This window comes from Mobula hypostoma, chromosome 4 (genome assembly GCF_963921235.1).
Source record: "Mobula hypostoma chromosome 4, sMobHyp1.1, whole genome shotgun sequence".
Taxonomy (NCBI): domain Eukaryota; kingdom Metazoa; phylum Chordata; class Chondrichthyes; order Myliobatiformes; family Myliobatidae; genus Mobula; species Mobula hypostoma.
The window spans coordinates 81,286,244-82,419,001 of record NC_086100.1 but is presented as its reverse complement, the minus strand read 5'-3'; the positions used below and the strand labels follow the sequence as shown (position 1 = coordinate 82,419,001).

The 1,132,758-nt window shown below is 41.9% G+C and overlaps 4 protein-coding genes across 6 annotated transcripts; 3 read left to right on the top strand and 1 right to left on the bottom strand.

Moving 5' to 3' along the window:
• The first annotated feature begins 52,676 nt into the window (after positions 1-52,676).
• Positions 52,677-223,535, top strand: amer3 (APC membrane recruitment protein 3). Of its 2 annotated transcripts, none has more exons than XM_063044959.1 (3): positions 52,677-52,859; positions 63,293-66,435; positions 222,307-223,535. In XM_063044959.1, the coding sequence occupies exon 2, from the start codon at positions 63,310-63,312 to the stop codon at positions 66,433-66,435; it is 3,126 nt and encodes a 1,041-aa protein (XP_062901029.1). In that variant the 5' UTR covers positions 52,677-52,859; positions 63,293-63,309; the 3' UTR covers positions 222,307-223,535. The 2 variants fall into 2 exon arrangements, with proteins under 2 accessions (XP_062901029.1, XP_062901030.1); XM_063044960.1 differs by lacking the exon at positions 52,677-52,859 and adding an exon at positions 53,702-53,767.
• A 23,044-nt stretch (positions 223,536-246,579) lies between these two features.
• On the top strand, positions 246,580-764,799 carry LOC134345421 (uncharacterized). The gene is given in 16 exon segments (XM_063046052.1): positions 246,580-246,913; positions 339,440-339,475; positions 580,331-585,568; positions 589,198-589,527; positions 591,279-591,414; positions 671,307-671,446; positions 733,679-733,858; positions 736,747-736,941; positions 742,657-742,836; positions 743,087-743,319; positions 746,208-746,337; positions 751,849-751,980; positions 752,608-752,851; positions 754,662-754,739; positions 760,701-760,801; positions 760,804-764,799. Coding segments are annotated over 16 exon segments (7,677 nt in total). The 5' UTR covers positions 246,580-246,724; the 3' UTR covers positions 760,939-764,799.
• A 208,385-nt stretch (positions 764,800-973,184) lies between these two features.
• On the top strand, positions 973,185-1,051,239 carry LOC134345960 (rho guanine nucleotide exchange factor 4-like). The gene is made up of 8 exons (XM_063047304.1): positions 973,185-973,226; positions 976,775-976,972; positions 984,578-984,757; positions 1,002,189-1,002,421; positions 1,008,530-1,008,659; positions 1,009,453-1,009,584; positions 1,015,438-1,015,684; positions 1,051,025-1,051,239. The coding sequence occupies exons 1-8, from the start codon at positions 973,185-973,187 to the stop codon at positions 1,051,237-1,051,239; spliced, it is 1,377 nt and encodes a 458-aa protein (XP_062903374.1).
• A 15,403-nt stretch (positions 1,051,240-1,066,642) lies between these two features.
• On the bottom strand, positions 1,066,643-1,131,872 carry fam168b (family with sequence similarity 168 member B). 2 transcript variants are annotated; one of them, XM_063046050.1, is made up of 7 exons: positions 1,131,712-1,131,872; positions 1,085,498-1,085,585; positions 1,084,926-1,085,009; positions 1,083,914-1,084,056; positions 1,078,923-1,079,100; positions 1,077,316-1,077,447; positions 1,066,643-1,071,504 (listed from the first exon to the last, which is right to left on the bottom strand). In XM_063046050.1, the coding sequence occupies exons 2-6, from the start codon at positions 1,085,565-1,085,567 to the stop codon at positions 1,077,335-1,077,337; spliced, it is 588 nt and encodes a 195-aa protein (XP_062902120.1). In that variant the 5' UTR covers positions 1,085,568-1,085,585; positions 1,131,712-1,131,872; the 3' UTR covers positions 1,066,643-1,071,504; positions 1,077,316-1,077,334. The 2 variants fall into 2 exon arrangements, with proteins under 2 accessions (XP_062902120.1, XP_062902121.1); XM_063046051.1 differs by having other exon boundaries at positions 1,084,926-1,085,006.
• Positions 1,131,873-1,132,758: the final 886 nt, after the last annotated feature.

Here is a 1,132,758-nt window from a genome sequence, read left to right as displayed (position 1 = left end):
TGTGTGTGTGTGTGTGTGTGTGTGTGTGTGTGTGTGTGTGTGTGTGTGTGTGTGTGTGTTTGCCGATGCTGAACAAAGATTTTATTTTTTATTTATTCATTTAGCGGGACAGCACGGAGTAGCAACCTGATAATTAAAGCCATGCCACCACACAACCCCAATTAACCTTAACCTAATCACAGGACAACTCATAATGACCAATTAACCCAACCAATACGTCTTTGGGCTGTGGGGGAGAACTCATACATTCCACGAAGAGAAGGTACAGAGAGACTCCGAGTGAAACAGTGCCGCAACTGAACTCCGGAACTGTAGTAGAATTCAGCTAACCAGCCCACTACCCTGGTGTCCTTTGAATGGTGCACTTTATGGATGTGACAAAGATTTGGCAGGCAATTCTATATATCCCCAACAAAGCATACCCTGTCCCCTTCCAAAGAGTACCCTGAGCTATAACCCAACCCTCCTCCTCTTCTTGCACACCCTGCTCTGGTTCTCTACCTGCTCTGGATCCTTTCATTTTGAATTGCCAGCAAGACATCAACCGACTGGACTCAAGCACTCTTTGAATCTTACCCTCTCTGAACGCACTGCCCTCCACTCTGTCCGCACCAATCCCAACCTTACCATCAAACCTGCAGACAATGGGGATGCTGTTGTAGTGTGTGGTGTTCTGACCTCTACCTTGCTGAGGACGTGCGGCCTCCTCATACCTACCCCTCGAAGAGGACCTCACTCTGGACTATCAGGAAACTGTCTCCCACACCATCACTGAAGAACTCCCATCCACTGCCACCAAACGCATAGTTCCCTTACCCTGCACTGCTCGTTTCTACCTCCTACCCAAGATCTGGAAACCTGACTGTCTGGGTAGGCCTATTGTCTCTGCTCCTGCCCCACTGATCTCGTGTCCTCATACCTCAACTCCATTCTATCCCCCTTGGTTCAGTCCCTTCCCACCATATCCGTGACACGTCTCATGCTCTCAATCTCCTCACAAGCTTTCAGTTCCCTAGCTGTCACTGCTTCATCTTCACCATGGATGCCTAGTCCCTAAAACATTTTTATTCCCCATCAAGAAGGCCTTAAAACTCTCAGCTTCTTTCCCAATAAAAGAACCAAACAGTCCCCCTCCACCACCAGCCTCCTCTGTCTGGCAGAATTGGTCCTCACCCTAAAAAATTTTTCCATCGGCTCCTCCCACTTCCTCTGGACTCGAGGAGTAGCCATGGGCACCCACGTGGGCCCCAGCTCTGTCTGCTGTTCATTGGCTACGTAGAGCAATCCATGTTCCAAGCCTTCCCCGGTAATGCACCACAACCCTTCCTCCGCTACATTGGAGCAGCCTCATGCATCCATGCTGAGCTCGTAAATTTCATCAACTTTGCCTCCAACTTCCACCCTGCCCTTACATTCACTCGGACCATTTCTGACCATCTTCTCCTTTCTCGATCTCTGGAGACAAGCAACCGACATCTTTTATAAACCTACCGATTCCCACGGTTATCTTGACGATATCTCTTCCCACCCCGTCTCCTGTAAAAACTGTTACGTACCCCGTAACTGGGTTGCCAAACCAGCAGAAATGGATCACTCAGTTGGAGTCTGGAGTACTAGAACTAAGAAAGTTTTATTAAAGAAACAAGCAACACAGTAATCGAAAGGATAATAAATGCAACAATTCAACAATGATAACCACACATGTACACAGAATTAAGATAACAGCATCAAACAAGCTCTATCGTTGTCTAGGGGTAAATGACCAAATTTCAAAATGACTCAAAGTTCAGTCCAGTTCAGTTCGCAGTAATCGTTGCCATGGCGATGGACAACGTGGGGGAAGAGAGAGATAGAATAGGAACAACTGATCATTCAGAACACTGCTTCACTCACAGACCAGCGAGATGGCTCACAGACCAGCGAGATGGCTCACAAACAGCTTTTGGGCGGGTCCTTGGTGATGTCACCTGAGGTCACCAACTGTGACCCCTCCTCCAGATGCGGTCGATCCTCTGCAGTGAACCCGGCACCCAGGCAAGGGCGGACACACACCGGGTTCCCGCTGATCGTACCTTTCCACCCTTGTCGTTGTCTGGTACTTCTCACCCACTCGTGAGAAGCGCACCGCTTCCAGGGTCTCGTTACCTCGGGTGGCGTGTGTCTGTCTTAGCGAACCTGTCCCTTTTTATCCCCCTGCTGGGGTATCGCCTGTCCATCACTTCAAACAGTTCAGGGTTCAAAGGGGGGAGCCGCTCCAGACAGCTCTCCCTCCCACATCCCTTCATTACACATCTCCAGACGCTGCTCCATTGTTCCTTATCTCTCCTTCCCCTGAGGGCAGGTGGCAGACCAACTGCTGATGCCACTGATGCTAGCCCAGGCCAGCAAACATCTTAATTTTATGTGTATTCTCGTAACAAAACGTTATTCCCTTTTCTCAGTTCCTTCATCTCCACCGCATTTGTTTCCAGTCTGCAGCTTTCTATTCCAGGATAGAGATGTCCTCTTTCTTCAAAGAACGGATTCCCTTCCTCCACCATTGATGCTGCCCTCACCCACACCTTCTCTATTTCCCTATCATCCACGCTCACCCCACCTTCCTGCCACCTTAACAGTGACAGAGTTCCTCTTGTCCTAACCAACCACCCCTGAGCCTCTGAATCCAACATATCATACTCCATAACTTCCACCATCTCCAAAGGGATCCCACCATCAAACCATCTTTACTGCCCCCCCCCACTGACTTTCCAGAGGGATCACTCCCTCCACAATTCCCTTGTTCACTCGTCCCTCCCGGCATTTATCCCTGCAAGCAGCCAAAGTGCTACATCTGCCTATTCACCTCCATTCAGGTCCCAAACAGTCCTTCCAGGAGAGGCAAGACTTCACCTGTGAATCTGCTGGTGTCATCTATTGTATCTGGCGGGAGGAGAAGATGGCGGCGCAACGCAGCGCGCGCAGCTCTCTGGTGAAATGATATCGTATTTGTTAAATAAGGGCCGTGCACAATTCTGATTCAATGGAGACAGCCATGAGAAGCACAGAGGAACATCTGGAGAAACTTCTGAAACGCCTGGTTCACTGCTGCTGCTACTGTGCAATTGAGAATCTCTGGAGGGAATGCCCCAAATCCTTGGCTTTGCCTGCTGCTGGCAGCTGGGGCTGGAGTCGAAGGGCTTGGCAGAGATGGTGCTCGGTGTCGGAGGGCTGGTCGGAGGCTCGAAGTTTTTGGATGACTCAGAGTCGGACTGTGGTCGAGCAGGGTAGGGAGAATTTTCTTGAGATGTGTGCGTGAGATGTGGGAGTTTCGAGAGACTTTGAACTTTTTTTACCATGCCCATGGCCTGTTCTTCATCAAGTTATGGTATTGCTTGCACTGTTGTAACTATATGTTATAATTATGTAGTTTTTGTCAGTTTTTCAGTCTTGGTCTGTCTTGTGTTTCTGTGATCTCACACCGGAGGAATATTGTATCATTTCTTAATGCATGCATTACTAAATGACAATAAAAGAGGACTGCGTGTCCTCATAATCTAATCTAATCTAATCTAATCTAATCTAATCTAATCTCTTCCCCTTCCCCCTCCTAACCATGACCCACTTGTCTGCCTCCTGTGGCCCCGGTGTGACCACCTGCCTGTAACTCCTCTCTATCAACTCATCACTCTCCCTGACCAGATGAAGGTCATCGAGCTGCAGCTCCAGTTACGTAATGTGGTCCCTTAGGAGCTGCATCTCGGCGCACCTGGCACAGATGTGGACGTCCGGGAGGCTGGGAGACTCCAGGGCTTCCCACATCCGGCACCAAGAACAACAAGCTGCCCTCACACTCATACTGCCCCTCTCCTCAAATAACAATAAAAAATGAATACCAAACCTTCCTCGCCTCGCCTGTTTCCGCCTAAGCCCGTTGAGCCGAAGCCCTTAAGCCTTCACTCTGCTCCTGGCTCACTCCACAGCCCGCAAACTCCGCCCCACATGTTCGACCACTGCTACATGACCATCAGGAGTGCCTACAGTTCCATCCCTCAACCTAATTTCCGGAAATCTGCTCATCTGGCTATCCTCCTCCTACCTGCAGACAGGCTGTGGGTGAAGAGCAAGGACCACAAAGAGATGGTCATGGGAGGCTGAGGTACAGCTACAGGATTGCTCCAAGATGGTAGACTGGACCCTGTTCAATGACTCAGAGTATCTGAATGAACCTGCCATAGTTGTCACGGACATTATAAGGACACTCACGAACAAGTGTGTACCCACAAAATCATTCAGAGTCTTTCTCAACCAGAAGCCTTGGAGGAACCAAGGTAAATAGGGAAAATCAGGTTGGTGCTGGATCCCAAGAGAATAAAGCTGTAGAATGGATACGAAATGGCTTTTTAGAGCAGCTTGTGGTCAAGCCCACTAGGGAAAATGCAATGCTTGATTGGGTGTTGTATAATGAATCAGATTTGATTAGGGAGCTTAAGGTGAAGATACCCTTAGGAGGCAGTGAGCATAATATGATAGAATTCACCCTACAGTTTGTAAGACAGAAGCTAAAATTGGATGCATCTGTGTTACAGTGGACTAAAGGAAACTGCAGAGTACATATGAGAGAGGAGCTGGCCAGAGCTGATTGGAAGGAGACACCAGTAAAGATGGCAGTAGAGCAGCAATGGTTGGAATTTCTGGGAGTAATTTAAAAGACACAGAATTGGTTCATCCCAAAGACGAAGAAGACTTTAAAGGGAAGATGAGGTAACCGTGGCTGACAAGGGAAGTCAAAGACAGCATAAAAGCAGAAAAGAAGGGCATACGATAGAGCAAAAATTAATGGGAAGTTAGCGATTGGGATGTTAAAAAAAGCCATAAGGCGAAAGGTGATAAAACATGAGGGTAAGCTAGCCAATAATACAGAGAGAAAATAACAAAGGTTTTCCAGTTGCATAGTAACATAAAAGAGAGGCAAGGCTGAACATTAGACCACTGGAAAATTACACTGAAGAGGAAGTAATGGGGAACAAATAAGTGGTGGTTGAACTGATTCAGTTTTATGCACCAGCCTTCACTGTGGAAGACAACAGCAGCATGCCAGAAATCTGGCGGCAGAAGTGAGTGTAGTGACTATTACTAAGGAAGCTGAAGGGACATAAATCACCCGGACCAGATGGACTGCACCCTAGGGTTCTGAAAGAGGTGGCTGAAGAGATTGTGGAGGCATTAGCAGTGATCTTTCAAGAATCACTAGGTTCTGGAATGGTTCTAATTGCTCCGTCTGTCTAAGTAGACAATGGATGCGCCCGTCTGGGGCGCAGACCTGGGCGATGAATGTGGAGATCCTGGGCTGCCCAGACATCAAGATCCCCCTCTCGGCCTCGCGGATGTGGTCCAAAGGAATGCGAAGCAGTACATTTGGCATCAACTTGTCTGCTGGAGCTGCTGGGAGGTGACGAGATACGTCATCCAACTGCCTTAGGGGCTCCACTCCGGATTTGTGTAGGGTTTACTCTTCTCCCAAAGATACCCACAAGGCAGTGGGATCTGTAACCCTGGATGGGGACCCATACCGGTACTGTCAGCCGGAGCCAGCTGAGCCCGGGTTATTGTAAGGCAGGGTCGTCACGCCCTGTAGTAGTGACATATGGAGCTACTACCCACTACCTACTGGAGGGCTGGAAAATCACAAATGTCACTCCACTCTATAAGAAGGGAGCAAGTGACTAGTGATGTTCTGCAGGGCCTGGTTTGGATCTGCTACTTTTCACATTATATGTCAATGATTTGAATGACAGAATTGATGGCTTCGTGGTGTTACGTACCCCGTAACTGGGTTGCCAAACCAGCAGAAATGGATCACTCAGTTGGAGTCTGGAGTACTAGAACTAAGAAAGTTTTATTAAAGAAACAAGCAACACAGTAATTGAAAGGATAATAAATGCAACAGTTCAGCGATGATAAACACACATGTGCACAGAATTAAGATAACAGCATCAATCAAGCTCTATCGTTGTCTAGGGGTAAATGACCAAATTTCAAAGTGACTCAAAGTTCAGTCCAGTTTAGTAGTTCAGTTCGCTGTAATCGTTGCCATGGCGATGGACAACGTGGGGGAAGAGAGAGATAGAACAGGAACAACTGATCATTCAGACACGGCTTCACTCACAGACCGGCGAGATGGCTCACAAGCAGCTTTTTGGGCGGGTCCTTGGTGATGTCACCTGAGGTCACCGACTGTGACCCCTCCTCCAGATGCGGTCGATCCTCTGCACTGAACCCGGCACCCAGGCAAGGGCAGACACACACCGGGTTCCCGCTGATCGTACCTTTCCACCCTGGCCGTTGTCTGGTACTTCCCACCGACCCGTGAGAAGCGCACCGCCTCCAGGGTCTCGTTACCTCGGGTGGCGTGTGTCGCCTTAGCGAACCAGTCCCTTTTTATCCCCCTGCTGGGGTATCGCCCGTCCATCACCTCAAACAGTTCAAGGTTCAAAGGGGGGAGCCGCTCCAGACAGCTCTCTCTCCCCCGTCCCTTCATTACACATCTCCAGACGCTGCTCCATTGTTCCTTATCTCTCCTACCCCTAAGGGCAGGTGGCAGACCACTTGCTGATGTCACTGATGCTAACCAAGGCCAGCAAACATCTTAATTTTATGTGTATTCTCGTCACAGTGGTGAAATGTGCAGATGATACAAAGATAAGTGGAGGGACAGGTAGTGTTATGGAAGCAGGGAGTCTGAAGAAGGTCTTGGACAGATGAGGCAGAAGGAATAAAGTTGTCACAGTCCAGTCCGTGAAGTTCGTGTTCTGGTTCACGGTCCGGTCCATGGTTCCTTGTTCTGGGGTTTCTGTTTTTCCCCAGTTTCTGTTGTGGGCACGTTTCTCGTTTTGGGGCTGAGACATAAATACCTCTGCAAACCAGGGATTCCCTGCTGGACTGTCCTGTTCCCCTCCTTGTCTTTTCCCCCCTTGCCTGACTCTCTGCCTGCTCACCTATCCTGGATACCCTGCCTGTATCGCTGTAGTCTTACTGCTGGAGCAAGACCAGAGCCTTGTTAGGTCAAGATGAGGAACTGTCTTTTGTTGTGTGGAATTGTCTCTCTGTGTCCACGCCTTTGCTAGGTAGGTCTGGCCGTTTGCCACTACCTAGTGTTGGGATCTGTCTCTGTGTCCGCACCTTTGCTAGGTGGGTCTGGCCGTTTGCCACCACCTAGTGTTGGGATCTGTCTCTGTGTCCACGCCTTTGCTAGGTGGGTCCGGCCATTTGCCGCCACCTTGTGATGGGATCCATTTCTTCATGTTCAGTGTTATGTGTGTGAGTCCCAGCCCTACGTCCTGTTCCCAAGGAGGGGTTCCGGCTCTGTGTTATGTGTGTGAGTCCCAGCCCTACATCCTATTCCCAAGGAGGGGTCCCGGCTCTGTGTTCCGTGCTCCTGTCTCTTCTAGTCCAAGGCTCCATGCTCCTGAAGGCCCTCGTCCAGTCCGTGCCTAGTCCAGTCCTACCTGAATCCTGTCCATGTGCCTTTACCTGTCCTTGTGTCTCGCCCTACCCAGGAGTTCCACACCCAAGCCATGTCCAGTCCTGTAGCCACATCTTGTCTTCGCCTAGTTCTGGAGTCCAAGCCAGAGTCAAGTCCCAGGTTCTGGGTCCTTGCCCAGTCTCTGGCTCGGAGTCCATACCCAAGCCTCGAAGTACCCTAGACCCTAGACCCAAGACCCCAGCCTGCAGCCTCAAGACCCAAGACATCAGCCTGCAGGCCTCAAGACCCAAGACCTCAGCCTGCAGGCCTCAAGACCCAAGAAGCCAGCCTGCAGGCCTCAAGACCCAAGACCCCAGCCAGCAGGCCTCAAGACCCAAGACCCCAGCCTGCAGGACTCAAGACCAAGACCTCAGCCTGTCTCCAAACTCAAGCCTCTATACCAAGACCCCAGCCTCAAGCCTCAAGACCCCAAGCCTGTCTTCAAGCCTCAAGCCTCACGACCCCAGCCTCCAGTCCTGCAGTCATATCATGTCCATGCCCGGTTCTGGGGCCCAAGCCCGAGGCAAGACCCAGGTTCTGGGTCCTTGTCCAGTCTCTGGCTTGGGGTCCAAGCCCTAGTCTGCATTCTTGTCCCTGCTCCTTGTCTGTATCCTGTCACGTCCCTACCCTAGTCAAGTCCTATTCCTTGTACTTCAGTGTCTGTGTCTTGCATTTGGGTCTGTTCCCAGCATCCCTTTGTGACAAAAGTGTTGAGAAGTGTATTGTTATGCACTGGTAGAAGGAATAAAGGTAAAGACCATTTTCTAAATGGGGAGTAAATTCAAAAATCAGAGGTGCAAAGGGACTTGGGAGTCCGAGTACATTATTCCCAATAGGTTAATTTGCAGGTTGTATTGATAGTAAAGAAGGCAAGTGCAATGTTAGCATTAATTTCAAGAGGACTAAACTATAAAAACAAGGACGTAATGTTGAGGCTTTATAAGCCATTGGTCAGACCGCATTTGGAAATTTATGAGCAGGTTTGTGTCCCATATGTAGGGAATGATACTGGGAATAAAAGGGTTGATACACGAGCGGCATTTGATGACTCAGGGCCTGTATTGATTGGAGATTAGAAGAATGGGGGGATGGGGGGGTGGGGGCTGATACTTACTGAATGTTGAAAGACCGTGAATGTAGAGAGAATGATTCCAATATTAGGAGAGTCTAGGACCAGAGGACACAGCCTCAGAACAGAAGGGTTTCTGCTTGGAACAGAGGTGAGGAGGAATTTCTTTAGCTGGATGATGGTGAATGTGTGGAATTCACTGCCACAGGCAGTTGTGGAGGCAAAGTCATTGGATATATTGAAAGTGAAGGTTGATAGGTACTTCATTAGTAAAGGAAAAATAGAAAGGATTTGAAACGGGAAATAATTCAGCCATGGTTGAATAATAGAGCAGACTCAACAGGTAAAATGGCCTAAACTTACTCCTGTGTCTTGCAGACCGAATGTGAATGTCAGTGTAACGCCCTGGAGAAGGTCTCACTGCTAATGTAAGTGTAACGCCCCGGGAATATTCTCACTGCTAATGTAAGTGTAACGCTCTGGGAGAGGTTTCACTGCTAATGTAAGTGTAACGCCCCGGGAATATTCTCACTGCTAATGTAAGTGTAACGCCCCGGGAATATTCTCACTGTTAATGTAAGTGTAACGCTCTGGGAATATTCTCACTGTTAATGTCAGTGTAACGCCCTGGGAAAGGTCTCACTGCTAATGTAAGTGTAACGCCCCGGGAATATTCTCACTGCTAATGTCAGTGTAATGCCCTGGGAGAGGTCTCACTGCTAATGTAAGTGTAACGCCCCGGGAATATTCTCACTGTTAATGTAAGTGTAACGCTCTGGGAGAGGTTTCACTGCTAATGTAAGTGTAACGCTCTGGGAGAGGTTTCGCTGCTAATGTCAGTGTAACGCCCTGGGGAAGTTTCACTGCTAATGTAAGTGTAACGCACTGGGAAAGGTTTCACTGCTAATGTAAGTGTAACGCCCTGGGAGAGGTTTCACTGCTAATGTAAGTGTAACGCCCCGGGAATATTCTCACTGCTAATGTAAGTGTAACGCTCTGGGAGAGGTTTCACTGCTAATGTCAGTGTAACGCCCTGGGGAAGTTTCACTGCTAATGTAAGTGTAACGCCCTGGGAGAGGTCTCACTGCTAATGTAAGTGTAACGCCCTGGGAGAGGTCTCACTGCTAATGTAAGTGTAACGCCCTGGGAGAGGTCTCACTGCTAATGTAAGTGTAACGCCCTGGGAGAGGTTTCACTGCTAATGTCAGTGTAACGCCCTGGGGAAGTTTCTCTGCTAATGTAAGTGTAACGCACTGGGAAAGGTTTCACTGCTAATGTAAGTGTAACGCCCTGGGAGAGGTTACACTACTAATGTAAGTGTAACGCCCCGGGAATATTCTCACTGCTAATGTAAGTGTAACGCTCTGGGAGAGGTTTCACTGCTAATGTCAGTGTAACGCCCTGGGGAAGTTTCACTGCTAATGTAAGTGTAACGCACTGGGAAAGGTTTCACTGCTAATGTAAGTGTAACGCCCTGGGAGAGGTTTCACTGCTAATGTAAGCGTAATGCCCTGGGAGAAGTTTCACAGCTAATGTAAGTGTAACACCCTGGGAGAGGTCTCACTGCTAATGTCAGTGTAGCCCCCTGGGGAACTTTCACTGCGAATGTAAGTGTAACTCCCTGGGAGAGGTCTCACTGCGAATGTAAGTGTAACGCCCTGGGAGAGGTCTCACTGCTAATGTAAGTGTGACGCCCTGGGAGAGGTCTCACTGCTAATGTAAGTGTGACGCCCTGGGAGAGGTCTCACTGCTAATGTAAGTGTAACGCCCTGGGAGAGGTCTCACTGCGAATGTAAGTGTAACGCCCTGGGAGAGGTCTCACTGCTAATGTAAGTGTAACGTCCTGGGAGAGGTCTCACTGCTAATGTAAGTGTAACGCCCTGGGAGAGGTCTCACTGCTAATGTAAGTGTAACGCCCTGGGAGAGGTCTCACTGCTAATGTAAGTGTAACGCCCTGGGAGAGGTCTCACTGCTAATGTAAGTGTAACGCCCTGGGAGAGGTTTCACTGCTAATGTCAGTGTAACGCCCTGGGGAAGTTTCACTGCTAATGTATGTCTCACACCCTGGGAAAGTTTTCACTGCTAATGTAAGTGTAACGCCCTGGGAGAGGTTTCACTGCTAATGCCAGTGTAACGCCCTGGGGAAGTTTCACTGCTAATGTAAGTGTAACGCCCTGGGAGAGGTTTCACTGCTAATGTAAATGTAACGCCCTGGGAGAGGTTTCACTGCTAATGTAAGTGTAATGCCCTGGGAGAGGTCTCACTGCTAATGTAAGTGTAATGCCCTGGGAGTATTCTCACTGTTAACGTAAGTGTAACGCCCTGGGAGAGGTTTCACTGCGAATGTAAGTGTAACGCCCTGGGAGTATTCTCACTGCTAATGTAAGTGTAACACACTGGGAGTATTCTCACTGCTAACGTAAGTGTAACGCCCTGGGAGTATTCTCACTACTAATGTAAGTGTAACGCCCTGGGAGTATTCTCACTGCTAATGTAAGTGTAATGCCCTGGGAGAGGCTTCGCTGCTAATGTAAGTATACCGCCCTGGGAGAGGTTTCACTGCTAATGTAAGTGTAACGCCCTGGGAGAGGTTTCGCTGCTAATGTAAATATAATGCCCTGGGAGAGGTCTCGCTGCTAATGTCACTGTAACGCCCTGGGAGAGGTCTCGCTGCTAATGTCACTGTAACGCCCTGGAAGAGGTCTCGCTGCTAATGTAAGTGTAACGCCCTGGGAGAGGTCTCGCTGTTAATGTAAGTGTAACGCCCTGGGAGAGGTCTCGCTGCTAATGTAAGTGTAACGCCCTGGGAGAGGTCTCGCTGCTAATGTAAGTGTAACGCCCTGGGAGAGGCTCGCTGCTAATGTAGGTGTAACGCCCTGGGAGAGGTCTCGCTGCTAATGTAAGTGTAACGCCCTGGGAGAGGTCTCGCTGCTAATGTAAGTGTAACGCCCTGGGAGAGGTCTCGCTGCTAATGTAAGTGTAACACCCTGGGAGAGGCTCGCTGCTAATGTAGGTGTAACGCCCTGGGAGAGGTCTCACTGCTAATGTAAGTGTAACGCCCTGGGAGAGGTCTCGCTGCTAATGTAAGTGTAACGCCCTGGGAGAGGTCTCGCTGCTTATGTAAGTGTAACGCCCTGGGAGAGGTTTCACTGCTAATGCCAGTGTAACGCCCTGGGGAAGTTTCACTGCTAATGTAAGTGTAACGCCCTGGGAGAGGTTTCACTGCTAATGTAAATGTAACGCCCTGGGAGAGGTTTCACTGCTAATGTAAGTGTAATGCCCTGGGAGAGGTCTCACTGCTAATGTAAGTGTAATGCCCTGGGAGTATTCTCACTGTGAACGTAAGTGTAACGCCCTGGGAGAGGTTTCACTGCGAATGTAGGTGTATCGCCCTGGGAGTATTCTCACTGCTAATGTAAGTGTAACACACTGGGAGTATTCTCACTGCTAACGTAAGTGTAACGCCCTGGGAGTATTCTCACTACTAATGTAAGTGTAACACCCTGGGAGTATTCTCACTGCTAATGTAAGTGTAACGCCCTGGGAGTATTCTCACTGCTAATGTAAGGGTAACGCCATGGGAAATGTTTCACTGCTAATGTAAGTGTAATGCCCTGGGAGAGCTTTCACTGTTAATGTAAGTGTAACGCCCTGGGGAAGTTTCACTGCTAATGTAAGTGTAACGCCCTGGGAGAGGTCTCGCTGCTGATGTAAGTGTAACGCCCTGGGAGAGGTCTCGCTGCTGATGTAAGTGTAACGCCCTGGGAGAGGTCTCGTTGCTGATGTAAGTGTAACGTCCTGGGAGAGGTCTCGCTGCTGATGTAAGTGTAATGCCCTGGGAGAGGTTTCACTGCTAATGGAAGTGTAACGCCCTGGGAGAGGTCTCGCTGCTGATGTAAGTGTAACGTCCTGGGAGAGGTCTCGCTGCTAATGGAAGTGTAACGCCCTGGGAGACGTTTCACTGCTAATGTATGTGTAACGCCCTGGGAGAGGTTTCACTGCTAATGTAAGTGTAATGCCCTGGGAGAGGTTTCAATGCTAATGTAAGTGTAACATACTGGGAGTATTCTCACTGCTAATGTAAGTGTAACGTGCTGGGAGTATTCTCACTTCTAATGTAAGTGTAACACCCCGGGAATATTCTCACTTTTAATGTCAGTGTAACGCCCCGCGAGAGGTTTCACTGCTTATGTCAGTGTAACGCCCTGGGGAAGTTTCACTGCTCATGTAAGTGTAACGCCCTGGGAGAGGTTTCACGGCTAATGTTAGTGTAACGCCCAGGGAAAGGTTTCACTGCTAATGGAAGTGTTACGCCCAGGGAGAGGTTTCGCTGCTAATGTAAGGGTTGTTCTGTAGCCGCAGTGTTTCGGTTATGAATGGAGATAACAGGTGCTCTGGAATGTTCCGACATCCAATGAAGGGAGTGTTTTTGTCTTGTTGTGTGCCTGAGAGTGAGTTGTTTGAGGTCTTTTTTTTGGCGGAATTGGAGAGAGAAGGTGCCGGAACGGGACTCGTAGATGGCAGGACGGAGCGGACTTGGAATGGGCCCGCGTGTTGATGCCTGGGGAAATAGATGAAGGATCAACGGACGGGAAAACTGTGAGCTCCAACATGCTCAATAGACTGTTTCATTAAAATAGGCCCTTTTTTGTTTTGTTTTCTTTACTAACCCTTTAGTCAAATTAAGAAATATAAAGCTAAATCGTTTAATTGCGTATGGTATACTGCTTGTTATTTCGTGGTATTGATTTGTAACAGGGTAACATATCACGCAGCATCCACACAAACGAGGTTTCACAAGTTTGGCGGGGCTGGCGACGATCTTCCCCTGGACCAATACTGCCGGCTGAACGTGGGGGTTACACTAGACATGCTCAGAACCTTGGAGATCAGCAAGAAGAGAAGGTGGAGTCAACCTATTGGACATCTGGTCCACTGCAACATAAGTACACAGACATACATTAGTTTGATCACTTGAAACTCCGCTGTGGTGTGCAGGACCCCTGATGGAGTTCAGTAGCCAGTTATCGTGGCATTCACATCTCCATACCTAAATATTGGTAAGCAGTGAAGATCATGTCACTCAATTTTGATCACAGTGATGACGTCAGTCTTGAAGGCATATGCTCTACTGGTTCAGCTGTAAAGTTACTGGACCAAGAAAACTAACAACTCTACATTGGTGAAACCAAACATATAGTAGGTAAATGTTTGATGGAGAGCCTGTGCTCTCTTGGCAAAGGCTTCTAATTGCATATCATTATAACTCTCCCTGCCAGTCACACACTGATCTGTTTGGTATGAAAAGGCCAAATGCACGTTCGAAGGATAGCATCTCAAATTCTGCTCAATGCTGTGAACATCGAATTTTCCAATTTCGGGTAGCTCATGTTTCTGGCATTCTCCTACCACAGTCCCTCACCTGCCCACCTAGTTTTCTTTTCCCTTTGTTCATTTCCCTATTGGTTGCATCTGCCAATCATCCCTTGAACATCTGGTTCCACCTACCACCTGTCCCTCCCTTCCACCACTGCCTTACACTGGCAATCTTTCCTCCTCCCTCTCAGCCCCGGTGCAGGATCTCAATCCGAGACATCAGCTTACACCTTTTTGTCTCCATATTCGCTGCTTCACCTGCTGAGTTCTTCCAGTGTCCTGTTGTTTATTCGAGATTCCAGTGACTGTAGTCTCTTAGTAACCTGGAGCCCCAAACTTCCATTCCAGAGATGTGAGTTCAATTCCCACTAGTTTTGCACTTATGGAATTTAAATTCAGTTAATAGAACTGAAGAGACAGATGAAAAGTCATGAACTTGGAATGATAAGTTTGCTCCTCTTTCTGCAACATGTTGCCTAACGCTCAGCATTTCCAACATGTTGGAACACAAGCATAACTTTCTGAATTTCCTTCCCAGCATGAAGTAGTTTGAGAAGTTCAACAATGACTTTGAACACTGCACAATACTTTGTGCTAGGAATTTCCATTAATTTTTCGTTCACCATACATCCTTGCTGAAGACATCTGACTACCTATCAGAATTCTTTCACCAGAAGGACTACAGCAGATCTGGACAGTGGCTCGCCATCACTTTCCTGCTGGTAACTAGGCCTGGGCAGTAACAACTGCTAAAGAGCAAACACTCCAATCTGAAAATATGAATTTAAAAAATAATGCATTGAAGTGTGCTTGATTTAAAATTCCAGGTACAGTATCTGTTTTCAATAGTTTGATATATCAAAGTTCAAGGTATATTTTTATTGTCAAAGTATGTATAGTATATACCACCTAGAAATTCATCTTCTTACAGGCAGCCACAAACACAAAGAACCCAATAGAACCTGTTTAAAAGACATCAAACACCACTGTGTGATAAAAGAACGAATTGTGCAAACAATAAAAATAAACAAATAACACTCAGAACTAAAGTTCACAGAAGTGAGTACACAGCCACAAAGTCAGTTCATCATTGCAGCCTCGGCCCAGCGCAGAGACGAGTAAAGCTCATGAAATGAACACCAGCTCCGATACCCTGGCCTTTTCAATCTGGCCCAGGCTCCATACCTCGATTTGGGCCGTACCCTAACTTTTCAAACTGGCCTGGCATTTAAATCGGCCAAACATCGGCTCATTGGTTAGTAATATTGATTACGAACAGCAATAATAGCAAAATCTGATCGATGGGCAGAGCCATGGTTTCCAGAGTTTCCTGGAGCGGGGACTCTGAACAGCTAACCTACCTTCTGCAATAAACGTCTTTAAGCTTGGATCATGACTAGATGTAACTTCCCCACTTCGGGTAAATGTTTTCTTACCTCAATCAGTGCAGTTCATTACTTGTTTTCTCAATGGTTTATGCTTTGTATTTGCTATCCTCCCATTCTTCTGGACCGCTAATGCTGTTCTCAGGCGTGCTGACGCAAACAGGCACTGCCCGTGTTGACAGATGCAAGGGACATGGGACTAGTACCGTGTGTTAAAGTGCTGACCTCTGAGGAGCTTTGCAATACAGGAAATGTTAGAGGCAAGATACTCTAATGTACGGGAGTACCTATACTAGAGTGCTGGTGCCTTTGAATGGAAAACCCTACTAAAAGTAGTGGATTTGGCCCCGGTATATCACAGGTAAAGCCCTCCCAACTATTGAGCACACCTACCTGAAACATTGTCATAGAAAGGCAGCATCCATCATCAGAGATCCTCACCATGCAGGTCATGTTCTCTTCTCACTGCTGCTATCAGGTGGAAGGTACAAGAACAGTTACTACTCCTCAACCATCAGATTCTTGATTAATAACTACACTCACCTTCACTTGCCCCATCATTGAAATGTCCCTACAACCAATGATCTCACTTTAAGAACTCTATCTCATGTTCTCATTATTTATAGCTATTTATTTATATTTGTATTTGCACGGATTGTTCTCTGCACTCTGGTTGATCTTTGATTGATCCTCTTATGGTTACTATTCTATAGATTTTCTGAGTCTGCCCACAGGAAAATGAATCCCAGGGTTGTATATGGTGAGATATGTGTACTTTGGTACTAAATTGATTGTGAACTTTGAGTTTCAGGCAGTGAAGTAGGAACAGTTTCAGATGTGCTTGTGGTTCAAAGGGAGACTCAGTCAATTTTGCTTACTAACCAGCAGGGGACAGTAGAGACCGGAACATCCAACAGCAAATCACCTCATATGCCTTCCATACAGTGGAAAACCTCCAGCACTCCACACAGGCAGAACAAACTGAATTGCATGTTGAAATTTAAAAAAATTAGAGCACTGGGAGGATGCTACCAGAGAAAGGTATTGAGATTGGGATGTAGTGGAATTTAGGAATGGAATTCCAGAGCTTGGAGTGTTAAAAAAATAAACAAAATTGTCATTCTTGGGGAAACCGTGACAGCATCATACAAAGAATCATATAAAGAAAGAAGTTACCAGTACCTAACAAAGTGGCTACTGAGTGTATGTTCATGGACCTCTGCTGCTGTAGCCCATCCACATCAAAGCTCGATGTGCTGTGCATTCACAGAAACATAGAAAATCTACAGCACCATACAGGCCCTTTGGCCCACAAAGCTGTGCTGAACATGTCCCTACCTTAAAAATTAACTTGGGTTACCCATAACCCTCTATTTTTCTAAGCTCCATGTACCTATCCAGGAGTCTCTTCAAACAGTGGTCCCCAACCACCGGGCCGCAAAGCATGTGCTACTGGGTGCTGGTCCGCAAGAATATGGTCAATATTAAACTGGTCCGCGGTGCAAAAAAGGGTTGGGGACCCCTGTCTTAAAAGACCCTATCGTATCCGCCTCCACCACCGTTGCCAGCAGCCCATTCCATGCATTCACCACTCTGTGCGTAAAAAAACTTAACCCTGACATCTCCTCTGTACCTACTTCCAAGCACCTTAAAACTGTGCCCTCTCGTGCTAGCCACTTCAGCCCTGGGAAAAAGCCTCTGTCTATCCACACGATCAATACCTCTCATTATCTTATACACCTCTATCAGGTCACCTGTCATGCTCTGTTGCTCCAAGGAGAAAAGGCAGAGTTCACTCAATCTATTCTCATAAGGCATGCTCCCCAATCCAGGCAACATCCTTATAAACGTAAACACGAGGAATTCTGCAGATGCTGGAATTTCAAGCAACACACATCAAAGTTGCTGGTGAACGCAGCAGGCCAGGCAGCATCTCGAGGAAGAGGTACAGTTGACTTTTCGGGCCGAGACCCTTCGTCAGGACTAACTGAAGGAAGATCTAGTAAGAGATTTGAAAGTGGGAGGGGGAGGGGGAGATCCAAAATGATAGGAGAAGACAGGAGGGGGAGGGATGGAGCCAAGAGCTGGACAGGTGATTGGCAAAAGGGATATGAGAGGATCATGGGACAGGAGGCCCAGGAAGAAAGAAAAGGGGGAGGGCGGAAAAACCCAGAGGATGGGCAAGGGGTATAGTCAGAGGGACAGAGGGAGAAAAAGGAGAGAGAGAGAAAGAATGTGTGTATATAAATAAAGAACGGATGGGGTACAAGGGGGAGGTGGGGCATTAGCGGAAGTTAGAGAAGTCAGTTTCCATGCCATCAGGTTGGCGGCTACCCAGACGGAATATAAGGTGTTGTACTTACACTTCCTCCCTTACCACCATTCAGGGCTCCAGACAGTCCCTCCAGGTGAGGCGACACTTCACCTGTGAGTCGGCTGGGGTGATATACTGCGTCCGGTGCTCCCGATGTGGCCTTCTATACATTGGCGAGACCCGATGCAGACTGGGAGATCGTTTTGCTGAACATCTAAGCTCTGTCCGCCAGAGAAAGCAGGATCTCCCAGTGGCCACACATTTTAATTCCACACCCCATTCCTATTCTGATTTGTCTATCCACGGCCTCCTCTACTGTAAAGATGAAGCCACACTCAGGTTGGAGGAACAACACCTTATATTCCGTCTGGGTAGCCTCCAACCTGATGGCATGAACATTAATTTCTCTAACTTCCGCTAATGCCCCACCTCCCCCTCATACCCCATCCGTTCTTTATTTATATACACACATTCTTTCTCTCTCTCTCCTTTTTCTCCCTCTGTCCCTCTGACTATACCCATTGCCCATCCTCTGGGTTTTTCTCTCCCTCCCCCTTTTCCTTCTCCCTGGGCCTCCTGTCCCATAATCCTCTCATATCCCTTTTGCCAATCACCTGTCCAGCTCTTGGCTCCATCCCTCCCCCTCCTGTATTCTCCTATCATTTTGGATCTCCCCCTCCCCATCTCACTTTCAAATCTCTTACTAGCTCTTCCTTCAGTTAGTCCTGACGAAGGGTCTCGGCCCGAAACGTCGACTGTACCGCTTCCTAGAGATGCTGCCTGGCCTGCTGTGTTCACCAGCAACTTTGATGTGTGTTACATCCTTGTAAATCTCCTTTGCACTATTTCTATAGTTTCCATATCCTTCCTGTAATGAGGCGACCAGAACTGAGCACAGTACTCCAAGTGGGGTCTGACCAGGGTCCTATACAGCTGCAACATTACCTCTCGGCTCTTAAACTTAATCCCACAGTTAATGAAGGCCAATGTACTGCATGCCTTCTTAACAACAGAGCCAACCTGCGCAGCTGCTTCGAGTGTTCTATGGACTTGGACACCGAGATCCCTCTGATCCTCCACACTGCCAAGAGTCTTATCATTAATACTATATTCTGCCATCATATTTGACCTACCAAAATAAACCACTTCACACTTATAACCATATAACCAGATAACAATTACATTACGGAAGCAGGCCATTTTGGCCCTTCTAGTCCGTGCCGAACTCTTACTCTCACCTAGTCCTACTGACCTGCACTCAGCCCACAACCCTCCATTCCTTTCCTGTCCATATAGCTATCCAATTTAACTTTATATGACAATATTGAACCTGCCTCAACCACTTCTGCTGGAAACTTGTTCCACACAGCTACCACTCTCTGAGTAAAGAAGTTCCCCTTCGTGTTGCCCCTAAACTTTTGCCCTTTAACTCTCAACTCATGTCCTCTTGTTTGAATCTCCCCCACTGTCAATGGAAAAAGCCTATCCACGTTAACTCTATCTATCCCCCTCATAATTTTAAACACCTCTATCAAGCCCCCCCCTCAACCTTCTACATTCCAAAGAATAAAGGCCCAACTTGTTCAACCTTTCTCTGTAACTTAGGAGATGAAACCCAGGTAACATTCTGATAAATCTTCTCTGTACTCTCTCAATTTTGTTGATATTTTCCTATAATTCGGTGACCAAAACTGTACATAATATTCCAAATTTGGCCTCACCGATGCCTTGTACAATTTCAACATTACATCCCAGCTCCTATACTCAATGCTCTGATTTATAAAGGCCAGCATACTAAAAGCTTTTTTCACCACCCTATCCACATGAGATTCCACCTTCAGGGAACTATGCACCATTATTCCTAGATCCCTCCATTCTACTGCATTCTTCAATGCCCTACCATTTACTGTCATGGTCCAGTCTGTAAAGTCCGCATTCCGGTTCACGGTCCGGTCCGTGGACTCAGGACTCTGGGTCTTCCAGCTGTCCCTTGTTTGAGTTAATCATAGGCACCTGATTCTCCTCTTTCGGCTTGCAATATAAGTAGCCCTGGGATTGAGTGTGGGCTGCTGGTTTGTCTCATCAGTCCCCCTTGGGGCAACCTGCTGATGGAAGGCTAGTGAAAGCATTTGTGATCTCTTGGCCTGGTTGGAGGACCACTGCTTCATGGAGCCTTGTTGCCACTTGTTGGAGTGGTCTTTGCCATCTGGATTTGTCTATTTCCTGGGCCAGCTGAGTGGCTGCCAGCCACTCCAAGCTAGGTAGGGATCTGGCTCTGCCCTGCAGGGGGATCTGTCTTGTCTTATCCTTGCCTCTGTGGAGTAAGCTAGGCTGTTTTGCCATTGCTCTGCGGGGGGACCTGTCTTGTCTTGTCCTTGCCTCTGTTGGGTAAGTCTGGCCGTTCTGCTGTTACCTGATGGAGAGACCTGTCCCATCTTGGTGTGGAGATGAAGTTGAGTCCTGGCTTGTTGTAGGATAAGTCCTGGCTCTATGTCTATGTTCTGTCCTGTCTCATGTTTGTGTTGTGTTAAAGATGAGTCCTGGCTTGTTGAAGGATAAGTCCCAGCTCTATGTTGATGTTGTGTTCCCAGTCTGTCTCTCAGCTCCAGCCTCCGAGTTATCAGCCTCTGCTTTTCAAGACGAAGATTCCACAGCTAAGCTCCAAGAACATAAGCCTCGAAGATCTTGCAGCTGGGCTCCAAGAACCCAAGCCTCGAGGATCCCAAGCCAAGCTCCAAGAACCCAAGCCTTGAGGAACACTAGCCAAGCTCAAGCTCCAAGACCCCAAGCCTCGAGGATCCCAAGCCAAGCTCCAAGACCCCAAGCCTCGAGGATCCCAAGCCAAGCTCCAAGACCCCAAGCCTCGAGAATCCCAAGCCAAGCTCCAAGACCCCAAGCCTCGAAGATCCCAAGCCAAGCTCAAGACCCAAGACCCCAGCCTCAGGGCATGTCATGTCCTTGCCTGGTTCTGGGGTCCGAGCCCGAGGCAAGACACAGGTTCTGGGTCCTTGTCCAGTCTCAGGCTTGGAGTCTGAGCCTTGTCTTGTCTCCAAGCTCAGGCCTCTAGACCCCAGCCACTTCTTGTCCTGAAGCCATGTCATGTCCTTGCCTGGTTCTGGGGTCTGAGCCCGAGACAAGACCCAGATTCTGGGTCCTTGTCCAGTCTCAGGCTCGGAGTCCAAGCCATGGTTCCTAGTCCTGGTCCTGCTTTCCCTAGCCGAACTCTACGGTTTTGTCCCTGCTCCTTGCCTGAATCCTGTCACGTCCCTACTCTAGTCAAGTGCTGTTTCTTGTACTTCAATGTCTGTGTCTCACAACTGGGTCCATTCCCAGCACCCCCTTGTGACAGAACAAACCAGCCAACCATGGACCCAGCAACACAGACACTGGAGATAAACTCTTGCCATCCAGGATTCCCTAGTGCCGAAACCTCCCTCCCACCCGCCCGAATTGTCCTTAGTCCTGGAGAGCCTCTTCAGTCACCCGGAGGCTCCCGTAGAAGAGGAAGGAACTGTCATGGTCCGGTTCGTGAAGTCCACATTCCGGTTCATGGTCCAGTCCGTGGACTCAGGACTCTGGGTCTTCCAGCTGTCCCTTGTTTGAGTTAATCATGGGCACCTGATTCCCATCTTTGGTCTTACAATATATGTAGCCTTGGGATTGAGTGTGGGCTGCTGGTTTGTCTCGTCAGTCCCCCTTGGAGCAACCTGCTGATGGAAGGCTAGTGAAAGCATTTGTGATCTCTAGGCCTGGTTGGAGGACCACTGCTTCATGGAGCCTTGTTGCTACTTGTTGGAATAGTCTTTGCTGTCTGGATTCGTCTGTTTCCCAGGCCAGCTGAGTGGCTGCCAGCCACTCCAAGCTAGGTAGGGATCTGGCTGTTTCTGTAGGGATCTGGCTGTTTCTGTAGTCAACTGAGGTTGCTTGCTGAACTCGGAACTTCCCTGGAGCAGAGATGGAACTGTCTGTCGTTCTTTGGTGTTTGTCTTTTTGTCCTTGCCTCTGTGGGGTAAGCCAGGCCATTTTGCTGTTGCCCTGTGGGGGGGGGGGGTCCTGTCCTGTCTTGTCCTCGCCTCCATGGGTTAAGCCAGACCATTTTGCCGATGCCCTGCAGGGGGATCTGTCATGCCTTGTCCTCCCCTCTGTGGGGTAAGCCAGGCCATTTTGCCGTTGCCCTGCGGGGGGACCTGTCTTGTCCTGTCCTTGCCTCTGTTGGGTAAGTCCGACCGTTCTGTCGTTACCTGATAGAGAGACCTGTCCCACCTTGGTGTGGAGATGAAGTTGAGTCCTAGCTTGTTGTAGGATAAGTCCCGGCTCTATGTTTATGTTCTGTCCTGTCTCATGTTTGTGTTGTGTTAAAGATGAGTCCTGGCTTGTCGAAGGATAAGTCCTGGCTCTATGTTGATGTTCCGTTCCTAGTCTGTCTCTCTGCTCCAGCCTCCGAGTTATCAGCCTCCGCTTTTCAAGACGAAGATCCCGCAGCCAAGCTCCAAGAACCCAAGCCTCGAAGATCCTGCAGCCAAGCTCCAAGAACCCAAGCCTCGAAGATCCTGCAGCCAAGCTCCAAGAACCCAAGCCCTGAGGATCCCTAGCGAAGCTCAAGACCCAAGACCCAAGACCCCAGCCTGCAGCCAAGCTCGAGACCCAAGACCCCAAGCCTTGAGGATTCCGAGCCAAGCTCTGTCAGAGCCCCTGCTATTTCCACACTAACTTCCCTCAAGGTCCTAGGGAAAATCCTGTCAGGACCCGGAGACTTATCTACTTTTATATTCCTTAAAACAGCAGTCCCCAACCACTGGGCCGCAAAACATGTGCTACCAGGCTGCGAGGAAACGATATGATTTGGTGATAGGAGTCAACTGCACCTTTCCTCATTCGCTGTCACGTCCACGGTTGAGCTTGAATGCACACAAGTTCATTACCTGTGCGTCATTCATGTCAGTGCGGGAAGGAGATCAACTCCTCGAGCTTGTAAATGCCTGCAGGCTGAAAAGTATGTTTGACATAACATCTCTGCTGGCATTCTGGATCAAAGTCAAGGCTGAATATCCTGAGATAGTCACGAAAGCATTGAAAACGTTGCTTCCATTTCCAACGTATCTCTGCAATGAATGCAACAAAAACTAAATTGTGGAATAGACTGGACATAAGGAACCCCCTTCGAGTATCGCTGTCTCCCATCACCCCTCGATAGGACCGTCTTGTTGCAGGGAACAAGTATTCAGCCCAGGGCTCCCACTGATTCAGCGATATTGGTGTGTTGCAATGATTTTATATGTTCATACGGCGAAAATATGTGCTGTGTGTTTAATATCCAAATGTTACTTAAAATGTTATGATGCTATTGACTTATAAGTGACTTATATAACCATATAACAATTACAGCACAGAAACAGGCCATCTCTGCCCTTCTACTCCGTGCCGAATGTGATTCTCACCTAGTCCCATCGACCTGCACTCAGCCCACAGCCCTCCATTCCTTTCCTGTCCATATACCTATCTGATCTTTCTTTAAATGATAATATTGAACCTGCCTCTACCACTTGTACTGGAAGTTCATTCAACACTTACTTCAAGCTCCCGTGTCCTCCCCTGATAATTGACTTATCACTATATTGATGTGAGGAAAATATGCGCTGTGTGTTTAATATTAAATTCGTTAGATAATCCCTTTTAGAAATGAAATTGAGTGTATTAGCCACTTATCACCTATATTCTGGTCATGTTGAACATCCACCCCCCACCCGAACAGAATCGTTGGAAGTAATTTGTGGAAAAAAATTGGCACGTACACGCATGCGCAAGTCACGCATGTGCACTGATGCCTGCGGAAGGCTTCATGGTCATTGTAGTCTTTCTCGTGGTAAACACAACGTACAGTATTTGACTGCTACTCTTGTCCATTGGCAACCCTACCCCCCCCCCCGCCCCCAACTTCCGGGTTGGCCGTTCCGCAAAAATATTATCAATAATAAACCGGTCCACGTTGCGAAAAAGGTTGGGGACCCCTGCCTTAAAAGCTCCAGTACTTCCTCTTCTTTAATCTATATAGTTTCCATAACTTCCCTACCTGTTTCCCTTGTCTTACACAATTCAATATCCTTCTCCTTAGTGAATACCGAAGAAAAGAAATTGTTCAGAAACTCCCCCATCTCTTTTGGCTCCACACATAGCTGTCCACTCTGATTCTCTAAGGGACCAATTTTATCCCTCACTATCCTTTTGCTATTAATATAAGTGCAGAAACCCTTGGGATTTATTTTCACCTTTCTTGCCATAGCAACCTCGTATCTTCTTTTAGCTTTCCTAATTTCCTCCTTAAGATTCCTTTTACATTCCTTATATTCCTTGAGCACCTCATTTACTCCACGCTGCCTATATTTATTGTAGATATCTCTCTTTTCCTGAACCAAGTTTCCAGTATCCCTTGAAGACCATGGCTCTCTCAAACTTTTATCCTTTCCTTTCAACCTAACAGGAACATAAAGATTCTGTACTCTCAAAATTTCACTTTTAAATGTCCTCCATTTCTCTATTACAATTCTTCCCATAAAACAAATTGTCCCAATCCACTCCTAAATCCTTTCGCATCTCCTCAAAGTTAGCCTTTCTCCAATCAAAAATCTCAACCCAGGGTCCAGACCTATCCTTCTCCATAATTATATTGAAACTAATAGCATTGTGATCTCTGGACCCGAAGTGCTCCCCATCACAAACCTCCGTCACCTGACCTACCTCATTCCCTAACAGGAGATCCAACACTGCCCCTTCTCTAGTTGGTACCTCTATGTATTGCTGCAAAAAACTATCCAGCACACATTTTACAAACTCCAAACCATCCAGTCCCTTTACAGTATGGGTTTTCCAGTCTATATGTGGAAAATTAAAATCTCCCACAATCACAACCTTGTGCTTACTACAAATATCTGCTATCTCCTTACAAATTTGCTCCTCCAATTCTTTCTCTCCATTTGGTGGTCTATAATACACCCCCATAAGAAATACTACACCTTTTCCATTCCTCAATTCCACCCAAATAGCCTCCCTAGACGAGCCCTCTAATCTATCCTGCCATAGCACTGCTGTAATATTTTCTCTGTCAAGCAATGCAACACCTTCCCCTCATGTCCCTCTGATTCTATCACACCTGAAGCAATTAAATCCAGGAATATTTAGTTGCCAGTCACACCCCTCCTGTAACTGTGTTTCACTAATAGCTACCACATCATACTTCCATGCTTTAAGCTCATTCACCTTTCTTATAATGCTCCTAGCATTAAAATAAATGCATTTAAGAAATTTTCCACCTCTTACTCTCTGTTTATCACTAACGGTGCAAACAACTTTATTATTTACTTTTTCTTCCTTCATCCCTACATCTGTTCCTACACTCTGGTTCCCCTCCCCCCTCGTATCTAGTTTAAATCCACCGGAGCCTCTCTAGCAAACCTACCTGCAAGAATATTTGTCCCCCTCCAGTTCAGATGTAAACCATCCCGCCGGAACAGGTCCCACCTTCCCTGGAAAACTGCCCAATTATCTATAAATCTGAAGCCCTCCCTCCTGCTCCATGTCTTCAGCCACATGTTGGTCTGCACTATCTTACTATTTCTAAACCCGCCTGCACATGGCACTGGTAGCAATCCTAAAATTGCTATCCTGGAGGTCCTGTCCTTTAACTTGGCACCTAACTCCCTAAACTCACCTTTCAGGACCTCCTCACTCTTCCTACCCATGTCATTGGTCCCTACGTGGACCACAACATCCGGCTGGTCACCCTCCCTCTCGAGAATACCAAGAACTCGATCCGAGATATCGCGGACCTTGGCACCAGGGAGGCAACAGACCATCCGGGATTCTCGATCTCTTCCACAGAACCTCTTATCTGTCCCCCTAACTACCGAATCCCCTATCACTACTGCTCTCCTCTTTTCCCTCTTTCCCTTCTGAGCTGAGGGTCCCGTCTCGGTGCCAGAGACGCAACCACTGCAACTTGTCCCTGGTAGGTCGTCCCCATCAACAGTATCCAAAACAATGTATTTATTATTGTTGGGAACGGCCACAGGGGTGCTCTGCTCATTCCGTCTATTCCCCTTTGCTCTCCTGACAGTCACCCAGCTACCTGTCTCCTGACTCTTGGGGGTGACTATCTCCCTGTAACTCCTCTCTATTTCTGCCTCTGCCTCCTGAATGATCCGAAGTTCATCCAGCTCCAGCTCCAGTTCCCTAACTCGATTTGTCAGGAGCTGCAGCTGGATGCACCTTCCGCAGGTGTAGTCATCAGGGACGATTGTGCTCACCCTGACTTCCCACATCCTGCAAACGGAGCATTCAACTGCCCTAACTGCTGCCTCCATTACCTACTCTTAAGGTAATTAGGTTTGTTAAAGGAACTTACCCGGCCTTACCTCACTTGGAGTGAAGCTGTTCCTCAGCCTCTGCTCGCTGAAGCCTCAAGAGCCAAAGCCTTCCTACTCTGTCTCCCACTATTCCGTTGCCTGCTACAACATCGTCCATTTTGTTAATGTGCTGTCCTGTTAAACACTCCTGCTGCCTCACGGTCTGACTTACACGCGCTTGCGCAGTCGTGCCCTGTTCAACTGCCAAAGAAAACTTATCTGGGTTGAACTCCATCTGCCACTTCTCAGCCCAGTTTTGCATCCTATCAATGTCCCACTGTAACCTCTGACAGCCCTCCACATTATCCGCAACACCCCCAACCTTTGTGTCATCAGCAAATTTACTAACCCATCCCTCCACTTCCTCATCTAGGTCATTTATAAAAATCACGAAGAGTAGGGGTCCCAGAACAGATCCTTGAGGCACACCACTGGTCACTGGCCTCCATGCAGAATATGACCCATCTACAACCACTCTTTGCCTTCTGTGAGCAAGCCAGTTCTGGATCCACAAAGCAAGGTCCCCTTGGATCCGATGCCTCCTTACTTTCTCAATAAGCTTTGCGTGGGGTACCTTATCAAATGCCTTGCTGAAATCCATATACACTACATCTACTGCTCTACCTTCAACAATGTGTCACATCCTCAAAAAATTTAATCAGGCTCGTAAGGCACAACCTGCCTTTCACAAAGCCATGCTGACTATTTCTAATCATATTATGCCTCTCCAAATTTTCATAAATCTTGCCTCTCAGGGTCTTCCCCATCAACTTACCAACCACTGAAGTAAGACTCACTGGTTTATAATTTCCTGGGCTATCTCTACTCCCTCTCTTGAATAATGGAATAACATCTGCAATCCTCCAAACCTCCGGAACCTCTTCCATCCCCATGATGATGCAAAGATCATTGCCAGAGGCTCAGCAATCTCTTCCTTCACCTCCTACAGTAGCCTGGGTATATCTCGTCCAGTCCCGGTGACTTATCCAACTTGATGCCTTCCAAAAGCTCCAGCACATCCTCTTCCTTAATATCTACATGCTCAAGCTTTTCAGTCCACTGTAAGTCATCCCTACAATCGCCAAGATCCTTTTCCATAGTGAATACTGAAGCAAAGTATTCATTAAGTACCTCTGCTGTCTCTTCCGGTTCCATACACACTTTTCCACTGTCACACTTGACTGGTCCTATTCTCTCACATCTTATCCTCTTGCTCTTCACATACTTGTAGAATGCCTTGGGGTTTTCCTTAATCCTGTCCGCCAAGGCCTTCTCATGGCCCCTTCTGGCTCTCCTTATTTCATTCTTAAACTCCTCCCTACTAGCCTCATAATCCTCTAGGTCTCTATCATTACTTAGTTGTAAGCTCTTCTTTTCTTCTTGACTAGACTTATAACAGCCTTTGCACACTATGGTTCCTGTACCCTGCCATCCTTTCCATGTCTCATTGGAACGTACCTATGCAGAACCCCACGCAAATATCCCCTGAACATTTGCCACATTTCTTCCGTACATTTCCCTGAGAACATCTGTTTCCAATGTATGCTTCCAAGTTCCTGCCTGATAGCCACATATTTCCCTTTACTCCAATTCAGAGATGCACACCTCTATTGTAACACATGGTTATAAGAGTTACTGTTGCCTTCCTGTCAGTTTGAACCAGTCTGGCCCTTCCCCTCTGATCTCTCTACATAATAAGGCAATTCCTCCCAGAGAATTACCACTCACCGGATTTCATTTTTGCTTTTTGGCATACTTTTCTGTAAACTCTATACACTTGTGTGTGAAAATCTCAGGAGATCTGCTGTTTCTGAGATACTCAAGCCATGCTGTCTGGCACCAACAATCAGTCCATGGTCAAAGCCACATTTCTTCCCCTTTCTGATGTTTGGTCTGAACAACAACTGAACCTCTTGACCATGTCCGCATGTTTTTATGAATTGAGTCATTGCCACATGATTGTCTGATTAGATCTTTGCACTAACATGCTGGTGTGCAGGTGTAGCTAATAAAGTGGCCACGCTGTGTATATTAATTATATTGTGTTTGGACCATACAAGGAAAATAATTCAGATTACGGTAATGAAATGAAATACAGCGCTGGAACAATTCAACAGGTCAGACAGCATCAATGGAGAGTAAATAACTCAGGCTGATGAGCTTTGATGATGTCTGATGGAAATAATGAGAGAATAGCTACACTGAATGCAACAATGTCACTGTGCAGCCAGGTCTCTTATATCCAGATCTTTAGGGTCTGAAACATCAAAAAGGCAGCACCCATCATGAAGGACCCCCATCACCCAGGACATGCCCTGTTCTCATTGCTACCATCAGGAAGGAGGTACAGAAGCCTGAAGGGACACACTCAGTGATTCAGGAACAGCTGCTTCAACTCTTCCATCAGATTTCCGAATGGACATTGAACCCACGAACACTACTTGACTACATTTTTATTTATATTTTTGCACTACTTATTTAATTTATCTATTTTGTAGGCGGGAGGAGAAGATGGCAGTGCGCTGCGTGTGCGCAGCTCTCCGGTGAAAAATGATGTCGTATCTGTTAAATAGGGGCGTGGACAATTCCGATTTGATGGAAAATGGACGTGAAAGCACAGAGGAACATCTCGAGAAATTTCTGAAATGCCCGTCCGCTGCTGTTGTTACTGTGTTGTCGGGAATCTTTTGGAGGGTAGGCCTCAAAATCCCCGGCCTTGCCTGCTTTTGGCGACCGAGAAAGAGGTCGAATCGCTCGGACAGAGATGGCGCTTAGTACTCTGTGTCGGAGAGCTGATCAGAGCTCGAAGTTTTCGGATGACTCAGAGTTGGATTGTGGTCGGCATGGTAGGGAGTTTTTCTTCCCTCTACCGACTGTGTGAGATGTGGGACATTTGAGAAACTTTGAACTTTACTGTGCTCACGGACTTTCTTCATCAAGTTATGGTATTGTGCACTGTTGTAACTATATGTATAATTATGTGGTTTTGTCAGTTTTTTCAGTCTTGGTTTGTCCCATGTTTTGTGATATCACACCGGAGGAAATAATGTATCATTTCTTAATGCATGCATTACTAAATGACAATAAAAGGGGACTACGTGTCTTCATAATCTAATATAAATATATATACATACTTACTGTAATTCAGTTTTTTCTCAATTATTATTATTGCATTGTTCTGCTGCTGCAAAGACAGCAAGTTTCACATCATATATTAAACCTGATTCTGATTCACGAATAACAACAAGATAATCAAAACAAGGAGGCTGTAGAAGTCACTGAATTCTTATCAGAGATGGTGGTGGGGGGAGCGAAAGATACAGTTATTAAAGTAAAGAAAATCAACAACTTTAAAATTTTTCAAGACCCTTCAACTATATGTGCTTACGTTAAAGGTTGGCAGGAGAGTGTGATGCAGACACGTTATCTGTATAGAAGGCCAATTTATTATCATGTACTGTTAATAACGGAACATCAGAATCTTCTGAAAGATAAAAATTGTTGACAATCAAACAAGCCAACATTGGTCCCAACTGCCAATACAGATCTGGTGTAACCATGGCAACTGTATCCATTATTTGTTGTGATATCTTGTATACCAATGCTATCCCAGACAAAATCAGAGCCTCTAAGTAACAGCACTCCCTAAAATTAGCAGCAAGGACCAACAGGGTAAGTAAATCAGCACAGCAGATCGCAAGTGGACGTCTTTTTTAATCACTTTGTGTTAAAAAAGAAACAAAATGCTACAGGAACCAATCACTATGAATCATCCAGAATTGAAGCAGACTCTCCATTTTATCCAAGCCCCACTAAACAGTTTTGAGACACATTATTTCTCTGTGTCATAAGCTTAATCCCTACGAGAGTCACTCTTCCCCCTAAATGCAGCAAGAGACATGGAGTATAATTTTAATACCTGAGGTTCATTTGCCAGGTCAGACCTGCATCTCCTGCCTTAGTATGACAGTGTGTTTGCAGTCCTGGCTGGCTTCTCCCAGGCACAGGGTGTCAGACGTTGGAATGATGGAGATCAGAAACAAAATTGCCAGAAAGGCATTTGTTTGAAATACTTGTGTTCATTGTTATGCCCTGAAGACTGTCATGTGCCCGGCAACAGGATGGGGTGCTGCCACTGCTGGAGCTTAAGCTGTGCTTCGGTAAAATGCGGGAGGCTGAGAGCTAAGAGGTCAGGGGCAGAGTGAGGCACAGGATTGACATGGCGGGCAGCGGGGTACTCGGGGAAAATGCTCCCAGTCTAACAGGAGCCTTGATAGATCTGGAGTTGTCTTTCAACGCACGGCAGGCAGGATCTCCGGAATGGTGGCAGTCTGCTATTCTTTTTCCAGAGGTGGTCAGCAGAAAGGATCAGATCCGTTGAAAGTTTTACAAGCAAAATGCCACTTGCTAGATGTGAAACAGGAACAGGGCGAGAGAATGGTGGAAATCTACATTATTTCTGTGGCTCTAAAATCCATCTATCCCTTTCCTTATGTAACTGCAAACCTTTCTTTATGATCCCTATATTCCACCGTCCAGTTAAAAACAGCTTCTTTGGATCCCTGCTGACTGCTAAGTTGATTTTGTCTAATATTGTCTTAACTTTGTATGCCATGCAGGTTTTGAAAATCTGAAAGAAAAATAGAAAAAGGCGCAATGTCCAGACAGAGGTGTTCTGTAAAACTCTGAAAACTCCAAGCTTAATTATCCTTTCACTTCCACTGTATGGGAAATGGTCCAATTGGGAATCAAACTCAGGTCGCTGGGTTGAAAGTCTGGCACTCTACCACTAAGGATTGTGAGTGAACCCAATTACAGAAACCACGATGCAGACAGGAGTTGATGAGCAGAGTCAAACACAAGGTTTACTTTCTTTTAGGCCAATATGGACAACAAATGGGCAAGCAGTCCAACTCAAAAATGCGGTAATCCAAACACAAATTCAGTAATCCAAGATCTCAAAGCACAACAAAGATCCAGGAATAGTAGGCAGTCCAACTCAAAAATGCAGTAATCCAAACACAAATTCAATAATCCAAGATCTCAAAGCACAACAAAGATCCAGGAATGGCAGGCAGTACACAGACATCAAAAACACACACAGAGGGACTCGAAAGTTACCAGAGGCTATTTCTATTTACAAGATTGCACTTTAAGACTGAGCAAAGTAAGCGACAGGAAGTGGTTTAAATACAAAGACATTAATTGGACACATGTACAGTCAATGATAAATAACAAGAGAGTCCAATCAGTCTGGAAAAACCTTTAGGGAGCTATGTCTACCCCTGCTGGCCAACCCTGGAATAGACTGGAGTCCGAACATGTATGTTGACTTCCTTGACTTGGCCACACACATTGCTCCAAAATGCTCAACTTAACATCAAGGAACAGCACAACATGATATATAGCATAATATTTTCTGCATAACATATTACAAGCCTTTGGATTTAATATTGAATTTAGCAATTTCTGGTTATGTTTCTCTTCGAAGATGGGCCTACACCTTTCAGTTTCAATAAGTTGATTCATTGCCTTTCTGTGTCCACTGCTGGTTTTCAAAATAACTGTTACCTTGACAACTTTGATCTCCATCCTAGCACAGATATTTCCTCTGTTCTTTCCATCCCTGCCTCTCTGCTGACGTACAACACACAACGCAATCTTGAATGTTACACTCTCTATGGATGCTGCCTGACATGTTTAGTGTTTCCAGAATTTTATGATTTCATTTCGTGTTGATTCATCATGTGCCTGCCCTCACTTGCTTTACTTGGCCCACAGACATGTAAAGCAATAGTTACTCTCCATACCACTGAACCCTCTAAAAATCTCCTGGATAGCGTCAATGGCACAGATAGACAAGAAGAAAACTAAAAATTTGAAATCATTTTCAAGTTATGCTTTCTTTCACCGATTGTTCAAAGTCAAACTACATTTATTATCAAAGTATGTACAGGTATACTTTATGCAACCTTGAGATTTGCCTTCATACTTTGTGCAGCTAATTATAAAGTTCAGAGTTCAAAGTGCATTTATTATCGAAGTATATGTACATTATCCAACCTTGAGATTCATCTCCTAACAGGCAGCCACGGAACAAAAACACCCAAAAAAAATAACATTAAAAAAAAGACCATCAAACACACAATGTAAAGAAAAAAAATCGTGCAAACAATAAACGCAAGCAAATAGTATTCAGAACTGAAGTCCATAATCCCGATCTCTATGTATCATTACTATTATTGTCATGTTTAATTTTGAAACTTAATAAAAAGATTGAACAAGAAAAGGAAGAACTGAAGTCCACCAGGAGAGTCTGTCCTCAGACCCTTAGTTCAGTGCAGAGCTGAGCTGAGCAGTGAGCTGAACCAGCATCTCCCTTACCTCAGCCCCGACATCCTGACCTTTTGAATCAGGCCCGGTGCCTAAATCATCGTCCAAACATCAGGTTCAGTTGCTTTGATACGCTCTGGGGCTTGGACCCCGCCGACTTGATTCGACTTGTACCCGACCTTTCACTCAATGCTGAGATCTATTTGAATTGAAAGTAGTTTGATACAAGCAGCTGTGGGACCCACGATGGCCAGCTCTGACAGTCACGTGAGCTGAGCACTGATTTCCAGGACGATGTCTTCTTCAAGCATTTACTGAGATGGTGAGACCTGTGGACGGGGTCCATGCTGGCGGGCAACGGGGGTGGTGGTTTCCATGACTCACTGAGCTATGGCCACAACTTTCTGCAATTTCTTGTGATCTTGGGCAGAGAGGTTGCCATAGCAAGCCATATTTTGAATGATTAGTTGGGAGTTTTATCTATGTGACTAGAGCTGAATATATTCAAGCCAGACCTGTCAGTAAGTGACCAGGACTGTTGTTTGTGCTTGAGGAAATAATGATTGCGCCAGGGAAATGACGGGGTAACTGAGAGAGACAATTATTTCTCTCTCAATGACCTTAAACTCCGTCATTATCACCTCTAACTACTCTGGATGTTGTATCACATTTGCCACTCTGCAGGGCAAAGAAGCTTCTACATTAAATCAAATTCTTCCTCTGAAAACCTTTATTTCTGTCCATTATTTTCCCATTTATATCAGAAGTCGAGCCTATTCTGAGTGACTGACAGTTCTGCTAAGCAATTAGAGACAGTTTCCTGAATTTCAGTCGAAGTGTCAACATGTGAAAGTCACACTAGTCCAAAGGGCAATGGAATATTCGTACAATGGTTACCGCAAATCAAGACATAATGAATAGCTGATGCCAGACTTTGGTTTAAATATAAATTAGGCTTCACCCAGCTGCCAATCTGTGAAACTCAAGTAAGAGAAAACTGCATTGCTCACACCTCACCAATGAACCGAAAACCAAATGAAAGCATGTCCCATTCTTTTAATTATTTATTTATTGGGATACAGCATGGAATAGGCCCTTCGTGCCCTTCGAGCCATGCCGGCCAGCAATCCCTCAATTTAATCCCTGGCTAATCTATTTACAATGACCAATTAACCTATAACAAGTATGTCTTTGGACTGTGGGAGGAAACCAGAGCACCCAGAGGAAACCCACGCAGTCACGGGGAGAACACACAAACTCCTACAGGCAGTGACGGGAATTGAACCTGGGTCACCCATGCTCTAAAGCGTTGTGCTAACCACTACACTACCGTGTCTATCTAACTAACACTTTCTCACCAGCATTGGGATAATATTTCTGCAGAGTCAGTGGTACAAACCATGGACAGGAACTTGCTAACGCCGAAGCACCTACCTTCAGAAGGTTGCCCAGTTATCAAGTTATTGTAAATCCCAGGCTGACAGAGACCTTTTGGCTCGATTCACCAATGCTGACAAAGTTGAATGCCTGAGCCGGTCCCATTTGCCTGCATTTGACCCATATCTTTCCTATCCATGTGACTGTCTAAAGGCCTTTTAAACATTTTGCTTGTCTCTACAACTTCTTTTGGCAGGTCCACATACCTGTCAGCCTCTATATGAAAAATACGTCCCTTTTAAAATGTCCCCTTCCGTCTGCCAGAACAAGCCGGATATCCCAGTGGCCACCCATTTTAAACGCATTTTCCATTCCCATTATGATATGTCTATCCATGGCCGCCTCCACTGTCGTGAAGAGGCCACACTTAGATTGGAGGAATAACACCTTATATTTCGTCTGGGTAGCCTCCAACCTGATGGCATGAACATTGACTTCTCTAACTTCTGGTAATGTCCCCCCTTCACTGTTCCCCATCCCCTTTTCCCTCTCTTACCTTATCTCCTCACCTGCCCATCGCCTCCCTCTGGTTCTCCTCAACACTTTTCTTTCTTCCATGGCCTTCTGTCCTCTCCTATTAGATCCCCCCTTCTCCAGCCCCGTACCTCTGTCACCAATCGACTTCCCAGCTCTTTACTTCACCCCTCCTCTTCCCCAATTCACCTATCACCTTGTGTTTCTCTCTCCCCTCCCCCCATCTTTTAAATCTACTCCAGTCCTGCCGGAGGGTCTCGGCCTGAAACGTCAACTGTACTTTTTCCATAGATGCTGCGTGGCCTGCTGAGTTCCTCCAGCATTTTGTGTGTGTTGCTCGGATTTCCAGCATCTGCAGATTTTCTCTTGTTTCCTCTTTAATTTTTTTTCTCTCTCATCTTAAATCCATGCCCTCTAGTTTTATACTAGCCTAGCCTGGGAAAAAGAGTGTGACTATTCACCCTATTTGTGCCCCTCATGATCTTATGAACCATCTCTCAGGTCAGATCCTAAATGATGAGGACTTATGCCTTGGCAGGGCCTTCAGCCAGAGTAAACCCAACCCATGAATTGGCTGAATAGAAAGTTGACATTCAGCTGAGCTACACATCCAGCTTTGCCAGCTCTCAAAGATGTGGCAGTGCAGTGCTGTAGAAGAGAGAGATCTAGAGGAGTAGGTATTGATATCTTAGAAAGTGGCAATACAGGTAGATAGGGTGGTGAAGAAGGCATTTGGTACATTTGCCTTCATCAGTCAGGGTACTGAGTACAAATGTTGGGATGTTATGTTACAACTGTACCAGATGTTCATTAGACCATATTCGGAGTGCTGAGTGGAGTTCTGGTTGCCCTTCTATAAGATAGAACGTAGAATAGAACAGCACAGTACAGGCCCTTCAGCCCACAATGTTGTGTCAACCCTCAAACCCTGCCTCCCATATAACCCCCCACCTTAAATTCCTCCATGTACCGGTCTAGTAGTCTCTTAAACTTCACTAGTGTATCTGCCTCCACCACCGACTCAGGTAGTGCATTCCACGCACCAACCACTCTCTGAGTAAAAAACCTTCTTCTAATATCCACCTTGAACTTCCCACCCCTTACCTGAAAGCCATGTCCTCTTGTATTGAGCAGTGGTGCCCTGGGGAAGAGGCGCTGGCTATCCACTCTATCTATTCCTCTTATTATCTTGTACACCTCTATCATGTCTCCTCTCATCCTCCTTCTCTCCAAAGAGTAAAGCCCTAGCTCCCTTAATCTCTGATCATAATGCATACTCTCTAAACCAGGAAGCATCCTGGTAAATCTCCTCTGTACCCCTTCCAATGCTTCCGCATTCTTCCTATAGTGAGGCAACCAGAAATGGAAACAGTACTCCAAGTGTGGCCTAACCAGAGTTTTATGGAGCTGCATCATTACATCGTGACTCTTAAACTCTATCCCTCGCCTTATGAAAGCTAACACCTCATAAGCTTTCTTAACGACCCTATCCACCTGTGAGGCAACTTTCAGGGATCTGTGGACATGTACCCCCAGATCCCTCTGCTCTTCCACACTACCAAGTATCCTGCCATTTACCTCGTACTCTGCCTTGGAGTTTGTCCTTCCAAAGTGTACCACCTCACACTTCTCCAGGTTGAACTCCATCTGCCACTTCTCAGCCCACTTCTGCAACCTATCAATGTCTCTCTGCAATCTTTGACAATCCTCTATACTATCTACAACACCATCAACCTTTGTGTCGTCTGCAAACTTGCCAACCCACCCTTCTACCCCCACATCCAGGTTGTTAATAAAAATCACGAAAAGTAGAGGTCCCAGAACAGATCCTTGTGGGACACCACTAGTCACAATCCTCCAATCTGAATGTACTCCCTTCACTACGACCCTCTGCCTTTTGCAGGCAAGCCAATTCTGAATCCACCTGGCCAAACTTCCCTGGATTCCATGCCTTCTGACTTTCTGAATAAGCCTACCATGTGGAACCTTGTCAAATGCCTTACTAAAATCCATATAGATCACATCCACTGCACTACCGTCATCTATATGCCTGGTCACCTCCTCAAAGAACTCTATCAGGCTTGTTAGACACGATCTGCCCTTCACAAAGTCATGCTGACTGTCCCTGATCAGACCATGATTCTCTAAGTGCCCAGAGATCCTATCTCTAAGAATCTTTTCCAACAGCTTTCCCACCACAGATGTAAGGCTCACTTGTCTATAATTGTCCGAAGTATCCCTACTATCTTTTTTGATCAAGGGGACAACATTCGCCTCCCTCCAATCCTCCGGTACCATTCCCGTGGACAACAAGGACATAAAGATCCTAGCCAGAGGTTCAGCAATCTCTTCTCTCGCCTCATGGAGCAGCCTGGGAATATTCCGTCAGGCCCCGTGGACTTATCCGTCCTAATGTATTTTAACAAATCCAACACCTCCTCTCCCTTAATATCAACATGCTCCAGAACATCAGCCTCACTCATATTGTCCTCACCATCATCAAGTTCCCTCTCATTGGGTGAATACTGAAAAGAAGTATTCATTGAGGACCTCGCTCACTTCCACAGCCTCCAGGCACATCTTCCCGCCTTCATCTCTAATCGGTCCTACCTTCATTCCTGTCATCCTTCATTTCTTCACATAATTGAAGAATGCCTTGGGGTTTTCCTTTACACTACTCGCCAAGGCCTTCTCATGCCCCCTTCTTGCTCTTCTCAGCCCCTTCTTGTTCTTCTCAGCCCCTTCTTAAGCTCCTTTCTTGCTTCCTTATATTCCTCAATAGACCCATCTGATCCTTGCTCCGTCAACCTCATGCTTCCACCGGACTAGGTTTTCCACCTCACTTGTCACCCATGGTTCCTTCACCCTACCATTCTTTATCTTCCTCACCAGGACAAATTTATCCCTTACATCCCGCAGGAGATCTCTAAACATCGCCCACATGTCCGTAGTACATTTCCCTGCAAAAACATCATTCCAATTCACACCCGCAAGTTCTAGCCTTATAGCCTCATAATTTACCCTTCCCGAATTAAAAATTTTCCTGTCCTCTCAGATTCTATCCTTTTCCATGATAATGCTAAAGGTCAGGGAGCGGTGGTCACTGTCCCCCAGATGCTCACCCACTGAGAGATCTGTGACCTGACCCGGTTCATTACCTAGTACTAGATCTAGTATGGCATTCCCCCTAGTCAGCCTGTCCACATACAGTGACAGGAATCCGTCCTGGACACACGTAACAAACTCTGCCCCATTGAAACCCTTGAAACTAATCAGGTGCCAATCAATATTCGGGAAGTTAAAGTCACCCATGATAACAACCCTGTTATTTTTGCACCTTTCCAAAATCTGCCTCCCAATCTGCTCCTCTGTATCTCTGCTGCTACCAGGGGGGCCTATAGAATATTCCCAATAGAGTAACTGCTCCCTTCCTGTTCCTGACTTCCACCCATACTGACTCAAAAGAGGATCCTGCTACATTACCCACCCTTTCTGTAGCTGTAATAGTATCCCTGACCAGTAATCCCAGCCCTCCTCCCCTCCCACCCACCCCCCGCCTCTATCCCTTTTGAAGCACTGAAATCCAGGAATATTGAGAACCCTTCCTGCCCTGGTGCCACCCAAGTCTCTGTAATGGCCACTACAATGTAATTCCATGTATGTATCCAAGCTCTCAGTTCATCTCCTTTGTTCCTGATGCTTCTTGCATTGAGGTACACACACATTAGCCCTTCTACCTTACTACCTTTACTGGTGTCCTAAAACTGGAGAAGGAGCAAAAAGATTTATGAGGATGTTACCAGGACTGTAGGGCTTGGGTTAGGAGGGGACGCTGAAAAAGCCAAGACTTTTAACTTGGAGTTTAGAAGGCTGACCTTACAGAGGTTCATAAAATCATGAGGGGCAAAAAAAGCTGAATATCTAATGTATTTTCCCACGGGTAGGAGACACCAAAACTAGAGGACATTGGATTGAAGCGAGAAGGAGAAAGTGTAAAAAGGATCAGAGGGGAATCCTCTTCACGTAGAGAGTGGTGAGTATATGGACAAGCTATCAGAAGAAGTGGCATCCACAGTTACGGCATTTGGACAGTTACATGGATACTGGGATATGGTGCAAATGCAGGTGAATAGGATAAGCTTAGTTGGGCAAGTTGGTCAGTATGGAGGAGTTGGGCTGAATGGCCTGTTTCTGTTGTTAGAAAAGAAATAGATACGTACTTATAGTCTGTCCTCGCCTTTCAGATGGGCTCAGTGTTCCTGAGGACTTCAGCATTTTTCTGCTCTACAGCTAGACTTCTGCCAGGATTTCAGTGCCACCCTGAAGACTGCTAGTAGAAGCTGTCAGGAATGTGGAGAGTATTGTGGGAGTAAGGTATCTGCGTTTTTGATGACTGGTCTGGGCTTGGTGGATTGAAGGACCTTTTGCTGTGCTGCATGACTGTAACTTGGCCAGCAGGTTCAGAACTTCCACACTGGGGCAAAATCCTACTGACTCCAGTGAAGCTCCCTTATACTGGCATCTCTGGAATACCAGCTCTTTAGCCCATCGCTAACAGCCACTGGATTCTGTGGCAATAAACCCGCCTCTCTCCGGCTTTGAACATCTAGGGTGCAGACAACTCGGGTCCCGCCAGATCCGTGAGGTTGGTATGTGTCACCCACTCAAACCCCAGGTTGTGTAAATGCTGTGTGATTTACTGCTCCCAGCAAGAAATAACAGATCGTATACTGCATACAATTAAAAAGCATATTTAATAATGTTAATTTAAGCAAACAATTATTAAATGAAAGAAAGAAAAATACAAAAAGGGCCCATTACTCTTAAACAGTCAAATGTGAACTTAAGTTGGAGCTCATCTTGAACTCGTCTGTCACTGACACACTGGACCCTCAGTCTGCGTGAAACCACACAACTTCTTCCGAATGTCGCTCAAAATCCATCTCAAACATATGGGTCTCCCATGGGAGGGTTGGTATTTTCTTCGTGAAGCCATTCATCTGCACAAAGCACCTTGTGCAACAGGGACGGCTTCCTCAGCCATCTTTCCTCCTGTCTTCTCTCAGCTCCCACCAACAAAGACCTTCAACCCAGCGTTCTCCAGAACCTTCTCCCAATTCCACAACCTGATTGGCTGTCAGCACATTCCGAAGTTGAATAACGAGCCTCTTATCTTTGCTCAAACCCGTACAAGCTGAAAGCAGAACAGATTGCCCTTACAGAAATGCTAAAATGAAATACCTGCAGCATAGCAATGAAAAATCCCAACCAGGGTGTTACACCAGTCATAGGTGAGTATCACCATCAGTTTGACACTGAACTGATGGCACTTCCCAGCAAGGTCCAGTCTATTCTGCTGGTCATCGTCCAGTTGTTAACTCCTCTCTGTCTGAATCTGGTGATCTAAATAGTGTGGGTTAAAACATGTGGCTTGGTTACGCAGGAGGAAACATTTAACCTGTAGTTAAGAGTCAAGATTCAAGTTTATTTATCATGAGTACATCAAAGTATACAGTGCAATGTGTAATTTGTGTTAACAACCAACTCACCCAAGGTTGTGCCGGGGGCAGCCCACGTTTGTTGCCATACATTTCGGTGCCAACGTATCACGTCTACAATGCTCGGCAGAACAACAGAGAACACAACAAGCAACAAAACAACAGAAGCAAAACAAACCTGATTCCTCCCTTCAATCCACACACATACACAGGCCTTTAACCCCAGGAGAGGACTCGAACTTTCTCACTCCCAAATAAGGGACAAAAGTAGCAGTCAAATACGGGATACTTGTGTTTACCCCGAGAAAGACTACCATGACCATGAAGCCTTGTGCGGGCACCTGTGTGCACATGCATGACGTGCGCATGCGTGTACATGCTGATTTTTTTTCTACAAATCGGTTTTGGCAATTCTGTTCAGTGAAACTACACTGTACATACCTTATTTTTACTTTATATAGGCTGCATATTTATCATATCAGTCCTGCTTTTACTATATGTTAGTGTTATTTTAGGTTTTATGTGTTATTTGGTATAATTTGGTAGGTTATTTTTTGGGTCTGGGAACACTCAAAAATTTTTCCCATATAAATTAATGATAATTGCTTCTTCGCTTCACGCCATTTTGGCACAAAAGGTTTCATAGGAACGCTCTACCTTAGTGGAGGAAATACAGGACAAGGGTGGTCCCGTATGGGACAAACCAATTTAGCCCAGTATACCGGATGTCCTGGCAAATACGGGACAGTTGGCAACCCTAACTCCAACCTCCAGTGGACAGAGCCTCTGGTCCGCAGACACTGGCTTCGATCTCCCCAGCAGACTCACAGCATTTCACAGGCTCGGCTCTGGACAACAGGCCTCGACTTCCAAACTTCCAATTCGACCCCTGGACCTTGATCTTCGGCATCAGTCCAGGACACCCCAATCACGGAACACTAGGCCTCAAGCTGAATGGACTTTGAATTGAATTGAATTGACTTTATTTCTTACATCCTTCACAGACGTGAGGAGTAAAAATCTTTATGTTACGTCTCCATCTGAATATGCAATGTACAGATTATAGTAATTTGTAATAAATAGTATGTACAGTAAGATATAAAACAGAACAATCATTATAGCTTAGAAATACAATTGTGTCAGCATGAATTAATCAGTCTGATGGTCTGGTGGAAGAAGCTGTCCCAGAGCCTGTTGGTCCTGGCTTCTATGCTGCGGTACTGTTTCCGAGATGGTAGCAGCTGGAACAGTTTGTGGTTGGGGTGACTCAAGTCCCCAATGACCTTTCAGGACCTTCATACGCACTGGTCACTGTAAATGTCCTGAACAGTTGGAAGTTCACATGTACAGATGCGCTGGGCTGTCCGTACCACTCTCTGCAGAGTCCTGCGACTGAGGGAAGTACAGTTCCCATACCAGGCAGTGATGCAGCCAGTCAGGATGCTCTCAATTGTGCCCCTATAGAAAGTTCTTAGGATTTCAGGACTCATATCAAACTTCTTCAACCGGCTGAGGTGGAAGAGGCGCTGCTGTGCTTTTTTCACCACACAGTCAGTATGTACAGTCCATGTGAGATCCTTGGTAATGTGTATGCTGAGGAACTTAAAGCTGCTCACTCTCTCAACCCCAGATCCACTGATGTCAATAGTGGTGAACCTGTCTCCATTCCTCCTGTAGTCCACAACCAGCTCCTTTGTTTTTGCGACATTGAGGGAGAAGTTGTTTTCTTGACACCACTGTGTCATGGTGATGACTTCTCTGTAGGCTGCCTCCTTATTATTTGAGATAAGGCCAATCAATGTAATATCATCTGCAAATTTAATTAGCAGATTGGAACTGTGGGTGGGGGCACAGTGAAGTGTATACAAAGAGTAAAGGACGGGGTTTAGGACACAGCCCTAGGGGGCTCCTGTGTTGAGGGTCAGAGGGGTGGAGGTGAGGAAGCCCACTCTTACCACCTGCGGGCGATCTGACAGGAAGTTCAGGATCCAGATACACAAGGCAGGGTGAAGGCCGAGGTCTCTGAGCTTCTTGTCGAGCCTGGAGGGAATTATAGTGTTGAATGCTGAACTGTAGTCCAAGAACAGCATTCTCACATAAGCAACTCTGGACTCATTGATGACGAGACCTTGAACACTAGGCCTCAAATTTCAGTCTCACCGATTCACGAACCCAAGGAGTAATCGGAATTCATTTCTTCTGCCCGCATAGAACTCCAACAACTCACTGACCTGGGGGGTAGGGTGGGAGGGCCCTCGTTCACTTTCTGCTGGTTCAACATCTGACCATGGGTGTCCCACATCCATATCGCAGACCTTCAAATGTGGAATGGGGATTTAGGTTCTGGCTTGACCTCTAATTCCACCACATCCCTGTCCCTAAAGCCTAATTTTTATCTTTGTCCATGAAACCATCCTTACAAACCTAAAAAACATTTAACAAGAAGACAAAATCTGAGTCGCGGCTCAGTGGAGGTCGCAGCTTTGTGCCATCTTGCATCTAAGTGATCAGGTCTTCCTAATTGTGGAGTTAAGCTGTATATTTCACAGATAATCTATTTTATTGCTCCGAATTATTCAATCAGATTCCTACTAACATTACAAACAGTAAAACATAAACTCAGAAGATTCTGCAGATGCTGGAAATCTTGAGCAATGCACATAAAACATTCAGCAAGCCAGGCAGCATCTATGCAGAGGAATAAACAGTCGATGTTTCAGCTAAGACTCTTCATCAGGACTGGAAGGGAAGGGGGCCGAAGCCAGAATAAGAAGGTAGGGCAGTGATTCCCAACAGGGGTGGTACCACCCCACCCAAGGGGCAGGTACACGGTCTAAGGGGGTGTTAGGGGAAATAGAAATCATCGGGGGGTGTTCAAGATTCTTAGGAAGGGGGTGGTAAGTGGCACCCTAACGAGGCATGAGTCTGACCAACCATTCATAGAGCAGGCACTTCCAAAAAAAAGGGATGAGGCTCTGGAACACAGGAAGAACCGTAGCTCTGCAGGCAGTGAGCATGTGGTGTCACTACACGTCTGAGACTTGACGATCTCATCCAACCTTACCAAACAAACTGACATTGCCCAACAGTTCCCTTGACTCGCGGCACGGAACGAGTTCATGAAGGAGGAGAAGATGGCAGCGCAACAGCAGCGCGCGCAGCCTCTCCGGTGAATGATATCTGTAATCTGTCAAGTAGGGGACCGTGCACAATTCTGATTTGATGGAGACAGACGTGAGAGTACGGAGGAACATCTGGAAAACTTCTGAAATGCCCGCTTCACTGCCACTGCTACTGTGTGGTAACCAGAATCTCCAGAGCAGAAGGCCCCGAAATCCTCGGCTTTGCTTGTTTCAGCAGCCGGGGTGAGGTCGAAGGCGCTCGGCAGAGGATGGCGCTCGGGAGGCTGTATCGGACAGGCTGGTCGGAAGCTCGAAATTTTCAGACAGATGGACTCAGTGTCGGCTGTGGTTGGCTGCTTCCAAGGCATCGGCAAGTTGACGGTACCTGGAGGTTTAGGGCAGGGAGTCTCTCCCTTTTGCCGCCTACTATCGGGGACTCGGGAGTCGATCGACTCGGGACTTTGAGACTATTTTTACCGTGCCATGGTTTGTTCTTCATTAAATTATGATATTGTTTTGCACTGCTGTAACTGTATGTTATAATTATGTGGTTTTGTCAGTGTTAGTCTTTGGTTTGTCCTGTTTTCTGTGATATCGCTCCGGAGAAACATTGTATCATTTCTTAATGCATGTATGCATTTCTAATTGACAATAAAGGAGGACTGAGTGTTCTCATAATTTAAAAAATTTAGCAGTTCGTAAGTCAAGCACACCCTCTCGACTTTCTCTACAGAAATACAGAAAACAGGTCGTGCAACGATACAGTGCTGGGCAGAACCAAATGGTGAAATAGAGCCAATCAGTGAACCTGTTGACCCCAAGGATTCCTCTTGAGGTGTTCAAGGTGACCTTGCCTTCATATGTGCCATCAAAAACCATCTTCGGGGATTATGAGACCTTACGTGATTGGTCAGTCATGCTAATTGGAATAATATAAAGGTAGCTTGCTGAACACCAGCTCTATCCTGACTAACTGTCAAATTCCAGACTGAATCCTTGTCAACTTAATTTTTGCTGTTGTGATTGTCTTCATCTTCACCTCGCCATTCCTTTGCGTGCTACTTCCATCATTCCATCTGTGTCAATTTGCTGACATTGTCAACATCCAATAGACGTTCCCAGTTTGTGTTTTTTTAAATTTTAACTTTGCTCCGTTAACGATGGATAAATACGTATAGCGCGATCTCTATGTGTCTGAAGGCAGTGAAGAGAGTAATACTGTACTATCTAATGAAGCCATGAAACCATCAAGGTTGCAGGAACACTTCCGCGAAAGACAACCTTTAGAGGCTACAGTAGCTTACTGGTATTACACAGTACCAGAAGATGAAAGAAGCATTTGACAAACATTGCACATTTGAGTCATTTGCCAAGAAAGATAAAAATGACCTTGATAATGGTCTCATTGCTTTTTATAATTTCAGAAATGATATGCAAAGTGTGGAAAATCTCATACAATTGGTGAAAGATTAATAATGGCTGTCATATCAGAAGTGCTTGCTGCTGTTCTCAAAATGGATACCAGTATTTTAAAATCAATTCCTGTGAGTATTAACTCTAGCTCGTCGTATTGACGAAATGACTGAAGATATTGAGTATCAACTATGCACAAAGCAACAAAAAAACACAGAATATGGGATACAACTGGATGAGTCAACTGTACGAGACAACGAAACATTGCTAATGGCACACGTATGGTTTATCAAAAATGGAAAAGTTTATGAAGAGATTCTCTTTTATAAAATGTTGTAAACAAATATCAATGGAGAATCAATCTATGACAAGCTCAAAATGTATATTGAGGGTAAAAGTATTCAGTTAGAAATGATTTCTTGTGCAACAGGTGGCGCACCATATATGACAGGTCACTATGCTGGTTTAGTGGCATTTATGACAGAAGAAATTCCAAGGCTGTTTGCAATCTATTGTATAATTCATCATCATCATCTCATGGCCTAAAACCTCAGCCAGCGACTATTTTAAAGCATGACTCTTGTAATATCTGCTATCAACAAAATTAAAGCTCATCCATTAAAAAGCAGAATGTTTCACTAGTTATACCAAGATAATGACGAAGAGTTTGAAAGCTTGCTTCTTCACACTGAAGTGCATTGGCTGTCAAAAGGCTGCTAATTAAAATGTTTTTTTGATCTTTTTGATATTGTGGTTGAATTTTTGCTCAAAGTCCACAAGAGCTTGGGAGGCAAGTCTGGACTTCTACATGGAAATGTGACAAACCTAGTTGATCTTTATGACAAAATGAAAATTTTAAATGTGAAACGGCAGGGTGAGAATTTCAGTTTAATACAGGCAAAAAGTGCAGTGTCGACTTTTATTGTAAAATTGGAAATATATGAGCAAATCATTGGGAGAAGAATGTTCTCACAGTTTCCCTGCATGGAAAGTAAGGCACTCTCTTTCAGTTGGTGATTTGCAAGAGTACTGCTTACACCTGCAGACACTGAAGAAGGATTTTCAGAATTGATTCATGGATTTGAATGATCTGGAAATTCCGCACTGGGTAATTAACCCATTTCTTTGCAAGGTGGAAGAACAGGAAGAGAGCTTGCAAGAAGAAATTATTGAAATTCAGAATGATGAAGAAGCAAAAATGTTTTTTCAAAACTGATGGCTTTTGTGGTATGTGGCTACACTGTAATACTAAGTTTCCTGGTCTTTGAAGAAGAGCCAATTTGCTCTTCATTTCCATTCTCCTGCCTTGTTAAAAGAGGCTTCAGTGCAGTGAACCACATACTCACACAAAAAAACAGAAACCGCTTGTACATTGTCATGCTTGGGAACTTGAGGCTTTTGCTGTCACAACTTGAACCAGGTATTTCAACTCTTTCTAAGAACCATCAAGCTCAATGATCACATGCTGTACAGTGCACAGGTACTGTGTAAGCCAGGTTTAAAGACAAATAAAAATTTAAAGCAGAATTATTTTTTTCATGAGAGCATGTGGTAGACATGTTTTTACACTGGAAAGTATATTGTGTTTAAGAGGTGTGCTGGCAAGTATGAAGGTGCTTTATGGGGGTGTTGGGCTAAAAAAGGTTGAGAAACACTGAGATGGGGGGAGAGGAAGGGTACAAACTGGGAGGAGATGTGAAACCAGATGAGGGGGGAGGAGGGTGGGCGAGGGAGGAGAAATAACGTAAGAACCTGGAAGATGATGGGTGGAAGATGTAAGGGGATGAAAAAGAAGGAGTCTAATAGGATTGGACAGTGGATCATGAAAGAAAGGGAAGGAGGAGGGGAACCAGAGGGAGGAGGTTGGCAGGTGAGGAGATGAGAATGGGTGACAGGAAAACCAGAACGGGAAATGAAAAAAGAACGAAGGGGGATGAAGAAGAAATCAGTGGAAATAAGAGACTGCCAGATTGGTAAGCTACCCAGACGGAATATGAGGTGTTGCTCCTCCAACCTGTATGTGGCATTGTGGCAGTAGAGGAGGCCATCGAATGGGAATGGGAAGTCAAATTGAAATAGGGAGATCCTGCCTGTTGTGGAAGAGATCCCCCCCTCAAACTATGTTGGGCCTCCCCAGTGTACAGGAGGCCTCACTGGGAGCACTGAGTGCAGTATTTGACTCTGACAGACTCACAGGCTAAGTTTCGCCTCAACTGGAAGAACTGTTTATTTGGAGCCTTGAATGGTGGTGAGGGAGGAAGTGTAGGGGCAGGTGTGGTACTCTTCTCACACCCCCCACCTTCTTAGTCTGGCTTCTACCTGGTTCTTTTCTAGTCCCAATGAATGGTCTTAGCGTAAAACACTGACTCTTTATTCACCTCCATAGATGTCGTCTGATTTACTGAGCTCCTCCAGGATTTTGTGCATGTTGCAAATAGTATTCCCTCCACAAGACAGTTGTCCTGAGAATAAATATGATGCTTCTAATTAAACAATGAAAGATAAAATTAAGATGCAATCAGTTGGTGCAATCAATCATAAATTAACTCTTTAAACTTTGGTTCCATTGTGGTGAATTGGTAATGCAATGTGTTAAAAGCCAGTGCACCCTTCCTGATATATAGAGAGTGCTGTACTCCAGTGGGTATCTAATAAGGGCTGAATATTGATATAATCTAAATTATACCAAACGTATTACAGGTCGACCTTCACTAATCCAGCACCACTGGGACCTGAGGATTGCCGGATTAGTGAAAATGGCGAATTACAGAAGGATCACATTAAGCATAATCAGTGCCAGATTATCGAAGGAACCGGATTACAGGTAGTCAGATTTGTGAAGGTCGACTGTATTTATAAATTGAAAGCAATATTCAGTCTTCTTTTCAGTCTATCCACCTATCTGTCACATGTGCTGGCAATATCGCAACCCAAGTGCAGAGGAAAGACAGACTCCAATGCAGAGATGGCAACAAGAGATTATGTATAGTAATTCCAACAGCACATCGCTAGCTTGTCTGAGTGACATGGCGAGAAGTAACGTTCCCACAACTAAGACCCCGTGACTAGCACTAATCAGGCATCTGCTTAAATACTGTAAGTAACATGAAATCCCTGAGCCTACCAACATAAACTATAAGCTTAACAAGTGTGAACAGAAGGCACCAGGAGGCTGCATTGCAAAGAGCAAGTCACTCGAGAAAACGCATGGAACTCTAAATGATTAATGACTCAAAAACCCGATGGTCTCCAGTGCCCTGGACAGACTCATTACACTATCAATGATATTTGTAGTTTGCTCCTAAATCCCACTTCTCTTAGGAAATAGTATCTGCTCAGCATCGAAGTGAATGATGTTATTGTTCCATATTGAACAGTTTAGCCCACGAGGCCTCATTGCACCTTTTGGTTTCATACATACTATTTAGTGCAATTAATACATTTGGATACTTGACAGAATTCTTTCTTCTAAGACATTTGTGAATAGTTTAATATCTCAGACCCATTACAAACTCCTGAGGGAACACTGCTAGTAACATACTGAGATTTGAATGCAAGCTCATATCCTTAAACTTTCATAACTCCTTTTAACTCCTAAGTATTGTCCTATCCAAACCAATATTTATCAATAGTGTCCTTAGTGGACTAACATCTTTAGGAAGCCAAAATACAGTAAATAATATCCATAGCCATTCCTTTATTTACCACTTTTACCTGCTCAGAAAGTTCATGTAGATCCATTCAACTTAACTTTCACGTTTACAACTCTATTCTGGCTCTCACTGATCACAAAATATTTGTGCAAGTGTTCCCAATTTTAATTACTTTTTCAAAACTTTCTTTGTGACTGTGACATTGATTTATTATCCCAGCCCCAGTATCTCTGCTCATTTCATGGTAAGCTTGCGCCAGTTAAGAGCATTCCCCAGGAGCCATTCAGTAATTGTGAATTAGTCAGCACATCAGACATCAGTCTGACTTGCTAGTTATCTGCCTTGATTGAATATTATGGAATACTGTTGGTGGAGGTCCAGGTCTGATTAGGAACTTTATAATGCAGGGATGTCTCACTGAAATAGTGAAATTCTACACACCTGTGACCTCCATTAAATTGTTCCTTAATACCTAACTATTTCCTCAATTTCAATTGATTACCTAAAATCATTTCCTTTTGCTCAATGTCAGTTTTTGTTATTTGAGGAGTGTATTTGTAACACAGTGGGAATTTTGCAGTGTGTCAGCTACCATAGACTATAAGAGTATAAGATATAGGATCAGAATTAAGTCATTTGCCCCATTGAGTCTGCTCTGTCATTTCACCATGACTGATCCATTTCCCTCTCAGCCCCAATCTTCTGCTTTCTCCCTATATCCCTTCATGTCTTGACTAATCAAGAATCTATCAACTTCTGCCTTAAATATACCCAGTGACTTGGCCTTCACAGCCACCCGTGGCAATGAATTCCATAGATACACCACTCCTTGGCTAAAGAAATTCCTCCTTATATCCGCTCCAAAAGAATACCCCCCTACTTTGAGGTTGTGTCCTCTGGTCTTAGATTCCCCCATCACAGGAAACACCCTCTCCACATTCACTCTATTCTCACCGTACTCAGTGGGAAAAGCTTGCTTGTACTGACCCTATTTATACCCCTCAGAATTTTGTATACCCCTATCATATCGTCCCACATTTTACAAAAACTCCAGAGAATAAAGTCCTAACTTATTCAACCTTTCCCTATAACTCAAAGTCCTAAAGTCCTGGCAACATCCTTGTAAATTTTCACTGCACTCTTTTAATCTTATTGACATCTTTCCTGTAGGTAGGTGACCAGAACTGCACACAATACTCCAAATTAGGTCTCTCCAATGTCTTACACAACTCAACATAACATCCCAGCTTCTGTCTTAGTACTTTTAATTCTGAAGGCCAATGTGTCAAATGCTCTATTTATGGCCCTATCTACTTGTGTCACCACTTTCAAGGAATTTTGGATCTGTATTCCCAAACCCATCTGTTCTACCACACTCCACGGTGCCCTACTGCTTACTGTGTAATTCCTACTCTGGTTTGTTCTCCCAAGAGGGAGATAGTCTTCCTCGCTGTCCACTACACCCCCAATCTTGGTGTCATCCACAAATTTGCTGATCCAGTTTATTAAATTATCGTCCAGATCATTGATAAAGATGACAAACAACAATGGACCCAGCACTGATCGCTGCCACACATCACTTGTCACAGGGCTCCAGTCAGAGGCAACCATCTACTACCACTCTCTGGCTTCCCCTGTGAAGCCAATTTACTACCTCATCTTGAATGCCAAGTGTCTGAACCTTCTTGACCTAACTCCCATGGAGGGGCCTTGTCAAAGGCCTTGCTAAAATCTATTAGACAATATCCACTGCCAGGCCTCCATCAACTTTCCTGGTAACCTCCTCGAAAATCTCAGTAAGATTGGTTAGACATGATCTACCACGCACAAATAAATGTTGACTTCCTAATCAGTCCCTGTCTAGCCAAGCACTTATATATCTGGTCCCTTAGAATAGCTTGCATCAACTTACCATACTGATGTTGGGCTCATTGACCTATAATTTCCTGATTTATTTTTACAACCTTTCTTAAACAACAGAACAGCATTAGCTATCCTCCAATCCTTGGGCACCTCAACCATTGCTAAGGACCTCTAAGGTATCTGTTAGGGCTCCTGCAGTATCTGTATTAGCCTTCCACAAGGTCCGAGAAAACACCTTATCAGGCTCTTGGGATTTTTCCATCCTGATTTTCCTCAAATCAGAGATTACCTCCTCCTCTGTTATCTGTATACAGCCATGACTTCACTGCTGTTTTGCCTAATTTCTATAGACTCTGTGTCCATCTCCCAAGTAAATACAGATGCAAAAAAAACAATTTAAAAACTCTCCCACCTCTTTTGGCTCCATACATAAATGACCACTCTGATCTTCAAGAGGAGCAGTTTTGTCCCTTCCTATTCTTTTGCTCTTAATGAAATCCTTGGAATTTTCCTTCACCACCTCTGCTAGAGCAACCTCATGCCACCTTTTAGCCCTCCTGATTCCTTACTTAAGTGTTCACTTGTATTTCTTATACTCCATTATCACCTCATTTGTTCCTTCTTGCCTATCTGGCTACATATCTCCTTTTTCTTAACCAGGACCCCAATATCTCATGAAATATGAGGTTTTCTAAAACTGTTATTCTTGCCTTTTATTCTGACAAGAACATACAAACTCTGTAATCTTAAATTTTCTCTTTTGAAGGCCTCTCACTTAACAAGCACACCTTTGCCTGAACACAACTGTCCCAATCAACACCTGCCAAATCCTTTCTGAAACCAATAAGATGGCATTCCTCCAGTTTAGAATCTCAACCCAAGAACCAGACCTATTCTTCTCCATAATTATATTGGAACAAATAGCATTATGATCACTAGATGCGAAGTGTTCCCCTACACAAACTTCTGCCACCTGCCCTGCTCATTCCCTAATGAAAGATTTGGTATCTCACTCCCTCTAGTTGGGACCTCTATGTATTGATTAAGGAAACTTTCCTGAACACATTTGACAAACTCTATCCCTTTCAACCCTTTTTACAGTATGGGAGTTCCAATCAATATGTGGAGAGTTAAAATCACCTACTATCATAACCTTATGTTTCTTGCAACAGTCTGCAATCTCTCTACAAATTTTCTTCCCTAAACTCCACTGACTATTTGGTGGTCTATAATATAATCCCATTAATGTGGTCATCCCTTTTTTATTCCTCAGTTCCACCCACATTGCTTCAGTAGACCAGTTCTCCAGTCTGTCCCGTCTCAACACCACTGTGTCTTTTTCCCTGATTAGTAATTCCATGGCTCCTCCTTTAATCCCTCCTGTTCTATCCCATATGAAAAAACGGAACCCCAGAACATTCAGCGGTGGTCCTGGCCCTCCTGCAGATGAGCTACAATGTCGTAGTTCCATGTACTGACCCATGACCTAAGCTCATCCGCCTTTCCTACAATACTTCTTCATTGAAATATACGCACTTCAAAACATTAGTCCTACCATGTTCAGCCTTTTGACTCTTGACTTAGTGTATAGGTTTAGTAATATCTTTTCCTACAACCACTACACCATCTGCCCTGGCGCTCCGGTTCCTATGCCCTTGCAACTTTAGTTTAAAATCCCTCCCTCCGGGGTGGGGGGGGGCAGCACTAGCAAACCTTATCACAACGATGTTAGTCTCCTTCCAGTTCAGTTGCAAACTGTCCCACCTGTACAGGGGAAACTGTACCTTCCCAATGATCCAAAAGTCTGAAGCCTTCCCTTCTGCACCATCTTCTTAGCCACATGTCAAACTGCATTATCTTCCTATTTCTGGCCTCAGTAGCGCATGGCATGAGTAGCAATCCTGAGATCACAACATGAGGGCCCTGCCCTTTAACTTAGCACCTAACTCCCTGAACTCACTTTGCAGGACCTTGTCACCCTTCCTACCCATGTCATTGGTACCGATGTGGACCGTAACCTCTGCCTGATTATCCTCCACTTGAGAATACAGTGGGCTCAATCCAAGGTGTCTCTGACCCTGGCACCTGGGAGGCAGGAAACCTTCTGGGAATCTCATTCTCGTCCACAGAATCCTCTGTCTGTTCCTGTAACCATTGAATCCCCTATCACTATATCTCAACTGTTCCCTCCCCCTTTTACTTCATAAGAACATGCATCCTCATCAGTGGTTCCATTATAGATCTGGCCTTTGATCAATACATAGAAATGGAATATCTTATTTCCACTTCAAATAAGGGAAGGTGCTGCAGGCATTAAATAATTCAAGGTGTGGGTATTTCTGAGAAGCCCATCATTTATTGCTTACCTCTAGTAAGCCTTGAGAAAACCGTGGCCGTCACCTTTTGAACCAGTGCAATCAGTCTTATGCACATAAAATGTGGGACGTTCAATAGTTGAATCCGGAAATATTGAAGGAAGATTGATACATTTCTAAGTCCGGATGAGTGAAATTTGTAGTTGTCCTCCTGCTCCCTCTGCCTTTGATCTTGGCTGTAGGGACCATTGGTTTGGGAGGTTCTGTTGGAATGGCCAAGGGAGGTAACTGCAGCACACCTTGCAAATGGAACAGCCTGCAGTCTGAAGGTAGCTGTGGAGGAGTGCATTGTTTAGGTAATTTGATGGACTGTCAATCAAGCAATTACTGAGGGACAAGGATCCTGCAACCACGGGAATTTCACACCAGTGCACACCAAGGGAATATTATACAGCTTAGGGAGTTCGATATAAACACATTTCCTCGACACTGAATACCCTAACAGCTTAAAGAGGCGGAATGGTGGAATGTAGCAGATATACTGTTGCAGACCATGCTGGTGAGGCTAATGAGCATCGGACAAGGCACAATGGATTTGGTTAAACATTTCTAAAACACCGACCAGCCGCATAACGGACTGCCAGAGGAGCCACCTGCTTAAGTAATGAGGCTGGTGTGAAAGACTGCGTTGGAGTCAATAAATCAAGGTATTGTTTTCTTTTGTTGCGGTATTTAATCAAACGCGAGTGCTTCACTCTGCATACCCCTCTATCCTAAACTGAAGCATACTTAGAAATTGGCGTGAAATATTCTGCAAAAGTGTTTACCCAGATTCCGTGTTCCAGATGTTTCAACGTGAATCTTGTTTGTGCAACTCCCTAGGCACCTCCATTATTTAAATCCCATATAAATATTAATGCAGGAATTGTTACAGCGCGAGCTGTCACGGATTACAATACATATATATTTAAGTATGCTACATTCTCAGCAAACAGTGATTAATAATTTAACTGTTCCCGAATTGTGCGCATATCTGATTTTTCAGCATTTTATTTGAATTCCTCAAAATATGGGCGAGGCAGTTGTAGTTTCTGGCGGAGGAGGGTTGCTTGTACACATGACAACGTTCTGGAGGGTTATTATTGCGGTCTGAGGGTTCATTCTGGTTTTAATCTCACCATTGATCCATCCAGTCCCGTTGAATTTATTGGTTCCTCCCGGGTAACGTTTCCCGTCGCGAAGATTTTCCTCTAAGTACCAGATACATTTATGTCTGCGCGGAGGCGTTTGCATCGTGTTGGCACGTAGTCCGGGAATGGTCGCAATGAACGGCAGAACAAGCTGAGAGGTTAAAGTGTCTCATCGAGCTCTGAGGTTTCTCACACTTGGACGATTCAGCCAACCCAGCGTGTTACAGGTATGATGGTTTCTTGTGGATCAGGGCGAATACCGAGAGAAGCGCGGAGTGTCTGAAGCAGGGGGCTCTCTAATAATAATTAGCCCGGAATCTTTAAGCAAGGCGATTTTAAGGAGCACAGCAAATCGGATCGTTCGGCACCGCGAAACGACAGGTAGCATGGGTCAGGACGGTTAAAAGGCAGAAGGGGTTGTTCAGGTATGTGCTACCCGCCAATCACTTTCCAACTAACTGTCTTGGTTAAGGGACATCGGCAAGACAATGTCATTGTCAGGGACACGGTAACTGGGGTGTACCAGGGTGTAGTTCTCCCCACGATTAACAGCTTGCCGCTGGGGAGATCAGTTGGACACGATAAAGAAAGGCTTGAGTATTTGGGTAGATTGCTGATTATCTCTGCTCCCGGGCTCGCTGACTATTGAATACAGTATTAGAGTGTTGTTGCTCAGCCCTCGATCAGCATCGTCACACGGTGATGGTGAGCAGGAGCTGGCCTCAGTGCTGAAAATGGCCAGCGCAGCTACTGCTGCCGAGGGCTAAGGTTTGATTTGCTACGGCGAGGAAACCATTTTCCGTGCATATGTTCCTGTCACCAACAATATACACCGCTTATGAAAGGGCACTTCATTGCGGAAATGGCTGCATGTTCTTTTTCCACTTTAAAACATACCTGTAAATCGGAAAAAAAAGCATAGAGTATGGTTCACGCCCAACTCAGATTTATTTGACGCAAAGATTTCCTTGATGAATAATGGGAACTTTGGGAAATCATTCAGCAGGTACATTGGGCGGATTTCGTAACGCAACCTACGTTAAAAAATGCGCAACGGAATATTGAAAGCAAACTCATTCCAAGCAGAAAATAAATAAATTATAATAAATATATCACTTTCTTTACAAGAGTTACAACATTAGCTGGAGATACGGTGCAGTGACCACGCGTTTTTTTTTGGCCCTGAATTTATTATAGAGCCATTGTTTGAAAACATGTGCATGGCAATTTGCTGCCCATTTTTTAAAAAAAAACAAATCTCAGCCCCTTCACCTTACGGGCAACGTGCTTCGACACATTTATGCAAAACAGCCCTTGCCTCATTTCAGGTATTCACAGCTTAAACCAGCTGCGATACAACGTGGTTCGTCGTGACCTTACAAGCAAGCGAGGAAATATCAGCACATTGTTCTCTAATATACAACAATTAAAACGGGACATAGCCATTTTTCAGCTGGGCGATTTTCTGCCCATGCCAATTATTCAGGGCAAGTCTCATGCACTCTCTATTCGCCCAGTGGTAGTTTTGTACCCATTTCAGTGCTGTATCCTCTCCAGGGCGAGGCGCACCAGAATGTTTAATATTGTCATTGTCTTCACCAACAGCTTGCTTTTTAAAAAAATATACCTGGATTAAATCGATATAACATATTTAATACTATACACACATTTAGTATGAGTATACGTATAATCTCAAAGCGGCCCTGATAAAATTCTGCTTCAAAGGAGGAAAAAAACAATACTTTCGGCATAGTACTCTTCAGTGACAAAGCTTTGTTTTATACTCAATGTGTATTCGGGTTTGTGTATTAGTATTTTTTTTTAATCATGGACCACACTGGAGATTTTCTTAATTTAACACTGGAGAGGCAAATATTGATCTCATGCTTGTGCTTTGTTCTGGTCTGATTTAATAATTGCACTTGTATTTGTGCAGGCATTTGAAGTGGGGTATCTCAAAGAGGAGAAAAAGAAATAAGGAAGTCCTGTAGCACTTAATTCTGAATACATGAATATATGGAGCCTCAGAGCTAAAAGTGATGTAGTGACGCTTGTCTCATTATAGGAAGAATATGGAAGTAAGCGAGGGTGCAGAGGGGATTCACTAGGAGATGCCTGGATTAGAGAGCATGCCTTATGTGGAGAGGGTGAGTGAGCTAGGGCTTTTCTCTTTGGAGAGGAGGAGGAGGATTAGAGGTGACTTGGTTGAGATGCATAAGATGATAAGAGGCATCGTTCCAATGGGCAGCCAGAGACTTTTTCCCCCAGGGTGTAAATGACTAATACAAGGAGGCTTCATTTTAAGGTGTTGGGATGAATGCTTGTCAGAGGCAGGTTTTTTTTTACACAGAGTTGTAGGTCCATGGAATGCACTGCCGGGGTGGTGGTAGAGGGAGGTATATCTGGTACATTTAAGAGACTCTTAGGTGGGCACATGGCTGATAGAAAAATGGAGATCGATTTTCAAGTAGGTTAAAGGTCTGTACAACATTGTGTACCAAAGGCCTATATTGTATTGTACTGTTCTATGTTCTATACCGTGATGGGTCAGAAAGAAATGTGGGAATTTGTCACTGTAGTTACTACTAAAACATGGGTTTAACATTGGCAGGAGTGGTAGGTCAACACTCCTGGTTCAGTTTTCGGGCAAAGTCGGAAGGAACATAAAGAGCGGAAGGGAAATCAAACTCAAGTCATTGGGTTGAAACACAAAGAAGAAAAATTCTGCAGAATCTGGAAATCAAAGTAATGCACATAAAGTGTTGGAGGAACTCAGCAGGCCGGGCAGTTTCTAATGGCGATGCTGCCTGGCCTGCTGAGTTCCTCCAGCATTTTGTGTGTACCACTGGGTTGAAAGCCGAACACTCTATCACTGTACCAATGAGGATTGTGAATGATCCTCAGTGCAGAAACCATGAGGCAGACAGGAGCTGACGTGTAGATTTAAAAGCCAGTTTTATTTTCTTTTAGCCAAGATGGACAAAAACAGGCAACCAGTCAAACTAAAAAATGCTGTAATCCAAACACAAATTCAATAATCCGAGATCTTAATGCACAGATAAAATCCTGGAATGGCAGGCTGTAAGAAGACATCAAAAACACACAGAAAAGACAGAAAAAGAACCACCAGAGGCTCTTGTTACTTACAAGGTCACACTTCAAGACCGAGCAAAGTAAACTACAGGAAGCAGGGTTTAAGTACACAGATGTTATTTGGGAACATGTGTAGTCTAGGATCAATACAAGCACTTCTGAAAAAAAACCCTTTGAAACTATGTCTGGCCCTGTTGGCCAACTCCAAAATAGACCAGAGTCCTAACAAGGAGGGAATGTCATAACCTTACAAACAAGAGAAAAATCTGCAGATGCAGGCAATCCAAGCAACACCCACAAAGTGCTGGAGGAATTCTGCATGCCAGACAGCATCTATGGAAAAGAGTAAGCAGTCAACATTTTGGGCCGAAATCTTTGATTAGGACTGGAGAGAAAATATAAGAAGTCAGAGTAAGAAGGTGGGAGGAGGGGAGGAAGAAGTACAAGGTAGCAGATGACAGGTGAAACCAGGAGAGGGAAAGAGGTGAAGTAAAGAGCTGGGAAGTCAATTGATGAAAGAGATTAAGGGCTGGAGAAAGGGGAATCTGATAGGAATGGACAGAAGGCCATGGAAGAAAGGGAAGGGGAAGGAGTACCAGAGGGAGGTGGTGGGCAGGTAAGGGGATAACTGAGAGGGAAATAGGAATGGGAAATGGTGAAGGAGAGGGGAGGCAATTACCAGAGGTTTGAGAAATCCATGTTTTTTGCCATCAGGTTGGTGGCCACCCAGATGGAATATAAAGTGTTTCTCGGCCGACCTGAGAGTGGCATCATTGCAGCAGTAGAGGCGGCCAAGGACTGATGTGTTGGAATGGGAATGGGAAGCAGAATTAAAGTGGGAGGCCGCCAGGAGATCCTGCTTTTTCTGGCAGGTGGAATGTAGTTGCTTGGCAAAGCGGTCTCCCAATCTATATCGGGTCTCACTGATATACAGGAGGCCACAACGGGAGCACCGGACACAGTATATGACCCCAACAAACTCACAAGTGAAGTGTCACCTCACCTGGAAGGACTGTTTGGGGCCCTGAATGGTAGTGAGGGGGTGGTGTAGGGGGTAGTTGTAGCACTTATTTCGCTTGCAAGGATAAGGACCAGGAGAGAGATCAGTGGGGAGGCACAAGGGAGTAGCGTAGGGAGCGATTCCTGTGGAAGGTAGAAAGTTGGGGAGGGAAAGACATGCATGGCCATTGGAGATGGTGGAAGTAATAGAGAATTATGTGTTGGACTCAGAGGCTGGTGGGGTGGTAGGTGAGGACAAACAGAACCTTATCCCTGCTGGGGTAGCGGGAGGATGGAGTGAGGCCAGATGTGTGCAAAATGCTATATGTGGACTATGTTGATGGTGGAGGAAGGAAAGCCCCCTTTTTTGAAGAAGGAGGACATCTTATTAGTCCTGGAATGAAAAGCCTCATGCTGAGAACAGATGCGGCAGAGACAGAAGAATTGAGAGAAGGGGATGGCATTTTTATAACTTTAGTCGAAAAAGCAACTACAAGGTGGGCTGGCAAATCAACTAGTAATGCAATATGTAGTATTTCAAGTACTAATTCAGGTTTCTTTTAAAGGTCACATGAGTTGAACTGATGAACAAAAGGGAGGCAATCATATTGCTGGAAACAGGCTTTTAGTTCTCCTAAAGTTCAAAGAGGGATGGAAGACAAATATGTGGACAACAAAAGACAGTAACTGAAAGTGCCTTAAAAGTTGTACAGAAACATCAGAATTCTGGAAACTCAATATTTTTAAAATCAACAGCAAGCAAACCCAACAAGCAAAGTGATCTTAGGAGATGAACATCAGAAAACTACAAAGGTTGGGAGAGTGTCTTGGAGGGAATGATTATAATTTGATTAGATTTAGCATGAACAGAGAAAAGAAGAAAGATACATCAAGAATAAAAATTCTAATTTGGGATAATAAAAATTTACAAGCCTAAGACAAGATTGACCAAAAGCTCACTGGAGGACCAGAACCATCTAATTCAGGGTCAGTCAAAGTTAGAGTGATGGGTAGCTTTAAAAGAGGTAGTTCCCAAAGAGAAAAGTTTGAATTTCCCACATCTAATCAAAGTTCAAAGTACGTTTATTATCAATGTGTGTATATATATGTTACTGTATATTACCTTGAGATTCATTTTCTTGCAGGCATTTACAGAAAAAAGGAAATACAATAGAATTTACAAAAAAACTGTACATAAATAGACAAAGAATGACAACCAACACTAATTCTAAAGAAGACAAACTGTGCAAATAAAAAAAATAACACTGAGAACACAAGTTGTAAACAGTCCTTGAAAGGGAGTCTGTAATTTCTGGAATCAGACCAGTGTAGTGGTGATTGAAGTTATCCAGGAGTCTGATGCTTGTTAGGTAATAACTGTTCTTGATCCTGGTGGTATGGGATCTAATGCTTCTATACCTCCTGCCTGACAGTATTAATGAAAAGAGAGCATAGCCTGGATTGTGGTGGGTCTTTGATGATGGATGCTGCTTTCCTGTAGCAGTGCTCCATGTAAATGTAGTCAATAGTGGGGGAAATCTCTGGCTGTGTCCTCCAATTTCTGTGGCCTTTTCTATTCCAGGCTATTTGTGTTGCTATTCCCATCATTGATGCACTTAGGGTACTCCTCACTGTGCATCTGTAGAAGTTTTTGTCTGTGAAAGTTAAAGAATATATGGAGTAGAATAGGCAAAAATTAGTTATGACTATTAACAAGCAATCAACATTGCAAAATGGGGTAAAGAGGTATGAAAAATTCAGGGATAAAATTTAAAGATCAATTAACAAGGCAAAGATGGCATATGAAAGTATGTAACAGGTGCTATATACATTAAGTCTTCAGTTCTTAATGTAAATTGCAAGCAGTAATCGGTCAGAAGGTAAAAGGGCAGCTTTGCAAACAGACAGCACTGTCTGTAGAGCACAAGCTGCTGGTCCACAGCAGCGGGGGCGGTGGCTGCTCAAGAGACAAGTTTGTGAAGTGAAATGACCTTGAGATATTCTTGTTTACATCAGCCAAGTCTAAAACCATGGGGTTATGATAAATGCCATTGTTCGGAAAATCCTACAAAAGGGAGTGGATTCAGCTTCGTACATCATGGGTAAAACCCTCCCATCTGTTGAGCACATCTACATGAAATGTTGTTGTAGAAAAGCAGCATCCATCATCAAAGATCCTCATTACCCAGGCCATGTTCTTTTCTCGCTGTTGCCATCAGGTAGAAGGTAGAAGAGCCTCAGGACTCACGCCACCAAGTTACTACCCCACAACCATCAGGTGTCTGAACAAAAAGGGATAGCTACAGACACTTGCTCATCCATTGAGATGTTCCCACAACCAATGATCTCACTTTAAAGACTCAGTATTTTGTTATCTCATGTTCTCAATATTTATTACTATTTATTTATATTTGCATTTGCACAGTTTCTTGTCTTCCGCACTCTGGTTGATCTTTAATTGATTCTTTTATAGTTACTATGATATAGATTTGCTGAATATGCCCAGAGAAAAATTATACTCAGGATTGTTTGGTACTTACATGTACTTTGACAATAAAATTTACTTTGAACTTTGACCTTTGAACTTTTCTCTGTATTCAGAAGCTTTCAGACTATCTGTGTGAATTACTTTGTCCCAACAAAGGTACTTAAGGGAGTCTCCAGCTGTAGATATGTAACTCAAAGGAAGCACTTTCAGATTCGAGATCTTGAAATAAGTGATGCCGTGGTAACTATTGAAATTGTATTGAATCACCTGCAGTTACTTTTAATCTTAAATATGTGATTTATGTTGAGTTTGGAAGACTCTACTAAGAGGGTCTCCAGGAGAATGTCTGCTTGTTGTGATGAATAAAGACGTCTACATAACCAGCTTCATTGCGCCTCCAGTAACTAAGATCACAGTCACAACAGGAAGTATTTGAAGAATTATTAAATGATATACAAAGAGAGATTTCTTAAGTGGTCTAGCATCTAAGTATAGTTAAATCATCAGGCTGGAGTAAATTCTATCCCTGGGCCTTGAACAAAAGACAAAGGCTCTTCTAATTACCTTCCAGATCTCTTTGGATTTAGGTGTGGTGTTGATGGAGAATTGAAAGAAGGTTAACATATTTTTTTAAGAGTAAGGAACAGACCATGTAATTGTAGGCCAGTCACCCAAATTATTGAGATAAATATGACCAACAGTCTGGAAGACTTGAGTAATCAGAGACAGTTACCGTAGATTTGTTAAGGGAAGGCTGTGTTGGACAATGAGTGAATATTTTTTGTTTGTGGTGGTGTCAGAAAGGGTTAACAATGTAGTGAATTTGATGCAATCTATATGGATTTTGGCAAAGATTGCCCAGGAAAGTGAAAGACAAGGAAAAAAAGGAAAAGTAACAAATCAAGTTCAGTGGTAGTTTAGTGGGAGAAACCATGATTGGTTTCACTATCTATCAATGTAGGAGTTTTAATAACTGGAAGTGTGTGAATAGTAATTTATTGTAATATATATTGTTGACTTGGACTTAATTGTAGGACCATGATTTTCAATTTTACTGATGATTTCAAAATTATTAGTGTTGTTGGTGATGTGGAAAAAAATTCTAGGCAGAAGAGAAATATTACCCTACTACATTTCAATGGTTTTCCCAAACTATAACATGCTTAAATTTGGAAAAAATTAGGAGTGGTACCACTGATCCTTCGGTTAAATTTGAAGAAACTTGGAGGCCATTTATTTAACATTTTCATATGATGTAAGTTGACCTTTTCTGAATCCTTTTTAATAACTTTTTGTTTGTGTATAGAGGAGAGGAGTTAATGACAAATAATGATCTTAACCGATGAAATATGGCAGCCCAGGTTTTGTTTTGTTTTGTTTTTTTTAGTGTAGGGGGTAAAAACTTTTTTTTGAATCTTTTTCATGTTCAGTTATTAAGAGATTGGGAGGTTTAAATTAAATATGTTACTCGGAGTCTGTGTCCGTATACGTTAACCATTATTAATGTAATCCTGATGTCTTTGTATCATTATCATTGTTATGTTTATCAATTTGAAACTCAATAAAAAAGATTGAAAAAGAAAGAAGAGAAATATTAGATGTATCTGCATAATCAAAAAGTGGTCAATGGAATTCCTTCAAAAGAAGTGCAAGATATTGTCTTTTTAGGTAAACAAACTGAAAGTGTCCAGAACGGTCTTAGATACATATGATACAAAGGTCTATGTACATATTCACAGATTCTTTTTGACGATATTCCATGTTCTTTTCAACCACTTTATTTCTCCGTTGTCAGTATGGAGTATTGCATTGAACTAACATAAAAGGAAGAGGAAAAATGGCAAATCTATATTAGTTTATAAGACTTCCTGGTTTTAAAAAAAATGTGCTGCAAGTGATGAAATTCTCTTCTGCTTCAAAAATGGATGTGATTATTAAATTAATTATGTTCTTTTGCAACAGACTTGTGAGCTTTGTTCAATACATCATTTAGTTTCATCTTACATATATGATTTATATATCCCCTTTAATCATTGTTCTTCTATTTCTGCTAAGTTAGCTCACTTCACAACCATCCCATTCTTCACACTCAGAATAACAGGTTGCTCATGTCAGAACCCTATCACCTTTTGTCTGCGGCAAGGGGTAATTGTTTACTTCTCTCGTAATAGGACCCCCCTATCACCATCACTTTGAATATTCTGCTCCAATTCTCCTGACAGCCTTATGAGCTATAATGCCTGGATCTGCATTTTCCCTCTGGTTCAACATTTTAATCATCCCTTGCATGAAGGTTTATTATTTTCTAATCTCCCTTTTAACTCCTTCTGCAATTATTTAAAAATTGTATTCTGTCATTATCATTTTGCTAACCAGTGAAGGCAAGGCCTCATTATTTATTCATGACTCTTCATCACACTGAAGGCATCATTCGATTACACTGAAATTCCAGGGGCCTATAAATCATAGACTTCAAATAATGCTACAAGACAAATGGTTGCCCAAATGTAGGCATTCTACATTGATATCTTTAATACCATTGCAATAGTAATGACTAATGTACAGAAAAATGCTTCTATTAAATCAATGCGAATTTTTAAAAATCTCTTCAGTAATCTGCTTGCCTATTGCATTTCTGTTTAAATCTAAGAATTCTGTTCTTAATTAACAGTAATTTCATTTATACATAATGAGAAAAAATGTTATGACCTATGTTGCATTCTGTATTACTATACACATTTCTGGTGCATGAGTGAAATTTATATTATACGATAAGCTTTTCCTAATTACAAAACATAGCACTTGTGCTGTTTCAATGCATTTTCTAAACCTCTTGAGCGCACAGCATTAGCCTGCCTATAATTTGGCACAGATTGACAACCTCACTGGGATGGTTGGCATGAGAACTGAATAGGGCATTTCTGTTCTACGAAAACATACCCTGAGGGTGGCATCAAAATATTGTTGATATGGAGAAGAATGTGTTTTATCCTGTCATATCCTAGGGCATTGATAGAAGTGTTTGATGTTGACAGTTCAGTATTGAAACAATTCTAATTATGAATAGGATCAACAAAATTTTTCTTATCGTCATTTTTAGGATAAATTTTACACCTTTTTAGTTTGGTGGTTAACATTAGAAAGGATATTTTTACACACACATTACTCATTTGCAGACCAAAATTTTCACTGTTTAATTTTAGAGCTGAAGATGGAAAATATTTCTTTCCTCAACTCTGCTTCCCAATTTACTGATTGCATTGACTGATTAGTGTGTATATTTCCTCATGCAAATATAAAGTTAAATACAGTATGTCAGTATGAAATGTGAAGGGAACAGATACAAATAATGCATTTCTCTTCCAAGCAGAGACTATATCACCCACAATGATGGATTCAAGAAGAACAAGAAACTTTCGGAAGTATAGCCTGCAACAGGCTGTTAAGAATGCAGAGACCTTTATTGATATTGATTTTGAGAGAAAATCAGTTAATAAGTATTCAATTACCAGTGGAGGAAGCTGCATAGATGAAAAAGTGAAGAAATTGTTTTTACGAACAGGGCAAGCTCGGAGTGTTACAAATGCTTTTGCACAAGCAGACAAAGGAGAGGATCACTTTGGGCTTTCGAACGTGCAGAGATCTGTACGAAAAAGCAAGACTCATGACTGTGTTGTATCCATGGCACAAGAAGGTGATTATGTCCAAGAGGATAAACCCCAAGAATATAAGGCAATGTCATCAGCTGAGAAAAATAAAGACAGAATCATCAATGCCATAAATTTCTCAGAAATTGCTGTGCCCACAGGGCCTTTTGTTATGAATAGATTGTGTGAAAGCAGGGTCAATACCCAATCTAAATATTCAGTAGTTGACCTTCTAAGTCCTTCCTCACAATCACTTCCACCTTTCACAAAATGTGTTACAAATAGACGGCTTTCACTGAGGAAGCCCAAAAGAGGCTTTAGAGGCCTGTTTACAATAAGGAAAAATAGACAGGAGAAAGTACTATTAAGACCAAAGGACAACAAACAAGATTCCAAAACTTTCAGTTGTAAAGTGGCATTAAGACCTAATAAAAATATATCCAGAAGTTCAAAGATTTTAACTCATGCTGGTGATTCTTTAGCACAATACTTTACTGATAGTGACCCACCCTCAGACTCATCCCTTGAATATAGTAGCACTCTCTGTGAAGACGTTGCTTCTTTGAAGAGCTTTGATTCCCTCACAGGTTGTGGGGAAATCTTTGCTGATGATGAAAATGCTGATCAGCTGGAGACAGGTCACAATTTTAAAAATGCAACTGAAAAATGTGAAGACAAACAGACTCCTTCAGGTGAATCTTTCCAAGGTGGAGGAGAACAGCTTGCATCACCAGGACAATCAGACAACATGGAGCTAAATGGATTTTGGAAAAATATGAGCAACCCTGACACAGCAAGTGAAATAGTTCAGGAACCCACCATAAATGAAGAAACCAAATGCTGCTTAGGACTAAATGCTGGGATTGAACAGTTAGCTCTTTCACCTTTAGAATTTCACAAAATCACTGAGAAAGAAGATATTGAGGAAAATGAAAAACATGTAGATGCTTACGTAGAGTTGGGAACACCACAGAGTGACCATCAGGAATCAACATCAACCAGTGATGAAGGGTACTATGATTCATTTTCTCCTGGGCAGGAAGAGGATGAAAGCAAACGATCGCAAAGTCCACGTGTAAGTAGACAATTTCCCAGGGACAGCTATAGTGGTGATGCCCTCTATGAGCTTTTCTGTGATCCAGAAGAGCCTAGGATGAGTCCTATCTCAGACGAAGAAGGGTCCTCAGTGCAGAATATTGTGGCTCAACCCCAAACTCCATTGTCTATGTATAGTTTTTATGTAGGAGCTGAAGAAAACATGGCTTCATCTCCCACTGTGGATATAAACTGTCATGAGTTTTTCCAAGGCAGTTGGAAAGGTAAAGAATGCTTACTAAAACTGTGTGATACTGAACTTTCTTTGGCAATGGGTCTAGTAAACTGGCTTAGGCAAAAGACAGAAACAAGTGAGTTTGGTTTGAACATTCCAAATAAGACTGAGCATCATAATGAAACAAGGGCAGAGATAATCAGTTTAACAAGTATACCTACCTGCCATTCTGCCTCCCGCACTGGTAGAATTGCAAAGGAAAGTGAGGATAAAATTCCAGCCAAAGCCAAGTCAATGATACAGAACAGAAAACTTGAAAATAGAACAGATCTTTCTCAACAAAACAGAGCATCCCCAGTTGAATCATCCATGGATTTAATGCCCAGAGCTGATGATCCTGGACTCTCAGAGAGTAATCACAGTTTTGCAAGGAAGGTCACTTTATTAAAGAAGGATATGTTTCTGGCATCTCCCCCTCAAAGAGAGTTTAACAAGACATTGGAAACGGTAAAAGAGAATGCAGCCATATTGGAGCCTATAATCATTGTGAAAATCAGTAAAGCTCTCCTTTGTCCGAACTGTCGCAGATCAGTGGAGTCCAACCTTCCTGAGGTGATACTGTGCTCTTCTTGCTTTGCCGTTGTTGGAAAATGCAGCATATCTGATTTGTTGAGCAGTTATGATAAAAAAAACCATCATTCAGGACCAAAGAATGATCAGCAGTGTTACTGCAACAATCCAAGGCTACAAGAGGCAGATCATAATGTGTCCCAGTTACTGGAGGACAGTATTAGACATGTGGCATCCTTAAAAACGAATACTGGTGGGGCTAGGCAGTCCTGTAAGGAAGCTACTATTGAGGACTGCCTATTTGTTCTTGCTTTGCAAGCTAATCACCATTACAAAGAATGCAAAAACACTGAACTTGCTGAAAACAATGCAAGTTACAATGGAAGAGCAAAGAAATCAACTAAAGACCAAAATAATTGCACAGTGGGGAGCAGTAAGAAAGCAAAGGAAAATGTTTCCGCACAAAGTCCTGAATTTACTGGAATGGAATCATTTCATAAAATTGTTGAAGAACTGACCAGCTCAGGTACTTCACAGTCCATGTCCTTGATTAGAACAGCCAAGGAGAAATCTGATTTAAAGAGATCAAGCCACTACTGCAGTACCATTGTTTTCAGTGAAAATGCATGGCCTCTCAGTTTGGAGGTGCCCAATCAGTCTGATGAATTACAACATGAAGTAATTTCCGGTGGAAACACCAAAGCCACATGTCCCAAGGGGAATGTGCACAGCATAAGTGTAAATGAAAATGCTTATTCATCTTCTCAACCTTCTTGCTTGCCTCTTTCAAAATCAGCCTGCTCGGGTCTCCAAACTTGTTCTTACCAAATGGAAAACTCCAAAAGTTGTAGGAAGTCTTCGTCTCATCAAGGCAGTCTTTGTTTCAGCTCGTCTCTCAGCTCCCCTTCTCTACCCACAGCTTCCAGAGACAAGACATTTTCACTGCAGAGTATATGTAGCCATATCCCAACTCAAGAAGATTGTAGTTGCAAAGAAAGAGGAAAATCTGAGAAAGTAAAACCATAGGTAAGTAACGATGTATTCACTTGAAATTCTATTTAGAAAGATGGTGCCTTTTCTTAATTTAGGCAACAATAAGGACAATCACAAGGAAGTAAGCAGAATAGATGAGAGTCAGAATGAATGTAAAAGTGGATATATTAGTACAATTATTGGCTGAAAATTGTCCTGTTCTTTGATTTAAATCAATTTAAAGGGAATATAGAGTGCATTAAGAGCCTGACAATTAAGGTGTCAGTGATGTCATCTCAGATCTGTAATGAGATAAGCAATATCAAAATAACTTAATTAAGTATATTCAATTAACTAATTCATATCACCATATGATTCGCTAATTTCAAATTCCTGGAATAGCAGGTTAGGTATAAATACCCCACAGCAGGGTTTCTCCAGGTGCAAGCCACTAGTTACCTCTCACAATTTGCTTTGTGCTAACCTCTGAACAGGGCTGGCATTTTCTCTTTGGGCAAGTAGCATGGGAACAGAAGAACATGCAGGATGTCATGTGTGTATCACAAAAATAGTCGCTGTCTGTCGTATAATTCGAGTTTTCCTCATATTGCCAAGCCAGCCCTTACTAGTATCACTTGAGGACAATTACTGCAGAGAAGGTGGTGTGTGCAGGTTTCTGCTATGCGTGATTATTTGTTGGGATTTAAAAACAAAATAGCAAGGGGAATTTTTGGTAGAAATTTAACAAAAAGAATTAGGAATGGTCTTGCCATCATGAAGAATTTCAAAAAGCATCAAGAAAATTGAGAAAGCAGTTCCAATCTAACAAAGGACTGGCTTTATATGATGAAAAGAAGTTAAGATTTCTGAGTCACATTAAAAACCTGCCAAGGCGGTACATTTGATATAATAGATTTCCTGAAAGTAAATTTCCTGTAAATTAGTAGATTATGAATAGATTATCTTACTATAAATTTTGATCTGATCCACTTCCTGACCCAGACATTGATATATCAAAATACAATGGCTTTTTTTGTTAACTGCATTTCCATTCTAGCCCTCTCCTCTCAGTTCAGAAAGACCTATAATTCAAAAGCTGCTGTGCTAAACACACAGAGAAGAAATTGGTTGGAACAAGTCCATTATTTTCACAGTTTCCACAGTACTTGCATAGACTATATGTTTGAGCTGCGTGTAGTTAAAATGTGAATATTTCATTCATAGTCTCATGAAAATATTTAAATATAATTTTCAAAGTTGTTTAATTTGCTATTTATATTTATGCCCCCAAATTAAGAACTTCTCAAAATGTTATCAATTTATTAGAGGTGAAAATAAAATACCAACCAATGGTTAATTTCTCACTGCCTGAGCTCTCAGTTACAATTGTAACCATAATCTGCTTGTTCAAATGACCATACTCTGCTATATTCTGAACTTCGTCTAAAGCAGAGGGTCACTAGAAGTTTATGAGAAAGTCCAATTATTTTAACAAGGATGACATTTGTAGACAAATGTGTGGACAGAATAATTTGCATTAGACCATTTCAATTACCAATACAGTATAGTACAATCTGATAAACTGGAAGTGTTTGCGATGTGAATGAAGGCAATGCTTTGCACGATACTCCAGATTGTTTCCTCAAACTAATTGGCTATTCACCAATGATAAAGCAAATATGCCTGAAAGGCTGGACTTTCCTAGTTTCATTTGGACTGCTGCAATCTACCTAAGTTTTGGATGGATACTTGGGCTTCTGGCATTAGGGTGGAAATTGCACCTCCCTGCAGGCTGATCACAAATCTTGGAAAATCTGATTCTGCTGTATGGACTCCAAAGGAAATGCACGCTTCCACATATTTTCCGGTGCTAAGGCTGGGGAATTTGCTCGCTGAGCCTGTTCCAGCTTTCCCAGCCAAGTCTAGTGAACCCAGAGACAGCTGCCAGTATAAGAGCAAAATATTTTCCTTTACTTGACTTATGTGCTCTAGTCTTTAAATGTTTCATAGCAATTAGGTGTTGTAATTATTCAAATTTCTTTTAATGATTTTTTAAAATATTAAAACCAGTTTTAATTTCTTTTCAATCTCTTTGATGAGGTTGACAATTGGTGGGACTGGAGCTGGACTTTAACAAGGTCCCAAAACAAAACTGCAGGTATTGCCCCGATTGGGAAGGCCCTGCGCCCTGTGGATCTCGCCAATCAGCGGGGAGCCAGCCTCCCAGCAGAATATTGTACCTGGTGATCTCCTTCAGGGTTACAGTAGCTCCAAGACAGGAGGCTGCAGTGACAAGGTTACCGGTAAGCTCAAATGGCCCGCTGACTCATAAGGGATGGCATATGCTAGACCACAAGCTCAGGGAACATTCACCAAGAAAGTAACTTTTTTTTAATCGTATGAATATTAAATTGGCAAACATCAAGGAAAATACACATGACTGAAAAATATGATCCACTGAAGTTAAAAAGTGACTGTTTTATACTCGAGGTACCTTATGTTGAATTAGACGCTGATTCAGTCGTCAGTTATTGTTACACAGTATCATTCTGCATTTAATGATTCCGGATCTTTGGTTTGTTTTCCATGATTGGTGTCCTGATGTGTGCTAGCTCAGACCAGTGTACAGAAATCAGATGGAGAACATCTAGTTAGCCACTTTGCTGGAAGGTTGAAACAGCTGATTACCTGGTAGGCAAAATACTGTACTGGCTAAGCAATAGGAAGGGGATGTGCAATAGCTACTTCAATAATAGAAATGAGAGTGCCTTGCATCCTTTTGGCATCTACCAGGATAATCATTCATCCATTGGTTGCATTGATTTATTTAGATTTACTCATTTTTATTTTATAGCCAGAGCTGATGAGACCTTTGAATTAGGTGACCTGCTGTTATTGAAGATCCTGCTATTTTTTATGGCAGATTATCCAGAGAAAAGTTTGGATGTTCTCTCGATTTCCGATCGGCTTTATACACACAAGCTGGAGGGCTCTCCAATCGCGATTATTCTGCATCCTTGAATTTATTTCAAACAATATTACGCTTAGGAGAACAGCACATAAAGGCAGCTGACAGGAGTGTGCTCATGCTATGTTGTGCTTCAGTGCACCGGCTGTCATCTGTCATCTGCCAACAATTATGATCGTCTCTGTATCACACATGTACTGCATGTGGCACTGTTAGACCAGAGAGTGAGCACCAATGCCTTCTAATCATTCAGACAGTATTTCGACAGAGCTTGTGAGAGGTGAAGGGCCAGGAACAAATGTATCTTAAAGCACTTGGGGAGCACAGCATGACAGTTGAACAGAACGGAAGTCCTTACAGTGAAGGGGAAGACTTTAATAGGGACTTCATTGTCAGAAGGCAATGTGCTCAAATAGGTGAATCACAGCACGGAGACAATAACCTCAGAAAATTTGAGGATTTGGCAGGAACTGTCAACCAGAAAGGATTAGAAATGTGATGTGGTGAAGTGAGTTGAGAACTAAAGGAGAGATGTACTTTTCTTTATTGTGTCAGACTAGAAATTTATACAATAGACATTAGCAATTTCAGTTAAAATCCCATTACAGTGAGTTTCTGATTTCACAAATATTGTGACATCTGACATCAAACAGAATAGCAAATACTTAGAAATTCATTATTATTAATGTTCCCACAACGCCAGCTTGGTTGTTATTGTATCATAGCATGGTACACCAAGCAATCAGTTTCTTTAGCCTACTAAGTCTGCATTAACTTTGCACACCCATTTACAGTAATCCTACTTTGCACCAATCCCATTTTATTCTTTCTTTTTCCGAGACAAAACCTAGCAGTATATATGGCAGAAATGCTCGCTCTCCGATGAGCTCAATGCCTTTTATGCACGCTTTGAAAGGGAGAATAAAACTACAGCTGTGCAGATCCACTCTACATCCGGTGACCCTGTGACAGATCTCTGACAGGAATCTGTCTCAGAGGCCGATGCTGGAATGACATTCAAGAAGGTGAACCCTTGCAGGACATCAGATCCCAATGATGTACCCAGGCGGGTAGTCGAAAACTGTGCCACCAAACTGGCTGGAGTGTTCAAGGACATCTTCAGCCTTTCCCTGCTGTGGGTTGGGGTTTGTGAAGACCTTCACTGTGAGGACTTCCATTCTATTCGACTGTTATGCTATTCTCACCAAGTGCTTTTAGATACGTTTGTTCCTGCCCCTTCACCTCTCACAAGCTTGTCGATATACTGTCTGAATGATTAAAAGATATTGTGTGGCCACTCCCTGGTTTATCAGTGTCACATACACATACCTGCTTCAAAAGGGCAGAATCAGAGAGAGCTGCTTCAATGCCTGTCTCCCAGTAACACTCACTCTAAACATAGTGAAGTGCTTTGAGGTTAGTTATGGCTATAATTAAGTCTTGCAATGATCTGGACCCACTTTAACTCGACTACTACTGCGACAGGTCTGTAGCAGATGCAATCTCACTGGCTTTCTGCTCTGCTTCAACAGGAGCAAACCATAAATCAGCCTGCTGTTTATTGATTGCTGTTGGGCATTCAATGCTGTCATCTCCACTGTATTAATCACTGAGCTTCTAAACCTGGGCCTCAGTATCTTCCTCTGTAACTGGATCATCGATTTCCTCATTAGGAAACCACAGTCAGCAAGGATCTGTGATAACATCTCTTCCTCACTGACAATGAACACAGGACCACCTCGAATGGTGTGTGCCTAGCTCACTAAACTACTCTCTCTCCACTCGTGGCTAAGCACAGCTCAAATGCCATTTATAAAGTCACAGATGATACCACTGTTGTTGGTTAAACCTCAGGTGGCTACAAGGAGGAGGACATGAGTGATGCATAGATTGGCAGGTTGTTGAGCAGTGTTGCAACAAAAACCCCACATGCAGTGTCAGCAAGACCAAGGAATTGATTGTGGACTTCAGTAAGGGAAGGTAGGAGAACATGCCAGTCCTCACTGAGTGGTCAGCAGCTGAAATGGTAAGTCCCTGGGTTTCAACATCTCAGAGGATCTCTCCTGAGTCAGTATTAGCTCTTTCTTCTGGAATTGTGTTAATATCATTTTCACCTTTCTCTACAGCGTTGCAGATTCTTTTGTTTCAGTTACTTAACCAGTGTCCTTATAAACCACTTCATATTGTTCATATATCACCCAGTGACCCTGTGGTATCTGTCACGGAGAACGACGTCGGGCTATCTTTCAGGAGGGTAGCTCTGAAGAAGTACCGAGTAAGGCTTTGAAAACTGGCAGGGGTATTCAAAGACATTTTCAATCTGTCATTGCTACGGTCAGAAGTTCCTACCTGTTTCAAAAGGGCAACAATTATACCAGTGCCCAAGAAGAGCAGTGTAGGCTGCCCTAATGACTATCGTTCAGTAGTACTCATGTTTATGGTGATGAAATGCCTTGAGAGGTTGGTCATGGCTAGAATCAGCTCCTATAGCAGCAAGGACCTGCAGCCACTGCAATTTGCCTATCGCCACAATGGGTCTCCAGGAGACGCCATCTCTCCACAGGGCCTTGGATCACCTGGACAATACAAAGACCTGTGTCAGGATGCTGTTTACTGGCTATAGCTCCGCGTTCAACGCCATCATTCCTATAGGCCTGATCCCAAAACTACAGAACCTGGGCTTCTGTATCCCCTCTGCAATTGCAGCCCCGACTTCCTAACTGGTAGATCACAATCTGTATGAATTGGAAATAACACCTTCACCTTGCTGATAATCAACACTGGTGCACCACAGGGATATGTGCTTAGCCCACTGCTCTGCTCTCTCTACACCCACTGACTGTGTGGCTGAGCATAGATCAAATACCATCTATAAATTTGCTGATTGATACCGCCATTGTTGGCAGCATCTCAGAAGGTGACGAGAGGGCATACAGGAGTGAGATATACCAGCTAGTTGAGTGGTGTCATTTCAACAACCTTGCACTCAGTGAGACCAAAGAGCTGATTGTGGATAAGATGTGGATTGTGGATTGTGGATTGTGGATAAGGGTAAGATGAGGGAACACACACCAATCCTCATAGAGGGATCAGAAGTGGAGAGAGAGAGCAATTTCAAGTTCCTGGGTGTCAAGATCCCTGAGAACCTAACCTGGTCCCAACATATCAATGTAGCTATAAAGAAGGCAAGACGGCAGCTACATTTCATTAGGAGTTTGAGGAGATTTTGATTGTCAACTAAAATATTCAAAGACTTCTACAAATGTACTGTGCAGAGCATTCTGGCAGGCTGCATCACCATCTGGTGTGGGGGTGGGGGTACAGCACAGGATCGAATAAAGTTGCAGGAAGTTCTAAAATTAGCCTGTTCCACCATGGATACTAACTTCCATAGTATCCAAGTTATCTTCAAGGAGTGGTGCCTCAGTAAGGCAGGGCCCATCACTAAGGACCCCCTACCACCCAGGACATGCCCTCTTCTCATTGTTATCTTCAGGAAGGAGGTACAGAAGCCCGAAGACACACAGTCAGTGATTCAGGAACAGCTTCTCCCCTCTGCCATCCGATTTCTGAATGGGCATTGAACCCATGAACACTACCTTACTAATTTGTTTTATTTATTTCTGTTTTTACCCTATTTATTTTATATATATCAAGAAATCAGTTATCCTATGATTGACCTGTGGGAAACCTCATGTCAATACCCTCTAGTCTAAAAAGCAACCTTTCATATCGACTCTTTGTTTCCTGTTAACCAGCCAAGTTTCTGTCCATATTATTTTAGCCCCTTTTTATCAATAGGCTTCACCCTTAACTATCACAGAAGTATGTCATGCAATCTGTTGTTTTGGTCAGCAGTACAGTCCGAGACATAAGTAATTACTGAAAGACACAATAAGAAATAAAATAAATAAATAATGCAGAAGAGGAAGAGTGAGAGGTGGGCTCATGAACTGTTCCAAAATCTGATGATGGAGGCGAAGAAGCTGTTCCTAAGACTTTGAGAGTAGGTCTTCAGGCTCCTGGATCTCTTCTCTGAGTATTGAGGAAAGGGTATGTCTCAGATGTCAAGGGCCCTTAGGGATGGAATGTGCCTTCTTGAAGCACCACCTTTTGAAAATGTCCTTGCTGGTGGGGAGGCTTGATGGAGATGGCTTAGTTTACAACCCTCTACAGCCCTTTTCAATCCTGTGCTTTGGAGCCTTCATACCAGGCGGTGACACAACCAGCCAGTATGTTCTCCACAGTACATCCATAGAAATTTGCAAGATTCTTTGATGACATACCAAATCTCATCAAACTCCAAAGGAAGCATAGCCGGTACTGTGCCTTCATGATTACATCAATATGTTTGGCCCAGGATAGATTCTCTGAGATGATGATGCCCTGGAACTTGAAGCTGCTTACCCTGACCAGTCCGCTCAATGAGGACTGGTGTATACTTTCCTGACCTCTTCTTCCACATACATCAGTTGATTCCAACATCAGTTGATTCCAAGTCGTGTCGGACTACGATAATGAAAGGCATGGGCCAGATTTTTTCATTATGATTCTCTGCAACCTCAACACAAACCATCTGAATTTAGAGAGGATGTCTTTAACAACTCCAGCTGGTTTTCTCTAATCAATCTACTTTTGACCAAGAAGCGGCTGATTATTCTTTTCAAGAACTTTCCTCACCACTGAATTAAATTGATTTGTCTGCAGTTACTGGGTTTATCCTTTTACCTTTTTCTGAATAACTGTATACCATTTACAGTTCTTTGGTGCTCAAGTACTGCCCTGTGATCTTTATATTTTTGAAATATCCTAGCTAACCCTCTGCTACTTCCCCCACTTCCTTCCTCCAGCAACTTTGAATGCATTCCATCAGACCAGGTATCCATTTTAACTCCAGCTGGCCTTTCCATCATCTTCTCTTTAGCCAATTCAGCATCTCTACTTATATCCAAGGCTCCAGTGAATATCTATGACTAATGACAGGTCAAGCGTTAATAAGAACTCACACTAACTAAGTGTCTCTGGCATAATGAAACATTCTTTAACATTTAAATGGAGATCAGCAAACAAAAATTTGACAAAGTTTGTTGCTAGGCCACTGAGAGACATATCAATGTAGGCAATTAAGGGCTTTGTTAGGTGTATTTTGAATGCAGAGGTGGAGATCTTGATCCACCCCGCACCGCCCCCCCCCCGCAACTTAGTGGGCAGGGAGGTTTAAGAAGAGAGTTATAGAGCTAATGGCCTTGGCAGCTGCATGCTCTGCTGACAGTGGTGAAGCGAAGCAAATGAACTGAGTGCAGAAGGCCATATCTGTATTAATTAGTGGAAGGGTGATTTATTTCTGTCTATTTTAGGAATCTGAAACTAAACTGGGCAAGAAATCCATACACTATGCAGCTTTTTTTAATTATTTGAGAAAACAGCAATAATATTGAAGAAATCTTATTAAGGCTGATATGAAGACGCTTCCCAAAATGGTTTAAAAATTAAGAATGAATAGAAATGGCAAATAAAGGCAGAAGTTTCAAATCATTAATTCTAACACTGTTTTTCCATACATAAATGTTATAATTTGATGGTGCAGCTGAGCTGGTTTCTTTCCAACAGGACTTTTTGCCTATTGTTTTTAGTAACCAACTAAAACAGAACCGTTAGTGAAAAATACACTCTCTTCTGTTTTCAAATCAAAATATAATGATTTTGTTGAAGATTTGCAATTGATAGATGGACCCATTTTTACACTTTCTTCAACAATTATATCAATTAAGTTTTGTAGTTCTTCCTCCATACTTGCAATTAACTCAGTGTCATCTGCATATCTGAAATTACTGATGTTTTCACCGCCAACTTTGATTCCCAAGATGTCTCTTATTTTTCGTAATATTGTTTCACTGTACACATTAAATAAATCAGGGGCGAAAACATACCCTTGTCTAACACTTCTCTTGATTTTCGTAAACTGACTCTCTTCTCCATCTATTCTTACAGTGGCAGTTTGTTCCCAGTACAGATTTCTGATTAGGCGGAGGTCTTTTGAATCTAGATGTAGAGTTTTCTGTAATATTTCAAATAACTTATTAAATGCTTCACTTTATCAAATGCTTTTGTGTAGTCGATAAAACAAACAAATCTTTTTGCACTTGAATAACTCGTTCTGATAGTATCCTTAACATCAATATTGTGTTTCTTGTACCTTTGTCTTTCACAAAACCACATTATTCTTTGCCTATTTCAGCTTGTATCTTACTTTTGGCTCTTGTCATCAAAATTCTTAGAAGTATCTTTGTGTTATGCCTCATTAAAGTTATGGTCCTATGTAATTCACTTTCTATTGCTCCAGGTTTCTTAGGAAGAGTGAGAAATACTGATTTTTTCATCTCTTCTGGTATTATTCCAGTCTCATAAATGTCATTGATTAAATCAGTAAGTTTTTCAATTCCATAATCTTCAAGGGCGATAATTTGTTCTATTTTCCAAATAGTACCAACCTTAAATCAAAATATTGTGTCATTCTCAAGAATACTTTCTCTTAGCAATAAGAGGAGTAACTGTCATTAAGCATCCTTTCATTCTATAATAGAAAAATGTTTTATTAACTTGTACTAACGAGACTTCAGTGACCTGGGGTAAATTGTTGAAGTTTGGCATTGTGGTTCAGATAGCACACTGCAGCTCTGAAACAATGTCTTGTGCAGAGCAATTGTGCCTCTGGATAGAAACTAGAGCACTAAATCCTGCTTCTTGCAAACATGTTGTGGTGAGGAGCACCACCTTGGTGGGTGAATGCATTGACAGAGCACAGCAACTTGTTTACGCACCGATCCAGAAGTCAGCAGGAGTTAGATGAAAAAATGAAGACTGAAGACTTCATCACAAGCCACTTTGATGAGCTACTTGACTTCATTTGATGGCAAATTTGTTACATCAGGCTTTGCATCCAGTCCATTTTGGTTACTCTGAAGAATGACCCAAGTGTCTCCACAACTCCTTGCTGGTGTGAGCAGGTGAATATGCCCAATAGTTCTCAGGCAGCAAAGTGGGAAATAAAGGGACTCAAAGACCCTCTTGGTAAGATTTAATCCCTGGAAAGTGAAATCTAACATAACCATCATTCAGCATGAGAAGTGCATATTTTTGTCCTGCAGACTGGCAGTCTAAGTCCTGCTATATTCCTTGGCCTTTTTCTGCACTATCCACAACACCACCAATCTTCGTATTGTCTGAAATGCTCTTATCTAGGTCAAACACTGGAGATAACAGTATGGATCCCTGCAGAACATCACTAGTTGGGGATCTTGAGTTAGGCTAAGTCCCATCAACAACTACACTCTGTCTTCAAGGACAAGCCTTTTCTGAATCCAGACAGCCAATTCACTGTGGATCCCATGCATCTTAATCATCTAGATGAGCCTCTCATGAGGGACCTTGCCAATCACCTTACTGAAATCCATGTAGACACTATCCACAGCTCTCCCTTTATTAATCAGCTTGGCCAACTCCTTGAAAAACTCAGTCAAGTTAGTAACACACGACTTGCCTCATAAAAAGCCACGCTGACCGGCCCAGATTAGGACAGGGTTTTCCCACTGCCCAAGGCTCCAATCCTTAAGAATCCTCCCAGCAACTTCCCAACTAATGATGTGAGACTCATCAGTCAATCATTTCCAGAATTATCACTATTTCCCTTCTTGAATAATGGAGAAAGCTGAGCTATTCTCTAGTCCTCCAGGACCTCACTGTTGCTAGAGAGGACATAAAGACATCGGTCAAGGTTCCATCAAACTCACGTCTTGCTTCACCAGTAATCTAGGGTATATGTGATTAAGCCCTGGAGACTTATCCACCTTAACGTTCTTTAACAGACCCAACATTACTTCTTTTGTTATCTTGAAAAGCCCCTGCATATTAGCACGCTCCACACTGATAACCCTACCCTCCATTCCCTTCACCTTGGTAAATAATCAGAATCAGTCAGGTTTAAAACCAAACAACAGGAATTCTGCAGATGCTGGAAATTCAAGCAACATACATCAAAGTTGCTGGTGAACGCAGCAGGCCAAGCAGCATCTATAGGAAGAGGCGCAGTCGACGTTTCAGGCCGAGACCCTTCGTCAGGATTAACTGAAGGAAGAGTGAGTAAGGGATTTGAAAGCTGGAGGGGGAGGGGGAGATGCAAAATGATAGGAGAAGACAGGAGGGGGAGGGATAGAGCCGAGAGCTGGACAGGTGATAGGCAAAAGGGGATACGAGAGGATCATGGGACAGGAGGCCTAGGGAGAAAGACGGGGGGGGGTGACCCAGAGGATGGGCAAGAGGTATATTCAGAGGGACAGAGGGAGAAAAAGGAGAGTGAGAGAAAGAATGTGTGCATAAAAATGAGTAACAGCTGGGGTACGAGGGGGAGGTGAGGCCTAGCGGAAGTTAGAGAAGTCAATGTTCATGCCATCAGGTTGGAGGCTACCCAGACGGAATATAAGGTGTTGTTCCTCCAACCTGAGTGTGGCTTCATCTTTACAGTAGAGGAGGCCGTGGATAGACATGTCAGAATGGGAATGGGATGTGGAATTAAAATGTGTGGCCACTGGGAGATCCTGCTTTCTCTGGTGGACAGAGCGTAGATGTTCAGCAAAGCGGTCTCCCAGTCTGCGTCGGGTCTCACCAATATATAAAAGGCCACATCGGGAGCACCGGACGCAGTATATCACCCCAGTCGACTCACAGGTGAAGTGATGCCTCACCTGGAAGGACTGTTTGGGGCCCTGAATGGTGGTAAGGGAGGAAGTGTAAGGGCATGTGTAGCACTTGTTGCGCTTACACGGATAAGTGCCAGGAGGGAGATCAGTGGGGAGGGATGGGGGGGACGAATGGACAAGGGAGTTGTGTAGGGAGCGATCCCTGCGGAATGCAGAGAGAGGGGGGAGGGAAAGATGTGCTTAGTGGTGGGATCCCGTTGGAGGTGGCGGAAGTTACGGAGAATAATATGTTGGACCCGGAGGCTGGTGGGGTGGTAGGTGAGGACCAGGGGAACCCTATTCCTAGTGGGGTGGTGGGAGGATGGAGTGAGAGCAGATGTACGTGAAATGGAGGAGATGCGTTTAAGAGCAGAGTTGATAGTGGAGGAAGGGAAGCCCCTTTCTTTAAAAAATGAAGACATCTCCCTCATCCTAGAATGAAAAGCCTCATCCTGAGAGCAGATGCGGCGGAGACGGAGGAATTGCGAGAAGGGGATGGCGTTTTTGCAAGAGACAGGGTGAGAAGAGGAATAGTCCAGATAGCTGTGAGAGTCAGTAGGCTTATAGTAGACATCAGTGGATAAGCTGTCTCCAGAGACAGAGACAGAAAGATCTAGAAAGGGGAGGGAGGTGTCGGAAATAGACCAGGTAAACTTGAGGGCAGGGTGAAAGTTGGAGGCAAAGTTAATAAAGTCAACGAGTTCTGCATGCGTGCAGGAAGCAGCGCCAATGCAGTCGTCGATTCGACGACTGCATTGGCGCTGCTTCCTGCACGCATGCAGAACTCGTTGACTTTATTAACTTTGCCTCCAACTTTCACCCTGCCCTCAAGTTTACCTGGTCTATTTCCGACACCTCCCTCCCCTTTCTAGATCTTTCTGTCTCTGTCTCTGGAGACAGCTTATCCACTGATGTCTACTATAAGCCTACTGACTCTCACAGCTATCTGGACTATTCCTCTTCTCACCCTGTCTCTTGCAAAAACGCCATCCCCTTCTCGCAATTCCTCCGTCTCCGCCGCATCTGCTCTCAGGATGAGGCTTTTCATTCTAGGATGAGGGAGATGTCTTCATTTTTTAAAGAAAGGGGCTTCCCTTCCTCCACTATCAACTCTGCTCTTAAACGCATCTCCTCCATTTCACGTACATCTGCTCTCACTCCATCCTCCCGCCACCCCACTAGGAATAGGGTTCCCCTGGTCCTCACCTACCACCCCACCAGCCTCCGGGTCCAACATATTATTCTCCGTAACTTCCGCCACCTCCAACGGGATCCCACCACTAAGCACGTCTTTCCCTCCCCCCCTCTCTCTGCATTCCGCAGGGATCGCTCCCTACACAACTCCCTTGTCCATTCGTCCCCCCCATCCCTCCCCACTGATCTCCCTCCTGGCACTTATCCGTGTAAGCGGAACAAGTGCTACACATGCCCTTACACTTCCTCCCTTACCACCATTCAGGGCCCCAAACAGTCCTTCCAGGTGAGGCATCACTTCACCTGTGAGTCGACTGGGGTGATATACTGCATCCGGTGCTCCCAATGTGGCCTTTTATATATTGGTGAGACCCGACGCAGACTGGGAGACCGCTTTGCTGAACATCTACGCTCTGTCCGCCAGAGAAAGCAGGATCTCCCAGTGGCCACACATTTTAATTCCACATCCTATTCCCATTCTGACATGTCTATCCACGGCCTCCTCTACTGTAAAGATGAAGCCACACTCAGGTTGGAGGAACAACACCTTATATTCCGTCTGGGTAGCCTCCAACCTGATGGCATGAACATTGACTTCTCTAACTTCCGCTAGGCCCCACCTCCCCCTCGTACCCCAGCTGTTACTCATTTTTATGCACACATTCTTTCTCTCACTCTCCTTTTTCTCCCTCTGTCCCTCTGAATATACCTCTTGCCCATCCTCTGGGTCACCCCCCCCCCCGTCTTTCTCCCTAGGCCTCCTGTCCCATGATCCTCTCGTATCCCCTTTTGCCTATCACCTGTCCAGCTCTCGGCTCCATCCCTCCCCCTCCTGTCTTCTCCTATCATTTTGCATCTCCCCCTCCCCCTCCAGCTTTCAAATCCCTTACTCACTCTTCCTTCAGTTAGTCCTGACGAAGGGTCTCGGCCTGAAACGTCGACTGCGCCTCTTCCTATAGATGCTGCTTGGCCTGCTGCGTTCACCAGCAACTTTGATGTAGGTTTAAAACCAATGCCAGATGTCATGAAATTTGTTGTTTTTCACTCAGCAGTACATTTCAAGGCATAATAATTAAAAAAAAACCTAACAAATTCGTACAAGAAATATATAAAAATAAATTAAACAAGTAGTGCAAAAAGAGAGAAAAGAAAGGAAAAAATAGTGAGGTAGTGTAAATGGGCTCACTAATCTGATGGCGGAGGGGAAGAAGCTGTCCCTGAAGTGCTGAGTTTGTCCTCAGGCTTCTGTACCTCCTCCCTGATGGTAACAATGAGAAGAGGGTGATGGGGTCCTTAGCAATGGATGCCTTCTTTTTGAGGCATTGCCTTTTGAAGATGTGCTCAATGCTGGGGAGGCCAGTGCCCATGATGGAGCTGGCTGAGTTTACAACTTTCTGTAGTTTTTTTTCCCAATCCTGTGCAGTAGCTATGTTACTGATGGAAAGTACTCATTTTGGAACTCAACCACGTTATCTTCCTCCATGCACGTCCCCTTGAGTGGTCCATCCCACTCCCTTGTTATCCTGTTTCTCTCAATGAATGTATAGAATGCTTTGGGTTTCTCTTTAATTCTACTTACTAAGGGCTTTTCATGGCCTTGCCTGACTTTCCTAATTCCCTTCTGTTCTTTAATGGCTTCTCTATAATCCTCGATGTCTCTGTTTGCTTTTAGTTTCCTGAACCTTACACGAGCTCCCACTTTTTCCTTGATGAAATTCCCCATCTCTCATGATATCCCAGATTCGCTTACCTTGCCACGCTTGTTCTTTCTTCTGACTGGAACAAACTTGTTCTGTACTCTGTGCAGTTGTTCTTTAAACACCTTGCTTGTGTCACACGTCCATAAACAGCTGCTCCCAATCCTGACGAAGGGTCCCGGCCTGAAACGTTGACTATACTTCTTCCTGTAGATACTTCCTGGCCTGCTGCATTCTACCAGCATTTTTTATGTGTGTGGCTCCCAATTTACTCCTGCCTAAGATTAACGTAATTTGCCCTGCTTCAATTTAAAACTCTCCCTCAAGGGTCATACTTATCCATATCTAATGATATTTTAAAATTTAAGGAGTATGATGTGTTACCTAACTCTTCTCCCATTGAAACATCAGTCATCTGGTCAAGTTCATTACCTATCATTAGGTCCAGTATGGCCCCTCCATTGTTGGATTATTTACTGATTTAACCAGTCCTCCTGGATACACTAAGGAGGTCCCAGTCTACATTAGGGAAGCTGAAGATACCCACTAAAAAGCTATTGGTTTTACAGATTTCCGGAATCTGCTTCCTGTTATAGGTTTCCTCTTGTACTACCTCGATGTGCATATTTATGGACTAATCTATATGAATGGCAATTAAAAAAAGCTTTTCACCTATGTCATGGTATGTGTGACAATAACAAACCAATTCCCAAATTCTTTCAGTCAACTGGATAAACACCCATCTCACCTTTGGGTTCAAAGACTCATTCAAGGGTGTTTCCTCACCTGAGAAGCACCAAACCTCAGTCTTAAGGAGAGTAGCATTGCACCAGCTTCTCAATTTCTTGCAGATCTCAGAATCGGAATTGGCTTTAATATCACTGGGTATGTGTTGTTTTGCTGCAGCAGTAGGTTGCAATACATAACAATAAAATAAACTATAAATTACAATAAGACACATTCAAGTAAATATGCAGTGCAAAAGGAGAGCAAAAAAAGAGGTAAGTGGTAAAAAAAGAAGTAAGTATGTAGGTTCATTATCCAATTAAGAAATCTGAAACAACAGGAATTCTGCAGATGCTGGAAATTCAAGCAACACACATAAAAGTTGCTGGTGAACGCAGCAGGCCAGGCAGCATCTCTAGGAAGAGGTACAGTCGACGTTTCAGGCCAAGACCCTTCGTCAGGACTAACTGAAGGAAGAGTGAGTAAGGGATTTGAAAGTTGGAGGGGGAGGGGGAGATCCAAAATGATAGGAGAAGACAGGAGGGGGAGGGATGGAGCCAAGAGCTGGACAGGTGATAGGCAAAAGGGGATACGAGAGGATCATGGGACAGGAGGTCTGGGAAGAAAGACAAGGGGCGGGGGGGGACCCAGAGGATGGGCAAGGGGTATATTCAGAGGGACAGAGGGAGAAAAAGGAGGGTGAGAGAAAGAATGTGTGTATAAAAATAAGTGACAGATAGGGTACGAGATGAGGTGGGGCATTAGCGGAAGTTAGAGAAGTCGATGTTCATGCCATCAGGTTGGAGGCTACCCAGACGGAATATAAGGTGTTGTTCCTCCAACCTGAGTGTGGCTTCATCTTTACAGTAGAGGAGACCGTGGATAGACATGTCAGAATGGGAATGGGATGTGGAATTAAAATGTGTGGCCACTGGGAGATCCTGCTTTCTCTGGCGGACAGAGCGTAGGTGTTCAGCAAAGCGGTCTCCCAGTCTGTGTCGGGTCTCGCCACTATATATAAAAGGCCACATCGGGAGCACTGGACGCAGTATATCACCCCAGCCGACTCACAGGTGAAGTGTTGCCTCACCTGAAAGGACTGTTTGGGGCCCTGAATGGTGGTAAGGGAGGAAGTGTAAGGGCATGTGTAGCACTTGTTCCGCTTACACGGATAAGTGCCAGGAGGGAGATCAGTGGGGAGGGATGGGGGGGACGAATGGACAAGGGAGTCGCGTAGGGAGCGATCCCTGCGGAATGCAGAGAGACGGGGGAGGGAAAGATGTGCTTAGTGGTGGGATCCCGTTGGAGGTGGCGGAAGTTACGGAGAATAATATGTTGGACCCGGAGGCTGGTGGGGTGGTAGGTGAGGACCAGGGGAACCCTATTCCTAGTGGGGTGGCGGGAGGATGGAGTGAGAGCAGATGTACATGAAACGGGGGAGATGCGTTTAAGAGCAGAGTTGATAGTGGAGGAAGGGAAGCCCCTTTCTTTAAAAAAGGAAGACATCTCCCTCGGATATAAGAAATCTGATGTTGGAAGGGAAGAAGCTGTTCATAAAATGTTGAGTGTGTATCTTCAGGCTCCTATATGTCCTTCTTGATGGTAGCAATGAGAAGAGGGCATGTCTGGGTTGACAGGATCCTTAATGATGCGTGCTACCTTTTTGAGGTATTGCCTTTTGAAAATGTCCTTGATGCTGGGGAGGGAAGTGCCCATGATGGGGCTGGCTGGATTTGCAACTTCCTGCAGCTTTTCCTGATCCTGTGCAGTGGCTCCTCTGTCCCAGATAAAATACAACCAGTTAGAGTGTTCTCCATGGTACATCTGTAGAAATTCGTGAGTCTTTGGTGTCATGCCAAGTCTCTTCGAACTCCAAGTGAAATATAGGCACTTTGTTGTAATTGCATTAATATGTTAGGTCCAAGCTAGACCTTCAGAGAAATTGACACCCAGGAACTTGAAACTGCTCACCCTTGATGGGGACTGGTGTGCGTTCCCTTGTATTACTCTTCTTGAAGTCCATGGTTAATTCCTCGGTCTCACAAACATTGAGTGCAAGGTTGTTGTTCCAACAACACTCAACCAGCTGATCTAACTCACTCCTGTACACCTCCTCATTACCATCTAAAATTCTGCCAACAATAGCTGTGTCATCTGAAATTTATAGATATCATTTGAGCTGTGCCTAGCTACACAGTCGTGGGTGTAGAGAGAGCAGAGCAGTGGGCTGAGCGCATACCCCTGAGGTGCAGCAATGTTGATTGCCAGTGAGGAGGAGATGTTATTTCCAATCTGCAATGACTGTGGTCTCCTGATTGAGGAAGTCAAGGATCCAGTTCAGAGGGAGGTTCAGAGGCCCAGGTTTTGAAGCTCGTTGATTAGTACTGAAGGTATGATGGTGTCACAATCAATAATAAAATAATTAAAAGAACCAGGACCAGCCCACACGCAGTCTTACGGCTCAAAGATATTTTATTTTACTTGTGCACAAGAGGAACAGCATAACCCCTGTGACCCACAATGTCCTGAAGCCAGGACAGAAAACTTGCTATTTTTATACAGAATTGGCTTATCAGTTACAGATATTGATCACATGGTAAAATTGCACTATATATGTTTGACTTCCTTCTTGCCAGATCAATCGCTATACACAATAGAGGTGTTAAAAGTCGATTGAAACTTTGAGCTGACAACTTTTGATATTTTGAAGTTAGTAAAGCAATTGCCCCTTTGTTGCTGGGTGTGTTTCACATCCTTTATTATTCCTCTCTTGTCTGTTTGCAGCACCCCCTATTGTGTAAAGGAACGCTAGGATCTTTCTAGAGAATTCTCACTACAGAGGCCATTCATATCAGGATGGAGGGGAGAGCTCAGCGGGGTAACATTCCACAGAGTAATCTCATGCAAGAGACTAAAATGAATATGACAATAACAAGAATTTGGCTCCCATTACCCACTGTACAATGGAGTTGCCCCAACCCACATCTGAAGAGTGAAGCCAGCTAAAGGGTTCCTGAGGTGAGGTGGAATCTTGTGCAGCTCCTCCCCAATTGCCCTGACCTTTTCAGCTTCTACTTGGATGTGCACAGCTAAATTGGCAATGTTCTCGGACACATCAGGGATGTATGTGCAATACTGCTGGTCAACGAAGGCCCAAGTACCACCCTTTCCAGCCAAAAAAATGTCCGATGCTAATCGATTTTGAAGGGCTGCGGTGAGTATTGCCACCGTGAGGCCTGCCTTGTATCATGTAGTGCTAAGTTTGCATCATTGGCCAATTTCTCCAGCAGCACTGAGGCCATCGTAATGCTTTCATGAGCCAGTGTGGCAGGTTCCCAGAAAAGGAATACTACAACCCAGAAACATTCAGTGTCCATAGTCTTTGACGGCAGCCCCACACAGTGGGATGTAGAGAGAGTAGGCAGATGGTACATCTGTGGTGCTACGTAGGCCAGATCACAACAACCACTCCATGGCTTTGATTCAGGCCAAAGGTCCCACTTTAGAAAGCAGACAGTGATAATCCTCTCGGCCACATATCCAATAAGAAATATTTAACAGGATTTGGATTGCCCAAATCTAGTCTCGTCCCCTGTTGGTTATAGTAACATACTTCTCCCCTATCCTCATGAAGCAGCTTTGGAGCAGGGAGGGTGGGGGCGTGTTATTCAACTGTAGGTAGGTTGACAGACCTCAAAACAGTTGCATTGGCAAGAGTCATCCCCATGGGCAATGAACTTCCTGCTCCTTTATAGATTTAGTTTCCTTATCAAAGTAAAACACAGAATCAAACTCACTATGATTCAGGGGTAGAGGCCTCATTGACAACCCTCCTTCTGAATGTATTGGCCCTCAGGAGCACAACCAACAATCTGACTAGTTAGTACACGGAGCATACTCGTAAACAGAGTGAAGAAGAGTGTTAGGATATTGATGTTGTGAGATACACCCAAAGCTTATAGTGCATAGCATGACAAATGGTCAAGAGTTCAGTCCACCAGTCCTTATCATCAACGTTCTTAGTGCCTGTTCCCTGGTCTAGTGCACCGCTGGCTTAACATGTGAGGTGTGCATCCTCACTGGCTTTTAAAGCGGTATACATGGCCAGCACTACTTGGAATGGACCATCCCAGTGGAGAGATTCTCAGTTCTAGGCCGTTCTCTCATCAGTAGCCAATCTCCCACTGGTGGGTGTGGCACTCTGCAGTCAGTGCAGTCTCTTTGGCTTTAAGTACCTGTTGACGGGAACCTTTCAGAGCTCATTTAGTGCTGTTCAGTGATACAACACTCACAATATAGATGTCCAGCCATTTAGTTAAAAAAGGAGGGGTGACTGTTAAGTGCATTGGACGTCCCAAACCTACCTCATGTGGAGATAGCCCTGTTACCAGTTTGGAGCGATGTGCGTTGTCATGAGGTCAATGGAAGTTCATCTGGCTACTTTAGCTTGGTCTTGTGCAGTTTAACTGACCTGCATTTCAGGGCTCCATTCTGTCTTTCAGCTGTCCCTTAAGATTGAGGGTGGTAAGGACAGGTGATATAATGCTTACATGATAAGGCTTTCATCAACCCATATAACTTCACCTGTAAAGTGAGGATCATTATCACTTGAGATTTTCTTGGGGATCCCAAACCTAGGAACAAAATCCTCATAATAAAAATTAACAGCAATAATGGCATCGTTCCTTTAAATTGGATAAGGTTATAGATTAGATTACTTTAGATTATGAGAACACTCAGTCCTCTTTTATTGTCATTTAGAAATGCATACATGCATTAAGAAATGACACAATGTTTCTCTGGAGTGATATCACAGAAAACAGGACAAACCAAAGACTAACACTGACAGAACCACATAATTATAACATATGGTTACAGCAGTGCAAAGCAGTACCATGATTCAGTGAAGAACAAACCATGGGCACAGTAAAAAAAAGTCTCAAAGTCCCGAGTCGATCGACTCCCGAGTCCCCGATAGCAGGTGGCAAAAGGGAGAAACTCCCTGCCATATATCTCCAGGCACCGTCAACTTGCTGATACCTTGGAAGCAGCTGACCACAGCCGACACTGAGTCCATCTGTCCGAAAACTTCGAGCTTCCGACCAGCCTCTCCGATACAGCCCTTCCAGAGCACTATCCTCTGCCGAGCGCCTTTGACCTCGCTCCGGCCGCTGAAACACGCAAAGTCGAGGATTTTGGGGCCTTCAGCTCCGGAGATTCGGGTTACCACACAATAGCAGCGGTAGCGAAGCGGGCATTTTAGAAGTTTTCCAGATGTTCCTCCGTGCTCTCAAGTCTGTCTCCATCAAATCAGAATTGTGCACGGTCCCCTACTTGACAGATTACAGATATCATCACCGAAGTGGCCGCGCGCGCTGTCATCGTGTCGCCATCTTCTCCCCCCTCCCGGGAGGTTATACCCATGGATATAACAAACAAAATTACACATGCATGATCACAACCCGTCCACTTAGCCTCTCTTCTTCTTCTATTCCCCACTCTAGCCTTTTATCTCTTCTCACCTGCCGATCACTTCCCCCTGGACTCCCTCCTGTTTCCCTTTCTCTGACAGGTCACTCTCCTTTCCTATCAGATTCCTTCTACTCCAGCCCTTTACCTCTCCCACCCACTTAGCTTCACCTATCAACTTCCAGCTAGCCTCTATCCCCTCCCCCCATCTTTTTTACTCTGGCATCGTCCTCCTTCCATTTCAGTCCTGAAGAAGGGTCTCGGTCCAAAACGTCCACTCTTTATTTATTTCCATATATGCTCCCTAACTTGCTGAGTTCCTCCAACATTTGGTGCGTGTTGCTTTGGATTTCCAGCATCAGCAGCATTTCTTGTGTTTATTATTCATGTAACAGCATGAAGTCCATTTGGAGATGTACAAATGATGTCCTGGGGGAAGCCCCAGCGGTGGCAGATACCGAGAGTGCCTTTCACGATTATGTCTCTGGAAAATCATACAGTTGCTGCTACTTTCCTTGCTGTGGTCAAGAATCTCTTATTTTCGCTTGTACCCATCAAACTTCAAACACAAAATAATCTGCAGATGCTGTAAAAGATCAAAGCAACACTTTCAGTACGCTGGATGAACTCAGCAGGTTGGGCAGCATCAGTCAGAAATGATGAGTCGACGTTTCGGGCCGGAACCCTTCGTCAGGACTGAAGAGTGAAAGATGGGGAAGGGTTTGAAGAATGCTTGTAGGTCAGTTGATAGACCAGTAATTTGAAAGACAAAGGGGTGGGGGAGGGGAAGCATTGACATCATAGTCCTGAAAACAATGGGTGGTAGAAGAAGGAGGCGGAACCATGAGGGAGCTGGGGGAGGGGGTAGAGTGAAATAGGGATAGAGGAAGGGAGGGGGAGGGAATTACCGGAAGTTGGAGAATTCTATGTTCATACCAAGGGGCTGGAGACTACCTAGACGGTATATGAGGTGTTGCTCCTCCAGCCTGAGTTTAGCCTCATCACGGCAGTAGAGGAGGCCATGTATGGACATATCTGAATGGGAATGGGAAGCAGAGTTGAAGTGGGTGGCAACCGGGAGATCCTGTATGTTGTGGCGGACAGAGTGGAGGCGCTCGACGAAGCGGTCCCCCAATCTGCGTCGGGTTTCACTGATGTAGAGGAGGCCGCACCGGGAGCACCGGATGCAACAGATGACCCCAACAGATTCGCAAGTGAAGTGTTGTCTCATCTGGAAGGACTGTTGGGGCCCTGAACGGTTGCAAGAGAGGAGGTGTAGGGACAGGAATAGCACTTACGCTTACAGGGATAAGTGCCGGGTGGGAGATCAGTGGGGATGGACTTGTGGATAAGGGAGTCGCAGAGGGACCGATCCCTGCGGAAAGTGGAGAGGGGTGGAGAGGGAAAGATGTGCTTAGTGGTGGAAGTTGCGGAGGATAATGTGCTGGATCCGGAGGCTGGTGGGGTGGTAAGTAAGGACAAGGGGAACTCTGTCCCTGTTGTGGTTGCGGGAGGATGGGGTGAGGGCCGAAGTGAGGGAAATGGAGGAGATGCGAGCTGATTCCGCCTCCTTCATCTACCACCCATTGTTTTCAGGGCTATGACGTCAATGCTTCCCCTCCCCCACCCCTTTGTCTTTCAAATTACTGGTCTATCAACTGACGCTACAAGCATTCTTCAAATCCTTCCCCATCTTTCATTCTTCAGTCCTAACGAAGGGTTCCCGCCCGAAACGTCGACTCATCGTTTCTGACTGATGCTGCCTGACCTGCTGAGTTCATCCAGCGTACTGAAAGTGCTCCCATCAAACTTCATAGTCCTGCACATAGTGCACTAGTTCATAGTTTTTTCAGCCTCTGATGCATCATGCTTTAATTGTCGTCGTCGTCTGAACCCTTAGTGCTTACGTGGCACATGGGGTCTCGCTTTCATTCTACTGGTTCATCAATATCATTTGGAAAGTATTGTCGGTCTGATTACACTGGAGTGCTGTGTGACCATAAAGATCTGCTGTTGCTGCTCTAACAAAGGAGTCAGCTTGTCTGTTCCCTCCAGTTATTTCATTCACCCCGTTAGCATAAGCTGCATAGGTTATAACAGCAAATGTCATAAATACTGTAATTGAAAAGCAGGAAAAACTTCATAGTTAGTTCACCATTTTTAGTCGGAGTACCAAAAGAGGTGAGAAACCCAGGTAGTTTCCTTAGTTGTCCATTGTCACATGCTACTCCAAAGACAGAACAAGATTTAGTGCACTGGTTGCAAAGATGCTGGCTTTTGCTAAGGCCAGCTGGTTTAGCTGCCAGAGCGGAGCAGGAGGGCAGGTAGCTGTGCCATCTCAGCTGTTCGGTGACATGCACATACCGCATGGCCACTAGGATCTTCAAATAAAATCTCTTCCAGTATCAGGTTGGGAGGAAAAGCTGTCAAAGAAAACTTACCTGCGGGCTTACATCAGGTAGTATTTTACAACGGGCAGAATTTAGATTGTACAAGTTCTTAAGTATAGTTGGGAATGGATTATTTAAGCTGCGTAGTCAATAGTACTGGTAGCGGTAGAGGTAGAAACTGCTATCAAAGCTGTCTTGGCCAGAGGGCATCTTTGAGCCCAGTGACCCGGCTGTCTGCAAACAAAAAACAAATGCCTCGCGGACATCCCCGCGTTTACTCCGACTGTGTCCACCATCCCAGTTCCACGTCTGTTGGATCACGGAAATGTAAAACCCATACGTTCATAATGATATTATCTGCACAACTGCACAGTTCAAAACACAAAGTTACCAGTTACAAGTGGGTTGCATGAGCCATATGAGTATAAAGCAGGTAATGTTAAAAGCCGAGGTTTACAGTGAAATTTTAAGCAGAAGTTAATCTGGTAACGATCAGCCTAAATTTGGTCACTGTCAACTTGGTTAAATATAAAACAAAAGTAATTTAAAATAGCATTCAAATTTTATGGGACAGCTATCCCGACTCTTTTAAAACAATGTACAATATTGCCCAGAGGCGATAGTGGAGGAGCCTGGAAGGTTATACACAGTGTTTTCCTTCTGTAGTAGATAAAATGATTCTTATATCATTTTGCTTTAGAAAGAAACATAGTGTACAATATATCCTCAGAAATTTCTCCTTGGAGTTAATTCATATGGGCTAAGGGATGTGTTTCACTTCTCGCAGTGCTCATGTTAACCTGAAGGGGGAGTGTGTTTATTTGCTGAAGTCATTTGGCCAGTGGCTCTACTTGAATTACAACTGTTTCTCCTTCAGATGTTGAGGAAGCTATTGTTTATACTTTCTCCCCTACTCTCCTAACCCCCCAGGGATAATTCTGGCCATATTCATCGCAGAGAACAAGGTGAAAATTTCTACAGCAATCTGATATTTCTTGAGCTGAGCTAAAAGTTAACCCACCTCAAATTAAGACCTCCAGACTTATAAATATGAACATAGCATTATGGAATTCTAATTTCCAGCAAGACATATTTTTGGCATATCATTTATTAAATGGCTATGATTTTCATTTGTGTTCCCAGTGCTGTGAACACAATTAACCTTTAAGTTTGAAGTGTTTTATGTTGTTGTCAGTCAAAATGCCCTGGTACAAAACATGCACTGGATCTTCTTCCTTGTTCAGTTTACAGATTGGACTCTCTTCCAGGGCAGGTGGGACCTGTACTGAAGAGACAGTCTGAACCTGAACTGAACTGGAGGGGGACTAATATCCTAGCGGGAAGGTTTGCAAGTGCTGCATGTGGTGGGAGGACGAGAGTTGCAGAGGGATGGGAACCAAAGAGCCAGAACAAAGAGTGGAGAGTTTATGGAGACAGATGTTGTTAAGACTTCAGTCAAAATCAGGAATCAAATGGCTGAACGTGCTGCGTCTAATGTTTTGAGCTGTGTATATTTTAATGCAACAAGTAGGTGCAACGAGACCTGGGTGTCATTATACACCAGTCATTGAAAGTGGGCATGCAGGTACAGCAGGCGGTGAAAAAGGCGAATGGTATGCTGGCATTTATAGCGAGAGGATTCGAGTACAGGAGCAGGGAGGTACTACTGCAGTTGTACAAGGCCTTGGTGAGACCACACCTGGAGCATTGTGTGCAGTTTTGGTCCCCTAATCTGAGGAAAGACATCCTTGCCATAGAAGGAGTACAAAGAAGGTTCACCAGATTGATTCCTGGGATGGCAGGACTTTCATATGAAGAAAGACTGGATGAACTGGGCTTGTACTCGTTGGAATTTAGAAGATTGAGGGGGGATCTTATTGAAACATATAAAATCCTAAAGGGATTGGACAGGCTAGATGCAGGAAGATTGTTCCCGATGTTGGGGAAGTCCAGAACAAGGGGTCACAGTTTGAGGATAAAGGGGAAGCCTTTTAGGACTGAGATTAGGAAGAACTTCTTCACACAGAGAGTGGTGAATCTGTGGAATTCTCTGCCACAGGAAACAGTTGAGGCCAGTTCATTGGCTATATTTAAGAGGGAGTTAGATATGGCCCTTGTGGCTACGGGGATCAGGGGGTATGGAGGGAAGGCTGGGGTGGGGTTCTGAGTTGGATGATCAGCCATGATCATAATAAATGGCGGTGCAGACTCGAAGGGCCGAATGGCCTACTCCTGCACCTATTTTCTATGTTTCTATGTTTCTAAGTAGAGTAGGAAAGGCAGATGTGCTCAGGGCATGGATCAACACCTGGAATTATGACATTGTAGCCATTAGTGAGACTTGGTTGCAGGAGGGGCAGGACTAGCAACTCAATAATCCAGGGTTTCATTGTTTTAGACACGGCAGAGTAGGAGGGATTAAAGGGGACGGAGAAGGGTTAGTAGTCAGGGAAAATGTCATGACAGTGCTCAGCCAGGACAGCTGGAGAACTCATCTAGTAAGGCTTTATGGTTGGAACTGAGAAATAAGAAAGGTATGACCACGTCAATAGGGCTATATTATAGATCACTCAACAATCCACAAGATTTAGAGGAACAAATTTGTAGAGAGATCACAGACAGGGGCAAGAAACTTAATGTAGTTACAATAGGTGATTTTAACTTTTCACATATTGACTGGGAATCCCATACTGTAAAAGTACTAGATAGGATAGAGTTTGTCAAATATGTTCAGGAAAGTTTCCTTAATCAGTACACAGAAGTCCCAACGTGTGTGTGTGCGATACTAGATTTGTTACTGGGGAATGTGAAAGGACATGTGACAGAGAGTTTGTATAAGTGAACACCTTGCATCTAGAGACCATTATGCCATTAGCTCCAAAGTAAATAATCAAAGAGATAGGTCTGGTTTGCGGGTTGAGATTCTAAATTTGAGAAACGCCAATTTTGATGGTAGCAGAAAGGATCTGGGAAGTGTAGATTGGGACTGGCTATTTTCTGGCAAAAGTGTACTTGGTAAAGGGGAGGCCTTCAAAAGTAAAATTTTGGAAGTAAAAAGCTAGTATGTGCTTGTTAAAATAAAAGGAAAAAAACAACAGGTTTAGGGAACCTTGGTTTTCAAGGGATATTGAGCAGGTAGGAACAAATGAGGTACTTATGGAGTATAAGAAATGCAATAGAACACTTAAAAATGAAATCAGAAGGGCTAAAGGAAGGCACGAGGTTTCCCAAGCAGACAAGGTGAAGGAGAATCCTAAGAGATTCTATAGATATGTTAAGGGCAAAAGGATTGCAAGGAAAAATTGGTCCTCTGGAAGATCAGAATGGTAATCCATGTGTGGAGCCAAAAGAGTTGGGGGATACCTTAAATGGATTTTTTGCATCTGTTTTGACTCAGGAGATGGACACAGAGTCTATAGAAATGAGGCAAAGTAGCAGCAACTTCATGGACTGTATACTGATAACAGAGGAGAAGGTGTTTGTTGTCTTGAGGCAAATTAGGGTGGATAAATCCCCTGGGCCTAACAAGTTTTGCCTCGGACCCTGTGGGAGGCAAGTGCAGAAACTTCAGGGGCCCTAACAGAAATATTTGTATCATCCTTAGCGATAGGTGAGATTCTGGCAGTGGAATGGTGGATAATTAATGTTGTTTTACTGTTTAAGAAAGTCTCTAAAAATAAATCAATGAATTATTGGCCGGTGAGCCTGACAACAATAGTGGAAAAGGTATTGAGGGGTATTCTAAGGGGTGAGATATATGAGTATTTGGATAGACAGGTACTGAATCAGGAGAGTCAGCATGGCTTGTACTAGGTCATGTCTAAGCAATCATATAAAGTTTTTCGAGTAAGTTACCAGGAAAGTTGAAGAAAGCTAAGCAGTGAATGTTGTTTACATGGATTTTCACAAGGCATTTGACAAGGTCTTGCATGGGAGGTTGGTCAAGAAAGTTCAGTCGCTTGGCATTCAAGATGAGGTAGTAAATTGGATTTGACACTGGCTTTGTGGGAGAAGCCAGAGAGATGTAGCACATGGTTGCCTCTCTGACTGGAGGCCTGTGCCTAGTGGAATGCCGCAGGCATCGATGCTGGTTCTGTTGTTATTTGTCATCTATATCAATCATCCAGATGATAATGTGGTTAACTAGATCAGCAAATTTGCAGATGACACAAAGGTTGATGGGGTGTAGTGGGCAGTGAGGAAGACTATCAGAGCTTGCAGTGGGACCTGGACAAGCTAGAAAATGGCAGATAGAATTTAATGTAGACGAGTACGAGGTGTTGCACTTTGGTAGGACCAACCAGGGTAGGTCTTGCACAGCGAACGGTTGGGCAGTGAGGAGTGCGGTAGAACAAAGGGATCCGGGAATACAGATCCATAATTCATTGAAAGTGGCATCACAGGTAGATAGGGTCGTAAAGAAAGCTTTTGGCACATGAGTGTTCATTAACTAGAGTACTGAGTACAGGTGATGGGATGTTTTGTTCAAATTGTATAAGAGAATGATGCAGCTTAATTTGGATATTGTGTGCGGTTTTGGTCACCTACCTACAGGAAAGATGTAAATAAGGTTGAAAGAGTACAGAAAAACTTTACAAAGATTTTGCTATGACTGGAGGACCTGTAAAGATTGAATACATTTGGGCTTTATTTCTTGGAACAGAGAAGACTGAGTGGACATTATGAGGGTGTAGATAGGGTAAATGCAAGCAAGCTTTTTCTACTGAGGTTGGGTGAGATCACAAATAGAGGTCGTTGTTTAAGGGTGAAAAGTTTAAGGGGAACGTAAGGGGTAACTTCTTCACTCCCACCATAGGAAACTTTCTCTGTCACCATTGGATTGGTTTCAATGAGGTCACCCTTTATTCTTCTGAATTCTAGTGTATACAGGCACATAGCCATCAAATGTTCTTCATATGACGAGCCTGGAATCATTTTCCTGAACCTCCTTTGAGCCCTCTCCAGTTTCAGCACATCCTTTCTAAGATAAAGGGCCCAAAACTGCTTCAAATGAGGGCTCACCAGGGTTTTATAAATTTTGAACATTACATCCTTGCTTTTATATTCTAGTCCTCCTAAAATGAATACTAACTTAACATTTGCCTTCCTCACCACCTATTCAATCTGCACAAGGACTCCCAAGTCACTTTGCACCTCAGTGTTTTGTATTTTCTCTCCATTTAGAAAATAGTTAACCCTTTCATTTCTTCTACCAAAGTGCATGTTCATACACTTCCTGACACTGTATTCCATCTGCAACTTCTTTGCCCATGCTCCTAAGCTGTCTAAGTTCTTCTGTAGCCTCTCTACTTCCTCAAAACTACCTGCTCTTCCAACTATCTTCATATCATCTGCAAACTTTGCAATAAAGCCATCAATTCCATCATCCAAATCATTGACATATAATGTAAAAGGAATCAGTCCCAACACAGACCTCTGTGGAACACCACTAGTCACCTACAGTCAACCAGAAAAGGCTCCCTTTATTCCCACTCTTTGCCTCCTGCCAACCAACCACTGCTTAATCCATGCTGGAATCTTTCCTGTAATACTATGGGCTCATAGCTTGTTAAGTACCCTCATGTGTGGCACCTTGTCAAAGGCCTTTTGAAAATCCAAGTACAAAACAGCATGTGATCCCCCTTCGTCTAACCTACTTGTTATTTCTTCAAAGAATTCCAACAGGTTTGTCAGACAAGATTTCCCCTTGAGGAAACCATGCTGATTATGGCCCATTTTATCATGTGCCTCCAAGTACCCTGAGACCTCATCCTTAATAATCAACTCCAACATCTTCCCACACAGTCAGGCTATCTTACTGTTTCCTTTCTTCTGCCTCTCTCCCTTCTTGAAGAGTGGAGCGACATTTGCAATTTTCCAGTCTTCCAGAACCAGCCCAGAATTTATTGATTCTTCAAAGATCATTACTAATGCCTCCACAATCTCTTCAACTACCTCTTTCAGAACCCTGGGGTGTACACCATCTGGTCCAGGTGACTTACCTGCCTTCAGATCTTTCAGTTTTCCAAGAACCTTCTCTCTAGTAATGGTAACTTCACACACTTCATGACCCTTGACACCTGGAACTTCTACCATAGAGCTAGTTTCTTCCACAGTGAAGATTGATGTGAAATAGTCTTTCATTTCATCTACGATTTCACCATCCCCTATTACCACATCTCCAGCGGTCTGATGTCCACTCTTGTCTCTCTTTTACACTGTATGTATCTGAAGAAACTTTTGATATCATCTTTAATTTTATTGGCTAACTTACTTTCGCATTTTCTTTTATACCTTCTTAATGACTCTTTTAGTTGATGAAAGAGTATTGATGATCTAACTAGCCCTGACTGGTGGATTTGTGTCTACCATTTTTCTTGAATATTTGTCACAAAGAATGAGAAATGAGTTTACTGTACTGTCAAGCAAATCAATTAGCATTCAGATTGTGTTAACAGTTCTTTGAACTGCAAGCCAAGGGGATGCCAGTCAAAGGTAACAGGCAGTACTAAAAACAGGATCAATTTTTACACCAAGTTTGGCATGCAGGGTGACAGCATTGCAGAGAAATCATTGGTGTATTATTGTTCACCCATTGTCTTTATTTTTAAACCAATTTACAGATGGGCAGTGTAAACAATTTGTTTCTACAACAAGGGAGCAATGTCCCTGTATTTAATTTCATAATTTCTCTAGTACTGTTATTTCTTTTCATCTTTTTGATCTGTTCATAGTTTCCATTTCTTCAGTTCTTTCTAGATATTACTGTGGTCTGCTTTCTTTATCTATCGTCCATATCTCTCTAGACACAGTTCTGCGAGCAGTTATTAAAAAGAAATGTATTATCTAATAAAAAATGAACAAGTTAGTATTAACAGAGTTTACACAATATATCTTTGTGGGGTGCTTTGAATCTGCATAGGTTTTCCATCTTTGCTTCAATGGCTAATTGGCAGAAGGGTTTTAGCAGAAACTAATGAGCTGATTGCACATCACATCAATCAGGCTTACTCCCAACTGAATGACTGGCCACAGGGGAGTGATATTTGATATTCAACAACCTTCTGTGTAAAGACATGCTCACTGAACTATCTCCTTGCGACAACTTTAAATTGCCTATCCATTCTTGTTGACTTTCTTAACTACGGTACATTTTTTGTTATTCAATTAATCCAAATTTTAAAACTGTACATTAAGCTTCCTTTCAATGTTGATCCCTCAAATTTAACTCTTGTCAACAGTATAGTGTTAACTGGGCACGCAAACTGAACGAAGTCTGTTATGTCTGTTCTCCAGGCATGTTTAATGACATATATTCACCTAAAATCTCTATCTGGCTTGTACTTTTTTGTTGCCATTTGTGCGATTTGCTTTTTGCATGGTGGTGGGAGTTGATGTTCTTGTTGCTGTTTGCATGATTTGTTGTTTTTTTTTGAGTGTGGGGTTGATGTTTTTTTCTTTGAATGGATTCCCTGGTTTTCTTTGTTTTGTGGCTGTCTGTGGAGAAGACAAATCTCAGGGTTGTCTACTGCATACGTATTGGATAAAAACATTTCTTTGAATCCTTTGAATCCTTTAAAAGCATGAAGACATAGTCAAGACACTTACCTGTTGTTCAGACCAAACTTCAGAACGGAGAAGAAATGTGATCTCAGAGACTTTGACATGAATATTTGTTGGCGCCAGACAGGGTGGTTTGAGTATCTGAGAAAGTGCTGATCTCCTGGGATTTTCATGCCCAACAGTCACTAGAATTGAAAGAGAATGGTGTGAAAAACAAAAAAAAAACATCCAGTGAGTGGAAGTTCTGTTGGTGAAGACACCTTGTTAATGAGAGAGGTCAGAGGAGAATGGCTAGACTGGTTTAAGCTGACAGAAAGGGGACATTAACCCAAATAACCACAGGAGGTGTCTAATAAAGTGGCCATTGAGTGTATAGCCCTGTGCCCAGGACACTATTCTGAAGGGTAATAAGAATCTTGCCACTTCTTTATACAAAGATCAGTTCCACTAATAGAAATTAATGGAAGTTGAGGACATTTGCAAATGGATACCACTGAGTAATTCTTCATTTGGCAAAAAGTTCAGGCTTACTCTGTACCAATCCAGACTACTCATCTTCTACCTTGTCTAAGTGCAATCAAAGTATAATTTCTTACGACGTGTCTTCAGTTCATTGTTTTGTATTCATTGATAAAATTTGAACACTCTGTCTTCAATCATTACCTTCAGATTTATCTGTGAATTATTTGTGATTTTAATGTAGTTATTTTAAAATGTTTCCTGGAATGGATATTTTTGTAATGTAAATTTTTGCCCATTGCTTTCAGAAGTAAATAGATGGAAGGAAAATAAATAATAATGCTAATAAATCTTTCAATCTGGCAACAAAATGTACAACAAAACATGTAACATATAAAAATATTTCATAAATAACAATGACCTCTCATGACTTTTTGATTTTATCTTATTTTCTTTCCTTACAGAATTAATACTTGGGCTGTTATTATTTCAAGTGAACCAATTTATTAGGGTCTCCCAAAACATTTGCGTTGACGCCGTGCAAAGACACTGCGAATGCTCTCCAAGTTCACATTGAGGTTAAGCCTGTTTTCATGCAGAAGAAGTTAATAACACATTTGTTTCCTTTGGCTTTCAATTATTTCATTCTACATGCAATTTTGAATTTTCCTTTCTTTCGCATTTTATCTCTCTTTCTCTCTCTCTCTGTCTCTCTCACACACAATTGGAATGGCTTTTCTTTCGTGGGTTAATTTTTCTCTTTCTCTCCCTTTCTCTCAGTCGCAAATGCACACACTAACACACACACACACACACACACACACACACACCACTTTCCCATGCTCCCACCACACCTTTCTTCTTCCTCTGCACCCCAACATCAGTCACAGGTTTTTGCCCATATTACTAGAGTGAGAATGATGCATCTTCAGTGGGATGGAAGGAAAATAGTAGTTTTCAATCCTATAAGTAATCGGAGCATGCCTGTAACTCGTCCTTCTTTAGGAACAAAGCAGCAGGCTATCTTCACACGGAGCATAATTTCCTACGTGTAATACCAAATTTATACCAAATTTATACATTATACTGTTTTATAATGTATACTGTTGGGTTCACTTAAAATACAGGTTTGGAAAGAAAGTTACATCAGCAATATTCCTACCAGAAAATTTATCAAGCAGGAGAAATAGTATTTCTCTATTAGTATACCTTAACATAGAACATAGAAATCTACAGCACATTACAGGTCCTGCAGCCCACAACGTTGTGCCGACTCTAGAAACTGCCTAGAATTTCCCTAGCGCATACCCCTCTATTTTTCTAAGCTCCATGTACCTATCTAAGAGTCTCTTAAAAGACCCTATTGTGCCTGCCTCCACCACTGTTGCCAGCAGTGCATTCCACGCATCCACCGCTCTCTGTGTGAAAAACTTAACCCTAACATCCCCTCAGTATTTGTTTCCAAGCTCCTTAAAACTATACCTCTCATGTTGGCTATTTCAGGCCTGGGAAAAAACCTCTGGCTATCCACATGATCAATGCTTCTCAATGCCTTCTGTGGCTTGTTAAGTCCACATGACATTAATGAGCAAGCAAGTTGTAGTCTCTGCAAATAAGCAATGAAAAATGCTGAAGGTTTGAGTTTTCCCAAGAAGCAGGTCATTGACCATTGCTTAAAGAAAGCCTGTTACTATTTCAACTTAGATGAAATTAGTTAATTGTTGCCAATATTCTGATGTGGTAGTAGATGTGATAGCAAATAGACCATAAATTGACTTCAAAGAAACACGATAATTTTGAGTTTTTCGTTGCCAGAGCCGTTGATGTCAAATCAAAGAGAACAAGGCAATTTTGCAGACCCAGCTCTAATACAGAATAAAACATTGGTTGGCTCAGCAGAGGATCTTAGGTACAGTGGAGCTGAGACAAGGCGGGGTTCCTCTTGATTAGATCAAAGTGAGAGAACTGAAAGTGGTCACAAAATAATTGTGGGCTGTTAAAGCAATTTAAATTCAACCATCTAAGGAGTCTCAAATAGCCATTTACTTTAGCATTCAGTTGTCATTTGAACACTTTCGAAATATTTGTTTCTGTCTGTGGTCTATTCTTCATGTTATTCTAAGTTGTTTGAATGAGAATTTTTAAATAACCTTCCTGGTTTGATGGAAAATGTCTTTCTTTCATTTACTCCTAGATTTAATTTGAAGTAATACATTTGGTTATTTCTTTGTCATGTCCTTAGCAGTCTAATAAGGCTTCTTAGCTATCTCCCAAGGTGAAAATACATTGTTATTAATCATAAACCAGTAGACTCTAGCACTGTGGTTATTCTTTGCACTGAATCCATAGTTTTCATGTCTTGCCCATGCCTCTGTGATTGGAACTTGTTGCACAATACAAGGTGAACTTTGACCAGGTTATTTAAAATCTGACGTTTTGGTCTTTTTACTCATTCGTGCTGCTGAATTTGTGACATATTCTCTGCAGTTTGAGATGTGTTTGGTTCACTAAAGGATCTTTATCCTTAGACACTGGTATCTTGATTGTAGTGCACTTGTATGGCTGAAACGTCGACTGTACTCTTTTCCTAGCTGCTGCCTGGACTGATGAGTTCCTCCGGCATTTTGTGTGTGTTGCTCGGATTTCCAGCATCTGCAGATTTTCTCTTGTTTGTAAATCTATTTATCTTTTCCTCTGTGCTGCTTCTTCTGATTTCATGGCTCCTCTTTATTTCACTAAAATGATCAAAACCTGGCAGTCTATGTAGTTTCAGAGCACAGCCGCTGCCTTCAAATGCAGATGTATTCACCAACTCAGTACTTCTCCCAACTCTAATCAAGCAAATCTGAGAGAACTTAATATTTCCTAACTAGTAATGGATTCCAAGGCCATTTCCCTGAATGACCAATTCTTCAATTTAACTAACAATTGAGTGGAGTTAACAACTGGGTGGAAATGAGATTCTTTTAAACTGTATTTATTGAATGGAATTAAAAACAAAACTGTAGCTTAATCATTTTCTGGCTACAATATTTTTTGGTGCATTTAACACCAATACCCAGTCAGGTCCTCAGAAAAAATACTGAAATGGCGAAACATATTGAAATGGCATTCAGGTTGTTAATCCCTAGAAATGAGAGAGAACAACATGTATATGATTCTTGATGGGTCCTCACCCAGCTTTATGCATCATCTGACACATTGTTGCACCAAAATCAGAGAAAATGCCGATCATTTTAACCTTCCTTCCAATTCTGACACTGACCTGTTGATCCTTGGCCTTCTCCATTGCTACAGAGAAGCCAAATACAAATTGGACTAACAATATCTCATTTTCCACTTGGGTAGCTTACAACTCAATCCTAAGAACACCGAATTTTCCAATTTCAGGTAACCCACATTTCAGTGTTTCTTCCCACTCAAATTTGCACTCAGACTTCTCCCTTCGTTCATTTTTCATGTTTCCCCCTTCATCCCTCCATCTGGTTCCACCTATCACCTACCACATCAGTCTCACTCCTGCCTGATATTGATATGCACTGCCAATCTTCCGTCTTCTCTCTCGGTCCTGATTCAAATTCTCAGCCCAAAACTCCAACACGCACCTCTTAGCTCTACAGAAGCTGCTTCCTCCAGCATTTATTTCTGAATCAGAGATGAGAACTTGTCTCATACTCTCTGTGGAAGCCCAGCAGGAGCAGCACATAGATTAGCTTCCACGGAGGAAGGAGGGGTTTGAAGTAAGAGAGAGACAGCTCTTGTATTTCCTTAAAGGTGCATGCAAGTCCTGATCACCAGGACATAAACTGAATCTAAGTATCAGGAAACGTGACCAGCCCACCACAGGAAAAGCTTATCACAAGATATGAGGAGGTAAGGGATTCTCCGCCAGAAAAGACAATTCTTGCCCAATGGAACAATGATGAAATCAACGTTCCATCATGATCCCACCAGCTATGTCAAGGGGATCTATAACACTAGCTAACTGGAGATCCTCACAGGAAAAGAATGTATGTTGAGGTCTGAGTTCTTTTGGCAAGCTGCCATCCGTCAGGATTTTTAGAGATGTTGTGGCAAGACCGTGAAATGTTCAGATTGATGATTCATTCATTCATTCATGTGCACTGTTCAATGTGGGTGGACTAACACTGCAGGATGCCATCAGATTTTCTGCACCACCTGAGTTTAGCCAGCTGGTTATTGCTGTTTTATGCTGGTATTAATTATTGTACCACGGAAGGAGCTTTCGCTGGGAAATTTTATATTGCAGGCTTCCTACGAAAATTGCCCCTTTGTTCAGGAGTCCAGTATCTGTCTCCTCCGTGGAGCTGAGGGATGATCAGGTAGACATTCCCTTCCTTCTGCTCTTCTTGCTCTTGCTGCTGTCCAGGCTTGGACCTACCAACTTCACGGTCAGGGGCTTCTGACTCCCCCTTCAACAACAGCCGCAGCCTTTGATCGGCATGGTTGTGCAGCATAAACAGAACATGGAATGGTGCAACACAGAAGCCGATGACGTCGCACCCACCAATATAAACCCATTCCTTGATCATTCTAACCCTTGCCTTCTACACAGCCCCGAAGTCTAATGTTCTTACATCCTTGTGCCTGTCCAAAAGTCTTTTGAATGTATCAGCTTATTCAACCAACTTTAGCAGTGTGTTTCAGGCATCCACCACACTTTTTGTGAGAAAGACTACCTCTAAAATCTCCCTCAAACTTTCTGCCAATTACCTCAAATGGATATCCTCTGGTATTGACCATTGCCATCCTGGGAAAAAAGTTGCTGGCTACCCACTCTTTTTATGCATCTCATAATCTTATACAGCTCTATCAAATCACCTCTCATATTCCGTCACTCCAAAGAGAAAAAAGCCCTAACTCACTCAAGCTGTCCCCACAACACACATTCACTAATCCAGATAGCATTCTGGAAATTCTCCACTGTACTCTCTATAAAGCTTCCACATCCTTCCTATAATGGGGTGACCAGAACTGAACACAAACTTCCAAGTGGTTTTATAACCTGAGTTTTATAGAGCTGCAACATTACCTCACGGCTCTTGAACTCAATTCCCTGACTAATGAAGGCCAGCACACCATACACCTTCTTAATCACCGCATCAACCTCCATGGCAAATTTGAAGGAAAAATGGATTTGTACCTCAAGATCTTTCTGTTCCTCCACACTGCTAAGAATGTTGTCATTAACCTTCTACTCCATCTTTAAGTTCAATCTTCCAAAGGAATCACTTCACATTTTTCCAGATTGGATTCCCTCTGCCACTTCTCAGCCCACCTCTGCATCCTGTCTATATCCTATTTTAACTAACAACAACTCCCTGCAGTATCCACAAAACCTCCAACCATTGTGTCATCCGCAAACTTACTAACCTAGCCTCCACTTCCTCACCAAGCCATTTATAAAAATCACAAAGAGCAGGGCTTCCAGAACAGATCCTTGTGGAACATCACTAATCACCAACCTCCTGGCGGAATACACTCCATCTATTACTACCCTGTGCCTTCTGAGGGCAAGCCAATTCTGAATTCTCCAAGCTGTGTTTCCATGGATCCCATGACTCATGGCTTTCCAGATGAACCCACCATGGGGGCCTTGTCAAATGCCGTACTAAAATCCATATACACCATATACACCACTCTACTTCCATCAATTTATTTTGTCACCTCCTTGATAAACTCATTTAGGTCATGAGGCATGATTGGTTCCCCACAAAGCCACGCTGACAATCCATAATATGACTATGTTTCTCCAAATGGTCACCAGTCTTGTCCACATAAACCCTCTCCAATAGTTGCCCAACACTGATGTAACTCTTATTCTCTATAATTCCCAGGATTATCCCTATTACCTTTCTTACAACGGAATAACACTTGCCAACTTCCAATCCTCTGGTACCCTTTCTGTGCCCAGGGAAGTTGCAAGCATCACTTTCAATGCCCCAGCAATTTCTTCCTTCATTTCTTGTAGTATCCTGGGATATATCTTGCCCGGGCTCCGGGATTTATCTATCCCAACGTATTTCAGAAGCTCCAACTCCACCTCTTTCTTAACCTCAACATCCTCCAGCACATTAGCCTCCAGTGACCTCACTCTGGTCTCCACTGTTCCTCTCTCTGGTGAACACTGAAGTAAAGTATTCATTAAGGACCTCCCCTACCTCTTCTGACTCCAGGTACATTTCTTCCCCTTCATCCCTGAGAAGTCTTGTCCTGCTGTAGTCATCCTCCTGTTTTTCATGTATGTTTAGAATGCCTTGGGGCTTTCCTTAACTCTTTCTTGCCAAAGTCTTCTCATGGCCCTTCTGGCTCTCCTAAGTCCCTTCTAAAGCTCCTTCCTGGATACCTTATAACTATCATGAGCCATGCCTGATTTTTGCTTCCTAAACATTAAGATTGCTTCCTTCTTTCTCCTAAATACTGTAAATGTTCCACCTCTCTAATCAATATGGATGGCTTTGCCTTATCATCCTTTTCCTGTCTCTCTGGGACTAACCTATTCAGAACTCCATGCAGGAGGTCCCTAAGCAACCTCCACATTTCTGCCGTGCATTTCCCCAAGAAAATTTACACTGCCAATTTCCATCATAACGAGCCCACCCCCAGTTAAACACTTTACTATGTTTTCTCCTCCTACCCTTAGATGATGCTGTGTAAGAGGTCGAGGAGCTATTTCTGCAATGCTTACCCACAAAGAGATCTGTCGCCTGATCAGATTCATTGCCTAGTACTCGATCTAGTATGGCCTCTCCTCCAGTTGGCCTGCCCACATTCTGTGTCAGGAGTCCTTCCTGGACAAATCTAAACAATTCTGACCCACCTAAAGCTTTTGCACTCTAGAGGTGCCAATCAGTATAGGGGAAATTAAAGTCACCGATCGCACCAACCTTGTTATTTTTGCACCCTTTCAAAACCTCCTACTTATCTGCTCCTCATTTTGCCTTCTACCCACAGTGATTCATCCTCTTTCTGCAGTCCCCACCACTTTTACCTCCTTCCCTCTTTTCTGTCAAACGTCCAAACACTAGTACATCAAGCAGTCAATCATGAATATCGATTTCTCCTTCCTGTAAAAAAATCCCTCCCCCTCCTTTCTTCTTCTATTCTCCACTCTAGCCTCTTATCTCTTCTCATCCACCTATCACCTCCGCCTGGGTCCCCTCCTACAATGGCCCATTATCCTTTCCTATCGGATTCCTTCCTCTCCAGCCCTTTATCTTTCCTAACCACCTGGCTTCACCTAATCACCTTCCACCTATCCTTATTCCTCTCTCCCCACCTTTTTTATTCTGGCATCTTCCCTCTTCCTTTTCAGTCCTGATGAAGGTTCTCAGCCTGACATATTGACAGTTTACTTACTCATTTCCATATAAGCTGCCTGGCCTTCTGAGTTCTTCCAGAACTTTGTGTGTATTGTTTTGGATTTCCAGCATCTGCAGAATTTCTTGTGTTTATGAAGCATCCAATCCTGCCTTTGTGTTATTCAACTCTCTGTAATGGCTACAACATCATAATTCCATGTACCGTTCCAAGCTCTAAGTTAATTACCTTTATCCTTAATTATCTCTCATTAAAAAACAAATTTCAACCCATCCCACTGACTGCATTTATGGCCCATACACTGTGTCCTTCCTCACAGTCCCTCTACTCATTGCATCTACCTTACATCACCTGCTCTATCATCTGACCTATCACTATGGTTCCCCGCTCCCTGCCAGCCTACTGTAAACACTCCCCTACATTTCTAGCAAACCTACCTGCAAGGATGTTGGTCCCTTTTGAGAGTTCAGGTGTAATCCATCCCTCTTCTACAGGTCAGGAGAGACCCCAACGATGCACAAATCAGAAACCATACCCCCTGCCCAGCTCTTCAGCCACACCTTCTTTTGTGGACAGATATTCATGGCTGCCTAACATGTTTGACAAAATGCCCATGGACAAGTAAATTTCACCTTCAGGCTTCTGTGGTGTTTTCCACTGTGATCCTGGACTTTGGGCAGCTCTTATATTCAATTGCCGTGCTTTGGGGAGACATTGACATGAGCGGTTATGGAAGGAGAGCAATCCCTCTTTCTCTGATACTATCTCCCTGCGCAGTGACACCCACCCACTTAAAATCAAAACTCAGCAGTTCTAATAAAACACCATCAACTTGAAACAGATGCTATCTGACCTCCTGAGTAGTTTCAATTTTCTCTGTTCTAGCTTCAGATTTTCACATTTGTAGTTAATTTCCTTTTTGAACTCTCTACAAATTAAGTATTGCCAGTAGTTTCTCCAGTCAAGCCACCCATTGAATGAGTATCACAGCCGCTTTGTAGTTATACAAAGAATGTCATCTCTTGGTGAAAATTTTGCTGTGAAAATATTAGGTGACCTGATGTGAACTAGTGGAAGTGCTAATCTCATTTTTTATCTGACAACAGTGCCACTCGAATCTGATTCGAGCATGAAATATTTCAGAAAGATTGAAAATAGAATGTATTGTACCCAGAAAAATTGTCATCACAGTGCAAGTTTCCAGGATTTTGAATTCTGAGTTTCATGTTCTATTGACATTCAAGTTGTTCGACTACATTTTTCTCACCAGGAGGTGCTATAGGCTCTCTGAGTCTTGAGACGGACCGCTGGCATCAGGGTTGTGTTGTTATTCTGTAGAGCTCACAAGTGCTGTATTATAAAACAAATCCTCTTTGTTTCTTGGAAATGACATGCATCGATGTTGTTAAACCACCAGGATTATCAGGGAGGTTCGATAACATGATTAAAAAATAAAAGTCAGCTGCACTAATGCAACTCTTTCCTGTACTTTTAAAGAGGAAGACAAAGATTGGGGGCATTCCTGCCCCCCACCCACCTCTTTATACTATCCCACACCCCTACCCTGCACATTTTTATCACATGGTTTAGTAACGTGGTTTAAAACAATTAGATTTATTTAAAATGGTGGACTCTTTCTCCTCCTAGGTAAGGTGCAGATGCCACTTTACAGAGATTTGTAGAGGAAATCTCAGTTATCCTTTAAAGCCACTTACAATGTTTCTGGCAAAGATCACCCAATAAATAAACACAGTGCAACACAGAGGGTGAATTATCTGCCACAGTTGCAATCGCTTTATTCAGTGCCACTAATTTGTAATAAAACCAGACTCCTCAGATTTATGTCATTGTGTAATCATCCTATTTGCAAGTAGGTCACAGTTTCCTTTCCACAGCTTGCTTTACATGAAGTTGTTATTTCTGATACACATAACTATATCAGTATCACTCTCCAAGGCACTGGACAACAGCTGAAAAGTCAAAGCAACAGCGTCCCATTGAATGAAAACAACACAGAGAGACGTTGATCAAGTTTGTAATACTTCACTCAAACCAGTAGGCAGCTTCTCAAAAGTGATTAGCTTTTGTGTATTTCCTTCCTGAAACTCGCTGCACAGAGCAATTGGTCAAGTGTTACATTCCCTAAAGGATGTACTTACTTTCTTTAACACAAGCTATATTTTTTTCCATTATTATTTCTTTAATAATAAAAAAAATCCAGAAGGACTACCTGTCATATATGTATTTTAGTTTAGCATAGTGCTCTAGGTCCAAATCAGGTTCTACACCTGTTCCTCTGAACTAGGACACACTCCTCTGACATGAGCTTGTATGTTCCGGGTGTGTTATTTATTGAGTCACCACACCCTTCTGCTAGGTTTGGTTTTGGTTTGATCATTTTCACTCTCCAAGCTGACAGAAGAGCCAGAGTACTGCTGTGGTTGTAGTCTGCCTGTCTCCTTTCTGCTGCTTCCAGGAACCACTCAGAAAGTACTTTGTCAGTCCACACCAAATCCAAGCATAGGTGTGACACCTTTCTGTTTTACTATGATGAAATGCACACCATTGCCTTCATGACTTTTGAGTTGACCACTTTCGAGTAGAATTTCCCAATGGATTTCTGTTTAGTCTTCCTGTGTATCAACGTTGCGTAAGTTATTGGTTTCAACTGCATCACCTTGAAACTGATGACTTGGTTTGGAAGGACGTTACGCGTTGTACTTCAGTCGAATTGAAATGGCACTGGCTTTGGCAGAGAACAGCGAGCAGGTGTTTCTCTCCACAGAACTATCCTTTTCCAGCTCCAGCTGGTGCTCTGTTTCCTGACCCTGGCTATGTCCCTGCAAAACTCACCTTGTGCACACTATGTACTTTCAATCAGAATCAGGTTTATTATCACCGGCATGTGACGTGAAATTTGTTAACTTAGCAGCAGCAGTTCAATGTAATACATAATCTAGCAGAGAGAGAGAAAAAAAGAATAATAAATAAAATAAAACATAATAATAAATAAACAAGTAAATCAATTACGTATATTGAATAAATTTTTAAAAATGTGTAAAAACAGAAATACTATATATTAAAAGAAGTGAGATAGTGTCCAAAGCTTCAATGTCCTTTTAGGAACCAGATGGCAGAGGGGAAGAAGCTGTTCCTGAATCGCTGAGTGTGTGCCTTCAGGCTTCTGTACCTCCCGCCTGATGGTAACAGTGAGAAAAGAGCATGCCCTGGGTGCTGGAGGTCCTTAATAATGGATGCTGCCTTTCTGAGAGACCACTCCCTGAAGATGTCCTGGGTACTTTGTAGGCTAGTACACAAGATAGAGCTGACTGGATTTACAACTTCTGCAGCTTCTTTCAGTCCTGTGCAGTAGCCCCTCCATACCAGTTAGAGATGCACTCTGTCAGAATGCTCTCCACAGTACAAATATAGAAGTTTTTGAGTGTGTATGTTGACATGTCAAATCTCTTCAGACTCCTAATAAAGTATATCCACTGTCTTACCTTCTTTATATCTACATTGATATGTTGGGACAAGGTTAGATTCTGAGAGATCTTGACACCCAGGAACTTGAAGCTGCTCACTCTCTCCACTTCTGATCCCTCTATGAGGATTGGTATGTGTTCCTTCATCTTACTCTTCCTGAAGTCCACCATCAGCCCTTTTGTCTTACTGACGTTGAGTGCCAGGTTGTTGCTGTAGCACCACTCCACTAATTGGCATATCTCACTCCTGTGCACCCTCTCATCACCACCTGAGATTCTACCAACAATGGTTATATCATCAGCAAATTTATAGATGGTATTTGAGCTATGCCTAGCCACACAGTCATGTGTATATAGAGAGTAGAGCAGCGGGCGAAGCACACATCCCTGAGGTGCGCCAGTGTTAATCGTTTTCCATTACTCACCACGCGCACTACTTCGCATAAGCAACTATTTTTCCAGCTGCTCATGTTGCTGAACACAATGCTTGCATTAGCTCTACCATTTTTACAGCAGCCTTTTCTCTCACACTTCACTACATTGACTCTCTTCTGATGGCCCCTCCACTTTTCTAGCTCAATTTTAGTAGGTCCACATTTTTTGCAAGTCAGTACTATAATCATTACCTTAGGCTAGACTGCCAGAATCCTCAAATAATCCTACTTCTGGTGAGAAAGTCCTTCAAGCTTCAAAATGATAATGATCTGCAAATGGTTTTAGCTCAGATAGGAAAATGTCAAAGAGTTCTCCCTGATCTTACACATGAGTAAGGGAGCAGTGAGAGTCCATTTCCCAGGGTCGTGGAATCACCAACTAGAGGGCATAGGTTTAAAATGTGAGGAGAAATAATTAATAGGAACTGGAGGGGCAACTTTTTCTCCCAGAGGGGCATCCGTTTATAGAATGAGCCGCTAGAGGAAGTGGTTCAGATTGCATTTAAAGAACAATTGGATTGATACACAGATAAGAAAGGTTTAGAGGAATATAGAAGGGTTAAACACTGACAAGTGGGATGCTTAGAGGGGTACTTCAGTCTGCATGGACATTGGGCCAAAGAGCCTGCTTCCACACTATATGACTCTATAACTTCTTCATTTCTAGCTGTGTATGGGATGCATTCACATTTAAGTGCTTTATGTTACTGTAGAAGTTTCTGTCTTTGTAACAAATGTGATATAATAGCATAAATATCACTGTGCTTTAAAGGGGTGACCTCATTCAAACCCATTGAATGTTGAAAGGCCTTGATAGGGTGGTTGTGGAGAGGACGTTTCTTTGGTGGGAGAGTCTAAGACGAGAGGACACAGCCTCAGAATAGAGGGGCTTCCTTGTAGAATGGAAATGAGGAGGAATTTTTTTAGCCAGAGAGTGGTGAAGTTGTAGAATTCTTTGTCACAGGCAGCTATGGAGGCCAAGTCTCTGTGTATGTTTAAGTCGGATATTGATTGGTATGAAGGGATTCGGGGCGATAGCAGGAGATTGGGGCTGAGAGGAAAATTGGATCAGCCATGATGAACAGATTGAGCAGACTCAATGAGCTGAATGGCCTAATTCTGCTCCTACATCTTAAAGTCTTATATCCAATATTATGTCACAATGACCTCTTTGGTAATCTGGATATGTTGTGCACAATGACCTATTGAGTTTTAAATTTGTAATAGGAGAAGAATCAGTACTTTAGATTGTAATGTAAAACCTCTAAGTTCAAAGTAAACATATTGTCAAAGTACATATATGTCACCATATACTACCCTGGACAATCACAGTAAGTATAAGAAACACAATAGAGTCAATTAAAGACTGCACCCAACAGGACGGACAGCCAATGTACAAAAAAAAACAACACTCTGCTAATACCGAAAGAAAGAGAGAAAAAAAGAAATAATAATAATAGTAACAATAATAATAGATATGGTGTTATGTTTTGTAATTTTAAAACACTAAACTAATTCAAAGAAACTCACGGGACTCCAAACATTTGAGTGTAGTTTGAGTTTACTTAAGCGAGGCGCGCACGTATCATGTGGTAGCGTGATGACGTGTGTTACATATGTATTGTTTGTTACATGTATTATTACATATAACCCATAATTAATCATTTAAACAAACAATGATGCTTAATCAATCAATATATATTCAAGATTACTCAAATAATATTGAAATATAAAATACACAACACTCCTCCCTGCTTTGCTATGAACTCCAACTCAATAGAATGCATCTTAACTATATACACAGTATACAATATAATGCAACTACTATATTCAGACATCCACAGTACAGTAAAATTTAAATTGTCCCATTCAGATCTAAAGATTTAATCGCTGTGGAGGATTTATTATTCTTGTGGGATAATGTCTTTCCTGATAAGGGGATCACTCTGCTTAGCAGGTGAGACTTGTGGCTGTGAAACAACCTCAGGTTCTGGGGCTGCCTCGATGGTGGTTGTAGGAGTTGCCTCTGGGATTGCAGGAAGTGGATCTGACAGCTCTGGGCACCTTTCTTTTATTTTTCTCTCTCTGTCTGGATCTACTTTGATCCCTTTTTCTTTCTCGCGTTCCTTCTCTTTACCTCTTCCTTACGTTTCCTTCTTCTAGTTTGTGCATCTTGATCTCGGGAAGGTTCATTTAGTTCACTAGAGTTTTCTCTCATTAATGCTTCTGTTGCTCCCTTTATGATCTGATCTCTCCTTCTGGTTTTTGCATGCACAACATCATTCGACAAATCCTCTGTTTTCATATCTCCATTGACTCCTTTCTTTTTGGCCTTCCATTCATCCAGCTGGGCTTTGGATGAAAGCAGCTTTTTGTCTCCCACTTGAGGTTCAAGCAATATCCTTAATGCATGCAGAGTAGATTATAGTTCCTTATACTGACAAAAGCCAAAAGCTTGCAACTTTTCTGCAGTTCCTTGAACTCTCTTCCAGCTTAAAACCAAGCCACATTTTGCAAGTAATTGCTTGATTAACGTATCAAAGCTTTCTGAGATATGTTGCCTACAAAAACTGTTGTAGTCAGACCACTGTTTTCATCATTTTCACGATTCCTCTGAGCAGCATGGCCTTTCCTTGGGTCCAATATGCTTCCCAACCAGAGGCACAGAAGTTGGCATAAATACCTGTTAGTCCTCTGTTGGGCCACAGTTCATGGTGTTCAGCATGGAGACAGTTGTGGCATCATCCGGTAACTTTCTTAGTTTGCTTTCAGTTGGCTTCATTGCTGGAATTTTGGATGGATCTCCAATCAAGTTGTAGTTGTCTCAGCCAATCGTGACCCCACAATGCTGTCCCTCCTGTTTTTATCACATCCAAGCTCAATGTGACTTGTTGGTTGTTGTATTCCACTGTTACGAATGTCATTCCCACAGGAGTTATCTTTTCTCCAGTATACAGGTTTCCCCCGCCATCCGAAGGCACAGCGTTCCTATGAAATATTTCGTAAGCCAAAATGTCGTAAAGCGAAGAAGCAATTACCATTTAATTATATGGGATAATTTTGTGAGCGTTCGCAGACCCAAAAATAACCTACCAAATCATGCCAAACAACACATAAAACCTAAAGTAACAGTAACACATAGTAAAAGCAGGAATGATATGATAAATACACAGCCTATATAAAGTAGAAATACTTTTCCACAATCATTACTGCACTGCTCTCCGTAGCGAAAATCGCACGCAAGCACTGTCGGCAGAAAATCTCACGCAAGCGCTCTCCAGTAACCTTTAAGCTATGAAGCTGCCAAATCATACCAAATAACACTTAAAAATACACAGCCTATATAAAGTAGAAATAATGTATGTACAGTGTAGTATCACTTACGGGAATCGGGAAGATAGTTCCGAGCACACTGATGATGGTGTATCAGACTTGTCGGAGTTTGGGTGGCGCAGTGGCCCCCCACCCTCCGGGCCGCTGAGCGATATATTCCCACGAAGAACGCAGGGGTCCAGCGGTAGCCGGGAGGTACACAGCACATCTTTAAGAAAAAAGCCGAGACAAACATGCTAATTAATTAGGTGCCACCCATAATTGTCGGCCCAGATCAGTGCCGATTTCTGATTGCGTCGTCTCTGATCTGGGCCGACAATTACGTGTTGGTGGCACCTAATTAATTAGCATGTTTATTTCGGCTTTTTTCTTAAAGAAGTGCTGTGTGCCTCCCGGCTACCTTTGCATTCTCCGCGAATCGGTATCTGTCCGTGGCCTGGGGGTTGGGGTGGTGGGACATTGGGGTGTCATCTCGTTGCCTGTTTCCATTAGAGCAGGCAGCTCATCTTCTCCTATGACTGCCCGCCTCGATGTCGAAGGTCGAGGTTTGTCGTCTGCTGTGGCTGATGTGGAAGGCTTGCTTGACTGCTGAGCCTCGCGCATTTTTCTATCACACAGTTCTTTAATAATGACTCAAACCATCCTGCAAATATCCCCTAAACTGACGTACCCTTTCAAAATTAAAGTCGTACTTTATCATTACTCATTCGGTTTCCATTGTTATCCTTTTTTCTTCCAATTGCATCAGCTTTTCATCTGTCAGTTCTTGGTGATGGGATGCCAAAACCTCTTCAACATCATGTTCGTCAGCTTCCACAAGCCAAACTCATGTTGTCCTTATTTCGTTCACCATGATCAAAATGCTTCATTATGGCTAGTTTTACCGTAAGTGTAACACCCTTACGAGCTCTTTCAGGCTTTTCCGATACCATAGAACTCACCTTGAAAACGGCTGCTCACAGGCACGTGTTAAAGCAAAGCCGTTCCCAATCCAGGGGAGAGCGGCTGCTCGGGGCGCACTGCCTTTTATTGAGCATTGATATTTTCACAGGCTAATTTTTTATCGCGCGCTGAATTTTTTTTCGTAACAGTGAAAACACCTTCTGAAAGCGAAAACAGGGTACTAATGTAGGTCTTTCGTAACAGTGAGGTTTCGTAAAGCGAACGTTTGAAAAGCGGGGGACACCTGTAAGTTCTTAGCTGGATATCTGCAGGCTTCAGTATCTTTGAAACACCATTCAACTGCATTTTGTAGAATGACTGAAACAGCTTAACTAGTAATGTCTGATTCCATTTTAATTAATTTTGCCATTCAGTGCTGGCATAAGCCATATCGTTTGTCTATTGCTTATTTTCACATAGTAAATTTCAAGGCTACTCAGTCCTGTGTCATTCCCATCATTATCAAATTTTTCATCGACAGCGTGCAGGTTAAGTGCTCTTTTTGAAGCTGCAACTTGACTTTTTAACATTTTCTTTTCCCTGAGTTGTCCATTTAATTTTGTCTACCCTACATGTTCTTTGTATGTGTCCTACCTTGTTGCATTTTGTGCAAGTTTCTCCTTCAAATCTGTATTTGTTTGGTGTATGTGAGCCTCTGCCACAACAGTAACACAGTTTGTTTGGCCTGACTGGTTTCTGTTTAGACACTGCAATTTTGTTCACGCTCACTTTCATTGCTGACTGCAACTCAATTGTGTCTTTGTCTGCGGTTTCTGTTGAAACAGCACTTACCACTGCTCATCCGATTGCAAGTAGTACTTCCATTAGGAGCTGTTTTTGAATGCGTCCTTGTAAGATTCCACAAACCAAATGATCTCTTAGTACATCATTTAGCCCATCTCTTCAGTTTAGCCACATACAATGAAATGCTTTCCCCGTCTTTTTGATTCTGCTTATGAAATCTAAAGTGTTCTGCAATCAGCAATGGCTTTGGTATCATCCAGGTGAGTGGCGAGTATTCCATCACACTCCTGATCTGAGTCTTGTAGATGGTGGATAGGCTTTAGGGAGTCAAGAGGTGAGTTACCTGCCACAGGATTCCTAGCCTTTGGCCTGTTCTGGTAGTTAATGGTGTTTGAATTTAAGTTGACTGAAGTTTTGCCCTCTGGTTCAAGACCCTAATGGTCGAGGTTAATAACTGTCCCTGAACCTGGTGGTATGGGTCCTGAGGTTCCTGATGGCAGCAGCAAGAAACAAGAACAGAACACGGCTTAGATGGTAGGGTCTTTGATGATGGATGCTGCTCTAAAGAAGTATGCATTTTTACTTTCAATCATGCCAAACATCTTATTTTACAGAAGTAATTTTATGAGTTTAATTATAGGTGTTCTATACTGGGAACCACCTAGGTTTTAAGAATTTAGCTGTTTACATCCCGTCCTTGAACAAGGAACAGGTTCCAGTTTAGCAGACGTCCGCAAGATGATTTTGTCCGGAATGTACACAAAAATCACCTTATATGGTTACCATACCTCCTCAGTATTGTAAAGAATGGCATTAAAAGTGCATACTGTAAACCAGATAAGAAAGAAAATTGCTTTTGGGAGAGATCTGCCATTTGCAGGAATGAATGTATATATGATCCTCATACCTTTGAATTTAATAATACTATGGGAGTTTCTTCTCGTATGTCTGTAAGTAAGACATTTCTAAACTGGGCCAGCTGTTACTTTGCTTTATTGATTAATGTTTGGATATGGGCATCGAGAAAATTGACAAAACCTTCCTACAGAGTATTAAATAGAAAAAAATATATATGTGTGATTTTGATGGGGGGTAAATTCTAATACACGATGCATTACACTGTCAGGGAATATTGTACTGTCAGATGTTCTTCTGAAAATCCAAATCTGCTCTGTCCTCATTCTATAATGGGCATAAAAATCCATATACACCATTTCAAAAAGGAATTGGATATTTTTCCAATATCTACAGTAAATTTATCTTATATCAAAATTATTTATAAACGTTATTTTGTCTCTTACCTCATTAATGTGTTTAGACAATGTAGAAAATTGTCTAGGTAGGTGTTGTTCACAAAAAGGAGGCCAAATCCCTGACTAATGTTGTCCAATCAATCTATTTCTATTCATCAGCTAATTTGCTGGAAGGAAAACTTTGACAGATTTATAAAGCAGCACAATTCTCTAACAGTCTGTTCACTGAGGCTGATCTTGGGTTTCAGGAGATCACTTAGATTCTGAAATTCTCATAGCCTTGATGCAAACATGCTTATAAACTCCATGATGAAGTGAGAGTGACTGGCCTTGACATCGAAGTATCATTTGATTGAACGAGGTATCAAGGAGCCCTGCTAAGAGTTGTATCAATAGCCATCAAGGGGAAAATACTCCTTGATCGAAACCATAACCTGCAGATAGGAAAGTGGTTGTGTTTGTTGGAGCTTAGCCATGCCAGCCCAGAGCATCACTGCATTTCATCAAGGCAGCACCTGGACCTAAACATCCTGAGCTGTTTCATCAGTAACTTTTCTGCTACTTTAAGGTCAGAAGTGAGGATGTTCACTGATGACTGCACAATGCTCAATTCCATTTAGCAAACAAAGCAGTCCAAGTCTGCATGCAGAAGGATTTGGGTCTGTTTCAGAATCAAGTATCATATCTAGGAGAAATATGGCCTGCCCAATGTATAATACTGAGAGCAACTATGGTCTTAATGCTTTGGAGGTTGGTCTAGGAGGAGACACTAACCGTGAGATCCGGAGGATTTGCAGAGGTCATTTTCCAGTGCTTTAAGATGCCTGCTATAAATGGTCCAGGCTTTGAAGCATACAGCTGGCAAAGATCACTGCTGCATGGTAGACAATGAGTTTAGTGCCAGGTCTGCGGTCTTGAACTTCAAATACTCTCTTTCTCACGTTTGAAGGAAAGCTGCTGTATTAAAGACTGTGGTGACTTTCATTACTGAAGTATGATATCATCAAGAAATAGAGTCTGAGACATGAGAAGTAGTCCATATTTTCCACAAAGCAGTCTCTTTTTGGGCTTCATTTGTTGACAGAGAGGGTGGTACTGAGTGTTAGCTTGGTAAAGGATCTTACGGGTCTTGAGTGAAGAGCACATTTTCTCATACGCTTCAGTAAACAAATCGATAAAATAGGAGAGGGTGAGGAGAATATTCGCCAGGGTGCTGCCCGGAATGGAAAATTTCTGTTGTGAGGAGAAAATAATAGAGAGATTGGAAGGTCAATTGACAAGCATCTCATTCACAAACAAGAAAGTATTCGGTCCAGCACCAACTCTCAGTGTGTATTGTTTACACAAACCTAGGCATTATTCACACCAGCTACCCCGGAAGAACCTGTAAAAACCATGATATTTAACACTGAGAATCAGAAGGACTTCAGGTACATGGGACATCATGAAAATATCATCAAGAAATGTCTGACAATCTCTTCATTAATAGATAACCTAATGATTGCCTTCACAGCTAACTCTCAGTCAGAATTGCTTTTCTACTTATGTTACCTTCCACAAAAAAAGTCATGGTTTTTTGTCTTGCTGATAAATTTCTTCTTAGTCTTGGTTGTTTTGTGAAATTAGTTTCTGGGAGCAAGGTTGGAATGCTTTGGGTGCTGAAAGAAGTCAGAGCACAGGCGAAGAAGTTCCGATGCTTGTTCTTCTGTCCTGGTTGCGAGGTTGGATCATTCAGGGTGCTGAAAGAAGTTCCAATGCTTGTTCTTCTGGCCCGGGTGTGAGGTTGGATCATTCAGGGTGCTGAAAGAAGTTCCAATGCTTGTTTTTCTGGCCCGGGTGTGAGGTTGGATTACTCTGGGTGCTGAAAGAAGTTCCAATGCTTGTTTTTCTGGCCCGGGTGTGAGGTTGGATTACTCTGGGTGCTGAAAGAAGTTCCAATGCTTGTTTTTCTGGCCCGGGTGTGAGGTTGGATTACTCTGGGTGCTGAAAGAAGTTCCGATGCTTGTTCTTCTGGTTCGGGTGTGAGGTTGGATTGCTCTGGGTGCAGAGATGATTTAATGAACTTGGGAGCGGCTTCAGGCTGGGCGACAGAATCCTGGCCCAGAACGAGTGTGAGGTACAATTCGCTCTTTAGACAGTTTAAACAGATCAGAGGCAAAAGCCAATTTTTCTCGCTCTCTGAGATGTTCACTCCTCTCCCTAGGGTGTGGAGCCTTTCGATGTTCCAATGTTGGGTCAATGTAAACGCAGGCCAAGGTAGACTGAAAAGACATAGAGTCGGCCAGGATGAGAGCTGATTTCACTCATACTCCATGGTGCTCATCTCCATGGCGCTGAAGCAATGAAGACTGCCCTGGCTGCTGTACTCCATGCCTGCTAATATACTGAACTGATAAGCGAGGCTTTGGGCCTACTCCAAGCTGTTCTGGGGTTTGGATCAGTTATGGTTCGTAATGTTGTTGTTTGCATAATTTGTGTTTTTTGTTTTCTCTTGAGCATCGGGTATTGGTCTTTTTTTTATTCTTTTTTTCTTTAATTGGGTTTTTTCAGGTTTCTTGCTTTGTGGCTACTTGTGAGCAAGCAAATTTCAAGCTTGTATAATTAATACATTCTTCGATAATAAATGAATCTAAAATCTCTTATCTGTTCTCAACTACAGGTCCTGATCTCTGGTATTACTCAATGAACTCATGCTCTGCGTTTTCAAAGCAATATCCAAAAGACACATATTTATCTAAATGTAATCAAATTTCTGTCCTTTTTGTACGTTGATTCATTTTCATAAATAAAAATGCTACTGATTTTATTATGTGTTTTGTTACGTACCCCGTAACTGGGTTGCCAAACCAGCAGAAATGGATCACTCAGTTGGAGTCTGGAGTACTAGAACTAAGAAAGTTTTATTAAAGAAACAAGCAACACAGTAATCGAAAGGATAATAAATGCAACAGTTCAGCGATGATAAACACACATGTGCACAGAATTAAGATAACAGCATCAATCAAGCTCTATCGTTGTCTAGGGGTAAATGACCAAATTTCAAAGTGACTCAAAGTTCAGTCCAGTTTTAGTAGTTCAGTTTGCAGTAATCGTTGCCATGGCGATGGACAACGTGGGGGGAAGAGAGAGATAGAACAGGAACAACTGATCATTCAGGCACGGCTTCACTCACAGACCGGCGAGATGGCTCACAAGCAGCTTTTGGGCGGGTCCTTGGTGATGTCACCTGAGGTCACCGACTGTGACCCCTCCTCCAGATGTGGTCGATCCTCTGCAGTGAACCCGGCACCCAGGCAAGGGCGGACACACACCGGGTTCCCGCTGATCGTACCTTTCCACCCTGGTCGTTGTCTGGTACTTCTCACCCACTCGTGAGAGGCGCACCGCTTCCAGGGTCTCGTTACCTCGGGTGTCGTGTGTCTGTCGCCTTAGCGAACCTGTCCCTTTTTATCCCCCTGCTGGGGCATCGCCTGTCCATCACTTCAAACAGTTCAAGGTTCAAAGGGGGGGAGCCGCTCCAGACAGCTCTTCCTCCCACATCCCTTCATTACACATCTCCAGACGCTGCTCCATTGTTCCTTATCTCTCCTTCCCCTGAGGGCAGGTGGCAGACCACCTGCTGATGTCACTGATGCTAACCCAGGCCAGCAAACATCTTAATTTTATGTGTATTCTCGTCACAGTTTATATACCTGTACTCATATTTCCAAGTACTGTAATTAAGTACTGATCCCTATTTCTATCAGATTGAGTAGTTTTGATTTATTTTCAATTTTCTTGGTTTATCTCCAAAAAGCCATTGCTTCAGGTTTTCTTGCCTCGACCTGTATCTGTTTGCCTGTTCTGCCAATCTGTCAGTGTCTTGGAGTCTTCTATACTCTTCTTCATTTGCTGAACTGTCCACTTCTGTATTGCCAGGAAACATTCAGATTTTGTTCAATAAACACAATTATCATAGTCTATATCAATCCAAAACAATCGATCTAAAATCAAAACTGTTAAATCACTTGTTAATAGAATAGAGAAGTCAGATTTGGATATTTACCAGTTGATCAGATTTGGAAATGCAGCTTTCACCAATGTAGTTCATGTATAGTGTGATGTACTGAATATATTTTCTCAGCTGAGTGGCATTTGTTGAGAAGTGTGGGATTATGGAGGTGCAACTTAAACTTTAATTGATTTTCCTCCTGACATTTATTAATAATGGATTGACTTAATTTTGTTTCAGTGAATACCTGAGTACTAGATTGGATTAAACTAACAGCTATTTGCCCTGTATTGACAAGCCATAAACTAACACAAATAACTATGAATAAAAAAGCACAGTAATATATCAACTTGAAAAAGAATGTAAATTAATTTTGATGAGGTATGCAGTCAATTTTTACCACAAAATGTGAGGTCTGTGATCAAAAGAAATTCCTGTAGCACAGTTGTTAGAAGATCAGAACTATTATGGAAAGGGCTGTTTTGAAGGAATTTAGGAGCTTTAACAGTTTCCAGATGTCTCTGGAGATTCCTTTGAAATTCACATATTTTTGAGATAACATTTCCTTTCCAGGAATCCTCCTTGCATTATGGGATTATGGAATATTATGTAGTAAAACCAAGCTAGTGGTGGTTTTCAATTACTGACACTTTGCAGCAACCATAAACAAAGTCACTAATATCATTGACCCTACAAAAAATGACTTGCCATATTTACAGTGGCTGATTAACAAAAATCAAAAATGCTTATTAAGTCACAATAATGACAAAAAGCACCTTTGACTGATATAACAATATTTTAGCATTGTCAATTTGTAGAATGGCTTTATGATTAGTTTAAACAAGTGGATGGCATATTAACTCATAGTCTTGTATATTTCTCTATGACTTGCACTTTAAATATACAAAAGATGTCTTGTTGAACAGAACACATATTTTGGTATGCGAAGAATGAATGTTGTCTTTTGATAAGGATGCAAATTTTCCTTGTTATACATAGGGCGTTCATTTTAATGATGGTGAGGCTTGGCGGGAGCAGCAGAGTTTTTATTGAGATGATCCTGCAGAATGTGCAATTAGAGAATTTTTTTTCCCTGGGAAATAGCTAACCTGCTTTTGTTTCCATTTACTCACGGCCTCTAATGGGTAATAGGCAGGCGTCAATCCCAGGGGATCATGGGTTTGCGCTTCTGGTGGACTGTGTCCTCTCCAGGGTGCAAACCTGGGTAGGAAGATTTGAAGAACCGAATGTTGCCCATGCAGCGGGTTCCCCCTCTCCACATCACTAATGTAGTCCAAGGGAAGGGCAAGTGCCGATACAGCTTGGCACCAGTATCATCGCAGAGGTTGCCAGAGTGAAGTTGTAAACAACATCAAACTGCCTTAGGGACTCCAGCTCTGGATTTCTTCCTTGGGGTTTACTCCCGAAGCATCTCCCATGGGTGGGGGTAGCTGCAAGGCAGCAGAGGATTAAAATCAGAGTTTTCCTTCTCCTAGGTGAGCTGCCGTCCAAGACTGACGAGCCCCACCAGCCTGAAGCATCTTGTTTTGTGGTACTAGTGGCCCTCCTTTGTCCCTTCTCTTGTCTGTAGAAACAGTTCCGTTGGGCTTAGTAGCTAAGCCACACGTGAAGGCCAAGAGTTGGACTTTGTTGTCACAGGCTGTTAGAGACGCACGGCATTGGGAGCACTTTATGAGCAGTGGGAGCTTATCCCCACCATCACCCCAGCTATTACAACCTCAGGAATCTTCCAGTGGGTACTACTGTGTAAAACAGGAACAGTCAAACAAAAAGGCATTGCCAGGTTCCACAAGTAAAGTTAGTGGCTATAAGATCCAAACTTGGTTCTGGTGACCTTCTAGCATCTAGAATGCACATATATTTGCTTCCAACAAACTTTACAGAGTTGTGATTGGAAATCAGAAACTTCCTCCAACTTTTCTACCTCCCAAGAATCAACATGGCAATTTCGACCAGGTGATAGAGTAATAGGGGTAATAGTCATTTCACACTTTAACCAACTTTGGCTTTAATTTTAATCGATAGAAAAACGATTTAGGAGTGATGAATTGCAGGTCCCTGATCTAATATTGTACAATGCTAGACAATGCTGATTTAAAATTCATTTGGGTGACTGTAGTGTGTGGGCGAAAAAGGAGATGTGGAAGTTATATGTGATTCAGAGGAAACATTGTAGATACGTTATAAATATAGAATTGTCCTTTCAACCTTAGCATATAAAATGTCATATAATGTTGGGTTGAGCAGGCCTCTTCCTCTGAAAGGTTCTCAATATGACATCCGCTGTGTCTTACTTTGTTGAACAAAGGGACTACCAGCTGTTTCTCTCCAGTGACTTTGTTCAGATTACAACAGATAATGTTAGAAGCAGTCTACTTTAATCAATTAAAGGTTTACAGTGTTATCTACAGTCAAAATTAACCCCTTTAAAGTTAACTTCTGCACTGCCACTACCACTTTTGATTGGCCATCACGAGGAATTCTGCAGATGCTGGAAATTCAAGCAACACACATCAAAGTTGCTGGTGAATGCAGCAGGCCAGGCAGCAACTTTGATGTGTGTTGCCACTTTTGATTGATTCATTATACCCCAATCTTAATTAAAGCAACTCCTGGCACTTATCCGTGTAAGCGGAACAAGTGCTACACATGCCCTTACACTTCCTCCCTTACCACCATTCAGGGCCCCAAACAGTCCTTCCAGGTGAGGCAACACTTCACCTGTGAGTCGACTGGGGTGATATACTGCATCCGGTGCTCCCGATGTGGCCTTTTATATATTGGCGAGATCCGACGCAGACTGGGAGACCGCTTTGCTGAACATCTACGCTCTGTCCGCCAGAGAAAGCAGGATCTCCCAGTGGCCACACATTTTAATTCCACATCCCATTCCCATTCTGACATGTCCATCCACGGCCTCCTCTACTGTAAAGATGAAGCCACACTCAGGTTGGAGGAACAACACCTTATATTCCGTCTGGGTAGCCTCCAACCTGATGGCATGAACATCGACTTCTCTAACTTCCGCTAAGGCCCCACCTCCCCCTCGTACCCCATCTGTTACTCATTTTTATGCACACATTCTTTCTCTCACTCTCCTTTTTCTCCCTCTGTCCCTCTGAATATACCTCTTGCCCATCCTTTGGGTCCCCCCCCCCTTGTCTTTCTTCCCGGACCTCCTGTCCCATGATCCTCTCGTATCCCCTTTTGCCTATCACCTGTCCAGCTCTTGGCTCTATCCCTCCCCCTCCTGTCTTCTCCTATCATTTTGGATCTCCCCCTCCTCCTCCAACTTTCAAATCCCTTACTCACTCTTCCTTCAGTTAGTCCTGACGAAGGGTCTCGGCCTGAAATGTCGACTGCACCTCTTCCTAGAGATGCTGCCTGGCCTGCTGTGTTCACCAGCAACTTTGATGTGTGTTGCTTGAATTTCCAGCATCTGCAGAATTCCTGTTGTTTCCTGCTAGAACTGTATATTTAAGCTGAGAACCAGGAACATTTCACTCATGAAAATATTGATGAAATAAACTGGTGGACTATTTAGTTATGTAGCATATTTGGGAAAAAACCTAGGTTGAACTCTTGCCTGATATAAGAGATTTAGAATAACGTCATACTTGGGATGCCTTTTTTACCTCTCTACTTAAACAAAACTAATCTAGATAGTTAGATCTACACGACAGAATTTAGACAAGTAATGATAAAAGCATCTTAACTAAATTCACGTAATTGCAGGCTGTATATCATCGACAGAAGAAATGAAATGAGATCAATCTTGGAAGTTCACTAATTTTATTTATCAGTTGATGTATTTAGTTACTTAAACTTAGCTTAAAATGTTTCAGTTTATTTCAATAAAGTATGAGGAGAATAAATATAAAGCCTTTGCTCCATCCCCAAGAAGCAGAATTTCCTGGTGGCCAAGCATTTTAATTCCAACTCCCATTACCATTCTGGCATTTCAGTCCATGGCGTACCCTTGGCCATGATGAGGTCACTCTCAGGTTGGAGGAGAAGCAGCTCATATTTCTGTCTAGGTAGCCTCCAACGTGATGACATGAACATCGATTTTCTCCAACTTCTGGTAATTTTTCTCGTCCCCCCCTTCTCTCTTCTTCAATTCCACACTCTGGCCTCCCATCTCTTCTCCTCATCTGTCTATCATGTTCCCATGGGTCCCCTCCTCCTTCTCTTTCTCCCATGGTCCACTCTCCTCTCCTATCAGGTTCCTCCTTCCTTAGTGCTTTTCTGCTGAGGGAACCTCCCAACTTCTTACTTCATCCCACCCTCACCTACCCACCTCCCACCTGGCTTCACCTGTCACCTTCTAGTTTGTCCTCCTTCCCCTCCCCCACCTCCTTATTCTGACATCTTCCCCCTTCCTTTCCAGTCCTGATGAAGGGTCTCAGCTTGAAATGTTGTCTGTTTATTCATTTCCTTAGGCGCTGCCTGACCTTCTGAGTTCCTCCAGCATTTTATGTGCGTTCCCCTACAATTCTAGCATCTGCAGAATGTCTTGTGTTTATAATAAAACCCTAACTATCTCAGTTTGAACAGGTATAACTATTAGGGAGGAATCAATACTGCAAATTGGAAAAGCTAGTTGCATGTGCCAGCTTTTAGAAAGAACAAAACTTTCATAATTAATTTGCATTTCTTTTTGCCAGGAATATATCTGCTGAGTAAAAGATATTTGCCTTGGATTTCTTTTTTGCAACATTCTCTCTCATTTTTCTGCAATGTTGCCTCTCATTTCCTTTAAAACGTCTGGATGGAAATGACCTGCTCGCTGGATTGTGCCACACTCTGGTTCCTTGTTCTTTTCGTCATCTGGTGTTTTGCATACATAAATTTTTCAAAGTCCCTGTATTACGATAATATGATTTCTTGAACATGGCCAGCATGTTGTGCTTTGCAAATACTGATACAAAGAAATTATTCGACATGTTTGCGATGCTCCTGTTGACATTTCAATAACACCATTGTCTGTCTTTTGGGGGCTCTGTTCACATTTCTTTGCCTAATATAATTGTAAAGATTTTCTAACGTCTTTTGCAGAGACCATTTTAACCAATTGCTTTTCTTTCCATCTTCCCTGGCACACTTAGTTTTTGTTCTCAAACATGCTTACAAAAAGAAAACTTGAAATTGGAGGAAACTTTTCACTATGTTCCAAGTAATACAGTACTGTGCCGAGGTCTTAGGCACATGTATATAGCTAATGCTTTATATATATAAAGTATATAAAATGCTTAAGATTTTTGCACAGTACTGTATTACTCAACATGGAGCAGAGAGTGAGTTTGTAGATCTGGTGGGAGCAAAGGATGTTGGGAATGGCAAGGGTGGAGTGCTGTGGGAAGGGTGTGGGAAGGAGGGCCGGGGGTGGTGGGGAGGGTTTTTGATTTATGGGTTTAATGATCATTATAAAATGTCTCTGGTGCTTTCCTCTCCCTTCCCCATTTCCCAATTATGATTCCCCTCTCCCTGTCACTTTCCCACTCTCAGTCCACAATAGAGACCCATATCAGAATCAGGTTCAGCATCACTCACGTATGTCATGAAATTTGTTTTCTTTTGTGGCATCAGTGCAGTGCAATACATAAAATTATTACAGTACTGTGCAAAAGTCTTAGACACCCGAGCTATATATTCATGTGCCTAAAAATTTGCACAGCACTGTACGTGTATATAAATTGTTGTAGCCTCAATTACAATCGTACATTAGTGTCAACTCTCAAAAGATCACAAGTCTACATTCACAACTCATTTAACGATCTCTAAACAAAGTGACACACATACAGGAGGAGCTCAGCAGGCCAGACAGCATCAATGGAAAAGAGTAAGCAGTGGATGTTTTGGGCTGAAACCCTTTATTAGCTTTGAAAAAAAATGAGAAGTTAGAGCGAAAAGGTAGAGGAGGGCAGGAAGAACTACAAAGTGGTAGGTGAGAAGTGAAAAAGGGCTGGAAAATGGGGAATCTGATAGGAGAAGGTCGAAGACCATGGAAGAAAGGGAAGAGGTGGAGCACCAGAGGGTGGTGATGGGCAAGTAGGGAGTTAAGGTGAGAGAGGGAAATGGGAATGAGGGAATGCTGAAGGGGGTGTGCAGTTATCGGAAGTTTGAGAAATCGATGTTCATGGCATCAGTTAGGAGGCTACCCAGAAGGAGTATAAGGTGTTGCTCCCCAATCCCATGTAGCCTCATCATTGCCAAAGAGAAGGCCTTGGACTCATATGTCTGAATGGGAATAGGAAGTAGAATGGAAATGGGTGGCCACTGGGAAATCCTACTTTTTCTGGCAGACAGTGCGTTGGGACTTGGCGAAACGGTCTCCCAATCACCTTATATTCTGTCTAGGTAGCCTGCAACCTTATGGCATGAACATTGATTTCTCAAACTTCCAGTCGTTGCCCCCCTTCACCATTCCCCTATTCCCATTTCCCTCTCTCACCTTATCTCCTTACATGCCCATCACCACCCTCTGGTGCTCCTCCCCCTTCCCTTTCTTCCATGGTCTTCAAACCTCTCCTATTAGATTTCCCCTTTCGCCAGCCCTTTATCTCTTTCACCAGTTGACTCCCAGCTCTTTACTCACCCCACCCCATCTCCTGGTTTCACCTGTCACCTACAACCTTGTGTTTCTTCCTCCCCTCTCCTCACCTTCTTGTTCTGACTGCTCATCTTTTTCTCCAGTCCTGATGAAGGTTCTCAGCCCGAAACGTCAACCGCTTACTCTTTTCCATTGATGCTGCCTGGCCTGCTGAGTTCCTGCAGCATTTTGTGTGTGTTGCTTTGATTTCCAGCATCCACAGATTTTCTCATCTTTAATCTCTAAACAAGAATGGGTTGGTCCCATGTCACACTAACTGAGCAACAAAGTCAGCAATTTCTTCTGTTTAATTGCCTTGACCATACGTATAAAATACTGTATGTGGCTGCAGTTTTCCCATGACTGAATGACCTAGTCTTTTTCAAATGCAAAACATTTCCAGCTTTCGATGGTAAATTTTCCTCTGCCAGTCACATTATTCCTGGCAATACAATTCAGATGGACAGAGATCAGAAAATATAACATTGTTCAAATCCACCTATTCCCTGTTGGGAGCCCAAATCAATGATTTTCCATTTGGGGTTAAAACCAACATGCATTTTGAGTGAAAATAGCATTGGTAAGCAGTTTTAGTTTTCTTCCTTCCTGTGTTTCTGAAATATTTGAGCTAATTCCTGTGCCATTTATTTTTTATTTAGTTCTGTTTTTTGGCAGTAGAACATAATCAAAATGTTTCTGCTGAAGTAGAATATTGTTTTCAGGGTCCCCAAGACAGACCACCGCAGTTGTATCATTTATAAGAGCTCAGCAGGAAAGGAAAACTGTTACCGAGCAGTCAAGGAGTAAGAAACAATTTAATACTTACTGATTTTGTGAACTTGAGAACTAATTAAAATGAATGATGTAGCTGCCTTGAAATAAATCCAAGCTGCATTGCTTTTCTTTTCAATAGAATGGTGTATATGGAACGAGGCCATGCCATACAAGCTTGAAAAGCTCCAGAATTGGACTGCGCTTTACACAGCACCACAGTGACTTCTTTCTCTGTGGTCAATTCTCTGTCAGATTCTGGGTCAATTTTACATTTCAATGGTTCAACTTAATATCAGAGAATGTATGCAGCATGCAGCCTGAAATCCTTACACTTTGCAGACGTCCACAAAATGGAGTAAAACCCAAAGAATGAATGACAGAAACATCAGAACCCCAAATCCCCCCATCAGCCCTCCCATACACAAGCTGCAGTAAAAACATCGACCCCCCCCCCCACTTGCACCAACAAAGGAACTGACCCTCCCCCCTTCCAACCATGCAAGCAATAGTGAAACCTCCACAGAGACTTTGATCTAGAGTCCATCAAAAAACCATAGTCCATCCCTACACTTTGGTATCTCAGACAGGCTCATTCTCACTGGTAAGGGAGAAAGATGGAGAGAGGGCTCTTGTAATAGAAGTGGGAGACCAGCAGCTTGCTCTTTCAATGTTGCAATCTGCCTCGTTGCTTCTCTGAGTCCCCTGACTTGAGGTCTGACAGGCTTTCAAAGTGGGTGGGGGGGTGTGGGGGGAAAATCGCTCAAGTACAGGGGCCTTCTTCTGATTGACCTAATTGAAACCTATCAAAAGTTGGAAGGTCTTAATAGAGTTGACACAGAGAGGATGTTTCCTATGGTGGGAGAGTCTAAGACCAGAGGACACAGCCTCAGAATAGAGGGGCATCAGCCTACTCTTAGTGTACGTTTAAGGCAGAGGTTGATAGATTCTTGATTAGTCAGGGCATGAAGGGATCTGGGGAGAAGGCAGGAGATTGGGGCTGGGAGCATAATTGGACCAGCCATGATGAAATAGCAGAGCAGACTTTATCGGCCTAATGGCCTAATTCTAGTCATATAACTTATGGTCTTATTTCCTACACAATGTTGTATTGACTATCCCTAATTAGGTCTAATTCTTCTCATTATTGTATTTCCTATCAAAGGAAAGAAGGCCAGTGAGGTGCGTAGTAGAATGATCAGGGAGTTCTTGACAGGCACGTGAGAGAGAATAGGTTGGAGTAAGTGGGAGGATGGGATTGATAGGATTGCCCTGAGAGATGGTCTACACTTGATGAGCTGAATGGCCTTCTTTTCTTTCTTCATGCACAAAGCTATGCATAAATGGAACAAGATGCTGAGGAAGTGGTTCTGGTAGGTAGATAAATAACATTCAAAAGATATATTGAAAAACAAATGGATATGTGGGGTTTCAAACGTTATGGTCCAAACACGGGCATATGGAAGTAGCTTGGCTGGACTAAAGGGCCTGACTCCATCCTGTATTGCTTTAAGAATTCAGACAGAAAACTTCCTGCCAGAAAACATTAGAACATAGCTAATAATGCTTTACTGGACATGAAAGATAAATGGAGGCAAAGAATTCTAAATGTTAACAAGATCTCAATAAAAAATGAACATAGAAAAATAAACAGAGTCAAATGAATTAATTTACTTATTGAGATACAGTGTTGAGTAGGCCCTTCAGCCTCTCGAGCCATGACGTACACCAATTTAAAGCTAGCCTGATCATTGGATGATTTACAATGTCCAATTAACCTATCAACTGGTACATCTTTGGACTGTGGGAGGAAGCTGTAGTACTCGGAGGAAACCCACATGGTCACGGGGAGAATATCCAAACTGTTTACAGGCAGTGTCGGGAATTGAACCCAGGTCACCTGTACTGAAGGGTGTTGTGCTACCCACTATGCTACTGTACCGCCCCAATCATCGGGAAGAATAGAAGATCCTCTAAAGATAATTTAAACACAGTGACTATTTCAAAGAGTGAACGGATATTGAGCATTGCTATCTGATAAAGATGCTCCACAGTCCAGTATGGACAATTGGAATCGGTTTATTATTGTCACATGTACCGAGGCACAGTGAAAAACTTGTCTTTCATACTGTTCTTACAGATCAGATCACAACACAGTGTATTGAGGTAGAAGGTAAATCAATAACAGAATACAGAATAAAGTGCAACAGCTACAGAAAAATCACAGAACAGGTAGACAATAAGGTGCAAAATCATAACAAAGTCATTTGTGAGGTCAAGAGTCTCAATAGTCTTATAAAAGCAGGGTGCCTTTGAGTCTGTGGTGCACACTTCCTGATTTTGTTATCTTCTGCCTCATGGGAGAAGGGAGAAGAAAGAATGTTCAGGGTGTGTAGAGTCTTTGATTATGCTGGTTGCTTTGCAGAGTCAACAAGAAGTATAGACAGAGACAATTTTTGGGGGGCTGGTTTCCACAGCTGGTTGCCCACAACTCTCTGCAGTTTCTTGTGGTCGTGGGCAGAGCATTTGCCGTATTAATCCATGATGCTTTCAGATAAGATTCATTTTCTGGTGCATCAATTAAAAATTGGTGAGGACCAAATTTCTTGCGTTTCCTGACGAGGTAGAATCACTAGTGTACTTTGTTGGCCATGCCATCTGTGTAGTTGGACTAGGACAGGCTATTGGTTGTTTCACACCGAGGAACTTGAAACTTTCAACCTTCTCAACCTCAACACTGTTGATATACACAAAAACACATGTACTGCCCTGTTCTTGAAGTCATTGAAGGAAAGGTTTGGCAGCAGGGTGGAGATACGTCTCTACTGAAGGAGGTATAAAGCGCTTCTTCCCTCTGCTAGCCTGTAGGTCATCCTTGGGTAAGGTGTAGCACCTGCTGAACCCCCCAGTCAGGGCCACGTGAAGCAGGTGGTGGGTGGTCACACGAGCAGCAGGTTCATGTCACATCCTAGTTATGTGACCACTGTCACCAGGCAGACAACCTCTGACAAGTATTCATAATGGCTGGGGTCACCCTTTATTGTAAAGGCACTGTCCAGAAGAAGGCAACGGCAAACTGCTTCTGTAGAAAAATTTGCCCAGAAAAGCCATGGTCATGAGATCATGATCACCTACGTCATATGAGGCAGCATGTAACAACAATGATGTTGAAGGAAAGGTTGTTGTCATGACACCATGTTACTAACCTCTCTATCTTCCTCCTGTACTTGGACTCAATATTTGAGATATGATCCACTGTGATGGTATTATCTGCAAATTTACACATGGAATTAAAGCAGAGTGCTGACTATGGAGTCATGAGAGTACAGGGAGTAGAATAGGGGCAGAAGATGCGACCATGCGGAGCAGCAATGTTGAGAATAATCATAGCAGAGGTTATTAACTTATGAAATTGTGACCTATCAAATAGAGCTGAGTTTAATGATAGTGTAAAATTATGAACACACGAAATGATTGCCTTCTGAAAGCATTTGATTGATATGCTGATATATCGTCAAAGCAGATGACGCAATTTCCCTGAAATCCTGTGAAATGATGATTAAATATTAATTCTCAGAGTCAATAATGCTGAAGCATAGATGCTAAAGTAAAATCAGTCCAGCTTTGACAATCATCGTGTGAATGGTGAACATATGAGGTCGTGGTACATATAGGTACCAATGACATAGGTAGGAAAAGGGAAGAGGTCCTGAAAGGAGAATATAGGGAGTTAAGAAGGGAGTTGAGAAAAAGGACCGCAAAGGTAGTAATCTCGGGATTACTGCCTGGGCCACATGACAGTGAGAGTAGGAATGCGATGAGGTGGAGGATAAATGCGTGGCTGAGAGATTGGAGCAAGGGGCAGGGATTCAAGTTTTTGGATCATTGGGACCTCGTTTGGCGCAGGCGTGACCTGTACAAAAAGGACAGGTTACACTTGAATCTTAGGGGGACCAATATCCTGGCAGGGAGATTTGCGAGGGTGACTGAGGTGACTTTAAACTGGAATGGTTGGGGGGTGGGAATCAAATTAAAGATACTAGGAGAGAGGAGGTTAGTTCACAACAGGGGGATAAGAACAAGTGCAGAGAGTCAGAGGGGTGTAAAATGAGGGTAGAAGCAAAAAGTAGTCAGGTGAAAAGTAAAAGTGGCAGGCCGGCAAATCCAGGGCAAAAATCAAAAAGGGCCACTTTTCAACATAATTGTATAAGGGCTAAGAGTGTTGTAAAAATGAGCCTGAATGCTTTGTGTGTCAATGCAAGGAGCATTCGTAACAAGGTGGATGAATTAAAAGTGCAGATTGTTATTAATGAATATGATATAGTTGGGATCACAGAGACATGGCTCCAGGGTGACCAAGGATGGGAGCTCAACATTCAGGGATATTCAATATTCAGGAGGGATAGACATGAAAGAAAAGGAGGTGGGGTAGCATTACTGGTTAGAGAGGAGATTAACGCAATAGAAAGGAAGGACATTAGCCGGGAGGATGTAGAATCGATATGGGTCGAGCTGCATAACACTTAGGGGCAGAAAACGCTGGTGGGAGTTGTGTACAGGCCACCTAACAGTAGTAGTGAGGTTGGGGATGGTATTAAACAGGAAATTAGAAATGCGTGCAATAAAGGAACAGCAGTTATAATGGGTGACTTCAATCTACATATAGATTGGGTGAACCAAATTGGTAAGGGTGCTGAGGAAGAGAATTTCTTGGAATGTATGCGGGATGGTTTTTTGAACCAACATGTCGAGGAACCAACTAGAGAGCAGGCTATTCTAGACTGGGTATTGAGCAATGAGGAAGGGTTAATTAGCAATCTTGTCGTGAGAGGCCCCTTGGGTAAGAGTGACCATAATATGGTGGAATTCTTCATTAAGATGGAGAGTGACATAGTTAATTCAGAAACAAATGTTCTGATCTTAAAGAAGGGGAACTTTGAAGGTATGAGACGTGAATTAGCTAAGATAGACTGGCAAATGACACTGAAAGGGTTGACGGTGGTTATGCAATGTCAAGCATTTAAAGATCGCATGGATGAACTACAACAATTGTTCATCCCAGTTTGGCAAAAGAATAAATCAGGGAAGGTAGTGCACCCGTGGCTGACAAGGGAAATTAGGGATAGTATCAATTCCAAAGAAGAAGTATACAAGTTAGCTAGAAAAAGTGGCTCACCTGAGGACTGGGAGAAACTCAGAGTCCAGCAGAGGAGGACAAAGGGCTTAATTAGGAAAGGGAAAAAAGATTATGAGAGAAAACTGGCAGGGAACATAAAAACTGACTGTAAAAGCTTTTATAGATATGTGAAAAGAAAAAAAGATTGTTTAAGACAAATGTAGGTCCCTACAGACAGAAACAGGTGAATTGATTATGGGGAGCAAGGACATGGCAGACCAATTGAATAACTACTTTGGTTCTGTCTTCACTAAGGAGGACATGAATAATCTTACGGAAATAGTAGGGGACAGAGGGTCCAGTGAGATGGAGGAACTGAGGGAAATACATGTTAGTAGGGAAGTGGTGTTAGGTAAATTGCAGGGATTAAAGGCAGTTAAATCCCCAGGGCCAGATGGTCTGCATTCCAGAGTGCTTAAGGAAGTAGCCCAAGAAATAGTGGATGCATTAGTGATAATTTTTCAAAACTCTTTTGATTCTGGACTAGTTCCTGAGGATTGGAGGGTGGCTAATGTAACCCCAGTTTTTAAAAAAGGAGGGAGAGAGAAACCAGGGAATTATAGACCGGTTAGCCTAACACCGGTGGTGGGGAAAATGCTAGAGTCAGTTATCAAAGATGTGATAACAGCACATTTGGAAAGCGGTGAAATCATCGGACAAAGTCAGCATGGATTTGTGAAAGGAAAATCATGTCTGACGAATCTCATAGAATTTTTTGAGGATGTAACTAGTAGAGTGGATAGGGGAGAACCAGTGGATGTGGTATATTTGGATTTTCAAAGGGCTTTTGACAAGGTTCCACACAGATTATTGTGCAAACTTAAAGCACACGGTATTGGGGGTAAGGTATCGATGTGGATAGAAAATTGGTTGGCAGACAGCAAGCAAAGAGTGGGAATAAATGGAACCTTTTCAGAATGGCAGGCAGTGACTAGTGGGGTACTGCAAGGCTCAGTGCTGGGACCGCAGTTGTTTACAATATATATTAATGACTTAGATGAGGGAATTAAATGCAGCGTCTCCAAGTTGGCGGATGACATGAAGCTGGGTGGCAGTGTTAGCTGTGAGGAGGATGCTAAGAGGATGCAGGGTGACTTGGATAGGTTAGGTGAGTGGGCAAATTCATGGCAGATGCAATTTAATGTGGATAAATGTGAGGTTATCCACTTTGGTGGCAAAAACAGGAGAACAGATTATTATTTGAATGGTAAACAACAGGAATTCTGCAGATGCTGGAAATTCAAGCAACACACATCAAAGTTGCTGGTGAACGCAGCAGGCCAGGCAGCATCTCTAGGAAGAGGTACAGTTGAGGTTTCAGGCCGAGACCCTTCGTACGAAGGGTCTCGGCCTGAAATATCGACTGTACCTCTTCCTAGAGATGCTGCCTGGCCTGCTGCGTTCACCAGCAACTTTGATGTGTATTATTTGAATGGTGGCCAGTTAGGAAAAGGGGAGGTGCAACGAGACCTGGGTGTCATTATACACCAGTCATTGAAAGTGGGCATGCAGGTACAGCAGGCGGTGAAAAAGGTGAATGGTACACTGGCATTCATAGCAAGAGGATTTGAGTACAGGAGCAGGGAGGTACTACTGCAGTTGTACAAGGCCTTGGTGAGACCACACCTGGAGTATCGTGTGCAGTTTTGGTCCCCTAATCTGAGGAAAGACATCCTTGCCATAGAGGGAGTACAAAGAAGGTTCACCAGATTGATTCCTTGGATGGCAGGACTTTCATATGATGAAAGACTGGATCGACTAGGCTTATATTCATTGGAATTTAGAAGATTGAGGGGGGGATCTTATTGAAACGTATAAAATCCTAAAGGGATTGGACAGGCTAGAGGCAGGAAGATTGTTCCCAATGTTGGGGAAGTCCAGAACGAGGGGTCACAGTTTGAGGATAAAGGGGAAGCCTTTTAGGACCGAGATCAGGAAAAACTTCTTCACCCAGAGAGTGGTGAATCTGTGGAATTCTCTGCCACAGGAAACAGTTGAGGCCATTTCATTGGCTATATTTAAGAGGGAGTTAGATATGGCCCTTGTGGCTAAAGGGATCAGTGGCTATGGAGGGAAGGCTGGTACAGGGTTCTGAGTTGGATGATCAGCCATGTTCATACTGAATGGCGGTGCAGGCTCAAAGGGCCGAATGGCCTACTCCTGCACCTATTTTCTATGTTTCTATGTTTCTATGAGATCTCTGACTGGTTCAGAAACAATCCAAAGTGTTAACTGTGACTTGGTCAGTAGCACTGTTGCATCTGTGATAGTAGCTGCTTCAAGTCTCAAACCGGAGACAACTTGAATGCTTTGCACATAAAACTAATGTGACAAAAGTTCACTGGACCTGACAACCTGTATTCTTGAAATAAAGTTTCTTCAAGATAGTTGAGGCATTGCTATGGTAACTCTAATCCTAATTCCTTGATTTGGAAAGATCCAATCCCTGATAGAAGTTTATAAGCTTATGAGAAGCATAGATGGGACAGATTGTCAAAATGTTCTGTACCGGTGTAGAAATATCAAATACTGGAGGACATGCAGTGAGTGTGAGGGGGTAGAGTTGAAAGGAGATGTGCAGCAAGTTTTCTACACAGAGAGTGTTAGGTGTTTGGAATGTGTTGCTGGGAATAGAAGGCTTTCCTTATAAAGACAGATTGTATAGGCTGATTTTACTTTCAAGCTGGAACATAGGAGGCTGACCTTATAAAAGCTTATAAAATGATGAGGGGCAGAGACAAGGTAAATAGTCAGAATCTTTCTCCTGAGGTAGTGGTGTCTAAAACCAGACTCTCCTACCTCGGGTTTAGGTGAGAGGGGAGACATTCAAAGGAAATCTGAGAGGGAAGTTTTTCATTCAGTAGGTGGTGGTTAAATGGAATGTGCTGCCAGAGAAGGTGGTAAAGCCAGATACAATTGGAATGCTTAAATCTGTTTTGACAGGTACTTCAATAGGAAAGGAGTTGAGGAGTTGCGTGGGCAAATGGGATTTGCATGGACATTATGGTTGGCATGGGTGAGTATGGCTTGTTTCTGTGCTGTGTGTGTCATAGTGGGGGCGCTGGGAGGTGGACCCAAATGCAATACACAGACACTGAGGTACTAAGAACAGGACTAGGATTATCAAGGTAGCAAGGTGTGACAGGAAGAAACGATGCTGGACATGACACAGGACCTGGACGAGACAAGGGTTCACGGCCTGGGCTAGGACTTGACTAGGATAGCGGAACCAGGACATGGAACTTGGAACTAGGAACTAGGAGCCTGGGCTTGGACTGCGAGCCAGAAACTGGACAAGGACCCGAAACCTAGGTCTTGACTCGGGCTCGGACCCCAGATCTAGGCGAGGACATGATGAGGCTTGGGTTCCTCGAGGCCAGACAAGGCTTGGGTTCCTTGAGGCCAGATGAGGCTTGGGATCTTTGGGACTAGGGTATGGACTCCAAGCCAGAGAATGGGCAAGGACCCAGAACCTGGGACTTAACTGGGGCTCAGACTCCAGAACTAGGCGAGGACAAGACGTGGCTACAGGACAAGGAGAGGCAACATGACTGGACGAGACCCCGAATCCTTGACTTGGTCGAGAGAGAGACAGGAACGCAGAGCCTTGGTCGAGGGAGAGACAGGAACATGGAACACAGAGGCAGGACCCCTCCTTGGGAACAGGACATAGGGCCAGGACTCATACACAGAACACAGAGATCAGTTCCCAACACAAGGTAGCGGCAAATGGCCAGACCTACCTAGTGAAGGCGTGGACACAGAGATGGTTCCCAACACAAGGTAACGGCAAGTGGCAGGACCTACCTAGTGAAGGCGTGGGCACAGAGACAATTCAAAACAATGATAGACAGTTCCATCTCTTCCTCTGGCAATTGAACTTGACAGTGGTGCTGGCAAGGCTTCAGACAAGGCGAGGCTTGAGGAGAAAGGGGCAGGGAAGGGATTCAGACGGGGGGAGAGAACAGGAACGATCCAGCAGCCAGAGGCTGAATCCTGAAGCTATTTATGAAGCTAGCCCAAACGAGAATCAAACATGTAATTCCCTCCCCCTCCCTTCCCCATCCCTATTTTACTCTGCCCGCTCTCCCAGCTGCCTATCACCTCCCTCATGGTTCCGCCTTCTTCCACTACACATTGTGTTTTCCCCTATTCCTCCTTCACCTTTCCTGCCTATCCCCTCCCTGCCTCCCCTCCACCCCTTTATCTTTCCCCTTACTGGTTTTTCACCTGGAACCTACCAGCCTTCTCCTTCCCACCCTCCCCCCAGCTTCTTTATATGGCCTCTGCCCCTTCCCTCTTCAGTCTTGACGAAGGGTTCTGGCCCGAAACGTTGACTGATCGTTTCCATGTTCCTCCAGCTTGTTGTGAGTGTTGTTTTGACCCCAGAATCTGCAGAATATTTTGTGTTTACCAAACGAGAATCAGCTGCCTCAACAGCAACTGGGGAAAACCGGCAAACCTGGAATAAGGAGCATGGACCGGACCGTGAACCGGAATGTGGATTTCACGGACTGGACTATGACAGTAACCCCCACTCCCTGCTCTATGGGAGCCTCCTGTTGACCCAAAAGGCTTCCCCAGACTATGGATGACATGGGCAGGTGAGGGGGGGGGAGGTCATTCAACAGGAGAGAACCCAGGATAGCAAGAGTTAAATGACAGTGTCTATGTCGCTGGGACCAAGTCTGGCTGGACTGTTCTGTCATAGTGGGGATGCTGGGAGGTGGACGCAAATGCAAGACACAGACACTGAACTACTAGGAACAGGACTACGATTATCAAGGTAGCAAGGTGTGACAGGAAGAAACAATGCTGGACATGACAGGCCCTGGACGAGACAAGGATTCAGTGCCCAGGCTAGGACTTGACTAGGATAGCGGAACCAGGACGTGGAACTTGGAACTAGGAACTGGAGCCTGGGCTTGGACTCCGAGCCAGAGACTGGACAAGGACCCAAAACCTATGTCTTGACTTGGGCTTGGACCCCAGATCTAAGTGAAGACATGACAAGGCTTGGCATCCTCGAGGCTTGGGATCTTCGGGACTAGGGTATGGACTCTGAGCCAGAGACTGGGCAAGGACCCAAAACCTGGGACTTGACTCAGGCTCGGACTCCAGAACCAGGTGAGGACAAGATGTGGCTACAGGATGAGGAGAGGCAACAGGACTGAACAAGACCCGAAAGCCTTGACTTGGTCGAGGGAGAGATGGGAATGCAGAGCCTTGGTCGAGGGAGAGACAGGAACATGGAACACAGAGAAGGGACACCTCCTTGGGAACAGGACGTAGGGCCAGGATTTATACACAGAACACAGAGAGACAGTTCCCAACACAAGGTAGCGGCAAACAACCGGACCTACCTAGCGAAGGCATGGATACAAACAGTTCCCAACCCTTGGTAGTGGCAAACGGCCGGACCTACCGAACGAAGGCAAGGACACAAAGACAGATCCCAACACTAGGTAGTGGCAAACGGCCAGACCTACCTAGTGAAGGTGTGGACACAGAGACAGTTTAAAACAACGATAGACAGTTCCATATCTTGCTCCAGCAATTGAACTTGACAGTGGTGCAGGCGAGGGTTACAGGCGAGGCAAGGTTTCAGATACAGGTTGTAGGGGCATGGCAAGCCTTCAGGAGGAAGGGCAGAGAAGGGATTCAGACAGGAGGTGAGAACAGGAACAATCCAGCAACCAGAGGCTGAATCCTGAAGCTATTTATGAAGCCAGCACAAACAAGAATCAGCTGCCTCAACAGAAACTGGAGAAAACCGGAAAACCTGGAATAAGGAACATGGACTGGACCATGAACTGGAATGTGGATTTCACTGACCGGACCATGACAGTTTGTCTCTAGTAGCAAGCTCAGAAAATAAACTTAGAAAGTTCATACCTTAGAAAATTGTATTGCAAATTAGTTGAGTTAACATCAAAACAAATCTAAGTTTGTAGAATTTATTAGAGATCTTTAAGGTGTAACAGGTTGGATGGATAAAGCACTGAAAAGTGAATTGGAGACCAAAATCAGATAAACCACATTCTTATGGAATGGCAAAGCAGATTTGAGGGGATGGCCTTCTCCTGCTCAAATGCATATTATGTGCAGTGGTGATTTCAGTAGCAGAATGGGAGGAAAATGCGTTGACATATGCTCTCCAAAGTTGTTTTGGACTTCTGTGTTTGGCTAAATGTACAGAAATCCAAAACAATCCAAGTCATGAATGGCTGATAGCCAGAACTTCCCTATGGAAATGCTGATTTTCAATCAGCTCAGTTCAGTGAAAATGTTGACTTCTGCTGACTGTACAGAAGTCTGAGATCAACATGCTTAAAAAACAGACAGTCCTGTGCAGTCCAATGTGAAAAATTCAGGTTTTATCACTAAGGCACAGAGGATTAATGTTCCAGAGGGCTTTTGTAGAAGGCTATAAGTTTAACCCTGCTATCAACTGAATGATCTGGGAATAAAACTTAGGGAAACTTAGACTTCCAACATTTGGAAAACTGCATTTATTTTACTTTAGTATGTGGCAAATAACACACAACTAATGGATTAATTGAACAAAAAACATACAACGTAACATCAGTACAGTGTTTAAAACAGTATCAGTATAAATAGCAGGAAATGAGTATTTATATGGAATAAGGTTTAGAGACAAAACTTTTCAAGAGGAGGTTGAATGAATGGAGATAGGTAAGTATGTGTTTGTGTGGAATGGTGAGCTAAAAGTGGATGGTTTAGTTTCTGCAAAATATACTTATATTAGTGGGTTATTGATGGCAGCTTTGCAGCCACTCAGACAGCAGACTCCTAATTAGAACCACCACTATTTTATTGTGATACCATTTGATATCAGTCCCTCAAGCTCACTACCTCCATCTCCAGAGATGCATGCATCTGAGTTCTTGGCTACAGATGGAACTTTTACACTAAATATCTGCTGTGTTCTCTGAATTTCCTGTCATTGGCACAAGATCGATGGCTGCTATGCGAGTGGCCATCTTCAGCCATTTGCTGCCTTGTTCTCTTAGGGTTCTGCTGCTTCATACCTTGAGAAAACTACACACAAATCAAGTACTTTCCTGGGTTCTGGCAGAGCTGGCGGGGTTCAGTTCCAAGCCCATAATGATGAGAACAGATGTTACACTGTTGACTTTGGAGAACATAGCACAGCAGAGTTTGCTTTGCTGGAAACAGTGTATGTTGCATGCAAGTGTGAAGAGGCACCAGCAGTAAAGCCAGAAGAATAAGCCCCAAGATTCGGCAATTCCTTTCTATAAATTCGTATTCTATACACATAATTCGCCATGGTGACCTCACCAAAGAAACTAAAAGCCTTTGATTTCTGAGCCCAACTTTAGTTGAGGTATTTCTGCTTCTGTATGTACAAAGGGACTTTCTTGTCATAATTGTAGAGAATTAATATCCTGCTTCCGTAACTATCTATGTTATTAACAGAGTTAGCTTCTAAAGAAACCCATACCGGACAGTCTACATGATTAATATAATATACCCAAAACGTAAGAAATCGTATATTAACTGCCCAGTAATAAAACCTAAAGTTAAGTAAGGCTAAACCTCTAGAATTTTTAGATTTTTGAAGATGAACTTTATTTAATCGAGGACATTTATTTTTCCATATATAAGAGGACAAAATAGAATCAAGAGAGTCAAAAAAGGATTTAGGAATAAAAATGGGTAAAGCCTGAAAAAGATATATAAATTTAGGTGGAATATTCATTTTAATAGAACTAATTCATCCAATCAACGATATTGAAAGAGGTGATCAATTTAATCATATCCTTTTTACATGGTTCAATAAAGTAAGAAAGTTTTCTCTAAACAGGTGTTTGTAATTCTTAGTGACTGTTACACCCAGATAAGTAAATTGATTCCTTCCAGTTTTAAAAGGGAGATTAGTATTAATTGATACCAAATTATTTAAAGGAAATAATTCACTCTTACGTAGGTTTAATTTATATCCTGAAAACTGTCTAAAACGGGAGAGTAAAGAAAGTACGCAAGGTAACGAGGTCTCAACATCAGAGATAAAAAAACAATATATCATCAATGTAAAGCGAGATTTTGTGAGTAATACCTCTCCTTAAAATACCACAGATATCATTAGATTCTCGAAAAGCAATGGCTAGGGGTTCTAAAGCTAAATCAAAAAGCAAAGGACTCAACTGACAGCCATGTCTAGGTCCACAGTGAAGTTTAAATGTTTTGGAATTTTGAAAATTAGTAAGAACCCGAGCAGAAGGAGGTAGATGAAGTAATTTAATCCATTGAATAAAATCTAGCCCAAAATTAAATTTTTCCAAGGTTTTAAAAAAATAATTCCATTCAACTGGATCAAAGGCCTTCTCAGCATCTAAGGATATCACACATTCCGATATCTTATGAGAGGGAGAGTAAGTAACATTTAATACACGGTGTATATTAAAATGGGAATGTTGGTTTTTGATAAATCCAGTCTAATCATCAGAGATAATGGAAGGTAAGATATTTTCAATCCTACGAGCCGGAACTTTGGAAAGGAGTTTAGTATCAACACTGAGTAATGAAATTGGTCTAAATGAAGAGCATTCAGTTGGGTCCTTGTTCTTTTTTAGGATAAGAGAAATAGAAGCTTCATAAAAAGATTGCGGCAAGCTACCCAATTTAAAAGATTCCAAAAAGACTTAGTATAACTGCGGTATAATTAATGAGGAAAAAGCCTTATAAAATTCTCCAGAAAATCCATCTGGACCCGAAGCCTTCCCCGAGTGTAATGAACGTATAGCCTCGGCAATTTCCTCATAAGAAATGGGTTGATTCATCTGTTTGCAATTATCTGCAGAAAGTGCAGGGATATTTAATTGATCTAGAAAATTATTCATTACAGTACTATCTTTAGGGGAATTAGAACTATAAAGTTTAGAATAGAATTCTCTAAAGGTATCAACAACACATCTTTTATATAAAACAGGATCTAGAGCTATAGCATATTTTTGATCTAATTGTTTCAATTGATTGGCTAATTCAGTTCTTTCTTTATTAGCTTTATCCTTAACACTCGCAGTGTAAGAAATAAATTGTCCTCTAATCTAGGCCTTGAAAGTATCCCATACAATAAGATTTAAAGTCTCTTCCTTTTTATTCTCTTCAAAAAACAAAATAATATGCCTCTCTAGAAATTTAAAAAGTTTCTTATCAGATAACAAAGTTGTATTAAAACGCCAAAGTCTGTTTGTTTGAGGAAGACCAGGGAGATTTAAAGATAGAAATATAGGAGCATGATCTGAGACAGCAATCTCTTTATATTCACAGGAACCAACTGATGAAATCATTTGACTATCAATAAAAAAAAAATCAATCCTGGAATATGTATGATGGACATGGGAAAAAAATTACTCCCTATCTAAAGGATGTAAAAAACACCAAACATCAATGATACCACACTTCCATAAAAATGATTGAATAAACAAAGCTGATTTATTAAGAGACATTGGTTTAGAAGATGATTGGTCTAAAATTGGATCTAGCCAACAGTTAAAATCTCCTCTCATCACCAGAGAATAAAGACTTAGATCTGGTAAAAATGAAAAAAAAATGCTCAAAGAATCCTGGATCATCTACATTTGGGGCATACACATTGGCAAATACTATTATTTTATTATCTAGTTTTCCTGAAGCTATAACAAAACGTCCATTGGTATTTGACACTACTTTATGTTGGATAAAGGAAAGTGTATTATCTATAAGAATCGAAACCCCTCTAGATTTGGCCTGAAAAGATGAATTAAAACAAAGTTCTTTCCAATGGCTAAGAAAACGTAAATTACCACATTTGCGTATGTGCGTTTCTTGTAAGAAAATAATAGGGACCTTAAATTTCTTAAAATGAGCAAAAATCTTATTACATTTAATGGGTGATTTAACCTTTTCATGTTAAAACTGAGTAAATTAATATTTCGGTCCATTTTTAATATTATTTAAAGGAAGGGTCAAAATGTAAGTTAAAACCAACCCATAAACCTTGAGAAATGGTAACCAAGCAACAAGTTGGCTAAAACTTCGAAAACAGCTTCTGAGACAAAAAAACCATACCCCCGCCCACCTCCCAAAGAAAGAAGGCCAACCAATAGAAAGCCAGCATCTACAACTATGGATAAACCCCCAAAAAACCTGGTGATCGCTCCAATTAGTTTCAAGGTTATTTATATTCCAACCTCGACAAAACAATATCCAAACGAGAAGTTCAATTCTCGTATATCAAAAATACAGCATTAAAAATACAAAAGGAAATTAGTTACGAAAGTTTCCCAAAAATAAAAGATGCAAGTATTCATACAGAAAGACATTAAACATTAATCTTATATCTTCATGAAAAAACAGACTAAGCAGTTAGCCTTCAAATTTAAAAAATCTTTGTGCTTCAGCATTCAAATGAAACCATTTGAAGGATCCATCTTTAATGAGATTCTTAGTCAAACTGGGTGGCCAAGGGATGGCTTGAAACCCTTGTTAAAAAAATTCCAACAAGGTTTGTTTAAACTTAGCATGTCCCTGCATAACCTCAAACGAATAATCTGTGAGAATCTTAATATTCCAACCTGTTACCAAGCATGCCCCTTCGATGGGATCCATGAATTAAATGTTTCTCATTTAATCTTGTGTCTTCATGTAAAGACAAATTAAACAGCTAATCTTCGGATTTTAAAAACCTTTGTGCTTCAACAGTCAAACGAAACCATTCGAAAGATCCATTTTTAAGTGTGATTCTGAGTTAGGCTGGGTAGCGAAGGGAAGGCTTGAAACCCTTGTTCAAAAAACACGGACATAACTTCTTTGAATTTAGCACATTCCTGCATAACCTCAGGCGAGTAATCTTTGACAATGCTAATCTAATGGCCATTATAGTCAATCATGCCTCTTCGACAAGATTCGCGAATTAATGGTTCCTTTGTTTTAAATTCATGAAAACAGATTATTACTGATCTTGGTCTATCTCCCTTAGGTCTAAACACGGGAGATCTGTGAACTTGATCAATCATGGGCAAAGATGTCAAAACTTCCGGAAATAATTCTTGCAAAATGTTTGTAAAAAATTCCATAGGATGATGACCTTCGATTAATTCTTCGAGACCCCGAACCCATAGGTTGTTTCTTCTACTTCTATTTTCTAGGTTGATCATCTTCTGTCTTAACTTTGCACTGGACTTCGATTGCTTTTCACAAAGCTTTTGCAATTCATCCACTTCTGTTTCCAGAGGCGACAAAATTGCTTCACTATTTTTTATACGTTTATCGTGTTCATTAAGAGTTTGTTGAATAGAATCCAATTTACTATCGATTTGTTTGAACTCAGAGCTGAATTGTGAAACTTCTCAGAGGCTTCTCGTGTATGACTTTGCAGCAAATCCATAATAGAATCCAAAGAAGCAGGGAGATCATCCTTTTTAGTACTTCTGGCACTCCTTCCAGCCATATTGAAAGAATATCACACTTAAAAAAGAAGTTTCAAGACAGGTTGGAAATAGTAAGGTAACTAGAATTGGAGCAACGGCAGACTGCTGTTACTCCATCAGCCACCACCAGGAAAATCACAATTTCCAACAGTTATAAGTTCATAAAGACTTCGGGGTTATAGGTATACTTCCACACTGTTAAAGAAAAATGGCCTGCATTTTACAGGCTAACACATAGGGTTGATCTATTTGTGTAGTCAGTCACAAAGATTGGTGGCTTCCATTTTTTGATTATCATAGGAATTTACACAATATACTCAACCCTAAACTTTCAATGTTCTCACAGACCTTTTGTTGATAGAACTTTACTGAACTTCTTGATACGTGCTATATATACATAAATGAGCCATTAGAGATCCTTATCAAAGCTTGCATTAATAAGTTGATCATTAACCTTAATGTTAAATTTTCTTAATTTTCACACATTATTGCTAGTGGCATAGACACTATTTAACTTCCCTCTTCTAATGGCTCATCAGGTTCAATAAATGAAAAACAAAAACCGCAGATGCTAGAAATTGGAAATAAAAAACAAAAAGTGCTTCTGTGGAAAGTAAACTGAATTAGCATTTCAGGTCCAAGCCCCTTTGTCAGAACTGGCCGAGTGAGAAAAGAAGCATATCTTCTCTCTTTTCCAATTCTGATGAAGGGTTTCAACTTGAAATATCAAGTATGTCTCACTTTCCACAGATGCTGCCTGACCTGGTTTTGGAATTTTCTATTTTTATTTCTGAATTGTGCAAGCCTCTCCTTTGTGGCTCTATTATCAGTGTTGCCCTTATTTTGAGAACCTGTTTATCTGACAATATTCTGGCTTGTCACCTAGGATCTATCCGTATGTACTGTGACATTTTCACAGCTTGAGCATTTCACTATTCTGGACCTGCTGTTTCAGTGATGGATGTTTCAAAGGTTCAAAGGTACAATTTAATGGCAGAGAAATGTATGCAATATACATCCCGAAATGCTTTTTCTTCACAACCGTCCATGAAAACAGTGAAGTGCCGCAAAGAATGAACGACAGTTAAACATAAGAACCCCAAAGTCCCCCCCAGCTCCCCTCCCTCCTGTGTGTAAATGGCAGTGAGCAACAATCCCCCCTCCCCCCCACTGGCAAAAAAAAGCATCAGCACCCACCACCGAGCACTCAAGCGTGAGCTAAGCAATAGTAAAGACACAGACTTACAGTTACCCCAAAGACTTCACGTTTCACCCAGCATTCGACATGCCACAGACTCTTTCTCTCCCTAATAAGGGAGAAAGAGATGTCTCCATTTGCCCTGTGAGTGGGGAGACATAACTAACAACTCCCACCATAGGAAGCAGCCTCTCTGCTGGTTAAAAGTCCATTAGGTCACTTTTTTTGAGTTCTGTGTCTGAAGATCGCAAAGATTCCGGGTCTTCGGGCCCACAGCAGTAGATTTTCCAACTCTTCCAAAGACATACGGGTCTCCTGCTGTGACACCTACCCTCCACCCGCCTGTCTCCAGAGCTCTGAGATCTCAGGCTTCCGGATTCAAGCCGGACTCTCAGGCTGAACCCTTGGCATGCCGAACAACGGCCAGTCCTGAGACCCTGACATTGGAAAAGGTAACATTTATTACCCATCCTATAGGAGAAAGGGAAGGAGGAGGGAACCTCGGGCGAAGTAATAATGAGAAGAAGTAAAAAGCCAGAATGGGTAATTTGTTTACTGAAAAGAGCGATCAATATTCATGCCATCAGGTTGGAGGCTATCCAGACAGACTATAAGGTGTTGCTTCTCAACTTGATAACATTATCAAGTGGCCCTTGCTCATTATTGATCTACTCACTGATGCCTAGACTGGGCTTCACCAGAAACATACAGCTTGAGATTTCATGCTACCTTGGTGCTAACATGATAAAGTCTGGTCCAATTATGGACTAAAGTGACAGCCTTCCAGATCAAAACAGCATTTGACTGAATGTATTGTCAAGGGACTCTGACCAAACTGAAGTCCATAGCTATCAAGGGGAAAATACTTAAATGACTGGCATTACACCTTGCACACAGGAAGATGGTTGTGGTCATTGGATATTAACAATCCCAGACTCAAGAGATCGCTGTTGGAGTTCCTCAGAATGGTGCTCTTTGTTCAGCCATTTTCAAGTATCTCTTCAATGAAAACAACAGGAATTCTGCAGATGCTGGAAATTCAAGCAACATACATCAAAGTTGCTGGTGAACGCAGCAGGCCAAGCAGCATCTATAGGAAGAGGCGCAGTCTTTGATGTATATCTCTTCAATGACCTTCTTTGCAATATGGGACAAGAAGAGGGGATGATTAAACATGGTCACATAATATTTAATTCCATTTACTGCTTGTCAGCAACCAAATCAGCCCATATCTGATGCACCATGACCAGGACATGCCCAGGCATGGGATAATAAATGCCAAGTTACACTTGGGCTACAAGTATGCAAAATAATAACTATTTCCAGCAAAAGAGAGATTAATAAACTAAACATGGCATTCTGTGGAGTTAGAATTACAGAAACCCTATCATCAACATCCTGATGACTACCATGGATTAAAAATATAACAAGTCCATTCACAAAAAAACTGCATCTACAAAACTAAATTAGAAATTATCTGTTCTATAGCATGTGATTCACATCCTTACATTCCATGAATGAAGATTTATACTTCCCATTGTATGGAAAGTACAAATCTTTAGCATGATGGAATTCCCTCCACTTTTATAGAAAGTTACCACTCCAGCATCACTCATCCATTGCAGGAGAAAGTAGCTCATTTAAATGGGACTTCATCCATCACCCAAAACATTCATTCCCTTCATGCCAGTGCGCAATGCCTGAAGTCTGTGCCACCTGCAAACTGATTGCAATTATTAACCAGGGCCACTCTGCCAGCCCTTGTTAAAGCCATGACTTCTGACAACAAGAAGGACAAGTGCAGCAGTTGCACTTCTATATTCCCTTTGCAGTCATGCACCATCCCAATCAGATATATACAGGTCCACAATCCCTTATACGAAATCCTTGGGGCCAGTTGCATTTTGGAATTCAGAATTTTTCGGATTTCAGACCCCCCCCCCAACAATACCAAAAGACACGTATGCTCAAGTCCCTTATTTAACCTGTCTCAGTGCAGTGGACTTTAGGACCCGGCGGCACACCAAACATATGCACATCCTCCCGTATACTTTAAATCATCTCTAGATTACTTATAATACCTAATACAATGTAAATGCTATGTAAATAGTTGTTATACTGTATTGTTTAGGGAATAATGACAAGAAAAAAATTTATTTCCAACAAAAACATTCAATAAAACATAAAAATATACAGCTTCAAACGAATCGAATCAAACACATGGTAAATGACTTATTGGAATAAATGTAGAACGCCACTGTCACTATAAAACTTCAGTAACTTGTCTTTCTGTTTATTTAAATTGTATACAGTGGTAGTTCCGACACTATTTTCTTCAGTAAGATGCCGCACAGACATACCACGATCAAGCTTCTGTAATAACTCCACTTTCTGCGTTACTGATAATGATAGATGCTTCCTTCTCTTTTTCTCATTGTTACACATAGGGGTATCTGCAGCTCTTTTTGACATTTTCACAGTGAAATTAAACACAAAGTCAACAGTGAACATAAAATATCAGCGAACAGCAAATGCACATGTAACCAGTACGAGCGCTGATCCACAACTGACGCCTGGCGGCCTCTGCTAGTGCTGCCACATCACACCTGAGTGACGTCAGCTGTCGGTGAAAAAAACTTCAGTTTTCGGAGCTTGTTGGGTAAAGGAATGTGCACCTGTACTGTTGCTCTACTTCACAAATGTACTGTATTTCAACAGTTTGTTTCACCTCCTAAACACTAGGCTTCTAATAGATTGTGGTTCTCTTCCTGAAGTCTAGTGAATAGGTTTTCAGCTGCTAACGTTCCAACTCTGAAAGGTCCATAAATAGATTCCTAACAGCTAAGGCTCCACCTCCCAGAACCAAATGGATAGGCTTCATGCAACTACTGTTTTGCCTGCCACATCCCAGTGAATTGGCTTCATGAAGCCAATGTTTAACTGCCTGGACTGTAGTAGGCAAGCTTCCAACAAAGATTATTTTGCCACCCAAAATACAGTGGTTAAACTTCTAACAGCTGACGTTGTACCTCCCTGAGACCAGCTTGCAATCGTGAGCATTTCTAAGTTCAAAGTTCAAATTTCAAAACATGTCACTGTACACAATCTCAAGATTCATTTTCTTGTGGGCGTATTCAGTAAATCCAAAAAACACAATGGAATCTGTGGAAGACCGTTACCCAACAGGACGGACAAACAGCCAGTATGCAAAGGACAACAAATGTGCAAATACAAAAAAACCCCACAATAAATAAATAAGCAATAAATATTGAGAACATGAAATGAAGAGTCCTTGAAAGCGAGTCCATAGGTTGTGGGAAGTGTTCAGTGATGGGATGAGTGAAGCTGAATGAAATTATCTCCTTTGGTTCAAGAGTCTGATGGTTGAGGTGTAATAACTGTTCCTGAGCCTGGTGGTGTGACTCCTGAGGCTCCAGTACCTTCTTCCTGATGGCAGCAGTGAGAGCAGAGCATGGCCTGGGTGGTGGGGGTCCCTGATGATGGATGCTGCATCTCGGCGACAGTGCTCTGTGTAGGTGTGATCTACGGTGAGGAGGGGGTTTTACCTGGGATGGACTAGGCCATATCCACTGCTTTCTCAGGATTTTCTGTTCAAAAGCATTGGTGTTTCCATACCAGAACCCACAAAAAGACTGGTAGATTGCGTAGTGTGTCCCCCTCATGTCAGTGGATGAGGTTCCAGCTGATAGTGATTCAACTCTAAATGCCTCACAATTTATTTCCACTCCTAAATAAACACCCAGCCTTGAGAACTTCTGCCGTTGGTCCAGTGCAGGGCCACTGCCAGCAGCCAGAGGGACACATAGGACCTTAAATGTAATAACTTTCAGATATGTTCTTAGGCACATATTATGAAAATACCTGGACACTCCTAAAGTTCTTAGGGATTCTTTACTTTTACTGACAACATCAATGAGAATAGATGGTTGAAAGGGGGAAGGTTTATGCTGATACTGTTGAGACCTGTTGATCGGTCATTCTCCCAAACTAGTTCCATCGTCAAGTTACACCATCTGCAGCTTAATTCCACCTGATGCCTTGGTTACTATTCAGCCAAGCTAGAATACTAAGTCCCCAGTGGTTATGGCACTTAACCCTTGATCACTGGCTTCCTAATTTGCTTCTATTCCAGTCCCCATTCTTCCATTATTTGATTCCTTGAGTTCTTTTTATTTATGTTCGTCCATCGGTGTCGTCGATGAAGACCTCGACATCATTGATGGTGTCGAGATTCGCGCATGATTTGGAATTAAGTGAGGGAGAATTGCGCAGCGTCAACCTCACTCTCTCTTCCCAATTCCCATCTGGATCCAGTGGCAAGACAGAGTCGAGCCAGCTGGAGATGGGACTAGGCGCAGTGGATGACCAGGACATCTTCTGTGTCTTGTCCTGCTCTACGCGTTCAACGACGCTTGCAGAGACCGCCTTCTTGAATGTTGGACCTTCCACTGGTCTCATCCGCTCAATCCGCCGGAGCCTGTCTTCACATGCTGGGATAGACAACTCCCTATCTCACCGAGGGTTTGAGACCCATCGGCTACCCTCACCTGGTTTAGCCGGCTTGTCGAAGCCGTTGCCCGGGATGTGGCCGCTGTCGCATGCAAACAGCTACGGGGAGCCACAGGTGAGAACTGAGTGCCAGGTGGGGACCAAAGGTGGACTAACTGCCTTGAAAAGGATGTGACATGTTCCCCGACCAGAGGTGCTACCCCTCCCTGACACCCCATGCACCCCTTGACTTCTTTAGCTCCCCAACAGAGACCTCATCTTTACGATATTTCAACAAATCCCTTGCACATTCAAGCCAGCTGAACTACACCAGGCCCTGATCAAGCCTTGGACATTTCCCCTTATGCCCAGACCCCAATCAGGCCTGCACTCTCACTTCTCCTCCAGCTGGACCTCTCGTCTGGGGTAACCTTGTCTGGAACTTTGACCTCTGACACTCTGTCCTCCCTGAATCCCTGGCCTGAGTTCTGTTTGTTATATTTTTCTTCACCTGTTCCACAGGAAAGTATAATAGTGATTTAGAGGTGGTGAAGACCTTGAGCCCTTGCTCATGCTGAAATTTACCGGGGCAGTGTCGCTGATGAACTGGTTGTTGGCTCAACACATCTGGTGTGCTCTTTTTTGCGTTTGTCATTTTATTTAGACCCTAGATTCGAAAAGTAGGACCAAAAGAGGACATGGACAAAAGCAGGCATTGTGCCGATGAACAGAAAGGCATCCTTCAGCGTTGTAGTTATTATGTTTACATTAGAGAAGAATAGCACAGCAGAAACAACATCATTGCCACAGACCCTGACACAAACAAGATGACGCTGAAACATCAGCAATGGCAGGAACAGAGAGAGCAGGTCACAAGTGAACTAAACAAACCCCTGTCTTGTTCTTATAAAGCCGAACGTAATGGAAAGCCATAGGTTGCAACTTAGATCCCACTGCTGGGCATAACTGGTAACTCGTTAGCAAAGAAAAGTTATATAATGTTCCATGTATTGGTTAAATAAAACATAATAAATTTGATGCAAACCAAAACGAGTTCTGTCAGTATGTAAATAAGAAGTAAGTAATATGATATGAAATTTGTAAACACAAGGAAATCTGCAGATGCTGGAATTTCAAGCTACACACATAAAAGTTGTTGGGGAACGCAGCAGGTCAGGCAGCATCTATTGGAAGAGGTACAGTTGACGTTTCGGACCAAGACCCTTCATCAGGACTAACTTAAAGAAGAGCTAGAAAGAGATTTGAAAGTGGGAGGGGGAGGGCCCATCCTCTGGGTTTCTCCCCCTCCCCCTTTTCTTTCTCCCTGGGCCTCCCCTCCCATGATCCTCTCATATCCCTTTTGCCAATCAACTGTCCAGCTCTTGGCTCCATCCCTCCCCCTCCTGTCTTCTCCTATCATTTCGGATCTCCCCTCCCCCTCCCACTTTCAACCCTCTTACTAGCTCTTCTTTCAGTTAGTCCTGATGAAGGGTCTCGGCCCGAAACGTCAACTGTACCTCTTCCTAGAGATGCTGTCTGGCCTGCTGCATTCACCAGCAACTTTTATGTGTGTTATATGAAATTTGTGATCAGTGAAAGCTAATACTTCTAATGAATTCTTTATGTACAACTTTCAGGAGCAGACTTGCCTATTCTAAATGAATTAACATAAGAGTGAAAATATTTCACACAAGCAAACATTCTTTATGATGTTCCAAGCCCTTGTATTCAGTTTAAAAACTTTCATATCTTTTAGGTAAAATCATTATATACAATATGTAATTATTGTATTGTATATATGTAATTATTGGATTGAAAGTCTTTGTTGAGGGCTGGCTGGTGGCGCAACGACATCAGCGCCGGACCCGGGAGCGGAGGTTCCCAGGTTCGAAACCAGTCGGGTCCACTCCCGAGTATGCTTGCTATCCGTGCCGGGTTGAGTGTCGAGATCGCAATTCGACCTCATAAAACAAAGGGAAAATACTGTGAAACTGTCTGTGTGAGGAGTGGCGCGCCACACAGTCTCTCTCTCTCGCTCCGTGCCTTGTAAAAAGCCATGAAAAAGACATCATCACGGACACATGCACGCACACGCAGACGCACAGGCACAGACTCGCACACACGCAGGCACACACCAAAAAAAAAGAGGAAGTCTTTGTTAAAGAATATTACTTCTGTCATTTGGACGTGACTCTGATGGAATCTTGATTTTGTTAAATGCAGTATACGAACCTTGCTTCACTGGCACAGCCCTAGAGTTAAAATCGGAAATGATCACCACAATCTATATCAGTCCAATCCACATAATAATTCAGAATGTATTAAGTAACCTGCTGGTCTTTGACTACCCACCAGGCAGGTAGAGTGTAAACTAAGTTCCTTTGTACATTGTTTCATATGATAAGACTATGAGATAGAGAAGCAGAATATGGCCCATTAAGTCTACTCTGCCATTTTATCCTAGCTGATCTATTTTCTCTCTCAGCCCCAATCTCCTGCCTTCTCACTGTATCCCTTCATGCCCTGAATAATCAAGAATCTCTTAACCTCCACAGCCACCTATAGCAATGAATTCCACAGATTCACCACTCTTGGCTAAAGAAATTCCTCCTCATCTCTGTTCACCAGAGGCCTCAACATTACATCCTTCCTTTATGTTCTAGTCTACTCAAAATAAATGCTAACATTGCATTTGCCTTCCTCACCACTGACTCAGCCTGCAAACTAATCTTTAGGGAATCCTGCACTAGGACTCCCAAGTCCCTTTGCACCTCAGGTTTTTGAATTTTCACTCCATTTAGAAAATCTAGCAATTCAAAAACTTCTAAATTACAAATGCATGATGCAAGTTGTTTTAATAGCACCTTAAAATAATTATTCTTGGAGCTAATATAAAATGAGGAAATAAGTAATGGGAGTGCTATACCACTGATGATTAGCTGAGAAAAGCTAATCACTTTACTCTGAAAGTTTTGGCTGATGAAATGAGGAAATGATGGAAACTGTTTAAAAGGCTGCTCTGTAATATCGGTTTTAGCAATTTGCACTCACTGCTGACAATGAGGCATGAATGCTCCACTTGAATGTTTGAGTTTACCATGGGTCAGATTTATACAGCAGAGAAATGGCTCCTTCAGCTCATCTGTGGTGCATGAAAATCCTCAGGAGCCTAGCAGTTTCTGAGACATGCGAACCACCCATTTGGCACCAGCAATCGTTCCATGGTCAATGTCATGATGATCATATTTCTTCCCCCATTCTGTTGTTTGGTCTGAACAACAACGGAACCTCTTGACCATGTCTGCACGCTTTTATGCATTGAGTTGCTGCCACATGATTGGCTAATTAGATATTTACATTAACAAGCAGGTGTGCAGGTGTACTTAATAAAGTGGCCACTGAGAGTATATATCTCTATCAGGTCGTCTTCAGTCTCCTTTGCTCCAGGGAAACAAAGACCATGGATTCCAGTTAATTGGGACAGCCACTTACTTAGGACATTTTGGTCATGGAGAAACAGTATCAGGGTAACTGGAATCCTTCAATGCTGGCTGATTATTGTTGGATGCTTAAGCAAGGAGCCTCAGACACTGAGTACAAATGAAAATCATCAACAAAACATTTTTAGCTTAATAGGACTATTGCAAAGTGCCGGCATCATTATGCAATTAAATGCATTATAACCAATAAAAGCTAATTTCTTGTTTTTTCCGAATTCCTATGTAATACAGGTAGATTGAAATTATATTTGTGTTCAGCTTCAGAATCAGAATTCGGTTTATTATCACTGGTGTGTGTCGTGAAATTTGGTAGCAACAGCAGTTCAATGCAATACATGATAATATAGAAGGAAAAGAAGTAAACCAATTACAGTAAGTATATATGTATGTGTGTGTGTATATATAATAGATTATATATATAATAGATCAAAATACTGCAAAAACAGAAATAATATATATATAAAAAAGTGAGGTTGGGTTCAATGTCCATTTAAGAATTTTATGGCGGAGGGGAAGAAGCTGTTCCAGAATCACTGAGTGTGTGCCTTCAGGCTTCTGTACCTTCTTCCTGATGGTAACAGTGAGAAGAGCTTCAAGTGGTCTTTCATGAACAAAAGAAATTTCTGAGGAAACAATGCTTTCAAAAAAATATGTTGTTCAGTGTAACTATTAGGAACTTATATACAATACAGTTTTATAGTACTGTGGTAGTATTGGTAGTTTTCTAATTTGTTCTGTATTTCATTTAAATACATAATTTGTTAGTTTGTCTTTTTATACCTTTTTAACTATTTCCATAAATCTTTGGCCAATTGGGGCAGCCGCTTAATTGGGCCAAGGTGTACTGGTTCTGATATGCCCCAATGAAATGGAATCCAGTGTACTGCATATCCGATCTCTCCCCATGATGCATGTCCCCCAATTCAGGCAACATCCTGGTGAATCCCTCTACACTCTCTTCATAATACTTCCCGTTACGCATTTTTATTCACATTTGTTCATGTTCCAGCAATTTTCTGCTCTTTGCAGCAAGTTAACCCCAACTATTATTGAAGAACAATAAACTGAAATACAAGCAGCAAATGCAGATGATACTCAACAGGTCAAGTAGCACCTATTGAGAATCTCGACCTATTGTTAGCTCTAACATTTCAGGTCGAGATTTCTTCATCAGAATAGATCTATTTATTGATTCTAAAGCATGCGGCCAGTGCTGGAAAGGCAGCATTTAGTGCCCACCTGTGTTCACAATCAAGAACACAGTAGTGAGGCAGCTTCTTTAAATACTGCCGTCCTTTTGCTGAAGGTAGTCAGAGGGAGTTCTGTGGGATTTAAACAAGTGATGATAATGAAACAACAGTATTTTTCAGGTCAGAACATTGTTCCCTTTTATCTGTAGCTCTTGTCCTTCCTTATTGTCAAGGTCATGGGTTTGGGAAATGATAGGGGACAAGTCTGGGTGAGCAAGTGCTGTGTGTATTATAAATGATATGCAATGTAGCTGCTATGCATCAGTGAATGACTAATTAAATAGTAGTCTATATGTCTAAAATGTACTTTGTATGTGATAGGTTAGCCAGACTTTTAATGCTGAAGGTATCAAAATCACACAGAAGGAATTCATTCCAGATGCTAAAGTAAAATAAAAATTAGAGGGTATGGATGGAGGATTCTGTGTATAAAATTAGAAGGTATTCTGCATGTGCTACAATTCCCGAGGAGATGTTGGATTGCAGAGTGGAGAGAGAGTTTGAAGAGAGTGAGAGGGGCAGTTGGGACATTCTGTGTGCCACAGTTCCCGAGGAGACATTGGAGTGAGTATAATTAGGAACTTGGTAAGGTCCAATGAAAAGTAGTAAGGCCATGGTGGAAAGGCTACTGTGTGTGTGGGCCAGTGTTAGAGTGGGGAGTTCGGCAAGTTGAGCCAAAGGCTGTAGGTAGATTTTTTCATTTAATTTTACTTTCTTTCTTCCTTATTGGACAGTAAGAGCAGTGGGGATGTCAGGCAGGAGAGTGGAATACTCCACTTTTGGGTTGTGGGGAATCAGGGAGAACACCAGTATCTCTGATGACTGCACCTGCAAAAAGTGATTTCAGCTGCAGCTTTTTTCAGACCATGTTAAGGAATTGGAGATGAAACTGGATGAACTCCAGAATTCACATTTTATGGCATATGCCAATGACATTAAACCTGATTCTGATTCTGATCCATTTTGGGAGTATGGGGGGTTAACCGAAAGGGAGGTAGTTGCACCCAAGGTGCAAGACACAGGTAATTGGGTGACAGTCAGGAGGGGAATGGGGATAGGCAGCTAAGACAGTGAGCTGTAAGGGAACAGTGACCACAACTCCTTAAATTGTAAGATAGCTACAGATAAGGATAAGTTTGGATCTTGCAGGAAAGTATTAAACTGGAGCAGGGAAAATTACAAGAGCATTAGGCAGGAATTAATGAGAGTTAATTAGTAACAGATGTTTTTAGGAAAGTCCACATCTGACATGTGGAGGGTGTTTAAAGACCAACTGCACAGAACGCAGAACAGGTATGTTCCAGTCAGAAGGAAGGATGAGGATGGCAAGGTACGGGAACCTAGAATGTCAAGGAAGGTAATAAAATTAGTCAAGAAGAAAAAGAAAACATATGTAAAGCTTAGGAAGCTAGCATCAAACAGAGCCCTTCAGGATGATTAAGAAGCCCGAAAAGAACTCAAGAAGGTAATTAGAAAAGCCTGGATGGGCCATGAAAAGACCTTGGAAATTAGCAGTAAAGAGAATCCAAAGGCATTCTATATATACATCAGGATCGAGAGGATAACTAGGGAGAGGGGATGTGGATGAGGTCCTTACTGGGTACCTTACATTGATATTTACCGAGGAGAATGACATGGAGCAGAGGGAGAACAGTGCAGAGAGTATTAATATGCTAGTGCAGTTTGAAGTCAAGGAGGAGTTGGTGTTGGTCTCTTCAAGAGTATTAAGGTAGATAAGTCCTGAGAGCCTGATGGAATATACCCCAGGTTAGTGACTGAGGCACGTAAAGAGATTACTGTGGCCTTGACCAATATCTTCTTATCCTCTCTGGAGAAAGATTTGGTCCCAGAGGACTGGCGAGTAGCTAACATTGATCTGTTATTCAAGAAGGCATTATAACTGCCTGTTACATCACTGGCACTTAGGGCAGGAATGAAGTTCCCCATCTCTGTCTGTCCTCGGCCATCTTCTCTACTGTGCCCCAGGCATGGTTCAGGGTTCTTATTTCTGCCTCTATGGTACAGTGCCAAGTTGTCTTTGGTCTCCCACATTTCCTCTGCCCTTCAGGGGCCCAATGAAGAATTGTCTCTTCTCATCGCGTGCCCAGTCCATCTCCAATGCTTCCCCATGATGATTGTGGCCACGTCCTCTTGGTGACACTGTAAGAAGTAGGCTGTGCTTGAAGATCTTTCTTAGCCAGAGAAAAGGGAGGATCTTCCGGAGGCAGATGGTGTGAAATGACGAAAGCTTGGCAAGGTTGCTCTCTGTCATCTGCCGGCATTCTGACCCGTACAAGAGTGTGGACAGAACACAGCTCTGGTGCAGCTTCACCTTGGTGTGGACAGTGGACTTGCTTTATCCCCACGTGTCACTCACTGATCTGAAGATGTTTCTAGCTTTGCTGAGTCTGCTCTGGATGTCATCCTTGGTCCCACCTTCCTGCCGAAGGATGCTGCCCAGGTAGGTGATTCTGCCGCTGCTGGGTAAGTCGACGCCATATGCCTTAACAGGAGGAGGAGACTCCACATTGAGGGCCATGGTCTCAGTCTTTCTCTGGTTGACTCTGAGACCAACCTGTCCACAAGTGTTCTCTTGCATGTGCTGGTGGTGTGTAAGTGAGAACAATGTGAGCTCATCCACAAAGCCAAGGTCCTCCAAGGTTGAGAATCGAGTCCATCCAATGCCTCTCTGCTTATGTTTCATTGCTTGCCTCATAACCCAGTCAATCACAAGGTTAAATAATATCACCAACATCACACAGCCTTGCCTGACTCTTGTCTTGACTTCAAAGCTCAAGTTGCTGTCCCTAACTGTGCAGGTGAAGTTAACATAGAAACTCCAGAGAGCTGGACAGTTTTGGAAAGGAACCTGTATGATCTCAGAATTCACAAGAGGCTCTCGCTGTGGATGTTATCAAAAGCCTTTTCAAAATTCACGAAATTTACATACAGTTGTCTCTAACACTCTGTGCACTGCTCTGTGATGTTACACAGAGTGGTGATCTGGTCAACGCAGCCTCTATTTATCCTGAAGCCAGCTTGCTCCTTCTTCAAGCACACATCGACGGCATCTGTAATCTGATTTTGGCGAGAGTCTCACTGGGCACTGACAAAAGTGTGATGCCACGCCAGTTGTTGCAGTCACTTGGTGCTCCTTTCTTGGGGATCCTAACAATATCTCCCTTTGTCCAGTTCTTGGGTACTTGTCCATGTTCCCAGATCATAGTAAAAGTGGTTGCAGGATGGCCGCTACAACTTTTGGTTCAGCTTTGAAACAGCTCAGCATTCAAATTATAATGTCCTAGAGCCTTGCTGTTCTTTGTGATTTAAATTGCAGGAACAATCTCTTCTTTATTGGGTGGGTCTGTGATGATGTCAAGGTCCTCTGCTGCCACTTGCATGTCAGATTCTTCATTGAGTGGTGTTTCTATTCAGCAATTCTCCAAAATATTCTGTCGACCGTGCTTCTTGCTCTTTCTCAGTTGTCTAAAGCAGACTTCTTATTTCCCATGGGACCACTGGATCTGGCCTGGAACTTTCTGCACCTCAATTCTGAAATTGTTTGTATTTCCCTGGTCACCTTGATTAGCTGCTTCTATGGGCCGCACTGTAAGGTCTTCCATGAAGACTCTCTTACAAGTCTGTTCATTGTCTTGTAAGTTTCAGGTATGCTAGTTAACGTTTCTCCTGAAGTTGTGTTAGCCTTTGCATCTAGCACTTTCTTCTTAATTTTCTTTCTTCTAAGGGTGTCCATGTTTCCTGCTGTATCCATTCTTTGTTCCTCCTTCCAGTTTTGTATCATAGAAAAGCCTCACTTGAAATTTACTCTCCTTGAAGACCGAGGCAATCCATTCCCACATTGTTTCAATTTTATCTACTGTCACATCCTTGTCAAGGCCTTGCAAGGCCTGAAATTTGTTCTTGGGCTGAATGGTGAAGGTGTCTTTGAGCTTCTGAATATCAAAACCTCTTTGCACATGTGTTCTGGTTGCAGTGCTTCTCAGCTTGAGTTTCATCACTGCTACAACAAGGTGGAAATTACTTCCTGTATCCGCTCCTCTCTTCACCTTTACATACCGCAAGGATCGTCTTCACATACCATTGATTATCAGATGGTCAATTGCGTCCATTTAGTGAGCATCATGTCAGTTTGTGGATTTCACAATAAGGAAAGAGGGACCCTCCAGTGACCAGATTGTTCATGGCTCAGAATTCCACCAGTCTTTCACCGTTGTTATTCATCGTTCCACATCCATGACCCTAGTCAAGTGGGAGTTGTTATTTCCCACTTTGGTATTTAGATGCCCCATATTATGTCATGGTGTGGTGTTAACTCTGTGTCCAGTTGCAGGTGGTCATAGAAGATGTCCTTTTCTTCATTGTCACTATTGTTAATTGGAGCATAGCACTGGATCAGTTATGTACCCTTTCAGCTTGACTATCAGCCTCCCGTTGATTGGTTTCCACCACAGCAAGCACTTCTCAATGCCTTTCCTCAAAATGACAGCAACACCATCATGATGCTGACCATCTTCCCTGCCTGAGTAGAAGGCTGTTTCACTGGTTGCTGCCTTTAGTCTGCCAGTCCATCTGCTTTCGCTGATGCACAGTACATATAGGCTGCAACAACACACTTCTGCAGTTATCTGTGCTGGCTTGCCAGTGTTGTACATCAAAGGTTTCAAAGGTACATTTAATGTCAGAGAAATGTATACAATATACATCCTGAAATACTTTTTCTTCACAACCATCCACAAAAACAGAGGAGTGCCTCCAAAGAATGAATGGCAGTCAAATGTTAGAATCCCAAAGTGCCCCCCCCAGCTCCCCCCTCCCACGTGTAAGCAAGCAACAATCCCCCTCCCCGCACTGAAAAAAAAAGCATTGGCACCCGCCACCGAGCACTCAAGCGTGAGCAAAGCAACAGCAAAGACACAGACTTGCAGTTACCCCAAAGACTTCAGGTTTCAGCCAGTATTTGACATACCACAGGTTCTCTCTCTCTTCCTCATCAGGGAGAAAGAGGTGTTTCCGTTTTCACAGCAAGTGGGGAGACATAAAAACCAGCTCACTGGTTTATGATGTTAAAAGTCCGCCACATCGCTTTTTCTTGATCTCTGTGCCCAAAGATCATGAGTCTCTGGGCACACAACCACAGATATTCCGACTCTACCTGACAACACACAGGTCTCCTGCCGTGACACCGAACTTCAATCCATCTGACTCCAGAGCCCCGAGATCCTAGGCTTCCAAAGCCGAGCTGAATACTTCGGCTGAGCCCTTGGCATGCCGAACAACAACAGCCGGTTATGAAACCCCGAGAGCGGGCCCCATTCCCGCAACAAACCGTAGTCAGCGTGTAACTCCGGATCAGGGTCGTCAAAGGGAAAAATAAAGATATTAAAGATGGAAATAGAGCTGTTTCCAAAGATGCAGCAAAGGAGTCACCGTTTAGCACGATTATCACTCTGCTCCGCCTTCTCCACCCATATTACGTGGGATCTGTGCGGGAACCTCTGCTGCTTGTGATGTATATAAATGACCTGGACGAAAATGTAGATGGGTGGGTTAGTAAGTTTGCAGACGATACGAGGATTGATGCTGTTGTGCATAGCATGGGTGACTGGCAAAGAAGCCAGTGAGATGTAGATCAGCTGCAGGTAAGGACAAAGAAATAGCAGATAGATTTAACCCAGCCAAAAATGAAGTGCTGTAGCTTGGTAGGTCAAATGTAACTAGACAGTATGCTATTCAGGCTAGGACTAGTAATAGTGTTGTTGAGCAGCGGGAACTTGGGGTGCAAGTTCCTAACTTTCTGAATGTGGCTACACAGATTGATAGGGTGCTTAAGAAGGCATATGGCATGCTTAGTTTTATTAGTTGAGGCACTGAGTTCAAAAGTCAGGAAGTTATGTTGCAGGTTTATCAAACTCTAGTGAGGCCGCATCTGGAGAATTGTATACAGTTCTGGTCGCCCCGTTAAAGGAAGGATGTCGAGGCTTTGGAGAAGGTATAGAAGAGGTGTACCAGAATGCTGCCTGGATTAGAGGGCATGTGCAATAACAAGAGGCTGGACAAACTTGAGTTGTTTCATCTAGAGCAGTGGAGGCTGAGAGGAGATCTGATGGAGGTGTATAAGATTATGAGAAGCATAGATAGAGAAGACAGACAACGTCCAATACCTGAGGGCAAGTATTTAATGTGAGAAAGGGGTAATTTCAAAGGAGATGTGAGGGGCAAGATTTTTTACACAGAGATTGGTGGTGACATGGAATGAGCTGCCTGGGGTGGTGGTAGAGACAGACACATTAGGGACTTCTAACAGATGTGTAAATAGGCACATGATTGTGAGGAAAATGGAAGGATATGGACATTATGTAGGCAATAGTGATTAGGTTAGTTGGCCTTTTGATTACTGGTTTATTTGGTTCATCACAAGATTGTTCCTGTGCTGTACTGCTCTATGTTCTATACTCCATATTAATAGAGAAGGATAGGTCTGGCCCTTGGGTTCAGATTCTAAATTGGAGAAAGGCCAATTTTGGTGTAATCAGAAAGAACCTGGTAAATGTGGACTGGGACGGGTTATTTCCTGGCAAAGGTGTACTTGGTGTGTGGGAGGCCTCCAAAAGTGAAAGTTTGAGGGTAAAGTTTATATGTCTCTGTCAGAATAAAAGGCAAGGATAACAGGTTTAGGGAACCTTGGTTTTTGAGAAATATTGAAACCCTGGTTAAGAAAACGAAGAAGGTATTTAATAGGTATTGGCAAGAAGGAGTAAATGAGCTACTTCAGGGGTATAAGAAATGCAAGGGAACACTTAAGAAGGAAATCAGGGCTAAAAGAAGTTTTCTCTAGCAGACAAGGTGAAGGAGAACAACAAGGGCTTCTACAAATATGTTAAGAGCAAAAAGATAGTAAAGGGACATAATAGATCCTCTGGGAGATTAGAATGGTTATCTATACATGGATCTAAAAGAGATGGGGGGGGAGATCTAAAATGGATTTTTTTGCATCTGTATTTACTCAGGAGATGAACATAGAGTCTAGGGAACTGAGGCGAAGCAGCAGCGGGGTCATGGACCATACACAGATTACAGAGGAGGAGATGTTTTGTTGTCTTGAGGCAGCTTTGGGTGGATAAATCCCCAGGTCCTGACAAGGTGTTCCCCCAGACCCTGTGTGGGCTGGTGAAGAAATTGCAGGTGCCCTAGCAGAGATATTTAAAATGTACTTAATCATGGGTGAGGTGCCAGAGGATTGGAGGATAGCTAAGATTGTTTCATTGTATGAGAAAAGCTCTAAGAATAAGGCAGGTAATTATTGGCCAATAAGCTTGACATCTGTAGAGGGTAAGTCATTGGAAGGTGATCTCAGGGATGGATATACAAGTATTTGGATAGACAGGGACTGATTAAATGCAAGCAGGCTTTTTCCACTGAGGTTGAGTGAGACGAGAACTAAAGTTCATGGGCTAAGGATGAAGGGTGAAATATTTAAGGGGAATATGAGGGGGAGCCCTACACTTAGAGGGTGCTGGTGGTGTGGAACAAGCTGTCAACAGAAGTGGAGGATGAGAGTTTGATTTCACCATTTAAGAGAAATTTGGATAGGTACATGGATGGGAGGTGTATGGAGGCCTATGGTGCAAGTGCAGGTCGATGGAACAAAGCAAAATAACAGATCAGCACAGGCTAGATGGGCAGAAGGGCCTGTTTCTATGCTGCAGTGTTCTATGACTCTATTCCTTGAAATTGACCAAGGCTATAATAGCATATGTAAAGATTGTCAATTGACATCAAATTACATTATAATACAAGTCTTCCTTAATATGAATGCCAATATGGATGAACCTTTAAATATAACAATGAATGAATGCCTTCTGATCCCCTCTCACCAGGAATGTAAAATCATTGACAAATACATTACATTAGCTTACATAATTCAAGCATCTTAAGTGAATGAGTTGCATGCCCTACTGTCATGTAATAAACATGAAGGTCATAGGCCAATGTGAAAAATTGATCTCCAGTGACAATCAAATTAAGCAATAAGAACAAATATGAATTATTGCCAAACATACTGATAGAATGTAAATGCTTCATCTCCTTTGCCCTCCTGCCTTAAGCTTATGTAGCTAGGATCTGGAGTACATGAAACTGGGATGCGAGGCATATTTTTACTTGCTTGATGTTTGCCTGGAGAAGTCTGGCAAATGGAATCTGTGAGGTCTAAGTAGACAAAGCTTTGAATGAATGCTGCAGAGCTGTGACGATAATGCAATTATCAGATTACTCTTACCTTTTTGTCAAACCCAAGTGTTCATTTTGACTGTCTCTTCGTGAAATTACATGTAGAACTAATTTCTTTAATTCTTCAATGTTCCCCTGTAGAATTGGGATTAAGCCTATATAAGGCTACATTGCGATAGAACATCCAGCATTTTGTGCGTGATGCATTCTGTATTTACATTGACCGATAATTCCTTGGTTATTGGCTGCGAAATGCAGCTCTGCAGCAGACAATTTTGGACATAGTGGGTGATAAACTGATCCTGATATATTGTTAAATATGTGTGCACTCCGTTTATGCTGTGAGTCATGTTGGTGAGGTCATTATGAGCACAGAGCAAAGGCTTGCCTGTTGTCCATATAGAGTGGGCATATCCAGAGTTCATTCAATATCTAAAATGATCTGATGCAGCTCTGGCATTTTGGAAATCAAAAGACACTAGATACAGGAAATCTAAAATAAAAGCATGAACGGTGAAAGCACTCAGATCAGGCAGCAGAGTTTATATTTCAGGTTGAAGGTCCTACACTAGAAGTGGGAAAGTAAGACATCAGTTCCTCAATTTCCTTTCTCCAAACAGGTGTCCACTCTCCTCTCCTCCTGCCATGCCTCTTCGACACCCCTCCCTTGATTGCCAATGCATACAAACACTGATCTCTCCTATTAACCAATGGTTCATGGATTTGTATCTTTGGCTTATCCATTTGGCAGATGCCCAGACTTCCCAATTGGACAATGAAAGATGACAATGATTATGACACCCATTGTTATATTTGACCACCACATAGTTGTGATTGCTCACTACATTTCTGTCTCCGTATGCACAAGGGCCTATAAATGGTTGCACTTATTTCTCTGGTTGAGATTGGATTTAGATTTCCTCATCTCCTACCTTCCCATTAACTGTAAAGACCAAATTCAATGGCAGATTGCCTGAACACGTATAATAGAGCTGTACTTGAGAAGTAATTCCAGATTCTGTGCAGGAAGCACATTTAACTTAAATTAATTTATCCAATTTTCCAAATTTTTATACAAGTGAACCCAGAATTCAGCAAAATACTGTTAAATCTTGGCAAAATAGAATTCTGTAATAACACTCTTCATTTAGTTTCTATTCATTTTAGATTTATTGAGAGACATAATAGAGATATTAACAGTTCTGATCCTATTGAGTGAAATTTATAACATGATCAATTATTTTTAATTAGAATGGATAATCTGGGTACATTTTGTGCCTTAGACTTAACTTTTAATGCCTATTTAGTTTGTGGATAAAGAATTGTACTTAATCGACTACAGAACATAGAAACAGAATTAGGCTATTTGGACCACGGAGTCTGCTCCACCATTCAATCATGGCTGATTTATTATCCCTTTCAACCCCATTATCCTGCTTTTCCTTTGAAGCCATTACTAATCAAGAATCTATCAGTCCCCACTTTAAATATACCCAATGACTTGGCCCCGACGGCTGCCTGTGATGACTAAAACAGTAGTTTTTTTCCCAGTATCACAGTTTCCCTTTAAAATTATTTTGCAAATAGATCCATTAGTTGCAGTATATATTTAAGGTTTACTTTGTTTTCATTTTGTTCTTGAACAATTTTACTACTGAAAGCTAATTCAGAAAACGTAAGCTGCCCTTCATCATACTTCCCTGGTTAAAGTTTGGGACATGAACCTCAATCATCCCTTGGGAAGCTCCTGATTCCTGCAGACCAAAACAAATCAAAGCTGTCTGAACTATTAGACTGCCAGCGAGTTCCTAGATTTACATTTTCATCATGCTCCTCCTCTGCAAAAGGATATCTCAAAGAATTATCAAAAAAATAAATATGATGCCCGAGAATAAACATGAGGATCACCTGTAGAAGAACAGAGGCAGAGTAGAAAAAATGTATCTGGACAAAATTCAGAAAGAAGAGAAGGTCTATGTTTTGAATCCATAAAGAATTGTTTAAATATTGCAGCGGTTAGGACATGTTCAGCACAACTTTGTGGGCCGAAGGACCTGTAATGTGCTGTAGGTTTTCTGTGTTTCTATGTTTCTATGATAGGAGTTCAATGCATGCATGGCCAACAGGATTCACAATATAATATATTTAGAGTGGCTTAGGTGAGCAATGGATTCAAAAGTAATGAAGAGACTTTGAATTCAACTGCAGAGCTATAGAGCACCATCTAGGAATGTCAAAGGCATAGGAGTTATGTAAGACTATATTACAGAGGATATGGGCTGGAGCTTCATGATAAGTTGAAACATAACTAAAAGGAAACAAAGGTACACTAGTTAGCTATAGTTATGTTGCTGTGTCTGAGAGTTTTCCGAATACAAATTAATTACCAAGCTTGATATGTTTCAGGCATAGCTTATTGGCTGTAATGCACTTTGAGTTGAGCTGAGACCATGTATGGTACCCAATAGCTGCACGCTTTCTGTTAAAGGTAACCACACTTAGAAACCTATCCAACATTATCTCAGTACCTTGGTAATGCTGGTTCTTCTATATTTGTTTTCCATCCTAAATTGGCTTGGAAAAGTGGTGTTGAATTACCTGTGGATTAGATGTCAAGTTGTTGGCCTGAAAAGATTGTGGTGGACCTGCTAGCAACTCATTTACAACCTTAAGGCTTTTTAGGGCTCTTCAAAAGGCAACAATTAACCAAGTGCATATTGCAGTCTAGAGTCATAAGCTTAATTAAAAACAAGTCTGAATTAATTTTTGAAAAAATCCAGGAAAAAAAAACAATTGGATAAGCTGCTATTGCTGAAAAACAGGCTAATGCAACAGGGCTGGAAATTACAACCATTTCTTTTATACACCATATGATGGTTTAGTGTTTCACTAAGTCTGTGCTTTGGCAAGTTATAGCATGAACCTCCATCTGTGTGATGTATTACGGTATGGAGACAACAGGACTCAGTCATCGTCCAATGCACAATTAATATTAAATTTCCCAGAACACAAGGGGGATTAACCACAAGGGCATTCCTTCACTGGAAGGTGAAAACCAGTTCTACGTTACTTTGAGGGTATATTTTTGTCTCAACCACTCTCAGTGGAACTGTTCTGATCGTTTATTTCTAGAAAGAATTAAATTGTTTATTTACACATTCAAAAAAAAATACTTATTTGACACAAGCTTGTTGTTCAGAAGCCAGAGCTTTCAATCTGTTCCTCATTACAAATCCTTCTCCTTTATACTAAATGTTAACCTTGAAATCCTATATTTCTACTTTATTTTTTAAAAAAATTGTTTTCCTGCCTCTTCATTCTCGTCCTGATCAACCAATCTGGGAGATCATGGTAATTTTTTGTCATTGAGATTGTAACTGTTGTGTATTTGATATTTCAGTAATATTTGAGTAATTTGTATATATTGTTTGATTAGGTACTCTTGATTATTTAAATAATTAATTATGGATTATATGTAAAGATACATTAATTGCATACATCAACACACTATCACGGGAGATGTGGGCGCCTCGCTTAAAGTAAAGACAAAGTTACACCTGTATTCCTGGACTCGTGTATACCTTTGAATTAGTATAATGTATTGAAGTTACAAACCATAACGTTGGCGATGAGGTATTTTTAAAATGAAAGCAACATGGCTGCTCACCTGCTAAAGTGCAGTCAGACGTTTAAACACACAAGCAGGGCTGAATTGGCTAACACGAGAGGGCACAGCTTTAAGGTGTTGAGGAGTAGGTATAGAGGAGATGTCAGGGGTAAGTTTTTTACGCAGACAGTGGTGAGTGTGTGGAATGGGCTGCCAACGACGGTGGCAGATACAATAGGGTCTTTTAAGAGACTCCTGGATGGGTTGTTACGTACCCCGTAACTGGGTTGCCAAACCAGCAGAAATGGAACGCTCGTTGGAGTCTGTGATTACTAGGAACTAATAAAGTTTTATTAAAGAAATAAGTAATACAGTACACTAATCGCAAGGATATAAATGTAACAGGTGAGCAATGATAGTATACACATATACACATTAATAGGGTAATAGGAATCAGCCAAGCTCTATCGCAGTCTAGAGGTAAAAAGATCAGTCTTAAGTGAAGCAGAGTTCAGTTCAGTTTAGTGCAGTTCGAAGTAATTGCTGTCGTTGTACCGTTGGAGAGAGAGTGAGAGATGCAGTTGGTTTCGGGCAGACCTTTTGATATCTTCTGATCCCGCTGTGGTCACCAACTGTGACCCCTCTGTTCCAGATACGATCGTTCTTCCACGGTGAACCCGTCACCCAGGCAAGGGCGGACACACACCCCAGATTCCCACCGATCGTACCTTTACACCCTGTGAGCCTCTGATCGAATCCCGCGATCCGGTCCTCCAAACTCCGACCAACTTGTGGGGGCACACTGCTCTTTCCAGGGTCTCATGGCGTGTCGTGCCTTAGCAAACCTGCTCTTTTTATCCCCCTGCTGGGGTATCACCTATCCATCAAACTTCAAACAGTTCAGGTTCAAAGCAAACGGTCTGTCAATATCCGAATTGTGTTTCTTTCTTGTTAATCTCTCCCTTCTCTCTTATTAGCATTTTGAATGTTTCTCCATTGTCTTCCGTTATCTCTCTCATTAGCGTCATCCATCCGGTAGCTCTGCTTGGCGTCACACATGACACCCCCACCCTTGAAAGGATTTTTACCGTGGTAAAAATTATGGGCATGAATGCACATTATAAGATACACACTAATATACAGGTAGTTATCAGCTATTCGGCTAATACAGAGAACTTTAAGTTTTAACACCTTGACAGACAATCAGCAATCACATCGTCAGTTCCTTTTATATGTTTTATCTTAATATCAAATTCCTGTAAAATCAGGCTCCAACTTAATAAGCATTTGTTTTTATCCTTCATTGTGGCCAAAAACACTAATGGATTGTGATCAGTGTAAATTATCAGTGGTTTCCGTGCCGGACAAATATAAACCTCAAAATGTTGTAATGCCAGAATGGTTACCAGTAATTCCTTTTCCACAGTGGAATAACTTCTCTGATGGACGTTAAACTTTTTCGAAAAATAAGCCACTGGGTGTTCGATCTCCTCTTTGTCTGTCTGCAACAGCACCGCCCCTGCTGCTTCGTCGCTAGTATCTGTTGCTAGGGAGAAGGGTTTTGAAAAGTCAGGCACATTCAATACAGGGTGGTGACGCAGAATCCCCTTCAGGCTCTCGAAGGCTTGTTGACAAAGGTCGTTCCACACAAACTTCGCATTCTTCGGCAAGAGCTTAGTAAGAGGGAGGGAAATATCCGCAAAGTTTTTGCAAAACTTCCGATAGTACCCCACCATCCCCAAGAACCTTCTCAGGGCCCTCTTGTCCGTTGGGATGGGAACTTCAGAGATAGCCTGCACCTTAGCCTGCATTGGTACCAGCTACCCCTGTCCTACCACATACCCCAGATAAGTGACCTTAGCGTGGCCGAACTCACTTTTCGTGAGGTTCACTGTCAGGTTGGCTTCAGACAGCCGTTTAAACAGTTCCTCTACTGCCACAATGTGCTCCTCCCACGTGTCACTCCAGACCACTAAATTGTCAATATACGCTTCTACGTTCTTTAACCTTTTTATCACTGAATTAATCATCCTTTGGAAGGTCCCTGGGGCATTCTTCATGCCAAAAGGTAAAACGTTATACTCGTATGACCCGGATGGAGTAACAAATGTTGAGATTTTTCTAGCCCGGTCGGTTAAAGGAATGCACCAGTACCCTTTCAGCAAATCGATCTCTGTGATGTACCTAGCTCTCCCCACTTTATCGATGCAATCGTCTACCCTTGAGATGGGGTTCACCTTTCTGTAATCTGTACAGAATCATATGCTCCCATCTGGTTTCGGGACAACCGCACAGGGAGAGGCCCATTCCGATTTGGATGGCCTAATAATACCTGTGGCTAGCATGTGTTCAATTTCTTTCTCCACCAGCTTGCCCTTCTCCAAGTTCATCCTATAGGGGTGTTGCTCAATAGGTTGATCTGATGTAACAACAAGACCATGTACCGTCCCCTTGCATCGCCTCGGGACACCCGGACATACATCTGCATGCCGGTTAATTAGCTTTATCAATAGCTCACACTGTTCAGGGGTTAAGTGAGAGACCTTATCAGCAAAGTTGGCCAAAGCAATAGAATTCTCCAATGTGGTCGACACCATATTTATCTTTTCAAGGTGGGTTTTCCCCTTATCATTTGGCACCCCAGTCCCATTTATTTTTAACACTGACTAGATCTGCTTTCTGATCGTGATAAGCTTTCAACATATTAATATGCATTAACTGTGTCGGCTTACGTCTACAATACTCAATAATATCCTTCCTCATGTTCGGCCAGTAAAACTCTTTCATAATTCTATCGACTGTTTTCCTCACCCCAAAATGTCCACCGAGGGGTATCTTGTGGGCCAGGTTAAAAATCTCGTCCCTATAAATTTTCGGCACTACCACCTGGTGTACCACCCCCCGTTCCTCATCTGCGGGCACGGTACTTGGTCTCCACTTCCTCATCAGTACTCCCTCCTTCACATAATAGCCCACTGGTTCCCTTTTTATTTCTGCTTCGGAGAGATCTGTCTCCATCAAATCCATCAGCTCCTCGTCTCATTACTGTGCCTGTATAAATACCTTCCTCGCTAATGATAAATCTACCTCAACTCCCTCACTTCCTTCCGCTCCACTATGCTCCTTCTTCTCACTTTCTAACCCCTCCTGGTACAAGGCTGGTAAAAACGTCTCAGCTAAATCTACATTTGCTTCGGCAGCCTTTCTGGACATGCGCCGAGTCACTGCGCAAACGGGATAAACCTGTGAGTCCATGGGCGGGGTCTCAATGCTGGCAGGTTTGCTTGTCAGTTTTACTGCTGGGTACACATCTCCACCTGCAAGGTCATTACTGAGTAAGACCTTCACGTCTTCCATCGGTAATTCGGGCCTCACCCCTATCGTGACCGGTCCGGAGACCAAGTCACTTTTTAGGTGTATCTGGTGCAAAGGTACTGCTTCAGTCCCCTTCCCAATGCCTTTTATCACACTGACCTCCCCAGTCTCGGTCTCTGCACTAAAGTCCTTAAGATCAATGACTGACAAGCCCCAGTGTCTCTCCAGATCCGTACTGGAACTGGGTTTGACCCCTCCTTCACTGACACCAATCCGGCCGAAATAAACTTCTCACACCCTTCCTGAACTCTATCAGACCTCTTCTCCCCTAGCGGTTTGTTTGCCGGCTCAATACAGCCAGTCGGAGTTGGCGTTTTTCCTTTCCCCGTCTCCTTCTTTGGGGCAAAACACCTGGACGCAAAGTGACCGGCTTTCCCACAATTATAGCATACAAGAAAATACTTAAGAAAGAAATCAGGAGGGCAAAAAGAAGACATGAGGTTGCCTTGGCAGTCAAAGTGAAGGATAATCCAAAGAGCTTTTACAAGTATATTAAGAGCAAAAGGATTGTAAGGGATAAAATTGGTCCTCTTGAAGATCAGAGTGGTCAGCTTTGTGCGGAACCAAAGGAAATGGGGGAGATCCTAAATAGGTTTTTGGCGTCTGTATTTACTAAGGAAGCTGGCATGAAATCTATGGAATTGAGGGAATCAAGTAGTGAGACCATGGCAACTGTACAGATTGAAAAGGAGGAGGTGCTTGCTGTCTTGAGGAAAATCAAAGTGGATAAATCCCCGGGACCTGACAGGGTGTTCCCTCGGACCTTGAAGGAGACTAGTGTTGAAATTGCGGGGGCCCTGGCAGAAACATTTAAAATGTCGCTGTCTACGGGTGAAGTGCCGGAGGATTGGAGAGTGGCTCATGTTGTTCCGTTGTTTAAAAAAGGATCGAAAAGTAATCCGGGAAATTATAGGCCGGTGAGTTTAACACCAGTAGTAGGTAAGTTATTGGAGGGAGTACTAAGAGACAGAATCTACAAGCATTTGAATAGACAGGGCCTTATTAGGGAGAGTCAACATGGTTTTGTGCGTGGTAGGTCATGTTTGACCAATCTGTTGGAGTTTTTCGAGGAGGTTACCAGGAAAGTGGATGAAGGGAAGGCAGTGGATATTGTCTACATGGACTTCAGTAAGGCCTTTGACAAGATCCCGCATGGGAGGTTAGTTAGGAAAATTCAGTCGCTAGGTATACATGGAGAGGTGGTAAATTGGATTGGACATTGGCTCGATGGAAGAAGCCAGAGAGTGGTGGTAGAAAATTGCTTCCCTGAGTGGAGGCCTGTGACTAGTGGTGTGCCACAGGGATCAGTGCTGGGTCCATTGTTATTTGTCATCTATATCAATAATCTGGATGATAATGTGGTAAATTGGATCAGCAAGTTTGCTGATGGTACAAAGATTGGAGGTGTAGTAGACAGTGAGGAAGGTTTTCAGAGCCTGCAGAGGGACTTGGACCAGCTGGAAAAATGGGCTGAAAAGTGGCAGATGGAGTTTAATACAGACAAGTGTGAGGTATTGCACGTTGGAAGGACAAACCAACGTAGAACATACAGGGTTAATGGTAAGGCACTGAGGAATGCAGTGGAACAGAGGGATCTGGGAATACAGATACAAAATTCCCTAAAAGTGTCGTCACAGGTAGATAGGGTCGTAAAGAGAGCTTTTGGTACATTGGCCTTTATTAATTGTAGTATTGAGTATAAGAGCTGGAATGTTATGATGAGGTTGTATAAGGCATTGGTGAGGCCGAATCTGGAGTATTGTGTTCAGTTTTGGTCACCGAATTACAGGAAGGATATAAATAAGGTTGAAAGAGTGCAGAGAAGGTTTACAAGGATTTTGCTGGGACTTGAGAAACTCAGTTACAGAGAAAGGTTGAATAGGTTAGGATTTTATTCCCTGGAGCGTAGAAGAATGAGGGGAGATTTGATAGAGGTATATAAAATTATGATGGGTATAGATAGAGTGAATACAAGCAGGCTTTTTCCACTGAGGCAAGGGGAGAAAAAAACCAGAGGACATGGGTTAAGGGTGAGGGGGGAAAAGTTTAAAGGGAACATTAGGGGGGGCTTCTTCACGCAGAGAGTGGTGGGAGTATGGAATGAGCTGCCAGACAAGGTGGTAAATGCGGGTTCTTTTTTAACATTTAAGAATAAATAGGACAGATACATGGATGGGAGGTGTATGGAGGGATATGGTCCTTGTGCAGGTCAGTGGGACTAGGCAGAAAATGGTTCGGCACAGTCAAGAAGGGCCAAAGGGCCTGTTTCTGTGCTGTAGTTTCTATGGTTCTATGGTTCTATGGTAACCCCAGTAGACTACCTACCAAACTGCTTCCTGTCTTCCTTATCCTTCTCACTAGTCCCCGGCTTACTTTCTGGCTTTTCCGGCGGACTTTCTCTGCCCTCTCGACTATCCTTCTGGTAGCTCTTACTCGAGGTAAATTTTGCTTTGTGTGTTAATGCATACTCATCCGCTAACTTAGCAGTTGCGGCTAAAGTGTCTGCCTCTTTCTCATCTAGGTAGGGCCTCATACCTTCAGGGACACAACCTTTAAATTGCTCAATCAGTATTAGCTGTAACAGTCTGTCATAATTCCCAGTGACCCCTTTCGAGGCGCACCAACGCTCACAATACATTTGCATCACACTGGCAAACTCTAAATACGTGCGGCCCCACTGTTTCCTCACATTCCAGAACCTTTGCTGGTATGCTTCCGGGACCAACTCATAAATCCTGAGTATAGCCTCTTTCACCACATCATACCTCTGGGCATCTTCTGCTGACAATGCTGAGTAAGCTTGTTGAGCCTTCCCTTTAAGTACGCGCTGAAGCAAAACAGCCCACCTATCCCTCAGCCAGTCCTGACTTGCAGCGACTTTTTCAAAATGTGGAAAGAACCAATCAACATCGACCTCCTCAAATGGGGGAACCAACCTAACCTCCTGGGTCGCCCTGAATGCTCCATCTTGGTTCGGCATTTGGCCCCTCTCTAGCACCATCCTTACTTCTCCAGCTCAAACTCCCTTTCCTTCTCTCTCTCTTCCCGTTCTAACTGCTTTACTCTCTCTTCCCATTCTAACTGCCTTACTCTCTCTTCCCATTCTAACTGCTTCTCTTCTCGTTCTAATTGCATTACTCGGAACTCGTGCTCGAGTCTTAATTTTTCCATCTGCATCTGCACTGCCTCTCCACCAGGTTTGCTCATAGACACCACCTCCAGCTCCACGTGGGGAAACACACCTTTAGATACACAATGTTCAACGACAGCTCTGTGCATCTCCGCTCTCCTCATTTTCGGCTTCCCCTTAAAAAGATTCAACTGTTTGGTAACAGTCGCCAATTCTGATTTCCTGGCATCCTCTAATGCCTCCAAGGTTGGCGCCTTTAGAAATTCCTCAATCTCCATTTCTGCTGTTTGCCTTTTTTTTTTCTTTCCGGAATTTTAACGCAATCAATTTACCCAGTCCCAATTTTGACGTTCAAAATCCCAGACGAGATCCCCACTTATGTTATGTACCCCGTAACTGGGTTGCCAAACCAGCAGAAATGGAACGCTCGTTGGAGTCTGTGATGACTAGGAACTAATTAAGTTTTATTAAAGAAATAAGTAATACAGTACACTAATCGCAAGGATATAAATGTAACAGGTTAGCAATGATAATACACACATGTACCCAGAAATAGGGTAATAAGAATCAACCAAGCTCTATCGCAGTCTAGGGGTAAATGTTCAGTCTTAAGTGAAGCAGAGTTCAGTTCAGTTTAGTGCAGTTCAAAGTAATCGCTGTTGTTGTACCGTTGGAGAGAGAGTGAGAGATGCAGTTGGTTTCAGGCAAACCTTTCGATGTCTTCTGATCCCACTGTGGTCACCAACTGTGACCCCTCTGTTCCGAATACGATCGTTCTTCCGCGGTGAACTTGGCACCCAGGCAAGGGCAGACACACACTCCAGGTTCCCACCGATCGTACATTTACACCCTGTGAGCCTCTGATCGATTCCCACAAACCGGTCCTCCAAACTCTGACCAACTTGTGGGGGCACACTGCTCTTTCCAGGGTCTCGTGGCATGTCGTGCCTTAGCAAACCTGCTCCTTTTATCCCCCTGCTGGGGTATCACCTGTCCATCAAACTTCAAACAGTTCAGGTTCAAACAGTCTGTCAATATCTGAATTGTGTTTCTTTCTCATTAATCTCTCTCTTCTCTCTTATTAGCATTTCGAATGTTTCTCCACTGTCTTCCATTATCTCTCTCATTAGCGTCATCCGTCCGGTAGCTCTGCTTGGCATCACGCATGACAGGGTACATGGAGCTTAGAAAAATAGAGGACTATGTGTAACCCCCAGGTTATTTCTAAAGTAAGTATATGTTCGACACAGCATTGTGGGCTGAAGGGTCTGTATTGTGCTGTAGGTTTTCTATGTTCTATGTTTCAAAAATAAAAGCAGACCAGCACATGCAGAATTGGTTTTCAGAAGTTAAGACATGATCCAGCTTAAAAAAGCAGAAGAATTCAGGGTTCATAAAGAATATAAAACTCAAAATAATTAATTGCATAAGTATCCATCCCCTTCAAGTCAGTATTTAGTGGATACTGCTTTGGCGGCAATTACATCCTTGAGTCTGTGTGGATAGGTCTCTATTAGCTTTGCACATCTGGACACTGCAATTTTTCCCCATTCTTCTTTGGAAAACTGTTCAAGCTCTCTCAGATTACATGGGGATCGTGTGTGAACAGCCCTTTCCAAGTCCAGCCTCAAATTATCAGTTGTGTTGAGGTCTGGACTCTGGCTTGGCTACTCCAGGACATTAACTTTGTTGTTTTTAAGCCATTCCTGTGTAGCTTTGGCTTTATACCTTGGGTCATTGTCTTGCTGGAAAACAAATCTTCTTCCAAGTCACAGTTCTCTCGCAGACTGCATCAGGTTTTCCTCCAGGACTTCCCTGTATATTGATGCAGGTTTACCTCCAGGATTACCCTGTATTTTGGTGCATTCATTTTACCCTTTATCTTCACAAGCCTTCCAGGCCCTGCTGCAGTGAAGCATCCCCACAGCATGATGCAACCACCACCATGCTTCCCAGAAGGGATGGTGTGTTTTTGATGATGTGCGGTGCTTAGCTTACACCATACATAGTGTTTAGTCTGATGGCCAAAAAGCTCAATTTTGGTTTTGTCAGACCATACAAACTTCTTCCAGCTGACTTCAGAGTCTCCCACGTGCCTTCTGGCAAACTCTAGCTGAGATTGCATGAGAGTGTTTTTCAACAGTGGCTTTCTCTTTGCCACTCTCCCATAAAGCTGCAACTGGTGAAGCACCCAGGCAACAGTTGTATGTGCGCACTCTCCGATCTCAGCCACTGAATCTTGCAACTCCTCCAGAGTTGTCATGGTCTCTTGGTGGCCCCCCGCACTGGTCCCCTTCTTGCACAGTCACTCAGTTTTTGAGGACAGCCTGCTCTAGGCAGATTTACAGCTGTGCCATATTCTTTCCATTTCTTGATAATTGACTTAACTGTACTCCAAAGGATATTTAGTGACTTGGAAAGTTTCTTGTATCCACCTCCCAACTTGTGCTTTTCAATAACCTTTTTGCGGAGTTGCTTGGAGTGTTCTTTTGTCTTCGTGGTGTAGTTTTTTTCAGGATGCTGACTCACAAACGGTTGAACCCTCCAGATACAGGTGCATTTTTACTACAATCAATTGAAACACCTTGGCTGCACACTGGTCTCCAAAAACAGATCCCCATTTAACTAATTATCTGACTTCTAAAACCATTTGGCTGCACCAGTGATGATTTGGTGTGTAATATTAAAGGTGGGTGGGGGTTAATACTTATGCAATCAATTATTTAATTCTTTATATTTGTAATTAATTTCAATCACTTTGTAGAGATCTGTTTTTCCTTTGACATAAAAGCGTCTTTTTTCTGTTGATCAGTGTCAAAAAAAAACAAATTATATCCACTGTGATTCAATGTTGTAAAACAATAAAACATGAAAACTTCCAAGGAGGGTGAATACTTCGGCACTGTAGTATACTGTGTATATAGTTGATATGCATTTATATTGAATTTGAGTTTGTAGCTAAGTAATGTTGCATATTTAATATTTTATAAGACCAGAAATTTGCAATTCTGTCATAGAAGTGTTGATGTCACCATATGAACTTCTGAAGCTGAAGATCTGTAGGGAGTGCAAGAATCTTCTGAGAGTAAGCCAATATCCCTGGATATGGATATTTATCTGGAACAATCACTTTAACTTGCATAAAAATGCTAAGTGATTGAATTTCTAGACAATAACCTTCAGACAATGCAAAGTGTTTGCGGCTTAGGAAGATCACTTCATTGTTCACAAAATACTTCCACTGGAACTCTTCCTTCCACATGAGATGCTATTACATTTAATGTTATTACTGAAAGATGTGAGATGGTGATTTGTTTTTGTAGAAACATTGGCTTCTTCAAGCTTGAATTTAGCACAATACAATATCAGTCCCAGCAAGAGTACTAATCAGAAGAGATGAGATATAATTTGTCTAATCACTTACTTCTTTATGTATGAGAGCTGTGTATTCACTTTTTTATTTATAAAGGAATTTTGTTTTAATATATTTGGGACTTTTTCAATGAATATCAGTTATCATTTTCTGATTTTATGGTATTTCACATGATATACAACAAGACAACTGGTTTAATCCTGTTGTTCAGTTATCAGCCTCTGTTTAAAATTACTCTAGTTGGAAACTTCTTTGATTGCATGTACAAGCAATCACAAGAGCACAGGAAAGATTGCATAGGCTGGGCCTTTACTTTTAGGAGCATAGGAGACTGGGGAATAACCTTGCACAGATATACTGTATAAAATCATGAAGGACACGGATAGAATGAGCAGTCTTTTTCCAGGGTCGAAAACGAAATGACATAGTTTTAAAGTTATCGGTGAAAGACTTAATACGAACCTGAAGGGCAACTTTTATACACAGTTGCTAGTAGATATATGGAACCATTTGCTAGAAGTAGTAGTTGAGGCAGCTACATTAGATTCATTTAAAAGGTGCGTGGACAGTATGTGGACAGGTTAATGGACGACAAGAGTTTAGTGAGTAGGACGATGCTGAGAAATGGGAGTAGCATGAATATACATTCTTGTTGATACGGACAAGTATTGGATGAAGGGCGTTTTACTGTGCTGTACAACACTTTGACTCAAAACTTCAAAGCTTGAAAGTTCAAAGTGCATTTATTATCCACGTATGTATACATTATACAACTTTGAGATTCATCTCCTTACAAGCAGCCATAAAACAAAGAAATCCAAAAGAAGCCATTAAAAAAAAGACCATCATACACCCAACCTGCAGAGAAAAAAAGAAAATCGTGCAAGCAATAAAAGAAAGCAAAAAGCATTTAGAACTGAAGTTTACAAAAGTGAATCCATCTACTGACACGAAGTCGCAGCGCCAGTTTAGTGCAGAGCCAAGTAAACACCGCGAAGTAGCGAGCTGAACCACCCCATTCCTCGCCTCCAGCCCTGACACCCTGACCTCGTTAAACTGGCCCAGTGATTAAATCATCCAAACATTGGATTGTTCCGCACTCTCGGACCTGGGCCCTGCTGCTTCACTACTGAAGCGCCTTCAGTAACTCCAAAAGACTGAAGTTGGGTAAAATACTGAAAGGCTTTTATTCACTGTACAATACGACCTCCATGCTGAGTGTGTGCCCCTGGAAGGAGCCACAGGGGCAGTCAGCAGAGGGGCGTGTCCAGACAGTTAACCCAGTTACAACATATATATGGTTTACCACATTCACCCCTCCTTTTTTTTTTAAAAATGAGTCCCGCGGGGTGAAGTGACTGACAATATTTACAACAAGTATATTTACAGGTTAAGTCTGTCAGGCGGTCGAGTCTGTTGCTGTGATCTACGTAGCCTGACTTGAGGTGTCGGCACATTAGGCGTTGTTAATCCCTTGTGTGTGTGCGTCGCGCCTGGTATGGGAGAGTCGCCTGGTGTCTGGGTAGGGTTTGGAGTGTGCGGTGTCTCGTAGGTACATACATCGGTGGGTACGGGGTCAATAGTCACCAAGGAGTGTTCAGGGTAGGGGCCCAGAGCTCCTGCGGGCGCCAGGTCACAGATGGAGACCGTGTCCTCCCGCCCATCAGGTAAAACCACGTAGGCATACTGAGGGTTCGCATGAAGTAAGTGAACCCTGGCGACCATCGGGGAGTATTTATTGCTCCTCGCATGTTTCCGGAGCAGCACTGACCCCGGGGACATCAGCCAAGTTGGTAGGGTGGTTCCAGTGGTTGACTTTCTGGGAAATGAAAAGAGCCGCTCATGAGGGGTGGCATTGGTGGCTGTGCATAACAGGGAGCAGATGGAGTGGAGTGCCTTGGGAAGGACCTCCTGCCAGCGGGAGACCGGCAGTCCCTTTGACCTGAGGGCTAAGAGTGTGGCTTTCCACACCGTGGCATTCTCCCTCTCCACCTGTCCATTGCCCCAGGGATTATAGCTCGTGGTCCTACTAGTTGCAATTCGCCTAGCCAGCAGGTATTGGCGCAGCTCGTCACTCATAAATGAGGACCCTCTGTCACTGTGGATATAGCATGGGTATCCGAACAGAGTGAAGAGCTTGCGCAGGGCTTTTAGAACTGACATGGTAGTGGTGTCGGTGCAGGGGATGGCGAAGGGGAACCGCGAGTAATTGTCGATAACGTTAAGAAAGTACACATTGCGGTCGGTGGAGGGAAGGGGGCCCTTACAGTCAACACTCACTCGCTCAAAGGGGCGGGTGGCCTTGATGACTGGTGCCTTTTCGGGTCGGTAGAAGTGCAGTTTGCACTCTGCGCAGACTTGGCAGTCCCTGGTCATCATCCTGATCTCCTTAAGGGAGTAAGGCAGGTTCCGGGCTTTCACGAAGTGGAAAAGCCGGGTGACCCCTGGGTGGCAAAGATCTACATGTAGGGCGTATAGCCAGTCGATGTGTGCGCTGGCACATGTTCCCTGGGATAGGGCATCGGAGGGCTCATTGAGCTTCCCAGGCCTGTACATGATGTCATAGTTGTAGGTGGAGAGTTCGATTCTCCACCTCAGAATTTTATCATTATTGATTTTGCTCCGCTGCTGATTATTAAACATGAATGCGACTGAGCGCTGGTCAGTTAGCAGGGTGAACCTTTTGCCGGCGAGATAGTGCCTCCAGTGCCTAAGAGCTTTTACTATGGCCTGGGCCTCTTTCTCTACCGCAGAGTGCCGAATTTCAGGGCCTTGAAGGGTACGGGAGAAGAACGCCACTGATCTTCCTGCCTGGTTGGGGGTAGCAGCCAGTGCGAAGTCGGAGGCGTCACTCTCTACTTAGAAGGGAATGGCCTTATCCACCGCATGCATTGCTGCTTTGGCAATGTCCCCTCTTATGCGGTTGAAGGCCGCGCGGGCCTCGGCAGAGAGGGGGAATGTGGTGGACTTGACCGGGGGCGGGCCTTGTCTGCGTAGTTAGAGACCCATTAGGCGTAATATGAAAAGAAGCCCAGGCACCTTTTGGGGGCTCTGAGGGTGTTGGGAAGAGGGAGTTCCAACAGGGGGCACATACGGTCGGGGTCAGGGCCAATGACTCCATTCTCCACGACACACCCAAGGATAGCAAGTCGGCTGGTCCCAAATACACACTTGTCCTTGTTATAGGTGAGATTGAAAGATTTGGCCGCTTGGAGAAATTTTTGAAGGTTGTTGTCGTGATCCTGCCGGTCGTGACCGCAGATGGTGATGTTATCCAGATATGGGAATGTGGCCTTCAGTTGGCACTGGTCCACCATCCGGTCCATTGCCCTCTGGAAGACAGATACACCATTCGTGACACCGAAGGGGACGCGCAGGAATTGATAAAGCCTGCCGTCCCCCTCGAAGGCAGTGTAAGGGCGGTCCTCCCGGCGGATGGGGAGCTGATGGTAAGCGGATTTTAGGTCTATGGTCGAGTACACCTTGTACTGTGCTATCTGATTGACCATATCTGCGATGCAGGGTAGAGTGTACGCATCGAGCTGCGTGAACCTACTGATGGTCCGTCTATAGTCCACGACCATCCTATTCTTCTCCCCGTTCCAAACAACGACCATCTGTGCCCTCCAAGGACTTGTGCTTGCCTCAATGAACCCCTCCCTGAGCAGCCGCTGCACCTCCGACTTAATGAAGGCTCTGTCCCCCGCGCTGTACCTCCTGCTTTTAGTTGCCACAGGTTTACAGTCGGGGGTCAGGTTGGCGAACAGCGGTGGGGGAGGGATCCTGAGGGTGGAGAGGCTACAAGTGCCGTCGGTGGTGCGGCAGTTGGCACGGTGTTGGGTGGGATGTGCGGGTCGGTGTGTGTGTGTGTGTGTGTGTGGTCAGTAGCGGGGTATGTGACGTATCCCTACAAAACTGGGGATTTACGACAGTAATTGGTGGGAGGGGCCCATCATACTTCATTGTCACACTTTTCAGGTGGCTCTGGAAGTCCAACCTCAATAGCACAGGGGCACACAGTTGAGACATGACTAATAACGTAAAGTCTCGATATTCTGTGCCCTGCACCACTAGTGTCGCTACACAACCCCCCCCCCACCCGGATGTCTGTTGTATGCGACCCGGAAGCCATGGCGACCCTCTGACCTACTGGCCGTATTGCGAGTCCGCGATGCTGCACCGTGTCCGGGTGGATAAAACTCTCCGTGCTGCCTGTGTCAAACAGGCAGCTTGTCCTGCGTCCTCCACCAGGATGTCCAACATTGACCTTGCGAGCTGGTGGGGAGCGCTTTGGTCAAGGGTCATGGAAGCCAGGGTTGGGTCGCTGTCTTGGTCCGGCGTGGTGGGGTACCCCGTGAGCACCCGTTGGTCGTAGGCGGTGGGAGGTGGTGCCGACCAAGATGGCCGCCCCATGTCTCGCACATGGTGGCAGCGTGCAGGGACGATGGCAGCCCCCATGTCTCGCACATGGTGGCGGCGTGCAGGGAAGATGGCAGCCCCCATGTCTCGCACATGGTGGCGGCGTGCAGGGAAGATGGCGGCAGGCAAGATGGCGACCCCCACGTCTCGCACGCGGCGCTGCTCGATCCCGCTCGCAGTTTGGACTTACAGACCTTTGCGAAGTGGCCCTTCTTTCCACAGCTGGAGCAGGTAGCTTCTCGGGCCGGGCAGCGTTTCCGGGGGTGCTTTTCCAGTCCACAGAAGTAGCACTTCACGGACTTGCAACTGGCGGCAGCCGAGGTCGATTCGCCAGCGGGTTGTGGGGACTTGTGACTGGCGGCAGCCGAGGTTGATTCGCTGGCGGGTTGCAGGGTCTGCGGCGCCCACGAGGCCATCGGGGGATAGCATGCCTGGAGAGCCTCAGAGTTATGCAGAGCGGCCTCCAGCATGTCGGCCAGCTCGATCGCCGAAGTTAAGGTAAGATCGGCTTTTTCCAACAGCCGCTGGTGCACATACACTGACCTAGTCCCCGTGACGAAGGCGTCTCTTACTAGGAGTTCTGCATGCTGTGCCTCCTGGCATTTGCAGGACCGGACGAGTGTCTGTAGGGCCCGGACGAACTCAGCACTCGATTCCCCGGGGCGTTGTTGCCGTGTTGCTAAGTGATGCCAAGCATAGACGCTGTTTATCGGCCGCAGGTATCATCTCTTGAGGGCACTCATCGCGCCATCATAGCCTGGCTGGTCTCTGATCAGCAAATAGACCCATGGACTGACCCTGGAGAGTAGAACTCTGCGCTTCATTATGGGGTCGGTCGCTTTAATCTCCTCTAGGTATGCTTTGAAGCAAGCCAGCCAGAGTTCGAAAGCGTTTCCAGCTTCAGGTGTTTGTGGATTGAGGTCTAATTTGTCGGGTCTCAGTACATGTTCCATGCTTAAAATGTACAGCAAATAAAACTGAAGCGCACCTTCAATAACTCCAAAAGACTGAAGTTAGGTAAAATACTGAAAGGCTTTTATTCGCTGTACAATACTACCTCCATGATGAGTGTCCACCCCCGGACTGAGGGGGAGGGGCAAGGCGAAACACCTTTATACAGGACTCTGTGGGAGGAGCTAAGGAGCAGTCAGCAGAGGCGCGTGTCCAGACAGTTAACCCAGTTACAACATATATATGGTTTACCACAACTATGCTCTCGGACCTGGGCCCTGCTGCTTCACCACACTCTCGGACCTGGGCCCTGTGGCTTCGATACGCTGCTAGGCCCAGCCTGTAACAGTCAGGCAACAGCCAAAGAGTATATGCACAGCGTATTGCAAAATCCACAGTGAACCAGCAGAGTTTTAAAGGAAATTATTTTTCTCTGATAAAAAATGAGATTCAGAAATAAGAAGCTTGAATTTCCTGGGTTCTGTATGCTTACCCTCAAACATTACACAAATTGACTTACGGCAGAGTTCATCCTTACCTTCTGCAGATCCTCAAAAGAACACTTCAAAAGAACTCGGAGTTATTCAATGAGGTTTTGTTCAGTGCCTTGTGTCAGTATTGGTATTGTGTGATCGAGGCTGAGCACAGAATGTCTGTCCTATTTACAAATCTTTAACAAAACCATTGCAGATTCTTCACTATTAAAACACGTTCAAAATGATTTTTACTAAAATAGAAGATAATTAAAATAATTAAATATGTTTCAATATGCTCAATTAATTTTCAAAAATCCAAATGACCTTGAACTTTCCCTTCTTCCTTGCACCTGATCCTCTTTATTTCAATGAATGGGGTCACTGTTGCAATAGGTCTAATCTGCACTGGTAGTTCACCCAACGTAATCATCTCAATAATATGGGAGGTTTTATGCTCCGGCTCTGAAACCCATGAAGAATTCAACATTGGTTTGCATCTGGGAAATCACTGCAATTAGTTGTGAGGACATTTGGGGCTTCTGTAATTGTGCTCATTAGCAGAGTTTGCAAGAGAATTTGATTACTCCTGCAAAAGACAGGTTTTTCATATCAGTCTTTTGGTACCTACTCTTCACCTAGAAATTACCTTTTAAATAGTGTGCATTTTCTAGTTATATTGCACAGTTATCTTGATGAAATTGAAGCAGCGTTACATAAATGAAATTCATCAATGCATTTGAAGGTTCATGTGATTGAGTTACTGCCCATTATTAATTATGCAACAATTTAGATCATTTGGAACAGCTAGGCGCCAGCTAGCAACTAAGCCACGTATTTGCTCTAATTTAGTCTGGATCTTTGAGTATTCCTGAATTTGCAGGCTTTAACCTTGCTGATCTATATATGATCCTTATATTAAAACAATTCAGTTTGTACAATAGAATAAAGGAGAAATGCTGAAAAATTTGAAATGGTTCCGCATTTCTCTCACAAAATACTTCGGGACCTATTCATAATTCATATGACTGGTATGAACTTTTCAAATAATGGGGGAAGGAGAAAGGGACCATTTGTGATTTTTTCCCTTTTAAAGCAGTCAAAGATCTTCCATCATCAAGGAAAGATAAGCAACAGAAATGTCGCACTATCTTAAAAATGTAATTAATTCCCCAATTTCCATTTGGCTGTGAAGTGCTGCAGGTGTATCGGGTTTAACCCGGACAGTAAACAAATGGCAAACTCTCAAACAACATAGAGAGCGGTACCAAAGGTCATGGAGTGAGGAGCTGGAGAGATTAAAAGTGACAGACTGCCCTGGGGAAACAATGGATGTGTTCAAGGGCAGAGGTCAAGAAGAAGGGAATAAAAATCAGAATGAATAGATCAGTTAATACTGACGAGAAAGTATATGATCTAATTACAAAATAAAAGTATTCGAAGAAACAAGCAATAATTAGTGAGATTAGTTAGTGTGAAAAGAGATCAAATAGAATATTATATATACATCTGACAATGCTAACAATTTAAAATTTTTCTTAATTTTATGCAATTAAGGTGCAAGTTTGTAACTACAATGTTATTCTCTCCTTCCTGTTCCATCTGAAACAGAGAAAAAATAAAACAAGAATCAGCCAGAGACTTGGAATGATTACTGAGGTTATAGTGCGCATAAATTAACGTAATATCAGGAATAACAGAAAAATTTATGGAAACAGACAGCACAAACATCATGCAATGAACAGTCAAGAAGTAATTGGCGACTATCATTAAACAGATTAATTACTCAACATAAATTGTGCTCATACTGTGAATGCACTTTCAGTACAAAATTAAATAAAGTTTTCCTAAAGATTTCCTAACTTGTTTTTCTACATCCCTACTTCCCTGTACTGTATTGAATTGCTCACTTTCTAGCAAGAAGGACAAAACAGCTATAATTTATGCATAAACACAAGAAAGTCTGCAGATGCTGGAAATAGAAAGCAACACACAAATTGCTGGAGGAACTCAGCAGGTCAGGCAGCATCTATAGAAATGAATGGACGGTTGTTGACATCTTGGGCCAAGACCTTTCTTCAGGCCTGAGAAGGAATGGTAGAGGGGCCAGAATAAAAAGGTGGGAGGAGGGGAAGAAGGATATCTAGAAGGTGATAGGTAAAGCCAAGTGGGTGGGAAAGGTCAAGGGTGAGGTAGAAGGAATCTGATAGGAGAGGAGAGCAGACCATAGGAGAAAGGAAAGAAGGAAAGGGCCCAGGGGAAAGTGATAGACAGGTGAGAAGAGGTAAAAGGCCAGAGTGGGCAATAGAGAAGTGACGGGGAATTAGTTTACCAGAAGGAGAAATCGATATTTTTGCTATCAGGTGTTGAAATAAGAGGAGGCCATGGACCGACATGTCGGAGCGGGAATGAGAATTGGAATTAAAATGTTGGCCACTGGGAATTTTCACCTGTGGCAGGTGGAGCGGAGGGGTTCGACAAAGCAGTCCCCCTTTGATTGATGGCTTGAATTACTAGATAAAATGGGACTCGTTTTCTGAGAGAGGAGGAGGCCGAGAGGTGACATACGTCAGATCACGAGGGGCATAAGGCAGATGGTTGAATTCTTTTCTCAGGGTAAGGGAGCCTAAATCTGGAGGACTAGGTTTAAAGTGAGAGAGGAAGATTTAAAGGTGACCCGAGAGGCAAATTTTTCACACCAAGAGTGGAGGGTATATGGACCAAATTGCCAGAAGTGGTAGAGGCAGGTACAATTACAATGTTTAATAGACATTTGGACAAGTTCATGTATAGGGAAGATTAGAGGGATATGTGGCAAATTTAGGATAATGGGACTAGCTCAGGTCAGCATCTTGTCTGGCATGAACAACTTGGGCTGAAGAGGTTTGTTTTCAAGTTGTATGACTCAATTAAAGAATGGAGGAAATCTGGGTAATGGACAAATTATCATCTTCTCAGGAACAACAATTTCTGACATTAACCAGCCTCTTCTTGGGAAATTGATTTCATGTGAAGCCGAAGGTATTTTTATACAGGAAACCATTGCAACAAGTATGTCACTCAACAGAACCAATTATTTTGCATCACCCTGCATTCAAATCTCTGCTGCTAAGAGCTGCATCTGAGTCACAGCTGTAGAGGCTACTAAATGGCTTAATCTAGATACTGCATTTAGCTTTCTTTTTTATGGTTACTATTTCATTGAAATTATTCTGTTTTCTTTCTATCATTAGTACTGTTATTCCAACATTTATGTCGGTGTCACGTGTGACAGCTCTTTTCCTGTCCCTGTTGTCACCAGTCACCATGATCTGTCTTACATCTGCTACTGATTTGTGTAAATTATTATGGTTAATCTTCATAAAGCTGTCAAGCAGTTGAGCAAAGACATGGGAAGTTATTTATCAGAAGCCAGTGTGGCTGCTTAAGGACATATCTGGTTACGTGAACTGACATTCATTCCACTATCTAGTAAATGACGCTATCGGAGAATGGAATAATGAATCATAACATCATCCATAAATTTGCCACAACAAATGAATGGCAAGTGAACAATAGGCCATATTTTCAAAGAACGAACATCAAAAATTGATGCCACTGATAGGGCCAAAGCAGGTTCAAATCTGTTTTGTTGTTGAATCCAAAATGTTAATTCTTTCAATAGGATGAATAGTTTAACCACTTCCACCTCCAGGATGTTTCAAGTTTTACATTAATCTAAATAGCTTGTTTAAGTGGCAAGTTATCAAATTTAGCCCAATGCTGCTCAGCAGTCTAGAATAACAGTGACATCAGCAAAAACCCTGCTTTGAACCAATTGTTAAATAATTGCAATTTCATTCATTTTCATTGTTTCATCCTGCTCCATGTCCTGAGGACACTGAGCATGAAGATAAACTTTAAAGTGGGTAGATTACTAATACGGACCTTTTTTTTCTCTTTTCTATTCTTCATGGAAATTGTACAATCAGTTCAGTTACAATTATTCAGACAGATAACCAAAGGGTGCAACAAATAACTTTGGATGTTTTAATTATGCAGCTGGTGCCTGGGCAGACAAGCAGGCAGAACTCAGAGGTTGTTGAATTCTCAAAGCAGAGCAAAGTTGGAAGAAAGCCAGGTATTGCTTTTGCCATGGAAATGACAAATAACAATATGCTTCAAACTGATTTGACATAATTGTCTTAAAGATACTGACCTTTTTTTCCATAAAGGCAGGATTCTTCAAGAAGTATAAGCGTGTGTATTCTATTTTCATTAAAAAACAGTAACTGTCCGGCAATTTCCTGAGAAGCCAAATAAAGAGACTCAGAAGTTCTGAAGCAAGATGTTTATTGAGGAACTGGGGAGTAAGAAAAACTTAGCTTTTAGCTGATCAAAACCTTCCTTTGACTTCCAGTAAACTGATGGCGGTTTACTCTGCTCTCTAATGGCTTGGAGTCCTGCATCGAACTGAACATTGGATTGAATTCACAAAACGTCGATTCAAGTGGAATCTCATTTTACATGCACGATGGAATTGTGTCAAAAGCATTAAAGAACTCTCTGTTGTACTTGTGCCGAAGGATAGCCTCATTCACATTATGCATTTTCTTATTCATAACATTGTTCAGCAGGAGCAGAATTAACATTAGTTTATTTTACTATTAATAATTTCAGTGTGTCACTGAAGATGAGATTTATTGCTTCTGAAGGAATCACCCAACAACGGAATAGTTCTGTTCCACAACTCTACCTTATAAAGCCTGGCAAGCTTTGTGTGTGTGTAATCCTATTCATTGAATTTCAATAGTGGAGTCCTCTGTGTAACTTGTTTTCTGTTAGTTCTTAGAGTTCAGGGCAACAAACGTTGGATGTTATTTAAATTCAGTCATATGACAGAAATGAGATCACGAGTGAGTGAGTGAAAGGAATAATGGAAAGGTCTATTTGGCATAATGGAGGCTTCTTCAAATGATTTACTTTAAATCTAGCAGTTATACAGTGCTGATTATTTTCCTTAAATAACTACTTTTCTTTCTTTCCAAACTAGATTTCTTTATTATAGTTGAAGAACCTTTTATTCCTTTGATGAACAAAAAAATGAGCATGAAAACAAACAATGAGACTGTAAATTATGCAACAGCCTTGAAAGAAAATTTACTTCAGTGATAAATTATTCAGATCGATTTGTCATTTAAATAAGATCAAGGTCATTGAAAAAGAATCTCTGAATTGATAAATAACTTGCCCCTTCCATGCACCTCAGTATCTCAGAGCAACATTGATGTTGGGGGAAGGAGAAAGATGTGTGAAGTCGTGTAAAGATAAAAGCACCCACGGTTGCCGTTCATTCCAAATATAAAAACCATAGGATAATTTGCAAAGTTTCTTCTCTACAGCAGACAATTCCTCCAATCTATTTCTATACAGATGTTTAATTCTGCAAAAGAAAATATTTATCTGTAATGTCATTCTGAGCAATGTACAAAAATATTTCTTCTTTGATGAACCATAGACGAAGGAAACACAATATAAATTTGTGTTCTGATTTCTGAATGGACGTTGAACCTATTAACACTACCTCACTACTTTTTTATTTCTACTTTTGCACTACTTATTTAAATTAACTATTATGTATGTGTGTGTGTATATATATATGTATATGTATATATATACTGCCATTCACGTTTTTCCTATTATTATGTATTGCATTGTACTGTTGCCACAAAGACAGCAAATTTCATGACATATGCTGGTGGTATTAAACTTAATTCTGATTCTAACCAAAGAGGCTACTGTGGGACGATGATTATGATGCAATAATTACAACCAAGACTCCTTGGTGACTGCAGTATTTTGGAACATTACAAAGAACAATTACTTTGGAATGGAATAAATGAATCATATTTGTGAATCAATTGTTTCAGGGAGAATGATGGTGCGAAGTGAATATTACAATAAATTGGAGGATTTATATGTGATATTTGAAGTCTATAGGTTTTTTTGTTCCTTTGAAAAGCCAATGAAATTAACAACAGTAGCAGGTCACCACCCTCCTCTCAATTACCATCACCAACCATTCCACAACCCCGACCCCTCACCCATAACTGTTAACCTGGTATGTCTCTGGATTTTTTTGTTCACAAGAATTACTATGGTATGCACTGCACTTACAGATGTAACAACTCACCCGCACCCTTTTTACATTTACAAAACCAACAAAGAGGCTGGAGGTTTTGACAGATCAGGGACTACAATACCTGGCCTTTTAAACTATCACAAACAAGGGAAGATCAGCAGATGCTGAAAATTCAAGCAACACACACAAAATCCTGGAGAAACTCGGCAGGCCAGGCGACAGCTATGGAAAAGAGGAAACAGTCGACATTTTGGGCTGATGAAGGGTTGACTGTTTACTCTTTTCCAAAGATGCTGCCTGGCCTGCTGAGTTCCTCCAGCATTTTGTGTGTGTTCCTTTTAAACTACTGTGGATTTCTACATCTTCCAGTAATGATTAATATCCTACTCTTCCATCGACAGACATTTTTTTCTCATTGCAAGCTTGCCTCTGTTATGCTGACCCTGCAAATGTGTAAGTGGTTATTGCACTGTAGGTTAAGCATCAGCTGTTTTCAATCTGGCCTCATGCCTACTATGTTTATGGCCAAATAGAAAATATGGGCTGAGACAGATCACAGGACTGAAGTTGATATTGAGGAAATTTCAATGAGATGCATTGCTGCTACTAAATGTATCCTAATAGTAGTCAGATGGGAATTAATTTCACTTAATTCTGGAATGTGTTTAGACATATTTTGCTGAGGACAGGTATTTTTGCAAACTGATTTAATCAATTCCTGAAAATTAACCTCATGAATTTCAGTGATATTGCATCCCATATAGTTTAAAAGGAATTAGCATTATTCAATCAAACAGAATATAGAGCATAAAACAGTACAGCACAGTAAGAGCTTTCACCCCACAATGTTGTACCGACCAAGATGGACCTAGCCCATGATCAATCTAACCCTTCCCTCCTACACAGCCCATTCACCCTCCTGTGTGCCAATTTAAGAGTCTCTTAAATGTCTGTATTGTAACAATCCCTGCCACCATCCCTGGCAGGATGGTCCAGAGAGACACCACTCTCTGTCTCTGACATCTCCCCTAAAATTTCCTCTACTCACATTAAAACGAATGTATTGGTATTTGTCTCCCTGCATAAAAGGTGCTGACTGTCCAGACTCTCCACTCCATCTATGACTGACATAATATTATACACCACTGTCAAGTCTCCCTTCATCTTCCTTTGCTCCAATGAGAAAATCCCCAACTCAATTAACCTTTCCTTGTAAAACATGTTCTGTAATCCAGACAGCATCCTGATAAATCTGTTCTGCCCCCTTCCTAAAGATTCCTCATTCTTCCAACAATGAGGAAACAGAACTGAATATAGTACTCCAAGTTTGGTCTAACCAGAGCTTTATAGAGCTGCAACAGTACCTTGTGCCTCTTGAATTCAATCCCCTGACTAATGAGGGCCACTACAGCATATGCCTTCTTAACAACTCTATCAACTTGTGCAGCATCTTTGAAGAATCTATGAACGTGGACCCCAAGATCCCTCTGTTCCTCCACACTGCTAAGAATCCTGCTACTAACCGTGTACTCTGTATTCAAGTTTGACTTTCCAAAGTGTATCACTTCACACTGTTCCAGACTGAACTCCATCTGCTACTCTCAGCCCAGTTCTGCAACCCATTGATGTCCCATTGTAACCTACGCAACCTTCCACTCTATCTACAGCTCCAGCAACCCTTGCGTCATCTACAAATTTTCTAATCCACCCTTCCACTACTTAATCCAAGTCATTTATAAAAATCACAAAGAGCAGTAGTCGTAGAACAGATCCCTGTGAAGCACCACTGGTCACCGACTTCCAGGCAAAATGTGCTCCATCTATTACCAGCCTTTCTGTTGGCAAGCCAATTCTGAGTCAGACTTTCCATGAATCCCATGCCTCATGACTTTCTGGATGAACCTACTCTGGTGAACCTCATCAAACCCCTTACTAAAATTCATATTTCTTCAGCGGTTTGATCAGGGCACAACTGCACAAGCACATAGACGTCAGCCAGTGAGAACAGTGAGAAGATTTAAAAGGAGACGGTTATTTCTTCAGCGGTTTGATTGGGGCACGACTGCACAAGTGCGTGGACGTCAGCCAATGAGAACAGTGAGAAGGGTTTAAAAGGAGACAGCTTTAAAGAGTGGGCATCAGAGGAGCGGACAGTGGAGTAGTGGGAGACAGAGTAGGAAAGCTTTGGCTCAATGGGGCTTAGGTGTTAACAGGTCGAGTCGAGGTAGGTTACCTGTGTAGAATACAGACAGGAAGAATTTGTGTGAGGCTGGTGTTCTATGCTCGGTGTCAGACGTGAGAAGTCCTGGGGACCCCCAGCCTCCCGGATGGCCACATCTGCACCAGGTGCGTCGAGTTGAAGCTCCTTAGGGACAGTGTTAGGGAACTGGAAATGCAGCTCAATGACCTTCATCTGGTCAGGGAAAGTGAGGAGGTGACAGAGAGGAGTTATAGACAGGTAGTCACACCAGGGCCTGGGGAGACAGATAAGTGGGTAGCAGTCAGGAGAGGGAAGGGCAGGAGTCAGAAGCTAGAGAGCACCCCTGTGGCTGTCCTCTTTAAAAATAAGTACTCCTGTTTGAGTACTGTTGGGGGGGAACGGCCCACCTGGGGGAAGTGACAGTGGCCGCGCCTCTGGCATGGAGTCTGGCCCTGTGGCTCAGAAGGGTAGGGAAAGGAAGAGGATGGCAGCAGTGATAGGGGACTCTATAGTTAGGGGGTCAGATAGGCAATTCTGTGGATGCAGGAAAGAAACTCAGATGGTAGTTTGCCTCTCAGGTGCTAGGGTCCAGGATGTTTCTGATCGCGTCCACGATATCCTGAAGTGGGAAGGAGAACAGCCGGAGGTCGTGGTACATATTGGTACCAATGACATAGGCAGGAAAAGGGAGAAGGTCCTGAAAGCAGACTACAGGGAGTTAGGAAGGAAGTTGAGAAGCAGGACCACAAAGGTAGTTATATCGAGATTACTGCCTGTGCCTTGTGACAGTGAGTATAGGAATAGAGTGAGGTGGAGGATAAATGAGTGGCTGAGGGATTGAAGCAGGGGCAGGGATTCAGATTTCTGGATCATTGGGACCTCTTTCGGGGCAGGAGTGATGTGTACAAAAAGGATGGGTTGCACTTGAATCCCAGGGGGACCAATATCCTGGCAGGGAGGTTTGCTAAGGCTATCAGGGAGAGTTTAAACTAGGGTTGCTGGGAGTTGGGAACCAAACTGAACAGACAGAGGAAGAGGCGGTTGGCTCACAAACAGAGACAGCTTGGATACAGTGCAAGAGGGAGGATAGGCAGGTGATAGAGAAGGGACGCACTCAGACCGATGGTTTGAGATGTGTCAATTTTAATGCAAGGAGTATCATAGAAACATAGAAACATAGAAAATAGGTGCAGGAATAGGCCATTCAGCCCTTCGAACCTGCACCGCCATTTATTATGATCATGGCTGATCATCCAACTCAGAACCCCGCCCCAGCCTTCCCTCCATACCCCCTGACTCCCCTAGCCACAAGGGCCATATCTAACTCCCTCTTAAATATAGCCAATGAACTGGCCTCAACTGTTTCCTGTGGCAGAGAATTCCACAGATTCACCACTCTCTGTGTGAAGAAGTTTTTCCTAATCTCGGTCCTAAAAGGCTTCCCCTCTATCCTCAAACTCTGGCCCCTCGTTCTGGACTTCCCCAACATTGGGAACAATCTTCCTGCATCTAGCCTATCCAATCCCTTTAGGATCTTATACGTTTCAATCAGATCCCCCCTTCAATCTTCTAAATTCCAACGAGTACAAGCCCAGTTCATCCAGTCTTTCTTCATATGAAAGTCCTGCCATCCCAGGAATCAATCTGGTGAACCTTCTTTGTACTCCCTCTATGGCAAGGATGTCTTTCCTCAGATTAGGGGACCAAAACTGCACACAATACTCCAGGTGTGGTCTCACCAAGGCCTTGTACAACTGCAGTAGTACCTCCCTGCTCCTGTACTCGAATCCTCTCGCTATAAATGCCAGCATACCATTCGCCTTTTTCACCACCTGCTGTACCTGCATGCCCACTTTCAATGACTGGTGTACATGAACAAAGCGGATGAGCTTAGAGTGTGGATCAGTACTTGGAGCTATGATGTTGTGGCCATTACAGAGACTTGGATGGCTCAGGGACAGAAATGGTTACTTCAGGTGCCGGGTTTTAGATGTTTCAGAAAGGACAGGGAGGGAGGCAAAAGAGGTGGGGGCGTGGCACTGCTGATCAGAGATAGTGTCATGGCTGCAGAAAAGGAGGAAGTCATGGAGGGATTGTCTACCGAGTCTCTGTGGGTGGAAGTTAGGAACAGGAAAGGGACAATAACTCTACTGGGTGTTTTTTATAGACCACCCAATAGTAACAGGGACATTCAGTAGCAGATAGGGTGACAGATTCTGGAAAGGTGTAATAATAACACGGTTGTCATTGTCATGGTGGGAGATTTTAATTTCCTAAATATCGATTGGCATGGCCCTAGAGCAAGGGGTTTAGATGGGGTGAAGGTTTCTTGACACAATATTTAGATAAGCCTACAAGAGGAGAGGCTGTACTTGATCTGGTATTGGGAAATGAACCTGGTCAGGTGTCAGATCTGTCAGTGGGAGAGCATTTTGGAGATAGTGATCATAATTCTATCTCCCTTACCATAGCATTGGATAGGGATAGGAACAGACAAGTTAGGAAAGCATTTAATTGGAGTAAGGGGAAATATGAAGCTATCAGGCAGGAACTTGGAAACATAAATTGGGAACAGATGTTCTCAGGGAAATGTACTGAAGAAATGAGGCAAATGTTCAGGGGATATTTGCGTGGAGCTCTGCATAGGTACATTCCAATGAGACAGGGAGAGGATGGTAGGGTACAGAAACCATGGTGTACAAAGGTTGTTGTAAATCTAGCCAAGAAGAAAACAAGAGCTTACGAAAGGTTCAAAAAACTAGGCAATGATAGAGATCTAGAAGATTACAAAGCTAGCAGGAAGGAGCTTAAGAAGGAAATTAGGAGAGCCAGAAGGGGCCATGAGAAGGCCTTGGCAGACAGGATTAAGGAAAACCCCAAGGCATTCTGAAAGTATGTGAAGAGCAAGAGGATAAGGCGAGGGAGAATAGGACCAATCAAGTGTGACAGTGGGGAAGTGTGTATGGAATTGGAGGAGATAGCAGAGGTACTTAATGAGTACTTTGCTTCAGTATTCACTATGGAAAAGGATCTTGTGGGGATTACTTACAGTCAACTGAAAATCTTGAGCATGTAGATATTAAGAAAGAGGATGCGCTGGAGCTTTTGGAAAGCATCGAGTTGGATATGTCACTGGAACCAGACAAAATGTACTCCAGGCTACTGTGGGAGGCGAGGGAGGAGATTGCTGAGCCTCTGGCGATGATCTTTGCATCATCAATGGGGACGGGAGAGGTTCCAGAGGATTGGAGTGTTGCAGATGTTGTTCCCTTATTCAAGAAAGGGAGTAGGGATAGCCCAGGAAATTATAGACCAGTGAGTCTTACTTCAGTGGTTGGTAAGTTGATGGAAAAGATCCTGAGAGCAGGATTTATGAACATTTGGAGAGGCATAATATGATTAGGAATAGTCAGCATGGCTTTGTGAAAGGCAGGTTGTGCCTTATGAGTCTGATTGAATTTTTTGAGGAATGACAAAACACATTGATGAAGGTAGAGCAGTAGATATTGTGTATATGGATTTCAGCAAGGCATTTGACAAGGTACCCCATGTAAAACTTATTGAAAAAGTAAGGAGGCATGGGATCCAAGGGGACATTGCTTTGTGGATCCAGAACTGTCTTGCCACAGAAGGCAAAGAGTGGTTGTTGATGGGTCATATTCTGCATGGAGGTCAGTGACCAGTGGTGTGCCTCGGGGATCTGTTCTGGGACCCCTACTCTTCGTGATTTTTATAAATAACCTGGATGAGGAAGTGGAGAGATGGGTTAGTAAATTTGCTGATGACACAAAGGTTGGAGGTGTTGTGGATAGTGTGGAGGTCTGTCAGAGGTTACAGCGGGACATTGATAGGATGCAAACCTGGGCTGAGAATTGGCAGATGGAGTTCAACCCAGACAAGTGTGAGGTGGTTCATTTTGGTAGGTCAAATATGATGGCAGGATATAGTATTAATGGTAAGACTCTTGGCAGTGTGGAGGATCAGAGGGTTCTTGGGGTCCGAGTCCATAGGACACTCAAAGCTGTTGTGCAGGTTGACTCTGTGGTTAAGAAAGCATACAGTGCATTGGCCTTCATCAATCGCGGAACTGAATTTAAGTTAATTAAGAATTTAATGTTGCAGCTATATAGGACCCTGGTCAGACCGCACTTAGAGTGCTGTGCTCAGTTCTGGTTGCCTCACGATAGGAAAGATGTGGAAACCATAGAAAGGGTGCAGAGGAGATTTACAAGGATGTTGCCTGGATTGGGGAGCATACCTTATGAGAATAGGTTGCGTGAACTCGGCCTTTCCTCCTTGGAGCGACGGAGGATGAGAGGTGACCTGATAGAGGTGTATAAGGTGATGACAGGCATTGATTGTGTGGATAGTCAGAGGCTTTTTCCCAGGGCTGAAATGGCTAGCACGAGAGGGCACAGTTTTAAGCTGCTTGGAAGTAGGTACAGAGGAGATGTCAGGGGTAAGTATTTTATGCAGAGAGTGGTGAGTGCATGGATTGGGCTGCCGGTGATGGTGGTGGAGGCAGATATGATAGGTTCTTTTAAGAGACTCCTGGAAAGGTATATGGAGCTCAAAAATAAAGGACTATGTGTAACAATCGGTAATTTCTAAGGTAAGGACATGTTCGGCACAGCTTTGTGGGCCGAATGGCCTGTATTGTGTTGTAGGTTTTCTATGTTTCTAAGTTTCTATATTAAATGCTGGAGGAACTCAGCAGGCCAGGTAGCATCTATGGAAAAAGTGAACAGTTGATGTTTCAGGCCAAGACCCATCATCAGTCCTGAAAAGTCTCCTGTTTACTCTTTTCGTAGATGCTGCCTGGCCTGCTGAGTTCCTCCAGCATTTTGTGTGTGCTACTTGGATTTCCAGCATCTGCAGATTTTCTCTTTTTTGTTACTAAAACCCATATATGGCATAGCTATCACTCTATCTTAATCTGTTTTGTCACCTCCTCAAAATATTTAATTAAGCTACCCTCACCAAAAAAATCAAAAAATGCTTGAAATACCTGAGGGCTATGCAGCATTTATGGAGATATTAAACTCATTAGCCTTGTGGAGAGTCTATATGTCTCAAGCCCTATGAATTTCTTTGAGTTCATTGCCACTTTTGTTTCCCCAACTCGGATTCAGATTTATATGTACGTTTGTTCATCACATGTACATCAAAACTTCCAGTGAAAGACGTTATTTGTGTTAACAAACAAACTTACCCGAAGATGTTCTGGTGGAAGCCTGTAAGAGATGCCACACTTTCTGCCACCAACAAGACATGCCCACAATGTTCAATACAACAACACCAGCAGCAGCAGCAGCAGCAACAACAGCAGAACAAAACGAGACAACAATAGCAAAACAAGATCCTTTCCCACCCTCCCACCCCCTCAAGCGCACAGGGTCCAACCCCAGGACAGGCTGCCTCTGGGCCTCCAGTCCTTGGCGCTGAACTGTCACACTTGCAGGCATTGGGACTACAACCTCTATCCTTTGGCCTGAACTCCAAGAGTTGCAGACTCCCCAGTCTTCAGTCCCTCTGCCTTGGACTTGCTGATGTTGTCTTCAACCCTTTGGACTTTCTACGTCCAGACATGTTGACTTTGGTCTTTGATGTGAGGAGAAAATTCTTTAATCAATGGCATTAATTCTTTGCCTCAAAGAGTCATAGATGCTTAACAATTGATATAACTCCAGCAATCTTCCCACACTTCTCCACTCTAATGGGAAGATAGGGACAGCACTCTCAATACAAGGATATCCAAACCCAGCAGCTGAGTTGCAGCCTACAGGTATGGACACTATATGGCTGAGCTCCAAGTCATCTTTGACACTTCCACTGAAGCATATGAGCTGACAGATCATATGGACATCTGCAAGGCAAACCTGCCCCTACTGCACTGCACGGTCTTCCAACAATAAGGGTTCATGTGTAAGAATAACTTCCTTCCATTACAGCTTTGTGGATTCTGAGGTTTTGTGGCCTGGAAAAGGTGGACCATTTCCACATCATGGGAGCCACTGTATTTCATGCACCAAATTGATTGAGGATAAAGCTACTTGAAGATCAACACCTTCGAGCTGTACAAAACTCATGGACTGTTGTGAAGCAGTAGCAGTCCGGGCCCTCCCATATGCTGCTTAGACCTGACTACCTACAAGTTACCTCACGACATTGGAAAGAAAACAATATGCCAAGATTGTGAGCACAAAATCATTCAAGTTCTCTGGAAGAATAAAAGAACCAATGTCAGAGTCCTCTCCCAGGCCAACCTTCCCAGTATTGAGGTACTAGTTACACTCAGATGACGATGTTGAGAGGCCATGTCATTTTAGTGCCCAATACCAGAGTGCCAGAACAATCCACTCCACATTCCCTCATTGTAACATATTCTCAGCTGGACAGAGGGAAGGATGTTTGAATGTGCTCAAAGTCCCCTTGAATAAATGCTCCTGGGAACCACTGGTCCAAGAGCACTCCAAAAAGTGGAAGAAGAGCTTTCTGGATGGCATTGAGAAGTTAAACTGCCTGCTCCATTCAACCACAACCCAATCTATTTACAGAAGAGACTAGGCTTCCCACATTGACCTCCTTATACACCCCAGAATCCTCAAACCTGTAACGGAAGGAAGTCATTGTCAAATGCGTGGAACTGCTGAAGAAATTCAAGGCACAGGTAGTTTTGCTATAACACATTTCCAGAATGTGAATTGATTATAATGTAATTGAAAGATTAGTAAACACTATTTACATTACAAGGGCCACATTGGTTATAGCACAATCATGATCGGGAAATCTGTTTAAACTTATGCTTTGAAGGCAAATGCAGCCTCACCTGCAATAATATGACATACTATAATGTAAGATTACTTAGGAACATAGCTATTTTGTTAGAGCAGCACCAGCTTTGTTTAATAGATTATGTGATTTAGGAGTTTACACTGGGAACTTTATAAATATGGACAAAAGTATTTGGGAATCCCAGTTAAATCTGATCTTGTTTTTAAGAACTGGAGTTAGAATACTGAATTATCGTGAAGTATGTTCCATTTAGTGCTTTTGAGAAAATGCATCAGTAGTTGGTTTACTGTCATACAATTTGGTTGCATGAGTTGATAAGCAGATTGTTCAGTAATGTTAGCATTTTGTCACTCTTACCTGTGGTAATATGCTGTATGCTGTATGCACTGAGTGTCGGAAAAATCACTATGGGACTTCTGCTGCATTGCCAACATTTGTCCAAGACATTTCGATGGGTCTCATGGCCCAATGTTTCCTTTTCTGCTTTACTTACATTGGTGCCCTTCCACAGGCAGTGGGAAAATGTGTCACATGTAATGGGAGGTGTCCATAATTGCTGTGCCTGAGATCAAATGGTTGTATAGCTATGCATGAGTATTTCATAAAAAAACCAACACCAAAAGGAATCCACAAGGTATTCAGAGAATACTACATGAGACAGATTACAAAAAGATGACATATGAAGCATATTCTCATGACAGACATTAAGTGAATGATTCAGGAAGCTACTTCCAAATTTCCTAATGATTATAAACCATACTTTCAATTTGAGCACTTACATGGAATTTCAGCTATTAGATTTATTGATCTGTCTTTGCTCTAACTTATCACGGTTGTCCTTCATTGTTTGTGCTATAGCCTTTAATAAAGCAAAGCGATGCAGTATTGCCAAGTTGTTGTAGCAGGCAAGATACCTATCACAGAACATTAGCACCCGTTCTGGACTGGCATCTCCTAATTCTTGCAATGATTCGCAAATAGCTTGGCTAATCAAGCCCTTATCATCCAAAGGTACTTCCACAATCATATTCAGGAAACATTCCACTATGTGGTGTGTCATTTTATTTTACATCAAGCAGGGATCCAGATGGTTGAAGTCTCTGAATGTAGGCTTGCAGTAATATTTTCAAGTCTTCAAGTCCTACAGTAGAGTTCGCAATCCTATAAAACCTCCTTCACAGTTTTGTTATAATATTTTTTAGTTCTGGCAAAATAAATACTATTTTGTTTCTGGCTTCTCAATCAATGCTTTTTATCTCCAATGTCCTGCTCTCCAATTCTCTGTCACAGGGATGGATATACTTCCCGAACTCTTCCTGTGATAAACAAGCTAGCTAGGTGCAGCAGGCAAGTCTTCCCAACTTTTGAGGTACAGCTGAAGTTTGGTGTTAATAAATCTTGATCGTTACCTCTTTCTGCCTCTAAATCAATTCCTTTTCACTGATTGTTACAATTCTTTACTGAAGAAGTTATTTCCAGTCCAACCCTTCAATGGATTTGTTTTTGAGTGGGTATTGATAATGAACCAAATTGTTTTTCTGTAAAAATGAAGAATTCTTTCTCACAATAATTTTGTCCAAAAGCTGAGGGAGAAATGCTAATTTGAGGATTTATCCACAATTTCAATTTTTTTCATGTACTTTCTCAAAAATGTACTTTTAAGTCACACAATTATAGAAGCTGTTTTACTTCAAGTATTTGGTTCCGTTCTGTTGTTTCAGAGAGGCGTCTCTCCATTTATACACTAGCGGACCCTCACTCACGGTCTCCAGCAGATCTTAATTAGCTCTTTTTATTTTTCTTTCTTGCCTTTTCCTAATGAACTAGAAATGGGTCATTCCCTCATAAAATATAGAAATTTGTTCTTTTAAATATTGACTTGCTGTTGCAAATATTTGATCTACTTTTCAGCAGATTTACATTTTCCTCCCGAAATGGTTGTAAGCTTACAATGCAAATAAAATATGCTCGATATAGATCTGGTTTAGACAAAGTCTCCTCATCCTATGACTCAAAGCTCAAATGATCCTCATAGTTCTTCTCAACTATTGATCCAGTTTTGATCCTGATTTGTTTATGACATTAACACGTTTGGCTTCCACACTCTTATTCAAGACAGGTATCTCTTTTGAGTAGAATATCTCCCCAGGCACTTTCCTGTAACACTTTCACTAGCTCTCATCACAGTCACCAACATTTAATTGCTAAATATCCTAGGAACAGGCATTGTTATTGATGACTGCTGCAACACAGTCATCAAACCCATTGTGATGTCCCCCAATTTAAGGTGTCATGAACTGTTCTCATCAGTGTTTGTTAGACGGCCTTCATTTGAGCCAATCACTTTAGAGTTAAAGCTTTCAATTGTTTTTAATAATATTTACCAGAAATTATAAATAAAAATACATGGCAAATTATGGTTTCTGAAACTCCTGCAGGCTAATCAGTTTCTGTTTTTAATTGATAAAGTTACATTAGAACATAACACCATAAGATATAGGAGCAGAATTAGGCTACTCAACTGATCAAGTCTGCTCCGCCATTTCATCATGGCTGATCCATTTTCCCTCTCAGCCACAATCCCCTGCCTCCTCCTCATATCCCTTCATGCCTTGACCAATCAAGAATCTATCAACCTCTATCTTAAATATACCCAACTACTTGGCCTCCATGGCTACCTGTGGCAATGAATTTCACAGATTCACCACTCTCTGGCTAAAGAAATTCCTCCTCATCTCTGTTCTAAATGGACATTCTTCTATTCCGAGGCTGTGCCCTCCGGTCTTAGACTCTCCCACCAAAGGAAACATCCTCTCCAGATCTCCTCTTCTGGGACCTTTTAACATTCGATAGGTTTCAATGAGATGCTCCCTCATTCTTCTGAATTTCAGTGAGTACAGGGCCAGTGCCATCAAACCTCCTCAAATGATAAGCCTTTCAATCCCAGAAACATTTTCGTGAACCGCCATTGAACCCGCTTCAATGTCAGCACATCCTTTATTCGACAAGGGGCACAAAACTGCTCACAATACACTAAATGGGGCCTCACTAGTGCTTTATAAAGCCCTAACATTACATCCTTGCTTTTATACTCTAATCCTCTCAAAATGAATGCTAACATTGCATTTGCCTTCCTCACCACCAACTCAACCTGCGAATTAACCTTTAGGGAATCCTGCACAAGGATTTGTGCTTCGGATTTTTGAATTTTCTCTCCACTGGTGAAAAATCTATTGGATATAGTTGTGTTAAATTGTTGCTTTTATCTTTATTTACATGTACGGGGTCATTCTTTTTCGTATGTTAAATTTAAAATGGCTTCTTTATTATGTTATACGTGGGAATGCTTCTTTATTATGTTAAATGCTGAGAAAGTCTCTCCCTAGACATTTGCTTGGGTTAATACAGATAGCAGGGTGCTATTAGCCAATGGATGTTCATGTATCTTTTTTTTTGGATGATAATGCTGTCTCATGTGACTGGGAACGGGGTTTTTGGCGGGGAGTCGGAGGAGAGACGAGGAGGACGGTGGACGTGCGGAAAGGTTTCTGTCGATCACTTCTGATGGTCCTGAGCCGTGAGTTGACAGGATCCGGGTGGACGTCAGGAACTGATTGAGCTCCAACGGTTGCGCACGAAGAACTCGGACTTTGATAAGTCTTGGCGCCTCTTTTTTTTTCATTACTTCCTTTTCTGTATCGAATTTATATTAATGTCATAGACTTAGTAATATCTATAAAGTGTACTTGGTAAAACGTACTGGGTGTGCTGGCTGATGATTGATGTTTGGAATTGATTTGGGCGGCAGTGGTGCAGAACTGACTCTGTGGGAAGTGTTGAGGCAGGTGCTGGGTGGGATTTCCCCTAGACATATACGAGCCAATATAACTGAGCGTTCCATACATACTTTGCTTTCCTTAACGTGACTCCCAAGTAAGTGAGGACATTGATTAACACTGGCATGTTTAATTACTATGTGGAAAAAAAACAGAGTTAACTTTGTAGGTTATAGACCCTATATTTCCGTTTCCAGCAATTCCTTGTAACCTTTACCAAGAGTTTTATTTCAGATTTCAAGCCTTTTCAACTTTTTGATTTTTATTAATTGTTTGGTATCCCATCGTAGTTACAAATTGAACATCATTTAAAGGATCCAGATACATCAGTTTTGTAAATGAACAATATTAATGCCAACTCAAAGTTCTTCAAACATATTTCAAGCAAATCTATTACTTGTTCATGACTTTACAAAGTACAGGTGGCATGACTCATTGTGAGGAGCCCTGTGTTGTGCTGTTCCCAGAAATGGAATACGAAGAGGTCTAATTCTTACTTGTGCAGTTTCTTGGCAAGGCTTTGTCATTTAGGCAAAGCTTTGCATCCTCATGAGCTTAAATAGAAACGGAAGATTGTCGTGGGGGGGCATGAGGTGGGGGGGTGGAGGTGAGTGAGCTGATTGGCCTATGCTTGCATTTATTTTCATGTTACTATGGAGATGTTGTTAGCTGAGGAAGAATAATAGCTACGGGAAAGAACATTAGTTTATAGCCTACAACAAATGAACGCAGAACGTTGAAGTACTGGGAGTCAATAAAAGGAGGTCTCTGAACAGAGGAGAATAGGCTGAGAAAGTGACATTGGGAATGGATTGGCCTGATGATGAAAAATTGCGTAACTTGTACATTCTTCATCTTGACTTTCCAAAGTTTAAATACAATATTTAGTCAAAGCTAAACAAAAATTCAATTAAAATGTTTAAAGCATGTTTTCTCCAACATATTTGTAAAAAAGACGGTGGTGGGACAAATCAAAGAAGTTTATAAATGTTCAGTACAACAGCATGGAGAAATTGCAGTTTAATGTGGGCAGCTTCCAATCTAAATGAGGGCATGGAAATTTGAGAAACATTGACAATGTGTGACGGAAACAGATAATAACAGGATAAATATATCTTTCCTTGAGTAGGAGTATGTCTTTAATGAGTAGGAAACCAACTATAGTAATTAGACTTCTGCAGATGGATTAACTTAATCCTTGAAGTTATTAATGCAAACCGTGGTGGAAAGAGTCTACTAAATTACATTTTTGTGTGCTTTCCGCAGCTTTGAAGTTTAGCAGCAAATCCCACCAGCAGGGGGCGTAACTTCACAATTAGCTCATTGTATATGAACTTGGCTATCTGGCCCACTTACCCAGTGACTCAACACCTGCTCTCCTAATACCTTTTTATTCTGCCACCTTCCCCCTTCGTTCTTAGCCCTGAAGAAGGGTTTCAGCCCGAAATGTTGACTTCTTATTCATTCCCATAGATGCTGCCTGACCTGCTGAGTTCCTCCAGCATTCTGTGTATGTTGGTTATCTTTGCTTAGCTGGAGCGAGTTCTCAGAGCTGGCACCTGATATTTGAAAACTTTATCCACAGAGATTATCAGTACCTAGAGTGCAGGCTTCAGGGATGTCAGATACATCACATCAGTGGGTGGGAAGACTAAAAGACTGAATATATATAATCAGTTATATTTGTAACTATAGATGCTTTCATATCTGAGAGTTGTTATTTGTTTAAGTAGTTGATTGTTAGGGTTTAATACTTTTTTGAGCGGAACCAGTTCAGTATATATGAGGGTTAGGTGCATTTTATATTGTTTTACTAGGTACTACTGCTGGTCGCAGTTGACAGCTTTCGATAAAAAATGTTTGTAGCTCAAACCTCAGTTATGTGCTTTATTATGCAACAGTATCAAAGAGCGAATGGGCACTTTAAAAGAGAACCACATGAAAAGTCATTCCTTGTTGCTGCACAGGAGGCCATCTTGCTCGCCAGAAGTCAGTAGTTTTCATGCAGCCATGCTGTAGCCGCTGGGGAAGTTCTGCAAAAATCACATGGAAGTCAATAACAAAGCCGAGCTTGCTGTCACACACACAAGCCCATGCATGTACAGGTACAATGAAAACCTTATTTGTAGCAGCATTCACAAGAAAAAAGCATAAATTATGCACAATTTTTACAAGAAAATTTAACTAGAACAAAAGAAGTTCATTTTCATGCAGTGATCACAGTGATGCTAAACTCCAGAGATTAGGATTGTGCAAGTTAGTTCAGGAACTAAATAGTTGAAAGAAAGTAGCTATTCTTGAGCCTAGTGGTGTGGGATCTCAGGCAATGGTAGTTGCAAGAGGCATGACACAGCCTGTACTATGGGGAGCTTTGAAGTTGGATGTTGCCTTCTTGAGGCAGTAGCTCCTGTAGATACTATCAGTGGTGTGAGGGATGTACCCATGTGTATTGGGCAGAGTCCATTACTCTCTGCATTATCTTATGTTCCTGCACCCTCAAACTGCCACACCAGACAATGCTGCAACTGGTCAAATTCCAGTACACCACATTATCATCCAGATCATTGATATAGATGACAAAAAAACACAGACCCAGCGCTGACCCCTGCGTCACACTAGTTATCACAGGCCTCCAGTCAGAGAGCCAGCCAACTACTACCACGGTCTGGTTTCTCTCAGAAAACTAATATCATATTCAATTTACTACCTCATCCTGAATGCCAAACGACTGAACATTCTTCACCAACCTCCCATGCGGGACCTTGTCAAAGGCCTTGCTAAAGTCCATATAGACAACACCCACTGCCTTGTCTTCGTGAACCTTCTTGGTGACTTCCTCGAAAAACTCTTTGAAATTAGTTAGATACAACCTACCATGCACAAAGCCATGATGACTATTTCTACTCTGTCCTTGTCTATGCAAGTACTTATAAATCCAGTCCCTTAGAAGCCTTCCAATAACTTTCCCATTGCTGACGTCAGGCACACCAGGCTATAATTTCCAGGTCTATTCTTTGAGCCTTTCTTAAACAACAGAACAACGCTAGCTATCCTTCAATTCTCCGGCACCTCGCCCATGGCTAAGGGTGTTTGAAATATCTCTGCTGGAGCTCCTGGATTTCTGCATTAGCCTCCCACAGTATCTGAGGGAACACCTGGTTAAGCCCTGGGGGTTTATGCACCCTAATTTTCTTCAAGACAGTAAATGCCTCCTGCTCAGTGTGTGGATATGGTCTACAACCTCACTGTTTCGTTGCCTTATTTCTGTAGACTCTATGTCCATCTCTTGAGTAAATAGAGATGCAAAAAATCCATTTAAAGGCTCCCCATCCCTTTTAGGTCTATGCATACATGACCATTCTGATCTTTCAGAGCACCAATTTTGTCACTTGCTATCCTTTTGCTCTTAATATATCTGCAAAAATTCTTGTGATTCTCCTTCACTTTGTCTGCTGGAGCAACCTCCTGCCTTCATTTAGCCCTCCTGGTTTCTTTCTTAAATGTTCTCTTGCATTTCTTATACTCCTCACGTACCTCATTTGCTCCCATCTGCCCATACCTGCTAAGCACCTCCTTCTTTTTTATTAATCTCTCTCAAACACTAAGGTTTCCTAAACCTATTATCTTTGCTTTTTATTCTGACAGGAACATACAAACACTGCACTCTCAAAATTTTACTTTTGAAGGCCTCCCACTTATCAAGTAGACCTTTGCCAGAAAACAACATGTCCCAATCCACACTTGACTGATCCTTTCTGATAGCAGCAAAATTGGCCTTGCTCCAATTTAGAATCTCAACCCGAGGACCAGACCTAACCTTCTCCATAGCTATCTTGAAACCAATGACATTATGATCACCAGATGCGAAGTGTTCCCCTCAACAAACTTCTGTCACCTGCCCTGTCTCATTCCCTAACAAAAGATCTCGTTTCACCCTCTCTCTAGTCTGGACCTCTGTGTATTGATTAAGGAAACTTTCCTGAACACGCTCGACAAACTCTAGCCCATCCAGCTCTTTTACAGTACGTGTGTTCCAATTAATATGTGGAAAGTTAAAATTACCTACTATCACAACTTAATGTTTCTTGCAGCAGTCTGAAATCTCTCAACAAATTTGCTTCTCTAAATCCTGTGGACTGTTGTGTCATCTATAATATAATTCCATTAATGTAGTCTCCCTTTGTTATTCCTCTGTGTCATCCATGTAACTTCAGTAGACAAAATCTCCAGTCTGTCCTGTCTGAGTACTGTCGAGACAGTTTTCCTAACTAGTGGTACCACTATTCACCCTTTAATTCCTCCCGCTCTGTTACATTACAGCAATGGAACCTTGGAACACTGAGCTGCCAGTCCTGCCCCTCCTGTGGTCAAATTTCACTAATAGCTGTAATATTATAATTCTATGTGCTAATCCATGCCCTAACCTCATCCAACTTTCCTACAATACTCCTTGCATTGAAATATGCACAACACAGAACATTAGCTCCACCATGGTCAATTTTTCGATTGCTGACTTTGAGAACATCTTTCCCCACAGCCACTCCACTATTTGCTTTGGCGCTCTGATTCTTATCTCCTTGCAACAGTAGTTTAACCCACACTCACCCCCCACCCCATGCAGCAGTGGTAAACCTTCTTAACCCCCTCCCCCAGTTCAGGTTCTGTACAAGTCCTCCATTTTCACTGGAAGAGACCCCAGTGATCCAAAAATCTGAAGCCCTTCCTCCTGCACATTAGCCACATGTTAAACTTTATGATCTTCCTATTTCTAGCCTCAGTGGCATGTGGCATGAGTAGCAATCCTGAGATTACAACCTTGGAGGTCCTGTCCTTTAACTTAGCACCCTAACTCCTTGAACTTATATGTAGGCAGTTAATACAGGCCTCTAAGCAGTTATATACAGACCTCCAAACAGCAGCCGGGATGTGGACTACAAGTTACAGCTGGAAATAGAAAAAACGTGTCAGAGGGAAAATGTCAAGATAATAATGGGGGATTTTAATATGAAAGTGGATTGGGAAAGTCAGGAAGGTACAGGATCTCAGGAGAGGGAGTTTATAGAATGCCTACAGGATGGCTTTTTGGAGCAGCTTGTCCATAAGCCCACCAGGGGGTCGGCTGTTTTGGATTGGGTGCTGTGTAATGAACCTGAGGCGATTAGGGAGCTGGAGGTAAAGGAACCCCTTGGAAGTAGTGATCATAATATGACTGAGTTCAGTTTCAAATTTGAAAAGGAGAAGCTGATATCAGGTGTATCGATATTTCAGTGGAACAGAGGATATTACAGTGGTATGAGAGAGGAACTGACCCAAGTCGATTGGAAAAGTAAGCTAGATGGAGGGACGGTAGAGCAGAATTGGATGAAGTTCCTACAAGAAATAAGGAAAGTGCAGGAAAAATATATTCCAAGAAAAAAAAATCATGAATGGAAAAATGGCACAAATGTGGTTAACGAGAGAGGTTAAGGCAAAAATAAAAGCAAAAGAGACGGCGTACAAGGAAGCAAAAATTAGTGGGAAAACTGAGGACTGGACGACTTTTAAAAGCTTACAGAAGGAAACTAAGAAAGTCATTAGGAAAGAAAAGATGAATTATGAAAGGAAGTTGGCGATTAACATAAAAAAGGATACTAAGAGTTTTAAAAAAAATATATGAAGAGTAAAAAAGTGACACGGGTAGATATAGGACCAATTGAAAATGATGCAGGAGATTATAATGGGTAACAAAGAGATGGCAGAGGAACTAAATGAGTATTTTGCATCAGTCTTCACGGTGGAAGACATTAGCAACATACCTGATAGCCAGGGGTCTCAGAGAATAGAATTAGGTACAGTCAAGATTACTAGAAAGAAAGTGCTTGGGAAGCTAAATGGACTAAGAATAGAAAAGTCTCCTGGACCGGATGAGGTGCACCCATGGGTTCTGAGGGAGGTGGCTTTGGAGATTGTGGAGGTATTGGAAATGATCTTCCAGGAATCAATAGAGTCTGGCATGGTTCTGGAGGACTGGAAGGTCACAAATGTAGTTCCACTGTTTAAGAAAGGAGGGAGGCAGCAAAAAGAAAATTACAGACCTATTAGTCTGACATCGGCAGTTGGAAAGTTATTGGAGTCGATCCTCAAGGACGAGGTTATGAAATACCTTGAGGTGCATGACAAGATAGGCCCAAGTCAGCATGGTTTCATGAAGGTAAGATCCTGCCTCACCCAACCTACTGGAATTTTTTGAGGTAATCTCAAATAAGATTGAAAAAGGAGAGGCTGTGGATGTTGTGTATTTGGATTTTCAAAAGGCCTTCGATAAGGTGCCACATAAGAAGCTGCTTAATATGAGAGCCCATGGAATTACAGAAAAGATATTGGAATGGGTGGAGCAGTGGCTGATAGGCAGAAAGCAAGGGGTGGGAATAAAGGGATCCTATTCTGATTGGTTGCCGGTTACTAGTGGTATTCCGCAGGGGTTGGTGTTGGGGCCACTTTTTTGTACAATGTATATCGATGATTTAGATTATGAATTAAATGGTTTGTGGCTAATTTTGTGGATGACACCAAGGTAGGTGAAGGAGCAGGAAGCGTTGAAGAAACGGAAAGGTTGCAGAGAGACTTGGTCAGTTTAGGAGAGTGGGCAAAGAAATGGCAGATGATATACAATGTTGATAAATGCACGGTTGTACATTTTGGAAGAAGAAATAATCGGGCAGTTTATTATTTAGATGGGGAGAAAATTCAAAAATTGGAAGTGCAAAGGGACTTGGGGGTCCTCATGCAGGATACCCTAAAGGTTAACCACCAGGTTGGATCGGCAGTAAGGAAAGCAAATGCTATGTTGGCATTCATTTAAAGAGGAATACAGTAGCGTATAAGAGTAAGGAGGTGTTGATGAGGCTCTTTGGGGCACTGGTGAGACCTCATTTGGAATACTGTGTAGCAACACACATCAAAGTTGCTGGTGAACGCAGCAGGCCAGGCAGCATCTCTAGGAAGAGGTACAGTCGACGTTTCGGGCCGAGACCCTTCGTCAGGACTAACTGAAAGAAGAGCTAGTAAGAGATTTGAAAGTGGGAGGGGGAGGGGGAGATCCAAAATGATATGAGAAGACAGAAGGGGGAGGGATGGAGCCAAGAGCTGGACAGGTGATTGGCAAAGGGGATATGAGAGGATCATGGGACAGGAGGTCCAGGGAGAAAGACAGGGGGGGGGGGAACCCAAAGGATGGGCAAGGGGTATAACCAGAGGGACAGAGGGAGAAAAAGGAGAGAGAGAGAGAAAGAATGTGTGTATATAAATAAATAACGGATGGGGTACGAGAGGGAGGTGGGGCATTAGCGGAAGATAGAGAAGTCAATGTTCATGCCATCAGGTTGGAGGCTACCCAGATGGAATATAAGGTGTTGTTCCTCCAACCTGAGTGTGGCTTCATCTTTACAGTAGAGGAGGTCGTGGATAGACAAATCAGAATGGGAATGGGATGTGAAATTAAGATATGTGGCCACTGGGAGATCCTGCTTTCTCTGGTGGACAGAGCGTAGGTGTTCAGCAAAACGATCTCCCAGTCTGCGTCAGGTCTCGCCAATATATAGAAGGCCACATCGGGAGCACCGGACGCAGTATATCACCCCAGCCGACTCACAGGTGAAGTGTCGCCTCACCTGGAAGGACTCTCTGGGGCCCTGAATGGTGGTAAGGGAGGAAGTGTAAGGGCATGTGTAGCACTTGTTCCGCTTACCAGGAGGAAGATCGGTGGGGAGGGATGCGGGGGATGAATGGACAAGGGAGTCACGTAGGGAGCGATCCCTGTGGAAAGCAGAGAGTGGGGGGAGGGAAAAATGTGCTTAGTGGTGGGATCTGCTTCACACACATCTGCTCTCACTCCATCCTCCCGCCACCCTACTAGGAATAGGGTTCCCCTGGTCCTCAGCTACCACCCCCCACCCCCCAGCCTCCGGGTCCAACATATTATTCTCCGTGACTTCTGCCACCTCCAACGGGAACCGTAGTGCAGAGAATGTCATTAATTTGCAGAAGTTTGTCAGAATGCCCAGTGACATGCTGAACTTCCTTAACTTCCTAACAAAGTAAGCATTTTAGCACGCATTCCTTATGATCACATCTGTTTGCTGGGCCCAAACAGGTCATTAACAGCTAGGAATTTAATGTTTCTGACTCCCTCCACCACTTTGCACCAACGTAGACTGGTGTATGTTTACCCTCCTTCCACTTCCTGAATTCAACAATCGGCTCTTTAGTTCTACTGATGTTGAGTTGGGCGAGATGCTCTTACCACTCAGCCAGGTATCCTATCTCACACCAGTAGCTGACTCATCACCACCTGTGATTAATCCAACAAAACTAATGGCATTGGCACCAAGGGGTTGCTTGGGGTTTATTTGTTGATATTTGTTTATGGTCTGTCAAATATTGAGTTTTAATCTTTATCCGAATGACATTTATGATCTGTGATGGAGAGGAGGACAACGGAATTAAGTCTGGGGCTGTTGCTAATTGTGGAATTGGGGTCATGTCTCCAGGCAGCACAGTTAGATGAATTATCATCAAGCTAACCAGATTATCTTCCTCCCTGCTGTCCCTCTGTTGTGTAGCTGCCCGTCTTCTGCCTGACGGGAATGTTTAAACCCTCCAGTATACTACTGACTACAAAGAAACCAAAATCTCACTTTGTCAAGTGCATCGATGATCCAAAACTCCCTATGCTTATCGTTCTTTCAGCACAGCAAAACCCAGTATTATCATATTTCATTTGCAGAGTGATCTGCCCACATTTATATGGCTTATCAATGGAATCGTGAACTAATTTATCAATGTGCATGCTCCTTGTCTCCTAGTAACTGTCCTTTTGTTTGTTGCGTTGGCCCCAGTGTCAGACTGAATCCACCAAGAATGCAAGCAGAATATGAGCCACCAATGTGCCTGACACACTCTGTATGGTTATACATAGATGGACACTGATGGAATGGAATCTCTTTCAGCTGTTGCATATGTCGTAGTTGATAATCAGAACAGCGAATCACCTTGAAGAAAGGTGACGACACCTTCAGCCATGAGTAAGCCTGTGATCATCTGAAAGCTGCAAGTTGCTTTTCCCACCGTTTGCTGGCAACAGAGAATGTGACATATTCAGTTCTCGCTGAGCAGAGGATGATCCGTATGCAACATTAAACAGTGAACTGGAGATGTTTGAAAGTATCTCCAGCTCCAACCTAAAGGAGCCCCAATGTGCAAGAGTACAGGCATGATGAAGTTGACAATGCAGTTCTTGTGCTGCTCTGTAACTGAGCTTGAATAGGAAGCAAATGACATAGTTCAAAGAGCATGACCTTACTGAAGGCCAGTTGTCTTACATTCTGCTTCCTGCTGCAGTTCAACAAGAAGAAATACTCCCTGAACATCAAGGATGGATGTAACCTATTGAGAATTCCCTCGTTTACCTCCTTTCTCTAACGTTTTCTGCTCTGATTGTTCCCCCGAGCATTCTGTGTTCCAAAGGAAATGCTGACTTATGCACCCACACGTGGAACCACTGGCCTACGAAGAGGTTAGAGCGAAGCTTTACGTCAGCTGACCCACCTCCCCCCAACCGGACCTCAGCAACTTTAAACAACCAAACATTTGCAGAAATTCAATAACTGCAGGTAGAAGCTAATCAGCCATGAAATGATTGCAGCTGATGATCCCTTTCAATAATAGTGCTGGGGGATTCTTGCTACTGTTTGAAGCCCATACAGCTTTGCCAGTTTGGAGCGTGTGTTAGTTGGCACTGATAGCTGGTGTTCACACACGAATGCCCTTACCAATGTGGCTGTCGGTACAAATGCACGCATTCACATCCAGCAGCTGTGAGGCCCGTGAGGCATTTATGACAGGGGCAAATTTTGCGGTGCCCGTATTTAACAACAGAATTCACTTTGCAAAGGAATATATGTGTGGCCTATCACAGCTGCAGCACAGCATCAAAGCAGGTTCTTTTCCTCTGAAAAATGACCTCGTTCGTAGCATGTTTGCTCCTGAGTAGGAGGGCACCGAGTATAAGGCTGACCTGCTGTTACTGAGGGAACACAGTAGGGCCCCATTCCCTCAATGAGAGGCTTGTTGCCAAGGGAACAGAACAAAGGCCAGGTCTCTGATCTCTTTATTGATTCCACTTTTCCCTAGAGTTCAGTTTGACTGTAGGTTAATTTGAATGTATTAAGTTTTCCTGCAGCACTGATTTATTGCTTAATTTTCAGTCTGAAGCATCCTACAGTGTATAACAGCACAAGACTAACAATTATAATTCTGTTGAAGATTGGATAAAGCAAAGCTCATTTGAGAATCAAATTTTAAAAAAAGGATGATAGCTACTTTGGATTAAAAATAAAATCTATATTGATGTATTCACGCTTTCAAAGTAAATTAGCACGCAGATTGTTAATTAAGTTCTGGAGGTCACAAATCCCACAAAGGTTTCTTCAGTATTGTAATGCTAGTGTATGAATTTCATAAGTATGCACTGAAGTACTTTCTTTGTATTTGTTGCAATTTCGTCTGTACTGTCCACAGAGAGCTGCCATTGATTGTGGCCAGCTTCAAAACACAAGCTGTGGGCATCCCTGCTGGCAAAGATCCTGAGGATGGTAAAACCGTGTGATTAAGCCTGGACCTCAAAAGCAACCCTATATCAGACCTCGATGATGAACTCTTCCCATTTTCTTGATGATGGTGGTGGCATGGTTAGTGAAATGCTTTACAACACCAGTAATCAAGGTTCGATTCCCATCTCTCCCGGTAAGGAGTTTGTACGTTCTCCTCATGACCATGTGGGTTTCCTCCTGCAGCTTCAGTTTCCTCCCACAGTCCAGCACATACGGGTTAGTGTTAGTAAGTTGTGGGTATGCAATGTTGCCACTGGAAGCAAGATGACACTTGCAGGCTGCCCCTGCATGTCGTCAGACTGTCGGTCATTGACGCATAACCACACATTTCATTGTATGTTTTGGGGTTTCGATGTACATGTGACGAGTAAGGCCAATCTTTGTCTTTAAATACTTTCTCTGTCCACCTCGCAAGATTTGTTTCTATAATCACTGAGTTCTCAATACTTTTGCATGAATGTCTCAGCAGGTAGTGCTGCTGCCCCACGCTTCTGGTGACCCAGGGTTCAATTCTGACTTGTCTGTGTGGAATTTGTGCTTTCTCCCACTGTAACTGTGTGGGATTTCTTTGGGACCTCCAGCTTTCTCCCATATCCCCAAGGGGTGCTGATTGGTAGGTTACATTGTAGCTTACTACTCATGGAGATGGATCATAGGTACATCAGGTTGGAGTTGACAGGCATTGGTGAGGGAATATTTTACAGAGAGGGAACATTTTAATGGATAGCCCTGAGAGCAGAATAGATCTGACGGGCCAAATGGCCTCCTATCCATCTGAAGTATGAGGAATATGCTAGAACGTCTAGTGTCTGCTGGCTGCTGATTGCGGACTCAAGAAGTCCAAGCTGCCTGATTACTAAAATGGACTGGAGCTGCATGTGTCAGCTTTCTCAGCTGAGGGTCTATCTGTCCCCAATGTTGCCATGGATGGGCCTGCCCTCATTGCCAAGGAATGTTCCCATCAATGTCCCAGGCAGTTTGACTTTGTTATGCTACCTGTCCTTTGTGGAGAAGTTCCTTCAGGCTTTCACCGTAGGTCCATCAGATGAGAAGACAATGGATCCTGTGGGATTGTTCTGTGAGCCGACTGTCCCAACCATTTGGCAGAGCTCACCAACAGGCAGAGCGACCTCAAATGGCTGGAGGTGAGAGGGGCTCTCCCCGTCAGATCTCTCCTGCACGATTGGAGTCTCACCTCGTGGGCTATGCATTTGAATAGAAAGTCTGAAGAAAGACCGGGGTCCTCATCACAGCTCACCTGAGCCGCTATGTAACTGAGTAATCTCTGCTCTACTGGCTGCTCCCAAGGTCATGTTCCAGTTTCCAGTGAGGCTCTAAGGCCATCAGTTTGGTGAAAGATGCACTCTGGCCTCCCTCAAACATATTAATTTCCCATACAATGAGAGATTCATGAGTAATGCTGCCAACACACACATTCAGGGCTGCAAGAGTCCATGCTGAGGGCTGCACTGAAACGCAATGCAGCCAGGGGAAAGACTTTGTTCATAGGTTCTCTGCCACTAGATATTGAAGGGCCAAGCCCTGTGTAGTTGCCTCTCAAATACTTGAAGTTTGTATCATCTGAGGAGGCCACGTGGATGGCAATGGTGCCTTGTACAGTGAGTGCACTAACATTACATATGTGTAGAAGCAGTAACACTGTGAGGGTATAGACTGAGCCACACCATGAATAACAAAAGCCATGCACTGCCTTTTTTTAACCATAAAGCAAAGAGATAGGGGCAGAATGAGGCCATTTGGCCCATCAAGTCTGCCCCCCCATTTCATCAAGGCTGATCCAATTTTGCTCTCAGCCTCATCTCCTGCCTTCTCTCCACATCCCTTCATGTCCTGACCAATCAAGAATCTATCAACCTCTTCCTTAAATTTACATAAAGACTTGGCCTCCACAGCTGCCTGTGCAAAAAATTCCACAGATTCACCACTCTCTGGCTAAGGTAATTCCTCCTCATCTCTGTTCTAAAAGGATGCTCCACTATTCTGAGGCTGTGTCCTCTGGTCTTAGACTCTCCCACCATAGGAAACATCCTCTCCACATCCACTCTATCAAGGGCTTTTACCGTTTGATAGGTTTCAATTAGGTCACCCCTCATTCTTTAGAATTCTAGTGACTGGTCCACAGCCGTCCAACACTTCATATGTCAAGCCATTCGATCCTGGAATCATTTTTGTGAACCTCCTTTGAACCCTCTCCAGTTTCAGCATTTCCTTTCTAAGACAAGGGCCTAAAACTGCTCACAATACACTAAGTGAGGCCTCACCAGTGCCTTAAAGTCTCAATATTACATCCTTGCTTTTATATTCTAGTCCTCTTGAAATGAATGCTAACATTGCATTTGTCTTCCTCACCTCAGCCTCATGTGTGGCACTTTTGAAAATCCAAGTCCACAACATCAATCGATTCTCCTTTTTCTATCCTGCTTGTTATTTCTTCAAAGAACTGCAATAGATTTGTCAGGCAAAACTTTCCCTTGAGGAAACCATGCTGACTATGGCCTTTTTTTAGACTATAAAGACAAGCAGTCCTCTTTTATTGTCATTTAGTAATGCATGCATTAAGAAATGATACAATATTCCCTCCAGTGTGATATCACAAAATACAGGACAGACCAAGACTGAAAAAAACTAACAAAACCACATAATTACAACAGTGCAAAAATACCATAACTTAATGAAGAAGTCCATGAGCACAGTAAAAAGTTCAAAGTCTCTCAAATGTCCCACATCTCACGCAGACGGGATAAGGAAGAAAAACTCTCCCTGCCATGCCCGATCACAGTCCGACTCTGAGTCATCCGAAAACTTCGAGCCTCCGATCAGCTCTCTGACACCGAGTACTGAATGCCATCTCTATCCGAACGATTCGACCTCAATCTCGGTCACCAACAGCAGGCAAAGCCGGGGATTTTGAGGCCTTCCCTCCGGAAGATTCCCGACCGTGCACTAACAAAAGCAGTGAACTGGTGTTTCAGAAATTTCTCCGGATGTTCCTCTGTCTCCATCAAATTAGAATTGTCCATGGCCCCTATTTGAGGATAGGTGCCCCTATTTAACGTGATCATGTGTCTCCAAGTACCTTGAGACCTCATCCTTAATAATTGACGCCAACATCTTCCCAATCACTGACATCAGACTAACTGGCGTATAGTTTCCTTTCTTCAGACTTTCTCCCTTCTTGAAAAGCAGAGTGACATTTGCAATTTTCCAGTCTTCTGGAACCATTCCAGAATCTAGTGATTCTAGAAAGATCATTACTAATGCCTGTACAATCTCTTCAGCCACCTCATTCAGAACCATGGGGTGTACACCATCTGGTCCAGGTGACTTATCTACCTTCAGACTTTTCAGTTTCCAAGAACCTTCTCCTTGGTAATAGTAACTTCACACACTCATGACCCCTGACACCTGGAACTTCCACCATACTGCTAGTGTCTTCCACAGTGAAAAATGATGCAAAATACTTACTCAGTGTTTCTTGCATTTTTGTATTTCAACATTTTGTATTTTTCATATATTTTTATGAATACAGTTGGTTTTGGGAAATAAAAAGTTTCACAGCTGGTGATGAACAAATTTCTGTAAGGGACTCTGCCGTGTCTATTTAATCAGGATGACGTTTGCATCGTCACAGACTCTGGACAGGGTAGTCTCAGAGGCCTGTGCTAACTGTAGGATCAAGGTTGAACAAATAAATGAACAAATATGATGTTTTTTATGATATTTGTTTAATTGGACTCTGTTTACCTAGTTTTAGGACACGTGAAGATCTGATCACATTTTAGGTCATATTTATGCAGAAATAAAGAAAATTCTACAGGGTTCACAAACTTTCTAGCACCACTAGATAATTCTGCACCAAGTGACAGCAATGTCAAGTAGAGCTGATCGCTCAGAGCTGGAGGTTTTGTTGGAGTTCCTCTGACTGCAGTGGATCTTCAGGGCCTCAAACTCCAGCATTCCCATGGATGAAGTGGGAAACAAAAAGGCTAGGAGATTCATGCTCATGTAGTAGTTGTGGGAGGACTGAATTTTCATGAACTTGTTGAAATGGCAAAACATAAATCCTCAATCTTATAACTTTATTCAAAGTTATTTCTGTGATTTTCAAGAATCTATCTGACATTTCCAGCATAGTTTGACCCTGCTGAAATCCTTTCCTTGTGAAGGTGTGAGGTCTTTGGCAAGGCATTCTAGGTTGCAGGACCACTCGGTGCAGGCAGAGTGTAAATGATGGTCCTGCAACGACAGGGCAGATGTGAGTGAAAGTTCTGCCTGAATACGGTGGCCCCTTCTTCATTCTGTGATAAGGGGCACTCAGATAGCCAAGTAGTTTGATCTCAAACTTCATGGCCACGAGGCCATGAGGCCATTTTTCTCTACTTCCTGTATTGAACAGCACTCATGGAGGCAGATTCTGCGACCATAAGCAGTTCCCCTTTGATGGAGAGACGGAATGGAATAGTTAGATTGTAACTTCTTTGTTTCACTGTCAATGTTCCATGCATGGCTATTGAAATAAAAAGTCTAGTAGTATTCCTCCAAAAGACCACAGTAGAGTATGGGCTATTGTTAACCAAATGAATGTGTTGCCAACTCTACTCTTTGTAGATACCCATGGGCAGAGGCTGGGGCACCACCATAGCAGTTTATCTTTACCCTTGAAAGCCTAACGCAGTCAATGGTTGATCTGTATTCACCGGAAATTCCTAACAAAGCTAAAATTGGTTAATCACCTCTTCAAAGTCCACATACCGTATGCTCTTTGGAGGAGAGAGATGTCAACAAAGTGCTGACTTGCTGTGAATGGTCCACATTTTGTCTTAATGGATGTAATTGAGTTTCAGCATGAGATTCGAATGGAGCATTGCATAGTGATTGTTGTCAAGCATGTCCCATAAGTTGCATGTGCTAACCCCTCATGGGCACAGAGGTGTTGACAATAACATCAAGCACGGTAGAAATGTGTTAATTTGCCAGTTTTGTGTGAAGCACATGTGCAACACCGGAAGCCTCCACTTCAATCTCTTAAGAAATAAATAACCATTGTTAACAGGGCAATTAATGCTCCAAGAGTTCATACTGAAAATAAGTTCAAGTTTATTGTCATCTAACTGTATATATATAACCAAATGAAACAATACTCCTCTGGAACACAGTGCATCCACAATATATATATTACACACAGCAGGAAAAACAAAATATTACCACAACTAAGTTAATAAAATAAAATTCAAAATGCACGTGAATTGTGCAGCGCAGGTAAACGGCAAACAGTACGGTAAAGTGTAAACAGTAAACAGCAAACAGTGCAGTAAACAGAAAACATCTTGCTGTCCTTGTGAAGCGATCTTGGTGGTGGCAGGGTGTTCATTAGTCTCACAGCCTGGGGGAAGAAGCTGTTACCCAGACTGGCAAATCTAGTCTTGACGCTCCTGTATCTCCTTCCTGATGGTAGTGGGTCAAAGAGATTGTGGGATGGGTGGTAGGGACCCTCAATAATGCTTTGTGCCCTTCATTTCCAACGCTCCTGGTAAACATCACAAATGGACGGGGAAGGAGATTCTCTCAGCAGTTTTAAGCAAAGTGATGTAAATACTCTCCTTTGTATAACAATTACATAATGATTTAATCTTGCATTTATTTACAACCCTCAGAAGTGGAGCTACTGATACGTTGTCGAGATCCCGGAGTTCATTTGTATGGGAATTGTGTTTACATTTTTCAGAGCTCCAGTATTATTGCAGACCTTACTTCGGCCCTGAGAATAACTGGTAGGAATAAAAGTACTTTAACAGCTGGTTGACAGATTTGGGTTCAGGCATTACAGCACAATATCAATATTTTGATCTTAGATAAGAGAACTGAATTCCATACAATGCAATGAAAATGGCATGCTTACTGAACAAAAATACTCAGAGGTAATCTAATCAACCTAGAGACCCAATGCATAACTAACGGTGAGTCATACCTTTTATAAACATATTGTAATTAAAGGAACCTAAAGCACAGTATTTAAAAGAAGGGCATCCCAACTGATATACACCAATGTTTATAATGCATATGAAACTTCTCACATTCTAACGTTCGGGACCACTTCCACTACCGTTCAGCATTTAACACCATCATCCCTACAGTTCTGATCGAAAATCTCCAGATCCTGGGCCTTTGTACCTCCCTCTGCAACTGGATCCTCAGCTTCCTAACAGGAAGACCACAATCTGTGCCACCTCGCTGACAATCAACTATGGTGCACCACAGAGATGTGTGCTTAGCCCACTGCTGTACTCTCTCTATATCCATGACTGTGTCTCCGGGCTGAGCTTAAATGCCGTCTATAAATTTGCTGATGATACAACCATTGTTGGCAGAATCTCAGATAGTGATGAGAGGGCGTACAGGGGAACGATATACCAGCTAGAAGGTACAGGAGCCTTATGGCACACATTCAGTGATTCAGGAACAGCTTTTTCCCTTTTGCCATCTGATTTCTAAATGAACATTAAACCTAAGAGCACTGACCCAATACTTTTTAAATTTCTGTTTTTACACTTCTTATTTTAACTTAACTATTTAATATACATATATATAATTCCTGTAATTCAGCTTTTCCTGTATTTATCATGTATTGCACTGTACTGTTGCTACAAAGTTAACAAATTTCATGACACATGCCGATGATATTAACCTGATTCAGATTCCGACATTCTCTGCTTCCTTCTCCCTTATTTATCACTGCTCCAAAATGGTTTACCCAAAGAAATAGCAGAACTTTCGTAGAGAAAGAAATGGGAATCACGAACCAGTCATATTGGAGTTCACATGCAAGCCATATTGCGGGCGTTGAAGTAAATGTCATTGCCATTAATAAAACAAAATAACTAAAATAACTGGGCCCAGAACACACCCACTCTTATGACTCAAGCATTCTTTTTATTTCACTTGTGCTCAAGGAGAACAACATGGGCCCGTGTGACCCACACTATTCTGAAGTCTGGACAGAAACCTACAATTTTTATACAGAATAGGCTTATCAGTTACAGATATTGATCATCGTAAATTGTATATGTTTGAATTTCTTACTCACAAAATCAATCGGCATTCACAATAGAGCCGATAAAATCAATCGAAACTTCAAACGGACAGCGATAATTTTTTTGAAGTTAGTAAGGACAATACAGCCTTAGTTATTGGGCATGTTTCGCATCCTTCCATAATGCTTATCTCATATTTCTCCTGCACTTCCCAATGCTTAAAGAGATGCTATGTCTCAGGGAGACCTTTCTGGGAAAGAGCCTCACTCATTTTGTTTGAGTGCACACTGCCACAGTCTGTCTAGTCTGTAGGAAGCAGAGGCGTCTCTGGCTGTTTCACTTCAAAGATTTTGCTGTACTATAACTGCCCAAGCTATCGTTGTCTTTACTGTAACTTCCACACTCCCTCCTCTTTGTCCTGTAGAAGACAATGACACAGCGTCTCTGAATTTCCATGGGAGTTTCATCGGGGGCAGTTGTCTGTTGATATCAGGGACATATGTGCAAAACTCTTTGCTAATAATGGTACAGATACCAACTCTCTTAGACAACAGAAAGTCTAGTGTTAGTTGATTTTCATTGACTACAGCTCTGCCTTTAATACCATCATTCCAAATAAACTGATTTCTAAGCTCCGGAACCTGGGCCTTAGCACTCAATCTGCAGCTGCATCTTCAACTTCCTCACAGACAGGGCCCAGGCTGTAAAAACAGGGGACAAGCTCTCCTCTACAATCACTCTGAGCACCGGTGCCCCACAAGGCTGTGTACTCAGCCCCCTGCTGTATTCACTGCACACCCATGATTGTGTAGCCAAGTTTCCATCAAACTCAATATATAACTTTGCTGTTGACTCAACAATTGAAAGCGGTATATCGGGTAATAATGAGTTTGAGTACAGAGAGGAAATTAAGAACCTGGTGGCATGGTGTGAAGACAATAACCTATCCCTCAACGTCAGCAAGACGAAGGAATTGGTTGTTGACTTCAGAAGGAGTAGCGGACCGCACAACCCAACTTACATCGGTGATGCGCAAGTGGAACAGGTCAAAAGCTTTAAGTTCCTTGGGATCAATATCACAAATGACCTGACTTGGTCCAGCCAAGCAGAGTTCACTGCCAAGAAGGCCCACCAGCGCCTTTACTTCCTGAGAAAGCTAAAGAAATTTGGCCTGTCCCCTAAAACCCTCACTAATTTTTTATAGATGCACCGTAGAAAGCATTCTTCTATGGTGCATCATAACCTGGTATGGAAGCTGTCCTGTCCAAGACCAAAAGAAGCTGCAGAAGATCATGAACACAGCGCAGCACATCACACAAACCAATCTTCCGTCCTTGGACTCACTTTACACCGCACACTGTCGGAGCAGTGCTGCCAGGATAATCAAGGACATGACCCACCCAGTCAATACACTTTTCATCCCTCTTCCCCCCGAGAGAAAGCTCAGGAGTTTGAAGACTCGTACGGCCAGATTTGGGAACAGCTTCTTTCCAACTGTGATAAGACTGCTGAATGGATCCTGACCCAGATCTGGGCCGTACCCTCCAAATATCCGGACCTGCCTCTTGGTTTTTTTGCACTACCTTACTTTCCATTTTTCTATTTTCTAATTATGATTTATAATTTAAATTTTTAATATTTACTAATTTTTACTATTTTTAATATTTTTAATACAGGTGTCCCCTGCTTTTCGAACGTTCGCTTTACGAAACCTCACTGTTACGAAAGACCTACATTAGTTCCCTGTTTTCGCTAACAGAAGGTGTTTTCACTGTTACAAAAAAAATCAGCACGTGATAAAAAATCAACGCGTGAAAAAATCAGCGCGCAATAAAAATCAGCACACGTCTCGAGCAGCCGCTCTCCCCTGGATTCGGAACTGCATTCTCGCCGGCATTGCTTAAACATGTGCCTGTGAGCAGCCGTTTGCAAAATGAGTGCTAAGGTATCGGAAAAGCCTAAAAGAGCTCCTAAGGGTGTTACACTTAGTGTAAAACTAAACATAATTAGAGTTTTGACTGTGGTGAATGAAGTAAGGACAAAGTGAGTTTGGCTTGTGGAAGTTGACGAAGATGATGTTGAAGAGGTTTTGGCATCTCATGACCAAGAACTGATAGATGAAGAGTTGATGCAATTGGAAGAGGAAAGGATAACAATCGAAACTGAATGCTGTAGCAAACTGAACGTGAAGCAACTGCGTGAGATTTTCGCTGCAATGATAAAGTACGACTTTAATTTTGAAAGGGTACGTAGGTTTAGGGAATATTTGCAGGATGGTTTGAGTGCTTACAAAGAATTGTGTGATAGAAAAATGTGCGAGGCTCAGCAGTCAAGCAAGCCTTCCACATCAGCCACAACAGACGACGAACCTCGACCTTTGTCATCAAGGCGGGCAGTCATAGGAGAAGATGACCTGCCTGCCCAAATAGAAACAGACGACGATGAGATGACACCCCAGTATCCCACCACCCCAACTCCCAGGCCGCGGACAGATACTGATTCGCAGAAATGCAACGGTAGCCAGGAGGCACACAGCACATCTTTAAGATAAAAGCCGAAATAAACATGCTAATTAATTAGGTGCCGCCCGACACGTAATTGTCGGCCCCAATCAGAGGCGATGCAATTGGCAATCCCCTCTGATCTGGGCCAACAATTACGTGCCAGACGACACCTAATTAATTAGCATGTTTATTTCGGCTTTTTTCTTAAAGTTGTGCTGTATGCCTCCTGGCTACCGCTGCACCGCTGCACCGCTGCGTTCTTCGCAGATCGGTATTGGTTCGCTGCCCGGAGGGTGGGGGCCACTGCATCACGCAAACTCCGACAACTCAGTCTAACACACCATCATCAGTGTGCTTGGCAAGCTGTCTTCCCGATTCCCATAAGTGATACTACACTGTACATACATTATTTCTACTTTATATAGGCTGTATATTTTTACGTGTTATTTGGTATGATTTGGCAGTTTCATAGCTAAAAAAGGTTACTGGAGAGAGTGTTCTTGTCAACAGCACTTGCGTGAGATTTTCACTACAGACAACAGTGCAGGCAATGATTGTGAAGTATTTCTACTTTATATAGGCTGTGTATTTATATCATTCCTGCTGTTGCTATTTGTTACTGTTATTTTAGGTTTTATGTGTTATTTGGCATGATTTGGTAGCTTATTTTTTGGGTCTGCGAACGCTCACAATATTTTCCCATATAAATAAATGGTAATTGCTTCTTCGTTCTACAACATTCTGGCTTACGAACCGTTTCATAGGAACGCTCTTCCTGTATTTAATATTTGTAATCCAGGGAGTGGGAAACACAGAATCAAATATCGCCGTGATGATTGTACATTCTAGTATCAATTGTTTGACGACAATGAAGTATAAAGTATTTTGAATGGTCATAATGGGGATTGTTAACATTTCGGCAGTAACGTCATTGATGGCCTCGCTCATATCAGGTATTACTAAAGTTGTGTTAGTAGCCAGTTCCTCCAGTAGCCATGTTAATGCTTTTATGAGCCAGTATGGCAGGTTCCCAGTATTGGTAGTATTCTAATTTGTTCTTTATTTCATTTAAATATATAATTTGCTACTCAGTTTGTATTTTTTTTATACCTTTTTAACTATTTCCATGAAAATTCGGCCAATTGGGGCAGCTGCTTAATGAGGCCAAATGTACTGGTCCTGATGTGTCACTATTAGCCAGAATCCACTATAATATCTTCCAATAATTTACCCATGACTGGCTATAATTTCCCACTTTATTCTTAAAGCATTTTTTGAACAACAACTTTAGTTATCCTCCGATCATCTGGCACTTCACCCGCGGAAAAGGACATTTTAAACATCTCTGCCGGGGACCCTGCAATTTCTGCACCAGCCTCCCACAGAGTCAAAGGAGACACCTTGTCAGGCCCTGGGGATTTATCCACCCTAATTCGCCTGAAGCCAACCAGGCAGACAGCAATAATCTGGATACAGACCATGACCTCACTACTTGTTTGTCTCAGGTCAGTAGTCTTTGTGTCGGTCTCCAGAGGAAACACAGATGCAAAAAACCCATGTATGATCTCCCCCTATCTCCCTTGGTTACATACATAGATGACCAGGGAGCCAGATAAGTTTCTGAATATAGTAGTGGCAGTATATGATCCTGGTGAAATTCAAGTAGGTCACCATGTCACAATACAGAGTTGGTTTAGTACTAAATTTGGGAGTTGAATTTTCAGGCAATTGAATGCAAAGAATTTTATTTTTTTTACTGTAAATTGATTTTTAAGAGTTTCAAACTGTTTGTGAATGGCAGGGGCAATGAGACCAGGAAACTTTAGGCCAAGTAGAATTCATAGCTTTGTAATCAGTCCAGGTATCTGATATTATCTTCATTAAATGTGAGGGTAATGTTTTATGCTGTTGAGAGGAATACAAGTCTCTCATGGCCTCTGCATGGATTCTGGTTGGAGAGAAGTGACTAAAATTTCCATTGCTTGTCTTACAGCTGACCCACCAAGCTGTGCCACCGTTGACCAAGGAGGCGAAGGGAGCAACATTCATCATTGACCACTAAAGAGAAGACAGCAAAGTGATTGTACTGAGCTGCAGCAGTGAAAACATAATAACCTTTCTTTCCTTTCACAAGATCAGTCCTAATCACTAGCCTCTCTGCCAACATCACTGGGAATGCTCCACACCTTCCTGGCAAACTACTTTGCAAAACTACATATCTGGAATGATTATCGTAGCATCTGGCTCTGGTTGAGAATAACAATTGCTATAATTAAATGCATGATCTGACTGGAAGGACTCAGTCCAACCTCGGACAACTATTACAATGTCAGAGAGTGATTTTCCCCCTCTGTCACAGTGTTGGAAGAAACTGGGCAATCCAGTGATCTGAATACTGGCTTTCCATACAGCGCGATAGCTTTATAGATCCCCAACAACAACTTGGAAACTAACATCTCTGATTCTTACTAAAGATTGAATGATGCTTCTTCGGTTTTGATGAATGTTGCAGCTAAATAGTAAAATAATTAAGCATGTTTCACTGCTGAATTTTTTCTTAGCTCGATTTGTGTTCTTCAGAATTTCAACTGACCCAGTCTCCATTGTCTTTAGGAGAAGTGAGTTCTAAATTTTCGGACCTTTTGTGCAACGTAATATTCCCTTATTTCACTTTCGCCTGGCCTTAATGATCTCCTTTCCATTTGTCCATAAAAATTATGTCTCACTATGCAATGTCTTTTGTTCAATAAATACAGTGAGGGACAAACTTACAGGGTCATCAATGATCCTTTGAAAGGATCAGCACTTGATAAAGAAAAATGAATTGCAAAGGGCCCTATTGGCTGCTACTGGCAATTTCCAGGTAGAGGAAACTGTTAATCGATGGTTTTGCATCTACATTATATACTTAATGTGCGCCATCTCATTCTTTTCATTTTGGTTTGGTGCATGGTTTCTGGGCATGTTGCAGAATTCAGTGATTCACTGGCATCTTATAAATGAAACCATTGAAGGCAGGTCCATTCTACTAAATGCAGGTTTGGCTTTACTAGAATGTGACATCTGCCAGAACTATCCTGATGGCAATAGTCATCATCAGCCCATGTTTGTCCAACAAATTAATTTTGTTCCCCTCACACCCCTGCCTTTCATTGGTAAAGTATTTGGCACTTTGCTGGGGTTTGGATTTGTAAATATCAATTCACCGTTGGTGAGCCTTCACTAGTGAGTTGGTCACTAAATATGTTAATACAACGCTTCATCCAATTCTTATTTCCATACTCTGATGAAGTAGAATTGATTAACTCACTCTGTACATACCTGGCCTCAGTGGCTAAAGTATTCAGCTACTAATCTGTTGAACTCTTGCAAGTTACTGTGCTATTGAAGATTCACACCAGTTGTAACTATTACTCAGAAACACAGTAAGGCACAACTCATAGTTATTAGTTTGATCCTAAAATAGACAAATTAAATGAATTAAAATGTATTACTTTTAACTAAATATTCTATATTGATTTCCAGATTCTGGCTAATTAGGAATGAAAGGCCAGATGCTCTTCTAAAACAAGAATCAATTCTCTGTAACAAGCTTCAGAAATGGAAACATTTTGCTCAATTCTATTGTCAGCCAGATGGGAATGTTTAACATGACAGTTAAAATCTCAGAACTTACGTTAAGGGAGCTGGTTCCTGTCCTACATCAGAGAGCTGAACATGTTGGCGCTGCCCTGTAGGACTACTGCACAAATGGAAGTGGTATCTTTCACATTGACCATAAGACATAGGATCAGAATTAGGCCATCTGGCCCATCTTGTCTGCTCTGCCATTCCATCGTGGTTAGTTTATTATCCCTCTCAACCCCATTCTCTTGCTTTCTCCTCATAGCCTCTGATGCCCTGATTAATTAAGAACCTATCGATTTCTGCTTTAAATGTACCCAATGGCTTGACCTCTACAAATGTTTGTAGCAATGAATTCTACAGATTCACCACCCCCTGGGTAAAGACATCTTTCCTCCTCTCTGTTCTAAATGGATGTCCCTCTATTCTGGGGCTGCGCCCTCTGGTCCTAAGTCCCCCACTAAAGAAAACATCCTTTCCATATCCACTCTATCTCGACCTTTCGATTGGATTTGATAGGATTCCTCCCTCATTCTTCTAAATTCCAGCGAGTATAGGCCTAGAATCATTAAATGCTCCCCATATAACCCTTTCAATCCTGGATCATTCTTGTGAACCTTCTCTGGACCTTCTCTAATGCCAACATATCTTTTCTTAGATAAGGGGCCCAAAACTCTCACAACATTCCAAATGTGGTCTGCCCAATGCCTCATACTTTATACTTCATACTTTATTGTCGCCAAACGATTGATACTGGAGCACACAATCATCACAGCGATATTTGTTTCTGCGCTTCATGCTCCCTGGAGTACAAATCAATAGTAGATATTAAAAATTAAAATTATAAATCATAAACAGAAAATAGAAAAGGGAAAGTATGGTAGTGCAAAAAAAAACCGAGAGGCAGGTCAGGATATTTGGAGGGTACGGCCCAGATCTGGGTCAGGATCCGTTCAGCAGTCTTATCACAGTTGGGAAGAAGCTGTGCTCAAATCTGGCCTTACGAGTCTTCAGTCTCCTGAGCCTTCTCCCAGAGGGAAGAGGGACGAAAAGTGTGTTGGCTGGGAGGGTCGTGTCCTTGATTATCCTGGCAGCACTGCTCCAACAGTATGCTGTGTAAAGTAAGTCCAAGAACGGAAAATTGGTTTGTGTGATGTTCTGCGCCATGTTCACGATCTTCTGAAGCTTCTTTCGGTCTTGGACAGGACAACTTCCATACCAGGTTGTGATGCACCCTAGAAGAATGCTTTCTACGGTGCATCTATAAAAATTAGTGAGGGTTTTAGGGGACAGGCCAAATTTCTTTAGTTTTCTCAGGAAGTAAAGGCACCGGTGGGCCTTCTTGGCAGTGGACTCTGCTTGGCTGGACCAAGTCAGGTCATTTGTGATATTGACCCCGAGGAACTTAAAGCTTCTGACCTATTCCACTCGCCCAGCACCGATGTAAATAGCGTCATGCAGTCCGCTACTCCTTCTGAAGTCAACAACCAATTCCTTCATCTTGCTGACGTTGAGGGATAGGTTATTGTCTTCACACCATGCCACCAGGTTCTTAATTTCCTCTCTGTACTCAAACTCATCATTACCTGAGATACGGCCTACAATTGTGGCCTTATAAAGCTTCAGCATTACATCCTTGCTTTCTCTTCTAGTCCTCTTGAAATGAATGCTAACATTGAACTTGTCTTCCTTACCACCAACTTAACTTGAAAATTAATGTTTAGAAATCCTGCATGAGGACTCCTAGGTCTCGTTGCACCTCTGATTTTTAAATTGTCTCCCCGTTTAGAAACTATTCCACCCTTTTATTCCTTCTACCAAAGTGGCATGACCATGCACTTCCCTACATTATATTCCATCTGCCAATTTTTGCTAATTCTCCGAATCAAAGTCCTTCTGCAGACACCTTGCTTCCTTCACACTACCTGACCCTCCATCTATCTTCGTAAACTTGGCCACAAAGCCGTCAATTCCATTATCCATATCATTGACATATAACGTGAAAAGAAACAGTGACCCCTCTGGAACACCACTAGTCATGACCTGCTAACCAGAAAAGGCCCCCTTTATTCTTACTCTTTGCCTCCAAACCAGAGAGCTACTCATCTATCCATGCTGGTATCTTTCCTCATGTGGGGTATCTAGTCAAAGGCCTTCTGAATATCCAAATAAACAACGTCCACCGACTCTCCTGTGTCTTTCCTGTCTTCGAATCCTATATGACCTCTTTCTAATGATTTGCTTTCATTTTTTTACTACCCGACACCCTCTGCTAACCTGCTTATCCTTTCAATACAATGTGCATCCTTGGACGTTAAGCTCCCAACTATGATTTTCTTTCAGCCGTGCCCATAGCATCATACCTGCCAATCTCTTAACAGTGCTACAAGTTAATCTACATTATTCCATACACTGCATGTATTCAAATATAACACCCAGTCCTGTTTTCATCACACTTTTTGATTTTGGCCCCCTGTTGCACTTTAACTCATTCCACTGAGTGCAATTTTGCCCTGTTATCTGCCTGTACTTCCCTGCGGTCTCACTATATATTGTATGTAGTTGTATACTAAATATTCCATCCTCAGCCCTATCACTCTGGTTCCCATCCCCCTACCAAGTTAGCTTAAACCCTCCCCTACAGCTCTAGAAAACCTGCCTGCTGGGATATTGGTCCCCCTCGGGTTCAGGTATAACCTATCCTTTTTGTACAGGTCATACCTTCCCCAGAAGAGATCCCAACGATCCAGCGATCCAAAACGCTGACTCCTGCACCAATTCTTCAGCCACGCATTAATCTGCCAAATTATCCTATTCTTACTCTCACTGGTGTGTGGCAATGATTAGCAATCCACGGATTGCTACCCTGAAGGTCCTGCTCTTCATCTTTCTACTTAATTCCCTATATTCTCACTTCAGGACCTTCTCCCTTTCCCTGTTTATTTCATTGATACTAATACATACCACGACTTCCGGCTGTTCACCCTCTCCCTTTAGAATGCTGTGCACCTGATCAGAGACATCCCAGATGCTGGCACCTGGGAGGCAACGTACCATCCGGGTGTCTCTTTAACATCCACAGAATTTGCTGCCTTCTCCTCTAATTATGGAATCCCCTATCACTACTGCACTCCGCTTCTCCCAACTTCCCTTCTAAGCACAGAGACAGACTCAGGGCCAAAGATCAGTCGCTATGGGCTTCCCCCTGGTAGATTGTTCCCCTCACCCCCGACCCCTTCAACAGCATCCAAAGCGGTAAACATATTATTGAGGGAACGGCCACAGGGGTACTCTGCACTGACTGACTATTCCCTTCCCCTCTTTTGGGATTGAGGGCTCTCTTTCCTCTCAGAAAAATATAAAAATTCCAATGACACAGTTTTGAAGGAAACTCTTAGAATTCTTACCAAAAACTTAATCAATAAAACTGGTCAATATCGCCTGGCTGCTTGTGGAACATTGTCTGTACAAAATTGACTTCTATACCTCCTACTGTTCAGCAGTGCCTACAGTTTAAAATTAGTTAGTTAGCTGTAAAGCACGGCAAATAATGGGGAAATATACAAATAGTATGTTTATTTTCTCTTGGCAAAGTGAAATACAACAAAAAATTGTGCATCACCATTTCAAATAAATATGATACAATTTCCAGAAAGATTTGTTGATATGAGAGATTGGATTAACATTTTAATAATATTCAAGGCAACTTTCAGTGCTTCGAACTGGATAGTCATGTGAATACTTTATGTGAGTAACTCATTGCTGCTCAAAATGCTTTATGGGTTGGTTCCACTGAATGAATCAATTAAATGCTTTAAAGCACTTTGCCTGAAGACAGGGCAATGTAGTATTTACTCTGCAATGCTTTGCGTCCATCACAGACTAGCACTGATCTAAATGGCTTGCAGCAGTCAGCCTCATCTTCAGTTCACACTGACATTAAACAAGCATCATAAAAGTATCTCTATGTATTTATTAGCAATTGGACTACCACTTAGTGTTTAGGGTCTTAATTGAAAGAAAATAATTAATAGTTTACATTAAAATGGAGCTTTTCACAATCTCTGGATCTCTCAAAGAGCTTTGTGGTTAATTATGTACTGATGAATTGTAATCACTACAATAACTTTGGCAGACAAGCAGCCAGTTTACTACAACGAGCTTCCAACACATAATGTAATAACAAAAAACAGATAACCTGTTTTGGTATTAATAATTTTGGGGAGATTAGGGTAAATCCCCCATTTTCATTTCTGGTCTCCATTAAGTATTTGAAAAGAAGAAAGAAAAAAGATCTGAAATGTGGTACTTTTGACATCAAGAACAAGATCTGAACCATGACAAGTTACAAGATCTCACATGAAGTAACAATGCATCTCAAATACAACAATGAATGTGGTGGCACATCAAAGTGTTTCTCAAAAGCGACACTCATGTTTTCATCTTCTTCTTTTTCCTCTTTCTAGTTAGCTTTTTTTTGCTCTTCTAACTTGGTTTTACACATTCTCATCATTTTCTCTATTTTGCTTACAATTACCTCCTTCTCTCCATCTCCCTTGTCTGAATTTCCACTTCTCTTGTCTCACGTCATTCTTGTTCTGTCTCTCCTCAATTTCTTTTTATTCTGCTTCTCCTGACAATCTCTCCCTCTTCTCTTCTCACTCATTCCAGCTCCTTTGGGATTATTCTTCCCTCTCTCTCGTGGCCTTAAATGGAGTTCAAACTTCAGTCTGACCGCATGGATAAGTTACAACCAGGAGAGTGTGCAACAGGGGAAAAATAATATTATGTTTGTAGATTCAAAGAGAGTTCCTTTTCCAGACATATTCCATAGCTACATCTGCTGGAAATTAAATCTTTTAAACAATATTGGTAACCTCTTGGAAAAGATCCACATAGTTTCCATGAAAATTTCAGTGAAAGGAGCGCTGGATAATTTTTATTTTTTAAATAAGCTCACAGATTAAAATATATTTTCCAGGTATTCCTAAAACAGAAATAATGCATTATTACATTGCGGAACAGAGTGGATGTAGGAAGCGTTGGCATATTAAATCTATGCTAGGCAAAAATCCGTAGACTGAATTAGATTGTTCTGTTTCCAACCAAAAACAGTCAGAAGTTAATGATGTTTGGCCCATTCTTTCACAGCTTAAAAACATTGTGTCAAAATATACTTGACCATCAGGCACCAGATAAGTCCGTATTAACGCCAGTGACAAACTTAAACAGAGGACTGACTGAAGACATGTTGTAAGAGCACAAATTTGTATCTTCTCTCAGGACTGGGCTACCTGCAACATAGTTAAATAATAGCTTATTTCCAACATGATATTTTCAAATGCTGTAAGTGAAAGTGTGCAAATTCACCTGAGAATGCCAGTGAAAGGAAAATGGTAAAATAATAATGACAATAATTAATGTGGAATATTTTTCACCCCTATTCAATTTTGGCAGCTGTTTTGGTTCAAGCAGTGTTAAATAAATCACAGTATGCAGATGCTCTAGATAAACACATACCACTAAGTTTCACAGATGGTGTTATAAATTAGCTTCGAGAACAAATATTGTGTTGAGTCATACATTCATGAATTGGACCATACTACGCACCCAGTCTTTTTAGTAAGTCAAATAAGATGTGCAATAAAAGACTACAAGGAAGTTTCAAGTGTGAATAGGATATTTTTAGATAGCATGGATTTTGACTGTATTTAATTCACTGTTTGAAATAATTTCCTTTGTGCTCTTTATGCTTGGTTATTTTAAGTGAACTTTAAATATCTTGCAGATTTAGAACTCTACAAATTGAGTGCAATTATCACAGGATCTGCATTGTTTTGTTTCAATTATATTTCTGAAATATCTAAAGATGTAGTGCAGATTTTCTCCCGGAAATTGCTACAATACAATTTTTGTAAGATGGTGATAGCCCTTTGAGTATTTGTGTACAGTGTTTGATGTTATGTACTTGTGGTAGGAATATGAATTCACTTAAAAAAGTTGGGACCAAGTTATCATTCTAATATCCATAATACTGCACAATATACAGCTTTGAAAATGAGTGCCACAATAAAAAAGTGGTCTGCATACAATTCAGTCATAGGTAGAGCAGACACATTGGCAATCACAAGTAAAAGAGATTCATTCAGTCTATCCAATAGTCCAATGTCAGTAAGGAAGGCCCCTTTTAACTTCGACATTGTTATATGTCTTTAGAGGACAAAACAAAGATCCTAAACAGCATTTAGATAGCATTGGCAGGAGCAGTGATCCTATACAGGAAGAACTTCTGACTTTTACATTTGCACTTCACGCCACTTTGGATGCATTGTTCGAACACATTGAAATCATTGAGCTCAAAAGTGGACAATGGAGACATTGATTGAGAAAGCTGAGAAAATGCTGCAGTACCTGATTAACTGTCTGTACTACAATTATTTTCTTCCTCTGACCATATTATTTAATAAATACTGTATATAAACAGCTTCATGTGCAGAAGGGAAAGGCAAGCATGATGCTTGGTGTGCACTGTCTCTTAATCTTAAAGCTCAGTGGAGGGGTATTCCTCTAACACTGTGACAACTGTGCAAGGAAAGCCCGGCAGCGATAGCCTTATCATGAAATACTTCTAGATAAACTAATGTTCTTCAGAATACCATCTTTTGTACTTGGCATTAAAACTGTGCTTATGGCTGGCTTTTATTCCACAGAATCTTGTGTGCACTCTTTGTGCAAGGGTTTAATTCTAAATAACATGGTGGTGTGACATCAATCTAATGGAAAATAAACCATGTATTCCACCACCAGTATCACCAATGGTACCAACTCCACCAGGTTAGATGATTCATACATGGTTATGATTGTTTATTTTTAGATTGTATTCTAAATGATAGTGGAATTTTAATTTTAAAATTACTGCTTGATTTCATATGGCTTTACCAACCTTCCCTTAGATGTACTCTTGTTTGTTTTAGCAGAAGCTGCTATCCTGACCAGTCTACACGCTGCTCCCTCCATCTGCACCCCACCCAATATTCTCCTTCCTATTGGCATATTATTCACTTCAATCTTAGATACAATAGAGAAAGCAAACTTTTGGAAGGTACATTCAACAAGTTATTTTGTACTGTAACTGAATGTTTTCGTAACGAATATTTCAGACTTTCATTGGGACTTTGTTAAAATGTTTAATGCCTTTCATAAGATTTTTCTGAAATAGTATTTGAAATGGCTGTGATATACTCCTTATATGATGAATGTCATATTATTTATGTAATTGTAAAATGTGTATGCATACTATGTTTTAGAATACTTCAAAGTAAACATTGAATATGACTGAAGGGTGCATTGTTTCATGTTTGTCCTGGGAAAATAGGTATAATAAAGCAAAAAGGTTAATTTAATGTGCTGGCCTTGTCCAAGTTTACAGAACTGGCAGACAGCAGATCTCAGAATATGTGAAGGACAAGGGGGATATGAGAAAAAGGACAGCATATGTGTATTCTATTATCATTTTCTTCTCCGAGGTGTCGCCAGCATTTTGTCTGTTGGTTGTGTACTATGTCTGTCAGGCACCAGACTTTGAGGCAAGTAGTCTCAGGTTCAAATCTAGCCGGCTCCCTGCATACTTCCTTTCTGTGCTGGGTTGCGTGCCCAGCTAGCAACTTGGCCTTGTAAAAAACAGACAAAATGCTAAAGAACCGGCAGGGTTGCTGCACAATATGCCACAAGGCATGGAAAGGAATAACAAATTGTGTCGGGTACTAGTTCCCGATCTACACTCCTCTTTCCCAGCTTTGATGATGGTTTCCTGAGCAAAAATATTGTCGCTTCCTTTTCCCAGAGACACTACCTGACTTGCAGTATCTTTCTAGTAATTTCATTTCAAAGATCGAAGGTATGGCTGGAGGAGGGTATGCGGTTAAGGGTGTGGTTGAGAATATGAACATTAATTCAAATAGCTGATCAGTAGAGGTTGTTGGTATCCTTTGTAGTGGGGCTTTGACTGGTGCCACATTCAGTACTTTTAGACAATGGAATTTGATGGTGCCTCCACACCTTCAGAGCTTAAATCTATGCCGCACTTCAGTTGTTGCCTCCTTCCACTGTTGCCTGACAAATAGAATGAAAAATCCTCCACTTCATCCACCAATATCCTTTACATGGCATCTAAACGTTGGCTGCGGTTTACATTCTCTCCCAGCTGTGGGTTGACTTTCATCACTGTTTTAGTTAAAAGTGAAGTAGATATGACTTTATTGTTGCCCAATTTAAATTGACGTTAACCTTTCCCAAAACTCAGTTCCAGAATCTAATACCGTCCTTAAACAGATTAGCTGGCCTTTGCATTTATTAAAGAGGTAACAAGTACTAATTTTGCTTGTGTTCCATCAGAAGATTGCTGCATCTGTCCTCCACTAGCATCTATTTTAGACTCAGGTGAATGTTTTGTCTGGCGACATAATACATTTGTCTTTAACACAATGAGCCACAAAACAACAAACTTCACAAACACAAGAAATTCTGCAGAATCTGGATATACAAAGCAACACACACTCAGCATACCTGGAAATAAACAAACAGTCACTGTTTCGGGGTGAGGCCCTTCTTCGGGACTGGACAGGAAGGGAGAAGACACCGGGATATAAAAAGGTGGGAGGTGGGAAAGAAGGATAGCGAGGGGGTGATAGATGAAGCCAGGTGTGTGAGAAAAGTAAAGAGCCAGAGATGAAGGAATCTGATAAGAGAGGAGAGTGGACCATAAGAGAAAGGGAAGAGAAAGGGCGCCGGGGGAGTATAGAAGGTGAGAAATAGAAGAAGAGGGGGAGAAGAAGAAAATATTTTCCAGTAACACATATAAAATGCTGGAGGAACTCAGCAGGTCAGGCAGCAGCAATAGAACCAGAAAGGAAGGGGGAAGAAACCAAAATAAGATGGGGGAGGGGAAGGAGTACAAACCAGAAGGTGATAGGTGAATCCAGGTGATGGGGGAGAGAGGATGAAGTAAGAAGCTGGGAGGTGATAGATGGGAAAGGCAAAGGCCAAAGAAGAAGGAATCTGATAGAAGAGGGCAGTGGGCCATGGAGAAAAGGGAAAGAGAAGGAGAACTGGGGGGAGGTGATATGCAGGTGAGGAGAAGAGAAGAGATAAGAGAAGAGCCAGAGTGGGGAATGGAAGAAAGATGGTGGGGGGGGGGGGATATTACTGAAAGTTAGAGATATCAATGTTCATGCCATCAGGCCAAAGGATACCTATGTGTTGATATTGGGTTTGCTGATTGAAAAGATTACAAATTCAAAAAAATGTTAAGTAATATTGGATATAAATAGTCACAGATTCACTCACTAAAGGGAGATTATACTGTAACTATTGTGTTTTAGAAATGTTTATTTTAAATGTTTATTTTCCAAATTACAAACCATTTCTACACACAAAGTATTTCTTAAACTCAAAGGGTTTACGAAATACAGGTACAATTCCTATAAAACTAAAAGGACATACCATAATGCGGACATGGAAGTCACCCATTACAGAATCTGAAGCTAGTGGAGTGGATTCTATTCACCCCGTCTTCCTATCATCCTTGATGTTCATCAACCATTTCTAATAAGTCTGAACTGCTCTCTATGTTTATTCCCTTTTTCTACCACTTAGGTGACTTCACATACATATGTGAAGATGTCCTTTCAACACAAAAGATCTAAAAGCATTTTGGAGACATAGTTCTTCAGCTACCTACCATTAATGGTGTAAGACTGTGAAGCTAACTTCCTTGAGCACATAAAACCTCCAACTGTAAGCACATCATTGTTATTGATATGCTAAATAGTATTATCCATCTGTTCTGCAAGCTTCCTTGAATCAATCAACTTAAGAGTCAGCTTGTCTGTTTGAAACAACCCAAATTAAACACCTCATTGTCTTACACTGCATCTTGAGCAGTAATGAAGGAGGTGTGGTGAGCTAAAGCTTACTTCTCCCAGACAAAATTTCTACTATCCACAAAGCTTGTTTGCAAAGCTGGTCTTTAGACAATATTTATTCTAACATCCAGGTGAGTAGAGCTTTCCATTTACATTTCGAGAACTGAAGGCTGACTTCCCTTTATGATCAGAAGTCTGACAACTATTATTTGGAAGTGTACATATACCTGTTTTTGATCGTACAAGTGGCAGATGCTGTGTTTGGAAAGCAATATCACCAAACAACCAATAAGGAGAAAGAGGCCTATGAGCCAAGAAGTGAATAGCCTTCACACTCAGATGGAAAATGAGGTTTTCCTCCTCCAACCTGAGAGTGGCCTCATCGTGGCAGTAGAGGACCAACCTGTTGGAACAGGAATAGCGATTGGAATTAGAATGGATGGCCACTGGGAAATTCTTCTTATTGCATATGGATCCTAGGTGCTCAACAAAGCCATCCCCCAATCTACATCAGGTCTCATCAATATCCGAGGACATTTCAGTTGGTAGGTGAATTGACCATAGTAAATTGTCCTATGATTAGTCTAGGGTTAAATTGGGGGATAACTGCACAGCACGGCTCAAAGGTCTGGAAGGCCTATTCCATGCTGTAGCTCAATAAATAAATAAATAATACAGATGAGGATGTAAGGGAGGCCACATCAGGAGCACTGGGTATGGTGGATGACCCCATCAGAATTGCAGGAGAGGTGTTGCCTCACCCCTGAGGACTGTTGTGGGTCCGAATGGAGGTGAGAGACAAAATGAATAGGCAGGTGTAGAACTTCTTCAGCTTGCAGGAAAAGCGCCAGGAGGGGAGGTACAGTATGAATGGATAAGGGAATCATGGAGGGAATGATCTTAGTGGAAAGTAGAAATTAGCGGAAGGGAGGTAATAGTGTGTTTGGTGGAAGAATCCCATTGAAGATGGTGGGAGTTGTGGAGAATGATGTGCTGGATATGGAGGTTCATGGGGTGGTAGGTGAGGACAACAGAGATACTATCCTTGCCAAGGTAGTGGAAAATGGGGTGAGAGCAGATGTCTGGGAAATGGAGGAGATGCGTGCGGGGCAGTGTTAATGGTAGAGGAAGGGAAACCCCATTCTTTGAAGAAAGAGGATATCTCTGAAGTTCTGGAGAGGAACGCCTCTTCGTGGGAACAGATGCGGTGAAGACAAAAGGAACTGAGAAAAGGGATTGGCATTTTACAGGAGACAGAGTGGAAAGAGGTATTATCAAGATAGCTGTGAGAGTTGGTAGGTTTATAAAAGATATTGGAAGACAATTTGTCCCCTGAGATGGAGACAGAGATGGAGAACAGTGAGAGAGGTCTCAGAAATGGACAAAGCGAATTTAAGGGGAGGGTGGAAGTTGGAGGCAAAGATGATAAAACTGATGAGCTCAGCATGGGTGCAGGAAGTAACAGCTATGCAGCCATTAGTGAAGTGTAGAAAGTTTTGGGGAGCATTGGACACATGAACTGCTGCACATAGCCATCGAAAAGGCAGGCATAGCTGGGGCCCATGCAGATGCCATGGCTGTACCTAGGGTTTGGTGAAAGTGGGATGAGCTGAAAGAAAAATTGTTGAGGATGAGAACCAGTTCCGCCAGATGGAGGAGGGTGATGATGGAGAGGAACTGGTTAGGTCCGTTGTTGAGAAAGAACTGGAGACCTTGAAGGCCTACTTGATAGGGGATAGTCTTGAACAGGCACTGGACATCCATGGTGAAAAAGAGGCGATAAAGGCCTAGGAATTGAATTGATAGTTGTTTAAGGAGATTGAGACCATATGAAGTGTCACGGATGTAGGTGGGAAGAGCTCGAGCCAAGTGGGATAGACTGGAGTTGAGTCATGTGGATATGAGTTCAGTGGGACAGGCGCAGACAGAGACAATGGACCTTCCCGGACAGTCAGGTTTGTGGATCCTGAGTCGGAGATAGAAATGACCAGTGCAGGGTCAGAGAACTGTGAGGTTGGTGGCATTTCATAGACTCTCAGATAGTGATAACCTGAATGCCCTTAATCCCATCTGTTTTCTCAAAGAGCAAGTTTCAATCTCAGCAGCAATCAGCAAGTCCAGTGTTGGTTCTCTATTCTGTTCAACTGTCCCCTAGCTCCCAGCTCAAACTTCCAGTAACTGCAGTCTGGGCTGGAGATTGGATTATGAGTGGGTTAGGTGTTGAGAATGTTGCCTTTATGTGCTTCTGGCAAGGTTTTCTAAACTAGTTTATGGAAACTTGAAAAGCATTGAAAACAATTTTTACTGAATATTCTCCAAATTTTCATGAGGATTTCCAAACATTTTCTGAGAACAGCTTTAACATGGGGTGTTGCACTTGGTTTGTTTTATTGTTTTGACTCCATCTCATCACGGGCAGGAACCTGACTAATGGTGTATAAGGTTAATAGAGTGTACTGCTGTTTTTTACCAAGTTACCTAACAAACGACTTTTTCCCACTTTCGGCAAGCCTGTGACTTGTGCTCTTGCGATCTATGTACAAGTAGCCGTTAACCTCGCTGATTTTATTTCAATTTTTCTGTGATTATGGCAGCTAAAACAGGCTGCCAGATGAACATAGTGGGTCAATCAGTATCTGTGAAGGTAAAGAGATATTCATATTTCAGGTTGAGACCCTGCAGCATGACGGAGTAACTTTGCCTCCAGAAATGCTGCCCGACCTGCTAGTTTCTGTCACTGTTTGTATTTTGCTTGGATTCCACCATCCGCAGTCTCTTGAGTCATGATTATGGTACCTGTTGTGTTCATTATTGAGGGAGAGTGCAGAGCACACCAGGATGCCGGCAAGCAGGAAATTCAACTGAACCTTTATTGACCACCCTGCTTGCACAGTGTGTGGGAGCGGCTAACTGAGTGATGCAGGAATAATACCATTAATTACCACTACAGTACTGATACTCTCTGTAATACCCTCCACAGATGTCCCATTTAGGGCAGCACAGTCGTGTAGTGGTTAGCACAGTACAGGTGACTTGGGTTCATTTCTCGACGCTGTCTGTAAACAGTTTATACATTCTCCCTGTGACCGCGTGGGTTTCTTCCGGGTGTTCCCGTTTCCTCCCACAATGGGAAGATATACTGGTTGGTAACGTAGGAATGTCGGCAAAAATTGGCTGTAGCTTTATTATAGAAACGCATAAAAAAATTAATTTAAAAAAATTGGCACATACAATTTATTCCTTTTGCAAACAAATGGTGACATCGTGTGTATATATCGTGTAAATATCTATGTATATATATATATTTAAGAAAAATTCCTGCCCCAAAATGTAATAACGTGCAACGTAACATGTAACATACACGGCGAACTTAACCATTAACAGTCTGGGTCAATTCTGCCTAGTGAAATTAAGGAGTCCTTACACATGCCCCCCTAGAGTTCAGCCCAGTTGACAAAGGCAAAAGAGCAGGGGCCCGCAAAACCCGACAAATCTACCCCTGTCTTCACAGGCAGGTGCTGGGGGGGGGGGAAGAACAGGCAAAGTCAGGAGGTCTGGAGGTGGGAGGCCGGCCCCTCCACGGGGTCTGTGCCACTTCCACTGGAGAGTCCAGGTCCAAATGGGCAGGCCTGAGACGTTCCACAGAAACACTGTCTGGGATACCTTCAACGTCCAGTGTAAAAAAACTTACCCCCGCTTCCAACACGCGGAACAGGCCATCATAAGGCAGTCGCAGGGGACCACAATGTCCATCATGAGGCACAAACACTTATTTCGCCTCCCGCAGACCTGGCAACCGGTGCGACCGTGACAGGCCATGCTGTGTCGAGGGCACCGGAGCAAAGGTTTTGGCACTGTCCATAAAAGCTAACCGCTGCTGCGAAGCGGACCAGGGGACCGTGGATGTTGGGGGAAACTCTCGTGGCACCCATAGGGGTTGCCTGAAAATGAGGTCCTCAGAATGGGCTGAAGTTCAGTCTTGAGGGCCATCCTCAGGCCCAACATGACCCACGGCAATCTGTCCACCCAGCAACCATCACTAAGGTATATACGGAGAGCAGCTTTCACTGAACGGAGAAACCAATCGCACAGACCTTTGGCCTGTGTCACAATGGTGGGGCATTGGGAGCAAGGGTGGACCCAAAAGCAAGACACATCTTGTGAGGTTAAGTAAATTGAGTTTATTGTTTGATATCAGGAGAGCAAGGCAGGAGCAGGAGTAGCAAACTGGACAAGGACTCAGGACTATGACTAGGCTGGGACCAAGGGTCTGGGCTTGGAATAGGATCCCAGAACTAGAGGAGACATGAAGAGGCTAGGGTATGGACTCCGAGCCAGAGACTGGGCAAGGACCCAGTACCTGGGTCTCGCCTCGGGCTCGGACCCCAGAACCAGGCATGGACATGACATGGGCTAGGGAGAGGAGGAACATGGGAACATAGAGCCTCGGTCTCGGGGAGCAGGTACATGGAACCATGGACACATACACAGAACAGAGAGCCAGGACCCCTCCTTGGGTACAGGACATAGGGCCGGGACTCACACACAGAACAGAGAGCTGGGACCCCTCCCTGTGTACAGGACATAGGGCCGGGACTCATGACCCTCCGCGGGGCAACGGCAAGACAGCCAGACTTACCCCACGGAGGTGAGGACAGGACAAGACCAATGCGAAAGAACACCAGACAGTACCTATTTAGCTCCGGCGATGGAACTAGACTGAAGTGCAGGTGAGGCCTGCAGACGAGGGCTAGAGGTGAGAGGGGCAGAGAAGGGATTCAGATAGGGGGGATAGGACAGGAATCACAAACCGCCAGGGCCAGGACTTGACTCAGAACTTGGATGCTGCCAGGACCAGGACTTGACTTGGAACTTGGATGCCGCTGGGGACAGGACTTGACTTGGAACTTGGATGCCGCTGGGGCCAGGACTTGACTTGGAACTTGGATGCCGTCAGGGCCAGGACTTGACTCAGAACTTGGATGCCGTCAGGGCCAGGACCTAACTCGGAACTTCTGGGTAGTGGCAAGCTTTCAACTCAGCCCGGGAACAGTAGACAGCAGTTCTTGATTCCCTCTGGCGGGTTAACTGACAGAACCACCTCGGTGAGGAAACTTTGCAGGTTCGCTTTGGCGAGGTAACTTGACAGGGTTGCTCCAGTGAGGAAAGGCGAATTACCGGCACTCGTTTCGGGCGGAGACTAGGCTTGCTCCGGCCAGATGACATTGGCACGCCGTACCTTTGTGACTTTGCAAACGCTCTCACGCCGAACGGCTGAAAGCCGGAGACTATAAACTACCGGTTCAGCCGAGAGTTAATTGCCTCCAATCACCAAGGCCAAGGGACACAGGAAAACAGGGAACCAAAGGGAAACAGGGAGTCAACGGTCCAGATCGTAACATAAACAAAGTAAAATTAAAGGGCCCCCAATCCGGACCATGACAGTACCACCACCCCAATGGAAGTTTGCAGGCGACCACAGATTTGCCTGTATTATCGATGACCCGGGTGGGTGGAGAGGGTTTTGGCCGGCAGGCAAAACAGAACAACAACACCTTGACTTTCAGGCTGACAAGAGTTTGGAAAAACAGTGCTTGTGTCTGCTGGGTCCATGATTTGGCGAGAGCGTTCTGTCACAATGGTGGGGCATTGGGAGCAAGGGTGGACCCAAATGCAAGACACATCTTGTGAGGTTAAGTAAATTGAGTTTATTGTTTGATATCAGGAGAGCAAAGCAGAAGCAGGAATAGCGAACTGGATAAGGACTCAGGACTACGATTAGGCTGGGACAAGGGTCTGGGCTAGGACTCAGAATAGGATCCCAGAACTAGAGGCGACATAAAGAGGCTACGGTATGGACTCCAAGCCAGGGACTGGGCAAGGACACAGTACCTGGGTCTTGCCTTGGGCTCGGACCCCAGAACCAGGCAAAGACATGACATGGGTTAGGGAGAAGAGGAACATGGAAAAACAGAGCCTCGGTCTCGGGGAGTAGGTACATGGAACCATGAACACATACACAGAACACAGAGTCGGGACCCCTCCTTGGGTACAGGACATAGGGCCGGGACTCACACACAGAACGGAGAGCCGGGACCCCTCCTTGGATACAGGACATAGGGCCGGGACTCATGACCCCACCCCCCCGCAGAGCAACGGCAATTGGCCTGACTTACCCCGTGGAGGCGAAGACAAGACAAGACAAAACATGACCCCCCCGCAGGGCAACGGCAAGATGGCCAGACTTACCCCACGGAGGCGAGGACAAGACAAGACAAGACATGACCCCCTGCGGGGCAATGGCAAGACGGCCAGACTTACCCCATGGAGGCGAGGACAAGACAAGACCAACACGAAAGAACACCAGACAGTACCTATCTAGCTCCAGCAATAGCACTAGACCGAAGTGCAGGCCAGGGCTGCAGACGAGGGCTAGAGGCGAGAAGGGCAGAAAAGGGATTCAGACGGGGGGGGGGGTAGGACAGAAATCACAGACCACCAGGGCCAGGACTTGACTCGGAACTTGGATGCCATCAGGGTCGGGACTTGACTCGGCACTTGGATGCCGCCAGGGCCAGGACTTGACTCGGAACTTGGTTGCCGCCAGGGCCAGGACTTGACTCAGCACTTGGATGCCGCCAGGGACAGGACTTGACTCGGATCTTGGATGCCGCCAGGGCGAGGACTTGACTCAGCACTTGGATGCCGCCAGGGTCGGGACTTGACTCGGCACTTGGATGTCGCCAGGGCCAGGACTTGACTCGGATCTTCCGGGTAGTGGCAAGCTCTCGACTCGGCCTGGGAACAGTAGACAGCGGTTCTTGATTCCCTCCGGCGGGTTAACTGATGGACCCACCTCGGTAAGGAAACTTTGCAGGCTCGCTTTGGCGAGGTAACTTGACAGGAATGCTCCGGTGAGGAATTGCGAATTACCGACCCTCGCTTCAGGTGGAGACTAGGCTTGCTCCAGCCAGGTGACATTGGCACGCCGTACCTTGGTGACTTTGCAAACGCTCTCGTGCTGAATGGCTGAAAGCCGGAGACTATAAAACTACCGGTTCAGCCAAGAGTTAATTGCCTCCAATCACCAAGGCCGAGGGACATGGGAAAACAGGGAACCAAAGGGAAACAGGGAGTCAACGATTGAGATCATAACATAAACAAAGTAAATTTAAAGGGACCCCAATCCGGACCATGACAGTCTGAGGTTGATAAGCTGTGATCTGGTGCAGTTTGACCCCCAGATTATGGGCAACCGTACACCAAAGCTTGGTCGTAAACTGCATCCCCTCGGTCTGAAGAGATATCTGATGGGATGCCAAACTGCGCGATCCATTAGCCAACAAGTGCTCGCACCACCTCTGCAGATGAAATGGACGACAGCTGCACTTGCCTCCAATAACATGTGGTCGTATCAATGATGGTGAGGAGCGTTTGTTAGTTCTGGGCCTCTACTCACTGGAGTTCAGAAGAATGAGGGGCAGTAAGCTGGTGCTGGCTGTGTGCCTGGAGACCCAAGTACTTTGGGCACAGAGCTCAAAAAAAGAGACGCAACAGACTTTTAACATTGTAGATCAGTGAATTGTTTGTTATGTCTCCCCTCTTGTTGTGAAACGAAGACACCATGAAAACAGAGGAGTGCCCCAAAGAATGAATGACAGTAAAATGGTAGAACCCCAAAGCCTCCTCAGCTCCTTCCTCCCACACGTAAGCATCAGCAAAGCAATGATGCCCCTCCCTCATCAGCAAAAAAGCATTGGCACCCCACACTGAGCACTCAAGTGTGCAGCAAAGCATCAATAAAGACACAGTCTTGCAGTACCGCAAAGACTACTCACTCACGCAGTAATTCGACATACCACAGGCTCTCTTTCTTCCTAATAAGGGAAAAAGAGATGTCCCCATTTCACAGTGAGAGGGGAGACATAACAAACAACTTGCTGATTTACGATATTAGAAGTCTGTTGTGTCGCTTTTTCCGAGCTCTGTGGCCAAAGAACTTGGGTCTCTGGGCACACAGCCAGCAGCCAGCTCAGTGATTTCGATCTTCTGTCTCCCACAGCACACAAAGTTCCTGCAGCGGCATTGACCTCAAATCTGCCCGCCTTCAGAGCCATGAAATCGCGGTATCCTGAGGGCGTGCTAGTCTTCTCGGCCGCGTCCTTGGCATATCGAATAGCGGCCAGTCGTAAGACCCTGAGAGCGGGTCCCATTCTTGCAAAGAACCAGGTCAGGGTCTTCAAAAGAGCCCTGGAAGGGAAAAATAGAGATATTAACGATAGAAATAGAGTTGTTTCCAAAGATGCAAGCAAAGGAGTTGCTGTTAGGCGCCATCATCTCCTAAGCTCCACCCCACTAAGCCCTGCTGCATCTCAGCAAATAAATACATTTTTTTTTGCTAAGAGGACGTCTGATTGGCCAAGTACCTACATCTATGGCAGCCTCACAGGATTGAGGATGACCTATTTCCACTCTTGTTTTGTGTGCTGATGAAAGCCCTTTGTGAACCACCGACTCTCCCACAGAACGGGCAGAATGTGTGGAGTAGTGAGAGGTTTGCAAAGTGATGTACCCTCTTCCCCAGTTTATGCAGAGCTTCCACGTGCTCCAGAAGCATGGATTTGAAATTCACGATACCATCCCAAATGATCCTCCTTGACATTGAGCGAGCACGTACCAGGAATTTTCGAGAGTTAGTGGGCTTGATGCATTTCTTCGACGAGCATTTGAGTACAGAATTCAACCTTTTCTGCTCTCTGCCTGTTAATTTCCTTCCTTGCTGGTCCTTGGAAAGTGAAGGTCAAAAAACTGCAGTTGCTAGAATTATGAAATAAAAAAAGAAAAAATGCTAGAAACGCTCAATAGGTAAGGCAGCATCAGTGGGAAAAGACATGGTTTGTGTTTTGGGTCATAGACTCTTCCATGCATCAGGACCACATGGAAGCTCTGCATTGATTGGAAAATGAGCTAGTGGTCAGCGGTAGAGAAGGTTTGTGAACAGGGATCTCACCTAACCAGAGATTATTAGTGTTAATGCACCATTTGGGATGTTATTATGATTCTTCGTCTGTGTTTAGTATCTGTTTTAGAAATGGCCATTTCTACCTGTCATAATTTTGAGTTAGTTTTAATTTCTAATGTGCCAATTAGGCATGTCCCATAGCCTTGCTATTAGCAACGGATTACACAGAGAAAGAATCATAATCCGATTCTCTGAGAGAAGATTTACATCTGCTTCATAACTTTCCATAGCAGTATAATTGAAGATGAAATCTGTACATGTAAGTGATGAGCACATGTCAAACTTTTCTAGCCCATTTATTTTTTTAAACATTCAGCGCAGATTAAGCACTTCCAGCCCTTTAAGCCATACCATCAACAAACCCTTATTTAACCCCAGCCTGATCACAGGACAATTTACAATGACCTACTAACCGGCATGTCTTTGGACTGTGGGAAACCAGAGTACCCAGAGGAAACCCATGCATTCCACAGGGAGGATTTAACAAAAGCTTACAGAGGCTGCTGGGATTGAACTCTGAACTCTGACACCTGGAGCAGTAATAGCATCACACTAACCACTATGTTATCTGGCACCCCAGTATCCATATCTTCATTGTCTTTTCTGTCTTCTGACACTCCCTGATTGGATTGTACGTACTTGGCTATCTTACAAAAGATTTCCAAATTACAAACAAATTCTGAAACACAAAGGATTTCCTAAACATGGGAACAATTCCTATCAGCTAAAAATCATACCCATGAGCTACAAACTAATCAGTTATCCATCACAGAAATCAAAGGCAAAGGAATGGATTCTTGTTCACCCCATGTTTCTATCATGCTTCTTGATGATCCTTAACCTTTCCTAAACTTCTCATTTTGTTCAAACTATTTCTTTTTCACTTGGCTGATTTCACATACATGTGATATATTTTCAGATGCCATTTAACCCAAGTAGTCTAAAAGCTTCTGGAGAGAGAGATCACAGGTACCCACAATTAATGCTGTGAAGCTGACTCTTTAGCACGCAAATCTTCCAACTTATTAATACATCACCTATTTATGTGTTAACTGATAATACCTATCTTCCTTGAATTAAACAACTTAGCCAATGTTGTCTGTTTGAAACAAGCCAAATTAAATAATGCACTGTCTCATGCTGCATCTCTTCACCAGTTAGATCGGATGCTGAGCCAGCAAGTCTGCTATAGACGCAGTGTTTGTTTGCAAATCTCTCTTACTGATTCCTGCTTGCCATTCACATTGAGAACTGAAGACTTGTTCCTGTTTGCAGCTTGGCCCAAAGACAGTGAATATCCATCACAGAGGGACAAGGACAGGTTAAAATTCGTATTTCAGAAATAAAATGGGCTGATAAGTAAAAGGTAACAGTTACCGACTTGCCTCACATCTCCAGGCAAATCTGATGAATACACTGCTCAATAAGCAGGCCAGTAGTAAAATCACCACTTGGATCTTGATGAGGAAAAACTTGTTCTGTCTATTGTTTTGAGTAATGGAAACTGAGCGGACACTTCAAATTTTTGCAGACTATGAGGAAAGATTTGCTGCCCTGCTCTCACACTCTCATTATAGTTGGACCCTGCAAAAAATTTGTAGAAAATAGTTTGGATAGTTAGCCAATATAAAACAACTGCTTGCTTCAGGGAAGTGGAGATTTATGCACTGCTTTTTCTTTTCCCAAAGAGCTTTTGGTGGGGGGGGGGGGGTTGGATTTAATGATCACAGTCCGCTATACTCTTTCAGTTTTCTTCTGAGAAGGGCTTGCCATGTTAGGATGATAAAAGGCAAAATATTTACTTACCGGAGACAAGTTTCCACTTGCATTGTGGCTGCAGATCTGATATTCTTATTGTGCAGGATTGATCTTTGAAACATTTTTGCAGGGGTGCTGTCATCTCACTTTGTACTTATTAAGAATAAAATGTGCAATCATTTAACTGGTTACAAATGGTTTAAATCTGCCTTTATTGTGTGAGCCATTCTGCATGATCCCACATTAATTAGAAATCTTTCCCCATATTGCCACTTGGTTACCTGACTCGCAAGAGGTTACTCTCACAATTTGTAATAATGGAACCAAATACTAGGGCAATATAGAAGCCCGAAATTGATTGAGGACCGGATGGTGCAGTTGTCATTAAGAATACAACAAAGGAATGACTTGTGACATTCATGACTAATACAGTGTGGGCCAAAATAGCTTGTGGCTTCAAAATCTGGGGCTTTGTATCACTGTAGTAGCGCAGTGAAGTGCTTAATACGAACAAAGCCCGTCAGTTATTATTAAAGAGCATGGTTGTACAGTGGGATCTGTATTACACATCGTTCAAAAAAGTCACTGTGGAGATTGGGGGGGTGGGGGGGGGGTAAGGTGCTGGACTACTATTCCCATCCCCCGTTGTAACAGCTGTGCTTGAAGACCTGTTACAGACGGACTGAGATCAATAAAGCCTAAACAACACTCTGGGAAGCGGGGCTGAAAAGTTTAAAAATGCAACAGTGTGCTAATCAGATGAAAGCAAAGTGCTACAAATTTCAACAGATTGTGTTGTTCGGAGGAGGGGCTCCTTTCCTTTCTACACGGAGGTGTTTCTCTGCATGGAACAGACTTTGCTGATCTCTCTCTCTCTCTCTCTCTCTCTCTCTCTCTTTCTCTCTGTCCCCCCCCCTTCCTCTAAGCTTGAAACGGGGCCAGAAAATTAAGAGCAAAGTGGAGAATATTTGCCTTTGAGGCGTGTTTGCAAGCTACAAAGCATGTAGAACAGTCCGGCAAAATAGTGCAAGTACTGGACTTTCAAAGGCTGCTCAACAAAGACAAAAAAAGTCTTCTGTACAGGGAATGAGGGTGCCTGTTGCTACGGACGTGGTATTCTCAGAGTTCCTGAGGCGAATTTAGAGCAATTTATAGGCTTTTCAGCTAAGCTGAATTCGGCTGAAAAGAAGAGCTACCCCAGTGAAGAAAAGTGGGACTTCAAAAGGTACAAAGGCAAAGAGGGAGAAGAAAACAGGCAAGCCAATATATCACTTACAAGTAACTCTCTAAATCACAGATCGGCTTCTGGTCATCTCGAGGTAACTTTCTTAAATGGGTGGCGTGGTGGTAGGGTGGTCTCTATGCAAGATGAGATCACACCAGTGAAGAAATGGAATGTTTCTTTTCTGTTGCGACTGTGCTCAGAGGAAATGCCGCCTGCAGGAGTCACTGCGTGTCCAACTAGTGCACCAAGACTGGCCATTTCATTTCTATTATAGCTGACCAGAACACACGGAAAACCAAGGCAGAATTTTGTTTTTATCACCTACACGGGCAGCCTTTACCATGGGGACTCACTTGAAGTGAATTCATTCATGTTAAAAGCCACAGGAAACAGCGCTGGAGAGATATTAACGTTACTCGGATCGGATTATCATCCTTTCTCGCATTACAGTGTGCTTAGTGATTAACAACTGTACACACAGCTCCAGCAAGTTTGAATGTAAAGAATGAACACCCCCCACCCCTCCCAACAACTACTTCTAATAATGGGATTGCTATTCCTGAATTGCACAGAGCTAAACTATGACTATATTTATCTCGAGGCAGTTTGTCTGTAACAGAGGATATATTGGACGGTTTAAAATAGATGCTGAACTCTTGTTTTTAATTCAAAGTGGTTTCAACAGGGAGTTGAATAATGCTGCTGAATTTGCATTGGATAAATACTTCTGCCGATACTAATTTAGATGCAGATCAAGTGTTTTTGAATCTGAAGAGGGTGTGTATACCAATGTCCTAAAGGCGAAACGGAAGGATAATTGGAGAGCGTTCGACTTACGAAGGGAGGTATCACGCTCAGAATGGAGGAAGGCTCTGACCATTGCAGTTTGAATGGAGATGATGCAGGAAGTACCGAATCCATGGATTTGCCCCTTGCTGAGCCCGACTTGCACCAGATGTACCTGTCCTGTCTACCTGACCGCTACATGAAGGCAAAAATGAGCCTGGCAGCCTACCTCATTGATTGGGCCATTGCACTTCTTTGCAAGGTAAGAGTTTTACCTTGAATCATTTGTTGTGATGTATGGAGCCAGGCCACTGTAAACAATATAATATCTGATACAGAAAAATGTGGTTTTGATTTGGTTGGTGGCTTTCAGAATCATAGAACGTTCTGGTGTGCTTTAAAAACAATGTTTTGAATTGAGCAATATTGTTATTTAGTGGGAAAAATGGCAGTAAATTTGCTAGTTACCAGGAACAATTTAGAAATATCTTTTTTTTAATGAGTAAAAGGAGGCCATTCGGCCCATTGAGTCTTTACTGGTTTTCAGAGCAACCCTGTTCCTCCATTTGTTTCATTGTAACTTACTCTCTCTCACCTGTTCCGTCAACACCATTTGATCGTTCTGCCGCCCTCCTGCACTCGGAGTGATTTACAGCAATGAGCTCGAGTTTGGCAAATGGGAGAAAACTGCAGTACTCGGAGGAAGTGCATGTAGTTGCAGGAAGTCACTGCAAACTCCCCACGGGCAGCACTGGAAGTTAGGATCGAACCTAGTCTAGTACTGAGGCAGCATGCCAGATCACCAGTTTCTTTGATAGTCACTGATTGAGAGAGAAAGATTTACCAGGGTACTGGGGGTAATCTCACTCTTCTTATTTGAGTAATTCGTTCATTTCATCAAGGTTTGTTTGCTAATTCCTCCTTCAAAAGATTTAGAGAGATTTGCAGCTCTGTGACAGGCCTTCCCACCCAACAAGCCCACACTGCCCTATTACACCCATGTGAACCCATGCATCTTTGGAGTGTGGGAGGGAAGCTCACATAGTCATAGGGAGAGTGCCAGGCAGCAGTGGGAATTGAACCCAGGTTACTGGAGCTATAATAGCATTGCACTAACCACCACCTGCAATGCGGCATCATTGCAATGTTTTTGGGCAAGACTCAACTCAGAACAACCTGACTCAGAAAATCAACTGAACCTCACCTTTGTTCAGCCGCAGTTCGTACTTAACACCATGTGAGAAATAGAAATTGATTTCTTATACAGGTGGAGTACTCCTTATTCGAAATTCTACAATCCAAAACCCTCCAAAATCCAAATGTTTTTTCCAAGCACTGACATGATGGTACAAATGGAAAATTCCAGAAGGTGCTGGGAAGTTTCCCAGGCAATGGACAGGTCTCTATGCATCACAGATTCTTCAGGGAAGTGGCCTCATGTATGTAATGAACAGAAGTTAATGGAAAATAGAAAAACACCGCATAAAGCGAAAAATGAAGATCTTGATCATGTCATGGACTGGTCCGTGAAGTCTGCATTCCAATTCACGATCCGGTCCGTGGACTCAGGACTCCGGGTCTTCCAGCTGTCCTTTGTTTTGGTTGAGTTAATCATAGGCACCTGATTCCCATCTTGGAGCTTGGAATATAAGTGGCCTTGGAGTTCTGTGTGGGCAGCTGGTTTGCCTTGTCAAGATCCCCTGGGAGCAACCTGCCAGTGGAAGGCTAGAGCGGCCACTTGCCATCTTTAGGCCGCATTGGAGAACCATCGCCTCATGGAGCCTTGCTGTTGGTAGTTGGAGCTGTCTTTGAGGTATGGATTCGGCCGTTTCCCGGGCCAGCTGAGTGGCCGTCAGCCACTCCGAGCTAGGTAGGGATCCGGCTGTTTCCGTAGCCAGCCGAGGTCGCTGGCTGTAACTACGACTTGGAGCAACCCTGAAGCAGAGATGGAACTGGCTGTCGTTCTTCGATGTTTGTCTCTTCTTGTCCTCGCCTCCATGGGGTAAGTCAGGCTGTTCTGCTGTTGCCCTGCAGGGGGTATCTATCTTGACTTATCTTTGCCGCTGTTGGGTAAGTCAGGCCGTTCTGCCATTACCCGACAGATGGACCTGTCCCACCTTGGTACGAAGATAAAGTTGTATCCCGGCTTGTCTAAGGATAAGTCCCGGCTCTAAATCTATGTACCGTTTGGTCTCGTGTTAGTGTTGTGTTGAAGATGAGTCCCAGTTTTTCGAAGGATTAGTCCCGGCTTTATGTTGATGTACAGTTCCCAGTCTGTTTCCGAGCTCCAGCCTCCGAGTTATCAACATCCGCATTTCAAGACACAAGACCCCAGCCTGCAGCCTGAAGCCTCAAGACCAAGACCCCAGCCTCAAGCCTCAAGACCAAGACCCCTGCCTCAAGCCTCAAGACCAAGACTCCAGCCTGTCTCCAAGCTCAAGCCTCAAGACCCCAGCCTGTCTCCAAGCTGAAGCCTCAAGACCCCAGCGTCCAGTCCTGTAGTCATGTCATGTCCTTGCCTGGTTCTGGGGCCTGAGCCCGAGGCAAGACCTAGGTTCTGGGTACTTGTCCAATGTCTGGCTTGGAGCCCTAGCCCAGGCTCCTAGTTCATAGCTCCTTATCTGGTTTCCCTGTTTCTTGTCCATGTCCTAGCCCAAGTCCTGCATCCTTGTCCTGTTCCTAGTAGTTCAGTGTCTGTGTCTTGCATTTGGGTCCATTCCCAATGCCCCCCATTATGACAGATCATGCATTGAAAGAGTGGATTCATCAGTATCAGAGTGAAGGTATGCCACTTAATGGCATGCTGATCATGAAACAAACAAAGATCTATCATGATGAACTGAAAGTTGAAGGTAATTCTGAATATTCAGCAGGCTGGTTACAGACATTTAAGAAAAGGCACAGCATTAAATTTTTTAAGATTTAAAAATTTTTAAGAGAAAGCATCTGCAGATCATGAAGCATTGCTAAGTTTAAGAAGATTGTCACTGCTGAATATCAAACACCAGAACAAAAAAAAGGTAAAATACTGTAACCTTTTAATCAAAACATGGCACTGTAGGTGGAGATGACGTTGTCATGGTCCGGTCCGTGAAGTCCGCATTCCGGTTCACAGTCAGGTCCATCGATCCTTGTTCTGGGTTTTCCTGTTTTCTCCCTTGTTCTGTTAAGTGTCTCAATTGAGGCACCTGATTCTCATTTTGGGCTTGCTACATAAATAGCTCCTGGGTTCAGCTTCAATTGCTGGACTGTTCCCTTGCCCCACCCCCCACCCTTCCTCTGGAAGCCTTCGCCTGAAGCCTTGCCTGCAACCTTTGCCTGTGTCCTCACCTGTAACGCCGTCAATTTCAACCACCAGAGTAAGACTGGGGCCTTGCTGTGTCAAGATAAGGAACAGTCTGTTGTTGTTTGGAATTGTCTCTTTGTGTCCTCACCTTCGCTAGGTAGGTCCGGCCGTTTGCCGCTACCTTGAGTTGAGAACTGTCCCTGTGTCCTCGCCTCCTCTGGGTAGGTCCGGCCGCTTGCCGTTACCCTGAGTGGAGAACTGTCTCTTCATGTTCAGTGTACTGTGTATAGAAAGAGCCCTGGCCCTACATCCTGCTCCCAAGCAGGGGTCCGATCTCTGTTTCCCGTGCTCAAGACCAATGCTCCGAGGTTCCTGACTCCCAAGTCCAAGTCAAGGCTTTATGTTCGCGTCCTGTCCATGTGCCTCACCAAGCCCTGTACTGGAGTTCCCTCATCCGGGGCTGGAGCTCCCTCGTCCTGTCCAGGAGTCTCACGTCCTGCCCTGTAGACACGCCTTGTCCTAGCCTAAACCCAGATTCCTAGTCAAGACCCAGGTTCCTAGTTCCAACCAAGACCCAGGTTCTGGGTCCTTGTCCAGGCTCTAGTTCCAGAATCCTGTGTCCCTAGTCCAGGCTCCTTATTCCTAGTTCCTTATCCAGGTTCTGTGTTTCTTGTCCATGTCCTAGCCCAGGCCCTGCATCCTAGTCTCGTCCAGGGCCTGTGTCAATGTCCAGCATCCTTTCTTCCCCACTCCCCTTGCTTTCTTGCCAAACCTAGTCCTGTTCGTAGAACTGCAGTGTCTGTGTCTTGCACTTGGGTCTGCTCCCAGTGCCCCCCTATGACAGAACAGTCCAGTCAAGCATGGAGCCAGAGACACAGACACTGTTGTTTTACTCTCACTGTCCTGGGTTCCCTCCTGTTGAATGCCCTCCCCCACCCGCCCGTGTAGTCCACAGTCTGGGGAAGCATTTTGGGTCACCAGGAGGCTTCCATTGGTGGGGGGGGGGGGGGTTGCAGGTACTATCACGGTTCAGTCTGTGAAGTCAGTATTCCGGTTCACAGTCCGGTCCATCAATTCTTGTTCCGGGTTTTCCTGTTTTCTCCCTTGTTCTGTTAAGTGCCTCAATTGAGGCACCTGATTCTCATTTTGGGCTGGCTACATAAATAGCGCCTGGGTTCAGCTTCATTTGCTGGACTGTTCCCTTCCCTTCCCCTTCCTTCTGAAGCCTTTGCCTGTAACGTGTCAAATTCAACCACCAGAGCAAGACTGGGGCCTTGCTGTGTCAAGATAAGGAACAGTCTGTTGTTGTTTGGAATTGTCTCTTTATGTCTTCGCCTTCGCTATGTAGGTCCGGCTGTTTGCTGCTGCCTTGAGTTGGGAACTGTCTCTGTGTCCTCGCCTTCACTAGGTAGGTCTGGCCGTTTGCCGCTACCTTGTGTAGGGAACCGTCTCTTTGTGTCCTTACTTCCACTGGGTTGGTCTGGCCATTTGCCACTACCCTGAGTGGAGAACTGTCTCTTCGTGTTCAGTGTACTGTGTGTAGAAAGAGCCCTGGCCCTTGGTCCTGTTCCCAAGGAGTGTGTCCTGGCCCTGTGTGCTGTGTACGAGTCCTAGCCCTACATCCTGCTCCCAAGGAGGGGTCCCAGCTCTGTGTTCCAGGTTCCTGTCTCCCAAGTCCAATTCAAGGCTTTGTGTTCTCGTCCTGTCCATGTGCCTTGCCCAGCCCTGTGCTAGAGTTCCCTCGTCCGGTGCTGGAGTTCCCTCGTCCTATCCAGGAGTCTCACATCCTCTCCTGTAGCCAGGTCTTGTCCTATCCTAAACCTGGATTCCAGTTCCGAGTCAAGACCCAGGTCCCGTATCCCTAGTCCAGGCTCCTTGTTCCTAGTTCCTTGTCTGGATTCCGTGTTTCTTGTCCATGTCCTAGCCCAGGCCCTGCATCCTAGTCTTGTCCAGGGCCTGTGTCAATGTCCAGCGTCCTTTCTTCCCCACTCCCCTTGCTTTCTTGCCAAACCTAGTCCTTTTCCTAGAACTGCAGTGTCTGTGTCTTGCATTTGGGTCTGCTCCCAGTGCCCCCCTATGACAGGCATTGTTTGTTTCTGTTCAACACCTGATTCAAGTATTCTCCTGATGCTGCTGTGCTGCTTTTGTTACCCTGCACACATTATATTTTCAGTATATTAATGGGATGTGATAAGTACATTTGTGTGTGATTGACAACTGTGAGACAAAGACTGAATTTATTATGTGCTACCAGTAAACAGAGACAGAAATGATGGTGATTCCAAGCTATCACATTATATATTTCAAAATCTGAAAAAGTTCCAAAATCTGAAACACATCTGGCCTCAAGCATTTCAGATAAGGGGTACTTGACCTAAAATATGTAGGGAGGAAATGAGGTATTGTAAATCAGTTGTGATGTTTGCCAAAAGAGAAAGGATATTTCTCTGCCCTTAACAATATGCTATAAAACAAATTCCACTGGTTTTCTCCCTTTGTTTAACATTGGCTCAGTGTTTGTGTCTTACATTCCTTTTGGCAGATAGCAGAACACAGCAGCATCAAAGCCAGTGGTGAACCCCAGACCATTAACAAATCAGTACAATTCAGATTCATAATGCTCAAATCTGTTTGAACTCCAGATGGTTCTTGACCATGCCAGGTACACAGTTTGAGTGTCATAGAATCTACCTTGTGACCATAAACCCTGTTGCATCTTCAACAAGTCAACAGCTCCAGGACATCACACTGAGCATAAGCACAATTGTTGGAAGGTTGAGTGACGATCATAGTTCTACTTCTCAATTCATGAAGATAACTGAATTTGGTTGATATTATAAAGCGGACTTTGTAATTGGCCTCAGTATATCAGAGCTTGTTCATGGTGAAATCAACCCGGAGAAGTGAAGGTCTATCTTTGTTAAACGCCAGGCCAGATGGATTGAAAGTGCCAGGGCAAAGGTCAGGCTGATTCTCCTCACTGCTCCCTGATGTTTACTTCGCTCTTTGCTGCACTGAGGCTGAGGCTTTGGGGCCTGCTCCAGCTGCTCCAGGTTCCGTGTCTGAGAACTCACTTTAATTCTAAATGCTACTTGCTTACCTTTATCATTTGCACAATTTGTTTTTTTTTTCTCTGTGTGTGTCTCTCTCTCTCTCTCTCTCTATACACATTGGGTGTTTGTCGGTCTTTTTTTAGGGTCCTTCTGGGTTTCTTGTTTTGTGGCTGCCTGTAAGGAGACGAATCTCAAGGTTGTATTGTCATGTACCCCGTAACTGGGTTGCCAAACCAGCAGAAATGGATCACTCAGTTGGAGTCTGGATTACTAGAACTAAGAAGGTTTTATTAAAGAAACAAGCAACACAGTACTCTAATCAAAAGGATAATGAATGCAACAGTTCAGCAATGATAAACATTCATGTACACAGAATTAAGATAACAGGATCAATCAAGCTCTATCGTTGTCTAGGGGTAAATGACCAGTTTCAAAGTGACGCAAAGTTCAAGTGAGGCATCACTTCACCTGTGAGTCGACTGGGGTGATATACTGCGCCCGGTGCTCCCGATGTGGCCTTTTATATATTGGTGAGACCCAACGCAGACTGGGAGACCGCTTTGCTGAACATCTACGCTCTGTCCGCCAGAGAAAGCAGGATCTCCCAGTGGCCACACATTTTAATTCCACATCCCATTCCCACTCTGACATGTCTATCCACGGCCTCCTCTACTGTAAAGATGAAGCCACACTCAGGTTGGAGGAACAACACCTTATATTCCGTCTGGGTAGCCTCCAACCTGATGGCATGAACATTGACTTCTCTAACTTCCGCTAGGCCCCACCTTCCCCTCGTACCCCAGCTGTTACTCATTTTTATGCACACATCCTTTCTCTCACTCTCCTTTTTCTCCCTCTATCCCTCTGAATATACCTCTTGCCCATCCTCTGGGTCACCCCCCCCCCTGTCTTTTTTCCCGGACCTCCTGTCCCATGATCCTCTCGTATCCCCTTTTGCCTATCACCTGTCCAGCTCTTGGCTCTATCCCTCCCCCTCCTGTCTTCTCCTATCATTTTGCATCTCCCCCTCCCCCTCCAGCTTTCAAATCCCTTACTCACTCTTCCTTCAGTTAGTCCTGACGAAGGGTCTCGGCCTGAAACGTCGACTGCGCCTCTTCCTATAGATGCTGCTTGGCCTGCTGCGTTCACCAGCAACTTTGATGTATGTTGCTTGAATTTCCAGCATCTGCAGAATTCCTGTTGTTTGCGTTCAATTCAATTTAGTTCAGTTCAGTTCGCAGTAATTGCTGCCGTGGCGATGGACAGTGGGGGGGAAGGAGAGAGAGAGCAAAACGAATGAATATTCAAAACAGCTTCCACATAGACCTTCGCAGTCAGCTTTCGGACGAGTCCTTTGTGATGTCATCTGAGGTCACCGACCGTGACCCCTCTGTTTCCAGATACGACAGTTTCTCTGCGGTGAACCTGGCACCCAGGCAAGGGTGGACACACACCAGGTTCCCGCCAATTGTGCCTTTCCACCCTGTGCATTTATGGCCCGGTACTTCTCACCGACTTGTGAGAGACGCAACGCTTCCAGGGTCTTGTTACCTCGGGTGTCGTGTGTGTGCTGCCTTAGCGAACCTGTCCCTTTTTATCCCCCTGCTGGGGTATCGCCTGTCCATCACTTCAAACAGTTCAGGGTTCAAAGGGGGAGCCACTCTTGACAGCTCTCTCCTTCTGTTACTCTCTCTCCCGTCCCTTCATTACACATCTCCAAGTGCTGCTCCATTGTTTTCCTTATCTCTCTCTCTCCTGAAGACAGGTGGCAGACCAACTGCTGATTCCACTGGTGCCAGCACAGGACAGCTACATCTTCATCTATGTGTATTCTTGTCACAGTATAATGAATACAAACTTTGATAATAAATGTACTTTGAATGTTGTAATGCATCTACAATTAAATAAACTGCTGACACTGTATGTGATATGTCTAAATTCACACATGAAGACACAGTTATTCTGTCTTGGCATCCTCCACCAACTGCACCACTGCCTCACAGTTACAGCAAACAGGTTCAGTTCTGATCTCTGGTGTTATCTACGTGGAATTTTCACTTTCTTCCTGTAAATGCATGGGTTGTTCTGGGTTCTCCAGCTTACTCCCACATCCCAAAGATATACTATATAGATTGGAAAGTTAACAGGCCAGTTTAAATTGTCCTGTGTGTAGCTGACTGGGTAGAATCTAGGGCACTGACAGGAACATGAGTCAAATAGAGAAAAAATAGATACATGTCGATAGAAGCTTTATGATTGCTTGAGAATGAAGGTTAACATTGGTATAATTGTAATGGTCCATGAGGTTCCCTTCCATGTAGATTAAATACACCTGTCAACGGTGCTTCAGCTAAAGCTTATGGTCCAAATTATCTATTGCATTTTCACTTATTTTATGCACAATAATTTTTTTTCTTCATTACCTTACCAGATGAGGGAACTGCTGGCAAGGCTGGCAAATATTCCCCATTCTTTAACTGTTGATTGTCATTCACATTGACTGAACCATTCGCTGGTCCAATTCAGAAGATGGCTGCGAGAAAATCTGATTTCATGTGGAACCACAGTTCCAACTATGGCCCTGACTAACTTTCCTTGTGCAGGCGACGTGTGGAATATTATGCACGGCATTGTTCTCTTTTTAATTGAAGATTGTAAATACATTGTAAGGGGTTTGGGTGGAAAGTTTACTAGGTCAATGCCTGGGGTGCATGGGTTGGCTTTTGAGGAAGGGGTCGAGAAGCTGAGCTTCGTATCCATTGGAATTCAGAAAAGTGAGAGGTGACTTGATTGAAGCAAATTATTAGAAACATAGAAAACCTACAGCACAATACATGTCATTTGGCCCACAAAGTTATGCCGAACATGTCCTTACCTTAGAAATTACTAGGCTTACACATTGTCCTCCTTTTCTAAGCTCCATGTACCTATCCAAAAGTCTCTTAAAAGACACGATCGTATCCGCCTCCACCACCGTTGCCAGCAGCCCATTCCACGCACTCATCACTCTCTGCGTCTAAAAAAAATTCAACTTACCCCTGACATCTCCTCTGTACCTACTCCCCAGCACCTTAAACCCTTGTCCTCTTGTAGCAACCATTTCAACTCTGGGGAAAAAGCCTCTGACTATCCACACAATCAATGCCTCTAATCTTCTTATACACCTCTATCAGGTCACATCTCATCCTCCATTGCTTCCAGGAGAAAAAGGCAGACTTCACTCAACCTCTTTTTATAAGGCATGCTCCCCAATCCAGGCAACATCCTTGTAAATTTCCTCTGCATCCTTTCTATGGTTTCCACATCCTTCCTGTAGTGAGGTGACCAGAACTGAGCACAGTACTCCAAATGGGGCCTGACCAGGGTCCAATACAACTGCAACATTACCTCTCAGCTCCTAAATTCAATTCCACAATTGATGAAGGCCAATGCATCGTATGACTTCTTAACCACAGAGTCAACCTGTGCAGCTGCTTTGAGCATCCTATGGACCCGGACCCCAAGATCCCTCTGATCCTCCACACTGCCCAGAGTCTTACCATTAATACTATATTCTGCCATTATATTTGACCTACCAAAATGAACCACTTCACACTTACCTGGGTTGAACTTCATCTGCCACTTGTCAGCCCAGTTTTGCATCCTATCAATGTCCTGCTGTAACCTATGACAGCCCTCCACACTATCCACAACACCTCCAACCTTTGTGTCATTTGCAAACTTACTAACCCATCCTTCCACTTCCTCATCCAGGTCATTTATAAAAATCATGAACAGTAAAGGTCCCAGAACAGATCCCTGAGGCACACCACTGGTCACCAACCACCATGCAGAATATGACCTGTCTACAACCACTCTTTGCCTTCTGTGGGAAAGCCAGTTTTGGATCCACAAAGCAATGTCCCCTTGGATCCCATGCCTCCTTAGTTTCTCAATAAGCCTTGCATGGGGTACCTTATCAAATGCCTTGCTAGAATCCATATACACTACATCTACTGCTCTACCTTCATCAATGTGTTTAGTCACATCCTCAAAAAATTCAATCAGGCTCGTAAGGCATAACCTGCCTTTCACATGCTGACTATTCTTAATCATATTACGCCTTTCCAAATGTTCATAAATCCTGCCTCTCAGGATCTTCTCCATTAACTTAAGACTCACTGGTCTATAATTTCCTGGGCTCTCTCCACTCTCTTTCTTGAATAAGTGAACAACATCTGCCATCCTCCAATCCTCCAGAACCTCCCCCATCCCATTGATGATGCAAAGATCATCGTCAGAGACTCAACAATCTCCTCCTTCAACTCCCACAGTAGCCTGGAGTACATCTCATCCGGTCCCAGTGACTTATCCAACTTAATGCTTTCCAAAAGCTCCAACACATCCTCCTTTTTAATATCTACATGCTCAAGCTTTTCAGTCTGCTGCAAGTCATCACTATAATCACCAAGCTCCTTTTCCATAGTGAATACCGAAGTAAAGTATTCATTAAGTACCTCTGTTATTTCTTCCAGTTCCATCAACACACATCAAAGTTGCTGGTGAACGCAGCAGGCCAGGCAGCATCTCTAGGAAGAGGTACAGTCGACGTTTCAGGCCGAGACCCTTCGTCAGGACTAACTGAAGGAAGAGCTAGTAAGAGATTTGAAAGTGGGAGGGGGAGGGGGAGATCCAAAATGATAGGAGAAGACAGGAGGGGGAGGGATGGAGCCAAGAGCTGGACAGGTGATTGGCAAAAGGGGATACGAGAGGATCATGGGACAGGAGGTCCGGGGAGAAAGACAAGGGGGGGGGAACCCAGAGGATGGGCAAGGGGTATAGTCAGAGGGACAGAGGGAGAAAAAGGAGAGTGAGAGAAAGAATGTGTGTATAAAAATAAATAATGGATGGGGTACGAGGGGGAGGTGGGGCATTAGCGGAAGTTAGAGAAGTCAATGTTCATGCCATCAGGTTGGAGGCTACCCAGACGGAATATCAGGTGTTGTTCCTCCAACCTGAGTGTGGCTTCATCTTTACAGTAGAGGAGGCCATGGATAGGCATGTCAGAATGGGAATGGGATGTGGAATTAAAATGTGTGGCCACTGGGAGATCCTGCTTTCTCTGGCGGACAAAGCGTAGGTGTTCAGCAAAGCGGTCTCCCTGTCTGCGTCGGGTCTCGCCAATATATAGAAGGGCACATCTGGAGCACCGGATGCAGTATATCACCGCATCCTCCAGTTCCATACACACTTTCCCACTGTCACACTTGATAGGTCCTATTCTTTCACGTCTTATCCTCCTGTTCTTCACATTCTTGTAGAATGCCTTGGGTTTTCCTTAATACTGCCCGCCAAGGCCTTCTCGTGGCCCCTTCTGGCTCTCCTAATTTCCTTCTTAAGCTCCTTCCTGTTAGCTTTATAATCTTCTGGATCTCTAACATTACCAAGCTCTCTGAACCTTTCATAAACTTTTCTTTTCTTCTTGACTAGATTTACTACAGCCTTTGTACACCATGGTTCTTGTACCCTATGTTACGTACCCCGTAACTGGGTTGCCAAACCAGCAGAAATGGATCACTCAGTTGGAGTCTGGATTACTAGAACTAAGAAAGTTTTATTAAAGAAACAAGCAACACAGTAATCGAAAGGATAATAAATGCAACAGTTCAGCAATGATAACCACACATGTGCACAGAATTAAGATAATAGCATCAATCAAGCTCTATCGTTGTCTAGGGGTAAATGACCAAATTTCAAAGTGACTCAAAGTTCAGTCCAGTTTAGTAGTTCAGTTCGCTGTAATCGTTGCCATGGCGATGGACAACGTGGGGGAAGAGAGAGATAGAACAGGAACAACTGATCATTCAGACACGGCTTCACTCACAGACCGGCGAGATGGCTCACAAGCAGCTTTTGGGCGGGTCCTTGGTGATGTCACCTGAGGTCACCGACTGTGACCCCTCCTCCAGATGCGGTCGATCCTCTGCAGTGAACCCGGCACCCAGGCAAGGGCGGACACACACCGGGTTCCCGCTGATCGTACCTTTCCACCCTGGCCGTTGTCTGGTACTTCCCACCGACTCGTGAGAAGCGTACCGCTTCCAGGGTCTCGTTACCTCGGGTGGCGTGTGTCCTGCCTTAGCGAACCGGTCCCTTTTTATCCCCCTGCTGGGGTATCGCCTGTCCATCACTTCAAACAGTTCAGGGTTCAAAGGGGGAGCCGCTCCAGACAGCTCTCTCTCCCACATCCCTTCATTACACATCTCCAGACGCTACTCCATTGTTCCTTATCTCTCCTTCCCCTGAGGGCAGGTGGCAGACCACTTGCTGATGTCACTGATGCTAACCCAGGCCAGCAAACATCTTAATTTTATGTGTATTCTCGTCACACCGACCATAACTTCCCTGCCTCCTTAGAGCGCACCTATGTAGAACTCCACACAAATATCCCCTGAATATTTGCCACATTTCTTCCATACTTTTCCCTGAGAACATCTGTTCCGAATTTAAGCTTCCAATTTCCTGCCTGATAGCCTCATAGTTCCCCTTACACCAACTAAATGCTTTTCTAACTAGTCTATTCCTATCCCTCTCCAATGCTATGGTAATGGAGATAGAATTATGATTACTATCTCCAACATGCTCTCCCACTGAGAGATCTGACACCTGATCAGGTTCATTTCCCAATACCAAATCAAGTACAGCCTCTCCTCTTGTATTCTGAGGGGTCTTGACCTGGTAGATATGAAGGACATGTTTCCTTTTGTAGAAGAGTCTATAACTAGTAGACCACTAGTTAAATACAAGAGATTGCCCAATTAAAACCGGGTTGATGTGACATATTTTGTCTGAGAGGGTTTTAAGTCTTTGGGACTCTTCTGCAAAGGATGCTGTAAATAGAGTATTTGAATATTTTAAAGACAGAGGTAAATAAAATTCTGAATAGAAATTGGAATGGTTGTGCTATCTCACTCTCAAGGGAGCTGGGATTGATCCTGATGTTGGATGCAGTTTATGTGGAGTTTGAATGTTCTCCTTGTAACCACATCGACTTCCTGTCGACCGCTCATATTTCCCCTCATATGCTAAAACTGTGCTGATAAGCTAGTTACCTATGGTAACTTGCCCGTAAGAGGGGAAAATAATCAAAGAGTTGATGGACATGTGAGAGAGAATAATCTCAGGGAAATAAGGAACGGGGGTATGGGATTACTGTGCTGGGTGCAGATATCTGCCGGAATAGTCTCCTTCTGTAAACAAATCTAGAGCTTCATGGTGCTAACTTTTCGCGTTACTTTTACATACCTATTTTACAACTGAACTTAATTTTCAAGTTGACAAAGTTTGATTTGTACTTGGATCCCTGGAGTATAAATTCAGTATGATGGCTGGGTGGGGTTAGCATAATGCTATTACAGCACCAGTAACCCAGGTTCAATTCCACCGCTGTCTGTAAGGAGTTTGTATGTTCTCCCCGTGACCATGGCCTTTCCTCCGGCAGCTTCACTTTCCTCTCACAGTCTAAAGGCATGACGTTTATTAGGTTAATTGGTCACATGGTTGTAATTGGATGGCATGGGCTCAATGGGCTCGATGGGCCTGTTGTTGCACTGTATCTCTAAATAAATCATTGTCATTATCATTATGTGCCATACAATATGACGTGGGTGATCATGGTCTTATGACTAGGACTGTTCTTGGTAAATTTTTCTGCAGAAGTGGTTTGCCATTGCCCTCTTCTGGGCTGTGTCTTTACAAGATGCTTGACCCCAGCCATTATCAATACTCTTCAGAGGTGGACTGGCTGGCGTCAGGACTTGTGATATGTGCCAGATACTCATACAACCATCCACCACCCGCTCCATGGCTTCACTTAACCTTGATCAGGGTGGGGGGGGAGTGCTAAACAGGTGCTACACGTTGCCCAAGGGAGACCTGCGGGCTAGCAGAGGGAAGGAGAGCCTTACACCTCCTTTGGTAGGGACGTATCTCCACCCCACCACCCATCTAAATAAACAAATAAGTAAATAAATAACATAACTGTTGTCCTACCTTATTACATTGAAGGTATGCTGTGTAATTCTATTATTTCAACAGGGCCATATATTGTGTATTTTAAATGATGAAAGAGTTGACTACTAATATGTTTATCTGCTCCTAACTGATAAAGCTGGTATGAAAGACACCCAAACAAAGTAAGATCTTTCAACACCGCCTGCATGGCTACAGTAGATTTGCTGCCTTTTATAATAGCTCAGCTCATTCTCTCTCTACAGATTTTATTGGGATAAAAGTCAGACAGGAACTATGAAAGATTAAGGGATTCTGTTTGTCAGAAAACATTCCAGATAGGAGAGACAAAAATTTGCTTCTAGAATCTCCTTGTAAAAACACACTTCACTAGGTGGAAGCAGCTCTCACTGGCCTCACTTTTAAGGGTTTGGATGTTGGACCAAACAAGGGACACACCAGGGGATACTAATGGTAAGAAGGGCCAACCAATCTCAATGTCTGAACTTTTTACCCTGACACTGGGAGCCTACACCCTTCACCTAACTCAGACAGGTGAACCACAGGTCAAATAGAAGGAGGGGAAGGTGTCCAATACAACACCACATTCAGGATGATGTGGAACAATCCCCAGCACTTAGAAAAGTGGCATAGAATCATAGGATCATTAAAACACAGAAAAAAGCCTTCTGGCCCATCAAGTCTATACTGGCTTCTATTGGAGTTGATCTTTCGGTCCCATTTCCCATTATGTACTGTGTTCTCTTGGGTCTTGGAAGATGCGACAGCTTGAAGAGCTATCAAGGTCTATGAATAGTAAAAATAAAGAGAATATTGTGATTTGGTGAAATAATCCTCAAGGGATGAGGCAGGTGTAGGATAAAACAGCTCAAAAGTCTCCTATTTAACTCTGGAAATTTGATTGTAAGTGCACCATGACTAACAAAACAAGTACCATCGGGTACTTCCAACAAAATTAGAAGTTGCATATTTGGAGGTACATATGTCAAGTAAACTATGCAATAAAAAAGAAAGATAAGTCGCAGTTAGCGCGATGCTATTACAGCCTGGGATATCAGGGTTCGGAGTTCAATTCCGGCACTGTACTGTCTGTAAAGAATTTATACATTCCCCCGTGACCGCATGGGTTTCCTGCAGGTGCTCAGATTACCTCCCACAGACCAGAGATGTAGCAGTCAGGTGCTAATTGGTCTTTGTAAATTGTCCTGTAATTAGGCTCATGTGAAATAGGTGGGTTGCTAGGCAACATGGCTTATTGGGCTGGTAGGGCCTGTTCAGTGTTCTATATTTAAATAAAAGTAAACTATAATCTGTTATACTGGTACTTCCTACATCTTCACATTTAGAGTCAGAAACAGGCCCTTCAACCCATCTAGTCCATGCCGAAACATTTAAACTGCCTACTCCCATCGACCTGCACCAGGACCATTGCCGTCCATATACTGTATCTATGCAAACTCCTATTAAAGGTAGCAATCGAGCTCACATACACCAACTCATTCTAAGCTTTCTGGAAAAAGCCTGCTTGTATTTACCCTGTCTATACCCCTCATAATTTTGCATACCTGTAACAAATTTCCCCTCAATCTTCAATATTCCAAGGAATACAGTGCTAACCTATTTAATCTTTCTTTATAAGTCAGGTCATACAGTCCTGTCACATCCTCGTAAATTTTTTCCATATTTATTTTTACAATTTGGAAAACTCTGACGTCTCCTTAAAACCACTGAGGATTTTCACCACAAAAAAAAACTGCATTCAAAGGGTTATACAGTTCAATGGAATAACAACAGTTTCAAGGTTTGAGCACATATTTTGCCAAGGTTCACGAATCATCACTTGGTAATCTATTAATATGTTTTCTGCAAGCGGAAGCCAAACTTGTGAAGTAACTTGTGAAATTCCTTTGTGGTCTTCACTGACCCTAATAATCCCTCTAAATCTTCAATTTACATTGGCCTGGTAATTCTAATGCTTGCAAGCATTAAGACAGCACTATACAGGGAGCCACAGAATTCGACAACCGTATTCTGAATTAGAGAGCTGTGGAGAAATACAACAGAGAAACAAGCCCTTTGCCCACTGAGATATTACCAACTGTCAATCTCCTACTTTTCACCAAACCTTCCCTAACTCACCTCCCTCACCTCCACTCAGCGCCCCAAGTAGTCCTTCCAGTTGAGGCAGCACCTCACCTACGAATCTGCTGGGGATGTCTGTTGTGTCCAGTGCTCCCAATGCAGCCTCCTCTGCATTGGAGAGACCCGTCACAAATTGGGGGACCTCCGCTCCATCTGCCTGAAGCAGGATTTCCCAGTGGCCAAACATTTTAATTTCGATTCTCGTTCCTCTTCCATTGTGTCGGTCCATGTCTTCCTCTTGTGCCGAAATGAGGTTGCCCTCAGGGTGGAGGGGCAACACATAGAAACACAGAAAACCTACAGCACAATACAGGCCCTTCGGCCCACAAACCTGTGCCGAACATGTCCTTACCTTAGAACTACCTAGGCTTTACCCATAGCCCTCTATCTTTCTAAACTCCATGTAGCCATCCAAGAGTCTCTTAAAAGACCCTATGGCTTCCGCCTCCACCATCGCCACCGGCAGCCCATTCCATGCACTCACTACTCTCTGTGTAAGTAAAACTTACCCCTGACATCTCTGTACCTACTTCCAAGCACCTTAAAACTATGCCGTCTCGTGTTAGCCATTTCACCTTAGGAAAAAGCCTCTGATTATCCTCACGATCAATGCCTCTCATCATCTTGTACACCTCTATCAGTTCGCCTCTTATCCTCCGTCGCTCCAAGGAGAAAAGGCCAAGTTCACTCAACCTATTCTCATAATGTGTGACTATGATTGGTGAAAAGTCAGTGACGTGGGATTTTGAGTGTAGGGCCAATTTAGTAGAAGATAAACAAACCCAATGGCTTATCTTCTACAACCTCCCACGACAATGGGAAGTTGGAGGAGAGGGGTTGAGAGGTCAATGAGAGTGTGCTGCTTTGAGGTTTAGCATTGTTCAGAGGGTGAAATTGCACAAGGACTAAAACGTACAAGGAGAAAGAAAAGGATACGAGAGCAGAAATTGAAGAGATGACTAGAATTTGAAGGCAATCTAGTTCCTCTTCCACTGAATTATGATGTAATTTCAATATGAAAGGCTATCTAAATTAGAAATTTTGGATAGAATTACAACAACAGGAGAATATTGGTTTCAAAAGGTTTACGGCTACTGAAAGTTAATGGAAGCTAATGAAAGTTTAAAAAGAAGTGCCCCCTGCTTCTAGTACCTGTGTTCTAAAACAACCTGCTCTCATAGGAAGGACATCCTATTCCCATAAACTGCTGTTCACTTCAAACCAGTAGCTATTTAAGTAACACTATCTGAGAGAAATACTTTGATGCTTAGAACATCGCACAAAGCCTGCCATTCATCTTGATGAAGCACTTTCGCTGGGAAAGTTGTGTGAGGTGTGGGGGTATACCAGGGTGACTCACGATATCATTGTTCCTTGATAGCACTCATAAGATGACAGATGTGGAAATTAAATCTTGTGTGGCAATACAATTTGCACAAATCACCACAGAAACAGAAGAGACCCTGTGTATCTTTGTAGTTAATGTGAACAGGAGAGTACTTGTTCTGGAGAACTCTTATGTTGGAATCGTTATCCCATTGATATGTACCAAAATCAGTTTTAGGATTAAGGCATGGGAACATGGTGGATAAAGCAATAATTACATTTCCTTTCTCATTGTTTTTTCCCTTACGGTCATCTTGATGGTTTACAACTTCAGTAGAAATATTTGAAAGCGAAATCTGGCTTATTTCTTCCTCAATGGCATTGTGTCACATTCTTTTCATGGACCATCTCCAGACCTCAAAACATACACATGCATCCGATAAAAAATTGAACACCTCAGGTCATACTTCCTGCAAATTAAAGAAAATTCCAAGAATTTGCCATCCATTCTGCCACAAAATTTATTTCAGAATCTGTTTTGAATTTATTTTTTCACTGGATTTATGTTTGACCTCAAATACCACCAACCTGCCATATTTTGAAGTGATGTTTAGGATACATGACATGGTAGCCAATTTATTTCCTACTCTCAGTTCACTACCTTTATCCACAATATACACAGATTTTCTAATCTTTCCTCTTGTATATCCAGCATTTAATTCTACAGGTCGTCTTGGCAGACTTCCCTCATACTCTCTCCATTGCCCCTGCATCCCTTCTGGAGTGCGGCGGCTATGACTACTGTATTTTCAAGTGTGGCCCAGTATAGATATTCTCTCTCTCTTAGCAGTCTGGAAGACCTGCAAGCTTGTGAGTACTCTTGATGCTGTGAATGCAGAATGATATCATGACTTGAACCAGAAGTGAAGATTCCCCCAACAAAGTGGGAGGCGTAAGTTGGACAGCTGGGAAAGTTCAATCTCAACCTCTGTCTGTGTAGAGTTTACACGTTTTTTGAGTGACCATGTGGATTGTCCTCCAGGTCTTCTAACTTCCCCTCTAGAAGATGTGCAGATTGTTATTCAATCCGGCAAGATTTGCTGAGAATGTGGTGGAGGATAAAATGGGATTAATGTAGGTTTAGTGTAAATGGGCAGTGGATGGTTGCTACAGACTTCCTGGGCTGAAGGGCCTAATTGGTGCTGTATTTCTTTATGACTTTAAAGAAGAAATCAATGGAGGCTTCTACTACCGCTTTAAACAAGAGGTTAGCTACCCAGTTTGCCAAAGTATCAAGTATGCATGGAATAACCTTCTGCAGTCTTGAAATCTTGTAGACCAACATCTCTTGCTTGACTCTTCTATTAAATATACAGGTGAAGTGTTTGCCCACGAATACCAGGCAGCATATTACACAGTGTTCCATTTGGAATTCTTCAAAGAACTTTGTTGCCAAATGTTTAACTCTACCGAATACCCGCGTTACCGGGACTTATTGATCCCATTGCCTTGCCTTGTTGCTTCATCAGGGACAGGTACTGACGCCGAGGAAGTGTATCGTTTATAGGGAAGATGGATGTCATCTCTTAAAGGCAGGCAATTACAATTGAGGAATTTGGCAACTAATGAAAAATTGGTGTTCAGAATTTTCCAGCTTCCCAACAAATTAAACAGAAAACATGTGACAAATGCACAACCCATTATCAGACGGCAAATCTTTATGTAAAAATATCCCAATGTGCATTTGCATTTTTTTTTCTATTCTGATGTGGGAAACCTTTTGAAAGCATAAACTAATGCCTTTCTATTGTTTCCATCCTTAGTAATGTTTTAATGCACAATAGATCATGATCATGACATGTATACTTCAATCCTATAGGAAATTATTACTGAAGCTTAGGCATGGGGGTTGGTGAAAGGGAAAGAAATGACTTTCAGCACATTCAATTCTGTGTGGGCAGATGGCTGCCCTGTTGGCCTCTTTACCAAAGGTCACTGTCCCACAACCCATCAGATCAAGTGTCAGCTTCATTAATCTGCAGCATCAATAGGAATAGGTCTCTAGCTCATTGCATTCTCTCTGTTGGAGCTGAGTTTGATTGTTCATGATGGTGTTGCACTCGAAGAGGAGTGCAATTTTCCAAAATAGTGAAGTGTAAATTTTACAGATGCTATAATGTGCAATTTATCCAAATTGAGTGCTTTCAAACTGACCTGGGAACCTCTGTGATCATTAAGTGCACTGCAGAAGCACGGCAGGTGCCAAGTGCACAGTAAAAAGCTTCATTTGACTCAAATCCCTGAAACTGTAGCTGGAAATGTTGCCTAATGGAAAATCAAGTCCAAGCACACTCACAGCACATCTATCACATTGCCATTGAATTATGGTGCAACTGTAAAATACAGACTAGTAAAATCCCACAGAAAATAAGCTCTCAACCTTTAGAACAGGAGTTAACAAATCACATTGATGAAGCCACCATCTCGGAAAGAGGCTAATTCATTCAGGGCGACTCAGTGTGCTGTTTAGAAACAATAGCGAAATTCTTCATAAGAATGCCACATACTTTGAATTTTTGCTTAAAACGGTTCTATGCTGAATAAATTATTTGTTTTCCATGATTTCATATTTTAAGCAGTGATGGAAGCAGCAATATAATGTTGCAATGCTACGCATTTAAAAGTGTTCTTCAGCAAAACGTTAATCTGTATTGAAAATAAATTTTTCTCTATCTTCCACTCTGCCTGTCCTTTCCACAAATAATCAAGTCAAGTCAAGTCAAGTCACATTTTATTGTCATTTTGACCATAACTGCTGGTACAGTACACAGTCAAAACGAGACAACGTTTTTCAGGATTATGGTGCTACATGAACAATACAAAAACTACGCTGAACTACGTAAAACAACACAAAACTACACTAGACTACAGACCTACCCAGGACTGCATAAAGTGCACAAAACAGTGCAGGCATTACAATAAATAATAAACAAGACAATAGGCACAGTAGAGGGCAGTAGGTTGGTATCAGTCCAGGCTCTGGGTATTGAGGAGTCTGATGACTTGGGGGGAAGAAACTGTTACATAGTCTGGTCGTGAGAGCCTGAATGCTTCGGTGCCTTTTGCCAGATGGCAGGAGGGCAAAGAGTTTGTATGGGGGGTGTGTGGGGTCCTTCATAATGCTGTTTGCTTTACGGATGCAGCGTGTGGTGTAAATGTCTGTAATGGCAGGAAGAGAGGCATCTTAGACATCTAATGCGAGAGTATCCAATCCAGGATCCGTTAACTACTTAGAAATAACCATGAATATAAATTAATGTACAAGATATGATTTATATTAAAAAAGGATGTGAATTGGAACCTTGATTTCACTTCATAATTTCACATCTCTGCAAGGTCTTAAAATTTCTCTGTCCTAATTACTTTCAAGTTCAAGTCCCCTGATTGTTTTGCTGTACGTCAATGCAATAGATCTTTAGTACATTCAGCAAGATTATACAACAATGAATGGTGATTTTAGTTCATGCATGCCCTGTCATCCCAACTGTGGAAAAACTGTTGCTGAGGACAGTAGCAAAATTTCATGCGGCTTTGTGCCAACATGGTTCCTCTGTAGCCTTGATATCTCATTGAACTGGTAGTGCTTCCAATAGTGCCTCACTCCTTCAATACTGCACTGAAGTTTTAGCCCAGTGGTAGGAAACCTTAAGCACAAATGATTTTCTAGCATGCGTTATTCGTTAATTTGAGTCCAAACATAAATAGATGTATTTAAATGGATAATTCCCATATTTCAAGCTTTTTATGACATTTACCTGGCCCACCATCTGCTCATAAATACGTGATCCGGCCCACAGAGGCAAAAAGGTTGCCGACTCCTGTTTTAGCCCATGTCAGGTACTCAAGTCTTCAGTTCGATTCAATCGTAAGAATCTTTCTCAAAGAGATAGAAAATTCTTTTTATGAAAACTAAGCATATTATAAATTGTATTGTATCACAGATAGAAATCATACAATATATTTGGTATGTACCTTTAGAAGAATATGAAAATAAATAGCAAATTTAGAGAGGACTAACATGAGGAAGTAAACTTATGAAGTGGCAAAATATTAAACAATGTTGAAAGCAGGGAGAAAAGCAGCTGCCCAAGCAGGAGGACAAGTTTAAACAGCAGCATTTAAGAAAAGCATGCAGGATCCCATATTTTAAAACAAGCTAAGGGATTTAATTAGACAGAGTGACCAGTAGAAATGTTTGAAGTTTTGACCCTGTGAACTAGGAATGGATTTCTCTGCCACAGTGGAGCAAAAGTTTTCCTGACTCATTCCTAGGATAGAGGGGCTTCTTTGAGAGGAGAGTATGCACTACCACAGAGGGCTGCAGATGACAGTTCACCAAATCTTTTTTAGGTTTAAATTCAGATTTAAATTGTTTATTGTCCAATACAGTACGTTAGTGAAATTGAAAATGAGTATGAAGATCAAACTGCATACATGGTTATAACGAATCTAGCAAGCTCAAAACAACACAGACCCATTGAGAGTAGGTCATTGAAGTGGTTCACTGTGGATCATCTGAAACATTGCAAGAAGAAATGTTAAAGTGTTAGTAACAGGTTAATTGAGAGAGGTAGGATTAAGAGACCGAGAGCATGGCAGTGCCACTGGGAAGGTGGGGGTGAAAGACTTGTTTAGTCCAGAAGTCTGATAGCAGTGGGGTAGAAACTATTTTCTTGTTGTCCAGGCTATCTTTTTCCTAGAAGGGAGACAAGAGAAAAGGGAAAGGTCTGAAGGAGGTAGCTAATTTCTAGATGCCAAAGACAGTAAGAAGCATGGAGAGAGAGATGGAATATCAGAATGATGTTCAACACTCATACTGAATGGCAGAGGAGGCTTGAAGGATTGGATGGCTTTCTTCTTTCCCTCTTTTACATTTCTACATAATAGCAGAAGGTTAAGGAGATCTGAGACTGGTGTTCGATGCTGTATGATGAGTGGGGAAGCTGCTTACATTTGTCAACTATTGGTGACTAGAGGGATTAAATTTGAATATCATAAACCAATATGATGTGATTAAGAAAATATGCTTTCATATTAAAAAAATTTAGATTAGGGAATACTTTACCAGATGTAGTGATGAAAGCAGAATCTATATTGTCTTTGAAATTGGATGGATAAATACTTTTGAAATAAAGGAAGAGTTTCTGGATGTGAAATTAATTGAACAACTCTTTTAGCAACTGGAGCAGCTTCAAAGGGGAGAATGGCCTTAACCTGACAAATCCTACAATTCTATGATAATCAGTCAATTTATATTTGGATGTGACAGGTGTTGAGCAATCTCAATTTATGTAATTAAAACATATAATGAGTTGAAAATTGAAGTACCTAAGAATCATTCTATATTTTGAAACAATTTAAGAATATTGCATTATTATCCTGAAAATGAAGTATCAAGTGCATCTTTATCAGTGGCATCGAGTGTTTTAATTTGGTACAACCATGATCCCATGTTCTCAGATCATTATGTTATTAACATGAAGCACTGCCCGGTTTGGAAACTCTTTCTATTCAAGTTTAACAAATATGTCAATAATTTTTTTTTGAATTATGATATTATTGGCAGAGACATCTGCTGATCTAGGAGGACAGCGGGAATGAACAAAGGCACCCAGAAGTTATATTTATTGAAGAAAATAAAAGAGATAGTCCTAAATGAGGTACAGTGGAATCACTAATCTGCTCTTTTTGAAGGATCAAGAAACAAAATTTAATGCATTGAAAATTTGAAATTCAAAGTTAAAGAAATGAAGTTCAAGACTTGCTCAAACTAGAAATTTGCATTTATAAGAGGGAGATTGAAAATCTGGTTGAATGGTACGACAACAACAAACTCTCATACACCGTCAGCAAAACTAAAGAAAGATGATGACTACAGGAGGAACAAATCAGGAGTCCATGAGCCAGTCATCATCAGGGGATCAGAGGTGAAGGAAGACAATAACCTTAAATTCCTTGGTGTTATCCAATCAAAGAATCTAGCCTGGGACCATCACATAAGTGCTATTACGAACAAGGCACGATGGTGCCTCTACTTTCTTATGTTTCCAAAGATCTGGCAGGACATCTAAAACTTTGACAAACTTCTATTGATGCACAGTGGAGAGTATTTGACTGGTTGCATCATGGCCAATAGGAAAATACCAATTCACAAAAAGTGGTGGATACAACCCGTTCCATCACAGGAATAGCCCTCTCCAGCATTTAGCACATCTGCAAGGAGCACTGCCAAAAGAAAGCAGCATCCATCATGAGATCCAAGCCATGCTCTGTTCTGTCACTGAGAAGGAGGGACAGGAGCCTTAGGTCCCACACCACTAGGCTCAGAAAAAGTTTGAACCCTTCAAATATCAGGATCCTGAACCAGCATGGAACTGACCTCAACACTAAACTGATTCCACAACCTATAGACTTAATTTCACAGACTCTATGACTCATGTTCTCAATATCTTTTCAATTATTTAGTTATTTTTGTGTTTGCACATTTTTGTCTTTTGTAAATTGTCAGTCTTTGTGTGTAGTGTTTCGTTGATTCTATTGTATTTCTTTATTCTACTGTGAATTCCTGCATGAAATTGAATCTCAGGGTAGTATATGGTAACATATATGTGCCTTGACAATAACTTTACTTTGAACTTTGGCACTGTGACATGTAAAAATAGTTTGCGAGAACACTCAAGGACAGTCAAACAGAATAAGGCATCTATAATCAGTTTACAAGATTGAAATAAAACATCATCCATCACGATATACAGAGATATATAGGTAAAATATATATATACTGTATACATACACACAGTACTGTGTAAAGGTCCGAGACACGTATATATAGCTGATGTGCCTAAGACTTTTGCAGGGTGCTGTATTTGTCAACATGGAGTGAAGAGCGAGTTGGTAAATGTGGTGGGAGTAAAGGATGTTGGGAATGGCGAGGGCGGAGTGCTGCAGGGGAGGGGTGTAGGACAGGAGACAGAGAAGGAGTGCCAGGGTGGAGGATGTCACGGGTGCAGATGCACCCAGCCCAGAGACACCAGGCAAGCAATGTTCCCTCTAATTTGGAATGTCTAGTGTGCAAAAATCTTGTGCTGTGCAATTTTTTGCCCAGTGACAACAACATGTGCACACTGAATAATTTCTTCAATAAAAACAGTATAAATTAGACAGGACTAAAATCTGCAGACAAATCATCACAAACACCATATTGTCAGCACCGTCCGCATCAGAAACTGGAAAAGGTAATGTGATTGTATACGATTGTGAAATATACTGAAGATGCCAACAACGTAGAGGGTGACAACCTTTTGTGCGCAGTTTAAATTCCTTTGTGTACTAGTAGTAAAAGATGTGTGCATGTGTACATACACAAACCTTAGAGGGAACATTGCAGGCAAGGTCATTTGATTCCAGACAACTGGTTTATTGATCTTAGAGAATGCCTCTCTGGTGCTTACTGCTCTCTCCCTTCCCTTTCTCCCTACCAGAATTTCCCTCTCCCTGCCCCCTTCCCTCCCTCAGTCCACAACATAGACCCATAAGGGAATCAGGTTCATTATTACTCACATAAGTAATGAATTTTTGTTTTCTTTTGCTGCAACAGTACAGTGCAATACATAAAATTACCACAGTCTTGTGCAAAAGTCTTAGGCACCTTAGCTATATATACAGTATATCCCTAAGAATTCTGCACGGTACTGTATATATGTTGATTAGAAAACGAGAGCATGCGTAATTTTACACACATAGTGTGTACATATAGCTAATTCCTTCATAATTGCTTAATATTTACTTGTATATAAAATTTTATATTAAAACTTAATTACTTATCTTTCCCCATTTATCTGGTGTCATCTGCAAAATAATTGTAGTCTAACTCGCTAATGCATATTAGAAATAGCATTTGTTCCAGTGTAAAACATTAGGGAAATAATCCCCATCCATTGTGACAAAGAGCAATTTATTAGAACACATTCTTTAACCAATTTTAAATTAAAAATTGCAGCTGTTACTTTTATTCCATGAAATCAATTTTTAAGCAAATAGCACAAAAACACTTTTTTTAGTTCACAATATCAATAATTTTCATCCACCCTCAGAGCTACATTATCAAAAGACATCAAACAAATAAGTCAAGAGTGATTTATTGTGCTGGCTCTTCTCTGCTGCCGTGTGCTTGGTTCTCTCCTTTCATTGAACAGTGGAACATTTGCAATCATCCAGTCAATACATACGGAAGGTTGTAGCCAGCACTATGATTTCTAGCCTAACCTCTCCTGCTAACTTAGAATGCAAGCCATCCAAAGGTGGTCTCTGAGCACTCTCTGCATTAGGAGACCCCCAACAGATCTTGCATTTGCTGTTAAAGTCAAGGGAAGAGATGATAAGTTGCAGGACATCAGGGAAGTAAAGTCTGTGAGGATGAGATTGATGGCAATGATTTGCTGGGAATTGCCAAGAATTTGGTGAGATGAATGAGACCTGCTGTATTTTAATAAGTAAATTAGAACCCGTCACACAGGGCTTGAAGCCCCGTTTCCATTGCTTAAGCACATTTGCCATAATTCTCAAATCCTAAAACATTTCCCAGTGGCCACCCATTTTAATTTCACTTCCCATTCCCATTCCAATACGTATATCTATGGCCTTCTCCACTGTCGTGATGAGGCCACACTTGGGCTGGAGGAACAACACTATATTCTGTCTGGATAGCCTCCAACCTGATGACATGAAAATTGATTTCTCAAAATTCCAGTAATGCCCCCCCTTCACCATTCCCCATCCCCTTTTCCCTCTCTCACCTTATCTCCTTGCCTGTCCATCACCTCCCTCTGGTGCTCCTCCCCCCTCTTCTTTCTTCCATGGTCTTCTGTCCTCTCCTATTAGATTCCCCCTTCTCCAGCCCTGTATCTCTTTCACCAGTCAATCTCTCAGCTCTTTACTTCATCCCTTCCCCTTCAGGTTTTACCTATCACCTTGTGTTTCTATCTCCCCTTCCCCACCTAATCTACATCTTATCTTTTTTTTCTCCAGTCCTGTCAAAGGGGCTCGGCCCGAAATGTTGACTGTACTCTTTTCCACTGGCCTGCTGAGTTCCTCCAGCATTTTGTGCATGTTTCCTAATATTACAGTTAGCTATAAAACTCTAATTTTCCCTGGAAAGGATTTCTTTTCTAATTTTTTATCCTTTCTTCTTTCTTTATTTCCTTATCTGTTTGAAAATTTGGAGCATCCTAATGCAAAGGGTAAGAAGACAACCTATTTCTTTTTGTAGCCTATTGTTCCTCAGAACAGGTAGAAAAATAGCATTCAGAACAGAGTCAACACAGCTGAAGATATCTGGGCATAGTATCAAACCAGTACGGTCTCTCCTCTAGTTGGCCCGTCTACATATGGTGTCAAGAATCCTTAACTGACACACCAAACAAGTTCCACCCCTTTTGCACTAAGGAAGTTCCAATTAATATTAGTGAAGTTAAAGTCACTCATGACAACAATTCGGCATTGTTTACACCTTTATAGACATCATGGCTTTGTCAAGGGCAGGTCATGCCTTATGTGCCTGATTGAATTCTTTGAGGATGTAACAAAATACATTGATGAAGGTAGAGCAGTGGATGTAGTGTATATGGATTTCAGTAAGACATTTGATAAGGTTCCCCATGCAAGGCTCCTTCAGAAAGTAAGGAGGCATGGGATCCAAGGAGTCTTTGCTTTGTGGATCCAGAATTGGCTTACCCACAGAAGGCAAAGGGTGGTTGTAGATGTTTCGTTTTCTGCATGGAGGTCAGTGACCAGTGGTGTTCCACAGAGATCTGTTCTGGGACCCCTCCTCTTTGTGATTTTTATAAATAACCTGGATGAAAAAGTAGAAGGGTGGGTTAGTAAGTTTGCTGATAACACAAAGGTTGGGGGTGTTGTGGATAGTCTGGAGGGTTGCCGGAGGTTAGAGTGAGACATCGATAGGATGCAGAACTGGACTGAGAAATGGCAGATGGACTTCAACCCAGGTTAGTGTGAAGTTCGGTAGGTGATATTTGAGGACAGAATATTATATTAATAGCAAGACTCTTGGCAGTGTGAATGATCTGAAAGATCTTGGAGTCCTTATCCATAGGACACTCAAAGCTGCTGTGCAGGTTGACAATGTTGTTGAGAAGGTGTATGATGTGTTGGCATTCATCAATCGTGGGACTGAGTTCAAGAACTCGAGGGGTAATGTTATAGCTATATAAGACATTGGTCATACCCCACTTGTAGTACTGTGTTCATTTCTGGTCACCTCACTACAGGAAGGATGTGGATACTATAGGGAGAGTGCAGAGGACATTTACAAGGATGTTGCCTGGATTGGAGGGCGTACCTAATGAGAACAGGTTGAGTGAACTCGGCCTTTTTTCTTTGGAGTAACAGAGGATGAGAGGTGAACAACTAGAGGTGTACAAGATAATGAGGGGCATTGATCATGTGGATAGCCAGAGGCTTTTTCCCAGGGCTGAAATGGCTAACACGAGGGGGCATAATTTTAAGGTGTTTGTAAATAGGTACCGAGGGGATGTCAGGGGTAAGTTTTTCATGCAGAGAGCGGTAGGTGGGTGGAATGCAGTGCCGGTGATGGCAGTGGAAGCAGATACAATAAGGGCCTCTTAGATAGGTACATGGAGCTTAGAAAAACAGAGGGAGGGCTATGTAGTAGGGAAATTCCATGCTGTTTCTAGAGTAGGTTACATGGTTGACACAACATTGTGGGCCGAAGGGCCTGTAGTGTGTTGTAGAGTTCTATGTCCTGTGTTCTATGTTCTTCTTTTCAACATCTGCTTCCCACTCTGTTTCTCAGTCTCTGCTGCTATTGTGGGGGTGGGGGGGGAGGTCTATAGAATACTTCCAATAGAGCGATTGCTCCCTTCCTGATTCTAACCTCCACCCACACGGACTCAGTAGACAAGCTCTCCCCGACATCTGCCCTTTCTGCAGCTGCAATACTGTCCCTGATTACCAATGCCACTCCCCCGCCCATTTGGCCTCCCCCCCGCATCCCTTTTGAAACATCACAATCCAGATCAACCAGCAACCATCCCTGCCCCTGTGACAGCTAAATCTCTGTAATGGCCACAATGTCGTAGGACGCTGTACTGATCCATGCTCTAGGTTCATCATTCTTGTTCTTGATACATGTCAATCTATTCCAGCTGATTCAATTATCCTTCCTCACAGTCGACCCTTCCATCAGATGCTCTGTCCTCTGACCTATCGTCTTAGCAATCAGGATTAAACCATCTCCAACAGCCTTAGCAAACCTGCCCACAAGGATATTGGTTCCCCTTAAGTTCAGGTTTATATATTGTACCTTCTCCAGAACAGATCCTAATGATCCACAAATCTGAAACACTGCCCCCTGCACCAATTCTTCAGTCACACATTTAACTGCCAAGTCACCTTATTCTTACCCCCACTGGCACGTGGCATAGGCAGCAATCCAGAGATTACTACCTTTAAGGTCCTGCTTTTCAGCTTCCTACCTAGCTCTCTATATTCTCTCTTCAGAACCTCATCACTTTACCTAGCTACATTGTTGGTACCAATAAGTACCACATCTTTTGGCTGCTCACTCTCCCCCTTGTGAATACTGTGGACCAATATGAGATGACTCTTGCACCTGCGAGGCCGCATACTATCCAAGAGTCTCTTGCACATCCACAGAATCTCCTCTCTGCTCTGAACTTACTTTAATCTGTTGGTTTTGGTGCATAGAACATTGAAGAGGTGAATGCCGGGAGAAGAATGGCAACGTGCTCACACTCTTACCGTGATTAGTTAATAAATAATCATCTGCATGCTTCTCATATTGACACCAAATCTAAGCACAGAAACGAGAAAACAAAACCTGAGGTTGAACACATGTAGAGTCTGGATAGGTTAAAAGAGTGCCCAGTCTGCAGTCTGAAATGTCATCTGGCACTGTACCAAGTCAGTGTTATGCTCTCATTGCTACCATTATCTCTCTGCCCTGCATGCCACTGCTGTTCCTTAAGCCTTTACAAATACCATGTCCAGTCCTCTTCCCAATATAACTGTGCACTTGCTTTGTGGATGCTATTTTGATAAATTATGCAAGTCTCCTTGTAGAACCAACAGAACAAGCACAGTTGACTGGAGTTTCTTCCAACTTGCAGATGATGGCTGACAAAACCACTTCGCAGAGGCGGGAAAAAAAAAACTTCCACCTCATTTTTACCGGAAACCAAACTGTTGCATTGCCATGCCTATATAATGCTCTTGTAGGAATTGTGAATATAAAATCAACTGTGCTCTCTGTGTGTTTTCTAGGCATATCTATTTGGATTCAAGCTCATCTCCATGGGAGGTAGGGAGGGAGGAAGCTTGACAATCTGCTTTACCTTGGGCCTGAAATACTGATAGATTCAAGGTCACATCTGGGAGAAAGCTAAGTATCACTGTTGTTACCATCAAAGTAATTCCCATGTCAGACTAAGTGCCATGTTTGAAACCTTGACTTAGAAGAAAATATTGAAGGGGAGTAGTTTGCATTTCATGCCCTCTCCATGATTAAGCATCTCATTATCTATATGGTGAGGTAAAGTTAATTAATGCTTCCATGCAGGACATGAAAGCTTTTGAAAGTTTCTGGGCAGCAGTCCTCGTGAGGTCAGTTCATTCTGTTCTACATGCAGAAGTGTATGGAACTCATTAAAGCAGAGCATCACAGTTAAAGTGACCTTGGAGAAAACACCAAGTTAAACTCTGTTTTTTTCAATCAGTCAAGTCCTGTGTAACCATGATATGCACATGGTTTCTGGTCAAACTAGACTTCATAGGAACAGAGTCAAGATTCATGCTTTATTGTGGTATTAAGTTGCTCTAAATTGCACCAAAATACTTAACAATGTGGTAGGTTATCAAAGCTTGTCTCGAATATCTCTGCTCCTGTGTGACTTGGGGTGCTGCTTTTGTGCCAGCTTGCTGATGAAACCAAAATAGGTGGGAGGGAATGCTGTGGTGATAATATTTGGATTTTGCAACAGGAAATAGATAGGTTGAGTGAGTGGGTGAAAACTTGGCAAAGTGTGTCGCAAAGTTCTGTCCAAGGAGTGAAAAGGCAGATTATTATTCAAATAAGTGGAGTACAGAGGGATCTACATATTCCTGAGTGCATGAAACTCAAAAAGTTATCAGGTGGGTGCATCAAGTAGTCAGGAAGGCCAATGACATGTTGCTTTTTTATTGGAAGTGGATTGGAATTTAGAAATAGGGAAGCATTATTATAACTATAGAGAGTTTTGGTAAGGCCAAGTTTGGAGAACTGTGTCCACTTTTTATAAATGACACACTGGCGTTGAAGGGAATCCGGAAGAGATTCACTAAGCTAAATGCTAGAACCTTATTAAAGGTTCAAAGGTTCCTTTTATTGTCAAAGTATGCCTGTACAATACAACTCCGATATTTGTCTTCTCCGGGTAGCCATTAAAGACAGAATGATCATGGGTGTTGATGAAAGAAAAGATATCAAATCCCCTCTGCACCCCCTAACCGGCACAAAAAAGAAGAAAAACAAAACTCAGAGACCCAAAATTCACCCCGCCCCCACCACTCGCAGCAAGTAGCAGCTACAATAACAATCAATGGCCCTCTACACATAACAATCCCTGACTCCCCCACTCGCAGAAAAGAACTGCGACAGTTGCACCAAACCCCCAACCTCTCCTCTTACACACAAAAAATTAACAGATCACTCAGCCACCGATCGTCCACAAGAAAACAATGAAAAACTGAAGGAAACCAATATCCAGTCCAATAATCACATAAATCTCAGAATATGGGAAACGTCTTTTGTTGCATACTTGGAGACCAGCCACTTGAACTCAGTCCTTCCATAAAGAGTGACTGCCGACCTAGGTCCGAATGCCACTGATCTGGGGCCAAGTGGGCCAATCTGGCTGCTGTCTGTCTCGCACCGGGCCATCATTGACCCCCCCCTCCTCATTTACCTCGATGCTTCAATCTTCCTCGTCCCTTCCAGATGGAGTCATTCATGACCCTACGGCTTGTTTCTGGTCTTTTCCACGAGTCAGCTTGTGTTCTCAGACCTTTTTGGGACCCCGTCTCCATGAAGTGGCTCTCTGGAGGATGGGCAGAGCACAGTGCTGGATCCTTCAGCGAGATTCAAACTGTACGTCACAGGCTCAATCAGATTCCGTAACACAAGCAAGACAAAAAGAACAAGCGGAAGGTGTAGGAAGAGTGAAATAATTGGAAAGGTTTGCTATCTGGAAGATATCGCCTGAGGAATCATTGTTTGCTGGCACCATCTTGACCAGAAGCAAATGACAAAACAAAAGTTAGATCTATATTCTTTTGAGTTTAGAAGAATAGTGGGTGATCTTACTGAAACTTTTAGAATCCTATAGGGGGCATTATAGAGTTGAGGTAGATATTGAAATGCTTTCATAGTCAGAAAATTTCAGTTGGAGGACATAGTTACAAGTCCATCAGGGAAAAGGCAATTCTGGATTGGGTGTTGTGTACTGAATCAAATTTGACTTGGGTGTTTAAGGTGAAGGGATTATTCAGAGGCAGTGATTATAGTATGATAGAATTTGCTCTGCAGTTTGAGAGGGAGATGCTGGAATCAGATGTTTCAACATTAGACTGGAGTAAAGGGAATTATAGAGGCATGTAAGAGGAGTTTCTGTGAGCAATTTGGAAGGTGCAGGTTAGATTCATTGTAAAGAAAAAGAAGAAATATTCGAAACAGAGGATGTTTTATCACCCCTTGTTCAATCCCTTCCGACCTATGTTCGTGACACTTCTCACGCTCTTAAACTTTTCGATGATTTTAAGTTCCCTGGCCCCCACCGCTTTATTTTCACCTTGGATGTCCAGTCCCTATATACTTCCATCCCCCATCAGGAAGGTCTCAAAGCTCTACGCTTCTTTTTGGATTCCAGACCTAATCAGTTCCCCTCTACCACCACTCTGCTCCGTCTAGCAGAATTAGTCCTTACTCTTAATAATTTCTCCTTTTGCTCCTCCCATTTCCTCCAAACTAAAGGTGTAGCTATGGGCACCCGTATGGGTCCTAGCTATGCCTGCCTTTTTGTTGGGTTTGTGGAACAATCTATGTTCCGTGCCTATTCTGGTATCTGTCCCCCACTTTTCCTTCGCTACATCGACGACTGCATTGGCGCTGCTTCCTGCACGCATGCAGAACTCGTTGACTTTATTAACTTTGCCTCCAACTTTCACCCTGCCCTCAAGTTTACCTGGTCCATTTCTGACACCTCCCTCCCCTTTCTAGATCTTTCTGTCTCTGTCTCTGGAGACAGCTTATCCACTGATGTCTACTATAAGCCTACTGACTCTCACAACTATCTGGACTATTCCTCTTCTCACCCTGTCTCTTGCAAAAACGCCATCCCCTTCTCGCAATTCCTCCGTCTCCGCCGCATCTGCTCTCAGGATGAGGCTTTTCATTCTAGGACGAGGGAGATGTCTTCATTTTTTAAAGAAAGGGGCTTCCCTTCCTCCACTATCAACTCTGCTCTTAAACGCATCTCCCCCATTTCACGTACATCTGCTCTCACTCCATCCTCCCACCACCCCACTAGGAATAGGGTTCCCCTGGTCCTCACCTACCACCCCACCAGCCTCCGGGTCCAACATATTATTCTCCGTAACTTCCGCCACCTCCAACGGGATCCCACCACTAAGCATATCTTTCCCTCCCCGCCTCTCTCTGCATTCCGCAGGGATCGCTCCCTACACAACTCCCTTGTCCATTCGTCCCCCCCATCCCTCCCCACTGATCTCCCTCCTGGCACTTATCCGTGTAAGCGGAACAAGTGCTACACATGCCCTTACACTTCCTCCCTTACCACCATTCAGGGCCCCAAACAGTCCTTCCAGGTGAGGCATCACTTCACCTGTGAGTCGACTGGGGTGATATACTGCGTCCGGTGCTCCCGATGTGGCCTTTTATATATTGGTGAGACCCGACGCAGACTGGGAGACCGCTTTGCTGAACATCTACGCTCTGTCCGCCAGAGAAAGCAGGATCTCCCAGTGGCCACACATTTTAATTCCACATCCCATTCCCATTCTGACATGTCTATCCACGGCCTCCTCTACTGTAAAGATGAAGCCACACTCAGGTTGGAGGAACAACACCTTATATTCTGTCTGGGTAGCCTCCAACCTGATGGCATGAACATTGACTTCTCTAACTTCCGCTAGGCCCCACCTGCCCCTCGTACCCCATCTGTTACTCTTTTTAATGCACACATTCTTTCTCTCACTCTCCTTTTTCTCCCTCTGTCCCTCTGAATATACCTCTTGCCCATCCTCTGGGTCACCCCCCCCCCCGTCTTTCTTCCCGGACCTCCTGTCCCATGATCCTCTCGTATCCCCTTCTGCCTATCACCTGTCCAGCTCTCGGCTCCATCCCTCCCCCTCCTGTCTTCTCCTATCATTTTGCATCTCCCCCTCCCCCTCCAGCTTTCAAATCCCTTACTCACTCTTCCTTCAGTTAGTCCTGACGAAGGGTCTCGGCCTGAAACGTCGACTGCGCCTCTTCCTATAGATGCTGCCTGGCCTGCTGCGTTCACCAGCAACTTTGATGTATGTTGCTTGAATTTCCAGCATCTGCAGAATTCCTGTTGTTTATGTTGTAACCATGGCTGACAAGGGAGCTCAAAGACAGTAGAAAAGCAAAAGAGAAGGCATATAATATCACAAAAATTAATGGGAAGCTTGAGGATTAAGAAGTTGTAAAAAACAACACAAGATACCCAAAAAAGCAATAAGGGGAGAAAAAATTAAGTATGAAGATCGTAAGACCGTAAGACATAGGAGCAGAATTAGGCCATTCAGCCTATCGAGTCTGTTCTACCATTCCATCAGGGCTGATTTATATCCCTCTCAACTCCGTTCTCCTGTCTTTTCCCCATAACCTTAGATGCCCTTACTAATCAAGAACCTATCAACCTCCAGCTTAAATAGACCCAATGATATGGTCTTCACATCCAACTGTATCAATTAATTCCTACCAAATGCAATTAGCATATACAGCAGTCCATCTCTGTGTGACAAGAGAACACACATCATAGTACATTAGTTTCTGTTCTATTATTTTGTGAATTATTATTGCACATCAGTAAATTATTATTGAGTATATAATTATTCTGCACTGAGTCTGCACACAGCTAATGTGCTTTTTAAATGTTCCTGTTGTAACAAAAGAATTTCCCACTCAGGATCAATAAAGTGTTATTATTTATCACAATCTGGTGAAAAAAATTGTTCCTCATCTCTTTTCTAAAGGACATCCCTCTATTCTGAGGCTGTGTCCTCTGGTACCAGACTCCCCCCACTATTGGAAATAGCCTCTTGATTCCCACTCTATCTAGGCCATTCAATATTCAATAGGTTTCAATGAGATTGCCTCTCATTCTACTAAACTCCAGTGAGTTCAGGCCCAGAGCCATCAAATGCTCCTCATACATTAACCCATTCATTTTCAAGAGCATTCTCGTGAACCTCCTTTGGATTATCTCCAATGACAGCACTTCGTTTCTTAGATAAGGGGCTCAAAACTGCTGACAATACTCCAAGTGCGATCTGACCAATGCCTTATAAGGCCTCAGCATTACATCCTTGTTTTTGTATTCTAGTCTTCTGGAAATGAATACTAACATTGCATTTGCCTTCCTTATTACTGACTCAACCCGCATGTTAACCTTCAGGGAATCCTGCATAAGGATTCCAAAGTCTCTTTTCACCTCTGATTTCTGAATTTGTTCCCCATTTAGAAAATAGTCTAAGCCTTTCTTCCTTCTCCCAAAGTGCATGACCATACACATCCCTACACTATATTCCCTCTGTCGCTTCTTTGCCTATTGTCCTATCTGTGTAAGTATTTCTGCAGACTCCCTGATTTCTCAACACTAGTTGCCCCCCTTCCACCTTTGGATCATATTGCAAACCTGGCCTCAAAGCCGTCAATTTCATCATCTAGATCATTGAGATATAACGTGAAAAGAAGGGGTCCCAACAAAAACGAGCCCTTCAGAACACCACTAGTCACTGTCAGCCAACCAAAAAAAGGCCCCCTTTATCCCCACTCATTGCTTCCAGCCAGTCAGCCAAACTTTACTAATGGGAAACAAAGTAATTGCACTTAAATTTAATAAATATCTTGCGTCAGTCTTCTCTGTGGCAGACATCAGCAATATGCAGAAAATTCAAGAGTGTCAGGAAGCAAAAGTGAGCGTCATTGCTATTACTAAAGAGAAGGTGCTTGGGAAGCTAAAGGTCTGAAGGTAGATAAGTCATCAGTTCCAGATGGACTGCATCCCAGGTTTCTGAAAGAGGTAGCTGAAGAGATCGTGGAGGCATTAGTAATGATCCTTCAAGAATCACTAGATCAGGGTTTTCCAATTTGGGGTCCACAGACTCCTTGCTTAATGGTATTGGTCCATGGCCTAAAAAAGGTTGGGAACCCCTGCTCTAAATTATGGAATTGTTCCCAAGGACTGGAAAACTCCAAATGTCTCTCCACTCTTTGTGAGGGGAGAAAGGCAAAAGACAGGAAATCATAGGCCCAGTAGCATGACCTTGTGGTTTGCAGAGTCTTTTATTAAGGTTTTGGAGTTCTTGGAGGCACAAGATAAAATAATCTGAAGTCAGTATGTTTTTTTTTGAGGGGAAATCTTGACTGACAATTTTATTTGAAATTCTTTGAGGAACTAACAAGCAGGATGGACAAAGGAGAGTTGGTGGATGTTGTTTACTTGGTTTTTCAGAAGGTATTTGACAAGATGCCGCACTTGAGGCTGCTACAGAAGAGCCCATGGTATTATACGAAATATACTAGCGTGTAGATGATTGGCTGACCAGCAGAAGGCAAAGAGTGGGAATAAAGAAGGCTATTTTCTGGTTGGTTGGCAGTGACTAGTGGTGTTCCACAGATGGTCAGTGTTGAGACTGATTCTTTTCATGTTATACAGTATGTCATTGATTTGGATGAAGGAATTGATGGTTTTATGGCCAAGTTTGCGGATGGTGCGAAGTGGAAAAGCAGGCAATGTTCAGGAGGCAGGGTGTTTGTAGAAGGACTTAGACAGATTAGGAGGAAGGGCAAAGAAATGGCAGATGGAATACAGTGTTGGGAAGTGTATGGTCATGCACATTGATAGGAGGAATAAAAGCATAGACTAGTTTATAAACATGGAACAATTTCTGAAATCAGAGATGCAAAGGGACTTGACAGTCATGCAGGATTCCCTTGCAGGTTGAGTCGGTGGTAAGGAAGGCAAATGTAATGTTAGCATTTATTGGACTAGAATAAAAAAGCAAAGATGTAATGCTGCGGGTTTACAATGCATTAATCAGACTGCATGCAGCACTGTGAGCCCCATATCTAAGAAAGGGTATGCTGGTTTTGGAGAGGATCCTGACGAGGTTCATGAGAATGATCTCGTGAGTGAAAGGATTAACGTGCGATACATTTGATGGCTTTGGGTTTGTACTTGCTGAAGTTTAGAAGAATGAGAGGAGATCTCATTGAAACCTATTGAATATTGAAAGGCCTTGATAGAGCGGACGTGAAAAGGATGTTTCCTATAATGGGTGAACCTAGTATTAGAGAGCTCATCCTCAAATTAGAAGTATATTCCTTTAGAACAGCAATGAGGAGGAATTTCTTTAGCCTAAGTGTGATGAATCTGTGGAACTCATTGCTGTGGATGGCTATGAGGGCCAATTCATTCGTTATATTTAAAGCAGAGATTGATAGTTTCTTGGTTGGTAAGGGTGCCAAAGGTTATAGAGAGAATGCAAGAGAATGGGGTTGAGAGGGATAATAAATCAGCCATGATGGAATGTCGGAACAGACTCGAAGAGCCAAATGCCCTAATTCTGCTTTCATGTCTTATGTTTTGTGGTCTAAGAAAAGAATGACATTCTTCTTGCCTAGGAAGTTGAATCTGTGCGATTCTGTACCAGAACTGATTAATGAGGCTCGATCGCTAGAGGTATTTAAAGAAGAAAGACTACATTTGTGAAAGAGAGGCAAGGTATGATGGGGGGCAACTGGCACAGAAGAGGAGTTGAGGTATGTGGCGGATCAGCCAAGGTCATAATGAATGTTGAGCTGGCTTTGGGGATCAGGTGGCCTGCAGCTGCTCCATCCTTCTTATGTTCTCTTGACATGCTACCTTCTTCTCCGATATGTCTCAGATGTGCTGACCAAATACCCTCAGTTAGTAATCTGCATACTTTATGTAGAGTTCATGTGACAATTCAGTATTAATTTGTTCTGTGATCCCTAGTCTTTATTCAACTGTCCCAACTTATCCAATAGTATCAATTGCTATTCAGATTTTAAACAAGGGTGAGCAAAACCAATTAAGTTAACGAGATGAATAGGAAGCAATTGTTTACTTGATTAAAATTTACCAGGAAGTATTCTGGCAATGTTGTTGGTAATGCAGTAGTTAGTGAAACCCTATTACAGTGCCAGTGATCACCGATCAGGGTTCAATTCTCGCTACTGCCTGTAAGGAATTTGTACGTTCTCCCCGTGACTGCTTGTTTTTCCTCCAAGTGCTCCAGTTCCCACTCACATTCCAAAGACGTACTGTTGGGGTTATTGAGTCGTGGGTATGCTATGTTAGTACCAGAAGCATGATGACCCTTGCTGTCTGTCCAGCACAATTCCACTGATTTGATTTGACACAAACAACGTGTTTCATTGTAGGTCTCGATGTACATGTGACAAAAAAAGCTAATCTATAAGATCTTTATCTTTTGGGGGTATAGAATTCCCCAGATTCACAAATCTTCTGCAAGCGGATCATGGAAAGATGTAAGGACAACAGAATGGTGGTTGTGAATAATTTTAACTTTTCCAATTTTGATTGGAACATCCTTCATGCCAGGGGCTTTGAAACAGCAAAATTTATTAGGTGTATCCAGGAGTGTTTCTTGAAACAACATACAGTATGTACAATCAGTGGCCACTTTATTAGGTGATCTAACTTCCAGTAGGATAGCATTTTTGGAACAGAGACCATAATTCTGGAAGTGTTAAGATAGTTATGGATAAGAATAAGATTGGTCCTTGGGTGAAAGTGATAAATTGAGTGTGGAGGAGGACGGCAGAAGGTTAATTACAACAGTGTTAAGCAGGAATTGAAGAAAGACAATGGAAGCAACTGCTTGAAGGTAAATTCGTATCTGACACGTAGGTGACTTTTAAAGGTCAATTGATTACAGTTCAGAATCAGCAGGTTCCTGTGCAATTGAAAGATTGGGATGCCAACGATTAGTAACCTTGGATGACAAGGGATTGTGTAAGCATTGTCAAGAAGAAAAAGAGAAGCATGTCTGTTAGGTTTTGGATGTGGAATTCAGACAAGGGCCCCGTGAAGTATAAAGTAGGAAAGAATTAAACTGAAAATTAAAAAGGCTACAAGAGACAATGAAACGTCTTTGGTAAGTAGGACTTGGGAAATAGGGTGGTAAGAAAGCATACAATATGCTTACCTTCATCGGTCAGGACATTGAGTATAAAAGTTGTGAAGTCATATTGCATTTATATAAAGCCTTGGTTAGACCACCTTTGGACTTTTGTGTGGATTTCTGGTCACTACACCATAAGGATGATGTAGAAACTTTGGAGAAGATGCTGAAGGGGTCACCAGGATATTGTCTGGATTAAAGAGTGTTTGCATTAAGAGAAGCTGGATAAACTTGGACTGGTGTCTCTCAAGCTTCAGCGACTGAGGGGCATAAAATTATGAGATACATGTTGTAGATAGATAATCTTCTTCCCAGGATGAAGTGGCCTAGGGGTCTTAGATTTAAGGCAAGTAGAGGAAAGACTAAAGAGATTTGCAAGGTGAGTTTTTCCACACAGAGAGGTATGAACCTGGAATGTACTGTCAGGGGAGGCAGTAGAAGCAGATGTAAGCGCAAGATTTAAAAGACAGCCAGGTGGATACATGAACAGGCAGAAGATAGATAGATACAGACCATGTGCAGACAGATGGGATTAATTCAAATGGCATCATGATCAGTATGAACATGATAGGTTGAAAAGCCTGTTCCTCTATTATATTGTTCCCTGTGTATTAAAGAGCTCTTTATGCAGTGTTTCAGATCGGTGGCACCTTTTCAGGTCAATTACAACATCAAAGATCCTTACCACAGCTAAGAGAAACGAACAGCACATGTATGGGTTATTTCTTAAATACATAATTCTTTACTCTCTAAGTTATTTAGCCAAACTTCCCATCAAGTCTTATAATTATTTAATCATTCACAAATTAAAGTGCAGGAGGTGTTTCTTCAGGACTGCTCTGTGTTTACTTCTTGTTATTACATTCGTCAAGCAATTGTACTAAAAGCACAATTAGCTGTAACTTTTAGCCAGTAGGCCAGTCGGTCTAAGTGGCAGCTTTTGATGTCTGAGTAAAGCAAGTGCACTGTGAATATAATATAGGTCAACAGTTCTTGGCACTGCAGTGGCCTTTGTTGTTCCAGATTCAATAAAATTGGAGTTAATGATTTTGAAAAATGAATGACTTTTAGTGCTTTTAGTTTAGCACTAGAGGTAGGCAGGCATACATTTAAATATTTATGACAGGATTAGTATTGAATATTTTTGGAATAGATAAAATGCAGTGTCAGCTTGACCAGATTTGTCAATTAACTATTTTAATACAGCAATAACCTACTTATTTTAAGTAGTTTGTTATTCCTATTATAAAAATACCCATTAGAAAATTCAGATTTGTACTCAGCAGGTCCTTTCTGGACCTACATCCAGAACAGGCAACATGCCAATTTTTCGACTGGTAATGAGGCTACTGAGATTAGACCATAAGACCATAAGACATAGGTGCAGAATTGGGCTATTTAGCCCATCGAGTCTGCTCCGCCATTCCATCATGGCTGATCCTGGATCCCACTCAACCCTATACACCTGCCATCTCTCCAGATCCTTTGCTGCCCTGACTGACCAGGAAATGATCAACTTCTGCCTTAAATATACCCACGGACTTGCCCTCCACTGTAGTCTGTGGCAGAGCATTCCACAGATTCACCACCCTCTGGCTAAAAAATTCTTCCTTACCTCTGTTCTAAAGGGTCACTCTTTAATTTTGAAGCTGTGCCCTCTATTTCTGGATGCCTCACTATAGGAAATACCCTCTCCACATCCACCCTAACAGGTGTTTTCAACATTTGGTAAGTTTCAATGAGATGCCCCATATTCTTCTAAATTCCCAAAGCTACCAGACACTCTTCATATGTTAACCCCTTCATTCCTGGAATCATCCTTGTGAACGTCCTCTGGACTCTCTCCAATGACAACACATCCTTTCTGAGAAACTGTCGGGGCCCAAAACTGTCGATAATTCTCCAAGTGTGGCCAGACTAGTGTCTTATAAAGCCTCAGCATCATCTTGTTGTTTTTATATTCTGTTCCCCTTGAAATAAATGCCAACATTGCATTTGCCTCCTTTAGCACAGACTCAACCTGTGAATTAACCTTCTGGGAGTCTTGCATGAGGACTCCTAAGTTCCTCTGCATCTTTGAGGTTTAAGCCTTCTCCCCATTCAGTGCACTATTGTTCCTTTTACCATAATGCATTATTGTACATTTCTCAACACTGTATTCCATCTGCCACTTTTTTACCTGTTCTTCCAATTTGTCTAAGTCCTGCTGCAATTGCACTGTTTCCTCAGCACTACCTACCCCTCTACCTATCTTCGTATCATCTGCAAACTGTGCCACAAAGACATTGACAAACAATGTGAAAAGTAGCAGTCCCATTACTGATCCCAGAAGAACGCCACTGGCAGCCAACCAGAAAGGGCCCCTTTTATTCCCATTCGCCGCCTCTCCTTTGTTCACCCTGCTCGTCACTTCCTCAAAGAGCTCCAACAGATTTGTTAAGAAAGATTTCCCTTTACACTTGCTTCTTTGTAATAGCAATGGCACTCACTCCTGCTCCCTGACACTTACGGACCGCTGGCACATTGCTAGTATATTCCACAGTGAAAATTGATGCAAAGTATCCATTAAGTTCATCTATCATTTCTTTGTCCCCCATTACTACCTCACCAGCATCATTCTCCAGTGGTCTGATATCAACTCTCACCTCCCTCTTACTCGTTATATAACTGAAAAAACTTCTAGTAGCCTGCTTTATATTATTGGCTAGTTTGCCCTCATATTTCATCTTTTCCCTTCTTATAGATTTTTTAGTTGCCTTTTGTTGGAATTTAAAAACTTCCCAATCATCCAACGTCCCACTCACTTTTGCTACTTTATATGCCCTTTCCTTGGCTTTTATGCAGTCCTTAACTTCCCTTGTCAGTCATGTTTGCCTATCCCTGCCATTTGAGAATAACTTCTTCTGTGGGACATACCTATCCTGCGCTTTGTGAACTATTCCCGGAAACTTCAGCCATCTTTGCTCTGCCATCATCCCCACTAGTATCCTCCTCCAATCCACCTGGACAGCTCCTCTCTCATTCCTCCTTAAGTTTGCCTCATGAGATTGTCATGAGACAAAGTTTGGTGGTTGATGACCAGTGGGTAATACAGCAATCCCACATCAAAAGTACAGGAAAAGCCAGCACCCATTAGTAATGATGCCACACATAATAAAGGGACAATTTGTGACCATGAGGGATGGGTGCATGCAAATGTTTCAAAAGAAAGACCACAGCACTGTACAGAAGACCCGAGTGTTTTGTTGTGGGTCATGTGACTTCATGGATATTGTGAATCTACATATACAGGAAATTGGACTCAGTTCATTATCCTAATCACTAAGTGCCTTGCCAAAAATTTGTGTAGTGGAGGAGAACTAGTTCTCACAGGCATGAGGACCACAGCTCATGGCATTGTTAGCAGCCTATATATCCTTGAACAATCTGTTCTTAGGGTCACAGAATCATATGGAGCTGGAACAATCTCCTTGGCCCACTGTGTCTGCGCTAACTGTTGCACACATCTTTTTATTGCAAATCAATGGGATTAATGCATGATTAGTGTAATCGTTTGATGGATGTAAGGCTTTACAACACTTGCAGTTTGTCTGTTGCCTTTTATAACAGGCAACAGTAAACAGCCAGTGCCTTTAACATAGAAGCAGAATGGCCAGCTGTCACACATTTTATTCTTCACAAACAAGATCTTTATCAGACTCAAGACTAGGTAGTAGAACCTTTGCTCACAAAGCAACTTAGCAAAGTGCTTTCTTTGTGGTATTCCCAAGCTTTCCCTGAGATCACAAGGGTTTTGGTTGGGTGCTCTGGTTTCTTCTCACATCCCAAAGATGTGTGGGTTGATGGAAAATTATCCAATATAAATTGCCCCTAGTGTATTGGGGAATGTTTGATCTCGAGTGCAGTTGGTGAGAATGTGAGGAGAATAGGATTTATGTAAATAATAGTTGATGGTTAGTGCAGACTAGGAGGTATAAGAGACTTGTTTCTGTGCTGTATAACTCAGCAAGGAACAACTGTTATTTGCCACAAACATTCAGATGTATTAGGAATTTGCTGAAGTGTGTTTGTGAATTTGACAGTGTGAAGATATGGAGAAGAGCAGTGCTATCTAAATAGATGGGATTGGGAGGCGAACATATATAGAAGTAGCTAATTGTTTGCGAAGCTTGGCTGACATAGAGAACCCAATTATTTGGAGCTGAACATGACTGATGGTTTCAACAAAAGATTGTATTGTGCAGGTGGAGAAGAGCACGTTACAAAGCATTTAGAGCTCATGCAGTCCTTTTAACCTGAGAATCTTTTTGTTCCACAGAAACGTCAGATAAAGCAAAATTAAGGATCAAAATAATACCTCATCTTGAAACAAAGAGTTGCCATTCTTCAGGCAATTGTTGGACAGTAGTGAAACAACAATTGTTTGCTCAGCAGTAAGAATAGTGAGTTTCTCACTAGAGTTTCTTTAGTTAGTTACAGGTTACATGGGCAGCATCAGAAATTTGATGTAGCTTTTAACCACAGAACAGAAGATGGTTTTACTGTTCGAAAGGACAAACACAGGGAATCTATTGCCAGTCAAGTGCATCCTGCCATCTAGTGTACAAGACTATATCAAGCATTAGGCTCAGGAGGTCATGGATACATAACAGCTCATTTATCAGAAGAAAACTGCTCACATGGCATGGAGAAATTTTAATTGGAAAATCTGTGTACAGGTTGACATGAGCACAACACAACTAGCTCCATTGACCACTGCCCCAGATTTAATTCTGATTTCCAGTTCTGTTGTGTGGGGTTTGTGCCCTCTCCCTGTGATCATGTGAGTTTCCTACAGGTGCTCCGGTTTCTTCACACTCCCCAAGGATGTGCAGGCTGGTAGATTACTTGTTGCCTCAAGGATGCGGGTCCAGTGGTCTAGTCTGGGGTAGTTGGTGGGAATGTGGGGAGAATTATTTAAAAAAACTGGAATCAATGTAGGATTATTGAAAGGTGAGTGTTGGATTGTCACCATGGATTTATTGGGCAAAAGGGGTGGTTTCCAGACTATATGAACTGCTTTGTCAGCGAATGCAACATTCCAGGAGGAAGCGACACTTAACAGATCCAAATTTAGATAGCATAATCATTTTGCCATTATGAACCTCGATAGTGGCATAAAATAATTTACAAGTCACTTTAATTATCAAAATGATCTTTTTTCTGAGCAAGAAAGACAACAAGCTTAAATCTAAGTAGAGGCTATTGGAAGATCTGTGTGTTCAATAAATTGGAAAAGTATGGATAAAGTAAAAGTGAAGGAGACTGTAGGAGAGGTTACTGAATTCTCCAGAATAAATAATAAGACAGAAGGCCTTAGAAAAGGATCAGAATTTAACTTCACACAACATGGAGATAAAAATCAAAAAGGGTGGTGAATATAGGGCTGAAGTTGTTACATTTGAACGCATGCAATGTATAAAATAGGGTAGGTGATGTTGCAACATATCAAGAAATTAACCCGTGTGAAGTTATAGGCACCACAGGGTCATGGTTGGATAAAGATCCAAGGATACACATCAGGCAGGTGTGTAGAGGTTGGGGTGGCTTTGTTGGTTAAAAAACTGAAATCAAATCCTTAGAAAAATGTGGCATAGAATCAGAAGATGTAGAATCCTTGTGGGTAGAGTTAAGAAACTGAGGGGATTAAAAAAAATACCTGATGGGAGTTACATACAGGCCTCCAAACAGTAGCCAGGATGTTGGGTACAAATTACAATGGGAAACAGTAAAGGTATGCAAAAAGGTAAATGTTATGAAGGTCATAGAGGAATTTACTATGCAGGAAAGTTGAGAAAATCAGCTGGATCCCAAGAGAAAGATTTTGTTGAATGCCTAAAGGATGGCTTTTTTTAGGGCAGCTTGTGGTTGAGCCTACTAGGATAAAGGCAATTCTGGATTGCCTAAATGAACTAGATTTGGAGCTTAAGGTAAAGGAACCCCCAGGAGGCAGTGATCATAAAATGATAGACTTCACCCTGTCATTTGAAAGGCAGAAGCTAAATTCAGATATATCATTACTACAGTGGAGTAAAGGGAACTACAGAGGCATGAGAGAACAGCTGCTCAACGTTGATTGGAAGGGGACATTAGCAAGGATGATAACAGAACAGCAATGGCTGGAGTATCCAGGAGTAATGTGAACGATACAGGGTTGGTTCATCCCGAAGAAAAAGCATTCTAAAGAGAGGATGAGGCAACCATGGATGACATGGGAAGTCAAAGACAGCATAAAAGCAAAAGCAAAGGCATACGATATAACAAAACTAAGTGGAAAGCTAGGGGACTGAGAAGCTTTTAAGTACCAACAGAAGATAACTGAAAAAGCAGTAAGGTGAGAAAAGATGAAACACAAATGTAAACAAGCCAGTACTATCAAAGAAGATACCAAATGTTTTTCAGCTATATAAAGGCTAAAAGAGAGGCAAGATTAAACGTGAGATGCTGAAAAATAATGCTGTAAAGGTTTTAATCGGGAAAAAGGAGATTGCAGATAAATTGAATAAGTACATTGTGGCAGTCTTCACTGTGGAAGATACTATCAGTATGCCAGAAATTCCAGAGTTTCAGAGGGCAGAAGTGAGTGAAGTTACTATTACTAGGGAGAAGGTGCTTGGGAAGCTGAAAGGTCAGGACCGGATGGACTATACCCCAGGGTTTTGAAACAGGTAGCTGAAGAGATGGTGGAGGCATTAGTAATGATCTTTTGAGAGTCAATAGATTCTGGAATGGTACCAGAGGCAGAAAAAAGGAGATTATAAGCCAACTAGCCTGACTTCAGTGATTAGGAAGATGTTGGAGTCCACTATTAAGGATGAGCTTTCAGGGCATGGAGAAGCATAATTAAGTATGCCAAAGTCAGCATGGATTCCTCAAGGGAATATCTTGTCTGACAAATCTGTTGGAATTCTTTGAAGAAATAAAAGGCAGGATAGATAAAGGAGAGTCGGTAGATACTGGTTACTTGGACTTTCAGAATGCCTTTCACAGTACTGGTATACGGTTTGCTGACTGTGAAGTTCTAAACTTAGATGAAGGCCTTCAGCCCTATCCGATATAGATAGCTACGGGTATCCTCACTAAAGGGAGGTTATCCTGTAACAAGCTAATCTTTAAAGTTGACTAGTCAACTTCTGTGTTTATCTTCCACAGCAAGTTTAGCTTCCAGTATCCACTATCTGAGTGGTGGATCCCCACTCCCTGCCAAGGAGCAGATACTTCTAGCTAAACAACGTTAATTTATTTTCAGTGATACATGTTTAAATTCAAACAACCTTCTTAAAACGCATTTAAAACTCACAGAGGATTTCTACTATAAAAACATTCCAAATTACAAATCATTTTTAAAACACAAAGGTTTTCCAAAACACAGGTGCAATTCCTACAAGCTGAAAAGGCCTCTAATGAGATAATTGCCCATCACAGGAATCAAAGGCAGAATAATGTATTCTAATTCTTCCCATGTTCAAGTTCAAAGTTAATTGTCATTCAACCATACATGAACACCCATAAATACAGCCAAACAAAACACCATTACTCTGGGGCCAAGGTGCAAAACACAGTACCATAGTCGTACACAACACAAAATATAAGGAGGTGTGCACCTCCTTCATGCACCAACGCCTCTCCGTTACAGGCAGCATCATGGTCCTCACCAGATCCAACACCTTCAGTTTCTCCACCAATGAGCAACTCACTGATTGGGTAGACTTGCAGTACTTTAAGTTCTTAATGTTTAGCAAGTTCTTGTGATCATAAAAGATATGTTTAAAAAAGACAATAACATCTTTGGTTGACCCCATAGAAGCTGCTGTATCCAAGCATGCTGCCATCTTACTGGGAGATTAATTCTTTTCCAGTTCATTTCCTGGACCATTACTAAAAAGATCTCTAAATCTATACTGTGCTTTTGTCACTTGGGTGACTCCATACATATGTGATATGTCTTCAGATACCTTTTACACAAATAGTCTGAAAGCTTCTGGAGACAGAGGTCCCAGGCACCACAATTAATGCTGTGAAGCTGATTTTCTGAATGCATAAACCTCTAAAATATTAACACATCTGCTATTGATAATATCAATCTAGTTTGCAAACTTCCTTGAAGTAAACAACTTAGCCAGCATTTTCTAGTTTGAAACAACACAAATTAAATAACCCATTTTGTCACACTGCCATATAGACAGTGCTTATTTGCAAAGCTGTCTTTTAACTTCAAACTGATTGATGCTTGTTATTTACATTAAAATCTGAAGACTGGCCCCTAGTTACGACCAGAAGCTAAACAATGAATATTGTTTGGAAGTTTAACTTATTCAAAAACACCACTTTGATTTTCACAAGTGGCAGCTGCTACGTTTGGAAAGCTGAGCTTGGCAAAAACTAGGCCCCTTTGCCCAAGACAGTGATTATCCATCACATGACAAGATGTTGCATATGAGGCTTCTAATCAAGATAAGAGACTTTCATGTTACAGCAAAGATATTAGCATGAGGAGAAGATTGGCTGGCCGACAGAAGGAAAATGATGAGAATAAAGGGGCCTTTTCTGGTTGGCTGCTGGTGACTAGAGGTGTTCTGCTGGGATCAGTGTTGGTTGCACTTCTTTTCACATTATATGTTAATGATCTGGATGACAGAATTGCTGGCTTTGTGGCCCAGTTTATAGATGATATAAAAATAGGCGAGGTTGAGGAAGCATTGCTGCAGAAGAGCTTGGACAGATTTGCAGAATGGGCAAAGTGGCAGAGGAATACAGTACACACAAAAGTGGTGGAGGAACTCAGCAGGTCAGGCAGCACCTATGGAAATTAACAAATAGCCAATGTTTCGAGCTGAGACCCTTCTTCAGGACTGAGAAGGCCAGGGGAAGATGCCAGAATAAAATGGTGGGGGGGGGGGGGGTTACGAAGGAGGCTAGCTGGAAGGTGATAGCTGAAGCCAGGTGGGTGGGAAATATCAAGGACTGGAGAAGAAAGAATTTTATAGGAGAGGAGAGTATGCCATAGGAGAAAGGGAAGGAGAAGGGGGCCCAGGGGAGAAGTGATGGCAGGTGAGAAGAGGTAAAAGTTTAGAATGGGAAATAAAGGAAGGGGTGAGGAGGGAAATTCTTTTACCGGAAGGTGAAATCAATATTCATGCCATCAGGTTGGAGACTACTAAGATTTAATGTAAGGGATTGCTCCTCCACCGAGGGTGGCCTCATCTTGACTCAAAAGGAGACCATAGACCGTCCTGTAGGAACAGGAATGGGAATCGGAATTTAAATGTTTGGTCACCGGGAAGTTCCACTTTTGGCAGATGGAGCGGAAGTGCTTGATGAAGCAGTCCACAATTTATGACTATCTCACCATTGTAGTGGAGGACACATCAGAAACAGCAGACACAGTAGACAAACCCAGCGGATTCACAGGTGAAGTGTCGCATCACCTGGAAGGACTGTTTAGGCCCCTGAATGAAGGCGACGGATGAGGCAAATGGGCAGGTGTAGCACTTAGGCTGCTTTCAGGGATAAGTGCCAAGATGGAGATTAGTGGGAAGGGATGAATGGATGAGGGAATCGTGAAGGGATTGATTCCTGCTGGAAACAGGGGAGTGGGGGAGGTAAAGATACATTTAGTGGTGGGATCCTTTTGGAGATGGTGGAAGTTATGGAGTATGATGTGTTGGATGCAGAGGTTCATGGATGGTAGGTAAGGACAAGAGGAGCTCTGTCACTGTTAAGGTGGCAGGAAAGTGGGGTGAATGCAGGTGTTTCGGAAATGGAGGAGATGCGGGTGAGAGTGTTATCAATAGTGGAGCAAGAGAAATTCCTAGATGTCCTGGTGACTAGAGGTGTTCTGCTGGAATCAGTGGTGGTTGCATCACTTTTCACATTATATCTCCTGGAACAGAAGGCCACGTCCTGGGAACAGATGTGGTGGAGCTGAAGGAACTGAGAAAAGGGTATAGCATTTTTACAGGAGATGGGGTGGGAAGACATAGAGTCCAGATAACCATGGGAATCTGCAGGTTTATAAAAGATGTTGGTTGACAGTTTATCTCCAGAGATGGAGACAGAGAGATCGAGCAAGGGGAGGGAGGTGTCAGAGATAGATCAAGTGAATTTAAGTGAATTTCTGGTCTTCTGGTCTTAAGCATACGGAGGCACAGCTCCAGCTAAATGAAGTTGAGGGAGCACCTAGACAGGCTGGGTATCTGGGGAGAATTAAATAGTAATGTACAGGGGCATGCATAAGTTTGGGCACCCCTGGTCAAAATTTCTGTTACTGTGAATAGTTAACTGAGTAGAAGATGAACTGATCTCCAAAAGTCATAAAGTTAAAGATGAAACATTCTTTTCAACATTTTAAGCAAGATTAGTGTATTATTTTTGTTTTGTATAATTTTAGAGTGAAAAAAAGGAAAGGAGCACCATGCAGAAGTTTTGGCACCCCAAGAGATTTGAGCTCTCAGATAACTTTCACCAAGGTCTCAGACCTTAATTAGTTTGTTAGGGCTACGGCTTGTTCACAGTCACCGTTAGGAAAGGCCAGGTGATGCAAATTTCAAAGCTTTGTAAATATCCTGACTCCTCAAACCTTGTACCAACAATCAGCAGACATGGGCTCCTCTAAGCAGCTGCCTAGCACTCTGAAAATTAAAATAAATGACGCCCACAAAGCAGGAGAAGGCTATAAGAAGATAGCAAAGCATTTTCAGGTAACTGTTTCCACAGTTCATAATGTAATTAAGAAATGGCAGTTAACAGGAACAGTGGAGGTCAAGTTGAGGTCTGGAAGACCAAGAAAACTTCCCGAGAGAACTGCTCGTAGGATTGCTAGAAAGGCAAATCAAAACCCCCATTTGACTGCAAAAGACCTTCAGGAAGATTTAGCAGACTCTGGAGTGGTGGTACATTGTTCTACTGTGCAGTGACACCTGCACAAATATGACCTTCATGGAAGAGTCATCAGAAGAAAACCTTCCCTGCATCCTCACCACAAAATTCAGCGTCAGAAGTTTGCAAAGGAACATCTAAACAAGCCTGATGCATTTTGGAAACAAGTCCTGTGGACTAATGAAGTTAAAATAGAACTTTCTGGCCGCAATGAGCAGAGGTATGTTTGGAGAAAAAAGGGCACAGAATTTCATGAAAAGAACACCTCTCCAACTGTTAAACATGGGGGTGGATCAATCATGCTTTGGGCTTGTGTTGCAGCCAGTGGCATGGGGAACATTTCACTGGTAGAGGGAAAAATGAATTCAATTAAATACCAGCAGATTCTGGAAGCAAACATCACAGCGTCTGTAAAAAAGCTGAAGATGAAAAGAGGATGGCTTCTACAACAGGATAATGATCCTAAACACACCTCAAAATCCACAATGGACTACCTCAAGAGACGCAAGCTGAAGGTTTTGTCATAGCCCTCACAGTCCCCTAACCTAAATATCATCGAAAATCTGTGGATAGATCTCAAAAGAGCAGTGCATGCAAGACGGCCCAAGAATCTCACAGAACTAGGAGCCTTGTGCAAGCAAGAATGGGTGAAAATCCCCCAAACAAGAATTGAAAGACTCTTAGCTGGCTACTGAAAGCATTTACAAGCTGTGATACTTACCAAAGGAGGTGTTACTAAGTACTGACCATGCAGGGTGCCCAAGCCTTTGCTTCAGGTCCTTTACCTTTTTTGTTATTTTGAAACTGTAAAAGATGGAAATAAAAAAGTAATCTTGCTTAAAATATTAAAGAAATGTGTCATCTTTAACTTTATGCCTTTTGGAAATCAGGTCATCTTTTACTCGCTTAGCGATTCACAGTAACAGAAATTTTGACCGGGGTGCCCAAACTTTTCCATACCACTGTATATATTGTAAGTTTGCCACTTCGTAAGTGGTGATAAGGTAGGCAAACAAAGTGAAAAGAAAGCACAATTTAATGATTTTTTTGTTAAGGCTGTTAGTGAATGATGAAATAGTGCTGCATCCAGAATAATTAAATGGAGACACATTACAATATCTAAGTACTATAAGACAGTCTTCTATTCATGTCATTTGACTTTTTGCTGTGAATCTATGTTGCTAGCATTGAAAGATAATAGTCGGCTCATCCTGTAGATATTTCATAGAGTTGGAAAGTTATACAGCACTGAAACAGGCCTTTTACCCAACATCTCCACACTGATCATCAAGCACGGAACCTTACTCATCCCATTTTCATTCACATTCTCATCAAATTGCCTTCACAATGCCACTTGCCTGCACATTAGACACAACTTAAAGAAGCTAGTTAACCTCCCAACCTGCGCACCTTTGAGACGTGGGTAAGAATTGGAGACGGTGGAGGAGAGTCACGTGAGAGTAGGAATGCGATGAGGTGGAGGATAAATGCGTGGCTGAGGGATTGGAGCAGGGGGCAGGGATTCAAGTTTTTGGATCATTGGGACCTCTTTTGGCGCAGGTGTGACCTGTACAAAAAGGACAGGTTACACTTAAATCCTAGGGGGACCAATATCCTGGCAGGGAGATTAGCGGGGGCTACTGAGGTGACTTTAAACTAGAATGGTTGGGGGGTGGGAATCAAATTAAAGCGGCTAGGTGTGAGGAGGTTAGTTCACAACAGAGGGATGGGAACCAGTGCAGAGAGACAGAGGGGTGTAAAGTGAGCGTAGAAGCAAAAAGTACAAAGGGGAAAAGTAAAAGTGGCAGGCTGACAAATCCAGGGCAAGCATTAAAAAGGGCTAAGAGAGTTGTAAAAGAGCGCCTGAAGGCTTTATGTGTCAATGCAAGGAGCATTCGTAATAAGGTGGATGAATTGAAAGTGCAGATTGTTATTAATGATTATGATATAGTTGGGATCACAGAGACATGGCTCCAGGGTGACCAGGGATGGGAGCTCAACGTTCAGGGATATTCAATATTCAGGAGGGATAGACATGAAGGAAGGGGAGGTGGGGTGGCGTTGCTGGTTAAAAAAGAGATTAACGCAATAGAAAGGAAGGACATAAGCCGGGAAGATGTGGAATCGATATGGGTAGAGCTGCGTAACACTAAGGGGCAGAAGACGCTGGTGGGAGTTGTGTACAGGCCACCTAACAGTAGTAGTGAGGTCGGAGATGGTATTAAACAGGAAATTAGAAATGTGTGCAATAAAGGAACAGCAGTTATAATGGGTGACTTCAATCTACATGTAGACTGGGTGAACCAAATTGGTAAAGGTGCTGAGGAAGAGGATTTCTTGGAATGTATGCGGGATGGTTTTTTGAACCAACATGTCGAGGAACCGACTAGAGAGCAGGCTATTCTGGACTGGGTTTTGAGCAATGAGGAAGGGTTAATTAGCGATCTTGTCGTGAGAGGCCCCTTGGGTAAGAGTGACCATAATATCGTGGAATTCTTCATTAACATGGAGAGTGACGTAGTTAATTCAGAAACAAAGGTTCTGAACTTAAAGAGGGGTAACTTTGAAGGTATGAGACGTGAATTAGCTAAGATAGACTGGCAAATGACACTTCAAGGATTGACGGTGGATATGCAATGGCAGGCATTTAAAGGTTGCATGGATGAACTACAACAATTGTTCATCCCAGTTTGGCAAAAGAATAAATCAAGGAAGGTAGTGCACCCATGGCTGACAAGAGAAATTAGGGATAGTATCAATTCCAAAGAAGTAGCATACAAATTAGCCAGAGAAAGTGGCTCACCTGAGGACTGGGAGAAATTCAGAGTTCAGCAGAGGAGGACAAAGGGCTTAATTAGGAAGGGGAAAAAAGATTATGAGAGAAAACTGGCAGAGAACATAAAAACGGACTGTAAAAGCTTTTATAGATATGTAAAAAGGAAAAGACTGATAAAGACAAATGTAGGTCCCCTGCAAACAGAAACAGGTGAATTGATTATGGGGAGCAAGGACATGGCAGACCAATTGAATAATTACTTTGGTTCTGTCTTCACTAAGGAGGACATAAATAATCTTCCAGAAATAGTAAGGGACAGAGGGTCCAGTGAGATGGAGGAACTGAGCGAAATACATGTTAGTAGGGAAGTGGTGTTAGGTAAATTGAAGGGATTGAAGGCAGATAAATCCCCAGGGCCAGATGGTCTGCATCCCAGAGTGCTTAAGGAAGTGGCCTAAGAAATAGTGGATGCATTAGTGATAATTTTTCAAAACTCGTTAGATTCTGGACTAGTTCCTGAGGATTGGAGGGTGGCTAATGTAACCCCACTTTTTAAAAAAGGAGGGAGAGAGAAACCGGGGAATTATAGGCCGGTTAGCCTAACGTCGGTGGTGGGGAAACTGCTGGAGTCAGTTATCAAGGATGTGATAACAGCACATTTGGAAAGCGGTGAAATGATCGGACAAAGTCAGCATGGATTTGTGAAAGGAAAATCATGTCTGACGAATCTCATAGAATTTTTTGAGGATGTAACTAGTAGAGTGGATAGGGGAGAACCAGTGGATGTGGTATATTTGGATTTTCAAAAGGCTTTTGACAAGGTCCCACACAGGAGATTAGTGTGCAAACTTAAAGCACACGGTATTGGGGGTAAGGTATTGGTGTGGGTGGAGAATTGGTTAGCAGACAGGAAGCAAAGAGTGGGAATAAACGGGACCTTTTCAGAATGGCAGGCGGTGACTAGTGGGGTACCGCAAGGCTCAGTGCTGGGACCCCAGTTGTTTACAATATATATTAATGACTTGGATGAGGGAATTAAATGCAGCATCTCCAAGTTTGCAGATGACACAAAGCTGGGTGGCAGTGTTAGCAGTGAGGAGGATGCTAAGAGGATGCAGGGTGACTTGGATAGGTTGGGTGAGTGGGCAAACTCATGGCAGATGCAATTTAATGTGGATAAATGTGAAGTTATCCACTTTGGTGGCAAAAATAGGAAAACAGATTATTATCTGAATGGTGGCCGATTAGGAAAAGGGGAGGTGCAACGAGACCTGGGTGTCATTATACACCAGTCATTGAAAGTGGGCATGCAGGTACAGCAGGCGGTGAAAAAGGCGAATGGTATGCTGGCATTTATAGCGAGAGGATTCGAGTACAGGAGCAGGGAGGTACTACTGCAGTTGTACAAGGCCTTGGTGAGACCACACCTGGAGTATTGTGTGCAGTTTTGGTCCCCTAATCTGAGGAAAGACATCTTTGCCATAGAGGGAGTACAAAGAAGGTTCACCAGATTGATTCCTGGGATGGCAGGTCTTTCATATGAAGAAAGACTGGATGAACTGGGCTTGTACTCGTTGGAATTTAGAAGATTGAGGGGGGATCTGATTGAAACGTATAAGATCCTAAAGGGATTGGACAGGCTAGATGCGGGAAGATTGTTCCCGATGTTGGGGAGGTCTAGAACGAGGGGTCACAGTTTGAGGATAGAGGGGAAGCCTTTTAGGACCGAGGTTAGGAAAAACTTCTTCACACAGAGAGTGGTGAATCTGTGGAATTCTCTGCCACAGCAAACTGTTGAGGCCAGTTCATTAGCTATGTTTAAAAGGAAGTTAGATATGGCCCTTGTGGCTACAGGGGTCAGGGGGTATGGAGGGAAGGCTGGGTTCTGAGTTGGATGATCAGCCATGATCATAATAAATGGCGGTGCAGGCTCGAAGGGCCGAATGGCCTACTCCTGCACCTATTTTCTATGTTTCTATGTTTCTATGTGATCAAAGGAAGAACAAGCAAACTCCACGCACAGGCAGTACTGTAGACCAGGACTGAACCAAAGGTCCCAGCAGAGGCATGGCAGCTGTTCCAACTCTTGCATCAGCATCCCACTCTGATTCTTATTTTGTTGCAGACCTCTCCTCACATTTTCCATAATTTGTACCAAGCCAGTAAAAACAGAATAAGAAGGGTGATTGCAACAGACTGATGCAAGTACTTCCCATCCCATAATAGTTGTGTAAAGTAGCCATTGCTCTAACTGGAAAACCTCTGCTCCTACACTGTGTCTGACAATGAACAAGTCTCAGAGAACTGTTAGTTAGTACTTATCTAAGTATTAACAAAGAGAAATGTTTGCCCAGAAGGGTGATGGGTACACTTCATCTGTAACTTCACACAGAATTCAAATGGTGAGTTAAATTGCCCAAGGACATATTCATTTCTATTTTTTTCAAAATTTTCATATAATAATTGTCTTTTCTTCTTACAAGAATGAAATTCAGCTGAGAAGTTTTGTGCATTTAAGTGTGGACATCTGTACTTCTTAGAGGCTGGTACAACTAGGCTGCAAAACTGAGAAGAAACTAGACTGAATTTACATATAGTACAATAGTTTACTTATGAACGCAGCAGGCCAGGCAGCATCTGTAGGACGAGGTACAGTCGACGCTTCAGGCCGAGACCCTTCGTCAGGACTAACTGAAGGAAGAGCTAGTAAGAGATTTGAAAGTGGGAGTGGGAGGGGGAGATCCAAAATGATAGGAGAAGACAGGAGGGGGAGGGATGGAGCCAAGAGCTGGACAGATGATTGGCAAAGGGGATATGAGAGGATCATGGGACAGGAGGCCCAGGGAGAAAGACGGGGGGGGGGGGGAAACCCAGAGGATGGGCAAGGGGTATAGTCAGAGGGACAAAGGGAGAAAAAGGAGAGTGAGAGAAAGAATGTATGTATAAAAATAACCTCTGTCCCTCTGACTATACCCCTTGCCCATCCTCTGGGTTCCCCCCCCCACCATCTTTCTCCCTGGACCTCCTGTCCCATGATCCTCTCATATCCCCTTTGCCAATTATCTGTCCAGCTCTTGGCTCCATCCCTCCCCCTCCTGTCTTCTCCTATCATTTTGGATCTCCCCCTCCCCCTCACACTTTCAAATCTCTTACTAACTCTTCCTTCAGTTAGTCCTGACGAAGGGTCTCGGCCTGAAGCGTTGACTGTACCTCTTCCTACAGATGCTGCCTGGCCTGCTGCGTTCACCAGCAACTTTGATGTGTGTTGCTTGAATTTCCAGCATCTGCAGAATTCCTGTTGTTTTAATAGTTTACTTGTTTTTTTAGCGCTGGAATTAGTTACATTCGGACACGTCTCATTAGCATGGCAGCAGGATGGCCGCATTGTGTATTCCAGGGACCAATTGATTGCGCTCATGCCCGCCGGTTTAGCGAACAGAGCAGCAGACATCCCGGCTGAAATCTGGAGGAAAACACACAGAGGATGCAGAGGGGGATCAAAAAGGCGAGGGAAGAGGACTGGGTCGAGACAGCAGAGGCTTTTAGAGAAGAGAAGTTATAACCCGTGTCTCCCCTCTCTTATCATGAGAAATGTGAGATCGCTGGGGAATAAAATGGATGAACTGACTGCACTTGTCAGGAGTCAGAGATCACATCGGGAGAGCAGTGTCATGTGCTTCACTGAGATGTGGCTGCACGAGGACATACCCGATCAAAGCGTTTCCATAGAGGGCTTCCAGACCGTTCGAGCTGACCGGAATTGCACTGAGAGCGGTAAGCGTAAATGAGGAGGGCTGGCGGTTCTGGTAAATAACAGATGGTGCAATTCTGGGCATATTACGATCAAGGAACATGTCTGTAGCCCGGATATTGAACTTTTTGCTGTTGGACTCCGGCCATATTATTTGCCAAGGGAAATGTCGCATGCAATTGTGGTTGTTGTGTACATCCCTGCCTCTGCCACCCCGATGTCGGCGTGTAACATCATTTACACCGTCATAGCCAGATTACAAACCCAGCACCCGAGTGCCCTCATTACCATCTCGGGTGACTTCAACCAGGTTACCATGGCTAGAACACTGCCCAACTTCACGCAGTATGTGATCTGTACAACCAGAGAGGAGAGGGCTCTGGATTTGATGTACACTAACGTTAAGGATGCATACAGCTCCTCTCCCCTCCCCCCACTGGGAAGGTCAAATCACAACCTGGTGCATCTAAAACCCTGCTACGTGCCTCTGGTAAACCTGCAACCTGGAGGACAGTGAGAAAGTGGTCGGAGGAGGCTTATGAGGCGCTCCAGGGTTGTTTTGAGGTGACAGACTGGCAGGCACTCTGTGAGCCACATGGAGAGGATATTGATGGGCTCACAGAGTGCATCACTGATTACATCAACTTCTGTGTGGACTGCAATGTTCCAACAAGAACTGTCCTTTGTTATTCAAATAACAAGCCATGGGTGACAAAGGACATTAAGGACATCCTGAACGCTGAAAAGAGGGTGTTTAGAGATGGAAATAGGGAGGAGCTGAGGGCAATACAGAGTGACCTGAAAGCCAGGATCAGGGAGGCTAAAGACAGGTACAGGAGGAAGCTTGAGTGGAAACTCCAGCAGAACAACATGAGAGAGGTCTGGAGGAGGATGAGGACCATCACTGGGTTCCGGCAAACTAGCAACAGAGGAGCTGAAGGCAGTGTGGATAAGGCCAATGAACTTAACCTGTTCTTTAACAGATTTGACAGTGTGGCCCCTGTCCATCCCCCACATGAGCCATCTGTTGTCGGCCCCCAACCAACACATATTCCACTCTCCCCTCCTACCCCTCCTCACAGTCCCCCACCCTGCTCTCATGACTATACCCCTGCCCCACACGAAACCACCACGGTGGGCTTCACAGCTCTACAGGTGAGAAGACGGCTGAAACGTCTCAACCCAAGCAAGGCTGCAGGACCGGAGGGTGTCAGTACCAGGGTGCTGAAAGCCTATGCCCCTCAGCTATATGGAGTACTTCACCATGTCTTCAACCTGAGCCTGAGGCTCCGGAGGGTTCCTGTACTGTGGAAGACGTCCTGCCTCGTCCCTGCGCCGAAGACGCCGCGTCCCAGCAGCCTCAATGACTACAGACCGGTGGCATTGACCTCCCACATCATGAAGACCCTGGAGAGACTTGTTTTGGAGCTGCTCCGGCCTATGGTCAGGCCACACTTAGATCCCCTCCAGTTCACCTACCAGCCCCGACTAGGAGTTGAGGATGCCATCGTCTTCTTGCTGAACTGTGTCTACGCCCACCTGGACAAGCCAGCGAGCACTGTGAGGGTCATGTTTTTTGACTTCTCCAGTGCGTTCAACACCATCCGCCCTGTTCTGCTGGGGGAGAAGCTGACAGCAATGCAGGTGGATGCTTCCCTGGTATCATGGATTCTTGATTACCTGACTGGCAGACCACAGTACGTGTGCTTGCAGCACTGTGTGTCCGACAGAGTGATCAGCAGCACTGGGGCTCCACAGGGGACTGTCTCATCTCCTTTTCTCTTCACCATTTACACCTTGGACTTCAACTACTGCACAGCGTCTTGTCATCTTCAGAAGTTTTCAGATGACTCTGCCATAGTTGGATGCATCAGCAAGGGAGATGAGGCTGAGTACAGGGCTACGGTAGGAAACTTTGTCACATGGTGTGAGCAGAATTATCTGCAGCTTAATGTGAAAAAGACTAAGGAGCTGGTGGTAGACCTGAGGAGAGCTAAGGTACCGGTGACCCCTGTGTCAGTGTGGACATGTTGGAGTATTACAAATACCTGGGGATACGAATTGACAATAAACTGGACTGGTCAAAGAACATTGAGGCTGTCGACAAGAAGGGTCAGAGCCATCTCTATTTCCTGAGGAGACTGAGGTCCTTTAACATCTGCCGGATGATGCTGAGGATGTTGTACGAGTCTGTGGTGGCCAATGCTATCATGTTTGCTGTTGTGTGCTGGGGCAGCAGGCTGAGGGTAGCAGACACCAACAGAATCAACAAACTCATTCGTAAGGCCAGTGATGTTGTGGGGATGGAACTGGACTCTCTGACGGTGGTGTCTGGAAAGAGGATGCTGTCTAAGTTGCATGCCATCTTGGACAATGTCTCCCATCCACTACATAATGTACTGGGTGGGCACAGGAATACATTCAGCCAGAGACTCATTCCACCGAGATGCAGCACAGAGCGTCATAGGAAGTCATTCCTGCCTGTGGCCATCAAACTTTACAACTCCTCCCTTGGAGGGTCAGAAATCCTGAGCCAATAGGCTGGTCCTGGACTTATTTCATAATTTACTGGCATAATTTACATATTACTATTTAACTATTTATTGTTCTATTACTATTTATTATTTATGGAGCAACTGTAATGAAAACCAATTTCCCCCGGGATTAATAAAGTATGACTATGACTATGACTATAGGCTCATTAGCTGAACATTTTTTCTTCAGTACTGAAGATGAAGAAACAAACAAAAAACAGGAATATTTGTCCTTGTGTTGTGCTAGGATAACTTCTGAACAGTCTTGGAAAATCTCCATTTATTAAACAGAAACCACCTAGTTACAGGTGCAGGGAGTTACAAGAACACCATGACTTAAATGAAGACATCTGTGCTTGAGCACTTTGTTGTTCCCTAACCTCTCCACACAAATGTGAATTGTTGGCGGCTGCAATGTGCTTGAGGCACAACAGTGCCTGGACTTGCAGTTTGTTTTTGATAGAATGAAAGATCCTTCAACGTTTGACGTAGAAATTTAATTTGGCAAATTTACAGTACAACAAAACTTAAATCTAATTTATCTGCTTTCTCCTAGGGAGTAAAAATTGCTTGAATTAATGATGATCTACGTGACAGTTCATAGCCACACGACAATGTAAAGTTTTCCGTTAATACATGATATGAAGTTTTATGCATACTGTCTACTTTTAGAGCTAAAACATTGTCAATTAAAATAGCATTAGTACAATAAATACTCCGTTTATGTTCAGTCTCTGGAGAGAATTTGTATGCAGCAGCTGAATGGTTACATTTCTTGTTAGTTTTAAAGAAGTATATTGAAACCGGTGGTATTTGTCACAGTTCAACTAGAGATTATACAAGAATTCATGAATGTCACCATATTGTTCATTCGAAACTATTTAACATAAAGCTAGTTCATGAGTGGGAAAGGTCAAGGGCTGTAGAAGAAGAAATTCGATAGGAGAGGAGAGTGGACCGTAGGAGAAGGGGAGGGAGGAGGAGTCCCAGGGAGAAGTAGTAGGTCAGTGAGAGGAGGGGAAAGACCTTTCCCACCCACCTGGATTCACCTATCACCTTCCAGCTTGCTTCCATCCCCTCTCTCCACATTTTTATTCAGGTGTCTTCCGCCTTGTTTCTCAGTTCTGAAGAAGGGTCTCAGCCCGAAACATCAACTGTTTAGTCGTTTCCATAGATGCTGCCTGACCTGCTGAGTTTTTCAAGTGTTTTATTTGTGTTACTTTGGATTTCCAGCATCTACAAACTTTTTTGTGTTTATGATTTGGAGCATCGTCTACGTTTTGTGGGCTAAAGTGCAGATTTGTAGACCGTCGGGTTAATTCCCACATCAATCATTCATAAAATAATGAAGTCAAGGAAACCAGCACTGATCCCAAGGGACACCACTGAAAATGACACATCCACATCCATATATGATTACATCCTACCTAGAATCTTCCAGGCAATTTTCAGTCCAGCATCCAAGTAACATTAAGAGCTTCAAACTTGCAGAGAAACCTCTTACATAATATTTTAGTAATAGATATTTGGAAGAAAAGGTAGAAGAGCCTAGGTTTGTTCACCTCCAAAAGTTAAAATCAAATTTCTTAAACTTAACATCATTTTTTGAAGTCATGTTGGAAACCCCCTGATATGCTGGTGAACATGTATTGCACAGTCATTGGACCTCTTAGTCTTCTACTGATGTAAATTTAATGAGCCTATTGTCATTTGGGTAACCTGGTGCTTTTTGACCTGTCACTTGAAGATGGGGACTGCATTGTCCCTATGTTCTCATTAAGTCTATAGTAACTATCCCTGTGTGGAACTACATTCCGGCATTGGGTTGATACAGCTGTAGACTAACCTTGAGGTCTTCTAGGTGTTCTACCAGTTCAATTCCATCTAATTCATCAATTCCTCAAAAGGAGGAGGAGAAGATGGCGGCACTACGCAGCACGCGCGGCCTCTCTGGTGAATGATATCTGTAATCTGTCAAGTAGGGTACCGCGCACTATTCTGATTTGATGGAGACAGACGTGAGAGTATGGAGGAACATTTGAAGAAACTTCTGAAATGCCCGCTTCGCTGCCACAGCTACTGTGTAGTAACTAGAATCTCTGGAGCAGAAGGCCCCGAATCCTCGGCTTTGCTTGTTTTGGCGGCCGGGGCGAGGTCGAAGGCGCTCGGCAGAGGATGGCGCTCGGGAGGCTGTATCAGAGGGGCTGGTCGGAGACTCGAAGTTTTCGGATGGACGGACTCAGTGTCGGCTGTGGTTAGGTGCTTCCAATGCATCGGCAGTTGTCGGTGCCTGGAGGTTTATGGCAGGGAGTTTCTCCCTTTTGCCGCCTGCTATCGGGGACTCGGGAGTCGATCGGGACTTGAGACCTTTTTTACCGTGCCCATGGTCTGTTCTTTATCAAATTATGGTATTGCTTTGCACTGCTGTAACTATATGTTATAATTATGTGGTTCTGTCAGTGTTAGTGTTTGGTTTGTCCTGTTTTTCTGTGATATCACTCTGGAGGAACATTGTATCATTTCTTAATGCATGTATGCATTTCTAATTGACAATAAATGAGGACTAAGTGTTCTCAAAATCTAATCTATGTTAAGATGACTAATTTCATAATTGGCATCATTTTTAAATTGGAAGTGAAAATAAAGATCAGAGCAAGTATTCATTTGGAGTTTCCACCATAATCAGCGTTCAATGGACCAACACAGTTTTTGATCCTTCATGTACCTGAGAAAGCTTTTCCCATTCCCTACACAATTGTCTATGATTTTCATTATGCTTTAAACTGATGTGCAAGCTGCTGTTGCTTCCCTTATTTCCATTGAGTATTAGAGTAGCAAATCAGTGGCAAAAATAATATGTTCATTATTGCCATTTGGAATGGTTTTTAGATAATGCTTTCTCACATTCCTGAGGTACAGGATATTAACTCATCGCTGGGAGTCTGAGCAGACGCAATTATTATACTGTGACTAGAAGATGTGTAATTGGTGGGGAAAGTATTTCATCTAACTTTCTTGTTTATTCTCTGATGGCTTACAGTAAAATGTTTTCTAAACCTCTTGCATGCCTGGAGCAATCTCAATACTAAACACCACTAGAATAGTCTGAACAATTGAGAAATAAAATAGCATTTCATTTTAGTGACAAACACTTAAGTGTTCTACTCCATGTTTTGGGATTAAATTAATTCAGTTCTTTTGTAAATAAGCATGGCAATCCAGCAGTTATAGAATTTGGATAGTTGCTACAGAGAGTGAGTTCAAATCGCACAATGGCAAATTGTGGAAATAAAATCACTAAATTCAGTGATTTGTGAAAAGACAACAGATGTGATGTAAAAGTGCTCTTGGTTCCTCTAACCTGTCTCTCTAACCACCTATATATGGCAGAACTGCCACAATGTGAACAATACCAAAGCTCAAAGTAAATTTATTATCAAAGTACATATATGTCACCACATACAACCTTGAGATTTGTTTTCTTGCGAATACACAGTAAATCCAAGAAACACAATAGAATCAATGAAAGACCACACCCAACAGGACAGACAAACAACCAATGTGCAAAAGGCAACAAACTGTGAATAAACAAAAGAGAGAAAAATAATAATAATAAATAAGCAATAAATATTGAGTACACAAGATGAAGAATCCTTGAAAGTGAGGCAATAGGTTTTGGGAACATTTTAATGATGGGGCAAGTGAAGTTGTCCCCTTTTGTTTAAGAGCTTGATGCTTGAGGGGTAATAACTGTTCCTGACTATGGTGTGTGGGTCCTGAGACTCTTGTACCTTCCTCATGGCAGCATAGAAGAGAAGAGAGTATAGTGGTAGAGGTCCTTTATGATGGATGCTGCTTTCCTGCGACAGCGCTCATTTTAGACTGTGCTGTATCCACTAATCTTGTATGGTTTTTGGTTCAAAGACATTGGTCTTATCATACCAGGCCATGATACAACCAGTCAATGTACTCTTCACCACACATCTATAGAAGTTGTCAAAGTTATATTTTTAATGTGACGGTATGTTTCACTGCTATCTTACATATGCTCTTCCTGCCTTGTGCGGTGCTTGACTATTGGTACTCTGCTTTCCACCTTGGTCCCAGAGAAAAGCTGTTTTGTTTGGCTGTATTGATGGGTATTCCTGTATGACAATTAAACCTGAACTTGATCTTGAAATTGAGTTTTAGGTGACATGCCAAATCTTTGCAAACTTCTCAGGAAGTAGAGGTGCTTCCGTGCTTTTTTCATAATTGTGCTTACATGCCGGGCCCAGGGCAGGTCCTCTGAAATGATAACACCGAGGAGTTTAAAGTTGCTGACCCTCTCCACCTCTGACTCCCTGATGAGGACTTGCTCATCGACTTCTGATTTCCTCCTCCTGAAATCAATAATCAGCTTCCAGTCTGGCTGACATTGAGTGAGAGGTTGATGTGTGTGGGTTCTGAGACTCCTGTACCTTCCTCATGGCAGCAACGAGAAGAGAGCACAGTGGTAGAGGTCCTTCACAATGGGTGTGACAGCCACTCAGCCAGATTTTCAGTCTCCTTCCTATATGCTGATTCGTCACCACCTTTAATTTGGCGATGACAGTGGTGTCATCAGCAAACTTAAATAAGGCATTGAAGCTGTGCTTAGCCTCACTGTCACAAGTGTAGAGCGAGTAGAGCAGGGGGCTAAGCACACAGCCTTGTGGTCCACCTGTGCTGATAGAGTTTGTGGAGGAGATGTGATTGCCAATCCAAACTGACTGGGGTCTGCAAGTGAGGAAATTGAGAATCCAAGTGCACAAGGAGGTATTAAGGCCAAGGACTTGAAGCTTATTGATTAGCTTTGAGGGGATGATAGTATTGAATGCAGAGCTGTAGTTGATAAAGAGCATGCTGATATATGCACCTTTGCTGCCCAGATGTTTTAGGGTTGAGGAAGAGCCAATGAAATGACACCTGCTGTGGTCTGAGTGCTGGTAGGCAAATTGGAGTGGATCCAAGTCGCTTCTCAGGCAAGAGTTGATCTGTTTCACCACCAGCCTTTCAAGGCAATTCATCACTGTGGATGTAAATACTTCTGGACGATAGTCATTGAGGCAGATTTCCTCTTTCTACTTAGACACTGGTATAATTGAAGCCTGCTTGAAGCAGGTGGGTATCTCGGACAGATATCTCAAAGCAAGAGTTTAAAGATATCAGTGAACACTCCAGCCAGTTGATCAGCACAGGTCTTTAGTACTCGGCCTGGGACCTGATCTGGGCCGGATACATTCTGTGGGTTCATCCTCCTGGAGGATGCTCTTGCATCAGCTCTTGTGAAATCACAGGGTCATCGGGTGCTATGGGAGTTTATGAAGGTTCCTCCATGGTTTGATGGTCAAAGCGAGCATAGAAGGCTTTGAGCTCATCTGGGAGCATAGCTTTGTTGTCCGCTATGCTGCTTGGTTTCACTTTGTAAGAGATGACAGCATTCAAGCCCTGCTACAGCTATCATGCATCTTTCAGTGATTCGGTTTTGGTCTGGAATTGCCACTTTGCATGTGAGATGGGTTTCTGGAGATTGTAGCTGGACCTCTTGTATCTTAATTGGTCGCCAGGCCTGAATGTCTCTGATCTGGCCCTCAGTAGGTTGTGGATCTCATGGTTCATCCAGGGCTTCTGATTGGGAAAGATTGAATTTTTGAATTTGAACCAAGTCGCAAAGTAACTCTACAGCAAATGGCAACACACTTTAAATCATCAGTAATAAAGTTAAAAAACTGCTGTTATTTTTGATACCCCAAAGCAACTAAAGATGGCTAATAAATAATAGAAACATAGAAACATAGAAAATAGGTGCAGGAGTAGGCCATTCGACCCTTCGAGCCTGCACCACCATTTATTATGATCATGGCTGATCATCCAACTCAGAACCCTGCCCCAGCCTTCCCTCCATAACCCCTGACCCCCTTAGCCACAAGGGCCATATCTAACTCCCTCTTAAATATAGCCAATGAACTGGCCTCAACTGTTTCCTGTGGCAGAGAATTCCACAGATTCACCACTCTCTGTGTGAAGAAGTTTTTCCTAATCTCGGTCCTAAAAGGCTTCCCCTTTATCCTCAAACTGTGACCCCTCGTTCTGGACTTCCCCAACATCGGGAACAATCTTCCTGCATCTAGCCTGTCCAATCCCTTTAGGATTTTATACGTTTCAATCAGATCCCCCCTCAATCTTCTAAATTCCAACGAGTACAAGCCCAGTTCATCCAGTCTTTCTTCATATGGAAGTCCTGCCATCCCAGGAATCAATCTGGTGAACCTTCTTTGTACTCCCTCTATGGCAAGGATGTCTTTCCTCAGATTAGGGGACCAAAACTTCACACAATACTCCAGGTGTGGTCTCACCAAGGCCTTGTACAACTGAAGTAGTACCTCCCTGCTCCTGTACTCCAATCCTCTCGCTATAAATGCCAGCATACCATTCGCCTTTTTCACCGCCTGCTGTACCTGCATGCCCACTTTCAATGACTGGTGTATAATGACACCCAGGTCTCGTTGCACCTCCCCTTTTCCTAATTGGCTACCATTCAGATAATAATCTGTTTTCCTATTTTTGCCACCAAAGTGGATAACTTCACATTTATCCACATTAAATTGCATCTGCCATGAATTTGCCCACTCATCCAACCTATCCAAGTCACTCTGCATCCGCTTAGCATCCTCCTCACAGCTGACACTGCCACCCAGCTTCGTGTCATCCGCAAACTTGGAGATGCTGCATTTAATTCCCTCATCCAAGTCATTAATATATATTGTAAACAACTGGGGTCCCAGCACTGAGCCTTGCGGTACCCCAGTAGTCACTGCCTGCCATTCTGAAAAGGTCCCGTTTATTCCCACTCTTTGCTTCCTGTCTGCTAACCAATTCTCCATCCACATCAATACCTTACCCCCAATACCGTGTGCTTTAAGTTTGCACGCTAATCTCCTGTGTGGGACCTTGTCAAAAGCCTTTTGAAAATCCAAATATACCACATCCACTGGTTCTCCCCTATCCACTCTACTAGTTACATCCTCAAAAAATTCTATGAGATTCGTCAGACATGATTTTCCTTTCACAAATCCATGCTGACTTTGTCCGATGATTTCACCGTTTTCCAAATGTGCTGTTATCACATCTTTGATAACTGACTCCAGCGGTTTCCCCACCACTGACGTTAGGCTAACCGGTCTATAATTCTCCGGTTTCTCTCTCCCTCCTTTTTTAAAAAGTGGGGTTACATTAGCCACCCTCCTATCCTCAGGAACTAGTCCAGAATCTAACGAGTTTTGAAAAATTATCACTAATGCATCCACTATTTCTTGGGCTACTTCCTTAAGCACTCTAGGATGCAGACCATCTGGCCCTGGGGATTTATTTGCCTTCAATCCCTTCAATTTACCTAACACCACTTTCCTACTAACAGGTATTTCGCTCAGTTCCTCCATCTCACTGAACCCTCTGTCCCCTACTATTTCTGGAAGATTATTTATGTCCTCCTTAGTGAAGACAGAACCAAAGTAATTATTCAATTGGTCTGCCATGTCCTTGCTCCCCATAATCAATTCACCTGTTTCTGTTTGCAGGGGACCTACATTTGTCTTTATCAGTCTTTTCCTTTTTACATATCTATAAAAGCTTTTACAGTCCGTTTTTATGTTCTCTGCCAGTTTTCTCTCATAATCTTTTTTCCCCTTCCTAATTAAGCCCTTTGTCCTCCTCTGCTGAACTCTGAATTTCTCCCAGTCCTCAGGTGAGCCACTTTCTCTGGCTAATTTGTATGCTACTTCTTTGGAATTGATACTATCCCTAATTTCTCTTGTCAGCCATGGGTGCACTACCTTCCTTGATTTATTCTTTTGCCAAACTGGGATGAACAATTGTTGTAGTTCATCCATGCAACCTTTAAATGCCTGCCATTGCATATCCACCGTCAATCCTTGAAGTGTCATTTGCCAGTCTATCTTAGCTAATTCACGTCTCATACCTTCAAAGTTACCCCTCTTTAAGTTCAGAACCTTTGTTTCTGAATTAACTATGTCACTCTCCATCTTAATGAAGAATTGCACCATATTATGGTCACTCTTACCCAAGGGGCCTCTCACGACAAGATTGCTAATTAACCCTTCCTCATTGCTCAAAACCCAGTCCAGAATAGCCTGCTCTCCAATTGGTTCCTCGACATGTTGGTTCATATTTTGGTGTGATTTTGATATCCCAAGAGCAAAATAAAATGAGCATGAAGTTCGCTGTTGCAGATTGAAGGTTAGAATCAGAGGAGTAGGGTGCATAGCACATGGACTGTTTTAAGTTTTTACTGCTACATCTCCTTGTAAAGAGTACCAAAAAGCATCACGTTTCTCTTAAAGTAGAGAACATGAAGCAAATTCACTGAGTGTCTTGCTTTAAAACTAGGAATGCATCTGCTTCAAGTTCCCAAATTCATTTATATTTTGGCTGCAATATGGTCTACTTCCCAGAAGCATCACTTTGACAACACGTCTATTGCACATCCTTTGTGATATGCGAATTCCAGGTTTGACCATTTCTGGCCTTCTTTCTTTGGGCTTCTCAAACAAATGCTCTTATGGATTACGAGCCAATGCTTGACATCTAATTTAGATCTGGCATTTTGACAAACCTATCAATCTCTCATTGCAATCAGCAATATAAAGCTTGAGGGAGCTCAGTGCTTTTCTTGTAACTTCTAACTGCGGTCTTCTGCCTAGTGTTGAGCTCACTTGATCATGCCAAATCTGCCTGAATTTGATGACCATTTAAAATTGCACAGATCCAAGATATTTCCTGCTTAGATATACTTTCTTGCACATGGCACATGGAAGATATTATTCATATATAAATAATTTGATTTAAATGAGAATCCAGTAATCAGGAATTACATGTCATCGATACAACTATGCATCGGTGTATCGTACAAAGTATTGGCGGAAGATTGCATTTTCACCATGAGTGTTTTAAGTTTCTGATGCTGTTTCCGATTTGATTTAGCTTTGAAATCAACCATGTGCGACATAAGAGAACGTGTTATACACTGAACTTCTAGATCAATGTTCCATATATTTAGCCTTTAGTTATTTAAATGCAACAATCAGTTCCAGGAATTGTAGGTTCATAAATCTTGAGGATAAAGATGAATGATTTAAAAGCTCTTAAATACTTCCCAATCTGATGGTACAAGGCCGCCTCATATTTCATATTTCTCTGCTTCATACTTATCCTAATATAAGCAAAGCACTGATTGGGAATTTGCGCGGCAAGCATTAAACTTTCCACAGACGGCAGCCAGCATAATAACTACAGAGTAAAGAACTTGAAGAATTATTTTTGGCTTGTGTTTTGGGCTGCTTCACTTGCAGAGGACAGTCTGTTCCAACAATACTGCTGAAGAATTGCCAGGAAAATCGTATATTGCTTACAAAGCAGTGTGCTTTATCACTTGCATATAGCGTTCCTACCTGATATATACCTCTGAGCATTACAAACTGTCAATGGTGCAACAGATTCCCCCCACACAAACAGTTTGCATTCCCAGACCAGATACGGTTTAAGTTAAATGCAGAATCTAGATTGTGCACAAAGGAGATTAATGATGATGTAGCTGGCACTGGAGATGTTCATCTCTGAGGAAAGATTTAAATAGAATGAATCTGTTTTATCTGGAACTGTAGCAGTTAACGGAGGTTCAGAAAGCTATAAGGGCCTAAACAGAAACGGAAATCTTTCCTGATTTCTCATATTTCCTTATGACACTGACCCCATGGGCTGAGGTCACTCAAATCAATGCCATAAACTCGAGGAATCTGCTGGATCTCCAAAGAATCCTGTCAATCTCATTTCCAAACTTATTTCTCCCTGACCACAAAACCACAAAATCATTGAATCGTAGAGCACAGACATGGACCCTTTCAGCCCACCCCATCCGTACCCAACGTGGTACCTGTCTACACTCACCCCATTTGTCCATTTGTATCCCTGTCTGCACTTACCATTCAAGTCCCTATCAAAATGGCTTCAAAATGTTGTAACTGCATCTGTCCCTAGCATCTCCACTGGAAGCTCATTCCAGATAACCATTATCCTCTGTGTGGAAAAAGATACCTCTCAGATCTCTTTTAAATTTCTCCTCTCTCACCTTAAACCTGCGCCCTCTTGTTCTGGAGATCCTTCCATGGGTAAAAAAGAACTCTGCCTATGAACCTTATGCATGACCACCTTCATTTTATCAACCTCTTTATGGTTAACCTTTGGTCTTTGAAGTTCAGTAAAAATAAACCAGGCCTATGTGATCTCTCATTCCAGGTAACATTCCAGTGAATCTGTTCTGCACTCTCTGTGTTGCTACCATATTTTTCTTGCAGCATGGGAACAGAAACTGCACAAAATAGTCCAAAAGTGGTCAGACCAATATGTTGTGTAGCTCCAACATGACCCCTCAACTCTTTTACTCAGTCCCTCAACAGATGAAGGCAAGCACACCAAATTCTTCCTTCACTACCTTATCCACCTGTGAGCTATACATTTCCACCCCAACATTTCCCTGTTCACTAATGCTCCTGCTATTTTCTCTATATGTTCGACCAGAATTTGTCTTTCCTCTCACTTATGCTTATCAAGACCATCCTGAATCTCCCACTCCAGAAGGAATTTGTAGCACTCAAATAACCTCTCAGTTTCAAATCTTTGGGATAGGGAGATGGTTGGCACAAGGAGGCAGCTAGCTAGCTAGCTGACCCACTGCCTCAAAGTTCCAATGGCTCATGTACTGTCAAGCAACACACTCAAACATTGCCTGAAGGACTCAGGAAATCATGCGGCATCTATGAACAGTTGGCATTTTCGGTCGCTCTACCTTTCATTCCCTTCCAAAGATGCGTCCTCACATGCTGAGCTCCTCCAACGTTTTGTGTGTGTTGCTTAAGATTTACAGAACCTCTTGTGTCTCGGGTACCGTCTATGTGGAGTTTTCACATTCTCGCTGTGACCATGTGAGTTTCCCCCACCACTCTGGTGTCCCCCAGAATCCAAAGAAGTGTGTTGATTGGTTAATTGGCCATTGGAAAGTGATCCAAGAGTTTACTGTAGGTGAGTGATAGTATCAGGGGAGTGGGTGAGAGTGTTGTTGATGCAAATGTTGGCAGATTTAATAAGCGATTAATATAGGATTATTGTAATTGCGTGGTTAAGGGTTGTCATGGACTTGTTGAGAAAAGGGGCCTGTTCTAGTATTGTATCCTTCTGACTTCGTGAAAGTGGAGCGCCAAGGGAAACCCATGCGGTTATGCGGAGAATGTGAAAACCTTCCATAAACGAAGATTATAACTGAAATTAGAATGCTGTAAGTTGTGAGACAGGAGCACTTTCCGCTGTGTTACTCTACCCCCTCATAGTAGGAGCTTAGTTGGAGATGAAAGGGCGTACTTAGCAATGTGCAGGCTTTAACTAATAATAAAGTACAGAATAATAATATACACAATAATACTGTACCAATGTGCAATAATAATGTACAAAATAATAAAACAGAGACTATTGTACTAATAATATGTACTAGCCTCCATTGTACCCAAAATATCTTCAAGGAGCGGTGTCTCAGAAAGGCAGCATTCATTATTAAGGACCCCCATCACCCTGGACATTTCCCCTTCTCGTTGCTACCATCAGGAAGGAGGTACAGAAGCCTTTTTTCTGTGGATTGTCACCTTGTCGTGGTGGAGAAGCTTGTGTGGTCCTGTGATCCCGAGAGCAATGCTTTCTGGAACTATGCTCCTGGTAGGGTCACCCATGGCCATAAGGTCGAGAGTGAGGTCCCTGACAAAGAACAATCCAACCAAGACCTCAACAGTGGAACAGACGGACGAAGTCACTTCGAACTCAATGGCTGTGCAGGCGGATGAAGGCTGCAACAAATCCATCAGCTCCAATCGTCGTGATTTCCATGCCATTGGAATCAGTTGGTTGATTTGTGAAGTATCGTGTGCTTCTTGGAGTGCAACATCAAGTACACATTAAACAAATACACGCACAGGCATCTTCGCTCTGTGGGCCACTTCTTCAGAATGAAGACCATCATCCTCGACCTCGGGGGATTGCCACCACGACAACAGAACCTGAAGGCACACACTCAGCGATTCAGGAACAGCTTCTTCCTCTCTGTCATTTAATATACATATATATACTTACTGTAAATGATTTACTTATTTTTTCTTTCTATATTATCATGTATTGCTTTGTACTGCTGCTGCTAAGTTAACAAGTTTCACAACACATGCCCGTGATAATAAACCTGATTCTGATTCTGATTTAATAAATCTGAAGGCATGAAGTTGAAGTAATTGATAAAAGACTTGGGGAGGGTGGTTGCTGGAGGGTGGGTAGGTTAAAAGATTTTTTTTCAGCCAGTGGATGGAGGGAGTGTAGAACTTTGTCTGAAGAGTTAGTAGAGGGAAAAGTGCTCACTGCCTTGATAAAGTACTCAGCTATCCCTCTGAAATCTCTTGTCTAAAGGGCAACAGCCTAATGGCTGTAATATGTGATCAGACCGGATGATTCTTTTGTGTTGGTCTGGGAAACACTGTACTAAATAGTTCTGTTTGATGCTGTAAATTACTATGGTTCTAAGGCCTTCTCTGTTCAGGACTAGTAGAGATGTTTATAATGTCTGATTGTACCTCCATAAATCTAGCCAGGATGAATGTTTAGCAACTTCATGAAGATGACAGTATTAACCGGTTCATTTGCATTCTTCACCAGGAAGAAATGACACTCTTGTCAATAGAAGTGAACATGTGGAATAGAAATTTCTATTTCTAGAATTTCTTCTATTCCAGTGAAAGTCTAGAAACGTGTAAAAAGATCTTTGTATTTGCTTAACATTGTTCTTGTCTTTGGCTCTCATCAAGAATGAGTTATTGTGCAAGAACACACAGATTAGTTGAGTTTTCAATGTAAGTGAAATGATGAAAAGGCAATGGGCTATTTACTGACATTTTAAAGCTCTTCAGTAAAGTTTGTGCTGCTTCTGGGAACATTTTCAAGTTTGCTTTACAATGATTGCAGTTATGCTATACTGGCACTGATCTGAAAGTGACTTCACACCATTCCATTGGGTGAATCTTGGCTGACCCATCCCAATCTCGGTCTGTTTGATAAGATCTTAATCAGAAGTTGACACCAAGTGTAAGACATGGCTAGCCTGTAGGTAGGAGTATTAAGGATTACAGGAAATTGTTTTGGGGACAATGTTCAAGCTATTCAACCAAATACTTGGATAATCATAATCAGGGAATACAATCTCATTGAATAAACGCATCCCTCTGAATCATTAAGGGAGATTTTCATTGTAGAAATTGTGCTATGTAACACAAGGATCCTATTTCTAAAGTCCATTACATTTACTTGTCCATTTAACACAGAATAGTAGTGGGCTTGGACAAATCTAAGGTAATCTCGCTACTTATTCTCCCTCGTCATCATATTGCTTTGTTTATCATTTTTAATTTTAATTATTTACTTCTGCGAAATAATGAATAGGACACTGTGATACCACCATCTGTATCAACAGGATGAAATCAACAGTTCAGCATCCCTTGATATATTTTTCATCTCCTTTAATGATATTGCACAACAGTGAGTTCAAAGGCTAATATTACACATCTGTGAAAGTATCATTGATTGTCCCTACAGCCTTACATCACAGGAAGGGAAGCAAACACTACTCATGAGGCAAAGCCAGGAAGTTTCATCAGCATGGGAGCAACCAACAATAGCAACAAGAACTTAAAAACATCACCGCTTTAGTAAAAGAAACACAGAAGCAATTTGAAAACAATAGTAGCTCAAGTCAGCAACTGAAAGAGAACCCTTGACAAGCATTGCAAGTGTTTACTCCCTTTTTCAACTATTGACAGTTTTGAGAACCCTGATCTTATTTTAGATTTTTACCAATTGGTGGTTTTGATTTTCATTTTCCAAATTCTCATTTTGTAAGCCAATTGGAAACAGAATAAGGCAGATGGTTGGGCGATCTGGAAGACTGTGTAAGGAATCTAGAGCAGCTGCTGGATGACCTTTGACTCATAAGGGAGAATGAGGCAGTCATAGATGACAGCTACAGGGAGGTAGTCACACCTAGGCTGCCGGAAGCAGGTCATTGGGTGACAGTCAGAGGGGGGAAAGCGAAGGTGAGCAGACAGGTAGTGCAGAGCACCCCTGTAGCCATTCCCCTGAATAATAAGTTTACCGTCCTGGATACAGTTGGCGGGAACGACTGACCAGGGGTGAGCCACGGTGGCAGGGCCTCCGGCACTGAGTCTGACCCTGTGGTGCAGAAGAGTGGGACGGAGAAGAGGAGAGCTGTTGTCATTGGGGACTTTATAGTCAGGGGAGCAGACAGGAGATTTTGTGGTCGTGAGGAGGACACCCGCATGGTTTGTTGCCTCCCGGGTGACAGGGTCTGGGATGACTCTGACCGGGTGCATGACATCCTGGTACAAGAGGGAAAGCAACCAGAAGTTGTGATACATGTCGGTACCAATGATGTAGGCAGGAAGGGGGATGAGGTCCTGAAGTGTGAGTTTCGGGAACTAGGCAGAAGGCTGAAGAACAGGATCTCAAGGGTGGCGTTCTCAGGATTGCTGCCAGTGCTACTTGTGTCATACGGCGGGGGCTGGGAATGGACCCAAGTGCAAGACACAGACACTGAAGTACTAAGGACAGGACTAGGATACAGGGTGAGGGCAAGGACATGGACAGGAAAACCAGGAACCTGGAAAGGGACTGAACAAGAGAGCTAGGAGCCCGGGCTTGGACTCCGAGCCAGAGACTGGACAAGGACCCAGTACATGGGTCTTGCCTCTGGCTTGGACCCCAGAACTAGGCAAGGATGAGGCTTGGCAGGCAGGCAGGATGAGGCTGGAGTCTTCAGGCTTGAAGCTAGAGATTAGACGCAAGGCTTGGCAGGAGGCAGGAGGCTGGAGACTTCAGGCTTGAAGCTAGAGGCTAGAGACTTGGCTTGGCTTGGCAAGAGGCTAGAGGCTAGAGGCTAGAGGCAAGGCAAGAGACGAGGCGAGGCTTGGCAGGAGGTTGAAGTCTTCAGGCTCGAGGCTAGGCAAGAGACGAGGCGAGGCTTGGCAGGAGACTGGAGACTGGGGGCAGGAGGCTGGAGGCTGGAGTCTGGAGGCGAGACTTGAGGCTTGAGACTTGGCTCCTCCTGGGCAGGGCGCGGTATTCCTGGGCAGGGCATGGATCACCACCCGACAGAGGCAAGGGACAGGAAGGGACAGAACCAACCCCAGGTAACGGCAAGACACCTGGCTTACCTGGGCGGAGGCAAGGGACAGGAAGGAACAGAACCAACCCCAGGTAACGGCAAGACGCCTGGCTTACCTGGGCGGAGGCAAGGGACAGGAAGGAACAGAACCAACCCCAGGTAATAGCAAGACGGTCTGGCTTAGCTGGGCGGAGGCAAGGGATAGGAAGGAACAGAATCAACCCCGGGTAACAGCAAGACGGTCTGGCTTACCTGGGCGGAGGCAAGGGACAGGAAGGGAGCGAGGTACAGGGTGGCTCCAGGACCAGACAGCAAGACAAGGCAAGGCTACTGGCGAAGCAAGGCAAGATGAGAACTTCAAGCGAGACAAGAGTTACCGGCAAGACAAGGCAGGGCTTCAGGCAAGGAAACAGAAGGCAGAGCAAGGGATACAAGGAGTAAGGAGAAGAACAATCCAATTGCCACGACTTGGTCTCTGGAGGTATTTATGCAGCCGGCCCCAATGAGCATCAGCTGCCTCAATTAGCTCAACAATAACAGAAACAGGGTAGATAGGAAAACCTGGAGCAAGGGTCGATGGACCGGACTGTGAACTGGAATACAGACTTCACGGATTGGACTATGACAGTACCCTACCCCCAACCTCTACAGGAGCCTCCCGGTGACCAAACAGGGTATCCAGACTATGGACGACCCGGGCGGGTGGGAGGCTATGTAACAGAAAGGAATCCTGGGTGGTAAGAGGAAATCGACAGTGTCTGTGTCGCTGGGTCCATGGTTGGCTGAACTGTTCTGTCATAAGGTGGGTGGCTGGGAATGGACCCAAGTGCAAGACACAGACACTGAAGTACTAGGGACAGGACTAGGATACAGGATGATGGCAAGGACATGGACAGGAAAACCAGGAACATGGAACAGGACTGGACAAGAGAGCTAGGAGCCCAGGCTTGGACTCCGAGCCAGAGACTGGACAAGGACCCAGTACGTGGGTCTTGCCTCTGGCTCGGACCCCAGAAGTAGGCAAGGACGAGGCTTGGCAGGCAGGCAGGACAAGGCTAGAATCTTCAGGCTGGAAGCTAGAGATTAGAGGCAAGGCTTGGCAGGAGGCAGGAGGATGGAGACTTCAGGCTTGAAGCTAGAGGCTAGAGACTTGGCTTGGCTTGGCAAGAGGCTAGAGGCTAGAGGCAAGGCAAGAGACGAGGCGAGGCTTGGCAGGAGGCTGAAGTCTTCAGGCTCGAGGCTAGGCAAGAGTCCAGGCAAGGCTTGGCAGGAGGCTGGAGGCAAGAGACGAGGCAAGGCTGGAGGCTGGAGGCAGGAGACGAGGCGAGGCGAGGCTGGAGACAGGAGACTTGAGGCGAGGCGAGGCTGGAGGCAGGAGACTTGAGACTTGAGGCGAGGCTTGGCAGGAGGCAGGCGACTTGAGAATTGAGTCGAGGCTTGGCAGGAGGCAGGAGACTTGAGAATTGAGGTGAGGCTTGGCAGGAGGCAGGAGACTTGAGACTAGAGGCGAGGCTTGGCAGGAGGCAGGAGACTTGAGGCGAGGCTGGAGGCAGGAGACTTGAGACTTGAGGCAAGGCTTGGCAGGAGGAAGGCGACTTGAGAATTGAGGCAAGGCTTGGCAGGAAGCAGGCGACTTGAGACTTGAGGTGAGGCTTGGCAGGAGTCAGGAGGCTGGAGACTTGAGGCAAGGCTTGGCTCCTCCTGGGCAGGGCGCAGTACACCTGGGTAGGGTGTGGATCACCACCCGACAGAGGTAAGGGACAGGAAGGGACAAAACCAACCCCAGGAAACGGCAAGACCGCCTGACTTACCTGGGCGGAGGCAAGGGACAGGAAGAGAGCTAGATACAGGGTGGCTCCAGGACCAGATAGCAAGACAAGGCAAGGCTACTGGCAAAGCAAGGCAAGACGAAAACTTCAGGCAAGGTGAGAGTTACCGGCAAGACAAGGCAGGGCTTCAGGCAAGGAAACAGAAGGCAGAGCAAGGGATACAAGGAGTAAGGACAAGAACAATCCATTTGCCACGACTGGGTCTCTGGAGGTATTTATGCAGCCAGCCCCAACGAGCATCAGCTGCATCAATTAGCTCAACAAGAACAGAAACAGGGTAGATAAGAAAATCTGGAGCAAGGGTCGATGGACCGAATCGTGAACCGGAATACGGACTTCACGGACCGGACTATGACAACATGATAGTGATGGTAAGAATTGGAGGAGATTGCAGTTGAATGTGTGGCTGAGGAGTTGGTGCAGGGGGCAGGGTTTCATATTTTTGGATCATTGGGATCTCTTCTGGGGAAGGTGGGACCGATACAGATTGGATGGCTTGCACTTGAACTCAAGGGGGAGCAATATCCTTGCATGTAGGTTCGCTAGTGTGGTTCGGGAGGGTTTAAACTAATTTGTAAGGGGGATGGGACCCGGAGCGATAGAGCAGTGGAAGAACTGCATTGAGTAAAGCCAGATCTAACATATAGAAAGGCTTTGAGGAAAGAGAAGCAGAACAAAGGGTGTAAAGGTAGTAAGGCAGAAGGGTTTAAGTGTGTGTGCTTCAATGCAAGAAGCATCGGGAACAAAAATGATGAACTGAGAGCTTGGATACATACATGGAATTATGATGTAGTGGCCATTACAAAGACTTGGCTGGCACCAGGGCAGGAATGGATTCTCAATATTCCTGGATTTCAGTGCTTTAAAAAGGATAGAGACGGGGGAAAAGGGGAGGAGAGGTGGTATTACTGGTCAGGGAGACTATTACAGCTACAGAAAGAGTGGGTAATGTAGCAGGATCCTCTTTTGAGTCAGTATGGGTGGAAGTCAGGAACAGGAAGGGAGCAGTTACTCTATTGGGGGTATTCTATAGGCCTCTGGTAGTAGCAGAGATACCGAGGAGCAGATTGGGAGACAGATTTTGGAAAGGTGCAGAAATAACAGGGATTTTATCATGGGTGACTTTAACTTTGCTAATATTCATTGGCACCTGATTAGTTCCAATGGTTTAGACAGGACAGAGTTTGTTAAATGTGTCCAGGATGGTTTCCTGTCACAGTATGTTGACAGGCTGACTAGGGGGAATGCTATACTAGATCTAGTATTAGGTAACGAACCGGGTCAGGTCACAGATCTCTCAGTGGGTGAGCATCTGGGGGACAGTGACCACCACTCCCTGGCCTTTGGCATTATCATGGAAAAGGATAGAATCAGAGAGGACAGGAAAATTTTTAATCGGGGAAGGACAAATTATGAGGCTATAAGGCTAGAACTTGCAGTTGTGAATTGGGATGGTGTTTTTGCAGGGAAATGTACTATGGACATGTGGTTGATGTTTAGAGATCTCTTGCAGGATGTTCGGGATAAATTTGTCCCGGTGAGGAAGGTAAAGAGTGGTAGGGTGAAAGAACCATGGGCGACAAGTGAGGTGGAAAATCTCGTCAGGTGGAAGAAGGCAGCATACATGAGGTTTAAGAAGCAAGGATCAGATGGGTTTATTGAGGAATATAGGTTCGCAGGAAAGGAGCTTAAGAAGGGGCTGAGGAGAGCAAGAAGGGGGCATGAGAAGGCCTTGGCGAGTAGGGTAAAGGAAAACCCCAAGGCATTCTTCAATTATGTGAAGAAAAAAAAGGATGACAGGAGTGAAGGTAGGACTGATTAGAGATAAAGGTGGGAAGATGTGCCTGGAGGCTGTGGAAGTGAGCGAGGTCCTCAATGAATACTTCTCTTTGGTATTCACCAATGAGAGGGAACTTGATGATGGTGAGGACAATATGAGTGAGGTTGATGTTCTGGAGCATGTTGATATTAAGGGAGAGGAGGTGTTGGAGTTGTTGAAATATGTTAGGATGGATAAGTCCCCGGGGCCTGACGGAATATTTTGCAGGCTGCTCCATGAGGCAAGGGAAGAGGATGCTGAGCCTCTGGCTAGGATCTTCATGTCCTCATTGTCCACAGGAATGGTACTAGAGGATTGGAGGGATGCGAATGTTGTCCCCTTGTTCAAAAAAGGTAGTAGGGATAGTACCAGTAATTATAGACCAGTGAGCCTTACATCTGTGGTGGGAAAGCTGTTGGAAAAGATTCTTGTAGATAGGATCTATGAGCATTTAGAGAATCATGGGCTGATCAGGGGCGGTCAGTATGGCTTTGTAAAGGGCAGATCATGTCTAACAAGCCTGATAGAGTTCTTTGAGGAAGTGACCAGGCATATAGATGAAGGTAGTGTAGTGGATGTGATTTACATGGATTTTAGTAAGGCATTTGACAAGGTTCCACATGGTAGGCTTATTCAGAAAGTCAGAAGGCATGGGATCCAGGGATGTTTGGCGAGGTGGATTCAGAATTGGCTTGCCTACAGAAAGCAGAGGATCGTGGTGGAGGGAGTACATTCAGATTGGAGGATTGTGACTAGTGGTGTCCCACAAGTATTGGTTCTGGGGCCTCTACTTTTCGTGATTTTTATTAACGACCTAGATGTTGGGGTAGAAGGGTGGGTTGGCAAGTTTGCAGATGACACAAAGGTTGGTGGTGTTATGGATAGTGTAGAGGATTGTCAAAGATTGCAGAGAGACATTGATAGGATGCAGAAGTGGGCTGAGAAGTGGCAGATGGAGTTCATCCTGGAGAAGTGTGAGATGGTACACTTTGGAAGGACAAACTCCAAGGCAGAGTACAAAGTAAATGGCAGGATACTTGGTAGTGTGGTGGAGCAGAGGGATCTGGGGGTACATGTCCACAGATCCCTGAAAATTGCCTCACAGGTAGATAGGGTAGTTAAGAAAGCTGATGGGGTGTTAGCTTTCATAAGTCGAGGGATAGAGTTTAAGAGTCATGGGGTAATAATGCAGCTCTATAAAACTCTGGTTAGGCCACACTTGGAGTACTGTGTCCATTTCTGGTTGCCTCACTATAGGAAGGATATGGAAGCATTGGAAAGGGTACAGAAGAGATTTACCAGGATGCTGCCTGGTTTAGAGAGTATGCATTATGATCAGAGATTAAGGGAGCTAGGGCTTTACTCTTTGGAGAGAAGGAGGATGAGAGGAGACATGACAGAGGTATGCAAGATATTAAGAGGAATAGATAGAGTGGACAGCCAGTGCCTCTTCCCCAGGGCACCACTGCTCAATGCAAGAGGACATGGCTTTAAGGTAAGGGGTGGGAAGTTCAAGGGGGATATTAGAGGAAGGGTTTTTACTCAGAGTGAAATTTAGGAGACTACTAGACAGGTATATGGAGGAATTTAAGGTGGGGGGTTATATGGGAGGCAGGGTTTAAGGGTCGGCACAACACTGTGAGCCGAAGGACCTGTACTGTGCTGTACTATTTTATGTTTTATTTTTATTTATGTTTAAAACTTACAGACCCCATTCCTATCCATTTGGGCCCTCGTTGTGCATTTAGTATTTCAATAATATTTGAGTAGTCTTGTATATATGTATATTGGGAAATCAAGCTTACCTGTTTGTTTAAATAATTCATTCTGGCTTACATATATAAATGTGTGAATTGCATATGTCATCACACTACCACATGATACGTGTGTGCCTCATTTAGAGTAAACATGAAGTTAGACCCATATTTTGGACTCTCTTGCCTTCCCTCAAATTAGTTTAATGTTTTGGAGTTCCAAAACATAACAGCCCTCCTTCACATTTTGCCATTTAAGCCCTTAAACGCCAACACTTATGTGAGATTTTGATGTCCATGAACTGTTCAGTTCTCGCTTGTCAAATACTATCCCTAAGTCCTGGACAGTGAGATGTAATAAATAAGACCACAAGAACCAAGCAACCAGACAGTGATATCACAAAGCTGACTAAAGCTAGGAAACTCGTGAATTGAATTGACTTTATTTCTTACATCCTTCACATACATGAGGAGTAAAAATCTTCGTGTTACGTCTTTGTCTAAATGTGCGATGTGCAACCATAGTAATTTATAATAAACGGAACAGTCATTGTAACATAGAAATACACTCATATCAGTGTGAGTTAATCAGTCTGATGGCCTGGTGGAAGAAGCTGTCCCGGAGCCTGTTGGTCCTGGTTTTTATGCTGAGGTACCACTTCCCAGATGGTAGCAGCTGGAATAGATTGTGGTTGGGGTGACTCGGGTCCCCAGTGATCTTTTGGGCCCTTTTCTCACACCTGTCTTTGTAAATATCCTGAATAATGGGAAGTTCACAACTGACGGAGCTGAGGAGGGTTATGTCACCCGATGTGGATGTGGCCCAAGTGCGGAGTGAGAGACGCTGAAGCGGGTCAATATTTCACAGACTTTAATGCAAACAGTGTTAAAGGGGAAAAGAAAACAATGAACACTAAGCCAAAACAGGGTCATTAACTAAAACGCTCAAATGGAAAACGAAGCCCACACTGTGGCTGAAAAGAACAAGAATAAAATGAATACCGCTAATCTTCGGAGTCAGTTGACTCAAACTCTAATTTCTCAGGCAACGCCGAATGCAAACAGGCAGCGAAGCGTTGCTGTGCTGTGTCCAAGTCTCGACAAATACTACGATGGAATGAATGGAGTTAAATGCTATCACAAGGAAATAATAATTAGCTGACACATGCATATTTACGAGCACAATTGCTGTATCCACTGCACTGCCGAATCCGTAGTAGTGACAAGTTAAGATGTAAAAGGAATTTTAGAGCACTGGATTTAAATGATTTAAATAATGGGGCAAAGGAAAGTTCAGGTGGACAAAATGATAGATTTGAAAGGAATGGAGATTTCTGAGGGCTTGAAACACTGAATTAAGTTGCCAGGGTAATGAGGGGTGGGTGAAACCTCCAAGAACTTTGATGCGAGAGGCTCAAATTGTGTGGTGTAGTGGGTTCAGTTTATATTAGAACATTTCAACTTTGGATGAGCTGAATTTTACAGAGCATTCAGGATGAGAAGCTAGCCAGGCAAGTATTGAAATAATGAAGTGCAGCTGACAAAGGCATGTGTAAATATTCCAGGAGAAAGTCGCGTGAGCAGAGTGTACTGCATGCCAGGAGGTTACATTACTGATAGGCCATTCTACAACTGGCTGCCCTTTGTATTTTTTTGAAGTGACAAGAGAAATAATCAAAAACATAATTACAGAGTTAGTAGGGATTGTGCTGATTGGCTGAGAGCCAGCTCAATATCCAATTTGCCAGAAATACTTTCAGTGTAAGACATAAACTTTATTTCCTTGATCTCTTGTTGATGCAAAAGATTGAACATAGATACAAGCAAAGTTCACAACAATTAATAAAGAATGAAGCAGAAACAGAATATGTAGTACTTGTAAGTAATTTTGAACATTAATGTTTGCAGCTAAATGCGTTTTACTTTAGAATTGGCTTCAAGTTGTGCCAAGGTATCCTCATGTGATCTGTTATTATTTCAGACTTCATAAAAAAGATTTAAACACCTGCTGCACACCAAAATGAGTTTAGTACTTCCACATGTTTATTTTTCTAAAGGCAACGGAAGGTAGAAATCAGGCTTAATATCTGCTTGGTGTAAAACAAAGGGCAAGGGAGAATGGCTTGGTAGAATTGCACAACAGGTAGAAGTGTTTGCACTTTAAAGGTGCTGATCATGAGGAACATAATTCCCCTAAATCTTCCCTTCAGGAAATCAGTAATTTTCCAATTTTTTAAAAATCACGTGGCAACTAATTCCATTGCTTAGATCTTTTCTATCATCAATCGAGTGAAAGAAAGGGTTTATTTCCTCAAACATGAGGGAGAATGAAGGTTATAGGTGTTATGTTTTGAAACTTAAAAAGATTAAACTAATTCAAAGGAAGACAGGGAAGTCCAAAATGCAGGTGTAACTTTGTCTTTACTTTAAGCGAGGTGTACACAAAATGTATGATGATGTACGTACAACACATAATTAATTACTTAAATAAACAAGAATGCTTAAATAAACAATAGGTTCAATAGGTACATTTAATGTCAGAGAAATGTATACAATATACATCCTGAAATTCTTTTTCTTCACAAACATCTACAGTACTATATATATATGAAGCGGGAGGGGGAAACAGGTTGGGAGAAGTTAATGTTGCATGGATCTTGTGGCAGAGACTTACTATGGAGCAGTGCAGTTACAACACTGGCATCTACCCAACAGAGCAGAAAATTATCCCAATATGGTCTGCTAACAGAATTAGGACAAATTCAACCAAGCAACTTACTGTCTGATAGTCTACTTTTGGCCAACAGCAAAGTGATGGAAGGGATAATCAATAGTGTCATCTAAACTATACTGTGCTATGATTGCTGATGGCCTCCGGCTTTTCGATCAGTGGCAATCCTGGGCTCATTGATCAAGAAGTCTGTGACTTATTGTAAAATCTTTTCCTGGTGCTATGATTACTATCTGATTTTAAAATTATGAGGGACTTTTTAAACGTAAAGACAGTTGCACCCTTTGGACCTCCTATAAATCATGCCTAATTCACTACGTTCAGCATTATGGGCTCCTAATCTTTCTTCCGTGAGTTAATAAAGACCTGCCGTAGGCAAATGGAATCTTCTTGGGGTGGAAGATACCAGGATGTGCCCAATCCCATTTCTCAAAGGATAGGACTTCCACTGGAAAAGGTCACCAAAATGTTAAATGAGGAACATTTTATTTTTGATCATTTATTTGCATGTTTAAAAACACCCAAAGTGTTTGTATTTCTCAGTATCAGTATCTTTCCAGCTCCTTCAGCTTGTCTTTGTTGTAGAGCAACCCATTTATAGTCAGTATTATCAGGTTAATTGCAAAGTGTTTCTCCAACCTGCTCAAAAAACAACAGAGGTCTTCCCAAAACCACATAAAGTATTGTGTGTAATACTGATGATCAATTCCATTAGTTTACTCAGTAAAAGACTCAGATCTGTGGAATTCTCTGCCACAGCAAACTGTTGAGGCCAGTTCATTAGCTATGTTTAAAAGGAAGTTAGATATGGCCCTTGTGGCTACAGGGGTCAGGGGGTATGGAGGGAAGGCTGGGTTCTGAGTTGGATGATCAGCCATGATCATAATAAATGGCGGTGCAGGCTCGAAGGGCCGAATGGCCTACTCCTGCACCTATTTTCTATATTTCTATGTTTCTAAAACTACTGAGTAGTTTTACTGAGTAAACTAATAGAATAGTTTTACTGAGTAGTAAAACTCAGTGAACTCTGTAATTCTTTAGTCCCCTGTCATAGAAGTATCCAAGACATTTTCAAGGAGTGGTGCCTCAGAAAAGCGGCTTCCATCATCAAGGATCTCCATCACCCAAGACCTGCCCTCCATCAGGTAGGAGGTTCAGGAGCCTGAAGGCACACGCTCAGCGATTCAGGAACAGCTTTTTCCCCTCTGCCATCCAATTTCTCAATGGACATTGATCCCATGAACACCACAAATTTCACGACATGCCAGTGATATTAAACCTGGTTCTGATTATTCCATGATTATGTTTGGTAGAAACGAGCACCAGTCTAAAACCTACTTCAGGTACTCTTGTCATTAATTACTGCAACTGGGAGCCTATTATGTTGACGGTAGTGAATTATACAGGGTTTACAGGAAGCTTAGAAGGTCTAATGACAACTGTCCTTGAGTTGCAATATTCTAGAATAAATTGAATCTTACCATTGGTCTAAGGATTCCACTCATCAAAGTCATCTTTGGATATCTTTAGCTGGAGAGGTCAGTTACTTGTGTTTTTGTTAGTGATTATTTAAAGATAGCAAATGTTATTAACTACCCTGTGTCTGTTCTCTGTCTCTTTCCTATTTTATTCACAACTCATCGTCTCCATCCGCTTGCTTTCTGACAAATACTGAAAGAACTTCTTGCTGTTATATTTTATTTATGCTCACCTTGCGAGCACAGTTCCTGCCATTTTACCCTCTGAAATATTTATGCTTATTTAGAAAGGCATTCACACCCCCCATATCTCCTTGTTACAATGGTGATTCACGTCATTGAATTCATTCATTGTAAAACAGTTTGAAAGATCTGGAGTATGTGAAACTGTGAAGCATATTATATGGGAACAAGTCTTTCTATTTGCATACTTTATTGTTTGAAAAGTTGCTGTTTTACTGGAGTCCTTGATTAAAGCAGCATTTAATTTGGGAAGAGTTTTGGGATGCAAATCTGCTGTGAGTGCAGGCATTATGAATTTCTTGGCAACACACACAAAACTTCTGGAAAAGAGTAAACAGTTGATGTTTCGGGCTGAGACCCTTCATCGGGACTGTTTTTCAGGAATTAATTTCTTTCCGCGGCTTCCCTTAGTAGAACTGAGGGCGGTTATGATATAGTTCAGACACAGTTAATAAAATATCTCAAAGTGGCATAATTGCAGTGTGTTTTGGAGCATCAAAAAGTTGTGTTTTACACATGATGGGGCATGATCCTGCGCTCTGAATCCAAACCACACAACTTCAGGGAAATAGATCAAATGGGACACAAATGTTCTTCTTTTTGGATTCAAACAGGATAAAAAAAAATAACACTAGCAGAATGATTGAGACATGTTGTATCTTTGGGTATTGTTATACTTAAGTGACCAAAGGATACTCGGACATGATTCATGGTGTGGAGTTAGGTAAATACATTCAACTGAGCTAATATTTAATCAGCAATTTCAAATTTAATGATGCATATGGCTGGTGGTTTTGTTGTGATTAGGGAGTTGGGAGAGAGCTGCCCATGATTACAATCTAACAGAATTAATATTTGTGATTTCCCAACATTCATAGCACTGAAAGCATTAACTCAGACACTGTGGGTTTCAGTGGGTAGCAGAATAAGCTGGATAATTATTGACTAGTGATTTTAAGGTCAAAGGTCGTAATGTTATTGGAATAATTCTGAGGATATGATTGGAATGGTCAAAATTGTTTAGGCCCTAGTTAATTTGATACCCTATCTGATTGGTGAGGGCAGTGCCATGAATATAGTCAACATGGACTTCAGTAATACCTTTGACAAGTTTGAAACCGATGGGATCCAGGGCGAGTTGCTTTGGTACCATGAGATAGAGGATAATGGTGGGAGGTTGGACTTGATGATTGAAAGCCTCTGGTCAGTGGTGTATAACAGGGATCAGTGCTGTGACACTTGGTGTTATATGTGTGGCCCCCCTGGCCAGCCTCAGGGTCACTTGGCTCGCTGTCGTCAAGGGAAACAGCCCTCGGCCCCGCCAAACTGGGTAATTAGTTTGTGTGGATGCTGTGTGATGTAGCCAGCCCTGCCCAAATAACAGACAATACACCAGATACGATTAAATGATTTACAGTTTATAGATATTACTGGAACTATATAATTTGGGAACCACCTGATGACATCTGCTCCTGGCTGAAGGCTACGGTTACCTTATAAGGTAACTGGAGAATGCACCCTAACAGGTGTATTTAACAAGAAATAGAGAATAAAATATAAAAGGAAAATAAAAGGCGCCACACTTATCAAAGTTCAATCTCTTCGTGCACAAACAATTGGAGCTTCTTCATTGACCTTCTTCACCCTGCGACCCCTCAGACCACCTCGACCGGCCGCCTGGGACCAACAACGGTGGTCGACCAGACGCCCCACCCAAGTCCGTCTCCGTCTCCTCTCCTCGCTGAACGCCCGGCTCGGGGTCTGACCCCGTTAGCGGACTCACAGCACCTGGTCCATCCTCTGTCTCTCTCTCCCGCCTTCTGCCAAAAACCCCACGCATACAGTATCTTACAGACACACCAAAAACAAAACAACTATCGCAATTGGTTCATTCGACCTCTTATCAATAGATAATCCAAAACAAATTGCTAGCGGGAAGGACTTTCTCAGCAGTTAACATAACAAAGAAGCCCTTTCAATTATAACATAACAAAGAAGCCATTTTAATTAGACTACTCAGTGACAAAAAAAAGAAACTCCTTACATATGCATGAATGATGGATGTTAATGTAAGCTTGCAAGTGAAAAGAAGATTGGTGATGTTGTTGATAGTGAGGAGGATACAGTACAATATTGATCAGCTGGTGAGTTAGGCAAGGTAGTAGCAGATGGAATTTCATCCTTTAAGTGTGAGTTGGTAAGGACTGATCATATACTAGGTTTAAGGATGGCTTCAACCTTACTATTATAAGGCTTTTGAATGAACTTATTGTAAATTAGAGATAAGCTCTTGTCCTCACAATCTACTTCATCCTGATCTCTGCTCCTTATTGCCTGCCTGCATTCCACTTTCCCTGTAACTGCAACCATGACATTATATTCTGCATTCTATTATTGCACTTCCCTTATACCACCTCAAAGTACTTGAGTTTTCAAGTGATCTATATGGAAAATAATGTGTGAAAACATGTGAAAATAAATAATGAATATCAATACTCTATCTGGGTATAGATAGAGTGAATGCAAGCAGGCTTTTTCCACTGAGGCAAGGGGAGAAAAAAACCAGAGGACATGGGTTAAGGGTGAGGGGGGGAAAGTTTAAAGGGAACATTGGGGGGGGCTTCTTCACACAGAGAGTGGTGGGAGTATGGAATGAGCTGCCAGACGAGGTGGTAAATGCGGGTTCTTTTTTAACATTTAAGAATAAATTGGACAGGTACATGGATGGGAGGTGTATGGAGGGATATGGTCCGTGTGCAGGTCAGTGGGACTAGGCAGAAAATGGTTCGGCACAGCCAAGAAGGGCCAAAGGGCCTGTTTCTGTGCTGTAGTTTCTATGGTCCTATGGTTCTAATACCATGAATGTTAGACACCTAGAAAGTACTGAGGAATCTTTGTGTACAAGTTCAAAGGTCCCTAAAGGTGGTGACAGGGATATACAGGGTTCTGAAGGAAGCATATGGGATGTTTGCCTTCATTGGCCAAGTCAGGGGGTATAAGATTATGGTAGTCAACTTTATAAAACATTGTCTACTACACATTTGGAGCGTTGTGTGCACCTTTCTGGAGAGACATGGATGCATTGAGGGATGGGATAGACACAATAAATCCTTGCCCTGGGATGGCATTTTGGTTATGATAAGAGACTTGATAGGTGAGGCTTGTTTTCCTTGGGGTGGAGGGAACTGAATGGGAACCTGATAGATGTATACAATTATACGAGGGGCACAGGAAGGGTAGATAGTTGGAAACTTTTCCCCCATAGCAACAGTATTTATAATGAGGGGGCATACATTTAGGTTACGGGTGATTAGAGGGATAAGTTTTTCACCCAAAGCTGTTGAAGTATGAACTGCTCCAGCCAGTGGAGGTGGAAACTCAAACATTTAAAAGGTATCTGGATGAGCCTTAGAATCACCAAAGAAGAGAAAACTATAGCTGGTATGTGGGGTTAGTTCCATGGAGACTTCCATGGAGATAATAAGTCAAAGGGCCTGTGTGTGCTGTATGACTCTGTGAGATGTTAGTATTGGTCAACAACAGAGAATAGAAAACCGAATGGTATATTGTCTGTTTAAGTTCAGTCCAAAGAACTGATCTATATTGATGAGTGACTCCATTACAAAGAAAATGTTACATTGTCAGAGGTGCCATCTCTCAAATGAAGTACTTAGAGACACCATCTACCCCATCGGGTGCATAAAGCATTTCAGATGCTATCTCAAAGTTCAGAGTTCAAAGTACATTTATTATCCAAATATGTATAAATTAAACAACCTTGAGACTTATCTCCTTATAGGCAGCCGCAAAACGAAGAAACTCAAAGGAACCCACTAAAAAAAGAGGGCTATCAAACACCAAATGTGCAGAGGATAGAAAAAAGCAAATCATGCCAACAATAAAAGCAATCAAATAGTGTTCAGAACTGAAATCCACAAAAGAGAGACCGTCCACAGAGGTGTGGGGCAATCTTCCATTGCCCACGATTCTGAAATAACAACTAACAGCATTGAAACACACAGCTAACACATTGCCCAAACACTTATCACATTGCTGCTTGTGGGACCCTGTTGTGCAAATTAGCTGCAGGGTTTACCTATACTGTATTTTAACCAAGAGCTCTAAAATAATTACTGCCTATGAAATACCAAAGCATTTTGACAGGTGTAGTGCAAATGCAAGTTTGTTGTCACTTTAATACACAGGGAGGTTGTCATATTAAGATATTTTAAGAGATAGTAAACTGGGATTACTTGTTGAGTGAGTGCTTAATTGTCATGATGATGGCTGATCTTCTTCTTCTACTGACTTTTTGTGGTGATTGGCAGTCCAATTTAAAGTTGCTTTACTGTAACCAACTGGAGTGTGGTGTAGAGAACTGGGAAACAAACACACTACTACTTCTCTTTCAAGTGAAAGCTAAATTTCCCGAAAAAACCCTATGGATTGTAAGCAATGAAAGACAATATTGTGAATTAAACTGAAGTCACTTCAATGACTTAACAAGATTTGTAAATGAAAACTATCAACCTCAAAGATTGTAATGAAGCCTGCATTTGATTTATTTCAATCTGATGTGCTTCACACTGTAATAGTATATGTTCAACTGTTTCATAATGATGACAAAACCTACACAACCCAGAATGATGTTCCCCAGCAAGATATAAGGAATAATTAAGCATTGGATGCCTAATTCTAAATTATGATGCCTTGCTGAAGGTGATGTTTTCTCTTAATCCCTGGTTAATTGCCATGATAACAAGGACTGGTAACAAGGACTACTTCAAGGACTATAATTCTATTTATCCAGATGTTTTGTTAAACGATTTTGTGGAACTATGTGAATACTTTAGATGGTTGATATGAAATTAATTCCAGTGTTTTTCTGGCTGTGGATGATGTTATTTTACCATGAGCCTAGGTATAATTAGAGATTTATTTGATGTGTGGAGTTAACTCATTAATATGAATCGGTCCTGTTCAAATGATCAGGGTGTAAAATTTTCCAGCATGAATAGGTGCAGAATATTACCTCCCATTGCAACAGGTCCAAACCTCAGTCAAAGGTAAGCAGACAGGTGAGCAGCCTCCTTATCCCCAGGCAGCTCAGGAGGGGAAGTGAATATTATTTTCGGGCCTTGGGGCTAGAGTTTGTTGCGGGGCTTGGTCTGGGTAGCAGTGGGATTTGCACTGCTTTGGAACTTTTATCCCAGAGCCAGATCCTCATAGTTTTATCCTCAGCCAAGTTTTTTTTAACTTTTTGTCTCTACACTCTGAGATATCTTTAAGGACTATGGTTATTGCACAGGTAGATTTTGATTGTAGTTAGTCCTTCATAATTCCAGGTTAATTTTGAGAATGGGTTATTAAAGGGACATTATAAGGCCATAAGTCAAAGGTGCAGAATTAGGCCATTCAGTCCATCAAGTCTGCTCCACCATTCTATGACAGCTTATTTATTATCTCTCTCAACCTCATTCTCCTGCTTTCTCACCATAACCTTTGATGCCCTTACTAAACAAAAACCTTTAAACCTCTGCTTTAAATATACTCAATGACTTGGCCACCACAGCCGGCTATGGCAATGATTCCACAGATTCACCAGCCTCTGGCTAAAAAATTTTCTCCTCTGTTCTCAAGGGACACCCTTGCATTATGAGGCTGTGCGCTCTGGTGCTAGAATCCTCCCCACCCCATAGGAAACATCCTTTACACATCCACTCTACCTAGGCCTTTCAATATTCGATAGGTTGTGATGAGTTACCCCCTTCTTCATTTTAAACTCCAGCAAGTAGAGGCCAAGAGCCATCAAATACTCCTTCCTTACCACCAACGCAACCTGCAAGTTAACCTTTAGGGAATCCTGCTTGAGGACTTCCAAGTCCCTTTTCACCTCCAATTTTTGAATTTGCTCCCCATTTAGAAAATAGCCTGTGCCTTTATTCCTTCTTCCAAAGAGCAAGACCATACACTTCCTTACACTATATTCCATCTGCCACTTCTTTTCCATTCCCCTTATGTATCTAAGCCCTTCTGCAGAATTCCTGCTTCCTGAACACTATCTGACTCTCCACTAATCTTTGGATCATCCACAAACCTGGCCACAAAGCCATTAATTCTGTCATTGACATACTGTATGATGTGAAAAGATATGACTCCAGCACCAACCCCTGCGGAACACAACTAGTCATGGGTAGCCAACCAGTAAAAGCTCACTTTATTTCCGCTCCTTGTCTCTTGCCAGTCAGCCAATTTTCTATCATGCTAGTATTTTTCCTGTAATACCATGGGCTCTTACCTTGTTTAGCAGCCTCATGTCTTAGTTAACATGACAGAATTCTACCATAGCATCTCAGTATCAAACCTTATGTATTTAATATGGGATCAAGAGCTAGACCCTATTAAACTGATGAACTTTGCATCCAGGCTCCACCCTAGAAACAGGAGCGATGAGCAGCAATTTGCACTCCATCTCTAACTTGGCCATTAACAAAACTGTACTGTTACACCACTGACATTGATGTCTCATTAGTGGCAACTTTCCAGTGACTTGGTATCTTCAACCTTTGAATGCAATCACCTCTGTCAGGACCCAGTAATTTCTTCCCTTGCCTCTTAAAACACCCTAGGATACATCACTTCTTACCCTGAGGAATTGTCCACTCTTTAGCCTACATACTGTAGATATCAAATGCTTCCTCCTTTTTAAATGATAACTTGTTCTAGAATTTCATCAACTCCCTCCTTTTTATCAATTATGAAGATCATAAATATGGGAATTATTTGGTCTCACATCACCAAGTTCAGGAACAGCTGATTTCCTACATCCATCAGGCCTTCCCCAGTCATCTGGTGTAACTAAACCTGTAGTACTTTGAACAGTGCTGAAACTGCAATTACTGTCAAAGTGGGACGTTTGACTTTTGTTATCTCTTCTGAAAGTATTGCATCTCAGACCTGCAGACCCACTGCTTAAGTTCTGATTTTAACTTCCTGGACATTCTTTCAAGAGTCGCAGCCCATTATAATCATAGTCAACCCAAGACAGAGCTCACTCTCCCACCTGTTTCAATAGTTGGAAAATCAACACGTCTGATCTCACTTCAAGGCTTCATTTTAAGTGACATCCCCTTTAAGCGCTTTAAGCATGTATGCAGATGGTCAATAAAGAGAGAACTCTTTTACTTTGTTCACACGCTGCTAATGCTACTTTTTTGCTTCAAATGCTAGCTATCTGGAGAACACCCGATAAAACTGATTCCTCTTATCTTACTCAGACAGCTTGAGACCTTGACAGTCTAGGTCTAACCCATCCCAGCCATTAACTAGAAACAGCTGCTAGTTGTAAGACTCCTTTGTTCTGAGAGTGTTGGCTGAATCGACTAATTATAATTTTTTTCCCTGGTACCTTCCTTCCATTGCAACTGAAGCGGTTTCAGTGAGTTTTCACACCGACCATTCCTTTCGAGTGTCAGCTTGGCTCATATAGCACCATCCTGTCCTCTGAATCAGAAGTTGTAGATGCAAGCCCTGTTCCAGATCTTGAGCACAAAATCCCAAATTTTTAGTACAAGAAGGGGGTAGTGGGCTTCCAGAAATACTACCTTTTGCATAAAGTTTTAATCTGAACCGCGGTGGATATTAAAGATCCTGTGGAATGAACTGAAGAAGAGCAAGATCATTAAAAGCTAAACACCTTCCTTTAAGCAGAAGCTGATAAGCTTTTCTCATTACCAATTACAGATTGGTGTGGACATATCAACATTAATTGTATTTTAAGGTAATTTGGTGAATGTAATATATATTGTGATATTCTGGAAGTGGCTAGAGTGAATGGGGGAAAAACTTTTCCTGTTACAGTATTCAATCATTTTAGATATTTTGATGCAGGCATGTTTTCTCGCATACAAATATTCTCAATGTGATATATTATTTATAATGACTTCTTCCTTCACATAAACGTAGAAGCTGACTTTATTTTTCTTTGCTTTGTCACCATACATTTTTACAACCTTGAATATTCAACCTCAGTTGATAATTCAGTAAAAATGTTCGCATTCTGGAGTACAATGGACCAATATGGTGTTATCAAACCACTTTCTTTAATAAACTCAAAGCAGAATAGCAGACAATGAGACTGAAAGAAAATGTAGAAATTGTAATTGTCTAATGTTCCTGTGTTGTCTTTAGCTTTGTCAACTAATTAATTACCTTTTTGGAAAATCTAATTTAGATATTTTCTCTCCGCAGCGAGCATTGGATAGAAATTCACTCCTGCAACAACAGGTAAGAAGTCTTTTTCCTCTTTACTATCAAGGTTACAGTTGTCTTATGTCTTCCTGGTTCCAATGCATTAGCCTTGATCCATTCAACCTAATTTTACGTGATTGTTGTTTGTGTGCACCTACTTCTGTCTTACTAGAGTGCTGACTCTAAAATACACAATGACAGAGTGTGGCAAAATTTGTTGGCAGTTACTTAATCAAGTTGTCACTTATTCAGACAGCCATGAGCGTGTGGAATGAGCTGCTAGTGTAAGTGATCCATTTGAGCTCGATTTCAACATTTAAGAGAAGTCTGGATAGGTGCGTGGATGGGAGGGGTATGGAGAGCTATGGTCCCAGTGCAGGTCAATGGAAGTAGGCAGTTTAAATGGTTCAGCACAGATTAGATGGGCCAAAGGGCCTGTTTCCTGGCTGTACTTTTCTATGACACTCTGACTCTTTGTGAGGTCTGGTATGTTAGTACAAATGTTTCTGTATTCTTTGATTTTCAGTGTTAAAAATAATTTTTTATAATGTGTGAAAGAGCTTTTGGAACCAGATTTGGTCTTCAGTGTAGATGTTTTGTAGATTGAGACATACACAAATCATTCACATCTTGTACTCAGGTTTTCTCTTGAGCATGCCCTGGATGTACTGGGACTGCTTTCTGCCCTTGAACCCCTTCAGGTAGTATCTTTTAGGTTATGCTGCCTCTTCAAATTCATCACTCCTTAGCTACACTAAGTTGTGCCTGCCTTTTTATCAGTTTACTATGTCCTGTGTGCCCTGGTGATGTCTCCCATGAACTGCCTCATAATTCACTATGGATCCTGCTTGTATCAAGCAGGAAAGTTGAAAAATTCTAAAGTAATGATAATGAAAGGGAAAGAAGAAAGGTTTGAAGATGGCGGCTTCATCAGGAAGAGGATGTGACAGAAGTGATCGGTTCATAAGTCTGAAAGCAGTGGAGAAGAGCTGCTCTTGAGCACGGTCAACTGTGGCACATTGAGTATCGCAGGTTAGTTGCAAGTTGATTTGGCAGGATTTGGCGAGGGGTCTTAATGTCCTTCATTCTTGTCAAATAGCTCAAGCATTTACAAACAATCTCTCTGGATGTCATAATTGTTGGAACACTGAGAAATGAGAAATGCAGTTATCTAGATTGGCAACTGTGGTCACTTTTATGTTAATTCTCCTAACGTGAAGCACAATAATACTAAAAATTTACATTGAAAGAAGGAAATTTAGGCACAGGAATCTACATTATTTGTAGACTATATCTATCCTCTCTGTCATTAACTCTTCCCAACTCAACCGCCCAAGCACCCGCAAAATTAAATCAGAGTAAACATTTCCTTTATTCCAGGAATGCTAGAAATCACCTTCCCTCCCTAATTACTTTATACTTTATTGTTGCCAAACAATTGATACTAGAACATACAATCATCACAGCGATATTTGATTTTGTGCTTCGCGCTCCCTGGAGTACAAATCGATAGTAAATATTAATTATTTACTTAAATCACAACCATACATTTATGCATCTCTGAGTGAGCATGAAGAAATGAATAATGTACTTTAAATTTTGTAAAGGTTTGCTCAAGATGCCTCTTTACATGAGGAAATAACAGCACAAAGCCATACAAGTCCTTGCTATCCCCAGCTCTGCACCTTTGCCTCTCCACACCAAAGGGTCAGAATATAATCTTAAGTGCAGCCATTTTCTGAGATGGCAGGTTTCCAGATAAAGAGTCAACTTTATCAAAGTGAATGTTGAAAGTGGAGACACAAGATTGCAGATGCAAGAATCTGGAGAAAGACACAAAGTGCTGGAGGAACTCAGTGGGTAGGTAGCAACTATGGAGCAAATGAACAATTGATGTTTCGAATTGAGATCCTTCATCTGCAATGAAAGCAAGAGTTGGCAGGTGATAAGGAGATCCAGTTTTGCTCTGCCCCTTCTCCCTACTTTGACCATTTCCCTTTGACCTTTCACTTCAAATGAAGGATCTTGACTCAAAACTTTGACCATTCTTTCTCTGTAGATGTTGCCTGCCTGGCTGAGTTTCTCCAGCTTTTTGAAAGTGTTGAATATTGAAAGTGTTTCAGGATCTCACCATACATTCCTGATTCCCCCAGCTGATGTCAAGTACCTAAGATCAATTGTGCCAAAACTACTGTACATTTATTTCGCCAGGGATTCACAATAGAAAGTTTATGCCTGAAGCTGAAGTGATCTTGTGACATTAGCTTTTTTGGAAAATTTTTACCTTCTTTGTACTCTGCTTCAATTGTACAATTCTGAAAATAAAGAAGAATGTTTTAACATTATTGCTTCTAGAATTATGAGGGGCATAGATAGTCTTTTTCTCAGGGTTGGGAAATCAAGAAGGAGAGGGCAAAGATTTAAGGTGATATGGGAAACATTTCATAGGAACTTTGAGGGGCAACCTTCTCATCTAGAGAGTAGTCAGTATATGGAAGGAACTGCCGAATGAAGTGTTTGAGGTGGCTCATTTACATGTACCTAGATAGGAAATGTCAGAGGGGTATGGGCAAAATGCCAGCAAATAGGACGAACTTCAGTGGGAATCGTGGTCAGCATGGGCCAGTTGGGCCAAAGGTCCTATTTTTGTGCTATGTGATTCTGACATTATAATTCAAGAACTATCGTACGTATAAATTATTCCTATAAAACTGCATTCTGAAACAGTGCATCCTCACTCCTTTGGCAACTGTCATTTATTTATTGAGATACTGGTGTTGGAGAGGCTGCTTTGAAATGATATTAATAGTTTTTTTCTCCTGATACAAAACATTTTGATTTAATAGGAAAGGCACTTCAAAACTTGTCACAGCATTACTAAAACGTGAGTTTGTATAAGGAAACATTTCTTTAAAATGGCAGCTTCTTCATTTTGAAAGTGAACTCTTACAACTTCAGTAGGGTGGAGGTTCTGATTGTTCACAACTTTCTGCAGTCAGGGAATTTAAATAATTTTGGCAACCGTCATATGGTTACCGTAAGTTCACGTTAGCCTGAAACCATATCAGAGTTCCAGCCAATCACTCGATGGGTTATAGATGGGATTTGCAAAAAGGCACTGAAACTCCTATTCTTTAATAAGATTCCTGTGTTATTATGTATGTATCCAGTAAGGAACTTCAGTTCCTTGTGAGCAATATGAGCAGATTGCCCAGAACTGGAAGCTCCGATGGGGATCAAGTCACACACGCTCAGCTTCGAACAGTAGTGGAAAATTTGGTTTCAAATGGAACAGATTTGTGAGTCCAGTGTTGCAATGCAAGGGAATGCTCCAGAAAATACATGAAAGGCATGTTAGAGAGGAAAAATGTGAATGTAGAGCTTGTGAAGTGATGGGCTGGCCAAAAATGAACAAAGTCAACTGCTTCATGTTAAATATGTCTTACCTATGGACCAAAGCAGCAAGCAGAACTGCTTACACCACACCCTGTACCAGGTAGGCTGTACTTCGAAGTTTGAGTAGAATTGTTTGATTGTATTGGTAAGAGTCATATTGTTGTAACAGACTACTTCTCCAATTACCCGGGGATTGATGTGATATCAGACAATGGTCCACAGTTTTTGAGCTATTATTAATTTGAGTCCTTTACCAGTGATTGAGGGTTTTGACATGTAATTTCAAGTCCACATCACCCAAAATCTAATGGCCTAGCAGAGAATTCAGTCAAGGTAGTGAAGGGCATGAAGAAGGCACAAGATAGATGAGAGGGTTTCCACAAAAGTCTCATGATTTACAATAGTGCACCACTGTAGAATGGCCTTTCACCAGCCCAACTGCTGTGTCGATGCTTACGCACCAACCTGCCAGCGCACAGACACCTAAAGGAGCACACAAGGTCAAATTGGCTAAGGTGAAAGGGAAAGAGTATAATGACAAGACTGCGAAAAGTCTAACAGTCCTGAAGCCTGGAGATCAAGTGCAAATCTGAGATCACAATTCTGGCACATGGTCTATTCAAAGATATGTGCAAGAAGAAGTTGCTCTATGTTCCTACCAGATCCAGATGGAGCAAGGAGCATCTCTGAGAAGGAACCATGTGGATCTATGACCACAAGCTCCAAACCATTGCTTTGACACATCACCTGTCAGTACACCAAAGGGACCAGCAGGTGTAAAAAATGAACAGGTTGATCAGAGTTCTCAGAAAGACATTAATATCAACACACCAAATGTAACCAATATGCCTTTGGAAATATACAGCAGACCAAAAAGGATCATTAAACCACCTCAGAGACTGATTGAAAGTTGATGGGTTGAAAGGGGACTGGCTACAGATTGTAGATATCATTGTTGGAAAGGATTATTGTTCTTTGCAGGTTGGAGGACACAGTATTGTGTTTTTTTTCTTTAAAGGGGGAAGATGTGTTACTATTTGTGTTTATAATAAAGCACTTCAGTTTTCAATGGGCAATGCAGGCGGTTCACCTGGAACTGGAAGCTTCTGCGGGGTCCAGGTCACATGCTCTCAGTGTTGTAATAAAATGTTCTTAGCTTAAACCCATGCTAAGTTTGTCTTTATTAAGAACAAACATAATACTCCTATTAGTACAGTTAAGAAACCAGCCCCAACAGCCTCAAGTGATTATGGACAATATAGTATGATCAGTTGCAGCAGCAACTGTTGCAATGTTTTTATAATTTATATAGCTTCACATGAGTATGCTGATGTCTTGTGTTTTTGTAAACAGAAAGTGCTTGCCACAGACTTCTCAGTGGCCATAGTGACCTTCAAATAATTAAGTAAAGTTGTTTCTCATTGTCCTCTTTAGGCTTGCTAACCCTTTTACTGTTCAAGAATGCTTCACCTCTGTTGTCTTCTAGAACACACTATTTATCTATAAGTATAATCTGCACAACAACATGAAACTGGTTTTAGAACATGTAATGGCTAGTTGCTAAGCAAAGGGCTGGTGTAGAGTGTTATGAGTGCCAATGACACATGTGTCCATTTATTTAAATAGAAACAGTTAAGGACACAAGTTTCATGATTAGCTCATGGAATTTTAACCTGTTTAACAAGAGGCTATGAAAAATAACTAACTATACCTTAAGCTGATGTAGTGTCTCAAAATCCATTGTAGATACACAGCATTGAAGTCTGTGGGCCAGTCCATTGTGTGAGTTTCCAGACACTCATCATATTTAGCTTGCAGAAGAACTTCTTCCAGAGGCACAAGCTACTCATAGGCTCAGGAAGCAACAGCAGTGAATGAAGAGATAAGAAACGAGGGACAATAAGTTGTTCTTTACTGATAATGGCATTGAGGATTTGTACTCTTTAGTTACCTCAGATTTCTGTCAGATTTGAAAACAATACATTGACCAGGAAAGATCATGCAGGTTTTACAACAGAGTTATCAAATTGGGAAAGTAACATGAAACCTGGCAGGAGATAATTTGTCACACTTAGTACTAAAAGCTTTATGGAAGTTTGGAAACATCTGGAGCGCGTCCGTCACAGTCACTAACCAGCAAGGATATTTCAAGGTGGAGGAAGTGTGGGTAACAGCTTTGAGTCAGCACCAAGCCCTGTTACCTGCATGAGAATTATTGTTCAATGGTTGCAAGATCTGGTGCATTGGCAGTGATGGTCTCTTGCTATTTGTTACTGGTTTAAAATGTATTACAATCTCTCTTTGTAAAAAACTGCAACATTGATAATTTAAACTCAAATTCATTTAATTTCAGCACAATCCATGTGACACAAATATAAATACTCTGGTCTCAGCTTCTGCACTTAACTTTATTCTTGTCAGGAGACTTTTCTTTGATTCTGTTACTAGGGATGGAAACTATGAATGCACAGAAGATCTACCCAAAGGAAAACAACTTAAGGAGAGAGCTAAAACAATACCTGCTTCTCTTGAGGTAAAAAAAACAAGATATTAAGTAGGATGAAGAGAAGTGGCTGTTTTTGAAGTCCTTCAGTCATTCAGTTCTTGAGCTATCCTGCATAATCTTAATTACAACTTCAGTACAGAAATAGAAACCATAGAAACCATAGAAACTACAACACAGAAACAGGCCTTTTGGCCCTTCTTGGCTGTGCCGAACCATTTTCTGCCTAGTCCCACATACCTGCACACGGACCATATCCCTCCATACACCTCCCATCCATGTATCTGTCCAATTTATTCTTAAATGTTAAAAAAGAACCCGCATTTACCACCTTGTCTGGCAGCTCATTCCATACTCCCACCACTCTCTGTGTGAAGAAGCCCCCCCTAATGTTCCCTTTAAACTTTTCCCCCCTCACCCTTAACCCATGTCCTCTGGTTTTTTTCTCCCCTTGCCTCAGTGGAAAAAGCCTGCTTGCATTCACTCTATCTATACCCATCATAATTTTATATACCTCTATCAAATCTCCCCTCATTCTTCTACGCTCCAGGGAATAAAGTCCTAACCTATTCAACCTTTCTCTGTAACTGAGTTTCTCAAGTCCCGGCAACATCCTTGTAAACCTTCTCTGCACTCTTTCAACCTTATTTATATCCTTCCTGTAATTTGGTGACCAAAACTGAACACAATACTCCAGATTCGGCCTCACCAATGCCTTATACAACCTCATCATAACATTCCAGCTCTTATACTCAATACTTTGATTAATAAAGGCCAATGTACCAAAAGCTCTCTTTACGACCCTGTCTACTTGTGACGCCACTTTTAGGGAATTTTGTATCTGTATTCCCAGATCCCTCTGTTCCACTGCACTCCTCAGTGCCTTACCATTAACCCTGTATGTTCTACCTTGGTTTGACCTTCCAACGTGCAATACCTCACACTTGTCTGTATTAAACTCCATCTGCCATTTTTCAGCCCATTTTTCCAGCTGACCCAAGTCCCTCTGCAGGCTCTGAAAACCTTCCTCACTGTCTACTACACCTCCAATCTTTGTATCATCAGCAAATTTGCTGAACCAATTTACCACATTATCATCCAGATCGTTGATATAGATGACAAATAACAATGGACCCAGCACTGATCTCTGTGGCACACCACTAGTTACAGGCCTCCACTCAGAGAAGCAATTCTCTACCACCACTCTTTGGCTTCTTCCATTGAGCCAATGTCTAATCCAATTTACCACCTCTCCATGTATACCTAGCAACTGAATTTTCCTAACTAACTTCCCATGCGGGACCTTGTCAAAGGCCTTACTGAAATCCATGTAGACAATATCCACTGCCTTCCCTTCATCCACTTTCCTGGTAACCTCCTTGAAAAACTCCAATAGATTGGTCAAACATGACCTACCACGCACAAAGCCATGTTGACTCTCCCTAATAAGTCCCTGTCTATCCAAATGCTTGTAGATTCTGTCTCTTAGTACTCCCTCCAATAACTTACCTACTACTGACGTTAAACTCACCGGCCTATAATTTCCCGGATTACTTTTCAATCCTTTTTTAAACAACAGAACAACATCAGCCACTCTCCAATCCTCCGGCACCTCACCCGTAGACACCGACATTTTTAATATATCTGCCAGGGCCCCTGCAATTTCAATACTAGTCTCCTTCAAGGTCCGAGGGAACACCCTGTCAGGTCCCGGGGATTTATCCACTTTAATTTTCCTCAGGACAGCAAGCACCTCCTCCTTTTCAATCTGTACAGTTTCCATGATCTCACTACTTGATTCCCTCAATTCCATAGACTTCATGCCAGTTTCCTTAGTAAATACAGACTCAAAAAACCTATTTAAGATCTCCCCCATTTCCTTTGGTTCCGCAAGTAGCCAACCACTCTGATCTTCAAGAGGACCAATTTTATCTCTTACAATCCTTTTGCTCTTAATATACCTGTAAAAGCTCTTTGGATTATCCTTCACTTTGACAGCCAAGGCAACCTCATGTCTTCTTTTAGCCCTCCTGATTACTTTCTTAAGTATTTTCTTGCACTTCTTATACTCCTCAAGCACCTGATTTACTCCCTGTTTCCTATACATTTCATACAACTCCCTCTTCTTCTTTATCAGAGCTGCAATATCCCTTGAGAACCAAGGTTCCTTATTCCTATTCAATTTGCCTTTAATCCTGACAGGAACATACAAACTCTGCACTCTCAAAATTTCCCCTTTGAAGCCTTCCCACCTACCAATCACATCTTTGCCAGAGAACAACCTGTCCCAATCCACGCTTTTTAGATCCTTTCTCATTTCTTCAAATTTGTCCTTCTTCCAGTTCAGAACCTCAACCCGAGGACCAGATCTATCCTTGTCCATGATCAAGTTGAAACTAATGGTGTTATGATCACTGGAACCAAAGGGCTCCCCTACATAGACTTCCGTCACTTGTCCTAACTCGTTTCCTAACAGGAGATCCAATATTGCATCTCCCCTCTAGTTGGTCCCTCTATATATTGATTTAGAAAACTTTCCTGAACACATTTTACAAACTCTAAACCATCTAGACCCCTAACAGTATGGGAGTCCCAATCAATGTATGGAAAATTAAAATCCCCTACCACCACAACTTTATGTTTCCTGCAGTTGCCTGCTATCTCTCTGCAGATTTGCTCTTCCAAGTCTCGTTGACTATTGGGTGGTCTGTAATACAATCCCACTAATGTGGCCATACCTTTCCTGTTTCTCAGCTCCACCTATAAGGACTCAATAGACAAACCCTCTAATCTGTCCTGCCTGAGCACTGTTGTAATATTTTCCCTAACAAGCAATGCTACTCCCCCACCTTTCATTCCTCTGCCTTGATCACATCTGAAACATCGGAACCCTAGAATATTAAGCTGCCAGTCCTGCCCCTCCTGTAGCCAAGTTTCACTAATTGCTATAACGTCATAATCCCATGTGTCAATCCACACCCTCAACTCATCCGCTTTCCCCGTAATACTCCTAGCATTGAAATATATACACCTCAGAAGATTTTTACCACCACTCACAACCTTTCTATCAGCGGATTTGCTTGAACTTTTAACATCATTTATTTTCACCCCAGCCACACTGTCAGCTCTGGCACTCTGGTTCCCATCCCCCTGCAAATCTAGTTTAAAGCCTCCCCAACAGCACTAACAAACCTCGCTGAAAGGATATTGGTCCCCTTGTAGTTCAAGTGTAACCCATCTCTCTTGTACAGGTCCCACCTGCCCCAGAAGAGGTCCCAATGATCCTGAAATCTGAAACCCTGCCCTCTACACCAGTTCCTCAGCCACTTGTTCATCCTCCAGAGCATCCTATTCCTACCCTCACTGGCATGTAGCACAGGTAGCAATCCTGAGATTACCACCCTTGAGGTCCTGCTTTTCAACTTTCTACCAAGCTCTCTATACTCACTCTCCAGGACCTCCTCACTCTTCCTTGTTATGTCATTGGTACCGATGTGCACCACGACATCTGGCTGGTCACCCTCCCAATTCAGAATGTCATGCAATCGATCAGAGACATCCTTGACCCTGGCACCCGGGAGGCAGCAAACCATCCTGGATTCTCTGTCACGACCACAGAACCTCCTATCTGCACCTCTAACTATCGAGTCCCCTATCACTACCACTCTCCTCTTTTTCCACCTTCCCTTCTGTACTGCAGAGCCAGACCCAGTGCCAGAGATCCGGCTACTGCAGCTTGTCCCAGGTAAGTCATCCCCCCCAACAGTATCCAATGCGGTATACTTGTTGTTGAGGGGAATGGCCACAGGGGAACCCTGCTCTGCCTGCTCTTTCCTCTTCCCTTGCCTGACAGTAACCCAATTTCCTGTCCTCTGCTCCTTTGGCGTAGCTACCTCCCTGTAGCTACTCTCTATAATCTCCTCATTCTCCCGAATGATCTGCAGGTCAACAAGCTCCTGCTCCAGTTCCCTAACGCGGTTTGTCAGGAGCTGCAGCTGGATGCACTTCTTGCAGGTGTAGTTGTCAGGGACACCGGAGGGCTCCCTGACTTCCCACATCCTGCAAGAGGAGCATTCCAACATCCTGCCTGGCATTCTCACTGCACTAAACAATCTGAACAAAAAACTTACCGGAACCTACCCTGGCCTCTGCCTGCTCTCGCCGAAGCCTGTTTGAGCCAAAGCCGTCCCACTCTGACTCAGTCCAGTCCGATGATGGCCGCTACAATGATGGCCGCTGTATATGGAGGTCTGCTTTTAAACCTTGGCGCGCTACGTCACGCGCCTGCGCAGTGCAGACCCTTCTCCCCGAGCAGTGTTTAAAAAAAACGACTTTTTCTACCCGATTTCTCCCACTCTTCTTCTCAGCTGCTTGCTTCGACTGAAATAAGAACCATTGAAAATAATATGACTATTTTTTGTTCAACTTGTCCTCTACCATGTACAGCTTTGTTTAATTTATATTTTTTCTTGTGAATGTGGTGTCTCTAATGCTATGTTGCTGTGATGTTGCTGCAAGTAGGATTTTCATTGCACCTGTGCACACATAACCTTGTGCAAATGACAATAAATTTGACTTTCACTGACTTGGAAATAGGAACGTCTTCAATGCTTAACGGAGAAGGAAGAAGCAGAGAGATTTGTAGAGAGTTTCAAAGATTAAAACCTGGGTGGTTACTAATAGAAAAGAGAAGGAAGTGCGGTTTGTGTTAGAGGCATAGTGCAGGATTACAGATGAAAATAAGGTCAGCAGATATTAAACAGAAGAGGTGTGGGGTGGGGTGGGTGAGGGTGAAGTAATTTAAACACAAAATAATCAAGTATCTTCAGACCATAGAATCGGAGCATATTCAAAAAAATCTGGTGATTGGATCAAGCATCTTTTAGTCTATAGGCAGTAATGCACCTGTCTATCCCATTCTACTTAAGAGGGTATGTGACGAGAATACACATAAAATTAAGATGTTTGCTGGCCTGGGCTAGCCTCAGTGGCATCAGCAGTTGGTCTGCCACCTGCCCTCAGGGGAAGGAGAGATAAGGAACAATGGAGCAGTGTCTGGAGATGTGTAATGAAGGAACGGGGGAGAGAGAGCTGTCTGGAGCGGCTCCCCCTTTGAACCTTGAACTGTTTGAAGTGATGGACAGGCGATACCCCAGCAGGGGGATAAAAAGGGACCGGTTTGCTAAGGCGACACACACGCCACCCGAGGTAACGAGACCCTGGAAGCGGTGCGCCTCTCACGAGTGGGTGAGAAGTATCAGACAACGGCCAGGGTGGAAAGGTACGATCAGCGGGAACCCGGTGTGTGTCCGCCTTTGCCTGGGTGCCGGGTTCACTGCAGAGGATCGACCGCATCTGGAGGAGGGGTCACAGTCGGTGACCTCAGGTGACATCACCAAGGACCTGCCCAAAATCGCCAGTCTGTGAGTGAAGCCGTACTGAATGATCAGTTGTTCCTGTTCTATCTCTCTCTTCCCCCACGTTGTCCATCGCCATGGCAACGATTACTGCGAACTGAACTACTAAACTGGACTGAATTTTGAGTCACTTGGAAATTTGGTCATTTACCCCTAGACAACGATAGAGCTTGATTGATGCTGTTATCTTAATTCTGTGCACATGTGTGTTTATCATCGCTGAACTGTTGCATTTATTATCCTTTCGATTACTGTGTTGCTTGTTTCTTTAATAAAACTTTCTTAGTTCTAGTACTCCAGACTCCAACTGAGTGATCCATTTCTGCTGGTTTAGCAACCCAGTTACGGGGTACGTAACAGGTAAGAGAGAAGTACTTGTAAACAGTCAAATCTAAATCCCATACCATTTATTGTCTAAACCATCCAACTACAGATCATCTGAGTGTATTATCTACTGAACTATTTCATGTTTTTGAATCACTTAGAAACAAATTCACTCGCACCATCACTGAACTGTTCTCACAACCTCTCGACTCACTTTCAAGGACTCTTCATTGTATGTTCTTGATATATTTTGCTTATTTATTATTATTATTATTATTATTTCATTCTTGGTTTGTATTTGCACCGTTGTTTGTCTTTTGCACACTAGTTGTTTGTCCATACTGTTGGGGGCGGTCTCTCATTGATTCTATGTTTCTTGGATTTCTCCACCATGAAACAATCTCAAGATTGTATATGGTGACACGTGTATACTTTGATAACAAACTTACTTTGAACTTTCAAATTTGATAGATTGTCAGCCAGATTGGAATATTTTATCACAAAATGTTAAATTGGATATTTGGCTCTGCCTAATCCTCCCATTTTGTAAACAGTCAAATCTGCTTCCCAATGCTGCTTATAGTCTAAACCATTTTACTACAGAACATCTGAGTGTATTCTCTTAATAATACACTCTGTAATCTTCAAAAATATTGCCTTAAATGTCTGAAGGGTGATAATTATATATTAATATATCTTTCATTTTAGTTGCTCAGTGTTTAGTTGGAGTGGTTGGTTCACAAATAGAGAAAGCTTGGAGACAGTGTAAGATGGAGGATAGGCAGGTGACAGAGAAGGGATATGCGCTGACCAGTGGTTTGAGATGTGTCTATTTTAATGCAAGAAGCATCATGAACAAAGCAGATGAGCTTAGAGCGTGAACCAGTACTTGGAGCTATGATGTTATGGCCAATATAGAGACTTGGATGGCTCAGGGGCAGAAATGGATACTTAGAGTGCCAAGCTTTTGATGTTTCAGAAAGGACAGGGAGGGAGGCAAAAGAGGTGGAGGCGTGGTACTGCTGATCAGAGATAGTGTCATGGCTGCAGAAAAGGAGTAAATCATGGAGGGATTGTCTACAGAGTCTCTGTGGGTGGAAGTTAGGAACAAGAAGGGGTCAATAACTCTACCGGGTGTTTTTTATAGACCACCCTGTAGTAACAGGGACATCAAGGAGCAGATAGGGAGACAGATTCTGGAAAGGTGTAATAATAACAGAGTTCTTGTGGTGGGAGATTTTAATTTCCCAAATACTGATTGGCATCTCCCTAGAGTGAGGGGTTTAGATGGGTTAGAGTTTGTTAGGTGTGTTCAGGAAGGTTTCTTGACACAATATATACACAAGCCTACAAGAGGAGAGGCTGTACTTGATGGGAAATGAACCTGGTCAGGTGTCAGGTCTCTCAGTGGGAGAGCATTTTGGAGATAGTGATCACAGTTCTATCTCCTTTACCATAGCATAGTAAAGGGATAGGAACAGACAAGTTAGGAAAGCGTTTAATTGGAGTAAGGGGAAATATCAAGCTACCAGGCAGGAACTTGGAAGCATTAATTGGGAACAGATGTTCTCAGGGAAATGTATGGCAGAAATGTGGCAATGTTCAGGGGATATTTGTGTGGCGTTCTGCATAGGTACATTCCAATGAGACAGGAAAAGGAAGGTAAGGGTCAAGAACTGTGGTGTACAAAGGCTGTTGAAAATCTAGTCAAGAAGAAAAGAAAAGCTTATGAATGGTTCAAAAAACTAGTTAGTGATAGAGATCTAGAAGATTATAAGGCTAGCAGGAAGGAGCTTAAGAATGAAATTAGGAGAGCCAGAAGGGGATTGCTGAGGATCTGGCAATGATATTTGCATCATCAATGGGGATGGGGGGGGGGTGGTCCAGAGGATTGGAGGGTTGTGATATTGTTCCCTTATTCAAGAAAGGGAGTAGAGATAGCCCAGGAAATCATAGACCAGTGAGTCTTACTTCAGTGGTTGATAAGTTGATGGAGAAGATCCTGAGAGGCAGGATTTATGAACATTTGGAAAGGCATAATATGATTAGGAATAGTCAGCATGGTTTTGTCAAAGGCAGGTCATGCCTTCTGTGCCTGACTGAATTTTTTGAGGATGTGACTAAACACGTTGGTGAAGGTAGAGCAGTAGATGTAGTGCGTATGGATTTCAACAAGGCATTTGATAATGTACCCCATGCAAGGCTTATTGAGAAAGTAAGGAAGCATGGGATCTGAGGGGACCTTGCTTTGTGGATCCAGAATTGGCTTGCCCACAGAAGGCAAAGAGTGGTTGTAAATGGGTTATATTCTGCATAGAGGTCGGTGACCAGTGGAGTGCCTCAGGGATCTGTTCTGGGATCCCTTCTCTTCATGACTTTTTTAAATGACCTGGATGAGGAAATGGAAGTATGGGTTAGTAAATTTGCTGATGATACAAAGGTTGGGGGTGTTGTGGATAGTGTGGAGGGCTGTCAGAGGTTACAGCGTGACATCGATAGGATGCAAAACTGGGCTGAGAAGTGGCAGATGGAGTTCAACCCGGATAAGTATGAGGTGGTTCATTTTGATAGGTCAAATATGATGGCAGGGATATAGTATTAATGGTAAGAATCTTGGCAGTGTGGAGGATCAGAAAGATCTTGGGGTCTGACTCCATAAGACACACAAAGCTGCTGTGCAGGTTGACTCTGTGGTTAAGAAGGCATATGGTGCTTTGGCCTTCATCAACCATGGGATTAAGTTTAAGAGCTGAGAGGTAATGTTGCAGCTATATAGGACCCTGATCAGACCCCACTTAGAGTACTATGCTCGGTTCTGGTTGCCTCACTACAGGAAGGATGTGGAAACTGTAGAAAGTGTGCAGAGGAGATTTACAAGGATGTTGCCTGGATTGGGGAGCCTGCCTTATGAGAGTAGATTGAGTGAACTCGGCCTTTTCTCCTTGGAATGACTGAGGTTGAGAGGTGACCTAATAGAGGTGTATAAGATGATGAGGAGGCATTGATTGTGTGGATAGTCAGAGGCTTTTTCCCAGGGCTGACATGGCTATCACAAGAGGGAACAGTTTTAAGGTGCTTGGAAATAGGTACAGAGGAGATATCAGGGGTAGGTTTTTTACGCAGAGGGTGGTGAGTGCATAGAATGGGCTGCTGGTGATGATGGTGGAGGCGGATACGATAAAGTCTTTTAAGAGACTCCTGGACAGGTTCATGGAGCTTAGAAAAATAGAGGCCTATGGGTAACCCTAGGTAATTTCTAATGTCAGCACATGTTCGGCACAGCATTGTGGGCTGAAGGGTTTGTATTGTGCTGTTGTTTTTCTATGTTCTATGTTCTACGTTTCTACAGAACACAAACTTGGCTTTGTGAGAGACTACTCAGTATAAATGCATTTTGAGCCATGGCTTTTAATGACAGCTCTACATTGCACCACATGTCCTCACCCCTAAAAGAAATGCCATTATCTTAGCAGACACATCCACATCCTTTAAAACAAGTTTTTTGCTTGCATTCTGCCTGAGTGACAGGTCTTAAAACTAGGATAGATTACCTGATTTCGCAAGTCCAAATCCTGAGAGCAGGTACAGACTAACAAAAGAACGGAGGATTGGATGTGGATATTGAAGTTGGTTAACTCTTCTTCAATTTGTGTTAGCCATTCTTTGATTCAATTTAAAATTGTACATCGTTATCATTTGACAAAGGAGAGACTTTCTAAAATCTTTCCTAATGTTGATAGTCATTGTGATAGATGTAAAACTGAGATAGCTACACTGACACATATGTTTTGGTCTTGTTCTATATTGGAACAGTCCTGGAAGTCGGTTTTCTCAACAATTTCTAAAGCACTTAAAATTAATTTACAACCTAATAAATTAACTGTGCTTTTTGGAATAGTTCCTCAAAATGTTCATGGTATTTCTGTGTCTGACCAACATGTTATTGCGTTTGTTACATTGATAGCTAGGAGGGCCATTTTGCTGAAGTGGAAGGATACATCAGCTCCCTCTTTGTCACGATGGTTCTCTCCAGTGATGCTATGTGTTAGTTTGGAGAAAATTAGAAGTCTAACCTTTGAACCTTTATTTGATTTTGAGAAAAGATGGGGCTCATTTGCTCTTTATTATCATTTGAGTTAATTGATATAATTTTTCCACGATCTAATCATAAATTTTTTAGTGTATTTTCTTTTCTTGCTGGCAGTTTGATGTTTATTTTTAGAAGCTTTTTGTATGACTTCGTATGAAGCTTTTAGTAGGTTTTTTTTGTTATCGCAAACTTTTTTTTCAATCCTCAAGATAATTTTTTTTGAGGCATTGTAAGTGTTGTTACTTCAATGTACTCATGTTATTTTTTCCTGTCTATGACAATAAAAACGTTTGAAAAGAAAGAAAGAAACAAACAAAAGAAATGTCTTCAAGCTAAAGGCAGCCAGCAGCAAGTTGGATAAATATAAGAATTTTTGAAGTCTTGTGTGAATGGGTGCCCAGATCAAGTTCTTTGGGGGTCCATAACTGGGAAGTTTGGGAGTGGGGACTGGATTTCGGGAGAGAACTGAATGTAATTGGAACAGGGTTTATGATATACTGATTGGAGATGGGAAGAATATAAGGCAATTGGTGGCTTCAGTGATTCTTCTGTAGGTTGGAAGTTGGAGAGAGATGAGAGGGGTGGTGGGGGGTGGGGGAGACCAGTGATTTTTGAGGTGGTTAATGGCCTGGATAGCTTAACGGGTCACATAGAAACCTTTTTGATTCTCCTGGTTCCTGTGTTGATTCAGCACTCAGTGGCCTTCAATGACCATTGCAACAAAGGCAGCCAACTTCATTGTATTTAAATAAAGTACCAACTCCCTATTAGTGGATTTCTCTTAAAACCAGAAATGGACGGGTTTTAGATGGTTCAAGTCATGTTTCAAATATTGTAACCAAGTCCTGATGAGGGGTCTCAGCCCGAAAGGTTGCCTGTTTACTCTTTTCCATAGATGCTGCCTGGCCTGCTGAGTTCCTTCAGCATTTTGTGTGTGTTGCTTTGGATTTCCATGATCTGCAGATTTTCTCATGTTTCAAATATTGTAAAATTTAGTCTAGGTATGACTTGAATTCATCATCTTTCAAAGATCTAATTCAGTCTTCACCTTCTCTCAACTCATCTCACCAATCAACTTCCCAGCTCTTTTCTTCATTCCTCCCCCTCCAGCTTTCACCTATCACCTGGTGGTTCTCTCTCCCCTCCCTCCACCTTTAAAATCTACTCCTCAGCTTTTTCTCTCCAGTCCTGCCAAAGGGTTTCAGCCCAAAACGTCGACTGTACTTTTTTCCATAGACGCTGCCTGGTCTGCTGAGTTCCTCCAGCATTTTGTGTGTGTGTTGCTCAGATTTCCAGCATCTGCAGACTTTCTCTTGTCAGTCTTAGATATCTCAGTTGGGAAAACTTCTCTACAGTGCCATCTAGCTACAAAAGAAGACAACTACATTTTCAAAGGGAAACATACTTTTGGGCCTCGGGATTGACAATGGGAAAACGTTGAGTGCAGAAACTTGGGATTGTGCACAAGAAGATCTCATTCTACATTATACAGTAATTACAAAAATACAACAGTCTTTCTCTCCATCACAAATTAGATGTCATACACCTCCATGAAATTTCTGTTCCAGACCTCAAAGTTCATACTGTATAAAACCCAAAGATTAATTTTTTGGGGGCATACTCAATAAATCCAATAACCGTAATAGAATCAATGAAAGACTGCATCAACAGGGTAGGCAACCAGTGTGCAAAAGACAACTGTACAAAGAAAGAAAAATAATTAAACAAATAATAAACAGTTAATTGAGTGGTGTCACAGCAAAAACCTTGCACTCATCATCAGCAAGACCAAAGAGCTGATTGTGGACTTCAGGAAGGGTAAGAGGAGGGAACACAAACCAATCCTCATAGAGGGATCAGAAGTGGAGAGAGTGAGCAATCTCAAGTTGCTGTGTGTCAATATTTCTGAGGACCTAACATGGACACAACATATTGATGCAGCTATAAAGAAGGCAAACTCAGTGACTTTGAGTTTGAGGAGATTTGGTTTGTCACCTAAATCACTCAAAAACTTCTACAAATGTGCTGTGGAGTGCATTCCGAGTGGCTGCATCACTCACTGTCTGGTATGGAGGGGGGCGGTGGGGGGTGGTTGGCTACTGCAAAGATCAACGTAAGTTGCAGAAATTTGCAAAATTCGTTGGATCCATCATGGGTACTAGCCTCCGTAATATCCAAGACATCTTCAAGGATGCCTCATGAAAGCTTGGTCCATCATTAAAGACCACACCACCCATGTCATGCCCTCTTCTCCTATGACCTTTGGGAAAGAGGTACAGAAGCCTGAAGGCACACATTCAGTGATTCAGGAACAGCTACTTCTCCTTGCCAACGGATTTCTAAATGGACATTGAACCCATGAACACTACCTCACTACTTTTTCATTTGTTTTTTTGCACTACTTACTTTAACTTTCACTATTTTATAGCCATATATACTTACTGTAATTGTTTTTTTCCCTATGGTTTTTTATCCTGTATTTCATTTTATGCTGCCTTAAAGTTAACGATTTTTACAACATATGCCGGTGATAGTAAACCTGATTCTGATTCTGATTTTCTGAAATAAGTCATAAATATTGAGAATATAAGTTTATAGATTGTGGGAACATCTCAGCCATGAGGCAAGTAAAGTTAATGAAGTTATTCACTCTTGTTCAGGAGCCTGATGGTTGAGGGGTAATAACTGTTCCTGATCCTGGTGGAGTGAGTCCTGCGGCCCCTATACCTCTTTCCTGATGGTAGCAGTGAAAAGGATGCATGACCTGGGTGGTGGATGAAGGATGCTGCTTTCCTGTGACAACACTCTGTGTAGATGTGTTCAGTGGTGGGGAGTGCTTTACCTGTGATGGACTCGGCCCCAATCGTGACTCTTTGTAGAATTTTCTGTTTAAGGGCATTGGTGTTTCCATACCAGGCTGTGATGCTGCCAGTCAATATACTCTCCACTACACATCTACAGAAGTTTGTTAAAGTTTTAGATGTCACGCCAAATCTTTCAAAACTCTGAAGGAAGCAGAGGCATTGCCGTGCTTTCCTCGTAACAACACCTGCGTGCTGGACCAAGGACTGATCCTCTGAAATGATAACACCGAGAAATTTGAAGTTGCTGACCCTTTCCACCTCTGATCCCCTGATGAGGACCAGCTCGTGGGCCTCTGGTTTCCTCCTCCTGAAGTCAATAATCATCTCCCTGGTCTTGTTGACAACGAGTGAGAGGTTGTTGTTGTGGCAACACTCAGCCTGATTTTCAATCTCTCTCCTCTGTGCTGATTCATAACCACCTTTGATTCAGCTAATGACAGTGGTGTCATCAGTAAACTTAAATATGGCATTGGAGACGTGCCACACAGTCGTAAGTGTAAAGCCAGTAGAGCAGGGGTCTAAGCACACAGCCTGTGGTGCACCTGTGCTGATGGAGAGTGTAGAGGGGATGTTGTTGGTAATATGAATTGACTGGGGTCTGCAAGTGAGGAAATCAAGGATCCAATTGCAGAAGGAAGTATTGCGGCCAAGGTCTTGAAGCTTATTTAGGGTTGAGTGAAGAGCCAATGAAATGACATCTGCTATCGACTTGTTGTGTCAGTCAGGAAATTGGAGTGGATCCATTTTGCTCCTCAGGTAGGAGTTGATATGTTTCATCACCAACCTCTCAAAGCACTTAATCACTGTGGATGTAAGTGCTACTGGACAGTATTCATTGAGGCAGGTCACCATCTTCTTCTGAGACACCAGTATGGTAGAAGCCTGGCTGAAGAAGCTGTGAACCTCAGACATTCAGTATTAATGGTGACCTGAGAACAAAACAAATGCATTTAAGGGAAACCAGCAGTATCTATAGCTTCTTGACCTCTCATGAACTTACCAAGAGTTTCTTTAAATTCAAGTAGATTTGATTGCTTTAAAGGAACATAGATCTACATTAAGCCAGTTGTGAAATATATTTTGTGCTCAAGTATCCAAAAGAATAAATTTGCACTGTAACTTTTCTTTAATGTTTGAAAGGAGATTGATTCAAAGTCTTACCGTATTTCTGTTTGTGAGTGGTTCTTGTTTTACATTGGTGTCGTAACAGCAACCTTAACGTCACTTAAGGTCTGCAACGCCAAAGAACTGATTGTAGATTTCAGGAGAGGAAACCAGAGGTCCATGAGCCAGTCCTCATCATATGATCAGAGGTGGAGAGGGTTAGCAACTTTAAAATCCTGGGGACCTGCCCTGAGCCCAGCAATTGTAAAGTAAGCATGGCAGCACTTCTACGTCCTTAAGGGTCTGCGGAGATTTGGCATGACATCAGAAAGTTTAACAAATTTCTGCAGATGTGTGGTGGAGAGTATATTGACTGGCTTCACCACAGCCTGGTATGGAAACACCAATGCCTTTGAATGGAAAATCCTACAAAAGGTAGTGGATTCAGCCCAGTACACTATGGGTAAAGCCCTCCAAAAACTTGAGTACATCTACATGAAACGCTGTCGTGGGAAAGAAGCTTCCATCATCAAAGATCCCCACCACACAGGTCATGCTCTCTTCGTTACAAGAGTCGCAGGACTCACATCACCAGCTTTAAGAACAGTTACTACCCCACAACCATCAGGCTATTGAATAGAAGAGGATAACTACACTCTCTTGCCTCATCGTTGAACTATTCCTACAACTAATTATCTCACTTTAAGGACCCATTACCTTGTTATCTCATGCTCTCATTATTTATTGCTACTTATTTATATTTGCATTTGCAGAATTTGTTGTCTTCTACATTCTGGCTGATCTTTCATTTATCCTGCTATAGTTATTATTCTATAGATTTATTAAGTATGCCCACAAGAAAAATGAATCTCAGTGTTATATTGGTGACATATATGTACTTCGGTAATAAATTTACTTTCAACTTTAATATAATTTCCTCACAGTTATACCCAGCAAATCCTTCACTCAGATTATTGCACCCATACACAAGAACTTCCTCATTCCATTCTCTGAAACTTCACATCACTTATTCAAATGAAGGCCGTATTTAATAACTACCATTGTTGGCTCAATATTCATTGTATCTGAAAATGTGACTCTGGAGCATCTTTGTCTGGGTCTTGCTGACTATTGTCAACAATTCCATATGGATCTGCCAGCAATATAATTATTTAAACATCAGTGAGTCCTGGGCTTTTGCATGTGCTCTGAGTGCAGAGGTCTGGGCTTCCTGTCAGAATCAGAAGGCTAAGGTCTCCATGGAATCCTAAAGTAGAATCTATACTTTTTGGGACTCCCCAGTAGGATGCTGGGAAGACAAGTCTTGGATTGTGCGTCAGATCAGACCTGGCACAGGACTTGAGGCCACATTAATTTCAATGAGTAGGCTCAGATATTCAGAACAAAAAGGAACATTGAAAAATTACATTATTCTACTGCTTTTATTAATATTTTAGGTGTTTTAATTAATGGCATTTTCTTAATTTTTGATAACTTTTAATTAACAATGCAGAATGCACAATTTTAAATGTCCTCTAATATTAGAAAAATCCTTCATTGATTTTACAGCTGAGAGCTGGATTTTGTCAGGAGTAAAAGGATGTCAAGGACATTTTGAGGCCTCATTACTAAAGGTCTTGTTAACACCCATGATGTTGCTGGAGAATGATCAGGGTCAAGGTCAGGCAAGATCTTTTTGACATGTTTCAGGGTCAAAAGCGCTCCATAGATGAGATTTGCCAGTTCCTTCCATAATTAACTTCTTCACCAATGTATTATTCTCATAACTCCCTGCTCTATCAGCTTGACATCATCTTGAAGTCTACAGCCTGCACTTGGACTCTATGCTTCAGATAAGTTTGCACAAGAACTTCGTAAATTCTTATTATAATTTCCTTGGCTTTGTACAGAGCACTCACAGCCTTTATGAACATAGGCCTTTCCCATGAAAGTAGAACCAAACGAAAGACAGGAAAATGGGAGCAGGACTAAATCACTTGGGCCCTCAAGCCTGCCCACTCGCCAATATGATTCTGAGTGATCTGCTCAGGGCTCAGTTCACCATATCCTCCTTTCAAAAATTTAAGTTGTTCCCTGAATCGCTTTACACTCAGTAGCTATTTTATTACGTACACCTGTTCGTTAATGCATATATCTAATCAGCTAATTATATGACAGCACCTCAATACACAAAAACATGTAGTACATGTTCAAGCGATTCAGTTGTTGTTCAGACCAGACATCAGAAGGACAAAGAAATGTGATCTCAGTGACTTTGACCGTGGAATGTTTGTTGGTGCCAGATGGGATGGTTTGAGTATCTCAGGAACTGCTGATCTTCTGATATTTTCACGCATAACAGTCTCTAGAGCTTACAGAGGATGTTGCGAGAAACCAAATGCATCCAGTGAGGGGTAGCTCTGTGAGAAAGAATGCCTTATTAATGAGAGAGGTTAAAAGAGAATGGTCAGGCTGGTTCAAGCTGACAGGAAGGTGACAGTAACTCAAATAACCACACATTACAACAGCGGTGTGCAGAAGAGCATCTCTGAATGCACAAAATGTCAAACCTTGAAGTGGATGGGCTACAGCAGCAGAAGACCACAAACATGCACTCAGTGTCCACTTTATTAGTTACAGGAGGTACCTAATAAAGTGACCACTGATTGGAAATCAAATGCAGTTCAGAGATGTAGAATTTAGCTTCTGCATCTCGATTATACCCTGTAACTTGCAACTGACAGCCAGCTGAAAGGATCTCAAACAGTTTGTGAAGGTTAAACATTTCAGTTGAAAGGAGTCAACAAACCTTATATCCTCTTTTTTATGAACTTTTTAATTTGTGTGAAGTTTTACTTCTAGAACACACATTAAGTTGACGTGAATCAAGGAGTGCAAGCTCTGTGCAGGGACAGTGTTGAATAATTGGAATTTACCATTGATCATGAAGCAACAGAAACAAACTCCTCTTGTGACAAGATATGGCCACCCTCAGGGTAGAGGAGCAACATCTTACATTCCATCTGGGCAATCTCCTTCCTAATGGCATGAATATCAATTTCTCCTTCTGGTAAACAAATTGCATCTTCTCACCTGCCTATTACTTCCCTTTCTCATATGGTCCACTCTTCTCCTATCAGATTCCTTCTTCTCCAGTCCTTGACCTTTCCCACCGATCTGCTTTCACCTATCACCTTCCAGTTAGCCTCCTTCCTCGCCCCCAACCTTTCTATCCTAGCATCTTCCTGCTTCCTTCTCAGTCCTGAAGAAGGGACTCGGCCCAAAATGTTGACTATCTATCCATTTCCGTAGATGCTGCTTGACCTGCTGAGTTTCTGCCAGCATATTGTGTGTGTGCTGCTTTGAGTTTCCATCAACTGCAGACTTTCCGGTGTTTATGATGTGGTGCGTTATATTTTTCTCTCTTTCTTACACTAAAATGGGGAAAACAGCTTTTATTTTCAATTATGGGTGCTATGTCAATAACCCCTAAACCTAATTGCGAATGTATGAAGCATTGTGTGTTAGCCTCTGAAGCCGATAGTCATCTTTAAGAACCATGTCACTTTATTCAGTTTTACAAGATGTATACTTGTGATCTCTGGAACTGGAATCCTGTATTGAACACCCGCAAGCAATGTAAGATACTGCAGATGCTGGAAAAGGTGAGCAAGAGACACAATATGCTGGAGGAACTCGGCAAGTCAGGCAGAATCTATGGAGGGAAATAAACATTGATGTGTTGGGTCAACATCCTCCACCAGGACTGGAAAGGAAGGAGCAGAAGGCAGAATAAGAAGGGGAGGGGAGGGGGAAGAGTACATGCTGGTAGGTAAAGGTAGGTGGGATGGGTTTCGGTATGGGTTTCAGGATGGGGATGAGGTTTACAAATCCCCTTTCCCTTTTCAAAAATGTTGGCGTATTTCAGACTCAGTGCTGTTCAGAATCTGTCACTTTCAAACTGCTGTGCTCACTTTGAGAATTCGGCTGAGAAGAAGAGTACAATTGCATTCTGGAACTTAACCCTCAAAGGCTTCTGCTCTCACCTACTCCAAACGAAAATGGTTTACTCTTTCTTCTATTTGCCCTTGCTTTATATAGAAGGATCAGATTAAATTAAAGCAATTGGATCCAAGGGTCCATGGTTACTGTAGATAAATGATTGCTCCAACATGTTAGCACTGGCTTGGTGAAAGCTATTTTGTTTCTGAGTCAAAACACTCCTCCTCTCACCAGCAATTCTGGCCCCTACCCTGTGAAACTGAGATTTCTAGATGAAATGCTAAGCTAAGACTCCACTTTCCCTCTTAGATGCTGGTAAGAGATATTCTTCGACTAATCTCCCTGGTTTCCCTGCTAACACTTATTATTTAATGTCACAATAAAGCAGCTTTCTGGTCAATTATCCCACTGGACTTTGAAACACAGAAATAAAGAAATATAGGCTTAGCAGTGGGAGATTCGACCCTTCAGGCCTGCTCTGCCACTAGAGGGGAGAAGTAAGGTATATTGGGAATACAGAAGCTGAATCACTAGCATCTGATGAAGTATCACTAGTAGATGAGGTGTGGAGAATTACCATAAAACCAAAAGACATAGGAGCAGAAATAGGCCATTCAGCCCATCGAGACTGCTCTGCCGTTCCAGCATGGCTGATCCCAGATTCCACTCAACCCCATACACCTGCCTTCTCACCATATCCTTTGATGCCCTCTAGTTCCGGATACTCCCACCATAGGAAACATCCTCTCTACATCCACCCTATCTAGTCCTTCCAACATTCGGTAGCTTTCAATAAGATCCCCTGGCTTTCTTCAAAATTCTAGTGAATACAGGCCCTAAGCTACCAAACGCTCCTCATATGTTAACGTCTTCATTTCCGGAATCAGCCTTGTTTTCCTTCTCTGGACTCTTCAATGACTGCACACCCTTTCTGAGATACCGGGCCCAAAACTGTTGATAATACTCCAAGTGCGGCCTGACTAGTGTCTTATAAAGTCTCAGCATTATCTCCTTGCTTTTATAGTCTATGCCTCTTGAAATAAATGCTAACATTGCATTTGCCTTCTTTACCACAGACCACAAATTAACCTCTGGGAGTCTTGCAGAAGGACTCCTAAGTCCCTCTGCACCTCTGATGTTTGAACCTTCTCCCCATTTAGATAACAATCTGCACGATTGTGCCTCTTGCCAAAATGCATTATCATACATTTCCCAACACTGTATTCCATCTGCCACTTTTTTGTCCAAGTGCAACCTGTCTGTTTTGTATAGTTCACACACATGTGCCTTCTTTCTATTTATACAGAATCAATATGCAGGTGGTGGAAGAGAAATCAGGTTCAAACCAAGTATGAATCTTTGCACAATGGAGACTGCTTGGTTCTCATCCTAGGTAACTGAATCAAAGCTCTGGTAGGAATTTTATTGAGTTTAGAACTTTGAATAGTACAGCACAGTTATCTGCCATACAGCAATCCACATCCATACCAACAATAATGCCAATCTAACTAATTCCATCTGCCTGTACATGGTCCATACCCTTCCATTCCCTGACTGTATATGAGTCTTCCCAAATGCCTCATAAACTTTACCATTGTATCTGCTTCTAATACCACACCTGGCGGAACACTCCAGGCACCTACCACTGTGTGTTTAAAAAAAAACTTTCCTTTAGCACCACCTATAGACTTTTCCCCATTCACCTAAAGTCTGTAAATCTATGCCCGCTAGTACTTGACATTTTCACCTGAGGAAAAAGTTTCTGGTAATCTGGCCTATCTATAGATCATAGAACAGTACAGGCCCTTCAGACCACAAGACCATAAGACATAGGAGCAGAATTAGGCCATTTGGCTCATTGACTCTTCTCCACCATTCAATCATGGCTAATCCTTTTCTCTCCTCCTCAGCCTTCTCCCCGTAACGTTTGATGCCGTGTCCAATCAAGAACCTATCGAGCTCTGCCTTCAATATACCTAATGACTTGGCCTCCACAGCTGCCTGTGGTAACAAATTCCACAAATTCACCACCCTCTGGCTAAAGAAATTTCTTTGCATCTCTGTTTTAAATGGACGCCCCTCTATCAAGAAGCTGTGCTCTCTTGTCCCAGATTCCTCCACTATGGGAAACATTTGAAAGGTTTCAATAAAACCTAACAGATTTTCAATAAAATCTAAAGGAAATTCTAACATTATATTTCATTTACCACTTTCTTGCCCTTTTTCCTAATCTGTCTAAATTCTTCTTCAGCCTACCTGTTTCCTGAACCCTACTTACCCCTCCACCAATCTTCGTATCATCTGTAAACTTGGCAACAAACCACCTATTCCATCATCTAAATCATTTATATACAGCATAAAAAGAAGTGGTCCCAACACTGACCCCTGCAGAACACCACTAGTCACTGGCAGCTAACCAAAAAAGGATCCTTTTATTCCCATTCACTGCCTTCTACCAATCAACCTTGCTAGTAACATTCCTGTAATGCCTGGGCTCTTAGTTTGATAAGTCATCTCATGTATGGCACCTTGTCAAAGGCTTTCTGAAAGTATATAATATCACTTCATCCCCTTTATCTATCCTACGTATAATCTCCTCAAAGAATTCCAACAGGTTCGTCAGGCAGGATTTTCCCTGAAGGAAACCATGTTGACTTCGTCCTATCTTGTCCTATGTCACCAAGTACTCCATAGGAGTGGAGGGAATGTCACTTCAGACCATGAGAGGCCTGTGTCGGGCATTTTCATGCCTTACAAGGTGCAGATTGGAAGTCTGTGTGGGGCGCCACTCCTCGCACAGACTAGAGCAATGTGTGATTAAGTGCCTTGCTCAAGGGCACAAACACGCAGCCACAGCTGAGGCTCCGACTAGCAACCTTGAGGTAACTAGACGAACGCCTTAACCACTTGGCCACATACTCCATAACCTCATCCTCAACAACTGACTCCAACATCTTCCCAACCACTGGGTTCAAGCTAACTGGTCTATAATTTCCTTTCTGCTGCCTCCCTCCTGTCTTAAAGGGTGAAGTGACGTTTGGAGTTGTCCAGTCTTCTGGCACCATGCCAGAGTCCAATGATTTTTGAAAGATCATTACTAATGCCTCCACAATATCTACTGCTACTCTTTTCAGAACTCTAGGGTGCAGTTCATCTGGCCCGGGTGACATGTACCCCTTTGAACTTTTTGAGCACTTTCTCCCTTGTACCATTGTACTGAGTCAGATAAATTAGTCATCATTGGCCAAATAAACTAAACCCTTATGCCGACATAATACCCATATCCTTTCATTTTCCTTATATTCATGTGTCTATCTAAACATCTTTTAAACGCCCCTAATATACCCCAGGCAGCGTATTCCAAGCACCCACCACGCTCCTGCATTTAAAAAAAAATTGGCCCTCACATCTCTTTTAAAATAACCTCCTCTCACCTTAAATGCATGCCTTTTGGTATTAGACATTTCAACCCTGTGAAAAAGATACTGTCTGTCTACTCTATCTCTGCCTCTCATAATCTTATAAACATCTATCAGCTCTCCCCTCAGCCTCCACCGCTCCAGAGAAAACAACTCAAGTTTGTCCAAACTCTTCTAATAGCAAAGGCCCTCTAATCTAGGTAGCATCCTGGTAAACCTCTCCTGCACCCTTTCCAAAGCCTTGACATCTTTTCTATTAGGGGGTGACCAAAACTGTACGCAATACTCCAGATGTGACCTAGCTAGACTTTTATAAACTGCAACATAACTTCTTGGCTTTTGAGTGTAATGCATCGATTAATAGAGGCAACCATGCCATATGCTTTCTTAACCATGCTGTCTACCTGGGTAGCCACTTTCAGGGAGCTATCAACTTGGACTCCAAGATTCCTCTGCTTATGACCACCATGAAGGATCCTGCACAAAAGTGTACTGTCTCCTTGCATTACAAATTTGTTGTTATGCAGCAGTCATACATTGCAATACATAAAAGATCTGTAAATTACAGTATGTATATGCTAACTTAAATTAGCCATGCATAAAGAGAAAAAAAATGTTCATGGGTTCAGTGTCCACTCAGAAATCTGATGGCAGAGGGGTGTGACGAGAATACACATAAAATTAAGATGTTTGCTGGCCTGGGTTAGCATCAGTGACATCAGCAAGTGGTCTGCCACCTGCCCTCAGGGGAAGGAGAGATAAGGAACAATGGAGCAGCGTCTGGAGATGCGTAATGAAGGGACGGGGGAGAGAGAGCTGTCTGGAGCGGCTCCCCCCCTTTGAACCTTGAACTGTTTGAAGTGATGGACAGGCGATACCCCAGCAGGGGGATAAAAAGGGACCGGTTCGCTAAGGCAAGGGACACACGCCACCCGAGGTAACGAGACCCTGGAAGTGGTACGCCTCTCATGAGTCGGTGGGAAGTATCAGACAACGGCCAGGGTGGAAAGGTATGATCAGCAGGAACCCGGTGTGTGTCCGCCCTTGCTTGGGTGCCGGGTTCACTGCAGAGGATCGACCGCATCTGGAGGAGGGGTCACAGTTGGTGACCTCAGGTGACATCACCAAGGACCTGCCCAAAAGCTGCTTGTGAGCCATATCACCGGTCTGTGAGTGGAAGCCGTGTCTGAATGATCAGTTGTTCCTGTTCCCTCTCTCTCTCTCACCCCACGTTGTCCATCGCCATGGCAACGATTGCTGCGAACTGAACTACTAAACTGGACTGAACTTTGAGTCACTTTGAAATTTGGTCATTTACCCCTAGACAATGATAGAGCTTGATTGATGCTGTTATCTTAATTCTGTGCACATGTGTGTTTATCATTGCTGAACTGTTGCATTTATTATCCTTTCAATTACTGTGTTGCTTATTTCTTTAATAAAACTTTCTTAGTTCTAGTACTCCAGACTCCAACTGAGTGATCCATTTCTGCTGGTTTGGCAACCCAGTTACGGGGTACGTAACAGGGGAAGAAGCTCTACTTTTATTGTTGGGTGTGTGCCTTCAGGCTCCTGTACCTCCTTGCTATTGCTAGCAATGAGAAGAAAGCATGTGCTGGGTGAAGGGGTCCTTAATGATAGATGAGGTATTGCTCTTTGAAGATGTTCTGGATGTTGGGGAGGCTGGTGCCCATGATAGAGGTGAGTGAGTTCACAACTCTCTGCAGCTTATTTCGAACCTGTGCAGTGACCCCTGGACCCCACCAAGACCAGACGGTGATGCAGAAAGTTAGAATGCTCCCCTGTAAAAATTTGTGAGTGTCTTTGGTGACATACCAAGTCTCCTCAAATGCTAATAAAATATATCCACTGTTGTGCCTTCTTTGCAACTGCATCAATACGTTGGGCCAATAGATTTTCAGAGATGTTGACACCCAGAAACTTGAAATTGCTCACCCTTTCCATTTCTGCTGCCTGTGAGGACTGGTGTGTTACCTTGTTTTATCCTTTCTGAAGTCCACAATCAGCTCTGTGGTCTTATTGATGTTGAGTGCAAGGTTGGTGCTGCAACACCACTCAACTAGCTGATATACCTTGCTCCTGTAGGCCTTCACATCACCGTCTGAAATTCTGCCAACATATTTTGTCTTCACCAGATTTTATAAATGATATTTGATCTGTGCCTAGCCACACAGGCATGGGTGTAGAGAGAGTAGAGTAATGGGCTAAGCACACATTCTTGACGTGTGCCACTGTTGATTGTCACTAAGGTGGAGATGTTATTTCCAATTCACACTGACTGTGATCTTCCGGTCAGGAAGTCAAGGATCCATTTGCAGAGGGAGGTACAGAGGCCCAGGCTTTGGAGCTTTTGATCAGATCTGCAGGAATGATTGTGTTAAACACTGAGCTATAGTGAATAAACAGCAGCCTGACATAAGTATTAATATTGACCTGGTGATCCAAGGCCACATGGAGAGCCAACGAGATTACATCCACTGTAGACCTGTTGAGGCAATAGCAAATTGCAGTTGGTTCAGGTCCTTGCTGAGGCAGGAGTTGAAAACATTTGCATTAATCACATTTGTAGGTGATTATTTACAATGGTGTAGAAGCCCATCATCTATAAGACAAAACACGCGAGTGTATCAGATATAATGGTATTGTAGCCTGTCTGAGGCAGCCTGGTATTTATCTCCTTCTGAATGTATGCAAGTTCCATCCAATTTCATGCTATTGCTACAATCAATTGTACCTTCTCGCTTGCATTCAGTATTTTGCTTTTAACACAATAATGTTTTATATTTTAATAATAACTGGATGGAGAAAGTGCCACTACAATCAAAAATATTGAAATTTTTCAATGAACAATCAATGGAGATGTTGATAACTTCACTGCCTCACTTAATCTATCGTCCCTCTGTTTCTCCGTCACCTATAGTGAGCAAACCATGCTTTAATTACGTGTTATCAAATATGTATATAACTCCTGTATTTTGTTTAATACTTTCATTGTCGAGCTCAACCGAGAATGTTTCATCCTCCCTGCACAAGAAAATTCCATGCTATTAATAAGTGTTCGGAAGTAATTATTATTTGACCATGTTACGTACCCCGTAACTGGGTTGCCAAACCAGCAGAAATGGATCACTCAGTTGGAGTCTGGAGTACTAGAACTAAGAAAGTTTTATTAAAGAAACAAGCAACACAGTAATTGAAAGGATAATAAATGCAACAGTTCAACAATGATAACCACACATGTGCACAGAATTAAGATAACAGCATCAATCAAGCTCTATCGTTGTCTAGGGGTAAATGACCAAATTTCAAAATGACTCAAAGTTCAGTCCAGTTCAGTTCGCAGTAATCGTTGCTATGGCGATGGACCAGGTGGGGGAAGAGACAGAGAGAACAGGAACAACTGATCATTCAGAACACTGCTTCACTCACAGACCGGTGAGATTGCTCACAAGCAACTTTTGGGCGGGTCCTTTGTGATGTTACCTGAGGTCACCGACTGTGACCCCTTCTCCAGATGCGGTCGATCCTCTGCAGTGAACCCGGCACCCAGGCAAGGGCGGACACACACCGGGTTCCCGCTGATCGTACCTTTCCACCCTGGTCGTTGTCTGGTACTTCTCACCCACTCGTGAGAGGCGCTCCGCTTCCAGGGTCTCGTTACCTCGGGTGGCGTGTGTCCCTGTCTTAGTGAACCTGTCCCTTTTTATCCCCCTGCTGGGGTATCGCCTGTCCATCACTTCAAACAGTTCAGGGTTCAAAGGGGGGAGCCGCTCCAGACAGCTCTCTCTCCCACGTCCCTTCATTACACATCTCCAGACGCTGCTCCATTGTTCCTTATCTCTCCTTCCCCTGAGGGCAGGTGGCAGACCAACTGCTGATGCCACTGATGCTAGCCCAGGCCAGCAAACATCTTAATTTTATGTGTATTCTCGTAACAACCATCTATAAGTCAAATCATTATTATCTTTCAACAACGATTACATAATTTGGAGCAACAAGCAAAATGCTTGAGGAATTTCATGGGCCTGCACCAGCTCTGAAGGAAAACAGACAGTTGATGTTTTGATTGAGAGACTTCAAACTGAATATTGTCTTGATTAAGTAACTTTCTTGGTCTTGTGACCTGAATTTAGTTTTTGCCAGTTTAGAATAAAAGCAATTTGGCATCATGGTATGGAACATCAATGTATCAGGGAAGAAATTGGTCCAAGGAACACTTCGGCCATTTAAAATGCTCATTGAACAGATATGCATAAGGTTATGGGACTAGTGAGGAGGAAATATCACTGGGCCAGAACTACAGAAAGAAAGATCCAACACTTCCTGGAATGGAGTTGGTGTGAACAGTAAGTAGAAACCTTAAGGAGAATTTGGATTTAATGTCATTGAACTAAGCCATCTATTTTCCTATAAGAAGTGTAGATACAAGCTTCAACTGGGTATTACGATCTGCTTTTGTGCGAGCAGTCGACATTATCTCCACATCAAGGATATTACAAACAAGGTTATCACAAACGCTGCCAAAGCTTTGTTTGCACGGATTGGTGTTACAGCATGCATTCGACAACCTCCTTGTGTACGTGCGTCATGTGCACCGAGGGTTCAGAAGTAATTTGAACAAACTGCCTGCACCGTGCACAGAGGGCTAATCACAGTTCAAGATCAGGCCTTTGATTAAATTCCTTCAAGCACAGCACACAAATACTTTGCATTACAAGCACTACAGAGTAAATTTTATACATTGATCTGTACCAGAATTTGGCATCCTTAAGAAAATAATGGTAAACTATGTTCTGGTTAGCTGAATAGCTTGGAGGGTTTTTTTTTTCTGTGAATGTTATTGCTCTTAGTCATGTTTAGATGAGGCTACAAGGGAATGGCAAATTTGCTTCCCTAGAGTATGTCTAGAAATCAGATAGATTTTTAAAACAACCATGTGATTTCTCGGGCATCAGTAGTTCTTCCAGATTTATTTTGAGAACAGAATTTAATTTCCACAGCTGCAGTAGTAGGATTTGAACCTGCATCTTTGGCTCATTAACTCTCGTTTAATAATTTGTCTGTGATGTTATAATGCCAGCATTCTGATTGCTGCTTCTTTCTGGATATTTTTGCATTAGTCCTGATGTTTAGGGAGCTGAGGAGACATGAATGCTGGTACCTTTGCTACGAATGACTATTATCCTAATGACACCAAGAATCATTCAATTAGCCATGATCCTGCTGAAGATCTCAACAAGTAGTGGTGATGAAGAGGTGAAAAGGCAGGTGTTGTAGCCGGGAAAATTGCCTGGAGCATATCACTGGGAAGGGACAAACAGACAAGAGAGTCACAGAGAGGACAATGCAGAGGGGAAGTTGTGCAAGAGAATAAGACCATAAGATATAGGAGCCATTTGGCTCATTGAGTCTGCTCTGCCATTTCATCATGGCTGATCCATTTTTCCTCTCAGCCCCAGTCTCCTGCCTTCTCCCTGCATCCCTTCATGCCCTGACCAATCAAGAACCTATCAACCTCTGCCTAAATATTCATAAAAGCATGGAGTGGAACCATCTTTTTCACTTCTTTTATGTCTCTTATGTTTGTTTCTCATCTTGAATGTGATTCTGGAACTGTTGGAGCCCGTGATTTGCTGTTTGGAGATAGGTTGGATGTTTCAGCACTCTGCAGTCTCCGTGATTCTGGGAGGCAGAGGCAGTGTGAGTGAAGCTTGTGGCGAGAAGGCTGCAGGATGACACGCAAACTGATGTTTGACCCCACTTCGCCGGTTAAAGCTTCGAGGGTGATTGAAACATCATGGTGAGTGCAAAAGTTTGGAGATTATTTGGGTGTTCCAGCGCTTGCAGTCTCAGAGAGGATTCCAGGAGGCAGCATGCATGACCTTGTAATGGGCAGGCAGCAGGACAGGGGCGTGAGCTAATGTTTGGCTCCATTCTGCTGATGGAAGCTCCGATTATTTGTCGACTAACGCAACAGGGCTGTTGAAGCATTGAGGCAAGTGCAGAGGGTGAGTGCCGGCTGCCTGTCTTTTGATTGGTTGCTCTGTACTGCAGAGTGAAAAGATTGCTGCTGCATTTGGGCCCAGAGAGTATTGTCCAGATTTTTCTGCGTTTTTGGATTTGTACTTTGGACTACAGACTCTATTTTTTTAGTCTTATAGTTTTATATTCTGTGTTTTTTTTTTGCCTGATCTTTTTCTTTCATGGGTTGAGGGAGATTTGGAGGTTGATGTGCCTGATCCATTCTGTTTGTTTTTTTGTGCGGGAAGAGGGATTTGGGGGTCAATGCTCCCGTTCTGTTTTTGCTTGTTTTTTGTGCGGGAAGAGGGATTTGGGGGTCAATGCACCCGTTCTGTTTTTGCTTGTTTTTTGTGCGGGAAGAGGGATTTGGGGGTCAATGCTCCCGTTCTGTTTTTGCTTGTTTTTTGTGCGGGAAGAGGGATTTGGGGGTCAATGCGCCCGTTCTGTTTTTGCTTTTTTTTGTGCGGGAAGAGGGATTTGGGGGTCAATGCGCCCGTTCTGTTTTTGCTTGTTTTTTGTGCGGGAAGAGGGATTTGGGGGTCAATGCGCCCGTTCTGTTTTTGCTTGTTTTTTGTGCGGGAAGAGGGATTTGGGGGTCAATGCGCCCGTTCTGTTTTTGCTTGTTTTTTGTGCGGGAAGAGGGATTTGGGGGTCAATGCGCCCGTTCTGTTTTTGCTTGTTTTTTGTGCGGGAAGAGGGATTTGGGGGTCAATGCGCCCGTTCTGTTTTTGCTTGTTTTTTGTGCGGGAAGAGGGATTTGGGGGTCAATGCACCCGTTCTGTTTTTGCTTGTTTTTTGTGCGGGAAGAGGGATTTGGGGGTCAATGCACCCGTTCTGTTTTTGCTTGTTTTTTGTGCGGGAAGAGGGATTTGGGGGTCAATGCGCCCGTTCTGTTTTTGCTTGTTTTTTGTGCGGGAAGAGGGATTTGGGGGTCAATGCGCCCGTTCTGTTTTTGCTTGTTTTTTGTGCGGGAAGAGGGATTTGGGGGTCAATGCGCCCGTTCTGTTTTTGCTTGTTTTTTGTGCGGGAAGAGGGATTTGGGGGTCAATGCACCCGTTCTGTTTTTGCTTGTTTTTTGTGCGGGAAGAGGGATTTGGGGGTCAATGCGCCTGTTCTGTTTTTGCTTGTTTTTTTTTGCGAGGAGGAGGGATTTGGGGTTTGATGATCGTGCTGCCTTTCTTTTTTCTTTCTTTTTCTTCTGTGGTTTCATGGCTACCCGGAGAACTGAAGAATTTCAGAGTTGTTTACTTTGATAATAAATAAATATTCTTTGAATGACTGAAAAAAATAACTTCTAGAATAAAATAAAATGAATAAAGAAAATATTTGCGTCTAAGGCCAGACTGTAAATGTTCATTTATCAGCACGTGCGGTTTTGAAAGTCAACCAAGGATAGCATATCCAGCCTCCAGATGTTCTCCCTAAAATTTGGTCCCCTGCCTTCCATTCAACTCGCAGGTGCAATCTGAAGATTTCAGACCTGTTGTGATTTAAAGAATCAAATGACAAGTCAATCTCACAACTATTTACAACTTCTTCAAGTTTTAGAGAGTGAAATAACTGTAAGCCAAGTGTCTAGAAGTTAAACTATCATTAGCATCTTTGCATCTCCCTGTGCATTCAGAAGTGGCAGGCTTCCCCTCCACTGGACTGCTTTACCGATGAACACTAAAGGTATATTTGCTATTATGTGGCATAATTTAGCATTATGTCACCTTCTATTGGATAGAACATCAGCAAACTGTAGAATGTGAGCTGAACTGAGCTGTACTGAAATGCCTGGACTCATTGGACGACTTTATGGTTTGTTTTTTTTTTTACACTTTTTTGCTGTTTGTGCAATTTGTGTTTTTTTTTACACGTTGTGGGTTTGCTGTTTTTTTCTTTGAATGGGTACCAACGTTGTCTTTGTTTCATGGCTGTCTGTGGGAAGACGAATCTCAGGGTTGTATACGTACTATGATACATTGATAATAAATGTATTTTGAATCTTTGAACATTTGTATTGTTGTGGTACTGAAGGAGGCTACTTGGTCCATGGCCAATCCCACATTCATGATTTTGGATAATATATTGAAAGCTTCCAGGTTAAAATAATGGGTAATTGAGAAAATAAAAAGCAGCAAATGGTTTCCAGAAATATAGATGTGTGCAGGTGAAAAGGAAGACAAATGCAAATTGTTTGTCCTGCTGTCCCAGTCTACCTGTTGCACAGTGGTCAGCATGTAAAGACTTTGTGGAAGTCCGTAGAAGTGAGACCATCTGTTTAGACTGGTAGTTTTTGTGACCTCGGTCTCATTGGATACATGTTCTGCTTCAAGGATCACATACACACTTTTACAACTATCTGCTGCATTAAGGCTGGAATCACACCCACTTCATCCAGACTTATTGGGCAATAATACTGATTGCTTGGTAGTAAGGCTGCAACTGGAGGATTGTCTCCAAATGTGGACCTTTATATTAAAAGAAACGATATACAGTACTGGCACAGGAGGCAGTCCAGGAGAAATCCATGACACTAATTTTTAGAGAGAGGAGGTTCTAGCATAAATGGTTAAACAAAGTTAGGCTTGTATTCTTTGGAGTTTAGAAGAGTGAGGGCGATATTGAAATATATATAATGTTGAGAGTTCTGGACAGGGTAGAAGTACATTGATTTTTTCACTTGTGGGAAAATCTTGACCAAGCAGACATAGTTACTTATAAGGGAATGGTAACTAGGGTGCATAGGAATTTCTTATTGTGGAGGGTTGTGAGTCCCTAGCACTCTCTGTCCCAGAGGTTTGGAATGTTGAGACCATTGGAGGTGCTTGGACAGGAGATAAATATTTGGAAGACTTAGGAATTGAGAGTGATGTGGAACTCTGGCTTAGAGGAAGAGTTGGGATCTGGGGTAGATGCTTTTGATCATGTTGAATGGCAGGACAGGCCCACTCATGCTCCTATTTTCTTGTGTATATTCGGCTATCAATGATGCTAGTGTTGATCATATGGACTACGTTGGTGCTGGAAACTGTGGTGAAACTTGCAAGCTGAGTCCAGCACGTCCTTCAGAGTGCAGGTGGTTAATGCAAGCAACACATTTCACTGTATTTTTGGTGTACATGTGATAAATAAATCTGAAAGAGATGACTCCACCTTGCAGGTACATAGGTCTGTTTGCTGGACAAAACTGATGTGCCCGCATTTCTCTCAAAGTTATTCTCAGTCTCCGAAACCTTGCCGCAGTTCCTCGTGGGTTGTCTCAGCTGAGACGATACATTGTTGCTCGTTGCAGCACTTAAGAAAAATTCTACTGACCAATTGGTAAATGAAGCTTTCACATTCCCATCCATCCACACTGGAAGGCACGAACTTCCTTATATCTGCAGTGAGTGTCATTTTTACAAGGAGTTTGCCTCCTAAGGACGCTGATCTTCATAAGCCTCTGCAAGGTCCTCAGCTAACTCCTACCCTGGCACGCAGTCTTCCCTTGCCACAGCTCTCTATAACTGGAAGAGCGTTGGTTTAATTGTGATATGACCTTGGATTAGAAGAACAATTTCCTGGGGTTAGGGCTATGAGAGAAGTTACTAGAATGCAGAAAATTCCTCTCCTCCTGAAACAAAGTAACATTATATGAGAGTATAAAGTAAAATTATTCTTGATACTCAGGATGTACTGAACTGCTGATTCAGACAAGGAGGTGTGAGATCATGATAAACTCTCTATGGTGCTCTGATGTGGTCGTTCTGTCAAACGTATGTTCCATCGAACTGGAACACGTGAAGGTCAAATGCCATCCATTCGATTTACCAAGGGCGCGTTCTCATCTGTGTTCCTGATCGCAGTTCACATATCACCAGCGGCCAATTACAATCAAGTGCTTGAGATGCTGCATGACGTGGTCAGCAAACAAGAAACAATCCGTCCCAAAGCATTTCAAATCATAGTCGGAGATTTCAATCAGGCTTGTTTGAAGAAATCCCTGCCCAATTAATATCAGCAAGTAACCTGCAGCACCAGGGGTCCCAATACACTGGAACACTTTTATACTAAAATAAGGAATGCCTTCTGTTCATGCCCAGAGTGCATGTCATGAAGTCGGATCACTTGACTATCCTTCTCCTACCTGCATACAGGCAGAAGCTAAAGAGCAATGCCCCAGAGATTAGGGCAATAAAGAGGGGATTGCAGGAGGCAGAGAAGCTGCTATGGGATTGCTTCAGGTTGGTAGACTGGGTCCTGTTCAAGGACCCATTTGTGGATCTGAATGAATACACCATGTTGTCATGAACTTGATTAAAACAGTCGTAGACGAGTGTGTCTGCACAAAATCATTCAGAGTCTTCCCCAATCAGAAGCCCTGGATGAACCATGAGATCCGCAATTTGCTGAGGGCCAGGTCAGAGGCATTCAAGTCTGGTGATCAAGAAGGTTACAAGAGGTCCAGGTACGATCATGGGCAAAGTGGCAATTCCAGACTAAACAATGTAGGATACTTGACAGTAGTGGCAGAGCTTGAATGCTGTCACCTCTAACAAAGTGAAATCAAGTAACTAACATCGCCAACAACAGGGCTTCGTATCCAGATGCACTCAATGCCTTCTATGCTCACTTTGACCATCAAGACATGGAGGAACCATCGTGAACTCCCACAGTCTCTGATGATCCTCTGATTTCAATTTCTGAGGCCGACGTGCAAGCAGCCTTCAGGAGCGTGAACGCATGGCAAGCATCTGGCCCTGATGGGGTGCCTGGCCAAGTACTATAACCCAGTGCTGATTAACTGGCTGGAGTGTTCACTGAGATCTTGAACCTCTCTCTCTGGCAGTCTAGGTACCCACCTGCTTCAAGCAGGCTTCAGTTATACTGGTGCCTCAGAAGAACGTGATAACATGCCTCAGAGACTACTGCACATTACCTATGCCCACAGTGATGAAGTATTTTGAGAGGTTAGTGATGAAACATATTAAATCCTGCCTGAGAAGCAACTTAGATCCACTCCAGTTTGCCTACTGGAGCAACGAACTGAAGCACAAAGGGACTCGGGAGTCCTTGTGCAGGATTTCCTGAAGGTTAATTTGCAGGCTGAGACTGTGGTGAGGAAGGTAAATGCAATGTTTGCATTCATTTCAAGAGGATTAGAATATAAAAGCAAGGATGCAATGTTGAAACTTTATGGAGCACTGGTGAGATCTCACTTGGAAGATTGTGAGCAGTTTTGGACCCCTATCTTGGAAAGGATGTGTTGAAACTTGAGAGGGTTCAAAGGAGGTTCATGCAAATGATTCTAGGTTTGGTCTGCTTGTCATAAGAAGAGCCTGCATTCACTGGAATTCAGAAGAATGAGGGGTGACCTCACATAAACCTATTGAATGGTGCAAGGCTTTGATAGAGACGATGTGGAGAGGATGTTTCCTATGGTAGGGAAGTCTAAGAGCAGAGGACATAGCCTCAGAATAGAGGTGCATCCTTTTAGAATGGAGCTGAGGAGGAATTGCTTTAGCCAGAGTGTGGTGAATCTGTGGAATCTGTTGCTAAGTCTTTATGTACATTTAAGACAGAGGTTGATAGATTCTTGATTGGTCAGGGCATGAGGGGATATGGGGAAGAGGAGATTGGGTCTGAGAGGGAAATTGGATCAGCCATGATGAAGTGATGGAGAAGACTCGATGAGCCAAATGGCCTAATACTGCTCCAGTGTTTTATGGTCTTAATAGGTCCACAGCAGATGCCATCTCATTAGTTCTTCAATTAACACTGGAACAAATGGACAACAAAGGTGCATACATCATGGTGCTCTTTATCAACTGCAACTCAGCATTACTATTCAATAAGCTTGAAGACCTTGGCCTCAATACCCTCTTGGCCACTTGCAGACACCAGTCTGTTCAGATTGGCGACAATATCTCCTTCTCAATTAGCACAGGTGCACCACAAGGCTGTGTGCTTAGCTCCTTGCCCTACTTGCATGACAGCACCTTTACTTCCTTTGGAGTTTTTCAAGATGTCATACCAAATCTAAAACTTTGACAAACTTCTATAGATGTGTGGTTCTATATATTGATTGACTGCATCACAGTCTTGTGTAGAAATACAAATGCCCTTGAATGGGAAATCTTACAATAAGTAGTGGATATGGTCCAGTCCATCATGGGTAAAGGCCTCTCCACCATTGAGCATGACTACATAGAGGGATGTCACAGAAAAGCAGCATCTATCAACAGAGATCCCCACCACCCAGCTCATGAATTCTTCTTGCTGCTGCCATTAGGTAGGAGTACAGGAGCTCAGGACTTACACCACCAGGTTCAGGAACAGTTATTACCCCTCAACCATCAGGAATAACTTCACTCAAATTCACTTGACCCTTCACTGAAAAGTTCCCTCAACTTCTGGTGTTTTTCACTTATTGATTTCTGTATGTTATGTGTGTTTGGAATGGCAATGTCTATTAATTAAGTTGTTCTTGCTTGTTTATTGTGGATGGTTATTATCGATTGTCCTATCAGTAATAATGAATCAGTCACAATATAATTTGTAGGGCTCTATAGATATGGTGTCTTTTATGAATTTGTATTTTAAAACAAATTTTGTTGAATGATGTTTACTACTTGATTGTGCCTATGTAAGTAATCAGATTAAGTTCAACTGCTACAGGATCCTATAATGTGCTGGATTGATTCTGGCTCTTCTTAGAATTTTCTGCATTTATCATTTTGAATTTGTTGGTCTTTTGTTACGTAGTTTTGATATTATTTATGTTAACCACATGATCCTGTATTACTACAAGAATCCCTCTGTTTCTGGGAAGGGGTCTCCAAGTCTGAGCCAGGCATTTGCTGCTTCCTTGTCGACATCTAGTTTGTCCAGACCATGGGGATGTCTTCAGTGGACGTGGAGGCTCATGCTCTTCCATTAGTTAACTTTTTCTTCCATAGTGATAATTTCTTCATTTTTCTGGGTTGTGCCTTCATTTAAGTTTATTGGTGTATACTTCTTATCAGAATAGCATATGCTAGCATGGAGTGCTGAATCCAGTTTTCACTGATGAAAATATATTCTTAAAAGTTTTATGCCTGTGTAAGTAATCAGATTGAGTTACACTGCTGCAGGATTCTGTACTGTTGGATTGTTTCTAGTTTCTCTTGGCATTTTCTGCATTTATCATCTAGAATTTATTGTTTTTTTATAATGTATTTTCGATATTTTTTGTGTTAACCACCTGGTCCTGTATTGCCACAAAGAACCCTTCTGTTTCTGGGAAGAGGTCTCCAACTCTGAGCCAGGTTTTCACTTCCTTGTTGACATCTAGTCTGCTCAGATTGTGGGGATGTCTGCTATGGAAGGTCATGGTCTTCTATTGCTTAACTTTTCCTTCCATAGTAATAATTGCTTCATTTTTCTGGGTTGTGTTTTCATTTGTTTAGTGGTGTGTACTTCTTATCAGATTTGCATATGCTCACATAGAGTGCTGAACCTTGTTTTCCTAGATGAAAAGTTTATTTGACTGTTGTGTAAACTTTTTATGTCTGTTAATTCCTCGTCCTCTTTCTGTCCTAGATACTGTTAACCTAAGTGTGTTTGAGTGTGCATACTGTTTTCTATAACTTGTCATTTCTGTTCTTATTTTTCTTTGTAAATTTTCCAAACAGTTTCAAATCAAGTTATTATTCCAAAACCATGTGTTAATATGGTTACAGTGAAAATGTTTATTCCCTTTATTATATTTTTATTATTGAGCTCTGTTTGGCAGATTTTCTTAAGTTTTGAAGTAAATTCTGTCGAAAGTTTTCCCTTTATCGCACTATGATCTATTTTCTTTGCTTGTTGATATTCCAGATACTTATATGTCTCATATTCATCCATCAGTTGTATTGTATCCTATTGCTCTATTTTATATTCTGCTAGCTCTACTGCACCTTTTAATGTTTAATATTCTGGTTTGGCACTTATTGAATCCAAAGTTCATGATTTTAGCTTTTCAAAGTTGCTATAATACTTGAATTAATTGCTCTAGCTTTATTGATGGAGTGTCTAATTTCAAATCATTCATGTATAGAAAGTGTGTTAGGATATATGTAAGTTGTTTGGTAGCTTCTGATGTGATACTCTATTTTTGTCCAATTCAGTAGATTAGAGAGTGGGTTTAAAACCAGACAAAACCATATTGAGCTCAGAGAGTCACCCTGAAAAATGTCTTGGTTTATTTTGATAACCGAGATTGTTCTTCTTTGGTTGTTAATAGATAAGGTGATTATACAGGTTTCCCCCGCCACCCGAAGGTACAGCATTCCTATGAAATGGTTCATAAGCCAGAATGTCGTAAAGCGAAGAAGCAATTACCATTTATTTATATGGGAAAAATTTGTGAGTGTTCGCAGACCCAAAAATAACCTACCAAATCATGCCAAATAACACATAAAACCTAAAATAACAGTAACATATAGTAAAAGCAGGAATGATATGATGAATACACAGCCTATATAAAATAGAAATACTTCTCTGCAATCATTGCCTGCACTGTTCTCCGTAGCGAAAATCTCACGCAAGCGCTGTCGGCAGAAACACAACACAAGCACTCTCCAGTAATCTTTAAGCTATGAAGCTGCCAAATCATACCAAATAACACATAAAAATACACAGCCTATATGAAGTAGAAATAATGTATGTACAGTGTAGTACAGTATCACTTACCAGAATTGGGAAGACAACGCCGAGCACACTGATGATGGTGTGTTAGGCTGAGTTGTCGGAGGTTGGGTGGTGCAGTGGCCCCCACACTCCAGGCAGCGAACTGATACCGATCCGCGAAGCATGCAGAGGTACAACGGTGGCCGGGACGCACCCAGCACATCTTTAAGAAAAAAGCTGAAATAAACAAGCTAATTAATTAGGTGCAGCCCGGCACGTAAATGTCGGCCCAGATCAAAGGCGATTGCCGATTGTGTCACCTCTAATCCGGGCCAACATTTACGTGCCGGGCGGCACCTAATTAATTAGCTTGTTGATTTTGACTTTTTTCTTAAAGATGTGCTGGGTGTATCCCAGCCAACACTGCATTCATCGTGGATCGGTATCTGTCCGCGGCCCGGGGGTTGGTGTGGTGGGACACTGGGGTGTCATCTCGTTGTCTGTTTCCATCAGGGCAGGCAGGTCTTCTTCTTCTATGTCTGCCTGCCTCGATGTCGAAGGTCGAGGTTCGTCGTCTGCTGTGGCTGATGTGGAAGGCTTGAAAAATGACAGTATGCTTGACTGCTTAGACTCGCGCATTTTCTATTATACAGTTCTTTGTAAGGACTCAAACCATCCTGCAAGTATACCCTAAACCGATGTACCCTTTCAAAATTAAAGTCGTACTTTATCATTGCAGCGAAAATCTCATGCAGTTGATTCACGTTCAGTTCCTGGACGACTTCACTTTCGGTCCGTTTGCTACTGCATTCGGTTTCGATTGTTATCTTTTCCTCTTCCAATTGCATCAGCTCTTCATCTCTCAGTTCTTGGTCATGGGATGCCAAAACCTTTTCAACATCATCTTCATCAACTTCCACAAGCCAACTCACTTTGTCCTCGCTTCGTTCATCACGATCGAAACACTTAATTATGTCTAGTTTTACGCTAAGTGTAACACCCTTACGAGCTCCTTCAGGCTTTTCTGACACCTTGGAACTCATCTTGCAAAAGGCTGCTCACAGGCACCTGTTTAAGCAATGCCGGCTAGAATGCCGTTCCGAATCCGGGGGAGAGCAGCTGCTCGGGGCGCGCGCTGCTTTTTTCGTGCGCTGCCTTTTTTCGTTGCAGTGAAGACACCTTCTGTTAGCAAAACAAGCTAACTAATGTAGGTCTTTCGTAGCAGTCAGGTTTCGTAAAGCAAACGTTCGAAAAGCGGGGGACACCTGCAGTAGTATAATGCTTCATCAGATGTTGTAGAAATTTCATAGGTACTGGGTGCAGTTTATATATATTACGAACTTCTATTAACCATGAGTGTGGGACAAAATCAAATGCTTTTTGGTAGTCAATATAACAACATGAAAGGCTTGATTTAGAATGACAGAATCTATTATCAGTTGTTCTTTACATCCTCTCATACCCTTATGGCATCCTTTCTGCTCTTCTGTGAGTATATTGTGATTATCTAAGTGACTGGTGATTAGTTGTGAGGTACATGATGTTACAATTTTATATACAGTTTGTTCACAAGTAATAGGATGATATTTTGATGGGTGATTTGAGATTTTTCTTCAGGTAAGAGATATGTTTTACTTTTTTAAAAAATTTGGGCACTTTTTCAGGACTTCTAAGAAAGTTGCTGACATGTTTTAATATATGAAGACAAGTAAATTAACAATAATTATGAATATTATCACTTTCGGAACTTTTACAGTTGTGGGTATTTTTATAACCACTTTTAACATATCTATTGTAACTTTGTGTGTTTGTATTTCTTCAATTGTGTGAGTGTGTTCTTTTCCCTCCCTAATCCAGTTTGCTTCTTGATTGTGCGTCATCCATTTTAACCAGATATTAGACCAAAAGTTCATTATCTCTGTGTTAGTTATTAATTCTGTGCTAGCTTTTGAGACATGTTGGTACATCAAATTTAGTTTCAATGTCCAGTATAATCATTTTTCATTGTTCCTGAGCTGATAATTCTGTTTTCTTCATCTGGCCCATTTCATGTATCTATTTCGTCTGACTTTGTTTGCGCCAAACTTTTGTTTTAGAGTATCTACAATCCTATAATACTTTGGTTAGGTTGATCGTATCTTATATTGATTTTATCCTTCCTTAGTATTTCCTTAGCTTTTTTCTTAACTTTCTTGCTTGGGTTGTCCATTAGGCAGGCTATTTCTGCTCTTAAGGTTTCAATTTTGTTCTTTAATCTCTTTTGCCACTTTTGTGTCTCATTCAATTACTCAATTTTGGGTTTCTATTAACGAGTGCCTCTATTTTGGGGCCAAAGCACTATACTGCTGTTAATGCTGCACAGTATGTTATTGTGTGTAGTTCTTCAAATGTTTCAAGTTTTCCTAAATATTGTGGTAATATAATATTGTTGACAGTATTAACAATTTTTGCAAATTTTGATAATGTGTTTTGTTTTGGTATATAGGGACTTTCTGTTAGCTCAGTGCTCATGTATTCTGCTAGAGTGATGTTGAATATTAGAATCATTTTGTCTGTCAGCTCAGCTTTGTCATTAGCATTCTGAGGGGGTCCGACATCTCTGTTGTTGCTATTACTGTCAGGTTGTGGAGCAGTTGTTGAAGTAATTCTATTTTTCATCAGTTTGGGGTTGGCATTTTCATTATTTGCTTATATAGCATTGCTGTGGTCTTTAGGTTGATTTCTGTCCAGCTTTTGTGATTGGGACCAAATGATTTTTATTATCTCTCTTCATTGATCTGCTATTCATTGTGCATTTATTTATATGAAAGAATATTGTGCTATAACTGTGGATGAAGTTTGCCCCTGTATACTGTTATGTCAGTCTCAAGTTCTGTTACTCGATAATATACACACATTATGAATGTGTTTACTTCTAATGACCATTTCACGCGTGCCTTTCTTCTTATAACTGTTTGCGTGGTCTCTGTTGAAAGTGGACTGCTCCCCTGGGAAACACTTGCAGCAGTCGCAGCCTGTGAGATTGATCAGCTACTTTGAACGCTGGCTATATCTTTTTCGAGTTTCCCAGTGCTTCCACTAACAGATTCCTTACTGTCACACCCAGTGCTAGCTCCAGGTGTGCCCTGGCAATCCCCAGGCAGAGGCTGTATCAATCAATTATGTAGACATCTCTCCATTTCTAAAGTGAAAGGGTATTGCTTTTTATACTGAGAGCCTGCTTCTTTATTTCAGCTGCCCCTAGCATGGAGAACAAATGTTAACCTGAGCCTCAGTCTGCATACAGATATGCCTGGGCTTGTTTTTGTTTTGGTCTGTGGGTGGTATTTTCCCACTTGCCCTGCATATTTGCAGAGCTTTCTCCAATCGGCCACCTGGGGACACGCCCCACGGAGACAGCAAACCCTCACGGGTTACTGTTGTTGTCATTTTTTTTGCGACTATTTTCTTTTTGTACTTGCACAGTTTGTTGTCATTTGCACATTGGTTTTACATCCAGTTGGTGTGGTCTTTCATTGGTTCTATTGTATTTGCAGGATTTATTGACTACGCCCATGAGAAAATGAATCTCACAGGTGTAAATGGTGGCATATTTGCACTTGGATAATAAATTTACTTTGAGCTTTGAGAAAGCCTGCTAGCTTGGTTCTGACCTTGGTACTGGAGAACTTTTTTTAAAAAAACAGCTTTTTACAACAGCATGAGAGAGTTGGCTCATAACATTTCAATCCTGGACAATACATCAAATTTAATAACCTAATAGTCCACATAGGCTTTACATCTCTGTTGCTCTATAGACATCATGCATACATATCAGATCATTATATCAAATCTTTAACATTTTTACACCCCTCTGTCATCCTCTACATTATATCCAACTGTAAATATTGACCTCTAATCTCTTCTCATTACACAACTGAGTCAGATGTGTACAATCCTGGTGGTTTACTTATGACAGCTTGCTATTCTCAAAGAAGTTCTTTCCAGCTATTAACTGTGCCACTGTTTATATCTAGGAGTAGAAACAGCATTTTTCCCGCACAACCTGGAAATGATATCGCTTGATGTGGAAAGGTGGTTTGTGCCAGGGTTCCTGTTGAGTGAACATCTGGATTTGTGGTTTAGTAATTTCTTCAACAAATAGCAGGCATCATTATTGTTGTCACATGATAGCTTGTTTTACTGCAGCTACTTAATACAGAACAGAGGTTCTTAAGCCAACCTTAAACCTCCTCCACCCCTCCACATCCCCGACTGGCAGATAGGCTTCATATTTTAATATCAATATCACACACAAAATGTATTTAACGTGCAACATCTTCACAGGTTGAACATTAAGCTCATGAACTTTACCATCTATTTATAATTCAGGAATTGTAGATAACATGGGTGACACTGTACCATTGTGGTTTGTGGATTAGTTTTACAGTGCTAGAAACCTGGGTCCAAATCATGTTGCTGTCTGAAAAGAGATTGGACGTTTTCCTTGTGACCATGTGGATTTCCTCCTGGTGCTCTGGTTTCCTCCCACAGTCCAAAGATGCACGGGTTAGTAGGCTAATTGTTCACATTGGGTGTAGTTGGGTGGCAAGGCCTTTTTTAGGGCTAGAAACGCCTGTCACTGTGCTGAACTTCTAAATAAATAAAAACTTTTACTACTTAACTTTTTTGGCTGAGTGAGTCATCACTTGTTATCACCTTTAACACTGGCCTTGTACTGTGTTTTACTTATTATCAAGAATTCATGGACATTTGCAAAAATCTTGGAATTATTTTCCTTCATGAACCAAGCTCAGAACTCTAGTCGTTTTATGACTGACCTGGTTTATTGAAAGGTGGTTGTGCTCAGCCCCTGAAGAGTGTTTTAGTTAATTCATCTGGGGAAAATATATCTAACAAGTTGCCTGGCAGAGTGATGTTGGCCACGTTTTGCAGACATGAGACATGAATTTGAATACTTGGTCATAAACAATTAATTGACTTTGGAATAAGGTTACACAAAACTTGACGGACCTTGGCCATGTTGCAACATTACACTTCTGTGTGGAGAAATGATTTGTTCACAGGCCATCTTATTGTGGATGATATTCTGAAATTCAAGGTTTGATCTTCATAGCCTAATATTTAGAAAGTAGGAAAAATCAGTTACATTTTTATTTTATTGGTAACCAGACTGTAACATGCGACTGTGTGCATGTTTTGAATCAATTGCACACAATTCTGCATTACAGGTTTCCCCCGCCATCCGAAGGTAGAGCGTTCCTATGAAACGGTTCGTAAGCAGGAATGTCGTAAAGCGAAGAAGCAATTACCATTTATTTATATGGGAAAATTTTGTGAGCGTTCACAGACCCAAAAATAACCTACCAAATCATGCCAAATAACACATCAAACCTAAAATAACAGTAACATATAGTAAAAGCAAGAATGATATGATAAATTCACAGCTTATATAAAGTAGAAATACTTTTCCACAATCATTGCCTGAACTGTTCTCCGTAGCGAAAATCTCACACAAGCGCTGTTGGCAAAAACACGGTGCAAGCGCTTTCCAGTAACCCTTGAGCTATGAAGCTGCCAAATCATACCAAATAACACGTAAAAATACACAGCCTATATAAAGTAGAAATAATGTATGTACAGTGTAGTATCACTTACCGGAATTGGGACAGTGCAGAGCACATTGATGATGGTGTGTTAGGCTGAATCGTTGGAGTTTGGGTGGTGCAGTGGCCCCCACCCTCTGGGCAGTGAACCAATACCGATCCGCGAAGCATGCAGGGGTCCAACGGTAGCCGGAATGCACCCAGCACATCTTTAAGAAAAAAGCCGAAATAAACAAGCTAATTAATTAGGTGCCACGCATGACCAAGAATTGATAGATGAAGAGCTGATGCAATTGGAAGAGGAAAGGATAACAATCAAAACCAAATGAGTAATGATAAAGTACGACTTTAATTTTGAAAAGGTACGTAATTGTCGGCCCAGATCAGAGGTGATTGCTGATTGCGTCACCTCTGATCTGGGCTGCAATTACGTGTCGGGCGGTACCTAATTAATTAGCATGTTTATTTTGGCTATTTTCTTAAAGGTGTGCTGTGTGTCTCCCGGCTACCGCTGAATCGGTATCTGTCCGCGGCCTGGACGTTGGGGTGGTAGGACACTGAGGTGTTATCTCATCGTCGTTTGTTTCCATTAGAGCAGGCAGCTCATTTTCTCCTATGAGTGCCCGCCTTGATGTCGAAGGTCGAGGTTCGTTGTCTGTTGTGGCTGACGTGGAAGGCTTGCTTGACTGCTGAGCCTCGTGCATTTTTCTATCATACAGTTCTTTGTAAGCACTCAAACCATCCTGCAAATATCCCCTAAACCGACGTACTCTTTCAAAATTAAAGTCGTACTTTATCATTACTCATTTGGTTTCGATTGTTATCCTTTCCTCTTCCAATTGCATCAGCTATTCATCTATCAGTTCTTAGTCATGGGATGCCAAAACCTCTTCAACATCATCTGCGTCAGCTTCCACAAGCCAAACTCACTTAGTCCTTACTTCGTTCACCACGATCAAAACGCTTAATTATGTCTAGTTTTACGCTAAGTTTAACGCCCTTACGAGCTCTTTCAGGCTTTTCTGATACCATAGTACTCATCTTGCTAACGGCAGCTCATAGGCACGTGTTTAAGCAATGCCGACGAGAATGCCGTTCCGAATCCGGGGGAGAGCGGCTGCTCGGGGCGTGTGCTGCCTTTTATCGCGCGCTGCTTTTTTCGTAACAGTGAAAACACCTTCTGTTAGTGAAAACAGGGTACTAATGTAGGTCTTTCATAACAGTGAGGTTTCGTAAAGCGAACGTTCGAAAAGTGGGGGACACCTGTATAGGAAATAAGTTTTATTTTATTTTCAGAACATGAGAATAATTTACAAAACCAGTCTTTCTTACCCATTCAGACCCTTGTGATTCACCCTAATGGCAATGCTATTTCACCATTATGTCATCAATGTGAACGGCGCATATTACTTACTGGCAAGATCCGGATCAAAATGTTTTAGTTTACAGGTTGCATTACTAACACACTGTTCAACAAGAAGCAAATCAGTTCTGTGATTTTAAGTGTTTTATTTATTGGGAACAGCTCCTTTAAGCCGCACTGTCCAGCAACCTCCAGCCTGTAATGCTGCGACTTAATAAGATGGGAAAGCACAGTAGTCCAGCAGATGGGGTGCTGCTTTATAGCTTAAGTGATCCAAATTCGATCCTGACCTCAGATGTTATCAGTATGTAGATTGAGCCCACTCTCCCTGTGATCACCTGGGCTCTCCCTGGATTTAGCGCAGCTAATTATCCTACCATCCAGCTTCTTCCCTCCTCTACTGCCATGATGAGGCTAAACTCAAGTTGGAGGAGCAACACCTCATATACCATCTAGGTAGTCTCCAGCCCCTTGGTATGAACATAGAATTCTCCAACTTCCGGTAATTCCCTTTCCCTATCCCTATTTCACTCTGCCCCGTCCCCCAGCTGCCTATCACCTCCCTCTTGGTTCCGCCTCCTTCTACTACCCATTTTTTTCCCTATTCCTTCTTCACCTTTCCTACCTATCACCTCCCTGCTTCCCCTCCCCCACCCCTTTATCTTTCCCCCTACTGGTTTTTCACCTGGAACCTACCAGCCTTCTCCTTCCCACCCTCCCCCACTTTCTTTATAGGGCCTCTGCCCCTCCCTCTTCAGTCCTGACGAAGGGTTCCGGCCCGAAACGTCGACCCATCTTTTCCACGGATGCTGCCTGACCTGCTGAGTTCCTCCACCATGCTGTGAGTGTTGCTTTGACCCCAGCATCTGCAGAGTATTTTGTGTTCCCACGTCTCAAGGCTGTACTGGTTGGTAGGGTAATTAGCTGCTGTAAATTATCCTTGCTGTATTGGACAGCTTGAAAGCAGGGAGGAGAGATTTAAAATAGTTTCCTGGAAAATATGGGATTGATAGGAGTGTTCTAGGGCTGGCACAGACTTGATGCCAGATGGCTTACTTCTATGTTGTAAAATAAAATATAAAAAAATAAAAAGCTTTAGTAAATCCTAATATTGTTTTCATTGGCAGAATTGCTCAGCATTAGCTACGCAAAAGTCCTCTTGAAAAGTTTTCCAGCTTGTCCCTGTTCAGTGTCAGTTCAGATGAGTTTTATCCTGATATTTAGCAGTACCTGACCACATGACAGGCACAGTGGCAATATATTCACTGAATCCAGCTCAGATTAACTGCCATTTCAACAGACACTATATAACTTTATTCTCAAATCTTTGCAAATCCTGTTTTGTGACCCTGAGCAATGTTTTGCCTCACAGTTTGAACTTTGCATGTTGTGTCATTAGTCATTGATTCATCAGTGATTTTAGAATGTACATTGTTTCTGGCAAGGTAAGTGTTATTACTGCACAACTCACCGCCGTTAATACCCGCCTTTAGCCAGCTGTCCACTTATCACTGTTATAGACTAGTAAATGGAGTTACATGACTGATCGAGCATTGGCTTAGATCTATGCTTTTTGAAAACCTGAATGGAGATGAAACTAAACTGTAGGAAATGGTGATTGGTGATGAGAGCTCTGTAGACCACTGTCTTTCAATTGGCAAATTGTTGATAACTCATGAATTACAATAACTATTTTAACTAAAGCAAAATTCCAAGGCATTTTAAAGGTAATCCTGGGCGGTATATTACAGAAATGCATATACTAACGTTAGCTGGTGCTGAAGTCATGTTAAATGTTGGAACTAAATATATATATGTTAAATATAAATATAACTGTTGGAAACAGTTGAGGCCTGTTCATTGGCTATATTTAAGAGGGAGTTAGATATGGCCCTTGTGGCTATGGGGGATCAGAGGGTATGGAGGGAAGGCTGGGGCGGGGTTCTGAGTTGGATGATCAGCCATGATCATAATAAATGGCGGTGCAGGCTCGAAGGGCCGAATGGCCTACTCCTGCACCTATTTTCTATGTTTCTATCCTAAGGAGGAAGCAGAACTTTGTCATTATTCCAATCGATATTGACACTAAGCAACACAGCTGGTAGGTTATGCAGTCAATGTGTTTTGTATTTTCTTTATTTAAAGATACAGGCCATTCCAGTCCTTTGAGCCACGCCTCCCAGCAACCCAACAACCCCCGAATTAACCCTAACCTAATTACGGGGAAATTAACAATGGCCAATTAACCTACTAACCAGTATGTCTTTGGACTGAGGGAAGAAACCCACACAATCCACAGGGAGGATGTGCAGAATTCTTACAAATGGCATTGTAATTGAACTCGGAACTCCAATGTCCCCAGCTGGATGTATGTGGGATCTTGTATCATGTCTCATATCTCCCCTATAATTATTAGATTCCCATCTTTCAGCATCATTTAAAATATGTAATTTGAATCTATTTATTATTCTGCTGTTCTCTGTACTATTTTGCAATGCTAAATACACCAGTCCAACGATGGCCCAGATTTTCGTGAGGAATGCAACGGAGCTGCGACAACTGCCAGCGTTTCTGAGCTAAATGTCAGGAGGTTCAGGACTACTTAAGTGCAAAAGTCTTGAGTTTCCTGACACTGGTTTCCTAGTGCTAATACCGGTGCAGTTTCAGTGACTCCAGTCATTTCAATGAAAGGAGCAGTTACAAGGGAGAGGGAACTGTTCAGGTAATTTACATACTTTGCAAAGTTTGAGTTAATTTAAAAGTATTTATTGACTTAAGATATTTTATGCTTTTAGATAGTTTTGTAAAAATAATTTTAATCATGAAACAATACTGTTTTATGTCACATATGAATAATTTTGAATGTACATAAGCAAGCCATATGAAAGATTAACTAGCTGGTTCAGCCTAGATCATCATTTAAGTTGCTGTCAAAGCATTTCTGCAAGTTACCCTAGGATGGATATGGGAATCCCCTAACTTCCCAACCCTCAACCCCAAATAAGTTAGCGTTGACCAGCTGTTCGATCTATTCCAAGTAAATAAGGTCTAGTGGCTAAAGTGCTCACTGAAAATCATCAGCATCATTTCTTTTCTCCTTTCATTTAGGCCCCTGGTTATGTAACCAAAAGTAGGATTTAGAATATCTCTGCTCACTGTATAATGTTGACATTTTTTAAATGGTTCAAATGTGGACAGAGATCAGAACATGGGGGAAAAAAAACAACTTTTGTAAAGTACTTTTATCAAAGAGGTGTCAGAAGGCTATCCACAGTAATGATACAGTGAAAAATTGACATCGAGTCAATGTTAGGATAAACAAGGATAATACGTCAAAATGGGGTTAAAGAAGTGGGTGGTTAAAATAAAACGATCTTCACTTCAAAGACTAAAGTTTAGAATCAATGTATGTGAATACGTAAAAAGCAAAGGAAAAGAGTAATTGGTAGAGGTAGGCCAAACACCTCGTATCAATGCCTACGATATAGAACAGTAAAGCAAGAAATACTTCAGGAATGGTTTATAAAGCAAGAAATAATCATTATCTTCATATGGATTGAACAAATTGAATGTACAAATATAGTCTTAAGATGACTTGATAGACTGTGTTCAAGACAGATACTCATCGAACCCATTATGAAATCGAACATGGAATTTAAATGAGGTCATATGTAACGAGACAGGATTAATTAATGTTCTCATGGTAAAGTATGCTTTGGAGAAGGGTGATCATAATATAATAGAAGTTCTCTGTTCATTTGACAATGAGGAACTTGGGTCTGAAGCTAGTAGCTTAAACATGCAAACATAGAAAACCTACAGCGCAATACAGGCCCTTCAGCCCACAAAGCTGTGCCATGCTCTTACCTTAGAAATTACCTAGGCTTACCCATAGCCCTTTATTTCTCTAAGTTCCATGTACCTATCCAAGAGTCTCTTAAAAGACACTATCGTATCCACCTCTACCAGCGTCACCGGCAGCCCACTCTATGCACTCACCACTCTCTGCGTAAAAAAACTTACATCGGATATCTCCTCTGTACCTACTTCCAAGCACCTTAAAACTGTGCCCTCTCATGTTAGCCATTTCTAGCCCTGGGAAAAAGCCTCTGACTATCCACACGATCAATGCCTCTCATCATCTTATACACCTCTATCAGTCACCTCTCATCCTCCATCACTCCAGGGAGAAAAGGCCGAGTTCACTCAACCTATTCTCATAAGGCATGCTCCCCAATCCTGGAAAATTCCTTGTAAATCTCCTCTGCACTCTTTCTATGGTTTCCACATCCTTCCTGTAGTGAGGTGACCTGATCTGAGCATAGTACTCCAAATGGGGTCTGACCAGGGTCCTATATAGCTGCAACGTTACCTCTTGGCTCTTAAACTCAATTCCATGATTGAAGAAGGCCAATGCACCGTACGTCTTCTTAACCACAGAATCAACCTGCGTAGCAGCTTTGAGTGTCCTATGGACTCAGACCCCAAGACCCCTCTGATCCTCCACACTGTCAAGAGTCTTACCATTAATACTATATTCTGCCATCATATTTGACCTATCAAAATGAACCACCTCATACTTATCTGGGTTGAACTCCATCTGCCATTTCTCAGCCCAGTTTTGCATCCTATCGATGTCCCACTGTAACAACCGACAGTCCTCCACACTATCCACAATACCCCCAACCTTTGTGTCATCAGAAAATTTACTAACCCATCCCTCCACTTCCTCATCCAGGTCATTTATAAAAATCATGAAGAATAGGGGTCCCAGAACAGATCCCTGAGGAACACCACTGGTCACCGACCTCCATGCAGAATATCACCCATCTACAACCACACTTTGCGTTCTGTGGGCAAGCCAGTTCTGCATCCACAAAGCAATGTCCCTTTTGATCCCATGCCTCCCTACTTTCTCAATAAGTCTTGCATGAGATACTCTATCAAATGCCTTGCTGAAATCCATATACACTACATCTACTGCTCTTCCTTCATCAACACGTTTAGTCATATCCTCAAAAATTTCAATCAGGCTTGTAAGGCATGACCTGCCTTTGACAAAGCCATGCTGACTATTCCTAATCATATTATACCTCTCCAAATGTTCATAAATCCTGCCTCTCAGGAGGTAAGACTCACTGGTCTGTGATTTCCTGGGATACTTTTACTCCCTTTCTTGAATAAGGGAATAACATCTGCAACCCTACAATCCTCCGGAACCTCTCCCGTCCCCATTGATGATGCAAAGATCATCGGTAGAGGCTCAGCAATCTCCTCCCTCACCTTCTACAGTAGCCTGGGGTACATTTCATCTGGTCCCAGTGACTTATCCAACTTGATGCTTTCCAAAAGCTCCAGCACATCCTCTTTCTTAATATCTGTATCTCAAGCTTTTCAGTCTGCATCTCAAGCTTTTCAGTCTGCTGTATGTCATCCATACAATCGCCAAGATCCTTTTGCGTAATGAATACTGAAACAAAGTATTCATTAAGTACCTAATACCTTAAACTTAAAGACAACTGCTAAGAGCAGAATTGTCTAAGCAAAGTAAGATGACAGATCTGCAGCAAGTGTTATTTAAGGCAATGTTTTGTAAATCTCTACATATTCCAATAAGAAATTAGGACTATGACAAGGATGATTCATTTGTGACAAAGGAAGTTAATATCAAATTGTAATAAGAGTTGAACTGTCTCAATGATTAGTTGTAAACCAGATAGTGACAATTTTAAAATCCAGTTAATGATAACTAAAAATATATAAAGAGAGAAAACAATGCAGATTGATGACCTTACACTATTTTTGTCTCCACAGCTATTGCCTAACCTGTTAAGTATTTTCAGTAGTTTCCTTTTTTAGTGGAGCTACAATGTTTACTCTGTGAAATTTGTTAATCTAGGTGAAGGGTCTCAACCTGCAGCACCCACTGTCCATTTGCCTTCAATTCATCCAGCAGATTGTTTGCTGTATTAATTTCCAGCATCTGTGGCATCTCTGCATCTCCAAGGATATACAGGACCAGTCAGGAATTGGGATTGAGATAAGAAGCATGGAAGGAACTAGATCAGGGGAAGAGTTGGTCAAGTTATGGAGGTGGAAGTTGGTGGCCTCAGTTGTAGCATGGCTATGTTGTAAATAAAAACTGGCCTTAGGATTTAAATAAAAACAAATGTTTGAGCAGGAGTAAGTCACGTGGCCTCTAGAATCTCCTCTCTATGTATTGCAATCCATATAGAGCAGATTCCATAGTGTAAAACAGAACAGATGTTAGAATCAAAGAAACTAATATAGTTCCAAAATGTAAAAGAACTCCCTTCAAAAATTCCCCATGTACTTTAGCAAGCACTAAGCAGTCTGGTTCAAATCTCTCATGAAACTTAACAATTCTTGATGACTTAAATAAGCTGTGCTTTTTTTCTTGATCTCAAACCATCAATGTCACAGCTTTGAAACAGAATGCTGGCTTTCGTGTTGCGTACTAATTCGTGACTATAAACAAAATCTATCTGGAGCATATTATGATTCTTGTGTACACTCAAAGTTCCTCTGATCCTTTTCAAACCCGCACACCTGCATCGTGATATTGCAAGTTGCTTATGCAATCCTGTCACATAATTGGTCCTCGTACCAGTGGAGAAACAGTGAAAGTAGTTTATAAAATTAAAAGCAGAATAATAGACTTTGAAGTAGGGTATTTAATAATGGTCTTGATTTTCCTTTTGCAGCTCTGTAAGATTAGTCAGCCATTGCTTAACATAGCAACATGTTGTAATTTCATAAGCTATAGAAATATCAATACATTCAATGGAAGTAGCTTATTGGCTAATATTAGGTATTTAAACACTTCAATGTTTATTAATACAGGCTAATGATGTAGAAGATTTTCAGGTGCTCATGTTCATTTGGGGTTTGCATTGTTTACAATGAAGGGGACTGTGCTATCACATTTTTGTTTGTTAACTGCAGGAAGTCCATGTTGTGAAAACAATCCCTTGTGTAGTAATATCCAAGTGTATTATGCTGATGGGCCAGATAAAGTACATTCAAACCCTGGATTTTGAGATCCGGTGGTGGAGTGGTACGCCTTTGCATTGTCACCTGTTCCGCTGTTTGTCTCTAATACCTGCAATTCAATGCGAAGGCACAGAAATTGGAGACAAGCTAACTCGTGCACTGCAGCTGGCTGACAGGCATGTTCCCTGGTCTAACAATAGACTATCCTCGAACTCTCGTCCAACTTGAAGGAAGTAGTTGGCTTGTTTAGTGCTATAAATTGATTGATGTGTAATATAAAAAATAACGCAATATTGATCTTAAATTTTCTCCCCATCCAACTGCTACTGGTATATTCTGTATGTCCCACACTAAATGACACTTGCTAGATAAAAGCTGAGTGTTGTTGATTTGTGCGAAAACAGCTCAAAATGATAAATTGGGTGAAAGGTTATGTAGGGTGGAATGAGATTTTTGAGTATCTGAGCCATCTCTCCAATCAGACACAGTTTTTTGAAGCACTCTGCTGGAGCAATGATATCAAGAAGACATTTCTTTCATGACTGCAGCCCAGCAAAGAATATGTGACCAATGTGTGAAATCAAAGAGAGGCCTTGGTTTTCATCTAAACAATGAATACATATACAGACATTTGCCCAGAGCAGTAAAAGGTATACACGATCACTGGAAAACTTAAATTCATGCAGTCCCTCAGGTAGTGACTTCACAGCTGTCTCCTGAACATACAATAGTTATGTCAAAAATCTTGACTCTTTTGCTGCTTTTTAGAACAGATTGGGTCCACAAATGCTCTGGAATGTAGCCTTGGCACTCTTTGCTATAAGATGCATTGCCTAGTCGTAAACCACTGGGATCTGGATCAGATCAAAGTGTGCTGAGCAATAGCACTACTCAGTGGCCAGTTCAATTATTAACTTTCAGTCAGTGCAAAGATGGCATTGACGTTAATCCAACCATGATGGATAGGTTATCCAGACTGTGGAGATCCTCACCCTCTATTGGAATCTTAATTGTTTCTTCTCTGAATTCATCACAATCATGCCCTTTCTTTCTCCCTGACCCTGACTACTATCCCTCCCATCTCTTGACTTCTGGTTCTCCAGTCCCACCTCTCCCCAGTTATAGCCCCATCTGACTGCAGTCTTCCCGGTCCCCACCCCGTCATGCTCCTCGCTTTGTCCCCAGCCCCACAACAGGGTGCAGCCTACCCAGTCCCACTCTCACTGTGTTTATTTTGTTTATTAATCACTTAGAGATACAGGCCATCCCTGATATCAGGCCGTTCCAACCCAATTAGCCTGCACCACCCACTTTCACTAATTAATTTACCAGCCCGTACGTCTTTGGAAGGTGGGAGAAACGAGAGCGCTCAGAGGAAACTCGCAAGGTCACAGGGAGAATGTAGGAAGTCCATAATTGAACCCGGGCTGCTGACTCTATAATAGTGTTATGCTACCTCTGCAGTACTGTGCTGCACAAAGAGGATTAGAGTCATAGAGCATAGAAAGGGCCGTTTGATCAATGCTGACCGTTAATTACCCATCTATACTAATCCCATATGTCACCATTTACCTGCCCTAAGTACCGAGCTTGTGTTGATACTTTGTAAATATTATGTGTGTGTTTGCCTCCATTGCCCTTCTAGGAATTGTTCCAAATTCTAGTCCCCCTCCAAGTGAAAATATTCTCCTCTATCGCCTTCCTCCCCTCATTCTACACCTCTTGCTCTTTATCTTCAACCTATGACCAATAGTTAAAGACGTCTCTGATGTGGAAAAGTTTTCTTCTAGCCGTCTTCTCTTGGCCTCTCATTACTCTGCCCCAGCCTGGTCTGCACAGCCTGTTCCACTTTAAGGAAAACAAACCTAGTTGTAATTCTCTGACCATAACTGGGACTTTCCATCCTGGTGAATCTCCCTTACTGCAGCAATCATATCTTTATGCATTGTGGTGAACAAAACTGGACACAGTATTCCTGATAGAATCACAATAACATTTTATTAATTTCTACTTGTATTCAATGTCCTGGCTAATGAAGACAAACATCTCCTATACCTTCTTCACCACCTGCCATCTTCAAGGATCTTTAGGCTTTGCACACCAAGTCTCTCTGTTTATCGACACTCCTGGGAGCCTGCCATTTATTACTTCCTGCCTCATCCTTACTTGATCTCTCAAAATGCATTACTTTGCATAAAACAGGATTACATTTCATCTGCCATTACTCTGACTAACCAGCTTTTCAATTCCTTTCTCATCACCATTCACAACATGACTAATTTTTGAGTCACCTGCAAACTTGCCAATCATAACCCTTACATTAACTTTTAAGTCTTTCATGTATATAGTAAACATTATTACTAACTCCCTATTACCACTGGTCCAAATCACAAAAACAGTCCCTGACCATTACACAAGAAAAATCTGCAGGTGCTGGAAATCCAAGCAACGCACACAAAGTACTGGAGGACATTAGCAGCCCAGGCGGCATCTGTGGAAAAGAGTAAACAGTTGACATTTCAGCCAAGACCCTTGATCAGGACTGGAAAAAAAGATGAGAAGTCAGAGTAAGAAAGAGGGGGTGGGGAGGAAGAAGAGGGCAGCAGAGATCACAGAAGGGGAGCAGTGAGAGAGGTTTTCACTGAACACCTATCAAAGGAAAGTTTTAAGCTTCTTAATGGAAGAGATTCCATCCCTGGAAGAGATTTTGGAAGATGCAGTAGCACAAACAAGAGAAGATCTGCAGTTACTGGAAATCCAAGCAACACACACAAAATACTGGAGGAACTCAGCAGGCCAGGCAGCGTCTGTGGAGAAGAATAAGTAGTCGAAGTTGAGAGCCAAGACCCGTCATCAGGACTGGAGAAAAGACGAGAAGTCAGAGCACGAAACTGGGGGGAGAGTAACTATTAACTTCTCTCTTATTACAAAGTCAGTATTTTTAATCTAGTTGCTTTAGATCCTATGGACCCTGACTTCCCAAGCTGTAATTATGGCTCCATTTCTGATGCCTGTCCCGCCAACCCTACCCCACCCTGACTGTAGTTTCCAACGCCATCCGATCATGCTCTCTGCCCTCTAGAATGTGTCTCCCTATTCCCACTCCACTTGCTGTACCTATCCCCCCATCTCACACATATGGTTCATTTTCCCTCCATTCCAACTCCAGACACAGCCCGTCTCCTCTCATCTTCACTTGACTGTCCTCAAGGTGATATAGAATGAAATGTTACCCTGTGAAATTCAGGGTTTGACTAATCAATATTACAGCGGAGAAACCACCTACCCAACATGAGCTCTTGTTTACACCATTACTATTTCATCAATTGTCATAGTCAAGGGCTGATAATCTGTAAAAGTGATGGAGAGTAACTTCCTGTTTCGATGATAGAACTCAATATGACATGATATCCCAAAGGCATGTGGGTTGATAGGTTAATTAGCGTCTATTAACTTGCCCCTAAAGTAGGTGAGTGCTAGAATCTGGGGAGGATCTGGGGAGGAAATGGGTGAATACTGTATAAAAGGTTGATGGTCAGGTTCGGCTTGATGGGCTGAAGGTCATTTTACTGTGATGCATCAATCTCTCTGATTCTATTGGCCAGGTTGGATTAGTCTGCTGGTTCAAATCCAATTTGAGTAAATGAGATTAAAGTCTACTCTCATAACATTTAAAAGTTATTTGTGGTCTGAATCTGCAAAGAGACAGTCTAAATCGGTGTTGTCTACAGATCATTACTAACCACATGGTCTGAGTCATAAAAATAAGAATGGTTTATTTAAATCTAGGATCACTAGAGCATGCACTATTTGACTATAAACCTGTGCATCTCTGCCTGCTACAGAACTGTCTATACCAGCCCGGGTAATCACTCTAATTGCAATGTTGGCACTTGTATGCACCTGCTTCTTGTAGAAATAAGTTCCATGTAACTTAACAGAGGTATTAGCGGAAGAAAAAGACATCGTGTTATTAATGCCCAGCTGTCAGTAGTCAGTTTAATCCTTGTAAAGTATTCATTTCACACATTGCACCGGTCTGACAAAGTCTTGTGGTTTTGAAATATCCACTCCAGAGCCATGGCAGTCTGTGCAGATGGGCAAGAAAAATCAAGCTGTGAGTAATTTTTAAATAGGTTGTTTTCGATCCTCAATGACTGGAAATTCAATTATGTACAGCGGCACATTTATGCAGTGTGCAAGCAAATTTTAACTTAAACCTGATTATACAAGTGCTTGGCTACACATGTGCTTATTGTTTCTATCCACATATCCAATTCAAGTCCACAATAGGGCCACAGTAAATGCAACCTCCCTGGCTCTCCACTCAGCCTTAGAACAATAGCAAGATCTATGTCAGACCGCTGATTATTGATTACTGCTCAGTGTTCAAAACAATCATACCCTAAGTTCTTATCAACAAGATCCAAAATCTGGGCCTCTGTGCACCCTCTGCAACTGGATTCTTCATTCCCTCACCAGCAAGGTGTGGATTGGAAATAACATCTCCTCACCGACAATCAACACTGGCGCACCTCAAAGATGTGTGCTTAGCCCACTGCTCTGCTCTCTCTACACCCATGACTGTGTGGCAAGTGTTACGTACCCCGTAACTGGGTTGCCAAACCAGCAGAAATGGATCACTCAGTTGGAGTCTGGATTACTGGAACTAAGAAAGTTTTATTAAAGAAATAAGCAACACAGTACTCTAATAGTAAGGATATAAATGCAACAGGTTAGCACTGAATAAACACACATGTACACAGAACTAGGATAATAGGATCAATCAAGCTCGATCGCAGTCTAGGGGTAAAATGTTCAATCACAAGTGACAGAGTTCAGTTTAGTTCAGTTCGCAGCAATCGTTGTTGTGCCGTTGAAGAGAGAGAGAGAGAGAGAGCGAATGCTGATATTCAAAATCGGATTCAACAGACCTTTGATATTTCTCGCAGTTAGCTTTCGGGCGAGCCCTTTGTAATGTCTTCTGAGGTCACCGACTGTGACCCCTCCGTTTTCAGTTACGATCGTTCTTCTGTGGCGAACCCGGCACCCTGGCAAGGGTGGACACACACACCAGGTTCCCGCCGACCAAATCTTTCCACCCTGTGCGTCTATGGCTGGTCCCGTGACCAGCCCTCTAAAACTCCCACTGACTTGTGGGGGTGCACCGCTTCCAGGGTCTTGATACCTCGGGGAGTAGTGAGTGGTGTCTCGTGTGGTGTCTGTTGCCTTAGCGAACCCGTCCCTTTTTATCCCCCCTGTTGGGGTATCGCCTGTCCATCACTTCAAACAGTTCAGGTTCAAAGCAAACCAGTCTTGACAATACCCAGACCGGTGTCTCCTTCCGTTAATCTCTCTCGTCTCTTCATTAACATTTCCAAATGCTGCTCCATTGTCTTACTTATCTCTCTCCTGAAGACAGGTGGCAGATCAACTGTTGATCCCACTGGTGATAGCACAGGACAGTCAACATCTTAGTCTATGTGTACTTTCGTCACACAAGGCACAGTTCAAATGACATCTATAAATTTGCTGATGACACAACTATTTTCTGCAGAATTTATCGGAGTGAGTTAGATCAATTGGTTGAGTGAACTCTGCACTCTGCACTCAATGTCATTACGACCAAGGACTTCAGGAAGGAGAAATCAGGGGAACACACACCAGTGCTCATTGAAAGATCAGCAGTTTCACATTCCTGAGTGTCAGCTTCTCTAAAGATCTATCCTGGACCCAATATGTTGTTGCAATTACAAAGAAGGCATGACAGCGACTATATTTCTTTCGGAGTTTGAGTAGACATGATATGTCATTTGGAGGGGCCACTGCACAGGATAGGAAAAAGCTGCAGAAAGTTGTAAATTTAGCCAGCTCCATCATGGGCTCTAGCCTCCCCAGCATCGAGGATATCTTCAAAGGCGATGCTTTAAGAAAGCAGCATCCATAACGAAGGACCCCCTTCCTCTAGGACATGCCTTCATCAAGGAGGTGGTACAGGAGACTGAAGACACACACTCAACGTTTCAGAAACAGATTCATCCCCTTTGCCATCAGATTTCTGAATGGACAATAAACTCTTAGTCACTACCTCATTATTTTATTCTTTTTTTGCTCTTTTTGCACAACTTTTTAATTTAATTTATATATATTTCTTATTTTAATTTAGTTTTTTAAAAAAAAAATATGTATTGCAATATACCGCAGCTGCAAAACAACAAATTTCGCATCAAGTGCCAGTGATATTAGTCTGATTCTGATTCTGTTTCCAATAACAAGGGTCCTTACACAGGAGCAACCAGAGTATAGAAGCCTGAACCAGCACGAAAGGGTTCAGTACATCCAGAGCGCCTGAGGTAGTTTATCTTTTTCTCACCTATCTCAAATGATAACTCTTGCATCCATTCCTTTCCCTGCAGATGTTTTCTTGCCTTTCCTTGGTTCTGCTCCCAACAATTTGTGCAGTCACACTATTCATCTCACCTCCTTTTCTAATCCTATTTTTGTTGCCTAGAGCATCTCCTTAGCGCTTCCTGAACAGCTTTCTGACCATCATCACCTGAACATCTTCCTGGAGGTCATCCCCAATCTTACCATCTCCACAGCTGGCAATCTTCTTTTACCCCCTTAGCACAGCCCCGCCTGCCTCATTCCCTCAATACCTCTAACCCTGTGACCTTATCCCTAATCCTTATGATGCTCCTTTCAGCAGTGACTCCAGAGGAGGGCTCTTTTGCATGATTGTGTGAACACGGTCTGCCTTATCTTGATCTTCTAGCATGGGAGAATATTAATGCTCTAGGATCTTGAATCAAACCGTTGTGGATCTCTGTATGTGATGGTATCTCTGCCTGATGGTCCGATTTTCCGAAGTGAGGTCGTGGGATGGAATGGTAGGCATCCTTAATTGTTGTGTAGCAGTGGTCAAGTATATTTGGGCCTCTAGTGGGGCAGGAGACATGTTGGTATAACTTTGGCAGCACCTTTTTGAGGAAATTAAGAACCTGGTAGCATGGTGCGAAGACAATAACCTATCCCTCAACGTCAGCAAGACAAAGGAATTTGTTGTTGACTTCAGAAGGAGTAGAGGACGGCACGACCCAATTTACATCGGTGGTGCGCCAGTGGAACAGGTCAAAAGCTTTAAGTTCCTCGGGGTCAATATCACAAATGACCTGACTTGGTCCAACCAAGCAGAGTTCACCTCCAAGAAGGCCCACCAGCGCCTTTACTTCCTGAGAAAGCTAAAGAAATTTGGCCTGTCCCCTGAAACCCTCACTAATTTTTATAGATGCACTGTAGAAAGCATTTTTCTAGGGTGCATCACAACCTGGTATGGAAGTTGTCCTGTCCATGACCGAAAGAAGCTGCAGGAGTTTGTAAACACAGCGCAGCACATCACACAAACCAATCTTCCGTCCGTGGACTCACTTTACACCACACGCTGTCGGAGCAGTGCTGCCAGGATAATCAAGGACACGACCCACCCAGCCAACACACTTTTTGTCCCTCTTCCCTCCGGGAGAAGGTTCAGGAGCTTGAAGACTCATACGGCCAGATTTGGGAACAGCTTCTTTCCAACTGTGATAAGACTGCTGAATGGATCCTGACCCGGATCTGGTCCGCACCCTCTAAATATCCGGACCTGCCTCTCGGTATTTTTTGCACTACCTTACTTTCCATTTTTCTAATTTCTATTTATGATTTATAATTTAAATTTTTAATATTTACTAATTTTTACTGTTTTTACTATTTTTAATATTTAATATTTGTAATCCAGGGAGTGTGAAGCGCAGAATCAAATATTGCTGTGATGATTGTACGTTCTAGTACCAATTGTTTGGCGACAATAAAGTATAAAGTATAAAGTATGTTCTTCAGCCTGGAAGAGTTTCTAACCCGGAAGGTTTTAACATCAGTATGCAGGCCCTTCCTGGGTTACAAATGTCCTGCTTATCAACATCCCATTTAAATGAGTGAGTGCTTGAGCGACCAGCGGCGTGGATGGAGAAGAACTTTCCAGCTGTGTGGATCTTCTGCCAGGCAGGAATGGGGCATTTCTGCATGCCTCCCTTGCCTCTGAACCCCCACAGCCGGGTACTGGGTTGAGCCAAGCAAAAGCTGAGACCACTGAGCAGACTCCCTCCCTGATTCAGTGAGGCCAGCTGGAGGCCATTCTTCCCAAGTCTGCACTCTGTTGTTCATCTCCAACTTACAAACAGATTGGATTATGAAGAGGAATACAAACCTCTCATAATGTGAGATCTGCCTGTGTTTGGGTAACTGTACTCTATGGACATTTGCCTATGAGAAAAATAAGAAATAGAATAATTTATTGTGCCTTGCTTATTAGAATATGCTTTCTGTGCATCAGTGACTCAATGACTACCTTACCATCATAGTTACTGATTCTTAGTCCAGGACTGAATGAAATCCATCTTGGCCCTCTTCACCGACCCTATTCACATGTCCAGGTGAGCCTCTCAATCTTCTCTACTAGGACCTCCCTCAGTTTGGAACCACTCTCTTCCACTCTAACTAGCTGTAGTGTATTTAACATTTCAGTAATATTGTAAATATATTGTTGGATTAAGCTTTCTTCGTTGTTTACATAATTCATTACGGTTTAAATATATGAAATAGGGTGAATGTCATTACACTACCATGAAACATCTGTGCACCTCACTAGAGTAAAAGAAAGTAGACCCATATCCCCAACTCCTGTGTTTTTCTTTTGATTAGTTTTTGGAGTTACAGCCATGTTTGCACACCCATTCCTCGGCAGCTCTCCAATCAGTATCACATAAGGATTGGCATTGTCCCTACTTCACCCTAACATTTCCTGGTTCCCAGAGTCATTATCTCCTCCTCCAACCTACACAACGTACAGAGCACTTCTTTCGTCTTCCACTATCCCACTCCCTTCCCATTCACAGAAGAATATTCTTCTTGCTCGTTCTTCTATCCATGCCAGCACTGGCTGACAGAAGACAATCCACTTTATTTATTTGCTGAATCTAGACCTTACTGTTTCTTCACAGTTTCAGATCAACTGTGCTGACTCCACCAATCTCTTGTTCTCAGGTGCAAGTTGTTTAGGTAAAACCATTTACTGTTTTCCTTTCTGCATGGTTTCTCCTTTTATTTTATGTTATTTTCTTTAAAGGCCCATCACATTCCTTTTGAATAGCATAGTCTGACTCAATTGGCGCTTGTGGTTACACATACCATGTAATTACAAACCTCAGTGTTAAAAAAAAGCTTTCTAACTCCTGTAACTCTTCTAGTAAAAAAACCCTCAAATTGCGGTATTTGTTATGAACGCTCTAATTATATCCCCTTCGACATCCCTCCCTAACTTAAAATCACCACAAGCCATCTTTTAACATACCCTATTTCCAATATTGGCTGCAAAAACAACATTGACATCACATTTGCAACAGATCCCCTGCTGAAAGAATTCAGTGGCTCGAGCAGCTTGGTCGGAGGATTAGAATTGTCGACGTTTCGAGGCATAACCTTGCATCACAGATCAGAATCAGGAACAGGTTTACTATCACCTGCATATGTCATGTAGTTCGTTGTCTTTGCGGCAGCAGTACAATGCAATACGTAATAATAGAGGATAAAGCTGAATTATAGTGAATATATATATATGTGTGTGTGTGTGTGTGTGTGTGTGTGTGTGTGTGTGTGTAAGTGAGTGTGTGTGTGTGTACGTGAGTGTGTGTGTGTGTGTGTACGTGAGTGTGTGTGTGTGTGTGTGTGTGTGTGTGTGTGTGTGTGTGTACGTGAGTGTGTGTGTGTGTGTGTGTATGTGTGTGTGTGTGTGTGTGTGTGTGTGTGTGTGTGTGTGTGTGTGTATGTGTGTGTGTGTGTGTACGTGAGTGTGTGTGTGTGTGTGTGTGTGTGTGTGTGTGTGTGTGTGTGTGTGTGTACGTGAGTGTGTGTGTGTGTGTGTGTGTGTGTGTGTACATGAGTGTGTGTGTGTGTATATATATATATAATAGTTACATTAAATAAGTAGAGCACAAAATTTTAAAAAGTAGTGAGATAGTTTCATGGGTTCAACACCCATTCAGAAATCAGATGGCAGAGGGGAAGAAGCTGTTCCTGAATCGTTGAGTGTGTGCTTTCATGCTCCTGTACCTCCTCCCTGATGGTAGCAATGAGAACAGTCATGGCCTGGGTGATGGGGGGTCCTTAATGATGGATGTCACCTTTTTGAGCCATTGCTCCTTGAAGATGTCCTAGATACTATGGAGGCTAGTGCTCATAACGGAGATGACTAAGTACAACCCTCTGCAGCTTATTCAATTCTGTTTGATACTGCTTGACCTACTGAGTTCCTCCAGCAGATTGTTTATTGCTCCAGATTCCAGCATTTGCTGTCTCTTGTTACTCCTTTAACGTCATTGTTGCTGGGTAGGTGTTACCCCTTCCAGTGATACCTGAATGTAGCACCTTTCAGAGAAAGGAAAGTGCCAACCACAGAGAAATCAAGATCCTTGTTCACAAATTTTTATGTGGTTATATAGCTCCTTTGTTGCACAGTTGATTGCAAAAATATAGGGCCATTTTTGTTCAAAAGATTAACAAAGAGACTTCTGGCAACACCCATAAAGGCTTAAATGGTTCCTGTTCCAGAATGTGAATGTGTTTCCTTAGAAATTAGATGGCGTAATGCTCTTTATCTGAAAGTGATGTAAAATTGAAAATGGATTTACGGTGGAGTAAAACAATCCTCACTAGGATGGCTTGCCTCACCCTGGACATTTCTCGTGCTTGAAGAAGGATTTCAATGCCAGGTGCATCAAAGTTCATTATACCTGCATTTTGAGCTTTGCGGGCAAATTACGTCATGCCAGCTGGGAGTTTCTATTATTGGATGCTACTGGAATGACTATGCCTGGACCTTAACTTCAATAAAAAGTCTCAGTCCATGTACAGGGTCTCCAGCTAAAATTACGACATTCCTTTCCTACCCACAGGTACTGCCTGATCTTTGTTTTGTTTTTCATCTCCCAGCCTCTGTAGTTTCTGGTATCTCCTCCGGATATTATATAAAAGTTGCGTCTCCTTACCTATATCCATTCTTAGCTGGGGAGAATAAGACCTATATGCAATACATCAGATGCAATTTTATCAGTGGTTTTTATATATTTGAAGATTCCAAAATGGCGCTGGAGCATGGTAGCTAGTTGTAATACCAGTAATTGAAATGTTGGATTCACAAACAAACAGACCAACAAATTCTAGTGTAACTCATTGTTTCAGTATCTATACTTCAGACATACTCAAAGCCAGAGGCCTCGGACTGCATGGGTATTTTGGAGATGGAAATGCATTGTCTTGGACTGAGGTTGGTGAGACAGTTGGGTGAGAATAAATCCAATCAGGGCCTGGTATCTAGGTTGGCAGGTAGTGATAGGAACTAGTGGAAGAAGGGTTAGCGATCAGGAGATGACTGGGGTTATGACTTAAAGACTGACATTTCCGTCAAGTGCCTTGGGCAATCCAACTTTTGCAGAAACAATCAGAGAATCGGGAGAAGATGAGGAAAAACAAATGAGGGAGGGATTTGAGAGCCTTGGAACCTCTTCAGGATTTGAAAATTCATCTGGTGGATGGAGGAAGAGCCTAACGGCTTGTGGAGGGTTGGGATTAGAGATGATAATATAAAGAAATGCACTGTCACATTCAGGAATATTATGTCCTACATTTGCTGTAGCCCTCCTACTCCATAATCTCAGTCAGCAGCATGGAGAATCTTTGAATCTGATGGGGCTTTAAAGTGGCCAAACCAGCACCACAACAATTGCAGAATTATAGTCCGGTAAACTGAATTTCTGCAATCTCTTTAAAAATTAATCAACCTAAAATTCATCCCTTTTGTCCAGAGACCAACTGATTTCATGCTGATTGCAAGGGAGTGAATTTCAGAAGCATGGTACAACATACTGATGTAACTGTGCTGCATGTTTAATTCTGCCAACAGAGGATGAAATTCTAGGTGATCGCGCTAGATTCTGAGCCATGCTTCTAAACTAAATGCAATATGTGCGTGTCAAGAATGTTTCAGTTCCATAAGGGCGGCATGGTAGGGTAGTGGTTAGCACAATGCTTGACAGTACCAGTGACCCAGGTTCAATTCCCACTGCTGCCTGTAAGGAGTTTGTACTTTCTCCCTGTGACTGCGTGCTCTGGTTTCCCCCCATAGTGGTCAGCAGGTTAATTAGTCATTGCAAACTGTCCTGTGATTAAGCTCAGATTAGATTGAGGGGTTGTTTGGTGGCACGATGGGAAGGGCTGGAAGGGCGTACTCTGCTCTGTATCTGTGTAAATAAATAAATAAGCTTTCCATCCCAGAACGAATCAATCAAGTCAGTATAAATTGTGCTGTTTTTGAGGGCTTCGGGGAAGTTCTTAAAAAATGTTTACCTGAACCACAGTAAGACTGAAGTGAACATTTTAAAACTTCAAGCACCTCCACACCATCCGCCTCACACGGAACTTCCCAGTGGTCAAACATTTTAATTCCACTATGTGGGTCCATGGCCTCCTCTTATGCCAAGATAAGGCCACCCTCAGGGTGGAAGAGCAACTCCTAATATTCCATTTCCGTGCCCTCCAACCCGATGGTACGAATATCGATTTCTCCTTCCAGTCAACAAATTCGCCCCCCCCACCTTCCTCTATCTGACCTTTTACCGCTTTTCACCTGCCTATTACTTTCCCCTATGGTCCACTCTCCTCTACTATCGGATTCCTTCTCCTCCAGTCCTTGACCTTTCCCACCCACCTGGCTTCACCTATCACCTTTCAGCAAAGCCTCCTTCCCCTCCTCCCACCTTTTTATTCTGGCACCTTCCCCCTTCCTTCTCAGTCCTGAAGACGGGTCTTGGCATGAAGCGTCGACTGTATTATTTTCCACAGATGCTGTCTGACCTGTGGAGATCCTCCAGCATTTTGTGTTTGTTGCTTTTAATATTTCAGTTCGCTAAAGTGTGCAATAATCTAAAAATTATTTCCTGTTATTAAAATTGGCATACACATCACGCTAAACTGAACACCATTATTAAATACCTACTTTTGTTATTAAACTGACTTTTAATTGTAATAATAAAACCACACCACATAATCATCCTTTATTGCATCAGCAAATATTTTAAATTCAGAAAATAATTGCATTCTGTATTAATTCCCAGCTGTGCTGGTTCATAAGAATAGAAAACAAATAACACAGGAGAAAGCTGCCCCCCGGTTAATAAGATCATGGCTGATCTGATTGTAATCTCAATTTTGCATTCCCATCCTTACATCTTGCTTACTACAAACCTATCTAGACGATGATTCCTAGAGGCATATTTTTATCCTTGGAGTTTACAAGTAAGTTTCAGCAGAAATGTTTATTAAATTCTTTTTGGGGAAACTTGACAAATTTTGAACCCAGTTTGTCCCCGGTTCTTGATTGCTTGCTAAAGAAATATGGCCTCGGCTTGAAATACATTTTAACAACATTACACCTATAAACTCTTCTCGGGCTTCCAGCTGGGTGCAGGTGTCAATTATAACTGATGTTTCAGTGACAAACTCTGCCCAGAGTTTGACTTCGAAATGTCGGTTAAAATCAATACCTATACCCCATTGGAAGCCTGAGATGAGTTACTTCCTCATATACACCACGAAAGCAATAGGCCCTTTTTTTTTAACATTACACCTAACCTACAGGCTTCCAGAGAGTGGCACGCTGTTTTTGTTTCTTAAGCCTCTATGTGTATTTACTATACATAATTGAAAGAGTCTGTTCCAGTCATTATTCTTCAGAACTGGCTGCTTTAAATATGGATATAAATTTCCATCCTCACTTTTTCCTCATTGTTCATGCTCTTCATCTTGTCTTCTACAGGATGGAAGATGATTGGCTATAGCAGTGCCCTAAATGTGTTCAGTAAGTCTTTAGGTTGTGTTGTTTGTTAATGCAAACGGTGTGTTTTACTGTACATATTGATGTGCATGTGCACTGTTCATACCTTTTAAATCCAGTTAGTAGTGTAATCACTCCTTTGATTGCTTACAACATTCTCAAACAGCCATTACAGAGTTAATAATTCTTTTATAGCAAAACAGTTTTCCAAAATGTTTGGTACCACATACCCATGGTATGAATGCATCAGTTTAATGAGCTTATCTTAAAACAGAACTATCCCAGCTGCTGTATATACAGCAGTGCTTTTCAAAAGTTGGAAGAATAACACAGATGGAATTTGCTCAGGCATTTTGTTGATGTACAGATTTACAGTCCCTCGTCCTCCACAATTCCACTGCTTGCCTTACTTTGCATTCTCTCTCTCTCTCTCTCCCTCTTTGCTTTCTTTGAGTATTTAACATAAATATTGTGCCTCAGTGATTCAACCACTATCCGTGGACAAACAGAGGGCCTGATCTGCAACTGAAATTCAGAAGTGCCTGATCACTGATCCAGTGAATAGTTGCCATGGTTCCTGTGCTAATCTGCAGTCTAATATTTAGTAGACAATAAAGACATTTTCCCACACTTGCAGAATGTGACTCGGAAGCAAGCAATAGTTCAGCTGTAAGGGCTTCTCCAGCTGTGTTGGGTATGGTCTGTTACTAGGACAGCCAGCCATGCTACAATCACTAATCATGTGAAGCGCATTCTGTGGAAACGTTATTGCTCTGGGTGTTTACACTATACCCCTAATTATAAAACTAGAGGCACCATGCTTACTGCTCAAGATATAAGCACTGGAAAATTAGAGAAGGTAAGTTGTATTACATATTTTCTGGTGGATTATTTATATGCTTAAATGTTCTCTTTCAACAGATTATTTGAGATATATGTGCATTCTGCATTTACAATCCATGAGAATAGTTTCACAGTGTGAATAGTCAGGACATAAAGCACTAACATTTCAAAAGCTAAAGACTATATTGGAATTGAAAATGAAATATGAAGATTATATTTCTTTCAACAGAAGGTCTTTTGACATTTTCATTTTTGGCAAGCAAGCTCTGTCAGTAGATAAGAATGGACAAACTTCTTATCCAAATCATGAACAATGTTGCTACTTTGAGTAAACATTTCCAACGCTGCTATTCTTCATTTTGCCTATGCATTACCTTTGCAATATCAATCAAAGTTACAGAAAATAAATTGGACTAAACCACAAAATTGGCTTTACTACAATCTTATGTAGACTTCACTTCTATAAAGTTCCGTAATGATAAGTTTTGGAGATATCCAAAGTTCTGGCATCCAAGGTTAGACACATTTGTTTCTTTCAACTGGTGAAATTATCTTGTTCCTCAGAACATTATCTAGACTGGTGGCTCCCAAACATTTTTGGGCTACTGCCCCCTTGGCTCCCAGACCTTATCTCCTGTGCCCCATTACATAAAAACTATGAAGAATTTTGATTTATGATGTACAGTGAAAAAAAGGAACTGCAATTTCTTTTTCTTTTTGTAACTTTTTATTGAAGTTCATCAAACAAAACTTCCCATGAGATGTATTTCAGATATTGTACATATATATCATATAGTCATATTTGTCACAAATCTCCAGATATTTATCTGAGGTATACACTTATAGAAAGGAGAGGAAAGAAAGAACAATCAAAAGAAGAAAACTATGTACAAAGTAGGGAGTGATATATTTTTTTAAAACATATTCATTGACTTGTGAGAATAAAATCAGGCCTATGAGGAGTTATGCAATTTCAAAGCAGTGATAAATAATTTCAAAAAAACCACATCTATTTAAATCTACTATAGCCTGGGGAAAAGAACACACTCAGGACAACAAATACTTTTTCGGGTTTTAATTCCTTTATCTGTTTTAGATGTTTAAGTGCCAGAAGAGGGTCGCAAAGCAAAGCGAACGAATTTATAACCAGTTCTTGCTGTTACAATCTCAGTTTAACTTTCAATCTACACCCTTGTGTATGGACAGAATTGCGTTTGCAGTATAAAAAATACCAGAACTAATCCGGTACAAATACAGTAGTGGCAATCCTGAAGGAACACAATACAAACAACATTAGAATCCCACCCACCCTGCATCTTATACATAACAGCGAAAAATGTAAGCGAATATATCTCATCTACAACGTACACACGTGCTGAACTTCCGAACAGAGACTAAACATTCACGCTACACGGTTACATGCACAATCAGTTCGGATACAATAAAGTTAGACAAAAGGTACACTTTGGCACAACTTTTACAAGGTATTGCCTAGTAGTTAAATTACAGGAAGACTGACCTACTTGGATGGTGAGGAGCTTTGCGTAAGCCACACTACCCAGCGTTGATTCCTTCACTCGTGGAAATCTAAAGCATCCATATGTAAAACATGTCAAATTACCGATATTCTCGATCCGTCAACAAGCATAAACGAATTCACATGGATATTGTCAATTAATGCTCACCTTTCCTCATCATGCCCAGCACACTCTGGGAGGAACCCAATTCCAACGCCTTACCATGTCTTCTGCAGAAACAAAATGGTCTCCCCACTATCCCGCGTTTCCATAATGACATCCCCGTCTCACTTAAAGGCACAGAGAACTATTCTAGCATTACCCGGGTGGATGCATAAGTACACTTCTAATGATACTGAATAGGATCTGACGGTCACTCGATACATTCTCCTCTGCACTCAAGTAGTCGTCCTCGATTACTCGCTCACTACAAGGGTACTTTTAACCCCCTTAACTGATTCTCTAAAGAGAACTGAACTGAGACTAGCCAGTCATGTTTCCGGTCCACCCTCTGTTCTTGCCCCAACAGATCATCCACGGGCGAGTGGGGGACCCACACCAAATAACAGACAGTAAAGTGAATATCCAGTGGTTGCGTGAGGCATCACATTATATGCATACACCAACTCGGGTAGATGTTCCGGCTATCTGTGCTTCTTTTCTGGAGGCAACGTACGCAACAAATCATGCATCGTCCTGTTGAAATGCTCGCACTGTGCGTTTCCAGTAGGATGATGAGGTGTGGTATGTCTTTTCTTTACCCCATATAGTTTGCAAAGCTCCGCTATGACCTCACTTTCGAAGTTACGGCCCTGGTCAGAATGCAATCTCTCAGGGACCGCGTACTTCATGAGCCATTCCCTTAAGAACACCCTTGCTGTGGTATCCGCCTTTTGATCCCGAGTCGGAAATGCTTGGGTGAATTTAGTGAAAACATCCGTGACCACTAAGACATTCTCACGCCCATCACTTGCCGGCTCCAACACAGTGAAATCTACCGCTACAACTTCAAGCGGCCTAAAAGCCAGAAATGACTTCATGGGGGGGTGCGGATCCTAGACTGTGGCATCTTAGTTAGTACACAACGTGGAAAATTTTTGATCCACCGTGCCACATCCTCGTGTATGCCTATCCAAAAACATCGGCTTCTCAACAACTGCAGAGTACGTTCTATGCCTTGATAGCCCATAGAGTCGTGTACATACTCTAACACTGTGCTTCTCAAGCTGTTAGGTACCAGAAGCTGGTAACACTCCCCAAGCTTCTCATCCTCAACTACCCTATACAGTAACCCTTTACACTCTCTGATACTGTCCCAGTGCCTTAACAGAGACAAAACAGGTTTAGGCAGAGTTTTACGCTCCTGGCCGCTCAGCTTCCTTTTCTGATCCCATAAGTCTCTACGACACCTAACACAGGGCCTTGCTGCTGAAAAGTACGCAAGTCCCCGTTAGAATAACCTGGGATGGTTGGAGTGTTCCCTTGCATCGGACCACATACATCACTAGTACCAGCTTCCCAGCTCGAATCTGCTTAACCCTACAGCTGTAAAGACCAGCGGTAGCCAGTGCCGGGTCAAGGGCAGTGCCGCGATTGATCAAACTACAGATCGCCACAGCCCCATCAAATACCGCATCCTCTGAGACAGGCTCAGGCTCCCCTGCAAATGACTGCCTAGAGCGTGGATAAGTCACTGTATCGCTCCGACCCAGACAATACTGGACATCGAAGTCAAGCACTGCGTAGACAAGTTGCTTACACTGGCTGATAATGTTCATGCCTACAATACATAGGATGAGGGTTCAGTGCTAACAGGATTCCTGACTACTAGAAAGCCACAATTGGGTATCTTCATGCCCATTGCTTGAACCTCTAGCCCAAGGTAAGGAATATCAAGACCGTTTGCAGCTGTTAGCCTAAGTCAGCCAGCATGGACAACATATCCTCGTCCTCTCCATTCAAGTGTTCTCGAAAGAACTGTTCGGTCAGGGTGCTGACCTGACTACCTGTGTCCAACAGACAACGGACAGCGACACCTGATATTTCAAGCTCCACAACTGGACATGTCCCTACAGCGCATTGCAGCAACTGGTCACAGGGTAGCTGTACATTATCTGTATCTATGAGGTTCCGCCGAATTGCCCGACTCCCAACCTCTTGAGGGCAGGAGGATGCAGACTCCACTTCCCTTGCACCCCGCTTCTGTGGGCAATTCTTGGCCAAATGCCCTCCCACCTGACACTTGAAGCATATTGGTTGCCCAACTTCTGTGAACCTAGGCCGTAAATTACGTCTGCTGCCAGTAGCGCATGTATAATTCCTCTGTACAGTAAGATCTTTCACTGCTTGAGTCAATTCACAAAGGGCTTTGCCCTGCTCTGCGACCACTTTAAGGACGTCACCTAGTGTGACAGATTCAGATTCTCGAGCTTTGAGAATCGAGCACTGTGCCTGGCCACTGCTACACTTTGACTTTCCAGACCTTGTATTTCCCAGGGGCTCTCCTACGAGAGAACCTCTAGCTCTAGCTACCCAAGGTAAGGAATATCAAGACCGTTTGCAGCTGTTAGCCAAAGCCAGCCAGCATGGACAACATATCCTCGTCCTCTCCATTCAAGTGTTCTCGAAAGAACTGCTTGGTCAGGGTGCTGACCTGACTACCTGTGTCCAACAGACAACAGACAGCGACACCTGATATTTCAAGCTCAACAACCTGATATGTCCCTATGGCGTGTTGCAGCAACTGGTCATGGAATTGCTGTACATTATCTGCATCTATGAGGTTCCGCCGAATTGCCCGACTCCCAACCTCTTGAGGGCAGGAGGATGCAGACTCCACTTCCCTTGCACCCTGCTTCTGTGGGCAATTCTTGGCCAAATGCCCTCTCACCTGACACTTGAAACATATTGGTTGCCCACCTTCTGTGAACCTAGGCCGTAAATTACGTCTGCCACTAGTCGCGCGCGTAAAATCCCTCCGCACAGTGAGATCTTTCACTGCTTGAGTCAATTCACAAAGGGCTTTGCCCTGCTCTGCGACCACTTTAAGGATGTCATCTAGTGTGACAGACTCCGATTGCCGAGCTTTAAGAATCAAGCACTGTGCCCGGCTACTGCTACACTTTGACTTTCCAGACCTTGTATTTCCCAGGGGCTCTCCTACGAGCCACAGACGAGCCTCCTCCCTCACTTCTATCATTGAGGACTCAGGGTGGCCCCGCATGAATCTGTGGAGCTCCCTTCTGAGGGAAGGATCCCTGATCCCCTCTATAAATTGATCTCTTAGCACCACCCTCTTATTGGTCACGGCATCGGGGAAGTGCTTCAGTATCAAGTTAGGAGCTTGGGCTAGGGCATGTGAAAACTCTCGTACATCTTCACCCTCACGCTGTTTGTGACTGGAGAGGCTATGCCACAGCAGGGGTGCACTACGCTGGTCTCTGAAAGCTTCCCTGAGATAGGTGAACAAGTCATTAGCCCGGTCTTCCCCAGCATCACTGCGCATACGTGCTTCCTCTAAGGCTGCACCCCTGAGCAGGGACATAACAAAGTCATACTGATCCTGGTCAGGCTGATTTCTACTATGAAGTGCACATTGTACTTCTTCAATAACCTCATCAACAGACCTCCCACCTTTCTCAACATCCCCCGTAAATGGAACAATGTGTCTTTCCCTTGGGACATATACATAGGACCTTTTGCTAAGTTTATCTATGGTTACCATAGCTTCATCATACCTACTACGCAATTCCCTAATTTGTTCATTCAAATCAAGTTCAACTGGTGTGTCCTCTGAGCATGACATAGTAAAACCTCAAGTCTTTAAAGTTAACGCAACAAGCCTGCCATCCTTTGCTGCAAACGCGATGGCTTCACGGCCCGCAGTTCCCCGGGTCCACATCTCTGCTCTGCATCCTGACATCAGTCGCTGACGTCTCGGCCCATTCCCGAGGCTCCAGCGCACTGTCCACGAGGCTTTACCCCACTCCCGCATTCCGCTCGACGGGAACTTGGTCCTGTTTTCACCACTACCATATTAGGTACTGTATATTATACTGCATACAACGATCAGAGACCCTCGAAACTGGCTTGGAATTAGCCCCACTCCTGGTACCAGATTTTGTAGCCTGGGGAAAGGTACACACTTAGGACAACAAATATATTTTCGGGTTTTAATTCCTTTATCTGTTTTAGATGTTTAAGTGCCAGAAGAGGGTGGCAAAACAAAAGGAATGAATTTACAACCAGTTCTTGCCGTTACAATCTCAGTTTAACTTTCGATCCATACCCTCGTGTATGGACAGAATTGTGTATTCAGTATAAAAAATACCAGAACTAATCCGGTACAAATACGGTAGTGGCAATCCTGAAGAAACACAATTCAAACAACATTAGAATCCCACCCACCCTGCATCTTATATATAACAGCGAAAAATGTAAGCGAATATATCTCATCTACAACGTACACACGTGCTGAACTTCCGAACAGAGACTAAACATTCACGCTACGTGGTTACGTGCACAATCAGTCCAGATACAATAAAGTTAGACAAAAGGTACACTTCGGCACAACTTTTACAAGGTATTGCCTAGTAGTTAAATTACAGGAAGACTGACCTACTTGGATGGTGAGGAGCTTTGCGTAAGCCACACTACCCAGCGTCGATTCCTCCACACGTGGAAATCTAAAGCATCCGCATGTAAAACATGTCAAATTACCGATATTCTCGATCCGCCAACAAGCATAAATGAATTCACAAAGATATTGTCAATTAATGCTCACCTTTCATCACCATGCCCAGTCTCGGGGAGGAACCCAATTCCAACGCCCTACCACGTCTTCAGCAGAAACAAAATGGTCTCCACACTAACCTGCGCGTGGGTAATGACATCACCGACTCCCTTAAAGGCACAGACAACTATTCTAGCATTACCCGGATGGATGCCTAAGTACACTTTTAACGATTCTGAATAAGATCCGACGGTCACCCGGTTACACTACAAATAAACTTATTTCTTTATTAATTAAAAACAATTTTCATCAACAATTTTAGAGCCTATATCAGTAGTCCCTCTATTCACTACTTCATTATTTTTCACCTTTCAATGAGATGGATGGGCTTGGTGCAGTGATGTCAGCTTCTCAACAGAAGGTCACTCAGAAGGCGTCTCAATTCCCCAAGTTCAGTAATTTACTTTTTCATTGTTTTGAAAGAAGCTGGGCGACTGGACTGAGTCCGTGTTTCCATGATTTTGGAAAGGCAATGAAGAACATCTTGACCTTTTTCTACAGTGCAGGACAGTGTTCAGAGATTTCTTTCTGGAACCTTGATATGATTTTTTGAACCTCGGCTTCAGCTCGAAGTCATTTGATAGCTCTCCGCCATGTCTTTATGCAGCTCTCCCAGGTGGGCATAGAATTCCTTCTTTCTCTTCCAACTCAGAGAGGCTCAGAAATTGGAAAAGGTTGCAATGCTCAATGTTGCACTTACTGTAAATATGGTTAACTTGGACGGGAACGGAGAGACAACTTACAGTATTTGAGTTTGATAAGATCCACATCATTTCCTTGCAATTAAAGACAGATTTTATTAAACTTTGTGAATAATTCTGAAGAATAAGCAATGCCGTGCCTAATATATTTGCTGATTACTGAACAAAGCATTGGAGCCCTCAAGGAGTCTCATCACTGTTTGTTGGATCGTGTACCACCTCCGCAGGTAAAAGCATCTCGGGCAATTTCATCTACCACTCTGATACGATGGTGACATGCTCGGACACAGCAGCTTCTCTGGTCAAACTAAAGGTGTAATTGTTTCTTCCTTTCATGTCTTTTTCATGATCACGAGACATTGCTGATTATCAAGGGCACCGAATGCTGCAGGTTTATCCCACTCTACAGCGGTGCAGCTGAACTTGTTGTGCACTGTGTTGCAGCCTGCTTCAGCCACCCAGGGAAAAGGTGTAAGAGGCGGAGTACAGAGGCAGTGCGTGATCCAACAAACAGTAGAAATGATTAGCTCAGACTTTTCTATTGTGACCACAAGATCCTATTGGTAATGTAGAACGCTGTGAATCCGATTCACTGGTTCATTGCGAGATGACTGTGAGGGAATTGCATGCAATGTTCCCTCTAATTTGTAATGACCAGCGTGTGTAAAAATCTTGTGCTGTACAATTTTTTACCCAGTGACAACAACATGTGCACACTGAATCCTATGTATGGAGGTCTTCATTTTAACAGTTAGCAAACCACCGTCTTTAAGAAGTTTGATCATTTTGTTTTCATTCATCTGCACTCTCACAAAACATACGTATCGGGACTGTAGCGGGTAATGAAGGATTTTCTCGCCGGACTTTTTACACACCATCCATTTGTGATTTGCTTGTTAAATAACACTTTAAGAAGTTAAGTTTCCAAATATTGCTCCATTTCTCCCCACTTGCAAATTCTGCAGCAACTTTTGCAAAATGACAATGCATGCAGGTAACACCAGTTTCTGAAACTAAACTAGCAATTCTTTTGTGCTTCATGCTCTTTGTTTTTTTGGAATTTGACATAGGTGAATCAATAATTTCTTCAATAAAATCAGTAAAAATAAGCCAGTTCCAAAATCTGCAGACAAGTCATTGCCATCTCCACGTTGTCAACACCGTCCACATCATAAACTGGAAAATGGAAATTGTGATTGTGTATGATCATGAAATATACTTAACATGCCAACGAGGTAGAGGGTGACAACCCTTTGTGTGCAGTTTAAATTCATTTGTGCGCTAGTAGAGAAAGATGTGTGTGAGCGCACACCTTAGAGGGAACATTGGTTGTGGAGTGGACCCATCCCTCTTGCCTTGGGGTAGTCTGTTGTGGCCACCGGGGAAGGAGATACAGGAGCAGGTTGTGTGCCATTGGATTCTGTTCTGGGTTTGGGACTGCCCCCCCCATCAGTGCTGCCCTCTGGTGTTTGTTCAGTGAAAGACAAGCAGGATTGCATCCTTTGGCAGCTGCACTGCGCGAGGTGATGAATTGCTGCGGGTTTATGCTTTCAGAAATGGGGATCCAGGGTAACATCCATGCACCATCATATACAGACCATGGCACTCTGGAACCTGGGCTAGATTATTATTGTTTTCATATTTTTTGTAACTGTTTCTTTTTCTGCTACCATAAATAAATGTGTTGTATGCTGTGTAACAACAGAATTTAATGATTTGTGTAGCCGATCACTTAGGTTTTTTTATGACAAGATGTCATCTGCAAATTACACAGTGAATGGTAAATATGTTAGCTACCACTTTTTTCAAGGAAGTTATAAGTCCACTATTACATCCTGTCATTGATGGTACCCCATCTGTGGCACAAGCAAGAATGTTGCTGACTGGAATGTTCTTCCAGGTTTTGGTGTTGTGCTCCAGATTCCAGCATCTACAGTCTTCACCATTCCCTTTTCCCTCTCTCACCTTATCCCCTTGCCAGCTTGTTGCCTCCCTCTGGTGCTCCTCCCCCACTTTTCTTTCTTCCATGGCCTTCTGTTCTGTCCTATCGGACTCCAACTTCTCCAGCTCTGTATCTCTCTCACCAATCAACCTCCCAGCTCTTTACTTCATCCCTCCCCCTCCTGTTTCACCTATCACCTTGTGTTTCTCCCTCCCCTCTCCCACCTTTTAAATCTACTCCTCATCATCTTTTTCTCCAGTCCTGCCGAAGGGTCTCGGCCCAAAATATCAAGTGTACTCTTTTCTATAGATGCTGCCTGTCCTGCTGAGTTCCTCCAGCATTTTGTGGGTGTTGCTTGGATTTCCAACATCTGTAGATTTCATCTTGTTTGTGATTTGAACTCTTTATGAATGTCCTCTTTCAGGCAATTCAGCTAAAGTTTTTCAATGACTTTAACAAAACTACAGGGTTAACACAGCACAGCAAGTTTTCTGTTGGAGACAAATGCTGACATTTCAAATAATTGTCTCACTCTTCAATTAGCCGTCACTACATTGAAATATTTTTGGTAGCAGTGATTCATCTAGTGCAAATGTAAAACTCCATTTACTCATTTGATTCGTGTGTATATTTTAAAAGGTTAAGCACTGCTTGCAAAGTCTGGGTCACTGGAAAGAACCATTTCCTTTGTAATTAATTGCACAAGGGGAAGAAAACAACAAAAATCATGATCCAGTACAGGCAGTACCACCAATGACTGGGAGCAGTTCATCCCTGCAATTTGCACCTGTAAGTTTTTTGCAATTATACATTCATCATAATAATGTAAATAGACACTTATAATACAGTGCATTCTACAGGGCAGCATAAATGAAAGTTGTCTTTGTCACGTTATTTCTAATTGCTGAAAAGTACTGCCAACAAGTGAGGGGCTGTGAATTTTGGCTCAGTACGGACCAGCCTATAGTTCAGAAGGTTCTGTCTTTAAACTGACATCATTCAAGGACAATATCTGAGTTGCATGGAGAATGTTCCATTCTTTAGTCTTTTGAATGAAGTATTAAACTAAGGTCCCAACTATTTACCAGAGCGGTTGTAAAAGATCTCAAGGAACTTTTGTAAAGAAGAGAGGTCTCCATTGTACTGACCAAGAACCATCCCTCAATCAAGACTGTTAGACAAAAGCAGATTGCTGAACAAATATTAAGATAGCAGAATCTGTGCTCTCCAACAAAGTAACAGTGATGGTATTTTTAAAGTGAACCATTAGTTTTGGAATGCTTGGTGGTACACAAGTTAATGAATTGCGCTACATCACTTTGTACTTAGTTCCAAATCAACAAAATTCCTGGTCTGACCTTTTGCATCATTATTGCTTGTTTATTGTTTTATTGAGATACAGCGTGGAACAGAGCCTTCCAGTCCTTCGAGCTGCGCTGCCCTGCAACCCTCCCCAATTTAACCCTAGCCTAATCACGGCACTATTTCCAATAACCAATTAACCTGCCAAGCGGTACGTCTTTGGACTGTGGGAGGAAACCGAATTACATGGAGGAAACCGGAGCACCCGGTCACGGGGAGAATGTACGAACTCCTTACAGGGAGCAGTGGGAATTGAACCTGGGTTACCTGTACTGTAAAGTGCTGTGCTAACCACCATGCTATCATGCCATCCTATTGTCTTCAAGCAATGCTTCACCATTCATAGTCTAGAGGAGGGCAAATGATGAAGATCCTCATCCTCAACCTGTTTTCCCCTTTTGTTCCCTATAACCCCAGTCTAATGCAAAGCAGATTCGGAGGTCATTCATGCTTATCCATCTTCCAAAATATTTTTGTGGTGTAAAAAGGGAAGGGAACGTCGACTCACACGATGAGAGGCCTGCATTGGGCATTTTCATGCCTTACAAGGCGCAGATTGGAGTCTGTGTGGGGCACCACTCCTCGCACAGAGGGTAATTAATTGTTGCCTGATTGGGAAGCAATAATAATAATAATAATAGTAAGTCCTTCATTGATCTGAGTTGTCTCTACTTCAATGCAGGGAGTATTGTAGGAAAGGCAGATGAGGTGAGGGCATGGATCAGCATGTGGAATTATGACATTGTAGCCATTATTGAACCTTGGTTGCTGGAGGGGCAGGAGGGGCAGGACTGGCAGCTCAATGCTCTGGAGAATTACTCACCAGGAAAAATGCCATGGTAGTGTTCAGACAGGAAAGACTGGAGAGCCCATCTAGTGAGGCTGTATGGGCAAAACTGAGGAATAGGGAAGCTATGACCATGTTAATGGGACAATATCATAGACTTCCCAATAGTCAGTGGGATTTAGAGGAGTAAATTTGTAGTGAGATTTCAGACCATTGCAAGGAACATAAGGTTGTGATAGTACGTTATCTTAACTTTCCACATATTGGCTGGGAATCCCACACTGTTACAGGGGTGGATGGGATAGAGTTTGTCAAATGTGTTCAGGAAGGTTTTCTTGATCAGTACATAGATGTCCCAACCAGAGAATTTGTGATACCAGATCTCTAGTTAGGGAATGAGACAGGGCTGGTGACAGAAATTTGTGTAGGTGAACACTTTGCAGCTAGTGCTCATAATGCCATTAGTTTCAAGGTAATTATGGAAAAGGATTGGTCTGGTCACCGGGTTGAGATTCTAAATTGGAAAAAAGGTAATTTTGGTGGTATCAAAACGGATCTGGCATGTGTGGATTGAAACAGGTTGCTTTCTGGCAATGGAGCATTTGGTAAGTGGGAGGCATTCAAAAGTGAAATTTTGAGAGTACAATAATTGTTCCGTTAGAATAGAAGGATATTGAGGCCCTGGATCATCGCGACGTGCAATGGCAATGTTGGAACCCAAGTGTGGAGGAAAGACAGACACCAATGTACTGATGGTGACCAAAGTTTATTCATTAGAATTCCAGCAGAGTATCGATGGCTCAGTCAAGTGAAACTGTGAATCATAGTCATAGTCATAGTCATAGTCATACTTTATTGATCCCGGGGGAAATTGGTTTTTAATTACAGTTGCACCATAAATAATAAATAGTAATAAAACCATAAATAGTTAAATAGTAATATGTAAATTATGCCAGGAAATAAGTCCAGGACCAGCCTATTGGCTCAGGGTGTCTGACCCTCCAAGGGAGGAGTTGTAAAGTTTGATAGCCACAGGCAGGAATGACTTCCTATGACACTCTGTGCTGCATCCCGGAGGAATGAGTAACATTCTCAGATCTAGCACCCCATGAGTAGCATTAATATGGCTTCCGCTTAATTAGTACAAGTAACACAGAATCCCTCAGCCTGTCAAACAAGTTTAAACAGGAAGCACCAGGAGACCAAGCTACAAAAGAGTGAGTCACTCAGGAAAAAAACATAAGGAACTCTAAACGATTAATGATACTTGTTAAATAATAATTCACCAATTCAGGTGCTCTGAAAACCTCAGAACCCAATGCTCTCTGGCTCCCTGCACAAGCCCGAGGAGCTCATGACAGTACCCCCCTCCCTATGGCCAGCACCTGACGGCCCAGTGAGACCGGAGGAGCTCCAGAGAGACTTGGGAGCCTGGAGACGGAGAACATTGAGTAAATCAAGGAAACCTGGAGGACCAAGGGAAACCTGGAAAACCTTGATGAACTTGGCAACCTTGAGAATTGGGGACATTTTGACTGGAAACACTTCGGTGATGCTTAGACCTGGGAAAAAGCCTTAAGACCTGGAAAATGCCTTGAATTTAGACTAGAGGAGCTTGGAATGTGAACTTGAGAAACTCGGAATGTTGACACGAAAAGTTGACACGAAAAATTCAGAACGTGGAATCGGAAAGTGGGCTTGATAAACTTGGAATGTAGACTAGAACACTTGAAATGTAAACTTGAGAAACTCTGAACGTGGACTTGAGAATAGATGACATTCTCACCTAAAGCCGACCAATGTCCAAACACCACTGTTCAACCTTCACTGGGTCCATTACAGGGCAGGGTACTTCTGTCATGAGGTGTGCTGGAAATAGCAGAACCCGAGTGCAGAGGAAAGACAGACTCCAATGTAAAGACGGTGATCGGAGTTTATTCATAAGAACTCCGACAGAGCATCAGTGGCTTGGCCGAGTGACACCATGGGATGTAACATTCTCAAAGCTAAAACCCCATGCTTAGCTCTAATTGAATGTCCACTTAAATAATACAAGTAACATGGAATTCCTGAGCTGTCAAAATAAACTGAACAAGTTTAAACATAAAGCACCAGGTGACTGTCAAAGAGCGAGTCACTCAAGAAAAAACACAAGGAATTCTAAATGATTAATGACACTTGTTAAACAACAATTCACCAGTGGAGCTGCTCTAAAGGTCTTGAAGCCCAGTGCACTTCAGCGATACACTGGATAAGAAAAAGAAGGAGGTGTGCGGCAGGTATAGACAGGTAGGAACAAATAGTCATAGTCATAGTCATAGTCATACTTTATTGATCCCGAGGGAAATTGGTTTTTGTTACAGTTGCACCATAAATAATTAAATAATAATAAAACCATAAATAGCTAAATAGTAATATGTCAATTATGCCAGGAAATAAGACATCCTTTGCCATAGGTGGGGAGCTGGAGGATTGGGGGATAGCCAATGTTGTTCCATTGTTAAAGAAAGGCTCTAACAATAAGCCAGAAAGTATACACCGGTGAGCCTGACATCAGTACTGGGAAAATTATTAGAAGGTCTTCTAAGGGACCAGATATATAAGTATTTGGATAGACAAGGACTGATTAGGGAAAGTCAATAAGGCTTTGTACATGGTAGGTCATGTCTAACTAATCTTAGAATTTACCAGGAAAGTTGATGAAGGCAAGGCAGTGGATGTTGTCTACATGGACTTTAGCAAGGCACTTGACAAGGTCCTGCTTGGGATGTTGGTCAAGAGGATTCAGTTGCTCAGCATTCAAGATGAGATAGTAAAATTGATTGGACATTGATTTTGCAGGAGAAGCCAGAGAGTGGTAGTAGATGGTTGCCCCTCTGACTGGAGGCCTGTGGCTAGTAGTGATCTGCAAGGATCAGTGCTGGGTCCGTTGTTGTTTGTATTCTTTGCAACCTTCTTACTGGGACTCGTTAGCTAAGTCTGCCGACAGCCACATGACTCAGCAGTGTGAAAGCCACCTTTTGTAAGCAATATGCATTTAAGGTCAGTATGATTTGGGGTTCAAACAAACAAGAAATCTGGGATATTCCAATTAAGGAACATTGATTGCAGTGTAAATACTGCTCACACACAATTACTAGTTGCCAAAAAATGACAGATCTACATGAGCATAAAATTGTAATGAAAGTATATTTACCAATTTTTCAATTATCAAGCATCTAACAGGAAAGAAAAAAGAAAGATAAAAGGGTCCATTATAGTTAAACCAATCTAAACATGCACATAAATGTTGGAGCTCATTTCTGGAGTTGACGGGTATATCGCTTTACTCATGCGCTGGACCCACGGACTTTGTGAAGCCACCAGTTAGAGTTCAAACATCCCTTGAAGACCATCTCAAATGAACTGGCTAACACAGGGGTACTGGCATTTCCTCCTTTGAGCCATTCATCTGCACAAAGCACTTACTACAACAGGGTCTCTCCTTCGAACAGCATTCGCTGGGCATCTTTCTTTGTGCTCTGCTCTGCAGCTCCCACCAAAAGTCCCAAAACCAGACTACTGTCCTTCAGAAATCCGATCTCACCGAGTCCTCTTGAATGATCCCTGGCATCCGACTGGGCAGAAGTTTAGACACATACCAAGACAAAATCGATTGACTGACACAACATTCCGAAGTCGGACAACATGGCTCTTTATCTTCAGCTGAAGCCAAAACACTCTTAGTAACAGGACACACTGCTTTTGCAGAAAACTACCAAAATAAAAATACCTCACAGCATAGCAGTAGAAATCTTAACCAGGGCATTACATTCTCCCTCCACCAAAAATAGTCCTGTCCTCATGACTTTGGAATTTATTAAACCATTATTGATAACACATTATTCAGATGAATTTTGTGATTTCAGGTCTCCTAATCCATTTGTAAATGGAAGTAGCATATCTCACTGTCGGGATCGATGCAACACTCTGTTTCCCCAGTGTATCATATTAGATTAGATTAGAATATGAGAACACTCAGTCCTCTTTTATTGTCATTTAGAAATGCATACATGCATTAAGAAATGATACAATGTTTCTCTGGAGTGATATCACAGAAAACAGGACAAAGCAAGGACTAACAGTGACAGAACCACATAATTATAACATATAGTTACAGCAGTGCAAAGCAATACCATAATTTGATGAAGAACAAACCATGGGCACGGTAAAAAAGTCTCAAAAGTCCCCGAGTCTATCAACTCCCGAGTCCCCGATAGCAGGCGGCAAAAGGGAGAAACTCCCTGCCATAAACCTCCAGGCACCGTCAACTTGCCAATGCCTTGGAAGCAGCCGAACACAGCCGACACTGAGTCCATCCATCCGAAAACTTCGAGCCTCTGACCAGCCCCTCCGATACAGCCTCCCGAACGCCATCCTTCTGCCGAGTGCCTTCGACCTAGCCCTGGCCGCTGAAACACACAAAGCTGAGGATTCGAGGCCTTCTGCTCCGGAGATTCCGGTTACCACACAGTAGCAGCAGCAGCGAAGCGGGCATTTCAAAAGTTTTCCAGATGTTCCTCCGTACTCTCACGTCTGTCTCCATCAAATCAGAATTGTGCACGGTCCCCTACTTGGCAGGTAACAGATATTCATCACCGGAGAGGCTGGCGCGCTGCCGTCGCGCAGCCATCTTCTCCACAGCCACAGCAAATCTGACAGTTTCCTGAATCTCTAAGACCTTCTTCTGCCTCAGGCACTTCTTGTGACTGTTCCTGTTTACTTGGGGATGCCTCCCCCATATATCACTCGTACCTTCTAGCAACTCAGTCCCCCCTGCCTCCTGACTGAACTCAGCTTCCTTCAGTTTAAGCAGATGCTGCCGAACATCTTCTGCTGGTGCTAACCAGGAAGACCTCTCTCAGAAAGGGGTGTCCTCTGTCACTGTAGCTACTCCTCATGACTTAACATGACAGGTTCTGACTGGGTATACCACTAAGTCCCTCGTTTATGATCATTCAGCTTAGGAGAAACTTGGATCTTCTCAAAAGCAGCTCTGAGCAACGAGTGAATGGATAAGGTCTTCAAAAAGTACTCTCCATTTCTCTCCCTCCAAAAGACCCAAAACCAAATTACTGACCTTTAGAAATCTGTTCCTGCCCAACCCCTTTGAACATTCTCTAGCATCCCACTGGGCTGAAAGTTACAACTTGTACTAAGACAAAACAGATTGGCTGACACAAAATTCCAAAGTGGAACAACCTGGCTCAGTACCTTCAGCCGAAGCCAAAACACTCTTACTAGCAGGACACGCTGCTTCTGCAGAAAACCTCTAAAGTAAAAATATCTCTGGGCATAGCAGTAGAAATCTTAACCAGGACATTACATCTGTATCAATGATCTGGATGATAATGTGGTAAATTTGAGGATGACACCATGATTTGGGGAGTAGTGAATAGCAAGGAAGACTGTCAAATCTTGCAGTGGGATCTAGACCAGCTGGAAAAATAGCTGAAAATGGCAGATGGAATATAGTGCAGACAAGTGTGAGGTTTTGCACTTTGGGAGGACCCACCAAAGTAAGACTTTTACAGTGAGCAGTAGGTTACAGAGGTGTACAGTAGAACAAAGGGATCTGGAAATACAGATCCATAATTCCTTGAAAGTGGTGTCACAGTTAAATCAAAATATTGAGTACAGGAGTTGGGATGTTTTATTGAAGTTGTATAAAATATTACTGAAGCCTAATTTGGAGTATTTTGTGCAGTTTTGGACACCTACCTGCAGAAAAGATGTAAATAAAATTGAAAGAGTGCAGAGAAAATTTACAAGGATGTTGCAGGGACTTGAGGACCTGAGTTATTGGGAAAGATTGAATAGGTTAGGAAGCTATTCCCTAGAATTTAGAAAACCGAGGGGAGATTTGATAGCAGTATGCACAATTATGAGAGTAAATGCAAACAGACTTTTTGCACTGAAGTTGGGTGAGACTACAACTGGAGGTCAAAGGTTAAGAGTGGAAAGAGGAATGTTTAAGGGGAACATGAATCGGGACTTCTTCACTCAGAGGATGGTGAAAGTGTGGAAAGAGCTGCCAGTGCAAGTGGCTGATGCAGGTTCAATTTAAACATTTAAGAAAAATATGGATAGGTACATGGATGGGAGGTGTCTGGGGGGGCTATAGTCTGGATGTCGGTTGATGGGAGTAGTTTCTAGTCGATGGGACTAGACATGTGTTTCTGGGAAAAAGAGGAAGCTGCAGGAGAGGTGTATTTTATCAAGGACAGTTTTGGGCTCTCATCTAAGAAAAGATGTGCTGGCATTGGAAAGAGTTTCAAATAAGGTTCATAAGGATGATTCTGTGGGAATGAAAGGGCTATCATATAAGGAATGGTTGATAGCTCTGGGTCTGTACTCGCTGGAATTTAGAAGGATGGGGGGGGATCTCACTGAAGCCTTTCTAATGTTGAAAGGCCATATTTCCCATGGTGGAGGAGTCTAGGACAAAAGGGCACAGCCTCAGGATAGAGCGGTGTCCATGTAAAACGGAGATGTGGAGAAATTTCTTTAGCTAGAGGGTAGTGAACTTGTGTAATTTGTTACTTCCAGTAGCAGTGGAGGCCAGATTGTTGGGTGTATTTAAGACAGAACTTGATAGGTTCTTGATTGAACATAGCATCAAAGGTTATGGGGAGAAGGCCGGGGGGTGGGGCTGAGGAGAGAAAAAATGGATCAGCCATGATTGAATGGCGGAGCAGACTCGATGGGCCAAGTGGCCTAATTCTGCTCCTATGTCCAATGGTCTTATGGATTAGGCAGATTAATGGTCTGCATGGAAGAGGTGGGTGAAGGGCCTGTATCTATGAATCTACTTATAAGAAAGCAGTTTTATGCCGTGCATTATCATTAGAGATGCTGACTTATCTATTGATGATTGTTGTGATAATTGGATCTGGGGATTGGGCATTGGGTTTGTGGACTGGTATGTCTGAAATAAAGTTCCCAGCATATTTAAGGTTATCTCAATGGAGAACAGAGAACTTAAAATGGAAATAACTAGATTGAGTGGAATTTTAAAGGAAAATATTTTAAAATCATCAAATTGACTAATTATTTATCAGTATTCAATCAAATCTGAGAAGGGCAACACTATCCTTTAGAACTCAATGTGAATGTGTTGACTTATAGAGTGAATTAATGCAGGTTTTACCATATAAAACCGAAATAGGATCAAAATTTCTGAACTTATAATATTTAGAGAAAAAAGTTCCTTACTTTCCATAAACCCCCAAATTGCACGCACTGTTTCTGAAGTAACTTTGGCATTTCTCCCTCCATGATTATTATAACTATCAGTTACGTTTGTATGACATCTGGAGAGCTCATTCACGGAGTCTTTATGGGTAGAACTCAAAAATAGGAAGTGTGCAATCACTCTAATGGGATTGTGCTATAGACCCCCGTTAGCTACGGGGGCATTAAGGAACAGATATGCAGGCAGATTAAGGAAAGGTGTAAACAATAATAGGGTTGTTGCCATGGGTGACTCAACTTCTCTAATATAAACTGGGACCTTCTGAGTGCAAGAGTTTGTTCGGTTCATACCGGAGGGTTCCTTAAATCAACATGTAGGTAGTGCAAAAAGAGGAGGGGTTGTACTGGACCTGGTGCTGGGGAATGAACCTGGTCAGATGATCAACCTTTCAGTGGTGGAAAAGTTAGGGAATAGTGATCACAACTCCGTAAGTTTTAACTTGGCTATAGATAAGGATAAGTATGGACCTTTCAGGAGAGTATTAAATTGGAGCAGGGTTAATTATGAAAACATTAGGCAGGAACTAGATAGGGTAAAGTGGGAACAGCAGTTTTTGGGCAAGCCAAAACTGACATGTAGAGTGTGTTTAAAGACCACCTGCACAGACTACAGATGGGTATGTTCCAGTAGGAAGCAGGACAAGGATGGCAAGGTAAGAGAACCTTGGATGTTGAGAGAGCTGATGAATTTAGTCAAGAAAGAAAAGGAGTACAGTATTGTGCAAAAGTCTTGGGCAACTTAGATTTTTTAATGTAACTTTTGTTTGGAATGTTTATTTTTTGTCTTATGCGTTAGTGTGAGAGTAGAAAAGAGAAAATTTTAGATTCCCAAACATTCATTTCACAAAAAGTTAAATGTTACCAAGATTTTTTTTTCTATTTTTAAAGAAAGTAACATATTAAGTAAAAAACACTTTTCAAATAAAAAACTAGATTACTTTTTAGGTATATAGCCCAGTGCATGATTAAACAAAGATAACAAACAGGTGCTAATGATCAATGACATAGTGAGTTGAATGAACTAAACTGATTAACTGAAACAGAAATGGGTGTAGAAGGAATCAAACTGGGCAAAGGACAACCAAACTGCAAGGTGAGGGTGTGGCAGATGTGATAGTTTAACCTTAAGATCATCAATTCTTACACCATGGCAAGAGTGAGCATAGCAGCAAGATACAAAATGGTCATCCTACATCAGCAAGGTTCCTCAAGCAGAAATTTGTGGCAGACAGGAGTCTCAAGGTGTGCTGCCCAAGCTCTTCTGAAGAAGCACAAAGAAATGAGTAAGGTTACAGACCAGAAACGCAATGGTTGGCCACTGAACACAGCAGACAAGAGATACATAAAACTGATGTCCCTTCTAAACCAGAAGTAGTCCAGCTCTGAACTCACAGAAACTACTGGAACCCAAGCACACCCCTCTACAGTCCGAAGAAGTCTCGTCAGAAGTAGTCTTCATGGAAGAGTTGCTGCCAAAACGCCGTTCCTCCGAAGTGGAAACAAAGCCAAGAGATTCAACCACACACAAAAACACAAGGACTCAGGACTCAGGACTCGGGTGCTGAACAATGGCAGCAAGGCTCAAGCAGGCAGCAGTTTGGTCATAGAATAGCTGGAGAGCGCTACATGGGTGAGCGCCTGCAGCCAACAGTGAAGCACTGCAGGGGTTCCCTGCAGGTTTGGGGCTGCATTTCTGCAAAAGGAGTTGGTGGTCTGGTCAGAATTAATGGAATCCTCAATGCTGAGAAGTACAAGCAGGTTCTCATCCATCACTCAATACCATCAGGGAAGCATCTGATTCATTCTAACTTCATTCTACAGCAGGACAATGACCCCAAATACATGGTCAAGGTCTTAAAGGACCATCTTCAGCAAAGAGAAGAAGAAGGGGTTCTGCAACAGATGGTGTGGCCTCCACAGAGCCCTGATCTCAACGTCATTGACTGTTTGGGATTACCTGGAGAGACAAAAGCAAGTAAGATGGCCAAAGTTTGCAGAGTAACTGTGGCAAGCTCTCCAAGATGCTTGGAACAACATACTAGCCGATTTTCTTATAAAACTGTGTATCTCAAAGAATTGATGCAGTTTTAAAAGCAAATGGTGTTCCCACTAAATATTGATTTGATTTAGATTTTTACTGTTCACTGCTCTTCATAATAATGTTTTTTAGATAGTTAGAAACTTCTTTCATTTTTTTGAAAGCATCTTCACATTATAGATTTCTTTCATACGTGTGCCCGTAACTTTTGCATAGTACTGTCTGTAAAGCTAGGAAGCTAGAATCACTCTTGTCCTTGAGCATTATGAAGAAAAAACTCAAGAAGGGAATTAGTAAAGCCAGGAGGGACTATGAGAAGTCCTTGTCAAGTAAGATTAAGGAAAATCCCAGGCATTCTATACATACATCAAGAGCAGAAGATAGTAGGACCACTCAGGGGGGAATATTTGCTTGGATGTGAAGGTTGTAGATGAGGTCCTTAATGAGTACTTAACTTCAGTATTTACTAAGAAGAAAGACATGGAGGATATGGAGATCAGTGCTGAGTGTATTGTTATGCTAGGGCATTTCGAGGTAAATGAGGTAGTGTTGGGTTTCTTAAAGAGCGTTAAAGTGGATAAATACCTGAAGCCTGATGGGATTTACCCCAGTTTATTGAGAGAGACAGGAGAAGAGATTGCTGGGGCCTTGACCAATGTCTTAATGTCCTCTCTAGCCACATGCGAGGTCCTGGAGGACTGGCAAGTAGCTAATGTTATTCCATTATTAAAGAAGGGAACCAGGAATAATCCTGGAAACTGTAGACCTGTGAACTTCACATCATTAGTAGGGAACTTACTGGAGAGAATTCTTAGGGATAGGATTTATGAGCATTTGGAAAACCATTAGGGAGAGCCAGCATGGCTTTGTGTGGGGAAATAAGGTTTTACTAACTTGTTTGAGTTTTTTGACAAGGTGACAAGGTGCTTGATGAAGGTAGAGCTATGGATGTTGTCGACATGGATTTTAGTAAGGAGTTTAATAAGGTCCCTCATGGGAAGCTCATCCAGAAGATTAAGATGCATGGGATCCATGGCAAGTTGACTACTTGGATTCAGAACTGGCTTACCCATTAAAGACAGAGGATAGTGGTTGAAGGGATTTAATCTAGCTGGACGTCTGTGATTAGTGGTGTTGCAAGGATCTACCCAATGGCTTCTGCTGTTTCTAATGTATAAAAATGACCTGAATGAAGCTGTAGATAGGTGAATTAGTAAGTTTGTAGATGGTATGAAGATAGGTGGTGTTATCGATTGCATAGGAAACTGCCAAAGAATTCAGCACGATATAGATTAGTTGCTGATATGCGCTGAGAAATGGCAGATGGAGTTTAACCTGGCCGAATCTGAAGTGTTTCACCTTGATAGGTCAAATGTAAAGAGACAGGGCACCTTTAAGTGGAAGTTTATTCATGGTGTTGATAAGCAGAGGAACCTTGGGGTTCAATTTTATTGCTCCCTGAAAATAGTTACACTGTTGGATAGAATAGTTAAGAAGGCATGTGGCATGCTTACTTTTATTAGTAGAGGCATTGCATTCAATGGTGCCAAGCTGTATGGGTCCTAATGCGCTTCCCTTGGACAACATTGGTGTCGTGAAGAGGGGAGACTTGCAGCATGGGCAACTGCTGGTTTTCCACACAACCTTGCCCAGGCCTGCGCCCTGGAGAGTGAAGACTTTCCAGGCGCAGAGCCATGGTCTCGCAAGACTAACAGATGCCTTTACTGCATTCAAAAGTCAAGAAGTTAAGCTACAGCTTTATAAAACTAGTTAGGCTGCATCTGGAGTACTGCATTTAGTTCTGGTCACCCCATTCTATGAAATGATGTCATGATTTCGGAGAGGGTTCGGAAGAGGTTTAACAGAATGTTGCCTGGATTAGAGGGCATGTGCTATATGAGAGGCTGGATACATTTGGGTTGTTTTCACTGGAGTGGTGGGGACTGAGCAGAGATCTGATAGAGGTTTATAAGATCATGAAAGGCATAGAGAGAGTAGGCAAACAATATCTTTTTCCAAGGAGTGAAATGTTTAATACTAAAGGACATGCATTTAATGTGAGAGGGGTTAATTTAAAAGAAGATGTGAAGGGCTGGGTTTTTTTTACACAGAAATTGGTGGGTGCATGGAATGCATTGCCAGGGGTGATGCTGGAGGCAGGAACGTTAGAAACTTTAAGAGATGTTTGGATAGGCGCAAGTGAATAAAATGGATGGTTATGGATATTATGTAGGAGAAGAGATTAGTTAGCCTCTTGATTACTAATTTATTTAGTTTGGCACAACATTGTAGGCCGAACGGCCTGTTCCTGTGTTATGTTCTATGCTCTATATCTTTCAACAGTCAGCAATTTACCATAAGATTCAGTAATTTGAGGCCATTTCCATGTCAGACTTTACTGATATTCTGTGCTCATATCGTCTTAAAGCATACTGCAGTCAGAATTTCATATGAAATAGGACGTATAAATTTGTAGGTCATCTCCCTAATTGGTAATAGTTACAAATAGAAGTTTTGGAAAGAAGGATGAAAGATTAGTCTGATGAGCAGTCCTCCACCTGATATGCTAAAGACCTGCTGAGTATTTCCACCATTTTCTGTTTTATTACAGGGAAGTGGAGAATGAGTGGCAGTGAAAGACAGAGGGTGGTAAAAGAAGGAGAAGGAAAAAGGGAGAAAACAGTAATAAAGGGCAGGAGTGCAGGTGCAATGGATGACACTTCAGGGGAAAGAGCTGATGCTTTGACAAAGATGGGAAGGAATAGAGGGAGTGAGCACTGAGTAGAGAAGGGGATAGAGCAGCAGCTTGAATTGAAGGGACTGAGGTATGTCAATTTGGAACAGGCATAGCCCAAGGGAAAGATGACAATGGTTTTGTGCAGTGAAATACTGATATGATATTTCATAGCGTTGGGATCATTGTTGATTTACTAACATTTAGACGGTTATTCAAACTTTTATTGTCAATTAACTTATTGTTGGTATTCCAGAACTTGCACCTAGTTGCTCCCTTAATTGATTTAACTACATATGCTTTGAATTATTACTGTGGTTTAATGGCAGTGAAACAATATTTGGAATAGCCTGTTTCTTTAATATTTACCAAACTATATTTACTAGTTTCCTAGTTGTGTCATTGAATACTACTAAAACCATCCTATCAAAGGCTTTTGTTTGTTTACTTATGTGAATTTAAAGCCAAAAAAGCAGAAATCTTGAGGAAATAAATCTTTGTCAGCAGTTAGCTCTGTATGCAGTCATATCTGGGCAGCACACATGTGTCTGTCACAGAGCTGCTACTTCACAACTTCAGTAACCCTAGGTCAATCCTCTCTAGGGTGCTGTCTGTGTGTAGTTTGATTGTTCTCCTGATAATCATTTGAATTTCCCCTGGGTGCACTCACCAATATTGGCCAGATTGTGTAGTTGAGTGGTAAGGCCTAAGGGTGGACGGAGGAAGAGACGGAGGGATCAGTGCAGGAATGATGTAAGAGGGTGTTTAATGGTCAGGATGGGTCTGGTGAAATAGAAGACTTGTTTCCATGCTGTATGACTCCATCACAATGTGAGCAGCTCTGTAAACACCAGATCCCGGCACACATCAAGTATAAATTCTTGATCATACAGCCCATTTATAAAACCAATTCTAAGCTGGGGCTGCAGATTCGTTATTCCAGAGTGAGTTGGTATAGATCAGCTTGTGGCAGAAATAACGTTATTCTAATGTTTAAGGTAAAATAAAAGCAGATGTTGAAAAACAACTGTAAAAACACCATAGACATGTAAAGTCACCAAACCCATCTGAGGCTCAGTTATTGAAATCAGAAATCTTGTTTTCCTTAAAGTTTACTTCTCAATGTTTTCCAAATGACCTTCCAACCACCTGTATTCACCAAGGCCTCAATTTGCATCATTCACAAGAAGAGTTTAGTTTGTGGTGATACTGTGTTTGCTGACCACAAGGTTCTAAACTCAAACGGAGACTTTAAGCCCAGTCCAATATAAATAGCCATGAGTACTCTCACTAAAGGGAAATTATACTGTAACTGTGCAATCTTCAAAAGCTAATTTACTTCGCTGTTTATTCTCCATGGTGAGTTTAATTGCTAATACCCACTATTCAAGCAGTGAGCCCTCTCTCCCTCTCAAGGAGAAGTTACTTACAGTTAACAAAGTAGTTCAAAACCAGTTCATTTATTTAGAATGAATTTAGAATTTAGAATATTTAGAATTTATTTAGAATATTTAAAATCCAGACAACGCTCTTAAAACACATTTAAAACTAACAGAGGATTTCTATCTTGAACATATCCAAATTACGAACCATTTCTCAAACAGGAAGTATTTCCAAACTATAAAACATTTCTTAAGCATAAAGGATAAAGCACAAAGAATTTCTTAAACTCAAAGGATAAAGGATTTTCAAAACACCGGTACAATTCCTATAAACTAAAAAGACATACCAACAAGTTGTTGACAAACCAATCGTCCATCGCAGAAACCAAAGCTGGCGGAATGCATTCTCGCTCAACCCTTGTTTTTTTGCATGATTTCTTGATGTTCTTTACCCCATCCCTGATAAACCTGAACTGCTCTCTACATTTGTACTGTTTCTCTACCACTTGGGTGACTTCAAAAGCATGTGATGTATACTCACATATCTTTTTCCCACAAATGGTCTAAAGGCAGTTTCAAAGCCATAGATCTCACCATTAATGCTGTAAATCTAACATACAGTAAAACTTAAAACTATAAACACATCAGATAACGTTAAGCTACATTATCTATCTGCTTTGCAAGCTTCCTTGAGCTGAGCAGTTTAAGAGTCAGCTTGTCTGTTTGAAACAATCCAAGTTAAGCAACCCATTCTCTTATACTCTACTCTCAAGCAGTAATAAAGCAGGTGCAATTACCATCTGATTGCCACAGACAGAGCATCTTCAATATACAGAGCTTGTTTGCAAAACTTCTGCTTTAACTTCAAGCTGATTACTACTTTCCATTTATATTTTAAGAACTGAAGACTGCCTTATTTTTAGACCCAGAAACTAAACAGACTGTTAGTTGGAACTTAAGTTACAGCTGTTTTTGAAATTACAAGTGGCAGCTGTTTCTGTTTAGAAAGCAAGCTGAGCAAAATCTATCACAAGTACCTGGCTCTGTAGCACCATCCAAAGGATGCTGCCAGCACGTAACATTAACAGGATAATTGGTAACTTATTGCATATGATTCCAAGATGGGGGTGTAGTGTATAGTGAGGAAGGCTATCATTGCTTGCAGAGGGATCTGCATTAGCTGGAAAATTGGGTTGAAAAATGACTGATAGAAGTTAATCCAAACAAGTGCGAGGTTTTGCACTCTGGTAGCCAGGGTAGATCTTACACAGTGAACAGCTGGGCACTGAGGGGTGTAGTAGAACAGAGGGATCTGGGAATACAGGTACATAATTCATTGAAAGTGGTGTAAAAGGTAGATGGGGTCACAAAGAAAGCTTTTGGCACACTGGCCTCAATAAATCAATATATTGAGTACAGGAGATGGGATGTTATGTTGAAATTGTATAAGACGTGGGTGAGGTTTTATTTGGAGTATTGTGTGCAATTTTGGTCAGCTAATGCAGAACGAATCTAGAAATCAGTAGAATTAGTCCCCATTTTTAGTTTGGATGACAGACCGATCTTGGAAAGGTGAGGAATTCATCTGCCATTGTAGTTAAGGGATGATTGCTGTCTTGCCTGTGAAAACTGTAGGGCAGAATGGAATTGGTTCAGCCATAATGGAATGATACCAAACAGCCTATCTCACCCAGGCTCATCTCACCTACACCATGAGATGAAGTTAATCACTATAAAGTTCAAATATTTACCTTCTAAAAAGTGTGGAAAATTGTAGGAAAATATATTAAAGTAGAGGAATGATATTTTTATATGAAGAACTAGCAAAGTAGAAAACGACTAAGATTTTGGTTGATATGAGTCTGGCCGCCTCCTCACCCGAGACCTTGAGTTCCCATGGAATTAGAACTAGATTTTGCCTTTTGGCTTGGGTTATAATGCATGAATGTACCAATGGCAGCTGTGAAGAATTCTGACCAAGGCTCCCATTTGAGAAATTGTTGCGTCAGCTGTGGCTGATTCCCAGTGTTCAAAGTGCGTATGCTGACCCCCTTAAGCAAGCACAGCAATGGATTTGTGCTCAAGATATTGGGCTCAAACTGTTACAGTGGCTGGACATGTCTAGTGTCTGTGACATCTGCTTCCCCAGAAGGCGGACATAGCCATGCCCATGCATTGTTTGTCTATGGTTTGCAACTCTTTGCTTTCTGGAGTTCTTTACTTCTACTGACTGTAATCCTTAGCAGCTGCCTGTCAGTTGTTCCCATTAAAATGTGGCACACTGGGACCCTTTTTACAGATGTTTTTGAAGTGCAGATGTGAGCAAACCAGCAGGCCTTTACCCTGAAGCACATTCTCTGCTTCAGGGAATTTCCTTATTGTTTATCTGTTGAATATATCCAAACCACAAAATGTATTTCTGCCTGAGCGGTGTGTGCATGACGGAGATGAATGCACAGTCCAGAATTTGTAACTCACTCCTTCTAAGATATGTTCAGAATGTGTTGAAGTCAATGCACACGGAAGTTGCTTGTCATCTACCTCTGAACCAGGTCTCACTGCTGTATGGTAACATGTTAGTGATTCAGATGTCTCAGAGCACAAACGTATTTATCGTAGAGCAGGAAAATATCTTTTAGTTTCCTAATGCCTTCGGAGATGGTGAAAATTGTGACTGATGATGAAGGCTTTCCTTTAACAAAGTGAGAAAATCAGGATACCAGCTCCTAATTTAGTTGCAGTTTCATCTCGTTTCATAGTGCTATATTGTCAACAAGAGTTATTCCTATTAGCTGCCTTCCATGATTGAGCCATCTTCAGCACTTATTTTCCAGGTTCATGTATGAATGGCTGTAACATGATGCTCATAATCACCATTAGAGCCATTCTGTTTGTAGAACCTTTGGAAACTGTGCACAGTTCTGATGCTCTCATGTTGCAAGTATAGAAGCACTGGAGCAGGAGGAGTAAAAAGGTTCACATACATAAATATTACTAGAACTGAAGTACTTGTAAAAAGACTGTTGAGAATGGGCTGAAGGACAGCCTGACTGAGATCTTCAAAGTGCTGAGAGGGCTTCTGAGCTGGATACGGGAAAATGTTTCCTCTTGCCTATAAGACCAAAACTACACAACCATGATTATATGATGGCCATTTGTATAGTAAATCTAGGACTTCGTGCAAATTCAGGATAAACATCAAAACTGGAGGTGGATGGGATGTAGGGAATGAAAGAAGCTGTGGCAATTAATACAGGTGCAACTAAAAGAAAACCAGACAAACACAGGAGGAAGAAAAATATGGAAGATATACCGGATGAGATAGAAGGAGCTGAGCAGGAACATAGACACAGCAGTGGCCTGTTTCTCTAATGTAGTCATCATGCATTCACATTGACAAATTATATACTTTAAACGTACCAGGTGATACTCTAATATTTGATATTTGGATTTTTTGCCAATCAGAGTTGTGGGTCTTGCTGTGTATTTGCAACCTATCTTAGTTAATTAGATGGTGCATACATCATGACTCCATGCTTCATGCTCTGACATGTCTTTATTTCCTATTCTCACTTCCACGCTCCCACACATCAGGTATTGTTCTGTCCTAGACTGACAACATCATTACCGTACTAAGTGTCAAACTACATCAACAGGCCTTACCACTTCAATACATGACATCACTCCTTTCCTAAAAAATGAACTTCAATGTTTTAGAAGACATTCAACTCACAGATTTAACCATTTCAATCCAACATATATTCTCAGAATACATGACTATAACCAACACATTTTTTGTTTCGACTTAATGATAACTCTGGAACTGGAAACTTCATTTTCAACTTACAACAATTTTCATTATTTTAAAACCCACAACTTAAAGTTCTACTTCAATACAAAATCATTAAACTTCAGAGGTTGTTTTCTAGTCCTTTAAGGTCTCTCTACCGGCTTCTCTTTGTTTTCAATATCTGGTAATGGCTTTCGCTCTCTAAACCTGAGCTTGTCCGTAACTGTCTATCATATTGTCCTCCTGTCCTGGTACCTCAATGTCAAATCCTTGAGTTTCCTCCTGTTTGTCAAGTATCTCTTGTATTGAACTTTTTTATATGTGTGGTGCTCCTCGTGCTCCAGTTGGAGATTCAACTACTACCTGATTTCCTGTTTCCTTCACTAACCTGTTAGGTGTTGTGCTGAAAGGTGTGGTGAATTTGTCTGCTTTTTCTTGCTGGATAACCACAGTGTCCCAAGAGTTACAGTAGATGCCTGTGTTCCTCTGTGATCATCTGCATACAGCTTGTACTGTCCTTTTTGCTCTGCTCCCGACCTCATTCTTCCAGTTCTGTTGTGTGTACCTCCTTGATGTATGGTAACTTCACCTTATTTTGCAGTTGTATAGAAATTTGGCAGGACTTTTCCCCACGGTAGCATCTTCCGTACATTTGTACGCAGTCATATACTTTCTCAGTTTGTGTTTCCAGTGTAGTCCTTCTGCTCGAGCAATCCTAATCCTTTTCAACAGTGAGGCATTTTGGCACTCCACTTCACCATTTTCCTTGAGCCAACTTCAGCATTGCTTTCATGTGTTTCATTCCATTACTCTCACAATATTCCTTGAATTGTTCACATCTGAATTGAGGTCCATTATCTGATTTGATAGATACTATGGAAAATGTTCTCCATACTGTCACTAACTCCCTCAGCAGTTGTAGAGGTCAAAATGTCATATTCATGAAATTGGCTGTAGTGATCAACTACCGCTAGAATGGAATGGTTTGTTGATAATAGTCCAAGCAAATCAACAGCTATGTCCTGGCAAGGACCATCCGGTAATGGTGCCAGTTTTAGTGGTTCTGGAGGGTCGGGTCTAGATAGACTTTGATAAGTTTTGCAGTATTTCTCAGCTGCTTTATCCATACCAGGCCACTAAACCTTGGTTTTGAGATGCTGTTTTGTATCAACTATTCCCAAGTGACCTTCCTAAGCTCGGATGAGTGCCCGTGTGTGCAAAGCTTTAGGTAACACAATCCATGTCCCTCTGAGGATAAGATGACCCACTACACACAGCTCATGTGCAATGGGTGCATATGCCTTACAGTTCTCAAAGATGAATTGTCTTACCTTGTTTTTGGGCAAGCTAATGAGAGTAGGGGTCACCAACCCGTCGATCGCGATCGACCGGTCGATCTTTGAGACTTTCCCAGTAGATCCCGAAGAAAAACCAAAAGTAAATACACAAATACTGTTGTAATGTGAGCATTATAAAAGTAATACTAATTAGGATAATGGTAGTATAGCAATATTTTTGCTAAAAAGCAGTTTGTAAAGAGAGATTGTTTCTGGGTTGCAGGGGTTTAGTTCTGTTCTTTCTGCCCAGTGCACATGTATGTAGCTCCCCCGCCATGCACCGCGTTTTCAGCGTAGCCTGTGCTGCATCAAAGTGACCAATCAGATTAGATAAGAGTACAGACTGTCACAGACATCAATATACGGCAGTGTCCCCAACCTCCGGGCCGCGAAGAATGCAGTGGTGCAGCAGTAGTCGGGATGCACACAGCACATCTTTAAGAAAAAAAGCCGAAATAAACAAGCTAATTAATTAGGTGCTGTCTGGCATGTAAATGTCGGCCCAGATCAGAGGCGACGCAATCGGCAATCGCTCATGATATGCTGATAGCATAGCGGAGGCTCCACGAAAGAAGGTGAAAACGTACAAATTCCATCCAGAATGGGAAGAGGAATTTCTATTTACCTTGGTGAAAGACAAGTGTGTATGTATGTTGTGCCACCAAACACAAGCACTGACTAAAAGAGGGAATCTGGAGCAGCACCGCAACACCAACCACCAGGAATTTAAAGACACCTACCCCCCAAAGAGCGCAATTTGTGCCAGGAAAGTTGAGCTGAAATTGGGGTTGAAGGCCCAGCAATCGTTTTTTACAAAACATGCTGCTCAAAATAAGTCAGCTATTGAAGCATCATTTTGTGTAAGTCACCTTTTGGCTAAACACAAGAAGCCTTTTACAGATGGCGATTTATTCAAGGAAGCAATGGTCATTACCGCAGAGACTGTTTTTAATGACTTCAAAAACAAAAACGGCATCACAACCGCAATACATAACATACCGCTTGGCCCTGCAACAGTGACAAGGAGGGAAGAGTCATTGTCAGAGGACGTGGATATTTTTCACTACAGTTCGATGAATCCCTGGATGTAATGCAAACAGCTCAGCTTGTTGTATTTGTCAGAATGGCTTTCCAGGATTTTACAACAAAGGAGGACTTACTCACTCTTTTGCAATTAAAGGAAAGAACGAGAGGTGAGGATATTTACAATGACTTTAAAAAAATATGTCCGTGAAAATGACATCCCCATTCATAAACTGGTGGCAATTACTACTGATGGAGTCGAGCAATGCGCGTTGTGCGCATTGGTTTTATAGCAGTAAAAGTCAGTGCCTACTTCAGGTCAACTTATCTGTGTGAAATTGCATTTTCACAGATGAAAATTATTAAATCTAAGTACAAGAGCTGACTTACTGACAGACACTTCACTAGGGTTGCCAACTTTCTCACTCCCAAATAAGGGACAAAAGTAGCAGTCAAATCCCGGGACATTTGTGTTTACCCCGAGAAAGATTACCATGACTATGAAGCTTTGCGCAGGCACCTGTGTGCGCATGCATGTACGTGCCAATATTTTAACCCCATGAATCGGTTTTGGCTTAATTTTCATCATTTCTACTTTATATAGGCTGTGTATTTATCATATCATTCTTGCTTTTACTATACGTTAGTGTTATTTTAGGTTTTATGTGTTATTTGGTATGATTTGGTAGGTTATTTTTTTGGGTCTGGGAACGCTCAAAATTTTTTTCCATATAAATTAATGATAGTTGCTTCTTTGGCGTAAAGCATTTCGGCACAAAAGGTTTCATAGGAACGCTCTACCTTAGCAGGGGAAATACAGGACAGTTGGCAACCCTACACCTCACAGACTGTCAGTAGTTATGAGCCAAATTTCAGGGAACTAGCAGAAAGTATTCAGCCACAGTCATCACACTGAGTGCAACAGTCAATTTTTATTCATTTATTTTTTGTGTTGAAATTAAATTAAATAATGAAGCTTAGAATTAAAGGTGCAAAGTATTGTAATATTCTTAAAGAAAGACAGCTCTGGCCTGTTTGATATGCTAGTTACAGTGTTTTCTTGTTTGAATTAATTTGAAAATATGACAAAAGTATCTTGTGTAATTCAAATACAATTCGCCCAAATAAAAGGCCTCAAATTGGAAGTACAATCTGAGCTGTTTTTTCTCTAAATGGTTTAGTAGGTAGATCTTACCTTTCACTGAGGTCAAGGTAGGGGATCTTGGGCTTAAAAAGTTTGGTGACCATTAACCTAGGGAATGAAGTAAGCAATCAGCACATCCACCGCTGCTGTGTAGTCTGTGACTTGTCCCGTGTTTGGGAGTGTTGAGAATATATCCTGCACATCAGGTCCTGCAAGGTGCAAAAGTAGTGCTCTCCATCTTTGTTTTGTATTATCTGTTGCGTTATCATCCACTATCACTCCTTTACTGTCGGCATGAGGTTCAAATGAGTTGAGCCACTGTGTCCATCTCGAACCTAGCACAGCTGGCTCCATAAAACATTGGAAGTTTTGGATCCCGGATTTCTCCATTGTCATCAACTAACGTTAAAATTACTTTCAAAGTCCGTACCCTCGTTACCACCGTTGTGTATTTGCAACCTATCTTAGAACTTAATCAGATAGTGCATATGTCATTGCTCGATGCTTCATGCTCTGAACGTATCTTTATTTCTCATTCTAATTTCCATACTTCCTCACATCATGTGTTGTTCTGTGCCAGATTGATGACATCATCACCGTACTTGCCAAGTGTCAAACTACGTTAAGGGGCCTTACCATTTCAATACATGACAGGTATAATTTTTGACAATGACCTTTCATTCATTGAAATAAACATGGAATATAAATGGTGTTGCTTTTTTCTGCCAAAATACTTTTCATATATTCCACACTTAGTGAAGCCTTGGTTCAAAAACTTGAACCCAACATCTTAACACTCTATCTGGTGTAGCACTGTCTTGACTGAGAGATGGATTCTTACTCAAATGAAGTGCTAGACATCTGTTTGTTCTGATACTTCACATGAATGAGGTCTAACATATGTCTTTCCTTAAAGACAACTACAAGTTCGCTCCAAACCCAAGCCATTCCCTAAAGGAATAACAATTACAAACTTGTACAGCGGTAGTGTGGTATTGTATAATAAAAAGCAGAAGTCAATATTAGATATTAAGAAAGGAAAGTGGAGATTTTCATTGGTTTTAGGGAAAGAGGAAGATGAAAACTGTTACAGAGACGTTTTGTAGAGGGAGTCTTTTCTGTGCTCATCGCATTGTGAGGTATGGTTTAACGTCGAGTAGCTGCTCAGGATGCAAGGTTTTGTTTTCTAGTTGTTCTGAAAAGGCTTCAGGATGCAGGCACATAAAAACAGCAACTCCTCTGCCCATCACCTTCCTCAAATTACCCACCTCCTTCCTTTTACTCCATAGTCCACTATCTACTCGTATGAGACTCCTTCAGCGATTTGCCTCTTCCACCTATCAACTCAATGCTTCTGACATAATTACCTTTCATCCCCCCTCACCCACCCACCTATCTGCCTCTCCCTGATCTAGACTAATCTCCTGCTAGCTTGAGCTTCTCTTCTTTTTTTACTCTGGCTACTGCTCCCTTCCTTGCCAGTCTTGACGAAGGGTCTCTGCCTGAAACATCGATTGTTCATTTTCCTCCATGAATGGTGCCTGACTGCTGAGTTCCCCCAGCATTTTGTGAATGTGTCACCACTGTCCAGTTATTAGTTGATACTGGATTCCTCCCTATGTTTTTAAGAAAATTACTTGCAAGAAATGGAATTTTGGCAAACTTCACACTTCCTTCCTGAGCTTAAGAAAATTAGTTGATTCCCCATGATTGGTTGAACACAGTTTCGATGTTGTTGTCACACAATTGGGAAGATCTGACAGTGTAAAGAAGATTCACCAGGCTGTTGCCTGAGATGAAATGGTTCATTTAGGAGGAGAAATGGGTGACGTTAGATCTGTTTATTACCCCCCCCCCCGCCCCCGGAGTAGCAAAGTTTAAAGAATGGACATGAATATTGTATGTAAAATTTTGAGAGGTATAGATAGGGTAGCCTGCAGGAAACTTTTTCCCATGTAAGAGGACATAGATTTAGGGTAAGGGGCAATGGATTTAAAGGTGTATTGAGGGGTACCTTTTTCCCTATAGTGATGAATACCCAGAATGCACTGACTGAGGGAGCAGTGGAAGTAGAGTCACAGACTCTAGATTAAAGCAGTTTCTTGATGAACACTTGAATCAACTAGGAATGTACATCTATAGGCAAAGTGCTGGAAGATTAATATGTTGATATTTATTATATACGGTGATTAATATTTTATTTATTTAGAGAGGCAGTGTGAAACAGGCCCTTCGTCCCAATGAACTGCACCACCCAGAAACCCAAATGTTTAACACGAGTTTCATCACAGGACAATTAACCTACTAACTCGTACACCTTTGGAATGTGGGTGGAAACCGGAGCACCTGGAGGAAACCCACGTGCTCCCGGGGAGAAGGTACAAACTTTCTCACAGAGGACACTGGAACTGAACTCTGAGTTCTGACACCCTGAGTTGTAATAGCATTGCGCTGCTGTGATGTCCAAACAATGTGGTTGCGGATGTGTTTGGCCAAAAGGTCTGTTTTCATGCTGTACGAGTCTATTTAGTACGTATATTCATCTAGCACAAACTCGATTAGAGAGCTGTGTTCATAATGTAGGAGTGTCTGACAAAAATATAAATGATCTCTCTTTCCTTGAGATATATTCTCAAACTTGGTAAAAGACTGGAAATTTGCCCCTCTGGATAATCTTACACTGCTGTATATGATCTCAGAATCGGAATCGAGTTTAATATCACCGGCATATGTTGTGAAATTTGTTGTCTTTCTGGCAGCAGTGTAATGCAATACATAATAGTAGAGGAAAAAAATGTGAATTACAGTAAATATATATATAATTAGTGAAATTAAATAAGTAGTGCGAAAACATAAATTAAAAAGGTAGTGAGGTAGTGTTCATGGGTTCAGTGTCCATTCAGAAATCGGTTGGCAGAGGGGAAGAAGCTGTTCCTGAATCATTGAGTGTGTGTCTTCAGGCTCCTGTACCTCCTTCCTGATGGTAGCAATGAGAACAGTGCACGTCCTGCATGATGGGGTCCTTAATGATGGATGCCGCCATTTCTGAGGCATCGCTCCTTGAAGATGTCCTGGATACTATGGAGGCTAGTATCATGATGGAGCTGACTAAGTTTACAACTCTCTACAGGTTATTTTGATTCTGTGCAGTAACCCCCCCCCCCCCCACACACACACACACACACACAGCTTCCACCCCCTATGAATCAAGCAGCCAGTTAGAATCCTCTCCACAGTGCATCTGTAGAAATTTGTGAGTGTCTTTGGCAACAGACCAAATTCCTTAAAATGAAATGTAGCCAGTGTAGTGACTTCTTTGTACTTCTCTTATTTTTAAATAGTTTTGAATTAGAATTAAAACTCCTGACCCTAAAGTTGCTCTGGTTTGACATTTTTGTTCTTCACATGCTGGTTTGCATTGACATGCATAATAAATATAAAAATCAGCTTCTCCCCAGTTTACCATATTTTGTTATGTTAATTTAATGTTACTAAATAGAAAAGGAATCCTTCGTTCACATATTTTAGTGCCTGAACTGTTGACTGTAAAGTACTCTGGATATCCTAAATCATTAATAGTGGTAGATAATTTCAAGACTTCTTTCTCTCTTTGCTTCCCTTTCAAGTATAGCATGCCTTTAGACCATAAAACCATAAGATATAGGAGCAGAAGTCGACCATTTGGCCCATTGAGTTTGCTCCACCATTCAATCTTGGGCTGATCTAATTCTCCCAGTCATCCCCACTCCCCTGCTTTGACCCCATACCCTTTGATGCCCTGGCTAATCAAGATCCTATCTATCTCTGCCTTAAATACACCCAATGACTTGGCCTCCACAGCCACTCATGGCAACAAATTCCACAGATTTACCACCTTCTGACTAAAGTAATTTCTCCGCATCTCAGTTCTAAAAGGACATCCTTCAATCCTGAAGTCATACCCTCTTGTCCTAGAATCCCCTACCATAGGAAATAACTTTGCCATATCTAATCTGTTCAGACCTTTTAACATTCAGAATGTTTCTATGAGATCCCCCTTCATTCTGCTGAACTCCAGGGAATACAGCTCAAGAGATGCCAGACATTCTTCATTCAGTAACCCTTTCATTCCAGGAATCATTCTCGTGAATCTTCTCTGAAGCCTCTCTAATGTCAATATATCCTTTCTAAAATAAAGAGCCCAAAATGCACACAATACACCAAGTGTGGTATCATGAGTGCCTTATAGAGCCTCAACATCACATCCCTGCTCGTATATTCTATACCTCTAGAATGAATGCCAACATTGCATTTGCCTCCTTCACAACCGACTCAACCTGGAGGTTAACCTTTAAGGTATTCTGCACAAGGGCTCCCAAGTCCCTTTGCATCTCTGCATTTTGAATTCTCTCCCCATCTAAATAATAGTCTGCCTGTTTATTTCATCCACCAAAGTACATGACCATACACTTTCCAACATTGTATTTCATTTGTCACTTCTTTGCCCACTCCCCTAAACAATCTAAGTCTCTCTGCAGGCTCTCTGTTTCCTCAACACTACCCGTTCCTCCACCTATCTTTGTATCATCGTCAAATTTAGCCACAAATCCATTAATAATGTAGTCCAAATCATTGACATACATCGTAAAAAGCAACGGGCCCAACACTGTGGAACTCCACTGGTGATCGGCAGCCAGCCAGAATAGGATCCCTTTATTCCCATTCTCTGTTTTCTGTCAATCAGCCAATGATCCACCCACATTAGTAACTTCCCTGTAATACCATGGGCTCTTATCTTGCTAAGCAGCTTCATGTGTGGCATTTTGTCAAAGGCCTTCTGAAAATTCAAGTACACCACATCTACTACATCTCCTTTGTCTACCTTCCTTGTAATTTCCTTAAACAATTGCAGTAGGTTTGTCAGGCAGGATTTTCCTTTCAGGAAACCATGCTGGCTTTGGCCTATCTTCTCATGTGCCTCCAGGTACTCCATAATCTCATCCCTAACAATTGATTCCAACAACTTCCCAACCATTGCTATCAGGCTAACAGGTCTATAGTTTCCTTTCTGCTACCTCCCACCCTTCTTATATAGCGGAGCAACATTTGCAATTTTCCAGTCATCCGGTACAATGCGACGATGGGATTCAAGCCTTCAAGAGTCGAGTGCACAAACATCTAACATCTCTGGGAGGGAAGTCACATGTTTCTTCATAAGCTATCATGAAGGGGACCAGGATGGCAATGCTTGGTTGTTGGTAGGTAGGGTTAGTACCTGACTTTCAAGAGCACTTGTGAGTTATGTTCTGGCTAGACTTAGTCCTTAAACTTCAGGAGAACAGTGCACAAAGAACAGGTGCTGTTTTCTCCCAGTAGGGATTAGCTTTTTAGTTTCAAGTGCTCCTGCCACGTTTTGTCACCCTGCAAACTTATCCTTCAATCTCTTTGAATTATGGAGGACAGCATGTGTATAAATGTCTCTCTCCAGCAGACTTCATCATGATCATCATGACTCCAGTATTTTTACTATTTTTTAATGTTTCTTAACTGTGCATATGATGTCTTTGGGTCCTATCGCTGAGCAGCAGTGAACCATCTGACTGGCCTATCAGAGTTCTCTTTGGAAACTAGTTGACTTGATCAGCATTTCTGATCTGGCTATTGTTCACGATTGCACTTAGTAAAAAAAAAAATGCCAAAATCTATCGATTCTTAAAAGATCGTCATTAATGCCTCCGCAAGCTCTCCAGCTACTTCCTTCAGAACCTGAGCATGTATTCTATCAGGTTCAGGAGAATTATCCACCCTCAGGCCATTAAACTTCCTGAGCACCTTCTGAGTCGTAATTTTCACTGCACAAATTTCACTTCCCTGTTACTCTTGAATATCCGGTATACTGCAGACGTCTTCCACTGTGAAGACTGATGCAAAATACGTATTCAGTTCCTCTGCCATCTCTGCATCTCTCATTACAATATCTCTAGCATCATTTTGTATTGGTCCTTTATCTACCCTCGACTCTCTTTTACCCTTTATGTATTTAAAAAACTTTCAGTATCTTCTTTGATATTAGTTGCCAGCTTCTTCTCAACAAGAAACCTCCTGCTCTTTTAAACAAGAACCTCCTACCTTTTGATCTACTATAAACACCTCTTTACTGTAAAGTGCGGCAAAGAATTTCCAATTGACTGTGTAAGCAGAAAGATACTTGATCTGTTGTAAAAGAAACACATGAAATATTATGATGAAAAGTCATTTTTGTATTTAAGCAGTTAAATGTGAATCTACTTTCTTCTGTAAGGGTCGGTTTACGCAGAAAAAGAAACTTAGCTGTTAGCATAATTTACTTTCTTCACAATTATAACCAAAGCAAACTGATCTTTTATAGGAAATTAAAACCTCTGGCAACAACTTTTGAAACATTTCCAAAGTCTTGGGATCTTAGATGAAAATTTCTCTCTCAGGTGTGATATTAAATACTTGTTAAAGATTAAAAAATAACTTTTGTTTGTCACATGTACATCAGCATAGACAGTTGTATATTTCAATATTTGAACAACCAACATAGTCTAAGTATGTTGTCCGCAAGTGTTGCCAAGCTTACGGCTCCAACTTAGCATGCCCACAACTTAATAAGCCTAACTTGTACAATGTTGGAATGTGGGAAGAAGCCATGCAGTTATGGGAGAATGCACAAACAGTGCTGGAAAACGAGGCCCGATTGCTGATCACTGGCATGGTAAAGTGTTATGCTAACCACTACACTACCACTCACGCAGCATCAATAAAACAAGTTAATTAGTTACAGCGCCATTATTTGTGGGATCTCACTGTGTGCAATTTTTCATACAACAGTGCATCCACTTCCAGATGCTTTGCAATGGCTGCAAATGGCTTATACATTCTAACATTGAGAAAATTCTTCATGCAGATGGGGCTCCTCAGCCGTAGTTGGAAGTTTTCAACTAGGAGAAGGGAAACTCTAATCTCAAACTTTGCAGCTATACCCACTCACATGGAGTCCCTATTTTGAGTTCAATGTTGACTGGCAGCTCCTGTGAAGCTACTGGTGCCAAACTGTCTCTTATGTCCCTTTGGATTTATCAGTTGTGTGGAGGGAGGAGCTTGCTGCATGGGCAATGGCTTGCTCTCCATATTGTACTGCCCTAGCTTTCATACTAGCTGCAATAGACAACTAGGACTCAACATCCATGGTTGACCCCAATCAATGGAGGGCCTACTACTATTGAGATATTTGCCATATAAGTGCAAGTTCTTTTCTTTTCCTTGAATGTATCAAATCATCCCTTTCATCATATTATGAAATCTTGGCAAATAAATATGTAAATTTTTCTTGGTCAGATTGATATCTCCTTCCAGATACTTTGAGCATGTTTTATTTAAATGGTGCCAACTGAAAATGGTTCCACACATAGTGGAAATAACTCGTTCAGAACAGACTGAATGTTGGAGTCAGTGGTGATGGGATGGTATTAGTTGTTAATCTCAATGTAAACCATCCACAAACATTTAGCCAGCTGTTGTGTGCCATTTCTCCCTTTCTGTTGTGCTATTCAGCCTGATGGTACCTATAGAGGGATTTTGCCCAGAGCAGCGGTCTTCATTTTCACTGATTATGCATAAATAGATACAGAAATATAAAGAGAAACGGAGTTAAAGTTTCAGATAAAATAACATTGACTGAAACTTGAAAAAAATATAGAAAGTGTTAGTTTCACGTTGCAGAGACGGCTGTGGCTGGAAGGATAGAATAAAAGGATCATCACTGAGATGATGAGGCCCAGATTGCTTTGGGTAGAAACTGTAAATGGAATCATCTGGGTGATTCTGAGTGATCCATCTGACTAAAAAATCATAACAGGTAACAAAGCAAGTATACAATCATTATATACTTTGTTTTAATCTATTTACAGAGAGTGGATTAAAAATTGGAACACAAAGGGTTAAAGGAAAAGACAACATTTTATATTAAAAAATGGACAATGCTAAGGATGTGGCCTGAATGTAATAATTTGATTGTATTACAATGAAAACTCTATCACAAAAGAAAATTATGAACTTAGAACAAGCTCCATAAAATCCATAGTCATCCCCCGATTCCAGATGTGCAAAGGAACATGCTCATGTACTGTGGTACCTCACAGCATGCATGCTGAAGCAAACCTTTTTGATGTGTGTGTGGTATGCTTTAACACTAGTTTAAGGAGATCTTTCTGAGCAGGTTTTAGTCCATGGTGTCTGTGTCTAGAACTGACTTCAGTTTGGATCACTTTAATGTATAGCAGCTCCATGAGTTACAGGTGGCCTGACTTAAAGAAATCTGACTTTACGCTTTCAGTTCTGTCTTATTTTTGTAAAGCATTGGGTTGAATGTCCAATGAAATTAAAACAAATTATAGCAAATGTATGTAGACGAAGAGGATATGGGTTACTGGATGTTTCTAACTTGCGGAGAAGTTGGCTTATGGACAGTTCTCATGAACAAATCCTTTATGTAACCTGTGGACAGCCTGGACTTTGAAAAAGATGTGTCTGTTCGTGTTACCACAGAACATTTCATTGAGTTGGTCCATGCCTCACAGAAAATACTACAGAATAACATCTTCAAACACAGATCAATTAGTCAGTGGTCTACGTGGAATGTCCTTGAGGCTCAGTGGGAAAAGGGAATGGTGAATTCTATTAGATATTCTCTGAGTAGACTGTCCCAGTTGCTTGGCAGGAGATTGCTTCACTAGAACTTTTAAAAAAAACACGAAGATGGTTTGTGGTGAAAAGAGATCTCCTTTTCAGGCTCTTCATACGGAGCAGGAGTTTTGGAACGAGCTGCTCTTGAGGTGGATGGAGTGTTATCAGTTACTTTCTGCAATATATGTTCGCTGAGAAACAATGGACAAGGTTGCAGTGCTCTTTGCCTTGCTTCCTACTGCTGTTTCTGTATCGTTCTCTCATTTGGCTTCCAGCTTATACCACCACCTAATGCCACTTCCCAATGATCAACCTGCCAGATATCTCTGACCCCACAAACTCTTGGTATGATCTCCTACTGATCTCGATTTGTGACCACCTCCCCTTCCACCACCCAGTCATAACTTGGATCAGACTCGATTCTTTTCCTTTGTGCACTCCACGATGGTAAAGTGATGGCCTGTTCCGTAATTTGGAATTCTGTGGGTCTTCTGCCCTACTGAATTGTTTAGTGTTGGGACCTAGGATAACACTTCATTCACTGTGTAGACTTCTATGAGCATGCTTTTTTCAATTTCCAACCAATGAAAGTAAGTTACGATTTTTAGGGTCAGAGGGATAATCACAGCGATGTTAGTGGCTCACTTACACCTCATTTAATGAGGCTTAACACTTGCAATCAATTTTTAGAGGTAAAATCATTCTGCAGTTGACATTAAAAAAATTGAAGTTCATAAGGTATACATCATTGGCAAAGGTGCAGCAGAAGCGTCTTTGAAGAAGCAGGACTTTTTACCAGGTCTCCGAGTGACTCGACATTATGGGGACTAGAACTTGCAAGCTATGTTACACAGGAATGTTGCTGAAAGCACAGCTTTGACAGCAGTATAACAACCCAAGTACTCGGCCATGGTTCATTAATTCAGTTGAGAAGCATGCAGTAACATTCAGTGGCTTTACTGATATCTGCTGCAGTGTCTGTATTGTCCTTGAGCTGATATTACAAGGTTCTATGGCTGTAGATTAGTACAAATATATGAAAAATATAACATAATTTCTAAACAAACATATGAAATATTAGAATTCCTGTAATGCAATTTTAATCCATGTAATCCTATTTTAATTCCTAATTGCTCCATTTATGAATTTGAATTATTCACTTTATCATAACTTTCCGTTTAAATTGATTAATAATTATTTTTCATATCTTGGGACTAAAATTACTTGTAAACACAAAGATTTATTTAAGATTAACTTTTTACCCTTAATTGACCATATTATTCAACTTTCATCTAAATGGTTTCCTTTATATTTAACTTTGGTCGTATTAATGCGGCTAAGATGTTTTTTCTGCCAAAATTTTTATATATATTTCAGGCACTACCGATTTTTGTTCCAAACTCTTTTTTTGATAAAGTTGACTCAAAAATTTTTTCATTTATTTGGCAAAATAAAAACCTGAGACTGGATAAAATACATTTACAGAAAGCTAAGAGAGATGGAGGTTTAGCATTACCTAACTTTAGATTCTATTATTGGGCAATCAACATTCGACATATGAAATTTTGGTTACTTGATCAGGATATACTATCCATTCCTAAATGGGTAGCATTGGAATTACAATCTGTTCAGGGCTATACACTTGGCTCTATTTTAGGTTCCTCTTTTCCTTTTGATTTGAAACGCCTTAAACAGGTATCTAACCTGATAGTTAAATATACCTTACGTATTTGGTTCCAATTCAGAAAATTTTTTGATCTTAACCAATTTGGGCTAGCGATTCCTATTTTAGGTAACATTTTTTCCTCCCTCTTTTACGGATCGTGCTTTTCAAATTTGGAAGACTAAGGGTATTTCACGGTTTTTAGATTTATTTTTGGATGGTTCCCTTATGTCTTTTGAACAATTATCTAATAAATATAATTTATCAAGAATACATTTTTTTTTAGATATCTACAAGTTAGGTTTCCTAAGTACTATACTGTCTTCTTTTCCAATGCTTCCTCCTACTTACATTTTAGATACTATAATTAACCTTAATCCATGTCAGAAAGGTGCATCGACTATGATTTATAACATTATTATGAAACTTAGGAAAGCTCCATTTGATAAGATTAGGGTAGATTGGGAACAGGAATTGGGGTCTATCATTTCCGAGGATGACTGGGGGCAGATTTTACAATTAGTAAAATACTTCCTCTATCTGTGCTAAACATTCCCTAATTCAATTTAAAGTTGTTCATAGAGCACATATGTCCAAAGATAAATTAGCTTGCTTTTATTCTCATATTAATCCTTTTTGTGATAGATGTCCGGGGCAGATAGCCTCTTTAACTCATATGTTTTGGTCTTGTCCTACTCTGGAAACTTTTTGGAGAGACATTTTTAATATTATCTCAAAGGTATTGAATATAGATATCTGTCCTCACCCTATTACTGCTATCTTTGGACTACCTAAAATTTCCAGTAATCTTTCTCCTTCAGCCCGTAGAATGATTGCATTTTTTACTTTAATGGCGAAAAGATGCATCTTACAACATTGGAAAGAGCTTAACGCTCCAACCACCTTTTTTTGGTTTTCTCAGACGATATTATGCTTGAATTTGGAGAAAGTTAGAAGTAATCTTTATGATTCCCCACTTAAATTTGAACAGACCTGGAGGTCTTTTATTCAATATTTTCATTTAATGTAGTTTTTTTTTCTTCTCTATTTTGTTCCATATTTATATACCTTTCTTGTTTTTTTTTACTGTTTTTAATGGAGGTCGGGTTTGAGGACGTGATTTTAAGTTCTTTAACTCTATTTGGTTCCAAGTTAGCCCATTGCTTTGCTTTGCTTTTAGTTTAGTTGCATGGTGGGTTTTTTTTCTTTTTTCTCTATTGAGATATATATATATATATATATAAAGATTTAAAAAGAAAGAAAGAATTATTCACTTAATAGAAGTTCACACTGAAATCTCAATAGAATTTTGGTAGGAAACTTACTTTGTGTTCAAGTGTCTCTTTGGATCTTATAGTGGCATGCATATAGTACTAAATTGCAGCTTAAAATATCAAATAAGGTTTTTCTCTGATATTGAACCTAAGTTATATTTATTATGTTGTTTGCCCTTGTAAATTGTAAAAGTATTCAACCCCCATAACTATTTTCAGATTTTACTGTCTCATTTTCTAAATTTAACATATATGCAAGTAGGATTTTTTTCAGCTTATCTACAAAACATTGTGCATCATGTCAAATAAAAAGAAAAATTCCAAAACCTGCCAACAGTTTACTAAAAATTAAAAACCAAAATTGTGAGGCCGAAGAAGTATTCATCACCTCTGTAATTACTACACCAAAGTTCCTACCTTACCAACTCACCAAATCTGTTGATAGCCTCTGCCAGAAAGCTTAAACTGAAGAGGAAGTTCATTTTCCGTAGAACAATAACCCAAAACACTCTGCCAGAGCAACCATGGAGTGGCTTCAAATGAAGAAAATCGAAGTCCTTGAGTGGCCCAGTCAGAGTCCTGCCTTAACCCAATCGAACATCTCTGGCGAGATTGCTGTTCACCACCACTCCCCAACTAACTTGCAACAGCTTGAGTGATTTTGCAGTGAGGAAGGGGCAAATATTGCTCCATCACATTGTGCAAAGTTAATATAGAATTATCCAAAATGTCTAGTGGCTGTAATAGCTGTGAGACGTGGTTCAATTAATTGCTGAGCAAAGGGGGATGAATAATTTTGAACTGCTGATGTTTCAGTTTTGACTTTTTTAAAATTTTCCATGCTTTATAATTTTCCCTTTCTTCTTTGGGGGAAAAAGGAGCATGCGATTCACAAATAACAAATTGATCAAAATCCCTGTTTGTAATACTCATGTGTAAAAAATGTTGGGGCTGAATACTTTTGTAAGGCACTGCAGATCAGCCAGAGAGTGGGTGACCTGTCCTTGGCTCTATGCCAGTCTGATCTGTCATCATCTGCAGAATGGTGTGTGAAGACTGAAGGCATGATTTGTCTGCTGCTTCCTTTTCCTCTCTTCCTCTGTGTAAGGGGATGTTCCTTCTCTCTGCTTCGCTTGGCACCTATCCAAATGAGCTGAACAAACCCTGATTGCCTTGATTGCTCCACATCTATGCCTCCATTTACTGGTGCAATGGTAAATAAGACATAAGGCCATAAGACATGGGAGCAGAATTAGGCCATTTGGCCCATCGAGTCTGCTCCGCCATTCAATCATAGCTGATCCTTTTCCCCCTCCTCAGCCCCACTCCCCAATAAGACCATATATAGCAGAAATACTATCACTCCGCTCTCATTTTTAATGTCAATTTTTTTGTGTGCCAGATGTTCCACAGAGCCAGGCATTTTGACAGGTTTAGGCCTCATTCAGATTGTACTTCCCTTAAACTGCAGTTATGAATGAGTACTTTATCTCCCCACAAGTTAGAATCAGCTTAATGCCATGATTTGCCTTAATACTGACCAGACCTTTGTAGTAATTGCTTTGTAGAATAGAAAGCATACATTCAGTCCTCTCAGTTTCGCTCTTTAAGACAATTATCGAAAACCATCCTCCCCTCCATGGACTCTGTCTATAATTCTCGCTGCTTCAGAAAAGCAGCCAGCATAACTGAAAACCCCTCTCACCATGGATATTCTCCTTCCTCCCCCCTTCCATCTGAGCAGATGTAAAGACTCCAAAACATGTACCACCAGGTGCAAGGACAGCCTCTAACCTACTGTTACAAGAGTCCTGACCAGACCACTTGTACGTTAAAGATGAATTTTTAACCTCACAATCTGCCGTGCCATGGACCTTGCACCTTGTTGTTTACCTGCATAGTGTTTTCTCTTTAACAGTAACATTATATTCTGAATTCTCATTGTTTTTCCCAGGTACTACCTCAATGTACTTACATTTTCAAATGATCTGCATGGATGCCTTGCTAAACTAAGTTCTTCCACTGTATCTCTGTACATTCAAGGATCTAAGTTTGTTTAATGTCATTTCCAGTACACAAGTGTAAAGGAGCATTAAATAATTGTTACAGTATATCCCGACAGCACTAAAACCACAACAAGATAAATAAAAGGATAAATATAAATACATATAATATCTTAGACAGAGATTGATTATACAGGTGTCCCCTGCTTTTCGAACGTTCGCTTTATGAATCCTCACTGTTGCGAAAGACCTACATTAGTTCCCTGTTTTTGCTTTCAGAAGGTGTTTTCACTGTTATGGAAAAAAAAGCAGCACGTGAAAAAATCAGCGTGCGATTAAAAAAACCAGTGCACGCCCCGAGCAGCCGCTCTCCCCGGGATTCGGAACGGCATTCTTGCTGGCATTGCTTAAACACGTGCCTGTGAGCAGCCGTTTGCAAGATGAATTCTATGGTATCGGAAAAGCCTGAAAGAGCTCGTAAGGGTGTTATGCTTAGCATAAAACTAGACATAATTAAGCATTTTGATCGTGGTAAATGAAGCAAGGACAAAGTGAGTTTGGCTTGTGGAAGCTGATGAACATGATGCTGAAGAGGTTTGGCATCCCATGACCAAGAACTGATAGATGAAGAGCTGGTGCAATTGGAAGAAGAAAGGATAACAATCAAAACAGAAGTCATTAGCGAAATGAGCGTGAAGCAACTGCATGAGATTTTCGCTGCAATGATAAAGTACGACCTTAATCTTGAAAGGGTATGTAGATTTAGGGGATATTTGCAGGATGATTTGAGTGATTACAAAGAACTGTATGATAGAAAAATGCACGAGGCTCAGCAGTCAAGCAAGCCTTCCACATCAGCCACAGCAGACGACGAACCTCGACCTTCAACATCGAGGCGGGCAGTCATAGGAGAAGATGAGCTGCCTGATCTAATGGAAACAGACGACGAGATAACACCCCAGTGTCCCACAACCCCAACACCCAGGCCGTGGACAGATACCGATTCGCAGAGAATGCAGCAGTAGCCGGGAGGCACCCGACACTTCTTTAAGAGAAAAGCTGAAATAAACGTGTTAATTAATTAGGTGCACATAATTGTCAGCCTAGATCAGAGATGACGCAATTGGAAATCGGCACTGATCTGGGCCAACAATTACGTGCCGGGCGGCACCTAATTAATTAGCATGTTTATTTCTGCTTTTTTCTTAAAGATGTGCTGTGTACCTCCCGGCTACCGCGACACCTTTGCATGCTTCGCGGATCGGTATCAGGTCGCTGCCTGGAGGCGGCCACTGCACCACCTAACCTGCGACGACTCAGTCTAACACACCATCATCAGTGTGCTCGGCGCCGAACCAATTCCGGTAAGTGATACAACACTGTATATGCATTATTTCTACTTTATATTGGCCGTGTATTTTTATGTTTTATTTGGTATGATAGCTTAAAGGTTACTGGAGAGCGCTTGCGCCGTGTTTTTGCCAACAGCGCTTGCGTGAGATTTTCGCTACAGAGAACAGTGCAGTAATGATTGTGGAAAAGTATTTCTACTTTATATGTATGCACATGAAGTGATGCAAGGTACAAGAGTGTCTGTACATAAGGTGACTCTGACAGGAAGCGATATAAAGTAGTGGGTTGTGGGTGGAGGTGTTGATCAACTTTCCTGCTTGGGGCAAGTAACTGTTTTTGAGTTTAGCAGTCCTGGGGTGGATGCTACATAGATCCTCCCAGAAGGCTGTGGGACAAAGAGTCCATGAGCAAGGTGAATGTGCTCCTTCACGAACATTACTGGCCTTTTCCCGGCACCTTTCTGCATACACGTCCTTGACAGTTAGGAGGTCCAACAGATATTGGCACAGTGGCGTATTTAGATTGAGGAGTAGGAGGTTGTTCACCAAGTGGTACAATAGTGTTGAATGTCGAACTGAAATCCAGAAACAGCATCCTGACAAGTATCCTTATCTTGGCCAAGTGTGTGACAGATGGCATGGCATCTGTCCTAGAGCAAGCAGTTCTATCATATGACAATAATAAAGTAATTCCTCATTCCAGTTAGTTCTACTCCCATTCCGTCCCCTTGGCTTCTAAAGTTTTCTTTTTCATATCTTCTGACAACTATTAAATCAGCATTCATCATACTGTTGAGCAGGGCAGTTCAGTTCATAACAGCTTACTGCACAAATCTCAGCTTTCCTTGACCCCACCCAGCTATTTTGACATCTGGTTTTCCATGCCAGTGGAAATAGTTTCTCACAGGGAAGCAGTATAAACTTTCAAATCACAATTAATGTCCACCAGAAGAAAATTTCTGTTATACTGTAGAAGTTGGAGCTACAATAAAAAAGCATTCAAACAGTTCTCTCCCTTATTTAAATTGAATTATCTGGTGTATCATTATGTATTTCAAAGGAGCAAGCATTCCTGAACCCCATCTGAATTAAACTAAATTCACTAAATGATATTGAGCAAAATTTAAAAAACAGTGTAACAGTGAGGAAATTAGACACGAGTTAATGGTACTTTTTGTAGAATTGAAATATTTATTATTTTAGACTGAGTAATAGTCTGAATTCAGAGCTTGCATTTGGTTTTCATTGAAACACCACAGGTTATCTGAAGATTGATTATAAAGATTACAAAACGATTACAGCATCACTTTCAAATTTACATTAATTTATAAAGCTTGCGTGTACTGCTTTGCGACTGACCTCATAGAATAAAAAGAAATGCAGATTACAAACGTAAAATGTCTCTCTCAGACGGGGTTGTGGCATTCCTTTGGACTGTTTCCGTCAGTCAGATTGTACACTCAGTCAAACCACAATTTTAAATTTGTATAAGATTCGACCGAGAACATTTTTCCAGCCGTGCATTGCCCGCACACAGCAACTGCCTTGCATAGGAGAAACAGATAAGCTCTAATTGTTATGCAACTCCTTAAAGTAAAGCTCCTGGCAGCGTGTTCATGTACGGCACTAACACTAAGTCTCTCCAAAATAGTAACAATAAACACCATCAAACTGAGGCACAACAGGAGATGGGCAACTGAAATGAGCCGCGTTCCTCAAGCAAGCTTTCTTAAATTCGCACCAGCAAAATGCTCAGTATTATTTATTTCATGCGGTCGCTTTTCAAGGTAAGTTTTTCTTTAATATTGTTCGCAACATATGAGGCAGACTCGGGTGTGACGTTGCCAAGATTATACGTACAAAGAGTTGGATCGGGGAAGTTGCTTCCTTAGGCATTTGCCCAGATTTCAGCGCTCTATCAGTAAACACTGGTCACATTGCTTCTCGGAGGTAGACAGAAGGTCTGGTGGTTTGTGGCTCGCTTCTACATGCGCTGTGACATGCAGATTTATCGTGTTTGTAAATCAGAACTTCATATCTGCTCCGCCGAGATGCAAAATAAGTTTACACTTCTCTCAGTGTGGGCTTTTGGGGATATGGAGAGGAAGGCGTTTACTGTTGACAAGCTGGCGAGCATTTACCTGCACGACGCAGCTCCTTGACGAAACTAAAGCCACTTTCCTCACCCTGCGTTAACCTGGCCCCTCATTTTCCTTCCTATCCTGCTTTTATCGGCGGATTCTGTAAGCTTTTGCTGGGTTTCCTAACTCATCGATGAAATACGAATAGCAACGGGCATTTTGATTTTTACTGATGTTTGTGGGATGGAATATGTTAGCCGTAAATAAATATTGAGTGAGTTTATTAAGAATCTTCACGGCGTTGTTCCTGCCTGGGAGGACTGGGAGAGATTGGCAGAGCAGAGATCTGTAAACGCGCATCAAACGTCAGTCACGCTAACAAAACGCAAGCGAAACTTTGGGATATTCAGATAGTTCAAGTGCACGCAAATTGGGGCTGGTCAGAAGCACAAAACACAGATTTCTGCAAGAATGGATATGGCTGGTTTGATATGTACAAAACAGATCAGAGCGGGCAGTCTCAACACAGCTGTTAAGTCAAGCCGGCACCACGTGGGTCAGTCACGTGCACCATCCCGGAATGCAAAACTTGGGTCAAGTGCGTCTGACAATTAGGCACACACATCACAAATCAAGATTGACCAACGCAGGGCTAACATGTGCAATAAATTAATCTCAGGGACTCTCTACCCCAGAGGTCTGTCTAGGCCAGATCACTGGGAGTTCGAGAAGAGAATGAGATTAAAATCAGGAAATTGGGGGTTAGGGGAAACTGGAGCGCACCAGTCATAACCACATAGGATGGAGAAGCGGAGTTACCCGCTTCCTCTCATGTTATGCCCCAGCAAAGGGCAAGCACTCACACCACCCACCTGGCACAACCTACACACCTCAGGCACATGAGCTGTGCACCAAGGATTGGGGAAAGAAAGTTGTAAGGCTTGCTTCAAGTATTATTAAATTTTACTTGTTGTTTCTAATAGCAGAGTGTTATCACACCCACTCCCTTGACAATTGAAGTGGAATCATATGAAGTCACAGCACAGAAAGAAATCATTATAAGTGACTGCTCTTTGCTTATTCTATTACTCTGCTGTCCCATTGCCTTCATTGGTAATTGGAATGGGTTTGCTACTGTCAACCTGTGCTGAGCTACATTGAAAAATATTTGCTTGGATGCTGTCCAGACAGATACAACATACATAAGTTACAGTGAGATAGCACAAAAGGAAACCGAAAGAACGGAATGCAGAATGTAGTATTACAGTTTCAGAGAAAGGGCAGTGCAGGTAAATACAAGGGCCGTGGTAAGGTAAACTTGAGCAATCAAGAGTTTGTCATTAGAATAAGAGGTTCATTCAGTAGTCTTGTAACAGCAGAATAGATGCTATCCTTTAACCATAAGACATAGGAGCTGAATGTGTTCACTCAGCTTATCGAGCCTGCTCTGCTATTCTATCATAGCTGATTTATTACCCCTCTCAGCCCCATTCTCCTGCCTTCTCCCTGTAACCTTTGACAGCCTTATTATTCAAATACCTATCATGCTCCTCTATAAAGATATCCAAAATATATGATTAGCAAATAGTCCAAGCCTTTTTCCCTTCCACTAAAGGTACTTCCATGTGCTGTGTTCCATCTGCCGCTTCTTTGCCCATTCTTCTAATCTAAGACTGTCTGCATATGCTCCGCTTTCTCAACGCTACCTGCCCCTCCATCTGCCTTTGTATTGTCTGCAAACTTGGCCGCAATACCATAGATTCTGTCACCCAAATCATTGACATATAATGTGAAAAGAAGTGGTCCTGACACTGCCCCTATGGAACACCACTAGTCACTGACACCCAACCAGAAAATTCCCCTTTGTTCCTACTCTTCGCTTCCTGCCAGTCAGCTAGTTGTCTAGTATCTTTCCTGTTAGCAGTCTCATGTGCTACACCTTGTAAAAGGCCTTCTGAAAATCCCAGTCAATGACTCAGACTTAATTATTTCTCAAGTTTGAGTTCTCAAGCTTTTCTAATTTCTGTACAACGAGAGAGTGGAGAAGAAAGACTAACCAGGGTTGGAGATATCATTGGTGTGTTGTCTATTTTCCCGAGGCAGTGGGAAGTGTAGACAGGGTCAGTACAGGTGAGAGACTGGTCTGCTTGCACAACTCTGCAATTTCTAGCAGTCTTGGACAGAGTAGTTGCATCCAGTTAGGTTGGTTGATATGGTGCATCTGTAAACATTGGTGAAAGTCATGCTGAATTTCTTTGGTCTTCTGAGGAATCAGAAACCCTGTTGTGCTTTCTTGGTTGTAACTTCCACTCAAATCTTCATCAGCTGCAATACCTTTCATGTAACACCTGGACAGATATCTCAGCTAATCCCAAAGACAAGGCATTCAAGTATCTTCTATGCAAAGTAGTTACCTGCCTCTTGGTTCCAAACATTAGTTTAGATGTTAAATTGAACGTTATTCATTGCTCATTTCTTGGTTAACTTATCAACATTTAATTTTACAAATCTTTGTTACATCTCTTCAAAGCCCATCCTTTTCAAGTAGAACTAGTAACAGAATCACAGGAGCCTCTTTATAATGACAGTGCAGGAATTTTGTCCAAGCTGTTTCCTGTTTGTTTTTATCGTCAGGAATTAACATGCGGTATTTTATAAATGATGCTTATTATTTTGCATTTTTGATACGGATTTTGAAACAAAAAATTATTCCGTGCTTGATACTTGACACCTTCCATCTACTCCCTTTTCACTGGACTTTGAGGGCTCCCTCTATCAGAGTTCTGTTTATTCGGATTGTAGACAGTATGGCACAAGAGTATTTCAGTGGCTAAGTCAGATGTTATAAAAATAAGCTGCCATCAGAATGTCACTGATACATATTCTGACATTTCCGTGGCTTTAATTTAACTTATTTTCGTAGCTTTATTTTAGTTTTTTTAGGGAAATCAGAATTCCTCCTGAGCAAGAGTTAAAACAATAGCTGCTCATTTCTCTAGTTTGCAGGCCTGCGCTGGGCTTCGTATCTGAGGACTCGCATTTGATCTAAATGCTATTTGCTTACTTTTGTTGGTTGCATGAGTTGTTTATTTTCTCCTTCTCTGCACATTGGGTGTTTGTTGCTTTTTCTTTTAATGGGTTCTTTTGAGTTTCTTGTTTTGTGGTTTGCCTGTAAGGAAACGAATCTCAAGGTTGTATAATGTATACATGCTTTGATAATAAATGTACTTTGAACTTCGGAGAGATTGAGTTACCATGGTTCTTGTAAATTAGGCTACTTTTTCTAATATATTAAAAGTTTGTTTTTGTGATAGCAAGTCATGGGTGGCCTTTTTCCCTTTTCATCACAAAACTGCTTTATAAATTGAAATGAAATATCTTTATTGTCATTGCATAGTACAATTTGTCATGCACCAATACAGTGAAAATTGACATCAGCATAAGATCCTATCTGGGATACCATCAGTTTGCAGAGATAAATGTAATTTTATTGTTTATTGAACAGTGGATGTAAAAGATGGGCGAATATCCCAATTAATTAATTCGATCGCACGTTATAATTTTAATCTATCCATTGTCTCCTTGTTGGCTGGCTGGTAGCATAGTGGCATCAGCGCCTCACTTCAGAGTGAAGGCTCCCAAGTTTGAATCCAGCCAGCTCCCTTGCACGCTTTCCATCCGTGCTGGGTTAAGCGTCGAGCTAGCAACTCGGTCTCGTAAAAATAAGAAAGTCTGCTAAAAAACACTGTCACGATGGCGTCCCAATGACTCCACTCAGAGTTAAGGGCAAAAAAAAAAATTGTCTCCTTGTACTTTAAGCAAATTTGTTATTAGTTACTTCAAGGACTCTTCTGGTTGCACAGTTAAGCAAAGTTTGCATTGGGGACACCACTTTTGGATATTTTCATTAATAATTAAAAGATGAAAATGTTGGAACAACTCAACAGGTCAGGCGGCATCTGTGGAAAAATGGAGTTAACACATCAGGTCTGAACTATTGAAGGATCTTGGACCTGAAACATACAACATACATCATAAAACAGTTTAACACAGTATGGGCCCTTCAGCCCATCATGTTGTTCGGACTTATATGAACCTATTCCATGATCAATCTAACCCTTTCCTCTTACATAGACTATAACCCTCCATTCTTCTTTCATTCATGTTCCTAACAGTCCCTTAAATGTCCTTAACATATTCAGTCCCAGCCATGAATTCCAAGCACATATCACACTCTGTGTTAATAAAAGCTCTGACATTGCCACTAGATTTTCCTCCACTCATTTTAAAATGATGTTTCAATAGGTACATTTAATGTCAGAGAAATGTATACAATATACATCCTGAAATTATTTTTCTTCACAAACATCCACGAAAACAGAGGAGTGCCTCAAAGAATGAATGACAGTTAAATGTTAGGACCCCAAAGCCCCCCCAGCTCCCCGCTCCCATGCATAAGCAGCAGCAAAGCAATGATCCCCCCTCCCCCACCAGCAAAAACGTGTTGGCACGCCCCATCAAGCACTCAAGCCGTGAAGCAAAGCATCAATGAAGACACAGACTTGCAGTACCCAAAGACTACTTGGTCACCCAGTATTCAACATACCACAGGTTCTCTCTCTCTCTTTCTCTCTCCTGAATAGGGGAAAAAGAGGTGTCCCCGTTTCACAGCGAGAGAGGAGGTAGAGAAAAACAACTCGCTGGTTTATGGTGTTAAAAGGCTGTTTTGCGAGTTCTGTGCCCAAGGATCTCGGGTCTCTGGGCATACAGCCAGCAGCCAGCTCACGCTTTCGATCTTCCGTGTACTCCCACGACACATCAGGTGTCATACTTTCCACAGAACAGACCCAAATAATTTACAAATTTGAAACCTGCCCCTTGCACCAGTGCCTCAGCTACAAGTTCATCTGCCTAATCATCCTATTCTTATCCTCACTGGCATGTGATATGGGCAGCGAGTCAGTGATTACTACCCTTGAGATCCTGCTTTTCAGCTTTCTACATAGTTTCCTATATTCTCTGTTCAGGACCTCATCCCTTTTCCTAACTCTGTCATTGATAATATATGTACCACGACGTCTGGCTGCTCACCTTAGTATGCTGTGAACTTGACTGGAGACTTCCCTGATGTAGGTATTTGAGAGACAGCATACCATGTGGGAATCTTGTTCATGTCCACAGAATCTCCACTTTGTTTCCCTAACCGGTGAATTCCAATAGACAATAGGTGCAGGAGTAGGCCATTTGGCCCTTTGATCCAGCACCGCCATTCACTATGATCATGGCTGATCATCCACAATCAGTATCCAGTTCCTGCCTTATCCCCATAACCTTTGATTCTGCTATCTTTAAGAGCGCTATCCATATATCCATATATCCATATTCCATATATCCACCACTCTCTGGGTGAAAAAGTTTTTCCTCAACTCAGTTCTAAATGGCCTACCCCTAATTCTTAAACTGTGGTCTCTGGTTCTGGACTCACCCATCAGCAGGAACATGCTTCCTGCCTCCAACGTGTCCAATCCCTTAATAATCTTATATGTTTCAATAAGATCCCCTCTCAGCCTTCTAAATTCCAGAGTATACAAGCCTAGTCGCTCCAATCTTTCGACATATGACAGTCCCGCCATCCCGGGAATTAACCTTGTGAACCTATGCTGCACTCCCTCGACAGCAAGAATGTCCTTCCTCAAATTTGGAGACAAAAACTGCACACAGTACTCCAGGTGTGGTCTCACCAGGGCCCTGTACAGCTGCAGAAGGACCTCTTTGCTCTTATACTCAATTCCCCTTGTTATGAGTGCCATTAGCTTTCTTCACTTCCTGCTGTACTTGCATGCTTGCTTTCAGTGACTGATGTACAAGAACACCTAGATCTCGTTGTGCTTCCCCTTTTCCTAACTTGACTCCATTTAGATAATGATCTGCCTTCCTGTTCTTACCACCAAAGTGGATAACCTCACATTTATCCACATTAAACTGCATCTGCCATGCATCTGCCCACTCACCCAGCCTGTCCAAGTCACCCTGCATTCTCATAACATCCTCCTCACATTTCGCACTGCCACCCAGCTTTGTGTCATCAGCAAATTTGCTAATGTTACTTTTAATTCCCTCATCTAAATCATGAATATATATTGTAAACAGCTGCGGTCCCAGCACTGAACCCTGCGGTACCCCACTGGTCACGGCCTGCCATTCCGAAAGGGACCTGTTAATCGCTACTCTTTGTTTTCTGTCAGCCAGCCAATTTTCAATCCATGTCAGTACTCTGCCCCCAATACCATGTGCCCTAATTTTTCCCACTAATCTCCTATGTGGGACTTTATCAAAGGCTTTTTGAAAGTCCAGGTACACTACATCCACTGGCTGTACCTTGTCCATTTTCATAGTTACATCCGCAAAAAATTCCAGAAGATTAGTCAAGCACGATTTCCCCTTCGTAAATCCATGCTGACTCGGACCAATCCTGTTACTACTATCCAGATGTGTCGTAATTTCATCTTTTATAATTGACTCCAACATCTTTCCCACCACCGACGTCAGGCTAACCGGTCTATAATTCCCTGTTTTCTCTCTTCCTCCCTTCTTGAAGAGAGGGACAACATTAGCCACCCTCCAATCCACAGGAACTGATCCTGAATCTATAGAACATTGGAAAATGATTACTAATGTGTCCATGATTTCTAAAGTCACCTCCTTAAGTACCCCGGGATGCAGACCATCAGGTCCCGGGAACTTATCAGCCTTCAGATCCAACAGCCTATCCAACACTATTTCCTGCCTAATATAAATTTCCTTCAATTCATTCATTACCCTTGGTCCTTTGGCCACTATTACATCTGGGAGATTGTTTGTGTCTTCCCTAGTGAGACAGATCCAAAGTACCTGTTCAACTCGTCTGCCATTTCCTTGTTCCCCATAATAAATTCACCTGCTTCTGTCTTCAAGGGCCCAATTTTGGTCTTAACTATTTTTTTCCTTTTCACATACCTAAAGAAGCTTTTACTATCCTCCTTTATATTCTTGGCTAGTTTACCTTCGTACCTCATTTTTTCTTCACGTATTGCCTTTTTAGTTACCTTCTGTTGCTCTTTAAAAGTTTCCCAATCCTCCGGCTTCCCACTCATCTTTGCTAATGTTATACTTTTTCTCTTTTATTTTTATACTGTCCATTACTCCCCCTGTCAGCCACGGCCTCCCCTTACTCCCCTTAGGATCTTGCTTCCTCTTTGGAATGAACTGATCCTGCACCTTCTGCATTATTCCCAGAAACACTTGCCATTGTTGTTCCACTGTCATCCCCGCTAGGGTATTGTTCCATTGAACTTTGGCCAGCTCCTCCCTCATAGCACCATCGTTCTCTTTGTTCAACTGTAACACTGTCACTTCCGAGTTTCCCTTCTTCCTCTCAAACTGTAGATTAAAACTTATCATATTGTGGTCACTACCTCCTAATGGCCTATTTCCGTATTCCCTATCAATACCACTCTCCTCTGCTTTTCTCCTCCCTTCTGAACCATAGAGGCAGACTTAGTGCCAGAGACCTGATGACTGCAGCTTTCCCCAGTAGATTTCCTTCTCCCAACAATATCCAAAGTGGTAACTTGTGACTGTGAAGAGAAATAGTGTTAGCAATGAAATAAACATTAATACTCTTTGTCTTCAGAATCAGAATCAGGTTTAATGCAAATGTTGTGAAATTTGTTGTCTTTGCGACAGCATTTACAATGTACTACATAATAATAGAGAAAAAGACCGAATTACAGTAAGTGTGTATGTGTGTACATACAATAGTTACATTGAATTAGTGCAAAAATAAAAATTGCCTGACCTGCTGTGTGTTTTTAGTTCTGTTTTCCTACATCTGTGGTTAGTTATCTGTAGATTTTCATTGATACATTGCTAAACATTGGCTCCTTTTGAATGCGATATTTGTCTGAATTCTGGCCTTCATGTTCAGGTAAATGTAAAGTGAGGGTTTGGGTTTAATGCTTTAAGTTTTTACATCCAGCCTGAATTAGAGGTGAGTTTAAAGAGTGCTTGAACATTAAACCCAACAAGTGAGCAGCCACCCTCGCCCATAGGGCTGAGTCTTCAGGGTTTCTCTTTGAAGGACCAAGGCAAGAACATGCTGACAATGGGTAGGACAGGGTTCAGTTCCCAATGGGAACTCTAGAGAGATGCGCTGAATGGCAATGCCAGCCATACAGATCACAAACCCATCATGACAATCACTGTGAAAGAAGGTTGCATTTATATAATTTTCCCTTGTAGGGACACGTAAGACTGAACGTCACATGGCAACATGGAACAGAAAGTAATCTGTCTGAAGCAGCAGCTGAACATGTCTGGTCTTCTGCTGACAATGGCATTGGATCTTATGTGAACTCCTGATTCAGAGCTGTGTTGCAGGATCATGTTTTGTAATATTGGAGCTTAACTTCATCAAATCATAGTTAACTGATCTAAATTGTGAGATTGCAAAGTTATGAATTATACAATTTCGGACCAATTCTGTAATAGGTTAGATTGTCTCACCCACTCCCAGTTACAATGTGTCTAGCATCCATCTCAGCTGCTGCCAAGTTGGTGTCCACTCCAGCAGTATCTCTGATTACCTTGACCACCAAGTTGGCTGTTCCTGGGACTCGCTATCTGCCCAGAGCCTAGTCCTCTTTGTTGACTTGCAGTAGATTCCATGAACCAAAGCAAGTACTGTATGTCCCATGATTGGAATGGCAAGATGACATTCACTAAGAGATGAACATTTCACAAAAACCAATAGTTACCTAAATAAAACACTTCACAGGCAGGATTTAACAGCATGATGTCAATGCTTTTAAAAAGGATACAAAGTATTTGCATATTTACAGTAAGTTTACTCCACAAACAAATATGCTTAATCTCTTGTGCAAATTGCTGCAAATAATACGTTTTTTTGTTATTTATCTGCTTTTTCTACAATTAACTGCAGTTTCTCAAGCTTATTCCACAAATTAAGTAAAGCCTAAAATTGCCATGCTATTGAAGCAGGCCATTGAGTCTTTGTTGGCACCTGGTAGAGCGATGTACTTGTCTCATTCCTCTTGTTCCAGCCTCGGAACACATCAAATCTTCTGTAAATTTCTTTTCCAGTTCCTTCTGAACTTTGATTTCTGCTTCCGACAGTCTAGTGCAGTGAATCCAGATCATAGCTGCTCTTAGTGTTTAAAAAAAAGTTTTTGCTTCATAATCCCCCTTAAATCTTTTGCCCATTTTCCTTTTCTGCAGAGGTGAGATACTATGGACTAAGAGTAACATCCAGCATCAGAAAATAAAATTCCATTAGCTCAAGTCATGTCAGGCTTGAAATAAAGAAGCTGGTGTTTCTTCCAATAAGTCTAATCAATTGGAAAAATACCATAAATTATGGATTCTTTCACTAATGACGAAAAAGAGGATGTGTAACCTGAAAGATATTTCCAAACTATAAAAGGTGAGGGGAGTTTCAGAGGTAGTAGATCATTTCCAATGGTTTTTAATATACCAACATAGTGCACAAATTTAGGACGATCATATAAGGAGTTAAAGCAGTGTTTTTATAAAGTGTTCTGTATAAGGAAATGTTGCCATCTTTTCTTAAAAGCAAAACAATTAATTAATTATTTGAAAAATAGATTTTACTTGAAAAAAATTTTAAAAATGAATCTTTTCTGAACAATTTCCAGTGTATTGATGTTCTTCCTGTATTGGATGGTTTGCATAATACTCCCAAGTGTAGTCTCACCAGTGACTTGTACTGTGGCCACATGACATCTCAACTCTTCTACCTCAGTTCCCTGACCAATGAATGCAAGCAGGCCAAATGCCTTCTTCACTATCCTGTTTCACTGTGTCACTATTTTCAGGGAATTATGAGTCTCTCTGTTCTATAACAATCCCCAGGTGTACCATTTACTGAAGGTCACCAAGAGGATGTTCCAGCATAGACAGGTCATGCGGAATTATTTATCCCGAATCAGACATGTATTGTGAGTAACCTTCAGTGGAATTAGAACAACTTTAATCCCTCAAATTATTTAAAAGACTTCTGCCCTATTTCAGATCTAGGTTTTTCTGTACTGTGCACTAATGATCCTCAAAGCAGGACATTCATTTTATAAATTTTCTTACTTTTAGCGAACCTAGACATATTTCTGTTACCAACTCTGTAATTCTGTTTTACATATTGTAACTGTTGGATCTGAACTTAGGATTTTTGGTTGCTTCTCCTCTATCAGAGTTGCTTAGCTACCATTCCTCAATCTGATGAATATCAATCAGGATTTTATCATTGTGTGCTCTGCAGAAAAGCATGCAGATACATCTTTTATATTTGCAGTATTACTAATAACATGTTGGTTCAGGTCTGTGTGTAAATATATTTGTTTTGTATTTACATTTTAACAAGCTATGCAGTAACATTGTGGATGGCCAGAAAGAACTACCAAAGTGCACTGTTGGATCTATTTGATAGGCAGAAAATGACAAGATGTCGTTTCTCACGTTCATGTGTGTTGCTTAAGATGTATCAGTGTTTGTACCATGCTGTAGCTACAACCTGAATTGCTTTGAAGATTCAAGGGTGCTTTTTGGCTGCGCGGGGACCTTGCTTAGTCTTGAATCAGTTGAGGTTGACCCACCAATGACATGGAAGCTCAAAGCTGGACATTGGGAGGCCAAAGCTTTGTGGGTAGGCAATAGATTCTGCAACAAAAGCTTGTTTGTTATGGGTATAAAACAGTGCTCAGTAAGGTCTTCTGCACTTCAGGAAGTGGCTAGAGAAATAGTGGTTGAAAATTTTCAAAACTCACTAAATTCTAGGAGGGTACCAGAAGAATGGAAATGGGTGAAATTATAGGCCATTTAGTTTAATATCTATAGTAGCAAGATGCAAAATCAATTATCAAAGAATTTCTTAAGGCTTCACTTAATCAAATTGTCCATATAGTTTTATGAAAGGTAAATCATGAAAACAAATTTGATTGGGCTCTTTGAAGATATTGGAATGTGAGTCAACAAGAGGGAACCTCCAATGCATTTGCCAAGAGGCTGATGCATAAAGGTATTGGAGGAAGTCTGTAAGTATAGATTGAAAATGGCCTGTCATAAAGAAAACAGTTGGAATAAGTGGTCATTTTCAGTTTGGAAGGATATAACCCAGGATCAGTATTTGATCCCTAATTATTGACTATTTATATTAATTATCCATAGAAGGGCCAAATTGTGAGGTATCCAAGTTTGCTGATATGTGGAAGGACATGTTGTGATATGCATGTTGTGCATTTTGTGACTCGACTGAGTGATTTGACAAATAGAATTCAAGGTGAGGCAAGGTTAGCTCAAGCACTTCAATGAGAGAATCAAAATGCAAATTATTTTCTAAATTGGAAAAAAGCAGGAATTGATCAAGTACTTCCAGTGTTTTGTGCATGACTTACACAATTAAACAGGCAAATACAGCAAGTAGTTAAGAGTAGATGATCATTGCAAATTTCATTTTGTTATGATTGTACGTGGTGTTGTTATGCCACACCTAGAATACTATACTGCATAAACTTGCAAAAGTCTGCAGATGCTGGAATTCCAAAGCTACACACACAAAATGCAGGAGGAATTCAACAGGTCAGGCAGCATCTATAGAAGTGAGCAAACAGTTAATGTTTTGGGCTGAGACCCTTCTTCTGGACTGGAAAGAAAGGGGAAAGATGCCAGAATAAAAAAAGTGGGCGAAGGGGAAGGAGGATAGCTAGATGATAGGTGAAACCTAGTGGGTGGGAAAGATTAAAGGGCTGGAGAGGAAAGAGTCTGATAGGAGAGGAGAGTAGACCGTAGGAGAAAGGGAAGGAGGAGGGGACACTGGAAAGTTGAAAGGCAGGTGAGAAAAGGTAAGGGGCCAGAGTGGGGAATAGAAGAAGAGGAGGGGGGGAGGGAAAATAATTTTTTCCCGAAGAGGAAATCAATGTTCATATCATCAGATTGGAGGCTACCCATTTGGAATATGTCTTGCTCCTCCATCCTGAGGGTGGCCTCATCTTGGCACAAGAGGAGGACATGGACCGTCATGTTGGAATGGGAATGGTGGGGGGGCGGTCCTTCAATTTATGGTGGGTCTCACCAATGAGGAGAAGGCTGCATCGGGAGCACCGGACACCATAGCTGACCCCAACTGATTTGCAGGTGAGGTGTTGCTTCACCTGGAAGGACTGTCTCGGGCTCTGACTGGAAGTGAGGGAAGAGATGAGTGTGTAGGTGTAACACTTTGGCTGCTTGCAGGGATAAATGCTGGGAAGGACTGAATGGACAAGGGAATCACTGAGGATGCAGTCCCTGTGGAAAGCGGAGAGAGGGGGCAGATAAAGATGTATTTAGTTGTAGGATCCCTTTAGTGATGGTGGAAGTTGCAGAGGATGATGCATTGGACATGGAAGCTTCTGGGGTGGTAGGTATGGACAAGAGGGAGTCTATCACTAATAAGATGGCTGGAAGGTGAGCTCAGATGTTCAGGAAATGGAGGAGATATGGGTGAAAGTAGCATCCATGGTGGAGGAAGGGAAACCCCATTCTTTGAAGAATAAGGACATTTCTGATATCCTGGAATAGAAAGCCACATCCTGGGAACAAATGCATTGGAGACAAAGGAACTAAAAAAAAAAGGAATAGCATTTTTACAGGGGACAAGGTGGGAAAGGGTATAGTCAAGATAACCGTGGAAATTGGTAGATGTGTAAAAGATTTTGGTTGGTAGTTTGTCTCCAGAGATGGATACCTAGATCGAGAAAGGGGAAGGAGCTGCCAGAAATTGTCCAAATGAATTTAAGGACGAGGTGCAAGCTAGAGGCAAAGTTGATGAAATTGGCAAGTAAAGGCAGGGTGGAAGTTGACTGTCCTGCATGCAGTTTTATCTCCTTTAATGAAGGAGGGATATGGTGGCATTGGAAACAGTTCAAAGGTTCTTCACCAGGCTAATCTCTACTACCAAGGTTAAACAGATTTGGTCTATATCCCTTGGAGTTCAGAAGATTGTTGAGTGATCATATTAAAACCCATGATCCTAAGGGAGTATGACAGGGTATATATTAGAAGTACAGTGCATTCCAGTTAATTAGGGCACATGGGATCAGTACATTTGGGCCCAGTTAAATGGCTGCCAAGCTAGCCGAAGTATCATGGATATAGTTAAAAAGAAATTAAAAAAAGACAAACTGTGATTTAATTAAGTAACAAATTATGTATTTAAATGAAATACAGAACAAATTAGAACACCATTCATACTGCTACAGTACTATAAAACTGTATTAGTTCCTAATAGTTATCAATGTATCCAGTGTACGATGCTCTGTTCTTTTGAATGAACAAAATCAATGCAGACACCTAGAGTAGGTAATAGTCATAGTCATACTTTATTGATCCTGCGGGAAATTGGTATTCATTACAGTTGCACCATAAATAATTAAATAGTAATAAAACCATAAATAGTTAAATAGTAATATGTAAATTATGCCAGGAAATAAGTCCAGGACCAGCCTATTGGCTCAGGGTGTCTAACCCTCCAAGGGAGGAGTTGTTAAAGTTTGATGGCCACAGGCAGGCATGACTTCCTATGACGCTCTGTGTTGCACCTCGGTAGAAGGAGTCTCTGGCTGAATGTACTCCTGTGCCCACCCAGTACATTATGTAGTGGATGGGAGACATTGTCCAAGATGGCATGCAACTTGGACAGCATCCTCTTTTCAGACACAACCATCAGAGAATCCAGTTCCATGCCCACAACATCACTGGCCTTACGAATGAGTTTGTTGATTCTGTTGGTGTCTGCTACGCTCAGCCTGCTGCCCCAGCACACAACAGCAAACATGATAGCACTGGCCACCACAGACTCGTAGAACATCCTCAGCATCGTCCGGCAGATGTCAAAGGAGCTCAGTCTCCTCAGGAAATAGAGACGGCTCTGACCCTTCTTGTAGACAGCCTCAGTGTTCTTTGAGCAGTCCAGTTTATTGTCAATTCGTATCCCCAGGTATTTGTAATCCTCCACCATGTCCACACTGACCCCCTGGATGGAAACAGGGGTCACCGGTACCTTAGCTCTCCTCAGGTCTACCACCAGCTCCTTAGTCTTTTTCACATTAAGCTGCAGATAATTCTGCTCACACCATGTGACAAGGTTTCCCACCGTAGCCCTGTACTCAGCCTCATCCCCCTTACTGATGCATCCAACTATGGCAGAGTCATCAGAAAACTTCTGAAGATGACAAGACTCTGTGCAGTAGTTGAAGTCCGAGGTGTAAATGGTGAAGAGAAAGGGAGACAAGACAGTCCCCTGTGGAGTCCCAGTGCTGCTGATCACTCTGTCGGACACACAGTGTTGCAAGCGCACGTACTGTGGTCTGCCAGTCAGGTAATCAAGAATCCATGACACCAGGAAAGCATTCACCTGCATCGCTGTCAGCTTCTCCACCAGCAAAGCAGGGCAGATGGTGTTCAACGCAGTGGAGAAGTCAAAAAGCATGACTGCTTTCATACAATTTTTGACGATTGCATCCTCCAAATCTTCATTTTCATCATAACATTCAAGATGATTGTTCATACTTTCAAATTCTTTATAGGTCCTAACTTGTTGACGTGGTGAAATCGTTGTATTTCCAATCCGGGCCATTTCTGGCATCTCCAAGCCTGAATGCTTGAAGTTGCAGACAGCAAAACAGTTTAGAAATATCTTACTGCTTATTTCTCACCATCAGTCACAGAAGTAATTGCTTTTTGAACACAAGTGCACACCACTGACACTGTTCAAAAACTGTTCGCTCTGTCTCACGGTCACACAAGTTCATGCAACTGACGTTGGCTAGAAACTGATCGGCAAAAGTCTGCTGCCTCAATTTAGTGGCACAGCTTCCCAAGTAAATGAAGGGAATCCTGGTGGCCTACTTCTCTTCCTGTTTTCTTGTGTTATTATGTTCTGTCATTGATGCAGTGAATGTTGTGGTGATAGATGCACAAAATGTAAGTTGAACAAAAGTAAGTTTGGGTTGGTGCATATCTTATCAAACAGCTTGTCAGCTGAAGTATCCCTCCCAAATATGGCTCTGGAGAAAGCGGAGCTGATGGGACAGTTTCTGTGATGATGTGAATTGCATAGCCAAGTCTAAAAAGTGAGTTACTGCTGACCAACCTGTACTTTGTTGTTGAGGGTGAAACTACAAGAGTTGGGTCTTCTAAGGTTGAATAATCTGGTAGCTTGTCTAGGACTATCCTTTGTCACTATAAATCCTTTAATATGTCAGTGTATGTTTGAGAGTCATACCCGGGCAAATAGATCATGCTTTATAGTTTGGTCTTTGGCAATTAAATTGCACGTTCCGTTCCACCATAACCCTGGCAAGTTGAAGTATGTTGTGTACTGCCTCACTGATTCTGAGCTGCACATATCATGTCTTGTAACTTCGGTTCTACTTGGAATCAAGGAAGGTCGATACCATGAATGGTGGCAGATGTCATCTGTTCAGCTTCATTTTCCTGGGTATTAACATCTCTGAAGGTCTACCCTGGATCCAACTTATTGATGCAATTATGACAAAGGCACAGCAGTGTTTCTATTTCATTTGGAGTTTGAGGAGTTTCGGCATGTCACCAAAGACACTTGGAAAATTCTACAAGTATATCGTGGGGAGCATTCTGACTGGTTGCATCACCATCCGGTTCGGAGGGGCCACTGCACAGGATCGGAAAATGCTGCAAAGGGTGATAAACTCAGCCAGCTCCAGCCTCCCCAGCATCAATTACATCTTCAAAAGGCGATGCCTCAAGACGTTGGTGTCCAAAGGACGCCCAGCACCCAGGACATGCCCTCTTCTCATTACTACCATCGAGGAGTCTGAAGATGCACACTCATCATTTGAACAATTTTTTCTCTCTGCCATCAGATTTCTGAACAGTACATGAACTCTACCTCACTACCTCGCCCTCCATTTGCACAATTTATTTCTTATTGTAATTTATAATAATTTTATGAACTTCACAGAAGAACAAGTTTCACGGTGTTATAAGCATTCTATACGTCAACGGTAATAAATCTGATTCTAATTCTGATTATGAGATGGACTTTCACGGCTGAGTTCGTGCAAGTCATCGGTGTATAGATTGAACAAGATTCAGCCTGTAGCAGACCTCTGAGGTAACGCGTTCTTTGGTATTTGCCAAGTGCTACTTTGCTTCAGCCGTTTGCATCCTGTCTTGGAACAGGAAATCCAGGACCTCTGTAATCCACTGAAGGAGGACTCTCTTAACCACTTTCCACATTCATTCCAGTGAGGATACGAAAATACATTTTTGCTGAATATGAGTGCTTTTGTAGTTATGCTTATGTAGTGTGTAGTTTTGTGTTTATCAGGTGACTTGAAAGCCTTCTTGATTGATATTCAAGACATTCGTCCCCTCAGCTGCTTTTCTTTACATAATCAGGTGGTTTAGAACCATAACATACACACAGAGCACTTGTAGCTCTGTTAATTTTGACACCACTTGTAAGCATTGGATTTTCATCCATTGACTTACAGCTCAATGAAGGGGAAATAGCTGTTAAGCTTTTGTGCTACATGGGTAGAGAAGTGAGAGGAGGGTTTGCACTTTTCAGCTATTACATTATCTAGTCACGTTTTCACTTTGGAACCACAACTATATACACTGTGACTTTAACCAGACCCATGCAATATATTTTCTAAAACTCTGAGTTATCCAGACAACTTAGACAATTTGAATTTGTGAATTTTATCCAGTTTCAGAAGACCCTTCGTTCGCTGTAAGTATATTAGGCCCCAGTATTTCTTTTTTGCTCTACCAGTGCAATTTTACGTGTGGATGTGACAAGAATATTAACAATGGCGTTTTAGAAACAGCTTTCTTCTTTTTTTCCACAAATTTGCAAAGCAGTTCCCATCCCCCCTCCTTGCTTTCAAAGTCATTCATATATTTTTTAACAGAACTAGTCAAAGCCCCATTTGAAACGGAAGGCTCTGTAATGGGGAAGCTTTCCGCTTCCACTTGTAAATGTCTCATTTTTATAATTTTTAGGACTGGATTAATCAGAGAGAGAACAGCAAAGATTTTGCCTGGTGTCATAAGCATTCAATTTGATGCTTAGCATGCCACAGTGAAACTCTAAGATTGAAAACAGTCTTTCAACCAGTTTGCCTCTATAGTGTAATTGTACAAATCTCAAGTCTTTAATGTAAACAATCTTAGTTAATGCAATTTGACAAAATGGACAATCAAGAGCAGTAGGCTTCCATAGGTAAGCAGTTGTCTTCTCACCTACAATGTAAATGGCAGCAATTTATTGCTCTTATTTCTGCTTGTAACTAATCTTATGTCTGTCTGCAATCTCAGTTGATCTACTCTTGCTATGCTTAATAATTTCCTTCTACCCTCAGGACTTATTGAGTAATGTTTCAACATCAGTGTTTGCCAAGACATGTTACAAAATGTTGTATCTCCTGAGAATCCAGATCTCATAGTCACATTAAACCAGAGATAATAATTTCGTATCAGTACTGTTTTCAGTGGCAAAGAAATATTCTGAGCCCAAGTTGTTTTAAGGATTGTTTTATTTATAAAGTATAGTTTGCAAATAATAACTGTTACTTTAAGTTTGTTGCCTCTTTAAGGAAAATCATGTGACTGTTCTCTGGTTTGCAACCATCAACTACAGGAAGTTCCAGAGATAGTTTGTAAAGAGCCCTTTAATAACCTGTCCACACTTTGTTTGCGATCCTCATATCTGATGTAAGCAAGCCTGCGCATTCTGGCAGGGACTTCTGTGGAGGCTTAGGAACACACGTTATTTTCATCCTTTACAATGATCCCACAAATAAATGTTAAAATATTGTCACTGCGGCTTCATTAATTCTTATGCAATGCCATGACCTGTAAGAAAAGATAAGAGTCCAAGGTACAATAAGGAGTTCCCATTCCTCAACCAGTCATTATTGGAAATGAAGACTGCTGGCTGAAAGCCAAGTTTTAAATTGAGATCTCAGTTATTTGCCTTGTGTATATTGTGGAATGGATAGAAGATTGTTCGTACAGATGCCCACTGCTCGCCATTTAGAAGTACTTCTGTTTTTAGTAAGGCAGAATTATTTTGAAATATGACAGATAAATCGAAAGCGGTATCAGAGTTATTGTCACTGATGTTTGACATGAAGTTTTTTGTTTTGTGGCAGCATACAGTGCAAAGCCATACAAATCTATAAATTCCAAAAATTAAATAATGCAAAAAATGGAATACTGAGTTCATGGACCATTCAGAAATCTGATATCAGAGTGGAAGAACCGGTCCTGCCAAAGGGTTTCGGCCCAAAGTGCCGACTGAACTGTTTTCCATAGATGTGCCTGGCCTGCTGAAATCCTCCAGCATTTTGTGCGTGTTGCTTGGATTTCCAGCATCTATCGATTTTCACTTGTTTCAGAGTGGAAGAGGTCGTTTCTGAATCATTGTTTTTGGTGCTCAAGCTGCAGTACCTCCTTTCCAATGGTAGTAACGAGAAGAGGGCCTGTCTGGCTGCTGAGGGCACTTGGAGGGGGTGGTAGGTTGGGTTCATGATGGAGTGGCTGTGTCTATAATACTCTGCAGCTCTCTGGAAGCCCCTTACTAGGCTGTGATGTAGCCAGTCCGTATATGCTCTCCATCATATATGTGTAGAAATTTGCAAGAGTCTTTGGTGACATCAAAACCTCAAATTATTGATGAGGTAGAGGCACTGGCATGCGCTCTTCATGACGGCAACAGTGTGTTCAGGCCTGGGTAGATCTTCTGAGATGTTGACATCTAGGAACCTGAAACTGCTCTTCCTTTCCACTGTTAACTCCGAAATAGCATGTGTTCTCCTGTCTTCCCCTTCTTGAAGTCCACAATCAATTCCTCAGTGTTGCTGATGTTGAGTGCGGGGTTGTTGTGAAACCATTAAAGCAGCCAATCAACCTTGCTGCAGTGAGCCTCCTCATCAGCATCTGGGAGTTTACCAACAACAGTGGCGTCATTAGTGGAGCTGGATGGCATGTGTGCTGTGCTCAGCCGCACAGTCACAGTGTACTGAGAACTGAGCATGCATCCTTAAGCTGTGCCTGTGTTGATAGTCAGTGAGGAGGAGGTGTTGAAAACAGCAAAATACTCAGGTGTTGCATATGTGTCAAAGAAACACCAGTCACTGGCAGAACACTGCAGCTGTGTGGAAGCAATGATGTAATTTCTCACGATTCCCGAAGGAGTGATCAGAGGACGGCTTTGGAATTTATCTTGCTTTTAAACATAATGTGTGGCAGTCTGCCAGTCAGCTGAACATAGGAATTCCAACCCCACTCCCTCACTCCCATTTCTTCTTGCAGTGTATCTGCTGGAACCGCAAATTCACTGAAACCTGACCGATTTATCAAAATTTGGATGCTGTTGATTCCTGTTTGACTAATATTATACCACTATCAATATGAATGCTGAATTTTGGGAGCTATTTGAAGTAACCAGAGAGGCATACTGTTTCCTTCTTCAGTTTACTCCATCCACTCTTAGCTCTGGTGTAATTTAATAGTGAATCATCTTCTCTGCGCTACTGATACATGAGTGTTTAGTTATACCTGCCACTCCAGATGAGCTGGCAGAATCTTCCAGCACTGTCACAAAGACCAATTTTGGGTGGTTTCTTCTGGGAAGGAAAAGCAAGGAACCTTTTCAAGGGAAATAGTCTATTTTGTCTGATCTTTCTTTGCTTTGTAATGTTGCCTTATATCTTGCTTTTGAATTTTGAAATCGGAATGCCAGACATCTTTAATAAAATCAAAACAACCAGATACTGCCCCCGGATTGAAGTAATTACATTGGTTAAGTAGAGCAACAAATCATAAAAAAAATATATATACGAAAAGTATTATTGCAATGAAAACAATTCTGGCAGTGATGTGATTGAACCGCAGGCTGAAGTTCCATGCCACAAAGCCTCTGATGTGAGTTGTTTCTAAGACATCTCAGCTCTAAAATGTAAGTGGAACAGCAGGAAATGGAAAATGCTAGAAACACTTTGTAGTTCAGACAGCATCTGTAGAAAGAGATAGGATCAATGCTCTGGGTATGTGACTCTTGGTCAGTTCTGACAAAAGGTCACAGGTTCAGATTGTTGATGCTTCTCTTCTGATAGACATTGACTGACCCGCTGAGATTCAAAAACCAAATTGATTCATCATGTGTACCGCGCGGCTGATCATGTATGCTCTCATCAAGATAAATGGAAAGTTACATGAACTAATATGATCTGTTAGTGTTCTGATATGTTTGTACCCATCATTAATATTCTATTTTTTACTCTAGTTTCTGTTTACAGACGAATTCTTATATCACTGACTAATTTTCTTTTTCTGGAAAACTGTCAAAGAGTAAACTCACACACTCTAGAGAGCATAGTCTCAGATCAGATGGATGCCTATTTAGAACAAAGATGAGGAGGAATTTCTTTCTAAGCATTTGATTTGATATTTTACCAACAGAGCTACCCCACCTCCTCAGCCTACCTGCCTGTCCTTTTGATACAATATGTATCCTTAGACATTAAGCTCCCTACTATGATCTTCTTTCAGCCACGACTGAGTGATGCCCTCAACATCACACCTACCCATCTCTAAAACTGCGGTACAAGACCCTCTACCTTATTCCATATACTGCATGCATTCAAAAATAACATCTTCAGTCCTTTGTTCATCACCCCTTTCGATTTTCCCCCATGTTACACTTCTATTCATCCCATTCTCTGCAATTTTGCCCTATCATCTGCCTGTCATTCCTCACAGCCTCACTACACAATGCATGACTTGTTTAGCAATGCCCCCATCCTCAGCCCTGTCACTCAGCTTCCCATCCCTCTGCCAAACTCTCCAGTTATTGTCCAGTGAATATCCTGAGAGAAAGCACAGTGAATTGGCTCTGGCCTTGCTACAGCCTGTCTGTGAAAATAACCATTTCCATTCCCCACACCTTTTCTGCTATGTATACAACCTCATTTCTCTCTTCTGTGGTTCTGAGAAAGGGGGCCAACCTGCATTCATTAACTGTTTCTCTTCCCACAGATACTCCCTTCCAGTATTTTCTCTTTAGTTCCATGTTTCCAGCATTTTCATTTGCTGGTGAATATATTCCCATTGTGCCATTACATTAAGGATGATTTATACCTGAAACAATGGCAGAGCAGTGATATACTTCCATGTCAGGGTTTTGTACAACTTCAAGAGAATTTACTGGCGCTGGTGTTCCTAAGCACATGTTGCCCTTATACCAAGAGATAGAAGTTGTGGTTCTGAAAGATATTGTCCAGGAAGCCTTGGTGAGTAAATTGTAAATTTTATGAATGGAACGCAGTGCAGCTGAAATCCCGATTTCCGATTGAAGTTGAAGATGGAATCAGATGCACGACAGCTCTGGCAGGCTTTGTAGGCTATTACTTCCTACAAGATGAAACCTAACATGAATGGCTTTGAAGCTTCACTCCCATGAGCTGAATGCCTTTAAAGCATGCTTTGAAAAGGAGGATAAAACTACACCTGTGCAAATCCCTGCAGCATCTGGTGACGCTGCGATCTCTGTTATGGAAGCTGACGACACAATATCTTTCAAGAGGGTGAACCCTCACAAGGCATCAGACCCTGGTGGTGTACCTGGTAGGGCACTGAAAATCTCTGCCAACCAGTGTTCAAGGACATACTTTATACTTTATTGTCGCCAAACAATTGATACTGGAATGTACAATCATCATAGCGATATTTGATTCTGCGCTTCCTGCTCCCTGGATTACAAATCAATATTAAATATTAAAAATTTAAATTATAAATCATAAATAGAAAAATTAGAAAAATGGAAAGTAAGGTAGTGCAAAAAAACCGAGATGCAGGTCTGGATATTTGGAGGGTACAGCCCAGATCCGGGTTAGGATCCGTTCAGCAGTCTTATCACAGTTGGAAAGAAGCTGTTCCCAAATCTGGTTGTACGAGTCTTCAAGCTCCTGAGCCTTCTGCTGGAGGGAAGAGGGATGAAAAGTGTGTTGGCTGGGTGGGTCATGTCCTTGATTATCCTGGCAGCACTGCTCCGACAGCGTGCGGTGTAAAGTGAGTCCAAGGACGGAAGATTGGTTTGTGTGATGTGCTGCGCCGTGTTCACGATCTTCTGCAGCTTCTTCCGGTCTTGGACAGGACAGCTTCCATACCAGGTTGTGATGCACCCTAGGAGAATGTGTTCTACGGTGCATCTATAAAAATTAGTGAGGGTTTTAGGGGACAGGCCAAATTTCTTTGTTTCTCAGGAAGTAAAGGCACTGGTGGGCCTTCTTGGCAGTGGACTCTGCTTGGTTGGACCAAGTCAGGTCACTTGTGATATTGACCCCGAGGAACTTAAAGCTTTTGACCTGTTCCACTTGTCCACCACCAATGTAGATTGGGTCGTGCGGTCCGCTACTCCTTCTGAAGTCAACAACCAATTCCTCCTTCTTGCTGATGTTGAGGGATAGGTTATTTTCTGTGCACCATGCCACCAGATTCTTAATTTCCTTATCAGTCCTGTACATCTTTAATCTCTTGTTGCTGCAGCCAGAGGTTCCCACTTGCCTTAAAATGGCGAAAATCATACCGGTGCCCAAGAATAGCAGAGTGACCTGCCTCAAAGAATATTGCCCTGTACTTGCATCTACTGTGATGAAGTGCCTTATATGACAGTATTTTGAGTATTGTGAACAGTTTTGGGCTCTTTATTTAAGAAAAGATGTGGTGCCATTGGAGAAGTTCCAGAAGGCGTTCACGAGAATGATTCCAGGAATGAAAGGGTTAACTTGTGAGGAGTGTTTGATGGCTCTTGGCCTGTACTCACTGCAGTTTAGCAGAATGATGTGGGGATTCACATTGAAAGCTATTAAATATTGAAAGGTCTAGATAGAGTTTATGTGCAGAGGATGTTTCCTATAGTGGGTGAGTCTAGGATCAGAGGGCAGAGCTTCAAAATACAGGGACATCCGTTTAGAACAGAGATGAGAGGAATTTCTTTGGTCAGAGAGTGGTGACTCTGTGGAATGCATTTTCACAGATGGCAGTGGAGCCAGACATTGAGTAGATTTAAAGTGGAGGTTGATAGTTTTTTGGTTAGTCAGGTCATCAAGAGCTACAGGGAGAAGGCAGAAGAATGGGATTCAGAGGGATAGTAAATTCAGCCATGATGGAATGGTGGAGCAGACTTGATAGGCCAAATGACTTAATTCTGCTCCTATGTCTTATGGTCTTACGGAAAGGTTAACCACGGCCCAAATCAGCTCCTCCCTAATCAAAGACCTAGACCTGCTGCAGTTTTCTATCACCACAAGATGTCTACAGAAGATGCAATCTCACTGGCTGTCCACTCGGCCATGGACCACCTGGACATCTGCAATACCTACGTCAGGTTGCTGACTATTGATTATAGTTCAGCATTCAACACCATCATCCCCTCAGCACAAATCAAAGAGCTCCAGAACCTGAGCCTCTGTACCTTCCTCCACAACTGGATCTTTGACTTCCTCATCGGAAGACCACATTAGAAATACTATCTCTTCCTTGCTGACAATCAACAGTGGTGCATCTTAGAACCAACTGATCCACTCTCTCTATACCCATAACTGAGTGGCTATGCACAGCTCAAACACCCTCCATAAATGTGCCAATGACACGACTATTTTTGGCAGCAGTTCTGATGCTCACAAGGAGACGTACAGGAGTGAGAGAGATCAATTGTTGGGTGGTGTCACAAAAATAATCTTACACTCTATGTATGGCTATGGTAGGAAACTTTGTCGCATGGTGTGAGCAGAATTATCTGCAGCTTAATGTGAAAAAGACTAAGGAGCTGGTGGTAGACCTGAGGAGAGCTAAGGTACCAGTGACCCCTGTTTCCATCCAGGGGGTCAAGGTGGACATGGTGGAGGATTACAAATACCTGGGGATACGAATTGACAATAAACTGGACTGCTCAAAGAACACTGAGGCTGTCTACAAGAAGGGTCAGAGCCGTCTCTATTTCCTGAGGAGACTGAAGTCCTTTAACATCTGCCGGACGATGCTGAAGATGTTCTACGAATCTGTGGTGGCCAGTGCGATTATGTTTGCTGTTGTGTGCTGGGGCAGTAGGCTGAGGGTAGCAGACACCAACAGAATCAACAAACTTATATGTAAGGCCAGTGATGTTGTGGGGATGGAACTGGACTCTCTGACGGTGGTGTCTGAAAAGAGGATGCTGTCCAAGTTGCATGCCATCTTGGACAATGTCTCCCATCCACTACATAATGTACTGGTTGGGCACAGGAGTACATTCAGCCAGAGACTCATTCCGCCGACATGCAACACAGAGCATCATAGGAAGTCATTCCTGCCTGTGGCCATCAAACTTTACAACTCCTCCCTTGGAGGGTCAGACACCCTGAGCCAATAGGCTGGTCCTGGACTTATTTCCTGGCATAATTTACATATTACTATTTAATTATTTCCCCCGGGATCAGTAAAGTATGACTATGACTGTGACTATGGCTACTATGTCAGAAAGACCGAGGAATTGATTGTGGATTTCAGGAAGGGGAATTTTAAGAACACACACCAGTCCACATCAAGGGATCAGCAGTGGAAAAGGTGAGCACTTTCGAGTTCCCAGGTGTCAAAATCACTGAAGATCTCTCCTGGGCCCAACATATTGAATCAATTACAAAGAAGGCACAAAAGCTGCTATATTTCATTGGGAGTTTAAGGATATTTGCTGTGCTACTCAAGACTCTATCAATTTTTTATAGACGTACCATGGAGGGCATTCTAACAGATTGCATCTCTGTCTGGTGTGGAGGGGCACTATACAGGATTGGAAAGAGCTGCAAACTTGGCTTGCTCCATCATGGGCACTGGCCTCCCCAGCACAGAGGACATCTTCAAAAGGTGATGACTCAGAAAGGCGGTATCCATCATCAAGGACTTCCCATCACCCAGGACATGACCTCTTCTTATTGCTACCATCAAGGAGGAGGTATGGGAGCTTGAAGATGCACACTCACACTTCTAGGAATAACATCTTCCCCTCCGCCATCAGATTTCTGAATGGATAATGAACCCATATATATAAATCTTAATAGTGTTCAATTTATTCTACCCTCTTATCAGAATCCCCCTCCTTTAGCCAGGTATTTCTTTCACCGATCAACTTCCCAGCTCTTTACTTCATCCCTCCCTGTCTTCCAGTTTCACCTATCACCAACCACCTTGTACATCTTCCTCCCTCCCCACACCCCCTGATGACTTTGACTTCTCATCTTTTTGTCCAGTCCTGATGAGGGGTCTCAGCATGAAAGTGATTGATTATTCTTTTCCCTGGATGCTGCCTGGCCTGTGGAGTTCCTGCAGCATTTCGTCTGTATGCTGCCTTGGTTCAATGTAGTCTTTGTTTTCCAATTCTCCATATTTCTGAAGGATCTCATTAGTGCCCCCAAGGGATTTTCTGCAACAACTTTGAAACTTCAGTTCCATTTGGAAAATATAACTCAATTTTCACAGTTACAACGAAGGCTTCAGATGACACAAGGTGACAAACATTCACTTTTGTGTTCTGAATTAGGATTACTATTATCCAGTTATCTATCAAAGATGGTGGTGGCTTTAGTGATTTTTGCAATGTTCTCTATCAAGACTAATGGAGAAGATCAAAGTTAAGGCAAAAATAACATGAGTGGTCTGCACTGCTCAGAGTTTGTGATGTGAACTTTGGTTGGTACATAGCATATCCTGTTACATTTTTTAAAATTTATTGTTTTGTGTACAGCTAGGAATTTACTCCTTGTGATTTTCATGAAGTGAACAGGGATGAATACAACACGACTTACAAAGAAGCAATAATCATGAGCTGCGTGACCTGTATTTTGTCCTGAATTTGTCTGATGTTGAGCAAGCTTTTCCATGATTCAGACAGTAAGCGGTGCAAACTATGAATGTCCGGTGTTTTTGGAACCAGTGCAGAGGATACACAAGGATAGGCTGTGCACAAGGAGCTCAAGTTATGTGTGGGTAGTGAATTCAAGTGCTTCTCACAGACTGTCTCTGCAAATTGATAACCTTTGTTGCAAACCGGGTATTGATTAGTAATATAACACATTTTTTTAAAGATAAGAAAACCACAAAATAGCTGTAAAACTAAAATAAAAATAGAAAATTCTGGAAATATTCATGAGTTATAAAATGTTAACTGTTCCTCTTTCAACAGAGGATTCAATTGTACAAGGTGGTATTGAGGCCAAGGTCTTAAAGATATTGATTAGCTTTGAGGGGATGGCGGCATTGAATGCAAAGCTGAAGCTGATAAGAGCACCCTGGCACAGTATATGCAACGTTGCTGTCCAGAGGTTCCAGGGTTGAGTGGAAGAGCCAATGAGATGGCACCTGCTGTGGATCTTTTGCTCTGGTAGGCAAATTGGCATAGATCCAAGTCACTTCTCTGGCAGGGAGTTGGCATGTTTCATCACCAATCTCTCAAAGCACTTCACCACTTTGGGTTTAAGTGCGACTGGACGATAGTCAATGAGGCAGGTTACCACGTTCTTCGTGGGCGTCGGTATAATTGAAGCCTGCTCGAAGCAGGTGGGTACCTCAAACTGCTGAATAGAGAGGTTAAAGATCTCAGTGAACACTCCAGCCAGTTGATCAGCACAGGTCTTTAGTACTTGGCCAGGTACTCCATCTCTCCATCTGGGCCGGATGCTTTTCTTGGGTTCAGCCTCCTGAAGGCTGCCCATACATCGCCCTCAAAGACTGAAATCATAGGATCACGGGAGCTGTGGGAGATTGTTATGGTTCCTGCATGTTTTGACAGTATGATTAGCTCATAGTATGTTCACAGATATCCTGTGGAACTTTACGTAAATACCTGTATGGTAGTAGCCCATACACGTATTTATGCATATCATGTGATCTATTTGTCACATGGCACCATGCTTAAAGGGGTGAAAGCCTTAAACTGATATTCATTGTTTACAACAGACAATACAATCTGGTAAATTATTTCAAAAGAATCCTTGAGAAGACTAGAGCCATGTATTGTTGGACCCTGAGCTGGCCCTGTCTATACATATGGGATCTCGATCTTACCTGCCAGCAATTATTGCCATTCCTAATTGCCCTTTCTTCTTAAAGCGCTGTATTTCTTTTGGTAAAGATAGATTCAGTATCACTCCACCCTGTCACTGAGATTAGTGGTGACTTGTTTTCTGTGGACCCATCTTACTGGTTCCCTCTCGCCTTTTGGGTATCTCAGCTTTTTTATTGGCATTTCATGGACTGGGAGAATGAAGAGCGTGTCACTGTGAGGTTAGGTTGAGAGTATGCGGCAGTGGGCGAATCATCCCTCTTGTGCATCTTGATCTCGTCACTTGAGATTCAGTGTCACACAACCCTGTCACTTTGATCTGGCCCACACTTTCATTAACCAGGTCCAACACTTGCCTTTATTGGATCTTGCTCCCCCTTACAAAAGTCATTAGGTTTGTGGGGCTGTGGCCAGGGTTACTCGGGGTGCGCCTGTAGTCAGTGGGGGTGTGTGCTCCCTTGGACCTTAGGATTAGATTTGAGGGTAGGGCTGGTGGATGTATATGTGGGGTTCGGAGAGATACAGTTGCAGAGTTTTGTGTGGTGAGTTATGTGGGGCTATGGTGGATAGGGTAGTGTAATCTTGCCCATGCCTTTCATTATCATGGTCTGACACCACTTGGCTTAATGAACTGGGTGTGCACTTGGACAGATCATCAGTAATGCAACCTGGAGTCATCAGGAGTTTAGGGTCCTTAATCATTAGGCACCTTCTCCCAGGTTACCAGTGTTGATCAGGCCCAGCTTATGTTTATCCCATGGACCAAGATAATGAGAGGCATGTAATCCTGAGGGTTATGATATTTTTAAACCTCATTACCTGGCATCTGTATGCCTGAAATTGCATGGATCTAATCTGGTCCCAACATATCGATGTAGTTATAAAGAAGGCAAAACAGCAGCTATACTTCATTAGGAGTTTGAAGAGATTTGGCACGTCAACAAATTCACTCAAAAACTTCTATAGATGTACCATGGAGAGCATTCTGACAGGCTGTATCACTGTCTGGTATGGAGGGGCTACTGCACAGGACCGAAAGAAGCTAAAGAAGGTTTATAAATCTAGTCAGCTCCATCTTGGGTACTAGCCTACAAGTTACCCGGGACATCTTCAGGGAGTGGTGTCTCTGAAAGGCAGTGTCCATTATTAAGGACCTCCAACACCCAGGGCATGCCCTTTTCTCACTGTTACCATCAGGCAGGAAGTACAGAAGCCTGAAGGCACACACTCAGTGATTCAGGAACAGCTTCTTCCCCTCTGCCATCCGATTCCTAAATGGACGTTGAATCTTTGGACACTACCTCAGTTTTTTTAATACACAGTATTTCTGTTTTTGCACGTTTTTTAAATCTATTCAGTATAAGTAATTCATTTACTTGTTTATTTATTATTTTTTATTTTATTTATTTTTTTCTTTGCTAGATTATGTATTGCATTGAACTGCTGCTGCTAAGTTAACAAATCTCACGTCACATGCCGGTGATAATAAACCTGAGTCTGATTCTGATTCTGAGTGGTCCCACTGTCAGCTGGGGAATTCCATGATTCGCAGCCAGAGAGAATGGCAGATCAGTAATATAGTTTCACGTCAGGATAGTGTGCATCTTGAATAGGGATTTGCAGGTTTTGTTTCCGTGGACCTGTTGCCCTTTGCCTTCTTGCTGATAGAGGATGTGTTTTGAGGTGATGCTGTCTGAATAGGGCTGGGCTGGTATTTTGTCGGGATACACCATGGTCTTTGTTTGTCAGTGGCAGAGGCAATGAACGTTTCGGGTTGATGATGGAGTTCCACTGAGGTAGGCGACGTTGTCTTGTACGGTGTCCAGCTTCTTGAGAGTTCTTGGAGCTGCATTCAGTTGGGTACGAATTCAACCAACCTGAGTTTGTACTGAGATGCTGGAAAGGATTTTGAGCGTGAGGAGGTGTGCCACCTACTGCACAACATCCAGTCCCTTGTAGCCGCTGTAATTTTACGCATGATCCATTCGAGATTCTGTTACTGGAGGAAAATCACATTGAAAGAGATTTCTGAAATGCTTTGATTGCCTTTTTGTAGCATTTCTCAATTCTTTGTGTCGTCATCTGATCACTCTCTTCTAATGGTCATGCTGTCCTGGAGCTTACATTGGGAGAACTCTCTTCATGCCCGTGTTCAGAAACATTTTCATTTTATCAGTAAACCATTTGCACCCGCACTTCCTGTTAGATTCCATTTCTTATGAGAGTGTTTAACCATAGACTTTAATGCTGCCACAGCTTTGTTTCAGCTGTATCTTTTTTTAAGCAATTCCAGGAAGGAGAATCCACCATCAGTAAGAGTTACTGATGAAATAAGAATCCCAGACTACTTGGTGTAGTTTCCTGTTTATTTTATTAAAAGCAAACCTTGCGCTGCAGTCTATGTTCATGGAAGAAAATGGCCCCAGTGATCACAACGCAACAGACGGTTTGCGACACTACTTCTTTTTATGCCTTTTTCTTTCCAGTGCGGTTCTGCTACTGTTGGACCCTGTGGTCTACATTTTGGTGGAGTGTTTTCGGGGCTGATTGAGAGATCGGGCACTTTGCTGTCTCCGTGGGTGTTCCGTGAGGTTTTGAGCAAAGCGTGCGGCCTCGAGGCCAAAACGCCTGGAGACGAGATGCGGGCCCATGATTGACTCCATTTCTCACTGATCTTACCGATTAAAGCGTTGAGGAAGATTGAAATCATTGACGAATATCAATGTTCAGCACCTTTTATCAGTCTTTTGCTTGCTGCTGTCGGAGGAAGGAGCCTGTGTTCAAATGGTCTCTCTCTCCCTCTTGCCTAATGTTGCTGGAGGATTGTGCTGGAGTCCTGGGCCTTGGGACTGGGTTAATCAATGCGTTTTGTGGATTGGACTCTGTAGTTCATGTTATGATGTGTTTTAGCTTTCTGGTCGCTTTCTTTTTTGTTGCTATTTTGGGTGATCTTGAACAGGACAGCCTGCAGATAATGAATGACACAGCGCTATATTGAACTGAATTGAATATGCCTGAACTCCTTCGATTTTGTAATTTATATTATGTGTTTCTCACTCATTTTTTTGTGAGTGTGGGAGGGGTTGATGCTTTTCTTTGAATGGGTTCCAGGGTTTTCTTTGTTTTGTGGCTGTCTGAGGGAAGGCAAATCTCAGGGTTGTATACTGCATGCATACTGCATTTGTTAGTAAATGTACTTTGAACCTTTGAATCTTCGTTCAGCCTGTTTCCATTAGAAAGTGTTTGGGTGTCGAAAGTGGGGCGGGATATGAAACAACTCTGAGGCAGCTTGGCATGCATCATCCTGCCCTTCTTCAGACCAAGAATATCCAGTGAGAAACCCTTCCCATGCCACAGATTTAACCACTGTACATCCAACTTATCATGAAGAAATTAAGTATTTTCACCTCTGGAACGCATTTGAATTTGGCCTGGATTAAAAATTAGTAAATTTTTGGAAGTCCTGGCTGGGGTCGAAGGGCAGCAATACTGAACCAAACTCTAAGGGAGTCTGTTCATGAACACGGCTAGTTGTGGGAAATTGAAATATGACACTGAAAGGTTTCTGATGCTAGCTTAAGGCACGTTGACAAGGCAACAAAGGGAGAACTTAAATCTGTAAGTGTCTATACTCTGGATGACATAGGAGTGGTTCATATTGCTACAAGAGTAACAAAAGGCATTGCCAAGCAATAATATCTCTCAAGAAGGGAAAAAGAAACAGAATATTAAGTTGAGTGATTGAATTGAAAAGTGATACTATCTGTATCATAGCCACCTTGTTATTAAGGGTTGGTTCATCATGAGCACTATTTTCGTCATTGTGGAAGCAATAATACAAGAGCTCATCTTTCCAGGCTGTAGATTTCTTCCATATGATCAAGGCAAAGGATTAACAAAACTAATGTATATGTTCTGCATGAATAATGAATAACTTTTCAACTACCATGCTCAAATAAGAATTCAAATTTAGTTGTTATTATTCCCCTACCAATAATCCAAGTTTCCTTTATTAATCTATTGATCTCTATGTACCCTTTGTTGCTGATTTAATATCATGACTCCCTCCATTATTATCAGTCACTAGTAATCAGAATGTCAGTAGAGTATGGACATAAAAACCTGTTACCTTGTGTCACTCATGCTTCCAAAAGTTGCAACACCAACCTCTGCTGTTCATGTTGCGTGCAAGAATAATGAAGCCATGCCTAAGCAGGCACAGAGGGAGTGGTTACTCCACTTCTGAAGCTTCCAGTTGCAATTTATAGAATTATTAATTGCACAGTGGTCCTTGCAATTAAGATATAATATGTTGTATTCAGGGACCGAAAGGAAGGGAAGACAATAAAATGCAACTTAAATAAAAGATTACATGGATGCTAATCAATATAATTACAGGTTCCTGTAATTTACCCCAAATTTTGTCACACCTTGTGATCCTGGTCTGTTTTTGGTAACTTTCCAGTTTAGGATGGATTTGCTCTGGTTTCAGGGGCTTTGACGTTCTTCAATATGCTTAACTAAACCATCGTACTTAGTGGGTGATACTGTTGTAGGGTGAGGATTTACAACTCAACAATGTCAATGGCAATAAAAAACAAATCAGGGGTGATGTAAAATGAGCAGCCAATTTCTCTGTCACCTAGTATATGCCAGTGCACAAGTGAATGGTAACAGACTATTAGAACCATGGGAAGCCTCATCTCATACAAATGAAATTGGATTTGATTCTTGGAGACTCAACATTCCAAATCCAAGGTCTCATTGTTTGAGTTCCTCAAGGCAGTGTCCCATACCCTACCAATTTCAACTGCTTCATCAAGAACCTTTCCTCCATCAATAGGTCAAATGTGGGAATGTTCACTGACGATTGCGTAGCATACAATTCCATTTGCAACTCCTCAGCAAATGACACAGGCCTTCCCAGAAAGCAGCAACACAGATACCTCATTCAAACATGGCCTGAAAATTAATGTACTGGAAATTGACTATTTCCAACAAGAGAAAGTCTATGCAGCTACTTGACACTAAATAGCTTGCTATCCCCAAGCCCAAACAAATATGCTGTGGGTGTGGGTTACCATTGATCAGAAATTCAATTGGACCTGCTGCATAAATGCTGTGGCTACAAGAAATGAGTCAAAGTATGTTGTGTTCCAAAGTATGTTGTCTATCCTCTGGATACCCAAAGAATTTATATCTTCAAAGCACAACACTATAGTATGACAGAATACTCTTCACTTCTTTGGATCAATGACCACACTGAAGTGCCATCCGACACATTGCAGTTTGCTTGACTGGCAAAAGGTAAACTGCTGGAAAAACTCATTGGGCCAAGCAGCATCTGTGGAGGCAAAGAGATGTCCAGAGAGACAGTATTGCTTGATCTGTTCAGTTCTTTTGTGCCAGATTTAAGCAGCTGTAGTCTTTTGTGTGTTTATACTTGTTTAGCACCCTAGTCACCTACCTATAAACATTGATTCTCTCTACCATTAGCATACAATAACTAAGGTGTGAACCATCTACAAAATGCAATACAACCCGTTCAGGTTATGTTCACAACCGCCCAAACATTCTGATGATTGCTTCAGGTGCGTGGAATCATTAGCGGGTTCTACTCCAATTTCCACATCATCCTGAGTTGGAAAAAAAATCATTGTAATTTTCTAAATCCTGTATGTCCCTACCCACAGCATGCTGGAAGTACCATCATAAGAAGAACTGCAGTGGTTCAAGAAGATACTTCACTGCCACCTCTTCAGGGGCAATTAGCAATAGGCAATAACTGCTGGCCTCACCATTGACATCCAGATCCTAGAAAAATTAAGAACTAAAATCAAGCCCTAGCATAATCTGGCAAGATCCGAGGCTTGTCAAACCATGCTGATGCACGTCCTCAGAGGTTCATGGTCTAAAACTATTTTTAATTGACAAAAAAACCTATTCAATGATTGATCACACTGCTTTCATGCATTGACAATATGCTGCTGTAATTTGTTGTGCATTGATAACAGTTAACATGATTGTGTTCTTACTGTGCATTTTAAGTTGTAAACTTTTAATTGACTTTCTTAGTACTCAGCTTAGTAATTGAGATCCTAAGAGTTCGTGTTAAGGGAGTGGGAGTGGGTCTGGAGATGAGCCCTGTACTCTGGGCTGATTTCCTTCCTCAAACAGTCATTGGGATCCAAATGCTGATTGGCTAGTGCTTGAGTCAGAATGATGTGGTTTGAGGAGAGCTGAAAGGATCAGCGTCTGGCCTGTCCTTTCCTTTACCAGAAATGATAGCAAGAAGTGAGGAAGAGAAACGTTCTTCATTCTGAGGAGGAGTAAAACACAAGAAAATCGGTCAATTACATATATTTGTATACAGTATAGGATCAGAAGATCCTTAAGTATATAAAATGTGTACACATTCTGTACAAATTGTACATATTATCAGACAGCAAGAATTGCCAGCTCTTCTTGGGTTTCTTTGAATGTCCTGTAACAAATACCTTGGCAAGGCAGCACAGATGTGAGCCAGCTGGATAGCGAACTTTATAATGTAGCTGGAATTTGGAGCTTTCCCATCTGAACACCATTGTTGGCATGACTCCTTTTAAAAATTCTTAATATGGAAGTAAGATTACCCAATCATCTCTTAATTGTAAAAGGAGAAGCTGGGAAAATGTTTCCAGAAGACTGCGGAGCTTCATTGACTGACCATCCACTGCAAGGACTGGACAGTGGGTTCAGGTAAAGATAGAGGTGGCAGCGCTTGTTTCATGATTAACTGCAACTTTGTGCCACTCCTGGTGCATAGACATGGCGGTTCTGTTTCACTCCCGTTCCCCCAACTTGGAACATCTGTCTGTCAAGTGTTGTCTATTCTATCTGCTGAGGGAGTTCTCCATCCTTAGCCTAGTTGTGGAACCTGTCCCTGGAAAATGCAAAGTAATGAGCATCATGTTCAGCAATTATGAAGCAATGCACCCTGATGCCTGTTGCCCAAGAAGTGCAACCTGTGATGAAGTGCTCTGAGAAGTTGGCCGTGGGTAGAATTAACTCCTGCTGAGCAAAGGCCTGAATCTCCTGCAATTTGCCTACTGCCCTAACAGTCCTACAGTGGTTGTAAGGTCATTGCTTCTGCACTAGGCTTTGAACACCTTGACATCAGTGAAACATAAATCAGGCTGCTGTTTATTGATCACAGCTCAGCATTTCGAGACCATCATCTTCTCAGTACTCATCATAAACTTCAAATCCTGGGCCTCTATACCTTTCTCTGCAAGTGGATCCTTGACCTCCTTTTCAGGAGACCACAATCAGTACAGATCAGTAATAACGTCTCCTCCTCACTGACTATCAACACAGATACATGTCAAAGATGTGTGTTTAGCCCCTACAATAACTGGCTCTGCACCCATGACAATGTGGCTAGGAACAGCTTAAATGCCATCTTTAAATTTGCTGATGACATCACTGATTTTGTTAGAATCTCCGATGGTAACAAGGAGGCTTTCAGCGGCGGGGTGGATCTGCTGGCTGAGCGGGGTCTCAATAACAACCTCACACCGAGCATGAGCAGGACCAAGGAACTGATTGTGGACTTCACGGGGGGGCGGGGGGCGGAAGTTGGGGAAATACCAGCTGGTCTACTTTGTTTGAGGAGGTTTGGCATGCCATCAGACTTACAACTTTCTACAGAAGTATGGTGGGGACAAATCTGACTGGTTACATTAATGTCTGGTATGGAGTTTCCAATGCACAGGATTGAAAAAGTTTATAGAAGGGTACTGGACTCAGGCAGCTCCATGATTGGCACAAGCCTTCCACCATTAAGGATATCTTAAACAGGCATCTATTGTTATGCACTCTAACCACTCTGGACATGCCTTCTTCTCGTTACTACCATCAGACAGGACGTACAGGAGACTGAAGACGCATTTAATGTTTCAAGAGCAGCTCTTCCTCTCTGCCATCAAATTTCTGAATAGTCCATGAACCTTTGAACACCCACCTCATTAATCAACTTTTGCACTCCTTTTTTATTTCTATTTCATATAGGTAATTTTATGTTTTGCTACCACGAAAGAACACATTTCATGACAAACGTCAGTGATAATAAACCATGGAGACTGGATAAAAGAGCTGTGACAGATCAAGCAAGCATGATCCTTTTTGAATGTTGATCAGGCTGCTGAGGCTCTTATCTCTTATGTTCTTCCGACTGCTATAGGCACAGTGAGCTCATGTACAAGCTAAGGCAAAGACGTGAACCCGCCTGAATTTCTAACTCACTCATAGATGTCTGAAGTTTAAATAGGAGTGTATTATACAAAGATAAGTAAAAGCAGTGGGTACTAGATGTAACTATCAGGAGAGAGAAACAGAGTAAATACTCCATGTCTATGATAAATTGGTTTATTATGTACTGTGGTACAATGAAAAGATTTTCTTTTGTATGCGATCCATACAGATCATTTCATTACAACAGTGCATTGAGTTAGTACAAGGGATAACAATAACAGTGCAGAATAATGTGTTTGTTACAAAGGAAGTGCAGTGCAGGTAGACGATAAGGTGCAGGGCCATAATGGGAAAGATTGTGAGGTCAAGAGTCAATGTTATTGTAATGGTAGCGTGTTCACTAGTCCTATAACATACGGATGGAAGGTGTCCTTGAATCTGGTGGACCATGCAGTAAGGCTTTTGTATTTTCTGCCTGATGGGAAGGGGGGAGAAGACAGGATGTCCAGAATGGGTGGGACTTTGATTACGTTTGTTGTTTCATGAAGGCGCTGAGAAATGTAGACAGACTCCATGGAGGGGAGGTTAGTTTCTGTGATGTGCTGAGCTGCGTCCCCGGCTCTCTACTTCAGCATTTGTTCTGATGGAGGGTCGTTGGCCTAAGAGTTTAACTGCATTTCCCTCACTGCAGATGCCAGCTAATCTATTAGGTATTTTAACCACACTGTTTTCATTTCAGATCCTAAAATCTGTAAATGTTTTGCCTATACTGAATTCTTCTTCTTGGGCCCTTCACTCCCAACGGAGAATAGACCATTGATGACCTCTCGTCTCCATCGTCCAGAGGCAATGGCATGGTTGGAGTTCATCAATATTTCTGCAGTCCATGTATCCATTGTACAGGTGATTGGCCAAATCAGCTTCACCAGAGCCCCACTGGCCAGCCTTACCCGTTTCCACCTCTCACCACAGGGACATTGGGTTAGACTTTGAGAGTTGCTTATACTATATATGATACCATATTTTCTATCGGCAGATTATAGTGTTTCATTGACAATATTCATATCTAGTGGTCTACTTTTAAGTTTCTTTTTGCATTCACAGTTGATAGAAAATTTTGCCTTTTGTGTATTAGATGCTCACGGCATTAGTCTAAAATGGTATCAGGTCTAAAAGGATGAAGATGAGAGAGAAAAGCATGAATATCTTGAGAAAGCGTATTAATCCTGATAAGATGTACAACATTACGATTATGGTGTGAAAATTGTTTTCAAATTCTATAGTCTTATTTTGGCCATTATTTAACATATCATTCTGATGTTTGACAGTTTGCTACATTTAATCAATCAGACATGAGAATACCAAGACCCAATTTTCATTAGACTTTTATCAAGCCTTCAAGCTGCTGATCAGCAATTTAAAACAATAATTTTTAGAGAATCAGTATTTTCTTTTAAATATCAGACAGAACTCTGGTGATTAAGGATAGCAATGCTACAAGATCTCTATGGGAGTAGTTCATGGCTTCTTCAGAAGTACATACAAACTGTGGAAGTCTCACTGAGTAGAAGAAGGCATTTACTTCTTGTTCCTTGAAGTGGATGACTGGACATCTAGCAGAATCGATGCCTAATTATTTTTTAACTCATCATTGTCAATGCCTAAATATGACATGCAGTTTATTGAGATTAGGAAACATTTACATGCTCTGTCACAAATGGAATGTATATTAATCACAGCATTATTAGGCCCAACAGCTTCAAGGATTCAAAGTACATTTATTATCAAAGTATGTATGTGGTATACAACCCTGAGATTTACATTTCCACAGACAATAACAAAACCAAAAAAAACCACGGAACCCATTTAAAAAAAACCAACTCGCAAAACACAAAATAAAAACACAAATTGGGCAAATGTCAAAATAAAAACGAGCAAAAAACACAGAATATAAAACATCAACCCAAAAGGTCATTGAAAGAATCCGGGCATTTTAGTATATGTGACTTCAGTTCAGTCCAGCACTATGTTATTCGATATCTGCAGGCTGCTCTGATCAAAATCGCACAAAATAGCAGCAACCAGAAACACATCATAACATGCACTACAGAGTCCAATCCACAAACTGTATCGATTAAACCTTGACCAAGACCCAGGACTCCAGCACTGTCCTCCGGCAGTATCAAGCAAGTGGGAGAGAGAAACCATTTGCATCAAATATGATCGCTCTCTAAAAGCAACATAGCTTAAAATGTTCCTTAGCAGGATGGAATGGCTTTCCTGGTCTACACAAGTCTACAACTTCTTATTTAGACACTGGTAGCTGGCATGAATGCTTTTATTCAGCTGTGGCTCTTGTGCTTCGGGCATTCAATACTAGCAAGAAAGTCACCATGAATTGGCACAAGTTTTTGGTCCACTAGAAATCATTTGGATCTTAAATGCACTTTGTGTCAATACTGAAGTCAACTTCTTATATGGATGAGCTTTCTTGTTTTAAGAGCTGATTTAAAATGTCATAAATACAAGTGTTTATTTCTTAAGTGCTTGGAATATTATGAGCAAAGCAGTGCAAACCGTCTTTGTACATGTTAGAATTTCATTGATAATACTTTTACTAGCTTTCCCATGAAACCTGAAAATGATTTATTTATGTACTATACACCCATCCAGATTGTACTGTGGATTATAAACACCGGCTGAGCAATCCAGCATCCAGTGAGAGGAGGTCTGTAGGGAGTTGCTACATAATGGCAATGGGCCGAATAATGAGGTCCTGCTCATGTTTGGTTGTTTCTAGTCAAATATTAAATCAAGTGAAAGCAAGCAAGGTCTCTTGAAAGCAAGAAAAAACATTACTAATGAGCCAGTAAGCAAAACTAATAATGATTTGCACTGTTTTCCTCACTTAAAATGGGAAATATAATGAAACCTTGATCTAATGCAGTATCAGGAGAGTAATTTAATAACAATCCCGTCAGCCACCCCTGTATTTCTAGTAAAACTGAATTACTTAATTTCCATCATGGAAACATGGTAAATCAAAACTACACTATAATACATAATTATTTAATGATTATGCAGGGCATTTGTACTTAAATATTAAATTGATTAAATAATGTTTATGATAGTTTGAATACAAATTTTTTTAAAGAGGAGCAGGCAATCCAAGGTCTAATATAGACAATGGAGCCTATTATTTAGGGTAAGAGAAACAAAATTGAAAGTTCATTCCCATTTTTGCATGCATTATACATTACTTTGAGATCAAGTTACAGAACAAAACATAAGCATTGTTGTTTAGAATTGTACCTTAATCTCAGGAGAGTATCTACAGTTGCAATAAATGATCATTGTGCAGACTTATCTCTTTGAATGGGTTGCACGAAATTGGTCACGATTTGACCCAAGCGAGAAGCTTTGTACAGTAACTCTGCCTCGTGTGGTATCCCTCTTTTTCAAAGAATGTCAATGTTGTCATAGGATGGTATCATGGTTCTGCATGTATGGATTGGACTGTCGTGTTTATGGATTGTGGACTCTTTCAGACTGAGGATTTTTATATTCTGTGTTTTTTAATCACCTGGTCCTTTTCCATTTTGTCGTGTGAGGGGAGGGTTTGGGGGGGTTGATGTTCTGTTATTCTTCTGTTAGTTATTTTTGGGGGGCTCGATGGTCCATTTCCATTTTATGTGGGGGGAGGGAGGTTGATGATCGGGATGTCATTCTTTTTTGTACAGGGAAGTTTGCTGTTTCTCTCTGAACGGCTTTCTTGTTTTTTGTTTCATGGCTATCTGGAGATTGTACCAATTCCAGAGCTGCATATGGATACATGCTTTGATAATAAATGAACCTTTAAATAAGAATAAAAGCAGTCAAATTACCAATTAAGCATGGATATTTGAAAAGAGAGTATTTTTTCATGTTTATTTGTACCATGTTTAATATTACCAAAGGTAGAATTTTGCACTTCCAAATTAACCATTTATTCACCACTTTTTTTTTGTTTTCAACTGTAAAGTACATAATTCAGCTTTGGCTTTGGAAGCAATTTCAGTCTTTGTGATTTTAATCTTTTATTAATTATGCCAGTTTCATTACAAGGCAATTATCCCCAGCAGTGTCATAAAAGCTCTGTAGCATCAATGGTTCCACTCACGCTTCCTATGTAGTTGCCAAGCATGTCATCAGTTCCACAGTTGTAAGCCTTGGGATCCAAAGATTTTTGGAAAACATTTGTAGCCCTCCCTAGTTAGTGTGAGGTGGGTGTTTACATACACAGGGTTCTTGCCTCTCATCACTTAGGTCATTGGAAATTGTTCTCTGACAATGAGACTCCATACTCTGCTGGACAGTTGGCAGCGGAAGCAATGATGATGTGCGGAAGAAGTCTGCTAACAGCAATTATTGAAGAATTTCCATGTTTGATACTTACTGTATTGTAAAATAAACAATATATTGCATTGTAGGGATATAAGGTTCTTTATCTTTAAAGATAGACTCAGAAGAAAATCTTTAGTTTTTTTTCTCTTCTATCCATTGATCAGTTTAGTTCTACAAAGGAAACTAAACATTCTAGTATCAAACAAGGTTTTCAAGAAAACCAGGAATTTAGGGTATCCTAATCATTTTGATTGACTTGCTCATATTTTGTTTTTGAAATAATATAAAAAGGCATTTCCAATGCTAACATTATTGGAAAATATACCATATGTCTGGGAAATTTTAAATCATAATTTCCATGATTTGAAACGATAACTGCTGGTTCCCAGATTTTGCATTTGTTAGCTATTGCCATGCTTAGTGGAATGATAGCGTTGACGTGCTCATAATTTATGTTCACATCTGGTAATTATATTTTTGGGATCGTTCTAACTAGATCACAACCACAACAATACCGATCTTAAACTGCTAGAATAAAGGACATAATTAATTGAGTCTGCAACCTTCCTCTTGTGAACATGCAATTAGAACATAGAACATTACAGCACAGTACAGGCCCTTTGTCTCACAATGTAGTGCTGACCTTTTAATCTTGTTACGTACCCCGTAACTGGGTTGCCAAACCAGCAGAAATGTAACACTCGTTGGAGTCTGGATTGCTAGGAACTAATAAAGTTTTATTAAAGAAACAAATAATACAGTATTCTAATTGTAAGGATATAAATGTAACAGGTTAGCAATGATAATACACACCTATACACAGAACTAGGGTAATAGGAATCAACCAAGCTCTATCGCAGTCTCGGGGTAAAATGATCAGTCTTACAGTGACGCAGAGTTCATTTCAGCTTAGTGCAGTTCGCAGTAATTGCTGTTGTACCGTTGGGGAGAGAGAGAGAGAGAGGGAGGATGCAATTTGGTTCAGGCAGACCTTTGATATCTTCGCAGTTGGTTTCGGGCAGACCCTTCTTGATGTCTTCTATCCTGCTGTGGTCACCAACTGTGACCCCTCCGTTCCGGATACGATCGTTCTTCCACCGTGAACCAGGCACCCAGGCAAGGGCGGACACACACACCAGGTTCCCACCGATCGTACCTTTACACCCTGTGAGCCTATGGTCGGTTCCCGCGAACCGGACCTCCAAACTCCCACCACTCGTGGGGGCACACTGCTCTTTCCAGGGTCTCGTTGTCTCGTGGTGTCGTGGTGTCCCATGCCTTAGTGAACCTGCTCTTTTTATCCCCCTGCTGGGGTATCACCTGTCCATCAAACTTCAAACAGTTCAGGTTCAAAGCAACCGGTCTGTCAATATGCTGAATTGTGTTTCTTTTCCGTTAATCCCTCTCTCCTCTCTTATTAGCATTTTGAATGTTCCTCCATTGTCTCTCTTATCTCTCTCATTAGCATCAATCGTCCGATAGCTTGGTTTGGCGTCACAACCTACACTTAGGTCCATCTAAACCTTCTCTCCTACTGACTGTAACTCTTCATTTTTGTATCAGCCAAGTGCCTAAAAGTTATTGAAATGCCCTTAACTTATTTTCCTCCCACCCCTGGCAGGGCAATCCATATACCCACCATTCTCTTTGTAAAGAACTGACCTCTGACATTCCCCCCCCCCCATACTTTCTTCCTATCGCTGTAAACTTATATTCACACATATTAACCATTTCCGCTCTGGCAAAAAGCCTCTGGCTATCCACTCTATCTATGTCTTTTATAATCTTATACACATCTATCAAGTCTCCTCTCATCTCCTTTGCTCCAAAGAGAAAAGCCCTAGCTATCATCATGGTGTTTGCCGACTAGTCCAGGCAGCATCCCAGTAAATCTCCTTTGCACCCTCTCTAAAGCTTCTTTTCTACAATGAGATGGTCAGAACAGAATTCAATATTCCAAGTATGGTCTAACTAGGGTTTTATAGAGCTGCAACACCACTTTACAGATCTTGAGCCCACTACCCTGACTACTGAAGACCAACGCAGCATATGGCTTCTTAACAATCCTATCAATTTGTGCAGAAAATTTGATTGATCTGTGGATTAAAACCCAAAATCCATCTGTTCCTCCACACTGCCAAGAATCCTGTCATTAAACTTGTATTCTGTCTTCAAATGAATTACTTCACATTTTTCCAGGTAGAACTCCATCTACCACTTCTCAGCCCAGCTCTGCATTTTGTCAATACCCTGTTGCAACCTACAACAACCCTCTACACTATCCACAGCTCCATCAACCTTTATGTTATCTGCAAACTTACAAACCCATCCTTCTTCTTCCTCATCCATGAAAATCACAAAGAGCAGGGGTCACAAAGACAGATCGCTGCGGAACATCCACACTGGTCACCAACTTCCACGCAGAATGCTCTCTATTACCACTCTTTGACTTCCAAGCCAATTCTGTATCCCTGGATCCCATTCCTCCTGATTTTCTGAATGAGCCTACCACGGGGTATCTTATCATATGCCTTATTAAAATCCATATACACCACATCCACTGCTGTTCCATCATCAATGTGCTTTGTCACATGATCAAAGAATTCAGTTAGACTCATGAAGCATGACCTGCCCCTCACAAAGCCATGCTGACTATCCCTAATCAGACTATGCTTCTCCAAATGCTCATAAATCCTGTAGTTAAGAATTCTCTCAGACATTTTGCCCACCACTGACGTAAGATACATTGGTATGTAATTCCCAGGATTATTGGCCCTCCCTTGCTTGAATAAAGGAATAAAACATCCTCACTATTCAGGAGGAGCTGGGTAGATCAGAAGGAGAGAGAAAAGGGGTGGAGGGAAGCAGCTTAAACGAAATGGGAGGATTCAATGTTCATGCCTTACTTTGTAGACTAACCAGGTGACATATGGTTATACCAGGTGCTATTCCTTTAGTTTGTATTTAGTCACACTGAGGTAGTCAAGGAAGCCAAGGACAGATAGGTTGGTGTAGGAAAGGGGAGGAGAATTAAGGTGGCTAGCAGCTGAGAGCTTCAAGTGGCCATGGCAGCTGGGGCACAGGTGCTCATCGAAGTGGTCACCTTGTCAGCAATTGGTCTCACGTTTGTAGTGGAGGATACATCAAAAGCATTGAATGCCTTAGATAAAGTTGGTTGGGGTGCATGTGAATCTCTGGCTCATCTGGAAGTGGTGTTGAAATCCCTGGGGGTTGGAGAGGGAGGAGGTGTAGGTGCAGATGCTATGTCTCCTTTAGTTGGCAAGAGGGAGGAGTGGCTGGGGAGGGTTGAATGAACCAGTGAGCCACAGAAAGGGTGCGCCCTGTGGAAAGCAGAACGGGGCGGGGGAGGGAAATAGTGACGGTGGTGGGGTCACATTTTAGGCAATCATACTGCTTATGTTGCTGCCACCACATCTCCTAGTGGGGTGTGTCTCTCGGTGTGGGGCTAGTCATGAAAAGTGGGTGGGGACTTAAGGATGTGTTTTGAAATGGAACCTTCTCTCTTTAAGAAAACATTCTCACCTCCTGAACTATTTCTGTTCACAAAATCATCTCTTGTCAGAAAGACAGAGGGAGGGTCAAAGGGAAAATTAGAATAACTAACATGAAATGTGAACATAGAGAAAGAAATTAACAAAGTAAAAAAGGCAGCATGCATTTGTAGTCCAAGAATTATGTTAAAAATATTGAACTAATTAGTAACTAAATCAAGATGTTACTGCAAACATAGAGTAGCCAAACCTTACTAAAAAGCACACTGCACATAAATGTATAAGACAATTAATTTTCATGAACAGATAAAATAACAGAGGGTTTGCAGTAACATTGCTTTCAGAACTTGCAGCTCATTTATTTGGTTTGCAATTCATTCAGTCACATGGATTTGCTTTTTGGATACAGATGCTAGTCTGATTGAAAACTAGAAGTAAAGGTCAGTTATGGTAAAATGCAGAGATCTATCAAAATAAACTGTCTTGAGTTACATTTTCCCGTGCTCATTAATTTTTATGAAATGTGGACAGATGTACAGGTCTATTTCCTGTTCAGTTAAGTTTAGTTCAAGGAGAAAGGAATAATGGACACACATTTAAAAATGGACATTGATTAGACTAAATTCACCCTAGAGCAGGGGTTCCCATCCTTTTTTATGTCATGGACCCCTGCAATTAACCAAGGGGTCTGTGTTCCCCAGGTTGAAAACCCCTGCCCTAGAGCTTTAAGAGTTCAATTGCAAAATTCCAGTTTACAAGGATTGGCTTTCATTTGTGTAAATGAATAAAGTTGCACTACTTGTTCATTAGCTGTAATTCACTCAAAGTTCCCAACATTAGCACAATATCATAGGAGGATTGCTAATCTTAATTTACTGTCAATTTGCCAGGCAGTTGAAATAACAGAAATTGCACAGTATGCTTTCGAAAAAGTCACTGCCTGCAATTAGACAATAAAGTATTTGAAGAGATAATAAAATTTTCTTTTCAGGAATTTACAGTTAATGTCACACTATTACCAGGATTGAATCCAGTGAAAACAGACAATGATTTGAGATATTTCAATTCGTATTCATTCAACAGAAAAACAAAATTAACCAAATGAGTATAAAAGTGCACACAAGTAAATCTAATGTCTCCTTAATGTGTGTGTGTCTGTAAAGTTTTGTGACCTCGGTGCAGGCGTGTGTAGAATGGAGGATATTTCATAACTCAACATCTAGGTTTCTGATTACCATGCCTGCATAATTCCTATGGTGGTGTTGACCAAGGTTCAAGACTAATAAGGACATATGAAGGTTATTTTAAGCCTCCAATTGTGGCTGGCTGCCCGCATCTTTTAAATTTGGCAGATCATTGTTTGGTTCCTCACATGTCCTGAATTTTTCCATGCTTCGAAATTCTGGTTCACAATATCAGGAATAGGAATTTCACAAGAGGAAAAGCGGAAGCTCAACGAGAGATGAATGGGAGGTTATGAGGTGTGAGCTGCTTGTCTGCAAAGAAGGTTTATGGCACGCTTACCTTCATCAGTCAGGTCGTGGAATATAAAAGAAGTCATGTTGTAGCTTTAGTCAGGCCACATTTGGAGTATATTGTGCACATTTTGTTGTGACACTACCAGAAGGATATGGAGTCTTTGGAGAGAGTGCAGAAGAGATTCATCAGGATGATCCCTTTGCTTCAGAAATGGTTGACCCATTGAATTCCTCCAGCAGTTTCTTCGTTTCAGATTGGGCAGGAGGTACTTTGAATAGTTGGTAATGTCATATCTTTTTTTTCATAAGTTTTCGACCGCTGTGGGGTAAATTGCCAGCTGTGGTATGCTGGCCAGTTGGTTTGGGACAAGGAATGTTGAGGACATCTTTTGTCGTCCCTCTCCTTATTAGAGGGTGAGCAGAACTGATCCTAAAAGGGGCTGCTGAGTCACCTAGGATGCGACAAACTCCTCTTTTGTCCCGGGGTCAGAATTGGATGACTAATGTTCACAGGCCACCAACATGCAGGGTTGGAGTTGCGACTGCCAGTGGCTACTTTCAGCTGTCATTCCACCAGTGCAGGACTTGAGGAAATTAGGTGTTGGCTGCAGAAAGAAACCTGTGTGGGAGAGCTTTTAAAGTGGAAATAGTTTTGCAGTCGGGCAGTTCCACTCTCTCAACCTCAGAAGTCAGGATCCAATGATTATGCAGAGTCGTCATGACTTGGAGACTTCCTTGGTTGCATTTGATGGCCATGATGCAATGTGTTCTTGCTTGTCACAAAGTGTTACCGAATCACCTTTCTGATCGTCGGATCACACTGTTGATCCCCGCCGCCCAGCCTGCTGAGACTGACTTTGTAGTTCTACATTGTGTTTTTGTTCGAGGAGTCACCTCTAGCATTAGTTCAAGCAGGTGGCTGCGCAAGGCAGCATGAGCAGATTGCAGCAGCAGGATACCCATCCCGAGCCGTTATGGGAGCCATTGACAAACAAGCTATTCTTCCGCCCTTCAGAATTCCCATTCATCCAGGGCGGGATGGAATCCCCATCAAATCATCGAGTCAGCAGGTCCATTTGCAATTGAAATTGCCACAGCGTTCTCACAATCACCTGGGAAGAAGAAAACATGCCTTTTGACTTGAAGGATATGAAGATCATCCCACTTCTCAAAATCAAGGGAAGCAAAGCTGACTCTGTTAACTGCCGAAGCATCTCCCTCTTGTCCATTTCTGGGAAGATTCAGGCCGTATGATTTTCAATCACCTAATTGCCTGCATGTCAAAAGAGAACCTTCCTGAGACACAGTGTGGGTTTCGCTCGGGTCGTAGCACTATCAACATGGTTTTTGCTGTCTGTCCGGTTCAGGAAAAATATGAACTTGCATGTCATTTTCACAGATCTAAACAGCACCGTCAGCAGAGAAACACTGTGGATGATATTGTTGAGGCTGGGATTCCCTTGCAGATTCATCAACCTCATTTGCCTTTTTCATGACAATATAACTGGTTTTGTCCTATTAAACTGAGAAGCTTCAGAGTCATACAGCATTTCAAATGGTGTGAAACAGGGGTGCGAGTGTTTGCCCCTGTACTTTTGAACCTACACTTCACATGCATACTGAACCATGCCATCAGACTGTTGGATCTGAAGTATAGGTTTGATGGATCACTCTTTGGCCTGCATCGTCTGAATGCTAAGTTGAGGACCATTGAGAAACTCATTCTTGAAATACATTATGCTGATGACTGTGCCCTGAAGGCCCACACAGAGTTTGATCTCCAACTCATTGTCAGCAGATTTGCAGAAGCCTCTCATCTCTTTGGCCTCACCATCATCCTGGTAAATAGAAGGGCTGTTTCACTCTGTTCCTCTCCTTGACCTGATGTTGTCCCTCCTTCCATCACCATTGAGGGAACAAAATTGAATCCGGTAGATGATTTCAGGTATGTCAGCAGCACTGTCTCGAGCGATGGGCTCCCTGGACAACAAAATCAATGCCAGGATTTGCAAAGCCAGCCAGAGCCTTGGCCACCCGTGTTCACTCATGTTGGACCAGCACAACATTCGACTATCCACAAAGCTCTGGTGTGGAACACTGTCATTGTTAGCAGACTCCTTTGTGGCTGTGAAACATGGACTGTTTACAGAAGGCACCTCAGGAAGCTAGAGTGCTTCCACATTCACAGTCTGAGGGTGAACCCAGGCACCCACTGGCCTTTTCCTAGAGGACTCATCATCCTGAAACAGCTACTGTATGCTGAGCTATCTCTGGAACCAAGGTAGGCTTCACAAGAGGTTCAGAGATGGTGTGAAAGCTAACATCACAAATGACGGACTTACTGCAAAGCAGCTGGAACAGTGCTTATGAGACCAGATTGTATGGTGCACCTTGGTAAGAATTGACTGCAACAACTTTGAGGAGAGGTGTTGTTGGCTGCCCGAGAGCAATGGAAAGCTACAAGACAGTCCCCCTGCCCTCACTGCGAATGTGTTTGTCGCTCAAGACGTGGATTCCACAGCCACCTTCGAGGCCATAACAGACGACCTGCACTAGAACAATCATCATCAACGGACACAACGGATGACCATCAGCAATGCAACATACCAGAAGCTCCATTTCTGTCATATTGGACACTCACCAATATGCTTTCCAACAGAACTGCTCTACGACAGATGCCATCACATCCGTCATGTGCCTGGCCCTGGCACACCTCAAAAACAAGGACACATGTCAGAATCTTGTTTCTGGATTTCAGTTCAGAATTGAACATTATGGTCCCACAGACCTTGGTGAACAAATACCTGCACCTCAGTCTAAATACAATAATTGGAGGTTGGACTTGCTAACTAACAAACCTCAGATAGTCAGGATGCACAATTACTCCTTCCACCCCATCTTCTTCAGCACGGTTGCTCCCCAGGCTGTGAGTTGGGCCCGATGCTGTACACCCTGCTCACACGGCCAAACACGTGAGTAATCTCATTATCAAGTTCGCTGATGACATGACAGTGGTGGGGCTCATCACCAACAACATTGAGACAGCCTACAGAAAGGAGGTAGAAGAGCTCAAAGCCTGGTGCAGGCAAATATCCTCTTCCCTAATGTCAATGAGGTAAAGGAGTTTGTTATCAACTTCAGGGGAACTCACACCTTTCACAGCGGTGGTACAGCAGTGGAAACTGCGAGCAGTTTCAAGTTCTTGGGAGTGCACACCTTGCATAACCTCTCATGGTCCCAGAACATATTTGACAAAGTCAGATAAGCTCCTTTCCAAGGAAGCTGAGGAGAGCTAGATTATGCACATCTGTACTCACATCATTCCACAGCTGCACAGTAAAGAGTGTGCTAACAAGCTGCATTATTGCCTGGTACAGAAACTGCACTGTGGGTGGACAGAAAGGCTCTACAACCAGTAGTTAAACCTGCCCAATGCATCAGCAGCACCAGCCTACTACTATCAAGGACATACATACAGAAAGGTGGTGCTGGAAAAGGGCCAGTAACATCATATAGGATCCCACCACCCCCCCCACCCCTGCTCATGGACTGCTTGTCCCACTCCCATCAAGAAGGAGCACATGTACCATCCACGCCAAGACCACCAGACTCAAAAACCTTCTGCAAGCAGTAAGGCTGATCAACAGCTCCATCCACTAACCCACATCTCCACATCTCCAAACTCTCGGTCACTTTATGTACTCCTCTGCCTAGTTTTGTGGACACGCAAGCACAAGTTGCTAGCACGATTCTCAGCCCAGCACAGATGGAAAGCTAACCTCGAAGTCTGGTGCTGATGCCACTACACCCCTGGCCAGCTAATATAAACACATTATATTTAATGTGTTTTAGTTATTATTGTTGCATCTTTATTTTATGGGGTTACTTTTTGTGCTGCATTAAATCTGGAGTAGCAATTATTTCATTCTCCTTTACACTTGTATACTGGAAATGGCGTTAAACAATCTTGAAGTCTGAAGTCCCACACTGCCAGGTCCAACAACAGCTATTTCCCTTCAACAATTCAAATTTTTCAACCAACCGGCACAACCCTATCACTAGAGTTTACAACACGATGATCGCTTTAATCACATTGCACTCAAATGACCTTCATTTTTAATGTTCCAATTGCGTTTTTATAAAAGTGAGCAGCACAATCAAAAACGGTCATACGTATTTACCAAAACTGTAAGAGGGCTTAGATTTCAGGTGAAGGGGTTTGAAGAAGGTTTGTGAGGCAAGCTTTTATTTTCACAGAGTTTCAAAGGTTTCAAAGGTACATTTAATGTCAGAGAAATGTATACAATATACATCCTGAAATTCTTTTTCTTTGCAAACATCCACGAAAACAGAGGAGTACCCCAAAAAATAAATGACATTTAAATGTTAGAACCCCAAAGCCCCCCCAGCTCCCCCCCCCACGTACAAGCAGCAGCAAGGCAACACCCCACCCCCACCAGCAAAAAAGCATTGGCTCCCCCACCGAGCACTCAAGCATGCAGCAAAGCATCAATAAAGACACGGACTTGCAGTATCCCAAAGACTACTCATTCACCTAGTAATTCAACATACCACAGGCTCTCCCTCTCCCTGATGAGGGAATAAGAGGTGTCTGTTTCACAGCGAGAGGGGTGACATAGCAAAACAACTCACTGATTTACGATGTTAAAAGTCCGTTACATTGTTTTTTCCAACCTTGTTTTTTCCAAGCTCTGTGCTCAGAGTTGCAGAAACCTGGAATGCATTGCTAGGGGAGATGGCAGTAACACATACTACACCTTCAGACAGACAGGGAATAGAGAGAAGCCTGCCATTTGGAGGCAGATGTGATCAGTTAGAGTGGCATCATGGCAGGGCTGAACGATCTGTTTCTGTAATTCTATATATATTTGTCAACATGGAGTGGAGAGCGAGTTTGTAAATCTCAAAGGAGCAAAGGATGTTGAGGATGGTGAGAGTGGAGCACCTTGGGAGGGGTGTGGGGCAGGTGGCAGAGAAGGAGTGCTGGGGCAGTGGCGGGGGGCATTGGTGCTGACCCACCCAGTCCTGAGACACCAGGCAAGGTCATCTGATTCCAAACAATTGGTTTATTGATCATTACAGAATGTCCCTCTGGTGCTTCCCGCTCCCTCCCCTCTCCCTTCCCCATTTCCCAACCATGATTCCCCTCTCCCTCCCCCCTTCCCACTCTCAGTCCACAATAGAGACCCATATCAGAATCAGGTTTAACATCACTCACATATGTCATGAAATTTGTTTTTTTTTTGAGGCAGCAATACAGTGCAATACATGAAATTACAACAATACTGTGCCAAGGTCTCAGGCACCCTATATAAGCCTAAGACTGTTGTACAGTGCTTTACCACTGAATTCCTGAGATCCACTTTCTTAATGAGGGAATAGTGCAAGTGATTTACAACACATCCCTTTCACCACTGGGACTGCAATAGCTTGGAGCGAGACAACTTTCTCTGGGTTTAGGAATCTGGAGTATGCATGTCTGTAATGTATCACTTCAGTTTCCCTCGCACGTCTAAACAAGACAGCTCTTATTCAAAAACAACACATATGTCTAATACAGAAAGGCAGCACCATGTCCTTGAATTAGCATCTAGAGTCTAGATTCTAGACTTCTTGACAAAGTGCCTCAGATCTGAAGCATTAACCATTTCTCCTGCCACAGAGGCCTTCTGACCTGTTGAGTTTTTCAGCAATTTCGTGTCTTTATTTCAGATTCCAACTTTTCGGTTTTTTAGTATTTCATCAGCTCATATTAAATTACAGTGTGTCTTTTTTTTCTCCATTTAAGCTGTGCCACAAGCTTTGGGAAATTCAGTCGTAATAAATCTGAATGGTTTTAAAGTGATAGCCTCCTGATCTGGATTGCTGAACATCGTCAGAATCAAGTTTATTGTCATTTGCATAAGTACAGGTAGGCACAGGTGTGATGGAAAACTTACCTGCAGCATTCTGAAGAAAAAAGCATGAATTAGACACAACCTTTGTAAGAATGAACACATTTAGAACAAAAAACAATGTTGACTTTCATGCAATGTGATCAAAGTGTTCATAGTGTTGCTAAACTCTGGTGATTGGGGTTGTGTTGGTGGGTTCTATTTAAACTGTTGAAGGGAAGCAGCTGTTCTTGAACCCGGTGGTGTGGGACTTCAGGCATCTCCACCTCCTGCCCTCCTGCCCTCCTGCCCTCCTGCCCGATGTTAGCTGTTAGAAGACACACGGCCCGGATTGGTGGAGGGAGTTTTGATTATGGATATTGCCTTCTCGAGGCAGTGCTTCCTGTGGAGACTACCAATAGTGGGGAGGGTATGCCCACTACTCTATGTATGAACAGTATGCAAAACAATTTTCTCACTGTACTTCAGTATATGTGACAAAAATGAACCAATTCCAATTCCAACCTCAATTCTTATACCAGCACCTGATGGAATGGTGGAGCGGACTCAATGAGCCGAATAGCTTAACTCTGCTCCTATTTTTGTGGTCTTATGGAGTGAAAAAGCAGACGGCGTATCCACAGCAATAAATGGTTGAAACAGCAGCTCGGGGCAGCATGTCTGCTCTTTATCTGCAAACTGGTACACACTTTTTGAAGACCTAAACTAGACTCCTGGGAGAAATTTAAAATAGCAACAATGGCTCAGAACTAGTTCACATTAATTCATCACATAATAGGTTCTCACTCTAAAAGCTCCATCTTGGGAAATAAGATAGGGAAGAAAAAAATAACTTCCAATCCACACTCCATTTCTTACAACCTCGGCGATTTACAGTCAGTAATTGTGAAATATAATTTTAGGTTTGATGAAGGAACTGAGTTTTCAATGTGACACTGAAAGCAGTAAGATCAGATAATGACCTAAAAAATCTAATGTACTCAAAAAGGTGGTCAATTCAGTAGGGTGCTATTAACTATTTAATTTGTTTTATCTCCAGATTCAAAGGTCTAGGGTATAACTGAATGGCACATATTCTGGTTTTAAAAATGTGCCATGACTTTTCACAGGGGTCAAGGTCACTGGCAGCTGCAGTTCAGACTCGGGTGGTGCTGTGAATAGAGTGATCAGATAATGTGAAGGTTATCAGAGTCGTTGATTTGCCATCAGTCTGATTGAACATAGAGGTGGTGGTGGGCCGGGGGGAAGAATTGTCCAATGGGATCCCATTGTGCTCTGGTCTCAGGAGGCAGGAGTTTGCCTACCCTGAACTATGGTTGGGAGAGAGATTGTCGTAAAATGGTGAACTGCAGTGATGGGGAGGAGCAGGGGTCTGCAAAACCATGGGCTGTGGATGAAAAGGTTTTGGGCCAGAGATTCAAGATTTAAATTACATTTATAATTAAAGAATGCATAAATTATACACCTTGAGATTTGTCTGCTTACAGGCAGAGATGAAACTAGAAAACGACGAACCCAATAAAAAAAGAAAGAAAGGCCAACACTACTGCACAGAGAAAGATTAAAAAAAAACACAAAATTATGCAAACAAGAGCAGCAAGCGACAGCAGTCGGAACCAGACTGAGTCCTTAGACCTGCTCCCTGGAGCAGCTGGAGTAGGCCCAAGCCTTGGTCTCAGTTCATCATATTACTGGGGCAAAATGCTGTGAAACACACAGAGGTGAAGCACAGCGGCCCGAGCAGTTCACAGCCTTGGCGCCACGGAGACAGGAATGAACATCATGGGAGAGGAAGCGAAATCAGCCCGACCCTCACCTCAGATCCCGACTCTGGGGTTTTCCAGTCTATCTGGAGTGGCATTTAAATTGTCCAACCTCCGGGTAGTGTGTCAGTGCCAAAGAATAGCGGCAGTGCAGTGCACAGAAGGTAAGTAAGGAACTTACCCCGTAAGAATCCCAATGCTATACCAGAAGTCCATGCCAAGAGAGTGTTGTCAGAACTCCCTTGCTGTTTTCCAGTGGCAAATCACATTATCCCATGAACCTTGACACGAGGGTTACCCATGCACTGGTAGCAGTTCAAATTGTTGAGTGATCTGAAATGACCAGGAAGTGAGTCCTATCACATTTCACTTCAGATTAAAATGGTTTTTAATCGCATATTATTGCAAAAAACATTGTCACACAGTTGAATTTTGAGGCAAATATGCTTTGGTGATAGGCAGTGAGGAATCAAAATTAACCCATGGATCAGTGAACATGAATGATCCCATGTGCAGTACGTAATCACGTTTGCCTTCCTAATTAGGTCTAATTAAAACAACTGGGAGTCAAAGCAATAAAATCCATAAAATACTTGTTGGCAAAAGGACAAATATAATCAGAATTAGCAGAAGTACAATTCTGTGGTTCAGCAGAATTGTAGAAATGAGTAAACCATTTATGGAATGCAGACATCCCACCTCTCCCGGAAGTTCCAGGAGTCTCCCACATATTGATAGTGGCTCCCTGACACCCAGGAATTATATACAATATCCCGGAAATCGATTTTTTTGAGAGGGAGAAGGGGAGGGATAGCGAGCATCCTGATTGGTCTCTCTTCGTGCTAAGAGTGGTCCCCAACCACCGGGCCGCGAGGAAACAATATGATTTGGCGATATGAAGTGATATGAGTCAGCCACACCTTTCCTCATTCCCTGTTACGCCCACTGTTGAACTTGAACGCACGCGAGGTCATTACCCATGCATCATCCATGTCAGCGCAAGAAGAAGATCAACTCCTCGAGCTTGCAAATGACTGCGGGCTGAAAAGTATGTTTGACATAACATCTCTGCCGGCATTCTGGATCAAAGTCAAGGCTGAATATCCTGAGATATGGTTGAGAATATTTATCGCCTTTCCTTCTTAGAGAGGGGCTGCACCCAGCTGAAAATATTATCATGAAAGGCACATCTGCCTTTCCATCTGATTTGAAGTGCTGAAACTGAACAGGGTGGACATTATTTTTTATTTGCTGGTCTCACAATAGAAGGTTGGGTTAAATGTTACTGTGTTAAACATATACCGGTGAGTTTTATTATGCTGGTCCCTCTGTAATAATAGAACAACTATCTCCTTCAGGCTGATGTTATGAGTTTCAGATAAGTCCATGAATGTCCAAGTGTACTGTATATTTTTAGAAGCTGTGAGTATTATGATATTTTCTTGATACGAAATGAAGCAGGAGCATATGGCTTATAACTAAGTTCTCAATTTGACATCGCAAACACGAGGAAATCTGCCGATGCTGGAATTTCAAGCAACACACATAAAAATTGCTGGTGTAGGCTGGCGGCTGAAGTAAGTCTTACTATCTCTTCTCTCAGTTAGTCCTGACGAAGGGTCTCGGCCCGAAACGCCGACTGTACTTTTTCCTATAGATGCCGCCTGGCCTGCTGCATTCACCAGCAATTTTTATGTGTGTTGCTCTCAATTTGACATGACACTTTCTGACCATTCTATTTCAAATATTCTTTGGCAAGCCGACAGTCAAAAAAATCAATATTCACCAACAAAACATTTAAGATTTCAAGTTAACGAAGTTGCCAAAAATATAACATGGCCTATTAGGAATATTATTCTTAACGGAATTATCACAACTTGTCAAGGGTTGTTGCACCTGTCCATTTTGTTCCTCACTCTGAGGAAAGAGGTCAGTAAAATGCTGGAGCATTTGATTCCCACATGTCTGTAGTGATGCAGAGCTGATCTATTACAGTTCACCCCATTAATGAAGACCTTCCAGGCTTAAATTACTTTAATATGAAATTCCAAACAAAATTCCCAAGTAAGTTGGCAAAAATTTACGATATATTTGTGCTCAGTCTGCGCAATATTGCCTGATGGTAGCAAAAATGGAAATAAATGTCATTTTAACTCCTTTATATTGTACTCCAGCTATTCCATCAGTGAAATATGTGATATTTTAATTACTTGATAGGCTTTAAACTGCATTGAAAACTGAAACACTTTCCATTTCATTCCCTTTGAAACAGATTTTCAAACTGATAAAAGCAGTTTCATTCCTCATTATAGAAAAATTGATGCCAATCTGTCTGTTCTTATAAAATATCTATAACTTGTTTTTTTTAATAAATGAGTTATAAATTGGTATCATTCTTGTAAAGATATGCGGTTAACCTTTATATGTCTTCAGAGATGGTACAAAGCAAGACTCATCTTCACTTCCTAGTTATGCTAATGAGCCACCAAGAAAGACAAGTGCTGAGACATCATGGGCATACAAATTCTTCTGTATGTCACACCGCCTGATCTCAAAACCCATCTTACCTACCTGTGTCAAATTCCCTACCGAACACTATCCTGAGGGCACCATTCTCGTGAGGTTGATTTTTGAGAGGGCAAGGCAGTGACCTTAAATTGGAGGTTTCAGATGCCAGACAACAGATCTGGGGAGGGGGAATATCTCCTCTGCATCAAGAGGGAAATGAATCCATTACCCTTTTAAAAAGGATTTAGCAAAACTTCCATTGGAAAAGCCCATGAAGCATTCAGGATTTTCATTGTCACTTGCCACATTCTATATGGTAATTATTTGTGTGGCCTTACAATTAGATTGTTGTTTTGAGATGTCTACCATGCATATTAATACTTCCCACTAAATGATGCTACACATAAAAGATGCTGAATCAAATATTATGTACAGTGTGGCAATTTTTGAAAATACACAGAGCAGTGGGAGATGTGAGGAATTTCCTTACTTTCATGAATATTCAATCAAACTTCAACTCTACTCTTGTTGAATAAATGAATCCAGTCAGAAATAATATTCAAAATGTCAAGATGCCAGTGTTTCAGAAATCACTTTGATCTAATTGGTTGATGAGTTGAAATGGTTAATTATCTCAAAGAGTAGGTTCCACACTTCAAAATTTTCAAAAAGTCTGTAGCTAAAATAACATAGAAGCTGATGCTTTCAAAGGCTGTATGACAACTTGCGTATAAACAGGAGTCATGAGGAGATTTTAGAAGTTTGACAAATTCCTGCTATTTTTAGCCTGGTTTATCTTATAGGGCTTGATCAACAGAGCATAGTTGGGCCAGATATTCAATTGTATGACGCTTTTTACAGTGATTTGATTTATCTTTTTTTCAGGGTGAAGTGTGATGAGGTTTATTTCTGATATCTTTTCATATTATTCTGGAAATTTTATCTCTTTTGAGATTCATCCTCTGAGAAATATCCAAAAGTGCTTCATCTACAACAGTTCAGTTGGGATTAGTGCATGCTTTGTAGGTAAGAAACATGGGCCACTGAAGGTGTAAAAGCCCACTGCCAGCCCTACAAATATGCACCCAATATGGGGACTGCTCATGTGTTCTCTTAACCATTGGACTTTTGTCTGGTTTTCCTCCTTCAAAATCTTACAAAACAATAAGGTTGCATTTCATAGAAAACCTACAGCACAATATAGGCCCTTCGACCCACAAAACTGTGCGGAACATGTCCTTACCTGAGAAATTACCTAGGATTACCCATAGCCCTCTATTTTTCTGAGCTCCATATACCTGTCCAGGAGTCTCTTAAAAGACCCTATTGTATCCGCGTCCACCACTGTCGCTGGCAGCCCATTCCACGCACTCACCACTCTCTGCATAAAAAACTTACACCTGACATTTCCTCTGTACCTACTTCCAAGCACCTTAAAACTGTGCCCTCTCGTGCTAGCCATTTCAGCCCTGGGAAAAAGCCTCTGACTATCCACACAATCAATGCTTCTCATTATCTTATACACCTCTATCAGGTCACCTCTCATCCTCCGTCCCTCCAAGGAAAGGAAGCCGAGTTAACTCAACCTATTCTCATAAGGCATGCTCCCCAATCCGGGTAACATCCTTGTAAATCTTCTCTGCACCCTTTCTATGGTTTCCACATCCTTCCTATAGTGAGGCGACCAGAACTGAGCACAGTACCCCAAGTGGGGTCTGACCAGGGTCCAATATAGCTGTAACATTACCTCTCGACTGCTAAACTCCGTCCCACGATTGATAAAGGCCAATGCACCGTATGCTTTCTTAATTTGTTAGTGATTTATTAATGCTGATTGAGAGAAGCATACTGTTGGGCCAGCTCCATGTCTTCTTTAGGTGGTTCTATCAGGATATTCAGTGCCTGTTCTGAATTAGCTGAGGAAGCCAATGTGACAATGGTTAAACAACCTCATCTGCGTTATTTGATGGCATAGGATTTGTACCTGCAGCAGTCTCAAAGAGAAAAGCATCGTAACTAACTAACAATAACATTTACCTTAACCTGCTGCCTTGGTGTTGGTGTGATGGATGGATCCTTTGATGAAGACTTCTGCAAAATCCGGTGGGGAGAGGAAGAGATGAAATACTCAATATGGGACATTGTGTTATATTGTAACTTCTCTCTATCTGACAATTTGAGGTCTTTACTAAATTCAGAGAACTATCAGGGCTGGCAAAATAAATCTTTCCTGACCATTTGTAAGACACCAAAAGCTTAAGTACAAGTGAATTGAGGACTTATCGACATTGTTTTAATTGAATCCCTGAACTCTGATATCAGCACATGAGAAGAATCCATTGTATAGCACAATGCAAATTTCTTTGCACATCATAATTTGCCACCCCTTTGTGTTTGTTCTGAGTAGGTAGGTGGACTATGACTACTTTGGGAAACATGAATTGTCATCTACATCAAAGTGGATTCAAGTTATAATTGTACCATTCTACTCTTTTGAACACTTCTCAATACTTTGGAAGCATCAAATCATAACAAACTAGAGTTGGTAACTGTATTTTTCACAACAGCAATTTTTTTCACAAAGGCATAGCTCCAAAAGACCAGTAGTTCAGTGTCATCACACCAGCTTTTTATATTCAAAACCTTGGCTTAACTGAAAGGATGAAGTTTTCCTCATCTACATATAATGAGGTTATAAATCAAAATTGATTCCTGATATAAATTGCCTGCGGTATAACAAGTGGCTCTTCACTTCACAACCCCATTGGAATAATGAATGTGTCCGTATGGAATTGGAATGAACACAGGGAGAAAACATAGAAACATAGAAAACCTACAGCACAATACAGGCCCTCCGGCCCACAAAGGTGTGCCGAACATGCCCTTAACTTAGAACTATCGAAGCATTACCCATAGCCCTCTATTTTTCTAAGCTCCATGTAGCCATCCAGGAGTCTCTTAGAAGACCCTGCCTCCACCACCGAAGAAGAATCTTTCTGTTGCCCCCAAATGATATTAGATTCAAAATTGGAGTTTTGATGGTGAAACATTGAAAAGTTTGCATCCTTTCCCAGAGACCTTCATAGAGGCTGAGAGAGAGATAGCACAGTAACAGCATACAATACAGGCAGATACAATGCAATAACACATTGCATGTGAGAAAAGCACATCCTTAGTAGGTTCAGCAATCTCTTTTTAATAGTTTAAGCACATGCTCCAACAACACTTTAATTTAAAACAATATTAATGGTTAACCTTTGATATATCCTGAATGATTTTGCATTCATGTATGTCAATTCTTAGATGTTCTTCTTTGACCCCAGCATCTGCAGATTATTTTGTGTTTACGATTCGCTACTCCGCTGCGAAGTCTCTTTGAGGTATGCCTACCCTGAAGAAGTTTAAATTTTCTCTTCGACGGGAGTTCAGCGAGACCCTGTCTCACTGCTCTCCCTCGATGACCTCCGCCTCTCTCCGACTCTACCAGCCTTCTCCTTCCCATCCTCCCCCCACCTTCTTTATAGGGCCTCTGCCCCTTCCCTCTACAGTCCTGACGAAGGGTTCCAGCCCGAAACGTCGACTAATCTTTTCCACGGATGCTGCCCGACCTGCTGAGTTCCTCCAGCGTGTTGTAAGTGTTGATTTGACCCCAGCATCTGCAGAGTATTTTTTGTTTAGATGTTCTTTTTCAGCTTTTCTTCTGTGCATTCCAAATAGAAAGCATACTTTTAGTTTTGAATCGTGTGTGTGTGTGTGTGTGTGTGTGTGTGTGTTTCTCACCATAGTCTTTCTCTTCAAGTATCGAATGAGCAGCCCCAGTTAGCTTTGCTTGTGATGGCTATCAGCCACCAACACATCTGATTCAGGAAGAAAATACATTTTGAGGTGGTACAGCTATTGGGCAGCCAGGAAGGGCACTTTACAATGCTGTAATCCTTCAAAAGTCTGAGCTTCATTTAATACTGTCGTAGAAAGTTGCCATTAAGTTGGAAATTCGCCAAAGAAAAGTTGGAATTCGAAACTAAATTCTAAAGAAATAAACAACTTTTCATACCGTTAGATAGTACTTTTCATCACCTCTTGAGTATTTGTTAATCACAGAATATTTTTGATGTATAGTCACTGTCATAAAGTATGCATGGGTTAGGTAATTTGTAGACAGGAAGCTCCCACAACTAGTATTAAGATCATTATAGAGAGATACAAATAAGTTTATGTGACTGTACTAACACTCACTGTAGCAGTTCAGTTAATTCTAATCCATATCTTGATTTAAAAAAAACGTTTCAGCCATTTCTACAGTTTTGTATGCAAGTTACTTTTGAATATGCTTCTGGCACCTTTATCCCTATACAACAGCTCACTTCATGTAATTTCATGTCATTTTTTTTAGTTCTTTTTCCCTAAATCTACTATTGATCACTGTCATCATCCATTGACACTTATACTGCTGAAAACCAACGGCCCTTATCAAAACCTTTAATAATTTTGGATGCTCTTCTATCAAATCATATTTCAGCCTTTTTTGTTTCAGCATTCTCCTGTTTATCTTCTTGACTTAGTTGCTGGTACCATTTTAGTTCACCTTTGTCATGCCTGAATATGTATACCATTTCATTTCAGCATTACTCCCTCGTTTATGTACTCCATCTATTCCTCTTTGAAGAACAGAGTGAGAATTGTACATCCACCCCCAAGAACAGGCAGGACAAGCTCTGGGAGCTACCTGTCTTTTAATCTGTTGTGAACCCCAGACCCATAAAGGTGGAAAGACCTACCCACCAATACCATGAACTACACATACACCTTGTCAGTGTTTGTGTTCAGTGGTCTGAAAAAACTGTCTGGAGCTTCCGGGTATGAACGTCAACTTAATCTCAAGGTCTAGCATATCTTCAGATCCTGGGGTTGAACAGATTCCTGCTGTCCCTCTGTAACGTAATTAATCCAGTATTCGGAGTAGTTTCTTCAATTCATCAGAGTAATTATGTTTTACTCTGCTCTGTACGTGCCAAACCAGTTGAGACAATAATAATACAGTTCCTGCATTCTGTGTACAACTGGCTGTTTTTCAACAAGTTCCAACAGAATAATTAACAACACTGAGATTTCTTGGAATTACTGTACTTGGATTTCTGTTGCGAGAAAATCATATGCCAAAAATCTGACTCATAATCTAATAATTATCTCAGCCATTCAATGCCCATGAACAGCCATAATATTTAATTCAGAATCACTTCATCAAAATGTAATCAGGCCTGTGACAAATTGTGAATGGCCTTCTGGTCTTCAGTCATTCAATAATTAAACTAAGATTGATATGGGCTTATTACAATATGTGGTGATCAGATTCATTGAATGAAAATTTGGCCACCTGACCTATTGAGGGGAGATTGGAATCCAAGTCTGTGACAGAACAGGTTAAACTCTATAAGTTGTTTATTGTGTCCCTTAGTAAACTGTATTGCAATAAAATTATTGATTTGTTTTTGTTTATAGAATGCGCTAATATAAGAATTATCAGTCCTCAATTAGGTTTAAAAGAAAAGGACGATATGGAATTGGAAATGGCTTCTGGTGGCAAAAGTGTGTCTTGGGGAAAAATGTCAATGACGCTGATGAGAAATGCCAAGGGTGCACATCTGAAACAGGAAAACAAACTCTCTTCAGTGGGAATTCTAATGAAAGCTCACACTTTAACAACACATACTTGTTTCTTGTTCAGATGGTGATGTTGTTCAGTTTCTGTTTTCATTGTTTATTTATGAAAGATCTAGCGATAACTGCAATCTACCCTCAGTAGGTCAGTGCCGAGAACAGATAATTGCATGCAAGACAAAGATAAGACCAACTTGAATGCAGAATAAGATAAAACTTTATTTATCCTGAAGGAAATTATTGTTGCAAGGTTGCTCAGTCAGAAATATATACTTTAAAATTAAAAATGTAAGCATTGGGGTTTGAAAAATATCAAAATGTGCATTAAAAAGTAATAGTGCAAAATACAAATGTGCAATGAAACCATATACTTTTAAGGAAGAGGAATTGGAGAGTCTTACAGCTACAGGGAGAAAGGATCTCCTGTGGCATTCAGTGATGGAATCAGTGTTACTAAAGGTGCTCCTCTGTTGGTCCAGTATGTCATGGAGAGGTTGAGAGGGATTGCCCATAATGCTCTGTAGCTTCTGCAGCATCCTCGTCTCACACACAACTACCGGAGAATCCAGTTCCACCCCCAGAACAGAACCAGCCTTCCTGACAACATTATTGGCCTTCTTGGCATCAGCTGCTCTCACCCTGCTGCCCCAGCAGACTTCAGCATAGAATAGAACGCTGGCCACCACTGAGTCATAGAACATCTGCAGCATGGTACTGCAGACATTGAATGACCGGAGCCACCTCAGGAAGTACAGTCTCCTCAGGAAATAATGGGTCTTATCAAGATCTTCAGATGCTTTGTGAAGATTGACAGTAAGATTCAGGCTCAGCCCGAACTTAGAATACTGGTCCTGGATTTGTCATGAAGTATTTGTCAGATAATATTTCATATTATCTGTACATTGCAAGATAGAGACTCATTCAACCTTAGTTTAGTTTTCCTGAATGATGGCTGGTTGCCCTGTGGCTGCTACAGAGAATGAGATCCACACTGATGGCTTCAGGTTGTTGATGTAATTGAGAAATGTTTATCAATATATCTTTTAATTTGAAAGATAAATATTACCAGAGCAAAGTTTAGAGAGTTTGAATTTACTGCAAGTTTGACCTTGAATGAACTTTTGATGGCTTTTTGCTCTCACAGTATGAATATAAGAAGTCCCGTTGCCTTCATTAACTCTACCATGTTTCATGCAACATAAGTTTCAAACTCCCTTCAGTGGAATGTCTTTCTATGTTTAAATAAAAACAACATTATTATGGGCTTAAAGCCTTTGAAGCAGAGTACTGGCATTTTATACATTAAGAGGATTTCATTTGGCCTTTAGTTTTGGTTTCAGCTGACTGGTGGAGCAATGAAAAAGCAGTCGAAGTGACCTTCTCTTTTGGCCGAACCTTGAATCTTTGAGGTTAAAAAGATGCCATAATTTCTACCTCAACAATTCTCTGAGGCAAAAGCATCATAAGCTCACAAATAAAGGTATCTTATTCACTTTTAAACTAATTGCCCTTTATCACTGACCTTCTAACTGTGTCAGATCTATTCATTTTCCTGAAAGCCCTTCAGAAAAGATGGTGTCATACTGGGGTATAACTGGGCAGATGGTGATCACGGGATGCATTCTTGTTCATCAGAACGAATGTCCCTTCCAATTTTCGCCTTTCCTAAAATGCTGCACCAAGTGTGGCAGGATGGGACATCAGTTAGTGCACATAGCTTCAGGAACCTCTATGGAGTTTGCGAGTTCTGGTTTTCCTCCCATATCCCAAAGGCGTGCTGGTAGGTTAATTGGCTGCTCTAGGTTACTCCTTAGAGTGAATAAGAGACAGAAGAATCTAAAAGGGAAATTGAGAGACGTGAGAGAGAAAAAAATTTGCTGGAGGATAGAAAAGTATGGGGTTGTTGAGAATACTCCCTGGGAGTAGCCATGGATCTGAGGGGCCAAATGACCTTCTTTATTGTAATAGGCAAAAAATCTTGGAGAAGTTGAATGGGAGGGAGTGGAGAAAAGAAAGATCTCCTGAAAAGAGCTGTGGGAGATGGGGACATTCAGAGCGAGCTTCACCATCAAGGCTGCCTACGATGTCTTGCTGTCTCCCATGAATCTCAACCAGTGGGATGGAGAGGGCCCCACATGCTCCCTCTGCCCGACTTCAGCAACACTAAAACACCTCCTGGTGGGCTGCAAGACCAGCCTTACTCAACGCCGATACACCTGACGGCATAACCAGGTACTACGGTGTCTTGCAGCAGTGCTGGAAAGTCGGTGGATGAGCGTCAAAACTCTCCCTCCCTCTCCATCCCACTGGCCATTAACAGCATTTGTCTGGGAAGGTGAGGGTCAAGCCAGACTCGATACTTCGAGACCAGACACCGGGCGGCTAGGTGGGGCATGTGATTGGAAGATGGTGGCAGACTTAGGCCAGAGGCTCTGCTTCCCAACTGAAACCGTGGAAACCAACCTCAGACCAAACCTTGTGCTCATTCCATCTGGTTTACATCATCGAGCTGACAGTGCCCTGGGAGGATGCAGTGGAGGAGGCCTACGAGTGCAAGAACCTGAGGTAAGTTGAGCTTGCAGCCGACGTGCAACAACGTGGCTGGACAGCAAGGGTCCGACCCGTCAGAGTAGGCTACAGAGCATTTGTAGCCACATCAACATCAAGGCTACACCGGGAGTTGGGAATACGAGGGAAGACACACTGGCAAAGCAGTCAAAGACCTCTCCAGAGCTGCTGAAAAGGGCAGTCAGTGGCTCTGGATGAAGAGAAAGGATTCCATCTAGGTCCCCAAGTGAGTGAAAGGCATCTAGGGGGTGAGCCCGGGACGCCGGGATTCACTGCTGAACCCTCCGGAGGTGTCATAGGCCTATCAGCGAAACACTGAGGAAAGAGAGCGCGCTCTTGATAACCCAGAAGATGCCACCACTCACTTGGCCACCCCACAGAGTCTAGGCAGCATGTCTCAGGAGGGCAGATAAGGGATATTGACATCTAGTCCTACATAACATACCTTTGAGGTGCATAATTCTGATTCCGTGAATAATTATCAAATGCTTAGAAAGGAAATAAACAGATGCATTTCCTAATCTCAAGGATATTTTTGTAGTAGCCTTCATATAAATGGCTAGGTCTGATAATAAAAGGAAAGTACTTAGAAACTGACTCTAACAATCTAAAGCATATTTGAATTATGCCAAAGCATTTTACTGGACTTGTTAAGTTGTGCTGTTTACACAAACTTAAAAGATTGTATTAAGACATCTCCAGGATTTCAGTAAAGATTTATATTTTGTAATTATTCAGAAAATATTAATCTGAAGCACTAGGAAAATCAGGGAAAAGATGTGCAATATTAGTATGATATGTCTTTTTCTCCAATGTTCTGAAATTATTCTTGTATAAATCGTATTTGTTTGAGAAACTTGAGCTTATACAGGAAACAAGAAAATCATTTTTAGGAATAGCACTTGTTCAAGTTTTACCCAATATCGAGAAACTCAAAACAACTCATCATTTGGAACAGATAAAACTGAGCTCAAATGAAAATTTCCACTCCCTACCCATCTCTGTAGCTACCTTAATGACAATATAGATGACAATTAAGGGCGTATAACCCTTTCAGTCGAATGTTCTTCAGTTTGTTGTGTATTTGCTGTTTGCTGGTGCAACGTGAAATTCTCAGAAGATGACATGATCCATGATATCACCACTGACATTCCAGCCAGTACCATTGCTGTTACATCCCAGTCAGCTACACCAGGCAACTGTCCTGTATGCTGCAAAAGTTCTTTCTGAAATTGGCTTCTCGATGGCCAAAGATATTTGAGATTATCTTCCAGTGATATTTGCAGTTAGCAGCAATTCACTGGTTATGCTGTTCCTTGACAAGCCGGAATGACATCAAGCTGGAACTCTTTGAATAGAGAACACTTGGGACCTTCTTTCTGCAACACGTAAACATTGACATTGTCCTCAACCTGCTCGCAGTTGTATCTGAACTAATTGCCAGGCTTCAGGGGGATCATTCCTACTGAAGAATTGGCAGCAGGAACATTGTAATTCACTACACCTCAAGGAAGTGTCTTTGAAATCCTTGACCATTTGTGATCTCTTACCACAAAACTTTCACCCTCCCCTCCAACCTCCTCCCAACTTTCTTGCTAGTTTATCCTCAGTTCCTTCTTCCTGTGCTCATTCCAAGAGGGAAGTTCTAACAATGTATGCATGTCGCAAAGCAATAGATTTTTTTTTGGAGGAAATGCTCAAATCATTTTGCACCTTTCAGACAGCTCCTCATGGGCTTGTCTACTTACTTCAGCAACTATACAAAAATCTAGAGATCATTGTACACTTGTACAGTTAGTTAGAAAAGGGTAAAATAGAAATTAGTCAACATTGATCAAAGAGTTCTTTGAGATCCCTTCGTAATATTACGAGAAGGGAAGTTTGGTTCCTTTTAACTATTAAGGATGCACTAGTTCAAAGTAAAGTTTATTATCAGAGTACACACATGTCACCACAAACAGCCCTGAGATTCTTTTTTTCTGTAAATCTATGGAACAGTAATTGTAAACAGGATCAAAGAAAGAGCAAGAGCATAGAAGACAACAAACTGTGCAAATATAAACAAATAGCAATAAATAACGAGAGCATGAAGTAACAAGATGAAGAGTCCTTAAAATGAGATCACTTTATTGTGGGAACATCTCAATAGATGAGTGTAGTTATCCTCTTTTGTTTAAGGGCCTGATGGTTGAGAGGTAGGAACTGTTCTTGAACCTGGTGGTGCGAATCCTAAGGCACCTGTACCTTCTACCTGATGGCAGCAGTGAGCATGGCCTGGGTGGTGAGAATCTTTGAAGATGGATGCTGCTTTCCTATGACACATTACCTGGGGTGCTCAAAGTTTAGGGGGGCTTTACCCATGATGTACAGAGCTGAATCCACTTGAACTTAACCAAAGTGATTTGCTTCACTCTGCCTATTTGAAATGCAAACAGGCAGTCCTAGTGTAAAAGTAGTGTTGATAGGTGTCACATGCTACAGAATCTGCATATTTTAGGTACCTCTTATCTGCCCATTCACACACTCGGTCACCAAAATGATATCTAGTATAACTTGCATCACTGTAGTGTGTGCATATTAGATTCTGCTTTGGAAGTGATTGAGCCTCCCAAATAATGTGAACCTACTGGGTTCAGAAGGATAGTCATGTGCCGAAGAAGTTAAAGATAACTGCAGGAATTGGAGTTAATCCACTGGAAAACATAAATCCAATTTTGTGTGATAGCAGCATCAAGTAATAATTGTTGTGACAAGCAGAATTAATTCCAGTTTTCCTCCAGTTTGTTGACATCCCCATTCCTCCTTATTCTGTCTCCTACCCAAACCTATGTAATTTGATACAATTATTGGTAGAGTGTACAGGAATATTTGCCTGATTGAGGTATTTGTACGTAATCCATTTCACCATAAGTTTAAACTCAGTAACATGGAAGGTGCTGATGAGGGCAGCATCAACCCTCCCCCTGGGTTCCCTCCACCTTCCCTTTCTCCTATGGTCCACTCCCCTCTCCTATCAGATTCCTTCCTCTCCTGCCCTTTACCTTTCCTACCCAATTAGATTCATCTATCATCTCCTTCCCTTCTGCCTCCCCCCCCCAACTCTTTTATTCTGACATCTTCATTTTTCAGTCCTGAAGAAGGGTCTTGACTCGAAACGTTGACTGTTTATTCATTTCCATAGACACTGCCTGACCTGCTGTGTTCCTCCAGCACGTTGTGTGTCTTGCTTTGGATGAAGTCCAGTTGTTTTATCTGCAGTATCAGAGACTGAGAGGAGACTAACAGAACTTTATCAAGTGATATGAGGTATAGACAGGGTAGACAGTCAGAATCTTTTCCTGAGATAGAAATGGCAAGTACTATAGTATATGAATCTGAAAGTTTAACGGCAAAGTGCAGAGAAAGTGCCTGAGCTGACTACCAAGGGTAATAGTGGAAACAGGTACAAGAGTGGTGTTAGTTAGACCCCTGAATAAGCAGGAGATGGAGAGATATGGATCATATACAGGTGGTAGAGATTTAGTTCAGTATTATGTTCAGTGCAGACACAATGGGCCAAAGAGCTTGTTCCAGTGCTTTTCTGTTCTCTGTTCTGTAATTACTAACAGGCTAGACACAGATTATTATGAGCTACTGTATGATTGCAGATTTTCCATACACAATATGATTATTGTTTTACTTGCTAGTATTACTTCACATATTGTCCATGGCCAGTTAGTCAATTCCTTTCCACCCACAGATGCTGCTTGGCTCTGTGAATCTCACACATACTTTGCTATTAAATGTACTCTGAACCCTGAATTCTTCCATCAGATTGTTTGTTGCTCCAGATTCCAGCATCTGTAATCTCTCGAGTCTCAGTCACAGATAGATAGATAGTTTCAAATTTGAACTGTCAGCCGATGAGGTGGTACTATGTTGGAGGACCGGTTCTGGGTCCAGCACGTAAGGGATTCCTTAGAAGTTTGCAGAGATTCGACGTGACACATAAAACTTTGACGAACTTCTGTAGACGTGCAGTGGAGAGTATATTGATTTGCTATATCAGAGCCTGGTACAAAAACACCAATGCCTTTGAATGGAAAATCCTACTATAAGTAGTGAATTCTGCCCATCATGAATTAAGCTTTCCCAACCATTGACCACTGCTGCAAGAAAGCAGCGTCCATTATCAGGGATCCCCACTACCCAGGCCATTCTCTCTTCTCGCTGGTAGATTGTACAGGAGCCTCAGGACTCACACCACCAGGTTCAAGAACAGTTACTACCCCTCAACCACCAGGCTTTTAAACAAAAGGAGATAACTACACTCAACCTAACTTGCCCTATCATTGAAATGTTCTCACAACCAATGGACTCACTTTCATGGACTGTTCTCATTATTTATTCCTATTTATTTATTTATATTTGCATTTGCACAGTTTGGAGTCTTCTGCACTCTGGGTGATCTTTTGTTGATCCTGTTATAGTTACTATTCTATAGATTTGCTGAGCATTCCCACAGGAAAATAAATCTCCGGGTTGTATACGGTGACACATATGTACTTTGATAATAAAATTTACTTTGAACTTTGAACTTTGAAATAGACTTGTGAATGTTGTCTCTAAGAGCCATCTACTGGCTATAGCCTGCAACTACAAGGCAATGGTTGATGCAGGCAGCAAACCTGCAGAGGAAATTTCAAAGGAGACTGATAATAGGAAATAGTCGTGCTAGCAAACAACTTTTTTATTAATGTAGTAATCCCCCAACAAGTTTAGGGGATTAAGGGAAATACAGTGAATGCAGATATAGCTGATTGATAATCAGGGCTTCAACATTTTACTCTCACAAATATCTTCTTGCCTCTAACCTACTTAATCTCTAAGAATTTGCTCGATCTGTGTATTAATTGCCCATAAACACAACTGGTAATTATCAGCACAAGGACCTCTATGGGACGTAGTTATTATTAATGTAATGTCAATCAATTTCTGTCATCAGAAGACGATTTAATTGATTTGATTTGATTCCCTCATGGGGTATAAACTGCCATTTACATAAAACGCGATTTAAATTTTCCTCTAAATTTTCCAGCTTCATATAAACAAAACATAGAAAACATAACTATCCACCAGGTGAAAGTTCAGAAAATAAACAAAAGTGATTAAGTATATAGATTGCATTGCTAGGTACTGGATTTAAAGGTTTTAACTAGAGGATTTTATTATCTTACAAAATATTATCTCTTAAATCAAACAGAGGTAATAATTAAATCTTATTTGTAATGAGGGCATTGGGTGGAGGAAGAAGGCAGACTGAATGCTGCCAATGGCTGTATTAAATGTCTTTTGTCTGTGGCACCAACCATAACTGGGTCAGAAGAACGTCAACCCTATGGCTGTGATACAGCACTTAATTTAGGGTCATGCATGTGATACTAAGGCATGGTGTGCTACTGCACTTTCAGATGTTCTCTCTACCTTCTCAGGTGGAGAGAAGGGTAGCTCATGACCCAGTTTCAGGAACTGATTGGAGTGACTTGCCTGGCCATCCCATTGGATGATTAAGATCAGCCTCCTGAATGATTTGGAGAAATGTACAGTTAAACTGGGTGAAGTAGACAGATTTGCTTCTCCAGAGGCATCAGGAGATGTGGGTGATTATGGTACTGCAGTTGTTTCATGGTTACTGATACTGATGCTGGTTTTATACTTAATTCTCCAGCTGCTATGGTGGAATTCAAACTTGTATCTTGGTTTCAATGACCCAGGGACACTGGATACTAGTCCAGCAACTTAACTGTAATGCCTCAGTGCTCATTAATACAGAATCAACACAATAATACTGCAGAATTCACTTTTAATTGAAAAAGACCCAAACATATCAGCGTATTTAAGAGGCTAAGATGTTACCATACTTTTATGCTTCAATGCTTGTTTTTTTTTTAGTTGTCAGTAAGTCATGCATGTTTTTGCAAATTATTATGAATGCCATAGTTCCAGTCAATTGTAATCAGAGATGTAAAAAATCGGAGAGGAAAGGTGATTTACTGTGGTTGGTGCTGAGCCATGGGGCATTGACTGCAGTGGATTTGCTCGTGCACTGTGACAGGGATAGAGACAGTGTGCAACAATGTCCCTTTGGATTGAAGAGGGAGCAACTCTTGTCTTTATACTCCGCACTTTATGACATTGGACTATCCCGAAAAGGTTTGCAGTCATTTAAGCCCTTTTTGAAGTTTAGTCAATGCTGTAATGAAATAAACAGAACTAGCAATTCAATTAGAGCAGAATAATCTGAGAAAGTAATTAAAACTGTTAATACGGAAGAAAATATGTTACCTCAACAACACGTATGCTATGGTTCCTTCCTCTGAATAACATGACAGGCATTTACCTTAATGACCCCTTCAGTGCAACAATTGTAGCCTTGTGAAGCGTATTACTGGAGAGTTTTAACCACCAGACTTGGCCCGTCACAGAGGTACCATTTTGGCTTGTTGAATGGTGTGTAAATGAAATCCTGACAGTACTAGTCACATTTTCCCAAGGGCATAACAACCGAACATGGGCTTATTTATCCTCTTCAGAAAGCCAAGGGTGTAAATAATCGGTGCATGCATTTACTGCGTCAATGCAGATGTCAAATTTAATTTGTTTTCTAATTGTTTGAAAGGAGCAAGTTTTCAGGCAGTAATTATGTGCAGCCCCTGGGAGTGTTTGCCTGGACTCTTGTGAGATAGCCACACCCTGACTTTCTGTAATAAACACATAAATCAGTATGTATTTCCTCATTTGATGAAACTCTTTTGAACTTTGAAAATTTCAAAATTATTTCAGAGCATGATGTTTAGATGCGTTGAAAGGCTTTATTCTGAACGTGTGGTGAATGTGATATGTGCAAGTACTAAATGAAGTAACTAATAGCTTCCTTTGGGCTGGTCCGATGTTTACGGAATTTCATTACCATCTGGAGACTTACTGACAGATCAGGGTGTAGATCTTCGGTTTTGTAATGAAAGATCATCTGATGATTAATGAGCATCTGGAGAAGCATAGGCTAATTAGGGACAATCAGCATAGCTTTGTGCGGGGCAGGTCATGTGTGACTAATCTGATTGAGTTTTTTGAGGAGGTGACGAAGGTGATTGATGAACCTTCTTGATGATATTAGTAAGACATTCAACAACTTCCCAGATGGTACATTTGTCAAGAAAATTAGAATGCATGAGATCGCAAATTTCTACAAATGTACCATGGGGAGCATTCTAACTGACTGCGTCATGATCTGGTATGGGCAGGGGATGCTACTACACATAGAAAGATAGAAAACCGACAGCACAATACAGGCCCTTCAGCCCACAATGCCATGCCGAACATGTACTTGCTTTAGAAGTTACCTAGGGTTACCCATAACCCTCTAGTTTTCTAAGCTCCGTGCACCAATCCAGGAGTCTCTTAAAAGACCCTATTGTATCCACCTCCACCACTGTCGCCAGCAGCCCATTCCACACACTCAGCACTCTCTGTGTAAAAAACTTACCCCTGACATCTCCTCTGTGCCTACTTCCAAGCACCTTAAAACTGTGCCCTCTCGTGTTCGCCATTTCAGCCCTGGGAAAAAAATACAGGATCAAAATAAGCTGCAAACAGTTGTAAACTTAGTCAGTTGCATCTTGGGCATTAGCCTCCGTAGTATCCAAGTCGTCTTTAAGGAGCAATACCTCAGAAAGGTGGCATCCATCATTAAGAACCCCCATCACCCAGGACATTTCCTGATCTCGTTACTGATCTCTGTACCTGAAGGAGGTACAGGAGTCTGAAGGCACACTCTCAATGCTTCAGAAACAGCTTCTTCCCCTCTGCCATTTGTTTTCTGAATGGACCCTGAACCCATGAACCCTACCTCATTACTTTTTTTATTTTTATTTTTGCATTACTTATTGAACTATTTGATATATCTATACTTACTGTAATTCACAGTTTTTTTTCTCTATTATGTATTGCATTATACTGCTGCCACAAAGAAAAGAAATGTCATGACATTTGCCAATGACATTAAACCTGATTCTGATCCATGGTACTTTGGCTGATTGAATCCAAAGTTGGCTTGCCGGTAGAACTTAGAAGGTTATGACAGATGGGTCTTATTCTTGATGGAGGTCTGTGACCTGTGCTGTTCTGCAGAAATCTGTACTTGAACATCTGCCTCTGTTGTTTATCATATATGTAAATGATTTGGATGAAAATTTGGTAAGGTGGGTGAGTAAGTTCACAGATGACTCAAAGATTGGTGGCATTTTGGATTGCATGGAACCTTGTCAAAGAATACAGCAGAAGGTAGATCAGTTGCAGATTTGGGCAGAGAAGTGGAAGACGGAGTTTAATCTGGAAAATTGTGAGGTGCGGCACATCAAGAGATCCAGCAGAAAGGGGATTACACATTTAATGACAGGAACTTTAACAACATTAATGAAGAGTAGTATGGTGGTAAAGAAGTCATATGACATGCTTAAAAACCCTTCAGACCAGTGAGGGGTGCCAGGTAGCGTCAGGTCTTGATGCATCTGAAAGTAATTTATTTAAGTTTTTTAGAGTTGCTTAATGACTACTTTTATAATTGAGCTGTCCCTGTTTTTTGTGACCTTCTGTGTTTTATGTTCTACTTAAGGTTATTCTGGACCAGCACTCATCACTGAGTCCTGGGTTCAGGTTCTATGTACTCAAATCCTGAGGAAGCTAGTTCTTAGTTTGATTATTCCCTGTATTATTGTCTGAATAAAGCATCACCGCTAATTTCTACTATGGAGTCCAGAGTTTGCTCCGCACCTGGGTTCGCTCATCTGAAGACCATTGCAGCTTGCCTTCACTACTGGAGGCACTGAGTTCAAGAGGCAGCAAGTTCCATTCCAGTTTTATGAGACACTGGTTAGCCCACTTTTTTGCGTATTTCATTCAATTCAGGTTACCTGATTACAGGTAATAGAAATATAGAAAACATACAGCACAATACAGGCCCTTTGGCCCACAAAGCTGTGCTAAACATGTTCCTACCTTATAACTACCTAGGCTCTACCCATAGCTCTCTATTTTTCTGAGCTCCATGAAGCCATCCAGGAGTCTCTTAAAAGACCCTATGGTTTCCACCTCCACCACCGCCGCCGGCAGCACGTTCCACACACTCACCACCTCTGTGTAAAAAACTTACCCCTGACATCTCCTCTGTACTTGCTTCCAAGCACCTTAAAACTGTGCCCTCTCGTGCTAGCCATTTCAGCCCTGGGGAAAAGCCTCTGACTATCCACACGATCAATGCCTCTATACAAGAGGGCTGTAGAGGATCAAGGGATATTGGAACATGGCACTAAAGTAAGTGATCAGGCATACCGTTACTGAATGACGTGAGACGCTGAATGTGCTTCTAGTTGCTGGTTCAAGTGATATAAAATGATACCATCCAGTCTATAGTACAAGGCTACTGCTGTAGAAGTCTGCACCCACCTACATAACCAAAATCTAATCCAACTCACACATGTGTGAGAGAAAGCTGTTCAGGTACTCCATGGTTGGAAAAACTGGGGATGTACAAAAGATGGATTTAGCAAGACGTATGCAACATAAAATCATCATAATTTTTAATGGTTTAATGTTTATTTTATTTAGAGATACAGCATAGTAACAGGCCCTTCCAGTCCAACAATCCTGCACCACCCAGTTACACCAATGTGACCAATTAACTGACTAATCCGTACATCTTTGTAATGTGGGAGGAAGCTGGAGAATCCGGAGGAAAGCCACATGGTCTTGGAGTGAATGTACAAACTCCTTACAGACAGTGGTGGAATTGAACCTGGGTCACCGGCACTGTTATAGTGTTATGCTAACTTCTACACTACTGAGCCAATCCCCAGTGTGTTCCAAAGTAGATTGAAATCTGACAAGATTTATGACAGCTTTTTTATTTCATCCCCATCCTGTGAAATAATTCTTGCAAGGGAAAAGGATTGACTTATCAGCTGCCTCAAACTAAGATACATTTTAAAAAATCTACTTTAATCAAATCAAAGCTAACCAGTTATGTGGAGGCTTTGGAAAGAATGCGGAGGTTTACCAGGATGCTCTCCGGCTTGGAGGATAATGAGGAGTGGTTGGACAAGCCAGGGCTGTTTTTTCTAGAGCAGCAAAGAGGAGATGTGATGGAAGTGTATACCATTTTGTGAAAAATAGGTAGAGTAGATAGCCAAATCATTTTTCCCAGGATTGAAATGTACATTATCAAAGGGCATGCGTTTAAGATGCCAAGGGTAAAGTAAGAATGAGATGTCTGAGGCAAGTTCTTTTACACAGAGAGAAGTGGTGGACTGGAATGCACTGCTAGGGGTGTGGTAGAGGCAGATTGCATAAATGTTCAAGAGACTCTTAGGTAGGCACATGAATATACAGAGACAAGGGAGGGATATGGTCAATGTTCAAGAAGAGGGATTAGAACTATTAGGAGCCATTGGTTAATTAGTTTGGCACAGGGCCTGTCCAGTGATGTTCTGCTTTGTATTCTACATTCTATAAATAGGTTGAAGGGAATGTTTTTGGATTAGAATTTGTTAAAATGGCCTTGCCCTCCTGTAATACCTGAAAGCTACTAGATTTGGTTCAACAATAGCATGCATTTATATAGAGCCTATAACATAATACAACGTCTCCATGCCATTCACGAGAGTTATCAAGCAAGGTTTAACATTGTGATTGATGACAAAGAGGTGTGAGAAAAAGGGGAGCCAAGCAGATTTCAAAAATTCAGAAGAATATTATCCTGAAGCCATGTTTGCTAAGAGTTGGGTGCATAAAACATCTGTTTTTTGCCTTCATGCTGAAAAGGTATAGTTTCAAATTACAGTTGTGAACCTGAGCCCATGGTCTGAGTGACATTTCAATGCAGCACTCAGATATTTTACTGAAAAACATGCTGAATCTGGATGAAGTGCTGAACTAATCTTCCTCTCTTCTTTCAGGTGGAAGTGAGGGCATTTTTTTTTCATGTTGCTTGTACAATAATTATTCCACATTATGCACCCAAAACAGATTATATAGTCATTACTATTTTGGCTATCAATAAATCTTTCCGTTTACAAGTGCCCCAGTTCCCACTGGACAACAGTAAATCAGTCAGCTCCTTCGGCTCAGTCATTTCACAATGAGTCAAGGCTTGGCTTTTGTTTCTGTCCCCAACAGCCACTCAGTTTTCAATGTGTTAAATTTCTGACCAGCTCATATCTTCATGCCTGACCACTCAGTTTTCAATGTGTTAAATTTCTGACCAGCTCATATCTTCATGCCTGACTGTTTTATTATTATTATTGTTAATATTTGCACAATTTGTCTCCTTTTGCACGTTGGTTGTTTGTCAGTTATTGTTTGTGTGTAGTTTTTTTCATTGATTATATTGTATTTCTTTGTTCTACTGTGAATGCCCACAAGAAAAATGAATCTCGGTGTAGTATTATATGGTGACGTATACGTACCCTGATAATAAATGTACTTTTAACTTTGAAAATAAATTGTATGCAGAGGTAACAAAAGCCTAGAAGAGATGAAAAGCCGAGTGGTTATTGATAATCACAAAAAAACTCAGGAGTATTGGAAATACAGAATAAAAATGATGGAAATATTGATGTCCTGAAATTGTTGAATCCATTGACTCTGGGAAACTGTATTGTGACATTTAGAATGTGAGTTGTTGTTCCTCAAGCTGGTCCAAAGAGTTGGTGAGGACAAATAGCAAGTCATTAGGCTATCCTACATCCCCACTGAGGTTAAACTGGAAATCAGCACACCTCCACAAGGATATTGAACCTTATTTTTTTCTGCTTTCTGCTATCCCTTTAATCATCCTCACCGCTGAGGAAAGTGGCATTATCTAGAAAAATAAATTGGTTTAAAAAATAATGGACTGTAACTTAAGGTGGTGTACTGGAATCTGAATGACCAGAGAGAGCATTAAAAGTAAGTACAATAAAAAGGTGTATTTGATAATAAGCATATCAATGCGGTGTGAATAGGTTCCTTTGTATTGCTGCTTACATAATGAAATAACAGAGACAGAGCTATCACAGAACATCTTTCATTGAATGTAGAAACTTGTTTGGGTTGAGTTGTTCTCTGGTCTTGGCAATCCCTTTGGAAATGTTCGACACCATATGAGGGAGATATCATCAGTGCGCTGTTCACTTGTGGTGTGTCCTCCGAATGCTAGACTTTTATATACAAGTGGTACTTATCAATCAGTTGATTGCTCATCATTATGGAAACTCAATTGTGATGTAAGGAGGGGGGTCTCGTCGCCGATTGTTTCGTGGCGAACTCCGTGCGCTGGCTGGAAGATTGCCTGCATTGGCTTATAAATGGGATCTAGGTCTACATGCCTGTCTACAGAATTGTTTGTAGAAAACCATGCTTCTGCGAACTCTCTTGCATGCCACTGCTTGCTTGCAGACCTCAATCCCACTTATTGATTCAAGTGTGAAGCTGACACTTCAGTACAGTTTTAAGGGAGTCCAATATCGTCCAGAAAAGGTGTCTTTCTTTATTACTGACTCTGTGTTAGTCGAAGAATTGGAGCTGGATGAGAGCAATGACACTCTTGCCTTAGTTTTAGCTCTACTCTTAGCCTCGAGTTCATTGCTTAGACTGACACTGTAGCACGGTCACAAATGAATGGGATAATGTTCGAGCAGCTGTCATTTGGCAGACATATGAAATCATGGCCTTGACTGATTGCTCTAGTGGCTTGAGCAGTCATGAATAAATTCTGAAAAAGATTAGAGAATTGCAGAAGAACATAAAAACAGGAGCAGGTAACCAGGCTGTTTAACTGTCTGTTCCACTATTCAATTAGACCATGATTAACTTTCTGCCTGGAGTTTCTTCAATACTAAGGCCAAAATTCTTTCTTCAGCCATCAATAAAAATAGGAACTAGCTATTCTGCAGTTTATGGGATTTTTCTACAAGCATACATACCTAAAGTGCTTTCTGTATGGATAGGGTCAAGGTGTTTTAAGTGCACGAAGCATTCATAGGTATTTCAGGGATGAATTGAGGAGCAAGTAGGTACAATTCTTTCATTTATCACTTTCCATAGCAAATGAGTTTTGAAAAATATACCTTTCAATCAATGTTAATGCAAATCATTTAAGACCTCTCTGCCTGTAGTTGGGCTATATGTAAGGTGCACTGTTTCATAAAAATGATTTAGAAGTAACTATTCCAATCAATAAGTAGACCTAAATTGAAAAAAGTAGTTCAGTTTTTAAGCGAGGCTTTTTAGACTTGATTTTTCAATGGAAACGAGTCTCTCAGATGCTGAAGGCAAGAATTTAGATATTGTAAGGTCCAAAACCCATCCTTAAAAAAATTGGCATCAGCTCAATGTGATCCCAATCTGTCATCTTTCTAAATGATTTCATTCATATCTGCTGTCAAATGTCAGTGAGCATATGTGAGTCTGGTGGATGTTAGGCACTTCTTACCCCTTTGAAAATTGCCAAGTATCCAAAGTTCCACCAGTTACATAAAGGGTCAGTTTATTGTCTTTCCAAAGGTTCAGTACAGGTCCAATGAAAATTTTGCTCACAACAGCATCACAGGCATATAGATTCAGCAGACATCCCACCTCCCCCAGAAGTTCCGGGAGTCTCCCGCATATTGATAGTGGCTCCCTGACGCCCGGAAATTATATACAATATCCCGGAAATCAATTTTTTTTTGAGAAAGAGAGGGAGAACGAGCATCCTGATTGGTCTCTCTTAGCGCTAAGAGTGGTCCCCAACCACCAGGCCGCGAGGAAACAATATGATTTGGCGATATGAAACAATATGAGTCAGCTGCACCTTTCCTCATTCTCTGTCACGCCCACTGTTGAATTTTAACGCATGCAAGGTCATCAGTAACCCAAGACGTGTAAAGGAATGGGTCCGTGACCCATTTGTGAATGTCCCCGGTGAATCATCCATGTCACCGCGAAAAAACGATCAACTCCTCGAGCTTGCAAATGACGGTGGGCTGAAAAGTATGTTTGACATAACATCTCTGCCGGCATTCTGGATCAAAGTCAAGGCTGACTGTCCTGAGAGAGCCACGAAAGCACTGAAAACGTTGCTTCCATTTCCAACATATCTCTGCAATGAATGCAACGAAAACTAAATTGCGGAATAGACTGGACATAAGGAACCCCCTTTGAATATCGCTGTCTCCCATCACTCCTCGATGGGACTGTCTTGTTGCAGGAAAACAAGCCCAGGGCTCCCACTGATTCAGTGAGATTGGTGTGTTGCAATGATTTTATATGTTCATACGAGGAAAATATGCGCTATGTGTTTAATATCCAAACGTTACTTAAAATGTAATGGTGCTATTGACTTATAAGTGACTTATAATTCAGTGATCCCCAACCTCTGAGCTGCAAAGAATACAGCGGTGGCTGGAACACACCCAGCACATCTTAAAGAAAAAAGCCAAAGTAAACAAGCTAATTAATTAGGTGCTGCCTGGCACGTAAATGTCAGCCCAGATCAGAGGCGATTGCCGATTGCGTCGCCTCTGATCTGGGCCAACATTTACGTGCCAACCTTTTAGTTTGACCCCTGATTTAAACTAGCTGGCTAGCTGCCAAGGAGTTACGCTATTGATGTCCTACATGATGAGGCCAAACTCCCTGTAGACTTGCTTGAAGTTGTAACAGAATAAACATGATAATATAAGTACATATTTTAATGTCACATTTTCTGCATATACCCAACTTAATTTACAGATTAGACAAAAATCACTAAAGAAAATATTACAAAAACAACAGGAATTCTGCAGATGCTGGAAATTCAAGCAACATACATCAAAGTTGCTGGTGAACGCAGCAGGCCAAGCAGCATCTATAGGAAGAGGCGCAGTCGATGTTTCAGGCCGAGACCCTTCGTCAGGACTTGCGAAGGTCTCGGCCTGAAACATCGACTGCGCCTCTTCCTATAGATGCTGCTTGGCCTGCTGCGTTCACCAGCAACTTTAAAGAAAGTATTACATACACCCTTGGAGGTCGACCGGGGGTGAGGGCGAGTGAGGATTGCGTGGGGGGGGGCGGGGCGAGGGTGCTGCCTCCCTGAAATGAGTTTTTGCAGGGTGGGATGTCTGATTCAGACTTACAAAGCAAGAAATATGCATACATTGTACAAGACAGTGAAGAGAGAAAAAAAATTGCAAAAGCAAAACATTAGAAAAAGACACAATCGGAGACAGGTCTGTGGTATTCCATTGCTGAGGTAGGATCAGGCTTGTGCAGGTCAGTTCAAAACTTCGATGTTTGCAGAAAAATAGCTGTACCTGAGCAAATTAACAAAGATGTGGCCATTTTCAGTGAAAATGTCTCAACTGAAAGTTACATTGTTTTGCACAGTTCCATTAAAACCAGTCTTTTGTTCACTACGTTTCTTGCTATTGAAGATTTAGCCTCTCTCCTCCTCTAGCGAGTCTCAGCATCCAGTGAAGTAAAAGTGTGCTGCCCCACCACCATATGAGACTGGTACAATAACTACTCTCCCTTACCCTCTGAATTGGAAAATATCACACCGGCAAGATATCTGTTTATTTAGGTTATTTTGCATTTGTAATGCTTGCAAGGGCTATAAAAGAAAATCATTGAATATAATTTAAAATGTTAGAACATTGACCTGATACCGCACTTTCTTCCTTACTGCTGAACTTCTAAAATTAGAAGAGCAAGCATGCTCTTGACATAGAACTTTCACAAAGATGTGGATTGATTTTCCTTACAAAACATGGGTGTACTGCAGGTGTGTGTGTGTGTGTGAGTGTGTGTGTGTGTGTGTGTGTATGTGTGCGTGTGTGCGTGTGTGTGTGTGGTGTGTGGTGTGTGCGTGTGTGTGTGTGTGCGTGTGGTGTGTGGTGTGTGTGTGTGTGTGTGTGCGTGTGGTGTGTGGTGTGTGTGTGTGAGTGTGTGTGTGTGTGGTGTGTGGTGTGTGTGTGTGAGTGTGTGTGTGTGTGTGTGTGGTGTGTGTGTGTGTGTGAGTGTGTGTGTGCGTGTGTGTGTGTGTGTATGTGTGGTGTGTGTGTGTGCGTGTGTGTGTGTGTGTGTGAGTGTGTGTGTGTGTGTGTGCGTGTGGTGTGTGGTGTGTGTGTGTGCGCGTGTGGTGTGTGTGTGTGTGAGTGTGTGTGTGTGTGTGTGTGTCTGTGTGTGTGTGTGTGTGTGCGTGTGTGTGTGTGTGTGTGAGTGTGTGTGTGTGTGCGTGTGTGTGTGTGTGTGAGTGTGTGTGTGTGTGCGTGTGTGTGTGTGTGTGTGCGTGTGGTGTGTGTGTGTGAGTGTGTGTGTGTGTGTGTGGTGTGTGTGTGTGTGTGTGTGTGTGTGTGAGTGTGTGTGTGTGTGAGTGTGTGTGTGCGTGTGTGTGTGTGTATGTGTGGTGTGTGTGTGTGTGTGCGTGTGTGTGTGTGAGTGTGTGTGTGTGTGCGTGTGTGTGTGTGTGTGTGTGTGTGCGTGTGGTGTGTGAGTGTGTGTGTGTGTGTGTGGTGTGTGTGTGTGTGTGTATGTGTGTATGTGTGTGAGTGTGTGTGTGCGTGTGCGTGTGGTGTGTGGTGTGTGTGTGTGTGTGTGTGTGAGTGTGTGTGAGTGTGTGTGTGTGTGTGTGTGTCTGTGTGTATGTGTGTGTCTGTGTCTGTGCAGATAGCAGAGAGCTGTTAACAGAGTTATTGTGCCCAACTAATATTTCAGTCACATGGAATTTGGTAATGCATTTGTGAAACAAAATTGAGATTGTTTTTGTTCTTGAGACACACAAATTAATTAATATAATACTTGACATGTTCAGCAGAAACATTTGAACTTGTACCAATGCACCTCACACAAAATGCTTGAGGAACTCTGCAGGTCTGGTATCATCTATGGAAATGAATGAAGTTTTGGGCTGAGATCCTTCATCTGGATGAGCAAAGGGGGAAGATACCTGAATAAGAAGGCAGGGGGAGGGGAAGGAGTACAAGCTATAAGGTGATAGGTGAAGACGGGTGGATAGGGCAGGGGGAAATGAAGTAAGAAGCTGAAAAGTGATAGGAGGAAAAGATGAAGAGCTGGAGAGAAAGAAATCTGATAAGGGAGGAGAGTGGATCTTGGGAGAAAGTGAAGGAGGAGAGGTACCAGGCGAGGTAATAGGCAGGTGATCAGGAGAGGTAGGAGGTCAGAGGGGGAAATTGAAGGTATCAATGTTCATCCCATTAGGTTTGAGGCTACCTGACGGAATATAAGGTGTTGCTTGTCCAATCTAACGGTGGCTTCATCGTGGCAGAAGAGGAAGCCATGGACCAACATGTCAAAATGGGTACGGGGATAGGAACTGAAATGGTTGGCCACCAGGAAATCCTGCTTTTTGTGAATAAAGCAAAGGCACTTGACAAAGTGGTGCCCCAATCTACATTGGGTCTTACCAGTGTAGAGGAGGCCACATCAGGGTCACCGGATGCGGTAGACAACCCCAACAGATTCCAGTCCTGATGAAGGGTTCGACCCAAAATGTCAACCGTTTATTCATTTCCATGGACACTGCCTGATTTGCTGAGTTCCTCCAGCATTTTATGTGTGTGGGCCTGGATTTCCAGCATTTGCAGAATCTTTTGTGTTTAATAACTTGTGCCAGTACTTTGCAAAGTTCTTTTACCCTAAGATTTACTAGGCCTCTGATCTGGTTTCTTTTGTAGACCAATTTGTAAAAATTGATTGCAATAGCTGGTCAAGAACTTTATCCTTGTTGTATCATATGAGAAGTAAGATTGTAGAGTGTGAACTAGATTGTCTTTATTTAATCAAGTAATTCCCGTGTAACATTTTCAGTTACATTATGAATTTTTGAAACACTAGGTGTTTCAGTGCCCACATCACAAATGCGCCAAGATATTTATTTTTCTTTATTGAGTTGATGGGTGGAGAGCATATCTTTTATACAAAAAATACTGCCTGTATGAAGGAATAATGGGCAGAATTGTTTGGGCCATTCTCTGGAGAGTACCAAATCTTTTGTTTCTTTCAATATGATTCATGTTATTCTGTCTTGTATTAAAAACAAGATTTATTTCAGAGAAATGCAAATGCTGTGATTGTAGCCATGGGTATCCATTCAATTTCTCTGTAATGATAATTAAGTCCATAAACAAAATAAATGACTGCATCAATTGACTTTGGTTCTCAATGAAGTTCTGAATAAGCAACTTTAACATATACAACGCCAATGTTCCTTGCACTGCTCAACAGGTCGTCTCTTGATTGGATTGTTTTATTGACTGTGATTTCAAAATAGCCTTTTCTGTTCCTTTTGCCAAGAATACTGCGGTTATAGTTGAAGGCTTTATAGAAAAAAGATGAGCCTTTTAATAAATGGGATTGCTACAAAAAAAATTGAAAATTTATAGCATTGTTTAGTGTTAAATACTGGAAAACTGAAGCTAAGCACTAAACTCCTCTTAAGATCTCTTCTTCCCTGACATGAGAGTGAAAGAACCACTTTAATATTACACAGTAAAATCTGACCCAAAGTAGGCAATAGCTTCCTCTGTTTAGATATTTGTTTGAATGTGCATTTGTCCTGTATAAAACTGATAGAAGACGCAGGAGCAGAATTAGGCTATTCGGCCCCTTGAGTCTGTTCTGACATTCCATCATGGTTGCTTTATTATCCCTCTCAACCCCATTCTGCTGCCTTCTCCTCTTAACCTTTGGCACCCCGACTAATCAAGAACCAACCAACCTCCACTCTAAATGTAAAAACCAACCAACCTCCACTCTAAATCTATGCAATAAATTCCACAGATTCACCACCCCCAGCTAAAGAAATTTCTTCTCATCTTGTCTAAAGGGATTTCCTTATATTCTGAGGCTGTGCCCTCTGGTCCTAGACTCTCCCACTAGAAGAAACGTCCTCTCCTATTGACAGTTTCAATATAAAAGTTTGTTTTCCACTTCGCATGTTGTAAAAGAAAGGCACAATTTATTTGAACAAAAGTTAGGCTGTTAATTTCAGAATGTTTATGTTAACTTCATGTTTTAATCATTGTTCTTTACTGTAATTATTTTCTTATGTAATTTTCCCTGCCAGCGGGAATAAGATCAGAGAGAGACACAGTATGGAAATAGGTCCTTTGGCCCACTGGATTCACACTGACAAACTTTTAACCACCCATTTACACTGATTTTGCCCTAATTTACTTCATTCTCCTCACGTGCCCAATAACCTTCCACTGCCCCACCACCCAGCCCCAACAGTTTGCCAGTCATCCACACACTAGATAGACCTGTGTGACCTGTTTCATTAACAATACAATACAGGTAATCCACAGGGCAGCATCCCCTCAGTTTTGCCGTGGAGAATCAGCTCTGATATATGCGCTTAACCCTCACAACTGACTCCAGGACCACATCATCATCAAACGACAATCGACAATCACACCTGCCTTTATGTAGATGTATCAGCTCCCAGGACTGTTTGTATTCAAATTTTCAGTAGCTCTTGGGTAGCACAGCCATGTACAGTATATTAACTGGCTCTGTTGCTGGGAAAACAATCTGAAAACCTGGCACTTGTTCAAGCACATTCTGCCAAAACCATCACAACTAATAACCAAAAACACTTCCAATAACACAAAGTCTTAGAACATATGTCTATCATTCTTTCCAGTCAATGTTGAGAAAAGTTGAACCCTTTTCAAACCAGTAATCAGGCAATCATGAGAAGCTAACAAAATACACGTCACTGACAAATTCCCTATTCATAAATCTTGAGCGTTTGGGTAGTGACAGATGTTTACAGTCCCACTATGCCATACTGTGAGGCTGAATTTAATAAACCAAAGTTCAAAGTTAATTTATTATCAAAGTACATATATGTCAGCATATACAATCCTGAGATTTTCTTTCTTGCAGTCATACTCAATCAATTCAATAATCATAGCAAAATCAATGAAAGATGGCACTGAACAGGCCAGACAACCAGTGTGCAAAAGACAACAAACTGTGCAAAAATATAAAAGAAAAAAATGAATAATAGTAATAAATAAAGAAGCAATAAAGACTGAAAACCTGAGCTGATGAGTCCTTGAAAGTGAGTTCATAGGTTGAAGGAATAGTTCAGTGATGGGGCAAGTGGAGTGAATGAAGTTATCCCCACTGGTTCAAAAGCCTGATAGTTGAGGGGTAATAACTGTTCCTAAACCTAGTGGTGAGAGTCCTGAGGCTGCTATACCTTCTTCCTGATGGCAGCAGTGAGAAGAGAGCAGGACCTGGGTGGCGGGGGTCCCTGAAGATGGATGCTGCTTTCCTGCAACAGCGCTTCATATAGATGTGCTCAATGGTGGGGAGGGTTTTACCCGTGATGGACTGGGCCATATCCAATACTTCATGTAGGATTTTCTGTTCAAAAGCATTGGTGTTTCCATACAGGGCTGTGATACAGCCAGTCAATATACTCTCCACCACACATCTATAGAAGTTTGTCAAAGTTTTAGATATCATGCCGAATCTTCACAAATATTTAAGGAAGTACAGGCACTGCAATGCCTTCTTCTGAATTGCACTTGTGTGCTGGAGCCAGGACAGGTCCTCTGAAATGATAACACCGAGGAACTTAAAGTTGATCACCCTGTCCACGTCAATGAAAACTGGCTCATGGCCCTGTGGTTTCCTCATCCTAAAGTCAATAATCAGCTCCATGGTCTTGGTGACATTGAGTAAGAGGTTGCTGTTGTGGCACCACTCACCCAGATTTTCAATCTCCCTCCTACCATATATGCTGATTCATCACCACTTTTGATCTGGCCAATGACAGCGGTGTCCTCAGCAAGCTTAAATATGGTATTGGAGCTGTGCTTATCCACACTGTCGAAAGTGTAAAGTGAGTAGAGCAGGGGGCTAAGCACACAGCCTTGTGGTGCACCTCTGCTGTTGGAGATTGTGGAGGAGATGTTGTTGCCCAAACTGACTAGGGTATGCAAGTGAGGAAGTTGATGATCCAATTAAACAAGGAGGTATTGAGGCCAAGGTCTTGAAAATTGTTGATTAGTTTTGAGGGGATGATAGTATTGAATGCCAAGCTATAGTCAATAAAGAACAAAGATAAAGAGCATCTTTGCTATCCAGATGTTCCAGGATTGAGAGAAGAGTCAATGAAATGGCATCTGCTGTAGACTTTTTTGCTTCAGAAAATTGGAGCAGATCCAAGTCACTGTCAGGCAGGAGTTGATATGTTTCATCACCAACTTCTCAAAACACTTCAGTACTGTGGATGTAAGTGTTACTGGACGATAGTATTTGAACCAATTTACTACGTTGCAGTTTCTTCAGTAATAGTATAGAAAGAGCATGAAAGTTGGTTCATTTATAGCTTTCAGGAAAGGGACCTTGCCACTCTTATCTAGTCTGGCCCACACTTGACTCCATTCTTGTGGTGGGTGATAAACTCCATTTGCCCTCTGAAATAGGACACACTACTTTCATAGAGGAGATATTAATGGACAATTAAACAGTGCAATAAAGGGAGCTTATATTCCAAGTGACAAGTTCTAAAAGTATTTAATTTGGGGTCAATTCACGTGTTTATGAACTGCAGGAAGGATAAAACAAAGAAGTCAATAACCAAATAAAATCAGCACACTTTTATTGAGTATTCTTTTTACACAGGTTAGAGTGGCAGGTTTAAATTACCCTAGCAGGTTATTTATTACCTATATCCCAACCCAGTGATTCTCTCTTCTTCTAACTCCCATTGGGCAGAAGATACAGAAGCTTCCAAGCTTGTATCACCAACCTCATGGACAGATTCTATCCTGCTGTTATCAAATTCTTCCACAAACCTCTCACATACTAAAGATGGATTCTTGAACTCTCTTTCTGTTACGCTATGACCCTTGCACCTTATTTGTTTACCTGCACTGCATTTTCTCGATAGCTGCTACAATATATTCTACATTCAATGTACGTAAGTATAGCATCATCTGCTGCATGGCATGGAGACAAATGTTTTTAACTGTATCTCAGTAGCAATAACGTACCCATACCAATATCCTAAAATTTACTATTCATCAAGATATTTCTCTTGTGCTTAGCAATAACAATCACATCTTGAAGATGTGGTCACAGATATTTTTCGGAGTCGGTCAGAATGATAGAGCAATGAAGTGGGCTCTTCTGCCATAAAGTCCACGCCAAGCTTCATTTGCCCACTTACATTAATCCTACGCCATCTCTCTATTGTTGTCATCCCAGATTCTCATAAATTCTCCCCAGATTCTATCACTTCCAGGCAATAAATGTTTACCTGCTATGAATTGTAAAATTCAACCCACTGAAACAAGCTGGAGATAGAGCAAAGATCCTAAGGACGGATCTTACAAGTTCAACTGCTTTTGGGATTGTCAGCATTTATCAAAAGGAGATAGCTGCTCAGATTGCAATTGGTGTCCCTGGATGCTCTTAGTACAGGTAGAAGGACTCTCTTCAGCTAACTTTAATTTACTCGAGCACCAATTGACCGGTTACTAATATCTTTATGTGGTAAAAGTTGAAAGTTATCTATGTATAATACTTCAGATGTGAATTAACAAAAGCCACTGAAAGGGATCGATTAAACTTAAGAGCAGTTTGGAGCCAAGTACAGTCTGGTCAGTGAACACACAGCCAGATTTGGAAGGCTCTGCTTTCACTCCCGAGTCTGACTCATCATTCCTTCAAGCTTTTCCTCACTTCATCTCATTTTGTGAACTGTTTGCTTCCAATGTGCTAAATTTGAGCAGTGTTCAGAATTTTCTGCAATGGATTCATCTGAGAACAAAACACACACACACACACACACACACACACACATACATACACACACATCTGCTCCGCTCTGTGCTCTGGGAGAATGGAACATGCTGTGTCAGCCACTGTAGGATGTTTCCCTCTACTGGCCTGACCAAGAATCGCAGGAGTATGAGTGAGCCATCAGTCAGCAATCCAGACTGAAAACCCTTGCCCTGTGCAAAGTGCAAAGAAACAAACTCAAGCCAAGTGAGAATGGAATTCTAAAAGTCCATACATAGAATAAAATTACAACTGTTTAACAGAGCTGCATATTCTGATTAATCCTTGCTGAGTGACTTATATTTACAGCAACATAATAACAAGTAGTTAACTTTGATGAAGAATTAAAGTTTATCTGAGAAATTTAACCACATACTTTATGATATTAAATCAATTGCACAATTCACTTAGTGTGTAAAATAATTTATGAAGCTCAGTGGGGAACTAATAGTGTACATAGCATACAATGATATCAAGATTGCAGTGAGTTGTAAGCAAGGTGTGTTTGTTGTTGATCTGTGTAATAATCTTGTGGTATACCCATATTGGGAATTTGCTTAGAGACGTCATTCACCTCACAGTAGAATCTGGTGTGTATCAACAGCACCTTGCTGACATTAAGGGCATCCTTTGAGATGAGAAGAGAGTGGGGTTGAGAAGAGGTAGAGTCGTGAGAGATGGGAAATGGACAGGGAGTGCATAACAAGTCAACAAACCCTGACCTTGACAGCCAGATAAGCTACAGCCCCAAGCTTGGCCAGTTGTCAAAAGAGATGGGCAAGGAAATCTTCTGCTGATTACCATGGTGAATCAGTGCTCCTCCATCTTGAAAGTGCTTGGAAAAAGTATTAAAAATAGCAAAGGGGACAGAACGTACTCGTGATGAGGGACTTCATTGTTCACTCAGAATGTCGCGGTAGCAACACTGCTGTCAGATTGGGCCAGTGACAGGAAGTGAATGAATCAACATGGTGGATAAAACCAGTGAGCTTTTCCCCACCAGTCTACCTCTAGCCCTTGCAACTGCCCATGACAACATTAGTAGATGTAGAAACGATGCAGTCCATGTGGAGACAGAGTGCGAACTGAGAATATCCTGTATCATGTCATGTTGTATTCAAACGTGCAGAGTGGGGTAGACTCGGAACAGACCTGGCAGCTTAACACTGGACAATCATGAGGATCTCTGGGACCATTGACTGCAGTCAATCTACAGAACAACAATCCGTGGTTTCATGGCTCCACATGTCACTCACTCTAATATTACTATCCAGCCAAAGGCTCTATCCCAGTTCACATGCTATTGTGGCGGTGCTTGCAGAAACAGCACCAGGCATGACTAAAAATTGAGCTGCCAGCTCAGTGAAACTGCAACATGGGACTGCATACCTTGGATAAATCCAAATGATTCACCGTCAACTGATTAGATCAAAGCTCTACAGTCTCCCTTCATCTGGTCATGAATGATGATGGACAACTACAGAATTACCATGAGTAGGAGGAGTTGCCAGGAGCATCCCTGAGTGGGGCCCAACCTGTGAGGGCTAAAGAAATGGTTGAAGCATTGATACTTTATACTTATACTTTATACTTTATTGTCGCCAAACAATTGATACTAGAACGTAAAATCATCACAGCGATATTTGATTCTGTGCTTCCCACTCCCTGGATTACAAATATTATATATTAAAAATAGTAAAAATTAGTAAATATTAAAAATTTAAATTATAAATCATAAATAGAAAATAGAAAAATGGAAAGTAAGGTAGTGCAAAAAAACCGAGAGGCAGGTCTGGATATTTGGAGGGTACTGCCCAGATCCGGATCAGGATCCGTTCAGCAGTCTTATCACAGTTGGAAAGAAGCTGGTCCCAAATCTGGCCATACGGGTCTTCAAGCTTCTGAACCTTCTCCCGGAGGGGAGAAGGACAAAAAGTGTGTTGGCTTGGTGGGTTGTGTCCTTGATTATCTTGGCAACACTGCTCCCACAACGTGCGGTGTAAAGTGAGTCCAAGTGGGTCCTGACGAAGGGTCTCGGCCTGAAACATCGACTGCACCTCTTCCTATAGATGCTGCTTGGCCTGCTGCGTTCACCAGCAACTTTGATGTGTGTTCCAAGGACAGAAGATTGGTTTGTGTGATGTGCTGCGCCGTGTTCATGATTTTCTGCAGCTTCTTTCGGTCTTGGACAGGACAACTTCCATACCAGGTTGTGATGCACCCTAGAAGAATGCTTTCTACGGTGCATCTATAAAAATTAGTGAGGATTTTAGGGGACAGGCCAAATTTCTTTAATTTTCTCAGGAAGTAAGGCGCTGGTGGGCCTTCTTGGCAATGAACTCTGCTTGGTTGGACCAAATCAGGTCATTTGTGATAATTGTGATCACTAGGAGTGCTGAATAAATGATCTGTCTCTGCATCCTACTGAGGTCCGCACCGCAGAAGCTGGTCTCCAGCTAATTTGGTTTGCTATGTGTGATAACCAGAAATGGTTGAGAACACTGGACTCAGTACTAGTGTGGGCCACTGAGTCCATGTAGCTGCAAGCACCTGAAAGCATGAGTCAGTCCAAGTGTGGGCTGTTGTAGCTTCTTTCTGCTATTTGCACTTGCCATCCATATTCTCCCATCTCAAAGACTCCAAGTGGTTAATGCTCCTTCTCCATCCTGATGGGCCATTACTCCCTTCGACTTTTTCATTGCCACTTTGAAGATGTCATTTAAATGTTTTCCTTAATATCCTGGAAATCTGGTGTCCTGGTAAAGATGAGAATGTTTACTCCAGGAAGTTTTAGTCAGGCAACAGAGCCAAAAGTCACCTGGGAGAGAACACTGACATTAGTTCACCTATTCTGCTAATAAGTTGGGAGGGTTTTACTTCTGCAGTGCTTTGAGGTGCCTATTATAAGGTGTTCATATCTCTGGTGCACACAAGAAGGCAGCAACCAATACTGATAAATAAAGTAAGCTATGAGCCTGGAGTCAGGTCTGAGGTCCTGTCTTGTCTTTAGTTATTACAGCAACTAAACATAAGGAACAGAACAATAAACACACAAAAAATGCTGGAGGACCTCAGCAGGGCAGGCAGCATCCATGGGAATGGAGAAACAGTCGAGGTTTTGGGCCTACGAGCTTCTTCAGGACTGGAAAGGAAGGGAGAAGACACCGGAATAAAAAGATGGGGGGAGGGGAGGGAGGGGAGCTAGAAGGTGATGGGTGAAGCCAGATTGGTTGGAAAGGTAAAGAGCTGGAGATGAATGAATCTGATAGGAGAGGACAGTGGATGATAGGAGAAAGGGAAGGAGGAGGGGATACCCAAGCAGAGTGGGCCTTTGGCACCTCCTGCCTCTTCCAACATTCAATGATCAAAACTATTCTTTCATCTCTGCCCTCTTTCCAACACTTCTCCTCTGAATCCTTTAACATCCCTCTGTCTCGAATATACTCAGTGAATGAGCTCTAGTTTTCTTATGGCCCTATTCTTGTGATGCAAGAACAAAAATCTCTACTCTGTCAAAGCAGGTAAGGATCTTGTATACTTGAATGAAGTTTCACCTCACACTTCCAAACTCCTGAGGGAATGGGCCCAGAATATTTAATCTCTTCTCCTAGGACAAAACCAACCTTCCCAGGAACTAGTCTAATAAATTGTGGCTGTGCTTCTTCTGTGGCAAGTGTATCTTTTTTCAGGCAGGGTAAAGAATACACTGTTTATCTTTTACTACTGAAGTGTAAACTTCACATTTTTCCATAATATATGCCGTTTGCCATGTCCTCATCAAATCGGTGAGCTTGTTTGTATTCCCTTGAAGCCTCTCTGCATCTATTTCAGAACTCTCAGTGCCACACAGATTTGTATCAGCAAGAAGCTCAAGCAATTCCTTCATATGATGGACATTGACTGTGAACTGCTGAGGCTTGGCTCCAATTTCTGTGGCATTCCATTAGTCTAAAGATGACACGCTTATTCCTAATTTCTGTCTGGCAAATATTCCTCACATCCATTATTCTCAATCTCACGTGCTCCAGTTCTGTTTAATAACAATTCAAGGAAGCTATTCTAAAAACCCAGGTACGCCCCCATCTACTCATTCACCTGCATCTTTTCTGCTTGTTGCCACTGTAATCCATGTCACTCTGCCTGATGTTACTATTTTCTAAGTCTGCTGTTAACACTTCCTTAAGAGATTGTAGTATTTTTCCTTTTACTGATTGTCAAGGACGCTCTGTGGTAGCAAACAGCTGTTACCTAAATACTTGGACTTTGGTGACCAGCCTGTCAAAGTCAAACAGTATCAGAAACAAGTCTTTTTCTTCACTGGTTCATGTGCTCTGGAATTATCATTGGTAGTCACTTCAGAAGGGCATTATATGCCTTGCATATGCATTGGAAATATAATATCTTTAGCTTCCGCAGTTGCCCTAGAGTTCATTGTAATCTTAGATAATTGTCTTCAATGCCCGCTGTACCACCAATTTTGGTGTCATCCACAAACTTATCAACCATACAATAATTATTAGAAGCCTATTTAAGACCATAAGATCATTAGACACAGGAGAGAATTAGGCCATTTAGCTCATCGAATCTGCTCCACCATTCCATCATGGCTGATCCAATTTTCCTTCCAACCCCAGTCTCCTGCCTTTTCCCCATATCCCTTTATGCCCTGACCAGTCAAGAATCTAGCAACATCTGCCATAAGTATACCACATGACTTGGTCTCCACAGCTGCCTGTGGCAACAAATTCGACAGATTCACCACTTTCTGGCTAAAGAAATTCCTTCTCATCTCCATTCTAAAAGGACTCCCCTCTATTCTGAGGCTGTGTCTTCTGGTCTTAGACTTCCCCCACCACAGGAAACATCCTCTCCACAACCACTCTATCGAGGTCTTTCAACGTTTGATAGATTTCAATGAGGTCACCCCTCATTCTTCTGAATTCCAGTGAGTACAGGCCCAGAGCCATCAAATGCTTCTCATATGATAAGCCTTTCAATCCTGGAATCATTTTCATGAACCTCATCTGAGCCCTCTCCAATGTCAGCACATCCTTTCTTAGATAAGCGGCCCAAAACTGCTCACAATACTCCAAGTGAGGCCTCACCAGTGCCTTATAAAGCCTCAACATTACATCTTTGCTTTGATATTAAAGCCCTGCCTGAAACCCAATGTATAATCTGTCTACATTTTCTTGTGGCCAGTAAATTACCTCAGTGGTCATGGCTGATGTTCTCTGGCACTGCATTAACATTGATAAACTTGCCTTGATTCTGCCAACTTGTTAACATGTAGGCCGAGTCTGCTACTCTACAACCAGACACCAATTCAATGTGATCTTTTCCTAAGCCAGTTTCCCCTTTAAGATAACTATTTGTTTCGACGGGACTGAATACCAGTAAAACCAGTTTATCATTAGAGGTCTAAAATTAATCACCAACGTTTAGTTTTATTTCCTTCCAGTATGAATGCATAATTCTATCAGTTATAAAGAATAAAAAAGGGATATCAAAATTATTTAAAATATCTTATAGATTATCTAAAAATGTAAAAACAACATACAATGTGACTTTTTTCCTTTAAAATATTCATATGTTGTTGTTCTGACATGGTGCATTATCTTTGTTGGTTTGATAGATGTGGTGTTGACACATCATGGCTTCGGAGCGCCTCCCGATATAATGGATTACTTCAGTTTCAAAGCTGTTTGATTACAACTCCACTTAAACTGAAGTAATCAATATATGGATGCTTCAGAACGCAATGTATTGCGATGTGATCGAATTTATTGTCTTTAATAATACTTCAGAAGCTTCTGACAATTTATTCATTATGTTCACTATTTTATCTCATTCATCACAACTGTATCTATCTCTGGGCTGTAGATAAAATCTATTGTGCAGTGCAATATTTGTATGCCCCTCGGTACTGAATTTCTATCCAAGGAAACTTGTTGGATGAAATTGAAGACTTCAAGTGTGAGTAGTGAAATTCCCATTTTCCTTGTGCAGGCACGAAGGTACAGAGCGATGTACAGTCCACGTGTCTGCGTGCTTCCTCTATGATGTCCTATGTATATCTAGCGGAAAACACAAGAAACTCTTGCGGGAGGAGGCTTGAGCAAAATACTGGAGGTTTGCTTCAGTTCAACTTGAAGAAGAGGTGCCTTGAATGATCCAGTCAACAGGAACCAGTGTCAGGCCGTTCTACTTAACTTCAGTCTTAGCACTTGTGATGGCGGTCCCCTTGGTTCTCCTTGGGTTCATCCATTCGTCCCCTAACCCCTTCACCCTGAGTGTAACTCCAAATGTCACCACTACCCTAGTGGATGATAATGGCTCTGATTTACCCTCAATGTGATCTGTTGACACAAAACTTCCCAACGTTTCCCAATCTTGGCCTAGCTGACGCCTCAGCCTCTCTACAACAGCTGCTTCATTCCCCTAACCTCCATCCTCCTCTGTTGCCTGTGCAACGCTCAGCTGGACTGTCTGTTTTCCTGTAGTGACTCTGAAGTAAACGGAAGAAAGGCCCTTGAGAAATTCAGTATCTTTCCTTGTTTACTGTGGGTGATACCTCTGGCCTCAGGCATAGTTGTGTATTGTTGAGTCAGACGTTCAATGGTTCACATTGTTTCAGTAATTTACACTGTATCCACCTTGTAACACACTTTCCCACGAGTTATGGAATTTCTAGGCCACAAAGTACAATATACATTCATAGATTATGCCTTCTGCATTTCAAAAGATTATGAGACTTGAAAGGAGTTTGTAAAATTATGAAGGGTGTAGATTAGATGGAGAGACAAAATATTTTTCCCATTGTAAGGATTTCAAAGAGGGCAAAGGTTTAAGTTGACTGGAAGGAATTTTAAAGGGGATAGAAGGGGTAAATGTTTCTACAGAGTGGTTGATAACTGGACCACCGGTCAGAGGAAATGGTGGAATCAGATACATTTAAGAAGCATTTAGATAGACACTTAAGTAAGCAATGCGTAGAACCATTCAGTCCTAATGCGGGCAAATGGTGTTAATGTAGATGGTCGACAGAGTCAGCATTAACATGATGGGCCAAAGGGCCTACTTCTGGTCTGTACCGTGATGATGGCTCTACTGCAAAGCAAGGTCTTAACTTGATAATCATTAATAACTTGATAATCATTAATCTGCTGTGTAGTGGGTCAATTAAACAATGCAAACTCTCCGACCATTCTTTAGTATTGCTCTGGGAGTATCAGCCTAGAGGTCTGAGATTACGTAGTCAGGTCTGTGGAGTTGATCGTGAACCTACACCATTCTGATCTGAAGCTAAGTTGTGTTCTTTTGAATAAAATTGTAAATCTCAAGGAGTATGGGTACCACTTAGTCAACAGAGGGAGCTTGCAAACTGCTCCTAACAGTTCTTGTTTTTTTTTTAAAAAGAAGTACCCAGTCCTGTTTTTCTTGTACAACTGACAGGAAAGTCAGAAGTGTTATGCAAATGAAGTAGAAATTTCAAGCACAAAGCAGGCTGGTGATTTGTCTTGGAGAATCAAGTGTTAAGTATTTGGATTCCTTCGAAAAGTTGCTAAACATGTGAGTTAATTGGTGCAGATTGATGAACAGGGAGAAGGGTAAAAAAAAACTTCCTTTAGTCGGAAGCCAAACATCTGTTAGCCTCAACAGTGCAGCACAGGCAACGCTACAGGTTCTGCAGGTCACTATTTAGAGGCATCTTTCGGAGGCTACCTCAACAGAAGTTTACTGAACGACACTGATGTATTCTGCATGACTGATTTCGGTCGCGGATTTCCAATGGTGCCATCGATGGAGTTGGTTTGCAACCCACTTCTTCTGCCTTCACATACCAGATCACACTGACAGCTCCTCATTCTGCCGTGAATTTAAGAGGTAAAGTTTTAAACTTTTCCCTCCCCTGCTGAAAAGTTCTTTTGCAGGAAGGAAGATAAAGCCATTGTAGGAAGAGTACTATTTGCCAAAACTGTCTTTTGCAGCAAAGTGAATATCAAATGACGGATTATTACAACATGAAATTGAGAGGCTTTGTGACAAAAGACTACCCCTGAGAAAAGGACTTTAGATTCATACTGTCGCTTCTGGAAAGCAACATGAAGTGCAGTTTATTGTGAGAACCTGGGAGCCATGTGTAATTTAAGGGTAATTGATTATATTTGTAAGTCAGGTCTGGACTAGTATGGTATTTGCCTTAAATATATCACAAATTCTTTTAAGGATCATTACCAAAGAGTAAATTTGTTTAACTGTTTATGGGATAATACAATGTGTTTTTGGAAAGTGACACTTAATATTTACATTAGGAATTTCAAAATGTGCCCTTTCTAGATTTGGGCTCCAAGTTTTAGATGAAAAGAAATTGGGTGGTTGTCACCAAAGGGAAAATCTGCAGTCTGAAGCAAGATCATTAAAAAAAATACTATTGTAGTATTCTCGAAATCAATTAAGCAAGTATTCTGCTACAATTACACATGCAATGGAGTAGTTGCTGCACACTTTAACTACCATTGAATATAATGCAGATTGTTTTCAAAAGGAACGCCAGACGGTTGATTGGGAAACATTTAGTTCTTGCAAAGTAGATCAGACCTTTGTGGATTGAGCTTTGGGAGATACTCAAAGACCACAGGTTTGCAATTTACTGTCATTCTGGGTTCTGTGGAGTGGCTTAGAGCTCCCAGACTTCTGCCAAGTTGTGAGTCTGACTTTACCAGTGAGTTGCTGACATTCTCAGAAATAACACTCATGGAGGTCAATGTTTTAAAATTAAAATTTTTAACTCATAATATTGGCCGACATGCAAAAAGATGCTGGAAGGAAGGTCTGTTGGATACTGGCCACTAATACCTGCTTCTTTGTTCCTTGCCTTCAAAAGAAGTATTGCATGTACAATTAGATTTAGAAAACAAGGCAAGTATGCACATTATCAGCAAAGATTAATGATTAGCTTTATTTGTCACATGTACATCAAAACATTGAAACTTACAGTGAAAATTATCATTTTGATTCACCACCAACACAGTTCAAGGCTGTGCTGGGACAGCCCGCAAGTATTGATATGCTTGATGCACTAACGTACCATGCCCACAATTTACTAATCCTAACCAGTATATCTTTGTAACATGTGAGGAAGCCAAAGCAACCAGGGAGACCCATGTGGTCATGGGGAAAACACATAAACTCCTTTCAAACAGCAGTGGGTACTGAACCTGGATCTTCTGTTTGCCGGTACTGTAAAGCGTTATGCTAACTATGCCCCCCGTAGTAACCTCAAGTTATTACTGCTGAGGAAAACATTTACTAATACATTAATTAGAAAATATTAAAGTAAGAGATATCTTTTCCCTCTTGCAAGCACCAGATCAAATCTTAATATTGTCTGGAATAAACAACTGAACATGTTACAGATCCTAACATAATTTTCCACTCAATGAATAGAATATTTGCGCTCCGAGTGTGAAGATGTAGAGTTTTCTCTTCCAATAAAAGGCCAATATGCTCAACATAAAACAGCAATTCATATGCCATTCATAACTAAAGTAACATAAATCAGGGAGAAAGGCTGAAGTCATAGTTCATGATTAAGGGTTAGTAAGGAAAGAAATCGAACCTCATCCAGAAATATGTATCAGGTGTGATGAATAATATTAGGTAGGGATCAGTCACAATTGGACGACCAGGTGCACATGAGATCTTGTAGTACTCTTGTTCCCCCGACCTGGAACATCTAGCATTTAAGTGGTGACTGCTCTACTTACCAAGAGAGTTCTCTGTGATCCTGACCGCAGTTTACATACTGCCAAAGTCAAGCGTTAATCAGGCACTCAAGATTTTGAATGCTGCTTTCACCAAACAAGAGACAGACCACCTTGACACATTTGAAATCGTAGGCGGGGACATCAATCAGGCTTGTTTGAAGAAGTCTCCGCCCAGTTATCATTAGCATATAACCTGTAGAACCAGGGTTCCCAACACTATACTGCTATACTGCAGTAAGGAATGCCCACCATTTTATGTCTGGACTGCATTTCAGGAAATCTGATCACTTGACAGTACATCTCTTACCTGGATAGAGACAGAGGCTAAAGAACAAGACTCCAGAGATAAGGACAACAAAGGGGTGGTCGAGGGAGGCAGAGGAGCGGTTATGGGCTTGTTTATCGTCAGCGAAGTGGGCAGTGTTCAACTGTGACAGTTTTCACAGACTTTATAAAAACGGTCGTAGATGAGAGTGTCAATTCCTGCCTGAGAAATGACCTGGATCTGCTCCACTTTGCCTACTTGTGCAACTGGTCACCAACAGATGTCATCTCATTGCCTCTTCTCTCGACCTTGGAACATCTGGACAGCAAAGATGCATACATCAGGATGATCTTTATCAACTACAACTTGGCAGTCAATAATATTACCCCCTCAAAACTAAACAATAAGCTTCAATACCTTGGCCTCAATACCTCCTTGTGCAATTGAACTCTCCGTTTCCACACTTGCAGAGCTCAGTCAGTCCAGATGGGCAACAACATCTCTCCATCACAATCTCCATCAGCACAGGTGCGCCACAAGGTTGTGTGCTTAGTCCCCTGCTCTACTCAATTTGTATTTATGACTGTGAGGCTAAGCACAGCACCATTGTCATTTACAAGTTAGCTGACAGCACCGCTGTTATTGCTGAATCAAAGGTGGTGATGAATCTTCATAAAGGAGGGAGATTGAAAATCTGGTTGAGTGGTGCCACAATAATGCCAAGATCAAGGAGCTGATTATTGACTTCAGGAGGAGGAAACCAGGTCCATGCACCAGTCCTCGTTGGGAGATCAGAGGTGGAGAGGCTCATCAACTTTATAATTCTCTGTGTTGTCATTTCAGAGGACCTGTCCTGGGCCCAGCACAGAAGTACAGTTATGAAGTAAGCACAGCAGTACCTCTAACTCCTTAGTAGTTTGCAAAGATTTGGCATGACAGGTAAACATTTGGCAAACATCCATAGAGGGGTAGTGAAAGGTATATTAACTGGTTGCATCACACCCTGGTAGGAAAACACCAATGGTCTTTAATGGAAAATCCTACACAAAGTAGTGGATACAGCCCAGTCCATCATGGGTAAAGCTCTCTCCAACATTGAGCACTGAGTGCTGTCACAGGAAAGCAGCATCCATCATCAAGGGCCCCACTACCCAGACCATGTTTTCTGCACACTTGCATCAGGAGGAAGGTACATGAGCTTAAAAGCTCACACAACCAAGTTCAAGAATGGTTATTAGCCCTCAACCACCAGGATCGGATAAATTCACTCAACTTCACTCCTCCGTCACTGAAGTATTCCCACAACATATGGACTCACTTTCAAGGACTTCCGTCTCATGTTCTTGATATTTAATGCTTATTTATCTATCTGTTTATTTATTTATTAATTATAATTATTATTTCTCTTTTATAATTTTGCCTAATTGTTGCCTTTTCCGCATTGGTTGTTTGTTTTTCTGGTGACGGTCTTTCATTGATTCTATTGTGTTTACTGTATATGCACACATGAAAACGTATCTTAACATTGTATATGGTGACATATATGTACTTTGATAATAGATGTACTTTAAATTTTGAACTTTGAATATTGCACAACAAATTTTCATCCTCATTTAAAAGAAGCACAGTCTTGAAGAACAGGTGCATGGCTGCAAGTCTCAATCAAATTTCTTATTCAGAAGTAATGAAATGATTAATTTTAACACCATTTATGTGGTTGCACATTGTTTTGTGGGAACAACATAACTTGCTTTTTTCAAATGTGTTGCTTCCTCAGAGATATTTTTTGTTTGTGATAGACTGCTTGAAGCTGAACACAAATATAATTTCAGACAACCTGCATCAAATAGTAATTTGGAGAAACAAGAAATTAACTTTATTGAATATAATGCATTTAATTGCACCACATTGTTGCCGATGCTTTGCAATAGTTCTACTAAGCAAAAAAATGTTTTGTTGATTATTTTCATTTGTAGTCAGAGTCTGAGGCTTCTCGCTTAACTGTCCAGCAATAATCAGCCGGCATAGATTGGAGTCCAGTTGCCTTGATACCATTTCTCCGTTACTGCAATATCCTGGTGAAATCTTTCACCATGCTCGTCATTGACAGCATTGAGATTTCAAGGGGAGTAGTCTAAATGGGAATGCAGAAAATGAATCTTTAGTGACATGTCGCATTTCATGGTTTTTGTATGCTTGTTGAAAACCAGCTGCATGTGGTTTGGTGCTCTGAAGTTGCCAAGAAAATTTTCAACATCCTTGAATGCCTTCCATGCGATTTTCTCTGGTCCCACTAGAAGTTCTTTGAATTGTCTGTCATTGATGGCCTGTTTGATTTGTGGACCAACAAAAATGCCTTCTCTATTTGTGGCATCATTCACCATGACTTGAATTATGAATTGAAATGATGAATACCTGTATATATGATTTCTAAAAAAAGGTGCGTGATAGGGAAATTTCATGGTGATTTTCATGATCAGCAGCCCAAAATCCATATGATACACCCTAAAGTATTCAGGAAGCAAAATCTTTGTTTGTCCAGTATAATCAATCAAAACATTCTATGCATGATGTGAGCTTTGGAAATATTCTTGCTGAACATACGAAGGAGTGTAACTCTAAGCAACATGTAGGGCAGCAGGTGTTCACAGCTCCAGAAACTTGGTTTCAGTACTGACCTTTCAGGTTGTCTGTGTACATGTTGCACAATTTTTCCTTGACCGTGTGGTGCTCTGGTTCCCTCCCATATCCCAAGGACACGTCGATGTTAATTGGTTCTGTCAGTGACCTTGAGTATCGGTAGTGGCAGCAAAATCAAGGTCAGTTATTGGGCTTGTAACAGGGAAGTCAGTGAGGGAATGGGATGGTGAGATGTCTTCTGAAGTCCAGCATAAAGGTGATAGGTCAAATTACCCTCTTCTATATCATTAAAAAAATCAGAAACAGGAAGAGAAAAAACTCCAGTTTTAATTTATTGCATATGTCCCCTGACCTGAATGAGGAGAGAAAGAGTTACTGTAATGCATGTATGACTGCAGATAGACATAGAATTTATAATTAACTGAGAGATTATTCAATACCCACTCAGGAGGTTTCCAACTTGTCCAGACTGGTCATGCAGTCAATTCTTTTCCCATCCAGCTGCTGTTTTGTGAAAATAAGGAGTTTTGGTCATTTTATATTAAGTCTTTCTTATTCTGCCAAATTCAGAGACTCCCCATTGTGCAGTCATCAATCATCAGATTGAACACATCCCCAAGGGAAACTTCCTCAGTCCTTCTACAATTTACTGCAGGTTTACTGCACAAGTTGGCAAGTCTAAGCCTCAACCATCAAGGGGAATTTTTTCCACTTTTAAAAGAAGAATGATATAAAGAATTGTTATAAATTGTTCTGGCTGCAATGAAAGGAAATGTAAATTACTTCAGTTTTCTACTGAATGAGTTTTTTCCATAAATTTTTTTAATTTGCCCAATGGAAATGAAATCAATTATTAATTGACTACAATAATGCCCATTTTGCAATTTTCAGGTGATTTAATAGCTATTTGTCTGGTTGAGCAATGACAAAGGACATCAGACTAACTCCCAGAAGGGATGCTGCAAGGAAATTGGCCGGACAGCAATCTTAAACACAAGAGATTCTGCAGATGCTGGTAATCCAAAACAACAAACACAAAATGCCACTGAAACTCACCATGTCAACCAGCATTGGTAATGGGAAAGGAATTATTGATGTTTCAGGTCAAAACAGGGCTCAGAATGGAGAGGAGAGATAGCCAGCATAAAGGAGAGAAGCAGTGTGATGGAAAGGACTCAAGAGGTGATTGATTCACTGAGTAGGAATGAAAGATGATGGACAGATCAAGCCCTGTGGGGTAGGGATAGGATTATGAGAAGTCACACTACAGGCAAAGCTATAGTCACTTTAGTTTCACTGCTTAGGCAGTTAAACATCTTCTTCTTAAGCAGTCTCTTAGGTCTGAGGATGACGTACTTCCATTCTTGATTGATGAGGCCAATGTGGGAACTGTGTTCTTCTTCATAGATGGGTCAGACCATGTCCGATGGGGAGGGCAGGCGGGTAGTTTATGAGGGGTGCACTCCTTCCACCATTGCACACCTGTTACATAACAGTCACCAAGTGGGAAGATGCTGATATGAAAATTTGAGAATACTGTTTCAATCTGGCCATTAATCAAATTCTACTTCAGTGGGTGAGTCCTGTCTTTAACTCTGTGGACAGGGATTCTCTGGTTGCTCCATGCAATGTACGTGCCAGCAGTGAAATGATGCACCAACTGACAGAGCACTGGAGTTGCTGAGAGACAGAATAATGTCCCATTGTTCAAATGCAGAATAAAATCGTACTTATGAAAGCATTTGTTTTGCAAAAGGCTTGCAGAAATGCCTTCAAGCGTTAAGCCTTCAACCCTTCACAGCTCCTGTTTTCATTGCACTGTCCAAAAAAGGAATGCAGGGAAGGAACGGAGAGAGAAAAGATGAGGAACGTAGGGAGAGTAAAGAGAGTTGTTTCCATATGAAATTAACTTCGTTAGTTAAATGAAGGGAGGAGAAAATCACAGAATAAAATTAAATTATGAGTATCAATTTATGCAACTTTTGCTTATCTGCTAGCAGTTAATTAACAGGATGATTTGTGTGGGGGGGAAGATGGCTGTTGGCATATATGTCTCTCTGTATTACTTATAAAAGAAGTTATTACTGTGACAAGATGTAAGCCTGACTTGAAGCAGATACTGCAAATATCCTGCACATTAAACCTGCACAGTCAGTAAAAATCCACCATTAAGGCAGGCGTCAGATTTATTTGTGAGATTTAAAGGAGACTGATTCTCGTTTGGAAGGATTTGAATGATGGTTAGTGCAGAAGTGGGTGGTTGATATTTGATGTAGTCTTGCTGAGCCGAAGGGTCTATTTCCATGTTATATCACGCTGATCCTATAACTCAAAAAGAGAAGATTGCAAATATATTCCTGCTGTTCTGTGCCCTCCAGATTTTGAACTTTTCAAAAGTTTGGTTGCTGTAAAGAAACAGAAGGACTTGTTTTCCAAAGAACAGATTGGAACACTGTGAAAGCTTTTCAAGTCCAAGCACATTGTCATTGCAAAGTGGTTCAGATTTTTGCAGTAGCACCATGAGGTAGAAAGAGATCTTGCTGATGATATCATTATATTATTTAAACAATACAAGCACTGACTTTTGAATAGCAAGTGGGCAGGACACTGCGATTCAGAAAAGCCTCTGATACTTGTCTGCTCTCTGTTCCAAGACGGATTTGTTGTCGTCATTTTGTGTTCATTACCTTCAGATATAGAACACCCAACTGCTTTTGTTTTCAGGGCCTTGGCAGGTAGAGAGCTTTCACCAGACAATGCCCCTCAGTTTGTTGTACATGGTTGTGAGTACTTCCTAAAACAAAATGGGATCTGTAGAATGTTGTCTCTTGCACATGATGATGTAGCTAAGTGGACTGTACAAACCTTCAAGAAGCCCCAAATTAAACCAGGTTCTCATGAACACTACCTTGTTATTCCTCTTTGGCACTATCTATCTATTGTAGTCTACAGTAATGCCTTGCATTGTGCTGCTGCTGCAAAACAACTAATTTCACAACATTTATCGATTATTTTAAAACTGATTCTGATTCTGCCCCTCATTCCCAAAGGTTGCTGTAGTCCTTATTAGTGTGGCCCAGGTGGGTGATAGCCTGGGATTCCAGGCCTTCAAAATATCTCTGGATTTCTGAGAAAGCTTTGACCCACATGTGGAAAATAGACATTCACATTAGTTTGGAGCGCCTCGTGCCGTAAGGATTGGCATCTCTGCTGGCAGATTTTCTTCCTGTTCTGCAGCCGGTTGCAGAACCTTCGCTTGGGCATTCAACATCCAGAACAAAAGTGTCCTGTGCACCAGTGGTAGGCAGCAGAGAGGCAGGCTCTTTAAATTGCTTAGATCCCTTTGTGCTTGGTTGCAACAAGTTCTATAAATAATCCCCTGAAATTGTTTTGGGGTTGAATAGTCTGCTTCAGCTCAGGAGTTAATAACTTTTACATTCACAATGACTGAACACTTGTTAAGTGAGTTTAATCTGAGGGAGAGAAATGTACTATGCCGTACAATATTTTCTGTTCTTCCACCGTGGAAGAACTGGGTTACCAGCAGTCAACAAACGTGAAAGCCAGGGAGAGGGAGGAAGGAAGAACAATGGTAGCATCGCAGTTAGTGTAACGCTTTTACAAAACCAGCAATTCAATTCCCACCGCTATCTGTAAGGAATTTGTGCATTTTCCACGTGGGTTTCCTCTGGGTGCTCCAGTTTCCTCCCACATTCAAACACGCAGTTTATTAGCGTAATTGGTCACATGGGTGTAACTAGGTGGCAAGGGCTTGTGGGCCTGAAGGGACTGTCACTGAGCTGTATCTCTAAATAAATAGAAATGAAAAGATGGCGGCTCAGAAATGACCAAGCTCTCTGTGTAATACTTAATGAGGTTTATTACGTAAAAAGAACCGAAACCGGAATAAGAGGATGACACACTATTTTTAGTGCTTCTGCCTCAGAGCTGGGATTGATTCTGACCCTTGGGTTACCTGCAAAGGGCTTGTAGTTTCCCTCTCTGATGATGTGGGTTTCCTGTAGATGCTCTGGTTTTTCCCATGTACCTCTCAGCTGTATATTGACCCCCCCCACCCCCCACCCCCCGTGGAGATGCATCGAGGAAAATGCAATTGGTGTAGAAGGGTACTTGATGGTCAAGGTCAAATCAAAGTCAATTTAGAACATGGAACATTAAGCACAATATGAGCTCTTTGGCCCACAATGTTCTGACATTTTAACCTACTCTGAGATCAATCTAACCCTGCCCTCCTAAATTCCATATGTCCCTGTAAGAGTTTCTTCAATGCCTCTCTATATCTACCTCTATTTCCACTTCTGGCAGGGCAATCCATGCTCTCTGCATCACTCGCTCACTCTCTGTGTAAAGTACTTACCTCTGACATTCCTCCCATACTTTCCTCCAATTACCTTAAAATTATGCTCTCTTGTATTGGAAAAAGCCTCTGGCAATCAACTTTCCATGCCTCTTATCATCTTGTACACCTGCATAAAGTCATCCCTCATCCTCCTTTGTGCTGCCATAGTTGGGTGAGGTAGTGGGAATAAGCTCCCACTACCTATTAAATGCTTCCAATGCATCTGACACCCAAGTCCAGTTCATGTGTGACTTAGCTACTAAGCTTGGTGAAACTGTTTCTACTGACAGGTCACTGACAGACTACTAAAGGCGGGCTACTGGCATCTTAAAACCAGTCATTTTGGGCAGATGGGGCTTGTCAGCCATGGTTGACAGCTCATCTAGGAGAAAGAAATCTCTGTCTCAAACCTCAGCTGCCTTTCGGCTATACCTACTCATGGGGAAGGCTTCAGGAGTAAACCCTAAGGAACAACCTGGAGCTGCGGTCCCTAAGGCAGTCCTACGTTGACCGGCAACTCCTGCTGGTGCCAAACTGTATCAGTCCGTGCCGTTCCTTTGAAGTCATCAGCTGCATGGGCAACAGCTTGCTCTCCATATCGTACTTTTGTGGCATGCGCTAGGATGCAACACCCATGGTTGACCCCGACCAATAGATGGGTTCACATCCTCCTTCGCTCCGAAGAGAAAAGCTCTAACCCACTCAACCTGACTTCATAAGACATGCTCTCTAGTCCAGGCAGCATCCTGGTATATCTGCTCTGCACCCTCTCCAAAACTTCCACATCCTTCCTGTAATGAGGCGACTAAAACTGAACACAATATTCCAAGTGTGGTCTAACCAGCTGGAGCTGCAACATTACCTTGTGGCGCTTGAAAATCCCCCAACTAATGAAGGACAACACACCAAGTACCTTTTTAACAACACTTTCAACTAGCTTGCCAATTTTAAGAGATCTATGGACACGGTCCTCAAGATCCCTCTGTCCCACCAAGAATTCTCCCATTAACCCTTACAATATGGCTTCAAATTTGACCTTCCAAAATGAATCACTTCACAGTCTTTTGGTTAGAACTTCATCTGCCACTTCTCAGCCCAACTCTGCATCCTGTCAATGTCCTGTTACAACCTACAACCACCCTGCATGCTATCCACAACCCCACCAACCATCGTGTCATCTGCAGATTTACTAACCTGCCTTTCTACTTCTTCATGTAAGTCGTCTATAAAAGTCAGAAAGACCAGGGCTCCCAGAACAGATCCCTGTAGATCACCACTGTTCACCAACCTCCAGGCAGAATACTCTCCACCTAATACCATTTCATTAAAGTATGTATATATCACAGTTATTCTACCTTCAGATTAATTTCCCTGAAGATATTTACAAGAAAATAAAGAAATACAACAGAATTTAAGAAAAACTATACATAAACAAAGGCTGACCAACAACCAATGTATAAACGAAGAAAAAGTGTGGAAAAATAAAATTTTAAAAATTATACTGAGAACATAAATTTCTGTAGAGTCCTTGAAAGTGAGTCTGTTGGTTACAATCAGTTGCACGTTCAGGTGAATCAGATTATCAATATGTTGGCATTGGGTTGAGAGGCCTGTTCTTTGATGTCTGGCCTTCCCACCTTTTGTCTGTCCTGATGACAACATCCTCAGTGAAACTGACAGTTTTCTGAAGTATTTTGCAGGAATGCATAATGGTAAACTTAATTCCTGTGATATGCTGGAACAGAAATTGACAAAAGGTTTTTAAATTTCTAGAATCTTATAGATTACCACATCAGGTACTAAAATAAGGCAAGAAAATAGTATTCCCCCCCCCCCGCCCATGTCCTTGGAATAAGCTCAAGACAGGCATAAAAACTGGAGTGAGAGAAATCAGTACAAGAATATTTCAGATGGCAACCGAGTCAGACGTGACTCCAATGGAATTTCTTGGAAATTGATCAAGAAATTGGTTTATTTTATGCTGGAGGGTGTCAGTTTATGTGTACTTCAGAACTAGGCTTTGTTCTGTGGGCTGGTCTCTGCCTGGGCTAGGAAGTCTATGTAGAAAAGTTATTTATGTTTTTTCTTTGATCCTCTACTCCCCAAGTAATCATACAAATCCCACCCCACCCACCAATGTTACCCCATAACTTTCCAATTTACTTCTTAATGAACCCACTGCCTCTATCACCCTGACCCTACCACTGACTCAACTGCAATATTCACAGACTCTGGCTCTCATTCCCTGATTCCTAATCAACCCAAAGTCCTTGATCAAAGCCCCTACTCAACCTCTGGCCCTTTCTCCACCAGTAGTTCTCTCAGCTCCACTGCCAGGCGTACTTGCTGTTCCCCCTGGACACCCAGCAATAAGGAAAAATCAGGAGAAAAGATGGCAAGACCTTTGCAACAGCATCAGAACCAGGTTTATTGTCACTGATGCATATCATGGAATGTGTTTTCTGGCAGCAGTATATAAAAATATTATAAATTGCACCAAGAATATTGTTTATATAAATAAATAGTTCAAGAAGAGAGCCAAATAGATCAGGGGCCATGCAGGAATCTGATGGCAGAGGGGAAGAAGTTGTTCCTAAAATGCTCCTGTACCACCTCCTTGATGGTAGTAATGAGAAGAGGGCATGTCTCAGACAGTGAGATCCACTTCGTACCCCATCCGTTGTTTATTTATATATACACATTCTTTCTTTCTCTCTCTCCTTTTTCTCCCTCTGTCCCTCTGACTATACCCCTTGCCCATCCTCTGGGTTTTTCCCCCCCTCCCCCTTTTCCTTCTCCCTGGGCCTCCTGTCCCATGATCCTCTCATATCCCTTTTGCCAATCACCTGTCCAGCTCTTGGCTCCATCCCTCCCCCTCCTGTCTTCTCCTATCATTTTGGATCTCCTCCTCCCCCTCCCACTTTCAAATCTCTTACTCACTCTTCCTTCAGTTAGTCCTGACGAAGGGTCTCAGCCCGAAACATCGACTGTACCTCTTCCTAGAGATGCTGCCTGGCCTGCTGCGTTCACCAGCAACTTTGATGTGTGTTACTAACACCGTGCCTGGAGCACTGCACAATTCCCCTTTGATGTGCCTCCCCCGCTGACAATGAATTTCTGAGCCAGTGCTTCCACCTTAAGTTTTAACCAGACAATGGCCCAAATTATTGGATAGGTTGTAACAAAATTCTTTATGGAGTTCGGGAGAAAGTTCTCTGCTCCAAGAATGGCAAGGTTGTAGAACCATCATTGAAAGAATGAGGCAAATAGTATTGAGGCATAAAAACAGAAATTAGATAAGATTTGTGAGAAGATGGGTGTGGGGAGAGGGTGAAATGAAGTAAAGTTTTAAGAATCTCAGAATCATAATTATAATCATTGACATATATGATGTTAAATTTGAGGTAGCAGTGCAGTGCAAAATGAAACATTTATATAAATGACTTAAATAAGTAGTGAAGAAAACGAAATGAAGAGGTAGTGTTCATGAGTTCATGGACCGTTCAGAAAGAGGCTGTTTCTGAATTGTTGACTGTGGGTCTTCAGGCTTCTGTATCTCCTCCCTGATAGTAGTAATGAGAAAAGGGCATGACCCAGGTGATGAATACTATGTGTTTGAGGCTCCATCTCTTGACGATGAGCTCAGTGTTGTGGTGGTTAGTTCCTGAAAAACACTGCAGCCTCCTGTGTTCTGGATGCTGCAAACCAGGCTGTGCTACAACCACATACAATGTCTTTACCATATGCCTATAGAATCTATAGAGGTATAGAATATAAGAGCAGGGAAATGATGCTGAGGCTCTATAACGCACTCATGAGACTGAACTTGGAGTATTGTGTGCAGTTTTGGGCTCCTTATTTTAGAAAGGATATACTGACATTGGAGAGGGTCCAGAGAAGATTCACGAGAATGATCCCAGGAATGAGAGGGTTACCGTATGAGGAACGTCTGGCAGGTCTTGGGCTGTATTCATTGGAGTTCAGGAGAATGAGGGGGGATCTCAAAGAAACATTCTGAATGTTAAAAGGTCTGAACAGATTAGATATGGCAAAATTATTTCCCGTGGTAAGAGAGTTTAGGACAAGAGGGCACAATTTCAGAATTGAAGGACGTCCATTTCGAACAGTGATGCAGAGAAATTACTTTAGTCAGAGGGTGGAATTTGTTGTCATGAGTGGCTGTGCAGGCCAAGTCACTGGGTGTACTTAAGGCAGAGATAGATAGGTTCTTGATTAGCCAGGGCATCAGAGGACATGTGGAGAAGGCAGGGGAGTGGGGATGACTGGAAGAATTGGATCAGCCTATGACTGAATAGCGGAGCAGACCTGATGGGCCGAATGGCCTACTTCTGCTCCTATATCTTATGGTCTTATAGAATCTGTATCTATAGAAATTTGTAGGAGCCTTTAGTGATATATTGAATGGGCTCAACCCCCCCCAGTCATGTAAAGCGGCTGCCATGTCTTCTTCATGATTGCATGAATGTGTTGGCCCCAGAATAGATCCGCTGAGATGTTAACACCCAGGAACCTGAAGCTGCTCAGTGAAGCCGACCACTCAGTGAGGACTGGTGTGTGTTCTCTCAACTTCCCCTTCCAGAAGTTCATAAACAACCTTGTGTGCATTAAGAATCTGTTGGGCTGAATGCTCCCTTCCATGCATCAGATTGTATGTTATACCTAAATGGAGTAATGAGGTAGGAGACAAGCACAGTGTTTCCTGGCATACAATTTTGCAGCCCATCCTATGTAACCTAATGATAGTAAAATAGAGAGCAAACCCTGGCAGTATTTCTCCCGTTCCAGGGTAAGGCTAAATTTACTCCTGTTTCTGCCACAGTCACACGCAGACAATTTGTAATTTCTGTGTGCAATGTCCTTTCCTATAAGACTAACACCCAGTCAGTAAATGAATATTTACAGGAATTTGACATTTAATTATATCTTGCACAGCTTCATCTCTGTCCTGGGGAAGAGTCTCAGCCTGAAACATCAACTGTTTGTTTCCATAGATGCTGTCTGACCTGCTGAGTTCCTCCAGCATTTTGTGTGTGTCGCTTTCATCTTTTATGGCTATATTTAACAAGACTTCATATTCAAAATAATTTGCCATTAAATCTTTGTGCAGTATCTCTGAAGTTCCTGGGAATGCAGATCTTTGGAACTTGTAAGTTCCACACAGGTTACTTGTCCTTTTATTTTTACGCCCCCTAACTTAACACTTAAGAGGTAGTCTGCACTTGTAGTGGCATGTTAGGCTGGAATATTAAGAAGAGTGAAGGCCAGAGCTGGAGTTCTCTACATAGTAAATAGATTGTGGTGGTCATTAGGCTAAATTTCCCATTTGGAGTTCAGCCCTCTGGAGCTGACCTCAGCATGGGACCAGATTGAATGTGATCCCAGCGGTTGGAATCCAATCCTGACTCTTAAAGGACATCTGATCCCCAAAGGGTCCATTACTAATACTAGAGGGCTTTGTAAGTGATAGGGGAACTCTGGATGTGTAAAACCTGGTAATTAGGGAGAAAAAAAACCCCTCCAGTTCCTAGTTCCCTGCCTCCTGAAGTTATCCTCTCTCCCTCTAGCTGCCACGTGTCTTGGAGTCTGGGAAACTCAGTTAACCTCTGTTAAACATGTAAAACACATAACGCAGGGGTATTCACTTTCAATAAGTTAGTTATATTAGCAATCTGCCTGCTGGCAGCCAGTTAGCAGCCCGCTATTTCTGGCCATTAAAATCAATTCAATCGCTGTACAGCATTGCTTTCTGAGTGTTTCGGCTGGATATTTTATTCAGTGCACAATAACATTTTGGAAAGGTGAAAGGAGATAGCAAAAAAGTGCTCATTATTTTGTGCTTATTACCACACTCATTTGTCTATACCGATAGTAAATCAAAGATGATAAATGTATTAGTAGCACAACTCAAAATAATGCAATCTATTATTTATTATTCTCTAGCTTTTAACATTTACCAAAAAAAAACTGACACTATGAAATCCAAAATATTAGTGATCGAATCCCTCTCAATAGAGCTTTTTTTTTCAGAATTGAACAACACATGATCAGAGGCTAATATAAAAAAAGACATATATTGGAGTTTCTCTTTAGGATCCTATCATCTCCTGTTCTGTCCTAACTTAGAAAAGAAGTCATTGATTTCATCAATAGTCCAGGTTTTGAGTCCAGATGAAGGGCCTCAACCTGAAATGGTCCAACTCCCTCCATAGATGCTGCCTGTTTCACTCAGTCCATCTAGTGCCTTTTGTGTCGATACAGTCATTTGTGCCTCCATTGAACTCATCAAGACTGTATTGATTTTTGGAGTATTCACATTAGTCCATTTTTCCTCTAGTTTTCCCTTAACCCATTGCTGAGGCATTGCTCTGAGAAACAATGCTCTAAAAAGTAGTCAAGCTGTTTAGGAACCAAAGAGGGGAAAAGTAAATTCTTCTTGAAGATTGTACAGTCATGCCTGGTCATTTTTAGCATACTCCTTTGGAGAGCAGTGTGACAAGGTAGTATAATGACCGTCAACTCATCTGCTGTATCAGAAATTTGTTTCAGGGTCGAGGACTCCTGATCTTGGCTGTGGTGTGAAAGAGAGTGCGAGACTTAAATCTGATTTTTTTCAGTTGAAGAAGAACTTTAAGAGAGAGATATCATCAATTATGCAAGAGATCTTTTGCATTAACTGCTGTCTCACCATGGATTCTGCTTTACTGGTTGAGTCACGCAGTTTCCATTCTTTTTTCAGATCCCAGCATCTACAGTTTTATTTGTTTTTATCTGTTGCTTAGCGACTGACTAAAGGGCATAGGCAAACAAGTTATGGGTCTGATACACTGATAGAAGATGAAAATGTAAAACTCTAATTGAAGGTGCTGTTTAAAAATAACCTGCTTCAGTTTAACAAAAGGTAAAATGGCTGGGGAAAATTTGACTTGTTATTAATTTTATTTGCATTCCTTGTGGAAGAAGATGTTGCCAGTGAACAAAGTGACCAAAGTCAATGTCCTTCAGACAGTTCATGAAACTACTTCTATTATTTCTTCTTTCAAATGTGGTTCTGGTATAGGTGGATCCTGTCATCTACATTTTGATAGTGTGCTTTTGGCCTGATTGAGTGACCTGGCGCTTTGTTGTCTCTGAAAAAAATTTGGTGATGTTTTGAGCAGACTGTGTGTCCTGGAGATGTGCCACGAGCCTGTGATCAACTCCATTTCTCACCGATTTCACTGATTAAATCGTCAAGCAAGGCAGAAGTCAAGAGGACGAGACCGGCAGGCGAGCCAAGTGTTCAGCATCATCTGCCTGCATTTGACCGGTCTCTCTCTCTCCCTCTTGCTCACTGGTGCCAGAGAAAGGTGCCTACGTTTGACCAGTCTCCATCTCTCTCTCTTTCTCTCTCTCTCTCCCCCTCTCCCTCTTCCCCTCCCCATCTCTCTCTCTCTTCCCCCTCCTTCCCTCCTGCTCACTGGTGCCAGAGGAAGGTGCCTACGTTTGACCAGTCTCCATCTCTCTCTCTTTCTCTCTCTCTCTCCCCCTCTCCCTCTTTCCCTCCCCATCTCTCTCTCTCTTCCCCCCCTCCCTCCCTCCTGCTCACTGGTGCCAGAGGAAGGTGCCTGCATTTGACTAGTCTCCATCTCTCTCTCTCTCTCTCTCTCTCCCCCCCCCCCACTTGCTCACTGGTGCCAAAGGAAGATGTCAGTTTGTTTGACCAGTCTTTCTCTGTCCCTCTCAACTGATGCTGCCAGAGGATGGTGCCGATGTATTGGGTCTAGGGAAAGGTTTAATCAACGCAGTTTGTGGATTGAACTCTGTAGTCAATGTTATGACGTGGTTCTGGTTTCTGGTAGCTCTTTTTCTTAAATGTTATTTTGTACGATTTTGATCCGGGCAGACTACCTCTGCGGCCTGCAGTCGATGATTGACACAGCGTTAAATTGTACTGGACTGAACTCAACTGAACATTCCTAGGCTGATACAATGACTCTGTGGCTTGGTGTTTTATATTCTGTCTTGTGCTCATTTTTTTGCCATTGGCACGATTTGTTCTTTTTTTTTGTGCATTGTGTGTTTGATGTTTTCTTTGAAAGGTTTCCATTGTGTTTCTTTGTTTCGTGACTGTCTGTGGGAAGTCAAAGCTCAGGGATGTGTATATATTTTGAAACATTGATAATAAATGTACTTTGAATCTTTTGTTTTTCTACTCACTTCACAGTAATGCAAACATATTATTTCAATAAATAACACAATATATAAATATGCTAAAAAGTTCATGAATCTTCATATATTACTCTCAAAACATTAGATTTCCATCCTAGCACAGCAACAAATAATGGAATAAAATACAAATGAGGATAATGAAACCAATCCGATAAAAATCCAGATTTAATCATTAAAAGAATAATCCCTTGTCAGATGTCAGAAGCTAATTAATGACATTAATTAGCAGCATTGTTTGTTAAATGAAATGTAACTTTGTTTATTTTCAGGGGAGGAAATTACAATCAGATGAAGTGGAGTAAAGCAGTGCTAGTGAGAATGGTACTTCTTGTTTAAAGAGCATGAAAATAGCAAACATGCTACATCAAGGTGTATTAAGTCATGTAACAGCGCTTCACTCAACTGTATACTGCACAGGAACTAGCCAAGATGCCAGTCTCACATTCAAAAGGAACTGGTCAAATCCCAAAGCAGCTATTTGGTCAGTCCCTTATTTGTGTAATTGCAAAGAGTCCACCAGCAAAAAATAAAAGTAGATGCATTTACCTCATGCACTTCAGAATTTCAGAATGCTCCAAGGACCTTTCCATCCAATCCCATAATTTTTGCACCATAACCACTTTTGTAATGAAGGAAACATACATTATGCAATTATTTAAAATTAGTGATTAGGCAAATTGCTTTAAGTATTTGTTGAGGGCTTAACACTAGACTGGAGGCTAGGGAAAGTTTACCTGCTCCTCTTCGACATTGGACCATGAGATCGTTCACATCAGTATGCGGTGGCAGATGAGGATGCACTATAGTGTCTCAACGAGGGTATGGAGCAACTGATAATGTAGCACATCTAAAGTCCAGAGGGTCTAGAATCTTAGGACTCAGTAGTGTGAATGCCACTTCATCACAAACATGATAACAGAAATGAGGGCTGAATTATTAGAGAGGCTTGAATTTTGAGATCTGATGATATGGGTTGAGGGAATATATAAGAAGGGAGAAATTTACTTTACGTGTGAACAAAATATTCTGTGAGAGTTGCTGTAATGACAAGGTAGCTTTGAGGAACCACTGTTGGAGCAGTTTCCAGAAATGCTTTCTTAAAATAATTGATTGCTTATATAAGTAGTTTGTTGAATGTAGGTGATTGTAGTTGGATTGGGTTTGCCACTTTGTAACCAGTCTTCCTAGGCTGCTGTGTTAGAAAAAAATATAAATTTATCTTTGTAAATCCAAATAAATCCCCCCTTTTTCATATTATACAACCAAATAGCATGCTGTTGGGGTAACCATTGGCAAGACATATCACATTTAAAAATTACCTTTGAACACACTGCAGACTATTGTATCTGTTAAAAGAAATCCATAGGCATTGAAAATTTGAAATACAAACAGAAAATGCTGGAAACATTGGCCTGAAATGTTGAACTGGCTTCTCTTTCCACAGATGACATGTAATCTGGTGGGTGCTTCCATCATTTCCTGATTTTATTACTGAAAAATGTAAGCTATATTTTGGAGAACAAATTCCAATTACTTCCAAGCTTTCTGAGATCGCTAGATGCTCAGGCCAGAGCACTGAGAGACTCTCAACAATGTATCTCTTGAAGCCATCAGCAGAAACTACGTAGCGCGCCAAGGTTTAAAAACAGAACACCATATACAGCGGGCAGCGGAGTGAGAGGGAGCAGAGTGGGACGGCTTTGGCTTAACAGGCTTCGGTGAGAACAGGCAGAGGCCAGGGTAGGTTCTGGTAAGTTTTTTTTGTCCAGATTGTCCAGATCATTTCCCTAACAACGACACCTGCAAGAAGTGCATCCAGCTGCAATTCCTAACAAACCACATTAGGGAACTGGAGCAGGAGCTGGATGACCTTCGGATCATTCGGGAGAATGAGGAGATTATAGATAGTAGCGACAGGGAGGTAGTTACGCCAAAGGAACAGAGCACAGGAAATTGGGTCACGTCCAGGCGAGGGAAGAGGAAAGGGCAGGCAGAGCAGGGTTCCCCTGTGGCCATTCCCCTCAACAACAAGTATACCGCATTGGATACTGTTGGTGGGGGATGACCTATCTGGGACAAGCTGCAGCAGCCAGATCTCTGGCACTGAGTCTGGTTCTGCAGTGCAGAAGCGTGGGCAGAAAAAGAGGAGAGTGGTAGTGATAGGGGACTCGATAGTTAGAGGTGCAGATAGGAGGTTCTGTGGTCGTGACAGAGAATCCAGGATGGTTTGCTGCCTCCCGGGTGCCAGGGTCAAGGATGTCTCTGATCGATTGCATGACATTCTGAAGTGGGAGGGTGACAAGCCAGATGTCGTGGTGCACATCGGTACCAATGACATAGCAAGGAAGAGTGAGGAGGTCCTGGAGAGTGAGTATAGAGAGCTTGGTAGGAAGTTGAAAAGCAGGACCTCGAGGGTGGTAATCTCAGGATTGCTACCTGTGCTACATGCCAGTGAGGGTAAGAATAGGATGCTCTGGAGGATGAACAAGTGACTGAGGAACTGGTGTAGGGGGCAGGGTTTCAGATTTCAGGATCATTGGGACCTCTTCTGGGGTAGGTGGGACCTGTACAAGAGAGACGGGTTACACTTGAACTACAAGGGGACCAATATCCTTTCAGGGAGGTTTGTTACTGCTATTGGGGAGGCTTTAAACTAGATTTTCAGGGGGATGGGAACCAGAGTGCCAGAGCTGACAGTGGGGCTGGGGTGAGGGCGTGGATTGACACGTGGAATTATGATGTTGTAGCAATTAATGAAACTTGGCTACAGGAGGGGCAGGACTGGCAGCTTAATATTCTAGGGTTCCAATGTTTCAGATGTGATCGAGGCAGAGGAATGAAAGGTGGGGGAGTAGCATTGCTTGTTAGGGAAAATATTACAGCAGTGCTCAGGCAGGACAGATTAGAGGGCTTGTCTATTGAGTCCTTATGGGTGGAGCTGAGAAACAGGAAAGGTATGGCCACATTAGTGGGATTGTATTACAGACCACCCAATAGTCAACGAGACTTGGAAGAGCAAATCTGCAGAGAGATAGCAGACAACCGCAGGAAACATAAAGTTGTGGTGGTAGGGGATGTTAATTTTCCATACATTGATTGGGACTCACATACTGTTAGGGATCTAGATGGTTTAGAGTTTGTAAAATGTGTTCAGGAAAGTTTTCTAAATCAATATATAGAGGGACCAACTAGAGGGGATGCAATATTGGATCTCCTGTTAGGTAACGAATTAGGGCAAGTGACAGAAGTCTGTGTAGGGGAGCACTTTGGTTCCAGTGATCATAACACCATTAGTTTCAATTTGATCATGGACAAGGATAGATCTGGTCCTAGGTTTGAGGTTCTGAACTGGAAGAAGGCCAAATTTGAAGAAATGAGAAAGGATCTAAAAAGCGTGGATTGGGACAGGTTGTTCTCTGGCAAAGATGTGATTGGTAGGTGGGAAGGCTTCAAAGGGGAAATTTTGAGAGTGCAGAGTTTGTATGTTCCTGTCAGGATTAAAGGCAAATTGAATAGGAATAAGGAACCTTGGTTCTCAAGGGATATTGCAACTCTGATAAAGAAGAAGAGGGAGTTGTATGACATGTATAGGAAACAGGGGGTAAATCAGGTGCTTGAGGAGTATAAGAAGTGCAAGAAAATACTTAAGAAGGAAATCAAGAGGGCTAAAAGAAGACATGAGGTTGCCTTGGCAGTCAAAGTGAAGGATAATCCAAAGAGCTTTTACAAGTATATTAAGAGCAAAAGGATTGTAAGGGATAAAATTGGTCCTCTTGAAGATCAGAGTGGTCAGCTTTGTGCGGAACCAAAGGAAATGGGGGAGATCTTAAAAAGGTTTTTTGCGTCTGTATTTACTAAGGAAGCTGGCATGAAATCTATGGAATTGAGGGAATCAGTAGTGAGACCATGGAAACTGTACAGATTGAAAAGGAGGAGGTGCTTGCTGTCTTGAGGAAAATTAAAGTGGATAAATCCCCGGGACCTGACAGAGTGTTCCCTCGGACCTTGAAGGAGACTAGTGTTGAAATTGCGGGGGCCCTGGCAGAAATATTTAAAATGTCGCTGTCTATGGGTGAAGTGCCAGAGGATTGGAGAGTGGCTCATGTTGTTCCGTTGTTTAAAAAAGGATCGAAAAGTAATCCGGGAAATTATAGGCCGGTGAGTTTAACGTCAGTAGTAGGTAAGTTATTAGAGGGAGTACTAAGAGACAGAATCTACAAGCATTTGGATAGACAGGGGCTTATTAGGGAGAGTCAACATGGCTTTGTGCATGGTAGGTCATGTTTGACCAATCTGTTGGAGTTTTTCAAGGAGGTTACCAGGAAAGTGGATGAAGGGAAGGCAGTGGATATTGTCTACATGGACTTCAGTAAGGCCTTTGACAAGGTCCCGCATGGCAGGTTAGTTAGGAAAATTCAGTCGCTAGGTATACATGGAGAGGTGGTAAATTGGATTAGGCATTGGCTCGATGGAAGAAGCCAGAGAGTGGTGGTAGAGAATTGCTTCTCTGAGTGGAGGCCTGTGACTAGTGGTGTGCCACAGGGTTCAATGCTGGGTCCATTGTTATTTGTCATCTATATCAATGATCTGGATGATAATGTCGTAAATTGGATCAGCAAGTTTGCTGATGATACAAAGATTGGAGGTGTAGTAGACAGTGAGGAAGGTTTTCAGAGCCTGCAGAGGGACTTGGACCAGCTGGAAAAATGGGCTGAAAAATGGCAGATGGAGTTTAATACTGACAAGTGTGAGGTATTGCACGTTGGATGGACAAACCAACGTAGAACATACAGGGTTAATGGTAAGGCACTGAGGAGTGCAGTGGAACAGAGGGATCTGGGAATACAGATACAAAATTCCCTAAAAGTGTCGTCACAGGTAGATAGGGCCGTAAAGAGAGCTTTTGGTACATTGGCCTTTATTAATCGAAATATTGAGTATAAGAGCTGGAATATTATGATGAGGTTGTATAAGGCATTGGTGAGGCCGAATCTGGAGTATTGTGTTCAGTTTTGGTCACCAAATTACAGGAAGGATATAAATAAGGTTGAAAGAATGCAGAGAAGGTTTACAAGGATGTTGCCGGGACTTGAGAAACTCAGTTACAGAGAAAGGTTGAATAGGTTAGGACTTTATTCCCTGGTGCGTAGAAGAATGAGGGGAGATTTGATAGAGGTATATAAAATTATGATGGGTATAGATAGAGTGAATGCAAGCAGGCTTTTTCCATTGAGGCAAGGGGAGAAAAAAACCAGAGGACATGGGTTAAGGGTGAGGGGGGAAAAGTTTAAAGGGAACATTAGGGGGGGCTTCTTCACACAGAGGGTGGTGGGAGTATGGAATGAGCTGCCAGACGAGGTGGTAAATGCGGGTTCTTTTTTAACATTTAAGAATAAATTGGACAGATACATGGATGGGAGGTGCATGGAGGGATATGGTCCGTGTGCAGGTCAGTGGGACTAGGCAAAAAAGCCAAGAAGGGCCAAAAGGCCTGTTTCTGTACTGTAGTTTTTCTATGGTTTCTATACTCAGTTGCAGGCATAAAATGTAGTAGTCCATTGGTTATTCTTGCTGGCCTTTCCTGCAACTGCAAGCTCCCACTGTCAATTTCAGAATCAGGTTTAATATCACCAGCAAATGTAATGAAATTTGTTGTCTTTGTGGCAGAAGTACAATGCCATGTGTGAAAGAAAAAAACACATTACTATATATATATTAGTTATAGGCAAGGCTGCATCACAGGAGGCTGGTGGGAGTGGTCACACGAGGCCAAGCTGGGCTACGTTCCTTTCCAACTCCCCAAATAGACACCAAAGGGAAGGAAAGGCGTTGTCTCATTCAGGAGGAGGTGAGAGCAGTAGTGGAGGAAACGAGAACCTGCAAGGCGGTGGGAATGAAGCAACAGGGAGCTTGGACAAGATGGGAGAATGCGGTTGAGAGGAAAGTGACCTGGGCTGATCTTTGGAAAGCCGAACCACACCGCATCCAATTTCTCATCCAGGCAGTGTACGATGTGCTTCCAAGCCCATCAAACCTGCACACATGGGGCAAGGCAGAGTCATCTGCGTGCCCACTGTGCTCCAAGCGAGGAACCCTGGAGCACATCCTCAGCGGCTGTGCAAGGGCACTTGGTGAGGGATGGTACAGGTGGAGGCATGATCAGGTCCCGAAGACCATCGCTGAAGCCGTCAGCTCAGGAGTTGAGTGGGCGAAGCGGTCCCAACCCTCCAAGCAGACCATTGCCTTTGTCAGAGCTGAGGAGCAGCCAATACCTGCCAAAAGAACATCTGCAGGCATTCTGACCTCTGCAAGGGACTGGCAGCTGTTGGTGGACCTCGAAGGGCAGCTGAAGTTCCTCAACCATATCGCAGCCACCACCCAGCGACCAGTCATTGTCCTTGTGTCTGAGTCTACTAAGCAAGTGGTGCTGCTGGAGCTGACAGTCCCATGGGAAGATAGCTTGGAAGAGGCCTTTGAAAGGAAGCTCTCCAAGTACGCAGGACTGGTCAGCAACTGTCAGCAGGCTGGATGGAGAGCGAGGTGTCTCCCAGTGGAGGTTGGTTGTAGGGGATTCACAGCCCATTCCTTAGCTAGAACCTTCAGCATTTTGGGCACCGAGGGAGAGAGGAAGAGGAGAGCCATCCACAGTACCACCGATGCGGCAGGGAGGGCCTCAAAATGGCGGTGGCTCAAAAGAGGGGAGCCATGGAGTCATAAGTAGCTAGCCATCTGGACACAAGCTGGGGTCTGATCAGCCCCGGCTGGGTCACCTGGAGGAGGGTGTATGATGTTGAAAGACCCGAAACACCCGATGATTCCAGGAACATCACTGAAGGTGTGTCCAGAGGCATCAGTAGATGTATGTTCACAGAAATTAAATAAGTAGTGTGAAAATTGAAATGAAAGAAGTATTGCAGTAGTGTTTATGGCTTCAATGCTCATTTAGAAATCAGATGGCAGAGGGGAAGAAGCTGTTCCTAAATCATTGAGTGTGTGCCTTCACACTTCCTGATGAAAGGTCTTGGCTCGAGACATTACTGTTTATTCCTGCCCGGCCTGCTGAGTTTCTCCAGCGTTTTGTGTCTGTCACCTTTTAGTTTCATGCCTTTCTCTGTTTCACTATACATTGATACAAGAATTTAGTGGTGTATTTTTTTCATTTTCCCACATTTTGTACATTTCCTCTGAACCACTTTGAAAAATAATTTCTGATTGGGTCTTCGGCATGATGCCAGTGAAAAAATAAAATTTAACACTGGAAATCAAAGTAGCGAAGTAAATAAAACACAGCTCATGTAGAGTTGCTAAAAACCATAACAAATCTTTTATTCTTCCGAAGAAAGTCCCTGCATGATATTTTGCTTTTGTTTGAGATTCAAATTTCTGTAACGCCGGCAGTCTAATTTGATGGCTTCCGTGATTAGACAAAACAAGTTTGTTGTCGAGATACCACCCACTTGAGGAATTCACCTCTATAAATGATAAGGCTTAATCCACACAGGAAGCACTTTGTTCAACACTGACTGAAGGATTGAGTCAGTGAAAGAGCTAACGTGCCTTGAATAAAAGAGGAGAACTCCGTTTGGTACCTCACAAAAATAACACTGGTTTGATACAATTCATTTAACATTCTCCAATTGCATTGCAATTGAAATGAATATTTAATGACCTTCAACCACAATCAAGCTCATTTTATGGAGAATGCAAGTGATTTAATAATGATTTTGTTCAGTGTTTTGTATGTTTAGTCATTCCCTCTCTCAGTTGTGGCCCTGACTGCAAATGTTCTATAATATAAACAGATCTGCATCAGTTCCCTGTTATCCGATTTACATAGTCAAGTGTGCCGTAGCAATGCTCAGTTGCAATACTGTTGTCTGTTTAAAAAAAAGCTCAATTGTGAAAAAGTGCATTTTTAAATTTGGAACACAAAATTCTTGCGGCTGATTAGACTAATGAACATAAATTGCTAACTCTGCAGGCAGTTTCAAATGTAACATCCATGACATCTGAGTGTCATTACTTCCAAAACAAAGGAGCTGAATTTCTTTGGATTCTCTTCCAAGTTTTCTCTCCTGTTGCTAGGCGGCACAGACTTGGTAGAAACCTTCACTTCCAGTGCAGGGTGAGGTTCTGAGGAACTTCCCAGTGCACTTCTCAGCTGTAAGCACAGAAGGAAATAAGGTGGTTCAAAACCCATCTGAATTCAGTCAAGAACTGTCACCATCCAATCCTTAAGAACCTCAACTCCAGCACCATTATCCGAGAGTTATATCCAAATCCTCTGATCAACAGAACTGGCAATGTTCTTTCTTTCAAGAAATTGGCTAAGTTAAAATATTTATCAAGGACTTTAATCCTCCTGCCCTACCTCTCAACAGATTCCAATTTACCCTGCATTACGGGCAGCACAGTGGCAGATAGCAAAATGCTTTACACTGCCAGTGATTGGGAGTTCAATTCCTGCTGCTGTCTGTAAAGATTTTGTATGTTCTCTCCATGACTGTGTGGGCTTCCTCATGCTCCAGTTTCCTCTCGCGTTCCAAAGATGTACAGGTTCGGGCTAGCGAGTCGTGGCCATGCCCTGTCGGTGCTGGAAGCCTGGCAACATTTGCGGACTGTCTCAAGCACGTATTCAGATCGCTGCAACCAGTGCATTTCTTTGTATGTCTTGATGTCTTGAAGTAGATTGTGACAAATAAAGCTCATCTTAATTTTAATTTCATCGGCCTATGAATCAGTAAATTATTAAATATCAATTCCATTCATGATCTTTTCACTCATATTCTCTTTGTTTTCTCTAGCCTTTGTATCCCTTTTCTCTGCTTTTGTAATCTTTCAAATTTGACCTTTTATTCTTTACCCTATCTATAACCCAACAATTAGCATCCATGTCTATAGCTGTCAATGCCCAAGTTTCTGGAATTCACTTCATAAAAATGTATACGTTTTTCTTCCCCTTCAAATTTCAAGTTCAAAGTAAATTTATCATCCAGGTACGTGTACGTCACCACATATTACACTGAGATTCATTTTCTTGCAGGCCTTCACAGTAGAAAAAAGAAATACATTGAGAAGCTGCACACAAGGACTGACAAACAACCAGTGTGCAAAAGAAGACAAACTATGCAAATACATAAATAAATAAATAATACTGAGAACCTGAGTTGTACAGTTCTTTAAAGTGAGCCTCCAGGTTGTGTTCAGTGATCAGTTCAGTGTTGAGGTGACTGAAGTTGTCCGCACTAGTTCAGGAGCCTGATGGTTGGAGGGTAATAGTGGTTCATGTACCCGGCAGTGTGGGACCTAAAACTCGTATACCTCCTTCCTAATGACAGCAACAAGATGATGGATTATGGCAGCATTCCTTGTAGATGTGCTCAATGGTGAGGCGGTTTCTTCCTGTGATAGACTGGGCTATATCCACCTCATTTTGTAGGCTTTTCCTTTCTTGGGTATTGGGGTCACCACCAGGTCGTGATGCAACCTGTCGGGATACCCTCCACCACACACCTATAGAGCTTTGTCAAAGTCTTAGATGACATGCTGAGTCTGTGCAAACTTCTAACAAAGTAGAGGTGCTGCCATGCCTTTTTGAAACAGTCTCAGGACAGGTCTTGTGATATGATAACACCAAGGCATTTAAAATTACTGAAGTGTTTTGAAGTTTCTTAGGCTTCTTAAGTTCTAAGTTTCTTCTTAGGTTCTTAGTTCAAAGCTTTTGTTTGTAGGTCTCTTTCTTTGGCTACTGCCAATTGTTTGATTATGACTAGGGTAACTGCTTTAAGGTGTATGGCAATTTTAAAAATGTGTTCCTTGCGACATGAATTCAAAGTGTTTTTGTTACAATGAGGGAAAGAACTGGAAAGCAATCCTTTGCATATGCCTTGAAGTGCAAAGACACAAAATCAGTTATGCAGCGCAGAAGGTTAGGGACACCATTGCTATTGGTGCATGGTACTCGTCATGATGTGAGCAGGACTAATAATTCACACCTGGGACCATTACATTATTGTATGCTATTGCTCAGAATGTATGTCAATGTGAAGAATTCTACTGTTAAAAATGCAAAAACTTGTCCAATTAATCCAATTAGGTAAGAATAAACCTTTACTTTCTTCTGGCAGGTCTCAGAATCCATAGAAAATCTTTCTGAACCCTGTGAATCTGAAGGGGAAGATGGTTCAGAGGAAGAATCGCCAGGATCAAGCCAACATTCTCGTGGTGCTCCACCTGGATCCAGTAAGAATGTCATAGAAACACCAACAACAAGTGAGAGAACATTGGAACCTACTAGTACATCTTCAGAGATAACGTTGACAGATCCTGAACTAAAAGTAGAAACAATTGCTGCTTATACTGGTGATCGGGAAAGGCTAGTTGATATATCTGTTGATCCAGAGCTCAGTGCTAGTACCTCTGATACATTGCAGTTGTGTGCAACACAAGTAAGGACTTGTACAGTTTCCTTCTTTAGAGATTCGGAGATACAAAGCAGATCCTCTAGTCCACAGGTGAGAAATGCAGCTGCAGCAGGGACAAAATTAGTTCAAAGTGACATTTCAGAACAAACCTCTGCAGTAACGTTAAACAGCTGTCCCAGTGTGTGCCTTGAGCAAAGAATTTCCCACTCCAGAGCTAGTCATCCTGCTGCTGACACAGAACCTAAACCGGGTGACCTTTCCCCAGAAACCGAATCAGAGGCAAGCAAATTCTCTTCTCTGTCGGAACCACAGGGGGCTGAACTTTCCAATGAAGTTAATTTAGAAAAATGCAGCATTTCTTTTGAAACAAAAGCTCAACATAATATATCCTCTAGTTCAGAAACAGCATCAAGTGTTGCTTTTGATGCATACATTGGTTGTCCTGAGTTGGAATGGGACTCCAGTAAAACTTCTCTGCATACACAAGACCAGATTGCTATTCCCTCTGAAACAGAATCATTGCTAAGTGGGATTTCTTTAGACTTGAGTGTACAGCCAACTGTGTTTTCATCAGAATCACCAGAGCTAGCAAGGATTCCCCCCGATGAACAATCTGAACCTGCTTCAACATGTCTTGGGATACATTATAAATCCGATGGAATTAACCATGATCCAAGTATAATCGTTTTGGCAGAAACAGACTGGTTTTCCTCAAAAAAGGAACAGATTTTACATGAAAATCCTTCAGGAGATACTGAAAACTCCACTGTAGTTTGTCCCGGAACAAGTAATACTCCTCCTGCAGAATCCACGTCAACCCGGACACCACTAGATGTGAACAGATTCAGAAGTGAAATTCCAGAGGGTCTAGAATCTGATATCATTGAAGCTTATCCAGTGGCAGATGAGACTTTGAATGGGATAATATCAAAATTAGAAACATTATGCGCTTCCCAAGATACAAACCAGAAACTAAGTGAAATTTTCTCTGAATCACATTCAAATGCCCTTGAAAGTGGCTGTGAAAGAGGTGAAGACTCTGCAGAATCAAAATCAATCAGATATTCTCAGAGTGTAAGTCCAGATCAAAGTCTAATTCCCAACCAAAGAAAACCAGATTCCACTAAGACAGTTTTAGGATCAAGTGAAAATTTCAGTGCTTTTGAACCTGATCCAACATGCCCTTCTGTGCAAACAAATCAAGATATAAGTGAAATTCTTATTGATGTTGAATCACAAATCCCCACCATTGAGATGAACAATACTTGTGGTGAAATTATATCAGAATCAACCTGGGCTTTCTTCCATCCAGACCAAGATTTAATTGAAATTGCCCCTGAAGTCGAATCACTTTCCACGAAAACAAATCCTGAGACACATGAGATTTTTGCTGGTCTTAAATCAGAGCCCGTCTGGACTTGCCTGGATTCAGAGCAAAACTTAAGTGAAATCCCATTTAAAACTGAACTACAGTGCACAGAGGCAAATGTGGTTTCTGCTGGCCTCATTTTAGATTCAGAATCAGTCTGTGTTTCCCAGGAGACAGACCGAGCTCTGAGTGAAATCCCTTCTGAAACAGAAACGGGCTTTCCTGAGATTTCGCCTGGCATAATATCTGAAATAAATAAAACATCAACCTTGATAAATTCAGAGGTAAAGAGTCTGCCTGGTTTAGATGGTAGGTGTCCAAAGATAGAAACAAGTGATACTGCTCAAGAATTTAAATCCAAAACCTCTTTGGCTTTAATTTGCCCAGTGAGTGAATTAGAGCCTTTTACAGTTTGTGTTGTAAATCAAAAAGACATCAATGGAACAAATACTACCGCTGAACTGAACACTAGTCAGGAAACCTTTCACCAACTGGGATTTGATGTCGAAAGCCAATTAGAGCAGAATGTGGTTTTTCAGGAGTCAAAGGGCTACACAGATGTAAGTGAGATTTCGGAAACCAAGGTAAGCAACCAAGAAGTACATCAAGACCAAAGTGAAATTTCTGCAAGTGGAAAAGTGGACATAAGTGACCCTATTTCGGAAGTAAGATCCACTCATTGTAACTCATTTGAACTGTTACCTGGGGAGACGACTCGGGAAATCCTTTCAGCTTGGCCAGAGACTGGGCAAACTACTTATGAAGAAAGTGTACACAACATCACTGGAGCTAAGCTGGAATCAACATGTTCTTCCATTGAATTTAATGTTGAAGGGAGTGGAGTAGTTCCCCTTGAGACAGGATCTGGGACTACTGAGGAAACAGCAGGAGCAATACAAAGAACAAGAAGTAGTTCCACAGAGAGACATGGAGAAGATTCTGAAGAGGGTAAATTGAAAGTTACGCAGATTTTCTCACAAACTCAAACAGAACCACATGAACATATAATTGAGGGAAAGCAAGGGGATATCACTGATTTAACATCACCAGGAAAGGAGCAAAACGAGAATTTTGACAGAGGTTTTGAGACACATCTGTCAAGTCAGAGGATTAATGAAACACTGGTTTTGAGGGACAGCTATTCACACACAGACCCAGAGGTTAGAAGTATAGAAAAACATGAGATTGACCTTCAAACGGACAAACAAACAAGTATGGCTTCAGTTAATGCAAGGGTTGATTCAGAAAGTCCTCCCAACACCACACCAACTGAGGTTTTCCTTGAGAGGACAATAGAAACTAACAAAATTTATTCTGATGACATTAGTGTCAGAAGGGAGAATGCTTTTGAACTCACTGGCCAGGAAAGTGCACACACGCTTGTGCTGATTGAACAACCTATTAAAGAGTGCAGCAAAACAGACCCAGAAACAGATAAATTGTATTTGGTATTCGAAGCTACCACAGAACAAAACTTAAGGATAAGTAATGTCTCTGGTGAGGAACAAACAGGGGTAGTTGACATTCCTTCTCAAACTAGCATAGAACCAGGTCTTGATTCAGAATCTGAACCAAGAAAGGTTTTTGTTGAAGGATTGTCAATATCAGACACTACTAACACCCTTGAACAGAATAGCACTGCTGAAAAAAATAAAATGGAGATAACTGATGCTGAGCTAGAGCAAACAATCTTTTTTGTTGATAAAGGGTTCAGAGACAATATTGTAGCTCCTGAAAACGGTTTGGAAAACCATCCAATCAGTATTCAAGGTACTGACTCAAAGACAGCTGAACTTCCAGTAGAAGCAAAATTAAAAGACACTGGAATTGCAAACGCAGATGTGCACAGAAAATACATTGGCATACCTGCAGAGGTAGACTCTCTGCAAACTGAAAACACTGACAGCATGGATTATGACAAAATAGTGGATGAACAACAAGCCAATTGTGAAAATGGCAGCCAAGAGACAATTAAATTAGATGGTGAACCTACTGATAGTCCACCAGTTATTTATGATACTGATGGTAACAGTACAACTAGTGAAGAACTAGAGGAAAGGACTTACCCATTTGGAAGTAACAGCAGCTTACATAAAGCACTTCAGAGACAGAGCTCCACAAAAGGAGAAGATCGGTTTGGATCGTTCTCCTCCTTAAACTCCTTCACCGCTTCTTTCAAAAGCTCAAAATTTTCAGTTTTCACTAAAATGGCATCATTTAGGAGAAACAAATCATGGTCACAAGAACATCAAACTGAAAGTACCAACAAAGAGGGGAACAAGAGGCAACAGGTGCGAGATGCGGAAGAGAATAAAATACAAACCAAGAGCAATGCAAATTGTGTCTCAGTGTATAAAGTGCATTACCCAAGCTATAAAATTCATCTGCCTCATCACGTCAAAGATAAGAGTGAACATCCAATTTTGGATGGTTCAGACGAAGACGATGATGTTTTCGAAAGTAGCAGTCCGTTGAACCAAAATGTGAGTAGAGCATTTGGCACTGGTGGACGACAGGATGTAGAAGGTATGGAAGAAGTTCAGAGTGTGGCAGAGATTGGTCATCATTTCCATAGCAGAATCACAGACTCTATGGAGGGAGATGACATTAACACAGAGGATCAAAATACCAAAATAGCTCCCACAACGGATAGCAGTTGTAAAAAGAGCAGAAGTGCCGACAGCCTTAACCTTAGAATGAAACGGGCTTTTGCTAATAAGTCACTCTCCAGTTTCTTTGAAACAAAATCTGGAGAAAAAGAAAGTGCCCATCAGCACTCAAAATCTCACAAGAAATTTGATGGTGATGATGGCAAATCAAGGCACATGTCCTGGAAAAGGTTCATGAGACTAAACGAGTCGGAATCCATAAAGGGATCAAATCCATCGAGCACTTCAAGTACAAGCAGTGGGGAAAGTCAACTCATAAGGACACAGTCTCAAGTGCACAGTGAATATGCAAGGCGGATCTCAATGGATCAGGTTGACAGTGGCCACCCCTTATCACCCTCATCACCTCCGCCAGCTCGGAGGTCATGCAGAGCTCAGTTTTCAAGTTGCTCCCCTGACTCAGATTTTGTTGCAAAACCAGTTGAACAAAGAGGGAAAAGAACATCTCCAAATGGATTGAGACTTGCACTGATGCCCAACAATAATCTGGAAACTGATGATGGTTTCAGAACTACACCAAGTCAGTCCATCCCACACACTTTAATGAATCAGTTAAGCCCTACTTGGAATAGGCCTGGTGTGATTTCCGAATGCTTTGATGGTCCTTTCCCTGCAAGGCCTATGAGTCCTAAACCTCAAAGTCCAAGGTCAAGTTTTCGAAGGAGCTTTCGCTCCAGCAACAGAGGTAGCACTTCGTCGTGGACTTCCTTGGATTCTAGCAGGACAACAGATGGTGCGTTGGAAAGCCCTGAAAGGCCGACAACATCAAAACCAAGAGGAAACCTCCTTCTTTCAGTACAGTCCCTGAATTATGAATGTCAGAAAGAGGACAGTGGAATAAGCAGTCAATCACAGACAAGTCTAAATACGACATCTTCAGTCATTGACATTGCCAAAGATGAGGTGAGTGGTTCAGATATTATTGCATACAATACAGCTATAAAAGCAGCTTTCCAATTACCTTAATAATTGCACATTAATTTCTCCAGCAGTTTGTTTTTTTTGCACATCTCTTAAGTATTCAATATGAAACTACTTGCTCTCTTAATGTGCCAGTACAGAAAAACTTAGTATTGTTAAAAACCAAGATCCAGATCTTGTTGCTTTACACATAAGCTATTGAAAATAGGCAGGGTGGGAGTCAGGCAGAGCAGGCCATAACCCTGCCCAGCTAATTAGTTTTATAGATTCTTCACCAAGTCCAAAGTCACTTGTTTCTGGGGTGGAACCTGATATTTCTGGGTCTACTTGTGCCTCTCCCAACATTTGACAAGGTACAAAGTGTGGTTCACCTTTGCCACCAGATACAATTTCCAGCTCAGTCATGCATGGAACAATGAAGCATTAACCAGGGAATAAGTTTTCATTGGATAGTAGTGGCTTCTGTGAACATCTAATTCTCTATAAACAAAAGCACAAGTGACTTTCTTCATTGTTAGATAATCTAGCAGTTTTCCACTTGTTACCCTATAATTGTCCTGGAAAGAGTCATCTCTGTTTCTCCCTGATGAAGAGCATATTGACCAGTTCCAGTTTTAGATCTGACCAAATTATTGCTAAGAGTTCCTTCCTTGTGAAAAATGATAATCATCTTGTTGGAAAAATTGGCGTAAAATAGATCTTTACTTTTTTTGGTATTATAAATCCTTTCTGGGGACAAATTCAGAACGACTTTCCATGAAGAACTGTGTAAAATTCTCACTAGAATGCTCAGTATTTGTCAATATGTTTGGAATGATTCTGACTAAACCATGAGGCAGGTACCCAGCCTTAAACTGTTCTAAGATTATCATGATCTATAAACACTAATACTATTCTTTTACATAGACCATAGAATACTACAGCACAGTACAGACCCTCAGCCCATGATGTGGTGCTGACCTTTTAACCTACACTAAGATCAATCTAACCCTTCTCCCCTACATAGCCCACCATTTTTTTCTCATCCATGTGCCTATCTAAGAGTTTCTTAAATGTCCCTAATGTATCTGCATCTACCACGATTCATGGCAGGATATTTCATGCATTCACCACTCACTGTGTAAAGAAGTTACCTCTGACATCTCCCCTATACTTTCTATCAATCACCTTAACATTAAAGCCCCTCATATTAGACATTTCTGCCCTGGGAAAAAGTTTCTGGCTATTCATACAATCTATGCCTCTATCAAGCCACCTCGCATTCTCCTTTGCTGCTAAGAGTGAAGCCCTATCTTGCTCAACTTATCCTGGTGAGACATGTCCTCTGGTCCAGACGGCATCCTAGTAAATCTCCACTGCACCCTCCCTAAAGCTGTTATATCCAATGAGGTGACTAGAACTGAACTCTATATTCCAATCTGTGTTCTAACCAGGTTTTTATAGAGTTGCAATGTTACCTAGTGGCTCTTGAACTCCCTCCAGAGACTAATGAAGGCCAAAATACCATACACCTTCTTAACCACCCTATCGATTTCTACCCAATTTCAATTGGAATGGAACAACTAAGGAAGCTTTATATGGCTTAATTTCAAAATGCCAAGCTTAAACTAAAGATAGCTGCTTTTTATATGTATTGTAAATCGCAATGACATACTATATGAAAAATATAGATGATATTTGATTTTGAAATGGTGAATCTACCACCTACTGGCCAATAGTAGCAAATGCAGAGATTTCTGGATTACCTTTGGGTCATTATTGATTTTTTTTAAAGCAAACTCTTTGTATTTATATACGTCCATTGTAACATATAACATGCCCTGAATTTTGTGGTCTGCCACAAGCTACCCACACCTGCATACCCTTTCTTATTCTCCAATAGGAACAAAGGGACATAATCAGCTTCAATCCTCGTGGCAAGTTCTATTGCCATGTAAATATACTTGTGAGGGAGGTGGAGACAGAGAAACCCAACCCATGGAAATGATAATTAAACCTTGGGAACCTGTAAGCTATATCTACATGTTTATCCAACTGTCAAAATTATAGAGAAAGTTTGTGAAAACTTTAAAAACAATTGAAATGTGAAAATATTTATCAAGCTATTAAACTAAGTAAAAAAGAACAAAACATTTAATAAATTGTTGAAAAGGAAACAAAAGCATTTAAAACTATTTAAATAAGTTCAATTAAAAAATAATCTAAAGACAGCAAATGTGCCTTAATACTTTTGTGGGTTGTTCAGATAGATTGTCCACTGTCAATGATTGGCAATTTCCCCGGCTTTGTGCTCCATCAATAGACTCCATGTGTTGGTACAAAGTTTGAAAAATGCCAATAGTTAGATAGTTCAAGACTTCCATATTTCACACTCTCACTTAGCATGTGAGAATCTGAATCTTCCTGGAATTTCCATGAAGAAAGGCAAACAGCGGTCTATGAAGCCTTCAGTACTTCTTTGCAAAATCCGCCCTTCAGTGTAAGTGGTACATAGCGTTCAGCATGGTTTTCATGTCTAATAACGAGTGGATAAAATTATTGGGTCAAGGTGGAGGGGAACCCTTGCATATGGCCATCTTTAAATACTTTAAAGCAATATCAAATTAGTTGAATTCCAGAAAAAAAGTTTTATTGTACTCACTTACTCTGGGCATAGACAGCTATTCCTGATAAAACTTTTCACATTCTGGTTCTGATATGCATGGAATTAAACAGTGCCAAGAATTAAACTGAACTAATTTGACACCACATTAACAATCCATTATGCAGGTTTTGAAGCCTAAAATGAGTTCATGAGCATCAATCCCCACACTTTTTTTTATTGTAGTTGATATTGGTTGCTATTGATATTTGACCTATCAATCCTCAATTTTATCAAGTGTACGATGAAATAAATAACTTGATGCATGCTTGAGGCAAAGCAAATAATGTCCTAAAATAACATGATGGATAACACACAATGCTCATCCAATAAAATTTATCCATTGTTATCTGCTCTTGGTAGATGAATTCTCCTCTAAAGTTCCTGCACCTTCAAATGTCTCCACTTTAGAGTAACATTTGTCAGACCCACTTCAAGATGAGTTAAACATGACAGTGAAACGTATCTCAAAAACTTGCAAGAACTTCATAAAGAGAATACAGATTACTACAAGTCCAAATAAATTTATTGTCATTCATAACAATTGAACCAAACTTGTTTAAAACCACAATTACTCTTCAGGATTGAGATTAGCTTAATATTACTTCAGTAGTGACTGTAACATTTAACAAAGGGCTCGCTCTTGAAATACTTTGTATCTCTGAACATTTTTCTCAGAAAGAAATGCCTGTCAATTTTTCTTGATTTGATGTCTGTTGAGAGAGGGGGAAGAGGTCTTGACACATTTGCAAGCCAGACGTTTCTGTGGATGATTATAATGCCTGTTTTATTCACCTGCTAAACCTTAAACAAGAAGAATGTTAAGTTCTGATATTCTGATTTTCCTGAAGGCCAGGAAAGTGATCATGCTGCCAGTGGCCCTATGTTCCATTGCTATATCACATGTCCTCATGTTCATTCCTTAAATGTTTGTGTCTGACACATTTCTCTACCCGGCACTGCCACACAGGAAGTAAGTAAGCATCCAAACCAGCCAACACAGGAGATGAACCCAACTGCTTCAGCGGTCCTGAGGAGCCATCAGCAGAGCCACCTGCGGCAGCGCCCCTTCTCAGACAGCGGACAGATGGCCTGGCTACATGGTTGCACTGAGCAAGAAGCGAAATGTAAACTAGACAGTGAGGATGACATGGAAGAGTTATGCTTACCATCTTACAAGCGATGCAGCTCAGATGAGTTGCTGCAGGAAGAAGCAAGGAAGAGGCGGAGGAAGTTGATTGCAGATGTAAAGAACAGCAGAAAACATCATGGCAGGACCAACGCTGAGACTCGCAATGAAGTAAGATAACGCATCAAGTCCTCTGAAGTACTGTGAGCTGTGAAGTACATTTACACCTTCATCTTCTTCTCCTAGCTCTGTGTCTCTGGATGCCTCACTTCACAAACTGTCCTCTCAATCATTTGTGTTCTGCATTACTATCACTTCATGGTTGGCTCTGGCTCTCTAGTCTTGAGGTATTACTGTCTTTTCAACATTATGAACAGTTCACTTGATCTTCAAAAGTGCATTGCAAATTGGTAATAAGTAATAGCAGGCAGCATGTGCCACACATTGAGAATGTATAAGTGTTACTTGCTCCCAAAAGGATTTTGTGTAATTCCAATGACTTATTATCTTGCATAGTGTGCATTTGGGAACTGACTTCCAATGAATCTCCTTATTCTTGTTCCCTTTTCTGTCTTCCCTTCACCAACCATTGTGTGGATATGGTGTTACAATTGACTAGAAAGATGTATTTTCATGACCCAGTTTGGGGCTATCAGTTTGTTCCTGATTATACAGAGTAATGGTGTAATTTATTGTGTTTGGTGATTTCCTCTGTTTATTATTCAAAGTCAAATTGTTAAAATGGTCCTTTATAGAATGTTTAGAGCCTGACTTGAAATAACAAGTGAGAGAAATTTCCACAAAATGATTACCCGTGTCACTGTGCACAGCAATTAGAGATACCCTTGCCACATACTTCCAACAATTCATCATATTTGTTTGTTTATTTATTTATTGCAGGGGTTCCCAAACTATAGTCTATAGACCCCTTGCTTAATGGCATTGATCCATGGCATAAAAAAGGTTGGGAGCCCCTGATTTATTGAGACACAGTACAGACCCTCCCAGCCCTTCAAACCGCACCGGCCAGCCACCCCTGATTTATCCCTAGTCTAATCACGGGACAATTATTATGACCAATTAACCCACCAACCGGTGCGTCTTTGGACTGTGGGTGGAAATTGGAGCATCTGGAGGAAACCCGCATGGTCATAGGGAGAAGGTACAAACTCCTTACAGACAGTGGCGCGAATTGAACCTGGGCTGCTGGTACTGTAAAATGTTGTGTTAACCACTACACTACTGTACCACCCAAAACCATCTACTTTTCATTTTATTTTTGTTGTCAATTACCTCCTTTACCCTGTCCCTCCCTTCCTACAGCATGGGGCATAACCAAATAGTAATATTAAATCTGAAATCATCTTTCATTTACAATTCACTTAAGCAAATTTAATCTGTTCTTTCTTTTCTTGAGGGTGCAGAGGAAGTAAAGTATTTCATAATGCAACATTCTATAACTTGATGTATTCCCACTTTCGTACTTATTTCATTTCTTGGCTTTTTCTGTGACTACTTACCTTTGTCTAAAGATTACTAAAAATCCTTCCAGTCATAATATACTTGACACCTGGAAAAGAGTGCCTACTCACCATATCTACTAGAAGTGTAGTATGTACACCACTCTTAATCTTTGAGGATAGCGAAAGGATCATTTCATAAGTGTTAAATTATTCATATAGACTCACTTTAACAATGTCAATTGTAAAGTTTTGCTATTAAAAATATTATCTTTGTTTCACTATCATTTCCATCATTTTGATAAGTGCGCTTAATATTTGGTCTGTCTGTGTATCAAATATCAGTTTGGGTGAATGGAATGTTTGATATCTAATGAGAAATCAAACATCATTTATGCTCAGATTTGTACAAGACTGAACTAGACAATTCAATTACACTGAATTCTTTATCTTTTTCCCTAGGTTGGAATGAGATTTCCCTATCTGCCACCTCTCTCTGCTACCTTCAAAAACATACCCCTGAGATTTCTTACCTTATCCCAGAGCACACCAACAGGACTGGACTGTCTAGGGTATAAACACTGGATGGAAACTTCAGGTACGTAATCCAAGATGATTTAGTGATTGATTTTCCCTTGAACAAATGCAACACGTTTGAAAACAATCAGCGCTCTGAATACCTCTTTAAAGTAAAGTACTTGTCCCAATTTGTCTAATTCACAATGTTTGACCTGTAGCTTGGACGCTATCTCAGCAAAATATACAGTACCAAATGCACACCCATTCCAGCCTATGGATCTGAAGAATGTTGTACAACTAAAAATAAATTTCCGGACAGAACTAATGATTTAGTCACCTCAAAATGCTGGGTATTTCAGTGTGGAATTCTTCTCTTCAAGTTCTAGTTCAAATTTAGTTGTCAGTCAACCATATGCATGTATACTGCCAAACGAAACAGTGTTCCTCTGGGGCCAAGTTTCAAAACACAGTTCTTACAATCACTATGTACTGTGAAGTACTATGAAGTGTGGGGATTGGAGTTAGGGGGATTATGAAGTGTGGGGATTGGAGTTAGGGGGATTATGAAGTGTGGGGATTAGAGTTAGGGGTACTATGAAGTGTGGGGATTAGAGTTAGGGGTATTATGAAGTGTGAGGATTGGAGTTAGGGGTATTATGAAGTGTGGGGATTGGATTTAGGGGTATTATGAAGTGTAGGGATTGGAGTTTGGGGTATTATGAAGTGTATGGATTGGAGTTAGGGGTATCATGGAGTGTAGGGATTGGAGTTAGGGGTATTATGAAGTTTAGGGATTGGATTTAGGGGTATTATGAAGTTTAGGAAATGGAGCATGGAGAATTATGAAGAGTAGGGATTGGAGTTAGGGGTATTATGAAGGGTAAGGATTGGAGTTAGGAGTATCATGGAGTGTAGGGATTGGAGTTAGGAGTATTATGAAGTTTAGGGATTGGATTTAGGGGTATTATGAAGTTTAGGAAATGGAGCCTAGAGAATTATGAAGTGTAGGAATTGGAGTTTGGAGTATTATGAAGTTTAGGAATTGGAGTTAGGGGTATTATGAAGGGTAAGGATTGGAGTTAGGAGTCTTATGAAGTGTAGGGATTGGAGTTAGTGGTATTATGAAGGGTAAGGATTTGTGTTATCATGAAAAACAAAGAAGCATGAGAAAATCTAAGTGATCTTGTTCTAATGAGACATTGATATCCTCATGCACTTTTGTGTCTATTTAGATTATGTGGGTGTTGACTGGATGCGTTAATATGACATCTGGTGCAAATTGAGTAGATACATTATGACATCAAGCAGCACATAATGCTGATTTGACATTACAATGCCATTTTGAAGATCATCACTTCAGCTAGAACCCCCTTTTAACTCTGCAGAACTGAAGATACCTGAAGCAGCAGGAATGATTCTTCTCTTGTGCATCTCAGAAAATCATCAACTGCTTGCAAGTTGCTCACTGATTTTTATTCAGTATTTTCTGATACAAGAGTGTGGTTGTATTTGCGAGATCCTTACATTTGCTCCATAGGATCCATAGCATTGTGTGACTGCGACTTGCTCTGAAATTCTACAAGAAACTGAAGTTATAAGACATGGCTACTATACCAGAAACACCCCATGGAGTACACCATGACTGGAAGACTGAGCAGAGGGCTTGCAGGGTAGCATAAAATGTTGTAAGAGAGAGAGGATGGTCTTCTGTGTGGAGGCTGTATATGCCTATGGTATTTAGGGAGTAATTCTCATCCCTGAACCTCAGTATATGAGATGACTAGTGTTTGGTGAGGTTTGCCTCTTTGAGATCAGCTGTAATACTGCATCCACGCCTGCAAATGCATTCCAAGTGCCTGCCGAGATAACATAACAAAGGACCTTTATGTGCTTAGATGGAGCCACCTTGTGTAAGATAGATCAACGAACCTGTAGGTTCATAGAGCCTCTGTACTGACTCAGTATATAGAGGAAACACACATAGGTTTGGATTTGGCAGGCTTTCCCACAGCAAAACTTCTTTCAGTTAGACAATAGACAATAGACAATAGACAATAGGTGCAGGAGTAGGCCATTCAGCCCATCGAGCCAGCACCACCATTCACTGAGATGGCATGACCGGAAGGGATTTCAGAGTCTAGGTGGTGTGTGACCAATTGTAGTTAAAGGTCAATATTGTGGTAGCAGTCATAGTGCCTCATTCTCCTGCAGTGTACTATCATTTGACAACCTACAGCAGATAAGGGCTAAATGCGGATGACAGGAGCAATGACTCTGGCATTCAAGCCCATGTAAGGACTGTTGTTTTGCTGAATCTACAGCTCTGTCCTCTGGACTGTTCTGGAGGAGCGCTATAATACTCAGGACAGTTCTGTGCTCTGGACTGTTCTGGAGGAATCCTGTAATTCTCAGGACAGCTCTGTGCTCCAGACTGTTCTGGAGGAACCCTATAATACTCTGGACAGCTCTGTGTTCTGGACTGTTCTGGAAAAATCCTGTAATTCTCAGGACAGCTCTGTGCTCCGGACTGTTCTGGAGGAGCCTTGTATTCCCCAGGACAGCTCCATCCTCTGGACTGTTCTGGAGGAACCCTATAATACTCAAGAGAGCAGTGGCTTGGAGTTATTGAGTACCACTACACAATCTTGAGAACGCAGCAGGCACAAGAGGAGAAAGGGATAGGAGAAAGGCAATTTTCCAATGCCATTCTGATGAGGTTGCTCCTGAATAACTTGTCTACCTGTGATGCCAGTAAACACATTACTAATGTTCCATTCATGTACAATCCCACAATTTTCCATTGTTGTTGATAATTACAGTAACTGCGTATCAGCCACACATCAAACTGAACACATTGCTACAGACTCCCTCCCCCTCCCGGCAACTGCAAGTTTTTTCACATGATACCACCTGTAGGAGCCATGTATCTGTTCTCTATCTGCACTGTATTCTGTGCTGCGTATTTATGACATTCATTATGGTAACTGGTCTCATGAGTGGGGTCATGGTAAAAATGAAGAGAATAAGTTATGTATTCTTGCTTATTTCATAGCAGTTTATAGCTTGGGACCAGTGGAGGTCATGTCTTTTGCTGACCGCTGAGTAACGATTGGTTTATACTTAGGTATGCTTAAGTCATCGCTTCAAGGTTGTATGTTTGCTATTTGCCAGTAAAGGATTGAACTTTTGGAGCTATCAATGGAACCGGGCTGCCTCATGCAAGTATAACAACTCTGTAGCGATCGCAGGCTAGTGGTGATTGTTTGGTTTTGGTTTTGCGGCTACACCACCTGTATCATACATGTGTTTCATTTTATCAGATACAACGGTAATATTATCATTCACAGTTTGATCTGTATTTAAGAAACAGAGGAGCAGTGTTTGGGATAGGTGACCCCAAATTAACTCAAAATAACCTTCATCACCTTCTTAAGTAGTCCAATAGGCTTGAAAAAGACTTGCTCCAACTCTGGTTCTGTGGATTCTCAGGTCATTAGGAGAAGTGTAGACTCTTCCACACATTGGCAGGTGAGCCCTTTGTTGATGGACTCCTTTTTCTGCTTTTGCACAGACTCTTTATCCCCCCAGAGCTTGGAATTGGGTTTCTCAATATCATCACAGAATTAGGGAAAGATGTTGCATTTCTTAAAGAAAACTTTGAGCACATCCACAAATCTTTTCTTCTGTCCATCTGAAAATCTCCTCCCACAACAGCTCAGAACAGAGTCTCTGTTTCTGGAGTCTGGACAGGTAAATTCAGTATGCTCAAGCCTGTAATTGTGCTGCAGTTTTTCAGAAACATTTTATTAGCAGTGATGTACCTATAGGTGGCACACTGTAGCCAAAGATCATCTAACTGATTCTAAAGTAGCTTTGTCGACATCCTACTCAAAGTGGCATATAAATCTCATGCACAATGCTTCTTAGATTTTCCTGAATTGCTTTGCAGTCATTTTAAATCAGCAGTAGTCAAATAAAGGACAGTTAGATAGCAAGAAGGTGAGCTGGTAAATGAGAAGACTTTCTCCTTTAAACTACGAGTTACAAGGGGGGTGGGAACCATTCAAACTGTGTCGCTGGTGTTGAGAACCAGAGCGCCAGAGCAGATTGTGGAGTGGTTGTTGGGAAAGATATTGTTAAGCCCACATACAAAGTCAGGAATCGAAAGGTTGTGCGTGGTGGGACTAATGTTCTGAGTTTAGTACAGTGGGTCCTCCTTATCCATGAGGGATTGGTTCCAAGACCCCCCGCGGATACCAAACAATGCGGATGCTCAAGTCCCCTATTTAACCTGTCTCAGTGCGGGTGGACTTTAGGACCCAGGGCAGCACAGGACCCGCCGCCCGCAGTGTTTTTGTTCCGTTGACTTATAATACCTAATACAATGTAAATACTATGTAAATAGTTGTTATACTGTATTGTTTAGGGAATAATGACAAGAAAAAAAGTCTGTACATGTTCAGTACAGACGCAACCATCGTAGCTCTTCTGGGAACGCTGATATTGCCTCGGAATCAGCCGATGTCGATTCTCCCGTGATCTTTAAGTTCTTGAGGCTGTAGCGCTTTACATAGTCAGCCAGCCATCCCTAGCACTAACACTTCCACAAATTTCGGCTTCTTTCTGCCTTATTGTACGAATGCTCGATTCGTTCGTACCGACCTTACGGCTCAGTTCAGAATGCGACATGCCACTTTTCAAAAGATCTAATATTTCTAATTTCTCGGCGAGAGATAGCACTTTACGTTCCCTCTTAGCCTTTGAGGAATTGCTTTGACCACATAATTGCTTTTTAGGAGCCATTTTTTCACAGAAACAAGGTTGTGAACGAACGAGACGCGAGGCGAACAACGAGTGCTGGAGAGAGACCCTCCGGGTTTTCCCGATTCGCGGTTGGTTGAATTCGCGCATGCGGAACTCGCGGATAAGGAGGGCCAACTGTATATTCCAATGCAAGGAGCGTTGTAGGAAAGGCAGGTGAGCTTAGGGCGTGGATCAGCACATGGACTTATGACATTGTAGGTATTAATGAGACTCAGTTGCACGAGGATCTGGACTGCCGGTCCAGCTCAGTGTTCTGGGGTTCTGCTGTTTTAGACGGGATAGAGTGGGAAGGATTAAAAGGGGGAGGGTGGCATTACTCATCAGGGAAAGTGTCACAGTTGTGCTCAGACAGGGCAGACTGGAGAACTCCTCTACTGAGCCTATACAGATGGAACTGAGGAATAGGAAAGGAATGACCACGATATTGGGATTGTTTTATAAACCACCCAACAGTCAGTTTGTGATTTAGAGGAGCAAATTTATAGAGAGAGCACAGGCAGTTGCAAGAAACAAGGTTGTGATAGTAGCAGATTTTACCTTTCCACATATTGGCTGGGACTCACATACAGTGAAAGGGCTGTATGGGATACAGTTTGTCAAATAGGTTCAGGAAAGTTTCCTTCATTTTATTGTCAGTGATCCCTCCCACCCATCCAAAAATCCCTTTGACCCCCTATTATCATGCATGAGGCACCGTAGCATTAGGACAAGAATTATTAGGATGGGAAACATTTTCTTCCCCCAGGCCATGAGACGACTGCGCTCCCTGCCACCAGCAGGTCTCAAGCACCAGTACATGTTTATGTTTTAATGCACCTTTTTACTTGTTAATTTATTTGTTGTAAAATTACTTTTGTGTCATGTGGTAATATTACTTTATGTGACATATGTGTGAGTTAAATATATCGTGTTATGCACCTTGGTGCAGAGGAACATGGTCTCGTTTGACTGTATACATGTGCACGGTTGGATAACAATAAACTTGATTTTGAACTTGAACTTAATCAATACATAGAGGTCCCAACCAGAAACAGTGTGACAATAGATCTCCTGTTAGAGAATGAGACAAGGCAGGTGACCAAAGTTTGAATAGTGGAACAGTTTGCACCTGATAATCATAAGACCAAAGGTATAGGAGCAGAATTAGGCCATTTGGCCCATGAAGTCTGCTCTGTTATTTCATCATGACTGATCCATTATTCCTCTCAGCCCCAACCTCCTGCTTACCCCCTCCCAACTGTTTCCCTTCATGCCCTGACCAATCAAGAATCTATCGACCTCTGTGTTAAATATACATGAACACTTGGCCTCCATAGCTGCCTGTGGCAATGAATTTCACCACTTTCTCGCTAAAGAAATTCCTCTTTGTTTCCGTTATAAATGGACACCCCTCTAATCTGAGGATCCTCTGATCCTAGACTCTCCCACCATAGGAAATATCCTCTCCACATCCACTCTATGTAGGCCGTTCACCATCTGTTTCAGAATGGCCTTTCTAAGATAAGGGCCCAAAACTGCTCACAATACTCCAAGTGAGGCCTCACCATTACTTTATAAATTCTCAACATTACATTCTTGCTTTTATATTCTAGTCCTCTCAAAATGAATGCTAGCATTGCATTTGCCTTCCTCACCACAGATTCGAGCTGCAAATTAATCTTTAGGGAATTCTGCACAAGGACTCCCAAATCTCTTTGTACCTCACTCTGTTGTATTTTTCCCTTCATATAGAAAATAGTTAACCCTTACATTTCTTCTACCAAAGTGCATGACAATATACTTCCTGGCACTGTATTCCATCTACCACTTCTTTGCCCATTCTTGTAATCTGTCTGTCCTTCTGAAGCCTCTGTTCTTCCCCAGAACTACCTGCCCCTCTATCTATCTTCTACCCATCATCTGCAAACTTTGCAGCAATGTCATCATCCAAATCAGTGACATATAACATAAATTTCTTTTTAATGAATCAGTCCCAAGACAGATCCCTGTGGACAACCACAAATCATTGGCAACCAACCAGAAAAGGTTCCTTTTATTCCCACACTTTGCTTCCTGCCAATCAGTCACTGCCTTATCTACTTTAGAAGCTTTCCTGTGATGCCATGGGCACATAACTTGTTAAGCAGCCTTGTGTGTAACACCTTCTGAAAACCCAAGTACATAACATCAACTAATTCTCCTTTGTCTATCCTGCTCAAAGAATTCCAACAGATTTGTCAGGCAAGATTTTCACTTAAGGAAACCATGCTGGCTGTGGCCTATTTTATCATGTGCGTCCAAGTACAGTACCCCGAAACCACAATGTTAATAATCAACTTGAACATCTTCACAACCTATCAAGTCAGACTAACTGGCCTATAATTTCCTTTCTTCTGCCACTCCCTTTCCCGAGGAGTGGAATGACATTTGCAGTTTTCCAGTTTTCTGGAATGATTTCAGAATCTAGGGATTCTTGAAAGATCATTACTAATGCCTCCACAATCTCTTCAGCCACCTCTTTCCGAACCCGAGGATGTACACCATCTGGTCCAGGTAACTTATCTACCTTCAGACCTTCCAGCTTTCCTTCTCCTTAATAATGGTAACTTCACACACTTCATGACCCCTGACACCTGAAACTACCATCATACTGCTAGTGTTTTCCACAGTAAAGACTGATGAAAAGTACTTATTCAGTTCATCCACCATTTCCTTTTCCCCTATTACTATCTTTCCAGTATTGTTTTCCAGCAGTCGGATATCCATTTTTGCCTCTCTTTTACACTTTACGTACCTGAAGTAACTTCTGGTGTCTCTCAGCTGACTTTCACATTCCATCTTTACCTTCTTAATGACTTTTTTAGTTGCCTTCTGTTGGTTTTTAAAACCTTCCCATTCCTAACTTCTCTCTAATTTTTGCTCTATTATATGTTGTCTCTTTGGCTTTTATGTTGGCTTTCACTTCTCTTTGCCATTAGTTTCAAGGGGATTATGTTATGGAGAAGGGTGGGTCTGGTCCTCGGGTTAAGACTCTAAATTGGAGAAATGCCAACTTTAATGGTACTGGTTAAGCACACCTTATCTGAAGTGCTTGAGGCTGGAATTGTTCAGATTTTGGATTTTTTTGAATTGAGAGTATTTGCATCTATATAATGAGATACCTTTGGGATGGGACCCAGGTCTAAACACAAAATCCATTAACATTTCATGTACAGTTTATACACATATCCTGAAAGTAGTCTGAAGTTATTTTAATAATTTTGCGCATGAAACTATAACGTATACATTGAACCATTAGAAAGGTAATCTATCACTACCTCATCCATGCAGGTGAACAGTTAGTACCTGTTTGGCATTACCTTTGTTACTGACTCTGAATTTACGTGCCACTGGTAAGAAGTCTTTGTCTTCTACTAGTTCATCAGACATACGTACTGATGCAGCCATTCAATGAGTTAGCTTTTCATCAGTGAAGATCTTGGTGAATTTATCAATGAATTTTCTGCTGCTTTGTGTTCAGCAGTTGCTTTATCACCACATAACTTTAAAAATTGAATGCTGTAACATTTCTTAAATTTCTGCAACCAGCATGCTAAATATTCAATTTTCAGCTCATCGTGACAGGGTTTTGCTTGTATCATGATCAGTGTACCATTAAGTGGCATGTGTTCACTCCAACACTGGTGAATCCATTCTTTCAATACATGCTCGAGATCTTCATTTTTCACTTTATGCAGTGCTTTTCTATTTTTCATTAACTTCTGTTCATCACATATGTGAGGTTGGTTCTCAGAACTGTTTCTGCTGTGCAGATACCTGCTTATTGCCCAGGTACCTGCCCGGCGCCTGATGGAATTTTCCATTTGTGATGTCATGTCTGCTGCTCAAAAATATTTTGGAAGTTTTTGGATTTTGGAATTTCAGATAAGGGGTATTGTGTCCAGATTTAGTCACCTGCCTACAGGAGAGATGTCAATAAGATTAAAAAAGTGTAGAGAAAATTTACAAAGATGTTGCCAGGACTTGAGGACCTGAGCTACCAGGAAAGGCTGAACAGGTTAGGACTTATTTCCTAGAGTGTAGAAAAATAAGGGGAAGTGGGGGATTCCAGTTCAATTTCAACATTTAGGAGAAATTTGGATAGTACATGGATGGGAGGGGCATGAAGGGCTATGGTCCGGGTGCAGGTCGATGGGAGTTGGCAGATTAATAGATCTGCATGGAGCACACAGGCCAAAGCAGGCCGGTTCTCTGCCATAATGTTCTATGACTCTATAACAGTGATGCGAGTATGAAGCTTGTTGCCATGGAGAATGGTTGATGTGAATAGTATGGGTATATTTCAGGGGATGCATAGAAGGAAGAGAAATAGGGAGCATTAGTGATGGATTTAGGTAAGGAAAGAGAGTAAGGCTCATGTGGAACATAAATGCATGGTCTGTTTGATCTAAATGGCTTCTTTGTGTGCCATAAGTCTTACGCATATAGTTACAAAAACTCCCAATCATCACCAAACTGATTGACACTGCTATCAAACAATACTTGCTCACATATGGTAAATCTGTGTTTCACCAGGAATGCTCGGTTCCCCAATGTATTTCCGTGAAGTATATGTTTACTAATAGGGCACCAGAGAGATGCTCAATACCCAATGATCAGTGTGCATTAAGTTCTGGCCTTGCCCATATACTTCAAATGAAAAAGAATGATATAGACCAGGGGTTCACAACCTTTATGCCATAGTCCCCTACCATTAACAGAGGAATCTGTGGACCCCAGCTTAGGAAAACCTGGAATAGACTATTGTCCTTAGATCTACTGTCTCACAATAAGATCGGTTGCTTCCGATGGCCGTGTATTAATTATTCCAAAGTATGACCTTACAGCTGAGGGTAGGCAAGTTCAAAAGCTATCTTTGTTCCTTTATCATTTCAGTGAGTGTTTATGGTGAAGTTTATTTGAAAGGTGCATGCGAACTGAGACATTGCAACAAGCTGACAGTGAGCACTTCAGATATTTCCCATGTCTTCCAGTTTCTTCTTCCAAAAACACTGGCTCTAGACACCCCTCTCCTGCCAGCCACAGTTCAGGCCTGTATGGTTTTTCCCAAATCCTCCCCCTCCCAAATTCTGATCTCAGAAACTGGTAATGGGTTTATTACTGGGACATGTATTGAGGTACTGTGAAGGACTGTTTTGCATGCAATGCATAGATCATTTCACCACAGCGGTACATTGAGGTAGTAGAATGAGAATAACAGAAGTAATGAATAGATGTGAGAGAGCAGCTTTGCAAAGATTTGTCATGCTCCAATGCCATCGTGCATAAGTACCAGCAGAAATAAAACGAAGAAGGAACCGTTTCTGATCCTCTAACCCTTTTGCCAGTCAATAAAATTATTTTTGATCTTTCCACCTATTTCTGAATTTGGAGTGATGGTGGTTCTGGAGTGGTGGTGATGCGGATTGAACAGATTCCCATCGGTCCGTTGGATTAACTCCATGCCCACACATAGCTCGTTAAAGCTGGGGTGCAGGAATGCTAAGAAAGGGAATTTATTTATTTATTTATTGAGATACAGTGTGGAATAGGCCCTGTCAGCCCTTTGAGCTGAGCCAATTTAATCCTGGCCTAATCGTAGGACAATTTGGACTGTAGGAGAAAACCAGAGCACCCGGAGGAAACCCACATGGTCACGAGGAGAACGTGGAAACTCCTTTTAGGCAGCAGTGGGCTTTGAACCCTGGCTTACTGGTACTGCAAAGCATTGTGCTAACCACTATGTTACCATGCCACCGCAAATTAACTGGGCCCCACACAATTACAATTTGTGTTTCAGTTGCCAGTGTGGTAAAAAAAAATTGCTTCATAAAATGTCCTTCATTTGTAACTAAATTGATGAAGGTACAGTAAGCCAGGCTTCTCACAGCATAATCAACACACTCAATTCTTCGGAATAGGAATAGACTCACAATCTTCCAACAACACTTAATTCAGCACAGAAGAAAAAAATCTATACACAGCAGGGGATATACTTCCTACAAGTATTAGGAACCTTAAAATAATTCTTGAAAAAATTGGCAAATTCATTCTCATGTTTTCTGAAGTAATCTGATTAAACCATTGCTCCCCTTCACTCCTTGATATTCATTGCTATCTATTTATTTGCTAACATATTGAATAAATTAATGATTGACGATGAGTTTAAAAAATCAATAACTTTTCTCTATAAGGTCACAAAGAAGCTATGTGGAAAGAACAGGTAGTGTAAGCTCAGATTTATTATTTACCACGGTTTTGAACTTATTGAACATTAAATTAGACCTTTTGTACCTGTCTCTTCAAATTTATTTCTATTCCAATTTCAAGCCTCATAAAATTGGTAATCCAATTTATATGATGTGTGGGGAAACAATTTTCCATGGTTGGTAAGAAGCTCAGGTCCATGTCCTATGCTAAACAACCACTTCTGTATGCAACAGTGGTCTTCCATATCCTCCAGAGGAAGTACCAGCCCATTCAAAGATCATCACAAATGTGTCCGCTCTTGCTCTAAACAATGCATTAACAAATGGTGAGTTACAGTAAAATATAAAATAATTAAATAGAGCAAAACAGGAGGAGTGGGGTTCATAAGTTCATGCACCATGCAGAAATCTGGTGACAGAGGGAAGATTCTGTTCCTAAAATGTTAAGTGTGGGTCTTAAGGCTCCTGTACCTCTTCCTTAATGGTAGTAATGAGAAGAGAGTATGTCCTAGCTGGTGAGGGTCCTTAATAATGGATGCTGTCTTCTTGAGGCATCAGCTTTTGAAGATATCCTCAATGCTGGGGAGGGTTGTGCCCGTGACGGAGATGGCCCGGTCTGCATCCCTCTGCAGGCTCTTTCAATCTTGTGCATTGGAGCCTCCGTAACTGGTGGTGATTCAACCAGTCAGGATGCTCTCCACCACCCTCCTCCATCTGGCAGAACTTCCCTCCACACTCAACAATTTCCCTTTCAACTCCTCACACTTTCTCCCAACCCAAGGTGTAGCCAAGGGCACATGCATCAGCCCTAGCTACATCTGCCTTTTTGTTGGCTATGTGGAACAGTTCATTCTCCAAGCCTTCCCTTGTAATGCTCCTCAGCTCTTTCTGCGCTACATCGATGACTGCATTGTTGCTGCTTCATGCACCCATGCTGAGCTCATCAATTTCATCAACTTTGCCTCCAACTTCCACCCTGCTCTTTAATTCACCTGGTCTATTTCTGATACCTCTCTCCCTTTTCTCGACCTTTCTGGAGAAAAATTATCTACTGATACCTTTTAACTGTTACAGCTATCTTGACCATACATCTTCCCATCCTGACACTTGTAAAAATGCCATTCCTGTGTTTCAGCTCTTCCGTCTCCACCACATCTGTCCTCAGGATGAATCTTTCCTATTCAGAACGTAAGAGATGTTCTCCTTCTTCAAACAATGGGGTTTCCTTCCTCGAGCATTGATGCTGCCCTCATCTGCATCTCCTCCATTTCCCAGATATCCACCTTCGCCCGATCTATTCACTGCCTTGACAAAGATAGGGTTCTTCTTGTCCTTACGTACCACCCCAGGAACCTCCACACCCAGCGTATCATTCTCCACAACTTCAGCCACCCTCAACATGATGCTACCACCAAACACAGCTTTACTTCCCTTTCCCCCCTCTCTGCTTTATGCAGGTTTCACTCTGTCCGGGATTCCATTGTCCATTCGTCCTTCCCCATTTATCTCCCTCCTGACACGATCCCTGTATGCGTGACCAGCCGTATACCTGCCCGTACACCTCCTCCCTCACCACCGTGCAGGGCCCCAAACAATCCTTCCAGGTGAGGCAACACTTCACCTGCCTGTCTGCCGGGGTTATCTGTTGTATCTGGTACTCCCAATGTAGACCCTTTACATCAGTGAGTCCTGGCATAGATTGCAGCAACTATGCTCCATCTGCAATTAGCAGGATATCCTGGTGGCTAACACTTTTAATTCCAAAGGCATTCTATTCCAACATGTTGGTCCATGGCCTCCTCAACTGCCATGATGAGGCCACTCTCAGATTGTAGGAGCTACACCCTATGTTCCAGCTGGGTATCCTCCAACCCAAGGGCATGAATATCATTTTATCTAACTTCTGGTAATTTCCCTTCCCCTTCCCCTTCTCTCTTTTTTCACTCCCCATTCTGGCTCCCCTCTTAGCTCTTCTCCTCAACTGCCTATAACCTCCCTCTGATGCCTCCCCTACTTCCCTCTCTTTCATGGTCCACTCCCCTCTCCTATCAGATCACTTCCTTTTTCCTTTTCCACCTATAACCTCCCAGATTCTCACATCATTCCCCTCCCCCCACCTACCTACATTCCCACTCCCCTGGCTTCGCCCATCACCTAGCATGGGCACCTTCCCTTCCCCCACCTTCTTATTCTGGCTCCTTAGCCCTTCCTGTCCAGCCCTGATGAAAAGTCCCAGCCCGAAATGTCGACTCTTTATTCTTTTCCACAGATGCTGCCTGACCTGCTGAGTTCTTGCAGCATTTTATTGTGTTACTCTAATTTTACGCCATCTGTAGAATCTCTTGTGTTTATGCATTTACAACATTAGTCTCAGAGGGGAAGCAACATTCAGCTCATCTGTCCCGAATGGGAAAGCCTTTATTTTTAAACAATGACCTCAAATTTTGACTTTCCCACAAGAGGAAGCATCCTCTCCACATCCATCCTTGATTGAATCTATAATAGGCCCACTGGCTCACTGAATCCATGTTGACCATCAAGCTTGCATTTTCACACTAAATAATTTTATTTCCATTAATTCTGTGTCCTCCAGATTCTATCACACATCTGCACACTGGGGACTTCTTATCAGTTTATTCTAATTTACAAAGTTCAATTAACCTACTGACTAGGTCATTTTTGGTGTGTAGGAGAAGCCCATTGCCAACAAAGGAAACTCATGCAGTCACAAGGAGAATGTGCACGTTCACAGGTCCAGGATCTTAAGTCACCAGATCAGCGAGGCAGCTGCTTTACCAGCTGAACAGTTTTTTCTAAACTCCAGTGACTACAAGCCCAACCTGTTCAACATTTGCAAATGCAACAATTTCCTAGTTCCAGGTATTAGTCAAATAAACCTCAAATGAACTGTGTTAAACTCTTTCACATCCTTCCTCAATTAAGGAGGCTGTTAATATGCGTAGTATGCTAGATGTGGACTTACCATTACCCTAATTTTGTATTCATTCCTAATTACAAGCTGTACCTGCAGGAATCATGCATCAGAACACTTTGCATTTCAGAACTCTCAACATTTAGATTAAATGCTTCTCTAAATTTTTGTCCATTCAATCCATCTATATTCTGTTGTCAAGTCCAAATATCCTTATTGCAACACGTCCTCCCACCTATTTTGTGCAATGACGAATTTGGAGAACTTGGGCTCTGACTCTCCCTCTGAACCATATAAATTATAAGTAATTGAGGACCAGGAACTTATCCTTGGATCACATTGCAAGTTACCTCATTCCAGCTCGATAAAGGTCCATTTATTCTGACCATCTTTTTTGCTTTACAATAAACTGCGTTCAATCGAATTCCATGGGCTCTCTCATGCACCGAGCTTTCGTGTGTCTCCTTGCCAATGCCTTTTGAAATCCACAACATCCACAGGTTCCCCTGTGTTAATTCTGGATATGTAGTATATTTAGATTTTCAGAAGGCTTTTGAAAAGATGCCACATAAAAACCTGATGCATAATTTAAGAGAATTAGATTTCACCTCCTTTGATGCATGAAACCATCAATAAGTACAACTAAGGTGCTAAATCACATTTCTCCCCTACAAAATATCGCAAAGTTGGCTCCAGACAAATGCATCAATTTGTTCTCCATTTGAAATACTGTGTAAAATTATAAACTGGCCTCTAACGGAAGCATTCGCAATTTGTTGATGCTGGTGTAAAAGGTCTAACAGAAATCAGGAAAAGAGGACAGGAGGCTGGAGAGAACACGGAGAGTTGTTTCTGAAAGAAGCACACCAGAGGAGGGAGACCTGCATACACAGAACAGGAATACATATTCACAAACATGCCCCTCCTGTTGATGGCTACCCATGACCACTACACAGGTTGGATTACGAAACATACTGAAAATAGTGCTTGCATTATAGACACAGAATCAGCCAGAAATGTGCGGAAATTCAGCGATAGCGGAAGGGGAGCCTTTGGAATCTGCACTGAAGTTGGCTGAGAAGTGAGTCCAAAAAAGAGGAAGCACTGAAACACCAACTGAGTCAGTTCCTTGATGGGTTCCTCATTTTACCATTTTGAGCACAGCCTGACTTTGGCTGACAGATCTGAATCTTGGAGCTTCTTCCTGAACCAAGTCGGTGTAAATAGAAAACTTAACTGATTGTGTCCCTTGTTTTCTGGGGTTACTGAACAAGAGTTGCCTTCTAGATTTGACAACATCTTTTGTAGATTAGTAATGCTGGCAGGTGGTGTAGTGGCATCTGCACTGGACTTCGAGGTGAGAGGTCCTGAGTTTGAATCCAGCTGGCTCTTCGCATGCTTTCCATCCGTGCTGGGTTGAGCATTGAGTTCGCAACTCGGCCTCGTAGAGAAACAGACTCATGCGAAAGAAACAGCAAAGTTGCTGCTGAATGCACCACAAGGTGCTGACAGGAGCTTACATAGATTGGTAGGACTTCAAATGATTATAATTTGCTGCATGTCTGATACCGGGAAAACATTGAATGCAGTTTGTTGCTTCCATTCTGTGCTATGGGGTATATTGATTATTGATCACATAGCTTTGAAAAATAAAACACTATGAAATTCAATTTCCTTAAATACAATTGATATCAAGAAGTGTTTTGATATCACACAATATCAAACTACCTTGCACTATAACCCAGGAGTGTAACAATAGTGAACTCTTATAATCGAAATTAAATAGCTCATTTTCTATAATAGGTATTTTAGAACTTTAACAATTCCTGAATGATGTACTTAATAAAGTGAAGAAAGTTAGTGATTATGAAGCTACTTTATTTTGTACTCAGAAGATGACCACAGACTGATGGAAGTAATAGGAGATCACCTCTAATCAATCTATCACAGATAAAATTACCAAGTTACGGCCATTGCAGAGACTTGGCTGTTATAAGGGCAGGATTGGCTGCTTGATGTTCTGGGATTCAAAAAGGGTTAGGAAGTGAAGTAAAGGCGGGAGGGAGGAGAGTGGTATTGCTAATCAGAGATGATATTACAGTGGCAGAAAGTGAGGACATTATGGAGGGATTTTCTATTGGAAATCAGAAGCAGGAAGGGAGTCATTACTCTATTGGCAGTATTCTATAAAAGCCTCAACAGCAACAGGAACACTGAGGAACTGATAAGTAGACAGATTTTGAAATGGTGCAAAAAAAAGGGTTGTTTTTATGGATGACTTACAGCTTCCTAATATTGATTTGCGCCTCCTTATGGTTCAGATGGGGCAGAATTTGTTAGATGTGTCTGTGAGGGTTTCCTGACACACTATGTGGACAGGCTGCCTAGATGAGAGGCCATACTTAATCTAATACTAGACAGTGAACCTGGTCGGGTGACAGACTTCACATTGAGCAAGCATTTTGGAGACAGTGAATTAGAATCGTTTAAGGAATGGATGTGGGAGCTATCATTTGAGACAGGTGATAAAAGATAACCCAGCTCGCTCAGGCACCCTGGATGTACTGAATCTTTTAATGCTGGTTCAGGCTTCTATATTCTGCTTAAGGTTTGCTTCTGTGTAAGGACCCTTGTTATTGGAATCAGAATCAGAATCAAGTTTAGTATCACTGGCATATGATGTGAAATTTATTGTTTTGTGTCAGCAGTGCATTGCAATACATAATAATAAAAAATCTATAAATTACAAAAAGAAATATATCTAAAAATTCAATTAAGTAAGTAGTGCAAAAAGAGCAAAAAAAGAGAAAAAAATACTGAGGTAGTGTGTATGGGTTCATTGTCCATTCAGAAATCTGACGGCAGAGGGGAAGAAGCTGTTCCTGAAACATTGAGTGTGTGTCTTCAGGCTCCTGTACCTCCTCCTTGCTGGTAACAATGACAAGAGGGCATGTCCTGGGTGATGGGGTCCTTGATGATAGATGCCACCTTTTTGAGGCATCACCTTCTGAAGATGTCCTCAGTGCTGGGGAGGCCAGTGCACATGTTAGACTGTGAGGTTACAACTTTCTGCAGCATTTTCCAAACCTATGCCGTGCCCCGCTCCATATCAGATGGACATACAAACAGATAGAATGCTCTCCACTGTATAACTGCAGACATTTGTGAATGTCTTTGGTGTCATATCAAGTGTCTGCAAACTCCTAATGAACTATGGCCGTTGCTGTGCCTTCTTTGTAATTGCATCAATATGTTGGTCCCTGAATAGACCTTCAGAGATGTTCCCACCCAGGAACTTGAAGCTGCTCACCTTTTCCACTGCTGATCCCTCGATGAGGACTGGTGTTTTTTCCCTTGAATTTCCCTTCCTGAAGTCCACAATCAATTCCTTGGTCTTACTGATAAGTGCAAGTTTTGTTGCAACATCACTCAACCACCTGACCTATCTTGTTCCTTGTCATCATCTGAAATTCTGCCAGGGATAGTTGTGTCATTGGCAAATTCAGACATGGTGTATTTGGTGTTTAACCATACAGTTGTGGTTGTAGAGAGTGTAAAGCAGTGAGCTGAGCACGCATTCTTATGATGTATTAGTGTTGATTATTAGTGAGGAGGAGATGTCATTTCCAATCCGTACAAACTGTGGTCTCCCACTGAGGAAGTCAAGGATCCAGCTGCAGAGGGAGGTAAAGAGGCCCAAGTTTTGGAGCTTGCTAATTAGACTGAGGGCATGATTGTGTTGAATGCTGAACTGTAATCAATAAACAGCAGCCTGACGTAGTTATTGGCATTGTCCAGATGATCGAAGGCTGACTGGAGAGCCAGTGAGATTGTATCCACTTCATCACAACCCTCTGACCTTTAGCAAAGCCATAGGAAAGGATAAGAGTAGACAATATGGAAGGTATTTAATTAGGGGAAGGCTAATTACAGTGGTATTAGGTTGGAACTTGGAAGTGAAACAGATGTTGTCATGGAAATGGACAACAGACATGGTGGTTATTTAGGGACTTCTTGCTTGGATTTTTAGATAGGTTTGTCCTACTAAGGCAGGGAAAGGAGAGAGTGGTGGATGCCCAGAATGGATAGGTGGGGATGCTGGTAGAGACTGATACTACAGGGATATTTAAGAGACTTGTAGATAGGCATATGGAGGCCAGAGAAATGTAGGGTTATGTGCTTTCTAGGTTAAATTAGTCATGGAGCACTGTAAATTTATATTAGTCTGCTCAAGATTGTGGACCAAAGGGTCTATACTGTGCTATACTGTTCAACATTCAATGTTTTTGACTGATTTTGGAAGAACACAATGATATGTACACACATATGGTTTCTTAAAATGCTTAATGATTACTGGTGAGGTTGATGCCCCGATCACCTCTCAGCCAGCACCAACTCCCTGTCTTATTTCTTTCCCTTTGTGATCCACCCATTTCTTCCTACGCTCACCTCAGCCCCCCTCTTCACCCTGTTTCTTTCCCTTCTTCTATTCACTGCATCTACCCATCCCCCACACACTCCTCTCACTGGTTCCTCTCCTCTACCCTCTCTTGATTCCAAGCTCCACCTTCCTCTCCTGTCAGATTCCATCACCTACAGCACTTGGTCGTCTCTGCCATTACCTCCCAGCTTCGGTTGCTACTTTCACTCTCCCCTCCCCCATCTGCGTATCATCCATCCTCACCTGGATCCACCCATTGCTTGCTAGATCTGTCTCCACCCTTTCCCTCCTTTATTTTTTACTGGGTATCTCCACTCTATCCTTTACTCCACATGTCAGGCCTCAATTCGAAACATCGACTGTCCGTTTCTCCCTGTAGTCTCTGCCTGACCCGCTGCTTGCCTCCAGCATCTTGTGCGCACCACAAGTTACATGCCTACTCTCAGTTATTGGTAGCTGTCTGCTCACGTGTCACTTCTCCAGGAAGTGAAAGATTGACCTTCTTGCCCCATTTCCAGTAATCTATTGTAAAGGATCAACTGATTTTATTTTGCTTAGATTAAAACAGTGAGCTTGGCTTCACCTCTGAAATTCCAACACATGGAAACCTGGCAAAGCTGTTCTGTCAACCTCACAACTGAAGTTCTTGGTCTTTAGTTCAACTTTTACTAACAGCATTAGGATGACCATAATTTTGTTTGAACACCTAAAGAAAACGTTGTGGAACAATTCCTTGGGTTAGGATTACTTATCCCAAAAGCTTTTTTTTGCAAAGAAATGCAAGGACAAATAGTTCTAACCTCCAAAGCATTACTAACCTGTTAAGAGTGCTGACTTTGCCACTAATTAAAGCAAATTAAATACTGTGACAAGATAATCAGTCTTTAGATTCCAAATTCCTGCTCCTGGGAGTGAGAGTATCTGATCAGTGCGTTACAGTCTCCCAGACTTTCCACAGATGGGAGTTGTAAACCCTGATTCCACTGTAAATATTTGACCATCCCTGTGTTTGAAAGGCCTGTTGTTTCCCTTGTAAATGAGGGACAGAAAATTGTAAGAGGTCATTTGATTGTACTATTGACAAGAAATAAATTGTGAAGAATCTCTGCTGTAGTGAAGCAATACTGGATATTAAAAGACTCACTATCTTTTCTCCCAATTGGCAATTTGCTGCAAAAATATAAATATTTAGAATTTATATTTACTTTTCTCAGTATGTATGTTCAATGAATTTTATTTCCACTGGAGTACAAAATTGTTCAGTATAGAAATAAAAAATTTATGTTATGTCTACAGTTCTCTGGGCTTTTTACTACACGGTACTGTAATTCAAGGAGCCCCCTTCAGTGGACCCCTGTGACATCACTGTATGTGTGAGAGATGCAGCTAGTGTTCACTGAGGGATTTGCAGTCAGTCTGTCATCAGACAGTAAGTAGCAGGTACTACGCTGAAGGCAGATTGCGACAGGGCGGATTCCTCAGCCCAGCCTTGCAGCCGACTTCGCACCAAGGAGAGGGTGACCCTCTCTCAGGCTGCCTTTCTGCATGAGGACCCAACAATGCGGCGAGTCGAGCGGGTCGCACACTGCTGGCAGCTGCAGCAGCAGTGGCAGCTCAGGGCTCTCTCCTGGCTCGGAGTCTGATAGCAGTTATGGTATAAGGGGAGTCCTGTCAAGGTACTGGAGCTTGGAGAGTCTGCAATCGGCTTGTGGTAAGCATCTCTTGATCTCTGTGCAATTGATTGACCTTGACTAACATTATCTACAAACAGGTAGATAAATGTAGCCCATCCTTAGGCACAGAATGAGGAGACTCCCTTTTTTGACATGTTGCTTCTCATAGATTTCAATTCATTTGGGTGTACTATTCTATTTTAAATGTGTAATATCTAGATTTGTCTGATGAGGGAAAAGGTACCTTTTCTAAAAGGTCAAATAGCGATTAATATATAAAATATAGTAAGCTTTAAATCTCTCTAATTCCAGGGTGAGTTACAAGCACACAGCGAGTACAATCCCTTAAAATCCTAGGCAGCTTTCTCTAGTTCAGTCTAGTGGGAGTTTGTGATGCTCACTGAATGTAATGAATTTCAAACCTGGTTTACAGGAATGTTGCCAAGGTCAGAACTAATTGAATTAACTCTGTGCTGTGCCTTTGGAAGGAATTTGTTTCCATAGATTCGTTTTCATGTGGTTTATGTGAAAAAACATTTGCCCCATATTCTCTCTACTTTCCGATGCTTCACCTTGGAGATATTTTTTAAATATTAAAGAATAAATTGTTGAAGTTATATTTTAATGTTGACAGGTCACTAAAAGTTTGGAATGTAAAGTTGTTCTAAATCTGTTGTAAAGTGCACTGATTCAAAAGCACGGAGAATCCATCAAGGCATTTTTCATTTCAGTAATGTATTTGTTAATCGTATGGGTGTGATCTTATTCATTTCTATCACAATACCATCAATTCATTTTTAAGAATAAATAGCTTTTACAAGCACAGAAGAGCATTTTATTCATAGCTACATAATCTTCCTCCCATTCCTTGCATTTACTCCCAGCCTGTCAACATATCACTATTGTGAATCAATGCTTCATCAGAGGAAGTGAATTCTGATGTATCTTAACACTTTCTCATTAAGGTTTGTGAGTGAGGTAGATATAGTATTTAACATTGCTAGATAAACTCAAGTTATGATTAAGCAAAGTTCAGATTCTACTTCATGTGTTTAAAAGAATGTAGTAAAGTAAAATGGCAAAAAATAGTTCAGCAGATTACTTTGACCTCTGATGCCAATGACAAGACATGACTCTTCTCCCTCCCAATACAAGGAAAGGTTTGCCATATATTTATTCACAATCATTACATAAATGTAAAGGGATGAATGTAGGAACAACAGATTTTCATTTGTGATATTGGTGTCCCTCATCTTTGAAAATAAAGTAAAATATAACAGTTCTTTCTGATCTGAGTATTATTACAACATAAACCTTCAGATTTAAAAAAAGTGTTTAAAGGCCTTTCCGCATTTTTCTAGACACTCAGGACGTCACAAAGACCTTCACAATTACATTAAACTTGCTGTTTAAGTTCAGGATCAAGGTGTTACAAACCTCCAGAGCAAAGTGATCCGTTGCTCCCCTGACAAATGCAGTCTCCTTTAGACTAGATACACACCACATGGAGTGAAAGAGCTCAAGGGTAAAGAAGCAGCTCTGTGATGCCGTCTCTAGGACGAGGGAAAAGTAAAGGCCTCCTACTGATATAGTAACAAGATTTCTTCAGAACCAATGCACTTCAAGTCTTGGGAGCCATCACTTCACATGCAAGGTGGGGGAGGTAATGAAATTGCTGACTTTGAGGCATGAGAGGATATTTATACTCATCCCCTGAAATGTATGTACTGAGATGGTGAAGCTTTAAACCATAACTTCCGATGCATGGGGATGTATTGAAACTATGCCTTAAATACTATGTGGGAGAGAGAGACTACTAGTCGTCATAAAATTTTGAATGAATACTGCACTAAGATCTGACAAATGAAGCCTAAGAAGAGGCTAAATCTTCTTTGGACTCATTTTCAGTGGTGCTGATTAAACATTTCCAAGATTTGATGCACAGAAATGGAAACTACTGTTGACAGTAATTTCAGACAAAAGCTTAATATGCTTGTATGACATTATCCAAATGTTATGTTAACCCACTTGAAAGAAACAAGAATGTAGCGTCAAATAGGAGAGAGTGGAAATCCAGTGGTGCATATTATCATCATTGACAGCCACATTTAGCTGATATAGCTTGCTTATATCATCCTGTCAAGAAAAGTCATATTTTCTTTTCTGGAAATAAAAATTAATTAAGCACAACATGTCACAAAGGAACATAATGTTTGTAGAAAAGTCTATTACAGGAAAATCCATGGGATGTTTGAGTTTTCCTGCTCATAGATACCATAGGTTGATAGCTCCAACTTGGACTTTGGGGCCTTTTACATCATCTTCAGATCAGTATTGTCATTCGTCAGACTCAGCCAGGGATGTTAGCCACTCTGTAATAGGCCATGCAGTGTTTCTTCCTGATGACTACACAGCAACAAAGGGACCTCTGCTCCATTTGCCTTCAACAAAACAAATGCTACCACAAGTGCCAGCAACGCATCATATTTGACTGTTGGAAGCTGCAATAAAATCCAAAAAGTGGGCAGCAAACTGGAATTCATGAAGTAAAGATGAACCTACCCTGTATTGTGGTATCAACACTCAAGTAAAGCCAATGGATCATTTACAAAAGCGTATATTTGTTATAGAACCAGCCTGACAAAGTGAAGTTAGATGTCAACTTTTAAATTACAGTTGAAAAAAGCAAATAGATGTAGCTTGTTTGTTGGCTCACTTTAAATTAATATGTCTCTCCCAAACCATCAGCTCTTCTGAAAACATTCTGCCAAAGTGAGGCAGAAAGAAACTTTCAATTGGTTGCTCTTCAGTGTGTTGTTCTGCTTAGCTAATTGTTTAATCCAGTCACTAACGCTGGTTGAGAAACCCAATATCTCCCTATTCAAGCAGATATTCCAGCAAATAATTCTTTTGATTGAACTTAAGTTTTTTGTGCTTACTTCCATCAAATTCTAAACTGTGTTTAGAGATAACTCTTTAAATCTCCCTCCCTTCCTCAGCAGACGTTCTTGACTCTGAAATGATGGCTGACTGGCTGCCAGCCAGAGATTGTGAAGTCAATTCATTTTATTTGGCCCAGTGCATGTTTTTACATGAATTAACAAGGAGTGCCAACATGCCCACATTCACCTAGGCCAGTTGCAGTGGACTTTTCTCATTGACCTTTTGCACCCTCGGGCCCAGTCTTCAGGTGGTGATTTTTCAGTGCAGTGGTCTTGCTCTGAAAACTCCCAGTGGGCTTTAACAGAGGGCAAAGTTGGGGCAGAGGAATGCCACATGTGAGAATTACATAACATTTTAAAAGTTCTTAAGGATCCGTGACATTTGAGGCATTTAAAATGAGCTAATACATTTAAAGTAGTTTTTCAAATATTAATTCAAATAATTTAAGTAAAACATAGAAGAATGATTATTAACATGAAACTAAAGCAAAATAATTTTTTGAAACTTAAATTGAGCAATACAGCACAGGAAAAGGTCATATGGTCCATGATGTTTGAGCTGAGCATAATGTCAAATTAAACAGTTTCCATTTACTTGCACATGGTCCATATCCACACCCCGCCCTCCACCACCACTCCCTGCATATTCACCTGCCTATACAAAAGGCTATTGAATGTCACTCTTGTTTCTGCTTCCACCACTACCTCTGGCAGATTGTTCCAGGCACTCACCACTCTATGTAAAAAAACTTGCCCTGTACATCTCTTTACATGCATCTTCCCTTTCCCTCCTAGTATTTACTTACTTACTGCCCATTATGCCACCGGCACTAGGGGCAGCAATGAAGGTCCTCCATCTGTCTGTCCATACCATCGCACACAGATATAGAAAGATACTTCCTTGTCTTTCCGTAGCGGTTTTGTTTTACCAGTCAGGGTTGTTAGCCTTGAGCTGAAGCCCTGAACCTGGAGGACTGGTGGACCATGCTTAGTCTGACCTCCAACCTTTGACCTATTTGGCATGGGCGACCCTACCAAGAGTCAAAGCATGAAGCCCTGACTCCAGCCTACATAGCTCTCTGGGTCATTGAAGCATGCAAGCCCCTGAACCCTACAACAAGGTTGTGGTCGTCTTGGAGGGCTTCCTAATATGCAAGCCAGAAATCCCAATGAAGTCAGCAAGGTCTCAGATCTGACAGTCACACACGTAGTCCGGTGATGGAGTTTAGTGTCAGCTGCAGTGCCATCTGTCATTCAGTAAGTCCCAGATTTCTGCATTGAAATCATATGCATAGAAATCTGGAATTTATGGCTGTTCAAATAACTAGGCATCAGTACTGCTGAACTACTAGCAAAAAACTCAACAAGATCTGGCCCTTGGAGATAAAGGATTGCCATGGATTCGCTGCCAGTGCTGGAAAGTATGTTAATCAGCAAAGTACATTTATCAACTATATATCTCAGTCATTCCCGTCAGATGTAGATAAATATATGTAGCAAACAATAGAATGGTCTATACTGTGTCACAATTGACAGTCAGACTTCTTTCTTAAGTGGAAGGTTTCATTAATTTGGAATGCAGGTCTTCTGGCGAATGCAGACCAGAAATCATTACACAAAAGCTCGATATTTTAAATTCAAGCTCTCAAGAAGTGTTATTTTCTACGCTGTGCAAAGTAGGCGTAAAAAATTTTGCAGACGCTGAAAACCTGAAATAAAGGCAGAAGATGCTGGACACCAATGTTCCCTCTCAGGTGTGCATGTGTGCACTTGCTCACGTCTTTTGTTACTAGTGCACATAGAAATTTATACTACACACAAAATATTGTCACCGTCTACCTCATTGGCATGTTAAATATATTAAATAAGTAAAATCTAAGCAGATTTTAGAACTGGCTTATTTATACTGTTTTTATTGAAGAATTCCAAAGAGGCAAAGGGCATGAAGCACAAAAGAACTGCTAGTTCATTTAAAGGCTTATTGAAACAGTAGAAACTGCTACACCAGAAGCACATGAGGTCAGGAACATGCAGCTACGAGGAATATTTATCTACAATACAGAAACTGGGGTTCCTGCATTTATTGTCACGATACAAAAGTTGCTGGAGAATTTGCAAGTGGGAAGAAGTGAAGTAATATTTGGAACTTCACTTTTTAAAGCATCATTTAACAAGCAAATCACTATGACGGTGTGCAAAAGCTCCAGCGAGAAAATCCTTCATTACCCGCTACAGGCCTGCTACATATATGTTGTGTGAGTGCAGATGAACAAAATTGAAAACGATCAAACCCAGAGGAGATAAAAGTTCTTATTAACAGTTACTTTATTTCTTTAAAACAATGAACAACAAACTGGACTTGGTAAGTTTATTATCCTTAGAATAGCTTCAGGTTTACTTCCATTTAAAAATTCAGTGTGCACATGGTGTTGTCACTGAGCAAAAAATTGCACAGCACAGGATTTTTGTACACTGGTCATTACAAATTAGAGGGAAGCACTGGTCAGGCCTGGCTGCATCTGTGGAAAAAGACCAGTTAATGCTTTACATTGACATAACCTAGCTTGTTTTTGTCAGAATTGAAAAAGAGAAGTATGATTGATTTGAAAATGTTAGTTAACTCTGTTTTTCATTCCACAGATGCAGGTTGAACTGCTGCGTAACCCCAATACAGTGGTTTTTTGTTTAAGGTTCCTGCCCATGAAGATAAAGTGATAAAGTAATTCATATGCAGCCTGTCAAACTAGATTGAGTTCAACTAGGACTGAGGAAAAGTTGATTTTTATAAATGACCTGAATGAGGAAGTAGAGGGATGGGTTAGTATGTTTGCTGATGACACAAAGCTTGGAGGTGTTGTGGATAGTGGTTACAGCGGGACATTGATAGGATGCAAAACTGGGTTGAGAAGTGGCAGATGGAGTTCAACCCAGATAAGTGTGAGGTGGTTCATTTTGGTCAGTCAAATGTGGTGACAGAATGTAGTATTAATGGTAAGACTCTTGGCAGTGTGGAGGATCAGAGGGACCCTGGGGTCCAAGTCCATAGGACATTCAAAGCTGCTGCGCAGGTTGACTCTGTGGTTAAGAAAGCATATGGTGCATTGGCCTTCATCAATCATGGGACTGAGTTTAAGAGCCGAGGGGTAATGTTGCAGCTGTATAGGACCCTAGTCAGACCCCACTTGGAGTACTGTGCTCAATTCTGGTCGCCTGACTATAGGAAGGATTTGGAAACCATAGAAAGAGTACAGAGGAGATTTACAAGGACATTGCCTGGATTGGAGAGCATGCCTTATGAGAATAGGTTAAGTGAACTCGGTCTTTTCTGCTTGGAGCGACGGAGGTTGAGAGGTGATCTGATAGATGTATAAGATGATGAGAGGTTCTTTCCCAGAGCTGAAATGGCTAACACGAGAGGGCACAGTTTTAAGGTGCTTGGAAGGAGGTACAGAGGAGATGTCAGGGGTACGTTTTTTACAGAGAGTGGTGAGTGCATGGAATGAGCTGCTGGTGACGGTGGTGGAAGCGGATACGATAGGGTCTTTTAAGAGACTCCTGGAAAGGTACGTGGAGCTCAGAAAAATAGAGGGCTATGGGTAACCCCAGGTAATTTTTAAGGTAAGGACATGTTCGTCACAGCTTTGTGGGCCGAAGGGCCTGTATTGTGCTGTAGATTTTCTATGTTTTCTAAAAATAATTTAACCTAGGAAATAGGAGCAGGAGTAGGCTACCTGGCCCTTCAAGCCTGCTCCACCATTCAATAAGATCATGGCTGATCTGGCCATGGACTCACCTGTGATTCTAAGTAGCAGAGTCAGTTCTGAGCCAGTTTCATGCAAGCCTGGGCCCACAGTGTAACTGTAAGTACTGTCCTCACAGAACACTGCAAAAAAAAGGGGGGACAACAAATTACTTAAAAAATTCAAACCAAAGCAGGTGAGTGTGTGTGTGGGAAAGATTCACAGGAATACTGCCAGGACTACAGGGTCTGAATGATAAGAAGTGAGTAGATAGGCTGGGACTCTTTTTCCCGGAGTGCAAGGGGCAGAGAATACGATCATATAAGATCTTATAAGATTTATAAGATCATAAGGAACATAAGATAAGGTAGGTTGGGGTCAGATACTTGGGTTATGACCAAAGAAATAAATGGCTGGAGTTGCTTAGCACTTTAGTGCAAGGGTGTTTATTAGGTGTGTCAAAAGTCAAACTTACAAAAATCAGGACTGAAATGTCGACTGTTTACTCTTTTCCATAGATGCTGGCTGGCCTGCTGAGCTCCTCCAGCATTCTGTGTGTGTTGCTTGGTTTGGTTACTGTTTGCTTTGCTGCCGAATCAATTGAAGTCCAAAGCAACAATATCCATGCACTTTTAGAAACATGGAATAAAGAACGGTTACAGCATGGAAGGAGGCCAACTGGCACTGGGGAGAAACAATCCAGCTAGTCCCACTCCTTTGCCAAATCCTCACAGCCCTTCAGCATAATCTGTATTTTACATATTTGTCTAAGTCTCTTCTGAACACCACAATTGAACCTACCTCTATTACAATAGCCAATTATGCAGTCCAGATGCAAGTCGCCTTCTCTTACGCCTCCGGCACTGAGACCGGAGCACAATACTCCATTGTTGACTGAATCGTGCATGGGCCTGTGCTGTGCCAGTCTTTTTGTTGCCTACACAGAACCACCCTTGGTCCAGACCTACTCCTGGCACCCCTCCCTAACTCACCTTCTGCTTCCTGCACCAAGCTGAAACTCATCAATTTTGTCACCTTTCCTAAAAACATCCACCCTGTCCTCAAATTCATTTTGACCATCTCTCTGTGTTTTCCAGATCTCACAGTCTCTCAATCTCAGGTGACAAACTGTCCATCAATATCCATTATAAACCCTCTGACCCTCACCACTACCTCAATCACACCTCCTCAAAATCATTAACAAAACAGTAGAAAAGCAATAAACTTGCTTTGACTACTGGGGAAGTCATCTAATTCCAGCCCGGAAAAGATTGCAATATACACTCAGTGGCCACTTTATGAAGTACCTCCCCTACCTAATAAAGAGGCCACGGGATATATGTTTGTAATCTTCTGCTGCTGGAACCCCTTCACTTCAAGGTTCAATGCGTTGTGTGTTCAAAGATGCTCTTCTGCACACCACTGTTGTAATGCGTGATTATTTAAACTACTCTCGCCTTCCTGTCAGCTTGAAGCAGTCTGGTCATTCTCCTCTAATCTGTTCCATTAATGAGGTGTTTTTACCCAGGGGACTGCTGCTCACTGGATGTTTCTTTTGTTTTTTGACTAGGTTACATGGTTGGCACAACATTGTTGGCCCTATGTTTCTATGTTTCTATTCTCTGTAAAAATTCTGGAGACAGTTGTGTGTGAAAATCCCAGGAGGTCAGCATTTTCTGGGTTACTCAAACCACCCACCCTGGTACCAACAATCGTTCCACGGTCAAAGTCACTTAGATCACATTTCTTCCCTTTTCTGATGTTTGGTCTGAACAATAACTGACTCTCTTGACGACATCTACATGCTTTCATGAATTGAGTTACTGCCACATGATTACCTGATTAGATATTTGCATTGATCAGCAGGTGACAGGTATACCTAAAAGAGTGGCCACTGAGTGTAAATATTGCTGCTAAAACCAAAAAGTAAGACTCAATAAAAATAAATCAGATATGTGTCTGTTTTTGCTATGTGAACTCCCAGACTAACTGATTGGTGACAACAATGGCAGTCGTTAACGAAGATGAGTTCTAAGTGATTATCTACTAAAACACTGATTAGTAATTTTACTTTTTCTGCCACTGCTTCACCAGGTTACAAATTTAGCTGACTCCAGTTGCAGTATTGTTGACTCTGCTCAGCTTGGTGTATATTATTATGTTCTTGTACAGGTAAATAAATTATGCAAAACACAACCATCTGAAGAAATAAAATGCAATTAGAGATCTGCTCTCTCCACATGGTGCCATAAATATTCAGACAAGAAACTATTCCAGTACAAAGAGCATTGAGGACAAATCTCACAGCTAAATGCTACAAAACCAAACAAATCAGGTTAGCAGGATTTGACCAGTGATGTTGCAAAGAAATTGTTTTTGAAAAAAACATATGGATTCTCTGACTAGTGATGCTACCACAATGACATTATGTTGTACTTTAAAATAACTAATATGTAATTAATGTTCAATTTAATTTTTAACTAAGTCCTAACGGGTGCTGACAATAAAGGCTATGGTTGTGCCTAACTAAGTTTTAACCTAATATTGAGCGATGTGATCAGTGGGTGTGTTTCACAGAAATGTTAAAGTTACACAGTAACTTGAAAATAAATAATTGTAATTTATTTAAAAGTCATCAGATTTCTAATAGTTTGTATGAGTTCAGATCTTGCATTATGACCTTAAAGGAAAATTAATTGGAATCAAGCCCAAAGATTTATAAGTATATATTGTCAATTGAGATATCACACTTATCCTGAGTCAGTTGCTGTGACCAACAGATTTCCGATTTGCAAACATGAGTATTGATCATTGGATAGATTGAATAATAAATGTGACAAAGCTTTAAATTCTGTCTGAGATCAGGCAATGCTCAAACTAAAGGAATTAATTTCAGTTTCTTATTCAGCATTTGTCATTCTGGCGAATAAAGGCTCTTGCATGTTTATTGGGAAATATCAAATTAAAAGGTCAGTGTTTGTTTAAAAATTTGATAAGCCTGCAACCAAAACCATCAATTTTATTCCTGAGTTATTATTCACATTTGGGAAGAGGATGCTTGGAGTATCTCTTAAGTTATGCCCTTGCAGAGCCCCAAATATGTTGTCAAAATTAAACAAAGTATTCTGATAAACCTTTATATCCTGACACACTCCAGAAATGGCAACAGACCAAGTTGGTCATTTTTGAAAACTCAGTCGCTGTAGTTTTAATTAACCAACATGATGTTGAACTTTGAATAATAATGTGGACATTCTATTAGAGAAAAAATGCAATTGCTCTATAAACTTACAATGGATTATTTGAGAATTTACTGAACGAGCAACATGTTTCTGGACATGAGTAAAAGCTGTGATTGTGAAAAATCTGGATGACTCAGGAAAGATGGCATAAAAGTTCAGAATGACTATAAACGGAACACTTTTAGAGCTCAAATTCTAGGGTGATTCTGATTTTCCAAAATCTCTTGTAAATTAAAATTGCTTAAAATAGTAAAAGTTAATAAAACATGCTGAACTTCTACTTTTGATACTGCAGTGAATTATGGTTTATGCTGGTGATAAAAACCTCCAATGCCACAGGATATGTGAAAGATAAAAGAAGCCACTGTGTCCTTTCCACTATTGATAATCAGAAATTTAAAAATACGAGCCCCATCGTTAGAACATAACAGTGATAAAAAAGGTTTTCAAATGTGCTTTTTCAAAGATAGTTAAAAATAGCTGAAGTATTTTCTTTTATCGTTGCTCATTTACAATCCAGCTGGCTAAGGGAATCACTGTTGCCAAGAATAAGTATGTCAGGAATTATACGCTGTTAGTTGAATTACATTCAGAATTCACTAATCCACTAACATTTGCACATCATAAGAATTAACAAATTTACTCATTATATGATCAAAGTATGTCAACAATTGAAACTGTCAAAGAATTTCTTAACTAACGATTTGACAACCTTAGATGAACTAACCACACCCAGCCTGAGAAATGAATTTGCTCTTTACAGCAGAAACACCCTGTAGGAACTCTCATGTTTTACACCGTGTTACAAGGACATCCGTAATTCAATTTTTATAAACCAATTTTTAACTTATTAGTCAATTTCCTGTGGTCCTGTAATTGGACAAAGGATGAATTACACATTCAAGGGAGCTATTTCAAATCTGTAATCTAATCTATGAGTTCAGATAACAGCAATAAATCTTTCCAGCTTTGCTTTTCATGTCATCTGGGTCGCTCAATTAGACTTCTCAGCTCACAACTGCTGTCGGATATCTATTCACCATATTTTTGCCACGAGAGTGCTGGTCACACAAATTGGAAGGGAAGTATGCTGAAGAACTATAAATCTCTCTCTTTCCATCTTGTTCGCAAAGAAAATGGAGAATACAGTAATAGGTATATCAAACTAATTAAAGCGCTTGAATTTAAAAATTCTGAAGGGACAGACAGAGCATTTCATATTCTCTGTACCTACCCCTAGATAAACAAGTAGATTGAGCAAGACCATAAGGTACAGGAGCAGAATTATGCCATTTGGGCCATCGAGTCTGCTCTGCCATTTCATCATGGCTGATCCAATTTTCTTCTCAGCATCAATTTCCTTCCTTCTCCCCATATCCCTTCATGCTGTGACCAATTAAGAATCCATCAACCTCTGCCTTAAATATGCATAAAGACTTGGCCTCCACAGCTGCCTGTGGCAAAGAGTTCCACAGATTCACCACTCTCTGGCTAAAGAAATTCCTCTTTATCTCCATTCTAAAAGGATGCCACTCTATTTTGAGGCTGTGTCCTCTGGTCTTAGACTCTCCCACCACAGGAAACATCCTCTCCACATCTACTTTATCAAGGCCTTTCACCATTCAATAGGTTTCAATTAGGTCATGCCTCATTCTTCTGAATTCTAGTGAACAGGCCTAAAGCCATCAAACACCCTTTATATGACAAGCCATTCAATTCAGGAATCATTTTCATGAACTTCCTTTGAAACTTCTTCAGTGTCACCATATCCTTTCTCTAAGGGACCCAAACTGCTCATAATACTCCAAGTGAGGCCTCACCAGTGTTTTATAAAGTCTCAATATTACATTCTTTCTTTTATATTCTAGTCCTCTTGGAATGAATGGCAAAATTGTATTTGCCTTCATCACCACAGACTCAACCTGTAAATAAACCTTTAGGGAATCCTGCACAAGGACTCCCAAGTCCCTTTGCACCACAGTTTTTTTGTATTTTCTCTACATTTAGAAAATAGTCAACTCTTTCATTTCTTCTTTCAAAGTGTATGACCATACACTTCCCAACACTGTATTCCATCTACCATTTCTTTACCCTTCTAATCTGTCTGTCCTTCTGTAGCCTCTCTCTTCCTCAAAACTACCTGCCCCTCCACCTATCTTCGTAACGTCTGCAAACTTTGTAACAAAGCCATTAATTCCGTCATCCAAATCATTGACATATAATGTAAAAAGAATCAGTCCCAAAATGAACCTCTGTGGGACACCATTAGTCACCGGCAGCCATCCAGCAAAGGCTCCCTTTATTCCCACTCTTTGCCTCCTGCCAATCAGCCACTGCTTTATCCATGCTAGAATCTTTCCTGTAATACCACGGGCTCGTAGCTTGTTAAGCAGCTTCATGTGTGGCACTTTGTCAAAGGCCTTCTGAAAATCCAAGTACACAAAAATTAACTGATTCTCCTTTGTCTATCCTGCTTGTTATTTTTTCTTTTTTTTTAAATTTTATTTTTATTTGGATAAGGAGTTCACAATTATCATGTACTTTTTTCACACATATAACCTTTTCCATTTTTTTATATGTATAAAACTACAATTATTTATACATTCTTAAGTACACATTGAGATGATATAAAAGCAAAATAAATATTTAAATAGGTAATTATGTACTGTGGTAAATCTAACCTATTAGGCTAAGTAATGAAATTAGTTGTTAAGAAAAATGGTAATAATAGTTTCCATACAACCCTTCTGGACCATTTCCACTGGTCCAAAATGTTGCATACAAGCCTATATACCAACCATTGTAGGTGTTTATATCCCAATTTGTTCGTGCTTGTTCCTGCCCGCAGACATAATTATCCAATCCCTATGTACTTATTTACTTAATTTTTTCATTTTTTTTTATCCCTTTCCCAAATCTTTCCCTTTACTTGTGTTAATTCTCTATTTTCCAAAAAAAAACAACAAACATTTAGACTAGGGGTGCTTACGTTAGCAATATTACTGTGTTGATGAGAAGAGCAATATAAATCATTAGGAGAGTCATCTAAAGTCTGCTCGCATTGGGGTTATATATTCAATCCATTTATTCCAGATTTGATAAAATGTTTCTTTTTGAGTTCTCAGGGAGTAGGTCAACTTTTCCATTTTAAATATTTCCAAGATAATTTCGTACCAATCTTCTAATGTAGGTGGTATTGGATTTAGCCATTTTCTAGTGATTGATTTCTTACTTGCCGCTAAGAGGGCCTGCAGCAACTTTATATCTTCCTTCTGTTCAAGGAACAATACATGCCCCAAATAGAGCGTCTCAAAGTTCAGAGGTATCTGAGACCTAAGTACCTTAACTAATGTTCTATGAATACCTTCCCAAAATAGACTTAATTTAGGGCAATCCCAGAAAATATGAAAATGATTTGCCTCCTTGGAGCCACACCTTCTCCAACACATCACATTTGTATCTTTATATTTTTCCTGATATGGGGTCTTGAAGTATCTTATAATGTTTTTCCAACAATGTTCTCTCCAAGTCAAAGAATTAGTCGAGGACCATTGAAAGCTGCAGATTTTCCCCCAAGCCTCCTCTGAAAGTACCAACCCCGCTTCTTTCTCCCACTTCTCTTTAATATACAGTGTATTTACATTTTTAGCATGGGAGAGTGCATTATATAGGCGAGAAACTGATTTACTAGGTATTGAACTGCACGCCGAATTCAGAATCTTAAAAAATTCTAATTCTACTGTTGATAGGTCTGTATATCTACAACTCTGGTTAACATAGTTTCGTACTTGAAGGTACCTAAAAAAGTCATTATGTTCTAGGCCATGTTTGTCCTGCAGGATTTGGAAACTTTGTAATACTCTTTTATCTATAAATGAGAGGTAGGTTGTAAGACCTTTCTTTATCCATAGCTCAAATCTTTTATCTCCTCTGTTGGGAAGAAATTCGGCATCATATGCACACCATCTAAAGAGTTTTAGCATGTTATTAATTCCACATGAATTAACCACCTTCTGCCATACTTTTAATGTAAGATTTATCCAAGCATTATTAAATTTTTCCAACTGGGCCATTGTCAGCTATTGAGGCCTGAAGAGGAAAACTGTCAACTAATCCAAATTCTATTTCCTTCCATCTAGCCTTATATTCCCTATTACACCAATATAACAGAGGGGTTATCTGTGAGGCATAAAAATAATTTCTCAGGCAAGGAAGAACCATACCTCCTCCTTCCTTCCCTAACTGTAAGGTGTTATATCGAATTCTAGGTTTCCTTCCTTGCCAAATGAAGCGGGAAATCCATTTGTCCCATTCCCTGAATTGATTATCATCCACCTCCATTGGTAAAGTACGGAAAAGATATAATAACCGAGGAAGAATATTCATTTTTATAGTATTTATCCTTGAATTTAAACTTAAAAAGGGGATAAGATTCCATCTATGCATATCTGCTTTTATCTCTGAGATTAATGGCCCATAATTTACCTGTGACAGTGTTGAAAGATCCTTCGGCAGGGTTATTCCTAAATATTTTAATGATTTAGCTTCCCACTTAAGATCGTATGTATCCTGCAATTTTTTGGATGGTGTATAATTTAGGGACATAACCTGCGTTTTCTTTACATTTATTTTATAACCTGATATTTTCCCAAAGTCATCCAACAGTGTAAACAATCCTATAAATGATTTTTCTGGTTCACTCAGATAGACCAAAACATCATCTGCGAATAACGTCACTTTCTGTTCAATCCCTGCCACCTTGATACCTTTTACGATTTCACTCTGTCTTATTAGTTGGGCAAGTGGTTCAATATATAGCGCAAAACGGAGAGGAGAAATTGGGCATCCCTGTCTAGTGCCTCTCTCTAAAATGAAGGAGTCAGAGAGGTCCCCATTTATCTTAATTTGGGCTATTGGGCTGCCATACAGAGTCTGAATTACTTTAATAAACCTTTCTTGAAAGCCGAATCTTCCTAACACTCTGTATAGGAATGCCCAACTAACCGAATCAAAAGCTTTCTCAGCGTCCAATCCTACTACCATTGTCTCTGTCTCGTTCTTATTAACCTGTTCTAATATGTGCAGAGTTCTCCTTATGTTGTCCTGTGTTTGTCTTTGTTGAATAAATCCAGTCTGGTCTAAATGGATTAGGCCAGGTAAAAGCTTTTCCAATCTGCGCGCTAATATAGATGTAAATAGTTTGTAATCTAAATTAAGAACACTAATTGGCCGATAATTGCTACATTCTAGTTTATCTTTACCCTCTTTAGGAATAACTGAAATAATCGCTTCTCTCCAGGAAGGTGGAGTTTCTCCTCTCTGCAAGATCCAATTAAAGGTGTTAAGTAGTAATGGGGCTAACTGTGTCTTCAGGGACTTGTACCACTCTGAGGTAAACCCATCAGAACCCGGGGACTTTCCAGCCTTTAACCTAGAGATGGCCACGTTCAGTTCTTTGACAGTTACTGGTTCTAATAAACTTTCATTTTGTAAATCTGTAAGTTTAGGTAGATCTAAAAAATTCAATACACTGTCTATATAGGGCTCATTGGGGGCCCGGGGTTGGGAGTACAGCTCTCGATAATACGTTTCAAAACTCTCTTGAATTTTCCCTATTGTACTCTCCACAAGCTTTGTCTCTGGATTCTTTATTTTATGAATTGTATTGTCTGCTTGTTGTTTTCGTAATTTATATGCTAATAATCTAGCTGATTTACCTCCTACTTCATAATTCTTTTGTCTCAGGTAAAGAAAATTTCTTTGAGTTTCCAACGTATAAATATCATCAATTTCACTTTGCAATTTCCTAATTTCCTGTTTTCGATTTGAATTACTTTTGTTGCTATCTCCAACTTGAAGTTGTTTTAATTTTCCTTGAAGGTCTGCTAATTTTTGTGCATTGATTTTTTTCATGTGAGTAGTAATGGAAATAATTTTCCCTCTCAGTACAGCTTTCAATGTATCCCATAAAATCACTGGTGATGTTTCTCCCGTGTCATTAAGGTCTAGATATTCTTTGATTTCTCCCCTTAATCTCTCCATTACTTTTGGGTTATGAAGTATATGTGAGTTTAGCCTCCATAGTGTTTTCCTCATTTTCCTTTCCAGGATTAGAGACATAGAGACTGGGCTATGATCCGACAGATCAATTGTTGCAATATTACAGTTTTTTATCCTGAGTCTATCTGTATTAAAGATAAAGAAATAGTCTACCCTTGAATAGGCTGAATGAGGGAAAGAGTAATATGTATAATCCTTACTAGTAGGGTGTAATTCCCTCCAGACATCTATAATTCCCAACTCCTCCATCAATGGATTCACTTTCCGAGTCAGAGGTTTATTCTGAGTAACTATTCTTGAAGAATCTAATATAGGATTTAATCTAATATTAAAATCCCCTCCACAAATTACTACCCCTCGAGAACTGACCATTAGGTCAAAAATGTGTCTATAAAATGACCATTCACTACCTGGAGGAGCATAAACATTCAGCAATGTTATTTCTGTACCTTCTATTCTTCCTGTGATTTTTACAAACCGTCCTTCTTTGTCTCTAGTCTCTGAAATACGTTCATAATTAAGAGTACTTGATATTAAAGTAGCTACCCCTCTTTTGTGACTCAACTTATATGATGAATAAAATACATGCTTAAAGCCCATTCTCTTTAATTTTCCATGTTCAGATTGGCTCATATGTGTTTCCTGGAGGAAAGCTATTTGTGCCCTCTCTTTTTTCAATTTAGACATAATCTTATTTCTTTTAATTGGATTCAAAACCCCATTAACATTATAGGAAATTATTTTTACCAATTCAGTTTGCATTTTTCTCTAGTAGAAAAAAAGCACTCTCCTTTTCTAACCAAACAGTAAGCAATCCCTTCTCAACAATAGACCAAGACATATAACCACACCCTAGACATTTCTGAACGTATAACATTTGAAAATTTTCCCCGACTTCCCACAGTGAGGCCTGAGCACCGACCCGCCTCAGTTCAGAGGGATAACCTCTATCTTCACCCTGTGTTAGAGGGCCCTCAGCAGTTTGAATAATCATAGAGAATTTTCTCCTATTTATGTCTCGACCATATTGCTATCATTCAAGTTATTCCGCCTAGATTATTTTCAGTTACCAGTTTTCATTTTACTTTTAAGTCCGATTTACTCTTTTCAGTCATTTCTCTTAATTAATCTGCATTCTCTGTACATTCGCGTCTGAATATTTGCAGCTTTTCCTTGTAGTTTGACACTCTGGTTCGAGTGGAGCATCCTCACCCCACTAACTGCCACGACTTCTGCCGAATCCTCTCCAGTAGCGACTCCGGTTGGGTGATAACTTTAATAGGTAGTCCCCGGTCCGCCAGGTCCGACGTTGCCTCCTCCACCGTAGCGTAAGTTTTTGTCCCTTCGTCATAAAAGACTCTCAGCCGAGCTGGATACAGCGTCTGGAATCTGATGTTGTTTTCCTTCAGGACTCTCCGTGTTTCTGTATATTCCTTCCGTCTGGCAAGAATCCCCGGTGCGTAGTCGTGGTCTAAGCTGATTTTACAGTTGTTCCACATGAAACCTTTCTTTTGCCATGCTCTTTTAAGCACCTCTTCCTTCGTTCTGTAACTGAGAAATCTGATCAGAATCGACCTGGGCTGGGCGCCTGCCGGAGGCTGTGGTGCCAACGCGCGGTGAGCCCTTTCTATCTGTAGGTCTTTTGCGGCCGGTATATCAAGGTTCTCTCTAAGCAGCTTCTCCACGAAGGGAATCATCAATCCGGGTTTACCTTCGGTTCCTTCGGGAACTCCGTAGATCCTCACATTTTCCCTTCTCGAGCGGCCTTCTTGATCTATTAGTTTCCACTGGAGTTGGTCTTGTAGCTTCAGTATTTCTGCTATCACTTCCTCGGCATTTTGTAGCTTCTCTTCAATTCCAACAATCCTCGCTTCGGCTTCATCTATCCGCGAGTTAGTTTTTACTATTTCTCCTTTAATATCTTCCAGCTGTTTGCTGTTATCTTGTTGGAACTTGCGAATCTCTCCGAGAATCAAAGACAGAGTCACCGATTCCCCCTCATTATCTCCGTCCTGGCTTGCCGTGGGAGAGCTAGGCCCTTCACCTTGCTGCATCTCTTTATGTTTATCAGCCTTCGAAGCGGACTTTTTATTCTTGTTCTTAGACATCATCCTTGCCCCTTTTATTAATATAGTTATGCAATATTAAGTATTTGTCTAAATTCGACTTTGGGGCAGTTTACCTTCTTTTTTGTCGAGAGACCTTTTCCTTACGCCGCCATTCCCTTGATGACCCGGAAGTCCCCCCGCTTGTTATTTTTTCAAAGAATTCCAACAGATTTGTCAGGCAAGATTTTCCCTTGAGGAATCCATGCTGACTACAGCCTATTTTATCAGGTGTCTCATCCTTAATAATCGACTCCAACATCGTACCAATCACTGAGGTCAGACTATCTGGCCTATTGTTTCCTTCCTTCTGCCTCTCTCCCTTCTTGAAGAATAGAGTAACATTTGCAATTTTCCAGTCTTCCGGAACCATTCCAGAATCTAGTGATTCTTGATAGATCATTACTAAAACCTCCGTGATGTCTTCAGCTACCTTTTTCAGAACCCTGGGGTGTACACCATCTTGTTCAGGTGACTTAATTACCTTCAGACCTTCACACACTGCATGACCGCTGACACCTGGAACTGCAGAGTGGATGGTCACATGATACCAATCTAAAAGATATATCTATCCTAAGTTACAATAACATTTGTCCTGGTTTACCAAAATGTGGCGGTAATATTTATTCCACTCACTCCACCTATCAACCCCCAACCTTTTTTTTGTTATTTCCACTCTACCGCCACAATGTGTCGATCACACTCCCTTACCTGCCTGCTCTTGCTCCACCCTGTCCCCCCACCTCTTTATAAAGGCTATCCCCCTGCCATCTTTCAGTCTCAACAGAGGGCCTCGACCCAAAAGGCTAAAGTGCCTTTCTTTGCACAGATGGTGCCTGACTTGCTGAGTTCCTGCCACATTTTGCTTGTTGCTCTATTTTCTTCTGTTCAGATCGATAGGGTCATATTGAGTGAACCTTCTGCCTTGTTTAACTCTTGGCTAATTTGGACAACTATTAACTCAAGGAAAATTTAGGTGCCTCTTGCCGCCAATTTGTGACTTCAGGCCAGGGGTCTGAAGGAGGCTATTTCTGGAGAATGGGCAATAATAATACAGCTTCAAGAAGTATTTGAGCAAAGTCCACAGATAACAAACATAAACTTGTGTTGTATGAAGTATAAAGAAAGAGCCAATTTGTGTGCAGAGATACTGACTATAAGAGCATAAGGCATAGGAGCAGAATTAGGCTGATTGGCCCATCAAAACTGCTCCGCAATTATCATGGCTAAACCATTTTCCTCTCAGTCCCATTCTCCTGCTTTCTCCCCATATCCTTTCATGCCCTTACCAATCAAGAATATATCAACCTCTGTCTTAAATATACATGAAGACTTAGCCTCCACAGCTGCCTGTGACCACAAATTCCACAGATACTCTGGCTAAAGAAATTCCTCCTCATCTCTGTTCTAAATGGACGTCCCTCTATTCTGAGGCTGTGCCCCCTGGTCCCCCAACAATAGGAAACATTCTCTCCATATCCACTCTAACTAGGTCTTCCAACATTTGACAGGTTTTCATGAGATCCCCCCTTCATTCTTCTAAATTCCAGCAATTTATAGGCCCTGAGCCATTATCTGCTCCTCATATGATAAGCCTAAAGTTCTCATGAATCTCCTGTGAACCATCTTCAATGTCATCACATTTCTTAGATAGGGGTCCAAAATTGTTCACAGTATATAGTGTCTCTGAACATAATAAGGATGTTTTATTCCAGAGGACATCTGCTGCTTGTACAGCCGTATTTAATGTTTTCTCTCGGCACAAGTGCAACTACATATTTTAATGACTGAATATAAAATAAAATCAGAAATAGACCACTTTCAGACAATGGCTTACCCGGTTGTTTAATACAAGTAAGAGTATCTTACTTCTTTTAGAGATAAAAGTATCTCTAAAAGAAGTAAAGTTGTTGCAATATGTCAGGCAATGGTATTTTACACTGTTAAATTGCACTGTGACTTTAGGATCTTTGATTTTTATTCAGGCAGAAACTAAAAATTATCTTGGAAAAAGCTTTGAAATCATCAAATCATGCATCATATAAGTTATCCAATCTAAGGACACTAAGTAGCACAGGGAGATATTAATCATCACAGAGTATTAGAAGAAAGTAAAGGCTTAATGATTCATCGAAACAATTTTATTTTGTACAATATTCCAAGCTGTAGACTTTTGCTAGATATTCTAAGGGTTGCTAAGCAACCTCCTATATTTCTGCCTTTTCAGCTAAATTTTTAATGCTCTTGTGAAAATTACAGAATCAAATCAGGAAACAAAGAATTATCCCTGTGAAAGGGAAAAAAAGTAATTGCATTTCCTTATAAGAGATAAAATATTACCTGCTGCTTGTAGCATCCCTTATATCTGCTTCTCAGCATAGCTTTGTTGATGCACAAGTATATCCCAGTGTCAGAGGCTAGGAGACAAGGGATTATCTATTCCGCTATAGCATTAACAGTGCTCGATATAACATATCCTGTCTAACAGCTCTATTTCTCCATGATGAATGTTCTTTCTTTGGTGTTTAATATATAATGCTCACCACATTCCAAACCACACAGCTGTTTCAGCTTCATGAGGAGCAACATGTTTTTCAATTATGGATCCATGAAAACTCGGCTAGCTAAGGGCAGAAAATGGGGAGCATTACCATTTCCCCCCTCACTTTTCCTTTTGCCTCCTCAAGATGAATACTGTACAATGTTGATTTGGTGCAGTATGCAAGGCAGGTAATCTCCCGCAATAGAAGAGTTGTTTTGCATTGGTATCCTTAAATAATGCATATTAGATAAGTCATCCACAGGAGATGAATGTTACAACCTTCTTCTTTCCTTGTTCAGCTGGATATTTTCCAGTAGAGATCACTGGAGAACAATCAAAGGTTAGAAATATTTCCAACTATCTACAGGTTGAGACTTAAGTGGTCTCATAATCTTCACCCAAGCAGGGTGATTATGCTGTTGTGCAGAGGGACTTGGGAGAGCTTGTGTATGAATTGCAGAAGTCTGGTTTGCACATAGAACAGGTTATCAAGATGGCAAATGGAACGTTGGCCTAGAGGGATTGAACATAAGGGCAGGGAGGTTATGCTGCAAATGGACAGGGTAATGGTGAGGTCACACCTAAGGCCCTGTGTGCAGTTCTGGTCTCTTTACTTAAGAAAAGATACACTGGCTTTGGAGGTGGCACAGAGGAGATTAGCCTATGAGGAGAGATCGAGTCACTAGTGCCCTAGTGACTCTAGGGACCCCTAGTGCAGGACCCCCTAAAGGTTAACTTGCGGGTTCATTCAGTATTAAGGAAGGCAAATACATTGTTAGCATCCATTTAGAGAAGACTAAATATAAAAGCAAGGGTGTAATGCTGAGTATCTATAAAGCATTGGTCAGATCCCATTTGGAGTTTTGTGAGCAGTTTTGGGCTCCATATCTAAGAAAGGATCCACTGGCATTGTACAGGAGCCAGAGGATGTTTTTTAGACTCATCCCGGGAATAATAGGGTTAACGGATGTGGAACATTTTGTGGCTCTGGCACTGTACTTGCTGGAGTTCAGAACAACGAGGGGGAATTTTATTGAAACCTACTGAATATTGGAAGGACTACACAGACCGGATGTGGAGAGGCTTCTTCAATTAGATGGAAAATCTAACACCAGAGGGCTCAGCCTCAGTATGGAAGGATGTCTCTTTACAACAGAGATGAGGAGGAATTTCTTTAGCCAGAGAGTGGTGAATTTGTGGAATTCATTGCCATGGATGCCTGCGGAAACCAAGTCATTGGGTATATTTAAAGTGGAAGTTCATAGGCTCTTGATTAGTAATGGCATCAAAGGTTATGAGGAGAAGGCAGGAGAATAGGGCCAAGAGGGGAAATAAATTAGCCATGATCAAATGGTTCAGCAGACCTGATGGGTCAAATTGCCTAATTCTGCTCCTGTACCTTATAGTCTTATTTTTGCTAGAGGAATGAGAGGAGATCTTATAGAAATAACTGAAATTATGAAAGGGATAGACTTGATAGAGTCAGGAAGGCTGTTTCCACTGGTAAGTGAGACTACAACTTCTGGACATGGGCTGTATATTTGGAACGGAGATTAGGAAGAACTGCTTTTCTCAGAGAGTAGTGAATTTCACAAGATCACAAGACAAAGGAGCAGAAGTAGGCCATTCGGCCCATTGGTCTGCTCCGCAGCTCCCCCATGAGCTTAACTATTCACTCATCTAGTTCCAATTTTCGGCTTTTTCCCCATATCCCTTGATACCCTGACTAATTAGATACCTGTCAATCTCCTCCTTAAACACCCTCAATGATTGGGCCTCCACAGCTGTATGTGGCAACGAATTCCACAAATCCATGACCCTCTGGCTAAAAAAATTTCTCCTCATCTCTGTTTTAACTGGGTACCCTCTAATTCTAAGACTATGGTCTCTTGTCCTGGACTCACCCACCAAGGGAAACAACCTTTCCACATCTACTCTGTCCAACCCTTTCAACATTCGAAATGTTTCTATGAGATCCCCTCTCATTCTTCTATACTCTAATGAATACAATCCAAGAGCCGACAAACGCTCCTCGTATGTTAGCCCCTGCATTCCAGGAATCATCCTCATAAATCTTCTCTGAACTCTCTCCAACATCAGTACATCCGTTCTAAGATAGGGGGCCCAAAACTGCACACAGTATTCCAAATGAGGTCTCACTAATGCCCCATAGAGCCTCATCAACACCTCCTTACTCTTATACGCTATTCCTCTTGAAATGAATGCCAACATAGCATTCGCTTTCCTTACCGCCGATCCAACTTGGTGGTTAACCTTTAGGGTATCCTGCACGAGAACCCCCAAGTCCCTTTGCACTTCCGATTTTTGAATTTTCTCCCCATCTAAATAGTAATCTGCCCGATTATTTCTTCTTCCGAAATGTACAACCGTACATTTGTCAACGTTGTATCTCTTCTGCCATTTCTTTGCCCACTCTCCTAAACTGACTAAGTCTCTCTGCAACCTTTCCGTTTCTTCAACATTTCCTGCTCCTCCACCTATCTTGGTCTCATCCACAAACTTAGCCACAAAACCATTTAATCCATAATCCAAATCATCGATATACATCGTAAAAAGAAGCGGCCCCAACACCAACCCCTGCGGAACACCACTAGTAACCGGCAACCAATCAGGATAGGATCCCTTTATTCCCACCCTTTGCTTTCTGCCTATCAGCCAATGCTCCACCCATTTCAATATCTTTCCTATAATTCCATGGTCTCTCATCTTATTAAGCAGCCTCATATGCGGCATCTTATCGAAGGCCTTTTGAAAATCCAAATACACAACATCCACAGCCTCTCCCTTCTCAATCTTATTTGAGATTACCTCAAAAAATTCCAATAGGTTAGTGAGACAGGATCTTCCCTTCATGAAACCATGCTGGCTTCGGCCTATCTTGTCATGCACCTCGAGGTATTTCATAACCTCGTCCTTGAGGATTGACTCCAATATCTTTCCAACTACTGATGTCAGACTAATAGGTCTGTAATTTTCTTTTCGCTGTCTCCTTCCTTTCTTAAATAACGGAACTACATTTGCGACCTTCCAGTCCTCCGGAACCATGCCAGAGTCTATTGATTCCTGGAAGATCATTTCCAATGCTTCCACAATCTCCAAAGCCACCTCCTTCAGAACCCTTGGGTGCACCTCATCCGGACCGGGAGACTTCTCTATTCTTAGTCCACTTAGCTTCCCAAGCACTTTCTGTCTAGTAATCTTGACTGTACCTAATTCTATTCCCTGATATCTCTGGCTATCAGGTATATTGCTCATGTCTTCCACTCTGAAGACTGATGCAAAATACTCATTCAGTTCCTCCGCCGTCTCTTTGTTATCCATTATAATTTCTCCAGCATCATTTTCAATCAGTCCCGTATCTACCCTTGTCACTCTTTTACTCTTCATATATTTTAAAAAAAACTCTTAGTACCCTTTTTTATGTTAATCGCCAACTTCCTTTCATAATTCATCTTTTCTTTCCTAATGACTTTCTTAGTTTCCTTCTGTAAGTTTTTAAAAGTCTTCCAGTCCTCATTTTTCCCACTAATTTTTGCTTCCTTGTACGCTGTTCCTTTTGCTTTTATTTTTGCCTTAACCTCTCTCGTTAGCCACATTTGTGCCACTTTTCCATTCATGATTTTCTTTTTTCTTGGAATATATTTTCCCTGCATTTTCCTTATTTCTTGTAGGAATTTCATCCAATTCTGCTCTGCCGTCCCTCCATTTAGCTTACTTTTCCAATCAACTTGGGCCAGTTCCTCTCTCATACCATTGTGGAATTTGTGGAATTCTCTGCCCAAAAAGTGATAGAGGCTGCCTCATTAAATATATTTAAGCCACATTAAGATAGATATTTGCACAGCAAGGGAATTAAGGGGTATGGGGGGGAAAGCAGGAAGGTGGAGCTGAGTCCACGGTCAGATCAGCTATTCAACTATGATCCTATTAAATGGCAAAGCAGGGCTGACGAGGCAATAGGCTACTCCTGCTCCTATTTTTTTACGAGGGGTGATTGATAAGTTTGTAGCCTAAGGTAGAAGGAGTCAATTTTAGAAAACCTAGCACATTTATTTTTCAACATAGTCCCCTCCTACATTTACACACTTAGTCCAGCGGTCGTGGAGCATACGGATCTTGGACCTCCAGAGAGGGTCCACAGCATGGGTGATTGATAAGTTTGTGGTCTAGGTAGAAGGAGATGAGTTATACAGCTCTCGTTACATGCACATGCAGGTCAGCTCTTTGAGTGATTATGCAGAAAGTTTGAAGTTAACAACTCATCTCCTTCTACCTTAGGCCACAAACTTATCAATCACCTCTGATGAGTTATTGACTTCAAACTTTCTGCATAATCACTCAGAGAGTTGACCTGCATGTGCATGTAACAAGAGCTGTATAACTCATCTCCTTCTACCTTAGACCACGACCTTCTCAATCACCCATGCTGTGGACACTCTCTGGAGGTCCAAGATCCGTATGCTCCACGACCACTGGAGTAAGTGTAAATGTAGGAGGGGACTATGTTGAAAAATAAATGTGCTAGGTTTTCTAAAATTGGCTCCTTCTACCTTAGGCCACAAACTTATCAATCACCCTCGTACAATTTACTCTCCATATCTAATAAGAGATGTACTTGTGGGGGACGTATGGTGGGTCCTGAGTTGTCAGGTCTAACATACGCAGACAGATAATATAAACTGGAGAACTATTGCCTGAAGTTTAGAAGAATGAGTGATGACTTCATTGAAATGTACAGAATATTCGTAGAGCTCAACAGAGTAGACACAAGGAGGATGTTTCCCTGACTGAAGGATTGGAAACCAGGTGTCACTGTCTGCAAATAAACGGTAGACTAGGTATAACTGAAATGAGGAGAAATTTCTTCATTCAGAAGGCGCTGAATCTTCAGAATTCTCACCACTGAAGGGATATGGAGGCTTTGCAATTGATTACATTCAAAGCAGAAATCAATAGTGGTGCAGAGACATAACAATTAAACTGTGAACACACACCTCCAGTAAACTGAATTTAATCTTGACCTCTGTTGTAGAATTTGATTGATATGCTGGTTACATTTAAAAGATGAATATTCTCCATTTTAATTAAGCAGTAATTTTACTTTCAGCTGCCCACATGCCAAACTGCATCGGATTAACATCGAGTAGATCAGGGCTTGTCTCTGCATGATGATAATGGAATGGGACATAAATGCCTACAGCAAAAATATCTTCAAATGCAGTACAATGTTTTTACCACATTAAACAGGAGCTAAGACATTGCATCTACATGTATTCCTTGAGCCTCTGACTGCAAGCTGTAAAATATTGATGACAGTATGTCTAGTCTATTAAATCTCAGAAGCATTTAACACTGAGGTTTGAAGGAATGACCTTAAGGGAACTGATGGTAAAAAGGTGTTTTGAATTGGAATTTCAAAGTATTCAGCTGAGATCAGATTTTTTTCACAGAATGCATGTCTTACTTATGAATAATTGCAATGGTCGGCTATCTATTAGACCTGTTACAATCTACATAGAGGTACTCTCACAGTGGATAGGGACTCACAAGGTTTCTTTTTCCTGGAGTAATGAAAAGCCCCTAACTTTATAAGTGAGTGAATTGGATGGCAATTTGTAGATGGAACTGTTGCCAAATAGTGTAACTAAGTTATAGAGGCCTAAGGGTTTAAGAAGTATTGGTATACACACAAAATACTGGAGAAACTCAGCAGGCCAGGCAGCATCTATGGAAAAGAGTAAACAGTCAACGTTTCAGGCCGAGAATTCTCTCTGACTTCTCATCTCTTTTTTCCAGTTCTGTTGTGGGGTCTCCGCCCAAAACGTCGACTGTTTACTCTTTTCCATAAATGCTGCCTGGCCGGCTGAGTTCCTCCAGTATTTTTTGTGTGTTAATTTGATTTCCAGCATCTCATGTTTAAGTGTTATTGGGAAAGCCATGTTGGACGCAACAGGGGAACATACTTGTGAACTTTTCCATTTGGCTAACAGTAGCTCTTTTGAGCTGCAGGCCACAGACTGCAGCTGAGTGCATGTATTCATAGGCACGTATGATGTGGGCTGGTAGGGAACCTGGTTGCATTACAAGTTGCGTTTATACTTGTACGTCAGTGGTCCCCAACCACTGGGCTGCGGATCGATACCAGGCCACAAAGCATGTGCTACCGGGCCGCGAGGAAACTATATGATTTGGCGTTATGAGTCAGCTGCACCTTTCCTCACTCCCTGTCACGCACTGTTGAACTTGAAATAACCTACCAAATCATACCAAATAACACATAAAACCTAAAATAACACTAACATATAGTAAAAGCAGGAACAATATGATAAATACACAGCCTATATAAAGTAGAAATAATGTATGTACAGTGTAGTTTCACTTAACAGAATTGGGAAGATTAAGCCTAAACCGATTTGTAGGGAAAAAATCGGCACGTACATGCATGTGCACGTCATGTATGTGCACGTCACGCATGCGCACATAGGTGCCCTCACAAGGCTTCATGGTCATGGTAGTCTTTCTTGGGGTAAACACAAGAGTCCCGTATTTGACTGCTACTTTCGTCCCTTATTTGAGAGTGAGGAAGTTGGCAACCCTACCTGAACAATGCCCCCCCCCCACCCTGGTCGGCCGGTCCACAAGAATATTGTCAATATTAAACCGGTCCGCAGTGCAAAAAAGGTTGGGGACCCCTGCTGTACATGATACAAGTGACTCGTGTTTTGTACCACAAGAGAAGCTGATGTGTCGGACTGCTCTGTTGGATCCTTGCCTGTAGATTTGGACACATCCCGTCTCTCTTGCTCTCCTGCTGACCTCCCCTCTCAATTTGCAGCCCAACCTCAGTGCCACTTGACAGTACAGACCATATGACCAGCCCTTGTCTACATTGGTGATACTACATCTGGCTGACTGACACAGAAATCCTTGGTGATATTTCTTGTGGATCCCATTTTGAGGGATGCTGGAAGAAGAGTGGCCACTTACTCATTCCTCTTTAACCCTAGCTGCAAACATAGCGCGCAGTTGAGAAACCTTACCGCAGTTTAATGTCAATCATCTGGAAGGAAGTGGAAGTTAGAAATTTAGTTAAAATGTTGGAAACAGAATTTTTTTTTAAAATAGGGTGCATGAACACCCAAATTAGAGCTGGTGCCTCAGTGTTTTATAGTTTCAGTAAATGATTTGGCTGAAGATATTGTTGGTACATTTTTCTGAATCTGCTAATGGCACCGATATTTCTTCTCTTTTCAATAAGAGGCTACAGAAGGGTATACACTGGTTAAGTGAGTTGGCAATGATTGGGCAAATGAAGCATATTTGGGGACAATGAATATTGTCCATTTGATGTTTTCTATGGCAGGGGAGCTTAGGACCAGAGAGCACAACCTCAGAATAGGAAGGCATCCCTTTAGGACAGAGATGAGGAGGAATTTCTTTAGTCAGAGGTTGGTGACTCTGTGAAATTCGGCGAAACAGACAACTTTGGAGGCAAGTCACTGGGTATAATTAAAATGGAAGTTTATGCATTCTTGATTAGTCAGGGCATCAAAGATTATGTGGAAAAGCCAGGAGAATGAGGTTGATTGAGAAGGATAATAAGGCAGCCATGATGGAATGGGGAGAGCAGACTCAATGGACCGGATGGTCGCCTTCTGCTCCTGTATCTCATGGTCTTATTTTGTTAGAAAATGCTTATTATCTGAGTAATGACAAATGGCAGAGCCCAGAGATACAGAGGAATCTAGGTGTCCTAGTACATGACTTACAAAAAGGCTGGTAGACAGGAACAGTACATAATTACTGAGGGAATTGAAAACAATTCTAGGAGTTTATGCTTCATTTTGTGGTCGGAGTTCAGGATGTGTTGACTTTAATTGTAAAAGCATAGAAGCCTGCGGCATAAGTGAAGTTAGTATAGAAAGGTATATTGGTTAGCACGAATATGATGGACCGAAGTGCCTATTTCAGTGACGTAATTCTAGACCAGACAATTTCGAATGGTGACAGGGTACTTGATATATATCAGTTCCTGTGGGTGTGTTTCATTCTGAGGGAGAATCTAGAATCAGGGATCACTGAACCTCACCCATTCAAGGTAGGAGGAATGATTTTTTTTTTCTCTGAGGTTCATGCATTTTTGATGCTCTCTTCCTCACCCTGGTGTCTGAATATTTTGAAGCCAGGGGGAGATGGATAGTTGAGAAGCAGGGGGAATGAAAATGTCAGCCTAATTCAAATGAATGGGGGCAGGCTGGACGCACAAGCTATGAGGGTGAGTAGAGCGAGGGGTGGGCCAAATGTGAAGAGTTACCCGCTACCTCAGCTCAAGTTATTATGGAATGGATTCAATGGCAAACCGAGATACAGGGTAGGAGGTGAGGTTTGCCTCCACTTGATGTCCAATGCATTGTGCACTTCAGCAATTTAGTACAAGGTCGTGGAAAGTGCTGATTTGTGTGCTACGTCTTGTTAACTGTTCTCTGTGGATCTGACATACTGTATGTCCAGCCTATGATTATGAGATTGGTGGGAAGGCTCAAGACATTTGGCTGAAGGCACAATGGCTCAGTTGAGCCTAGTTAGAGTATTTGAAAATGACAATCTTTCTCATCAGACTGAGCTCATCATTGTTTCCACTTCTGGTTTCCAACAAGGCACCTACACTCATTAATAGATAAAGAAGCAGATCCTTTAAAAAAAAACACTAAGGAACTTGGGGAAAATTCAAAGTTCAGAAGAGAATGAAGATAATGTTTTGCTAAAATTATGAAGAGCGCTATATTGTGGAACAGCACAGGTGCAAGATGATACAAAACAGTAGGTTCTGAATTCTGATATAAAGAGTGACAGAACATTCTGGAAATACTCTGAAGGTCAGGTAGCATCTGTGAAGAGAGGTACAGAGTTAGGTGCAAATGAGGGTACACAGTAGATGAGGGGAGGAGACATTAGTCTTTGAATCCAAAGAAGCCACATGTAGAGAAGCAGATACAACTGGCAGCAGATATTTGTGCTCGTCTTGAACAGCAGCATCCAAAGACTTTCTTACTTCCATTTGACCCTCTGAGTCTGAGCCAGCTCACTGAGCAATCACTCTTAAACATTAATTTTCCCTTTACCCTATTGTCTCACATTTCTATTAATCCTACTGCCTGCCATTGCTGACTGCACGAGTGTGGCACACATTTCTCACACAAGATTTGTGCTGGTGTTGTTTATGGTTTATGATATATTTAATATGATAATTACTGTCGATATCAAGTTAAACTGTTGTGAGCAGAGTCAGTGTCCCACAGTTTTAGAATTTTTGAATGGTTGGTAAAATGGACCCTTAAACTCACAATCTCTCTGGTGAAGACCTTGCAGCTTATTATCTACCTAGACTACCTTTTCTATGGAACTCATTCAGATTCACCTTTATTTATCACATGTACATTGAAACATACAGTGGAATGCATCATTTGTGTTAACAACCAATCCCCAAGGATGTGCTGGGTGCAGCCTGCAAGTGTCACCACATATTCTGGCGTCAACATAACATGCCCACAATGTTCACCAGAACATCACAGACAGAAACAGCAACCAGCAAAGCAAGACAACGGCAAAACGAGCCTTTATCCCACCCTAACACTCATCCACCCACCCAACAGCTCCCTCCTTTAACTACCACACAGACAGGCTTCCAGCTGCAGGACAGGCCACCTCCAGGCCCCGGATTCTCAGGCTCACAGACATTGGGCCTCTAAGTTCAAACTTCACCCCAGGACACCAAGCACAGGTTTGATCTTTGGGCTTAGACCTCAGGACTCACCGATCATGGGTATATTGTTCAGACTTCAACTACCAGAATCACACAAACTTCTGACGCCAGTGACGCGGGTTCTCGTGACTCCTTCGGGCCTCTATTTTTGGTCCTCGACCTTCAGTCTTCCACTTTGTGAATTGCCGGGTTCTTGGCTTTGATCTTCAGCTTTGCCTTCTGGACTTCTCTTGGTCTGACAGCTGACTTTGCACAGCCCTTCAACACTGATGGCTTAGGACGTCACCGGCCCTCATGACTCTTTCCCACACCCAGAATTTACTGCCAGTACCGACCTCTGACCTGGGACTGGGACTCCCTATACCTGGGAATCGCTGGTCTCATCAGGGCTTGATGTTCAGCCACAGAGCACTGCAACCTGAATTCTTACCCCTTCCCAGACTCTTCATTTACTGCTCTGAGCCACGACCTTGTTGGACATCACAGCTCAGCATCATCCACTGGAGCACTTTATTTTGCATTCTGCAGTCCTGAAGAAGGGTCTCGTTCTGAAACATCAACTGTACTCTTTTCCACAGATGCTGCCTAGCCTGTTGAGTTCCTCCAGCATTTTGTGTATGTTGTTTAGATTTCCAGCATCTGCAGATTTTCTCTTATTTGTGATTCTGCAATCTGTTATTGTTTTACCTTGTACTACCTGAATGCACAGTTGTAATGAACTGATCTGTATTGAATTGTCTTTTTTAAATGTATTTGTTCTGATCACAAGACCCTGCTGGACATGAAGAATTGAACGTACCGCAGGTCTACGCCATCAGTGAGTTGCACGTTGGTGGAGAAACTGAAGGAGCTGCACTTGGTGCAGATCGTGCTGCTGCCAGCATCAAAGAGGTGTCAGGGCACAAAGGCGCTGTGCAGTCTAATGCTGTAGTCATTGTTCCTGTGATCATAAAACCCTGTTGGACATCGGTAATGTGGGATGCTGCAAGTCTGATTCACTGTTTAATTGGCGAATGGCAGGGGAGCTGCATAGCCTCAGTCACAGCAAGGACTAGGCCTGGAACCACAGAGTTACCTATTTGAAGCGTCCCAGGAGAGCAGCATCAAAGTCAGTGTGCTCCACTGGAGTGCTGGAGGCCGCGTAGTGCAGTGTCCATGCTGGAGTTGGTGCTGCCCTCCAATTTCACTCGGCAGAAGACAAAACATATCGTGTTTGGCTGCAGACTGCTGTGACATTCATGGATTCAGGGGCTTGGACTATATTGTGTTTGTGTGTGAATGTATTTTACTGCTCTCTTACAGTCTATGTGAAAGTGTGGCTTGTCTGTGAGTGACTGTTGGTAATGTGTTTTGTACCTTGACCCTGGAGTCATGTTGTTTCATTTGACTCTATTCATAGGTATTCATGTATGGTTGAATGATAATTAAACTCGAACTTGAAAATGAATTCAAACTGTGTGAATGGTATGCGAGAGATTGTACCTCAGTACATGTGACACTAATAAACCAATTTACATGCTTTAATAAAAATTCACTTGCACGAAAATCAAAGGACAAGGATAAGGTATGCAGAATGCCTCTTCGGCAATCCACATGGCTTGAGCATCACTCTCTAGATCCTTATCTTCCAAGCATATCAGCTGCTGACCGCAGGATTGCCATTAGAATCAGTGCTGAGCATTTAATAACATTAAACAAGAACTGTGGTGTAAATGCATTTGAGAAACAAATCACTAAGTGAGAGAAAACAAAATAGCCCATGAGGACATTTTATTTTCATTGCCTTTTCAATCTCATTCCACTGAAGATCTCATTATAAGAGTCTGTACATTCTGGTGCCTGGACATGAAAGATGTGTTGTTTTAGGTAATGAAACCAGATGTCAAATGGTGCTTTGCTAATAGGCACACCTGTTTGAAAGTCTGGATTTTGCATATCATTTTAGAACAAATTGTTAATGATCACAATTTAAACTGGCCTGGATGCTGTGTACTGAAATTCTGCTAGTTAGATGCAATTTTCACGGGATGGTATATAATTTTTCCTGGACCTGTTTCTTATGTCCGTGCGGAGTAATTAAACAAAGTGAGCTTATAACAAATTGGCTCTGCTACTGGCAGAATGTGCCCTTCTCTTCTTCAGAAGGTGATGCTTTTCCTGCCCTGATTTTGATCAGGTTGCGTTGAATCTCTTTTAAGCTACCCATGATCATGAATTCATTTGACCTGATGACTCTCTTAAAATTGATTTCTTAGTTGCAGACCTCAGAAGTTCCAGAGAATTTGCTGATAGGTGAAGGCTTGATAAACTGGCCTCAGAGGTTTCTTGATGTGCTCTACGGTAAACATGAAATGGTGAATATCCCTATGAATTGGTCTTGGGATTGTCATCCATGTGTTCTCCCATAATGGGGTATTTGAACTAGAGCAAGTAACATGTCTAAATTCAAGCAAGTGTATTTATATTGGAATTGACTAATTAATGGGATTGAGTGGGCTTGAAAAAGTTATTTGTGAGGCTGGCAATTGCAGCACTGATAGATTGGAGGGACATTCAGATTTTTGTTTGTGGTTGGGGCAAGGGAATACCACAGTTTTGAATGTGGTAGGTATGGATGCAGGGCAGTATATTGGAAAGGCTAGGGTGTTCCGGGAGGGCCTGTTGGGCAAAGTGGTCTGTGTACCCATCTAGATTCCATGTGGGTAATATGTCCCTGTTGTGGTAAATCCATCAGATTGCTAGTCTGAATTTTAAATAAAGTGAAACATCCTGTATATTGTTCACTGTCTCTCACTTGCAGGAAAATGTTTTAAACTGTGTAATACTGAAAGAGTTATATAAATGCACTTCATGACTTAACCGTTTTTAAAATTAAGTCAGTTCTCCTGGGGCTTTGTTGCGGTCCCTCGGTCTATCTGAAATTGCATTGGACTAAATATTATCTGTGCTGGTCAAGAAACCACTTCAGAAGGTGCATTTTTTTTAATTTCCCCTTATGGTCTTGTAGGTTGAGGTTTTTATACACCGGTTAATAAATTTCCATTTTTCTTATGATATAGAAGGAGGTAATTTTCATCCTATTGATGTAATGCTAGCTCACAGAGCAATCTTGTTCTCCCACTACAGTAGTTTGTTTCCCTTGAGACCTACATTCCCATCAGCCTTTCCCATATTCAACTTGTCACTTATACACAGGGGGCAATTTATAGAAAAAAAATTAACTGATCAACCCATGTCTTTGTGATGTAGGATCACCCAGGGAAAACTCATACAATAACACTGATAATGTACATTCATGCAGCACTGGGGGGGTCTGGGTTGAGTCCTGGTCGTTGGAGCTGTGAAAGAGCAGCTGTGCTAGCAATGTCACAGTGCTTTTAATATTTTAACTGTAAGCTCCAAAAGCCAGTGGCTGACACTTTTACCCCATGCTTGACTGCAGGTCTCAGTGAGTACAAGACAGAAGAGGCTACTATGCTTGTTCATAGTCGTCAGGCTGCATTCATAATTCCTGGGCTGAACAGACATTAAACTTGCTGCAAGCAGGACACTATTTTAACTGTGGTTCAGCTACATATTTTACCAGGGGGTGGCAGTGTTTTGTAAAATGTAGAATGTCACACTTCGCTGCGATTGCTCATGTCTATTCCTTATGGGAGAATGGACCCTTGTCCAATTTGTCACTTAACTCAACACACATACCGAATGTCTACAAGTGAACTAATTCAAATTTTTCCAACCAGTTTTAATTCATGAAGGGCAGTGAAAAGTAGGCTACACACACAAAATGCTGGAGAATGTTTTCAATAAGCAATAACCGTGCCTTGGGTATATCTCATCAGCAATAAGGAGAAGCCCCCTTCCTACTCCCTTCTTTCCAGTTCTGATGAAGGATCTCCACCCGAAACATCAATTGTTTATTCCCCTCCGTAAATGCTGCCTGACTTGCTGAGTTTGTCCAGTATTTTGCGTCTGTTGCTCAAGATTTCCATCATCTGCAAAATCTCTTGTACTTATGAAAAGTGGACTAGTAGCAAACTTGGCTGGAAGCTCTTGAAGGTAAATTATTATTCCCATCAAGCGACTTTTAAATTCCTAATAGACCTTCCCATAGAAGGACAAAATTCACAATCATTGCCCCATTTATATTGAACTGGTTATATTAAATTTCGGTGCTTTGGATCCAAAGGTTATGCTACCACATCGTTCAGACATTGAGGTAAAGATGGAGACTGTAATATTACAGGTAGAAGTGTGTGGTTTTGATAATGGGGTGGGTAAGGTTCTAAGTCTTAACTTAATGTCAATTGGGGATTATAAGCACTCCAGTAAATGGGTAGATAAATGAAGCTTGTGACACACACATCATGGGTAAAGCCCTCGCCATCATTGAGCATATCTATACAGAGTATAGTCGCAGGAATGCAATATCCATTGTCAAGGACCCCCACCACCCAGGTCATGGCTTTTCCTCGCTGCTGCCTTCATGAAGAAGGTACAGGTGCCTCAGGACCCAAACCACCAGATTCCTGAATGATTATTACCCCCTCAGCCACCAGGCTCTTGAACCAAAGTAGATAACCTCACTCAATTTCACTTGTTCCACTTCTGAACGGTTTCTGCAATCTATGGACTGACTTTGGATTCTATGGACACCATCTATGGATTCTTCATCTCATATTCTCTATATTTATTGTACTTTTTTCTATTTCATATCTGCACAGTTTGTTGTCTTTTACATGTTGGTTGTTCATCCATCCTTTTGTGTGTGGTCTTTCAGTGATCCTATTGCGTTTTTTAAATTTTCTGTGTATGCCCACAAGGAAATGAATCTTAGGGTTGTATATGGTGACATATATGTATTTTGATAATGAATTTAATTTGAACTTTTGAACATATCTCTTAATCATTTCTGATCATTAGTATTTACTGTATTGCTCCAATGGAGCCCATAATGCTGTTGACTGAGACACAAGAGACTCCAGGTGCTGGAATCTGAAGCAAGACACAATCTGATGGAAGACCTCAGCCGGTCAAGCAGCATCAGTGGGTGGAAAGAAACTGCTGACTTTTCAGGCTGAATCCCTGCATCGGGACTGATAGTGAAAAGGAGATATGGCCATCACCGTCTGTATTCAGTAACCACTCCTCTATGTTTTCCCTCCCCCTTTGTTTTCCCTATTCTCATGGCACTCTCACCCCATTCTCTTCTCCTCCCCTGAACTCATGAGCTGTCCATCTGCTTCTTTTGGTTTCCCACCTCCTTCCCTTTATTCCATGGCCCACAGTTCTCTCCTATCAGGTTCCTTCTTCTTCAGCCCTTTACCTCTTCCATCTATCACTTTCAAGGCTGATTTATACTTGTGTGTACTAGCTTATGCCGTAGCCTACACAAGTGGGCTACGCTGTTGTGAGCATTTATACTCGTGCGTTAGTGTGTCTGCGTCGCGCTGCAATTCACTGCCAAAACGCTAGTTGGTGGTGGGGTTTCTATGCCACTGTGTTGAGTTTCTTCGTGTTGAAACTCAAAATATAAAAAACAATGGTGACTGAAACTAAAGGAGCGCGTATTTTCTGTGCTTGTCCGGCCACTGAGAGACATGGACGAGGAAATGCATTTCAAATATTTTCGGATGTCAGCAGGTAGATTTGACGATTTGGTTCACCGTCTCCAACCATCAATATCGTATCAGTGTACGCACAGTATACTCAGAGACTGGCAATCACCATTTGAGTTTTAGCTTCAAGTGGAAGTCAGCAGGCTGTAGCAGCTAGCTACAAACTGGCGTCAAGCACAGGGTCCTCCATAATTTCAGAGGTCTGTAAAGCTTTATGGAAAGCATTGCAGCCAGAGTTCCTTCCCTGCTCTTCAGTCGCCCAATGGGAAGCTATTGCAGCGTATGAGGAAATGTGATGCTACCAAGCGGACTAATCACAGTTGTTGCGGTCTGCGTCGCCGCGACGCGTAGTTACATTTTGGGAGAGGTGCGTGTTAGGCTACGGCGTAGTGTTTGCGTAGAGTACAGCATAGGGTGCACCGCTACGCCGTACCTACTGCGTCCATTTGACGCACAAGTATAAATCAGCCTTAAGGCTTCTCACATAATTCCCTTTCATCCCATCCCATCTCACTTTCCGTTCCCCTCACCTGGACTCACCTATCACCTGCCAGCCTATGCTGCTCCCCCCGCCCCCCCCCCCCACAACACCACCTTCTTATTCTGGCTGCAGCTCCTTTCCTTTCCAATCTTAATGAAGGGTTTTGGCCCAAAACCTTGGCTGTTCAATTCCTTCCACAGATGCTGCCTGACCTGCCAAGTTGCATCAGCATTCTGTGTGTGTTTCTCATCAGTTTTCGCAGCACTGAAATGTAAAGCAAGCTCACATTGTTTAACATATAATGCTTTAAAGCAAACATTAGCTTTTCACAAGGTAATTACTGGCATGTGTTATCTCAAGACGTTTCAGTCCTTTGTGGCAGATAAGTTTAAGAGATGCTAATGATTAATTCACAGACTTACAGACAGTATACACAATTAAATGAAGTCATTTTACATCATGCAAAACTAGAGACATTAAAACAATGAGGATCCATTAGTACCTTATGGCACAGTGATCTTTAAACTAACACAGTAGCGTAATGGCTAGCATAACGCTTCACAGTGCAGGTTCAGTTCCTACCGCAGTCTGCAAGGAGTTTGTACTTTTTCCTCATCACTGCATGGGTTTCCTCCAGGTGCTCCAGTTTCCTCCCACAGTCCAAAGGCATACCGGTTAGTCATTGCAGTTCAAGTCAAGTCAGGTCACTTTTTATTGTTATTTCAACCATAACTGCTGGTACAGTACACAGTAAAAACGAGACGTTTTTCGGGACCATGGTGCTACATGAAACAATACAAAAACTACGCTGAACTACGTAAAACAGCACAAAAACTACACTAGACTACAGTCCTATCCAGGACTGCACAAAGTGCACAAAACAGTGCAGGCATTACAATAAATAATAAACAAGACAATAGGCACAGTAGAGGGCAGTAGTTTGGTGTCAGTCCAGGCTCTGGGTATTGAGGAGTCTGATGGCTTGGGGGAAGAAACTGTTACATAGTCTGGTCATGAGAGCCTTTTGCCAGATGGCAAGAGGGAGAAGAGTTTGTATGAGAGGTGCGTGTGGTCCTTCATAAAGCTGTTTGCTTTACGAATGCAGCGTGTGGTGTAAATGTCTGACCCAGATGATCTTCTCAGCTGACCTCACTATCCGCTGCCGGGTCTTGCGATCCGAGACAGTGCAATTCCCGAACCAGGCAGTGATGCAGCTGCTCAGGATGCTCTCAATATATCCTCTGTAGAATGTGGTGAGGATGGGGGGTGGGAAATGGACTTTTCTCAGCCTTCACAGAAAGTAGAGACGCTGCTGGGCGTTCTTTGCTATGGAGCTGGTGTTGAGGGACCAGATGAGATTCTCCGCCAGGTGGACACCAAGAAATTTGGTGCTCTTAACGATCTCTAAGGAGGAGTCGTCGATATTCAGCGGACAGTGGTCGCTCCGTGTCCTCCTGAAGTGAACAACCATCTCTTTTGTTTTGTTCACATTCAGAGACAGGTTGTTGGCTCTGCACCAGTCCATTAGCCGCTGCACCTCCTGTCTGTATGCTGATTCATTGTTCTTGCTGATGAGACCCACCACGGTCGTGTCATCGGTGAACTTGATGATGTGGTTCGAGCTGTGTGTTGCAACACAGTTGTGGATCAGCAGAGTGAACAGCAGTGGACTGAGTACACAGCCCTGGGGGGCCCCCATGCTCAGTGTGATGGTGTTGGAGATGCTGCTTCCAATCCAGACTGACTGAGGTCTCCAAGTCAGGAAGTCTAGGATCCAGTTGCAGAGTGAGGTGTTCAGGCCCAGTAGGCTCAGCTTTCCAATCAGTTTACTCTTAGCAGTAATAGTTACTCTGACGCTACAATTAAATTGGGGGACTGCTTGGTGGCATGGCTCGAAGTGCTCCCTGTTGTATCTCAATAAATAAGTAATAAAGAAAGGGTGGTTCAATTCAGCCAGCAGTTGTTTGATGGCAGTTTTCATCAGAAGTGTATCTAATCAATCTGTAAGGTAATTTCCCTATTTCTAATGAAAGCCTGCACTCTCTGAATACAAACAACAGGAATTCTGCAGATGCTGGAAATTCAAGCAACACACATCAAAGTTGCTGGTGAACGCAGCAGGCCAAGCAGCATCTGTAGGAAGAGGTGCAGTCGACGTTTCAGGCCGAGACCCTTCGTCAGGAAGTCCTGACGAAGGGTCTCGGCCTGAAACGTCGACTGCACCTCTTCCTACAGATGCTGCTTGGCCTGCTGCGTTCACCAGCAACTTTGATGTGTGTTACTCTCTGAATACCTTGTTTGATGACTTGTCATCCCACATCATTAATCGTGTTGATCGAGACTGTTTTGTGAGATCTTGTTTTAATAGCATAAAACAATTCATGTGCAAGGTAAGGAGGAGTTACTATTTGCAATAATGCAATTGAAGGGATGCTAATTGAGTGCTAACTGGCTGGAGCCTTTCTTGTTTATAATCTCTGTCTAGGTCTGCGGCAAGAGGTATGCATGAAGTTCCCAGAGTGTTGTCATATGTTGTATCGGGCAGAACAGTGACTCAGCTGTTGAGCTGTTGCCGCACAGCTGAGTGCTGCTGGTGTGGAGTTTGCACGTTCCCTTTGTGACTGTGTGGGTCCCCCCTCCCCCCGAATGCTTCAATTTCTTCCCATGTCTCAGAGGTGTGTGAGTTGGTCATGTGATTGGTCCAAATTTCCCCTAATGTTTCAGTGAGAGGTTGATTCTGGAGGGATCTGATGGGAATGTGAGAGATTAAGGAATGGGATTAATGGAGAATTGGTGTATATAGGTTGTTCATGGTCAATGTAGACTCATTCAGCTGAAGGGCTCACCTCCATGCGATATATCTCTATGACTCCCCTGGCTATTTCTTCCACTGCATCAAACGTATCATTTAGGAGTAGGGCTTAACCACCTGGTCCCCACCAGCCTGTCTGGTTTTTAATAAGGTCACGGCAGGTCTGTTGTAACCTCAATTCTGTGTCTCATCTACCTGAAGTAACCTTTCCTTACCAGGTATTCGTATACCACTACCTTAAAATACTTCAAGACTTATTCCAGCATTCTTTCTGTGGAGAGAGTTGGACTCACCACCCACTAAGAGAAAATTTGTCTTAACTCTGGGTAAAATTGTGACCCTTTTCTTTTTAAGCAATGGCAACCTTGTGCGAGGTTCTCCCACAAGAAGAAACACCCTCTCTACATCCAGCTTGTCGTTGTTCAATTAAATGTTCTCTCATTCTTCTAAACTTCAGTAGATAGAAGCCTGGGTTGACCAGCCTTTTCTTTGAAAACACTCTTCCAGCTGTGCACTAAAAATGTCTCACTTTTTCTCTACCTCAATCCACTATCCTTTGGTGTTCCAGGACATGTTTGTATCTCATTTCCTCGCTGTCCATCTTTATCTCTCTCTCGACTGCTTCATTTGCTTAAGACCTTTTTGTCTGCATTGCCCTTCAAAATCCTACTCATATGGGTCCCTTGACAAACACCCCTTACTCCAGAGGCATGGCATTGATTTCACGTTCATGTTCAGTTTTAAATTAGCACCTTTTTATCTCCTAAATATATTCAAAAAGATTTGTATTCATTAATATTGTGGCAATATTAAGCACTGAGCTATCCATGTTCAAAATTAATAAGTTAACTGATGTTCATGAAACAATTTCTGGCATTCTATTAGCAGTATGCTTCACTGGACATCGAACAATGACCAGGATTTCAGTCTACCAGTGGTGATTCTAAAGTAGACTGTGAGGAGTCGGGATTTCAAAGGCAACAATTTGTTCTGTTTTCAGTGGTTTTGTTCTTGCACTAAGCATTTTTTCAGCTCTTCATTTCCATTCTAGAGATAGCAGGAGAGCAGCTTCATAAAGCAAAACATTCACTTGCTTTTTGATTTTTCTAAAATTTAGTGCTTGACATTTTACATTACAGTTAATATTTTTGATGTATTTTACTCATTAAAAATACTCAAGATGCAACCATGCTTTTGAAGTGAGTTGTAATTTGACTGTGGGTTAATAAGAGGTCGTCCTTTCCAGAACAGCTTGAATTTTGATGGCCCTGCCATACATTAAAGATATTGTGGATGCTTGCTGCTGCCCCAATTTAGTGCAAATGATATATAAACAAGTTCCATACATGGAAAGTTTCTATCTTTAACAAGCTGATAAACAATCTTGAAATTCTTTGCTTTAGAATTCTGATATATTTTCGTTTCTGATTTCCTGTTATAGCACTCATTACAACATAGCACTTAAAAGGAACAAAAACTGTACAGGAACAGCAAATAACTTGGGTGGGAGGGAACCATTCGTAAAGGAAGGAGAGAAATGCTCATGTGTTATAAATTAAGAGAGCAGGATTAAAAATGCTGGTATTCTGAATTCGGAAAGACCGTGGAGATTACAGGGCTGAATGGAGTAAGTGATTTTTTAAAATTGTTTTGCAGACAGTGATTAGGATTTTACAAATCACTGTCACGAAGATTGGCAAAGAATGAAAGAGGCTTTCTCTAGTGTAGCACTTCCAGGACTTCCAAATCATTAAACAAGCTATTTCTGAACCGCAGCCCTTGTTGTTAGGGTGACAATTTACAGTAAAATGGAGATAGGAAGCACAGCTGTTCTTTCATCCCCATCATCTTCCAGCCCGGGTGTGTGCTGAGCCCACTGCTGTACACTCTGCACAGCAAAGCACCCGAGTAGTCACATTGTCAAGTTCATATAAGAAATGACAGTGGTGGAGCTCATCACCAACAGCGATGAGACGGCCTACTGAGAGGTGGTGGAAGAGCTCAAACCTGGTGCCAGGCAAATATTGGAGATGATAACTATTTAGTACTTAACTGGTACATTCATCCTTTTCCATTTATTAGTTCATCTGACTGCTGTCCAGGTCATACATGTTAATTATAGTCATCTACTGTAGCACAAAGCCAGGCCCATTGACCCATTGTGTCCTTAGCAACCATCAAGTACTTATCTGTATGAAGCACTTTTACCAATACTTGGTTTATAGCCATCTACGTCTTTGTGATTTAAGTTCTTCGTGAGTGCTGTCTGCTTCACTGTATGAAGACTGTCAAATGGAACTGAATACAATAGCAAGTCTAGAAATTTCTTAGAGGAAAAACAACTGAAGGTGATTGGCTCTAAGTAGTACTCTGAAGAATTACTCCAACGTCCTGGGATTAACCCCCAATAACATCAGTGGTCTTCCTTTCTGTGGATATAATTGTGTCCATTAAGAATTCCATTCCTTGCATTAAATAAATTTTACATGGATACCCTACTGCTGATCTATCACACAAGAGCAGCACCATTAAAAATTGCATTATGATTTTAATTCATAAATTTATTAGCTTGGAAATTAATTTTCCTAAGACCAATAATTTGAACGCAAAGTACTGGATTGGATGTGCAGGTGGAAAGCAAACTTGTGTTGTAACGTACCAAAATTAGTGCAGTTTATTTTATATTCTAGCATCAGATAAGATCAGTGACATTCTCCATTTCCAATGTGACCCCCCTTGCACTGCCCAGTAACTACCATGTGTGTGCACATGTTTGTATATATGGGGACAGTATTTAGCAAGACAGTTCCTGAAAGTCTGTCTCTGTTAATGAAGCTATTGTAAGAAATGCTGCTTGCATGACAATTTGTAAATAAAGCAATTTGTTAGCTAAAGTTTTATTGACATGAAGGATTCATTCATCAAAGATGACGTGTTTTGTAGGGTTCTTAAGTTTAGCCTGCAATAACCACTATGTGAGACGTTAATATAGCAGGCTGTAGAGGAGTATATTTGGATGTGCCAGGCTGCAAAGTTATCAAGGCAAGTCTGAAACATTGGATGGTCAGCAGGAGTAGGTACATGTAGTAAACTGCAAGACAACAGGCCGGACAGGGAAAGTACAACCAAGGTGGCTCTCCATTACACTTGAGAAATATAAGGGATAGCCACACAGGGCAGCTAAAGAACGGCGCAGACAACGAAGAGGACAAGAGAAGTCTGTAAAGTAGATGAGATAAAGTATGCAGAGGGGGTCAGACTATCAGATGGACACAATGTACTTGCTGTGTGATGTCTGGTCTATGGAAGGAACGCCTAGTAACTGCATCTAGATGCAAAGGTAACTAGTGACATTTCAAATTTACTCAGGAGCCAGCTGGCAGATGTCACCTGATGGCAGTGTATCCAACATATATGGAATTTATTGTCCAGTCATACTCGGAAGCAACTCAGTTGGAATCAGAAACGTAATATCAGCCCCAGTCCTGATGCAGGGTTCAAACCATAACTTCAACAATTCCTCCCACCACCGTACCCGCCCCCTCCACACCTGTCCCTCCCCTACAGCTGCTGCTGAGTTCCTCCTGCAGATGGCTTAGTTACTCCAAATTCCAGCATTGGCAGTCTTTGGTATCTCCACACCTGGAAACAGTGCTGTTGTACAAATGGATCTGGTGAAGACTCATGTCAGGACCATGAAGATTGATCCAAAAGAAACAATCACTTCTGCACTGATTGAAGATTTGTTCATGGGACAGAAGTGCAAAATGTGTGCCGTTGGACAAGTGGAGGAAGATGCCACAGCAGAAGACCAAAGGCCTGTCCCCAGCAAGTTTGGAAGTGTGCTGAATATCATACCCACAGCAGAACAGTAGTGGAAACCAGCAGAGCCATCTAGTGCACACACATGCATGCACGCACACAGACATCATCTAGATCATACCAAGTCATAGCAGGAAGGTTGTTGGAAAGATATAGGACCAGATTTGTCAGAAAAGTTCTTTAGTCCAAAAGTACTTGCAGGATGCTCTGCAGACTGAAGTGCAGAGGCTGGATAGTTAGTTTGGATGCTTGTGATTTTTCCCTCTTCATTATTATATGTGACATATCACTTTGCACAGCGCACGTGTTTAATAATTTAAACTGAGAATTTATTTATATGTTATTCTTGCAGCCCATAAGAGGTATCCTTTCTTACAAATTCCAGTGTAACACAGATGCTACTGCTGGCAGCTCCACCTAGACAATTTTGTTTTGAATGTTAAAAAATACAGACTGACATACTAAGAGACTGGAGGACTGTTGGAAGTGATGGCTTTGGGATGTAATATGAAGACAAGAGCCCAATCTAGACACAAGCAATGATGGCTCTGGGATCTTTTGTAAAAAAAAACAGATAAATTATTCCTGGTATCCTGATCAATACTTTATCTCTTGCATAACATTGCTAATTATCTGGTTATTATTTTGATTGTGGCTGAGTCATTTTCAACAGGTACTGTACATATTATTCCTCAACAACTATCAGAGAGTAACTGGGTACAGAACAGGTTCTTCAGCCCGTAGAGTTTACACTAAGCATTTAGCATCCAACAACATTATGTCATTTTGCTCCTATGTTTCCCTCAACTCATTTCCAGATTTTACCACTCACTCGAACACTTGGAGTAATTTGATGTGGCCAGTCAACAGCCCAGATGTCTTTGGGATTTGGGAGAAAGTCACAGCATTCCACAGGAAAAAAAAACAAATGATCATAGGAAGGAAGACAAAATCTCCACACAGACAGGACCAAAGGTCAGGTTTGAGTCCCAGTCTCCGGAACTCGCGGACAGAAGCTCCAGATACACCAGAGTGCAGCTCAAACTGTTCTCAAGTGGACACAAGCTGAATGACTACACAGCCATAAGTACTGTGTTTTTTGTAAAGTACTCACTGTGCCATTTAATTTTATACATGACAGTGGGTGTTGAAGTGGATGAGTCACAAAGGATTTTGTTTTCTACGTCCTGCCTTGAAAAGAATCACTGCTTCTTTGATCATTCCACACTGTCACGACTGTTTCAATCCATGAAATCTAGCATTGCAGAGATATAATCACCAAAATAGATTAGTGCATCGTATGGTGTTGCAAAATTCCATCAAGGGTTGTTTTAAAGTAATTTGCTAAATAGCCAGTGAAGTAGAAAAGCACTGATATAAAAGTTGGCAGTGTGAAGAAAATAACAGGGGTAGCTTAAGAAAAATCAATATTGAGACCATAGAAAACACACATGAGCATAGGGAGGATGGCAAAATGTCCACACAGGACCTTGAAACTTAAATTCAGCGAAGTATTTTCTCATTTGCTTATAAAGCTGTAATGGCAAAAGAAATCAGTGAAACATCACCGGATAGAATATTCGGTTCAAGAGATTAATGGTGTACTGAATATCACACAGAAGCGACAATTTGCCATTTCTCAGCAGAGTATTCCTACCAACCCCAGTCCCCGTTTCATTTCTCTGTAACTCTACAATTTATTTTCTCTCATCGACATCCACCTCCACACCCCCCCCCCCAAGACTCCAACCCCCTGATTCTTTTGACACTGGACGTAATTTGGAGTTGCCACTAAAGCTTCCAGCATTTGTTCGGTAGTGGGAAGAAACTCAGCTCTGAAGAAACCCGTGTGGTTGGATGAAGAAATTGTATACTTCATACAGACAGCACCTGGAGTTAGGATTCAATTTAGAGGCAGCATCACTAACTACTGAGTTTTTCCATCCTAAAAAAAACAGTATGAATTCAAACTGAATGTTGAGATTGAACTCAACATTGTGCCTGTAAGAGAAAAGTATTTTATGCTTGGAAATCAGAGAATTGTAATTTAGTAGTCATGTAATTATTCGTATTTGCATCTGAGAGTATTGCAATTAGTTCCTCTTGTTTGTTTTTCCCTAACAGTACAATTTTTGTTTGCATTTGAAGTCATTGTTATAAGAAAAGAGACCTTTAGCCTGACATGTCCATGGTGATCATCAAGAACCTATCAATACTAATTCCTTTCACCAGCACTTGATGATTCAAGTGCTCATCTAGATATGTTGTAAATCTTTTGAGGATTTCCGCCTCCACCATCCCCTCAGGCAGTATGTTCCAGATTCTATCTACTCTCTGGATGATGAAGTTCTTTCATAGATCCCATTTACACCTCTCAGCCCTTACTCTAAACCTATATCTCTAGTTTTGACACCACTTCTATGAAGAAAGCTTTCTTAATTACTACTTTTTCTATGTCCTTCATAAATAATAAATATGTAACAAATAGGGACAATAAAGCACTAGGGTCCCAGCACGAATCACCATGGTACTCTGCTATTCACAGGCTTCTAATCACAAAAACCTTTAACATTCACCATCTGCCTTCTAGCACCAAGCCAGTTTTGGACCCAGTTTGGTTAATTGCCTTGAAAACCATGGGTGCTAACGTTTTTGGTCTAGTTTCCATGTGGGGCCTTTATAAATGCCTTTCTGAACTCTACGCAGACATAATCTCTATTGCTCTTATTAATATACTATGTTATGTTTTCAAAAAAATGTGATCTAATTGATCATTTGGGATTTCCTACCAAGACCACTGCTGACTATCCGTGATCAAACACTGCTTTTTCAAGTGTAGATTAATCCCGTACCACAGAATTGTTTTCCAATTACTTTCTTATTTTCACTAGCCAGCATTTACCTGGCTTGCCCTTGCTGCTGTTCTTGAGTAAGGGCAGAAGATGTGAATAAAAACAACTACAAATGATGCAACATGCACACAAAATGCTGGAGGAACTCAGAAGGTCAGGCAGCATCAGTAGAAGGGAATGAACATTTGGCGTTTTGGGCCAAGACCCTTCATTAAGACTAGGCCCAAAGTGTTGACTGTTTATTCTCCCCGATAAATGCTGCCTGGTCTTCTGAGTTCCTCCAGAATTTTGTGTGTATTACTCTGGATTTCTGGCATCTACAGAATTTCCTGTGTTTACAAATGATGCATATTTTCATGCTGAAAGGTCAGTGAAGGCAGTTTCAATATTCAAGTTAAACCATGGCAGGAAAACAAGTCACCTTAGTCCAACTGAACCTACAGCTTAGAATTCAGTGCGACATTTAGATGCTGTGCTGTCAATTCTCATCTCTATTCTTTGTCACTAAAAGTCAACGTAGCATGCTTCGAATGTTCCAGTCAGATTTGCATTGCAGAAAATTCCACTGGAAGCCAAGTTCTTCAGTGTTACATGTTTCCTGCCACATCTGTGATGTACGAAGGAAAATGAGGTCAGCAGTACCACAAAAGTGAACAATAATGCTCATTCTTCAGAATGTAAGCTCATTTCCCAAAGGGGTGTTGTGCACAGAATGACGCTCTGTGTGTGCTATTCACACAAAAATTATTTTGCTGGTGTAGGATTATCTTTGTACAGAGGTTCCCAGTTGAATTTCCAGAGTGGTGCATTTTGACCTAGTAATGATCACAGAGTGACTGACTTTCCAGTCTGCTGTCTCTCTGATGAGACATTGATCTGAACCCCCTTCTCAGTCTTGGAGGACATCTGTGATCATTATTTAAGGAAGAGAAGAGGAGATTTTTTTTGTAATTAATTAAAATGCGTCCTTTGATCAATCTCATCATTAAAAATTGATTATCAATTTGGAGTATTGTGAGCAGTTTTGGGCCCCTTATCTAAGAAAGGGTGTCCTGACGTTGGAGAGGGTTCTGAGGAGGTTCACAATAATGATTCTGGAATTGAAAGGTTTATCATATGAGGTACATTTGATGGCTCTGGGCCTGTGCACTGGAATTCAGAAGAATGAGGGGGTAATCTAATTGAAACCTATCAAATGTCGAAAGGACTCGATAGAGTGGATGTGGAGAAGATGTCTCCTATTTTGGGTGAGTCTATGACCAAAGGACACAACCACAGAAAAGAGGGACATCCATTCAAAATGGAGAAGTGGAGGAGCTTCTTTAGCTAGAGAGTAGTGATTCTGTGGAATTTGTTGCCACAGGTGCCTGTGAAGGCAAAGTCATTAGGTATATTTAAGCAGAGGTTGATGTGTTCTTGATTAGTCAGGACATGAAGGGATACAGATAGAATGCAGGAGATTGGGTCTTATAGGGAAATGGATCAATCATGATAAAATGGTGGAGCAGACTTGATGGACCAGATGACTTAATTCTGTTTCTATATCTTATGGTCTTATCTAATCATCAACATAATTCCGTTTGCAGAACTTGGCTGAGTGCAAACTGGCTAGCGTGTTTCCCAGCTTGCAGCAGTGACTAGACTTCAAAGTATTTAATTGATTGTAAAGCACTTAGCTTTGTCCAGAACTGATGGACAGTGCTGTGTAAGTGCAAGCCTTTTTACCTTTATAAGACAGGAAGTGTCATACTGTACAGTGTAATGCAATTGTCAGATCGCACTCTAAATCTCCATGGAATAAAAACGTATTTCTCTGGTGCAGCATGAAGTCTTTCTCTGTCAGTTTGTTACTTACTAGGTGTGTGATATCCAGGTTATAAAACACTGCTGTGAATTCAGATTGCAAGGGAAATTGTACAGTTTAGACAATACCTAGCAAACTGAATTCAACCATAAAGCTTTGTGGATCTGATAGGATATCTAACTATATTTAGATAATGTAATTAGTTTCAAAATATATTTATAAGGAAACAACTGTTTAAGAAAATAGCTTTGTGAAACCGAACAAAGCATGTCTAGTTTCATAACTTGATTAATGTATATCTCACATTCCACTTGGTATTAATCAATTTTTCTTGAGATACCCATGGACGACATTGGTAGATAAATAGCAAAGCTGGGTAATTTACCAGATTACAGGCCTCATCACTCTTAATATCCATCAAGTCCTTTTATGAAAAATATTTTTGCCAAGCATATTTTGGGACGGAAATTTGTATGTATGTTTTTTTCTCCAGCAATTTAGCAGCTAGTGCCCTGTGCTCAGTATGAGCAGCTGTCTCTCCTACTCAAGGTGAAGGGGTCTCACAGCTTCCAGATCCAAATAAAATTATCCTGTGGTGCTGCAACTCTAGTCTATAATCGCCTGTAACCTATCATTATAAATCAGAATGTTCATGAGAGTGTTGCTCCACTCACTTGCTATGCAAATAAGCCAGCATGTCAGATTATGATGATCACCAGCATCAAATTTGGGTGAATAAAATCACATTCACTTCCAAGTGTGTTAACACCTAAATCACTTGTTGGGATTCTGTTCTTTAATGGCTCCTTTGCCCTTTTTCTCTCCCCTGATGAGACCAAGCCGATTACCATCATGTGATGAAGAAGTTCCCTCTTTAACACTGTAAAGAAGCATAGTTAACTGCGGGTGGAGTTGATCCATTATGACTCGGCCATGACTGTTCTGCATGCTGGCTACACACTCTCTTGAACTGCAGTTAACCCATGGAAATCTGTGCAGAGGGTCTGAACTCATGTCAGCTGGATTGTATTAACATGCGAACAAAGCCAGTGAGCAGACTGTATTGTGTGAGGGAGGACAGAATGAAGTGGAGAGGGAAGCACAGCAAGGAATGTTAAGTAAAGGTTGCAAGTAGATGATCAATTTGGCCATTAATATCTGTGTCCTGCACCTTGTCTAGAAACAAACTTAGAGATTCATGTAGGCTTTCCGGTCATTTGTCCCCATCACCTCGTACATACATTGAAACTTGAAACGACCACATTTTCCCTGATGTACATTTTCACAATGTTGTTAGTTTGATGGTGCATTTTGGAATTGGAATTGGAACTGGTTTATCATTGTCACATCTACTGAGATACATTGAAACACTTGTCTAGTGTATTCTTCACACAGATCAGATTATTACACAGGGCAATACAAAAAAACTGCAGAATAAAGTGCAACATCTACAGTGAAAGTGCAGTGCTTAAGGACAATAAGGTACAAGGCTTTAACAAGATAGATTGTGAATTCTAGAGTCCAATTTATTGTACTAAGGAACCATTTAATAGTCTTTTAACAGCAGGGAAGAAGCCGTCCTTGAGCCTGGTGGCATGTGCTTTCAGCCTTTTCTATCATTTGCTTGATAGAAGAGGGGAGGAGAGGGAACGTCTGTGGTGTGTGAGGTTTTTGATTATGCTCACTGCTTTACTGAGGTAGGATAAAGTTTGGACAAAGTCCATGGAGGCGGGGCTGGTGTCCATGCTGTGCTGGGCTGTGTCTACAATTCTCTGAAGTTTAGGGGGCATTTTTCCAGAAACCTAGTCCCCTGGGTTGTTTGTATATATACATAGTGCATAGTGTTGAATTCCCATCCAAAAATTCAGGGAACCTGCTTCCCCTCTCTTCCTTTTCCCTCACCTCCTGATCTACCCAGTTCCTCCTACATGCTTCCCAAGTCCGTCACCTCGTTTCTGTCCCCTCCTCCACCCACTCCATCTGCCCATCAACCACACATTCCTCCCACTGGCTCCCCTCTCCTCACTCTTCCCATCTGGTATTGGTACCGATATTAGTTCATTATTGTCATATGTGCAAAGATACAGTGAAAAGCTTGTCTTGCATTCTGTTTATACAGATCAAATCAATACTCAGTGCATTGAGCTGGAATAAGGTAAAACAATAACAATGCAGAATAAATTGTAAGAGCTACTGGAAAGCTGTTGTGCTGGCAAATGATAAAGTGCAAGGTCATAACATATATTTTCAACTGTAGAGGTAATTCATAATGGCTTAACAGTAGTTCAATAGGGAGACAAGACCTGGCAAAGGTTTCTGTGCACTGTGTTAAACTGTGAAGCATGTCTTTTGACTCTAAGGAATCAATTGATTGAGAGGTTGTGCTCAGCCAGATGGAAACAAAGAACTCAGTCTGCGTTCTACAGAGGCGAAATGAGCTGACGAACCATTCCAATTTGCTCAGACATCATTAGGCAGAGAGGAAACATGATGATTCCACTCAGCTACAGAATATTGAACACAGGAATGGAATATGGCAATCTTTATTTTTGCAACAGGTACATTAATCAAGTGGTCCCCAACCTCCGTTCCACGGACCGATACATTGCCGCGAAGAACGCGGTGGTGCAGCGGTAGTCGGAACGCACCCCCACATCTTTAAGGAAAAAGCCTTCACTTGTTAATCCCTTGGAAAATCTGCACATAAACCATTGGTTGCTGTTTTTTGATGCTCTTTTGTGTGATTTTGATCGGGGCGGACTCGTGCAGTGGCCTGAAGATAGTGAGAGAAGTGGTGCAGGATTGAACTGAACTCAATATGCTTGTGCGTCTTTGCAATTTGGTGTTTGTATTCTGTGTTCTTCGCTCTTTTCTTCTTGCCATTTTGTGTGATTTGTTCTTTTTTTGTACATTAGGGGTTTGATATTTTTCTTTAAATGGGTTCCATGATTTTTCTGTTTCGTGGCTGTCTGTGGGAAGATGAACCTCAGGGATGTACATTGCATACAGTCTTCAATAATATGAATCTTTGAATCTTTGAATTGGAGATTAAAATTAAAGCACCAATTGACTACAAATGAAACACTTGGCATTCTGTTGCATCTGTTATGTTCTCAAGATCCTCTAAGGCACTTCTGAACAAATTTTAATATGCAGTAATTGCTATTCTGCTGTGAAATAGCATCTATTCGTAGCATGACCCACCCACCTACAGTTGCCTTCAGCCCTAAACAGTAGATAAAATATGGCTGCTTAATATAGTAGGAGTCTAATCATGTGTTCTTTGGTCCCATATGAGCTCAATGTTTGTCCATGGTTTGCACTTACACCAGAGTACATGGAACATAGAACAGCAGAACACATGAACAGTTCCTTGGGTTTACCATGTCTGTGCTGATCATGATACGAGTTTAAATAAGTCCCACATGCCTGCCCAAGTCCATATCCCTCCACTCCCTGCCTGTTCATCTGTTTGACTAAATGCCTTTTAATATCATTTTTGTATCTGCTTCCACAGCCTCCGCTGACAGTGTGTTCTGTGTACCTACCTCTCTCTATGTGAAAGTCTTGCCTTGCAGGTGTCTTTCAACACCACCACCCCTCCCCCCACCTCACAACCTCACAAATCTCTGCCCTCTACTATCAAGCATTTCATCCTAGGAAGAAGAGCATCCACTCTCTATTTAAAGTTATGCTTCTCATAAACTTATATACTTATCTCAGCCTCTGGTGTTCTGGAAAAGACAGTCCAAGTTCGTTCAACCTCTCCCTACAGCCTATGAACTCTAATAAAGCCAGCATCCTGAGGAATGTCTTTAGTGTTCTCTAGAAACCTTCCACATTCTATAGTAACCAGAAATGCACACAGTATTCCAAAAGTGTCCTAACCTAAGTTTCATACAGCTACAGCATGACTTCTCAGCTATTATACACATTGCCCTGATCAATGATGCAGGTTTGGAATATCCCTGGTTTAGGATGGTGGTGGATATTGGTAGCTCGGGCTGAGGCATTTGATGTTGCCGTTGTTTGCCGAGATTGGCAATTAGCTTGCAGTTATTTCATCACTGAGGATGTTCACCCTGATGAAATGTCTGCAAGCTAATTGCCAGGATCGGCGAACACTAGAACATCAACATCCTTGGTTTACCACCCTGCCATTTTCAGGGACCTATGGACTTGCACCCAGGTAGAGCATCTTAGGCCATGTTGGAAGAATCGGATGGTTCTTTGCTTGTCAAGGGTATATTTCCAGTTGTATAACAGTGACACAAAACCTCATCTAATGCTACATAATTCCAACCCATCCACGCACATTCACCAATGCAGTGTAGGCCATTGCAGGAAATTGGGTCTGAAAACAGAAGGAAACTCCACACTTGCACTATTTCAGGAGATCTTTAAATGTTTATACTGTTCACATGGACTATTTATAGACTGTTCACTCTTCAGGCAATGATTGTATTGGAGTTTTCAGATTTATTGTTCTGCAAAGTGAGGAGAAGGCTGTTCAAATCTCTTACTAGCTGTTCCTTCAGTTAGTCCTGACGAAGGGTCTCGGCCTGAAACGTCGACTGTACCTCTTCCTAGAGATGCTGCCTGGCCTGCTGCGTTCACTAGCAACTTTGATGTGTGTTGCTTGAATTTCCAGCATCTGCAGAATTCCTCGTGTGTGAGAAGGCTGTTTATACTTTTCGCTAAAAGATAGGTTCTGGTAGAACCAAGTGTTTGTCTGAAAAGGGCCTTCCATTTTATTCCTCCCACTGTTGGTAGAGTGTGGCATCAAGAAGCCTGATAAAATAGGTCATCCAGAATGATCTAGCTCATTCCTGAATTCTAGTCACCTCAGAAGTCCATTCTCCTCAGAAAATGAGATGGTCAGTACCTAGATGCAACAAAACCTGGATGACACCATCCACTGTGTCTTAAACAAAATGTGTAACTAGCAATCAGTGGCTAGAAATTGACCAGCACTTGCAAAAATAAGTTAAGCTGTTGTTCATAATAAGCTTAGCTTAGAAATTCACATCGCTAGCATTGCTTTACCAGTGGAATGCATGTAGGAATGACTTGGTCACGATCTTTCTCAGGCTGTATAACGTGACACTGCAAATTCAACCAGGCGCTTTCAGTTGTATTTACCCATTCATTCCTGGCGAGATATTTGCTTCAGTTATATACAGTCCATTGTATAAGGAATATCTTATGTTGGGTGCAGCTATGTTTGAGGCAGCAATGTTATTTTAGGGAAGATGTCTCAGTAAAACCAGGTGTGACCCTTCTAAGATTTGTAATTTTCATACTCTCATTCCCAATATACATTTTGTTTCAGAGATATGCTTCCATCCTATACACTGCATACACTGCACTTGCTTGCCCATGCAAATTCCCTCCCCCCTGCCCCCCTGGTGCACTCAGTCACAGGCTCCTTCATAGCTGCAGAGTTATAACTGGGACTGTAAAATGGCAAATGTCGGTTAACTTTCCCAACTTAGACCTGGTGCTGTCTAATCCTTGCTAGGAGCTCCTAAGGTGTTGCCCTGGAGATGAGGTGATTGGCCTCGAATGAGTACAGCAATCTTCTTTTGTGCCAAAATTGGCAATAATCTTCAAAAAATTCTGTCACGTGCCATGGTAATTTTGAGCAGAGGTTATCATTGATGAATGAATTAGTAACAATAATTATGGAATATTTTAAGGGAAAAAGATGAGTCTGTTGCTTATTTATGTGTATTCATTGATTTACTATTAATAGAAGTCTAACAGAGACAGATTGAAATGAACGAAGCATTTTAGAAAACCTGTTTAAAATGATTAATACTGACCTTTTAAAAAGACAATCGAAAAATAAACATTCACAAACATCAAAAAAAATAAGCAAAACAAAGCCAATACCAACTGGCCGAAACATTTACTAAACAAATACTGATGCGCACATCAGGTTTACCAGGATTTCAAAACACTTGTTTTTAGTTGAATCAGGAAATTTGATTACAAACATGACTAATAACACTTTTTCTGAAGTAAATTGTGGTGAACTATCGTTGCAAACAATGAAGAGACGAGTGAAGGCAAAGCAAATTTGAGAAATGTGCCTTGCTGGTGCGCTGCAAAATTGACACTTTTGGAGTCGGAGCTGTGCTGGTGGAGTGTACAATTCAGAGGAGTTGGTTGAGGAGTACAATTCATTGAAGGAGTTCCAATGCCTGTCCAAGTAACCCGGGTGCGAGGGTGGATTTGGAGAGGTCGAGTACGGCTTCTTCAGCAGCGAAATCTAGGCCCAAAGTGAATCTCTGAGCAGTGTGTTCTAGGCCCAGAGCAATTCGCTGCAGCGGAGCCCAGTCCTTATGCTGGCGCTATCTGCTGTTTGGACAATTTAAATGCCAGCCTGGATAGACTGGAAAGGTGGGGTGTTGAGAGTCAAGCGAGGTTAGATCACTGTAAGCACTGAGCTGATTTGGAGAGGTCGAGAATGGCTCCTCTGGCAGCAAAGTCTAGCTCAAAGCGAATCTCAGGGTGACATTTTCTAGGCCCGGAGCAATTTGCCACAGCAGAGCCTGGGTCCTAATGCAGTGTAGAATCTGCTATTTGGACACTTCAAACGCCAGCTCAGATAGACTAGGGGCTCCTCTCTCCACGATGTTCAGGCTGTGAGATTGCCCTCCGGCTGCTGCGCTTCATGCCTGTGAATGTAGGAGTGATTTGCTCCACCAATTTGATGAACTGAACACCAAGGCTTTGGGCCTACTCCGAGTTGTTCCAAGGATATTGAGACAAGGACTCAATTTGGTTCGGAATGCTGTTGCTGTTGCTCGCTTCTGTTGTTTGCATGATTTGTGTGTTTTTTTTTCTCTTTTTCTGCACATTGGGGGTTTGGTCTTTATTTTTTTTATTGGGTTCTTTTGATTTTTTTTGTTTTGCAGCTGCCTGTAAACAGACAAATCTCAAGGTTTTATGATGTATACATTCTTTGATAATAAATGTACTTTGAATCTTTGAATCATCCAACATGACATGTTCCCAGAACTGCCTAGCTCACACAAAGCTGGTGTGAAATATTTCATCTGAAAATATTTTATTGCTCTTGGAATGCCCTGTTTTCATTTCTACCATCAGGAAGGAGGTATAGAAGTCTAAATGCACACAGTCAACAGTTCAGGAACAGCTTCTTCCCCTCTGCCATCCAATTTATAAAAGGACATAAGGACATTGAACCCATGAACACTACCTCACTATTTTTAATTTTGCACTACTTATTTAATTTAAATTATATATGTAGTAATTTATATAGTAATTCATATATTTCTCCATTATTATGTATCGCACTGTACTGCTGCCGCAAAGACAACGAATTTTACAACATATGCTGGTGATATTAAATCTGATTCTGATTCATTTGGGAGTAAAGATAATCATTATTTTATTTATACTTTTATTTATCTGTGGGGTTTAAAGAATGCATGCTGCTGCCAGCAAAATTTATTCGTGTGCCATCTTGGGCATATGTGCTACACACAACCTTTGGTTAAGGGTGTCAAGGTCAGTGATGAAACTCAGCAGATGAGAAATACCGGCTGCAAGAAGACTATTGCTGCCCATAGGCAGGAGGTTACTGTGATTGGCCAGCTTGGTTCACTGCAACAGAAGGGAGGCACGCTCAGCACAAAGAAATGCAGAAGGATGGGTCTGCCACATTCCAACTGTTGACATGTTTCTACTCATCCAATGCTCATGACTGAGTAGAAGTGGAGTCACATCTTGTTCTCTGAATGAAAATAGTAAACTGCAGGTGTTGGAAATCTGAAATAAAAAATAAATTCTGGAACACTTGGTGGGCCAGGCAGCATCTGTGCAAAGAGAAACAGGTTCTCAGATCTGAAATGTTAGCTATTTCTCTTTCCACAGATGCTGCCTGATCTTGTTCACTGAAACCATTGCTTTCCAGATGACTGAAGGTCACCATGATATTTATTACCTGTCTCAACCTTTGCAACTACTTACAAATTTGAATGCAAGTAAACTGAAACATTCTGTTTCCCAGTCTCAAGAAGGATGTTGATATAATATCAGTAAGAGTTTCCATTGCAAAGTAATGATCTGTGTATGAATTCCTGAGATATACAACTCCAAACATTGTTTGGAGGGATGAAGAAAGTTTCCAAAACAATATAAAAACCTAGCCATTTTAGAAACCTTTACCCACCAGTTTGAACTTGCTGGAACATTGGTCACTCCAATAAGTTTCCACAGATGAACTATGGAGACATTCTTACTGGCTGCATTGCTGTCTGCCGGAAGGCTCCAATGCACAGGATCAGAAAAAGCTGCTGAGGGTTGTAAGCACAGCCAGCTCCATCTTGGGTCTAGCTTCCTACCATCTAGGACACCTTCAAAAGGTGATGCCTTAGCAAGGCAACATCTATCATTGAGGACCCTCGCCATCCAGGACATGCCCTCTTCTCATTACTACCATTATGGAGGAGATACAAGAGCTTGAAGATACATACTAAACATTTTAGGAACAGCTTCTTACCCTCTAGCATCAGACTTTCAAACAACACCTCACTATTTTCCTCTCTTGTTGCAATACCTTTTTTATGTTCCTTATTGTAAATTACTTATTTTAATATATTGTACCGCTGCTGCAAAATAACAGATTTTAATGACTAGTGGTGCTCCTTATGGGTCAGTATTAGGACCACTACCTTTCAAATTGTTTGTCGATGGTTTAGATAATGGAACTGATGGTTTTGTGACAAAGTTTGTGAATGATACAAAGATGGATGGAAGGGTAGATAGGTGTTGAGGAAGCAATGCAATTGCAGCAGGACTTAGACAAGTTGGAAGAATGGGCAAAAAAGTGGCAGATAGAATACAGTGTTGGGAAATGTACAATAATGCATTTTGGTAAAAGGAACAATAGTGCAGACTGTTATCTAAATTCAGACTATTATCTAAATGAGTAGATTTTCCCAGAATCCTGTAAACAAAAGGCTTGGTACAACTTTAAATAGAAACTAAAATCATTTCCTTGATTGGTAGCACAAATGCACTATTTAGTTTCTCCAAAATTTGGTTACATTGATTCAAGTGGATTGAAGTTCAGAAGTAGTTTGTAATATCATGTCATGCACATATAGTGCAATTGGCATTACAAACCAGGAGCGAACTTCTAGGCAATAGAACCTAAAATAAGTAAGACATGAGGGAACAAGATATGTATTTACTTTTGTACATGTTCTTCAATTTAAGACTTTACTAGTCATTAATAAATTAATTGGAAAGAGTAGTTCTTATTATAGCAAGAGTTTAAAAGCTACACGCTTCAGTGAAATTATTTTTCACCAAGAAATGGCTTGGGAACAAAATTTGTTTCTGCAGATTGACTGCTAATAAGTAATGTCATCAGTTAATTAACTCTATTTTAGAATTTATTCTTGTTGTTGTAAAGGATTGATCTGGATCATATGGTCTTTCAGGGAAAGATTTCCATCTTTTACCTGATTAAACAGAAGATACCTGGATGCTACATATTCTAATTGATAGCACGGTGGTGTCCTTCACTATATTTCACATATGTAACCAAGCCACCAAAGCAAAGTCCTAGATTTAAAATCTTTTTCCAGCATTTCACCATAGCCAGTGGCTTAGCTCCAGAACTTTTTTTCTCTGATGTAGGCAAAGTGTTGTCATATCGTCATTTGGGAACCCAGATGGGACATGTCTTCCTGAACTTCAAATAACATATTGGTTTCAGAATATCCACAATTCATCATCTTTACTTCTCCTTAAGTGCCCTTAGCAAAACCAAATATTTGTGTTTTTTTTGTTTTCTTCAAGAGTTCATTGGAACTTTTAGAAGAATACAGAGGGATCTCATTGAAACCTACCAAATGTTGAAAGGCTGGATGTGGACAGGATGTTTACTATGGTTGTGGTATTCAGAACTAGAAAGCACAGACTCAAAATTGAGGGGCAACCTTTTAGAACAGAGATAAAGAGGAATTCTTTGAGCCAGAGAGAGTAGTGAATCTGTGGAATGCTCTGCCATAGATTGCAGTGGAGGCTAAATCCATGGGTTTATTTAAGGTGGAAGTTGATCGTTTCCTGATCAGTCAGGGCATTGAAGGATATGGCGAGAAGGCAGGTGTATGGGGTTGAGTAGGATCCGGGATCGGCCAGGATGGAATGGTGGAGCAGACTTGATGGACTGAATGGCCTAATTCTGCTCTTAGTCCTATGGTCTTATGGAATTACTAGTTAAACAAACAAAAGAGTTACAATTGGCATGCAAACCAGAAAATCGAGTTGAAAACATGATTACCCTAGTTTTAATGTTCCCTTTCCTATTGATGTAGTCAACCAAGCAAAAAATTCAGCAAAAAAATAATTCCTTGGAAATTTACCTTCGTCTATAGCTAGGTTTGCTGATGAAGTAATGACAGCACATTGAATTTGCTTTTAAAGTTAATTTAATTATGGCCACCTACTACATGACATGACCTGGATGTCCTGACATAGCAGGGATGAGCCAAATAGCAGCATAACAGTTCTTTATCTATGAATTATAATATTTTGCTGAGCAATTGTAGAGACTCAAGATACAAAATCAGAAAAGTTGAAATTGCAAATGAACATGATATTACAGGAAAGATACTAACATGGATAGAGGACTGGCTGACTGGCAGGAGGCAAAGGGAGGTTATTCTTGGTTGTTGGTGACTAGTGGTGTTCTGCAAAGATTGCTATTGGGACCACTTATTTTTACATTATATGTCAGTGTGTTTGTGTGTTTAAGTGATGATGGAATTGATAGCTTTGTGCCCAAGTTTGCTGATGATACAAAGATAGGTGCAGGGGCTGGTAGTGTTGAAGAAGCAGGGAGACTGTAGAAGAATCCAAACAGATTGGGAGAAATGTGCAAAGAAGTAGCAGATGGAATATAGTGTAGGGAAGTGTACGGTCCTGCACTTTGGTAGTAAGAATAAAGGCATAGACTATTTTTTGTATGGACAGAAAATTCAAAAGTCAAAGGTACAAAAGGACTTGGGAGTCCTTGTTCAGGATTCCTTAAAGGTTAACTTGCAGGTGGTGAGGAAGGCAAATGCAGTATTAGCATTCATTTTGAGAGGACAAGAATATAGGAGCAAGGATGTAATACAGAGGCTTTATGAGGCATTTGTCAGACTGCACTTGAAGTATTGTGAGCAGTTTTGGGCCCCATATCTCATAAAAGATGTGCTGGCATTGGAAAGGGTCCAGAGTAGGTTCACGGGAATGATTCCAGGAATGAAAGGGTTAACATATGAGCAGTTTTTGATGGCTCTGGGCATGTATTCACTGGAGTTTAGAAGAATAAAGTGAGATCTAATTGAAATCTATCGAATATTGAAAGCCCTAGGTAGAGTTGATGTGAAGAGGATTTTTCCTGTAGTGGATAAGCCTAGGACCAGAGGGCACAGACTCAGAATGGAGGTACATCCATTTAGAATAGAGCTAAGGAATTTCTTTAGCCAGAGGGTAGTGAATATGTAGAATTGATTGCTACAGATCGCTGTGGAGGTCCAGTTATTGAGTATGATTAGAGTGAAGGTTGATAGGTTCTTGATTAGTCAGGGCATCGAAGGTTACAGGGAGAAGGCAGGAGAATGGAGTTGAGAGGGATAGTAAATCTCTCACACAATGGAATGGCAGAGCAGACTTGATGGGCCAAATTGCCTAATTCTGCTCCTACGTCTTATCGTCTTATGTTGCGATATCTGGAGGTTACTTTTTGTTAGTAATGTTTGGAGGTTCAAGCAATTGCAGATTGTCAAGCGAGCCTGCCTAAACTCCCCTCCACTGAAATGAATGAAAAGGTAATCTTTAAAAGAACTCCTTAAAAAACATATGAGCAATCTATCAAAACTCTGTTATAGTTATTGTTCTATATATTTGGTATATATATCTCAGGGTTATATATGGTAACTTGTATGTACTTTGATACTAAAATTTACTTTGAACTTTGAAATTCAAGATGTATCTGTTGAGGACAAGCATACACATCTTTCTGTTCTTATTCACATTGCAGTCATCACCGATGGTGCACTAGAGAAGAGTGTTTTTGCTGATGAAGCTGGAAGTGAGGAGGATTTGTACGAGGATTATCGGAGCGGAAACCACCGATATGGGCACCAAGGAGGAGGCGGAGAGCAGCTGGCCATCAATGAGGTATTGAGCTTACAAAATTAAGCAGAGTATTGTCTGTGCAAACTCTGGGGGTAGATACAGAAGGTTGTAATAGTCTAGCATCCTACATGAAGACCAAACATTTTTTCCAATAGTACTTCCAGAATAATATCTCAAAATTACTGACAGGTTAAATCTGCCAGTAATGTTAACACTTTGCTTGCCAAATATTGAGTAAAATCTTATCAATTCATACAATATATTGGACCAATATTGACATAAGTTCCAGATGAAAGTAGTCAGCTGGGAGATCTTCTTCAGAACCCATTTCATCATTCATTTTGTAAATTAAATCAACTGGCAGGAAGAGGTTTTTTGTTCACTTGCCATGAACCTTCTTCTCCCAGAGGTGTAAAAATCTATTGCCTTCTCCAGGTGAATGCTTGTTGATTTACTGTATTTCTGACACTGACATTCAATAATGCCACATTCCTACTGCAAAAAATGTGCTCGGAGAAACTGTGGGTTGGTTAACTCAGTATTGTCCTGTAATTTTGTTTCAATATCTTCTCAAACACAGTTCCCGATCATGCTTGCAAGATTACCTACACCATTCTACACAAGTATCTAAGAGAGTGTATATTCTGCAATTCACTTTGATGCTGGTATAAAGAATGTCTGGAAAGAGACTGACAGGCAAATGTTTGATATCACAAAAATCAGAACAATAAAACACCCTCCAGACCTACCATGTTTATTAGCTTGTTCCTTGCTGATGTCCCTTTCAGTCTTACTTGTTATACCATCTTTCTTGCCCTCACCTATTGCCCTACTGTTGTGATTCTCATCCCCCTGCTACTATACTTAAAACCATCTCAAGTGGCACTAGGAAACCTTTCAGTGAAGATATTGATTCTCCTCCAGTTCAGATGCAAACCATCTGCCCTGGAAGAGACCCAATGATCCATAAATATGGTACCCCAGCTCATGCACCAGATCCTTAGCCACATACTGAACTGCACTGTGTACCTATTTTTCACCCCACCAGCACATAGCATGGGTAGCAATCTTGACATTATGACCCTGGAAGTCCCGTTTTGTAACTTCCTTCCTAGCTTCCTAAAATCCCTTTGCAGGACCTCATCCCTGCTCTTGCCAATGTCATTGGTACCAAAATGGACCATGAACTCTGTCTGCTCACCCTTCACTCTCAGAATAACCTGGACGTTCTTGACCCTGGTGCTATAGAGGCAACATGCCACCCTGGAGTCTCATTGCAGCTACAAAAATGTGTGTCTGTTCCCCTTACAATCGAATTGCTTTTCACTATTTCTCTTCCTGGCTTCATCCTTCCTTCCTTTGCCTTGGAGTCGACATGGTGCCACTGACCCAGCTACTGTTAATAGCCTCTGAATGTACCCCTCTTCCAAATAGTATCCAAAGGGATATACTTAGCGGTAAGGGGGATGGCAACAGGGAAGTCCTGCCCATTCTGCTCAGTTCACTAAAATAAGAATTTTAGTGAGGCGATCACCCATCTCTCTCTAGCATTCACCAGAGGTGTCACCACCTTACTAACGGTCTTATTTATGATATCTTCAGAATCCTGGATGATCCTGAGTATATCCATCTGCAGCTCCAGTTCCTTCACCTAGTGTGTCAGGAGCTGCAGCGGGGAGCACTTCTCACAAACACTCCTCAGGGACATCATCAGGGAGGTGGTAAGGTTCCCTGGCCTCCCACATCTCGCAAGAGGAGCATTCCACTGCCCTGACTACCATTTTACACACACTGTCAAAAGTCATGGATTAACAAGAAAATTAAAAAAAAAATCTTGTCTGACAAGTACTTCCTTGCCAAAGCCTCTCCTACACTGGATCACTTTTACAATGGCCACTGGAGACTCTATATGATAAAAGGGCATGGGGAGAGATTGGAGAAACTTGGATTCAGTATATTAGGTGCAAATGACAAGTGACTCCGGCAAATTGAGATTAGACAAAAGCAAATGCATATTTATTGATTGCTTTGAATAGTGTAAATGTCTCGGTGACCTTTGAATGTCATTTTGATTGTTGCTAATAATAGTGTCGCATGAGTTACTTCACATCTGATATTTTTGGAGTTTGGTGTTTTCTACTTCTGGTATTAAAGTATGGCAAAAATGTATTGAGAATTTAAAACATTTTTCTGGTGTTATTTTCTTTCTTAGAGATAAATTTATGCACAAACTGTCTATTGTTGTGTCTGGAATCTGACTGTGGATGAAGAGAATTGGCTGCCAAATGAATTTTGGTCTGTAGCAGATGCCTATTGTGTCAGTATGAGATGGTTGATGGTGGTAATTACTCAAAGATTAGCAAGAGGAGTTCGAGAATAGGCTAATTTCAGTAGCTGTCTGACGTTCTGTACCCATTGAAGTGAATGGAATACAGTTGGGTTCTTTGGTAACAAGGTGACCTGGCCAGGCAAATGAGCTGGTGAAATTGAAAATAGCCTCTGGACTGGTTCGATGATTTGTGAGTTGGTGTTCTATATTCTGTGATTTTTGCTCTTTTTTTGCTGTTTGCATGATTTGGTCTTTTTTTTTAAAGACTTTGGGGTTTGATATGTTTCTTTGAATGGGTTCCATTCTTTGTTTCTTTGTTTTGTGGCTGCCTATGGAAAGATGAATCTCTGGGTTGTATACTGCATACATACTTTGATAATAAATATACCTTGTCTCTTTGGTGTCTTTTTGTAATAAGATATTTGGTGTGGAAGTAGTGCAGCTAACTACGCTCTGTTTGTTTTCTCTGTCACTGAGTTTTATGTTATGGTAGTTGTCTCATGGTATTGATTCCTGGGATGGCAGGACTTTCATATGAAGAAAGACTGGATGAACTGGGCTTGTACTCGTTGGAATTTAGAAGATTGATGGGGGATCTGATTGAAACGTATAAGATCCTAAAGGGGTTGGACAGGCTAGATGCAGGAAGATTGTTCCCGATGTTGGGGAAGTCCAGAACGAGGGGTCACAGTTTGAGGATAGAGGGGAAGCCTTTTAGGACCGAGATTAGGAAAAACTTCTTCACACAGAGAGTGGTGAATCTGTGGAATTCTCTGCCACAGGAAACTGTTGAGGCCAGTTCATTGGCTATGTTTAAGAGGGAGTTAGATATGGCCCTTGTGGCTACAGGGGTCAGGGGGTATGGAGGGAAGGCTGGGGCGGGGTTCTGAGTTGGATGATCAGCCATGATCATAATAAATGGCGGTGCAGGCTCGAAGGGCCGAATGGCCTACTCCTGCACCTATTTTCTATGTTTCTATGTTTCTATGTAATAGTGGTAATATAAATAGCAGAAATGTTAACTGTGAAATAATAAAAATCTCATTGAGCTACAATCCATAGTGAATGTCCATAAAGCAGCAGTATAAATTGTAAGTGGAGAGTGCATCTTTAGTTTTGATCTATAAAGACACAAAACAACCTGAATGCTAACACACACTCAATTTTTATCCTTATCATCAACATAACTCTGTGCCAAGAGTTCCCAACTTGGGGTCCACGAACCACTCAGTTAATGGTCAGGATTCTTTGCATAAAAAAGGTTTGGAATCCTTGCTCTATGCCAATGATAATCAGTCATGCAGAATTTCTCCTGTCACCATTTCTAAACAATTCTTTTTCAGAAGTGCCATTCTTATTTGCGTATCAAACAGAAAATGACTAATCTGGTCATATTTCCAGAGAGAAGTGATCCTACCTCAAACCAGAGCAAATTCCTTCAATTTCAAAGAATCTTATTCCCAAATACATTATATTGTGAGAGTGTAACCTTTTTACGTTCTAGACACGTGGCTCTGATGGTACACCACTCTCTCAGTGTTGTATGTACATTTTCCTAGATCATATGCTGAATTGTATGGACTGGGTTTGGAACCCATTGCCTTTTAAGTCAAAAAGAGAAGAACTGCACTAAACCAAGCAATACTGGCAATTTTGGATATGGTACTAAAACATGAGTATTGCCAGTCCTGTGGTTGAGGAAATCACTGTTGTTTTTATTATTAGGTATGCGCTGAGATACAGTGAAAAGCTTTTGTTTTTCATGCCGTCCACACTGACCACACCATACATAATTAGACTGAGGTTGTAAAAAGAAAACAATGCAGAATATACTGTTAGAGCTATAGAGAAAGTGCAACGCAGCTAGACAAATGAAGTGCATGGACGACAATGATGTCCATAGGGGGATCAAGAGTTCCCTTTGTCTAGCAAGTGTGATGGTACACATAAAGACAGAATGATCTTCATGGTACAGATTTCAATTTACTTGCTGTTGCTTTTAGTCCAAATGCAGCTTTAGGTGACCGAGCGTAAGTGATGCTACCTTGCAGGGATCTGGTGTCGCAGTGATCAAGTTGCTGGCTATTTGACCCAGTAAAATAGGTTTGAATCCCATCATGACAGCTAGAATATTCAATTCAAGGACATTTGGACTGTGGCCTGCAACTAGTGGACTTCTGGATCAGCTGCAGTGACGTCGCCTTTGGGAACTTCAGTTCTGAAAGCTGTTTGCTTGCTCTTATTGTTTGCATGATTTGTTTTTTTCCTCTCTCTGCTCACTGGGTGTTTGACATTCTCCTTTTGTTTTTAATGGATTCTATTGGGTTTCTTTGAAGGAGACGATTTTCAAGGTTGTATAAAATATAGATATTTTGGTAATAAATATGCCTTGAACGTTGAATTCAAAAGAGCAAGTCTAGGTAAATATAATATCAAAATTACTTCAGTTTTGTAAAACAGTCATCCAGTACCCTCATATTCTGGACTCCCTCCCCAGTCCAGCATCTATATGACCCTAGATCCACCAAACTTGGGTACTCTTAACTGCCTGCACAGTTCAGGGACAATTTGAGGTAGACAGTAAATGCCAGGGTTGCCAATGATGTCCAGCTCCTGTGAACTACAGGCCGTCCCCAGGTTATGACAGGATTCTGTTCCTGAAATGAACACAACCCGGTGCACTGGAGAGAATCACAGAAATAGCTGTGATGGGAGAGCAAACGTGCATAGGGAGAGTGGCCACCAGTTGGCCTCATTCACTCATCCCCGAAAGCTGCAGATCATATGGGTGTGGTTAGAAGGCATGTGGAAATTCCCCATTCTCAACTGGCAGAAAATGCCTACAGTAGCCAGCAAATCTATCCGTATCCATCCCTCGGGTCACCCAAATACTTGTTTGTACATAGTGGGTGTTTATTAGACACATGTTCATAACCCAAGGAGAACGTACTAAAATAAGTAAGCAGGCCAAGTTACCAACTACAGTGAAAACTTCTCACAGATATCAAACAGGAAGCAAACGTCCTTCACTTTGACTTGGCCTTCTGTGAAGTGTTTAATCTTTTATTTTTATTCTTATTCTTTTTTTTTCTTTAATTGGGTTATTTTACATTTCTTGCTTTGTGTCTACCTGTGAGCAAATAAATCTCAACGTTATATAATTTATACATTCTTTGATAATAAATGTACTTGGCTTGAGGTAGGAGCTATAACATTTAAACAAATTACAATAAAATGAAGTACTTTGTCTGAAAAATAAATCTCATTTTTTTAATCAAGTAATCAACTTCATAGATGAAATTATTTTTTCTGATATGCAGTAATTATGGCTTTGTTGCTGTCATTGACTCATAGAATAGTTATGTCACCAAACGTCTTTTTCCAGCTACTGAAACAGCAATTCACGCTACACAAGAACACAGACAATAGATGCAGGAATAGGCCACCTAGCACTTTAAACCTGTCCAGCCATTCAATAAATCATGGCTAATCTGCAGTTGCCTGTCGGGCCTGCACAGACAGGCACCTCCAGTCTCCATCCAGCTAACAGGAGTCACTTGTTTGATTAGGCAGGTTTGCCTACCGCAGCCACCACCCCTTTCCTGTACAACCCGTCCACTCCCTGTCCTCCAGACCCACCCACTGCAGCCACCCCTCGGAGGAGCAGTGGCCCTATGCTCAGCACCCTGTCTGGACATATCGGGGCGGCTCTGTCCCGGGCCATTTTAGTGAGCGGCGCTGGCCACGTGCCTATCAATTTGAAATGGATTTTGTGAGGAAAGATGAACTTCTGGTGCTGTGCCTAGAGAGGAGATGGTAGGAAGTGATAGTGACCCAAGAAGTGAACGGGAGATGGAGAATGGTGGTGGAAACAGAAAGGAGGATAATGTTTGGCAGGAAGTCAAAGGTCATAGGAGAAAGCGGGAACATGAAGCAGGGAGCAAACTTAGTGATGGCCAGGAACGGTGTGATATTGGAAAGAAGAAGAAACAGGAATTTAAGATATTGATGAAGTTTGACTCTGATCCTTCTCGTTCTCTTAATCTAATTCAGTTGACTTCTGATCTTAAAACACTGAGGGATACAGTTGGTGCTTGTCCGCTTCGAGGTGGAATGTTGCTGGTGATATGCAATGATGATACATGAAAGGATAGAGGTTTGGCTTTGAAATCTGTTGGTGGTAGGAATGTACTTGCGTCACTGTTTATGGAAAGACAGTGGGTGAGTAGAGTCATATCAGGAGTCCCTCTATATGTTTCATGGACCAGATAAAGGAGAATTTGAAAGGGGCGGAAAAGGTTAAAAAAAGATTCAGGATGAAATACATAAAGATAGTCTCTCAGTTATGATTAAATTTGATGGTTCTTCATTGCTGAATAGTGTCTTTAGGTTTTATGAGTTCTGGGGCTCGATGTTAAAATTGTTGTAAATTTGGACACATAGCTGCTGTGTGCCCTGGGAAGGAATGCTACAGTAGGTGTGGTGGTGAACATGACTATGAAGCCTGTGGTAATGGTGTTAAGTTGAAATGTTGCTATTGCTGTGGAGAACATAGTGCTGCATAGCCAGGGTGTGCAGTTCGTTTAAAAAAGAGTGATCGAAGTTCAGAAGGTGAGATTGAAATCTGGTATGCCATATGCTGAAGCCCTGCAGAAGGTCAAGGAAGTTGACAAAGGTGACAGGTTTGTACCCAGAGCCCTTGTCCAACAAGAAATTGTTTGTCCAGCTCACTCATTTATTACTAATGAAACTTTGATGGTGAATAAGGTAAGATTTGTGGGCTTTATGGCTGATGTAGTCAAGTGTGTACCTCAACCTAAGAGTTGAACACAGAAAACAAAAATTATTTTGATGGCTGCAGATAAATATTTTGGTTTTGCAAGATTGTCATTAGACATAGCAAGTGAGGTGTTACAGGGTGGTACTCTCACTTTACAGACCCTTACTTAATGGTACTTACTATTTTACAGTTGAATGCCAGGAGTTTGCTAATGGGCAGCAACTTAAAATGTTTCTGGAGGATATGCCTTCTATCCCAGAAGTTATAGGTCTTCAAGAGACTTTGCTTAAACCTCAGTTGGAATTGGCTTTCCAGGGATATGATGTAGTATGGAGGGAACAGGATTTGGGTGCTGAGGGTGGTAGCTATTTTTATCAAATATGGGATAGGGTATAGGGTAAGGCAAGAAGGCGAATCTTGAGTTTGTAGTGGTTGAAATATGGGATAAGCAAGGTAATTGATTTTTATAATCCCTGTGATAAATTAATCTCTGAAGTATAGGAGACTGTTGTGGTGGGGGGATCATAGGTCTCAGATTAGTTTGGTGTGGTGATTTTACTGCACACAGTACATTGTAGGGTAGCAGTAGAATGAATGTCAATGGTTTAGTGCTGGAGGATTTTTGGATGGTCATTGTTAGGTGTGTCTTAATGATGGTAGAGGATCTAGATTTGATATTCCGCAAAGCTCAGTATCTACTATTGATCTTGTATTAGTATCTGATACTACTGCAGGTATTGCAGAGTGGGATATTTATGAGCAGAACGTGTTAGAGAGTGATCATTTCTTCATCAAGTGTATGGTGGGTGTGGAACTGTATAGGACTCTGAGCTCCTCTGCTCTTAGATGGAACTTCAGGTGTGTAGAATAGCATTCATTGGAGAAATTGTGTGAGAAGTTGCAGTATAGTAGAAAACCATAGAAAAACTACAGCACAGAAACAGGCCTATTGGCCATTGGCTGTGCCGAACCATTTGCTGCCTAGTCCCACTGACCTGCACACGGACCATATCCCTCCATACACCTCCCATCCATGTATCTGTCCTATTTATTCTTAAATGTTAAAAAAGAACCCGCATTTACCACCTCGTCTGGCAGCTCATTCCATACTCCCACCAATCTCTGTGTGAAGAAGCCCCCCCTGATGTTCCCCTTAAACTTTTCCCCCTTCACCCTTAACCCATGTCCTCTGGTTTTTTTCTCCCCTTGCCTCAGTGGAAAAAGCCTACTTGCATTCACTCTATCTATACCCATCGTAATTTTATATACCTCTATCAAATCTCCCCTCATTCTTCTACGCTCCAGGGAATAAAGTCCTAACCTATTCAACCTTTCTCTGTAATTGAGTTTCTCAAGTCCCGGCAACATCCTTGTAAACCTTCCCTGCACTCTTTCAACCTTATTTATATCCTTCCTGTAATTTGGTGACCAAAACTGAACACAATACTCCAGATTCGGCCTCACCAATGCCTTATACAACCTCATCATAACATTCCAGCTCTTATACTCAATACTTTGATTAATAAAGGCCAATGTACCAAAAGCTCTCTTTACGACCCTACCTACCTGTGATGCCACTTTTATGGAATTTTGTATCTGTATTCCCAGATCCCTCTGTTCCACTGCACTCCTCAGTGCCTTACCATTAACCCTGTACGTTCTACCTTGGTTTGTCCTTCCAATATGCAATACCTCACACTCGTCTGTATTAAACTCCATCTGCCATTTTTCAGCCCATTTTTCCAGCTGGACCAAGTCCCTCTGCAGGCTCTGAAAAACTTCCTCACTGTCTACTACACCTTCAATCTTTGTATCATCAGCAAATTTGCTGATCCAATTTACCACATTATCATCCAGATCATTGATATAGATGACAAATAACAATGGACCCAGCACTGATCCCTGTGGCACACCACTAGTCACAGGCCTCCACTCTGAGAAGCAATTCTCTACTACCACTCTTTGGCTTCTTCCATTGAGCCAATGTCTAATCCAATTTACTACCTCTCTATGTATACCTAGCGCCTGAATTTTCCTAACTAACCTCCCATGCGGGACCTTGTCAAAGGCCTTACTGAAGTCCATGTAGACAATATCCACTGCCTTCCCTTCATCCACTTTCCTGGTAACCTCCTCGAAAAACTCCAATAGATTGGTCAAACATGACCTACCATGCACAAAGCCATGTTGACTCTCCCTAATAAGTCCCTGTCTATCCAAATGCTTGTACATTCTGTCTCTTAGTACTCCTTCCAATAACTTACCTACTACCGACATTAAACTTACCAGCCTATAATTTCCCGGATTACTTTTCAATCCTTTTTTTAAACAACGGAACAACATGAGCCACTCTCCAATCCTCCAGCACCTCACCTGTAGACAGCGACATTTTTAAAACTTCTGCCAGGGCCCCTGCAATTTCAACACTAGTCTCCTTCAAGGTCCGAGGGAACACCCTGTCAGGTCCTGGGGATTTATCCACTTTAATTTTCCTCAAGACAGCAAGCACCTCCTCCTTTTCAATCTGTACAGTTTCCATGATCCCACTACTTGTTTCCCTTAATTCCATAGACTTCATGCCAGTTTTCTTAGTAAATGCAGACGCAAAAAACCTATTTAAGATCTCCCCCATTTCCTTTGGTTCCGCACATAGCCGACCACTCTGATCTTCAAGAGGACCAATTTTATCCCTTACAATCCTTTTGCTCTTAATATACCTGTAAAAGCTCTTTGGATTATCCTTCACTTTGACTGCCAAGGCAATCTCATGTCTTCTTTTAGCCCTCCTGATTTCTTTCTTAAGTATTTTCTTGCACTTCTTATACTCCTCAAGCACCTTATTTACTCCCTCTTTCCTATACATGTCATACAACTCCCTCTTCTTCTTTATCAGAGTTGCAATATCCTTTGAGAACCAAGGTTCCTTATTCCTATTCACTTTGCCTTTAATCCTGACAGGAACATACAAACTCTGCACTCTCAAAATTTCTCCTTTGAAGGCTTCCCACCTACCAATCACATCTTTGCCAGAGAACAACCTGTCCCAACCCACGCTTTTTAGATCCTTTCTCATTTCTTCAAATTTGGCATTCTTGCAGTCCTCAACCTTAGGACCAGATCTATCCTTGTCCATGATCAAGTTGAAACTAATGGTGTTATGATCACTGGAACCAAAGTGCTCCCCTACACAGACTTCCGTCACTTGTCCTAACTCGTTTCCTAACAGGAGATCCAATATTATATCCCCTCTAGTTGTTCCCTCTATATGTTGATTTAGAAAACTTTCCTGAACAAATTTTACAAACTCTAAGCCATCTAGACCCCTAACAGTATGGGAGTCCCAATCAATATATGGAAAATTAAAATCTCCTACCACCACAACTTTATGTTTCCTGCAGTTGCCTGCTATCTCTCTGCAGATTTGCTCTACCAATTCTCGTTGACTATTGGGTGGTCTGTAATACAATCCCACTAATGTGGCCATACCTTTCCTGTTTCTCAGCTCCACCCATAAGGACTCAGTAGACAAGCCCTCTAATCTGTCCTGCCTGAGCACTGCTGTAATATTTTCCCTATCAAGCAATGCTACTCCCCCACCTTTCATTCCTCTGCCTCGATCACATCCGAAACATCGGAACCCTGGAATATTAAGCTGCCAGTCCTGCCCCTCCTGTAGCCAAGTTTCACTAACTGCTATAACGTCATAATTCCACGTGTCAATCCACGCCCTCAACTCATCTGCCTTCCCCGCAATACTCCTAGCATTGAAATATATACACCTCAGAAGATTTTTACCACTACTCACAACCTTTCTATCAGCGGATTTGCTTGAACTTTTAACATCATTTATTTTCACCCCAGCCACACTGTCAGCTCTGGCACTCTGGTTCCCATCCCCCTGCAAATCTAGTTTAAAGCTTCCCCAACAGCACTAACAAACCTCCCTGAAATGATATTGGTCCCCCTGTAGTTCAAGTGTAACCCGTCTGTCTTGTACAGGTCCCACCTGCCCCAGAAGAGGTCCCAATGATCCTGAAATCTGAAACCCTGCCCTCTACACCAGTTCCTCAGCCACTTGTTCATCCTCCAGAGCATCCTATTCCTACCCTCACTGGCATGTAGCACAGGTAGCAATCCTGAGATTACCACCCTTGAGGTCCTGCTCTTCAACTTCCTACCAAGCTCTCTATACTCACTCTCCAGGACCTCCTCACTCTTCCTTGCTATGTCATTGGTACCAATGTGCACCACGACATCTGGCTGGTCACCCTCCCACTTCAGAATGATGTCATGCATGCGACCAGAGACATCCTTGACCCTGGCACCCGGGAGGCAACAAACCATCCTGGATTCTCTGTCATGACCACAGAGCCTCCTATCTGCACCTTAACTATTGAGTCCCCTATCACTACCGCTCTGCTCTTTTTCCACCCTCCCTTCTGCACTGCAGAACCAGACTCAGTGCCAGAGATCTGGCTACTACAGCTTGTCCCAGGTAAGTCATCTCCCCCAACAGTATCCAATGCGGTATACTTGTTGTTGAGGGGAATGGCCACGGGGAACCCTGCTCTGCCTGCCCTTTCCTCTTCCCTCGCCTGACAGTGACCCAATTTCCTGTCCTCTGCTCCTTTGGCGTAACTACCTCCCTGTCACTACTATCTATAATTTCCTCATTCTCCCAAATGATCTGCAGGTCATCCAGCTCCTGCTCCAGTTCCCTAATGCAGTTTGTTAGGAGCTGCAACTGGATGCACTTCTTGCAGGTGTCGTTGTCAGGGAAACCAGAGGGCTCCCTGACTTCCCACATCCTGCAAGAGGAGCATTCCAACATCCTGCCTGGCATTCTCTCTACTCTAAACAATCTGAACAAAAAACTTATCGGAACCTACCCTGGCCTCTGCCTGTTCTCACCAAAGCCCGTTGAGCCAAAGCCATCCCACTCTGACTCAGTCCACTCCGACGATGGCCGCTGTATATGGTGGTCTGCTTTTAAACCTTGGCGCGCTACGTCACACGCCTGCGCAGTGCAGACCCTTCTCCCTGGGAAGTGTTTAAAAAAAAAGACTTTTTCTACCCGATTTCTTCACTCCCTTCTTCTCAGCTGCTTGCTTCGACTGAAACAAGAACAGTTGAAAATTTCTCTTTTTCAACTTTGGCGCGCTACATCACGCAGCTGCGCAGTGCAGACCCTTCTCCCCGAGCAGTGTTTTAAAAAAAAGACTTTTTCCACCGGATTTCTTCACTCCCTTCTTCTCAGCTGCTTGCTACGACTGAAAAAAAGTCTTTTAGTAATGTCCTGTATCAAATAGCCTGCAGTCACAATTCGTAAAGTAGCTGGTCATGGCAGGAGAAAGGTTGTGCCTTAGTGGACAAATATCTATACTCAGGCAGTGAAGGCTAGAAACAAGGCCTTTAAGGAACTTAGTTTTATTCTATGGAATATTGGGTTCTGTATAAAAGGGCAGGGGTCCGGTTAGGAAAATTGTTAAGTGTGCGAGAAGAGAGCTTTGGAGGAAATATTGTAGCTGTATTTTTGCCACTGAGGTTGGATGGAACTACAACTAAAGGTCATGGGTTAAGGGTGATAGTTTAATGGGAATATGAAACTTCTTCACTCATGAGAGGGTCATGAGAGTATGAAACAAGCTGCCAGCATAAGTGGTGCATGCAATCTTGATATCAACATTTAAGAGAAGTTTGAATAGGCACGTGAATGGTAAGTATATGGAGGGTGATGGGAGTAGGCAGCTTAAATGGCTCGGCATGGACTAGATGGGCCAAAGGGCCTCTTTCTGAGCTGTACTTTTTCTGTGACTCTGACTCATTATTGGGAGGTAGATCCCAGTAGGCTACGTGTAGGGTATGAATCGGAAGATGGGAGGTGTGAGACAGAGTAGATACCTTTTAGTCTTATGTTCTGGGGGAGAAAAGAGCTGTAACAGATTTGGAAAAGGCAGAATTTTTGGCTGAAGCTTTTTAAAAGTGTACAGTTCTGAAGAACTGAGTGAAGAAGCTAAGCAAAATAGGGGGGCATTTCTTGACAATAATCCTGGGTTTAATGAAGATAGGCAGTGCATTGATTCAGTGCTTGATATTGAGTTTTCATTATCTGAACTCAAACAAATACTCTCCAGGATTAAACATATGTCACCAGGAAAAAATGGGCTTTGTTATATGTTTTCCCATATGTTGGATAGCAAGCTCCAATTGGTTGTCGATTTGTTCATTCAAAGTTGGACTGCTGGATGCCTTCTATCAGTGTGGAAGTTAGCAATGGCAATTCCAGTCCTGAATCCAGGCAAAGTACAAGCATATCCTGCGAATTACAGGCCAATTTCTTTGACTTCAAATATGTGTAAGCTTATAGAGAGGATGGTGTCTGATAGGTTAGTATTTTAACTGGAATGTAGAAGATTACCGTCAACATATTAACATGGCTTTCATAATGGTAGGATAACTTCAGACTCTCTGTGTCTGGAAACTAATATTAGAAAGGCACAGGTTAAGAAGGAGGCTTTGGTGGCAATCTTTCTTAATATTGAGAAAGCTTCCAATATGCTTTGGAAGGAGGAACTGTTGATAAAACTGGAGAGTCTTGAGATTGGTGGATGAATGTATAATTGGGTTAAAGATTTTTTGTTTCAGAGGACCATACAGGTCAGGGTAGGTAAGGAGGATTGTAAGGTTTATTCAATAGGTAATGGTACTCCACAAGGAAGTGCTTCTAGTCCCATCCTCTTAAAATGATAAATGATATTTTTTCTGTAGTTGATTCTGACATTTCCAAGTCCTTGTGTGCTGATGGTGGGGCTGTATGGAAAAGGGGCAGGAAGCCAAATTTTATAATGAAAAGTTTCAGTCTGCTGTACAAGAAGGGGAGAAATTGAGTAAGCAGTGGAGATTTAAGTATTCATTTGCAAAAACTCAGGTTATTTGTCTTAGTAAGTGGTTTAATAGTCCCATTCTTGATCTTAGACTATATGGACAGACATTGGAACAGGTGTCACAGTGATTAAGTTCCTTGGTATGTGGATGGATGTTAAACTTACACGGAAGCACCATGTCAATGAAATATTTGGGAGATGTAAGGCTTCGGTGTTTGGTGGGATATGGTTGTGGGGCTAATAAGGTATCTGTGATTACTTTGAACTGCACATTGATTAGAGCAGTCTTAGACTGTGACTGTATTGCATATGAGTCTGCTGCCCCCTCACTTTTGAAATTGCTGGATGTTATTCAAGCCCAGGCTTGACATCTGTGTTGTGGTACTGTTAGGTCTTCTCCTGTTTCTCCTTTGCAGTTGGAAATGGGCCAGATGCCATTGTATTTGCAAAGATTGCAGATGCTATGAATTATTGGGTACACCTCAGTGGTCATGAAGATGATCATCCAACTAACAAAATATTGAAAGATGGTTGGGAGCATCAAGATCGCATGTTTGCAGTTTTGGGTGGTAAGGAAACGATCAGGCAGAGAACATGGCTCTATCTAATGTGACCTATGTTCCTAGTGTGGCATTATCCATAACTCCTCCCCGACTATTTCCCTTACCTAGGGTAGATTTGTCTTTTTGGGAGAGGCTCCAGAACGTTTCTGTTGTGTATCTGAAGAGGTAACGGTGACTCTATATTTGCATCTTCAATATTTTGGAATGGTTCCAGTCTTTACAGATGGCTCTAAAAGACACAGTGTCTCATAACACGGCGCAGCAGTCAATGTCCCAGAATTTCAAGTGTCAATTAGAAAAAGGTTATCTAATAAACTTACAGTTTATGTTATGGAAATGATGGCAGTACTTCTTGGATAGAGGATGTGCAGCTTAACTGTTCTGATTCCTTCTGTGTTTTGTATAGTTGTAAGGTGGGTGTGTCCAATAGTCATCCAGATGTTGAGTTGGAAGATAGATAAATGTTATCACGGCTGCAATTTTTATAAGTGTGTGTCTGCTTTTTGTGAAGTGCAGCTCATGTAGGGGTGGAAGGAAATGAAGTAATTGGTAGGCCAACTAAACAATCAACGAAGGTCAGTGCTGTTGGTGTTGACATTCTACTAAGTAAGGGGGAGGAAAAATTTTAATTAAGGACCATGTTCTCTCAATATGGCAGGTACTGTGGGACACAGAATTGAAGGGGAGACATTTATATGGAATTCAGAAAAAGGTTACTTCACTTTGGAGAAGAGGAGGGCCCAGAAGGGAGGAAGTTATAGTTATCCTGCTTAGACTTGGCCATACTGGTTTAAAAGCCACATTGTTTAGACTAGATAAACATACTTCAGGTGGATGTAGACAGTGTCAACTTCCAGAGCCTGTCTCACATGTTATTGGAATGTACGGTATATGAGTGGGAGAGAAATCAGACTCCGGGAAGCAATATTGTTACATTGGATAGTTTGGTGGGGTCTAGCCAAGAAGTACGAGAGAAACATAAGCAAGTATTTAAATTCTTCAAACTGTTTGGGGTGTTTAATACAACTTAAGTCAATTACTCTTAATAATTTCTCCTTTGGCTCCTACCATTTCCTCCAAGCTGAAGGTGTAGCCATGGGCACCTGCATGGGTCCCAGCTATGCCTGCCTTTTCGTTGGCTTTGTGGAACAATCTATGTTCCAAGCCTATACTGGTACTTATCCCCCACTTTTCCTTCGCTGCATCGACGACTGCATTGGCGCTGCTCCCTGCACGCATGCTGAGCTCGTTGACTTCATTAACTTTGCTTCCAACTTTCACCCTGCCCTCAAGTTTACCTGGTCCATTTCCGACACCTCCCTCCCCTTTCTTGATCTTTCTGTCTCTATCTGTGGAGACAGCTTATCTACTGATGTGTACTATAAGCCTACGGACTCTCACAGCTACCTGGACTATTCCTCTTCTCACCCTGTCTCTTGCAAAAAATGCCATCCCTTCTCGCAATTCCTCCGTCTCTGCCGCATCTGCTCTCAGGATGAGGCTTTTCATTCCAGGACGAAGGAGATGTCCTCCTTTTTTAAAGAAAGGGGCTTCCCTTCCTCCATCATCAATTCTGCTCTCAAATGCATCTCCCCCATTTCACGTACATCTGCTCTCACTCCATCCTCGCGCCACCCCACTAGGAATAGGGTTCCCCTTGACCTCACCTACCACCCCACCAGCCTCCGGGTCCAACATATAATTCTCCGTAACTTTCGCCACCTCCAACAGGATCCCACCACTAAGCACATCTTTCCCTCCGCCCCCACCACTTTCCACAGGGACCGCTCCCTACGCGACTCCTTTGTCCATTCGTCCCCCCCATCCCTTCCCATCGATCTCCCTCCTGGCACTTATCCTTGTAAGCGGAACAAGTGCTACACGTGCCCTTACACTTCCTCCCTCACCACCATTCAGGGCCCCAGACAGTCCTTCCAGGTGAGGCGACACTTCACCTGTGAGTCGGCTGGGGTGATATACTGCGTCCGGTGCTCCCAGTGCGGCCTTCTATATATTGGCGAGATCCGACACAGGCTGGGAGACCATTTCACTGAACACCTACGCTCTGTATGCCAGAGAAAGCAGGATCTCCTAGTGGCCACACATTTTAATTCCATGTCCCATTCCCGTTCTAATATGTCTATCCACGACCTCCTCTACTGTCAAGATGAAGCCACACTCAGGTTGGAGGAACAACATCTTATATTCCGTCTGGGTAGCCTCCAGCCTGATGGCATGAACATTGACTTCTCTAACTTCCGTTAATGCCCCACCTCCCCTTCATACCCCATCTGTTATTTATTTATTATAATATTTTTTTCCTCTCTCTTTTTCTTCCTCTATCCCTCTCACTATGCTCCTTGCCCATCCTCTGGGCTTCCCCCTCCCCCTTTTCCTTCTCCCTGGGCCTCCCGTCGCATGATCCTCTCATATCCCTTTTGCCTATCACCTGTCCAGCTCTTGGCTCCATCCCTCCCCCTCCTGTCTTCTCCTATCATTCTGGATCTCCCCCTCCCCCTCCCACTCCCACTTTCAAATCCCTTACTCTCTCTTCCTTCAGTTAGTCCTGACGAAGGGTCTCGGCCCAAAACGTTGACTGTACCTCGTCCTATAGATGCTGCCTGGCCTGCTGCGTTCACCAGCAATTTTTATGTGTGTTGCTTAAGTCAATAGTGTTGGGTGTTTATATATTTATTTATTTAGTTATTATTATTACTTCCCTTATTGTTTCTTCTTGGTGATGGTGGTAGATCACTCCCCTGCATCCTCCTCACACTCCGGTTCAGTAGGTGGCGGTAATGCACCTTTTTAGTTGGAATACCAATCGTCAATAAAAAGCAATAGAAGACGACAATCCTTGTTTACCCATCGAACCAGCTAACTTCAATCAGTTGCTGCAAGCCTTTTGTTGCCGTGTTGCCTTGCCATGTTAGGTATCTGTTCTCTCTTGTCTTGTGGTCCCTCGTGGTTTGTTCTATTGCAGTTTGTTAGTCAAATGTTGTTTACTACTAAATATTCTCTGATGCTCTGCTTTTGGGTCAGGCCACCTCTACATTTCCTAAAAGGATGGGTGAACCAATGATTAACCCAGCAGAGTTTGCTCGCAAAAGGAAGTCATCTGTTAATAGGAGCACATGATCCTGAAGCAACAAGAAACCATTTACCATCTGCTCGCCATTCTTAGTCAACTCTTCATCTTGATACAGCAATCAATCCCTAGAAACATGGATTCTGGTATCTGAATGCTTCAATGGAATGGATCCTCAACCCGATGCCTGTCACAATGTGTCTTACACCTCGAGCTACAGCCATCTCCGTATATTATAGAGCAAACCAAATTTGCCTTCGTTATTTCTCTCTTGACTGCATGAGCTCTGACCTGTGCCGCCGCTAAACGAGATAAGAAAACCCCCACTTGCAACCAATATGAAGATTTTAACACTGAGATGTGCCAGGTTTTTGACCATCTGGTAAGTGGAAAGGAAGCAGTGGATCAGATACTCTGCCTGCATCAAGGCTCACACTCGGTGCTGGATGATACCATGGAAATCTTGACCCTCACGGCAGAGTGCAGCTGGAATGCAGAAGAACTGCCTGCCCATTACCAGCATGGCCTCTCAGAGCACTTGAAGGACAAGCTGTCTACCCGGGACAGCTTCCACTGGGTCCACAGTGATCATGACAGTGGTGGACCAGTTCTCCCAGGTGGCCCACTTCATTGCCCTCCTCAAGCTTTCGTCAGCCACTGAGATGGTAGACCTGGGTCTCCGACATGTAGTCCACCTCCATGGTTTCTCGCAGGACATTGTGTTGGACCGGGGCCGACATTTCGTCTCCTGCTTCTGCTCCCTCCTCTGCACCTCTGAGTTTGTCCTCATCAACAGGCCAGCAGTCAATCAGAAAAGCCAGTCAGCAAGTGGAGAAGTTTCTGTGATGCTTTGCTGCCTCTAACCTTCCACTTGGAAGACGTATCTGCTCTGGGCCGAGCTGTCCCACAGTCTACACACCTCCACTGCCCTTTGAAATGCTTCATGGTTACCAGCCCTCGTTGTTCCCCATGGAGACCCCGTCCGCCACTGCCAGAACACCTGAAAGAGGGCACAGATGGCCAACTCAGCTGTTAAATTTGCCTCCTGCTGCCAGGCCAACTGTCTCTGGTTCCCAGCCAGACTACTACAGCCTGGGGATCTCGTCTGGCTGTCCACCTGAGATCAGCCTTTGCACGCTGACTCCCGCAAGCTCTTGCCACGGTTCATTGATCCCTTTAGGCTACCCATCATGCCAGCCCAATCACGTACCATTCCAGCTGCACACCAGTTGTATCTTATACATGTCCTGCCTTAAACCCATTGTCCATGGATCACTCAAGCCCCCTAGCCTGCATCTCAGGAACCGAGCATGGTGGAAGATGGTCCAGTGTACATGGTTCGCCGGTTGATGGATTCACGCCATCGAGGATAGGGTGTGTAGCACCTGGTCGACTGGGAGGGGTATGGCCCAGGGGAGAGACCTTGGGTGCTGTCCAGTTTCATTTTGGATCCATTGCTTATCAAGGAGTTCCACAGGATCCAACTGAACCATTTTGGGACAGCAGGTGCTTGCAGTTTGAGGGGAGTCCTGTCAGGCCTGCACAGGCAGGCACCTCCCACCCTCCACCCAACTACCAGGAGTCACCTGCCACTCGCTTCCAACTCATCACCTGCAGCCGATTTAAATACAGCTCTCATCCACAATCTTCATTCACCTGCTCAGTCTCAACCAGTTGCACCTAGCCTTCAGTTGCCTTGTTGTGTTAAGTATCTGTTTGCTCTGGTTTTGTAGCCCCTTGTGGCTTGTTAATCTGCAGATTATTAGTAAAATATTGTTTACTACTAAATCATCACTGCTATTCTGCATTTGAGTTATGCCTGCTCTGCGTTTCTTGACATGGTCTCTCTCCTGCGCCAGTTCCCCATAGCTCTCAATTCCTCAACCATTCAAGAACTTATCTACCTCCTCTGTACATACCTTTGATGATCTATCCTCCACAACACTCCAGAAATTCACCACTCTCTGATAGAAGACATTCTGACACACATCAGATTTAAATGACTGCCCTCTTAGAACTAATGCCCCTCACTCAAGATTCTTCAACCTATCAAAACGCCTCTATCTATTCTGTCAAGCGCTCAGGATTTTTCAGTGTTACCCTCACTCTACTAAATTTCAAAGAATCCAAGTTCAAATTCTTTAGCTGCTTGTGATAGGGCAATTCTCCCATTCCAGGAATTAGCCCAGTGATCTGGACTGCCTCCAGTGGTGGTGAGTGTGAGGCCTCTGTCAGTCAGAGTTGACCATGAACATTGCATCCTGGCTGTCCAGAAACTCTGGCCTGGGCAGTATGAAATGGAGAGCAAGCTGTTGCCCTCCTCTCCACACATCTGATGAACCCAAAGCAATGGCAGAGACCAATACAGTTTGGTACCAGCAGTGTTACAGGAGTTGCCAGTCAGTGATGTACTCAATGTAGGACTGCCTTAGGGACTCCAGCTCTGGGTTTACTCACGATGCCTTCCCCATGAGTGGGTATAGCCACAAGGCAGCAGAGATTTGAGATCAAATTTTTCCTTCTCCTTGATGAGCTGCCAACCACGGCTTATGAGACCCACCTGCCCAAAGTGACTGGTTTTAAGGCGCCAGAAACCCACTTTTGCCCTTTCTCAGTAGAAACAGTTCCTCCAGGCTTAGTAGCTAAGCCACACGTGAAGGCCAGGAGCTGGACTTAGTTGTCAGAGGCTATTTGAGGTGCACGCTACTGGGAGCATTTAATAGGTAGTGGGAGCTTGTCCCCATTACCACCCCCAGCTATAACAACCTTAAGGAACCACAGTGATGGTATATCCTTTTTAAATAATGTGAACGGGGTGGCCTGTAAAAACCTAACAATCTTTCTCTATTTCTAAACTCCAACCACCTTATAATAAAGGCCTAACTATATGTCTGCCTGCTACCATTTTATGATTTTTATCTATAAGAACACCTAGTTTCCTCATTTGCTGTCTCTCCCCACTAGACAGCAGTCTGTGTATCGGTCTCATTTCCCTGCTTTTTCTCCACAGCTTTGCAAATTATTTTTCCTCAAGTGCCTAACTCAATCAGTCTGAATTTAGTGATGCTTAACAGTTTCTCTGGGCTTGTTTTTATTATGTATATATGAATAATCTCTCTCTCAATCAAAAAAGATGTCACTTGAAAGTACACGATTTAGGGATATGGAATATTGAGGGAAACTTCTAGATTTTTATATTTAGCTGGGCATGTGTAGGCTATAGAAGTTGCTGTCAGTGTCAGTGGTAACAGGGTGAACCTATATAGCTTCACCATCATTACAATGACAGAATTGTATGAAGCGGATTGTTGATTCATCACTGTCTGTCTTAAACTTGCATAAATTCAGCATTGACCTCCTTATTTCTTGCTCCTGCCTGATGGTACTTTACTGGCAAACAGTCTGCTGGACTCTTCACCTTGTCTTGCCATTCTCTGTTTCCATTGGACTGAACGGCAGCTGTGGTCTGAAAGGTAATTAGAGGTAGTGAATTTTAATGCTCATCATTATCTCCAACTTGAACTCAGTGCTTTAAATTTAAAATTCATTAGCACTGCTAGAATTGGAAAGTTGCCCATCTTTTTGATGTCTTCTCCTGAAATAGCACTGATAACTGGAGGAGTATTCTTGTAAAAGGGAAATACACATGACATTCTCTGCACACAAGCTCCTAAATGGCAAACTAGTTTATATTTTCCTTTTGAAAAAAATAATGTGGGGAAACCCAGAACTCTGCAGGATTGAGATTTTGAAAGTGAAAACCAGCTTCACAGCAGTTTTTGAGCAATTATTTGGCCACTTGTCCTCGGGAATGCATAAATTCTATCCAACCCTCCAGGGGTTAAATCAGAGAACTTTCCCTTTCCCTTTTCCAAAAGGGAAAAGTAATGTTTCTTAAAAATAAGACAGTAAAACTGTTTAATAATATCATGTGTTAAAAAATCTTCAGTGTCCTTGCAAAATATGAACCCTTCACCTTCCTTCTGTCTCTGCCTTTCTCTCTCTCCCTCTCTCTCTCTCTCTCTCCCCCTCTCTCTCTCTCTCTTCCTTTCTCCCTCTCTTCACCCTGAGCGCCAAATAAATGAATAGACTGAGATTTAGTATCGAGATCAATAAGCGGCTGGAATCAGCTCTTGCCTTCAGTATCATGTTGTCATGAGCACTGTTGTTTCCCCACGCTCTAGTGCGCAGTGTCGTGATCTCTGCCTCTCAGGTTCCAAGGCAACAACCATTTATGCTGTCACATGAATTGGTGGTTTAATGAAGGGCCGAGCGTCCACATTTGTGAGCAAAGCTGTTCTCGCCCGAAAGATTTAAAAAAACACCCTTAGTTTCTGTTGCAGCAAACCGGAGATCAATCAAGACACCGAGTAAGTGGATGAGATTTTATAATCTACTGCGAATGCTTTAAGCACTGGTTATATTTTTCCTTCAGTACAGTGATGTGTTCTCCAGTGACATTTTGCAGCAACGACACGCTTGTGAATGGAGAATATTGTTGATTCTCTTGCAGCTGTTGTATCTGTTGTTGTTGCTTTGATTTCTAATAAGTTCATGCAGAATTGCAAATTGCAGCTGTAATTGTAGCTGTTAAAATTAGATTTCCCATTTTTTTTTGTATTTTTGGTGGACTTGACATTCTTCCAAGAAAAAGCGGTTAAGGAGAGAAAGACTTGATGGAAATTCAATTGCCTAGCAATGCATTTTAGAAGCTGTTCAATTGAAAATTGATGTTTATTTCCTGACTTAAAATTGCTAATGGCTATTTTCACATTTTGCATCAAGTTAAAAATTCAACCGGGAGCTTCTGGAATTGGCACACCTGCATTAAGTGCACATTGTTTGATGTTATTCCCAGTGGAGTGCTCCTAGCAGACCTTACAAGAGAACTTGTTCCTTGTTGTCTTAGTACTGACCATTGTTGGGCCTACACAGTTCAGCATGGTTTTCTCAGTGCAGTGCTAGTTGAGGGATCCTGAAATTATTTTCATTATTGGGTCTCTATCCTGAAGTGCAGAAGCAGCATTGCTAGTCAGGGAGTTCTAGAGTTATGACTTGGACAATGAAGGAATAAGGATAAAATATGATCTGCAGCAGAGGCTACACATGGTGACAACATGGTGAAATAGTGTTTCTAAACAGAAGTCCACAAAGAGAGTCCCATAGTTCAGCGCAGAGCCAAGTTAACCTCATAGAGCAGCGATCTAAACCAGCCCATACCTTCATTCGGGCCCCAACACCCTGACCTTTTCAATCTGGCCCTTTTTTAAATCTCTGTCTGAACAACAGGGTCTGCTGCTTGGATACACTGGACTTCACGCCTTGATTCAGCCTATAAATCTCTGTCCAAACATTGTGTTCAGTCGCTTCAATACACTCTGGGGGCTGAACCCCACAGATTTGATTCTACCTGTTTCGGACCTTTCATGCTCTTGGCAACGGGCCTGCTGCCTCGCCTTGTCCCACTTCTGCCATGTTGAATCTTCTCCATGTCTAAAGGGAAGTTACAGACTACTACTCGCAATAAACGTTTGCCAGAAAAGTGCGGTTACAAAGTATTTAGTTGCTTTCCTTGTTTCGTTAGCCACCAGCCAGAAGTCGCTGAGGTTCACTAGCCTCATCTTAAACCAGTTAAGGTGTAATGATGTTTTGACATATTGCTGGACGGTTTCTTATGGATGGTACTGCATTTACTTTATGCATTGATACAGTCCAAAAATATGCATGGAATATAACACAGGGCTGAAGAGTTTATTGATTACATACATTAGAAAGTATTTAACCAATAAATTATTCACCAATTCACACGTTTTTGCTCCAAAGTTCTTCACAGCTTTAACAAAACACAAAGCAAAAATGCTGGCGGAACTCAGCAAGTCAGACAGCATCTACAGAGGGGAGTAAACAGTTGACATTTTGGGTTGGTACCTTTCAACAGGACTGGAAAGGAAGGGGGAAGAAGCCAGAATAAAAAAAACTGTGGAGGTGAAGGAGTACAAACTGGCAGGTTATAGGCAAAGCAAGATGAGGGGGAAGTAGGGAGGGTGGGTGAGGGAGAGGTATGAACATAGGTGAAAGAGGTAAGAGGCTGAAGAAGAAGGAATTTAATAGTAGAAGTCAACGGCTAAAAAAGAAAGGGAAGGAGGAGGGGTACCAGAGGGAGGTGCTGGGCGGGTGAGGAACAGAGAAGTGGTGAGAGGGGAAACTGGAATGGAAAAAGAGAGAAGGGAGAGTGGGTGGAAATTACTGGAAGTTAGAGAAATCAATATTCATGAAATCAGGTTAAAGATAACTAAGCAGTTACTCCTCCATTGTGATAGTGACCTCATCATGACAGTAGAGGAAATGAGTAGCCACCAAGACATCCTGCCTTTTGTGTGGGCAGAGCGAAAGTGCTCGATGAATCTACTTCCCCAATCTACTCTGGGTCTCACCAATGCAGAGGAGGCTGCACGGTTACAATAGATGACTGTGGCAGACTCACAGGTGAAGTGTCGCCTCACCTGGATGGACTGTTTGGGACCCTGAATGGTGGTGAGAAAGGGGTGTGTATTGGCAGGTGTAGCACTTGTCCCACTTGTAGTGTTAAGTGCCAGGAGGGAGATCAATGGAGAGGGGATGACTGGACAAGGGAGTCACGTAGAGACCAGTCCTTGTGGATAGGGGGCAGGGTAACGTGTCCAGTTGGACGTGGTACAAGTTTTAGAGAATGATAGTTTAGGTAGAAGTAAGGGCAAGAAGAATTCTATCCCTGTTATAGTAGCAGGAGGATAGGCTGTTGTCAGATATGTGGGAAAAGGAGGGTATGTAGTTGAATGCAGTATCAATGGAAAATGGAGGACTTTGCAGATGTTCTAGAACAGAAAGCTTCATCCTGAGAACAGATGCAACAGAGATGGAGGATTTGAGAAAAGGGAATAGCATTTTTACAAGTGACTGGGAGGGAAGAGGTATAGTCAAGAAAACCATGAGAGTCAATAGGTTCATAAAAGATATCTGTAGATGGCCTTTCTTCAGAAATGGAGATAGAAGTCAAGATTGGGGTGGGGGTGGGGAGAAAAGTGTCAGAGATGGACCAAGTAAATTTGAGATCAGGGTAGATGTTGGAAGCAAAGTTGATACAATTGACAGACTAAGTACGGGTGCAGGAAACAGCACCAATGCAATTGTCAATGTAGCGTAGAAAGAGTTTGGGAGCATTATCAGTGTAGGCTTGGAACATTGACTGCACCACATAGCCAACGAAAAGACAGGCATAGCTGGGGTGTGGGTGCCCATAGTTAGACCTTGGGCTTGGAAAGAGTGGGAGGAGCCAAAAGAGATATTACTGAGGGTGAGGTCCAATTCCACCATATGGAGGAGAGTGATGATGAAGGGAAATGGGCTAGGTGTGTTTTCCAGAAAGAAGCAGAGAACTTTACAGCCTTCCTGATGGGGGATAGGAGTGTAATGGATCTGGACATCCATAGTGAAAATGAGGTTTTCAGGTCCAGGGAACTGATTGAAGTGACTGTGTGTGTCAAGTGTCACAGATGTAGGCAGGAAGGGACTGAACCAAACAAATCAAACAGGACAACATGGAGTCGAGCTACGTGGGTACAGGTTCAACTGTGAGAGTAAGTAGGTTTGTAATAGATATCAATAGATAGTCCATCGCTAGAGATAGAGACAGCGAGATTGAGAAAGGGAAGGGAGGTGTCAGAGATGGACCAAGTAAATTTGATGGCAAATTGTCTGAAGTTGGGCAGAGAACAGCACTGGTGTGGAATGATCCTGAGGCTCAGTTACTGACCATGTCCAAGACCCAGAGACATACAGAATATCACAAGGAGTTGTAGTTCCCAGTGAGGAAAAACATGGAGTGTGATCTTTTCAAAGTAACATAGTTTTAGAGGAAACAAGTTTAATTCTGATTATAAGACATAGGAAGGAGCAGAATTAGGCCATCTGGCCCATTGAGTTTGCTCTGTTATTCAATCATGGCTGATCCTTTCTTATCTCCTCCTCCCGGCCTTCTCCCAATAACCTTTGATGCCATGTCCAATCAAGAACCAATCAATCCCTGCCTTAAATGCACCTAACGACCTGGCCTCCACAGCTGCAACTGGCAACAAATTCCACAAATCTACAACTCTCTGGCTAAAGAAATTTCTCCGCATCTCTGTTTTGGAAGGGCGGCCCTCTATCCTGAGGCTGTGCCCTCTTGTCCTCGACCCTCCCACCGTGGGAAACATCCTTACCACATCTACTCTGACTAGGCCTTTCAACATTCAAAAGGTTTCAATGAGATCCCCCCCGACCCCATTCTTCTGGATTCCAGCGAGTACAGACCCAGAGCTGTCAAACTTCCTTGTATGATAACCCTTTCATTCCTGGAATCATTCTTGTGAACCTCCTCTGGACCTTCTCCAATGCTAGCACATCTTTTCCATATGAGGGGCCCAAAACTGTTCACAATACTCTAAGTGAGGCCTTATAAAGTGTCAGCATCATATCCTTGCTCTTGTATTCTAGACCTCTTGAAATGAATGCTAGCATGGCATTAGCCATCCTCACCACCGACTCAACCTACAAGTTAATCCTTGGTGTTGTGCACAAGGACTCTGCATCTCAGATTCCTGGATTTTCTCCCCATTTACAAAATAGTCCGCACATTTATTTCCACTACCAAAGTGCATGACCATATATTTTCCAACATTGAATTTCATTTACCACTTCTTTGCCCATTCTCCTAATCTGTCTAAGTCCTTCTGCAGCCTATCTGTTTCCTCAACACTACTTGCCCCTCCACCAATCTTCATATCATCTGCAAACTTGGCAACAAAGCCATCAATTCCATCATCTAAATCATGTATATATAGCATAAAAAAAAAGTGGTTCCAATACTGACACCTGCAGAACATCACTAGTCACTGGCAGCCAACTAGAAAAGGACCCTTTTATTCCCACACACTATCTCCTACCACTCAGCTAATGCCCTAACCATGTTAGTAACTTTCCTGTAATACCATGGGCTCTTAACTTGGTAAGCAGCCTCATGTGTGGCACCTTGTCAAAGGCCTTCTGAAAGTCCAAATATACAACATCCACTGCATCCCCTTTATCTGTCCTACTTGTAATGTCCTCAAAGAATTCCAACAGGTTCATCAGGCAGGATTTTCCCTGAATGAAACCATGCTGACTTTGTACTATCTTGTCTTGTCTTGTCTCATCAACTACTCCATCACCTCATCCTTAACAATTGACTCTAACATCTTCCCAAGGTCAGGCTAACTGATCCATAATTTCCTTCCTTCTGCCTTCCTCCTTTCTTAAAGAGTGGAGTAGCATTAGCAATTTTTCCAGAGTCCAATGATTTTTGAAAGATCATTTCTAATGCTGCCACAATCTCTAATGCTACCTCTTTCAAAACCCTAGGGTGCAGTTCATCTGGTCTGGGTGACTTATGTACCTTTAGGTCTTTCAGCTTTTTGAGCACCTTCTCTCTTGTAACAGAAACTGCACCCACTTCCCTTCCTTCACACACTACAACATCAGGCATACTGTTAGTGTCCTCCACAGTGAAAACTGATGCAAAATACTCATTTAGTTCATCAGCCATCTCCTTGTCCCCCTGTTATTATTTCTCCTGCCTCATTTTCTAGCGGTCCTCTATCCACTCTCATTTCTCGTTTATTTTTAACATCCTTGAAAAAACTTTTACTATCCACTTTGATATTATTTGCTAGATTGTTTTCATATTTCATCTTTTCCCTTCTAATGACCTTTTTCGTTGCTCTCTGTAGGTTTTTAAACACTTCCCAATCCTCTATCTTCCCACTGATTTTTACTTTGTTCCATGCCCTTTCTTTTGCTTTTACAATAGCTTTGACTTCCCTTGTCAGCCACCGTTGTACTATTTTACTATTTGAGTATTTCTTCATTTTTGGAATACACATGTCCTGCACCTTCCTCATTTTTCCCAGAAATGCATGCCATTGCTGCTCTGCTGACATCTCTGCCAGCACCCTCTTCCAATTTACTTTGGCCAACTCCTCTCCTACCACTGTAATTTTCCTTACTCCACTGATATACTGCTACATCAGAACTTACTTTCTCCCTATCAAATTTCAAGTTGAACACAATCATATTGTGATCACTGGTTCCTAAGGATTCTTTTACCTTAAGCTCCCTAATTGCCTCCGGTTCATTGCATAACACCCAATCCAGTATAAATGATCCCCTAGTAGGCTCAATGACAAACTGCTCTAAAAAGCCACCTCTTGGGCATTCAACAAACTCACTGTCTTGAGATCCATTACCAACCTGATTTTCCCAATCAACCTGCATGTTAAAATCTCCCATGACTCCCATAACATTGCCCTTTTAACTCACCTTTTCTATTTCCAGTTGTAATCTGTGGTCCACCTCCCAGCCACTGTTGGGAGGCCTATATATAACTGCCATATTGGTCATATTAATCATATTGTGATAAAATAAAAAATCATATTGTCAGACAAGTGAGGTTAAAATTCACACTCGAGGACAAATTTTGCATATTATAGTACTGGTGTCATTTGCAGAATTTTTAAGTTTGAAAGGAGATTTGAGATCAATCAAAGTTCCTTTCAAAAGTTCAGGAGATGGACACTAGGAAACTCTAAGATATGCACAAAATTGCTTGATGTCAGGATAAGCCAATTTTCAACTGAATGTTCCAAAAGAAACCATGTAAAAAGAGCATGATTGGAGGCAATATTGTGCAGCATGGACTCTGATTGTTGTCAGTTACTGAGGTATCGTTTCAGAAAGTGTGGGATTGGAAGTGATATAGAATATAACACATTCAGAAAAGGCAGGGCAAGGAGGAGCCACAGCATATGTATATCTTAGAGATAGTATAAAAGCAATAGAAAAAATGGCACCTCTCAGTAGGAGAGACATCAAATACATGGAGATCATTGCCAAAAGATGACTAAGAATCAATTGTATTAATAGGTTAGTTCACTAACAGAGAAAATGAATCAAGGAATAAAAATGTAAAGAAAAGGGAAATGCATAAAGGTAAGAGGTAGAAAGTGTCTTCTGTTTTATGTGCTAAATAGCTGATGTAATAAGATATGCATTTGCCCTAAGTTTTTAACTCCCAAGTGCTTGATTGACATTATGAAATATATTGTCACACAGTTTTATTAGTGTTACTAAAGAAATGAAAGTTTGTCCATGGCCTCCTCTTGTGCCGAGATAAGGCTACCCTCAGGGTGGAGGAGCAACACCCCATATTCCATCTGGGTAGCCTTTAACCTGATGGCATGAATATATCAATTTCTCCTTCTGGTAAACAATTTCTAACTCCCCGCCCCCCCCCCCCAGTTATATTCCCTGTTCTCACCTGTCTATTATTTCCTCCTGGGTGCCCTCTTCCCTATCTTCAATGGTCCACTCTCCTCTCTCATCAGATTCCTTCTTCTCCAGCTCTTGACCTTTCCCACCCACCTGGCTTCACTGTTCACCTTCCAGCCAGCCTCCTTTCCCTCCCTACCCCTGGCATCTTCCCCCTTCCTTCTCAGTCCTGAAGCAGAGTCTCAGCCTGAAACGTCAACTGTTTACTCATTTCCATAACACGTCAGGCAGCTTCTGAGTTCTGCCAGCATTTTGTGTGTGTTGCAAATGAAAATTTTTTTTTAAAAAATAGCTGATGTATCTTAAAAATAAAAAAAACAACCTGCTCTACCAAGTTAGTGTGCATGCTGAATGACTGTCGCTTTCCAGCTGTTGCAATGTGCGATGGTACTGGTTTTACCAATGCTCATTCCTGGCCCTGTGGTGATCTCCAAACCTCCAGTTTTTCTGCCCTAGAGCTCCTCTGCATTCATATGTGAATACTTGCTTCACCATCAACCCTGTGCTAAATATGGGCATGCTCATTCTTAAAGTTTACTGTACAACCTCAAAAGTCAGCATTGCAAACCGTTGAAGATGCCAGCTCATAGTGATCCTTTAAGGTTTCAAAATATCTTTTGAACCTTGTCAATGGTTCATTGTACTCAAAAAGTTACCGTTGACTGTTATGGATCCAGCCCTACCACCCTTGTCACCTTTCCCTTCTCATGGAAAAAGTGATTGAAGAGGTTAGTTTTATTTGTCGCACATACAGTACATCGAAATGCATTACTTTGTGTCACCAACAGACATAGTCCAAGTATTGTGCTGCTTGTGTCACCGTGCTGTCAGCATGCCCACGAATCACTAACACTAACTGTATACCCTTGGAATTTGGGAGAAAACTGGAGCACCCGGAGGAAACCCACATGGTCATGGGGACAATGTACAAACCGCTTACACACCCTGTTGGGAATTGAACCCTAATCTTACTGTAAAGCATTGCACTCACTGCGGCACTACTCTACCAAGCCCAGGGAAGGCAGAGATCCCTTGTTCTGTGCACTCTGGTTAGACTAATCCCAGGGAATGGAGCTGGGCAACTAAATGAAGTTTCGGTGGGTGAACACTTTGGGACTTGTGACCATAACTCACTACATTTCAAAGTAGTTATGGAGAGCAAGCAAGTTGATCTGCAATTAAATATCAGAATTGTGTGAAGGCTATTTTCAACAGTGTTAAACAGAATGCAACAAACACAGACTGAACATAACTACTTGAAGATAAATCTACATTTGGGAAGTGGGAGTCTTTCTGAAATGCAATTTTGAGAGTTCAGGGCCAATATGTTCTCATAAGGTTGAAGGGTAATGATGGCAAGTCCAGGGAACCTTGGATGTCAAAGAATATTGAAGGCTGATAAAGGAAAAAGAGAAAGTGTCTGGTTGGTAAGGAGTACAGAAAATGGAGAGACCCTTCAGAAATGTAGAGAACGTATCGGAGGTGGTTAGGAGGGCAAAAAGGGGCCACGGAATTTCAATGGCAGATAAAATTGGTTAAAAAATCCCAAAGAATTTTATAAAAATATTAAAAGTAAGGGCTTATTAAGGAGCAAGAGGCAATCTATACGTGGAACTAGAACATAGATGATGTGTTTCATCTCCAGTCACTAAGGAAAAAGGAAAATCTCAAATGTTGAAATTCTAGAGCACATTGAGATTAAAGAGGATGAAATATTAACTGTTTTATCAAAGGCTAATGACTAACTGGGTGCAACAATGTATTAAACGTCAAGTACTCTGTACTTACAGGAACAATAAGCCTCAGGTACAATACAACATTTTGACCTTTGACTTGTCAAAGCAGATATTCAGAGATTTTAAAACTTAAAGTGATTGAAAATTATTTTAAAATATTTTCAAGGCAGATTATTTTTGATAAAAAGAACTCTAACAGATAAAGAAAATAATTAAGTAAAACCAAGTACCAGCTTTTATTACCTGACTCTCAGGGCGAGCATCCCCTTTCATGTGTGGGGGGGGACCCGGTCCTGTGGCAGGTCTCACTGCATGAGGGTGTGTAGAATTGGCACCTGTCACTCATCATAATCTCAGGTGTAAAGGTGTTTCCTTGACTAACTCACGTGGTAAAAGCTGAACGTTGGCACTTCCTCTCAGCCACAACCTCAATTCATCTGCTTTGCCTTTTCTGTGTAATTATAAAGAAATTCTGCCTTCAGGCCGGAAAATTTCCAGTATTTAAGGATCAATGGTATTCAGAGGAAATATTTCTTTCGTCTGTTCACTCTGTTTTAATTTGTTCATCCTGGTAATGTCTATTTATTATTTTACGGCTTTCTGTGAGGTTTGGCCCATGCCAAATAGCTTGGTTTTATATGTAAGAGGTTATACCAGATTTTTCATGTTAACAGGGATTATACCACACAAGGCAGATCAGAGTGAGCCAAAATACAGACAAAAAGCTGAGAATTTCATTGAATTTCCAGGAAAGTCACAAGCTATCCGGTTTAAGCTCGTCACAATCCTGTTCCCACTGTACTTGACCTAACTCTCCACAGTCTCAAACAACAGGAATTCTGCAGACGCTGGAAATTCAAGCAACACACATCAAAGTTGCTGGTGAACGCAGCAGGTCAGGCAGCATCTGTAGGAAGAGGTGCAGTCGACGTTTCAGGCCGAAACTCTTCGTCAAGACTCCTGACGAAGGATCTCGGCCTGAAACGTCGACTGCACCTCTTCCTACAGATGCTGCCTGGCCTGCTGTGTTCTCCACAGTCTCCTTTGCTTTCACTAACATTATTTATAACTTCACATGATTTATCTGCCTTCACATGGCTAGTTAAAGGGATTGTCACTGAAACCTGTACTGGATTTATTAGCCACCATGTTATGTTTTTCTGTACTGTTTTAAAGCAAGCACTGCGGGAACCGATTTGCTATGTATGTTATTCAAAATGCTGTCTCAGATGGCAATGCCGTGTGTCTGACTCCCTCATGCTGTGCTGTTATGGGCATCAGTATTTCAGTTTTCAGTTCACATCCACACAGTTGCATATTTTCCATTCTCTCATCACTCTGCTGTTGGTGTGGAGGTGTTTGGAATAATGAACTGCAAATGTAAAAATCAGTGGTGAGCAGAGCAAGTGGGTAAGAAATAATTACTCTGCAATTCCGACAGGGAAGGATCAAAGGTTTTCAGTGGCATGTTCAAAAATCATGGTAACTTTAATACATTGCAACTATACTTGTGGATTTATAGCTTATTACATCAATATAGTTTTAAATTCAACTACAGAAGATGTGATGAAATGCTTTCAAAGGTTGGTGACGAATCATATCATCTCCTGCCTGAGAAGCAACCTGGATCTGCTCCAGCTTCTCTACCATCACAACAGGTCAACAGCAGATGCCATTTCATTGGTTGTTCACTCAACCCTGGATCATCTGGACAACAAAGATACCTATCAGGATGTTCTTCATTGATTATGGCTTGGCATTCAATACTCTCAGCCCCTCAAAACTAGTCAATACGCTTCAAGACCTAGGCATCAGTAACTCCTTGTGCAACTGGATCCTTGACTTCCTCACTTGCTGATCCCAGTCAGATCAGATTGGCAACAATCTGATCTCCTCCACAATCTCCATCAGCATAGGTGCACCACAAGGTTGTGTGCTTTGTCCCCTGCTCTACTTGTTATGAGGCTAAGCACAGATCCTAACCAATATTTAAGCTTGCTGACAACGCCACTGTTGTAGGCGCAATCAAAGGTGGTGACAAATCAGCATAGGAGGGAGACTGAAAATCTGACTTGAGTGGTCCATAACAACATCCTCTCACTCAACGTCAGCAAGACCAAGGACATGATTATTGACTTCACGAGGAAGAAGCTGGAAGCCCATGAGCCAGTCCTCATTGGGGGCATCAGTTGTGGAGAGAGTCAACAACTTTAAATTCCTTGGTGTTATTATTTCAGAGGACCTGTGCTGGGTCCTGCACTTAAGCTCCATTACGAAGAAAGCACAGCAATGCCTCTACTTTCTTCAAAGTTTGAGAAGAGTCAGCATGTGATCTAAAACTTTGACAAACTCCTACAGATGAGTAGTGGAAATTATATTGACTGGCTGTATCACGGCCTGGAATAGAAACACCAATGCCCATGTACAGAAAAGCCTACAAAGCGTAGTGGATACAGCCCAGACCGAGACGGGTAAAGCACTCCCCATCATTGAGCACGTTTACATGGGGCACTATTGCAGAAAAGCAGCATCCATTATCAAAGGTCCCCACCATCCAGGATATGCTCGCTCCTTGCTGCTTGCTCAGTTTGTTGTCTTTTGCACATTGGTTGTTATGTGTCCTGTTGGGTGTGATTTTTTATTGTTTCTATTATCCTTCTTGTATGCACTGTGATTGCCTGCAAGTAAATGAATCCCGTGGTTGTATATGGTGACGTATATGTACTTCGATAATAAATTTACTTTGAACTTAGAACTTAAAAGTCTTTTGTTCTTTCCTTCCTATGATATTAGAGACCGGCATCAGGTAAATCTATATTATACCATCCTAAGTGAGGAAATCAAGACCATAACTTAAGGTGAAATGAAAATAGAGGTTTGAAAGTAAATATAATGGAAAGAGCAATTTTATTGACTGGATGTCTTCCTCTAATAATTTGTCTGTCTCTCTGTGCTTCACTCTGTTCATGCTTTCCTTTTATATGGAAAGGAAACAATCAATGGTGTGTTTGGAATGCTCAGAATTTCAGATCGTTAATTTCATCAAACAGTCATGGAAAGCAAAATGATATTTGACGTCTTCAAAGCCCTGATGGCTGATTGGGAACAGATAAATTAGCATCTGTGTTAATAATCCCCCTGGCAGGTTTCTGCTTGCCACCAATAAAATGATTGGATGGCAAATCCATAATCTCTATTTCAGTAACCTTCTCTTACCCCTCTCAACACACATCAAAGTTGCTGGTGAACGCAGCAGGCCAGGCAGCATCTGTAGGAAGAGGTGCAGTCGACGTTTCAGGCCGAGACCCTTTGTCAGGACTAACTGAAGGAAGAGTGAGTAAGGGATTTGAAAGTTGGAGGGGGAGGGGGAGATCCAAAATGATAGGAGAAGACAGGAGGGGGAGGGATAGAGCCAAGAGCTGGACAGGTGATAGGCAAAAGGGATACGAGAGGATCATGGGACAGGAGGCCCAGGGAGAAAGACAAGTGGGGGGGGAACCCAGAGGATGGGCAAGGGGTATATTCTGAGGGACAGAGGGAGAAAAAGGAGAGTGAGAGAAAGAATGTGTGTATAAAAATAAGTAACAGAATTGTCTTTCTCCCCGGGCCTCCTGTCCCATGATCCTCTCATATCCCTTTTGCCAATCACCTGTCCAGCTCTTGGCTCCATCCCTCCCCCTCCTGTCTTCTCCTATCATTTTGGATCTCCCCCTCCCCCTCCAACTTTCAAATCCCTTACTCACTCTTCCTTCAGTTAGTCCTGACGAAGGGTCTCGGCCTGAAACGTCGACTGCACCTCTTCCTACAGGTGCTGCCTGGCCTGCTGCGTTCACCAGCAACTTTGATGTGTGTTGCTTGAATTTCCAGCATCTGCAGAATTCCTGTTGTTTTTGTCTTACCCCTCTCCCTCATTTTCCACCTGTTCCCTCTTATTCCTCCCCCTATCCTCCCAAACCACTCTCCCCATGTTTCTCCCTTCCCTCATCACGTGTATGATAAGTCTTTGATGACATGTCATATTTCTAAAAGGCCGACGGCCAAATTATGAACTGTCAGCGATTGTGCAGCACATGACTTTGCTAATTCAATTCCAAAATCTAAGTGGTGTTGGAAGCCACTTTTGCCTGTGCAATAACACCCTGGTAGACAGTGGTGTCAGTCAGTGTGAAATGTTGATTTGCTGTTGTCATTGTTCAGTTTGGAAGTCAGTTATCTTTATTTATTTACTGAGATACAGCACAGATTAGTCCCTACCAGCCCTTCGAGCCACACCTAATCACGGGGCAGTTTACAATGACCAACTATTCTTTCGACTGATACATCTTTGGACCGTGGGAGGAAACTGGAGCACCTGGAGGAAACCCATACGGTCATAGGGAGAACATACAAATTCTTTACAGGCAGTGGCGAGAATTGAACCCTGGTCGCCTGTAATGGAAAGCACTGTGCTAACCACGAGGCTACCATGCCGTCCGAGTGTACTTCAGGGAATCGTGCTTGAACTTGTGCTTGTCAAAAGAGAGGTTGTGTAGCATTGAAAGGATCAACAGCACCCTTCAGCCTGGTTAGTGATTACCTTCAGCTGGCTGCATTTTCAGTTCTATACCTTGGCTACTTTCCTGATTTCTTTAAAGCTTGTGAAGCTCGAAAGAAAGTGGCCAAGGAGTTGCTGAAGGATTTGACTTGAAAGACCCTTTATTAACTTTGGTCAAGAGAAGGGCATTAATAAATGAACACCCTTTCTTCCCGGGCATCTCAGGAAACGGCTTGTTAGCCCTTGCTGCCAGTCTCCCAACTCAGCGCCGAGAAACCCACCATTCTCCGGCCTTGTATGTCTAGAGAATAGACACTCTGGTCCCGTCAAATCAGTGAGATTGGGATGTCTCTCCCACCAAAGCCCCAGTTTGTGTGACTGCTGTGTGATTTGCTGCCCTGTTACAGCTTGGCAGCAGGAAATAACAGAATTAAAGGAAGCATATTTATGATTATTAACTTAACTAAAGAATTAGTAAAGAAAAGAAAGAAAAAAAGGGCCCATTATAATTAAGCAGTCAAATGTGCACAGATTGGAGCTCAAATCTTCCAAAAGAAGATCCTCAGTAGATTCCCGCACCACGTTCCATCGAATCACGGTCCCTACCAAATTGAATCTTTCGACTGGTTCTCTCCAGTATCTTCTCTCTTCATCACCCACCAAACAAAAACACCGGTGTCTGGCACAAGAAAAACCTGCTCCCCCAGCCTTCTCTCCTGAATAGATGACCCACATCCCCTTATCTCAAACAATAACCCAAACACTGCTTCTACAGAAAGACCATTGCATGAAATACCCTACAACGTTAGCAGTGAAACCTTTAGCAGGGCATTACATAAACAATTTTGCAGTAGCATAAGCAGAGGGTGCAGCAAGCTTGCAAGGGGGAGAAGGAAAGGGAAAAGGCTCCCCTCAGTAGTCATGTCCGGCTAGTTTATTAGGAGACCAAAGTTCAAAGTAAATTTTATTATCAAAGTACATATATGTCACAATGTACAACCCTGAGGTTCATTTTCCTGTGGGTATACTCAACAAATCTGAGTGAAGTTGAGTGAAGTTATTTCCTTTTGTTCAAGAAACTGATGGTTGAGGCCATCTTGTTTCATTTCTCTCACTTTTTCCTGTCAGGAACTGTATGCACCTCGCGCTGAAACCTGTTACCTTCTGCATCGGGAAGTACAACCTCAGAGTGCATTGTCAATGGCTGCCATTGTCACTGTGGCCATAAACCTTTGTACACTAAGTTCCTCTCAGATTTGTGTTGGAATATGTTTAGCACCTACTGTTGTTCAAGGGCAGTTGTTTACACTCTCTTTCCAAAGTAGACCACTAAACTTCATCCTGCCTTACCATAGAGAAGTGTTCGGAAGAACAGTCAGACTTTCTGTAGTTACCAGCTTTCTTCTGACAACTGATTGTCTCTTGCTTGCATGGAACCTCAATAAAGAGTGGAATAGATTTCACTTGCCCACAGTCACAGCTAACACTTCATGAAGGTCAGTGTCCCAAGTTCTGGCATTAGTCACTCTGGCTGTTTTCATGACAAATCAAGTCATGGCCACTGGGCAGCACGACTTTTTGGTTTGTGGATCTGGCTCACAACCTGCTGTCTTGTGGGCTGAATGCATGCAACAAAAGCCAAGATGTCACACAGAATGTCAGACATTGGTGCATTGAGATTCGGACTGCCCTGAAAGAGCCAGCTCTACTGGTACAGTGTCTATGCAATCAATAAGCCATTTTTGCATATAGTTTGAGACAATGTGTGAGAGTGAAGTAAAGCAATGCAGATTACATTTATCCGGATATATTGAAACTTCCAGTAGGGAGGTGATGAGTTATAGTACATTGGAATGTGGAATTTAATGATCCATTTACCTGTTCATTGATCTTCCTGCACCAGCACTTCCAGGACTTTGTTTCTTCACCCCTGACATGGCCGGTCTGATCTCAGAGCCCTTGAAGAGTTTATCAGAAAAGCCTCTGACTTCCTGTAAATAGAACCCTTTTGTTCTTCACTTTCTGGGTCAAGGCCTGCAGTAGTGTTTTACTTCACTGAATCAGAATCAGGTTTAATATCACTGGCATATGTGATGAACCTTGTTGTTCTGCAGCAATAGTACATCATAATAAAAACTATACATCATAAATAAATTATAAATTATCCAATGCTGCTTCAGTCTTAATTGTCTTCTGGGTCAGAATATGTTTCAGCACGCTGACAACACCAGCTTGACACACAAAGCATCTCTGTTTTAAGAGATCTTGGCTTTCAGACATGCAGGAATAATTGCTGCTGGACATTTATAGATATTGTATCCTGCTGACACTGTAGCCAGTGAAAGCAAACTTAATGCTGGTTACATAAAGACACCAAGTAGCAGCAAGCATGTATTTTCTACGGACAATATATGTTTTATTTAGTTGGGTGTGCATTGATGCTGTTATGGCTTTAACTCATTATTTATTCCCAGTACAATACGCTTCATCTAATTTTCCTATTGCATTGCCAACTATCACTGCCACGATGATTTAATAGGCTTTAGCCAGTTAATAGTGTAGGAGTAATGTTGTCAAAATCATTGAAAATCCTTGCTGCAAAAATAGAACCATTTTTGGAATGGGGAATAGTGAAGGAGGAGTGGAGGGGGTGTAATTACTGGAAGTTCAAGAAATTGATGTTCATGACATCAGGTTTGAGGTGTTGCTGTCTCACACCTTCTCTTCTTACCTACACATCACCTCCTTCAGTTGCTCCTCTTTCTTCCATGGTCTTCTGCCCTGTCCTATCAGGTTCCCCCTTCTCCAGCCCTTTATCTCTTCCACCAATCAACTTCCATCTCCTTATTTCTCCCCCTCCCCCTCTCCCAGTTTCACCCATTACCTACCAATTTGTACTTCTTCCTCTCCTCCCCCCACCTTCGTACTCTGACTTCTTCCCCCTTTCTTTCCAGTCCTGATGAAGGGTCTCGGCCCAAAACATCGACTGTTTATTCCCGTGCAGAGATGCTGCCCGACCTGCTGAGCTCCTCCAGCACATTAAGTGTATTGCATTTTTTTTTTCAATTATTTTTCTGTTCATCCAAGAACAAGAAATATAAAGAAATGAAATTTCACAGAAAATATAATTGAATATTATTAGTTTCACATCTTTTAGTGGTTTCTTTAATCTTTTTATTTAAGGGCCTCTAGTGTCTGCCAAAAGAGTGACATTGATGTTTGTGCTCTGAGTTTTCCGCCTGAATGCAGATGGTGTGCCCTGAGTACATTTCCTGATGTTGTGCCCAAAATGGTACAACCACCCTTACTGTTATAAGACAATGTATCACAGACTGACTGTGTACAGCAATGAAAGACCTAGCAGTAGCTGCTGAAAGAATAAAGCTGATTGTTAATCCTATGTAGGCCTGTGTTTATTTTCAGGAATGAGATTCATGCAAATTCATCGCCTTATTATAAAAAAAACCCAAGTCCAAATTAATTAATGTTCTATCCTGGATTCTCGTATTGGCTTCATCTTTAGGAAAGAATGCAGAATATACTTGACACTGCTTGACATTAATTGGGTGAATTTGAATGAACTCGTGGTCAACAATTCAATAAGATTACTATGAACAATTCTGGTTGGTGAATATTCTTGAATATGTCTCGCCCATTCAGGTAGTCATCCCAGGAATGAGAGGGCACATAAGGAGAACATTCACCCATCAAATCCTCAGCATTCTATTCCCTCTCTTACTTTCTTGCCGTATTCTTTCCCACATACCCATGAAATTCCCCTTAATTCTCCGACCACCCATCAACCCTTTGGGAATCTACATCCTGCATGTCTGTGTGTTGATGAAGCAAAATGGTGTGCTGAGAACCCACAGCCTCTGGGAGAACATGCAGACCCCAGACAGACAGCACCTGAGGTCAGGATCACATCTGGGCCTCTGGAACTGTGCAGGGGCAGCTGACTGTTCCATCCTCTGTACAGGTGGTATTTTTCAAACATTGTGCATTACAGAGTTCTAGCTTAAATTGTTATGTAGCTCTTGTTTAGTTTTATTTTGCTGGCACATATTTCAAAATTCAAAGTAAGTTTATTATCAAAGTACATATACATCACTTTCGAAACCTAAGATTCATTTTCTTGTGGGCATACTCAAAAATCCATAAATAGAATAATAACCATAACAGAATGAATGAAAGGCCGCACCAACGAGGGTGATCAACCAATGTACAAATGCAGAAAGTGTGCAAAAGCAAAAATAAAGAAATGATAATTAAATCGATTAATTAGATTCAACTTTATTGTCATTGTGCCGAGGAGAGATACAAAGCCAATAAAATGCATTTAGCGTCTGACCAGAAATGCAAAGAATAGTGTTATTTACAAAATAACTGCGAATAAAAAAAGTGCTACAGCACACAAATGTAAAAGTACTGAGACAGTACAATACAGATGCAATACTGCTTAGCGCTGTGATGTGAGGTTCAGCAGTGTCACAGCCTCAGGGAAGAAGCTCTTCCTGTGTCTGCTGGTGCGGGAGCGGAGGCTCCTGTAGCACCTACCGGATGGGAGGAGAGTAAAAAAGTCCATGCTTAGGGTGAGATGCATCCTTGATAATGCTTTTCGCCTGCCCAGGCAGCGTTTATGGTAGATATTCTCAATGGTGGGCAATTGGGTGCCGATAATCCGCTGGGCAGTTTTCACCACATGCTAGAGCGCTTTGCAGTCCGATATGGGACAATTTCCATACCACACTGAGATGCAGTTGGTGAGTATGCTCTCAATGGTACAGTGGTAAAAGTCCGTCAGTATCCTGGGACAGAGGTGAGTTTTCTTCATGCTCCGCAGGAAATAAAGGAAATTATTTTATAAAAATAATTTTATAAAATTAATAATAAATAAATAGATAATAAATATCAAGAACACGAGATAAAGAGTCTTTGCAAGCGAGTCCATAAGTTGTGGGAACACCTCAATGATGGGGCATGTGAAGTTGAGTGAAGTTATCCCCTTTGGTTCAAGAACCTGGTGAATGAGAGGTAATAACTGTTCCTCAACCTGATGGAGTAAGTCATGAGGCTCCTCTGCCTTCTTTCCGATGGCAGCAGTGAGAAGAGAGCATGTTCTGGGTGGTGGGGGTCCCTGATGATGGATGATGATTTCCTGCAACAATGCCCTATGTAGGTGTGCTCAACGGTGGGGAGGGCTTTACCACTGAAGGACTGGGCCGTATCTATTACTTTTTGTAGGATTTTCCATCCAAGGACGTACCAGGCTGTGACGCAGTCAATCAATATACTCTCCACTACACATCCATAGAAGTTTGTCAAACATTGTAGATGTCATGCCAAATTTATGCGAACTCCAAAGGAAGTAGAGGAACTGGCATGCTTTCTTCGTAAATGTACTTATGCACCAGGCCCAGGAGACGTCCACCAAGGAATTTCAAGTTCCTGCCCTGCTCTACCTATGATCCCGCAATAAGGACTGGCTTATGAACCTCTTGTTTCCTCCCCCTAAAGTCAATAATCAGCTCCTTGGTCTTGCTGACATTGAGTAAGAGATTGTTGTTATGGCAGCACTTAGTCAGATGTTCAATCTCCCTCCTATATGCTGATTTGTCACTACCTTTGATTCAGTCTATGACGAGGGTGTCGTGTTCAAACTTGGCATTAGAGCTGTGCTTGGCCACACAGTATATCGGTATGTTTGTAACATACCAATATGCCAAGATTTAACATGTCAACATGTGTGATACTGCTTCAGTGTATTTTGTAAAATGGAATTTTGACAGTGGCAATCAGCCATTCATAATTCATCTCTATTATTCCTCCTTTACACTCACAACCATAAAGGGCTCATGTAATCTGCAGTGACTACAATCTTCTCTTTGCGTAGTTCTAGGTTTTACCATTTGATATAAACAGGAAGTGAATCAAATTAATTTCAGTAGCTGACATTAATACTGTGTGTGAAAGGTGCTTCTTGCCTTTGAATAATGGTACAGAATCATTCAGTGTTTAATAAATTCAGTGGGTTTGCAATTTTCCTCACTGTTTTTTAATAAAATCTCACTGCTGGGAATGTTGTGACCTTAGTCACTACAGCAGGGTGGAGCCCATATGCTGGTATTGAATCAAAGTTCCTGCAGGACGAGCTAGGAGGTGAATTAAAATATTGGTTTGCTTTGGCATGTGAATGGTGACCAACACTTACAAGGTAAAATGTAGGGGCTTCATAGGGGATTAGTAATTAGGTAATAAAAGAAAAATTAGTACAAGTTGAGTATGTCTTATCTGAAATTCCAAAATCCAAAAACCTCCAAAATCCAAATATTTTTGAGTGCTGACTTGATGTCATAAATGGAAAATGGAATTGTGGGAAGGTTCCCAGGCAATGTGCATGTCTCTGCGCACCACAGACAATTCTGAGAAGTGACCTCACAAATGTAATGAACAAAGATAGAAAACCACTGCATAAAGTGACAAATGAAGAGATCGATCATGTAGTGTCAGCGTTGGAGTGAACATATGCCACTTAATGGTATGCCGATCATGAAACAAGCAAAGTTCTGTCATGGTGAACTGAAAATTGAAGGTAATTGTGAATATTCAGCAAGATGGTTACAGAAATTTAAGAAAAGGCATGGCATAAGATTTTTAAAGCATCACTGATGAAAATCTAACAGCGGAACAAATCTACAATACTGATTGTTTCTATACCTCATATAAAACTTTAAAAAGAGTAAAATACAGATACTGTAACCTTTTAATCAAAACACAAAATTGAAGGTAGAGATCGAAAGTCTCCCATTTTTGTTGCTCAACAGCTGATTCAGGTATTCTCCTGGTGTTGCTGTGCTGCTTTTGTTACCCTGCACTCAATATATTTTCACTATATTAAAGGTATGTAATAATATTTACTGTTAAGTACATACGTGTGATGAACACATACATGTGTAAGACACAGACTACTTACCATAGCACATACATTTAGAGTCAGACATTATGGCGATCCCAAGCTACATTTGTATAACCTGCACAGGTAAACAAAACCGCAGTTAAAAATGTAGATTTTATGGGGCAGAAGAGAGAGGCGGGGGAAATGTTTCCAATGTTTTGAGCCTAGAGGTTGAAGATACAGTGGTCCAATGACAGGAACAAGTGGCTCTATTTACAAGAGCAGAGTTCTTATGGGTATTGTAGTGCTGGAGGAGGTCACAGAGACAGGGTGAAACATCAAAACATAGAGTGAAATGTATAGCTTGTGTTAACAACCAACGCAACCTAAGGGTGTGCTGGTGGCAGCCTGCGACTGATGCCACATGTTCCGGTACCAACATTGGATGCCCACAGTACACAGCAGAACAAGCAATAAGATAACATCAGCAAAACATGCCACTTTCCTCCTTCCCACCTAGCTACACACACTCCAACCCCAGGATGGGCCTCTGGGTGTCCAGTCTCTGTCCATCGGGCTTCGACTTCCAGACTTCTGATCAACCTTCAGGCTCTGATCTTTTGTGTTGACCCTCAGACCAGCCGATGATGGGACACCAAACTTCAGGTTGACCGACTCACCAGCCGTTGTGCAGATACCTGGAACAGTATGAGAAACACGCTTTATTGGTATTGCTTCCTCCTTACAAGATAATGGTGCAAGTCAAACTTACCTGTAGTAGCCTTGGCCATCCCATGGCATTTATCTCTTTCAGCAAACAACTTCCCAACTCTTTACTTCACCCCCCCGCCTCCCAGTTTCACCTATCACCTACCACCTCGTACTTCTTCCTCCCCTCCCCCCCAACTTCTTGCTCTGAATTCTCATCTTTTTTCTCCCAGTCCTGATGAAGGGTCTCAGCCTGAAACATTGACTGCTTACTTACTGCCTGGCCTGCTGAGTTCCTCCAGCATTTTGTGTGTGTTCTGTGCATATATTGTCAAGTGTTGAAGTAGACGCCGGGGCAACACATGAATGAGTCCAACAGTGGAGTGCTGAGGTGTTCAGTGGTGGGGCTGAGAACTCCTTATGTCCAAGCTCATCAGTTTTAAGCCAGTGCTGTCTGGCATAATAATGATATGGCTAGCCTTGGGAAAGAGGGTGAATTGTTCACTTATTTTAAATTATATTAATGGTTTCAGTTACTTATCACTAATTTCAGGTGTGTGAATTATATTTTATTTATTTTTTAAGAATTATTTAAATTTGCAGTTAACAGATTTCTAAGGTCTCCAACAACAGTGAACCTGTGCCCTACTCTGTGGATACTAACTTCATAGGGCACCTCTCGGGAAATGAGTAAGATTGGCCAGCACCATATGGGTGTGTAGGCAGTGTGCAAATTCCAAATGAATCAGTCCACTAATTCCACTTGTCCCTTTTGATATTGTCACTGCATTAATCAATTTGCTTTTGGTATGGGTATCAAAATAAAGGAAAATTGCATGCGTAGGTCCAATGTTTAGGTAGGGATAAATGTAGTAAAGTTAAGGATTTATCATTCAGCAATGCAACAATTATGGTTATAATTCAAATATCATTATCTAATTAAACATTGTATGTTCAGTTTCAATTTGTATTTTTTTTTCATTGAAGTGGTGGGATGTTGTATAATTTTGCTCATTCCTTCACGTTGCTAAGGCCTGCAGGTTGCTGTGTAGCTTGCATTCTGGTATTGATCACCTGATTGGTCTCAGCCTCTCGGAAAATAACAGTAAGTTGCCTGATTTCAGCATTTGTTTCAATTTGCTTCTGCTCTGCAAAAGGATACACAGAAGGAAGCCTTTCTGTGCCCACCCCACGACGCAGCAGCCCGCAGGCACTGGGAGAAGGCCTTTGCCAAGTGACTTTGCTGCAGTTATTCAAGTGTGATAGGTATTGAAGATCAGCTTTGTAAATGCAGTAGATAAAATGCTGCAGTTGCCTGAAATGCTTTTGATTGTGATTGCCAAATAGCAGTGTATAACTGGTGGAACCAGCAGGGCTGCTACTGGATTCATTTGTAAGGCTGATATAGAGAATCACACCATGTTACGGGATAAGGAGAGGCAAGGAATTTCCAGCCTTTGGAATCTCAGTCAGAGCCACCCTGACCCACCTGATGGCATGCTGGGTAGCCTCCAACCTGATGGCATGAACATCAAGCCACACTCAGGTTGGAGGAACAACACCTTATATTCCGTCTGGGTAGCCTCCAACCTGATGGCATGAACATCGACTTCTCTAACTTCCGCTAATGCCCCACCTCCCCCTCGTACCCCATTCTGTTACTTATTTTTATACACACATTCTTTCTCTCACTCTCCTTTTTCTCCCTCTGTCCTTCTGAATATACCCCTTGCCCATCCTCTGGGTTCCCCCCCACCTTGTCTTTCTTCCCGGACCTCCTGTCCCATGATCCTCTCATATCCCTTTTGCCAATCACCTGTCCAGCTCTTGGCTCCATCTCTCCCCCTCCTGTCTTCTCCTATCATTTTGGATCTCCCCCTCCCCCTCCAACTTTCAAATCTCTTACTCACTCTTCCTTCAGTTAGTCCTGAAGAAGGGTCTCGGCCTGAAACGGCGACTGCACCTCTTCCTAGAGATGCTGCCTGGCCTGCTGCGCTCACCAGCAACTTTGATGTGTGTTGCTTGAATTTCCAGCATCCGCAGAATTCCTGTTGCTGACCCATTGCTTGTTGATAGCATGCTGGGTTTAATGCTATCTCTCTGCCAATCTACCATTCTTGCTTTTGATAAGAGATGTCCAGAATTAAATCTAATCATCACAATATTGCATCAACAATACTGGGCACTGAGTGATTTACCCTGTCCGAGTATAATATGTTGTCATCTTTTTAACCCAGCAGAGTATTGCAGGAGAAGTCTTTTAATTGTGAGGTGTTTCTTCATTGAATCACTCTGAGATAATCTGAAATACTGTTGTTATGATCCATTTATGATCTGGTCTTCGAAGTATCAGTCATGATATGGTTTATCTCTTTTTCAGGATTGAGATGCGTTACCTTTTCCCTGTTTTGCATAAGTACTCTGACACCTAGGCTACAGGGCTGCAAGGTGGAATGGAACTGATTGGATTTCTCTATTAGGAGCCAGATTGAATTCTATGGACCAATTGGTCTCTATAGTCAAAGCAAAAAGCTCTCCTTAGTCCAGCCAATAACTCTAAAAGCAACATGGGGAGATTACAGTCCACTTAGTTGTCTTCTCCCTTTGAAAAGAACCAGCACTTCAACTTATCAAAAATTTAAAACTGGTCAATAGGAGAGGAACTGAGAGGAAAAAGGTGAACACATAGCTAAAGCTCAAACCTCCAATCACCTAATCTGATTCGCCTTGAGCATCAATCCTGTCTTTTTCCTCTCCTACTATTATCATAAAGCTGAATTCCCATAATTAAGATCACCTTTATTTTCTCTTCCCCCTCAAAATTTTTGGAAGAGCCTTTTATGCTCACTTTCAAACCCACTTGCCCCAACTCTTACCCTTGCTGATCTTCCTGACCAGTGAATCTATTAGAAGTTAATGCTGCCATTTTCCCTACTCTTCTGTCCATTCCCAGCCATCAATTCCTCACTAAAGAATAAGTAAACTATATTGACCAATAGATACTAGAGATTCTGCAGGTGCAGGAAGTTCTGAGCAACACACACAACATACTAATGGATGACAATCCTTAATCAGGACTCAAAAGAAAGGAGCAGAAGATGGATGGATAAGGGGAAGGAGCACAAGCTGGCAGGAGAGATAGGTGAGCCCAGGCAAGGAGGAAGGTAACTGGGCGGAAGTGGGGGAGGGGTGAAGTAAGAAGGTGGGAGGTAATAGGTGGAAGATGTAAGGGACTGAAGAAGAAGGAATCTGACAGGAAAGGACAATGGACATGGAAGAAAGGGGAGGAGGAGGGGAACCAGAGGGAGGTAATGGGCAGGTGAGGAGAAGAAAATGGTGAGATGGCAACCAGAACAGAGAATGGAAAAAAGAGAAGGGAGTGGGAGCGGGGGGTGGGGTGGGGGGGGGAGAAATTACTGGAAGTTAGAGATATCAATGTTCCTGTCATCAAGTTGGAGGCTACCCACACTTTGGAGCTGTTGTTCCTCCAAAGTGTATATGGCCCATTGTGGCAGTAGAGGATTTTCCACAGCTCCAAATAGTCCCACTTGATACTTATCGTATCCAATCCTCCTCCTAATCAGTTAGTCCCTTCCCACAAGACTCTTACTGCCCTACTTTCTTCTCAGGCCCCTGTGTGGCAGTAGTTATAAAAATGCACCATTTCACCTCATTCAGCCCCACCTCTACACTAAGATATCCACAATGCCTCTCTGCCAATAAATGTCAGCCCCATCTTTACAATAAAATAACCTCAATGAATGAAATGACATTCACGTCTTAGAATACAAATGTTTGTACATTCACCTCGTCAAGTTTCTGCTCAGCTCGCTCTACCTTAGCAATTGATTCAAAATGTGTTCTATTTCCCCTTGTCATCCTGGATATCTACAGCATTTAACATGCTCAGCAATTTGCCAGTGTCCATCTTTGCCTGAATAGCCTCAATCTATCCAACAAAGGCTGAAGACACTAGGAATGGCTTTTACTTCCATTCCCATAATCTTATCTTTGGAGCCCTTCCAGCTTCTCTCCTGAGCTTTCCATCACTACTCATTTACCTGATTTTCTTGGGGGCCATCTGCTTGCTCGTGTATTCTGATAACATCGGACCCATTCATAGATTTATGCACAAGTATACTGTAGTGATAGCAACAACCAATCTGCTGGAAGATTTATGCACAAGTATACTGTAGTGATAGCAACAACCAATCTGCTGGAAGAACTCAGCGGGTCAAGCAGTGTCTGTGGGAGAAAAGGAATTGTTGACGGACTTCCCTTTCGAAAAAAGATGAGAAGGAATTTCTTTAGCTAGAGGATGGTGAATCAGTGGAATTTATTGCCATAGACAGCTGTGGAGGACAAGTCATTGGGTATATTTAAAATGGAGGTTGATAGTTTCTTGGTTAGTAAGGGCATCGGAAGTTATGAAGAGAAAGCAAGAGTATAGGATTGAAAGGGAACATAAATCAGTCATGATCGAATAGCAGAGCAGACTCAGCTTAATTCTGCTCCTATGTCTTATGGTCTTACAATCTTGTAATTCAGGTCATAACATTGTGCAACAGTGAAAACTTCTATTTACCCAATGTGTAACTGGAGGGAAATCTAGTTGCTCCACTGCTAAGCAATCTGACCAGACAAGATTGGGCAACAGAGATGTAAACCCACATGAGCAAGCTGATGACACTCAAGTGCACCAGGTAAATGAGGGTTAATGGAAGGCCGAGGTGAAGAAATTAAAGCTGTCATCGTCAAATATTTGTATGTAACTTTATTAAACAGTCTCATGTGGAAGTGACAGAATATCATTATCATATGTATAAGTACATTCTAATTGTCAGCATGCAATAAAATGTGCAGCTTATTTGGAAGCAGCTGGCGTCTCTAACAGATAATTACATGGAATACCTATCAGCACAACTGCTCACAGACCACTTCCAAATGACTACAGTCACCTTTATTTCCTGACAGAACTTCCATACCTTGTCACAAATTCTGTCCTCCTCCACAGCCGTGGTGTTATAATAGATTAAGAGAGAGGTACAGTGCCAAAGCAGACCCATCAGCTCCATCGAGACCTCTCTGATAATCTCTCCCATGTTCTCTTCAATTACCCCAAGATTCTACCCCACCCTGCCATATGAGGGGCACTTCACAGTGGCCAATTAACCATTCAAAATGCACATCTTTGGGATGTGGGAAACTGAAGCACCTCAAAGAACCCCATACAGTCACAGGGAGGATATACAAACTCCAGATAGACAGCACGTGGTCAGGAGTGAATCTGGCTGTCTGGCACTGTGACACAGGGCTCTGCTAGCAGCACCATGCTGCTGCCCAGTTACTGAATCAGAAAGTGTGGAACCTATTCAATGAGTCCAATTTTACATCTTGGCATTACAAACTTTGGCTAATTCCACATCCAGAATGTTGTCCATCTCTCTCCATATTATTCCATTTGCAGCTGCAAGTTTCTTCCAAACGAAACCATTTGCTGCCTCTAATCCCAAATTTTCCAGTACTGCCATTTATTCTCACTCTATTGAGTGCAAACTTCAATTCATCTGAATTTATCCTACCTCCACCAAGTAACATTCCTCCACCCCTGTGGTCTCTGATCTGCATGATTGCCTCTCCGAGCCCCTGTGTTTCTGATGAGAAATGCTAACCCTTGTAAATAATAATCCATAATGTTTGGAAGGAAATCTTCATTGAATTCAAAATATTTCAAAGAGGATTTTGGGTCTCTGGGTGAAAAAAAAGACAACAAAGTACAAATGCTGCACCCAAAATATTAGTTTGGTTCAGAGGATTTTCACACATTGAAATAATTCATGATTATCAAAAACAGATTTCTTTTCTCCTTTCAGTTGTAAATTCCATATTTTATACTCCATATTTTATAATAATCTGAGTAGCTCTGAATTGTTCTTAATTCACATACATGAGCATGATTATTACAGTTGCTACTTTCTTTTATACCTTAAATGCTGATAAACCACTGGCACTTTACTGTACACATCGACTAAAATCAGGAAGATTTTATTTCCCCCCATCAACAAGAAAAATGCATATGTTGGATACTTTCACAGCTTGAGAGTCCTTAAAACATTTTTCTGAACAAGTTATATACTTTAGGAGTTTTGCCACTGTTATAATTTAAGATACAACTAATTTTTATTAAGCACCATCCTATATTTGTTTTATATATATACTGTGTGTGTATATATATATAGTATTAATTTAACACCAGCTGTACAGTGCCTAATTCTTGAAGGGTACAAAGGGTTTGGAAAGAATACAGAAGATATTTATGAGGTCACCCTGGATTTTTATGCTGAAAATCAAGGAGTGGATTTGAAGTAACACCCTGCTGTCTAACTAAGTATATGACCTTTAAGAAGTTGAATGGGTTACCATTTAGAATATGTCTTGTATAGGCTTTGGCCTGAAAAGTTTGAGTGGTTTGTTTCCATTAACTTGAACCTCTTTCCTTTCTTGAACTAGTGCCATACGCTTAATTTCCAATGATGCCAAGTGATTATACTGTGAAAGAATGCAAAATCATTGTCACCAGACTGAATAGTTTCTCTGTTCTGCAAACTCTAAGGCCGATAGGGACACAGCCACTTGTGAATAGAGATATTTTCCACTTCGCTTTTCCCTCTTCTGAAATGTTCAACATAATTCAGAATCTCACACAAAGTAATTGAGATAAAGGTCAGAGCCAAATAACATCTCTGACTAAATAAAACACTCATTTCTACTTTTTCCTGGTCCTGGATATAAAGCAGAGGTCCTACCGTTCACTACCTAGGTACAAATGGTAAACACATTCATTTTTCAAATTGTAAACTGATTAATTTTCTTGATGTTTGTATGGGATTATGGTTATACCTGCTTGTTTAAGTGTCTAATGATTCTGCTGTCATCTACACTGATCATTCTGGTATTGGCTGATTTGTTTTTGTTATTGCAGCAGTCAAATCTGTCTAAAATATCAACAGGAGGTTTAAAGGTTCAGCAATTCTTTACTTACCATGAAGCGATTTAGATGTGAATTCAAAATTCTCTTAGCAATGGATTCATAATGAGGTGGAAATTCATTGGTATTCATTCTTGCTATAGAGTTATGGTAAGATGACACCAGTGATCGTCAGCGAAGTTCTGTAGGCTGCAGACAATAGTTCTGATTATACTGTTAAATATTCCTCTTTTGAAATGCACTCACTGCAGCCTGCAACATGTAACTTGCCTCTAAGAAATATACTTTTAAATCAACTTAATGGTCTACAGCTCTCACGGCTGCCTGAAGGACTCAACTGACCAAGCAGGTACAGCACCTAAAGCAGATGAAGGTTCATCACCATGGCCGGAAGCGAGGCAGGAGGCTGAAACGTAGAACGGTGAGGACTCCTCTACACAGAAACTTCTTGGCAAACGTAAGATGGAGATCAAAATTGAGGACCTGAGGGCAAGATTGCTGTATCGGAGACACAGTTATATTCTATGTTTGACCGAGACTTGGTTTTCTCCCAGAACGCTAGATACAGTGATCAGACCCGAAGACTTCCCGATTTACAGAATGGACTGAACTGTTGATTCAGAAGAGGCAAAAGGAGAAGGTCTGTGCTTCATGATAAACTCATGGTGGTGCTCCGATGTGGCAGTTTTGTTGAACTCGTGTTTCCCTAGAGTTGGAACACCTAACAGACAAATGCTATCCACTCTATTTACCTATGGAGTTCTCATCTGTGATCCTGACCGCAGTTTACATACCACCAGTGGTCGACTATAATCAAGCACTCACAATACTGCATGATGCCGTCTCCAAACAAGAAACAGTCCATCCTGATGTGTACACATGAGAAAATCTGCAGGAGCTGGAAATTCAAGCAACACACACAAAATGCTGGTGGAACGCAGCAGGCCAGGCAGCATCCGTAGGAAGAAGTACAGTCAACGTTTCGGATTTAGGTCTAATTTGGAGGTTGACACTAGTTTGCCTAGATATCCTCTTTTACTGCCTGTGGTCCTTGTGCCTGTGTGACATATAGTAACAGATTCAAAAGATAGACCATTCAATAGGAGCTGCAGGAAAGGGTGTGGCAGCAAAAGTAAATAGACTCTGTGATGTACTCCAGTTATATCTGTAGCATCAAGGACACTAATCATACAGTAGATAGTAGGCTTTCAGCTCTGTGCCAGTAAGTTCTGAAAGTGAGGCTACCCTTGTCCCTCGGTCCTGTATGAATGACGCTCTGTCATCTTTACCTTAGATGCACTTTAAAGTTGTCGGATAAGGAATATGTTAAGCCTTCTTCCACATTCTGCAGACCCACTGAAAACATAATAAAGCTGGAGAAAGTGAGAGGGATGACATTTGTGTTGACTGTAGGATGTACAGGATGGAAATGAGGGAGTCAGCAAGCTGAACTCCCACGTTCATCCCAGTGGCCATCTGTCGAGAGAGATGGATGAATTAAAAGTTGATTAATATCGTGTTCTGGCCGAGGCGACATTCGGGTCCAAAGCCTCAGCTTGCTCTTCAAGATGGATTCAGTGAACACCTTTAACACAAATACTGAACAGTAAATGTATCGGTTTAGAAACATGGAGACACAGTAGATTGCAAATGCTGAAATCTGGATGAACAAGCAAGATGTTGGAGGAACTCAGCAGGTCAGGCAGCATCTCTGGAGCGAAATGGACAGTTAATGTTTCAGGTCGAGACATTTGTAGGTAAACTGTACCTTGATCATGTCAGATTGCTTGAAAGAAAGTATTTCTTTTGCTTCACCTTATTGAATTATGATTATTAGAAGTGCACTTCACAGAATCTTATCTTTCTGCTTATTGAAACAGGTGCTCATGCTGAAGTATCAGCATATAGTGAGAGTGAGAGACCAGAATATTGTTCTGACACTCCATTAAAGAATTTAAACATGTACAGTTCTTGCATCTGGCAATTCATTGTAAAAGCAGGTTGGCTGCTCCAATCATTGATACTCTAGGAATCATTTCACAAAACTGTTGTTGACAGATTTATCACCATGCCATGAACCATAATGTAATTTCTCTCATCCAGAATACCAAAATATACTTAACATTGTAATCAACAGGAATTCTGCAGATGCTGGAAATTCAAGCAACACACATCAAAGTTGCTGGTGAACGCAGCAGGCCAGGCAGCATCTCTAGGAAGAGGTACAGTTGACGTTTCAGGCCGAGACCCTTCGTCAGGACTAACTGAAGGAAGAGTTAGTAGGAGATTTGAAAGTGGGAGGGGGAGGGGGAGATCCAAAATGATAGGAGAAGACAGGAGAGGGAGGGATGGATCCAAGAGCTGGACAGGTGATTGGCAAAGGGGATATGAGAGGATCATGGGACAGGAGGCCCGGGGAGAAAGACGGCGGGGCGGGGTGGGAACCCAGAGGCTGGGCAGGGGGTATAGCCAGAGGGACAGAGGGAGAAAAAGGAGAGTGAGAGAAAGAATGTGTGTATAAAAATCAATAACGGATGGGGTACGAGGGGGAGGTGGGGCATTAGTGGAAGTTAGAGAAGTCAATGTTCATGCCATCAGGTTGGAGGCTACCCAGACGGAATATAAGATGTTGTTCCTCCAACCTGAGTGTGGCTTCATCTTTACAGTAGAGGAGGCCGTGGATAGACATGTCAGAATGGGAATGGGATGTGGAATTAAAATGTGTGGCCACTGGGAGATCCTGCTTTCTCTGGCGGCCAGAACGTAGGTGTTCAGCAAAGCGGTCTCCCAGTCTGCGTCGGGTCTCGCCAATATATAAAAGGCCACATCGGGAGCACCAGACGCAGTATATCACCCCAGCCGACTCACAGGTGAAGTGTTGCCTCACCTGGAAGGACTGTTTGGGGCCCTGAATGGTGGTAAGGGAGGAAGTGTAAGGGCATGTGTAGCACTTGTTCCGCTTACAAGGATAAGTGCCAGGAGGGAGATCAGTGGGGAGGGATGGGGGGGACGAATGGACAAGGGAGTCGCATAGCGAGCGATCCCTGCGGAATGCAGAGAGACAGGGGGAGGGAAAGATGTGCTTAGTGGTGGGTTCCCGTTGGAGGTGGCGGAAGTTACGGAGAATAATATGTTGGACCCGGAGGCTGGTGGGGTGGTAGGTGAGGATGGAGTGAGAGCAGATGTACGTGAAATGGGGGAGATGCGTTTGAGAGCAGAGTTGATGGTGGAGGAAGGGAAGTCCCTTTCTTTAAAAAAGGAGGACATCTCCCTCGTCCTGGAATGTAGAGCCTCATCCTGAGAGCAGGTGCAGTGGAGACGGAGGAATTGCAAGAAGGGGATGGCATTTTTGCAAGAGACAGGGTGAGAAGAGGAATAATCCATTTAGTGTGAAAGTCAGTAGGCTTATAGTAGACATCAGTGGATAAGCTGTCTCCAGAGGTAGAGACAGAAAGATCTAGAAAGGGGAGGGAGGTGTCGGAAAGGGACCAGGTAAACTTGAGGGTAGGGTGAAAGTTGGAGGCAAAGTTAATGAAGTCAACGAGCTCAGCATGCGTGCAGGAAGCAGCGCCAATGCAGTCGTCGATGTAGCAAAGGAAAAATGGGGGACAGATACCAGAATAGGTACGGAACATAGATTGTTCCACAAAGCCAACAAAAAGGCAGGCATAGCTAGGACCCATACGGGTGCCCATAGTTACACCTTTAGTTTGGAGGAAGTAGGAGGAGCCAAAGGAGAATTTATTAACAGTAAGGACTAATTCCGCTAGACGGAGCAGAGTGGTGGTAGAGGAGAACTGATTAGGTCTGGAATCCAAAAAGAAGCGGAGAGCTTTGAGACCTTCCTGATGGGGGATGGAAGTACATAAGGACTGGACATCCATGGTGAAAATAAAGCGGTGGGGGCCAGGGAACTTAAAATCATCGAAAAGTTTAAGAGCATGAGAAGTGTCACGAACATAGGTAGGAAGCGCTTGAACAAGGGGGGATAAAACCGTGTCGAGGTATGCAGAAACGAGTTCAGTGGGGCAGGAGCAAGCTGAGACAATAGGTCTGCCAGGACAGGCAAGTTTGTGGATCCTGGGTAGGAGGTAGAAACAGGAAGTACGAGGTTTGGGAACTATAAGGTGGGTAGCAGTGGATGGGAGATCCCCTGAGCGGATAAAGTCGGTAACATTGTAATCCTTGATAAAACAATTTGAGTATTCCATGGAACATCAGGATTAACTTTGCAGTACCTAGTTGACCAACCAACTTTTAATCAATTATTAAAATGACATCATTCCCCTTAATGGAAATGGAAATTATGAGAAAAACTATTCTGTATTATATATATATATACACACACACTGATTAAACAATCAGTATGAAGCATATCTTCCCGATATCACAATAATACCTGGATGCCTGGGTAATTCATACCTTCTGGAAGTGTAAGCTCCTCATAATTATGTTGAGTTGAGCATTTTTGATCTTTAGTTGGAGAACTTTGCAACCTATGTGCAATGAGACCTGATTATCACCAATCACATTTCTTTGTTGAGTAGGTACAGGAAAGAAGTCACTGGATGAGACAGTATTGTGGAGGGAAGTAGACAGTCAATGTTTTGGATCAGGACCCATCAAATGGACTGGAAATGGATAGTTTTGAGCCAAGACCCTGCATCAGGACCTGTCCAGATGAAAGGTTTCATCCTGAAATGTTGATTGTCCACTTCCCTCCACAGATGCTGCCTAACCCTCTGACTGCTCCAGCATCTGGCTTTTTGCTCCAGATTGCAGCAGCTGCAACCCCATGTCTCCAAGCTGCTGGGAGTTAGTCAACTTTTAGACTATTTATAGCTCACATTGTGTTAGTCCATGAATTTTAAGTATGCTGAGGTGTATGACTCAGAGCGAACAATCTAATGTACAGTGTAACAAATGTAATCAATTCTCTCAATAAGCATACTATTTGAGGAGCAGAGGAAATAAAATGCAGTATCTTGAACAGTAATAGCTCTAATTCTGCCTGAAAACTTCAAAAGTGAGTGATGTTGCTCATTAATTGTGTGTCTAATTTCAATTTATGTCATTGATGCAAGCTTGATAAATAGGGAGTCTACTCCATTATCCTCCGGCTGTTAGGCTGGAGAGTTGTCACCATGTACACGTTTGTTTTTAACACTTCAGGATCCACCTTTGGTTGCTTTTCATGCCCTGTTTCCAATTCCTTTCACATTGAATCATTAATCCATTTGCATTTAATCTGTCCTGTCCTCTCCCTCTCCCTCTCCCTCACCCCCTCTCTCTCTCTTTCACACACACACACGCACACACAGATCTTTTCTCCCTTTAAACTCATTATGTTTCCAGGATGTTTCCTTTCTGATGAAAGGCCATCAACCTAAAATATTAACCCTATAGCTGCAGATGCTTAAATTCTGAGATGAAGAATTCATTCTATCCCCCTGTTCACAGGTGCCGGCAGACCAGTGTCCAACACCAACACAGTGCTGGTATTGGGGGATTTATCCTGAGGACAGTCCCTACCTCACACTCTCTGTCCATTATATCCCTGTATACGCATCTTTTCATAACCTAAAATAAGATTTAATTTTTCCATCACAAGCACTGTCTGATGTAAACTTGTAACTTGATTTGTTTATTGTTCTCAGATGTACTGAGGTGCAGTGAAAAATTTTGTTTTGCATGTCATCCATACAAGTCATTTCATCAGATCAGTACATTGAGATAGTGCAAGGAAACTACAACAGAATACAGAGTAAAGTGTTATAGTTACCAAAAAAGTGCAGTGATGGCAGATAATTAGGGATAAGGCCATGACGAGATAGATTGTGAGGTCAAGAGTCTAAGAATTTCCAGTTTTTATTTCACCATTCCAGAATTCACAATATTTTACTTCAGTGTTATGTACGTGTGGGTTGAAGCTTTGAAAGAACTGCAAAGAATGATATAATATTCATGTCCTGAACTTTAAAGAATGTTTAAACCTCATATCACTTGAATCGTGGTTTAGTTGTTTGCCTATTTTCTTTGTGTATCAGCACAAGTTGTTAAATGTCACTGCAGTCATCCGGAAGACTAGGTCATTAGAAAAAGCACTCATTCTTTTGTAGCCTGTTTGTTAAACCTCTGTAAAGATGCCAAGATACAGCATAGGATGTGCTGGGACATATCATCAGTGATGTAAGCTGGGGTCATCAGGTGTTTAAACTTCAGACACCCTCATCCAGGTGACCCAGCCAGGGTTGATCAGGCCTTGGCTTGTGTCCCAGCAGCACTGGTTCACAGGTCACACTTCTTGGTCCATAGCCATCTAGAGGCATGCACAGCAGCCTCTGTGACGGTCCTGATGGCTCTTCTCTTTGCAACACCCCCCGCCCCCCCCCCCCCATTATCTCGTCCTGGATCAGTTGACCAGTTTGCATCTGTGCCTGCCCTGGGCCCTGTCGAAGCGGGTTGAAGGGAAGCTGCCCAGCCCTGACTGACCAGATGCCACTGTCCCTATCAGATCCCTGTACCTCAGACATGACCCGGCCATCTCCACTGCATTCCTTGGCCTTTCACTTCCTGCCCTGTCCAGACCTCATTGCCTGCTGTCGAGTCTTTGGGGTTGCTGGAATCTTTGTGCAGCAGCAATTCCCTTTTGTGGGAAACCATAAACCATATTCAGGCTTCTGAAGGGAAGTTCAAGTGTGGTCCACTTCCAGTACAAAGCAATGCTGCTCAGGCTAAGTGGGAGACCCAGCCATCTTCAAAGGTAGCCATTGATCTTTCTTTCAAGAGCCTCAGTTGTTGACATGGATACCTCATATATCAGCACTGGCCAGAGGATTCTGGGGAGGGTGCCATGCTGAATGATCCAGGCCTTAAACTTGCCAGCTAGGCCTGACGTCTACACTAGTGAGCCAGACTTCTAACTCCTTGGTGGTCTTCAGGATGGCAGCCGTATCTCTTAGGCAACAGTCAAAGACCTTCCTCAGGCTCTTGACTGATTTCTCAGAAATGGATGGCATAGCAATTCCATCCAGGGAGAAATGGAACTTGTCTGTGAGTGTGCCTTTCTTTAACACCAGAAACCTGGATTTCTCTGGCTTACTACTCATACTTCCCCACGCAATGATCCTGTCGAGACCCTGGAGAATCCGTCTACTGCCTGGAACTGATGTAGTTGTCACTATGAGGCCTTCTATGAAGGCTCTGATTGGGGGCTGCTGCATTTCTGACTTAGTCAGAGGGCCTCTACCCTCCAGTTCGGTTGCCCTAACCAGCATGCTTGTGATCAGAGAGAAGAGGATCACTAAGATTATACATCCAGTTATAATACATTTTCCATACCGGTGCCAGCCTGATCTAGCTGTTCCTGAGGAGACTGTCAATTAGAAGTTCCCATCGTAGTCCAGGATAAGGTCCTCTACCTTCTTTTGATTATATCATTTCAGTGCGATCTCCACCAGCTTTTGTGGTAATGACCCCATCCATTAGAGACAACCATTAATTCAGCAGGACAGTTCCCATGTAACCTGAAGATTGTTTTTCTCTGTCCATTTAAGAACTGACAGCAATGGTCACACCTAATGGGCCGCATGCTGGGAGCAATGAGAATTTGCAGCACTTCTCTGAAACTGATTGGCAGTGCAAGCTTCAGCGTGCAGTTACACAGGGATATCTGACAAGGCTTTCGGTGAATCCCATAATTAAAGCTCATGCTGTTTGTCAGACATCCAGAAGCAGCATTTGGTGACCTACAACCTTTATTTAAAGGCCAACAGAGTAGCCGAGAGTAATTTCTAGGCTCCTAACCCCACAGACTGTGTTATGCTATATGCTCAGAATTTTGTCCTGTACAAGCTGGTTGCTGTCGGATGTGGGGACATTAGTAAGCACTGCCATCACCTGTGGCATGACTATGTGAATGATGAGAGAGCACTCTTTGTGAATAGAGATTGAGGGTGCTGAGGGAGAAGGTTAGCTCTCAGCAGGGCGCCACATCTATTCTGCATATTTAAACAGTAATGCTGGCCCTTGAAACACAGTGAGGAAGTCTGAAATCTGGGAGTTCTCTGGGCACAAGTGATACCTCAAACTGAGTCATTACTACAGTGCCAGTGGCGGTTAATGTGACCAACACCATGGGGGTACGGAGTAACCAGTCAAAAAGGGCATCAGGGCATTGTGGAGCTGTAACCCTGGGATGCACCATCTGAGGCCTATCCATACTCAGGTTCCAGTCTGTTTTGTAACACAGCAAATAGGGTAAAGTATGGGAGAAGGGAGCGTGCATGAAGACCCCATACTGCTCAATATCTCACTGGTAATTCTGCACTGGGAAGTTCACTGTCATCTTGCATTTCTAGAATTTTGTTCACATTTGTCATTGACCAGCAATGGCAGTCTCGTGAGAATTACCATCTTCTTTGTGGTGAGCCAGATTGAGTCTGCTCTGCCATTCAATCATGAGCTGATCCAATTCTTCCGGTCGTCCCCCCTCCCCTGCTTCTCCCCATACCCTTTGATGCCCTGGCTATCTCTGCCTTAAATACACCCAATAACTTGACCTCCACAGCTGCTTGTGGCAACAAATTCCACAGATTTACCACCGTCTAATTAAAGTAATTTCTCTGCATCTCTGTTCTAAATGGACGTCCTTCAATCCTGAAGTCGTGCCCTCTTGTCCTAGACTCCCCAACCATGGGAAATGACTTTGCCATATCACACTGCTGTTAGTTGCTTATGTGTCACCTTGCAAGCATCGCAAATTACACATTGCAAGAGATTCTACGCACAAATGTCGAATTGTTATTGTCATACGGGGTGATACAGTGGTGCAGCTAATATGGAGCTGTTGCCTCACCGTTCCAGAGACACGGGTCCAATCCTGATCTCCAGTGCTGTATGAGGAGAGGGTGTTGCATGCTCTCCCTGTGACTGTGTGAGTTTCATTGCTTATCTACTGAAGGATAGATTACACCCCAATCAACACCTACCCCCCACCCCCCTCACCTAGCCAGGAGGTCCATCTGAGTACTGGTACTCAGAATCATGGCGGTGTATGTTAAATATCATATCCTACCATCTTCACTATCAGGAGTGGATATTGGTTAATGCAACACGATTCCTGTCACTCACCTTTCTAGTTTTGTATCCAACATTATTTGATTTCACATTCTCATCATAGAACACAGAACAGTACAACACAGAAACAATCCCTTTGGCCCACAGTATTGTGTCAAACTATTTGAAATAGTGATTAAATGTCGAACTAAGCTAACCCTTCTGTCTACACACTGTTCATATCCATCAATTTCCTGCACATTCACGTGCTTATCTAAGAATCTTTAAAATGCTTCTATTGTACCTGCCTCCACCAGCATCCCTGGCAGTGCATTCCCGTCCCACACATCTCCTTTGAACTTACCCCCTCTCACCTTAAATGCATGCCATCTAGTATTAGATATTTTGGCCTTGGGATAAAGATACCAGCTGCCTACTCTTTCTATACCTCTCGTAATTCTATAAACTTCTGAAACCCCCTTTTACTTAGCGTCTCTGGAAAACCAGCTCGTTAAAGGGAAAAGGAGCAGTTGGCAAGTGGGAGGTTTTTAAAAGTGTCATTTCAAGAGGCCAGGGGCTGCGTGTCCCTGCTAGGGTGGACGGTAGACATACCAAGTTTTTTAGAAATCCTGGCAGAGTAAAGATATTAGCATGATTAGAAATTTACTGATAATATGAAATTAGGGAGTCTTGTTGGTAGTAAAGCAGGTTACAATGAAGAGCAAAGAAATTTTTATTTATTCATTGTGATACAGCATGGAATAGGCCTTCCAACCCTTCGAGCTACGCTGCCCAGCAATCCCCAAATTAATCCTTGGGACAATTTATATTGACCAATTAGCCTAACAACTGATATGTCTTCGGACTTTGGGAGGAAACTGGAGCACTTGGAGGAAACCCACGTGGTCACAGGGGGAACATACAAACTCCATACAGGCAGTGGGGGGAAATAAACCCATGTCACCTGTACTGTAAAACGCTGCGATAACCACTACACTACCGTGCTTAAGTTAGGGAGATGGGCTGAAAAATTGCAAGAGGATTTCAACTTAGTTAAGTGTGAGGTGGGCAGTCAAACCAGGTGGAACTTTTACTATGAATAGCTGGGCACTAACGTGTGTCGTGGAACAAAGGGACCTGGGAGTATGAGTGTGTAGTTTACTGAAAGCAGCCATGCTAGTAGACAAAGTGGTGAAGAAGGCATTTACCTGTACTAAGCCTGCCTTCATCAGTCAAGATATTGCATTTAGGAGTAGGGACATTATGCTGCAGTTATACAAGTCATTGGTGATGCTCCACATCAAGTATTGTGTACACTTTTGGCCAATCTGTGTAGGAAAGACATTGTCAAGCTGCAGAACAGGTTTACAAGGAGGTACATGGACTAGATGGACTTAGTTCGAGGGAAAGCTGGCCATACTGGATCTTTATTGCCTGCAGCACAGAAGAATGAGGGTTGACCTTACAGATATTTATAAAATCGTGAACAGTATGGATAAGGTGGACAGCCATAGTCTTTTCCCCTCGGCTGAGGAGTCCAAAACTAGAGGGCACAGATAACAAGCAAGAGAGGAAAGATATAAAAGAAACTGCAGAACCAATTTCTGTACACAGGGAGTAGTGAGTACATGAATAAGTGGTGGAGGCGGGTACAATTACATTTAAGAGGCATCTCAATAGGTTCGTGGAGGGGGAGGGCTTAGAGAATTATGGGCCAAACATGGTCAACTTGTACGAGCAGGGAGGATGCGGAGCTCAGCATGGACCAGTCAAACCAAAGGGCCTGTTTCTGTGCTGTATTAATCGATTACTCTGTGACTCAATGACTGAGTGAGGAAAGAGGTTGAGCAGGTTAGGACATTTTCATTGGAACATCAGAAAATAAAGTGTGTCCTTATAACCATGAGAGGCATAGATGGGGTCAATATGCAGTCTTTTTCCCAGGATTGGGAAATCAAGACCTAGAGAGCATAGATTTAAGGTGAGAGTACAGCACAGTACAGGCCCTTCAGCCCACAATGTTGTGCTGACCTTTTACACCCTATCCACTGCATATCCTTTCTCACAGTTTGCCAGTACATTTTCACCAAGGCAACATCTTTTGACCTAACGTTCTGATTCCCATCCCCCTGTCAACCTAATTTAACCACCCCAACAGCTCTAGCAAACATACCCACAAGGACATTGGCCCCTCTGGAGTTCAGGTGTAACCCATTCTTTTTGTACAGGTCATACCTTCTCCAGCAGCGGATCCCAATTATCCACAAATCTGAGAGGGCAGAGATTTATTCGAAACCTGAGTGGCAATATTTTCACCCAAGGGGTGGTCCTATATAGGAAGAGATGCCAGAGTAAGTGATTGCAGCAGGTGCATTAACAACCTTTAAAAGGTACTTCGGACAGGTACGTGAAAAGGGAAGAGGGATAGAGATCATACGCAGGCAAACGGTATTAGTTTAGAATAGAATCTTGATTGGATTGGGCCAAGTGGTCTGAAGGCTTGTTTTCATGCTCTATGATGCTATTACTCAATGACCTCTCAGCATTGAATAATAAGAAAGAAATTAATAAGAAAACATTATCCCCCCCTCCCCCACCAGTTCATAGAAATAAACACTGTGGAACAGACTTTAATGACTGAATTTTGAAGTACTGTGCTCTAATGTGAGGCATGAGATTCAAGGCAAGGATCTCAGTGGCCAGGCTGATACTACTGCCACCTACAGGTAGCAAATAGGTCGCTACAGCAGAATTCAGTCTATTTTTATTCAAAAATATGTAGCTCTTTATTTAGATTGAGATAATTTTCTCATTTGTAATTAATTTTACAAAGTAATTTGGATCCTTCAGCTATCATTTATTTCTACATTAAAGTGTATTACATCCAGTCTTTAAGAAGATATAATTGATATTATATAACATTTCTTTCATACGCACAGTGTGCCATTTTCTTTTCCTCCGTTACCCACCATTGACAACCTGTGTGCCTTGTCCATCACTGCTGTTCGTGCTTAGTTACCTAGCAGCACATATTTCACTCTTGCTTTGCTGAGCTTCTCAGCAGGCTTGTCGCAGTTAGATCTGGAGCAGCAATCCAATTAGAAGTGGGATCCATTCTGGTGTTCTTACACTGCTGCAGGTAGGTGTCATCTTGTGGTTGGTATTTCATTTGACTTAATCAACTTTAGAATAGCTTATGATCTAAAAGCGAATCTCATTCAGAGCATGAATGAATGAATGTGAAATGTTTATTTTGCAAGTTGCAAACTGAGGTCTGTGTACCATATTGGAAATGTAATTCAACAACTAATGTCTGCCAATTCCTCACAGCTCATCAGCGATGGCAGTGTGGTCTATGCAGAGGCCCTCTGGGACCATGTCACCATGGATGACCAGGAGCTCGGCTTCAAAGCTGGTGATGTCATTGAAGTAGTGGATGCAACCAACAAAGAGTGGTGGTGGGGGAGGATCGCAGACAGCGAAGGCTGGTTCCCTGCCAGCTTTGTGCGGGTAAGAGCCGTCCGTAAAGGAATATACACATTGACAATATGCGTATGGTACTTTCCCTCCACATGGTGTGACAGGATCATAAGCTAGGAGTGAAGTAAAGACAGCTTGTGAAAATTGGTAAGATTGGATCATTGAACACCCTCCTAGAATATTCTGCTTGCTGTTCCTTAAGTTTACAAACATCTTCCCACATTTGCAACTGTCTCACTGACCTAATCAGTAAAATGAAAATGCTATTTTTTCCCAACATTTTCTGTTTTTGTTTCAGATTTCTAAAAAAAATGCAGTTTTTAATGTTCACGCTGCCATTAAAGTACTGACATTGACCCTCAGACATAAGGCATTGCTTAACTCCTGCCAATACTAAAATGGTTTGAAAGTTGATCATGGAGAAAACAGATTTCATTGAGTCAGTAAGGGTAGAAATGCACCTTAGATCACTATCACTAAGCATGTTTGTTAACCACTGGGAGCACTCATTCCTTGCACACCCAGTTTATTTAACTTTAGATGGACAAATGCTAACCACCGGGAGGTGAATATAAAGAGCAGCTGGTTCTCACACACCCCATTAGTGCCAGTGGATCAAAGATGAATTTCTCCCCACGATGCCATTATTAGTTACAGAGTTACTTTGGTGAACGAATGAAGACAGGCCCTAAATTCTTAGCAGCGTGGAGGAACAGAGTCATCTTGGGACCTGCGTCCATAGATCTCTCAAAGCTGCTGCACAAGCTGATAGGGTGGTTAACAAGGCGTATGGTGTGTTGGCCTTCATTAATCAGGAGCTGAGTTCAAGAGCCTCAGGGTAATGTTGCAGCTATACCACACTTGGATTATTGTGTTCAGTTCTGGTTACTTCATTATAGGAACAGAGAGAGGGAACAGAGGAGATTTACTAGGGTGCCGTCTGGACTAGAGAACATGTGTTATGAGGAAAAGGCCGAGCAGGTTAGGACTTTTCTCCTTGGAGCGATCTATGATGAGAGGCAACTTGATTGACATGTTTAAGATTATGAGAAACATGGGTGAAATGGACAGCCAGCCAGCACCTTCTTCCCAGGTACCACAGCACACCTGTTAAAGGTAAGCGGAGGAAAGTTTAGAGGAGATGACAGAGGTAAGTTTTTTCACAGTGAGTGATAGGTTGCTGCAATCTACTCTCTGCAGCAGTGGTAGAGTCTGATACAATGAGGTATTAAAAGGACACTTGGATAGAAACTGATTTAAGAAAAATGGAGGGTTATGAGCTGTACAGGAGGGAAGGCTAGAAGGATGAAGTGGATTGTGCAGTGGTGTTATATAGGTCAGCACAGTATTGTGGGCCAAATGGCCTGTACTGTGCTATACATGCTGTGCTCTCAATGACTTCTTTGTTAATTAGGATAGGTCTGTTTAAAAGTCTGGCCTTCGCACATAACTTAATCCTGAGTTGCTCAATTACAAAAGTTTGAATTTGCCAGGTGCTGCTCAGCCAGACACTCGAAAGGTTGAATAGATGCTCATGCTATCAAGCTGTGCCTGTAGACTGCTATCGCCGACTCTCTGAAGCCACGGCTGTCACACACTGGGAGGAGTTGAAGGATAACCTGTCAGGGTCTCAGACACGGCACTAGAGGCCTTGTAGAGTAGAAAAGGTACCCTGTACCCACAAAAGGAAGGAATCCACACTGCCCTCTACCACACCGCAGCTGGTGTTGCAACGTCTTGCTTTCAGATCAGATAATTGTCACACATTCCAGAGTGGAAGAAGCTCACAGATTAAATAGTATAAACACAATACAGCAATAAATACAATGGTAAATACAGCAAGGAATACAAAATGGCAGACTGATACAGCAATTGTAGTGCAATCTGAAGCAATGTACAAAGAAATGCTAAAGTGACAATAATGGAATAACTTGCAATTCTCATTAATTTGGAAACAACGCTCCCTGTGTCTGGAACAGTATTCTTTGTATTGTGGTGTGTCCCTTTGCAGGATAGCTATAAAGACTGGACTTGTTGGGATTAAATGCTGATACCCTCAAGAACTTACAGCTCTTTGATAAGAACACGGTACTGATGTAGGCATTGTCAGTTTCAGTGTGGTACAAAAGAAAGAAATCTGACATTACTCTTCTGTGAAACTCACAACTGAAGCTCTTGCTCCCTGTGATGTTTTCTCCAACAGAGCTACCATGGCCCTCAGTGCTGTTTTAATGCTGCTTAAAGATGTTGAACTATTTCATAGCCCCAGAGACCCTTAACCAGCAGCAGAAATCCTCTGCAAAGATGTGTTCACTCTGGTCTGCTGGATGAGAGCGTATAGGTTTGAGTCCATTCCACCAAGATGTCACTGTGTTTCCTAAATTCATGGATGTTATGGAAAGTGAAAGTAAAACTATAATTATGGTCCTTAGTTACATTTTGTTGCACTTAATTATGGTCCTAGGGTACAAAAGTTACAGCAAAGTTATGTTTTCTTTTGAATAGTTGGTAATTGGTGGTTGTTATATACATGCAATAGTTGAAGAACTTAAAGTAAGACAATGAAGTAGAAAGAGTGCTTTGCAACAATAGTTATCTCTACACAAAAGGACTCTGTCAGTAACACATGCTGGGAGGGAGGATTGGTCAAATACACAGGCTTAAGGAAGTGGTGTATGCGTGGTGGCTTAAGTAAGTAATATCAAAACTTGGTGCAGTCGAGGAAAAGCAAGTGATGAACAAAAGAGATGAGAAATAAAGTGGTTATGACGAGCAGCTGGAGAAGGTAACAAAGACAATGACATAATTTCATCAGGCCTACATTCATGGGACAAACCTACGTAAATGTCTCTAATCCCATTATGAATACAGTGTTGCTTAGAGGATTTATAGATCTGCCTTTCCTTTCATTCCCAAAGTTGTGGGTCAACCAGGATGAACCCATGGAGGAATATCCAGTCAAGGTCGAGGGCGGGAAGCCTGATGATCCCAACAGTACTGACCACTGCTCGGCCACAGGCCAGTCGAAGAAAGACCAAATGCGGACAAATGTCATCAGTGAGATTATGAGCACTGAGAATGATTACATCAAACACTTAAAGGATATCTGTGAGGTAAGGACTGGTTGGCACTTTACAAATGTGGTGTGTGTGGGGTTTGAAGAGAATGGTGTCTGCCCAGCTACCAGTCGTCTTTTATTTCTTGGTACAGAAATTTCATGTATTGGCATGGATTTCTTCAGAGAGTTTCAGGTTGTTGTTTCTGAAGTGGGGAAGATGAAATGACATCGACAGCAACACTGGAGAAAAAGGAAACATTGATTCATCCTATAAATAATAGATCCAGAGATTAACTCTGTGCTCTAACATCATTCATTTGGATGAGCACTTTATCACAAGGGTCCCCAACCTTTTTTGCACTGCGGACCGGTTTAATATTGACAATATTCTTGTGGACCGGCCGACCCGGGGGGGGGGGGGGGGGAGGTTGCCAACGGACAAGAGGAGCAGTCAAATACGTTGGGTTTACCCCAAGAAAGACTACAATGACCATGAAGCCTTGCGCGGGCACCAGTGCGCATGCGTGTACGTGCCGATTTTTTCTACAGATCGTTTTTGGCGATTCTGTTCGGGGGGGTGGGGGTGTTAATCACGACCAGAATATAGGTGATAAGTGGCTAATACACTCAATTTCGTTTCTAAAAGGGTTTATCTAACGAATTTAATATTACACACACAGCACATATTTTCCTCGCATGAATATAGTGATAGTCAATTACCAGGGGAGGACGGGAGAGCTTGAAGTGTTGAACGAACTTCCAGTAGAAGTGGTAGAGGCAGGTTCGATATTGTCATTTAAAGAAAAATTGGATAGCTATATGGACAGGAAAGGAATGGAGGGTTATGGGCTGAGTGCAGGTTGGTGGGACTAGGTGAGAGTAGCGTTCAGCACGGACTAGAAGGGGAGAGATGGCCTGTTTCCGTGCTGTAATTGTTATATGGTTATATAAGTCAATAGCATCATAACATTTTAAGTAACGTTTGGATATTAAACACACAGCACATATTTTCCCCGTATGGACATATAAAATCATTGCAACACACCAATATCGCCGAATCAGTGGGAGCCCTGGGCTTGTTTTCCTGCAACAACACTGTCCTATCGAGGGGTGATGGGAGACAGCGATACTCGAAGGGGGTTCCTTATGTCCAGTCTATTCTGCAATTTAGTTTTCGTTGCATTCATCGCAGAGATATGTTGGAAATGGAAGCAACATTTTCAGTGCTGTTGTGGCTATCGCAGGATAAGCCTTGACTTTGATCCAGAATGCTGGCAGAGACGTTACGTCAAACATACTTTTCAGCCCGCTGTCATTTGCAAGCTCGAGGAGTTGATCTCCTTCCCACGCTGACATGGATGACGCACGGGTAATGAGCTCGCGTGTGTTCAAGCTCAACGGTGCATGACAGGGAATGAGGAAAGGTGCAGCTGACTCCTATCGCCAAATCATATCGATTCCTCGCAGCCCGGTAGCACAAGCTTTGCGGCCCAGCTTGGTGGTTGGGGATCGCTGCTTTATCAGAGTGAAAGTTCAGGCAAAATAGTTTCTTGTGAGCCTGCTTAAAACAGTTTTCTATTGATATTAAATACATATGTATAGAGAGTTGACAATAATATGTTCATATATGATAATATTGTGAATAACTGCTGACAAACCAAGACATTTAGTTGTAAAGTGAATATGGCTAAAAAAAGTTTGCTTTTCAGCTTTGCTCAATTTGATGTTTTAGTAGTTGTGTTAAGTATTGAGCATCACTGAAGTTCAAAGCTGACCTGACTGTTTTAATCCATCTTCTGACGTAGAGATGCTTTTTATATTCAGTTGCCGCAGAAAATAGACACTAATTTGCCTTGGCCTTTCTCCCTCTGTTTCCTCTCCCTCCTGAAGATATGTGCCAACTTGTTACCTTGGTAGCCAGCCCAACTGTTCACGTCTAGGAATAAGTAGTTACATTCACTCTGCTGTCGGAGACTGAAAATGAATTAAGTCTGCTACGATACAAAGAAAAGGGAGAAAATATAACCAGTACAGTCCACATCCTGGTGGCTTCCTTTGTGTGTAGTAACAGCGGTGCACAAATACTGAATAGCGCGAAATACTGAGAATCTACTTGAACATAATTTTGTGGAGAATAGGTCTGGTCACGTTACTGTACTCTTTTTTTCCATTTAATTTGACTGTGCAACGCCATCTGCCCTCATAGACAGAACACTTTTGACCACACTTCACTCACGCTGTGGTCTGTAAGAATGTTTCTGAGACTGTGTGGGAAAGGAAATGGTGGAGCCTGTTCTATGGGTGATGTGAAAGTTTTGTCAGGATTTTGTTTGGCGAGAAGGGCCCTACATGACAAATTTGTCACTGTATGCTGGAGTGGGGATCCTCTATTTCTTCCTGGAGTGAGTGTTTTTGCCAATAAGCTCTGGTAAGGGATGCAGTGGTCTTTGTAGAGTACTTCCCAAACACAGAGCCCTGTTCTGTACAGGCTGTTCTCAGGGTGAACACTGAAACCAGCACTATCTACTGCTGGAGGACCACTGAGTCGGTGGAAGGTGACCTCGGGTCTCTCTGAAACATTATGCCATTTCCATGGAATGGGCTAATCATGACTGAGTGTGGAAGCAGGCACATTCCAAGATACATTCCATGTGTTCTGAAGCTCAGAGAAATAGTAGATGTGTTATATGGAAGGTCACAATTTAGGGTCCCTGTAACATTGTATACTGAGGGGCTGAATCATCTGTGAACCCCCATCAGATTGCTTGATCATGATACCATGTGTGAGAAGAAAGATTCTATAGTGATGTAGTGAAAACCTGGTCCATAAGGATAACCTTTCAGCAGAGATTGTAGGTTTCATTGTATATCCCTGGGAAGTCCCCGTAGAACAGTGAGTCCTCTAACAACCAAGTTTAAAATCCAAACCACAAGGAGCTATACAACCCTTCAAATAAGTTTCACCATTCAGTAAGATCATGGCTGATTTCATTCCAACTTCAACTTCACATGCCTGTCCATCTCTGGTAAACTTCCACCTGCCAGCCTATCTACCGCTCCTTTAAACAATATTCAAAGCTGTGCTTCATTGGTATTTGATAAAGCCCATGGTCCTCTAGGAGAATCAAATTCCACCTCATCTCTGTCGTATGTGGGTGGCTCGTAATTTTAAAGCAAAGGGAACTGGTTGTCGAATCAGTAAGCAAACTGCTGATGGAACTCAGCTGGGCAGTCAGCATCTGTAGAGGAAAATACAGAGTCTTCATCCAGTTCATAGTCAACTGGCAACACAATTCCACCAGCAATTTGTTCTTTTTTAGCTTCAGATTCCAGCATCTGCAGCCTTGTGAGTCTTTATGATTCTAGAATATCCTACACAAGGAAACATCCACGTCAGTCCTGTCAGCACTCCTCAAAATCGTCCCTTTTTACTTGTCCAATGGAAATCAGTTCTACAGCTCAGTTTTGACCAACACTTTGAAGAGGTTTGCAGGAAAGTGGCATCAATGCAAGTTAAAATGAGCATCTGATTCTAATTGTGTAAATGCCATTTGATAGCACCATTAAATACAGCTTATTTCACTTTACTGTTGATTTCGAGTGGACTGATGAGCACGTTTGAATATATTCGGCATCTTATGAAGAGGACCAACCTGGCTGATATTCCAAATTGCCTGGTTGATACAGTACCACAATCTGCTGGAACACCTTGGATAGAGGCACAGGTCATGCTGAATCAGGTTTCATTGCTTTAGCCAGGCTCTTTTCTGGTCCCATCGTCTTTGCCATGTTCAATGTCCTGACACATTCCTCCAGACCAACTGGAGAGAATTGGATTGGCCAAAGGCTGACTTGTATGATGATGTAATCTCAGGAGACAGCCAAGATAAATCATCCTCTCAGCACTTCTGACTGAACATACAGTAATTGTGAGCTCTCTCGAACTTTCTTCAGCACTCATCCTGACTTTATTGAGAATGGAGCTATAACTGGCTCCATGTTGCATGTTAAGTATGTTGCAATGGTGCTGAAATTTTGGCACTTCAAGAAAGTTCCCACCTTTTGAAATTTACCTGAGTTGGCATCAGGTGAGGGCAGTTCCATGCATAACTGTGGTGTTTTAGTAGTGAATAGCTATGGTAGTTGTGACAAGACTGCAGAGCTTTGTGTTTGTGAGATCGCTTGGTTGTCTACTGCAACATGTTTTTTTTTGCTCTTTAACGCACACATATTCCTGTTTGACAGCTTCAGTAGTTTGGCAAAATTGATGCTGGACATCAGGTGTGATGTTCTGGAATGGCAGGGCCGATCTGAGGGACTGAGTGAGATAGTATTTCTCATGTTTATATGCATTTAGATTCACGTTGGCAAGAATGGATTGCTCTCTAGTAGCCATACATGAAACTCCCCTCACTCAATGGATCATCATAAATTTCAGAGAACGGGAAATTAGTTCAGATTCCAAAAACCTAGAGCTACTTTAGCATCCTGGAAAAAGAAGGATTAATAAAGAAAGAAATTAAGTTAGCCAGAAGTATGAAAGCAGAAAGAAAGAGTTTTTGTAGATACTGTATTTAATATATTTTAGCAAGCCCATTGGGCAAAAAAGCAAAGAGATGACAGACAGATTAAACCAGTGTTTTCCATAAGTCTTCACCATTTGGGATTTGTAGCGGAGGGAGGATCTTCAGTTCACCAGGGAAATGCTATTGGATCTGTGGGATAACAAATCTCCTAGTCCTCGTGGACTTTGCCTTGGGTCTTAAACATGGTAGTAATGAGATAGTTGATGTGTTGGTTTTACTTTTGAAATATTCCTTAGATTGGAGAATACCAAATGTAATTCTTTAGACAAACAAAGAGGGAGACAGAAAGCATGAAACTACAGGTCTGATGTAACAAGTATGTGGCACAGGTTCCGTGCTGAACTTAGCTTTGTACAATACTGTACTCTGAGGTAAATGTGGACATGAGGAGTTTAAAAAGAGGGAGAGTTAAGCTAAGAGAGCAGGTGAATTCAATATAATGTAAGACAATGTAAAATTATCCATTTGGGCCAGGAAAAATAAAAGAAAGATATGATCTAAATGACGAGAGACTGTAGAGATCTAATGTGGGGCTCTGGAACTCTCTCCCTAAAATGATGATGAAAACTGAACCTTGAATGCTTTTAAGCCAGAGGTAGATAGATTTTCAATAAACACATCAATGAAAGGTTTCCAAGGCCAGGCAGGATTGCTGAGTTGAGGTTACAATCAGAGCTCTTTCTAATCTGTCTTTTTTGTATGTACCATTGGCATCTAAGATCTGCCAACCCCATGCACAACAAGATTCAATGTTGGGATCTGATGTAATGCTGACTTGTCACTGACCTAAAACATTAACACTTACTCCCTCTGGAGATGCTGTGTGATCTGCTGAGAATGTCCAGTATTTTCTGTTTGCATGCCCCTCCTAATCTACTTTGTTCAGTTTACTGTACAAACTCACTGGTGGGATGGACTACTGCCATAAAGAAAATTTAAAATTTGTAGGTAACATTGTTGAACTTGGTATGTTGAAAATGTTGAAGTAAGGTATTTTCAGTCTTTTGTTGACTGTAGGAGATTTAGTAGTGTAATAATAACACACTGGAACCGCTTTGGAATTTCAAGGTGGTGCTGAATTTGTTTCGGGTGCATTGGGTAAATAAAAGGAGTTGTCTATTCTTCTCCATGTGCTCTACAACTGCATTGTATTTCAGGTAAAGCTATACAATTATTTCCAACAGGGTTATGTTAAGCAATGCCGGAAAAGGACAGATATGTTCACAGAAGAGCAGCTACGCACAATCTTTGGGAACATTGAAGACATCTACAAATTTCAGAAAAAGTTTCTTAAGGGCCTGGAAACTAAATTTAATAAAGATGAACCCCATCTGAGTGAGATTGGTTCCTGCTTTCTTGAATTTGTGAGTAATTTTTGGCCATTCTTCCAAGGAGGACTTTTAAGCAAAGAAGCTATGTTATCATTTTTATTAATATTGATTAATTTCCTCTAGTAGTTTTCAAATGTTACTTGGAGATGTTAGAAGAATATATCGCACCACCTGTGTTTCAGGTCACCACGTTAAGAACTAAGAGCAAAGTCAACCTATCTCAGAGTAGAACTTCCTTTTGTATGTCATCTGCTGACTTTTCTGTTCTGTGCTTCTTTTCCAGCAGACAGATTTCCAGATATACTCAGAATACTGCAACAACCATCCCAATGCTTATGCAGAACTCTCCAAACTCATGAAGATCAACAAATACGTTTACTTTTTTGAAGCTTGTCGACTGCTCCAAAAGATGATTGACATTTCTCTGGATGGGTTTCTGCTCACACCAGTGCAGAAGATTTGTAAATATCCACTTCAGTTAGCAGAGTTGCTCAAGTACACTAACCCTGAACACAGGTAAGGACTGCACTGACCAGAATTGTCTCAAAGAGTGAACCAGCATTTCAGTATACCAGACCTTTGATTGGCCTAACCAAAGTGACCGCGATTTGGTACCAAATAACTGGACTTTCCTTCTGCTGTTGTCAGTTTCAGTTGCAACAAATTAGAGGCTCACACTCCTAGAAGAACAACCTGTAGTTTTACTGTAGCAGTGGATTCTTAATTGCAGTCACCATCCCGGTTCCTTGGTTGATATTAGTGGGGAATGTAAGATCAAGTTATGTTGGACACCTTCTTACAGGTGAGGCACTGCAAAAAGGCTAAATCCTGATTGCTAGCTGATGTAAACATGGAGACCTCAAGCTTCCGCTGTAATGATTAAACAGTAACCTAAGTGAAGTACTTAAGTTAATCTAAAGATGAATCAAATCAATACAAAAAAAAAAGCTACCTTCTCTGGTCGGATTTTTATGAGCAATGGGAGAATAAAACTGAACCATTTGGAATTGTAAGCAATGGAAGAATAAAACTGAACCATTTAGGATTGTAAGCAGGAGTTATTTTCAGATTCAGATGTCCATTGAAACACTCAGTCAAATGTGTCCTTAACAACCATCACATCAAAGGATGTGCTGGAGGCAGCCCACAGGTGCAGCCACTCATTCCAGCGTCATGCCCACAGTCCTCAGCAGAATAACACAGAGCACAACAAAGCAGAACATACTAAGCAGCGAAACAACAACCGTGAAGCAAGACCCTTCCTCCTTCGCTCCCACCCACGTAGATATATATTCCCCTAACCCCGGACAAGCTGTCTTCAGCCTCGTGGATTTGAAGATACAGGCTCCAATCAGCAAGCCTCGACTGAACTGCTGATTAAACTTCAGGTTTCAATCCAAATCTCTGATCAATCTTTGAGCTTTGATTCAGACCTCTGAACAAACTTCGGGCTTCAATCCAGACCTCTGTTCGAAGACCTCCAATTCAGACCTCTGATCCAGATCTCCTATCAAACTTCAAGCTTTATTCCAGACCCCTGATTGAACTTTGGCTTCAATCTAAACCCCTGATTGGCCTTTGGGCTTTGATCCAGACTTCCCAATCGAATTTCTGATTTCAATCCAGACCTACGATTAACCTTCGGACATCAACCTTCAGTATTGACCTAGTACTCACAGATGGTAATGGATGAAGGCCTTAACTCCAAGCCTTGAATGCTGGACTTGCCGATGATATAACCCTGAAAACTAGGCCTTGAACTTCGGTCTTGCCAATTACGGCACTCCAATTTTTCTCGTCAAAATCCAACCGTGACCATGCCATGTTTGATTTTCACATAATGCCCGATAAAAACATTTCTGTCAAAAGCTGATTAATTAAAATTCTTCAAACTGAGGTTAATTTATTTTTGTAACAAAAGTTACCAGCTACGTCGAGTAGTGGCAGAGAGAGTAGAAAGGTAGAACAGGGTGGAAGGATGTGTGAGTTCACATTCCAGTCAAGATGGCGCCGAGCTTCAGTCTCCATTAAGGTCATGGCTCAAACTTAGTTGCTTTTCAGTTTCTTAGGATGGGTTTTAGAGGCAGCACGGGAAGTTAGAGGACAGGTTAGGGTTTAGGGATAGGGATGAGGTGTTTAGAAGTTAGAGGCAGTAAATGAACCCAACCCTTGGTTAGTGAGTCCCAGGGTCTGGGGTCCATGCGAGTTTGGAGTTCAAAGCCAAGAGTTCAAGTCCCATGTCCTGGGGTTGACAATGAAGGGCAAAGCCCAAAGATTGAAGACTAGTGTGGGTGAGCCCAGAAGTTGGAGGCCCAATGTCAATGAGTCTGGACCAAGAACGATCCCCTAGTTTAGCGAATCCTAGGGTCAGAAACCCATGCAAGTCTGGAGCAAGGCCTGGAGTTTAAAGTAACATAATCAGTGAGTTCTGGCATTGATACCAAAAGGCCAAAGTCCAAAGTCGGCAAGTCTGGAAGTCACTGCTCAATGGTTGAGGCCCCGTGTCAGTGGTCTGGAAGTCAGAGACCCTTTGTTTGCGAGTCCAGGCTGGACTGGAGGTTGGAGACCCAGAGGTAATTTGCCCTGGAGTTGGAGACTTGTCTGTGAGTGGTTGGGTAGGTGGGGGGAAGGAACTTGTTTCACTGTTGTTTTGTTTAGTTGCTGTTGTTGTGTTGTTGTTGTTGATTGTGTTATTCTGCTGAACATTGTGGATGTGCTGTGTTGGTGCCTGAATGTGTGGCAACGTTTGCAGGCTACCCCCAACAATGCAAATCTCAGCCTGCCGTGGCTGTGCCTCCTGTCAGACTCAGAAAATGTTCCATTCCTCGTCATGGTCACTTTTCCTTAAGAAGTGAAAGACTTCACAGTATTGTAGCACAAAAGAAAAATAAGGGGTGCATTATAAACAGTGGTAAGAGGCTTTAGGAAATGGCAACAATGCATTCTTCAATCAGAAGGCAATGGCTGGTTCGGTTCCATATTTGTGAGGTTATCATGGCCATTTCAGTCAGTTGAAAATATTTTACTATGATTAAAAAAGCAGAAAATGCTGCTCCTCTCTCTGAAGATACTGCCCATCCTGGTGGTTATTTCATGTAGTATACATTGTTATTTCAGATTTTAAATATCTGTAAATATTGTATTATATTTCTGCTATTTGGTTATGTTGTGACCTCAGTGTGATGAATAGATTGTAATTAACATTAGATTGCCTCGAAGAAATGAAGTAAGACAAAATAAAATTCAACTGCAGTTGTTTTGAATATATAAAGTGCAAAATATTTATACAATAAGTCAACGAGATGGAAGCATCCATTGAAACACAGCCTTATATTTGTAGAATGCTTGGTTCTTATGCGTCTTTCTGCATTAGGCGTACATTACAAGTGATTTCTTTCATTTAGGGATTACAAAGATGTTGAGGCCGCACTAAATGCCATGAAGAATGTGGCAAAACTGATCAACGAGCGCAAGAGGCGGCTAGAGAACCTGGACAAGATTGCTCAGTGGCAGAGTTCAATTGAAAATTGGGAGGTAGGAGAAAGGAAGCAATGAAATTTTTATCCTCCAGTGCAAATGTTTCTGTGCTCATGATCTCTGGTTGATGACTAATTTTGTTTTTGAAGAGTATATAGCTTGCTTCCTGTATATATTAAAGAGTGAGCTCGGCAAATATTTGTAATCAAGAGATATGCAGGAAAGGCCGGAAATGTGAAGTTGATGCAAAGATCAAGCTATGCTCTGATTGAAGGGAGGTTTAGGCTTAATGGCAGCTTTGTATCTTCCTGTTCCTGTTTCCCATGTTCTTGACACCATGTGACTTTCTACTCTCCACCAAATTGTACAAAACAAAATTCATCAGATTTTTATGATGGGATTATCCGCACACCTCCAGACATCTGTGGGTTTGACTACAGTGGCATAATTATAGAGTATAAAATACTTAGTCCTTCCATTTGTCAGGTTTAATACAGTTATAATATCAGATAATATTGCAATTTGGAAAAGAAAGGGATTTGCAAAGCTTCATTTTAATGAAGCTAACCATAAGTAATATTAGATAGGAACACTTGCTTTATCTTTCAAATCATCTTGTGCACTTTGGCTAATATTCTGACAAGGTTGAGAATGGTTGTGATGTAAGTGTAAAGAAATACGATCACAGCACTGAAAATAGCCACTGTTTGACATGATTCCATATTATGTTGGCCAATATTGTTTATACAGTGTACTATTTTAAGAAGAGTACTTGGTGATACCTTGAGAGCTTTTTAAAACTGTGAAAATGTTTTAATAATCCAAGTGCAGTCTCACTAGAGCCCATATAATTTCAATAAGATGATTTGACTCTTCTTCTCAAATGCTTTTGCGAGGACAGCCCACATACCATTTGCCTTCTTAATAATTTGTTGTACCTGATGGGCATCTAATGTGCAGTAAATGCCTGGAAGGTTCACTGAAAGATAGCAATTGCTGACAATTTAATAACTCAGATAGCAAGAGTACTCTAAATTTTACTTATCAGTAAAGTCTTTACACAACTAATCCTGTCTAGAAATGGTGGCAGAAAGAATTTGGGATGTTTCAGCTTATAATTTAATTCCCGGTCACAGAAGGTAGACCACACACAGATGGTTCTGTGCTGTGATGTGTATATAGTGCTTAGTAACAGAATATGCAAGATCCAAATGTAGCGCTCAGCTCTATCGGCTCGTGTTTATCTGGGGAAACCCCGTCCACCCGCCAAACCGTGCCTCACGGTTGCGGCGTTGCTGTGTAATGCCACCTGGTACAACCTCACACATCAATTATCAGACAGCACACAATGTACATTTTACAGATTACACTTTATAAATCTTACTGGGACTATGAGATTAATAGGGATACAATATAAAAGAGAAAGAAAAAGGCACCAGACTTATCAAAGTTCAACTTCTTCATGCACACAAGTTGGAGCTCAAATAATGGGGTCTTCTCTTCATCCTGCGATCTCCTCTGACCCCCTCGACTCGCCGCTCGGGACCAACCACAGTGGTCGACCAGAGCGCTTCCGGCACGTCCTTCTTCTCTGGGTCTCCTCCTCAAAAACCCACCAAACCACACTGTTCCCAGCCATATGAGACAGAATATCACCCACAAAAAGAATAACATGGACACCCATTGGTTCATTCTTCCCCTTATCAATTGTATAACCCAAACAAGCTGCTAGAAAAAGAACCACTGTCTCAGCAGTTAACATTACAGAGAAGCCATTTTAATTATAACATAACAAAGAAGCCATTTTGATTAACCTACGCAGTAACATAAAAGAAGAAACCCCTTACACTCTCCCCCCACCAAATAAAAATCATGTCCTCATGACATTAAAGGAGTTCAGCAATGCTCCTTGCAAAACACAAAACCCAACCCAGGTGCATAGAGCAGTGACATAACTTTCCAGGGCGGTAGAGATCACACACTGTTCTCCCGGCACTACATAGGTTGACCTCTCTGGGGGGTTCCTACTTCTCTGAGACCTCCGTACCTCCTCTGGCTCAGACACCACGGGAGACACCCCGGGTCTACCTGTCGGACCCTCGCCCTCTCCCTCACTGGGACCCCTCGTCATCTGGGAGCCCTCTGTCTCGGGTTCTGGTTCTACCCTCTCTCCCCCCAATGCCGGCTGTATCCCAGGCTGCCCCTCAGCACTCTCCCTCCTCTCTCCATACTCAGTGGGGGAAGGGTCAGGAGCCTCTTCTTCCGGTAGCAGGGAATTACCAAATGGAAGTAGGTGCCACACATCTGAATCATTGTCTTCCGAAGCAGTATCTCTTTCCGGTGTGGGGCCCGGCCCCGTCGCTTTCGCAGTGGGCTCCCCATGCCCCGTGCCCCTGCAGAGTCCTCGTACTAGGCGTAAACTCCCATTCGGGCTCTTGGTCTACCTGCACCTCTGGACCCAGGGGCAATAGGTGGTTCCGATGGAGTACCTTGACAGGCCCCTTCCCATCCCCTGGTCTCACCCAGTAAACAGGTAGGTTTGGCATCTGGCTCTCTACCCCATAGGGCTGGCTGCCCTGGGATCGCCAACTTGTGCTTTCCAGGTAGTCTTAATTCCATATGAGGACCCTGTCCCCTGGCATAAGTTGGGCGAACTTCACTTTCTGATCATACCTCCTCTTATTCCTCTGATTCTGCTTGGTGTCTGCCACCTCAGCCAACTCGTACGCCCTTTTAAACTCTCTCCTCATATCGGACACATACTTCAGACATGGCTTTGAAGGTATTTCACCCACATCAGTCCCAAAACACAGATCAATGGTCAACCTCGCTTCCTGCCCAAACATCAGATTGTAAGGCGAGTACCCCTTAGCGTCATTGCGGGTACAATTGGAACAGTGAACCAAATGCCCGACGTGCTGACTCCACTTACTCTTCTGTCCGATCTCCAGAGTCCCGAGCATGTCCAACAGGGTCCGGTTAAACCTCTCGGGCTGAGGATCACCCTGCGGGTGATAGGGGGTGGTCCTGGATTTCTTGACCCCAAGCATATCCAGTAATTCATGGATAAGCTTGCTCTCGAAGTCCTGTCCCTGATCACTATGTATCCGTTTGGGGAGGCCATAATGAATAAAATACCTCTCTCATAACACCTTCGCCACTGTAGTCGCTTTCTGGTTCTTAGTGGGAAACTCCTGAGCATACCTAGTGTAGTGATCCGTGATGACCAAGACATTCATGGTGTTGCTGGTGTCTGGCTCAATAGACAGGAAATCCATACACACCAGGTCCAGGGGTCCCGCACTCTGCAAGTGGGATAACGGGGCCGCCTGCACAGGCAAGGTCTTCCTCCTGATGCAACGGCTACAGGTCTTACAGTATTCTTCCACCTCCCCCCTCATCCGGGGCCAGTAAAACCGGTCCTTGAGTAATCCATAGGTCTTCTCTACCCCTAAGTGCCCGGAGTCATCATGCAGAGCCTGGAGCACAGTCTTCCGATACCTCTTGGGCAGGGCCAGCTGGCAATGCCGGGGGTGGTCCGAGGGGCGACGTGACCTGGTATAAGATTTGTTTCTTCTGCTTCAACTGAGGCCACTCCTTCAGTAGTAAGGACACTGAGGCGTGCTTCACCTTCTCCACCTGAGCCATATCCCCCTTTTTAGCCGCGTACCAGATAGTGCCAGTGCCTGGGTCATCTCGCTGACCCGGGGCTCAACTCCGGCAACTGCTTGTGCTTCAGAGCAGTCAAATTGTCAAATTACAGTAAACAGTGGGTAGTGCGTCATCATCAGTCCCCAGTTGATCCTCTGCCCGATCCGGCCCCATCGGGACTCCTGCTTCCACGTCGCTCGCAAATTGACACATGACTTCACTCCCGGGGCAGGGACCTCTCCCACTCCTCGTCCGTGCCCGATCCCTCATGCGCCTGACGAGATAAGGCATCTGCATGGATGTTCCGGCTCCCTGGCCGGTACTGCAGACTCAACTCATAGACAGACAAGGCCGCCAACCACCGATGCCCAGTAGTGTCCAGTTTTGCCAAGGTCAGGATATAAGTGAGAGGGTTGTTGTCTGTTCTTACCTCAAACTTGGCCCCGTATAGATAGTCACTCAACTTGTCCACCAGCACCCATTTCAGCGCCAGGAACTCCAACTTGTAAGTGGGACAGTTTCTCTCAGATGGCGACAAACTTTGACTGACAAATGCCACCGGCCTCAATCTGTTGCCCTGCTCCTGGTACAGAACAGCCCCCAGCCCCGCTCAGCTGGCATCAGTGTGTAGCACATACGGCTTCTGGGGGTCAGCAAAAGCTAAGGGAGCCTGTGTCAGCACCCTTTTCAGAGATTGGAACGCCTCCTCACATTGAGCATCCCACCTCGATCCAAAGGACTCCAACAGATTCAAGTATCCTCCTGCCTCTTGCCCACGGTCCCCGTTTCTTTTCTTCCCCACGGGGGGATAGCCACACAAAGGCAGGTTCAATGGGTAACTCATTTTAGCGTATCCTTTCATGAATCGCCAGTAATACCTACAGAACCCCAAAAATGAGCGCAGGGCACTCACCTTCTGGGGTCTCGGCCAGGTGGTCACTGCGTCTATCTTAGCTGGATCAGTAGCCACTCCATCTCAGGAAATTATGTGTCCAACATAGCCGACTGACGTCTTACAGAACTGGCATTTATCCAGGGGAAATTTCAACCCTTCCTCCTTCAGCTGACTCAGCACCTTCAGCAGCCGCTCCTCATGTTCCTCCAAAGTAGATCCAAACACTATCAGGTCTTCCAGATACACCAACACCTCGAGAAAGTTCATATCCCCCACCGGTCCTCTCCATGAGCCTCTGGAAGGTGACTGGGGCCCCTGATATGCCTTGGAGCATTCGTTCGAACTGAGAGAATCCCAGGGGACAGATGAAGGCTGTCTTCTCTTTATCGGCCTCACTCATCGGATTCAGCCGATGCCTGAATGTAGCATCTGTTGATGCATGAAAATTTTCACCAAAAACCTGAACCTTTTACAATTTTGTACATGTTAAACTGTAATGTGACCTGTAGGACAGAACCCTTACATAGACATTGTCCACAGACTGTGCACTACTTTTAAACTGAGGTACAAGAAGAAACTTACAAGAACCAGCATTTCTGAAAATGTAACATTCCTGACCACCATTTAGCTCTTCAAGCTGAGATTTTTGTCATACACACAATTACAAGGAGATACTTACTTACAGCCGCTTCACAGGCATGTAGATTCAGACAACACACATCATATATTGTATATACATTATACAAGACAGTAAAGCAGAAACAAGAAAGGCTATGCAAAACAAGATATTAATGAAAATAAAACACAATCCGAAACAATTCTATGAGAGTGTAAGAAGTCCACAGTGTTTCATTGCTGAGATAGAATTAGAGTTGTGATTTAATATGATAAACATTTCAGGAGATGCAAACTCTTAGTGATAGTTCACTTGAAATTTCGAGAAACTATCTTAAAAATTCCTAAACATGGGAGGAGTTCCAAAGATGAATTTTCTTCCTAAAGATACTCTTTGTCTTCCTCAGGGTGAGGATGTTTTGGCACGAAGCTCAGAGCTTATCCATTCAGGTGAATTAACAAAGATTTCGCAGCCACAGGCCAAGAGTAAACAACGGATTTTTTTTCTCTTTGACCATCAGGTGGTCTTCTGCAAAAAGGTAAAATTATTGTAAATGGATCCCTTGATATTCAAATGCTTTCTTGAATGTTTTTAATTACATCTCTTGATGGTTTCATTGTCAAGCGCCAATCACCCAAACAAGTTTTTTTTCAAAATGTTAATTAACTTGAAACATTCAACCATGTCTCTGGCTGTCCAGATCTAAACTGGAAAATCCTTCTCCTAATCAACCCCCCCCTCCTCATTAAAGACCCATCTTAAAATCTACCTCAAATAAGACCAGAAAATGATGGAACCATTCAGCTGATCGTGCAAAATCTGTGACTGAAATATTAATTGTGTTTCTCTTAGACAGGGATATGGCCTGCATTTTCTCTTTTATTTTAGATTTACAGTATTTGCAGTTTTTTTTAATTTTCACTTAAAATCTACTTCAATGGTAACTTTTTGTGACTGCTTCAAATACTTTGAATTTCAAATGGCTTTGCCTCCAAAATATGCTTGAGATATTTTCTCATAATGTTTTCTTTTCAAATAACATTTACTGTCACTATTGTAGTATAACAAAGTGAACTAGTGTGATGGTCAGGAGTTGGAGGTTTATTTGATATAATTGATGAATATTTGGTAAATTGTGAAATATGGTTTCTGTTGAATTTTATAGGACCTTCTACGTCGTGACATCCTATACTACAAAAGCAGGATAGATACAGACAGCATGGAAGTGGTGGATGTAGAAGATGGGAAGGACAAAGACTTTAACATCAGTGTAAAGAATGCTTTCAAACTTCAAAACAAGTTCACAAATGAGATTCATCTATTCTGTGCAAAGAAGTCCTCGGTGAAACAACGATGGCTTCAGGCATTTGAAAATGAAAGAAAACAGGTCCAACTGGACAAGGAGACAGGTAGGTATCCTAATGATAGTCAAATTCAAATGAATGTAATGCATTAAAATTGTATTTGATGGAGAAAAAAAATCTTCCATCATTTTGTGATCTTGCAAAATCAAATTATGCAAAATGCAACTTTGCTATATTAATGATATTTGGCCATTCCCTGCCTCCACTTAGGACATCAGACCCCATTCCATACCTATTATCTTGCTTCATAACTAACATTGGTACACACACTATTCCTCATTTACTCATGCCTTTCCCACAATCAATTGCTGTTGTTTGAAGCCACAATGTAAGTGGTGCTCACCGATACCATAAGCTTTCCTGTCTACATAATTGCCTGACACAGTTTGAGAATTCTGGCACAATTTCCATGACCGACTTTTACAATCAACCTACAAGATTCTATTTCACAATTCCTTATGATTTCATCACAGCTATGAGACATACTAACTGACAATTTCTACACAACCTTTAATACCTTGTTTCCATAAAGCCATTCTGGTACGCTGCTCATCTCTGTTTTCCTGAATTCAACAATCAGAATTTCAAAAATAATATGGTGAACATTAACAGGGTCTTATTGCCATAACCAAAACAGACTATTCTTACAAAGTTAGATAGGAAGATAATGATATTCCATGGCTTCATCACTACACAAACTGCTTCTTAAAGCACCTTGACTTGCCCCTTGCGCCCTCACCAAAATCATGTGAGAGGTTCATGGACATTGTGTATATCCATTCATTTCCCTCATTGTTTCCTCCTTTCCTTTTAGCCACCCGACTAAACTTCCCAATACACCCTGATCTCTCTCCTAAAATCAGATCTTTCTCCAGAACCTATCCAAACCAAACGATATTTTTCATGGTTTTCTCTGCTCACTGTGTTGATCCTTAATTTCCTTCAAACAATCCACCTCATCTCCACTGTTCTTGCAAGTTACCAGTCAACTGCAAGCTGTCTTTTCCACATCGGCTTTGATTGGGAAAGGGCAAAATGTTCATGAATTGTATCTTTCCTTGAATTCCAAATTTAAATACTTCTGGTCTGTTTCTGGCACCGATACACAATGAAAAGACCCTTGTTAGAGCCATAAATAGTAATTGTGACCCTCATTGTACCTATCCCAACTACAGATTCTGATTGTCACCTCTGTCTCCATATCTTTTTCCTCATTTTCCACTGAGATAAAATCATGTTTCCTTGGTTTCATTTTTGTTTATTAAATTGTACCTTAGAGGATCTTCCGATGGTTTCTCTTTGGAGCTGCCTTAGGTCCAAGTCCTAAGTTTGTAATGTGTAATTGAAGCAGCTTTGTCAAGTGAATGCAGTGAATGTCAGAGACAGTATGCATTGCTCCCGTGGTATTTCCACTAGTAAAGTGCATGAAATATTTGGGATGGTGGATAAAATGTCAATCATGCAGACTGTGTTGTAGAGGAAGATGCTGAGTTTTCCTGAGTGTTAGTAACACTTATATAGAAAAACAGGGAGTACTTTAGCACAATTGCTGATGCTGCAAATGCTTTGAAAAATCTGAGACAAGTCACCTGTAAGAGAAGCCTCCAGCTTGCTCTTATAGTCATATCAATGCTGTTTCATCACAAGTGCACACTTCATTATCAGCATTCCTAGTTTATCAAATTACAACGATAACAGCAAGGCTTTCCGCTCTGTTGATGGTGAGGCGATTATGGTGAGGAAATCGATATTGGAATGTCTACTTCAGTTTTGTTTTCTCACCAAAATCTTGTTCCATTGGCGAGATCTTAAAAAATTTTGCTTGTATATAACATTGTGCTCTTTCTTTCTCAAGGATTTGCTATCACTGAAGTTCAAAAGAAGCAGGCAATGCTGAATGCAAAGAAATCACATCCATCTGGAAAGCCAAAAGGTGATTTTTCTCCTCTGTTTAAAAATCCTTGAACATGAAGCTGGACATATTAATTTGATTTGTATGATTTAAGAATTCATATGAAGTATAATTTATGATAGTATTTATCCATTGTCATAACAAATTCTTTATACATATAAATAGACAAATTAATTATTTTTTTTAAATGGTTTAAAAACATTAGTTGTCCAGAGTGAATTAAATGATTTATAAGTTCCAGAGATTCACTTATGTTGACAATTCCAGTTGAGCGATCAGGGCACTTATAAACACAAATAACTGAAAGTAGCAGGGCTAGCTGAGTAAGTGGTTAATAGGGTATACACAATGGTGGGTTTTATCAAAGGAGCCATAACATATAAAGGCAGGGAACTTGTAATAAACATTTGTAAAACACTGATCTGACCTCAACTCGAATACTACGTTCACCTCAAGGCACCACACTTTAGGGAGGATATGAGGACACAAGAGAAGATCCATGACTGATTTTTAAGAATGGTTCCTGGGATGAGGGCCCACAGTTACTAGGAGGGATAAGCTGGGTAGTTTGTTTCGAAAATAGAAGGCTGAAGGAAATCTGATAGAAGTATATAAACTAAGAAGGGTTGTGGACAGAGTTGGTAGTGTGAGGATGTTCCCATTGGTGAATGTGTAAAGGGCAAAAGAACACATGCATGAACAATGAAAAAGACAGTTAAGAGAGGCATCAGGAGAAACTTTTTTTTACTCAGTGTGAGGTTGGAATCTTGACTCGAGTCTCTACTGATGTGGTGGAGATGGATTTCACTGTGCTCTTCAAGAGGCAATTGAATAAATATATGAGTAACGTTCCATTATATAGACTCATGTATGTCTAGGGGAAATCCAGCCCAGGACCTGCCTCAACACTCCCCTCAGGGTCAGTCGCAGCCCGAATCAATCCCAAACATCAATCATCAGCCAGCACACCCAATTTTAACAAATACACTTTATAGATGTTACTAATTCTATGACATTAATATGAATTTGAGACAGAGAGGAAAGTAATGAAAAAAAAAAGCGCCAACACTTATCAAAGTTCAAGTTCTTTGCGCGCAACCGTTGGAGCTCAATCGAATCCGGACGACCACCCGGATCCTGTCAACTCCCGACTCGGGACCACCCCGGAGTGATCGACCGGAGCCTCTTCGCACGTTCGCGGTCCTCCTCATCTCTCCCCTGACTCCCCGTCTCTCCACCGTCCTCCACGTCTCTCCTCCGACTCCCCGTCTCTCCTCCGACTCCCCACCAAAAACCCCCACACGTCCGCGGTCCTCCCTGTCTCTCCTCCAACTCCCCGTCTCTCCTCCGACTCCCTGTCTCTCCTCCGTCCTCCTCGTCTCTCCTCTGACTCCCCCTCTCTCCTCCGTCTCCCCGTCTCTCCTCCGTCCTCCTCGTCTCTCCTCCGACTCCCTGTCTCTCCTCCGACTCCCCGTCTCTCCACCATCCTCCTTGTCTCTTCTCCGACTCCCCGTCTCTCCACCATCCTCCTTGTCTCTCCTCCGACTCCCCATCTCTCCATCGTCCTCCTTGTCTCTCCTCCGACTCCCCGTCTCTCCTCCATCCTCCTCGTCTCTCCTCCGTCCTCCTAGTCTCTCCTCCGACTCCCCGTCTCTCCTCCAACTCCCTGTCTCTCCACCGTCCTCCCCATCTCTCCTCCGACTCCCCGTCTCTCCTCCGTCCTCCCCGTCTCTCCTCCGACTCCCCATCTCTCCACCGTCCTCTGTGTCTCTCCTCCGACTCTCCGTCTCTCCACCATCCTCCTCGTCTCTCCTCTGACTCCCCGTCTCTCCTCCAACTCCCCGTCTCTCCTCTGACTCCCCGTCTCTCCACTGTCCTCCTTGTATCTCCTCTGACTCCCCGTCTCTCCTCCATCCTCCTCGTCTCTCCTCTGACTCCCCGTCTCTCCTCCGACTCCCAAAACCCCCGTCCACCGTCCTCCTCATCTCTCCTCCGACTCCCCGTCTCTCCACCGTCCTCCTCGTCTCTCCTCCGAGTCCCCGCCAAAACTCAGTCCACAATCATATCATACAGCATGGTATCCGAAAACAAAACGATACATAACCACCCATTGGCTAATAGAACGCTGCTATCTACTTAAAAGTAAAACAAACTGCTAGCGCAAACTCTCTTCAGCGTTTAACACAACAAAGCCGCATTCCCCAGATTAACATAACAAAGTCGCCATTTTAACTCTAACAAAAAGAAAGATCCCATACATATGATAAAGCAAAAATTGCAAGGCTACAGAGAAAGGGCTGTGTGTGTATGTGTGTGTTGAGCTCAAGTGCATGCAAAAGAGGTGGTGGTGGGAATGTGTACAGAACTAGTGAGTGGGTCTGTTGAATAGCCAGAACAGCATGATGGGCTGAATAACCTCCTTCTGTGCTATTATCATTCTATGATTGTGTATTTTCTGCATTGTAACAATGACTACACCTCAAGTGCATTTTGTTGACTGTGAAGATTTTTGACTTGTTAAAATTAGTGCTTTCTAATTTATCTATGCCTAACAGATGCAAACTTTAAAAATAAACCCTTCATTTTAGTGCCTAGAGCTTCCAAAACAATAAAATGCTTACTTCAACAGAATGTGGTTCAAAATGCACCTTAGTTGCTGTTCCATTTACTATCATTGTGAATATGATTGGTTTCAAAGATTCAAAGTTTTGAATTATTGAATCCTTGAATCTAGCTGGTGAGTATTGCATGTGCCAGAAATTCGGTGTGAACTCTGCCATTATTCCAGCTATGGATCAAGAACTACATCAGTTTGTGATATCAAAACTATTAACCTCGATTTCATAACAGCCCATCCAAAATTGAAGCATCTCAGACATTACAGTCTCTGCATTTTCAAGTTCTCACTGAAGCAGGAGTGTTGTGACATAGTTTTCCATTTCACTTTACTGAGTTATCAATAGCATAGCCCACTTCGTTTTGATTTTCATGATTTTTACCCTATCAGTTCATAAAAAGGGCTATGAATTTATGTACCTAAAGTATGTAATTTTTTCAAAGTGAATAGTACCTGTTGGTTGATTAATCCCCTGCAACCAGTGATAAATATCAAACATAGAGAAACATAAAAACAATTCTTTACTTTGTCTCTCTAATGTGTGTAAACAGACAATTCTAGTGCTAACTCAGCATTGAAGCCTCGCAAGTCATGACTCAGCTGAGTTGCATTGCCATCAGAGTAAATGTCATTAATTTGATCACATGTAGCTTGTTACATATTTCTAATGGGCAGGGTCAATATTCCAGTAAACCCTCTAATTCATAGATTGGATATAGTACAGTCCACACTCACGTCAGGTAAGTGTTTCAACAAATAAGGAACATGTGCCTGTGCTGCAGACGGCGTATAATTTGTTTATAAAGTGACTCCATTTTCCTTTGATGTATGTGATTTGCAATGTCAGCATTTACACAATGTGTGCTTTGATGTGTTTCAAATGCTATAGATTCTTCCTTATCATTCTTTCATCCTTTCTGAATTCATGCACTTTTCTAAACAAGAGTTTATTACTAGTCATGAGTGTAATTTTATGTGTTCTGTCTCTTTTTCTCTTTTCCACCTACTCACTCTTTTCTATCTCCACCCCTCTTTCTTGAACAAGATCTCCAGCAGCTGCTGAATGTGACCTCATCTTTCTCTCAGTCCACCACATGTCTGCATGAGCTTCCTCCCCAGAATGCAAAACACCCACCAGCTACTAAACTCCTCGAGACACCGCGGATGTCGCAGGCTCGTCTTCTGCTGCAGAAAGGGGGGGATGTGACCCCCAGCATTTTACGTAGGGCAATATCCTGGATGTCCACTCACAGCCGAGACCTGTTCTAATAAATCCAGACAAGGTGATCAGCCTGTTGCCCTTTGACTTTAACCAGCATAACTAACACGTGGTTGCGGTTAACTGAGAGGTACAAATGCTGTGAACATTGACCTTCAGGTCAACAGGAATTTTAATTTTGTCATATAACTTTGCTTAAACCAAATAAGGTTCTGGATGAAATTGCGTTGTTCTTTCACCGGCACAGACCAATATCTAATTATACCTGAATCGTCTACACAGAGGTTTCAGAATCCCTACCAGTCAATACATTATACAACTTCATCAACAAATCACACTGCAGAGAACTAGACCTTTCAGGCCATTATACCTAGAACAGTTCTCAGCACCTAAGTACTTAGATGAGCAGTTGACACCCCAAGGCACTGAAAGCTATATACCAGGTGCTGGCAAATGGGATTACCATTGATATACTGTATATTAAATGATCGAACACGTGGACCAAAAACACTGTTTCTCTTTTATATGGCTTGATTCTTCCACAAACTATCCAAATAATACTTGTCCTGTGTTTATTCTCAGTAGATCTGCATATTTACTTCCAAGTTTATGCTGCTGCCTCACAGCTTCAGGAACCAATGTTCAAGTCTGACCTTGAGTGCTAACTATGCACAGTTTTTGGTGTCAATTCTTTAATCTCTGAGGTTCTTTCTGTGTGCTCTGGTTTCCTTGTGTTGGTAGCTCAACTGGCAGCTGAAAATTCATTCCTACTGTTGGAGGTTAATGGTGAAAAGAGTCAAAGGGGAGGCAATATGCATATGTGAGATATAGTAAATTTCAAGGTAACAGGGATATAATGAGAGGGAGAATGGGGTTAATAGGATGATGCACTGGAGGGAGGCATGGGTGTGATGAGCTGAATATTGCTCTTACATGTAGTTACAAGTATAAGATATGTATCTGTCTAATTCCTTTCTGGAAGTAAACAGTAAATAAGCTTCCATCTGCATTCCATATTGCATTGTACAAAACAGTATTGAAACTATAACTCAGCGCAAACTTGAACAAATATAAGATGCAAAAATCATCCCTTTACTAGAGTTCCATTTTCAACCAGACATCATTTTCCTTCATCATGAAATATGAAATCAATCAAGAAACTTCCAATCAAGAACAGCCTTTGAAGCTGATAACATGAATGTTGACCCCTGGATTAACTGAGGTGTGGCCTTTCAAGGGCAAAGTTGGTGAATAGCCATGACATTTAGACACCTAACCTTCAGAATTCTCACGTGAGAAACTGACTACTTGGTGGTTGTCAGTAGATTAGTTCCTTGTTACAGAGTACAGGCTGAATTCCTCTAAGTAGGAGGAAAATATGGCAAAGTTTATAACCAACAATGCATTCAGTACTGCCTGTTTCACAACCCCTGAACTGCTAAGTTCTTCTAGTGTGTCACTATTCTCAGTCAAATCCTACATATTGCTGAATAAAAGTAGTTGTTTCCAGTATTCATTATTCACCATGCAGCCAACCCTGTCAATTCTCACAAATTATTCATGATCAAGCTCTTGTCCACACGCACCCAACCACATTCTGTGACTCTGTATCAGTAACCAAAGGAAACAGTGTCTTTAGTATGATCAACATGGAGTCCATGATGCTTATTCTGGGTTCTCTGTGCACTTTGGTGAAGAAATAGAGCAGCAGCGTACTCTTTTAGGTGATGAAAGATTGAAAGACATTGGTCCCTTCTACATGAAATGAGGAAAAGTAAGCTATGCTGATAGAAGTGAGAAGGGAGCCCAGAAGCACCAGAGTAGACCAGTTGGATCAACTGCTCTAATTTTGTTTTATAGATTTTGCTGAAATACTAATTCTAATTCTGTCCAACTCATACAAGTGTGATAACGCATTTACCAATGCCATTTTCCAGTTGACTTCAGAGAATGCTGTTTAGCTAATCTCAGCTGTGGATAATCAAGGGACAAATAGAATAGAGCAGGGTAGTCATGAACCTTTGTCAACCATGGACTAGAGAGCGGATGTAAATAAAGGAACAGTATACACTTGAATTGAGAAACTGAAGTATTTGCATATGTTCCACTGCATGAATTATAACCACCATCTCTCCTCTTTCCTCAGCTGTAACAAGGCCTTACTATGACTTTCTAACCCTGCGGCAGAAACATCCGATGCTGCCTTCAACCATTCCCCAACAGCAGGTGTACATGTTGGCTGAGCCCAAGCGCAAGCCATCCAACTTTTGGCAGAACATCGGGAGACTGACGCCATTCAAGAAGTGAAGGGGCAGCTTTGTGAAGCTGATCTAAGGCCTTTCCAAGGGAGCACTTTAGCAACCAGTTGCAATCAGAATGAATGAATGCTCTGTGCGTGTTCAGATGTGTATATACATAAATGCCACTACAAGCTGTACTTCTACAAGTTGGCAAACTCCTCACTGGGAGAAGATGGCATTTCCATCTTCCATTGACATTTCTGGTCAGACAACTTCATGATAAGCTGACTGTCAGCAATGCCAGTTAAAGAGCTGCCTAAGTGTATGTTTACATCCGTAGCAACAGCCAAGCTCAACGTTCTCCGAATTCTACAACATAAGGTTTTTCCTTTCTATTTTAAATGGGAAAAATCCTACATTTTTCAAGAGGGAAGCTGCATCATTACAAAGGATTTAGATTTCTATTGAACAATTTGCTGTACTTGTAAAGGTGCGCCAACATTACGCAACAACAGAACTGTACTGTGAACAAGCAACTTTTCACAGATCTCTAGTGCTGCATCTTACCCTTCCTCTGTGCTTTCACTGGAATGAAACACTGTGTGTGCCTACATGCAAGTGGTGCAAGTTATTATTTAAAACACTTGGTGGATTTGAACCAAGTTATTTTGAATACTTTTTGCCAATTACTTTTAAGTGTGGGCAATGCCAATCTAATTGCGCAAGAATGGATAATTTCGGGCTCCTGGACTGAAACAGTGCTGCCGGTTGCCGGGCTCCTGTCAGAGTTTGTGTCAATAATGAGAAAGAGAAGCAGCAAACTACAATGAAACAGTAGGTCTACAATCAAAGTTTTCATTTCTGCTGCCTGGAATTTAGCCCAAAGTACGCAGCTGGGAAAAAGAGTTTTGCCCTCGCATTCATGCGATCTTAAATGAAATTAGGTTGTGTCACGAGGTCAATGCTGCACTCACAGTTGGCACTGAAATAATCATGAAAGTTACATCCTCAATTTGTTACAGTATTAACTTGAAAGAAAAAAAATGTTTAATTCAGTCAGTGTATAGGAGGAAAGAGTGACCTGCCAAGTTATCATGTCCTAATGTCTATAAATGAGTTGTGTAAATATTAACAAAATGATTTATTTATGTACACTGAATTCATTGTACCTGTACTTACTGTTTGGCTTCTCCACAGTCTTTCCAGCACAAATGCCTTATTGAGGAATGCACTTACCCGATTGCTTGTCTCCTCCTGCCCTGACCCCTTCCCCAGTGTAGAAGTGATATTACTTCAAAATTTCTTTGTCAGGGGAAATTTAGAAAGGTCATTTTCTGAAAGCTAATAATTATAGTTGTGTTTTAATGCAGATTGGGTTAGATGCTGCTGATCCCATTTTACAACCCAGCCTACTCCCTCGACTTCAAGACAACCTTACAAAAATAAACTAATATGTTTACAGGACACGATATCAACCCAGACTGTAAATATGAAGAACATACACAATGGAACATACTTGGGCATTTTAAGCCATTGGTCACCATCCCAAACTGAGAAGACATCTGGGCTTTCAGTGAAGATTTATGTAAGACTGCATAAAATAATTCAGAAATACGCAAAAATCTACACATACTTCTATTATTTTCCATTAATTCTTGCTAGCATAGCAAAGTAATTGTTAAGACATGTTAACAAGAATATACATTTAGAAATCAGTATAGATGTGGTACCACAAGCCAAATATTGAAGCCCATTCTATTCAAAAGGAGAAGTTGAATAAAATAATTACCCACCCAACGAAATACCCCTTTCAGTAGAAAAATAATATATTGCCCACCCCCCAACGCAATTTAAAGTTGTATGGATAAATGATTCTTATTCTCTATCTGCCTAGTTACCTTAATTAGCAACGCCAGTAATAGGCTGAGAGGTTTTATAATAGAAAGAGGCTGTGGGATTCTTGAGCAAAAATTAAATCATGAATGAAGTAGTCCCTACTAGTCCTTGACCTGAAACAATAGCTTGGTTTTTGTGCTCACAGATGTTATCGGATGCATCTTCAGCATCTTCTATTTTCATTGCTGATTTCTAGCCTGCCCAAATTGTTACTTCTCCCAGATCGTGCCATTTACAGACACTATAAATTTACACAGTCCTCCTTGCCTTATAACAATGACAGTCTTACAAAAATGACAAAAACTGTTCTATATTCCTCCTTTAAAAGTTACTTAATCATCAGTCTTTCTCTAGACTAAGTAGTTTATATATTCCCAGTTATATTTTCATATACATCCCAAAGTTCTGTAATGTCTTGGGTTTATGTCCTAGTTCCAGAAACATTAGAAATGATGTACAATTATTTAGTGAGCACAAACATAGAAGGAAATAATGGAAAGCTCTTCCATAAATAATTCCCTGCTTCTTTAAAAATTATTAAAGTATGTAGTTGTCTTTATTTTTAAGACTTTTTATTTTATGTCCTTTTGGAAATCTTTGGTGAGAGTGAGTCTGTTTTACTTCAAAGATGCTCTAGTAAAGGATCTGCCAACTAAACTGAAGGCACTTTAACTTGATAAATAAAGATACTTTGGACTGAAGACATACTCTCCCATAAGAATTTCCCCCTTAAGTGCACTGTCAATTTAAATTGTGCCCAGGAATATCCAATGCCCTGAGGGCAATGATGTCTATTTCTGCCAAAAGTTCCAATTTTTGCAAAGTTTTAATAATGGAAATAAAGGAAAATAATTTTCAGTAAAATAAAATTCATATAATAATTAGCAAATAGAACAAAGGAAATAGTTGCCTCATTAGAACTTAGATTCATAGAATTTCAACCCTGATCACCAGTACAATACGGCAATGGCAGAGCAATATACTATTATCTGTGGAGTGAGTTTTACTGGTGGAGTACAACATACGAAACCCATATTTAGCGCATTTTGCTGCCAGGAATGAAATTCAAGATGCTGATGTTTTTGGAAGCAGCACTGGATGCAGAAATAATCATTGTTCTTGAAAGGAAAGTGGATAAATATTTGAATGAGTGAAAGGAAAGGTGTCATAAAAGTGCCAAAGAAAGGAGGCAAAGTGAAGAGCTTTTTCAAGACACCAGGGCCGTCAATGTGGGCTTATGATACCTTATCTAACTGACAGTGTGGAATTAATGTAGGTCAGAAAAGGGTTTGAAACTTCGTCAATATTACTTCAGTGTCAGTAGAAATACAAACACAAAATATTGGTCCTAGGTAAAAGAAAAGGAAATTACAGCTATGAGTGCAATCGTAAACTTTGGAAAAGCAATATATCTTATTCCCTTGTTTACTTCATTCTTCCTTGTAGTCGTTGAGTTTTGTAAATTAGCTATTCAACAACTTTACGTTTTGTTCATTCAGTTTAGTTAGTTTCACACCTTTACTTCCATCGTTCCTTCTGCAGTTAGACACTTGAAGAGCTCAGCACTCAGCTTTTAGCCAGTTAATCTAATTTAAGGCCAAACCACCTGATGAACGACCAACAGAAGTTTTCACCTGACCATCCAGACTTTAAATAGGACATGCAGAACAGATATCTCTGCTGAATTTTCATTTGAAGAACATAGAAAACCTACAGTACAATACAGGCCCTTCGGCCCACAAAGTTGTGCCAAACATGTAACTACCTTAGAAATTACTAGGCTATAGAACATTAATTTGGAGAAAATAAAATTGTGCATCTTGAGAACCAGGTGGCAGCCTGTAAAGCTCCAAATTCAACAAAGGCCAATCTTTTTGGAACCCTGTGAAGTCTTTCATATGTGGCCCAAGTAAACATATAAGCTTTGCTTGTGTTCTCAGTGTAATATCGCCAATGAAGAACTCAAATACAGATTGGGTGACCAATCTATAGAAGATCTCCATTAAGTTCACAAAGCTTGAGTTTCCAATTATGCAAACAACAGGAATTCTGCAGATGCTGGAAATTCAAGCAACACACATAAAAGTTGCTGGTGAACGCAGCAGGCCAGGCAGCATCTCTAGGAAGAGGTGCAGTCGACGTTTCAGGCCGAAGGAAGCTTCCTTCAGTTAGTCCTGATGAAGGGTCTCGGCCTGAAACGTCGACTGCACCTCTTCCTAGAGATGCTGCCTGGCCTGTTGCGTTCACCAGCAACTTTTATGTGTGTTGTTTCCAATTATGTGTCATTTTAATGCTCTGACCATTCCCACCCTGATCCTTCTGTCTGGGGCCTCCCTCAGTGAGTCAGCAAAGCTCCAGGTAAGCTTAAGGAATAGCACCTTATTTTCTCTCTTTACAATTTATAAGCTTCTCAACTTAATATCAAATTCATACAATCAACCATTCCCATTTTCCATTATGGCTTTCAGCATGCATTTGATTTTTTTGTCTCTCCTCGTCTGACAGTTTAAAATTTTTTTTTCTCCTATATACACCTGTAGATACCACTATCAAGATTCAAACTTAGTGGCAATGAAGGAAGAGCGCTTTATTCCTGAAGCTTGGTGTGGAAGAATACCTGTGGCTGGTGGAACTCACATCCACCTTTTGTCCTTCCCTTTCTTGGTGACAGGGATGAGTTTGAGAGGTGCTATTGAGTGACCCTTGTAGAGTAGCCACACTGGATTTTGTAGGGAGAACACACTCCTGACACTGTACACTGATGGGAATGAATTTTTGGGGCAGTGGATGGGTGAGAATGAACTGCTTTATTCTGAGCAATGTTGAGCTTGTTGAGTTTAGCTAGAAATGTACTCATCCACCCAATTGGAGACTTGTTTTTATGCTTCTAGCTTGTGCCTTGCAGAAGATGGGAATCTCAGGTTGCCAGGACATGAGTCACCCCTAATGCACCACAGGATATCCAGTCTCTGGGCTACTTCTGTGGGCATGCTATTTCTATGGTTTCTGGTCAATGGCAATTCCCAGGATATTGATGATGAGGGTCTCAGTGATGTTACTGCCTTCAATGGGTGTTAGTAGAGTCTCTCTTGTTGAAGATGGCTATTTCTGGGCATATTTGCCACTGAGTGAACAAATTTCATGACCTATGCCAGTGATATTAAACCAGGTACTGATTCTGATTCTGATCAGCACAAGCCTGATTGTTCTCTGTCTAGCTGCAGGAATTTGCTGAGGAATTGCAAACAGAACTGAACATTGCACAATCATCTGCAAACACCCCCATTTCTGACTTTCTCAGGTGGGACGGACATTGAGAGTAGGCCCACAAGAGTACCCTGAGGAACACCTGCACTGATGTCTAAAGGCTGGAAGGATTGACCTCCAACAGTAACTATGATCGTCCTTTTGTATAACTCTAAGCATGGAGTGTCTTCCTTTTCATGTCTTTTCAAGTTTTCTCAGGGCACCTTTATGCTACACTCAGTCAATCCTGTTCTAGAATTTAGTTTAGTGGTCCATGTCTGGATGTAGGCCATAACGAGATCAGAAGACATAACCCAATGAGTACATAAGTGGCCATTATCGAATGAATGCCACCTGGTAGATCTGTCAATGGCACCTTCCAGCACTTCACTCACCAATGATATTGGATAGATTACATTGTAATTAGCTGATCTAAACATGTCCATTTTGTATAACTAGGAGACATACACATTATTGGACAGATGTCAATGATGTGTCTGTACTGGAGTAGTTTTCCTAGAGGTGTGGTTATTCCAAATATAAAGGATAATAATACAAAAAAAATTCATTGAAGTGATGATCTATTTCACATTATTGCATGAAGTTCAATCCAATTATATTTGGAGGGACAGTCCTGTAAATGAAGGAGAGATGAGATAGTGAACCTGTTTGCAGTCCACAGACTAACCAAGTATTTTCTAAACTAGCATCATTCAGCACTGAAAGAACAATGAGGCACATTTTCTCAGTCAAGGATAGTTTGAGGAGTAGATATAAGCCATTCAGATATTTAGCCAGAGTTTAATTAAAGATTTGACATTTAGATTGTTTGACCCCAATTTGTTGTACAGCACTAACCACAATGTGGGATTTTAAATCCAGTGAGATTTCTTTACCTACTGTTACAAAGCAATGTGCCTAGAAATTCCAGTGTACCCTGCTGTAATTATGTCTATACAGTGAGGCAAGATCTGCTTGTCACGCTGCAGTAAAGGCTTTGAAAGGAAGTTCATGTTTTGATTCAACATTATCTCAGCTGTCTGAGGGAAATCAGCTGATCTGTGGGAAGGTTAAGGGGCAGTGAAATTGCCGAATGATTCATGGAGGACTTTCACTACCTTCAGGCCTGGCGGGTCAGCTACGGGGGACTGAGTTCATGTTCTCCTGAGTGCGTGTTGATGGGCTTTTCCACTTCCCTCTCACCCTGCCAGAAAGCTCTGCACAAGTCTCCTGCAGTGCCCACAGGGAGGATTAGGTAGGGAATAACACAGTCCCTTGTGGCTCTGAGGTAGAAATCACACCAGCATTGTAATACTGGAGGAGCTCAACAGGTCCTGATGACAGGTCTCGACACAAAAAGTCATTTTTTTAATTCCTCTCCATAGATGTTTTCTGAGCTGCTGAATTCCTCCAGCATTTTGTGTTGTTACTCTGGATTTACAGCATCTGCAGACTCTCTTGTGTTCATAACAGGAAGTGGCTGGACACAGTTTTTGACTGGTTGTTTCAACCAGAAATACTTGGAACCTTTGCATACTCTGGGCTACAGTGATTTTCAGTAAAACCATTCTGAAAAAACTTGTTATCTAATCCAATCTCTAGACTGCAGCATTTTGACATAATTTTGTTACAACCCGATTCTGAGCTCCTCGACATAGCCACTTCCTTACTGCTGAATACTCAGACATTTCTGGTCATGGGCTTTCTACCACTGCATTGTTATCCTTTGTGATTTATGGCAGTTACATCGAGCCCAATTTTGTTTATTTAAAAACAGGATTAAACCACTGAATTTGACAATAAAAATGAAGGTTTGCTGGAACCAGTTTTATCTGATATGCGTCAAGGTGAAACAGTCAACTTAAAGTGATTGGCTTCAGATCACTTTCGGACTTTTTTATAATTTGTATGCTGCTTGTACAAGAGCCCACCATTATTAAAGCACTGTTTCTAGCACACTGTATTTGGCAGCTTAGGTGTTAAACCAGATCTTGACGTGCCCTGGTAATAATCAAGAAGCACCATGTTGTTTATTCTGTGGTATGTGTTTATACATTTGTTAATTAATAAAAAAATCAAGGGAATCAGGCTTCCTATCGGGCCTTTATTTGTGAGCAGCAGGAGGTGGCAATTGTCTGTAGAAGACAGAAGATATGATTAAATGTTCATACTGTATATATGGAGGAACTGCCTATTATTTTTGTCTGTGGCTTTGAAATAACTATCGGCACTACAATGTTTTAATGTTATTTTTGAAACCTGTGGTGTGGCTTTCAAATTACTATGATACTAATATATTTAGCCCATTCACTGTCATTTTTTGTACATAGAATCATCATGGTCTCAACCAATTTTGTAGCTCTTATGTTCCAAGAGAATTTAAGTTTATGGACTCAACTTTTTGTTTCTTTGATGTGTGCTAAAAGCTTGTGATATGCAAGTAGAATTTACTGAAAATTACAAGACAGTGTTTGTAAAAATTTTCTCTTTGTACGTGGATAGTTGTTTACATAAACACTTCAAGCACGATATGGGGAATAAAATGTTTTCATTGTGCCAAAAACAAAGCTGCTTGATATTGAATGCTTGTGTTTTATATAGTCCATGTTATAAAGTGTTTCTTATTGTTAGAACTATATTGGATGGAAAGCAATAAATGCTGTGATTGTGTGGCAGATCAATCAACACATGAATCAGAACTGAAGGGTAATGATTCAGAAATGATGGTTATTTCCTCCTGCCTGAAGTTAAAAAAATTCTGCTACACATATTAGTAAATAAGCTAATAATTATGAGCAATTATCTTGGAGAAAAAAATCAAATATGATATTTTAAAGGAAATCTTGTACCCATATAAGACCAGAAGACTGGTTTCTTGTCTTTCAGAAAAGGCTCATCATTCTCAAATATTTCCCCTTGGTTGCTATATTTTTACAATTTAAATATTCCAAGCAATTATTTCTTCTTTGTTTTCCTTCCTGGTTCATTGGTCTAAATATTAGTCATTCTTGGAATAAAGGTGACCTTTCTTTATATCTTTTTTAAAGTTGGCAACTCATTCCTCTGAAACCATCAGCCCAATCCTATACCCAGCCTTCATTAATGCAATTTTCAGGGCTCTTGTTAATACCATTCAATATTGTGTGGATAATTCAACCAGGGTAGAAAATTAATAGTTATCTAAAAAAAGGGGAATAAGATGAAGTATGAAGGTTTTTTTAGACCATGTTCTATAAAATCTATTGCTCACAGTTCCGATGCCTTGTGGGAACTTGAAGGCAACGTGCTTGAAGACTACATGTGCAAGAATTGTTTCCGATTATCCAAATCAAGCTCAAGGTCTCTAAGATGGAGGGATATATGGAATCACTGAGGAGAATCAGGAGACAGCATTGCCTTGATCATATATTTTCAGAGGCAGTTACCTAAGGTAATAAGTGTGAAGTTAACTGAAAGAGTAAAAGGAGGGAGGGCTTGCAGGAAGCGCTAGGGTGCATACCAGTCCCAAACCATCACCAAGTATTAGAGGATGATCGTATCTGTTGGAGTCCAGTAATGAATACAGCACGATGGGTTGAAGAAAAGCATGGTGAACCAGGAAGAGGGTGCAGTAAAGTGAAAGCAGTAATGATAAGGGTTTCCATTCATAAGGGGAAGACAGCTGTTTATGAAACATCTGTGTGGTGCATTCCTTAATGACAAGTCAACGGGCAATATGAAGAAAGTGCAGCATATTCCACAAAAGGGAAGGAGGGGTGACCTTGAGGAGGGGGAAGTGAACAACATGGAGAGGATCAAGTGTCCAACTTAAAGTTGCAGGAAAATTTGTTACATCAAGACATTAAACGTTAACAGGCCACATGCTATCTGGAGTCAAAATAGGGCGACAAGGCAGCATTGGGAGAAAAAGACAGATCTAAGCAGAGGAATTTAAGGCAGTTTTCTACACTTCATTGCAGCAAATTATCTTCTACTCACTTGCAATTGTAAGAAATTCTAAAGTGCTCACTAACTCATTGTATTTTGGCATTAAAGCATATGCAAAGATTAGAACAATGAAATATAATGCAGCTTCTATCTCTGAAGTATAGCGTTGGGAGAAGGATGGAAAATAATTTATAGAATCTGTGCCCTCAATACACACATTTTGCCACAGGAAACAGGAATTGGAAGCTATAACTTCCCCATTGGTCAGAATATCACAATCTGCAGATGACCAAACTTCCAACCTGAGGCTCCACTCTGGAAACATTGTCTAGTTAAGATGCCTGTATTATAAAACTGCTTACAGTTTGAGTTCATGTCCATGCAGTTATGCACAGTTTCTGCACATTAACTGAAAAGACGAGGTGATTCCATCATGAAGACAGATCTGAAGATGAAATATATCTAGTTCTCAGCAGCAAGGAGCTTATCATTAGATGAAAAGGCTAACCCCTTCCCCACATGAAACCAGCACGGTGGGCTTCACAGCTCTACAGGTGAGAAGACAGCTGAAACGTCTCAACCCAAGCAAGGCTGCAGGACTGGATGGTGTCAGTACCAGGGTGCTCAAAGCCTGTGCCTCTCAGCTATGTGAAGTACTTCGCCATGTATTCAACATGAGCCTGAGGCTCTGGAGGGTTCCTGTACTGTGGAAGACATCCTGCCTCGTCCCTGTGTTGAAGATGCCGCGCCCCAGCAGCCTCAATGACTACAGACCGGTGGCATTGACCTCCCACATCATGAAGACCCTGGAGAGACTTGTTCTGGAGCTGCTCCGGCCTATGGTCAGGCCACACTTAGATCCCCTCCAGTTCGCCTACCAGCCCCAACTAGGAGTTGAGGATGCCATTGTCTTCCTGCTGAACCATGTCTACGCCCACCTGGACATGCCAGCGAGCACTGTGAGGGTCATGTTTTTTGATTTCTCCAGTGCGTTCAACACCATCCGTCCTGCTCTGCTGGGGGAGAAGCTGACAGCGATGCAGGTGGATGCTTCCCTGGTATCATGGATTCCTGATTACCTGACTGGCAGACCACAGTACGTGTGCTTGCCACACTGTGTGTCCGACAGAGTGATCAGCAGCACTGGGGCTCCACAGGGGACTGTCTTGTCTCCCTTTCTCTTCACCATTTACACTTCGGACTTCAACTACTGCACAGAGTCTTGTCATCTTCAGAAGTTTTCAGATGACTCTGCCATAGTTGGATGCATCAGCAAGGGAGATGAGGCTGAGCACAGGGCTACAGTAGGAAACTTTGTCACATGGTGTGAGCAGAATTATCTGCAGCTTAATGTGAAAAAGACTAAGGAGCTGGTGGTAGACCTGAGGAGAGATAAGGTACCGGTGACCCCTGTTTCCATCCAGGGGGTCAGTGTGGACATGGTGGAGGATTACAAATACCTGGGGATACGAATTGACAATAAACTGTACTGGTCAAAGAACACTGAGGCTGTCTACAAGAAGGGTCAGAGCTGTCTCTATTTCCTGAGGAGACTGAGGTCCTTTAACTTCTGCCGAACGATGCTGAGGATGTTCTACGAGTCTGTGGTGGCCAGTGCTCTCATGTTTGCTGTTGTGTCCTAGGGCAGCAGGCTGAGGGTGGCAGACACTAACAGAATCAACAAACTCATTCGTAGGGCCAGTGATGTTGTGGGGATGGAACTGGATTCTCTCACGGTGGTGTCTGAAAAGAGGATGCTGTCTAAGTTGCATGCCATCTTGGACAATGTCTCCCATCCACTACATAATGTACTGGGTGGGCACAGGAGTACATTCAGCCAGAGACTCATTCCACTGAGATGCAGCACTGAGCATCATAGGAAGTCATTCCTGTCTGTGGCCATCAAACTTTACAACTCCTCCCTTGGAGGGTCAGACATCCTGAGCCAATAGGCTGGTCCTGGATTTATTCCATAATTTACTGGCATAATTTACATATTACTATTTAACTATTTATGGTTCTATTACTATTTATTATTTATGGAGCAATGTAACGAAAACCAATTTCCTCCGGGATCAATAAAGTATGACTATGACTATTTTACTGTAGTATTTCTGAACTAAGCAGAGGCATGAAGTGGGAAGTGATAGTCATAGAGTCATAGAAACATACAGCGCAGAAACAGGCTTTCTGGCCTATCGACAGACATCCCACCTTGCAAAAACTCATTGCAGGGAGTTAGCACCATCAATTTGCGGGAGACTCCCGGAACGTCCGGGAGAGGTGGGATGTCTGCAATAGAGTAGCTCCTTAGCAGATAGCCAACTAGTTTAAATAACGTTAGCTATGCTAATGAACAAATGACACCTGTTAAACTCACCTCAACATGTCTTTTACAGTCTTAACCCACCATGGTTAATAGAAAAGTCACTGTTTCAAACAGTGCAGCGAACAACACTGTCATTATTTTCACTCCTATTAGGCAGGGTTACACTTTAGGGTAGTCTGGGGTGACATACATTTTATATTTTCTTTTTTAGAACACTGCCACGGCGCGCGCACTCGCTCTCTCGCTCTCTCTCTTGCACTCTCTCTCCCTCGTGCTCGCTCTCGCTCGCTCACTCTCGCTCGCTCACTCTCAAAAAAATTGATTTCCAGTATTTGTATATAATTTTCAGGCATCAGGGAGCCACTATTAATATGCGGGAGACTCCCAGAACTTCCGGAAGAGGTGGGATGTCTGTATCTAGTCCAGGCCGAGTCCTTTAAGCTGCCTACTTCCATGGACCTGCACTGGGACCATAATCCTCGATACTCCTACCATCAATGTACCTATCCAAACTTCTCAATATTGAAATCAAGTTCACATGCACCACTTGCACCGGCAGCTCATTCCACACTCTCGTGACATGCTGAGTAAAGAAGTTTCCCCTCATATTCCCCTTAAACATTTCACCTTTCACCCTGAACCCATGACCTTCAGTTGTAGTCTCACCCAATCTCAGTGGTAAAAGCCTACTTACATTTACACTATCTACACCCCTCATAATTTTACATACCTCTTTTAAATCCCTTCTCAATCTTCTATATTCCAAGGAATATAGAAATATAGGAATATTTATTGTGTTGGCACATGGCCAAGTGGTTAAGGCGTCAGTCCCGTGATCTGAAGGTCGCTAGTTCGAGCCTCAGCTGAAGCAACGTGTTGTGTTCTTGAGCAAGGCACTTAACCACACATTGCTCTGCTACGACACCGGTGCCAAGCTGTATCGGCCCTAGTGTCCTTCCCTTGGACAACATCGGTGGCATGGAGAGGGGAGACTTACAGCATGGGCAACTGCCAGTCTTACATATAACCTTGCCCAGGCCTCTGCCCTGGAAACCTTCCAAGGCACAAAGCCATGGTCTCACGAGACTAACAGATGCCTATATTCCAAGGAATAAATCTATTCAATCTTTCCATATAAATCAGATCCTGCAGACCTGGCAACATCCTTGTAAATTTTCTCTGTACTCTTTCAATTTTATTTACACCTTTCGTGTAGGTAGCTGACCAAAACTGCACACAGTACTCCAAATTAGGCCTCACCAATGTCTTAAACAACTTCAACATAACATCCCATCTCCTGTTCTCAATACATTGATTTAGGAAGGCCAATGTGTCAAAAGTGTTCTTTACAACCTTATCAACCTGTGATACCACTTTCATGATTGATGAACCTGTATTCTCAGATCCCTTTGGTCTACCACACTCCCCAATGCCCTAACGTTCACTGTGTAAGACCTCCCCTAGTCAGTCCTACCAAAGTGCAACACCTCACAATTGTCTGCATTAAATTCCATCTGCAATCTTTCAGCTCATTTATTCAGCTTATTCAGATCCCGCTGCAAGCCACAATAGTCTTCCTCACTGTAAACTACACCACCAATCTTGGTGTTACCTGCAAATTTGCTGATTCAGTTTACCACATTATCCTCCAGATCGTTTATAGATGACAAACAACAATGGTCCCAGCCCCAATCCCTGCAGTATTCCAATAGTCACAGGCTTCCAGTGAGAGGGGAAGCCGTCTACTACCGCTCTCTGTCATCTCCCACAAAGCCAATGTCTAATCCAATTTACTACCTCATCTTGAATGGCAGGCGACTGAACCTTTCTGACGAAGCTCATATGGGACCTTGCCTTTCTAAAGTCCATGTAGACAACATCCACTGCCTTGCCTTCATCGACTTTCCTGGTAACTTCCTAAAAAACACTATATGATTGCTTACAAATGACCTAGCACGCACGAAGCCACACTGACTATCCTTATTCAGTTCATCTCGATCCAAATACTCACATATCCTGTTCCTTAGAAAACTTTCCAATAACTTTACTTCTGCTGATATCAAGCTCACCTGCCTACAATTTTTTGGTTTACTTTTAGAGCCTTTCTTAAAAGGTGAAGCATTATTTGCAAACTTCCAATTCTCCAGCACTTCACCTGTCACTAAGGGAGATTTAAATATCTCTGCTAGGCCCCCTTCAGTTTCTGCACTTGCCTCCTGCAGGGTCCGAGAGAACACCTTGTCAGATCCAATGGACTTATCCACCCTAATTTGTCTCAAATAGCAAACACTTCCTCCTCTCTAATCTGTATGGGGTCCATGACTTCACTGTTGCTTTGCCTGACTTCCATAGACTCTGTGTCATCTCCTGAGTAAATACAGGTGCAAAAAATCCATTTAAGATCTCCCCCAACTCTTTTTGGCTCCACACATAAATTACCATTCTGATCTCCCAGAGGACCAACATTGTCCCTTGCAATCCTTTTGCTTTCAACATACCTGTAGAACCCCTTTTGCCTGCTGGTGGCATCGTGGCATCAGCGCCGGACTTCGGAGCGAAACCTCCCAAGTTCGAATCCAGCCATCTCCCTTGCACGCCTTCCATCCATGCTGGGTTGAGCGTCGAGCTAGCAACTCGGCCTCGTAAAAATAAGAAAACCTGCTAAAAACATGCCGTCATGATGGCGTCCCGATGACTCCACTCAGAGTTAAGGGCTTTCTTCTTTCTTTTTCTAGAATCTCTTTCGATTCTCCTTCACATTGTCTATGAAGACAAACTCATGCCTTCTTTTAGCCTCCTGATTTCTTTAAGTGTTCCCTTGCATTTCTTATACTCCATAAGCATCTCATTTGTTACCTGCAATGCACCTCCATTTTATTTTTAACCAGGGCCTCAATATCCCTTGAAAACCAAAGTTCCCTACTCCTGTTATCTTCACCTTTTATTCTGACAAGCATATCCAAACTTAATACTCTCAAAATTTCATTTTTGAAGGCCTCCCCCTTACCAAGTACACCTTTGCCAGAAAACAGCCTGTCCCTAGCTACAATTCTCAGATCCTTTCTGAACCATCAGAATTGGCTTTTCTCCAATTTAGAATCTCAACCCACTGACCAGACCTATCTTTTTGCATATTTACTTTGAATTTTGATCACAATATGTGGTGGTCACCTACACAAACTTCTGTCACCTACCCTGTCTCATCCCTAATAGCACACTCTCTCATCAGGATTTATACATGCTGATTAAGAAAACTCTCCTGAACACATTTGACAAACTCTGTCCCATCAAGTTCTTTTACAGTATGGGTGTCCCAGTCATTATGTGGAAAGTTAAAATCACCTACTGTAACTACATTATGTTTCTTGCAACAGTCTGTGATCTCTCTACAAATTTGTTCCTCTAAATCCCTTGGTATGTTAGGTGGTCCATAATATAGCCCCATTAATGTGTTCATAACTTTCTTATTACTCAGTTCCACATGCAATGCCTCTCTGTAGACAAATTCTCCAGTCTGTCCTGATGGAGCACTGCTGTGACAATTTCCTTGGCTAGTAATGCCACTCCTCCTCCTTTAATCTATCCCGCTCTGTCTCGTCTAAAACAACAGGAGCCTGGAATATTGAGCTGCCAGTGCTGCCCCTCCTGCAACCAAGTCTCACTAATGGCTACAATATCATAACTCCAGGTGTTGATCCATGCCCTGATACTTCTTGCATTGAGAAACTTAAGTAGCTCAGGACACTAGTCGCACCTTTTGATTCCTGACTTTGTCTGAGGTCTTAACAACATCTGTCTCCACAGACTCTACACTATCTGTTCTGGCAGTCTGGTTCTCTAATTTAAACACTTCCCCCACCTCCTTGTAGCACTAGCAAACCTTCCCACTAGGATATTAGTCTCCTTCTAGTTTAATTGCAAACTGTCTCTTCCATACAGGTCTCACCTTCCCTGGAAGAGAGCGCAATGATCCAGAAATATTGTGCCCTCCCTCCTACACCAACGGCTAAAACATTTCTATTTCTGGCCTCACTAGCATGTGGCATGGGTAGCAATCCTGAGATCAGAACCCTGGAGGCCTTGTCCTTTATCCTAGCACCTAACTCCCTGAACTCACTTTGCAATACCTCGTAAATCTTCCTCTCTATGTCGTTGGCACCAACATGGATCACAACCTTTGGCTATTCACCCTCCCACTTAAGAATGCTGAGGACTCAATCCAAGCTATCCGGACCCTGGCACCCAAGAGGCAACATACCATCCAACAAGATGCCACACATGAGGCTGCTTAACAAGTTAAGAGCCCATGGTATGACAGAAAAGATACCGGTATGGATAAAGTAGAGGCTGACTGGCAGGAGGCAAAGAGTGGGAAGAAAGGGAGCCTCTTCTGGTTGGCTGCCTGTGGTCTGTGTTGGGGCCACTTCTTTAGCATTATATGTCAAAGACTTGGATGACGGAATTGGTGTGGTTCTGGCAAAGTTTGCAGATGATATCAAGATAGGTGGAGGGGCAGGTATTTTTGAGTAAGTGGAGAATCTATCGAAGAGCACACAAAATGCTGGAGGAACTCAGCAGGCCAGGCAGCATCTATGGAAAAGAGTAAACAGTCAAAGTTTCAGACTAAGATCCTTCATCAGGACTGGGAAAAAAGATGAGAAGTTAGAGCAAGAAGGTGGGGGAGGAAGATGTACAAAGTGGTAGGTGATAAGTGAAACTGAGAGAGGGAGATGGGTGAAGAAAAGAGCTAGGAGGCTGATAGATAAAGGGCCAGAGAAGGGAGAATCTGATAGGAGAGGGTAGAAGACCATGGAAAAAATGGAAGGGGGAGGAGCACCAGAGGGAAGTGATGGGCAGGTGAGGAGATGAGGTGAGAGAGGGAAACAGGAATGAGGAATGAGGAAGGGAGGGAAATTGTCAGAAGTTCGAGAAATCGATGTTCATATATTTAGAATCTCGAGGAGACTCTGATTGATATAAAGAAGAATAAAAATCACAAAAGGTTTGATTAATCCCCACATGATCCAGTATCAATCGATCATTTTGGTTATAAATCTGATTGATTTGAGATTTAACATAATTAGATTTCAATTGATTAGCCAGTAGCTTACCAATTTTGTCACTGTGAACATAAAATTCACTTCTTGTTTTCTTTAATTGGTTTACAATCGAGGACGAGAGTAGTAAACTGTGTTCCATTTGAAGTTCAGTTCTTTGTTTGTATAATTCCTCAGAAGGAGCCATAACATATTTCTTATCAATTTCTTTAATCTTGTCCACAATTGCCATCTCCTCCTGCTTCTGTTTCTTCCTCAAAGCAGCAGAATACGAAATAATCTGACCACGAATATAGGCTTTAAAAGTGTCCCAAAGAGTGTTAACCGAAATATCCTCTGTATGATTAATTGTAAAAAAAAGCTCAATCTGTTCATTCATAAAGTTAACAAAGTCCGAGTCCTGAAGCAACAGCGAATTAAAACGCCATTGTCTATTATTTTGTATATTGGCCATAATTTTAATAGAAAGCTTAAGTGGAGCATGATCCGAAATGGTTATAGAATCATAATCACATTTAATCACTGAAGGAATAAGATGAGAATCAATAAAAAAAATAATCAATTCTTGAATAGGAATGATGAACATGTGAAAAGAAGGAAAAACCTTTTTCCTGAGGATGCAGAAAACGCCAAATGTCCGTCGACCCAGAATCAGAAAGGAAAAAGTTAATCAAAGTTGCAGATTTATTAGGTAAGGTCCGTAAAGGAGCCGAACGGTCCAAAGCTGGAGACAAACAGGTATTAAGATCTCCGCCCCAGATCAATGAAAACTCATCCAAATTCGGAAACTGATTAAACAATGATTTATAAAATTCCGGACAATCCATATTAGGAGCATAAACATTAACCAAAACTACTTTTTTATTAAATAGTAAACCACTAACCAATAAAAATCTACCATTCGGATCAGAAATAATATCCTGTTGTATAAAAGTAACTGAGGAATCTATAAAAATAGAGACGCCTTGAATCTTAGCATTGGAGTTCGAATGAAATTGTTGATCCTTCCAGAATTTAAAAAAACGTAGTCTGTCCCCCCTCCATACATGGGTCTCTTGTAAAAATAAAATTTGTGCTTTAAGTCTCCGGAACACTTTAAAAACTTTTTTCCTTTTAATAGGATGATTAAGACCGTTAGTATTCCAGGAGACAAAATTAATAATAGACTCCATAAATCCTAAAGTCAACCCACAGCGAGGAGGATTGATGATAGGCTCGACCCACGAACCCGGAGAGGAAACAGAACATACAAAAGATACCGGGAAAAAGGACGCAACCAGTACTTCAATAATTTTTTTAGATAAGTTAGACTTCCCTCAGATTTCACAGGATATGTCTTCTATATTAGATACTTCCATTACTATGGATGAGATTAAGAATGTTATTTTCTCTATGAATCTGGGGAAAGCTCCTGGCCCGGATGGGTTTACCGTTGAATTTTATAAATGTTTTGCTTCTTTATTGATCCCTTGGCTCTGTAGGGTTTTTGAGGCTTCTCTGAAACTTGGTAAACTTCCTGAATCTTTTAATAGAGCGTCAATTTCTTTAATACTAAAGAAGGATAAAGACCCTGCTCAATGTGCATCTTATAGACCAATATCTTTATTAAATGTTGATTCTAAAGTTTTTTCTAAGTTATTAGCAAATAGACTAGAAAAAGTACTTCCTTCTATTATTTCGGAAGACCAAACGGGTTTTATTAAAGGTCGTTACTCTTTTTATAATATTCGTACATTGTTAAATATCGTTTATACTCCCTCACAAAATGTTCCTGAGTGTGTTATTTCTTTAGACGCCGAGAAAGCTTTTGATAGAGTAGAATGGCCTTATTTATTTAAGGTGCTTGAAATGTTTAATTTTAGCTTGAAATTTATATCCTGGATTAGACTGTTATATCATTCCCCTGTAGCCTCGGTCCGTACTAACTCTTTAAACTCACCTTTTTTTCCTCTCTTTCGAGGTACTCGACAAGGCTGTCCTCTTAGTCCCCTATTATTTGATATTGCATTAGAACCTCTTGCAATTGCCATTCGAGAATCTTCAAATATTACTGGGATAACTCGGGGATTAAAGTCCCATAAATTATCACTCTATGCTGATGATTTACTTTTATATATTTCTAATCCTGAGAAATCCATTCCTGCTGTTTTAGAGTTATTAGCACAATTTGATTTTTTTTCAGGTTATAAATTAAATCTTAGTAAGAGTGAACTCTTTCCGATTAATAAACATCTTCCCTTATATTATAAATTTCCATTTAAATTGATTGATAATTATTTTTCTTATCTTGGGATTAAAATTACTTGTAAATATAAAGATTTATTTAAGATTAACTTTTTACCATTAATAGACCATATTACTCAACTTTCATCTAAATGGTTTCCCTTATATTTAACTTTGATTGGTCGTATTAATGCAGTTAAGATGTTTTTTTTTGCCAAAATTTTTATATGTGTTTCAGGCATTACCAATTTTTGTTCCAAAATCTTTCTTTGATAAAGTTGACTCTAAAATTTCTTCATTTATTTGGCAGAATATGAATCCGAGACTGGGTAAAATACATTTACAGAAAGCTAAGAGAGATGGAGGTTTAGCATTACCTAACTTTAGATTCTATTATTGGGCTATTAATATTCGACATATGAAATTTTGGTTACTTGATCAGGACATACTATCTATTCCTAAATGGGTAGCATTGGAACTACAATCTGTTCAGGGTTTTACACTTGGCTCTATTTTAGGTTCCTCTCTCCCTTTTGATTCGAAACGCCTTAAGCAGGTCTCTAACCCGATAGTTAAATATGCTTTGCGCATTTGGTTTCAATTCAGAAAATTTTTTGATCTTAATCAATTCGGGTTAGCGATTCCTATTTTAGGTAACATATTTTTTCCTCCCTCTTTTACGGATCACGCTTTTCAAACTTGGAAGACTAAGGGTATTTTACGGTTTTTGGATTTATTTTTAGATGGTTCCCTTATGTTTTTTGAACAATTATCTAATAAATATAACTTATCAAGAATACATTTTTTTAGATATTTACAAGTTAGAAATTTCCTAAGTACTATACTTTCTTCCTTTCCAATGCTTCCTCCTACATATATTTTAGATTCGATAATTAACCTCAATCCATGTCAGAAAGGTGCATCGGCTATGATTTATAATATTATTATGAAACTTAGGAAAGCTCCATTTGATAAGATTAGGGTAGATTGGGAACAGGAATTGGGGCTTACCATTTCTGTGGATGATTGGGGGCAGATTTTACAATTAGTTAATACTTCCTCTATTTGTGCTAAACATTCCCTAATTCAATTTAAAGTGGTTCATAGAGCACATATGTCCAAAGATAAGTTAGCGTGTTTTTACTCGCATATTAATCCTTTTTGTGATAGATGTTCGGGGCAGATAGCCTCTTTAACTCATATGTTTTGGTCTTGCCCTACTTTGGAAACTTTTTGGAGAGATATTTTTAATATTATTACTAAGGTATTAAATATAGATATCTCTCCTCTATATGGACTACCTAAAATTTCTAGTAATCTTTCCCCTTCAGCCCGTAGAATGATTGCATTTCTTACTTTAATGACGAAAAGATGTATTTTACAACATTGGAAAGAGCTTAATGCTCCAACTACCTTTTTTTGGTTCTCTCAGACGATTTTATGTTTGAATCTGGAGAAAATTAGAAGTAATCTTTATGATTCTTCATTTAAATTTGAACAGATTTGGGGACCTTTTATTCGATATTTTCATTTAATGTAATATATACCCTTCTTGTTTTTTTTTCACTATTTTTAATGGAGGTAGGGATTGAGGACGTGATTTTAAGTTTAACTCTGTTTGGTTTCAAGTTAGCCCATTGCTTTGCTTTGCTTTTAGTTAGTTGCACGGTGGGTTTTTTTTGGGGTTTTTTTTTTTCTTTTTTTCCATTGATATATATAAAATTTAGTATACTATTATGTTATCTTGGTTTCTTATGTTTAAATTACATTGTTTGTAGTATTTTTTTTTCGTATTGATACCTTCTGGAATTTTATTATACTTTAACATTGTATTAATGTTTATATGGCTTACCTTTTTGTATACTTATTCAATAAAAAGATTTAAAAAGAAAGAAAGAGAAATCGATGTTCATGCTGTCAGGTTGGAGCTATCCAGAGGGAATATTCCTGCAACCTGAGTGTGTTCCCTTCGTAACAATAAAGGAGACCATGAACTGATATGCCCATAAGGGAATGAGAAGTGGAATTAAAATGAGCGGCCACTGGGAGATCCCACATTTTCTGGCAGTCAGAGCATAGGTGCTTGGCAAAGCAGTCTCCCAATTTACGTTAGGTCTCATCCATGCACAGGAGGCTACATTGGGAGCATCAGATACAGTAGGTGACCCCAACAGACTCATAGGTGAAGTGTCGCCTCACCTGAAAGGACAGTCTGGGGCCCTAAATGGTAGTGAAGAAGGCTGTGTAGGGGCAGATGGCACTTGTTATGCTTGCAAAGTTAAGTACCAGGAGGGATAACATTTGGGAGGGATGAATGGACAATGGAGTTGTGTAGGGAGCAAACCCTGCGGAAAGTGGAAAGTGGGGGGCAGGGAAAGATGTGCTTGGTGGTGGGGTCCCGCTGGAGATGGCAGAAATTATGGAGAATTATGTGCTGGATGCAAAGGCTACTGGGGTGATAGGTGAGTACAAGAGCAAGCCTATCCATGGCAAGGTGTTGGGAGGATGGGGAGAGGGCAGACATGAGCAAAATGGAAGAGATGTGAATAAGGGCAGCGCTGATGGTGGAGGAAGGAAAGCCCTTTCTTGATAGTTCTGGAATGAAAAGCCTCATCCTGAGAGAGCAGATGTGACAAAGACAGAGGAACTGAGAGAAGGGAGATGGCATTTTTACAAATGACAGGGTGGGAAGCAGCATAGTCCATGTAGCTGTGAGAATCAGTGGGTTTGTAAAAGATATCAGTAGATAAACAGTCTCAAGCGATGGAGACAGTGAGATGAGGAAGGGAAGGGAGGTGGCAGTAATTGACCTGGTAAATTTGAGAACAGGGTGGAAGATGGAAGCAAAGTTGATGACGGCGACAAGCTCAGCATTTGTGCAGGAAGCAGTCCCAATGCAGTGGTCAATGCAGCATAGCAAAAGTTGGGGAGTGATACCATGTAGGCTTGGAACATAGACTGTTCCACTTAGCCAACAAAAAGGTGGCATGGTTGGGATCCTTGCGAGTGGCCATGTCTACACCTTTGGTTTTGAGGAAGTGGGAGGAGCTGAAGGAGAAATTATTGAGAATGAGGACCAGTTCCGGGAAGTGTATGGTCATGCACTTTGGTAGAAGAAATAAAAGGATTGACTGTTTCTAAATAGAGCGATAATTCAAAAATCTGAGGTGTAAGGGGACTTTGGAGACCTGTGCAGGATTCCCTAAAAGTTAATCTGCAGGTTGAGTCGGTGGTGAGGAAGGCAAATGCGATGTGAGCATTCATTTCGAGAGAACTAGAATATAAAAGCAAGGATGTTATGTTGAGAATTTAAGGTGTTGTTCCTCCAACCTGAGTGTGTCCCCATCGCGACAATAGAGGAGACCATGGAGTATTGTGAGCAGTTTTGGTCCCTTACCCAAGAAAGGATGTGCTGACATTGGAAATGATTCAAAGGAGGTTCACAAAAATGATTCTGAGATTGAAAGGCTGGTCATGTGAAGAGCATTTTGTGGCTCTGGGTCTGTACTCACCGGAGTTCAGGAGAATGAGGGGTGACCTCATTGAAACTTATCGGAAGTTTAAAGGCCTTGATAGAGTGGATGTGGAAAGGATGTTTCCTATTGTGGGGGAGTCTAAGACCAGAGGACACAGCCTCAGAATCGAGGGTCATTCTTTTAGAATGGAGATGAGGAGAAATTTCTTTAGCCAGAGAGTGATGAATCTGTGGAGTTCATTGTCACAGACAGCTGTGGAGGCCAAATCACTGGATATATTTAAGGCAGAGGTTGATAGATTCTTGATTAGTCAGGGCATGAAGGAATTCGGGCAGAAGGCAGGATATCGAGGCTGAGAGGGAAAATAGATCAGCCATGATTGGATGGCAGAGCAGACTTGATGAGCCAAGTGACCCAATTCTACTTCTATATTTTATGGTCTTATGGTACCACACCTTGCCTCTTCACACCCCCATCCCTTCTGAGCCACAAGGGCAGACTCAGTGCCAGAGACCTGACCGCTGTGACTTTCTTCTGCTTGGTCATCCACCCTCCCACCCCAACAGTATCCAAAGTGGTACACCTGTTCTTGAAATGGATGGCCACAGGGTACTTTGCACTGGCTGTTTAATCCCTTTCCCTTTCTGACTGTTACTCATTTTCCTGTGTCATCCTCCTTGGTTGTAATTACCTCTCTATATGCCCTATCTACCACCCCCTCAGCCTGCCAAATAATCTAGGGTTCATCCACTTCCAGCTCCAACTCCTTAACGCTGATCGTTCGAAGCTGCAGTTGGCTGCACTTCTTGCAGGTGTATTCATCAGAGACATTTGGAAATCCCCCTGCCTTTCCACATCCCACAAGAGGAGCATTCCACTGTCCTGAAGAGCATCTCTACTGTTCCCAGCTGAGCAACTATCAAAAAGGAAAAACAATAAACCATGGGGGAGAAAAAAATACTCTGCCTACAGCTTTTTTTTGCCTTCTGTCACTCAAACCTCACCTTGCTAAAGCCTCAAAATCTCCAATCTAACTTGAACCACTCCAACGATAGGGTCTCCACTTGCCCCTGCCTTGTTCTTGTCAATCAATCCGATTGATTGGCCACTGCTCAAAGCTCCAAAGTGCCATGAGTCACTACCTTTTCTACTCAACCTGCGAACCTGAGTGAGCTACATCTGCTCAGGCTTTCAGTCTCTGAGTGGACGCTGCTCAAAGCTCCAAGCTGCTGTAAGTCACTGTCTTTTGGTGAACCTGAGTGAACTATGTCTTCTCAGGCTTCTGATCTCTGATTGGGTGTTGCTGAAAGCTGATTTACCTGTTTCTTCTCCACCAATTCCTCCAATCCAGTCTACTCCCATCATTAGAATCCCATCACATTCAGATTGCCTCATTGGAACACCTCAGTTTTCAGGTGTTTCACCTGATAGTGCCAGCAATATAGAAAAGGGAGGCTAAAACGGGCCAGTGTTTGGGCTAAGTATTGTCATGGGATGTGATGCAAATGTTGATGGTATTAGCTGAAACTTGGTGCAATAATCTACTGAGAAATACGTGAGAGACACAACAAGCTAAAGATGCTATAATCTGGAGCATCATACAAAATGCCTGGAGAACTCAAAGGATGGGGCTGCATCTATTGAGGAAAATGAACAGTCAATGGTTGAGACCCTTGATCTAGACTGTCTCACGGAGGCCTGATAGCAGCTCTTTGAAAGCTTCTCTTACCTACGTGGTCTAAGGTCCCGCCAATGATCATCAGACAACTATGTCTAGCATCATCACCAACCTCACCATATCTGGACTTCCACCTCCTACTACAGTAGCAGTCCAGATAAAGGATCACAAGCGGGAACATTTATTGTCCATCTCCCTCCATGGATAACGACTGAACTGCTCAGTTCCTCCAGTGTTTCTACAGATGTAGAGAGCATTCCGACTGATTTCATCACTGGCTGGTATGGACGTGTCAATGCATAGGACTGGAAAAAGCATTAGGGTTGTAGACTTAGCCAGCTCAATCATGGGCACCTGCATCCTCACAGTCGAGGATATCTTCAAATGGCACAACCTAAAGAAGGTGGCATCCAGCGTGCAGGACACTCACCATCCTCTTCTCATTAGGGAGGAGGTACAGGAGCTTGAAGAAGCGCACTGTTTTAAGAACAGCTTCTTCTCATTCACCAGCAGATTTCTGAATGGTTCATGAAGCCACAAACAATACTTTATCATTTTGCTCTCTTTTTGCACTACATATTTATTGTTTTATATATTCTGATTGTAATTTACAACACTTTTATGTTTTGCTCTTTACTGCTGTGGCAAAGCAACAGATTTCACAACATTTGTCAGTGATAATAAACCTGATTGATTCATTTCCTGAGAAATATACTACTCAGTTTTCTTACATTTGTTCTTTATTCTAAGATCAGAGATCATCTGCTGATTCACAATAAGGCTCAATCCTTTGCAAAAAATGCAGTTAGATTACAATACAACAGAATCTTAATAATCCTATGTTACCAATCCAGAATTTCTATCATAGTGACGTAAGAAAGGACATTGAAGACAATCGTTCAAAGCAGGTAATATGTATAAGACACTGGCCAATTGGCTGAGGATTAGACACGTCATTCAGAATGTTTGTGACATCGCCAGAAAGCTGTAGGATTCCACTCTTAACAGTTGAGCACTTGATACCTCTTGATAATCATGGATATAGTTTTAACCATATTTTATTGTGCGAAGAGCAGGACATGTGTTTGACTGGGGTGGGAATCCGAGAAGGAGTGTCTTAGGAGAAATGAAAATTTCACTGATTCTAAACCCCAGTACAGTTCAGGCAAGAAATAAAAACACTTTTCCGATGCTTACAGGTTTCAAGGGTAAAGTATTGTACTGCATATTGCAGAAGTGACCTCCACATCAACCTCTGTGTGATGTAAATTATGACACATCTTTTGCACCCTACAAACCAAGACAATGGCTTACTGATAAAGTCCTGAATGACGGGTCAAGTCTGTTTAACACCAATGTGACCAGGACTGATTTCCTTATTCAAAACAAGTTGGCCATCTAAATGGGAGCCTAATAATGGAAATTTGGAGTCCTGTTAACATCTTTTCTGACCACCAGCGAGAATGAACACTATTTTTAATTGCCTCAAGGCAATAATAAATTCATGGGTAAGTTTTCCTAATGGTACATGTTGACTTCCTTTTCAAAGTATTTATGCTGTTCAGTAATCAGAGCAGATTATCTGAGTGGGGGTTGGGGTGATAGACTTCTCCATTTTAAGAAGACATTGCAATATATGAGTATATCCTTCATTAATTGCACTTATACATTGTATTACCATTCACATAAAATGCAAACCAATCATACAGAAATGCAAACATCTGCAATAATGTAGAGATTAAGCAAAATAAAAAGCCTACCCAGGACTTTTGTTTGTCAATTCATAAGAAACAGAATGGCAAGGAAACAGAGAGGTGTAACGTTGTCCCGATATAAGAACGGTGACTACACTGACCCTGCTAACTATAGGCCAGTAAGCTTGACGTGTATTGTAGGTAAGATAATGGAAGGATTAATAAAGAATGAGATGGAAATCAGCTGATAAGAAAAGGCATGTTAGCAGAAAGCCAGCATCGGTTCAGAAAGGGGAAATCATGTTTTACTAATACGCTGGAGCTCTATGAAGAGGCAGCTAAAATTTATGATAACATTAGGAACACTTGTTATAATTTACTTGGACTTACAGAAGACTTTTGCCAAGGTACCCCACAAAAGTTTAATAATCAAATTATAGGAGGTGGGGATTCAGGTTAAGGTGGGTGAATGGGTGTAGAATTGTCTCAAAAACAGAAAACAACGAGTTATGGTGAGAGTGTAATTTTCACACCCAGATAATGTTAAAAGTTGCATTTCACAGGGATCAGTTTTGGAGCCACTGCTCTTTTTAATTTACATTAATGATTTGGGTAAGCACATAACAAATAAACCAGTAAAGTTTGCAGATGACACAAAATCAGTGGGATGGGTTGATAATCTTCAGGCAGCAGAATCAATCCAGTTAGATATATATAAAATCCAAATGTGGGCAAATAAATGGCAGATGAAATTTACTGTAAGTAAATGTAAAATATTACATATAGGAATTAGAATATTAGATACAAATATACAATAGGGTGTCTTGTGTTAGAAAGTGCACTGTATGAGAAGAATTTGGGAGTCCTAGTAGACTCTTCACTATCAACAACTAGACAATGCACAGAAGTGATTAGGAAGGCTAATAAAATGGTGGGCCATATAATGCCCTCTGTGGAGTACAAGTCTAGAGACGTTCTCCTTAAGCTGTATAATGTGTTTGTGAGGCCACACACATCTTGAGTACTGTGTAGTTTTGGCCTCCATATTTTGTGAGGGATGTGAAGGCACAAGAGAAAGTTCAGAGAAGTGTGACGAGACTCATTCAGGTCTGTAGGGTATGAGCTATGAAGAACTGTTTAAAGAATTAAAGCTTTTTAGCCTAAGTAGACGTAGAATGAGAAGAGACATGATAGAAGTGTTCAAAATCACTAAGGGTATAAGTAAAGTTAATGTCAGCTGCTACTTCAAAATTAATCCATCAACAAGGACATGAGGACATAGGTGGAGATGGGTTAAGGGAGATATCAGTCTAACATCAGCAAGCATTTCTTTACACAGTGAGCTGTGGACATGTGGAACAAGTACCTAGCTGTTCAGTTACAGCAGTACCTTAGAGACTTTCAAATCCAAATTTGATTGTTATCTCAACAGGCTATGTGAATAGGAATTTGGCAAGCTTAGTTAGGGCGAATGGCCTGTTCTTGTCAAAAACTTTCTAAAGTTCTAATGTTGGTGGTTCTCTAGTCTCCACTGTAAAGACTACTGGAAGTATATTTTTCTCAGTCAGCACTCATTGATGACTGATATTCAGCTCTTCATGCCTACACTGCCATCCTAGAACATCCTGTCTGATCCTCTACTTCATCACTACTTTCTTCATCCGTAGAACGTCTTAATATTTATTGTTCCTAACTTCAGTACCTTGGCCTCAATACCTCCTTGTACAATTGGATATTCGATTTTCTCACTTGTAGCCTTCCCGTCAGTTTGGATTGCCAACAACATCTCCTCCACAATCTCCATCAGCATGGGTGCACCACAAGGCTGTGTGCTTAGTCTCTTTTCTCTATCCATTTCACACTTTTTACTGTGTGGCTATGCACAGCTCCAATGTCATATTCAAGTTTGCTCACGTAAGCCGAATCAAAGGGGGTGACAAATCAGCATTTAGGAGGGAGATTGAAAATCTGTCTGAGTGGTGCCATAGCAGCAACCTTTCACTCAGTGTCAGCAAGACCAAGCAGTTGATTATTGACTTCAGGAGAATGAAAGCAGAGGTCCATGAACCAGTCCTTACTGGAGGATCAGAGGTGGAGAGGGTCAGCCACTTTAAATTCCTCAGTGTTATCATTTTGGAGGACCTGTCCTGGGCTCACCATGAAAGTGCAACTATGAGGAAAGCACTGCAGCACCTCTGCTTCCTGAGGTGTTTCTTAAATTTGTGACAAACATCTATAGATGTGTGGTGAAGAGTATATTGACTGACTGCATCGCAGCCCGGTACGGACCTAGAACGGAAAATCCTGCAAAAAGCAGTGGATACAACCCAGTCCATTTCAGGTAAATCTCTCCCCACCATTGAGCACATCCACATGAAGCACTGCCCAGGAAAGCAGCATCCATATACAGGGACCCCGACCAAACAGATCACGCTCTCTTCTTGCTGCTGCCATCAGGAAGGTACAGGAGCCTCAAGACTTACACCAACAGGTTTAGGGACAGTTATTACCCCTCAGCCATCAGACTCTTGAACCAAAGGGGATAAATTCACTCAACATTACTTACTCTATTATTGAAATGTTCCCACAACCTATGGACTCTAATAAACATTGCTGATTTATTATTATTAATATTATTATTTCTTTGTATTTGCACAATTTGGGTCTTTTGCACACTAGTTGAGCACCCGTTGGTGCGATCTTTCATTGATTCTATTATGGTTATTATTCTATTATGGATTTACTGAGTGTGCCTACAAGAAAATTAATCTCATGGTTGTACATGGTGACATATATGCACTTGGATAACAAATTTATTTTGAATTTTGAACTTGTGTGTTGTTAGTTATGGAACCTCCACATCACTCCTGTCAATCCCAAAAATTCATCCTCCCTTCATCGGTAGCCTATAGGATTGTCTCCTTATTTTGAGGCTGAGAGCCCTGGTTCTGGACTCCCCAGCCTGGGGAAGCTGCATCCCTGCATCCAGCCTCATCTAACTCATCTAAGAATTCTCCATTTTAATAATATCACCTCTCATTTTGCTAGATATTGAAGTCTTTTCTGGTTTACATTAAGAAGTAGAGAGTATACTGTAGGTTTTGTCTTTTTAATATCTTAATCCCTTTTACTTTACTTTATACTTTATTGTCGCCAAACAATTGATACTAGAACGTACAATCATCACAGCGATATTTGATTCTGCGTTTCCCACTCCCTGGATTACAATCGATAATAAATATTAAAAATTTAAATTATAAATCATAAATAGAAAATATAAAAATGGATGGTAAGGTAGTGCAAAAAAACTGAGATGCAGGTCCAGATATTTGGAGGGTACAGCCCAGATCTGGGTCACAATATTAATTTTAGTTAATATTGTGGAACCATCTGTTTTACAGTCTTGATTTCCTTGCCTTCTACTTTTGGTTATCATAGTCCTCTCTCTGCTTTCCTATCCCAGATTTTTCTTCTATTTCTCTCCATACATTCCTATCCCATATCATTTTAGATTAAACCCTCCTTAACACCTCTAGCAAACACACATGAGGACATCAATCCTAGTCCTGCCCAGGTGCAACCTGTCCAACTGGTACTAGTGCCAGCTCCTCAGCGATTACTACCTTGAGGTCCTAGATTTTGATTTTCTTCCTGACTATCGATATTCAGTCTGTAGGATCACATCTGTTTTTTAAATCAATTTTTTTTTGTTGTTTCTTCTCGAGCAAGACCACAAAGTCTAGTCCAGTCAGTAGTGTTGTAATGTGTATGGAAATGGTAGATTAGACCAAACTAGATGCAAAAGTTCCTTTCACACAGGTGACAGAGGTGTAAGGTTGTCTAGCATTAGTGGTTCTTGATTGCCAGATTCTCTTTTCCACTTTGCTTCCTCCATTTTCACTTCCTCATATGTGTGAGCACTGATTTTTACGTAGGCAAGTCAAACAGGAACATTCAAAGTTTCCATTGGGATGCATCAATGTTGAAACTTGTGGGGTAGCGTAATTAGGAGAAATGTACATAATTCACAACCACCAACATTGAGATGGGGTTTCGCTTAAAGAGGTCGGTCTGATGTGATGACATGATTACGCCAAGATTTTTAGCAGGCTTTGGAGTTTAGGTTTTGGAGATCATAAAATATTTTATGGGTTTCTTTAAAGATAAAATGCCTCACTTCATTTTATTTGCAAAAGCTTGCATTGGTGTCTCTGTTGCTCTCGGATTATTTCAAAGACACTGAACGTGTCGGCCAATACAGTCACACTGGCACGTCAGAAGTCTGAGAACACCATGGGTTCCAGTTGCCAGGGACGTCTACAGACACCGTTTCAGGACGACGCTTCCTGTGTGACACGGGTGCTCAAGTGAGTGTGCTAACGGCATTGCCTATTGATAAGGCAAAGAGCAACAAAACCTCGCTGGAGGTCACCAATGGCAGCAGGATCCAGACTTAATGAACACAACAGTTGATGCCTTGCTTCAGTGGGTGACATTACACATTGGACTTCGTCTTGGCTAAAGTGGCTAGACTTTAGTGGTTCGGTGCAGATTTCCTGTGTGCCCAAGGACTGTTAGTTGATTGAAGAACTGCCAGCTTGTCAATGTCAAGGTCTTTGTGTCATTACCCTGCTCCCCCAGAAAGTTCCCCACAACAACTCTGTCAAGTGCACGCTCCTCCGCATGGGAGTTTACTCAATTGCTGGGCGAATTACCAAACCTCACCACGTCCACATTCTCCACAACAGTCACAAGACATAGGGTTGAGCTCCACATTCACAAGCTGGCCCACTAGTCCATGCCTGTGCGCGTAGACTGGACCCAGAAAAGCTGGCACCCACAAAACCTGAGTTTGCCAACATGGAACGACTCAGCATTGTACGTGGTCGAATATCCCCTGGACTTCATGTCTTCATATGGTCCCTCAATCCAGTAGTAATTGCCACACATCTGGGCACTGATGCCTTAACAAGGCCACCACCTCTGATGGTTACTGCAGTCCCTGATTCATTTCAGGCCTCTGGGCTGTGATGGCTCAGAACCTCGCCATTAGGTTACATCACATCATGGCATATCATCAGTAGTCCACCGCTCCTTAAAGGCTGCTCTGAGGGCTTCCCTGACTGATGACTATTGGCATGATTGTCCCCCATGGGTCCTGCAGGGGCTGGAAACAGCTGCAGAAGAAGACATGCAGTTGTCCACAGCTGAGTTGGTATACGGGCAATCATTATGAGTGCCAGGTGATTTCATTCCTGACACCACGGCCGCCAGGTTACCCTCCCAACAGCAGTCCACCTCCTCAGTAAATTCAATTCCCTTGCACCTCTTCCCACCTCCCATCATGGCAGACAGCACTCTTGGGTTCCTGTTGACCTACATTTCAACTCGTTTGTTTTCGTCCATCATAATGCACGTTCACATCCCTTTAGGCCCCCTTACGCCCCCTTACGATGGCCCGCTCCACATTTTGGAGCAGGGAGAAAATACTTTTATCATGAAGGAGTAAACCTGAATCTTCATTTCTATCAGCCAGGTGACCATTTGCCTTCAGTTATCTCTCCGTGAAGTGACTGTTTGGGCTGTCTGTCATCAGATGTCCTTCTGATGTGCATTCTGACATGTAAATGCTACAAAGATTTATTTGGGATGGAATCTGTGTGTTTAAAATCTTGTCTTGTCACCTAATACAACGTATTCTGTTCAGGTAGGTCATGTGGAAGTGGTTAAGCTGTCTGGCATGTCTGCACTACACTGTCCAAATCTTGCAAGCATGAAGTGGGTATGACAACAGCACAAATCAACTTCAGCTTGGTCTTTGGGCAGATCCGTCTTTCTTTTCACACTTTGCTTTGCAGTCTTTCAAAGGCCAGAGCTGGCTTTGCTGATCTGTTAACTTTGTCATCACTGTTGACTGGCTGTAAGAGAGTGCTGCCAAGATATCTGTACTTTCCATTCACAGGATAAATATATTCTTGGTACCATGGCAACTAGCTATCCATATACATGCTCCGGGATGCTCGCCCGCCACTCTGAGAATCCTTGATCCTCACACCAAGGATGAAGCACACCATCCAGGAAATTCACCTGAGTTGCAGAAGCATCTATCTGCTTTCCTTACAATTGAACCTTCTACCACAGCAGTCTTCATAGTCATCAGCAACTGAGTCACCAGTATGTAGAGCCCTGAACTTGACTGCGCTACTTGATGTCATTCAGTACACCTGACTAAATCCAAAGCAGTATATCTGTCATAAAACTACAGCTCAGAACCTGAGCACTTAAATTTGGACCACCCACCCCCCCCCCCCCCACCACCACTTTGCAAAGAGATCCCTGCTGAAATCAACAGTGCAAGTAAGTAAAAAAGAGTTTCGTGATTAAATTTGACTTAAAGATTTGACATGAGCTGCTGGGACAGGGGAGATTACAATCATCCCCAGCCCCAGCATTAACGGACTAACTGATACGTCTTTGGACAAACTGATGGAAGGAAAGAGAAGCACCCGGGGAAGATTCACACATTCCACCTGGAGGACGTACAAACTCCTTACAGGCGATGTTGGAACTCAGTTCTGAACTCTGACGTCCCAAGCTGTAATAGCATTGCTCTAACTGCTATGCTACTGTGGCACCCTACAAGTTACAACAGATAAATAGAGAGGGGGAAATAAGAATACAGTTCTGGTAACTGCACTCTACAGCATGGAAAAAAAGCTTTTCAGCTCAATGAATCCACACTGACCATAACCTGCACATTTACACTCATCCCACATTAATCACATTTCATTATTCTCTCCACATCCCCATGAACTCCCTCTTGATTCTACCATTCCCTACAAACTAGCAGCAATTTACAGAGGCCAATTAATCTACGTACTTGTGCATCTTTGGGATGTTGGACCAAGTTTGAGCACCCAGTGGAAACTTATATGATTACACGGAGATTATCTGAATCCACGCGGACAGCACGCGAACCCCTGTCTCTGGGGCCGTGAAGCAGCCATTCTACCAGTTATACCACTAAGAAGGATGAGATTTTGCTCGAGAGAGTGCATCAGAGATGAGCAGGGCTGTAGGAGATTTTAACAGTTAACAATAAATTTGACGATTATTCAGATATGATGTTGAAATGTTAATAATCCCACATCAAATCTATTCACTTATAGTTAGAGTCATGGAGTTTTACAGCACAGAATTGAGTCCTTTGACTCATCAAGTACTCAAGCCTCAGGTTAAACTGAGGGACTGTCAGATGGCTTGGCTCGAAGGGTTGGAAGCACCTATAGTATTACATGCTGTATCTCAATAAATAAAAATAAAAAAAGTTTCTATTGGGTGCTCAAACTTGGTCCCACATCCCAAAGGCATACAAGTAGATAGATTAATAGGCCTCTGTAATTTGCTCCTAGTTCGTAGGGAGTGATAGAAATCAAAAGGAAATTCATGGGGTCGTGGAAAGAATAATGAAATGTGATTTATGTAGGATTAGAGTAATTGTGTAGTTGATGATCAGCATGGATTCATTGGGCTGAAAGGCCTTTTCCATGCTGTAGAGTGCAGTGACGAGAACTGTATACTTCTTTCCCCCTCACTGTCCATCTGTTGCAATCCGTTGGGCGCCACAGAAGCGTAGGGGTTAAGGTGATGCTACACACAGTGGGATGTCAGAGTTCAGAGTTTAATTCTGACATCTGCGAAGTGTTCGTATGTCATCCCCGTGACCACATGCACAGTCTAAAAAATATTGGTTGGTAGGTTAATTAGTCATCGTAAATTGTCCTGCGATTAGGCTAGAGTTAAATCAGCAGTTTCTGGGCGACGCAACAGTAGGGCATTTTCCAAGCTGTATTTCAATAAATAAATAAATAGGTTGGTCCTTCATATTTAGTTTGTCCTCAGCTTTTAATTGGCCTCAGGAAACCAAGCAACTAAAGGAAATTGAGGCCTGTTTCTTCATCATTTGCTATTGATGCAGTGTCCTCGGGCAAGGACACATTGAGTGCTTTCTCCCAGTTCACCGAGGTGCCATCTTTTCCCACTTGCTCCCATTCTTCCCAGCTCCACAATCATAGCATCTGGATGTTTTCTGAAGCTTGCATTTGCTGAGCTGGGAAGAGTGAGGGAGAATTTGTTTGAAACATGTGAGATTCTGAGGGTTCTTTACTCAGTTGAGTGTGAAAAGGATGTTTCCACTCATGAGGGAATTAAAATCAAGGGTCATTATTTAAAAATAAACTACCGTATTTTCTCAAGGGTCACAAACTTTTGAAATTTATCATTTTTCCAAAGGGCAGAATCCATAAATATTTCTAAGTCAGAGTTCAAAGTGTTCTTGACAAACAAGGGAGTGAAAGGTCATCAAGAATGAGGAGACAAGGTTACAGCTCAAGAAATTGAAGAGTCTGCTTTTGGGAAAAGAACCTTCCTGTATTGGTACAATAATTGTGATACACTGCTTTTAGACTCAACAACATACTCATTCCATTAGTCTTGGGACAAGATCTCTCTTGGATCAGGCATAATCCCTCAGGGAGTGGGATCAAGATCCAGACCCTGTGCTACAAATTCCAACGTCAGCTCCTTTCATGTTCTTGGACCTGTAACACAGCCAGGAATGGTCCAATGAGACTGGAAACCAATCCTATACAACACATTGACCTCTGGAGAGAGAACTTGTTGAAATATTGAAACACAAGCTCCATATCACATGCTCTTTCCCCTCAACCTTAATCCAAACCTACTCACAGAACTCTGTCCAGACAATACTGGGGGCAGGAGTTAAAGAATGTCATTGTGATTTTCCTACCAACTTTAATATTTAGCTATTTCCTTAAGTTGACACACTGATTGAAGCTGGTTTTCAGTAAACTCTGAATAAAATTATACTTCTGCAGTCTTAGCTGGTGAGAAGGAATGTGCCAAACTTGTATTTTTAAGTTGGCTTTATATTTCTTTCTATGCATCCTTTACATTTTGCTAGGATACCTCAGTTTTTGGATGATGAGTAAGTGATTTATTGCTATTGTGTGTGACACAGTTTATTTCCTATTCTTGCATATTTTGAATGAGGCTTATTAAGATTGGTTGGTAAGTTGATGGAGAAGATCCTGAGAGGCAGGATTTATGAACATTTGGAGAGGCATAATATGATTAGGAATAGTCAGCATGGTTTTGTCAAAGGCAGGTTGTGCTTTACGAGCCTGATTGAATTTTTTGAGGATGTGACTAAACACATTGATGAAGGTAGAGCAGTAGATGTAGTGTATATGGATACCAGCAAGGCACTTGACAAACAAGGTACCCCATGCAAGCCTTATTGAGAAAGTAAGGAGGCATGGGATAGAAGGGGACATTGCCTTGTGGATCCAGAACTGGCTTGCCCACAGAAGGCAAAGTGTGGTTGTAGACAGGTCATATTCTGCATGGAGGTCAGTGACCAGTGGTGTGCCTCAGGGATCTGTTTTGAGACCCCTACTCTTCGTGATTTTTATAAATGACCTGGATGAGGAAATGGAAGAATGAGTTAGTAAATTTGCTGATGACACAAAGGTTGGGGGTGTTGTGGATAGTATGGAGGGCTGTCAGAGGTTACAGTGGGACATTGATAGGATGCAAAACTAGGCTGAGAAGTGGCAGATGGAGTTCAACCCAGATAAGTGTGAGGTGGTTCATTTTGGTAGGTCAAATATGATGGCAGAATATAGTATTAATGGTAAGACTCTTAGCAATGTGGAGAATCAGAGGGATCTTGGGGTCCGAGTCCACAGGACACTCAAAGCTGCTGCACAGGTAGATTCTGTGGTTAAGAAGGCATACGGTGCATTGGCCTTCACCAATCATGGGATTGAGTTTAGGAGCCGAGAGGTAATGTTGCAGCTATATAGAAACCTGGTCAGACCCCAACTGGAGTATTGTGCTCAGTTCTGGTTGCCCTCACTACAGGAAGGATATGGAAACCATAGAAAGAGTACAGAGGAGATTTACAAGGATGTTGCCTGGATTGGGAAGCATGCCTTGTGAGAATAGGTTGAGTGAACTCAGCCTTTTTTCCTTGGAACAACGAAAGATGAGAGGTGACCTGATAGAGGTGTATAAGATGATGAGAGGTATTGATCATGTGGATAGTCATAGGCTTTTTCCCAGGGCTGAAGTGGCAAGCACGAGCGGGCACAGTTTTAAGGTGCTTGGAAGTAGGTACAGAGGAGATGTCAGGGGCAAGTTTTTTACACAGAGAGTGGTGAGTGCTTGGAATGGGCTGCCAGCGACAGTGGTGGAGGCGGATATAATAGGGTCTTTTAAAAAACTCCTGGACAGGTACATGGAGCTCAGAAAAATAGAGTGCTATGTGTAACCTAGGTAATTTCTAAGGTAAGAGCATGTTCGACACAGCTTTGTGGGCTGAAGGGTCTGCATTGTGCTGTAGGTTTTCTATGTTTCTATGTAACATACATAAAGTCTATCAGTTACTTGAATATGTACATGAAAGCAAGAATTATTGTACCAACTAATCATTGTGCTTTATAAATGACCACTCCATGAATGGAAGGGTTAATTTTATGCTTCTAATTCTGATGATGGGCCCTCAAGGTTCAATCATGCAAGGATGTAGGATGAGGAGAAATAGAACCAGGAGTGGGCTGTTCGAGCCCGGATACAAATCACACCTGATCTTGTGCCTCATCAATTTTCCCATCCAAAAACCAGAAATTATGACCCATGGTGTCCAAAAATCTATGCGTTGCTATCTTGAGTGTTTAAAACCATTAAATGAAGAATTCCAATAGCTTACAATCTCTGAACTCAATATAATAAGCATGAATCTTTATTGCTTTCTTTGAAGCGAACCTCATACTTGTAAATGGGAGGATTATATTGACAGTAACTATTAAATGCTATTTTTCTTTCTATTCTTGTAGTATGGACAAAGCGAACCATCAAGTAAAGCCAACGAGGAGTCCAATGAGAATCATGCCAAACTTGAAAATCCTGTCCCAGAACAATCATGGTCAACAAATAACGTACTAATCACTGAAATGCTGGCATCACTGTCAATATTAGAGGAGGCAGAAGCCTCTGTGTTTGAAAAGCACCCAATCAATCAAAGTTATCATGCTAAAGTGTTCGGTGGATTAAGTGAAATTCTTGAGGTAAGGTACAAGTGGCAAATCAGAGACCATAGTAACAATCGCCTCTAATCAAGTACAATGCTTTCTCAGGTTTACATCTACATTTTTTTATAGATTGAAAACATAGGAAAGTAACATGAATGTCTCCATTCTAAAAATAATACTACAACGTTCAAAGAGTTTCAGGGCTACAGATCTAAGGCCACCATTATTGCACAGAAAAACATAAAAACAAAAGGATGTAAATTTTTGTAATTTAATATATTGGACTGAGTCCTAGAGGGTGATCTTCACAAATTACCTGTTTGAATTCTTTGAGGAGGTAACATGAAGTTTACACAGAGTTGAGTTGGTAGTTGTATTTGATTGAATTTTCCAAAGGCCTTTGACAAGGTGTTGTATGTGAGGCTACTAAACAAGATGAGAGCCCATGGTGTTAAAAGCAAGGTACTAGTATGAATAGAAGATTAGCTGACTGGTATAAGTCATAGATTGGAGATGAAGAGGTTATTTTTGGACAGTTGCTGTCAATTAGTGGAGCTCTGCAGATGCCAGTGCTGGGGCTGCAACTTTTCAGTTTATACACGAATGATCTGGATGAAGGAAATGATGGCATTGTGACCAAGTTTGCAGATAGGTACAAGATAGGTGGAGGAACAAGTAATGTCCCAAAGAACTAGGACAGGTTAAGAGAGTGCGCCAAAAAGTGGTATATGGAAACAGCCTAGGGAAGCGTGGGGTTATGCACACTTGACAGGAAGAATAAAGGTGTAGACTATTCTCTGAATGAGGAAAACAGTCAGAAACCAGAGGTTCAAAGGGATCTGAGAATCATAGTTCAGGATTCCCTCAAAAGAATGGATGGCGTAAGTTGCACACTGTGTCAGTAGTAAAGAATGCAAATGAAATGTTAGTATTCATTTCAGGAAGATTAAAATGTAAAAGCAAAGATGTACTACTGACACTTTATAAGGCATATGTGAGACCACATCTGGACTATTGTGTGCAGTTTTGGACACATTATCAAAGAAAGGAAGTGGTGGTGCTGGAGTGGATCGAAAGGAAATTTCCAAGAATGACCCCAGAAAAGAAAAACTTAACACATGAGAAGTATTTAAAATCTGGACTATACTCAGTGGAATTCATAATAATAAGAATCTCCTTGAAACCTACTGGATACTGAAAGGCCTAGATGTGGAGAAGATGATTCCACTAATAGCAGAGTCTAAGGCTACATCCACACTAAACTGGATAATTTTGAAAATGCCGGTTTCGTGTAAAAATGATAGGCGTCCATACGAGGCATTTTTGAAAATACCTCTGTCAACATTAAAATGGATACTTGGGCGAATCTCATCCTACTGGGCATGCACAGGACACACAGAAAACAAACAAAGAGGGAACGATATACTTGGTGCACGTTTGTCCAGTTACAGACTAGAAAAACTTAAAAAGAAATTGCCAAACGGTATACTTGGTGCACGTTTGTCCAGAAACATTTCCTACAGCCACAGTCTCTTTACTGATGAAAGAGACAACAGCTACAACTAAATGCAATAAGGCTTGTTACTGGGCAAAAGTGAAATTTGCTGTTACCTCATTTGTTTGCCTTTACTTTTGCTGTGTCTTTGTGTATCATTTTGCCGTATTTAACGTGCAATAAAACAAGTTACTGGGCAAAAGTGACAGTTGCATCTATTGAATGTTTGCACAAGCAACGCATTAATAAAGCACCTTGTTAAATGTATAAAACATGTCTGCATCAGTGTTATCTTGTATTTCCATACAATGTTACATTAGGCTGTTACACATCTATTGTCAGATATTGTTGTGGTGTTGGAGGTTGCGTTCAAGAAAGCAATGAAATGCCGCACTGCTGCCACCATTTGTTCCGACACGTCATGACAGCGGTTTTAAAAATAGCCAGTTACCCCATACACACTACGCCAGATATTAGGCATTTTCAGATTTATTCACTCTGGAGAACGTTTCTGAAAAGCTCCGTTTTCGAAGGAGGAAAATGCTGTTTCAATATGGACGGAGGGTCAAACGAAGAGGAAAAGCTTTGGTTACAGATTACCTGGTCTAGTGTGGATGTAGCCTAAGGTTCTCTATGAGGGCTAGCCTCAGAATAATAGGACATAATGAAGAAAGATCTTTTCAGCCAGAGGGTGGTGCTGTCACAGAGGGTTGTGTAGGCCAAAACATTGGGTGTATTTAATGCAGAGATTGATAGGTACTTGACTGAAAAGGGCGTTAAGTGTTACAGGGAGAAGGCTGGAGAATGAGGGTAAAAATATCATCTATAACTGAACGGCAGAGCAGACTTAGAGAGATGCATGGCACAATTCTTCTCCTTATTTTGCTGTCTTATAGTGTAATTACGTTTACGAGAGATATTTAAAAAAAATAAACTTCTGCCTGTGTTCGTGAAGTTAGATTCTAAGGATGAACAGGAAGCAAATCTTCCACTGGAGACATCCTTACCTGATCGCAAACTGTTTCCGGAAACTAACTCAGACTTGCCTGACATAGACAACAAGAGAGCATACATTGTCACTGAGATCATCAATGCAGAGATGGAGTATGTAAAACATTTACGGGACATTCACGAGGTAAGCAGTCAAAAGATATAAAGTACAGTTATCTGACAGTTTTCAATTGAAGGAGATAAAAACAGGAGAAACAGAACCAGAAGTCAGCATTTTCTGTGAATCAGAATCAATATGATCACAGCTGGTCCTCTATCTTATCTATCTTCCCAAAATAAGTCCTGTGATCAATAAGTTTTAGTCCTGAGCATCAGCAATTTTGAGATGAAGATCTCAAAGATTTATAATCCTTCGATAAAGAATTTTAGCCCCTTGAGACTGTGACATCTCTTGGCAAGGGCAATACTGATAGTCCCATTCCTCTGTTGTGTCCCTGTGGTGCTGCAATTATTCTTCCTTCATGTGTTGATTTCTTTTTAAGAGCCACAGTTGAATTTGCCAGATGCTAACTCTGCTGCATAAAGGGAGTTTTTCCCCTTTTCCCTTCCACTTCCCTGATGCCTTGCTGCATTTTCCATTTCTTTTTTAAATTCATGTTCTCTGATCTTGACTCTTCCACCAATGAGAAAATTCTCTTTCTGTGTATTCTATCAGTCCCATTTATTTACAACTCCTCTATCTGATGTCTCCTCAACTTCCTCTACCCTAAAAAAATCCTACTTTTTTTCTCATTTTTCCTGTAGAGCAAGAACACACACAACAGGGAGAGGATTAGAATAGTTGGCTGCCCTTCCAAGTCAATAAGATCATGGCAGATTCAATCTTAGCATTAACTCCACATTCCTTGACTCTCCTCCAGTTTAAACATCTCACAGTTACCGTATTGAATATATTCAGTGACCCCACTTCCAACAGCTTTCTTGGGTTGAGAACTCCAATGACTCACATTTCCCTGAGGGAAGAATTTTCTCCTCACTCTGTCTTAAATATGGATTTATTATACTGAAGTATTGATGCCCCTAGTTCTAAATACTCCAACCAGGGAAATCTTCCTCTCAGCATCCATATATCATCCCCACTTAGAATCATATTTGTTACAATACTATCACTTCTCAGTATTCTGTATCCAACATGGTCAACCACACCTCATACATCAACCACTTCTTCTCAGGAATCAACCTCTCTCTGCACTGCTTCAAATGCAAACACATCCTTCCTTTCATGAAGAGATCAAAATTACACGCAGTACTCCACATGCAGTTACTCTCTAGGTACAGTTGTGCAACAAACCCCAGACTTAATCCTGATCTTTTCTTCTACCTGTTGAATCTTCCCTATGCTTAGCTTTCTCCCAAAGCCTAGATATGGGAGTTGTTAGGTTAATTAACCATTGTATATTGTCTCTGATGTGTTTTAGGGAAATTGGTGGGAATGGGAGAGAATTTAATGGGATTAGTTTAAAATTGTTGCTTCATTGTTGCCATGGATTTGGCGGGCTGAAAGGTTTGCTTATTTTCTATATAACTTTATGAGGTTATAATCTTACTAGAATTGTGAAGCCTGCCTCAAAATGTTCCTACTCTTACAGTTATTTTTGACTGCAACAAAAACCAATAATCCTATTAATCTTCCTGTTGTATCTGCTCATCAGCCTCATAGATCCCTTTTCATGACAACATTTTATGGTCTTATTCTCCTTTAATTAATAAGTAGATCTTGCATTCTTTCTTCCAAATTTTCCCATAAAATACTAATAGTCCTGATGACTAAGAGTCCTGATGACGGGTCTCGGCCTGAAACATTGACTGTTTACTCTTTTCCATAGACGCTGCCTGCCTGCTGCATTCCCCCAGCACTTTGTGTGTGTTGCTTGGAATTCCAGCATCTGTAGGTAGTCTCTTGTTTGCTATAGGAGAGTCTGTCAACTTCTACCATCTACATAAATTAGCCATATCTTCTTGCATGTTCTGGGTGCTCTACTCACAACTTGCTAACCAACCTTACATGGTATTTTCAGTAAATATGGCTGTAGTGCATTTGTTTGCAACATCCACATCATTAATACAGAATATTAATAGTTGAGTTCCTGGTACTGATCTCTGTAGCACTCTAGTAGCTACTGATTGCCCATCTCTTATTCGGCTAATGCATCACTTCCAATTCCATGCAATTTCATCTTCTGCAGTGATATTATGCACTACAATATATTGAATGCCTTCTGGAAATTCATATACACAGTGCCTATTTATTCCCTTGTATCCATCTGTCTGTTCCACCCTAACAAATATGTCACACATGATTTTCCCCTCACAGAAGCATATTGATTGTGCTTGATTATCTTATGGCTCTCCAAATGTCATGCTGCTATCTAGTAAATAACAAATTCAAGTTATTTTCCCATTGACAGATATTAGACTAGCCTACTTCTGTCTCACCCCCTCCTGGAACAGCATCAATATAGTTGCAGTTTTCCAAACCTCTGGTCCTCTCCAGAGACAAAGGAATTTTGCAGATTTAAAAGAAACTCATGTTATCTGCACAGTCACTTCTTTTAACACCCTAGGATTCAGAACACAAGAGAATTGTAGATTTTATAGCCTCATTGGTGGAGATAGATGTTGCAATTTGCTAAAGAAACTCCATGGTTTGAGCAAATTCTCAGGGTTGTATATGGTGATATATATGTACTTTGATAATAAAATTTACTTTGAACTCTGAAAATCTGTTGAGAAAAGGAGTTGTCAATGTTTTGGGTCAGGACTGAAATATGCAAGGTTTTGACCCAAAACATCCACAGCACTGAGTTGCTCTAGCAGATTCTTTGGTGCTTAGCTTGGCTAGTGTTTTGCTTTCTAATGATGGAGATTGTTTTAAGTTTCTCTCTGGATTGCCTGTTGTTACTAGAGGGATTTCAGCATCTTTGATCAGATCTAAGCTCTTTAGTTTTGCCACATCCGGCCATGAATGGTGGTAAATAATCTAACAACTCACTGGAGGAGGAGGCTCCACAATATCCCCATCCTCAATGATAGAGGAGCCCAGCACACCTGTGCAAAAGATAAGGCTGAGGCATTTGCAACAATCTTCAGTCAGTAGAGTAGATGATCCAGCTCAACCTCCTCCAGAAGTCAGATATCACTCTGCGTGATATCAAGAAATGGCTGAAAGGACTGGATACTGTGAGGGCTGTGGGCCCAGACAAAATCCCAGCAACAGTCTTGAAGACTTGTGCTCCCAAACTTGCTGTGCACTAGCCAAGCTGTTCCAGTATAGCTACAACAGCGGCATCTACCCGGCAATGTGAAAAATTGCCCAGGTATGTCCTGTACACGAGAAACAGGACAAGTCCAACCCAGCCAATTACCACCCTATCAGCCTACTCTCAATCATCAGCAAAGTAATGGAAGGGTCATCAACAGTACGATCACTCAGCACCTACTCAACAATAACCCGCTTACCAATGTCCAGTTTGGGTTCCGTCGAGGCCACTCAGCTCCTGACCCCATCACCTCCTTGGTCCAAACATGGACAGAGAGCTAAATACCAGAGGTGAGGTGACAGTGACAGCCCTCGTCATCAAGGCAGCATTTGAAGGAGTATGGCATCAAGATGCCCTAGGTAAAATGGAGTCAATGGGAATTAGGGGGAAACCCTCCGCTGGTTGGAATCATACCTGGCACAAAGGAAGATGGTTGCCGTGGTTGGAAGTCAATCATCTCATCCTCAGGACATCATTGCAGGAGTTCCTCAGGGAAGTGTCCTCGGACCAACCATCTTCAGCTGCTTCATCAATAGCCTTCCTTCCATCATGTGGTTAGAAGTGGAGTTGTTCGCAGATGACTGTGCCATTCGTCACTCCACAGATGGTGAAGCAGTTCATACCCAAATGCAACAGGATCTGGACAATATCCAGGTTTGGGCTGGCAAGTGGCAAGTAATATTCAAGTCGCTCAAGTGCCAGGCAATGACCATTTCCAACAAGAGAGGATCTGACCATCACCCCTTGATATTCAGAGGCATCACTATCACTGAATCCCCTACTATTAACTTCCTGGGGTTACCATTGACAGCAAACTGAACTGGTCTAGCTGTATAAACACCTTGGCTACCAGAGCAGGTCAAAGGCTAGGAATCCTGCAGCATGTAACTTACCTCCTGACTCCCCAAAGCCTGTCCGCCAAGACTCAGGTCAGGAGCGTAATGGAGTACTCGCCACTCGCCTGGATGAGTGCAGTTCCATCAACACTCAGGAAGCTTGACACCATCCAGTACAAGGTCGCCCACTTGATTGGTACCCCTTCCACAAGCATCCAGTCCTTCCAGCATCGACGAACAGCTGAAGCAGTGTGTACTGTCTACAAGATGTACTGCAACAACACACCAAAGTTCCTCAGGCAGCACCTTCCAGACCCATGACCACTACCACCTATAAGGACAAAAATAATAGATACCTGGGAACACCACTGCTTGGAAATCCCTCTCCAAGTCATTCACCATCCTGACTTGGAAACATATCACCATTCCTTCATTGTTGCTGTGTCAAAATCATGGAGCTCCCTCCCTATCAGCACTGCAGGTGTACCTACACCTCAGGGAAGGCAGCTCAAGACCACCTTCTCAAGGGCAATGAGAGATGTGTAATAAATGCTGGCTTAGCTGGTGATGCCCACGTCCCATAAATGAATAAATTTAAAAAATCCTTTGCTGTATTGAAAGGCCTAAGATAATTATTTAGACCACCTGCATTTTCTCTGGTGGTAGGTAAATGGAGAAAACTGTCTGAGCAAGTGGTAGAGATGGGTAGAATTACAATGTTCAAAAGGCATTTTGACAGGTGAGTAAATAGGAATAGTTTAGAGAGCTGTGGGCCAGACGGAGGCAAATAGAATGATTCCAGACAGTCGACTGGACAAGATAGGCTGTGGTGTGCTGACATGCTGATGGAGATTTGGAGGTAGTGGAATCCTCCAAATCTTGGTGGGCTGGTTTAAAGGCGGTCTACCAAAATACTTTCTGGTTTATGCCTCTTATCTATGATAAAAGTTTTTTCTCTCCATTCCGAAACATGCAACGTGCCATCGTAAGGGAACATGAGGGGATGTTGGTGTGTACCATGGTGGACAAAAGCAAACAGGCTGGGATGTAGGTCAACAGAAATCTATGAGTGCGGTGTGCCATGATGGGCGGTAGGAAAAGGTGAAAAGGAATCGAATTTACTGAGGAGGTGGCATGCTGTTGGGAGGCTGGCCAGGCTGTCATGTCATCAGGAAAAAAATCACTTGGCACTCTTAACTTTTGCCCTTATACCAACTCATCCGTAGACATTTGCAGGACCCACGGGAGACAATAACGCCAACACTCATCTGTCTGGGAAATCCTCAGAGCAGCTTTCAAGGAGTGGTGAAACCGCTCACATAGGCCATTGGACTGCAGGTGATACACCATAGTGTGAGGTAGCCTAACACCAACGTTCCAGGTCTTTTTAGCCCAGGTGTCTGATATGAATTGGGATCGCAGTCAGAGGAAATATCAGTTGGGATGCCAAACCAAGCAACCCAGGTGCTGGTGAACATCCAAACCACATTTGCAGCCATCATTGATGTTAGGGTGACATGTGGTGGTACAGTCCTCCATAGTAAAGAAGTGTGTGAAAATGCAGGAGGGGGGAAGACGACAAACAAGGTCCACATTGACCTTGTCAAACCGTCGCTCAGGAACCTCAAAAGATGTCAATGGCTCTTGACATGATGGTTAATTTTTGATGGGAGGAGTTTCTCGCCTTCTGCAGAGATACGGTGGACGAGAAAGTCAATAGTCGACAACCCAGACAGGCATTTAGCAGGATTAATAATCAACCCATGTCGGCTTAAGTATTCAAAAAGTGCGTGGAGATATGATACATGTTCAGATTTGGATGCATTGGTGACAAGTATGTCATCCAGGTAAACAAAAAGAAAATCTAAGCCTTTTAATACAGAGACCATCAGCCGTTAAAAAGCCTGTACTGTATTTTTCAACCCAGATGACATACAGAGAAACTCCAAGAGGCCCAACAGGGTTATCTCAGCCATTTTAGGAATGTCCTCTGAGCACACAGGCACCTGATGGTAGCCCCTAACCAAGTCAACTTTAGAAAAAAATTAACTTTACGGCTAAACGTGTCAAAAGGTCTTGGATGTGTGGGACTAGGTACTAATTGGGGGAAGTGACCTTGTTAAGGCTTCAGTAATTGCCATGTGGGCAGCAATCACCATTGGACATAGGGACCATATGGAGGGGCAAAGCCCAGGAGCCATTCAACCTGCATACAATGCCAAGTCTTTCCATGTTGGCAAACTCAGCCTTCGTGGTTGCCAGCTTCTCTGGATCCCGTCTATATGTGTGGGCTGGGACTGGCGGGCCAGTTGTAGAAGTGTGGTGCTCCAGCCCTTGTTTTCAGAATGTAGTGGAGAATATGGGCTTGGCGAGGTCTAGGAATTCGCCCAACAGTCGAGTGAACTCACATGCGGTGGTGCCTGCGCTTGACAGAGTCTCTGTGGGGAACTTACTGGGTGAGTAAGGTAACAACTTCGTGTCCCTGACATCCACAAGCAAGCAGTCCTTGGGCACTCAAGGAAGTCTGTGCTAAGAGGTCTAGCCACTGTAGCCAGGATGAAGCTCCACGTGTAATGTTGTCCACTAAGCAGAGAATCGCCCGTCGTGTCCCACAGGTCTGGATACTGCTGCTGTTGGCGGCCTCCAGTGAGGTTTCATCACTCCTTGCCTTCCATCAATACGTGATGCTCGCAACACACTCACTTGAGCACCCATGTCACACTCACACAGGAAGTGTTGCCCCAATCGGGTGTCTGTAATGAACAGTAAACAACCCTGGCCGCTGAACCCACAACATTCACAGACTTCTGATGTCCTGATGCACTGGCACGGGTCGAAGATGCAAGGGGATCAGCATTTCCTAGCATTCGTACCATAGCGAGCGTCTGTTTTTGCAGCTGCAGACGTGCGTATGTTGGAGGCCTTGTGGACTTGGCTTATTGAGGCAGGGAAAGAGGAGGAATGATGCACCGCTGCCTCACTGAGGGCAGACTGTCAGCCATTTTAGCAAGCTCCCTGTAATCCTTCATGGGTGCATTAGTGAGGTCTCTGCGAATTTGATCAGGCATTTGTTGCACAAAGAGTTCTTTAAAAATGAAACAAGGATGGTGATTTCGCAGGAGAGACAGCATGGGGTGCATTAACTCCAAAGGCTGAGCATCCCTAAGAATGGACAAGGAGAGGAATTGTTTGGAGTGCTTACACTCCAAAAGTTCAATAGTTTGTAAAAGGTGAGTTTTCAGCAATTGGCATTTATCGTGTTCAGTCAGGTGTTTCAGTAAACTCATCAATCTGGCTGCTGTGGATTGACTGAGTGACACTACCACATAGTAAAATTTGGCATAGTTGGCGGAGATTTCTCACAGCGTGGATTAGATGCTTTGCTCCTAAAACTCCAGCAGTTTCAAAGCAACTTCATTGGTCGACATGTTGAAAACCCTGGAGTTGTCCTCAGGCATTGGAGTCACCAGTGTAGGTTTTCACAAATAATAATAACCATATCAACTCATTTATTGTAATCCTAACACTGAACACAAAGTGCGGTAACAGAACATCATCGTGTCAGACCAGCCTGTTAAAGTGAACCCAACCCAATGTCGGTGGTTGTGAGTTATATACATTTCCACCAATTACGTTACCCTACAGGACTTCCTGATATTTGTATTAAACATTTGCAATATTAACCGATGCTTTTTAAACCAGATTCAATAATTTCATTGTCGTAGGGCTGCTTTATACATTAATTCACATGAAAGAAATAAAAATTCAGGTTCAAATAACTTATACACAAATTTTAACCTGGACTGGAACTGGTATGAGTGGGTTTAGTGTCAGGAAAAGGTGCAAAGAGGTGGTAACCTTTTTCATGGGCAAGCATAATTGAACTAAAATAATAAAATTTAAGTGTTTTGTTTTACATTTGTCTTGATGAAACTACTATTATTATTATTAATATTACAAAAGCACAAATTAAACCTAGTCGGAGAATTTCATTTCTTACCTTGACATAATGCTGGAATGCCAATCCAGCTGGAATGACATAATGACAATCACTATCCTGGATATCAGAAGCCACAAACTGTTGCCCTTTGGAAATGGTGTCACAAATTGAGTTATTTTCTCTATGTACAATTTTCTATTGCCTTCCCACAATCATATTGGCCTTCATTCTTTAATAAGGTACTATTTCTTTCAGGTGGAACTTTGAACCCCCGTTCTCCACAGCACTAACCTTTCATTACTTACACTTGATTGTCTCACGGTAATCCAGATTGCAATCAAATTTACCTCACACAGAGATTCTGATCTCTAATTCTCTCTAACACACTGTCTGTTTTTTTTTCTGTAGCTCCTCAATATTCCTTCTTTTTTAGATTAGATTAGATTATAAGGACATTCAGTCCTCGTTTATTGTCATTTAGAAATGCATGCATTAAAAAATGAAACAATGTTCCTCCAGAAATATATCACAGAAAACACAGGACAAACCAAGACTAAAACTGACAAAACCACATAATTATAACATATAATTACAACAGTGCAAAGCAATATCGTAATTTGATAAAGAGCAGACCATGGGCACGGTAAAAAAAGTCTCAAGTCCCAATAGCCCCATCATCTCTTGCAGACGGTAGAAGGGAGAAACACTCCCTGCCCCTTCAAGTGCCGCAAACTTGCTGATGCATTGGAAGCACTCGACCGCAGCCGACTCTGAGTCCATCCGAAAACTTTGAGCTTCCGACCAGCCCTCCAACACCGAGCACCGAGCACCATCTCTGTCGAGTGCTTCGATCCTGGCCCGGCGCCGAGCAACAAGCAAAGCCGAGGACTTGGGGCCTTCCCCTCTGGAGATTCTGGATTACACAGTAGCAGCGGCAGCAAAACAGGCATTTCAGAAGTTTCACCAGATGTTCCTCCATGCTCTCACATCTGTCTCCATCAAATCAGGATTGTGCACGGCACCCCACTTGACAGATAACAGATATCATTCACCGGAGTGGCCGCTGCTAGCTGCGTCGCGCCGCGATCTTCTTCTCCTCTTTCCAACTACAACTGAAAATTCACCTTATCATTTTTTACCTTAAATCTCAGCTAATCAGAAGTTCTTCTGAGCAACTTGTCATTATTGTGTTCTCAGCTCACCCAAGCTCCTTCCTTGATATTTTGCTCTCAGACCAAAATTCTATCCCTTATTTTTTTTTTATTTTATTGAGATAGAGTGTGGAATAAGCCTTTCTGGCTTTTCAAGCCACACTGCCCAGAAATCCCCCAGTTTAATCCTAGTGACAATTTACAATGACCAATTAGTCTACCAACCGGTGTCACCAGGTTCGGATATGGCCCAAGTGCAAAGTGAGAGACACTGAAGCAGTCGATAGCTCACAAGACTTTAATGCGAACAGTGTTAAAGGGAAAGGAAAACAATAAACACTAGGCCAAACAGAGCCGTTAACTAAAACTCCCAAATAGAAAATGAAGCCTATGCTGCAGCTAAAAAGAACAACTAAGAATAAAATGAATATTGCTAGTCTTCAGAGTCAGTTGACTCGACAGTCCAATTTCTCAGGCAAGGCGGAATGCAAGCAGGCAGTGGAGCGTTGCTGTGTCCAAGTCTCGACAAATACTACGGCAAAATGAATGGAGTTAAATGCTATCACAATGAAATAATAATTAGCTGACACGTGCATATTCACAAGCGCAATTGCCGTATCTGCTGAGCTGCCAAATCAGTGGTTGTGACAACCAGACTGCCTTTGGACTTAAGGAGGAAACCGGAGCACCCGTAGGAAACCCACACGATCATGGGGAGAATGTATAAACTCCTTCAGGCAGTGGTGGGAATTGAACCCGGATCATTTGTACTGTAAGGCAGTATGAACCACTACACTACCGTTCCACTTTAGGACTGCAATATCATTGAAGCTCCAATAACTCAGATTTAAAACCACTTCACCTATTTCTGTAACTTAGACTAGTTATCATTTGCAGACTTATCATTACTCTGACAAACTTGCCAATATTATGGCTTTCTTACTGGTGGCCGTACCTGCAGCTGGCAAGATCTGCATTCTGAATTCCCACCTTTAAGCCATCTACCTCCCTCTTCTTGAACTGCAAGAAGCTATAAACTGTTTCTCTGAAACAGCACTATTCCACGGCTTACTTAATCTTTATTTTAATAATATGTTTTGTGAAACTATTTGGAATATTTTTCTACATGGAAAGTATTACATAACTGCAAGTTATTGTTGTTGACATCATCGTCTCAGACATTATCCGGAAATGTGAACAAGTCAAGAATTCAAGAGTGCTCTCTTACTTCTTTCCAATACAATAGCTTTCAGCCAGTACCAGTATCAGTTTTGTAGGTATTGAAGCAATGAATCTTAAACCAAAACCTAGCAAATTGACTGCAATATTCAAGATTGTTTGATGTCATTTTGAGCACACAAATGTAAAGGAGAACAGAGTAATTCATACACTGGATCTGATACAGCACAGAAAAAAATAAAAACGTAATAATAAAAAACATAATAAATGTAAATGCATAAGATAGCTTATATACATAGATTGATTGTCAATAAAGTGACAGTAGGCACAGAAGTTTCTGCAAAGTAGTAGTGGTGAGGGGTGTGGAGGCGTGGGTTTGTGGGTGGAGGTGTTGATTAGACTTACTGTTTGGGGAGGGTAACTGTTTTTGCGTTTGATGATCATAGTGTGGAAGCTACACAGCCTCTTCCCTGGTGAGAGTGGAGCAGGTTGGGTGGGATCTTTCGTAGTGGTTAATACATGACGTTTTTATAAAATGCTTCTTTTAGTATTCTGCCTAAACCTTCAAAAATCTACATTCTGCATTCTAGAGGGGGAGAAAAAGAGTAGCAGGGACAAGGAGGTGTACCATCTGTTCCAAATTCCACTGCAGTTCAAAAGTCAGCTTCACGTGGTCCTTCATTGTTAGAGTCTAGATACTAGAACTTGTAACTTGACATTAACTTTTATGGGAGAAATTTATAAAATAGATGGCAGCAATGCAAGAAGGCTGTTAATCAGCATCTTCTTAAGAGCAATTATGTTCAGTGTCTGCAGTGATACCATATTGTTTGAGTATGCTTGTGGTTGTCTGCTGCTGTAGCCCATCCACTTCAAGGTCCGACATGTTGTGCATTCAGAGATGCTCTTCTGCACATCACTGTTGTCACGCGTGGTCGCTGTCACCTTCTTGTCAGCTTGAACCAGTCTGGCCATTCTCCTCTCAGTAACGAGACGTTTTCACCACAGAACTGCTGATCACTGGATGTTTTTGTTTTTCATGCCATTCACCGTAAACTCTAGAGACTATTATATGTGAAAATCCCAGGAGATAAGCTGTTTCTGGGATATTCAAACCACCTTATCTGACAGCGTGTTGTGTCCTTGAGCAAGGCACTTAACCACACATTGCTCTGCGACGACACCGGTGCCAAGCTGTATGGGTCCTAGTGCCCTTCCCTTGGACAACATCGGTGATGTGGAGAGGGGAGACTTGCAGCATCGGCAACTGCCGGTCTTCCATACAACCTTGCCCAGGCCTGTGCCCTGGAAACCTTCCAAGACGCAAATCCATGGTCTCGCCAGACTAACGGATGCCTATTATCTGACACCAATAGTCAAAGTTACGTAGATCACAATTCTTCCCAATTCTGATGTTTGGTCAGAACAATAATTGAACCTTTTGACCATGTCTGCATGCTTCTATGCATTACGTTGCCGCCACATGATGGGCTGGTTATATATTTGTATTAACGAGCAAGTGTACTGGTCTACCGAATGCAGTGGCCACTGAGTGCAGAGACACACATTAAATGTTGACCTACCATGGAGACTTAAAGAAAAAAATGAATTTCAGTTTATTTGTGCATATTTATTCAGAGTGTTTTGTAACTTCAGAACATTTAACTAACTTAAAGGAAAATAAGAGAGCCAAGAGATGCGAGTCATAGTTTATATTTAATTGAGACATGCACATGTCACATGGTGGCATCATGATGCATGCTATTCCCATATTTTTTATTTGTAATGAAATATATAAACAAAGAATGCTTAATCAAACAATATATTTAAAAGATTACTCAAATGTTACTGAGATATTAAATACACATATTTAGCTTAGCAATAAACTACAACTCAATAGAGAATGCATATCAATTATATACAAAATACACGATACAATTCAACTGCTATATACAGGCATCCACAGCATAGTAAATTTTAAATTGTCCTATTCAGACCTAAGGATTTAATTGCTGTGGAGCATTTCTTACACTTGCGGGATAACGTCTTTCCTGACAAGGGGGTCACTCTGTCTGGCCAGTGACACTTGTGGCTGTGAAACAATCTCAGGTTCTGGGGTCTCCTCCATGCTGGTTGTGGGAGTTGATTCTGACACTGCAGGATGTGGTTCTGACAGCTCTAGACACCTTTCTTCTTCTTACTTTTTCTACTTTTAGCTTGTGCATCTTGATCTTGGGAAGATGTATTTAGTTCACTGGAGTATTCTGTTATTAGTCCTTCTATTGCTCCCTTCACAATCTGATCTCTCCTTGTAGTTTCCGCATCCACAACATCATCTGATGAATCCTCTGTTTTCGTATCTCTGTTGACTCCTTATTTTTTGGCCTTTCATTCCTCCAGCTGGGCTTTGGTCTTTGCATTTACTTTTACCAGTAGCTTTTTGCCTCCCACTTGAAATACAATGCAATAACCTTAATGTATGCAGAGGAGATTCTGGGTCCTTATACTCATGAAAGCTGAATGCTTGCAACTTTCCTAAAGCTCCTTGAACTCTCTTCCAGCTTAAAACTAAGCCACATTCCACAAGCAATTACCTTATTAACATACCAGAACCTTTCTCAGATATGTTACCTACAAAAATTGTTGTGGTCGGACCATTGCTTTTGTCACTTTCCCGATCCCTTTGAGCAGCATGGTCCTTGGTCCAATATGCTTTCCAACCAGAGGCACAGAGGATGGCACCAACACCTACTTGCCCTCTGTTGGGAAGCAGTTCATGGTGTACTGCATGGATACAGTTATGGAATCATCTAGTACATTTCTTAATCTCTCAGTGCATCGTTAAGACTATTACCAAACTGTCAATGCAGGAAAACTCTTCAATTCAGCTACGTATGCTGAAATTGACTCCCCTTCTTTTTTGATTCTGCTTATGAAACCTAAAGCATTCTGCAATCAATAATGCCTTTGATTCTAAATGACACTGCATTATTTTCACAATATCAGCACACCTCATTTCTGCTGGTTTTGCTGGAGCACCCAAACTTCAAAGAAAACTGTATGCTTTAAAAAATAATACACTCGGCAAAATTGGTATTCATTTCTAATTGGCTATTTTCTTTGCTTCAAAATGCTGTTCAATTAGATCAGTATACATGACCCGTTTACCCACTGAGCAATTGAACGCACCTATCTTTTTGATGTAGACAGCCATTTCTGAATTTTCTAAGGATTATTATCATGAACCATTATATTGTTATTAGACGACTTATTTCATTATATTGCTAGTTTTAGTTTTGCTAAATTTTTAACACTACAAGATTGTTCATCTTAAGGGTTTCTTAATCAAGGAATGTATTCTTTTGAAATTCAAAACTTGGTTACTGTGGATAGTGCATCATACAGAGTCAACTCCGTGCTTAGCCTCTGAGTGGTTTTGGCTTGTTTTCAAGTAACCACTATACCAAGAGATGCGAATCTTAGTTTGTCTTTAAGCAAGGCATAACGCCATGATGCATGCAATTCACAGATTGTTACGCACATACACTCTGCCCATTACACTGTTGGCATTTAGTGCAGCAATGAGGGTCCCCCTATTTCTGTTTGTCCTTGGTCATCTTCTCTATTGCGCTCCAGGTGTGGTTCAGGGTCCTCATTTCTGCCTCTACCACAGGGCACCAAGTTGTCCTTGCTCCCCCACATCTCCTCTGCCCATCAAGGGTCCAACGAATTGCTCTCTTAATGATGCAGTTGACCTCTGTTCTCATCCCATACTCCATCCTTCTCCAACATTTCCTCATGATGATTGTGGCCATGTCCTCCCGGTGACAGTGAAGAAGCAGAGTGTGGTTGGACATCTTTCCAGGCCAGGAATTGCAGAGGATCTTCTGAAGACTCATGGTATAGAATGATGACAGCTTTGCAAGGTTGCTCCCTGTCATGTGCCAACATTCCGACCCGTACAGGAATGGGGACAGAAAACAGCTCTGGTGCAGCTCCATCTTGGTCTGGGCACTGTACTTGGTTGACCCCCATGTGTTGCTTATTGATCTGAAGACATTTCTAGCTTTGCTGAATCTGTTTCATATTTCACCATAATGAATTATATAAACAACAAAGAATACCTAACCAAACAATATATTTATAAGATTACTCAAATATTACTGAAATATTAATGTAATGCCCTGGTTAAAACTGTATTTCTACTGCTATGCTGTTCAGCGGACACCCCGCTCTGGTCTTCTGCCTGCTCTGGATCTCTTTATCGCTAACTGCTGACGGGACATCAACCGTCTCGACTTCACCGCAGCTTGTCCCCATTCCAACCTCACTCCTTCCGAACGCTCTGCTCTCCACTCCCTCCGCACTAATCCTAACCTTATTATTAAACCCGCCGATAAGGGGGGTGCTGTTGTAGTCTGGCGTACTGACCTCTACCTTGCCGAGGCACAGCGACAACTCGCGGATACCTCCTCTTATTTACCCCTCGATCGTGACCCCACGAAGGAGCACCAGGCCATTGTCTCCCACACCATCACCGACTTTATCCGCTCAGGGGATCTCCCATCCACTGCTACCAACCTTATAGTTCCCACACCTTGCACTTCCCGTTTCTACCTCCTACCCAAGATCCACAAACCTGCCTGTCCTGGCCGACCTATTGTCTCAGCTTGCTCCTGCCCCACCGAACTCGTTTCTGCGTACCTCGACACGGTTTTATCCCCCCTCGTTCAATCCCTTCCTACCTATGTTCGTGACACTTCTAACGCTCTTAAACTTTTCGATGATTTTAAGTTCCCTGGCCACCGCTTTATTTTCACCATGGATGTCCAGTCCCTATATACTTCCATCCCCCATCAGGAAGGTCTCAAAGCTCTACGCTTCTTTTTAGATTCCAGAGCTAATCAGTTCCCCTCTACCACCACTCTGCTCCGTCTAGTGGAATTAGTCCTTACTCTTAATAACTTCTCCTTTGGCTCCTCCCACTTCCTCCAAACTAAAGGTGTAGCTATGGGCACCTGTATGGGTCCTAGCTACGCCTGGCTTTTTGTTGGTTTTGTGGAACAATCTATGTTCCGTGCCTATTCTGGTATCTGTCCCCCACTTTTCCTTCACTACATCGACGACTGCATTGGCGCTGCTTCCTGCACGCATGCAGAGCTCGTTGACTTTATTAACTTTGCCTCCAACTTTCACCCTGCCCTCAAATTTACCTGGTCCATTTCCGACACCTCCCTCCCCTTTCTAGATCTTTCTGTCTCTATCTCTGGAGACAGCTTATCCACTGATGTCTACTATAAGCCTACTGACTCTCACAGCTATCTGGACTATTCCTCTTCTCACCCTGTCTCTTGCAAAAACGCCATCCCCTTCTCGCAATTCCTCCGTCTCTGCCGCATCTGCTCTCAGGATGAGGCTTTTCATTCTAGGACGAGGGAGATGTCCTCCTTTTTTAAAGAAAGGGGCTTCCCTTCCTCCACTATCAACTCTGCTCTTAAACACATCTCCCCCATTTCACGTACATCTGTTCTCACTCCATCCTCCTGCCACCCCACTAGGAATAGGGTTCCCTTGGTCCTCACCTACCACCCCACCAGCCTCCGGGTCCAACATATTATTTTCTGTAACTTCCGCCACCTCCAACGGGATCCCACCACTAAGCACATCTTTCCCTCCCCCCTCTCTCTGCTTTCCGCAGGGATTGCTCCCTACGCAACTCCCTTGTCCATTCGTCCCCCCCATCCCTCCCCACTGATCTCCCTCCTGGCACTTATCTGTGTAAGCGGAACAAGTGCTACACATGCCCTTACACTTCCTCCCTTACCACCATTCAGGGCCCCAAACAGCCCTTCCAGGTGAGGCGACTCTTCACCTGTGAGTTGGCTGGGGTGATATACTGCGTCCAGTGCTCCCGATGTGGCCTTTTATATATTGGCGAGACCCGACGCAGACTGGGAGACCGCTTTGCTGAACACCTACTCTCTGTCCGCCAGAGAAAGCAGGATCTCCCAGTGGCCACACATTTTAATTCCACATCCCATTCCCATTCTGACATGTCTATCCACGGCCTCCTCTACTGTAAAGATGAAACCACACTCAAGTTGGAGGAACAACACTTTATATTCCGTCTGGGTAGCCTCCAACCTGATGGCATGAACATCGACTTCTCTAACTTCCGCTAATGCCCCACCTCCTCCTCGTACCCCATCTGTTACTTATTTTTATACACACATTCTTTCTCTCACTCTCCTTTTTCTCCCTCTGTCCCTCTGAATATATCCCTTGCCCATCCTCTGGGTTCCCCCCGCCCCCTGTCTTTCTTCCCAGACCTCCTGTCCCATGATTCTCTTGTATCCCTTTTGCCTATCACCTGTCCAGCTCTTGGCTCCATCCCTCCCCCTCCTGTCTTCTCCTATCATTTTGGATCCCCCCCTCCCCCTCCAACTTTCAAATCTCTTACTCACTCTTCCTTCAGTTAGTCCTGACGAAGGGTCTCGGCCTGAAACATCGACTGCACCTCTTCCTAGAGATGTTGCCTGGCCTGTTGCGTTCACCAGCAGCTTTGACGTGTGGTGCCAACATTTATTTTAGCAGTTTTCTGCAAACACAATGTGTTCTGTTAGCAAGCTTTATAAACTTGTGATTTGGTTTCAGTAGGAGATAAAAAGCCTTTTGCTCCACTTAGGAATGTTGTTTCAGACTACCAGCTGTGTCTTGGTATGTGTTGTAACTTTCTATCCAGTGGGATGTGATGGAATGTTTGAGAGAGCTGGGTGGAATCAGTTTTCTGAAGGACAGGAGTCTGGGTTGGGGTCTTTTGTTCGGAGGTGCGGAGAAGAGCCCAAGGGAAGACGCTTGGAGGATCCCACCTGAAGGGGAGACCCTATTGCAAGGTGTGCTTTGTGCAGACAAATAGTTTCATGGAGGAAATGCCAATACTTCTGAGTTAGCCAACCTGTTAGTGATGTTATTCAAGGGAAGTTTGACCTGAGACTGCTGATGGGAATTTAGTGCCATGTGTAAAGTGGTACATCCACCCAACTACTACAGAACAAGCTCCAGTGTTTATGTGCAAATTTAGACTGATTTAACTGTAATGGGCACTTTTTCTTTACTTCTTCTGTAAACTGTTTGCTGAAGTTGAAATATTGGTAAATATATTTCCACTGTAATTTTATTCCGGCATATGATCTATTATTTCCTGGGTGAACAATAGCTTTGCATGGGGCAGTATTTACACAGTGTTCACAACAATTCTTGTTCCTTCACCGGAACATTCCAACTTTCCTGTTTGGCTGAGCCCAAATCATACCATCCCTAGACATGTGTTGCTTATTGAAGGAGGCCTTTCCACCACTGAGTCAGGTAGCAGGTAGCAGAGTTAGCTTAAATGCCAAGTTTGTTATGAGCCATGGTGGAAGGATTATATTAAATACACAACACCCTCTACCCTGCATCTTGTTAGCAAATGTGCAGTCACATTTGAAGACCTGAGGGTAATATTGCTGTATAGGTGGGAAATGAGAAATTGTTGTGTTCTTTGTTTCGCCGAGACATGGCTTACACCCATACAAGATGGACTGAACTGCTGATTCAGAAAAGACAAAAGGTGGGTGAGGGGTATGTTTCATGATTAACTCTATGTGGTGCTTCAATGTGGTAGTTTTCTCATACTCCTGTTTCCCCGATCTTAATCACCTAACAATCAAATGCCAACCATTCTATTTGCCAAGAGAGTTCTCCTCTGTGTTGCTGATCACGTTTTACATATCTCCACTGGTTGACGGAATCAGGCACTTGAGATGGCATGTTGCCATCACCAAACAGGACACAGACCATTTTAGATCATAGCTGGGGACTTTAATCAGGCTTGTTATCTCTGCCCAATTACCTTCTGCATATAACCTGTAGCACCAGAGGTCCCAACATGCTTGACCTCTATTATACTAAGACAAGGAATGCCTATCATTCCATGCCCAGATCGCATTTTGCAAAATCTGATCACTTGGCTATCTTTCTCCTACCTGCATACAGGCTGAGGCTAAAGGGCAAAGCACCAGAGATGACGACAACAACGAGGTGGTGACAGAGGCAGAGGAGCTGCTAAGAGATTGCTTCGAGTCAGTGGACTGGGCAGTGTTCAAGGCATCATCAGTGGATCTGAATGAATACACCATGGTTGTCACAGACTTTATAAAAACTGTCCTAGACAAGTGTGTCCCCACAAAATCAGTCAAAGTCTTCCCCAACTAGAAGCCCTGGATGAACCACGAGATCGATAATCTGCTGAGAGCCAGATCTGAAGCATTCAGGTCTAAAGGCATCCATTAGTCTTGAGAGACCATGGATCTGCCCCTGGAGAGTCTTCACTCTCCAGGGTGCAGGCCTGGCCAAGGTTGTATGGAAGACCAGCAGTTGCCCATGCCGTAAGTCTCCCCTCTCCACGACACCAATGTTGTCCAAGGGAAGGGCATTAGGACCCATACAGCTTGGCACCAGTGTCGTCGCAGAGCAATGTGTGATTAAGTGCCTTGCTCAAGGGCACAACACGTTCCCTCGGCTGCAGCTCGAACTCACGACCTTCAGGTAGCTAATCCAATGCCTTAACCACTTGGCCACGTGCCCACACATTCAGGTCTGATGACCTAGTAAAATACAAGAGGTCCAGGTACATTCTCTAGAAAGCCACCTCATGGGCAAAATGACAATTTTTATTGACCACAGCTTGGCATTCAATATTATCATTCCCTCAAAACCAATCGAGCAGTTTCAAGCCTTTGGCCTCATCACCTCCTTGTACAATGGGATCCTCAATTTCTTCACTTGCAGACCCAGTCACTTCTGATTGACAACATTTCCTCCACAATTTCCATCAGCACAGGTGCACCACAAGGTCATGTGCTTAGCCCCTTCCTGTACTCATTTTATATCTATGACTGTGAGGCTAAGCACAGCTCCAACACTATATTTAAGTTTGCTGATGACACCACTATCACTGGCCAAATCAAAAGTGGTAACTAATCAGCACATAGGAGGGAGATTGGAAATCTGGCTGAGTGGTGCCACAACAGCAACCTCTCACTCAACATCAGCAAGAGTAAGAAGATGATTATTGACTTCAGGAGAAGGAAACTAGAGGTCCACAACCTGGACCTCATCGAGGGCTCAAAGGTGGAGAGGGTCAGCAATTTTAAATTTCACCAGTGTTATCATTTCAGACGACCTTTCCTGGGCCCAGCACATAAGTACCATCGTGGAGAAAACACAGCAGCACCTTTGAAGTTTTTGAAGGTTTGGCATGATATCTAATACTTTTACAAATGTTTATAAATGTGTGGTGGAGACTATATTGACGTATGGAAATGTGAATGCCCTTGAACGGAAAATCCTACAAAAAGTAATGGATACAGCCTAGTGCATCATGGGTAAAGCCCTCCCCACCATTGAGCACATCCACATGGAGCACTGCTGCAGGAAAGTAGCATCCTTCATCAAGAACATCCACCACTCGGGCTATATTTTCTTCTCACTGCTGCCAACAGGAAAAAGGTACAGGAGCCTCAGAACTCACATCACCATGTTCAGGAACAGTTATTACTCCTCAACTATCAGGCTTTTGAACCAGTGCTGATAACATCATTTAATATCACTTGCCCCATCACATATCTGTTCCCACAACCTATGGATTGACTTTCAAGGACTCTTGATTTCATATTCTCAATATTTATTGTGTGTTTGTTTATTTATTATTATTTCTCTTATATTTGCAGTTAGGTGTGGTCATTCATTGGTTGTATTATGATTCTTGGAATTACTGAATATGCCCACAAGAAAACGAATCTCAGGGTTGTATTTGGTGACATATATGTACTTTGTTAATAAATTTACTTTGAAATTTGATGTAAGTATTGATCTTCTAGCTGTTTTGAAAAGTTAGTGTCAAATAGTTTTAGGAATATTCAGCATTGCTAACATAGAAAATGGGTTGAGGTTGGGTAAAACTAGATGTGTAATCCAGATGCTGATGAATTAATGACATGATATATTTTTCCCATTTCAGCATGACTATTTTTACTCCTGATTTGTCTTTTGATACTTTCACTGTGTGTTGTTCCTCTCTACCCATATCAATACCTTTCCCTAATACGGATTCTCAAGTTCAAGGCCCCTGTAATTTGTAGTTTTAAATATAAATTGAATCTTCCTGTTAAGATAGTAGGTTGAATTTGCAAAGCGTTTCCCAGAGAATGAAAATGCTTCAACTACTGAATCAGGGCTGCAGGCTGGCGGAGGAGGGGGTGTAATAAATGATCTACAAAGACCTCAGCAGTGCAAATTTTAGGGGCACTTCTTGATTTTACACAACTGGATATGTCCTCTGCTAACTATACCGACTCTTTATTATATGATTTTTCTGATCATTTCAGGGAGTAAGAGGAAGTAGAGCAGTGGTGTTGCATGAATTTCTAATATGCCAATGATAGATTGGGCTGCAGTATTACCTTTGGATATTAAAACATGATTATTGAATTTTAGCAAACATGCTAAATGAATTGGAAAAAAAGTATTCCTGTTGTTCAGCAGAATGCTCAAATTAAAATATGATATCCATTTTCACCTCTTCATTTCAGGGTTACTACAGAGAGTGTCAGAAAGCAAAAGACTTGTTCCCTCACAAACGGTTAGTAACTCTCTTTTCAAATGTCGGGGACATCTACAAAATGCACAAGAGATTGCTGTCCAGTATGGAGAAGAGGTACAATTCAGAACAACCCCACTTGAGTGAATTTGGTGCCTGTTTCATTGAGCAAGTGAGTGCTGGTGAGCTTTTTCAATTTTCCTTTGACAAGTGTGAAATACCTTTAAATCCACAAGCCACAAAGGTGGCTCTTGATATGTTCAAAGGAATTTTAATGCAGCTTCAACTTGTTGTAAGAACAGTAAAGTATGAAACAATGTGAACAACACCAGCATGACCAACTGGAATTGATGTTGAACTTCTGAAGTGAAATATGAGAACTCTGAAAATACTCGGCACAGTGAAAGTTTCAGGTTTGCGATCCTTTGCCAGGACTGATGTTACAAGTTGTAAAGCAGTACAGAGGAAGTGGGGTGCAGGGCAAGTGTAGATGAAAATACTAATCTTTGATAAAATGGAAGGCAGTTCAATGGGTATGCTAATAGATCACCAGTTTCTGTAAAGTTCATGCCTTAATTTTGAATTCAACATTTCAGACTACTCATCCTATGTTTTAGCTGCTAGTACTGGTGATGCCTTTACCACTTGTATATCCTGTTTATTCTTGGTTTGCTACTAAATCTTGTCTCAGTATCACCTCTGTTTATCTTGCATCATCATTTCTTTTGTCAAATACTTTCTCTCGATTTCCATCCTCTTTGAAACTTTCTATGATGGACCATTGACCTCAAAATTTACCTCATTATCATCTTCGACCATATTGCTTACCCACATTGCCCTTTCCCTGTAGCTGTTCCAATTTATTCTGCAGTCTGTTATTGCTTCACCTTGTACTACCTCGAAGTACTGTGTAATGATTTGAACACTAATGTAAGACAAGCTTTTCAATATACCTCTGTACACGTGACAATAACAAACTAATTTCAGTTCCAATTCCAGTGTCGTCCTTTCCTTCTCTACTCCATTCCCTACCATTATAATTACACTTCTGTCAGTTCTTACAATGGTTCATCTATCTGACGTGCCTGTGTTCCATCCGCAATAGCTACCTACTGCCCCCAGTTATAAGCCGTTTTAATTCCCCTTCCCATTCCCATACTGACTTCTCTATCCTTGGTCTCCTCCACTGCTAGGTGAGGTCAAATGCACTCAAAGAACAGTACTTAATATTCCACCTGCTTAGTCTCCAGCACAATAAAATGAACACTGAAATCTTCACTTTTATGTAACTTGCTCCCCATCTGTCCTTTCTCTTTCTAATCCACCTTTGTCCCCTCTCACACATCCCATTCTTTACAGTCCTTTTACCCCAGTCACCCGTTTTCTTTTCCCTGTCCCACCTCTTCTTCAGCCCATCAACCACACACACCTGCTTAATCTGCTAGTCCCTCCCCGACTGTTCCCATTTGCCCAATATATTTCAAAGTTCAAAGTAAAATTTATTATCAGAGTACGTACATGTCACCACATACAACCCTGGGATTCTTTTTCTTGAGTGCATAGTCAGCAACTGTAAACAGGGTCAATGAACAACAAACTGTGCAAATGCATATATAAATAAATAACAATAAATAATGAGGGCATGATTTGGTTCACTCTTTGTGTGTGGTAGGTCATGTCTAACCAATCGTAGAAATTTTTTGATGAAGTTACCAGGAAAGTTGATGAAGGCAAGGCAGTAGATGTCTTCTACATGGACTTTAGGAAGGCCTTTGACAAAATGCCCCATGGGAGGTTGGTCAAGAATGTTCATTGCTTGGTATTCAAGATGAGATAATAAATTGGAATGGAGATTAGCTTCACAGGAGAAGCTTGAGAGTGACAGTGGATGGTTGTCTCTCTGACAGGAGGACTCTGATTAATGGTGTGCTCCAGTGATTGGTGTCGGGTTCATTGTTGTTTGTCATCTACAATGTAATGTAGTAAACTAAATCAACAAATTTGCAGATGACATCAATATTGGGGGTATAGTGGGATCTGGACCAGCTGGAAGAATGCGCTGAAAAATGGCAGATGGAACTTAATGCAAATAAATTTGTGGTGTTACACAATGGGAGGACAAACCAGGGTAGGACTTGCACAGTGAGTGGTAGGGAACTGAGGAGTGTGGTAGAGCAAAGGGATCTGGGAATACAGATTCATAATTCCTTGAAAGTGGTGTCACTAGTAAATAACATTGCAAAGAGAGCTTTTGGCACACTGGGTTTTATAAATCAAAGAACTAAGTACAGGAGCTGGGAAGTTATACTGAAGTTGTATAAAACTTTGGTGAGTCTTAATTTGGAATATTATGTGCTGTTCTTGTCACTTGCTTAAAGGAAGGTGGTCAATAAGATTAAAAGAAAGCAGAGAAAAATTACATGGATTTTGCCAGGATTTGAGGATGTAAATTATATGGAAAGATTGAAGAGGCTATGTTTTATTGCCTAAAACATAGGAGGATGAGAGGAAATTTGACAGAGGTATACAAAATTATGAAAGGTATAAATAAGGTAAATGCAAGCAGGCTTTTTCCACTGAGGTTGGGTGAGGTACAGCCAGAGGTCGTGGTTTAAGGGGAACTTCAGAGAGAGGTGCGAGTGTGAAACAAGCTGCCAGTGGATGTGGCAGATGCAGGTTTGATTTCCTTCTTCAAGAGAAATTTGGATAGGTGCATGGATGGGAGAGGTATAGAGGACTATGGTTCAGGTGCAGGTCAATGAGACTAGGCAGATTAGAAAGAGACCCAGACTAGATGGGCCAAAAGACCTGTTTGTTTCAACCTCACTGGCTAGGAGAGCCATTTTATTGAAGTGGAAGGATTCTAATCCACTTACGGTCTTTTGTTGGCTCTCCTTCATTATGTCCTGTTTAAGTTTAGAGAAAATAAGAAGTTGGACATTTGATACATCCTTTAAATTACAGCAAATCTGGTGACCTTTTATCCAATATTTTAATTCAATTTGATTTATTACTCTTGCAATCTTTTTTTACAAAGTTTTAGATTTGATCAGAATGTCTTTTTTTTTGGTCATATCCTGAAAATGGACTGCCCAGTTCCTTTTTTTTTTGTTTTTTTTATATAGTGTAGTGTGTTTTTTTTTCTTCATTTAAAACTCAATGATTTTTTCTTTTCTCTTCATAAACTGATAAGAGGAGAATTGCTATTTTCATTTTTTATTATATATTTTATAACAGTTTAACAATATCTATGATTTTGACAATGTTTATCTCAATCTCAGTTTATATTGTTACTGATATATATTTGAGATAATTTTCCTCTTGATTGTATTGATGCTCCTTTTAAATCAATAAAAAGATTAATAAAGAAAGAAAGATGTGGGAAAATGCTGGGAAGCCAGCAGGAGGATAAGGCACACAGGATATCATGTGCGGGCAAGATTGAGCTAAAGGTAAATAGATGAGGAAAAGGCCAGGTAAGTCTTTGATAAGTGGGGATAAAGGATGTCAGGCAGTCAGTTGATGATAGCTACTTCAGCAAGAGCATCATATTTGACAGGTTAATAGTCAGGAGGGGATTCAGATAGCTGTTTTCTGGGGGTGAGGTGGAGCACTCAGGTCTTATGCTGGTTTGGGGGAGCAGTAGTCTGATGCAGGTTAAAAGCTCTGGGGCAATGCACACAAAATGCTGGAGAAACTCAGCAGGCCAGGCAGCATCTATGGAAAAGAGTAAACTGTTGACATTCAAGGCCAAAACCTTTCATCAGGACTGGAAATGAAGGGGGAAGGAGCTTTTGGGTGTATCTTATGGATTAATTGATCATTGTAAATTGTCCCATGGTTAGGCTAGGATGGGGACATAGTTTGCAGGGACAGAAGGGCCCTGTCCATGATCTATGTCAGTAAATTAAATAAAATAAAACAATAGATTATGGATCAAATGATGGTATAGATAGTGATGGGATGGATTGGGGGTTCTGTTGAAGGGTCTGTATTGTATAACCCAGTGCTTTAGCTTTATGACTCAACTGAGACCATTCCCATGATAAAGACTCCCCCTAAAATTATGGTCTTATGGTCTTATGGTCTAAAATCCAAGCTTCTGGTTATTGCTTCCAAATGTGGTCTAGCCTGGAATCCACATTTTTCATTGTGACAATCTGAAACACATTCCGCCACCATTCTAGAAGGCAAGCTGTTGTTTTACTATCCTGTGAGCCAGGTAATGATAGCTCGGAGACTGATAGCCTTTGTGCAGCTATGCCCGCCTCTGTTTCATCTATGTTATCACCTCCTGATTTTTCTTTCACTTATTTGCAGAAGAAAGGCTTCATGATGTATGTGAAATACTGCACAAGTCACATGAAAGCACTTGAGGAATGGACTAAACTCATAATGGTGCAGAAATATTCTCACTTCTTTGAGGTTTGTCGAATGCATCAGCAGTTGATCAACCTACCACTTGATGGTCTTCTGATTATGCCAGTGCAGAAGATCTGTAAATATCCATTATTGCTAAAGGAGCTGCTGAAAGTCACCCAGCCTTCCCACCCGTAAGAGTTAAATCTGGTACCTACTGACTTTATTTGTGGAAAAAATCCATGCAACAGTAACTTCATACACAGAAGGTTGCAACTTTATAAAACTCTGGTTAGGTCACATCTGGAATGTTGTGTACAGTTCTGATTGCCCCACTGAAGCAAGGAAATTGAGGTTTTGGAGGAAGTGCAGAAGAGGTTTGCCAGGATGCTGCATGATTTAGAGGGCATGTGCTATCAAAAGAGGCTGGATAATCTTGGGTTGTTTTCTCTGGAGTGTCCAAGGCCAAGGGGAGATCTAATCGAGCTTTACATAATTATGGGAGGCATAACTAGAGTGTACAGACAGTATCTGTTTCCATGTTTAGTACCAGAGGGTATGCATTGAAGGTGAGAGGGGTGTAGGTTCAAAGGGTAAGTTTTTTACTCGGTGAATCATGGATGCCTGGAATGTGCTGCCTGATAGGGTGGTGGAGGCAAATGCCTTACAGGCATTTAAGAGACGTTTAAATAAGCACTTGAATGTAAGGAAGACGGAGGGATAAGGACATGCTGTAAGTATGAGGGATTAGTGTTTGGGTGTTTTGATTGTTTTTTAGCTGGTTCAGTACACCACTGTTGACTGAATGGCCTGTTCCTGTGCTGAAGAGTCATAGAGTCATACAGAAGTATAGCACAGAAACAGGCCCTTCAGCCCATCTCCTCCATGCTGAAACCATTTAAACTGTCTGCTCTCATCGACTCCTACCAGCTTCATGCCCCCCCCATACCCCTACCATCCATGCACCTATCCTTTTTTTTAAAGATAGGCATCCGTTAGTCTCATGAGACCATGGATTTGCGCCTTGGAAGGTTTCCAGGGCGCAGGCCTGGGCAAGGTTTATGGAAGACCAGCAGTTGCCCATGCTGCAAGTCTCCCCTCTCCACGCCACCCATGTTGTCCAAGGGAAGGGCATTAGGACCCATACAGCTTGGCACCGGTGTCGTTGCAGAGCAATGTGTGGTTAAGTGCCCTGCTCAAGGACACACACACTGCCTCAGCCAAGGCTCGAACTAGCGACCTTCAAATCACTAGACAAATGCCTTAACCACTTGGCCATGCGCCAACACTGTACCTATCCAAACTTCTCCTAAATGTTGTAATCAAGCTTGCATGCACCACTTGTACTGGCAACTCATTCCACACTTTCACAACCCTCTGAGAGAAGAAGTTTCCCCTCAAGTTCTCCTTAAGCTTTTCATCTTTCACCCTTAACAGATCACCTCTGGTTGGAGACCCACCCAACCACAGTGGAAAAAGCCTGCTTGCATTTAGCCTATCTATACCTCTCATAATTTTGTATACCTCAATCAAATCTCCTCCGAATCTTCTATGTTCCAAGGAATACAGTCCAAACGTATTCAATCTTTCCTTATAGCTCCGGTCCTCCAGACCTAGCAATCTCCTTGTAAATTATTTCAGTACTCTTTCAACCTTGTTTACATCTTTCCTCTAGGTAGGTGACCAAAACTGCACACAATACTCCTAACTAGGCCTCACCAATGTCTTATTATATAACATCCCATTTATGAAGGTCAATATGCAAAAAGCTTTCTTTATGCCCTTATGTACCTGTGATATCACTTTCAATGAATTATGGACCTGGATTCCGAGATCCTTTTGTTCTCCCACACTCCTCAGTGCCCTACCGTTCACTGTATGAAACCTACCCTGGCTGGTCCTACCAAAATGCAAAACCGCGTAATTGTCTGTATTAAATTCTCTTCTCCACGGGACCCCTTCCCTGGAAGAGAGCCCAATGATCCAAAAATATTCTGACCTCCCTCCTTCACCAACTCCTTTTCCACATGCTAACCTGTATAATCTTCCAAGTTCTGGCCTCACTAACACGTGACACGGGTAGCAATCCTGAGACCACAACCCTGGAGGTCCTACCCTTTATCTTAGCACCTAACACGTTGAACTCCCTATGCAGAAGATTGTCACTCATCCTACTCCTATCATTGGTATCTCTGACTGTTCATCCTCGCACAGGAACGCTGAGGTCTCGATCCCAGTTGTCCCAGACCCTGGCACCTGGGAGACAACATACCATCTGGGAATCTCGATCTCATACACAGAACCTCCTTTCTGCTCCCCAAACTAACAATTCCCCTTTAGCCACAGCTCACTTTTTCTTCCACACTCCCCCTTCCTTTCTGAGTCACAGAGCCAGATTCAGTCCCGGAGACCTGACCGCTGTGACTTTCCTTTGTTAGGTCATCTCCTTCCTTAACGGTATCCAAAATGATATACATGTTGTTGAGGAGGATGGCCACAGGGGTGCTCTGCATTGGCTCCTTAACCGCTTTCCTATTCCAGGCTGCCAATCAGTTCCCTGCGTCCTGCGCCTTGGGTGTCACTACCTCTCGATCCATCACCTCTTCAGCTTCCCAAATGATCCGGAGTTCATCCATTTCCTTAATGTGGATCATTAGAAACAGCAGTTGGATGCACTTCTTGCAGTTGTAGTTGTCGGAGACACTGGAGGTCTCCCTGCCTTCCCTCTCCCACAAGAGGAACATTTCATTATCCTGCCTGGCGTCTCTACTATTCTAACTGATCAAATGTAAAGAAAGGGGTGGGGGAAACTCTACCTACAGCTGTTCTTTTTAGCCTTTTCTGACTGAAGCCTCTCTTCAGTGAAGCCTTGAAGAGCTAAAGCCTCAAAATCTTCACTCAAACTCTGCCTACTCTGCACTTGCCCCAGCCTTCCTTTAATTTGTTCTTGCTAACCAATCCCAAATGCCAATTAGTCATTCCCCTTACTTGAGCCAAAGCTCCAAACAAAATGCGCTGCAAGTTGCTGCCTTTTATAATCCGTTAGCGAGCCTGAGTGAAAATCCCCCTCTCAATATCCCTAATTTATACACCTCTACCACCACACCTAGCAATGTGTCCCATGCATTCACCACACTCTGTATAAAAAAAACTACCTCTAACATCCCCCTCATAATTTCGTCCAATCATCTGAAAATTATGCCATCTTGTATAAGCCAATTCTGCTCTAGGAAATAATTTGCTGGCTATCACTCTTTTTATGCCTTTCATCATCTTATAGATCTGTACCAAGACCTCTCTTCCTCCTTCACTTCAAAGAGAAAACCCCTAGCTCCTTCAACCTCTCCTCATAAGACATGCTCTCTAATCCAGGCAGCATCCTGGTAACTCTCCTCTGCACCCTATCTAAAGCTTGCACATCCTTCTTATAATGAGGCAACATAACTGAACACAATGCACCAAATGTGGTCTCACCAGAGTTTTATAAAGCTGCAACATTATCTCACAGCTCTTGAACTCAGTCCCCCAACTAATGAAGGCCAACACACTATATACTTGCTGCATATTTCAGAAGACATGATGCCCCAGGTTGCAGGTGGCACCAAACATGCCTGACCTATATGATCTCCAACCATATAGGCCAGACAAGGGAAATGGGGGTAGTTTGATAGATGTTTGAGGGCAATCAATATGAAGAGAATCCCAGTGATGGTAGAGAATATCAGGGATCAGAACTGGGTGTGGGATCAAAACTGGTACCACCTGGCTGTTGCAGAAGTTATCATTATTATTGGAGCTGAAGAAAGTGAATGGTGAGTCTACAGTAGCTGATCGGCAGTGAGGAATAGGTTGACTGATGCACAGTTAGGGTCTTCGTTTGAAGACTAGTGGTTGGGTTGGCCACCATATTAGTAGCTGCATTGCCGTCAGATGAGGGTTAGGAGCTACAGGTGGGCGGATGGGGTGGAAGATGTTATTATCCCCGGGGTTAGCTGATTAAATACATTACAAAAATGCCAGCATCAATCTCCATAGATCTTCACCTTCTGAGATAGATAAACTGTAGGTCATCAAACACTTACAAGCACTGTGATGGTCTATAGTCTCCATGGGAAATAAATGCAAGCAGGAAAATGCATTTGCATTGGATATCAACAAGAATGTCAACACTTTCACGTTCATTACTCATGGAGATCTGTCTCTGTGTAAATCAACAACTCTGGGAATTACATTACTCCTGAATTTCCCATCCATCTGGTTTTTTAAATTAAAGTTGTGGTACATGGTGCACGAAAGCATAATGCTTATTCAATCTAATTTCTACGCATAAGTGCCCCGATTAACATCTTAGATTACTTTCAGTTCCATGGTTCATCACAATGCTGAAACAAATGTTCTTTTAAATTTATTTCAAGAGATCCTCTGCACTGTTTTGCCTCAGTGAGTTAACCGGTGAAAATTCTAGAGAAAAGTAAAGAGAAAGAAGTGTATATCTCTTTTCACCTTTTTGATGGTGGAGAAAATTACAAAGAGTAAATAGTCAGTGGCATCATTGGACAACTTATTGTGAAACCAGCCCAATTTTTCTTCCTTTAGCTTTACTGAAAATGTATCCCCATTGGTAAACTAAAAGTAAAGGAGAAGTAGATTTCCCATTTTCTTTACAGAGTAAGGAGTAAGTAACATTAACAGATTTTACTGAGAAGTAAACAAAAACATGACAAAATGATTGCTAAGTTACCACACCATTATGATGAGGGTTGGGCCACTGATCCAGGGAGTTTAATTCAAATCCTACCATCAGTTCAAAAAACCAGACATCTTAAACATGCAAAAAAGAATGGTGGGAATGAGCCTCTTTGCCCCTCAGCTCTCCTTACTGTTCAGTATTATCATGGCTAACCTCAGTCCTGTACTCGTTCTCAGGACCAAATGCACAATCGGTTCTCTGGGTTAGATCAGGCCTTCAATTTCCTGCGCTTGCAAAAATAGCTCCCTCCACTTAAAAACATGAATTAAAATGTGGTATTAAAAATAGCATAAATAGTGACCAAGAAACTACTAAATTGTTTTAATTACCTGTTTTCATGTCCTTCAGTGAATAAAAGCAACTATCCTTACCCAGTCTACAGATGACTCCAGACTCACAAAAATGGATCATGTGAACCATTAGAGCGGATAGGACAATATCTATCCCTTCCACCCCTAAGTAATTTTACTACAATTGTAGACAGTTTATTTATAAGCTCTTTTCTTCATTTACTGAGGGATTACGCGAATGTGGAAGAAGCTGTGGTTGTCATGAGGGAAGTTCTTGATGGGATTAATGCTGAGAAAGGAGAAGACCAAGAAGATCAATTAACAAAGTTTCAGAAGTCCGTTTTAAACTGGAAGGTAAAAATTGGGAGAATTGAAAGAAAATGTTGTGCCTTCTCTTTAGCCTCCTTCCCAATATGCTAAGGCAAAATCTATATTTATTTTAAGCATTGACACTGGGTGAGATATTTGGTTGCACTGAAATATCACTGCAGCAACTTAGCCCCTAAATGAATTGCTAAGTCCATTAAGAACAGTGGTTGCTGCTTGCAGTATAAGCTTCTGGTATTTTTTTCTGCCAGTGGGAATTAACTGAACAGCTCGTAAATGCTGCCTTACTGTGACAATGATCACAGGAGAGATCATCACACCTTACCAGACCTCTCCCGAAGGTGGCTACAGATAGCTATACAAAAGGCTGCTGTGGAGCTGAGGGAGAAGAACATTGCAGCCTACTCCTCTGCCCTTCTTTCTCTCTCACCTTCCCCCCCTCTCTGCCCTGCCCCTTTGTTTTTGCAAATAAGACTATAAGATTATAACATATAGAAAACAGAATTAGGCCATTTGGCCTTTTGAAGTCTGCTCCACCATTTCATCATGGCCGATCTATTTTCTCCCTCAACCTCAATCTCCTGCTTTCTCCCGGTATCCCTCCATGCCCTGACTAATCAAAAATCTATCGGCCTCTCCTTTAAATATACTCAATGACTTCCCCTCCACAGCCGCCTCTGGCAACGAATTCCATACATTCACCACTCCCTGGCTAAAAGAATAATGTTGATAAGTTAGGAAGAAAGCCAGCAAAATGGCAGACGTAAATCAAAAGCGGCCCAGATGATGGAAGTCTAAAAAGAAAAGAGAAAATTGGAAAATACTCATCAAGTCAGCCAGCATCTGTGGGAAGAGCAACAGTTAATGTTTCAGTTCAAAGACTCTGTCAGAACTTAGCCAGATTTATTTTAAATGGCAAGTGGAATTTAATCCTGAAACTTGCGTGGTGATCCAATTTTGAGGACTAGAAAGATTAGAATATACACAAGGAATGTCAGGGCCCCATGAAGTAACGAGAAATAGAGGACTTTGGTGTGCATATCCAAGGATCTGGCATTGATAGTTTAGAAAGGATAAAGGTTACTCACTTCATTAGCCATAAAATATAATAATTGGAATTGGTTTTATCATTGTCACATGTACTGAGATACAGTGAAAAGTTTGTATTGTTACTGTCCATACTGATCAGATCAGTACAGTGTGCATTCAGGTAAAGCAAAGTAAAACAAAAACAATGCAGATAAACACAGCCGCAGTGAAAGTGCAGTGCACGTAAACAATGCAGTGTAAGCTCAGTAATGAGGTAGATTGTGAAGGAACCATTTAATAGTCTTATAACTGCAGGGTAGGAGCTGTCCTTGAGCTTTGTTCAAAGTTCAAAATAAATTTATTATCAAGGTGCATATACAACCCTGAGTTTCATTTTCTAGTGGGCATACTCAATAAATCCATTAACCATAATAGAATCAATGAAAGATAGCACCAACAGGGAAGAATACCAAAGTGCAAAAGACAACAAACTCTGCCAGTACAAAAAGAAAGAAAGAAAGAGTGAGAACATGTGATGAAGAATCCTTGAAAGAGTGTCCCTAGGCTGTGGGAGCAGTTCAGTGATGGGGCAAATAAAGTTGAGCATAGTTATCCCCTCCGGTTCAAGTGCCTGATGATTGATTAATAACTGTTCCTGAACCCTGGTGATGTGTGTCCTGAGACTCTTGTGACTTCTTTCTGATGGGGGCAGTGAGAAGAGAGCGTGGCCTGGTTGGTGGAGGTCCCTGACGATGGATGCTGCTTTCCTGCAACAATGCTCTGTGTAGATGTGCTCAATGGTAGGGACAGCTTTACCCCTGATAGACTGAGCCGAATCCACTGCTTTTTGTAGGATTTTCTGTTCAAGGGCATTGGTGTTTCCATACAGGGCTGTGACGCAGTCAGTCAATATACTCTCCAGCACACACCTATAGAAGTCTATCAAAGTTTTAGATGTCATGCTGAATCTTCACAAGTAGAGGTGGGGCTGTGCTTTCATCGTAAATACACTTACGGGCTGGGCCCCAGACATGTCCCCTGAAATTATAACACCGAAAAATTTAGAGCTACCGATCCTCTCCACCTCTGATCCCTCGATGAAGACTGGCTTATATGGCGCTATGTGCTTTTGGGCTTGTATATCTTCTGCCTGATAGAGGAAGGAAGAAAATGTCCAGGGTGGGTGGGTTAACTATATGGCAGATAGACCACAATTGAAGTTTTGTATGCAGCCTTGTTTGTTACACTATAGGAGATGTAATTTCTTGGATGTTGTCTAAGATGAAGCATATTAGCCATGAGGAAAATTGGATTTGGCTAACTTTGATTTTCTTGAAGGGGAAAAAGCTTGATTAAAGTATGCAAAATTCTGAAAGATAGAGATAGATAGGGCTGGTGGTGAGAAAATGCTTCCCCTCAGCAAAGACATCCAGAACCAGAGGGTATGGATTTAAGATAAGGAGATTTAGAGGAGATGAGAGCAAGAAGATGGTTGAAATCTGGTGAACTCTCTGAGGGCATGAGAGAGACAGGTGCTCTCACAAAATTACAGAAGTATTTAGATGAGCAATTGTATTGCCAAGGCATAAGGGCTATGATTCAGCTGCTACAGAAGAGAATGAGCATAAATGAGTGCTTGATGTTTGGCATGAAGACTGTGGGCTGAAAGGCTTATTCACATGGTAATTGATTACAATTATCTTTTGAAAGAAATTTCAACAGATAAGTTTTTGAAAAGTAGGTGAAATAGGTATTGTTTTTTATATTCTTTTAAGGGTTGTAGGCTTCAAAAGCTGACCAGTGTTTAATTGCCCAACCTTTGTTACCACTGCGAAAGTGGTGATGAGCTGCCTTCTTGATTTGCTGCAGTCTAGTTTAAATCTGTTTCGCTATATTACATCAAGCAAATCAATCTTTCTTGATTCTTTAAATGCTCCATGACCTCTGATTGTTTTTACACTCTGTGTGGATTGGTAATAGTACCTCGTCTTTGCTGACGATCAACACAGAAGTGTGTGTGCTCATCCCACTGCTCAAGTCTCTCTATACCCATGTGTCGAGGCATATCGCAAAGGCTATCTATAATTTTGCTGATGGTACAACCATTGTTGGCAGAATCTCAGGTGGAGACAAGAAGGTGTACAGGAGTGAGATATACCAGCTAGGTTGAGTGGTGTAGCAGCAACAACCTTGCACTCAATGTCAGTAACACCAAAGAGCTGATTATGGGCTTCAGAAAGGGTAAAAAGAGGGAACATGAACCAATCCTCATAGAGGTATTGGAATTGGGGACAGTGAGCAATTTCAAGTCCCTGTGTGTCGAGACCTCTGAGGATCTAACCTAACACATCGATGCAGCTATAAAGAAGGCAAAACAGCAGCTATATTTCGGTAAGAGTTTGAGGAAATTTGGTTTGTCACCTAAAACACTGGAAAACTGTTACAGATATACCGTGGAGAGCATTCTGAATAGCTGCATCGCTGTCTGGTATGGAGAGGGAGTTGCTACTGCACAGGATAAAAAGAAGCCACAGAAAGTTGTAAGGTAGTCAGCTCCATCTTGGGTACTAGCCTCTGTAGTATCCAAGACATCTTCAAGCAGCAGTGCCTCAGAAAGGCGGTGTCCATTATTAAGGACCTCCATCACTCAGGGTATGCCCTCTTCTCATTGCTACCATCAGGAATGAGGTACAGAAGCCTGAAGGCACATACTCAGCGATTCTGGATCAGCTTCTTCCCCTCTGCCATCCAATTCCTCAATGGACATTGAACCTGTGAACACTACCTCACTTTTATTATTTCTGTTTTTACACTATTTTAATTTAACTATTTAATATACATATATATACTAAGTGTAATTATTTACTTTTTTTTCTGTATTATTATGTATTGCGTTGTACTGCCACCATGACATTTGGCAGTGATATTAAACCTGATTCTGATCAGTGTCTTTGCCTTATAAATGATTATACTTCCCTGTACAGGGAAAAAAAGTAGGTCTCCTTAGAGACCAAAGAGCAACCTATACATGGAGCAATGAGAGATGTGTGGGATCTTAAAATAAATAATTCTTATGTGCAGCACTAAGGAGAAGATCATACTTTATACTTTATACTGCATTGTCGCCAAACAATTAATACTAGAACGTACAATCATCACAGCGATATTTGATTCTGCGCTTCCCGCTCCCTGGATTACAGATCGATAGTAAATATTAAAAATTTAAATTATAAATCATAAATAGAAAATAGAAAAATGGAAAGTAAGGTAGTAAAAAAAAACGAGAGGCAGGTCCGGATGTTTGGAGGGTATGGCCCAGATCCGGGTCAGGATCCATACAGCAGTCTTATCACAGTTGGAAGGAAGCTGTTCCTAAATCTGGCCGTATGGGTCTTCAAGCTCCTGAGCCTTCTCCCGGAGGGAAGAGGGACGAAAAGTGTGTTGGCTGGGTGGTCGTGTCCTTGATTATCCTGGCAGTGCTGCTCCCACAGCCTGAGGTGTAAAGTGAATCCAAGGACGGAAGATTAGTTTGTGTGATGTGCTGCACTGTGTTCACGATCTTCTGCAGCTTCTTCCTGTCTTGGACGGGACAACTTCCATACCAGGTTGTGATGCACCCTAGAAGAATGCTTTCTACAGTGCATCTATAAAAATTAGTGAGGATTTTAGGGCACAGGCCAAATTTCTTTAGTTTTCTCAGGAAGTAAAGGTGCTGGTGGGCCTTCTTGGCAGTGGACTCTGCTTGGTTGGACCAAGTCAGATCATTTGTGATATTGACCCCGAGGAACTTAAAGCTTTTGACCTGTTACACTTGCGCACCACCAATGTAAATTGGGTCATGCGGTCTGCTACTCCTTCTGAAGTCAACAACCAATTCCTTTGTCTTGCTGACGTTGAGGGATAGGTTATTGTCTTCGCACCATGCCACCAGGTTCCTAATTTCCTCTCTGTACTCAAACTCATCATTACCCAAGATACGGCCTACAATTGTTGTGTCATCAGCAAACTTATATATTGAGTTCAATCATGGCAGATTGAGAGGGCAGGGAGAGGGACGGTGATAACATGGGACAGTGACAACATGTTAGTATTAAGAAGGAAGAGATGTTAGATGCCTTGGAGAAAATAAAGGTGAATAAATCCCTAGGGCCTGAAGAAATATGCCCCATACAGCAATGGGCGGCAAGGAAAAAGATCGCCAGGAAACTATTGCATCCTCACCAGTACAGGTGAGTTACCAGAAGACTGGAGGTCAGCAAATGTAGTTCCTTGTTCAGCATGCCAGATAACTACAGATCAGTGAGTTTTTTTAATCAGTGGTAGGAAATTATTGAAAATAATTCTAAGAGACAGGATTAATCTATGCTTAGATATTGATTAAAATGGTTTCATTCATGGGAAATTCTGTCTCACTAATTAGAATTTATTGAAGAGGCAACTGTTAAGTGCAATGTGGTCAGTATTGTCTGCATGGATATGAGCAAGACTGTTGGCCAGACCTGGTATGGTAGGCTATTCCAAAAGGAGGAAGTGCCTGGGATCCAAGGCAATCTGGATCCAAAATTGCCTTGCTAATAGGAGGCACAGGGTGATGTTGGTGGGTTGGTTACCTGATTGGAGTTTGTGGCCAGTAGTGTACCACAAAGGTCAGTCTTGTGACCCTTGACGTTTGTGATATACATGCATCACTTGTACAGTATGTTCATGTAGGAGGTACGATAATGACACCAGAGTTTGTGATGTTGTAGTTAGCAAGTCGGATTGTCAGGCTTCAGCATTATACTGAACAGCTGGGAAGTTGGGCAGAGCAATGGCAATGGCATTTCATGTTGACAAGTATGAAGTGATGCATTTTGGAAGATGAAATAAAAGTAGCCCTACACATACACTATCAATGGAAGGACACTGGGGAGTGCTGATGAACACTGGGATAGTGAGGTACAAATTCACAGAATCCTGCAAATGGCAGCACACGTAAATCGAGTGGTGCAAAAGATATATGGGAGGTTCGCTTTCATCCCATCTTGTACAGAATACAAGAGCAGCAATATCAAGCTAAGTATTGATAAAGCATTGGTTATGCCGCAGGGGTACTGGGTGAAGTTCTGTGGTAGGATGTGAGAGGGTGCAGAGGGAATTTGCCAGGATGTGGCCTGGATTGGAGCATTTCAGATATAATGAGGGACTGAATAGGTTGGGTTTGTTTTCCCTGGTGCAGAGGACCATAAGCCAAGGAACAGAATTAGGCCATTCAGCCCATTGAGTCTGTTCTACCAAAGCTGATTTATTATCTCTCAACCCTATTTTCCTGCCTTCTCCACGTAACCTTCGACAACATCTAGAATCAACCTTCACTTTAAGTATACCCAGTGACCTGGTCTCCACAGCCATCTGTGGCAAAGAATTCCACACCACCCACTGGCTAAAGAAATTTCTCCTCATCTGTGTTCTAAAGGGACAGACTTATGTGCCTTGTGGACATCCTCTCCATGTCCACTCTGTGTAGACCTTTCAATATTTGATAGATTTCTATGAGATTCCCCCCCCCCACCAATTCTTCTAAGCTCCTGCAAGTACAGGCCCACCAAATTTCCTCATACATTAACCCTTTCATTCCCAGTATCATTGTTGTAAACCTCCTCTGGGCCCTCTCCAATGCAAGCACATCCTTTTGGTAGATAAAGGACTGAATACTGCTCACAATGTAGTCTGACCAATATCTTATAGCATCCCAAGCATTACATCCGTGCTTTTATATTCTAGTCCTCAAATAATGAATGCTAATATTGTATTTTCCTTCCTCAGCACTAACTGAACCTGCTAGTTAACCTTTAGGGAATCTTGCACTAGGCTTCTAAGTCCCTTTGCATCTCTATCTTCTGAATTTGATCTCCATTTAGAAAATAGTCTATGCCTTTACTCCTTCTACCAAAGTGCATAACCATACACTTTCCCATTTTGCATTCTATCTGCCACTTCTTTGCCCATTCTCCAAAACTGTCTTAGCCCTTCTGCAGACTCCTTGCTGCTCAACACTGCAAGCTCATTCACCTATCTTTGTATTGTCCACAAACTTGATCGCAAAGCCATCAATTCCGTTCATGCAGATCATTGACATATAACATGAAAAGAAGCAATCCCAAAACGGACCCCTGCAGAACACAATTAGATAGTGGCAGCCAGCCAGAAAAGACCCCCTTTATTGCCTCTCTCTGCCTCCAGCCAATCGGCCAATCTTGTGTCCATGCTAGCATCTTTCCTGCAATACCACGCGCTCTTATCTTGTTGAATTAGAATTAGAATTCGAATTTATTTAAATCTTACATCTATTGCACAACATGGAGTTCTGTGGGAGGATGTGAATACAATAGAGAGAGTGCAGAGGAAATTTGCCAGGATGTTGCCTGGATTAGAGCATTTCAGATATAAGGAGGGACTGGATAGGTTGGGTTTATTTTCCCTGGTGCAGACGACCATAAGACAAGGAAAAGAATTAAGCCATTCAGCCCATTGAGTCTGTTCCACCAAGGTTGATTTATTATCTCTCAACCCTATTTCTTCCTCTTGTGGGATAATGTCTTTCCTGACAAGTAGGGCCACTTGACTTGTCAGGTGAAACTTGTGCCTGTGAAACAATCTCAGGTTCTGGTGCCTCCTTCCTGGTGGTTGTAGGATTTGACTCTGGGACTGCAGGAAGTGGTTCTGACAGCTCTGGATACCTTTCTTCTCTAACAACTGACCCTGCTCTCCTCAGCTGATTGATGTGTTGTCTCCAGATGACATCAGATGCAATGTCCGCTGTGTAGGAGAGTGGCCCAGTACTGTCCTTAATCTTTCCAAGTACCCACGTTTGATCATTTTTGCAGTTCCTCACCAGGATCGCACATCCATCAGTGAAACATTGAATCTCTTTGTTTAAGGAGGCCTCAGTTTGTCTCAGCTATTGTCCTGCATAATCCTTCTGAGATTGGATTTCATTTTTCAGTTGCCTTCTATTGTTTTTCAAAAGCATCCAAATCCTTTAGCTTCCCACTAAGTTTTGTTATATTAGATGCCCTCTCTTTTGCTTCTATGCTTTCGTTGACTTTCATTGTCAGCCATGGTTACTTCATCCTCTCTTCAGAATGTTTCTTCTTCCTTGGGATGACCTGATCCTCTGTCTTCCAAATTGCTCCCAGATACTCCAGTCATTGCTGTATTGCCAGCACTCCCGCTAAGGTCCCATTCCAACTTTGGCCAGCTCCTCTCTTATGCCTATGCAGCTACCATGTCTCAACTGTGATACTGATACATCTGACTTCAGCTTCCCCTTTTCAAGCTTCAGGGTGAATTCTATCATATTATGATCACTGTCTCTTAAGGGTTCCTTTACATTAAGCTCCATAATCAAATCTGCTTCATTACACAACACCCAATCAAGAACCGAGCTGCTCTAAAAAGTTATCTCACGAGCATTATACAAATTCCTTCTCATGGGATCCAGCCTGATTTTTCCAATCTGCCTGCATATGGAGACACATGATAAAATAAGCCAAAGTCAACATGGATTTCTTGAGAGAAAATCTTGCCTGGTAAATCTGTTGGAATTGGGGATTATACAAAGGTAGGTGGAAGGGAAGGCAGTGTTGAGGAACCAGGGAGGCGCGTAGACAGAAGGACTTAGACAAATTATGAGAATTGGCAAAGAATTGGCAGATGGAATACAGTGTTGGGGAGCATACGGTCATGCTCTTTGGTAGAAGAAATAAAAGCGTAGACTATTTTCTAAATGGAGGGAAAATACTATTTAGTTTAAAATCTTACCCACCCCACTAGTTAAGTGATTCACTAGGACCTTATTCCAAACATGACTCAGGTGGGGCCCTTTCCATGGGAATAGCTCCCTCCTTCCCCAACACTGGTGCCAATGTGCTATGAATTCAAACCCACTTCTCCCACATTAATCTTAACACTGTGCAACTTGCACGTGACTCAGGTAAAAAAACTGGAGATTATTATCTTTTTGGTCCCTAGCTGCTCAAATTCCCTCAGCAGAACCTTTTCCTTGTTCTCCTATGTTGTTGGATCATGAGGTCTGGGCCTTTCTGCTCCCACTCCAAATTCCTCTGCAGGTCAGGTGAAATGTCCCAAACCCAGGCACCAGGCACACAATACAGCCTTCAGGATTCTGAATCATTGTGACAGAGAATTGTGTCTATTTCCCTGACTATACTATCCTCAATTACAATTACATTTCTCCTCTCCCTCCTCTTGACTGGCTCTCTGAACTATGCTGCCACAGTTCAGTTTCTCATGCTTCCTACAATTCCCACTCTCATCCCCTGAAGGCGGAACAATTTCAGACCTATTGGGAAAATTCAAGGGCTGAGGCACCTCCATCCCTACCACTTGGATCCCCCTACCTGCCTCACTCGCAGTCCCACCGTCGTGTCCCTGGCAACAGACCGAATTTGAAGTAGTTACTCGAATGGGTGTGGCTGTCTCCTGAAACACAGTGTCCAGGTAAAATTCAGAATCACAGTGTTTGAAGCTCAGATTCCAGGCCATCAAATTTGAGCCTGAGTTCCTTGAGCAGCAAGATGTGGTCACCAAGAAGTTGAGGAAAGATCCCGAGAGTGGTGTACAAAATTATGAAGGGAATAGATAGGTTAGACAGTAAGATATTCTTTCCCTCAATGGAGATACCTAAAACAGGAGGCATATTATAAGGGTGAGAGGAAAAAACTTTACAGAGGATCTGACAGGGAATGTTTTCACATAGGGAGAGGCTGGAATTTGGAACTTATTGCCTGAGGACTTGATGAATACAGATACTTCCACAACATTTAGGAAGCATCCAAGTTAATCATATGATTTACCAAATCATCGAAGTAAATAAGACAAATATAGATAAGTACAATAATCAGCCTGGGTATGATGGGCCAAAGGGCCTGTTTCTCTGCTGTACGACTATGAATCTGTGATAATGGAAGATGATGAGAATGAAATAAATGAGTGCAAAGTGCAAGTCTACATTTTAATATTTCCTAATTTATTGTTCAACGAAACTAATTGGTATCAGACTGCTTGCCAAAAGCCTCCTGCAGCTTATCTCACTATATTACAGATTGTGGATCAGTAGAATATTTTCTGTCCCATAACTTGTCACCTTGACGATAAAAGTAATTATCTGCCATTGCTGACACATTCAGCACAGAGAATTCCACGCCATCTCTTCCAGCAGAAAATTCTTTGCTTTCATTCCTCACAGAAAACACAAATGGTGGTGGCATTCGTTAGTCTTGCGAGACCATGGATCTGCGCTTTGGAAAGTCTTGCTCCTCTCCAGGGCGCAGGCCTGGGCAAGGTTGTATGGAAGACCAGCAGTTGCCCATGCAGCAAGTCGCCCCTCTCCATGACACCAATGTTGTTCAAGGGAAGGGCAAGGGCTAATACAGCTTGGGACTGGTGTCGTCGCAGGAGTTGCCAGAATGAGGTTGAAGGCAACGTCAGACCGTCTTACACAAATGTATATTGCAAATATATGCAGGGTGACTTGGATAGGTTGGGTGAGTGGGCAAATTCATGGCAGATGCAATTTAATGTGGATAAATGTGAAGTTATCCATTTTGGTGGCAAAAATAGGAAAACAGATTATTATCTGAATGGTGGCCGATTAGGAAAAGGGGAGGTGCAACGAGACCTGGGTGTCATTATACACCAGTCATTGAAAGTGGGCATGCAGGTACAGCAGGCGGTGAAAAAGGCGAATGGTATGCTGGCATTTATAGCGAGAGGATTCGAGTACAGGAGCAGGGAGGTACTACTGCAGTTGTACAAGGCCTTGGTGAGACCACACCTGGAGTATTGTGTGCAGTTTTGGTCCCCTAATCTGAGGAAAGACATCCTTGCCATAGAGGGAGTACAAAGAAGGTTCACCAGATTGATTCCTGGGATGGCAGGACTTTCATATGAAGAAAGACTGGATGAACTGGGCTTGTACTCGTTGGAATTTAGAAGATTGAGGGGGGATCTGATTGAAACGTATAAGATCCTAAAGGGATTGGACAGGCTAGATACAGGAAGATTGTTCCCGATGTTGGGGAAGTCCAGAATGAGGGGCCACAGTTTGAGGATAGAGGGGAAGCCTTTTAGGACCGAGATTAGGAAAAACTTCTTCACACAGAGAGTGGTGAATCTGTGGAATTCTCTGCCACAGGAAACAGTTGAGGCCAGCTCATTGGCTATATTTAAGAGGGAGTTAGATATGGCCCTTGTGGCTACGGGGGTCAGGGGGTATGGAGGGAAGGCTGGGGCGGGGTTCTGAGTTGGAGGATCAGCCATGATCATAATAAATGGTGGTGCAGGCTCGAAGGGCCGAATGGCCTACTCCTGCACCTATTTTCTATGTTTCTATGTTTCTATAACACACCATAATTTTTGTGGCAAGAGGTGTTGTTGAACACAATAATACCTCAAAAGGTTGATGTGAAATTAATCAGAGTCGTAGAGTCTTAAAGTGCAGAAACAGATCCTAGGGTCCAATTTTTTGGCCAACTACACAAATCCCCTTTGACTGCAGTAGCTCTATATCCTTCATTGCTGTAGCTGTTGAAGTATATTTGATACCACTGTGCTCCAGGTATCAATGATGGTGTGAATGACTTTTCCCCTCGAGCCCTCTCTAAAACTCACTCCTCTCACTTTGAACCTGCACCCTCTTATTTTTGATGCCCCTATCATTGAAAAAGATTCTGTTAATATACCTTATCTTAGCTGTCTGTTACTTAAATTAGTGTGAGATTTTGCTTTAGAAATTACTGTTATCTTAATATTAAGTAGACACCAAGGAGTTAAATTTTGTTAGGACTTGTCTGTTACTGTTCTGTACCACTGATCCCATTGGTAAGGAACTGACAGAACTCCTTTCATTATTACAAAGGTGAAGGTCTACCATCCCATTCTATATGTCAGGAAAAATAATTACACCATTCAAATTAAGGCAGAAGGAATTGTGAAGGCATTAAACATTTAGCCCCACTCAGCACTTACTAAGGAAGTTCACAATTCCCAAAGATCTGTGTTCACCTTTCATTCCATATCCTAGGCCAAATAGCTGAACAAGTGGAAAAAATGCATAATAATAGAGCTGGAGCTAATGAAATGTTTATATTCTCAGGGTGATGACCTTAAACTCCGAAGCAAACAATTGATTCATCGTGGTGATCTAGTTGTGGTTAATGAACCAGGTGCCAGGGCAAAGATCTATGCGGCTTACCTATTTGACCATCAGATGATTTTGTGCAAAAAGGTAAAGTCCCAGCTAAAAATTAAAATTCAACATTTTGATTAGTTAGTTTAAAACTTTCTTGCCATCTGTGCTACTAATATATTTTGTTTTCTTACTTTTGTTTACTTGTTTTCTCATTGAAACATTGCCTTCACCCTTAATCTAAATGGTAATGTTGAATATTCTCCAAACAAGGTTTTTAAAAAAATTTTTAATATGTTTATTGCGGTATAGCACAGAACAGGCCCTTCGAGTCTCATCACCCAGCAACCCCCAATATAACCCTAGCCTAATCACAGGACAATTTATGACGATCAATTAACTTCCCAACTGGAATGTCTTGTGGACTGTGAGAGGAAACCCATGCAGTCACGGGGAGAAGGTACAAACTCCCTCTCAGGCAGCAGTGGGAATGGAACCCAGGACGTCTGTACTGTAAAGTGTTGTGATAACCAGTACGTTGCCTCAGGACTTACATTACCATGTCTATGGTTGAGGTCGCCAACATTTTTCTTCTTTCCCTGACTCCCTTAATGTTTTTTTGACTACTCCATTCTAGAATCTAATGCTACAGGCTGATGGACTTAATACTTCTTCTATACATGCTCTCTGTATTTATCACATCCAACTGGGAACCAGTGCCTACAACTTGTTCCCACTGCCTCCTGGACAACCACCTTCCCCTCTGTGATATCTGAATTTCACCATCTGTTTCAAGCCATTTATTTCACCCCCTACCATTCTCTCATTAACTATCCTATGCTTTTCAAAGGTCGCAGAGTGTCACCAGTAGTAACAGAGACTGAGGTTCAATGCCAAACTGACCTCAGGTGTTCTCTGAATGGAGACTGCATGTTATCCTTCACACTGCATAAGTTCACAAAAACGTCTAAGATGGTAGGTTGAATTTAAGGAGTAGTAGTGTATTGGTAGGGCATCAAGTAGAAGGTACAGGTGCCTCATCTCTCACACTACCAGGTTCAAGAACAGTTACTACCCCTCAAACATCAGGCTCTTTAACAAAAGGGAATAACTACACTCATTTAAGGACTCTTTTATTTTGTTATTTCATGCTTGCTATTTAGTGCTTTGTCCTTATTATCCATATTTGCACAGTTTGCTTACAGTTTACAGTTCTTAGTGTTTACTATTTACAGATCCAGTTTACAACTAATGTTCTATAGATTTGCTAAGTATGCCCACAGAAAAGGAATCTCAGGGTTGTATATGGTGACATGTATGTACACTGATAATAAATTTTACTTTGAACTTTGAACTTTTCTGTGTAATTGCTCATGTTCCTCTCACTTCATGGCGATATGTACTAAATGTAAAACTTTCCAACACGTCAGACATTTATGGGGTAAAATTTTGCCTGTACTCTGTACTCCATCTTTAGCTCTGGACACAGCTATTAAGCTAGTAAACCATGATGAGGAAGACAGAGAGATGTTGAGTTCGTCTTTAACATACATGAGCACCATTTAAAACTGTTCAATTGTTGATATATTAGGTGGAGATTGATAAAATGAAAATAGAAACAGCTGGGAGTATGATTCACAGATGTGCTTTGGAATATTTCACAGGATCTGATACGTCGTAACATATTTTACTACAAAGAAAGAATTTTCTTGGAAACCTGCACGGTGGCTGACGTGTATGATGGAAACGACATGGAATTTGACTGCAAAGTTAAATATGCTTTCAAGCTTAGAAGCAAGCTTTTTGAAGAGCGGTGTAGACTCATGTTTGCAAAAAGTCCCACAGACAAACAGATATGGCTGCGTGCCTTTGAGGAGGAGAGAAATATTGCTTCAGGCAATAAAGCACCAGATAAAATCAAGGCTGTTGATCTAGGACTGGGTGAGAAACGAATGTCCCTTGTTTGAAATAGTTATTAGCCCTTCTATTGGATATTAAAAGTGACTTATTGTATATACTATGGGTTAAAACACAAATGAAGAATTCAATAAGATTATTTATCCAAACGTTCAGTCACACCACAGATAAGTAGGCACACTTGAAGATGATTGTTATATGCTGCTTATCCCTTGACTACTTTACATTAAACCTCGGGTTCTGTTTAAGTTGATTCTTCAACTTCAATCAGCTTTCAGCAAAATGGGGTATTCTCACTTTTCAAAACTACCAGTCTCCATGAAGCACAATGAAAAATAATAAAAATGATGGACCAGTTTGGACTCCATCTTACTTATTTCTTCAACAAACCCTTCTACAAGCACTTATTTCTTTCTATCTCTGCTGATCAAAGAAGCCTACGAATGAGCAGAATTGGTCAGTAGAAATTGTGAGCACTCGGACAGATTCAGAATGCATTCCGAAAACAAAATGAAAATGTAACTTCAACATAATTGCCATGTATTGCTGCTGGGGTTTTATCAGTTGTGGATTCCTTAGCAATTAAAACATCTTTCAAATGTTTTTGTTCTACTGCCAATAAATTATATTTTAAATTTCGGAGCCTCCTCAAAGACATGCATACAAATGAAATTAGCATCAACTTCCAAAAGTTACCAATTTAAGGTTAGACCTCTTCTCAGATAACATTTTAAAGCAACCCATAAAGAAACAGAAATCATAGAAATGCTATTTACATTAAATATAAGAACAATTCAAATATTGCAGTTTTTATGTGCATTCAGCCAATGGTGACAGAAATTATGCAGGAATGGACAGTGCTTTTGAAGACTAACTCCCAAGTGTTCTGTTTGGATATGACAACTTATTGCAATTTATTGGCAGCAGGACAAAAACATATAGAAGATTGTTTATTTACATTTACTAAGCAAATTCAGTGTTGTATCCCACGATAATCAGAAAGTGATCTTGTGCATCTTTTAAGTCTTTGTCAGGTCTTTAATATCAAGTTACTCATGGTTGGTGCATTGACACCAACTTCTCATCAGTGCATTAATTAAAAAGGACCAAAGTACCACTTGTAACAATATCGCAACGTTTTCTGTACATTTCAAAAAAGTATTTTGAGACTTGAAGTTCCAGCTCAACTAGTAATACAACTGGATGACAGATCTGAGCAGAGAACCAACACAGAGGTTGTATACAAGAAGGGCCCGAGCTGCCTCGACTTCCTGAGGAGACTAAGGTTCTTTGGAGTCTGCAGGCCTCTCCTTCACATGTACTAGCAGTCTGCTCTCACCAGTACAATCTTCTATGCGGTGATGTGCTGAGGCAATGGCATCAACACGGGTGATGCCAACAAGCTCAATAAACTGATTATAAAGGCTGGCTCTGTTATAGGAGTCAAACTGGATACATTGGAGGCTGTGGTGGAGCAAAGGACCCTACGGAAAATCTTGGCACTTCCAGACAAAGTTTCTCACATTCTGCTTGCCATCTTGGCTGAACAGAGGAGCACTTTTAGTAATAGACGAAGACAATTGTGCTGCTCCAAAGAGCGCTATATGAGGTCATTATTACCCTTGGTCATTAGGCTCTATAATGAGTCAATTTATACCCAAGGAAGTGATGGACACCTCATGTTAGACTGTTTGAGGTAGTATTTGTTTTATTCTTTCTTACTTCTCTTCTAATATTTGTATATTTATATATCTGTGCACTTGTAATACGACTGTGACACTATAATTTCCTTTGGGATCAATAAAGCATCTATCTATTTATTCTCCACAATAGGTGCCATTACCTTGTACATTTCTTCCAGAAATCTGTTCGACTGACTTCAGTAGAATAAATTTCAGAAGCAGGGCACATCTGGTGACATTACACATTGTGTATTTAACTCTACCAAACAAAGAATGAGTTTCTTTTCAATTTTACACATTCTTATCTTTTTTTTGTATGGTTATGGACCCACATATTTTCCTAGCCATTTGCTATCAACTCCTTAAGAGTTGTTAGTCCTCTCTTACACATTAACTTCAAATGCTTAATTCTGTACACTAGTTAAATGTCAAAGAATTGAGTTGAAATTGTTGAAAATGTAAAGATAATACTGCAAAGAAAGGCAAATGTGAGAATTGACCCCACAATTATCAGGCCAAAATAGTATTGTTTAAGTGCAAGTATATTTGATGTAGAATTTTTAAATTATTTTTAAAATATTTTCATTATTTTTATTTTTATTTTTTTCATTATTTGTTATAGAGTGTGTAAGTGTACAATTAAACCTACAGCTACTATGGCAAATATCTGGGAAATACTACAAAGAATGGTTACTAAGCAACGGCTAAGTTGTTCCCAGCATAAGATAAATGTCACTTCCCAAAACAGATACAACCTAATAGTCCTTCAAAGCCTGACAAAGTTTAGCTGGATATCATTCTTAACTTAAAATTCTGATTGTTCACTGGAACTGATGATCAAGAGAAGTAGTTGATTATTCTTCTTGATGTGAAGTCTTTAACATTCATTTTTCTTCTGTTTCAGAGGACAGCTTCTATGACTTAAAGTCACCAAATGTTTCAACTGTCCAGCAAGAACAGTTCTCTTTCTCATTTCATCGCAAGCGCAGGAAATCAGGCTACAAGTCCAATCCAAGAATCAGGTGATCTTGTAATGAAAATGTAACCATGCTAGTTGAAGGAATTACTTGCAGATTAGTTGCACAGCCAGAAATTTGTGCACCCTGTGGCAAAAACCACACTTCCACTTGACAACTGGAATCTCAGAAGGAAGTGGGGTCATGCTTTGTAACTACTGCGCTGCTGAGTGTTGGAGATTCATCTGTTCAAAGGAAATTTCTTCAGAGAATATAAATTTTTATTGGGCTCTCGATCGTTTGTATTTTACAGTGTCATCATCAAGAAACAACACAATTGCTATAAACAAGGTCATTCCAAGCCTCCCACCTTGCTGTTCATTTTCTTTTGTGCTTTTATTAGATTACGCTGTTATCTTAATATTATCAATTCCTATATATTATTTCATGACACAGTGAATTTGAACTATCATTTCTAAGTCTCTTCGCCAATCATTTAGTGTGAACAGGCTAAATTAATCACACACATTTAAGCTATTTAGAAATCCTAACTTAGATACAGAATGCTTTGTCAACCTCCAATTGATCACATTTGTACAAACCTGCAACTGTACGCAAACAAGGATCTCGACTAAAAGTCAGCACTGTAATACTCAAACACTGCAGCGATACAGAACTGCCGGCAATTGATTGTCTGTCCGTTATAAATTCAATTGAATTTAATGTGCAATAAATTTGGCAGGATGGTGCTGCTCACTTTTATTTTAGATCACACCAATGTCCATTTCATCAGTGTTTCTACATCTCAAAGTCTTCAACCATAACAAGCATAAAGATTAACAACCTTTCTCCCTCATAGCTGACTTCCCTAACATGAACCAATCTCATGTGGTTTATTGCTATTGTCAAAAATGATGCAGAATAATGAATAAGCTGAAACAACTTGCATTCATCTTCATATGGATAACATCCAACAGCATCCTAGTGGTGCACAAAGATATACTGAAACTGCAGAGAGAGTCATTGGTCAAAATATGAAATACTCATTGACTTGCAGTGGGAAATAAATCTGGAATTGGAATTTAAATTGATTTATTGTTGTCACATTTACAGTGAAGTGCTTGCATTGTGTATTGTTCAGAGAGATGAAATCATTACGTGGAATTCGTTGCCACAGACAGTTATGGAAGCCTGATCACTGAGTATGTTCAAGGCAGAAGTTAATAGGCTCTTGATTAGTCAGGGCATAAAAGGTTATGGGGTTGCGAGGGAAATTGATCCCTCCAAATGGCCTCATTCTGCTCTTTTGTCTTGTGGTCATTACATAATGAATTGCGGTAGTACAAGCTAAAGCAATAACAAAATGCATAATTAAGTGCAACAGCTACAGGGAAAGTGCAGCGTCAGTAGACAATAAGATGCAACATCATAACAAGGTATATCATTCACAATTGTCCAGCATTTGCACCCGAAGTAGAATTTAATCTCTGGCCTCTGCATGTGGCAAGCCTCTAGATAAAAAACCATTGGGTCACCTTCACTGTTGCCAGTTCCTGTGCAATTCACACCATTATTGTTGCTTCAGTATCACAGTGTGGGAATATGTGCAGAAGAAATCATCATGGTCTCAATTAACAGAATGAAGGAATGGGTGTTCAGAAATATAAAGCTCTATATTGAGCCATTATTGAAGTGCCAGTTGCTGAGGCCAGCTCTCAAATTTCTCAGTCATGTTTCTATGGATAAATTGAAGCTTTCTCCTCCTTTCAGAAGACTCAGTTTCTCACAATGTTGCTCATGGGTGGCTACCTCTGATGCCACCATGTCTGATGGCCCCATCTGTATCGTATCACTCTTAGCTTTTTCATTTCAATCCAGGGTCACAAATGTGAACTGGAAGCTCCCACAGAGTTTCCAAAAAGCTTGTACTTTTTCTACAAGTCTTAAAATTGGTCAAGAATATTATGCGTGACTCTGCAGAATGCAGGGGATGGAAGGCATCTCCTCGCTCCTTTAGGAAACTGATATGATACAATGACCATCCCAGTTTAGTTTGTTTCTACATGCTATTCCAGCCCTCACTGCTCGCAAGACTAGCGAAGGGCAATAAACCCATTTGAATTTTAGATTGGAGGTGATAGGAAACTTGTATGGTAGTGAGCTTAGGGAAAGTGGTGAGTCTGGCAGGGCAATATTGAAACAGGGTCAGTGTAACATTGCACTAAACAGGCCCTTCATCCCAAGTCAACCATACTAATCAGAGTACCCATCAAACTCATCCCAGTCACCTACAATTTGTCCCATATCCTTCTAAACTTCTCCTATTCATGTACCTGTCCAATTTTTTTTAATGTTATTGTACCTGCCTCGACTACTTTGCCCTGCAGCTCTTTCCATATGTTGACCACCCTCGGTGTGAAGAAGGGCACCTCAGGTCCCACTTAAATATTTCTCCCTCAAAGTGCAAGAAATAATATCCACGTAAATCATCGTCATCTTCTTAGGCAATTCAGTGGGGATAAAGATGATGTGGTTCCATTCCAGTTCCTAGGTCAAAGACTATGCCTTGATTGGGATAGGAAGTGTTTGATGGGGTTGCTGAATGGATGGCTTGGGAAGAGTTGTGCTCTAATGCTGTGCTTCTGAGTGCTCCCACCACATGGAATTGTTCTCAGCTCCATCCCAAAAACGCCTCCTTTGTTTTGAGTGTTCATGGATTGTCTGGGAGCCAAGGGGTTGCTACACTTAGGTAAGGAGAGTTTGAGAACATTAAGTGATTTGCTTGACCAACCTAGTAGTTTTTTGCAAGATAAGGCTCAGAATTGAGTGGCTGCATTGAAAATCTGGCATTTGGCGGGAGATCAACATGGTCTGCTTGACAGAGCTGATGAGCATACTTAGGGACTCATTACTGGAGAAGTTAACCTGGGAGAGGACTCTGACACTAGTTTGATTATCTAGTTGTATGTTTGGATGATTTTGTGGAAGTGGCCCTGATGGCATCTCTTCCATCCATCGAATGCCTGCCTCAGAGTTAATGCCGCAGCAGTGTACAGGGGTCGGGGAGGGGGCCAGAAAACATTGAACCATGAACTTTATGCAACACACATAAAAAATGCTGGTGAACGCAGTAGGTCAGGCAGCGTTTATAGGAAGAAGTACAGATGACGTTTCGGGCTGAGACCCTTCGTCAGGACTAACTGAAAGAAGAGATAGTAAGAGATTTGAAAGTGGGAGGGGGAGAGGGAGATTCGAAATGATAGGAGAAGACAGGAGGGGGAGGAATGGAACCAAGAGCTGGACAGTTGATTGGCAAAAGGAATATGACAGGATCATGGGACGAGAGGCCTAGGGAGAAAGAAAGGGGGAGGGGGGAAGCCCAGAGGATGGGCAAGGGGTATAGTGAGAGGGACAGAGGGAGAAAAAGGAGAAAGAGAGAGAAAAAAAATCAATAATAAATAAATGAATAAATAACGGATGGGCTACAAAGGGAGGTCGGGTTTATACTGGGTTTAACAAAAAAAGTTTAAACAGTCTTGCCTCAGAAGGTCAAATGCTGGCCATGGTCTTGAAGGTGACAGGGAATTTCATCGTTGATGCCTGCCTTCCATCATCAAAGATCCTCACCACCCAGGCCATGCTCTTTTCTCATAGCTGCCATCAGGTAGAAGGTACAGGTGTCTCAGGCCTCGCACCACCAGGTTCAAGAACAGATACTACTCCTCGACCGTCAGGCTCTTGAACAAAAGGGGTTAACTACACTCATTTAAGGACATTTTTATCTTGTTATTTCATGCTTGCTATTTATTTATTATCTGCATTTGCACAGTATACAGATACTGTTTACAGTTACTGTTCTATAGATTTGCTAAGTATGCCAGAAGACAAAAAATCTCAGGCTTGTATGTCATGACATGTATGTACTCTGATAACAAATTTCACTTTGACCTTTGCCTTCTTGAGAAATGGCTGCCAGCGTGTTGGAAAAGATTCATGTCCATCATGAACTTCTGTGCCGAGTGGGTAGTATTTTACTTCAGAATTTGGTTGTTTGGCATAGGTTAAGAGTAAAGTCAATTTGTATTCATTTATTTAGTGATACAGCATGGAATGGGCCCTTCCAGGCCTTTGAACAGCACCACCCCAGCAACCCCACAACACCAATTAACCCTAACCTAATCATTGGAAAATTTACAATGACCAATTAACCTATCTGGTACGTCTAAGGACTGTGGGAGGAAACCTGAGAATCCGGGGAAAACCCATGCATTCCACAGGGAGGACGTACAGAGTCTCCTTACAAAGGATGCTGGGATTGAACTCTGAACACTGATGCCCCATGCTGTAATAGCATCGTGCTAACTATTACACTACCGTAACATCCTCATTTTCTCACGAGGGTCAGTCTCTGAATGTGTGTATGTTCACTGCAGTGTAGTCAAAAATGCAGGAGTAAGGCTAGCTCTAGAGTGGAGACAATGTAGATTGAACAGCTTCCCATTTATTCCATAGGTTAGCTCCCCTGCAATAAGAAGATTTTTTTGGAAGTGAGACATAGCATTGCAGTGTGAAAGATTGAGAAAAGTGTCAGGGCAAAGATACTTCCTTCAGTGAAACTATTCAGGGGCTGGGATTCCATCATGAAGCAGTCAGGACATTGAGAAAAATTTCTATGAAGAATCACATCTGGGAAGGATGCTTTTCAATCCCTCTCTACTGATGTAAGGTTAAAAAGCAGCAATGCTTAGTGATTGATGCCAAATAACTGGATACTCAAGAAGGAAAACATATCAAATTTAATCTTCCCTAGGTGACAAACGGTTTTAAACTGAGACTATCAAAGTAAGTATACTGTACAGTTCTGAGGTTCAAAATCTAAGAGAGAAGAAAACAGACGGGAGACAAAAGAATAGAGTATAGCAATACGTTAAGGTCTAACAAAAAAAGCAAAGCAATAATCTTTCATAAAAAGAGGCATGGGCTAATTCTTGTAAAAGAGAAGCTCTTAAGACCCTAAGACCATAAGATATAGGAGCAGAATTGGGTGATTTAGCCCATCGAGTCTGCTCTGCCATTTCACCATGGCCGATCCATTTCCCTCTCACCCGTCTCTTCCCCATATCCCTTCATGGCCTGACTAATCAAGAATCTATCAATTTCTCCCTTAAATGTACAGAAAGGCTCGGTGTCCACCAACACCTATGACAACAAATTCCAAATATTCACCACTCTCTGGCTAAAGAAATTACTTCTCATCTCTGTCCTAAATGGACGTCCCTCCATTCTGAGGCTGTGTCTTCTGGTCGTAGACTCCCCCACCATAGAAAACAATCTCTCCACATCTACTCTATCGAGGTCTTTCAACAGTCAATAGCTTTCAATGAAATCTCCCCTCATTCTTCTGAATTACAGTGAGTACTGGAACAAAGTCATCAAATGCTCTTCTTATGATAAGCCTTTCAATCCTGGAATAATTTTTTGTGAACCTCCTTTGAGCCCTCTTTAATGTAAGTACATAATTAAGGGGCCCCAAAACTACTCACAATACTCCAAATGAGGTCCACCAGTGTCTTAATGAGCCTTAACATTGCATCCTTGCTTTTATATTCTAATCCTCTTGAAATGAAGCTAGCATTGCATTTGCTTTCCTCCCCACTGACTCAGCTTGCAAATTAACCTTTAGGGAGTCCTGCACAAGGACTCCCAAGTCACTTTGCACCTCAGATTTTTGAATTTTCTCTCTCTTCAAAAAAAAGTCTATGCATTTATTTCTTCTATCAAAGTGCATGACGGTACATTTCCTGACACCGTATTCTATCTGCCACTTCTTTGCCCATTCTCTTAATTCATTTAAGACCTTCTGCAGCTCCTCTGCTTCCTCATACTATCTGCTACTCCACCTATCTTCATATCATCCATAAACCTTGCAACAAAGCCATCAATTCCTTCATCCTGACATATAAAGTAAAAAGAAGTAATCCCAGCACAAACCCCTGTAGAACATCACTAGCTACCTGCAGCCACAGTAAAAGGTCTCTTTATTCCCACTCTTTGCCTCTTGCCAATTAGCCAATTGTTTATGCATGCTAGTATCTTTCCTGTAATACCATGGGCTCTCAACTTGTTAAGTGGTCTCATGTGTCACCTTGTCAAAGGCCTTCTGAAAATCCAAGTAGACAACATCCATTGATTCTCCTTTGTCTATCCTGATTATTATTTATTCAAAGAATTTCAACAGATTTTCAGGCAAGATTTTTCCTTAAGGAAACCATGCTGACTATGGCCTATTTTACCATATGCCTCCAAGTACCCGAAAACCACATCTTTACTAATCAACTCCAACATCTTCCCAGTCACTGAGGTCAGACTAAGTGGCCTATAATTTTTGTTTGGCCTATAATTTCGTTTCTTCTGCCTCCCCCTTTTCCTTCTCCCTGGGCCTCCTGTCTCATGATCCTCTCATATCCCTTTTGACAATCAACTGTCCAGCACTTGGCTCCAACCCTCCCCCTCCTGTCTTCTCCTATCATTTTGCATCTCCCCCTCCCCCTCCCACTTTCAAATCTCTTACTAGCTCTTCCTTCAGTTAGTCCTGAAGAAGGGTCTCAGCCCAAAACGTCGACTGTACCTCTTCCTAGAGATGCTGCCTGGCCTGTTCCGTTCACCAGCAACTTTGATGTGTGCAGCAGTGATAATGAACTGGATAATAATAGAAAAAAGGTATTTAAGGATTTGGGAGACCTCAACGTTAAAAAATGATCCATTCTGATGTTTCCCATGTTACTAAGGATACACATTGTGAATGCAAACTGTGAAGGATAAAAACAAAATCTATTGATCATTTTTTATGGATTTGTGTTATAGATTCAGCCTGAACACTGGGTCGAAGGGCCCCTGCTGGTAGCTCTGGATCACGACAGTCTTTAATTTCTGTTTTCTTTCACCTGGCCATGTGGGTTCTGGCCCAGCCCCTTTCCTTTTTTGTACTTCCTCCAATTACCTGCTTGTCTCCTCATTTGCACCCACCTGTTCCTAATTTTCATTCATTCATTACCCTGTCCATTTAAACCCTGCCTTGACTAGCATTCTCTGCCAGTTTGTCCCAGATTCTGACCTGTGTCATTCTAGCCTGTCATTGTGACTTCTGCCAACCAATTTTGCCTGATTCTGTGTTTTGGATTTTGCCTGTTCCTGGACCTGATTTTTGCCTGTGTGCTCTGGATTGTCTGCCCTCGCCTGACTGCCTTTCCTGGTAAGACCTCGGCCTGCCATTTTGGATTCGTGCCTGCCTACCATCCTGGCTCTAAGAATGGCAAGCCTAACGCGTTCTCCAGGCAGTTTCCAACAACCGACGAGGTGCCTGTGGTTATGACCATTCTCGCCAAGCAATGTCTGGTCACCGCAGCACAGTGGGAGATTGAATCTGTGGTCCAGTCTGCCCAGCAGGGTGAGTCTGTTCCTAGTGCCTGCCCTGCAAATCCATTGTATGTTCCCTAGCCTGTCTGCTCCCAGGTTCTCCAGTGGGGACACACCTCCAGACTGTCACCCTGGCATTAGATGCACAATGGCTTTCATCAGTTGAAGATTTTGGTGACCATACCTGAGGAAGGATGTTGAGAGCTTCATTTCTGCCTGCCCAGCCTGTGCACAGAACAAGACCTCCAGCTGGCCACCAATTGGTCTCCTGCAACCCCTGCCTGTTCCTAGAAGGCCATGGTCACACATTGCACTGGACTCCCTCTGTCCAATGGTGATGCTACCGTTCTTACCATAGTGGATCGTTTTCCCAAATCGGTCCACTTAGTTCCCCTCTCCAAGCTGCCCTCTGCCAAGGAGACTGCCAACCTGGTGATTCAGCATGTTTTCCATATTCACGGTCTCCCCGTTGAAGTGGTATCCGATAGAGGTTCGCAATTTACCTCCCACTTTCGGAGGGCCTTTTGCAAACTACTCGGGATCAGAGTTAACCTCTCCTCTGGGTTTCATCCACGGAGTAATGGCCAGACCAAGCGGGCTAATCAGGTGGAGGTGATGCTCCATTGTGTGACGTCTCAGGAATCTTCCTCTTGGAGTCAGCAACTTCCCTGGGTCGAGTACGCCATTAATTCTTTGCCTTCTGCTTCATCAGGTTTATCACCATTCCAGTGCTGTCTTGGCTATCAACCCCCCTTATTCGTATCTCAGGAGGAGGAAGTGGGTGTTCCCTCAGCTGAAGTGTTTGTCCAGAGGTGTTCACGGACCTGGAAATGAGCCTGCAGGGTGCTGCTTCAATCTACAGCCAGAATGAAGCAGCAAGCAGACCATCACTGCATCGAGGCCCCCCGTTACCGCCAGGATCAGAAGGTGTGGTTATCTTCACGTGACATCCCCTTGAAGGTGGACTCCTGCAAGCTGACGCCATGCTACATTGGACCTTTCCCCATCACCAAGGTGATCAGCCCTTCGGCGGTACGTCTAAAACTACCCCCTACCCTTCACTGAATCTGTCCTACATTCCATGTTTCAAGGATTAAGCCCTTTGTCTGCAGCCACCTCCCCCTCCACGTCTCATCAATGGCTCAGATACCTTCACTGTGCACCGATTACTGGACATTTGACGCAGAGGTCGTGGACTGCAATACCTCGTTGATTGGGAAGGCTATGGCCCCGAAGAGAGGTGTTGGGTTCCTGTTTGAGATACCCTGGATTCCTCTCTCATTAAGGACTTTCATAGGAGCCATCTCGTACCAGCAAAAAGGGCGTCTGGAGATGCCTGTCGGAGGGGGTTACTGTTAAGGATCCGGCCTGAACACTGGGTCGAAGGGCCTCTGCTGGTAGCTCTGGATCACGACAGTCTTTAATTTCTGTTTTCTTTCACCTGGCCATGTGGGTTCTGGCCCAGCCCCTTTCCTTTTTTGTACTTCCTCCAATTACCTGCTTGTCTCCTCATTTGCACCCACCTGTTCCTAATTTTCACTCATTCATTACCCTGTCCATTTAAACCCTGCCTTGACTAGCATTCTCTGCCAGTTCGTCCCAGATTCTGACCTGTGTCGTTCTAGCCTGCCATTGTGACTTCTGCCAATTGATTTTGCCTGATTCTGTGTTTTGGATTTTGCCTGTTCCTGGACCTGATTTTTGCCTGTGCGCTCTGGATTGTCTGCCCTCGCCTGACTGCCTTTCCTGGTAAGACCTCTGCCTGCCATTTCAGATTCGTGCCTGCCCTTTTTTGAAAGACTGTTGCCTTTGTGCTTCCTCATAAACCCTGGTGAAGAAGTATTCGTTGGTCTGCACTTGAGTCCTGCCAAAACCCAACAGAACCCAACAATTTGGAAGTGGTGGCAAGAGGTCATGGTACTGAAAATACTGAATGAAAAATGGAGAAAATTATATGAAGACAATGAGGAAGAGCAGACTGATCAAAATATGCAGATGGAGAATAAGTTTTTTAAAGACAAGCATAATTGACATTTAAGAAAATGTTGATGCACAATTGTTAAAAGTATATCACACTTGACTAATTTGGTGTTTCTTGATGTAGTAACAGTGGAGCTGATGTATAAATGTAATGTGTCATTATGGTTTTAAAAAGAAAGCTTGTAAAAGACCATGTACAATAGAACAGACTTCTCAGCAGAATTAAATAGATTAATGTAGCAGTATAGATGCTAATTTATCTAAGGGACTCAAAGATGCAGTAAGCAATGAGAAGGGGGAAAGCAAATTTTACCACAATTTCAACAAACTGATGAAATAAGCAGATGCCAGCCGGTTTAATTTCATATGGAAGCGATACAGTTTGGTAGAAAGAGTGGAGAGAGATATTGTAAGCCAAAGATAAAAGGATAAATCGATAGTAAGATAATGTGCAGCATTTTTGAGTACTGAAGGTCAATCAATCATCCAGACAGCAAACAATCTTACTATTGACCATTCTGTCCCTGAGAAGTTAGCTCTCCAGCATGAGCTGGGAGGCTGCTCTGTAGTAAGGAGCATTGAGGAAGAGAGATTTTTTGATCTTGAGTCACCTATCTATCTAGCAATAATTTGCCAGATGGTGCAGATTGGTTAAGAGCACACTTTTTCCCCATGGATAAGAAGATGGCTATTGGAATTTTTAGGATGGTCGTACAGCATTTTGTGCAGTTGTGAAACGATTAACATTGTAAATTACATATGTATGAAGCCACCCCATACATGAATGCTGTCTATATTTTCTGAAAATCTGGGAAGCCATAATCTGAGTAATTCTCAGCAAATTCCATATTCTGCTACACACATCAAAGTTGCTGGTGAACGCAGCAGGCCAAGCAGCATCTATAGGAAGAGGCACAGTCGACGTTTCAGGCCGAGACCCTTCGTCAGGACTAACTGAAGGAAGAGTGAGTAAGGGATTTGAAAGCTGGAGGGGGAGGGGGAGATGTAAAATGATAGGAGAAGACAGGAGGGGGAGGGATGGAGCCGAGAGCTGGACAGGTGATAGGCAGAAGGGGATACGAGAGGATCATGGGACAGGAGGTCCGGGAAGAAAGACGGGGGGGGGGGGGTTGACCCAGTGGATGGGCAAGAGGTATATTCAGAGGGACAGAGGGAGAAAAAGGAGAGTGAGAGAAAGAATGTGTGCATAAAAAAGAGTAACAGATGGGGTACGAGGGGGAGGTGGGGCTTAGCGGAAGTTAGAGAAGTCAATGTTCATGCCATCAGGTTGGAGGCTACCCATACGGAATATAAGGTGTTGTTCCTCCAACCTGAGTGTGGCTTCATCTTTACAGTAGAGGAGGCCGTGGATAGACATGTCAGAATGGGAATGGGATGTGGAATTAAAATGTGTGGCCACTGGGAGATCCTGCTTTCTCTGGCGGACAGAGCGTAGATGTTCAGCAAACCGGTCTCCCAGTCTGCGTCGGGTCTCACCAATATATAAAAGGCCACATCGGGAGCACCGGATGCAGTATATCACCCCAGTCGACTCTCAGGTGAAGTGATGCCTCACCTGGAAGGACTGTTTGGGGCCCTGAATGGTGGTAAGGGAGGAAGTGTAAGGGCATGTGTAGCACTTGTTCCGCTTACACGGATAAGTGCCCGGAGGGAGATCAGTGGGGAGGGATGGGGGGGACGAATGGACAAGGGAGTTGTGTAGGGAGTGATCCCTGCGGAATGCAGAGAGAGGGGGGAGGGAAAGATATGCTTAGTGGTGGGATCCCGTTGGAGGTGGCGGAAGTTATGGAGAATAATATGTTGGACCCGGAGGCTGGTGGGGTGGTAGGTGAGGACCAGGGGAACCCTATTCCTAGTGGGGTGGTGGGAGGATGGAGTGAGAGCAGATGTACGTGAAATGGGGGAGATGCGTTTAAGAGCAGAGTTGATAGTGGAGGAAGGGAAGCCCCTTTCTTTAAAAAATGAAGACATCTCCCTCGTCCTAGAATGAAAAGCCTCATCCTGAGAGCAGATGCGGCGGAGACGGAGGAATTGCGAGAATGGGATGGCGTTTTTGCAAGAGACAGGGTGAGAAGAGGAATAGTCCAGATAGCTGTGAGTCAGTAGGCTTATAGTAGACATCAGTGGATAAGCTGTCTCCAGAGACAGACAGAAAGATCTAGAAAGGGGAGGGAGGTGTCGGAAATGGACCAGGTAAACTTGAGGGCAGGGTGAAAGTTGGAGGCAAAGTTAATAAAGTCAACGAGTTCTGCATGCGTGCAAGAAGCAGCGCCAATGCAGTCGTCGATGTCGATGTCATATTCTGCTTTCTGCTTTCTGCTTTCTGCTCAAGGAGAATAAAATGAATTCCTCTCTCCTCAATTAGAGAGTAGACATTGTATCTAATGTGCAGGAAAGACTGGAGAGACTAAGGCATTTTCCCCTGAAACATAGAAAGTTGAGGTGTGTACTCACAAAAGTTTATAAAATCATGAAGAGAGGTAGATAAGGTGTATGGTCAAAGTCTTTTTCAATAATATGGAAGTCTAAATCTAGGGGACATAGTTTTAAATTAAGAGGAGGAAGATTTAAAAGGGACCTGCAGAGCAATGTTATTATGTGGTTTGTTTATGGAATAAGTGCTAGAAGAAGGTTTTGAGTGGGGTACAATTACAATGTATTAGGATAGATAATTGGATAGAAAAGGCCAAGAGGGGTATGGGCCAAATTCAGGCAAATGGGACCAACTCTGACAGATGGTTTTTACTATTCAGTGTGGCTGAAGACTTTGCTTCACTATTTTATGATTATTTTTAGATCATTAGATTATGAGAACATGCAGTCCTCTTTTATTGTCATCTAGTAATGCATGCATTAAGAAATGATACAATGTTCCTCCAGAATGATAGCACAGAAACACAAGACAAACAAGACTGAAAAACTGACAAAGGCCACATAATTATAACATATAGTTACAAGAGTGCAAAGCAATACTGTGATTGGATAAGAACAGACCATGGGCACGGTTTAAAAAAAAAGTCTCAAAGTCTCTCAAAAGTCCCATCATCTCATGCAGACAGAGAAAGAAGAAAAACTCTCTCTGCCATGAGCTTCTAGTGCCGCAAACTTGCCGATGCAGCACCCTGGAAGTACCTGACCACAGCCGACTCTTGAGTCCGTCCCAGAACTTCGAGCTTCCCACTAGCCCTCTGACACTGAGCACCATCTCGGCTGAGCGCTGCGACCCCGGCCCCGGCAATAGGCAAAGCCGAGGATTTAGGGCCTTCCGCTCCGGAGATTCTCGATTGCACAGTAGCAGCGGCAGTGAAGTGGGCATTTCAGAAGTTTCTCCAGATGTTCCTCCGTGCTTCTCACGTCTGTCTCCATCAAATCAGAATTGTGCATGGCATCCTACTTAAAAATACGATATCATTCCAGAGCAGCTGCGCCCGCTGCGTCGTGCTGCCATCTTCTCCTCCCCTCATCATTATTTATCTATAATGATGAGCTGAAAGCTATGAGATAGGCCATACATCAGTTAAAAGCATGCAGAAGCTCAGGAGTTCAGCGTGACAATGACCTTAACCTCTAAGGAGAAAGTAATTTTTGAGATGGTGTGATTAGAGCTTTGCCCACAAATGGCAACTAGTTGGAAAACCCAAATTGCTGAACCCAGCAAAAAGAATGTGGATGATTGGAGGATAAGCATACATTGCTGAAGCCTCACTGTGTCTCTTCCTCGCAACGAAACAGACCTTGCTTTCAACCGTTATTCCTGGACATGCTGGAGAGCCAGCAAGCCAACCATTAACAGCAATCACGAGGAAATCTGCAGATGCTGGAAATTCAAGCAACACACACAAAAAATGCTGGTCCTGATGAAGGGTCTTGGCCCGAAATGTTGACTGTACCTCTTCCTATGGATGCTGCCTGGCCTGCTGCGTTCACCAGCATTTTTTTGTGTGTGTTGCTTCTAAGCAGCAATGAAAGGTTATCTGCTTCGTGACTTGATTCAGAGGCTTTCAGGAGTATGCCAGTAACGAGTTGTGAATATTCTTCTGATTGTTGATCCCCAGTTAAGAGTTAAAAAATACATGTGGACTAAGATGTTAACTGTCCTGTGCTATCACCAGTAGGATCATCAGTTGATCTGCCACCTGTCTTCAGAAGTTTTGGCCCGCTTATGATCAAGACTCCCTCGAGGTGGTGGGCCAGCAGTGCTAAAGCACCACCTCCCACTGGTGAGTTTAAAAATTTGGCATCTGCCTCTATCAGAGTTGTTGGTCACTTCCATCCAACAGATAGTCTGCTCTTCAGGTGTCTATGCAACTACTGAAGGGTTTGCAAGATATGTACACACTGTCTGACTATCTGCCCCTCTGGGCATACTTGGTCCACACCCATGCTGATCCTTTCTCTGCTGCCTCAGCTACAGCCCTGCTGGTTGACTTGATCTCTCTTCTAGTGAAGATCACGCAGCCACTTCTGGAAAGTGAACGCAATAAACCCACGGCAGCCTACTTCAAGTGGATAGCATGAGACCTTCCACCATCTGTCTCTGCACTCTGATCTTAATTCTGCATACTTGGTTAACTTGCGCTTTTGGGCTTCATCAATGTTGTCTTCCCAGGGAACTGTGAGTTCACCAATAACCACTTCTCTACTGGTGTCAGACCATACAATTATATCTGGACGCAATGTGGTGAAAGCTAGTTTGCTCTGGGAAACTGCCTTTCCCGTCTAGGTCGGCCTTGACACACCAATCATTGGCTGAAGAAAGTATGCTTGATTGTGGGCCTGTGCTGTACACCCTTGACTTGGAGCCTTCTTTCACAAATGATATGTGATTCCATAAACACTTGAAGCAGAGCACAGCTCATAATTAAGACCTATTTCTCTGAGGATTCCACAATGGCTATTAATTATACTTCATCACATTAATTACATTTCTCTGATTCATTTCCACAGGGAAGCTATCTATTAAATATTATAAATGGAATCGGGCAGTGAAGTAGCCAATTATTTTGTCACATTATATGATTCATAAAATTCATTGCATGATTAATTTTGAACTTGAACCAATGGTCTTGCAATTAAAACACACATGACAAGTGATTAATATTTCCAGCCTCTGTTTTATGTGACAGAAGGGTTGGGAACCATTCAATACAGATTTTAAATTATTGTAAATGAATTGGAGGCCAGTTAAAGGAACCTTAGGCCTGGGTTAGGTGGGAAAGGTTGGTGAATGTCTGATGGCACCCTGTGCATGTGACAACTTCTTCAGAATTTCTAACATACACATGGTCACTGAAATCTGGAATACAGCAGCTGACTTCTTTTGGAATTCGCCAAGAAGGCAGGAACTTGGTCAAATGCTCTATAACTAAATTACAATCTTTTCCTAAAGAGTTCTGCTTTCTTTTGTAACTCTAAAACATAAAACTAACTGAAAGAAAAACATGGAGCTGGGGGATAACTTGTGTATGTTTAGTTTTTAATTTGGTGAGGCGCGCGCTTATGACGTGGTGACATAATGACATACACCATTCATGTACTTTTACATATAACCCATGATGCATTCTGTAAATGAATGTACTCAAATATCACTGAAATATTGATTACACAACACTCCTCCCTGCTTAGCTATAAACTCCAACTCGATATAGAATGCATCTCAACTATATACACAATATCTTTTATAATACAACTACTAGATAGACTTTCACAGCAAAATAAATAGTCCCATTCAGTCCTGAAGATTTAATTACTGTGAAGAATTTCTTAGTCTTGTGGGATAACGTCTTTCCTGATGGGGGGAGGAGTGGGGGTGTCACTCTGTTTAGCAGGTGAGACATGTGGCTGTAAAACAATCTCACATTCTGGGGCCTCCTCCATGGTGGTGGTAGGAGCTGACTCTGGGACTGCAGGAAGTGGTTCTGACAGCTCTGGATACCTTTCTTCTCTAACAATTGACCTCGCTCTCCTCAACTGATCAATGTGCTGTCTCCAGATGACACCAGACACAATCTCCTCTGTGTAGGAGAGTGTTCCAGTTCTGTCTTTAATCTCTCCAAATACCCACTTTTGATCACCTCTGTAGTTCCTTCCCAGGACTGCTTGTTCAGGAGTGAAACATCAAACCTCCTTGCTTGAGAAGCCTTCAATTTGCCTCAGCTGTTTGTCCCGCATACTCTTTCTGAGATTTGGATTGAGAAGATCCAGGTGTGAGTGCAAGGGGCGATCCAGAAGCAGCATAGCTGATGAGTTGTTGGGTGTGGAGTGTACTGCATTGCGATATGCAAAGGGAAAATTGGCAAGCTTCTGGTTCAGTCCTACCGTAGTCGGTTCTGCTGACATTACTCGCAGTGCTTTCTTTAGACTCTGGACACAACCTCTCTGCCAAGCCACTTGCAGCTGGGTGGTACGGTGCAAATGTCTTATTCCATTCATTTTCAGGAGTGACTGAAACTATTCTGCAATGAACTGTGGTCCATTGTCACTGACTGAGTGTTCTGGAACACCAGTCTCTGAGCAGAGGCTTCTCTACACATCAGCAGTGTGCACAGCTGTAGTGGAGGCTGTTGGGAACACTTCTGGCCATTTTGTAGCTGCATCCACTACTACCAATAATTTAGTGGCCATGAATGGTCTGGCAAAACCTACATGAATCCTGTGCCAGGGCTTTGCAGGCCATTCTGAGGGATGGAGAAGCACTGCTCTCGGCATCCTCTGGACATGTTGGCATCTCAAGCAGTTCAATCTGCTGATCTATCTCAGGCCACTAGGCAAAGCTTCGAGCTAATTGAACCAATGCTTTCATTTTAACCACACCTAGATGACTGGCATGTAGCTCTTCCAACACTTTAGCTCTCATCTTGGATGGTACAACAAATCTCAATCGTCAAATAAGGCAACCTCCGTCAGGGGTAAGTTCATCCCAGCGCTGGTTAAGATGGGGGATCTGGAATTTCTGCTGCACAGTCCAGCACTTTGGGTTGCCATGGAGACCTGAGAGTGTGAGGTCTTTTCTGGTTTCCTTTTGGATAATCTCTACTGTAATAGGGAGACTTCCAATTTGCATTAGGGAGAATATATCAAATGGAGTATCCTCTTTTGTAAATTTTTCATGCATTTCCTTTTCCAAAGGTAAATGGACAATCCAGCAGCATGTCCATGATTAACCGTCCTTTTGAATTTGACCTTGTAATTGGGTCTCTGCATTCATGCTGCTGTAGAACTGAAAATGGACAGTAGTGGTTGTGATGAGGGTAAACTCTCTCCCATCCAAGTACTGGTTGAAACATTACTCCTGAAACCAGACTCAAGGCCTTGCTGTCAATCTGTGCATAATTTTTCTCTGCAGCGGTAAGGGAACATAATGCAAAGGCTGTGGGGTGTTCATTTCTATCACTCATAACATGCAACTTGACTGCCTATACCTAGGGTGAGGCATCACAGGCAAGCTTCACTGGACGACGTGGATCATAATGTGTGAGTGCACTGTCTGATGTCACTGTTTTATTTTGTCTTTTTGAAAAGCCACTTCACTCCGCTTTGTCCATTGCCATTTCTTCCCAATCTGTAGCGATTTGTTCAAGGAATGGAGCATGGTAGCCAGGTTTGGCGAGAACCTTTTATACTAATTGACACATCTTATAAAGGGCCACAACTGTGACAAGAACTTTGGCCTTGGGACATCCACTACTACATGAGTTGTCTCAGCACACTTGCGTAATCCTTGTGTGTCGATCGTTTGACCACGGTAAGTGAGGCTTGGTTTACAGAATTCACACTTGTTGTGTTGTGCTCAGAGTCCATAATTTTCTAATCTTTTTAACACTGTCTTGAGATTTTGGAGATGTTCCTTGTCATCCTTACTGGTAACGATTATGTCATCCAGGTAACACTGCATGCCGGGACAGCCTTGCAGCGACTGATCCTTAGCTTTCTGCCAGAGTGCAGGTTCAGAGGCTAAACCAAAAATAAGCCTATTATAGTGGTAGTGCCATCTGCGAGTGTTTATGTTGAGAAACACTTTGGACTCTTCTTTTATCTCCATCTGTAGGTAGGGTTCAGCTCAGAAAGAATTTTCCACCGGAAAGAATTGCAAAGATTGCCTCTATCCTGGGCAGAGGGTACTGATCTACTTTCAGGACTGGCTTCCTGGAGACCTTAAAATCATCACAGATATCGACAGCCCCACTCTCTTCTTGGCTACTGGGGCCACTGGTGTTGCCCATGGATTCCGCACAACCTTGGAAAGAATTCCTTCAGCCTCCATGCAATCCAGCTCATTAGTTACTTTATCATAGATGGTATGAGGATCTGGACAGAATTCGCAAAACTTTCTCCCGTTAAGTTCTTAGTTACCTTTGAAATGCTGTTGAAATTCATTTTGTGGAATGAGTGGAACAGCCAAGCCAATCTCCAATTCCATTTTAATTAACCTGGTGTAAGCCATATCGCTTGTCTCCCTTTAGTTTTCAAATCGTAAATCTCAAGGCTACCTGAGATTTACAGTATCACAATTTTCATCAACAGCATGCATATTAGTGCTCTTTTTGAAACTGCAACTTGACTTTTTATCTTTTTGTCTTCCCAGTGCAGTTCATTTATTTTTGTCTGCCTAATGTGCTCTCTGTATGTGTCCTACTTTGTTGCATTTTCTGCAAGTTTCACCTTTAAACTTTCAGTAGTCTAATTTATGTGAGCCCCTGCCACCACAGTAACACAATATGTTTAACCAGCCAGTTTTCTGTTTTGATGGTGCAGGTTTGTTCACGCTCACTTTCATTCCTAACTGACATTGTTTTGCTTCTTTGCCTGCTGTTTCCATTGAAACAGTGATGTCAACTGCTCTTTTAAATGTGAGTAGTGCTTCAGTTATGAGCCATTTCTGAAAGCTTTCATATAAGATTCCACAAACTAAACAATCTCTCAGTGCATCATTAGGGTTAAGGTTAAGGCTAAGCCCATCACTGAACTGACAATGCTCAATCATCTCTTCTGTTCAAATAAGTACACTGAGATGGACTCATTGCCCTTTTGATTCCTCTTATGAGACCTAAAGCATTCTGAAATCAACAATGGTTTTGGTTCAAAATGTCCTTGCATTACATTTATGATATCAGCAAATCTCAGTTCAGCAGACCATGGATTTGCACCTTGGAAGATTTCCAGAGTATAGGCCTGGGCAAGGTTATATGGAAGATCGGCAGTTGCCCACACCACCGATGTTGTCCAAGGGAAGAGCACTAGGCCGATACAGCTTAGCACCGGTGTCATCGCAGGGCAATGTGTGGTTAAGTGCCCTGCTCAAGGACACAATACACTGCCTCAGCTGAGGCTCGAACTAGTGACCTTCAGATCATTAGATTGACACCTTAACCATTTGGCCACGCACCAACACTTATATTCCAGTTATGTGTTGTGCAATTGAACATAGCTATCTTTCCAATGCAGCCAGCCATTTATATATTTATTTATTTATTTATTATCACCCAGTTCTCACTGTTTATGAACCTGTGAATTTTGTCTGTTTTCTACCTTTGTTCTTTTAATTCAAACATTTCTCTCTCCCCCTTGTGAAGAAAAATTAAATTGTCATCTCAGGATCACTTTAAAACTCCTCATCTCCAATGTTATGTTTTGAAACTCTAAAATATAAAACTAATTGAAAGAGAAACAGGGAGCTGGATGACAGCTCACTTAGTTTTTACTTTGGTGAGGTGCACACTTATGACATTGTGGCATTATGACGTAAGCCATTCACATATCTTTACACAGAACCATAATGCATTATGTAAACAACAAAGAATGCTTAATCAAACAACATATTTGCAATATTTTATCAAATATTACTGAAATATTAAATACAAAAAATAAATTCAATTTATTGAAAAGAGCTTTTGTATTTCTTCTTTTGCCATCTTTTCAGCATACATAATCAAAGACTCCTTCCATCCCTCATATTGGACAAAAGACATAATGGCCTGAAAGCATGTGTGACCAGGTTCAAGGATAGCTTACATTCCACTTTTATAAGGATGGACCTCTCCTATGACAAAATGGACTTTTGACTTCATCATCTACCTTCCCATTGCCTTGCACATTATTGCCTGCCTGCAATTCACTTTTTCTGTAACTGCACCATTATATTCTACATTCTGCTATTTCTCTTCCCTTGTACTATCTCGATGTACTGATGTACTGAAATGATCTGTACAGATGGCATGGAAATTAAAGCTTTTCACTGTAGCTCTGTGCAAATGACAATAATAAACCAATTTATCAATTCTCACTTTTGCCACTTTTTCTATCTTTTTGCTCTCCATTTATTCCAACTATTTTCCCTCCCTGTTGCCCTCACTCCTCTGATTTCTTCCATTCACGGTCTCAAACCCCTGTCCATCTGGCTGCTTTATGTTTCTGCCCTTTATGATTTGGGCCCCTGATCCCCCACCAGCCCTCTGCTCCCTCCACCTCACTGTATCCATCCATAAGCTTCGGATTTCATAGTAAATCCTGAATACTCTTGAGTTTTAGGAGCTGGTTGTTGGCTGTACTTCAATTACAAAGATTATGTGATCATAATCTTTTTGGATTTAAGTTGATTTTTATTATGTGTTTGTTTTGTTATAAAATCTGCTTTTGTGCAATCATCACCGAGCTCAATGAAAATAATGTGGTTTTCAGTTAAAGTAGACAAAGGTCTTAAATGATTTTGTGAAGTCTGCTTTATTTAATAGTCAGCATAATGATCTGCTGAATATGAAGAAAATATACAAAACATCCCCTAAGAATACACTGGATTTCAATCTAAACGGATTTTGTTGCATGAGAATCTATATACAATACACTGAGTTAGAATTAGGGAAGGGGTTATGATTCATTACTGAGAACTTAGCAGTGGAAAGAAGAAGCAATTTCAGAATACTAAAACAGATAAGTGAAGAAGAGAAATATAATTATGTTGGATGACTTTAAATGGAGCAATAGACTGAATCAAAAGTAATATGTGTGGGAAAACATCTTGAACTTGCAGGCTGGATGGAGATAAGATCATAAGACCATAAGACAAAGGAGCAGAAGTCGGCCATTCAGCCCATCGAGTCTGCTCTGCCATTTTATCATGAGCTGATCTATTCTCCGTCCCACTTCCCTGCCTTCTCACCATAACCTTTGATGCCCTGGCTAATCAGATACCTAGCAATCTCTGCCTTAAATACACCCAATGACTTGGCCTCCACAGCCGCCCGACGTCACAAATTCCATAGATTGACCACCCTCTGGGTAAAAAAATTTCTTCGCATCTCTGTTCTGAATGGGCGCCCTTCAATCCTTAAGTCATGCCCTCTCGTACTAGACTAGATGAAACTATCTAAAGAAGAGCAGAAAGCTGTATATCTCAAAATGTTCTAGTCCAACAAAGGAACAAATAATGCTTGATACAGATGGGTAAACAGAAATGGGAAACTGAACCAAATTGTGTGAACAAATAAGAATCATGACAATGGAGCAAGGGCTTCCATTGCTTTAACATCCTGAAACATTGGGGGAGCTGGTGTCCTCACTCACTGTCATTCTGAACCTTCACTTCATATAAATGTAATCACCTGATCATGAAATGCAAAAGCTGTGAATTAAATTCCCATGTTTCTGTTTCATCCTTTCAGATGACTAAATGGTTATGCTGAACTAGTAATGTGCATAAGAGTGCTCATATTACAAACTCTGAGAAGACCCATGACTGACACAAGGGAACAAACTGGACTACATAATATTACAAAGCTTTGTGGTGGGATCTCAGCAGCATGCTTTAATGTTAAAATACATTCATAAACACAAGACAAAAAGTCCAGTTTGAAGGGAGAAGGGAGGAAATATGTGAAGGGGATCACTTTAAATGATCTAAGTCACTAAATACTAAGAATATTATATGTTAATAGTGTTTCAGAGTATAAAGATGAATCTTTCTCAAACAATATCTTTATTTAACTGAGGTCAATGCAGAACCTATTGAGGAAACTGAGACTTCACTGGATGCTGGACATCCAGTCCCCATACACTTCCCATACACAACAAGACTGAAGGAGTACAGAGAAAATTTACACTGTAAGACAATAAGACACAGGAGCAGAATTGGGCCATTTGCTCCACCATTCTGTTATAGCTGATTTATTATCCCCTTCAACTCCATTCTCCTGCCTTCTCCCTAACCTTTGACGCCCTGATTAGTCAAGAACCTATCAACCTCCACCTTAAGTATACCCAGTGATTTACCCAGCTGTCTGTGGCAACAATTCCACAGATTCATCACACTCTCGCTAAAAAAATACTTCCTCATCTCTGTTCTAAATGGGCTTCCTCATATCTGAGATTGTGCCCTCTGCTCCTAGACTCCCCAAATAAAGGAAACATCCTCTCCATATCCACTCAATCTAGGCCTTTCAATTGTCGATAGGTTTCAATAAGATCCCCCACCCCTCATTCTTCCAAACTTTAGCGAGTACAGGCCCAGAGCCATCAAATACTCCTCATTTCTGGTATCATTCTCATGAACTTCCTCTGGACCTTCTCCAATGCACCATATCTTTTCTTAGATAAGCGCCCCAATACTGCTCACAATACCATGCAGTGCAGTCTGAACAATTCCTTACAAAGCCTCAACATTATATCTTGCTCTTATACTCTAGTCCTCTAGAAATGTAAGCTAACATTGCATTTGCCTTCCTTTCCATCGACTCAGCTTGCAAATTAACCTTTAGGGAATATTGCATGAGGACTCCCAAGTCCCTTTGCACCTCTGATTTGTAAAATTTTCTCCTCATTTTAAAAATAGTTCGCACCTTTATACTTTCTGCCAAAGTGCATGACCATGTACTTTCCTACACTATAGTTCATCTGCCACCGCTTTGCTTATTCCCCGTATCTGTCTAAATCCTTCTGTAACCCCTTTGCTTCCTCGCACTACCTGCCCCCACACATATCTTCATATCATACACAAACTTGGCCACAAATCAATCTATTCCTTCATCCTAAACATTGACATATAATGTGAAAAGTAGTGGTGCCAGCCCCGAATCCTGCCACACACTATTTGTCACAGCAGCAACCCAGAAAAATACCCCCTTTATTCCCATTCTTTGTTTCCTGCCACTCAGCCAATCTTCTATCCATGATAGTACATTTTCTATAATATCATGGGCTCTCGTAATCAGCCTCATGTTTGGCACCTTCTCAAAGGCCTTCTGAAAGTCCGAATAAATAACATCCACTGACTCTCTTTTGTCTATCCTGCCTGTTTTCCCCTCAAAGAATTCCAACAGATTTATCAGGCAAGATTTTCCATTTAGAAAACCATGCTGACTTTGGCCTATTTAGATTTAGATTTAGATTATGAGAACACTCAGTCTTCTTTTATTGTCATTTAGAAATGCATGCATGCATTAAGAAATGATACAATGTTTCTCCAGAGTGATATCACAGAAAACAGGACAGACCGAAGACTAACACTGACAGCACCACATAATTATAACATATAGTTACAGCAGTGCAAAGCAATACCATAATTTGATAAAGAACAAACCATGCGCACGGTAAATAAAGTCTCAAAGTCCTGAGTCGATCGACTCCCAAGTCCCTAATAGCCGCGGTAAAAGGGAGAAACTCCCTGCCATAAACCTCCAGGCACCGTCAACTTGCTGATACCTTGGATGCAGCCGACCACAGCCGACACTGAGTCCATCCGTCCAAAAACTCCTAGCTTCCGACCAGTCTCTCCGATACAGCCTCCCGAGCGCCATCCTCTACCGAGTGCCTTCGACCTCTTCCTGGCTGCTAAAACACGCAAAGCCAAGGATTTCGGGGCCTTCAGCTCCGGAGATTCCGGTTACCACACGGTAGCAGCGGCAGCGAAGCGGGCATTTCAGAATTTTTCCAGATGTTCCTCCGTGCTCTCACATCTGTCTCCATCAAATCAGAATTGTGCACGGTCCCCTACTTGACAGATAACAGATATCATCACCGAAGTGGCTGCATGTGCCGCCATCTTCTCCCCCTCCCAAGATCATGTTTCCCAAAACCTCATCCTTAATAATAGACTCTAACATCTTTCCAACCACTGAAGTCAGGCTAACTGGCTTATAATTTCCCAGTCACCGTCCCTTTAGTAATAACAATGGCACTTACTTCTGCCCCCAACACTCGTGTATCTCTGGCATTCTGCTGCTGTCTTCTACAGTTATTCAGTTCATCTGCTATTTATTTGTCCCCATTGCTACCTCTCCAGCTTCATTTTCCAACAGTCCAATATCAATACTCAGCTCTTGTTTTACTCTTTATGTACCTGAGAAAGACTTCTGATTCCTCTTTTATATTATTGATTAACTTACCTTTATATTTTATCTCTTTATGGTTTTTTTTAGTTACCTTCTGTTGGTTTGTAAAAGCTTCTCAATCCTCTACCTTATCACTCTATTTTGTTATATTATATGCTTTTATGATGTCTTTGATCTCCCTTTCAGCTATGGTTGCCTCCTACTCCTTAGAATAATTCTTCATCTTTCCTGCAACTTCTGAATTTCCCCTAGATACACCAGCCACTGCTACTCTGCTTTCATCCCTCTGTAATTCCCTTTACCCCACTGTAATACAGTACATACAAGTCTAGCTTCTCCTTCTCAAGCTGGAAGGTGATTTCTATCATATTATGATCACTGTCTCCTAAGAGTTCCTTTACCTTAAGCTCTCTAATCAAACCTGTGTAATTTTATAACACGCAATCGAGAATTACCATTCCCCTAGTGGGCTCAACCACACGCTGCTTTAAAACTCCATTTTGTAGACATTCTACAAATTTCCTCTCTTGGGATTCAGTACCAACCCAATTTTCCCAATGTACCTTGCATATTGAAAACCCAAAGGTAAACCCAATGTTGGTGCGTGGCCAAGTGGTTAAGGCGTCGGTCTAGTGATCTGAAGGTCGCCTACAACATGGCTATTCTTCGGAGGCCTGTATATAACTCCCAACTGGGTCTTTTTGGCTTGGTAATGACTTAATTCTATCCATAAGGGTTCTACATGTTCCAATCCTATGATATCTCTTTCTAAGGATTTGATTTCATTTTTTTTAATCAACAGAGCCACCGTAATCCCACTGCCTACCAGCCTATCCTTTCAATACAATGTATATCCTTGGATTTTAAGTGCCCAGCTGCGATCTTCTTTCAGCCACGATTCAGTGATGTCCACAACATCAAACCTGCCAATCATTAACTGTACTACAAGTTCACCTATCTTATTCCATATACTATGGATGTGCGTGTGTGCCCTTAACTCCTGGTGAAGTCGTCAGGACGCCGTCATGACAAGCTTTTTGCACCGATCTTTTTGGTATGCTCATCATGTCTTGGGCATCTGAAACCTGGCGGAGCCCATCCCTCTCCAGGTTTTTTTTTATGAGGCTGAGTTGTTAGCTCAACACTCAACCCAGGCACGGATGGAGAGTGTGCAAGGGAGCTGGCTGGATTCGAACTCCGTACCTCTCGCCCCAAAGTCCAGCGCTGATGCCACTCTGCCACCAGCCGACATTGCATATACTGCGTGCATTCAAATATAACACCTTCAGACCTGTATTCATCACAATTTTGGATTATGGCCCCTTGGTACACTGTAACTCATCGTTCTGCCTGTCCTTCCTTACAGTCTCACTACACACTGCAACTACTTGTATACCAACTCCCTCATCCTCAGCCTGTCACTGCAGTTCCCATCCCCAAGCCAGATTGGTTTAAACTCTCCCCAGCAGCTCTAGTGAACCTGACATCAAGGATATTGGTCCCCCTTGTGTTCAGGTGTAACCCATCCTTTTTGCAGAAGTCATACTTCCCCAGAAGATGATCCCAATGATCTAGAAATCTGAAACCCTGCCCCCTGCTCCAATTCTTCAGCCACACATTCCTCTGTCAAATAGTCATATTCTTTATTTCACTGGCATGTAGCAATCCAGAGATTACCACCCTGGGGGTCCTGCTTTTTGACTTTCTGCCTAACTCCCCATGTTCGGTCTTCTGGTCCTCCTCCCTTTTCTTAGCTGGGCCATTGGTATCAATATTTACTACCATCCGGGTGTTTATATCGCATCCACAGAATCTAGAGTCTACTATTCTAGCTATGGAATTCCCTATTACTACTGCAGCCCTCTCTCCCCACTTCCCTTCTGAGCCACAGAGCCAGACTCAGTGCCAGAGACCCCGGTTACTGTGGCTTCCCCCTGGTAGGTTGTTTTCCACCCCCGCCACCCAACATTATCCAAAGCAGTATACAAATCATCAAGGGGAATGGTCACAGGGGTACTCTGCACTGGCTGCCGATTCCCTTTCCCTATCCTGACAGTCACTCAAGTACCTGCCTCCCACAGCTTATGGGTGACTCCCTCCAATCTACGACCTCTTCAGTTTGCCGTAGGTGCTGATAGTCATCGAGGTGCAGCTCCATTTCTTAACGTGATCTCTAAGGAACTGCAGTTCAATGCACTTCATGCAGATGTATGTTTCAGGGAGACTGGAGGTTTCACAGTGTTCCCACATCTCACACAAAAAAACATGCCACTACTTCCGGACCCATTCTCAGCACACTAGCTATGTACTAACAAAAAAAAATCTTACTATCAACTGACTTAGAAACTCCACAAGCGCTTGCCCAAGCCCATTCTCTCCTAAGCCTGTTGAGCCAAAGCTGAACCACTCTAACACTGCACCGCTCTCACAATGGCCACACCACTTACACCTTCTTTCTTTTCATTGTCCCCACACTGATTGCAGCCTGCCAACAAAGAGCCAGAAAAGCACTCAAACTCCTTTTAAACCTCACACTGCAACACCAATGGACAACCTCTTACTCTGATTGCAGCCCACTGATAAAGAACCAAAAATCACCCGAGCTGTGTCAAGACTTGAGGACCTGAGTTATATGGAAAGGTTGAATGGGTTAGGACTTTATTCTCTGGAATTTAGGAGAATGATGTTCAAAATCAGGATCACGTGAAGCCGTGGGAGCTGTTGGTGGATAGTTGTAACAGCACTTGGTGTATGTCACGAGTCCTGGTGATGTGACCACTAAAGCCAGGCAGATAATCTCTGGAGCATTGATAATGTCTGGGGTCACCTGTCTTGTAAAGACACTGCCCAGAGGAAGGCAATGACAAACTACTTCTGTAGAGAATTTGCCAAGAACAATCCTGGGCATAGACCATGATCACCCATTGCACATGTCATGTGACATGGCACATCATGATCATGATGATGATACAATACTATGTAGTCGTTAAGTCAGGTCCGACTCTTCGTGACCTCATAGACCCTGGGGTCCATGGATACAGAAGTAGGTTGCCAGGCTCTTCTGCCGCACAGATACTGTTGCTGCCCAGGTTGGGACCCGGCTGGGTTTGAACTCAGGACCATCTGCCTTGGCGCTGATGCCACTACACCATCAGCCAGTCTTTATAGCAGGGCTATAGATCGGATAAATGCAAGCAGGTTCTGTCCACTGAGGGTGGGTGAGACTAGAATTAAAGATCATAATTCAGGGTGAAAGGCGAAATACTTAAGGGCAATCTTCTTCACTCAGAGGGGGGTGGCAGTGTGGAACGAGCTGCTCGTGTAAGTGATGGGTGCGGGTTTGATTTCAACATTAATGGAGCTTTTGATAAATACATGGATGGGATGGAAATGGAGGGCTATGATTCAGGTGTAGGCCAATGGGACTCGGTGGAATAATAGTTTGGCACAGACTAGATGGACCAAAGGGCCTGTTTCTTTGTTGTAGTGCTCCATGACTTCCGTTCCCCCATTAGGAAGGCAAGATGAAGGGTCTTGACCCAAAATATCAGCAGCCCATCTCCCTCCTCAGATGCTGCCCAACCTTCAGAGTTCTTCTCGCAATTTGTTTTTGTTAGTAACTTCATTACTTGTTAGCTTTTCTACTTTTACCCGATGTGAATCCCACAACGAGGCACAAATAGGCCAGGCTACCACCTTGGTTTCACTAAGTTTTGATGCTAGTGCTAGAAATGGCCTTTCCAAATGACTATTTTTAAAGTGGGTGATTATCAGTTGTGATTTTTTTTGGGATCTATATCGTGGTTCCATGATAGCCTAGATGTGGAGTATCAGAATTTGAGGAGATTAAAGCACACACCTGCAAAGGAACCAGTTCAGTTTCACCTTTACAAATTAATTGTAAGCGCCATCCTACTGTGATGAAGGGACATTGACCTGGAATATTGACCCTCAGCAGATGTTGCCTGACTTCCTGATTGTTTCCAAGCATTTTCTGTTTTTATATTGATCATTCTATATGTGGACAGCGCTTCCGTCTGCAAAGAGCAGTCTAAGCTTTTTGCCTTTGCTCACTAGCTAAAACCATTAAAATAATGACCTACTTGTAATGTTTTGCAACTGGAAACAGGGATATCAAAGTAGGCTGTAATACAGACAGCAGTTATTCAGCCCTGGGACCACAACTGTTCAGACATAATCAATTCTGCAGATGCTGGAAATCTTGAGCAACATACATAAAATTGTTGGGGAACACATTAGATTTGACTGCATCCATTGAGGGAAACGAACATCTCCTGGTAAAGGGTCTCACCCTGAAATGTCAACTGTTAATTTCCCTCTACAGATGCTGATGAGTTACGCCAGCATTCTATGTGTGAAACACAACTGTAATTGTGTTACAAAACCAATATTTCAGTGTCTTCGGTCACTGGTGGCATTGGATTGACTGGATTTACATATGATGGAAAGAAGCAGCCTCCAGCAATGACGTGAATTGGGTGTCAGACAGAGAAGTGAAAAATTAATTGGTGAGCCTCAATGATCTATTCTCCTATCAGTTCAGCTACCCCAAAGTAGAGAGGCTGGGGCAATTCAGGGGGAAAATCAGCCCAAACTTTTTGCTCCATCTATTTCTCTTGATTTAGTCTTCTCATCCTTTTGATACTGTTTCCTCCAAAATTGTTTCATAGGAAAACACTTAGAAGTTAATTATCCCTTGTCAACCTTTCAGTTGATTCTTAATTGTATTACCATTATTGATAAGTAGTTAAATATTAATCTGCACGTCATCAGGTTGCTAGATGGTACCAGCCACCCAAAAATTCCCAGCTTTATATTCTTTTACATTTATTTTTATTTGTTTCTCTCTCTTTTTGCATCACGTTTAATGTGTGGATAGATTTATTTGACCTATTGCTTAAGCATCGTAGATCTGATTCTATTGAAATCAGTTTGAAACAGGGAACAGGAACAAACTTATTCAGCTATTGTGATAGGACAAAAAAAAATAGCAAGCTACATTTGTAACACATGTCAATGGCTCTTGCTATTTTCCTCCATAGTATAATTTCAACATGTTATTGAGATGAAAGAATTCATCGATCAATTTGAAGATCTCTGTTGAACTGAAGTAAAAAATATAATTTGCTGTAAATACTCATGAGGTCAGGCAGCATCCGTAGAGAGGGGAATGTAGATAGATAGATGCTTTATTGATCCTAAAGGAAATTACAGTGTCACAGTTGTGTTACAACTGCACAGATATACAATATTAGAAGAGAAATAAGAAAAATAAATTTAAAAATTACCTTAAACAGTCTAACAGGAATGAGTCATCACTTCCCTAGCTATAGAGCCTATTATAGAGCCTAATGCCAAGGGTAAGAATGACCTCATATAGCGCTATTTGGAGCAGCACAGTTTTCTTAGTCTATTACTGAAAGTGCTCCTCTGTTCAGTCAAGGTGGCATACAGAGGGTGAGAAACATTGTCCAGAACTGCCAGGATTTTCTGTAGAGTCGTTCGTTCTACCACAGCTGCCAGTGTGTCCAGTTTGACTCCTATAACAGAGCCAGGCTTTCTAATCAGTAGTTAATGTTTTGGTCAACAACTTTGAACTACTGTTTCCATTGGTTTCCTACATCTGGGCACTGTGGCCCATTTGAAGCCTCATACTGTCCCCCATCTGTTTGATCGTGAAAGAAAATTGTACAAACAAAACCTTGCACTCAACATCAGCAAGACCAAAGAGCTGATTGTGGACTTCAGGAAGGGTAAGATGAGGGAACACAAACCAATCCTCGTGGAGGGATCAGAAGTGGAGAGAGTGAGCAATTCCAAGCTTCTGGGTGCCGATATCTTTGAGGACCAAACCTGGGCACAATATAGTGATGCAGTTATAAAGGAGTCAAGACAGCAGCTATATTTCATTAGAAGTTGGTAGAGGTTTGGTTTGTCAACTAACACACTTGAAAACTTCTACAAGTGTACCATAGAGAGCATTCTGACTGGCCTCATCACCATCTGGTATAAGTTGCAGAAACTGGTGGGGTTCCGTAGTATCCAAGGTATTTTGAATGAGTGGTGGGCAGCAGCCATCGTTAAGGAAGCCCACCACCAAGGACATGCCTTCTTCACACTGTTACTATTGAGAAGGATATACAGAAGCCTGAAGGCACACACTCAATGACTCAGGACTAGCTTCTTCCCCTCTGCCATCCAATTCCTAAATGGACATTGAACCCATGAACACTACCTCACTACTTTTTTTTTGCACTACTTATCTTAACTATATAATAGACATATAATATACTTAATGTAACTAAGTTCTTTTCTCTATATTTATTTATCATGTATTTCATTCTACCGCTGCTGTAAAGTTAATAAATTCCTCAACATAGGTCAGTGATTTAAATTTGAGTCTGATTCCAATTCATCTCTCACACAAAGCTGTGGGACAGAAGCAAAGAGCATCTAGATCCTCTCTCCGGGACATCACTGCTCAATGGTGATTGGATGTGGTACCTGACCTTCAGAACGTTTTCCACATGCACTTCACCAGTGATGTACAGAAGTCTGAGCCATGAACATAGTTGATGTTGACAGGTCTATTACAGTCAGCATAATTCAGACGCTTGTTTGTATAGTGGTATTCATGTTGGCTGTATATTCCAGGCCCCTAGAGATTCCCCTCACAGTTATGTGTTGTAGGAACATTGTCACCATAGAAGCATTTTTCCATCTAAGCAGTCTCTTGCTAGGAAGAAAACAATTATTCTTCCATATCTGAAATAAAGCCTTCTCGGAAAAGGAGTTCTCAAATAGTGAAAACATTATGTAATGCGATTGCCACTCTCTTATTTCAGCACTTATCTCAAATTAAATCTTAAAATTTTAAGAACTTTATTTCCAGCCAATGACTCTTATCCTTCTTGTCAATATGGGAGTACAACAACAAACTGCTCATCAAAATACTAGAGCAAATTTACTAAACCAACAATTGCTTGATTGACCTAAAATTAAAGTGTATTGAATCTGAAAGTGGCAGTCAAATCACGTGCAATTCTGTTTACCTCTTCTGTGATCTTTTATACCATGCTTTGCACAGAAAAGATGTACAGTATGCTTGAATTTCTTTTCAAGCAAAAAATACCCATATTACGTTTTCAAAATCTGATGTGGAAGTTGGTGTTGTTTTCCTGCTGGCTGAAAACTAGTAGTATTTTATTTTAAACCTACATCAGTAGTTTAAATAGCCTGCATCTTGGGTTTGAATGATAGTTCTAGGTCTGCAGCAAGGCCTTGCAAAACTTGTCCCATGCTTGCTGGATAAACTGACATGGAAAGGGAGACGACAACAATGGAGTAGGAGTGCGCGGGGCGGGGCGCTCTGGGAGGTAGATGGTGAGAGGAGGGGTACTCAGTAAAGAAGAGGATACTAGTGATCATAGGTTATGGCAGAGCAGACCTTATGATAATAGATCATTGAGGATGTGTCTATCCTCGTACCATACCCGTCTTCTCATATCCACTTTCACTCCCCAGTCTCTTCAGAATGATAATTTTCATATTGTTTAATCCTCTCCTTTCACCTGCCCCCTAGTCTCACCGTGACCCTGGTTACATTCTGATTTCTAGTTCACCAGTCACACCACTTTGCCAGGCTCTGCAGAGCAGCCATCACCTTGAGAACAGGCCCAGCATTACAGCACCCGACCGTCACTTCCAACGGCTCAGGGCTTGGCATACTGCTGAAAGTAGAGGGAAGTCTCAAAGGCAATACCTATTCATGCTGATTCCTCATGCATGGCGGGTGTAGCTGTGCTAGGAGAAAAGGTCACCAAGGATGAGTTCACCAGCAGTGCCTTTCAGAATGAATCAAAAGGGGCTTAAAAAGGAGTGATGTGTAGATGTAGACTAACTAGATTTGCTTGGGCAATTGTTCTGGATGCCTGCACAAGATGTCCAATAGAATGGCGGGGGGGTGGGGGGGGACAGGTGGGGAGTTGCTCTAACCTTGACTTGCAGAGAGCTTGTAGTCTGTCTTCCAGCAGAAACACTCAGCTAGACTGCAGCATCTAGTGGCAGAAATCGCACTAGACCGCAGTTCAAGCACAGGCAAAGTTGCCCGTTGTTTGGTTGCAGTGGTAGGGATCTGACTCTCACCATGGAAGAAGAGCTTGTCATCATCATGCTTTTGCTTTAGAGTGCTGGAAAGGGCATCCCTGGAGGACAATAGTATTACTTATCCATAGTGACAATTGAGATTGGCGAGGAGCCGCCTTTCTAACAAAATCAAAATGATACGAATGGAAGGGAAAGGTGAATTGATTAACTTATTATGGGTGTGATTTTAGGTTTGTATAGAACAAGTTCTAAATCATACAGTGAATATGCAACATTGCAGATTAAAAGGGTAGTTTGCAAGGCAAGATGATTGTTAGAAAACAGAGTTAACTTTTCAGGTTGATGCCCTTTGGTCAGAACTAGAGAAGTCAAGAATATATTCTGAATTGCAGAAAGTCACTTTAATAACCTTGGCCACAAACCTATCACAGGCATTTTCTTTGTTCTCTCCATCCCACCCCATTTTTCAGATTCAAATCACACTTGTTTTCTAACAAGGATTTTAAAGAGGCACATGAAAGTGGAATGTGGAAGATATGGATGGTGTGCAGGCAGAAGGGATTAATTTAATTTGACATTATGCTTGGCTAAGGCGTTGAGAGCCAAAGGGCCTGGTCCTGTGCTACATTCTATATTCTATATGAAAAGCTAACTATTTTGCGTGGTTCAAATGTCATACTTAAAACAAAATTATTTCAGTAATTTAGGAGTCATTTAGCCTAGTTTGAGCCCAAGGCAATTTACATCAGGTTTATCAACCGTTCAATTTGTAGCATCAAGATTGTGTTAATCTAAGGGTACGTCCGCACTATGCCGGATAATTTTGAAAACGAAGCTTTTACTCTTCGTTTTGCCCTCCCGTCCACACTGAGCCGGTGTTTTCAGCCCCCGAAAACGGAGATTTTCGAAAACACTCTCCAGAGTGAATAAATCTGAAAACGCTTAATATCCGGCGTAGTGTGTACGGGGTAACCGGGGAGATTTAAAAACGCTGTCATGACAACCCCACAACAATGCTTTTTGCTGCTTCTGCTTGGTACTGCGCAAGCACTGCCGTACGACTGTTATAACGCGCGGTCGGTGTGAATGGCGTGAGAGTTAAATTGTAAAGTGAGCTTTTCTGACTATTTAAAAACGATGTCATGATGTGCCGGAATAGATGTTCGTTGTTTTCTTGAACGCCACCACCTAACAATTTCAGAACAGACGGACGAGACTGAAACCAGAAGAGTTAGAAATGTACTCACCAAATACTTTGACCCATAGCTTACTGAATAAATAAGTTTACTCACTTTGCCCTGTTTTCTATCCTTGCTTGTATGAAGGTGGTTTATCTATTTATGCAAGTACTTCTCTGACAATAGATGTGTAACAGTCTAATGTAACATTGTATGGAAATACAAGATAACGCTGATGCAGACATTTTATATATTTAACAAGGTGCTTTATTAATGGAACAGAGTTAGTCAGTTTTTCAATGTTCGTCGTCAGCTGGGTCATACTGTCCGTGAACTCCCTGTCGGTTGCCTCCATACGCTCCAGTATTTGTTTTTTTTTAAGTTTTAAGTCCTCCTGAGTGAGAGCCAAGAGCAATTCCTTTCAAGTTTTTCTACTCTGTAACTGGACAAACGCGCACCAAGTATACTGTTCCCTCTTCGCTTGTTTTCTGTGTCCTGCGCATGCTCAGTAGGAGGAGATTCGCCCAAATATCTGCCTAATGTGGACGGAGATATTTTGTAAAACGCTTAGTGTGGACGCCTGGCGTTTTTACTCGAAACCGGCGTTTTCAAAATTATCCGGCGTCGTGTGGACGTTTTTCCTGAACCTAACACACAAAATTAATTCCTTCAATCGCATAGGCATTATTAACTATTTTTCAGTCAACTCAGGTGCAACACAGAAAAGGAAAAAGGTGGAAATACATGTTTGGAAAACAAAAAAAAACACCAACATCTTTGAGATGTACTGATGCTAATAAGGAAAGATTTATTAGGGTCTATTCCAAAATCCATGAAGCGGCTGTCAATGGAATCTCATGAAAACTAAAGCAGGTTGGGATGATTGAATCCCAAAAAGATACTTGTAAATGGGGTGAGAACTTTTGAAACAATACAAATGTGGTTTCTGGATTTGGTATACAAGACTGATGAAGTTAATGACACCATGTTGCTATGGTAGAAATTGGAATGCAGTTTTTACTTTGCAAGACAAATACATTACTTCAATACCTGAGTGATCTATGAGGTAATGGTAGCATTAAGGCTTTGGATTTGCCTTGCAACGTAAAGGCTGTATTTCAATTTCTACGTGGCAACATATAAATATTCCTGCTGGGAAAAAAAGCATGAAAAATGGCAACACACACAAAATGCTGGAGGAACTCAGCAGGTCGGGCAGCATCTATGAAAAAGAGTAAACAGTCAACATTCTGACCGAGACCATTCTTCAGGGCTGACAAGGAAGGGGAAAGATGCCAAGATAAAAAGGTAGGGAGAGGGGAAAGAGGCTAGCTGGAAGGTGATAACGTGAAGCCAATTGGATGGGAAAGGTCATGGGCTAGAGAAGAAAGAATCTGATAGGAAAGGAGAATGGACAAAAGGAGAAGGAGAAGGAGGAGCGGATCCAGGGGGAAGTGATAGGCAGGTAAGAAAAAGTGAAAGGTCAGAGTGCAGAAGGGAGGAAGGGGTGGGGGAATTTGTTGACCGGAAGGAGAAATCAATATTCCACCAGGTGAAATTTAATGCAGACAAGTGTGAGGTGTTGTACTTTGGGAGGACAAACCAGGGTCTGCATACACAGTGAAAGGTAGAACACAGAAGTACAGTGGAACAGAAGGATCTGGGAGGACAAATCCATAATTCCTCGGAAGTGGCATCACAAGCTGATAGGGTCACAAAGAGAGCTTTTGGCACATTGGCATTCATAAATCAAAATATTGAGAACAGGATTTGGGATGTTTTGATAAAGTTGTGTAAGACATTGGAGAGACCAAATTTAGAGTATTCTGTGCAGTTCTGGTCACTTACTTACAGCAGAGATATCAAAGAGATTGGAAGAGTTTTTTTTTTCTTTTTCAATCTTTTTATTAGTTTCACAAAATATAAATGTGGCCCCCCTGGCCACCCTCAGGGTCGCTCGGCTCGCTGTCGTCTAGGGAAACAACCCTCGGCCCCGCTAAACTGGGTGGATGCTGTGTGATGTACCCCACCCCGCCCAAATAACAGACAATACACCAGATACGATTAAATGATTTACAGTTTATAGATATTACTGGAACTATATAATTAATAGAGAATAAAACATAAAAGGAAAGTAAAAGGTGCCACACTTATCAAAGTTCAATCTCTTCGGGCACAAAACAGTTGGAGCTCAAGAACCTTCTTCTTCACCCTGCGACCCCTCGGACCACCCTGACTGGCCACCTAGGACCAACAACGGTGGTCAACCAGACGCTCCACATGAGTCCATCTCCGTCTCTTCGCCGAACGCCCTCTTCAGGGTCCGACCCCATTAGCGGACATCACAGCACCTGGTCCATCCTCTGTCTTGCTCTCCTGCCTTCTCCCCCAAAACCCCGCGCATACAAATCTCCCAGATACACCAAAATCATAACAACTATCCCAATTGGTTAATAGCACCCTGCTGTCTGTATTAACCCAAGCAAATGTCCAGCTAGAGGCTTTCTCAGCATTTAACATAACAAAGAAGCATTTCTGAGTGTAACATAACAAAGAAGCCATTTTAATTAGCCTACGCAGTAAAAGACGAAACCCCCTTACATAAACATGACAAAGTAGTGATACAAAGTTAATTGACATGAGTAATTATAAAACTAAAAAATTAATTGACAAAACTCCCAATCATAAAGGATACCAATGGATAATACAAAACAAAGAGAAATAACTAGACAAAAATCATGAAAAAGGAAGAACAAAAAAAACCCTCCCCCCGCAAAAAAACTAATCTAAACAGAATTAATCAACTAAACTAAAAAAAAAAGACCTGGGCTGTTTTAACATCATAAAAAATGGGAGATAAGAAAACCTTAGTGTCGACAACTCTGTTCCTCTCAACCAACATTACAAAGTAAAATAAGTTTGGAAATGGTCAAATCACATCATATGAAAATGCTGAAAAAATGGCCTCCAAGTCTTTTCAATTTAATGAAAGGGTCATAAACCACACTTCTAATTTTTTCCAAATTTAAACACAACAGAGTTTGTGAGAACCAGTGAAATATAGTAGGGGGGTTAATCTCGTTCCAATTCAGCAAAATGGATCTTCTAGCTATTAAAGTAAGAAATGCAATCATCCGACGAGCTGAAGAGGATAAATGATTTAAGTCTATCATTGGTAGCCCAAAAATAGCAGTAATTGGGTGAGGTTGTAAGTCTATATTCAAAACCATTGAAATAATATCAAAAATGTCTTCCCAATATTTTTTCAACAAAGGACATGACCAAAACATGTGAGTTAAAGAAGCTATCTTGGAGTGACATCGATCACATATAGGATTTAAATAAAAATAATAACGAGATAGTTTATCTTTGGACATGTGAGCCCTGTGCACTACTTTAAACTATATCAACGCATGCTTAGCAGATATAGAGGATGAATTAACTAATTGAAGAATTTTTTCCCATTTTTCAATCAGTATAATAATCTTATCTCTTTTCCAATCAGTTTTAATTTTATTAGATACATCAGGACATAAATTCATAATTATATTATAAATAATTGCAACAACACCTTTCTGAGAGAGATTTAAATCTAAAATTTTTTCCAAAATATTCATTGGATATGAGTGTGAAAGAGTTTTGTTTTGATTTTGCTTTAGATTAGAATAAAATATACCTTTTCAATAATATGGTTAATTTACTATACATAGTTATGGGGCATTTCAATCTTGTTTCTGTTTTCATAATATCATAATGTATTTTGTATTCATCTATGCAAGTAATTAATAAAAATATTGAAAAAAGAAGGAAAGAGTACGTAGAAATTTTACAAGGATGATGCTGGGACTTGAGGATCTTAGCTATGCGGAAAAGTCGAATAGGTTAGGACTTTATCACTGGAGTGATGAGGGGAGATTTGATACAGGTATAAAAAATTATGAGGGGTATAGACAGGGTAAATGCAACCAGGCTTTGTCCACTGAGGTCAAGGTGAGACTAGAACTAGAGGTCAAGGGTTAAGGGTAAAAGATAAATATTTAAAGGGAACCTGAGAGGGAACTTCTTCAATCAGAGGGTGGTGCAAGTGTAGAATGAGCTGCCAGAGGAAGTAGTGGATGCAGGTTTGATTGCAACATTGCAACATTTGGCTAAGTTTGGATAAGTGCATGGACAGGACTATGGTCCAAATGTGGTCAAAGGGACTAGGCAGAATAACAGTTTGTCATGGACTAGGTAGAACAATGGGCCTGCTTCTATGCGGTAAAGCTCCATCTCTCTATATAATTGATATAATTGTCCAGATCTTCCCCCTTTACTTTCTTAAGGACTTGACCTGACTGAGAAGAATTGACACATCTTCCCAATTTTTTTATTTTCCCAGAAAACTTTAACAAAACAAGGGCTACCCAGTCCGTTCTGTCAGTCCATGGGATTTTGTCAACCGAACATACAGTTTGTTCTGGTAACATTAAATATAACACAAATAGCAGTATTGTTAGGCCTAGTAGTCCTACATGTTGCATTGTAGAAATACCACAGAATCAGACTCAAGTTTATTATTACCGGCACGTGACGTGAAATTTAACTTAGCAGCAGCAGTTCAATGCAATACATAATCTGGCAGAGAGAAAGATAAAATAAAGTAAAAAATAATAATAAATAAACAAGTGAATCAATTACATATATTGAATAGATTTTTTAAAATGTGCAAAAACAGAAAAAAGTGAGGTAGTATCCAAAGATTCAATGTCCATTTAGGAATCAGATGGCAGAGGGGAAGAAGCTGTTTCTGAATCACTGAGTGTGTGCCTTCAGGCTTCTGTACCTCCTACCTGATGGTAACAGTGAGAAAAGGGCATACCCTGGGTGCTGGAGGTCCTTTATAATGGACGCTGCCTTTCTGAGACACCACTCCCTGAAGAAGTTCTGGGTACTTTGTAGGCTAGTACACAAGATGGAGCTGACTAGATTTACAACCTTCTGCAGCTTCTTTCAGTACGGTGCAGTAGACCCTCCATAGCAGACAGTGATGCAGCCTGTCAGAATGCTCTCCACAGTACAACTATAGAAGTTTTTGAGTGTATTTGTTGACATAAGCACCACATGCCTATACCAAATAGTGAGTAAGACACATTCATATAGCTCTACATTGTGACAATATAATGCTTTGTAGGCCCTAGGATTACTTTGCCATTTCCAAAGAAATTACAACAGAATAGGTAAAAAAAAGTTATTAGAAAGATAGCATTCCACAGGACTATCCATTTTTCTCCTTCAAGTAAGTTTTTTACCATGCTATAAGATAACACACAAGATCCAGTAAGACAGGTGGTTTGAATATAAATGCAAAAGGTATAAACCATTATAGTTTCTTCATCCATCATGTAATGGTGAGAACCACTCTAGCCATCAACAGCAGCCAGGATGTGGGTTACAAATTACAAAGGGAGATAGAAAATGCTTGTGAAAAGGACAATATTACAATAGATATGGGGGATTTCAATATTTAGGTAGATTGGGAATTTGGATCCCAAGAGAGAGAATTTGCCAAATCCCTATGAGATGGCTTTTTAGAGCAGCTTGTGGTTGAGCCCACTAGGGGGTCCGTTGTTCTTGATTGGGTGTTGTGTACTGAACCAGATTTGATTAGGGAGCTTAAGGTAAAGGCAGTGATCATAATGTGATAGAATTCAGCCTGCAATTTGAGAGGAAGAAGCAAAAATCACATTTATCAGTATTACAGTGGAGTAAAGGAAATTATAGAGGTATGAGAGAGGAGCTGGCCAAAGTTGATTGGAAGGGGGCACTGGCAGGGATGACGGGGGAACAGCAGTGGGTGATTTTCCGGGAGCAATTTGGAAAGCACAGGATAGATATATCCCCAAAAAAAAGTGTTCTAAAGGCAGGATGATCCAACCATGGCTGTCACTGGAAGTCAAGGCCAACATAAAGGCAAAAGAAAGCATAAAATAGAGAAAAAAAATAGCGGGAAGTTAGAGGATTGGGAAGCTTTTAAAAACCAACAGAAGGCAACTAAAAAGCCACAAGGAGGGAAAATATGAAATATATAGGTCAGCTAGTCAAAAATATCAAAAAGGATACCAAAAGTTGATTCAGATACATAAAGAGTGAAAGAAAGGCAAGAGTAGATATTGGACCACTGGGAAATGATGCTGCAGAGGTAGTATTGGGGGCAAGGAAATGGTAGTTGTTCAAGAGTGTCAAGGGCAGAAGTGAGTGCAATTGTTAATACCAGGGAGAAGGCACATGGGAAGCTAAAATGTCTGAAGGTAGATAAGTCACCTGGACCAGATGGACAATACCAAAGTGTCTTAAAGAGGTAGCTGAAGAGACTATGGAGGCAATAGTAATGATCTTTCAAGAATCACAAGATTCTGGCATGGTTCTGGAGGATTGCAAAATGTCCAACCACTCTCCAAGAAGGCAGGGAGGCAGAACAAAGAAAATTATAGGTCAGTTAGCCTGACCTCAGTTGGAAGATGTTGTAGACTATTATTCAGGATGAGGTTTCAGGGTACTTGGAGACATATGCTGAAATCGTTCACAGTCAGCATGGTTTCCTTAAGGCAAAATCCTGCCTGACAAATCTGCTGGAATTTTTTCTTAGGAAATAACAAAGCAAGATAGACAAAGGTGAATTGGTGAATGTTGTGTTCTTGAATTTTCAAAAGGCCTTTGACAAGGTGCCACATATGAGGCTGCTAAACAAGATAAGAGTCTATGGTGTTACAGGAAAGAAACTAGCAAGGATAGAGCATCGGCTCATTGGAAGGAGGTAAAAAAATGGGAATAAAAGGAGCCTTTTCTGGTAGGTTGCCGATGACTGGTGGTGTTCCGTAGTGGTTGGTTTTGGGACCGCTTCTTTTTATGTTGTATGTCAATGATTTAAATGATAGAATTGATGGCTATGTGGACAAGTTGGTGGACGATTTGAAGTCAGATGAAGGGGTAGGTAGCGTTGAGGAAGTAGGGAGGCTGCAGAAGAACTTATATTAAGAGAATAGGCAAAGAAGTGACAAAAGGAACACAGTGTCAGAAAGTGTATGACCAGCCATGCACTTTGGTAAAAGGAATGAAAGTGTAGAATGCTTTCTAAATGGGGAGAAAATTCAAAAAATCCAAGGTGCAAATGGACTTGGGAGTCCTCATGCAGGGTTCACCGAAGGTTAATTTGTAGGTTGAGTCAGTAGTGAGGAAGGCAAATATAATGTCAGCATTCCTCTCAAGAGGACTAGAATATACAAACAAGGATGTAATACTGAGGCTTTATATTGTGTATTTGTATTTTATATTTGTACTGTGAGCAGTTTTGGGCCCCTTATCTAAGAAAGGATGTGCTGACATTGAAGAAAACTCGAAAGGTGTTCAGAAAATGATTTCAAGATTGAAAGGCTTATCATATGAGGAGTGTTTTATTGGGTCTGGGCTTGTACTCATTGTAATTTAGAAGAATGAGGGGGATCATAGTGTTGAAAGGCCTAGACAGAGTGGATGTAGAGAGGATGTTCCTATAGTAGGGGAGCCTAGGACCAAGGGCACAATCTCAGAATAAGGGGACATCCATTTAGAATGGAGATGAGGAGGAATTTCTTTAGCCAGAGAGTGGTGAATCTGTGGAATTTATTGCCACAGGTAGCCATGGAGGCCAGATGAGTGTATTAAGACAGAGGATGATAGATTCTTGATAGGTCAGGGTGTGAAAGGTTATGAGGAGAAAGCTGCAGAATAAGTTTGATAGGGAAAGGGATCAGCCATGATCAATTAGCACACCAGACCCAATGGGCCGAATAGCCTAGTTCTGCTCCAAAGTTTTATGGCCTTTTGATGTCTGTCATAATCTTACACTATGTTTCATAACTCCAGAAACTAATTGGAACAAAAACGTCGGAGGTGGAATATGGTCTACTTAGTTTTTCTTTCGGTTGTTTTTAGTGAGGTGCTCACATATGACACGGTGGCATATATATACACATACTTCAGAGCTTGAACTGCAGCCAGTTAGTGAACAGGTGAACAGGAGTGTAAGAGGAAAAGGCAACTTCACATGAGTCTGCAAAAGAAAATGTAAAAAGCAGCACTTCACAGCAGTTTTCAGAGTTTGAACTGTGGCCAATCAGTGTCTGGGCTTCATCAACAGGGACAACTAAAAATAAGGCAGTTGCAAGTGGAGCAGTCATTGTGTGAGTGGAGCAGTGTTAGAGTCAAGAGGCTTTGACTTTGGCTTATGAGGCTTGGCCAAAGTATTTGGTCTTCTTCCTCTTCTTCTTCTCCTTCTTCTCCTTCCTCTCCTTCTTCTTCCATAATTAGTGCAGCAACGATGGCTCCAGGGGCTGTGTTGTGTTCTTTGTGTGAGCTGTGGGAATTCTGGGAGACCTCCAGCCTCCCAGATAACCACATCTGCACCAGGTCCACTGAACTGCAGCTCATCAGACAACATGTAAGAAACTAGAGCTGCAGATCACTGACTTTCGGCTCTTGTGTGAGACTGAGGAAATGATAGATAGGAGTTATAGGGAGGTTGTCAACCCTGGATTGCAGGAGGCAGATAACTGTTTGACTATCAGGAGAAGGAAGGGAAATGGGCAGCCAGTCAGACTACCCCTGTGGTTGTTCCCCTCAATAATAAGTATACCATTTCTTATACTATTGAGGGGGACAACCTAACAGGGGAAGCCACGTGGACAGGGTCTCTGACACTGAGTGTAGCACTGTGACTCAGAACAGAGGTGAAGAAGAGTGCAGTAATGATAGGTGATTCCATAGCTAGAGAAATAGAGACGAGATTCTGTAAGTGCTATAGAGATTCCTGAATGATATTTGCCCCCCAACTATGGCATTCTAAAGGGGGAGGGTGAGTGGCCAGAAGTCTTGGTACATATTGGCACCAAAAACATAAGAAGGAAAGGCAAAGAGAAAGGTGAAGAGAGATTTTCAGGAGATAGGTTGAAAGCTGAAAAGCAGGACGGCCAGGGTAGTAATCTCTGGATTGCTGTATCTGCCACGCACCAGTGAGACTAACAATAGGAGCATTTTTTCAGATAGATGCATGGTTGAGGAACTGGTGCAGGGGCAGAGGTTTTAGGATCACTGGCATCTGTCCTGCAGAAGGTACAAGCTGTAAAAAGGGAAGGTTATCATTTGAACTCAAGGGGGACTAATATCCTTGCGGGCAGGCTTGCTAGAGCTGTTTGGGAGAGTTTAAACCAATTTCGTAGGGGGATGGGAACCAGAGTGATAAGTTGAAGATAGGACAGTCTGTTTTCAAACGGATGCAGTGTGCAATGAGATTGCTAGCAAGAACAGGTTGAAGATAGGGCAAAATTGCATCAATGGGACGAGTTGCAAAGTAAAAGGGAAACAAAATTAACTAGGGTGCCGTGCACAATCCTGATTTGATGGAGACATACGTGAGAATCATGGAGGAACACCTGGAGAAACTTCTGAAATGCCCACTTTGCTGCCACTGCTACTGTGCGATCGAGAATCTCCAGAGGGGAAGGCCCCAAATCCTCAGCTTTGCCTATTGCCTGTTGCCGGGGTCGGGGTCGAAGCGCTCGGCAGAGATGGTGCTCAGTGCTCAGTGTCGGAGAGCTGGTCGGAGGCTTGGAGTTTTCGGACGGACTCGGAGTCGAACTGTGATTGGATGCTTCCAGGATGCTGCATCGGCAAGTTTGCGGCCCTGGAGGTTCACCATCTGCGTGAGATGATGGGACTTTCGAGAGACTTTGAGATTTTTACCATGCCTATGGTCTGTTCTTTATCGAACTACAGTATTGCTTTGCACTGTTGTAACTATATGTTATAATTATGTGGTTTTTGCCAGTTTTTCAGTCGGTTTGTCATGTGTTTCTGTGATATCATTCTGGAGAAACCTTGTATCATTTCTTAATGCATGCATTACTAAATGACAATAAAAGAGGGCTGCGTGTCCTCATAATCTAATCTAATCTCATGTAAAATTGAAAGGGTGTTAGTACAGGACTGACGGTATTATATTTGAATGTACACATTATACAAAATAAGGTAGATGAACTAGTAGCACAGTTAGAACTTGGCATATATGAATGACATTGTCGATAGGACAATGTTATGATAATCATGGGGTATTTCAATATACTGTACATGTAAATTGGGAAAATCTGGTTCGTGCTGGATCCCAAGATAGGGAATTTGTAGAATGCCGACAAGATGGCTTTTTAGAGCAGTTTGTGGCTGAGTCCACCATGTATTCTTGATTGAGTGTTGTGCAATAAATCAGAATTGATTGGAGAGCTTAAGGTAAAAGAACCCTTAAGAGCAAGTAATCATAATATGATGGAATTCACCCTGCAATTTGAGAGGGAAAATCACATGTATCAGTATTACAGTGGAGTAAAGGGAATTACATAGGAGTGAGAAATGAGCTGGCCAAAGTTGATTGGAAGGGGACACTGGCAGGGATGATAGCAAAGTTGCAATGGCTAGAGTTTCTGGGAACAATTCAAAAGTGTCAGGATAGGTATATCCCAAAGAAGAAGTATTGTAAATGCTGGATGATACAACAGTGGCTGACAAGGAAAGTCAAAGCCAACCTAAAAGTCAAAGAGAGGGCATGTAATACAGCAAAGATTAGTGGGAGGTGAGAGGAATGGGAAGCTTTGAAAAACCAACAGAAGGCAACTATAAAAGTCAGAAAGAGAAAAAAGATAGGATACGAAGGTAAACTAGTTGATAATATTAAAGTGCATGCCAAAAGTTTCTTCACATGTATAAAGAGTAAAAGGAGGGGTGAGATTGGACATCGAACTGCTGGAAAATGATGCTGGAAAGGTAGTAATGGGGGGACAAAGAAATGGCAGATGAACTGAATAAGTATTTTGCATCAGTCTTCACTGTGGAAGACTCTAGCAGAATGCCAATGGTTCAAGAGAGTCTTTCTTTTCTTCTTCCAATATTTTTATTAAATTTCATATACACAAATACAGAATTCATAAGGATACTTATTATAAATCAAAATAAGGGTAGGACAAAATGCACTATATATAAATCACACTGATACAATCACGGTATCCCATATTCATGATCAATCAAATAAAATAAATTGAATTATGAAATACAATAATATGGTTAATTATATTATTACAAAAATCTACACCCACTACCAAGACAAAGCTGGTTGGTAAAAAAAACAAAAGAAAAAAAAGAGTACTTTACCATATAGTGTTTTATAATTATAGCCCAGGTCAATATTTTAATAACAATAACAATTCAAAGATTTTCGAAATAGTTCAGAAAGGGTCCCCATAATGTTTGAGAGTCAAGGGGCAGAAATGAGTGTCCTTGCCATCACTAAGGAGAGGGTACTTGGAAAACTGAAAGGTCTGAAAGGAGATGAATCTCCTGGACCAGGTGGTGTACATCCCAGAGTTCAGAAAGTGGTGCCTGAAGAGATTGTAGAGGCATGAATACTGGTTGTTCAAGAATCAACAGACCCTGGCATGGTTTTGAGAACATGAAAATTGTAAATGTCACTCCACTGTTCAAGAAGGGAGAGAGGCAAAAAAAAAGGAAATTATTGGCCAGTTAGTCTGACCTCAGTGATTGTGAAGATGTTGGAGTCGATTACTAAGGATATGGTTTCGGGGTACTTGGAGGCGCATGATAAAATAGGATGAAGTCAGTACAGTTTCCTTAAAGAAAAATCCTGCCTGACAAATCTGTTGGAATTCTCTGAGGAAATAACACACAGGATATACAAAGGTGAATCAGTGAATGTTGTGTACTTGGATTTTCAGAAGGCCTTTGACAAGGTGCCACACGTGATGTTGCTTAGCAAGATAGGAGCCCATGGTATTACAGGAAAGGTACTAATATGGATAAAGCATTGGCTGATTGGCAGGGTACAAAGAGTAGGAATAACGAGAGCCTTTTCTGATTGGCTGCAGGTGACTAGTGATGTTCCACAGGGATCTGTGTTAGGACAGCTTCTTTTAACATTATATGTCAATGATTTAAATGATGGCTTTGTGACCAAGTTTGTGGAAGATATGAAGATAAGTGGAGCAGCAGGTAGTGTTGAAGAAGTAAGGAAGCTGCAGAAGAACTTAGACAGCTTAAGTGAATGGGCAAAGAAGTGGCAGATGGAATACAGTGTCAGAAAGTATATGGTCATGCACAAGCATAGACTATTATCTAAATAGAGAGAAAATGCAAAATTCTGAGGTGCATCAGGACTTGGGAGTCCTTGTGCAGGATTCCCTAAAGGTTAATTTGCAGATTGAATCAGAGCTGAGGAAGACAAATGCAATGTTAGCATTTATTTAGAGAGGAATAGAATATAAAAGCAAGGATGTAATGTTGAAGCTTTAAAAAGGTACTGGTGAGGCCTCATGGAGTATTATGAGCAGTTTTGGGCCTCTTACAGTAACTCAACCATCTCTGTCCACTTCTGAAGAAAAATGTGTTGTGCTTTTTTTTTTAAATTCAATCATCTCTCTCTCTCCATCCAAAGAAAAACATGCTTCACTTCAACAGCTAGGTAATCATCTCAGGTTCATTTGAAAACTTTCTTGCCACCACTGTTACATTTTGTAGCTCCAGAAACTAATTGAAAGCTAAACACAGGAGCCAGGATTTGGTCTACTTAGCTTTTATTCTCCTTGTTTCCCTAGTGCGGCACTCACATATGACATGACATGACATTGTATTAATGTATGCCATTCACTTACTTCTTACATGCAACCCATAATGAATTATGTAAACAAGCGAACAATGCTTAATCAAACAATAGAGTTCCAAAACTACTTGTATATTACTGAAATATTAAATATACTACTCCTTATTGAAGCCTTTGGGTGAAAGGTTTCCCACCAATGCAGAACCTGATGTTGACGCCCATGTCACCATTTCTGAAGGCATCAGTCAACATGGTGGTAAACACCAGACTGAATAGCGTTGGTGCCAAGACGTAGCCCTATGTGACCCCGTTTGAGACGGGGCAGGGCTCGGATGTCTCACCATTGTCCTGAACTGATGGCTTGCATGCCGTCATGGAATTGCTGCACCATGATGATGAATTTTCTTGTGCATCCGTACTTCACCATGATCTTCGACAGACCCTTTATGCTAACAGTGTTGAAAGTCTTGGTCAGATCAGCAAACGAAGCAGGAGAACAGATCAGCGTTTTGTTCCTGATTTCTCTTGCAGCAAACATCATGTCAATAGTCCCACACTCCTTCTAGAATCCACAGTAGTGGCAGGAGTCCCTGGTCAAGATGTGATCACCAAATTTCAGTCTTTACGGGCTTCAATGTTTAACAGAATGAGCACTATAGAAATAATATACGATGGCTAGGGTAATTGTCTATTGGAAAACCCAATTTAAGATAATGCCTATCCACCTGGAAACTGTATTTTCTGCTGGGAAAGGTAAATTTGCAACAGCTGGAAAGTTCTTTGCTATTGTTTCAGCTCAAGCCTGAAGCCAGTCAGGAGCTTAGTGTAGATCTGCAAAGGAAACTTGTGAAATGAGGTGCCTTGCCCATCTGATTGAGTCAATTCAGTTACTCAAGTAGTGTTTTGAGAAATTTTGTTTTGACTGGACAGAGTTTCTTCTAGCCATTGTTGACAAAATATCAAGTCCTTCTATAATTGTCACAAATTATTCCTAAAAACTGAATTTGCATTTCTGTCTGGAGATCTGTCTGAGTCTGAGGTCTCTGTCAGTCAGGGTCGACAATGGATGTCGTGACCTAGCTGTCCAGATATGCAAGCCAGGGAGGTACGATTTGGAGAGCAAACTGTTGCCCATGTAGCAAGCTCCCCCTCTCCATGCATTTGGTGAACCCAAAGGAATGGCAGAGACCGATAGTTTGGCACCAGCAACATTGCAGGACCTGCCAGTCAGCGTTGAACTCAATGTAGGACTGCCTTAGGACCTCCAGCTCCAGCATTTTCCCTCAGGGTTTACTCCCAAAGCCTTCCCCATGAGTGGGTATAGCTGCAAGGCAGTGGAGGTTTTTAGATCAGGGTTTTCCTTCTCCTAGATGAGCTGTCAACCGCGGCTGATGAGCCACATCTGCCCGAAGCGACTGGTTTTAAGGCGCCAGTAACTCTCCTTTGCCCCTTCTCCTGGTTCCGTCGGGTTTAGTAGCTAAGCCACGTGTGAGGGCCAGGAGCTGGACTTGGTTGTCAGAGGCTATTTGAGATGTACGCCATTTGGAGGATTTAATAGGTAGTGGGAGCTTGTCCCCATTACCACCCCCAGCTATAAAAACCTTAAGGAACTGTCTGGAGATACACAATATAGATTGACTGATCAGATTACTCCGTCATTTCCTTTATAAACCTTAAAGAGTGGGTGATCTTCTGATATTGGCATGCCCGAACAGCTTTTGTCATCTACCTTCTGAGTGAACTGATAGATCACATCAGTGCTATTATCAGAGTGAGCACTGTCAAGGCATGCATATACACACCGTTTTACTCTAATTTTTTTTTTAATCATATAAATTGCTTAGAGCCAAATTGTTTTTTTTACCTGTTGATAATGTCATGTGACTGAACACAGAGCAATAATTGAAGGCTAGTCCGTGCATGTAACATTCTCTATTTGGAGAGTACGTAATCAGTGTATCTTCCCATCCTATCTTCCCACGCAAAAACCGGATCTAGGGCTTCGCTAGAAATTCTAAATCTATTTAGAACATAAAGCATGAGAGAGACCATTCAATGATGTAACAGTGCCTATACTTTACTTCAAGTGTAGGGGAATCCATGACAAGGGATGCCTCTATTAGTTTACCTTCAACATCTGGGCTGGACTCTTAGTGTTTTGTTTACGGTGCCATTAAACATTTTTGCAAGGGATTATATCTCATATATGTATGTTCATTTCATCTGCAATGTGGTCAGAGTGGATTTTTAAGTTGACGAGAACCATCACTTTGCCAGAGGCAAGGATTAAGGTTTCCAGTTCACATATCACCAAGGGGTAAGGGCCATCCGGTGATTTTTAAATTAAGAATATCATTGCTCGCAGATATTCTTAATCTGATCTAATATTTTCTTAGTCGAATTTAGGGGTGTCTGAGCCAGATGAGACAATTTCTGTAGGAAATGTGACTTTGTGAAAAAGCAAATAGTAAGTAAGGCATGCTGAATAACATTATAAGCATGCATATTAAAGGTATAGTCTTTCTTACTCTGAAAACACTAACACATTTTGGATGTATAATATCTGGGTAATATATCTATGAGATCTTCCTTAAGCAAACAGGAGCTTTTACATTTCTGTTTAGACGTAAACATGTGTTCTCAATATATCTCATCCCTTTTCCACTGGAGTGTAGGCGTTCAGTGGTGGACCCATGTACAGCTCTAATATGAAGATTTTAGTCAGTGGGGGGAGGAATAAATCCTGTTGGAACAGGTTTGATGTAATCTATGGAGAGAGATTTACTTACTCTGTTGTTTCTCCTCCTGTCTCAATTACCACGGCCTTATCATTGATAACCTGGGACAAGGAGGTTCCCATTTAGGAGTGAAACTAGGGTCAGAGTTAATTTTATAGAATTTCTTTTCTTACGCCCAGCTCCGTTTGTGTGGTCTCCAAACTTCCCTGTCGAGTTCTTTTGCTTCCTCTTGAATTTCCATAAACTTTCCCAACTTGCTGAGGAGAGTTGTATTGGGTGTAAGTGACGGTTAGCCTGAATTCGTGGTTCGGGTGTATTTAGGTGGACACTGAGTGCAGCAATAAGGTGTAACATTCCAGTGTACTCTCTATTTCATAACTGGCATATTGTTTATGGACAATTGCACCTCAGGGACCAGTGTAGCCCACTTTTGGCCTCTGGAGTACAGCAGTTTTGCCTGTCCTTGCGTAATCTCCTGATTCCTTCACTTTACCATGGCATTCGATTGGGGGTGGAATGGAGTGTTCTACGTCACTTGTTCACACATGGCCTGAAAGCCTTTGCCAAAGAAGGAAGACCCTCAGTTAGTATGTATGCAATGGGGGGTGCCAGCTTGTGGGAACATGGAGTTATGGAATTTTGGATTGCTGTGACAGTTGCAACCTCACTACCAGAAGCCGTAGGGCCTAACCACATATACCTCAAAGTCCAAAGTAAAATTTATTATCAGAGTACATACAAGGCACCACATACAATCCTGAAATTCTGTTTCCTGCAGGCATTCTCAGCAAATCTATAGAACAATAGTGTCATGGTCCCGTCCGTGAAGTCCAGATTCTGGTTCACGGTGCAGTCCATAATTCCCTATTCCAGGTTTTCTGGTTTTCCCTTTTTCTGTTGGGTGTTCTGTGTTCCTGTCTCTCTCGACCAAGGCTCTGCGTTCCTGTCTCAATGTCTCCCTCGACCAAGGCAAGGCTTTGTGTTCTCGTCCTGTGCTGGAGTTCCCTCGTCTTGCCCAGGAGTCTCTTGTTCTGCCCTGTAGCCTCACCTAGTCCTGTCTCCCAAGACCACGTCATGTCTTCGCCTAGTTCCGGAGTCCGAGCCCAAGTCAAGACCTAGGTTCTGGGTCCTTGTCCGGTCTCTGGCTCGGAGTCCAAACCCAAGTCTCATCATGTCCTCGCCTCGAGGAACCCAAGCCTTGTCATGTCCTTGCCTCGAGGAACCCAAGCCTTGTCATGTCCTATAGCCACGTCATGTCCTCGCCTAGTTCCAGGGTCCCAGCCCGAGTCAAGACCCAGGTTCTGGGTCCTTGTCCAGTCTCTGGCTCCGAGTCCAAGCCCAGGCTCCTAGTTCCCAGTTCCTAGTCCTGGTCCCGCTTGCCTAGCCAATGTCCTAGCCCAAGTCTGTGTTCTTGTCCCAGCTCCTAGTCTGCATCCAGTCACGTCTCTATCTCTGCTCTCTAGTCGAGTCCTGTTCCTCATGCTTCAGTGTCTGTGTCTTGCATTTGGGTCCGCTCCCAGTGTCCCCCTTATGACAGATTAGTCGTGACGAAGGGTCTCGGCCTGAAACGTCGACTGTACCACTTCCTAGAGTTGCTGCCTGGCCTGCTGCGTTCACCAGCAACTTTGATGTGTGTTAACTGTAAACAGGATCATTGGACAACAAACTGCGCAAATACAAATATAAATAAACAGCAATAAATAACAAAAGAATGACATAACAAGATCAAAAGTTCTTAAAGGGTCATGTATCTTCCACCCGACGGCAGCAGCGAGAAAAAAGCATGGCCTGGGTGGTGAGGATCTTTGAAGATGGATGCTGCTTTTCCACAACAATGTTTCATGTAGATATCCTCAATAGTTGTTAGGGCTTTACCCGTGATGTACAGGGCCAAAACTATTACCTTGTGTAGGATTTTCCGCTCAAAGGAATTGGGTAATGCTGCCAGTCAGTACATGTTCGACTACACCTATTAGGTGCAGTAGAAACCCTACTAGGTTTACAACAGGGCAGGTTTCCTTGGGTTGCCAGAAATGGGTCCATATAATCAATTTCCACATCTGCACTGGGGCAGTTGGTTTTGTTTGTCTTATAGGAGGTTAGCTTGCGACTGCTCCGTCATTATAGGTTAGACATCCTTTACAATTTGCAACAAACTGCTTACAATTACTCAGCATGTAAAGCCATTGGTATAACATGGCTAATTTTGAATGAGTGGCTTGTCCATCACCGTGATTGTATCCAAATCCTTGGTGGGCTTCTTGAATCAGTGCTTTCCGCTTGTGAACAGGAGGTATTTGCTTCTTATCATTTTTTTAGGGTGGCAAACCCAAATCTTACCTTCACAATCAGTTTCATATGTGTACCTTCTTGGAATTCCTTTGGAACTGGTTTTCGTAGTATCTAGGAAAACTCTTAAAACATCATCCTGGTTATTTTTTGTTTGTTGCTTAGTTACTACCAAAACCCTAGTCTCCCTTACCACAGTAATGTCCATCCTAACAACTTGATTTTTTTGTTCATTGGCCAGTTATTACCATAGATGTGTAAGAGGCCTGCAGGATGTCCCGGGATATGTGACAATGCTGAGTCAATAAGAAATCATAAGTATGCTTCCACGTGGACAGAAATGGAAGTAGTTTACCTCTGATTCTCCATCCAGTGGGTGACCAGATGGGTAGATCTCTTTCTACAGGATTCCTAATGTTGTGTCTGTGCACAACTACATATCAATTAAATAAAAGCACACTAACAGGAGATGGCTTTAATTGGTGTATTTACGTTACAGGGAGAGAGACAGCACGAATGAAAACAATGTGCATGCATAGACAACAGCGCCTGCGCAGACAACAGATCAATACGTAGTGTGAAGGGGGGGTGGGGTCATTGCTGTAAAAGAAATAGTTCCATACGTTACACCTAACATAATTAGAGTCAGTACATATCAAGAATGGTTCTGTTGTCTTTACTTGTTTTCAACATAATTCTAGGGCCTTAGCCTCTGCAATTTGAGCTGTATGGTTTCCTACCAAGTCTGTGGTGGCCAGTGCTATCATGTTTGCTGTTGTGTGCTGGGGCAGCAGGCTGAGAGTAGCAGACACCAACAGAATCAACAAACTCATTCGTAAGGCCAGTGATGTTGTGGGCATGGAACTGGACTCTCTGATGGTGGTGTCTGAAAAGAGGATGCTGTCTAAGTTGCATGCCATCTTGGTCAATGTCTCCCATCCACTACATAATGTACTGGTTGGGCACAGGAGTACATTCAGCCAGAGACTCATTCCACCGAGATGTAGCACAGAGCGTCATAGGAAGTCATTCCTGCCTGTGGCCATCAAACTTTACAACTCCTCCCTTGGAGGATCAGACACCCTGAGCCGATAGGCTGGTCCTGGATTTATTTCATAATTTACTGGCATAATTTACATATTACTATTTAACTCTTTATGGTTCTATTACCATTTATTATTTATGGTGCAACTGTAACGAAAACCAATTTCCCCTGGGATCAATAAAGTATGACTATACTATGACTATAAAACTATAAAGGAGGCTATTGCAACTCAGGTGGTTCAAATTCAGTTTCTGATTAAAAAAAAATTTCGTTTTATAACCCCTGCTCCTGCCCATAATTGAGAGGATCCATCTTTCTGGATTTTCACGCTGATCCATATTTGGAAATAGAGCTTGAAAGTATGTCATGCTATATTGGTGGAAAAGATGGCTCTGCATCTTCAATGACAGATAAGGATTGTAAGTCATAGCACTCAGGAACATATTCCCACTTTAAGGTGTATTCTTTTAAAAGTGTTTGCCATTTCCCATATCTAGTTATTGTAGCTCTCTGTTCACTTGTTGGTAAGTTGCTATCATTTTTCAAAGCCACATGCTTTGTCCCCTTGCAGTGGTCTAACTGCAATAAGCATATAAAATACCCTAGAAAGACGTCGTTCTGAGACAGTACATTTCTTTTCTGTTGGGGTGAAATTATATGAGACACAGTGTATGGTGGCCTGTGTTTCTTCTCCCTCATTATACAGTAGCAAATTGCTACAGGGGTTTTTTGTAGAAACATGAATTCGCAGAACAAGAGATTTTTTTTCGCTCTCTTGGCTGAAGGTTTATTGCTCGCTGAAGTGCATTCATCAATTAATCTAATGCCTCATAATCTTCCGGGGTAAAAACAAAAGGCTTTCCATTCTTTTGGTGTGGATCTGTTTTACAGTGGTTTTGACAATTGAGCATAGTCAGGTATGAAAACTCTGGCTAAATTCAATAGGCCTAGGATTGATTGTAAAGTTGCATAATGTCTGTCACCTTCAAGAATTGGGTGTGAACAATAAGCCATTGGTCAGATCTTTGCAAGACTTATGCTTCTTATCAGTCAAGCCTTGATGCAGTTGAGGTAATGACAGAACAGCAAGGGCTGGAGATTCTGGGAAAATTTCCGATGGCTCAGGATAGAGACGTCCCAAGTAAGAAGTATTCTATGGGCAAGATGATGAAACTGTACCTGACAAGAGAAGTCAAAAACAACATAAAAGCAAAAGAGAGGGCAAATAACAGAGCAAAAATCAGTGGGAAGGTAGAGGATTGGGAAGCTTTTAAAAACCCACAGAAAGTGACTAAAAACACCACCAGGAGGATGAGATGAAATACGAAGGTAAGCCAGCTAATAATATCAAAGAGGATACCAAAATATTTTTTCAGATATATAAAGACTAAAAGAAAGGTGAGCGTAGATATCAGACCACTGGAAAACGACACCAGACAGGTAGTAATTAGGGACAAGGAGATGGTAGACAAACTAAATAAGTACTTTTCATCTGCCTTCACTGTGGAAGACACTACAGTATGCCAGAAGTTCACCAGTGTCTGGGGCAGAAGTGAATGCAATTGCTATTACAAGGGAGAAAGGGCTTGGAAAACGTGAAGGTCTGAAGGTAGATAAGTCACAAGGACCAGATGGACTACACCACAGGGTTCTAAAAGAGGTAGCTTAAGAGATTATGGATGCATTAATAACGAACTTTCAAGATTCAGTGGATTCTGGCGTGATTCCGGAGGGCTGGAAAATTGCAAATGTCACTCCACTTGTCAAGAAAGGAGCGAGGCAGAACAAAAAGGAAATTATAGGTCAGTTAGCCTGTCTTCAGTGATTGGGAGGCTGTTAGAGTCCACTATTAAAGATGAGGTCTCAGGGCACTTGGAGGCACATGGTAAAATAGGCCAAAGTCAGCATGGTTTCCTTAAGGGAAAATCTTGTCTGACAAATCTGTTGGAATTCTTTGAGGAAATAACAAGCAAGATTAACAAAGCAGAATTGGTGGATGTTATACACTTGGATTTTCAGAAGGCCTTTGACAAGGTGCCGCACATGAGGCTGCTTAACAAGATAAGAACCCATGGTATTACAGCAAAGATACTAACGTGGAAAGAAGATTGATTGATTTAGCAGTAGACAAAAGTGGGAATGAAGGGAGCTTTTTCTGATTGACTGCCTTCTGGTGGCTAGTTGTGTTCCACAGGGGTCAATGTTGGCACCACTTCTTTTTACATTCTATGTCAATGATTTGGATGACGGAATTGAAGGCTTTGTGGCCATGTGTGTGGATGATATGAAGATAGGTGGAGGGACAGGTAGTGCTGAGCGAACACGGAGGCTGCAGAAGGACCTATACGGATTAGGAGAATGGGCAAAGAAGTGGCAGATGGAATTCAGTGTCAGGAGAAAATTCAAAAATCTGAGGTGCAAAGGCAATTGGGAGTCTTCATGTAGGATTCTCTAACTTGCAGGTTGAATCGGTGGTGAGGAAGGGGAATGTAATTTCAGCATTCATTTCAAGAAGACTAGAATATAAAGACAAAGGTATATTTCCGAGGCTTTATAGGGCAATGGTAAGGCTTCACTTGGAGTATTGTAAGCAGTTTTGGTCCCGTTCTTTAAGAAAGGGTATGCTGATATTAATTCCCACCACAATCTGGAAGGAGTTTGTATGTTCTCTCCACGTCTGCATGAGATTCCTCTGGGTGCTGCGGTCTCTTCCCATTTTCCAAAGATGTACAGTTTGGGTCAGTTGTGAGCATGATATGTTGTGTTAACCAGAAAGAACTACAGATTGCAATTCAGTGAATTCAATTGAATCAAGGATAGTGGAAGCAGACAGACCATTTGCCTTTGTTCTTGCCATGAGGGAGGAGAGGGAGGCTGCCATTTTATGAAAGCATTCTCTCCTCCATTTTGTCAGTCAGTTGTGTGGTTTAATCAGTGTTTTAAAGTTGACACAATGATATCTTAGGTAATCTGCTGAACTAGGAATCATTTCCAAATAAGAAGTTGTTGGTGAGTTCTCTATGGTTGGATATAACATGCAGGTTTGTGAATGTTGTTGTGTATCTGGTCTGCAAGATTCAAGCTGGTGGCTGATTGAGAACAAAGAGCCCTAAATTACCAATTGTCACTTGATGGGAAGATGGCAATAAATGGATGCTGGCCTGGAGTAGAGCCAATAAAAAGGAGTTAAAGGTCAGACACATGCTCTACAGCCAATGACACTGGAATACAATATTTGAATTGGTGAGATATGAATATAAAAGCAGACGCTTCAAGTGTGCTAGTGGTGGTAACTCTGTAGGAGAACAACTATCATGGATGTGAGGTTCCCGCTGCAATTTGGAGATTCGAAACGAGTCTACGAGAAACGTGGCTAGCAGCAGAAACTCCTTTTTAACAGGTATTTTTTTTTTGTTCTTTAACTGTTCATGGAAGGTCAGGAAAACTTAGTTGGTGTGAACACAGGTATCAGTTGTGTAAGTTAACAAATTTCAAGTTAACAAATTTCACAACACGTGCCGGTGAAAATAAACCTGATCCTGATTCTTCCATTGAGACAATAAAGGTACATGTCGGTTATTACAAATTTTCTCTGTGCCTCTCTGATAATTATTACAAGGGGTGACCCCTGTAACAGTTGGCACCGGAAGCATGGTATCAGTTGTGTGCTGCCTGCAGCACAACCCTCGGACTGTGTTGTCCGTTGATGCAAATGACTCATTTCACTGCATGCTTTGATGCCTTGATGCACTTGTGACAAATATAAGCAATCTCATCTAATCTAATTGCAAAAATATGGTTCTATTCTACTTTTGTTAAATCTTTACAATCATAGAAGCCAGTCATTTGCTGAACGTACATATTAACTTTTAGTGATTTGTCCACCAAAGGCAGATATTAACACATTTCAGTCACCCATCATTTAAAAAAAATTACTTTTACCATATTTCCTACCAAAATAATTATCTCAGTTTTCTACATTGTTTCATCTGCCATATCCTTACTAATACAAGTAACATATTAAGATTTCCCTGAAGTTTCTCTGCATCTTCATCACAGACCATTCTGTCACTTTGATTTGTATTATCAGAAAGTGTGTACATATTTAATTTGATTCCATCAGCAGATTGTGAACAACCGGGCTCAGGCATCAATTACTGCACTACCCCGTCAAGCCATGGCCTCTCATTCTGAAAATGAGATTTATATTTACTCTACCAACACACATCAAAGTTGCTGGTGAATGCAGCAGGCCAGGCAGCATCTCTAGGAAGAGGTACAGTCGACGTTTCAGTCCGAGACCCTTCATCAGGACCTATATTTACTCTGCTTGTTCTCTCTTCCCCCTTCCCCACCATTTACTATCCACCTACCTTTCGCCTCACCTGTTACTGCCAGCTTGTGCTCTTCTCCCTCACCCCCCTCCTTTTTATTCTGGTTTCTGCCCTCTTCCTTTCCAGTCCTGATGAAGAGTTTTGACATTAAACAACTATTCATTTCCCTCCAACCTACCTGCTGAGTTCCGACTGCACTTCACTTATGTAGTACTGGCTATCTCCCCTCTTTCTTTCTAGCCCTGACAATGATCTCGACACAAAACATTTACTGTCCATTTCCCTTTATAGATGCCACCTTACTTGTCTAGTTCCTCCAGCTTTTTGTGTGTTACTCCAGATTTCCAACATCTGCAATCTCTTGTCTCCTCCTTTTCTAAAGTGTAGTGTATTTTAGTTTATTGACATACATTTGACATAGTTTCCTAATCTATCAATCTACTGCATTGATCCATATCAGTAGTCAGTGAAACAAAATATTGAGATATCCAGCATAGAGCCATCAACCATTTTTACTGAAGAGGCTAAAAAGATAGTTGTTTTTTTTTGAACTTCTGAAAACGAATAGCAGAAATTTTCCGGCAGCCAGAGGGAGATCCTAATTAAACATGTAGAAGAAAAACAACAATCTATAAAACAGACAGACAGCTGACAATTATCAGAGAAGGGAAAAGTTTGAAGTGCAAAGTACATTTATTATCAAAGTATGTATAAAAAGGATCTAGTGCTTAAAAGTATGCATTCTTCATACAACCTTGAGATTTGTCTCCTTACAGACAGCCTCAAAACAAAGAAACCCAATAGAATCCATTTAAAAATCAAACACCCAATGTGCAGAGAAAAAAACTAATTGTAATAAAATAATAAAAGTAAGCAAGTCGCATTCAAAACTAAAGTGAGTCCACGGAAACAAAGCCAGGCACCACAGCGGCTGATTCCGGAGTCCATTAGTTGCAGGCTAGAGCCTCGGTTCAGCACAGAGATGAGTAAATGGCAGACCAATTGAATAATTACTTTGGTTCTGTCTTCACTAAGGAGGACATAAATAATCTTCCAGAAATAGTAGGGGACAGAGGGGCCAGTGAGATGGAGGAACTGAGCGAAATACATGTTAGTAGGGAAGTGGTGTTAGGTAAATTGAAGGGATTGAAGGCAGATAAATCCCCAGGGCCAGATGGTCTGCATCCTAGAGTGCTTAAGGAAGTAGCCCAAGAAATAGTGGATGCATTAGTGATAATTTTTCAAAACTCGTTAGATTCTGGACTAGTTCCTGAGGATTGGAGGGTGGCTAATGTAACCCCACTTTTTAAAAAAGGAGGGAGAGAGAAACCGGGGAATTATAGACCGGTTAGCCTAACGTCGGTGGTGGGGAAACTGCTGGAGTCAGTTATCAAAGATGTGATAACAGCACATTTGGAAAGCGGTGAAATCATCGGACAAAGTCAGCATGGATTTGTGAAAGGAAAATCATGTCTGACGAATCTCATAGAATTTTTTGAGGATGTAACTAGTAGAGTGGATAGGGGAGAACCAATGGATGTGGTATATTTGGATTTTCAAAAGGCTTTGACAAGGTCCCACACAGAAGATTAGTGTGCAAACTTAAAGCACACGGTATTGAGGGTAAGGTATTGATGTGGATAGAGAATTGGTTAGCAGACAGGAAGCAAAGAGTGGGAATAAACGGGACCTTTTCAGAATGGCAGGCGGTGACTAGTGGGGTACCGCAAGGCTCAGTGCTGGGACCCCAGTTGTTTACAATATATATTAATGACTTGGATGAGGGAATTAAATGCAGCATCTCCAAGTTTGCGGATGACACGAAGCTGGTCGGCAGTGTTAGCTGTGAGGAGGATGCTAAGAGGATGCAGGGTGACTTGGATAGTTTGGGTGAGTGGGCAAATTCATGGCAGATGCAATTTAATGTGGATAAATGTGAAGTTATCCACTTTAGTGGCAAAAATAGGAAAACAGATTATAACCTGAATGGTGGCCAATTAGGAAAAGGGGAGGTGCAATGAGACCTGGGTGTCATTATACACCCGTCATTGAAAGTGGGCATGCAGGTACAGCAGGCGGTGCAAAAGGCGAATGGTATGCTGGCATTTATAGCGAGAGGATTCGAGTACAGGAGCAGGGAGGTACTACTGCAGTTGTACAAGGCCTTGGTGAGACCACACTTCGAGTATTGTGTGCAGTTTTGGTCCCCTAATCTGAGGAAAGACATCCTTGCCATAGAAGGAGTACAAAGAAGGTTCACCAGATTGATTCCTGGGATGGCAGGACTTTCATATGAAGAAAGACTGGATGAACTAGGCTTGTACTCACTGGAATTTAGAAGATTGAGGGGGGATCTGATTGAAACGTATAAAATCCTAAAGGGATTGGACAGGCTAGATGCAGGAAGATTGTTCCCGATGTTGGGGAAGTCCAGAACGAGGGGTCACAGTTTGAGGATAAAAGGGAAGCCTTTTAGGACTGAGATTAGGAAAAACTTCTTCACACAGAGAGTGGTGAATCTGTGGAATTCTCTGCCACAGGAAACAGTTGAGGCCAGTTCATTGGCTATATTTAAGAGGGAGTTAGATATGGCCCTTGTGGCTACGGGGGGTCAGGGGGTATGGAGGGAAGGCTGGGGCGGGGTTCTGAGTTGGATGATCAGCCATGATCATAATAAATGGCGGTGCAGGCTCGAAGGGCCGAATGGCCTACTCCTGCACCTATTTTCTATGTTTCTATGTTTCTAAATGTCATGGAGCAGTGAGCTGAACAGCGGCCTACCCCACGCCTCCGGTCCTGACACCCTGACCTTTCAAATCTGGTCCGGCGCTCAAATCATCCAAACCTCAGGTTGTTACCTGCTTTCAGAAGCCAGTACATGAAATACACCCAACATACACAGTCTGACGTTCACCATCTGTTAATACATTTACAACCCATGTCAGTGACGTGGAGGAGAGGATCAGGTATAATATATTCATGTGCTTCCAGCATTTTCTGTCATTTTTCACATTCCCAGAATCTATAATTTTTGTTTGATTTTCATTTAGTAGTATATGTATGAAAATTGACAGCTCGTAGAGGAGTGACAGTGGGCCTGTGAAGAGGATGCTGAGAGGCTGCAGATTGATGTACTCTGTGCAAGGATATTGCGGATGGTTTGTAATGTAGAAAAATATAATTTCATCTGAAAAAAAAACTGTAGAAAAGAGGAAATTAAATAATGAGAGATTGAAAATTGTTGTGTTCAAAGGAACTTGGTGTCTCTCTGGGTGAATCACTGAAAGTGATTGCTTAGCTATAGAAAGCAATTTAGAAGGAAATGCTATGTTAGACTTCACGAAATGAGTTGAAAACAAAAGCAAGATCATGCCTCTTCAATTATATTGGACCTTGGTGAGACCGTACCTGGAATATTACATGCAGATCCAGTCTCCCAACCTAAGGAAAGTTATACATACATGCAGTTGTTAGAATTCGGCAAAAGTTCACAGGATTGAATCTAGTGATATAGGGAAGTGCATAGTTTTACACTGTTGGAGAATTAACATACTAGGTCCAAACTATCTTGAGTATAGAATAATGAAAGGAGATCTAAGTGAAATATACAAAATTCTAATGGGCTTGCAAGGACAACGTTTTCCCTGGCTGGGATTTCTAGAAAAAGTCTCATGGCCGGTCATTCCGCAAAGAGAGAGAAGCAATTTCTTTAACCAGAGGGAGGTGAATCTCTGTCCACAAGGTCAGTGGATGCTCTCTTAGTTGCAATCTTAGTGGATGGGAGAAGACTTACAAAAAAAAAGCAGGTTAGTTCTAATTCAACTTCTTTTGTTCTTATATTATCTAAATTATATTATAGCATGCACATCGTAACAAAATCCTTAAATAAAAGAATTATCCAATTGCACTACAGTCTTCCTATATGCTTTAATTCAAATTCCACATTGGTCTTGTGAATTTGGTGTGAATATTCCACTCCTGCATCAGCCCCTCCATTCCAAATACGTTGCATACGCTTGTCTTGCTATCTTCTTCCTCACGCATTAAATTCTTACATTTAACTTATTGTATCTTTCCTTAATCCCCAAGGACTGGCTCTACATTTTCAATGGAGCCATTTGCATTATAGCCCATGCATATTAATGTGAAAAGTGGAAAAAAATTGCTTTTGGAGAATAGACTAACACTCAGGTATTCCTTGAGCAGATAAAGCAAAAATTATTAGTCCCTATTCCTAGTTTCTCTGAGGCCTAGTTTCTTTAAATATCAACCCTTGGAATTGCTTTTGCAGAAAGCAAAGAGCGGTGGTTCATTACCCACCACAAAGGGAATGTGTAAACTCAATAAATTTTTAATGAAAATCCAATCATTTTTTAATCTGTTATCAGTCAATATGTTTCCTGGTGATTTAATTAATCCAATTTAAGTCAACATGTTGTCTGATCATTTAATTAATCCAATTTAAGTCAACATGTTTCCTGATAATTTAATTAATCCAATTTGCCAGAGGGAATTGATTCACAACCTTTGCTCTGCTAATCCAATATCAAAGCCATTAAACTGTCATTCTCTACAATGCATCTTAAATAGATTTCTCACTCCATTACCTCATATCCCATTGAATTTTACAGGAATTATCCTGTACAGCTAATATGGAACATGAAGTATTTTGGCAGTAAAATGCTCATAAGAAAACGTTCAAGAAAAACAGGGCCCTGGGGAACTATTTTTTGGTATAAACTAAATGTTTTTTTATTCTGGGCTTCAAAGGACCTTTTGGATCCAGAAATATGGAGTAGGTGATCTTCAACCTTATGTTAATCCTATTTACACCAAAACCTGGTGTTAGCTCAATGGAAATTCAGGACGTATGGCAAAAGTTAAAGTAAGTGTTGATTTGTATTATGCAGCACAGTTTAAAAGAGGGACAGCAGAAATCTTCAGGCTATCTAAATGAGAGAACACTTAAGTCTCTGGAGGAGAATCATTCAACTATAAAATATATAAAGGCAGGCAATAATCAACAGGGAATGAAAGCCAAAATGGGCCTGACTCAATCTAAATGAAACCATAATTCATAAAGCTGAAATAAAGTTATTTCATGGTATTAGAAGTACCTAAAGTCATTATAGCCCCTTTCCTCAACTCAGCTTTGCTCAAATTCCGGTGAATGTAAGTAGTGTGGACATCTTCTGTGTATTGTGCAGGTAATAGAATTATCACTGGTGGTGGCCAAGAATATGAAGTGGGAAAAACACATTTAACAAGTGTCACTGAAACAGAATCACAACTACTCTATACTATATTGTCATGGAATCTGCTTGCCAGACATTTATATATATAACATTACAAATATATATATATAAATATTGTTCTAAAACAAAACTCCAAACCATGACATTGTAGTATTATTGTTAATTTAATGTCTGAAGAAAGAAAGGAGGGTGGTGCATTTTTGATTAAGGAGAATGTCACACAGTAGTCAGAAACGAAATCACTGAAGGATCATCCAGAGGATTTATAGGTGGAGTTAAGAAATAAGAAAGAAATTATCACATTGTTGGGATTGTACTAACAGTCCTCAAATCGTCAATAGGAATTAGAAGAACAAATATGCAGGGAGATTGTGCGGAGTTGTGAGAATAATAGGGCTGTCATAGTAGAGGACTTTAACTTTGTTAACACAGACTGGAACTGTCATTCTATTAGAAACTTAGATGGGGAGGAATTTGTTGAGTACATTCAGGGATTTTTCCTTGGGCAATATATAGATGGTTCTACTAGGGAAAGTGCAAAGCTTGATCTCATCTTTGGTAAAAGGCATGGGGGTGTAGGAGAAAGGCCTGGTTGTATTTGTATCTCGGTGAATATTAAGAGACTTGATAGGGCAGCTTCATAACTGGCAGTTCAAGTACCTTCCATTGTCAACAGAGAGTGTGTCTTCCAGCATTTCGTCTCCGTAGCAGTCGTGCGATGGGCACCTCAGTAGTGACCTGGTTGACAGTCAGTCTGGAGACTTGGGGCAGGAGACCAACAAACCCTCATTAGCAAACTCTCTGAGTCTTCAGAGACAGCAGTGCTAGCTGGACCACTCTGGTAGACAAATGATAAGCAGGCTCGGATTTTCTAAGGCTGTCATCACAGACTTGTGTAGAACTGTTGAAGGAGGACCTCACTGTCATGTCTATTTTGGTCTCTCTACTGAGCTTCTTCCCGAGTGGCTCCAACAGATCCATATCATTTCTCACAATGTCCTGCTCACGACCGCATCACAGATGTTACCTGGGTGCTGTATACTTGTAGAGCTGACTTCTCCTACTTTGATTTCAATGATGAACAGACATCATCCTAGCCCTGGGATTTACAAGTGATTCTGACTTCCCACAAATGTAGTTGCTTTCTCGGCTGTAATCCGTGCATACCTATTTCAATTAATAAATGGGAAAAAGTTTCCACTTCCTCAGCATTATCCTCTTTGTCAATAATACTGCATTTTGTTAGAGGAATGTGCCTTGAATGACTAATGCTTTCTTTAGGTTAATTGTGTCACAGGTTAACAAAAACTTATTTCAATTGAATTTGATGTCATTGGAACTTAATAGGAACCACCAGGAGCTACACAGGTCACTCTTTTGTGACAGGGTCCTGAATTACCCCTATGAACTGTGCTCATTTACCCCTAATAACTGTGCTTTTGAAAAGAGAGAGAGAAAGTTATTTACCACCGATATCTTGTTTTGAAAAGAGAGAGAGAGATGAAGACTAACTGTTGGACTGTCACCTTAAGGAACGAGAAAGAACTGGTTAACTTTTGGATTTCTGCTGAGTTGGAGACAGCACCTAGCAGCTCGTAAGTTGCTATGGTGACCGAAGGCAACGTTACTTAATGGACACTCGATGTTATGATTTTCGGCAGGTTGTTGACACTTCTCAAGGACATTTGCCTGCTTGCATTTCTTCACAGAGAGAGGAAGGAGGAGTTATCTAAATGACAGTTGATGCTCAGCACAAGAAGATAAAATAGGAGGTCAGATGATAGACCTCAGACACATGTTCTGGACACTGAATGAGCATTGTTGTGCCCGCAAGAAAAAGTGGGTTTTTGGAGGATCGATCAGGCAGATCGATCCATCGCTCTTGCAGTGAAAAGAGGAAAGGGGTTGACTGGTGGGGAGTTGTCCATGTGTTCACCCTCACCTGGGGAATAGCTCCACCACAGAAAACCGGTCCCCTTTGTTAAAGTCACAGTCAGTGACTTTTAAAGGATTTCGAAGGACAACGAGAAGATCAATAGCGTCAGCTCACCTGAAGACTCAAATCTCCCCCTCTCTCTCTCTCCATCACTACTCAACTCAATACCACGAACTGAACTGAACTGAACTTTACTCATCATCGTAAGACTGTATCTTTTTACCCCTAGACTTAAAGAAGCTTGGTTTTTCATACATATATTTCCAGACTTACTGATATACTTACTTATATATATATAAAATTATTGCTAACCTGTCTGATTTATTTACATTTATACTACTGAATTGCATAGTTACTAATAAATATTATTAGTTAATAGCAATACTGGACTCCAAAGTGTTTTCCATCTCCGCTGGTTCTTTATTCCTGTCATGGGGTTTGTGACACTTTATTTTTTTTGTAATTTATTTTTTACTGAATTTCATCATCAAACAAACATTTCCATAAGATGTATTCCAGATACTGTACATATATATCATATAATCATATTTTTCACAAATCTCCACATAATATTTATCTGAGGTATACACTTATAGAATCCCTTATAGGTCATCCTTTAATCCACAATTCTGAGTGTAAACCACAACAACACTGACCTTACTTCCCTGTCCAACTTCGCTGTTTTGTGGGGAATCTATCTGAGCACCAAAGAAGAGTGAAATCCAATTACTAAGCAATAATATCTACATTGTCCCTTCATGAAGCATGAATCATGAGCAAGAACTCTTTCAGCATTACCGACCATAAGCTGTGCTTTGAAGTGCCTGAGAGGTTTTATTAATTCATTTACTTTAGCTCAGAATCACCCACCAGCAGGAAAAAGACCCTCAGTTATTGAAATTTGGGCTGTTGAGTTGTAAAAGCTCTAATTTGTTACTGGGGAAAAAGAGCAAAACTGGCCACTCTTGATCAACTCTACCTCATGCCCCTCCGATGCATGGATTCCTTTATCTGGTCAGGTAATTAATATGTGCGTATATTTTAAACAAAGCTTCTGCCAGGTCAGCAAAACATTGGAGCTTCTGCTATAAAGTAACCATACACTTCCTAGTGATGCCGGGAGCTCCCTTCATGTTATTGTTAAATCACAGGCAAGATGCTGCCAGGGGATTTTACGGACCTGGGCAACTTCTTCCAGTTCATCTTTGATACAGTTTAATTCTTTTCTTTTAATGTCTCTTTTTGTTTCCTTTTCAAGGTGGTTGGGGTTCTGTTGGAGTCCGTGATCTACAGCTGCACTCAAACTGCAGTTCTTCACAGCAGTGGGTTCATATCTTGGAACTCGTTGAACACCCTGGCACTTTCAATATCTCCAGGTTCAGCCTGGAAGGCATGACACTTCAGGGTGTGGCCCTGCAGACAATCTGATTCCATTTTTTTAATCAAATTGATTCTATTATTTCATCCTTTATTTGGAATAATAAAAAACCAAGAATTAATAAGTATCATTTACAAAAATCTAAAAAAGACGGTGGACTTGCATTACCTAATTTAAGATTGTATTATTGGGCTGTTAATATTCGACAATTATGTTTCTGGCCATACTGGCTCGATAAGAGCCAAAAACCAGCTTGGATTGATTTGGAATTAAAAGCTTTCAAACAATTTCATTTAACCTCATTATTAGGAGCTCCATTACCTTTACAACTTGCTAAAATTCCAAATTTAAATCTCTACCCTGTTATTAATCCCCCTCCAGCTTTCAAATCCCTTACTCACTCTTCCTTCAGTTAGTCCTGACGAAGGGTCTCGGCCTGAAACGTCGACTGCGCCTCTTCCTATAGATGCTGCTTGGCCTGCTGCGTTCACCAGCAACTTTGATGTATGTTGCTTACAGATTTGGTTTCAGTTTCGCAACTCTTTTAATTTTAAACAATTTAAATTATCTAGCTCTTTATATCGAAATTTTCTATTTAAACCATCAATAACCGATCCCATTTTTCTCTTATGGAGAAATAACGGGATCTGTTCTTTTGCAGATTTATTTTGTGATGGTCGATTGATGACTTTTGAAGAAGTAATTAGCAAATATTCTCTCTCTCAGACACACTTCCTGCAATATTTTCAGGTTAGATATTTTTTACAAAAATACTTATCTAAGTTTCCATATATGCAAGAATCTGATTTGTTGGATACTCTTTTGAATATGAATCCTTTACTGAAAGGTTCCATTGGTAGAATTTATAATTCACTTTTACTACAAAAAGATAACCTCTCACTAAAGATTAAACAAGATTGGGAGAGAGAACTTAATATGACCTTTGTTAATGAAGATGGGTTGCAAGTTTTGAAAATAGTCAGTTCTTCTTTAATATGTGCCAATTACTGTTCAATTCAATTTAAAATCGTTCACCGTTTTTCTTTAACAAAGGAGAGATTATCTAAAATATTTCCTAACATAGACAATTATTCTGATAGGTGTAAAACTGAAGTAGCCACTTTGTCACATATGTTCTGGTTATGTTCTTCATTAAAATCTTTTTGGAAATCTTTATTTTCTACAATTTCTAAAGCTCTGAAAATCAATTTAGAACCTAATACATTGACTGTCTTATTTGGAATAGTTCTGCATCATATTCAGGGTATTTCATCTTCAGACCAACATGTAATTGCATTTGTCACATTGTTGGCAAGAAGGGCTGCTTCATTGAGATGGAAAGATAACCCTGTCCCTACATTAATTCAATGGTTTTCTCAAGTAATGTTATGTCTTAGCTTCGAAGAAATTAGAAGTAGAACTTTTGATCCTCGATTTGATTTTGAGAGAAGATGGGGCTCTTTTGCTAAATATTATCATTTAATTTGAATTAATTTATATGGTTTCCTTCCAATCTTATTTTATATAAATGTGAATTGGTGGTTGATGATTTTTCTTCTTTATATATATAGATGATTGGAAGACGTATCGCTCCGGGAGTTGGTTCTTAATGGTCTTTTTTTCTCTTTTTTCTTCTTTTTTCTTTTTCTTTCTCTTGTAGTTACCGGGGCTTTTTTTCTCTTTTAGTTAGTTGGGGTTCTCTTTTTTTCCTTCTTTTCTTTATAAAAACATAATTTTTTTTTATTATCATATATTATTCTTTTTTGACAAGTTTTTTTCTTCAGCTTTATTAACTGTATATATATCAATTTGTTGAAGTCTCCTATCATTTTAAAGCTGTAGAAGATTATGTATCAATAAAAAGATTTTTAAAATGAAAATGACAACCTGATTCCTCGCCAGTGTTTCCGACTGAAGTGTCGCGGGAGATTGAAACTTTGAGACAGCAGTGTACACTGCTGCCAAAAGAAGGCCCTCGAGTTGGGGAGAACTCAAATAAGCAACATTGCAGATTGTAACATCGAAACAGCAAGCTGTTGGTCTCCTTGTATGTTGCAAGAGCGACATCTCTCTCTCTCTCTCTCTCTCTCTCCCCCTCACTAGTGAGAGAGAGAGAGAGCCTATCTGAGATGTTGAAGTGTTGGGATGGACAGTAGTTTTGATGGACTCTAGTTCATGGTTGCTGGGGGGCTTTGCTATTACTTGAAATAACAGAGTGGTGGGGGTTGATGCTTTCGTGGGAGCAAGGGGGGGAAGGGTTGATTCTTTTGTTGCTGCTTGTGCATGGAGTGGGGAGAGGGAGGGAGGGAGGGTTTTCTTTCATTCATTCAGTGGGTTTTTGCTATTTTGTGGATGTCTCTGAAGATTAAGGATTTCAGGTTGTATACATTCTCTGATATTAAATTGAGCCATTGAACCAAGTCATGGTCCCCAGATACCAGAGATAAAGCTACTGTGCAGAACACTTCCTATATTGCAAACCTTTAGACTTTAGCTCCTTCATACTATCAATGTCTCGGAGATGAATGCTGTTAAGCAAATTCCCAACATTTCTCTCAGCACAAAACCAATAAACCTTCCCTCACCACTCCCTACAAAGTCCTTTCTCGTATTGCCTTGGTAGGCCCAGATACCCGCCTCCACTCACAAAGATATTAACATCTTGCTGCATATCCTAAGACTTCAGGAATGTAGCAGAAAATCAGATGGCATAATTAATGAACAAAAGATGTTAAAGAGTCATTAATACACATTTCAAAGAAAACAAACAAATGTGGAACTTGAGCTCTTGAAGTTTGCTCATTTAATCATGCTGATCATATTCTATATATATGAAACCTTGTTATTACAAAAGTAAGCATCATTAGCCAGAGGAACTCCAGAATCTATCATCACAGAACTCCTTAACGTTAATGGCCATTGTCATTAATATTCTCATAATATGAAGATTGAATGGGAAGTTGCTTTTTTTAAATATTCACCATTCACACCATGAAGTTGTGAAGTGGCTGCTTACTTAAGACTGACTTGATTCAATTAAGTCAAAAATCAATTGTTAATGTTCAATTTACAATTGGTGAATTGCCATCAATCAGATTATAAATATGACCACACAATAGACATTGTGAGAGGTATTATGACATAATATTCATCTCTGTAAACTTCAATCAATGGCTTGACATCGTCACTCTAAGATCATTTTCATCGGTATAATAGTGGAATCGATGCCCCTTTCCTCTTCTCATGTTGATCACTCAATGTTTGAAAAGGGGGATTTGGATATGTAAGCTAACTGCATCTAGTATGTAACACAGCTAAAGCAAAGTTATATTTGTGGGTATGTTGTAGGCAGTACTATATGCTTATGTTTTATTTCTTCCATCATGATAAGCTGGAAATTACACTGTCGCGAAGGATTGTGGGAACAGGGAAACAGTACATGAGAACACAAGTTATTTCAGACACATGTTCAGAGGTGTTGAAAAGTTTATTAATTGGTTTTAAGCAATTTTGTTCATTAGGTGGCTAATTAAGTCATGAGTTTATTTACATATCCAATGTAATTTCTCTGAAGTTGCTCGCTTTGCCTCTGTTTTCAGTGTTTGGATTGGTTCTTTCTCATTACAATTCTTTATGTTAAAATGCAACAGGAAATTAAAGATTTTAACCATAAAGTGTTGATTTCTAGAAAACTGTCAAAAACTAGCAAAAGGTGTTAAAATGCAGCAGGTGTAACAAACAACCCATGGAGTGAAATTTTCATAAATTAACACAGGCCTTTGGCTGTTCAACTTAAAACTGAGACTTCTATAATCTAAGGTGTAAAGAGTGATAAGTTAGTGACTTCACACCCTCTCCTTCTCCTGGTTTCACCTATCACCTTCCACCTTGAAATTCTTCCTCCCCTCCTCCCACTTTCTTATTCTGACTCCTTCCCCCTTCCTTTCCAGTCTGATTGAGGGGTCTTGGCCCGAAACATCAGCAGTTTATTCCCATGTATAGATGCTGTCTGACCGGCTGACCGGCTGAGCTCCTCCAGAACGCTGTGTATAGTGTTCTAGATTTCCAGCATCTGCAGTCTCTCCTGTGTCTTTGATGAATTGGTGAAATGCATTCAAGTTTCTTGATCAGTAAGATTCTGGTCTAACCATCAAATATTTTCAGTGAATATATTTTTATCTGGGACAAAGATTTCTAAAGATGCACAACCACCCAAAAGGAGTATTCCACCCCGCCTCCTAACTCATCTTCACCTTAGATGGCCAAGCATCATCTTGACAGTGTGTTGCCTCATTCTGTACATGCCACTGGGAAGCATCTACCTTTGCCCCCTTAGAAGTGCACTGGGAAGCTATCACAATCTGCTGGGGTGTGATCCTTCAGAGAAGAATATTGTTCATTCCTTCCGGGTCACCTTCTTTCCCTTCTTCTCTCATAGACTCGTGTGAAATTATAGAATTTGTTAATGAATCATATTACATCAATCTTGTAGATTACAGCATCAAGGACATCTTCAACAAACTTCACAATGTATAATCAGATTAATTCTGTTTCTTTGACATTGATCTTAAATATGGAAGTTCTGGTTAAAAATCAACAGGCTGGTAAACTAATCATTTTACTGTATCAAGACCCTTCATGATTATGAACACCTTTACAAACCTCTATCCTTGATTGCTGCGGAACAATGGAGAAAAATTAGCAAACACAAGAAACTTGGCAGATGTTGGAAATCCAAAGCAACACACACTGATTGACTTCCTTGCAGCAACCTCATCGTACATAGAACATAGAATAGTACAGCACGTTACAGGCCCTTTGGCCCACAATGTTGTGCCGACCCTCAAACCCTGCCTCCTGTATAAGCCTCCACCTTAAATTCCTCCATATACCTGTCTAACAGTCTCTTAAACTTCACTAGTGTATCTGCCTCCACCACTGACTCAGGCAGTGCATTCCACACACCAACCACTCTCTGAGTAAAAAACCTTCCTCTAATATCCCCCTTGAAATTCCCACCCCTTACCTTAAAGCCATGTCCTCCTGTATTGAGCAGTGGTGCCCTGGGGAAGAGGCGCTGGCTATCCACTCTATCTATTCCTCTTAATATCTTGTACACCTCTATCATTTCTCCTCTCATCCTCCTTCTCTCCAAAGAGTAAAGCCCTAGCTCCCTTAATCTCTGATCATAATTCATACCCTCTAAACCAGGCAGCATCCTGGTACATCTCCTCTGTACCCTTTCCAATGCTTCCACATCCTTCCTGTAGTGAGGCGACCAGAACTGGACACAGTACTCCAAGTGTGGCCTAACCAGAGTTTTATAGAGCTGCATCATTACATCGCGACTCTTAAACTCTATCCCTCGACTTATGAAAGCTAACACCCCATAAGCTTTCTTAACTACCCTTCCATCTGTGAGGCAACTTTCAGGGATCTGTGGACATGTACCCCCAGATCCCTCTGCTCCTCCACACTACCAAGTATCCTGCCATTTACTTTGTACTCTGCCTTGGAGTTTGTCCTTACAAAGTGTACCACCTCACACTTCTCCAGGTTGAACTCCATCTGCCACTTCTCAGTTCACTTCTGCATCCTATCAATGTCTCTCTGCGATCTTTGACAATCCTCTACACTATCTACAACAGCACCAACCTTTGTGTCGTCTGCAAACTTGCCAACACATCCAGGTTGCTAATAAAAATCACGAAAAATAGGGGTCCCAGACCAGATCCTTGTGGGACACCACTAGTCACAATCCTCCAATCTGAATGTACTCCCTCCTCCACGACCCTCTGCCTTCTGCAGGCAAGCCAATTCTGAATCCACCTGGCCAAACTTCCCTGGATCCTATGCCTTCTGACTTCTTGAATAAGCCTACCATGTGGAACCTTGTCAAATGCCTTACTAAAATCCCTATAGATCACATCCATTGCACTGCCCTCATCTATATGCCTGGTCACCTCCTCAAAGAACTCTATCAGGCTTGTTAGACACGATCTGCCCTTCACAAAGCCATGCTAACTGTCCCTGATCAGACCATGATTCTCTAAATGCCTATAGATCCTATCTCTAAGAATCCTTTCCAACAGCTTTCCCACAACAGACGTAAGGCTCACTGGTCTATAATTATCCGGACTATCCCTACTACCTTTTTTGAACAAGGGGACAACATTCGCCTCCCTCCAATCCTCCGGTATTTTCCCGTGGACAATGAGGACATAAAGATCCTAGCCAGAGGCTCAGCAATCTCTTCCCTTGCCTCGTGGAGCAGCCTGGGGAATATTCCGTCAGGCACCTGGGACTTATCCGTCCTAATGTATTTTAACAACTCCAACACCTCCTCTCCCTTAATATCAACATGCTCCAGCACATCAACCTCACTCATATTGTCCTCACCATCATTAAGTTCCCTCTCATTGGTGAATACCAAAGAGAAGTATTCATTGAGGACCTCGCTCACTTCCACAGCCTCCAGGCATATCTTCCCACCTTTATCTCTAATCGGTACTACCTTCACTCCTGTCATCCTTTTTTTCTTCACATAATTGAAGAATGCTTTGGAGTTTTCCTTTACCCTACTCGCCAAGGCCTTCTCATGCCCCCTTCTTGCTCTTCTCAGCCCCTTCTTAAGCTCCTTTCCTGCTTCCTTATATTCCTCAATAGACCTATCTGATCCTTGCTTCCTAAACCTCATGTATGCTGCCTTCTTCTACCTGACTAGATTTCCCACCTCACTTGTCACCCATGGTTCCTTCGCCCTACCATTCTTTATCTTCCTCACCGGGACAAATTTATCCCTAACATCCTGCAAGAAATCTCTAAACATCGACCACATGTCCATAGTACATTTCCCTGCAAAGACGTCATCCCAATTCACACCTGCAAGTTTAGCCTTATAGCCTCATAACTTGCCCTTCCCCAATTAAAAATTTTCCTGTCCTCTCTGATTCTATCCTTTTCCATGATAATGCTAAAGGCCAGGGAGTGGTGGTCACTGTCCCCCAGATGTTCGCCCACTGAGAGATCTGTGACCTGACCCGGTTCATTACCTAGTACTAGATCTAGTATGGCATTTCCCCCTAGTCGTCCTGTCCAGATACTGTGACAGGAATCCATCCTGGACACACTTAACAAACTCTGCCCCATCTAAACCCTTGGAACTAATCAGGTGCCAATCAATATTAGGGAAGTTAAAGTCACCCATGATAACAACCCTGTTATTTTTGCACCTTTCCAAAATCTGCCTCCCAATCTGCTCCTCTGTATCTCTGCTGCTACCAGGGGGCCTATAGAATACCCCCAGTAGAGTAACTGCTCCCTTCCTGTTCCTGACTTCCACCCATACTGACTCAAAAGAGGATCCTGCTACATTACCCACCCTTTCTGTAGCTGTAATAGTATCCCTGACCAGTAATGCCACCCCTCCTCCCCCTTTTCTGCCCTCTCTATCCCTTTTAAACCACTGAAATCCAGGAATATTGAGAATCCATTCCTGCCCTGGTGCCAGCCAAGTCTCTGTAATGGCCACTCCATCATAATTCCATGTATGTATCCAAGCTCTCAGTTCATCACCTTTGTTCCTGATGCTTCTTGCATTGAGGTCCACACATTTCAGCCCTTCTGCCTTACTGTTTTTACACCATTTATTCTGCTTCTCTTTCCTCAAAGCCTCTCTGTATGTTAGATCTGGCTTTACTCCATGCATTTCTTTCACTGCTCTATCGCTCAACAAGTAGTTGAAGTACTTATAGGAAAACATAGGGTGCATACTATCTATTGATGACAAACAATTGTTTAATAGTCTTGAAGTGAGAGAATAATCTGGTTCTATTGTAATCCCAATTCTAGGTGGTAGGAGCATTTTTCTGAAACTAATAATATCATTTACTTGTGTTTTTAAGTCAAACCCTAAAGGAGGGGAACAAGAATCAGAGAAGATCTGAATTGAAGCATCACTGAAAATGAAACCAGGGATAACACAGGTAAAGGCAGGCAAGAGACACAATCAGAGAATATCAACTGGAAAAGCACACCATCACGTTGGTTCTAGATCATATCAGAACTCATCTGTACTCTAGTTCAAAGGCAACAGGACCATTCAATGCAAGGCAAATAAGTATTTCAAAAAAGCAAAATGCTTCAAAATTCAGAAAAAATCTGAGATGTTGGAGCTATTTAATGGGCCAATCGACAATAGGAAAGAGGAAAGTAGAGTTCATATTTCAGATTGATGACTTCTGTCAGAATGGGAATTAAGCATAAAAGGAACGTAGAGGCTGTGGGTTGGGCTGGGAACTGGGAAGCAGAAATAAGAATGAAAGACAGGATTTAATAAATAAATAAAAAGGATGATGATAGTTCACAAAAAGTGTGAGCATGGGAGAAAAGAAACAATACAGACCTTTCCCAGAGTTTGAATTTCTGACTTATGGAGAATCCTGCCTAAGAACGAGCTCCCATAATATTGTTAAATTCAAACATTTGACACACCTATGTTCCTATGAATGGCAGAACTGGTTTCCTCGCTCTTTTAGCAATTGTTCTTTCTTAGAGGTGTGTACAATTGAGGACATACGTATATAGGATGAATTTGTCTTTATCCAAAGACTGGGGAATCAGAACAAGAGGATGTAAATTGCTGTAAGAGGGGAGAGATTTAGTAGGTACCTGAGAGGCAAATTTTCACCCAGTGGGGTGGTCCATAGATGGAATGAATTACCAGAGCAAATGGTTGAGGCAGGAAAATTACCAACATTTAAAAGGTATTTGGACAGTTACACGGAAAGGAAATGTTTAGAGGGATAAAGGCCAAAGTTGGCAAATGGGATTATTTTAGATGGGAATATTGGTTGACGTGGACCAGTTGGGCTTAAGGCTTGTTTCTATTCTGCATAACTATCAGTTTTCTGTGCTTTTGATGTCATTCATTACAATACTATGGAACTATAGTCACCATATCAAGTAACTATTGTGTTTTTTCCTTAGTTATGGACAAAATCATCCTATGGCCATCAGTAAAAACATAATCTATTCATTATCTGGAGACAGCCTGTAAATGTGCTTAGAGGAACTAAAAATAATCTTATTCCATATTGACTGAAATACATTGTTTAATGACGTAAAGCCTACAAATAAGAATGCCTAACATCTCACCTTTTTTCTCACTTCAGCCTATTGCACTTTCTTCACTCTTTGTGAGTCATTATCATTCCTATGACCACGTGGATTTGGGAGACTAGGGGTTAAATATGTTAGAGGAAAACGGTTAGCAACTTTCACTAAAACACTTTGGCTACTTGTGGAAATCCTGCTATAATGTCGAATCAGGTTTGTGGGTCTGGCGAGTGGGACAGGAAACGCATTGAATTCGAATTGGTATATTAACCATTTACTTACAAACAGTAGAAATTCAACCAAACATTCATGTTCACCAAGTTACAGACAGTACAAAGCTGAATATTCAACAAACATATGTACATTCAACAAGCATACTTAGTTAAAAGTGCACGGATAGCTTTCCTTCCCAATCATCTTGCCTCAAACATAGGATGAAGAGAGCAAGCCCCTCCAACATGCTATTTTACATACCTAGGATATTTGAAACTAGACACCAGGCATCCATCCAATGGGAAAACCCGCTGCACTTTCTAAACTAACCAATCACAATGGAAGTGACTTTCGACAATCAGAATAAGACACGGCCCCACAGGACTCCTACTCACCTTTACTATCAGTATTATAGCCATTTGTTGAAAATAATAGAGGTTTGGACTTTATCTTATTTCTTGGGTTTAGTACCAGAGCATCCACATTATTGTGGTCCTGGGAGTCTTCCCGACTCCTATTCTGCCAACACCTTTCACTGAGTGAACATCACTGGAAGGAGCTGTGACTTTGATGGACGGAAACAAGAAGACCGTGGGTTCCTTTGGATCCCCAGACTTCCTGGAACTTGGCAAAGTAACCAGGGTGAGAAAACCAAAATAAGGGATCTTCTCCTCTGTTAACTATCCACTACCTTCCATGGCAGGATTTTAGAATCCAAGCATCACAGAGCACCACAGTTCAGTAACAGGCCCTTCGACCTATCTAGTTCATGCTGAAGTGTTATTGTGCCTAGCTCCATCAACCCGCAGCTGCACCATAGCCCTCCAGCGCTTCCATCTGATCTGTTGGTACTGCACTTACTCTCAGATCCATCCATTGCACACTGTTTTCCTGTTTTGCATCCACGTACTCCCATGGTCTATTCCTGCCCATCTTAACACACACAAGTAGTTATCAAAGGTATTGGTGAGTGTTTCGCAACAAAGTTAAGCATCTACTGGATTGGCTTAGTACAGATAATTGTTGTTGATAAGAGTGCATTTATTTGGTTTGGGGTCACTAAGCATTTTGGAATCACTTAATAAATAAAATTTTCTTTCCAAAGGAGCACCAACCATTCCAATTAATTTCCATGACGATCTATCATGACTTTTTTTAGTCAGTACTAAATTTAATACATTTGGTTTGGCAGATTTTTGCTTGTATTCTTTCCTTTGCTTACCGCATCTCTCGGTTAACCCTGCTTTAGACCCTCACTTGATTGGATCCATATCTCATTGGATTATGCTGAAGTTAGGTTGAAGATCTACCGTGGACCCTCAAACCTTCCAAGGAGAATCTCGGATAGATTAATTCAATCATTTGTTCTACCTATTTTTGCTTTCCCCTCTTTGTTCCCAGTAATAACTATTGTCTGATTATCCCATTTATCATATCACACCTCGATCTACTAGACCAAACCCCTATCTGAGATTGAACTATGAGCTTCATACTCAGGTGTAGCTTAAAGTCTGAAGTTCCCCTTCTCACTATTATTTTGTTAAGTCCCACACCTCCTGAAGACTTCGCAAACCTAAATGTTTATAAAGATCCTAAGTGATTCTTGGGGACCATAATTGCAAATTATTCCTCATCTTCAAAAATATTCAACAACACCCTTGCATTGTACCTTTGAGCCAAGTTTGTGTCCATAACATCACTACCTGAGAAATTTACTTAAATATTTTTGGACTAATTTTTTCCATGGTTATTAGAAAATAAGTCAGTACATTATAAACCAAGTAGAATTTCAAAAGCAATGGCATTTTTTTGATTGACTTCAGTGAATCAACCCTTTGTTCAAACTTAATGACAGATGAAGTGGGATTAATAACAGACAGAGTAGATTGTAACTTGTTGTGGAAAACTCAAAAGACTATTAATGCTGGAGTCTGGAGCAATCACCTGGATGAACTCAGTTGACAGAGCAGTATCTGTGACGGTTGGGGGGTGGGAGAAATTGTTGATGTTTCATGTTGAAATTCTACCTCAGTCCTGATGCAGGGTTTTGGCCTAATACATTGACAGTTTGTCTCCCCCTCCCCCACCTACCCCCCTACACAGAAGCTGCTAGACCTGCAGAGATCCTCCAGCAGATTGCTTGTAACTCTTAGTTTTAATTTCACTACCACCAGATTTCACTAAAGATCAAGTCTTGAATGGGAGGTTGCACACTACCTCACCACCCTGACATTGGAAAGGCAATTAGTCAATGGACTGTAATTCTACCAAATGACCCTTGTAGTACTTTGTTGCGAATCATTCACAGATGACTTGTTTCCTTCTAAAAAAGAATAATGGTATTCTGATTAAAGGAAGTGGATAGGTAGGACCACTTTGGATACTGTTAATTGAAGGTGGTATTGATTTTGGGTGTTGCATTTAGTAAAGGGTGAGAACCTCCAGGTTTAAAGTGAAGTGGGTAACATGAGTGAATGCGGGACTACAGGAGTAGAAGCAGGAACAGGCCACCTTCCTCCTCAAGGCAGCTCTGCCACTGAACACAATCATGGCTGATCTGCCCCAGTTTTCAACACGTCCTCTGTGTCAGCTCCCAGAGCTCTCAATTCCCGAGTACTTTCAAAAGTTATGGGCTCGCTTTTTAAGCACCTTCAGTGTTCTTCCCTCCACAAAGCTTTTGAGAACAGAATTTCAGAGATTCACCATTCTTGCTCTTTCCAATCAGCATGGCTCAATGGTCTCATTTGTTCCGCAAAGGAAGTGTGAGCATTCAGTGATCTGGAGATTGTGTCACTAAGCTGAAACAAATTAGTCACAATCTTACTGAATGATAGTGTAGGCACAAGCGCCCCCAAAAGGTGCACTAGTTTTTATGTCTTATGTTCTTACCTAATTTACTTATTATGACTAAAAGGAGAGACTGGAACAGCAGATACCTGGGAACAGCACCACTTAGAAATCCCCTTCCAGGTCACTCACCATCATAACTTGGAAACATATCACCATTCCTTCATTATGGCTGGGTTAAAATCATGGAATTCCCTCCCTAGCAGCACTGTAGGTGTGCCTACACCTCAGGGACTGCTGCAGTTCAATAAGGCAGCTCATCACCACCTTCTTAAGGGCAACTAGGGATGGGCAATGAACGCTGGCTTAGCTGGCGACACCAACATCCCATAAAAGAATAAATTAAAAAAGCTGAGTTTGAGAGTAAAGTTAAAAGGTGTTTTTGACAGAAATATTCAACTCATGATCTATCTTTGAAGAAAAAAAAAACAAATGGCAATATGCTGAGCAGTAATGAATTACCTCCTTTTCTTTTGACCACATTTTGGGACGGAAGAATCTCATTTATTTCAGATTCTAAAATAGATTATATTTCTGTTCTTAAAGGCAATTACCCAACCGGAGGAATATATGCTGTTATACAAGGATCACATTTATGAAATGGTTGGACAGAAAAGCACAAGTGAAGATGTACCAAAACCTGAACTACCAGAGGACAAGGTAGACAAGTGTGTCTAAACAAACAACAGAGATATGAAAAAAAATCCTTAAGGCTGCCTCTCACACTTCGTGATAGTTATTTACAAGTACATCGTAGAATTTGGCAATAATTCCAGATTTTAGTCAGACAAAATGTAGATGAAGGAATGTTGTTATTTGAAGTAATTTTTGAATATCATTGAATATTATTCAGAGAATTTTGGTAGGCAGATAGAGCAAGCAATTATATAAACACATGGCATATTCATGCTTTACAACAGAGTTAGAGCATAGGGGTATGAATGGTTGAAAGGCTTACTACGGGAGGTTATATCTGAAGTTCTGGGCACAGTTTTGATCTTTGTATCTCAAGAAGGATATACTGGTCTTGACAATAATGAAATGGAAGTTTTCTAAATTGATCTCTGTGACAAATGGTTGGAAGTTTCTGGGATGAATGAGAAAAATGGGGCTATCTGTCCCAGATTTACCTTCCCCTTTCAAAATGTCCTATACTCATTGCATGATATCCTTAACCCTGGCATTGGGGAGACCACATACGATCCTGGACTCTCAATTCTGGCCACAGAAACACTTATCTGCACCCTTTACCATAAACTCCTGTATCACTAACGATTTACCTGACTTCACATTTCCCTTCTTTGCCTCAGAGTCAGGCACCATACTACTGACCAGGCTGCTGATCATGGCCTCTGAAAGGTTATCCCCCAAATAGTATCCAGAGGGCTATAAAATGTTGCAGAGTGGAATCGCTACAAGGCAAACTTGCACTGTCTACATATTCCATTTGCTCCTCCTGATAGTCACCCATTTCTCTGTCCCTGACACTTTGAGTGTGACCATCTCACTAAAGCTCTCATCTCTGAGGTTCTCAGCATCCCAGATGATCTTGAGCACATCCCGCAGTACCTCCAGTTCCTTGATCCAAATCTGAAATGTGAATGAAACTTGCCAAAAAGGATATGGAGCCTGCTGAAAATGCCAAACAGAAATGGTAAATCTTTTTCCATAAGTTGATGTCATCATCATATGCCCTGCTCCCCTCCGACTAGTGCTGTGGATCAGGGAAAAAAGGCAATCCATTCAAATTACCACTGAATGCTGGGACAAGACCAAAGCCTTACTAGCCGATCTCTGGAGCATCTGGTGATAGTCAGAACAGTCCCTTCATGTCATCCCTGGGAAACATCGAAAACAGGAGCAGGAGTAGGCCATTCTTCTACCTCACTCTGCCATCTAATGTGATCAGCATGAAGAACCGGAAGCAGCAGTCATCGTGGTAGAGGACAGTGAAAGCTGAAGATGTGGTGGGCAGTGTTCACCTTGGAAGAGAGACATCCGTCAATGGGCAGTCAGCTTAGCCATTCACACATCCTCTGCCTTTGCTCTGCAAATGAGGTGGCATCAGCCAGAACTGTGAAAGGTTAAAGTTCAAAGTAAATTTATTTTCTGAGTGCATGAATGTCGCCATATACTACCCCAAAGTTCATTTTCTTTTGGGCATTCACAGTAGATAAAAAGAAATTCGATGGAATGAGTGAAAACTTCACACAAAGACGGACAACAGCTACTGTGGAAAAAAAAGACAAGCTGTGCAAATACAAAATCAAAACAAGTAATAGTAATACAAGTAATATATGGATGATGTGAATTTATACACTCCTTCATCAGTAAAGCTAAAGCAAGTAGTTCAAATAGTAGAACTATTCTCTAAAAATATTAACATGAACTTTGGACTGGATAAGTGCAAATCATTAAACATAAAGAAAGGTGCAATTGAGCTAGTAGAATATAAAACAGAGCAGCGGGATACAATACAACTGATGGATGAATTTGAAACATGTAAGTATTTGGGATATCAACAAGCAAAGAAAATAGATCATAATGCGATAAAGGAAATACTTCAGACAGAGTTTACTTCAAGGCTTAAATAATCTGACAAACAGAGCTCAATGGTAAAAATACAACAAAGGCAATAAATATATATTTTCATCAAAGAAAACAGAACTCAACACTCCACACAAGCATATGCAATTCTGATAAGAAGAACACATAGTTAAAGTTAAATGAAAGCACAACCCAGAAACATGAACAAATTATCATCTCAGAAGGAAAAGTTAACCAATGGAAGAGCATGACCCTCCATGGAAGCCATCCCCATGATCTGAGCAGACTAGATGTCAACAAGGAAATATGGAACACCTGGCTCAAAGTTGGAGACATCTTCCCAGAAACAGAGGGGTTCCTTGTAGCAATACAGGACAAAGTAATTAACACAAAAATAAAATCGAAAATACGTAATAAAAAACAACAAATTCGAGATGATAAATGCAAAAGTGCCGAGAGAAATCAGAAATAAACCAACACATTACAGAATCCTGCAGCAGTTTAACTCAATCTGATTACTTACACAGGCACACCAAAATTTTGCTTTAAAATACAAACTCAAAACACACCATACCCTACTATAAATACAGGCCTGATCCAGTTTTAGAGTCAGGGTCCTACAAATTATATTACGACTGATCCATTATTACAGCTAGGACCATCCAAAATAACTGATCAGATAATATATTACAGGATAAATAAGCAAAAGCAACTTACTCAGGAGATATAGTCATTCCAAACATATATAACGTACAGAAATCAGTAAGTGAAAAACACCAGAAATATGCTGAATTAAAAGAGAAAACTGAAAGACTATGGAACATGAACAGGGTATACGTTGTCCCGATAGTAATAACTCCAACTGGTATCATCCCAAAGGCACTACACAACAGCATTAAACAATTAGCCCTACACAGCAATATTTATGTAAATCTCCAGAAAGACACAATACTAAACATCACTAGAATAGTCCAAAGGTTCCTAGCAATTGAGAAAAAGGTATGCTTGGGTATGCCCGTACCTCAGGTTTTAAAATCTTGAGCTGTGAAAAAATAAAAATAATCATAAATGATAAATAATTTTGAGAACATTAGTTGTACTGTCCTTGAGAGTGAGTCCATAGGTTCTGGAATCAATTCAGTATTGGTGCAGTGAAGTTACGTACACTGGTTCAGGAGCCTGATGGTTGGTGTGGGTCCTAAAGCTCCTGTACCCGCTTCCCGATGAACTTGGCCTGGATGGTGGGGGTAGATGAAGACTGATGCTGTTTTCGTGTGGCAGCACTCTTTGTGGATGTGCTCAATGGTGGAGAGGGCATTTCCTGTGATGGACTGGGCTGAATTCACTACTTTTTTGTAGGCATTTCCGTTCATGGGCATTGGTGTTTCCATACCAGGCCATGATGTCAGGATACTCTCCAGTCAGCATCTCGAGAAGTTTATCAAAGTTTTAGATGACATGCTGAATCTGTACAAACCTCCAAGAAAGTGAAGGCTCTGCCATGCCTTCTTTGTAACGGCAGTTATATGTTGGTCCCAAGAAAGATCCTCTGAAAAGGTTGGAATTAAAGCATGTTTTCTGCTGCAGAAAAAGAGGAGGGGCAAATGTCACACAGGAATATCTTACACATTTTAACATTTGATTTCTAGGTGACTCCCAATTTTACTGTTCACAGCCCAAAATTCATTAAGGTCCAGCATTAATTGTTAAGTCCTTCACGTTCACTGAATGGAGTATTAAAGTATAAAACTGAAAGTGTCCCTGAGTGCATACCATGCCCCTACCCCGCATCCCTGAACAGTACAGCTTTAAATGAGACTAGATTGTTCTAATTTTAGTGTTTACTGTTCTTTTCAGGTAACAGAAGTTGTGGAAGGTCAGAATGAAAATCTTAAGCAAAGCTCAAAGACGAGACACAGCCTTGAAAAAGAGCATGAATCGTCCACCAGAAAGGTAAGTAAATGCTGTGAGCTTAATTAGATGTTGCAGGTCAGGAGGGGTTGAGTTATAAGGAGAGGTTGCATACATTGGGATTGTTGTTGCTGCTTTAAAATCATGAGGGTCATGGAAAAAGTAGACATTCATTCTTCTCATTGATTGTAATCTGCTATTCTCTGCTTTACTTTTATTAATGGTACAACAATAAATACCTGTAAATAAACAAGTGGACTTACCCTTTTTCCTTAAAAATGTCAAAATTATTATTACTAGTTCATTTCTCAATGATAATCTCAGTCAAGTTACCATGATACATGAGTCAACGTTTTTGAAGTTTACCACCAATTTGGGTACATGCTCTCAAAAATATTCACTATACCCGCTCTAGAATTTCTCATTTAGGAAATGTGAAGGGTATTAGAGATCAACAAGCAGTGATTCAATGTAAATGGTTGGACTTGTAAGGACTATGAATGCTAATATAGTTAAGTTGGACTTTGTGTGTAAAATCTTAGAACACAGAACATAGAATGTAGAACAGCAAAGTACAGGCCCTTTGGCCCCTGATGTGCCAACCTTTAAACCTACTCTAAGATCAATCTGACTGAATAAACTCTTCTTGGGCTTCCAGCCAGGTATGGGGACTGAAGGTTCAATGATAAACTCTGCCATCTTCATCAGGGATGATACCCAGGCATGTCTAGTTTGGTGGTATTTATACCCCCATAGTCCATCCCACCTGATTGGTTTGTCCTCATCCAGTCTTTTTGTCAGGGTGTGGAAATCTATAACTGGAGGGCGTGGGTTTATGGTGAGAGGGGGAAAGATTTGAAGGGGACCCGAAGGGCAATTTTTTTCACAAAGAGGGTGAAGACTATATGGAACAAGCTGCCAGAGGAGGTGATAGAGATGGGTACAATTACAAGATGTTTGGACAGGTAAATGGATTGAAAAGACTTTGAGCCATATAGACCAAACACAGGCAGATAAGACTAGCACAGGAAGACACCCTGTTTAACATGGAAGAGTTGGGCTAAAAGGCCTGTTTCAAGCTGTTCAGCTCTCTGACTTCCAATTGATTATGCAGGATAATGCAAGCTGAGGTTGTCAAACGTAATCAATCTGTCTTGTTTAACTTGGTGCAGGATGCAAAGAAAAGTTAAGAAGAATAGTAATCTTCTCTGTACTTTGAAAGGATGTGCCCTGTCTCTATTCTTTAAGCAGGGTTCTATATATTGGTGTAGCATGGAGTCAGAGTTGTGTGTGACGGTTCAAGACCACTGTGGTGGACTGAAAATTATTAACATTTAAAGAATCGGGGGGGGGCGGTGTCTGAGATCAGCATGGGCTCAATGGCTTCTGGCAACATTGTACGGAAATCGTGGGGTCAGCAGATGACAAGCCATTTTATTGGAGGAAGCCATTGAGCAGATTTAGAAGCTTGCCAGCTCTTAGCAGTTTTGCAAGGGAATGCAAGCCCACTAACTTTCAGGAGTTCTTCTGGATCTGTTGAAAGAATCAAAAAACCTTCACTCCAGGGGGCCTTTTGGACAGGTGGTTAAGGTCGATGTGGGAGGTTGTTAGCCGGGCCAGGGCCAGGAATGGCTCCTCAAACACATGGATGGGAGCTCACAGAAGAGATAGTGTTTATTGTCCACACATGTCCATGCATTTGTACTCACACCAACTTGTTTGTTACCTCCAAACTCACGTGCTGCTTATCTTGTGAAAACACTGACTGTTGTTCAACCCGGATAGAGAGAATTAAACCAACTCTGATAGTGCCAGACAAGAAAGAGTTTCTCCATGACACAGTGTTTTGGGTGATATCTGTGTGGACTTTGCACATTCTTCCTTTGATCTCATAGTTTGTCATCAGGACTTTTGGTTTCCTTCAACATCTGAAAGACATGCCAATTTATTACTGTAAATTTCCCCTTTGTGTAGGTAAATGGCAAAACAGGCAAATGAGAATTAATGAGGATATGAGAGAGAATAAATCATAGGAGAGAGAAAGGGATTAGTGTGTCAGAAATTGGTATGAACCCAATGTGCAAACAGGCCTCTCTCTATGTCATAATAAGTACGTAAGCAGTTAATCCCATTCTGAGCTCTTGATCATCAAAAATACGGGTTATGACACCTCAAGCTTTTTTTCACAGCAAAATGCCCCCTGTATTTACTGAGCTCTTCTTTGCTTCTGGCCAATTATTTAAAGCATTATGCAGTAAGAGTGGAAATGCTCTCTCCCACTTAACCTTGTGTTATATTAGCCGTTTCTTTTAACTGAATTGCTAAAAAAAAATCTTTAGTTCAAGATGTCAGAATTTCTGGATGAATTGACTGAAAATATAATGTGAGAAATCAGATATACTTTGAAAAAGAAATTGAATGATTGCAGACTAAGATAGCGATGTTGCATGGTGCTAGATATTGGGATCACTGTGAGTGATTAACACCCAGCCACTTGACCTGGTGTAGCATTGAAACTCAGTGCAGTGCTGTTGACTCTATCATTGATTGCTGTTTTAACTGAAGACATTCATACATCTCTAAAAAAGTAATGCCTATTGCCCACATTCTGTTGGAGAAAGTCGTTGTACACATTGAGAAGGATTTCTGAAATTTATTGGTGTGCTTCAGAATAAAATGGGAAGAACCAAACAAATCATCTTCCCTCAACATACCAAAACCCTGCTGACACATAGTTAAGCATCCCTGGGAAGAGGTCATTAGGAACTTCATCGCCAAGAATAGAGTCTTGGTGATATTGATGCAGTGCAGCGAATAGTTTAAGTTCTGGTCTCCTCATTATAGGAAGGATGTGGAAGCTTTAGAGAGGGTGCTGAGGAGATTTACCAGGATGCTGCCTGGACTACATGTACGTCTTATGAAGGTAGGTTGAGCAAGTTAGGGCTTTTCTATTTGGAACAAAGGAGGATGAGAGGTGTCTTGATAGAAGTGTATAAGATGATAAGAGGCATAGGCATAGCTAAAGACTTTCCCCAGAGCAGAAATGGCTAATACAAGGGGGCATTGTTTTAAGGTGACTGGAAGAAAGTATAGGTCGAATGTCAGAGGTAAGATCTTCACAAAGAGAACCAGGTACCTAGATGCATGGAATGCCCAGACAGGGGTGGTGGTAGAGGCAGATACATTAGGGAACATTTAAGAAACTCAAAGATATGCAAAACGATGATAGAAAAATGGAGGGCTATGTGGAGGAAAGGGATCCTCTTCATCAATCTAACCCTTTCCTTCACCGGCCCTCCATTTTTCTGTCATCCATGTGCTTTCCCAGCGTACACGACAAATAAACTCTTCTCAGACATCCAGCCAGATACAGGTATCCATTATGTCCGACGTTTTGATGACAAGCTCGGCCATCTTCATCAGGAATGATGCTCAGGCATGCCTTGTCTGGTGGTATTTATACACCCCATAGTTCATCCCTCCTGATTGGTTAGTCCTCATCCAATCAGATTTCTGCTCTCACGTTTTGTTTACAATCAAATTCCAGTTCTTACTTGGAGTGAGACTTTCATCTTTGTTAAAATTCTTTTCCTCTACTTTTATTTCAATGGCTTCTTTTACCAGTTGGTCCTATAAGCCATTGGCGAGGCATAGTAGTTTTGTGCTGTCAAAGTCAATTCTATGGTCATTCCAAATGCAATATCTTGTTACCACCGATTTCTCTGGGTAACCCAAATGGAAACAGCTCCTGTGCTCCTTGATGCCGGTTTCCACTATGCCTCCCGTGTGGATGGTCCTTCACAGGGAATTCTATAAACCCCAGCCGACCCGAGACCCAGGTCACCTTTGACCTGTATAAGCTATCATTTGAGCTTCCTAATGGGTTTGTAGATGGTATTACTCCAGTATTTCTTCAGGATCCTGGTGACCCTTCCAGAAACCATGGAAATATAGGGAAGACAAGAATTTTAACAATGGCAAAGGTCTTGCTCTAAGTAAGAAATGGATTACATTTTTTATTTTTAAAATCTTTTTATTGATACATAATCTTCTACACCTTTCAAATGGTACAAGATTTATATATACATACAGTTAATAAAGCTGAAGATAAAAATTATCAAAAAAGAATAATATATGATAATGAAAAAAAAATTTTATGATGAAAAGAAGGAAAAAGAGAACCCCAACTACTAAAAGAAAAAAACCCCAGTAGCTACCAGAGAAAGAAAAAGAAAAAAGAGAGGAAAAAATGAATTAGGAACCAACTCCCGGAGCAATACGTCTTACAATCATCTATATAAATAAAGAAGAAAAATCATCAACCACCAATTCACATTTATATAAAATAAGATTGGAAGGAAACCATATAAATTAATTCAAATTAAATGATAGTATTTGGCAAAAGAGCCCCATCATCTCTCAAAATCGAATCGAGGATCGAATGTTCTACTTCTAATTTTTTCCAAGCTAAGACATAACATTACTTGAGAAAACCATTGAATTAATGTAGGAACAGAGGTATCTTTCCATCTCAATAAAATAGCCCTTCTTGCCAACAATGTGACAAATGAAATTACATGTTGGTCTGAAGATGAAATACCCTGAATATGATGCAGAACTATTCCAAATAAGACAGTCAATGTATTAGGTTGTAAATTGATTTTCAGAGCTTTAGAAATTGTAGAAAATAAAGATTTCCAAGAAGATTTTAATGAAGAACATAACCAGAACATATGTGACAAAATGGCTACTTCAGTTTTACACCTATCACAATGGTTGTCTATGTTAGGAAATATTTTGGATAGTCTCTCCTTTGTTAAAAAATAACGATGAACAATTTTAAATTGAATTAAACAGTGATTGGCACATGTTGAAGAAGAATTAATCATTTTCAAAACTCACAACCAATCTTCATTAACAAATGTCATATTAAGTTCTCTCTCCCAATCTTGTTTAATCTTAGTGAGAGGTTATCTTTTTGTAGTAAAAATAAATGATAAATTCTACCAATGGAACCTCTCATTAAAGGATTCATATTTAAAATAGTATCCAACAAATCAGATTCTTGCTTATATGGAAACTTAGATAACTACTTTTGTAAGAAATGTCTAACCTGAAAATATTGCAGGAAGTGTGGCTGAGAGAGAGAATATTTGCTAATTACCTCTTCAAAAGTCATCAATCAACCACCACAAAATAAATCTGCAAAAGAACAGATCCCGTTATTTCTCCATAACAGAAAAATGGGATCGGTTATTGATGGTTTAAATAGAAAATTTCGATATAAAGAGCTAGACAATTTAAATTGTTTAAAATTAAAAGAGTTGCGAAACTGAAACCAAATCCATAAGGACTGTTTAATAACAGGGTAGAGATTTAAATCTGGAATTTTAGCAAGTTGTAAAGGTAATGGAGCTCCTAATAATGAGGTTAAATGGATTTCAACTGTAAACAAGGTGGGAGAGCGAAAACCTGATCGGATGAGGACAAACCAATCAGGTGGGATGGACTATGGGGATATAAATACCACTAAACTAGACATGCCTGGGCATCATCCCTGATGAAGATGGAGGAGTTTGTCATTGAAATGTTGGTACCTGTGCCTGGCTGGAAGCCCAAGCAGAGTTTATTCAGTTAGATTGATCTTACAGTAGGTTTAAAGGTTGGCACATCATGGGCCAAAGGGCCTGTACTTTGCTGTTCTACATTCTGTGTTCTGTGTTCTAAGAGTTCACACACAAGTTAAGTCCAGTTTAATTATATTATCATTCATGGTCCCAACAAGTTCAACCATTTGCATTGAATCACTGCTTGTTGATCTCCAATACCCTTCACATTTTCTAAATGAGAAATTCTAGACCGGGTATGGTGAATATTTTTGAGAGCATGTACCCAAATTGGTGATAGTCTTCTAAAAAGTTCTCTCATGTACCATGGTAACTTGAACTGAGATTATCATTGATAAATGAATTAGTAATAATAATTCTGACATTTGTTAGGGAAAAGGGTAAGCTTACTTGTTTGATTACATGTATTTATTGTTGTACCATTAATAAAAGTAAAGCAGAGTATTGCAGATTAAAATCAATGAAGTATATTAGATAACCTGAACAAAAATTTGTAATATAATTTTTGAATTGAAAAATAATATCACTGCTAAATAGTATTGCTATTGTAACCATTTACTATCCAAATACTGAAGTGTATACCAGGTCTGTCACGATTTCAATACGTATCGTCCAACACCATGTGCTTTCACAACGGTCTAGTTGCCACCAAGCCAGTGTGAGGCGATTACTGTGTAAACCTCTCACTGTTCGTGGGTTGTGAAAAGTAAATTGCTGCTTCATTTGTCAGTAAATATAATCATTGTGTGACTTTCCATTATTTGTTTAATAGCAGGGCAGCACTGAATGCCACACGCCAACAACATTTTTATGTGTGCTATCTTGGGCACGCGTGCCATCAGTTCACCACCCCTATTTGACATTTCAAGAGAAGAATCTGGCCAGAAACTATCCATTCAGAATAATCCCACTTCCAGGCTCCTGGTTCATGGATTTGTAGTTTATACACAAAAAATGTTAATTCACGTACTTTTTAAATACATCTAGCCCAATCTAATTTTCCCCAGTTTCAACCAGTACAGAAACACATCAATGTGAAATTTTAGCCCAATTCTTCTTGTAGCTCTTGGTTTCCTCATACAAGAGAAAAGCTGCAAAGGCCTTTCCGCTTTTCATAAAACCCTCTTAGTGACTGATAAAATCAATACATGATGCTGATAGGTAAGGCTAGAAATACTCTCTTTAACTTTATACTGCACAAGTTTAAATGAGAGGATTATTTTTATTTTATTTACTAAACTAGGCGTTATTCTTTTTTTGGTTCCAGAAGCCAGAGGATGACAACAAACAAAATGACAGCCAAAATGTGAAACGAAAAGCAAAGACCAGGCACGATTCTGGAAGCGAGTCTCAAACATCCTCAGAAATGGTAAAGCAACAAGGGGGCCTAAAGTGGGCAGGCTGCACAATGCTTACGGATAATTATGCATAGGTGACTTGTTACCCCAGTGCAGGCTGCAGAGGAAATAAGTGCTCTAATGTCATTATCATGAGTTATTTTGTCAGTCATTGCTAATAGTGCTGTTTTATGTCCCAGTACTTCTGCAGTATCTGATATTATGAATAGTTAGCATTGGTTTCAACTAACTGGTACTGGTTGTAATAAAACATGGACACACGGCTTCTCCTTGAACTGGTTTGGAGAAGTTTCATGCATAGGTCATGAACACTTTGGGCAGGTCACAGATGAGTGAGGTCTCCTCAGCCTTTGGACTTGGTTCTAGAATGAGATGAGAAAGATCAACAAGGTCATCGTGTCACAAATTGATAGGAAGTTCAGCAGGCAGGTTGTAAGGCAGCTGTGGGGAAAGATTGTCAGTGAAGTCAACACAGGAATGAAGCCTGAAGGATAAGGATGTGATGCTGCAAGCAATTTAATCATGTCATTAAAATTGAGCAGACATCAAAAATATTTTTTGCTGCAACTTACCGTGATCATTTGCAAAGCAACATTTGCTATCAGGAAAAGAAACATTATTTATCTGCCAACACATAGTCTTACATATTTACCACTATTCAAAGATTTAAATGAATATTCAGTTCTGGTGGCCACAGTACCAAAGCAGTTGAAAGATTGATGCTTCCTTTTCTCTGACAAGAGAGAGCAGCATTAGATCTATGACAGCTAGTGTGGGAGGCAAGGTTGGGCCCTTCAATTCACCATCCAGAAGGGGAGAATGCAAACCACTACAGGAACTGTCAGCGAGCCAGAAACAGTTGAATAATAACTGCCTGCTCCTACTTAATTCTGTTTCTCATTTCTGACCTCCCCTCATTCTATAATCTCACCTAATTTCCAAGTAACTAGTACCTCTAACTAGTACCTGTTACGTTTGTTCTTAATAAAACACTAAAAACATTTTATTCTGAACACTCCTTCTCAGTGTGTGCGACTAGCTCACAGATTAAATTTTCCAGTTCTGGGTGAACCACCTGAACCACCCACGTGGAATTGGTTATTAGGCACAATCGGAATAACACATCTTCCTCCTCTAAAGAAAAACAAACATAATACTATGTCCTCATAATCCAGCAAGGAACAATCCTTTCCAACAAAGATAGCTGCATTAACTTCAATTGTAATGAGCAAATACAGTCGCTTACCCACCAAATAACTTTCAATCAGACTCTGCGGTGGTTTAATGATCCTTCTTGGTCTGCTGTTTGTTTCCACAGATGTATTGCTTGCATTTGGTACACAAATACTGTGTCTTTCTGAGAACTCTTATCATCATATTCATTTCTTTCACATCCTTCTGCGAAGATCCTATCTGTTTGCTTTGTTCTTGTTCTTGCTGTGTGTGTCGCACGTAGGCAGCTGGAGCAACTGGAGGTAGACCCAAGTGCAGGACACAGGCATGGAGACAGACTTAGACTTGACTTGTGTAAGGGGGTTTCGATTTTTATGTTACTGCGGAGGCTAATTAAAATGGCGTCTTTGTTATGTTAATCTGGGGAATGCGGCTTTGTTGTGTTAAGCGCTGAGAAAGTTTGCGCTAGCAGTTTATTGTGGTTTAGAGGGTGATAAGAAATACGTTATTAACCAATTGAGATAGTTGTTATGGTTTTGGTGTATTTGAAGATACTGTATGCACGGGGTTTTGGGGCAGAAGGCGGGAGAGCGAGACAGAGGATGGACGAGGTGTTGTGAGTCCGCTAACGGGGTCGGACCCCGAGCGGGACGTTCAGTGAGGAGACGGAGATGGACTCGTGTGGAGCGTCTGGTCGACCACCGTTGTTGGTCCCAGGCGGCCGGTTGAGGTGGTCCGAGGGGTCGCAGGTGAAGAAGAAGGTCCTTGAGCTCCAACGGTTTTTGTGCACGAAGAGATTGAACTTTGATAAGTGTGGCGCCTTTTATTTTCCTTTTATATTTTATTCTCTTTTAATTACATAGTTCCAGTAATATCTATAAACTGTAAATCATTTAATTGCATCTGGTGTATTGTCTGTTATTTGGGCGGGGTGGGGTACCTCACACAGCATCCACACAAACTAATTACCCAGTTTGGCGGGGCCGAGGCTGTTTCCCTAGACGACAGCGAGCCGAGCAACCTTGAGGGTGGCCGGGGGGGGCTACATTGTGTGGGCTTTGTCCGGGATTGAATCTGCTGGTATGCGTGGTGGATGAGGTCTTTGTTCGAGTTCAGGCTGGCATTGACGAGTTGGAGGTGGAACTCGAGGCTGTCCATGTGGTTGGGAGAGAGAGGAAAGAGTGGTCTGATTTGGAGGTAGAGTCTGCGAATAAATGTTCTAGCTCTGGCAGGCTCCGCCTGGCACTTGGGATAGTGTCCACCCCAAGAGGGGCGGATGCGTGCGAGACGTGGGCAGAGCGGATCTCTCAGTTGTTAGATAAGTGGCAGTGCTCGGTTGAGGGAGAGCGACAGGAATTGGTTGAAAGTTTGAGTAGGCAGGCTGGTGACGGTGTTAGAGCTGTCAGGTTCACTTACACCGTAGTGACAGCTGTCAGTTATTTGAAAGAGGGGGGAAAGTTTTCAGTGTGTCTTCTCTGGCTAGGAGGGCGGCTAAATTGCTTACAGTGCCAGGGGGATCATTTCAGGGGATCAGTTGTTCAGCTGATCAGAGAGGTGTCGGGAAACTTAGTGGAGGCCCAGTGGGGGAATGGCTTGGGGTCTCTGGGGAAGCACGTTCCCAGCATGTACCGATGAACTTCCGAAAGAAAAAGACCCTATTCCTGAAGGCTTAGAGGGGCCACACCCCAGGGTGTCGCTATGGATAGAGGGAAGTGATGCTAAAGCTATCCTCGACCCCGGGGCACAGATCAAGTTGTTGTACAGTTCGTTTTACAACCGGTGTTTGAAGCATTTATCCTTGACAACCGCAAGGGCACCGGAGACTTTGGGTACTAGTGGCAGTAGTTATCCAGAAGACGATGATTGGTTAATGACCCTGGAGTTCATGGAGGCATTTTCTGGGCACCCAGCGTGTCGAGTTGCTTCTGAGGACGTGTGTAGCAGCCTTGAGCCAGTACCGAATTTAAACGAGACCCGGCGGTGGTACGGCCTGGGGAAAGTAGCTGAGGGTGAGACCCTCTTAGTAGATGCTCCGAACCACCACGAGGGAGGGGAGTTGACCGCTGAAGACACCTCAGTGAGAGAGAGGTCGCGGCAACTGGACCCTGGCGGCGTGGAAGATGAAGGCAGCGTGTGTGTGGATTATGCGATGTGGTTTAATGTGCTGCATCTGAGGGGTGGATGTTGCCAGATCCTGAGGAGTGCGGCTGTTGAGCCGAAGACAGCCGTTACTAGTTCCCTAGGATTCTTCCAATCCAAAAAGATGCCCAAGGGCATATCCGGAGCCCCTGCATCCTTCCCGCGGGGCATGAGGAAGACCATGGGGGAAGTGAAGGTGTGTGGAGTTTTGACGTATGTGGATGACCGCCTAGAGCTTGGATTCACCTGGGGGGACTATGAGGCGAGGCGAGGCGAGTGGCTAAGCCCAGGCGACCAAAGCGAAGTGTCAAATGTGGAGGAGTTTTTGGCTGGAGGAGTTTGGTGCAATGTGAGGAAAATGACCCGACGTACCCGTTGAACTTCTTGGTGTTGGGACAGACGGTGGTGGACCTGGGGATGAAAACCCAGGTTGTCAATCTGAATGAGACACAGGGAAGAGAGGGGATTCGCACCGCACTGCGGTCATGTACTGATGAATTAATCCAGCGAGAAGAAACAATGACCCACCTTCGAAGGGATCAGCAGAAACTCAAGATGTTGATTCAGAACAGATTGGAAGATTTACAAGTTGGGGAAGATCAAGGAAGTGTTCTGACTAAGGCCAACAGAAAACCGAGAGCCCAGGGAGGGGAGTTTGACTACACTCCCGAGGAGGTGAAGAAATGGAGGACAGATCTCGGAAAAGGGAGGCGGACGCTTGAAAGGAACCTGAAGGTGACTATCGCGAGTTTAAATGAAGTGGAAAAACTGAAAGTTGACCTGGAAGACGCCCTCAGGAAGAAACAACCAGAGGCTGAACATTCTTTAACTGCTGCTTTTCAGGTCAGGGTGGAAGAAGCTGGTGGGGTAACTGCGTCCCAGATTGAGCTGGCCAGGAACCCTGAGTCAGAACTGCGGAGGCTGTGGCGAGAGTTGAAGGAGTCCCCGAAGAAGCTGACGTCTCGACTGCAGGAGGCTGAAGGGGTAGCCCCGGCTAAATGTTTCAGTTTGGAGAAACTCAAACAGCAGCTACCGATCGAGGGAATGAGGAAGGATACGGGTTCGAAGGATGATGTGCTGCACATGTGGTACATGCTGCCTTTCGCTAACTTCCCCGTGATTGAGAAAGAGACCTTTGGTTCTTCTCCCACTGAGTCAGGTGTGGTGGGGAGGGCTAGCTGTGGGCAGTCTGAGTTACGGCAGGATCAGGAAGGAGGAGAGGTGGGGCCCCAGACACGGGACAGGGGGCTCTGAGCTATAGTGGTGGCCTGAGTGAGAGAGGAGTTGGCTAGCAGTCCCGAGGTACCCCTAGTAGTGTCTGAGCCTTTTGGGTTTAGGTGAGGGGGTACGGAGGTCTCAGAGGGTTAAGAAGCTCCCAGATAGGTTGGCCTATTTAGCGCCCGTGGGACGGGAGTAAGGTCCACTGTTTGGGGAGCACTGTCACTGTGTGCATCTGTGTATGTGTGTGTTGTGTGTCTGTAGGACTGGGTGGCGAGTTATTTAGAAGTCTTGAGGACATGACTTTATTTGGTGGGGGGAGAGTGTAAGGGGGTTTCGATTTTTATGTTACTGCGGAGGCTAATTAAAATGGCGTCTTTGTTATGTTAATCTGGGGAATGCAGCTTTGTTGTGTTAAGCGCTGAGAAAGTTTGCGCTAGCAGTTTATTGTGGTTTAGAGGGTGATAAGAAATACGTTATTAACCAATTGGGATAGTTGTTATGGTTTTGGTGTATTTGAAGATACTGTATGCGCGGGGTTTTGGGGCAGAAGGCGAGAGAGCGAGACAGAGGATGGACGTGCTGCTGTGAGTCCGCTAACGGGGTCGGACCCCGAGCGGGGCGTTCGGCGAGGAGACGGAGACAGACTCGTGTGGAGCGTCTGGTCGACCACCGTTGTTGGTCCCAGGCGGCCGGTCGAGGTGGTCCGAGGGGTCGCAGGTGAAGAAAAAGGTCCTTGAGCTCCAGCGGTTTTTGTGCACGAAGAGATTGAACTTTGATAAGTGTGGCGCCTTTTATTTTCCTTTTATATTTTATTCTCTTTTAATTATATAGTTCCAGTAATATCTATAAACTGTAAATCATTTAATTGCATCTGGTGTATTGTCTGTTATTTGGGCGGGGTGGGGTACCTCACACAGCATCCACACAAACGAATTACCCGGTTTGGCGGGGCCGAGGCTGTTTCCCTAGACGACAGCGAGCCGAGCGACCCTGAGGGTGGCCGGGGGGGCTACACTTGGAACTCCAAACCAGGACCTGGACTTGACTTGGGACTTGGAACCAGGACTGGGACTTGGACTCGGGACTTGGACACAGAGCCAGGACTTAGACTTGGACAAGGAGCCAGGACTCCAACTTTAACCCGGACAAGGAGCCGGGACTCCGACTTGGACTCGGACAAGGAACCACAAAACAACGACAGTCCATTCGAGTAGCAGCAAGCGGCCTGCCTACTGAGCTGGATACGAGACGACAGAACAACGACAATCCATTAGAATCTCGGCTCAGAGTAGTGGCAACAGCCAGCGAATCTCAGCTGGCCATGGAAACAGCAAAATTCGTACCTTTGGCTCGGAGTGGCGACAAACGGCTGGCAACTTAGCTGGACACGAAAACGACCGAATTCACAAAGCACCCTGGGCACCGAAGCCACTTAGAATCCACAATGAACGGGGACCCGAATTGGGCACAACTGCGCTCGCTCAGGTGACGGTCCAGCACCGAGTAGCTATAAGCCGGAGCTTTTATGCGGTCGGCTCAGATGGGAAACAGGTGCCTTCATTAAGGCACCTGATGGCCCATGGGGAAAAGGAAATAACTGGAATGAGGAGTCAACAGACCGCACCATGACAGCGTGACCATATTAGAGCCCTGGACTGCATCCATGTGATCGGAGTCTTTGCACAAGTTCCAACTGATTCTATCTGAATTCACGGAGCTCCCTCTGTTGACTGTGTATCGTAAATAGCAATTCCTCCTGTTGGTTTGTGTTGAACTATTGCTGAATTTGGGGACTGTGTGATCTTCCTATCTTCCCTTTAATTTTTCCTCTTCAACTTCAGAGAGGACTGTGAAGACATTTTTGATTTCCATTCTTCAACTGGAAATCAATAATGGCCCATTTTGATATGGAAGCAAGATTGGCAACTTTTTCATCATGGTCACTCTGTTCAGCACTGGTATCCTGACTGTCATGCTGTGTAGCTGATATGGATGTCTATGGAAAAGTGGAGTTCTTGCATATGTTTCTCTTGCATGACCTCTCTGGAGCTCACATGGATGCTGTTACAAGTTTCTCGAGTTACTCCAGGTAAGCATGCGAGCCCCTCAAAGACATCTGTGAATGTTATGTGGTCAAGCTTGGTCTGTGAACCTACTATGAAGACTCTTTTCACCAGGTTGAGCTTTTCACATGCACCCTGACCTAACATTGGCTGTACTCTCTTTTCCACAATCAGTAACTGTGCCTTTAGGTGCTGCCCCTTGTGGTTGAACATCACTATACAGCCCTCTTTTACTGGAAGGTTCTCTTCAGTATAAACAGTCACTTTGAACTTCACTCGGTAAATCATCCATGGACAACAGATTCACTGGGCTCCGGTGTCAAGCTTGTATGAAAGTCCTGTCTCACTCACAGTCACTGGACCAATCCATTCTACTTTACCAGCACCAGCAGTCTGTAGAGAATCCACAAAAACTTCCACCATTTCCTCAGCAACTGGATGCACCTTTCACTTGGTAGCCCCAGCTTTGCAGCACATCGCAAACGATCCTTGTTCCCACAATTATTACAGAACCTTCCATAAGCAGGACACATCTTTGGGTTGTGACTACCTCCACATTTGCTGTTTGAGCTTATCTCTTTACTTTGCTGTTGCTTTGGGAAATGCCTTATGCACTGCTTCCCTGTTTTCACAGCATGCAGCATGCATTGTGATTCTGCCATGTGAGATCATGTGGTCTTTGCAGCCCTACACATAGCCACAGCCTTTTCCGGTGTCAAACATTTTTCATGGAACAATCTTTCTCTGAGCCTATCATCTGAATCTGAAATTCCACAAGCTATTTTGTCTCTGACTAGTGAGTCTCTCGAATCTCAAAACTCACAGGACTTACTCATTGTGTGAAGCTTACCTAAGTATTGGTCAAAGCTAACACCCCTTGTTTCCGGTCACAGGAAAAAAAATTACATCTCTCAAGTGTGGTATCTTTACTTGGGACAGAATACTCCTCAAACTCTGTCATGAGAGTGTCCACTGTCAAAGCTGTCTCATCAGTTCGAAAGCTGTTATAAATATCCAAAGCATCTTCACCATATGCATGTAGATAAATAAACGCTTTCAATCTTTCATCAGCCCCTCCCGCTCCACTAAATATATATTGAATCACTGTTTGAAGCATTTCCAGTTATCTGAAAAATTTTTATGTTTGTTCTTAACAAAGACAAACTTAGCAGGGAAAAGCTAAGGATATTTAATTCTAAACACTCCAGCTCACCAACATCATTTCCAGTTCCAGGTGAACTGCCCACATTGCCCTCTGGGAAATGAAGTTCTTGATTATGTATATACATACTGTAATAACACAGTGCCCTTCACCATAAACCATTCACTGACTCTTTCTTTTCAGAAACCAGAAACACCCATTTGGTCAGAAAGTGGCTGATCAACAAGAGAACAGAGGTGAAAGCTCCCCATCATGGGTTCTGACACTCTCTGCTCCCTGAGACATTGAGCAATTTCTGCAAGTAGTATCTCCAGTACAAGTGACCAGCCACTTGGGTAGAGAGACAGGTTAGCCTAAGTAATAGTAGTTCCCTGGGTGGGGAAGGGCATTGCAGATATGAGGCCACACATGAAGTTAATGCAGTAGACTTAGCAGAGGACTTTGATGGAGAAGCTTACATCCAGAAGCACAACAGAATATTTCATTCACAACTGAAAGAATTTTCCAAATGTCAAGAGTATGAGGACTTCAATTTCAACCTTGCACATAGTTTTGCCTGAAGCCCAGAGTTTCTGAAAGGAAGGGAAATACAACCATTTTGTCATTTGGGGTTCTGACCACCAGATTGGAAAACAAAAAAAAAATCTAACATCTATGTTCAAGAATTGAATAAACTATTGGCCAATTAGCTTTACACCAATCATTGGGTAAATCCTGGAACTAATTACTAAGAAAGCTGTAGCCCAGTTGTAAACCTGATGTTTAGCTTTGTTGGAACAATTTAAGATGCCAAAGACAAAGAGGTCTAAATGGTCATTTCATGATTCATTCTACTCCCTTAATGAGGAACAGCCTCTTATATTCCAACTAAGCATATTACCACCCACAAGACCACGAACTTCAATCATTTCAGGGAACTGTTTTTTTTTTAAATATGCATGGAAATTGGCCACTTCTGATGAAAGGCTGGTTATTTGAGATGAATGTAGTCAGTGATCCTGAGATCTGAAACATGACCTGCTTTTCTCCCTCTCTGCGGATGTTGACTGATTTGCTAACATTCTCTGTTTATGAGCCAGATTTCCACCATCTTCAACATTTTATTTTTCCAGTCTGTTGTATATCTTCCTTTCATTCATCACCTTCTCTTTGCACCTTCTCCAGACAGATTATTAGTTACTAACAAGGCTTCACCATCCTCTCTCAGTCTGTACTGCCAACTTACGTCATTTAGTCACTTTTGACTCTGCCCTAAAATTCATTTCCATCTCTTCCTCTACTCTGAAACTTAAAACATGTTTGTTTTCTAGTTTCTCTTATTCTAAGGAAAAGTTAATGACTTCATTTCTGATGTCAAGCATCTGCAGAATTTTGAATAAACAAATATTTCAAATAAATAAACAGTGCAAATAAAAAGAAGGACTAGATGTTTAGATATGTTGCAAATACCTAGTTTGGAGCTTTTAAAGACCTTCAAATCTTCGGCAGTGATCAGGTCATCAAGATTTTTAATTTTATTGACTGAGAAGTCATATATAATTTGATTCCCAGCTTTCCTTTTCTAAATGTATGAATATTTGATGCAGATCAAAAGTGCCAATTGCATAGGGTCATAGAAACTCACTGTAGAGAATGGAACATTTAGTTTGAGAACCTGTGCTTGCATGGGCTCTTTGAAAGAATTTAGTCCTGCTGTCAACGTGCTCTTGTAGTCCCACATTAAACCTACTGGTCCCTGCTTGTGGTCCATAACCATGTAATATCCTTAGTCCCAAAAATCTGTTGAAATACCTTTCAAAATTGTTCTTGGATTTAACTTCTATCTTCCTTTCAAATAAACTTTCCAGATCTCAGCAAAGCTGGATTGAAACGTTTTCAACTTTGCTATTCAAAGTTTCTTGCAAATAATTTTGAATCCACAAGGGAGAAATTATTCAACATTGAATACATGCAAGTATATCAGCTATTAATTGTCCTCACCTTAACACATGGATAAGATTTAGCGATAAAGATGTTTAAATTTATTTCATTTCATTGGAGCTAAAAAAAACCTGCTGTGTAAGGAACTTCCATTCATTTAATATCCCATAACTGTTAGGACACAGCAGCCAAATTTTCACATCCATTAAAATACTTTTTTCAATGTGCTTAACAATTGATATAACCAGTAAAAAAAACTTCATTTTCAACCCCATTTCTCCTTGGGTGTTGCAAGGTCACAGCCAGCAGTGTCGCTGCCTCACTGTGCCAGGAACCCGGGTGCAGTCCTGCTATCTATGTGGTGTTGTGTTAGTATTAGGTTTGCTCACCGCAAAGTTCTAAACTCAAATGAAGATCTTAAATCTTATCCAACACATATAGCGACAAGTGCCCTCACTAAAGGGAGGTATACTGTAGCTCTTCAAAGGATACTTCACTTCTCTGTTTATCCACTACAGGGAGTTTCGCTGCCAATACCCACTATTTGAGCAGTGCCCCCCCTCCTGGCCTAAAGTAGAAGGAGACGAGTTATACAGCTCTCCTTACATGCACATGCAGTTCAATGCTTTGAATGATTATGCAGAAAGTTTGAAGTTAATAACTCATCTCCTTCTACCTTAGGCCATGAACTTATCAATCGCCCATCTGTGGACACTTTCTGGAGGTCCAAGATTCCATATGCTCCACGACCGCTGGACTAAGTGTGTAAATGTAGGAGGGGATTATGTTGAAAAATAGATGTGCTAGGTTTTCTAAAATTGACTCCTTCTACCTTAGGCCACGAACTTATCAATTACCCCTCATACTTCCAACTAATGAAGTAGTTTAATCGCAGTTCATTTATTTTTAGTGAAACATTTAAATTTAGATAAGATTCTTAAAATACTTTTAAAACTCACAGAGGTTGTCTATCTTATAAAAGATATCGAAATTATAAACTTTTTCTAAAATACAAAGTATTTATAAAACACAGGTGCAATTCCTATCAGCTAAAAAGACATACCAACAAGTTGCAGAAATCTAAGACAGAGGAATAGATTCTAGTTCACCCTGTCTTTCTGTCATTCTTCTTATTGTTCCTTGACTATTCCTAAGAAGCCTGATTGCTCTCTTGCAATTATACCTTTTTTTTTTGCCATTTCGATGACTTCACACATGTGATATTTTTTCAGATACCTTTTCACACAGATTGTCTAAAAGCTTCTGGGGACAGAGTTCAAAGGTGCCCACAATTAATGCTGTGAGAGGACACCCAATGAGTATGCAAATCTTCAACTATTGATAGATCAGCTATTGATGTGCTAACTGACAGTATCAAACTAGTCTGCAAGCTTCCTTGAACTAAATAACTCAGCCAATGTTGTCTGATTTGATACAAGCCAATTAACATAACCCCATTGTTTCCCACTGCATCTCCTGAGCAATCAGTCAGTGCTCTATAGACAGTGCTATTTGTTTGCAAAGCTGCCCTTTTAACTCCAGACTGATTATTGCTTGCAATTTACATTAAAAACTGAAGACTGGCTTCCTTTAACAACAAGAAGTTGAATAAGGAACATTGGCTGGAAGTTTAACTTACTTAAAAACAACTCATTGATCTCTGGAAGTGTCAGCTGCTATGAAAGAAAACTGAGCTTGGTGAAAGGTCTCCACAGCCCTCGACAGTAAATATCCACCACAGTGTTTGCGGGTTCTACCTGTGACTACAGTAGTTTCCTCCTCTGCATGCTCTAGATTCCTTCCACGTTTGAAAGACATGGAACAAAACTAGATTATTGGTTGCTATAATTGTTCCTAGTGTGTAGGTCAATGGCAGAATCTGTGAGGCTGTTGAGGGAAAATAAAATGGAATTAGCGTAAGATTCATGTAGATCAGAACTTGATAGAATGTGCATTGAATGGACCAAAGGACCCGATTCCCTGAGATGACTATGTTTAACCTGTTGTGAATAACGTTCATAGTAGTAGATAATTTCTATTTGTTAAAACATAACAAATAATAAAAGTATTGTGTAAAACTAAACAATTTTTTCAGGTGACAAGTAGAAACAATTGTCCTGCTTGTTACACCTGACTCCCACAATAGCCTGTGTATGAGACATTATGACACAATCTGTGCACACCTGCAATGCAGTGGTGAGTTTTAAGTAAATCGAGCTGCGCGGATCCTGTTACTTGACAGCTGCAGGTACAAATTTTGCCGTCTCTTCTACTTCTCAGCCACTTGCTTAGGGCTGAGGACCATTTACTTCCACTCAGCTTTTGAGGGGTCTGAGATGTCTGCTGACGTTGTCACAGACAGGGCAGGTGATGACTGTGAGGGAGTGTCGGTGGGTAGTATGTGAGGTAGTTTGCTCCTCCAACCATTTACACTGGACTTCTGTGTGTATCCAATGCTTGGCTGAGGTTCTCAATACCATCCTGAGTCTCCTTCTCCACTTTGAGTTGTCAAGAGGCAGAGGTTCTAGCAATTATATGTTTCTTCAGGGAGGTTTTGAATCTTTTCTTCGGTCTGCCTAGTAATTTCTTCTTGTAATAAATCTCAGAATAGAATGTTTGATTTGAGAGTTTGGTGTTGGGCATGCAAATAAATACTCAATTCATTGTATCCCTCAACATTGTGTGGAGGATAGCACTGACATTGGTTCACTTATCCTTCCAATGAATTTGTTTGTTTTTTTGTGGAGACCGAATTGGTGATAACTTTCCAGTACTGTACCTTGAGTCAGACAATCCACAGCAGCGATGTGTGAAAAAAGTTACGTTTTAATCAGGGCGGTGATCGAGATTTTGAAGGCAGAGTTTCGTGGCAATTTTTCTGATTTGAGAAGCGACCCATCAGCAAACTAACTTTCAGTCAGGTCCGCGTTCAAGATTTAAAAAGCAGAGAATCATAGAAACATAGAAACATAGAAAATAGGTGCAGGAGTAGGCCATTCGGCCCTTCGAGCCTACACCGCCATTTATTATGATCATGGCTGATCATCCAACTCAGAACCCCGCCCCAGCCTTCCCTCCATACCCCCTGACCCCTGTAGCCACAAGGGCCATATCCAACTCCCTCTTAAACATAGCCAATGAACTGGCCTCAACAGTTTCCTGTGGCAGAGAATTCCACAGATTCACTACTCTCTGTGTGAAGAAGGTTTTCCTAATCTCGGTCCTAAAAGGCTTCCCCTCTATCCTCAAACTGTGACCCCTCGTTCTGGACTTCCCCAACATCGGGAACAATCTTCCTGCATCTAGCCTGTCCAATCCCTTTAGGATCTTATACGTTTCAATCAGATCCCCCCTCAATCTTCTAAATTCCAACGAGTACAAGCCCAGTTCATCCAGTCTTTCTTCATATGAAAGTCCTGCCATCCCAGGAATCAATCTGGTGAACCTTCTTTGTACTCCCTCTACGGCAAAGATGTCTTTCCTCAGATTAGGGGACCAAAACTGCACACAATACTCCAGGTGTGGTCTCACCAAGGCCTTGTACAACTGCAGTAGTACCTCCCTGCTCCTGTACTCGAATCCTCTCGCTATAAATGCCAGCATACCATTTGCCTTTTTCACCGCCTGCTGTACCTGCATGCCCACTTTCAATGACTGGTGTATAATGACACCCAGGTCTCGTTGCACCTCCCCTTTTCCTAATCGGCCACCATTCAGATAATAATCTGTTTTCCTATTTTTGCCACCAAAGTGGATAACTTCACATTTATCCACATTAAGTTGCATCTGCCATGAGTTTGCCCACTCACCCAACCTATCCAAGTCACCCTGCATCCTCTTAGCATCCTCCTCACTGCTAACACTGCCAGCCAGCTTCGTGTCATCCGCAAACTTGGAGATGCTGCATTTAATTCCCTCATCCAAGTCATTAATATATATTGTAAACAACTGGGGTCCCAGCACTGAGCCATGCAGTACCCCACTAGTCACCGCCTGCCATTCTGAAAAGGTCCCGCTTATTCCCACTCTTTGCTTCCTGTCTGCTAACCAATTCTCCACCCACACCAATACCTTACCCCCAATACCGTGTGCTTTAAGTTTGCACACTAATCTCCTGTGTGGGACCTTGTCAAAAGCCTTTTGAAAATCCAAATATACCACATCCACTGGTTCTCCCCTATCCACTCTACTAGTTACATCCTCAAAAAATTCTATGAGATTCGTCAGACATGATTTTCCTTTCACAAATCCATGCTGACTTTGTCCGATCATTTCACCGCTTTCCAAATGTGCTGTTATCACATCCTTGATAACTGACTCCAGCAGTTTCCCCACCACCGACGTTAGGCTAACCGGTCTATAATTCCCCGGTTTCTCTCTCCCTCCTTTTTTAAAAAGTGGGGTTACATTAGCCACCCTCCAATCCTCAGGAACTAGTCCAGAATCTAACGAGCCAGGGTTTCTCTGAGTTGGACAATCCACATCAAGGGTGCATGAAAAAAGCTACTTTTTAATCAGGGTGGCAATCGAGATTTTGAAGGGAGAACTTCCCGGCAGTTTTTCTGAGTTGAGGAGCAACCAGTCAGCAAGAGGGGTTTATTAGAGAGGGCTAATAAGAATAATCCAAGTGCCTATTCTTCGGGTGTCCATTCCTTTGAGTGTGTGCCAGTCTTATCAGGCTTGGTTAAGGTAAATTGTCTTGTAAATTACTCCCTCTGTGTTCTTATTTGTTCATTCTTCATCTATTAGTGCTTACACAGGCATTCATTAGTCTCATCAGACCATGGATTTGCGCCTTGGAATGTTTCCAGGGGGCAGGCCTGGGCAAGGTTGTATGGAAGACCGGCAGTTGCCCATGCTGCAAGTCTCCCCTCTCCACGCCACCGATGTTGTCCAAGGGAAGGGCACTAGGGCCGATACAGCTTGGCACTGGTGTCATCGCAGAGCAATGTGTGGTTAAGTGCCTTGCTCAAGGACACTACACGCTACCTCAGCTGAGGCTCGAACTAGCAACCTTCAGATCACTAGACTGACGCCTTAACCACTTGGCCACATGCCAACACATAGAAAGCATAGAAAACATAACAAACCCACAGCACAATACAGGCCCTTCAGCCCACAAAGTTGTGCCGAACATGTCCCTACCTTAGAAATTACTAGGCTTACCTATAGCCCTCAATTTTTCTAAGCTCCATGTACCTATCCAAAAGTCTCTTAAAAGACCCTACCGTATCCACCTCCACCACTGTTGCCGGCAGCCCATTCCACACATTCACCACTCTCTGAGTAAAAAACTTACCCCTGACATCTCCTCTGTACCTACTCCCCAGCACATTAAACCTGTGTCCTCTTGTGGCAACCATTTCAGCCCTGGGAAAAAGCCTCTGACTATCCACATAATCAATGCCTCTCATCATCTTATACACCTCCATCAGGTCACCTGTGATCCTTCATTGCTCCAAGGAGAAAAGGCCGAATTCACTGAACATATTCTCATATTCTCATAAGGCATGCTCCCCAATCCAGACAACATGCTTGTAAATCTCCTCTGCACCCTTTCTATGGTTTCCACATCCTTCCTGTAGTGGGGTGACCAGAACTGAGCACAGTACTCCAAGTGGGGTCTGACCAGGGTCCTATATAGCTGCAACATTACCTCTCGGCTCCTAAATTCAATTGCACGATTGATAAAGGCCAATACACCGTACGCCTTCTTCAAGTGAGAATAGTGAGATTAGCTCCAGGGGGGCAGTTTTGTACTGTGTTTGGGAGGCGCCGAGCTGCGGCTCCTGAGAGAAGGTATTAAGGAACTGGAGCCGCAGCTCGATGACCTTTGACTCATAAGGGAGAGTGAGGTGATAGAAAGGAACTACAGGGAGGTTGCAGTAGACAGGTAATGAGTGACTGTCGGGAGAAAGAGGGAAAATGCAAAGCCAGTACAGAGTACACCTGTAGTTGTTCCCCTCAATAACAAGTATACAACTTTAGATGCTATGGGCGGGGGTGGGGGGTGCACGCACGATCTACTAATGGGGAGCCACAATGACCAGGTTTCTAGTACTCAGTCTGATGCTGCAGCTCAGAAGAGCAGAGACGTGAAGAGGACTGCATTGTTGTGAGGAGATCCCTTGGTCAGAGGAACAGAGACGAGGTTATGCGTGCGCGATAGAGACACCCGGAAGGTATGTTGCCTCCTTGGGTGCCAGGATCAGGGAGAGGTGTCTCAAATGAGCTCCATGGCATGCTCAAGGGTGTGGGTGAGCAGTGATGCATATTGGCACCAATGACAGAGTAAGTCATAGTCATACTTTATTGATCCCGGGGGAAATTGGTTTTCGTCACAGGTGCACCATAAATAATAAATAGTAATAAAACCATAAATAGTTAAATAGTAATACGTAAATTATGCCAGGAAATAAGTCTAGGACCAGCCTATTGGCTCAGGGTGTCTGACCCTCCAAGGGAGGAGTTGTAAAGTTTGATGGCCACGGGCAGGAATGACTTCCTATGACGCTCTGTGTTGCATCTCGGTGGAATGAGTCTCTGGCTGAATGTACTCCTGTGCCCACCCAGTACCTTATGTAGTGGATGGGAGACATTGACCAAGATGGCATGCAACTTAGACAGCATCCTCTTTTCAGACACCACCGTCAGAGAGTCCAGTTCCATCCCCACAACATCACTGGCCTTACGAATGAGTTTGTTGATTCTGTTGGTGTCTGCTACCCTCAGCCTGCTGCCCCAGCACACAACAGCAGACATGATAGCGCTGGCCACCACAGACTCGTAGAACATCCTCAGCATCGTCTGGCAGACAAGATGAAAAGGTCCTGAAGAGAGATTTTAGGGAGCTAGGTAGAAAGCTGAGAAACAGGACCTCCAAGATAGTAGTCTCTGGATTGCTGCCTGTGCCACGTGCCAATGAGGGTAAGGATAGGATGATTTGGCAGGTGAATGCGTGGCTGAGGAACTGGTGCAGGGGGCAGGAGTTCAGATTTATGGATCATTGGGATCTCTCTGGGAAAGGTATGACCTGCACAAAAGCTGCTGATTACACCTGAACCCAAGAGGGTTCAATATCCTTGCGGGCAGGTTGACTAGAGTTGTTTGGCTGGGTTTAAACTAATTTGGCAGGGGGTGGGAACTGAGCTGATACTGCTGAAGATTAGGTAGTTAGTTCACAAAGAGAGGCAATATGTAGTGAGACTCCAAGCAAGGAAAGGTTGGTGAGAGGGCAAAATTGCAGTCAACAGAATGAGTTGCAATGTAAAACATGGACAAAATCAAAAAAGGTGAATACAGAACTCAAGGTGTTATATTTGAATGCACTTAGAATACAGAATAAGATAGATGAACATGGCACAGTTACAGATTGCCAAGTATAATGTTGCAGGCATCACTGAATCATTGCTGAAAGAAGATTATAACTGGGAGCTTAATGTCCAAGGATACACGTTACATCAAAAGGACAGGCAGGAAGGCAGAGGGGTGGCGTGGTTCCATTGGTAAAAGATGAAATTAGATTATCAGAAAGAGGTCAAATAGGGTTGGAAGGTGTTGAATTGCTGTTGATAGAGCTAAGGAACTGCAAAGGGTAAGAAGACTCTGATGGGAGTTATATACAGACGCCCAAACAGTAGTAAGGATGTGATCTACAAGTTACAACTGGAGATAGAAAATGCATGCCAAAAGGGCAATGTTACAATAGTCATGGGGGATTTCAATATGCAGGTGGTGGGAAAATTAGGTTGGTGTAGGACTCCAAGAGGGGGAATTTCTAGAATGCCTGTGAGATGGCTTTTTAGAGCAGCTCATGGTTGAGCCCACTAGGGGATCAGCTATTCTTGAATGGATGCCATGCAATGAACTGGAATTGATTAGAGAGCTTATGGTAAAAGAACCCTTAGGGGCAAGTGATCATAACATGTTCGAATTCACCCTGAAATTTGAGAAGGAGAAGCTAAAGTCAGATGTATCAGTATGACAGTGGAGTAAAATAAATTACAGAGGCAAGAGAGAAGATTTGGCCAGAAAAACATGATGGCAGAACAGTAATGGCTGGAAATTCTGGAAGCAATTTGGAAGCCACAAGATATATACAATCCAAAGAGGAAGAAGTATTCTAAAGACAAGATCAGACAACTATGGCTTACAGGGAAGTCAAAGCAAACATAAAAGCCAAAGAGGGAGAATATAGTAGAGCAAAAATTAGTCAGAAGTTAGAGGATACAAAAGTTTTTTCAGATACATACAGTATAAAAGAGAGAGAAGAGTGGAAATTGGACCACTAGAAAACAATGCTGAAGACATAGTAATGGGAACAATGAAATGGTGGACAAACTGAATAAGTATTTTGCATCAGTCTACACTGTGGATGAAACTAGCAGCATGGTGGAAGCTCCAGGTGTCAGGGGTCATGATATGTGTGAAGTTACCATTACTAGAGAGAAAGTTCCTGGAAACTGAAAGGTCTGAAGGTCGATAAGTTACCTGGACCAGATGGTGTATACTTCAGGGTTCTGAAACAGGTGGCTGAAGAGATTGTGGAAGCATTAGTAATGATCTTTCAAGAATCACTAGATTCTGGAATAGATCCAGAAGACTGGAAAATTGGAAATAGCATTCCACTAGTCAAGAAGGGAGACAGGCAGAAGAAAGGAAATCATAGGCCAGTTCGTCTGACCTCAGTAGCTGATAAGATGTTGGGACCGATTCTTTTTACATTACATGTTAATGACTTGGATGATGGAATTGACGGCCTTGTTGTAAAGTTTGCAGACAATATGAAAATAGGTGGAGGGGAAGGTAGTTCTGAGGAAGTAGAGAGGCTACAGAAGGACTTGGACAGATTAGGAGTATGGGAAAAGAAGTGGCAGATGCAATACAGTGTTGGGAAGTGTATGGTCGTGCACTTTAGTAGAAGAAATGAAAGGGTTGATTATTTTCTAACTGGAGAGAAAACACAAAAATCTGATGTGCAGAGTGATTTGGGAGTCCTTGTGCAGGATTCCCTAAAGATTAATTTGCAGGTTGAGTCTGTGCTGAGGAAGAGAAATACAATGTTAGCATTCATTTCAAGAGGACTAGAATATAAAAACAAGGATATGATGTTGAGAATTTATAAAACACTGGTGAGGCCTCATTTTTTTGTGTGTGTAGTTTTGGGCCCTTTATCTTAGAAAGAAGGTGGTGAAACTGCACAGGGTTCAAAGGAGGTTCACAAAAATGATCCACGACTAAACAACTTGTCATATGAAGAGCATTTGATGTCTCTGGGATTGTATTCACTAGAATTTAGAAGAATGAGTGGATGACCTAATTGAAACCTATCAAATGGTGAAAGGCCTTGATAGAGTGGATGTGGAAAGGATGTTTTCTATGGAGAGTGTGTCTAACACCAGAGGACATAACCTCAAAATAGAAAGGTGTCCTTTCAGAACGGAGATGAGGACAAATTCTTTTAGCCAGAGAGTTGCAAATCTGTGGAGTTTGTTGCCACAGGCAGCTGTGGAGGCCAAGTTTTTATGTATATTTAAGGCAGAGGTTGATAGATTCTTGATTGGTCAAGCCATGAAGGGATATGGGGGAGAAGGCAGGAGAATAGGGCAGAGAGGGTAAATGGATCAGCCATGATGAAATGGGAGAGCAAACTTGATGGACAAATGACCTAATTCTGCTCCTATATATTAAGGTCTTGTGCCTGCTGCATTTTTTCTAGGTCACAGAAGTACATTAGATGGCTGTGATCGCAATTACCCTGAAAACCATAAGCATTGTACCAATTCTGATTACTTAATCTTCAAATATTCTTTTCCTTAGTAAAGACTGTGTTGGCACATTGAAGGTAATGGTGAATTTCATCATCACTGTCTTCCTTTCCAGAAGATGGCTTCTGGTTAACATCATTCAATTCTAACTTGCAGTCTAAATCTCTCCATCCACCATATTTGCAAGGCACTAGTACACACAATGCTTACTTAATGATAGCACCGCTAAGCCAGATTTCAATGATGTAGCTGCTTCCTTGAGTTAAGCACACATGGAGGATTAAGTTTTTCATGGCTGGAAAGAACTGATGCCTCTGATATTCAAGGGATCAGTAAATTCTTTCCGATTAGTTTTTCATTGACCTCCATAGAGTCTGTTCAGATGAAGGACCTTGGCTGGAAACATTGATGCTGTTTCTCTTTTTGCAGATGCTGCCTGTTATGCTGAGTATTTTCAGCATTTTCTGATTTAGTTTTTCAGATTTCCAACCTCAGCAACTATTTTGAGATTCGAACTGGTTATGTAGGTGGGAACAAGAAGATCTGGGGTGTATGAACAGAAATCTTTGCAAGTTGCGGAAAAAGCAGCAAGAGAATTTTGTCTTACAATGGGGCCTACAATGCAAGGAAGTTATTTGAAGCCTTTACAAAATACTGAGCTCAATTTTGAATGCATTTTAGGAAAGGTGTTAAGGCCTTAGCGAAGATGCAGAGTAGATTAACCATGATGACATCAGAGAAGTGAGATTCTGGTCATGTGAAGCAACTGGAGAAGCTACATTGTTCATCTTAGAGGAGAGGAATTTGGGAAAGCTAATAAAGGGAGACTCATTCCAGAGTCAGGAAGTAAAGGCAGTTTGAACACTGTTCAAAGATGACACAAAAGAATAACTTTATAGAGGGACTTTGTTGTGAGCTGGAGTCATCATCATCATCATCAGGTGCCGTGCCCAGTTTGAGCTTTGACTTTGAGTTTGAGCGCACACACTCCTGTTTTGGGTCAAGTGGATCAATTCATTGGTATTCATTTCCAGTTCTCTGGATGCTGTCTCCATCATTATTTGTTTTTGTCTTCCTCTTGCTTTCTTCCCTTCAATCTTTCCCATAATTATTGTGCATTCTAACTCATTCTAACTGGAGATCACCGCACCAGAATTGCTTCTTAAACTCCAGGCTGCACCTGGACCCAACCAGTGAGGCCTGGTCCAAGGCCCACCACATTCCCAGAGACCCGCAGTCTGCTACCGTTCCGGAGTGCTTGGAGACACGGCCCAATCCGACCAGCACCTCTCCGGAGCAGATGACCACACAGAAGTGACGTCGGAGACCTCAAGGTGCCCCAGACGCTTCCCCGGAGCGACCACCGTAAAGCCCCATTGGTGGCCATCCACAGCTGCTGGAAGTGAGGCCTCCGCCTCCGACCTCGGAAATCGAGCCCAAGGCTCAGCTGGAGCAGAGGCCTCCGCAACCAAGACTCAGCTCACGGACTTGTTTCAGCCAGGAGACCAACCCTCCGGGATTAAGTGTCAGCTTCGGGGCCTGACCCAGTTGACAGCCCGGGCCCCCGGCAGATGGAAGTGGCAGCGGAGCCTCCCCTGTCAATCAGCCCGACCCAGAGCGCCCGACGACGCAACCTGCCGATCGATCCCTGCGAAACACGTCCACCAATCTCAGAGAGCTGACAACAACACACTGCATCGATGGAAACCTGGAAAGATGCACTATTTACTGAGGAAGAGTGGGAAAAAAGCTGGGATGCTGGTCAGATTGAAGCTCTGGGGCTTCGGTGTCCCTATGCCCACCATCCTACTAGCTAATGTGCAAGTCATAGAGAACAAGGTGGATGATCTTAAAAGGGAGACTCACCTACTGCAGGGAGATGCGGAACTGCTGTGTATTCTGTTTCACCGAGACCTGGCTCTCCCCTGCCACCCCTGACTGTGCCATCCGACCAGAGGGATTTTCGATCCACCGGATGGACTACACAACGTCTTCGGGCAAGACGAGGGGAGGTGGTGTCTGCCTACTGATCAACACTACGTGGTGCTCGGACACAGTGGCACTGACAAGCTCCTGCAGCCTGGACCTGGAACACCTGTCGGTGAAATGTCGTCCCTACTATCTGCCACAGGAATTCACCTCGGTCATACAGACAGCAGTCTACATTCCCCCCAGGCGGACGTGGAGTGTGCTATGAACATACTGTATGCCAGCATCAGTGAATTGAGACCAGGTATCCGGAGGCTTTGCTCATTACAGCCAGGGACTTTAACCAAGCCAACCTCAGAAAGGCACTACCAAAGTTATAACAACATGTCTCCTGCCCCACTAGAGGCCCGAATATACTTGACCACTGCTACACAGCAGACAAGGATGCCTACCGTTCCGTCCCACGACCTCACTTCGGAAAATCAGACCATCAGGCCGTACTCCTCCTCCCAGTTTACAAACAGAAACTGAAGTGGGAGGTCACGGTGTCAAAAGTAGTGTCGTGTTGGATGGAGGAAATGGATGAGGTCCTCCGTGACTGCTTTGAATTGGTGGACTGGTTAGTATTCAAGGACTCGGCAGCTAACCTCGACGAGTATGCCTCAGCTGTCACGGACTTTATTTGGAAATGCACGGAGGACAGTGTGTCTTGCAAGACGATCTGGGTATTCCCTAACCGGAAACCTTGGATGAATTATGAGGTCAAGTCCCTTTTGAAGGCTAGAGCTGCGGCTTTTAGGTCCGGGGATACCAGTCGCTACACAAAATCCAGGCGTGAACTCCGGAAAGCCATTAAGGGAGCCAAGAGGCAATATCGAGCTACGTTGGAAGCCCAAGCTAACCAGAGGGATGCCAGTAGACTATGGCAGGGTCTAAATGAGATCACTGGGCACAAAGAAAAGGCTGCGAATATCAATAACTGTAACGCTTCTCTTCCTGATGAACTTAACGTATTCTACGCAAGATTCGAACAGAAGAGGAGAGTCCCGCTCCCTCCGGATGAACTGGACCTGGTGGCATCGAGATTCATCGTCACCAAGGAGGACATTAGAAGGGCCTTCCTAAAGATAAATCCAAGGAAGGCGACGGGCCCAGATGGCATCCTGGGACGGATTCTCCGGGCCTGTGCAAGCAAGCTAGCTGGAGTGTTTGCTGACATCTTCAGCTGCTTCCTTGCTTCAGTCTAAGATCCCCTCGTGTTTTAAGAAGGCAATGATAATCCCAGTGCCGAAGAAGAGCAAGGTGGCATGCCTGAATGACTATTGACCTGTGGCTCTGACATCAATTGCTATGAAGTGCTTTGAGAGATTGGTTATGGCACACATCAACCACAGCCTACCGGTCAACCTCGACACTTTGCAATTCGCCTACCGGAGCAACAAGTCAACGGCAGATGCCATCTCTCTGACCCTACATTCCTCCTTAGAGCACCTGAATAAAGACGCATACGTAAGGCTCCTTTTCATTGACTACAGCTCTGCCTTTAATACCTTCATTCCAAATAAACTGATTCCTAAGCTCCGGAACCTGGGCCTTAGCACTCAGATCTGCAGCTGGATCTTCAATTTCCTCACAGACAGGACCCAGGCTGTAAAAATAGGGGACAAGTTCTCCACTACAATCACTCTGAGCACTGGTGCCCCACAAGGCTGTGTACTCAGCCCCCTGCTGTACTCACTGTACATCCATGATTGTGTAGCTAAGTTTCCATCAAACTTAATATATAAGTTTGCTGATGACACAACAATTGTCGGCCGTATCTCAGGTAATGATGAGTTTGAGTACAGAGAGGAAATTAAGAACCTGGTGGCATGGTGCAAAGACAATAACCTATCCCTCAATGTCAGCAAGACGAAGGAATTTGTTGTTGACTTCAGAAGGAGTAGTGGACCGCACGACTCAATTTACATCGGTGGTGTGCAAATGGAACAGGTCAAAAGCTTTAAGTTCCTCAGGGTCAATATCACAAATGACCTGACTTGGCCCAACCAAGCAGAGTTCACTGCCAAGAAGGCCCACCAGCACCTTTACTTCCTGAGAAAACTAAAGAAATTTGGATCACCCTCACTAATTTTTATAGATGCACCGTAGAAAGCATTCTTCTAGGGTGCATCACAACCTGGTATGGAAGCTGTCCTGTCCAAGACTGGAAAAGTTCATAAACACAGCGCAGCACATCACACAAACCAATCTTCTGTCCTTGGACTCACTTTACACCGTACGCTGTCGGAGCAGTGCTGCCAGGATAATCAAGGACACGACCCACCCAGCCAACACACTTTTCGTCCCTCTTTCCTCCGGGACAAGGCTCAGGAGCTTGAAGACTTGTATGGCCAGATTTGGGAACAGCTTCCTTCCAACTGTGATAAGACTGCTGAACGGATCCTGACCCGGATCTGGGCTGTACCCTCCAAACATCCGGACCTGCCTCTCAGTTTTTTTTGCACTACCTTACTTTCCGTTTTTCTATTTTCTATTTATGATTTATAATTTAAATTTTTAATATTTACTATCGATTTGTAATCCAGGGAGCGGGAAGCTCAGAATGAAATATCACCGTGATGATTGTACTTTCTAGTATCAATTGTTTGGCAACAATAAAGTATAAAGTAACTCCTCTTTCCTAATCACATGTCCAATGAAGTTACGTTGCCTTTTCATGATCTCATACATTATTTTTCTTTTTGTTTGCTCTGTTCATGACATCCTCGTTAGATATTCATTTCGTCCTTGATATTCTTTGCATCCTCCTCAAAAACCACACCTCTGCTGCTACAATTCATTTCCTCATGTTACTAGATATTGTCCAATATTCTTAGCCATATAACATAACTGAATAAATGTAACATTTCAGTACTCTGAGGCAGGTTGTCAGGACTAGTTTAGTATTGGTCAATATATTCTTCATTCTCGTAAAGGTGTCTTTTGCCATCCCTATTCTTCTTTTGATGTCCAAGTCGCACCTGCCATCTGATATCACCCAGCTTCCTAAGTAGCAAAAGTTCTGTACTTGTTTTATGTCTTCCCCGTTTATTCGCATCCTGCAGATAGGATTCTCCTTCATTTTGGATATCACCATACATTCTGTCTTTTTGCAATTGATAGATAGACCAATTTTTGCACTTTCTTCAACAATTATATCAATTAAGTTTTGTTCTTTCTCTGTACTAGCAATTAACACAGTGTCATCTGCACATCTGAAGTTATTGATGTTTTCACCGCCAACTTTGATTCCCAAGATGTCTCTTATTTTTTGTAATATTGTTTCACTATACACATTAAATAAATCAGTGGAGAAAACACAACCTTGTCTAACGCCTCTCTTGATTTTCATAAACTGACTCACTTCTCCATCTATTCTTACAGCAGCAGTTTTTTCCCAGTACAGATTTCTGATTAGGCGGAGGTCTTTTGAATCTTGATCTAGAGTTTCCTGTAATATTTCAAATAACTTATTGTGCTTCACTTTATCAAATGCTTTTGTGTAGTCACTAAAACAAACAAACAAATCTTTTTGCACTTGTACAGCTCATTCTGATAGTATCCTTAACATCAATATTGCATTTCTTGTACCTTTGTCTTTCATGAAACCACATTGTTCTTTGCCTATTTCAGCTTGTATCTTACTTTTATGAGCTGGAGTACTCTAACTGAAAGGATGTGAACTGATTCAGTACTAGTTTTATAAAAGAAATATTTGTCTGAAAAGAAATATTTAGGCTCTGGAGAAGGAAGAAGAGATAGGGGCCTACTGAATATACATAAGAAAGAGCTGTCACAGTGAGGAAGTGACAATGAGTTCCTTCACTCTCCATAATTTTGTGACTACCACTATCAACTTTTAATTTTATCAAAGATGGATTAACTTTAATATCTGGTCTCCTGGTTAGTAGGTATCCAACTATAATAGTGTTGTATGTATGTGTATATATGTACATGTATATATTTGTGCATATGTGGTTTGTGTGTGTCTGTATGTATCTGGTCATGTATATGTATGTGTATGCATGTGTCTCCATGTTTATGCACATGTACACATGTCTGTATATACATGAATGTGCGCTGGCTGATTCACTACCCTGTGCAGCCTTTTGCACAATGGAGCTTCCCTGTAATCAGTCAGGGTGTTCTCCACCATATATCTGTAGAACTTCCAAATCTTTCGCGACATACCAAATCTCCTCAGACTGATAATGGAACAGAGAAACTTCTCCACAATTGCTTCAATGTGTTGGACCTAAGATAGATCCTCCACGATATTGTTGCCCAGGAATGTGAAGCTGCTCACCCTTTCCACAGCTGAACCCTCACTGAGGACTACTGTGCACTCTCCTGACTTCCTCATAGATTTAGAGGTTCCGCATCTTGTACTGGAAGTCTGAGAAGGATAAGATGTGACATGATGGACTGTAAGATCATGCATGGTAAATCAGGGCTTAATGGATTATTAAATGCAAGGTAAATATTTCTTCTGTGTTAACCAATATATTGAAGCAGAGAATGAACAATTTTTTTGCTACCATACGTAACTAATAAAAGTCTGTTCCACCATTCAATCATGGCTGATCATTTTTTCCCCTCCTTAGTCCATTTCCTGACTTTCTCCCTGTAAACTTTGATGCTGTGTCCAATCAAGACCCTATCAAGCTCTGCCTTAAATGTACCCAACAACCTGGCCTCCACAGCTGCCTGTGGTAATAAATTCCACAAATTCACCACCCTCTGACCAAAGAAATTTCTCTGCAGCTCTGTTTTAAATGGATGCCCCTCTATCAAGAGGCTGTGTGCTCTTGTCCTAGACTCCCCCACCATGGAAAACATTCTTTCCACATCTACTCTGTCTAGGCCGTTCAGTATTCAAAACGTTTCAATGAGATTCCCCTCATTCTTCTAAATTCCAGCAAGTACAGACCCAGAACCATCAAATGTTTGTGGCATGATAAACCTTTCATTCCTGGAATCCTCCTTGTGAATCTCCTCTGGACCTTCTTAAATGCCAGCACATTGTTTCTTAGATAAGACGCCTAAAACTGTTCACAATACTCACGGTGAGGCCTCACCAGTGCCTCATAAAGCCTCAGTATCACATCTCTGCTCTTATATTCTAGACCTCTTAAAACGAATGCTGACATTGCAATTGCCATCCTCACCACCAATTCTACCGCAAGTTAAACTACAGGTTGTTCCACACGAGGACCCCCAAGCCCCTTTGCATTTCAGATTTTTGAATTTTCTCCCCATTTATGAAATAGTCTGCACATTTATTTCTACCACCAAAGTGCATGACCATGGATTTTCCAACATTGTATTTAATTTGCCACTCTTTTGCCAATTCTCCTAATCTGTCTAAGACCTTCTGCAGCCTACCTGTTTCCTCAACACCATCTGCCCCTCCACCAATCTTCATATCATCTGTAAACTTGGCAACAAAGCCATCTATACAGCGTAAAAAGAAGCGGTCTCCTCTCCGATCCTGGTGGAACACCACTAGCCACTCACAGCCAACCAGAAGAGAATCCTTCTATTCCCACTCGCTGCCTGACAGACCACATGCCTGATGCTATTGGAGAGTACAGATAGTATAGTGTTAGAGTACTACAGCACAGAAACAGGCCCTTCAGCCCATCTGGTCTCTGCTGAACTATTATTCTGCCTGGTTCCATTGACCTGCATCTGGACCATTGCTTTTCATAACCCTCCCATCCAAAATCTCTTAAATATTGAAAGCAACCCCACATCCATAAAAACTGCTGGCAGTTTGTTTCACAGTGGCGAGGAAGACGATATGGTAATAAGTGTGACGTTGGAGAGGGTTCAGAGAAGATTCACAAGAATGATTCCAGGAATGAAAGGATTACCTTATGAGGAACGTTTGGCAGCTCTTAGGCTGTATTCCCTGGAGTTCAGGAGAATGAGGGGGGATCTCATAGAAACATTCCAAACGTTAAAAGGCCTGAACAGATTAATATGGCAAAGTTATTTCCCATGGTAGGGGATTCTAGGACAAGACGGCATGACTTCAGGATTGAAGAACATCCATTTAGAACAGAGGTGCAGAGAAATGACTTTAGTCAGCGGTTGGTAAACCTGTGGAATTTGTTGCCACTAGCGACTGTGGAGGCCAAATCAGTGGGTGTATTTAAGGCAGAGATAGATAGGTTCTTGATTAGCCAGAGTATCAAAGGGTATGGGGTGAAGGCAGGGGAGTGGGGATGACTTGAAGAATTGGATCAGCCCAAGATTGAAAAGCTGATCAGACTCGATGGGCCAAATGGCCTACTTCTGCTCCTATATCTTATGGTCTTAAGTGGGAAGGTGGTGAAGAAAACATCTGGCATGCTGGACTTCATCATTCAGTGATTTGATTATAGTAGTTGCGGCATTGTGTTGCAATTGTACAAGATGTTGGTGACGTGTAGAGCTGTATGAAATCATGAGGGGCATAGATAGGGTGAATGCACACAGTTTTTTTTTCCTCAGGAGAAAAAGAACCAAAAAGTAGAGGATATACTGCAGGTTTAAGGTGGAAAGGGAGAGTTTTAAAGGGGACCTAAGAGACAATTTCTTCATGTACGGAGCGGTGTGTACAAGCTACTAGAGAAACTGCTTGAGACAGGTGCAATTACAATGTTTAAGAGACATTTGGACATGTAATGGATGGGAAAGGTTCAGAGGGATATGGGCCAAATGCAGGAAGATGTGACTTGCTTAGATAGATATGTGACTTGCTTGGTCGGCATGGACATGTGATGCCATTGGGACTATATTTGTGCGATATGACACAAGCTGTTCAAAAAATTCAAACCCTAAATTATTATCCAGGTGAATTAGCAAAATAATATGAAAATATGTAATATTTTGGGAATGATCAGAGTACAATAGATTGCAGTTAATTGGGCCATTGGTTAATCAGGGCAGCTGTTTTGGGGGACAACTTTTAAAGAATAAAAAATAAAATAAAAATAAAAGAAGAAAATAGCTGGGATTCCCTCCATTTATTTGGGACACTATGCTGCTTAATTGGGACAGGAGGAGGCTTTTGCAGAACAGTTTCTAACTAGCACAGACGAGAGAATCTACAGATGCTGGAAATCCAATGAACACACACAAAGTCCTGGAAGAACTCAACAGGCCAGGTGGCATCTATAGAAAGGAGTAAACAGCTGAAGTTTCGGTCCTGATGAAAGATCTCAGCCTGAAACATTGACTGTTTATGCTTTTCAATGGATGCTGCCTGGTCTGCTGAGTTCCTCTAGCATTTTGTGTGTATTGCTTTAGTTTCTAACTGGCGTCTGTTGTGTGGCCATTAGATGCTACACGGTGCTTAGAGATCATTTTGGAATGTGTGTTTGTGTTCAAAAAACTGTAATTTTTGTCACCGATAGTTGACAAGAAATAAGCAGTAAGACCATTCAGAATGGTGTTGTTCACTGTGATTTCAAGCATTCAGGCTTGGAGGTGCAAGAAACAAGCAGGAGTGAAAATGAAACAATTTCAGTATTTCAGCAAGTTGGGAATTATGAAGATATTGACAATCATCTTGAACGTTACAATGAAAATGAAGATTCGGAGGATGCAGTCATCTAGAACATTGTATAAAGACAGTCAATTATCTGCACTAGTTGTCTGCGCTGATTTTGTTCATCTACGGTCAATCAAAAGAACATGGCAGATAAATTCCTCCATTGATAACTATTAGGATTTATTACACAGTTTAATGTAGAGGTATTGGTAGTGTCCTAATTGGTTTTGAATTTCATTAAAAAATACGCAAGTTGTTACTCAGTCAAATGGTAGTTTGTCTTTTTTTTTAATACCTTTTAACTATTCCATGAAACTTCAGCTAATTGGGGTATTTGCTTAACTGGGCCAAAATGTCCTAGTCCTGACATGTCCCAATTAGCTGGAATTCACTGTAAGGGAAACAAGTAAAACGCTTCATTTCTGGGGAAGGCTGAAACATTCAGTTAATTTATTCACAGGATTCAACTGATATATGGCTGCTAATAAGTATATACAGTCAGTAACAAATCTACTGGTAAGATACCAAAGTACAAAACACCATCTAAATGACTTTGACAATGACTCTCAATTCATGTGGGTGTCAGCAGTTGTGTAGCTCAGGTGAAACTGTATTTTCCAGAGTATCAACCATCATTAAGTTGTTTCTGAGAGAGAAAAACAACACTTTTTCGTATAATATTATTTTTCATTTAACAATATGTTGTTTTTCATTGAGCCTAACAGAGAATTATACTATCTACACACCCTGTAGGGAAGTATCTGTACCTGACATCAATAACAGAGATCTGTTCTAGGTGAATGATTTAGCCCCTGCCTTACTCATGCTACTGAAGATTTGATATGGAGACACACAACAAGAACAGCATGGGAGATAATTTCCTTTACAAGTCATAAATAATGGTAAATCAGGGATTCTGGCAATGATTATTGGTGACAGCTGAAGAAGACAAAGAAGCACTGGGGTGCCTATCTGGATTTGGAGAGGAGGTAGGGTGGAGCATGTTGGTAAGAGGTGCCGTTGGATTGAATAAAATCAGACGTATAATTGATATCATGCCTTGGTTAAGCTCTCACCTTTAACCTGAAGTCTAAGCTCCGAGTAACTGGGAAGGTTTCTGGAAAATCTCTTGTTGACTGAATGTATCCACAAATTATGAGTGCAATCAGCAGTTAAATGTGACAAAGCAGGCCTTACCTAGAGCACCACTATTTGAATATCTGATAGGAATAAAAATTGCATAATAACTGAATTTTTGAGCACAGTTTTTATATATCTGAGACCAAAATCATGGGTGAAACAAGAATAATTTTTTAGAGAGTGTATTTCCTGACCAAGACCAAACTGTTTTAAAACGATGGTAGCAAATTCACTACGAGTCATTTAGAACTCAGAAAATATTTGAAGGGAATTATTCTGCAGAGGTGGAATTGTTTAAAAACACATTTTCTAGAAAATACTTTGGTTGCTGCAGGTTTGTGATGGACCATAGTTACAGAGAAATAAACAATCCTAAGGTCAATGAAAGCCTAATGACATCAATGCATCAAAAGAAAATCAGAATCTGGTTTATTATCACTGACATACAGTATATTGTGTAATTTGTTTTATGGCAGCAGTACCATGCAAGACATAAAAAAGATTGCTGTAAATTACAACAAGAGACATAATAAATAAATAGTGCAATAGAGGAATAATGAGGTAGTGTTCATGAGTTTGTGGACTGATGAATCTGATGGTTGAAGGAAAGAAATTGTTCCTAAAACCTTAAGTGTGGGTTGTCAGGCTCCTGTCTCCTGTACCTCCTTCCTGATGGTATTAATGAGAAGAGAGTGTGCCTGGATGCTGAGGGTGCCTAATGATAAATGCTGCTTTCTTGAGTAACTGCCTTTTGAAAAAGTTCTCAATGTTGCGGAGGGTTGTAGCTATGAGCTCAGGTTACATCCCTCTGCGGCATGTCCATACCAGACACTGATGCAACTAGACAGAATGCTCTCCATGATACATCTATAGAAATTTGCAAGAGTCTTTGGTGACATGTCAGGTCTCTTCAAATGCTAATGAAGTAGAGCTGCTGGTGTGCCTTATTTGTGATTGCATCAATCTATTAAACCCAGGGTAGATCCTCTGAGATGCTGTTGCCCAGGAACCTGAAGCTGCTCTCCTTTTTCCACCGCTAACCTCTCATTGAGGATTAGTGTGTGCTTTCTCAGATTTCCCTGAAGTCCACAATCAATTCTTTGCCTTTGGTCGAAAAGTTTAAGAGACAGAATGCAGTTATCAAGTCACAAAATACTACAACTAAATTCAGCATACCAATGATACCAAATTAGTTCAGCCTACCATGGTCAATCTTAATCTAATCTGGCTACATCTCTAATGCTTGTATAGTAACGATCAAGGGTGTTTGGCATCTATTGGGACATGAGATGTGCTGGTAGTATTTTGGTAATGCACTCTTGAAGCTGACCTGGTTGGCCTCACCTGCATTGATGAAGAGGGCCTTGGGGAATGCTGTTTCAAGGCTGTTGACCACAGAGTATTGTTTATTGAGTGCAGGCTTCTGAGGTGGAATGTAGTCTGACGTCAGGATCACTGAAGTGAACTTCCACAACAGGTAGTGTGGATGACACTTCACTGTTAGATATTCCAAGGTGGGTGAGCAGGAGCTCGCCGGAACCATCAGATCTGAACACCACGAGACATTGATTGAGAAGCAGACTCCACCATCTCTAACTTTGCCAAAGGATGTCGTACAATCCATCCAGTGAATTGAGAAGCCCTCAGCCTGTATGGCACAGTCAGGTCAAGCAGATGTAAGCCATGTTTCAGCAGACCCTCAATTCTTTTTGTTTGTCAGCTCTGCCCTTAGTTCATCAACTTTGTTCTCAAAGGCTTGGACGGTAGCTGGTAGCATGCTGTGGAGGAAGATCTTGAACCCAGACTGCTTCAGCCCCATCCAGCTGTAAGCTATATTGTCCTCAGTTCACTAAAAACATGTGCAAGAAGTATCATGCAGATGTGTTTTGACTGGTGTCTTCTTCCTCATTATAATTAATCAGCAAAACAATGATACTAAGAATGTGAACAGCCCAATCAACCTTTTGCTCTCATTCAATTCGATGAGGCTTGGTCACACTCAAAGATACGTGCGGAGCAGAAATACAACGTACAGGATACAAATTAAAATCATAGGACAGAGCAAACAATGAAAAGATGACAAAGCACAGCATCATTCTCATTGTCTATGATAGAATTAGAACTTAACTAGAAGAAATCTGGCTTGCGTTCTACTTCAAACCATAGTGTGATTTACTGCACACTTCAGCTAAACATAGACTGCTTTCAGTATGATTCAAGGGTCAAGCAAAGAACTTTGGAAGGCAGTATTCAGTGGACAAAACAAAAGATACATCATTACACAAAATTAATTTTCTATCTCCATTAAAAACATTCTTATTGAAATTCAGGTATTTCAAAACCGTGAAAAAATAGCATTTGCTGAAGTCTTCAAGTTATGATGAGTAAACCTTTTGCCTCTGGCTGCAGAAGTGACCTATCCAGCAGTCATTGTATGATACAATTATGACACATCTTGTGTACAGCTGCAAGCCTGCGTAAATGATTTGCTGATATAATGCACAACTACAGTTAGTGCTGGCATTAAGCAAAGCTAAACTGAAGCTAGTTCACTCATGTCAACAAACTGGTCATTTAATGACAATTCGGAAGCCTAATGAGGGAAACTGGAACCCTTACAGTATCCATTCTGACCTCCACTTAGAATGACTGGGGCAATAGGCTTTGTCAAGTCAAAGATAAGTTCATTTGTAAGTACACTTAATGACAAACTGATCAAGCATGTAACCCTCTTTTTGTAAAGGAGGATGTCTAGTGTTCTCTATTTGTGTTAGTGAATCCTCCGAAGCATAAAGCCTCTCAAAGATGACTTGGAAATAGACTTATAGGTGTAAAGCATCAAAATTTTGGTTACTTACAGAATTTTGAGAGCATTTTTTATCTATTATGGATGTTTTCACAGATTATGCATTGGTAGAGATTCATTACCTCTTAATAATTTTCCTACATCATGTCTTGGCACCAGCTACCTAACAAGCAAATTTGTAGCTTTTGATAAACACTAGGGTGTGAGAACTGCAGCAGCGTTTTAGGTCTTTTACTAAAAATAATGTTTTCAGTTCTTTTGGAGAAGTATGGAAGAGGTGTCTTGTAGTTTCTGCATGTCTGAGATTGGGTAGTGTTAGAGGATATCAGGCTTCATGCCTCTTGAGGTCTGTTTACTTTCCACCTTCTCCTTCTGCAGTATTTTCACCACTCCTCCATTGTCATCCACCCTCCCTTTCTCCCAGCACTTAAAATCTGTTTTTTTTCCCACTTCCCTATACCTCCCTCCTCCCTCCTCTGTTTCTTTGTAACTACAAGCTTCATCATTCTTCTAAAGCAAAGTACTGTAAGTACTACACTTTAAAAAAAAGTACTGAGATACTCAGTAGATCAGGTAGCATTAACTCAGAGAGCAGAAAATTAATATTTCAGGTAGATTATTCTTCGTCAGAGTGTTCATTTGTCACCCTCCCACTGAATTTCTTCAATGCTTTCTTTAATCTTTCATCCTTAAGTAAAGAGCTCAGTATGGGTATAACCTTCTCACCAAACATTACCCTCAATATTTGGTTTCTGGTGCAAACTTCCCCTGAAATTGTAGTAATTTATAGCACCAAAAACAAAGACTTTCTAAGGCGCCTGTTTCAATACTAGGATGACTTAAAGCAAGCACGCTTAATGAAACTCTATTAAGCTTCCCTATACTGATTCAGGCACTGAGTTGGTATTGTGCTTGAGCAAGAATTTTAAAAAAAACATGGAAGAGGCAAATGAGAGGCAAAGGGAGAAAGGAAGAACCATCTATATTGTCACATTATAGTGCTTTTTAAATTTATGTAAGTATTTCGTTTTTCAGCTGCATATTCATTTCGCCATCAAAATCTTTCTTTAATTCTGCTTCCAAACCGATTTATGACAAGGAATTCCATACCTTAATGACCTTCTGCCCCCAAAGTACACCAATTTCTACATTTTTTGGTAACTTTAAACTTAACACTAGCTCATCATTCAGCAAAAATAGGATAAAACAAATTATTTTACTAGAAGCTTTCAGATTACTGCTTATCTTTGCATAGATATAAGCATTCTGCTTTAAAACAGAATAGTATAGAACAGGAACAGATCTCTCAGCACACCAAGTATGTGCTGAACATGATGCTAAATTGAATTAAACCTATCTGCCTTGACATGGTTTATATGCCTCCATTGCCTGTCTAAATTCCTCTAAAATGACTCTATCATGTTTGCTTTTATCACCACCCCTGGCAGTGTGTCCCAGGCACCTACAACTTTCTGTGGAAAACTTGCCTTGTAAATATCCTTTAAACCACACCATGCTCACTTTAAATCTATATCCTGTCTATTTGACATTTCCATCCTGAAAATAGACTCTAACTTCCTTATCTATGCCTTGTATAATTTTATAAATCCCTATCAAGTCTTCCATCAGCCACCAACATTTCAGAGAAAACAGTCCAGATGTGTCCACCCTCTCCTTATAGATAATATCTTCTAATCCAGACAGCATCTTCTTGAACCTCTTCTGCACCCTATTCCAGACCTCCACATCTTTCCTATGATGGAGCGGCCAGATCTCACACACAACACCCCAAATGTGGCCTACCCAAAATTTTATACAGCTGTTAAACTTTTCTATTCAATACCCCATTAAGAGAGACACAAGAATCTGCAGATGCTGCCATAAACAAACAATGTGCTGGAAGAATTCAATGAGTTAAACAGCATCTGTGAGAGGAAAGGAATTATTGACATTTCAGGTTGAAACCCTGCATCGGGGCTCAAAATGGGAGTAGTTTCTCTCACTTTTAGCTCAGAAGGGAATTGTTTTACAACCTCCCCTCATCAATAAAGCTGATTGTTGAAGGCACGGACTTCTACGGTGCTCACTGTACAGTCTTGACACATTTAGTCAGGTTAAACTCTAAACTGATTACAATCTACTGCCAAAAATTGTCCATTCTGTTATTGTGTACCTCACATCAACCTCTACCTCCCTAGGTTGTTTCACATACCTGCTTGCCAACCATTCTACTTAACACCATGTCCCACTTCCTCCATTATTTCCCTTCCTCTCTGCCATTTTCTCCACCCCACCTCATCAGCCAATTCCTTTTTTATGCTCTTAACTTACTCAGCTCGCCTTTAGCTCTATCTGTTCTATATACAGACAGTATACTATATTATACAACTACTATATAGACATCCACAGCATTGTAAAATTTAAATTGTCACATTCAGGACTAAAGATTTAATTGCTGTGGAGGAATCCTTACTCTTGTGGAATAATGCCTTTCTTGACAAGGGGGTCATTCTTGGCGGGTGAGACTTGTGGCTGTGAAACAATCTCAGGCTCTGGGAGCATAGGAAGCAGTTCTGACAGTTCTGGGCACTTTTCTTCTCTAACAGTTGACTCTGCTCCCTTCGACTGATCAACATATTGTCTCCAGATGACATCAAACACGATCTCCACTGTGTCAGAGAGTAGTCCAATTCTGTCCTTAATCTTTCCAGACAAACACTTTTGATCATCTCTGTAGTCCCTTGACCGGACTGCTTGTCTAGGAGTGAAACATTGAATCTCCTTGTTTGAAGAGCCCTCAATTTGTCTCAGCTATTTGTCCTGCATACTTCTTCTGAGATTGGGTTTGAGAAAATCCAAATGTGAGCACAAACAGCAACCCAGGAACAGCACAGCTAGTGAGTTGTTGGTTGTGGATTGTACTGCACTGCAATATGCAAAGAGGAAATTGGCGAGTTTCTGACTCAGTGTAATGTGTTTGGCTAACATTGCTCCCAGTGTGTTCTTTGGACTCTGGACAAACCTTTCCAGCAAGTCATTGGGTGGTACAGTGCAGATGTAAGATGTCTTATTCCATTCATTTTCAGGAATGACTGAAACCGCTCTAAAACAAAGTATGGTTCATTGTCACTGATGGAGCGTTCTAGAATACCAGTCTTTGTGAAGAGGCTTCTCAACACGTCAACAGTGTGTGAGGCTGTAGTGAAGGCTGTTGGGAGCACTCCTGGCCACTTTGTAGCTGCATCCACTGCTACCAAGAACTTTGGGCCCATGAATGGTCTGACAAAATCCACATGAATCCTTTGACAGGATATTGCAGGCCATACCCATGGATGTACGGGCACTGCTCTTGGGATCTTCTGGCTGTATTGGCATCCCAAACAGTGCATGGCAAGTTGCTGGATCTGCTGATCTATCCCAGGCCACCAGACAAAGCTTCAAGCAAACACTTTCAGTTTGACCACACCTAGATAACTAGCATTTATTTAGCTTGTCAAACACTTTAGCTCTCAACTTGTATGGCACAACCATCTCCACCTAAAACAAGCATCATCAAGGGCAAATTCATCCTGATGTTGGTAAAAATGGGGGAATTGGAATTTCTGCTGTACATTCCAGCTATCTTGAGTGGCCATGTATACCTGAGACAGTGTGGGATCTTCTCTGGTTTCCATTTTGATCATCTCTGCTGTAATAGAGGAGCTTTTGATTTGCATTGGGGAGAATACGTTAAGAGGAGAGTCCTCTTCTGTAAATTTTTCAGGTATTTCCTTTTCCAAAGGTAAACAAGGCAATCAATCAGCATGTCCATGATTAATCACCCTCTTGTAATTGTTTCCTCCAAGAAAAAGTGCCCATCTCTGTTACTGCTAGTGGAACATTCTTCTGTGGATTAAAAGAGGACACTAGTGTTTGATCAACAGTAATGAGAGTAAAGTCCTGCCCATACAAGTACTAATTGAAACTATTTCCATCCCAAACCAGACTCAAAGGCTCTCTGTCAATCTGTGTGTGATTTTTCTCTGCAGTGGTGAGGAAGTATGATGTAAAGGCTGAGGGGCGTTCATTTCCATCACTCATAACATGAGATATCTGCACCTATACAATAAGCTGAGGCATCACGGGCAAGCTTCACTGGATCATGTGGATAATAATATGAGAATACAGTGTCTGACATCACCATTTCCTTTGCTTTTTTGGAAAGCCACCTCACAGTGCTTTGTCCGTTGCTATTTCTTCCCAATCTGTAATTGTGAGATCAAGGAGTGGAGAATAGCAGCCAGGTTTGGCAGGAACCTGTTGTGGTAATTGATAAATCCATAAAAGGGCTGCACTCTGACATGTCCTTTGGTCTTGGGGCATCCACCACTGTGTGAATTTTCTCAGCACACTTGTGTAATCCTTGTGCATCAATAGTGTGACCACAGTAAGTGATGCTTGATTTAAAGAATTCATACTTGTTGTGTTGCACTCTGAGCCCATAATCTTCTAATCTTTTTATCACTATCTTGAGATTTTGGAGATGTTCCTTGTCATTGTTGCCAGTAACAGTGATGTCGTCCAGGTAACACAGCATGCCTGGGCAGCCCTGTTGCACCTGGTCCATATCTTACTGCCAAATTGCAGGTACAAAAATACGCTTATTTTTGTGACATGGCCCTTTCTGAGCACTTAAGTTGAGAAGTACTTTGGTCTCTGTAGATAGGCCTCAGCTAAATATACTTCACTGAAGTGTTTCCCTCGAGAAAGTATTACAAAGATATCCTCTATCCTCGGCAGAGGGTATTGATCAGCTTTCAGTACTGGATTGATGGGTGACCTTAAAATCACCATAGATCCTGACAGACCCATTCCTCTCTGCTACTGGGGCCACTGGCACTGGCCATGGGATCTACTCAAACTTGGAAAGAATTCCTTCAGCCATCATGTGACCCCGGTCACTGGTTATTTTTTCGCAGATGACATGATGAACCAGATGAGCTTTGCAAAATTTGGGTGTGACATTTTCATTTAACACTATATTACCTTTGATATGTTGCATTTTTCAATGCCATCCTTGAACGCTGCTGTAGCATTATTCAGTACCTTTCTCAATTCCCTTTCAGTTGACTCTGTTGCATGTAATGTGCCATGCAAGTGGTGGATGGATCTCCAATCAAGTTGTAGTTGTCTCAGCCAATCACAGCCCCGCAATGCTGGCCCTTCTGTTTTTGCCACATACAAGCCCAATGTGGCTTGTTGTTTGTTGTATTTTTCTGTTACAAATGTCATTCCCAGAGGAATTATCTTTTCTCCAGTATAAGTTCTTACTTAGATATCTGCAGGCTTCAGTTCAGTATCTCAGAGATGCCATTCAAACTCATTTTGTGGAACAGCTGAAACGGCCAAGCCAGTGTCCAATTCCATTGACGTTGTTTCTGTTGAAGCAACGATTTCAACTGCTACTTTAAGTGTGAATTGTGCTTCAGTTAGGAGGCATTTTTGAATGCTTTTTTGTAAGATTCCACAAACTAAATGATCTCTCAATGCACCATTAGCCTCAAAACTGAACAGACAATGCTTAGACAATTCCTTCAATTCAGTCACGTAAACTGAATTGGACTCCCTTTTGTTTTGATTCCACTTATGAAACCTGAAGTATTCTGTGATCAACAATGGTTTCAGTTCAAATGTTCTGCATTACATTCACAATATCAGCAAATTTCATTTCAGCCGGTTTGGTTGGAGCAGTAAAACTTCTAAGCAAACTGTATGCTTTTCCACCATTGTACTCAGCAACACGGGTGTTCATTTTTTATTGACTAGTTCATTTGCTTCAAAATATCGATCAATTCTTTCAGTTTATATTATCCATTTATCTGTTGTGCAATCAAAAGCATCTGTGTTTCAGATGGAACCAGCCATTTCTTCTTTTTTTTAATTTATTGTTGTTATCATCCAGTTCTCACTGTTTAAGAACCCATGGCCGTAGTTATTAGTTTTATCCATTTTCTGGCCTTTTTTAAACTCAAAAGTGTCTCCCCCCCTTCTGAAGAAAAATTTATAGCACTTCAAAGGTAGGTAGTCATCTCGGGTTTGTTTTAAAACTTCTTCATCACCGCTGTTACATTTTGTAACTCCAAAAACGAATTGAAAAAAAAACACAGGAGCCAGGATGCATATCTACTGAGCATCTCTTCCTTTTTTTTAGTGAGGCTCTCACATGTGATGTGGTGGCATAATGATATATGCTATTCATGTACTTCTTCCATATAACTCATAATGAATTATGTAAACAAGCAATGCATGCTTAATTAAACAATGTATTTACAATATTACTCAAATATTACTGACATATTAAATACACTACACCTATCACTCAAAACTGAAATAAATGCTGACACCAGAAGCAATTATGGGTGAAACCACAGTAGAGTGTGTATGATGTCAGCCCAAGGTTTACAGTTGTGCCCACAAAACGATAACGTGGTGGCAGGTGTCAGCACAGGACACTTCAATGATCAGGAAATTACAGGGTCAGAGGGGAATTAAAGGCATAATTTGGATTGGGAAACAGAGAAATGATGGGACCTAGGAGTATGGTCAAATGCCACAGGAGCAATAAACATTAACAGCAGAAGAGAAAGAAGTGCATGATTCAAGATGCTAAACATAATGTGCAAACCCGTGATAAATCATTAATTTAATCATTCACTGTCAAAGCAAAGCAAAGCAAAAGCATCCTGACAGATGTGGTAATCTGATATCGTAAACCAGCGTGCTAACAAGGCTGAACAAACCACCATTCACTGCAACTCATTCTTTGGGGTCTGGCAGTCAGCAGCAAGATCCACACTGCTTGCCCATCCCTTATTGCCCTTCAGAATATCATGCTACCTTCTTGAGCCACTGTAATCCTTCTCACCGAGATGCCTCACCGTGTCGTTAGACGGGGAGTTCTGGGATTTTTACCTTGCATAAGAGACAGATCAGGATGGTGTATGATTTAGTGGGTAACTTCAGATGATATTGAAAAATACACATACTGCCCTTGTCTTTCTTGGTTGTAGAAGTCACGGGTTTGAAGAAGTTCCCTTTGGAGTAGCTGTAAGGCATTTTGAAGACAGTGTACACTGCACACTGCTGATAGAGGCAATAAGTACTTCGATGACTAATGGGTGCCAATCAGGATTGCTTTGCCCTGAATGGATCTGAAATCCTTGTGAGTTATTGGAGCCATAGTTATCCAGGGAAGAAGAAGCAGTTGCTAGTGACTTACACCTTATAGATGTTGGAAAGGCTTATAAGGCACCAGAGCTAAGTGTTTGTTATGCAGACAATGGTGAATGCATGGAATGCACTGCCAGGGATGGTGGTGGAGGCTGATACATTTAACAGACACTTAGACATGGACGATAGAAAAACGGAGGGCTATGTGGGAGGGAAGAGTTAGGTTAATCTCAGGGTAGGTTAAAAGATTGGCACAACGTTGTCAGCCAAAGGGTCTGTACTATGATGTTATGTTCTGTGTTCTATGTCAGGAGATGAGTCACCTGTGCAGACTATCCGACACTGACATGCTCCTGTGGACATTATATTTATGTGACAGGACTGGTTGCATGTGGTCAATGGGGACGTGAAGATATCATCGTTGTGGAGTGGAGCCTTTGAAAGGTAGCTGGGCTCTCTTACTAAAGATGGTTAGTCCCTGCACAAGAGTTTCCTGCTGCTTCTCATCCATGCCTGCTTGTTGTCCAGGACTTGCTGCATGCTGGCACAGGCTGCTTTATTTGCCTCTTGCTGATTACTTTGTAGCAGTATTGAATTGTTTGGCAAGAGAAACTCAAGCGCACAGGCAGGACTAGATGCAAGTATTTTATTATTTTATGGATATGATCATTTTGATTTAAAAGTGGGGTAAAGCAGAGATTGCATATTTCTATCATTTTTAAAGTAATGATCAAATACCAGACCTGAAATTAAATGGCACGATATTCTTTGAGCTCTTCTAAACGGTACAAGAAATAATATTGGTATCAGTATGAGTGCATTCTCACGTCTTGCTATAAACGTGGTTCTGGAAGATAGTGTTTAGTTTGGATGTTAAGGTAACTGCAGTTTATGTTCTTGAAGTTAGGATATGATGAAGAAAAGGATGATTATGTTTTCTACGGTGAATACAGTGAGAGCCAAACTGTCAATGCATCACCTACGCCAAAAACACTTACCACGGCGGAAATAGAAAAGAAAAATCAACTGAGACATCATGTCATCAATGAGATCTTAGAAAGAGAGCAAGACTACGTTAAGAACTTAAAGGACATCTATGAGGTAAGACAGAGGGTTGAGGTGGTCTATATTACATTTGGAATTGTCCACTTGTGAATTTTTCCTGCTGCCATATGTTCATTGTAATTTACCATTAACCAGCACCAGAACATGATGTAAAGTGGCAGAGTGGACACTTAAAGCAGATATGCAGGACAAGTGTTTTTTAAAAGAGCCTATTCAGTGATGGTAGCATCATATTATTACAATACTTCAATATTGCACAATTTACATATTTACCATCAACAGCGCAAAACAGCATCACAGACATCTCTCCCCAGAATACACTCAACCCCCCTGTGGCACCTTCCTAGTGAATCCAAGGATACTGCAAGCTCCTTTTCCAGGGATATATAGACATGGCTGTAATCCTGGAGGAGGGCCAGGCAATTAGCTCAGGCAGAATCTTTGCCAGTCCGCCGGCATGAATGACCATATTGCCCAGGCCCATGAGTAAACCAACTAGGAGGTCCAACAACCAACCCTCCCACCTCTGTACCAGGTGACTGAGGAGCAGCATCATGTATCTGAAGTGTGGCCAAAATTTGAGGAGCAGCCCTTTCAGATACTCTGACAGAGGCTGCAGCCTCTCACACTCCACATGATGCAGAAAGTGCTAGATGACTGGAACTTGCTGCTGGGGTGGTGGTGGAATCAGGAGCAAAAGTGGCATTTAAGAGACCTTTAGACAGGACCATGAAAGCACAGGGAATAGAAGGATATGGAGCAAGTGAAGGCCGATAGGTTTAGCTCAGTTTGGCATTGCATCAGCACAAATGTTGCAGACTGTAAGGCCTGTCCCTGTGTTGTACTGTTCTATGTTTATGTTGTAACACTTTCCTGGAGGGTTTGCTGATACAGAATCTAAATGAATAAACTTAAGAAATAGCACAGTTCTTGCTGTGCATTACAGCAGGCAAATAAATGGGGATGAGGGCAGAGTTCTGCAGGAATAAAGCAATAAAACATGAAGATTTTAAATATGCCAAGGCAGCCTGGAATAAATGTAAAAACAACGCACTTGGTCAAAGTGGAAAACTTTTTGTTTAAACTGTACCCAGAACTGTTTCCCAATTCAGTGGGCTCCTCCGTCAACAGTGAAAGAAGCTTTGCCAACGTATGAACCCAGAGTCCCTGCAATGTAGCGGCCAAACCAAAACAATTGCCACTGCTGGTGACCTTAAAGATTTATTATACTTGCGTGATGTGACCTCACCCCAATAATAATCGCTCCAAGGTCGAGGATATGCTTTTGATCCTTTATTAACAGTTAGCAAACATACAATCTTGAAGCAATGAAATTCAAGTGTACCTAAGTGTAAACTAAGCGTAATTGAGTATTATTGAGCGATCAGCAAAAAATACGACATCCACCAGTCCTCAACTACTACAAAATGCAACTAACAAAGCACGGAGATGTAACTCATTCCCTTTGCTGTTACTGTGCCCCCACTCATGTGACTAGCTACCATAATAAATACACAACACGGAATACAACGCAGATAGAGAAGGGATGGGCAATTATTGCCAGCCTAGTCGGTTACTCCCAGTTCCATTAAAAACCTTTCTTTAAAAAAGATTTCCATTGTAGGTTGTGGCATGTGCACTCAAAGTCACCAGAAGGGGCTAAAGAAATTTTTGTGAGTTTATGACTTTTGTTGGATGAAGTATTAAAGGAGTTTAACCGTGAATTAAATTTGTGTTGCATAAACTATATTTATCAGGATAGGCTGAACTAAAACAGTCATTCTTTTTCACTTCTCAGTCCTTACCTTCACTACCATGTGTATTCACACCACAATATATACAGTAAAGAGGGGAGACTTGCAGCATGGGCAACTGCCGGTCTTCCATACAACCTTGCCCAGGCCTGCACCCTGGAAACCTTCCAAGGCGCAAATCTGTGGTCTCACAAGACTAACGGATGCCAAGACACACAGTAAATCAAACATGACTGTTCAGCAGTGTGTGATTGCAGCCTACAAATTTACTGGTAGGTCACTGCTTTTTAAGTTTGAGTGAATAACTGGTTTAAGTTTCACATCCACTTTAACCACAAAGATTGGTGATATTATGGATAGTGCAGAACATTGTCAAAGTATATATCAGGATAGGTTGTAAACTCAGTGGCCACTTTATTAGGTAATCCAGCCAAGTGTGAGAGATCAAATGTAAAGGAACAGTACTTGGTTAATAGCAGGACCCTTAACAGTGCTGATGTGAAGAGGAATCTTACAGTCCAAGTCCACAGCTCCCTGAAGGTGGTTGCACAATCGATATGGTGTTTGGTGGATTGAGGGATCATGTCCAAGGTACAGGAAGTTACGTTGCTGCTTTGTAAGGCTTTGGCTAGGCCACATCTGGAGTATTACCTGTACATTCAGTTGCGGTCAATCCATTATAGGAAGGATGTGGTGGCTTTGGAGAGGGTGCAGGAAAAGAGTTACCAGGATGCTGCCTGGATTAGAGAGCACATGCTCTAAGGAGAGGTTGGACAGACTTGGGTTGTTTTTTTGGAGTGGTAAAAGTTTTGCAGATGATGAGAGACATAGAGGAGACAGCCAATATCTTTATCTCAGGATTGAAATGTCTAATGCCAGAGGACATGGATTTATGGTGAGAAGGGTAAAGTCCTAACGAGATTTGCAAAGTTTTTTTACACAGAGGGTGGTGTGTGCCTGCACTGCTCTCCAAGGGGTGGTGGTGGAGGGAGATATGATAACGGCATTTAAGCTGCTCTTAGATGGGCACGAGAATGTGCAAAGAATGAAGGGAAACCACAAACACGAGAAAATCTGCAGATGCTGGAAATCCAAGCAACACACACAGGATGCTGGAGGAACTCAGCAGGCCAGGCAGCATCTATGGAAAATTAAGCAGTCGACGTTTCAGGCTGAGACCCTTCATCAGGATTGGAAGGGAAGGGGTAAGGAGTCAGACTAAGAAGGGGAGGAGGGGAGGAAGAAGTTCGAGATGGCTGGTGATGTGTGAAACCAGCAGAGGGGGAGGAGTGAAGTAAAGAGCTGAGAAGTTGATTCGTGCATGAGGTAAAGGGCTGGAGAAGGGGGAGTCTGGTAGGAGAGGACAGAAGACCATGGAAGAAAGGGGAGGGGAGAGCACCAGAGGGAAGTGATGGGAAGGTAAGAAGAAAAGTTGTGAGAGGGAAACAGGAATGGGGAATGGTGAAGGGGGAAGCAATTTCTGGAAGAAATCAATGTTCATGCCATCAGGTTGGAGGCTACCCAGAAGGAAAGTAAGGTGCTGCACCTTCAGACTGAGTGTGGCCTCATCATGGCAGTGGAGGAGGCCATGGATTGACATATCAGAATGGGAATTGAAATGGGTGGTCACCAGGAAATCCCCCTTTTTCTGGCAGACAGAGCAAAGTGCTTGACGAAGTGGTTTCCCAATCTATGTCAATTCTCACCAATATACAGGAGGCCACACTGAGAGCACTGGATACAGTAGATGTCCCTACAGACTCACAGGTGAAGTGTCGCCTCACCTGTAAGGACAGTTTGGGCCCCTGAATGGTAGTGAGGGAGGAGGTGTAGGGGCAGGTGTTCTGCCCCTACACCTCCTTGTTCTGCTTGCAGGATAAGTACTGGAGGGAGATCATTGGGGAGGAACGAGTGGACAAGGGAGTCGGATAGGGATCAAACCCTGTGGACAGTGGAAAGTGGGGGGTGGGAGGGAAAAATGTGCTTGGTGGTGGAATCCTGTTGGAGATGGCAGGAGTTACAGAGAATTGTGTTCTGGATGTGCAGGCTTAAGGGGTGGTAGTTGAGGACAAGAGGAACCCTATCCTTGGTGTGGCAGTGGGAGGTTGAGTTGACGGCAAATGTGCACAAAATGGAAGGGATGTGGGTGAGGGCAGTGTTGATGGTAGAGGAAGGGTAGCCCCTTTCTTTGAAGAAGGAGGACATCTCAGTTGTTCTGGAATGAGAGCTGATGCAGCAGAGACAGAGAAACTGAGAGAAGGGAATGGCATCCTGAGAGCTGCTGAGGGTTCCTCTTGTCCTCTCCAATGTCAACAATGAGCAGCAATCTGCCGGAAGAACTCAGCAAGCAGAGCAGCATCAGTGCAGGGTTTTGACCCAAAACATTGGCAATTCCTTCCCACCCACCCACAGATACTGTTCGAGCTGATAAGCTCCTCCAACAGATTGGTTGTTGCTCCAGTTTCCAGTATCTGCAGGTTCTCTTCTGTCGCCGGCTGATCCACACTGTTTCACAGTGGCAGCTAACTGTTGTATTAGGGTGCTCTGATGCCCCACTCTGGATCAGGAGGAGTGAATTCCTTCCCCTTTAACAGAGGCTAGCCAACATAATGGGCACACAGGCTCCTCCAAATGACAGTGCTGTGTGAAAGGCCAGTGAAAACTTTCAGACCAGATCTATCACTTTGGAGAGTTGTGAATTGCATTCTGAAGGCTGCCTATAGGGTTATTAGTAGTGTGGTGGAGTAGAGGCATGTTGGGGAGCACATCCATAGATCCCTCTAAGTTGCCATGCAGGTAAGTAGGTGGTGAAGAAGATGTGCTGGCCTTCATTAGTTTGGTATTGAGTTCATTAGTTTGGTATTGAGTTCAAGAGCTGTGAGGGAATGTTGTAGCTCTATAAGACCCTGGTTAGACTACACTTGGAATATTGTGTTTATTCTGCTTACCTCATTATAGTGAGGATGTAGAAGCTTTAGAGAGGGCGGAGGGGAGATGTACCAGGATGCTGCCTGGATTAGAGTACATCTCTAATGAAGATGGGTTGGGTGAGCTAGGGCTTTTCTCATCAGAGTGAAGGAGGATGAGGGACAATGTGATAGGGATGTAGAAGGTGATAAAATACATAGATCAAGTGAATAGCTCAGACTTTTTCCCAGAATAAAAATGACTAATATCGGGGGCAGTATTTTAAAGTGATTAATGAAAGGTACAGTAGAATGACTAAGTTTTTTTTTTACACCGAGTGGTGAGTGCGTGGAATGCCCTGTCAAAGATAGTGATAGAATTGGATACATTAGGGGCATGTAAGAAACTCTTAGATAGACAAATGAATGACAGAAAACTGAAGGGCTATGTGGGAGGGAAGGGTTAAATTGATCTTAGTAGGTTAAAAAGCCAGCCCAATATCATGGGCCGAAGGCCTGGACTGTACTGTAGTTTGATCTATTTTCTGGGTTTTAAAACCTGCCAGCCCGCCTAGCAACAAGCAAAGACAGGCTGGCAGTAGTTGGAGCTTCCACTGTACTGTCTCCTACTGTTCTAGAACGTCAGCTGAACTCCGCCTGTGTCCCAGTGCTCCCACCACCTGACACGTGTGTGTAATCAGATTTAAAAATTTATATCTTTGAATATAACTAAACATACATGTTTACAATTACCCCATGCTGGCTTATGAGTGTGTACAAGCCTCCGGTGAAAACTACACAGTGTTGTTCACTTCCTTCATTGTAATGACGAAAGTAGTGTGGTGCCTGTCTAGTAACCCAACACTACCGCTTAAAAGAAGGTGGGATTATGTCACACGGTTAATCAATGAAAGACTATAAAAATCATGCTTACGGATTCATCTGAAGACTAAATAGCACAATAATCAGTAGTGTTTTACTTGATGCTCCGTGTTTAAGAGACTGTGTGAATGAAATGTACTCAGCTATAGAATAGTTCAGAAGAAGCCACCCACATAATACAAAGAATAGGAGTACAAGCATCTGATAGTGAAACATAATGCAACAAAGGTTCAAAGGTTCATTTAATATAGGAGAATGCATACAGTATATACTGTATAACCTGCAATTTGTACTCTTCACGGACATCCACGAAACAAGAAAGTCCATAGAATGAAGGGAATAGAGGGAAAGTGTGAGCAAAGCGGTTTTCTACAAACAGTGCGTCATGAAGAAGAAATTGAAAGGCCATGAAGTGGATGAGTTTAGCCAGGCAGAGGCAAAAACAATGATAGAGAATACTGTCCTGACTGTATTTAATAAATTAACCTTACACCTGGTTTGAATACCGACTATTTTCCAGTCTCTTAGAGAGGTACTAAATTAGGCACGGGTGGAGATAGCGTCAGCACCATGAGGGCAGCTGGAAGATCAGGAAGTGAACGTAACCGAGTGGGTTAATAATGCATATGTGCTCAGGTATAAAACTGGGCTTAATCTAACCTCACCAATCTGAATGCAACTCAAGCCCAATAGTTATAACATCTTCCAGACCCAGTGTATTGTATGACATGGGTGATCATGGTCATCCATCTGTCCTTAGTCTGAAAGTTCTAATAAGCTCTTCAAAACGTTGGTCTGTCCATCCCTTAATGTCACCCATTAATGCCACACGCACTGTCAACGGTGACTTTTCCTTCCATCAGTTTTTCCCGTTACTGCAAGATGTTCCAGCTTCTCTACCCTCAGTACGTGTCCCAGAAACTCCAGCTGTCACTTCCAGATTGATGATATCAGCTCTTTTCTTATTCCAGCTTTTTGTAACACTTCCTCTGTCCTTCCACAATATTTTCATCATTCTTTTATTTTCACATTTCTGCATTTTTTATGCTTTGTGACAACCGTCCATTCGCTCTTCTTGCTTTTCATTTACCTGTACTATTAAACAAATCATCCTGACCTGGTTAAAGTAGGGGCCATCTCCATGTAATGAATAGGTTACATCCTTACACACACTTGGAAGTTGATAAATCACAAAATATAATAAAATCAGCTACCGTGGTAACAATACCTCCACAGCATTGTAATGAATGACGTCAAAAGCACGTATGACTGTTGAGGAAGTACAATTAAGGAGACCACTAAAAGTGACGAGAGAGAGGGGAAACTAGTTTTGCCATACAAATGTATATAAATTGGACTTCTTAATTTAATAATGTTGTGGGAGCTCGATCATATTTAGAGCATGTCAGTAAATTAGGCAATCATAATCTAGAGACATTCTGTACTGAGCTGGGCCCAGGCAGAGCATCATAGCCGGACCTGAACTGAAACTGGCTCTGCCAGACACAGATCAAATACCAGGCTCCTGGTCTTAATCTCAGGCCGCATTATTAGTAAGTGTGGAATTAACAGGCAGAGATTAAAATAATGGGGCCTGGGTTCTTCTTTCATGGGGGATTGCAATATTCCACATGCATCTGACACAAGTTGCATCATCAGCCCAAATGCAACTCACAAGTAGCTCAAATACACAGAGTGACAGATTTAATCTGGAAGTTGCCACAATGGTTTTCAACTCTAGAGCGAAATGATTTCCTGTTTCTACTGTTAAAAAAAGTTGACACTTTGTTGCCTGAACAGAAAGACAATAGTCCCAGGACAAGTAGTTATGGACCTGCCACACAGCCCTATAGTAGGTCAGGTTTCCAAGTAGGAGAGACGTTCTATTCTTGTTTTTATGCTAAATTTTTACTTCCAACACTGAAGATGTACAAACATTAAAAAGAGCTCCAACATTTGCCTGTTCACTTTAACTTTGCTTAGATCATTAAATTCAGTTGTACTTGATTAAATTATTTGTAAAATTCACCCGTTTTATTAAGATCTCATGTGAGATAAGCTATTTTAATGACAGGTCTTGCTGTGTATTTTTATTCCAGGGATACTACAAGCAATGCAGGAAAAAACCTGAAATGTTCTCAGAGGAGAGGCTGTACACTCTCTTTTCGAACATTGGGGAAATTTATAAATTCCAGCGGAAATTTCTTAAAGTTCTGGAGAAGATGTACAACACATCACACCCATACCTGAGTGAGTTTGGCATCTGCTTCCTCAACTATGTGAGTTGTCATTTGGTACTTCCTTTTAACAATTTGAAAATAAATCCATAGAGAAACCTTGCTGTTGATAGAAAGTTACAGCAGATCACGAGGTGTGTAGAACCTGTGAGTCAGAAGGAAACACAAGGTCAAGAGAAGAGTTCAGCCTTTTATGTAAAGGGACGACCAACTTCAACTCACTGAACAACGAGATGTAAGAATTAAAAATAAGGCAACTTGACTAACAGGTTCCTTAACACGACAGGTTGTTATTCTCCACTTCATTCAATCTCTGCACAATGAGAGCTACCAACCAAAAGTAGCTAGAGATCTGTACTAATGTCCCTAATCCTATAAACAGGTGAAACTTTTGCATCAATTTATGACACAAATTACCTGACTTTGTGGTAACCAGGTATCAAAGGATGTTTGTCTAGCACTAAGAACAAGAGATTCTGCAGATGCTGGAAATCCATAAGCAACACACACAAATGCCAGAGGAACTCAGCAGGTCAGGTAGCATCAATAGAAAGGAATAAAGTGATGTTTCAGGCTGAGACTTCGAAACAGCAACTTTATTCATTTTCATAGATGCTGCCTGACCTACTGACTTCCTCCAGCATTCTGTGTGTGTTGTCTAGCATCAAATTTTCCGTTACACTTCAGTAAAGATGCGAGAGATGCATTAGCTTTTTTTTAGATTAGATTATGAGGACACGCAGTCCTCTTTTATTGTCATTTAGTAATGCATGCATTAAGAAATGATACAATATTCCTCCGGTGTGATATCACAGAAACACAGGACAGACCAAGACTGAAAAACTAACAAAAACCACATAATTATAATGTATAGTTAAAACAGTGCAACAATACCATAACTTGATGAAGAACAGGCCATGGGCACAGTAAAAAAGTTCAAAGTCTCTCGAAGGTCCCACATCTCACGCAGACGGGAGAAGGAAGAAAACTCTCCCTGCCATGCCCAACCACAGTCCGACCCCAAGTCGTCCAAAAACTTCGAGCTCTAATCAGCCCCCCGACACCGAGTACTGAGCACCATCTCTGCCGAACGCTTCGACCCCAGCCTCGGTCGCCAGCAGCAGGCAAAGCCGGAGATTTTGGGGCCTTCCCTCCAGAGATCCTCGATTGCACAGTAGCAGGGGCAGCGAACCGGGCATTTCAGAAATTACTCCAGATGTTCCTCTGTGCCTTCTCACATTTGTCTCCATCAAATCAGAATTGTGCACGGCATCCTACTTACAAATACGATATCATTTCACTGGAGAGCTGCGCGCGCTGCGTCGCGGCACCATCTTCTCCTCCCGCATTAGCTATTTTTATTATCTTTGGAATAGAAGTAACTAACTCTCTCAGCCAAAGAATATGTTAGTTATGTAGTTTATCTCTTGCTCGGTCAAAGCTATAATCCATTATAAGATATTTAGAGGGTTAAAGTTCAATAAGTTGGAATGCACTTACTCCTTTATTAGAATATTAAATAATTCTAATATATTGTCTCATGCTGAATTGATCTCATGAAAAATTGCAAATGATGAAATATTTGTTTTCCTCAAGGTATTCACATAGTAAATGTGGAAATTCTCTGTGATTTTCGGGCAATTTCAGTAATTACAACAGGGCTTCTGCCCTCTAAATGACATTCCCTTAACTGGTGAGCAGAGGAACTGGTTGTGTGATAGTGATCAAGGCACACTCTCAGGGCAGCATATAATGATAAATAACAAGCTGCATGCATGGTGCTTCTGCAGGAATGAACTAGTGCACACAAAGTGTACAATAATTACAGGTGAATGGAGTGATGACAGGAGATTAGAGAGTTGAGTTCATAGTGAGCTCTCTAATTCAACCTTACTAATCGCCGCCATGGTGAGAGAGGCAGCTGGGAAAATGGAACAAGCTCCCTCAGTTTTACTGACCATGTTGATATCTACTTCAGACTATGTGCTATGTGCCAGAGGCCCTGGGGTGAAGATAGCAGGAAGTTGTGCCAGGCACCGAAGAGTGACAACCCCAGAGTCGTAGGTCAATGCAGAAAACAAATCCTCATTTCAGAAGCTATGTCAGACAGTGAGTTCTGACACTTGAACCTTAAGGATTCTGCTTGCAGGAACAAGATTCATACAAACTTAGGCACACATACACATTCCTATCAGCCACTCACCATCCCTGCATTCATAACATACAATTCTAAGAGTATCATTGGTTTGTCTCAATAAATTGTTCTGTCTTTCAATTTCAGCCAAGGTTGCTAATAAGTGTAGAGAGGGCTACAAGAAGGGAGGAGGGAACTCTAGTGCTCAGAACCTCACAAGACTGGAGGGGAAAGTTCTCCTTCTGATTGACACTCAGGGTCTTCAGGCCCAAGCCAGGGCCAGCGAGAGTTGTTAATCCAGAATCTGCTAAAGATATCTCCTATCATCACTCCATTCACCTGTAATCATTGTACACTTTGTGTGCACTAGTTCATTCCTGCAGAAGCACCATGCATGCAGCTTGTTATTTATCATTATATGCTGCCCTGAGAGTGTGCCTTGATCACTATCAGACAACCAGTTCCTCTGCGCCCCAGTTCTGCCAGCAAACACAAGGCAGGGAGAATGAAGAGGAGATGGAGAGGCAGATAAGGGAGACCAAGGAAGAAGAAAAGCACAGAAGATAAGAGCATTGCCTTATTACACCTGACACCATCCCAGATATGGGCACCAGCAACACAGAAAAAGGATGGAATGGTGCCTTGTATAGGGAGAGGCATGGATTGAATGGTCTACAGTGAGGAAGCAAGGGTCTACATAACAATACTACCTCATCCAGCCAGGATAAGGAAGCATTTATACGAGAATCTGCTTTGTGATGGATGATTATCTCATTGTCAGGTTTGCCTGACCCAGGACACGAGATGGGAAGAATCATTCAAATCATTCACCCAGCTCTCACAGGTCGTTGTGCGGAGCCTGGAAAGCATCCTTCTTTATCTGGAGGTGGAAGATACTCCCATGCGGGAATCCCACTTTACAGCAGCTATTGGGCCGTGTGGCAGTGGCTGGAAAAACACAGCACAGGTCATTCAGTCGTGCCTCCATGCAGGCTCTAGCCTCTGTTACCAGTTTGTCCTTCTGCTGGAACAGAGAGACAACACCTTTCCACAGAATAAAGGAATCTCTATAAACAGAGGTGGTAGCTGCGTGAACATTGCTCTTCCGCGGAAACATCGAGAGCTCACCATGAACTCAACTCTCTAATCTAAGATCAGATCCCCCATGGCCTCTGGCAGATTTCTGGTGGGAGTAGACTGCTATTCATCCAGAACAGAGCGGTGACTCCCAGGGAAACGCTGGAAAATATTGGAGCAGACAGCTGGGATAGTAATCCAAATCAGCATGGGTCTGGAGGTTTAGCAATACAAATGACATCTTGGTGACAGAAAGGGTACATTCCCAATATGGAGCATAATGTTATTGTCCTCTCTCAGCACATCAGCACTTCACCTCTAGCTTGGCTCTCAGGCACTGCAGTCAACATTGCCTCTAACCACATATCGTAGAACAGAGCATCACAGCCAAATGCTGGTCCATCACCGGCAGGAGCCACTTGTGAACATCCACCTCTGACTGCTTTATATTCTCTTAGCAGAACAAAGTAGTCAACTGGCTGCAGCTTCCAGCAGGATCGGGGCTGGTGGGGCTACATCTTAATTCCAGGGTTTCCAAGCCAAATCAGAAAGCACTTGTGAATGGAGAAAGGGTGTAATTGTGTGATTGAATAATTAATGATCTTATGTTAAGTTTCCTTTGTTTTTATTTTTAATGTCTTGAAATTAAATTGTTACCTTAAACATAGTTTCACTTGTAGGGAATTATAGTTCAGAATAACATGAAGGAAGTTATTTTCTAGTAGCACCTGCAATTTCACATTCTTTGGTAATTCAGAGACTTCCTTTCAGAAAATACTACTTCTTTGAAAAGTTAATTAATAACGGTGGAGAAGTGGGAATAAAAGGTAAAGATAACAAGTGTTTGGACTCTTAGTTTTCACGAGATATTGAGGCCCTGGTTAAGAGGGAAAAGCAGGTGTCCAGCAGGTATAGGCAAGTAGGAACAAATGAGCTGCTTATGGAGTACAAGAAATGCAAGAGAACACTTAAGAAAGAAATCAGGAAGGCTAAAAGAAGGCATAAAGTTGCTCTAGCAGACAAGATGAAGGAGAATCCTAAGGGATTCTATAAGTATGTTAAGATCAAAAGATCAAAGGGGCAAATTTGGTCCTTTGGAAGACCAGAATGATAATCCATATGTGGAGCCAAAACACATGGGGGAGATCTTAAATTGATTCTTTGCAACTGTATTTACTCTTGAGATGGATACAGAGTCTATAGAAGTGAGGCTAAGTGCATCAACTTCATGGATCTTGTACGGAGGAGGAGATGTTTGCTTTTCTGAGGAAAGTCAGGATGGATAAAACCCCAGGGCCTGACAAAGTGTTCCACCAGACCCTAAGAGAGGTGAGAGGCAAGTGCAGAAATCGTCGGGGCACGAGCAGACATATTTAAAACATCTACAGCAACAGGAGAGGTACCAAAGGATTGAAGGAGAGCCAATGTTGTTCTGCTCTTTAAAAAAGGCTCTAAAAATAAACCAGAAAATTGTCTGACATCAGTAGTGAGAAAGTTATTGAAAGGTATTCTAAAGGACTGGACATATAAACATTTGAATAGATATGGACTGATTAAGGAGGGTCAGCATGGCTTTGTGTGTGGTAGGTCATGTCTAACCCATCTTAAAGAGGTGTTTGAGGAAGCTGCCAGGAAAGTGGATGAAGGCAAGGCAGTGGATGTTGTCTACGTGGACTTTAGTAAAGCATTTGACAAAGTCCAGTATGGGAGGTTGGTCAAGAAGGTTCAGTCACTCGGCATTCAGGATGCGGTAGTAAATTGGATCGGACATTGGCTCTGTGGGAGAAGTCAGAGAGTGGTAGCAGAAGGTTGCCTGTCTGACTGGAGCACTGTGACTGGTGGTGTGCTGCAGGAATCAGTGCTGGGGCCTTTGTTGTTTGTCATCTATATTGATAATCTGGATGATAATGTGGTTAACTGGATCAGCAAGTTTGACTCCAAGATTGAGGATGTAGTGGACAGTGAGGAAGGTTTGCAGAGGAATCTGCAACAGCTGGAAAAATGGGCTGAAAATGGAAAATAAAATTTAACACAGATAAGTGTAAGCTTTTGCACTTTGGTAGGACTAACCAGGGTCAGTCTTTCACAGAGAGCTGTAGGGCACAAAGGAATACTATAGAACAAAGGGATCTGGGAATACAGGTACATAATTCATTGAAAGTAGTGTCACAGGTAGATAAGGTCATAAAGAAAGCTTTTGGCACATTGTCCTCCATGAATCAATGTACTGAGTACAGAAGATGGGATGTTATGTTGAAGTTCTACAAGACGTTGGTGAGGTCAAATTGGGAGTATTGTGTGTAGTTTTGGTCAACTGTCTACAGGAAAGATGTATACAAGGTTGAAAGAGGGAAGAGAAAATTTGCAAGGATGTTGTTATGTCTAAAGGACCTGAGTTATAAGGAAAGATTAAATAGATTAGGATTTTATTCTTTAGAACATAGAAGACTGAGAGGAGACTGAGGTATACAAAATTATGAGGGGTATAGATATGGTAATTGCAAACAGGCTTTTTCCACTGAAGTTGGGTGGGACTAAAACCAGAGGTCATGTGTTAAGGGTGAAAGGTGAGAAGTTTGAGGGGAACATGAGAGGAAACATCTTCGCTCAGAGGGTTGTGAGAGTGTTGAATGAGATGCCAGCACAAGTGGTGCACACGAGTTTGATTTCAGTGTCTACAGCAAGTTTGGATAGATACAGTGCATGGATAGTAGGGACAGGGAGGGCTATGGCCCCAGTGCAGGTCAATGGGAATAGGCAGTTGAAATAGTTTTGCCATGGACTAGATGGGCTGAAGGGCCTGTCTCGGTGCTGTACTTTTCTATGATTCTGTGACTCTAACTGAACACTAGAGTGCTTCTTTTCTTAACTCTCCACTCACCCACCCTTTCCCACAGCTACTGACTGTTCGTGTCAGCCAATGCTTTATTATACTGGAGCTAACACACAACCCCATCTCCTAATCCCAACCTGCTGATGTAAGAACATAAAACAGTCTAATATGGATTTACATGATTTCCTTTGTACAAAGGAGAGACCATTCTCAGTGCAAGACCTGTGCAGTGTATTTAATGTGTTTTGCTTCCCTCAACTCTGAAACATCTGGATATCAAAGATGCATACATCAGGATGCACTTTATCAACTACAGCTCAGCATTCAATACCATCATCCCCTCAAAACTAATCTATAAGCTTCAAGGTCCTGTCCTCAATACCTCCTCGTGCAATTTAATCCTTGATTTCCTCATTTGCAGACCTAGTCAGTTTGGATTGGCAACAACATCTCCTCTGAAATCTCCATCAGCACAGGTGCACCACAAGGCTGTGTTCTTAGCCCCCTGCTCTACTCGCTTTACACTTATGACTGTGTGGCTATGCACAGCTTCACTGCCATATTCAAGTTTGCTAATGACAGCACAGCTGTAGGCTGAATCAGAGTTGGTGAAGAATAAGCATATAGGTGGGAGATGGAAAATCTGGCTGAGTGGTGCCACAATAATAACCTCTTACTCAATGTCAGCAAGACCAAGGAGCTGATTATTGACTTCAGGTGGACGAAACTTGAGGTTCATGAGTCAGTCCTCATTGGAGGATCGGGGTGGAGAGAGTCAGCATGTTCAAATTCCTCGGTGTTATCATTTCAGAGGATCTGTCCTGGGCCAAGTAAGTGAATGCAATTACAAAGAAAGCACAGCAGCGCTTTTACTTCCTTAGAAGTTTGTGAAGATTCAGCATGGAATTTAAAACTTTGGCAAACTTCCATAGCTACACAGTGGCGAGTCTATTGACTGGCTGCATCACAGCCTAGTGTGGAAATACCAATGCCCTTGAATGGAAAATCCTACATCTCATGTTTCGATATTTATTGTTTGTTTTTTTTTGTATTTGCACTGTTTGTTGTATTTTACACTCTACTTGTACGCCAAGTGGTGTGGTCTTTCATTGGTTATTAGATTTATTGAATACGCTCGCAGGAAAATGAATTTCAGGGTTGTACATGGCGAGTTATCTGTACTTTGATAATAAATTTACTTTGAACTTGTAAAGCCTGAATATTCCAGCAGCAAGCTATTAAACAAAATACTTGTTTACCTTCTGCAGACCAACTTTTTAATACACATAAATTGGTTCCTTTCAGTTTCCTGTATGTCTTTCTCATGGAATAAAATGCAACTTTTCAAATTCATGAGGGAATATTATAAATACTGTCTATTTTGTTTCTCTCCCCTGATTTTGATGACCCAATGTTATTTTGTACTTCTAATGCAATTGAATTAATCAATAAATTTCAGCATAGTAATGCTGTACAGAATTCAATAAATTCATAGCACCCATATTTAACTATCTGCTTCATACCTAATCTAATCTTTCATCATTTAATGCACTTTTTTCACACTTTTTGTGAAATCTAAATATAATATATAACACTGCAAATTTTTACAACATTGAGGAATTCTAAGCTCTTTAAAGCGTACTTCCTATACAGTCTACAATAAGATCAAACTTGCGTTCTTATTGCCCAGAGCATCTTATTTAGAAAAATACAATTTTCTTTGAATGACTAATTTTTGCATCAAAGGCTGTAGGTTCAACAGTTAAGGGCTAACAAAAGCCAACCTAATCCAATAAACATACTGTACTTACACCATCAGCTTTTATCTCCACGGATGATTTGATTAAAAGCAAGTGTATTTCATCTGGAACTAGAAGCAACACGAGAAACTCTACTCTACACAGTGAGTTTGTGATGTGAAATGTATCACCTCAGTAGCTGGTGCAAGCAAGTGTAATAGTAATTTTCAGAGGCACATAAATGCTTTGAGTGAGTTGTCGAGCCTAGGGGAAGGAGGAAAGAGTGGTACTCATTAGAATACACTTCCAGATGGGAATGAGAGAAAACATTGTCCTTCTGTACTGTATTTTCCCTGTTGACTCAATGTCAGCAAAACCAAGCAGCTGATTATTGACAGGAAACCAGAGCTCCATGAGCCAGTCCTCATTGGGAGATCAGAGGTGGAGAGTGTCGACTACTTCAGATTCCTCAGAGTTATCATTTCAGAGGCCCTGCTCTGAACCCAGCACAGAAGTGCAACTACAAAGAAAGCACAGCAGCACCTCGACTTTCTTAGCAGTTTCTGAAGATTTTGCATAACATCTAATACTTTGACAAACTTCTATAGATGTGTGGTGGAAACTGTATTAACTGGAATGGAAACACAAATGCCCTTGAATGGAAAATCTTACAAAAAGTAATGGATACAACCCAGTCCATCACAGGTAAAGCCCACCCTACCATTGAGCACATCTACACGGAGTGTTGTCGCAGGAAAACACAATCCATCATAAGGGACCCCCACCACCGAAGTCATGCTCTCTTCCCTTGGTACCATCAGGAAGAAAGTACATGAGCCTCAGGACTCACACCACCAGGTTCAGGAACAGTTTTACCCCTTAACCATTTGGCTTTTGAACTAGAGGGGATAACTTCACTCAACTTCACTTGTCCCATCACCTAATTATTCCCACAACCAATGGATTCACTTTCAAGGACTACTCCTCTCATATTCTCAATTGCTAGGAACTTCTGGACTATTCTAGTGGTGTTTAGTATTGTGGCTTTCTGGAGATTTACATTGATATTGCTGTGTAGGCTTAATTATTTAATATTATTGTGTAGTGACTTTGGGAAGATACCAATTGTGGGTACAGGTTGACCACCACAAATCTGGAATGCTTGGGACCTGATCAGTGCTTTTGCTGAATGTCAGGTGGCTAGGTTAGGATTAAGTGAATGAACACCTCAAACTCATTTGATAATCACCTCACCCTTGGATAATAAAGAAAAAGTAACGATAAACGAAAAGCAATTCTTTCACAAATTCCTGTACTAGTCAGCCAAAGTCAACTGCACTCAGTTCATAATCAGGGAGTGATATTTAGCCTTCAAAGAGCATAATATGCCATCGTCCAGGGCTGGAGTTAACGATGTACAGTTAGGTGGCAGGTTGATGCCTAAAAGATTATTCTTTACCAAGCATTCTGCTTTTGGATGCACAGAGCAGTTATCTAAAATCAGTATTATCTTACAATTTTTGTCCAGACCAGCCAAATCACAGTGAGCTCTCACTTCTGGAATAAAGTGATAGTCAACCCATTCCAATGTAATGTCCGTTGTAATTCATCCTTTTCTGTTGACATGGTGAATTACTGGAAACTGCTTCATATCCTTGAAAGCTCTGGGACATAAACTTTTGTCAATGACCAACAACTTACACCTATGAGTTAGAGCAGCCCAACACAGAGATCTTTTGATACTTTATAACCTGTCGGTGATTCTGCACCCTCTGGAGTACAACGCCAGTATAAGGTGGTTTTGACTGCGTTGGACACCTGTACAGGACTTAAATTTTCATCAGAAACTAAGTGAACTCATCAACAAACTCAACAGCGGCTTCCTTGTCTGCAGACCATTTTTCACCACACACTGCACGAAATTGTATGCCATGTCCCTGCTTGAAACGCTGAAGCCACCCTTCACTGTAATCACACTCATAATTCAGTCCTAATTCTTCATGAAATAATTTCATTTGTTCCTTCACCATCTCTCCTGATAGTTCCACCTTCGCTGATGCAGAGTTTAAACAGCTTTATCTGGTTGTGAACATTTTCCATCTTTCATTGTTTTCCTTATGCACACCTGTTTTCATGATTCGCTATCAGCAAAGAACTGGAGCAACACCTCTCTTTGTTTCTTTATATCATAAATGGCCATAAAATATAGGAGCAGAATTAGGCAATTTGGCCCTTTAGTCTGCTCCACCAATTCATCATGGCTGATCCACTTCTCCTTTCAGCCCCAATCTCCTGCCTTCTCTCCCGTATCCCTTCATGCCTTGACCAGTCAAGAATCTATCAACCTCTGCCTTTAATATATATAGACCTGACCTCCACAGCTGCCTGTGGCAAAGAATTACACAGATTCACTACTCTTTAACTAAAGAAATTCCTCCTCATGTCCATTCTAAAAGGACACCCCTCCATTCTGAGGCTGCATCCTCTGGTCTTAGACTATTGCACCACAGGAAGCATCCTCTCCACGTCCACTCCATGAAGATATTTCACCATTTGATAGGCTTCAATGAGGTCACCCCTTATTCTTCTGAATTCTGATCAATACAGGCCCAGAGACATTAGATGCTCTTCATATGACAAGCCGTTCAATCCTGGAATCATTTTCATGAACCTCCTTTGAACCCTCTCCAGTTTCAGCACTTCTTTTCTAAGATAAAGCACATAAACCTGCTCACAATACTCCAAGTGAGGTCTCACCAGTGCTTATAAAGTTTCAATGTTACATCCTTGCTTTTATATTCTAGTCCTCTTGAAATGAGTGCTAACATTGCATTTGCCTTCCTCACCAGAGACTCAACCTGTAAATTAACCTTTAGGGAATCCTGCACAAGGACTCCCAAGTCCCTTTGCATCTCAGATTATTGTATTTTTCTCCATTTGGAAAATAATCAACCCCTACATTTCTTCTACCAAAGTGCATGACCGTACGTTCCCCGACACTATTCCATCTGCCATTTTGTTTCCCATTCTCCTAATCTGTCTGTCCTTCTGTAGCCTCTCTACTTTCTCAACACTACCTGCCCTTCCACCGTCTGCAAATGATACAACAAAGCCATCATATAAATTATTGACATATACCATAAAGTAATCAGTTCCAACACAGAACCCTGTGGAACACCACTAGTCCCCAGCAGCCAGTCAGAAAAGGTCCTCTTAATTCCCACTCTTTGCCATCTGCCGGGCAGGCAATCTTCTGATCATGTTAGTATCTTCCCTGTAATACCATGGGCTCTTATCCTGTTAAGCAACCACATATGCAGCACCTTATCAAACACCTTCTGAAAATCCAAGTACACAACATCAAGCGATTCCCCTTTGTCTATCCTGCTTGTTACTTCTTTCAAGAACTTCCAACAGATTTGTCGGGCAAGATAATCCCCGGCGAAACAATGCTGACTATGGCCTATTTTGTCATGTCCCCCAAGTACCCAGAGACCTCATCTTTAATAATCTGATCCAGGTGACTTACCTACCTTCAATCCATTCAGTTTCCCAAGAACCTTCTCTCTAGTTATGGTAACTTCACACACTTCATGACCCCTGACACCTGGAACTTCCATTATACTGCCATAGTGAAGACTGATGCAAAATACTTATTCAGTTCATCTGCCACTTCCTTGTCCCCCATTACTGCCTGTATTACTATTAGGACAATATATACACTGTTCATGTTCCAGTCTCTTTTAGTTCAGCATATTTCTGGTGCTTTTTTACTATTGACATCTGTACGGTGTGCATGTTACTATTATTTCTTTTTTTCTTTCTTTTGTAATTGCAGAACTTGTTGTCTTTTGTACACTAGTTGTCCAGCCTGTTGCTGTGGTCTTTCATTGATCCTATTATGATTATTGGTCTTATTGAATATGCCCACCCATATCCAATCCGTGGAACAAATCCCATCAATATCCTATGAATGTTTTAGGTGTTGAGGGGGCTGACCTACCGAGGGAAGCCACACTGACTGGGTCTCTGGCACTGAGTGTGGCACTGTGGCACAGAGGAAAGAGGGGAGAAGTGGTGATAGATATTCTATTGTTAGAGGAGTAGACATGAGATTCTGTTGACGCGATAGTACATTGATAGTATAGATAGTAGACCCAGATAGTACATTGCTTCCCAGGTGCCAGGTTCAGGGATGTCGTGCAGAAAGGTTTCAACCCAAAACGTCAACTGTACTGTATTCTATAGATGCTGCCTGGCCTGCTACGTCCCTCCAGCATTTTGTGTGTGTTGCTTGGATTTCCAGCATCTGTAGATTTTCCCTCCTCAGCGATGTCTTGGATTGGGTCCAAAAGGGGGAGGGTGATCAACCAGAAGTCCTGGTACGTATTGGCACCAATGGCATAGGTAGGAAAAATGAGCAGGTCCTGAAGAGAGAATTTAGGGAGCTGGGTAGAAAGCTGAAAAGCAGGACCTCCAGGGTAGCAATCTCTGGATTGCTGCCTATGCCACGCACCAGTGAGAGTAAGAATAGGATGATTTGGCAGATGAATGCGTGGTTGAAGATTTGGTGCAAGGGAGAGGGTTTCAGACATTTGAATCATTGGGATGTCTTCTGGGAAAGGTATGACCTGTACAAAAGGGACGTGTTACACCTGAAACCTTGCGGGCAGTTTTGCTAGAGCTGTTGAGGAGGGTTTAAACTAATTTGGCAGGGGGATAGGAACCGGACTGATAGGGCTGATAATTTACAGAGGCAATGTGTAGTGAATCTGTCAAGAAGGATCGGCAGATGATTTAAGGCAAAATTGCGCTGTGGGTTGAGTTGCAGTGTGGAAGGGGGACAAAATTAAAAAGGTTGTTGGATACAGGATGGACGGTTTTATATTTGAGTGCACACTGTGTACAAAATAAAGTAGATAATCCTGTAGCACAGTTAGAGATTGACAGGTATGACATTCTGGGCACAACTGAGCCATGGCTGAAAGAACATTACAGTTTGGAACTTAACATTTTATCAAAAAGGCAGGTAGGCAGAGGGGGTGGGTGGCTCTGCTGGCAAAAAATGAAATCAAATCCTTAGAAATAGGTGACTTAGGATCCTTCCTTCCTTCCTAACATTTCACACCAGTCAGTCAGCCATTCTTGTCTGGCGCGTGGTGTCAGGATTGGTCTCCTTTTGGATTAACCGGTCACGATATGAATGTTCCTGACTTGACCCTTGTTTTTTACGAGGTCCAGTGGCTAGCTTGATGCTCAACCCGGCACGGATGGAAAGCGTGCTCGGGGGTGGCCCGACTTGGATTCGAACTCCAAAGTCCAGCGCTGATGCCACTGCGCCACCAGCCGGCCGACTTAGGATCAGAAGTTGGAGAATCATTGTGGGTAGAGTTAAGAAACAGCGGACCCTGATGACCCTGATGTACATGCATCCTGAACGATGGCCAGGATGTGGACCCAAAATTACAATGGGAGGCTTGTCAAGAGGGCAATGTTACAAGAGGCATGAGGTATTTCAATATGCAGATAGACTGTGAAAATCAAGTTGGTGCTGGATCCCAAGAGAGAGAATTTTTAGAATGCTTTCAAGATGGCTTTTTAGAGCAGCTTGTGGTTGAGCCCACAAGGGGATCAGCTTTTCTAGATTGGGTTTGTATAATGAACCTGATTTGATTAAAAAGCTTAAGGTAAAGGAATCCTTCGGAGGCAATGATCATGATATGATGGTATTCAACCTGCAATATGAGAGGGGGAAGCTAAAATTAGACATATCAGTATTACAGGGGAGTAAAGAGAACTGCATAGACTAGAAGGGAACACTAGCAGGGATGACAACAGAGAAGCAATGGCTTGAGATTCTGGGAGAAACTCAAAGACACAGGATAGATACATCCCAGAGAAGTATTCTAAAGGTAGCATGATGAAACTGTGGCTAACAAGGGAAGTCAAAGCCAACATAAAAGCAAAAGAGAGAGCATATAATAGAGTGAAAATTAGTGGGAAGTTAGAGGATTGGAAAGCTTTTAAAAACCAAATGAAGGTAATTAAGAAAGCAAAAAGGAGGGAAAAGATGAAATATGAAGGTAAGCAAGCCAACACTATCAAAGAGGATACCAAAAGATCTTTCAGATATATAAAAAGCATAGGCGAGAGTAAATATTGGGCTGCTGGAAAATTACACTGGAGAGGTAGCAATGGGGAACAAGGAAATAACGAATTACCTGAATAAGTATTGTGCATTAATCTTCACTGTGGAAGAGACTTGCGGTATGCCGGAAGTTTGAGAGGGTCAGGGAACAGAAGTGAGGGCAGTTGCTATTACCAGGGAGAAGTTGCTTGGGAAGGTGAAGGGTCTGAAGGTGGATAAGTCACCTAGACTAGATGGACTACACCTTAAGGTTCTGAAAGTGCTAGCTGAAGAGATTACGGAGGCATTAGTAATGATCTTTTAAAATTATGATGGGTATAGATAGAGTGAATGCAAGCAGGCTTTTTCCACTGAGGCAAGGGGAGAAAAAAACCAGAGGACATGGGTTAAGGGTGAGGGGGGAAAAGTTTAAAGGGAACATTAGGGGGGGCTTCTTCACACGGAGAGTGGTGGGAGTATGGAATGAGCTGCCAGACGAGGTGGCAAATGCGGGTTCTTTTTTAACATTTAAGAATAAATTGGACAGATACATGGATGGGAGGTGTATGGAGGGATATGGTCCGTGTGCGGGTCAGTGGGACTAGGCAGAAAATGGTTTGGCACAGCCAAGAAGGGCCAAAGGGCCTGATTCTGTGCTGTAGTTTCTATGGTAAACATCAGGAATGGTTCTGGGGGACCGGAAAAATATCACTTCACTCTTCAAAAAGGTAGGAAGGCAGAAGAAAGGAAATTATGGGCCAGTTAGCATAACCTCAGTGATTGTTAAGGAAGTGTTTTCAGTTACTTGAAGGTATATAGTAAAATAGGCCAAATTAGCATGGTTTTGTTAAGGGAAAATCTTGCCTGAAAAATCTGTTAGAATTCTTTGAAGTAATAACAAGCAGTATAGACAAAGGGGAATTGGTGGATGTTGTGTACTTGGAGTTTGAGAAGGCCTTTGACAAGGTTCTGCACATGAGGCAGCTTAACAAGATAAGAGCCCTTGATATTACAGGAAAGGTATTAGCATGGGTAGACTGTTGGCTGATTGGCAGGCAGCGCAGAGTGAGAATAGAGGAAACCTTTTCTGATTGGCTGCCTGTGACTGGTGGTGTTCCGCGAGGGTTGATATTGGGACTACTTCATTGTCATTGTATCTCAATGATTTGGATAACCGAATTGATGGCTTTGTGACCAAGTTTGTGGACAATACAAAGATAGATGGAGGGCCAGGTAGTATTGAGGAAACAGGAAGGCTGCAGAAGGACTTAGACAGATTAGGAGAATGGGCAAAGAAGTGGCAGAGTGTCAGGAAGTGTTTGGTCATGCACTTTGGTAGAAGGAATCAAAGCGTAGACTATTTTCTAAATGGCGAGGAATTTCAAAAATCCGAGGTGCAAAGGGACTTGCGAGTCCACATGCAGGGTTCCATAAAGGTTAACCTTCTGGTTGATTCAGTGGTGAGGAAGACAAATGCAATGTTAACATTTATTTCAAGAGGAGAAGAATATAAAAGCAAGGATGTAATATGAGGCATTATAAGGCACTGCTGAGGCCTCTCTTGGAGTACTGTGAGCATTCTGGGGCACCTTATTTAAGAAAATATGTGCTAACATTGGACAGCGTTCACAAGAATGATTCTGGGAATGAAAGGCTTATCGTAGGAAGAGCAAGCGATGGCTCTGGGCCTTTACTCGCTGGATTTCAGAAGAATGAGTGAGGGATCTCATTGAAACCTGTTGAAAGGCCTAGATAGAGTAGATGTGGAGAGGATATTTCCTTTGGTGGGGGAATCTAGGACCTGAGGGCACGGCATCACAATAGAGGGACATCGATTTAGAATGGAGATGAGGAGGAATTTCTTTAGCCAGAGGATGGTGAACCTGTGGAATTTGTTGCCACAGATGGCTGTGGAGGCCAATTTATTGGTTGTATTTAAGGCGGAGGTTGATAGGTTCTTGTTAAGACTGGGTGTGAAAGGTTACAGGAAGAAGGCAGAAGAATGGGGTTGAGAGGTAAATGGATCAGCCATAATGAAATGGCAGAGCAGACTCGAAGGGTCGAATGGCCTAATTCTGCTCCTATGTTTATAGTGTTAGGGAATGTTCCCTTTATAAGCAGTTTTCGTTGTAGCTCTTCAGAAAGTATAGTTTTTTTAAATTATCATTCCTCAGTGGACATGTGTAACCCTAAAATTAACAACTCAGTATAGTAAACTGCTTATCCAATCATTCATTGCTATTCTACATTTATGACGGGTTAAGAGCTCAAGAGAAGGAAATGCCCTGACATTGATGATTATTCGATGTGAGATTTTTTGGTAATGTTATATGCATTAATGTATGAATGAAGCATTATGTTGCAGCTGCTACTTTTGACATTGTTAGTAGATCATGAACAGAGGGAAGGTAACTTTGGAATGGTAGAGGAATGGGTGATTAAAATTGTTTTTATTAAGAGTGGAATGTGATTGCTGGACCTTTGATGGTGTGAACAAAAATGAGTGTATTTCCTCACCATCCGCTTCCTCCTTGTCCTTTCCAACAATTGACTCAGCATGACAAGTTGTTTATGCAGTATACAGTACTCCTGAGACATGAAATCTTGTGGCATGCTCTGCTGTCTAAACCAAGGCTTCGTCAAAGTGGCCCAGGCCATGAAAGCAGTCTGCTTTGTCAGAATATGGGTAAACTTCATTACACACATCTTTACATGCATTTTGTGTATGTTGCTTTATATTTCCAGCATCCGCAGAACCTCTTGTGATTATGTACATTAAGTTACACACAGAGTTGAAAGTCATGTGTTAAGGAATCCCTTGTCAACCACCACATGCTCTTTGTTTTGGCTTGGTTTGGACAGAACACCACATTCCTGCTTCCACAATGCTGGGAAATTACCATTCACACATGCCACACGTTCAGCGAGCTGAAACCCTTGTGTTTGCAATAGATCTCAAAGTTCATGTATATCCCTTCATAACAGTATGATTGCAAAGCATGACTGGGAAACCTAGACTCCTTGCAAGGTTGTGTGCTTATGTCACCAATGCTCTCTGATGGGAGAAAAAGAGTGAATCCTACACTCTGGCAGTATCAAAAGCAAGAAAAAACCTGCAAATGCTGGAAATCAAAGCAACGTGCAATATGGAGAAGTGTCTGTGGAAAGAGACACCATTACTGATCTGTACCTCCTCATCAGAACTTCCAATCAAGAATTACACATATAAAGCTTCTCTTTTCACAGATACTGCCTGGACTGTGGAATTTTTCCAATAAAATCATTAATGTGTTTCAAACTCTGTCTTGACTACACTCTGAAAGAGAGTACAGCTTTCAAAGTAAAAGTTTGGTGAGAAATATCATACTGCAATAGTCATACTGCAATAGATCTGAATATGTTTAGTATTCATAACAATGATACAGTGTGGAGCCAGCTTTCTGGTGTGTATCACATTTTGGTCTCACTTACATTATTTCAACACCATTAATAAATGCAAATGGAGTGTAGTTCTGCTATAATAGTGTGCTGTCTCTGTTCATGGCTTATTCCTTGCCTTCCAGCATCAGCATTTCCTGATCTACTCTGAATACTGCAACAACCAGTCCAGTGCTGTAGTCGAGCTCTCAAAACTCAGAAAATTACAAGACTATGCCTTATTTTTCGAGGCCTGCCGACTACGCCAGCACATGTCAAACCTCCCTCTGGATGCCTATCTTTTGACGCCAGTGCAGAAGATCTGCAAATATCCACTGCAGCTGACAGAACTTCAGAAGGCCACCGTACCCACACACAGGTGAGTACCCGAACTGCCTATCACCACCTTAAATCCAACAGTGAGAGTTCTGAATCACATTCACAGTGATCATTGGTAGCTTTATTATTGTTATTTATACAACACAGTCCTACAATTAGAATTGTTTGTTGGTTCAAGCAACACACATCAAAGTTGCTGGTGAACGCAGCAGGCCAGGCAGCATCTCTAGGAAGAGGTACAGTCAAGGTTTCAGGCCGAGACCCTTTGTCAGGACTAACTGAAGGAAGAGTTAGTAAGAGATTTGAAAGTCTCGGTCTGAAATGTCGACTGTACCTCTTCCTAGAGATGCTGCCTGGCCTGCTGCATTCACCAGCAACTTTGATGTGTGTTGCTTGAATTTCCAGCATCTGCAGAATTCCTGTTGTTTGCATTGTTTGTTGGTTTATAGTTTTCAAGGTACAATGAAAAGTTTTTGTTTGCATACCATCCAGACAGATCATGTCATACACAAGTACCTCAAATTAGTGAAAAAGAAAACATAACCCAGAATATACACTCGGTGGCCACTTTATTAGGTACACCTTTACACCTGTTCATTAATGCAAATATCTAATCACCCAAACATGTAGTGAGTGCATGGAATGGGCTGCCAGTGACTGTGGTGGAGGCGGATACAACAAGGTCTTTTAAGGGACTCCTGGATAGGTACACTGAGCTTAGAAAAATTGAGGGCTATGGGTAACCCTAGATAATTTCTAAACTAAGTACATGTTCGGCACAGCATTGTGGGCCAAAGAGCCTGTATTGTGCTGTAGGTTTTCTATGTTTCTACGTGGCATCAACTCAAAGCATAAAAGCATGCAGGCATGGTCAAGAGTTTCAATTGTTGTTTAGACCAAACATCAGAATGTGGAAGAAATATGATTTAAGACTTAGATTCTAAGTGAATTTGACTGTGGAATGATTGTTGGTGCCAGATGGGATGGTTTTAGTATCTCAGAAACTGCTGGTCTCCTGAAATTTTCGATCACAACAGTCTCTAGACTTTACAGAATATGGAGCATAAAACAAAAAAAAAGCATTTAGTGAGAAGCAGTTTGGTGGGTGAGAACATATTGTTAATGGGAGAGGTCAGAGGAGAATGGCCAGACTGGTTCAAGCAGATAGGAAGATGACAGTAACTGAAATAACCACACATTACTGTACAATGGTAGTGTGTAGAAGAGCATCTCTGAACACACGACACATCAAACCTTGAAGTGTTGGGCTAAAGCAGCAGAAAGTAATGGAGTGTGGTGCTGCAGTTACAGAGAAAGTGCAGAGCATACAGCCAAACAATGTGCAAGGGACATCATGAGGTATATTGGGAGATCAAGAGTTTATCTATTAGCACCCGAGAGGCCTATTTAACAGTCTGAGAACAGTGGGATAGAAACAGTCATTTATAACACCAGATAGTGCTTCTAAAATGCCTATGTATTAGGATTTTCCATATATCTCTGAACAGCAATTTCTCAATTGCAGCCTTCCTGTCAAAGAGTTGCATGGAGAGAGATTTGGGAGAACTTCACCTCAGCTCACTTATGTTAAACTTGGAGCACTTCACTCAGTAGATTCCCAGCTTGGTTCATAAATTAACTGGTGAATTGGGATCCTTTTGATCAATGACTGTAATTGCTGTCTTGGTATTATCAGTAAGAAACATATTGTCTTGTTATGCAGCCTTACCCATGAAGTGGGAAATTCAAATGGTTACTCACCTAAATATTCATTGGAGTGGTTTTGTAAAAGTTTGCAATAAAACAATGTGGGAATATCTTATCCTTTACAGGCTAGCTAAGATTGGCTGCTGGAGATCAGTATCAAAGTAAGATATAACATTTGATTGCACAATTGGGAAAACTGACTCTATTTTAAGTTACCTCTGGTGACTATTCAGACTCTGTCGATTGTGTCTTTACTTGCACCATGTGCCTTTGCCCAGCAAATGTTTGCAGGCCAGTATTAGTCCTCTTAAACCATTTCTGGCTGTCATCCTATCCACGGCTGGTCATATTTTGGGCTCAAATCAGGGATATTTAAGGGCTTGAAATGTAACTCACACCACTAGGCTCAAGAACAGTTACTACTCCTCAACCGTCAAGCTCTTGAATAAAAGGGGATAACTACACTCACTTGCCCATCCATTGAGATGTTTCTACAATCACTGATCTCACTTTAAGGACTCTTTATCTCATATTCTCATTATTTATTGCTATTTATTTATATTTGCATTTGCATAGCTTGTTGTCTTCTGCACTCTGGTTGATCTTTCATTGATCCTGTTACAGTTACTATTCTATAGATTTGCTGAGTATACCCACAGGAAAATGAATCTCAGGGTTGTATATGGTGAGATATATGTACTTCGGTAATACATTTACTTTGAACTTTGAATTTTAATTCACATTTATATGGTACTTTTAATTGAGCAAAACATCCTGAATCAGTTGAGAACAGTGCCACCTAACATGTATATTCATATAGGCAGATATTAGGACTGCGGGCCAGATGTTTGGTCAACGAGTTACAGCAAAAACAGCATCAGATCTGATTTTTGGTTGGCTTCTAGGTGATAGAAACTGTCCCAAAGACTTGAATGGGTGGAAAGGAATTGCTGCAAGTTCGGATAAAGTAGAAGAGTTTTGAATGATGGAATAGAGTGAAAGACCCCACAGAGTAAAGCATTAGAAGAGTTATGTTGGGAGTTAGTTAGAGACAGGGAAAGGTTTCAGGGAGAGCTGAAGTGAGAAAAGAGCAGAGTTGGCAAGTAGAATGGAGTTCAAAGTTCAAAGTAAATTTTATTATCAAAGTACATATATGTCACCATATACAACCCATTTTGACAACTGAGATTCATGTTGATGGTGTCAAAATGTGTTGCAAGCATCATTTCCCGGTGCTGCCTGTGAGGAGTTTGTACTTTCTCCCCGTGATGCCATGGTTTCCTCCGGCTGCTAGGTTTCCTCCTACAGTCCAAAGATGTACCAGTTGATAGGTTAATTAGACATTGTAAATTGTCCTATGATTAGACTGAGATTAAATTGGGGGATTGCTGGGCAGCATAGCTCAAAGGGCCGGCAGGGACTATTCTGCGCTGTATCTCAATAAATAATCAGTCAATAAATAAATTTCTGCATCAGGTGTGACACAAAGGTTGTGAATGGTTTCTGAGAGAGACCGGAGAGTGGCATCTAGACAAGAGCTTTGGTTTTCCTAGTATTCAGTGAGAGGAAATATTTGTTCATCCAGAGCAAGATGCAGGCAAGCAGTTTGATAACGGAGAGAGGTGAGGTCAGTCGAAAGTGGTGGTGAGATCATGGTAAGGTCATGGGGCAGTATTGGTGAGGTGGAACTGCATGCTGTCAGCATACATATGAAAACTCTCACTTTGATTGACATGATGCTACCAATGAAGCATCATACGGTGAGAAAAGGGAGAGGGCGAAGGATTGACCCTTGGTGGATTAAGTACATTAGGGAAAGGAGTTAAAATAACAGGGTTACACAAGGAAATCTGCAGATGCTGGAATTTCAAGCAACACACATAACGAAAGGTCCTGACAAAGGGTCTCAGCCCGAAACATCGACTGTACCTCTTCCTAGAGATGCTACCTGGCCTGCTGCGTTTACCAGCAACTTTTATGAAAATAACAGGGTTGTTGTTGTGAGTGATTTCAAATTTTCTAACTTAGACTGAGACCTTCTTAGGGTGAAAGCTTTAGATGGGACAGAATTTGTCAGTGCATCCAGGAGGGTTTCTTAAATCAGTGTGTAGTTAGTCCAACAAAGGGAAAGGTTAGAACAGACCTGATGTTGGGGAATGAGCCTGGTCATTCAGGAGGAGAACAATTAGGGAACCATGACCACAATGCATTAAGTTTTAAAATAGCTATAGATCAGAATCAGGTATAATATCACTGACATATATCAATAAACTTGTTGTTTTTCAAAGGATTATAGTGCAATACATGAAAAGTACTATAAGTTACAATAAGGAATGTATGTATATGAAAAGTAAATTAAATAAGTAATGAAAAAAGAACAAAATAGTGAGGTGGTGTTTGTGGGTTAGTTCATTTTCCCTCAGAAATCTGATAGTGGAGGGGAAGAAGCTAGTGCTAATATGTTGAGTGAGCATCGTCAGGCTCCTGAGTCTCCTCTCTGATGGTAGTAATAATAGGAGAACATGTCCCGGAAGGTGTGGGACCTAAATGATGGATACCACCTTTCTGAGGCATCACCTTTTGAAGATGTTCTCAATACTGATGAGGTGTGCCCCCTGAACTTCCCCTTCCTGAAGGCTTTAGAAAAGGTGCAGAAAATGTTTACCAGGATTTTGCCTGGATTGGAGTGGGTATGTGCTGTAAGGAGAGGATGGACAAACTTGGATTGTTTTCTCTGGAATGTCGGAAGCTGAGAGGACAACTGATAAAAGATTATAAGTTTATGAGAGACAAAGAGAGAGTACATTATCTTTCTTCCAGTGTCAAAATGTCTAATACTGGAGGGCATGCATTAAAGGTGAGGGGGTTAATTTCAAAGCAGATATGTGGGGCAAGTTTTTTTGCACACAAATTGGGAGATGACTGAAAGCACTGCCAGTGATGGTGGTGAAGGCATATACAATAAAGGCATTTAAAAGGCTTTTGGAGAGGGACGTGAACGTGAAGAGATGGAGTGAATTGCAGATTGTGTAGGCAAGAAGGAGCTAGTTCGGTTCAGCATTTAATTACTAGTTTAATTGGTTCGGCATAACACTGTGGGTTAAAGGCCAGTTCCTGTGATGTACTGTTCTGTATTCTATGTTTTATGACACAGTAGTGTAGGCTTAGGAAGAGAAGCAATGGCAACAATTTTTTGGATAGACCTGTATAGATAAGAACGAAGTTTGGGATTATGGTATTACCCAACTGGAAAATGGATAAGGGACACTGCAGGACAACAGTATAGTCAAACACATGAAAGTCTAGGGGAAGATGAGAATGACGAGAAGTGATAGATTATGTCACAATTACATAGTGATTCTGATAAATGTTATTTTGGTGTTGTAACGTGTCTTGAAATCTTATTGAGACTGTTAGTATACTGAGCAGTTTGTTTTAGTAAATCATGAAGACAGAATCGTCTTTAAGTCACGTCACAAAGAAAAAAACCCATCTATTTGCCATAGATATTAAGCTGAAAGTAGTTATTATTAAAACTACCCAAGAGTCTAGTTACTCGGCTAAAATGTTTAAATCTATCTCAATATGACAACCAGCTTACAATGTCTCAGCCTGATAGAAGTGGGTTTCCATGCTATACCCAAATGGATAAATAATGTGACGACTACTGCTTCTACCTGCTGCCCATACGAAATGAACACTGACGTACAGCTTCTCAAAATCTAGTTCCAGGGTCTCTCAGTTCCATCGTTCCCCTGTAAGGGGAACAGTGTATAACATTACGTCTATGAACAAATAAAAGTAATTTTCATGTCCAAACCTTATCATTATTGTCAAAGGTTGCAAACTTCAGAAAGTGGGAAGCCATTGCTAATTTTGATTTACTCTTAGCTACGCAGATGCCAGAGGAAGCAATTCTCAACATTAACATTCGCTGCTAAACTACTTAAATGAATGGAAAATGTATTGTTTATAGGTTCAATGGTGGTGCCTGATGCAATTATTAGCATTAGTGGGAGACTCACAAACAAGGGAACATAGCTATAAAGTAGGGGACACATAGGGTCAGCTGGAGCATTCAGCTTTAAAGTAGATATTTTTACAAACTTGATGTTTAAAGAAACATGTAGGGCTGATTTATCTGAATGCAGATAAATTCCCATAGCAACTGATGGTCTCTGAGACTGATATGAGGGCTCCTAATGTGCAATGTTCTGAGAATGTAATGCCCATTCCAAATGTAGATCTGGCTGCTATTCCAGCATAGAGTATGGCGTCCTTCCAGCTCATGATAGGTGCGAGTTCTCGTCCACCAGACTGAAGTGTTAAGTAGTTGAGAAGCAGGACCATTTCCATTATATTCCTGTTTTGATACCATATTTCTATATTTGTGTTCAGTATTTACATGGTGTACTAACTGGCATTTTTGTCATTCATGGAGGGATGCCAAAAACGTGGAAGCTGCTACAATTGCCATGAAGAATATTGCCAACGTGATTAACGAGCACAAAAGACGAGTCGAAAACCTTGACAAAATTCCAAGATGGCAAAGTAAAACTTTAAATTGGAAGGTATTCTCCGTTCAGCATCCAGTTCTGTCTACCTTCACTTAAGCAGTACGTGCAGAAGTGCTTTATTCTAAATATCCCACAAAAAGCAAGTTATTCCAGATTAGGACGGAACATGAGAAAATTCAGCAAAACAGCTTCTCCACAGATAAACGCAGGCCAGATAATAATTTTAATATCATGTTTCCATATTTATTTAAAACATATACAGTAGGGAAGCTTGAGTTTGTTTCCATCAAATCTTCATTCTCTTTTTTCTTATGACATTCTCCCACTGTGTGTATGCCACCTTTCAGATCAATCCCCTTCCCCACTAATTTTCATAGCCTCCCCATCTACTATTCACATACACACAAGTGGAATTGACAGTAGCCAATTAACCTATCATCCCACTTGTCTTTGGGATATGGGAGGAAACCCGGTCACTCAGGGAAATTCTACACAGACAACATCAGACATCAACTATGAATCCAGGCCACTGAATCTGTGCAGAAACAGCTCTACTCACAATGCCATTAGTGTGCTGCCCTGTTGTAACCCACCACCTCCCGTTTTACATCAAAGTTTTGTGCTAGCAACAAACCCTGTTGTCATATGTAACAGAGTTCAGAGCCTATCATCTTCCAAAATATGAATCCTGAGACATGCCGATAATCCAAAACTTCTTATAATAAATCTTCCCCTATGTAACTTGCATTTGGTTAAAATTGCAGCTGCTTCTCTCTCCACTTCTCAATGTAAAACTGAAGCATTGTTTAACAAATTTTAAGATGAACATTGTGAATTTTTTGGTTAGGGAGAAGATCTTTTGGAACGTAGTACAGAACTTATTCAAAGTGGTGACTTAATTGTGATCATGAAACCACGAGGCAAGAGCAAGGAAATGGTGGTTTTCCTCTTCGACCATCAAGCAGTCCTATGTAAGAAGGTAATATTGCAGCCAAGCTCTAATCAATACATAAACTACTCTTCTCCCATCGGTGTAATTCATAGAAGTAGCGTCTAGGAGATCAATAGAATTCTGTTGTATTGGGAGCTCATATATGGCAAGACGTGGCTCACCGTTTTGCAATTATATTTCCCATTTTAGCTTGCATGTTGCTTTACCACAGTAAAATAACAGTTCTGCAGTGAAACTTTCTCTTCAGTGATAGCAGCCAGAGGTTAGGACATGCCATCTCCATACATATGTCAATATTTGGATGAGACACCCACAAAGATCGGTTTAAATTATGCTGATTTGGATGGAAACAAGTCCCAGTGGTGTAAAGATAAAACAACATTATTGTTGGTTGATTGCTCCTGCACCAAAAGGCAATGCTTCCTCCAAACTCAAGCAAAGTTAGCAGGGCATTGGGAGTGGTGGGGAGAGAGGATTTGAGGCTTTGATAGGATAAAAGAATTCATGGAATTTTGGCAGCCTTAAATGGACTATTCAGTGAGAGAAATGACAATCTTTTCATGCTGGTTGAGGAAACTTAAACTCAAGCAATTTAAACTCTTGCATTGAAACACTGTTAGGAAATCCACATATTATCCTGTGCTTTATCTTTTCCTGAGTAGCGAGCCTACCCGTGATTTTGAGTTTAACATGACTGCATTCTGCCCTTCATTGTGACCGATACTGCAATTAATTTTGGCAATAGAAAACACTGTGGTAATATGGTTAATGTACCCAGGTACCTTCATTGTGAAAAGTGAATGACTGGGAATTTGCAGAAGATAATTCCATTTTAAACTTGGTGAATAGAACATACGACATAAAACAGTAGCACGGGAACCCAGAACAGGCCCTTTGGCCAATAATGTCTATTCTGAGCATGATGCCAAACTAAACTGATGCCTACCTATGTACATAAATGTATTTTGCATGCGGCAATCTTATCTGCTTCCATTAGCACTCCTGGCAACGATCTCCAAGTATCCACCACTCTCTATATAAAATAATCTGTCCCATACATTCCCTTTAAACTTTCCCCTCTCATATTTAAAGTTATACCCTCTAGCATTCAGCATTTCTACCCTCAGAAATATTTTAGCTGTCTACTCTTTCAATGGCTGTCATAATTTTGAAAGTGGTTGGAGGAGATAATCAGAAGCAGTACAAAGCCATGACAGGTCTAGATCTCTGAGCGGAGGGAAACTGTCCCTATACTAAATACTTTAAAGATTAGATGGCACAGATTTGTAGCTTTGAGCAAAACATACAGTGGCCCTTTGAAGAAAAACATGTTATTCAGCTATGATTTGGAACCTTTCCCTGCAAAGACAGTGGAAACAGAAAGGAATTAAAAACAGAATTTGACAGACACTGGAGGGAAAATTATTTGCAGAGCTAAAGGAATAAACAATTGAATGAAAGATTAGGTTACACTAAAAAGACAATAGACAATAGACAATAGGTGCAGGAGTAGGTCATTCGGCCCTTCGAGCCAGCACCGCCATTCACTATGATCATGGTTGATCACCCACAATCAGTATCCAGTTCCTGCCTTATCCCCATAACCTTTGATTCCGCTATCTTTAAGAGCTCTATCCATCTCTTTCTTGAAAGCATCCAGAGATTTGGCCTCCACAGCCTTCTGGGGCAGAGCATTCCATATATCCATCACTCTCTGGGTGAAAAAGTTTTTCCTCAACTCCGTTCTAAATGGCCTACAAAGAGCTGGACTGGACCTAATGGGTCAAATTGTCTTGTAACAATCCAATGATTTTCATGGTTTGATGACTCCACAAGAGAAAAGGAAATGGGAATGATTTGGTTTTAAGAGCCATAGAGAAATACTGAACAGCATGGAAAATGGCAACTATCAAATATCCATTTATTCTAATCTCACAGGAATTCCATGTATTTTACTCCACCCCCCCCCCAACACACACACATCTTATCACTCTCCTACACACTAGACAGAAGTGATTTATAATGGCCAATTAGCCAATCATCTCACACATCTTTGAGATGTGGAAGGAAACCAAAGCAACTGGAGGAAATCACCCAGGTCCCTGATTTAAAAAATGACTTAATTGATAAAAATGATAAAATTATTATTTTATTGAAGTTTTATTTATTACCTATTATTTTAATGAATTACCTAATATTTTAAATAAAATTATGTAAATTATCAAAAAATTATTTTTTTTAAAGTAACTGATAAAAAAATTACAATAAGCCACTTAAACATCACCATATAGATGGCACCAATGTCGAGAATGAACTCTGGTCTCTGGCAATGGCATCTAATGTAAAGTTTAAAATAGCCATTTTGATAGGAGGAAGCTGTAAGTTACCGTGGGTATAAATCTGAATGTATATTTTCCTGAACAATCATGGCTTCCAATTATCATCTGATAAGGTGTTGCACTTTGGGAGGACCACCCAGGCTAGGTCCTACACTGTGAGAGGGAGGGTGCTGTAGAAAGAGTGAAGTAGAACAAAGGGATCTGGGAATCCAGGTCCATAATTCATTGAAAGTGGCAGCACAGGTAGATAGGGTCATAAAGAAAGCTTTTGGCACATTAGCCTTCATTAATCAATCCATTGAGTTGGGATGTTATATTGAAGTTGTATAAGATGTTGGTGAGACCTAATTTGGAGTATTGTGTGCAGTTTTGATCACAGTGTAAGATTGAAAAAGTACAGGGAAAATTTATAAGGATATTGCTGGGACTGGAGGACCTGAGTTGTTAGGAAAGATTGAATAAGTTAGAACTTTACTCCCTAGAAGGTAGAAGATTGAGGGGAGCTTTGATAGAGGTATACAAAATTATAGTGGGGTATAGATAGGGTAAATGCAATTGGGCTTTTCCCACTGAGGTTGAGTGAGACGAGAACTAGAAGTCATGGGTTAAGGGTGAAAGGTGAAATGCTTATGGGGAACGTAAGGGGAAACTTGTTCACTTAGAGCTGCCAGTGCAAGTGGTGGATGCAATGTTGAAGAGAAGTTTGGATAGGCACATGGATTGGAGAGATATGGAGGACTAGGTCATAGAACATAGAAACATAGAAAACCTACAGCACAATACAAGCTCTCCGGCCCACAAAGTTGTGCGTAACATGTCCTTACCTGAGAAATTACCTAGGGTTACCCATAGCCCTCTATTTTCTGAACTCCATATACCTGTCCAGGAGCCTCTTAAAAGGCCCTATCATATCCACCTCCACCACCGTAGCCAGCAGCCCATTCCACGCACTCACCACTCTCTGCGTCAAAAAACTTACCCCTGACATCTCTGTACCTACTTCCAAGCACCTCAAAACTGTGCCCTCTCATATTAGCCATTTCAGCCCTGGGAAAAAGCCTCTGACTATCCACACGATCAATGCCTCTCATCATCTTATACACCTCTATCAGGTCATCTCTCAACCTCCGTCACTCCAAGGAGAAAAGGCTGAGTTCACTCAACCTATTCTCATAAGGCATGCTCCCCAATCCAGGCAACATCCTTGTAAACCTCCTCTGCACCCTTTCTATGGTTTCCACATCTTTCCTATAGTGAGGCAACCAGAACTGAGCACAGTACTCCAAGGGGGGTCTGACCAGGTCCTATATAGATGCAACATTACCTCTCGGCTCCTAAACTCAGTTCCACAATTGATGAAGGACAATGCACCATATGCTTTCTTAACCACCGTGTCAACCTGTGCAGCAGCTTTGAGTGCCCTATGGACTCAGACCCCAAGATCCCTCTGATCCTCCACACTGCCAAGAGTCTTGCCATTAATACTATATTCTGTCATCATACTTGACCTACCAAAATAAACCACCTCACACTTGTCTGGGTTGAACTCCATCTGCCATTTCTCAGCCCAGGTTTTCATCCTATCAATGTCCCACTGTAACCTCTGACAGCCATCCACACTATCCACAACATCTTCAACCTTTGTGTCATCAGCAAATTTACTAATCCATCCCTTCAATTCTTCATCCAGGTTATTTATAAAAATCATGAAGAGTAAGGGTCCCAGAATAGATCACTGAAGCACACCACTGGTCACCGACCTCTATGCAGAATATGACCCACCTACAACCACTCTTTGCCTTCCGTGGGCAAGCCGGTTCTGGATCCACAAAGCAATGTCCCCTTGGATCCCATGCCCCCTTACTTTCTCAATAAGATATGCATGGGGTACCTTATCAAATGCTTTGCTGAAATCCAAATACACGACATCTACTGCTCTTCCTTCATCAATGTGTTTAGCCACATCCTCAAAAAATTCAATCAGGTTCGTAAGGCACCTTGACAAAGCCACGCTGACTATTCTGAATCATATTATGCCTCTCCAAATGTTCATAAATCCTGCCTCTCAGGGTCTTCTCCATCAACTTCCCAACCACTGAAGTAAGACTCACTGGTCTATAATTTCCTGGGCTATCTCTGCTCCCTTTCTTGCATAACGGAACCACATCCACAACCCTCCAATCCTCTCCCGTCCCCATTGATGCTGCCTAGGTCAATGGAACTGGGCAGGTTAGATGGTTTGGCACAAACTAGATGAGCCTAAGGGCCTGTTTCTGTGATGTAGTTTTTTATGACTCTATCATCAGAAACAAATGGCCACAAATGCACAACTCTGTTATGTTCAGATTCTAATTGTGCTTTAAGGAAGAGCTGAATGAGTCGGGATGTGAAAACTTAAAATTCAGCATTCCAACAGAATATTTCAGTGATTTAAGCACTTCCAACATACATAGGAGATAGAACAGTACAGGTCCTTCAGCCCATGATCTTGTGCCAACTTCTTAACCTGTTCCAAGATCAATCTAACGCTCTCCTCCTAGACCGCCCTCCATTTTTCTCTCATCCATGTGCATATCCAAGAATTTCTTAAGTAGCTGTAATATATCAAAAGGTGTTGACTGTTTATTTTACCATTGCCTCTTTTTATCTTGTATACTTCAGTGGTCACCCCTCATCCTGCTGACCACTAACCAAAATTAAAGTGTTGCAAATAACAACAAAAATAACATAAGAACTTGGTACTTAGTTGGCATCATTCTAGGTGTCCACATTTTATTCATATATATGATGTTGCAGAGTGCAGGCCAAAGCAGAACTGAATAGCAATGAGCATATTATGTAAATTAACATGTGCATCATGATCTTTATTAGTTGTGCTTTATTAGTTTAGTTTTGAAAAGAGGAAAAAAGGACTTATAAACATTACAATAAGCATTGCTAATATTTCAATAAGAAAAAGGTTTGATTGTGTAAAGACATTATTTGCATTAAGGCTGAATCAGGAACCAGAAGGCAGAGATTTCAGATATTTGAGGAAAGGAAAGGAACATTGTACCCTGGTGTTTCAAACTGTGAAACTGGAGACATTTACAGCAGGTCTGCTGGTAGAGATAGTAAAGTGAGAAAAGGGACACAATTAATACAAATCACTGTCTTTATGATTAGTGTTGAGGGCACTGGGTGAAGAGAATATACGGTAAGTTGCACTGAAATGGAATGCAGTAAAATTTTAGGAATCATTGTATTATGTAATGAATAATAATAATCTGGGATTCACTGACTGAAATTGTCTGGACAGGGTGGGAAATTCAATATTAGTTGACAAGAGGAAATTAAAAAGTACTTGAAAAGCTAAAATGTAGAATGCTGTGGAGAATAGATGGGGAAATGGAAGTTAATTAGGTGGCTCCTGAGAAGGAAGGTATAATAGGCAGAATGATCTATCTTCACAATTCTGTAAACCTATGAAGAGCTCTTAGATAATGATCAGAATATGTTAGAAAACAATATTCTTAATTATGATGTGTGACCCATTTCATAGGATCTACTACGTCGTGACGTTTTATACTATAAGAACAGAATAGACATGGACACCATGCTAGTGGTAGACATAAAAGATGGCAAAGACTGGGAATTTGACGTCAAGGTCAAGAATGCTTTCAAACTTCAAAACAAGCTTGTCGATGATGAAGTCCACCTGCTATGTGCAAGGAAGCAGTCGGACAAACTGTTGTGGCTTCATGCTTTTGAGGACGAAAGAAAATTAGTTAGAAATGATGAAGACTCAGGTAAAGGGGAAGCTTATATACCTGTACTGTGGATTGCTATCAGAAGTAATCCATACAGAATATTTATAGATTGCTTGTCTAAGATGCTTGATGTCTGGGGAAATTTGGGCATTGTAATGGATAGACACAAATGCCTGTTTCTACACACACAATATCCTGCCCCAAATGAGTCCAAAAACTGTCCCCCAAAAGTTACTTATTTTATATACTATGGAGGGTCAAATTGCTTTGATCAATCAACTGGCATCTCTCTTTTCATCAGTGAACAAAGCTGGTGCTTCTCAGCCACATATTGATGTATCATAGAGAGAAGGAAACAGGAAGTCTCAATGCATTCTCGTCAGTCTCAATGCATTCCTCAACGAAGGAGCAGTTGCTATTATTGATTCCCACACTGTGAATCTTGAAGTACCCTACCCTTCTGCAGTTAATACTAGTTATACAGGTTGTATGAACTTTAGTGTTGATTGGGTTTTGCACACGAAGCCAGCCAAATTTGCAATCATTGTAGATTTGATACAAGAGGTACATGGAATATCTTAAATGTTTGTGCCTTATAAGAGATTATAAATAAGAGAAGGTGTACTTTCACATTTCCAAAGGCTAAATGTAGTTCACAAGACTACAGTTGCCAATCTAGTAGCTTAGACAATGAGATGGCTGGAAACAAGTGGGCTAAAATGTTCAGTAAACACAACATATAAACCTCTTCTTCTTCCCCAAGTGCAGTCGAGAGGCACTGCTGCAGTATACAGTGTAGGATGTATAACCTTTTTGGGCATTTTCCAGGAAAAAGCAGAGCGATTAGACTTGACAGGACATGGCAGACTTTGCAGCATTACTACTGCTTGCAGAATACGGGGTTGTGTTTAGGGAGCACCATGATGTAGCTACATAGTGATTTCACATGTTACCTTGCAAAACACTGGAGAAATACCATCATCCTTATGTCTGCAAAATCACTCACCTCCACTGGCATGATCAGTGAATCAATGTCAGCACCCTCTCCCAGGCCAACATCCCTGGCACTGAGCTCCTAATCACATTCAACTAGCTCTGATAGGCAATGACATCTCAGTGTCAGTGCCAGACTCTGCAAACTTCATCCGCAGCAAAATATTAGTGGGTGGACGGAGGAAGTGGTTGAAGGATTTTTCTAAAGCCTCTATGAATATGTGTAAACATTCCTGCTGACTTGCAAGAATCCCAGGGCCAAGATGACTGAAAGTGAAGGAGCAGCATTCAGAAAGACACTGAGAGCTCTGAGTCTGTTTGTGTACACAGAACCCAATGTAAGCAGTGGAAGGAGAACGTCATTTGACAACTATTTAAGCAGCCACCCCCTCAGCCACTGGTCTTACAGAGGCTGAACCAACATCCATGGAACTAGAGTCAATCTCTGCTCCAAGAGACTGCAGAAGAGGAGGAGGAAGATACCCCTTTCTGTATGTACCTCTTGGTGTTGGAGCTCAGAGAAGGTAGATACCAACACTGACACAGTGGGATCTCATGCCGCTAGTCGGGTGGTTCTCATTCAAGAGCGAGTTAATGACATTAGTAAACATTACAATCACTGAGGTGTTTCTTAATCCCCAAGTCTCTATGGAAGTCCACTATCAGCTGTAAAATATGGGGTCTTGGCGTGCTGGAGATTCCCATGGTCCACTGTATCCAGTGCCCCAGATGCGGTCCCCTCTACATTGAAGAGACCCGGCGTAGACTGGAAGACGGTTTTGCTGAGCACATTCATTCTATCTGCAAAATTTAGATTTTCCAGTGGTGAACCATTTTAATTCCAGTCTCCATTTTCATTCGGACATTTCTCCACTACTGCCGTAATGAGGCCACTCTCAGGCTGGAAGAGTAAAACCACCTATCCCAACTGGATATCCTCCATCCTGATAATGTGAATATGTATTTCTCCAACTTTAGTATTTTTCACCCTTCCTCCCCCTCCCCTCTCCTTCAATTTCCTGCTCTGGCCCCTCCCTCACCTGCCCCTGATCCCTCCCATTGTCCGTGCTCTTCTCTTATCAAATTCCTCCTTCCTCTGCCCTTTATCTTTTCCGCCTATCATCTTCTAGCTTCTTACTCCTCTTCTCCCACCCACGTGGCTTCACTATCCCCTTCTATCTTGTACTCCTTCCCCTCCCCCCCCCCACCCCACCTATTATTCTGGTTTCTTCCCCTTTCTTTCTAGTCCTGCTGAAGGGTCTCAGCCAGAAACATTGACTGTTTATTCACTGCCTGGCCTGCTGAGCTCCTCCAGCATTTTATGTGTACTACTGACGATACTGAGAACCTTTATCTGGAAGATGGAAAAGAGTTGACAGGAGTCTTGGTGAAGTGCCTAACTGCTGTGTCCACAGCCTCAACATTACAGAGAATAAACAGAATACAACAGAATGCAGTGCCACCAGGAGTAGCTTTTGAACCATGAACCTGCTCATTTTTCCTCCAAAATCAATGAATTACTGGAGTCTTTATTAGGAGATAAAATGGCTTCCAACAAAAATCACTTCGAAGCTGCAGGGTATGACAGATAGTCTCAGGCCTGCCCTCCTGGTAACTCTTGGGCATTCAAAAAGCTCAGCATGGGTCACTGTGTTCGACTCTGCACTCTTGATCCCAACCCTTGTTTGCGACAGTTCAAATGATCTTATCTCAGATACTCTTCATAGCTGGTCAAGTGGAATCAAGAAGCTGACGTTGTCAAGATACAATCCATTGCCACTGTCATCCATGGTGTTCAGATGTGGCTGAGCACAGAGCAGGACATGTTAAGAATGACATGGAAGGCATGAGGGGTACAAGCCATAACTGTATCCCCACATTGTAAGAGCAATTGTAACATGAGGAATGTCCTTGTGAGATTTATTTTCCTATTTGTGAGAATGTTTTCATTTCACATTGTAAATGAAGGACAGCCTTCTTCTGAAATCTCCTGAAGAGACAGTTGGCTCCTTCAGTGCATCATTTCTAATGTCTAGCCTGAAGAGAGTGCATCTACTAGTTTGCTGCCTTTTCCTTTAATATAACACAATTGTTCCTACTTCCTTCACATTAATTTTCACCTACGCAAGAGCGCAATCAGAATTTCCAGTGTGAATCCCTGAGCAGATTGTCATGTAGAAAGGATAAATTATCAGCAGTCTTCCTGGGGCAATGGACTCACACAGTGTGGAAGAAAGCCATCCAAAGTTCAAAGTATATTTTATCATCAAAGTACATATAGTCACCATATACAACCCTGAGATTCATCTATAGAATAGTAACCGTAACAGGATCAATGAAAGATCAACCAGAGTGCAGAGAACAAACTGTGCAAATACAAATATAAATAAATAGCAATAAATAACAAGAACTTGAGATAATAGGATAGAAAGTTGGTTGTCGGAACATTTCAATGATGGGGCAAGTGAGTGTCGTTATCCCCTTTTATTCAAGAGCCTGATGATTGCGGAATAGTAACTATACTTGAACCTGGTGCGAGTCCTGAGGCTCTTACACCTTCTACTTGATGGCAGCAGCAAGAAGAGACCATGACCTAGGTGGTGGGTATCTCTGGATGCTTTTTTCCTGTAACAGCTTTTCATATAGATGTGCTCAATGGATGGGAGGATTTTAACCGTGAGGTACTGGGCTGAATCCACTGCCTTTTGGGGTATTTTCCATTCAAAGGCATTGGTGTTTCCATACCAGGCCATGATGAAGCCAATGAATATACTCTCCACTATATTCAGCCACCTGAGTCTACACTGTCAGGCATTGGTTTACTAATCTTGCACTGGACCTGTTTTTAATCTTACCATTTTATTCAGACCATCAGTTCATAGCAGAATCTATTGGTCACCTATTCACTTGGAGAAATTTACATTGCTTATGAATCTATCCACTAGAGGACCCAGGGAAAAGCCATAAAATCGCAGGGAGAAGGTGCAAATTTCACATGGGCAGCACTAGAGGTCAGGACTGAAACTGAGTGGCTGAAACTCTGAGGCAACATCACTACTATCTGTGCTGATCTGCTACCCTCAGTGCCACCTCTGGCACTTTTTTAAAACATTTATATCAAGGCTTGAAATAAATTGTTAACGGTGTTTGGTGTTTCTCTTCATTTATTTTCATTGTTCTCTTCAAAGAGTCGAATGCTGAACAAATGGCTCACCTTCATGCCTCCAGTGTCTTGGAATGATTTTTCACTGTTAAGTTATGTAACTGCAAGTTGTGTTAAAACTGCCTCAGAGCTAAGACTTGGCAAAAATCTGAAATGAAATCTAACATTGCTGGAAATAATCAGTAGGTCAAGCAGCATCTGTGGAATAAAAAACAGCTAAATGTTTCAGGCCAATGACGTTTCATCCTCCATACAGTTAATCCACATTGCTTTAATTTCACTGTGTCTGTAGCTGTTGAATATATCTGCAAAGGCACCTCCATTGCGTTGTTGAGAACTACAAATATAGTGAAGACCGATGAACAAATATAATGAAGTGCTGTCTCAGACCGATGGAGCAACGTAAAAGTCTTGGCACCCACGAGGCTCTGCGGAACATCATCAGGAGCAGCAATGTACAAAATCCACAACCTCACGGTTTGGCGTTTCTCTCATTCTACCATCTCATCACTGACAAACCTTGGCTCAAGGTGGAGTACAGAAGAGCAGTACCAGGCACACGAGGAAACGACAAAGTGCCAGCTGACTGAAGGTGCAATATAGGACTCGCGTGTGCTAAATCGCAATAACAATGTGTTACAGGTGGAACACAATTGCTACTTAATAATTGAAAGCAAAATACTGCAGATGCTGGAATTCTGTATTAAATCACAAAATGCTTAATATGTTCAGCAGGTCAGCTAGTAGACATGGAGACTGAAGCAGAATTAATTTTACAACTCAGAGACCCATCATCAAAAGTGTGAGGTTGGCCCTTAGTCAATAGAATCCCACAAGTTCACAGCTGATAGGGTCACGATGAAATTATATTTTTCTCTCCAAATGTGCTGTTTGACCTCTTGAGTAGGTATTATGTTTGAAATTAATGAGTCATGAGTGCTTATGATAAAATGTATAATTATTATGTACAATTATCACGAAAGCACTTCTAATCTGGCAGCTGGCAATTCACTTTTTATTGCCAACTTTCTTTTTATAATTCTTCTGTATGCATAGTTCAGCATCTCCTGTCTATTTATCCAAGTTGTCACTCACAAGAGACAAGTAAAGCAATGACTGAGAAATTTATCTACTGGATGAAAACATGCAAAACCTCAGGCTGTCCCATTGCTGTTACTAATGATAGTTGCATGCACCCTGCATATCAGAGTCATGTGCTTTAAACAGATCACCCGTTTGTAGATGTTAAGTGAGAGTAATCTCAGGAGTCCTACACAACAGCTGGACCTAACTGGCCCTAACCAGCTCTCTTAAAGGGGAAGTTGCAGATGCATCACTGAAAGTCATCATACTACACACCAACAATAATTAAGGCTGCAAAGACATGTGAATGGCACTCCACTTTATGGTGCAAGCATGGAGAAAGGAATGGGCATGCAGAGAGGGAGATCTGTCTACATAGATTGTCTAAGAAGACATCAAGGTCATCTACTTAAGATGGGAAGGGCCATCAGAAGGCACGTCACCTGGGCTATTAAAAGCCAATGCAAGCACTTGCTCCAACCCAGTGAAGGAGCACACGTAGACAGAGAACAAAAGGAAGAGACACATTAAGGCAATTTTTGAAGATGATTTGGTCGAGAGCATCAAGTTCCTGAGAGAACATCACCGGATCTGGTTCAAGAAGGTCATGAAGAACAAAGCTCACCAGCACTTCTACCTCCTCAGGAGGCGACAGAAATTTGGCATGTCCTCTTTGACCCTCACCAATTTCTTTTATCAATGCACCTTAGAAAGCATCCCATCTTCATTCACCACTACTCTGAACTAGTTCTATGAGCTACAGACTCTCTTTCAAGGTCTCTTTGTAACTCATGTTCTTAGTATTATTTTGATTAGCATAGTTTGTCTTGTTTTACACATTGGTTGTTGTCAGACCTTGTTTATGTATAGTTCCCCACAAAATTCTACTGCATTTTTTCCTGTAACTGCTGCAAGAAATCTTTAGTATATCCTAACTTATAACTGCTTTGATAAAAACATTTACTTTGAACTATCCAGATGCATCTTGGCTCGTCATGGCAACCTTCTGCCCAAGGCTGCAAGAAAGTGAAGAGAGTTGTGAATACAGCTTAGCACATCACAGAAAACTACCTTGCCTCCATGGACTCTGTCTATACTTCTCGCTACCTCAGTAAAGCAAACAACATTAAAAACTCCACCAACCCCGGACATTCTTTCTTTCCTCCCAAACAACAGGGCTGAAGATACAAAAGCCTGAAAGCAAACACCACTAGGCTCATGGACAGTTTCCATCCCCCTGTTACAAGTCTATTGAACAGTCCCCTAGAACAACAAGATAGACTCTTGACCTCACAATCTACCGCACTATGTTCTTGCACATTATTGTCTGCCCGCACTGAACTTTCATTGTAACTGTGACACTCTATTCTGCATTCTGTTTTTGTTTTCTCTTGAACCACTTCATGCATTGTATAATGAAATGATCTATAGTTATAGCATGCAGAATAGTTTTTACTGCACCTCCCTACATGTGACAATAACAAACCAATTTACCAGTTTTCCTCTTTGATGTAGTAATCCTGGCTTTCATGATTTGTTCAGAAGAGGTCACTAAAGTACTTATTAACTGGAACAGCAACATGGAAACTCTGAAATTACAAGGATTTGGATTTCTCTTCAGTTGTTATCCTTTGTGGGTTGTAAAGAACAGAAGCACTTGCTGTAGGGCTTCTCAGTGTGGTTGCTTTGTCCTGGATGATAGTATCGGAGCTGTATCCACACAGGAAAGTGGCTGGTCACAGTCCTAATTTTATACCATGGGTGGTAAAAAGACTTTGTGTTACCAAAGGTGAGCAACTCAGCACCAGATAGCAGACCCCTGATGTACTCTCACAGACACAACATCTTACATGTCTAGTTCAGCTGAGATTTTTGTCAATGGTGGTGTTCTAGGGTATTGGTGCTAGCAATATTAATGTCATTAAATATTGACAACAGGTGGCTACACTTTCTCTTGTTAGAGATTGCCATCGCCAAGCATTATACTTGTCACTTATTGGGTCTTGTCATATGCAAAAATGGATTTATTCATTTTATTCAGGAGTTGCAAAAAGAAATGTATATTGTGTAATCATCAGTATACATCCCTCCTTATGAACTGATGGTAGGTGTGAAGTCACCAATGGAATAGCTGACGATGGTTGGCACTATTCTGAGGATCTCTGTTAGTCTACAATCCTGACTCTGATCTCCAACAACTACAATCATCTTCCTTTATGGAAGTACAACTCCAGCCATTGAAGTGCCTTCCCCTTGATGCGCCCTGTGTACTATTTTACCAAGGCTCTTTGGACAAATGCCATCCTGATGACAAGGGCAATCAGAGATTTGGTCCAAATTTGAATAAGTGCTGTGACTTTCTCAGGAATGGTCCTGGTGAAACCCAAACTGGGCATGGCAAACAGTTCAGTTAGTGTCACTTGGAAACACTGTCAATGAAACTGCCCAGCCAACACTTAGCTGACGGATGAGATGAGGCTGGGTGATAATTAACCAAACTGGACTTATCCTGCATTTTGTGAAAAGGACATACCTTGGCAATTTTCCATGTTGTCAGGGTAAATCCCAGTGCCATAAATGATAAAGATGTAGCTATTTCTGGAGTACAATTATTTAGTTATTTAGAACTACAGCTGGAACAGGCGCAATGAGCCGTGCTGCCCAGCAACCAACCTATCTAACCCTAACCTAATCACAGGGCAATTTACAATAACCAATTAATTTACTAACCAGTATATCTTTGGACTGTGGGAGGAAACCAGAGCACCCAGAGGAAATCCACAAGGTCACAAAGAGAACGTACAAATTCCTTAAAGGTGGCACCGGATTTGAACTCTGAACTCTAACGCTACAAGTTCTGACAGCGTTTCGCGAACCACTACACTACCATGACGCCTCAATATCTGAAATATTGTCTTTCTCCAAAACCTTTGCTCTACCTGGTGCTCCCAGGTGTTCCTTGGCATTATGCAAAATGAATTGAAACGGCTAAAGACTTTTTTAGTTACAGTAGCAATCTCAGTATCATGTACCCAGCTCTTCAAGTTGAACATGAATGCAAATGCTTCATCTGTGTCTAATGCACTGACACGCTTGGCTCTGTCATTGTTGAGGACAGAGATGCTCTGGAAGCTGACTTTTCTGCTCAGCTCTTCACCATCCTTCAGAAGTAGAGTTGTAGAGTCTTGATGCGGGGTTTCAACTTGAAACATCAGCAAATCTTTTCTTCTCACAGTTGCAGTTCAACCTGCTGTGATCCTCCAGCAGTTTGTTTGTAGCTCGACTACAAGGTTTGATCTGACCTATTGCTTATGAGTTGCTCAATTCTGTCTGTTGCATGCTGGTTTTGGCCATTTTTAGGTATAACTAGTGCCAATTGTATCACAATCTTCTCCACTCATTGAACAAGGTTTGATAACAGAGTCATATAGTCACTGCATGCAGCACGTGCTGACTAAGATGTCCATTCAAGCTGGTCCCATTTGCCAGCATATGGCCCATAACTTTCTAAACCTTTCCAATCCTTGTAGCTGTTTAACATCCTTTTAAAAGTCATTATTGTAACTGCCCCAGCCACTTCCTCAGGAAGTTTTCTCAGTAGTTAGTGCCCTTTGCCCCTAGAGTTCCTACTAAATCATCTTAAACCTATGCCTTCTAATTCTCAATTCCCCAACTCAGGGAAAAAAGACTGAGTGCATTCACCCCATCTACATCCCTCATACAATGATGGATATGTTGGGCCATGAGATTGCAAAGTGGCCTATATTTTCAACGTTGGTAATCCACAGCATCTCTACTGTTGAGCTACTCTGAGAATCTTGAGGTTAGCACATAAAACACAGGAGGACATCCTTCGTGTGTCAGTGGACTGTGGGACTCGTGATCTCAGACAAGAGTGAGTTGATTTATTTCTTGGTATATATATTTTTTCTAAAAACTGCAGATGCTGGACATCTCAAATAAAAAACTGAAAATGCTTTAAAAACTCAGTAGATCAGGCAGCATTTGTGGAAAGAGGAAGTATTACTATTTCAATTATGGGACCCTTCATCAGAATAGAGATTAGGAAAATAGTTTAGAAGGTGGGAGGTGGTGATATGTTTATTCCTCACATTGTCCCATTCACTACCTACAGCAGACCAAATTTTGACAGATTCATCCTTCCGGACTACATTGGTTCACTGAGGGAGTTGTGAATCTGCTTTTAGTGTTGGACACTGAATCTCCCACTCGAGTCCATTCTGTCCTGTCTTTCAGAATGTTTTGTGGGCCATATTGGATGTTCATCACCTGTTCCAGAATCACTTTTTACAGGGAATGAACCAATTAAAGATTGAGGGTTGGGGTCATTCTTATATGGCTGAATAGTTTGCATACATGCAACAAGTTATAAACGTCAAAAAACTCATCATTTGGAGAGAAGTTTCCTTACTACAAGTAATGGATCTCTTTTGCTTGATATGTCCAAATATACATTGTGAGCTATATGTGCTCTGAGTACCTAATCAGTTTTACTTTGCAATCTAACTACATACTGCATAAAACCATACAAAATATGATTGATCTCATCTATCAATAAATAACCCAAGTCCAGTAAATTTCCCAAGGTATTAAACCGTTGGGCACAAGAGTACATTCAGCCAGAGACTCATTCCACTGGGATGCAGCACTGAGCGTCATGGGCAGTCATTCCTGCCTGTGGCCATCAAACTTTGCAGCTCCTCCCTTGGAGGGTCGGACACCCTAGGCCAATGGGCTGGTCCTGGACTTATTTTCATCTGGCATGATTTACATGTTATTATTTGATTGTTTGTGGTTTTGTATTGCTATGTTTGTATTCTGCTCTTGGTTGGTGCAGCTGTAACGAAACCCAATTTCCCTCGGAATCAATGAAGTATGTCTATCTTATCTATCTAACTATTAAACTTCCTTTATTCGTCACTTTCCAACATAGTTTAAATATCACATAAAATATTTGGACATAGTTTCAATATGATTTCTTTGTAACAATTTTTAAATGAAATAAAATGTAATTCTCATTGTTGTAGACTGAGCTAATATATATTACATTATGTTACTTTAAAAGGTTTTGCCATCACTGAATCTCAAAAACACAGGGCCAAACTGTCTGCACATAAGCCAGGAAAGAAGAATAAAGGTGAATATGACAGCGTAAAAGATATAAATCAGAATGAAACAATGTGGAAAAGACTGTTTCGGGCATGAAAGTGATTGAATCTTTATTCTGCTTTATAAAATTATGGACCGTGTGAAAAAGACTTACTACTGCATGAATGATTAAAATGGTAAAGTTGTTACGCAGAACTGATTTATGAGTTTCTACATCAAAGAGGAAATTATTTTATTTTGAGTCTAGTTGATAAGATTATGTCTTCTGTAGCTTGCAAGTTATTCCATTAAATATATTAGTGTTTAACTAAATGTAACACAGGAAGTACAGATAAGACATGACAACTATTTATTGTTAAACTTAGTTTATTGTTTATGAAATTATGGCTCTATATGCTTATAAAAAAAGCTATGCAAACCCCTGTTCGTTTTGAAACGACTAAATGCAGAAATAGTGAAAAGGGATAGCATTGTTCTTGAGTTAAGAAAGTGAGACAATGGCTCAAGTAATATTGTACTAATCCATCAAGAGAAATCAGAATCAAGAATTGCCTGAAAATAAATTAGGTTTAGAAACCAGTATACACAGTATAAATTGGTAAACATTTTTAAATTACATGTAATATTCTCTATATCATGTTTATAAGTATAATTATTCAATAATTAATGAAATTATGTATAGTTTGGAACAAACAAAGTTATTGAATTTTAGAGTCATACAACAAGAAACAGGCCTTTGGCCAATGTCCATACTGACCATTGATACTAATAGTAATCCCATTTCCAGAACCTGGCCCATAGTCAAAGTCAGAGTTTATTTTCATGTCAGAAAGAACATGTGGGCGCAATTTACTTCAAGGTTGATTGTCAAATACGTGAAGACCCATGAATACAGCCAAATAAAACAGCTTACTGTGGGGCCAAGTTGCAACACAGTCACACACAGCACAAAGCATATAAAGCACCTATAAGATAGTAAGCACATATAGATATCAGTAAAATACAATCACACAAAAAAGGTCCTAGAACGTTGCAGAAATTTGCTGTCGAACACATTACAGCTTGTCTTTGCTGAGCAAACATTAGGGAGCAGTACCAATTCCAACTTGAATGCAGCACCACACTGCCTGCGGTGGAGCGTGCCAACACTGACGCCTCTCTCCTGGGTGGCTGTAAACAGGCGACACCACATCTTGAGGCCTAGTGCTTGCTATGACCAAGGCCATGCAACTCCCTCGCCATCCACCAATAAATAAGTGAATCGGACTTGCGGCACTCCATTTTAACAATATCTATCAGGGACTTGCGATCACAAGAATAGTGATTAAGACGATCACTCACTATTAGACTGCACACCTCTTTCGCACACTGATGTCTCTCTGACACGAGCAGCAGCACAATCCGCACCAAATACAGCTCCTTCAGTTTCTCCACCAATGAGCAATGTGCTGATGGGCTCGACCTACAGTACTTCAAGTTCTTAATGTCCAGCGGGGTCTTGCGAGCCAAAAACATTTGAGAAGGACAATAGCACCTTCTGTTGACTGCAAACACGCCATCTTACTGGAATTGTTCAGCTGTAATGAAAAATCTTACATGCAGCAACATCAGAAAAAACTATAAAAAAGCAAAAATTGGTGGATCAGTTAGAGGATTGGGAAGCTTTTAAACACCAATGGAAGGCAACTGAAAAACATAAGCAGAGAAAAGATGAAATATGAAGGTAAGGTTGGATCATTGGGCTCCCTTCCAGAAAAGGTGACACCCATAGAGAAAGGGCAGTTTACAACTGAACTGGAAGGGGATTATTATCCTAGTAGAAAGGTTTGCTAGTGCTACATAGTGGGGTTTAAACTAGAGTTGCAGAGAGATGGGAACCAGAATGCCAGAACAGATAGTGGAGAGGTAGTGGAGACAGATGTTGTTAGGACCTCAGACAAAGTCAGGAATCAAAAGGTTAAGCACGGTGTGACTAGTGTCCTGAGCTGCAAATATTTCAATGTAGGAAGTATCGTAGGAAGGGCAGATGAGCTCAGAGCATGGATCAACACCTGCAATTATGATATTGTAGCCATTAGTGAGATTTGGTTGCAGGAGGGGTAGGACTGGCAGCTTCTGGAGTTCGGTTGTTTTAGATGTCACAGGGAGGGAGGGGTTAAAGGAGGAGGAGCGGCATTACTCAGTGACCCCAACCTCCGGGCCGCAGACCGATATATTGCCACGAAGAATGCAGAGGTCCAGCGGTAGCCGGAACGCACCCAGCACATCTTTAAGAAAAAAACCAAAACAAACAAGCTAATTAATTAGGTGCCACCCAGCACATAAATGTCAGCCCAGATCAGAGGCGATTGCCGATTGTGTCGCCTCTGATCTGGGCTGACATTTACATGCCAGGTGGCACCTAATTAATTAGCTTGTTTGTTTTGGTTTTTTTCTTAAAGATGTGCTGGGTGCGTTCCAGCTACCGCTGGACCGCTGCATACTTCGCGGATCGGTATCAGTCCATGGCCCAGAGGTTGGAAATCACTGGCATTACTAGTCAGGGAAAATGTCATGACAGTGCTCTGTCAGGACAGACTGCAGAACTCATCTAGTGAGGCATTATGGGTGGAACTGAGAAACAAGAAAGGTATGACCACATTAACGGGACTATATTACAGAACACCCAACAGTCCGAGGGATTTAAAGGAACAAATTTGTAGAGAGATTGCAGACTGTTGCAAGAAACACAAGGCTGTTAGAGTAGTTGATTTTAACTTTCCATGTATTGACCGGGATTCCCATACTATAAAAGGACTAGGTGGGATAGAGTTCGTCAAATATTTTCAGGGAAGTTTCCTTAATCAGTACGTAGAAGTCCCAGCGAGAGAGTATGCGATATTTGATCTGCTATTAGGGAATGAGACAGAGCAGGTGTCAGAATTTTGTGTAGGGGAACACTTTGCATTTAGTTTCAAAGTAAATATGCAAAAAGATAGGTCTGCTCCATGGGCTGAGGCTCTAAATTAGAGAAAGGCCAATTTTGATTGTATCAGAAATTATTTGGCAACTGTGGATTGGGACAGGCTGTTTTCTAGCAAAGGTGTCATTGGCAAATGGGAGGCTATCAAAAGTGAAATTTTGAGAATACAAAGTTGTATGTACCTGTCAGAATGAAAGATAAAGATCACAAGTTTAGGAAACCTTGACTTCAAGAGATATTGAGGCACTGTTTAAGGGAAAAAAAAGAGGTGCATAACACATCTAGGTAGGTAGGAAGAAATGAGGTGCTTATGGAGTATAGGAAATGCAAGAGAACACTCAACAAAGAAATCAGGAGGGCTAAAAGAAGGCATGAGGTTGCTTAAGCAGGCAAGGTGAAGGAGAATACTAAGGGATTCTACCGATACATTAAGAGCAAAAGGATTGCAAGGGACAAAATTGGTCCTCTGGAAGATCAGAATGTGTGGAGCCAAAAGAGATGGGGGAAGATCTTAAGTTAATTTTTTGCATCTGTATTTACTCAAGAGACAAACGGAGTTATAGAAATGAGGCAAAGCAGCATGAACTTCATGGACCCTATACAGATTACGGAGAAGGAATTGTTTGCTGTTTTGAGTGTCTGGAGGCAAATTAGGGTGAATAAATCCCCAAGGTCTGACAAGGTGCTCCCTCAAACCCTGCAGAAGGCAAACGCAGAAATTGCAGGGGGCTTAGCAGAGATAATTAAATCACCCTTAGCGATGGGTAAGGTTCTGGAGGATTGGAGAGTTGCCAATGTGGTTTCGCTGTTTAAGAAAGGCTCTAAAATTAAACCAGAAAATGATAGTATGGGAAAAATTATTGCAAGGTATTCTCAGGGACTGGACATATGAGTATTTGGATAGACATGGACTGATTAGGGATAGTTAGCATAGCTTTGTGTGTGGTAGGTCATGCCTAACCAATCTTATAGTTTTTTGAGGAAATTACCTGGAAAGTGGATGAAGGCAAAGCAGTGGATGTCTACATGGACTTTAGCAAGGCATTTGATAAAATCCCGCATGGGAGGTTGATCAGGAAGGTTCGTCGAAAATGTTCAGTCTTTCGGCATTTAAGATGAGGTAGTAAATTGGATTAGATAGTAAATTAGGTAGTAAATTGGTTTTGTAGGAGAAGCCAGAAAGAGTGATAATAAATGATTGCCTCTCTGTCTGGTGACCTGGGACTAGTGGTGTGCCACAGATTGTGGTGCTGGGTCTGTTGGTGTTTGTCATCTACAGTTGAAGTCAGAAGCTTACATACACCTTAGCCAAATACATTTAAACTCAGTTTTTCACAATCCCTGACATTTAGTCCTAGAAAACATTCCCTGTCTTAGGTCAGTTAGGATCACTATTTTATTTTAAGAATGTGAAATGTCAGAATAATAGTAGAGAGAATGATTTATTTCAGCTTTTATTTCTTTCATCACTTTTCCAATGGGTCAGAAGTTTACTACATTTTGTTAGTATTTGGTAGCATTGCCTTTAAATTGTTTAACTTGGGTCAAATGTTTTGGGTAGCCTTCCACAAGCTTCTCAGAGTAAGTTGCTGGAACTTTGTTCCATTCCTCCAGCCAGAACTGGTGGAACTGAGTCAGGTTTGTAGGCCTCTTTGCTCGCACACGCTTTCTCAGTTCTGCCCACAAATTTTCTATCGGATTGAGGTCAGGGCTTTGTGATGGCCACTCCAATACCTTGGCTTTGTTGTCCTTAAGCAATTTTGCCACAATTTTGGAGGAATACTTGGGGTCATCGTCCATTTGGAAGACCCATTTGCGACCAAGCTTTAACTTCCTGGCTGATGTCTTGAGATGTTGCTTCAATATATCCACATAATTTTCCTTCCTCATGATGCCATCTATTCTGTGAAGTGCACCAGTCCCTCCTGCAGCAAAGCACCCCCACAACATGATACTGCCACCCCCATGCTTCACGGTTGGGATGGTGTTCTTCGGCTTGCAAACTTCACCCTTTTTCCTCCAAACATAACAATGGTCATTATGGCCAAACAGTTCAATTTTTGTTTCATTAGACCAGAGGACATTTCTCCAAAGAGTAAAATCTTTGTCCCCATGTGCACTTGCAAACTGTAGTCTGGCTTTTTTATGGTGGTTTTGGAGCAGTGGCTTCTTCCTTGCTGAGCAGCCTTTCAGGTTATGTCGATATAGGACTCGTTTTACTGTGGATATAGATACTTGTCTACCTGTTTCCTCCAGCATCTTCACAAGGTCCTTTGTTGCTGTTCTGGGATTGATTTGCACTTTTCGTGCCAAAGTACGTTCATCTCTATGAGAGTCTCCTTCCTGAGGGGTATGACGGCTGCGTGGTCCCATGGTGTTTATACTTACGTGCTATTGTTTGTACAGATGAACGTGATACGTTCAGGCGCTTGGAAATTGCTCCCAAGATTGAATCAGACTTTGACATCATTTTCTGACCTCAATCAGACAGAAAATTTGTGGGCAGAACTGAGAAAGCGTGTGTAAGCAAAGAGGCCTACAAACCTGACTCAGTTACACCAGTTCTGGCTGGAGGAATGGAACAAAGTTCCAGCAACTTACTCTGAGAAGCTTGTGGAAGGCTACCCAAAACATTTGACCCAAGTTAAACAATTTAAAGGCAATGCTACCAAATACTAACAAAGTGTATGTAAACTTCTGACTCACTGGGAAAGTGACGAAAGAAATAAAAGCTGAAATAAATTATTCTCTCTACTATTATTCTGACATTTCACATTCTTAAAATAAAATAATGATCCTAACTGACCTATGACAGGGAATGTTTTCTAGGATTAAATGTCAGGAATTGTGAAAAACTGAGTTTAAATGGACTTGGCTAAGGTGTATGAAAACTTCTGACTTCAACTGTATATCAATGATCTGGATGATAACATGGTTAACTGGATTAGCAATTTATAGACAACATCAAGATTAGGAGTGTAATAGGCAGTGAGGAAGACTATCAGAGCATGCAGCGGGATCTGGACCTGAAGGAAAAATGGGATCCAATATGGAAGATGCATTTAATACAGAGAAATGAGAAGTGTTACACTTTGGTAGGACCACCCAGGGTATATCTTACACTGTGACCATTAGGGCATTCAGGATTGCTGTAGAACAAAGGTATCTGGGAATAGAGGTACATAATTCATTGAATGTGGGGGCACAGGTAGACAGGGTGATAAAGAAAGCTTTTGACATTTTGACCTTAATAAATCAAAGTACTGAGTGTAGGAGATGGGATGTTAAGTTGAAGTTATACAAGACATTGATGAGGTCAAATTTGGAGCATTGTGTGCAATTTTGGACACCTACTTATAGGAAGGATGATACAGAAAGGTTGAAACAGTGTACAGAGAAAAGTTGCAATGATTTTGCTGGGACTGGAGGACCAGAGTTATAAGGAAATATTGAATAGGTTTCGAAGGTTTCAAAGGTACATTTAATGTCAGAGAAATGTATACAATACACGTTCCAAAATGCTTTTTCTTTGCAACTATCCATGAAAACAGAGGAGTGCCCCCAAAGAATAAATGACAGTTACATATTAGAACCCCAAAGTCCCCTCCAGCTCACCTCCTTCCCGCACGTAAGCGGCAGCAAGCAACAATCCCCTTCACCCCACCAGCAAAAAAAGCACCCGCCACCAAGCACTCAAGCATGAGCAAAGCAACAGCAAAGACATAGACTTGCAGTTACCCCAAAGACTACTTGTTCACCCAGTATTCAACATACCACAGGCTCCCTGTCTAATAAGGGAGAAAGCGATGTCTCCGTTTCACAGTGAGAGGGGAGAAATAACAAACAACTCGCTGGTTTACAATGTTAAAAGTCCATTGCATCACTTTTTCCGAGTTCTGTGCCCAAAGATCTCAGGTCTCTGGGCACACAGCCAGAGATATTCTGACTCACACAACACACTGATCTCCTGCCCCGACACCGACATTCAATCCACCTGTCTCCAGAGCCATGAGATCTGGCCCTCCAAAGTTGAGCTGAACTCTTAAGCCGAGCCTTTGGCATGCCAAATAACGGCCAGTCGTGAAACCCCGAGAACGGGTCCCATTCCTGCAAGGAACTATAAACTATAGTCAGTGTGTTACTCCAGGTTAGTGTCTTCAAAGAACCCTGAAGGAAAAATAGTGATATTAAAGATAGAAATAGAACTGTTTCCGAAGATGCAAGCAAAGGAGTGATTGTTAGGTACCATTAATCCTCCTAAACTCCTAAGAATAGGTTAGCACTTTATTCCTTGGAAAGTAGAAGATTGAGGGGAGATTTGATGGAGGTATACAAAATTATGAGGAGTATAGATAGGGCTTTTTCCACTGAGATTCAATGGGACTACAACTAGAGGTGACTGTATAATCTAGCTAGGACAGAGGGTGCAGCCTCAGAGTAGAGGGACATTCATTTAAAACAGAGATGAGAAGGAATTGCTTTTGCCAAAGGGTGGTGAATCGATGGAATTCATTGCCATGGGCAGCTGCGGAGGCCAAGTCACTGAGTATTTTTAAAACAAAGGCTGATAGGTTTTTGGTTAGTCAGGACATGGAAGATTGTGGGGAGAAGGCAGGAGAATGGGGTTGAAAGGATTAATAAATCCGCCATGATGGAACGGTGGAGCAGACCAATGAGCCGAGTGGTCTAGTTCTACTCCTACGTCTTCCGGTTGAAAAACAAAAATTATACTAAATTGTACACACATTCTACAAAAGAGAACACAAATAAAACAAAACGTCTACTGTAGAGCATTGTAGTCCTAACCCTTTGCATTTCAAGTGTTTATTTAGGTACTTCTTAAATATTGAAGGAATCTCTGACTATATCACCATCAATGATCTGGGTGGAAAGCAGTTCTCCTCTAAACTGCCAACACCTCACCTTAAACCAACTTCCTCTGATCTTAGGCACCTTTGGTCTGGAAAAAGCTTCTACTCTATTTATGCTCCAGTTAGGTCCAACATCAGCCATCTTTCCTCCAAGAAAAATATACCCAGCTTATCCCATCTCTCTTACTTGAATTATTCCATCCTAGGCAACTTCCTGTCGGATGTCCTCTGCACCTTCTCCAATGTAATCACAATCAAAACTGCACGACATACTCTGGCTGTATCTTAACCAATCTTTTATGTAGTATTTCAATAACATCTCTGCTTTTGTGTTCTCTACCTAAGATAATGAAGGGCAAGTATTCCTTCTTAATCATCTTATCTACCTCTGCTGCCATCTTCAGGGATTGTTGACTTCTACACCAAGGTCCCACTCTTTCTCAATACTCCCAATAAAATGAAGATACCTGAGGTCTAGGAGATGCCTTGCAACACAGGTGCTGAAATCCATCACCTGAAGCACTGAACTGCCACCACTGACAAGAAAGTGATATGGCTTAAGACATGTTCAGATAGGACACTGTAATTAAAGGAGAGAATATGATCAAAATGATGGGTAGGGCAGAGTTAAAGTAGACTTGTAGTCATGGCATTGGAAGTGCAGGAAGGCGCATGCAGGCAAAATTCAGATTTGGCCTTTTTTGGATAAAAGATCACCCTCCACTGCTTAGTTGACATCCATATCAGACTCAATTAGGAGTTTAAAAGTTATATAATCCATTGTATTTATAGCAATTATAAGAAATTTCATAACTATAAACATGAGAAAATCTGCAGATGCTGGAAATCCACAGCAACACACACAAAATGCAGGAGGAACTCAGCAGATCATGCAGCATCCATGGAAGTAAATAAACAGACGACATTTCAGGCTTGAAGAAGGGTCTCAGCCCGAAACATCAACTGTTTATTCATTTCCATAGATGCTGCTGGACCTGCTGAGTTCCACCAGTATTTTGTGTGTTGCTTCACAACTATAAAATGACTTGGAAAATAACGATCACCAATGAGCAACTGGACTTTATTTATGTCAGAACAGGACATTTTGGCTCTAAAAACCATGTCTTTTTTAAAATTAGAAATTGATGAATACACATCCTAATAAGAATCTGTTGACCACATTTCACCCTGCTTCCATCCCATGGGAGAGAAAAAAATAGGTCGTCAGTTTGTGAAAACATATTCTATGGCCACGTGTTGAACTTTTAAAATCCTTTTGGCTTTTAGTCCAGTACAATAACCACAAGACTTCCACAAGAATGCGCTGCCAAGGCTGTGGGACATAGATTTACGATGTGGTTTATCATGAACTGGGAAGTTTCTGGGAAAGGCAACACATCTACCTTCCAGTAAGGCCACATTAAAAGTGCATGGAAGCCTTACAAAATAGAATAAATAGCTTGCAGATGGGAGAATATTTAAGCTACCAACAGCAGGGAAGAGTCATCTGAAAAGATGACTACCATAGCACAAGAAGGGAGAGCCATGAAAATTGACAGGCAATATCATTTATAAACAAGGAGAGTTTATTTTATTCTTTTGTGAGGTATGGACATTACTGACATTTATTGTTGATCCATATTTGTCGCAAAATGAAGAGGCAGCTAATCAGATTAGTGGGTCTGGGGGCTCATATAACCCAACCAGACAGAATGGCAGATTTTCTTCCCTGATTAGTATTTGTAAATCAAGTGGTGGTGGTGGTGAGTTGAGTTGGGGGCAGTTCTGGGGTATTCGTACTAATTGCTGCTGTGGCCAGATTTATTTAATTGAGTTTTAACTTGAAAGCTACAACAGTGGGACTCAGACTGGCGTTCCTGATCCAGTAACTAAACACCATGCCACTCGAGTGTGTGAATGAAACAAACGTGATGGATAGTGGGGGCTGTGTTCCATTCTCAGTTGACTAACAGCAAAGATGACAGAAATGCAGGCAAAATGAAAACCTTTTGGTACAGAGTGCAAACAACATAAATTCTGCAGATGCTGGAAATTCAAGCAACACACATCAAAGTTGCTGGTGAACGCAGCAGGCCAGGCAGCATCTGTAGGAAGAGGTGCAGTCGACGTTTCAGTCCGAGACCCTTCGTCAGGACTCGGCCTGAAACGTCGACTGCACCTCTTCCTACAGATGCTGCCTGGCCTGCTGCGTTCACCAGCAACTTTGATGTGTGTTGCTGGTACAGAGTGCAGATTGGATATGGAACAAAGAAGCTGATTAGAAAATGTGTGGACATAGCCAAGGGGATGTGGTCTTGTGTAGAAAAGAGGATAAAGAGAATGAGGATCACAAGGGCTTGTATGACTAAGTAAATGTGGATGCAGATAAAATAAGAAAGACAAATGGATATTACTGAGTGCACACTCAAAACATATAGTAACATCAGTTTTCTTTTTTCTTTTTCAATATTTTTATTAATTTTCTACATAGAATACAGAGTTCAAGAAAAAATATATCAAATACATTATACTGAATCGCACATACAAACTCCTTACTCTATATTCATACAAATTGATTAATTCATAATATTGAAATATAGTAAATTTATTATATGGAAAAAAAATCTAACCCATTACCAAGATCAAAGCTGATTAGTAAAGAAGAAAAAGGAAAAAAGAAAGTATATTATTAGCCATCATCTGTGCTTTAACAGCAAATCAAAGGTTTTGAAAATAGTTCAAAAAAGGTTCCCACAATGTTTGAAAGTCTTGATTAGATTCAGAAATTGAACACTGAATCTTCTCTAAATTTAAACGTGACATCACATCACGCAGCCATTGAACATGAGTGGGCGGGACCGCATCTTTCCATTTAAGCAAGAGCGCCCTCCTAGCCATAAGAGAAATAAAAGCCAAAATGTGCAGATCAGATTTCTCCAAAATAATATCCTTTCCTCCAACTATACCAAATAAAGCAGTCAAAGGATTAGGCTTAAAATTTACTTTAAAAAGTATCGAGAAGGTTTGAAATACTTTTTTCCAATATTTTTCAAGTCTCGGACATGTCCAAAACACATGAATGAGTGAAGCTTCTCCATTATTACATTTATCACAATAAGGAGATATATCCAAATAAAAGTGAAACAACTGATCCTTGGTCGTGTGGGCCCTATGGACCACTTTAAATTGTAGGAGAGAATGGTGAGTGCATAATGATGAAGTGTTAACCAATTTAAAAATTTCATTCCAAGTTTCCTCGAAATTGAAGTCTAAGTCTTGTTCCCAAAGATCTTTAATTTTATCTAAAGGAACACTTCTCATTCCCAGTAACATATTATAAATATTAGATATAGATCCATTACAGAAAGGTTTCAAATTAAAAATTACATCCAGTAGATTCTTATCAGAACTTTTAGGAAATGTATTTATTTGAGACCGTAAAAAGTCTCTTATTTGTAGGTATCGAGAAAAGTGAGTTTTGGGTAAGCTATATTTAGCTCACAGTTGCTCAAACGAAAGGAGACTTCCCTCCACAAACAAGTCCTGAAAGCATTTAATACTTAATCTACTGTATCCCATTCTTTAAATGCCACATCTATCATAGAAGATTTTTAAAAATAATTAGAAAAAAATGGGAACTGAAAGAGAAAATCTCAATAAGCCAAAGTATTTTTGGAATTGTACCCAAATTCTCATAGTATGTTTAACTACCAAATTGTCAGTTAACTTACTCAGGGATAAAGGAAGTGAGGATCCAAGAAGAGAAATAATAGAAAATTTATTAACAGAGTTAGCTTCTAAAGAAACTCACATCGGACAATTGTCACAATTAATGTAATATAACCGAAATGTAAGATTACGCATATTAACTGCCCAATAATAAAACCTAAAGTTTGGTAAAGCTAGCCCTCCGTTCTTTTTAGCTTACTGAAGATGAATTTTGTGTAGTCTAGAACACTTATTCCTCCACATATAGGATGATATAACAGAATCAAGAGAATCAAAAAAAGATTTAGGGATAAAAACAGGCAATGCCTGAAAAAGATATATAAATTTGGGTAGAATATTCATTTTACTAGAATTAATTAGCCCAATCAAAGATAACGAAAGAAGCGACCAATGACCCAGGCTTCTTTGAACCTTTTTTTTTATTTTTGCCGGATCGGAGTCTGTACTGATTGGTGATGGGAGGAGATTTTAATTGTTGTTTAGATCCAGCTTTAGACCGTTCATCTTCTAAACTAGTGATACCAAATAAATCAGCTGTGTTTATTAAATCTTTTCTAATGAAATGTGGTATTGTTGATGTTTGGCGTTTTTTTCATCCAGAAGACAGGGAATATTCGTTTTTCTCTCATGTCCATCATACATATTCCAGGATTGATAACTTTTTTATTGATAGCCAAATGATTCCATTAGTTCGATCCTGTGAATACAAAGAGATTGTTGTCTTAGATCATGCTCCTGTGCCTTTATCTTTAAATCTCCCTGGCCTTCTTCAAACAGATAGGTTTTGGCATTTTAATCTAACTTTGTTATCTAATAAAGATTTTTTAAAGTTTATGGAGAGACAAATTACTCTTTTTTTTGAAGAGAATACGTTAGAGAAGACTTCTAGTCTTATCAGATGGGATGCCTTTGAGGCGTATACTAGGGGACAAATTATTTCTTGTACTGCAAGTATTAAGAAAAAAGCTAATAAAGAGAGAAGTGATTTAGCTAACCAGTTGAAACAATTAGACCAACAGTATGCCTTGGTTCCAGATCCTGCTTTATATAAAAGGCGTGTTGAAATTAAAACTAAACATGATCTCCTTTTAACTTATCCAATTGAAACTCAACTCCTAAAAGATAAAAGTCAATTTTATATTCATGGAGACAAAGCAGGTAAATTATTGGCTAATCAAATTAAAACCCTTATAGCTAAACAGCAGATTAAAGAAATACGTAAAGCTAACGGTGATAGGACATTTGATCATTTAGAAATAAATGATACTTTTAGAGAATTTTATCCTAGACTTTATAGCTCTGACTCTCCTAAGGATAACACTGTAATTAACAATTTTTTAGACCAATTAAACATTCTCACAATCTCTGTTGACAACTGAAAGCAGTTGGAACAATCTATTTCTTTTGAGGAAATTGTCGAGGCTGTGCACTCATTGCACTTGAGGAAAGCTCTGGGTCCAGATGGATTTTCTGGAGAGTTTTACAAGACCTTTTCCTCACTACTTATACCTAATTTATGTTCAGTTTTTTCGGATTCATTTAAGTTGGGCAGGCTGCCTCAATCTTTCTTTGAGACCTCCATTTCGCTTATCCTCAAAAAGGATCCAATTGAATTCTCTTCCTATAGACCAATTTGTTTGCTTAATGTTGATACTAAGATTCTATCTAAAGTTCTGGCCCGTAGGGTTGAAAATATTTTACCATCTGTCATTTCTGATAATCAGACTGGATTTATCAAAAATCGATATTCTCATTTTAATATTTGTCATTTATTAAATGTTGTCTATTCTTCTTGAAAGGAGATATCAGAATGTGTGATATCCCTAGATGCTGAGAAAGCTTTTGACAGAGTTGAATGGAATTATTTATTTGAAATTTTAGAAAAATTCAATTTTGGACCTGATTTAATTCAATGGATTAAATTACTTTATTTAGCTCCCTCCTCTAGGGTAATTACTAATTCTCAGAACTCCAAACCATTTAAGCTTCAACGTGGCACCAGACAAGGCTGTCCGCTGAGTCCTTTGCTTTTTGATCTGGCTCTCGAACCCTTAGACATAGCCTTTCGCGAATCTAATGATATCACTGGTATTTTAAGGAGCGGCACTATCCACAAAGTTTCGCTTTATGCTGATGATCTGTTGCTCTTTATTTCTAATGTCGAGACTTCGTTATCCCATGCGCTTTCTTTACCCTCCTGTTTTAGCCAGTTCTCAGGCTATAAACTGAACTTACATAAGAGTGAACTTTTTCCTTTGAATAATTGGATATCAACTAATTCTAACCTTTCTTTTAAAGTTGTAAGAAACCAATTTACTTACTTAGGTATAACAATTACTAAAAATTATAAGTGCTTATTTAAAGAAAATTTTCTTACCCTATTGAATTATTTAAAAAGGATACAACCGGTTTTAACAATTGATTAATGTTAATATGCGAAGTATTCAGTAAGTGTGATGTTGTAGTGAGAAATGTATAAATTCATGTGTACCATGGAGATTTGGGTGATTTCACAACAATAAAGTCAGGAACTTCTGAAAATAGTTACAAGCCGTGAGTTGGTCAAAAAAATATCTGATTCAATATGGAGAAAAGATACATTACTGAAATTCAGAAAGATTAAGAGGAAACTGGAGGCAAAACAGAGCAATTAACACAGGAGTTGGAGAACCCTCTATAAATTAATGTAAAAGAGATAGAAAATGTTATAGCTATCGAAGAAATCCAGACTTAAGTTGTCTTTGACTAAGTAATGAAAAACAAAAATCCAAAATTAGAATTGCTATGGAAATTCTAAAAGCAAATAAGCTTCAATAGCTTGGCCTCAGTACCTCATTGTGCAATTGGATACTCAGTTTTTTCACTTACACACCCCAGTCAGTTCGGATTGGCAACAACATCTTCTCCACAAACTCCATCCGCACAGGCGCACCAAAAGGTTGTGTGCTTAGTCCCCTGCTCTACTCACTTTACACCTATGACTGTATGGCTACACATGGCTCCAATGTCATGTTTAAATTTGCTGATGAAACAACTGTTGCTGGCCGAATCAAATCTGGTGACGAATCAGCACATAGGAGGGACATCGAAAGTCTGGCTGAGTGGTGGCACAACAACCTCCCTGTATGTCAGCAAGACCAAGGGGCTGATTATTGACTTCAGGAGGAGGAAACCAGAGATCCATGAGCCATTCTTCATTGAGGGGTCAAAAATGTACAAGGTCAGCAACTTTAAATTTCCCAGTGGGAAAATCATTTCAGAGGACCAGTCCTGGGCACAGCGCACAAGTGCAATTATGAAGAAAGCGCAACATTGTCTTTATTTCTTTAGAAGTTTGTGAAGATCTGACATGTCATCTAAATCTTTGACCAACTTCTATAGATGTGTGGTGGGGAGTATAATGACTGGCTTCATCACAGCCTGGTATGAAAACACCAATGACCTTGAATGGAAAATCCTACAAAAAGTAATGGATATGGCCCAGTCCATCAAGAGTAAAGCCCTCCCCACCATTGAGCACATCTACAGAGAGTGCTGTCACAGAAAATCATCCATCACCAGGGATCCCCACCATCCAGGTCATGCCCCCTTCTCCCTGCTGCCATCAGGAAGAAGATACAGGGGCCTCAGAACACTCACCACCAGGTTCAGGAACAGTTATTATCCCTCAATCGTCAGGGTCTAGGACCAAAGGGGATAACTTGACTCAACTTCACTTGCCCCATCATTATGTGCTGACTTTCAAGGACTCATACACTCAATATGGATTGCTTATTTATTTATTATTATTTCTTTTCTTTTTTGTACTTCCATAGTCTGTTATCTTTTGCACATTGGTTGTTTGTCTGCCCTGTTGGGTGTGGTCTTTCATTGATCCTATTGTGGTTCTTAGATTTACTCACTGTGCCCACAAGAAAATGAATCTCAGGATTATATATAGCGACATATATATATACTTTGAATTCAAACAGATTCCTAAATGGAACACCAGCAAGGAATATTGAATAGAAAAGATATTCATTAGTTACAAAATTAGGAGCAGGTATATGAATATTGCCGAGATTGGTCAAAGAAAGCTCACTGTAGGACTAACAAATCTAACCTTTCCAGAGAGTCAACTTTAACAGCAACCAGTAGAACCTGCCCACATCTGAAATGACGCGAAGGCTGGTCTGACAAATCTCAAATGTAAAACCCATTGAATCGAATCATTAGAAATCAAGTCAATTGACATCAACAAAAGTTACATCCTGAAATCAATTGGCATGTTTAGGGAAGAAAAGAACATTAAAAAGTAATAATCTATGTAAAGGTTAAAGAAATTAATGCAAGAGGTATGTAATGAAATATTTTGAAGACATACATAAAGATATCAATAAAGATGAAAATGTAGATGTGGTGCAACTTGGATTCTAGTCAGGCAATTAATAACATTCCTTAGAAATCAAATAAATATAGTAATTTATACCATGGAGGGAAACCAGTCATGCCATAATGGTTACATTGATTTAAAAAGAAGTATGTAGTCTAATCCCAGTCACCAGCTCACTGTCAATAGCCCCAGTTCATGAAACTAGCATTTAATAAACTTGTTGAAGTTTACTAAGATTGTTCACAATAGTTTGGATAAGTGGTGACAGAGGGCCTTTGTGAATGGGAAGCAAGAAGTAATTTCCTTTAGAAAACCTGTGGTCCCAATATTATGATTGTGATAAAATAAAGTCTAGCCAATCTTCAGGAGTTTTTTTGGAGGAAGTTACCAGTAAAGTTGAAAAAAGCAGTGGATGTTGTCTATATGGACTTTAGCAAGGCTTTTGACAATGTCCCTCATGGGTGGTTGGTCAAGAAGGTTCAGTAGCTTGGCATTCAAGGTGAGGTATTGAATTGGATTAGACTTTAGCTTCACAGGAGAAAACAGAGAGTGGTAATATATGATTGCTTCTCTGACTCAAGGCCTGTGACTGGTGGTGTACCATAGGGATGGGTGCTGGTTCTGTTGCTGGTTGTCATCTATATTAATCTTGATAATAATATGGTAAACTGGATTAGCAAATTTAAAGATGACTAAGACTGGGGCGTAGTGGACAGGGAGGAAGGCTATTTAAACGCAGCGGGATCTGGACCAGATGGAAAAATAGGCTGAAAAATGGCTGATGGAATTTAATGCAGACAAGTGCGACATGTCGCACTTAAGGAGGAGAACCAGGGTAGGACTTGCATGATGAGTGGTAGGGCACCAAGGTATGTGTCAGAACAGAGAAATCTGGGTATACAGATCCATAATTCCTTGGGCATCATGTCACAGGTAGCGTATAAAAAGATCTTTTGGCACATTGGCCTTCATAATCAAAGAATTGAGTACAGCAGTTGGGATGTTATATTGAAACTATTCAAGACTATGGTGCAGCCTAATTTGAATTATTCTATGCCAGCTACCTACAAGAAAGATATCAATAAGATTGAAAAAGTGCCAATAAGATTTAAAAGAATGTTGCAAGGAATTGAGGACCTGAGTTATAGGGAAAGGTTGAATAGGTTAGGACTTTATTCCGGAATGTAAACAAATGAGTGGAGATTGATGGAGGTATGCAAAATTATGACGGGTATAGACAGGGTAAATACAAACAGGCTTTTTCTACTGAAGTTGGGTGAGACTAGAACTTGATGTCAAGGGTTACGTGTGAAAGGTGAAAAATTAAGGAGAACATGAAGGGGAACAACTTCTCTCAGAGGGTGTTGAGCATGTGGAATGAGCTGCCAGCAGAAATGGTGAATGTGGGTTTGATTTTAAGAGAAATTTGGATAGGAGTGGTATGGAGGGCTGGGGTCCAGGTGCAGGTCGATGGGACTAGCCAGATTAATAATTCAGCATAGACTAGATGGGCCGAAGGGCATGCTTCTGTGCTATAGTGTTCTATGACTCTATGACTTTGTTCTGTAGTAGAATATTTGCAGAACTTTCTGGATTATATAGTATATAAGAAATAAACTGTGAAGACAAAAAAAAAATCCATCCCAAATTAGTGCTGTGCTACCATGTCTTAATACGGGTGGCTCATAAGCAACTAACCCAGAAGCCTGGAGTGACATTCTTACACACATGCTAAACTCCTGTAAGTTATACTGTGGAATAAGAAATTATCTGCAGATCAGTAAAATTACAAGAGCTAATTTAGTTTCTTAACCAAATTTTATCTAATAATTTAGATCTTGATATAAAGATCAAATAAAACATAGATAGGCATGAAAAAGGTAGAAATTCAGTCCAGCAGAGATTTATAACTAAATTTTATGTTAGTAAAAATTCTAATCGTTGATGAAAGCGATTTTTGATGAAAGTGAAACATCATGCTTCCAGTATTGTGTTCCAATAGGTTTTTGATTACATGACTGCTTATAAAACATAGTTCTTATGGAGTATGATTTCATTTCAACATTGAGAATCCTGAAGTTCTCTGTTGTTATTTGGAGGCCGAAGTGAGTGAACTTCCCTCACATACCTACCCTCTTGACTTTAGGAGTTAGCCAAGTATCCTACCTCTGGATTCTCTGCAGTGATATTATATCCATTTATTAAGAGACCCAAACTAAATAAAAAATTCCAAATATAATCCAAAAAAAACTATATAAAAGTTAGTCATTTTTAAAATATTTTTAACCCTCCATTTTGGCTCTAGATTATAACTTTCTCTTTATCTTAATGGTGACATACAGTTTATGATCTTAATGAACAGAACTCCTGAATAATATTGATTTCAACCAGAAAATAATTTCTTGTATGCTACATGATTTGGACTCAAACCCTTTCATGATCTCATCACCCATTTAATTTTTATTCACATCTCTTTGCTTACAGAATGAACCATGAAATCCCTCTGATCTATTGAAGTCAGTTAGCATGATTAGTTACAGCACCATTTGGTACAATTTTAATACTCATAAATCAATATCCTATCCTCAAGACTCAGTTAAAACATTCAAAGCAATTTCAAAGCCAAGTTCTTTGAAAACTTGCTGGTGATTTGGTCACTTCCTGAAGCAGCTTCTGCTACAGTAAACGAATTCTCCATTCCCTATTTTACTTCTTCTCACCTGTCTATTACTTCTCCTGGGTCCTCTCCTCTTTCCCTTTCTCTGATGGTCCACTCTCCTCTCCTATAAGACTCCACCTCCAGCCCTTTACCTTTCCCACCAACCTATCACCTTCTAGCTAGCCTCCTTCCACCAACCCACCCCCCCCCCCCCAGCCTTTATATTCTGGCATCTTCCCACTTCTTTCTCAGCCCTGAGGAAGGGTCTCAGCCCAAAATGTCAACTATCTATTCATTTCCATAATGCTGCCTGACCTGCTGAGTTTCTCCAGCATTTTTTGTTTTGCTTTGTCCTTTGCTGTCTGCATTTCAAATAGTCTTGGACTGTTCGTCCAGATACTGAGTACCAAGATATACAAATGGTTTGGAAACCAATAACTTTGGCAATGGGTGGCACGGTAGCATAGCAGTTAGCCTAATACTTTACAATGCCGGCAATTGGGCTTCAATTCCTTCCCCTGACTGTAAGTAGTTCATACATTCTCACTATGCCTGCGTGTTTCGGTTTCCTCCCACACTCCAATGGCACACGAGGTAGGGTTAGTAAATCATGGTTCTGCTACATTGGTGCAGAACATGGTGACACTTGAAAGCTACCTCCAGCACGTCCTCGGACGATGCATTTGACTGTATTCTTCGATGTTTCAGTGTACACGTGGCAAATAAAGTTAATCTAATCTGTTGTGTCACTATAGACAAGTAAATGAACACAAAGCTGAAATGAGAAATACAAGTCAGATATTTACTCCTGCCAAAATCGACCTTCAATAAAATTCGCCACTAGGACATTTTTCCAGTCTGTTAATTTGTTTTAGAATATTCAGTAGTATTATTAGTCAAGGGAAGTCACTATGACCACTGATTTTTATTCTCATAGACTGAATTACATTGCTCCTTCCCAGGCCATGTAGTTAAGGGATCCCACTCAAAGTTCCTCTTTCAGTTAAATCTATTTCGGAAGAAGGCACTGTAAATTGAGAATAGGAGAAAGGGCTTGTCTGTCTTTAAATGATCTACATTAAAGATCATCAAGTTTCTCACACTGAATCTCTCACTTTTGTGTATCAAATGGAAAATGGAGAGAAGCAATTGTTCAGCGAGAGTACCATTTTTACTTTGATCAAATGGAAATAACCAGCATTTCACCCATTTAGTTCCTTAAGGGATTGACATATTCAACACTGGTGTATCTGTGGGAATCAAATAGTTTTGTCCTTAAATAGAAGAACAGAAGTATAGCCAGGAATAAGAAAATCATAGAAAGCAGAACTTCATAGCACAGAAGTAGATCACTCATCCCATCAAAATTGAGCTATTAGGTTCATGGATATTCATCTTCCAAGTACCTTAATCTTCACAGTGTGCAGTATTCATGACTTTGCTTTTAGTTTATTTCTTAACCTAGCAAATTACAAGCATGTTCTTTTCTGATATGAATTTACTTACTTTAAAGTGACATTATAATGTTACCTTTATCCAAATTGAGCCTCATGTCAATCTTCTCTTTCAACAGTGTTTTGGTTATCTTTTCTCATGACTTCTCTACTCTAAAGTCAGAGCTAAGAACTGCAGGTGCTGGAAATTCAGAATAAAGACAGGGAGTGCCGAAGATACTCAGCAATTCTGGAGAGAGAAGCAGGGCTAACATTTCAGTTACAGAGCAGGGGTAGGGCTGGAGTGAACCGAGGGACTGTCTGAGATCGGGTAAAGATCAAATGAAATTGAGTGAGACAAAGGGTGGCAGTGCTGACTGAGAGAGGGTGATGGATGCAAGTTAATTTAATCTAATCTATCTGGAGGACATGTAAATTGAAAAAGGTGATTAAGGACAGGAGAGGGGAAGTGGTAAACAATACTGGAAATGTTAGATACAAAATGCTGTAGTTTCAGGAGATCTGAACTACACAAGGATGCTGGAGCAAAGCAGGGGAGAGGAACACAGAATGAGCATAATAGATTATCGGCCTTTCACCAAAACAGGTCATGTTTGACTGAAACTGGAAAAGGTGGTTGGCTGAAATTGCTGGGAGATGTCATATCCTGCGGTTGTAACACATCTAGACTCGACATCAGATGCTAAAGACCTAAAGACCAGAGGGGACAGAGTGGGAGTATGTTGGAAAATGATAGTGACAGGCAACAGTTTCAGATTTATTTAACACATACATATTGAAACATACAGTAAAATGCATTGTTTGCATTAACAACCAACACACTTAAGAACATGTTGGGACCAGACTACAAAGTGTCGACACACATTCCACCACCAACATAGTATGTCCACAACAGAAGCAGATTAACGACGACAAAACGCATCAAATCAACAACAGCAGAACAAACCCCTTTCCGACCCTACCACACATGCACAACCCTCCAACCCTAGGGAAAGACTGCTCCAGGCCTCCAGTCTTGGTCCCTGGCTCTCAGACACACAGACAATGAGCCTGCAACCTCCAGTTCCTGGTCCAGAGACACAAATTTGCAGACATTGGGTCCCTGGTCTCAGGACAAGGTGACTCAGGAGTTCTGCCCTCCAGACTTATGGACTTCATCTTCCACATTTAGGCTTCCACCTCTGGACTTGCTGACTTCTAGATTTCAACTCTCAGTTTTGCACCTGGGCTTCATTGACCTCAGAACTCACTGATCATAGGACTTTGACCCCCTGGACTCGCCAAACATACGTCTGACCTATGGACTCGTACGGATGTTCGACTCTGGTGACCGGGTGGTCACCGGCTCTCATGACTCCCGTCCATACGGACTTCTGTCCTGGGACTCGCCAACCTTGGGAATCACTTGCCTCCTCTGTGTCTTCCAACTTAACCTTCAGGATTCTGGACTTTGACCTTCAAGTCTCAAACCCAGCACTCGTCGATTACAGGTTTGACTTTCAGGCCTTGACTTCAGGACTTGCTCACACCTACAACTGCAGAACACTCTGACCTAGACTCTGACCACTGGCTCCTGCCCTTGACTCTTCATTTACTGCCACTGACCTCTAACTTTTCCTCATTTCTGTCCCTAAACCCTACCCTAACTCCCCACACCGACCCCAAAACCATTACTCCAAACTTAAAAAACAATCGTCTGAGGTGCAACCTCAACAGACATCACAGCTCCGCGCCACCTTGACCACAAGTTCAGGGTATTGTACGAGGTAGTTCAGGATCACACTTATACACTGAAGGGACATTGCACAGTCTGAAAAGGGATTGTCTCTTGGAATGATATGGAGGTCAGACTCAATAACCACATTAGATTTGGGAAACATACTCAAGGAATATCAAGAATTAGAATGTTTACTATTACTGGAATGTAAAGGGGATTTACATGCAGCTCACTCACAATAAATTCAAGCAAATAGCTTGTCACTAAAATGCAGGAGACAAGATTTATTTACTAGGTATATAGCAACATTTTAAGTTGCCATGTATATGGTGTTTCTATGGTGTTATGCAAAATTAGTGTCAGTAAAATAGAAACAACTTAGAGGAATTTATCTCCTTCCCATTCCTTTTCAGATTGCCCTGTCATGCACTCAATGGTATACACTGGAAAACATAATCTAGTCATTAACAGTGCTAAATTTCTTATTCCAGCTTGTTCCTAGATAACATTAATTGATTCTGTTCAATTTCTGGTCCAATTAATTATTTTTCACTTTCACATATCTCACAGTTATTTATGATACTTATGGTTATTTATGGTAATTTGACATTGGTACTTACAGTGAATATGAATAACCTAAATTCCTCTCTTCGTCATTTTTTGAATTACTCTGCTTGAGTATTATTTTTACAATTGGGTTGTGCAGTTACTTTGGCATTGCTTATTAATATTCACGTAGATTAAGAATCACAGTAGCCAGGCATTAACCTCGCCTCAATGCGAATTTCATTTGTCCTATTATATAACAGCCTTAAATCCAATTCCGGATTTCTGTAACGTTTACTTTAATAGATGCCTCTTTTGGTGGAACTTCCTGTAAATCCAAATAAGCCATTTTATAGAACAGCAGCATTAATTTCATTTGTAGTAGCCAAGAAAACTCAAGGATGTTTGCCAGCAGAATCTTTCTAATTCATTTCTACGCTGCCTCTTGCAAAGTCAACATGGAGTTTATGCAGTGGAATGATTACAATTGTTATACCTGGAACTGATAAACTGTTTTTAATTGGGATTCTGTTAAACTGTTCTGCAGAGAATGACTGTACTGTACCTGTACTTAAGTTTCCAAATTGCAAGATAATTATTTTATGCTCTTAGCATCTTAAAATATTTCATGATACACATTCCAAAATCACTGGTGGTGATGTCAGTAACGGTAGATTTTAAGCTGCACGTTTCCTACCCATCATCCTTTAGAATTTAGACATGATTGTCACTAGTAGACAGATTTCCACATAGGTTTTTGCTCACTAAACATCATCCATTCAAATCAATGTATCCTCTCTTTCTTCCTCATAAATTGCAGATTTAGGATATTTTATGTTGGAAACACACTAAACTAGCCAACTGATATTATTTACATTATTCTTCCCCACGTTCCAGAACATGTTTTTTTGGAAATCTTTTCCATCTGAAAAAGATGTAATATTTGGCCAATCGGCATTTCTCTTTGTACTCATCCTCAGAAATACACAAATCATACAGCATACAAATCCAAAAAAATTCAACTCACTCATGATTTACTTCCAATTGCTTGATTATTTATAAAGGTAAACCAAACAAAATCTCACTTACTGAGGTAAAATGCAGTATGTCTTTTGAGGATAATTTTTATTCTTCTACTTTTCTTAGTCCTGAGCATGGTTTAAAAATCTATACTGCTGCTGGGTTTTCCATAAAATAACAGCAAGATGCCTATGAAAGCAGATCATTTCAGGCAGTTTTAAGTGACATGGTCACTGAGATTGTTGCTCTGGATTCAGTATCTTTGCTAATTCTCCAACTCTGAAATATTACCATTGATCTCGGTTACTTTGACTTTGTATGGTCCAATCTGAAAGCAGCCGCTAATAAGGAATTACACATCACTTGACAGGAATATGAATATCACTTCGACTTTTTGAGAATAATTTTTGATGAATATGCTCAACTTATTAAGTGTGCAAGCTTTCTAAGAAGCTAGTCTTCATATAAAAGATTTTTCAGACCGCGAGTCATGGTAAATACACAAATCTATGCGGATTAAACTCAGTTATTTACAGGTTTGGAAAGCTTACTTTGATCAGATTTATTTTCCCTGTTTTAGTGTAAAGTGCCTAACAGTAAAGTAGTGAAGTCAGCAGTAGAGAGAATTGGAACTTGCACCAATTTAGGCTGAACTTCAACTTATGATCACCATTCACACGACTATTTACTCCAAGATGATACATTCACATGAAAAATAATGAACACATTCCATTTAAAAATACTCAAGTGTGCTGTTTTTTGTGTATGAGTGATATCAATAACTAACCTAAATGCATCAAGTTATTGCTGAACGATATGGTTAAGTGTAATATATTTAGTTTCATTAGCTGGTGATAGAATACAAAGGCAAATCAACAGAAGTTATGTTACTGCTATATATAAAACATCGTTTAGATGCTTTCTCAGGATACTGCTTTGTAGATAGGGTATGAAAGCCAACAAAAGCATAAGTTTATGTAGCTGGAATTTGGATTAGAAAGTTGGGGTTGAAATTACTCTCAGTTGGATGTGCTAAAGAGGTGATATAGTGACATGGCTGGGTCGCCTTCTGCTTCAAATACTTGACCCAAATGATTTCAGTAGAACAGTATAACAGAAGTAGAGAGCAATGTTCAAGTACTACATTTGTGACATAGAACACAGAAATCTACAGCACATTACAGGCCCTTCAGCCCGCTATGTTGTGCCGACCGTGTAACCTGCTCTGGAGACTGCCTAGAATTACCATAGTGCATAGCCTTCTATTTTTCTGAGCTCCAAGTGACGTGCCCAAGAGAGGAAACAATTAGGCTTATTTCCTCAGGAGAAAGAGGAAAATTGTAAAAGCCCTAACTAAAGTTTTCAACTTTTTGAAGGATCTGTTAGCTTGAGCTTGATCAAGTCTTAACCATGGTGAACAGACAAGTTACATTTTTTTTAAAGCATGCTTGTATTACACAAGGTGGGTGGGGGAGGAATTGTGGATGTTGCCAGCAAAAGGAATCAAGTTAGGTCTTAAGACACATTGATCAATTGTAGAGTAGAGAAAGATTGAAGGATAATGTTTGCATCTTCTGGTTCATATCTGTTATATTTAGTTTGGGGGGACTTACGGAGCCAGTGAAGGAGTAACTGTTGACTACTAACATTAATGATTTTCTTTTTGCCTTCCTTACACAGCAAGAACGGGTACTTGTTATGCAGATCGTGAATGTGAGCAACTACCAATAAAGAAACATGCATCATGTCCCTACAGACCACCAAATCAGACAGTATTGGACCAGATTTCTTCCTCCAGTTCCTCTTCAAGCACAAACACCGGAGAATCAGTGACGTCGGGAGACCTGGAAACTGAATCAGATGAAATCTCATCACGCAGCTTTTCAATAACATGACGAGCTTTCACTTTGCTTAAAAACAACAGCAAATACTTTGCACTGAATGTCTGCTTCTGAAACCTTACTGTATGCAGATAAATGGGGAACGTGGAAAAAAAGTACATGGAAGTTAACTACCTCAAAAATGTAAATGTCTTAAAGTGTGTAACATACCTGAATGGCATCAGAACAAGATAGATGAGACACACACCTTTCTCTTCAGATGGAACAGTTTATCTTGTTCCTCTGCTGGTAGAAATGATCTTTGCACAGTATAACTATTACTTTAGTGCCATATATTCCTTCCTTTGTTAGGCTTTATTAGCATGATTTTCATTTCTTTGATTTACAACAATATTTTTTGAGATTACTTTCATTTTGTATTTCAGACCTCTTTGCTATGGAGATTTTGAGAACTGACAAATTAGGCATATTTTTCAAGGATATTAAAGGAAATGTACTTTAATGAATGACATATAAATAATAGTTTATCTTCCAAGACAACTTGGGTACTGATTCCGCCCCCCCTGTGAAATTCTACTCCGTCTGTGTTGAAAATAGGTAGTGGCAATTCGGGGTTATAAATTCGGTAGCATAAACCCATCATTAACATTTACCTTAAAGTGGCAGGGCAGTTTTGCTAATTTCCATTTTACAAATGCTTTAAAGGTCTTACAAATGCAATTTTCTTTCTGTTACAAACAAAAATCAAGTTTTCTTTTACTTATCAATTTCAGTTGATTTATTTCTGTCAAATTTCACAGAAGTAAATTGCTGAAAGTGCTGATATCAAAGAAAAGTGAATGAAATCAACAGAACCTCAGACATTGGAATTAGTGACCACAGAGGAATGAGAGGGCTGTCTTGAAGGAGCTGTGAGAAATGGAGTGATCTGGGGACAAAATTTCGGAGCTTAGAGGTTAGATAGCTAAAGAAAATTATTTATTAAAGTCACTGTAGTCAAGGTCAAACAGGAGTGAATATAGAATTACAGTCTATGGTGGTTTTACGCACTAAATTTCATTCTACAAAGTTAAGGAAATTAGCATTAGATTTTAAAAATATATTAAATCAACCAAGCAAAGAACAGGTTAGATATGAAGCTCAATCCCCAGCAAAAGTACGAATGTGATAGTTCCATATTGCCCTATTAGAAAACTGGTCCTAAATTTCCTTGAGTGTCCCAATGTACATTGCTCCAGTGCTGACAGAACTGGATGGGAGGCAGGGAGGTCCTGTTTTCAAAATCTCCATCGACTCCAAGGTAACTGTATAAATCATGTTGGACATAGATAGAACGAATGTTTTTTTATTCCCCAGCCTGGCGGAATCAAGAGCCAGAGGCATAGATTTAAGGTGAGAAGAGAAAGATTTAATGGGAACTTGAGAGGCAACTTTTTTCACAAAGGGAGGTACATGTATGGAATGAGTTGCCAGAGGAAGTGGTTGAGCCAGGTGAAATAACAGGTTTTAAGAGACAGCTGGATAGCAAAAGGTTTAGGAGGATGTGAGCCAAACATGGGATAATAGGCCAAAACATGGCAGTGGAGTCTGGGCACCAATGCAACAGGACCCGGGTGTTAGGGTGAGGAATGACCTAGTGTTTTGATGTAAAATGGGCCAGATGGATTGAAAAGGCAGGGTGTCGGGACCAGAAGCAAGGGTTGGGCAGGTTCTACTCACTGAGGCTGAGGCCTGCTCCTGACGACTCCAGGCTCCATTAATCTACTCTGTGCTGAACTGAGGTTGAGGCCGTGGTGTACTCCAGGCTCCATGTCTGTGGTCTGCACAGTGTCCACTCGTCTCAGTGCTGAACTGGGGTTGAGGCCGTGGTGTACTCCAGGCTCCATGTCTGTGGTCTGCACAGTGTCCACTCGTCTCAGTGCTGAACTGGGGTTGAGGCCGTGGTGTACTCCAGGCTCCATGTCTGTGGTCTGCACAGTGTCCACTCGTCTCAGTGCTGAACTGGGGTTGAGGCCGTGGTGTACTCCAGGCTCCATGTCTGTGGTCTGCACAGTGTCCACTCGTCTCAGTGCTGAACTGGGGTTGAGGCCGTGGTGTACTCCAGGCTCCATGTCTGTGGTCTGCACAGTGTCTGCTGCTCTCTGTGCTGAATTGAGGTCGGGGCTGAAGGCTGCTCCAGGTTTTGTGCCTGAGAACTCACTTTTGTTCTGAATGCTATTTGCTTACTTTTGTTGTTTGCATTTTCTTTTCTCTCTGCACATTGGGTTTTTGGCAGTCTTTTTTTTAAATGGGTTCTTTTTGGGTTTCTTTATTTTGTAGCTGCTTGTAAGGAGATGAATTTCAAGGTTGCATAATGTAGAGATACTGTGATAATAAATGTACTTTGAACTTCGATAATGAGACCATCTTGGATGGGCATCTTGTTCAGCATGGACAAGTTGGACCAAAGGGCCTGCTTCCGTGCTGTATGATTTGGTGATTCCAAACCTCAGAGGTAGCTATATAACTAAACCAATACCAAAGAAATTAAAATTGGCATTGCCTTTATTCCCCTCTACCACCACTCTCCTCCATGTAGCAGAATTAGTCCTTACCCTTAACAATTTCTCCGTTGGCTCCTCTCACTTCCTCCAAACTAAAGTTGTTCCCATGGGCACCCGTATGGGTCCCAGCTATGGCTGCCTTTTCGTTGGCTTTGTGGAACAATCCATGTTCTAAGCCTATACCGGTATCTGTCCCCCACTTTTCCTTCGCTACATCGACAACTGCTTTGGCGATGCTTCCAGCACGCATGCTGAGCTCGTTGATTTCATTGACTTTGCCTCCAACTTTCACCCTGCCCTCAAATTTACCTGGTCCATTTCCAACACCTTCTTTCCCTTTCTTGATCTTTCTGTCTCTATCTCTGGAGACAGCTTATCTACTGATGTCTATTATAAGCCCACGGACTCTCACAGCTACCTGGACTATTCCTCTTCCGACCCTACCTCTTTCAAAAATCCCATCCCCTTCTCGCAATTCCTCCGTCTCCACTGCATCTGCTCTCAGGATGAGGCTTTTCATTCCAGGACGAAGGAGATGTCCTCCTTTTTTAAAGAAAGAGGTTTCCCTTCCTCCACCAACAACTCTGCTCTCAAATGCATCTCTCCCATTTCATACACATCTGCTCTCACCCCATCCTCCCACCACCTCACTAGGGATAGGGTTCCCCTTGTCCTCACCTACCACCCCACCAGCCTTCGGGTCCAACATATTATTCTACGTAACTTCCGCCACCTCCAACCGGATCCCACCACTAAATACATCTTTCTCTCTCCCCCTCTTTCTGCTTTCCACAGGGATCGCCCCCTACTCGACTCCCTTGTCCATTCATCCCCCCCACCCCCATCCTTTCCCACCGATTTCCCTCCCGGCACTTATCCTTGTGAGTGGAACAAGTGCTACACATGCCTTTACACTTCCTCCCTCACCACCATTCAGGGCCCCAGACAGTCCTTCCAGGTGAGGCGACACTTCACCTGTGAGTCGGCTGGGGTGATATACTGCATCCGGTACTCCCGATGCGGCCTTCTATATATTGGCAAGACCCGATGCAGACTGGGAGACCATTTCGCTGAACACCTATGCTCTGTCCGCCAGAGAAAGCAGGATCTCCCGGTGGCCACACATTTTAATTCCATGTCCCATTCCCATTCTGATATGTCTATCCACGGCCTCCTCTACTGTAAAGATGAAGCCACACTCAGGTTGGAGGAACAACACCTTATATTCCGTCTGGGTAGCCTGCAACCTGATGGTCTGAACATTGGCTTCTCAAACTTCCGTTAATGCCCCCTTTCCCTTCTTACCTCATCCTTTATTTATTTGTTTCCTTTTCTTTCTTTCACTCTTTTTTCTCCCTCTGTACCTCTCACTACGACTCCTTGCCTGCTCTCCATCTTCCTTTTGTGCTCCTCTCCTCCCATCCCATGATCCTCTCCCTTCTCCAGCATTGTATCCCTTTTGCCAATCAACTTTCCAGCTCTTAGCTCCATTCCTCCCCCTCCTGTCTTCTCCTATCATTTTGGATCTCCCCCTCCCACTTTCAAATCTCTTACTATTTCTTCTTTCAGTTAGTCCTGACGAAGGATCTCAGCACGAAACGTTGACTGTACCTCTTCCTAGAGATGCTGCCTGACCTGCTGCGTTCTACCAGCATTTTGTGTGTGTTGCTTGAATTTCCAGCATCTGTAGATTTCCTCGTGATTGCCTTTATTACTTGGCTGGGGAGAAAATAATATCCAAAATAGTTCAACGTTGTGTATGTGTCCAATAAGGTCTTAAATATTGCATTTATTCATAAGGAGGTGCTTTCAAAATGAAATGGAACCATCTTGTTCATGAACCATCAGTCCATTTGGCTGAAAGTTAAACTAGAAGTCAAAGTCGAGTTTATTGTCATATGCACATGTATAAATGTAAAACTTACTTGCTGTATCATCACAGGCACGTACAGTAGCATCAGATACACAAAATTTCATAGACGCTACAACCTGTCATTGAGGTTGGAAATTTGAAAAACATTAGTGACAGGCAGGTTGAAAATAAGTCACTTGAAAATTCAAACCATATAAACAGGAGGTACTCTTGGCGAGGAGTCTGACCAGTTCCCTGACTCCCCTCAAGCAATGACTTCTCATTTGTCTAACTTTGCAATCATTATTACACTATCGTGTTTCAAAAGGCAGGTCTCGCAGACAGAAACTCTGGAGAATGATCCGTGTCACACATTCAGATTTCTCAGGTATGGCAACGATTGAAGCTCTACCCATTTCCCAGTTCAATATGATGTCTGTTCAATTGATCCGTAGTATTTCACAGTACCCAGAGAAGTCATTTGATCTGGCTACGTCATGCTCCACACAAGTGTTTTCTCACCTCAAGCTAACAATCTATCCTTTGTAACCTTCACACTTCCTCTTGTTTACATCTATGATATTTTCTGAACAGTTGCATACGGTAATGTTCCATATTGCTCTAATCAGAGAATGGAACAAGTAATCTCCCCAAATACTGTGTCAAATTGCTCTGCCTTAGGCCTTCACCTTGGAACTTTAGTAACCTGCTTAAAATCTACTCAAAGCTTCACTTTGAACTGATTTGAGAAAGACAAGGATTTTTAACATATTGGATGAACTATTCAAAATATTTAAGGTTTTTAAAGATATTTAATTTGTTTTAATCTCTTCAGTGAGATTCTTTCATACTGTATAATGGAAATTATTTACTAGAGTCAAAGGAAAATGCATAAATTCCTCAGTAAATGAAGCTAACCATGCCTGCATGTTGCTGGTAAACATTTTACTGTGGGCTAATGGACATTTTAGGTAGCAACCATCTCCAAACAGAGTGAATCTAAATATCTTTCCTCAGCATTTAATGGCAATATCATAGTTGAGCCCTCATAATCCATATCCTGAGGGTATTCACTTCACAGGACTATCCGTATAAATACACTGACTTGAAGAGCAGATCAGAAGTGGGATTTTGCAATGAATGACTCCCCTCCTAATTATCTAAAGCCTTCCACCATTCATAGGGACTCATAAAATAGAAGTGAGGAACATATTAGAAAACTTACCAATAATCAAGAAGCTTAAAACTGATCAGTTAGTGAGGCTACTAAATATTCATTTTCTCTTATTACTTCTGCACTATAGTTGTTTATTTAGCTAAATGATTTAACATTTCACTATTTGCTAAATGCCATTGGCAACTAAGAAAACTGCTGAAACAGCTTATACTGCACTCTGTGAGCACAAATTTTCAGTATTGTAGAATCTCCTCAGCCCATTGAGCTTCCCTTGTGATTTTTTCTGAATCAGGCTTTGTCATACTTGTACCCGAATGTACCTTAAAGATTTGTTTTTATTTTAATCATTTGAAATTCACAAAAAAATATAATGTACAAGGAATAATGATATTGCAAATGTAATTTTCATAAACATATTTACTAAATAACTTCACCTGATGTTGTTATTCTCATTTTTGAACTAAGTGCCACTCATTTACAATTACTCAGGCATTATATGATTTATAATGGAAACATTACTAGTTTGTCAAATTGTCCTTTAAAACATGTCAGTTTTATTTTGAGAAATGACATCTCCCAGCAGAGGAACACTTCACACATTTATTTGGCATTTCATTTTCCAATTTTACTTACCTTTTGTTTTTGCTCAAAGAGGGTCCAATTTTGACCTAAGAAGCTGCCAGTCACTAAACCATTCACATGTACATTTGGGAAGAAGCCAGGTCTATCTTGTGCGCACATTGAAACAAAACAGCCATTAACCATTACTAGAGACAGAGAATGGTAACCAAGACTCCTTTATGATGTCACTTAGGCTTGAATATAAACCTCTAAATTATGAACTATAACATGTGAAATCCAGATAAAGATAAGTTACACCAGCGACAAAAGTGTGCTACAAAAAGAAATCTGGTCACCAAAAATTATTAAATCTGAATTATTAAGCCTGAAATTAGTAAGCAAGACTGAAGATGTCAGTCAATAGTTTATGGATTGTGGCTGCAGGATACTTACAATTTCAAAAACCTTAAATTTTATGGAATATATTTCATCATTGTACAATAACTTTAGAAACCCAGTGAATAAATATGCATTTAGGCTATTTTCTTGTCATACACACCAGGGTGCAATTGAGTTCTTTGTTCACATGTAAGTGTTATTAATAATAATAATAATAATAATAATAACCAGCACAAAAACAGAATACAGGTGCTGCAAGCTGAGGTAATCCAAAAAAGGAATGATGAAGAGGTTTAATTTAGGGTTCAAGACTGCAAAGAGGATGTGAAAGTGACAGTTGGTTCAGAAATCTGACAGCAGTTAAAACAAACCTTGCGTAAGGGTTGCCCAGTAGGCTACAATATGCAAGGTTAATACATTGACTTAGCCAGAACAGACATCACAGGGACTTCAGGATGGCAGATTGAGTTTTCTGAGCAGATTTCCCGCACTTCGGCCCTCACCCCATCCTCCCGCAACCACAACAGGGACAGAGTTCCCCTTGTCCTTACTTACCACCCCACCAGCCTCCGGATCCAGCACGTTATCCTCCGCAACTTCCGCCACCTTCAACAGGACCCCACCACTAAGCACATCTTTCCCTCTCCACCCCTCTCCACTTTCCGCAGGGATCGGTCCCTCCGCGACTCCCTTATCCACACGTCCATCCCCACTGATTTCTCACCCGGCACTTATCCCTGTAAGCGTAAGTGCTACACCTGTCCCTACACCTCATCTTTTACAACCATTCAGGGCCCCAAACAGTCCTTCCAGGTGAGACAACACTTCACTTGTGAGTCTGTTGGGGTCATCTATTGCATCCGGTCCTCTACATCGGTGAAACCTGACGCAGAATGGGGGACCGCTTCGTTGAGCACCTCCACTCTGTCCGCCACAACAGACAGGATCTCCCGGTAGCCACCCTCTGCTTCCCATTCCGATATGTCCATACATGGCCTCCTCTACTGCCATGATGAGGCTAAACTCAGGTTGGAGGAGCAACACCTCATATACCATCTAGGTAGTCTCCAGCCCCCCTTGGTATGAACATAGAATTCTCAAACTTCCGGTAATTCCCTCCCCCTCCCTTCCTCTATCCCTATTTCACTCTACATCCTCCCCCAGCTCCCTCATGGTTCCGCCTCCGCCTTCTACCACCCATTGTTTTCAGGGCTATGACGTCAATGCTTCCCCTCCCCCACCCCTTTGTCTTTCAAATTACTGGTCTATCAACTGACGCTACAAGCATTCTTCAAATCCTTCCCCATCTTTCACTCTTCAGTCCTGACGAAGGGTTCCAGCCCAAAACGTTGACTCATCGTTTCTGACTGATGCTGCCCGATCTGCTGAGTTCATCCAGCGTACTGAAAGTGTTGCTTTGATCTTTTACAGCATCTGCAGATTATTTTGTGGTGACTCAGATTTTGTCAGTTTTCAGCAATCCTGCAAAGAGTTGTTTTTTACTGTGCAAATAACTCAAAATTTTGGAATTTCCACACAAATTTGGAAATCTTGACCTTGTTTGTGATAATCTGCAGGCAATTTCCTGCAATAGCATTGGTGAATCAACTTTCCAAGCCTGTCTCAGGTTAGACTGTGCAGAATCCATGAGCCCATTCTCCTGAATGGTGATTATACAGTTGTGAAGGCAGAAGAACAAGGTAAATTACATTAATAGAACTTAGATTGGGTGGAATTTGTTAAATGCACCCAAAGAAATTTTTTGAGGATATGTAGATAGGTTGACTAGAGACAGGGCAGAATTAACCTCAGGCAATGAAAATGTGCAGGTGTTAAATTGGTGGATGATGTCCCAGAACACACAAGGGTGGCTAGCTCCTAGGGCCTATTCAGATCTATCTCCAGATACTTCAAGTAGTGAGGTGTGAGATAGCTGGAGTCTCAGATTAGATTTTTTCATCTTTGTTAGTCAAAGGTTAGGTATCAAGAATACTGAACTTGTTCCTTTATTCACGAAGGTCAGCAGGAATGTACCTAGTAACTAAAGGCTGGTGGATGTTACATCACTGATAGGGACATTATTGCAAAATATTTCAGGGGATGAGATTAAAGTACATTTAGAAAGGCAGGGTTGATTTCAGATCTTCAACATTGCTTTCTGAAGAGGAAATCCTGTCTCACTAACTGAATTATAAGAAAATTTGAAGATTCTGGAAATGCAAAACAACACAAAGCTCTAAAGAAACGTCTCGTCCTGAAAAGTCAACTGTTTACACTTCTCCATAGATGCTGCCTGATCTGCTGAGTTCCTCCAGCACTTTGTATGTGACACTAAGTCAACTGATGTTTGTTGAGAAGGTAATTAGAAGGCAAGGTGACATGTGTTGTATATATGGACCTTAGTCAAGCATCTGATATACAAGCTGGTCTAGTCGTCCAACATGAGTTGACAAATTGGATCCAAAATTGGCTTGGTGATAGTGTTATCATGCTTTTCTGATTGGAATTTTTAAATCAGTAGTGTACCATAAGGACGTGCTGGCGCGTCGCCAAGTGGTTAAGGCGTTCGTCTAGTGATCTGAAGGTCGCTAGTTCGAGCCTTGGCTGAGGCAGCTTGTGTGTCCTTGAGCAAGGCACTTAACCACACATTGCTCTGCGACGACATTGGTGCCCAGCTGTATGGGTCCTAATGCCCTTCCCTTGGACAACATTGGGGAAAGGAGAGACTTGCAGCATGGGCAACTGCTGGTCTTCCATACAACCTTGCCCAGGCCTGCGCCCTGGAAAACATCCAAGGCGCAAATCCATGGTTTCATGAGACTAACAGATGCCTATATAACTATAAGGACAGGTGCTTTGACCTTTGTTGTTTGTGATATATATTAATAATTTGAATGAGAATGCAGCAGGTATGGCACAAGAATTGCTTGTGCTAAGGATACTCAGGGAGGCAACCCAACGCTATTACAGGACAGAAATCAGATGGAAATTTTGGTGGAGAATTATCAAAAGAAATTTCATCTAAACTAGTGCAAACAGATGCATTTTAGAAAGCAAAATAGGGGTAGTACATACAGTGCCTTGAAAATGTATTCAACCTCCACAACTATTTTCACATTTTACTGTCTCAATTTCTAAATTTAAAATTTATTGAAGTAAGATTTTTGAGTTAATCTACAAAACATTGTGCACCATGTCAAATCAAAAGAAAGATTCCAAAACCTGCCAGCAATTTTGTAACAACTAAAAACCAAAACTGTGGGGTTGAAAAATATTTATCCCCTATGCCAACTATCCTCAGGAACAACACTCATTATTACCTTTCTAACTCACCCAATTTGATGATGTAGAAAATTGGAGGATCATCTTAATAAATAATTCCTGTCTGTAAGGTCAAACAGCAGGGTAGATTTTCAACAGAGCAAACTAAAATGAAGACAAAAAGAGCATTTGAGACAATAGAGAATAGAGAAACACAAATCTGGGGAAAGGAACAAGACCATCTATCGCAAAGACACTAAACATTCCTCGGAGGTCAGTGCAGACCATTGTGAAAAATAGGAAAAAATGTGAAACCACAGCCACACTAAACTTAGTCACCATAGAAGAATAGCACTTGTAAGAGAGACTACAACACTCACTCTGAGTGAGCTTCAGAGTTAGTGTCTGCAACTAAAGATGAAGTTCATGGTTCCTCAATCTCAAAGGCCTTGCATAAGAATGGCATTTATGGAAGAGTGGCAAGGAAGAAGCCCTGGCTAAAATAAAAATGTATATCCTTACCTATCAAAACTTTGCAAAGCATCACTTAGAAGATGTGGAAGAAGGTCTTGTGATTGGATGAGACCACATTAGAGTGTTTTGGCCTCAACACTAAGTGCTACTTTGACATAAAACTAATACTGTGCATCGGCCAGGTAACACCATCCCAACTGCAAAGTATGGTGGAGGTAGCGTCATGCTATGGGGATGCTGTTCAGCTGCAGGGACTGGAAATCTAGTCAGAATTTATGGGGAGATGAATGCTGCTACCTACAGTGAGATCCTGGATAAAAATCTGCTAGCCTCTGCTAGAAAACTTAAACCGGGGTATGAAATTTGTCTTTCAGCAGGACAACAGTCCAAAGCACACTGCCAGAGCAATCATGGAGCAGCTTCAAATGAAGACAATTGATGACCTTGAGTGGCCCAGTCAGAGTTCTGACCTTAACCCAATTAAACATCTCCGGCAAAATCTCAAGATTGTTCCCCAACTAATCTGGCACAGCTTGAGCAATTTTGCAGTTGTACAAAGCTAGTAAGAGACTTAGTCAAAAAGACGACTAGCTGGAATAGCTGTGAGACGTGATTCAACAAAGTACTGAGCAAAGGGGGATGAATACTTTTGAACTGCTGACATTTCAGTTTTTGAATTTTTAATTTTTCATGCTTTACAATTTTCTGGGGGGGGGGGGTTTCCCCCAGATTTTTCCCATAAAGGGAAAAAGGAGCATGTGATTTTTAAATAAAAATTCTCTGTTAAATTGATCAAAATCTCTGGATATAATACTCAAAGGGTTGGAGGCTGAATACAGGGCACTGTACATAGTAAATTGTAAGCTGTTAAACAATGTTGAACAGGGTGATAGTGAGAAATACATATAAGGTAAGAGGCATAAATAAGAAAGATACTCGTAAATAAAAAACAGATTTATGAAGAAAGGAAGAAATTATAAAGGGGATCCGATGGCTAAGTAATTTTTACAGAGAGAGGGATTTAATCTCAAATGCTCTGCTAGAGGACAATATCAGTTACAATCATTATTTTTAAAAATTAGAATTAATTTGTCATATGTACTGCGATACAGTGAAAGTGTGTCTTGCATACTGTTTATACAGATCAAATCATCACAGTGCATTGAGTCAGAACAAGGTAAAATAATGCAGAATAAAGTTTTAAAAGCTACAGAGAAAATGCAGTGCAGGTAAACAATAAGGGGCAAGATCATGCGGTCAAGAATTCATTTCATCATACTAGAGAACCATTCAATAGCATAACAGTGCGGTAGAGGATATCCTTGACCCTGGTGATACATGCTTTCAGACTTTTGTATCTTCTGCCCTATGGAAGAGGGGAAAAGAGGAAAACATGTGGGGGTATTTGATTGCACTAGATGATTTACCGAGGCAGTGAGAAGTATAGACAGACTATGTGGAGGGGAGGATGGTTTTTCTGATGTGCTGAACTCTGCCAACAACTCTCTGCAGTTTATTGGAGTCACGGGCAGAGCAGTTACCATACCAAGCCACGATGCATCCAAGATAGAATGCTTTGTATGGTGCATTGATAAAAATTGTTAAGGGTCAACAGGGACGTGCTGAGTTTCTTTAACCTCCTAAAGCAGAAACATTGATGAGTTTTCAGACATGTAAATAAACACTTGAATAGATAAGGCATAAAAGGATATAGCTGTGAAGGAAAATGGGTTTGGTGTAGTTGGGCAAAAACGCTACCATGGAACTGATGTGCGCAAGCACTCTTTCTGTCCTTACAACTCCATGGATCTATACCTTCAATTATGTATTTTTGTCTACAAATTTACTTTAAAGATTTTATTAGTTCCATTAATTTTATTTGTAAATACAATTAATAATTTTTTGTCATGTTGAAAATGTTTCTGAACATCAGGAACTTTTGGAGAGTTGACAGCTGACAAAGCAGGAAGCACAGCCGACCACCCAATGAGCCACCAGCTCTCGACCCCTTTTTAACAGGGAATGTTACTTACAATTGGGCACAGTGAGCCTTCCTTGGCAAAATCTTGACCCATGTGATTGCACTTGGTATTTAGGTTGGAAAGGTCAAGCTTTAGAGAATTTTGAAATTATTTTTTCAAATGGCAGGGCCACTTTCCTACCATAGCTCCATAATCCCTCAATTCCATTACTATCCAATTGAATATACTCAACAACACATATAATGATGAGAGGGAGGCAGATTGGAGTGAAATGGATCAACTAAATGACTACTGTCATAACAACCACCTTGCGTTCAAATTCAGCAAAATCGAGAGATTGTGGACTTTAAGAAAAAGGGAAGGCAGGCAAATATGCACCTGCAATGGTAATGGTAAGCAGCTTCAATTTCCTAGGTGTCAACATCTTGTACAATCTATCCTGGGCCCAGTGCATGAAGGCCACATCTCTAGTTTCTTATAAATTCAAGAAAATTCATTGTTCTGGAAAATTCTGACCCACTTCTACAGACGTGTAGCTTAAAATCATTCTGACTGGCTGCATCAGGGTCTGGTATGGAAATTCAGTGCACAGTTCAACAGATGCTTCTTGCCTCTTGCCTTCAGGTTCTTGAACTAACTGAAAAAAATCCTAATCCTCAGACTACAAGAGGTGATTGATAAATTCGTGGCCTAAGGTAGGAGTCAATTTTAGAAAACCTAGCACATTTAGTTTTCAACATAGTTCCCTCCTACATTTACACACTTAGTCCAGCGGTTGTGGAGCATACAGATCCCTTCTTTGTAGAAGTGGTCCATAGCGTAGGTGATTGATAATTTCGTGACCCAAGGTAGAAGGAGATGAGTTATACAGCTCTCGTTACGTGCACATACAGTTCAACTCTGAGTGATTATGCAATTTGAAGTTAATAACTCATCTCCTTCTACCTTTGGCCACGAACTTATCACCCTGATGAGTTATTAACTTCAAACTTTCTGCATATTCACTCATAAGAGTTGAAATGCATGTGCATGTAACAAGAGCTGTATAACTTATCTCCTTCTACCTTAGGCCACAAACTTATTAATCACCCATGCTGTGGACGCTTTCTGGAGGTCCAAGATCCATATGCTCCACGACCGCTGGACTAATAGTGAAAAATAAATGTGCCAGGTTTTCTAAAATTGACTCCTTCTACCTTAGGCCACAAACTTATCAATCACCCCCTGTATATTTCTCTTTGCTCTCTCTGAATTTACTCTTATGTAATTATGCCTATTTAAATTTTCTTAGGTAATTTATGTACGGTTAACTTATGGCTGCTAACATAGCACGAGAGCAACAGAATACTATTCTTAAAAATAATGGGAATGAGCAGTCTCAATATGGATCCATGAAGGATCTAGCTCATGTTTGTCATATACCATACCGTTGCAACAAAAGGCAAAATTTCATGGCATTTATACCCTAGGTATGTATGCCTATGACAAACAAATTTGAGGCTCTGTTTCATGGTTGCTTGGGTATAGCCTTCTAAAATTCATCTTCTGAGTGAAGAATTTCTCATTTCATACCAGAATTGCAAACCTCCTGTTTTGAAGCTGAAATTCCTGGATCCAGACACCAAACCCAAGGGAAACATCAGTGGTGGGATACCTAGTGAGGACTAGAGCAGAACACTTTGAAAATAATGGGATTGTACTATCTCAATATGGGCTTTTGAAGGGAATAGACAAGATTGACTAATCTGTTGAGGGCATGATTCATAAAATAGTTAAGGGGAAACAAATGGCTGGTTTGTATTTGGATTTCTGGGAGGCTTTTGATAAAATCCCACACAAGAGTTGGTATGCAAGGTTAAAGCACTTGAGCTAGGAATACAGAAAATTGTTCAGTGGACAGCAAAAGAAAGTGGGTAAAATAGCTCCTTCTCAGAATGACCACTCTTCCCAGGAGGGACTTGCAAGGATCAGAATTTTGGTCGCAGTGATTCACAACCTAGATCAATGATTTGTCCAAGGGGTTGAAATGTTACATTTCTTACTAATAGTTCTGAACTATGTTGGATTGTTGGTATAAAGAATACAGAATGACCGCATGGAGATACAGGCAAGTCCAGTAGTGGATAAGAACATGGTAGAAGAAAGCGATATAGAAAAATGAGGTGCACAAACAAAAAAAACTTTAATTGGTGAGGCTGGGAAATGTGAAGCTTGAAGGGAGCAAGGTGTGCTTGAACACTAATTACTCAGGTAAATGCAAGTACAGCAAGCGATTAACAGGACAGCTGGCATCTTATTGTTTATTACAAGGGAGCTCGATTTTAGAAGTGAGGAATTACTACAATTGTATTATATTTTAGATGAGATTACTCCTGTAACTTTGGTCTATTTTACTTAAATATCCAGGGACATCTTTGGCTTTGAGGAAATACAGTTAAGAATAACTAAACTAGTTTCAAAAAGATGGCAAGTTTGCCATACATGGAGATAAGTAGCAGACTTGGGCTCTATTCTTTTGATTGAATGATACAAGGAGATCTCATTGAGACTTCAAAATCATTGACAGGCGTAACAGGTACAAGTTGAACATTTCTTCCCACTGAGATATCCAAGACCAGGCACCACAGTTTGAAAACAATGGATAGAGCTTCTAAGACTAAGACAATGAGAAATATCCTTACTCAATACCTGCAGAGTCTTTGGAAATATTTTCTCCAGATATTTGTAATGACGGAGTCATGTTCAAAGTAGAGACTGATATATTTTTGGGGTTTAAAGGTCTATGAAGAAGTGTTAGAAAATGTGGCTGAGGTGAAAGTCTACCCATGATCATGAAGGGAGCAGGGAAACAGAACCTAGTGACTTCCAACTTAAAGCGTGGCTTGTATATTTCAGTCCACACTCAATTCTGTGTGTTGGCTCCACAGCCTACCCATGTTTGCGACCCCCAGCATTCAGAGCCTCAGCCCCATTTCCAGCTGCACAACCTCGCCCACACTCCATGTCCCAGGCTCACACTGTAGAGTAACAAGTATGCCAGATACCAAACAACAGATTTCTGGACAAACAGATGGCAAAGTATCTTAGTTTTACTGTAGGGCAAACTGTAATGAGTTATCTTCCCTTTAAATGCACCTAAAAGGATATATTAATCCTTTCAAAAGTATAAGTACTTTTTCAAAAGTATGAGGTAAGCACAATGTAAGCAACACAAGTCAATCTTTATTGAAAACTTAAGTATTAATACATAACAATTTTTGTTACAATAAACATGCCTTGAAGTTTCTTTTTTTAAATCTGAGCTCACCTACTTGTCAGATTGCTTTTAAAAAAATAACAATGTATGAATTTACACATAATTGAACTGGCTCAGAAAGGAAATGTCAAAATTTGTTTATGTTGTCCAATGTAAAACGGTGCTTTGCTTTAAAACTGCTTTTTGGAAGACAACACTGACCTAGACTAAATAAGTACCAAAATAATATGTTTATATTTATTAAGCATAGTGTTCAATAGTCAATTTCTTTTTAAAAGTGTGCCCTTAACAAAAACATACATAAACTTTCTACGGTGATTCTGTTGTGCCTGTGTCGAATACGGTGTTTTACTTTGAACAGAAAAGCTGTCATACAGCACTATACTGCACACCAACATACACAAATCTACTCATTCAGTAAAATTCAGCAATTCAAAATTGCAATCTCTTATTACAAGAGCGAAATATCTTGGATCATGTCCATCTCAACTGCTGCTGAGTATGCTGGCTCAGTGGCTGATGGGAATTTAAGCAGGAGGATGAATAGGGTGGTCAGGGGAAATTCTCACAACTGACGGCTCTTCAGATTAAGCACTACTGCATCCCAACTGATACTCAAAGCAAAACAGAGAGAAAAAAAAGACCCTCTCCATCACCATACAAAGAATTAATGAGAAAAATAGCATCCAGTTGCTTGACAGGAATCTAACATTTTGGAATATGTCAACTCAACTATTAAATGTTTGAACACAAATATGCATTTGCCCAGGAATCTGTGCTGACTTCTGCATTTGTCCCACTTGAAGCCAAATTACTTTAATTGAATACCAAATGACACTGTAAGAATACATACAACCAAGTTTAAGAGAATGAATTAACAAAGCATTCGATTAATTGGAAAACTCAATTAGATGTCATGTTTATGTTTATACAGACAATTCAACATCAGATGTTCCTTTCCAGTTTCTGAGCAAAAGCATGTACACCATAGCAGTGTGAAAATATTTCAAAGTCTCAAAATTGCATGAGGCTATTTGCACAATATCTTAACTCAGGTCAGTTAATTCGGTTCTCTCAAACTGAACCTTTGGACAGTGGAGAAGAGAAGGTTTAGTCCGCTTAAATTACATGTTCCTTTATATAAAAACAATACAACAGTAGCTCAGAACTAGTCTGCATGCATTACAAAGTGCAGTAAAGTTGTACATCCATTTGCAAATTTCAAATATGACCCCTGGTAAGTTTCTGGATGCTAAAAGAAAATTAAATTTTGGATTCCCTTCCATCCACACTTTTCAAAAAAAAATTGTATGTATGAGTACTCACCAAAATGTGAGTAGAAATATGAACACTAAGGGGCGGCTAAAGCACCAAATGAGAGTGATTTGTTATAATGTGCAATAAAGCATAATTTGGTCTGCCAAGTTTAAAAAAATAAAAAAGCAACTAAATGTCAAACTCAGCATGAGTTCATGTACAGCAGTGTAACATGAAGCAATTCCCAGATTTAAACAGTGCTTTAAATTAAACATTATCCTTGATAGGCTTCCATGGTTTATTTTTTTTTCCCTTCACATCAGTACCCATTATTTTTCCCTTAAAATATACATTAAAGGAAGTGTACAATCTATCTATGAACACTGCCAAAGCAGTTCTGCACTGTTATTTTTAAACTTCACAACTTGTTCATCCACTAACCACTGGTATGCAACAAATACTACAGAACTAGAACAGATTCCAAATGACCATGGCCTAAGCGAGGACTGTATATTTGAAAAACCACTCTAATTTCCATTCTGTACTCATTGTCCACATTGATGCCACAATAGCAGTTAAGACCAAAAATTCAGCACATATCAGTTTAGTTGGTGGGCTGACATAGAATTCATTGGAGATGCATTTCTTTTAGAGGAAATTAAAGCATTAGTCCAGTGTACAGTGTTGGTTTCAGATTGGTAATTAAGTTCACTTTTCATGTAAAATTTTATACTTCTAAATCTTTAAAAGAACAAGCACCAAAAACACGATATTTTTTTAAATTGGGAATCTTTTAGAAAGTTAATTTAGCCTGTAACTGTGTGAAGTTCAAGGATTTTAAAAAGCCACAGTACAGTACAGCTTTCCTAAATAAAGATCACTTCGTTTGAGTTATATTTGTTTCCAAGCCCTGTAAACATCAGGTAGAAACAGCCTGCGAACATCACAGAAATCTCACGATGAAAAATGAGTGAAGACTTCAATTATCTAACTCACCAAACTGAAGAGGAATCAAGAATAGAATTACAATCTTAAAATTACTTCCTGTTTGTGCCATTTTAATATAAGGTTTGTAAAAGAACTTCAGGTCCCCATCAACACACACACCGCCATTCTGAAATGCAGCTACATAGGAGATCTGAAGTATTCCATTTTTGCAGTCTGCAAAACTAGATGTTAAATGAGTTCACGACAAACCATTAAGTTACATAATGCTCTATTTTTGGAAGTTAAATGCCTTGACCATTACTATTACCAGCAGCAAAGCGCTGACTATCCAAAATGTGTTGAAGAACTGGTCTCGGGAGTATTTTAAACATGAAATTAACATACATGCTAAATCCATTATAAAAGTTCAATATAGAAAAATGGAATAGGAAAGATTTGAGTCTAAAAGTTGTGTGCTTGTTCCCCTTGAATATTTCTTTGCTAGCTACTATCAAAACAATTCTAATTCATTAACTGACTAACTCCTCTACATAAATGGTTTCCACGACTAATTTCCTCCATTTGTGCTAATTCACGTAGAATCTGACAAGAGTTTAGAAAGTAACAACCCCACAGAAGTTTGGATCCTTTATGCATCATGTATGATACCAGCAGCAACCTGTTAAACTCCCTACATCAATCATATCACACACACATAAAGGAAGACAGTTGTATGCCCTCTACTGCACTGCAAGACAATTTTAATCATCAATTAGAATTTGCTAGGGTTTAGGGCCACTTCTGAAATGACACTTCATGATAAATGAAGGCTATTATCATTATCAATTTCTTAAAGGGTAACATTATACTCATTTTTTTTTCCTGATGTTATAAAACAAGCATCCTTTATTGAAAGTGTTAGGTCCCATGAAATATATACACAAAAAAATCCTAAACTCTTGACCCACCCAAATAACCTTGTCATTTTCAAAAGATGTACCAGTGAATTTACTCAGCTTCTGTTTTCCCTCCAAGTATTCCTCCAATTCTGTAGGGTTTAACTCAGTTTTAACTCAGTCATTTGGGTAAGGCAATTAGCCCAAACAGGAAACATTGGAGGACATGTCAATTTGCACTATTCAGTTTATGATCTAAAAGAAAACTCAATGATGACATTACCAGGTCATGGGAACTCAATCCTCTGCTGCAATAAAATGCACAGAGACATCAGGATGAAAGCTCTTAAATGCTGAAAAAAAGACTACCTGCCTTTCTTATCATTAAAACTGTTTTTCAACTGTTACAGTCTGCACATCACAATTGCTGCAGAAACTAGCATGCCCTGCAAAAGTCAGATTTCAAACGCATATAATAGACAGATTCCTTAAACCAGCAACATGAAATTTACCCCCTTTGGTTTAATACTAGTGTGAATATTTGGAAGCATGAAGTCATAAATGCCATTGAAAATGTTATTCAAGCTTGCTTTAAACAATTACGTCATCCGATGTGATACAAAACCCTGAACAGATCTGGATAATTCAAATTTATGTGAAGACCAAACAATTATTACCTTTGTTATCTTTAATGCTCAAAACAATCAAGGCCTTTAAATGTCTTATTACAACCAGGATCCTAATCCTGGAAGTATTACCATTTAGGGATTGGTATTAAGCACTGATAATGTTATTTATCTATTGCCCAAATGACCAGTGATCTTGAATTTGGCAAAGAAGTGAAAAATTTAGATGTGAACAAAATGTGAATATTTAAAGACTTCCAAATTCATGAACTACAAATCATCAAGTGACATGATTTGAAGTCAGAGGTGTATATTACTGAAGTATTAAATCAAAGAATATAAAAATACGTTATTTTACCTTACTACTGGCCATTTCTGATTCTTTAGAAGTTAGTACATTTCCTTTATCCATCATGCTTTAATCCCTATGGTTGCCTCTCCCAAATATAACACTGGATCTAATGCAGTTTTAAATGAAAAAGGGCTGGTAAGTCAATGCCTTCAGGCTTCATTTCATGCCTACCGGAACACTACCTCCAGGTGTTGTGCTCTAAATGCATCAATTGCTCGAGAATTAAATTGATACACTGGCTAAAGTAATTTAACTGTTCCCATTTTTAAAAAAAACAATGAACATAACAGATCAGCCAGAAGTTTTTCTTTCTGTTACAGAAATTCACTTGCACAATTTCTTTTGAGACATTACATACAATGATTCTGCATTATTGAAATTAAGTTGCAAATTTTTTGTATCTCAGTTCCTTTGGATTTTTCATATGATGGTTTTGCATCAGTCATTGCAGGTAGATTTGAGCAAGCATTTGTAACATGCATTGAATTAGATATGAATCCAAATATACGTATACTCCCTTTTGTATAATCTATAAAATTGCAAGACAGTCCACAAAACAGGTTTTTCATGACTTGAGTACTGCTGAGTTCCAAGATGCAAGATATGCAGCCACGATAATCTTCGTGTTATTTTTGGTAGTGTTTGGCAAGTATTGAGAGCATTGATGAACTGGAAGGAAGGATCCTGGTTGGAGGCATGTGGGAATCAGCACCAAGTGTTAAAACTTGTTTGATTGCATATCTCCCACCTTTCAACCTGTGAAAGAGCATTTTAGATATTTAGATCCCAATACTTCTCTTTCCAAGCCAATACACTAAAATCACTGTACATTCCTCTTAGCTACAAAAAACAGAAAACATAAATGTTATGTAATTTTTTTTAAATGACTGTTTTTTGCAAAATGACTGTAATTTTCAGAAGATCCAGCGCAAATATTCATTGCAAAGTGACATCGGGTTTAAGACTGCAGCATAAATATGCTTAATATGGAAGAATAAATTAACTAGGTAAAGTCAAGGTACACAATTTATGGTCAGTAACAAAGTAATAGTATGTGCTTCTAGCATCAGGGCCAAATTCTTAGAAAGATGCACATGGCAGAGAACTTTGCTTTTAATGTTGATAGCTGTCACTTATCAGCTGAAATGAGAACACAGGCATCCAGCAGCTGTGGTGTCATCACACTGACTGAGCTATCAGTCTTATTAAATAACTCTCAGGCAGCAAACCAAGAAAAAAAGCATCATTTTAATTAACTCTTTGAAGCACCTTACAAATTTAAGTAAAGACTGGGAAAATACAACTATTATTAAAGCACAAGTGGAAATGACTTAAAAATCCTCTAAAATCTTTAGATCTTGAAATATTTTGTAAGGAATTCATAGCTTGCATTCATAAAATTATACTTCTAGGACCCAAGTTTGCTCAGCAGTACCTATAGTATGGCATGCTATTTCTAACTGATTTAGAGCTTGAGCAAGAAATTGTAACATTCAGGGAACTATATAGCAAAATTATTTTAGAAATAACTAATACACTAACTAACTTAGTGATTTCCTGTCCATTAAGAAGTATGAACCTGGTTTAGTCTTGGAGAAAAAAAAAACAAATCACTGATAGTAAATCGGGAATTTCCACATTAAATAACATACAGTGACTATAAAAAGTATTCACCTTCCTTAGAAGTTCTCACGTTTTATTGTTTTAAGTCACAGTGGATTTAGTTTGGCTTTTCTGACAATGACCAACAGAAAAACTCTTGTGTCAAGGTGAAAACAGATTTGCACAAAGTGATCTAAATTATCTACAAATATAAAACACAAGATAATTGATTGCATAAGTATTCACCCCCCCCCCCCATTAATATGACACACCAAATAATCACTGGTGCATCCAATTGGCTTTGGAAGTCACAAAATAGTTGAATAGGGATCTGTTTTTGGATATCTCCTCTGTGCAGTCAAGGTGTTTCAACTGACTGTAGTAAAAATACACCTGTATCTAGAAGGTCCAATGCTAGTGGGTTAGTATCCTGGCAAAAACTACACCATGAACACAAAAGAACACTTCAAGCAACTCCACAAAAAGGTTATTGAAACCAGAAGTCAGGAGACAGACACAAGAAAATTTCCAAGTCACTGAATATCCCCTGGAGTACAGATAAGTCAATCAAGAAATGGAAAGAATATGGCACAGCTGTAAATCTGCCCAGAGCAGGCTGCCCTCAAAAACTGAGTGACTGTGCAAGAAAGGGACCCGTGAGGGAGGCCACCAAGAGACCTCTGAAGGAGTTACAAGCTTCAGTGGCTAAGATGGGAGAGACAGCACATACAACAACTGTTGCCCGGGTGCTTCACCAGTCACTGCTTTATGGGAGAGTGGCAAAGAGAAAACTACTATTGAAAAAAAACTCACATGAAATCTTAGCTAGAGTTTGCCAAAAAGCACATGGGAGACTCTGAATTCAGTTGGAAGAAGGTTCTACGGTCTGATAAAACCAAAACCGAGCTTCCATCAGACTAAATGCTATGTTTGGCATAAGCCAAACACCACACATCATCAAAAACACATCATCCCTACCATGACGCATCCTGGTGGCTGCATCATGCTGTGGGGATTCTTCACTGCAGCAGACCCTGGAAGGTTTGTGAAAGTAGAGGATAAAATAAATACAGGAAAATCCTGATGCAGTCTGTAAGAGAACTGCAACTTGGGAGGAAATTTGTTTTCCAGCAAGATAATGACCACAAACATAAAGCCAAAGCTACACTGACTTGGCCACTCCAGGACATTAACTTTGTTGTTCTTAAGTCATTCCCTGAGTCCAGACCTCAAACCAATTCAGAATTTGTGGCTGGACTTGTAAAGGGCTGTTCATTCACAATCCCCATACAATCTGACAAAGCTCGAGTAGTTTTGTAAAGAAGAATGAGAAAAAGTTGCAGTAACCAGATGTGCAAAGCTGATAGAGAGACCTATGCACACAGACTCGAGGCTGTAATTGCTGCCAAGGGTACATCTACCAATACTGACCTGAAGGGAGTGAATACTTGTGCAATCAATTATTTTGTGTTTTATATTTGTAATTAATTTAGATCACTTTGTAGAGATCTGCTTTCACTTTGACGGTCTTTTTCTGTTGATCAGTGTCCAAAAAGCCAAATTAAATCCACTGCAATTCAATGATGTAAAACAATAAAACATGAAAACCTCCAAGGGGGGGGTGAATACTTTTTTTAAAATATAGGCACTGTATGTACAAATTAAACCTGTGAAGCTTCACTCTTTAATGGTAGCATTCAATGGTGCTTTTGGCATGACTTACAAACAGAAAATCCAGATTCTAAATTATAAAATCTGCAATTCTCACTGAACATTTCCAAGAAATTAACTAAAAAAAAAAATAGGGATTTAACAATTTGATAAGCTGCTCTACAGACATCACAATAAATGAAAACGTCAGCCAGTGGAGTTTCAGAGACAATACATTGATTATACAGGTTGAGTATCCTTTATCCAGAATCTCACAATCCTGACATGACGTCACAAATGGAAAATTCCACAAGGCGCTAGGAAGGTTCCTAGGCAACGTGCAGGTCTCTGCACACCACAGTCAGTCTGAGAAGTGACCTCGCCTATGTAAAATGTTAATAAACAACAGAAAAACACTGCATAAAGCAAAAAATGAAGATCTTGATCGTGATTTCAAAGAGTGGATTCGTCAGCATTGGAGTGAACATATACCAGTTAACGGCATGCAAATCATGAAACAAGATTTATATCACGAGGAACTGAAAATTGGAGGCAGTTGTTTCATGCACAAAATTATTAAAAATATTGTATAAAACATGCCCCCCCCAATCACAGTTGCTGTGGAATGGGTGGTTGTTTAAAATCATTGAAGCTAATTGCAGAATTGGAACCCAATAACAGATGCAGTCATTCAACTCTGACAATTTATGTAAAACCCAGCTCCATCATGTCAGAAGATGCTCTGACTGCAGACTGCTCACTCTGTAAGCTTCACACCAGCTGTACACGTATTGCAAACAGATTTTGTGTTTAGACTTGTGTTCCATCCTCAAGGTATCTCATTACATAGATGCAAATATTGCAAAAACTGAAATCCAAAACACTTCTGGTCCCAAGCATTTCAGATAAGGGATGCTCAACCTGCACCTGTACATTTTTATCCTTTACGAGGAATATTTTTAACCAGTTAAACTTCTGTAATCTTAAAATGTATTACCCTTAATTACCAAATTCAGAGCTTAAATCAGCCAAATGCTTAAATAAGCAAATCTGTCCAGAATCACAGCTTAAAATGCCCACATGATGAATTGACTATTTTGCAGACAGTAAAATATAATTCCATTAGTCTGCTAATGTATGCTTTGAAATTTTCTTATGCACCTCTGAAAATGCCAATATTAATGACAGAAATACTCAAGGCATTCAGAAAATGGTAAGCAAGCATCCCATGTGCTGCATTTTACTGAACAATTATCTTCAAATCTATCTTTACTTCACCCAGTTTCTCTGATACCTCAAAATCCAGGTGATGATGTGAAGAGATCTTACGTGAACTGATTATCAAAAAATGTATATTTTGTAATAAAATTTTATATGTGGCAGCATTTCTTATAAACCAGCAATGCTATGCTACCACGTATGGGTCAAATACTGGAATCAAGTCTTCCCAATATAAATGCACACGAAGGATTTTATAATAGGAAATACCTATTCAGAATTTACATTCTCGCACCAAGAGTTGGGCTCTGCAAATTTCTGTGCCTCTCAGACTTTCCAATAGTCTGGGACAAAAATTTCAAAGCATCATCCATCACGTGGAATATCTCTACCACTTACTTTAGTAAAATGCTAACTTATCACTTAACAAGCTAAGAGAAGCACAGAATTTTCCATAAGTGATTTTTAGTCTTAACTATTAGATGATCAAGTAGAGTGATCCAAACACTCCAGAGGCAAATCTGTGGTGAAATTTAGCTCCAGAGCTCATTAGAATATATTACATCGAGAACATAGGCAAATCGGATGTGGCATCATTGAGAAAAATTTCCACTCAATAATTGTTCTACAGATATGAGGGGAATTGCACTAGGTGCAGTCATTGATCCTTGTCTACAAAAAAAAAATCAGGTTGCTTTGTGAAATTAGCACAAATCTATTTATTTTGCTTTCTAAAGTTATGCAACCAACTGGGATAATATAGGCAAGCACATGCGGCTACAGATGCCCATGCTAACTGAAGACTTCTAAATTGCAATTGCTTCCAGATGGTAGGCAAATTTATTGCAAAACATTTCCTGCACTTTTCAGGGATATGTAGAAAAACTCAATGCAACCCCTGAAGGGAGTAATTATTTAATAACTCAATTCTAAGACATTGCTGCTTTTATCCAGAACAGCTGTTTTCTTTCAGTTATTTGACTCTTTAAACAGATTGATGTGCTATGTTAGCAATTGACAAGCTAAGGAACTCTAAATTAGTACATGCATACAAATGCAAAACAGCTAACAAAAACTTATTCTATTTATTAGAAAACATTGTGGTCTGCATGTAGGTCTGATCCCCTATTATTTTTTCTATTAGTTAAATAAACTACTAAAAAGTTGGACAATTACATTTTAATGAAAAGTTTGAAAATTGAAAGCCTTTGTGTCATCAACATTTCCATTCCCAATCATTTAATGGTATGCACGACTATCGTAAATGTTAACATAACAAATTTGACATTGCAATTCAAATTTATGAAGCCAAGAAAATTTTTACCACCATGGCGAGGGCAGAGGAAAGCAAAGACTTTGCTATGCTGATTCTAGTCGTGATCAGTCTTTCGCGCCCGGAGAATATGTGCTATATCAGTGGTGTAAGCCATAAATGTGTCTTTCTTAAGTCTTGAGCTTTCAGCAAATGTGAGACTGAGAAAAAGGGGTGTGTGTGTGTGTGTGTGTGTAGATACACACACACACACAACAGAGTGCAGAATGGTAGGCGTCTGGAACGCACTGTAGAGGAGGTGGTAGACACTGATACAATAGAAGCATTTAAAAGACTCAGTCACATAGATACAAGTTAAATGGACCATTATGGGGTGTGATTAGGTTTATGTAGGTCAGCACAGCACAACCTTATGGGCCGAACAGCCTATACTGCACTGTACTGTTCTATATTCTAAGATTTCTTTTCCTTAAACCAAATCAACATAACTTTCCTTTTTGTTCCTTGGGCTCCACCCTTTTTAAGGACACAGTTAAGTCATTCTCATTTTATCAATGATAAAGTCACACTAAAAATCTCACTACACATTTTAAATCAATTCAATGCATAAATATAGCAGCAATTCTGTAATTCAGCACATTCAGAAATTGTGCATTGCTGAAACCAGTACAAATCTGGCTGAAAGAATTCTCTCCGTACTGAATTTCAGCCAATGGCATACAGAGCTCCTATTCTAACTTGCAAGACAAAAGCATTTCTTCATCATCTCTTTTGGCTGAAATGCTAAGAGGGAACTACTTTACAAAGAAAGCATAAAGACTTGCTTTTCCAGTGACAACTTGATCACCACTGCGAGGGTACATAGTTGTAAGTCGGTGTTGCTGGAGTCCTATAAGCAGGCATGGAAACAGGATGAGGAGCTACTGGCGATGGGGAATGGGTCGTCAACAAAGTGCCTGCAAGGCAGAATTGAACAAAGTTAAATATTGGTCACATTCAGCTTAAACTAAAAGATAGAATACAATATCATTTACATCTTCAAAGAAAAAACCTGGTGTTGAATGCATTTATGGAAAGCCAAATGATTACAAAATCAGACAGAATACATGACCACTTCTGTAACTTCTTCCCCACAAAAATATTCAAGCATAATAGGCACTTTCAACATATTGCTGATTTGAACATAGAAAAAAAAACTGGCTTAAACAGATCAAAAACTGAAGGAAATGAGCTCATTTGAATACAAATCAACAAAAATTGGAACTTTATTTTTTTTAAGAGAGCAATCCTTTTTGCTGCCTTCCAGTATAAATTAATTCAAGCAGTTCACTTAGTATTTGACATTAGAACGATGAGGAGACAAGAATATGAAATCAAGAGAACTATAACACAACGTCAGCCCAACACCCAAAGCAATCTAAAAATTTCTAGTATGTGCGCAATAGGTGATATATGGGTAACAGCATCTTGGATGTACAAGGTGAGAAATTGGCAGAGTACTTTATCAGTCAAGTCTGAATGTAACAAAGGCATGGGTAAAACTTTCAGCAATAGGTGGAGACAAATCAGGAGCCAGATAGTAGGAGCAGGTACATGGTGGAAACCCATCAATACTTTTTTGTTCAGCCTCAAATTATTACCAAGATGAGAATGGAATTAGGAACAAAGGAAGAGGGGGCTTTGGTCTATAAAATCACATTAAAGGGAATTACTAGTTATTCAAAACTGGATGTCAGAAAGCAGGTCAAGGAACCACACTGAAAATTTTAAAGATGAAAGGACAGCATCATCAGAATACAAAGCAAAGTTTGTATTGCATGCTGCTGCTAAGAAGCAAAGACCAACGAAATATATTTTGAAGAATCCCGATGTGCATATGAGAAGGAATAATAGATTTGAGCGATTATGACTATATAGAATATTAGACAAGGGAATTTCCAACGCATTGGAAGAAAATGAGTGGACTTGGAGGGAAATGGTCTAGATTATACGTGTCAAAAGTTTCAGACAGATAAAAAGGTGGAGGAATTTTGCCTTTGACAAAGTCACTAGATCTTAACTATGAGAAAGAGCAAGGTTGTTACTGGAATTTGGAGGGGCAGGAATTTGAGTGAATGGACAACTAGACATAAGGTTGGAAGGCACCAACTCAATAAATTTGCAACTACCTCATGTAATCTTTATAGTTTTTCAAAAACTGGTAATGTCATATTAACTGAAATTAAATTTCCCAGCTACGAACTAAACAACTGTTGTTTCTTCACTCTTCTAAATGTAATGTTCTTGAACAACTTGAAGTACTAAATTGCCTGACTCCCCACTTAACGTTTTAACAGTTCACTTTCCACTTACTTTATCTGTAGCACACTGTGCATTAGATTTGGTTGACAGTCATATTTGTAACATTGGTCTTGAAAAAACTGAAACCCACCTGCTGACATTGCCATAGTGGTCCCAGCTACCATTCCCATGGCAACACCATTTGCTCTGGGTGATGGAATTGGTTGTGGGTACATGGCAGCAGGCATTCCATTCGGCTGGACAACTGTGGTATGATGAATTACATGAGGTGGGGCTGCATATAGTGGCTGTGTATAGTAAGTGCCTTGCTATTTAACAAAAAAAAGTGAAAGATACTGTTGAGGGATAATTGAAAGAGTAAATTAGGACATTCATAGAACACACAATATGAATCTTCAAATTCTAGACAAATGATATGCTCTCAAATATCATACAATTTCACAAAAGCAGTTGACATATTACATTGGGGACAGTGCAGCATAGATACGTTGTAGCATAAACATACAAAATCTATAATTTAAACTGCTCAAGTAAAGCCATTTCAATTAGAAAAACTGTTTCTAGCAAATTATATTACAAAGTGAAGAATGCTTTAAATACTCAATGGGCCAGGCAGCATCCATGCAAAGAGAAATGAGGTTTCAAGTCAATGACCTGTCTTTGAAACTTAGAAATGTCATAAGTTAAACAAATCTTGAGATGCAGAGAAAATGGAGACATAGGAGATTAAAAAAAACAAAAAAGATGGAAAAGAATTTAAGAGAGTTAACAAAAGCACTGGTCAATCACTGGTGGTGCTTGCTCAAAGAATTGTAAATTGGATAGAAAAATCAGTACCTGAAACCACCAGAACAAAAATACTGATTGGTGGAAATATGAGATACAAAGGCAAGGACTGCTGATCATATGAAATTACCGAACTCCTGTGTGGAGCCCAGAATGCTGTAATGAATTTAGCTCCAAGAAGAGATGTACCTCAAGACTGCCTGAGCTTTGTTTGACGAACATAGGAGATCAGAATGGAAGCAGATTGGGGAGTTAAACTAGTAGCTCGGGTGAACATTACTAGATCGAATGGACGGGGTGTACAAAATGTTTACCCAATCCATATTTGATTTCTGCCATGTCAAGGAGATCACAATGTTAACTGCAAACGCAACATATTAAACTACCTTAATGTTGCTTGGGGCTCTGAATCATGGTCGGTGAGGTCATAAGTGGACAGACATCATGCCCCCAACAGTTATATTGGAAGATACTCTTGTATGAAGAGTGTGTATTGGTAGGGATGGAGAAGTTAATCAGAGTGCCAGACAGAATGCTGATTGGGGAGGAAAGTGGTGGTATCAAAATTAAGGTGTTGGAAATTTCAAACAATAGTTTTCTAATTGTAGAGCACGGTGGTGTGGAAGACAAAGATAAATGGAACCCAGACCTTGGTTGGGACAAAGTGAGAGCAAAATCTATGTAAGAAGAACAGATATGATTAATAGCCTCACCAACTATAGTTCAGAGGGGAAATGTCAGAGGGCAGGATGCAAGCAGGAAGATGATTTGGATAGGACTCATTTTATTTTATTTAATCTGATCAATTTTACCCCTGCTTGTTCTATTCCATTGCAAACACTTCACATTGTATTCAAATCCTATTGATTGAAACCCTATCTGAAGCTAGCTCAACTACATTAGACCATAAGACATAGGAGCAGAATTAGGCCATCTGGCCCATCGAGTCTGCCCCGCCATTCAATCATGGCTGATCCTTTTTTCTATCTCAACTCCAGTTCCTGGCCTTCTCCCCATAACCCTTGATGCCATGTCCAATCAAGAACCTTAAATACACCCAACGACCTGGCCTCCACAGCTGCACGTGGCAACAAATTCCACAAGTTCACCACCCTTTGGATAAAGAAATTTCTCCGCATCTCTGTTTTGAAAGGGCACCCCTCTATCCTGAGGCTGTGCCCTCTTGTCCTAGACTCTCCCACCATAGGAAACATCCTTTCCACATCTACTCTGTCTAGGCCTTTCAACATTCAAAAGGTCCTCCTCATCCTTCTGAATTCCAGCGACTACAGACCCAGAGCCATCAAACGTTCCTCGCATGATAACCCTTTCATTCCTGGAATCATCCTTGTGAACCTCCTTTGGACCGTCTCCAATGCCAGCACATCTTTTCTAAGATGAGGGGCCCAAAACTGTTCACAGTACTCAAGGTGAAGCCTCACCAGTGCCTTATAAATCCTCAGCATCAAATCCTTGCTCTTGTTTTCTAGACCTCTTGAAATGAAAATGACATTTGTCTTTCTCACCAACTCAACCTGCAAGTTAACCTTCAGGGTGTTCTGCACAAGAACTCCCAAGTCCCTCTGCATCTCAGATTCCTCAATTTTCCCCTTGCTTAGAAAATAGTCCAATCATTTATTTCTACTACCAAAGTGCATGACCAACCATTTTCCAACACTGTATTTCAGTTGCCACTTTCTTGCCCATTCTCCTAATCTGTTTAAGTCCTTCTGCAGCCTACCTGTTTCTTCGACACTACTTGCCCCTCCACCAATCTTCATATCATCTGCAAACTTGGCAACAAGGCCATCTATTCCATCATCTAAATCATGTATATATAGCATAAAAAGAAGTGGTCCCAACAGCAACCCCTGCAGAACACCACTAGTCGCTGGCAGCCAACCAAAAAAAGATCCTTTTATTCCCATTTACTGCTTCCTACCAATCAGCCAATGCTCTATATCTTAGTAACTTTCCTGTAATACCATGGGCTCTTAACTTGGTAAGCAGCCTCATGTATGGCACCTTGTCAAAGGCCTTCTGAAAGTCCAAATACACAACATCCACTGCATCCCCTTTATCTATCCTATTTGTAATCTCTTCAAAAAATTCCAACAGGTTTTCAGGCATGCTTTTCCCTGAAGGAGATCATGCTGACTTTGCACTGTCTTGCCCTGTGTCACCAGGTACTCCATCACCTCAGTCTTAACAATTGACTCTAACATCTTCCCAACCACTGAGGTCAGGCTAACTGGTTTATAATTTCCTTTCTGCTGCCTTCCTCCTTTCTTAGAGTGGAGTAACATTTGCAATTTGCTAGTCCTCTGCCAGAATCCAATGATTTTTGAAAGATCATTTCTAATGCCACCACAATCTCTAACACTACCTCTTTCAGAACCCTAGGTACAGTTCATCTGGTCCGGGTGACTTATGTACCCTCAGGTCTTTCAACTTTTTGAGCAACTTCGCTCTTGAAACAGTAACTGCACCCACTTCTCTTCACACACTACAATATCAGGCATATTGCTACTGTCTTCCACAGTGAAGACTTCAGCAAAAAACTCAATTAGTTCAGCAGCCATCTCCTTGTCCCCCGTTATTATTTCTCCTGTGTCATTTTCTAGCAGTCCTATATCCACTCTCATTTCTCTTTTATTTTTAACATACTTGAAAAAACTTTTACATCTTAAGATTGTTACCGTTCTTTAACAACAGAAAGGAATATTTTCTTCTTGGTTCAATCATCAAAATAATTTGGAGTGGCAGATATGATTCTAAATCTGATTTCATTAACCACACATTCTACATTTGACCATTTGATCAGGACTAAAAGATAGCAACAAATATTCTGGAGATTCAGCATTTCCTCTGCATTTTTTTGTAATCCAGTGTTTAATGTCATACTCGGGATAAATCCAGGTTAAAAATCATTTGATTATGGCAAGGTGATACAGTTTGTGCTACTAAATTGACTTCCACCTATTTTGCATTATGGCAAAGTATGAGCATAGGCACAGCACACATACCAACAGTTTCCTCCATCACAGTTCAGCAGTAAATTCAAGGATTAGGACAAAAAAAATCAAATTCAAAGACAACAGACATGATCTCTTCAATCATGATCCTGCATATCACTTAAAAAGCATAAGGTCTTTTTCCCATCCAAATCTGTTTATTATATTATAGTCCATTCTATATAAGAAACTTCCCATGGGGTAAAACACAAAAACAGATTGCTTGAAAAAAATGGTAGAGAAATTGAGGGCTTCCTTCTGCTGGGATATAACCTTTATATTTTATTCAACACACAAAATGCTGGAGGAACACAACAGGTCAAACAGCATCTATGGGAAACAGTAATAGTCAACGGTTTGGGCTGAGACCCTTCATCAGGACCAAAACGTTAACTGATTACTCTTTCTCAAATGTGCTGCCTTACCCGCTGAGTTCCTCCAACATTTTGTGTGTGTTGCTTTGGATTTCCAGCATCTGCAGATTTTTCTCGTGTTTGTAATACTATATATTTTATGCTTCTTCTAAGTTGGATCATTCTTTAACTCATGGTTGGATTATTATCTCAACATACTAGCTAATTCTGGAAATTCAGTGTTTGCAAAAGCTTAATTTTCTACATCATACTCCAGTGGGAATAATGACACCTACCACTCAGCCATCTCACAGTAAATTACTTTAAAAACACATTAAATACATTCTATGCCTTCAAGCACATGGTTCATCTTGAAGCATTTGAATAAATGCTGGCTAATCACCCAACATTGAAAATGCAATTGGTTGACAATACAAGATCCAACATAAAGTGCACCAACATCACAATAGGTCTGTGTTTGTACAGATTTGACAAAGATACTTTACTGAAGCCATATGATTTAGTACAAATTTTAATGATGAACAAAAAAAGAAGTCATTTACAAATGTAAATCCGGTTATGTGGAAGAAATTAATTTAATATTAAATCCAGATAAAATATTCTGTATTTCTGAAATCCTGTTGTGGAAAAGTGCTTCAGAAAATAATGCTTGATGCATAACCAGAAACAAAGATTCTAAAACTGTCAGAAGCATCAGGGAAGCACAAACAATTCTATGATGCTTTGATCTGCAGCCCAAACAGCTGAAAACAAACATCTTAGGCCAGGATTTATACAGCTGAAATTCAAGGTTATCTGCAATACAAAATACAAATTGATTGCGAGCTCTGCAACAAGGTCTTTGGCCCATTAAATTATAGAAGAATCACTAGTCACACTTAATCGAATAGCAGACCATCAAACATTTTAATTTCAATAGGTTTGTGAGACAAACTGCTATTTCAAACCTGTGCATAAGGATTCTGTTGTGGATAGGCACTTCGAACTGGATATACAGCTGCCTGGTATGGGTTGGGAGAAGAGGAGTAGGGTGGTACAGCTCCACTGGTCGGAGAACATGAGACTTTATAAGGTGTGCCCGGTGTATAACCTGAAATAAAGCAGAATCCAAGAATGGTAGAATGACCATTAATCAGGGATGCCCAAGTCATTCCAAGATGATGCAAAGTGCTGGTGAAATAGCAGAAAAGCTCTTCTAGCAAATATTTCACTGCAAACTAAGGATGATACATAATCATAATATTAGCTATTAAAATGCCAATTCTAGTTTCACAATATTTGAATGAAAGCTCGGAGTGAGAAACAGCAAACAATAAGGCAAATGGAATGACTGGCTTTGTTGCAAAGGAGTTTGAGTATACACCAGAAAAGTCTTGCTTCTATTAAACAGAGTTGAGAATATCACAGCTGGGAAACAGGCTTCAGCAAATAACTACTGCTTCCATTGTACAGGACTTTGGGGGATCATATGAATACAATCCAACTGAGATCTCCTTATGGGGGAGGGATATACTTTCACTGGAGGTAGCCAATTGAGGGTTCACTAAATTTATTCTTAGGATGAAGTTGTTACTTTATGAGGAAAAGTTGATTAGCTTGAGCCTATGCTGATTCTTCTTTAGTTGAATGAGGTATAATTACTGATACACATTCAATCCTGTAGGGAAGTTCTTTACCACAATTACGCTCTTCTATATTTATTAAATTAAATGTTAAAGGAAAATAAAAGGAACTCTTATCTCTAAGCTTTACTTGGTGCGTAAGTACACATTTGTATTTCTTATCACTCCACTCTTTAAAACCAACAAAAAGGAAAAAGGCATATTGTATCATTGAGTTTCAGTCCTAATAAACACATTAGAATAACTGGGCACCTTCTGAATAAGACATTTGCCACATGGGTAAATAATTATCTTTGCTGATCACGGATTACATGTAATGATTAACAAGGTGCATTACCTGTTGGGAAGGCTGGGTTTGTACCAGCATACACAGTAGGAGTAAAGGCAGGAGCAGCTGCTGCATAACCAACCGGAAAACCTGCTTTGTTCAAGAAAAGATCAAACGGACAAATTAATCCAAAGCAGTTTAAAAATATAACAGTCAAAAGTAAAAACAAATTTTATTACTCATTAACCCATGGCACAAATTGCAACCATACTTCTGAGAATCACTTCCAATAGTTAAAAATTATTTTCAGCTTCTCTCTCCAATCACTTCAATGATCAATTAGCATTCTCATTGCTGATGACAAGGTGAAGTAATGAAACTTAAGTGGAAATCAAAGTCAATGACTCACTAAACATGACTATCAAATGGTACAAATCAAAGAAACAAACTTCATTCTATTCTCAAGAAATATACAGTTCAAGCGTTTCACTGAATGAAATGAAATTTAGAGCTCCTGCAGTTAAACATCAAATCTTCATGCTGATTTTATCTGTGACTTTTCACTCCTTCCCTTTGGTGCCACCTTCCACGCAACAAATGAGTACTTTTTCTTAACTGAGCAAATTAAACTAATTGTTTACCTGGATATCCAATTCCTTTTGGATTCGCATATGGAACCCCTGAAGCACCTGAACTATAGACTGGGTTCATGGTTTTTATTCTCAGGAGCTGTGGAACAGAAAATATATTAAGTATATTTCCTGTCACTGTCTGTAAGCTTATATGTTCTCCCCATGATTGTGGGGGTTTACTCCGATTTCCACTCACATTCTAAAGACGTACAGGTAGTAGGTTAATTGGGCACATAGGTGTAATTCAGCATTGCAGGCTTTTTGGGCCAGAAGGGCCATTACTATTCTGTATCTCTAAATAAATATTCTCCTTATCAGTGTTGTCCTGGTGCAACCACAATAACTTGGAGCTGCATGCCCTCAAAACATAGGAGATTAGTGGGCAAAATTAGGGCACATGGTATTGGGGGCAGAGTACTGACATGGATTGAAAATTGGCTGGCTGACAGAAAACAAAGAGTAGCGGTTAACGGGTCCTTTTTGGAATGGCAGGCGGTGACCAGTGGTACCATAGGGTTCAGTGCTGGGACCGCAGCTGTTTACAATATACATTAATGATTTAGATGAAGGGACTAAAAGTAACATTAGCAAATTTGAAGATGACACAAAGCTGGGTGGCAGTGTGAAATGTGAGGAGGATGTTATGAGAATGCAGGGTGACTTGGACAGGCTGGGTAAGTGGGCGGATGCATGGCAGATACAGTTTAATGTAGATATAAGTGAGGTTATCCACTTTGGTGGTAAGAACAGGAAGGCAGATTATCTAAATGGAGTCAAGTTAGGAAAAGGGGAAGTACAACGAGATCTAGGTGTTCTTGTACATCAGTCACTGAAAGCAAGCATGCAGGTACAGCAGGCAGTGAAGAAAGCTAATGGCATGCTGGCCTTCATAAGAAGGGGAATTGAGTATAAGAGCAAAGAGGTCCTTCTGCAGCTGTACAGGGCCTTGGGGAGTCCACACCTGGAGTACTGTGTACAGTTTTGGTCTCCAAATCTCAGGAAGGACATTCTTGCTATTGAGGGAGTGCAACGTAGGTTCACAAGGTTAATTCCCGGGATGATGGGACTATCATATGTTGAAAGATTGGAGCAACTGGGCTTGTATACTCTGGAATTTAGAAGGCTGAGAGGGGATCTTATTGAAACATATAAGATTATTAAGGGATTGGACACGCTGGAGGCAGGAAGCATGTTCCCGCTGATGGGTGAGTCCAGAACCAGAGGCCACAGTTTAAGAATAAGGGGTAGGCCATTTAGTCATAGTCATAGTCATACTTTATTGATCCCGAGGGAAATTGGGTTTCGATACAGTTGCACCAACCAAGAATAAAGTATAAATATAGCAATATAAAACCATAAATAATCAAATAATAACATGTAAATTATGCCAGATGGAAATAAGTCCAGGACCAGCCTACTGGCTCAGGGTGTCTGACCCTCCAAGGGAGGAGTTGTAAAGTTTGATGGCCACAGACAGGAATGACTTCCTACGACGCTCAGTGTTGCATCTCAGTAGAATGAGTCTCTGGTTGAATGTACTCCTGTGTCCACCCAGTACATTATGTAGTGGATGGGAGACATTGTCCAAGATGGCATGCAACTTGAACAGCATCCTCTTTTGAGACACCACTGTCAGAGAGTCCAGTTCCATCCCCACAACATCACTGGCCTTACGAAGGAGTTTATTGATTCTGTTGGTGTCTGCTACCCTCAGCCTGCTGCCCCAGCACACAACAGCAAACATGATCGCACTGGCCACCACAGACTCGTAGAACATCCTCAGCATCGTCCGGCAGATGTTAAAGGACCTCAGTCTCCTCAGGAAGTAGAGACGGCTCTGACCCTTCTTGTAGACAGCCTCTGTGTTCTTTGACCTGTCCAGTTTATTGTCAATTCATATCCCGAGGTATCTGTAATCCTCCACCATGTCCACACTGACCCCCTGGATGGAAGCAGGGGTCACCGGTGCCTTAGCCCTCCTCAGGTCCACCACCAGGAGATGAGGAAAAACTTTTTCACCCAGAGTGGTGGATATGTGGAATGCTTTGCCCCAGAAGGCAGTGGAGGCCAAGTCTCTGGATGCTCTCAAGAAAGAGATGGATAGAGCTCTTAAAGATAGCGGAATCAAGGGTTATGGGGATAAGGCAAGAACTGGATACTGACTGTGGATGATCAGCCATGATCACAGTGAATGGTGGTGCTGGCTCAAAGGGCTGAATGGCCTACTCCTGCACCTATTGTCTAAAACCATGGAGATGCATATCAACTTTAGGATAAATGTGTCTCCTCACCATCTACTCATCATCAACTACCGTGAGTATCGTTTCAACATTCAGGTTCCTGGGCATTATTATTTCACAGGACTTCATTGGTAAAATCCCATCTTCTCCAGAACATAACGGTGTAGTTCTACACTACCATCAATGAGAGCATCCGCACATCAGCTATTACTGTTTGGTTTGGTACAGCATCCTTTCACAATATATGAAAACTACAGTGAATTGTCAGGTTGGCAGAAAAGGGCATTGGCTGCAGTCTACCATCATTGCAGGACTTGCATGTGTCCAGGATTTTAAAAAGTGGGCATAAAAAATCATTCTGGACACTATCTACCCTGCAAACAGTCTTTTACAGAAAGATCCTTCTGGAAAGCACTAAAGGGCTATTAAAACAAAAACTTCATGCCATCTTAAAAGTTATTTCCCCCAGGCAATTAATCTGATCAACTACTATAGTTGGCCCCTCCTCTCCAAGGCCCCTCTCCATCTATTATCCCATGACTGCACTGTACATAGATAATTTTTTAATAATGCTGATTACATTGTAAATAATTGCTGGCATTTACGCTTTTTAGTCCATATCAGTCCTTTAACCTCTAAAATTATTTTCTTATAGAATTCCTTACAATTGTTGAATGTTGTTTAAGGTCACATGTTATGCCCACACCAACAAGGCAAATTCCTAATACAAGTAAATGTATATGGCGAATAACAATACCCTTGATTCCCTACTGTTTTTTTAAACAAAATGTCTTTTTTAGCCAAACTTAAACTTCCGAGAATAAAGCTGTGTTTTTCATTGTAAGCAGGAATTGCTTACAGGAAGTAGTGTGCAAAGTCCAATACTGTGTGAAATTTTTTCAGTGGCAAAACAATTCCTTATCAAGAGCCAAAATGACTTTGCTGCCAAATTTTCTCAAGTTTCAGATTTTGTATTGTAACAGATCAACACTGAAAACCTCTACAGTTGACCTCAATGTTCACCAGCTATAACACACGCCTGGGAGTGTGTTATCGATGGTGTCACTTCACTGGGATTACAGAACCATTACACCAATGACTGGTTTGTACAAAAACAGATTTTTATAAATTAAAACCAGACTGGTACAGTTGATTTGAAGACAAATGACTATGTGGTACAGAACCTTCAAATCAAGCTGTGACTGTATTCTATAGTATTCCCTTGTACTCCAAGGCTTCTTTGAAGTTCTCACATATGTTGGCTGGACCAGGTTATTCCAGTTACTGTAAGCAAAGCTTTTTCTTGCCATATTTCCTTTTAGTTAAAGCACCCCCAGGAGAGTACTAAATTTTTCAGAGAATTCTTCACACAAGATTTGTTTCAAATCTACCCGATTTGGAATTCAGAAGAACTAGCAAACCACATCAACAAACTTAATTACAAGGGATTCTACATACGCTGCAAATCCAAGTAACATACACAAAATGCTGGAGGAACTCAAAAGGTCAGGTAACATCTATGAAGTGAAATAATGAGCCAACATTTCAGGCCATGACCCTTCATCAGGACTTGCGTATGCTGGCATTTTGGCTCATTTTAGTTATTTTGTAAGAAACACCAATTTAGCTTCCATAGAAGACCTATCTTCCAAAAATAATCTCTACCAATCATCAAGATGGACCAACATTTAAGATTCCAATTAGTCCAGTCAAGATGGCACCTGCATACAATACTCTTTTAGTCAACATCTTCTGGATAGATCATGAAACCAGCTTTTTCACTTGGCAGCATGAGCAAACTTTGTGGCATGAAGACTGCAGGACGGTGCATGAGCCAATCTTTGATCGCATTTCACCGATTAAAGCGACAAGGGCAATTGAAACATCAAGAAGTGTGTGTAAGTCTGGAGATCGTTTGGGTGTTCCTGTGCTCTGCAGTCTCTGAAAGGACTCCAGGAAGCAGTACACATGAACCTCGTAGCAGGCATGCTGCAGGACCGTGCGCAAGCCAATACGTGGCCCCATTTCGCTGATTAAAGCTCACATTCTGCACTGATTAAAGCAACAAGGGAGATTGAAGCATTGAAACAAGTGCGGAAGATGAGCACCAGATGCCTATCTTTTAATTGGTTGTTCTGAACTGCAGAGGGAAAGCCTGCTGCTGCATTCTGGCCCAGAGAGTACTGTCCAAGTTTTCTTTTCCCTGTGTTTGGGATGTGGACTTTGAACCACAGATTCAATTTTTCAGTCTTACAGTTTTTATACTCTGTTTTTTTGCACGATCTTCTCATTTTTTTGTGCGAGGAGGGGGATTTGAGGGTTAATGTGCCTGGTCTATTTTGTTCAGCTTTTTTGTGGGGGGGTAGGACTTGGAGGCTGATGACCATGCTGCCTTTCTTTTCTTTCTTGGTCTCATGGCTACCCGGAGAATTTAAGAATTTCAGTGTTGAACACTTTGATAATAAATTAACCTTTGTGCCTTAGTCTCAAATGGTTTTTGTAGAATTTCAATTCAAACTGAAACAGAATATTGAACGACTAGTTGGGGTGGGGAGGGCTGATGTGGCAGCAGTGGTAGAAAGAGGCTAGTTCAGAGAAAATGTTCAAATAATTTCAGAATTCATGTGAAACAGAATTAATGTAAGCAGAGGTCACTGTCTTTTCAACAGATCAACATTCAGAGCAGATGAACTCATAGATGATTTTGAGAAAATTATATTAGATTTAAGAAACTGGGTACAATGGCTTTGAATTTTCTTTTAAAAATATGACAATTTTTACAAACATTTTAAACAGATTTCAAAGGCAAGATATTTAAAAAAATGCAGAGTATGTCAATTTTCTTTAGACGATTATCGTCCAGCAAATTCCTTACTCTCTGATGTCTTCTTTTTAATAAATCGAATTGAGAGATTAAAATAGTCCAACAAAACTGATGCCACGTCATTGAAGATCAATCCCAGATTTGAAATAATGAGAAAACAAACCACCAGCTCATTTTACCACTTCACAGAAAGGCACACCTTTGCTCTCAGAATATTAACTCCATATAACTTGGATTTAAATGACATCCAAAAGGCCCATTTGCAAATGACAGAATTCATAAAACAATATGAATACAGGTAAATATTATAATGAAACATAGCTAAAGGCACTAAGTTTTAATGTACAAACATGGTGGTCATATACACAGAAACAAAGGAACTGTCCACTGTAGCAAAATAACACCAAAACACAGTTTATCTATGATATATCCCTCAGACAAGAAAACCATGGGCTTAAAAAAGCTTCCCAAAATGAAAACAGCAAGGGAACTTAATACTCCTTCTCTGCACAATTTTATTTACTTGTGCCAATGAAATCACAAGTAAAAATTACGAAAGGTAAACTTAAAATATGATGTTATAGCCCATTCCATGCAAAGCACTGAAGGATGTGTAGTACATTAAAGAAATTCACTCATCTCCCAGTCTTACACAAAATCCTGCAAATATAACTGCTATGTTGTAGCAATAATTTAACAATAATTTAACAGCAAGGTGCATCTTTAAATAAAAATTTAAACAAAACAATTCACCCTTAACATGGTACAGGGAAAAAGAGAAGCAAGAAGATTGGCTTTTGTGTGACACTTCCTATACTCTACTCTACTCTCTATATACTCATGACTGTGTGGCTGGGCACAGCTCAAATGCCATCTATGAATTTGTTGACGATACAACCATTGCTGGCAGAATCGCAGATGGAGACAAGTGGGTGTACAGGTGCGAGGTATACCAGCTAGCTGAGTGGAATCACAGCAACAACCTTGCACTCAGCGTCAATAAGACCAAAGAGCTGACTGTGGACTTCAGGAAGGGTAAGAACACACACCAGTCCTCAGAGGGATCAGAAGAGGAGAGAGTGAGCAATTTCACTGTTCCTGAGTGTTAGATCTCTGAAGACCTAACCTGGCTCCAACATATCAATGCAGCTACAAAGAAGGCAAGACAGCAGCTATATTTCATCAGGAGTTTGAGGAGATGTATGTCACCTAAAACACTAGCAAGCTTCTACAGATGGACCATGGAGAACATTCTAATTGGCTATATCACCATCTGGTATGGGGTGGGGTGAGGGGGGTGGAGAAGAACTACTCTGCAGGATCGATGCAAGCTGCTGAGTGTTATAAAATTAGTTAGGTCTTTCATGGGTACTAGCCTCCATAGTATTCAAGACATCTTCAAGGAGCAGTGCCTCAAAAAGGTCCATCATTAAGGACCCCCATCAACCAAGACATGCCTTCTTCTCATTGTTACCATCAGGAAGGAGGTACAGAAGCCTGAAGGCACACACAATGATTTAAGAATAGCTTCTTCCCCTTTGCCATCCAATTTTTGAATGGATATTGAACCCATGACCACTATCTCACTAGTTTTCTATTTCTCTTTTTACACTACTGATTTAATATATATTTTACTGTAATTCTTTTTTTCTATATATCATGCATTGCAATGTACTGCTGTTGTAAAGCTAACAAATTTCATGACATGATATATAGGTGATATTAAACCTGATTCTGTCTTAAAATACTTAGATCTGGATATCCACATCTATTGCAATGCTGAATAAATACAAATTATTAGTCTCAGATTCTGGAATTTCTGTTTTACACTTTCCTTTCCAATTACCAAAGCTAGATCAAGGCAGTTCCAAATTAAACAACTTTGCTGTCTCAATTAAATACTTCTTTTAGATCTTGGCCAAGAAGATTCTTTACAAAATAGAATGACTAAAGTAAACTGCCTTTTTTAATTTTAATGTTTGATAAAAAAATTAACATGTGAGCTTTTAGGTATGAATATAGAAATACTATTTTTCAGCAGAATCATGCTCAGCTAGCTTGCACATTTCTGGTCAGACTTGTACATTTCTTTTGAAAGTCCTATGAATTCTGGTGTTTATAAATACTCAAAAGTTAGGATCAAACCTGTAATACATGATTAACTACAGGTGTTCCCCACTTTTCAAACGTTCGCTTTACGAAACCTCACTGTTACGAAAGACCTACATTAGTACCCTGTTTTCGCTTTCAGAAGGTATTTTCACTGTTACGAAAAAAAAGCAGCACCCGATAAAAGGCAGCGTGCGCCCCGAGCAGCCGCTCTGCCCCGGATTCGGAACGGCATTGCATTAACACGTGCCTGTGAGCCGCCGTTTGCAAGATGAGTTCTATGGTATCGGAAAAGCCTAAAAGAGCTCGTAAGGGTGTTACACTTAGCGTAAAACTAGACATAATAAAGCATTTCGATCGTGGTAAATGAAGTAAGGACAAAGTGAGTTTGGCTTGTGGAAGCTGATGAACATGATGCTGAAGAGGTTTTGGCATCCCATGACCAAGAACTGATAGATGAAGAGCTGATGCAATTGGAAGAGAAAAGGATAACAATCGAAACCGAATGAGTAATGATAAAGTACGACTTTAATTTTGAAAGGGTACATCGGTTTAGGGGATGTTTGCAGGCTGGTTTGAGTCCTTACAAAGAACTGTGTGATAGAAAAAGTGCGCGAGGCTCAGCTGTCAAGCAAGCCTTCCACATCAGCCACAGCAGACGACGAACCTCGACCTTCCACATCGAGGCGAGCAGTCATAGAAGAAGATGAGCTGCCTGCTCTAATGGAAACAGACGACGAGATGACACCCCAGTGTCCCACCACCCCAACCCCAAGGCCACGGACAGATTCCAATTCGCGGAGAATGCAACGGTAGCCGGGAGGCACACAGCACACCTTTAAGAAAAAGCCGAAATAAACATGCTAATTAGGTGCCGCCAACACGTAATTGTCGGCCCAGATCAGAGATGACGCAATCCGAAATCGGCACTGATCTGGGCCGACAATTATGTGCCGTGCGGCACCTAATTAATTAGCAAGTTTGTTTCGGCTTTTTTCTTAAAGATGTGCTGGATGCCTCCCAGCTACCACTGCACCCCTGCATGCTTCGCGGCAATGTATCGCTCAGCGGTCTCGAGGGTGGGGGCCACTGCACCACCCAACCTGCGACGACTCAGTCTAATACACCATCATCCGTGTGCTCGGCGCTGTCTTCCCAATTCCGGTAAGTAATACTACACTGTACATACATTATTTCTATTTTATATCGGCTGTGTACTTTTACGTGTTGTTTGGTATGATTTGGCAGCTTCATAGCTTAAAGGTTACTGGAGAGCGCTTGCGTGAGATTTTCTGCCGACGGCGCTTGCGTGAGATTTTCGCTACGGAGAACAGTTTAGGCAATGATTGTGGAAAAGTATTTCTACTTCATATAGGCTGTGTATTTATCATATCATTCCTGCTTTTACGATATGTTACTGTTATTTTAGATTTTATGTGTTATTTGGCATGATTTGGTAAGTTATTTTTGGGTCTGCGAATGCTCACAAAATTTTCCCATATAAACGAACAGAAATTGCTTCTTCGCTTTACGACATTTCTGCTTACGAACCGTTTCACAGGAACGCTCTACCTTCGGATGGCAGGGGAAACCTGTATTTACAAACAATATACAATGATTTTGTTTCACTTAATTTCTTTTCTTTATAGAACTGAGACATTGCTTTCTTGAACTGCTGTGTCCATGTCAATACCATATTCCCAGTTCTATTGGATAGGAAATGTATGATGCAGTGACACATTTCCTGACTGGAGTACCTCGAAGAGGAACTTACAGATGGTGGCATATAGCTGCACCTGTTCTAAAGAAATTCGGAAAGTGTCGAGAGAAAGTGCCAACCTTGTATCTGTAATGAAGGGAATTGGGGAAGACTGGAAGCCAAGCACACAAGCTGTTTTGTCCTGGATGCTGAAAAGTTTTGACTGTTGTTACCAGTGTATTTATCTAAGAAAGAGGGATCATATTTCAACGTACTGCTAGTGTGCATTGTTGACTGTTCATAAACCTTGGGGAGTCTTAAAAACACTGTCTTGGGACTGAGATGAATGATCTCCAATAATCTGAACCTTTTTGGTGCTAAAATTAATAAACTGAGAGAATATTTTTCTTAACTCCTACAATAATAATTTTGTTTTAGCTTTCCATAGCACTCGTGAATTTCTTTTTAGATAAACAAGATATGAATGCCACTAGATTTTTGAATGCCAAGAGTTTAATTTCTACCCTAAATTTCCTCTCAAAGAGTTGCTGCTTGAGGGGAATTCAGAGTCAACCACATTCTTGTGGATTAAAATTTACATGCACCACATACAGATTAAGAACAATAAAATTCTTTCTCTTCAATGTACAGTTAACAAGACAGGTTTCTACAAAGACATTTAAATTTGGCAAATATAAGTGAAGTTTTAATCCCCCATCTCATGGCTGTATTACCACTGATGGACCACTAATCCATAAAGTTACCTCAGACTATCACGATTTGAAGCTGAATATTTGGATAATATATTGCCAGAGCAACATGCTTATTCAAAAGGATATTTACAAGCACCACTTTCAAATATTGAAATAAATGTCAGGGTCAATTTTGAAGCAACCATTAAAGATTATGACCAAAAAAAACAATTATTTTACTACAAGCTTTGAGCTGGGTTAAGTGCAAATAGGAATGCAAATTGTGATGTACTTTGAAATGAATTAAGACCGTAAAACATAGTAGCAGAATTAGGCCAATCAGCTCTGTTTCACTACTCTATCATGGTTGATTTATTATCCCTTGCAACCCCATTCTCATGCCTTCTCCCCATAACCTTTGATGCCTTTACTAATCAAGAACTTATCAACTTCTGCTATAAACAAACAAAAGGCAGAATTCAGGAGGGTTAATGGCACCTAACGGCGACTCCTTTGCTTGCATCTTTGGAAACAGCTTTACTACCATCTTATTTTTTCCTTTCAGGGTTCTTTTGGAGACCCTGACCTGGAGTTAGATGCTGACTACGATTCTTTGCAGGAATGGGACCCACTCTTGGGGTTCCATAACTGGCTATTGCTCGGCACGCCAAGGGCTTGGCCTAAGAATCCAGCTCGAATTCGGAAGCCAAAGACCTCGGGGCTCTGGAGGCGGGCAGGATCGAGGGTCGGTGTCACGACAGGAGACCTGTGTGTCATTTGGGGGACGGATATCCGCTGTGTGCCTGGAGACTCAGAATCTTTGCAATCTTCAGGCGCAGAGCTCGAAAAAAGTGACGTAATGAACTTTTAACATCGTAAACCAGCAAGTTGTTTCTTATGTCTCCCTGCTCTCTGGGAAAATGGAGACACCTCTTTCTCCTTCATTAGGGTGAGAAAGGTCCTACAGTATGTCGAATACTGGGTGAAACGCTAAGTCTTTGGGGTAACTGCAAGTCTGTGTCTTTGCTATTGCTTTGCTCACGCTTGAGTGCTCAGTGGTGGTGCCAATGCTTTTTTTTTGCCGGTGGGGGGGGAAGGGGAATTGTTGCTCGCTTACACACAGGAGGGGGGAGCTGGGGGGACTTTGGGGTTCCAACATTTAGCTGTTGTTCATTCTTTGGGGCACTCCTCTGTTTTCATGGATAGTTGTGAAGAAAAAGCATTTCAGGATATATATTGTATACATTTCTCTCACATTAAATTGTACCTTTGAAATATACCTAATGACTTGGCCTCCACAGCCGACTGAGGCAGTTAACTCCATACATTTACAACCTTCTGGCTAAAGAGATTCCTCCTCATCTCTATTCTAAAGGGACGTCCTTGTATTCTGAGGCTGTGATATCCCTTTCTGAAGGCATTTTTCTAAGTGGTATTTTAAATCTTCTTTAAACAGTACATTAATGTCACTAATACTGCAAAGAATATTAAACTTTGAAGTTAATTTAGCATCTTAAAAAAGTTTCCAATATTATAGTCACATGGTTATTTTTCATTTTTATAATCTGAACTTTACGGTCACAAGAGCAACACTAAATGACCCCCAATCCTGCTTGGAAATTATAAGCAGGGTAGATAAAGAAGATGCAGTAGATGTGGTGTGCTTGGATTTTCAGAAGGCCTTTGACAAGGTGCCACACATGAGGCTACTTAGCAAGATAAGAGCCCATGGAATTACAGGGAAGTTATTAGCATGGGTGGAGCAATGGCTGATCAGCAGAAAACAGAATGGGAATAAAGGTATCCTATCCTGGCTGGCTGCCTGTTACCAGTGGAGTTCTATAGAGGTCGATGTTTGGATGGCTGCTTTTTACAATGTCAAAGATGTAGACTATGGGATTAATATATTTGTGGCTAAATTTGCCAATGATACAAAGATAGGTGTGGGAGCGGGTAGTGTTAAGGAAACAGAGAGCCTGCAGAGAGACTTAGATAGTTTAGGGGATTGGGAAAAGTGGCGGCAAATGAAATTCAATGTTGGAAAGTGTGTGGTCATGCACTTTGGTGGAAGAAATAAATGGGCAGACTATTATTTAGATGGAGAGAGAATTCAAAATGCAGAGATGCAAATGGACATGACAGTCCTTGTGCAGGATACCCTAAAGGTTAACCTCCAGGTTGAGTCGATGGTGAAGGCGGCAAATACAATGTTGGCATTCATTTCTAGAGGTATAGAATACAAGAGAAAGGATGTGATGTTGAGGCTCTTTCAGGCACTCGTGAGACCACACTTGGGAGTATTGGGTGCAGTTTTGGGCTCCTTATTTTAGAAAGGGTATACTGGCATTGGAGAGGGCTCAGAGAAGATTCACGAGAATGATTCTAGGAATGAAAAAGTTACCGTATAAGTAACGTCTGGCAGCTCTTGGGCTGTATTCCCTGGAGTTCAGGAGAGTGAGGGGGGAATCTCATAAAAGGCCTAAACATATGGCAAAGTTATTTCCCACGGTAGGGAGTCCAGGACAAGAGGACACAACTTCAGGATTGAAGGACGAACATTTAGAACAGAGAGGCGGAGAAATTACTTTAATCAGAGCGTGGTAAATCTGTGGAATTTGTTACCACGAGCGGCTGTGGAGGCCAAGTCATTGGGTGCGTTTAAGGAAGAGATAGATAGGTTCTTGATTAGCTAAGGCATCAAAGGTTATGGGGAAAAGGCAGGGGAGTGAGGATGACCGGAAGAATTGGCTCAGCCCATGATTGAATGACGGAGCAGACTCGATGAGCTGAATGGCCTACTTCTGCTACTATATCTTATGGTCTTATCTGCTCTTCAGTTTAGCATGAATTGTCCAAAACCAAAACGTACTGCATTATGTTACCATATTGCTACACAGAAGCAAACAAGCATGTCCTATTATGCCATAATGCAATAAAAATGTCAAGGCTACATTTGCATTGCATGGAGTTGTAGTAATGAGTTTTGAAAATGAATAAAATTTAAAAAGCAAAATTCTGTCCCTGCAGGTGCTTGCATTGACAAGGCTATCGATGAGCACAAGAAAAATGAGAATAACAATATGTCATTTGCATTTTGCTATTTCATTTATGAGAGAACCAAATCATGTGCTTCCACTGCATTTTCAGCATTGGGAAAACCTATATACAAGTCATCCCAATGATGCCAATAAGTTAGTTAGCTTGTCATTTTATAAACACAAGACCTCATTGAGATCAACAGTGGAAATAATGAGCAGTGTCAAGCTCCTGGCTGTCAAAGGAGGCATGACAGCAGCTATATTTCATTAGCAGCTTGAAGGGATTTAGTATGTCACCAAAGACTAGCAAATTTCTACAGATGTACTGTGGACAGTAGTCTAACTGGTTGCATCACTATCTGGTACGGAGCAGCCACGAAACAGAATCAGTAAAAAGCTTCAGAGGGTTGGTTGCAAACCCAGCCAGTTCCCTCATGGGTACTAGCCTCCCTGGCATCAAGGGCATTTTCAAAAGGTTTTGCCTCAAAAGGCGGCATCCATCATTAAGGAGCCTTAATCACACAGGACATGCCCTCTCCTCACTGCTACTAACCAGGAAAAGGTACAGGAGCCTAAAGACACACACTCAATGTTTCTGGAACAGCTTCTTCCCCCCCACTATTAGATTTCTGAACGGACAGTGAAACCATGTAATTTACCTCTTTTCTTAGCTCTCTTTTGTACTACTTAATAACTTATAGCTTTTTTAATGCATTGCTACCACAAAACAGCAAATTCCATGACATATGCCAGTGATATTAAACACTGCATTATTTCCATGTGCTCAAAATGTAAAACAAGTGCAAACAATGAATGACAGAGTGCTGCAAGATGGCTGTTTAATTGCTGAACCTGTTGCAATGAGAACCAGAGCCACATATTAAAGACTATAATTATATAACCAATATGCAAAAAGATTAAGTAAACAATGCTGATAGAGGGGTTAATGGTATTAGAGGTTCCTCTTTTACAACATCTGATAAATCACTGCACTGTTGATATGACTTTTGTCATTTGTTTTGCAGCCTTACAAGTCTACAGACAGACAGTGTCAATCTGTGGTTAGGTTTATTGACAGGAATAGCATGAGAGATTTAGCTACCAGATACTTGGAGAGGAAATATTCAGGGTGACTGCAGCTGACCGAAGTGAGCAAATTTGACTAGAAACCATAGATAGTGCAAACTGGATAACAAGGAAACAAGGCACACAATACTCCAAATAAAGTGTCACCAGTGTCTTATACAACTTCAACAAAACATCCCATCTCCTATACTCAATATCTGATTTATAAAGGTCAATGTGCCAAAAAGCTTTCTTTCCCACCCTACCTACCTGTGACATCGCTTTCAATCAATTATGACCCTGTATTCCTAGATCTCTTTGTTCAACTGCACTTTTAAGGGCCCTGCAGTTCACTGTACAAGACCTACCCTGGTTGGTCCTACTGAAATGCCACACTTTGTACTTGTCCACATTAAATTCCATCTGCCATTTTTTAGCACAGTTTTCCAGCTGGTCCAGATCCCACTGCAAGCCATGACAGTCTTCCTCGCTGTCCACTACAGCCCCAATCTTGGTGTCATCCGCAAATTTGCTGATCCAATTAACCACATTATCATCCACATTGTTGATAGAGATGACAAACAACAAAGCACCCAGCACTGATTCCTGAGATACTCCACTATTCACAGGTCTCCAGTCAAGAAAGGCAACCATCTACTATCACTTTCCAATAAAGCCAATATCTAATCTAATTTGCTACCTCATCTTGAGCAACTGAGTCTTCTTGACCAACCTCCCATGGGGGACCTTGCCAAGTGCCTTGCTAAAATCCACGTAGACAACTTCCACTGCCTTGCCTTCATCAACTTTCCTGGTTAGACATAACCTATCATGCAACAAGCCTTGCTGACTATCCTTAATCAGTCCATATCTATCCAAATATTCATATCCAGTCCCTTAGAATACCTTCCAATGACTTTCCCACTACTAATGTCAGGTTCACTGGCCTAACATTTCCTGGTTTATTTTTAGAGCCTGTCTTAACCAGCAGAAAAACACTGGCCATCCTCCAATCCTCTGGTATCTCACCTGTCGCTAAGGATGACTTGAGTATCTCTGCTAGGGCCCCGGCAATTTCTGCATTTGCCTCCTAGAGGGTCCAAGGGAACACCTTGTCGGGCCCTGGTGATTTATCCACCCTAATTTGCATCAAGACAGCAAACCTCTCCTTCTCTGTAATCAGTATAAGGTCCATGAAGTTGATGCCACTTTGCCTCACTTCTATCAACTCTGTGTCCGTCTCCTGAGTAAATACAGATGCAAAAAATTCATTTAAGATCTCTCCACCTCTTTTAGCTCCATGCGTAGATTATTATTCTACCTTCTAGAGGACCAATTTATCCCTTGCAATCCTTTTGTTCTTAACATATCTGTAAAAGCCCTTGGGATTATCCTTCACTTTGTCTGCTAGAGCAACCTCATGCCTTCTGATAGTCTTCCTGATTTCTTTTTTCAGTGTTCTCTTGCATTTCTTATACTCCATAAGCACCTCATTTGTTCCTACATGCCTATACCAGCTATGCACCTTTCTTCTTTAACCATGATCTCAATATCTCTTGAAAATATATTCAGATCTTTACCCGTTTTCTTTATCTTTTTGTTCTGACACTCATATACAAGCTTTGTGCTCACAAAATTTCACTTTTGAAGGCCTCCCACTTCCAAGTACACTTTTGTCACAGAACAGCCCATCCCACTTGGCAGATCCTCTTTGATAGTATCAAAATTGGTCTTTCTTCAATTTAGAATCTCAACCTGCAAACCAGACCTATCTTTTTGCATATTTACTTAGAAATTAATGGCATTGTGATCACTAGATACAAAGTGTTCCCCTACACAAAATTCTGTCACCTGCCCTGTCTCCTTTCCTAAAAGCAGATCAAGTATTGCACTCTCTCACTGGGACCTCTATGTACTGATTAAGGGAACTTCCTTGAACACAAATGTCAAACTCTGACCCACTACTCCTTTTACAGCAACAGTCACAACATGCTGGAGGAACTCAGCAGGTCGGGCAGCATCTGTGGAAACGATCAGTCAACGTTTCAGGCCAGAATCCTTCGTCAGGACCGAAGAGGGAAGGAGCAGAGGTCCTATAAAGAAGGTGGGGGGGAGGGTGGGAAGGAGAAGGCTGGCAGGTTCCAGGGGAAAAACCAGTAAGGGGAAAGATAAAGGGGTGGGGGAGGGGAAGCAGGGAGGGGATAGGCAGGAAAGGTGAAGAAGGAATAGGGGAAAATACAATGGGTAGCAGAAGGAGGCGGAACCATGAGGGAGGTAGTAGGTAGCTGGGGGAGGGGGCAGAGTGAAACTGGGATAGGGGAAGGAATTACTGGAAGTTGGAGAATTCAATGATCATACCGAAGGCCTGGAGACAACCCAGACGGTATATGAGGTGTTGCTCCTCCAACCTGAGTTTAGTCTCATCATGGCAGTGGAGGAGGCCATGTATGGACATATCCAAATGGAAATGTGAAGCAGAACTGAAGTGGGTGGCAACCGGGAGATCCTGTCTGTTGTGGCGGACGGAGCGGAGGTGCTTGACGAAGTGGTCCTCCAATCTGCGTCAGGTTCCACCGCTGTAGAGGAGGTCGCACCGGGGGCACCGGATGCAATAGGTGACCCCAACAGACTCACAAGTGAAGTGTTGCCTCACCTGGAAGGACTGTTTAGGACCCTGAATGGTGGCAAGAGAGGTGGTGTAGGGACAGGTGTAGCACTTACACTTACAGGGATAAGTGCCGGGTGGGAGATCCGTGGGGAAGGACGTGTGGACCAGGGAGTCGCCAAGGGAACGACCCTTGCGGAAAGCGGAGAGGGGTGGAGAGGGAAAGATGTGCTTAGTGGTGGGATCCTGTTGAAGGTGGCGGAAGTTGCGGAGGATAATGTGCTGGATCTGTCCCTGTTGTGGTGGCGGGGAGATGGGGTGAGGGCCAAAGTGCGGGAAATGGAGTAGATGCAGGTGAGGGCATTATTGATGATGACAGAAGGGAAACCATGATCCTTAAAGAAAAAGGTCATTTGAGCTGTCCTGGAACGGAAAGCCTCATCCTGGGAGCAGACGGAGTCCCAGTCAACATGTGGGAAGTTAAAATCACCTACTAAAACAACATTATCTTTCTTGCAACAGTCTGCGATCTCTCTACAAAATTGCTCCTCTCAATCCCCTGGACTACTGGGTGGTCTGTACAATAGTCCCATTAATGTGGTCATACCTTTCTTACAACTTACTAGACGAGTTCTCCAGTCTATCCTGACTGAGCACTGCTGTGAAATTTGCCCTGACTAGTATCACCTCCCCTCCCACTCTGTTGCATTTAAACAAGAACACAGGAATATTGAGCTGACAAGTCCTGCCCCTCCTGTAACCAAGCCTCACTAATGACTACAATATCATAATCCCAGGTGCTGATCCATGCCATGAGCTCATTTGCAATACTTCTTGCATTGAAATGTATGCAGCTCAGGACACTAGTTGTACCATGCTCAACCATTTGATTCCTGACTTTGTCTGAGGTCTTAACCAAATGTGTCTCCACAACCTCTCTACAATCTGTTCTGGCACTCTGTTTCTAATTTGTTCTGTATTTCATTTTAATACTTAATTTGCTACTCAGCTAAACCATAGTTTGCTTTTTATTATATACCATTTTAACTATTTCTATGAAACTTTGGCTAATTGGAGCAGCCGTTTAACTAGGCCAAAATGTATTGGTCCTGGTATGTCCCAATTAACTAGAATCGACTGCAATAGATATGATAAAAATAAAAGGGTCTAGGATGTTTTAAAACCAAGAAAACCAAGGAAAGAATATCTGATGATATAAGCATCATACTTCAATCCTTTCTTGGCCTACAACAATGGTGGCACAGATCTGAAAGACCACTAATGCTTCACTGTAGTTTCAAAAGAGGAAAAAATAACTACAGGCTGATTAGCCTGGCATAGGTGGTGAACAAACTATAAATTTTGAGGCAAAAAAATAAATTATTTAAAAAGCTAAAATTTTGCATAAGGCAATTCGGAAGTTATAAATTAGACTTAAAATGAAAGTGTCATTATTGAGAACACAGCAAATTTCACTAAAATTGACCGTGTGGTTTATGATGAAAAATGTTGCAGGTCAGAGATCAATAGACTGATGGGTGGGGAGAAAAAGAGTAAGGATGATTTATTAGGGGAAGTAAGGCAAAAGAATACATTGTGAATAGTAAGATTCTGAGACATATAGAGGGAAAGAGGATCTCAGAATGCCTATGCAAAGAGGAACATGGGAAAACAATAGTATTTAATAGAAAAGGATGATTTACAATAATATCGCCTGGGCTGACAAGTTACATCCAAGAGACCAACCACACCAGGATTGTCTACTTTAGAATAAAACTGGGAAAATTCATAAGGTGCAAAAAAATGATGACAGAATGATAAGGTAAACAGAATTTTCCTCCTTTAGCAGAGATGCTGATGAATAGGGAACACAGATTTAATTGTTGAATGGTTCAGGGGAGGATGATGGAGACGAAGATTCTAACCCCCACTCGACATCTATGGTTATTGTTCCTTTCTGTGCTTTGTGGTGCATCGGGCTGCAACCCTGCCCTTTCTTTAATGTTTGTCTGTTTTTGACGAGGCCTAGTTGGTAGCTCAATGCTCAAACTCGCATGAATAGAAAGCATGCAAGGAGCCGGCCAGATTGAAAGCTGGGACCAGTCCAATGCAGATGCCACTATACCACTGACCAGCATCTATGGTGCTACAGACAAAAAAAAATAAAGCTAGAAGTTATATTAACCACACAGACCTTTACATGTCAGCATAGATGTAATGGACCAATGGGTCAAATGCTCTCCTTTCATGTAATAAATTTGTATGATTCATATGGTACATGGCCTAAATGGACCATAAATATTTCATTTGATATACTTTGCATAATTGCTATAAAATTTTTTATCTGCTATTGTATATATTAGCCTCTAATTAGCAAGTAATTTGTTCAAATTTTAATTATGAACCAATTAAGTGAGAAACCAAATGAAGCATTGGTGAAATTATCCAAGTCCATAGCATTCACCAGAGATTAGAAGAATCAGAGGAGAACCGACAGAAACCTCTAACATTCCAAAAGGACTGGACAGATGCAGGGAGTGTATTCCCAATGTTGGGAAATCTGAAATTCCAAGGAAATGGAAAGAAAGCTGAAATAGGTCACTGAATTTAATTACATATTTATGATTATTATTAGTGGGTTTTTTTGTATTGCTCAGTTTATCTTTTTCACAGACTGTCAGTTTCAGTTTTTCATTGATTCTATTGTATTTCTTTGCTCTGCTCTGAATGCTGGCATGAAACTTATCTCAGGGTAATGTATGATGACATTTATGAATTTCTATGCTGAGCAATAAATATACAAAATAACGGGGCAGGTTCCATGGGCTCATTGGCATAGTTTTATTTGTTTCTATGATAAGACAATACAAACTTGGTAGTACTGTTGTCAATCTATCATATACAGTACTGTGCAAAAGTCTTGGGCACCCTAGATTTTTGTATATAATTATATGTATTTATATTATATTATATATATTGTTTATATATTATAATATATATATTATACATATTTTTTGTGTTTGTTTTAGATTATTATTTTTTGACAGATTCCCAAACAGTAATTTTCCAAAAAATTAAATGTTAGAGAATTTTTTGTATTTTGTTAGGGTATTATGTTAATAGAACACTTTTCAATTAAAAACTTGATTATTTTGTAGGTATATAGCCCAGTGCACTGGTAAACAAAGATAACAAACAGGATGGTAATAATCAATGACAATGAGCTAAATGAACTAAACTGAGTAACTGAAACAGAAATGAGTGTAGAAGGAATTAATCTGGGCAAAGGACAACCAAACAAAAAGGTGAAGGTTTGGCAGATGTGATAGTTTACCCTTCAAATCATCAATTCTTACACCATGGCAAGAGAAGCATTGAAACAAAATGCAAGGTGGACATCCTGCATCAGCAAGGGGTTCCCCAAGCAAAACTTTTGCAGCAGCCCAAAGTTTCAAGATGAACTGTCCAAGCTCTTCTGAAGCACAAAGAAACAAGCACAACTGAGGACCAGAAATGTAGTGGTCAGCCACAGGAAGACTAGAGATATATCAAACTGACACCCCTTCTAAATCGGAAGAAGTCCAGCACTGCTATCAGCTCTGAACTCACAGAAACCACTCGAACCCAAGTAGACACCTCTTCAGTCCAGAGAAGTCTTATCAGAAGAGGTCTTCATGAAAAAGTTGCTTCCAAAAAGCCATTCCTCTGAAGTGGAAACAAGTCAAGAGACTCACCTACACACAAAAACGATGACTGGGGTGCTGAACAATGGCAGCAAGTGCTCTGGACTGACTAGTCAAAACTTGAAATTTTTGGCTCAAACAGGAAGGAGGCAATTTGTCCGTAGAAAAACTGGAGAGTGCTACAAGGAGTGTCAGCAGCCAACTCTGAAAGAGTGTGGAAGTTCCCTGCAGGTTTGGGACTGCATTTCTGCAAATGGAGTTGGTGATCTGGTCAAAATTAATGGAGTTCTCAATGCTGAGAAGTACAGTCAGATTCTCATCCATCAGCAATACCATCAGGGAGCTGCCTGATTGGTCCCAACTTCATTCTGCAATTGGACAATATCATAAAGAACTATCTTCAGTGAAAAGAACAAGGAATTCTGCTTCCATAGAAGCCATACCATCTGTTTGGTCTGAAGAACAACTGAATCTCTTAACCATGTCTGCATGTTTTAATGCATTGACGATTGGCTGATTAGATTTTTGCACTAAAGAGCAGGTGTACAGGAAGATCTAATAAAGAGGTCACTGAGTGCATTAAGGCCCCACCTAACTAGACAAAGTGCAAACTGGAGTTTCTATTGGGGACCAAGGCAAGATGACAGAAATGTGTGTAGGAGAATACTTGGGATCTAATGACGATAATTGCATTATTTGGAGATAATTGTGGAGAAGGATAGGTCTGATTCTCTGGTTGAGATCAAAATTGGAGAAAGGCCAACTTGGATGAATCAGGAAGTATCTGGCGAATGTGGATTGGAACAAGTTGTTTTCTGGCAAGCATGTGCTTGGTAAGTGGGAGGCCTTCAAAAGTGAAATTTTGATAGTAGTATTCCTACTATCAGAATAAAACAAAAGGCCAACACATTTAGTAAACCTGGTCTTCAAGAAATATTTCAAGAAAGTCCTGGTTAAGAAAAAGGAGGTGCATAGCAGGTATAGGCAGCAAGGAATAAATTAGATACTTGAGTATAAATGTAAGAAAACACTAAGGGAAATCAGGAGAACTAAAAAATGTAGGAGATAGCTCTAGCAAACAAGGTGAAGGACAATCCCAAGGGCATCTACAGATACAGCATATTAAGTGCAAATGGATAGCAGGGGACAAAATTGGTCCTCTTGAAGATCAGTGTGGTCATCAATGCATGGAGCCAAAAGAGATGGGGGGGGGGGGAGAGTGGTCTTAAATTTTTACATGTGTGTTTACTTGGGAGTCAGACACAGGGTCTTTAGAACAGAGGCAAAAAAGTAGTGAAGCCAGGGTCTATGGCAACCCAATCTCATTGGTTCTCCACAAGGCCTTGGATCACTTGGGTAATGCAAATACCTATGTCAGGAAGCTATTTATTGCCTATAGGTCAGCGTTTAACACCATCATTCCCACAGTCCTAATCAAAAAGCTACAGAACTTGAGGCTCTGTTCTTCCCTCTGCAACTGGATCTTCGACTTCCTAAATGGAAGACCACAATCTGTGCAGATTGGAAATAACATCACCACCTCGCTGACAATCAGCACTCACACACCACATGAATGTGTACTTCGCCTACCGCTCTCCTCTCTCTATATCCATGACTGTGTGGCTAGGCAGAGCTCAAATGACATCTATAATTTTGCTGATGATACAGCCATTGGTGGCAGAATATCAGATGGTGATGAGAGGGTGTAGGGGAGTGAGATATACCAGCTAGTTGAGTGGTGTCACAGCAACCACCTTGTACTCAACATCTTTAAGCTGATTGTGGACTTCAGAAAGGTTAAGACGAGAGAACACACATCAGTCCTCAGAGGGATCAAGTTCCTGGGTGTTAATATCTCTGAGGGCATAACCTGGTCCCAACATACCAATGGAGCTATAAAGAAGGCAAGACAGCAGCTATATTTCATTAGGAGTTTGAGGAGATTTGGTATGTCACTTAAAATACTCACAAATTTCTACAGACTTACTGCACAGAGCATTCTATCTGGCTGCATCACCGTCTGAAATGTTGGGTGGAGGGGGTGCTGCTGCACAGGATTGAAGTAGGCTGCAAAGAGCTGTAAAATTAGTCAGCTCCATAGTATCTAAAACATCTTCAAGGAGCAGTACCTCAAAAAGGTGGCATCCATCATCCAGGACATACCCCCTTCTCATTGTTACCATCAGAAAGGAGGTACCAAAGCCTGAAGACAAATTCAACGATTTAGGAACAGATATAGACACATACATACACTGTTGGAGATGCCTAATTTGGAGCATTGTGTGCAATTCTGATCACCTACTGAAGGAAAGATATCAATAAGATTGAAAAGAATACAGAGAAAATTTACAAGGATGTTGTTGACATTTGAGGACCTGAGATATAGGGAAGTATATTCTCTGGAGTGCAGGAGAATGAGGGAAGGTTTGAAAAATATATACAAAATTATGAGGGTATAGATATGGTAAATGCAATCAAACTTCATCCACTGAGGTCAGGTGACACTAGAACTAGAGGTCACTAGAGAAACTTGGAAAACTACATGGATAAGAGTGGCATAGAGGACTATGGTCTTAGTCAATGGGACTAGGCAGAATAATAGTTCAGCATGGATTAGATGGGCTGAAGAGTCTGTTTCTGAGCAATAGTGCTCTATGACTACACAGCGAGAAAAAGACTTGACCAATCTTGAATGCTTGACCACTTTCCACAAACATCTAAAGACAAACAGGAAGGTCAGCTCAGATGAGAAATTAACAAGTGCATACTGGGAAGTTCTGTATTAGGATTAACAACAATGATCTTTGCATGATCTGATGGTAGGTACTGTATGTGGGAATGGGCAAGTCACTCGCACTTACCTGACAAAAACAAAATCAGAGTACAATGTAACCACTAATTTCTATCAATTCATTGAATGTCAATTGATTGAAAGTTTCCAAAATGCTGCAGAAATTCCACAGCTATTATGTAATACACACTCTACAATGCAAAGGAAGGTTTATTTATTAAATTCAATAAAAGCTTCTAAAGATGAAGCCGACATTTCCCTTCCCTGAAGCATTGACAACAACTGCTGACTGACAAATAGCAACTTGCCTGGCTTATCCAATATGGAGACCAGAGCTTTGAAAAGTTATTACACTTTTCGTCCCTCTTCCCTCCGGGAGAAGATTCAGGAGCTTCAAAACTCATACGGCCAGATTTGGGAACAGCTTCTTTCCAACTGTGATAAGACTGCTGAACGGATCCTGACCCGGATCTGGGCTGTACCCTCCAAATATCCAGACCTGCCTCTCGGTTTTTTTGCACTACCTTACTTTCCATTTTTCTATTTTCTATTTATGATTTATAATTTAAATTTTTAATATTTACTAATTTTAACTATTTTTAATATTTTAATATTTAATATTTGTAATCCAGGGAGTGTGAAGTGCAGAATCAAATATCGCTGTGATGATTGTACGTTCTAGTACCAATTGTTTGGCGACAATAAAGTATAAAGTAAAAGTTGGAAGATACAAAGTAAGTAGCTGACTTAAAGGTTCACTAACAGATCAGCTCTTACTTCATTGACTCAAACTTTTTCAAGTCAGATCAATAAACATAAGTAGCAATAGGTAAGTAATTTTATAGAAATAAGTTAACTGAAATTGGATCCAATTTGAGATAGTGAGTCTAATCTTGATTATATGATAGAAAGAGCATTTTATCAACAAATGCAGTTCTTTACAACTGAAGTCAAATTTTGTCTTCTCTAAAACTAGCACTAAGTTGTAACATCGCTCGTGACAACATCGCTGTGGTATGTAGGCTATAATCAAAATGCAACAGTAAAGAGTTAGGTAGAGTAAATGTAATATTTAAAAGTGCACCCAGATTTGGGAATCATGATCTGCAAATGTCAATTGTTCCATGAAAAATTCAAAACAAGTGAAACTTCCCAACATGATAACCTATTGTTTTCTTACAATTTGAGCAGCAAGGCAGTATTTATTACCCATTTCTTTGCTTGGCTGATTCATTTTTCAGGACATGGGCACTGCTGGCAAGGCCAGAATTTAACATCCATTTGATATTGTCCTGAATAGAGAGACAGCCACACTGCTATGATCTGGTGTTATATGGGGGCCAGATGGGCGAGGGCAGAATATTTCTCCAAAGGACATTTGTAAACCAAGTGGACTGCAACAATCCAGTCATTTTGCAGCCAACACTGACAAGATTAATTATGGGATTTGTACTCCGGCTTCCGGATTATGACAGAACCCACTTTACCACTGCATTAGAACCATAACCTTGTGTTGGAGGCAATATAATTGAACGATATTTCTGAAGTCACAAGCCAGCCACTTTATAAGGACGCTTGCATGTCAATGAGTTTAACAAAGATCAGTATTTTCTGTGTGCCAAAGGTGGTATTCTGCAATTGCCCCAAAATGGACTAAATTTAATGCTCAAACAACAGGAATTCTGCAGACGCTGTTAATTCAAGCAACACACATCAAAGTTGCTGGTGAACGCAGCAGGTCAGGCAGCATCTCTAGGAAGAGGTACAGTCGACGTTTCAGGCCGAGACCCTTCCCCCTTAAATTTAATGCTCTCCTCCCTACTCCATTAGCCTTGCAAGTGAATGGATTTTGCAAGGTATGAGGACACATTGTAACTTTGATGAAAAGATTGGAACCTAGCTGTACTGGTCAGTTCCACATATCCTTGAGTTTATTGATGGGCTCGCAGAATGCATCACTGATTACATTAACTTCTGTGTGGACTGCAATGTTCCAACAAGAACTGTCCTTTGTTATTCAAATAACAAGCCATGGGTGACAAAGGACATTAAGGACATCCTGAACGCTGAAAAGAGGGTGTTTAGAGATGGAAATAGGGAGGAGCTGAGGGCAATACAGAGGGACCTGAAAGCCAGGATCAGGGAGGCTAAAGACAAGTACAGGAGGAAGCTTGAGTGGAAACTCCAGCAGAACAACATGAGAGAGGTCTGGAGGGGGATGAGGACCATCACTGGGTTTCGGCAAACTAGCAACCGAGGAGCTGAAGGCAGTGTGGATGGGGCCAATGAACTTAACCTGTTCTTTAACAGATTTGACATTGTGGCCCCTGTCCATCCCCCACATGAGCCATCTGTTGTCGGCCCCCAACCAACACATATTCCACTCTCCCCTCCTACCCCTCCTCACAGTCCCCCACCCTGCTCTCATGACTATAACCCTCCCCCACACGAAACCACCACGGTGGGCTTCACGGCTGAAAAGACAGCTGAAACGTCTCAACCCAAGTAAGGCTGCAGGACTGGATGGTGTCAGTACCAGGGTGCTCAAAGCCTGTGCCCCTCAGCTATGTGGAGTACTTCGCCATGTATTCAACATGAGCCTGAGGCTCCGGAGGGTTCCTGTGCTGTGTAAGACGTCCTGCCTCATCCCTGTGCCGAAGACGCCGCGCCCCAGCGGCCTCAATGACTACAGACCGGTGGCATTGACCTCCCACATCATGAAGACCCTGGAGAGACTTGTTCTGGAGCTGCTCCGGCCTATGGTCAGGCCACACTCAGATCCCCTCCAGTTCACCTACCAGCCCCAAATAGGAGTTGAGGATGCCATCGTCTACCTGCTGAACCGTGTCTACACCCACCTGGACAAGCCAGCGAGCACTGTGAGGGTCATGTTTTTTGACTTCTCCAGTGCGTTCAACACCATCCGCCCTGCTCTGCTGGGGGAGAAGCTGACAGCGATGCAGATGGATACTTCCCTGGTATCATGGATTCTTGATTACCTGACTGGCAGACCACAGTACGTGTGCTTGCCACACTGTGTGTCCGACAGAGTGATCAGCAGCACTGGGGCTCCACAGGGGACTGTCTTGTCTCCCTTTCTCTTCACCATTTACACCTCGGACTTCAACTACTGCACAGCGTCTTGTCATCTTCAGAAGTTTTCGGATGACTCTGCCATAGTTGGATGCATCAGCAAGGGAGATGAGGCTGAGTACAGGGCTACGGTAGGAAACTTTGTCACATGGTGTGAGCAGAATTATCTGCAGCTTAATGTGAAAAAGACTAAGGAGCTGGTGGTAGACCTGAGGAGAGCTAAGGTACCGGTGACCCCTGTGTCAGTATGGACATGTTGGAGGATTACAAATACCTGGGGATACGAATTGACAATAAACTGGACTGGTCAAAGAACACTGAGGCTGTCTACAAGAAGGGTCAGAGCCATCTCTATTTCCTGAGGAGACTGAGGTCCTTTAACATCTGCCGGACGATGCTGAGGATGTTCTACGAGTCTGTGGTGGCCAGTGCTATCATGTTTGCTGTTGTGTGCTGGGGCAGCAGGTTGAGGGTAGCAGGCACCAACAGAATCAACAAACTCATTTGTAAGGCCAGTGATGTTGTGGGGATGGAACTGGACTCTCTCACGGTGGTGTCTGAAAAGACGATGCTGTCTAAGTTGCATGCCATCTTGGTCAATGTCTCCCATCCACTACATAATGTACTGGGTGGGCACAGGAGTACATTCAGCCAGAGACTCATTCCTCCGAAATGCAGCACAGAGCATCATAGAAAGTCATTCCTGCCTGTGGCCATCAAACTTTACAACCCCTCCCTTGGAGGGTCAGACACCCTGAGCCAATAGGCTGGTCCTGGACTTATTTCATAATTTACTGGCATAATTTACATATTACTATTTAACTATTTATTACTATTTTTCTATTACTATTCTATTACTAGTTATTATTTCCATGACTATTACTATTTACTAATAGTAGTATTACCATTACTATTTATTATTTATGGTGCAACTGTAACGAAAACCAATTTCCCCCGGGATCAATAAAGTATGACTATTAGTAACAGGAGTAAACCTTTGTGTTGTGTTATTATATGAAATGAGACAATACTGTATCTTGACTCAATCTATCCACCATAAGCATGTATCAACAAAGTAGTACAACTTCCAAAAGAATAGTCTGCCAGCATTTTCATGGTGTGGACTTTCTGAAGCTGAAACTACTTCAAAGTAATTAGATTTTTAAAAAAAACTGTTTGAACAAGCTGGATCATGCTTGATAACTTTGATATAACAAGGTATGGACTTGCTGGCTTTTTCTTTTCCCAGCAGTTTGATGAGTGTGCTTGCTCAACCACATCCTAAACAGAACACTCCGCTGTGGGATGGTCTTACAACCAAGTCTGGGGGTAGCTTCATTCAGGAACTTCTCAGAGGCAAATGTAGGGAATTTTTTTTTTTCCAGAAATTAATACTAAAAGCAGGTGGCTAGTTGCTGATCACAATATGCTGTACTGGGGCCTGCAAATCTCTTCACTCACTGGCAATTGCTAGCTCTTCATTGCTTAAAAATATTTTGATGTACCTTACATCTGAAGCTGAGGGTCTCACATTTTTTCAGGATGAACTCCACCTGGCAAATTTTCACCATCATAAAAATCAACATCTGTCTTTTTGATCTTATGTACATCATGCTGCCATGCATGCTGAAATTGTGAGCAAACTGAGATTTGTAGCATTCCTTCATCTAATCTCTTTATAAATACAATGACATAGGGTTACCTGGCATCCATTACCTCTCATTTAAGTGGTTTGCAAAGTCAAGAGACCAAATTGTCCTATCCACCAACCAATGATTGTTGAGTAAATGCTGGTATTTAGCTGCCTTTCTGATGGGGACACATACTGATTGTCAACTCTCCAATTGTTATGTACTCAATTCAGTCTCTCACTGCACTGTTGAGTTCATCTGGAGCTCAGAATCTCTCAGTATTTGTGCTTATGGATAGCCATTACTACTGGTACTGAAAACTAGAATGCTAAATGGCAAGATGCCTTTTGGAAATCTGCAGTAATATTAAGGAACAATGCACCGTTGCTTTAGGGACACAGAAAACAGCTAATGAGTGGAGGATTATGTTACCCAATGAATTACCTAACTCCATTTATTTCCATTTACCTACACCATCTTAAGCAGATCTTAGCAAATGTTTTCTGAAAATAACTACAAACCTCCATTAACTTAACTAGGTTAAATGCGACTAGCCCTACACTAATTTTCTTGATCTGTCTATATTTGTCCAAGTACTCAGAATACTAAGGAAAATATTCTTAATAGAACATAGAATAGTACAGCACAGTTCAGGCCATTTGACCTATGATGTTTTGTCAAACTTTTAACCTACTCTAAAATCAATCTAACCATTCCCTCCCACATAGCCCTCCGTCTTTCTTTCAACCATATGCCTATTTGAGAATCTCTTAATATCCCTAAGGTATCCGCCTCTACCACCACCCCGACAGTGCAATCCAGAGATCCACCACACACCATCCTACCCACCTCCCCCCCATACTTTCCTCCAATCACCTTAAATTAGCCTTGTATTAGCCACTTCCACCCAGGGAAAAAGTCTCTGGCTGTCTTCGATGGCTCTTACCTTGTACACCATTATAAAGTCAGTCACTCCACAGTGAAAAGCCCTAGCTTGCTCACCCTCTCCTCATAAGACATGCTCTGTAATCCAAACAGCTTCCTAGTAAATCTCACCTGAAACTCTTTGTCAAGACTGGAAAGACATTTAAACAGAAGGTTATTTTAATTTGCAGAGAATGTGGGGGTAGGAATAGACAAAATGGAATATTGTGATTGGGTGAGACCAAGTCAACTGAATCAATGAAACGAGATGGTTATTATGTTTCTTTGTCTGTTGTATGTATTGCTAACAGCATGATTGTGAGACATGCCCAGCAGATGAATGGGAAAGGAAAACTGAGCCAAAAATCGTAGATGAATTACTAGCAGAAAAGGCCATTTCTAATACATACATGTTTAATACATTAAAGCTAAGAATCTGATGTTGCCCATAAAAGGGAAATTGCTCAAGTTTGCATTGGGTCTCAATTGAACAGTGCAGGAGACCGCAGATTAATCAGAGTTGGAGTAGGATGGAGATTTGAAGTAGAAGGCAACCAGAAGCACAGCATTGCTCCTGCAGATTGAGCACAGGCTCTCCCCCAATGTGGTTACTAAATCCACACTTGCTTTCTCCAATACAGAGCCACATCATGAACACTAGATGCACAAAACTAGATTGCTAGCAGTCCAAATTAATCCCTGCAGCATTGGTAACATTTGCTTGGATAACGAATTGCCCCAAGGAGATTCATAATGTTGTATTTAAGGTGCTATACCAAATAAAAATTGCTATCAGCATGTTATTTCTTGAACCATCTTCTTTGATCACTGGGATGATACATCCTGTTACTCCATCACTAAGGTTAAAATGCAACTTCCGATGTCCTAAGTGTCATACAGCACTACAGTGCAGAAAAAGGCCAATCTGGTATGCACCAAACTGTTCCTTCGGTTAGTCCTGACGAAGGGCCTCGGCCTGAAACGTCGACTGCGCCTCTTCCTATAGATGCTGTTTGGCCTGCTGCGTTCACCAGCAACTTTGATGTATGTTGCTTGAATTTCCAGCATCTGCAGAATTCCTGTTGTTTGCACCAAACTGTTATTGTGCCTAGTAAAGCATCTTAAATATTTTGGAGTTACTGTATCCGACCTAGAGTTCTGCACTACTAACTGAAATGAACTGATATGTATGTTATGTATTTAATTCACTGCTTTAGTTCTTGTGTATGTCACCTAAACATGGCTGCAATAGGACAGAGACTAATAGGCCTGATGGGGCTGACAATGCTGCAGAGAGAAATAATCAACGCCCTAAACAATCTCATCCAAACTCAATTTAATGCATACAGTTAGATTACTGTTACAGCCATATCTCAGCAAGTGAGAAAATTGCATTGCCAATTACTGGAATCTGCTGATTGCACTTCGGTGTTAATCGGTGATCTTCAAACTCCCAAATGCATATACTTGCTTTAAAATGTTAAGGAGAGAAAATGTATACTGCTTGTATCAACACATATAAAAGTTGTTGGTGAACCCAGCAGGCCAGGCAGCATCTATTGGAAGAGGTACAGTCGATGTTTCGGGCCGAGACCCTTCGTCTGTCGTTTAATGAACATTTAATTGTAAATCAAGAACATCAGCAATCTTAGAACTGGTTCTCAGTGACACTTAGCTAACTGATGACTAGAGCCACCACCCAATTTCCTTTTGCTAGATAAGGGAGTTAAGTAATCAAGTAATTTCAAAAACATGTTGACTGTGTCCAGAGGTCCATTCTTCACGTTCTCCAGGTGAATATCTAACAAAAGGGGACCACTGTAAAGTTTCTTATTCATACAGGATGATATAATAAACGTCCCACTCACCCAGGGAAAGTGTACGTGTGCAATACATCGCCTCTCCTTTCCCGGTGTCGTGATCGCCGTGTGGTCACTGTCTGGCCTGCTAGGCAGGAGGCCGCTGCAAATAGCCTCTCGTATATTACTGCGACCATAGCAACACCTTCTGTCGGTGCCCCCCGTTGCCACCAAGCTTGCTACGTCATGGCACGACCGAGTGTCCGGCGGTATAACTGGATGGGTAGGCTGGGCTCGTTGGCCTTGGTTGGCAACCAGCCTAAGAGAAGGACAACTCTGAATCCAAACCCAGGCAGGTGGGGCTCATTAGCCTTGTCTGGCCATCCACCAAGGAGAAGGACACTCCGACGTAAATCCTGCGACCCGAGGACCTTTCTGTCACCGTCCCAGCTTGGCAGATAAACCCCGGGTATATAGGCCAGTACCGCACACACTGCACTCCACCTAAAATACCATTGCGCAGGCCAAAGGACATGCCCACGTCAACAACCATCCTCCCCAACTTGCAGCCGCTGTGGCTGGGCCTGCCTGTCCCATATTGGCCTCGTCAGCCACCAGCGAGCCTGCACAAGATGTGGGCAGCCCCTTTCCTAAATCTTTGTTCGTGAAGCCAAGCCACAATGATGATGATAATATAATTAAGAATGCTAAGTAATAAATAGTTTCAAGAAAAATTCTGTGAACTGGTTTTCTGCATAGTTGCTCACAAAATGTGGTCTGATCTTCATCTAATTCACAATAACACAAACACAATCTGCCTAAACTAATGCACACAAACAACTGAATTATTTCTCATCAATATTGAGTACACCATTTAAACAATCACAAGTCTAGGTTCAAAAAAGTATTTGACCCTCTGGGGTAACGTCTTCTACAAAAGCTGTTTGGAGTCAGGTGCTCCAATCAATGAGATGAGATTGGAGGTGAGGGTTGTTAAAAAAAAGACACACACAAGGTCAGGTTATTGACAGAGCCTGCTCCTCTCAAGAAAGATCTGTTTATGTGCACCATCCCTCAGTGAAAACAACTTTCAAAGGACCTTAGAAGAAGAATTGCAGAGTTGCATGAAGCTGGAAAAGGCCACAAAGCATTTCTAATGACACAAGTATTCATAAGCCCAGAGAGGGAGAAATTGTCTGCAAATGGAGGAAATTCAGTACTGTTGCTGCTCTCCTTCAGAGAGTTTGTGTTTTGGAATGGCCAAGTCAGAGTCCAGACCTTAACCCAATTGAGTTGCTATGGCATGACCTGAAGATTGTTATTCATGCAAGGTAATCCAGAGATATTGATGAACTGAAACAGTTTTGTACGGGGGAGGGGGTCTAAAATTTATCCTTGCTGTTGTGCAAGTTTGATCAGCAGCTACAGGAAACATTTGGTGGAGGTTATTGCTGCTAATGGAGGTTCTACCAGTTATTAAATACAAAGGGTCACATACTTATTCCAGCCTTGACTGTGAATGATTAAACAATGTATTCAGTAAAGACACGAAAAGTACAATTGTTTCTGTGTTATTAGTAAAGGCAGATTGTGTTTGTCTATTATTGTGACTTAGATGAAGATCAGACCACATTAGAAACACAGAAAACCAATAGCACAATACAGGCCCTTTGGCCCACAATGCTGTGGCGAGCATATACTTGCTTTAGAAATTACCTAGGGTTACCCATAGCCCTCTGTATTTCTAAGCTCCATGTACCTATCCAGGAGCTTCTTAAAAAACCCTACTGTATCCACCTCCACCAGCATCACCGGCAGCCCATTCCACTCACTCACCACTCTCTGCATAAAAAACTTACCCCTGACATCCCTCTGTACCTACTTCCAAGCACCTTAAAACTGTGCCCTCTCGTGTTAGCCATTTCAGCCCTGGGATAAAGCCTCTGACTATCCACACAATCAATGCCTCTCATGTTATACACCTCTATCAGGTCACCTCTCATCCTCCGTCACTCCAAAAAGAAAAGGCCAAGTACACTCAACCTGTTTTCACAAGGCATGCTCCCCAATCCAGGCAACATCCTTGTAAATCTCCCCTGCACCCTTTCTATGGTTTCCACATCCTTCCTGTAGAGAGGTGACCAGAACTGAGCACAGTACTCCAAGTGGTCTGACCCGGGTCCTATACAGCTGTAACATTACCTCTCTGCTCTTGAACTCAATCCCTCGGTTGATGAAGACCAATGCACCATATGCCTTTTAACCACATAGCCAAACTGCGCAGCAGCTTTGAGTGTCCTATGGACATGGACCCCAAGATCTCATTGATCCTCCACATTGCCAAGAGTGTTAACACTAATACTATATTCTGCCATCATATTTGACCTACCAAAATGAACCACCTCACACTTATCTGGGTTGAACTCCATCTGCCACTTCTCAGCCCAGTTTTGCATCCTATCGATGTCCAGCTGAAACCTCTGACAGCCCTCCACACTATCCACAACACCCAACCTTTGTATCATCAGCAAATTTACTAACCCATCCCTCCACTTCTTCATCCAGGTCATTTATAAAAATCACAAAGAGAAGGGGTCCCAGAACAGATCCTTGAGGCACACCACTGGTCAACGACTTCCATGCAGAATATGACCCATCTATAACCACACTTTGCCTTCTGTGGGCAAGCCAGTTCTGGATCCACAAAGCAAGGTCCCCTTGAATCCCATGCCTCCTTACTTTCTCAATAAGCCTTACATGGGGTACCTCATCAAATGCCTTGATGAAATCCATATACACTACATCTACTGTTCTACCTTCATCAATGTGTTTAGTCACATCCTCAGAAAATTCAATCAGGCTCATAAGGCATGACCTGCCTTTGACAAAGCCATGCTGATGATTCCTAATCATATTATACCTCTCCAAATGTTCATAAATCCTGCCTCTCAGGATCTTCTCCATCAACTTACCAACCACTGAAGTAAGACTCACTGGTCTATAATTTCCTTGGCTATCTCTACTCCCTTTCTTGAATAAGGGAACATCTGCAACCCTCCAATAATCCAGAACCTCTCCTATCCCCATTGATGATGCAAAGATCATTGCCAGAGACTCAGCAATCTCTTCCCTTGCCTCTCACAGTAGCCTGGGGTATATCTCGTCCAGTCCCAGTGACCTACCCAACTTGATGATTTCCAAAAACTCCAGTACCTCCTGTTTCTTAATGTCTACATGCTCAAGCTTTTCAGTCCGCTTTAAATCATCCCTACAATTGCCAAGGTCCTTTTCCGTACTGAATACTGAAGCAAAGTATTCATTAAGTACCTCTGCTATCTCCTCCGGTTCCATACATAGTTTTCCACAGTCACACTTGATTGGTCCTATTCTCTCATGTCTTATCCTCTTGCTCTTCACATACTTGTAGAATGCCTTGGGATTTTCCTTAATCCTGCTCGCCAATGCCTTCTCATGGCTCCTTCTGGCTCTCCTAATTTCATTCTTAAGCTCCTACATGCTAGCCTTATAATTTTTTATATCTTTATCATTACCTAGTTTTTTGAACCTTCTGTAGGCTTTTCTTTTCTTCTTGACTAGATTTTAACAGCCTTTGTACACCATGGTTCCTGTACTCTACTATCCTTTCCCTGTCTCATTGGAATGTGCCTATGCAGAACACCAGGCAAAATTCACTATGTTTCCCTAACTTGCCTGTTCCTATCCCTCTCCAATGCTATGGTAAAGGAGATAGAATTGTCATCACTATCTCCAAAATGCTCTCCCACTGAGACAGCTGACACCCGACCAGTTTAATTTCCTGATACCAGCTCAAGTACAGCCCCTCCTCTTGTAGGCTTATCTGCATATTGAGTCAGGAAACCTTCCTGAACACACCTAAAAAACACTCCACCCCATCTAAACCCCTTGCTCTAGGGAGATGCCAATCAATATTGGGGAAATTAAAATCTCCCACCACAAGAACCCTGTTATTATTGCATCTTTCTCGAATCTGTCTCCCTATCTGCTTCTCGATGTCCCTGTTACTATTGGGTGGTCTATAATAAATACCCAGTAGAGTTATTGACCCCTTCCTGTTCCTAATTTCCACCACAGTGACGCAGTAGACAATACCTCCATGACTTCCTCATTTTCTGCAGCTGTGACACTATTTCTGATCAGCAGTGCCACACCCCCACCTCACATTTTATGAGGATTAATGCAGAAAACCAGGTAATTGTAAAGGATTCACAAATTTTTTCTTAGAACTGTACACCCAAACCAATGAAATTTGATCATGTGAGAAAACATCTTTCTTGATACAAAAATGGGCAGCTGGAGAAACTCAGAACACGCAGCATCAGATTAAGAGCCTTGATCTGAAATTATGACTGTCAATTTCCATTTATTGACGCTACCTGACAAACTGCATTCCTGCCATCTCATTTTTCAGCTCCAGATTCCAGCATATGCAGACTTGATGCAAGTGTCTACTTCACCCCAATTTGGACATGCTGTTATGGAATACTTATTACTTTTGAATCATAGGGCAAGGGAAATCTACGATGTTTTCTTTGATTTGTAAATCTTAGCGTAGGGAGGTAAGGCGACCGTATACTTTGTTTTTAAAAACATTAAATGAACATTTGATCTGAGCAAATTGATGCATCACAAATGTACTTCACATCCAAGAACCAGTTGGAAACTGCATTCATACCAACTAAAGCTAACATTTTTTTCCTTCTGATAAAACCAAGATTCCCTCAACAATTTAAGGCACTGGATCAAAATCATGTGCATCAACAGCAAATTTGAATTTTGGCCAATGATAACAGGCTCATAATTTACTACTGTACAGACTCAAATAATGGTCCTACATCTTTATCAATGTAAACCAAGTACTGCAACGCAACATTCCAACTGAAATCTTGATGTGCACCTGGAATACATATCCTGTGGAGTTCATCTAATGTTCCTCCTCACGTCCACCCTAGCACTATTGGTAAAATACTATTTCATTCCTCGTGTTCTCAGACTGGGTTGCACTCTGATGCTTCAGCACAAAGATCTACACTGAAACTCAATTTGCATACTGAAGAAAGTACGTATTGTTTGGAATGTAGTCCATCAGATGAGACATTGAACTGAGGCACGCATCTGAACTCTCAAATGTATGGACCAAGACCCCCTTGCCACTACCTTCTAAAAGTAATCTGTAGCCATCTAATCAATTATTATGCCTCATTCATATTAACATTTGTTTTTAAACCCTGTTTTTTTGAAAACACATCATGTTTTAAGGAGCAATGCACAAAATGCTGGAGGAACTTTGTGAGTCCGGCAGCATCTATGGAGTGAAATGAACAGTCAACATTTCCGTTCAAGTGCCGTGAGCACCTCCAGTATTTTGTGTGTTGATCCAGATTTTCAGCGTCTACGGTCTCTTGTATTTTATATTTTAAGAACTACAGGTTTCCCCCGCCATCCAAAGGTACAGCGTTCCAATGAAACGGTTCATAGGCCAGAATGTCGTAAAGCGAAGAAGCAATTACCATTAATTTATATGGGAAAAATTTGTGAGCGTTCGCAGACCCAAAAATAACCTACCAAATCATGCCAAATAGCACATAAAACCTAAAATAACAGTAACATATAGTAAAAGCAGGAATGATATGATGAATGCACAGCCTATATAAAGTAGAAATACTTCTCTACAATCACTGCCGCACTGTTCCCCGTAGCGAAAATCTCACACAAACACTCTCGGCAGAAACACGACGCAAGCGCTCTCTAGCAACCTTTAAGCTATGAAGCTGCCAAATCATACCAAATAACACGTAAAAATACACAGCCGATACAAAGTAGAAATAATATATGTATAGTGTAGTATCACTTACTGGAATCAGGAAGTCAGCGCCGAGCACACTGATGATGGTGTGTTAGGCTGAGTCGTCGGAGGTTGGGGTGGTGCAGTGGCCCCCACCCTCCGGGCAGCGAACCGATACCGATACACAAAGAACGCAGGGGTATAGCAGTGGCTGGAATGCACTCAGCACATCTTTAAGAAAAAAGCCAAAACAAACAAGCTAATTAATTAGGTGCCGCCCGGCACATAAATGTCAGCCCAGATCAGAGGCGACGCAATCGGCAATTGTCTCTGATCTGGCCGACATTTACGTGCCGGGCGGCACTTAATTAATTAGCATGTTTATTTCGACTTTTTTTTCTTAAAGATGTGCTGGGTGCCTCCCGGCTACTGCTGCATTCTCCGCGAATTGGTATCTGTCTGCGGCCCGGGGGTTGGGGTGGTGGGACACTAGGGTGTCATCTCATCGTCAATCAGCGCAGGCAGGTCATCTTCTCCTATGACTGCCCGCCTCGATGTCGAAGGTCAAGGTTCGTCATCTGCTGTGACTGATGTGGAAGGCTTGAAGACGACAGTATGCTTGACTGCTTAGGCTCGCGCATTTTTCTATCATACAGTTCTTTGTAAGCACTCAAGCCATCTTGCAAATATGCCCTAAACAGACATACCCTTTCAAAATTAAAGTCATACTTTATCATTGCAGTGAAAATCTCACACAGTTGCTTCACATTCAGTTCCTGGACGACTTCACTTTCGGTCCGTTCGCTACTGCATTCGGTTTCGATTGTTATCCTTTCCTCTTCCAATTGCATCAGCTCTTCATCTATCAGTTCTTGGTCATGGGATGCCAAAACCTCTTCACATCATCTTCGTCAACTTCCACAAGCCAAACTCACTTTGTCCTTACTTCGTTCACCACGATCGAAACACTTAATTATGTCTAGTTTTACGCTAAGGTTAACACCCTTACGAGCTCTTTCAGGCTTTTCCGGTACCTTAGAACTCATCTTGCTAACGGCTGCTCACAGGCACATGTTTAAGCAATACCGGCTAGAATGCCATTCCGAATCCGGGGGAGTGCGGCTGCTCAGGGCGCATGCTTATTTTTTACTGCACGCTGCTTTTTCTCGTGCGCTTATTTTTTATCACGTGCTGCTTTTTTTCGTCAGTGAAAACACCTTCTGTTAGCAAAAACAGGTAACTAATGTAGGTCTTTTGTAACAGTGAGGTTTCGTAAAGCAAACGTTCAAAAAGCGGGGGACACCTGTATTACAAATATCGACCACCTCGTTTCCTGAATTTCGACAGCAATTATAGGGCACGTGGCCAAGTGGTTACCACTCGACTAGCAACCTGAAGGTCATGAGTTCGAGCCCCAGCCAAGGCAGCATGTTGTGTCCTTGAGCAAGGCACTTAACCACACAGTGCTCTGCGACGACACTGGTGCCAAGCTGTATCGCCCTTGCCCTTCCCTTGGACAACATCAGTGTTGTGGAGAGGGGAGACTTGCAGCATGGGCAACTGCCTGTCTTTCATACAACCCTGCTCAGGCCTACGCCCTGGAGAGTGAAGATTTTCCAGGCGCAGATCTAATGGATGCCTTATAGTTCAAAAATTGTTTTAAGAATGAAATCCTCTGTGTCCCACAAGGTACAAATACTAGTCTCTCTTATCACACTCTCAGAGTTTTATAGCAACAATCCAAATCAGAGATCATGTTTGAGTGTTGTTTATAATTACTGCTTAAGTGAATCAGAATTTTAAACACTAATATTTCTTGCAGCCCCTTGTCATCAGGTAACATTTTCTCCATGATAAAAAGACACATAGACCAGCAGAAAACTCCCAGGATTTCTATGTTTAAAAGCCATCAACTGTATAATTGAGCAACACACATAAAGTGCTGGAGGAACACAGCAAGTTAGGCAACATCTGTGGAGGGGAATAAACAAGTCAAGTCCTTTCAACAGGGCTAGAAAAGAAGGGGGCAGAATGTAGACAAGGTTGGGGAGGGAAAGGAGTACATCTGGCAGGTGGTAGATGACAGGTGAGACCATATCAGGGAGATGACATATGAAATTGGGATGGATAGGTGGAAGAAGGAATCTAATAAAGAAATGACAGCGGACAATGGAAGAAAGGAGGGGAACCAGAGAGAGGTGATGGGCAAGTGAGTAGAAGAGAAGGGGTGAATGGGTAACCAGAACAGGGAAATGGAAAAATAGAGAAGATGGAGGCGGGGAAGAAATTTCCAGAAATTGGAAAAATTGATGTTCAAGCCATCAAGTTGGAGGCAACCCAGATGGAATGAGAAGTTGCTCCTCTGACCTGCGTTTGGCCTCATCGTGACAGTAGAGGAGGTCATGAACAGACATATCTTAATGGGATTGGGAAGTCAAATTGAAAAGGGTAGCCACCGGAAGTCTCTGCCTTTTATGGTGCAGAAAGTGAAGGTGCTAGACAAAGCGGTCTCGCAATCTGCGTCAGATTTCATCAACAAAGAGGAGGTCACACTGGATACAATGGATGATCCTGACAGGCTCACAAGTAAAGTAACGTCTCACCTGAAGAGGTTGTTTAGGGAATAGTGATAAGGGAGGTGATGTAGGGGAAGGTGTTGTACTTGCTACACTTGCAGGGATAACTGTCAGAAGGGACATCAATGGTAAGAGACAAGTGGACAAGGAATCACAAAAAAGATCCCTAGGGAAAGCAGGGATGGATGCGCTTTGTGGTAACATCTTGTTGGAAATGGCAGAAGACACAGAGGCTCACAGGGTGATAAGTAAGGGGAACCCTTTTCCCTGTTTAACTATAGTGGCAGGAAGATGGGGTGAGGATAGATGTATGGGAAAATGGAGGCGATACGGCTGAAGAGAGTATTGCATCACTGGCATTTTAGATGCAGTGCACTCTATAGCTCAGAAATGTACATTTTGGATTGACTTGACAAAATCATTCTACAAATCTTAAATGGTTTAAATGCTGCTTAATGACTAGAAAAACAACTTCATGCATTTATATGTAACTGTTGTCAACAGGAAAACTAAAAAGAATGCAGAGAAAAAGCACTGCCAATTCTGATGAAACATTAACTCTACCTTAGACACAGATTTGCCTAACTTGTTGTAATTTCATTTGAAGGTGCAAATTTGCCTCTTTTTTCAGCACAAGATTATTAAAGGGATGAAACCATAGCATTTGAAAACCAAATATAAAAGTACATGTTAAATAATTAATGACCAATCCATGGAATGAAAAGGCAAAAATGATAAGTTCTTCGAATCTTGCGCCAACATTCTTTATAAAAATTTCCCTACATTCATCAACTTAGCTTATGAGTCGGCTAAAAAGAAAACTCAGAAACCCAGCTTCAAACAAAATTCAGATTGAATTATTAGGATAAGAGCAGACTGGACGAAAGAAAGTACCAGTGTCCAAAGCAATATGACAAGTCAATTTACGACTTTAGTTTGCATGTTACACAAGAAAATGGTCAGGCTAGTCAAGTAAAAGGTACACAAAATTCTCATTCAGGCCAGATGAACTGATGAATTCTTAAGTTGAAAAAAACATGGATACAAAATTGATCACAACTACAAGCACTGCCATTGAGTTTTTAGTGGAAAAGGGAGGGAGGCAGAAGAAAGGAAATTATAGGCCAGTTATCCTGACTTCAATGGTTGGGAAGAAACTGGAGTCCATTTTGAAGGATGAGGATTTGGGGTACTTGGAGAGGAGTGATAAAGTATTCCAGCAGAGTCAGCATGGTTTCCTTCAGGGGAAATCTTGCCAAATCTGTTGGAATTCCTTGAGGAAATAACAGACAAGATAGACAAAGGAGAGACAGAGGTTGTTGTTTACATGAATTTATAGAAGGCCTTTGACAAGGTGCTGCACATAAGGCTGCTTAACAAGCTAAGAACCCATGGTACTACAGGAAAGATACTAGCATGGATAGAAAGAACATTAGCTGACCAGGAAAAGAGCCGGAATAAAGAGAGCCCATTTTGGCTGGCTACCCATGACCAGTGATGTTCCATAGATGTCTGTATTGGGACCGGTTCTTTGCACATTATATTCAGATGACGGAATTGATAAGTGGAGGAGCAGATAGTGTTGAGGAAGCAGAGAGTCTGCAGAAGGACTTAGATAGATTAGAGGAATGGGCAAAGAAGTGGCAGGTGGAATATAGTGTAGGGAAGTGTATGGTCGTGCACTTAGGCTGAGTATGTGATCTATCTTGATTGACATCCTCACATTCACAAAGGTTAGTTTTTAGCCTATTCAATTCATTCCACATACCACCAACATAATAGTGACAAAACCCCAGACACAGTACTGAAGACCTTATCATTCCAGATTATTTATAGTTCCATAGCTTTTAGGTTGTCTGAATTATTTCACATCCCTGAATTACTAGTCCACTAAATAACCTACTGTGCCACCACTGTGCTAATCCCAACTACTTTCTTTAATCCTGATAATGACTAAGTATGGAAAATAGCCAAATAGGGACTTAAATGAATACAATGGTCATAATGTACCAAGCAAATTTCCCTGGATTCTAGAGAGTTCCAGAAAATTAAAAAAACAAAAATGTCACACCACTATTCAGGAAAGGAGGAAGATAATACTGGAAACTATAAACCAATTAGCCTAGCCTCTGTCAGTCTGCTGAAATCTGTTATCAAAGCACGAGCAAGATGGTTAGAAAAATACCTAAAACCATACAGTCAATACGCTCCAAAGGGAAATATGTTTTACAGATTTTCTAGAGTTCCTTTAGCGATGCAAAGAATAGGGTAGGTAAAAGGAAAAGTAGATGTAGCATGTTTGGATTTCCAGGTCTTTGCAGTTACTGTACAAGAATGCACGAGCTTGAAGGCAAACTATTGGAATGAATAGGATGGTAGCTAATAGACAACTAATCAGGACAAATTGGTTATTTCCATATAGATCACTAGTAGCTACTCGGATGCCACTGGGATCAGTGCTGGAGCTTCAAATATTTTAAAACCAGCTAATAGCTTGGACGAAGGGACCAAGTGTACAGCAGTAAAGTTTGTCGATGATACAAAAATAAGTGGGTTAGCAAGTTATCAGGGAGAACGAAGCTGCAATCAGCACGAGAAGCCGTTCAGTGACGCAATGCATGGTTTAAAAGAGCATTGGTGCTTTTTGCGAACTGTATTCAGCAAGAGAGATAGTTCATCAGTGGCACAACTAGGTTTAAAAAGAGGTCCAGTGCTTTTGGCTTCCTGCATTCGGCATCATTGGTGGTGCAGTGCAAGGTTTAAAAAGCTCCAGGGCTTTCAGCTCTTTTCAGTGGGCTACAATCAACACCGGGCTGATAAAAAGAAGGGAGCTGAAGGCGGAGCAGCCAGGCTTTGACGCGACAGGCTTGGGCAAGCACAGTGGAGCATTTAAGTAAGTTTAAAGTTTTTTTTGTTACTAAATACCTAGTACACTGAGAGCGGGTCTAGATTTCATGGTATGTTCCTTATACAAGATGCAAGAACTCTAGGAGTTCTCCAATCTCCCTGTTAACTACATTTGCGTGAAGTACACTGAGCTGCAGCTCCTTAGAGACGGAGTTAAGGAATCTCAGCTCATATGAGAAAATGAGGTGGTGATAGGAGCTACAGAGAGGCAGTCATCCCTAAGTTGTAGGAGGCAGGTACCTAGGTGACTAACATGAAAGAAAAAGGGAATAGGCAGCTAATGTAGAGGACACCTCTGGCTGTTCCCCTCAATAATATGTATACCACTTTGGAGACCGTTGAGGGAGAAGCCGCGGCGACTGGATCTCTGGCACCGAGTCTGGCTCTGTGGCTCAGAAAGGAAAGGGTGGTGGGGGGAAGAAGAGGGCATAAGTGATAAGGGATTTCATAATTAGAGGAGCATAGAGCAGCTTCTATGGATGTGAACAAGACACCTGGTTGGCACATTGCCTCCCAGGTGCCAGGGCAGGGATGTCTCGAATGAGGTTCACGGCATTTGGCGGGGGCAAGTGAACAGCCGGAAGTCGTGGTACATAATGGCACTAATGACATGGATCGGAAAAGGAAGGAGGTCCTGAAGAGTGAGTACCGGGTTAGGCAGAAAGCTGAAAAGCAGAACCTCCAGAGTAGTATTCTCTGGATTGCTGCCTGTGCCACGTGCCAGTGAGGGCAAGAGCAAGGTGATTTGGTAGATGAATGCATGGCTGAAGAACTGATGCAGAGGACAAGGCTTCAGATCTCTGGATCATTTGGATCTCTTTAGGGGAAGGTATAACCTGTATAAAAATAATGGGGTATACCTGTGACATAGCTGAAAGATCATAGTTGGGAGCTTAACATCCAAGGATACACACTGTATTAAAAGGACAGGCAAGTAGGCAGAGGGGGTGGGGTGGTTTGGCTGGTAAAAAAAATTAAATCAGATCCTTGGTGGGATGGCTGTGTTGGTGAATAATTAAATCAAATCTTTAGAAAGAGGTGACAATAAGATCGGAAGCTGTAGAATTCTTGCACGCAGACAAGAAACGGTAAGGATAAAAAGACCTGATAGAAGTCATATACAGGCCTTCGAACATTAGCCAGGATGTAGGCTACAAATTACAACAGGAGATAGAAAAGGCATGTAAAAAGGGCAATGTTGCAATAATCGTGTGAAATTTCAATATGCAAATAGACTGGGAAAATCTGGTTGATGCTGCATCCCAAAAGAGGGAATTTGTACAATGCCTACAAGATGGTCTTTCAGAACAGCTTGTGGTTGCGTCCAATAGGGGAACCGCAAAAGGTGTTGTGTAATGACGCAGACTTGATTAGGGAGCTTAAGGCAAAGGAAGCTTCAGGAAGCAGAGTTCTTAATACGACAGAATTCTTCCTGCGGTTTGAGAAGTTGAAAACAGATGTATCCATATTACCGTAAAGTAAAGGGAATTGCAGAAGCATGAGAAGGGAACTGGCCAATGCTGACTGGAAGGGGACTCTAACAGGGATGATGGCTGGTATATCTGAGGGAAATTCGAAAGCCGCAGGAAAAATACATCACAAAAATGAAGGAGTAATCTAAAAGGAGGATGAGGCAACTATGGCCGACAAGGGAAGATAAATACAGCCACAGGTAAAAGGCAAAAAATATTGCAAAATTATTGGGAAGGTAAAGTATTGGGAAGCGTTTAAAAACCATACAGCAACTAAAAAAAAACCATAGAGAAACAATGAAGGTAGGCTAGCCAACAATATAATAAAAGATACAAGAAGTTTCTTTTCCAGACAAAGAGTAAGAGAGGTGAAAGTTGGTATCTGGAAATGATGGTAGAGAGATAGCAATGGGAAAAAAAGAAATGGCAGACGAATTTTGCCTCAGTCTTCCCTGTGGAAGACAAGAGCAGAATGCCAGAAATTCGAGCGCGCCAGGGGACAGAAGTGTCATTGCTATTAATAAGGAGAAGGTGCTTGGAAAGCTGAGAAGCCTGAAGGTAGACAAGTAACCTGGACTAAATGGAATACACCCCCTTGGTTCTGAAAGCGGTGGTTGAAGAGATTGTGGAGATCTTTGAAGAATCACTAGTTTCTGGAATGGTTCCTGAAGATTAGAAAATTGCAAATGTCACTGAACTCTTTAAGGGAGGGAGGCAGAAGAAAGAAAATTGTAGGCCAGTTAGCCTGTCTTCAGTGGTTGGAAAGATGTTGTAGTAGTATTAAGAATGTACTTAGAAAAACATGATAAAATGGTCCAAAGTCAGCACGGTTTTCTAAGGGGAAATCTTGCCTCACAAATCAGTTGAAATTTTTTGAGGAAATGACAGGCAGGATAGACAAGAGAATGAGTGGATATTGTTTATTTGGATTTTCAGAAGGCCTTTGACACAGTGCCACACATGAGGCTACTTAACAAGAACCCATGGTATTACAGGAAAGATACTAGCATGAATAGAGCATTGGCTGACTGACAGGAGGCTAAAAATGGGAATAAAGGGGGCTTTTTCTGGTTAGCTGCCAGTGACTAGTAGTGTGCCACAAGGGTCAGTGTTGGAACCACTTCTGTTCACGTTATATGTCAGTGATTTGGATGAAGGAATTGATGGCTTTGTGGCCAAGTTTGCAGAAGGTACAAAAATAGGTGGGGGGGCAAGTGGTGTTGAGGAAACAGGAAGGCTGCAGAAGGACTTAGATTGGAGGAATGGGCAAAGATGTGGCAGATAGAATATAGTGCAGGGAAGTGCATGGTCATGCACTTTTACAGAAGGAATAATGCCTTGGACTATTTTCTAAATGCGGAGAAAATTCAAAAATCAGAGGTGCAAAGGGACTTGGGAGTCCTCATGCAGGGTGCCCTAAAGGTTACCCTGCAGGTTGATCTGTGATAAGGAAGCCAAATGCAATGTTAGCATTTATTTCAAAAGGACTAAAATACAGAAGAATGTAATGCTGAGGCTTTATAAGGCACTGGTCAGACCACACAGAGAATTGAAAGCAGTTTTTGGGTCCCTTATGTAAGAAAGAGCATACTGGCATTGGAAGTTGTCCAGAGGTGGTTCACAAGAATGAATCAAGGAATGAAAGGGTTTACATATATGGATCATTTGATGGCTCTGGGCCTGTACTCACTAGAATTTAGAAGAATTCGGGGGGGGGGGGGGAAGAATCTCAGTGAAACATAAAAAATATTGAAAAGCCTTTATAGAGTGGATGCGGAGAGAACGTTTCCTATAACCTAGGACGAGAGAGCACAGCATCAGAATTAAGGGGCAGCCACTTCGAACAGAGATGAGCAAATTTTTCTTCAGCTAAATGGTGGTGAATCTGTGGAATTCATTGACACAGGCAGCTTTGCAGGCCAAATCACTGGGTATATTTAAGGCAGAAGTTGACAGGTTCTTGATTAATCAGGTGTCAAAGGTTACGGGGAGAAGGCAGGAGAATGGGGTTGTGAGGGATAATAAATGAGCCGTGATGGAATGGTGAAGCAGACTCAATGGGCTGAATTGCCTAATTCTGCTCCTATGTCTGATGGTCTTAAACAAGATAAGAATTTGGGAGATGCAGTATGTGATTAAAATGCAAGATTATTCACATTGGAAGGAAGAATGAAAAAAATACTATAGAGCAAGACAAAATGTTACAGCAGAATTACATACAAAGGTGACACGTAAGGAAGCTAAAGGGATTGTGAGTTAAAAAGTGGGGAACCTTGATGCAATTTCATTAGCACATAATTCTGAGGGAGATTGCTAGTGTAGTTGCTGAGGTATTTCTTCCAATGCAGATATGTAGAAGAGCAAGTAAATTTCAGAGATCACCCATTTTGGCAAGAGACAAGGATTCTTTTGAATCATGAATTTTTCAAATTCTCTATCTTAAAGCATGGAGGCAGAAACGTTGAATATATTTCAGGAGTGACAGACTTTTAATCTGCAAGGCAGTCAAGAAGTGAGAGCAACGCTGAAGTGAAGATTACATCAATCATGATTTTACTGCAAAATAGTTTTGAGGTTCGATTCCTGATTTCTCACGTTCTTATATACAGAATAAAAGGGCATTTAAGAATCTAAAACAGTATCCACTCCAAGGTTTTGGTGCCAATGTTACGAAAAGTAAAACATGTTGCTAAACTAATATTGGCAAAAATAGCGATGGCCGCAGTTAAGCTTAAGACATCACTTACTAGGCGATGGGGCTGCTGTCAATACCGAGAAAACTGACTGTAATGAAAAGCAGTTGCAATGTTCAATGGGCCTACAACATTTCACTTCAGCATACAGGGAGGCTGCTGGCCTGGGTTTGCTAGACCGATGGATGCCACGCTTCGCGCGTTCCCAGTGACAGGGTGCCAATGGCAACCACCAGCGGCTCTAGAGAGAGCAGGTCACAGAGCTCAAGCACAACCACTGACCCCCAGGGTTCAGCGTTGCCTGCAAGGGTAGTGTTTGTTCGCTCCGCCACCCCCCACCCCCCGAACGACGCTCCCTGTCAGGCAAAGCGCGTGGGGGTGAGGGGGGGCGTCGGGGGCGGATGAGGTTATAGTGGGGTAGGAGAGCAGGGCTCGGCTCCTGACGCCGACAGCCGGGGCCTCCGCGTACAGCAACAATAATAAAGCCCGGGCCCAGCAAACGGGGCGCGGGGGACGGTGCTGGCTGAGAGATGGGATTTCACGGCGGCCCTGACTCACCTATCACAGCGATGGAGCCTCTGTTCTACTCTACTCCGTTCCGCTACGGGCACGGTCGCTGCTTCGCTCTTCGACTTTACCCCCGGGGCTCAAGCTCTCATCGGCGGCGCTGCGCAGTAACTCCAAGCCCAGCGCACCTCCGGCCTGCCCGCCTTACCTCACTTCCGCCAACCGGACCCAACGGCGGGAGCGTCATTACGTTTGCAAAAAGGGGCGGGACAAGAAAGGGAGGGCAGCTGTCGGTCAGAAATCACCTCTCCTGGGATCAGACGTTTGACAAAGTCCCCCATGGGAGGCTAATCCAGAAGATCAAAATGCATGGGACCCGCGGCGAATTAGCTGTTTGGATGTAGGACTGGGTTGCGTATAGAAGGCAGAGGGTAGTGGTTGAAGGAATTTAATGGAGATTAGTGGTGTTCCGCTGGGACCTCTGTTGTTTGTAATGTATATAAATGCCCTGGATGAAACTGCAGATGCATAAATTTACGGATGATTGGTGGAGTTGTGGATAGTGTAGAAGACTGGCAAAGAATACAGCATGATATAGATCAGTTGCGGATATGGGCTGAGAAATGGCAGATGGTGTTTAACACAGATAAATGTGATATGTTGCATCTCAGTAAGGAAAATACAAGGAGACAGTACTGTACACTGTTAAGGGCAAGACCCTTTACAGTGTTGCTGAGCAGAGAGATCTTGGGATTCAAGTTTATGGCTCCTTGAAAGTGGCCACACAGGTCGATAAAGTGGTTAAGAAGGCTTATGGAATGCTTGCTTTCATTAATTGAGCACTGAGTTCAAAAGTCAGGAGGTTATGTTGCAACTTTGTAAAACCCTGGTTAGGCTACATCTGGATATTGCATACAGTTCTGGTCACACCCCTATAGGAAGGATGTTTTGAAGAAGATGCAGAAGAGGTTTACCATGATGCTGCCTGGTTTAGAGATCATGTGCTATCACGAGTGGCTGGATAAACTTGGGTTGTTATCTCTGGAGCAACAGAAGCTGAGGGGAGATCTGGTAGAGGTTTACAAGATTATGAGAGGC

Coding starts and splice junctions, on each gene's coding strand:
- fam168b (XM_063046050.1), bottom strand. CDS start 1,085,567: ATGAACCCAGTCTATAGTTCAGGTGCTTCAGGGGTTCCATATGCGAAT. Junction 1,085,010..1,085,497: donor AAAAGGAATTGGATATCCAG/GTAAACAATTAG, acceptor TCTTGAACAAAG/CAGGTTTTCCGGTTGGTTAT. Junction 1,079,101..1,083,913: donor AACAGAATCCTTATGCACAG/GTTTGAAATAGC, acceptor TTTGTTAAATAG/CAAGGCACTTACTATACACA.
- LOC134345960 (XM_063047304.1), top strand. CDS start 973,185: ATGTTCCTTGTCATTGTTGCCAGTAACAGTGATGTCGTCCAG. Junction 1,009,585..1,015,437: donor AAGCAGTCCTATGTAAGAAG/GTAATATTGCAG, acceptor CCCATTTCATAG/GATCTACTACGTCGTGACGT. Junction 1,015,685..1,051,024: donor TAGAAATGATGAAGACTCAG/GTAAAGGGGAAG, acceptor TTCCTTACACAG/CAAGAACGGGTACTTGTTAT.
- amer3 (XM_063044959.1), top strand. CDS start 63,310: ATGATGGATTCAAGAAGAACAAGAAACTTTCGGAAGTATAGCCTGCAA.